Genomic DNA, 1,023,026 nt, shown 5'->3' with positions numbered 1-1,023,026 from the left:
CCTTTCTTGATTCCCAGAAAAGTCTAACAGGTGTCCCAAAGTATTGGTAGGCATGCAGTCTGGAAAACCTCAAATAACCATGTTGGTGTAAAACCTGGAGAGGCCATGAAGGTATGTTAAGATGAGAATGACAGTTTTACATTTGAATTGTTGTTGGATGAGAGCCAGTGTAGGTCAGCATAGACTGGTGATGGATGAGCAAGATTTGATGTGGTATAGCATACTGGCAGCAAAATTTTGGATGAGGTGAAATTCAGACCGTGGAGGATTGAAGGATAACAGTTTCAGCAGCAAATTTCCCAAATTAGGGTGGCAACAGGCAATGTTATGGAGGTGGAAATTGGGGGTCTTTTTAATGCGATGGGCAGGGAAATCAGTTTAATTATACCTGTTAAACCTGTTCACATGAAACCAGTCCCTCACCATATGTAGATTTAAGACTGTTGTATGGGAATAGGGATGTCCTAAGCAAGAGCCTTTGTTAAATCTCCCTAAATCTTTTTTCCCCTCTTTCCTTCTTTAAGGTGCTCGTTAAAACCTACTTCTTGAACCAAGCTTTTAGTCAAATGCCTGAATATCTCCTTGTATGCCACAGTGTTAAATTTTGTTCGTTAACGATCCTGTGAAGTGCCATGGGATGTTTTACTACATTAAAGGTGCTGTATAGATATACATTGTTGCTGCTGTTGTATTGAGTTTGCTCCTTCAAAGTCATACAAAGTTTTTGATATTGTGGAAAATGGTGATATTGGTATATATAATATGTGTCTCAGTTTTATGTTCAATCCTTCAGCCTGTCTGGATGTCTGCTTTGCTGCAATCTTGGATTTGTAGAGCTAAAATAAGCACACCTTTTAGAATTCAGTTTACATCTTGTGATAATGACCATCAACAAAATGATGTCTTGGCAACATACTATTCTGTACATCTGATAACTTGGTTTCAAACTAAATATTCTCTGAGGAAATATATCTAAGGAAGAATATACTTGCATTGGAGGCAGTACAGCAACGATTCACTACATTGGTTCCTGGAATGAAAGTGTTGTCCTGTGGTGAGAGGCCTAGTAAATTGGGCCTGTACTCTCTGGAGTTTAGAAGATCTCATTGAAACATCCAAGATTCTGAAGGGGCTTAACAGGTTGACACTGAGAGGTTGTTTCCCCTGGCTGGGACAGAGTCTCAGAATAAGGGGTTGATCACTTGGGACTGAGATAAGAAATTTCTTCACTGAGGGTTGTGAATTTTTGGAATTCTCTACCCCAGAAGGTTGTGGGTGCTTCATCGTTGAGTATATTTAAGGCTGAGATGGACAGAATTTGGGGATCTCAAGGAATCCAGGGATATTGGGAGCAGGTAGCAAAGTGGAGTTGAGGCAGCAGATTAGCCATAATAGTATTGAATGTCCGAGCAGGCTCAAAGGGCCATGTGCTCTACTATTTTAGGTTTTTTTTTTGCGATATCAAGGTTGGGAGGACTGAGGATTTAAAGCCATTAACAAACTGTGGATGCACGAATTGCGCACAGGTTTTGATTATTGAGTTTATTATATCTACTAGTATTTACATAGTACTGCATTATATCAACATATCAAGTGTGGCACAGAACAAATGAGTTTTGAAATGTTGTGAATCATCATTTCTGCACCAATGTAAAACTAGTTCACTCCATTGTAATGTGTAGGAAACATGATTCCCAGTTTTTATATTTAAAAAAAAAAATGTGGAAAGGTGAGCCTTTTAAGAATATTTCCCAGTACAAGAAAGAAGCTATTCTGCTAACACTAGAGTTTTTAGTAACATGATTTTAATTGGATATTCAAACCTAACTTTTCTGTCTCTGCTGCATGTTGATACCTTAGTTCTGATTTCAGGGATTCAGATTAGAGATGGGGGCTCATGTATATCAGGAGGTTACAAGTGTGCTGCCTAATGTCATTTTTAAATCCGATGTGTATCTGTATTTGACTTTGTTTATTTGAGTTAATAATTGATTCTTTTGACTGACATGCAGCCCTAAACGAACTTCAGAAATTAGGATAATTTCCCAAATCAACATAGATGCCAGATGGAGTCAGTGTATGTTTTCTTGTCCTATCTATAGATCATACTGCGATGTGTGAAATAAACTTGTTGCCTGTAAATGGGTGCAGAGGGGAATTATTTTTTAAAAAAACCTTACCTGTTGATTATATCCATGTTTAGATCCTGATATTGACTTTTGTGCATTAGCAGTTAGTTTTAGTAATTGCTGCTCTAGTTAAAAAGAATCGGAAGGGATGAAAACTCAGTGGGCTTATTCGAATTTTGGAAAATAATTGCATCATTTAAAATTTTTTTTAAGTCATGTGCTACTACAGCATTGCAAAACCCGAGTGTGTTACTGAAAATGCTACATTTAAATTATTGCATTGTGTTGCCTATCCACCTACCTGTAAAGTCCCAGTTCCGAGTTAATCATCGATTTAAAGTCTTTTTTGTCCATATTTTTGAAAGGAAAGTCAAGGATTTGGGATTACCTCTGGATTCAAAGAATTCCCTCAATGTCTTGTGAAGATACTTGGGCAATAAATATGGAATTCTTATTTTTTTAAACTCGCATTTTGTACTGTGCCATTTCAGGTCTCCTTGCCTCCAGGCCACTCCAGTAATGTCACTGACAGGAAGGAGCCGCCTGCATCCCAGTGCGGCTTCATTCATCTTAAATGAGACTGCAGTTTCGGACCGACCTAGGAGCTGATCTGAAGCCACGCGAACCAGGGAAAACAAGTACACAGCTGTATATTAGGTAAACCCATTGTTAAGCATAGGTTAGTAAATTATGTTCATACTTGGCTAACCAGGAACCATAAGGTAAATTTAGATTATTCTGTCCCTGCTCTAACATGTTTATGGTTTAACAAGTGGAGGGTTTTACTGTCTGTGGGCCAGCTACTGGAACAACTAAAATATTTTCATAAAACGTTTGTTTTAATTTGCCCGCAATAAGTGGATCTTGCTACACATTTAGGTTCTCATTATTCTATATCCATGTTGTGCAATGTTTTGGCATATTTCTATTTATCTGTGACATTGAATGAATGTTAGATTACCGACCATGAGTATTATCTTTCTCATTCTGGAAATCTTCTATCTTTCCTGTTCTTCAGTTTTCTTTTGAGTGCTGTACTGCAAGGCACTATTGATGTGTGCTTGACCACATTTAATTCTCAAATATCTACTGAACAATAGCTAGTAGTACAGTTCACAACATTGCTCATTCAGGAATGGAGCACATTATACAAGTGTGGCAAAGCTCCTGAAGGGAATGTCTTCTGTTATCTTTTCTCGTACCTCCTTAGGATGTCTGAAATTTTCTGTTTGTATGTGAAATTCCTTAAAGCATGAGGAAGATCATGTCTAAAGTGGGTAATTTAATATTATTTGACAGCATTGCTTAAAATGACAAACACCAATTTGAGTTATTAATCATTTTAGTGATTGATCTAGGTTTCAACTTTACACCAAAATGCTTATGAACACATTCTTACTAACTACAGTATAATTATAATGTATGTATAAGACTGGAACAACTGTTCACACATGATATGACACAGCAATGTTTTTCATTAGTTTATTTTATATATATATTACACTGATTTGTGCATGATTTACATGCAATAATGCATGGTTTGCCTCTCTGTTATGTCTACAGTGATGAGTACTCCATCCAAATATCAGACAACTGATGCCATATCCATACAGAAAACAGAAATGCACATGTAAGTGTTTCAAAATACATTATTGTTATGGAGACTTCTTCACTGGCAATAGTATGTAAAATAGTTTCTATTCTGGAGGACAGCAAAGAAAAAGTGTAGGGCTTTTCTCTATAGCATGACTTATTGATGCAAATCCACAGCAGTTTCAGCCTTGAGGTTAGCTCAGCGCACATCTAGGCTTTGCACAGAATATTTGCTGAGATCCCTTTGAAAATGAATTAATCTGTTGAAAGTTCTATATAAACTATTCAGAACATTCATGTTTTGTGCAACAGAAGAATTGAAATTTTCTTGGTAGTTAGCATTATCCATTTTTTTTTAGGAATAACCAATGAATTGTTAATAGGGGATTGTGACATTGAAGCTTCATTGAGGACTAATTTTGAACATAAAACTATGAGGTATCTTTGTTCAACTAATACATTAATGTTTTGGAAGATGATTTATTGACCTGTGTGGTTAAAGCTGTGCAATTATAACAAACATGTTTGCATATGTCAAGGAACAAGTTCAAAATGGGTTAATTTTTAACTGACAAATAACTTTTATGAATTGGCATTCTTTTACTTTATTCTTACCAATTCCTCCAGTTTTCCATTTTGTTTTTGATCTACTTCAATTCTGTTTTATCTTTATTCTCACCTTTTATATTTTATTCATTTTTTTTTCCATCATGTCCTCCTTTGATGTTTCTACCCTTCGTCAGGTACAGGAGAAATGCCATGAACAACAGATGCCCCTCTACATTGCTTTCATCGATCTCACCAAAGCCTTTGACCTCGTCAGCAGACGTGGTCTCTTCAAACTACTAGAAAAGATTGGATGTCCACCAAAGCTACTAAGTATCATCACCTCATTCCATGACAATATGAAAGGCACAATTCAACATGGCGGCACCTCATCAGACCCCTTTCCCATCCTGAGTGGCGTGAAACAGGACTGTGTTCTCGCACCCACACTTTTTGGGATTTTCTTCTCCCTGCTGCTTTTACATGCGTTCAGGTCTTCTGAAGAAGGAATTTTCCTCCACATAAGATCAGGGGGCAGGTTGTTCAACCTTGCCCGTCGAAGAGCGAAGTCCAAAGTACGGAAAGTCCTCATCAGGGAACTCCTCTTTGCTGACGATGCTGCTTTAACATCTCACATTGAAGAGTGCCTGCAGAGTCTCATGGACAGGTTTGCGGCTGCCTGCAATGAATTTGACCTAACCATTAGCCTCAAGAAAACGAACATCATGGGGCAGGACGTCAGAAATACTCCATCCGTCAATATTGGCGACCACGCTCTGGAAGCGGTTCAAGAGTTCACCTACCTAGGCTCAACTATCACTAGTAACCTGTTTCTAGATGCAGAAATCAACAAGCACATGGGAAAGGCTTCCACTGCTATGTCCAGACTGGCCAAGAGAGTGTGGGAAAATGGCGCACTGACACGGAACACAAATGTCCGAGTGTATCAAGCCTGTGTCCTCAGTACCTTGCTCTATGGCATCAAGCCTGTGTCCCCAGTACCTTGCTCTATGGCAGCGAGGCCTGGACAACGTATGTCAGCCAAGAGTGTCGTCTCAATTCATTCCATCTTCGCTGCCTGCGGAGAATACTTGGCATCAGGTGGCAGGACTGTATCTCCAACACAGAAGTCCTCGAGGCGGCCAACATTCCCAGCTTATACACACTACTGAGTCAGCAGCGCTTAAGATGGCTTGGCCACGTGAGCCGCATGGAAGATGGCAGGATCCCCAAAGACACTTTGTACAGCGAGCTCGCCACTGGTATCAGACCCACCGGCTGTCCATGTCTCCGCTTTAAAGACGCCTGCAAACGCGACATGAAATCCTGTGACATTGATCACAAGTCGTGGGAGTCAGTTGCCAGCGTTCGCCAGAGCTGGCGGACAGCCATAAAGGCGGGGCTAAAGTGTGGTGAGTCGAAGAGACTTAGCAGTTGGCAGGAAAAAAGACAAAAGCGCAAGGGGAGAGCCAACTGTGTAACAGCCCCGACAATCAAATTTTTCTGAAGCACCTGTGGAAGAGCCTGTCACTCTAGAATTGGCCTTTATAGCCACTCCAGGCACTGCTTCACACAACACTGACCACCTCCAGGAGCTTACCCATTGTCTCTCGAGATAAGGAGGCCAAAGAAGAAGTGTCAGCTAGGTGTCCTACTTTTCAGACTTCTGCTAATGCTGCTCCTGAGTCACCTAATATGCCGTTGGTGTTAGAAAACCTGAAGCAACTTGCGTTTTAAACATTTTTTCATCCCTTCCAATAGGAAAGTGATTGACATTTGCTCAGCACACCCCCACTAATGGTACAACCAGAATTATGAATTTGTGAGGAATTGTGGTGGTAAACTTGTGCCCTGTCAGTATGTGGTGTAATGTCTGAGCTTTCTAGTGACCTATGCTTCATTTAGTTTTGGAATTAACTTGGCATGTTCAGAACTGAGTGATCCTGGCAGAACCCAAACTGTGCTTTGGTGAGCAAGTGCTGCTTGTTAGCACTGACTACTCCTTCCATCGCTTTGCTCATGATTGAGAGTGTGCTGACAGGGTGATAATTGGCCAGATTGGATTTGTCCTGCTTTATTGGAAAGCACAAACTTGGGCAATTTTCCATTTTATTGGGTAAATGTCAGTATTCCAGCGATAGTGGAACAGCTTGGTGAGAGGCAAGGCTAATTCCCAGAAGTTTTATGGTCACTATGACTGGTGCTAGCTTTTTATTCTGGATTTATTTGATCAACTGAATTCACATTTCCCAACTGCCATGGTGTGATTGGGTTGGTTTCTTGCTGGAATGAATTTGGAGTTGTTGCTCTGTAGACTATGACCAAACTATGATCTGAACTCTTAACATTATTCATTTTGATCTCCTCACTGTTGTAAAGCGCATGCCCCTTTCAGGATCTTTAAAATAATGTTACCACTTCATAATTTTATTTACATATGCTCCAGGGACCCAGGTTCGATTCTGGGTACTGCCTGTGCGGAGTTTGCAAGTTCTCCCTGTATCTGCGTGGGTTTTCGCCGGATGCTCCGGTTTCCTCCCACATCCGAAGACTTGCAGGTGATAGGTAAATTGGCTGTTGTAAATTGCCCCTAGTGTAGGGAGGGAATATGGGATTGCTCTATGGTTGTTGGTCGGCACAGACCAGGTTGTTGGGCCAAAGGGCCTGTTTCAGTGCTGTATCTCTAAATAAATAAAAAAATATGTATCTTGATTTTCTGACTGCTTAAGCAACCTTCTGTGCCAGCACATCTTGTGGGGATTTTTTGCCAGAATTACTTCAAGCAATCCTTTTCTGCTTTTATTTTAGATTTGCCGCATCTGCAGTATGTTATTTTGCTTGTCTATGTTTAATTGTGTAATTTAAAAGTGACTCATTCTGTAAAGATGTCCTGACTTTTGTTCTTTATTCAACATAATTTTTTGGCAGCAATATCACAGCAGAGAATGAAGTCATCTATGCAGGCCTCAGTGATAGAAGAAAACAATGAATAAGAAAGCATTAAGATTGAGGATTCTGCGGTACCAGGAACCGAAGTAATTACTAGGAAAATAAGTATTGCAGATTTTGACATCATAATGGATCTTCTAAGAATGATCCATGGAAGCAACTGCAAGTTAAAACGATGTATGAAAATGTTGACCTGCCATTGACGTATGATAGAAACTGCACTTATGGCTTACTGGATTTGTCCAAATCACCAGCTAAGAGGCAGGTTTTGTACAGTTCCATGTTTCAAGGGTGGTATTTTCACTACAGTACAGCTGGCTGCTTCAATTTTGATTTCTGGTAACAATTACTATAACATTGCTCTCCTATTCAAATTCTTGTAGTTGGACTGCATCTCATCCACTGAGTTTTATAAAGTCCAGCGACTGTGTGCAGCTCTAGCAATAGTGCAGCATTGGAAATCCCCGCATGATAAAACATAAGCTGAAAACATCATCCTGTATGGTGACAGCTGAAATGAAATTAATTGAGCCATCATTCAAGCAAATGTTCTAAATATTGATGATGTGGACGTGAATGAAGTTAGTGGCAAGATTCCCAACGTAGAGAAAGTAGGATTTCAGCACTCACTCAACAGCATGAGAACAAAATTGAATATAATTGAAGTGACTACAAACAGTAACCTGCAAGTTGACATGTTCATGAGTAAGTAAATAACAAGTTTGTATAATTCGTGAACCATAGTCTGCCAAATACTTATGTAAAGGAAAAATACTGTTTGTGCTCAAGCCAGAATTTTGTAACAATTGCTTATAAAATGTTTTTGGATAGTGAACTTTGACTGATTTTTGCCCATGTTGTGTTTGCATATATTTCTCCTGTATAGGGAAAGACAAATATTCTGCCATCTCCCACTTGCATGCCAGATGTCAAGTGGAAAAACTTTCAGGAAAAGATGAAGATACCAGTCTCGTACTGTACTTTTGATGAATATTCTGTGGAAAAGTTCTAAATGCCTTTAAATGTTTCGCTTGTTCTCTTGCACTATTTATTCAGTTACATTTTTGAATATTGAAAGCAAGTGTTGGGTAATTAAGAATGACTTGATTCAACATGGTGGCTCCTCATCAGAGCCCTTTCCTATCCTGAGTGGCGTGAAACAAGGCTGTGTTCTCGCACCCACACTTTTTGGGATTTTCTTCTCCCTACTGCTTTCACATGCGTTCAAGTCCTCTGAAGAAGGAATTTTCCTCCACACAAGATCAGGGGGCAGGTTGTTCAACCTTGCCCATCTAAGAGCGAAGTCCAAAGTACGGAAAGTCCTCATCAGGGAACTCCTCTTTGCTGACGATGCTGCTTTAACATCTCACACTGAAGAATGCCTGCAGAGTCTCATGGATAGGTTTGCGGCTGCCTGCAATGAATTTGGCCTAACCATCAGCCTCAAGAAAACGAACATCATGGGGCAGGACGTCAGAAATGCTCCATCAATATTGGCGACCACGCACTGGAAGTGATTCAAGAGTTCACCTACCTAGGCTCAACTATCACCAGTAACCTGTCTCTAGATGCAGAAATCAACAAGCGCATGGGAAAGGCTTCCACTGCTATGTCCAGACTTGCCAAGAGTGTGTGGGGAAAATGGCGCACTGACACGGAGCACAAAGGTCCGAGTGTATCAAGCCTGTGTCAGTACCTTGCTCTATGGCAGCGAGGCCTGGACAAAGTATGTCAGCCAAGAGCGACGTCTCAATTCATTCCATCTTCGCTGCCTCCGGAGAATACTTGGCATCAGGTGGCAGGACTGTATCTCCAACACAGAAGTCCTCGAGGCGACCAACATCCCCAGCTTATACACACTACTGAGTCAGCGGCGCTTGAGATGGCTTGGCCATGTGAGCCGCATGGAAGATGGCAGGATCCCCAAACACACATTGTACAGCGAGCTCGCCACTGGTATCGGACCCACCGGCCGTCCATGTCTCCGCTATAAAGACGTCTGCAAACGCGACATGAAATCCTGTGACATTGATCACAAGTCGTGGGAGTCAGTTGCCAGCGTTCGCCAGAGCTGGCGGGCAGCCATAAAGACGGCTAAAGTGTGGCGAGTCAAAGAGACTTAGCAGTTGGCAGGAAAAAAGACAGAGGCACAAGGGGAGAGCCAACCGTGTAACAGCCCAGACAATCTAATTTCTCTGCAGCACCTGTGGAAGAGTCTGTCACTCTGGAATTGGCCTTTATAGCCACTCCAGACGATGCTCCACACACCATTGACCACCTCCAGGCGCTTATCCATTGTCTTTCGAGATAAGGAGCCCAAAGAAAGATATGCAAGTAGAGCCGTTTTTTCCCTTTTCTTAAAATTTAGGGTTAGGTGGTGGGGGGCGGTGTTGCATACATCATGATCAGGAATATCTGCTCCAAATGCCTTTTGTATGTGATCCTTCCAGCTGACAGTGTATTAAGATTTCCATACCTAATTCTGAATCAATCTCAGCTTCCAGACACACAAGGATAGTCAATAAGCGAAATTGAGATCACTTGCTACAGTGGAGTAGTAAATGTGTAAGCCTTTGTCATGCTACAGAATATTAAGAGAAAAGTTAGTACCTGCAGTTTACCACACAGTAAATTCCTGCCTGTGGGGGTGAGAAGGTATACTATTAGTGCTTTTGACAGAAGCCTGAGAACAGGTTGTAGTCTGTGTCAAGTGATGCAACAGGAACCTAATTGGATGTGGAAAATTAGTTGAAGGGAGAGACCTTGCAAAATATGTTTTTATTAATTTTATTTCCAGTGCCCATTCAGTTACTTGGTGTTCTCCAATTATTGTCTTCAAGCTGCATTCTCAAATTTTTACGACTGGGTTCCTCACACATCCTATTTTGCGGTGAAGCTGCACTCTTGCTTGGATCCTAGTTGATCTAAAAGACTGGAAATAAAGCAGCACCCTCTGCTTCATCTAGGCTCCAAATTGAATAACTAGATTTGTTGTTGAAATGGTAATGAGTAGAAGCACAGCGAATTGCACAATACATAAACAATAACTGGTCACTATGCTCCCAGACCTTATGTGGATATATTCTAATTAAGCAGGCATTGTATAAATTCTGCCCCTGCTCCCCACCCCAGTTCTCAATAGTCCCTTGTATCATGTCCCTCCTCTTCACTTCCTTCCTCAGGTTCCCACAACAGGGCTTAAATGTCATAATTTGTTTTTTTTTGTATGCATGGAGATCAAAACAAATTCAATGTAGGATGTCTTGCAATGTTTTTTTTTTAACCTCCTCTGCTTCTCCAACTATTTGTTTAAAAGTGAATTGCATGCAAAATGGTGTCATCCACAGTAACAAGAAAACATGCCTCCAGAATGTTTAAAAAAACAAGAAATGTTGGAACCACTCAGCAGGTCTGGCAACATCTGTGGAAAGAGAAGCAGAGCTAACGTTTGGGGTCAGTGACCCTTAGGAACTAACAAATATAAGAAATGTCAAAGGTTATAAGCAAGTGAGCTGGGGGGTGGGGCAAGAGATAACAAAGGAGAAGGTGCAGATTGGACAAGGCCACATAGCTGACCAAGAGGTCATGGAGCAAAGGCAAACAATATGTTAATGGTGTGTTGAAAAACAAAGCATTAGTACAGATAGGGTATTAATGAACTGAAGATTGAGCAGCAGCAAGTACAAACATGAAAAAAAACAGTGGGTAAGCAAACTAAACAAACTACAATGAAATGAACAAAAGAAAAAAAAATTGTAAAAGAAAAAATAACTAAAGATAAAGGTAAAATGGGGGGCCTGTCCTGCTCTGAAATTATTGAACTCAATAACTCCAGAATGTTTTCCCTGACTCAATTAGCACATCAATCCAGTATGAATATCCAAAGTGTAAAAATAATGGTCCAGACTTGGGCCACCTGGCAGCTTTGTTATTTGGCCGGGGACAAAACCTGCTCTGGTTAATTTATACTGAACATGAAAATGTATGAGATTACACTAGCTCCCATCTAAATTTATACACTAAATGATCACTGGCCCTCTAACAGAAAATATTGATTCATGTAAATGTGGTTACTATATTGTTTTCCTTTTCATTACAATGTTGGAAAGGTGGGCCAGTCTTTGCATCTTGTTGTGAAAGAACATAAATGGATTTTACCCAATGGTACAGGAGACCCATCACGTAACCAGGAATCAATACAAAGTGCTTACTTAAACCATGGGTACAACACAGTAGTCCTCCAATGAAGTTCCTCTGGATTATCTTGGATAGAAATTTCCTTTGAAACATTAGTCTCTTTAAGCACCTTAGGTAAGTATAATCTGCTTTACTATCAATGTTATTGGCATGGCTAAAGCTTGATTCAGTACTTATACTAAATGGTGGTATAATAGTTATATTACTGTACTAGTAACGTAGAGGCCCCGATGAATGATCCAGAGACATGAGTGTAAATTCAATTAATTAAATAAAGCTGGAATTAAAAAGTTAGTATCAGTAATGATAATGTAACTACTGGCTTGTTGTAAAAATCCATCTTATTCACTAATTACCTTTTATGGGAAAGAACTCAGTCTGGCCTATATGTGAATCCAGACCCACAGCAATGTAGTTGATTCTTAACTGTCCTCTGAAATGGCCTAGCAGACCACTCAGTTGTATTTTTTAGAAGGTGACTCACACCACCTTCTCAAGAGCAATTAGGAGTGCCCTTGCCAGCGATACCTACATCCAGTGAATTAATTAAAAACGCTTGTACTAAATGCCAAAACTATTATTCTAGTTACAGTGTGTCGTCTTCCTGTAGGGACCTTGTGTGGAGATGCATTTAATCTTGCAAGATTTTTTTGTTTGTACATGAAAAATGTTTAACTGACTTACTAATAGTTTTATATTTAAAATAATTTTGCATGGCTATGATGGGAAGGGGATGGCAGAGCACTTAAGTTCTGTTCCTCAGAGTATTGAAATGACAATCTTAGTGCTGTTGTGGGAAGTATTGAGCAGAGATTTGGCACTGGCTAATATTAATCCGCAAGAATGCCAATGTAAGGGAAAATAATAACTTTATACTGTATGAGAAGAGAGTGCTGATTGGTTGGCAAGTGAACTCTGGTAGAGCCGTTGCCATGGAGAATGCACCAATTTACAGTGATTGACAGTTAACTGCCTTTGAAATTTAAACCAGGCAGCTTGACTCTGGTCAAGGCATTGCCCTGAGGAATGAAGCAGTAAATGGCTGTCACTTAGTTTAGCTGAAACCGGTGCAATGTTTGTACATGTTCTTTCTGTCTGAGAAGAACAGGGCCCTGTGTATTAATATATGTAGCTTCCAGTACGTGCAAATGCACCACACTGCCAACCCTACTGATGATCTTAAATTGGTTGTCAGCGTAATTCTTCGCACACTGAGGATTATTTAGCTAATGTTGGACACTGTGTTTTGAGTTTTGCAAGCACAGGCTGGTTGGGTACCGACCTGTAACTTGTCCGTTGCAAACAGTGGAAGGGGCATGTTGTTGGATACAATCCGCCAGTCTTTAGGACATATGGCCTATATACCTAGCATCACACTGGCATTGAAAGTTATATATCACGTTACTCATTTGTATGATAGGCAGGATGTCTTTTTGGCCTGACAGCAGCATCCTGCTCAAACTTTTTGGGATACATTACCCTTCCAGGGTAAGGTACAGGCAGTACCCAACCAGCCTCTGCTTGAAGAACTCAAAACACTGTGTCCAACATTAGATGTGATTCCGCTGTTGGACAAAATTTGCTAAATAATCCTTAGTGTGCGAAGAATTACACTGACAACCAATTTAAGCTTGTCAGTAGGGCTTGCAGTGTGGCGCACTTGCACGTAGTGGAAGCTACATATATTAATACACAGGGCCCTGTTCTTTGCAGACACTGCACCTGTTTCAGCTAAACAAAAATAAGTGATAGCCATTTGCTGGCTCATTCCTCAGAACAATGTCTTGACCAATCCGAGTCAAGCTGCCTGGTTTAAATTTCAAACAAAGCTTGGCAGTTAACTGTCAATCACTGTAAACTGGTGCATTCTCCATGACAACAGCTCTACCAATCAGCACTCTGTTCTCATACAGTATAAAGTTTTTGCTTTCCCTTGCATTGGTATTCTTGTGGATTGATCTGATGAGTGCAAGACCAAAAGCTTCGACATGTCTCTATTTTCAGCAATACTCAAGTTCTGTACTACCAAATGACTTAGTATTAATCCCTCAATCAGCTTCACTTTAACAAAGAAAAATTCTTTTGTTATTACATTGCTGTTTGTGGGAACTTGCTGCTTGCAAATTGGCTGCCACGCTTTCTACGTTACAACAGTGACTCCATTGGAAAAGTATTTAAGTGGCTGTAAAGTGTTTTGGGGCATTCTGAGGTTACGAAAGGCACTGTATAAACACGTCTTTATTTCTCTCTTTACCTCCAAGTCGGGAGATAGGGCGGGAGAAGAGGAAAGTAATGAACCTACTAAAGAGGGAGGCATAAAACCAATTAAATTAATTAATTTAAAATTGAGCACTTCATAGGAATGATGACTTTCTGCAGAAAATTGTATTTGAATCCAAAAGTATTTCATGGCTGTTTCAAACATATGTCTGAATTACTAATATATACATCAAAACAATATGGCTGAGTAAGTATAACCTAAATTATAAATCAACTGTTGTGATACTATTATCAGGATTCATGTATATTAATCAATCCTTGTCATCTTTGACCTCTCCATAATGTTTGACAATCCTCCTCCACCACCTCTCCTCAGTGGAAAATGAGTAATTTAAATCAATGTAATTAATAGGTGAAACTGTTGTGATAAGGGTAACGAACAGAAAATAATCAAAAAAAATTGATGTATTTTGTAGACCTGATTGTGATTACTTAATAGAGGAAAGTGCACTAAGCAGATCAGTGAAGACTAAGGAAAATATGTAATAATTGGATATTTAGATTGAGAGAGAAGTAGAAGCATAAGTGAAAAATAAAATGTTTATTGAATGCTTCAAAATAGTTCCATAAAGCAGAGCGTCTTGAGGGAACAAGTGATTCTTACCTTTACATATTTTGGTTACTGATAACTAATCAGGTAGTAATAAAACATCCTGGTAATCATGATCAGACTACAATTGAATTCAGTATTGGGTTTGAACAGGAAAGAGGATTACAGAACAATGTTTTCTCAAATAAGCTACTTTTGAGATTCATTATTAATTCGACCATTTAGAGGAAAGCATTTCACTTGCTATTTGTAGCAAAATCATAATGTATATTTTTTAAAAGCATGTATCAAACAGCAAAAACAGTCCTTCTTAGATATTTATGCATGTTGAAATAATTGTCGACTAAAGTCTCAAAATATGATTGTCAAAGTTTACTGTACTTGAGAATTAAACTAGATTTATAACTGCTTTTTGTTACTAGAGTCATAAATTAAGGAATTATCTTGACTACAATCATCACTTGGACCATTCACAAGCTAAGAATGTGGATGGCACACTTTCTGAAACCCAAAGGTATCAATCATTCTGTTGGGCTTGGCATTCCATTTCAGTTGTAGCTGATCGTTGTTATCTCATGTGTTGTGTAGCTGCCAGGATTAAAGATGGCGTTGCTCAATTTATCACAGAAAACAACTTCAACCCAAAAATCCCCTGAAAGGCTGCCATCGCTGCCTCCATCCCACCCCCAACAGTCCCCCGCTGCTCCTGCTATTGCTTCATTTATATCATTTCTTGGATGTCTCCTGCTGAACTGTAGATTTGGCGTTTTCTGTGATAATTTGAGCAGCGCCATCTTTAATCCTGGCAGCTGCTTGAACGTTGCACACTGACATTTAAGTGGAAGAGGCTACATTTGTGCATGTGCCAGTACTGTGCCACCTAGTGGTTGTGTTGTCAGCAAACAGCCTTTTTTTTTAGTAAAATAAAAGCAAAATACTGCAGATGCTGGAAATACTCCGGTCTGGCAGTTCTGATGAAAGGTCACTGACCTGAAACATTAACTCTGCTTCTGTCTCTGCAGGTGCTGCCAGACCTGCTGAGTATTTCCAGCATTTCTTGTTTTTTTAGTGATGTTGGCTGAGGAATAATATTAGCTCTGACACCGGGAAGAATTTCCCTGATCTATTTCGAATAGTTCTTTGGGATTATTTATGTCTAACTGAAAGGGCAGATGAGGCTTTGGTTTAACATCTGTTATGAATGTAAGATGATTGTTTTAAAAATTGTGATTATTGTTTTAAAGTTCAAGATGGAATCCAGACGATCAGGTGACCTCATCCTCTCCACAAAAGGATAAGACAGAAGCCTTGGTTACCAGGACAACAGAGAACACACATCAAATACTTTCTTTTGAAAAAGTGACTGCAGGGCTAACACCTGAAGAACAATGCGTTTCTCCCACCCCCCAGACTTTTGGGTTATAAAACAAGGAGTCAGTAGTTCAGAAGATGCAGATGTACTGGGCAGCTGTTGACGCCTGGGGAAAAATGGAAGGCCCAAGTGGTTCTGTGAAACCAGATTCTGGATTCTGCACATTAGAACAGTACAATAAGCTATTGACTTTTAAGTTCAGATAAAGTTAACAGACTTTCTGAAGGCAGACAAGTTGTAAGAAGGAAACTCAGCAGTTACAGCCTCAGAGCAGGCTGTTAGAAAGGAAGATAATCCATGGTGGCAGCTCGAGAGAGAGGGAACGCCTGCTCTCAGAAGCCAGATACAGCGAAAAAACTGCAAAGATTTGAACCTATTTGGAAAGTTGAAGCTTGCTGAGAAGTAGACAACCAGCAGGATCACCAGGAAATGCCTTATTCACAGACGCCCAGGTTGGAAGTGCTCGGAGAAGTGAGCGAAGAGGACATGGATTTTTGAAAAGGTCTGGGAGATCCAACACATTGCAACTGGGAGGAGTTTGGAGCTTTTAACAGCAAAGATTTCGCGATCAAGAAAGGACTGTGACGTAAGATTGTGACTTGGCTCCATCCTCAAGGAGCATGAAATATACGAAATAGTTGCAAAGAAACTAGGCTAGATTTTGTGCACTTAACAGCGTGAGCAGCTATTCTCAGAAGGAAGATGGACAAACCTTGAGCATTATTTATAGGGTTTTAGTTCTTTCTGGCAAAGGTATTGACCAGCTAACTTCCTGGAGCTAGAGTATGCAACAAGCTGCCTGCATAACTTGTTTGTTTTTAGGTGGCAGTGAGAAAACTTGCCGAGTTTGCTAAATTTATGACACTGCCTCAGACAGTGAATGTATTGTATTCAACTGGCAACTGAATTCAAGAGAACTGTAAACTTGAGTTTTGTTTTTGTTTGGAATTTGTATGGCACCTTTTTAGTGGAAAAAGCATACCAATACTGTAACACGCTAATAGAAACAAACTCAGTCACAACCCACATTCGTTCTAACTCCCCAAAAGTGAATTGATGATTCTGCTACATAGCAATCAAAATAAATTTTCTTGGTAAACCTAATGTATAATTTTGTTGTTCTGTCTGGATTTATCTTTTCTTAACCATGCCATTGACGGCTGGAGTCTGAGATAAATAGTAAATGCTTGCAGAACAAATTCAGCAACAACAAGTACTTTGTTGTAAGTTGACAGGGTAGCACTCCTATGCAACAATCTTTAATGTAACCTAGACGAAGACAAGGAAAGATGAATAGGATTTGGTCATTAGGAGAGCGTTTTAAAACTGTCCTGAACATTTTGCATTGATGTAAGATTTTTGTGTGTTTGGGGGAGGGAAGGTTGACCATCCTTTGACTCGCAAGGTACAGACTTTGGTGTTAAATCAAGATAGAGTTTATTAAGCACAGCAATACTTAGAATGCAATACTTAAACAGCGGCAATAGTTATACAGCAGTGTCCTCAGTTCTTGCTGCCCGAGCCACTGTGGTGCAGTCTTCTCTCAAGTGTTCTTTTGGCTGTCGTATGGTCTCTCCTCAAATCTGTGTGTGCTGATTTCTCTCAGAACCTTTCTTTTATCCCCCTCTGAGGGTTTCTTCATTCCATATTCGGTCATATTCCAACTTAACCCTTTTGATTGGTCCTCCTGTACATTGTCCCTACAAATAGTTTGGTGGCCTAAGTAATTCAGATGATGGGGAATGTTTGATATCCCCATCAACATTCCAATTATGAATGGCCTTTGAATATCTTTATTTACATTTCCATCTACATAAGGCCTGCAAGTCTATCAGTTACTGTTACTGAGTCTCTCTCAATTGAAATGGAGAGGGACAGTCATCAGACATCCTGCCTTAACTCAAAACCATTTCTGTCTTTGTCCCAGAGCTGACACCACATTTTACCATCTTTCCAGTACAGCATGCGACTATACATTTCTTGTAAAATGATTCCAGATCCAAACACATACACAGTATAACCAAACCCGAGCATAACTGCAACATTTCCTAAAAGCATTCTATTTCAAAAATATAGCACCTCATGTAAACTGCAGCAGGCCATAACCTGCACAGATTCATTCGAGCAGTACAGGAACAGATTAAACATGGCAGTTAACCCCTTACAAAGAACAGTACAGCACAGGAACAGGCCATTCGGCCCTCCAAGCCTGCGCCGATCTTGATGCCTGCCGAAACTAACAACTTCTGCACTTCCAGGGCCCATATCCCTCTATTCCCTTCCTATTCATATATTTGTCAAGATGTCTTTAAACGTCGCTATCATATCTGCTTCCACCACCTCCCCTGGCAGCAAGTTCCAGGCACTCACCACCCTCTGTGTTAATAAAAAAAAAAAACTTGCCTCGCACATCCCCTCTAATCTTTGCCCCTCGCACCTTAAACCTATGTCCCCTAGTAACTGACACTTCCACCCTGGGAAAAAGCTTCTGACTATCCACTCTGTCCATGCCGCTCATAACTTTGTAAACCTCTATCATGTCGCCCCTCCACCTCTGTCATTCCAGTGAAAACAATCCGAGTTTATCCACCCTCTCCTCATAGCTAATGCCCTCCAGACCAGGCAACATCCTGGTAAACCTCCTCTGTACCCTCTCCAAAGCCTCCACGTCCTTCTGGTAGTGTGGCGACCAGAATTGCATGCAATATTCTAAGTGTGGCGTAACTAAGGTTCTGTACAGCTGCAACATGACTTGCCAATTTTTATACTCTGTGCCCCGACCGATGAAGGCAAGCATGCCGAATGCCTTCTTGACTACCTTATCCACCTGCGTTGCCACTTTCAGTGACCTGTGGACCTGTACACCCAGATCTCTCTGCCTATCAATACTCCTAAGGGTTCTGCTATTTACTGTATACCTCCCTCCTGCATTATACCTTCCAAAATGCATTACCTCACATTTGTCCAGATTAAACTCCATCTGCCGTTTCTCCGCCCAAGTCTCCAACCGATCTATATCCTGCTGTATCCTCTGACAATCCTCATCATTATCCACAACTGCACCAACCTTTGTGTCGTCCGCAAACTTACTAATCAGACCAGCTACATTTTCCTCCAAATCATTTATATATACTACAAACAGCAAAGGTCCCAGCACTGATCCCTGCGGAACACCACTAGTCACATCCCTCCATTCAGAAAAACACCCATCCACTGTTACCCTCTGTCTTCTATGACCGAGCCAGTTCTGTATCCATCTTGCCAGCTCACCTCTGATCCCGTGTGACTTCACCTTTTGCACCAGTCTGCCATGCGGGACCTTGTCAAAGGCTTTACTAAAGTCCATATAGACAACATCCACTGCCCTTCCCTCATCAATCATCTTCGTCACTGCCTCAAAAAACTCAATCAAATTAGCAAGACACGACCTCCCCTTCTCAAAACCATGCTGTCTCTCGCTAATAAGTTAGTTTGTTCCCAAATGGGAGTAAATCCTGTCCTGAAGAATCCTCTAATAGTTTCCCTACCACTGACGTAAGGCTCACCGGCCTATAATTTCCTGGATTATCCTTGCCACCCTTCTTAAACAAAGGAACAACATTGGCTATTCTCCAGTCCTCTGGGACCTCACCTGTAGCCAATGAGGATGCAAAGATTTCTGTCAAGGCCCCAGCAATTTCTTCCCTTGCCTCCCTCAGTATTCTAGGGTAGATCCCATCAGGCCCTGGGGACTTATCTACTTTAATGCTTTGCAAGACACCCAACACCACCTTTTTGATAATGAGATGACTGAGACTATCTGTACTCCCTTCCCTAGGCTCATCATCCACCAAGTCCTTCTCCTTCATGAATACTGATGCAAAGTACTCATTTAGCACCTCGCCCATTTCCTCTGGCTCCACGCATAGATTCCCATCTCTGTCCTTGAGTGGGCCAAACCTTTCCCTGGTTACCCTCTTGCTCTTTATATATGTATAAAAAGCCTTGGGATTTTCCTTAATCCTGTTTGCCAATGACTTTTCATGACCCCTTTTAGCCCTCCTGACTCCTTGCTTAAGTTCCTTCCTACTGTCTTTATATTCCTCAAGTGCTTCATCTGTTCCTAGCCTTCCAGCCCTTACAAATGCTTCCTTTTTATTTTTTACTAGGCTCACAATATCCCGTGTTATCCAAGCTTCCTGAAACTTGCCAAACTTGTCTGTCTTCCTCATAGGAACATGCTGGTCCTGGATTCTAATCAGCTGACGTTTGAAAGACTCCCACATGTCAGATGTTGATTTACCCTCAAACAGCCACCCCCAATCTAAATTCTTCAGCTCCTGCCTAATATTGTTATAATTAGCCTTCCCCCAATTTAGCACCTTCACCCGAGGACTACTCTTATCCTTATCCACAAGTACCTTAAAACTTATGGAATTATGGTCACTGCTCCCGAAATGTTCCCCCACTGAAACTTCGACCACCTGGCGCGGCTCATTCCCCAATACCAGGTCCAGAATGTCCCCATCCCTAGTTGGACTATCTACATATTGTTTCAAGAAGCCCTCCTGGATGCTCTTCACAAATTCTGCCCCATCCAAGCCCCGAGCACTAAGTGAGTCCCAGTCAATATAGGGGAAGTTAAAATCACCCACCACTACAACCCTGTTACCTTTACATCTTTCCAAAATCTGTCTACATATCTGCTTCTCTACCTCCCGCTGGCTGTTGGGAGGCCTGTAGTAAACCCCCAACATCGTGACTGCACCCTTCCTATTCCTGAGCTCTACCCATATTGCCTCGCTGCATGACCCCTCTGAGGTGTCCTCCCGCAGTACAGCTGTGATATTCTCCTTAACCAGTAATGCAACTCCCCCAGCCCTTTTACATCCCCCTCTATCCCGCCTGAAGCTTCTAAAGCCTGGAACATTTAGCTGCCAATCCTGCCCTTCCCTCAACCAAGTCTCTGTAATAGCAACAACATCATATTTCCAAGTACTAATCCAAGCTCTAAGTTCATCTGCCTTACTTGTTATACTTCTCGCATTGAAACAAATGCACTTCAGACCACCAGTCCCACTGTGCTCAGCAACATCTCCCTGCCTGCTCTTCCTCTTAGTCCTACTGGCCTTATTTACTATGCCCTCATTTACTTCACTAGCTGTCCTACTGCTCTGGTTCCCACCCCCCTGCCACACTAGTTTAAACCCTCCCGAGTGACGCTAGCAAACCTTGCAGCCGGGATATTAGTGCCCCTCCAGTTTAGATGCAACCCGTCCTTCTTGTACAGGTCCCATCTGTCCCTGAAGAGATCCCAATGGTGCAGATATCTGAAACCCTCCCTTCTACACCAGCTGCTCAGCCATGTGTTTAGCTGCACTATCTTCCTATTTCTAGCCTCACTGGCACATGGCACAGGGAGTAATCCAGAGATTACAACCCTAGAGGTCCTGTTTTTTAACTTACTGCCTAAAACTCCCCCTGCAGGACCTCATCACTCTTCCTGCCTATGTCATTGGTACCGATGTGTACCACAACCTCTGGCTGTTCACCTGCCCCCTTCAGAATGCCCTCTCTGTTCAGACATCCTTGACCCTGACACCAGGGAGGCAACATACCTTCCTGGAGTCTTTCACGTCCACAGAAGCGCCTATCTGTGCCCCTGACTATAAGAGTCCCCGATAACTATTGCTCTTCTGCGCTTTGTCCCTCCCTGCTGAACAGTGCCAACCATGGTGCCACTGCTTTGGCTGCTGCTGTTTTCCCCTGATAGGCCATCCCCCCCCCCCCCTCCAACAGTATCCAAAACGGTATACTTGTTAGAGAGGGGGATAGCCACAGGGGATTCCTGCATTGACTGCCTGCCCCTTCTGGCGGTCACCCATCTATCTGCCTGCACTTTGGGTGTAACCACTTCTCTCAAACTCCTGTCTATGACACTTTCTGCCACCTGCATGCTCCTAAGTGCATCAGTTCCTATAGTGTGAAAGTTTTAACTTTGTACATATGAACATAGAAATGTACAGAACCAGGACTCTGCAGTCCATGTGGCAGGTTCCAAAAACTAATACCCTTCCATCACCCACTTGATTTTAAATAGCAATGCAAAAGTGCTGTATAACTGAAGCCAAACCACTGTTAGTTCACATTTCCATGTGGTATGTGACCACATGGAAGAGGTTGTCTTACCATCACATGGCTTTATATAAACTGCACTATAATGACAACCGATCATTTTTAAACTTCAATTTTGAACTTCATAACTTAAGATCCCATTGACCCTTTTTAAAATTTTTTAAGTTAATGACAGAAATATCTTCTCTGTACTAACATTATTTCCATTAGCATTTGAACACCAGTTAGATTTCAAAATGTAATGGGTTCCTCCTACACCACACTACTTCTTGGGCCACAAAACATCCAACCCATATTTTTAAGCTTCTCGAATTACCCAGCTAAGGCTAAGGTTAGAGTTGACTCACCTTTTTGTTATGTCTGAGTTTTTTTTTAACTGTTGTATAAAGTTATGCAATTAATTGTTTAGGCATGAGTTGATCCAATATAAAAATGAGCTGGATAATGATTACTTACATACTTCAACAGTACTTTGGGAAGTAGAAGGCTGTTACAATTGGAGTAAAACATTTGAATAGACCTCTTACTGTTTAAATATAAATTTGCTAATTTACTTATATTAAGAACATTGTATTTGCAGAAGTTTTTGAAATGTGAAACATTTAGAATTCAGGTTTTTCTTATTGAATTCAGGAAATGTTTGTACGATTTTCATCAACGGTGAGCTGCTCAAGTTTCAACAAATTAAAACTTCAACCTATGCCAATTTCAACTTCTTAATCGTCTAGAAAATTCCAGAATTCCAGTGACCCGTATCAATTTAATAGTTCAGGGAGTTGCCTGGAACAAAAGTTTGAAAAACACCCAGAACAGGAAAACTTTGGGTGGAACTTGTAAAAAAAAAACTCTTCGATTTGATATCAAAATGTAGACGTATTTGTGAATCCGTCTTTTAAACAGCAGGTGACGATTAGGAATGAGTGAGTTGGAAATTGTCCAACTTTAGGCAATGATCTATGATTCTTAAATAAAAGCAAACTACTAGAAATCTGAAATAAAAACAAAAAGTGCTGGAAATACTCAGCAGGTCTGGCAGCATCTGTGGAGAGAGAGAAGCAGAGTTAACGTTTCAGGTTTGTGACCAGTTCCGATGTAAGGTCACAAACCTGATTTTACTCTGCTTCTCTCTCCACAGATGCTGCCTGATATCTGATTTTAAGTTCGCCATGTGTCAAGAAAGAAAAACGCCTCGCTATCTGCCACATTGCGGCACCGCCCAGTAGCTTATTCAGTACACTGGAATCTCTTTGTCTTTCACTGACACCGCCTGGTGACGTTATGGGGGAGGAGAAGCTCGCGCTCCTCAGGCTGACGGTTGAGGTGGACGGTGCGGGTCGCGCGGCCGGGTAACGGTTGAAGGACGGGCTCGTGAGTGGGTGACGGGTGGGGAGGGGGCGGGGACGCTCGCGCTGGCCAATGAGTGACGGCTGAGGGTGGGGGGGGGGGCTCCAGTTGACCAATGAGTGACGGCTGAGGGAGGCTCGCGCTGTCAGTGGTTGCCCCGCCCCTCCTCCCGGTTGATTCCTCCCGTCCCCCACCGTTTCTATTTGCAGCCATGGCGGCCGCGGCAGTAGTGATGAGCCGCGAGGTGGCCGGTGCTGGGCTAGAGCAGAAGAAGTTCGAGTACTTCTCCTCCATCAGCCCCATGGCCAGGCGGATCATGCTGGAGAGGCAGAAAATCCGCGACAAGTACGGGCCGCGCTGGGATAAGCTGGAGCCCAGAGAGCAGGAGGAGATCATCGACAACTGGTTGGTGGACCCGCAGATCCGCAGCCGCTACAACCTGCACCGCAACCAGAGGGAGGAGACGGTCTGTTACCCGAGGCTGCAGCTCCAGACCGGCCAGAAGGTTGTGCACTTTGGAGAGGAGGTGAGGGGCGGAATCTCTCGGCCCGGGGTGGGGTGGGCGCTGCTATTTTCCTGTTCTTTTATCCTGCGTTGAAAAATAACCACCATGTCCAGTAGGAAAGGAAATGAGGTCAGGAATGAGACCGCCAAAGCCCTTTAAAACTGTGCAATGTATCAAAAAAAACTCCGTTTTAAAACAAAAGGAATGTCTTTGCTGTTTGCCCACTTGAGGGTTAATCCGCATTTACTCATCCCCCAGTCCACAGTATGTCAGGAATGTGTCCTGGGCTTGTTGCAGTTAAACCTCTTATTTTCCTCCAAGCCTTGCCTCCCTCAAATGTTCCTTTAAACAAAAGTTTTTTTAAAAATACAGGATAAACATGATGTGTAGGAAAATACCCAACAGGACTTGCCACTTATGATTGAATCACCTGCAGATGTATTGCAATTTTAAAATATTTTGGAATTTAAAAGAAACAGAAAATTCTTGTATATACTCAGCAGGTCTAGCAGCATCTTTGGAGGGAGAAACGGAATGAACGTTTCAGATCCATGATCTTTCTCGGACGAGGGACATAGTCTGAAAGTTAGAGCCAGATCTTTCAGGAGTGAAATTAGCCAACACTTCGACACCCAAAGGGTGGTAGAGGTCTCTTCTGCAAAGGGGAATTGATGCTCGATGAATTATAAACTTTAAATTTGAGTTGATAAATTTTTGTTAACGAAAGATATTAAGGGACATGGGGCAATGGCGGGGATATGACATTAGGTTGCAGATCAGCCATGATCTAATTAAATGACGGCTAAATGGTCTACTCCTGTTCCTATGTTTCATCAGATTTCAGATTTCCATCATCTGCATTAATCTATTTTGGCTTATGTACCTTTCAAGTGTCATCAATTAGCACTGTCTGATTCAGAAGGTTGTGGGTTTATGCCTCACTGCAGAGACTTCATGTAAGATAGGAATAAAGGGTGACAAGGGATGGTAAACAAAGTGACCACAAGCAAGTGGTTACCCATGTGGGGAACCGTGCTGGTAGTAAGAATAGGCGAGTGATGATTCTGTAGTTGGAGTAGATAGTTTACTTTGTAGCCATGATCCAGAGTCCTGAATGGTATGGAGTGATAGAGCAAGCAGCCAGAGGGGGGTGTTCACGTGGGAACCAATGGTATAGCTAGGACTGGGTGCAAGGTGCCGCAAAGGGATTTCAAGAAGCTAAATTATAGACTAAGGAGTAGAAGCTTCAGGGTAGTAATCTTTGGACCACGCAATGGCCCATACATGGAGAGAAAGATTACAGTTGTCAGCACCTGGCTGGAAGAATGGTGTCGAAGGGAGTTTCAGATTCCTGCGACACTGGGACCACGTTTTGGGCCAGTGAAAGCTGTAGGGGCAGAATACCCTTCACTTAAACCAGAACGGCACCATTCCTTGTGGAAGGGGTAAATAGAGTAATGGGGAAAGATTTAAACTATGATGGAAGGGAAAATGCACACTGTCAAAAATTGATAGAAAAAAATCAGGATGTGTGGGCATGGTGGGGACAGTTAACTAAATAAGAATTCTGTGTATAAATGCATGCAGCATAAGAAATAAAACCAATGAGTTCGAAGCACAAATTCAATTTAGAGAGTATGATGTAACCTGAGTGTGATTGTATGGAATGCAATAATGTAAATATTCCAGCCTTCTGGATTTCTACAAAGGATTGGGAAATAAGAGGGAATAGCAATATTGATAAAAGACACAATTACTGCAATAGAGAAAAAGAAATTTCTGTTAAGGGTGATCTGGCAGTGGAACACCTCAGGCAGAGTTCAGGAAATGCAAAGGATGTAAGTCTCTGGAATCAGTTGCTTACTTTGGGGTGTGTAAATGTCTATCAGGGAAGCAAGCAGCAAAATAATGTAATTATAATCGGAGATTTTAATTTTCAGATTGGGAGAAACAGAGCAGCTCAAGTATTAACAGCAGTGAATTTCTAGAATGTAGTCAGGGTAGTTTTCCAGAAAAGTATATTTTTAAATCAATAAGGGAACAGGCTGCACTTCATTTAGTGATGAGTAATAAACCAGAAATTGTGACTGTAATATGATTAAATTTGATATTAGATTTGAAGGAGAAGTAAAAGTCACAATCCAAGGTTTTACATTTAATTAAGGCAAACTTTGAATGGATGATAGATGATTTAACCACAGTAAACTGGGCTGAACTGTCAATTGGTAAACCTACAAACAGTGGGAAGTATTCAAAGAAATGTTTGGTATGTTACAAAATCTATACATAATTCCCCTAAAACTTGTGTAGGTAAGCAATCATGGTCAGCAAACGAGTTAAGAGACAATATCAAGCTCAAAGGCTTGCACAAATGCAGGGAACAGTGGTATTCTCTGGGAATCACTACTGAATACTGAGCTTTTCACGTGCATGTTAATTGCTTAGATGAATAATTAAAGTAGTATATATCCAAGTTTGCAGATGATGCTAAGTTAGAGTGCACAGTAAGTTATGTCAATGGAAACAGGAAGTTACAAATGAACATAGACTAAATGAATGGGCAAAACTATGGCAGATGACATTCAATGTGGGAAATCTGAGGTCATCCACTTTGGAAAGACGAAAAAAAATTCTTAATGGCAAGAGCTCCTGAGCTGTGGAGAAGGAAATAGATAATCATGTACCCAAGTCAATAAAATGTAGTGCACAGGTACAAAATGTACTTAAAAAGGCTAAATGGAATGTTGGTCTTTGTTTCAAGGGGTTGGAGTACAAAAAATGAGAAAGTTATGCTTCAGTTGTACAGAACCTTGGTCAGACCTCAAGTGGAGAACTGTATTCAGCTTTGGACCCCAGGGCATATGGGCCTTAGGAGGGTACAGTGCAGACTCACCAGAATGAAACTGTGCTCAAAGAAAGACTTTCATGACCTCATAACATCCTAAAGTGCTTTACAACCCAGGAAGTGCTTTTGGAGTGTTTCATGGCAGCACCGAGGATTACAGCTGATAACACCAGTCCTCACCCTGTGTTGATTTATGCATGCTACCAGCAACAGATAGCAAGAGCTCTGATTGCTCTTCCTGAAAGGGAAATCATGTTTGACAAATTTGTTAGAGTTCTTTGAGGATATAACAAGCAGAGTGGATAAAGGTGAACCAGTAGATGTGTATTTGGATTTTCAGAAGGCGTTTGATAAGGTGCCACATAAAAGGTTAAAATAGGAGCTCAGGGTATTGGGGGTACTGTGTTGGCACGGACTTAGGATTGGCAAACACACAGAAGGCAGAGAGTCAGGATCAATGGGTCTTTTTCAGGTTGGAAAGCTGTAACTAGTGGGGTGCCACAAGGATCGGTCCTAGGGCCTCAGCTATTTACTATCTACAGAGGGTAGTGTATCCAAATTTGCTGCTGATACAAAAATAGGTGGGAAGGCATGTTGTGATGAGGACACACAGAATCTGCAAAGGGATGTAGTTAGGTTGAGTGAGTGAGTGAGTGGGCAAAAACTTGGCAGATGGTGTCAATGTGGGAAAGTGTGAGGTCATCCACTTTGGTAGGAAAAATAAAAAGGCAGATTATTATTTAGATGGAGAAAGACTAGAAAAGACTGCAGTACAGAGGGATCTGGGTGTTCTTGTGCATGAAACACAAAAGGTTAGCATGCAGGTGCAGCAAGTAATTAGGAAGGCAAATTGAATTTTGGCCTTTATTGCTTAGGGGTTAGAGTTTAAAAATAGTGAAGTCTTGTTACAACTGTACAGAGTGTTGGTGAGGCCACGCCTGGAGTACTGCGTAGAGTTTTGGTCCCCGTATTTAAAGAAGGATATACTAGCATTGGAGGCAGTTCAGAAAAGGTTCACTAGGCTGATTTCTGGGATGAAGGGGTTGTCTTATCAAGAACGGCTAAACGGGTTAGGCCTTTATTCATTGGAGTTTAGAAGATTGAGAGGTGATCTTATAGAAACATATGAGATTTTAAGGGGGCTCGACAGGGTAGATGCTGAGAAGATGTTTCCACTAGTGGGGGAATCTTGAACTAGGGGACATAATTACAGAATAAACACATTTAAAACTGAGATGCGAAGGAATTTCTTCTCTGGGGGTGGTGAATCTCTGGAATTCTCTGCCTCAGAGAGTTGTGGAGGCTTGGTCACTAAATGTATTTAAGGAGGAGGTAGATAGATTTTTGAAACCTCGGGGAGTCGAGGGTTAGGCAGAGCAGGCCCAAAAGAGGAGTTGAGGCCTCGGACAGATCAACCATGATCTTATTAAATGGTGGGGCAGGCTTGAGGGGCTGAATAGCCTACTCCTGCTCCTATTTCTTATGTTCTTATGACACTTGCCAGTATTTTTGATGTCATTTATAACACCCCTTACTATCACCCAGCTGAGATCAGGTAATTAAGGACAGAGCAGCAATTAAATCTGTACCTTATGTTCTGTATGCTTTAGTACTACATTGGGTGGTGCCTTTACTCATTAAGGGAGGGGTGGTTTCAGTAATATGTGAAGTTTTTGAAAATTTAATTTGGTATTTACTTTTGTTTCATACGTGTCTTGTGTGTAATTTTGGTATTCAGATAATTCATTTCCATCACTTAATCTTGCTTTACAAATATAAAGCAGTTTCCATATGTACAGTACATGATAACAGTAATAATGTTACAAGCTTGCAAACTAATCAGAGACTTCAGATTAAATTCCTAAACCACAAGGGATAAAAAGTTTATTAGCGCTCATCTGAATAATCTATAATACACTCAATGTACACTTAAATTAATGTTTTGTATATGTCTGCCAATGTTTTTAGTTATGGTTTAGTGTGTAGAAGCTGTGGACATATTGGTAGTTACTTAGACATCTTCTAAGCATGTGTAATTTTTGTATTAGAGACAAGTATATTTTCATCTGCAATTCAGTAAAGGTTTAATTGTTTTATGTACATGGTAGATCTACGGTTGATTATGGATGCGTTGTTTACAATACATCAACTGATATCATCGGAGAATGATTCTAAAGTAGTTGTCAATGGATTCAGTTAATGCCATAAATTGGTTTATAACTATTATCTGAGCTGTTACCTGACGTTGGATTAGAGCTTTGGAATTGCTTCCTGGTATTGTTGTTTTGTAGCATGTATAATCCATTTCAGCTCCCAGTTTTTTCTCCTGACAGATACAGTCCAAATAAACAACTGTCAGTGCACACCATGTCCTTGCAATGATATTTCACTGGCAGAGGAATAATGATAAATGTTTACTGAGAAGTGATCTGTCGTTTGTTGAAAGTTGTGTGCACTGTACATTGGTCAGATTTATTTATTATGGAGGAAAAAAGACAGCAGAAAACTTTGCACAGGATGAAGCGATCAAACAATGTACATTTTACAGTTTTTTCAACATGTTCTTACTAATTAATGGTTTGTAATGGTAAGTCTGGCAAATTGCAGCATAGTGAAGTAAGATTGTGAGAATGTTTGAGAGTTAGGCATCGTTCCTTTGTTCAGTCATTTTATTCCCTTAAAGATCAAGCAATTAAGATGTTGACATTGTGGACTTGAGAACATAATCTAGACTGACACGTCAATGCAGTATTGAGGGATCACTGCAATGTTAGAGGTGCCGTCTTTTGTACAAGATGTTATGCCCAGTCTGCACTCTTAGGTGGTCTTAAAAGATTTGTGACGCTATTTGAAGAAGAGCAGGGGACTTTGTCCAGGTGTCCTGGCAGGTGTTGTTTTCAATAATCTGATCATTATCCCATTGCTGTTTGTGGGACATTGCTGTGTACAAATTGGTTGCTGCATTTCCTGCAACAGTGACAACACTTCAAAGTACTTAATTGGTTGTAAAGTGATGTCCTGAGGCTGCCAATTGCACTATAAAAATGCAAAATTTATTTTTCTTCCAAAACAACTTGTAGAATAACAAACACATTGTTAACTTTCTATTTTACCATTTTAGGATATTACATGGCAAGATGAACACTCAGCTCCATTCTCTTGGGAAACTAAGGTAAACCATGCAGTCTTTCTTTGAAAACAGTGGAGTTTGGTCATTTTGTTTTCTTGCATAAAATGTACAAAACAAAATCCTGTGCTAAAAATATAAAATAATCACTTGCGTATTGTATCTTTACTGCACACAAGAACAATTTGAACTTTTACTTTGTCTTTTTTGGTAGTGGAAATTTAAGATATCATGAAACAGTAAAAATTAAAATACTTGCAATACGTTCATTTGAATTGTAACAGGTAAAGCCCTTAAATTTGAGGCTTCTAAATGAGGAAATTTAATAAATTAATTAATCCAACTAATAATTCTGTGTGATGTCAATGTACTTTATCCTGAGGTCATGATTATCTCATGTTGTTGCAAACCACTGATCTTTTGTGTCTTGTCATAGAGTAAAGGTGATGCAGTGACATCGTCACCACCTTGGCATTCCTGTTGTTTCGACATGAGGTCGATAGGGTTCACGAGCTTTTTGCTTCTGAGGCCCCCCCCCCCCCCTGTGTTTTTAAAAAAAAAATCAACATAAGTATTTTTTCTATATAAAAGTTAGTTGTACTATATTGTTTTACTTGTTTAATGTAAAACTTATTGCTGGTGTTGGAAAAAAATTCTGTCAAGATGTGGAGGTATCTTCAAGCACACGTGTATATCATGGTTTGGTACTTGCACAGAATGAGGCCATCCGGCCTTTAGTTTACCTAGTGCCACTCCCCCGGCCTTCTCCCCATAGCCCTGCGCGTTCTTCCTTTACAGATAACAATCCAATTCCCTCTTGAATGTCTCGATTGAGTCTGCCTCCACCTCACACTCAGGCAGTGCATTTCAGATCCTAACCACTCACTGCATGAAAAAGTTTTTCCTATTGTTGCTATTGCTTCTTTTACCAATTACCTTAAATCTGTGCCACCTTCTTCTCGATCCCTCCACCAATGGGAACAGTTTTTCCCGATCTACCCTGTCCAGACCCCTCATAATTTTGGATACTTCTATCAAGTCTCCTCTCAACCTTCTCTTTAATTTATCCACATAACTGAAGTTCCTCATCCCTTGGAACTATTCTCATGAACTTTTTCTGTACTCTCCTCCAATGCCTTCACATCTTTCCTAAAGTGTGGCACCCAGAACTGGACACAGTCCTCTAGTTGAGGCTGAATTAGTGTTCTATACAAGTTTAACATAACAACTTCCTTGCTTTTGTACTCAATCCCCCTCTTAATGAAGCCTAGGATACTGTATGCTCAACTAACTGCTCTCTCAACGTGTCCTGCCACTTACAATGATTTATGCACATATACACCCAGGTCCCACTGCTCCTGCACCCCATTTAGAATTGCACCCTTTGTTTTATATTGTCTCTCTTCATTCTTCCTATCAAAATGAATCACTTCACACTTCTCTGCATTGAATTTTATCTGCCACTTGTCCACCCATTCCACCATCCTGTCCTTTTGGAGTTCGACATTATCCTCCTCACCGTTCACAATGTTTCCAAGTTTAGTATCATCCACAAATTTTGAAATTGTGCCCTGTAAACCAAGATCTAGGTCATTAATATATATCACGAACAACAAGTATTAACACTAACCCTTGCGGAATTCCACTATAAACCTTCCTCCAGTCTGAAAAACGTCCATTAACCGCTACTCTCGGTTTCCTGCCAGTCCTGTCATTGATGTAATATCAACTGTGGCTCAGTTGGTAGCTTTCGCATCTGAATCACAAGGTTGTGGGTTCAAGTCCCACTTCAGGACTTGGGCACAAAAATCAAGGCTGACACTCACTCCAGTGCAGTACCAAGGGAACGCTGAACTGGTTGGAGTTGCTGTCTTTTGGATGAGATGTGAAACTGAGGCCCCGTTTGCCCCCTCAGGTGGACGTAAAAGATCCCATGGCACCAAATTGAAGAGCAGGGGAGTTCTCCCCAGTGTCCTGGCCAATATTTATCTGTCAATCAAATCACAAAAACAGATTATCTGGTCATTATCACATTGTTTTCTGCGGGAGTTTGCCATGCGCAAATTGGTTGCTGCGTTACAACACTGACTACACTTCAAAGGCTTTTAAATAGTTTGGGATGTCTGTTGGTTGTGAAAGGCACTATATAAATCAAAGTCTTTTCTTTGCTAAAAATTTAGCTTTGCATAAGTAAGTTGTACTAAATGGGACCAACACTTTCAGTGCTGTACTCAGTTGCACCATGGGCAACATGATCCTGCTTCATGTGTTGTCTGCACACATGCACTTTGCCATCCAGTGGACCCGTGCTGGAATCAGGAGTGGGAATCCTGGATTACTTTATTTTACCTTTCCAACAAATGTTGGAGGTATTCTTATTGCCATTTGACTTAGAATGGCTAACTGAACACAGACCAAGGATCTAACTGGGATATTCCTGTGCTAGTATCACATTGGGTTGGTACATTTCCTAGTGATTCATCAGCAGAGGCCTTTATAGTTGCTACATATCATTTATATAGATTCCCCATCAACCCAGGAGTGCCTGTGCCACATCTGGCATTTTGTGTCAGTAGTTGCACAATGTCTCTATCCCACCGCACCCCTCCACCCCAACATATTTTAAATGTAGTCCACTGTGTTTAATAGACGGTCTCAATGCAAATACAACGTCAATGAAAACTGCTCACGTTAATTACTCAGGCGGCGGTGAAGGAGAAAATCCAATACAAGAAAGAAAATTAAAAGAGGAGATTGTTTGTTTAATCTGAGAAAAGAACAAGCAATTGGATTGAAAGCCGGACTTAGGGGAAATAAGAACTAAACTATTGAAAGATAAAAGATAGGTGTTTGTTTGGCTTGGTGCCATTGAGTTTTTTTCTCTCGCAAAGGTAACTTCTGAGACAACGTTCAGATTCTTCAAACCTCAAACAAGTCAGTAGTGACAAAGTGATGAAACTTGTTGTCGAAGATCTCTGAACTCCGAGATTAAAAGTGCGGAATCAGTCAACAGCGAGCTAAATGAATATAAGAAGGGAAAATGCATGTTTCCCTCCCAAAAGAAACAATTAAAAACAACCATATATTATAAGCAAGTATTAGAGGGGATATAACTAATCCACTCTAGCCGTATTTTAAAAAGCAGAGATGGATCAATTTTGATAAACTTGTAAGAAGCAGTAAATATAGTGAGGGTGGATGAGGAAAGGTTTGTGTTTGAGTATTAAACAATCTGTACAGCTTTGATGAAGATATTTCTGATGATTGAAGAAAGATCGCCAAGGGAATGAAACAGTTTGCTCAGTTTATTTTTTTAAAAGACACTTCCTGTAGCCAGGGAGGGAAAAAGTCACTGTATAAATGCTTCTGGCACTTGTAGATAGGACTTTTCATTTACAAATAAGGGTCTGTATCCAGTAATTATTTTTGGCAGACCCCTGCTTGAGAACCCCTAAAGTAGATCATAAACCTCATCAAGCAGGGGGAGCCCATATTCTGTTACAACTTCAGTTTTTGAGATTGTTATATGAATTGTTCAATAGGGTTACAGCTTCAGTCTGGTTTCAGCTGTATATGACTACTTCACAGAAACTTATTGCAGTTTGCCAAATACTGATCACTGAATGTTTCTATTATTGTATTGTATTGGAAAGATTGGTATGAGAAGGTAATTGTGGGGCAAGTACTTCAAATCAAAGTAATTCCCCATTTCAAAGAAAATTAATATTTACTGGAATGTTGACTTTTTTTGGGCCATCCTTGAATCTTGCCTTTCTTCTTGCCAATTACTCTGATGATATCATTAGAGAGCACCCCTTGTATCCTGAAGTGGTTCTATAGGAAACAAAAGAGGTTAAGACCTGACATAGAGACCCAGTACCTGGGAAAGCACACCTGGCTCGAAATGCAGAGTACCTAGCCTGTAGTTTGGTTTCACATGGACTGGAACTCCAGGTTTGTTTCTCAGTCCATCTATGGTCACAAGTCCCACTCTATGCAGCCAATGCAAAAAAATCTTTTATTCACCAGATTTTTTTTTTGCTTTTTTTTTTATACTTTTCTCTCAACTTCAAACAAAAAGTACTTCAGACTCACCTTCCCGTTTTTTACAAGTTCAAATAATTTATCAATTACAGAGTCAGATGGAATTCAACTTTGCCTCCACTGCTGCTCCTGAACAAGGGGTTTCTGCACAGAGTGAACAACGCCAGCCAGTTAAGACATCCCAAGGACATCAACATAAAACATCCCAGGGAGGACAGCCAATTAAACCACTGCAAAATGGAAAGGCACCAAGCATAGATGGTCTTGCACAAGTCAGAAAGGAAGAGTCTTCATCCTTCTGGAAACTGAGTACCGAAAGATCCCGGCTGGAGTGTGAACAGTCCGATTACCAGTGCGTAACCCCAAGTCAGATCAAGTCAATGGAGAAAGGAGAAAAGCCACTCCCCTCCTACTTGAGACAAGAGTCATCAAAGGAGAAAGATGAAAATAAATCTGAGAAACCTTGGATGAAGAAGCAGGAGCGAATAATCAACACCAATGTCTCATCTGTGTTCATCGACTTGGACAGGCCTCGAGCAAGCCAGCCTTCAGTCAGTGTACTTGATGTTTTCACTCCCGGCCATACTGAAAAATCTCCAGATAAACAGACTATTTCAAAGGAATCGGAGGATGAGGAGCGAGATGACTCCTGTGCATCTGATGCACCATTTTTCTCTCAGGTAGACCAAAGTTTAAAATGTGGATTATATATATGGGTTACTGAGTTTGTATTGAGTATAAAGGTAACATGACGTGTGCATCTGTGGAGAACAGATTGAATGGTAATGTCATCATTTTAAGTAATTTAAAATTATGCAATATTGCAATGCACCCCCCAGTTCAATTACTGATAATTGATCAGAGAAATGTGTAGTGTTCTCTGTCTTGAATCACATTTTCTTCCTGGTTTAGAGGGTATATGGAGATAAAAGAAAATTTGTGGCTAAAAGATAAAAATATTAAACGCTAAGTGAAAAGATGTAAGATCTATGCAGATAGGAAGAGATTCATTGCACATGTGTATAAGTTTAGGAAAGTTATTATTTTTTCTTTAAACATTTAATTTAAAATCCTTGTCTTCACATCCCTCCAAGGTTGTGGCACACCCTCTCTTTGACCTTCTAAAATCTTGTATCCCTTCTCTAACTCTTCTCTTATCCACTGCCCAACTCCTTTTATCCAAACATCAGCAACACTTTACACTTGCCTCAGCCCTTCATTCCTGGATCTCCCTCTTCATATTTCCATTTCACTCTCCACCTTTTTACAAACCTTTTACCCACCTCCCTTCCCCCCACAGCACCGGATTGAGAGGCTGGCGGCTGCTGATCTCTGCTTGTTCCAGGTCCCGTTTACCGGGTGGTGGTGGCACCCCTCCACGCCTTTGTTCGGCGGAGAGTTTCATCTGTTGACTTTTTTTTATTAAAATAAAACCACCCAGTTTGTATATTTGGGAAGCCCATTGCTTTGACTAAACTTTTGGTCATCCCTTCTAATTCTGCTACATAGGTTAATTTATTTCTACCCCACCCACATTAAAGGTTCTATATAAATGCAAGTTGCTGTTGTAATTGTCAGCAGCTCCATGGGGAGATTTGCTGCTAATATTTCCTACTCTGGAAGGAATTGTAGCTCATTTAACTTAATAGATGAGGTGATGTCACTGCACTCTGCAGTTTAAGCTGGTAAATTGACTTGCAAAACAACTGAGCAGATAATGCTGTCCATTTTTAAAGGAGGTGAGGTTCTGTTCAGGCATGTGCCAGTTATAGCTTTCTTAACACCCTTTTTTCAGGACTTGATTTGGAGCTCTTGATTCAGCTATAGGCCTGAATTTGTGTGTTTAATGGTGTATTTGCTCTGAATTGTTCACACTGGTAGGCTGTGACATGCTGATGGGGTTAGATGAAGGGTAGGAGGCGTCTGTGGCGTCAGCATGGGCCATTTGTATGCTGTAAATTCTTTATCAGTTGTTACTGTATTAGTGGCTGTATTTTGCATTAAAAAGTGTCTTCTGATTGGTACACAGTTGTGTAACGGCAAAGAAATATTGTCTTGTTGAAATGCTGTGCTGTAGAGTTCCTACTCTTTCAGTGAAGACTGTTGAGTCCCAAAAGACAACACTGTCTCTCTATACTGCATAAGGCTTGCGTGACGGTTGCCTTAAAAAATGCTTTCATCCTAATGTAGCATAGGAAAAGTTACACTTTAAATGCAGTTTTGTATTAGAATTGTGTTTCAGTAGCCTTTAGTAGGACTTTTTTTCTAATACTTCCACAGTTTCTCCAGGCTTGCACTAATATTTTAAATTACAGACTGCAGTTTAAATAGGTGAGCGGTCTAAGGCGCAGTGCAAAGTCTGATAAGTGCTGTAATCCTAAAATACTTTTGGGGAGTTCTTAAGAAGTTAAAGGCACCTGGTCAGATGGTTGAACGATCAAGAAATTTATTAATGTTCTGTTTGTGCAGGGGAAGGGTGACAAATGAAGCCAGAAATGCTGGAACACTAATTCATATTTTTCTTCCCCACCCTCCAACAGATTAATACAAGCAATTCCATCCTAAAGACAGGATTCGACTTCCTGGACAATTGGTAATTCCTTCTGCTTCCTTCGCAATTGCTGTTAGCCAAAAATCTAACACTTCCATTACAAGTGCCGGAGCAGAGTTGTATGAACGTGAAAAATATTGCGCTACTGAGTCCTCCTCAGCAGACATCTTTCCAGTCAGCTATTTAAGAAAACATTACAAATCTGTACACAATGGTTGCATTTAGTGTGCATGAAATGTTAGTTTCTATACATGGAAAAATATGGAAGAAATTATGCCTGAATGGAGTTAATGCACCCTTTAAAATGGTTGAAGGTGGGATTTAAATGTTATATTTCACGTCAGGATTCTTGTTTCTGCTCATCATTCCATGACTCCCCACTCCTTTCCTGGCAACAGTATTGCTAGGACATCTAGTGAAAGTAGGATTAGTTGTCTCAACCAATGTTTGAAGAATGATAATCTTAGTGATCAAAGAACCTCAGATTAGCAGTAGGAAAAGGAAAATAAATATATGGTATCAGGACTTTCCAGTATTGATGTAAGTCCAGTCCAGAAGCTAATTGCAAATAAAACCTAACTGTGTAGTAGTAAAGTTGCTATCTTATTGAATTGATGAATCCTAGATTGTTCCAGATCAGCTTGTATGCATGCACACCTTGTATATTAAAAAAAAATTTATGGTGCTATGAAGTGGATTAATGACAGGATTCCTGAACAAGGAATAATTATACCCAAGGTTAGAAAACTGTACATTTGTACATAAAATTTGTTTAAAAACTGGAATAGCCCCACTTATACTGGTGAACTATTCAAATATGGGCTACAACAGTGACATTTTACAGCAATATTTCAGTTCATTCAACTAGATAATGAGGAGTCTGCTCTCTAGTCCAATGTAAAAGACCATATGGATTACAAAAAGTCACATTTATGTTTTGTTTTACCTTTGAAAATTGATAAAAACACCTCAACTTCCACAGCATAGGGAATCTGCCATATTCATTTTGAAAGTCTACATTAAAATGATAAAAAAATCATTGAATTTTGCTTGTATTTTCTGCATTACATCATCTAGAATTGTAAAACATTCACCAGTAAGCAAACCTAAAGAAACAGCTAGCCACTTAGTTTACATACTATTTCATCTGGTTAATGACAATAACCTCAATTATGAAAACAAGTGATTAAAGAATTTAAAATCTTGTTCAGAGGCTTAAGTGTTACTGAAGTAGAGAGCTTATGCTTGTTCCTACACTTTGGGTTGTAAATGTTGCAGACCAGATGTTTGTCATGTAATGTTAATTGCTATGTCTTTCACAGGGCTTTTTAAAAATATTGTCTATCCAATCAGCTGTGCTAACTTAAGTAAAATTATGTCGTTGTCAGCTGGCTTAATGATTTTACTGAAATGCATGTGTGTTGCACATAAACCTTTGGTAAGACCCAAAATAGTTGTGTTGTGCTTTATTCTAATGAACTACATTAATTTTCAATTCAGCACTCTATATCCACTGTTGCTATTATGAGCTTAATGTAACAAGCTAAAATTGGGTGGGGACAACTCACCTAGTACTTTTTTCCCCCCCAAAACAGCCAACATGATCAAAAAATCTCATGGTTACATCTGGAAAAGTATTTCATTGGTAAAGTTTGACGAGTTTATTAGTATTGTTGCTCACTTCATTGTAAATGTCAAACTATAAACAAATTTTAGACATCACTTGGTCCATGAATAGAAAGCACAGTACTGTAAGTTCTGTAATTCTGTGGAAGTAGGTTAGACAGCATCTGTAGATGCTGCCAAACCTGACAATTCCCATTGTTTATTTCAATGAACCGGTGTTTGTCAATCCATATAATATATAGATCAAATCCTTATTTAAGGTGTACTTAGTCAACAGGAATCTTTCAAGTACAGCACGAAATATAGTAGGCCTAAGCACTTACCAAACCATGACACTGCATATCTGAAAGGTGACAAAAGTTCAGCTTTGCAGAATTCCGTGTGCTTCTCCAAAAGAAAATTACAATGAAAATCCAAATTAGCCTATGTTAATTATGTGCACCAGTCAATGTTGAAAAAAGTTTATTCTATACCTTAACTCAGTGTCGTCCCCCCCCCAACTAAAATGAGGGAAACAAATAATCATTGAGAACTCATATGTTAATACTTTTCAGAACTATGCCAATCAGTACTACTTTGTTCTCTTTGTTCCACTCTACTTTTAAAAAGTGGAATTAGGACACACTGGCTGCAGCAGCCTTCCTGAAACCTTGAGTGATGGCCTTGACCAGTGCTGGTGTCTTTCAAAAACTGGAGAGAGACATACACATCGTTCTGTGCCAGGTACCTATGAATCCTTCACCACCTCAGTGTGGCTCCAAAGCAGGTTCACTTTGGCACCTTTAGCCTGGGAGCATCAATGTAGAGTTTATCAAAGCAGTCACAGTAGGCATAAAGCAAGCTCCACCTCGTTGCCAGTTTATTACAGAGTTTGATCTCCTGCCTTTCACCTATCAATAGATTGCCTCTAATTTGCATGACATCAAACCATGAGAAATGACACTTTCCATCAGAAATCTCAGTGAGAACACAACTGAGTTTGTACTTAATGTCTTCACCACCACAGAAGGCAGTGGAAATGGCTATATCCTGCTACCGAATGTATATCTCTGCAAATAATGCCTACACAAAGGCCATCTGCTTGATTACATAAAATACATAATACAAACACACAATTCAGTCCACGCCTGTGTTTATTCTCCACTCGACCCTCCTCCCATCCTTCCTTATCTAATAATCTGCATAAAACTTCATTCCCTTCTCCCTCATATGCATCTCCTTAAACTATACTGTTCACCTTATTCTAACTACTCTCTGGGTAAAGAAGTTTCTTCTAAAAGGTCTCATTTCTTGACTTCATCACTATCTTATATTGATAGCCTCTAATTTTGCTCTTACCCACAAGTAAGTACATTTCTAAAAGTAAGATTTTGATAGAGTAAAAAGCTCTATTAGGTCACTCCTCAGCATTCTCCTTACAAGAGAAAGAAAGACACCCAGCCTGTTCCATTTGTGATAGCAAGGTTTCATCCTTGCAAATCTTTTCTGCATCCTCTCCAGTGCCTCTAGATTTTTATAATATGTCTACCTGTTCCAACTCTAGGGGGACCAAGAGTTTGAATACCTCGCTCCCTGCAAAGCAGTGGAGGCAAAAACCTTGGAATCGTTTAACAGATGGCTGCTGTAGTGGTGGGGTAAAGAGGATGTGGAAGGAGGTTATTGAATGAGCTAGATTTACCTTTCTCATCTGCATCAATCTCCTTCCTTATGTTATCTGTTTAGTACTCGGCTTGAAATTGTTAATCTCACTGTCTAGGTAAGGATGACTGGTAAAACAGAACATATTCATATTTTGGGCTCAACATGCCCTAATCACACCTGGGTCTCATCACATTATACAGGGAGGATGAAATCCTTTAGCATAAGATGCCTGAAACAAAACATTTTGCTCGAAGCATGTTCATAGAGCAGTTGTGAAAGCAAGTTACCCCCAACCCCCACCAGTGGGAATAGTACTTACTCCTAAAAGTAGCTGACTGTATTTGACATATGCAACCAGCTACCATTCCTGTAGCCTTTTTTTTTATAAGTAGTTTCGGCAGCTCATTAACCATCAGTTGTTTTTGGTCTAAACCTTTGAGAATACATAAGACGACAATGAGACTGATCAGCATCTTTAATTAGACAAAATTGATTTCCCTTACAAAATGTTTGATTACTTGACATTTAATGTTCATGTTAACAAAACATACAAAATGCCACTGAAAGTTCTACCATAACGTAGAAGAAAAGCATGTTAGTAATTAGAAGTTTCTGCAAAACAGTTTAAGAAAATATAGTGCAAATTTAAAACTGAATCACAGTGGCATTGTGAAAAGGACCAGATATGAAATTGAGTCAATGGAAGGTCAAATGTTCTGGAAGATGGTAGATGAAACATGTTCACTTTATTCTAAGGGGCAAAGTACAGCTCTCCATTAAGCACATAATTTGAAAAAAATCAAAAATAATTGTACAGGCAACCACTGTCAAGCAACCAGGTTTTCCAGTAAAATCATTTTTTTTGTTGATAAAAAGTACATGTTGATAGAAGTTCAGGATCTTGCAATTATTTAGTTGTAAATATCCCATGACAGATGACATTGCACTTACCTATGTAAACCTGTATCAGTTTCCAGTTCACACAAAAGTAAAGACTTTAAGGGCAAGTAAAAATGTGCATTAAAGCCCACCAGTCTGCTTTTCTTCTGAAATATCAAAGTTTAAAAGAGGCAGGGGAGATTATAGCATCACAGCTGGATGGATGTGTGCTACAAGGTTCAGCCTTTGTCTGTGCCTGTATATCCCTCAACCAGGCAAGGGATTAAGAGTTTTTGTGACCCAAAATGAATTCTTTTGACTTTAGGGGGATGACAGTGAATTACTTTCGGATTAGGATGCCCCATAGCAGTGATAGTTTTGAAGCTCTGACAATGTTTCTTATACAACTCTTGTGCCCCTATCTATTTGCCAAACTGCATTACTTCAAGAGCTCCCAAAGTGGATAAATTCAAAATAATTCAAGTCACAGATCCAAACTGCACATTGCTTCTACAATTTATGATGGTCTGCTGAAGACGATCCATCAAAAAGCAGTAAACCATACTCAGAAAAGCTCAAATGCTTCTGAAATTTACAGCTGTTAGTGGGAACATTTATGTCGACGGGCACAGTATGAAGAGTTACATGTAGAAAACACAACATTTGACAACCCTGCAGCATTGTTGCAGGAATTAGTTAACCAATATGTCTGAGTTTATGAAGACCTGATCTGAAAGTAAGTTACTGTCAGCACTTTGATCATTGATAAAATTACTCGCATATTGTAAAGTCAGGTAGTAGTCTGTTTATAAATTAGCAACCCGTTCTTTAAGTACAGTACCTTTCAACATCCTAATAAAGAATAAGCAATACCCATTCCTTATATCATGAAGAAATCCAACGAAGAGGCTGAAGTTTTTTTCTTCCAAATATTAAATTAAGCAATATCAAAAAGTACCAAAAATCAAAAAAGGACCTCATTCCTTTATATCTTTTTAATTATAAAAATAACTTAATATGAAGCAAAGAAAGCCTGTACTTTGTTCAGTCTTCAAGCGCTCCTATGAGTTTTTGGGACAATGAGAAGACGTGTCTGTATTAAGCACTTCTATCATTGTTCTTTTAGTTGGAAAAGTCTCCAATACAGCTGGAAGACTGGAGTACGATGCTGGTAGGCTAAATGGATGAAATAAATAACATTATGTACTTCAGTCAGTCAGTTCATTTATTAAATAAAAGCAGTAGCACTCAATCATGAACCTTCAGATGTGAAAGGATACGCCATGCCAACTGGTTTATCAGCCCACTGCTAGATCTGGCTGGACCACATAAAGCATTAGTGGGTCTTGCTCGTCTGCCATAACGGCTCACTGTTCCAGGATCATCCTGGAATGCAAAGATAACCCCTGGCCTCTTTACTAAAAACCATCTTCTTAAATCCCTCTTCTCCATTTCCTCCAACAGTAAGTGTGAGGAGCTCATGGAATTCTTTGTCACTAAGATTGAGACGATCCAGTCAGCTGTCATACCTCTCTTCCACAAGCCCACCAGGCCAAACTTCCTCTAAAGCTCCCCCCTGCCCCCGAACCCACATCTTTTTCTGTTTTTTCTCCAATCTCCCTTCGTGCCCTCTCTGAGCTCATCTTGTCCATGAGACCCATCTCCGATTCCCAATAAACTGACCGCCCAACTTCCCCTCCTGGTCCCTATGTTAGCCGATACCGTTAACAGTTCTCTCTCTTCAGGTCCCTCTCTTAAATCTGCAGTCATCACCCTTCTCCTCAAAAAGCTAACCCTTGAGCCCTGTGTCCTTGCAAACAACCTCCCTTTCCTCTCCAAAGTCCTTGAACATGTTGTCGCCTCCCAAATTCCATGACCATCTTTCCAGGGACTCCATGTTTAAATCCTTCCAATCAGGTTTCCGCCCCTGCCACAGTATCACAAAAGGCTCTCATCAAAGTAACAAGTGATATACTATGTGACTCTGACAAAAGTAAACTATCCTTTCTTGTCCTTCTTGACCTGTCTGCAGCCTTTGACATGGTTGATCACACCATCCTCCTCCAACACCTCTCCACTGTCATCCAGCTGGGTGGAATTGCTCTCACCTGGTTCCATTCTTATCTATCTAATCATAGCCAGAGTATTAGTTGCAACAGCTTCTCCTCTTGCTCCCACACCATTACTTCTGGTATCCTCCAAAGATTTGTCCTTGGCCCCCTATTTTTCATCTATATGCTACATCATCCAAAACCACAGCATTAGTTTTCACACATACACTGACAACACCCAGCTCTACCTCACTACCACCACCACGTCTCAATTCCTCCACTGTTGCTAAATTATCAGACTGCTCATCTGACTATAGCACTGGATGAGCAGAAATTTCCTCCAATTGAATATTGAGAAGATTGAAGCCATTGTTTTCAGTCCCCACTCCAAACTCCATTCCCGAGCAACATTCTGAGACTAAACCAATCTATTCACAACATTGGTGTCATATTTGACCCCACGATGAGCTCATCCCCTTATGTGGTTCAGTGTTGTGTTTTGTTTTACAATGCTCCTGTCATTTTGGTAGGAAGAACGAGGTGAGGCAATATAAATTAAAGGGTTCAATTCTAAACGGGGTGCAGGAGCAAAGGGACTTGGGTGTGTAGGTGCACAAATCATAGACGGTCACAGGACAGGTTGAAAAAGCAGTTAATAAGGCATACGGGATCCTGGGCTTTATAAATAGGGGCACAGAATACCAAACAAGGAAGTTATGATAAACCTGCATAAAACACTGATTCAGCCTCAACTGGAGTATTGTGTCCAATTCTGGACACCAAACTTGAGCAAGGATGTGAAAGCATTAGAGAGGATGCAGGAAAGATTTAAGAGAATGGTTCCAGGGATGAGGGACTCCAGTTACGAGGATAGATTGGAGAAGCTGGGGCTGTTTTCCTTAGGGAAGGTTAAAAGGATATGTGATAGAGGGGTTTAAAATCACAAGTAGTTAGGGAGAAATGGTTCCAACTAGCAAAAGGGTCGAGAACCAGAGAACACCGATTTAAGGTGATTGGCAAAAGAACCAAAGGTGACATGAGGAAAAACCTTTTTTGCGCAGTGAGTGATTGGGACTTGGAATGCACTGCCTGAGAGTGTGGTGGAGACAGATTCCTGTGAGACTTTGAAAAGTGTACTGAATAATTATCTGAAGAGAAAAATTTCAGGGCTACAGGTAAATGATGAGAGAGTGGGACGAGCTGTGTTGCTCTTTCAGAGAGCCGACATGGACAAAACAGGCCCAATGGCTTTCTTCTGTGCTGTAACCATTACATGATTCTAATTGGTTGCAAATGCTAATAGACTTTGTATAAGGTGCAGAGACTTGATTAATTTTGATGGTCCTCCCATTGTCATTAAAATGAAGAATCTAAAAGCATTACTAATTTATTCCTAAATTTCTTACCTTTTCAAATTCATCCAGCTTTTTCCTATTTTACTGAATGCTTCTGGGCTTGGTGTGGTCATAGCTTCAAAATCTACTAACTGAAAATGATGAAAGAGTGATTAAAATACTGAGCTAAAAATTTTTTTTAAAATTACGAAGCTCTGGCAACTAAAGTTTTGATTTGCTTCTGTATTTCTCACTGAATTTTGTGAAGTTTGAGAAGAGGCTGTTCTTAGCGCTAGTACCTTGCTGTTGAACAAATCCTACAATAGAACATTTAGATTTGTCAGTAACTACTGCTAGAGATAAATACACATAAGTGGACACACTGCATCTTGATACTTGGCACTCCAAGCTCCATGTTATCCACCCAAGTAGTCCGCGAGGTCAAAATATTGGACACACCTGCTTTAAAAGAACCAGAGGCAACATGAGGAAAAACGTTTTAACGCAGTGAGTGGTTAGAATCTGATTTGGTCTTGTCAGAGCCAGGAAGGTGTGACTGTGAGTGAGGCAGTTATGCTACCCAGAAGGTAGCAATGGAGGAGCCTCAGCCCTTACACTTGTCCAACAGGTTAGAGGTTCTTGCAGCTTGCATAGACAGCTGGAATTGCAGGGAGGATTAGCAAACCGACCATAAAACTGTAGTGAGGGGGCCATTCAAGTGGGGGGAAGTAAAAAGGAATGTAGTAGTTGTAGGGGGACAGTATCGTTAGGGGGATAGATACAGTTCCCTGCAGCCAAGAGTGCAAGTCCTGTGTTGCCTGCCCAGTGCCAGAGTTAAGGATATCTCCTTGGGGCTGGAGAGGAACTTGGAGTGGGAGGGGAAGGATTCAGTTGTCGTAGTGCACGTGAGTACAAATTTTTTTTTAATTCATTCATGGGATGTGGGTGTCGCTGGCCAGGCCAGCATTTATTGCCCATCCCTAATTTCCCTCGAGAAGGTAGTGGTGAGCTGCCTTCTTGAACCGCTGCAGTCCCTGACATAGGTAGGACTAAAAGAGGTTCTGCTGAGGGAGAATGAGCAGCTAGGAACTAAATTAAACAGCAGAACCACAAAGGTAATAATCTCTGGATTACTACCTGAGCCAGGAGTAAATTGGCATAGGTAAATAAGATCAGAGAGTTGACTCTGTGACTCAAAGATTGGTGTGCGAGAAGTGGGTTTGAATTCATGGGGCACTGGCACCAGTACTGGAGAAAGAGGGAGCTGTATCGTTGGGATACAGCTGAACAGAGCTTGGACCAGTGTCCTGGAAAGTCATATAATTAGGGCTGTAGAGGGGACTTTAAACTAAATAGTGTGAAGGGTTCACGTGAGGGGAGATTTGGAAAGTTAAAGAGAAAGGACAAGGCAATGGTGCAGGGTAGCAATAAGGGTAGTGGTAACCAGAGTGTGACAGCAAGGGGCAGAACACACAAACCTAAGAGCGCACCAGCAAATATGGTCAAAATAGGGAAAAATGGCTTTAAACCAACAGAGTGGCTGGAGGGTTCGGGTGAAAGGAGATTTAGAAATCCAAAGATAAAAGTTGAGGCAATAGAAAAGTTAATAGATGTGGGTAAAGACAAGTTGCGTGAGGCAGGAAGATACAGAGAGTTTAACAGTAACAGTGCATCAGAGACTAAAGGTCTATGCAGAGAATAGGAATAAAAAAAAATACAATTGAAGTCACATTACCTGAATGTGCATAGCATCTGCAATAAGGTAGATAAACTAGTGGCACAAATAGAGACAAATGGTTCAGATCTAATCGCCACTGCAGAGACATGGTTACAATGTGACCAAGGTTGGGAAATAAATATTCTGGGATACAGAATATTTTGAAATGTCAGGCAGAATGGAAAAGGATATGGGGTAGCCCTGATAATAAAGGATGATATAAGGTCATTAGTGAGAAAGGATCTTAGCTCAGAAAATCAGGAAGTAGAATCAGTATGGTTGGAGATCAGGAATAGCTATGTCAGAAAATGCTGGTGGGAATAATTTGTAGGGCTCCCAACAGTAGTTATACTGTTCGACAGAACATTAAACAAGAAGTTATTGGAGCTTGTAACAAAGGCAATGTAACAATCAAATTAGCAAAGAGGGTCTGGAAGATGAGTTTGTAGAATGTTTTTGTGACAGTTTCATGGAGCAATACGTTGTGGAACAAACTAGGGATAGAGCTATTTTAGATCTAGTATTGTGCAATGAGGCAGGGTTAATTAGTAATGTTACAGTAAAATCAACTGCCAAATAATGATAATACAATTGAATTCCATACTAAATATGAAAATGACATAATCCAATCACAAACAAGAACCTCAAATTTAAACAAAGCTAATTACATTGGTATGAGGGGAGAGCTGACCAAGGTTGATTGGGTAAATAGACTTAATGGTATGGCAGTCAATAAACAGTGGGAAACATTTAAAGAAACAAATCAAATTGTTCAACAAAAATACATGTCATTGAAAAACAAAAACAATGTGAAAGATCCATCGATGGCTTACTAAGGAGGTTAAGAATGGTATTAGATTAAAATTAGAGAGTAATAAGTCTGAGGATTGGGAATGTTTTAGAAACCAGCAAAGGGACACCACAAAGTTGATAAAAAGGGGAAAAAACAGATTGTAAGAGCTTTTGTAAGTATATAAAAAGGAAGAGAGTAGCTAAAATAAACATTGGTCCCTTCGAAGCAGAGATAGGAGAAATTATGGGGAGTGAGGAAATGGTAGAAACACCGAACAAATATTTTGTGTCTTCTATTCTGAAGACAGACACAAGTTACATACCAGAAATAAAGGGTAACCTTGGTGCTAAGATGATTGAGGAAATTAAAGTAATTAATCAGCAGAAAAAAAGTACTGGAAAAAAATAAGGGACTAAAATCTGACAAATTCCCAGGACCTGATGGCCTACATCCAAGGGTTCTGAAAGAGATAGCAGATGCACTATGATTTTCCAAAATTCCTAGATTCTGGAATGGTCCCAACAGATTGGAAGTTAGCAAATGTAACACTGCTTTCAAGAAAGGAGGGAGAGAGAAAACAGGGAACTACAGGCCAGTTAGTCTGACATCAGTTGTTGGGAAAATGCTGGAATCTATTATTAAGGAAGTCCTAACAATCCACTTAGAAAAGGTTAGATGATTAGAGCAAGCCAACATGATTTTACCAAAAGTAAACCCTCTGACAAATTTATTAGAGTTTTTTGAGGCTGTAACTAATACGATAGATAAACGGAAACCAGAAGATGTAGTATACTTGGTTTTCCAAAAGGCATACAATGAGGTGCCACACAAAATGTTAATACACAAGAGAAGGGCTCATGGAGTTGGGGGTGATATATTAGAATGAATAGAGAATGGTTGACAGACAGGAAGCAGACAGTAGGAATAAATGGGGCATTTTCAAGTTGGCAGGCTGTGACCAAGTGAAGTGCTGCAAGGATCAATGCTGGGGCCTCAGCTAGTTACAATCTATATGAATTACTTAAACAAAGAGACAGAGAGTAATGTATCCAAGTTTGCTAATGATACAAAGCTGGATGGAAATGTAAGCTGTGAATAAGACACAGACAATCTGCAAAGAGATATAGACAGGTTAAGTGAGTGTGCAACAAGGGGGCAGATGGAGTATAATGTGGGGAAGTGTGAGATTATTCACTTTGGTAGTAGGAATAGAAAAGGAGAATTTTTTTTTTTAAAGCTGTGAAACTTGTAAATGTTCAGAGAGACTTCTATGTGCTCAGACAAGGAACACAAGAGTTAGCATGCAGGCACAGCAAGTAATTAGGAAAGCAAATGGTACGTTTGCCTTTATTGCAAGGGGATTGGAGTACAAGAATAAAGTCTTGCTACAATTGTACAGCTTTGGTGAGACCACACCTGGAATACTGTGTGCAATTTTGGTCTCCATATTGAAGGAAGGATAAACTTGCATTGGAGGCGGTACAGTAAAGGTTTACTAGATTGGGCCCTGGGATGAGAGGGTTGTCCTGTGATAAGAGGAGTAAATTGGGTCTATATTCTGTGGAATTTAGAAGAATGGGAGGTGATCTCATTGAAACATTCAAGATCATGAAGGGGCTTGACAGATATGGAAACATTGTTTTCCCTGGCTGCAGAATCTACAACAAGGAGGCAGAGTTTCAGGATAAGGGGCCGATCATTTAGGACTGAGATGAGGAGACATTTCTTCACTCAAAGAGTTGTGAATCTTTGGCATTCTCTACCACAGAGGGTTGTGGATGCTCCATCATTTAATATATTTAAAGCCGAGATAGTCAGATTTTTGGTCTCTCAGGGAATTAAGGGATATGGGGAGTGGGTGGGAAAGCGCGGTTGAAGCCCAAGATCAGTCAAAAGAAAAATCATCATATTGAATGGCGGCGCAGGCTCGACGGATGTATGGTATACTCTTGCTCCTATTTCTTATGTACTGCCTGAGAGGGTGGTGAAAGCAGATTTCAAATGGAAATTGGATGAGCAGCTGGAGAGAGAACATTTGCAGGGCTGTGGAGAAAGGGAAGGTGAGTGGGACTAGCTGTGTTGCTCTTGCAGAGTGCAAGCACAGACACGATGGACCGAATGACCTCTTTGTGTTGTAATCATTCTATGAATAACTAAGGTAATTAAACACAACTACTTTTTTTTAAAAATACATTGTAAAAAGCAATTTTTTTTTTTTTTATTCATTCATGGGGTGTGGGTGTCACTGGCCAGGCCAACATTTATTGCCCATCCCTAATTGCCCTTGAGAAGGTGGTGGTGAGCTGCCTTCTTGAACCATTGCAGTCCATGGGAGGTAGGTACACCCACAGCGCTGTGAGGAAGGGAGTTCCAGGATTTTGACCCAGCGACAGTGAAGAAACGGCGATATAGTTCCAAGTCAGGATGGTGTGTGACTTGGAGGGGAACTTGCAGGTGGTGGTGTTCCCATGCATTTGCTGCCCTTGTCCTTCTAGTTGGTAGAGGTCGCGGGTTTGGAAGGTGCTGTCTAAGGAGCCTTGGTGCGTTGCTGCAGTGCATCTTGTAGATGGTACACACTGCTGCCACAGTGTGTCGATGATGGAGGGAGTGAATGTTTGTGGATGGGGTGCCAATCAAGCGGGCTGCTTTGTCCTGGATGGTGTCGAGCTTCTTGAGTGTTGTTGGAGCTGCACCCAGCCAGGCAAGTGGAGGGTATTCCATCACACTCCTGACTAGTGCCTTGTAGATGGTGGACAGGCTTTGGGGAGTCAGGAGGTGAGTTACTCGCCGCAGGATTCCTAGCCTCTGACCTGCTCTTGTAGCCACAGTATTTATATGGCTACTCCAGTTCAGTTTCTGGTCAATGGTAGCCCCTAGGATGTTGATAGTAGGGGATTCAGCAATGGTAATGCCATTGAATGTCAAGGGGAGATGGTTAGATTCTCTCTTGTTGGAGATGGTCATTGCCTGGCACTTGTGTGGCGCGAATGTTACTCGCCACCTATCAGCCCAAGCCTGGATATTGTCCAGGTCTTGCTGCATTTCTACACGGACTGCTTCAGTATCTGAGGAGTCACGAATGGTGCTGAACACTGTGCAATCATCAGCGAACATCCCCACTTCTGACCTTATGACTGAAGGAAGGTCATTGATGAAGCAGCTGAAGATGGTTGGGCCTAGGACACTACCCTGAGGAACTCCTGCAGTGATGTTCTGGAGCTCAGATGATTGACCTCCAACAACACAACCATCTTCCTTTGCGTTAGGTATGACTCCAACCAGCGGAGAGTTTTCCCTGATTCCCATTGACTTCAGTTTTGCTCGGGCTCCTTATGCCATACTCGGTCAAATGCTGCCTTGATGTCAAGGGCAGTCACTCTCACCTCACATCATGAGGCAAAACTACCCAGGACCTACTCAGCCCTCAGGTGGCAGGGATCTGAATTAACATGGATACAGATACCGTTCATAGTGACCTGGTGTTTGTTATGCGGCTCGCTTGCAAAACAGCAATGTTGAATTATCACCTCACTGCTTGCAATAGTTTGGCTTTTCAGAAAGAGGCACTGCCAACTGAATAAGTGAGTGATGCTCATTCACCCTAGCTCCCCATCCACCTCCAGTGATATTAAAAAACTTAATTTCAAATAGACTGAGAACACAAAAGAAAGACGCTAACATGAAAAACATTTGTCAGTAGGCAATAAGAAACACCCACGACATGTTTAACTGGACTGTCTGTCCCCAGCTATCAACTGAATAATAACTTGTGTTATATAGCACCTTTAATGTGGCAACATTTACCAAGGCACTTCACAGGAGCATAACAGAAAAATCCAAAATTGACAATAAGCTAGTGGATAAACGCAGACACAGCCTTGTGTTTTATCGAGGTATACTGGAATATCCCAAGTTTGATCTTCAGTCTGTGTTCAGCGAGCTAATCTCAGCTGGGGCGCTAATTGAATACAACTGTGCATTCTATGGTAAAAGTTTAAGCAATGTAAGTAAAATATTGTTTGTGTTATTGAAAGTCCTGTGAAGCTTTTCAGTTAACTGCTGTGTATAATTTAGTTTATTATGTACTACCATGAATATTCCAAAGAAACAAGCAAATATTTTCATTTTTGTATTATTCACATACTTCTAAAAAGTTTAATGCATTATTGTAGTATCTAAAAGTCTAAGACAAGCTAAGGGAGTTTTGTTTTGGAATGTGTCCTATTTGTGCTTTATCCCCCTGCCTCCTAAGTCAGGTACCAGTAAAATTCTAACCTTTCTTTAAAAAATTGTAAACAAAATATATTTAGCACATGGCATATTACATTTGCCAAATTCTTACAACTCCAAAAAGTCCCAAAGGTTGCAACAGTCCATTTTAAAAATTCAGGAATGCCGATTTGTGGTCAGGACAGCCAGACAGGATCACAAATGACCCACAAAGTCTGTATACTTGAAATCTAAACTGGAACTCCCCACTCTGTGACTCCTGACTGTGTGTGCTCTTTTCACTGTCCTACTTTCTCCCTTCAAAGCTGGATTGAGAAATCCCAACTCCTTGGGGTAGCAACAGGTTTCTCCTCCTTTATGATCTCTAAAATTATACTTCCTGTCTCATGGATCATGGTGACTGGTGTTTGGGATCATTTTCAGATCCCACCACCTAAAAATCTTTGTTAAACATTTGCTGCTCAATGACGACTCCACACCTGTATTTTCATTTTGACACTATTTACATCCGTTCCCATTTCCTGAGGATTTAGATCATTTTTCCCTGGCTTTTCCTCTCTCGTTCTCCCTCCCTAACACTGACTATTCCACCCATTACCCAAGCAAGATTCTAGATCACCTTGGAACCTGCACATTAAATCGGTTATCAAACAAGCTAGCACCCAACTGCAAGTATGGAGGCCTCCTTGCCATACTGGAGTATTTTTCATGTGGGGAGGGAGACGGGCAAGATGGAAAGGGAGAAACGAGTGAGGAAAAAAAAGTGACTTGCTCTCTCCATTCACTGAAAGGTGCCCTGTCAGGTCACTGAGGTCATGAATGATGAAAATTAATGAGAAAGCAGCCCACGGGTAGTTGTTACTATTTCAGCCACTGAATCAATTGTCAAATTGGAATGTTAAGTGAGCAATGTGAGACAAGAAGGTGTTCTATCTTGGGAGATGTATTTTTTAAAACTTATTTTTAACTAGACAATAAAGAAAATATACATTATACACATTTTGAATTAAGCTATGGATAAATCCACAACCTATTTATCCTCTGAGCTGAAAAGATAATGTAGAGGAAACACCCATATTTGACTTATTCCAATACCCTCAGACTTACCTTTCCTTTGGGGATTCTTCCTGTGATCTCCTTCCCACTAGCCATTAATGCGCCCATGATTACTGAATATGCCACCACACTAGAATATGAAGCATTCAACAGTTTAAAGCAGAACATAACTCTACAGGGTCATAACTCTGAATGTTAAGTACTTGCCTTTCCAACTGAACTCAAACAGCTATTTTACAATCCTCCTCTGCAGTAATGTGTCCTCAAAAGGCAGCTCCATACAATATAATTAGACACCTCATCCACTCCAAGACATGTGGCCATTCTCCAAAGAAACTAGTCAAGGAGATTCTTATAAATCATGCCCAGCTATGATGAAAGTGTAGCTGTTTACAGACCAATTGGAAGTGATTTTCAGAAAAACTCTCTTCCCCCTTTTAATAAGTAAACGCTTAATAGGAATTCAGTGAGACTATTTTGTTTTTTTCTCAAATGAAGAAAGTTTCTAGTCTTTCTGCAAATGCACCAACTGCAATTCTGATAAGGCAAGGGTAGCAGACATAAAGCACCACAGCATGAAGGTTTATCCCTGGACAATTTGAACAGAGTATCCACTTGAAGTGCTCCTTCAAGAACTTTTTTGGAAGAACGGCAGACAATCGAAAAACAAATCACTACGCAAATCACAAGGAAAAAGATTTGCATTTATATAGCACCTTTTGCTACCTCAGGATGTCCCAAAGCACTTTACAGTCAATGTAGTACTTTTGAAGTGTGGTCACTGTTGTAACATAGGAAACACAGCAGCCAATTTGTACACAATAAGCTCCCACGAACAGTAATAATCTGTTTTCAGTGATGTTGATTGAGGGATAAATATTGGCCAGGACAATAATAAATCCTGCTCTCCGAAATAGCGTCATGGGATCTTTTATGTGTGCATTTATGAGAAGGCAGACAGGGCTTATCACATCCGAAAGACGGCATCTCAGACAGTGCAGTACTCCCTAAGTACTGCGTTGGAAGTGTCAGCCTAGATTTTTGTGTTCAAGTCATTGGAGTGGCATTTGAACCCATAACCTTTTGACTCAGAGGTGGGAATGCTACCAGCCAAGCCACGCCGACACTTTGCATTCCCAAAGTACTTATTTACAGAGTTACTTTCTCCTTTCGTACATTTAAAGGAAGGTTATACTGTACTAACCTGGATCCTCTTGAGAGGGGCATTAGATTGTAAAAGTAATACACCAAAGAAAGGATTAGGTTGCACACTGCATCTGCTTCCTGTTTCAAACAGAAAATAAAACAAACTTTATTCCTGAAAACAGCATATTTTTGACCAATTAAAGAGAGAGAGAGAAGGCAGGGTGTGTGGGCAACTTACTCATCAGCAGGGAGGCAGTGACGTAGTGGTAATATCACTGGACGAGAAATTCAGAGGCCCACGCTAAAGCTCTGGGGACATGGGTTCGAATCCCACCATGGCAGAGGGTGAAATTTGAATTTAATTAATAAAAATCTGGAATTAAAAGCCAGTCTAATGATGACCATAAAATCATTGTTGATTGTTGTAAAAACCCATTTGCTGCCCTTACCTGGTCTAGCCTATATGTGACTCCAGACCCGCAGCAATGTGGTTGACTCTTAAATGCCCTTTGAAATGGCCTAGCAAGCCACTCAGTTCAAGGGCAATTAGGGATGGGCCATAAATGCTGGTCTTGCCAGAGACGCCCACATCCCACGAACAAATAAAAGAAAATTGAGTTAGCTGCTTAGAGGCACTTGAGTGATTTCAGACGTGACTTATACTCTCCTCCCAGAACCACCAATCACTTGTAGGGCTTCACTTAGGAACTCTACACAGTCTAATCTAACGTTAGATTAGAAACTACATGCCGACATTGCCACAGTACGTTGATCCTCCAATGCCCCACACCACTAAAGTTGCATAATTTAAAAGAAACATTCCCATTTTAACAAACTTTCATTCAATAAAACATAAACATGATCTAGAACTAAACCTCAAATAAAATTCAACAGTGTCATTGTTAGAAAATAATGAAAACTGGAAATAGTCAATGGACAAAGCTGAATGTTCACCAACATTTCATTCTTGTTGCTGCAACAGATGCAAGAGTCGATTGTAGATATTTGGTGAGTTGAGTCCCCATTAACACACTTTTCCCCTGCCCACTGGAGTTTCAAACTAAACTGATACCTTTAAAAAAAAATTCAAGGAGCCTGGAGGGCTTGTCATCAGAGAATGGGATTATTTATGTTCAACTCTGGAAGCCTACTGATAGAATAGTCCCAGCTTGGCTAGTAGTAGGAAGCTCTATGCTGAAAAGCAAAGTGGTATGAGACAGTTAAACTGCAGCACTACTATTGCGTGCAACCGGTTGTGTATGAGCCTCAGCCTTTACCATCCTGTGCCCAAGTAGCCCATTAAATAAATGACCATAGTTCACTCCACATTAGGGAAATGGGAACTTTACATATGTAAGTAGTTTGGTTTGGAGATTATATAGCATGGCAATGAGTTTCTGCCTGCATCACATGCCCGTTCAATACAAGATTGCAGCTGACTATCTACTGTGCATAATTTATTACCCCATCCTAAATTTTAACCTTTTTGAGATGGTTATTTTGAGGGAACTCAAGAATAGACAAGTTATCTTGTACAAACTATAGGCTGAGACATGCCCATCTTATGAAAGCATAAATCACCCGTAATGCACCATAACAGGAAATACTCTCAAAACCTTCAAATTATATACCATGGCTCCAGAAATTGTGATCTTAAGGACAACGTGGCTGTTCTTACCCCAAGCTCAGTGGAAAGTATTAGAGCCTTTCCTTTGCTGCTCAGGTCCTTGTACAGTGCTTCTATTTCATCATGGTATTGCTGAGTCCTCTCTTCTGTTGTTTGAGTTTCCACAGAGAATAGCATGTTGCCAACTCTGACAATAAAACAAATGACACAGAGAACATTGAAGAGAAAGCAATACTCAACGTATCTTATTTCTCACAATTTCAGAGAATAAGTCATTTTAAGAAACAAACTTTTTTGATCAAGGGATGGCATTGCTCTTTGTACTCAAAATAATCATCAGCACCCCTATGTCAGATATCCCCTGTTCTACTTCAACAATGTGACTTCATCTCAATCTCAAAAAATACACACACCTCTGTACCAGATTGGTACCTCCATCCCTCACACCAGCTATCCTCAATAGGCCGAGTGACCATGACAATCAGTGATGAATTTGGCAGTATTCATTAGGAACTGGGTTAAGACTGAGCAAACTCATGTCACTTAGGCCAAATACTGAGAGACCAAAATGTGAGAGCAATGTTATCCATTAGTCTGACTGGATTTAACCCATGTCTCAGTGGTCCGCTCCCCATCATCAAAACATAAAATTCAGAGATGAAGAAATGCTATTTAGTGCATCAAAGCCCATTCCTCTTGTGCATGACCTCTTCCATCTTGACATTGAATTGTATTTTCCAGAGCTTTTTTTTGCCTTGATTTTTTTTTTCCCAAAATATACTTTATTCATAAAAATCTGTAAAAAATACATTACCAAACAGTTTCAAACAGCACCAAGTCATGCATTACTAACAGTGCAAAGGAGGTCTGTTTGCTTCAATACAATCATGAGTTGCCTCACAACCCTTCCATTTCACATTTGTCATACCAGATACATTTTTACATTTTACAGCAAACGAAAATTTTCCCAATACAGTTCAAGGGGTTTCCCATGGATCTAGCCCCTCAGTTCAGCTTGGTGGGGGGACCTTACACAGTGGTCTTTCCCCATTGAGCCTTTGCTGTGGCTGCCCCAAGCTTTAGTGCGTCCCTCAGCACGTAGTCCTGGACCTTGGAATGTGCCAGTCTGCAACATTCGGTCGTGGACAACTCTTTGCGCTGGAAGACCAGCAAGTTTCGGGCAGACCAAAGGGCTTCTTTCACCAAATTGATAGTCCTCCAGCAGCAGTTGATGTTTGTCTCGGTGTGCGTCCCTGGGAACAGCCCGTAGAGCACAGACTCCTGTGTTACAGAGCTGCTTGGGATGAACCTTGACAAAAACCATTGCATCTCTTTCCACACCTGCTTTGCAGACACATTCCAGGAGGAGGTGGGCAACCGTCTCTTCCCCACCACAGCCACCGTGGGGGCATTGTGCGGAGGGGGTGAGACTTCGGGCATGCAGGAAGGATCTGACGGGGAGGGCTCTTCTCACCACCAGCCAAGCTACATCTTGGTGCTTGTTTGAAAGTTTTGGTGATGAGGCATTCCGCCAAATGACTTTGGCGGTCTGCTCGGGGAACCATCCGACAGGATCCACCATCTCCTTTTCCCGTAGGGCCTTGAGGACATTCCGTGCAGACCACTGCCTGATGGATCGGTGGTCAAAGGTGTTTCCCCGCAGAAACTGCTCCACGAAGGATAGGTGGTACGGCACAGTCCAACTGGATGGAGCGTTCCGCGGCAATGTGACCAGGCCCATCCTTCACAACACTAGGGACAGATAGAACCTCAGCACGTAGTGACACATGGAGTTTGCATACTGGAGGTCTACACACAGCTTGATGTAGCCGCACACGAAGGTGGTCATCAGGATGAGGGTGACGTTGGCCACGTTTTTTCCGCCCTTATCCAGAGGTTTGAACATCGTGTCCCTCCGGACCCTGTCCATTTTGGATCCCCAGATGAAGCGGAAAATGGCTCGGGTGACCGCCAGAGCGCAAGAGTGGGGTATGGGCCAGACCTGTGCCACGTACAGCAACAACGTGAGCGCCTTGCACCTGTTGACCAGGATTCTTACGCACAATGGAGACAGATCGCTGCCCCCACAAGCTCAACTTGTGTTGTACCTTGGCTACTCGCTCCTCCCAGGTTTTGGTGCACGCCCCGGCCCTTCCGAACCATATCCCCAGCACCTTCAGGTAGTCTGACCTGACGGTGAAGGGGACAAAGGATCGGTCAGCCCAGTTCCCAAAGAACATGGCCTCGCTCTTGCCATGGTTAACTTTGGCTCCCGAGGCCAGTTCGAACTGGTCACAGATGCTCATCGGTCTGCGGATCCGAGCAGAAGACGGCGACGTCATCTATGTACAGGGAGGTTTTAACCTGAGTGCCTCCACTGCCTGGGATTGTCACCCCTCTTATGCTCGCATCCTTCCTAATACACTCAGAAAAGGGTTCAATACAGCAAACAAACAAGACCGGGGAGAGAGGACAGCCCTGTCTGACTCCAGATTGGATCGGGAAACTTTCCGATTCCCACCCATTGATTGAGACTGCGCTACTGATGTTTGTGTAGAGCAGCTGGGTCCAATTGCAGATTCCCTCCCCAAACCCCATTTTGGAAAGCACGTCCATCATGTAGGTGTGCGATATCCTGTCAAAAGCCTTCTCCTGGTCCAGGCTGATGAGGCAGGTGTCCACCCTCCTGTCCCGTACTTAGGCGATCGTATCCCTGAGTAGCGCAAGACTATCAGAGATCTTCCTGCTGGGTACAGTACAGGTCTGATCGGGGTGGATCACCAACTCCAGAGCAAATCTAACTCGACTGGCTATGACTTTGGACAGAATCTTGTAGTCAACATTAAGCAGTGAGATGGGCCACCAATTTCTGATTTCTGCCCTCTCCCCCTTCCGCTTGTAGAGGAGGGTGATGATGCCTTTCCTCATGGATTCTGACATGCTACCGGCCAGGAGCACACTCTCGTATACTTCCAGCAGGTCCGGGCCGACCCAGTCCCACAGGGCCGAGTACAACTCGACCGGTAAGCCGTCGCTTCCGGGAGTTTTACTCGTCTCGAAGGACTCGACGGCCTTCGTCAGCTCGTCCAGAGTTAGCGGCTTGTCCAGTCTCTCCCTCGTGCTGTCATCTAAGACCTCTGTGATAGATGACAGGAAGGACTGGGAGGCTCTGCTGTCTGTGGGCTTCGCGTCATACAGCCCAGCATAAAAGGATTCGCTGATCCTTAGTATGTCGGACTGCGAAGACGTTACCGAGCCATCCTCTTCCTTCAGGCTGCTGATAACAGAGCTTTCTCTGTGTACCTTTTGGAAGAAGTAACCCGAGCACGTCTCAGCTTGCTCGATGGAGCGGACTCTGGACCGGAAGATGATCTTGGAGGCTTCCGTGGCAAAGAGCGAGGCCTGCTGGCTCTTCACCTCTTGGAGGCCCTCCTTGACCTCGACCCCCATCGACTGCAGCCGGAGCAGATTTTGCATACTTTTCTGGAGTTGGGACATTTCCCTCTGTCTCTCTCTCGCTCTCTTAACCCCTTTGCAGATAAAGAGCCTCTTGATGTTCTCCTTGATCGCTTCCCACCAGTGAACTGGAGACTCAAAGAGAGGTTTCACGGTCCTCCAACCTTTGTAATCCCTTTTGAATTCCTCAACGTTCTCTGGCGTTAGCAGTGTAGCATTGAGCTTCCACGTCCTCCTGCCAACCCGCTGGTCATCCTGTAAGTGACAGTCGGCCAGTAAGAGGCAGTGGTCGGAGAAGAACACTGGCATGACGTCGTGGATCCGACCGTGACAGCGTGGGACACAAACAGGAAGTCAATCCTGGAACGGACAGACCCGTCCGATCTTGACCATGTGTATCTGCGCTGCGCTCCGTCTGCAGGTTTGCTGAAGACGTCGTGCAGTTTGGCATCTTTAACTGTTTCTATTAGGAATCTGGACGTAGTGTCCAGTTTGCTGTCGTCTCTGCTGGATCGTCCAGCCGCATCGATGATGCAGTTGAAGTCACCGCCTAGGATGACCGGCCTGGACATTGCCAGCAGCAGTGGGAGCTGCTGGAAGACGGTCAGCCGCTCGCTGCATTGAACCGAGGCGTACACGTTGATCAACCGGAGCGGAGCATTGTTGTACATTACGTCTGCTATGAGGAGGCGACCGCCCACCACCTCCTTAACTTCGGAGATGGTAAATTTACCTCCCCGCAGCAGAATACCCAGGCCGGAGGAACGGCAATCATTACCCCCTGACCAGATCGATGGCCCGTGGGACCACCATGGCGACCACTGCCTGTAGGTGCTGAGGTGTGGTATTCCACAGTCCTGCAGAAACAGTAGGTCGGCTTTGACCTTGGCGAGGTAATCCAAGGTTGAAACACATCGCGTAGTGGATTTAATGCTACGCACATTAATGGAAGCAATTCTTACACCCATTTTTTAAAAAGTTAGTTGTTGCTTCCCATACCATTTGTCCTTGCTAGTCCCAGTCCTTTGGGATGTTCCTGCATACCCATCGTGTGCACAAGCTGTTTCACATTTGTTGGGCTCAGAAACCCCTCCTGGTTTTTCAAGCAGGGTTTGTTCCGCTGGGGTGACATCGGGGGGGGTCTTGTAGGCAGCAAGGATTGGGTTGTCCTCTGCTGTTTCCCTCTGTTCCTCCTCGAAAACATCACTGCTCCCGGCTTCCCGGAGCTGAGGTGCGCCAGACACGTCTTTACTCTCGGTGTCCCGGAGCTGGGATGCGCTGGCCATGTTGCAAGGTGTGGCGCTTTGGGGTTGGGGCACGCCGGGCCCATCACAACTTCCCATGCCTGGGGGCTGGGGGACTTTATCTTCCAGCTCCTTTGAGTTCTGCCGTCGTTCCAGCACTTCCTCGTCCAGTGAAGAGGAGCTCTTGCCACTGGTTTGGGTGGTGGCCTGTTCCGCATTGGGGTGTTTTTTCTTTGTGGTTCTCCTTTGTACCATTTGCCACTGACCTGTTTGTCCATCTGCTGCCTCCTCCTCCATTGATTCTGTCTGTGGAGGAGGGGTTTCCGGGCGCAGGGTAGGTGCTGGGCCGCTGGTTTCAGCTGCCTCCCCTTTCTTCTCCTTCTCAGGTATACTTTCCTCGCTGCGGAGAAGGTTGCTTGTCTCCTTTCGAGCACCGGACATCTTCGTCGTACCTTCTCCCGACCTTTCCTTGGACCTTGCCGCCTGAGCATAACTGAGGCAGCGTTTGGAGCAGGTTTTGTAGAGATGGCCTGCTGCACTGCACAAATTGCAACACTTAGTCTGCTTACAGTCCTTGGTCTGATGGCCTTCCTCCTTGCAGTTCTTGCAGACAATCGCGCTGCAGTTAGCTGCCACGTGACCAGATTTGCCACAGGTGCGACAAACGTAGAACAAGAAGCCTCGACTTCCCCCGATAGCGAAGCTGGAGGGAGGGTGGATAATGGCTCCATTAGCATCGACCTTCAAGGTCACCTTGACCTGCCACTTGCTGGTCCAAATCCCAAATGGGTCCTTGACATCAGTGCTGCTGCCGGCCACCTCGACGTACCTGGTGAGAAAGGTGAGTACATCCACCACAGGAACATGGGGGTTGTAGAGGTGAATCGTCACCATCTGGTCCCGTTGTGACGGAAGTGTGAAGAGCGGCTCCACTGTGAGGATCGACAGTGGCGCCCGGTCCCCTTTCTCCTTGAACGCCTTCAGGAACATGATGCATCCCGCCACATTCTTGAACGTCACGTCGAAATGCCCACTGCTGGGCAAGTCCTGCAGGCAGAAGATGTCCATAGCTTGAAATCCGCAGCAATCGATAAGGATTTTCTTGATGAAGAAGGTGCGATCAATCGGTGCATCTCCTTCCTTGTCCTTCACCACCACCCAAACAGTGTTCCGCACTCCCTGGCCTGAAGCTCGAAGATTGGTTATAGCCATTTTACTCAAAGCCTACCCAGGATCAAAAGGCAATGATCATGGTCTCTTCTCTGCCAAGTAAGTACTGATAAGAACAGATACTACACTTGATATTAGCCAAAAGGCCGAGAAGTGATTTTTTTTTCCAAAATATACTTTATTCATAAAAATCTGTAAAAATTACATTGCCAAACAGCACCAAAAAATACAAACATTGCAAGGGAGATCAGTTTCCTTCTATACTATCATGAGTTTCTTCACAACCCTTCCATTTCACAATTGTCATGCCAATTAGTTTTACATTTACAGCAATTGAAAATATTAAGGATACAGTTCGAGGCGTTTCCCATGGATCCAGCCCCTCAGTTCAGCTTGGTGGGGGGACCTTACACTGTGGTCTTTCCCCATTGAGCCTTTGCTGCGGCTGCCCCAAGCTTTAGTGCGTCCCTCAGCACGTAGTCCTGGACCTTGGAATGTGCCAGTCTGCAACATTCGGTGGTGGACAACTCTTTGCGCTGGAAGACCAGCAAGTTTCGGGCAGACCAAAGGGCATCCTTCACCGAATTGATAATCCTCCAGCAGCAGTTGATGTTTGTCTCGGTGTGCGTCCCTGGGAACAGCCCGTAGAGCACAGACTCCTGTGTTACAGAGCTGCTTGGGATGAACCTCGACAAAAACCACTGCATCTCTTTCCACACCTGCTTTGCAAAGACACATTCCAGGAGGAGGTGGGCGACCGTCTCTTCCCCACCACAGCCACTGCGGGGGCACTGTGCGGAGGGGGCGAGACTTCGGGTGTGCATGAAGGATCTGACGGGGAGGGCCCTTCTCACCACCAGCCAAGCTACGTCTTGGTGCTTGTTTGAAAGTTCTGGTGATGAGGCATTCCGCCAAATGACTTTGACGGTCTGCTTGGGGAACCATCCGACAGCATCCACCGTCTCCTTTTCCCGTAGGGCCTTGAGGACATTCCGTGCAGACCACTGCCTGATGGACCGGTGGTCAAAGGTGTTTTCCTGCAGAAACTGCTCCACGAAGGATAGGTGGTACGGCACGGCCCAACTGCATGGAGCGTTCCGCGGCAATTTGACCAGCCGAGAAGTGATCTTGATAGGCAGACTATCCTTATTCAATTATAATTACATGGATAAAAAACAAACTTGTGTAGTGGCCATCCTACCTGTCACCCGTTATGGTAATGGTGAATCCATCATACTCTTTTCCTTGATTTTTTAAACTGGGAACTTTTGTGTTTACTGTGAAGCCATCTCTGGTTTTGCTGTTGAACTGCTTCCAAAAAGAGGAAAAAATGCCAAGGTTACCAAAAAGAATTTTCAAGTTGGATCCAAATTTTTAAAATCTGTCTCTTCCAAAGAATTCCATCCCTCATCCCCAATAAGCTTATTAGGATACACTATGTCAGGCAAATCCCTCCTGCCAAGACATTATTTGGCCATATGAATATTAAAATTTTAAAAATTACAATGTCTGATTGGAAAGACATTTGCATAGTACCAATGTGGAAACAAAGGGAGCCACTCCCCGTTCCTCCAATACACAGAAGTGGTCAGACCAGTTTTAGTCACATGACTGACTGGCTGTGGCAGAGTTTTTGAACTCCCAACAAAGGAATTGCCAGGCAGAACACAGTGTGCTCATGGACTGAGAAGATCTCCTCTGCCCGCCTGCCTTCATCTCTTCCCATGGAACTGAATAATGTGAAACTAAAAGAGAAAAAGATTTCACACATGAACAAGGTTTAAGACTAATACTGGGGCCCAACAAACCGCAAGATCATATCTTCAATCAAGGACTACAGCAAACTCGAGAAATAGTAACAAGATATTGTCTCAATCTGTTCTACTTATCTTTACTTCTGTTCTTTTCTATTCCTATCTGCATGTTTATATTGCTTGTGCATGCTAGCGTGAGCGCGTCGTATATCCGTAGGCGTGAACCGTATTAGAGTTTAAGTTTTAAGCTTTTAATAAATTTCTTCTTTCTGCTTTAAACCAAAGAAAGCCTGTTTGTGTGTAGTTCTTTGCCTTATAATTGGAAACTGTCAACACAAAGGGGAGCTCAAAACACAGTGTGTTTAAAAATTAAACCCTATTACAATAAGACCAGGTAACGACAGCAAAAGACCCCTATACATTGCTCACTTGTCGGAACAATTATGTGTCAGTTTTACCTTGAGCTCAAATCTAGAGCCCGCTGGATGTCAAGGAGCATACAGGGTAAGATAAGGCAGAAAAGGAAAGCTTATATCAGAAAGCAAGAACTCAATACTATAGAAAGCCGAGAGGAATGTAGAAAGTGGAGGGGTGAAATCTAAAAGATAATTAGGAAAGCAAAAAGAGGGCATGGAAGAATATTGGCAAGCAAAATCAAGAACCCAAAAATGCTTTATCAATACATTAGGAGTAAGAGGATAACTAAGGAAAGAGTAGCGTCCATAAAAGACCAAAAAGGTAACTTGTGCGTGGAGGCACAAGATGGGAGTATAGTTCTTAATGAATACTTTGCGTCTGTCTTCACAAAAGAGGTGACGATGCAAACATGTAGTTAAGGAGAAGGAATGTGAAGTATTGGATGTGATAAACATCGGGTGGGAAGTATTAAGGTGATTAACATCCTTGAAAGTGGATAAATCACCAGGAACAGATGAAATCAGCCATGATCTCATTGAATGGCGGGACAGGCTCAAGGGGCTGAATGGCCAACTCCTGTTCCTATCTTCCTATGTTCCTAAATGCACCCAGGTTGTTAAAAGAAACCAGAAGGAAATAGCAGAAGGTCTGACCATCATTTCCCAGTCCTCACTGGGTACAGGTGTGGCACCAGAGGATTAGAGGCCTAACATTGTACCCTTTTTTTTTTAAAAAAGAGAGCGAGGGATACACTGAATAATTACAGGCCAGTCAGTCTAACCTCAATGGTGGGCAAAGTATTGGAATCAATTCTGACAGACAAGATAAACTGTCACTTAGAAAGGCACAGATTAATCAAGGACAATCAGCATGGATTTGTTAAGGAAAGGTCGTGCCTGACTAACTCGATTGAATTTTTTGAGGAAGTAACAAGGAGGATTGATGAGGGTAGAGTAGCTGATGTGGTCTATGTGGATTTTAGCAAGGCTTTTGCCAAGGTCCAACATGGCAGACTGGTTAAAAAAATAAAATAAAAGCCCATGGGATCCAGGGGAATGTAGCAAGCTAGATACAAAATTGGCTCAGCACCAGGAAACAAAGTTTGAAGGCCGTTTCCAGTGGGGTTCTGCAGGACACACTGTTGGGTCCTCTGCTTTTTGTGGTATATAATAACAGTCTGGACATAAATGTAGAGGGACTGATCAAAAAGTTTGCAGACGACTCAAAAATTGGCTGTGTAGTTGACAGCGAGGATAGCTGTAGATTGCAGGAAGATATCAATGGACTGGTCAAGTGGGCAGAAAAGTGGCAAATGTAATTTAACCCAGAGAAGTGCGAGGTGATGCATTTGGGGAGGTCAAACAAGGCAAAGGAATACACAATAATTGGGAGGATACTGAGAGGTGTAGAGGAAGTGAAGGACCTTGGAGTGTATGTCCACAGATCCCTGAAGGTGGTAGGACAGGTCAATAGGGTGGTTGAGAAGGCATTTGGAATCCTTTCCTTTATTAGACAAGGCACAGAATATAAAAAAAGAGTAGGGAGGTTATGCTGGAACTATATAAAACATTGGTTAGGCCACTATTTGAGTACTGCGTGCAGTTCTGGTCACTTCATTACAGAAAGGATGTAATTGCACTAGAGAGGGTATAGAGGAGATTTACGAGGATTTTGCCAGGACTGAAAAATTGCAGCTGTGAGGAAAGATCGGATAGGCTGGGTTTGTTCTCCTTGGAACAGAGGAGGCTAAAGGGAGATTTGATTGAGATGCACAAAATTGTAAGGGGTCTGGATAGAGTGGATGGGAAGGGCCTATTTACCTTAATAGAGAGGTCAGTGACTAGGGTGCTTGGATTTAAAGTGATTGGTGGCAGGATTAGAGGGGAAATGAGGAAAATGTTTTCACCCAGAGGGTGGTGGGAGTCTGGAACTCGCTGCCTGAAAGGGTGGTAGAAGCAGAAAACCTCATCTCATTAAAAAGGTGCTTGGATGTGCACCTGAAGTGTTGTAAACTGCAGGGCTGTCGACCAAATGCTGGAACTTGGGATTTGGGCGGCACAGTGGCGCAGTGGTTAGCACCGCAGCCTCACAGCTCCAGTGACCCGGGTTCAATTCTGGGTACTGCCTGTGTGGAGTTTTCAAGTTCTCCCTGTGTTTGCGTGGGTTTCCTCCGGGTGCTCCGGTTTCCTCCCACATACCAAAGACTTGCAGGTTGATAGGTAAATTGGCCATTAGCAATTGCCCCTAGTGTGGGTAGGTGGTAGGGAAATATAGGGACAGGTGGGGATGTGGTAGGAATATGGGATTAGTGTAGCATTAGTATAAATGGGTGGTTGATGGTCGGCACAGACCCGGTGGGCCGAAGGGCCTGTTTCAGTGCTGTCTCTCTAAACTGAACTAAACTAAAAGCTGGGTGGCTTGATTTCTCAGCTGGTGCAGACACGAGGGGCCAAGTGGCCTCTTTCTGTGCCATAAACATTCTATGGTTCTCCTAAAAAGCACCTTAATTTCACTAGCATTGGTTCAATGTGTAGAAACCTCCTGGTGTATCAGTTGGTAAATTCCACTATCCAGCTTGGAACTGAGTCATACTAATCTGGTCATTTCCAGGTTTGATTTCTAACCTGCACTGTTAGCTGATGTCCTCAACTGTTCCAATGCCTCATTATATGGAGTCATTTTGTTTTACCATGGTATAACACTTCAGCTATATTTTCTATTTATACTTCAAGAAAATTAAACAGAATTGAAAACAAGTCATTATATCATACTCTGCAGCTATCAAAAAACTAGACTGCCAACAGTAAAACTGCTGAAATTGTCTTCTTCTTCTTTGGCCTCCTTATCTCGAGAGACAATGGGTAAGCACCTGGAGGTGGTCAGTGGTGTGTGGAGCAGCGCCTGGAGTGGCTATAAAGGCCAATTCTAGAGTGACAGGCTCTTCCACAGGTGCTGCAGACTCGCCACACTTTAGCCCCGCCTTTATGGCTGCCTGCCAGCTCTGGCCAATGCTGGCAACTGAAATTGTACAACACTATCAAGTGTCAGTTTGTTGCAGCATATTCACACAAGGGTGACCAGCTGATTAAATATCTTCCAATAACCTGTTTTGGCAAACTACAGATTAACAGAACAAGCAATGGTATATGAAAATATTGACTATATGCATTATCTTTGACGCAGGTCAAATTTAGCAAATAACAGCTTGGTATCCTCAATTTGCAATTATTGGAAAGATAACTTTTAGAATTTCTCCTACACTATCTACTGTTTCTCCCAGAACAGGCAAGTAATGTGTTCCGAGGCCTCGGCCTCACTTGATCTGACTGCTGCTCCCAAATTAATGATTTTAATGGTTTTCGAAAGTGAGGTCGCAAAATCAGTGTGAATTCAGACAGGACCCTGTGATGTGAAATAATAGTTGCTTTTAAACTGGCATTGTGTAATTTTCATATCCCAGGACACTGGCTTCTGTACGACTAAATCCAGCTCGCTTATCCCTGCAGCAGACTCATAGGTCCAGCTGTATCTAATAGTGTAAACATCAAGAGCCAGCTCATGGAACCTGAATTAAAACAAGGTTAGTAGCATCCAGGGTCAAATAGTCATCAGGGACTCATTCAAACCTAGATATCCAAGTGAAATACAGTCTTAATACACTGCAATACGTAATGGTCCAAGTTTTGAAACAAAAATAAAATTATACTTTAATAATGTAAAAGCATTTTCTTCAGCGAATTTACTTTCATGATTGGAAGAAGGTCTTCAACTTTTTTCACATTCTCCAGGGCGTCTCTCACTTCGGAAAGGCCTTTGGGATTATTAGCACTAGAGGAGAGGAGGGAAAAGTTACTTCCATTTTCAGAAAGATATCTTCTTCATATCTGAAGTCATATTCCTCTCATTTCTTTTATTCCTTTCCTACACACTTGAAAAAGAAAGGACCAGCTGGTCCATTAAGCCTACCCCACACCGTCACGACGAAAAACTTCTTCCCTTCCTCCCCACTACTGCCATGTAATCTTCGGGGATAGACAAAAAGAAAAAACCCAGGGCCAGTAAGGGAAAATAAACACTCTGGGAAATTCCTCCCCACCGCCTCAGGTGATTAAAACCAGTCCAGATCACGCGGACCAAGCAATATCGATAAAGACACTACATTACCAGGCACAGAGATTAAGGAGTGTGAAATTATACTGCCATAATAATCCAGCTGGTAATGGGAGCAGCTAAACTGAGCAATACAGAACAGAAAATGCAAGCATAGATTCTTAGTCTCTGCTAAATTTGATGATCTCAGCCACGTTGCAGTAGGGACACAACAGCTAGACTCAAGACTCCTGAAGTGGGGACAGAAAATAAAAAAAGTTACATTTCCTTATCCCAATTGCGATTAGTGACTGGGCTAAAAAGTGCATGAGTGGGGAAGTTGAGTAAGGACAGGGTAGGGCTTGGTTGTGATGCCCCCTTGGTGGGATAGCCTGGCAACACTCAACCATCGAAATTCATTCTTGAAGAACGGGTGATGTACCACAGAACATGTCCAGCAGCTGTTAATGGCATCATTCAAGAAAGTGGTGAGAAAATTGGCAAAACAGACTTTAAAAGTAATAATTATATCCTATTTAGCAGGAAAACCTCAGATCCATTATTGAAACGATAAATATGGGACTGGAATCACATGTAGGCCAAACCAGGTCGGGATCCCTTCCTTGGAAGTCATTAGTGAACTAGTTGGGTTTTGTTTATAATAATCCAACAGCTTTCATTTTCTGGTGCAAGCCACAAATTACCAGACTTAATGAATTCAGTTTCATCATTTGACATGGCAGGATTTGAACTCTCAACCTCTGGGTTGCTAATCCAGAAGCATAACCCTCCAGGTTATACCTCTTGTATTCAAGCCTCAAGTGGGGCTTCAACTCTTAGCCTTCTCTACCACTGAGCCATGGCTGATTGGAAGCAGTGTTAAGTTATTCTGGCAGGAACCAAGAATTATTCCAACAAGTAAAAACTTTATTTATCACAGGATTATATAAATATTTAAAAGGGAAAAATAAGTCTGGCTTTGAAGCTGTTCAATCTCATGTGAGTTGTATGCCTACCTACCTATTGAACTCCGATCAGGTCACAGACACAACAGCTGCTTCAGAGCAGTGGTTCAAGAACTTTTTTTGTCCATGGACCATTTAGGCAGACAAAAGACCCCGTGGACCACCTACTTGTCCTACACCACCTGCTTTCACGCCACCACAAATAAAACTCAATTAATGGGAAGAATGGAGCTGCTTTTGATGAGAGATCAATGAGGTGATGTTTGGTTCCAAGCTAGAGAGCTTCAGTCTTCTGTTGGGCTCCATGTTCAGCCGGTTCCTCTTGGTTTTCAGCCCAAGTGTTGAAAATCTGACCTCCCAGTTGTATGTCATTGGGAATGGCAGCAGGTACTTCAGAGCTGTCAGCAAACCCAGATTACTGGGACCATACATGGAGTCAAAAGGTCCAGCAAACTTTTCTCACCGAGCAGCAGTTTCAGCAACCCATCCGATGCAAGCTCCACAAGATTGTCCACCTCTTTTGGACCAGCCCGTGGACCACCTGAAGGACCCTTGCCGACCACCAGTGGTCCGTGGACCAGACTTTAAGAACCACTGCTTTAGAGACAGCAATGTAGGCCATTTCCGTATCCAGAAACAGAATACCCTGAACTAAGCACACCACTTTCCTAAACCTAGCATAGCTATCAGATGTAACATTTCCCAGACCTTTACCACATTGAATAGTGCTTTTGTTTCAAAAAAAAAGCTTCTCCCTTGGGAAGCTCCACCAGGTTCCTCAGGCAAGGAATTTCTGATCAATAATACATAAAAGGTTTTCTTCTACTGCAGAACATGGATTGAGGAAACTATGCTACAACCCACAGGAAGATTGAAACAGCTTCTATAACCCCTCCACACTTACAGAACATGTCAAAATATGCCAAAGCACGCAACAAAGCTGCAATTATACTTATTCTACTGTGAATCAAAAGCATCCACTGCAGCTCTCCTCGAATACCCTATATTGTGGAAATGCGGTCACAGTCAGTAGAGTTGAAGTCTTTTCTTTGATGATAGAATAATACAGCATGAAAGGTTAGCCTGTAATTCTTTAACTGGTCCAGCAAGATAAAAAGAAAAGTGAATTACCCGTGATAAACAAGAATTCTGTCTTTTATAAAATTGAGTATTTTGTCGAAATATGTCAGGTACCGCATGTTAATGATTTGACCCCTAAGGAAGAAAGAACACAATTATTCATTGCCGATATACATACTACACAATAGGATTTGCAGAACTCAACAGCTTCAAATACTTTATGAGGTCGTGTAAAATGAATAAATTGACAAGCAACATACACTACGTGTATTAAGAGGGCTGGAAGATCCCCATATACCAGGAAACCACTTTATCCAAATGTTAACTGAAGGCGTAAGCAGAAGATCTGCTCTGTGTTCAGATGGTATACAAGAGGTACATTCATCTTAAATTTTCTCTGCCTCCTTCACATACACTTGCTCTCATCCCCAGTTATGCCAGTCCTGGAATTCGCCATTATGAAGCAAAATTGTGTTCTAATTTTCAGTGGTGCAAGCTGATTTAACACAGTCCAAGTTTTATGGTTTCATGGGCCACATAGGTGCATACCTTGGGATCTCGGGGACTACATAGAAAGTTTAAATCAATACTCCTATTCACATACACATATTTGAGGTTGCTGATACTGACAGATCTCTGCGTTCTGGTTTAGGACTTAGCACATCGAGGCAACTGCATTAAAAGCAGCCATTTCCAAACCTTAAAGCTCACATACTTTAAAACAAACCAGCAAAGAAACAAACACAAATGGGACTGAGTTGTCTGGGCTTCAAGGGTGAGTATATGGTCCATATGCCACATTCAGAAGACCTTGTATTAGCACACACAGAAGCTGCAGCAACAGATTGCTCCAATAATTGCTCTGAAACATATCCTTTCCGAGGACAACTAGTAGTATTTCTACATCCAGCCCCCTGCTTCCCTCCAACACAAGTATGTAGGATTAATAAATTAAGACAGAGCCTTGGGATAGAAAGCTGATACGTCACAAGTCAGTCTATTTTTTGGACCTACAAAGAACCACAGTACTTACATAACAAGAAGCTCTCTGCAACTCCACAATGAAAAACAATTTTACTTAACTTGTTCTCAAAGTCCTGGAATTCACCAAGTGGACTATCACAGGAGCAAAATTGTGTTCTGCACTTCAGTGGTGTACGTTCAGGCTGAGGTGTCAGCCTTAGCTCATTGTTAGCACTCTCACCTGAATCAGTTTGAACATTCAAGTCCTAATCCAGAGACTCTTCCATTATTGGAGGTACCTTCTTTTGAATCAGATGTTAGGGCAGGTGGGACCTCAGTTTGTCAGAACATAAAAGCTCCCATGGCACTAATCAAATAGCAGGGGAGTTCTCCTTGACGTTTTCACCAACATTTATCTTTAAACCAATATCGCTAAAGCAGATTGTCTAGTCAATTATTTCATGGCTATTTTTTGGGGGTCTGGCTTTGCTTACATTGGCTGCCACATCTCCCAACATTATAACACTTCAAAAGCACTTCACTGGCTGTGAAATGCTTTGCGACATCTTGAGATCATGAGCGACACTATATAATTGCAACTTCTTTCTTTACAGCCTCTCTGAATGAGAAACATTCTTATTGTTAAAAGACGTCGTCTTTGGTTTTAAACTACCATGCCAACTGGCGGCACAGTGGCGCAGTGGTAGGGCGGCACAGTGGCTAGCACCGCAGCCTCACAGCTCCAGCGACCCGGGTTCAATTCTGGGTACTGCCTGTGCGGAGTTTGCAAGTTCTCCCTGTGACCGCGTGGGTTTTCGCCGGGTGCTCCGGTTTCCTCCCACAGCCAAAGACTTGCAGGTGATGGGTAAATTGGCCATTGTAAATTGCCCCTAGTGTAGGTAGGTGGTAGGGAATATGGGATTACTGTAGGGTTAGTATAAATGGGTGGTTCTTGGTCAGCACAGACTCGGTGGGCCGAAGGGCCTGTTTCAGTGCTGTATCTCTAAATAAATAAACTGATCCATTCACATTATGTTGCCTTCAGGGTGAGAAAATCAATTTTCAGTGGGAAAATAAAACCAAAAGAAAGTTACAGAAAACACAAATATGTTAGTCAGTCAAAAATACAGTATTTGAAATTTCTATGATTTGAAACAATCGAATTCAGTTGCTTAGCAAAATGAAGATATACCTGATAAGATTTATATGATTATTGAAGCCTCGGCTCAGGCTTTGAGCTGGCATCTGGTCTAACCATAGTACTGGTTGATCAGGATCTGCAATCCTACGGTTGAAATGCAAAGAAAAACTGAATTAACTTGTGCAGTAAACCCAAATAGTCCAGAACCAACTGCTTATCAACACTTGGTCCAAAACCACCAGTGTAGCCTGAGCTTTCTGTAATGCAGCTACAACAGCAAAGACGGTTTCTCTTCAAAAATACAAAAGTACTATCTATTTGAGGCTCTACTATACAAGTGAGGGACTGGAGGATTCCTAGCAGCATGAATCAAGTATGCTTTTGACTCCTGCATAACCTCCAAAGTTTAGTGAAATTTAGGCAAAAACAGCTTTGAAGCAGTGTTATGACGGTGACAACTGAAGCTGGCAGTAGCAGTTACCTAGGCTCCTTGGGGCAGCAGTGAAATCACATTATTCTTCATCCCCTCCTTAAAACAACATCTCCTGTTCAGCAAGGTATCATGGACACCAGTATCTTACCAAAGTCATTATTCTTCATTTGTGAGGCTAGATAGTGCCTTAAATTATTGTTCCATGAGGATCATCACATCAAAGCCCAAGCATGTCCTCATCCAACATCCACATACTTTAACTGCAAGTGTCACTCAATAGCAATCTGGAGCAGCAGCATAGGCAAGATTTCTCTTCCGCACCCCCCACCAAGTCTGTATTCCATACTTCAATGTACCATTTAGTTTACATTGCCTTTCCTCATTGAACACATGTTGCCATCACAATTGGCATCCGCTAATGTAGCGGAATATGGATTAAACTTGGGAGATTTCTGGACTTCATGGCTCAAGCCACATTCTGCGCACTGGGCCATCAGGGAAACTCTGAAGAAACCATTCTACAGCTTCACAGAACATTTCATCAGTACTGGCAAACATGGATAGAGAGACACCATTTTGAGGGAAGTATCAGTTTTGACAATCAAATTGAGATTGCACTTGGTTTGACAAATACTTCAATTTCAAAACCTCCAAAGGTGCATTTGCACCCAAGGTATAATCCAAATCCTCATTCTATTGCAAACTCCTACACAAGGCACAGCACTGGTAAAATAAAATTAAGAGTTAAAAGATGGTATTCCTTAAACAAACCAAGAGCATTTCTATATTTTCAACCAAAATGCTTCAGAATACTGACAATGCCAAAGGATGGGGTTTGTGTTATGGATTGAGCATGCCATGCCAAAATTGGCCAATATATCAACAGGCTACCAGATTAAGCTGTGGTATTTATCTTTAGTATTTTTATAGATGTTCCACAGCTATAATTATTTAGTTACAAGTATATTTTGATATGGACATCAAGAAAGCACTGAATTATCTTGTGGCTAAAATGATTACACAGATGCAACTCCTGTGTCGAGTTTGAATTCCATCATCTCTTTATGCCATTACCTCCTCCATTTCACAGCAATATCAAACATGTCCTTCCATTGCATCAATCTGGTTTTGCCACTCATACGAATTTTTGAATTTGCCCATGCTCGTTGGACAACCTGCATAATTTCTAATGTTGCAAGTCCCATAGCTGCAGAGACACAAAAAAATGTTGAAAATGAAAATAAAATGCATTTCGTAATAAATATTTACACCATTTTTATTGGATTACTTATTTTGTTCCTTAGCTCCAAATGCTTCTGCACTATGCATCTTTCATACGTGAAACTAAAAAGCAAGTGTTGGGAACTTTTCAACCATTGGGGCCCTCACATCCAAGCTTGATCTTAGTCCATCATCTATGCTTTTTAGCAACGGTTACTCTTAAGCAATTGGGAGTAGGGAACCCAGTGATTTCTTCCACCTCATCTCCCTTACCCAGAAGCACAAATGCAGCTACCCAAGTTGAGATCAGTTAATATGTCAGAACGTGGATCCAACCTGTCAGTCTAGGTTATGTACACTATGCATTCCACATTATATGCGCATGATCTTCAACCAGCTTTTCTTCAGTGTCTTGTGAAGATTCAACAATAAGCAAAACTTCTACTGTCACTTTACAACATTCATTGAACATTCAGAAGGCATGTACCCACAGCAAAGAACTACACGGAAGAGTATAATTACTGCAAACCAGAAGTTATGCATTCCCTCTGCTACCACGGTTAAAGGAGAATTACTGACTGCAGATAACTCAAACTCAGAATAGCTGAGAAGAGACCTTTCATTAAAAAAAGATTGAAATCCCGTGAAATTGAGAAAATATTATATAAAAAAGATTCGTTTTTTTTGTTTTGCAAAATTCCTGACACAGGAAATAAGTCAAATTTAACAGGTCTTGAAGACATGGATTCAACAAAAGGTATACTGTCCCAGTACAAACAATGTTAGTGAAAGTATGTTAGTTAGAAAATATGTCCAGACAGAATTGTTGGGTAGAATTGGTATGGCAAAAAATTCCATTCTGAGGGTGCAATTGTGCATAGTGTACTGTGATGTCAGGCACTGAAAACAGTTTATGATAAAAAAAAATTAGACATTTATGGTGAAACATGTTAATTTGCCAATCACTGTTGCACACAGCTGTTTAATGGAATTGGAAGGTGGTAGACATCCATATCCAGGTACTCAACATACACGGATCACTGCTCATCAACCTGACTGCCAGAAAGAGATTTCCCATGATAGAAAAAAAATGGTGATTTTTATCAGAACTCAAATGGTGGTATATTAGCACTCCCACCTGCCAAGTTTAAAGCTTAAAAACTGCAGCCAACTCGCAGTACTAGCAGTCCAGGGTTCTCTTTTTTTCGAGCAACATCACAAACCTAAACCAAAACATATAGTGATCCTAACTCTACAGAGTAAAAGTGTGCATCTTGGGTTTGTGTGGTACACTGCATCAATACAGTGAGATGAGGAGAAATTTCTTCACTCAAAAGATTGTGAATCTTTGGAATTCTCTAGCCAAGAGAGCCATGGATGCTCAGTCGCTGAGACCAATCAAGACAGAGGCTGAAAGATTTCTACATACTAGGTACTAAAGGAATTAAGGGATATGGGGATAGCGCAGGAAACTGGAGTGAGCCATGACTTTTCTGAATGGCGGAGCAGGCTTGAAGGGCCGAATTACCTACTCCAGCTCCTATTTATGTTATGTTCACAAAAGGGGCACTAACTGTCCAAGGACACGAGCAGATCCTCGTGCAATCAAATGGATTCCTATACGGCTCAAAGATCATGGCAGAATACTCCAAACACATGTTATTTCCTCAGCTTGGACATCTTACAGCTTACCTCTATGTATCCTTTTGTTCGGAAGAAAGCCAGGTGTGTCATATTGCATAAGAGAACCTAAGCGATCTGCAGTACAAATTAGCTCTTGAACCTTGACACTGTAGCTTTCAAACGTCTGAGGTAGAACATCCCTATGATTCAAAAAAAAACTCTACAATCAAGCTCAGTTCTTATAGGGAGTGCATAAGTACAATAATATTCAAAATAGATGAACTTATGGGAACCACAATCTAATGCAACTCGAAGAGTCATCTCACTGCCAAATTACTCCTCCTCCATTCATCTCAAGACGACAATGACACCATTCTCAAATTCCAGCCTCAGAAGCAGGAATTCATGTTGATTTTTCCCTTTCCTAACCCGGGGATGCAAACACCATTTGCGTATTTAATTAGCACGTGAAGCCTGGATCTCTAGATCGGCACAACTTCACGTTGCATTAGCTATTTTATTGGGTAATCACGAGAAGTCCATAAGACCGTTTTCTATATGGTTTGCATGCAATCTCTCCAGTCTACATTCATCTTCCTTCAAGCTGCATTCCCACATCCTCACAAGTTCAAGTCCTCCCACGATCAAATGCTGAATCGCTATCTTGATTTCCTTAATGTCCTTTGATGGTTCAGGGAACATCATCTTTCTCTCAATTCCCCTAAGACACAGTTTATTCAGTCTCTTGCGATAGTTATCTGCACTTACACTTGATGGCTCTATCCTGAAACATCATGCACACCAATTACAAAATCTGACGGAGAAAGCACAAGACAATCAATAGCTTGACAATTTTGCACAGCAGTTTTTTTTTTTAATCAAACTCACTTTATGTGAGGTTGTAATCCTGGTTGTTCTTCATAGTCTTCTATAAGGAAGGGAAGGTTCTTGGCCCAGTGATCCTTGAAATTACCAGGAAGGTCGAGGTCTATATTGTACTCCGTCACCGGTAGATCAAGGTGTGCATGCACGTAACGTGAATATTCTACAAAAGATTGAGGAACAATACGCAAAGTGCTTACAAAAACATCCACACTAATTCAAGACAATGTCCAGAGTTCCCAAAAAATTCCAGCCCATTTAATGCACAATAATGCATTACTGACCACTAGAGTTTCCAAAACGTCATGACAGCCTTGGCTAAATCTTTTGAGTTACTGCCTACAATAAAGAGCACAGGTGAGGTGGCAACCATGACAGCACATGCTGGAGTTCCAACACACTGACATGCGTAGACTCAGTAGACTAAATGACCTCCTATGCCGTGCTACTCCGAATTGATGAATGAGCAGGATGTAGGTTCGCACACAGAGTGAGTTTGACTTCAGCTGTGTTGTTGTACAGAAACATCAAGCAGAAGCTAGGTGCTCATCATAAATATGGAGTGGCGAAAATCAGACAGTGAACCACTGCAGTGCACTCTTGCACATCTCATGGAACTGGCAGAGGCTTACCAGCCCGCTTCCTGTCTCCAGCACATTGTGAGGCACAAGCGGGACAAAATAGGACCACGAAAAACATCAGCTATTATGTTCCAAGAAAAAAAATGCCACTCCCCTGATAGAGATCAGGAAAGTTCCAGGTTTGAGCTAGGTTGGCAATCGGAATGTGCTAATTAGCCTCAATATGCTAGGCTAGGAAGAAAGAAAATCCAGCAAGGTTCCTAGTTCCATTGGCAATCAAGCAATCCTTGCTGGAACTGCATGTGCCAACACTCATACACAAATGATAGCTACTGGGGCGAATTACGGGAATAACTGACACCTATGAAACTATATGCCAATAATTGTTTCAGAAGAAGAGAGCAGAGAAAAACAGACAATTGTTAAGAAAAAATGGGGAGGAAATAAAGAATGAGAATCTAAGAGTAGAAGGGTACCTTATGCAGTCAAAACTAACAAAGTAGCTTATCTACATTGAATTACATAAACTATAAGCTAGCTTCATAAGTTTAATGGTCAGTCAGTCTACAGCTTACAATGTCCAATCTCCACTGAAGAGTGATGGGAGGGAAACATTTGAAAATACATAACCACCTCTCAATGTTAAAGGAAGCTAAAGACAAGCACCCTTCTGTAAATGATCAGCAGCTGCATAGGAAAATAGAATCATAGAATGGTTACAGCACAGGAGGCCATTCAGCCCATTGTGTCTGTGCCAGCTCTCTACAAAAGCAACTCAGCTAGTCCCACTCCCCAACCTGTTCCCGTAGCCCTACAATTTTTTTTTTCTCTTCAACTGATTATCCAATTCCTTTTAGAAAACCACAACTGAATCTGCCTTCACCACACTCTCAGGCACTGCATTCCAGATCCTAACTACTCGCTGCATAAACAGGTTCTTCCCCACGTCATGGTTGGTCCTTTAGCCAATCACTTTAAATTGTTGTCCTCTGGTTCTCAACCCTTCTGCCAATGGGAACAGTTTTGCTCTCTCTAACCTGTCTAGACCCCTCATAACTTTCAGCATCCCTATCAAATCTCCTCTCAACCTTCTCCAAGGAAAACAGCCCCAGCTTCTCTAGTCTATCCACGTAACTGAAGTATCTCATTCTTGGAACCACTCTCGTGAATCTTTTCTGCACCCTCTCGAAAGCACTCACATTCTTCCTAAAGTGCAGTGCCCAAAATTGGACACAATATCCAGTTGAGATCGAATCAGCATTTTATAGAGGTTCATCATAACTTCCTTGCTTTTGTACTCTATGCCTCTATTTATAAAGCCCAGGATCCAATGGCTTTTTAACCACTTTCTCAACCTTCTCAATGATTGGTGCATATATTCCCCCATGTCACTCGGTTCCGGAACCCCCTTCATTTTATATTGCCTCCCCTTGTTCTTCCCACCAAACTTCACACTTCTCTGCACTAAATTTCATCTGCCACACGCCCGCCTACCCCACCAGCCTATTTACCCTTTAAGTCTATCACAATCCTCCTCACAATGCTTCCAAGTTTTATGTCATCAGTAAATTTTGAAATTGTGCCCTGCACACCCAAGTTGAGGTCATCAATATATATCAAGAACAGCAATGGACTGACTACCAACCCCAGTTTACCTTCCTTCAGTCTGAAAACAACCAACCATTCACCACTACTCTGTTTCCTGTCACTCAGCCAACTTCGTATCCAGGCTGCAACTTTCCCTTTTATTCCATGGGTTTCAACTTGCTGGCAAGTCTTTTATATGGGACTTTATCAAATGCATTTTGGAAGCCCATATACACATCAACCCTCACTGTTACCAAATCAAAAACTGAATCAAGTTCATTAAGGATGATTTGCCTTCAAGAAATCCATGCTGGCTTTCCTTAATTAATCCACAGCTGTCCAAGTGATGGTTAATTTTGTCAGATTTTCATTCTGAATAGCTTGCCCACCACCAAAGTTAAACGTACTGGCCTGTAATTGCTAGATTTATCCTTACACCACTTTGTGAACAAGGATGTAAACATTTGCTTGTTATGAACGCTGGACTTTGTAGCACAATTATGTTTTTTTTTAAATGTGATTTTTAAAAGTCTGAGATGGAGTCAGAGAAGTCAGGTGACCTCACATGAACTGTGCTTAAAGACAAGACAGGGATCTTGATTACCAGGGCAACAGGTTAAAGGAGATTTTAGTTTAGTTGTTATAATTAAAGTCTGAAAACATGAAATCTTGTGTAATTTTTAAAATTGGTCTGGGGAGTTCATATCTCATATTTTAACGTTATTGGTCTCACTGAGGTCATAACATTGCTATTCTCCAGTCTTCTGGCACCCAAGGAGGATTGGAAAATCGTGGCCAGTGCCTCCACAATTTCCACCCTTACTTCCCTCAGTATTCTCAGATGCATCTCATCCGGACCTGGTGACTTTACTTTAAGTACAGCCAGCCTAATACTTCCTCTTTACCAATTTTAGGCCATCCAACTACCTGGTCTCTCACTACGACTTTGACAGCATCTTCTCCTTGATAAAGAGGGATACAAATTACTCATTTAGTCCTCAAGCCATGCCCTATCCCTCCATGCGCAGATCCCTTTTTGGTCCCTAATCAGTCCACCTATCCTTTTATGATTTATATCCCTCTAGAAGACATCGGGATTCCTTGATGTTAGCTGTCAGTCTCTTCTCATATTTTCGCTTTGCCTCTCATTTCCTTTTTCACTTCCCTGGTATTTGTCATACATCCCCTTTTTCTGCTTCATCTTGCCCTCTAAATCTTTGATCATCCAGGGAGCTCTCATGCAGATGAGAAAGAATTGAAGAGGTTCAGAGAATTTACCTGAATTATTTCATGATTGAACTACTGCTATTTCTGTTCAGTATAAAATAGCTCCAGTGTTTTGCATTGTAACAGATTTCATGAGAACATTGGAACAAAAAAATGTTATAATATTGTTACCATTAAAAAAATCCCAATGGATACAATGGACTCAGGAGTTAAGCTCTATTTGAAATGGCTTGCTTACATTGATGTAATGTTATAGAAAACAATATCTGTTCACTTTGCCCATATGCCAAGAGGAATAAACCTTCAAAATATCATGGTTGCTTTTTATATTTTAAAAAATTCCCCTGCATTAGAAATATTAGACTTAAAGCGTAATATAGTGCATCTCACCTCTGAGGTATTTCACTTTGAGATACTCCGAACTTGCCTTCTGACCTGGAAGTGGGTCATTTAACATCACTTTAGTCTGAGCTTTAATTCCCTCATAAAACTGGCCCATAGCAACGTGGCCCAGGCCTCTCATGTACTGGCAAACCTCATTGTATGGTTCCAACTGCAGGCACCCCTAAATTTTTTTTTTAAAGAACCAAGCATATTTGCTGAGTTAATTTCTTACACTTCATGACTTCTGTGGCAGAATGTGTCAAAAGAGGTACCTAAACAACATTAAACTGGTCTCTAATTCTTTCAATGTATTTATACGAAGAAATTGACTGTAGCAATGTTGACAAAGCATGCAGGGTGACATTCAATACAAGGAAGAGGGCTGCAAAAGCATGCCAAGTTCAAGGAGTGAAGTGACAGTAACCCCACAATGTTGTGCTTTCAGTTGGCTTAATGTGGTTCCTGGAAGACTACCACAGGATAAAATAGTGGTTCAAATGGTTTAAGGTGATGGGTGGCATCTAAACATGCTTCACTCATTATTATGCGGGGCTGGGAGAGTTATGCATCATTGAAGAAATGCAAGTATTTTGACACGGCCACCAGACTCTTTTACAAGATGGAAGGATGGAAGTACAAAATGGAGCTGTGGGAAAGAGAGAATCAACCACTGAGAATACAAATTTTTTTTAGAAGTAACGAAAGCAACGAAGGGGAGATGGTGTGGTTATAGACTGACAACACGGTGTAATAAGACGACAAGAGGTAGGCATGAATTGGTCACACTGAAATAACAACCAATGAAGAGTTTCAGATAGTAACAGCAGAACCAACAAATTGGAGTGGCATAGTCTGGAGAAGTGAGCAGGATAGTGTTGAGAAGTATATCATGGAGCCAATGTTGGTCAATGGATCAAGTTTAGGTTCCTACTTTGGTGGTAGGACAGGAAAGAGAAAAACCTTGGCGTGGGTGGTAGGGGTATTTTGCGGTGGAGAGAGGGCATGCCACCAATGGGAGAAAACCTGGCAATATGGATCTACAGGCAGGGCGTGGCCACTTTGGAGCACAACCTGTTGTCACAATAATCAGGTATTGGAGATGCAATGCAAAAAAAAAATGAAGATCAAAATGTTAAATCAACAAAGAGGAGCAGTGACAGACTGCAAAGGAGGGGAAGCAGATCAGAACTGCTTGCACGAACAGAAGATAGATCATCATACAACATTAAAAATTCACAGCAGATCTCGGCAGAGAAGATACTTTTTCTGTGCTTCAATCTCAAGCCAGATATGGCACTTAGTTTGAAGTGGATAAATGGCACATGATGGTGAGAGATGCAAAGAAAAGCTGCTGAAAAATGCAGAATAGACCGCTGAGTGCAGAGATAAGCATAGATGTGTGAGATCAGGGTGCACTGTTAAGCATCACACAAACAATGCAGGGGTCAAGCTACTTTGCAGTAGTTTGTGGGGTTGTGAATTGACAATTCCACTAGCTGGACTGTTGTTGGGGCTAAAACCAAATTGATACTCAAACACACTAATGGTTGAATGGGGGAAGAAAGTGACCATTTTTCCTGTTTGTGGGATGTGTCTAGACTTTGTGCTTAACAACTGGCTTTAAACAATGTTAACTGCAGTTGAAGACAAACATGATATTTTCTCATCTTCAAACTGGAAAGCAGGTTTGTATTTTCCAACATAAAAAGGGGAGATGGTGGCATCGTGGCAATGTCACTGGACTAGTAATCCAGAGATCCAGGCTAAGGCCTTAGGGACATAGATTCAAATCCCACCATGGCAGCTGGAGGAATTTAAATTAAATTAATTAATAACAATCTGGAATAGAAAGCTAGTCTCAGCAATGGTGCCATGAAACTATCATCGATTGTCGTAAAAACCCAGCCGGCTCACTAATGTCCTTTAGGAAAGGAAATCTGCTGTCCTTACCTGGTCCAACTGACATGTGATTCCAGACCCACAGCAATGTGAATGACTCTTAACTACCCTCTGAAATGGCCTAGCAAACCCTCAGTGATCAAGGGCAATTAGGGATAGGCAACAAATGCTGGCCTTGCCAGCGACACCCACATCCCATGAAAGAATTTTTAAAAAGACAGATAACATAGAGATTAAGTACATTTAATATGTACCAAGGAAGCTAAATTTTAGTCAAGTATCATGCAATAAGAGTCATTAATAACGTTTTGTTGACAAACGGCATTAAATATCATGCACCAAGGAATCATAATGGCCCCAGTAGCACAGACAATCAATGTAAAATGAAAGACCTGCAATCCAAAAATAGACAGGCCACAAAAAGTCATATCTGCCAAAAAGGCAGTATAGCCTGTAATCGCATCCTTTGGGGGATTTCGATAACAAATGTAAGCTGAGCTCACAGTGTCTGCATCGTCTGCACCCAGAGATGAATTGAGATTTGTAACTCACAAGGAGGTATCATTACTCTGCTAATTTCCACACTCCCTTTTAAGAAAAAAATTCTTCCCCGAACCCCTACTTCTACTGTCAAATGGAACATTGTAAAGTAAATCCGGTGTCAGATACACCACCAAAATTTTCATGTCAACGTCATCCAGAAAAACATTTTGATCGAAATGCCACAGCAGTCCTCAAAAATGGTGAAATATGTTTATAAAGTTTCTATTCATACTCTAAACTTTGACTTCTTAGTCTTGATGGGGCTAGCCAGCTCTGCACAACCAGAAAAGATTTAGATTCACGCCAGGGTGTGGAAGGTCCATTTATTTTTACATGGTGATTGTAGCCTTGGATGTACTGTTGTGAAGTGCCAATGGGAGTTTCCACAGGAAGGAAAAAGAAAAACAAACAAGTCAAAGGCAAAGTCATCCCACAGAAAGTCATCCCAAACACTCCTTAAATATCAGCAGCATTGATAGAGGTCAGGGAGAAAGCCAAATACCTTGCGGTTCTTTTAGCCTCGAGCACACCATGCCAAGATAGTAGGGGTGGGGGAAAGAAAGTAGGAGGAAGAGAAATCAATCTTTTAAAAAACATTATACATCATTTAAAAAGCATACAATATGTTCAAATACCCTATACCTTGAAGTCCTTCAACGCCTCCTGGAGACTACCATGATGATAAAGCATCATTCCTCTCAATTGAAGGGACTGAATGTGGTTCTGATTCAATATTAAGGCCTTCTGGAAACTTTCCATAGCTGCTTCAAAGTCACCCAACTCTCTACAGAAAAGTGCAATATCATAACAGAATGCATCAGCCCTTCAGGTCAACTTTTCCAACAAATCAGTTACCCACAAACTTTAAAAAGTTATTACCATCATGAGTAACTCATGTCAAAAAAGACAGTGGTCCAGTTATATTAAACAGTGCCTATTAAAAAAAACAGCTCGGACGAGGGAGGAACACAAACTCTGAAGATTAAATCAGGTGTGAGATTGTCTGAACAATTAGACAGGAAGTGCTTCACCTTCACTTTGACAGCAGTTTAATTCCAACTGGTGCAAAGCAAAGTCTAAAATGATCCTTTATAAAATTCACTTTGAATCTTTTCAATATTAGTAGCAAGTCAGCAATTAGATACATGCACAGTATCTTAGTTACAGAGCAATAAGGAGCCAGTAATATAACTCTTAATATACTGTGCCTGTACCACTCTATGGATGGCATACAAATCAGAGCATGACATCCTAATAATTGACAGTTAACATTCTATTTTTCTCTGCTGATCTGTTTTCACTTTTGCTGAATCAGTGAGTCCTACTAATATCAGGTTAGGAGAATTTTTCAAGCTTACTAGTATGTTCAATATCATTAGATATATAATCCCTTTACCTAACACTCCATCAATTTTAACTGCTTGCCAATTAAAAATATTCTTAATTCTTAAATAAAGACTTTGGGATTGATTTTCCCGTCCAATTTGCCTGGAGAACAGAGAGAACACATAGCTGGACTAACACAGCAGCTGTATGCTCCAGCTGAACTATAGTCTGAGCCTGTACCCCAAGCACTCCGTGGAACAGTGACAGATGTAATACTTTACATCTTTGATCCACCTGTTAAGGGAGAAGAAAATGAAGTAAGCAGTTCACTTGAGAATTATAAATTTTATTAAATGCCACCAAATTCAATAAATTAAATAAAGTTAATTGTTCAATAACAAACAAAATAGTTCAATACCATACTCAGAGACCAGACAAATTAAAAAAAAAACTATCATAGGCATGGTACTAATAATTGCACTAGTGCAACTTTTAATATTGAATTCTAGCAAGTGGAAACTAAATATTAATTCTGACTGTGGACAGGAATTTACTACTGAAAATGCAACCCTCAATCTGAACTGATTTATATTCACATAAATATGCATGTGTTTTCTGTACTTAAACAGACGGACCTGTAAATGTTTCTCAATTTCTTTGGCATTTTGTTTATTCGTTCTTGGGATGTGATCACTGGAAAGGACAGCATTTATTGCCCATTTCTAACTGCCCTTGAGGTGGTGGTGGTGACCGCTTTCTTGAACCACTGCTGTCCATGTGGTGGCAGTACACTCACAGTGCTGTTAGGAAGTGAGCTCCAGGATTTAGACCCAGTAACAGTGAAGAAACAGCAATATAGTTCCAAGTCAGGATGGTGTGTGGCTTGGAGGGGAACTCGCAGGTGGTGGTGTTCCCACACGTCTGCTCACTTTGACCTTCTAGGTGATAAAGGTCATAGTCTGGAAGGTGCTGTCGAAGGAGACTTGGCGAGTTGCTGCAGTTCATCTTGTAGATGGTACACACTGCGGCCACTGTGCATGGAGAGTAAACATTTAAGGTGGTGGATTGGGTGCCAATCAAATGGGCCGCTTTTCCTTAGATGGTGTCTTCTTTAGTGTTGTTGCAGCTGCACTCATCTAGGCAAGTGGAGAGTATTCCAGCATACTTCTGACTTGGGTCTTGTAGATGGTGGACAGGCTTCGGGGAGTCAGGTGGTGTTACTTGCTGCAGAATTCCTAGCCTCTGACCTGCTCTTGCAGCCACAGTATTTATTTAGCTGCTCCAGTTAAGTTTCTCATCAACAGTATTGATAGTGTGGAATTCAGCATTGTTGAATGTCAAGGGGAGATGGTTAGATTCTCTGTTATTGGAGATGGTCATTGCCTGGCACCAATGTCACTCGCTACTCATCAGTCAAAGCCTGAATGTTGCCCAAGTCTCGCTGCATGGAGGTACAAACTGCTTCAATATTTCAGAAGTTGCAAATGAGACTGAACACTGTGCAATCATCAGCAAACATCCCCAGTTTTGACCTTATTTTGGAGGAAAGGTCAACGATGAAGCAACTGAAGATGGTTGGGCCTAGGACACTACCCTAAGGAACACCTACAGCAATATCCTGGGGATGAGATGACTGACCTCCAAAAACCACAACCATCTTTCCTTTGTGCTAGATATGACTCCAACCAGTGAAGAGGTTCCCCCCCGCCCCCCCACCCCCACTTCCCACTGACTTCAGGTTTTCTATTGCTCCTTGATGCCATACTCGGTCAAAGGCTGCCTTGCTGCCATGTTTGGAAAAAGGCTGTAACAAGGTCAGGAGCTGAGTGGCCCTGGTGGAACTCAAACTGAGCATCGGTGAGCAGGTTATTGCTGCTTGATAGCATGTCAACGACACCTTCCATCATTTTACTGATGATTGAGAATAGACGGATAGGGTGGAAATTGGTCGGATTGGCTTTGTCCTGCTTTTTGTGGACAGGACATACTTAGGCAATTTTCCACATTGTCAGGTAGATGCCTGTCTTGTGGCTGCACTAGAACAGCTTGGCGAAGGGCATGGCTAGTTCTGGAGCACAATCTTCAGTACAACAGCCAGGATGTTGTCAGGACCCACAGCCTTTGCAGCATCCAGTGCCTTCAGACATTTCTTGATTTCATGTGGAGTGAATTGAATTGGCTGAAGACTGGCATCTGTGATGCTGGGGACCTCAGGAGGAGTCAGAGATGGATCATCCACTCGGCACTTCTGGATGAAGATGACTGCAAATGCTTCAGCCCTGTCTTTTGCAATGACATGCTGGGCTCTGCGATCATTGTGGATGTGGATGTCCTTTGGAGCCTCTTCTTTCAGTTACTGTTTAATTGTCCACCATCATTCACAGCTGGATGTGGCAGGACTGCAGATCTTCAATCTGATCTGTTGGTTGTGGGATTGCCTAGCTCTGTCCATCACATGTTTCTTCTGCTGTTCAGCATGCATGTAATCCCGTGTTGTAGCTTTACCAGGTTGGCACCTGGCTGTGCTCTCCTGGCATGCTCTCCTACACTCCTCATTGAACCAGGGTTGGTCCACTGGCTTGATGGTAATGGTAGAGTGAGGAAATGCCAGACCATGAGGTTACAAGTTGCAATGGAATACAATTCAGCTGCTGCTGATGATCCGCAGTACCTCATGGATGCCCGATTTTGAGCTGCTTGATCTGTGAAATCTATCCTATTTAGAACAGATACTACCACACAATACAATGGATGGTACCCTCAGTGTGAAGACGGGACTTTGTCTTCACAAGGACTGTGCAGTGGTCACTCCTACCAAATCTGTCATGGACAGATGCACCTGTAACAGGTAGATTGTTGAGAATGAGGTCAAATAGGTTTTTCCCTCTTGCTGATTCTCACCAACTGCTGCAGGCCCAATCTGGCAGATATGTACTCCAAGACTCAGCCAGTGGTGGTGCTACCAAGCTACTCTTGGTGATGGACAATGATGTCACCCCATGCAACCTACATTCTGTGCCTTTGCTACTCACTGTCAATCTTGAGGAATCTCAGAGCCACTCCCTCCCAGCTGTGTACCACTGTGCCACTACCTCCAGTGGGTCTATCCTGCCAGTGTGGCGGGACATACCCAGGAATGGTGATGCAAGAGATTGAAAAGTTGGCTGTAAGGTATGATTCGGTGAGTATGACTTTTCCACTGTTTTAACATATAATTGGTTCGTTACTAACATGAAGTGCAAAAGAAAGTCTGCAGAACTAGTACCAATGCTGTCAACATTTTCCAAGTATTAAGAAACCCAGAGGCAGGGCCAAGTCCCATCATGCAGGACAGGTCGATGGATAAAAAAGGGTAAAAGATGACTGCATTTGCTGACAACACACAATGACATTGCATGTCACTCTGCATGTTGACCTAAACTGTGTATGCGCAGCATTATACTGTCAGAACGAACTCATTCTGTTGATGTGCACTGTTCAGACTGCAATAATGACGTTGGAACTTGGCTGCATTGCCAGGAGACACTCCGAAAAGAGATGCGGTAATTCAGGAAATAATGATTAGGCAAGGTCAAACTTGTGATCGAAAAGCCTGGCGACAGAAGGAAGTCAGACTGTGGGAAAGTAAAAATATCCTGTTTTGAGGTTTTGGAAAAGAACATGCTAGAGTAGGAGACTGTGCAGTGAATTTTGATTTTAGTGCAGTGAATTTTGATTTTAGCACAGGGAGGATTCTAGGCGGAGGAAGAATGCATATGAATATGTGAATTAGGAGCAGGAGGCAGCCATTCAGCCCCTCGAGCCTGTTCCACCATTTGTTAAGATCATGACTGATCTGATGGTGGCATCAACTCTACTTTCCTGTCTATCCCCTATACCCTTTGACTCCCTTGACAATCAAGAATCTATCTAACTCAGCCTTAAAAATATTCAGTAACCCTGCCTCTGGGGAAGAGAATTCCACAAATGAGAAAAAAAATTCAGAGAAAAAAATTTCTCATCTCCATCTTAAATAGGTGACACGTTACTTTTAAGCCGTGTCCCCTAGATCTAGTCTCTCCCACAGGGAGAGACATCCTCTCAGCATCCACCCGGTCAAGCACCATTGGGATCTTATATGTTTCAATAAGATCACACCTCATTCTTCCAAACTCCAATGGACACAGGCCCAACCTGTCCAACCTCTCCTCATAACAAACCCCTTCATCCCTGGAATCAGTCGAGTGAACCTTCTGAACTGCTTCTAATGCAATTATATCCTTCCCTCTGTAAGGAGACCAAAACTGTACACAGTACTCCAGATGTGGTCTCACCAACACACTGTACAACTAGCAAAACATCCCTACTTTTATACTTGATTACTCAATGAACAACAACATTCCATTTGCCTTCCTAATCACTCGCTGTAACTGCATACTAACATTTTGTATGCCATACTTGGAGCTTAGAATTTACTTTGATTACAATATCTGCTTGGAACAACTGGTTTTATTTATAACACTACCATAATTGGTTCTTCATAATTTGAAGGCTGCACTTGTTCGGTTTGGTATGGAAGCTGCATGTACAGCTAGACATATTCCATCAAACAGTGTACTAGAGGGCGAGAGTCCTGGGACATAACCACAAGACACAGGAACAGTAGCATAGTGGTCATCTGTTGTGGCACTAGTAATCCAGAGACCTGGACTAATGACCCAGAGGTCAAGACACACCATGGTAACTGGGGAATTTAAATTCAGTTAATTAAATAAATCTGGAATAAAAAAAGGTGACCATGTAACTACCAGATTGTCGTACAAGTCCAACTGGTTTACTAACGTCCTTTAGGGAAGGACATTTGCTGTCCTTACCCGGTCTGGCCTACAGGAGAGTCCAGACCCACAGCAATGTTGTTGACTCTTAATTTCCTTGTGAAAGAGCCTAGCAAGCCACTCATTTGTCAAGAAGGCTCACCACCATTTTCTCAAGGGTAAACAGGGATAGGCAATAAATGATAACTTTGTCAGTGATGCCCACATCCCACAGTGGATAAAAAAATACACAATAACCCTGACAGAGAGAGCAATCAACAAAGTGAACAGGTTAACAGGATGGGTGATTGAAGCAAATGTATTCCAAAAAAAAAACAACTGTTGTACTGGGAAGATAGTAGAGCTAGCATTCTTGAAAATTAGCTCAAATGAGTTGAAGGGCCTTCTCCAGCCAGACTGATCTTCTATAAAGGGTACAAAGATATAGATCTTGTTTATACAGGACCGTAAAAAATATACAGATATCATGGAGGAGTCACTGAGGAGTAAACTACCTGTACAATCCTACATGCAAGTAAAAACCTAGTAATCTTCAGTTGCTGGTTTGGTGCCTTCATATTTGTTCTAATTTCCCACCGAAAGGAATCAACTGGAATTTACTATTCCCCATTCCCACCAAAATTAAAACCAAACCAACCTGTAGGCTTGCCCTAGACTTCTATAAGCATCTGTAAAATCCGTTTTGAGTTTCAGGGCATCTTTGAATGCATCAATTGCTTCCTACAAGATAAAACCAAAAATCAAAATCTATTCCGAAAACTACATAATCTCATGAAACAAATACAAAACTGCCAATTTTTGTCTTTGCAGCAGAAATCTTCTCTAAATCATTATTTACATCATCTATCGAGTAGATCATAACACAAACCGCAAGTAATTTACACTATTCACTAAGAGAAGAGGATTTATTTTAAAATACCTAAGGTAACATTGTGGCCCAAATTACTGAGCCTCAACACACTGTAGCATAAATTAGTAAGAGCTGTGATCTTAAATGTGAACTCCCTGTCTCAATCATAGGGATTGCACCAAGCTGAAGGAGGATGTTGGAGAAATGCTCTAAGAATTGCCTTAAATGTGTCCTCCAGATGCAGTCGGTAGTCTGATTGAATTCTAGGAAAGAAAAGAGCTAATGCTAATTAAACCATGAAGGGTCAATAACAAAAAAAAACATGCTGTACCAGGCACTGAAGTTCCGCCTTAAGTACACCTATGTGCAATCTCTTTCTTAGCAAAGACTTGTGAAGCTATGGAGACTTGTGAAGCTATGGAAGAAACGAGTAACTTGACAAGTCTAGGTGCTAGTTCTTCATCGCTCATGGGTTATTTAATTGTTCTTTTAATAGCTCTTGTAGTAGTCTTTGTAGAAGCTGTGGAAGTACTTTATCAAATATTTGTAGAATGACATCTCTGCAAAAATCAGAAAGTCCATCTCTGACAGAGGCAACAGTTCCAGAAGTTAAAATCATATAGCTTTAGTTCCCAAGTACAGGCACGTTACTTAGATGTACAATTTCATCCAAGATCAAAGAGTTAGTTACAGAAACCAGCATGGATGGTGAATTGACCCAGGAGCTGAAGATTCAAGAAGAACAGGTAACACCTCTACAGATGGAGGTTCATCGTTCTTGCATCTCAAAAGACCAACTCCATTCTCCCAGAGGAAAGCAAGGCAACCAGTTAATCCACACCAGTTCATGATGAGGTCATAAAAGTTCTGGAAACATTGCTACCTACAAACATATAGATTTTAATTTAGCCTTAAATAACTTGTCAGCTACCTAAAGAGTCTAGACCTAAATTAATCCCTTTACAGCATTATTCTGGAGTTATCAGACATCGAAAATAGGCAGACCTGGTTTAAAATTCTTATTCTTACACAATAAACTCACCTTCAGCATACCTCTGTGATAGAAGGTTAGACCTTTGTACAGCATTGCAATTGGCTGATATTTTTTCATTTCTAAAGACAGTTGGAAATCTTCATGTGCTGCTGCATAATCCTGGAGAATAGTCACACACAAGTCAAAAACCTGCTTCGAACTTTCTGATAAAACTGATGGAATTTTTTAAAAACTTGGTAACAGAGATAACTATTTTTCCAATTCTATTATGTGAACACATCAAATTTAATATCTTTCTAATAACTGAGTTCAGCGTGATTGAGCACCATTGTGCTTTGTCACACATTGTGAGATCCTAATCAGTCATGAGAACATGAATTCATTGTGGGTTACAGTTTCACATTTGCTGGTTGCCCTTTGGTACCTCACTCTTCCTGCATTAACCTAGATTGTAGGGTACTCTTCACAGCGAGCCTAATCCTGATGCAACATATCTTCTTCTTTGGCCTCCTTATCTCGAGACAATGGATACGCGCCTGGAGGTGGTCAGTGGTTTGTGAAGTAGCGCCTGGAGTGGCTATAAAGGCCAATTCTAGAGATTCAGGCTCTTCCACAGGTGCTGCAGAGGAATTTGTTTGTCGGGGCTGTTGCACAGTTGGCTCTCCCCTTGCGCCTCTGTCTTTTTTCCTGCCAACTACTAAGTCTCTTCGACTCACCACATTTTAGCCCCGTCTTTATGGCTGCCCGCCAGCTCTGGCGAACGTTGGCAACTGACTCCCACGACTTGTGATCAATGTCACAGGATTTCATGTCGCGTTTGCAGACGTCTTTAAAGCGGAGACATGGACGGCCGGTGGGTCTGATACCAGTGGCGAGCTCGCTGTACAATGTGTCTTTGGGGATCCTGCCATCTTCCATGCGGCTCACATGGCTAAGCCATCTCAAGCGCTGCTGACTCAGTAGTGTGTACAAGCTGGGGATGTTGGCCGCCTTGAGGACTTGTGTGTTGGAGATACGGTCCTGCCACCTGATGCCAAGTATTCTCCGGAGGCAGCGAAGATGGAATGAATTGAGACGTCGCTCTTGGCTGACATACATTGTCCAGGCCTCGCTGCCATAGAGCAAGGTACTGAGGACACAGGCCTGATACACTCGGACTTTTGTGTTCCGTGTCAGTGCGCCATTTTCCCACACTCTCTTGGCCAGTCTGGACATAGCAGCGGAAGCCTTTCCCATGCTCATGTTGATTTCTGCATCTAGAGACAGGTTACTGGTGATAGTTGAGCCTAGGTAGGTGAACTCTTGAACCACTTCCAGAACGTGGTCGCCAATATTGATGGATGGAGCATTTCTGACGTCCTGCCCCATGGTGTTCGTACCTCACTCTTCCTGCATTAACCTAGATTGTAGGGTACACAGCGAGCCTAATCCTGATGCAACATATACTCTATGCACTTTTTGTCAAGATCGCTGGATAGTTATCAGGATAGCACGTCTGGCCAATTTTCCACTCACCAAGAGCGCTGTACCAAATTTTCATGTTCCTACTGCCTTTCCAGCTGACAGCAGTTAATTCAGCACAGGCCTGTGATCATACATGGGGGCATCCCTGTGTGAGACATTGCTTTAACCAGCTGATCCATCAGAGGGCTGTCTTGGGATATGTTAAACATTTAAGTAAGTATGGCAAGTATATAAAATCTACCTACCTCAAGAATTTGTCTTTAATGCAAGTCTCACCAACTGTCATTTATGGTCATAACTTTCTTTGCAGACTCAAATAGTAATCTGGTTTTACCTTTTTTACATGCTCCAACGTTTTATATATTTTGAAGAGCTCCCCCTCTGCTAGACTATAAGGCTTAAATCTTGGTTATATTTCTGCAACGTAGCGAAAGTTTTATGATGTTCCAACAACATTTAAACATTTACTAGATTCAGTTTTTGTGGCTGGGTAATTAATTTGTTACTGGACACTGTAATAAAAAGAATTACTTATAACTACAGGCAGCACAATCATCTACATACCTCAGATATAAAGTAAAGGGTGCCTCTATGTCTGTACAAACGTGCTGATGGGCGCAACTGAATGGCCCTGCTGAGATCATTTAAAGCCTCACTAATTCGACCCAGTGGAGACAGAATCTGTAGAGTCAAAAAACAGAGCCACCATACAATATTATAAGATAGCAGGTAAACTCTCCCAACGACGATGATGTTCATGACATCAAAAATAAATAAGGAGTCATTTAACAAGGACAAATCTTACCTCTGCTCTCTGCTCAAATACCTCGGGTGCATTAGGTTCTAAGGTTATAACTTTGTTCAGCTCCAAGAGGGCAAGGTCAGCATTTTTGATATCCTGAAACACAGATGTCACTTAGAATACCAACATTTTCCACTAAATATAATACAATTTTTTCAAGCTTGTAATTCCCCCTCCCTTATGCTTACATGAACATTTCAGAGGCTACCTTGGTAGATGGTGGTCAATCATTAAGAAACAATAATCAGCATAAATAGAGTTGTTTATAACTACCTTTACTACAAAGATTAACTTATTGGACTTGCATAAAAATCATTCGGAACTTAATAAAAAAAAAGCTCACAATGAATTCAAAGAAATATCAAGCTTTTTCATAACACACTTCTGCATTCAATTCAAAAAGGAGAACTACTGACCTGTAAACCCTTCTTTCCATATGCTATTCCCCTTCCGTAGATGGCACTCACTAGTTCCGGGTTCCCCTACTCTCAGACATAAAAATAAAGGAATGCAGAAACGTAATTGTTTCAGATAAATGTGCATCGTAAACAGTTGCTACACTCACACCAATTGTATTTTACCCCCTAATTATATACTCAATGTGAATATACATACATACCGTGTCAGGGTTATTGATTCAATGCCTATGCTGTAATTTCCCAGCTAATCCGCCAGGTCTAAAAAGTCATGACATATGTATGAAATGAATATCATTAAATATGGGCTCAGCGCTAAATATTCTACTGTTCAGTCTTCACAGGTTAATTTATCAAATGACTACAGCACTTATTTATTGGATGCAGAAAACATGAATAGAGCTACATGTTACAACTGTAATTTAGATAAAGTGTACATACCTGTAGCAGTGCTGAAAACTGTTTTATTGCTTCATCATACAAACTGTTTCCAATCAAGGCATAGCCAAATGCTAGGAAGAAACAAATATGGATTAGCAGTAACTTAAAAAATAATTCAGATCTAGGTGATGTTGCAGTTCATTTCCAAAGAATTCTAAATATTATTTTGTTTGGTTTCATCTTTTTGTAATTTTTAAGCAATTAAATGCTGATGACGTCAAAAGGCTAGCTGGACGCATTACTGAACACAATAAGGTGAGGGAGACGGATTAACAAATGCAACTTGAAGATGAGCATCTTGGGTACTAACTGAATGAGTAATTAATAACAGCAATAGTCACAAACCCAGGAAAATTCAGCAATTGGGTCATTTCAACTGCTGCATTTCAGCTCTGGAAACACTGAGCTTAGCACAGGCAGTCAGCATCTCTCTGTGGTCATCAGCATTCAAATATAGCAAAACTTTATTAAATTTACTGATCTTTTTATATCAGTCAAATCTGAAGAGATGCTGACAGCAAAATTCATTAACTAAAAACCCAGTGCAATACAGAACAGAAATGCCCGAGGTTCAATTCCAATCCTATGCTGATGACTGATCTAGAGCAGCAAGAACTGGCTTTGGTGCCCGACTCGAGGGAAGAAAAATACTTTTGATCACTATCCAACAAAGCTTGCTGGAGATACAAAGGTGGAGATGCAAGGAGGGGATAGGATCATGTTTCTCAATAGTGCCTCTTGCAGCTGAAAAGCCCAACTAGGTGGGCCCTCATTGTCGAGATTCACACATTAGCGATAGCCACTTGGGTCAGATATCAGAGGGTGAAATGTATTTATGGAACTATACCCATCAGGAGATTCCAGAAGTGAAAGTGAGCAAAGAGAATTGTCAGGGTTGAAAATATTTCTCTTCTAATGGTGTCACACTTGCTGCTACTTTTTCTATAATCACATGTCCAAATGCACCACAGAAAACCAACTTCAAACTCAACTACCCAAGTGTAGCGTAGCTGATCACAATTAGGCCACTGCTATAATGCAGCACCCAAGAACTGCTTCCATAAAATAGATCGCATTAGTGGGATTTGTTCAACACTTCCCAAACAAGTGGCAGGGGCTAACAGAACAGCATGTTTGCTCCCACATCTTTCTTAAAAGTCAGCTATGGAGCAACAGTGGTGGCCATCTGGGAGCAACTCAGAGTCACAGAATTGTTACAGCAGAAGGAGGCCATTCAGCCCGTCATGTCTGCACCGGCTCTCTGAAAGAGCAATTTACCTAGTACCAGTCTCCCGACTTCTCCCCATAGCCCTGCACATTCTTCCTTTTCAGATAACAATTCCTCTTGAATGCCTCGATTGAACCTGCCTCTACCACACTCTCAGGCAGTGTATTTCAGATCCTGTCAGCTCATTGGGAAATAGAAAACAACCTAAAGCAGTAGAGCACAATATTTTCCCTGCAGAAAAATTATTGCTTTTTCTTTACTCGACAATCCACATTAAAACTAACACAACCCACAAATGAATACATACCCAATTCCTCATTTGTATTTGCATCGGTAGTAGAAAAGGGGAACCTCTTTTGTTCAGCCAATACTTTAGCCTGACTCTGAAATTGAGAAATGTAATGCATTGGTGCAAGAAACTATAAAATATAAGTTACAACTGCAAATCTATTCTATAGTTTAAGGAGTGATCTCTACACAGAGATCATCATCAAAGTATGCCGCCCAGATGTTCTGCATTATGCAACATCTTACATTTGTTCACCACTACAAAAAATTCAATATAATTCGATTGAGGCCATTTATGATGAAATCCTGTTAAACACGTCTTCTGCTTGTATAAAACAACCTCTATTCACCATATGAAATATAACAGGTTCTGATTAACTTTCCACCAACTCCTATTGACGATTACATTTAAGGTGGTTGTAATTTTTTTTTTAAATCTAGTTCCTGGTGCTCCTTCCCAAAACACAATAACTTATGAAAATCAATGAGAGAATTAAGTGTTTTTTCTCACAGGTGACTTCCCAGTCTTAGTCAATGGTGCAGGAAAGGCAAGTGAGTGAGCAAACTCTCTTATGCACCTTTCAAGAGCAGCACTGCAGGGCCAGTTCGCATTGTTAGTTGACTGTAGGTAGCTTAGGGGAGGGGTTCTAATTTCTTTCTTTGCAAATTAGTAAAAGGATCTTCTCTAGCCACCAAACAAGTTTTAGCCATTTGGTAACAATAGACCATCACAATTCTGGAAATGTTTCTACACTGCAATATTTACTTAGATTAATAGCACAATAACTTAGAAAGAAAATTCCATCAGCCCATTCCAAATTAATGATGTTTGGCATTTGTAAACTGTAATTTCTTGGAGCGAAGGCAAAAAAAATCTACAAAGAAATGCCTGCATAATGCTGACACTAGCTAGATCCAATGTTATATGTATTATTTTAAATCTGTTTCTGAATGATATAAACTTAGAAACCTACAATCAAATATAGGGCTAGTTATAAAATTAACATTGCATAGCTAGAACTGATCCAGCTGACTTAATCCTTTTCAGTTTGTACTTTTATGACACATTAAGCTACTAAAAAAAACTGCATTAGTAAATTTCAGGTTTAAAAAAATCTCAAACTACGGCATAAGAAATATTCTTTGGCCTCCTTATCTCGAGAGACAATGGATAAGCGCCTGGAGGTGGTCAGTGGTTTGTGAAGCAGCGCCTGGAGTGGCTATAAAGGCCAATTCTAGAGTGACAGGCTCTTCCACAGGTGCTGCAGAGAAATTTGTTTGTCGGGGCTGTTACACAGTTGGCTCTCCCCTTGCGCCTCTGTCTTTTTTCCTGCCAACTACTAAGTCTCTTCGACTCGCCACATTTTAGCCCCGTCTTTATGGCTGCCCGCCAGCTCTGGCGAACGCTGGCAACTGACTCCCACGACTTGTGATCAATGTCACAGGATTTCATGTCGCGTTTGCAGACGTCTTTAAAGCGGAGACATGGACGGCCGGTGGGTCTGATACCAGTGGCGAGCTCGCTGTACAATGTGTCTTTGGGGATCCTGCCATCTTCCATGCGGCTCACATGGCCAAGCCATCTCAAGCGCCGCTGACTCAGTAGTGTGTACAAGCTGGGGATGTTGGCCGCCTCGAGGACTGCTGTTTTGGAGATACGGTCCTGCCACCTGATGCCAAGTATTCTCCGGAGGCAGCGAAGATGGAATGAATTGAGACATCGCTCTTGGCTGACATACGTTGTCCAGGCCTCGCTGCCATAGAGCAAGGTACTGAGGACACAGGCCTGATACACTCGGACTTTTGTGTTCCGTGTCAGTGCGCCATTTTCCCACACTCTCTTGGCCAGTCTGGACATAGCAGTGGAAGCCTTTCCCATGCGCTTGTTGATTTCTGCATCTAGAGACAGGTTACTGGTGATAGTTGAGCCTAGGTAGGTGAACTCTTGAACCACTTCCAGAGCGTGGTCGCCAATATTGATGGATGGAGCATTTCTGACGTCCTGCCCCATGATGTTCGTTTTCTTGAGGCTGATGGTTAGGCCAAATTCATTGCAGGCAGCCGCAAACCTGTCGATGAGACTCTGCAGGCACTCTTCAGTGCGAGATGTTAAAGCAGCATCGTCAGAAAAGAGGAGTTCCCTGATGAGGACTTTCCATACTTTGGACTTCGCTCTTAGACGGGCAAGGTTGAACAACCTGCCACCTGATCTTGTGTGGAGGAAAATTCCTTCTTCAGAGGACTTGAACGCATATGAAAGCAGCAGGGAGAAGAAAATCCCAAAAAGTGTGCGTGCGAGAACACAGCCCTGTTTCACGCCACTCAGGATAGGAAAGGGCTCTGATGAGGAGCCACCATGTTGAATTGTGCCTTTTATATTGTCATGGAATGAGGTGATGATACTTAGTAGCTTTGGTGGGCATCCAATCTTTTCTAGTAGTCTGAAGAGCCCACGTCTGCTGACGAGGTCAAAGGCTTTGGTGAGATCAATGAAAGCAATGTAGAGGGGTATCTGTTGTTCACGGCATTTCTCCTGTATCTGACGAAGGGAGAACAGCATGTCAACGGTCGATCTCTCTGCACTGTGCCTCAGGGTAGAATAGAAATATTACTCCCTACAAATCTGACCAGAATTTAACCTCAGAAGATTTAACTAATCATTTATTTCAAAACAATAAAACCACAGTACATTCATAATTACCAATGAAAAATGGGTTTAGAGCGCCCGTGCTTTTTTAAAAAAAACAGGATAGCATACCAGAATTTTCTCTGTATCAAGGGTTTGCACTGGTTCACATGGTGGAGCCCCTCTCGGCATACAGTCAATGTCTTCAGGATTCAGAAATGAAGACTCTAAAACATTAAGCAAAAAAAACGAACACTAAGTCACTTAGCACATTGACCCATATCTGTTGGTTCTTTGTGCCTCTTTTTCCTCTATTTTTGCAATCTTAATCTCAGACTTAAATCTGGTGAAGGGTACACAAATTAAAACATCATAACCTGTCTTACTTTTACAAATGCTGGCTGACTGAGTAATTTCAACATTAACTGTTTTTTATTTCAAACTTTTTGTTTTAAATATTTGCTCCATGAGTTACTTAGATAAGCAGAGGTGCATAGGACCACTGGGATGCGGTTGCTGTTGATCAAACAGGTCTGATAAAATGCAACTGGAACACAGTGTGTCTATGCAAATCTGAAACACTTGTTAGATAAGGTCTTCATATAGATATAACATAGAATTTTTACAGCATCTGTGAATTCACAAAACCAACAAGAGTTCATGGTTCAGACCAGCACTACTGTTAAGTGCTGACTACTAGCTTTATCAGGTAGTAAAGAGGGCCCGGTCTCTTTGCCCTAACCATTCGTTCGTTGGAATCGTCATCTTCCCAGAGGTTGACTGCCATGGATCTCCATATCTGTCTGTCCTGTGCTGCCCTTACACATTCCACAAAGGTCAACTGCATCCAGACCATTATATCCTTCATCTATTTTCTTCCCTGCTTCCCTCTCCTACATTTTCCGTCAATCTTTCCTTCCAATAATTGTCTGTCTACCTTCTGCTCTAATGATGTGACCAAAAAATTGTATCTTTGTCTGTTCACGTGGACATTAAAAATCCCATGGCACTACCTGAAGAGATCTGCTTTTCCTTTTCGACCAATTCCACATTGCTACTTGTGAGGGGTTGTTGGGACATAATGGGTGTCAAATAGTTCTGCATAAAATCTGTCACCACAAAGTAATGAATTGTGTGAAGCAAGACAGGCTGTTTTAATGCGATAAGATGGAAGCAATTTATTTTTTATTTATTTATTGATACAGCACTGAAACAGGCCCTTCGGCCCACCGAGTCTGCCGACCATCAACCACCCATTTATACTAATCCTACACTAATCCCATATTCCTACCACATCCCCACCTTCCCTATATTCCCCTACCTATACTAGGGGCAATTTATAATGGTCAATTTACCTATCATCCTGCAAGTCTTTGGCTGTGGGAGGAAACCGAAGCACCCGGCAAAAACCAACGCAGACACAGGGAGAACTTGCAAACTCCACACAGGCAGTACCCAGAATTGAACCCGGGTCGCTGGAGCTGTGAGGCTGCGGTGCTAACCAAACTATTATTGTTTTTTTAAGTATAGCTACGGGATAAGTGCACATTGTTATTCTGCTGTTTTACATATTCAAAGCAATGAACATACTAAACAAACATTTACATATATTTGTTTCGATATGGCAAACTTGCATTTATACATTGCCTCATTACATCACATGTGAAAAGACTTCACAGCAAATGAACTATCAAAGTGTAGTCACTATTATAAAATCATAGAATGGTTACAGCACAGGAGGCCATTCAGCCCATCATGCCCCATAGCAGTTCCCTCTTAAGAACTACTCACCTAATCCCACTCGCATGCCTTTTCACTGTAACCCTGCAAATTTCTCCTCTTTAGATAATTATCCAATTCCCTTTTGAAAGCCATGATTAGATCTGCCTCCACCACACTCTCAGGCAGTGCATTCCAGAGGATTCCTTCTCATGTTACCTCCGGTTCTTTTGCCAAACAAGTTAAATCAGTGTCCTCTGGTTCTCGACCCTTCCACCAATGGGAACAGTTTCTCCCTATCTACGCTGTCCAGACCCCTCATGATTTTGAGCACCTGTATCAAATCTCCTCTCTACTTTCTCTTCTCTAAGGACAACAGCCTCAGCTTCTCCAATCTGTACTCCTACCTGGTTATCTCACCCCCAAAACCATTCTCATAAAGCTTTTCTGCTCCCTCTCCAATGCTTTCACATCCTTCCTAAAGTGTAGTTGAGGCTGAACCAGTGTTATATAAATAGTATAACTTCCTTCCTTTTGTATTCTATGCCTGTATTTATAAAGCCCAGGATCCCATACGCCTTATTAACTTCTTGAAATAGATCAGCAGTCAGAACCAGTGGAACACTACCTGTAAGAGAAAAACTCTATTAAAATACTGCATATTTCAATAGGTTAGTCCACAAATAAAATCCTCTGAGTATCAATCTGGAGCAAATTTAAAAGAACAAACTGTACGTTTTATTGCAAATGAAAGTGCTAGAGAGAAAAAGAAACTTTTAGCACCACCAGTTATTCTGTGATGCTGTTCGGGGTAGCGTGCTGATCTAATGTTGAAACAGAGACACTATTTATAACAGGACATCCCAAAGCACTTATTGACCAATTAACTACTTTTGAAGTGTAGTAATTGTTGTAATGCAAGAAACGCGGCAGCCAATTTGCACACAGCAAGGTGCCACAAACAGCAGCAAGATACAACTCCGGATAATTTGTTTTAGCGATATTGGTAGCAGGATAAATATTGGCCAGCACACCAAGGAGAACTCGGCTACTCTTTTTCTAAGTACTGCATTGTGGATATCTACTTCCACCTAAGAGGGTAGAGGCAGCCTTTGGTTTAACGTCTTCTCTGGAAGTGCAGCACTCCCTCAGTATTGCACTGGGACTGTCAGCCAAGATTTTGTGCTCAACTCCTGAAGAGGGAATTGAAGAATGTTAAGCTACAGGTTTGAAGATATTATGTATTGAAAAAATATTGAGGGGCATACAATTTGCTTTTGGACAGCGAACTGCTTGACAATTTTTTTTAATTCTGTTGTGGGATGTGGGCATTGCTGGCTGGACCAGCACTTATTACCCATCCATAACTGCCCTTGAACTGAGTGGTTCACTCGGCTATTTCAGAGGGCATTTAAGAGTCAACCACATTGCTGTAGGTCTGGAGTCACATGTAGGCTAGACCAGGTAAGGACAGCAGATTTCCTTCCCTAAAGGACATTAGTGAACCAGATGGATTTTTACAACAATTGACAATGGTTTCATGATCATCAAATGAGCTTTTAATTCCAGATTTATTGGACTGAATTCAAATTTCACCATCTGCTGTGGTGGGATTTGAACCCATGCCTCAGAGCATTAGCCTGGGCTCTGGGTTACTAATCCAGTGACATTACCACCTCTCCACTGAAACATTACCATACTGAAGAACTTCCAAACAAATTGAGAAATCCACGCTGGTAGATTCTGATTTCTGTCAGGACACTCCTATCTCCAGACTTGGATAACTTAGTGCAGTTAACAAGAGCCAGAGCTCAAGAATACCCAAATGTGTGCAGTGGTACTACTGAGGATTAGCCAACTAAAACCAGGCAATTTACCATTACAGAGCATTGGTAAGCTTCCTGCTACTTATCCTGCCAATAGCACAATTGGATCACTGGATGGCAGGGTTACGTGACCTAGGCAAGAAGAATTCAGTGACTAGTTTACCCCACCAGGATCCATAGTTGAGCCGGCAAATAGCTGCACCCTAGATAACTGCAGTACAGTCAAACTCAGCTACGACGTTGCTGAACCTGCGACAGAAGATTAGCTCAGTTTCAATCTTCCATCAGCAGGCAAGTCAGATGAAAACCATATCAACTATAAAGATACCACTTACCTATTGCCCCCAGTAAGCTAGCCACTAATTGGTAATTAGGCAATGACAATTACAGGTTAACACATCCTTCAGGGGCCCAGTGATAAGTCGATATATGATTGAGCCTCCATTCCTGCCTTTTTGCCACAGATCCATCTCACAATTTGGACCTGACAGGAGTGGGAGGAAGCCTTTCCATTACATCTATCACAGTCCTAAATCACAAGTACATATTTGTTTGGAAACATATGCCACAGGTCTAATCCACATTGTGACTCTGGACACTGAAGTAAAACTCTTCTCAACATGGTCCAAAAAAAAAGTGTCCAGGGTAACGTTGATATCTTCTGGAACCTCTAGATACTTATATGAATAAATAGTTTGGACAGAGACCTCTTATCTCTCCCAATCAATAAAACTGATGAATGGTGAACTAAATAGAATGACTGGAAGAGATCTAGGACGGATAGCAGAATCAGCACACTATGTCCAGGCATTGTTAAGCAACAAAGCTAACAGTGCAGAGCTAAATTGGGAAATATGGTATAAAGCTGAGTTTGCTGTGGGGAGGGCCTACTCAAGGATGAGTTTCTGCATAGGAGAAAATAGATGGAGAGTAATGCCTTGTTACTCTTGCACATCTCCTTTCAGCTAGATTTAGGAAGGAAATCAAAATTACAGAAAGGAGAAAAGAAACTTTTCAAAAATCTCCATTGTGCTGCGCCAGTAGGCTGAACCAGCATGTGATGACTCTATGACTCTACTGAACTGCATTTCCAAAGAGACATTAAACCATGGTCCCGTCTGCCCTCTTGGGTAGACATAAAAGATCCCATGGCATCATCTGAAGAGCAGAGGAGTTCTCCCAGAAGTCCTGGCCAATATTTATCCCTCAATCAACGTCACTAAAACAGATTATCTGGTTATCACATTGCTGTTTGTGAGCCTGGCTATGTACAAATCGGCTGTCACAGTTCCAACATTACAACAGTGGCTACACTTCAAAAGTTAAAATGCTTTGGGATGTCCTGAGATTGAGATAAGCATAACATAAATAAAAGTCTTTCTTTTTGTGTTGATGCAAAAGGCCCCAGGAGACATCCCCAATCAGAGCAGAATTCTTGGTGCATTCAGGAGAACACTTTTGGCCAGTATGTAGCAAGTCCAACATGACAGGGCGCAGTTTTAGACTTAGTTTTAGGAAATGAAGTTGGGCAGGTGGAAAGTGGGGCAGTGGGAGAGCATTTTGGTGGTAGTGATCATAATTCAGACAGTTTTAATATAATTATGGAAAAGGGCAGAGATAGAACAGGAGTTCGAGTTCTCAATTGGGGCAAGGCCCCAAACTGAGGAGTGATTTAGTGAAATTGGACTGGAAGCAGCTACTTGAAGGTAAATCAGTGTCAGAGCAGTGGGAGGCATTCAAAGGGGAGAGTCAAGGGGTTCAGAGTAAACATGTTCCCACAAAGAAAAAAGGCAAGACGGCCAAATCTAGAGTCCCATGGATGTCAAGGAGCTTACAGGGTAAGATAAGGCAGAAAAGGAAATCTTATGTCCGACACCAAGAACTCAATACTACAGGAGTATAGAAAGTGGAGGGGTGAAATCAAAAAGGAAATTAGGAAAGCAAAGAAAGGGCATGAAAGAATATTGGCAAGCAAAATCAAGGTGAACCCAAAGATGTTTTTATTAATACATTAAGAGTAAGAGGATGACTAAGGAGAGAGTAGGGCCCATTAAAGACCAAAAAGGTAACCTATGTGTAGGGGCAGAAGATGTTGGTATTGTTCTTAATGAATACTTTGCATCTGTCTTCACAAAATAGGGGGACGATGCAGATATTGTAGTTAAGGAAGAGGGATGCGAAGTATTGGCTGTGATAAACATAGGGAAGAGAGGAAGTATTAATGGGATTAGCATCATTGAAAGTTGATAAATCACCAGGACCGGACAAAATGCACTCCAGGCTGTTAAGAGAAGCGAGAGAAAATAGAGGAAGGTCTGATAATCATTTTCCAGTCCTCACTGGGTACAGGTGTGGTGCCAGAGGATTGGAGAACTGCTAACGTTGTACCTCTGTTTAAAAAGGGAGCGAGGGATAGACTGAATAATTACAGGCCAGTCAGTCTAACCTCAGTAAGGGGCAAATTATTGGAATCTATTCTGAGAGACAGGATAAACTGTCACTTAGAAAAGCGCAGGTTAATCAAGGATAGTCAGCATGGATTTGTTAAGGGAAGATCTTGTCTGACCAACTTGATCAATTTTTTTGAAGTAGTCACAAAGATGAGGGGACTGCAGTTGATGTGGTCCAAATGGATTTTAGCAAGGCTTTTGACAAGGTCCCACATGGCAGACTGGTTAAAAAAAATTCCATGGGATCCAGGGGAATGCAGCAAGGTGGATACAAAATTGGCTCAGTGGCAGGAAACAAAGGGCAATTGTTGGTGGGTGTTTTGTGACTGGAGAGCTGTTTCCAGTGGCATTCCGCAGGGCTCAGTACTGGGTCCCCTGCTTTCTGTGGTATATATTAACAATTTGGACGTAAATATAGGGGGCACGACCAAGAACTTTGCAGATGACCCAAAGATTGGCCGTGTGCTAGACAGCGAGGAGGATAGCTGTAGGCTGCAGGAAGATATTGATGGTCTGGACAGATATGTGGTAAATGGAATTCAACCTGGAGAAGTGTGAGGTGATGCATTTGGGAAGTCAAACAAGGAAAAGGAATACATGATTAATGGGAAAATACAGAGAAATGTAGAGGAGGTGAGGGACCTTGAAGGTAGCAGGATAGGGCGATAGGTGGCTAAGAAGGCACATGGAATCCTTCCCTTTATTAGTTAAGGTATAGAAAATAAGAGCAAAGAGGTTATGCTGGAACTGTATAAATCATTGGTTAGGCCACAACTTGAATACTGCGTGCAGTTCTGGTCACCTCATTACAGAAAGGATGTAATTTAACTAAAGAGGGTACAGAGGAGATTTATGAAGATGTTGCCAGGACTGGAAAAATGCAGCTATGAGGAATGATTGGATAGGCTGGGGTTGTTCTCCTTGGAACAGAGAAGGCTGAGGGAGAGCTGATTGAAATTTACAAAAGTTTGAGGGGCTTGGATAGAGTGGAGTTGAAGGGCCTATTTACCTCAGCTGAGAGGTCATTGATGAGGGGGCATAGATTTAAAGTGATTGGTAGAAAAATTAGAGGGGAGTTAAGGAAAAATATTTTTATCCAGAGGAAGGTGGGGTCTGGAACTCACTGCATGAAAGGGTAGTTGAGGCAGAAACCCTCAAAAGGAGTCTGGATATGCACCTCAAGTGCCGTAATCTGCAGGGCTACAGACCAAATGCTGGAAGGTGGGATTAGAATAGGTGGATCGTTTTTCGGCCGGCACAGACACAATGGGCCAAATAGCCTCTTTCTGTGTCTTAAACTTTCTATGTTTTTCTATGAATCAGAGCAACAAGGCAGAAACTCCCATTTGCCTCAGCTGCTTGGATTAAAGAAGGGAAAATAGCCTGGAATCCCTCATGGTTGTCTTGTGATCTTGTACAGCTGACCTACCAACATTCACAGTCAAGGCTCACACAGAAAAATAAACATCAGAGTGAAACTGCACTCCTGAGAAAATTGGCAAGAAAACAATATTCCATGACAGTCAGCAAGAGCTGATTTTGGAAATTATTTTGGAAAGACGGAAGTACTAGAGAAGTCATGCATAAATATAAGTTGTTGTATCACTTTCCGAACAATGCTGTCATTTGAAAGTGATGTATTTCAACATTAGTATTTAATCGTTGTGCATAAACATATGACAAATTTTCCATAAATTTGGCGCCTCTTTAATATAGACACCAGACAGGTGACTGACATGTCAATCACGTTCAATCCTTCACTGTGGAGGAGGGAAACAAAATGGGCAAACAGCTGCTGTTCCTCCCACATGTCTGACGACAATGTTTACAAACAGTTAAGTTCATAGTACACTAATAGTGTCATTTATCTTCTAATAAGACACTGGAGACACATTTACCATTTACAACAAAGTGTAAGTATCCCTCCTAGTATTCAAAATGTATGCATTCTAAGTCAAAGTGTTCAGGATCAACACAACCGTTGTTCATACTTCAATATCGTACGAACCAATACAGTGTATTGCCAAAAAAAGTGTTTGTTTCTATTTACTACTGAGGATTCCAATTCAGCCTTGTGGTCATAAATCACTTTTCTGACAGTTCCATCTGACATATTGATTTTTAAAAAGCCCATCGCTGGCCACACTATAAGCCTCCCGTATTTTTCCTATAACTGCTAGCTACGCATTCCTCCTTGGTGAAAGACCTTGACATGTTTATTACACTAAAGGTTCAAGCTGTTACAGTTGTAAGGGATGAGGGAATAAATAATTCACCAAGAATATCAGATAATTTTTGAAGTCTTTAAAACTCAACCGTTTGTTATTGTACACAAGAGCAATCCAAGTTACTTCTATAATTATCACTGTTTTTAGAAACTTCGGAGTATTCGGAATGTTCCACAAACATATATTTAAAAGAAATCCATAAATGTAATCCGACAAAGACCTAATCACCACAATGACTTAGCACCTATCTGTCCTGACCGCGGATGCGGAAGTAAGAAAGAAATTATACTGGGCAAGAAAAAGGACGTGGCAAAAAATAAAGTCCAAGCTCTCACCGCACTCCACGAAGTCTTCCGAGTTCCCGAATTCAGACCGGGTGACGCAGCCTTGCTTCTGCAGGTGGCCGTTGCTATTAAACGACAAGAGAGAAGAAATGTACTCGGTGCAGGTCGAGCCGTACACAGAAAACAATAAAAGTTGAGCGACTAATGGCGCCGCGGCTCGCTGACTGGCAGCTGCCATCTTTGCGCTACTTCTCCGGGGGCATACGGGGAAGTGGCGAGGCGACCGCAGTGTGTTCTGGGAGCCGTAGTTCTTCTGGGCGGGAACGGCCATCGAAAGCGACGTTGCGTCATCAATGGGGGGACTACATCTCCCGTGAGGCATTGCGTGGCACCCGCATCAGCCAACATCCTGCCATCCCCAGCGCCGCGAGCTGGTAACCAGGCAACGACAAGGAGCTGGGGTGGAGGGTCGGTTGGGTCTGGCCTCGCGCTTGGCGTTTTGAAAGTTAATGGCTGTTTGCTAGAATGGCGGCGTTGTTTAGGTGTATTGAATGCAATGAAGAGGTTCAGGAGCTGCACAGGGACTACAATTGCGGCATTATCAAGATAACCATATGTGTAAGTGTAGCATTCCCACATCATCTCTACTTAATCTGTATTTCACAACACTAACTCCGCTTCCAAACGAAAGTACTTTGTTGGCTGTCCTAAATTTCATGCCATTGTCTCCAGCATTGTATTTCCTTTGCTAGTCACATGAGCATTTTTTAAAAATCTATTCCCTTTATTTCTGATCCTATTAGTATGCCTGTTTCTATTATGGCAATCGTGTAGCACAGAAGGAGGTTATTTAGCCCATCATTGCCTGTGCTGCAGTTATCTAGTTAGTCCCGTTTCCCAACACTTTCCCCTTAGCCCTGCATTTATTTTCTCCTCAATATTTATCCCATTCCCTTTTGAAAGTTATTAATGAAAATGCCTTCATCTTTCAGGTCTGTTGGTATGAACCCAAGATGTAGATTATTCGTTCTCTCTACTTTTTTTGGAACCATTGAAAGTCATGTGTTCATTTCTTTTTTTCCATTTGTTTTTGGGATCTTCAGCCGACTTCATCTATTCTTCGTTGACCTGAGTGGGTGATGATGGGCCAAACTCTGCCGTTCCTGTGATCATGGTGCTCTCACATGGTGTTTGGTAGAGATTTATGGGAGAATACCTAGAGGTGTAGAGGAAGTGAGGGACCTCGGAGTGAATGTCCACAGATCCCTGAAGGTAGTAGGACAGGTCAATAAGGTGGTTAAGAAGGCATATGGAATCCTTTATAATAAAAGCAAAATACTGCGGATGCTGGAAATCTGAAACAAAAACAAGAAATGCTGGATTCACTCAGCAGGTCTGGCAGCATCTGTGGAAAGAGAAGCAGAGTTAACGTTTCGGGTCAGTGACCCGAAACGTTAACTCTGCTTCTCTTTCCACAGATGCTGCCAGACCTGCTGAGTGAATCCAGCATTTCTTGTTTTTGATATGGAATCCTTTCCTTTATTAGACAAGGTATATAATATAAAAGCAGGGAGGTTATACGGGAACTGTATAAATCATTGGTTAGGCCACAACTTGAGTACTGCGTGCAGTTCTGGTCACCTCATTACAGAAAGGATGTAATTGCACTAGGGAGGGTACAGAGGAGATTTACAAGGATGTTGCCAGTGCTGGAAAAATGCAGCTATGAGGAATGATTGGATAAGCTGAGGTTGTTCTCCTTGGAACAGAGAAGGCTGAAGAGAGATCTTATTGAAATGTACAAAATAGTGAGGGGCCTGGATAAAATGGAGGTGAAGGGCCTATTTACAATAACAGAGAGGTCAGTGACTCGGAGGCTTAGATTTAAAGTGATTGGTCGAAGGATTAGAGGGGAGATGAGGAAAGATTTTTTCACCCAGAGGGTGGTGAGAGGTCTGGAACTCACTGCGTGAAAGGGTAATTGAGGTAGGAACCCTAAAACTCATTTGAAAGGTGTCTGGATATGCACCTGAAATATCGTAACCTGCGGGGCTACGGACCAAATGCTGGAAGTTGGGATTAGAATAGGTGGCTCGTTTTTTGGCTGGCACAGACACGATGGGCAAAGTGGCCTCTTTCCGTACTGTAAACTTTCTATGATTTCGACCCAGCAACAGTGTCAGCTGTGGTTTTGTGGGTAACACTCTTACTTCTGAGTCAGAAGGTCATGGGTTCAAAGACAACAACTTGAGCACATAGTCTAGGCTAACACTCCAGTGCACTACTGAGGAAGTGCTGCTCTCAGATCTGATGTCTCAGGTAGATGTAAAGGATCCTACAGTACTACTTAAAGAAGATAGAAGAATTTTCACCAGTGTCCCGACCAATATTTATTCTCAATCACCATAACCAAAATAGATTACTTGGTCATTTATCTCATTGTTTGTGGGACTTGACTGTGTGCACATTGGCTGCTGTGTTTTCTATATTTAGTGTGGTACTCTCTTCTGCAAATGGTAATTGATGCTAGATCAGTTATTAATTTTAAAACTGAGATAATCAAAGGTATTCAGGAATATGGGGCAAAGGCGAGTACGTGGGGTTTGGTCGCAGATCAGCCATGATCTCATTGAATGGTGCAACAGGCTCAAGGGATTAAATGGCCTACTCCCACGTTCCTATTTGTAACAGCAACTACACTTCAAAATAATCGCATGTTGTCTTATGAGGAAAGGTTGGACAGTCTGGGTTTGTATCCTGGAGTTTAGAAGAGTAAGCCACGACTTGATTGAAATATAAAAGAACCTGAGGAGTCTACACAGGGTGCATGTGGAAAGCATGCTTCCTCTTGTGGGAGAATCTAGAACTAGAGTCACTATTTAAAAATAAGGGGTCGCCCATTGAAAACAGAGATGAGATCTTCTTTTTCTGAGGGTCAGGAGTCTTTGGAACTCTCCTCACAGCTCCAGCGGCCCGGGTTCAATTCTGGGTACTGCCTGTGTGGAGTTTGCAAGTTCTCCCTGTGTCTGCGTGGGTTTTAGATTAGATTAGATCAGAGATACAGCACTGAAACAGGCCCTTCGGCCCACCGAGTCTGTGCCGAACATCAACCACCCATTTATACTTTCTTTCTTTTGGGCCTCCTTATCTCGAGAGACAATGGATACGCGCCTGGAGGTGGTCAGTGGTTTGTGAAGCAGCGCCTGGAGTGGCTATAAAGGCCAATTCTGGAGTGACAGGCTCTTCCACAGGTGCTGCAGAGAAATTTGTTTGTTGGGGCTGTTGCACAGTTGGCTCTCCCCTTGCGCCTCTGTCTTTTTTCCTGCCAACTACTAAGTCTCTTCGACTTCGATTTATACTAATCCTATACTAATCCCATATTCCTACCAAACATCCCCACCTGTTCCTATATTTCCCTACCACCTACCTATACTAGTGACAATTTATAATGGCCAATTTACCTATCAACCTGCAAGTCTTTTGGCTTGTGGGAGGAAACCGGAGCACCCGGAGAAAACCCACGCAGACACAGGGAGAACTTGCAAACTCCACACAGGCAGTACCCGGAATCGAACCCGGGTCCCTGGAGCTGTGAGGCTGCAGTGCTAACCACTGCGCCACTGTGCCGCACCCGGTTTTCTCCGGGTGCTCCGGTTTCCTCCCACAAGCCTAAAGACTTGCAGGTTGGTAGGTAAATTGGCCATTATAAATTGCCTTTAGTATAGGTAGGTGGTAGGGAAATATAGGGACAGGTGGGGATGTGGTAGGAATATGGGATTAGTGTAGGATTAGTATAAATGGGTGGTTGATGGTCGGCACAGACTCGGTGGGCCGAAGGGTCTGTTTCAGTGCTGTATCTCTAAAACTAAAACATAAGTGCTTTGTTGGCTGCAAAGCATTTTCGATGTCCTGAGGTCATGAAAGGCACTGTATAAATGCACGTTGTTTCTTTAACGAGGTCCACGTCAGGGCAGGGAATATGTGACTCAAGTAATGGGGAGGGAATGCAGAATGGTGTTAAGCTTCTTGAGTGTTTTTGCACCTGCACCAATCCAGATAAGTGGTGAATATCCCATCACACTCCTAACTTTAGTCTTTAGATGGTGGAGAGGCATTGAGCTGATCAGGAGGTAATCCAAATGTCACTTTCTACCCTGTTATTGTAGCCACATTATTGATATGGCTGGTCCAATTAAGCTTCTGGTCAATAGTAACCTCCTAGATGTTATGAAAGTAAGAAATTGCAATTATAAAGCACTTTTTGCTACCTCAGAGTATCCCAATGTGCTTCCCAGCCCGGTTGTTCGTTTTCTTTGGACAATGGTAAGGTAAAGAAACCTGGCAATCAGTTTGTACACAGTACGTTTCGACAAACAACAATGAGAGAAATAGCCAGTTAATCTGTTTTGCTGATGTTGATTGAGGGGTAAATCTTTGCCAGGATGCTGGGAGAATACTCCTGCTGTTTGTCATGAACAAGGCAGTTGGAGCTTTGGTTTAAGATCTTATCCAAAAAATAGCATCTCCAATAATGCAACTGTTCCTTATGCCGAATGAATATTAAAAAAAGACAAACTCATAACTCCCAAGTGGAAGAGTGGCACGTAATTTAAATTTTGGCCCGTGCTCCATAGGTCTACATCCATTTTTTGGAGGGTATGAAATAAATTAACAATTTATTGCACAGCATTACATTTCTTAACTTGTATTTCATTTAACCAAAGTGTTTTTTTTCATTAATGTATGATGACATAATAGCTCCAGGGTCACTGTAGTGTTTGACATGTAATTCTTCTACAAATCAATAATTGTCATCCAGTAAATTTTATCCTAATAGTTACAGCAATGAATGATCAATAGGACTGAAAAAATGATTTTTTTCTTCCAGAAATCATGCCAGAAACCAGTTGACAAGTACATTGAATATGACCCAGTGATCATTCTGATTGATGCAATCTTATGCAAAGTTCAAGCTTATAGGCATATAATCCTCAATACCAAGATTAATGTAAGTACTTTGCAGTATTAATTCACAGTGAATTCCTTGGTAGTTACAGTAAAATACAACACAAGTATCCTTTTTGTGCATCATGTGACTGATATTTTTCAGTTACATGTAACTATTGATGAAAACATCCTCTGGTGACAGTAATTTACATGTTTTATTTCCCCTCACAATTTTCGCTTTTCCCTCCTGAAGGCCTCTTTATTGAGGGTTTAAGTTTATAGGTTCCAAGTGCCCTCCAGCACCCTCCTTAGGTTACATTATTCATGTGTAATTCTTGTTTTCACCTTTTACAATATCGGCATTGTTAATCCATTGTATTTTTTGTAAACTTTTCCTTCAGATTCATTGGAAGCTGTGTATTTTCTGCTTGTTGTGTGAAGCATACCTTAGGTGGTCACAGCTACAGGATTCACAGCAAACTGTTGATCCTACAGATATAATTCGTTATGCCAAAGAGTGGGACTTCTACCAAATGTTTGGATTAGCTAGTTTGGGTAAGACCACTATATTTCCATTTTTAAGAAAAGTCATCTTAAATGTTCATTCTTCATGGGTGAAGGAATATCCGTCACATGGACTGGAAGGAACCTGTTAGTCTTCACAACTCTGTTGAGAAGATATCATGTATATATGTAGACCTGGTCCTTGTTTCATAAAACAAAGTCCAATTTGACCTAAACAGATAGTGGCATCCTCAGTCCTCATTTCTCTTCCTCTCCATTTCATAATTCACATTCCCCCATACCGCACCCCCCACATTCAACTAGGAGATGAACATTTGATCCTGTGTGCTTTTAAATTCCCAGTCTTTACGCTGCTGCAAGGAAGCCTCTGCCACAATTGGTGACGGAAAGTCAAAGGGAAACACAGTTGTCCTCTTAGCAATGGACCTTGAGCAACATTGTTGCAAACATGAAAAGCAGATCTTGACCATTTTTTTTCTCTTTTTCTTCCCCATGCTGTACCTGTGCTGGAAGTGTTTGATGGGGACAGTGTAGATGGAGTTTTACTCTATATCTAGCCCCCTTTTTTTTTAAGGTGGCCTTTATAGCCCAGGCCCCTTTTATGTATTTTTGTCGAGGGGACAGATCTTGACCATGGTGAATGTGACTTGGGCAAACAGATGAGCTGGAGAGGAGAAACAACAACAAAGATTTTTTTTGCACTAAAAAAATAGGATTATCCAATTGTTTGAGTTAAGCAATTTAAATAACATTTTAAAATGGGAATGTGATCTCAGAAATTCAGATTACCAGATAATTGAAACTAATTGAAGAATATAGTACTTCCAAAAAGCGAATTGAATCATCAGTTGTACTTTGTACGAATTATACCACTCATAGTCAGAGAATAACCTTGATTGCCTTCCCGTCACACACTCTCACCCATTAACTTCTAGAGCCCCCCAAAGAATCTATCCTTGGTCCCATCCTAATTCTCATCTACATGCTACCCCTTGGCGACATCATCCAAGAACATTGTGTGACTCCACGTGTGGGCTGATGACACCCAGCTCTACCTCAGCACCACCTCTCTTGACCCCTCCACTCTCTGATTTATCACACAGCTTGTCTGACATCCAGTACTGGATGAATATAAACTTCCTGCCAACTAAATATTGGGACGATTTAGCTCATTGTCTTCAAACCCACGATAAACTCCATTCCTTAGTCACTGATTCCATTTCTCAACCAGACCGTTCAAAATCTTGGCGTCATCTTTGACCCTGAGACAAGCTTCCAAACACATGTCCACTCCATCAAGGCTGCCTACTTGCACCTCCGTAACGTCAGCCATCTCTGCTCCTGCCTCAGCTCATTTGCTGAAACCCTCATCCCTGCCTTTGTTACCTCTGGACTTGACAATTCCAGTACTCTCCTGGCCAGCCTCTTATCTCTGTATAAACTTGTGCTCATCCAAAACTCCTAACGCACCATGTCCCACTCACCTATCGCCCCTGTGCTCACTGACCTATATTGGCCCCTTGTCTGGCAATGCCTTGATTTTAAAATTGTCATTTTTGTTTTCAAATCCATCTGTGGCCTAGCCCCACCCTATATCGAAAACCTCCTGCAGCTCCCACAACCTTCTGAGTTTTCTGCATTGCTCTGAATCTGGCCTCTTGCACATCCCCGATTTTAATTGTTCCACCATTGGCAGCCGTGCCTTCAGCTGCTGAGGCCCTAAGTTCTGGAATTTTCTCCTGAAATCTCTCTACCTCTCTCTTCTTTAAGACACCTCTTTGACAAAGTTTTTGGTCCCCTGACCTAATATCTCTTTAAATGCCTCGGTGTCGAAATGTATTTGATAATGCTCCTGTGAAGCAGCTAGTGACGTTTTACTACATTAAAGGCAGTACATAAATGAAGCTTGTTTTTTTTTTAAAGTGTCGCTTACAACAGCCACAAAAAAATTAGGCAAAGGTGGTGTAATGTTGGTTTTCTTTTTCTAGAGCTAGCAGCATTCCTAAGTGGGGCGTTTCTCTTCTTGTGGTTAACAAAAGCAGATTTCATCCAGAAAAAATCAAATCTCAACATGCTGCTAATAGCCTTATTATTGTCTGGTTATGGGAAACTCCTTGTGATTCCAGCTGTGATCTGGGAACATGACTACTCACCGCTATACATTAACCTCATCAAATTCTTTGTGCTTGCGTCAAACACACAAGCTGTCAGAGGTAACTTGCTCATGATATCAGATTGACTATTTAATGAACATGATTTGAAGAAATGTTATGATCATGGCCTTCTGTGTTAGCCATATTTCATTCTGAAATCTGGTGAGCTTGCAATGTAAAATAAGTTACTAAAGATACAGTTTGAAACTGTAGTGTTCAAACATGATAAAATATAAATATCTGCCGATAGATTAACATAAATTTACAATGAATGCTGACAATTGATATGAATGCGCTGTTGTTTTGCATGTAACATCATCCACATGACTTATTCCCTCCAATCAATTCTTCAGAAAGATTTGGAATGTGGTAAACTTAATTTTGCAAAAGTTATGTTTACTGCTAATACAACATTGTGACAGCAGTTTTGTACTGTCGATTTGTATTTACTCTAAATTAGGTTAACTGGTTTTGGAGAACAGACATTTGATAACTTTCATCATTAAAAGCTGTGGATTTTTAAAAATTTGGATAGCAATTCATGATTGAAACCATTCCTTTTGTGCAGTGATCAGATTTTTATCAGTCAGACCTGTCCAGTTTTTGAATACCTGAGTCTTTCACCTTAGGCTAGATTGTAGCTACCCTTTTCCAAGCTTCAGCAGGTTCCAGGGTGAGAAAATGTGTTCTGCGTCTGTCTGCACTCAAAGTGCCAAAAACATGGATGAGTTTTTTTTTTAAAATATTTTGCACAATGGTCTTATGAACCAACATTGTAGAAGAATGAAAAATTCTTCACTTTCTATCTATGGCAAGAGTAGACTTGAAGTAGGAGTGAAATAATATAGTGCATTTGAGCCCTAAAATGGCAATTGGGGTCCCTATATAGTCCTACAACTCATTTGTATATTAAAAGGGTCCACTGCCTAACACAGGCAAGCCCTTGGGAAGGTGGCATCAGCTCCACCAGTGGCTGAAGCAAGGCAGTAAGTCATGTTCCAGCATTTTTGGGTGTGACCACCCTGGTTCCCACCAGGCGGAATTCCTCAATTCTCAGCCCTTAATTATTTTTCTTTTTTTCTGTATCTGCAGTGATATGATTTGCAACACTTTATTGGATATGGAGATGTCATTTGCTGAAGGCTTTTTGTACTGATACTTGTGAAAAACTTCGATAGTAGTTCACCATTCGTTTGACAGTTTTTGAGATATATACAGGACATAAAGTACACTACCTTTCCTTTCCACTTTTTGTTAGTCAGTTTGTTTAATATATCATCATGCTGAAGGAGTCCTAATCCAGATATTAAATGTACCGTATTGCATTGAGATTGCTTCTTCCAACAAGCAGAAGTAAGTTTAAAGTGGTCACAATACTGGCACAACTGCAACCTCCACAGCTCCTGTCCCCAAAAAATGTATACCATGCAGACATTCGTGGGATATTAAACATGGTTGAATCCTGATCTGTCGCACGAACCACATAGTGTTCATGATTAAATGGTCTGTGCAGAACAATCAGACACTTGCTACGCTGTCTGAATTTTTTTTATCTCTGCGAAACTGAGTACCCACTTTTTTTTAATTACTTTTTTCCTGTCTCTCAAGCTGAATTTTGTGCAGTTCCTTTGCATTATTTTTTTTTCTTTGTATATTTCAGTCTTGGCTGAGTGATCGCACTCTCACTTCTGAGTCAGAAGATTGTGGGTTCATGTCTCACTAGAGACTTGAGCACATAATCCAAGTTGATGCTCCAGTGCAGTACTGAGTGAGTGCTGTAATGTCAAAGGTGCTGTGTTTCAAATGGGATGTTAAATCAGTTCTCTGTGCTGCTGTGTAGATGCAAAAACAAAATCCCACAGTACTATTTTGATGAAGAGCAGGGGAGTACTCACTGTTATGGTGAATATTAATCCATCAATCAACATCAACAAAACAAGATGCTATTTGCGAGATCTTGCTATGTACAAACTGACTGCCATGTTGTCTATGTTACCACAGTAACTGCACTTCAATAGCTATAAAACACTTTGGGATGTTGTTAGGTTGTGAAAGGTGCTATATAAATGCAAATTCTTTGTTTCTTCCCATATTCCTCCAGTCAACAGCTTATTTTGATCTTCACCCATTCCCATAATAACAGTGCACCATCTTTTAATTTTCTTTTTCTTTCTGCACTCTTAACTGGTTGAGCCTCCAATCTCTAGACACCAGACTGTGAATTAGCAATGGCACAACACCTTCACAAATAATTCATAATCCTAACTGTTTGTTTTAGTTCACGGTCCAATCTAAACATATATTTAACTGTGTAACAAGCAAGTAATGGTATGTTCCTGAATATGTCCTGCATTTATTTTAAGCCTTTAAATGTGAAAATGTCATCTTATGGTTTGTTTCTTCTTACAGTTGTGCTGAATAGCAGCAGGAGGTTTGCATTGTCTGTCATTTTCGTTGGATGGATGATAGAACAGTTTACAGCTTGTATCTTTCAACAGCTCAAATGGAACACATAAATATGTTGGAAATATCTGAGCACAAGTATGGGGTACTGGCTCGTCAGCCATTTGATGTTGTTCCATCTGACAAAACTTTTACAGTTTGCACTGATATGCACTCTGCCACAACCTCCTGAGAGAGGTTCACAGTCACAGGTAAAATATGCAAGGAAGCAAGATTGTGATGTATTCTCTGATCATAAAGGCAATCATTCATAAAGTTCAAAATCTCCATCTAACAATCGCTTGGCTGCTATTTATGGTCAAAATCGTATTCAGTGACTTCATACATATAGACGAGACAACTGTCTTGCATCATGTGAAGATAGAATTCAGTTTCGGAAGAATAATGTAGCTCTTGTACAAAATAACAGGCAGATTTCCCACTCATCGACAGCTGCAATGGCATCAGTTTTGCTATTAGTATTTTTCTAATAAATATGATTATGAATCTTGAAAATGCTGTTGATTTCTTCTGTACTTCAGAAATTATATGACAATGCATTAATTATAAAATTCACCCCCAAAAATGGAGAACGACATTTTATTCTTTTTGCCAGTTGTATTTACCAAAAAGGAAAAACTTTAAAAAGAGCAGCTTTTATACCAGTCAGATCTGCACTGCAACCCATAAATTTGTTGCAAGCTAAATTGGTTAGCTTTGAGATGATCCCAGTAAAGAGATTTAGTATGTTATACACTGAACATTGACCACGGCTGCTGTTGAATTTTTTTTTGTTGTTCTTAAGAAATTTTTGTCATAGTATAACACACATATTTTGATTGTTAACTATCACATTGACCTCTTCAGTATCAAATGATGCAGCATTATCATTTACACACATTTGATGCCAGGAATAATTTTTAATTTATTCATGGAATGTGGGCATCGCTGGCCAGGCCAGCATTTATTGTCAATCCTAATTGCCCTTGATAAGGTGGCTGTGAGCCTCAGCCTTGAACCGCTGCAGTCCTTGTGTTGTAGGTACCCCCACAATGCTGTTAGGAGGGCAGGTTTCAAGATTTTGACCCAGCAATAGTAAAGGAACGACAATATAGTTCCAAGTCAGGATGGTGAGTGACTTGGAGGGGAACTTGCAGGTGGTGGTGTTCCCATGTGGTGATATCTTTTAGATGATAGAGGTTGTAGGTTTGGAAGGTGCTGTTGAAGGAGCCTTGGTGAGTTGCTGGACTGCATGTTGTAGATGATGGACACTGCTGCTGCTGTTGGTAGATGGGGTGCAGATCAAACGGGCTGCTTTGTTCTGGATGTTGTCGAGCTCCTTGAGTGCTGTTGGAGCTGTAATCATCCAGGCAGGTGGAGAGTGTTCCATCTCTCCTGTCTTGTGCCATTTAGTGGTGGAAAGGCTTTGGGGAGTTAGGAGGTGAGTTATTCACTGCAGATTTCCCAGTCTCCCACCTGCTCTTGTACCACAGTATTTCTGTGGCTGGTCCAGCTAAGTTTCTGGTTAATGATAACCCCAAGAGGTTGATAGTGGGGGATTTGGCGATGGTAAAGCCGTTGAATGTCATGGGGAGATGTTTAAATTCTCTCTTGCTGGAGATGGTCATTGCCTGGCACTTGTGTAGCACGAATGTTACTTGCAACAGAAGTGAAAATTACTCTTTGTGGAATTGAATCATAAAATTAAATGTCAGTGTAAGTTTTGTTAAATTAAGTAACTTGTTTCTAAATTGTGTTTGCTGGAAGTAATTTCTTGTGGATGGGTGAGTTTTCTAGTCTTTGTCCTTTAGTGAGCCATCAATCCACACCCATTCGAGAGCAGACTGGACCTCTGCCATTACTTCTGTGAAAATGGAGATATATCAGACATGGCCTCAGTTTAACATCTCATACAAAGGATGGCAGCTCAGACTGCAGCATTCCCTCAAAACTCCACTGGAGTGTTGGCCAGATTATATGTTCAAATCTCTGGAATGGGACTTACACCTACTGCTGCAGTTAGGTTTCAGCCAGGCTATACCCTGTTTACATCACTTGGCTCCTGTCTGGCTGTAACTCTGTTTGTCCTGCATATGCTCTTTCCCCAGTAGTTAAAAATATTAGTGCTGAGACAGGAAAGGAAAGATTTCTTTTCCAGTCTAAATTAATACCAGATAGAGTTTTAAAAAGGGCTGGAGGTCCAACAAGTACTTTGTAAAACTGGTTTGACTGTATTTGCACTCCATGGTGTCAAACACAAATGCATCCAAGTCGTCGTCCTCAGTGAGTCTCTCTGCTTCAGATTTGGCACTGAATACTGATTTACATTTACGAGTTTAACATTGTAACAAAGCAGAGATTGCTAAGCTTTGATGCAAAACTTGGAGCATACATGTAAATTGTCAGGATAAGCTTCCCTTCCTGTGGTAAAGCACATGGTCTGTCTTAGGAACATTGGAGCAGGAGTAGGCCATTCAGCCCATCAAGCCTGCTCCGCCATTCAGTACGATCATGACTGATCATCCACTTCAATGCCTTTTTCCCCACACTCTCCTCATATCCCCTTATGTCATTGGTATTTTTAAATCTGTCAATCTCTGTTTTAAACATGCTCAATGACTGAGTTTCCACAGCTCTCAGGGAGTAGAGAATTCCAAAGATTCACAACCCTCCGAGTAAAGAAATTTCTCCTCATCTCTGTCCTAAGTGGCTTCCCCCTTATTTTGAAATCATGTCCCCTGGTTCTAGACTCCCCAACCAAGGGAAACATCTTAGCTGCATCTACCTGTCTATCCCTTTAAGTATTTTGTAGGTTTCAATGAGATCCTCTCCCATTCTTCAAAACACTAGAGAACATAGGCACAGTTTCCCCAATCTCTCTTCATAGGACAGACCTGCCATCTCAGGAACAAATCTGGTGAACCTTTGTTGCATTCCTTCTATGGCAATAATATCCTTTCTAAGGTAAGGGGACCAAAACTGCACACGCTACTCCAGGTGCAGTCTAACCAAGCTTCTATACAATTGAAGCAAAACTTTGCTACTCCTGTACTCAAATCCTCTTGCGATAAAGGCGAACATACCATTAGCCTTAATTGCTTGAACACCTGCATGTTAGCTGTCAGTGACTTATTGATGAGGACACCAAGATCTCTTTGTACATCTACACTTTCTAATCTCTTACCATTTAAGAAATACACTGCACATCTGTTCATCCTACCAAAATGTATAAGCTCACATCTTCCCACATTATATTCCATCTGCCACGTTCTTGCCCACTCACTAACTTTGTCCCAATCCACTTGAAGCCGCTTTGCATCTTCCTCACAACATATATTCCCACCTCATTTTGTGTCGTCTGCAAACTTGGAAATATTACATTTGGTCCCCACATCCAAATAATTGATATATATTGTGAATAGCTGGGGTCCAAGTACTGATCCTTGCTGTACCCCAATAGTCACAGCCTTCCGACATGGGAATGACCTGTTGATTCCTACTCTCTGTTTTCTGCCTGTTAACCAATCCTTAATATTATCTCCTATCCCATGTGCTTTAATTTTGCTAACCAAGCTTCTGTGTGGGACTTAAGCCTTCTGAAAATCCAACAACACTATGTCCACCGACACCCCTTTATCAATTCTGTTAGTAACATCCGCAAAAAACTCCAACAGGTTCGTCAAACACGATTTCCCATTCATAAATCTATGTTGACTATGCCCAATCAGATCATTATTACCCAAGTGTCCATTTATCACATCCTTTAGATTTTAATATTTTCCCTACTACTAACAGGTCTGTACTTCCCTGTTTTCTCCCTCCCTCCCTTCTTAAATAGTGGGGTGACATTTGCTACCTTCCAATCTGCAGGAACCATTCCAGAATCCATAGAATTTTGGAAGGTGATCACCAATGCATCCACTATCTCCATAGCTACCTCTTTCAATGCTCTGGGATGTAGAATATCAAGTCCTGGGGACTTATCAACCTTCAGCCCCATTCATTTCTCCAATACAACCTTCTTACTAATACTAATTTCCTTCAATTCCTCACTCTTCCTAGTCCCTTGGATCTCTAATTCTGGGAGATTTCTTGTATCTTCCTCAGTGAAGACAGACACATAGTAATCAATTAGCTTCTCTGCCATTTCTCTATTTCCCATTATAAATTCTCCTGATTCTGCATGTAATGGACCCACACTTGTCTTAGTCAAAAGTTTCCTTTTTACATACCTATAGAAGCTTCTACAGTCTGTTTTTATGTTTTTTGCTAGTTTACATTCATATTCTATTCTCCCTTTATCAATTTCTTGGTCCTCCTTTCCTGTATTCTAAAATCCTTCCAATTCTCAGGTGTACTACTATATCTGGCAACTTTATAGGCCTTTTCTTTTAATCTTATACAATCCTTAACTTCTCCACTTGCATGAGGTTGCATTGTAGAGGATCACAAGACCAAACCCCTGCCCTACCAATCTGATGCAGTACATTGGAACTCCTATGCTCAACCCTACCCTACATTCCTAAATCTTTATATCACACTACAACAATGTTGTTTACAAAACATTTGGTAATAGGATTTCAGTAAATTATAGCTTGTTTTTAGTAGAATTGCCAGTTAAAACATTGTACGCACATTCTACAGTTTAGTGTGCAAAACGTGAATTCACCATGAAATCCTTAGCTGCATACAGGGAATTTTTCTCATCACACACCACTTACAGCTGACGCTTTTGTGCAAACGTGATTTGATCACTGCAGATAGTCATTTACAGCACAGGAAGCCATTCAACCCATTGAGTACATGCTGGCTCTCCATGGAGCAATCCAGTCAGTCCCACTCCCCTGCTTGATCCCTGGAGCCTTACACAAGTTTATTTCCTTCAGGTGGCAATCCAGTTTCCTTTTGAAATCATTGATTGTCTCTGCTTCTACCACCCTTGTGGACAGTGAGTTCCAGGTCATTACCACCCGCTGCGTAAAAAAGTTCTTCCTCACATTACCCCTGCATCTCTTGCCCAAAACCTTCAATCTGTGTCCCCCAGTCCTGGTACCATTAGTTAATGGGAACAGTTTTTCCTTAGCTAACTTATCTATGCCTGTTATAATCTTGTACACCTCTATTAAATCTCCCCTCAATCTCCTTTGCTCCAAGGAGAGCAGCTCCAGCTTTTCTAACCTAACCTTGTAACTAAAATCCCCCATCCCTGAAACCATTGTGATAAATCTCCTCAGCACCCTCTCAAGGACCCTCACATCCTTCCTAAAGTGTGGTGACCAGACTGGATGCAATACTGCAGTTGGGGCCTAACTAGAGCTTTAGAAAGACGCAGTGTAACTCGCCCACTTTTGTACTCAATGCCTCTTTTTATGAATCCCAAGTTCCCATATGCTTTGCTAGCCACTCTCTCAATATGTCCTGCCACCTTCAAAGATCGATGCACATGCACCCCCAGATCCCTCTGTTCTTGCACACTCTTTAGAACTGTGCCATTAAGTCTATATTGCCTCACCCTGTTCAAAATGAGGTGTCAACCTGGTGAAGATAAAACATAGGACTGTCTGCGTGCCAAACTGCATAAGCAGCATGCAATAGACAGAGCTAAGCGATCCAATAACCAACGGATCAGATCTAAGCTCTGTAGTCCTACCACATCTAGCTGTGAATGGTAGTGGACAATTAAACAACTAACTGGAGGAGGTGGCTCCACAAATATCCCCATCCTCAATGATTGGGGAGCCCAGCACATCAGTGCGAAAGATAAGGCTGAAGCATTTGCAACAATCTTCAGCCAGAAGTGCCAAGTTGATAATCCATCGCAGCCTCCTCCTGAAGTCCCCAGCATCACAAATGCCAGACATCAGCCAATTCAATTCACTCCACATGATATCAAGAAATGACTGAAGGCACTGGATACTGCAAAGGCTATGGACCCTGACAATATTCCGGCAATAGTACTGAAGACCTATGCTCCAGAACTTGCCGCACCCCGAGCCAAGCTGTTCCAGTACAGCTACAACACTGGCATCTACCCGACAATGTGGAAAATTGCCCAGGTATGTCCTGTACACAAAAAGCAGGACAATTCCAACCTGGTCAATTATTGCCCCATCAGCCTACTCTCAATTATCAGTAAAGTGATGGAAGGTGTCATCAACAGTGCCATCAAGCGGCACTTGCTTAGCAATAAACTGCTCAATGATGCTCAGTTTAGGTTCCACCAGGGCCACTCAGCTCCTGACCTCATTACAGTCTTGATTCAAACATGGACTAAAGAGCTGAACTCAAGAGGTGAGGTGAGAGTGACTGCCCTTGACATCAAGGCAGCATTTGACCGAGTATGACTTCAAGGAGCCCTAGCAAAACTGTCAATGGAAATCAGGGGGAAAACGCTCCACTGGTTGGAGTCATATCTAGCGCAAAGGAAAATGGTTGTGGTTGTTGGAGGTCAATCATCTGAGCTCCAGGACATCACTACAGGAGTTCCTCAGGGTAGTGTCCTAGGCCCAACCATCTTCAGCTGCTTCATCATTGAACTTCCTTCAATCAGAAGGTCAGAAGTGGGGATGTTTGCTGATAATTGCACAATGTTCAGCAATATTCGCAACTCCTCAGATACTGAAACCGTCTGTGCAGAAATACAGCAAGACTTGGACAATATCCAGGCTTGGGCTGATAAGTGGCAAGTAACATTCACGCCACACAAGTGCCAGGCTATGACTATTTCCAACAAGAGAGAATCTAACCATCTCCCCTTGACATTCAATGGCATTACCATTGTTGAATCCCCCACTATCAACATCCTAAGGGCTACCATTGACTAGAAACTGAACTGGAGTAGCCATATAAATACCGTGGCTACAAGAGCAGGTCAGAGGCTAGGAATCCTGTGACAAGTAACACACCTCCTGACTCCCCAAAGCCTGTCCACCATCTACAAGGCACAAGTCAGGAGTGTGATGGAATACTCTCCACTTGCCTGGATGGGTGCAGCTCCAACAACACTCAAGAAGCTCGACACCATCCAGGACGAAGCAGCCCACTTGATTGGCACCCCATTCACAAACATTCACTCCCTCCACCACCGACTCACAGTGGCAGCAGTGTATACCATCTACAAGATGCACTGCAGCAATGCACCAAGGCTCCTTTGACAGCACCTTCCAAACCCGTGACCTCTGCCAACTCGAAGGACAAGGGCAGCAAATGCATGGGAACACCACCATCTGCAAGTTCCCCTCCTAGTCACATACCATCCTGTCTTGGAACTATATTGCCATTCCTTCACTGTCACTGGGTCAAAATCCTGGAACTCCCTCCTAACAACACTGTGGGTGTACCTACCCCAAATGGACTGCAGCGGTTCAAGAAGGCATCTCGCCACCACCTTCTCAAGGGCAATTAGGGATGGGCAATAAATGCTGGCTTGGCCAGCGACACCCACATCCCATGAATGAATAAAAAAAAATTGGTTGTACCCTTTTTGCATTGCAACAGTGACTGCATGTCAGAGTATTTAATCGATTGTAAAGCACTTTAAGATGCCGATGATGGTGTAAGTTTTGCTTTATATATATGTATATATAGTTTCAGCTCCACCACGCCCACGGGTGGCCACGAGGTTTGCAAGTCAATCAGATATCTGTATTTGCTGACTTACTAACGTTATTTCTGTTGCTAACATATAGTGATTTAAAAAAAACGTTTTCAAGTTAAAAGAGGCTCCTAGGGAGATTGGTGAATTTCCAGCCTACCACACCTTCAGAAAAGTTTGAAAACCACAAACTTAGCACATGATTGTACTGTTAAGCATCTATATAACATATATTTTTGAACCTTGTGTTTTTAATTGGGGAAAACACGAATTTTACTGAGTAGCCTAATTAGCAGTTGTTTCAACTGCAGTCATCCCCAGTTTGAAGCTAAATCGCTTGGTTACAATAAGCCAAATTCGGGTCAGTTTCTCAGTTCCGGTTATGTACCGGCTAAGTGGAGGAAAACCAATCCGACCCACCAGGAGGTGATTTTATTTTCTGTCTCTCGCCCCTTTTCATTTTGAATGATCATGGGGAAGCTGCCGTGACGATGGCGTTTTAATGAGTGTCAGAGCAGGAGAGACGTAATAATGTGTCTTTCTGACGTGTGACAACAGCGGTGGGGCTGGATGGACCTGGAGCATGGTGATAAAGGGCAGGAGGAACAGGCCCTGCGTAAAAACGGAATCTCATATCATCGTATTGAAAAGAGGAAATGCAGGTCAGCAGAGAAACTCTGGCATAAAAACAAGAAATGCTGTAACCACTCCGCAGTTCTGGCAGCATCTGTGGAAAGAGAAGCAGAGTTAACGTTTCGGGTCAGTGACCCTTCATCTTTCCACAGATGCTGCCAGACCTGCTGAGTGGTTCCAGCATTTCTTGTTTTTAATTTCAGATTTCCAGCATCCGCAGTATTTTGCTTTTATTTTAGAGAAACTCTGGCATCCTCAGTGCACAGTTCGGAAAGAAGATATAAGTTGTTACGTGTGACCAAGCCTGTCTATATCTTGGATTAGCAGTACTGGAGTGCTAACGTGCATCCAACATTTCAAAACTTGCCATTTTTCACAGTGTTTTAAATATTTGCGCCGTGTTGAGGCCATAGACGGGTTGAGTTCTAACACCAGTATTCTATCCTCACAAGGCTGTCTTGACTGAGGAGGAGGTTTAGTCTAAAGTTTAGAACTTGCATATTAATAGCGTATTTCACCATCTCGGGGACGCTCCAAAGCCTTTAATAGTCAATGATGTACTTTTAAAGTGTAGCCACTGTTGTAATGTGGAAAAATGTTCCCAAGAAATTGCAACGAGATAATGACCAGTTAATGGTTGAGGGATAAAAATTGGCCAGGACACCAGGGAGAGTAATGCCATGACATGTTTTACCTCCACCTGAGAGGGCAGACAGGGTCTTGGTTTGACTTCTCATCAGAAATGGTGCCTCCAGCAGTGCAGCATTCCGTCCATACTGCACTGAAGGTCAGCCTGGATTACATGTTTAAGTGTCTGGAATGATCTATATTAAATCCTGTGTAAAACAAGTAAGCACACCTGTCTGTTTTGGAGTTGTTCTCATTATCTCATGAAAAATATGCCCAAATGTGTCTCAGTCCTAAATTATAACCACAGCCTGTGACACTGAGTTTCTGATGAACGTGAGCCAATCCTCCTTTTGAGGTCTGATGCCCAGCCACTTTTGAGATGCGCTGGCCATTTTACTTACAGACCCAAGCTAAAGTTCAAGCTTTAATTACATGTACAAGGGAGTTTTATGCAGCATCACATTCAGTTGGATGATATGCTATTTCATAATGAAAGGAATTTTACACCATGGAATAATGATACAAATATACTAATGGTTACATCATATAAAGGCTTCATATTGAAGCTAGTATTTTGGGCCAAATTCTCAGGAGTTTGGAGAATGAGAAGTGATCTCATTCAAACATACAAGATTCTGAAGGGGCTTGTTACAGCCAGGTGAGGAGGGAGACTCAGGCTCCCCTTTTTGCCCCTTCTCTGGTTTGACCCCAAGGGTTTATTCCTTTTTAACATAGGATTGAACTTACCGACTCAGTGAGCGCTTGCTCCTGGTCCTCTAATGTAATTGCAAAAGAACCAATCAGACAGGTTTTCTTGAGTTTAAACAAGAAAGATGAAAGTTTATTATTCTTAACACTCTAAACCAGTTAAAATTACTAAAATATGCTACGCATTCACACGAGTCTCACACACACACAAACACACAAATAGATTACAGAGGGAAAACCGCTTTGGTGGTTGGAGTAGAGTCTGGAATAAATTGAATTTAAATACAATTTTAAATCTCAAGTCCTCAGCTGAAATTGTATTCCAGAAGTCCTAGCTGGGCCACGTGCACTGTGATGGGCTTGCTTTTCTCAGGGCTTCTGTAGGCAGAAGAGGGGTTCGATTCTTGTCCCCTAGTTGCTGGCTGTGGCGGTTTGACTGGAGAGAGAGAGAACGAGAACTGCTTCGTGATGGTTTTTTCAGTTACTTTTGTCTGCTTTCTGTGTGATAAAGCTTACAGTCTTCCCAGAGCTGCACAAGCAGTCACATGACATTACCAAACCTCTTTGTGCTGTTAATGAGGTCCTTCTGGAATCTTCTCAGATTCAAGGCTCTATCCCTCAAGCTGTCCGGTCACACTTGGGGGTTGGCTCTTTCAAGGTCAATGGGTGTCGATAGCCCCTGATGACCATGTTGATAAGGCCATCCCAGGTAATTTAATCAGTGAGCATCCCATTATTCTGGCTAGGTTGAGTCAGTCGTGTTGTCTCCTTTGGTGTTTCAAATGTAAATTGCAGTGGCCATCTTGGCTGTCAGTTTATTATTTTTTTTAAGTTATTTGTAAGAATTTCCAGTAAAAGGCAAAATTCCAGCCGATGAAATTAATATTTCCCATTTGACATGTAGGGTAAACACTCAGAGATTGGTCGAGGAATCTAAAACACAGGGACACAGTCTCGTGATAAGGGGCTGATCATTTAGGACCGAGTTGAGGAGAAATTACTTCAATCAAAGGGCTGTGAAACTTTGGAATTCACCACCCCAGAGGGTTGTGGATACTCCATCATTTAATACGTTTAAGGCTGGGATAGACAGATTTTTGGTGTCTCAGGGAATCAAGGGATATGGCGAGTGGGCGGGAAAGTGGAGCTGAAGTTTAAGATCAGCCATGATCGTATTGAACGTTGGAGCAAGCTTGATGGGCCATATGGTCTAGTCCTGCTTCTATTTCTTGTGTTCTTGGGTAGGAGTTAAAATATCTTTATATAGTGTGGTTAGAATTTTAAAGTTGCTGCCACATGCCAGTATTGAAGCAATATCTGTAAAGTCTGTTTAAAGGCAATTAGATAGTTGCCTGAAAAAGAGGAACATTTAAATGGTCTGGGAAGTTTACCCTCCATAAACTTGAGGTCATCCAAAACTTTGTTGCGCGTGTCCTAATTCGCATCAAGTCCCATTCCCTCATCACCCCTGTGCTCGCTGGCCTGTATTGGCTTCTGGTTAAGCAATGCATCATTTTAAAATTTCAACTCCCTCCCATGACCTCACCCTTCCCTATCTCTGTAATCTTCTCCAGCCCTACAAACCTCCATGATATCTGCACTCCTCCAAGTTTGCCCTCTTGAGCATCCCTGGTTTGATGGCTATGCCTTCAGTTGCCAAGGCCCAAAGTTATGGAATTCCCTTCCTAAAGTTCTTTGCTTTGCTAGTTCTCTTTCTGCCTTTAAGACACGACCTCTTTGACCAAGCTTATGGTTATCAACCCTGATATCTCATTATATGGCTCTTCAAATTGTGTTTGGTAATGTTCCTGTGAAGCCTTGGGATGCTTTAGTACATTAAAGACATAAATACAAGCTGTTGAACTTCCTAATCTATTCATGTGGAGAACAACACTAGCGCCAGACTTGATGGGCTAAATAGCCTACCGGGGAGGCAGTGCCCTAGTGGTAATGTCACTGGATGAGTAACCCAGAGACCCAGGGTATTGCTCTGAGGACTTGGGTTTGAATCCCACCACAGCAGAAGGTGGAATTTGAATTCAATTAATAAATCTGGAATTAAAAAGCTAGTCTAATGTCCATGAAACCATTGTCAATTGTTGTAAAAACCTGTCTGGTTCACTAATGTCCTTTAGGGAAAGAAATCTGTTCTTACCTGGTCTGGCCTACATGTGACTCCAGACCCACAGCAATGTGGTTGACTCTTAAATGCCCTCTGAAATGGCCTAGCAAGCCACTCAGTTGTGTCAAACCGCGACAAGGTCAATAAGAAATGAAACCGGGTGGACCTACCCCACATGGACTGCAGTGGTTCAAGAAGGCAGCTCACTATCACCTTCTCAAGGGCAATTAGGGATGGGCAATAAATGCTGGCCTAGCCAGTGACACCCGTATCAAATGAATTAATTTTTAAAAACCCTCTGGTATAACGTTCTGTAATTCTACAAAGCATTTTGTCAATATCATCTGAGCTATGAGCTATTACTGCTTTGAAACAGAAGTAGGCTTTTCACCCCTTCAAGCCTGTTTCACCATTTTGTTAATCCCAGTTCACTGCCCTTTATTCATATTTGTCAATGCTGTTACTTCCCCAGGATGCATCTAATTGATTTTGCAGCAATGGTTATCTAGGTCAATACATTCCCCATAGTCACAACCCTTTTTGTGAAGAAGCTTTCTCTTGGACTTGATTTTAGATTGAATTTTATGATTATAGGTTAGAAATTGAAGTGAACATACGAACATATGAATTAGGAGCAGGAGTAGGCCACTCGTCCCCTTGAGCCTGCTCCACCATTCAACAAGATCATGGCTGATCTGATTGTAAACTCAACCCCACATTCCCGCCTAAGCCCAATAACCTTTCACTCCTTTGCTTATCAAGAATCTATCTACCTCTGCCTTAAAAAAATTCAAAGACTCTTCGGGCAATAATAGTTGGGGATTGGATCGGCTAGGGTTGTTTTCCTTAGGAGGCTGAGGGGTGACTTAATTGAGGTGTACAAAATTATGAGATAGAGTAAACAGGAAGGAGCTGTCCTAACAGAGAGGCCAATTACCGGGGGCACAGATTTAAGGTGATTGGTAGAAAGATTAGAGGGGACATGAACATTGGAGCAGGAGTAGGCCATTCAGCCCATCGAGCCTGTCCCGCCATTCAATACGATCATGGCTGATCATCCACTTCAATGCCTTTTTCCCCACACTATCCTCATATCCTTTTATGTCATTGGTATTTAGAAATCTGTCAACCTCTGCTTTAAACATGCTCAATGACTGAGTTTCCACAGCCCTCTGGAGTAGAGAATTCCAAAGATTCACAACCCTCCGAGTAAAGAAATTTCTCCTCATTTCTGTCCTGAGTGGCTTCCCCCTTATTTTGAAATTGTGTCCCCTGCTTCTAGACTCCCCAACCAGGGGAAACATCTTACCTGCATCTACCCTGTCTTTCCCTTTAAGTATTTTGTAGGTTTCAATGAGATCACCTCTCATTCTTTGAAACTCTAGAGAATACAGGCTCAGTTTCCCCAATCTCTCTTCATAGAACAGACCCGTCAACCTGGGAACAAGAATAGTGAACCTTCGTTGCACTCCCTCTGTGGCAATAATATCCTTCCTAAAGTAAGGAGACCAAAACTGCACACAGTACTCCAGGTGCTGTCTAACCAAGGTTCTATACAATTGAAGCAAGACTTCACTACTCCTGTACTTAAATCCTCTTGCGATAAAGGCTAACATACCATTAACCTTCCTAATTGCTTGCTGCACCTGCATGTTAGCTTTCAGTGACTTATTGACAGGACACAAAGGTCCCTTTGTACAGTGGTGCAGTGGTTAGCACCGCAGCCTCACAGCTCCAGCGACCCGGGTTCAATTCTGGGTACTGCCTGTGTGGAGTTTGCAAGTTCTCCCTGTGTCTGCGTGGGTTTTCTCCGGGTGCTCCGGTTTCCTCCCACATGCCAAAGACTTGCAGGTTGATAGGTAAATTGGCTATTAGCAATTGTCCCTAGTATAGGTAGGTGGTAGGGAAATATAGGGACAGGTGGGGATGTGGTAAGAATATGGAATTAGAGTAGGATTAGTATAAATGGGTGGTTGATGGTCGGCACAGACTCGGTGGGCCGAAGGGCCTGTTTCAGTGCTGTATCTCTCTAAACTCTAAACATCTACACTTTCTAATCGCTTCCCATCTAAGAAATACTCTGCACATCTGTTCCTCCTTCCAAAGTAGATAACCTCACATTTTCCCACATTATATTCCATCTGCCGCATTTTTGCCCACTCACTAAGTCTGTCCCAATCTCCTTAAGCCACTTTGCATCTTCCTCACAACACACATTCTCACCTAGTTCTGTGTCATCCGCGAACTTGGAAATATTACATTTGGTCCCCACATCCAGATCATTGATATATATTGTGAACAGCTGGGGCCCAAGCACTGATCCCTGCGGTAGCCCAATTGTCACAGCCTGCCAATGCGAGAATGACCTATTTATTACTACTATCTGCTTTCTGCCTGTTTAACCAATCCTTAATCCATGCCAGTATACTACCTCCTATCCCATGTACTTTAATTTTGCTAACCAATCTCCTGTGGGGAACTTTATCAAAAGCCTTCTGAAAATCCAAGTATACCACATCCACTGACTCCTCTTTATCAATTCTGTTAGTAACATCCTCAAAAAACTCCCAACAGGTTTGTCAAACATGATTTCCCATTCATAAATCCATGTTCACTATGCCCAATCAGATCATTATTATCCAAGTGTCCATTTATCACATCCTTTAGAATAGATTCTAGCATTTTCCTGACAACTGATGTAAGGCTAACAGGTCTGAGAAAAAACTTCTCACTCAGAGGGTGGTGGGTGTCTAGAATTCACTGCCAGGTACAGTGGTGGAGGCAGAAACCCTGAACACTCATAAAAGGTACCTGGACATGCAACCGAAGTGCTGTAACCTGCATGGCTATGGACCAGGTGCTGGAAGATGGGATTAGATTGGGCGGCTTGTTTTTTCAGCCGGCACGGATACGATGGGCTGAATGGCCTCCTTCTGTGCCGTAATTTTTCTGTGATTCTACTCTGCTTCCACCACCTTTTGAGGAAGAGAGTTCCAAAGACACTCATCCCTCAGAGAAAAAAATGTCTCCTTATCTTTGTCTTAAATGGATCTTTAAATAATGGCCCCTTGTTCTAGATTCTCCCACAAGAGGAAACATTCTTTTCACATCCACCCTGTCAAGACCCCTCAGAATCTTTTATGTTTCAATCAAGGCGCCTCTTACTCTTCTAAACTCCAGCAGATGCAAGCCTCGCCTATCCAACTTTTCCTCATTAGACAACCCTCCCATTCCAGGTATTAGTCTAGTAAACCTTCTCTGAACTGCTTCCAATGCATTTACATCCTTTCTTAAATAAAGAGACCAGTACTGTACACAGTACTCCAGATGTGGCCTCACCAATGCCCTGTATAACTGAAGCATAACCTCCCTGCTTTGTATTCAATTCCCCTCGCGATAAACAATAACAGTCTATTAGCTTCTTTCCTAATTACTTGCTGTACCTGCATGCTAACCTTTTGCGATTCATGCACGAGGACACCCAGATAGCTCTGCAATCTCTCACCATTTAGATAATATGCTTTTTAATTCTTCCTGCCAAAATGGACAATTTCACATTTTCCCACATTACATTCTATTGCCAGATCTTTGCCCATTCTCTTAACCTATCTATATCCTGTCGTAACTTCTTTAAGTCCTCTTCACAACTTACTTTCCTACCTATCTTTTGTGTCATCAACAACCATACCTGTGGTCCCTTCATCCAAGTCATTTATATAAATTAGAAAAAGATGAGGCTGCAGCATCTTGCCAACCAGAAAATTATCCATTTATGCCTACTTTCTGTTTCCTGTGAGCTAGACAATCTTCTATCCATGCCACTATGTTAGCCCCTACATCATGAGCTTTTCCACAAGAACCTTTGATGTGGCACCTTATCAAATGCTTCTAGACATCTTAGTACAGTACATCCACTGGTTCCCCTTTATCCACAGCACATGTAACTTCTTCAAAGAACTCCAATAAATTGGTTAAACTAATTTCCCTTTCACAAAACCATGTTGACTCTGCCTGATTACCTTGACTATTTCGAAGTGCCTTGCTATAATGTCTTTAATAATAGCTTCTAAAATGTTCCCTAAGACAGGTGTTAAGCTAACTGGCCTGTAGTTTCCTGCTTTCTGTCTCCCTCTCTTTTTGAATAAAGGAGTTACATTGGCTATTTTCCAATGGAATGGAACCTTCTCGAATCTGGGAATTTTGGAAAATTTAAATCGACTTATCAACTATTTCAGTAGCCACTTCTTTTAAGACCCTCAGGTGAAGTCCATCAGGATCCTGGACCTTGTCAGCCCACAGCTCCAACAATTTGCTCAGTACCACTTCCCTGGTGATTGTAATATTCTTGAGTTCCTCCCTCCCTTCCATTTCCTGATTTACAGCTTTTTCTGGTTTGTTACTTGTATCCTCTATGGTGAAGACTGATGCAAAATACCTGCTCAGTTCATCTGCCATCTCCTTATTTTACTTTATTAATTCCCCAGACTCACTTTCTATAGGACCAACACTCACTATGTTAACCCTTTTCTTTTTTAAATATCTATAGAAACTCTTACTATCTGTTTTTGTATTTCTAGCCAGCTTTCTTTCAGACTTTAATTTTTCTCTCATTATTAATCTTTTCGTCATTCTTTGCTGCTTTTTATATTCTGTTCAATCTTCTGAACTGCCACTCATCTTTGCACAAATATATGCTTTTTCTTTAAGTTTGATACGATCGTTAACTTTTTTAGTCCTCCCCTTGGAATTTTTCTTTCTCATTAGAATGTATCTATTCTGTGTATTCTGAAATATCCCCTTAAATGTCTGCCACTGCATCTCTATTGACCTATCCCTTAACCTACTTTGCCAGTTCACTTTTGCTAGTTCTGCTTTCATGCCCTCATAATTGCCTTTATTTAAGTTTAAGATACTAGTCTTAGACCCATTCTTCTCTCCCACAAACTGAATGTAAAATTCAGTCATATTATGATCGCTGCTGACTAGGGGCACCTTCTCTGAGGTCATTAATCCTGTCTCATTGCACAATACCCAGTCTAGTATAGCCTGTTCTCTGGTTGGCTCCAGAATGTGCTGTTCTAAGAAACTATCCCAAAAACAAACATTCTATGAATTCCTCACCTTTGCCCATCTGATTTTTCTGGTCTGTATGTAGATTAAAATCCACCATGATTATTGCCGTACCTGTCTGACAAGCTCCCATTATTTATTCCTATATATCGCATCCTACCATGTGGTTACTGTTAGGGGGCTTATACACCACTCCCACAAGTGACTTCTCATCTCGACCCAAACCACTTCTACATCCTGGTTTCCTGAACTTAGGTCATCCCTCTCTATTGTGCTAATACCATCATTAATTAACAGAGCCACCCCTCCTGTGAATAGAAATGAAAATCAAGTAGCTCACAAAATAGGCTGCCGATTGCTATCCTCCACTTTGTGCAAGTACCCAAGACATTTATACCCCTGTATCTCCAGAGTGTTTTCCGTAATATTAAAGAATGTGATTTATTTTTTTCCATATTTAATTATCAATTTTGTGGTTTCCTGGAAGTAGGGAGGGCCGAAGAGACAGAGGTGGGTGAATACAGTCTGTGGCTCAGTTGATAAAAGCAGCATGGAGGTGGTGGTATAGTGGCAATGTCACTGGACTAGTAACTCAGAGACCCAGACTACTGCTCTGGGGATATGAGTTCGAATTCCACCATGGCAGATGGCGAAATTTTAATTCAATTAATCTGGGAATTTAAAAAGCTAGTCTAATGGTGACCATGAAACCATTGTCAATTGTTGTAAAAAGCCAGCTGGTTCACTAATGTCCTTTAGGGAAGGAAATCTGCTGTCCTTACCTGGTCTGGCCTACATGTGACTCCAGACCCACAGTAATATGTGGTTGACTCTTTTATAAAAAAAAAAAATGCCCTCTGAAATGGCCTAGCAAGCCACTCAGTTCAAGGGCAATTAGGGATGGGCAATAAATGCTGGTCTAGCCAGCGATGCCCACGTCCCACAAACAAATGAAAAATGTAAATGAGCTTACAGATCAGAAAGCCCCCCCATTTAATTCCTGAACTGTGCCAAGTTAGCTGAAAACAGCCTAAGTGGCAGTTGAGCCCATTACCCCTGGGCTTAGGAGAAGAAATCCAATCATGGATCCCGCTCTTATTAATTATTCAGTGACCACCGCCAGTGATCACCACAGTCTGGAGATGTCAGATGACGACAAGATCGAATTTGGTTCTGGTGTCTCCACAGCCAAATAGCATGCCAACGCTCAACTGTTTAGGTTTACAAAGGAATAATGGCCAGTTTGGTGAGGTAAGTGAAGGTGACTTGTGCCTTTAGAATCATACAACAACAGGTGCTATAGGGATGAAATTCAACTTTAGGGCACAAACAAGTGATGGGAGGGTTGGTATCCCATTATAAATCCACTCCATTTTCCTTTCCAATAACCGCCCTTTTCTGCCCCCCTGCCGAAATTGAATTTCACCCCCAATGACCTCAGAAGAGGAGAGGGGGATAAATTATATCACCATATATTTTACTAATTGTTGGTAATGAGGATGTGGTAAATAAATGCAAGTTTGCTCTTTCTAATAATAGGACAGAGGATGTAGAAGGCAGTAAAATGTTGAATGGTTCAGATGACATCTGTGTCATGAACTGAGTGGTCTTTCAATATTATTGGAACTCAGATCTGTTACATCCTTGAAACACACTCCAATCTATCACATTCTGTACACTCCAAACAGAAGCAGTTCATCATGCGCCAATTCATTCCATATCAGCATGTTCTTCACCCTCCCCCTGCCGTTTCCCCCCACCCTGATAATTTGAAATTAAGGGATTAGGTATCATTTCACTGCATGTTGAATTATAAACCTGTTTCAACTGACTATTTGTGAAATCCAAGACCAAGTTATGAAATGAATTTCAAACAAAACAGGTTAATTGTTGTGGGAGAAAGATTCTGGCATGCACCAGCCTCACACCTAGTACCTTAGGGGGAGTCAGCCTCATGCCATACATTGTTCTTAGGATATCAGCAGCACTGGAAAGGCAGTATTGTCCAATCCTATTTTGCCCGAGGCCATTAAGAATCAACAATGAAGTGTGCGAGTGGAGACATATGTAAGCACAACAAGTGGGAGTGACATATTCCCCTTCCTGAAGGATACGTATTAGTGAACCAGATGGATTTGTGTTAGACCACAAATTACCAGGTTTATTGAATTATATCTGTCATGTAGAATTTTAAATCATGACTTTTGGGTTGCAAATCTAACAGTGCTACATTTCGAAAGTAATTTGTCGTGAGACATTTTGGAACAGCCCGAGGAGGTGATAAGGTGTTAGGTAAATGCAAGCATTTTCTTTCTAATAATTGAACAGAAGATACATGAAAATGAGGTCATGCAGGTTTGATGCATGAGAAAGGCTGGTCTCGTAATGCAAGAGTGACAAAGTAATTGTTTGTAGTGAATTAGTTTTTGAATAGAAGCCAGCATTTTAATTTAGACAAATTTTAAGCAACACCAATGAACTGAGTGCTTGCTGAATGTAAAAGCAGTTGTTAAGATAGCTAGCTGGAAACTTTCTTCAGTGTTAAATGAAAGCCAGCTGGAAAATGAAAAGGAAAAGGAAAGACTTGCACTTATATAGCACCTTCCACACTACTGCACACCTCAAAGTGCTTTACAGCCAATAAAGTCCTTTTTGAAGTGTAGTCATTGTTGTAATGCAGGAAACACGTCAGAAACTGTGCACACAGCAAACTACCACCAACAGCAATTTGATATTGACCAGATAATCTGTTTTTGTGATGTTGAGGGATAAATATTGACCAGGATACCCCTGCCCCTCTTTGAAGTAGTGCCATGGGATCTTTTACAGCCACTTGAGCAGGCAGATGGGGCCCTCAGTTTAACGTCCCTTTCGAAAGATGGCACCTCCAACAGTGCAGCACTCCCTCAGTGCTGGGTGAAGAGAAACACAACGGCAGCACTTCAGAACATAATAGTGTTTAAAATTGAGGTATGGTGAAGGGAGAAATGGTCCGGGGCTGACTGACATCTGCAAAAATATAGCATCCAGTCCAAGTGCCCCAAGTATCACCATTTGCACCATACAGATCAGTCATGATCTGATTGATTGGTGGAACAGGCTGAATAGCCTGCACCTGTTCCGATGTTCCACTTAACCACCTAATACCCTGGACTGAATTTTATGGTGGTACGCTTTGAAGTCGGCAGCCTACAGGCACGGATGCACTGCCGCTGAGCCCCTGTGATTTTTCGCGCGGGGGCTCTTTTAAATGGAGGGGGCGGAACGGCCGCCTCTGATGTCATATAGGGGGCAGCCATTTCGTCCCTGGCAGCTGCGCCCAGTGCCACTGCGCAGGTGCCGGCGCCATTTTTAAAGGGCTTCAAGCCCTTGGGAACAAAGTGAATTGTGAATTTTTAAAGGGACATTTCTGTGAAACATCTTTAAAAAAAGTAATTAAAAGCTGGAGGCTCTTTCCTAACCACCCCCCCTCCCCCACTGTTTTTTTTATTGGCCTATATGTTGATAATTTATTTCATTCCCAATCTGAACTCTTCCCCAACCCCCGCAACCTTGTCATATTTGCCCGTCAATCCCTTCTCACCATCCCCACAGCCAATAGAAAGTAGTTTACCCGCTCCCCTCCTGTCCTGATAATATCACCCCTCCTCTCTCCCCACCAGTGTCTCGCCTTGAATCCCCAAACGGGGTTCAGAAGGTGTGTGACTTCCAGTCACCAGCTGCAATATTGGCGTGGGACGGCCGCCTGGTCCAGATAAGTTAATTAACATTTTTTTGAATATGTTTGAGTAGGCAAATGAAGCAGCAGTCGGGCGGGGGGGGGGGGGAGGGGGGTGCCTTGCCACCACCGCCAATAAAATGCGGCGGGGCCTTCTCCGTGTCGGAGGTCGTGGCAGGCTTCACCCGTAAGTATTTTACAGGCTCCATGCCGCGACCCTTGACATCAAGGAGCTGGTAAAATTCAGCCCTTTGCATTTTCACCAATTGCCCTAGGTTGGCGAGGGAAGCAAACGTGACATGAGGAAAAACTTTTTCGTGCAGCAAGTGGTTAAGGTCTGGAATGCACTGCGTGAGAGTGTGGTGGAGGCAGGTTCAATTAAGGCCCTTCGGTAGGGAACTAATCTGTCATTTGAAAAGGAAGAATGTGCAGAGTTACGGGAGAAGGTGGGAATGGTGTTAGGTGAATTGCTCATTTGGAGAGCTGGTGCAGACACGATGAGCTGAATGGCCTCCTTCTGCGCTGTAACAATTCTTTGATTAGAGAGCAATTTTCACATTTTCCCGGCAAATCTTTTTTAAAAATCATCCTTTGGAAGTGGGTGTTGCTGGCAAGACTGGCAGTTATTACCCATCACTAGTTGAACTGATTGCGGAGTCTAGCAGGAGCTTAGACCGAGACCATTTCTCCCTCTTTTAAGAGGCAGTTAACAGTTGACCACCTTGATGTGGGACTGGAATCACTGGGTAAAGGACGGTAAATTTCCTTACCGCAAGAACATTCGTGAACCAGCTGAGTTTTCACAACAAGCCGACAACCTCATGGTCACTTTTACTGACCAGATTTCAACAGAATTCAAATTTTTAAACTGCCATTGTGAAATTTGAACAAACATTCTCTGGGTTATTAGTCCAGTAACATAACCACTACACCACCGTACTCAATAACTGCCCCATGATTTTTGGCAATTTCATTTCATTTGCCTTAATGGTATAAACAGATGATAATGGCTATCTCCAATGCAGACAAGATTATCATAAAAAAGTTCTATTGTACATAATAGCGTTTAATATCATTTTGATTTGGATTCATGCTTGATACCCATTTACAGGGTTTGGGTTTAACATCTTGGGAGGAGTGGATAAACCCTGTTATCCTGGAAATTTTGGAATCTATGTGGCTAAAATAAGAGAAAATGAACCAGCAGCTCTTGATGGGAGACTTAGAGAGGGTGACAAGATCTTGGAGGTATGTTGTTGCAAATGTTCTAATTAAAAACAATGAATTGGGTTTTTTTGGAATTATGGATCATGTTACTTTGGGCAATGAAGAAAAAAAAAGCTGCAAATCTAAACAAAATCCTGGAAATATACATTGGTCTCCCAGCATCTGAAAGAACAGGTTAATATTTAAGGTGTAAATCTTTGTCAGCACTCGAAGATGTGAGTCTGTTTAGAGGATTGAACAAGAGAGGCAGTTAGTGGGTTAAATGGTTAGAAAACAAGTTTTAATTCATTCATGGGATGTGGGCGTCGCTGGCAAGGACCATCCCTAATTGCCCTTCAGAGGTGGTGGTGAGTCACTGCAGTCCACATGGTGTAGATACACACACACTGCTGTTAGGTAGGGAGTTCCAGGATTTTGACCAGTGGTGATGAAGGAATGGCGATATATTTCCAAGTCAGGATGGTGTGTGACCTGGAGGAGAACTTGCAGGTGGTGGTGTTTTCATGCGCCTGCTGCCCCTGTTGCAAGTGGTAGAGGTTGAGGGTTTGGAAGCTGCAGTCAAAGGAGCCTTGGAAAGTTGCTGCAGTGCATTTTGTAGATGGTACACACTGCTGCCACTGTGTGCCAGTGGTGGATGGAGCGAATGTTTAATAAATGCTTAGCTATGCCGGTGTAAACGTTATTTGTGCTGGTGAAAATTAACTTTTTCACCTTGTCAATGGCACAATTATGGGACATCCTAGAAACCATCATAATTTAGGAATTTATCCACAAGGATGTTGGCACTACAAGCTTCCTCCAATTGTTATTTGAAACCATGGTTACGTATTATGATGTTTCTCACTCTAGCTCGTGGCAGGGTGCTTAGAAGGCATTGGATGGCCATTTTGAGCTCAGCCATCAAGATATGACACAACCAAGGCTGAAGAGATTAAAAGACAAGTTAAAGAAAGAACAACTAATTAGATGATGCCAAGCTCAGGGTTTAAATGCTGAAAATTGTAGGAATAAGGAGAAACTGAAGGAGGTAATGATTTTCACAGTGTTGAAGAATGAGTTCTTCAGTGAGGAAGAGGAAAAGCATATAGACAGAGAAAGGAAACTTTTGTCTTCTGTCTGGGCTACATTTGAATCTACATTCTAAATGTGAAAGGACAGTGTGCTAGTCCCCATCCATGCTTTCATTATAAATAGATCACTTCCAACTGCACTGCTGCTTTATTGTATCTATTTTGATCTATTTATCTTTAGGCTGATGGAGTTTCACTTGTTAATATACTTCATGAGGAAGCAGCAAAAATATTTAGGAATATAACCAATGGCGAGTTAGTATTACAAATCGAGAGGCAGGTAAGGAACAATTCAAAAAAACATGAAATCATTCTTTGTGATAGATGTTTGTCGTTAAAGTCAGCTAGAGCAAATGATCTTGTGTAACATTAGTAAGGACCTTAGCACATTCCAATAGAGGAAGGAGCAGGTGCTTTACAAGAAGGCAAACAAGCTCCATCCCATTTCTCACACCACCCCTTCCCGCTGCCCCCGGCACCAAAAGCACAGCAACCCAAAACAACTCCCATCAGAACAAGATAGGTTAGCCCCTGAACACCCTGATCAACTATGCCAATAGATCAATTGTATTCAATTACATGCAAACAAAACATGTGGCACCTCCACCAACATGGAAATTAATGTAAAATTCTGCATAAATTAAAACAAATGTATAATGGTACTCTTTTTTTTGCATATGCAATTTTAGTAATAGAGTAGTGTGTATGCATGTCCTTTTATAGAGACACTTTCATAAAGAAACTGCTCAGGGACAGATTTTGCCATTTTTAGATTCTGCCTTCCCTGTGCCACTGGTTTCAATCTGTTCTCCTTGGTTATATATTTCGCAAAGCTTGTAGATTGCCTACACAGCAACTGGTCAGGAGATGATCCCAGAGTATTTTAGAAGCAAAGGTAATGGACATTACGAAGAGAAAGAAACCTTTTTTTTGACAATGAACAACCCCCTTTTCTTTTGACACTTTTTCTTTTCTCGGGCCTCGCGGAGAGTGAGTAGGTGATGCTGTCTTAGCATTGAAATTAGCAACAAGGAGGTTTGTCACAGCAAACCAAGGAGACTCCTTGTTATCTTATTCCATGTGGAAAGCAGGGCCTGTGCTCATCAATTTTCTTCAACGACACACTAATAGGCAACCCATTGTGTGCAGATTTCTGAGGCTAAACTTTTATTAAACTATTCATATGATGTTTTTCAGGTTGGATATGAGTTTGGCGATGAAGTGTGTTCAACATCTGAATGGAAGGTGCCACAACTCTGGCAGGTCATTCAAATATCTTCCCATGTATTAAAACGTGATAGAGATCGCATTGTACTGTTGAACCCAAGAGAAAACAACAACTTGTATTTATATAGCACGTTTAACTTAACATTCACAGGGGCATTATAATACAAAATATGACACCCAGCCACATAAGTGGATGCTCGGGCAGATTAGTCAAAGAGGTAGGTTTTAAAGATTGTCTTAAAGGAGGAAAGTGAGGCAGAGGCGTTTAGGGAATTCTAGAGGTTCCCATCTATCTACAATATATTAAAAACAATATATGCAGAAATTACACTGCAGACTTTATTACAGATGCAAACAAACTTACAAAAAGAGAGAAAAAAAGAGGCAGTTACATCATGCTAGGTGCTCCTGACCTGGATCCAGAGCTGACGAGCACTTTACAATTTTTCAAGTTCCCTGACCACACTACAATTAAACTCAGTAATTTCACCTTGTATTTACTTAACAAATAGATACAGCTCAACAGTGACAGAATAATACATTTTGTTTTGTGTGGTATAAAACCCCCATCCTTATAAAGCAGCATATCCTCTGACTTACCTTGAACAATACCACAGGATTTAAAATGTGTGTGTGCATCCAGACCAGAGTGATCGCGAAGCTTAGAGGTTTAAATTATGAGGACAGGTTGCATAAACTTGACTTATATTTCTTTAAGTAGAGAATATTGAGGAATAATCTTATTGAGGTATTCAAAATGTTAAAATGATTTGGATAGGGTAGATAAGAAACTACTTCATCTGGTGATAAGGAAATATAACAAAATTAGAGCAAGTTCATTTAGGAGGGAAATCAGGAAGCACTTTTCCACACAAAGTGTAATAGAAATCTGGAATTTTTCCCCCCAAAAGGCTGTGAGGCTGGGACAACTAGAGCTTTCAAAACTGACCAATAGATTTTTGTTGCGTAAAGGTATTGAGGGATAAGGAGTTGAGGTACAGATCAGCCATGTTACAACTGAATACTAGACAGGCTCGAGGATTGAATAGCCTGGTCCTCTTCCTATATTACGTTTTCAGAAAGGTGTTCTTTGTTGTTCTAAAAATGTGTACTTGTCTAAAACTCTTAAATGTGGTGAAAAACCCCATTGAATATAATGAAGAAAGGTTAAACCTAGGAGCAGCAACACATGATCAACAGACCTAGCCTTAATTTTTATTTATTCCAACTCCCATTTTCTATCCTATATAGACTAATTTATGCTTATATAGGTTCCACATGTGCTGATTGCCTCACTCAATCTTCAGGGGTGGGCACAGTAGCACAAAACAGGTGATTACATATCAGCTGGCTGCTGAACACTAAGGTTAATGACAAAGAAAATTGGGCGGAGTGTAAAACGAGCTGCCGATTCCCGATCACCTATTTGCACTCATGCTCCAGGTACATTTCACCCCCTTCACATCTAAATCTGGACACTGACCCTCTAGGTCTACCTACAAAAGAGGGCATCACAGCCAAGCCCAGTACCGTCCTTGCTGAGATTAGCTAGTTTAGAATTAGATTCTAAATTTGTTTAGATTAGAATCTTCTGATTCTGTAAAGGTTAATTCCACATTGGTGCACTTACCGTAGCTGAGTCATTGTGAGGGGCTTTAGGAGACAGCTTAATACAGAAATTCAGTCAGTTCCATTGATATTCAGAAAATGCTGAGGTTTCACTCTTCTACAATAAGATGACATCAGATTGAAGTCTTTCCCTGTAACACATTCCTACTTGAGCATTATTATATAAAATATTGAATGTGTTTGAGAACTGTTGCATCAAATACCAAGATTATCATCTTCTTCTTTGGCTTCCTTGTCTCGAGAGACAATGGGTAAGCACCTGGAGGTGGTCAGTGGTTTGTGATGCAGTGCCTGGAGTGGCTATAAAGGCCAATTCTAGAGTGACAGACTCTTCCACAGGTGCTGCAGATAAAGTTGGTTGTCGGAGCTGTTACACAGTTGGCTCTCCCCTTGCGCTTCTGTCTTTTTTCCTGCCAACTGCTCAGTCTCTTTGACTCGCCACACTTTAGCCCCGCCTTTATGGCTGTCAGCCAGCTCTGGCGATCACTGGCAACTGACTCCCACGACTTGTGATCAATGTCACAGAACTTCATGTCACGTTTGCAGACGTCTTTAAAGCAGAGATATGGACACCCGGTGGGTCTGATACGAGTGACGAGCTCGCTGTACAATGTGTCCTTGGGGATCCTGCCATCTTCCATGCGGCTCACATGGCCAAGCCACCTCAAGCGCTGCTGACTCAATAGGGTGTACGTGCTGGGGATGTTGGCCGCCTCGAGGACTTCTGTGTTGGAGATACGGTCCTGCCACCTGATGCCAAGGATTCTCTGGAGGCAAGGAAGATGGAATGAATTGAGATGTCGCTCTTGGCTGACATATGTTGTCCAGGCCTCACTGCCGTAGAGCAAGGTACTGAGGACACAGGCTTGATACACTCGGACTTTTGTGTTCTGTGTCAGTGCGCCATTTTCCCACACTCTCTTGGCCAGTCTGGACACAGCAGCGGAAACCTTTCCCATGCACATGTTGATTTCTGCATCGAGAGACAGATTACTGGTGATAGTTGAGCCTAGGTAGGTGAACTCTTGAACCACTTCCAGAGCGTGGTCGCCGATATTGATGGATGGAGCATTTCTGACGTCCTGTCCCATGATGTTCGTTTTCTTGAGGCTAATGGTTAGGCCAAATTCATTGCAGGCAGCCGCAATCCTGTCGATGAGTCTCTGCAGACACTCTTCAGTGTGAGATGTTAATGCAGCATCGTTAGCAAAGAGGAATTCCCTGATGAGGACTTTCCGTACTTTGGTCTTCGCTCTTAGACGGGCAAGGTTGAACAACCTGCCACCTGATCTTGTGTGGAGGAAAATTCCTTCTTCTGAAGACTTGAACGCATGTGAGAGCAGCAGGAAGAAGAAGATCCCAAACAGTGTAGGTGCGAAAACACAGCCCTGTTTCACGCCACTCAGGATAGGAAAGGGGTCTGATGAGGCGCCGCTATGCTGAATTGTGCCTTTCATATTGTCATGGAATGATCTGATGATACTTAGTAGCTTTGGTGGACATCCGATCTTTTCTAGTAGTCTGAAGAGACCATGTCTGCTGATGAGGTCAAAGGCTTTGGTGAGATCAATGAAAGCAACGTAGAGGGGCATCTGTTGTTCGCAACATTTCTCCTGTAGCTGGCGAAGGGCGAACAGCATGTCAATGGTGGATCTCTCTGCTCGAAAGCCACACTGTGCCTCAGAGTAGACACGCTCAGCCAGCTTCTGGAGCCTGTTTAAAGCGACTTGAGCGTAGACTTTCCCCACTATGCTGAGCAGGGAGATTCCACGGTAGTTGTTGCAGTCACCGCGGTCACCCTTGTTCTTATCGAGGGTGATGATATTGGCATCGCGCATGTCCTGTGGTACTGCTCCCTCATCCCAGCACAGGCAAAGCAGTTCATAGAGTGCTGAAAGCATAGCAGGCTTGGCACTCTTGATTATTTCAGGGGTAATGCCGTCCTTCCCAGGGGCTTTTCCGCTGGCTAGAGAATCAATGGCATCACTGACTTCCGATTTTGTTGGCTGTATATTCAGCTCATCCATGACTGGCAGAGACTCGGCTGCCTTGAGGGCGTTCTCAGTGACAACATTTTCCCTGGAGTACAGTTCTAGGTAGTGCTCCACCCAGCGGTCTATTTGCTTGCGTTGGTCAGTGATTGTGTCCCCTGATTTGGATTTGAGGGTGGGGGGGGGTGGGTGGGGGGTGCGATCTTCTTGATGGTTGGCCCAAAAGCTCTCTTAATGCCATCATACATTCCTCTAATGTTTCCAGTGTTGGAGGCCAGCTGAATACAACTGCATAGATGTTGCCAGTAGTCATTTGTGCAGCGCCTGGCTGTTCTTTGTGCAGCACTTCTGGCTGCTTTAAGTGCTATGGATGTTAACTCGCTGGGGCTTTCTATTAGTTCAACAGTGCAACAGTTGCACTGTTGAACTGCAAGAAAGCCCCCAGCAAGTTAACATCCGTAGCACTTAAAGCAACCAAGATTATAATGTTGTAGTATACTTGGAAGTATTGTGAACTGTGAGGAGAATAGCCATAGATTTAAAAAGGACATAAACAGGCTGGTGGAATGGGTGGACACGTGGCAGATGAAAGTTAACGCAGCCAAAGTGATACATTTTGGTCGGAAGGACAATATAAAATAAAGGATACAGTTCTCAAGGAGGTGCAGGAGCAGAGGGACCTGGGGGTATATGTGGACAAATTGTTGAAGGTGGCAGGGCAGGTTGTGAAAGTGTGGGTTGTGGGATCCTTTTGCTTTACAAATAGAGGCTTAAGAGTAGAAATACAAGAAAATTATGGTGATCCTTTATAAAACACTGGTGTTGCCCTCAACTGGAGTATTGTGTCCAATTCTGGGCAGCACACTTTGAGAAGGATGTGAAGGCTTTAGAGAATGCAGAAAAGATTTATGAGAATGGTTCCAGGTTACGTGGATAGATTGGAAAAGCTGGGCTGTTTTCCTTCGAGAATGTTGAGTGGATATTTGATAGAGCATTCAAAATCTGAATGGGTTCGGACAGGTAGGGAGAAACTGTTCCCATTGGCGGAAGGATCGAGAACCAGAGGATACCGATTAGAGGTGATTGGCAAAAAGAACCAAAAGCGACACGAGAAAATCTTTTTTTACACAGCAAGTGTTCAGCATCTGGATTGCACTGCCTGTGAGTGTGGTAGAGGCAGATTCAATCTTGGCTTTCAAAAGTGAATTGGATAATTATCTGAATAGAAAAATGTGCAGGGCTATTGAGAAAAGGCAGGGGAGCAGGATGAGCTGATTTGCTCTTGCAGAGAACTGGCACTGACACAACAGGCCTAATGTCCTCCTCTGTGCTCTAACCATGATGATTCTATACTAAACTAGTTAAAGCCAAAATCCTCTTCAGGTGCCCAAGATAGGGTTTCAGCAGTCACTTGCTTCATGGTATTAGTGGCAAGTTAAAAAGTCTCCTCCTGAATTCTGAGCACAGTTAATCATTTTCAAAAGCTTCACAGCACCATAAAAACAGGGTACTGGCTGAAACAGAACCAAGAACTATGAATGAATAGCAACGATGAGCCCAGTCTGTGTGGTATTGGAGGGCTGAGGATATGAGACTGAATTAATGGTGATAACTGTGTCCTTTACTGTCTGATCAACCTGCCAGTCCTCAATGCCCTGATACAGTTGAGTGTTGGGACAAGTGGAGTGGTATGATATCCTGCAAATTTCTGCCTTTATCCACCTGTCTTACAATTTGCTGTCTGAGTATTGCATGATTGCACAGAAATCCTAAAGGCTGTGAAACTATAACAAATCATATTTTACAACAAATCACTCATCTAATTGATCATTTATTACTGTTTAGTTCCAGTTTATGTATGTAGTAATAATAAAGCAGTTTTGTACCCTGATTTCCTAACTTCCTGTTTTTATTCCTGGCAGTACTCTGCAAAGAAACCTGAAAAATGCCGTAACCGTTCAAGGACGTTCAACAAAGGTAGACTGCCATGGATCATTCTAGCAACTTCTATAGTGACTGCAGTCGTTGTGATGGGGGCACTGAAACTCACAGCAGTAAAGAAATGAAATAAATCCCCATTTATTTATATGATAACCTGTATGATTGCTAGTATCTTTATTTTTTTGTTGGAGCACGATTCACAGCCACATCAAGCTAAGTGTAGGTAAAACAATATGTTGCACAAAATGGAAATATGATTTAAAAATGCAAATTCTGGAGACCTGAAATAACAGAGATAATGCCAGAAATCCACAGCAAGATTGGTCAGCATCTGAAAGAGAAAGGAAGGTTGTTATCTCAGATAAAGCTGCTTTGTCAGAACTGCCTAAGTGCTACGCACTGACAATTTACTGTTGAAATGTTGCATGCAATGCTTTCCATTACCCGTATGTTGGTTACTTGGCTGACTCTGGCCAATCACAATGTGCGCAAATTTTGATGGAAGTGGTGGAGAGGAAAAGCAGCAAGTGATGGAAGGAAATAAGACAGCCTTTTTGCATTTATTAATTGTGGTGAAACAATTCTTTAGTGTAACTTCATGATCTTGATACAGACTTCCAATGAGCTGTCATCCTCCTTCTTGAGAATGTGAAAGGAATTATAACAAGCCATTGAGGTTAATGGGAAGACTGTTACTGCTACTGATTTCAGCATTGTGGCTGAGGTGTCCAAATATTTTGCTTGTAAAGTTGAGTACCATTTTATCCAGTAGACATTGGAAAGATTCAGGAAAATGTGGTTCAATGGCTCAGTTGGTCACACCCATGCCTGAGTCACAAGTTCTGGGTTCAAGTCCCACTCCAGGACTTGAGCACAAAAAGTGAGGCTGGCATTCTAGTGCAGTCCTGAGGAAGTGTGGTGCTGTTGTTAGGATGAGATGTTAAACCAAGGAAGTGTCTTTCTTCTCAGGTGGATATAAAAGATCTCATGGCAATACTTTCAAAGAAGAGATGGGGAGTTCTCCCTGGTGCCCTGCCCAATATTTATCCCTCAATCAACATCGCAAAAACATTATGTGGTTATTGTTGTTTGTGGAAGCTTGCTGTATACGAATTGGCTGCCATGTTCCCCTATATTATGTCAGCTGTAGCTCAGTTGGTAACACTCTCACCTCTGATACAAGGTTTCAGGTTCAAGCCCCACTCCAGGACTTAAGCACAAAAATCAAGACTGACACTCCAGTGCAGAACTGAGGGAGCGCTGCACTGTTGGAGGTGCCATCTTTCAGATGAGATGTTAAACCGAGGCCCCATCTACCTATTCGGGTGGATGTAAAATTATTGTTGCACTATGTGAAGAGGAGGGGAGTTATCCCTGGTGTCCTGGCCAATATTTATCCCTCCCAGCATAGACTTAATGGGCCAAATGGCCTCCTTCTCTATAAGTTCAGCCAGAATGGAATGTATCTCTGAGCAGAATATTAATGTGGGGCAGCACTTTGAAAGCATTTTAGAGAGTCCTTGGAACAGGGAATAGTTTTATCCTCCCTAGCCAAATGGCTCTGAATCCATTGCTACTGGCTGAAATCAGTTAATACAGTATGGAGTAGACACTGGGATCTTCCAGATCTCCTTACATCTGTTTAATATCATACAGGGAAGTGGATATATTAAACTACCAGGAGAGTTGCTTCAATATCAGGGGCTGTGAATGGAGCTGAACACTGAAAATTAGCAGCAAACAGTCCCACTCCTGATCTAATAAGTAAGGGAAGGTCACTGATGAGACAGTTGAATATGGTTGGCCTAAGGAAACAACCCAATGAACAGTCCTGGGGCTGCAATAATTGGCTCAACAACCACAAATCTTTTTTCAGGAATGATTTTCTCTCCAGTCCTTATTAATCTCAATTTTCCTCGCGCTTCTTGGCACCACAGTCAGTCGAATGCCGTCTTGATAACACCTCTGCTCTTGCCTCCCTAACTGGGTTAGCCAGCATTCCCGCTCCATTGCCTCTCCCTGGGGCTGCAGCGCATTGACGCTCTCCACATTCGATTGCCTCTGCCTGACCGTTAGCGCCGCCTTTCGGTCGCTTGGTGGCGCCGCGGGTGGCGGTCGCCGGGGTGGGGGGTGGTTTTGTATCACCTCCTCCTCCTCTGCCGCCCCTGCCCGGTGGGAGGGAAGAGCAGCGAGCTGGCCTTTTGTCCGCGGAGGAGGGGGGAGGGGGTAACAGAGTGGATGCGGCAGAGGAGCTCCCGCGCTGTGGAGGAGCGGCCGTTGGCGGGAGTTGGGGGGGGCGCGCGCGCAGCGAGTCCGGCGTCTCGCCGACCAGGAGGAGAAGCAACGGTAGCGGGCGGAGGAGGCCTGTGAGGGGGTGGGGGGCAGGGTTAGGGGGGAGGGAGGGCAGGGGAGAAGATAGTGCCGGGAAGCCGCGGGTCGGGTAGAGGAAGGGAAAGCCCAGCCGGCCGCCGGACGGGGAGAGAATGGCCAACGAGCTGGTGATACTCAACGTCTACGACATGGTGAGTGAAGTAGCGCCGGCCACCGGCACACCAGTTTACCGGGGCCCCATTAACTCCTCAGTGGTTAAGATCTCCTACTCATACTTGTACGTCTTTATGTTCATGTGCGTTTGTGTCTTGCAAATTACCTTTTCCCTGTTCCCCCTGCCTTATTCCATTGCTCTTAACATAAGCTAAATAAATTTAGGACAAAAAAAATGAAGTAGATCTCAAAACCCATTCAAACGCGTATATCTTTTTTATATAAATATATACACTAAATATGTTAAGTATATGTAAACGTATACACACATTGTACTTCTGAACCGAAAGGACCCAATTTGCCTTCACTAAATAGGACATTCATATCTGATTTGAGATTTTTATTTGTAACTTGGAAGTTGAATTCCTGTTTTTCGTAAACCAGTGATTTTTACAATTTGCTGCTCTTGATGCTTGGTACACGTTATTGTGGGATGACTTGTTCAAATAAAGGCATACACTCCTAACTTTACTTTTAAACTGTAAATGTATTTGTCAGTTGCAATGCAGTATATCATGAATTGGTTTGTGTGATAAAATCATTGTGGAAATCAAACTGAAGTGGAGACTTTCTAAACAAAGCTTTGCTTGAAGTTGAATGGTACTTTTTATTGCAAATTAATATGTTTCTTTTCTTAACTGGAAATTTGTTTGACTCATGCTGTTGACAAATTAGTCATAACATTTTGTGTCTTGATCATTTTTAGTTCTTGTTGATTAACTTGCATTTGATGCTTTTGTGAATGTTGAATATGATTAAAATAATCCATATTTCTTTCTACCCCTTTGGCATTACAAATGTATGTAAAGCCATCACCTTTACTGATCACTTCTGTAAATGTACCTGCTTTGTTAGCATGCGAAAGTCAAGGGGGAAGCATTCATGATGGGCTGAAGTCCCTAATGGGATAGTTTCACTTATTCTGCAAAGATTGGTCAATGGGATTGGTTCAGTGTTATGATGTATGTTTAACTTCAAGTCTAGAATGTCTCTTTTCCCCCCGCAAAGAAACATTGTCAAGTAAATGCTGGGGAAAGAATTGCTCCCACTTCTATGTTAAGCAACATTGTAAATACATTTGAAAAGAATGTTTTTGCTGCACATAGTGAACAGAGAAACTAATATTTCACAAAGATTGCATCAGTTTTAAAAGTCAATATTCATCAAATTGTAAGCCTTATTTTGTCCATGTATGTTTAGTGGGGTTGTTTGCTACAACAGAAAGGAGTTAAAGACATGACTTAGAAGTGTTTAATCATATTTTACTCTTAATTCACGTGGGCTGCTGGGGTGGGTGCTGTATCAAAGAGGAAGAACATTGTGTTCATGCCAGGTTTCAGTTATGATCTGGTTAGGGGTTGGAACTGCTTTAGTTGGAGGTAATTACCAATGTTTTGAGCTTTGATGGAATGGCTTTACTTGTGCTGCCCCCACGTATATTTTCTCTTCTAGTGTCCAGAAGGAATTCAGTTGGCATAGCACTTGAATGTCTTGAAACTTACATCAGTGACAGTGCAGCTGGTATACCATTTGAAGGGTCACTGACCCGAAACGTTAACTCTGCTTCTCTTTCCACAGATGCTGCCAGACCTGCTGAGTGGTTCCAGCATTTCTTGTTTTTATTTCAGATTTCCTGTTTTTATTTCAGATTTCCAGCATCCGCGGTATTTTGCTTTTACCATTTGTATGCATAGTTGACTTCATGGCAAGACTGCAAAATAAACAAGGTGGCAACCTCAATGTGGTTTGTTCTTTGTCAGAGCAAAATATCACTGGATGCAAACACAAAGCTGGCAGTGTTGATCATAGGCAGGCCCAGCAAGGGCAGTTTTTAGTTTGCTGCTGGGCAGGGCCTACAGCCTACCATGGACATGATGGGGAATCTAAGGCCACAATGGTAAAGTTGGATTGTGATTTGGGGGAAATGTACATGCAGAAGAACACACATGCACAGTTCTATCAAAATTAAGTTCTTGACTTGCAAATGTTAGTTTTGTGCCACTGCTGGTTTCAGAATCCAACTTGTGTGTACTTGGGCACCTTTGAGATTTGAAATGACATGTATCCAATCTAGTGTACAAATATCCTCTATAGGGACAATATTGAATTCTGTAGACATGGTAAGTATTTGGAGTTAAAACTGAAATATTTTAGTACTGTATATTAAACAGTTTGTGCAGCAAAATCATGTGCAAGTTAATACTGAAACAGTTTTTGCAAACTTCTGCATTAAGTGAAATGGAATGTGGTCAGGCAAACGCCTACCTGCCAAGACTGAGGCGCATATTATTTTGCCACTTGAACATTAAAACTTAAAAATTACAAACCCTGATTGGCAGGACATTTACATAGTACCAGACAATGTTGAAACAATGGGGTAATATAAAAGCAAAATACTGCGGATGCTGGAAATCTGAAATATAAACAAGAAATGCTGGAACCACTCAGCAGGTCTGGCAGCATCTGTGGAAAGAGAAGCAGAGTTAACGTTTCGGGTCAGTGACCCTTCATCGGAACTGGCAAATGTTAGAAAAGTCACAGGTTATAATCAAGTGAGGTGGGGGTGGGGCAAGAGATAACAAAGGAGGTCTAGATTGGACCAGGCCACATAGCTGACCAAAAGGTCATGGAGCAAAGGCAAACAATATGTTAATGGTGTGTTGAAAGACAAAGCATTAGTACAGATTAGTTGTTAATGCACTGAATATTGAACAGCAGCAAGTGCAAACCTGAAAAAAAACAGTGGGTAAGCAAACTGAACAAACTAAGATGAAATGAAATAAATGCAAAAAAAAAGATTGTAAAAAAGAATGTAAAAAAAAAGGAAGAAAAAATAACTAAAAATGAAAGTAAAATGGGGGGCTGTCATGCTCTGAAATTATTGAACTCAATGTTCAGTCCGGCAGGCTGTAATGTGCCTAATCAGTAAATGAGATGCTGTTCCTCGAGCTTGCGTTGATGTTCACTGGAACACTGCAGCAATCCCAGGACAGAGATGAGAGCAGGGGGAGTGTTGAAATGGCAAGCAACCGGAAGCTCAGGGTCCTGCTTGCGGACTGAGCGGAGATGTTCCGCAAAGCGGTCACCCAGTCTGCGCTTGGTCTCTCCAATGTAGAGGAGACCACACTGTGAGCAGCGAATACAGTATACTACATTGAAAGAAGTACAAGTAAATCGCTACTTCACCTGAAAGGAGTGTTTGGGGCCTGGGATAGTGAGGAGAGAGCAGGTAAATGGGCAGGTATTACACCTCCTGCGATTGCAGGGGAAGGTGCCATGGGACGGGGACGAGGTGGTAGGGGTAATGGAGGAGTGGACCAGGGTGTCACGGAGGGAACAATCCCTTCGGAATGCTGACGGGAAGGGAGGGGAAGATGCGACTGGTAGTGGCATCACGCTAGGTGGCGGAAGTGGCGGAGGATGATCCTTTGGATATGGAGGCTGGTGGGGTGAAAGGTGAGGACAAGGGGAACCTTGTCACGGTTCTGGGAGGGAGGGGAAGGGGTGAGGGGAATGGGCCGGACACGGTTGAGGGCCCTGTCAACCACAGTGGGGGGAAATCCTCAGTTGAGGAAAAAGGAGGTCATATCAGAAGCACCATCATGGAAGAAGGTAGCATCATCAGAGCAGATGCGTCGGAGACGGAGAAACTGGGAGAATGGAATCGAGTCCTTACAGGAGGTAGGGTGTGAAGAAGTGTAGTCGAGGTAGCTGTGGGAGTCGGTGGGCTTATAATGGATATTAGTTGACAACCTAACCCCAGAGATGGAGACAGAGCAGTCGAGGAAGGGAAGTGTCCGAGATGAACCATGTGAAAGGTGAGAGAAGGGTGGAAATTAAAAGCAAAGTTGATAAAGTTTTCCAGTTCGGGGCGGGAGCAGGAAACGGCACCGATACAGTCATCAATGTACTGGAAAAAGAGTTGGGGGAGGGGGCCTGAGTAGGACTGGAACAAAGAATGCTCGACATATCCCACAAAAAGACAGGCATAACTCGGACCCATGCGGGTACCTATAGCAACTCCTTTTACTTGAAGGAGTTGAAGGAGCAGTTGTTCAATGTGAGAACAAGTTCAGCCAGGCGGAGGAGGGTGGTGGTGGATGGGGACTGGTTGGGCCTCTGTTCCAGGAAGAAGTGGAGAGTCCTTAAACCATCCTGGTGGGGGATGGAGGTGTAGAGTGATTGAACGTCCATAGTGAAGAGGAGGCGGTTGGGACCAGGAAACTGGAAATTGTCAAAATGACGTAGGGTGTCAGAAGAGTCACGGATGTAGGTGGGAAGAGACTGGACCAGCGGAGAAAAGATAGTCTAGATAGGAAGAAATAAGTTCAGTGGGGCAGGAGCAGGCTGACACAATGGGTCTGCCGGGACAGTCCCGTTTGTGGATTTTGGGAAGGAGGTAGAAGCGGGCTATCCGGGGTTGTGTGACTATGAGGTTGGAAGCTGTAGAGGGAAGATCTCCAGAGGAGATGAGGTCAGTGACAGTCCTTTGGACCGTGGCTTGATGTTCGGTGGTGGGGTCATGGTCCAGAGGGAGGTAGGAAGAAGTGTATGAGTTGGCGTTGAGCTTCTGTAAGGTAGAGGTCGGTACGGCATACGACAACAGCACCAACCTTGTCTGCAGGTTTGATATATTATGTCGGGGTTAGACCTGAGAGAACGGAGTGCCTCAAGTTCAGAGGGGAACAGGTTAGCGTGAATGAGGGGGGCAGAGAAATTGAGACGACCAATGTCTCGCCGACAGTTTTCAACGAAGAGATCAAGAGCGGGTAAGAGGCCAGGGGGAGGGAGAATGCTGGAGGCGGGTGAATGGGTCTGCTGGTCGGGGGGAGGACTCCTGGTCAAAGAAGTGAGCCCGGAGGCGACGGAAGAAGAGCTCAACGTCATGCCGAGCACGAAATTCATTGAGGTGGAGGCGTAAGGGGATAAAACTGAGACCTTTGCTGAGTACCTTTGCTCAGCATCAGAGAGGGGGAGGTCAGAGGGTATAGTGAATACACGGCAAGGGGTCAGATCAGAAGGGGTGGGGTGGGGACTCAGCAGTTTCTCCAATACACAGAAGTGGTCAAACCAGTTCTAGTCACATGTCTAGCTGACTGGAGCTTTTGGATTTGAACTTCCAACAAAGGATGTTGAAAAGACTCTTCCATAGAAGGTGCTAGTCACATGACTAACCTGCTGAGCACCCTGGGAGCTTTTTGAATTTGAACTTCTCAACAGAAGGATTAGAGCAGAGAATGCTGTGTGCTCATGGATGAGAGCACCTCCTCGCCTGCCTGTCTGCTCATCTCTCGGAACTGAAACCATTGAAGACACGTGAAACTGAGAAGGGTTTGCAACGTAAACAAAGTTTTTTAAGAAGATTACTGGGCCCCAACGAATCACAAGACTATATCTTCAATCAAGGACTACAGTGAGCTCGAAACAGTAACAAGATATTGCCTCAAACTGTTCTACTTATCTTTTTTCTTCTCTTTTCTATTCCTGTGTGCATGCCAGTGTGAGCACGTTGTATATCTGTAGGCGTGCACCGTATTAAAGTTTTACAGTTTAATAAATTTTCTTTCTGCTCTAAACTAAAGAAAGCCTGTTTATGCTCAGTTATTTGACTGTTAATCAGAAACTGTGAACACATTCACAAAAAAGGGGCACTCAAAACAGTGTGTTTAAAAATAAGACCAGGTAAAGATAGCAAAAGACTTCTAGACATTGCTCACCTGGTCGTAACTTATTTTGCTACATCTACTTTTGCAAAACAATTACCATTTTATTCTTGAAGAGTAGTGGCTATGCTGTATCAAGAGTACATTCACCTTAAAAAAAAAAAAAAATTATGTAATTATTTCAATGCTTGAGTCACTAATTTGTTCTGTTAGGAATTTGTATAAAACCTGTTTTTTTTTGAATCCATGAAGGATCACCTTTTCATCGCCATGGATGAAATACTATGCACTCAATTAGCTGCATAATTCCTGTATTCATTAACATAACATGCATTCAGGTGTTGAACTTTTTTTTATTTTTAGAGATACAGTACTGAAATAGGCCCTTCAGCCCACTGAGTCTGTGCCAACCAACAACCACCCATTTATACTAATCCCATATTCCCTACCACATCCCCACCATTCTCCTACCACCTACCTATACTAGGGGCAATTTACAAAGACCAATTTACCTATCAACCTGCAAGTCTTTGGCTGTGGGAGGAAACCGGAGCACCCGGCGGAAGCCCACACGCTCATAGGGAGAACTTGCAAACTCTGCACAGGCAGTACCCAGAACTGAACCCGGGTCGCTGGAGCTGTGAGGCTGCGGTGCTAGCCACTGTGCCACCAGTCTTCAAATATATTCTGTAGTTTTATTTGAATGAATTCAGGACATAGGCAGTTGCAACGTATTGAAATTATTCTACATTAAAAATAGGATACAAGTTACTTGATTGAAACTGACTACAGGTTTATAATTAGTACAGTATTTTGGTTGGGTTCAGATTCTGTACCTGCTATATCAAGTGCTCTTTGTAATTCAGACCAGTTTTGGTAACTTTGTACTATATTTTTTAGCTTGGCAATAGTCGAGTGGATAAACAGTACCCCATGTGGCTAAGGACTAAAGGTCATATGAACATAGGAACAAGTATGAGTAGGCTATTTGGCCCCTTGAGCCTGCTCCACCATTCTAAAGATCATGGCTGATCTGTTTGGACTCCACTCCACTTTCCTACCCCAATACATTTTGACCCCCTTGTTTGTCAAGAATCTGTCTACTTCAGCCTTAAAAACATTCAATGACCCTGCCTCCACCACTCTCCAGGAAAGAGAGTTCCACAGACTCAGACCCTCAGAGAAATTTTCTCCATCTCTGTCTTAAATGGAAGACCCCTTATTTTTAAACTGTGCCCCCATGTTCTAGACTCCTTTCCCCCCCCCCCCCCCCCCCCCCATAAGAGGAAACATCCTTTCAACATCCACCCTGTCAAGTCCCCTCAGGATCTTATGTTTCAATAAGATCACTTCTCATCCTTCTAAACTCCATTGAATACAGATCCAACCTGACCAACCTTTCCTCATAAGATAACCCTTTCATCCCAGAAATCAGTCGAGTGAACCTTCTCTGCTTCCAATGCAATTATATCCTTTCTTAAGTAAGGAGACCAAAACTGTACACAATACTCTAGGTGTGGTCTCATCAATGCCCTGTACAACTGCAGCAAAACATCTTTACATTTTATATTTCTTTCAACATTCTGACCACAATCCCAGCTGAGGTCAATTAACTCAGCATGCAGAGTAAAACCTAGGACATGCAAGGGATTAGGAAGGCAAATGCAATATTGTCATTTATCGCAAGAGGAATGGAATATAAAAGAAAAAAATCTGAAGTTTATTATAGAACCAGTCATAACCAGTATTGAAGTAAAGCATAAGCACAGATTGAAAGTTCCCTTTTTACCTTCGTCCATCACACTCAAACACACACATATACACCGGTTAACCGGAAAAATAAAAGGGATTTTTGTTCAGATCTCTGTTAGCCAAAAAAAACTTGGGCTGAATACTTGCTCATTCTTGAAGAAAACAGAAGATGTGATATGTTGTGTTCCAAAACTAGCATAGAGTCTTGTCTTCGAGTACACGTGGATGGGTTGCTGGCATCTTTGAGAATAGTTCTTTTCGGGTGGTACTGAGAATTAATTTAGCCGGCTTTTCTTCAAAGACAGGAGATGAGATGATTTGGCACAGTGGACTTCTTGAGGTCTTTTAGAGAGATGCTGGGAAGCTGAGCTGGGTTGTGGTAGTCTTCCTTGGCAATTCTCCTCTTCTGCAGGCTTGACTCTTTAAACATTCAGCAATAATCTGACCTCTTCCTGTGTGACACTTTTTCAGGCTTGACTCTTTATCTCATTCCAGAAAGTAAACACTGGCAGTAAAACCTAAAGCTTGTAAGTTTGCTACTGCTCTCAGGTGTGCTGTGCTGCTCCTGGGCTAGTCCTGTCAAGGGGTGCACAACTGTCACTACTTCTCTGCAAACATCTTCCCCAGTGCCAGGGTTTCTGTTCTATTTCCAACTTGAGTCATGTGACAACCAGTAAACATTGTTACAAAACCAGTTCTTTCAGTGTCCTCTTGAGAAAACAAAACTGGTACAACATTTCTTGCAGTTTGACTATGAATTCCTCAAATATTTTACCAAAAAACAGAAGCACTTTCATAACAATACTGGCATCTGAATCCATGGTATATGCAGATAAAGGTTCTTTTGGAGAAGAAAATTCTGTAAAATTACAGTACATTTAAAAAGTCTTTCATGGAATCGAAAGTCACAGCACAGATGAGCATTGCAGCTTTCTGGATTATGCTGGTTCTAGCTCTTCAACTGGAGGTATCCAATGTGATCCCATTTCGCTGCCTTTCTCAAGTGTGACGATGAAAAAATACAAACTCAAACTGAAGAGTTATAATTGACTTTACTTTTGTATATTCAAGCATTGCCACGCTATCTGTTTAGGAGAAAGGGTGTCTAACTAGATTGAGAGGTATCCATTACACCCATGCTGAAACATTCCTGAATTGAATGGGTTCTACTGAAACAAAGAAGGTATGAAGTGGAAACTTCATAACTGTATTATTCTCATCATAAGCCATCGAGTGATCACCATGGGGAAGAGATCAAAGCATCTCCTACCAGAATCTGATGTGACAAACTTTTATCTTTTTAAAAGGCAGCTTTCAAGGCAAAGAGGGAGACACCCAGAAAAAAGCATCACCAAAAAGCTTGTCCAGCTAAGAGCTGAGAAAAAATTCAGCAAGCCAGCAGGGAAGGCACCCTGCTCTAAATTCTACATTTTCAACTTGTGCAGCTGTGGTCTTCTGACTTCAAACTGAACTTTCAACCAAGAGGGAAATCTACAAACAGTTCAGGCCTGCAACCAACAAAAACTTGACTTCCAAGGGAATTCAACTGGTTTACCATGAACCCCAAAACCTTGCCTCATTTGAAAACCGCTTACTCCTTTTCCTTTCTGTTGTGTGTGTGTGTATGCACTTGCAACAATTTTGGGATAAGGCAGTTTGCTCAATAAATAATCTGTTTTAAACCTACAAAACCTGTCACTGTCTGTTTATTTGACAAGTGAAACACAAAAGAGTTAAACCTTAGTAACAAAAACACAGCGGTCGGGTGGGAGTCGAGCAGTGGGAACCACCCACACCCCTCTTCACGTGGCTGTAACACTTCCCTTCCAAATAGTTGTTGAATTTTTCTTTTAATAATGGGAAAAGTAGCCTAGTGGTTATGCTACTGGAGTACTAATCCAGGAACATGAGTTCAAATCCCACAATGGCAACTGGGGAATTTAAATTCAGTTAATTAAATAAATCTGGGATAAAAAGCTGGTATCGTAATGGTGACCATGATACTACTGAATTGTCATAATTGCCCAGGTATGTCCTGTCCATAAAAAGCAGAACAGATCCAGTCCAGCCAATTACCATCCCATCAGTTTATTCTCACTCATAAGCAAAGTCTTGGAATGTATAGTCAACAGTGCCTAGGCCCAACAGTCTTGAGCTCCATCATCGATGCCATTCCCTGTATCCTAAGGATAAAATTAGGAATGTTTACTGATTGATTACACAGTCTTCAGTTCCTTTCACAGCTCCTCCGATATGAAGCGGTCTCTATCCATGTACAGCAAGATCTGTACAGCATTCAAACTTGAGCTCCTAAGTGACAGCAACTGTGTGGCGTGAATGTTACCAAGTAATGGCCATCTAACTACACACACCTGCCCCTACACTTAACATTACCTGAATCCCCCCACCATTGACATCCTGGGGGTCACCATTGACCAGAAACTTTCTCGAGGGCATTTAAGGATGGGTGGTAAATATAGCCGATGACATCCATATCCCATGAACGAATTTTTTAAAAAAAATTGTCTCAAATATAGACCAACTCATATGAATAAAATGAAGTGTTGAGGACTTGTGCTGCAATCAGATTGAACCACTTAATACAAAAGCAAAATACTGTGGATGCTGGAAATCTGAAATAAAAACAAATGCTGGCAAGACTCAGCATATCTGGCAGTGACTGGAGAGAAACAATTAACATTTCAGGTCTGTGACCTTTCATCAGCCATGTAGTACTGTCACCACTGGACCATCAAGTTGAGAGTTCAAGTCGTCTGCTGTAATTTTTAGCTCTGGTTCTAATCTGACAATTCAGTACAGTGCTTATGGAGTATTTAATTGTCTGAGGTAATGTTCTTTGGGAAAGATGTCATAGATAAAGATCCTATAGCATGGCTCAAGGAGAGGGAATATTCCTAGTCTCCTGGGCGACGTTCCTTTCATAAACGCTGCAGCTACTGTCTTTGTCCTTCTAGGTGGTAGAGGTCATGGGTTTGGAAGGTGCTGTCAAAACAGAAGTTCAACTAGTTAATCATCTTGGTGTTTCTGGAATGTTATTATGTAGCATGTGTGCAGAAGTGAATGCATCTCAAGCTGTAACATTGCTATTTGAATGCAGGGACTTTATCAATGCAACTGAGCTTGGTTTGGAAATAACTCACTCGTGTGAATGCTTTACCTGTTATGGTTGAGTGTAATTTCTGGAATGTTTTTCACATTGTGCACTCTCATAGAGTACCGATTTTAGATAATTGGGGACTGAAAGCAAGAAACTTACCTTGTACGTGACTGCTGTGGTGTATGAGAGATGTATTCACCAAATCCTGGCCTGATTCCGTTCTTGTCTGTACCTTTTTAGGCTCTTCAGCACTGGCTGGTTCCTTCTGGCTCAGCTCTGTTTCTTCACACCCTGTCTGCCTGCACCAGTTGTAATACATAGAACAGTCATCGGAGTGAAAATCAAATTTCTCATTTTCAGTTTTTCATGGCTGGAAAATGGTGGGATTGTCATGAATGCAAATACATATAGTGCATGCCATGATAGTTCAATCGATAGGAAAGATCAGCACTCATTCCCTGTTGCTATACAGAGTATGTCTAGGCATGTGCTGACATGACACCCAGTCTGCGCTTGGTCTCCCCAATGTAGAGGAGACCACATTGTGAGCAGCGAATACAGTATACTACATTGAAAGAAGTACAAGTAAATCGCTGCTTTACCTGAAAAGTGTTTGGGGCCTGGGATAGTGAGGAGAGAGCAGGTAAATGGGCAGGTATTACACCACCTGCGATTGCAGGGGAAGGTGCCCTGGGATGGGGACGAGGTGGTGGGGGTAATGGAGGAGTGGACCAGGGTGTCGCAGAGGGAACGATCCCTTCGGAATGCTGACGGGGGAAGGGAGGGGAAGATGCGACTGGTAGTGGCATCACGCTGGAGGTGGCGGAAATGGCGGAGGATGATCCTTTGGATATGGAGGCTGGTGGGGTGAAAGGTGAGGACAAGGGGAACCCTGTCACGGTTCTGGGAGGGAGGGGAAGGGGTGAGGGTAGAGGTGCGGGGAATGGGTCGGACACGGTTGAGGGCCCTGTCAACCACAGTGGGGGGAAATCCTCGGTTGAGGAAAAAGGAGGTCATATCAGAAGCACCGTCATGGAAGGTAGCATCATCAGAGCAGATGCGTCGGAGACGGAGAAACTGGGAGAATGGAATGGAGTCCTTACAGGAGGTAGGGTGTGAAGAAGTGTAGTCGAGGTAGCTGTGGGAGTCGGTGGGCTTATAATGGATATTAGTAGACAACCTGTCCCCAGAGATGGAGACAGAGCAGTCGAGGAAGGGAAGTGTCCGAGATGAACCATGTGAAAGGTGAGAGAAGGGTGGAAATTAAAAGCAAAGTTGATAAAGTTTTCCAGTTCGGGGCGGGAGCAGGAAACGGCACCGATACAGTCATCAATGTACCGGAAAAAGAGTTGGGGGAGGGGACCTGAGTAGGACTGGAACAAAGAATGCTCGACATATCCCACAACAAGACAGGCATAACTAGGACCCATGCGGGTACCCATAGTGACACCTTTTACTTGAAGGAAGTGCGTGGAGTTGAAGGAGAAGTTGTTCAATGTGAGAACAAGTAAAATCAGGCGGAGGAGGGTGGTGGTGGATGGGGACTGGTTGGGCCTTTTTCCAGGAAGAAGTGGAGAGCCCATCCTGGTGGGGGATGAAGGTGTAGAGCGATTAGACGTCCATAGTGAAGAGGATGCAGTTGGGATCAGGAAACTGGAAATTGTGATAATGACGTAGGGTGTCAGAAGAGTCATGGATGTAGGTGGGAAGATACTGGACCAGCGGAGAAAAGATAGTCTAGATAGGAAGAAATAAGCTCAGTGGGGCAGGAGCAGGCTGACACAATGGGTCTGCCGGGACAGTCCCGTTTGTGGATTTTGGGAAGGAGGCTGGCTGTCCGGGGTTGTGGGACTATGAGGTTGGAAGCTGTAGAGGGAAGATCTCCAGAGGAGATGAGGTCAGTGACAGTCCTTTGGACGGTGGCTTGATGTTCGGTGGTGGGGTCATGGTCCAGAGGGAGGTAGGAAGAAGTGTCTGTGAGTTGGTGTTGAGCTTCTGCAAGGTAGAGGTCGGTATGCCGTACAACAACAGCACCACCCTTGTCTGCAGGTTTGATGACCGTGTCGGGGTTAGACCTGAGAGAACGGAGTGCCTCAAGTTCAGAGGGGGACAGGTTAGAGTGAGTGAGAGGGGCCGAGAAATTGAGATAACCGATGTCTCGCCGACAGTTTTCAATGAAGAGATCAAGAGCAGGTGAGAGGCCAGGGGGAGGGGTCCAAGTAGAGGGAGAATGCTGGAGGCGGGTGAATGGGTCTGCTGGTCGGGGGGAGGACTCCTGGTCAAATAAGTGAGCCCGGAGGCGGAGGCGACGGAAGAAGAGCTCAACGTCATGCCGATAAAGAGTGCTTTGTTATATCTTTGTGGCTATTTGTTCATTGCACGCATTTACAGTAACTGATGGATCTGCTATGACATTGCTCTTAAATATTGGGTAATTTTGTTTTGGAACACTAGTACAGTATTTTGTATATGGAAAGGCAAAGGTATCTGAATCACAGCTCAGTTACATAAATCTGTATGCTCTACACACATTATTTACATAACCTGGTAACTTAGAACCCAGCTAGAAATTTGAACTTGAATATTATCATCTGCTTAACATTACTGGAGGCTTTACCCAAGTGTTACCTGGTCCTATCCCTGGTTCCTCGGTACATTGATGCCTCATAAGGAAAGCAATTATATAACCGTATTGATGAATGAAATGCAGCCTTATGCAGGTGGCCCTAGGGTTAACTTTCTGTGTTTATTCCACATGTCTTGTGGCTCCATCTTTTGTTCAGGTGGAAGCAAGGGATGATTTTGTAGCAAGTGAGCGGGAGTCACAACCAGCTCAGGGGCAGTTCTCTTTCCAAAACAAAAACACAATTTACTGAGTCCCCACCAGGCATCCATTACCCATACCTATATCTTATTGGTCAGGGTTATTACAAATCTCCCACTTTCACAAGCTGCCAGCGCTATAAATTTAAGTTTGTTGCTTCCCTATCTCTAACCTCCTTCAGCCCCACAACCTTCTGAGATATCTGCACTGATCTAATTCTGGACTCTTCAGCATCCCAGATTTTAATCGTATCGCCATTGGTGGCCGTGTCTTCAGTTGCCTATGTCCTAAATTCTGGAGTTCCCTCCCTACACCTGTCCACCTTTCTATCTCGCTTTCCTTCTTTGACACTCCATAAAACCTACCTCTTTCACCAAGCTTTTGGAAATTTGACCAAATAGCTCCTTATGTAGCTCAGTCATATTTTGTTTCATAATGCTCCTGTGAAGTGCCTTGGGACGTTATATTACATTGAAGACCGTATATAAATATAAGTTGTTGGACCAGTAGTGTGGGAGGACATCTGGGATGGGCAAACTGAAGCAATCTCACAAGTTGGAGACGTGCATTGAAGCTGGATAGAAGTTTTTTTTTAAGGTATTAATATAGATACTTTTTTTTAAATGATGCAAATCTGACAAAATCTGTCCCAAGACACTCTCTGTATGGCGTAATAAGACTCTGTTCATTATTAGCATATTCTGAGAGCTCACCTATGCATTAGCTTTGGATGTGTTTTTGAAAGCATAATTGTTTTTGAGACTGAATTTGATAGTTAACATGAGTGATTCTTATGCTATATTGCTTGATTGTGTTCCCCTTCGTCAGGTGAACTGCTCAAATTTGGTCTTTTCCCCAAATAGCCTATATTGATTTACTGCTCGTTACATCCTGCTCTTCAACCATCTCTCCATCCATGTATTCATGTTAGCTTTCAATACGTGGCCATTAATCTTAACATCTTATGAAATGCTTTTTGAAAATCCAAATAAACATTTATCGCATTCCTGTTATCTGTATGTTCAGTAAATCGCTCAAAGTTCTAATAAATTGGTCAAGTATGACCTGCTTTTTTACAGTAAAGGTCCTGATGACCTTATTTTAAAAGTTCACTGAATATTGACCATTATTATGATCAATAGCATATTGCCTACTATTGATGTGAGGCTAACTGGTCGTGAGTTACCTGCATTCAGGACTGTTCAGATCTTTGCTGCAAATCCCTTTTGGAAAGATTGTCAAATTTTGGCTTTTACCTCCTGCTAGTTAAACACTAACTTTCTTCAATATCCTTGTCTGTATACCATCTGGATCTAGTGATGTGCCAGCACACATACCGCTGATAATTACACAAATGTCAGTGAGGAAAGGAAGGTCTAGTGGGAACTGTCCATGAACAAACCTGAGGGGTGGAGAAATGATCATATGCCTCCAAAGCTTTGCTATGGTTATATTCTACATAAATACTCAAAATTTAAAGCTCCTGAACTTTTAATAGAACAGGATGGTTGCTTGAGGCAGCTCTGTAGTACTGTGCTACCTCATATCAATTTGTGTGATTCTTCAAACCTCTTGCCACATGTTTTTGAGTATGTTGGACTTAACTGGTAGTGGTGACAGGGGAATTCTCAGACAGTAATATTGGGTCTAAAGTAGTACTATAAAGACTCATTTTAGTTTTTTTTTTAGTTTGTCCTATGTGACTCCAGTCCCACAAATTGTTCAAGGTTACAACAAAATGCATTACAATCTTGCACATGTGGAGGAGCTCAACAGATGCATTTGTTATACTGTGTACCTTTCTTACAGAGGAAAGGCCATGCCGACCGACAGTTAGGCAAATGCAGACCGAGGGCTTAGATTGCTTCCTACCATCAGGGAGTGAAACCACCTTGAGAGGTTCTGGTATGTGGCACCCTGTTTATGCTGTTTGGCTGTTTTATGACAATGCAGCAGACCCTATATTCCTTGTGAAGAATTTCATTTATGGCATGTTTTTAGATTTAAAAACAAGCCAATAAACAGTTACAAGTTAGTATTTCCAGCTGGAGGTTCAGATAACGTTCATAATTCCACAGTCTCACAGCTGGAGTGGTTTAATTCCATGGGTTAATGGTTTAGCAGAAAGTGTTAACTTCAGTCACTGCTGCAGCTTCAGTGGTAGAGCTTTCAGCATCTTCAATCCTACAGTTTCAAATTTCCTCCGCACCTCAAAGGTGCAAATAGAGGATAAATTCTGCAGTGACTAACAGGCAGGGGGTTTTGGGGTGAATGGTGTGGGAACCATTTGGGGGTGGGCTAAAAAAGGCATCTGGCATCAGAGGATGGGGAGTGATAGGGGACATGACGGAGGAGAGGAGCATGCAGATGTGAGCTGGTGATGGAGAGCAGAAGCAATCGAACCAATGCTGGGCGCAAAGGTCTTGTGGGAAGTAAATAGAGCAATTCTGCACTCCAGCTTCTTTCTTAGAGCCTTGGCCTCAGATCCTTGTGCCAACTTATTCTCCTTTCCTCCCCAGTTAGTGTCCTCACCCTGCTAGCTGAAGAGAGCTCTGTGATAAATGCCAGCTGTTTTGGGGAAAATAATAGTGAGGAAGAAAAAAGTGGCAACTAAATCTCTACCAATACCATAACTGCAAATCTTGTAAACTAAGGAAAGCGAAGCTCATTTAAAAAAAAATCATGTTTCATTACACGAGAACTTGACTGGATTTGGAGGGTTCAAGTGGCAAAAGAACTTTACCATTGTAAAGTATTACTCTCAATGTCACTAGACAAGATGGTTAAATATCATCAATGATATAGCAGAGAGAGGCCGTTCAGCCCACTGTTCTGGTGCCAGTCTTTCTCCATAGCATCTTGTGAGCTATTACACATGTGCAAGATCTCTGCATTTGCTTGTAACCTTGTTTGTGGGACTTGATTCTCATTGGATGAATGAGTCAGATGAAAGGAGAGAAAAAACAGGTCACAGGAACAATATGTGTCCAGATAATCAAACACAGCCGAGAAAGACAACAACATGAAGTCAGACATGTATTCTGCAGTGCCAGGCAAAACACGAATTTTTTAAATACATAAATGTAACAGAACCCAGCTACTATAAAATCTTTAACTTTCCTGTCTAAACCTCTAATTGCTTTCTTACTGACTGTCCTATCATCTGACCCTTATGAACAATGCCATTTGTGTACATGCATATGAAGATATACACATGCACTGTAGAGAAGCAGGGGTTTTCCTTGGAGCAGAGAAGATTGAGAGATTTAATAGAATTGTTCAAAATCATGAAGGTTTCAGTAGTGAATAACGAGAAACTGTTTCCAGTGGCAGAAGGGTCAGTAGCTGAGGACATAAATTGAAGGTAGTTGGCAAAAGAACCAGAGGCGAGATGAGAATTTTTTAAGCAGAGTTTGCTCGGGTCAGGAAGGCAGATTCAATAATAACTTTCAAAGCAGGGGAAGAATTTGCAGGTCTCTTGGGCAAGGGCGTGGGACTAATTAGACACCTCTTTCAAAGTGCCAGGACAGGTGCAGTGGGCTGAGGGGCCTGGCTGTGTGCTGTATCATTCTATGATATTTAATAATCTTGTGTAGTGATCATTGTAAGTAATACTCCACACTCTAAAATTTTTTCCACCTCCCCCACCCTCCAAATCCATTTAAGTTCTGATTTAATGAAAACCTGATTTGGACAAAATATAGCTCGGCTTTCCTTATTTTACATGATTTGAAGTTTAGCATCCGTAGAAATTTAGTTGCTACCTTTTTTCTTCCTCTCAATTTTTCCCCTCAATTATTTCCCCCCAAAAGAGTCTCCGATCATGCTGCTCTCTTCAAATAGTAGAATGGGACACACTACAACATATTGCTTGCAGTTGAGCTCATGCTTCTCCCTTGCTTACCACCACCTCTCCACACCACCAACCATGGTAAATAGAGACACCTATCATTGCAGCTGAAAACTTGCTAGCTGGGGCTTAAAATTAGCCATTTCACAAATGCACGCATGGCTGGCTCTGGAGGCAAACCTGTGAACTCTGAATCAACATATTGAAATTTTAACTACAGTAGAATTGTGTGTTCATGAGATCCAAAAGCATGCATGCATGCATAAGCCTCCTTAACCGTACATTTTGCTTTCAACCTGATGTACTGGTTACCAATGCTCATTTGATTTGAGACATACTCAGCTGAGATGATATGTCATTGCAAAAAAAAAAGTCTACGTGATGCATAACATAAACCCAACAGCTAAGACACTATATGACCTGAAAGTAGCCAAGAGAGCCATGCAAAAGAGAGGGAGATACTGCACAAAGAAACACTGGATCAGCTTATGTCAAATCCAAAGTGCATGTGACAAAGGAAATCTACCAGGGAATCCATCTTTGCTGTCTGCAGTGCATTATGGGTATATCCTGGCAGGATAAAATCACAAATGTGGCAGGCCTCCCAAGTGTGTTGGCACTAATCAAACAGAGGTGGCTTCGATGGATCGGCCACGTCAGCAGGATGGTCGATGGTTGCATACCCGAGGTAGCCAGGGCCAAACAACCAGTGGGGCACCCAAAGCTCCACTTCAAGGGTGCTTGCAAGCGTGACATGAAGGCCCTAAATGTTGACTATTGCACCTGGGAGTCACTAGCTGGCGAAAGAGGGAAATGGCAACATGTCCTGTGGACTGGTGTGAACTACCACAACGACCTGTAGCTACAGCAGCTTAACAACAGGTTCCAACGTCAAAAACAACAACAGTGTCACTTGGCAGCTTCACGTGCAGCACCTTTGGTAGAAGATGCCTCAAGGATTGGCCGTCACAACCATCAGCACAGGTATCCCAAGAGAAGACATCCCACCTAAATGGATTGTTTGTTGCATGTCCATCTTTCATAGATGGTAGGATGCCAACCTATCTGAGTACACAAGTTCCTAAGATTTGAGTGGAACTATGTGAATTCTAATGGTATAATTGATAGTAATTTGTGTTTTATGTCAAGTAGAAGGAATGAAAATTCATGGTTATTGTAATCAAATTGAGCAATAATGAGAGTTGTTGTAGCATAGAGTTCAGTTTCAATATAAAGCATCCCAGCCCCCGGGCACTGGAAGCTGTGATGGGCCCGGCATGCCTCAACCCCAAAGCGCCACACGTAACGACGTGGCCAACGCATCTCAGCTCTGGGTCACCGGGAGCAAAGACACTTCTGGCGCACCTCAGCTCCGGGAAGCCGGGAGCAGTGATGTTTTCGAGGAGGAACAGATGGAAGCAGCTGAGGACAACCCAATCCTCTCTGCCTACAAGACCCCCCCTCCCCCGATGTCACCCCAGCGGAACAAACCCTGCATGAAAAACCAGGAGGGGTTTCTGAGCCCAACCAACGTGAAACTGCTTGCGCACACGATGGGTATGCAGGAACATCCCGAAGGACTGGGACTAGCAAGGACAAATGGTATGGGAAGCAACAAATAACTTAAAAAAAAAAAAATGGGTGTAAGAATTGCTTCCATTAATGTGCGTAGCATTAAATCTACTACGCAATGTGTTTCAACCTTGGATTACCTTGCCAAGGTCAAAGCTGACCGACTGTTTCTGCAGGAGTGTGGAATACCACACCTCAGCACCTACAGGCAGTGGTCGCAATGGTGGTTCCACGGGCCATCGATCTGGTCGGGGGGTAATGATTGCCGTTCCTCCGGCCTGGGTATTCTGCTGTGGGGAGGTAACTTCACCATCTCCGAAGTTAAGGAGGTGGTGGGCCGTCGCCTCCTCGTAAGAGACGTAATGTACAACAACGCTCCGCTCTGGTTGATCAACGTGTACGCCCCGGTACAACGCAGCGAGTGGCTGACCGTCTTCCGGCAGCTCCCACTGCTGCTGGCAACGTCCAGGCCGGTCATCTTAGGCGGTGACTTCAACTGCATCGTCGATGCGGCTGGACGATCCGGCAGTGACGACAGCAAACTGGGCGCTACGTCCAGATTCCTAATAGAAAAAGATGCCAAACTGCACGACATCTTCAGCAAACCTGCAGACGGAGCGCAGCGCAGATACACATGGTCAAGATCGGACGGGTCTGCCCGTTCCAGGATTGACTTCCTGTTTGTGTCCAGCGCTGTCATGGTCGGATCCACCGACGTCGCCGGTGTTCTTCTCCGACCACTGCCTCTTACTGGCCGACTGTCACTTACAGGACGACCAGTGGGTTGGCAGAGGGACGTGGGAGCTCAATGCTACACTCCTGACCCCCAAGAATGTTGAGGAACTCAAAAGGGATTACAAAGGTTGGAGGACTGTGAAACCCCTCTTTGAGTCTCCAGTTCACTGGTGGGAAGCGATTAAGGAGAACATCAAGGGGTTCTTCATCCACAAAGGTGTTCAGAGGGCGAGAGAGAGACAGAGGGAAATGTCCCGACTCCAGAAAATTATGCAAAATCTACTCCGGTTGCAGTCAATGGGGGTCGAGGTCAAGGTGGACCTCCAAGAGGTGAAGAGCCAGCAGGCCTCGCTCTTTGCCAAGGAGGCCTCCAAGATCATATTCCGGTCCAGAGTCCGCTCCATCGAGCAGGATGAGACGTGTTCGCGTTACTTCCAAAAGGTACACACAGAGAGCTCTGTTATCAGCAGCCTGAAGGAAGAAGATGGCTCAGTAACGTCTTCGCAGTCCGACATACTAAGGATCAGCGAATCCTTTTATGCTGGGCTGTATGACGCGAAGCCCACAGACAGCAGAGCCTCCCAGTCCTTCCTGTCATCTATCACAGAGGTCTTGGATGACAGCATGAGGGAGAGACTGGACAAGCCGCTAACTCTGGACGAGCTGACAAAGGCCGTTGAGTCCTTCGAGACAAGTAAAACTCCCAGAAGCGACGGCTTACCGATCGAGTTGTACTCGGCCCTGTGGGACTGGGTCGGCCTGGACCTGCTGGAAGTATACGAGAGTATGCTCCTGGCCGGCAGCATGTCAAAATCCATGAGGAAAGGCATCATCGCCCTCATTTACAAGCGGAAAGGGAAGAGGGCAGAAATCAGAAATTGGCAGCCCATCTCACTGCTTAATGTTGATTACAAGATTCTGTCCAAAGTCATAGCCAGTCGAGTTAGATTTGCTCTGGAGTTGGTGATCCACCCCGATCAGACCTGTACTGTACCCAGCAGGAAGATCTCTGATAGTCTTGCGCTACTCAGGGATACGATCGCCTAAGTACGGGACAGGAGGGTGGACACCTGCCTCATCAGCCTGGACCAGGAGAAGGCTTTTGACAGGATATCGCACACCTACATGATGGACGTGCTTTCCAAAATGGGGTTTGGGGAGGGAATCTGCAATTGGATCCAACTGCTCTACACAAACATCAGTAGCGCAGTCTCAATCAACGGGTGGGAATCGGAAAGTTTCCCGATCAAATCTGGAGTCAGACAGGACTGTCCTCTCTCCCCTGTCTTGTTTGTTTGCTGTATTGAACCCTTTGCTGAGTGTATTAGGAAGGATGCGAGCATAAGAGGGGTGACAATCCCAGGCAGCGGAGGCACTCCGGTTAAAACCTCCCTGTACATGGATGACGTCGCCGTCTTCTGCTCGGATCTGCTGTCCGTGCGCAGACCGATGAGCATCTGCGACCAGTTCAAACTGACCTCGGGAGCCAAAGTTAACCACGGCAAGAGCAAGACCATGTTTTTTGGGAACTGGGCTGACCGATCCTTTGTCCCCTTCACCGTCAGTTCAGATTACCTGAAGGTGCTGGGGATATGGTTCGGAAGGGCCGGGGCGAACCCCAAAACCTGGGAGGAGCGAGGAGCCAAGGTACGGCAAAAGTTGGGCATGTGGGGGCAGCGATCTCTCTCCATTGTGGGTAAGAACCTGGTCATCAGGTGCAAGGCGCTCACGTTGTTGCTGTATGTGGCGCAGGTCTGGCCCATACCCCACTCCTGCGCTGTGGCGGTCACCCGAGCCATTTTCTGCTTCATCTGGGGATCTAAAATGGACCGGGTCCGGAGGGACACGATGTTCAAATCTCTGGATAAGGGCGGGAAAAATGTACCCAACGTGGCCCTCATCCAGATGACCACCTTCGTGTGCGGCTGCATGAAGCTGTGTGTAGACCTCCAGTACGCAAACTCCAAGTGTCACTACGTGCTGAGGTTCTATCTGTCCCCGGTGTTGCGAAGGATGGGCTTGGTCACATTGCCACGGAACGCTACATGCAGTTGGGCCGTGCCGTACCACCTATCCTTCGTGGAGCAGTTTCTGTAGGAAAACACCTTTGACTATCGGTCCATCGGGCAGTGGTCTGCACGGAATGTCCTCAAGGCCCTACGGGAAAAGGAGATGGTGGATCCTGTCGGATGGTTCCCTGAGCAGACCGTCAGTCATTTGGCGGAATGCCTCATCACCAGAACTTTCAAACAAGCACCAAGACGTAGCTTGGCTGGTGGTGAGAAGGGCCCTCCCCGTCAGATCCTTCATGCACACCCGAAGTCTTGCCCCCTCCGCACAATGCCCCCATGGTGGCTGTGGTGGGGAAGAGACGGTCGCCCACCTCCTCCTGGAATGTGTCTTCGCAAAGCAGGTGTGGAAAGAGATGCAGTGGTTTTTGTCAAGGTTCATCCCAAGCAGCTCTGTAACACAGGAGTCTGTGCTCTACGGGCTGTTCCCAGGGACGCACACTGAGATAAACATCAACTGCTGCTGGAGGACTATCAATTCGGTGAAAGATGCCCTTTGGTCTGCCCGAAACTTGCTGGTCTTCCAGCGCAAAGAGTTGTCCACCACTGAATGTTGCAGACTGGCACATTCCAAGGTCCAGGACTACGTGCTGAGGGGCGCACTAAAGCTTGGGGCAGCCGTAGCGAAGGCTCGATGGGGAAAGACCACAGTGTAAGGTCCCCCCACCAAGCTGAACTGAGGGGCTGGATCCATGGGAAACCCCTCGAACTGTAACGGAGAAATTTTGTGTGCTGTAAATGTAAAAATGTATATGGCATGACAATGAAATGGAAGGGTTGTGAGGCAACTCATGATTGTATGGAAGGTAACTGATCACCTTTGCACTCTTTGTATTTTTTGACTTTATGCTGTTTGAAACTGTTTGGGAATGTAATTTTTACAGATTTTTATGAATAAAGTATATTTTGGAAATAAAAATAAAAGTCTGGGGCCTAGATGACCGACTGAACAGACAACAATAATGGATGTGGGGAGAGGGATAGACATAAGGCCAAAGTCAGGAACAATGAGTTATTGCTCAGGGGAATGGTTACAGGTTGTAGGTCTATTGTCATGGTCTCATAATCGCCCTCCCATCCTCCACGCTCTTTAAGCTTCAGCTAATCCAAAGTTCTGCCCATATCCTATCTTCACTGACCAATTTTGGTTTCCAATACCTCAAATTTAGGACTGAAGGTTACAGAGAAAGGGAAGGGGGTGTTATGCACATAGGAAATAGGAGCAGGAGTAGGCCATTTGGCCTCTTGAGCCTGCTCTGCCATTCAACTAGATCATGGCTGATCTCCCTCAACGCCATTTTCCCCCACTATCCCCATATCCCTTATATTTCTAATATCTAGAAATCTATTTGTGCATGTTCAAGACAGAAACCATGAGCCTCCACCGCCCTCTGGGGTAGAGAATTCTACAGCTTCACCACCCTCTGAAGAAATTCCTCCTCATCTCGGTTCTAAATGGATTACCTCATTCTGAGATTGTGTGCCCTGGATCCAGACATCCCTCATCCCCACCTCCCCAGACAGGGGAAACATCCTTCTTGCATCTACCCTGTCAAGCCCTGTAAGAATTTTCTGTGCTTCAATGAGATCACCTCTCATTCTTCAAAACTCTAGAGAATACAGGCCCAGTCTCCTCAATCTCTCCTCATAGGACAATCCCACCATCCCAGGAATCAGTCTGGTGAACCTTCGTTGCACTCCCTCTATGGCAAGTATATATCCTTCATTAGGTAAGGAGACCAAAACTGTATACAATACTCCAGGTGCGGTCTCACCAAGACTCTATACAATTCCAGCAAGACTACTTTACTTTACTCCTGTACTCAAATCCTCTTGCAATAAAGACCCACATACTATTTGCCTTCCTAATTGCTTGCTGCACCTGTACGTTAGCTTTCAGTGACTTATGAACAAGGATACAAAGGTACCTTTGGGCATCAACTCTTCCCAATCTCTCATTTAAGAAATACTCTGCATTTCTGCTTTTCCTAACAAAGTGGGTAACTTCACATTTTTCCATCTGCCATGTTCTTGCCCATTCGCTTAGCCTGTCTAAATCCCCCTGAAACCCCTCTCCATCCTCCTCCCAACTCACATTCCCACCTAGTTTTATGTCATCAAGAATATTATGTTTAGTCCCCATATCCAAATCATTAATATAGATTGTGAATAGCTGGGGACCAGTTACTGATCCTTGAGGTACTCCACTAGTCACAGCCTGCCAACCTGAGGGAGACCCATTTATTCCTTTTTTTTTCTGTCTGTTAACCAATTCTCAATCCATGCAAGTATATTGCCTTCAAATCCCATTTGTTCTAATTTTGTTTATAATCGCCTGCGTGGGACCTTATCGAAAACCTTCTGGAAAATATAGATACACCACTTCCACTGGTTCCCCCTTATTTATGAAGGGATTTGAGCGCAAGGAGGAGACTTTTAAGTTGGAGGCATTGGGAACCAATTGATTGGTCAGTGAAGATAGAATCTGGGCAGCAGAAATTTGAATTTACTGAAGGTTGGAGTGTGGAGGATGGGAGGGTGACTGAGACCGTGGGAATAGTTGAGTCTAGAATTTATAAAAGACATAAATGAGTATTTCAGCAGCAAGTGGGCTGAGGTTGGGGGCAGAAGTGGATAATAGAGGTGGAAGTGAACAGTTTTAATGCTGAGGATATGGCTCAGCTTGGGGTCAAATAGTGCCAAGGTTGACAATAGTCTGCTTCAACCTGAGACAGTATCTGAGGTGAGAAGAAATTGATGACAAAGTTACAAAATGTATGGTGGGATCAAAGGCCATGATTTTGGTTCTGAAAATGATGACAAAGTCACTCTCTAAATAGTGCTTAAGTGACTTTGACAGACTGGAGGATGGTAGACAGTGGTGTTCTCCAAGGGTCAGTGCTAGGACCACTGCTTTGGTAGCAGAATGGGCAGGCAAGTGTGAGGTGATGCATTTTGTCAGAAGGGATAGGGTGAGGCAAGATAGACTTAATGGCACAGTTCTTAAGAATGTGCAGGAACATAGGGTCCTGGGAATGCATGTGTGTTGATCTTTGAAGGTGGCAGGAAATATTGAGAGTGTGGTTAGCAAAGCATATGGGATCTTTATTTTCATAAATAGAAGCACGGAGTACAAAAGCAGGGAAGTTATACTGAATCTTTTATAAAGCTTTGGTTAGGCCCCAACTGTAGTCTTGCATCCAGTGCTGGTCACCACACTTGAGGAAGGATATTAGGGTCTTTGAGAGGGTGCAGAGGAGATTTACCAGAATGGATCCAGGGATGGGGGATTTGAGTTACAAGGTTAGGTTGGAAAAGCTGGGGTTGTTCTCCCTGAAGCAAAGGAGATTGAGGGGAGATTTGATTGAGGTGTACAAGATTATGACAGGCTTAGATAAGTTAACTAAGGAAAAACTGTTCCCATTCACTGGTGGTACAAGGAGACTCAGATTGAAGGTTTTGGGCAAGAGGTGCAGCTGCAATGTGAGAACCTTTTTACGCAGCGAATGGTAATAACCTGGAACTTACTGCCCAAGAGTCTGATGGAAATTGGATGGTCACTTGAAGGAAATAAACTTGTAATGCTGTGGGGATCGAGCGGATGAGTGGGACTGACTGGATTATGCGGAGAGCCAGCATAGACACGATAGGCCAAATGGCTGCTTCCTGTGCTGTAAATGGCTCCATGATTAAACAAAAACAGAAAATACTGGTAATGCTCAGGTCAGGCAGTATCTGTGGAGAGAGAGTTAACGTTGCAGGTCTGTGGCTTTTCATCAGAATAGTTTTTGTTTGGTTTCCAGTATACACAGCATTTTGCTTTTGTGTTAGTGACATTGATTAAAGGTAGTGAGCAATTATTCTGATGGCATTTGAGAACAAAATGGTTTCACAATTAATAGGAAACATCAATATAGAAAACAATAGATCCTAAAACGTTGACAAAATGGTGATCTTATTGAGGATTTGAGTCATTTCTATAAGGCATTCAGGAACCAGTTTACTGAAAATAAGGGTCTGAATCATGTTATACCAAGTTGTTTCTGTAATGACAAGTGGTTTATTTATAGAAACCAACAATTCCTGATGTACGTTTTGTGCACAAAATAATCCTCCTGTAATTCAGTCATTTTGTTTGGACAACAAAAATCACACGCAGTAGCATAAATCTTTATAAACCACAAAACTACATGGATTTAATTTGAACGAGGAGGACTGGACTTCATATATGTTGTATTCCAATTCATATGTTTCAATTTTTTTTTGAATACACTTCACATTATGTGTGAAGTGTGCTATGAATTACATTATGCCATTAGAAAGCACTGAGTCAGAAAAGCCTATATAGCCATAATGTCCATTTTTGTTCCAGTTAAGATTCTATCCAACCCATTCAACCTTCTGAAGAAATGATCCCTAGGATTTCTCTCGCTCACTCTCGCTCTCTTTCCACTTCTTCCCAACCCCAAACCCCCCTTTAAATATGTTGAATTGAGAAAATCATACAATTTTTACTGATTGCCTTCTATGGTCATCATTTCTTATGAATCACTTATATTTCATGATGTATTCAGTTAACCCATCTATGCACTTTTTAACCCAAAATTTTGCACCTAACCAGATACTCAAATATACTGCACAGTAGGAACCCAGTGCACTTGCAGTGGTGCCAGATCTTCACTGGAGCTATCAAATTTAATTTATCTCCCCTTTGAAATAGTTAACTAGTTACCTTTTAAATAATGTTAGAATTCTGCCTGAATGACTGACTACTTTTTGATAAAGCTTTCCATGTTCTAATAATTCTCCCTATGGAAAAAGTTGTTCTAACGTTCCACTTCATTCTTGTAGCGACAGCCCTGAGTGTGTCTCCTAATGGATTTGTCAACTAATGGAAGCATTAATTTCCCCCTTCTCAACCTTTTGCTTTTCATTTTGTGCCCCCCCCCCCCCCACCCCCCGCATTATTGAACGTTCTCCCAGTAGAAAAAAGCCCCAATTTTTCAGTACATCATTCCTGGTGTAATTTTACGGAATTTCTATTGCACTTTTTAAGTGGTTTTAATATCCTTCCTATAATGAAGTACCAAGTACTGCATGCAGTACTCCAATTGTTGCCTAGCCACTGCCTAATACAAATTCAGCATTTTCTGCCCTTATACATAAACCAAAAATCTGTTGCTTTCCTTATGGCTTTTTCTACCTGCCCTCCCATCTATTAAGGATCCATGTAACTGTGCTCCTAGATTGCTCTGTTCCTCCACTCTTAAGAATCTTTAGGACATACTGTCTTTTGCTGTGTTTCTCCAGTGTTCTACTTCTACTGCACTGAACTACATCTGCCAACTCTATGCTTACTGTGCTAACTTGTCCATGAACTCCTGCAATTTGCTTTATTTTTTCTTGGAGAAAACAAAATACTGCAGATACTGGAAATCTGGAATTAAAAAAAAAAACAGGAAATGCTGCAATTACTTCGATCAGGCAGCATCTGTGGAGAGAGCAACAGGGTTAACATCTCCAGTCAAAGACCTTTCCTCAGCTGGAAAAAGTTAGATGTAACCGGGTTTAAGCAAGTATAAAGGCAGGCAAAGGGGTGTGGTAGGAAGAACAAAAGGGTAGGTTTGTATAAGGTGGCAGGCAGGAAAGATTAAATCTTTTTTCTTCATGGGATGTGGGCATAATGAGGTTGATGATGCAAGACAAAACAGGATGGTAATGGAACAAGTTTAAAAGAAACGAAAGATGGGTCTAGAGGAGGTGAAAATGGGAACAACAGAATCATTACTAACAGTTGCTGTCCGAAAGATTACGGGCAGAGGTTGTTATCTGAAATTGTTGAACTCTGGGCCCAGAAGGCTGTAAAGAGCATAACTTAAAGATGAGGTGCTCTAATCGAGCTTATATTGAGCTTCATTGGAACAGTTTAGGATGCCACAGTCAGAGTTGTGAGTGGAATAGAGAATTATAATAGGCCTAAATTTTCTGCTGCCTTTCTCATTGTTTTCCTGCCTCTTATTTTAATAATCTCAGCAAAAGTCATTGGGCCATGCCTCAATCAACAACCCACCAATCTGAAAAATATCCATTTATCCTACTTTCTCCTTTCTGTTTGTTAACATTCACTTACCCATGCAGCTGATTTGCCTTTAATGCCATGTGCCTTAATTTTCATAATGCTTTCATGTGGCACCTTTTCAAACACCTGAAAATCCCTGTGTACAATTGCCACTGTGCTCCCCTTTATACACTTGATTTTTTTTGAAAAGATGCAACTAAATTAATTAAGCACAATGTGCCGTTAACAAATCCATGCTGACGAGCCCTGGTTTTGTTTTTGGCTGTTTTTCTAGAATTTAATACACAAGGTAAGATTAATTCCCATATAATTTCTTGTTATTGTATTCCCTTTTGTTGCCAGGTCTTTAAAATTGATCACCATTCAGAACTTTGGCACAGTTTCCATTTCTAAGTAGCTTAGAATATTATGGTGACTGCTACTGCTATTTCCTCACTAGCCCTAGTCCCTCAGTATTCTGATACTCATTACAATCTGAGCTTGGCTATCTTACAGCTTTCAGACCCATTATTTTTTCTTCATTTCTTTTGAACTTTTATCTTCAATAATGGATCTTTCACATCCACTTCAGATACTCTTGGACTTCCATTTTTCACCTGCTGCAAAAATAAGTACTTAAGTATGTTTGCCATTTTTTGACTTGCATGTGCTTTGACTAAGTGGCTCCGCTCTTCCTTTTGACTTTGCTACTTATGTTTTTCTAGAAATCCTTGCTATTTTTCTTTTAACTGCTGGTCTAGTCATAGTTGTTCTTGATTTTTTTTTTGCTTTTTTTTTAATGCTTAGTCTCTGTAGTATCCTTCTACTTATGTGCATCTTTAAAAAAAAAATATCTAATCTTGGCTCTAATCGCTATAGTGATGGAACCCCAGGCTTTTTCATATCCCCTTCATTCTTAGTTGGAATATTTCGTAGAGTGCTTTGAAACATCCGATGGTCGTGAAAAGCACCAAATAAATGCAGTTTTTTCCCTCTTCTTGCCTCCCTCCTTCCTTTTTCCTTCTGTATCTTATCCATTTTATTTCTAAATATCTCCTAATGCTGGTCAACTGTAATGTACCATTTTTTCCCAACAATTAAACTGGGCAAGGTCCTCTTTCATTCCAATTAGCTGACATTCCATCAAACATCTTACTAAACTTTACTTCGTTTCAGTGTGAGTCTAATTAAGGGATGGCTACTATTTTCCAAATGTTACCCAGAGTTAGATTCAGTGCTGCATTGTTTTCTTTTTAAACTTATAACATACTGATTAACAAGATAGTCCTGAATATTTTCCAAGAAACTCTTGGTATTTCGGTCACAAAGTTTGTCTTATCCAAATCCTACTTAGGTAATTTTTAAGCCCACCATTATTAAGCTCTGTTAGTACTACAAACCTCATCTCTGATTTATTTTCCAGTAGTGGCTTACAGTGTACTCCCAGTGCGGTAACAGATCCATATTATTACTTAATGCAACCCAGACAGACTCCTCATGAGCACTATCATTGTTTTTTTTCCCCTCAACTTTCCTTTCTATGCCTGTGCAATGTATCCTTGGTTAACAGAAGCATGTTCCTCTTTTTCCATTTGATCTCTCCTGAAAATTTTATGGTTGTGAATATTCAGTTCTCAGACCTGGCTGACTGAAGCCAAGTTTCCTTCGTCATGTCCCTGCATTCTAATTAGTACTTTTAGTTCACTGACTTTATTTCTAAAATTGTGTTTTGTCTATAAATGCCACAACGCTGGCCAATTCCATTTCTATAAAAAGAAAGAGTTTGTATTTGAACAGCACCATACTCAGTGAAGTGATTTTGAAGTCTAATCACTGTTGTAATGCAGGCAAATGCAGAGGTCCTATAAACAACAAAGAAATAAATTAAGTAATAAAAAGAACAAATTTCTGGAAGCACTCAGCAGGTCAATCAACATCTATGGAGTGAGAAACCGTTACTTCAGGTTGATGCATCAGAACTGGATGATGTTGGAAATGGAGATAAATTGCCTGTTTTTTTTAAATTCTTAAAACGTGGTTTCTCCCTGCGCATCCTAGTTTAAACTCTCTCCTACAACACTACCTATTGGTGCCAAGTTTTATTTGGGTGGAGTCCATCTTTCCTGTAGAGACAGCTGTTCCACAACTGGTTCTAACACCCACAAAATTGAAACTCCTCTTAGTTTTAGTTTTAGATATACAGCACTGAAACAGGCCCTTCGGCCCACTGAGTCTGTGCCGACCATCAACCACCCATTTATACTAACCCTACACTAATTCCATATTCCTACCACATCCCCACCTGTCCCTATATTTCCCTTCCACCTACCTATACTAGGGGCAATTTATAATGGCCAATTAACCTATCAACCTACAAGTCTTTGACTGTAGGAGGAAACCGGAGCACCCGGAGGAAACCCACGTAGACACAGGGAGAACTTGCAAACTCCACACAGGCAGTACCCAGAATTGAACCCGGGTCGCTGGAGCTGTGAGGCTGCGGTGCTAACCACTGCGCCACTGTGCCGCCCATGACTCTACATGACTCCTACATGACTCTTCCAGTCATGTCTTCCATTGTATAATCTTGCTCTGTCTAGCTGTGCATGGCATAGGTTTTATTTGCGAATATTAACTCTAGTCTTTTTAGCTGCATATATTGACTGAGCATAACCCTTTTCTCAGTCAGTAGTTTTCACATGGGCTAAGGAAGCACTCAGATTTATTGTCTTTCATGACGTCCCAAAGTACTTTGCAAGTTACTGTGTTAATGTAGGAAAATGTAGCAACCAGTTAATGCACAGCAAGGTCCTACGGACAGCAATAAAAATACTAGCCAGGTAATCTGTTTGAATTATGTTGGTTAAGCGATAAATATGGGACAGGACTAAGGGAGAATTCCTCCTCTTCAAATTTTTCCATGAGGTCTTTTCCATCCACTAGAGAGAGCAGATAGTTTAACTTCTCATCCAAAAGACAGCACCTCAAATGGTGCAGCACTCCTTCAGTACTGCACTGAAATTTCATCCTAGATTGTGTGCTTAAGTCCTGCAGTAGTCTTTGAACCCACAGCCTAACTCAGGTGAGATCCTTGAATCAACTATTGTCACCTCAGTCTGGAGAAGTAGTTGCTTAATTATGACCTCAAAATAGATCCCACCCTGTTTGCCTACCTCCCAGTTGCACCTTTTGGTCACCAACCTGAAACGTTAACTCTGCTTCTCTCTCCACAGATGCTGCAGGACTTGCTGAGTATTTCCAGCATTTCTTGCTGGAAATCTGAAATTAAAAACATCAGTATTTTGCTTTTATTGCACCTTTTTTGGTCCTTTTTCTCTACCATGTCAAATGTCACCTTACCCTACCTCTTTCCTTCTGCATCTATCCAGATGCACACATCCTGGTTGAAAGGCTCCCCAGGTTGTGTTGTGTAATGCATTAAATTGCTTCTCCATTTCAACAAATGTAGCTCAAGTGTAATGACTTGGTCATAGAATCATAGGAAGATATATCACAGAAGGGGGCCATTTGGCCCATTGTACCCATGCTGGGTTTCCTCAACTTTAATTCTAAAATCAAGCAGCCATTCATTTTAATGAGGGGCAGACATACAAAATCAGCTTTTCAACCTTTCGGCAAACGTCTTTGTGAAGTAGCGTAAACGTCCCAAGAAATTATGATGTGTTAACAGTGGCATAATTCACTCATGCCATATTTTCCTGGAATTTCTGCACCATACGAGCATACGAATTGGGAGCAGGATGGGATTGTGGCCTTGACTCAAATTTCCCACCTACCCCGACACCATAATAATGGCATACACTGCCAGTTCGTTCTTTCAAAATGCGATGCATCCTTCTGCTTAGCTGACAAATCCCAGCAAGTTAACAACTGCCCCAGAATTTGTTGAAAGCTTGGGCTTTGGTGCATCTACAGTGTACGCCACTATTGCAACAAGTGAGTTTACTGAACTGGGCCACCGTGATCACCACGGACACGTAGATCATGACAGAATGATGCTGACAGGCTCAGAATGTTCGGTTTAATCACAAGAATCGTATTTTAGTGTTAACATCATGTCTTTAACTTAAGTACTTTTTATTATTCGGTGTGGCAGTTCTGCCAGTGTCACTGGCGCAAAATACAAAGTAACAGTAATTATGTAAATCTGGCAAGAGTGGGTTCTTAGCCTTAAACTAGCATCTGAATGTGACTTTTTGATATGTTAATTGGATCATTAATCCAGTGTTGTAAATGTGATGGTGTTCACACTATGTCCAATTATACATTACAATCTCACTCGAGACATTTGTACCATGCACAAATGGTTATCATTCATTTGCAAACCTTAAGGAGTGGTGTTCTGCTATTTGACGTCAATGGGAAATACAGACAAGTTGGATCCTGTCCTCACTTGATATACACATTTAATGTAGAGGTTGCTGGATAGCGATCAGGAGTAGGAATGTTGTCTGTTTTTTTCCCTCCTCCCTCCCAAGCCCCCGTCATCAGCCTGACTGAGCTAACTATGCACAGGCCAGGCGTCAAATATGCGACCTTTCTAATCTCTAATTTAACAAAATGCACTAAACCATCAGGGGAGCACCATAAAACAACAGTGAATCTTTTTAAAACATCCTTAATATTATATTCCACCATGATGGTGATGTTCGGGTATATTTTGTGCAATGTTATTGGAAAAATCTCACTTAAACCTAAACACTTTAATGTTTATGCTAGTAGGTTTTTTTGGTTGGTGCTGTTAAACTATTAAGTAAAAATAATCCCATTACAGCCACCACCTATACTTCACTATAGTGTTCAGAGCTCAAGAAACTTTCTCCATGCAAGTTTGGAAGGAAAAATTGTACTGTAGGGCGTTTTCACAATCCAAGTGGATATGGTCAAAGATTTTCACAAATACATTCAATTTGAGGGGCTTATAAGAATTTCTTGTCAACTATAGAAATCTGGAAGCTTTGTTATAAGTTGTGATTGATGTAAAATTGATTTATACATTTCAAGAAAGTACTGGATAATTAAAACTAAAAGGGCAAGGGAAAATGGAATTGGTTCAGAGAAAAATGAGGAAAGTGGGTCTATATAAAATTAATCTAAGTGTCCACTATATGAGATGGTGGATTACAGGAAGGCCTTTTGGCACATCAGTAACATCCATTGCCTCGCCCATCCACCAGATATGTAGCCAACTCAAGAATGCCAGTAACCCCCCCCCTGACCTTTATGATGGAGGAAAGGTCATTCATGAAGCAGCTTAATATTGTTGAGCCTAGAACATGTCCTTGAACTCCTGTAGCAATGATCTCCAACAACAACAACCATCTTCCTTTTGTACCAGGTATGACTCCAGCCAGTGGAGTTTTCTCCTGTTTACCATTGACTTCTATTTTACGAGAGGTCTTTGATGCCACAGTCGGTCACATGCGGCCTCAATGTCGAGGGCAGTCACTCTTGCCTCACCTCTGGACCTTAGCTCTCTTTGTCCATGTTTGGATCAAAGCTGTACTGAGATCTGGAACCGAGTGGTCCTGGCAGAACCCAAACTAAGCATTGGTGAGCAGGTTATTGCTGAGTGAGTTCCACTTCATAGCACTGTCAACGACACCTTCTGTCACTTTGCTGATTGGAAGTAGACTGGGGCAGTAATTGGCAGGATTGGATTTGTCCTAAAATTTGTGTACAGGACATACCTGGGCAATTTTCTACTTTTGTCAGGTAGATGCCAGTGTTTGTAGCAGTTCTGGAACAGTTTAGTTAGGGACAAGGCTAGTTTTGGAGCCCGTCGTCACTACAGCTGGGATGTTCTTGGGGGCCCATGGCCGTTGCTGAACCCAGTGAGCTCAACCATTTCATTTAACCTGGAGTGAATCAGATTGGCTGAAGACTGGCATCTGTGATGGTGGAAGCCTAAAGAGGAGGCAGAGAAGGATTATCCACTCGGCACTTCTGGCTAATGACGACTGCAAACACTACAGCCTTCTCTCTTGCACTCAAGTGCTGGGCTCCATTTAAGTATGAGGATGTTCATGGAGCTGCCTCCTCGCATTTCTTCTTTGGTCTACTGCCATTCATGACTGGATGTGGCAGGACTGCAGAGCTTTGATCAGAACTGTTGGTTTTAGGATTGCTTATCTCTGTCCGTAGCATGCTGCTTCTGTGGTTTAGCATACATGTAGTCCTGTATTCAAAAACAAGAAATGCTGGATTCACTCAGCAGGTCTGGCAGCATCTGTGGAAAGAGAAGCAGAGTTAACGTTTCGGGTCAGTGACCCTTCTTCGGAACTCGGAACTGTAGTCCTGTATTGTAGCTTCAAGTTGGAACCACGTTTTTAGCTATGTCTGGTGCTGCTCCTGGCATACACTTTACACCCCTCATTGAATCAGGGTTGATCCCCTGGCTTGATGGTGATGGTAGAGTGAGGAATGTAGAATTAAAGATTTACAACACAGAAGGGAGCCATTCGACCCATCATGTCCACACAGTCTGACAGTAGCCGACAGATCCTGCTTTCCAGCTCCGGGGCTGTAGCCTTGTAGGTTACGGAACTTCATGTGAATATCCAAGTACTGTTTAAATGTTTTGTGGGTTTCTGCCTCTACCACCCTTTTCAGGCAGTGAGATCCAGATTCCCCTACCACCCTTTGGGTGAAAACATTTCTCCTTGGATCCTCTCTAAACCTCCTACCTCTTACCTTAAATCTATGCCCCAGTTATGTACCCTTCAACCGTGGGGAATTGGGCCTTCCTATGCACTCTACCTAGACTCCCCATAATTTTATACACTTCATTTAGGTCTCCCCGTGGCCTCCTCTGTTCCAAAGAAAACAACCCTAGCCTATCCAATCTTTCCTCCTAACGAAAATTCTCCAGTCCAGGCAACATCCTCGGAAATCTTCTCTGTACCCTCTCTAGTGCAATCACATTTTTACTATAGTGCTGTGACCAAAACTGCACTCAGCTCTCCAGCTATGATCTAACTAGTATTTAAGGTTACTGATTGTGGTGGGAAGCTGCCCACATGGTTTTTTGTGCCGTGCTTTCCATACGGCGAGAGGACCGCCTGCCGCGCTGGTAATAGCGGCTGCAGCGGCAAGGGGCCCATAATTGTGTGTTAATTACCCAGTTAAGGGCCTCAACTGGCGGCAGGGCTGGAAAGCTGTTCACAGGCCCTTCCACCCCGGACTAAATTTCGGCAGAGGCAGGATGGTGGCTGGGAGCCCCCCCACCCCCCCCCCCCCCCCCCAAAACGTCCTGCCACCATCCAACCTAATTTTATACTCTCGCCTGTGGTGGGTTTGGAGGCGGGGAGAGCATAAAATTGCACCCTAAAGGTATCACTATTTCAACCTCGCTTACTGCTGCATCCTTGTCAGTTAGAAGCAAATACAGTGATGTATCTTTTCTTCCACTTGTATGTTCTCTTGCCTAACATTTGAGTTTTTTTGAATACTTAAATAAAGCACCTCATGCCTACATATTTCCCTAGTGTTAATCCTATGTCAGGAGGATCCAGAGCATCAACAGGAATAGCTTCTCCTCCTACCCCACATTCTTAGCTCAGTGTCCCCACTAGAATCGATCCTTGGCCGCCTCCTCTTCCATAATCTGGAGATATGGTGGTTAGCTTCCACACGTATGCTAATAGGAATATAGTAGGAGTAGGCCATTCAGCCTATTGAGCCTGCCCTGCCATTCAGTATGATTATAGCTGATCATCCACTTCAATGCCTTTTTCCCACACAGTTCCCATATCCCCTTATCATTTGTATTTAGAAATCTGTCAATCTCTGCTTTAAATATACTCAATGACACAGCTTCCACAGCTCTCAGGTAGAAAATTCCAGAGTCACAACCCTCTGAGTAAAGAATTTTCTGCTCATCTCAGTCCTAAGTGGCTTCCCCCTTATTCTGAAATTGTGTCTCCTGGTTCTAGACTCTGCAACCAGGGGAAACATCTTAGCTGCATCTACCCTGTCTATCCCTTTTATGTATTTTGTAGGTTTCAGTGAGATCACCTCTCATTCTTCGAAACTCCTAGGGATTACAGGCCCAGTTTCCCCAATCTCTCTTCATAGGACAGTCCCGCCATCCTGGGAACAAGTCTGGTGAATCTTCGTTGCACTCTCTATCTGGCAATAATATCCTTCCTAAGGTAAGGGGACCAAAACTGCACACAGTACGCCCAGGTGCAGTCTAGTCAAGGTTCTATACAATTGACGCAAGACTTCACTACTCCTGTACTCAAATCCTCTTGCGATAAAGGCTAACATACCATTAGCCTTCCCAATTGCTTGCTGCACCTGCATGTTAGTTTTCAGTGACTTATTGACAAGGGCACCCAGGTCCCTTTTGTACATCTACGCTTTTCTAATCTCTTGCCATTTAAGAAATATTCTGCACATCTGTTCCTCCTACCAAAGTAGATAACCTCCCATTTTTCCACATTATATTCCATCTGCCACGTTCTTGTCCACTCACTAAGTCTGTCCAAATCCCTTTGAAGCTGCTTTGCAACTTTTTCTCACAACACATTCCCACCTAGTTCTGTCATCCGCGAACTTGGAAATATTACATTTAGTCCCCACATCCAAATCATTGATGCATATTGTGAACAGCTGGGGCCCAAGCACTGATCCCTGCAGTACCGCACTCGTCACAGCCTGCCAACGTGAGTATGACCCATTTATTCCTACTACCTCCTATCCCATATGCTTTAATTTTGCTAACCAACCTCCCATGGGGGACTTTATCAAAAGCCTTCTGAAAATCCAAGTATACCACGTCCATTGACTCCCCTTTATCAATTCTGTTGGTAACATCCTCAAAAAGACTCCCAACAGGTTCGTTAAACATGATTTCCCATTCATAAATCCATGTTGACTATGCCCAATTAGATCATTATTACGCAAGTGTCCATTTATCACATCCTTTGGAACAGATTCTAACATTTTCCCGATGACTGATGTAAGGCTAACAGGTCTGTAATTCCCTGTTTTCTCTCTCCCTCCCTTCTTAAATAGTAGGGTGACATTTGCTACCTTCTAATCTGCAGGAACCGCTCCAGAATCTATAGAATTTTGGAAGATGATCACCAATGCATCTACGATCTCCATAACTGCCTCTTTCAACACTCTGGGTTGTAGAATATCAGGTCGTGGGGACCTATCCACCTTCAGCCCCATTAATTTCTCCAATGCAACCTTCTTACTAATACTAATTTCCTTCAATTTCACATTCCCCCTAGTCCCTTGGACCTCTTATTCTGGGAGATTTCTTGTATCTTCCTCAATGAAGATAGACACATAGTAATCATTACTCTATTCCCCAATATAAATTCTCCTGACACTGCGTGTAATGGACCCACATTTGTCTTCGCCAAACGTTTCCTTCTTATGTACCTGTAGAAGCTTTTACTGTCCATTTTTATATTTATTGCTAGCTTACATTCATATTCTGTTCTCCCTTTCAGTTTTTTGGTCCTCCTTTGCTGTATTCTAAATTCCTCCAAATCCTCAGGTTTACTACTATTTCTGGCAACTTTTATAGTCCTTTTTAATCTTATACAATCCTTAACTACTTTTGTTATCCACGGTTGACTGCTTTGAAGGAATGTATAGTTGCTGTAAGCTATGTAATATTTCTTCAAAGACTATCCATTGCCTGTGTACTGTCATACCTTTTAATCTCTCTCTTTCCCAATCCATCTCATACCTTCATAATTTCCTTTTGTCCATATTTCTCTCACTGGCTTCAGATTGAACTACCTCACTTTCAAACAATGTAAAATTTTATCATATTATCACTCATCCCTAAAGGTTCTTTTACAACAAGATTATTAATTGGCCCTTTCTTATTACAGAGTACTAGATCTAAAATAGCCTCTTTAGTCGGTTCCTCAACATACGGTTCTAGAAAACCATCCCTAAAATGCTGCAGAAATTCGTCCTCCACAGCATTAGTGCTCATTAGGTTTACCCAGTCTATAAGCAGATTGAAGTCACCCATGGTTACTGTATTACCCATGCCACATGCTTCCCTAATCTCCTGATTAATACCATGACCCCCACACTCTCACTACTACTACTGTTTGGCCTATAAACAACTCGTACCGATGTTTGCTGCCCCTTGCTGTTTCTTAGTTCCACCCAAACAGATTCCATACGAACGTACTAATCCCATCCCTTATTATCAGCGCAACACCACCTCCTATTCCTTTTTTGCCTGTCATTCCTAAATGTTGAATATCCTTGAATATTCAGTTCCATGTAGCCATCTTTCCGTTATGGCAGTCGGATCATTTCCATTTACCTCTATTTGGGCCCTTAAATCATCTACCTTGTTGCGAATGCTGTGTGCATTCAGGTAGAGTGTCCTTAACCTTGTCGTCTTGACATTCTGCATTCCAAGCCTAGTTGATGCTCGCCTTTGTTTCACCTACCTTCTAATGTCACTTGCTACTTTTCTACCTCCTGTTACCAGCTTTACTTCCTTCCAATTTGAGCTACCCCTCAGGTTCCCGACCCCTGACAAGCTAGTTTAAACCCTCCGCAACAGCACGAGCAAATCTCCCTGCGAGGGTATTAGTTCCAGATCTGTTAAGGTGTAGCCTGTCCATCTTGTACCAGGTCCCACCTGCCCCAGAACTGGTCCCAATGCCTCTGAAATCTGATGCCCTCCCTCCTACACCAATTCTCCAGCCACGTGTTCAATTGATCAATTTTCCTATTCCTTTGCTCGTTAGCATGTGGCACTGGAAGTAATCCTGAGATTACTGCTTTGGAGGTCCTAATTTTAATTTATTTCCTAACTCCCTAAAATCATCTTTCGGGATCTCATCCCTCTTCCTACTTATGTCATTGGTACCAATGTGGACCACAACCTCTTGCTGTTCACCCTCCCCCAGAAGGATGTCCTTGATCCTGGCACCAGGGAGGAAACCCACCATCCTGGAGTCACGTTTACTGCTGTAGAAATGCCAGTTTTATTCCCTGACTATTGAATCCCCTATCACTGTTGCTCTTCCACTCTCCTTCCTTTCCTGCTGTGCAGCTGAGCCACCCTGGTGCCACGGACTTTGCTCTGGCTGCACTTCCCCGAAGAACCATCGCTCTCACCAGTATCCTAAATGGAAAACTGATTAGCAAGCAAGGTAGACCTGGGACTCCTGCACTGCTTGCCTGGTTCTCACCCATTTGCTCTCTGCCCACATGCTGCTAACCTGTGGTGTGATCATCTCCCGAAAAATGCTATCCACATAGTCCTCTGCCTCGCGGATGCACTACAGTGACTCCAACTACCGCTCAAGTTCCGAAACCCAGAGCTTCAGCTTCTATAGCCCCTGACACTTCCTGCAGATGTGTTCTTCTAGGACATGTGGGCATCCATGATTTTCTACATACCTCAGACGTACATTGCACTTGGCCAAGCTGACCTGCCATACCATAACTTTAAAAACTTTTTATTACAATGAGAAGTAAAATAACTTACCAGGTACTCACCAATCAATTTCTTCCCCTGTACTGCAGAGAGAGGCAGCTACTGGAGGCTGAGAAAAGGTAAAGGAAAGAAAGGAACCTCCCTCACGCACCAAACTCCACTTTACACTTTGTGTACTCAAATTTATTTTCTTAATTTATGTTCCCCTCCTTACTGAACTCCCTCAATTACCAAACTCCCTGAACGCTCTGTGCCCTCCAGGCACTGAGTCTCCCCTGAATTTATACTCTGAAAGCAATGCTGTGTCAGATCTGCTAGAGCTCTGCTACAGCTCAGAAATCAAGGCACAAGTCAGGAGTGTGATGGAATACTCTCCACTTGCCTGGATGGGTGCTGCTCCAACACTCAGGAAGCTCGACACCATCCAGGACACAGCAGCCCACTTAATTGGCACCCCATCCACAAACATTCACTTCCTCCACCACTGCGCACAGTGGCAGCAGTGTGTACCATCTACAAGATGCACTGCAGCAACGCACCAAGGCTTCTCAGACAGCACCTCCCAAACCCGCGACCTCTACCAACTAGAAGGATAAAGGCAGCAAATGCATGGGAACGCGGCCACCTGCAAGTTCCCCTCCAAGTTGCACACCATCCTGACTTGGAACTATATCGCCGTTCCTTCATTGTCGCTGGGTCAAAATCCTGGAACTCCTTCCTAACCGCACTGTGGGTGTCCCTACCCCACATGGACTACAGCGGTTCAAGAAGGGAGCTCACCACCACCTTTTCAAGGGCAATTGGGGATGGGCAACAAATGCTCGCCTAACCAGCGATGTCCAAATCCCCAGGCATGAATAAAAAAATCTTCCTCAACTCCTTTTAAGATTCTCCTTAAAACGTGTCTCTTTAACCAAGGTTTTGGTCCCTCCTCCAAATATTTCCTTTTTTTTTGACTGCTGTTACAACCAAGGTGGGAGGAGTGCACTGTCTTTCTCCAGTTCTACTTCTCCACAGGTCACAACATATATTTAAATGTTTATCCAGTTACCGATATAGCCAATTATATACTCTATATTTTTATTTCAGAATAAAATCCACCAACCAGGTTTCTTTAAACTACAAAATTATCAATTTATTATACAACAAGATGTATTCAGTAAAGATGCAAAGCATTAACACAGATTGCAATATGAAAGTTCTCTTCCAACTGAGCCTAACCCACACCGGCTAAAGAAAAAATAACTTTTCTCTGCAGAGATCTCTTTTTTTTTTAATAAAAAAGACAAATTAATAATTTGGCCAAATACTTGTTAATTCTTCAAGAAAAAGGGGAAGGTATGGAATTATCAGTTTTTCCTTTTATTCTGGTATCCCAAATACGCGCAGGCAGCTGTCACTGGGATCTATTTGGAGCAGTTCTGTTCTGGCGATCTTGAGGATTAGTCTGGCAGGCTGTTTAGGAGAAATGTGGCATCAGTTTCTCTATTTCTCACACTGGATTCTCAGAACTTCTGAGTTGAAGAAAGGATGAGCTGGTGCTTCTCTCAGCGGGCTGCAATCCCAACTGACTCAACTATATCCAAAATGAAACCAAATCTTGACGTCACTTCTCTGTAAACAGCTCCCCCTAGTCATCAAGGCATTTGCTGTTTACTTAGCTGAAGGAATGTGACTTCTAGTAAGTGTGTTTTTGAACCAAGTCCCAAAGTCCTTTCAGTGACTTTTTTTTTAAAAAAGTCCAGCAATGATGGAATCTCTTCAGTCCCGAATGAATCCATCTCCACAATCTTCAAACTGGAGTCCTCAAAAAAAAAGGAAGTACTTTCATAACGTTGCATCCATCTTTTCCTTACACTTCTGTAAAGTTGTGTAGGATATCTTTCTACAATAAAGGCACAATATCTATACAAGTTGTGTTTGATTGAAATCTGAATCCTTAGCACGAATATTTTATAGTGTCCCACAGCAGCACATCTATCTCTATTTTGTGGTGGCCTGTAAATTGATTCCTACTGCAAATCTTTTCTTCTATCTTCCAGATCCAGCCAAAGTGACTCTCTCTATGAATTCCCAGTTCCTTCCTTTCAACTTATCTTCCATGATAAATGGTGCCACTGACTTTTTTTTTAATCCATCTTCCTGACCCACCCATACTACTGCAGGCATATTCTCCATTCAGCATCCCCATTTAGACTGGTTTCAGTAACTGGATATCTATTTGTATAAACCTTTTTTCATTTCATTTTCCTTTGGCATTCATGTAAATATATCTTAATTCATTCCTTTAGTCTTGCTATTTTTTCTGATGCCTTCCAACTATTGTTTCTTATCCCCAACCTGCAGTTCTTGAATTTAAGTTCTTCCCAACTGTTATCTTTATCCTTTCAACCAAGATCAAAAAATAACATATAGCTCTTCCTCCTCAAACAGAAGTTTTGGCAAAAACACATTTTCATGAAATTTTTGCCTCATTGACTGAAAAGGAGAGTGATTTCTGTCCATTGTCAACAACTATCGGACCACAAACGGCACAGTGGTGCAGTGGTTAGCACCGCAGCCTCACAGCTCCAGGGACCCTGGTTCGATTCTGGGTACTGCCTGTGCGGAGTTTGCAAGTTCTCCCTGTGACCGCGTGGGTTTTCGCCGGGTGCTCCGGTTTCCTCCCGCAGCCAAAGACTTGCAGGTTTTAGGTAAATTGGCCATTGTAAATTGCCTCTAGTGTAGGTAGGTGGTAGGGAATATGGGATTACTATAGGGTTAGTATAAATGGGTGGTACTTGGTCGGCACAGACTCGGTGGGCCGAAGGGCCTGTTTCAGTGCTGTATTTCTAAATAAATAAACATTATTATAACAATAAAGCAGCTTAACATCTGTGGAGAATGTAGTCACATTTTCTTTTTATGCTGGATTATTTCTCTTATACGTTTTTGATCTTCTATCCTACATCCTATTCATACGCTGATTGCTTTATGTACACTTGGTAAGCAGATTAACCACATGTACAACTGAAATATGTGTTGAGTGAAGTACCGTGAATTGTAGTGTTGATCTTTGTAAAGTATTCATGATATTAGGAAATGTTTGCCCCAAATTTGAGCTGTTGTTAACTGGTATGTATAAGTTCTCCGAACCTTTTTGCTTGTTTTGCGTTTTTTAGTACTGGATTAATGAATACACCTCATCGCTGGGAATTGGGGTCTTCCACTCGGGCATTGAAGTATATGGCAGAGGTAAGGATTAAACAAAACAAAATTTCCATAACTTGCGCTAAATTATTTACTTTAAATTTGGATGGAAGTATGTGTATCTGATTGAATGAATGTTTATGGATTTATTTGATCCCATGGTTGCAATTGTCTATGAAGTTTGTGCTTAGCATTGTATTTTCCTGCCTTTAGCTTACCGCAGTTCCCATCTACCGTATGTTTTATCCTGCATTACCTCAGATTGTAACACAGTGCTGGGTATGGATTTCTACTTGACTGATATCATTGCTGCTTTGTAATGCCTCCCAGGAGTTTGGTTCTGGGATTGTCTCTGCCTGATGTCTACTATTCTACTGTTCTGTCTTGTCTCCTTCCTGGGAGGAGAAAAAATTCTTGATACTGATATTTGAAACCAATACTTAAACTAACAATTGCATTTGAATCCCTTTTAATCTGCAAATTGCAACCTGTACCACAGCCTTTTCTCTGCAAAAAGTTGATTTTTAATTTAGTCTCATTCTACATTGTAGTGCAAAGGTTTAATTGAGAACCTTGAGTGTTAGTAGAGAAACAAATTGTTGCGTTAATAAAATTTCTCATAGCTCAAAATGGTGTTAGTTTGCGATTTGTGCTGCAGCTAAGTGCTTTAAATTTCAACGTGTAATTATAGGGAATGCTGATTTGATAAGTTCAGGACAGTGTCCTTGCATTGCAAAATGTAGATTAAAACTAAATCTCTTAGTAAAGGCTCTTGGTTTTCTGCAGAATTTGCCTATGGTGGCCATCCTTATCCCTTTTCAGGAATATTCGAGATTAGTCCTGGTGACTCAACAGAACTAGGAGACACATTCAAATTTAAGTAAGTAACCTAGACAAGAATTTTTATTTGATACTTTTGAAAGTTCAATAATTGAAATGATCCGTCGTTCTTTAAGCATCCATCGCACTTACGAGTAAAGCTGACTTGATAGATTTTGGGAAAACCATGTGCAAAGCACACACGTGAAGCTGTCAGAAGGTACAGATAGGCAGTGGCATCTACTCTCGCTGTATTACCAATGACAAAGGGATATATGGAAAGTGTGGGGGGGGGAAAAGGCATTGAAGTGGATGATCAGCCATGATCGTATTGAATGGCTGAGCAGGCTCGATGGGCTGAATGGCCTACTCCTGTTCCTATGTTCCTAACTAAAGCCCCAGAGCGAATGTCATAGCACCCATTTATTTGTTCCCAGCTTAAGAGACCAAAAGATCCTCCTTCACTGGTATGTTTGGAGGGGTTGGGGAACAACTGGTAATGTGGGACCTTAGTATGAAAGTGTGTGCTGGAATATGTAGCTTAAGATGGGGTGGAATGTGGTGATGGTATTTGAAGATAAGGATTTAACCAATAATATTTGCAAATAGAACCAAAACATTTTGAGAAAATGTTCATTTGAAGTGGTGGTGTCCAAATTATCTTCATTATTTTGGTCTCTGTTCTTTTGGGTTTAATATTCCACAACATAAAGTGCCAACTCCCATCTGAGTGGCTTCAGAATTGCAACTTTCAAAGTGGGAGGGAAGCTACAATGTCTTAATTGTTGCTCTAAAATATCTAATGTACAGGAATCAATGTGTAACCAGCCGGCGTTGGGCAAATTATGGAATCTACTTGAGGCATCTGACAATATTTATGACTGGGACTAACATGAATGTATTTAACATTTGAAAATTATTTAAAGAAAAAACACTTTGGATTTTAAAAGCATGTGATTGTTCTTGATGGCTGAGTATGATTAGAATGCAATCACACTAGTCACTAGTTATTGGAACTTTCAAAATTAAATTTTAGAAGCAAACTACTCAAGCAGGCATTGCACATATAAGTGTGATACAAACCACTCTACACGGTGCTTATTGAAGTTATACGTATAAGTTTGGCCAGGATGCGATGTGGACGATACCATATTTGCATGTGGATAGCTTGCTTTCTACCATGGCTACTTTTAAATCTGAAAAAGCTAAACTGGTTTGGAGATTGGGACATTTCTAATAACTTGAGAACCATCTGAGGAATTTAGGCCACTTAGAACCACCTAGTTCAGTTAAATAAAGATTTGTGAAATAAACACAATTTCATGTGATAGAATTTGTTGCACAAGATTAGTATTCTTTACTTTCCTGTCTGAGTTCACTTAACCTGTTTGTGTTCCATAGGGAAGCAATTGTGATGGGTAGCACCGATTTTACAGAAGATGATGTGGAACGCATTGTAGAGGAGCTTGGGAAGGAATACAAGGGAAATGCGTATCATTTAATGCACAAAAATTGCAACCATTTTTCTTCAGCTATATCTGAGGCAAGTACAATGTAATTCACAGCCAGCATACAGGGTTAATTTCATTCCAATTTTAATTTTAAATGGGTGTTGCATTTGGAAGTGACTTGGAATTTATGTTTTCTAGCCTTTGTCTTTTCTCTCTCTATCCACCGCAACTTCACTCAATCACCTTTGTGTAATTTAGACGGTGATGGCAGTTAGTGGTTTGGGTTTTTCTTTGTATGTATGTGTGTGTGTCCTTAGTGAAACGCTTGTATAAAGACTCCGTAATGAAACTTTTCTCACTTTGGTTGATAGAAAATATGTAAACAAGTCTTCAGAAATTGTTCCATTTTTGGTAAAGTTGTCCAGTCTTTACAGAAATGATGTAGAGATGCATTTGTATACAACTTCCACAAAGCTTTATGTTAATGGTTTGATTTGTTGCCTATCAGGCACGCTTGGACCGAGGGGCACCATTGAGAATTATGTTATGACTGGTGTTGTAGTTCTGGAAATGTAGTGTACAAATAAACTGTAGAGAACCTTTTTAAAAAAAAAAATTTAAAAAGTATTTTGCATGAACCGGATATTTAGCTAAGTCCATTTTTGACCCATGGGGTGTAATGTATTTTTTTTAAGGTGTTTGTTTTCCTCTTGAACTTTCTTCTTATCTTGAAGTACTGGACTCAAATATTCAACGTTGGTGGCATTGCAGATGATGTCCATCTTCCTCTCGCCCCTTGATTCCACAAATGCAGCAGTGATTACTTGGTGGTAATTAGGAGTAGGAAAACCTGACCTATTTTGCCTTTCCTAACAGTGCTGAAAACAATTGTAATGCCCCTAATACCGACCTACGGTATCTCAATCCCTCCCATCGTTTCTAAATTCCAGTATTGGATGAGCAGAAATTTCCTCCAATTTAATATTGGGAAGTTCAAAGCCATTGACTTGGATCCGCACCACAATCTCCATTCCCTAAACACTGACTTCATTTCTCTCCTTGTCTGAGGCTGAACCAGACTGTTGGCAACTTTGATGTCATATTTGGTTCCAAGATGAGCTTCCAACTACACATTCGCACTAGCTGTAACATCACCTGATTCAGCCCTTCCTTAGCTCACCTGCTGCTGAAACCTTCATTCATGTCTTTATTACCTCTAGACTTGACTATTACAAAGCACTACTGACTGGCCTCCCATACTCTGCCCTCTGTAAACTTAAGGTCATACAAAACTCTGCTGCCTCTATGCTAAATCGAACCAAGTTCGGTTCAGTCATCGCCCCTCTGCTCAATGACCTACGTTGACTCCCAATTAAACGATGCCTCGATTTTTAGAATTCTCATCTTTGTATTCAAATTTCTCCATGGCCTCACCCCTCCCCATCTTTGTAATCTCCTCTATCCCCACAACACTCAGAAGATCTCTGCACTCTGCTAATTCTGCTCTCTTAAACATCCCCAATTTTAATTGCTCCATTATTGGTGGCAGTGTCTTCAGTTGTCAAGGCCTAAGCTCAGGAATTTCCTCCCTAAACTTCTCCACCTCTCTACCTCTCTTTCTTTTTCTCCTTTAACACTCTATTTAAAACCTTTTTCTGCTCTAATTACTTTGTGGCTTAATGTACAATTTTGATGCTTCTCTGAAGTGCCTTGATAAGTTGAAGGTGCTGTATAAATGCAATTTTGTTAGGTCATATCACTCAGCATTATTGGATATCAAGTCTGCGACCTTCTTGGCTTACTCACTGCAATAATGCAGCGTTAATGGTTTCAGTATTGTATTGATTAATCTACATGCATATTGTAGTGGCTTAACCGCACTGTGGATGATTTCCTGAAACAGGTTGAGTATTGATGAAGGTAACATTGAAAACTTCAATGCATTCTGTAAACAAATAAATGAAGTATGGGTTTATTTGTGTCAAATAATTAGTTCAGACAGATGGCTTGTATTTTTTCTGACTGCTCAATCCACACCTTCTCATTAATTATTGCTTTGTCACATAATCATTTTAAATACTGTAGCAACTGTTACAGACAAGGGGGACATAATGTGGATGACTTCCAATTTTCACCTCTAACTATAGATGGTGTTTTTTAAGAACATATATTTTAGTGTTATTATAGTTATATTGGGGGACTTTAATTATTGTAATTATAGACTGGGTAGTAATAGTGTAAAGAGCAGAGAAGGGCAAGAGTTTCTGAAGTGTGTTCAGGAGAATTTTCTAGATCTGTATGTTTCCAACCCAATGAGGAAGGAGGTATTGCTGCATCTGGTTCTCTGGAATGAGGTGGACCAGTTGAATCAGGTGTCAGTAAGGGAACATTTGGGGGACAGGGATATCATAAGGTTTAGATTAGCTATGGAAAGGGCAAGGAGCAATCCAGAGTTAAAATAATTGGAGGGGTGAGAACGGATCTGGTCCAGGTAAATTGTAATCCAAGATTGGCATGGAAAACTGTAATGGAACAATGGGCTGCCCTTAAAAAGGAGAGTATTTGGGTATCGTCGAGGTACATTCGCACGAAGGGGGAAGGTTGGACAAACAAAGCGAGCGCTCCCTGGATAATAGTGATAGAGAGTAAGGTGAAACAGATAAAGGATGTGTATGACAGATGTCAGGTTGAGACTACACGTGAGAACTGACTGAATACAGAAAGTTCAGAGGGGAAGTGAAAAAAGAAATAAAAACAGCGGAGAGAGAGTATGGAAAGAGATTGGCAGCTAACAAAAGGGAATCCAGAAATCTTCTGTAGGCATATAAGTAGTAAAAGGAGCGGTGGGGACCAGTAGGGACCAAAAAGGGGATTTATATGGAGACAGAGGGCATGACTGAGGTACTAAATAAGTAAAAGCAAAATACTGTGGATGCTGGAAACCTAAAATAAAAACAAGAAATGCTGGAAATACTGTACTGAATAGTACTAAGTAAGTACTTCCTTGATAAAGACAGAGGCTGATGCTCTCAAAGTCATAGTGAAAGAGGAGATAGTTGAGACACTGGATGGGCTAACATTTGATAACGAGATATTAGAAAGGCTGGTTGTATTTAAAGCTGATAAGTCACCGGGACCGATGAAACCCCTCCGAGGATACTGAGTGAAGTAAGGCCATAATTTTCCAATCCTCCTTAGATACAGGGGTGGCGCCAGAAGACTGCAGAATTGCAAATGTTGCACATTTTTCCAAAAATGGGTGTAAAGCCCAGCAGGCCAGTCAGTTTAATCCCAGTGATGGGAAAGCTTTTAGGAACAATAATCTGGACAAAATTTAGTCATTTGGACAAATGTGGATTAATTAGCAAAAGCCAGCACAGATTTATTAAAGGCAAATTGTGTTCAACTAACTTGATTGAGTTTTTTGATGTAACAGAGGGTTATGTGGGGTAATACGGTTGATGTGGTGTACATGAACTTCCAAAAGGCGTTTGATAAAGTGCCACATCAACAGGCTTGTCAGCAAAGTTAAAGCCCATAGAATAACAGGGACAGTGGCAGTTTGGACAGTAAGTTGGCTGAAGGACAGGAAACAAAGTAGTGATGAATGATTGGTTTTTCGGACTGGAGGAAGGTACATAGTGGGGTTCTGCAGTGGTCAGTACTAGGCCCACTGCTTTTCTTGATCTGTACTGATGACCTAGACTTAGGCGTGCAGGGCACAATTTCAAAATTTGTAGTTGACACAAAACTTGGAAGTATTGTGAACTGTGAGCAGGATAGTGACAGACTTCAAAGAGGACATACACAGGCTGGTGGAATAGGTGAACAATTGGCAGATGAAATTTAATGCAGAGAGGTGGGAAGTGATGCATTTTGGTAAGAAGGGCCTGTTTCGGTGCTGTATCTCTCTGACTCTAAGAATGAAGGAAGGCAATATAAAATAAAGGATATATTTCTAAAAGGAGTGCAGGTGGGTATGTAGGCCGTGCCTCTCAGCGTGGTGGATCGTATCAAAGAGCATGTCCCTTCGGCTGTTCGCAATAGGCAGAGTACTGACAGTACTCAACCAGTTCATACTTGCAAAATTCAGAGGACCATGTCTAAAGTTAGATGTGATTCCGCGATTGGACAGCACTTGCAGAACAATCCATAGTGTACTAAGAATTACATTAACAGCTTTTTAAGGTTATCAGTCAGGCTCACCATGTGGCTCACTTGCGCTTACTAGAAGCTACATATGTTCATACGCAGGGACCTGTCCTCTGTAGAGAAAAGGAACATATCCAGGTGTTGTGCCTTTTTTGAATTAACCAAAGCATGGAGGACAATAGTTCCCTTGGTGCATTCTCATGGAAATGCCTCGACCAATCAGCGCCCGCCCTTGTTCGAGGTGAGGGAGGTCGAGGGTTTCGGAGGTGCTGCTCAAAGTTGGGCAAAATGAGCCTTGGCTAAAGAGTGGCATTTAATGTTAGTAGTTAAGTGCACAGTCAGCAGAAAAAGTTTAGTGGCAGATTAGTTTGAAAAATTTTGATGGCCAAAACGAATGCAATTTGGTCATAGGAAATGCTTCAGAAATGGTTCCAAGCTGAATTTAAAATGAAATTTTGTTGGGTTTAATTTTTTTGTAATGTTTTACACTAGGTAGTCTCCTTGGATTCAGCATGACAGACCACTCTCAGGTGGATGGAGTTTTCCTATGGTCCAGTACATGCCTTAATGTGACCATATTTAGTTAAACATAGTGAGGTCTGGAGCTCGAGCAGAAAACCTTTGTACTACATTTTGGTTTACTCGGATATATTGTGTGCCACCATTTGATTGTCAAATTTGGAAAAGCAGCAGAATAAACACTGTTGGACAGTGGCTTAGATTATAACCAACTTGGATTAATTGACCATTAAACGGGTAAATGAACAATAGCTGTAAAATGATTTATTTTACCGTAATTACAAACTTTACTGTCCTCAATGTTAAAACTAGTCACTTCTCGTGCACAAGCCTTCAACTTAAGATTTGGTCCTTAAAGCGGGTCTTACGCAATCTTTGTGATGATTCACTACCATGGTTATCCCTGTTGCTGTTGGCTTTTGACTGACAGCTCCTTGGCTGAAATTCAGCTGTTATATAGTCTCAAAGCTCTTGGGAGGTATGCCAGAAGAAAAGGTATTATAAACTGTGAAACAAAAAGCTGGAGCTCTGAAACATAAACAGAAAATGCTGGAAGCAGTCAACAGGTTAAGCAGCATCCATGTAGAGAGTAAGATAAGGTTAATGTTTCAGATCTTGTATAGAATTCACAGTAAAGAAACAGGTTGTTCAGCTCAAAGGTCTATGTCAGTGTTTATGCTCTACATGAGCCTTCTCCCACCTTACTTCACCTCACCCAGCAACTCACTGCTTTCTCTCTCATGTATTTATTTGGCTTCTCCTTTAAATGTATCCGGACTCGGCTTCAACCACTCCATGTGGTAGCAAGAACCAATTCTGATATTAAGCATCATGAGGCCTGAAATGTTAACCCTTTCTCCCCTTGCCATAACCTCACCTCCTAAGTGTTTCCAGCATTTTCTGCTTTTAACTAAATATAGTGCTACTTTTAACTGCATCAGATTGTTTCCAATTGGTGTTTGCCCATACCAATACAGCAGCCACAGTTCAGACATTTCTCAGTCGGTCTGTATTCGATTGGCATGTCAAGCTGACTAAATTGAATGATCCTCAATGAAAGGTATCAAAAATGTTTCTTGGGAATAATGCATCTCAAGTGGCTATTTTGCATCGAAGACTATAATGTATATTCTACAGTTAGAAAATACACTATGTATCTGAATTTAATCCCCATGTGTTCAGTGGTCAGAAAATAAACCATCATGGGCAAAACGTAATAACTTTTGTCACAGTGTATCCTTAAGTTTGAGTTGATCATCCTTTCTTGGTCTCCAATTTGGCATCACAGAATGAGATTTGTTTTTCTGCAACTGTACAATTAGATACTTGTGCCTGCCAAGCTTCTGCTTTGGTGCCTTGTAATTATTATAGCATTAGAATTTTAAACAAAGTTTACCACATTGCATTACACTAGCAATTTAAACACAGCTGGGTTTGGAAAAAGCATTTCAAAGTCTTGTATAACCAAAATAACACTTGCAGTCTTTTTGTTCCACATTAGAATCTTGAGGATTGAGACACTGCTTGGCTGCATTTGAACAGCCAGTAAAACAAAGAAAAGAAAATTACAGCACAGGAACAGGCCCTTCGGCCCTCCAAGCCTGCACCGATAAACAGCGTTTTTTTTTTAGATCTAGGAAAATAACTGGCAATATAATCATTGTTAGTACTTAGTAACTTACCCTGTTATTATGTAGCTCTGCTTGACACAGGTACACAGTTCTTGCAGGTTGCTTTGTCACTAATTTGAACCTGACTGCGTTTTGTAATCCCTTTATTTCTCTCTCTCTTCTCTGCAAATGTCACCTTGGCTTAGTTGGTGGCCCCATCCTAGGACTTGTGCAGAATCTAGACTGACATTTCAACAATAATTTGCTTTTGTATAGTATCTCTAACAAAATATCCCAAAGCACTTGACCAGCCAAGGGGCTTAAGTGAGAGTTTTCCAGAGTGTGGGGCAAAAACAGTTGTAGGCTCTGCAGCCGAATGTGGAGTTGAGAGAAGAAGGATGCAAAGGAGAATTGGTGCAGTTCTGATGGAATGCTATATTGGCTTTCAGATGAGATCTTAAAATGAGACTCGACCTGCCTGTTCAAGTGGGCATAAAAAAAATCCATGGAACTATTTGCCAAAATTCCTCCCTCAACCGACGCCAGTAAAAACAGATTAAGTAACCATTTATCTTGTTGGTTCTGGGACCTCATGCAAATTGGTTGCTGCATTTCCCTCCAGAACAACAGTGATTTGCACTTCTAAAGTAATCATTGCCTATGAGGCCACTTGGAACATCCTGAAGACAGGTGCTGTATAAATGTGAATAAAATATTTTTTTCTTCTATGGTTTCTGATTAAATCCCAAGGGGAATACGGCTAGTGGCAACTTTGCTGAGATGTTTCTGGACGATGTTTAATGAACTAAGAAATGGGCGAGTCAAACCTTGCTTTGCAACAGTTAATTTTAAAACTATACTGAGTCTTCAGTTTGACGCAAGTTTTAAAAATATTTGATGATGCAGCATATGTTGATATCTCAACACTCTATAATAATAAAAACAAGAAATGCTGGAAATACTCAGGTCTGGCAGCATCTGTGGAGAGAGAAGCAGAGTTAACGTTTCAGGTCAGTGACCCTTCTTCAGAACTAAGGGTCACTGACCTGAAACGTTAACTGTGCTTCTCTCTCCACAGATGCTGCCAGACCTGCTGAGTATTTCCAGCATTTCTTGTTTTTATTTCAGATTTCCAGCATCCGCAATATTTTGCTTTTACTCTATATCAATGTGGCTTGTGCCAACAGCTGCCTACACACAATTCTTGAACTTGGTCATTGAGAAAGAGAGCTAGTAAAAGTCAGGCATTTTCTTCCATGGGAAAGTAGTCACTTTAGACTGCATTTGTGCAATTCCTGTTAAGTGGTTGAAAAGTGGCTTTAGCAGAACCCAGAGGGAAGTCGGCTGCCTTTCTGATCAGGCAATAGTGTGTCCAATTAAAAAAGCATCTTATTGAAATAATTCTTACACGTACCAGTAAGACAGTGCCTTTTATTGAAACCTATCAAAGATTTATTTTATATATTGAATAAAATAAGGCAATTAAGCTTGAAATGTAAAAATATTTATTGTTTAAATATTTCACCTGCGAACTAACTAAAGGCTGGATTGCTGATCCAATCTTTTCCCGGCACATATACTATTGGGTATGTGCTGGCGCATGCTGCAGCAAGCAATATAATTACTAAGCATGCCATAGTTCTTGACCTGAAGCCATTTCCCCCAGTATGAATGCCATCCTTGAGTCACTGTTTGAACACAGAAATTTTCTGAAGTAAAGGGTGTGAAGTTGGATCAGACAGATGAAAATTGGATTTTGTTGGTGCCAGTAATAAAGATTTATGAGTAACATATTCTTGTATCACAACATTAAGATGGTTGTATAGGCTTGGATCCATGACCATCTGACTATCACTGCACCAAACTGGCCCTTGAGGGAAATGAGATGAGGCTAATATCTGTGCCCGATTGTTGTCCTGCTTCAGTATATCTGGAAGTACTGTTCTAAGTTCTACTTTATTCTGTTGAAACCTAACTGAGAAACATCATTTTGAGACACGAGGCTTTGCTGATCCCTCTAACACTATGGATCAACCTTGCAGCTGCTTTGCTCTACACTACCTCTAGAGCCTGCATGGCCTTTTTATGACACAGTGAACAGAATTACACGCAGTATTCCAGGTACTGCTTGGCCAGACTACCTGTCAATTTCTGGAGATTTGAACTCTACAGTCTTGGAAACACAACACCCAAGTCCTTGTTTGCTATTTTTTTTTTAAAAACCCACTCCCAAATACAATCCTATTGGAATACTTTTCCGATATGTGCGGAACCTTGCATGTGTATTATTGAGCTTCACTTACTCTAATCAACCCAGCTGGTTAGATACTTTGAGCTTTCTTTGTACGATCTTGCTGGCTTCCTCTGATTCCAGTCCTCTTCTCTGCCCCATGCACTCGCCCCCCACCCCCCACCCCACCCCAAATAAGATTGATGTCATGTCCAAATGTAACTATCTTGAACAAGATTGTGAATGCAAATCACCATGCAGGAGGGGTCCCAGCAAAGATTCCTGAGGCACTCAATGTCATACCTCCCCCATTTCAGCAACCTGCATTTATAAATGCACAAAAGGTAGAAGTGGTGCTGAGTAGTAGTCAGAAAGATTTCAGGGAGGTGACCCAAAACATGGTTAAAGAGGTTTTTCTGTGTAGAGTGAAAGGTAACAAGGTTAATGTGTATAGAGAGATGCTTTGAGTATAAGATAAGAACAGCTGAAGGCTGTGCAAGTAAGGTGCAACAGTAAGAATGGGAAATTGAGTGTGGTGCAGGAACACAAACCACCTGCTGATGAGTGGTGGAGTAAGGCAGTGGATGGATTTGCAGATAAGGATTTAAGGGTATTGGGAATGGGGACCGGTGAGTTCTGGCGAAGACCGTGATATTGGAGGAGCAGAATTTAACTTAGGATAGGATGTTTGAGAAGTTTTGGATGAGTTGAGAGTTTAGGTAAGGTGAGATTGAGAGGCTGCTGAGCAGAGTGTTGGAGAATTGAGCCCTGAGGCGATGAATGCATGGATAAGAGTATATAGGCAAGTGAAGTTGCAGAGGTAGAAAGCCGTTGGTGATGGATAGGATAAGGCATTTGGAGATCAGCTGAGGGTGAGATAGGACACCAAGGTATGATTCAGCCTGAATGAACAGACAGAGATGAAATTGAAGACTCGCAGTTTGGTCAGATCCAAACAAGATTTCACCTTAACTCTGTACTATTTACCCTATGCCTCCTTCCCTTTAACCTGGTACTAATTCATGTCCATGCCTTGCTTGAATAACCATTGACTTTTATTAAATGCCACATGGGAGATTTCAGAGGTGTTTTATATGTCCAGATACTGCCATGGAACTTTTTCTCCTCTATTTAAAACAGTGTGCCTTTAAGACAGAGAAGTTTTAACGATTCTTTGAGAACAGTGTGTTGTGGCAAGTCTGTTTCCTAGGCAACAGCAGGAGATGTGTTGTAATGTTTCAGTTTGACTGTACAGGGATTGGCTGAACCAGTCTGATCTGGAACCCAACGAAGCGTGCTTATTAAAAGAAGCTGCATATATATCTCAGCAGAAAATCTACATTGAGCTCAGACTGTTTGCCACAAGAGAAGAAAAAACCTTGTAAAGAACGTTTTCATAGTTGGAACTGGTAAATTCTGCCTTACTACGAAACTCTTAGAAATCTTTGTTACACAGGTGACACTCTCTATTGCCTGTTTGTGTTGCTGGAATTCTCGGTACAGTTTCTACCAAAGGACTGCCAATTTGAAGATCCAAGTAGACCGGTTGTTGATAGAACTGTGTGATGCCTGATAAAGGCAGAAGTACTTTGCCTATCTATTAGAGACTGTTTCGTCAAATTCGCCTGGAGACTTCGAGTGGCATCTGTTTGTTCTACTCTGGGACACCTCATCAACCAAGAAAGTAACCCACCAAGACTTGCAACCCAGCTACTTATTTTCTTCCTAAGAAACACCATTTTAAAAACAGGTTAACCATTGATTTTTGAATGTATATGTGTGTGTGTGTGCGCATGGTGGTTAGGATAAATAAGTTATAAATTATTTTAGGCATAGTTTATCTTAATAGTGTTTAAGATTTAGTTTTTTTAATAGTTAATTTGTTGTCAATGGATACCTGGTTTGTTGTATTTTGTTCTGGGAGTTAATAAAGTGTTTAATTTGGCTGTTTTCCGGTTAGGTGGAAAAACTTTAATATGCTATGACCTGTGGAATGATGGGACTGAATAGCCAAGCTGTTCCAGTACAGCTACAACACTGGCATCTACCCGGCAATGTGGAAAATTGCCCAGGTATGTCCTGTACACACAAAGCAGGACAAGTCCAACCCGGCCAATTACCACCCCATCAGTCTACTCTCAATCATCAGTAAAGTGATGGAAGGTGTCATCAACAGTGCCATCAAGCAGCACTTGATTAGCAATAACATGCTCAGTGACGCTCAGTTTGGGTTCCGACAGGGCTCCTCAGCTCCTGACCTCATCACAGCCTTGGTTCAAAGAGGGCTAGAAGAGCTGAACTCGAGGTGAGGTGAGAGTGACTGCCCTTGACATCAAGACAGCATTAGACCGAGTATGACATCAAGGAGCCCTAGCAAAACTGAGGTCAATGGGAATCGGGGAGTTGGGGGGGGGGGACTTTCTGCTGTTTGGAGTCATATCTAACGCAAAGGAAGATGGCTGTGGTTGTTGGAGGTCAATCATCTGAGCTCCACAACTTCACTGCTGGAGTTCCTCAGGGTAGTGTCCTGGGCCCAACCATCTTCAGCTGCTTCATCAATGACCTTCCTTCAATCATAAGGTCAGAAGTGGGGATGTTTGCTGATGATTGCACAATGTTCACCATTCATGACTCAGATATTGAAGCAGTCCATGTAGAAATGCAGCAAGACCTGGACAATATCCAGGCTTGGGCTGATAAGTGGCAAGTAACATTTGCGCCCCACAAGTGCCAGGCAATGACCATCTCCAACAAGAGAGAATCTAACCATCTTCCCTTGACATTCAGTGGCGTTACCATCACTGAATCCCCCACTATCAACATCCTAGGGGCTACCATTGACCAGAAACTGAACTGGAGTAGCCATATAAATACCGTGGCTACAAGAGCAGGTCAGAGGCTAGGAATCCTGAGGTGAGTAACTCATCTCCTGACTCCCCAAAGCCTGTCTACCATCTACAAGGCACAAGTCAGGAATGTGATGGAATACCCTCCACAGTATGTACTATCTACATGATGCACTGCAGCAACGCACCAAGGCTCCTTCGACAGCACCTTCCAAACCCACGACCTCTACCAACTAGAAGGACAAAGGCAGCAAATGCATGGGAACACCACCTGCAAGTTCCCCTCCAAGTCACACACCATCGTGACTTGGAACTATATCGCCGTTCCTTCACTATCGCTGGGTCAAAATCCCGGAACTCCCTTCCTAACAGCACTGTGGGTGTACCTACACCACGTGGACCGCGATTGAAGGAGGGACCCCCAACCTTGCTAAGGGACCGCCAGGTAAAGCCTGACGCCATCTCCCTGTGGTGGCAGGCCTGTCCACCTTCTCTTAAATTGAGGCGGAGGTGGAAAGAGGCCATTAATTGGACACTTAAAGGCCTTAATCGGCCTGGGGAGTCCTTGGACTTGCTTACCCCAGACTAAATTGGGAGGTGTTGGGAAGGTCATTGGTACTCCGCTTTCCAACACAATTTTACGGTTCTTTTCCCATAAAATTCAGCTCACTTGCCTTGGCTTAGTGGTGACACTCCTGCCTTTAAGTCAGTTTATTGTTGGTTCAAGTCCAACTCCAGAGATCTGTAGGTCATTTAGGAAACTGGTCCTCAAAATGAGTAGTGCATGTACTTGTTAGTATAAGGACCTGACCTATATTTAGCACAAGCAATGGTGGGGAGGGCTTACCTGTATTTGGTACATACAAAGTGATCACCTGTACTGATCTTTACCCATTCCCATTATATGGAGGTTTATTTGTAAGCACTTTTATTTTGTAGCTGTGTCTGTATTCAGCACTGGGCTGTACCATTCTGTGCTGGATAGCTGTATTGAGAATATTTTCAGAATGTGCTCTGAGATGCCCATCCCCCAGAATTTGAAGTAAATAAGAAACAATATAGAAGCAGCATTTCTCTTTTTGATTTATGTGCTGTGCAGTTCCAGCACCTTCGCCTTCATCTCTGTTTTCTTATCTTTATGAATTTTTTTTTTTTAGAGATACAGCACTGAAACAGGCCCTTCGGCCCACCGAGTCTGTGCCGACCATCAACCACCCATTTATACTAATCCTACACTAATCCCATATTCCTACCACATCCCCACCTGTCCCTATATTTCCCTACCACCTACCTATACTAGGGGCAGTTTATAATGGCCAATTTACCTACCAACCTGCAAGTCTTTTGGCTTGTGGGAGGAAACCGGAGCACCCGGAGGAAACCCATGCAGACACCGGGAGAACTTGCAAACTCCACACAGGCAGTATCCAGAATTGAACCCGGGTCGCTGGAGCTGTGAGGCTGCGGTGCTAACCACTGTGCCGCCCTTCATTCAGCAGCGATTGAGTGAATTGATAATTAACTCTTCTTGATTCTGGGCATATTAGATTTTATTTTACACATTTTGCACAACGCAAGCTGGATTCTTATGGCTTCAGCCGATTTTATGAGACCTATCCTCTGGAGAATGCACAGAGTCATGACCGGAATGTCATGGCTGACTTAGCTGTGCTGGGATGGAGAAAAAGGGACAAGAGGGCAATAGTGCTAGGGGATTCTGTGGTTAGTGGAACAGATAGGCGTTACTGTGGTCGCAGACTTGATTCCAGTATGGTATGTTGCCTCCCTAGTGCAAGGGTCTTGGATATCACTGAGCGGTTACAAAGTATTCTGGAGGGCGAGGGTGCACAGCCAGAGGTCATGGTCCACGTTGGTACCAATGACCTAGGTAGAAAGAGGGATGAGGTCCTGCAAAAAGAATTTAGGGAGCTAGGCAGCAGATTAAAAAGTAGGACCTCAAAGGTTGTAATCTCTGGGTTTCTTCCGGTGCCACGGGCTAGTGAGTATATGAATAGAGCAGATGAATGCATGGTTGGGGAGATGGTGCAGGAGGGAGGGCTTTAGATTCTTGGATCACTGGGCCTCTTTCTGGCGAAGGTGGGATCTGTACAAGATGGACGGGTTGCACCTGAACCAGAAAGGGGCCAGCATCCTTGCTGGGAGGTTTGCTAGTGCTGTTGGTGGGGTGGGGGGTGGGGGGGTGGTTTAAACTAATTTGGCAGGGGGATGGGATACAGAGTGGAAGCACAGTAGGGGGTGATGTACAATCAAATATAAATATGAAGCTGAGTCTGTCCGGAGGACAGAGTAAATGTCGACCTGTTAAGGCTCAGGTTAAAAAATGCAAGGCTGGATTGTATCTGTTTTAATGAAAGGAGTCTTACTAGTAAGGCAGATGAATTGAGGGCGTTGATTAACACATGAGAATATGATATTGCTATCACTGAGACATAGTTGAGGGAAGGGCAGGACTGGCAGCTTAATATCCCTGGGTATAGAATATTCAGACGTGATAGGGCAGGGGGCAAAAGAGGTGGCATTGCACATTAAAGAGACAATTACTGCAGTAAGGAGGGATGATATCTTAGAAAGTTCCTCTAATGAGGCCATATGGGTAGTACTTAAAAACAAAAAGGGGGCTATTACTTGGCTGGGATTGTACTACAGACCTCCAAACAGTCAGGCTGTGGTCGAGGAGCAGATATGTAGGCAAATCTCAGAGGTGCAATAATAATAGGGTAATAGGGGATTTCAACTTCCCTTATATTAGAGGGGATAGTAATAGTGCAAAAAGCTTAAAGGGGGCAGAATTCTTCAAGTGCATTCAGGAGAGCTTTTTGAGCCAGCACATAGAGAGTCCTGCAAGAGGAGGGGCGGTACTGGACTTAATCCTAGGGAATGAAGCCAGACAAGTGGTAGAAGTGGCAGTGAGGGAGCATTTCGGGGATAGTGACCATAACTCTTAAGATTTAAGGTTGTTATGGAAAAGAACATAGAGGGATCGGAAATAAGAGTACTAAATTGGGGGAAGGTAGATTTCAATTTGATAAAACAGTATCTGGCCAAAGTGAACTGGGAGCAGCTTCTTATAGGAATGTCTACATTAGACCAGCGGGAGTTACTTAGAAGGGAAATTGAGAGGGTTCAGTTGCAGCATGTTCCTGTAAAAGTGAAGAGTAGGACCAACAGGTCAAGGGAACCCTGGATGTCGAGGGATATAGAGGATTGGATAAGGGAAAACAGAGGTGTATGGCAGATTGAGTGCTGAAAACAGCGGAGGCCCTAGAGGAGTATAGAAAGTGTAGGGGAGTACTTAAAAAAAAAAGTAATTAGAGCGAAGAAGGGGCATGAAAAATCACTGGCAGACAAGATAAAGGAAAATCCCAAGGCGTTTTATAAATATGTTAAGGGCAAGAGGATAACCAGAGAAAAAGTGGGACCCATTAGGGATCATAGAGGCAATCTGTGTGTGGAGCCGGAGGACTTGGGTGAGGTTTTGAATGATTACTTTTCATCTGTGCTCACTATGGAGAGGGACGATGTAGGTGTAGTGATCAGGGAAGGGGATTGTGACATACTTGATCAAATTAGCATTGAAAAGGAGGAAGTATTAGCGGGCTTAAAGGTGGATAAATCCCCAGGCCCAGATGAGATGTATCCCAGGCTGCTATGTGAGGCAAGGGAGGAGAGGGGCTCTGACACAAATTTTCAGATCCTCTCTGGCCATAAGAGAGAGGTACCAGAGGATTGAAGGACGGTGAATGTGTTACCATTATTCAAGAAGGGTGGCGGGGATAAACCAGGTAATTACAGACCGGTGAATCTAACATCAGTGGTAGGGAAATTATTGGAAAAAATTCTGAGACACAGGATTAATCTCCACTTGGAGAGGCAGGGATTAATCAAGGATAGTCAGCATGGCTTTGACAGGGGGAGATCGTGTCTAATAAATTTGATTGAATTTTTCGAGGAAGTGACTATGTGTGTAGATGAGGATAAAGCAGTTGATGTAGTCTATATGGACTTCAGTAAGGCTTTTGATAAGGTCCCGCATGGGAGATTGGTTAAGAAAGTAGAAGCCCATGGGACCCAGGGTAATTTGGCAAATTGGATTCAAAATTGGCTTAGTGGAAGGAGGCAGAGGGTGATGGTCGAGGGTTATTTCTGCGATTGGAAGCCTGTGACCAGTGGTGTACCACAGGGATCGGTGCTGGGACCCTTGCTGTTTGTAGTGTACATTAATGATTTAGACGTGAATATAGGAGGTATGATCAGTAAGTTCGCAGACGATACGAAAATTGGTGTTGTCAATAGTGAGGAGGAAAGCCTTAGATTACAGGACGATTAAGATGGGTGCAGCAGTGGCAAATGGAATTTAATCCTGAGGAAGTGTGAGGTGATGCACTTTGGGAGGTCTGACAAGGCAAGGGAATATACAATGGATGGTAGGTCCCTAGGGAGTACAGAGGGTGAGAGGGACCTTGGGGTGCTTGTCCATAGATCACTGAAGGCAGAAGCACAGGTAGATAAGGTGGTTAGGAAGGAATACGAGGTACTTTCCTTTATTGGCTGAGGCATAGAGTATAAGAGCCGGGGGCGTGGTGGTTATGATGGAGCTGTGTAAAATGCTGATTAGGCCACAGCTGGAGTACTGTATACAGTTCTGGTCACCACACTATTGGAAGGATGTGATTGCAGTGGAGAGGGTGCAGAGGAGATTCACCAGGATGTTGCCTGGGCTGGAGCATTTCAGTTGTGAAGCCAAACTGGATAGTCTGGGGTTGTTTTCCTTAGAGTGGAAAAGGCCGAGGGGGGACCTGATTGAGGTATACAAAATTATGAGGGGCATTGATAGGATAGATAGGAAGAAACTTTTTCCCTTAGCGGAGAGGTCAATAACTAGGTAGCATAGATTTAAGGTAAGGGGCAGGAGGTTTAGAGGGGAGTTGAGGAAGAATTTTTTCATCCTTCACTGCCTGAAGAGGTGGTAAAGGCAGGAACACTCACGACATTCAAGAAGTATTTAGATGAACACTTGAAACGCCATAACGTACAAGGCTACAGGCCAAGTGTGGGGAAATGGGATTAGTTAGGATGGGTGCTTGATGGTTGACGCAGGCACGTTGGGCCGAAGGGCCTGTTTCTGTGCTGTAAATTCTGACTGTATCCCAAGCATAATTTATCATGTCAATAACGCTTTTTTAAAAAATCCTCCAATTTTAAACTGATTTTGAAGGTGCTTGTAGTTTTTAAAAAAAAAACATTTTTGTTTAATCTTAGGTAATGGTGACTTCTGATTCAGTCACAATATTTAGAGTTTCAATACCAGCTGAATTCAAAATGGTGTCTTAAGCTCCACCCGCACACCCCCCACGGCGACTTGTTTTGGTTGTCTCCATGGCTTCACAGTGGAAAGAGGAGCCAAGCCGCACTCTAACAAAAATGTACTGTGTGATTTACGCCATTAGTTTTGAATTTAGTTGTCAATTCAAATCCATGACTGTCATTCAAGTTTTGAGTGGGAACTGCTCAAATCTTTATATGTTTGGAACCTTCAAAGAGAAAGGTCAGGCTAACAGTTGGTAAAGCCATAAGAAAAGAATAATTGGATCTGTATGTAGAGATTATGAACATGTACTGTTTTCTATTCTAGTGCTGCATTGTCAAAAATGCTGTATTTTAAATGAGACATGACCATCAAGACACTGCCTGCATTCATGGATGTAAAGGATCCCATTACATTATTTAAAGAGCAGCAAAGTACTGCCCATGTCCCGGCCAATATTTTGCCTTTAACTACCTCCTCCAAAGCAAATTAATTGGTCATTTATCTCCTTGCTCTTTGAAAGTTGGCTGCTTCGTTACCATGTACAACAGTGAGTGCACATGAAAAATAATTATGGTGCACTGTGGGTAATCGTTAGGCTATAAAAGGTGCTATGTAAATTCAAGTTTTTATACAAATTCATTCTCTGGGTCTAGGCAATACCAGTGAAGCTAGCATTTTTTTTTTTGCTTGTTCCTAGTTGTGCTAAGAAGGTCGTGGGCAACATTAAACCACTGCCCTCGATTTTTGATGCAATTAACTGATTTGGGTCACTTCACAGGGCAGTTAAGAATCATCCACACTGTGGGACTGTAATCACACATTGGCCAAACCAGGTAAGAATGACAGATTCCTTCCCTCAAGGACAATAGTGAACCATTTGGGATTTTATGATTATCCAGTAGCTTCCTGGTCACTATTACTGATACCAGCTTTTTAATTCCTGATTTTTAAAAGCTGATTCAAATTCTCAAACTGTCATGGCGAGATTTGACTTTGTATTCTACAGGCATCTGGATTACTAGACCAGTGCCATAATCACTGCACTACTGTACCTATTGTTCAATTTGCTTATGTAAACAAAAACTGTTGGATGCTCAGCAGGGCAGGCAACATCTGTGGAGAGAAAAAACAGTTAATGTTTCAGATCGACCTTTCATCAGAACTGGAAAAGATTAGAGATGTAATAGGTTTTAATTGAGTACAGAGAAAAAGGAGAGTAATGAACAAAAGGAAATGTTTATGATAGGATTGAAAGCTGGAGGGATTAAATAATGCAAGGCATAAGGAGATGTTAATGGGACAAGTGAAGAAACATGTTTAATTTAGAAGATTTGCAAGTGAGAACTTTACAGCCTCCTGATATCAACATTGAGTACAGCAATTTCACATGCTAACTGCCCCCAATTCAATGTTGAGTGCTTGAGTATAATGTTGTAAAGTAGGTTAACACAGCAGCCAATACATGACCAGCAAGATCACAAGTAAAACAAATGAGATAAATGACCAGATAATCTGTTTTTTGGTTGAGACATAAATATTAGCTAGGATGCTGGGAGAACAGCCCCTCCACCCCCCTGCCCCGCTCCTCTTTGAATACTACTCTGGGAACTTTTTCTCCACCTGACAGGGCAGATGATGCCTTGGTTTAATGTCCCATCTGAAAGATGGTATGTCTGACCATGCAGCAGTCCTCTGTACTGCACTGAAGTGTTATAACATAAATAGATGCAGCAACAGGACATGGGCCCTTCGAAGCTGCTCCATCATTCAATAAGATTATGGCTTCCACATCTCCATTTTTCTGCCCTATCTCCATATTCCTCGATTCCCTCAGTGCCCAAAAGTCTATCGATCTCCTCAAATATACTCATCAACCTGAGCATGCGCAGCCCTCTGGGGTAGAGGATTTCAAAGATTCGCAACCCCCTGAGTGAAGAAATACCTCCTCCCCTCAGACCTAAATGGCTGACCCCTTACCCTGAGACTGTGACCCCCTAGTTCTAGATTCTCCAGCCAAGAGAAACAGTCCCTCAGCATCTACCCTGTCAAGCACACTCAGAATTTTATGCATTTCAATAAGATCACCTCTCAACCTTCTAAATACCAGAGAATATAGACCAATTCACAGGACAGCCCCCTCACCCCAGGAATCAATCTAGTGAACCTTTATTGCACCCATCCTTGGCTAAGGTGAACAAAATGTTACTCAGTCTGGTCTCACCAAAGCCCTATATAATTGCAAAAAGACTTCCTTAATCTTATATTCCAACCCCCCTTGCAATAAAGGCTAATTGTACAATTTGCCTTCCTAATTCCTTGCTATACCTGCATGTTAACTTTGAGATTTGTGTACAAGGACCTCTAAATCCTTCTGAATTCCTACATTTGCTAGTCCTCTCCTTTTGAAAATGCTCTGGTTTTCTATTCTTCCTACGAAAGTGGATAATTTCACACTTCCCCACAGTATACGCCATCTTCTACCTTCTTGCCCAATCACTTAACCTTTGTAGACTCTTTGGGCTGAATTTTCCTGCGGGCATTGGAAATCCAAAGTAGGACCATTTTTGGGTCCCGAGCCTGTGCTTTTTGGCAGTGTGCCCACCAGCTTAATTTTATAGCGGTGGCAATATTCACCGTCCAGTTAGGGACAGCGAGCAGGTTCCAGAGGTGGGAGCTCAGGATAGTGCAGCTCACTGCAAGGGAGGTGAGCAGCCCCCACTGTGAAACTGTTGAGCGCTGCTGAGGCCAAGTAGCAGGGAAGCACTGCAGCTGCCATCAGTATTAGGTTGCAGCTGAGACATCATGAGGTTGATGGTGATCAGAGGCATCAGTTTTCAGGAATTCCAGACTCAATGATAAGTGTGTGAAATGGAAAGACAGCAGCCTTGCCATTTTCTGCAGTTATCAGTTAAAAGTCATATGTAATGCAGTTTTCACCTCCCGCTGTGCAGCCCCCGCCTCTTATTTGTCAGGGGGTCTGCACAACGCTAAGTACCTCACTAATTGACTTAACTATCTGCCCGCTGCCCGGCATGTTGCCGGTGCACTCCCAACTCCAGGAAAAGCGTGCGGAGGCGGGAACCAGACTAAAGCTTTTTTCTTTTCAAAATTTCCCACCCCTCCGTCTCCACCCAACCCCCTGCCTCCAAAGCTGCCTCCATGGGGCTGGGAAAATTCTGGCCTTTGTGTTTTCCTCACAGCTTCCTTTCCCACCTAGCTTTGTGTCCTCAGCAAACTTCAATACATTACATGCAGTCTTTTCTCTAAGTCCTCGAGGCGGCCAACATCCCCAGCTTATACACACTACTGAGTCAGCGGCGCTTGAGATGGCTTGGCCATGTGAGCCGCGTGGAAGATGGCAGGATCCCCAAGGACACATTGCACAGTGAGCTCGCCACTGGTATCAGACCCACTGGCCGTCCATTTCTCCGCTTTAAAGACGTCTGCAAACACGACATGAAGTCCTGTGACATTGATCACAAGTCATGGGAGTCAGTTGCCAGCGTTCGCCGGAGCTGGCGGGCAGCCATAAAGGTGGGGCTAAAGTGTGGCGAGTCGAAGAGACTTAGCAGTTGGCAGGAAAAAAGGCAGAGGCGCAAGGGGAGAGTCAACTGTGTAACAGCCCCGACAAACAAATTTTTCTGCAGCACCTGTGGAAGAGCCTGTCACTCTAGAGCTGGCCTTTATAGCCACTCTAGAGCTGGCCTTTATAGCCACTCCAGGCGCTGCTTCACACACCACTGGCCACCTCCAGGCGCTTACCCATTGTCTCTCGAGATAAGGAGGCCAAAGAGTTTATCTAAGTCATTAACATAGATTGTACATAGCTGAGGCCCTGGCATTGATCCTCCTGAAAATTTCACATATTTACCATTGAGTCTGGAATTCCTGAAAACTGATGCCTCTGATCACCATCAACCTCATGATGTCTCACCTGCAACCTAATACTGATGGCAGCTGCAGTGCTTCCCTGCTACTTGGCCTCAGCAGTGCTCAACAGTTTCACAGTGGGGGCTGCTCACCTCCCTTGCAGTGAGCTGCACTATCCTGAGCTCCCGCCTCTGGAACCTGCTCGCTGTCCCTAACTGGACAGTGAATATTGCCACCGCTATAAAATTAAGCTGGTGGGCACGCTGCCAAAAAGCACAGGCTCGGGACCCAAAAATGGTCCTATGTTGGATTACCAATGCCTGCAGGAAAATTCAGCCCAAAGAGTCTACAAAAGTTAAGTGATTGGGCAAGAAGGTAGAAGATGGAGTATACTGTGGGGAAGTTTATTCTTACTCCTCTGTTTTCTGTTCATTAATCAGTCCTTGATTCATGCTAATATGTTACCCCAATCCTATGAACCCTAATCTTATGTAACCAACTCTTGTGTGGCACCTTTATCGAATGCCTTCTGAAAATCCAAACATACTACATTCACAGGTTTGTCCCTTATCTACCCTGCTGGTTACACCCTCAAAAGAAAAAACACAAATTTGTCAAACACTATTTCCTTTTCATAAAACAGTGCTGACTCTGCACACTTAGCACATGTCTTCACAACTAGAGTAAATTGCTAGGCACACAGTACCTATACAAAGGTAATAAGATACTTTTGAGCACAGTCGCTGGTTAGTTAACCTGAACTGAGGTTAATTCAATGTTGATGTAACTCGGTGACTGTTAACAAGCGCACTGCTCACTGTGAATTGAGACTCTCAAATTCATCCTCTGTCTGTGCTGAGTTAGCTGATCTCATTCAGGGCCGCAGCAGAAGCACTACAATGGTAGAGGAAAAATGGCGCCGGGGTCATGAAAGGTCACAGACCTGAAACATTAACTCTGCTTCTCTCTCCACAGATACTACCAGACCTGCTGAGCATTTCCAGAACTCTGTTTTTATTCCTGCTACTGATTGCTCTCTGTCAATCCCTACAGGAACTGCATGAGAATGAGGACAGGATCAGATTGGATATAATTCAGTCACTCCACAATGAACTGCATCTATAGTCATCAAATGTTAAGGCACTCACACAACCCTTTTTAGTCCGTAACAGTGGACCAGGTCGTCCAAACCCACTCTGCTCGTTCCCCTTATCTTTTAATATTCGTCTCTTTAAGTTACATGGGAAGAATAATTACTTGAGCAAGGTGCAGGAGGACAGCCGGTATTCTTCAGAACATTTAGGTGGAGGGGAAATTTGTATCTTGGTATGCACAACTAACCTTGGAAGACTTGGATTTGTCAGTTGTTTGCAAAGTAGCATTTTGATTTTTTTACATTAAAGAAAATAAAATTTGAAAACTATTGAAAAATGACCTATTTCTATTTTTCCTTTACAACAGATCCTCTGTGGAAAAGAGATCCCTCGTTGGGTTAACCGGCTGGCTCATTTCAGCTCCTGCATTCCATTTCTCCAGAGTTGTTTGCCAAAAGAATGGCTGACCCCTGCTGCACTCCAGACCAGTGTAAGCCAGGAACTGCAAGATGAGCTCGGGGAGGCAGAAGGTGCAGTGGCTTCGACTTCTGCTTCAGCGTCGACCTCCAGGTCCACTTTGCCCACCCCAGGCCACCACACCAAATTATGATCCTGCGCAGTGACTCAATCAAGACTGACTTTATAGACATACAACTGACTTTTTTTTATTTAAAAAAAAAAGTAATTATCACAATCATTAGAAACTGCTCTGCAGGGTGCTGAACATTCTAGATCCTTGTTTTTCATTGTGTTTTTTAAAAAAATACTTGGCGTTTGTTCCATGCTCAGAATTATGTTTTGTAGTTGATATTCCATGGTTTTTTTGTGATCGAAATCACCCACTTCTTTCTGATGGCTTGAAGGGGTCCCTGTAAAGAATTTCTTTTTAAAAGCTATATATACAGTATTTTGGATAATTGTTTACAAAGTCCCATAATTGGGATCAACACTTAACGACCTGTTGTAATGATAATACTGGTAATTTTATATTTTTAAGCACTCTAACTGTTGTAGACTGGTACAGTAATGAAGACACTCTTTTGCTTGTGATTATTTTCCAGCAAAATCTTTAATTTCCCCTGCCCAGCCCTCCAGGATTAGAATATAATACACAGTTGGTAGACTTTTGTTAATTATAAAGATGTCCAAAAATAATCTTTTCAGTTTTTGTAATATATTAGTGTGACAATCATTTTTAGCATGCTTGCAAAACTGTACCAGCCTGCAACATCTGAAGTTAAATGCTATTACTGTACGCAGACAAAGTACAAAACATCACAGTGAGCAATAAGCCTTTCCACCAGCATTCTCAATGAACAAGGGGTTTGAATTTTGTTAGTGAAATAATTATTGTCTCTGTTCTTGGGGCAGAGAATCAAAGACCTCTTCAGCTGCATAGACCAGTAACTGAAACAAACCAATAGTTAACTGGAATACTGTTAAGAATGCCTCATTCTGCTAGTATTGTGCATAGTCTGTTCAAAACTTTAGTGTCAAGAGTTGTTGCTCAAGGAACTTTGAACCTTGTACGAACTCTTGTCTAACTAAATTACATTGTAGGAGGGATTAGCACTTTAAAATGTACACTTAGACTATTGTGAATCATGAAATGTGAGATTAAAATGTTGGTCATTTTTTAAAATTATGAAATCCCTTTGACAATTTTGGGAGTCTAATGAAAATATTACAGAAGTGATTTACAGTATTCTAAGGAAATGGTTTTTTGATCATGTGCTGTTCCAGTCAACTGGGAATGAATTATGTAACTGTCCCAGGCTAGTGCAAACCCTCATTCCTTGCCTTTCCGTCTCTTTTTTAAACAAAAACATACATTTCAGCAACCCTTCAGCAGATTGTCCTCGCGATTGACACTCTGCGCTGTCGTGTGCCTTAGAGAGTTTGTAAATGGGGTATTACAGACTATCCTAAACTTATAAAAGGTGACTTAAAGGGACATTGTGTTTCTGTGCTTGGCAATCATGTGTACACGAATCCTCCTTTGGTACCATACCAAACAAATCTTTCTAGCCAGCCCGTAGAGTTCATTTGCAAAAGCAGTTTAATATTTATTAAAACTGTTTGTTCGAATGCACTTGATAAGAGAGTTATCACATACAAGAATGTACAGTCAGAGAAGTTACATGGCAAAGTTGTCAATGATAGAACAAGACTGACATGCCTTTTCCTTTTAACATCCTTGGATGTTAATGCTATGTCATAAATTAGAACTTATACAATTCTGACAGAGACTGACTTTATCCCTAAATGATTCTAGTTATGTTTCATACAGTAGTTCTTGACATCCTGCCAAGAGTTGTGCTGCTTTGCAATAGTATTCCTAACACTGCCTAACTTTTGTCGAGCAATACAACTGCTGTCAAGATCACTGGCTATCGTTGCTCACTGAAGTACAGAGTTGATCCTAGTTCAGTGATTAACCATATAATGGGCCTCCTACAGACTGATTTGTAGTGGCACACTTTGCCTACTGTCTTGGTGATGGAGTGTCACATAGAATGGGAGGAAATATTTTGGCAGTGTACTTCATAGGATAAAGATAAATGATATGAGGCTGCTTCTTGTTTCATTTTTAACTAAGTAGAGGAGTTTGCCTTGTACCAGTTATCAGTCCCTATTAGGCTGAATATGCTTTTAACCCTTTGAAGACCAGCAGTAGTCCAGTGTACTATCCAAATGTCCATTTAACTGAACTGGCTACAAGTCTTGGCTACTGCTGCTGCGATGAGACCCCACACTTCCCAACTCTGAATTTGGTGTCCATTTTCCTTGAACTGATGGACCTTGAGCATATTTTTGTTAACATACCTGTGCAAGTGACTTATCCAAGTTAATAATGGACTTTTGAGAGCTGGAGCTATTTCAGACTCCCCCACACTCTCAAACTGATCTGTTATCATGATGGTAATGGACTGCTTTTGAAGCATAATTGAGATGGGGGTCCTCCCACTTGGTGTTCCCTTGATCTGCTGCACAGTGAGAGGGTCTGCAGTGATATTTCAGGACAGGAGAGGGAGTAACTCAGCCACACCAGGGGTAGGGAAAACCTGATGTCTATCAGGCAAATAGGTAAAGCAGTTCATGCGTGCACACACATCACTGATACTGGGACAAGTGGTCACCCTCTTAAGGCTGAGCCCTGCTTTAAGTCACATGGTAGTGATACAATAAACATTGTTAATAGCCACTGGTCCAAAAAAAAATTTAGGATTATCTGCAGCATGTAAGAGTCCTGTGGCATTTTGGGTCTTTATAGGGCGAAAAAGTATAATGGTCTTTGTTAATTTGAACTCTGGACTGAGTGGGATTAAATACATCTGCATCATGCTCCAAATATTCATCCTTGCCTTGTGTGGAACTACTTCACTGTGTGAAACCTGCAGGCACAGTGTACCTCTGATTTATATCTTGTGTAAATGTTGCGCATGTCCACATAGCACTGCCTCTTAGATGGTACAGAATATGTTACGTACCCGATTGCCAGGGTGCTTCTGTGAGGTGCCTTTAATTGTGACACAAGAACCTATTGATCCAGGTCAATTCATCCAAAATACCTCGTTAACATTTTCCACTCCACTAGCTGTATGTAAGATTGTCATGTTATACCTAATTTAAAAAAGGTAGGCAGCAGTCCCTTTACTATTCCCGACCATGCAAACTTTGAAAGTAGTTCTTGTACTTTATTTTTTGAACAAAATGTGATGGCAGCATTAAAAAAAATTGTTTGTTCTAAAGCTTGGTTGATTTTGCACTTGTTTTATTGTCAGAACTTCAATTGCCAGCACCTACAACTTGTGTTGTCTGCAACTTTCTTGCTTGCAGTATAATCTATCCTAAAAGGAGGCCATGTTAATGGGAAGAGCTATTCAGCACACTGCTTTATTCTAGTCATTTCTTGAGATTGGATCTGATGCGTTTGGATATTTTTATTTTGACTTTATCTGTCATAATCCCAGTTTGTGCTTATGCTATAGTTGGTGTTTTCGGATTCCAATGCGTTGCAATGTTGCCGTTCAACATGCTGCACTGTCTTTTTTGGTAGGTTTTGTACATCCATTGGGTGAAGTAAGGTGTGCAACCAACTGGATAGATCTTGTTCTAACAGATGCCATAGAGCAGGAGGTTCCAGAATCTATGCCAAACCTGTGTGAGTTCGCTGATCTAAGTTGAGGGTGGCAAAAGGTGTATTACAGTTAGCCTTAGCAACCCTACACAAGGGAGGAGACTGGAACGTCGGATTGCTGGATAATAAAAGACCAGGGTCCATCTAATTCGTCTTCTACCATCCTGGTAATCACATGATGCAGTGATGATGGTAATCAGTCTCTTACCAATTAGTCTACAGCAGTATCTCCTAGGATCCAAGGAAAATCCTAGTGATGGAGATCTTTGGGAACCATAAGTCCAAAGTCATATTTTTCCTAAGCTTGCGACAGAGTTCCTGTTCCCACTTGCCAGCCAGCGATACTCTCAGGAAAAAATGTTGCGAAAGATCAGAATTGGACTTTGCTGTGCTTTCCCAATTAATGAACATCGCTCGTTCCATTCCTGCCCTTGTCCCGGTTGCCTAACTCTTGCAAATCTGTTCCGTTAAAATCGATTTTAATATTGGACCTGTTTTCATCCAAATCTGTCATGTTAATATTCAAGACATTATAGGTATTAAATGTTAGGAATTTTTAAACTGCCAGGTTTGTATTCTATCAGCCCCAAGGAGTTAAATTGATAAACTGTTCTCTGCCTTTCCAGAAATAGTTATGCCTGGTTGTTCCTGAAAGATGAGAAAGACTTGTATTTGAGTCTTTCATGACTACCAAATGTCTCCAAGCGCTTTACAGCCAATAAAGCACTCTTGCAGTGTCGTCACTATTGTAATACAGGAAATGCATCAGCCAATTTGTGCACAGCAAGCTCCCACAAACAGCAATGTGATAATGACCAGATAATCTGTATTTTGTGATGTTGACAGAGATAAACATTGGTCAGGACACTGGGGATAACTCCCCTGCTCCTCCTCTTTGCAATAGTGCCATGGGCTCTTTTGCATTCACCTGTGGGGGCCGGCAGGGCCTCGGTTTAATATCTCATCAAAAGACGGCACCTCAACAGTTCAACACAGGTGCATCAGCCATTTATATTTCTTCTCAAGTCCTGGAGTGGGACTTGAATCCAGAACCTTCTGATTCGAAGTGAATGCACTACCCACTGAGGCCTGGCCAGACATCCAGCCATGATTGAGTTGTCTGTAGATAATGCTAACTAATGCCAAGGGCATTCAACATTATGCAGTGGTGGTAATCTCCATTGCTGTACCTTTCTGCTGTCGCTGGATAATTGGATTTATCTAATCTTAATCCTGAATTCAATCTTCGATGAATAATTGTTTTTGCACCAGTTGAAATTCAGTGTGCTGCTGATGTGAACTGTTAATGAAATTATTTTCAAACTACAGAATATAGCACAAATAATCTTTTCTGCCCTCTCCATTTTACATAAATGAAACTTATTTTAACCCCTCTGCAACATTCTGATTCATGAGCATACAGTTCTACAGGTGCTGGCTGCTCCCTGATATTTTCTCCAAGTGGGGACATGGGTTCGAATCCCACCACAGCAGAAGGTGGAATTAGAATTTAATAAATCTGGAATTAAATAATGATGGCAATGAAACTATTGTCGATTGTTGTAAAAACTCATCTGGTTCACTAATGTTCTTTAGGGAAGGAAATCTGCTGTCCTTACCTGGTCTGGCCTACATGTGACTCCAGACCCACAGCAATGTGGTTGACTCTTACATGCCCTCTGAAGTGGCCTAGCAAGCCACTCAGTTGTACGTAACCGCTACGAAGTCAATAAAAAGGAATGAAACTGGACAGACCACCTGGCATCGACCTAGGCACTGGAAATGACAACGGCAAACCCAGCCCTGTCGAACCTGCAAAGTCCTCCTCACTACTATCAGGGGGCCTGTACCAAAGTTAGGAGAGCTGTCCCACAGACTAGTCAAGCAACAGCCTGACATAGTCATACTCACAGCATCATACCATACAGACAATGTCCCGGACGCTGCAATCACTATTCCTGGGTATGTCCTGTCCCACCGGCAGGACAGACCCAGCAGAGGTGGTGGGATAGTGGTCGACAGTAGGGAGGGAGTTGCCCTGGGAGTCCTCAACATCGACTCCAGACCCCATGAAGTCTCATGGCATCAGGTCAAACATGGGCAAGGTAACCACCTACTGATTACCACCTACTGCCCTCCCTCAGCTGATGAGTCAGTACTCCTCCATGTTGAACACCACTTGGAGGAAGCACTGAGGGTGGCAAGGACACAAAATGTACTCTGGGTGGGGGACTTCAATGTCCATCACCGAGTGGCTCGATTATCACTACTGACTGAGCTGGCCGAGTACGAAAGGACACAGCTGCTAGACTGGGTCTGCGGCAGGTGGTGGGGGAACCAACACGAGGGAAAAACATACTTGACCATGTCCTCACCAATCTGCCTGCCACAGATTCTTCTGTCCATGACTATATTGGTAGGAGTGACCACCGCACACTCGTTATGGAGACGAAGTTCCGCCTTCACATTGAGGATACCGTCCATCATGTTGCGTGGCACTATCACTGTGCTAAATGGGATAGATTTCGAACAGATCTAGCAATGCAAAACTGGGCATCCATGAGGCGCTGTGGGCCATCAGCAGCAGCCGAACCGTACTCAACCACTATCTGTGACCTCATGGCCCGGCATATCCCCCACTCTACCATTACCATCAAGCCAGGAGACCAACCCTGGTTCAATGAAGAGTGCAGAAGGGAATGCCAGGAGCAGCACCAGGCATACCTCAAAATGAGGTGTCAACTGGTAAAGCTACAACACAGGACTATCTGTGTGCCAAACTGCATAAGCAGCATGCGATAGACAGAGCTAAGCGATCCCATAACCAACGGATCAGATCTAAGCTCTGCAGTCCTGCCACATCCAACAGTGAATGGTGATGGATAATTAAACAACTAACTGGAGGAGGTGGCTCCACAAATATCCCCATCCTCAATGATGGGGGCGTCCTGCACATCAGTGCGAAAGATAAGGCTGAAGCATTTGCAACAATCTTCAGCCAGAAGTGCTGAGTTGATGATCCATCTTGGCCTCCTCCTGAAGTCCCCAGCATCACAGATGCAAGTCTTCAGTCAATTTGATTCACTCCATGTGATATCAAGAAATGACTGAAGGCACTGGATACTGCAAAGGCTATGGGCCCTGACAATATTCCGGCAATAGTACTGAAGATCTGTGCTCCAGAACTTGCCGCACCCCTAGCCAAGCTGTTCCATGTACAGCTACAACACTGACATCTTCCCGGCAATGTGAAAAATTGCCCAGGTATGTCCTGTACACAAAAAGCAGGACAAGTCCAACCCGGCCAATTACCACCCCATCAGCCTACTCTCAATCATCAGCAAAGTGATGGAAGGTGTCATCAACAGTGCCATCAAGCGGCACTTGCTTAGCAATAACCTGCTCAGTGATACCCAATTTGGGTTCCGCCAGGGCCGCTCAGCACCTGACCTCATTACAGCCTTGGTTCAAACATGGACAAAAGAGCTGAATTCAAGAGGTGAGGGGAGAGTGACTGCCCTTGACATCAAGGCAGCATTTGACCGAGTATGGCATCAAGGAGCCCTAGCAAAATTGGAGTCAATGGGAATCAGGGGGAAGACTCTCTGCTGGTTAGAGTCATACCTAGCGCAAAGGAAGATGGCTGTGGTTGTTGGAGGTCAATCATCTGAGCTCCATGACATCACTGCAGGAGTTCCTCAGGGTAGTGTCCTAGGCCCAACCATCTTCAGCTGCTTCATCAATGACCTTCCTTCAATCATAAGTTCGGAAGTGGGGATGTTTGCTTGTGATTGCACAATCTTCAGCACCATTCGCGACGACTCAAATACTGAAGCAGTCCATGTAGAAATGCAGCAAGGCCTGGCCAATATCCAGGCTTGGGCTGATAAGTGGCAATTAACATTTGCGCCACACAAATGCCAGGCAATGACCATCTCCAACAAGAGAGCATCTAACCATCTCCCCTTGACATTCAGTGGCATTACCATTGCTGAATCCCCCACTATCAACATCCTAGGGGCTACCATTGACCAGAAACTGAACTGGAGTAGCCATATAAATACCGTGGCTACAAGTTCAGGTCAGAAGCCAGGAATCCTGTGGCGAGTAACTCACCTCTTGACTCCCCAAAGACTGTCCACCATCTACAAGGCACAAGTCAGGAGTGTGATGGAATACTCTCCACTTGCCTGGATGGGTGCAGCTCCAACAACACTCAAGAAGCTCAACACCATCCAGGGCAAAGCAGCCCGCTTGATTGGCACACCATCCACAAACATTCACTCCCTCCATCACCAATGCTCAGTGGCAGCAGTGTGTACCATCCACAAGATGCACTGCAGCAATGCACCAAGGCTCCTTCGACAGCACCTTCCAAATTATGACCTGTATCACCTAGAAGGTCAAAGGGAGCAGACGTGTGGGAACACCAGCACCTGCAAGTTCCCGTCCAAGTCACACACCATCCTGACTTGGAACTATATCACCGTTCCTTCACTGTCGCTGGGTCAAACTCCTGGAACTCCCTTCCTAACAGCACAGTGGGATTACCTACCCCACATGGACTTCAGCTGTTCACCACCTTCTTTCTCAAGGGCAATTAGGGATGGGCAATAAATGCTGGCATAGCCAGTGATGCCCACATCCCATGAATAAATTTTTAAAAAGTGGCTGTTCATCCTGGTAGAGACAATGCAGAGTGTGTGATCTAACTGTTTAACTGTGGGTTAGGAAAAAAGGGCTTCACAGCTGATCCCGACCCTACCCTCAATTGGCAGGCATTATTATAGTGCCCCTGCTGTTGCCCAGCATAGGATTGCTTTGCACATCTAAGCAGAGAGCTATTGTGTACAGTTTTCGTCTTCATATTTAAGAAAGGATATGCTTGCATTGGAGGTAATACAATGAAGTTTAATGAGATTGGTCCCTGGGGTGGGAGCGTTGTCCTGTGAGGAGAGGCTTAATAAATTTGGCCTATACGCTGAAGAATGAGTTGATCTCATTGGGATAAACAAGATTTTGAGGGGGCTTGACAGGGTAGACAGACACTGAGGTTGTTTCCCATAAAGCCATAGAAAAGGTACTGTACAGAAAAAGGCCGTTCAGCCCATTGTGTCTGTGCCAACTGAAAAACTAGCTGTTCAATCTAATCCCACCTTCCAGCACTTGCTCTACAGCCTTGCAGGTTACAGCACTTCAGGAGCATGTCCAGGTACCTTTTAAAAGAATTGAGGGTTTCTGCCTCCACCACCATTCCTGGCAGTGAATTCCAGACACCCACCACCCTCTGTTGAAAAGGTTTTTCCTCATGTCCCCTCTAATCCTTCTACCAATCACCTTAAATCTGTGGCCCCTGGTAATTGACCTCTCCGCTAGGGGAAACAGGTCCTTCCTGTCTACTCTATCTAGGCCCCTCATAATTTTGTATACCTCAATTAAGTCACCCTTCAGCCTCCTCTGTTCTAAGGAAAACAATCCTAGCCTATCCAATCTTTCCTCAGAACTGCAATTTCAAGCCCTGGCAACTTTCTTGTAAATCTCCTCTGTACTCTCTGGACAGTATTTATGTCCTTCCTGTAATGTGGTGACCGGAACTGTACGCCGTACTCCAGCTGGCTGGGGAATCTAAAACAAGGGCACTGTCTCAGGATAAGGGGCTTAGGATTGAGAGAGGTTTCTTCACTCAGGATTGTGAATCTTTGGGATTCTCTACCCCAGAGAGTAGTGGATGCTTCAGCGTAATCACAAATTTTTCAGAACTGAAAGGAGATGAATGAGATGGGATTTTAAGTAGAAATACTAATCTTGGTCATGATTGCAGGACAAGGAGACAGGAGTATAAACCAGCAACAAGCCAGTTCAGAACTGATGTCAGGGACCATTTCTTCATACAAGATTGGTTGATACTTGGAGTGTTTGCTGGGTAGGGTAATGGAGGCAAAATCTTCGAGACAGTGGCGCAGTGGTTAGCACCGCAGCCTCACAGCTCCAGCGACCCGGGTTCAGTTCTGGGTACTGCTTGTGCAGAGTTTGCAAGTTCTCCCTGTGACCGCGTGGGTTTCCTCTGGGTGCTCCGGTTTCCTGCCACGTGCCAAAGACTTGTGGGTTGATAGGTAAATTGGCCATTGTAAAAATTGCCCCTAGTGTAGGTAGGTGGTAGGAGAATTGTGGGGATGAGAGGAAAAAATGGGGATTAATGTAGGATTAGTATAAATGGGTGGTTGATGGTCAGCACAGACTCAGTGGGCTGAAGGGCCTGTTTTGGTGTTTGGGGAGGCAGTGGTGTAGTGGCAATGTCACTGGGCTAATAATCCATAGGCCCAAGCTAGTGCTCTGGGGACATGGGCTCGAATCCCACCATGGCAGATGGTGAAATTTGAATTCAATTAATAAAACTGGAATTTGGCCTCACAGCTCCAGGGACCCGGGTTCGATTCTGGGTACTGCCTGTGCGGAGTTTGCAAGTTCTCCCTGTGACCGCGTGGGTTTTCGCCGGGTGCTCCGGTTTCCTCCCACCGCCAAAGACTTGCAGGTGATGGGTAAATTGGCCATTGTAAATTGCCCCTAGTGTAGGTAGGTGGTAGGGAATATGGGATTACTGTAGGGCTTGGCCATGTGAGCCGCACGGAAGATGGCAGGATCCCCAAAGACGCATTGTACAGCAAGCTCGCCACTGGTATCAGACCCACCGGCCGTCCACGTCTCCGCTTTAAAGACGTCTGCAAACGCGACATGAAATCCTGTGACATTGATCACAAGTCGTGGGAGTCAGTTGCCAGCGTTCGCCAGAGCTGGCGGGCAGCCATAAAGACGGGGCTAAAATGTGGCGAGTCGAAGAGACTTAGTAATTGGCAGGAGAAAAGACAGAGGCGCAAGGGGAGAGCCAACTGTGCAACAGCCCCGACAAACAAATTTCTCTGCAGCACCTGTGGAAGAGCCTGTCACTCTAGAATTGGCCTTTATAGCCACTCCAGGCGCTGCTTCACAAACCACTGACCACCTCCAGGTGCGTATCCATTGTCTCTCGAGATAAGGAGGCCCAAAAGAAAGTATAAACGGGTGGTTCTTGGTCGGCACAGACTCGGTGGGCCGAAGGGCCTGTTTCAGTGCTGTATCTCTAAATAAATGAAATAAAAATAAATAGCAAAGGCAAAATACTGCAGATGCTGGAAATATGAAGTATACATAAAAAATGATGGAAATACCCAGTAGGTCAGGCAGCATCAGTGGAGAGGGAAACCATTAATACTTCAGGTCAGTGGCCATTCATCAGGGTATTACCCTTGTCCGGTATGGATTTTATCTCACTGTGATGAGTGGCCTGATAATCCAATCAGCAACGGGTGCGGAAAATAATGAACTAACTTTTTGTGAAGCATCTAAATCAGATTCTTAAATCTTTTGTAGTTGTGTAGGCCCAAATGTGGTAGGCAGTGGTGTCCACAAGTACAATTAAGTGAATGATAGCGTGTCTTGAGGGAGGAATGTTGTCCAGGACATCGTGATCTCCCTGCTCCTCAAATCGGGCCATAGGACCTTTAATGTCCACCTGCAAAGGCAGACAGGGCTTTGGTTCAACATTTCAACCCAAGGACAGTGCCTGTGACAATGCAGCACTCTCCTCAGTACCTGTGTCAGCCTAGCTTTTCACTCACATCCATAATCTTCTGACCCAGAAAGAACATTTTGCATTTATAGATCAGACTTCAGGACATCCCAAGGTGCTTTACAGCCAATCCGATGCTTTTGAAGTGTTACAAAGTCCCACGAACAGCAACGTGATAATGACCAGATCGTCTGTATTAGTGATATTGGTTAAGGGATAAATATTGAGCAGGACACTCCCCTCCTTTTCTTTTGAAATAGGGCTGTGGGATCTTTTGCATCCATTTGAGAGCCAGGGCAGACAGGCCTGACCTTAATTCAAAGTCTCATACAAAAGACGTGAGAATGGTAGCACATGTGACAAGCTGACAAACGGAAGAAGAAAGGTGAGGATGGAGGGCTACTGCTTTTACATATGAGGTTTTAAAAAAACATTCTGTTTTAATCAAAGTGAGGTTTGCAGGTTCTGCACACGATCTGATTGTTGTCATGAGGGTACAGTATCTGGAATGTTATCACGTAAGCACCAGAGATAATATAAATACAAACTGTCGAATAGAACAGAATCAGGATACTCTGAGTCCTGCTTTCAGACAGTATCTGAACAATAGTTTGGTTCTAACCTCTGCACATGGCTGCCTGAACAAACAGTGATTATCATGGAGCTAACTATCCCTGAACCTTGGTGAGCAGCGCCCTCGGCGGGTGTCATTGTGAATAACAGCTACACAGATTCAATCAAAGAAAAATCTGGTTTCTCAGAAAGGATAGATGAGTAATATAGTCAGTAAGCCGCAAGTCTCATGCACGTCCTGTCCAAGTTAAGTGGTTAGAAGAAACTTCCTCTGCATTTGTGTTAACAAGCGTGAGGTAAATACAGATGACATCCGCAAGTACACTGGACTGAGACCCACTGTCTGAGATGGCTGTTATGATGTGGATTCCCTCCAGCTACTTGTACTCAAGAAAGAAAGACTTCCATTTATATAGCACCTTTCACAACCTCAGGATGTCTCAATGTTGTAATGTAGGAAATGCAGCAGCCAGTTTGCGCACAGCAAGCTCCCACAAGTGGCAATGCGACAATGACAAGATAAACTTTTTTTAGTGCTGTTGATTGAGGGATAAATTTGGCCTAGACAGCAGGGATAACTCCCTAGCTCTGTTAAATACTTACCATAGCATCTTTTGTGTCCACTTGAGGGAGCAAATGAGGCTTCAGTTTAACATCTCATCCAAAAGATGGCACCTCTGACAGTGCAGCCTCCCATCAATACTGCCTAGATATTTGGGCTCAAGTTTTGGAGTGGGACCGGAACTCAGTTATAGCGCAGAGTGCAACCAGCTGAGTCACACTGACACTGCTCCCAGGGGAAAGCATATGCTTCCTGTGAATTTAAAATTAACTATGTGCAAAATATCTCAGATACTGAGCCTCTGGAGAACAATCAACCTTTTTAACTGCTGGGAAGAGTTTGGAATTCTGGCCTACACTCCTAATCTCTCCAGTTGATGGTAGACATCAGACTGATGGAATATAAAAGACTCAGGCTAGACAGTGATGATGAATAGTCCAACCTAGAGGTTTAGTGCACAATTCACAGAAGTTGTGCATTATGCCGTAAAAGGGGTAAGAATATTCTGGATTTTATAAATAGGATCACAAAGTGCAACTACAAAGAGGTAATGATACATTTGGACAAGGTAATAGTTAGCTCATAATTAAAGTCTCACACCATCTTCACTTGGACATAGAGCCCGATTGTAACTCTGTATAACTGGATGGATTTTTAGTGTTAAAATCTCACCCCTAATCACTGTTCTTTCATCGTCACTGGATTAATGACCTGGAAGTCCCTACCTAACAGCACTGTTGAAGCACCTTGACCACAAGGACTGCAGCAGGACAAGAAGACAGCTCACCACTACCTTCTCAAGGGCAGCTCAGGATACATCGACCTTGCAAGCAACGCCAAATCCTAAGAATGAATTTATAAAAGTTGAAACTACAAAATAATTATTGACTAGGGAGGTCATTTAACCATCCTAATTCATGCATTCAGGTTACCCACTCAACATGCATGAAGCAATATAGAACAGCACAAAATCAAGGGTTTTTATTAATTTTGAGACACCAAGGCAAAGGGGCGAGCAGACGGAGAGACGCCAGCAAGGTTTCAAAGTCTGAACAAGAAAACAAGTAAGTATTGGGACGCACCAAAACAAACAGGTTAGGAAAGGAAGATAAGGCAGGTTGGGTTTCAGGAGCAGGAAATGAGAATGTCACAAAGGTAGAGGTTTGATTGAGGCTTTTATGACTTTAACCAAATTTAAAGGGTAGATAGAAATTTTTCTGCTAGTGTGCAAGTCTAGAACAAGGGAACGTAACCTTAAAATCAGAGCCAAGTAATTCGGGAGAGAAATTAAGAAACACTTCTTCACACAAAGGATGGTCGAAGTGTTGGAATCTCTCCCCACGAAAAGCAGTAGATGGTAAATTAATAATTTTAAATCTAAGATCAATAGATTTTTTCTGAACAAGTTTATAAAAGGATTTGGGGCCAAGGTGGGTGGATTAGAGTTGAGGGACAGGTCAGCCATGATCTTACTGGATAGCAGAACAGGCTCGGGGGGCTAAATGACCTTCTCCCATTCCTGTCTTCCTCTGGCCGAGAGACAGAAGCAAAGAGGGAGAAAGGGACAGGAATAGAGAGAGGCTTGAAAGTTGCAGCCATGAGGAAAGATTGGATCAGCTCGAGTTGTTTTCCTTAGAACAGAGGAGGCTGAGGAGTGACTTAATTGAGGTGCACAAAATTATGAGGGGCCTAGATAGAGTAGACAGGAAGGACCTGTTTCCCCTAGCGGGAGAGGTCAATTTCCAGGGGGCACAGATTTAATTTGATTGGTAGAAGGATTAGAGGGGACATGAGGAAAAGCTTTTTCACCCAGAGGGTGGTGGGTGTCTGGAATTCACTGCCAGGAACGGTGGTGGAGGCAGAAACCCTCAACTCACATGTATCTGAAGTGCTGTAACCTGCAAGGCTTCTGACCAGGTGCTGGAAGGTGGAATTAGATTGGGCGGCTAGTTTTTTCGGCCGGCACGGACACGACAGGCTGAATGGCCTCCTTCTGTGCCGTAACTTTTCTATGGTTCTACGGTAAAAACAGTTCGACTAACTCCCTGAATAATTTGGAATATCCTTGTGATATTTAGGGTTGGAGATGAGAGGTGGGGATAATCTTATTTTAGGCAATCCAAGATCTATTACCTATTAAATAAACTCACAAGAGTAACCTCAGTTTATAAGGAGCCTGTGACTTTATGCTAGTTTTTTCATAATGCTGTGAGAGAGACATTAATTACCTTTTTAACATAAATGTCACTCACTGCATGAGCAAGACCATTGTCTACACTGCAGGAGCTAATTCCCCCCCTATAAACACTGTTGAATAGTATAAAATAGACAATAATGACATAAAATTATTTATGACCACTGGTGTGAAACAACTGCCAGTCAGATATGATGAATAATTATTAAACACTGTTGCTAGTGAAAAATAAAGCTCGTTTCAGAAATAGTTTGTTGTTTGTTGTGCTGCAGAGACAAGTTGACACAGTTGCTGCAGTGAATGTATATTTCCAGATTTCTGTCACTGTGGTGACAGGACAGCATTAGACTTGCGATAAGACTGATGGCTGTAACTGAAGGTGATGCCCAATTGACAAGCTTGACACAAAGTACGGCAGCTTGTGTCTATACCTGTGGTTAAACTGCCCCACCAGCATGAGGCTGGTAGCTATAGAGTATGGTACACAGCCAACTAGACCCAAGTTATACTGTGGGCTGTGATTCTCTGCTCCTGCTGTCAGGACAGTATCTACACAAGCACAGAGCTCTGCCTATAAATTTTATCTCAAATTCTGCTACCCATTTTCTATCCTGAACTGAGTCATGTTCAGCCATCACCCCTGTGATCTTTAACCTACAATGCCTTCTAGTCCTCCATAAATTTAACATTCTCATCCTCATGTTTAAATCCCTTCATGGCCTTACCCCTCCCTAGCTCTGTAGCCGCATCCAGCAGTACAACTTTCCACAAGCTCTAGTTTCCTGTGTGCCCCAACTCTCTTCATTCCACCATTGGTTTCCCTGCCTTCTCAAAACTCTCCCTGACCTTTTGATCACCTGTGTTAATGTCTCCTGTGGGTGGCTCGGCATTGATTTCTGACTGATAATGCTCCGGGGAAGTGCCTCGGGAGATGTTTCTACATTAAAGGTGCTCTATAAATGCAAGTTGAGATGCATCTCGGACAGTGCATTTTCAATGTTTTGAGTGCATGGTTAGAAAGACCTAGCTTTACAAACCTCTGCTTCAGTTTACAACTTGTCCAGGACTCCAAGGGGACACCGGAGTACTTTTTAATCCCAGGTTTGATACTCGCCTGAGGTTACACTCCACACAGTGTCAAACCCAAGCACCCAGCTAGAGGAATTCCGGATCAGGCTTATTGATCTGGAAGCTGAACTGCAAACACTGTGCAACATAAGGGAGGGGGAGGAATACCTGGACACTTTGTTCCGGATGATTGTTACACCTCTTAGAACAGGGTCATCTGTTTTGGTCAGCAGTGAGGGCCAGGAGGATGTGACCATGAGCAAGGCAGGTAAAGGGACCGAGCTGACAGTAGTGGAGGAGTCTCTGACTTTGCAATTGTCAAACAGGTTTGAGATGCTCTCAACCTTAGTGGATGAAAGCAAGGTCTGCAAGGTGGAGGAGCAGACTGGGCATGGCACTGTGGTACAGGAAGCCATTCAAGTGGGGAGAGCAAAAAGGAATGTAGTGGTAGTAGGGGATAGTATAGTGAAGGGGATTGACACTGTTCTGTGCAGCCGAGAGCGACAGTCCAGAAGACTGTGTTACCTGCCCGGTGCCAGGGTTCGGGACATCTGCTCAGGGCTGGACAGGAACTTGGAGTGGGAGAGGGAGGATCCAGTTGTCGTGGTCCATGTAGGTACCAATAACACAGGTAGGACTAGGAAAGCGGTTCTGCTTAGTCAGTATGAGGAGCTCGGCACCAAATTGAAGAGCAGAACCTCAAGGGTAATAATGGGAGAAGGAGGAGGAGAGGTGACTTAATAGAGACATACAAGATAATCAGAGGGTTAGATAGGGTGGATAGTGAGAGTCTTTTTCCTCGGATGATGATGGCAAACACGAGGGGACATAGCTTTAAGTTGAGGGGTGAAAGATATAGGACAGATGTCAGAGGTAGTTTCTTTACGCAGAGAGTAGTAAGGGCGTGGAACGCCCTGCCTACAACAGTAGTAGACTCGCCAACTTTAAGGGCATTTAAGTGGTCATTGGATAGACATATGGATGAAAATGGAATAGTATAGGTCAGATGGTCGGCGCAACATCAAGGGCCGAAGGGCCTGTACTGCGCTGTAATGTTCTAATTCTAATTCTAATTCTAATTACCTGAGCCACGTGCCAATTGGCAGAGGGCACAAGATTAGTGAAATGAATACACGGCTCAAAGACTGGTGTGGGAGAAGCAGATTTCGGTTCGTGGGGCACTGGCACAGGTACTGGGGAAAGTGGGGGCTGTAGCTTTGGGATGGTCTGCACCTGAACTGTGCTGGGACCAGTGTTCTAGCGAGCTGCATAACTAGGGAAGTAGAGAGGGCTTTAAACTCAACAAGGAGGGGTGAGAGATCAAGCTTGGGTAGACATAGCAATTCAATGGGTAGAGTCAAGGCAGGAGAGCAGAATATGGGAAATGAAGGTCAGAGAATGGCTGGAAGGGACAGAGAGAAAAAACCTAAGAACACACCAGATGTTACAAAGAAAATAAAAAGATAAAACTAAAGGCTCTGTATCTGAATGCACAAAGCAGTCATAATGAAGTAGACAAACAGATAGCACACATTGAAGTAAATAAATATGGTCTGATGGTCATTACAGAGACGTGGCTGCAGGATGACCAGGAGTGGGTCTTGAATATTGAGGGGTATTTGACATTCAAGAAGAATAGGAAGCTCAGTAAAAGTGGAGGAGTAGCACTGTTAATCAAGGATGGTATTGGTGCAATAATTAGAGATGACCTTGATTCAGGAGATCAGGATGTAGAATCGGTTTGGGTGGAGATGAGGAATAGTAGGGGAACAAAGTCACTCTACTGGGAGTGGTCTAGAGCTCCCCTAACAGTAACCATAATGTAGGACGAAGTATACAAGAAGAAAAATTGGGTGCTTGTGATAAAGGGTGACAATAATCTATAATAATTTTAATCTACATATAAACTGGAAAAATCAGTTTTGCAATAGTAGCCTGGATGAGGAGTTCATAGAATGCTTTTGAGACAGATTCTTAGAGTAGCACATTCTGGAACTAATTAGAGAGCAGGTTGTATTAGACTTGGTATTGTGTAATGTGATAGGATTAATAAATGACTTCAGAGTAAAGGCACCTCTAGGTAGCAGCGACCACAAATATGATTGAATTTTACATCCAGTTTGAAATAGAGAAGAGTGGGTCTAAGACTAGTATTTTAAACTTAAATAAGAGCAACTATGTGGGCATAAAAGCTGAGCTAGTTGACATAAAATGGTTACTAGGCTAGGAGATAGATAATAGAGAAGCAATGGCAGACATTTAAGGGGATATTTCAGAATACTCAGCATAAGTATATTCCTTCTATAAAGAAAAATTCTAAGGGGAGGACCCACCATCCATGGTAAACTAATGTTGTTAAGGAAAGCATCAAACTTAAGGAAAAGGGTATAATTGCACAAAGATGTGGTAGGTCAGGCGATTGGTTAGAATATAAAGAACGGCAGAGAATGACTAAAAGGTTAATTAGGAGAAAGAAATTAGATTATGAGAGGAAGCTAGCTAGAAATGTAAAAAACAGATAGCAAGCGTTTCTACAGGTATTTAAAAAGGAAAAGAATAAGTAAAGTGAGTGTTGGTCCTCTAGAGAGTGAGAATGGGGAGTTAATAGAAGATAATAAGGAAATGGCCGATGAAATGAACAAATATTTTGCTTCTGTCTTCACTATAGAGGACACAAAAAACATTCCAGTAATAGCTATAAATCAGGAGGTCGAAGGTAAAGAGGAACTTGGTGAAATTACAATCACCAGGGAAGCGGTACTGAGCAAACTGATGAAGCTGTGGGCTGACAAGTCCCCGGGTCCTGATGGAGTTCATCCTAGGGTCTTAAAAGAGGTGGCTAATGAGGTAATAGATGCGTTGGTGTTAATTATTCAAAATTCGCTAGATTCTGGAACGGATCCATCGGACTGGAAAGTAGTAAATATAACCCCACTATTCAAGAACTGGGGGTGGAGTGGGGGGAGGCAGAAAACAGGTAACTATAGGCCAGTTAGCTTGACGTCTATCATGGGGAAGGTGTTGGAATCGATCATTAAATAGGTTATGGCTGAGCGTTTAGAAAAGCTCAAGGTAATTGGGAATAGTCAGCATGGTTTTGTGAAAGGGAAATCATGTTTAACCAATTTATTGGAGTTCTTTGAAGAAGTAACATGCGCTATGGATAAAGGGGAGCCCGTTGACATACTGTACTTGGATTTCCAGAAGGCATTTGACAAGGTGCCACATAAAAGGCTATTGTGCAAAGTAGGAGCTCATGGTATAGGGGGTAACATATTAGCATGGATAGAAGATTGGCTGGCTGGCAGAAAACAAAGAGTATGCATAAATGGGTCCTTTTCTGATTGGCAGGATATGATGAATGGAGTCCCGCAGGGGTCTGTGCTGGGGCCTCAACTTGTTACAATTTATATCAATGACTTAGATGAGGGGAGCGATGGCATGGTAGCTAAATTTGCAGATGACACAAAGATAGGTAGGAAAGTATGTTGTGAAGAGGACATAAGGACATTGCAGACCGATATAGATTAGGTTGAGTGAGTGGGCAAAAATCTGGCAGATGGAGTATAATGTGGGAAAATGTGAAGTTGTTCACTTTGGCAGGAAGAATAAGGAAGCAGAGTATTCCTTAAACAGAGAACGACTGCAGAATTTTGAGGTGCAGAGGGATGTAGGTTTTCTAGTGCCTGAGTCACAAAAAGTTAGTATGCAGGTACAGCAAGTAATAAAGAAGGTGAATGGAATGCTATCCTTTATTACAAGAGGGATTGAAAATAAAAGTTAGGATGTTATGCTTCAGTTATACAGGGCATTGGTGAGATCACATCTCAAATACTGTGTGCATTTTTGGTCTCCTTATTTAAGGAAGGATGTAAATGCATTGGAGGCGGTTCAGAGGAGGTTTACTAGATTGATACCTGGAATGAGCGGGTTGCCTTATGAGGAAAGGTTGGACAGACTGGGCTTGTTTTCACAGGAGTTTAGAAGAGTGAAGAGAGATTTGATTGAATTTTATAAGATCTTGAACGGTCTTGACAAGGTGGATGTGGAAAGGATGTTTCCTCTTGTGGGTGAGTCCAGAACTAGGGGGCACTGTTTTAAAATTAGGGGTGGCCCTTTTCGGACAGAGACGAGGAGAAATGTTTTCTCTCAGAGGGTTATGCGACTTTGGAATTCTCTGCCTTAGAAGGTAGTGGGAGCGGGGTCATTGAATAATTTTAAGATGGAGAGACATAGATTCTTGTTAAGCAAGGGAATCAAGGGTTATCGGGAGTGTGGAATTCGAAACACGAACATATCGGCCATGGTCTTATTGGATGGCAGAGCAGGCTCGAGGGGCCAAATGGCCTACTTCTGCTCCTAATTCGTATGTTCATATCCACCTCTCCCAGGGATCTCACAGCATCACGCTCTGGGGTCAGACAGTGAGCTGGAAGCAGAAAGTAACAATTTGACTGCACCCTGAATGTTAACGTTATCTGACAGTGCGAGAGGAAAAATACTCGATGGTTGAAAATAAATCTTTCCAGCAGTTTGGTGACAATGTGGAAAGTGTGAGGCAATGATACATAAAGGACGTATAAAGTGGTGAGAGTGAGTTACAACAATTGTTTCACTGTGACAGGCACATAACTCATGGACATCAAAGTTATTAAGAATGAATTATTATCTTCAAACACCAGGCATATAACTGCAGCAGGAACATCAGAAGAGAGATTTATTATTAATAAAAGAGGCAGAGTGATTTGGAACCCATTCAAACATTACTGAGATAGAACAATATAGACCATTTATTTTACTCTGGTTTTCTCCCTGGGCTATAATTGCCAAGATGCTATTATTCATGTATGCACAGTGCCTAGGCCATGTCATAATACAAGTCAGTGATCATTAGGCAATCCACTCCCTCAGGCGTGATAGATAGATTCAACTGTTTCCAATTTTTACAAATTTATAATGGAACCTGATAATGAGACTACTCCTTTACATCAAAATAAGTGTCTTAGAACCAAGCCTAGAGAACATCCCATCTAAGTATGCAATGTTACCACCTTATATTGTACTAAACCATCTAGGTCAAATGTCCAAGGTTATCCCCTGGTCTGTGAAGAGTCAGCTGATCATAACTGGGTCTGCCATTTGGTTGCTGCCCAGTGACTTCTACGAAAAATTCGAGGCTGGTTATGTTTTAAATTTCACAGTTCACGTTTTTAAAAAACAGTAAAAGGGTTAAAATGTGAAATTAATACTTAATCTGAAATGAACCCGAGTTTGGTGAATTAAATCTCTGAAAAATTCCAGAGAACTGAATATAGCGATCGAAGGGTGCAGTCATAAGCATGACTATGTGACACAGAGCCTTATATTGGGAAATCCTATCAAGGAACTACCTAAACACACACCATAACAAGGAGTGTGTGATATACAGTGTAAATTCACATATAAAATGTGCAATGGGGAAAGAGCAGGGCAGTAAGTTGATCGCTCTTTCAAGGAGCCAGCACAGGCACGATGGCTGAATGGCCTCCCATCTGTGTTGTACAATTCTATGATTCTATGATATATAGATCTAAAGCATGCTGACTTATTAAATCCATTTTAAAGTCAGATCTATATAATATTTTTATGGTATTATTTGTAGTTGAATAGCATTTTGGGAAGAAGGGCAGTCGAGCAGGTTGAAACAAAGGGTTGCATCTGCAGTACTGGCTGAGGAACTGGGTGATCATCCACCTAAAAACTATGGCTATGCTGCCACCACTGGCAGCAGAGTGACATTACAGCGTGACAAGTTTACATAGAGGTTCCATCATCGCAATTTAGCCGGAACAAGTTGACGGGAAGTGTGGGCAGAAGTAAGATTTTTCCATGTCACAGATAAAATGTGTACCACTGGAATTTGGTTCTGCAAAAGCAGAATCGCAGTTTCTATTTTTAGAATACAGTTTAATCCACCACAGATGATGGGTGTTTCCACAACTCCCACAGCTTTGATGATAGGCCATAGTTGGCAAGCCAAGACATGTAGTAAAATGATGGAGAAGGCTGTCATCTTTCTTTGGAAAGACAAAGAGCAGGCCTCAAAATAGGTCTCACCAATTAAACAGTAAGAGATCGGGACTATCAGCTAGAATGTGAGCTGGCAGTATGTAGCTTGAAGCTGCTCCATACATTTGCATATTCCAGTCCAAAATATAGAATTCCAATGAACAAGAACATTTCCCAGTCATTCCCATTGTGTAGGATTCCTCTGGGCCCCTAATCATTATTTGCTCTCATTGTGAAGAATTCCGATGAACAAAACCATTTCCCGTTCACTCCTATTAAAGGAGAACCCCTTCATAAACGTCTCATCCAACAGCACATGACATGACAGCATAAATCATATTGAAAGGTGATGATTGTCATTTCCTGATGACGAATACGATGCATGACTCCTTAAACAAAACAAAGCATTTGCCAAACACCTTTTGCATGAAGACAGCCTTCCATTGAGTAGAATATCTAATCCATGCATTAAATGTTTCCACCTGGAATCTTCAGTTTTTCCAATGTTGTACACTTTGCCTGTCGTCTAGCCACAGGTTCGGAATGTTGAGGATGTTCTTGTAAATGTGGATTTTGTTCTTTGGCGTATGGAGTAGATTGTTGAGTGGATCAGATGCAGCACAAAGATTGAACAATTGACTAATAATTGCTAATTGCTAATAATGTGACTCACCTGCAACTTCTCCTACTCCACAAGTGCAATATTTTACCTGCGACCTGGGAGATTGCAAATTAGTGCTGAATTTAGGGCTATTGTTGTGTTGTAGGCCTGTGCCCATCGGGATCTGGACTTGAGTTGGCCCAACCTCACTTCATGTAAGAATAAAAAGAAGCATATTATCTAAATGGTGAGAGATTGCAGAGCTCGGAGATGCAGAGGGATCTGGGTGTCCGAGTGCATGCATTGCAAAAGTTTGTATGCAGGTTCAACAAGTAATTAGGAAAGCTAATAGAATGTTATCATTCATAGCGAGGGCAATTGAATACAAAACTAGGGAGGTTATGCTATAGTTATACAGAGCATTGGTGAGACCACATCTGGAGGACTGTGTACAGTATTTGTCTCCTTATTTAAGGAAGGATGTAAATGCATTGGAAGCAGTTCAGAGAAGGTTTACTAGACAAATACCTGGAATGGGTGAGTTGTCTTATGAGGAAAGGTTGGACAGGCTAGGCTTGTATCTGCCGGAGTTTAGAAGAGTGGAGGTGACTTGATTGAAACGTATAAGATCCTGAGGGGGTGTTGACAGGGTGAATGTGGAAAGGACGTTTTCTCTTGTGGGAGAATCTAGAACTCGGGGTCACTGTTTAAAAATAAGGGGGTCGCCCATTATTGTAAGTGGTCCAGTGAGTGTCACTCTTGCCTCTGAATCCCACTCCAGTGACCTATGCACAAAATCTAGGCTGACACTCCAGCATTGGTACTGAGGGAGTGCTGCGCTGTCAGAGGTGCTATTTTTCGGATGAGATGTTAAACCATTTGCCCCCTCAGGTAGATGTAAAATATACTATGTCACAATTGTGAAGAGGAGCAGGGGATGTTCTCCCCGGTCTCCTGGCCAATAGTTATTATCACATTGTTGATTGTGGGATCTTGCTTTGCACAAATTGGTTGCCGTGTTTCCTACACTCTAACAGCGACAACAGTTCAAAAGTAGTTCATTGGTGGTAAAGCATATTTGGAGGTTGTGAAAGGTGCTATATAAATGCAAGTCTTTCTTTTTATTGAACCACTGGGATGATGTACTTCTTAAACACACTTGTGGATATTTGCTTTTGTCACCTACTTTTCTGATTCAGTACAACATGTGGAAACTGCTAGAACGAAAACAGTGCCAGACAGAACTGCTGCAGGTTTACAAGAAATTTTTGGGGGTGCAATATTAAATGTCCCTTTGCCTCATTATTAGTTGAGCCAGTAGCAGCGCTGAAATACTGAAAAATCCCCATCTTGCTTTTTTTGGGATTGTTCAGCGGGATGACGTTGTTGAAAATCCTAACACCCTGCCACCATGCACCGGGGATTAGCCTCTTGAGTAGATACCAGAGGGGCCTGCGAGGCTACAGCCCAGTGCGAACCAGGAGCTGAGGGACATTAATATAAATTTAGCTCTTATGAGACCACAACTGGACCCAGCCGGAACTGATTGGAATTCCATTCAAAACATAGGGCATGAGTATGGAACTGGGGGAACTGCCGAGCTGCTGAATGTATTGCCAACTGATGAGCAGCTTAGTCTCTGGTAAATATCGTGCATTCATAAACAGCTTTCATGTTTTCGGTTTGTCCCAATGCACTTTCCAGCCAATGTACAATGTAACGAAACAGGCCATTTGGCCCCACTAGTCTATGCCAGTGTGTTCATGCTCCACACAAACCCTTCTTCTAACCCGATCAGCATAACCTTTCTATTCCTTTTCCCTCTCAATTATTTTTGAAGTGTAGTCACTGTTCTTATGTAGGGAATTTCAGTTAGCAAATTATGAGCAGCAAGATCCCTCAAACAGCAACCAAATAAAAGGCTAGATAATCTGTTATTTGGTGATATTGATTGAGGAATAAATGTTATACAGAATTTTCCTGCTCGTCAAATAATGCCATAGGATCCTTTACACCCCCCCTGAACAAGGAGACGTGAGCCTTCGTTTGGTATCCCATTTGAAAAGCGGTACCTGTGACAGTGCAGCGCTCCCTCGGTACTGCACTGAAGTGTCAGCCAAGATTCAATTTCCTTGAACCCACAACCTTCTGACTCTGAGGCAAGACTGTTACAACTGGCCAAGTTGTTCCCAACCTTAAATATTGCAAATCCATAATTACATCCAGAGCACATCAAGATAACTTAAATCATTGAATGCTTTTGTTAGGAAAAACTTAGTGTGACAATCTTTGGGATTGAAGACATTATTAATATTTGTAGATTAGAAACAGTTCAAGGTCCTGTAGGTAATATGGAGCTGAATTTTGTGTGCCAGTTTCCTGCCCCTATTCACGGTGCTAGCCATTTTTGCCAAGGTGGGTTCCAGAGTTGGCAGTACTACCCTCTCCCTTGAGGCGGGTAGCCAATTTGGCTAATTAAGAGCCCTATTAAGCACAATTGGGCGGGAACCTGCCCGCCAATTAAGGGGACGGCTCCGTGAAAATTCCAAAAAGTGATTGTTTCCTCTCCCTGCCTCGTACGCGGGTTTGGGACCCAAAAACAGTTCCAACTTCTGCTTCCCACCCCCTGACGGAAAATCCAGCCCAGTGTATCAGATCCCTCCTTCAATGTGCGTTGCTTTGTTCCTTTCTGTATCTGTGTAATGAAATGACAATAAACTAGGAAAATACTTTATTGTTCCACCTTATGTACGAACTGTTGCAAGAATCCAGAGGACATATCGTAACATAAATCTCTGGTGCGGAGAGGGATGGAAACAATTATTGCAAATTTGCACCACGCAGTTAAAAATGACGATATTGTTTACCCAGGACTTTGCTTCCCCCATGGAACAGTTTATCTTTTGCCAGCGATACATTCCCCTGGTGTTAAATCAACTTCCATGAATTTGGAATCACTCAAGGCTGAGGCCAGGAGCACCACCTACTGGTCACTCAATGTGTTGCGAAATCATATATGGGTCAACTCTGATTAGACGCAGCAAATGATGAAAATCTTATTTGGTGTTCTAGGAAAACAAATGGAATCATTGAATGTATTTAAGAACATAAAAAATATAAAAAATAGGAGCAGGAGTAGGCCATAGAGTTCCTTGAGCCTGCGCTGTCATTCAATACGATCATGGCTGACCTTTGACCTCGACTCCACTTTCCCACCTGATCCTTTGATTCCCTTGGAATCCAAAATTCCAATGATCTCTGTCTTGAATATACTCAACAATTGCACATCCACAGCCCTGTGGGGTAGAGAATTCCAAAGATTCAGAACCCTTTGTGTGAAGACATTTCTCCTCATCTCAGTGTGAAATGATCGACCCCTTATCCTGAGACTGTGTCCCCATGTTCTAGACTCTGCAGCCAGGGGAACAACCTCTCAGAATCTACCCTGTCAAGCCCTGTCAGAATCTTAAGTTTCAATGTGCTCACTTCTCATTCTTCTGAACTGCAAAGAGTACAGGCCCAATTTACTCAGCCTCTTCCTCATAGGACAACCCCCTCATCCCAGGAATCACTCTAGTGAACCTTTGCTGTACTGCCCTCAATGCATGTATATCCTTCCTTAGGCATGGAGACCAAAATTGTGCACAGTACTCCAGGTGTGGCCTCACCAAAGCTCTGTACAATTGCAGACTTCCTTATTCTTGTACTCCAACCCCTTGCAATAAAAGCCAACATATCACCTGCCTTCCTAATTGCTTGTAGTACGTGCATGGTAACTTTCTTTGTTTCTTGTGCGAGGACCCCAAATCCCTCTGAACACCAACATTTAATAGTTTCTCACTATTTAAAAGATATTGCTTTTCTATTCTTCCTACCAAAGTGAACAGCCTCACATTTCCCCACATTATACTCTATATTCCACCTTTTTGCCCACTCACTTAATGGGCTGAATTTTACCGGGCCCTCGATGCCGCAGGTTGTGGGGTGGGGGGCTGGTAAAATTGTGCGGGGAGAGGTCCGCCTCGACCCATGATGTCGAGAAGGGCCCATCGCATATTACCAGTGGGGGGGGGGGGACCCTTGGTGCGGCCCCCCCCCACTTCCCCCTCCCCCTGCACTGTCACCTGGCGGTGGGCCCTTCAACTCCATATGCAGATTACCAATAAGTGTATGCAAAATAACTTACCTGCCGTCCCACCCCGATTTTATGGCCTGTGTTCGGCCTGCAGAACTCCGCATGGAGTTCCAGTTCCAAGGCGAGAACCTGGTGGGGAGGGCAGTGGAATAAAATTCCCAGGGTGGGAGGGGTGGAGGAGTAGGAAAATCAATTTTGATTGGATGTGGGGATGGTGGGAAGAGGTTGAAGGACAACAGATTGAAGGTTGGGGGGAAAGTTTGGGTATTTGAAAAAATTGATTTGGGGATTTTGGGGAAGGGCCTCTATCACTTATTTTTATTTTTAATAAAAATCATTTATAATTTTGCTTTAAAAATAATAATTAATCCTCAGGGCTTAGAGCCCTTTAAAAATGATGCCGGCACCTGCGCAGTGGCACCACTGCCGTTCCCGGGGACGTGGCAGCCGCCCCCACATATCATCGGGAGCGGGCACTCCACCCTCACTATTTAAATGAGCCCCCGTGCGAAATATCACGGGGGCTGCTCGGCGGCCGCTGAATGCGGGCACCCCGCTGAGTTTAAAGGGCACCGCTGCACAGTGCGGAGCCCGAATAAAATTCAGCCCCATGTTTCTATATCCCTTTGCAGACTTTTTGTGCCCTCCTCACAGCTTACTTTCCTACCCAATTTTGAATCATTAGCAAACTTGAATACATTACATTCAGTCTTACATCTAAATCATTAATATAGATTATAAATAGCTGAGGTCCAAGAATTGATCCTTACGCCACTCTGCTAGTAACAGCCTGCCAACCTGAAAATGATCTGTTTAGTCCTGCTCTATTTACTGTCCCTTAACCAATCCTCTATCCAGGCAAATGTTTTACCTCCAATCCCAAGAGCCCTGATTTTATGCAACAACCTTTAAGTGGCATCTTACTGACCACCTTTCTACCCGCTACCATCCTCAAAAAACTCTAATAGATTTGTCAAACACAATTTCCCTTTCGTAAAACCTTACTGACTCAGCCTAATCATGTTATGATTTTTCTAAGTGCCATAATCTCTAAAGTTTCCCGCTGCTCAAGCCCTGAACTCACATCCTTTTCTTCTTTCTCTCCTATCTCCCTTCATGCCCTCTCTGAGCTCACCTTGTACATGAGACCCACCTCCTGTTCCCTAGATCCTATTCCCACTAAACTGCTGAATACCCAACTTCCCTTCCTGGGTGCCATACAAACTGATATTGTTAACAAACTGATTGCTCTCTCTCTTCAGGTGTTGTCCCTCTCTCTTAAATCTTCCATCATCACCGCTCTCCTCAAAAAAAGAACCCTTGACCCCACCGTCCTTGCAAGCTACCGCCCCATCCCCAACCTTTCTTTTCTCTCCAAAGTCCTTGAACCTGTTGTCACCTCCCATCCATTGTTAATGAATCCCGCTCCAAAGTCTGTTCCCTTGATACCGAATCCATCCCTTTCTCTGGGAATAGTTTGAAATTAAACCAGTCGGTTCGCAATTGTGGTGTCATATTTGAACTCAAGATGAGTTACTGATCACATATTTACGCCATCACTAAGACCGCCTATTTCCACCTACGTAACATCGCTCGACTTCGCCTGTCTCAGCTTATCTGCTGCTGAAATCCTCATTTGTGCCTCTATCATCTCGAGACTTGACTATTCCAACGTACTCCTCGCTGGTCTCCCACGTTCTACTCTTCATAAACTTGAGGTCATCCAAAACTCTGCTGCCCGTGTCTTAACTCGCACCAAGTCCCGTTCCCCAATCACCCCTATGCTTACTGACCTACATTGGCTCCTAGTCAAGCAACATCAGGCACGGTGGCGCAGTGGTTAGCAATGCAGCCTCACAGCTCCAGTGACCTGGGTTTGGTTCTGGGTACTTTTTTTTATTCATTCATGGGATGTGGGCATCGCTGGCCAGGCCAGCATTTATTTCCCATCCCTAATTTCCCTTGAGAAGGTGGTGGTGAGCTGCCTTCTTGAACCGCTGCAGTCCATGTGGGGTAGGTACATCCACAGTGCTGTTAGGAAGGGAGTTCCAGGATTTTAACCCAGCGACAGTGAAGGAACGGCGATATAGTTCCAAGTCAGGATGGTTTGTGACTTGGAGGGGAACTTGCAGGTGGTGGTGTTCCCATGCATTTGCTGCCCTTGCCCTTCTAGTTGGCAGAGGTCGCGGGTTTGGAAGGTGCTGTCTAAGGAGCCTTGGTGTGTTGCTGCAGTACATCTTGTAGATGGTACACTGTTGTGTACCACAGATGCTGCCACTGTGTGTCGGTGGTGCAGGGAGTGAATGTTTGTAGATGGGGTGCCAATCAAGTGGGCTGCTTTGTCTTGGACGGTGTTGAGCTTCCTGAGTGTTGTTGGAGCTGCACCCATCCAGACAAGTGGAGAGTGTTCCATCACACTCCTGACTTGTGCCTTGTAGATGGTGGACAGGCTTTGGGGAGTCAGGAGGTGAGTTAATCGCTGCAGGATTCCTAGCCTCTGACCTGCTCTTGTAGCCGCGGTATTTAAATGGCTACTCCAGTTCAGTTTCTGGTCAATGGTAACCCCTAGGATGTTGATAGTGGGGGATTCAGCGATGGTAATGCCATTGAATGTCAAGGGGAGATGGTTAGATTCTCTCTTGTTGGAGATGGTCATTGCCTGGCACTTGTGTAGCGCGAATGTTACTTGCCACTTATCAGCCCAAGCCTGGATATTGTCCAAGTCTTGCTGCATTTCTACATGGACTGCTTCAGTATCTGAGGAGTTAGGAATGGTGCTGAATTTGTGCAATCATCAGTGAACATCCCCACACCTGACCTTATGATTGAAGGAAGGTCATTGATGAAGCAGCTGAAGATGGTTGGGCCCAGGACACTACCCTGAGGAACTCCTGCAGTGATGTCCTGGAGTTCAGATATTTGACCTCCAACAACCACAACAATCTTCCTTTACGCTAGGTATGACTCCAGCCAGCGGAGGGTTTTCCCCCTGATTCCCATTGACCTCAGTTTTGCTAGGGCTCCTTGATGCTATACTCAGTCAGATGCTGCCTTGATGTCAAGGGCAGTCACTCTCACCTCACCTCTTGAGTTCAGCTCTTTTGTCCATGTTTGAACCAAGGCTGTAATGAGGTCAGGAGCTGAGTGGCCCTGGCGGAACCCAAACTGAGCGTCACTGAGCAGGTTATTTGCTAAGCAAGTGCCGCTTGATGGAACTGTTGATGACACCTTCCATCACTTTACTGATGATTGAGAGTAGGCTGATGGGGCGGTAATGGCCTGGTTGGACCTGTCCTGCTTTTTGTATACAGGACATACCTAGGCAATTTTCCACATTGCCGGGAAGATGCCAGTGTCGTAGCTGTACGGGAACAGCTTGGCTAGGGGCGCGGCAGGTTCTGGACCACAGGTCTTCAGTACTATTGCCAGAATATTGTCAGGGCCCATAGCCTTTGCAGTATCCAGTGCCTTCAGTCGTTTCTTGATATCACGCGGAGTGAATCGAATTGGCTGAAGTCTGGCATCTGTGATGCTGGGGACCTCAGGAGGAGGCCAAGATGGATCATCAACTCGGCACCTCTGGCTGAAGATTGTTGCAAATGCTTCAGCCTTATCTTTCGCACTGATGTGCTGGGCTCCCCCATCATTGAGGATGGGGATATTTGTGGAGCCACCTCCTCCAGTTAGTTTTAATTGTCCACCACCATTCACGGCTGGATGTGGCAGGACTGCAGAGCTTAGATCTGATCCATTGGTTGTGGGATCGCTTAGCTCTGTCTATCGCATGCTGCTTACGCAGTTTGGCACGCAGATAGTCCTGTGTTGTAGCTTCACCAAGTTGACACCTCATTTTGAGGTATGCCTGGTGCTGCTCCTGGCATGCCCTCCTGCACTCTTCATTGAACCAGGGTTGGTCTCCTGGCTTGATGGTAATGGTAGAGTGGGGGATATGCTGGGCCATGAGGTTACAGATTGTGGTTGAGTACAATTCTGCTGCTGCAGATGGCCCACAGCGCCTCCTGGACTGCCTGTGCGGAGTTTGCAAGTTCTCCTGGTGACCGCGTGGGTTTCTGCTGGGTGCTCCGCTTTCCTCCCACAGCCAAAGACTTGCAGGTTGATAGGTAAATTGGCCTTTGTAAATTGCCCCTAGTGTAGGTAGGTGGTAGGATAATTGAGGGAAGTTGAGGATGTAGTTGGGAACATGGGATTAATGTAGGATTAGCATAAATGGATGGTTGATGGTCAGCACAGACTCGGTGGGCCGAAGGGCCTATTTCAGTGCTGTATCACTCTATGACTCTATCTTGATTTTAAAGTTCTCATCCTTGTTTTCAAATCTCTCCATGGCCTCACCCCTCCCCAACTCTGTAATCTCCTCCAACCCCACAACCCTCCAGGATATCTGTGCTCATCTAATTCCGGCTTCTTGAGTATCCCTGATTTTAATTGCTCCACCATTGGTGGTTGTGGCTTCAGTTGCCTGGGCCCCAAGCTCTGGAATACCCTCCCTACACATCTCCGCCTCTCTTCCTTGTTTTTCTCATCTCCACCTCGCTTTCCTCTTTTAAGACACTCGTTAAAACCTACCTCTTTGACTAAGCTTTTGGTCATCTGACCTGATATATCCTATCGTGGCTCAGTGTCTAATTTGGCTTTTTAACACTCCTGTGAATGCCTTGGGATGTCTTCTTATGTTAAAGGCGCTATATAAACATAAATTGTTGTTCTTGTTACCACCTCCTTAATAATGAATTTCAGCATTTTCCTGATGACTGATGTCAGGTTACTGGCCTGTTTCCCTGTTTCCTTTCTGCCTCCTCTCTTCACTAGCGGGGGTTACATTTGCCACCTTCCAATCCTCTATAACCATTCCAGAATCTAGGGAATTTTGGGACATGCACTAGTAAAAAGCTTGGGAATCCCATGCAATAATAATGAAATTTGACATTAATTAAACCAGTGAAATGCTTTGTGTTCTTCATATTGTCCTGTTGCCCAGACTTGAACACACCAGCAATCAAATATTGCTAGGCAACAAATGGAGATGAACGAAATAAACATAAATAAATGAATAAATGTTTATTAAATCATTTGGTGAGACATTATTGCAGGTTTGTTTTAATACTGAATGTAACCACTTTTAATACCATGCAACATTAACATAAAATATAAATGATCATAAACAATTATTAATATCTCCATGTATAAAAAATTCCTAGTAATTCCAGACTTCAAATTCATGCTTGTGGCCTTTGAGGGCAAACTCCAGTTTATTAAGCTTTCCATCACCTAAGGATTGTTTCTTACATAAAAAATCTTCAGGAAATTATACTTACAGCTGTTACAGAAAACTGGTAAATTGTTTTGAAAACGGCAACATTTTTTTTTCAGAACTCAAAGGCTAATTAAAAAATAAATCTTTTTGCATTTAGATGTTTGAAGTTTAGGGTTTTCTAAGGCATCTGATCTGCTGTAACTTCCAGTACCTCAGCAATAGGTTGTGTGGCTTCTCGCTAATGTTAGCTGGAACAGGCCACTGGTGAAGGTGGTAAATATGGGTCAGCCACTGTCCTTTAAGAAGGGACTTGACCAGCTGTTGAGCGAGGGGGAACCTGCGGTTCATTAGGTTGGGATCACAGGCACGTCACTTGAGTTGGCCTAGTGATCCATCATTGGTAGCTATGGTCTCCTGGAGTTCGTTTGATGGCCATGTAGTGTTGGAAAGGAAAAATTCAGTTTTTATTTCCTCAAATTGGCCTATTTAACTTCCCAGAAATGAGCACTGCTACCTGTTGTGGGGGAGTGCATGAGGCTGTGGTCTTCTCTTGCCCTGCTTTTCATGTGGGATATTGCTGAATGTCATCCATGACGCCACTAGAACTCCCTCCAATCTGCTGACCCTCTCAGCTCAGGTATTGTGTGAGGTATCTGTGCCTTGGCTCTGATATTGTGGCTTCTCACTCACTCTCCCATTCAGCTGCAGGAAGCTCAGGGGTAGAAATGCATCCTTGGCAGCAGCGCAGAACAAACAAGTAATGCATTGGGTGCATGTTACACACCCTTCCCCATATACAGCCACATGTCGAACTGCACCCTGGTACAAGCCAATATTCTCAGGAGAGGAAACTGGAGGGGGGAGGTGGAAGTTAGATGGGGTGAGATAACTAAGGCACAAACCTTTACTCTGGGAGAAGCAGGCTTGTTGGAAAATAAACCTATTTTTTAAGACAAGACAATGAATCACCATTTGTTTTCTATTGTTAGTAGATGTCCCAATGACATCCGACTCAGTTTGCGCCATTTTTTTTATAGGGAGAAATCATTCCTTCTTTAAAATTCAGGATTTAATCAAACGTTTCAGTAAAATATAACTTACTGTGGCAGAGGTGGGTTATTTAGGTGGGGTTAAAAAACACACACATGAAAACTGGAAATTGGAAATTGCTGGAAGTTCAGTGTGGTTGCTTCTGTTGAAGGAACATTCCCGAAACATTAACCTTATCTCTCTCTTTCGGATGCTGATTAACCTTCGGTGTATTTCCAGCATTTTCTGTGGATAATTAGATGCTGGATTCCTGTTTGAATTATCTAGAGATCACTAATGGTCTACTGGGTACTTGCACCAAAATACCCAGACCACACCTTCACAGCTTTGATGTCTGATTCGCGTTGAATTCAAGAATGATCTTGCATTTATTATAACAGCTGTCATGACTTCAGGACACCTCAAAGTGCTTTACAGCCAATGAAATTTAATGTAGGAAGCACAGCAGTCAATTTTTGCACAGCAAGATCCCACAAATAGCAAAGTGATAATGGCCTGTTAATCTACTTTAGTGATGTTGGTTGAAGGAGAAATGTTGTCCAGGTGAATTCCCCTACTCTTCTTGGAAATGCTGCCATGGGAACTTTTACATCTAGTAGACGGGACCTTGGTTTAACATCTCATTTAAAAGACGCCACCTCTGACAGTACAGCACACCCTCAGTACTGCGCTGGGAGCGTCAGCCTGGAATTTGGGCTGACGCTCCTGGTGTGGGGCTTGAACCCACAACCTTCTGACAGCAAGCTGAGAGTGCTACCCACTGAGCCTCAGCTGACATTAGCTGCACTCAGTTGGGCCAATACAACACTCAGTGCCTCTAATCTAGGGTGGAAAACAAAATCATATAGGGCTCCTGTTTCTAACAGCTCCATGGCAACTGCTACCTCTGCACCCGCTGGAAAATGCATGACTGCAAACACCAGGTGAGGGAAAGGAACAGAGATCAGGGGTCAAATAACCTGCTGCCACTCGCTGTGTAAGCAGGGCAGGGACCAACGGAACCATACAGAACACAGTTAATGTTTTAGGGCAGGAAGGGGGAGAGGAGGACAGACAGAAGAAGAGAAAATGAGAATAACATCAAAAAAAAATTTAAATGAGGCATGTGTACATTGCATGCTTCCCTGTGTTACAGAGGTGCAAACCTCTTTGCTGAGTTGTATGGCTATCGCAATGCTTTGAAGGCAGCAGCTTCCTATTCCATATCTTTCTGAACAGGATCAGGTGAATTGCACTGTAGATCTATACAGAAATACTGTGGTAAATATATCTGCTGTATACAAGTGCTTTTGTGATGTGAGATTGTGTTGGAAATTGTTGAAATTGTTCTCACATTTCCAAGACCTCATGTACACACAATGGGATTACTCAATCCTTTACCTGCAAGGTTTTTTAAATTGTGGGATGTGGGCGTCGCTGTCTAGGCCAATATTTATTGCCCATCCCTAATTTCCCTTGAGAAGGTGATGGTGAGCCACTGTCTTGAACCGCTGCAGTCCATCTGCTGTGGGTACACCCACAGTGCTGTTAGGGAGGGACTTACAGGATTTTGATCCAATGACAATGAAGGAACGGTGATATAGTTCCAAGTCAGGATGGTGTGTGACTTGGAGGGGAACTTGCAGGTGATGATGTTCCCATGTGTCTGCTGTCCTTGTCCTTCTAGGTAGAAGAGGTGGTGGGTTTGGAAGGTGCTGTCGAAGGAGCCTTGGTGAGTTGCTGCAGTGCATCTTGTATATGATACACACTGCTGCCACTGTGCGCTAGTGGTGGAGGGAGTGAATGTTGAAGGTGGTGGATGGGGTGCTGATCAAGTGGGCTGCTTTGTCCTGGATGGTGTTGAGCTTCCTAAGTGTTGTTGGAGCTACACTCATCCAGGCAAGTGGAGAGTATTCCACTACACTCCTGACTTGTGCTTTGTAAATGATGGACAGGCTTTGGGAAGTCAGGAGGTGAGTTACTCGCTGCAGAATTCCCAGCCTCCGACCTGCTCTTGTAGTCACAGAATTTATGTAGCTGCTCCAGTTCAGATTCTGGTCAATGGTAACTCCCAGGATGTTGATAGTGAGGTTTCAGCGATGGTAATGCCATTGAATGTCAAGGGGAGATGGTTATATTCTCTCTTATTGGAGATCATCATTGACTGGCACTTGCATGATGCGAATGTTACTTGCCACTTATCGGCTCGAGCCTGAATGTTGTTCAGGTCTTGCTGCATGTGGGCATGGACTGTTTCAGTATCTGAGGAGTTGCGAATGGTACTGAACATGGTGCAATCATCAGTAAACATCCCCACTTCTGACCTTATGATGGAAGGAATCATTGATGAATCAGCTGAAGATGATTGGGCCTAGGACACTACCCTGAGGCACTCCTGCACTGATGTCTTGACTGATTACACAATGACTGAGAGGCAGGGAATGGGATCATTGACTGAGGACAATGCTGAGACAGTGGTCATTTGACTCTTGGTATCTCTTACATGGTAGATCTCTGCTCTGTTCAAATCTGAGCCCTGAAGATGAAAGGTGAGGAGTGAGATTGATGATCTGCCATCTTGGATTCCTCCACCTCAGTCAATTGTAATTAAAAATAAAACAGTATTGGGAGTTGTGGTAAGTTTGTTTCTCACACAAAAAGTCTTGAATGTTCTTTAATTCAGTTTTGCTTCTTTGTTTCTTGGCTAAGGCTCAGTGAATCTCACTGCCTTTGGTTTGTTCCCTGTTACCCAGGCTCCCTTCTTCATATTGACTTAATCTCCTCTTTGATCTGTCCAATCAGAATTCGAGAAAGTACAATTCCTCCAATCTGTCATGAAATATCAGAGAGAAATATTTAATTTCCTGAGAAAACAATATCAGCAATTGCACTACTTCATCCTTTTAACCCAAGCCTTCTGCGTGTAAATATCACTGCAATTCACTTAGTGCTGAAGGCTACAGCCTTAGCCTTGTGAATGCTTTTTTTAGGGTAAATATAGGTCCCCTCATTGAAGCATCAATTAATGACAGCTTGGAGCCATCACACTGACTTTTGCTGTCCATGTTGAGTCATTAAACCTCACCCTGATTGGGGAGGAGTCCTGGGGGTTCAGGAGTTTGCTGAGAATTCGGCAGTTTCTTTGGGGTTCAGGAGTTTCTTGGGGGTTCGGGAGCTTCCTGGGGGTGTGTAAGAGTTTCCTGGCAGTTTGGGAGTTTCCTGGGGGAGGGGTGTGGTGTGGTAATTTGATAGTTTCCTGGAGGTTTGATATTTCCTGGGAGTGTGCGAGCATTTACTAGGGTTCAGGAGTTTCCAGGGGAGATTCTATAGTTTCCTGGAGATTCAATATTTTTGGGGGTGTGAGCATTTATTAGGGGTTTGGGAGTTTGCTGATGGTTCGGGAGTGTCCGGCAGGTATGAGAGTTTCCCAGGGGCTGGGGACTTTCCCAGGGGTTGGGGAATTTCCCAGGGGTTGGGGAATTTCCTCGGGGTTTGCAGTTTACTGGAGGTTTAGGAGATGCCGCTAAGCGTGCTTTTCCACATCCTTCCTGTTGTATTAACAAGTATCTTGCGACCCACTTCCATCATTCCATTCACCCACACACCTAATCTCAGTCAGAATATTTAGATCACTGTCTGAGACACTTGCTGCTTGTACTTGTAGGAGCCATGTCTCAGGCATAGGCAGAGAGATACGGACAGGTAGATGGATACACACAGACACATACCCCGATATATGGGTGGATTGATCCATACCAAGGGTGCCTACCTGTGGCAGTGCCAGCCCAAGGACAATGCCCCCCACCAGCAGCAGATGACTCTCTATCCAGATCGCTGCTTTGTCAGCACAGCCCACCGGGTGCAGGAATTTTGAGGCTTCCAGTTGGTTTAGTGATTGCTTCCCAAAACCGCACATCGTGTTGATCACCGACTGGTGGCACAGGGAGAAGAGGAGGAACAAATAAAGCATTAAACGATGATTGAGAAGGACATTTCCATAGTGGCTTGCTTGTGGGCCATGACTGGTGGCTGGAGGACGGGTCAGCTTTCTGGCAGCTGTTACTAATTCAGCTCGCCCTTGAACAGGCAAAGGCTGGAAAACTGGAGCTGGCTTTTGGGGAAATGGCACTCACATTCATATTTCAATGCATCAGTCACTTACTTTGGTGAATTTTCAATGATAGAATCATTAAGACTGCGGAATTAAACTTTTATCTATTTCAGGCGCCATGTCACGTCCCATATAGTGCGGTTATTACAAAGTTATTGCTTCTACTCTGCTCCTAAAATATGCCTCCTCGCTAGCCTCAAATGAACAGCCCCTCCTGCCCCAGTGTGTCATGACTCTGCCCTTCCAAACTTAGAGCATTTGATATGATATAACACTCAGGTAGTTTAGTATGTTACTGGTGGTGACAATGGAGGTGGTGGGAGCAAACATCAGGTGATGAATTAAGAGGAATACTTTCTACAACATTAAAATGTGCTGGCTTGTGCGATCTTTATTTTCTTCATGGATTGGTACGGTATCATGTATTGATCAAAACAGACTAAATAATAATTTGTTGATACAGCGTATGAGTAATTTGTGACATGACGTGTGCTAGTCTAACGTGCTTGGGAGGAACAGTTGACTTTGGGCCTATGGCTCCCAAAGCTCTCCACCACTGGGGGGTTTTCCTCACCTCATATAGAGTTATACAGCATAGAAACAGGCCCTTCGGCCCATCGTGTCTGTGCCGGCCATCAAGCACCTATCTATTCTAATCCCATATTCCTGCACTTGGCCTGTAGCCTTGTACGCGATGGCATTTCAAGTGCTCATCTAAATACTTCTTAAATGTTGTGAGGTACCTGCCCCCGTTGTAGATTAATTGATAGAAATTGATTGCTACGATTAGTCAACTACCCCATTGTCATGTGACAACCAGGATGGTAGAAGGTAAACTTATCTTAGTCTTTCTTTTGTCTAGACCTTCCTATGAAAGCAGTTCCACTGTTCCTGATAACATTGGACAGGGGCCATGGTCCTAAATAAGCCTAGTCACAACACTGATGCATGCTTCATGAGCTCCTCACTAAGGGAAGTCTGCACGTTGATAAAATAACTTTGCAGAACAAGTTACAATTAGTTGTGGAGCTCTCATTTCGATTTTAACAAAGCCCCTGACCGGGCTCTCGATTCTGAATAATTAAGGTCTAGAAAGGTCTAGAAAGGATCGATTCAGGTCCTTGCTGAGTTAGACGGGATCCAAATGTTAAATAAACTAGCTTAAGCATTCAGATTAGAGAGTGCAGGCAGGGCCATATTAACAGCAGTGTGAGGGTTGCACAGCTAATTTCAGGCAACACTCCAAGTAGCTATCAATTGGCCAGGGCTGAAACCAGACAGGATTCCTATGCCTGCCATTATACAGTGTTTCAGGATGGAAACAGCATTCCTGATTTTAATCATTCCACCGCTGGTGACCTTGCCTTCAGCTGCCTAGACCCTAAGCGATGGGATTCCCTCTCTAAACCTCTCTGCCTCTCTTTGTTCCTTTAAAACACTCCTTAAAACTTACCTTAAAACTTGTTCAAGCTTTTGGTCATCTGCCCCAATATTGCTTTGTGTGGCTCAGTGTCTAATTTTGCTTTATAAAACTCTTGTGAAGCACCTTGGGATGTTTGTTAGGCTAAAGGCACTATGTATAATAAACGATATTGAGTATGTGTGTGTTTTGTGTGTGTGTGTGTATGCGGATACTGGGCGACAACAGGATCTACTTATCTGCTGATGCTCACCCTCTAAACGCACACACGAATGATGACTGAGGCATTGAAAAGCTCTCAGCACTAAAGGAATCAAAACTGCAGCAATAGTTGGTGCCCTGAGAAGGGGTTAAAAGTTAGGAATTTTTTTTTTAAAAAGCTGCAGTTTTCTCGAACAGCTTACCTCACCGGGTACCAGGGTACAGCAGGAGTAAGGCACACCACAGCGCTCAGGACTGGGGTTGTTAGGGGTACAGTTGAAATACATGTTCTTCGACCAATCTTTGTAGTTAGTCCAACCGCAGCACTGAAACTGCATGAAGGTAAAGGAAGATAGGTTTTACAGGGTGTACATGACATTAACATCATCATTAACACTATTACAATAAACTCTTGTGTGTATATATGTATAATAACAGTGGTTTTATGAGCTATAGATCATATTAAGATCTTTATTAACACACTTATACATCTAGTGTAATAGCCTGCATATAGCACGACCAATATTCCTGACCAGAATGGAAATGATGGGTAATTCCCCCAAGTCAATCACTGCTGTAAGTGACTACAGACGTAATTGATATCGAGTAACTATCCTCCACTCACTGCATTTCACTGGAGAAATCACCCTGCTTTTAATGGGAGGCTTTGCTATAGTTTTGGTCGTGAGTTCTGTTTGCTGTTGTTCATAAAGACTCTTTTTAAATAGACTGCATAGTGTGAGTATTCCCAGCCAGAGCGGAGATGATTAGGTTAATCACACCTGGAGACCGCAGTGCTGATTGATTTTACACGCATAATTTATATTATGTACCTATCCTGCACTTGTTTGATGTGAGACCCGCCACACCTCAAACTCAATGTTAATAATCACTTTCTGTATCATAACAGGTTTTACAAGGGATATGTTACATTAAAATTATTATTAAACACCATTACAAAAAATTCTTATCTAAAAAATTACTAAGAATGTTACATTTATATTGTGTCAGTAAAGTAATGTTTTGTATTAATACATAAAGTCTGATAACAAGTTGTTCCATAAAATTCGGTACATAAGTCTGTCTTCATTTCAAGCTGTTTCTTTTATACAAGAGCACTGTACACATCAACTTTAACAGTAAAACATAACATAAAGAAGAACCAGCTCATAAGTTAAGAATAAAAGGGGGCTAGAGTATAAATCAGATATGTCCACACTGAATGTTAGATCCTATGATGGAAATGGAATTATTTTCTATTTACTATGATTTTCAAATACATCTGTTTAAAATGAAGGATTGTTTCTTTTCACTGAATTACTTAATGGAAGGTAGATGCTGGGAGAATGGGGATGGTAGCAACCAGAGATGGTGGGATATGGTCACCCAGATACTGCAATGGCAGCCACAATCTTCCTTCCCTCCGAGCCTACAGCTACACAGTCAGAGCATCAGTCTGAGTCAGACGGCAAGGCCCTTCAATATGCTTTACATAGAAACTGGTTTCCCATTTTACAACAACAACTAGCATTCATACATGGCCAACTTGCATTTATAGATGGCACGGTGGAGCAATTAAAATCGGGGATGTCCACAAGGTCGGAATTGGAGGAGCACATACATCTTGGAGGGTTGTCGGGCTGCAGGAGACAGATAGCTGTTAGATGGAAACAGCTACATTTGCCAGAGTGCAATGCTATTGGAGAGTTGATTGTGAAGTGTGGTTTAAGATTGGTGTCATTGACATGGGGTGAGGCAGCACTGATGTTTTGATGTCTTGTGGAAGTGAGCAGAAAGGCATGGCACTACGCTTAATGGGAAATATAGCCAAGTTAGGAATAGTAGCTTTGCTGAGCTTTGATTTTAAGTGGCAGAAACCACAATGAAATAGTTAAAAGTAAAGGCAGAGCGTGTGAGACTGTAAAGACTAGCCGACACTGGTAATTGCAAGGACATCTGTTCTTTATGGCCTGATTGTGTGACTCCCTGTGGTTTGGAACAAATGGACTCCTGTGAATCAAATGATGTCCATCCCTGTGTGAGTGATAAGGCATGCTAGGCCCCTCTTATCTTCGTGAGCTGCCACTACTTGTAGCTGCAGACTGCATGAAACACTCAGGAATGTAAACCTAATAGAGATAGCAGGATGCAGAACTCATGATCCATGTAGGGAGTGAGACCTGAATGGTTATTGATGATTCCTATGCTCTTGCTACTGGAAACAGCTACATTTGCCAGAGTGCAATGCTATTGGAGAGTTGATTGTGAAGTGTGGTTTAAGATTGGTGTCATTGACATGGGGTGAGGCAGCACTGATGTTTTGATGTCTCACTTAGTCAAAGCTGATAAGCAAAGTCATTTTCCATGTTTATGCTTTGAAATACCTAATTAAATAATGTTACTCACTTGTGTGAAATAATTATTAACATGCGATGAGTTGAAGACCCACGGGAACATAGGGTTAAGATCACAGAGTTGTTACAGAGCAGAAGGAGGTCATTCGGCCCATCGTGTCCACACTGGCTCTCTGAAAGAGCAATTTCCTCAGTTCCATTCCCCCACCTTCTCCCCATAACCCTGCACATTCTTCCTTTTCATATAACTGTCTAATTCCCTTTTGAATGCTTCAATTGAACCTGCCTCCACCACGTTCTCAGGCAGCGCATTCCAGACCTTAACCAATCGCTGCCTGCAAAAGTTTTTCCTCATGTCAGTTTTGCTTCTCTTACCAAATACGTTAAATCTGTGCCCTCTCGTTCTTGACCCTTTCATGAATGGGAACAGTTTCTCTCTATCTACTCTGTCCAGACCCCTCATGATTTTGAATACCTCTATCAAATCACCTCTCTGCCTTCCCTTCTCCAAGGAAAACAGTCATAACTTCTCCAATCTATCTTCATAACTGAAATTCCTCATCCCTGGAACCATTCTCGTGAATCTTTTCCGTACTCTCTCCAATGCCCTCACAGCTTTCCTAAACTGCCCAGAACTGGGCGCTATACTCCAGCTGAGGCCGAACTAGTGTCTTATACAAGTTTAACATAACTTCTTTGCTCTTGTACTCTATGGCCCTATTAATGAAGCCCAGGATTCTGTATGCTTTATTAACCACTCTCTCAACCTGTCTTGCCACCTTCAATGATTTATGCACATATACACCCAGGTCCCTCTGCTCCTGCACCCCCTTTAGAATTATACCCTTTACTCTATATTGTCTGTCCATGTTCTTCCTACCAAAATGAATCACTTCACATTTCTCTGCATTGAACTTCATCTGCCACCTGTCTGCCCATTCCACCAACTTGCCTATGTCCTTTTGCAGTCCTACACTATCCTGCTCACAGTTCTCAATGCTTCCATGTTTCGTATCATCTGCAAACTTTGAAATTGTGCCCCGTACACCAAGTCTAGGTCACTAATATATATCAGAGATATAAGATAATAGATGGCTAGCTAGTTACTGCAAGGTGAAGAGAATTTACATTACAGTAAACCTCTCCGCCTCTCCACCTCTCACTTCTCCTTTAAAACACTCTTAAAATCTACCTCTTTGACCAAGTTTTTAGTGACCTGACCCAACAGCTCTTTACGTGGTTTGGTGGCAAATTTTATCTGATTCTGTGAAGCGCCTTGGGATGTTTTATTACATTGAAAGGTGCTATGTAAACATAAGTTGTAGTTATTGTTGCAGAAGGGTCGCTGAGATGCATTGGTCTAGAAATTTGGGAGCTGTCTTTTTTTTTGGTGGTGAGGTAGGATGGTGGGGTGGGGGGAGGGGTAAGTATCCTGGGCCAGCATGTTAAATATATTGGATCTTATTGTCACAGAGCCGGCGTGGCACAACAGCACTTAGATGTGGCTCTGGGGGTCGGGTCAGGGGTCTGCAATCAAAGGTCAAGGGGGGCCTACAGTCCATGATTGATAAGTGCACCAATATGCAATGCCACAGTATGGGAGAGCACTGGTTTAATTCTACCCTCCCTCTTCTCCCTTCATTGTCTACCTCCTAATCAGAAAGTCTGTTCAGAATAGGGGTCAGGCATCTCCCTGCAAGGGGTATCCTCACCCCACCGGACTGGAATCATATACTTTCTGCTGGTTGGTGTAGATGGGCGCTTGAGGGCTGTCAGGCTAGCTGCAGGCTGATGAAGGCTCTGATCCTAGTGGAAGGGTACGGCTCCTTTAAGAACGACCCTTTAAAAGGTAATTGGACATGGAGTAGGAGGAGACATGACCCTGTCAGCTGACGTTTAAAGGGTGAGATTCAAGGGAAGAGCTGAAAGATGTTCTGTGTGGCCTAGCTTTGTATATTAAGAAAAAGGAAAGATATTTGGAACTTGGCTTGTTCAAGAACTACTGTTTGTAGGGGAAAGGAGGGTTGGAGGCAGGGAAAAGGTCAGAGACAAGGGAAAAGAGAGTTGAAGATGGGGAAACTAGGTTCTGAGACAATAGAGCCTTGGAACTGGCTAAAGGGCAATATGGGGTTAGCCACTGAAAAGCCCTCTTGGTGGCAGGTGCAGGTGACACTTCACTGGGGGGAATTAATATCCTTTTAAAGAAAAAGGTCAGCTTATACAAACATATAAATTAGGAGCAGGAGTAGGCCACTCACCCCCTCGAGCCTTCTCTGCCATTCAACAAGATCATGGCTGATCTGATTGAAACTTCAACTCCACATTCCTGCCTACCCCCGATAACCTTTCAGCCCTTTGCTTATCAAGAATTTGTCTACTTCTGTCTTAAAAATATTCAAAGACTCTGCTTCCATCGCCTTTTGAGGAAGAGAGTTCCAAAGACTCATGACCTTCTGAGAGAAAAAATTTCTCCTCATCTCTGTCTTAAATGGGTGACCCCTTATTTTTAAACAGTGACCCCTAGTTCTAGATTCTTCCACAAGGGGAAACATCCTTTCCACATCCAGCTTATCTAGATTGTCCCATCATTTGTAGTAGTTTTTTTAAAGTTGTGAAAATACGATGACAATCTATAATGCAGGGATTCACTAAAGTTGTAAAAAGTAAGGAAAAACAAGAAAAAACACAGAAGAACTCCTCAGGTGGTGCCAAGTTGGCTCTGATAGCTTGATAAGGGGGAGGCTGTGGCATAGTGGTAATGTCACTAGACTAGTAACTCAGAGCCCCACGCTAATGCTCTGGGGACATGGGTTTGAATCTCACCATGACAGATGGTGGAATTTGAATTCAATTAATAAATCTGGAATTAAAAAGCTGGTCTAGTGGTGACCATGAAACCATTGTCTATTGTTGTAAAAACTCATCTGGCTCACTAATGTCCATTAGGGAAGGAAATCTGCTGTCCTTACCTGGTCTGGCTCCAGACCCACAACAATGTGGTTGACTCTTAAATACCCTCTGAAATGGCCTAGCAAGCCACTCAGTTGTATCAAACTGCTACAAAGTCGAAGAAACTGAGTGAAACCGGATGGACCACCCAGCATCGACCGAGGCACTGGAAATGACAATGGCAAACACAGCCCTGTCGACCCTGCAAAGTCCTTCTTACTAATATCTGATGACTTGTGCCAAAGTTGGGAGAGCTGCCCCACAGACTAGTCAAGCAACAGCTTGACACAGTCATACTCACGGAATCATATCTTACGGTTAATGTCCCAGACACCACCATCACCATCCCTGGGTATGTCCTGTCCCACCGGCAAGACAGACCCAGCAGAGGTGGCGGCACAGTGGTATACAGTCAGGAGGGAGTTGCCCTGGGAGTCCTCAACATTAATTCCAGACCCCATGAAATCTCAATGTATTCAGGTCAAACAAGGAAACTTCCTGCTGATTACCCCCTACCACCCCCCCCTCGGCTGATAAATCAGTGCTTCTCCATGTTGAACACCAATTGGAAGAAGCACTGAGGGTAGCAAGGGCACAAAATGTACTCTGGGTGGGGGACTTCAATGTCCATCACCAAGAATGACTCGGTAGCAGCACTACTGGCTGAGACCTAAAGGGCATAGCTGCTAGACTGAGTCTATGGCAGGTGGTGAGGGAACCAACAAGAGGGAAAAACCTACTTGACCTCGTCCTCACCAATCTACCTGTCACAGATGCATCTGTCCATGACAGTATTGGTAAGAGTGACCACCGCAGTCCTTGTGGAGACAAAGTCCTGTCTTCACACTGAGGGTACCACCATCATGTTTGTGGCACTACCACCATGCTAAATGGGATAGATTGCAAACAGATATAGCAACTCAAAACTGGGCATCACATGAGGCACTGTGGGCCATCAGCAGCAGCAGAATTGTATTGAACCACAATCTGTAACCTCATGGCTGGCATATCCCCCAATCTACCCATTACCATCAAGCCAGAGTACCAACCCTGATTCAATGAATTAAAAGCAAAATACTGCAGATGCTGGAAATCTGAAATAAAAACAAGAGATGCTGGAAATACTCAGCAGGTCTGGCAGCATCTGTGGAGGGAGAAACAGAGTTAACGTTTCAGGTCAGTGACTGGAGTTCTGATGAAGGGTCACTGACCTGAAACGTTAACTCTGTTTCTCTCTCCACAGATGCTACCAGACCTGCTGAGTATTTCCAGCATTTTTTGTTTTTATTCCTGTTTCAATGAAGACTCCAGGAAGGCATGCCAGGAACAGCATCAGGCATACCTAAAAATGAGTTGTCAGCCCGGTGAAGCTACAACACAGGACTACTTGTATGCCAAACAGCAAAAGCAGCATGTTATAGACAGAGCTAAGTGATCCCACAACCAACGGAGGTGCGAGAGCGAGCTTACAGCTGGGAAGTCAATTTCAGTGGAAGTTTAAAAGTTAATTCCCTTTTGTTTTCGGAGGACCAGGGGACTGCTGGGTAAGTAAAAACTATATATTTGGGTGGTGGCTGTACCTGAGACACTACACGTGTAGTGTCTCCCACCCACCCTCCTCCTCTAACCAAAAAAAAAGGACTCTGTTGTGTTGATAAGGTAAGCTTTTTATTTAAGAAGTTCTGTCTGTTGGATTGCTAACCTAACAAGTTTTGACATTTTTTTTGGTTTTTCAGTAGATTTGTTGGGAATTTAGAATAGAGGGAATGGAAGTTAAGGCAGTTGTATGTTCCTCCTGCAGAATGTGGGAGGTAAGGGTCGCCAAGAGTGTCCCTGCTGACTGCATCTGCGGGAAGTGCACCCAACTCCAGCTCCTCGAGAACCGCGTTAGGGAACTGGAGCTGGAGCTGGATGAACTTCGGATCATTCGGGAGGCGGAGGGGGTTATTGAGAGGAGTTATGGGGAGGTAGTCACACCTCAGGTAAAAGAAGTAGGTAGATGGGTTACCGTCAGGGGAGGGAGAGAGAACCAGCAGGCAGTGCAGGGATCCCCTGTGGCCGTTTCCCTCAACAACAGGTATACCGTTTTGGATACTGTTGTGGGGGACGACTTACCAGGGGTAAGCAATGGGGTACAGGTATCTGGCACAGAGTCTGTCCCTGTTGCTCAGAAGGGAAGGGGAAAGAGGAGCAGAGCATTAGTCATTGGGGACTCCATAGTTAGGGGAACAGATAGGAGGTTCTGTGGGAACGAGAGAGACTCACGGTTGGTATGTTGCCTCCCAGGTGCCAGGGTTCGTGATGTCTCGGATCGTGTTTTTGGGATCCTTAAGGGGGAGGGGGAGCAGCCCCGTCGTGGTCCACATAGGCACCAACGACATAGGTAGGAAGAGAGATGGGGATTTAAGACAGAAATTCAGGGAGCTAAGGTGGAAGCTTAGAGCGAGAACAAACAGAGTTGTTATCTCTGGGTTGTTGCCTGTGCCACGTGATAGCGAAGCGAGGAATAGGGAGAGAGAGGAGTTGAACACGTGGCTGCAGGGATGGTGTAGGAGGGAGGGTTTTGGTTTCCTGGATAATTGGGGCTCTTTCTGGGGTAGGTGGGACCTCTACAAACAGGATGGTCTTCACCTGAACCAGAGGGGTACCAATATCCTGGGGGGGAGATTTGCTAGTGCTCTTCGGGGGGGTTGAATGGGAACCTAAAATGTAGTGCCAGTGTACAGGATGTTGAGAGTAGTGAGGTCAGGGATAAGGTTACAAGGACGCAAGAGGGCACTGGCAAGCAAGAACCTGGTTTAAAGTGTGTCTACTTCAACGCCAGGAGCATCCGGAATAAGGTGGGTGAGCTTGCAGCATGGGTTGGTACCTGGGATCTTGATGTAGTGGTCATTTTGGAGACATGGGTAGAGCAGGGGCAGATATGGATGTTGCAGGTTCCGGGATTTAGATGTTTCAGTAAGAACAGAGAAGATGGTAAAAGAGGGGGGGGTGTGGCATTGTTAATCAAGGAGAGTATTACAGCGACAGAAAGGACGTTTGAGGACTCGTCTACTGAGGTAGTATGGGCCGAGGTTAGAAACAAGAGAGGTGAGGTCACCCTGTTGGGAGTCTTTTATAGACCTCCAAATAGTTCCAGAGATGTAGAGGAAAGGATAGCGAAGATGATTCTCGACAGGGGCGAGAGTAACAGGGTAGTTGTTATGGGGGACTTTAACTTTCCAAATATCGACTGGAAATACTATAGTTTGAGTACTTTAGATGGGTCAGTTTTTGTCCAGTGTGTGCAGGAGGGTTTTCTGACACAGTATGTAGACAGGCCAACCAGGGGCGATGCCACATTGGATTTGGTACTGGGTAATGAACCCGGCCAGGTGTTAGATTTAGATGTAGGTGAGCACTTTGGTGATAGTGATTTTGGAAAGTGTGAAAATAGATAAGTCCCCTGGGCCAGATGGGATTTATCCTAGGATTCCCTGGGAAGCTAGGGAGGAGATTGCAGAGCCTTTGTCCTTGATCTTTATGTCGTCATTGTCGACAGGAATAGTGCCGGAAGACTGGAGGATAGCAAATGTTGTCCCCTTGTTCAAGAAGGGGAGTAGAGACAGCCCTGGTACTTCTAGACCTGTGAGCCTTACTTCGGTTGTGGGTAAAATGTTGGAAAAGGTTATAAGAGACAGGATTTATAATCATCTTGAAAAGAATAAGTTCATTAGCGATAGTCAGCACGGTTTTGTGATGGGTAGGTCGTGCCTCACAAACCTTATTGAGTTTTTCGAGAAGGTGACCAAACAGGTGGATGAGGGTAAAGCAGTGGATGTGGTGTATATGGATTTCAGTAAGGCGTTTGATAAGGTTCCCCACGGTAGGCTATTGCAGAAAATACGGAAGTATGGGGTTGAAAGTGATTTAGAGCTTTGGATCAGAAATTGGCTAGCTGAAAGAAGACAGAGGGTGGTGGTTGATGGCAAATGTTCATCCTGGAGTTTAGTTACTAGTGGTGTACCGCAAGGATCTGTTTTGGGGCCACTGCTGTTTGTCATTTTTATAAATGACCTGGAAGAGGGTGTAGAAGGGTGGGGTAGTAAATTTGCGGATGACACTAAGGTCGGTGGAGTTGTGGATAGTGCCGAAGGATGTTGTAGGGTACAGAGGGACATAGATAGGCTGCAGGGCTGGGCTGAGAGATGGCAAATGGAGTTTAATGCGGAAAAGTGCGAGGTGATTCACTTTGGAAGGAGTAACAGGAATGCAGAGTACTGGGCTAATGGGAAGATTCTTGGTAGTGTAGATGAACAGAGAGATCTTGGTGTCCAGGTGCATAAATCCCTGAAGGTTGCTACCCAGGTTAATAGGGCTGTTAAGAAGGCATATGGTGTGTTAGCTTTTATTAGTAGGGGGATCGAGTTTCGGAGCCACGAGGTCATGCTGCAGCTGTACAAAACTCTGGTGAGACCGCACCTGGAGTATTGCGTGCAGTTCTGGTCACCACATTATGGGAAGGATGTGGAAGCTATGGAAAGGGTGCAGAGGAGATTTACTAGGATGTTGCCTGGTATGGAGGGAAGGTCTTACGAGGAAAGGCTGAGGGACTTGAGGTTGTTTTCGTTGGAGAGAAGGAGGAGGAGAGGTGACTTAATAGAGACATATAAGATAATCAGAGGGGTAGATAGGGTGGATAGTGAGCGTCTTTTTCCTCGGATGGTGATGGCAAACACGAGGGGACATAGCTTTAAGTTGAGGGGTGATAGATATAGGACAGATGTCAGAGGTAGTTTCTTTACACAGAGAGTAGTAGGGGCGTGGAACGCCCTGCCTGCAACAGTAGTAGACTCGCCAACTTTAAGGGCATTTAAGTGGTCATTGGATAGACATATGGATGAAAATGGAATAGTGTAGGTCAGATGGTTTCACAGGTCGGTGCAACATCGAGGGCCGAAGGGCCTGTACTGCGCTGTAATGTTCTAATGTTCTAATTCTAATTCTAATCTAGGCTCTGCAGTCCTGTCACATCCAGTCGTGAATGGTGGTGGACAATTAAACAACTAACTGGAGGATGTGGCTCCACAAATATCCCCCTCCTTAATGATGGGGGAACCCAGCACATTAGTGCAAAAGATAAGGCAGAAGCATTTGCATCCACCTTCAGCCAGAAGTGCCATAGAGTCATAGAGTCGTACAGCATAGAAACAGGCCCTTCGGCCCACCGCGTCCATGCCGACCATAATGCCTATCTATACTAATCCTACCTGCCTGCATTAATTCCATATCCCTCTATGCCTTGCTCATTCAAGTACCTGTCCAGATGCCTCTTAAATGTCGCTACTGTTCCTGCCTCCACCACCTCCTCAGGCAGCTATTCCAGTTACCCACTATTCTTTGTGTGAAAAATTTACCTCTTTGATCCCCTTTAAACCTCCTCCCTCTCACCTTAAATCTATGCCCTCTAGTTTTAGTCACCCCTACCATGGGAAACAGACTCTGGCTATCTACCCTATCTATGCCTCTCGTAATTTTATTTACCTCTATTATGTCCCCTCTCAACCTCCTTCACTCCAGGGAAAACAGACCCAGCCTATCCAATCTCTCTTTATAACTCAAGCCCTCCAAACCAGGCAACATCCTTGTGAATCTTTTCTGCACCCTCTCAAGCTTATTCACATCTTTCCTGTGGTGCGGCGACCAGAACTGCACACAGTACTCCAAATGCGGCCTAACCAACGTTATGTACAACTGTAACATGACGTCCCAACTCTTGTACTCAATGCCTCGGCTGATGAAGGCAAGCATGCCATACGCCTTCTTCACCACCCTGTCTACCTGTGTTGCCACTTTCAGGGAACTATGTACTTGCACCCCAAGGTCTCTCTGTTCAACAACACACCCCAGGGCCCTGCCATTCACTGTATATGTCCTGCCCTGGTTTAACTTTCCAAAATGCATCAGTTCCCACTTGTCTGCATTAAATTCCATTTACCAGTCCCTTGCTCACTTTCCCAGTTTATCTATATCCTGTTGTAACCTTAGACAACCTTCTTCACTGTCCACTATGCCACCAATTTTGGTGTCATCTGCAAACTTACTAATCATGCCCCTTACATTCACATCCAAGTCATTAATATATATGACAAACAACAGAGGGCCCAGCACCGATCCCTGCGGCACACCACTGGTCACCGGCCTCCAATCTGAAAAACAACCCTCCACTACCGCCCTCTGACTCCTATCACCATGCCAATTTTGTATCCAATTTGCTAGCTCACACTGGATCCCAGGTGTTTGAACCTTCTGGACCAGCCTACCATGTGGGACCTTGTCAAACGCCTTGCTAAAGTCCATGTAGACAACGTCCATCACCCTGCCCTCGTCAATCCTCTTGGTCACCTCCTCGAAAAACTCAATCAAATTCGTGAGACATGATTTCCCACGCACAAAGCCATACTGACTATCCCTAATCAGACCATGCCTTTCCAGATGCATATAGATCCTGTCTGTCAGAATCCCTTCCAATAACTTTCCCACCACTGATGTAAGGCTCACCGGACTGTAGTTCCCTGGTTTATCCCTGCTACCCTTCTTAAATTAAGGCACAACATTAGCTATCCTCCAGTCTTCCGTTACCTTACCCATGGCTAACCATGATACAAAAATCTCTGCCAGGGCCCCAGCGATCTCCTCCCTTGCTTCCCATAGTATCCTCGGATACATCTGGTCAGGCCCTGGGGATTTATCCACCTTAAAAACCTCCAACACCTCCTCCTTTGTAATGTTGATATGCTCCAGGATATCGGTGTTCCCTCCCTTGAACTCACTAGCTTCCATGACCTTCTCCACGGTAAATACGGACAAGAAATATTCATTTAAGACCTCGCCCATTTCCCGTGGCTCCACACATAGATTGCCACACTGATCCTTAAGGGGACCTACTCTCTCCCTAGCTACCCTTTTACTCTTAATATACTTATAGAATCTTTTAGGCTTCTCCTTTATCTTATCTGCCAGGGAAATCTCATGGCCCCTTTTCACCCTCCTAATTTCTTTCTTAAGTGTACTCCTACATCCCCTATACTCCTCGAGGGACTTGCTCGATCCCAGCTGCCTATACCTGACATATGCCTCCTTCTTTGTCCCTGACCAGACCCGTAATATCCCTCATCAACCAAGGTTCCCTAAACCTGCCAGCCTTGCCCTTCCATCTAACAGGAACATGCCTGCCCTGAACTCTTCCTATCTCACTTTTAAAAGCCTCCCACTTGCCGGACGTCCCTTTACCTGTAAAAAGCCTCTCCCATTCAACTTTTGAGAGTTCCTGTCTGATGCCATCGAAATTAGCCTTCCCCCAATTTAGGATTTCAACCTGAGGACCAGTCCTATCCTTTTCCATAACTATCTTGAAGGTAATAGAGTTATGGTCGCTGGTCCCAAAGTGCTCTCCCACTGACACATCAACTACCTGCCCATCCTCATTTCCTCAGAGGAGGTCGAGTGTAGCCCCTTCTCTAGTAGGGCCATCCACGTACTGCTTCAGAAAACTATCCTGGACACACTTAACAAATTCTTCCCCATCTGATCCCTTAGCACTAAGGCAGTCCCAGTCAATATTAGGGAAGTTAAAATCACCTACTATTACAACCCTATAATTCCTACACCTATCTGTGATTATATATATGCTCCTCCAATTCCCTCTGACTATTGGGAGGCCTATAGTATAATCCCATAAAAGTGATCACCCCTTTCTTATTTCTAAGTTCTACCCTTATGGCCTCGCTGGACCTTCCCCCCGGGATATCCTCTCTAAGTACTGCCGTGATGTCCTCCCTAATCAATAGTGCAACTCCCCCTCCTCTCTTACCTCCACCTCTGTCACGCCGGAAAGATCAGTACCCCGGAACATTGAGCTGCCAGTCCTGCCCATCCCTCAACCACGTTTCCGTAATAGCTATAATATCACAATCCCATGTACCGATCCATGCCGAGTGGATAATTCATCTCGGCGCCTCCTGAGGTCCCCAGCATCACAGATGCCAGTCGTCAGCCAATCTGATTCACTCCACGTGATATCAAGAAACAGCTGAAGGTATTGGATATTGCAAAGGCTATGGGGCCTGACAACATTCCGGCAATAGTACTGAAGACTTGTGTTCCAGAACTAGCCGCGCACCTAGCAAAGCTGTTCCACTACAGCTACAACACTGGCATCTACCTGGCAATGTGGAAAAGTGCCCAGGTATGTCCTATGCACAAAAAGCAGGACAAATTCAACCCGGCCAGTTACCGCCCCATCAGTCTACCCCCAATCATCAGCAAAGTGATGGAAGGGGTCGTCGACAGTGCGATCAAGCAGTATTTGCTCAGCGATAACCTGTTCCCTGATGCTCAGTTTGGGTTCCGCCAGGGCCACTCAGATCCTGACCTCATTACAACCTTAGTCCAAACATGGACAAAAGAGCTGAACTCCAGAGGTGAGGTGAGAGTGACTGCCCTTGACATCAAGGCAGCATTTGACCAAGTATCGCATTAAGGAGCCCTAGCAAAACCAGAGTCAATGGGAATCAGGGGGGAAACTGTTTGTTGGTTGGAGTCATACCTAGCACAACGGAAGATGATTGTGGTTGTTGGAGGTCAATCATCTGAGCTCCAGGACATCACTACAGAAGTTCTTCAGGGTAATGTCATAGGCCCAACCATCTTTAGCTTCAATGACCTTCCCTCCATCATAAGGTCAGAAGTGGGGATGTTTGCTGATGATTGTACAATGTTCAGCACCATTTGTGACTCCTCAGATACTGAAGCAACCCATGTCCCTATGCAGAAAGACCTGGACAATATCCAGGCTTGGGCTGATAAGTGGCAAGTAACATTCGTACCACACAAGTGCCAGGCAATGACTATCTCAAACAAGAGAGAATCTAACCATCTCTCCTTGACGTTCAATGGCATTATCATCGCTGAATCCCTTTCTATCAACATCCTGGGGTCACCATTGACCAGAAACTGAACTGGACCAGCCACATAAATGCTGCGGCTACAAGAGCAGGTCAGAGGCTGGGAATTCTGCGGCGATTCTCCCCAATACCTGTCCACCATTTACAAGGCACAAGTCAGGAATACTCTCCACTTGCCTGCATGGACTCAGCTCCAACAACACTCAAGAAGCTCAACACCATCCAGGGCAAAGCAGCCCACTTGATTGAAACCCCATCCACCATTCACTCCCTCCGCCACTGACGCACAGTGGCAGCAGTGTGTATCATCTACAAGATGCACTGCAGCAACTCACCAAGGCTCCTTCGACAGCACCTTCCAAACCCACGACCTCTACCACCTAGAAGGACAAGGGCAGCAGATGCACAGGAACACCACCACCTGCAAGTTCCCCTTCAAGCCACACACCATCCTGACTTGGAACTATATCGCCGTTCCTTCACTGTCACTGGGTCAAAATCCTGGAACCCCCTCCCTAACAGCACTGTGGGTGTACCTACACCCCGAGGACTGCAGTGGTTCAAGAAGGCAGCTCATCACCACCTTCTCAAGGGCAATTAAGGGTGGGCAATAAATGCTGGCCTAACCAGCCGTGCCCACATCCCCCGAACAAATAAAAAAAAATGATTGTAGCAGATAGGGAAAACCCAGGGATGTGAAATGTTCTACAATTTTAAGGCTACTTCCTCTGTGTTTGCCTTTGTATATTCATACAACCAGGATTAATTTGTGTTTAGAATCAATATGATTTTAGACTATTTTCAACTGCTGTTTTTTTTGCGGGCAGCCAGCAATTGGAAATCACCCCCGAAGAATCATTTGGGGGACTAGAAAAGATACAACACAAACCAAAATGTACAAGAAATCAGTGCTGCTATCTCACTCTGAAAATAATTAGTGCCATTACCTCTCTCTGAATATAGTCGATTAGATTCTGCAGGTCAATATCATCTCTGTAATGGACAATGGCTTTCTTGATGAATTTGCTCACTGTCTCTTCAGCCTATGAACAGAAGACAAGATCAAAGTGCTTGGTGTCAGAAATTCCAACAAGGGTAGTGTATTAATAGTTTACATAAAAGTCTTTGTATTAAAAATCAAATCGGCAAAAATGGGTACTGGTTTTGGAGATTCTGGGTAGGTGTGTCTTTGAATGTAAGAAGCAGCAATGTTAGTTATTTCTGCTGTAGCCTCTTCAGGAACTTTTGGAGCTTGAAGTTAAATGTTAAGTACAAGCTTATAGGTGTCAGCATTACTCAGTTAGTAGCACTCTTGCCTCTGAATTAGAAGGTTGTGGGTTCAAGTCCCACTCTAGAGACTTGAGCGCACAATCTAAACTGACATGTCAGCACAGTATTGTGAGAGTGCTGCACTGTCAGAGGTGCTGCCTTTCAGATGAGGTATTAAACTGAGGCCTTATCTTCTTGCTCAGGTGATGTAAAGGATGCCAGGATGCTATTTTGAAGAACAGCAGGGGAATTTCAAGGGAACACCAATATGTCACGGTGCAGCACATTTAATCCTCTTCTCCCCTCACCAGCCAGTAAAATATTTTTGATTATATTTCTCCTGAGGGTCATCAGGAGAACCCCTTGGCTCTTCTTTGAATTGAACCGTTGGGCGTTTTATGTCCATACGAACCATCAGAACAAGTAGACAATGGTTTAATGTATCTTCCAAAAGATGGCACATCCAGCAATGTAGCATTACCTGAATTTTCCATCTCTGAGGTAAGAGTATAACATGCTGAGCTAGAAAGAAAATAAAAACCTCCAAACCAGGTCTGTATAAGGCCAAAGCTTTCCTTAATTGTTGCTCGATCTGACTGCAATATAACTCTTTACATCGATTTGAATTACATAGACTTTGCAGAACAGAAACAGATCTTAGGCATTTATGCTCCACATAAGCCTCCACCCACTTTACTTCATCTAAACTTATCAGCATATCCTCCCCTCCCTTTCTCCCATGTCCTTGTCTAGTTTCCCCGTAAATGCATCTATACTATTCACTACAACTATTCCTTGTGGTATTGAGTTCCACATTCGAACCACTCTCTGTGTAAAGACGTTTCTCCAGAATTCCTTATTGAATTTATTAGTAACTATCTCATACTCAAGACCCTTAGTCTTAGACTTCCCCACAAGTGGAAACATCTTCTCTACATCTACCCCATCAAATTCTTTCACAATATTAAAAACCTCTATCATGCCACCCCTCAGCCTTCTCTTTTCTAGAGAGAAGCGCCCCAGCCTCTTCAAGCTTTCACCAGTTTATAGAAGGCAATTGAAACAGGGTCACACAATTTTTGTTAAAAAATGTCAGGTAAGAACAAAACAAGGCTACAAGACCTCTTTATCAGATGTGAGCAGAGGCAGAATAGCTCCATTGATTGGGCATGAGATTCTTTGTGAGTCTTAAGGAAGAAAGGAAGCTATGTAATACAGTGCATTGGAACTGTTCACGGGGCACTCGGAGAATCTCTTGACAACCCATATTGCTAGTCCTGATGCTTTCATGATCCAGGAGGGAACTTCCAACCCAGCACTGCATGCCCACCGTACGATTACCTTATCAGAGTAGACAAATCCCAGGACTCCAACCGCCAACTGTACCAAGAAAAGGACCGTCAGGCTCACCGAAAACTGTGAAGAAAATAAAATTCACAAAGCCATGTTTGTGACAGAGTAGTTAGAGCAGTACTGACTATTGTTATGGCAAGTGATTTATTATCTCTCAGGTGTCCTCGTACACCCGCATTTTCACAGTTACCGAGAGTCCTTGTGCAGAATTGTGGAACTGTGTCAGAAAATTATGCTATGTGCAAAGTATTTGATAACTGTGGGATTTCAAATGGTCACTCATTATAGAGTAGGTATTGGTGTTGCAGTTCAGAAGAGAATAACCTTCATCACATATTGTAACAATGGCCTGAAATCTTGCCTTTCTGCTTGGCAGGTTGTGGTTGGCACTGTAGGCAGGGAAAACACCATAGCTACTGATCCCTAAAATATACTTGATGGGATTAATGTCAACATCAAAACTTCACATGTTTATGCAGCATAATTCTATCAGCATTGTTGGTTCATTGTACCTGCAGAATGTTCAAGCTTCACACTCCCACTGCAGTCCGTGAAGATATGTGACTAGAGAGGCTGGCACTTTACAAAGCAGGACAGATAGGAATGAGCAGGGCCTTTGAAGTACAAGATCAAGGAGCTCCGGGGACTGGGAGCATGACAGACGGAAGGCAGGGTGTCGGGCTATACCTGTGAAGGGGTAGATCTCAATCCCAATGTCTAATATTGCTATAAGGAAAGAAGGGAGTGAATTGAGCTGAGGCCAGAAAAAGATTTCTCGCATTAATAATTCATCAGCCACTTCTTGTGACTCAACCACACATGGCTGAAAAAAGCATAAAAGGGTGGAAGGTCAGCCAAAGTCAGAAAAAAAGTCAGCAAGGAGATACTTTATTTGAACAGTAAAGGTTACAGGATAGAGAAAGCAGACTGCCACAGGAAGGAAGGGTTCCCTTCACTACCACCTACTTATCTCCACAATGCAGAAGACACAGAAATAATGCTTATGTGCAGCAGAGAATGTTCTGTGCTTGTGTTTTGTAGCTAATCATCACTGTTAAGACCAAGTGAGAATGGTATCTCGGGGACTGTTACTATCTTCACCTGGTCTTATTGTAACTGGGCTTAATTTTAAACACACACTGTGTTTTGAGCTCCCCCTTTGTGAATCTTTGTTCGCAACTTTCCAATTATAAGGCAAAGAAACCAACACACGAGGTTTTCTCAGGTTTAATGGAGAAAGATGAAATTTATTAAATCTTAAACTTAAACTCTAATTTGGTTCACGCCTACGGATATACGACAAGCCCACGCTATCATGCACATGCGATATACAAATGCAGATAGGGATAGAAAAGAGAAGAGGAAAATATAGTAGAGAGGGGTTTGAGGCAATATCAGAAGAGTCTCTGGTTTACAGTGCTTCGAGCTCACTTGATTGTAGGTAGTTTTGTTGTTTGTCGGGGCCCAGTGTTCCTTTTAAACCTTGTTCACGTAGGAGACTTTTCTCTCTTTGAGGTTCACATGTTTTCACAAGATTCAGTTCTGTGGGAAAGAGATGGAGGCAGGCGGAACAGGAGAGGGGGTAATTCTTGCTTCAGTTCCAGGATCACATGGCTTTCTGAGTTCAAAATCCCTTGTTGGATGTTCAAAACTCAACAGCCTGCTAGTCATGTGACTAAAACTAGTCTGACCACTTCTTCTGTGTTTGTGGATTCTGCTATCTTAGCAGGCAACCTGGAATGCTATCTCCCCCCATCTTCGACATCTGGTAATCAAACGTTCATTGTTGGTTGAATGAGTGAGGGCATGGCCCTTTGTCCCTTGATCCAACACGGTCTGTTACTATGCAAATGTCTTTCCAGTCAGGGGCTTGCAATTTTAAGTTTTAGTGTTCATGTGGCGAAATAATGTGTGCCTCGGTCTTGGTAGGTGGGGGGCTTGCCTGACAATCACCAAGACTGTCAGTTGTGGCTGTACAACAGATCAGGGGTAGCCTTAATCAAACAAGACAAGGTGCACTCCTGACCAGAATGGCAGGTGGCTAGTCTTAGGCCCATTCTGACTTTGTAACCTTTCTATTAGGGCCCATCCTTCTCACGCTGAACAAACATTATAAAAAAAAGTCTTGCATTTATATAGCGCCTTTCATGATCACAGAAAGTCGCAAACTGCTTTACAGCCAATGAAGTACTTGAGAAGTGTAGTCACTGTTGTAACGTAAGAAGCGCAGCAGCCAATTTGCGCACAGGAAGCTCCCAAAAACAGAAATGTGGTAATGACCAGATAATCCGCTATTTTGTTATGTTGATTGAGGAATACATAATGGCCAGGACAACCTACTCTTCTTTGAAATAGTGCCATGGGATCTTTTACATCCACCTGAGAGGGCAGACGGGGCCTCGGTTTAATGCTTCATCCGAAAGACGGCACCTCCGACAGTGCAGCACTCCCTCAGTTCTGCACTATAATTCCAGCCTTGATTTTTGTGCTCAAGCGATATGATGAAAGTGCTTAAAATTATGAAAGATGGGACAGGATAGAAAGGAACAGACTGATTCCATTGATTGAGACAGCACTGCCTCCTTACTGCACTAAAGTGTCAGCCTCATGCAGGGGTCAGCAATCTTCTTTACCTGAAGAGCCTTTGAAAAAAAATTTGCCTAAATTACAAAATATTGGGAGCCACAAGACGAAATTTCAGCATTTTTAAGCCAAATACTTGGCAAATTGTCAAGTGTCTCCGGTAGAATGCAAAATTTACGTATATAATAAATAAAATACATGTATTGAATTTCTGTATCAATAGAAAAAAAATTACAATTAAAATAGACCTAGCTCTGAATTATCATCCTTTTTGACTTTATTTACTATACTTTTGTCAGTAAAGTTATCTTTAAAACAAATCATAACTTAAACCGCGTGGAATTAAGTCAATTTTTTCGGCTATTGATTCTCATGATCAAAAACTAGTTTCTAATAGTACATTCAGAGTAATTTATTGTCTCAGCTTTATTAAAAATAATAATGGTTGCAACCATTAAACCTGGTCCTCAAGCCAAAGGCATTATCTATGGTGTAGTTATACCACTCAAACACGTTTATTTAGAGCATGATGATCTTTTTAATTACAATTATCAATTGAAACGATAAAGTGCAGCCTAATGATTAGCTTTTTAACCCCACAATAAAAACAATAATTTTTTTGAGTTCATTGTTTTAGATTTTTTTTTCATGGGATACAACTGGAAAGGGTTGGGAGCCACAAATGAGATGTTAAAAGACTGCACGCAGCTCCAGAGCCACAGTTGCCCCCCCACCCCACCGGCCTGGAGTATGCACGTAAAGCCCAGAATAGGCTTGAACCTTCAACCTGTTGACAGACAGGTGAGAGTGCAATTAACTACAGCAAACAGACACCTTTGTGCTAATTAGTCACCATCAGCAAAGGTTCCTGATCCTAATTGTTATCCAAGGATTCCTGCTGAAAAGTACATTTGTGTGGAGAGGTTTGAACTCTGCTATGACAGCCCCACATGCAAATACTTTTGTCAGTACTCATTCTCCAGCCACTCGCCTCAGAAAAGACCATGAGGTTCTGAAGAGTGTCTGGAACCTGTCGAATCATGTCTCTGCCCGAGTCAGGAGGAAAATATAGTGAATGGTACTAAAACAAAAGTAGAAAGCATAAAAAGGGGGAAGGAAAGTTTAACATACTTAGCAGGTTGTGTGTTTTTCTGGATCTGCATAGCTGCAGATTTGGCCTGTCTATAATCCCATGTTTTCAATGGAGCCTCTCCAGTATGTTTACCACTGATGTGGTGCAGTAGCCTACCAGTGGGAAGGTCTAAAACTGCTCCTTTTGAAATGCCCACAGTTATGCACTGATGTTTTATGGATATGGATATTTCAAACACGGCTGTGCTTCTCTAAACTCACCACTTGCAGTAGCACAATGTTTTCTCGCAAGGCCCCAATGCAGCCACAGAAGGTGATTAAAAACATAACGGCTCCAACCACAATCATAATTATCGCAGGATCAATTACAAAGGTATCCCGCACAGCGTCTGTAAGAAAACCAAAGGGGCAATCATTCCATGGACTTAATGGAATAGATCCTGACTTTGTACAAAATGGATGATGACATGTTGACAGTCTATTTTACATCTCTCCCCATTTCTACTTCCATTGACTTCAATAGAAATCGGGGGATGTGTAGTACCAGGGACACAGTCTCAGAGTAAGAGATTGGCAATCTAGGACTGAGATGAGGAAGAATTTCTTCACTCAGAAGGTGGTGAATCTTTGGAATTCTCTGCCCCAGAGGGCTGTTGAGGCGCAGTCATTGAGCATGTTCAAGACAAAGATTGATAGATTTCTAGATATTAAAAATATCAAGGGATATGGGAATAATGCAGGAAAATGGCGTTGAGGTAGAATATCAGCCGTGATCTAGTTGAATGGCTCGGAGGGCCGAATTGCCTACTCCTGCTTCTATTTCTTATGTTTCCTATGTTTCTTATGAATGTTAGGAAGGAAACCTAACCTCATTACCTCATATGGCCTATATGTGACTCTAGATAACTCTTAGCCGCCCTCTAAAGTGGTCTAGCAAGCCACTCAGTTGTACCACACCACATTAGGATGGGCAATAAATGCTGGCCTAGCTATCAATGCCCTCATCTCAAGAATTCATTTTTTAAATGTGGAAATTTCCCATTATAACCAAATATGTTTTGCTCCATATTTCTATGACATGGGCGGCACAGTGGTGCAGTGGTTAGCACCGCAGCCTCACAGCTCCAGGGACCCGGGTTCGATTCCGGGTACTGCCTGTGCGGAGTTTGCAAGTTCTCCCTGTGACCGTGTGGGTTTTCGCCGGGTGCTCCGGTTTCCTCCCACATGCCAAAGACTTGCAGGTTGATAGGTAAATGGGCCGTTGTAAATTGCCCCTAGTGTAGGTAGGTGGTAGGGAATATGGGATTAGTGTAGGGTTAGTATAAATGGGTGGTTCTTGGTCGGCACAGACTTGGTGGGCCGAAGGGCCTGTTTCAGTGCTGTATCTCTAAATAAATAAATAAATTCTAAATAAATTTATCTAACAACCCCCGACCACCCATGCAGGCCCATAGACAACTCCCACCAGAACTCCTGCCCGGTCACCCTTACTGAAATCCCTTCTTTCTCTCACTGGAATACTGTCTTTTATCAACATTGCTATTCCCCCTCCTTCCCCGATGCCTCTGACCTTTCTAAGGATCCTATAGCCAGGAATATTTAGACCACAATCATGCTCCAAATGTAGCCAGTATCTGTAATGGCTATTAAATCATATCCTTTAAGCTGAATTTGTGCTTCTAACTTATTTGTTTTATTTCATATGCTACATACATTTGTGAACATAACTCTTATTTGAGTAACTATTCCTATCCTGCCCAAATATCCTGCTAGTCTTTTTCTCACACTTTCAGTAGTAGGGCAATCAAAAAACCTGGAATCATTCAAGAAATAGTTGGATGGTGTTACATTTGGACTGTAGGTGTTTTTAGATGGATGTAATCCAATTTCAAGACTCTGATGTCAAACCCCTACCCTGCTATCCCAATTAATATAAAAAATCAAAATACAAAATAGTTGGGCATTGCTTCCTCACTTGGACTTCCATAATGGGTTGGAGGGTGCTTTTTTATGTATTTATGGTACTGTAAGGTGTGAATCTTTGAACCTCATGTAAGACATGCATTCGTTGGGAGACAGAGTTCCCTAAACTTAGGAGACACATGGAATCAGTATAACTGACCTTCACAGCAGAGATAATCTCCTTGCATCTAGCATGAATATTGAACTGCTATAAGTCATCTCCACTCCAGCAGTTTGTGCTCAGCTATATGCAAAACTGCTATATTTGACCTTCATTGAAGAGATGCTCTGTTTATGTTTAGAACATACACCCTACCACACTACCATTGCTGGTATAGGCGTAGAATACAGGAGTTGCTATGAAGTTTAGGAGTTATAGCTACTTGGAAATCCCAAGTTGCCCAATGCAGGGCTTTGGAGAATCTCTGAACCTATTGTCCATATCACAGAGTGAAGGGAAAGCTTCTCACCTACCTGTGGCTTTCTGAATCTTAGCATATACTCCAATGGCAACAATCACCAATGAGATGATCTGCAAGGCAATAAATAAAGAGATGGATGAACATCAAAGGTTAACATATCAGTCACCTCTGCTCACTTAACCAGAAGCACAGCAAATACTTATCAAAACCAGATTTTTTTTTGCAGCTTTCAAATGGTACTAGCAAAAGGCATGACAGGAGATGGTTGCATTGCACCAAGTGATTAATATAGCTTTAAAGTACAGATACTTAATTAACATGCCATGCAACATAGACAACATTGTGTAGCGAGAGCCACGCAGCACTGGAATAACTCCAAATCCACAGAAAAGTAAGCGATATCTGCAGCTCTCTGCCAAATCTGAATCTTGATATCCTGTAGCATGCAAAAAGAAATTAATCTTTCTGAACATAGCCCCAAATCCTTTCAGCTTTTGCTGCTGCTCCATATAGATAACACAGACGAATGGAGACATCTCTAGGAAATATAAAGAACTTCTCCCCTGCTTTCCTGGACAAACCAACCCTTACTATGGCAAAGTTCCACAGACACTGATTGCCCTGTGTAATCTATAGCATAGAAAGAGGCCAGTTGGCTCATCATGGCTGTCCCAGCTCTTTGAAGGAGCTCGCCAATTAGTTCTACTCCCCTATCCTTTCCCTGTTTGCCCTGCAAATTTTCCCCCTTCCAGTATTTGTCCAATTCACTTTTGAAAGTTATTATTAAAGCAACTATTGCCATCTTTTTAGAAAGTGGCTCAGTTGGTTGCACTGTTGCCTCTGACTTGAAAGGTTGTGGGTTCAAATCCCACTTTTGGACAAGCACAAGTGTCTTGGCTGATACCCTAGTGTGCTGCATTGTTAGAGGTGCTGTCTTTCAGATGAGATGTAAACTGAAGCCCTGTCTGCCCTCTCAGATGGATGTAAAATATCCCATGGCACTATTTTGTGGAAAAGCAGGGGCGTTCTCCCCAGTGTCTTGGCCAATGTTTATCCCTCAATCAACATCACAATTTATATGGTTGTTATTACATTGCTATTTGTGGGCTTGCTGTATGCAAATTAGATGCTACATCTTACCCTTCAAAAGTATTTCATTGGCTATAAAGTGCTACATAAATATATCTTTTTTTTAGTGCACATTACTGCAGCTGGGCTTTGACCAATGACTTAGAGTTTAGCATCACTTCTTTCCCACTGAACATTAAGGATACAATCTACTTTATGCCTCTGTTTGTAAAGCCAAAGATCCCGTACGCTTTTTCAACAGCCTTCTCAACTTGTCTTTTCTATCCTCCATTCTTTTCTCAAAGCTTGTCTCCCTTACACTTAGGATCAATACTGTTGTTTTTCTTTGTATCTCCTTGCTGCCTACACATCTTTTATGTAATGTGGTGTGCCTAACTTAACACAATGCTCCAAGTGTGGTCTTCCTAGTGCATTATAAAATCTTACTATAATCTCTGTAGGCTTGTATTCTACTGATCTGATTACACATCCCAAAATTCTATTATCTCTTTAAATTGCTTTTTCAGATTATCTAGATATTGAAAATGATGAGTCTATGACTCCCAGACCTTTTTCCACATTCACCTCTGTTGGATTATGATGTTCATTTGCTTTTCAAACTATTTTTCTATCCCCTCCTCTTGAAGGTGCTGACTCTATATGAGCATTGGCAGGCCTCCATTACCTCACCTAAGTGCACTTTCTGATCCGAAACCGTGAATGTTGAAAGACTAGTCAACTGTGCAGGCCATCACAGCTGAACCTGATTTTCTCTTAAACTGTTGTCTGCAGATGTGCACTTCCCAGGACAATGCACCCAGGTTGCTCTTGTGCACTTCCTGCTGGAGGTTCTAAGAACAGCAGTAGGAGCACTTGAAAGCAGGTTAATTCCCCACCGTCTTGGGTAGTAAATGACAATGGCCTCAGAAGACCTACGGAGGGTTGGGGAAACACATTCAACAGATATGGGAGACTGATGAATTAAGAGGGGCAACTGCTACGTTACTGTTTAATGACTTCTCTCCATGGTTAGCAACAACAAATTGCATTTATTTAGAGGCTTTAACATAGAAAATGTCTCAGAGTCCTTCACAGAAATAGAATGAACAAAATGGATGGAAAACCAAAGGCGATAATAGTAAGGATATCCAGACGGTTAGTCAAAGAGGTGAGTTTAAAAGGAAGGTCTTCAAGGAGCGGAAAGAGGTAAAGAGGTTTTGAGAGGAATTCCAATGTTATGTAATTGTAAGTAGGTATTTATGATAGAGAGGATATGACATCAGAAACTTTGCTCAGGGTTGAATCAAACACTGATCTTGCTAACAATCTGGTTTGACCCCAAACAGTTGCTGCAGATGGGGTGGAATTGGTGGCAAAGTTACGGAATTGTGGTAAAGGCTGAAGGAAAACGGGAATCAAAAATTTGCTATAAAGTGAGACTGGATTCTGATGGAGAATTAGGAGGTTTTCAACTGATTTCCTTTGTGTGGTTTTATGTATTACAAATGTTGTAAATTGCTGAACACTAAAGGATACTTTCTTCTTCCTGTTTTTCTTCTGCTTGCTTCCTAACTCTAAACTGACCTCTCTAGACTGCTTTGCCATGAATGCTCAACCTCATAGGCATCTCTGAGCAGAGGTTCCACATGCCTTGAATAACCAGATACTCCCTGCCTTTAAATACTACAGATGCTCACGCACTAACAAGTCCCTAGAAATGTGTATCCTTCACATCACATGCTGCTGTGTTTCCAAAGTACTTAATTTAAAAAGAAAATGTGTGCCTTCCAGAGGATACATCGTAATATTGGAAACTAGGGGTCGTACAGCAGAATTACATCCCATCAGAAGGTGTTACAGAAGAACACACTATTATTTTTGGTGGGAAACATAGGCATAGGTTTCCAATCTTCCCGGAATGACTGGGAGTTTCCTGGAATCAGGAGCTCCTATCCCGAGTGCTGCCTCCAATAGTTCAGAAGATCAGAGATCTAAAATTCTCACTGTAGTGCACCCCCCACCCACCCCTGTGACATTACTTTGAGAGAGCCTGAGCTGCGTGCAATGCAGTTGGAAGGAGGCTGGAGAGTCAGGCATTGGAGGGCTTGGGAATCACGGGTGCTGCCAATCAAGGAGTCTCGCTGAACTCACAGTGTAAACCCACTGTTGTGTTTATGCTTAAAGCAGCATTATATTTTGGAGCTGTAATCAGAGGTAAGAGCAGGAATGTGGATTAAATCACCAAAACTCATCCAGCAGGCTCTGCTCTCTGAACTCTCCAACTGGGCCAGGCTGGCAACTTTTAGCTTTTGGAGCAGATATTCTGCATTTTGCGAGCACTGCTCAGAATTGTCTAAAATGTATATCAGACACCAACAGGGTCGTCTTTTGATGTGTTACCCTGATATGACCTGGCAGTTCTCCCTGTAATACCCTGATATGCCCCTGGCGTCTCTGACAGCTCCGAAATGGGAGGAGGAGGAGGAGGTCTCTGAGGCGAGCAGTTCCTCGCTTCATCTGCTAACGTGAGGCCTCCTGGCTCTTGGAAGTCGTTGCACAACAGCTGTTGGCACAAAACCACAAGCAAAGATATTCAACGACAGGCTTTACAAGATAAATGTGATACTGTTGGTAGAAGTCAGTCGGCTACTTAGATGTCACATGATCTGGCATTGCATGGTTGAATATCATATGGTCAGAATGTCATGTGATCAAACCTCCAGGGATGACTTCACCCAGAGTTGGCAACCCTACATGGGTATGAGGATACACAGATAAATAGAACAGGACAGTCAGACAGAAGGGGCCCACGGGTTGACAGTGAGATATTCAGGCAGCCAGCTCAATCACTTTCATTCTCTGCTGAGTTGTAAGGTGGCATCTGGTGAAATCATAAAAGACTGAATACAAAACATGTGCACAACAAAAGCAAGACAGACTTGTGTTTCTATAGCACCTTCCATGACCTCAGGACATCCAAAAGCAGCAACAAAGTATTTTTGAAGTGTAGTGAAATTTAGGAATTACAACCATGAAGGTTAAGAATTATAACATAAAATTGCATAAAAGCAAGTGGCCAAAATATGCAGATTTTATGCATTGTAATAATGAAATATCAGAAACTGCAAGTGAAGATGTTTTTGTTGTGTGCAAAGTGGGAATATTTATCTGAGCATAAAGTTGATCCTGGCGATGCCCTGTTTGACAGTATGTGTTACAAAGATGGAGTTGAATTGCACACTGTAGATTTTACTGATTTTTTGATCTGTATGGGTCAGTAGGGCTAAACTGGGCCAGGTCCCTTTAAGCTGTTTAATTTGTATATTTTTTTCCAAAAATATACTTTATTATAAAATGTGTAAAGGTGCATGCATGTATGTAAATGCACAAAGTGTGATGAATAAGGTTGGTGAGATACAAACACAAATAGCATTATGCGAATATCATATAGTGGCAATACTGGAAACATGGCTTAAAAATGGTGAGGACTGGGTGATTAATATACAAGGATATAAAGACAGAGAAGGAAAAAAAAGGTGATGGGGTGGCAGTGCTGATTAGGAAAGGCATTGTAGTTTTGGAAAGGGGGATGTCCTTGAGTGGACAAGGACTGAATCCATTTGGTTAGAGTTGAGAAGCAAAAAGGGTATGATCACACTACTAGGGGTATTCTATAGGCCTCCAAATAGTGAGAGTGAGAGAGAGAGAGAGAGAGAGAGGAGCAAATCTGCAGGGAAATAACAGATGCACAAGAATTATAGAGTGGTGATATTGGGGGACTTTATTTACCCAAATATTGATTGGAATAATTTTAGAGTAAAGGGAAAGGAGGGAGAGGAATTTCTGAAATGTGTTCAGGAGAACTTCCTTGATCAGTACGTTCTCAGCCCAACTAGAAAGGAGGCTTTATTGGTCTGGTGCTGGGAAATGAGGTGGGCCAAGTGGACCAAGTGCCTGTGGTTGAGCACTTGGGTAAGAGTGATCATCGCATCATAAGGTTTAGACTTGTAATGTAAAAAAGCAAGGAACGATATAAGCTAGATAGTCTAGATTGGAAGAGGGCTAATTTCAATGCAATGCGAAGGGATCTAGCCAGGGTAAAATGGAACCAAAGACTGGCCAAACTGGAATGGAACAATGGATTATGTTTAAGGAAGAGATGCTTCAGGTACCGGCTAGGTACATTCCAACAAGGGTGGAAGGTAGGGGAACCAATAACAGAGCTCCTTGGATGACGAGGGAGATTGAGATTACGATGAAATGAAAAAAAGAGGGTGTATGAGGTATGTTAGGTGAATTCTTCAAGTGAGAATCAGACCAAATACAATAAGTTGAGAGGGGAGATGAAGAGGAAACTAAGGCTGGCAAAGAGAGAGTATGAGGCAGTCAACATAAAAGGGAATCCAAAAATCTTCTACCGGCATGTAAATAGCAGGTAGTAAGAGGTGGAGTGGGGCCTATATCCTTATATAAAGCAGACCAGTTTCTTAGCTGAACCAGTGAGTGAGGGGACGCAGTTGGGCAAGAGACAGTTGCCTGAGTGAGACGTTTGCCAGAGTGAATTTGGAAATTTGGTGCACGTGGGAATTTGGTGCAGAGGGGGAAAGAGAGGCTCCTTTTCCTATCTTTTTCAACCTCCAGCAGTTGGTGAGTCTTCTTACTCTGACTCCAAGATATGTGAGTGCAACTTTCCATTCCTTCAGCTTGAATGATTAACTATCTGACAAAAAAGATTGTACGGAGATGGCAGGGCTGATGTTGTGCTGCAGCTGCAGCATGTGGAAACTGTGGAATGCACTGCAATCCCGGACAACCATGTCTGCAGTCAGTGTCTGCAGCTTGCACGACTTCAGCTCAAAACTGCTGAGCTGGAGACTGAATTGCAGATATTGCAGAGCATCAGGGAGGGGGAGAGTTACCTGGATACTTTGTTCCAGGAGGCAGTCACACCTCTTAGAGCAAGGAGGTCATTAGAGATGGCCAATGATCAGGGACAGGAGGGTGTGACCGTGACTGAGGCAAGTAGGGGGAATCAGCATGTAGTGATGGAGGAGCCTCAGCCTCTGACCTTGTCCAACATGTACGAGGTCCTTGCTACCTGTGTGGATGAAGAGAAGGACTGCAAGGTGGATGAGCGGACTGACCATGGCACCATGGTGAAAGATGTCATTCCAGTGGGGGGAGTGAAGAGGAATGTGGTAGTGATAGGAGACAGTATAGTCAGGGGGATAGATACTGTTCTCTACAGCCGTGATCAGGAGCTCCAACAGCTGTGTTGCCTGCCCGGTGCCAAGGTTAAGGACATCTCCTCGCGGCTGGAGAGGAACCTGGAGTGGGAGGGGGAGGATCCAGTTGTCGTGGGAACTAATGACGTAGGTAGAACCAGAAATGATGTTCTGCTTAGAGAATTTGAGGAGTTAAGGTCCAAACTAAAACACAGAACACCAAAGGTCATCATCTCTGGATTGCTACCTGAGCCACAGGCAAATTGGCACAGGATCAAGCAGATTGGAGTACTAAACGTGTGGCTCAAATAGTGGTTGGGAAGAAGGGGTTCGATTCTTGGGGCACTGGCGTCAGCACTCAGGGAAGAGGGAGCTATTCCGTTGGGATGGGCTTCACTTGAACCGGGCTGGAACTGGTGTCCTGGCCAATCGCATAACTAGGGCTGTGGACAGGGCTTTAAACTAACAGGGGGTTTGGGTAAAGGGAAATTTAGAAAGCCAAAGAGAGAGATCAGGGCATTGGAGCAGGATAGTGATGTGGGTAACTCCCAACAGAATGGGACAGGAAGGGACAGAGAGTTAAACAAAAATTGTGCAAATAAGGTCATTGCAAGGAATAGAGGTAAAAAAATGAAATTGAAGTTCCTTTAGCTGAATGCACGAAGCATCTGTAATAGGACAGATGAACTAGTGGCACGAATAGAGGTAAATGATCTAGATCTAATTGCCAATACCGAGACATGGTTACGAGGAGATCAAGGTTGGGAAATAAATATTCCAGGGTACACAATATTTCGGACAGACAGACAGAATGGCAAAGGAGGAGGGATAGCCCTGATTTGGAAAAGCTGGAGTTCTCCCTGGAGCAAAGGAGTTTGAGGGGAGATTTGATAGAGGTGTACAGGATTATGACAGGCTTAGATAAGTTGGACAAGAAAAAACTATCCCCACTAACTGATAGTACAAGGACTAGGGGACACAGATTGAAGGTTTTGGGCAAAAGATGCAGGGGGGATGTGAGGAGGAACTTTTCTACGCAGCGGGTGGTAATGACCTGCAACTCGCTGCCCACGAGAGTGGTGGAAGTGGAGACAATCAAGGATTTCAAAAGGAAATTGGATGGGAACGTGAAGGAAATAAACCTGCTGGGCTATGGGGATCGAGCGGGGAGTAAAACTGACTGGATTGCTCTGCGAAGAGCTGGCATGGACTCAATGGGCTGAATGGCCCTCTTCTATGCTGTATATGACTCTATGGTATTACAATACAATTCACATGTGACAGTACATAAAGTACATTAGAGACAAATTTGCTTCAATGGTCCTCTAAGGCGCCTGACCCCTTCTATAACACAGATTACATCCACATTTACATTTCATTTAAACATTTTCTGAAGCATATGATTACTTGTGGTCATTGCAAGATAGAATTAATGGGGTAAACTGGACAATCTGAAGGTATAGTTACGTCATTGAGTATGAACACGGTCTCATAATCTCATAATCATGGAGCCTGCTTGCTATTGTTAAGATCTCAGTGAGACCGTTAACGTTAAAATACAAGATATGAACCACCAGACCAATGTAAAGAATTACACAACAAGATTTCACGTTTTAGGACTTTTATTCTAACAACTAAACTAAAATAAATCCCTATTAACTAAATAGTACTTTGTAAGTAGCTGATACCGTAACAAAGAAAGTTTTTTATTACTTATTAAAATACTTGGAAACTTCACATCACACTTATACTTTACATAGTCCTCTTTGATGGCGAAATCCTTTGTGGTTAAAAATCCCAAATTCCTCCCAGTTGTAATCTCCCAGACCCTTTCAAAAATCAATGTCCTCTTCACTTACTTCTCTGAGCACTTCCAACCTGGTTGTCATGAACAAGGTGATTACTGGTGATTCTGCTGGTCTTCGACTTCTCTGCAAGCTTCAGCTTTCAAAACAGATTCACGTCTTCACAGCCTTTTAATGTATCAGGCTTCTGAGAGCAGGTTCTCCCTCTCTCTCAAGGCCGCCACCGCTGGTTGTCTTCCTTACAGCCTTCTCTGAGGCTGCAACCACTGGTTCACTTCTGACAGCCAGTCTGCCTTCAGAAAATCTGTTAAATTTATCCAGACTCAAAAGGCAACAGATTATTGTCCTGTTCCAATATGCAAAGTCCAAAAGTCTGGTTCCACAGAACCACCTGGGTCTTCCATTGTTCCCAGGTGTTAACAGGTGCTTGGTACATTTGTATCTTCAGAATCACTGACTCCTTGTTTATGATCCAAAAGTCTGGGAGGGTGAAACCCATTGTTTTTCAGGTGTTACCCCTGTAGTTTCTGTTTTTTCCAAAAAGGTCATTGATCTGTGTTCTCTGTTGCCCTGGCAACCAAGATTTCTGTTTTGTCCTTTAGCAAAGAGGATGTGAAGTCACCTGACCTTCCAGACTCCATCTTAAATGTTTAAAAACCACAACTTTTAAAAACATAATCATGTTACAAAATTCAGCGTTCATAACACTACCTTTAATGATGGACTGTAGGTTATATAAATGATGTATGAAATGCTGTGCAAACAGTAATGAACGCAGCAAGGGCAGTTTTTGCAGAATCGCCAATCAGTCTTCATTCAGCTCGGAATGCAAAGCAGTCACTATCAGTCACAAAAAGAATGAGATTAGCGTAGATAAAACATTTTCACAGTCTAATTAACATGGCACTAAAGCAAAAAAAAACCCAGAAACAACTGCGAGCAGTGCTCAGTTTTAAAAATTAAATCCCTCATTCTCCAGTTGTTTCCTCGTGCTGATGTGCAAGAACACTCATTCAGACATTTTGGGGAGAACTTTAACTCTAGAAAATGGGCGGGTTTGGTTTGGGTGGGGGAGGTGGTGGGTGGTGGTTAGACGGTTAAAAGTCTGAATCCCGACCCCAACCTGCCTACCTGGTTTTAACAGTAGCCGGGCAACCAAACAGCTCCAAGGCGGCAAGTTGGCACTTTAAATATTATAATGAGGCTGCACGCCTCATTTGTAGTCACCATTTGAAGTTTAACTCTGGACATCCAGGTTTGCCAGTTCCTTTCCACCCATTTATGGGATCCAGCCTGTCTGCCTGACCAACTCACCGCGATCAGATCCCCGCCTCCCCGACTCTTCTGATCTGCCCTGAAGCTCCCCACAAGGCCTCCCATCTCCCCTCAACCTCCCGCAACCCGTAATGTAAGATCCTAAGGACATGTCCCTCTTGCACACTGCCTGGGTTATGTGGGGAACAGTGCTGTGTTTTGACACTGTTTACATGATAGTGTCACGTGTTTGTGAACAAAACAAAAACGCCACGTGCTGCCACATGTTCACTCTCGATCTCTCTCTTAAGCAGCACTCTATTGCAAAGCTGTCCTGTTCTGCAGTTTAATTTCATCCTCTCCCTCATCCGACACTTTATAAATAAACTTTTTTTTTATCTTGCTTTCAGGTATGAAGGATTGCAAATGCTGCAAGTTGGGAGAGAGGTTAGAGTGAGTGAGGGGAGCACAGAAATTGAGACAACCCATGTCACATTGGCAGTTCTTAATGAAAAGATCTACAGAGGGTCAGAGGCCAGAGGGAGGGGTCCATGTGGAGGGTACCAATACCCTTCTGGATCCTCCTGCCACTTCACTTCCCTCTGAGCCCATCCCTTCTTCAAATCTCACCCCTTGCCTTGCATTCACCGTCTCTGACTCTGAATAATCAGCCCTTGGCAAAGGCCTCAGCTTCATCCCCTTACGCATCCACCTCAATGAACTTTGACCTTGGCATGATGCTGAACGCTTCTTCTGCTGCCTCCACCACTTCTTTGGCCAGGGGTCTTCTCTCCACAGCGGATCCTTTTACTCATCTTCAGTATTCTCCCTCCACCTGGACCCCTCCCTCTTACCCTCACTAGATCTTTTCATTGGGAACTGCTGGTGTGACATCGGTCGTCTCAATTTCTCTGCTCCCCTCACTCACTCTAACCTATCTCCCTCTGAATTTGCAACATTCTCAGGTCCAACCCTAATATCAAACCTGCTGACAAGGGAGTACCCAACGCTACCTAGCAGAGTCCGAATGCCAACTCTCTGATACTTCTTCCTACCTCCCTCGGACCATGGCCCCAACACCGAACATCAAGCTATTGTCTCCAGGATTGGCACTGACCTCATCTCCTCTGCATAACTTCCCTCCACAGCCCCAAACTCATAGTCCCCCAAATCCAAACAACCCGCTTCTACCTCCTTCCCAAAATCCACAAACAGAACTGCCTGGATAGACCCATCGATTCGGCCTGTTCCTGTGCACTGAATGGTTTTCTTCCTATCTCAACTCTATCTTTCCTCCCTTTGTGTAGTCTCTTTGCACCTACATTTTTGACTCTTCCAATGCCCTCTGTCACTTCAACAGTTTCCAGTTTCCTGGCCCTCACGTCTCCTTTTCAACATGTACGTCCATCCCCCACCAGGATGGTTTGAGGGCCCTCCACTTTCCATGAACAGAAGCCCAACCAGTCCCCATCCACCACCACCCTCCTGCGCCTGGCTGAACTTGTTCTCACATTGACAACTTCTCCTTCAACTCCACTCGCTTCCTCCAAATAAAAGGTGTTGCTATGGATACCTGCATGGGTCCTAGCTATGCCTGCCTTTATGTGGGACATGTGGAACATTCTTTGTTCCAGTTCTACTCAGGGCCCCTCCCTCACCTCTTTTTCCAGTACACTGATGACTGCATTGGTGTCATTTCCTGCTCTCGCCCTGAACTGAAAAATTTCATTGACTACGCTTCCAATTTCCACTCTTCCCTCACCTTCACATGGTCATTTCTGACTCTTGCCTTCCCTTCCTTGACATCTCTGGGGATAGGTTACCAATCAGCCCACTGACTCCCACAGCTACCTTGACTACACCTCCACACACCCCTATTCCTGTAAGGTGGATGATCTGTTGAATACAGAGGCTGGTGGGGTGGAAGGTGAGGACAAGAAGAATCCTATCATGGGTCTGGGAGGGAGGGGAACGAGATGAGGACAGAAGTGCAGGAAACGGTCAGACACGGTTGAGGGCCCTGTCAACCACAGTGGGGGGAATCCTCGGTTGAGGAAAAAGGAAGACATATAACTTTACTTGTCCCATTATCACACACTTTGGCTTTGCACCATGCAGCCTTTTGTCACTGAATCTCTACTGCCCGCTGCCCTATCACAGTCCTTCCCTTTGTTCTTTTTCCCACCCTCCCCCCATTTCACTTGCTTAAAACCTATTACACTTCTAACGTTTCCCAGTTCTGATAAAAGGTCACAGACCTGAAATGTTAACTCTGTTTCTCTCTCCCCAGAAGCTGTCCACATAACCAGCTGAGTATTTCCAGCATTTTCTGTTTTTATTTCAGATTTCCAGCATCTGCAGTATTTTACTTTTGTAAAACAAAAATGAGTTGTAAAACAGTGAAACAATATTTTCATTTACAGAGCACCTTTCATGTCTTAAGGTGTTTCACAAACTGTTTTTTGAGCAGCAGTGATTGTTGTGTGAGCAAACATGACAGGCTTTCTGTGCTAGCAAAATGAGTAATACCAGCTGATTTGTTTATGGTGGAGGAAGGAATGTCAGACGGGACACTGAGGGAACTCCCTACGCCTCTTCGAGTAATGCCACAGAATCCTTAATGTCCATCAGAGCAGATGTTTGAAGGATTGTATTTCCAAACGTCAGCTGTGAAGACTCGCAGATTGCTGTGAAAAGATTCTCCTCAATAGCGAAAGCAGTTTGAGATCTCAGAGGCAGTTTCTCTTTAGAAAGAATGTGCAGTCTCTGTTTCATATTCGCTTATTTTCTGTCGTGCTAGTCCAACTGTGAAATGGTTCATCAGATCTAAGATTGATCTTCCTTCATGCTGTTTGACTGTGTTTGTTTTTAGTAACAAATGGTTGTCTCCAATGGTATGGAGTGGGATTCAAGAATGTATGTGTGACATAATCAATGGGTTATGGCAGTATGGTGGGGGCGTGAAATTGAAACCAACATGGCTGTAATGCCACATGTAGATGAGTTTTCAGCTCTATTTGTGCATTTCAATACGCAGCCAAAATCTTAACGAAATGGTCTGTCAATGGAGGACCCTGTCAGTCTCATTTTAGGGTTTGAGCTTCAAACATTCAGTGCATACAACATTGGAGGGGAAATTCCTCTGTGCATCAAACACACCTATATCCATATACATAGAATTGGCACATTGGGATAAATGCAAGGCAAAGAGGGATTTTTTTCTCGTAGATACAGTGGGGTCTGTCCTGCCTGAATACACACCCCAGATCTGGAACAAACCTTGTTCACATAAACTCACTTCTAGAACTGTCTCTATTTTTGCACTAAATTTGATGATATTGGGTGCCGAAAAGGGAAACAATGATTTTAATTTATATAACGTCTTTAACGTTGTAAAACGTTCCATGACATTTCATAGGGGCGTAGTCATCCAAAATATTTAATTCCCCAGTATAAAATATTATCAGTATGTCAGAGGAACCCACACCAATGGTTAGTGTTTAGTCATTTAATAACTCACCACACTGGACGCAGCAAAGGCTACAGGCCCTGACAACATCCAGGCTTGGCTCCAGAACTAGACGTTCCCCTAGCAAAGCTGTTCCAATACAGCAACCACACTGGCAATGTGGTTAACTCTTAAATGCCCTCTGAAATGGCCTAGCAAGCCACTCAGTTGTACCGAACCGCCACAAAGTCTAGAAAAAGGAATGAAACTGGATGGACCACCCGGCATTGACTTAGACACCGGAAACGACAACGGCAAACACAGCCCTGTCGACCCTGCAAAGTCCTCCTTACTAACATCTGGGGGCTTGTGCCAAAGTTGGGAGAGCTGTCCCACAGACTAGTCAAGCAACAGCCTGACATAGTCATACTCACGGAATCATACCTTACAGTCAATGTCCCAGACACTGCAATCACCATCGTCGGGTATGTCCTGTCCCACCGGCAGGACAGGCCCAGCAGAGGTGACGGGACAGTGGTATACAGTAGGGAGGGAGTTGCCCTGGGAGCCCTCAACATCGACTCCGGACCCCATGAAGTCTCATGGCATCAGGTCAAGCATGGGCAAGGTAACCTCCGACTGATTACCACCTACCGCCCTCCCTCAGCTGATGACTCAGTACTCCACCATGTTGAACACCACTTGGAGGAAGCACTGAGGGTGGCAAGGGCACAAAATGTACTCTGGGTGGGGGACTTCAATGTCCATCACCAAGAGTGGCTCGGTAGCACCACTACTGACCTAGCTGGCCGAGTCCGAAAGGAATAGCTGCTGGACTGGGTCTGCGGCAGGTGGTGGGGGAACCAACACGAGGGAAAAACATACTTGACCTCATCCTCACCAATGTGCCTGACGAAGATGCTTCTGTCCATGACTGTATTGGTAGGAGTGACCACTGCACAGTCCTTCTGGAGACGAAGTCCCGCCTTCACATTGAGGATACCGTCCATCGTGTTGTGTGACACTATCACAGTGCTAAATGGGATAGATTTCGAACAGATCTAGCAATGCAAAACTGGGTATCCATGAGGCGCTGTGGGCCATCAGCAGCAGCAGAATTGTACTCAACCACAATCTGTAACCTCATGGCCTGGCATATCCCCCACTCTACCATTACCATCAAGCCAGGAGACCAACCCTGGTTCAATGAAGAGTGCAGTAGGGAATGCCAGGAGCAGCACCAGGCATACCTCAAAATGAGGTGTCAACCTGGTGAAGCTACAACACAGGACTATCTGCGTGCCAAACTGCGTAAGCAGCATGCGATAGACAGAGCTAAGCGATCCCATAACCAACGGATCAGATCTAAGCTCTGCAGTCCTGCCACATCCAGCCATGAATGGTGGTGGACAATTAAACAACTAACTGGAGGAGGTGGCTCCACAAATATCCCCATCCTCAATGATGGGGGAGCCCAGCACATCAGTGCGAAAGATAAGGCAGAAGCATTTGCAACAATCTTCAGCCAGAAGTGCTGAGTTGATGATCCATCTCGGCCTCCTTCTGAAGTCCCCAGCATCACAGATGCCAGACTTCAGCCAATTCGATTCACTCCGCGTGATATCAAGAAACGACTGAAGGCATTGGATACTGCAAAAGCTATGGGCCCTGACAATATTCCGGCAATAGTACTGAAGAACTTGCCGCGACCCTAGCCAAGCTGTTCCAGTACAGCTACAACACTGGCATCTACCCTGCAATGTGGAAAATTGCCCAGGTATGTCCTGTACACAAAAAGCAGGACAGGTCCAACACGGCCAATTACCACCCCATCAGCCTACTCTCAATCATCAGTAAAATGATGGAAGGTGTCATCAACAGTGCCATCAAGCAGCACTTGCTTAGCAATAACCTGCTCAGTGACGCTCAGTTTGGGTTCCGCCAGGGCCACTTAGCTCCTGACCTCATTACAGCCTTGGTTCAAACATGGACAAAAGAGCTGAACTCAAGAGGTGAGGTGAGAGTGACTGCCCTTGACATCAAGGCAGCATTTGACCGAGTATGGCATCAAGGAGCCCTAGCAAAACTGAGGTCAATGGGAATCAGGGGGAAAACCCTCCACTGGCTGAAGTCATACCTAGCGCAAAAGAAAATGGTTGTGGTTGTTGGAGGTCAATCATCTGAGCTCCAGGACATCACTGCCGGAGTTCCTCAGGGTAGTGTCCTGGGCCCAACCATCTTCAGCTGCTTCATCAATGACCTTCCTTCAATCATAAGGTCAGAAGTGGGGATGTTTGCTGTTGATTGCACAATGTTCAGCACCATTCGTGACTCCTCAGATACTGAAGCAGTCCATGTAGAAATGCAGCAAGACCTGGACAATATCCAGGCTTGGGCTGATAAGTGGCAAGTAACATTCGCGCTACACAAGTGCCAGGCAATGACCATCTCCAACAAGAGAGAATCTAACCATCTCCCCTTGACATCCAACAGCATTACCATCGCTGAATCCCCCACTATCAACATCCTAGGGGCTACCATTGACCAGAAACTGAACTGGAGTAGCCATATAAATACCGTGGCTACAAGAGCAGGAATCCTGAGGCGAGTAACTCACCTCCTGACTCCCCAAAGCCTGTTCACCATCTACAAGGCACAAGTCAGGAGTGTGATGGAATACTCTCCACTTGCCTGGATGGGTGCAGCTCCAACAACACTCAAGAAGTTCCACACCATCCAGGACAAAGCAGCCCGCTTGATTGGCACCCCATCTACAAATATTCACTCCCTCCACCACCGACGCATAGTGGCAGCAGTGTGTACCATCTACAAGATGCACTGCAGCAATGCACCAAGGCTCCTTCGACAGCACCTTCCAAACCCGCGACCTCTACCAACTAGAAGGACAAAGGCAGCAAATTCATGGGAACACCACCACCTGCAAGTTCCCCTCCAAGTCACACACCATCCTGACTTGGAACTATATCGCCGTTCCTTCACTGTCGCTGGGTCAAAATCCTGGAACTCCCTTCCTAACAGCACTGTGGGTATACCTACCCCAAATGGACTGCAGCGGTTCAAGAAGGCAGCTCACCACCACCTTCTCAAGGGCAATTAAGGATGGGCAATAAATGCTGGCCTGGCCAGCGATGCCCACATCCCATGAATGAATAAAAAAAAATGTGGAAAATTGCCAGGTATGTCCTGTCCAAAAGAAGGACCAATTCAAACTGGCCAATTACCGCCCCATCAGTCTACCCTCAATCATCAGCAAAGTGATGAAAGGTGTTGTCAACAGTGCTATCAACTGGTACTCACTCAGCAATAACCTGCTCACCAATGCTCAGTTTGGGTTCTGCTAGGACCACACGACTCCAGACCTCATTACAGTTTTGGTCAAAACATGGACAAAAGAGCTGAAATCCAGGGGTGAGGTGAAAGTGGTTGTCCTTGACATCAAGGGAGCATTTGACCGAGTGTGGCATTGAGGAACCATAGTAAAATTGAAATCAATGTAAATCAGGGGGGAAAGCTGGTTGGAGTCATACCTCGCACAAAGGAAGATGGTTGTGGTTGTTGGAGACTAATCATCTCAGTCCCAGGACATTGGTGCAGGAGTTCCTCAGGACAATGTCCTATGTCCAACCATCATCAGCTACTTTATGAATGATCTTCACTCCATCATAAGATCAGAAGTGGGGATGTTCACACAGTGTTCAGTCTCATTCGTAACTTCTCAGATACTGAAACAGTCCCTGCTCACATGCAGCAAGACCAGGACAACATTCAGGCCATGACTGATAAGCGTCAAGTAACATTTGTGCTACACAAGTGCCAAGCAATAACCATCTCCGACAAGACAGGACCCAACCATCTCTCCTTGACATTCACAGCATTACTATTGCTGAATCCTCCACCATCAACATCCCGTGGGTTACATTGACCAGAAACTTGACTGGACCAGGCACATAAATACTGTGGCTACAACAGCAGGTCAGAAGCTGGGAATTCTGCAGTGAGTAACTCACCTCCTGACTCATAGAAACATAGAAAACATAGAAAAAATAGGAGCAAAAGTAGGTCATTCGGCCCTTTGAGTCTGCACCGCCATTCCATACGATCATGGCTGATCATCCAAACTCAGTACCCTGTTCCCGCTTTCTCCCTGTATCCCTTGATTCCTTTAGCCCTAAGAACTATATCTAACTCTTTCTTGAATATATTTAATGATTTGGCCTCAACTGCTTTCTGTGGTAGAGAATTCCACAGGTTCACCACTCTCTGGGTGAAGAAATCCCTCCTCATCTCAGTCCTAAATGGCTTACCCCTTATCCTTAGACTGTGACCCCTGGTCCTGGACTCCCCTGCCATCGGGAACATCCTTCCTGCATCTAGTCTGTCCAGTCCTGTTAGAATTTTGTAGGTTTCTATGAGATCCCCTCTCATTCTTCTAAACTCTAGCGAATATAAGCCTAATTGACCCAATCTCTCTTCATACGTCAGTCCTGCCATCCCAGGAATCAGTCTGGTGAACCTTCGCTGCACTCCCTCCATAGCAAGAACATCTTTCCTCAGATAAGGAGACCAAAACTGCACACAATATTCCATGTGTGGTCTCACCAAGGCCTTGTATAATTGCAACAAGACATCCCTGCTCATGTACTCGAATCCTCTCGCTATGAAGGCCAACATGCCATTTGCCTTTATTACTGCCTGTTGCACCTGCATGCTTACTTTCAGTGACTGGGTGCACAAGGAGACCCAGGTCTCGCTGCACCTTCCCCTTTCCCAATCTATCGCCATTCAGATAATAATCTGCTTTTCTGTTTTTGCCACCAAAGTGGATAACCTCACATTTATCCACATTATACTGCATCTGCCATGTATTTGCCCGCTCACTCAACCTGTCCAAATCACACTGCAGCTTCTCTGCATCCTCCTCACAGCTCACACTCCCACCCAGCTTTGTGTCATCTGCAAATTTGGATATATTACATTTAATTCCCTCATCTATATCATTAATATATATTGTGAATAGCTGGGGTCCGAGCACCGATCCCTGCAGCACCCCACTAGTCACTACCTGCCACTTGGAAAAAGACCCGTTTATTCCTACACTTTGTTTCCTGTTTGTCAACCAGTTCTCTATCCATGTCAGTACCTTACCCCCAATTCCATGTGCTTTAATTTTGCATGCTAATTTCTTATGTGGGACCTTATCGAAAGCCTTCTGAAATTTCAAATACACCACATCCACTGGTTCTCCCTTATCTATTCTACTAGTTACATCCTCAAAAAATTCCAGTAGATTTGTCGAGCATGATTTCCCTTTCGTAAATCCATGTTGACATTGTCCGATCCTGTCATTGTTTTCCAAGTGCTCTGCTATTACATCTTTTATAATGGACTCTAGCATTTTCCCCACAGTCTGTCCCCCACAGTCTGTCCACCATCTACAAGGCACAAGTCAGGAGTGTAATGGAATACTCCCCAAATGTCTGGATGAGTGCAGCTCCAACAATACTCAAGAAGTTCGACACCATCCAGAACAAAGCAGCCCACTCAACATTTACCACCTTAAACATTCACTCCCTCCACCAACAGCACAAAGTGGCTGCAGTGTGTCTATCAGGTGCACTACAGCAACTCGCCAAGGCTCCTTTGATAGCACCTTCCAAATCTTACTATTACCACCTAGAAGAACAAGGGCAGCAGGTGCATGGGAATACCACCACCTGCAAGCTCACCTCCAAGTCACACCCCATCTTGACTCGGAAATATATCACCACTCCTTTGCTGTCAGTCGTGGCTCAGTTAGTAGCACTCTTGATTCTGATTCACAGGTTCTGAGTTCAAGTCCCAATCCAGGCCTTGAGCACAAAAATTCATGCTGATGTTCCAGTACACTGTCTTTTGGATGAGATGTTTAACCAAGGCTCTGTCTGCCCTCTCAGATAAACATAAAAGATCCCAAGGCACTATTTTGAAGAACAGCAAGGGAGCTATTCCTAGTGTCTTGGACAATATTTATCAATCAACGACACCAAACAGATTATCTGATCATTATCACATTGCTGTTTGTGGGAGCTTGCTGTGTGCAAATTGGCTGCAACGTTTCCTACATTACAACAGTGACTACAGCTCAAAAGTACTTGATTGGCTGTAAAGCGTTTTGGGACATCCGGTGGTAGTGAAAAGTGCTATATAAATGCAAGTTTTTCTTTCTTTCCCTGTCGCTGGGTCAAAATCCTTCCCTAACAGCACTGTGGGTGTACCTACACCTCAAGGACTATAACGGTTCAAGAAGGCAGCTCACCACCACTTTATCAAGGGCAATTAGAGATAGGCAGTCAATGCTGGTCTTGGCAGCGATGCCCACATCCCATGAACAAATAAAAAAAACACTGGCACAATCGTGCCACTGCCCACCTCAGTACCCTGTAGACAAGTCACATATGTCAGAAACAGATCTGGCCACAGCCGAGAGTTTCTGCACAAGTCTATTCTTCGAATGGAAGGTTTAACTGTGATCCCATCTGCCTGATCCAGTGGTTCAGATGGTCTTTTAAGATCCTGCTATGACCGAGGCGGGAAGCGTGCACTGTCTTTTCTAGTTCCACATCCCCACAGGTCACAACATATATTTTTTTAAACGTTTACCCAGTTTACCGATGCAGTCAATCATATACGTTACTTTTTATCCCAGAATAAAATACACCAACCAGGTTTCTTCAATAAACAACAAAATTATCAGATTATTATAAAACAAGACTTAACTAGTAATGAAGCATTAAATTCCCATACACAAACTCACTCACACACTGAAAAAATACAGAAATTCTCTCTGCAGAGGTCTGTTACAAAGAAAAAAGACAGAAATGAATACTTTAGCCAAATGCTTGCTAATTCTTGAAGAAAAAATGAGAAGATATGGAAAGATGTCAGTTGTCTCTTTTTGATCTGGCATCCCAAATACACATAGATGGCTGTCACAGGGATCTTTCTGGAGCAGTTCTTTTCAGGCGACATTGAGGATCAGTTTGGCAGGCTTTCCAGGAGAAATGCAGCATCAGTTTCTCTATTTCTTACACTTGATTCTCAAGTTCTCAAAGAGACAGAAGAGGGTGAGCTGATGGTGGCTGCTCTCTTGGCTGATTTTCTCCAACTATCTTCAAAACAGTTCACACACAGTTCACACTGTTCAAAGTGAAACCAAAAACGATATTTCTATAGACAAGCTTCCTGACCCCTATAAATTTGACCTGCCGCTTCTCTGTAAACATTTTCCCCAGGTCACCAAGGTTTCTGTCGTTTGTTGCTTAAAGCACATGACTTCCAGCAAGGCTGTTTTTAAACATCTTAGTGTCCTTTCAATGAACTGTCAACAACAAATCAAAGACCATCTTCTATTAAATCTTTAGCCTTCCAATGACTCCATCTCCACAATTTAAATATAAGTCCTCAAAAACATATACTTAACAAAAAATATGGAAGCACTTTTGTAACAATCCATGGCACCATTCAAAGAAGAGGCAGGTGTTATCTTGGTGTCGTAGCCAACAATCCTCCCTCAGCCGCCATTATCAAAAGCAGATTGCCAAGTCATTTATTTCATTGTTGTTTTGGGATCTTGCATTGCATAAAATGGCTGCCATATCCGTCCAGCTAACAACAACCACTTGACTTCAAATTAATCATTGTGTGTGAATGGTTTTGAGATGTAGAAACATGATAAGGCGTTATATAAATGCAATTCTTCCTTTATCTTGGCAACCTTGGAGTGCATCATACACCACACTTTGTCTGATTTAATTGAACTGATTTCGGACTAACACTGAAGGCGTTAACTCCTTCCACGGATATGGTTCCACAGACAACCCGCCCACCCCCAATCACCCACCCCCGCCCCAACCTCCCCTCAGTACTTTGCCCAAGCAGTTGTTTCTCTTATGTCAACATAGACAATGAATGTCAGGAAGCATCACAGCAGACTCAAACCTCTCCTTATACAATGGTCACATACATGCACATATCCAGCAGGGTTCACTGGATAGCAATCAAGAGAGGGGTCAGGCCAATTTTCTCCCCCCACATGGTGGAAGCTCTGCCTTGGAACAGAAGGGAGACTGTTAAAATTGAAAGGAGGAATGAAAGGGAGGTCTACTCCAGCTCCTATTGCGCAGTGCTCAGAGCATCACTGGCAGCAAGCTGGGGGCAAGTCAAATTAAGGGTTTGGAGATGTTCCTGAGAAACACAATATGGTGCCTTTTAAGTGCAAGTTTTTTGTTTTTCAACTTTGTAATACACTATACTGTGCACTTGGGCCAAAGATTGTTTGAGGAATGACGAATCAGTAATATATGTGCGCGTGTGAATATATGCATATTATGCAATATTTTTTAAAGATCTAACGCATGCCCATCTCACTCCAAGCATCACAAGGCTGAATTTTATAAGCGTGCCGCAGACTGTGGTGGTGCACTCTGATGTCGGCGGTCTTCAGGTGCGGATACGCCATTGCCAAGCCCCTGCGATATTTCGCGCAGCGGCTCATTTAAATGGAGGGGACGGAAGGCCTGCCCCCGATGATGTAGAGGGGGCGGCCACACCGGCCCCGGCAACGGCGTCCAGTGCCACCACGCAGGCGCCAGTGCATTTTTAAAGGGCTTCACGCCCTGCATGTCAATTTAAATCGTTAAAGGCCCCGCTGCACTTATATTTGCATTAAAATTTTATTTGAACTTTGCATCCCCTCTCCAATGAGTTCACAACAAATAAAATTACATATACCCCGGGAAAACCAATCTTTCACCTTCAGAACATTTGACCCTCAACCCCTTCCCACCATCCCCACAAGCAATTGGAGTGGTTTTCCCCTCTCCCGCGCCCCTCCTGACCTGAAAATTTCACAGCTCCCCCCTCCCCATCAGTGTCACGCCACGGAACGGAGCTCCAAAGGTGCGGGACTTCCAGCCAGCAGCCAGAGTATCAGCGTGGGACAAGGTAAGTTTATTTGCATGTTTATTCATTAATTTTAATATTTAAAGAAGGCCCCGCCGCCCGGCGGCGGTGGGGGAGGGGGGTGCGCACCGAGGCCTCACTGCCGCCAGTAAAATGCGGCGGAGCCTTCCCGGGATCGGAGGTTGTGGTGGGCTTCTCTTGGAAGAATCTTCCGGGCCCCCCTGCCACACCACCACCACCCACACCCCCCCCCCCCCCCCACCCCCCGATGCTGGAGGCCTCAAAAAATTCAGCCCACAGTGTGAAAGTGAAACTGGTCATTTTCTTCTGTTTTTTTCTGACCTTGCTAATCCGGCCTCTCTCTGAGGACAAGAGCCAGGCATTTGCAAGCAGCTGCCAATGACCCTTTAATTGACCTCTGAACGTGCAGGTTTAGATCCCTCCCCCACAGAGAGTGTCTGAGCTATGGGATTAGACAGGCCAGATTAACCAGCTTCACATGGTCAGCACTATGTTCCAGGTCCAGACTACTTGTAAACAGCACTATGGGCGATCATTTAGTTTTATAATTACAGCCACTGTGGAATACTGGTAATATTTTTGCCAGGTTAGATTTGAAAGACTCTGAAGGAGGTTAAATACTGTATTACCATGGTGAAAGGGAACTCTGTTCCCCTGATCATTCATGTTCAACTGAGCCAGACAGAGCAGGGGCACGCCCAGCCAGTGATGTGTTAACTGATTAACCAGTGCTCTTAGATATTCTTGGGATGAACTCTGCATAAAATGAACGCAATAATCAATAGAAATCTCAAGGACGCAACTCTACGACACACCTCTGCGGAAGGAGGGAGATGGGAGGTCACCGCCACCCATTTCAGGCATCAGTGCCGCCTCAGACCAGATGGAATATCCCCCTTTACCCAGCTACCCCTTCCCCCCTAACGCCACCCGGCTCCTACACACAACTGATCTGACAGGCTCACTGTGTCAGTGAATGCTCCTGCAAATTTCATGAAAGCAGAAAGCACAATTGCACCAAGACTTAAAACAGTGGATGATCGTTTTTTTTTTAAATAGACACCTCAAAAAATGATTACAAATCACAGACAAATAATAATCAAAATAAATTTGAACACAAGCTCAATCCCCCACTGATAGCTTCAACTAGAGCTGATGGATATTGTTGCTGGACGATGAAGATATTACAGAAGGTCCTGCAAAATTAACCTTCAAACAGAATAAATTAAGCACCTGCATGCATGTTCTGGAAAAAAAACTGGCAGTAAATATATCAGCAATTACTTACCCAGAACAGGAAACTGAAGAAAAACAGATAATACTTAATCCAGGGGTTAATAAATGTAATATTTGCACCTCTGTTCAACCTTCTTCCAAGATCCATTGTGGAAATTCAACAGCTGCTAAAAGAAAAATTATCAGGACAGGGAAACAGAAAAGACTCCGCCAAATGATAAGCGATAAAGAAAATGTCAGCAGACTTCTGGCTTGATGTTCTTGTGCAGTGTGTGTGTGTGTGAATGAGCCTGCCTGTTACTGAACACTGCAACTCAGTGCCTCTAGTTGGTTCTGTACCACAAATAGACGCATTCTCTTATCAGCCAAATGCATGCAGCTCAGACACAACACAAGCGGGAATACTGATTCAGCATTAGGTGGGACACATTTGGCACCAGGGTACACAGGACCAGCTGCAGTGCTTTTTAAAAAAAATTTGTCTAATTACTGAAGTCAATGATTTTACACATAGCTGTGCCCTTGACCTCCTCTTTCATTCTGACCTTCAGAGTAAGGCTTTAGTACGATTTCATTCTTCTTTGTCATATACAAATATATACATAATTTACACACACTAAACTATAAATAGAAACATAGAAAATTTGTGGCACAGACTTTAAGCCGTGTATTTTACATATAGACATATATCCTAAAATTATGCTCCTCACAAAGATGTTGAGCATCGGTTAAAATGCATTTTTCTGCCAGTTTGTGCTAATATCCAACAAATCTGCATTGCTTGCAAATTGCAGCAATGATATCGAGCCATAGAGTTTTACTGACTACCGTACTTTAAGGTACAAACTAAGGGGAAGCCTTACAAATGCATAATCTCATGCCATACACCATACACTAAAAGCTTCTGTTTGGGTTTCCACTTTACATCATTGCTTTAGAGAAGCTTCAAGCGGCTGCTATCTCACTGCACGTAGCATGAAGTACCATGTTGCATCGCTGTAGATCTAATGAATGCACCAACATAAAAATGAGCAGAAATATTCATTATAGGCATCACTTAATAGGATCTGCAGTCCGTTAACTTGTGTTCTCCACCATATTTGACGCATGATGCTCATTTTTAGAATGTCCATTTGTCTCTGTTGTAGGTTCAGTGCATTGCATTTACTGATTGCTATGCAATGACCCATGCTCAAAAATGCACAATCCGAAACTGGAATGGTCAGTGATTTTTTTTCCCCATCTCCTTCAAGGCAAAGGTTATTAAGTCCTAAAATCAAGAAGGTTCCAAGTTCTATTCTATGTCTGAGTGCATTAGTTTATCTCAGTAGGAGGGGGAAGTGGAGGCAATACAACTGGCCTCAGTGCACCTCAATTAAGAAGGGAAATTAATTGATTGTATATCCAGCTCCTCATCGCTAGCCAGTGGTCCTTGCCGGAAATGTTGCATCAGTGGTTTTCAAATGGATAGAATTGGACTTGATAGGCTGGATTTTGTTCTGAAGACGGGGGGTCCTAGCGGTTGCCCGGAAAGTCGGGGGGGAGACCCTGCCTCAGGCCTCAGTCGGACCCCCGTTGCAATTCCACAGCGGGCAGGCAATTAACTGCCCGCCATCGGGGACGCCGTCCCTTTAAGGGACGAGCACCCGCCTCCAAGAGCTGCTGGCCAATTGAAGGCTCCACAGTACCAAAGAGTCCTGAGACCCTGGGAGAGGTGAGTAGGGTCGGGCAGGCCCTGGTGACGGGATGGGGGTGGGGTTAGTGAGGGTGGGAGGGTGTCCATCTGGGGGAGAGGGCAGCCATCGCTGGGGGGGGGGGTGCCCTCCAGGAGCCCTGGATTTTCCCCAAAGGAGGGACCCCCCCTCAACCCTGCTAGGAGGCTGCCAGGTTTTACCTGGTGGTGTCTACCTACGGCGGTGGTCCCCTCCACCTTCCATTAAATTGAGGTGGAGGTGGGAAGAGTCCTTTAAGTGGCCATATAATGTTAAATAGTATACTGGCAGTGAGGCCTCAGTTAACCCCCCACAACAGATGAAAGAGATTCGATGGTTGGAGGAGGGACTAAAGACTTTAAATATAGGGAACATGTTCCCAACATGCCCGTACCCTTTTTAATGGTGATGGTGGCAGATATCAGGCCATCTGAATGTTGCGCCATGAAGAGGTGGGATTTAAAATTGATTGTTGGTGTGCCTGTTTCCCGGGAGTTGCCATCTCCACAAGGTAACATTTCCAGCACTCCTTGAGAAGCAGGTGTGCTCTACATGGCTCCTCAAAGAAGGCTAGGGCCTCCCCCTTGCCAATATGACCTCTCCCTTCCCCCTCCTGATCACCAACCTTTCCTCATCTCCAGCCAATCGCGGCCTCTCTCTCCTCCTCCCTGCCGGTCAGAAGCAAAATGGAAAAAATGATGAGTTTCTGCCGTTAAGTTCAGCAGGACCTCTGCATCACAGGCCTTACGCATTTCTTAACCACTTTCGGCCTTGCCCTCACCCTCCCCACAAATATCTGGGCCTAAATGTTCAGGGTCAACCATGAAGAACAATCACATGGACAAAAAATTGGAGGCTTCTGCCACTCACTGAATGGTATACCTCAACGTGTGGTGAATGCTTTCTGGAGAAGAGTGAGGACAAGGGGGGAGGAAACAAATTAACAGGTCATGCTATCAACGGATGTTTCTGGTACACCATGTAGTTTACAGCTACAAATAGCCTCACATACTCTAGGAAGGTTAAACAGGCAATTTCCTCTTTTAGTTGCAACAATGCATTTTGCTGAACAGGGCACTAAAGTCATTGAGATTCTTTGACACACAAGAGTCTTTCATAATTGTCTTGCCCAAGATGTTTGCACACTTTCTGGGGACTTTGTGTGATAGAACACATGCTTCGATACAGATTCACAATATTGCAAATCCAATGCAATGAGAGTTGTATGTAGTTTGTGGAAGGGCCAAGGTTCTAAACTGCAATGAATGAATACTATCATGCTGGCACCTAATGGGATAGGGGAAGTATATCAGGTTATTTTCCACTGCTTTGTACTTGGAGAATGCTCCAATTCCAGGCACAGAGCACAGGAAAAAGAGCCCACTTTCCACCTTCTTTGCATTGCCATGTAATTTCCAGCACTTCTCCTGGGGGTGGGTGGTGAGGCTTGCACTGGAATCAACAAACATATTCAAATTTCATTTAACTGGGGCAGCCGTGACGGATAGGCATCCACTGCCTAATTTCCCCTTCCGATGTTGGTAGATATCCCTTTGGAGAAGCCCCAGAAGCAGCAGAACTTATTTCTTGTGTCTTTAACAATAATAACTTGCATTTATATAGCACCTTTAACATATTAAAAACATCCCAAGATGCTTCACAGGACCATAACCAAACATAATATGACACCGAGCCACATAAACAGATAGTAGGATAGGTGACCAAAAGTTTGGTCAAAGAGGTAAGTTTTAAGGAGCGTCCTAAAGGAAGAGAGAGAGGCGGAGAGGTTTAGGATGGAAATTCCAGGGCCTAGGGCTTGAAGGTACAACCGCCAATGGTGGGATGTGCAAACAAGGATGAGAATTTTAAAATGAGATGTTTCTGGACCAGGAGCCTATGTAGGTCAGAGAGCACAGGGATGATGGCTGAATGGGACTTGGTGTGGGTTAGGATATGGGCAACTGAGTTTTGGATGAGGCAAGTTTATGGAGGATGAAAGATGGGAGGCTGGTCAGGGGACCATTGGAATAGTCAAGTCTAGAGGTAACAAAGGCAAGGATCAGGATTTCAGCAGCAGATGAGTTGAGGCAGGGGTAGAGATGGGCCATATTATGGAGCTGTTAGTAGGTAGACTTGGTGATGGGGCAAGAAGCTCAACTCAAGGTCAAATAGAACGGCATGGTTGCAAACGGTCTGAATCAGCCTCAGACAGTGACATGGAAGAGGAATTTTGTGGCTAGGGAACAGTTTGTGGCAGGGACAAAGACAATGGCTTCAGTCCTCCCAATATTTAGTTGGAAGAAATTTCTGCTCATCCTGTACTAGATGCCAGATGAGCAGCTTGACAAATCAGAAGTGGAGGGGTGAGATAGAGCTGGATGTCGTCAACGTACATGTGGAACCTGATGTCATGTTTTTGGATAATGTCACAAAGGGGAGCGTGAAGTTGAGCAATCGGGGGGTGGGGGGGCGGCGTGCAAGGACAAGTTGTGATTGGGGCCTAGGTGCCATATGTTAATGCCATGTAGATGGAAAGTATCTATTTTTGGCTATTGTATAAATAAGAGGATTGGGGCTGAAGACCTCTGGCTACTATTTTCCTACAAAAGCTAGGAAGTCGGCAGGCAGAATTGATGCTGTAGACCTCAGGCTTTAGGTCATGTCAGGCGGGGCACACTTTGCGTGAGCTCTGCTTAACTGCCACCCCATGAAGTGATTTATGACTTGAACTGCTTATAGGGACTAAACCAAATCAGGAGTACATCCCTATGAATCTCCTTTAATCAAGTTCAAACCAGACAAATTCTCACAGACACTTATTTGGGTTCAAATAATTGTACTAGCTTTTCCTCAAAGAAAGAAAACCAACAGAGAATATTACCATCTTTCGGATAGCCTTTTTTAATAATTATGGCTAAGTCATAAATATCTCAGATATTATAAGAGTCTGGGAACTCTCTTCAATACGTATCTCTCCACTTAAAGAGACACAGAGAGGGGGTTCTTTGTAGTTGTATACAGAATGCTACATGAGACGATTTATTAACTTTTATAGATTTATTAAAGAATTTAACATGCAATACACTTCCAAGTGGATAAATATATCACAATATCAAATATTACTAAAGGATGTAACACATAATTTTATTTCTAACATAGAATCCAAAAGTTTAACCTTGCTCATGTTACAGCGGAAATATCTTAGAATATCCATCAAAATTTAAGTAAACTTTTTACCTTAAATTCCTTGCAGTTGAGAAGCATTGTTTGAGGATTCACCACTTCTATTCATTGCTTCAAAACCTCTCATGTTAATACCCTTTCTGAAGTATTATCTGACTTTTAGCATTTAGATGTGACCTTCCTGAGTGTGTTTTGCTTCCTTTTAAAATCCATATCTTTAATTGCCATTTCCACTTAATGTTTTAAGTGGACTTCCTTTGTTGTTGACGTTGTGAGCATTTATCTGGTCAAAATGTTTATAATTGTGTTTACTTAACCTCTCTTTCCTGTGACTGTAATCCAGTTATTGTTTCATTATCTATAATTGTCCTTTCCATGGCACCCCAAAGCAACCTCTGGAGCCGACCTGTCAGCACAAACCAATTAAGTTTATTGCTACCTCTTACTGACAGGATATTTCAACGTGTGTGTTTATCTTCCAAGACCCTGACAACAGAGACACAAATGGATTTTCCAAACTTGTTTCTGGTTCATAACAGGGACCTTGAAATTCTCTAACGCTACCTTCTTAAAGGGGAATGTCAGTGAGTTCTAAAAACTGACCATCCATTTAATCCCTGACTCTAAAAGGCATAATACACTATTTCCAAATTCTATTTAATTAAGCCTATTATACCCATATTCCATCACACCCACAGGGTTGGGAGGGGAAAAATCACCCCAAGATGTATTGTCAGCTCACCATTGAATCATGGCTCTGCTGGGAGCAAGGCCTAAATTAAACTAATGTACAAACGGAAGATATTTTAGGAACAGGATATGAGCATTCATCCCATCGCTTTTCGATAGGTCGCAACTCCTACCTAATTGCCTTCTCAATATATTTCTCCATCTGAGGAAAGATTCAAATGTAAATAATAAATGGCATAATGTCAGGAGAAAGCAGCAAAGGATAATTTGTCCATTTTAAGATCTGAGCTGAGCATTCCAATCTTCCAATAAAGGGCCAATGGAAAGTGAGAAAAGATTCCTACTTGCTGAGGGCATTAATGGTGAACTTGTGCAGCAATGTGTGATGTTTTACTTCAGAAACTAGTGAGCTTCACAAGGGGAATATCACTGTTGTGGCAAAAGAAATGAATAGTACAGCAGAGTTTCCTGCCTGAGAGCAGTGGTGTACTGACTTTTAGCAGTGGAGCAGACAGTTGCACGACTAACAGAGTGTACTAGCCCAGGCAGCACCTGTACAGAATCAGCCATTTGGATCCAGTAAAAGAGCAGTTTGAGGATCACCAGCGAGGCTATTGTCAAGGTAAACCACCTGGTCCCACAAAGACCTACATGGGACAGGCATCTGCAATGCATTATCAGTGGATCACCACTGCACTGAACCTTTAGCCCAGACACCCACAGAGGTTGTCTCAGTGAGCCCTCAGTAAGGCAAACTCTGACCTAGTGCAAATGGGCCAGCAGCAGTACCCACCCTTGTTTGCTCAGTGGTTTACCTTGCGTTGGTTGACCAACACCACATCGAACTTTGCCCTTCATGTATGGAACTAGGTGCTATCTCTAGTGGGGTTGGAGCATGCGCGATCCGCGATGCTGAGGAGGTCGTGGATAGCACGTTTAGTGAATTGGTCACACCGCAGATTAGGATTGCTGAGGGAGAAAGGGAATGGGTGACCAAAAGGCAGAGAAAGAGCAGGAAGGCAGCGCAGGAGTCCCCTGCGGTCATCTCCCTCCAAAACAAGTATACCATTTTGGATACTGTTGAGGAAGATGGCTCACCAGGGGAAGGCAGCAGTAGCCAGGTTCATGGCACCGTGGCTGGCTCTGCTGTTCGGAAGGGCGGGAAAAAGAGTGGAAGGGCTATAGTCATAGGGGATTCGATTGTAAGGGGAGTAGATAGGCGGTTCTGTGGTCGAAAACGAGACTCCCGAATGGTATGTTGCCTCCCAGGTGCACGGGTCAGGGATGTCTCAGATCGGCTGCAGAACATTCTGAAGGGGGAGGGTGAACAGCCAGTTGTCATTGTGCACATAGGCACCAATGTTATAGGTAAAAAACGGGATGAGGTCCTACAAGCAGAATTTAGGGAGTTAGGAGCCAAGTTAAAAAGTAGGACCTCAGAGGTAGTAATCTCAGGATTGCTACCAGTCCCACGTGATAGTCAGAGTAGAAATGAAAGAATAGTCAGGATGAATGCGTGGCTTGAGAGATGGTGCAGGAAGGAGGGGTTCAGATTTTTGGGACATTGGGACCGGTTCTGGGGGAGGTGGGACTATTACAAATTGGACGGTCTACACCTGGGCCAGACTGGAACCAATGTCCTTGGGAGTGCTTTTGCTAACGCTGTTGGGGAGGGTTTAAACTAATGTGGCAGGGGGATGGGAACCAAATGAGGAGGTCAGTGGACAGTAAGGAGGTAGTAACGAAAGCCTGTCAGGAACTAGATAATGAAGTCAGCGTGACTAAGGGGAAGAGTAGGCAGGGAGCAGATGATGAACACAAAGGGACTGGTGGTCTGAGGTGCATTTGTTTTAATGCAAGAAGTGTAGTAGGTAAGGCAGATGAACTTAGGGCTTGGATTAGTACCTGGGAGTATGATGTTATTGCTATTACTGAGACTTGGTTGAGGGAAGGGCATGATTGGCAACTAAATATCCCAGGATATCGATGCTTCAGGCGGGATAGAGAGGGAGGTAAAAGGGGTGGAAGAGTTGCATTACTGGTCAAAGAGGATATCACAGCTGTGCTGAAGGAGGGCACTATGGAGGACTCGAGCAGTGAGGCAATATGGGCAGAACTCAGAAATAGGAAGGGTGCGGTAACAATGTTGGGGCTGTACTACAGGCCTCCCAACAGCGAGCGTGAGATAGAGGTACAAATATGTAAACAGATTATGGAAAGATGTAGGAGCAACAGGGTGGTGGTGATAGGAGATTTTAATTTTCCCAACATTGACTGGGATTCACTTAGTGTTAGAGGTCTAGATGGAGCAGAATTTGTAAGGAGCATCCAGGAGGGTTTTCTAGAGCAGTATGTAAATAGTCCAACTCGGGAAGGGGCCATACTGGACCTGGTGTTGGGGAATGAGCCCGGCCAGGTGGTTGAAGTTTCAGTAGGGGACTACTTTGGGAATAGTGATCACAATTCCGTAAGCTTTAAAATACTCATGGACAAAGACGAGAATGGTCCTAAAGGAAGAGTGCTAAATTGGGGGAAGGCCAACTATACCAAAATTCGGCAGGAGCTGGGGAATGTAGATTGGGAGCAGCTGTTTGAAGGTAAATCCACATTTGATATGTGGGAGGCTTTTAAAGAGAGGTTGATTAGCGTGCAGGAGAGACATGTTCCTGTGAAAATGAGGGATAGAAATGGCAAGATTAGGGAACCATGGATGACAGGTGAAATTGTGAGACTAGCTAAGAGGAAAAAGGAAGCATACATAAGGTCCAGGAGGCTGAAGAAAGACGAAGCTTTGAAAGAATATCGGGAATGTAGGACCAATCTGAAACGAGGAATTAAGAGGGCTAAAAGGGGTCATGAAATATCTTTAGCAAACAGGGTTAAGGAAAATCCCAAAGCCTTTTATTCATATATAAGAAGCAAGAGGGTAACTAGAGAAAGGATTGGCCCACTCAAGGACAAAGGAGGAAAGTTATGCGTGGAGTCAGAGAAAATGGGTGAGATTCTAAACGAGTACTTTGCATCGGTATTCACCGAGGAGAGGGACATGAAGGATGTTGAGGTTAGGAACAGATGTTTGATTACTCTAGGTCAAGTCGGCATAAGGAGGGAGGAAGTGTTGGGTATTCTAAAAGGCATTAAGGTGGACAAGTCCCCAGGTCCGGATGAGATCTATCTCAGTTTACTGAGGGAAGCGAGAGAGGAAATAGCTGGGGCCTTAACAGATATCTTTGCAGCATCCTTAAACACGAGTGAGGTCCCGGAGGACTGGAGAATTGCTAATGTTGTCCCCTTGTTTAAGAAGGGTAGCAGGGATAATCCAGGTAATTATAGACCGGTGAGCCTGACGTCAGTGGTAGGGAAGCTGCTGGAGAAGTTACTGAGGGATAGGATCTATTCCCATTTGGAAGAAAATGGGCTTATCAGTGATAGGCAACATGGTTTTGTGCAGGGAAGGTCATGTCTTACCAACTTAATAGAATTCTTTGAGGAAGTGACAAAGTTGATTGATGAGGGAAGGGCTGTAGATGTCATATACATGGACTTCAGTAAGGCGTTTGATAAGGTTCCCCATGGTAGGCTGATGGAGAAAGTGAAGGTGCATGGGGTCCAAGGTGTACTAGCTAGATGGATAAAGAACTGGCTGGGCAACAGGAGACAGAGAGTAGCAGTGGAAGGGAGTTTCTCAAAATGGAGACGTGTGACCAGTGGTGTTCCACAGGGATCCGTGCTGGGACCACTGTTGTTTGTGATATACATAAATGATTTGGAGGAAAGTATAGGTGGTCTGATTAGTAAGTTTGCAGACGACACTAAGATTGGTGGAGTAGCAGATAGTGAAGGGGACTGTCAGAGAAGACAGCAGAATATAGATAGACTGGAGAGTTGGGTAGAGAAATGGCAGATGGAGTTCAATCAGGGCAAATGCGAGGTGATGCATTTTGGAAGATCCAATTCAAGAGTGAATTATACAGTAAATGGAAAAGTCCTGGGGAAAATTGATGTACAGAGAGATTTGGGTGTTCAGGTCCATTGTTCCCAGGTCAATAGAGTGGTCAAGAAGGCATACGGCATGCTTTCCTTCATCGGACGGGGTATTGAGTACAAGAGTTGGCAGGTCATGTTACAGTTGTATAGGACTTTGGTTCGGCCACATTTGGAATACTGCGTGCGGTTCTGGTCGTCACATTACCAAAAGGATGTAGATGCTTTGGAGAGGGTGCAGAGGAGGTTCACCAGGATGTTGCCTGGTATGGAGGGCGCTAGCTATGAAGAGAGGTTGAGTAGATTAGGATTATTTTCATTAGAAAGACGGAGGTTGAGGGGGGACCTGATTGAGGTGTACAAAATCATGAGAGGTATAGACAGGTTGGATAGCAAGAAGCTTTTTCCCAGAGTGGGGGATTCAATTACTAGGGGTCACGAGTTCAAAGTGAAAGGGGAAAAGTTTAGGGGGGATATGCGTGGAAAGTTCTTTACGCAGAGGGTGGTGGGTGCCTGGAACGCGTTGCCAGCGGAGGTGGTAGACGCGGGCACGAAAGCGTCTTTTAAGATGTATCTAGACAGATACATGAATGGGCAGGAAGTAAAGAGATACAGACCCTTAGAAAATAGGCGTCATGTTTAGATAGAGGATCTGGATCGGCGCAGGCTTGGAGGGCCGAAGGGCCTGTTCCTGTGCTGTAATTTTCTTTGTTCTTGATACCGCTTGTTTCTCTTGGGTGTGGCACTCTTCAGGTGTAACTGGAGGTTCACAGTTCTGTGTGCTGTGTGAAGAGAGAGCAGATAACACACCAGCAGCACTCTTGCAGACTTATTCATTTGGGAGCTGCACTGGTAATTATGTAATGCATATAAACAGTAGTTTTTATTTAATGTACTTTGGCAGCAAAGGCTCCTTCATGATATTATTGGGAAAGTCGGATTTTATTAAAACTGGTTGAAAAATGAATGTTTTATGTCATAAAATAAAGCATTTGAGTGGCTTTGTGTGGTTTCTACTTATTGGAAGTCTGACTGCACCACTGCACTGCACATGACAGATGGCTGAGCAGTCACACTGCTAATCAGAAGGTTAATACAGTGGAACCCGCTTACTTGCAACCACTTGGGACAACTTCACAAACTGCAATAAAATGGAAGATGATGTAAAGGAAGCAACAAAACTTAAGGCTGGTCTCATACATTACAACCTTTATTTACCTAAATTTCGCACATCTCACAATAAGGATGAATACAGTACATCATCTTAAAAATTGTAACATCTTAGAAAGGTGAACACAGAATAACATCTTAAAAATTAAGGTTAAATACTAACATCTCATGAGTTTTAAAAGCCGCAAAGAATTATGATTTTTCTTTGTTGGAGATTGGAAGTCATCAATCTTTGCACTTTCCCTTCCAGTCCGTAAAATTCATTCAAAATTTCATTATCTTTTGACTTGATGAGTCAATGGAGGATGCAGTCGAGAATCTACCTCTCAAACTTTGGGAATTTCCAGCTCTAACACATCTTCATTCACATCCTCCGCAGCCTCTGTTTACGAGGAGAAACAATTTCTGCATCAGTTATCTCTCCGCACCTCCCACACTGAGATCGTTGGCGAGCTTGTTAGCGTTAGATTTCAAGCAGGATTTTCTGAGCTCTTTGTGTGATTAAACTGACCCAATCAGTGTTGGACATTTTAGTTTCACACTTCCATTTTCTGTCCCTTTCTCGTTTCTTTCCCAGTCTTCCAAGATGTCCGTTTTTCTTTCCAGCGTTCTAGAAACCTGAGATTCAGAAATGCCATGCTTCTGTGCTACTCGCTTTTGAATCCTCAATTCCTTCAAATGGTTCGAAACATTCACTTGCTCGTGCAGCTTTCTTTGTTGAGCCACCTAGGAAATTCGACTTGCATTCCTTCCTCACCCACACTCCTCCCTCACCTGCACAAAACCAGCAAACTGGTGGAAACCAGGTCAAACCCATTCTTAGGCACAATGACCGCTAAACCCAATCAGATTGAGAAGTAAAACCCTCAGCTTCAAAGGTGACAAGACTCGTTAAAGTGGGATTCCTGCATGCTACACATGCAAGAGGTAAGTGCAATAAATGAAATGACAATAACAACTTATATTTATATAGCGCCTTTAATGTAATAAAATGTTCCAAAGTGCTTCACAGGAATATTATAAACCAAAATTTGGCACCAAGCCACAGAAGGCAATATTAGGGCAGATGGCCAAAACCTTAGTCTAAGATGTAGGCTTTATAGAGCATCTTAAAGGCAGAATGAGAGGCGGAGAGGTTCAGGGAGGGGATTCCCGAGCTTAGGGCCTAGGTAGCTGAAGGCATGGCTGCCAATGACGGAGTAATTAAAATTGGGGATAACTTAAGAGACCAGAATTAAATGAGCGCAGATATTTTGGAGGGCTGTGGGGCTGGAGGAGATTACAGAGATAGGGAGGGCTGAGGGATTTGAAAACTAAATGACAATTTTAAAATTGGTATGTTGTTGGACAGGAGCCAATGTAGGTCAGCAAGCTTAGGGGTAAATGGGACTTTGTACAAGTAAGGGCACAGGTGGTAGAGTTTTGGCACAAACATTTCACAATTGGAAGTTTGGAGTGGGAGGCATGCCGGGACTTTGGAAATGATTGTTTTAAAAAGAAAATTGCAATTAAGCGAGTTGCAAATAAACGCTATGATTGTATATTGTGGTGGTGATGACTCCCTCAGGATATCATGAGAACCTAGGAATTTGCGAGACAACAAAAGATGCACGTCTATCTCGCCTTCTACCATCCTTATAGTCACATGATACACCAATATAGAGTTGTTGACATCACTAACAAATTTGGTTAAAAAAAATAAATTTTACCATTGAAAACACCCCCAGATATAATTAAAATGTATAACTATGAAATATTTTAAACACTTTTCCCCCTGTGTGATTTGATTCAGGTTATAAAAATTAAATAAAATCACTGTAAAACCAAAGGATTTTGCTGAACATAGGATAACTCAGGAGATAAAAATGAAGAACAAAGGGAGGAATAAAGTAAATTATTGATCAATTACATGTAATGGCAATACGTAGCAACATACGAGGCCTCGGTCACAAGAACACAAGAAATAGGAGCAGAAGTAGACCATATGGCCCATCGAGTCTGCTCTGCCATTCAATACGATCATGGCTGGTCTTGGGCTTCAATTCCACTTTCCTGCCCGCTCCCCATATCCGTTGATTCCCTGCGAGACCAAAAATCTATCTATCCCAGCCTTAAATGTATTCAATGATGGAGCATCCACAACCCTCTGGGATAGAGTATTCCAAAGATTCACAACCATTTGAGTGTAGTAATTTCTCCTCATCTCAGTCCTGAATGATTGGCTCCTTATCCTGAGACTGTGTCCCTGTGTTCTAGATTCCTTGACCAGTGGGAGCAATCTCACAGCTTCTACCCTATCAAGCCCTGTCAGAATCTTGTATGTCTCAATTAGATCGCCTCTCATTCTTCTAAACTCCAGAGACTATAGGCCCAATTTACTCAGCCTTTCATCATAGGACAACCCCCTAATCCCAGGGACAAAGTTAGTAAATCTTTGCTGCACTGCCTCCAGTGCAAGTATATCCTTTCTTAAATGTGGAGACCAAAACTGCACACAGTATTCCAGGTGCGGTCTCACCCAAACTCCGTACAATTTTAGTAAGATTTCTTTATTCCTGTACTCCAATCCCCTTGCAATAAAGGCCAACATGCCATTTGTCTTCCTAATAGCCTGCTGCACCTGCATGTTAACTTTGTGCGTTCTTTGTACCAGTACCCCCAAGTCTCTCTGAACATCAACACTTACCAATTTCACACCTTTTAAAAAAATTCTGCTTTTCTATTTTTACGACCAAAGTGAAGAACTTCACACTTCCCTACATTATACTCCATTTGCCATCTTGTTACCCACTCACATAATCTGTCTATATCTCTTTGCAGCCTCTCTGTGTCCTCCCCACAGCTTACCTTTCCACCGAGCTTTGTATCATCAGCAAACTTAGATACATTACTCTCTGTCTCTTCATCCAAGTCATTAATATAGTGTAAATAGCTGAGGCCCCAGCACTGATCCTTGCAGCACCCCACTATTCACTGCCTGCCAACTTGAAAATGCTCCATTTATGCTCACTCTCTGCTTCCTGCCTGTTAACCAATCCTCTATCCATGCTAATATATTACCCCCAACACCATGAGCCCTTATCTTGCCCATTAATCTTTTATGTGGCACCTTATCGAATGCCTTTCACAGTCACAGCTTGCTGAGCTTCAGAACAGCTTAAGGTTCTTGGGATGTTTATCTTGTACTGGTCAAAGCTATGAAATCTTTTTCTCTCTTCAAAGTAATTAATTAAAGCCATTATCAAATCAGACTGCCCCAGAGTATAAAAAACAAAATACAGGACAGCAGTTTAGTGGTTATGCTTCTGGACTTGCAATCCGCAGAGTGTGAGTTGAATTCCCACCATGACAAATTCTGAAATTAAGATTCAGTCTAGTGATTTGTGGGCTGGCACCAGAAAAATGAGCAAGGAAAACCACCAGACTGCTGTCGAAATGCCAACTGTTTCAGGGAAAGGAACCTGCCACCTCTGCCTGGTCTGGCCTACTCAAGACTCCAGCCTCACTCAACACGGTTGACTCCTAAAGGCCTCAGAAAGCCAGACACCAGTTGTAAAAACAATCGCTGAAGGGCAGCCTTGCCTAGTGTTGCCCACATCTCCAGAATAAAAAGAAGTACTGAAATAAAACAAATTGTCATAAAACTGGAAGAACAGTTCAATAAAAATAAAGGTCTTCTCCCTGGGAGTTGCCTGGCCTGCAAGGCCGCAGCAACGTCTGAATTTAAACCAAATTATGAAAATATAAACTGTGAGAGTCAAGACCAAGTTTAGTCTTCAGGCAAAGTGAGGCTAGAGGGTGTGGGATCAGGGTGTAACTCAGGGTGTAATTTTGAGTCAAACATTCTGTTTTTATTTAAGAAATGATTTGACTTGATATTATTAATTATTAGAGAGAAAAACGTACGGCAATTTGGGAAGCAGAGAAGTGGAGAATTGGCAGAAAGATCTGGAAGTTGCAAAAAAGCGCTTCAGCATCACCAGTGGCAGGATGATGTAATTACAATGTGATAAGTGCACCAACAACTTGCATTGATATAGTGCCTTTAACAAACTGACCACCTCCAGGCGCGTATCCATAGTCTCTCGAGATAAGGAGGCCCAAAAGAAACAAAGTAAAACATCCCAAGGTGGTTCAAAGGAGCGTTATCAAACAAGATTTGACATCGAGACACATGAGATATTAGGCCAGGTGACCAAAAGCATGGTCAAGAAGGCAGGTTTTAAGGAATGTCTTAAAAGAGAGATGTAGAGAGGTGGAGAGGTTTAGGGAGTGAATCCTGGAGCTTAGTGCCTGGGCAACTGAATACAATATTAGCAGAGTGAAAGGGCCATCGCAACTATACTCCCCTGATCATTTAATGTCAAACGTAGAGATGTTGATCCTGAGCCCCAAAATGAGTTAACTGATTATCAGCTGTGCCTACACTCAGAACTATCTCTCTTAAAACTGTGCAGCAGCAGTAAGTTAATCTTGGGATGAACTCTGCATAAAGTGGATGTAACAACACAGTTCTCCGGGGGATCTAGGAGGTTACAGAGATAGGGAGGGGCAAGGCCATGGATGGATTTGAACACAAGGATGAGAACTTTAAATTCGAAGTGTTGCTCAACTGGGAGCCAATGTAGGTCAATGAGCACAGGAATACTGAGTGAGCAGGAGTTGGTGCTGAGTTAAGATACAGACAACAGAGTTTTGGGTGAGGTGAAGTTTATGGAGGGGAGAGGCTGGGAAGCCAGTCAGATGCAGGTTCAGGGCGAAAGTAAATGGGAGCTTTTGGGGAGATTTGGCCTGGTGGGCAAGAGAAATTGAAGACGTAACAGAGACAGCTGAGTGGGTGGTCTCAATCCTAGTCCATGAGCTCCTTGTATTTGTAGGTGAGGTTGGAGGGGCAACGGAGAGGTGTTTAAAAGGATGATTAATAATGGAGCAATTAAGCTTTTGTTCTGTTTGCTCCCCAGATGATCCTGGAGTAGTGAGCATCTTTGGCAGAACAGAATGAGGCCCAATAGTGCTTGATGTGGTCCCCAGATCTGGCAATGAATGGTTAAATCAAATGTCAGAATGCATCCCAACTGGAGAACTGTGTTCAACTTTGGGTGTTGCACCTGAGGAAGAATATACTGGGCTCAGAGAGGGTACAGCACAGATTCAACAGAAGTATACCAGGGCTTAAAAGGCTCAATTATGAGGATAGGTTGCGCAAACTTGGTTTGTATTCCCTAGAGTTGAAAAGGTTGAGGGATGATCCAATTGAGGTGTTTACAATGGAAAAAAGATTCAATAGAGTAGGTAAACTATTTCTTCTAGTGGAGAAATCCAGAATAAGGGGACACGATCTAAAATCATCTATAATAAAAACAGAAAGTGCTCAGCAGGTTTGACCTAAGTAGTTGGGGGGGAAAGGGATCAAATTTGGGAAGATGTGGTAAATCAAAGAGTAGAGACAAGACTAGAGAGAAAGGTATTAATATGGGAAATGATAAACAGAAATTGACAGGAAGGGATAGAGAGTACAAATCTAAGAGTAAATCAGCAGTCAAGGCTAGAGGTTACAAAAATAATAAAACGACAAAACTAAAGGTTCTGTATCTAAATGTACGTGTCATTCAAAACAAAACAGATGAACTGATAGCGCAAATAGAAATAAATAAGTACAATCTGATAGACATTACAGAGACATGGCTGCAGGATGACATAGATTGGGACCAGAATATTGAAGGGTACATGATATTTAGGAAAGCTAGGAGGCGTGGCTCTGTTAATTAATGATGGTGTTAGCACAATTGAGCGGGATGACCTAAGTTCAGGAAACCAGGATGTAAAAGTGGTTTGGGTAGAGATGAGAAATGATACAGGCAAGAAGTCACTCGTCGGAATGGTGTACAGGCCCCCTAACAGTAACCACACGGTAGGACAGAATATAAAGGAAAAGATAATGGAAATTTGTCAAAAAGGTACGGCGATAATCATAGGGGATTTTAATCTACTGCTACAACCGTGGCGGGAGCTAGGCACTGTCAATTCAGTCCTGTCACTCCACAGGTCGCAGCATATTATTTAAGCTTTCTACCCAACTGGAAAACAGCCAAATCAAACACTGTCGTAACCCCTGGAATAAAACAGACCAAGCCAGGTAACTTTAGACAACAACAAATTAACTATTTATTAAAAAATTAAACCTTAAACACTATTAAGATAAACCTATGTCTAAAGACCTTATAGCTTCTTATTTTTAACCTAACTCCCCCATTCACACGCATACATTAAAAAATAACAGTAGCTAACCTGTTTTAAAAGTGGTGTTTTTAAAAATTAGCTGCTTCTTAAGAATAAATAAATAAGTAAGTCTTTGTGGGTTACGTTCCTGATGGATGAGGTATTCTAATGTGGAAATAGTCAAAGGCCATTCGAAGTCTTCACGTGGATCTGTTGCAGAAGTCTATTCTTAATAGATATTCAAATCTTCGGCTGCAGTAGGCATCAACAGTTCCTTCAGCAATACAAATGGTTTCTTGAAAAAAAGGCTTTTCTTCTTTAGGCAATTAACTTGGCCTGTAGCTCCCTGTAGAATTTTTGCTGAGAGGAAATAGACAGCTTTCTTCTCTTCAGTAGCACGCCTCTTTGGAGAGTCTCCCAAAAACTAACTGGTTCAGACTGGCTTTTACCAGTTTTACACACAGTCAAACCGGAACATTATACCTTGTGACCTCTCTCTCTCCTGCTGTCACCTAGGGTAACAAGTGCAGCTGCTGGCACACTGTGCCTTAGAAATTGTAGAACTTTCTCTCCCTTAAAGTTGCACTGTTTTTAACAGAGCCTTAAAGGCACACACCTTTTTAATCCGAGGAGAAAAATGATACAAGTCCGTGACACCTCCGCCCTTGGCGAAATGAAATGTCATTCTTAAAAATGCATTTCATTACAATACAAAAAAAAACAGAAACTGGGAAAAAAACATTTTTTCCCATTCACTCTACTGATAATTTACAGCATTTCCTTGTACCATCGCCATCCATATAAGTTAACATGGTTAAATTTGTGACAAAGCGTCGGCGATAACATTGTTTTCCCACGAAATATGTACAATTTTTAAAAAATGATTAGGCTACAACAATAAACTCCATTAAAACATTTTTGTCTTTAAATTTTTACAAAGGTTGTCTCATTCAGCCCATAGCAACCTTCCAAATGTAATCTCCCAGTTGTTTCATGTTTTCCTTCCAAGTGTCCCTATACTCCATCACCTCAGCCAGGTGAACTGCACAGCTAGGAACACTGGCCACTACTGGGTTCACTATTCCTGAGAAGTATCTCGAGCACCCATTAACTTGTGTGGTATCACTTGATACTGAAAAACCTGTCCAGTGTAACAAAAGCTGACTTTTCCTTATCTTGGGGTGTCAAAGGAATTTGACAGTATCCCTCCAACACATTTATTCCTGTAAGACACATGGTGTTGCCCACTCTGTCCATACAATCTTCTGAATGAGAAATTGGGTAGGAGTCTGCCTTCGCCACTGCATTGACTTTTCTATAGTCTATGTAAATTTCGGCCAACCCACCAGGTTTAGGCACCAGGACCACTGGCGAATTCCAGCTGCTCTGACTAGGCTCAACTAAACTGCCTTCCAGCCTGTCTGTCTGGACCTAAGCGGCAAGGACGTTGTTTTTAAAGGAATGGTTCCCCCTATACCCACATCATGTGTGGCTAAGGTTGTACATCCTGGCTTATCCCTACAAAGCCTTTTAAATGTTTTAAAAAGCCTGGTTAGGTCTTCAGGTTCTTTTGCCTCTGTTGTCCAATTTTCCTAGCCATTCTGTATTTGCTAATCTGCTAATTGGAGGTTCAATCTGAGAATTGTCTCGCCCTCCTTTTGCCTCATCCTCACTATCCTTTTCCTTCTCAACAGTCCTGATTACCTTATATACCTGTACTGGCTTATCCTCCTCCCTGCGATAATATTGCTTTATCAAATTGATGTGACACAACCGGTTCTTCTTCCAGCGGTCAGGGATGTCAATCAAGTAATCTACCTTACCCACTCTTTTGATCACTCTATATGGGCCACTGAACTGTGCTTTTAATGGTTTCCCCCTGTAACAGTAATAACACCAATACTTCATCCCCTGGTAGAAAATTACTGGGTTTTGCATTCTTGTTTGCCCATTTTTTCATATTGGCTTGGGATGCTTTAAGGTGTTCCTGAGCCACACTGCAAGCTTTCGTAAGACTTTCCCAAAATTACAGATACATAGTCCAGCATCGAAGATTCATTCTTTTGTTCCAAGCATCTGTCTTTTATGAGTTTTAGAGGACCTCTTCCTTCATGTCTGTAAACCAATTCGAAAGGACTGAAGCCTGTAGACTCATTCGGTGAGTCTCTGGTAGCAAATAAAAGAAAGTCTAGTCCTTTATCCCAGTCATGTGGATATTCATGACAGTATGTTCTAATCATTGTTTTGAGAGTTTGGTGGTATCTCTCTAAAGCTCCCTGGGACTGTGGGTGATATGCTGAAGATTTCAACTGTTTAATCTCCAAATTGCTCATGACTTCTTGAAATATCTTAGACATGAAATCAGAACCTTGATCCGATTGAACTTTAAGTGGTAACCCATATCTTGTAAAGAACTGGGTTAACTTTTCTACTACTATTTTAGCAGTAATTGTCCTCAAAGGAATGGCCTCTGGCAATCAAGTAGCCATATCCATGATAGTATGTATTGATGTCCCACTTTTGTTTTAGGGTCCTACACAGTCTACCAATACCCTGCTAAACGGCTCCTCAATCACTGGTATGGGAACCAGTGGTGCTGGTTTTATGGTAGGTTGCGGTTTTTCCACCATTTGGCATGTACGGCATGTCCTGCAAAATTGCCTCACATCCTTTGTAAGACCTGGCCAGTAATAATGTTGGCTGATACGTGATTTGGTCTTCCAAATTCCCCTATGTCCTGCAAAAGGAATGTCATGTGCAAACCTTAATAATCCCTGGCGATATTTAGGTGGTACCACTATCTGTCCGAAGGTGCAGGAGTTCTGGTTGGCGGCTGGAATATTGGTATGAGACAGCCGCCAGGACAAAGTAAGTTAATTTGCATATTTTAAATTTCATTTTAATATTAAAATGAAGGCCTCGCTGTTGAGTGGCGGTTGGGGCCGCACTGAGGCCTTGAGCCTTCTTGGCGTTGGGAGTCGTGGCAGGTCTCTCCTGGAAACATTTTCCGCCCCCCCTTTCCCCCACCCCCCCACCACCACCATCGACGCCAGAGGGCTAGTAAAATTCAGCTCATAGACTGGAAAAATCAGACGGACAAAGGTAGCCTAGATGAGGAATTCATAGCATGCTTTCAGGATAGTTACTTAGAACAGCACATTCTGCAGCCAACCAGAGAGCAGGCTATACTAGACCTGGTTTTGTGCAACGAGATAGGATTAATTGATGTCCTCATAGTGAAGGCACCCCTAGGTAGCAGCAATCACAATATGGTTGAATTTTACATTCAGTTTGAGGGAGAGAAGAATGGGTCCAAGATTTGTATTTTAAACTTAAGTAAGGGCAATTATGAGGGCATCAAAGCAGAGCTAGCTGAAGTGAACTGGCAAATTAGGTTAAGGGACAGGTCAATAGAGATGCAGTGGCAGACATTTAAGGGGATAATTCAGAATACACAGAATAGATACATTCTGGGAAAGAAAAATTCCAACGGGAAGACCCACCATCTGTGGTTAACTAAAAAAGTTAAAGATAGTATCAAATTTAAACAAAAAGCATATAATTGCACAAGGATAGGTGGCAGGTCAGAAGACTGGACAGAATATAAAGAACAGCAAAGAACGACAGTAAGATTGATAAGGAGGGAAAAACTAGAGTATGAGAGAAAGCTAACTAGAAATATAAAAACAGATAGTGGTTTCTATAGATATTTTAAAAAGAAAATAGTTAACAAAGTGAGTATTGCTCCTATAGAAAGTGAGTCTGGGGAATTAATAAGGAAAGATAAGGAGATGGCAGATGAATTGAATAGGTATTTTGCATTGGTCTTCACTATGGAGGATACAAGTAACACCCCAGAAATAGCTATAAATCAGGAAATGGAAGGGAGGGAGGAACTCAAGAATATTACTATCACCAGGGAAGTAGTACTGAGCAAATTATTGGTGTTGCGGGCTGACAAATCCCCGGGTCCTGATGGACTTCATCCGAGGGTCTTAAAAGAAGTAGCTTGTGAGATAGTTGATCCGTTGGTTTTAATTTTCCAAAATTCCCTAGATTCGGGGAAGATTCCATGAGATTGTAAAATAACGAATATAACTCCTTTATTCAAAAAGGGAGACAGAAAGCAGGAAACTACAGGCCAGTTAGCTTAACACCTGTCTTAGGGAAAATGTTAGAAACTATTATTAAAGACGTTATAGCAGGGCACTTAGAAAAATTCAAGGTAATCAGGCAGAGTCGACATGGTTTTGTGAAAGGGAAATCACGTTTAACCAATTTATTGGCGTTCTTTGAAGAAGTTACATGTGCTGTGGATAAAGGGGAACCAGTGGATGTACTGCACTTAGATTTCCAGAAGACACAAAGGTTATTGCGGAAAATAAAAGCTCATGGTGTAGGGTGTAACATATTGGCATGGATAGAAGATTGGCTAGCTCACAAGAAACGAAGAGTAGGCATAAATGGGTCATTTTCTGGTTGGCAAGATGTAACGAATGGTGTGCCACAGGGATCTGTGCTGGGGCCTCAACATTTTACAATTTATATAAATGACTTAGATGAAGGGACCAAAGGTATGGTTGCTAAATTTGCAAATGATACAAAGGTAGGTAGGAAAGTAAGTTGTGGAGAGGACGTAAGAAGGCTACAAAGGGAAATAAATAGGTTAAGTGAGTGGACAAAGATCTGGCAAATGGAGTATAATGTGGGCAAATGTGAAATTGTCCATTTTGGCAAGTAGAATAAAAAAGCATATTATCTAAATGGTGAGAGATTGCAGAGCTCTGAGATGCAGAGGGATCTGGGTGTCCTAGTGCATGAATCGCAAAAGGTTAGTATGCAGGTTCAGCAAGTAATTAGGAAAGCTGTTATAATGTTATTGTTTATTGCGAGGGAAATTGAATACAAAAGTAAAGGTTATGCTTCAGTTATACACGGCATTGATGAGACCACATCTGGAGTACTGTGTACAGTATTGGTCCCCTTATTTAAGGAAGGATGTAAAGGAAGCAGTTTAGAGAAAGTTTACTAGACGAATACCTGGAATGGGTGGGTTGTCTTGTGAGGAAAGGTTGGACAGGCTAGGCTTGTATCAACTGGAGTTTAGGAGAGTAAGAGGCGACTTGGTTGAAACATATAAGATCCTGAGGGGTCTTTACAGGGTGGTTGTGGACAGAATTTTTCCCCTTCTGGGAGAATCTAGAACTAGGGTCACTATTTAAAAATAAGGGGTCGCCTGTTTAAGACAGAAATGAGGAGAATTTTTTTCCCTCTGAGGGTTGTGAGTCTTTGGAACTTTCTTTTTATTTATTTATTTTTTATTTATTCAGAGATACAGCACTGAAACAGGCCCTTCAGCCCACCAAGTCTGTGTCAACCAACAACCACCCATTTATATTAATCCCATATTCCCTACCACATCCTCACCATTCTCTACCACCTACCTACACTAGGGGCAATTTACCAATCAACCTGCAAGTCTTTGGCTGTCTGAGGAAACCGGAGCACCCAGCAGAAACCCACACGGTCACAGGGAGAACTTGCAAACTCCACACAGGCAGTACCCAGAACTGAACATGGGTCGCTGGAGCTGTGAGGCTGCGGTGCTAACCATTGTGCCACTGTGCTCTTCCTCAAGAGGTGGTGGAAGCAGAGTCTTTGAATATTTTTAAGGCAGGGGTAGATAGATTCCTGATAAGCAAGGGGGTGAAAGGTTATCGGGAGTAGGCGGGAATGTACAATCGAGGTTACAATCAGATCAACCATGATCTTTTTGAATGGCTGACCAGGCTCAAGGGGCCAAGTGGCCTACTGCTTCTCCTAGTATGTAGGCTCGTATGTAGGTCTGGCAGCATCTGTGGAGAGAGAAACAGAGTTAACGTTTCAGGTGATGACCTTTCATCAGAACTAGAAAAGGTTAGATATGTGATAGGTTTTGAGCAAATGAAAGCAGGGAGGAGGGGATGAAGAACAAATGGGAAAGGTTTGTGAAAAGGCGGAGGGCTGGAGAGATTAAATGTCAAAGATGTCATGGAACAAAGGCAAAGCAAGTGGTAGTAGTTGTAATAAAAGACAAAGCATTTGTTCAGAAAGAATGTTAATGGCAGAATAATGAACAGCTTTGTCTGAAAGAAAAAATATGACAAACAAGTGTCATGCTAGGCCCCCACCTGCCAATAATGAGGCACATTAATTTTGTCATGAACATTTATTTTAAACTGTTACTGGAGTGAAGAAAGGACTTTTTAAACAGATCAGCCATGGCTGGAAAATACATTTGCATATTAACAGATGGTGACTGGAGGACAAAGGACCATTCCTTGACACATTCAACCCATAATGGACCTTGATCACCAGGTATTGTGTGTAAAAGGCACATTCCAGTGATTGCTACGGTGATATAATCCAAGATGTGGTCAGACCAGTTAGTCACATAACTAACCTGCTGGGCATCCTGGGTTTTTCTGAATTGTACAAACAGTTTGAACTCAGAAAGACTGTTTGCTCCTGGATTGCGAAGATCTCTCCTGTCTGCTTCCATCTCTCTCTCACAAGCCTCTGACTCCACTGAAGACACATGAACCCCAAGAAAGAAAAGTCTCCTACAGCAAAAAAGGTTTAAGAAGAATTCTAGGCCCCAACAAAAAGCAAGATTTACCTACAATCAAGAACTCTACAGTGATCTCGAAGAACTGTAACAAAAACCCTTCAGATATTACCTCAAACTTTTCCACTTTATTTCTTCTGCTCTGTTCTGTCTCTATCTGCATGTGTGTATCACGTGTGCATGCTAGCGTGGGCACATCGTGTATCTGTAGGCATTAACCAAATTAGAGTTTAAATGTAGGCTTGATAAATTTCAAACTTTTCTTCTTTAAACCTAAGAAAACCTCTTTGCCTTATAATTGGAAAGCAGTGAGCAAGGATTCACCAAGGGGGAACTAAAAACACGATGTGTTTAAAATTAAACCCTGTTACTGTAAGACCAGGTGAAGGCTGAGAGGGACCCCTAGACCCCTTTCTCACCTGGTCGTAATACAAGTTTAAGACCAGCACATGGTAAAAAAACAAACAAAATGGCGGTCATGGTCTAAAATTGTTGAACTCAATGTTGAATCCTCAAGGCTGTAAAGTGCCTAATTGGAAGATGAGGTGCTGTTCCTCGAGCTTGCATTGAGCTTCACTGGAACACTGCAGGAGGCTGAGAACAGAAATATGGGCGTGAGAGCAAAGTGCTGAATTAAAATGGCAAGAAACTGGAGCTTTTGGGGATATTTAGCCTGGCAGGTAAGATTAATTGAAGATGTGACAGAGACAGCTGAGTGGGTGGTCTCAATGGGGGTCATGCTTGTGAACTGAGCGGAGGTGTTCTGCAAAACAGTCACTCAATCTGCATTCGGTCTCTCCAGTGTAAAGGAGACCGCATTGTGATCAGCGAATACAGTATACTAAATTGAAAGAAGTACTAGTAAATCGCTGCTTCACCTGGAGGAATTGTTTGGGGTCTTGGATGGTGAGCAGAAAGGAGGTAAAGGGCAGGTGTTTCACCTCCTACAATTGCATGCGAAGGTGCGGTGGGAAGGGGATGAGGCGTTGCGAGTGATGGAGGAGGGGAGCAGGATGACACGGAGGGAAAGGTCCCTTCAGAATGCTGACACGGGAGGGGAGGGGAAGATGTGTTTGATGGTGGCATCATGCTGGAGGTGGATAAAATGGCGGAGGATGTTCTTTTGGATGTGTCTTCTCCACCATTCAATAAGATCCTGGTTGATCTGATTGTGGCCTTAACTCCACTTTACTACCTTCCCCCCATAACCTGTTACTCCTTTGTAGATCAAAATCTGTCTCACTCATCCCTGAATATATTCAATGACCAAGGCTCCACTGCTTTCTGGGGAAGAAAATTCCAAAGGTTAACCACCCTCAGAGAAGAAATTCCTCCTCATCTCTGTATTAAATGGGAGACGCCTTATTTTGAAATTGTGCCCCCTAGTTCTAGATTCCCCCACAAAGGGAAACATCCTCTCATCATGTACCCTGTTAAGCCCCTCAGAATCTTATATGTTTCAATAAGATCACCTCTCATTCTTCTAAACACCTATAAGTATAGGCCCAACTTGACCAACCTTTCCTTAATAAGGCAACCCCTCTGAGGTGGGTGGCCCCTCTGAGCTATCTGCACTCCTCCATTTCTGGATTCTTGCATATCCTCAATTTTAATTGCTTCAGCATTGGCGGCCATGCATTCGACTGTCTGGACCTTAAGCTCTGGAATTCCCTTCCTAACCTCTCCGCCTCTCTGTCTTTTTTGACCAAGGTTATGCTCATCTGCCCTAATATACCCTTATATTATAAGCCTTATATCTCCTTAAGGCCATCTCTGCTCACTTCCTGTATCACTCACCACCCATACACATCCCCCTTCGCCTACCTCCTTCTGTATCTGTCCTTGGAAAAAACTATCTCCCAATTCACTTACAAAATCCAGCCTTTGGCCCTCCATTTGCCACAACATTTCTGCAGCTATTGATTTGCTCAACCGCACCCTCACCTTTGATGCCTTAGTGCCCAATAAAATCTCTTTGACCTAGCTTTTGGTCATCTGACCTAATATGTCCTTACGTGGCTCAGCGTCATACTTTGTTTTATAATGCTTTTGTGAAGCACCTTATTATCTTAAAGGTGCTAAATAAAGGTAAGTTGTTGCTGTTGTTATGAACCTCTGTGTGAAACTTTGTTTGATGTGAAGTGCCTTGAAACATTTTACTACATTAAAATATGAGCGTGTGGTGGAGGCAGAGTCAGGCTTTCAAAAGGAAATTGGATAAGCACCTGAAGTGAAAAAAATTGCAAGGCTACAAGGGCAGGGGACTGGGACTAGCTGAATTGTTCTTGCAGAAAGCTGGCATGGACACAACAGGCTGAATGGCCTCTTCCTATGATTCTATAAAGGCACTATATAAATGAAAGTTATTAATAAATGCATCAATGCTACTCATCTCAACTACTCCAAGCAATAGCAAGTTCCACTCTTCTGGGTAATTTCTTCTGAGTTCCTTATTGGATCTGTGTCCTTTTGTAACTGATTGCACTATGTGAAATTACTTGAGACGTTTTATAACTTGAGGACAAGTATAATAAACTGCAACGTATTATTGGTGTCTCTGCAAATAGCACAAAGCAAAATGCAACTTGTCCTCCCCCAAAACGCCAGGTGCGCGCATGCGCAGCGCTACCTGCCCTGCTCTTCCGCTGGTGACGTAACCGTCCGGCTGCCGTCGCTTTCAGGCAGTCGCGGCGGCGCCGCCCCTGACGGAACAAATGTTTTGTTGAACACCATTCGGAGTACAAGCGAAAGGAGGGCGGCTGCTGGGGGCAGTTGGAAGCTTTAGATTCCCGGTGAGCAGGAAAAGCCGCCATGTCGACCGAGACTGACGCAGAGAAGCCGAAGGTGAATACGTCATAACGGTCTGTTGGAGGGGGTGGGGAGACGGGTGAAAGGTTATGGGCGAAAGATCACACGCATGCGTACTGGTCGCCATGAATGTCAAGTCAAGGTCGCAGCTGCTTATGGTGAAAATACTCAGCAGTTCACGCAGCATCCAGCCCAGTTGAGAATTTTATGTTTAGATTTCAGCTTTCCAGCCTTTTGTGCCAAGTCTCTTTTGGAAAAATAACCACAGCTCCATTTTATTCAAATATTTGCAAAAATCCTTGTCAACTTCTGTGACCATAAATCTCCTAACTCTGGTGACCATCTGTTTGGTTTTTAATTTGGCAATCTAGGTTTCAGGAATGGCTAGAAATTTTGAGGGATGAAAACTGGACAGCATAATTAAAACATTTTGAAAATGTTGCTGTAATTTTTCCTAGTGGTTGAGTCGTACAGATGAGCTGTGGTGGAACAGGCACGAGGGGCTGAATGGCCGACTGTTTCTATGTAAGGGTCCAGGTTTTATTCCTGGTCTGTACTATTCAACTACCTCAGCAATGGGTTGCACTAATTGCTGTTGGCAGCACTGGTTACCAAGGGGAGAATCTGCTGAGGTTGCCAAACCTGATCAGTATCCAGCAATTCATGCTGTAAGTCTGGACCAGGCTTGGCTCTGATGCGCCCCATGCAGTCAAATAGCCAGCTGACACATTCACAGTTAAAGAATAGGCTGTGGAACTGTACCCCACAGGGATCAGTACAAAACTGAAGGAACACGGCATTGTCATGAATGGTATACTTCAGTTGAAGCATTAAGTCAACATGCTTGTGATTTTTCAGGCAGGCAGTAAACATTCTATGAAACAATTTGAAAGGAGACCCAAGAATTCTCCTCATTTTGTAACCAACATATCTCCATTTACCAACTGAAAACAGATTTGACTGATTATTCACTCATAGCTGTTGTTGATGCAGGTGCTGTGTTTGCCTACATAACAGTCACTGCACATCCGGGTAGTTCATTGTCTCACTGGGCGGTCAGTTTTTAAGTTGTGTGCAGCGGGTTTCCAGTCTGTATTGTTATTAGAAAGAAATTATATTCTAATTTGTCAATAAGACTATTTTCGTGCTTTTAGTCGTTCAAGCTCCTGGGAATTTTGGATGTGCAGAACATCCCTTGTGCCCGAGATTCTGTCCTGTATGGATCGGCTGCTGCTGTAGTAGCTGGGCTTGGCCATTTCCTGGCAACAAGTGAGTACCTTCCTCAATATTGGAGTGAATCTTTTCAGAGCTCTATTGTGGAATAACTGTCACAGAGCCGATAAAGGGAAAGGTTTGCTGTTGGCAGTGCCAGAATACTTGAAATGTGCATGTGTCTGAATAATGTTTGGATTGATATTATTTTGGAAGTGAGCAGTCTGATCAAAGGGAGGGATGTCAGTGCAAGGAAAATGGACAGGCTCCATTTTCTTACTTATGAACATTGGGAATAGTAGCAGGAATAGGCCATTTGGCCCCTCAAGCCTGCTCCGCCATGCAATAAGATCATGGCTGATCTATCTCAGCCACATCTACCCGCAGTATCCCCATATCTCTTGCTTCCCTTAGTACCCAAATATCTGTCAATCTATGACTTGAATATACTTAACGACTGAGCCTCTCTGCAGTGGAGAATGCCAAAGGTTCACAACCATTTGATTGAAGTCTTACACCCAGTGTTAGGCATAGCACTATCGTTTACAGGGTGAAGGTCCCTCTACTCTCCCTTAATCATAGGATGGTTACAGCATGGAAGGAGGCTATTCAGCCCATTGTTTTCATGCTATCTCTCTTTAAGAGCTACTCAGCTAGTCCCACTCCTCTGCCTTTTCCCTTTAGCCCTGTAAATTTTTTTCTATTCAGATAATTATCCAATTTCGTTTTGAAAGCCACAATTGAATCTGCCTCCACCACACTCTCAGGCAGTGCATTTCAGACCCTAACCACTCGCTGCGTAAAAACGGTTTTCCTCATATCACCTGTGGTTCTTTTGCTATTCATCTTAAATCTGTGTCCTTTGGTTCTTGATCCTTCCGCCAACGGGAATAGTTTCTCCCTATCTACTCTGTCCAGACCCCTCATGATTTTGAACGCTTCTATCAAATCTCCTTTCAACCTTCTCTTTTCTAAAGAGAACAATCCCAGCTTCTCCAATCTATCCTCATAACTGAAGTCTCCCATCCCTGGAACCATTCTCGTAAATGTTTTCCGCACCCTCTCCAATGCCTAGATGGGAGCATGGAATTTGAAACACAAACAGATCAGCCATGATCCTATTGAATGGTGGCGCAGGCTTGAGGGGCCGAATGGCCTACTTCTGCTCCTAGTTCGTATGTGGCCTCTTCACTCCCATCTTCTCAATCACAGACAAGGCCATCTCTAGTCACTTCCTTAAATCCCTCACCACTCTCCCTCCCTTCCGATCTCACTTTCTTTGGGGAAAAACCCTTCCCCCAAGTCATTGACAATGGCACCTTCATTTCCAAACTGTCTAGCCTTTGGTCCTCCATTCGCCACGATACTTCTAGGGCTATTGATCTGCTCAGTCAGATCCTCACCACCTTTAATGTCGTCTTCCCCCTAAGACACTTACCCTCTTCCACCTTGGTCATTTACTCTGGTGCAACCTCCATCTTGGTTTGCTTAAGTCGAAGGAGCGTAGACTTGAATGCACATGGTGCTCAACAGGTTTAGCCATACATCACCAGATCTGGCTGAACCACATCAAGCACTATCAGGGCCTGCTCTCCTTTAGTATCTTTCCCAAGGGCCATTTTTCACATATGAGCCTAGATTGGTGAGTGTCAGGATGTTCAGCTGTAGGAGGGGACGCAGCCAAGCCTGACCCTGTCTTCACCTGGTTATCTACTTTCCAACAACATGTAGGACAGGTGGCATCTCTCTACAGGTGCTGCCTGGCCTACTGACTATTTCTAGCATTTTCTGTTTATATTTCAGATTTCCAACATCCTCAGTATTTTGCCTTTGTTCTAACAATAGTGACTGATAATCAAGAGACCAATTGTATTAACCTCATCAAACCCTGGCTGAGACCAGCAAACTCCACATAGACTGGGAATAAGACCTGGGACCTTCTGAACTACGGCATGTGAAACACATGAGCAGAGCTGAGCTCACTGGAGTTGGAATGTAGTCCAGTCTTTAACATTAATGAAGAGATGACTGCCTACTCATGGCTCTTTAACATTAAAATTGTGTGGAGCATCAGTACAGGCATCGATCAGTTGAGTCGAATGTCCTGTTTCTATGGCTCATTTACACACTGGCTTTACTAAAGAGGCCTTCCAGGAAGCCCCCAACCATGTTTTATTCGCAGTATTGGTGAACACCTTTGAATTCTGTTTTAATATTGACAATAATTCTGCCTTCTCTTTTCCTGCAGGCAGAGTAAAGCGGTCTTTTGACTTTGGTGTGGGGGGCTTCCTGCTTACAACTTTGGGAACTTGGTAAGCAGGTTGCCTGTTGATCTTGAGAATGTAGCTTTATTCTATGGTTGCAAAGTTTAAGTTAAGGGGGCATGATAGCATAATGGTTATGTTATTGGACTAATAATCCAGAGGCCCAGATTAAAGATCTGGAGACATGAGTTCAAATCCCACCACGGAAGCTGGGCAATTTAAATTCAGTTAATTATATAAGATTTGGAATAAATAGCTAGTATCACTAATGGTGATGAAGAAACTACCATTGTGTCACAAAAAACCCAACTGGTTCACTAATGTCCTATAGGGAAGGAAATCTACCGTCCTGACCCAGTCCAGAGCCACAGCAATGTGGTTGAGTCTTAAATTTTCTCTGAAATGGCCTAGCAAACCATTTTTTATTCGTTTGGTGGATGTGTGTGTCGCTGGCTAGGCCAGCATTTATTGTCCATCCTTAATTGTCCTTGAGGAGGTGGTGGTGAGCTGCCTTCTTGAACTGCTGCAGTCCTTGCAGTGTAGGTACATCAGCAATGCTGTTAGGAAGGGAGTTCCAGGCTTTTGACCCAGCGACAGTGAAGGAATGGCGATATAGTTCCAAGTCAGGATGGTGTGTGGCTTGGAGGGGAACTTGCAGCTGGTGGTGTTCCCATACAGCTGCTGCCCTTGTCCTTCCAGGTGGTAGAGGTCGTGTGTTTGGAAGGTGCTGTTGAAGGAGCCTTGGTGAGTTGCTGCAGTGCATCTTGTAGATGGTACACACTGCATCTGTGGTGGAGGGAGTGAATGTTGAAGGAGGTAAATGGGGTGCCAATCAAGCGGGCTGCTATGTTCTGGATGTTGTATTCCATCACCATCTTCTCAAGGGCAGTTAGGGATGGGCAACAAATGCTGACCTTACCAATGAGACCCACATCCTGTGAATGTATAAAAACGTTTCCCCATTGTTTTATTTTCTTTCATGATTTTTTTTTTTAATGAACTTTTGGGCTCTTTCCTGTGTGTTTTTTCTCTGCTTACTTTGAACAAAGAACAAAGAAAATTACAGCACAGGAACAGGCCCTTCGGCCCTCCAAGCCTGCGCCGATCCAGATCCTCTATCTAAACATGTCGCCTATTTTCTTAGGGTCTGTATCTCTTTGCTTCCTGCCCATTCATGTATCTGTCCAGACACATCTTAAAAGACGCTATCGTGCCTGCGTCTACCACCTCCGCTGGCAACGCGTTCCAGGCACCCACCACCCTCCGCGTAAAGAACTTTCCACGCATATCCCCCCTAAACTTTTCCCCTCTCACTTTGAACTCGTGACCCCCAGTAGTTGAATCCCCCACTCTGGGAAAAAGCTTCTTGCTATCCACCCTGTCTATACCTCTCATGATTTTGTACACCTCAATCAGGTCCCCCCTCAACCTCCGTCTTTCTAATGAAAATAATCCTAATCTGCTCAACCTCTCTTCATAGCTAGCGCCCTCCATACCAGGCAACATCCTGGTGAACCTCCTCTGCACCCTCTCCAAAGCATCTACATCCTTTTGGTAATGTGGCGACCAGAACTGCACGCAGTATTCCAAATGTGGCCGAACCAAAGTCTTATACAACTGTAACGTGACCTGCCAACCCTTGTACTCAATACCCCGTCCGATGAAGGAAAGCATGCCGTATGCCTTCTTGACCACTCTATTGACCTGCGTTGCCACCTTCAGGGAACAATGGACCTGAACACCCAAATCTCTCTGTACATCAATTTTCCCCAGGACTTTTCCATTTACTGTATAATTCACTCTTGAATTGGATCTTCCAAAATGCATCACCTCGCATTTGCCCTGATTGAACTCCATCTGCCATTTTTCTGCCCAACTCACCAATCTATTTATATTCTGCTGTATTCTCTGACAGTCCCCTTCACTATCTGCTACTCCACCAATCTTAGTGTTGTCTGCAAACTTGCTAATCAGACCACCTATACTTTCCTCCAAATCATTTATGTATATCACAAACAACAGTGGTCCCAGCACGGATCCCTGTGGAACACCACTGGTCACACGTCTCCATTTTGAGAAACTCCCTTCCACTGCTACTCTCTGTCTCCTGTTGCCCAGCCAGTTCTTTATCCATCTAGCTAGTACACCCTGGACCCCATGCGACTTCACTTTCTCCATCAGCCTACCATGGGGAACCTTATCAAACGCCTTACTGAAGTCCATGTATATGACATCTACAGCCCTTCCCTCATCAATCAACTTTGTCACTTCCTCAAAGAATTCTATTAAGTTGGTAAGACATGACCTTCCCTGCACAAAACCATGTTGCCTATCACTGATAAACCCATTTTCTTCCAAATGGGAATAGATCCTATCCCTCAGTATCTTCTCCAGCAGCTTCCCTACCACTGACGTCAGGCTCACCGGTCTATAATTACCTGGATTATCCCTGCTATCCTTCTTAAACAAGGGGACAACATTAGCAATTCTCCAGTCCTCTGGGACCTCACATCTGTTTAAGGATGCTGCAAAGATATCTGTTAAGGCCCCAGCTATTTCCTCTCTCGCTTCCCTCAGTAACCTGGGATAGATCCCATCCGGACCTGGGGACTTGTCCACTTTAATGCCTTTTAGAATACCCAACACTTCCTCCCTCCTTATGCCGACTTGACCTAGAGTAATCAAACATCTGTCCCTAACCTCAACATCCGTCATGTCCCTCTCCTCGGTGAATACCGATGCAAAGAAGGGTCACTGACCCGAAACGTTAACTCTGCTTCTCTTTCCACAGATGCTGCCAGACCTGCTGAATGAATCCAGCATTTCTTGTTTTTGATGCAAAGTACTCGTTTAGAATCTCACCCATTTTCTCTGACTCCACGCATAACTTTCCTCCTTTGTCCTTGAGTGGGTCAATCCTTTCTCTAGTTTCCCTCTTGCTCCTTATATATGAATAAAAGGCTTTGGGATTTTCCTTAACCCTGTTTGCTAAAGATATTTCATGACCCCTTTTAGCCCTCTTAATTCCTCGTTTCAGATTGGTCCTACATTCCCGATATTCTTTCAAAGCTTCGTCTTTCTTTAACCTCCTAGACCTTATGTATGCTTCCTTTTTCCTCTTAGCTAGTCTCACAATTTCACCTGTCATCCATGGTTCCCTCATCTTGCCATTTCTATCCCTCATTTTCACAGGAACATGTCTCTCCTGCACGCTAATCAACCTTTCTTTAAAAGCCTCCCACATATCAAATGTGGATTTACCTTCAAACAGCTGCTCCCAATCTACATTCCCCAGCTCCTGCCGAATTTTGGTATAGTTGGCCTTCCCCCAACTTAGCACTCTTCTTTTGGGACAACTCTCGTCTTTGTCCATGAGTATTCTAAAACTTACGGAATTGTGATCACTATTCCCAAAGTAGTCCCCTACTGAAACTTCAACCACCTGGCCGGGCTCATTCCCCAACACCAGGTCCAGTATGGCCCCTTCCCGAGTTGGACTATTTACATACTGCTCTAGAAAACCCTCCTGGATGCTCCTTACAAATTCTGCTCCATCACATAAATGCACATTTGTTGTTTTTATTAGTAAGATAAATTTTTAATCCCTTTATCTTTCAAAATTTGCTCACCGGCCCTCTGGGTCAAGCAAAAATCGTAATGCGGCCCTCCACCCGAAAACGTTGGACAATCCTGATGTACACCATTATTAGGCGGTAACTTCAGGGAAGGGAGACAGTTGTTGAGGGGGATAAAAAGGCTTGGTAAAAGTTGCACTTGTATTGCGTGACTGTCTTCTCAACGGGGTCTTGTAGCATTTGGCGAAATGCAAATCACTCTCATTGGTGACTTCAAACCACAAAGATGCTTGGCTTAGTGCAGATACTGCAGTACAACTGGGCTTTTAGATTGCTATGGTAGTATCTAAATGAAATTCTTTGTGTTTGTTGGAAGTGATTTGAGGCAGAAAAACAGTTCAAACACACGTGTATCTTTTTCAGGATGTTTTGCAGGTACCAGAATGCAAAGCTGAGAATCCAGCACCGAATGGTGCAGGAAGGTGTGAAAAACAAGGTCGTGTTTGAAGGGACCAAAATGGATCCAACCAGAAAACCAGATAGAAGTGACAAGAACAGCCAAGGAGACAACTCATAGACCATTGACCCTGAGAGCAATGCGGTTTGTGGCAAGAAAGATGAACTCTTGCAAGTTCAGAGAATTTCATCTCATGCCATGGGTTGTAATCCCAGCCTTATGGTTTGAGAAAGCCTAGTCTTTTGCTATCAATGGGTGTCCAGCATACGAGACATGGTCAACAAGGGGCACCACCGAGACAGTGTGCAGCTCTAAGCTTTAATCGTGAGGAGATTTATTTGCTATTATCGACAAGATAATGAGCAGCCTCCGGGCTAATATTTTGACTTTGAGTGTATATTGGCAATTTGGGTGCACAATGTTTTTGACATATTTGTTTCAGAGGTTGGAGTGGTTCATGGGCTCAAATTTCTGATGTGTGCTACTGTTGGGCAAGGATCTCTGCTGAGTGCGAAGCCAGAAAGTTACCCCTTGCACGTAAAGAATTCACAGCCAAAATCGATGATGTAGAATCTTGTACAAAGGCTGGGAAATACAATCATTTGAAATTAAAGGCCTCCAAGAATAGGTTGTTGCAATTTTCTTATAACTTGTTTGTTTAAGGATTATGCAATTACAAGCGTCATGTGGTGAGTTTCTTGTGCCTTGAGCATAAATGAATACTGGATACTCCCAGACTGTGCTCCCTTCCTGTTCTGCTCCAGCCAGGGTCTTCGTTCTTACCTTCTGCAGTTGCTTCCTGCAACCACCTCTTGCCCCGCCCAGTTGTTTTGCTCAAAGCCAAACAGTTTGGCCTGTTTGAAAGTGTCCTTGAAGCTTGCACAGATTTTGATCATCAAAGTATTTTTCTTGTTAGATTCACGGCATTGAATGTTGGCTGGCGAATCTGGTTGGAACGTAGGAACAGGAGGAGGCTACACAGGCCCTTAAGCCTGTTTCACCATTCAATGAGACCATGGCTCATCTATGTCTTGACTCCATCCATCTGTCTCGACTCAATATCCTTTTCTTCCCTTGTCTATCAAAAACCTATTGATCTCAGATTTAAAATTATTATTGAGTTAGCATCTACTGCTTTTTGTGGGAGTGAGGTTTTACTCTTTTACCATCCTTTGTGTGAAGAAGTGTTTTCCAGCTTCCCTCCTGAGTTGTCTGGATCAGATTTTAAGTTTATGTCTCCTTGTCTTAGACTCCCCTATACAGGGAAAAAAGGTTCACTTTATCTACCTGGACAATTCACTTCAAAATCCTAAAATAAACCTCGAACAAATCATCCCTTAAGTTTTTATTTTCCAGGCAATACAAACATAGTTGACGTAAAGGGTGGTACAAAACTTTTGCTCATATGGCAACTGCAAGGACTTTTAAAGAGTTGGAAACTTGCTTTATTTTCTACTGGCTCTCCTGAGGAATCTTTGCTCTTTTTGCTCTTGTGTTTCTGCTTCAAACCCTCTTTGTCATCCCAATGAACCTGCTCCAGTTTGAAGCTTCCCACTGTTCAGATGGTTCTATTTGCTCATTTCAGTTGCTATTGGCCTGTTATGAAAATGGGATATAGTTGAGATGTGGCAGTTCATCCAAGGTGAGAGAAATCCTCAAAATGTGATTGGAACTCTCTCTCTGCAGCCTGTGTAGACAAATAATTACAAGCAAGGAACCTTCACCGCCAACACCTGCTAAGCCAATTCTCTTGATGTTACAACTACCTGAAAGAAGTGCAGCTTGCTTTTGAAAGCTTGTACACTGAACCTCAGTTCAGATAGTTTTCCTACCTTCCTACCTCAATGTCCCCATTGAGCCCATTTAAGGTGTTTCAAAATGGCTGATAAGGAAGGAAGGATTGGCATCTTTCTCTAAGCAGTCAGCAAACCATGGAAGCTTTTGAGGAATTCCAAGACTTTGTCATTCTTCACAACACATACCCTTCACTTAGTTGCCTGGTATCCCGGTGCATCAGAAGGTCATCAGGCTTAACAGAAACTTTGTTTGATTGCCAGTGCTGCAGTGGGAATTAAATATAGAATGAACTTGCATCTATATAGCACCTGTCTGACATCCCAAAGTGCTTTACAGCCAATGAACTATTTTTCAACACTGCTGTAATGCAGGAAATGTGTCCCTTTAGGAAATGAGTGTTTGAAAATCGCAACATAAAAACTGAATCCAACCTCATGGTCTATCATGCAGTCATGATCCCTACCTTACAATACGAGGCTGAAATATGGACAACTTACAGGAGGCACCTCAAAGCAGTGGAGTCATTTCATCAAAGCTGCCTGTGGAAGATCCTACATATCAAGTGGGAGTACAGGCTCAGCAACAGTGTCCTCTCACAAGCATCGAGACTATGATTATCCACCATCAGCTTCGTTGGGTTGGTTCAGATGTCAGATGCCAGGCTCCCAAAGCAGGTCGTCTTCTCCCAGCTCAATCAGGACAGACGCACCAGAGGAGGACAGAAGAAGCACTTCAAGGATGTGCTGAAAGCCAACATGAAGAAATGCAGCATTGACATCAACTCCTGGGAGATCATCGCCTTGGACTGAACCAGATGGAGGCAGAGTTTGTGGGAAGGATCCCAGCGTTTTGAGACCAAACGAAGACAAAATGAAGAGGAAAAGTGAGAGTGGCAGAAAGCACAAGCCATGACCTGAGCTAGTAATACACATCCAGACATCCCACAAGACAACAAACGCCCTTTGTGCCATAAAATCTGTAGATCCTGAATTGGCCTCATCAGCCATCTTCAGACTCATGGAAGACAATCATCCTCACCTGTGAGGGATAGCCAATAATGCAGGAAATAAGTTGGTAAACTTCACAAGTGTCTGCAACTTTGCATTTGAGCTTTCCATGAAGCACAGATTGATGAATAATAGAACCATAGAAGAGTTACGGCACGGAAGGCTTATTTCCCACAATTGCAGGAGCTGTGTGTGGTTACGGACAACTTCACACTGGGCTCTTGCTCCTGGAGCAGTGGTTACAAATGGAACAATGGCTCAAAAACTAATTTCCTCCTATGTGATTTTTAAAAGACTATATTATGAGTCGGTTTTTAATAATTGCTTTATGTTTGTCCAAATGAACAACTAGGCAATTTTAGTTATGTCACCTGATTCATCCACTGCAGTGCCATAGCACTGTGCATCTTTCTGGTCTAATTATTATCTGTTCAAACCATCAGAGAAAATTTGAATAGGGTGTGCACTTGTTGAATTAAATAATGGTTCTTTTTGAATGCCTTTCACCAGTCTCTCATTTAATTCTTGTTTTTATTACTTCTAGCAAGCAGTCTTTTGCAATCTCAGCATCACTAAAGGGTTCACAATAGCTGCACTTATATTAGCAGCACTAACGTAAAACAAAACATCCCAAGACATTTGATAAATAAGCATTTATGTTGCCTTCCCAGGATCCAGTGTACTCGCAATAATGCTTCTATTGTTGTTTCCTGGTGGGTGATTCCAGTGGGAGCAATCCAAAATCCCAGTTCCTTGTCGCCATTGTATGTGGCAACCTTAACATTTAAAGACTACGATGTTCAGTCCCTTATCATTTAAGATTTTCCATGTATCATTTTCTAGAACTGAAAATTGTTTTTAGCTTTAGAAGGCTCCAGGAGCTGGAGAGTTCTGGTTCACACTTGGTCACCTATCTGTGTTTGGTTTGCTCAGTGGAGAGGGGATTGCCCCGTGAGCAGCGGATACATATACGAGGTTGGACGTAAGCAGAGGTAAACTGCTGTACCCAGAAGGAATGTTTGGGGCCTTGAACAGTGGTGGTGTGGGAGGTGGTGAGTGTGATGGAAGAGTGAATCAGGGTGTCATGGAGGTGTTGGTCCCTTTGGATTGCAGAGGGGAACGCAAGACGTATTTGATGGTGGAATCGCATTGGAGGCGACTGAAATGGCAGATGGTGATATAGGGGGTGGAGGGTGAGAACAAAGGTGGGGGGGAGGGGGAGAAAGTGTGAGTGCAGAAGCACAAGAAACAGAATGGACTTGATCCAAGCGTCCTAGCCATCATTTAATTTGGAAATCGGTCCCATCAGAGCAGATGCGATGAAGAAATTGGAAGAAGGGAGTGGAGTCCTTACAAGGTGGGAAGAAATATAATGCAGGTTGTTGTGAGAGTCAGCAGGTTTTTAGTAGATGTGGGTGGATAGCCGAACCTCAGAGATAGAGAAGGGATTGCCAGCATCTGCAGTATTTTGTCCCGGTTTGTACGTGTAGTGTTTGCTGCAAGAGTTGCAGTCGATGTTTGCACACATTTAATTCAAATAATGAAGGCTTCAGCTCCCCCAAGTGGATTAGTGAATACATACACAGCCTGGTGTGAAAAACCTAATATGCTGGAAAAACCCAGCAGGTCAAGTCAGCGTCTGTGGAAGCAACATATATATTTAGATTTTGGGTGTGGACCTTCAGAACTGCAAAATAAAAGGCAGACGGGTGTATTAATACAATCAGAACAATTCAGCTCTGAAGGCTGTACCTGCCACTCCAGACGTTCTGAAATGTCATGGATTCCCCTCTGCTGTGATACACAGTGCACTTGACTATGTCCGTCCCTTCTCTCATGCTTCTGTCTCTTCCCTCTGACATTGTGACCAGAGTTTCCTTGGTTCTCACCTTTCAACCACCAACTTCTGGGTTCACCAGATCATCTTCATATCATTTTAGCCCACCTACAATAATAACCCCAAAATCCAAATGCATCTTCTTCCCCCTCCATTCTTCACTTCTACACCCGCAGCAACAAAAATAAAATGTCTATTAGACATAAAAACAAAAAGTGCTGGAAATACTCAGCAGGTCTGGCAGCATCTATGGAGAGAGGTAGAGTTATTGTTTCAAGTCAGTGATCTTTCATCAAAACTGGCAAAGATTAGAAATGTAATAGGTTTTAAGCGACTAAAGCGAGGGTGGGGGAGAGAAACAAAAGGGAAGGTGTTAATAGGGCAGAGGATCAGAGATTAACTGACAAGGAGGTCATAAGGCAAAGGGTGTGCTAACTGTGTGGTGAAAGACAAAGCATTAGTGTAGAGAGGGTGCTAAATGACAGAATAATGAACAGCCCTGGCCAAAAGCACAAACATGAAAAAACAGTGGGCAGGCGTATGGTTAAAAAAAATGATAAAACAAACTAAATTAAAAATTAAAATAAAAAGGCTTATAAATTGCTTTGACAGCCAATCAGGAGGGACATAGGAAGCAGGTGGCTCAGGGTTAATGTTAAGGTAGAAAGCAAACTGGTTATTGTACCTGGTAGTGCTAATGGCAACAAGACCTCCAAGGTACCCTGAAATATGGAAAATTCAACACAGCAAAGGTAAAGGGTAAAAGTGGCTTTTATTTATCCTACCTATTCCATAACAAATGAGAGCCAATCACTAACACCTCTCTGGTTTACTCAACTCGTGTCCTTATAAATGAGGTGTTAGGGAAGGAACCTGGAAGCATAACAAGAAGTGTGAAGGACAATCAATAAAAGGCCACTGAGCTCATGGTATTTGTCCCTCTTATACTCCAGCTTTTCCAGCCAAGCATCCAACTGCATCTTGAACACCTCCAGCAGTTTGATTATTCTAGATATTTATCACCCTTTGAGTAAAGAATTTATTTCCAATATTTACTTTAAACTTACCAATTAATAAAATCATGTTGTTTGGTCTTGAAATGATATTCTGGATTCATCGTACCGATATCACTTCCTATTACATGCTTTGATGAGGTCCCCACTTTATCTGTGTTGTTTCAATTGTAGAACTTAAGCCTCTTTTCCTTATAGAGCGTCCTCTGTATCCGTGGGAGCATTCTTGTTGCTTTTCTTTGCATTTTTTGAAGTGTGATGATAAAACCACCCACTCTACTCCCAAGTGTGATCTGACCAGTCAATTATGAAGCCTCTGTAGGCTGACACTCTGGCTCTGTGTCTCAATGGTCTATTTGTTGTTTTAGCAGCTTTTCGGTTGTTCTCATGATTTTTAAGCCATCAAGACTACTATCGTTCCCAGGTTCCTTTCAAATGCATCCTGTGCTCATTTTTGTTCCCTTCCTTGTATATCTGTGGTGTTCGATTGTGTTGCCAATTTGCAGTATTTTGCATATGTGGGTATTAAATTTAAATTTCCATTTGTCTCCCATCTACATCCTTCTGCAAAAAATTTCAACTGCATTCCCCATTCCTTCTGCACTCCCTGTTATAGTAATGTTATAAGATTAATAATTGATCTTTACATCCAAGTCATTTATGTAAATATGAAACAAGAGCCCAGTGCCTTCCCCAATCTGATGGCAACCCCTTTTGATTACTTTCGATTTTCAGCTTTTCCCAGTGCCATGTTCTACCCTGGATTGTAGTTTTATTAATAGGTCACAGGAGAGTGAATGAGTATGAGGACAGTGTGTGAGAGAAACTGCAACATAATACAATCTCTCAAAACATAACTCTCAATCTCATAACATTTCTTAGTAATTTTCTCCTGACCTGACATTACTCCCATGGTCTTTGTCATGGCCCCTCTGTACTATCTCCTGAAGCGTCCAACAATAAATACCTTTTGCACAGCTATACCCTCTCCTCCCATCCCTCGCAACACACACCCATGATAAAAATACTTGATTGAGCAAACAGAGTAGGCTGTAACAGGTCCTGTCACAGTACTGAACTGGCATAAGACCATCTAATCTTCACGCAGTTTTGACTTTGCTAATTTGGTTAACTTACTCCATTTAAAATACAGAAACTAAGATGCATGGCATGCCTCAGGAACTTATGGTAAAATAAATAACCAACATAGAACAGAATCATAGAATCTTACAGCACAGAAGGCCATTAAGCCTGTCATGCCTGTGCCACCTCCTCAAAAGAGCTATGCAATTTAACCTCATACCCTAGCTTTATCCCCATATATCTGCAAATTAGTCTTCAGGTACATGTCCATTGCTTTTTGAAAGTTCAACAAGAACAGCTTGTATTTAAATAGCGCCTTTATGTAATAAAACATCCCAAGACGCTTCACAGGCGTGTTTTCAAGCAAACTGACACCAAGCCACATAAGGTGCTTTAAGGGCAGATGACAAAAAGCTTGGCCAAAGAGGTAGGTTTCAAGGAGCATCTAAAAGGAGGAAAGAGAGCGAGGGAGAGGTTTAGAGAAGGAATTCCAGAGTTTAGGGCCTTACTAGTTGAAGGTATGGCTGCCAATGGTGGAGTGATTAAAATGGGAGAGATGCGAGAGGCCAAATTGTAGGAGCGTAGATATCTTGGAGTGTTGTAGGGCTGCAGATTACAGAGATAGGGAAGGGCGAGGCCATGGAGGGATTAAAAAACAAGGATGAAAATTTTAAAATCAAGGCGTTGCATGATGGGGAGCCAGTGTAGGTCGTTGAGCACAGGGGGGTGATGGGTGAATGGGACTAGGTGTGAGTTAGGACACGGGTAGCAGAGTTTTGAATTACCTCAAGTTTATGTTGGGTAGAAAGTGAAAGGCCAGTCAGGAATGCATTGGAATAGAGGAAACAAAGGCATGGATAAGGGTTTCAATGGAATCTGATTCCGCCACCGTTTCAGATATTGCATTCCAGATCTTTACAACCCTGTGCCAAAAAAAAACTCAGGAGCCTGAACAGGAAGACAAACAAATGGAAAATATTGCTGAAAATAGAGACATGTTGTTGAAGCTTTTTGTCTTGCACTCATCAGGACAATACGCAAGAATAACCTGTCATGCCTGTGCCACCTCCTCAAAAGAGCATGAGTGCAAGACGAAAAGCTTCGACAACATGTCGCCGTTTTCAGAATACTCAAGTTCTGTACTACCAAACGACTAAATGGAAAATAGATATCAGTGCAGTGGTCAAGGCATGACAATTAGTCTCAGTACCTTCTGATGGAATCAGATAGGACTCCTGATTGCTAAGCAGCGCCTCCTGCCACAAGGTCCATTTATAGAGAAATTGGACAAGGACAAGTGTGGGCTTGTACATCATGCTTTCCACAGTTGAATTGCCCACTAATCTTCATTGCCTTCTAACACGTAGGAGATTGGGTGTGGCATCTTTTTGTTTTATTTATTTGTTCTCAGAATATGGACAATGCTGTTAAGACCACATTTATGGCCTATCCATCGTTACTCTGAGAAGGTGGTAATGGGCCTTCTCCTTGAACCATTGCAGTGATGTTGCTCTGACAATGATCCTAGGTAGGGAATTCCAGGATATTAACCCAGCAATGATTAAGGAGCAGCAATATATGTTAAGTGAGGATGGCATATGATTTGGAGGGGAACTGGGAGGTGCTGGATGTTCTCCAGGTCCTGCTGTAGCCTGGTACGGATAGCTTCATTTTTAGGCTTATGAATGAGCTGAACACTTTGGGATTTTGATTGAACAGCCCAATTCCTAGCTTTATGACAAATGGAAAATGCATTTTGCATTCCATTTGTATAGAGCAGCTGGAGGTAGTTGGACCAAGGATACTGCTTCAAGGAATTCTGGCAGTGATGTTCTGGAGCCGTTGATGTTCGTTCTCTGGCAACCACAAGCATCTTTGTTTAACTCCATCCATTGCAGCATTTTCCTTTTGACCCCCATCGACCTCAGTGTTGGTAAGACTTCTTAGTGAAATATAGTCACTGTTGTAATATAGTAAAGGCAGCAGCCAATTTGTGCACAGCAAGCTTCTACACACAGCAATGCGATAATGACCAGATAATTTGTTTAGTGACATTGAGGGATAAATATTGGCCAGGACACTAGGGAGAACTCCCCTGCGCTCCTCCAAATAGTGCCATGGGATCATTTACATCCACCTGAGGGGGCCTTGGTTTAATATCTCATCCACAAGACCTCACCTCCGACCGTGCAGCAGTACAGTATTGGTATAGTTCAAAGTAATAGTCTGGGAATTTTTTTGCTGAATCTGTTTTTGTATGGGTAAAGGGGAGACAAGAGAGGAAGACAGACAGGCATTTATTGTTTTTATGGTTTTACAATTCTATAATTCTCTCAGTCTTTAAGCAATGCCCCAGGTAATCTGTGTTGTAAATTACAAGTCAATGGTCTCCTCAATGACTTGTTATTGAGTAAGCAACCATTATGGTATGTAGGAAAATACAATTCTCTGTGGTAAATTTGATTTTAAAAGGTTTAGATGATCAAAGAAAATGAACTTTAAAAAAAAATGAAAATCTGAAGTAAAAAAGCACCTAAAAGATAGATTAATGATTTCAGTATAAAGTCTTCTCCTACACACACGTTAAAACGGTCTACACCTGCGAGATCACCTTCCAGGGCTAGGCAGATATTAGCCAAACAAAATTCTGAAGTAAATTAAGGAATTTGATCAGATCACCAATCACTTCACCCACTTAGTCTTTATTGTAACTACAGTCTTTCAAAACAAATGCTTATGCAATCCTGTTTTAACATAAAGCAACAACGATGACTTAAGTTTTCCATTGAACAGAGGTGGCTTAATCACGGAGTTCAGACAGAAGTATCCACAAATCTTGCAATTATTCTTTGCAACCTCCCATTGGCTCCTTAATTGGGCTGATTCACTAGTGGCTTACCCTAGTAACAATCATTCATGTGTGAACCTAAATGGTTAAGTTAACCAATTGTGGAAGAAATCATAGCTGAGCCCAATTGTTTTCTAGTTTATGAAAGTAGAATTGGAACGCCTTCTGTTTTTCCCCAGCGTCTGCTTATAGATACTCCAGCAATTCTCAAGAGATTAATATCCTCAGCATGAGTGAAACATGACTGTTCCAACAATGAATAATCAGCCTCAGACAGCTGAGCTACATTACCAGTTGCTCTGTATAGTCTGGGTAGCTAATTGTGGTAGAAATGACACTTCAGTTCTTGAAGAACAAGCTTGCAATAAGAGAGTGCCTTTCGAGTCCTCAAGATGCTTCAAGAGCCAAGAATTGCTTTTGAAGTGTATCATTTTGAAAAAACAAAGCCAAAGCAGCCAATTTGCACACAGAAAGCTCCCACTATCAGATAAATCTGTCTTGGTGGTGTTAGGGACAAATGTTGTCCAGGACACTAAGAGCACCTGCTCTTCAAAGAATGCAGATCTTTTACCCATCTAAGCAAGCAGATGTTAGCATCTTGAATGATGCAACAACCCCTTAGTATTAAAGTAACAGCTTTTGCCATGCACTGAAGTTATGCAATGGGCTTGAATTCTGAATCTTTGACTCAAAAGGCAAGTATTACAAAAAGTTAGTATACAAGTACAGCAAGTGATTAGGAAGGCAAATGGAACATTGTCATTTATTGCAAAGGGAATAGAGTGTAAAAGCAAAGAAATTCTGCTACAGCTGTACAGGGACTTGCTGAGACCACATCAAGAGAATGGTGTACAATTTTGGTCTCCTTACTTAAGGAAGGATAAAATTGCATTAGCAGTTCCGAGAAGGTTCACTTGACTGATTCCTGGGATAAAGGGGTTATCTTATGAGGAAAGGTTGAGCATTTACCCATTGGAGTTTAGAAGAACGAGAGGCGATTGTATTGAAACAGAAGATTGTGAAGGGACTTGACAGGATGCTTCCACTTATGGGCGAGACTAGAACTCGACGACAGTTAAAAATAAGGGGTCACCCCCCCCCCCGAGATGAGGAGAATTTTTTTCTGAGGAATTCTGATAGATTCGTGATAGACAAGGGAGTTAAGAGTTATAGAATGCAAACAGGAAAATTAAGGCCACATTCAGATCAGCCATAAACTTATTAAGTGGCAGAGCAGGCTCAACAATCAAAGCATTAATGAAGATGCCTGGGTTCAACGAGCTGAAGTTATTCTGGTACAAAGGCAGACCCTAGATGTGGAAGCGAATACACATGAAAAAGCTTCAAGTTCAAACTACTTTCACATCAAAGCATACCAGAAAACACTTCACAATCACCTCCCGAGAGCTGTTTTGTCGATACAATCTGCAAATATATTTCTTCCCCACCCCCCCTCCCAAACCTACATTTAAATAGCACACCAAAGGAGCTTAACAGTAAAGGAAGCAGATTTTATATTGCGAGATGAGGGAACAAAAATTCTACTTGAGGCTCTGCTGACATCAATGGACTGGCACTTCACGCAATTGAGCATCTGAGAACCAGTTATTACAACTACCTTCGAAACATGTTATTGTTGCAAGAAACTTCATTTATTTTTATCCCATCTCCATATTTCTCATGCAAGGCTGGGCATAGTCCGTAGAAGCCCTTTGGTACTTCACTCAACTGGTTGTTCAAGTGTAAACCCAGGCAGCTGAGTGTACAAGGTGGTCAGAATCTTTCTGGTAAGAATCACAGCTGAGCTAGATCTAGCCACACGTGTTCACTGCCCAGCACAAGTCACCAACTTTCATGGCAGAAAATGATGGTAAATAGTAACATTTTTCTGATTAGTACAGTATATTAAGTTCAGCCCTTTTAAGAGGCTTAATAAGATGAATTCCTGAATGACAGCACTACAACAAATGGTGGTGGGTTTTAAGTTGTTACTGGACTAGTAATCCAGAGGCCTGGACTAATGATCAAGTGAACCCTGGGCTCAAGTTCAAAGCCCACTATAGCAACTGAGGAAGTAAAATTCAATTAAATAAAACTTGGAATGGAAAAATGTAGCACCTGTAATGGTGATCACGAAACTACTGGATTGTTGTAAAAACCTTATCTGGTTCACTAATGTCCTTGAGGGAAGAAAATCTGCTGTCCTTACCTAGTCCAGCCTGCACGCCTACAGCGATGCAGTTGACTCAATTGGCCTAGCAAACCCCTCAGTTGCACCAAACTGCTACACTTGCAGCAGTTCAGGGTGGCTCACCAGTACTTTCCCAAGGGCAATTAGGGATGGGTAATAAATGATGGCCTTACCAGTAACACCCACATGTATGAATTAGAAAAGCTAATCTGGTTATGTTATAGGTCAACCTTGATGGGGGCAAAGGGAGACCTTCCTGGAGCTTTTCCTGAAATTGGCCAAGTTTTCCAATAGCATTAAGAGCAGCGAGGGAGAGAAGCGCTTGAAGTTGCACCATCTGGAGGGAAGTGCAGAGTATTAAAATTGGAGAATCAGGAGCGCACCATGCTGGTTCATTAATAAACAAGAGTGACACAGAAAGCACAAGTTCAGGGGGGTTTTTATTTGATAAAATTTTACAGAAAAAATGCAGAAACTGAAAATGTTTTCATCCTCTAGAAATTGGAGGTTCACCACATTCCACCTAAACATTACAATTAAAATGTAAAAAAATAAAAGACACTTAAAAATCAATTAATTGATAAAGCTTCCAAATACGACCTGCAGGCACTTTGTTTTGGAATGTTTAAAAATCAAGATTAAAAAAGTTGACATCTCTTGGTTGAAGTTACAGCTGCGGTGAAACCGCTGTTGGATCACTCACTGCAGATCCTAGTAGTAGTCTTTGTTATACTGATTGCTGTACTGGCTCCAGAACTGCTGAAGTCGCTGCAAGATTTAAAAAAGCAAAATGTGAGAATCTGAAAAACTCTGATTAGCTAGCTAGCACCGTTCTGAAAATAAAGACCCAGCAAGTTCTAAAGTTTAAAGTGGTTGTAAACTTAGCTAGTTAAAGGGAGTATCTCAAAGTGCATGCAATCCTAGATGAAAAGTGTCTAAAAACTACCACCCCAATGCTCTTCCATTTCTATCTGGTGTGGCAGTGACAGCTTTTTATGTACAGACAGCCTTCCAGTGAGCCTGAAATTGAGTTGCTGGTACTCCTTGTTGGGGATAGCCATATGTTCAAACTAGGCTTTTAGTACATTGCTAGAGTTGTCAATCCTCAGATGAGATTTGAAACAAAGGTCACACCCACCCATCCCTTTAAAGCATAGGGTGCGCTCTCCAAATCCCACCCCACCTTAAATACCATTAAAAAAACTACCCGAGTTATTCATCTCATTGCTGTTTGGTGCTCTGCATAAAGCACCCTTAACAGTAAGCACACTAAAATCACACTGTTAGCTTAATACACTGGAGACCACCTTCTGCACAAAATTACCATTCCTAGCATACCATTGCAAGAGGATCCCCATGCCTAGCAGAAGGCCATCTGAAATGAGACATCTATCCAGGGCTAGGCTACTGGCTTCAGCGAGCGAAACAGTACTGAAGCAACAATTTATTAATTCATCAAAAAATGAATGCAAATCAGAATGACTGTAACCTGCATTGTTTAACGTGGACAGCCAAGAGAAGTATCTCAACATCAAAATTCATTTTAGAAGCTGCTGCTTCTGTGCTTGAGGATTCTTGAGATTCTATCAGAAGGAACCAGGTTTAAAATGCAAATACTGAAATCTAACAATAATTGTCTCTCCAGAGGCTACTAGATAGCATTTTTTTTTTTACTTTTGCTCATCCATCCTCCCACTCGGCTGCTTCAAGGTCCTCCACAATCTCTAATATTTGAGCATCCAATTCGCTTATCAGTACTCACCCTCAACACTCCAGCTGAATTTGAAAATCACTTGCTTTGTATGGTATTTGAGTTTTTAAAAAGTTTTGAATAAAGCAGAAAACCTACAAATGACTATTTTAAACACTGATTTTAAAAACTATACTAAGCAGATACCAAATCAGCAACAGCATTTGACAGAACAGTTTTAATCTAGAATGCTGCACATCTGGATCCATCTACAGGACATTCCCTGTCACTATACGAGACAGATCTTTACAAGGCTTCAGCTAAACTCGCTGTGTCTGCTAGTCACCATCTTGGACAATCTGGTTACTTACCGCCTGCTGCTGACGGCTCCAGTTCTGTTTGAAGCCCTGACCTTGGATGAAATTTTCATTTCTGTAGCCTTGGTTATAGCCACGATTTCCCCTGCCCCTGAAATTCTGTCACAAGAAGAAAGTTTGTCAAGAGATAGGTTTGCAGTTTTCTACCTACCCTTAAGGGGTACCCACAGAAATGCATATCACACCTTTCAAGCCAAGCGCTCAATGTTTAGTTGCACCACTACCTGCAGCGCCACACCATTCTTTTCTAACCTGAAACGTTAACTCTGCTTCTCTCTCCACAGATGCTGCCAGACCTGCTGAGTATTTCCAGCACTTTGTTTTTATTTGTGATCGAAGGGAACAGGCAGCATCATCAGCAGGAAATACCAGTTTTCTTTGGTAGTGTGTTGTGGGGCTCCGATCAGAAATGACTATTGTAGTGTAACTAATACGTAGAGATGCATTAATTGCAAGCTCCATTTCATCTTTCATTTTGAACATAATTCCCTCATTCCTATTACACTAAATTTTGTTACCAATTGGCACATGAGCTCCTGTGAAGGATGAAGCACAAAGGGCAGTAGAATTCCCACAGTCTAAGCCAACCCAGTTTTTCTACAAGCCCTCACATTTTATAAGCAGTATTACTCAATCCTGCTCAGATATCCAATAAATGGTAAAATAGAGGAAACAAAAAAAAACCTCATGGCTACACTAACCACTATGACAATGCCAGAGGTGCCTCCCTATCTCTAATCTCCCCCAGCCCCACAACCCAAGATATCCACACTAATCCAGTTCCAGCCTGTTGACACAAAGTGAAAAGTGCAGCAAGAGTAAGAAAAGGGTAAAGGGAAACAAAGACTGGAGACAGACCAAAAGGAAAACTGAAGCATTTAATAAAAGTGGTCAGGAAAAAAAAAGGATCTGAGATTTGGCTGAGAAGATCCATGCCAGACATTTACTCAACACAAACTTTGAACAGCTGCCAAATTACTGGTACCTAAAGCACAACTGGGAAGGTTTATGGTCTTACAGAACGGAATCATTTAGAACTTGGCTAGTTTGCATCTCAGAACAATTTGCTGCCAGACAAAATTATCTTGGGGATGGAAATAATTCAAAATCTGCACTTTACTTGTCCATAGCCTCCTCGGTTGCTGCCCGGACCCCTGTGGTTGTCTGCTGCACCCCTGTGGTTGTAAGAACCTCCTCTGCCACTGTAAGAGGGTCTTTCGATAAAACCACCTCTGTTGTAGCCTACCATCGGAGTGAAACGCTGGTTATGAGCATAGCCACGACTCTGTTGATTTCCTCTTCTATTATATTGTCCACGGTTTGAACCTGTGTGGAAAAGGCAATGTGTATTGGGGTTATCGCATTTCATTTCTATTTAATACTTCAATATTCATTTGCAGGGCCATTTGGAAAGAGGCGGATATTGAACTGAGGGGATAGTGCTTTCAAACAGCCAACATGGGCATGATGGGCCGAATAGCCTCCTTCTGTGCTGTACTGTTCTATTAAAAAAGGTGACTGAGAAATAGTCAATTTACAGAAAATGTTTTCCCTACAGAAGGTATTTCCCCAGAACACATGTAAAAACATTCGGAAAACAGACTCTGGGTTGACCAAGCAAGCAACTGAATCTTACAAACTAGCCAGGTCTCATGTCTGATGTCTAATCTGTGCTGAATTTTGATCTCAGCCAAAGCTGCTACACAACTGGTCTTGGGAGTTCCAAGATCAGGGAAGGGAAATTAACAGATTCCTGCTCCAGATCTGTAGCCAGTAACTCTTGCTGCAAAATGTACATGCAGACAGACACGAGGCAAGAACAAAGCTGCGTTCAGCTACAATGCTCCCATCCCATTAGCAGTTTGAGACTCATAGGAATAATGTCTCCAGAGGAAAGACATTGGAAGATGCCAGGGACAATGAAATCATACCCTAAAAGGTTAGTATTTTAAGATTTTTTTTTTTTTAAAGAGATACAGCTCTGAAACAGGCCCTTCGGCCCACCGAGTCTGTGCCAACCATCAACCACCCATTTATACTAACCCTACACTAAATCCCTATTTCCTACCACATCCCCACCTGTCCCTATATTTCCCTACCACCTACCTATACTAGGGGCAATTTATAATGGCCAATTTACCTATCAACCTGCAAGTCTTTGGCATGTGGGAGGAAACCGGAGCACCCGGTGGAAACCCACGCAGACACAGGGAGAACTTGCAAACTCCACACAGGCAGTACCCAGAATTGAACCCGGGTCGCTGGAGCTGTGAGGCTGCGGTGCTAACCACTGCGCCGCCCATGTGGAGAAAGCATAGACATCTAGTGGTTAGCTGGAAAAAGAACAATTTCCTCCTTCCCTGCAGATATTATAGCACCCAGAGATGAAATAAAAATGCATGAAAAATTCTCTTCTAAGCGTTACCTTTGGCCAGCATGGGGTACTGTGAAAGGTGGAGGAGATGTTCAGCAAAAAGAACCCAGATTTGAACAAGGTTAAAACAAAGTGTACATAATTCCCCTACCTCCTCGGTAGTTGCCACGGTTCTGATATCCACCACGCCCTCCTCTCTGGCCACCTCTATTATACTGGTTCATTCCACCTCGTTGACCACTTCGCCCCCGATTCATTGCTCTCTTCCCAGAATTGGTATTGGGCTTTTTCTCTGGCGGAAGGGCTGTTTTACTTTCCTCCTTATACTGCTCAAGCAATTTCTGAGCATCTTCCTTCTGCAGTTCTGCGTAGCTCACCTCATCCAGGAAGTCACCTGGCTCGGGTAGTGCGAAGATACCTTGAAAAACAGACCAATAAAAGTAAGAATTGATGTGGTGCAGCAGAACATCTTGATATTCTAATTTGTCTGCATCTCCATAATGCCCTCCTGAGACGACATCATTGTAGCCACGTTACTTCACCATTCAATAAAACTTCCCTCTGCCCATTCTCCTGACTCATGTCATGGAGCAACTACAGGGCATCAGCCGTCCTCTGCCACCTTTCTTCACGCCAGGCTAGACAGAGTGCAAATAGACTACTCAACTGTGTGAAGCATCACAGCTGAGCTCTGTACTCACCCAATATCCATATGCACGCTTTTTCCAGCAGGGAGTCACTGAACAGCAGCAAGAGATTTTCCTTCCACTCCCCTATTACAAGGAGGCATCAAAAGCCACTACAGCATTATTTACCAAGATCAGCCAACAATGCAGATCTGGCTTCAAACATGGGATATCCCCAATTTTTATTTCTCAGAGCAATGTATTTGTCAACTAAAGCATCAGAGGAGCTCAAACATAAGCTTGTACAATCCAGGAAAGCATCCTCTCCCTCTCCTCCTTCAATCCAGGTTGCACCTCACACTGAGCTCAGTGACAAAGGACACCAATATTAAAAACAAAGAAATACAGTTCTGAAGTTCATATCAAAAGGGGATGGGGATGTCGTGGTATATTTTTAAAATTAGGTTGGAATTACACTAGTGTGCAGCACAAGTAATGAGACAATAAACTGGCTACAGTGCATTGGTCAGAACATTTACCAGATTCTCAAACCACCACATATCCCTGCGTATCAGAAACTACTTTAGTGCGAAAATGATAGTACACCTTTGGCTTATAAAATCACACTAGACTACTATTTGGAAATAGCTGTGCAGCAGAATAGCTTATAACTACAGATCACTTCTGAAGCAAGATTTTTTTTAAATAAAAGAGGCATAAAACATTTTTATAGCAAAACACCCAAGTTAAATAGATCGCTAAAGTTATACTTAACTATATTAAAGACCAAATAAAAGATCTGATGTAATAGGTTAAATATATATATATATAAAAAATCCAGAAAGGGCAAAAATCATTTTTAAAGGTTTGGTAATAATACCAAAAGTGATCAATAAGTGCACCATTGTACCAGTAACACATTCAAACTGGCATTCTAGCTTCCAAAGAAAAACTGATTGATGAGGCAACACCAGAGTTGCACTCAAATTGGATCTACACCTTTCATTTTCAGAACAGCATGCTCTGGGACATCCTTTCCCTCTTCCTCTGCTTTCTTCTTTGAACGCTCCTTATATTCTTCATCTGATGGGCAAATGACAACCGCTTTACGCTGGAAGCCTGCGAACAGGCACATCTTCCTTCTCTGTGCAGCTGCACACACATTTGTCTACACAAGAAAATTAAAAGTTTTTTTGAAAAAAACTATGCTTCTCATTTGAGTTTTCCAGGCACCCCCACACCCCAATTCTTGCACAGCATCCCATCCTTTTTAATCTTAGCCCAGCAAAGCTGATAAGACAGCATTAGTTAGACAGCACTAGTTATTGTGCACCAAGTATACAATTAATTATAGAAAATGTATTACAAAGAGGAACAGCTACAGTAAGGAATGAAAGTGTAAATATACTGGGTTATTTGGTTGTTTTCCTACTTGGTGAGAACTTGTGTCCTATCTAATCTGTACTCATTAATTTGTTTAAATATATAAAACTAGTCCTAATTCTATCCTTTTGTCTCTCGAATAATCTGACCTATTGTGTGGATCATTTACAGGAACAAAAACAAAACTCAATGTACAACCAAAGGGAAAAACAAAATCAACTTTCCACATACCTGATCAAGAATGTAGTTGCGCTTCTTGCGAGCTGCAATCTCAATAAACTTGCTCAAACACTGTGTAGCTTGTTGAATCAATGTAGTTAGTTTCCCTCTGTCAGTCTTCTGACGCTTGAAGCTCAATACCTGAAATAGAGCACAAAAGATGAATAGAATTCATTCAAGAACATTGTAAAATTAGGATCAAACAGTGTTTTATCTGTTCAGATTCCTTTTCTGGAAAAGCCAAGTAAGCATTTGTTGTTTACAGGAATCTTTACTCACTTTCATTCTTTAGCACTTTACTACATTTGCGATTTGCAGAAATACAATTAATGATTTTTTTTTGTATGGTTGCTATTTACTTTATGGTTTATTTGTAAAGTGGCACCATTGTAGGCATTCTGTGGTAAAGCAACCTATTAATTTCCCTTACACCAAGGAAGTCAAACAGTACAATCTTTTCCTCATGCTTTAAGTTAAGCAAATTATTTTCCTATTTTACTAAACTACCCATAATGTTGCCCATCGTTAGTTGTGGAAGTTTTGGGAATGGAGTAGGAAAAGACTTCAGAAACGCACTTCGGAGCACCACCTACTTGCCATAGGGTGCAACTACATTGTTTACGTACAGATTTCCATTCTAAGTGTTTAGATAGGCAGGTTCAATGCTAAGTGCTGGAATAAAATCGTAACAAAAAATCACAACCAGAAGTTGGACTGGAACTGCATACATACAATCTATGTAATAATACATAAGTCATTGCCATTAAAAGTAGTCATGTCTCCCAGATGCACCTCAAAGTGTTTTCATATGAACAGTGATGTAAATATAAATCTCTTTTGGTCAGAAACAATTTAAATGTTTATACAATTCATCTTATTTCATTTGTACATACATATGGGAAAGGGAAAACATTTCTCAAGTATCTCACCTTCATTATATCCATGATGTTGTTTGTCCCCAAAATGTTATATTTGCCTGGATACTCTGCTGCATGCTTTGAAACCCATACCGATTTACCAGTCCCAGGCAAGCCAACCATCATCAAAACCTAAAACAAACCAAACATTACAGGGTAACTCAAATATCCCCTTCCTGAAATGACCACTAATTATTAAAGCTCAATAAAAGATTTCCTGCAGACATCATTGAGCACTTCTGTATTTCACTAACTTCTAACAAGAGTTTAGAAAAATTATATCACACATATACAGTATTACTCAGAGGCTTGGAGATGTGCTTGTGTTTTAAAATGCAACAGCTCGTGAGAAAACGACAAGTGTAAAATATTATAGCTATATCTGGGGTGGGATAAGAACAGTAACATAATGGAACACTGCAATATCAAGTATGGAATCTAACCATCATGTTTTAAATGTTAAGGGGGTAACTTGTATGTCAAATAGAAAAATGAAAGATTTTGCTATTTTTCAACATTGAGTAGATTTTTGCTAGGTCAAGAGGACAAGAGAACAAAAGGTGGGTAAAATGGGGTTGAGATACAGATCAGCCATGATCTAGGCTAAACAGCTTACTATGTTCCTACCTTTGCACTGCTATGTAAGAATCAATAATTTTAAATTATCATACATACCTCACATTCTGCCTTGGTTTTGGGTCCCTTTGGCCCTCGTACACGTTCTTCCAATGGGACCTGCTGCATGAAGCTGAACCCTTCAGGTAATGGAAAGTATGGAGTCTCCATCTGTCCAAAATTAAGCTCTACTGCACAATTGTGGCACAGAACGTGCGGAAATAAGCTTCTGCCAGCAAGATTGTCTTTCCCAATCTTAAATGCAACACCCAGATCCTGACCATTCTTGGAGTAAGAGACTTCTACTTCATCAGTATCAAAGTTCTGTAAAAAAAAAAACAAGCAAAACAATGTTGGAAGCACTCGCAGAATTTCCTGTAGAGAGCAAAATTCAAGTGCAGTCCACAGCTGGTGAGAATTTGATAATTGCTACCACACACATTCTGCTACATATTACTTAATACCCATGCTGTGCATCTGTCAACCATTATGCTGAGCGCAGGATTCAAAAATCACCAATTTCTTATAAATGCGAGAGTCCATGAAAATCACACTATGCAGTAGCAACCACAACATTATCAAAAATTCCTGTGGTGGCGGTCCCTACTGTAAAACATTGACCTCTGGTTTAGGACCTGTAATACTTAGTTCTTGATGGAAGTATGTGTACAATTAGACTTTTTAAGCACTAATAATCTATATAAATTTTGGGGGTTCCTTTCAAATAAAATCTAATTAATTTTAAGTTCATACTTCCCAATAGCAATATCACTGGCACGGAAGAGTTACTAAGTCCAATGTGAAGGAGCCAAATGAATAAAATGGACGTGGGATCATTTTTCAATTTATCACCGTATCTAAAACTGCTAAATTGGCAAATGAGCAGGTTTGTTGACTTTAACCAGTAACCCCAATGTCATTGCAACCCATTAGGATTTGATAATGCAACAGAAATGGGTGGCATAAAGAGCACATCGCAAATCAGAATCCTTTGTTGGTCCCGATGGTGAGATTCCCTGAAAGTAATGTCAACTTACAAGAAAGCAGCCAATCACATCATTCTCCCCAAACTTTTCACCATACTCTTCGGACTTGCAATTGGAACATTTTGTTCCATTTCCAGAGTACCCAACGGAAAGTTCTTCGTCGCCTGAAAGCAAAACAGAAGTTTTAAATGATTTAAACTCAAAAAATCAATGCCACATATGTTAGAGTTATAAAGTGGACCTCAACAAAAACTGTTCCAAACAAACTGTTGGAAAGGCGGCGGTGAGTGGGGGGGGGGAAGAAAAAGAGAGAGAAGGACAATAATACTGGAAATACACAAGCCACTCAGCATCTGTAGAGAAAAGGCAGGTGTATCCTTAGGGAGTAGACTGCAGATCAGAACTGGTTATAACTTGATTGGAATTACAATTGTGGTAAAGCGAGAATGGGCAGGCAGTGGTCAGGTATGCTGAATTCAAGATAAAAGTACAAAAGTGGCCCATATTTCCAGATTCTAGTGATCCTAGAGTGATCAAAAATCAGTGCATCATGTGACCAGGACAGTAGAAAGCAAACTCAATAAACCTTGGTCTTTCATCTAGCAATTTCCATGTTCCTAATTTTGGTAAAGCATAACGAAGACATCCTCCCACAGTTCATATCATCACAAGAGTTATAAAAGCACACGCTGCAGCCAACATACCAAATTAAGGGGGAAAGGACCTGAAATGGGCAGAAAGGAGAATGTTTCAGGATTCCCTTAAAATTTTCCTCCACCCCACAGAAGTATCATAGCTTCGCCCCACCAAGTGATATACTTTCAAAAGGGTTTCGGGTCACCCTTTTTGTAACAAAGTCAATGTAATAATCGTGAGGGACTTTAATCTTCATATTGAGTGGGACAATGAAATTGGCAAGAGTGGTCAAGAAGATGAGTTTGTAGAATGTTTTCAGGACAGTTTCTTGGAGCAATACGTTGTGGAACAGACTAGGGTTAAAGCTATCTTAGATCTAGTACTGAGTAATGAAACAGGGCTAATTAGAAATGGCATAATAAAGGACCCAGTGGGAAATAGTGATCATATCATTGAATTCCATCTTAAGTTTGGAAGTGACATACTCCAATCACAAACAAGAATCTTAAACTAAACAAAGCCAATTACGTAGTATGAGTAAAGAACTGGCTAAGGTAAATTGGGTAAATAGATTAAAAGGTCTGGTGGTAAATGAACAATGGGAAACCTTTAAAGAAACAATTCAAAATGTTCAACAAAAATACATTCCATCGAAGATCAAAAACTCAGCAAGAAAGACCCATCTATGGCCCACTCAAGGATAGCATTAGATTAAAAGAGGCAAAAAAAAGTAGGTCTGAAGATCGGGAGTGTTTCAGAAACCAGCAAATGGCCAAACAGTTGATAATTAGAGGGAAAATAGAGAGTAACCTAGTCAGTAATATAAAAGCAGATTTTAAGAGCTTTTATAAGTATATAGAAAGGAAGAGAGTGTAGCTAAAGTGGGCCCTTACAAGCTGAGAGCAGAAATTATCATGGGAAATGGCAGAGGCATTGAACAAATGTATTGTGTCTTCTACTGTGAAGACAGACATAAGTTTCGTACCAGAAATAGGCAATAACCTTGGGGCTAAAAAGAGTAAGGAAATTAAGATCAGCAGAGAAAAGGTATTGGAGAAACTCAAGGGACTAAAACCTGAAATCCCCAGGACCTGATGGCCTAGACCCTAGGGTACTGAAAGAGATAGCTGCAGAAATAGTGGATCAGCTAGCTATGATTTTTCCAAAATTTTAGATTTGGGAACAGTCCCATCAGATTGGAAGTTAGCAAACATTACACTGCTTTTCAAGGAAGGAGGGAGGGAAAACAGGAAACAGGCCAGGTTAGCCCACCAGTCATTGGGAAAATGCTGGAATCTATTAAGGAAGTCTTACCAATGCACTTAGAAAAGCACAGTATGATTAGAACAAGGCAACATGGTTTTGCTAAAGGGAAATCTTGTTCGACAAATTTATTAAGAGTATTTTGAGGATGTAACTAGTAGGGTAGATAAAGGGGAACCAGTAGATGTAATATACCTGGATTTCCAAAAGGCATTCAATAGGGTGCCACACAAAAGTTTAATAGGAAAGATAAGGGCTCATGGAGTTGGTGGGTAATATATTAACATGGATAGAGGATTGGTTAATGGAGTGGAAGCAAAGAGTGGGCATAAATGGGTGATTTTCAAGTTGGCAGGCAGTGAATAGTGGAGTGCCACAAGGATCAGTGCTGGGGCCTCAGCTGTTTACAATCTATATTAATGACAGACCAAAAAAAAGGCCGCGAGTCATGTATCTACGTATGCTGATGATACAAAAGATAGGTGGAAAAGTAAACTGTGGGGAGGACACAGATGCTGCAAAGAGATACAGACAGGTTAACTGAGTGGGCAATAAGATGGCAGATGGAGAATAATTGAGGGAAACGTGAAGTTATTCACTTTGGTCGCAAGAATAGAAAAGCAGTTTTTTTTAAAAAAAAGTGTGAAACTTCTAAGTGGTCGATGTTCAAAGAGACGTGTGTATGCTTGTACAAAGAACAGAGAAAGTAAGCATGCAGGTACAGCAAGCAATTAGGAAGGCAAATAGCATGTTGGCCTTTAATGCAAGGGGATTGGAGTACAGGAATAAGGAAATCTTGCTGCAATAGTACAAGGTTTTGGTGAGACTACATCTGGAATACTACGTGCAGTTTTGGTCTCCGCATTTAAGAGAGGATATACTTACATTGGAGGCAGTACAGCGAAGGTTCACTAAATTGGTCCCTGGGATGAGGGGGTTGTCCTTTGATGAAAGGCTGAGTAAATTGGGTCTATATTCTCTGGAGTTTTAGAGGAGAGGTGATCTCATTGAAACATACAAGATTCTGAAGGGATAGGGCAGACACAAAGATCATTTCCACTGGTCGAGGAATCTAAAACAGAGACTCAGGATAAGGGGCCAATCATTTAGGACTGAGATGTGGAGAAATCACTTCACCCAAAGGGCTGTGAACCCTTGGAATTCTCCACCTCAGGAGGGTTGTGGATGCTCCATCGCTGAATATACTTAAGGCTGGGATAGACAGATTTTTTTGTCTCTCGACATCAAGAGATATGGTGCGCAGGTGGGAAAGTGGAGTTGAAGCTAAAGATCATCCATGATTGTACTGAATAGTGGAGCAGGCTCAATGGGCCATATGGTCTACTCCTGCTATTTCTTGTGTTCACCTGCTATCTTTACTGTATTGTTTTGGGCTAGAAAGCTTTGCAAGAACACTGGACCACCAATTGGTTTCAGGGCACACCAAGACCATGCCCTGATAGCTGAATAAAACCATATTGTTGCATATAGACCAAACCTGAATGCCTCATGGAAATGCTGTTATATCAGCAGTTAGTGAAAGATAGGAAGTCTACAGTGCAATCTCATCTGGGGCAAGCACACAACACAAGGTATGCAAACTGCTCTAGTGTCCCTTTTAAAAGGAAAACAGGCAATGTAAAATGTGCACAGATGATAAATGCAATTTGCCAAGATAAACCAGACAAAGACAAAAAAGATTTGGAAATAAGAAATCTACCAGTTTTCCCATTGATTCTCCATGTCATCTTTGCACAGATAGCCTTCCTAGGTGGAACTCGTGACCAGAATAGGAAAGAATTACCAAAACAGAGGGAAAGACAGGGAGAGAGAAACAAAAGTAGGAATAAGCTATTAGAACAGAAAACACCTTACTACCCAATACGTGGCCTGGGACTGAGAGATGCAGACTGGATAACAAATATAGCAATTACAAACATCTCTTGCTAGTGGAACAATTCACCAAAAAAAAAGAAAACATATGGTTTTCCCGAGAATGGGATAACTTAAATACAAATGGTCAAAGAATATCTACAGCGCTGCATTGTTGAAAGCAATTTGACACAGCAAAGAAAACCTGGCACAATGTCTATAGGGTTGGCTGCACATTTGATTAATGTATGGCGATTTGCAACACTGCCATTACTTTGTTGCTGCATTGTAATTAGAAGTACACAAGCACACTAAAGCCAGAGATGCTCCAAATATTAAATGGAAAAAAAAAGGAACAGGGTATCAGTGACCATTGTGAAAGTCCCCAAACTTAAGAATCTAGTCTGACAAATTTTCCCAGCAGCAATAAATCTAATTTCCAAAATCAAGAGAACAACGAATGCCTGACATATCCAAAATGCTTTACTCGGTGGAGGGAAAGGGAGACAGAGAACTATGAAACATCAATGCTGTGAATAATTATGGGTTATATTGGGTTTTAAAGAACACATTGAAAAACTAGAAACCAGAAGACCCTCAAACCTTGGGTGTTCAAATGCTTTTTTTTTAAAAAAAGATACAGACCAGATTACTATTTTATGAATACAATTCACAATTTAAGAGTTCTTTAAAACCAGATGTATGACCCCATTTAATTCATGCAGCAATGTTTAATAGCGAGGTGCTATTGTATCTCATTTCTCTATTTTGTCTCCTTCAGGGTTTCTTTCCCAAATAAATATGCGTTTCCTGTATTAACCACAGCAATCAACCTCCAAGGTTCTCTTCTTGAAGATATGCACTTACCAGGGGTAAGTTCACTGAGCAAGCAGGCATTCTTTTGCTTTTGACCCTAGACATCATCAAAAAGCTCACATATAATCTACCACAGACTGCATCACAATCTCCTCACCGAACATTCACTTTCCAGCAGACACCACTGGATTCCAATCACAAGCCTGTTAGATTTTTTTTCTTTACCCACCTCTGGCTGAGTATCACCTGACATAAGTTACCAAAAGTGCAGACTGGTCAGTTACATAATGCCTTTAAACCATCAAGGAGGTATTTAATTTTATATGCAAGTAAAAATACTAACAATGCAACATTCCACGCAATGGAGTACTGCACAAACTACTGGACACTACTTATTTTCATTAGGCGAGGAACATCAGTGTTGGAAAGTTCCTAACAACTCCCCTGTAGTCAGCAGATATTATTCAGGTTAGTTTCTTTGTGACAAAGCAAACTAGAATTTGCCCTGAAACTGCAAGAAAACAAAAAAATACAAAGTATAAAGCCTTGCACTTAGCCACATGCCGTTCTTCAAATCTCATTCCTCTTCCTTGCCATATTTTGCAATTATTTGTGTTTTCATCAAAATGAGAAATGTTAAATGTTTGTGCTAAAAATGGTTGCATTACCCAAGAATCAAGCAAAGAGCTTAGATATAGCATACTTAGGTACACTGCAAACATCTCTCGATACTGCTCCAATAATGTATCATCCCATGTAAAAGAACAGCGTCCTTTATTAGATTAGATTAGAGATACAGCACTGAAACAGGCCCTTCGGCCCACCGAGTCTGTGCCGAACATCAACCACCCATTTATACTAATCCTACACTCATCCCATATTCCTACCGAACATCCCCACCTGTTCCTATATTGCCCTACCACCTACCTATACTAGTGACAATTTATAATGGCCAATTTACCTATCAACCTGCAAGTCTTTTGGCTTGTGGGAGGAAACCGGAGCACCCGGAGAAAACCCACGCACTTATTACATGAGTAGAGGTTCCACCTCCCATACCAGTCCTCTGTGAGGCCTATGAACAATTTGCGTCAAATTAGGGACAATTTTGAGCTGCATAACCCACTTAGAACTGGACTGAAACTGACTATTTCACAGAGCTAGTTAAGGGGAAGTTTTCAATCTATCATGGATGGCACAGTGGTTAGCACCGCAGCCTCACAGCTCCAACGACCCGGGTTCAATTCTGGGTACTGCCTGTGTGGAGTTTGCAAGTTCTCCCTGTGGCTGCGTGGGTTTTCTCCGGGTGCTCCGGTTTCCTCCCACAAGCCTAAAGACTTGCAGGTTGGTAGGTAAATTGGCCATTATAAATTGCCCCTAGTATAGGTAGGTGGTAGGGAAATATAGGGACAGGTGAAGATGTGGTAGGAATATGGGATTAGTGTAGGATTAGTATAAATGGGTGGTTGATGGTCGGCACAGACTCGGTGGGCCGAAGGGCCTGTTTCAGTGCTGTATCACTAAACTAAACTATCAGTCTGGGCCGAGTTCATACCCAACTCTCACAAGTGAAAGGGAATTGTACTCTCCACACCTAGAACTTAAATTTTTCTTTACTAAGAAAATCCCCCCAAAAATCCTGATGTAATCAAATTGTCCACATAAATGATGAACAAAGTTCTGCAACACTGTTTATCTTATAAAATATTAGACTACTAGATTCAGCAAGTGGCCCCATTTTTGAAAAGTGTCACTGAAACTATTGCAACATAATTCCAAGTCCCTAGCTACTTGGTGACTAGCAAGTAAGCTGCTGTAAACTCACTATAAAACCTCTCCCTTAATACCAGATCAAAATAAAACCTTCACATTTATCAAATCACATTCAACTGGCTTACCACACACCCAATACTGAGCAATGTTTAAACCTGTTATCCAACAGATTAACAGTTCTCTGGCAGACTTGGGAAATGGCATTTTGATAGAAAAATCAGGCACCCAACAAAAATATTGTGCATGTTCACCTCTGTTAGCAGGTGAAGAGGTAGAGTGGATAGAGAAAAAGATCGGGGAAGGGGTGAGAAAAAGAGAAAGTTGAAAATAAACTCACCAAGTAACATGCTGTAGGAAGCCAGCGACCAGCCAATCCTCACTTCATGAGGGTCAATCTGATCTGGTGGCAAATGCTTAACTGGTATCTTCTCAGTTACCTGTTGAGACAAATGTCAAAGTCAAATAATATCATAAATTTGTGACTTTAAAAAAAACTGCTTATAAAACAGACATTTACCTTCAGCTCAAAGCAAATTTTGCCTTTGCTAACTCCATAGGAAGCTCTTCCTCCAGCCCAGAGGTAAGCAAATCCTTCCATAGTCAGAGGCATGGCGCCAAAACGATCTCTATTGATCTTAAAGTGCAAATCGCAATTGTCTGTAAAAGTATACGGCACGTGTTAGTACTGCAATGCAATTTACCTGATATATAAAACCTACTGCTAGTATACAATGACTAGCATGTGTATGTACTTAACACAAAAAAGGATATTTCCCATTGTAACATTGATTGAAGATAATGCCATGGACCAACTAAACAAATAACCAACTACTGTACTAGATCATTAATTATAAGCTATAGCATAACAAAGCAAAATGTCACAAATTGGACATAAAACATAAAAGGTGATCCATACTAAATGTTATGTTGCTTATTTTACACCAGAAACAGTATAGCAGAGTGACAGAAGAGTAACTACTAGAACATATGGAGTATGGCACCAAATTTATCTTTTCAGGGACTAAACTGCATCAAAATAGACGAGAGCTCCAGAAGTATTAACACAACTCAATAGATATATTTAACACCCACACAAGGACGGTAGACACTAAATTCCTCCTCCTTCTAAGGCTAAATACAATGATGCAATCTTTATGGTATCAGACAAACTGAAAAGAGGTCATTCTGGCAATTTTAAAAACCGCTGAACCGTTACTGCTTTAAAGTCAGTTGAACTATGTCCTAAAAACAAGGGGCTCTCTCCAAAATAAAGCCGTATTGTAGCCAAGACAATTATTTTAATAATGTATCAAAATGGATGCAAGATAAGACAACTAAAGAAATTGACTAACGTTAAGTCACAAGCTTATGCTTGGGTGGAGGAGATTGAGCTAATGGAAAGAAAGGCAAGCCCAATGTACCTATAAATTTATGAGCGACAATTATAAACCTAAACATATACCCCAGTACAAAATACACAATAAATTTCAATATTAGAACTCGCTCCCCACAGCCCTCCCTTCTTTATGGTACCACAATAAAGATCACCCATCAAAAACCTGGGACACACAGTAATAAGCCAGTAAGAATGTATGAACTGTTTTATTTACTCTCATTTTCCTTCAGTGTGTGCACAGATGCTTAAAAATCTGAGCATCCCACAAGAAGTCAGAACGTTTATCCTATGGCTACGAAGATTTACTTTAGAATTTGAAGGAAAATGAACACTTTAATAGTGAACGCTGTAACTTTAGCATGCACTGTCACCCCATAAATAGTACTGTGCTGTCAGAGGACATGTCAGGAATATTTTAGTTATGGCAAAATTCCAGGACCTTTTCAGGCTGTGAAGAATGAAGTGAATTAAAAGCTTGCTATGTCATTAGAAAGGCCAAGGGTTGTGGACCAATATAGCAGCAACTGCTGAGCTTTCTTTGGGTATTCCAGAATGGTACTGGACTGCCATGGCCAGTAGAGACTCAGCAGGGTAGGTTAGACTTGCGGATATGTCTGAAGTGCAAATGTGCAGGTTTTCACAGTTGGAAGATAATGCTAACAATGTCATTGACATGCTTCTAAATGTGACGCAGAAATGGTCTTAAGCAGGATTAAGACGCTCACAGCTGATCACGCTGCTGGACTTGATGCCATAAAGAGTAGTAAAGGAGATCTGTTAAACAAATGAACATATGGCTTGCAGAAGAGTTCTGAGGCCTTGATTATGTTCAAATTGACTGAAGGCAGTTATGTAGTTCCAATATTTATTGGGGAAGAAATCAGAAAGTAGGAATTATGGATTTATTTGCTTGACATCAGCTATAGGAAAGATGGAGAACCTTAAAAGGATGTGATTACGATCAGCTGGAGGGGTCAGCAATTACTAGGAAAACAGCATGGCTAGAGGAAACGGATGACCTTCCCCTGACTGAGGAAGTGACCCAATTAATGAATTATGGCAATCCAGCATAAGTTGGACAGTGTTATGGACCAGGATAGGGACCTGGGGGTCAGAGTTGATAAGTAATTGAAGGTTCAGAGGTAAGGTAATGAGACCAATAGACAAGAAAATTTCAGACCAATTTTTTTGGACTGTAAAAGAATACAATATCTAGGCTGTTTACAAATGATATCCTGTTCTAGTCCTCAAACATGCTGGATAGCTAGGGTCAGGCTGACCAATACTACCCAATCTTTGGGTTCTGGGTAATTATGATAGGCTCAGTAGGTTTGGAGTTACTATTTTTGAAAAATGCAGGCACAGAAGTAAACATCACTGAAGTAACAGACTTGATTCTAGCCAACTGCACACATTATTTTAGCCAGAGAGATAGCAGGATTTGTGGGGCTATGATTCTATGTGTATGAAACAAAGGGGGCTCAATGGTAATATGCGGCTGCAACACATCTCATTGTGGGGAGTTCTATGGATTCTTTAGGTCGATTATATCTGAAACTTTTGATATTGGGAGCAAGTCTTCACAAGTTCCTAGTAATTCAAATTCCTGCCTCATCCCACTTTACAATATATAAGTTACCAGATTTACTTATCACTTACATGTATCCAGGGCAACTACAGTATCATCAAACTCCTCCTCATCTTCTTCCACGGGTGGCTGGGGAGACTTAGACCTAGAAACAGCCATACATATCAGTTAATGACTCGGCACTAAACAGAACAGTAGCAAGGTACCATGAACTGATTAACTTAAATAATCATACCGCCGATATTTGTTTTCTTCGATATACTCATAGTAGCCACGTCCATGGTCTTCATGAGGTCTCTTTATGCCTTTGCGATTTTGCTCTTTACTCTTATCAGTTGTCTGTTCAACCTGGCTCTCTTTTCCTACAAAGGAAAGTAGGTTACAAATTTGCCAAAACAGCTCCAAATACAAGATTACAATGATTTCAGACCTCTGAGTGACTAAATTGGGAAAAAGGTAGAGATCAGCATACAATTTATGTACAAAGTGGGAATTTAAACATAAACGGCATTCATAAATATATGGGAATTACAATTAACCTCATTTGGAACAATTAAAAGTATCACCCGTGTAATTTACAAATTACTTCAATTTGTCTCCATGAAATCCATTGCATTTCACCAGTATTAAATTGCTATCCTTTCACAACAGGAAGAAAAGTGTAGTGATCTTTTAAGTTTCATTCTTACAAAGCAAATTTCTGCAAAATGCACACATGAAGAATTTATTGGCTTAATGTTAACTACTATATTACTCTTTTACAATTGAGAAGGTATTTAACCCATGAACTAGATTATTCATAAACTAAACTTTCCTGTTAATCCTTTCAATGAGAAGTGTTACAAGATATGCCACTTGGAAGTTTCTACACTCTAATCTGGTAAACATTGCAGCACAGCCCTTGTAAACTGCTCAATTAGATTCTGCAATTTTCTTTCCCTTCAAGTCTTTTCTTTTTGAAAACTCTAAAAATAGCATGCAACTATTTAAAATAAAACCGGTCAAGTACAGTGGGTGCTCCAGTACCACTCTCCACAGACCTCCCAACACAATCGTGCTGAATTCATTGCCCCTACTCTGCTCAGTACCACCCAGCATCATCTGAAGTGATGTGTGTAGTTTCAGCAGAGCAAACATCAGTGCAACCTCAACTGTACCATTATGACTCTTTATTGTTCAATTCCTAGACCAGCCACTCATATCTGAAGTTAGAATGCTGATTTAGGGACAGTTTAGCACGGTAGGCCCCATACAGGAAAAGTTTTAAGACTGCCCATATTAATATATTTTCAGAAGAGAGACTTTTATCTACTCTTGTAGGTTTGAGTCTTTGCTGCAGAAGTGATCCACTGCAATATCAAGAGTCCCCACATATTTGTAATTATTTTTATGCAACATTATGTTAGCTATTTTGCACTAATACATGGAGGAATCAAGGTGCTAATTTACTATGCATCATTTAGCATCAGTGTAAGACAGGAGAGTGCCTCCTCCAGGCCTGGACTCTGGATTCAGGCAGCATTTACACTATCAGCACAGAATCAATATGAAATGAAACTGTTTTGCATAGATGCTAGTTAAACGATGAAAGCACAGAGAGTATCTCACAAACCACTTTCACTTCAAATAAAGCAGTGAGGGAAAATTATTCCTTGGTGGAAATATACCAATGAAACACCCTGCAGCATAAATAGGACAGTACTGTCATTGGGAGAGTGAAATGGGACACAAAGCTGCTTCCAGAAATAGTTCTTGGCTATTAATAAGCAAGTCCTGCTGTTAGCTTGAGAGCAGCTGCATAGTTTGTACTGCTCAATATCAGTAAGGCACCAAAATCAGTAAGTATACTTTCTTGGAGGGGGCAGGGGAAGAGCATGGGAAACGTCAAGCTATTTAAAGGTATGCTAAACTATCAGATCTACCAACAATTTACATTTTAACACTTTTAAAAGTTCACTACAAAATGAAATCTATACCAAAAACTGCTGTGCCTGGCCCAATTTGAAACACTAAATTGTTGGTTGATTTTGTAGCCAAAGTGGAAAAAAAAAAGTCCAAATTAAACTGAATACTCCAAGACAGCACTTGGGCAACTCACCATAAACTCAACACAATGGGCATTTTCACTCAAGACTTATTATTTGTGGTTTAGAAGTAATGCTTTTTAAATATGAAAAAGGTTCAAGACTTGCACTGTAGTATATAGACATGTTGTCATAACAGTCACTGCAGCCATGTTGACTCACAAGTAGTGCATCAAACTGAGCAAAACTATGGGAGATCCTCTCAAGACTTACAGCACTTGGGTTAGACAATGCATGATGTAAACTTGACTGCCTGGTACTTACAAACAAATTTTCCAAGTCTGAAAGCTCTCAAACACTCAAAATAGACCAGTCTGAATAAAGCTCTGAATAAACTGTGTGCCACTATCTACATACCAGAAAATTGGATTTGGAGCCTAGCAGCAACAGTTGGTTGCAAATAAATATTGCAATGACTGATCAAAGGTCTGCTACAATGTATCCTTAAATAAATGCATTTGCTGCACACTATCAAAACAGTTTGAACATTATTGGTTTCTTCATATCTAGGCACAGAGCAAACTTAATTTTTGATTGAAGCAGCAACTGTATTAAATCTTTCCTCAGATGGGAAGGTGTCCACTTTGCTTGCAGTTGGATTTCAAAATTATAGTTTGATGGCCAGTGCCAACACACACACTTTAGCAGTTTTGTTTATGAATGGCTCTCCTATGGCATTGCTCACTATACATGGCATGGATTGCTACTTTTAATGACAGTATTGCTACATCTCAGAATTGCAATACATTATTCTGCTGCTGAGGTGAAATTGAAAACCACTGTTACTTGATGGTGAGGGGACTTTACTAATTGGTAGACTTATAAATTTCAAGCTCAGGAGAAGTAATGAAATTATCTACTTTTCTTTTTGTATTCCAACATTTTAAGTGGAACAAACATACCTAAACATTTAGACATAAATACCTATATAGAATGTTAAGCAGGAGTAGAGACAAGATGAAAAACTGTTGATATTGCCAGGGGTAACTTTAAAAAAAATAAAAAGTACAAATTTTCCTATCTTAGGGTTTAAACTTGAACTACTTGGCGGTGCTGCAACTCTCTACAGACTGCAACAGTACTTTAATTTTCTTCTTAGAATATAGCAAAGATTGAAACCTAATATGAATGCTTACTCCATGTTAACAACCATTGAAAATGGCCCACCTCTTTCAAAACTGTCAGCCAACTCAAATTCCAACCTTGAACCCTCTATCCCCAATAGCTAGTATCTCAACTCAAACCACCCTTTGCCTTCCATGCTGTCATCTCCCACAACTCCACAACAACTTCCACCCCGATGAAGAGTCACAGACCTGAAAAATTAACTTTTTCCTTCTCTCTCCAGATGCGGCCAGACCTGTGTATTGCCAGCACTTTGTTTTTAACACTACCATTCACACCACCCCCTTTGCCTTTTTGTCCCACGCGTTCGGACTGACTTTGTTTAGCTCCATCCTCATCTATAAGGTATCCAGAGCATATCAGTGGCTTATCTTCCCAACCCCATGTCATCTCTGAAACCTAAGAATTCCTAAACCTAGAATTTGTCTTCATTCAACATCACCCACAGACATAGGATCATATTCCACATGAACACCGCTAACACCCAGTTTTAACTCTTCGCTCCTCCAAATCTTCTTGGATGAAATCCAGGATTGGATAAGCCTCTACTTGATTTGGTTTAACAGTGGGAAGATGCAAGTCTTAAACCATCCCCCCAACCATAAACCTTTGCCACTAACTCCAGCCCCTCACTCACAGTCTCAGACAACCAGTCTTTGCAATCTCAGTACCCTGTTCAACTAAACTGTGCTGCTGGCATTGTCTCCATACCATAAGAACTTACCTTCCAACAAAATATTGCCCACGTCTACCCATTCTCCAGCAAAACCATCACACATGTGCCCTATCTGGCTTGAAGTGGCACAAGGCTAAGTGGCTGGGGATTTGAGACTCAATAGAAGTGCAAAATAAAAAGCTGGTGCAAAGTTATTTTTGCTCCCACAACCCTTCTTCTTTCACTTTACTTCCATGAGTTTCCTCACTCCTTTTTGCTACTCCATTTTGCTTTCCATTATTTCCATCCTCTCCTCCATTTTCTCGTGTCTCTTTATCCTTCCTCTGTAATCATCCCCTCTCCCATTTTAAATCCACACACTCTCTCTCTGTCCCCCTCTGTAACCCAGGCCTCCTTTTATGCTCCAGCTCCTCCCCCACCCCCCCCCCCCCCATGTCCAACACGCGCGCCAGCAGCCTCAGCCCGATGGAGGATCAGCCGGAAGTGACGGCCCCGAAACTGAGATTACCGTTTAAAAAAAGCACATTAACCCCCAACCTCCTCCCGGGGGGGCGTTAGAAATAAAGACCGAGGCTTCCCCCGGGGCCCACCTTTACTGGAGTGCTGGGCGACCGGAGCCGCGGCCTCTTTCTCCTGTTTCACATCCCGCGCCTCGCCATCCCCCAGCTCCATTGTTTCCTCTTCTCCCGCTCGCTGCTCGGGTAGCGCGGCCTGGGCCCGCTCCGGGGCCGCTCCCAACGCCTCCCCCATCCCGTTCTCCTCTTCCTCCTCGCCGAGGCCGCTTTCGCCCGTTTTCAACTCGGCCTCCAAGTCGCCGCCCTCGGCCACATCGTCGTCCATTTCCCCTCCCCCTCGGGCGGCCAAGGCCTGGGCCCCTGGCTGCGGCAGGCTGGGCTCCTCCGAGGCCTGGGTTGGCGCCACCACCGCCGGCTCGATCTGCGGCCTAGCGGCCTCCAGCCCTCCCGGGGGGGCGTCGTGCGGCGGCTGCTCGCCGTTCAGTCCCGGGCCCGGCGGCTTAGGCTCGGCTTTGTCTCCTCCCGCCACCTGCGGCGGCTCCTCCTCATCCTCCAGCAGTGACTCGGGCAGCTCCTCCAGGCGGCAGGAACTCTCCCCTGCCTCAGCCTCTTCCTCCTCCTCGCCGTTCTCGCCGGCTTCCAGCGGGCCGGGCCCATCCTCCCCCTCCATCTCGGCCTCCTCCGCCGCCTCGCTGTCGAGTGCGGCCTGTAGCCGCTCCTGGAGCTCGGCTTTCAGGCCCTGCACGCTCAGGCCACGCTGCTTCAGCTCATCCTTGAGTTCGGGCACCTTCAACTTCTTCACGTTTATGTCGCTCATGGTGAGTCGGGGCTCCGGCCTCGGTCCGCTCGGCGGCTCCGCTCCGTCCCTGCAGCAACCGAGTTCCACTCGCCAGCCTCGAGGCACCGCGCCGCGCAGACTCAGTAGCGGCTAGCGGCGCGCTACCGTAAATACCAGCGTCTGCGCGCCAGGGCGGCTGCTGGAGGTGGGGGAGCATTACCAACTGGATTCTGGTGGGGGAGTAGGGTTACCAACTGGCTGTTGGTGGGGGAGGAGGGTTACTAACTGGGTGGGGAAGGATTACCAACTGGCAGCTGGTGGGGGAGGGTTACCAACTGGCTGTTGGTGGGGGAGGAGGGTTACCAACTGGCTGCTGGTGGGGGAGGAGAGTTACCAACTGGGTGGGAGGATTGCCAACTGGCTGCTGGTGGGGGAGATTATTAACTGGATGGGGGAGGATTACCAGCTGGGTGCTGGTGGGGGAGGAGGATTACCAGATGGCTGCTGGTGGGGGAGGAGGATTACCAACTGGCTGCTGGTGGGGGAGGAGGATTACCAACTGGCTGCTGGTGGGGGAGTAGGGTTACCAACTGGCTGCTGGTGGGGGAGGGTTACCAACTGGCTGCTGGGCGAGGAGGATTAGCAACTGGGTGGGGCGGTATTCCAACTGGCTGCTGGTGGGGAGGATTACCAACTGGGTGGGGGAGCATTACCAACTGGCTGCTGGTGGGGAAGGAGGATTACCAACTGGCTGCTGGTGGGGGAGGAGGGTTACCAACTGAGCTGGTTGGGGAGGAAGATTACCAACTGGCTGCTGGTGGGGGAGGATTACCAACTGGCTGCTGGTGAGGAAGGAGGGTTTCCAACTGGCTGCTGGTGGGGGAGGAGGGTTACCAACTGGCTGCTGGTCAGGGAGGAGGGTTATCAACTGGGTGCCGGTGGGGGAGGAGAGTTACCAACTTAGTGGGGCAGGATCACCAATTGGCTGGTGGTAGGGGAACAGGGTTACCAACGGGGTGGGGGTGGATTACCACCTAGCTGTTGGTGGAGGAGGAGGGTTACCAACTGGCTGCTGATGAAGAGCAGGATTACCAACTGGCTCCTGTTGGGGGAGGAGGATTACCAACTGGCTGCTGGTGGGGGAGGAGGATTACCAGATGGCTACTGGTGGGGGAAGATTACCAACTGGGTGCTGGAGGGGGAGGAGGATTACCAACTGGGTGGGGGGCATTACCAACTGGATGCTGGTGGTGGAGGAGGATTACCAACTGGCTGCTGGTGGGGGAGGATTACCAACTGGCTGCTGGTGGGGGAGGATTACCAACTGGGTGGGGTTACCAATTGGTTGCTGATGGGGGAGGAGGATTACCAATTGGCTGCTGGTGGGGGACGATGGTTACCAACTGGCTGCTGGTGGGGGAGGAAGATTACCAACTGGATGCTGGTGGGGGAGGATTACCAACTGGCTGCTGGTGGGGGAGAAGGATTACCGGATGGCTGCTGGTGGGGGAGGATTACCAACTGGCTGCTGTTGGGGGAGGAGGATTACCAACTGGCTGCTGGTGGGGGAGGAGGGTTACCGACTGTGCTGGTTGGGGAGGAGGATTACCAACTGGGTGGGGGAGGATTACCAACTGGCTGCTGGTGAGGAAGGAGGGTTCCCAACTGGCTGCTGGTGGGGGAGGAGGGTTACCAGCTGGGTGGGAAGATTACCAACTGGCTGCTGGTGGGGGAGGAGGGTTACCAACTGGGTGGGGATTACCAACTGGCTGCTGGTTGGGGAGGAGGATTACCAACTGGCTGCTGTTGGGGGAGGAGGATTACCAACTGGGTGGGGATTACCAACTGGTTGCTGATGGGGGAGGAGGATTAACAACTGGCTGCTGGTCGGGGAGGAGGATTACCAACTGGCTGCTGGTGGGGGAGGAGGATTACCAGATGGCAGCTGGTGGGGGATTACCAACTGGCTGCTGGTGGTGGAGGAAGATTACCAACCGGGGGCTGGAGGATAACCAACCGGGTGCTGGTGGGGGAGGAGGATTACCAGATGACTGCTGGTGGTGGAGGAATACCAACTGGCTGCTGGTGGGGGAGGAGGATTACTAACTGAGTGGGGGAGCATTACCCACTGGATGCTGGTGCGGGAGGAGGATTACCAGCAGGCTGCTGGTGGGGGAGGAGGATTACCAACTAGCTGGTGGGGGAGGAGGATTACCAACTGGCTGCTGGTGGGTGGGGGGGAGGTTACCAACTGGGTGGTGGAGGATTACCAACTGGCTGCTGGTGGGGAAGGAGGATTACCAACAGGCTGCTGGTGGGGGAGGAGGATTACCAACTAGCTGGTGGGGGAGGTTTACCAACTGGGTGGGGAAGGATTACCAACTGGCAGCTGGTGGGGGAGGGTTACCAACTGGCTGTTGGTGGGGGAGGAGGGTTACCAACTGGCTGCTGGTGGGGGAGGAGAGTTACCAACTGGGTGGGAGGATTGCCAACTGGCTGCTGGTGGGGGAGGAGGATTATCAACTGGGTGGGGGAGGATTACCAGCTGGGTGCTGGTGGGGGAGGAGGATTACCAGATGGCTGCTGGTGGGGGAGGAGAATTACCAACTGGATGCTGGTAGGGGAGGAGGATTACCAAATGGCTGCTGGTGGGGAAAGATTACCAATTGGCTGCTGGGGAAGGAGGATTACCAACTGGGTGGGGAGGATTACCAACTGGGTGGGGGAGGATTACCAACTGGCTGCTGGTGGGGAAGGAGGATTACCAACTGGCTTTTGGTGGGGCAGGAGGGTTATCAACTGGCTGCTGGTTTGGGTGGAGCATTACAAACTGGCTGCTAGTGGGAGATGAGGATTACCAACTGGCTGCTGGTCAGGGAGGAGGGTTATCAACTGGGTGCCGGTGGGGGAGGAGAGTTACCAACTTAGTGGGGCAGGATTACCAATTGGCTGGCGGTAGGGGAACAGGGTTACCAACGAGGTGGGAGTGGATTACCACCTAGCTGTTGGTGGAGGAGGAGGGTTACCAACTGGCTGCTATGAAGAGCAGGATTACCAACTGCCTCCTGGTGGGGGAGGAGGATTACCAACTGGCTGCTGGTGGGGGAGGAGGATTACCAGATGGCTACTGGTGGGGGAGGATTACCAACTGGGTGCTGGAGGGGGAGGAGGATTACCAACTGGGTGGGGGGCATTACCAACTGGATGCTGGTGGTGGAGGAGGATTACCAACTGGCTGCTGGTGGGGGAGGAGGATTACCAACTGGGTGGAGGAGGATTACCAACTGGCTGCTGGTGGGGGAGGATTACCAACTGGCTGCTGCTGGGGGAGGATTACCAACTGGGTGGGGAGGGTTACCAACTGGTTGCTGATGGGGGAGGAGGATTACCAACTGGCTGCTGGTGGGGGACGATGGTTACCAACTGGCTGCTGGTGGGGGAGGAAGATTACCAACTGGATGCTGGTGGGGGAGGATTACCAACTGGCTGCTGGTGGGGGAGAAGGATTACCGGATGGCTGCTGGTGGGGGAGGATTACCAACTGGCTGCTGTTGGGGGAGGAGGATTACCAACTGGCTGCTGGTGGGGGAGGAGGGTTACCGACTGTGCTGGTTGGGGAGGAGGATTACCAACTGGGTGGGGGAGGATTACCAACTGGCTGCTGTTGGGGGAGGAGGATTACCAACTGGGTGGGGAGGATTACCAACTGGTTGCTGATGGGGGAGGAGGATTACCAACTGGCTGCTGGTGGGGGAGGAGGATTACCAGATGGCAGCTGGTGGGGGATTACCAACTGGCTGCTGGTGGTGGAGGAAGATTACCAACCGGGGGGGTGGAGGATAACCAACTGGGTGCTGGTGGGGGAGGAGGATTACCAGATGACTGCTGGTGGTGGAGGAATACCAACTGGCTGCTGGTGGGGGAGGAGGATTACCAGCAGGCTGCTGGTGGGGGATGAGTATTACCAACTAGCTGGTGGGGGAGGAGGATTACCAGCAGGCTGCTGGTGGGGGATGAGGATTACCAACTAGCTGGTGGGGGAGGAGGATTACCAACTGGCTGCTGGTGGGGGGGGGAGGTTACCAACTGGGTGGGGGAGGATTACCAACTGGCTGCTGATGGGGAAGGAGGATTACCAACAGGCTGCTGGTGGGGGAGGAGGATTACCAACTAGCTGGTGGGGGACGTTTACCAACTGGGTGGGGAAGGATTACCAACTGGCAGCTGGTGGGGGAGGAGGGTTACCAACTGGCTGCTGGTGGGGGAGGAGAGTTACCAACTGGGTGGGAGGATTGCCAACTGGCTGCTGGTGGGGAGGAGGATTATCAACTGCGTGGGGGAGGATTACCAGCTGGGTGCTGGTGGGGGAGGAGGATTACCAGATGGCTGCTGGTGGGGGAGGAGGATTACCAACTGGCTGCTGGTGGGGGCGGAGGATTACCAACTGGCTGATGGTGGGGGAGAATTACCAACTGGATGCTGGTAGGGGAGGAGGATTACCAAATGGCTGCTGGTGGGGAAAGATTACCAATTGGCTGCTGGGGAAGGAGGATTACCAACTGGGTGGGGAGGATTACCAACTGGGTGGGGGCATTACCAACTGGCTGCTGGTGGGGGAGGAGTATTACCGACTGGGTGGGGGACATTACCAACTGGCTGCTGGTGGGGAAGGAGGATTACCAACTGGCTTTTGGTGGGGCAGGAGGGTTATCAACTGGCTGCTGGTTTGGGTGGAGCATTACAAACTGGCTGCTGGTGGGAGATGAGGATTACCAACTGGCTGCTGGTCAGGGAGGAGGGTTATCAACTGGGTGCCAGTGGGGGAGGAGAGTTACCAATTTAGTGGGGCAGGATTACCAATTGGCTGGTGGTAGGGGAACAGGGTTACCAACGGGGTGGGGGTGGATTACCACCTAGCTGTTGGTGGAGGAGGAGGGTTACCAACTGGCTGCTGATGAAGAGCAGGATTACCAACTGGCTCCTGGTGGGGGAGGAGGATTACCAACTGGCTGCTGGTGGGGGAGGAGGATTACCAGATGGCTACTGGTGGGGGAGGATTACCAACTGGGTGCTGGAGGGGGAGGAGGATTACCAACTGGGTGGGGGCATTACCAACTGGATGCTGGTGGTGGAGGAGGATTACCAACTGGCTGCTGGTGGGGGAGGAGGATTACCAACTGGGTGGAGGAGGATTACCAACTGGCTGCTGGTGGGGGAGGATTACCAACTGGCTGCTGCTGGGGGAGGATTACCAACTGGGTGGGGAGGGTTACCAACTGGTTGCTGATGGGGGAGGAGGATTACCAACTGGCTGCTGGTGGGGGACGATGCTTACCAACTGGCTGCTGGTGGGGGAGGAAGATTACCAACTGGATGCTGGTGGGGGAGGATTACCAACTGGCTGCTGGTGGGGGAGAAGGATTACCGGATGGCTGCTGGTGGGGGAGGATTACCAACTGGCTGCTGTTGGGGGAGGAGGATTACCAACTGGCTGCTGGTGGGGGAGGAGGGTTACCGACTGTGCTGGTTGGGGAGGAGGATTACCAACTGGGTGGGGGAGGATTACCAACTGGCTGCTGGTGGGGAAGGATTACCAACTGGCAGCTGGTGAGGAAGGAGGGTTCCCAACTGGCTGCTGGTGGGGGAGGAGGGTTACCAGCTGGGTGGGAGGATTCCCAACTGGCTGCTGGTGGGGGAGGAAGATTATCAACTGGGTGGGGGAGGATTGCCAACTGGGTGCTGGTGGGGGAGGAGGATTACCAGATGGCTGATGGGGGAGGAGGATTATCAACTGGCTGCTGGTGGGGGACGATGGTTACCAACTGGCTGCTGGTGGGGGAGGAAGATTATCAACTGGGTGGGGGAGGATTGCCAACTGGGTGCTGGTGGGGGAGGAGGATTACCAGATGGCTACTGGTGGGGGAGGATTACCAACTGGATGCTGGTGGTGGAGGATGATTACCAACTGGCTGCTGGTGGGGGCGGAGGATTACCAACTGGGTGGAGGAGGATTACCAACTGGCTGCTGGTGGGGGAGGATTACCAACTGGCTGCTGCTGGGGGAGGATTACCAACTGGGTGGGGAGGGTTACCAACTGGTTGCTGATGGGGGAGGAGGATTATCAACTGGCTGCTGGTGGGGGACGATGGTTACCAACTGGCTGCTGGTGGGGGAGGAAGATTACCAACTGGATGCTGGTGGTGGAGGATGATTACCAACTGGCTGCTGGTGGGGGCGGAGGATTACCAACTGGGTGGAGGAGGATTACCAACTGGCTGCTGGTGGGGGAGGATTACCAACTGGCTGCTGCTGGGGGAGGATTACCAACTGGGTGGGGAGGGTTACCAACTGGTGGCTGATGGGGGAGGAGAATTACCAACTGGCTGCTGGTGGGGGACGATGGTTACCAACTGGCTGCTGGTGGGGGAGGAGGATTACCAACTGGATGCTGGTGGGGGAGGATTACCAACTGGCTGCTGGTGGGGGAGGAGGGTTACCAACTGGGTGCTGGTGGGGGAGGAGGATTACCAGATGGCTGGTGGTGGTGGAGGAATCCCAACTGGCTGCTGGTGGGGGAGGAGGATTACCAGATGGCAGCTGGTGGGGGATTACCAACTGGATGCTGGTGGTGGAGGAAGATTACCAACCAGGGGGCGGAGGATAACCAACGGGGTGCTGGTGGGTAGGAGGATTACCAGATGGCTGCTAGTGGTGGAGGAATACCAACTGGCTGCTGGTGGGGGAGGAGGATTACCTACTGGATGCTGGTGCGGGAGGAGGATTACCAACTAGCTGGTGGGGGAGGTTTCCCAACTGGGTGGGGAAGGATTACCAACTGGCTGCTGGTGGGGGAGGAGGATTACCAACTGGCTGCTGGTGGGGGGGGGGAGGATTAGCAACTGGGTGGGGGAGGATTACCAACTGGCTGCTGGTGGGGAAGGAGGATTACCAACAGGCTGCTGGTGGGGGAGGAGGATTACCAACTAGCTGGTGGGGGAGGTTTACCAACTGGGTGGGGAAGGATTACCAACTGGCTGCTGGTGGGGGAGGAGAGTTACCAACTGGGTGGGGGAGGATTACCAGCTGGGTGCTGGTGGGGGAGGAGGATTACCAGATGGCTGCTGGTGGGGGAGGAGGATTACCAACTGGCTGCTGGTGGGGGAGGAGGATTACCAGATGGCTGCTGGTGGGGAAGGATTACCAACTGGCTGCTGGGGGAGGAGGATTACCAACTGGGTGGGGAGGGTTACCAACTGGGTGGGGGAGGATTACCAACTGGCTGCTGGTGGGGGAGGAGGATTACCGACTGGGTGGGGGACATTACCAACTGGCTGCTGGGGGAGGAGGATTACCAACTGGGTGGGGAGGATTACCAACTGGCTGCTGGTGGTGAAGGAGGATTACCAACTGGCTGCTGGTCAGGGAGGAGGGTTATCAACTGGGTGCCGGTGGGGGAGGAGAGTTACCAACTTAGTGGGGCAGGATTACCAATTCGCTGGTGGTAGGGGAGCAGGGTTACCAACGGGGTGGGGGTGGATTACCACCTAGCTGCTGGTGGAGGAGGAGGGTTACCAACTGGCTGCTGATGAAGGAGCAGGATTACCAACTGGCTGCTGGTGGGGGAGGAGGACTACCAACTGGGTGGGGAGGATTACCAACTGGGTGGGGGAGCATTACCAACTGGCTGCTGGTGGAGGCGGCGGATTACCGACTGGGTGGGGGACATTACCGACTGGCTGCTGGTGGGGAAGGAGGATTACCAACTGGCTGCTGGTGGGGCAGGAAGGTTATCAACTGGCTGCTGGTTTGGGTGGAGCATTACCAACTGGCTGATGGTGGGAGATGAGGATTACCAACTGGCTGCTGGTCAGGGAGGAGTGTTATCAACTGGGTGCCGGTGGAGGAGGAGAGTTACCAACTTAGTGGGGCAGGATTACCAATTGGCTGGTGGTAGGGGAACAGGGTTACCAACGGGGTGGGGGTGGATTACCACCTAGCTGTTGGTGGAGGAGGAGGGTTACCAACTGGCTGCTGATGAAGAGCAGGATTACCAACTGGCTCCTGGTGGGGGAGGAGGATTACCAACTGGCTGCTGGTGGGGGAGGAGGATTACCAGATGGCTACTGGTGGGGGAGGATTACCAACTGGGTGCTGGAGGGGGAGGAGGATTACCAACTGGGTGGGGGCATTACCAACTGGATGCTGGTGGTGGAGGAGGATTACCAACTGGCTGCTGGTGGGGGAGGAGGATTACCAACTGGGTGGAGGAGGATTACCAACTGGCTGCTGGTGGGGGAGGATTACCAACTGGCTGCTGCTGGGGGAGGATTACCAACTGGGTGGGGAGGGTTACCAACTGGTTGCTGATGGGGGAGGAGGATTACCAACTGGCTGCTGGTGGGGGACGATGCTTACCAACTGGCTGCTGGTGGGGGAGGAAGATTACCAACTGGATGCTGGTGGGGGAGGATTACCAACTGGCTGCTGGTGGGGGAGAAGGATTACCGGATGGCTGCTGGTGGGGGAGGATTACCAACTGGCTGCTGTTGGGGGAGGAGGATTACCAACTGGCTGCTGGTGGGGGAGGAGGGTTACCGACTGTGCTGGTTGGGGAGGAGGATTACCAACTGGGTGGGGGAGGATTACCAACTGGCTGCTGGTGGGGAAGGATTACCAACTGGCAGCTGGTGAGGAAGGAGGGTTCCCAACTGGCTGCTGGTGGGGGAGGAGGGTTACCAGCTGGGTGGGAGGATTCCCAACTGGCTGCTGGTGGGGGAGGAAGATTATCAACTGGGTGGGGGAGGATTGCCAACTGGGTGCTGGTGGGGGAGGAGGATTACCAGATGGCTGATGGGGGAGGAGGATTATCAACTGGCTGCTGGTGGGGGACGATGGTTACCAACTGGCTGCTGGTGGGGGAGGAAGATTATCAACTGGGTGGGGGAGGATTGCCAACTGGGTGCTGGTGGGGGAGGAGGATTACCAGATGGCTACTGGTGGGGGAGGATTACCAACTGGATGCTGGTGGTGGAGGATGATTACCAACTGGCTGCTGGTGGGGGCGGAGGATTACCAACTGGGTGGAGGAGGATTACCAACTGGCTGCTGGTGGGGGAGGATTACCAACTGGCTGCTGCTGGGGGAGGATTACCAACTGGGTGGGGAGGGTTACCAACTGGTTGCTGATGGGGGAGGAGGATTATCAACTGGCTGCTGGTGGGGGACGATGGTTACCAACTGGCTGCTGGTGGGGGAGGAAGATTACCAACTGGATGCTGGTGGTGGAGGATGATTACCAACTGGCTGCTGGTGGGGGCGGAGGATTACCAACTGGGTGGAGGAGGATTACCAACTGGCTGCTGGTGGGGGAGGATTACCAACTGGCTGCTGCTGGGGGAGGATTACCAACTGGGTGGGGAGGGTTACCAACTGGTGGCTGATGGGGGAGGAGAATTACCAACTGGCTGCTGGTGGGGGACGATGGTTACCAACTGGCTGCTGGTGGGGGAGGAGGATTACCAACTGGATGCTGGTGGGGGAGGATTACCAACTGGCTGCTGGTGGGGGAGGAGGGTTACCAACTGGGTGCTGGTGGGGGAGGAGGATTACCAGATGGCAGCTGGTGGGGGATTACCAACTGGATGCTGGTGGTGGAGGAAGATTACCAACCAGGGGGCGGAGGATAACCAACGGGGTGCTGGTGGGTAGGAGGATTACCAGATGGCTGCTAGTGGTGGAGGAATACCAACTGGCTGCTGGTGGGGGAGGAGGATTACCTACTGGATGCTGGTGCGGGAGGAGGATTACCAACTAGCTGGTGGGGGAGGTTTCCCAACTGGGTGGGGAAGGATTACCAACTGGCTGCTGGTGGGGGAGGAGGATTACCAACTGGCTGCTGGTGGGGGGGGGGGAGGATTAGCAACTGGGTGGGGGAGGATTACCAACTGGCTGCTGGTGGGGAAGGAGGATTACCAACAGGCTGCTGGTGGGGGAGGAGGATTACCAACTAGCTGGTGGGGGAGGTTTACCAACTGGGTGGGGAAGGATTACCAACTGGCTGCTGGTGGGGGAGGAGAGTTACCAACTGGGTGGGGGAGGATTACCAGCTGGGTGCTGGTGGGGGAGGAGGATTACCAGATGGCTGCTGGTGGGGGAGGAGGATTACCAACTGGCTGCTGGTGGGGGAGGAGGATTACCAGATGGCTGCTGGTGGGGAAGGATTACCAACTGGCTGCTGGGGGAGGAGGATTACCAACTGGGTGGGGAGGGTTACCAACTGGGTGGGGGAGGATTACCAACTGGCTGCTGGTGGGGGAGGAGGATTACCGACTGGGTGGGGGACATTACCAACTGGCTGCTGGGGGAGGAGGATTACCAACTGGGTGGGGAGGATTACCAACTGGCTGCTGGTGGTGAAGGAGGATTACCAACTGGCTGCTGGTCAGGGAGGAGGGTTATCAACTGGGTGCCGGTGGGGGAGGAGAGTTACCAACTTAGTGGGGCAGGATTACCAATTCGCTGGTGGTAGGGGAGCAGGGTTACCAACGGGGTGGGGGTGGATTACCACCTAGCTGCTGGTGGAGGAGGAGGGTTACCAACTGGCTGCTGATGAAGGAGCAGGATTACCAACTGGCTGCTGGTGGGGGAGGAGGACTACCAACTGGGTGGGGAGGATTACCAACTGGGTGGGGGAGCATTACCAACTGGCTGCTGGTGGAGGCGGCGGATTACCGACTGGGTGGGGGACATTACCGACTGGCTGCTGGTGGGGAAGGAGGATTACCAACTGGCTGCTGGTGGGGCAGGAAGGTTATCAACTGGCTGCTGGTTTGGGTGGAGCATTACCAACTGGCTGATGGTGGGAGATGAGGATTACCAACTGGCTGCTGGTCAGGGAGGAGTGTTATCAACTGGGTGCCGGTGGAGGAGGAGAGTTACCAACTTAGTGGGGCAGGATTACCAATTGGCTGGTGGTAGGGGAACAGGGTTACCAACGGGGTGGGGGTGGATTACCACCTAGCTGTTGGTGGAGGAGGAGGGTTACCAACTGGCTGCTGATGAAGAGCAGGATTACCAACTGGCTCCTGGTGGGGGAGGAGGATTACCAACTGGCTGCTGGTGGGGGAGGAGGATTACCAGATGGCTACTGGTGGGGGAGGATTACCAACTGGGTGCTGGAGGGGGAGGAGGATTACCAACTGGGTGGGGGCATTACCAACTGGATGCTGGTGGTGGAGGAGGATTACCAACTGGCTGCTGGTGGGGGAGGAGGATTACCAACTGGGTGGAGGAGGATTACCAACTGGCTGCTGGTGGGGGAGGATTACCAACTGGCTGCTGCTGGGGGAGGATTACCAACTGGGTGGGGAGGGTTACCAACTGGTTGCTGATGGGGGAGGAGGATTACCAACTGGCTGCTGGTGGGGGACGATGCTTACCAACTGGCTGCTGGTGGGGGAGGAAGATTACCAACTGGATGCTGGTGGGGGAGGATTACCAACTGGCTGCTGGTGGGGGAGAAGGATTACCGGATGGCTGCTGGTGGGGGAGGATTACCAACTGGCTGCTGTTGGGGGAGGAGGATTACCAACTGGCTGCTGGTGGGGGAGGAGGGTTACCGACTGTGCTGGTTGGGGAGGAGGATTACCAACTGGGTGGGGGAGGATTACCAACTGGCTGCTGGTGGGGAAGGATTACCAACTGGCAGCTGGTGAGGAAGGAGGGTTCCCAACTGGCTGCTGGTGGGGGAGGAGGGTTACCAGCTGGGTGGGAGGATTCCCAACTGGCTGCTGGTGGGGGAGGAAGATTATCAACTGGGTGGGGGAGGATTGCCAACTGGGTGCTGGTGGGGGAGGAGGATTACCAGATGGCTGATGGGGGAGGAGGATTATCAACTGGCTGCTGGTGGGGGACGATGGTTACCAACTGGCTGCTGGTGGGGGAGGAAGATTATCAACTGGGTGGGGGAGGATTGCCAACTGGGTGCTGGTGGGGGAGGAGGATTACCAGATGGCTACTGGTGGGGGAGGATTACCAACTGGATGCTGGTGGTGGAGGATGATTACCAACTGGCTGCTGGTGGGGGCGGAGGATTACCAACTGGGTGGAGGAGGATTACCAACTGGCTGCTGGTGGGGGAGGATTACCAACTGGCTGCTGCTGGGGGAGGATTACCAACTGGGTGGGGAGGGTTACCAACTGGTTGCTGATGGGGGAGGAGGATTATCAACTGGCTGCTGGTGGGGGACGATGGTTACCAACTGGCTGCTGGTGGGGGAGGAAGATTACCAACTGGATGCTGGTGGTGGAGGATGATTACCAACTGGCTGCTGGTGGGGGCGGAGGATTACCAACTGGGTGGAGGAGGATTACCAACTGGCTGCTGGTGGGGGAGGATTACCAACTGGCTGCTGCTGGGGGAGGATTACCAACTGGGTGGGGAGGGTTACCAACTGGTGGCTGATGGGGGAGGAGAATTACCAACTGGCTGCTGGTGGGGGACGATGGTTACCAACTGGCTGCTGGTGGGGGAGGAGGATTACCAACTGGATGCTGGTGGGGGAGGATTACCAACTGGCTGCTGGTGGGGGAGGAGGGTTACCAACTGGGTGCTGGTGGGGGAGGAGGATTACCAGATGGCAGCTGGTGGGGGATTACCAACTGGATGCTGGTGGTGGAGGAAGATTACCAACCAGGGGGCGGAGGATAACCAACGGGGTGCTGGTGGGTAGGAGGATTACCAGATGGCTGCTAGTGGTGGAGGAATACCAACTGGCTGCTGGTGGGGGAGGAGGATTACCTACTGGATGCTGGTGCGGGAGGAGGATTACCAACTAGCTGGTGGGGGAGGTTTCCCAACTGGGTGGGGAAGGATTACCAACTGGCTGCTGGTGGGGGAGGAGGATTACCAACTGGCTGCTGGTGGGGGGGGGGGAGGATTAGCAACTGGGTGGGGGAGGATTACCAACTGGCTGCTGGTGGGGAAGGAGGATTACCAACAGGCTGCTGGTGGGGGAGGAGGATTACCAACTAGCTGGTGGGGGAGGTTTACCAACTGGGTGGGGAAGGATTACCAACTGGCTGCTGGTGGGGGAGGAGAGTTACCAACTGGGTGGGGGAGGATTACCAGCTGGGTGCTGGTGGGGGAGGAGGATTACCAGATGGCTGCTGGTGGGGGAGGAGGATTACCAACTGGCTGCTGGTGGGGGAGGAGGATTACCAGATGGCTGCTGGTGGGGAAGGATTACCAACTGGCTGCTGGGGGAGGAGGATTACCAACTGGGTGGGGAGGGTTACCAACTGGGTGGGGGAGGATTACCAACTGGCTGCTGGTGGGGGAGGAGGATTACCGACTGGGTGGGGGACATTACCAACTGGCTGCTGGGGGAGGAGGATTACCAACTGGGTGGGGAGGATTACCAACTGGCTGCTGGTGGTGAAGGAGGATTACCAACTGGCTGCTGGTCAGGGAGGAGGGTTATCAACTGGGTGCCGGTGGGGGAGGAGAGTTACCAACTTAGTGGGGCAGGATTACCAATTCGCTGGTGGTAGGGGAGCAGGGTTACCAACGGGGTGGGGGTGGATTACCACCTAGCTGCTGGTGGAGGAGGAGGGTTACCAACTGGCTGCTGATGAAGGAGCAGGATTACCAACTGGCTGCTGGTGGGGGAGGAGGACTACCAACTGGGTGGGGAGGATTACCAACTGGGTGGGGGAGCATTACCAACTGGCTGCTGGTGGAGGCGGCGGATTACCGACTGGGTGGGGGACATTACCGACTGGCTGCTGGTGGGGAAGGAGGATTACCAACTGGCTGCTGGTGGGGCAGGAAGGTTATCAACTGGCTGCTGGTTTGGGTGGAGCATTACCAACTGGCTGATGGTGGGAGATGAGGATTACCAACTGGCTGCTGGTCAGGGAGGAGTGTTATCAACTGGGTGCCGGTGGAGGAGGAGAGTTACCAACTTAGTGGGGCTGGATTACCAATTGTCTGGTGGTAGGGGAGCAGGGTTACCAACAGAGGGGGGGGGGGGGTGGATTACCACCTAGCTGCTGGTGGAGGAGGAGGGTTACCAACTGGCTGCTGGTGAAGGAGCAGGATTACCAACTTGCTGCTGGTGGGGGAGGAGGATTCTCACTGTCGCTGGGTCAAAATCCTGGAACACCCTTCCTAACAGCACTGTGGGTGTACCTAGCCCACATGGACTGCAGCGGTTCAAGTCGGTGGCTCACCACCACCTTCTCAAGGGCAATTAGGGATGGGCAATAAATGCTGGCATAGTCTGCGATGCCCATATTCCATAAATGAATTTTTAAAAATTGGCTACTGGTGAATTACCAACCCTCTGCTGGTAGAGGGTTAATTTCAACGCAATGAGAAGCGACCTAGCCAGGGTAGAATGGAATCAAGGATGGCAGGAAGAGCTGAACCAGAACAATGGGTGATCTTTAAGGAAGAGATGCTTCAGGTACAGGCTAGGAACATTCCAACAAGGGTGAAAGGTAGGGGAACCAAGAACAGGCCTCCTTGATGATGAGGGAGATAGCAATTATGGTGAAACAAAAAAAAGAGGGTGCATGATGCATGTCAGGTGAACTCATCAGAACCAGGCCATTCATAATAGGTTGAGAGCTAAGTGAGGAGGAAAATAAGACTGAAAATAGAATGGTATTCAACATAAAAGGGAACACAAAAATTGTCTACCAGCATGTAAATAGTAAGGGGCCTATTAGTGACAGAGAGAGTAATATATGCTTAGAGGCACAGGGCAAGGCTAATATACGTAATGAGTATTTTGTATCAGTGTTCACTAAGGAAATGGAGGCTGACAAACTATCAGTAGAATCAGTGAGAGTAGAGGAAATGGATTGGATAAAAATTGAGAGGGGGTAGGTATTAAAAAGGTTGGCTATGCTTAGGGTAGATATGTCACCTGCTGCGGGTGGCTTGCACCCCAGGTCGCTAAAGGAAGTGGGGATGGAGATAGCAGAAGGGCTTGCCATAATCTTCCAATCTTCCCTGGATATGGGGGAGGTGCCAGAGGATTGGAGAGTGGCAAATGTGACACCCTTATTCAAGAAAGGGTGTCAGGACAGTCCTAGAAACTACAGGGTTAGTTTAACATCAGTGGTGAATAAGTTTTTAGAAACTATAATCAGGGAAAATATCAACAGACACTTGGAGAGGTTTGAGTTAATTAAGGATAGCCAGCATGGATTTGTAAAAGGCAGATCATACTTGGCAAATCTAATTGAATTTTTAGATGAAGTAACAGAGGGAACTTAGTGAAGGGAATGCGGTGCATGTTTTTTATATGGATTTTAAGAAAGCATTTGATAAAGAACCACGTAAAAGGCTGGTTAAGAAAATTGAAGCTCATGGAATAGGAGGGTCACTGTCCAATTGGATAAAAAATTTGCTTAAGGACAGAAAACAGCGAGTTCATAGATCATAGAAATAGAAAATTTATGGCACAGAAAGGGGCCACTTTCCCATTGTGTCTGTGCCGGCCGAAAAACGATCCACCCAGTCTAATCCCACCTTCCAGCATTTGGTCCATAGCCCTGCAGATTACGGCACTTGAGGTGCATATCCAGACTCCATTTGAATGAGTTGAGGATTTCTGCCACAACTACCCTTTCAGGCTGTGAGTTCCAGACCCCCACCACCCTCTGGGTGAAAACAGTTTTCCTCGTCTCCCCTCTAATCTTTCTACCAATCACTTTAAATCTATGCCCCCTAGTCACTGACCTCTCTGCTAAAGTAAATAGGCCCTTAACATCCACTCTATCCAGGCCCCTCACAATTTTGTACATTTAAATCAGTTCTCCCCTCAGCTTTCACTGTTCCAAGGAGAACAACTCCAGCCTATCCAATCTTTCCTCATAGCTGCATTTTTCCAGTCCCAGCAACATACTCGTAAATCTTCTGTACCCTCTCTAGCGCAATTACATCCTTTCTGTAATGAGGTAACCAGAACTGCACACAGTCTCAAGTTGTGGCCTAACCAATGAGTTATACAGTTCCTGCGTAACCTCCCTGCTCTTATATACCTTTTCTAATAAAGGAAAGGATTCCATATGCCTTCTTAACCACCTTATCAACCTATCCTGCTTCCTTCAAGGATCTGTGGACATTCACTCCAAGGTCCCTCACTTCCTCTACACCTCTCAGTATTTTCCCATTAATCGTGTATTCCTTTGCTTTGTTTGACCTCCCCAACTGCATCACCTCACACTTCCCCGGGTTGAATTCCATTTTCCACTTTTTTGCCCATCTGACCAAATCATCAATATCTTCCTCCAGCCTACAGCTATCCTCCTCGCTATCTACCACATGGCCAATTTTTGTGTCATCTGCAAACTTCTTGATCATGCCCCTACATTTACATCCAAATTGTTAATATATACCACAAAAAGCAGAACGCCACTGGAAACAGCCCTCTAGTCGCAAAAACACCCGTCAACAATTACCCTTTGTTTCTTGCCACTGAGACAATTTTGTATCCACCTTGCTAAATTTCCCTGGATTCCATGGGCTTTTTTTTTAACTAGTCTGCCATTTGGGACCTTGTCAAAAGCCTTGCTAAAATCCATGTAGACCACATCAACTGCACTACCCTCATCTATCTTCCTTGTTACTTCTTCAAAAAATGTGATCACGTTGTTCAGACAAGATCTTCCCTTAACAAATCCATGCTGACTATCCTTGATTAATCTGTGCCTTTCTGAGTGACAGTTTATCCTGTCTCTCAGAATTGATTCCAATAATTTGCCCACGACTGAGGTTAGACTGACTGGCCTGTAATTATTCAGTCTATCCCTCGCTCCCTTTTTAATCAGAGGTACAACGTTAGCAGTCCTCCAATCATCCGGCACCAGTGAGGACTGGAAAATGATTGTCAGACCTTCCGCTATTACCTTTCTTGCTTCTTTTAACAGCTTGGGGCACATTTCATCCGGCCCTGGAGATTTATCAACTCTCAAGGATGCTAATCCCATTAATACTTCCTCTCTCCCTATGTTTATCACATCCAATACTTCACACCCTTCTTCCTTAACTACAATATTTGCATCGTCCCCCTCTTTTGTGAAGACAGACGCAAAGTATTCATTAAGAACCATACCAACATCTTGCACCCCTACACATCAGTTACCTTTTTGGTCTTTTATGGGCCCTACTCTTTCCTTAGTTATCCTCTTACTCTTAATGTATTGATAAAACATCTTTGGGTTTACCTTGATTTTGCTTGCCAATATTCTTTCATGCCTTCTCTTAGCTTTCCTAATTTACATTTTGATTTCACCCATCCACCTTCTATACTCCTCTTGGCTTTCTGTAGTCTCAAGTTTTCGTAGTTGTAGTAAATGGTTGCTGTTCAGACTGGAGGATGGTGTTCCCTAAGGGTCAGTGCTGGGACCACTGCTTTTTTTGATATATATTAATGACTTGGATCTTGGAATACAGAGTAGAATCTCAAAATTTACTGATAACACCAAACTTGGAGGTGTGGCAAAAAGTGATGATGATATGAACCACCTGCAACAGGACATAGATAGGCTAGCAAAATGGGCAGAAAGATGGCAGATGAAATTTAATACTGACAAATGCGAGGTCATGCATTTTGGCAGAAGGAATAGGGAGAGGCAATATATACTTAATGGCACAGTTCTAAAGAGTGTGCAGGAACAGAGGGACCTGTGGGTACATGTGCATTGATGTTTGTAGGTGGCAGGACATATTGAGAGAGTGGTTAGTAAAGCATATGGGATTTTGGGCTTCATAAACAGAGGCATTGAATACAAAAGCAGGGAAATTATGCTGAACATTTATAAAGCTCTGGTTAGGCCCCAACTGCAGTATTGCATCCAGTTCTGGTCACCACACTTCAGGAAGAATGTGAGGGTCCTTGAGAGGGTGCAGAGGAGATTTACCAGAATGGTTCCAATGATGTAGAATTTTAGTTACAAGGTTAGGTTGGAAAAGCTGTGTTTGTTCTCCTTCGAACAAAGGAGATTGAGGGGAGATTTAATAGAGGTGTACAAGATTATGACAGGCTCAGATAAGTTAGACAAGGAAAAGCTGTTCCCATTAAGAAATGCTACAAGGACTAGGACAAATTGAAGATTTTGGGCAAAAGATGCAGGAGGAATATGAGGAAGCACTTTTTTACGCAGTGGGTGGTAATGACCTGGAACTCGCTGCTTACAAGAGTGGTGGAAGCAAAGATGATCAACGACTTCAAGAGGAAGTTGGATGGCTGCCTGAGAGAAATAGTCTTGCACGGTTACAAGGATCAAGCTGGGGAGTCGGACTGACTACATAGCTCCGTGGAGAGCTGTCATGGATATGATGGGCCAAATGGCCTCCTTCTGTGCTGTAAATGACTATGACTCTATGGTGGTGGTGGAGGATTACTAACTGGCTGCTGGCGGTGGATTACCAACTGGCTGATGGTGGGGCTGGATTACCAACTGGCTGCTGATAATGGTAGAGGATTGTCAACTGGCTGCTGGTGGGGCTGGATTTCCAACTGGCTGCTGATCATGGTAGAGGATTGTCAACAGGCAGGTGTTGGTGGATTACTAACATGGTGGTGGTTTACCAACTGGCTGATGGAGTAGAGCATTACCAACTGGCTGCAGGTGGTGGATTACCAACTGTCTGCTGGTGGGGCTGGATTACCAACTGGTTACTGGTCATGTTGGAGGATTACCAAACTGGCTTTGTTGGTGGATTACCAACATAGTGGTGGTGGATTACCAGATGGCTGCTGGTTGTGGTGGACGATTACCAACTGCCTGCTGGCCATGGTGGATTAACAACTGGCTGGTGGTGGTGGTGCAGGATTACCAACTGGGTGCTGGTTGATTACCAACTGACTGCTGATGGGGGTGGAGGATTATCAACTGGCTGCTGGTAGAATACCAAATGGTTGCTGGTGGTAGATTACCAACTGGCTACTGGTGGTGTTGGATTACCAAGTGGATATCAGTAGTTGTAGATTACCAATTGGCTGCTGCTGGTGGTGGTAGTGGATTACCAACTGGCTGGTGGTGGATTATTGAGTAGGTGGTGGTGGACTGCCGAGTGGCTGGTAGAACATAAGAAATAGAAGTAGGAGAAGACAAGACCGCCCATTGAGCCTGCTCTACCATTCAATATGATCATGACTGATTTTTGGCTTCAACTCCATTTTCCCACCTGCTCTCCATATCCCTTGATTCCCTGAGAGACCAAAAATCTGTCTATTCTAGCCTTAAATATACTCAACATCCACAACCCTCTGGTGTAGAGAATTCCAAAGATTCACAACCCTTTGAGGGAAGATGTTTCTCCTCATCTCAGTCCTAAATGATCAGCCACTGATCCCGAGACTCTACTTCCATGTTCTAGACTCCCCAGCCAGATAAAACAATCTCTCAGTGTCTACTCTAAGACCCTTCAGAATCTCATATGTTTCAATTAAATCATTTCTCATTCTTCTAAATTCCAGAGAATATAGACGCAATTTACTCAGCCTCTAATCATAGAACAGCCCTCTTATCCCAGGGACCAATCTAGTTAACCTTTGCTGTACTGCCTCCAATGCAAGTGTATCCTTCCTTAAATATGGAGATCAAACTTCACATAGTACTCCAGGAGTGGTCACAGCAAAGCCCTGTACAATTGTAGCAAAACCTCTTTATCCCTGTATTCCAATCCCCTTGCAATAAAGGCCAACATGCAATTTGCCTTCCTAATTGATTGCTGTACCTGCATGTTAACTTTCTGTGTTCCTTGTACAAGTACACTAAGTCCCTCAACATTGACAAGTTTCACGCCTTTTAAAAAATATTCTGCTTTTCCATTCTTAATACCAAAGTTAATAACCGCACACTTCCTCATTCTCTGATTCTATGAACTTAACCACTGAACCCAAAAAATGAAACTTATATATGATAATGTTATTACCATTATCCAGCACGCAAGCCGGTCGCGGAAAACCTCAAGCGTATTGATGCACAAAACGCACTCCTTCTCCATCCCAGGCATGGACAAGTCCTTGAAAGAGAAGCAGGCAGTCAGAACAACACCCGTTCTCCTCCCACCACCCACGTGGGCCATGTCGAACCTGAACATGTACATGATCACCTGACGAGCAATCATGCTACTGTCTCTAAAGCACTGTCGAGCCACTGCACACAATAGACCTCTGGAGACACTAGTCACTATGTCTTACTAGAGACACCAGTTACTGTGCATTGTCTTAGCTGCAAACACCAATAATGGCATTTAAAGCACTCTGTGTCTGCAGGTATCAGTGACTGAGGTTCCATCCTTGGCTCCTTCCTATTCTTCATCAACATGTTGCCCCTCAAATCATCTATAAGCACAGGGCTAGCTTCCATAGTGCACTAATGATAGCCTGCTTCGGCAACTTTTCCACCACCCTTAACTTTCCTTTCTTCTGATGTTGTTCAACATCAAGTAATGGATGAGCCAGAATTTTTCCCTTATTAGATAAGGGTATCCAGAATGGCCTTACACTTTCAGGAATTAGTATAGAATTATTAGAATTTGGATTAGTATAAATGGGTGGTTGATGGCACAGACTCGGTGGGCTGAAGGGCCTGTTTCAGTGCTGTATTTCTAAATAAATAAATAATAAATAAATACATTTAGAAGAATGAGAGAGGATCTCATTGAAACGTAAGATTCTGTGAGGGCTTGACAGGGTAGATGCTGAGAGGCTGTTTCCCCCAGCTGGAAAGTGGAGAATTGGGGGGCATAGTCTGAGGGTAAGGGGTCACCCATTTAGGACTGAGATGAGGAGAAATTTCTTCATTTGAAGGGATGTGAATCTTTGGAATTCTCTACCCCAGAGGGCTGAGGATGCTCAGTTGTTGAGTATACCCAAAAATGAGATTGATAGATTTTTGGACCCCAAGTAAATCAAGGGATATGAGGATCAGGCAGGAAAGTGGAGTTGAGGTTGAAGTTTGAATGGCAGAGCAGGCTTAAGGGGCTGTATGTCCTGCTCCTGCTCCTAATCCCTATTTCTTCTGTTCCAAGAGATATGGATCAAAGGCAGGTAAATTGAGTTGAGGTACAGATCAGCATGATCTAATTTGCAGAACAGACTTATAGAATCATAGAATGGTTACAGCACAGAAGGAGGTCATTCAGCCCATTGTGTCCATGCCAGATCTCTGCAACAGCAACTCTGCTGGTCCCATTCTCCTGCTCTTTCCCTATTGCCCAATTCCAGATCCTAACCACTCACTGCGTAAACAAGTTTTTCCCCATGTCACCATTGCTTCTTTTGCCAATCACTTTAAACCACAAAAGAGGGGGATGATGCAGATATTGTAGATAAGGAAGAAGAGTGTGAAGTATTGGATGTGATAAACATAGGGAGAGAGGAAGTATTAATGGGATTAGCATCCTTGAAAGTTGATCAATCACCAGGGCCAGATGAAATGTACCCCAGGCTGTTAAAAGGAGCAAGAGACGAAATAGCAGAAGGTCTGACCATCATTTTCCAGTCCTCCCTGGATACAGGTGTGGTGCTGGAGGATCGGAGAATTGCTAACGTTGTACCTCTGTTTAAAAAGGAAGCGAAGGATAGACCGAATAATTACAAGCTAGTCAGTCTAACCTCAATCGTGGACAAATTATTGGAGTCTATTCTGAGAGACAGGATAAACTGTCATTCAGAAAGGCACAGGTTAATCGAGGATGTGATGTGTGGGGGGGTGGGGGTGGCGGTGGGGTGTAAAAGCAGAGGTGGTATTGAACTATTAATCAAGGAGTCAATTACTGCAGTAAGGATGGATGATATCTTAGAAGGTTCCTCAAATGAGGTCATATGGGTAGAACTTAAAAACAAAAAGGGGGCAATCATTTAACTCAATGTTCAGGCTGTTCCTCGAGCTTGCGCTCTGAAATTATTGAACTCAATGTTCAGTCCGGCAGGCAACGCAAGCTCGAGGAACAGCATCTCATCTACCGATTAGGCACACTACAGCCTGCCGGACTGAACATTGAGTTCAATAATTTCAGAGCGTGACAGCCCCCCATTTTACTTTCATTTTTAGTTATTTTTTCTTTTTTTCTTTTTTAACAATCTTTTTTTGCATTTATTTCATTTCATTTTAGTTTGTTCAGTTTGCTTACCCACTGTTTTTTTTCAGGTTTGCACTTGCTGCTGTTCAATATTCAGTCCGTTAACACCTAATCTGTACTAATGCTTTGTCTTTCAACACACCATTAACATATTGTTTGCCTTTGCTCCATGACCTTTTGGTCAGCTATGTGGCCTTGTCCAATCTACACCTTCTCCTTTGTTATCTCTTGCCCCACCCCCACCTCACTTGCTTATAACCTGTGACTTTTCTAATATTTGTCAGTTCCGAAGAAAGGTCACTGACCCGAAATGTTAACTCTGCTTCTCTTTTCACAGATGCAGCCAGAACTGCTAAATTGTACCATGTTGTGGTCGCTATCACCAAAATGCACCCCCACCAACACATCAACCACCTGTCTGGCTTCATTCCCCGGAATTAGGTCCAGCACTGCACCCTCCCGTGTTGGATCCTCTACATATTGAGCTAAAATGTTCTCCTGTATACATTTTAAGAACTCCATTCCATCTAAGCCCTTAACACGATGACCATCCCAATTAATATTGGGAAAGTTGAAATCACCTAATATAATTACCCTATTATTTTTACACACCTCTGCAAATTGCGCACATATTTGCTCCTCAATTTCCCGCTGACTATCTGGGGGTCTATAATAAACACCTAGCAATGTGGCTGTCCCTTTTTTATTCCTAAACTCTACCCAAAAAGCTTCATATGATGTCCCCTCCAAGAAATCATCTCTCCTTACTGCAGTAACTGACTCCTTAACTAATATTGCAATGCCCCCTCCTCTTTTACCCCCTCTGTCTCGCCTGAAGATTCTATATCCCGGGATATTGAGCTGCCAATCCTGCCCCTCCCTCAACCATGTCTCCGTGATGGCTACTATATCACAATTCCACGTGTCAGTCATTGCCCTTAACTCATCCGTTTTACCTGCAATACTCCTGGCATTAAAGTAGAGGCCTTCCATCCTGGTCTTACTCCCTTGAAACTTACTTCCGCTGTATTCCCTCTGACTTGTTCGTTTTCCTGTGTTTAGCTGTGTCCCTATTCTGCTAGGAGTCTGCATCCCCTCCCCCTGCCAAATTAGTTTAAACTCCTCCCAACAGCACTAGCAAATCCGCCAGCAAGGATGTTAGTCCCCCTCTGGTTCAGATGTAGACCGTCCCGCTTGTACAGGTCCCACTTTCCCAGAAACGATCCCAGTGGTCCAGGAATCTAAAACCCTCCTTCCTGCACCAACTCTTAAGCCACGCATTCATCTGTGCTATTCTCCTATTTCTATACTCGCTAGCACGTGGCACTGAGAGTAATCCAGAGATTACAACCCGAGAGGTCCTGCTTTTTAGTCTACTGCCTAACTCCCTGAATTCTTGATGCAAGACCTCATCCCTCTTTCTACCTATGTCATTGGTACCAACATGTACCATGACCTCTGCCTTATCACCCTCCCCCTTCTGGATGCCCTGCAGCCGTTCAGTGACATCCCAGACCCTGGCACCGGGGAGGCAACACACCATCTTGGAGTCACGTTGACGGCCACAGTAGCGCCTATCTGTTCCCCTGACTATAGAAACCCCTATTACTATTGCTCTTCCTCTCTTTCCTCTGTCCGCACTGCCTGAAGGAACCAGCCTCATCAGCCTCCAAAATGGAATACCGATTTGCAAGCGGGACCCCAGGGGACTCCTGAACTACCTGCCTGATTCTCTTGGACTGCCTGGTGGTCACCCATTCCCTTCCTTCCTCAAGTCCCTTCAGCTGCGGTGTGACCACCTCTCTCTACGTGCTATCCACAATGCTCTCAGACTCGCGGAATCTCCACAGTGTTTCCAGCTGCCGTTCCAGCTCTGAAACCCGAGCTTCCAAGAGCTTCAGCTGGACACACTTCCTGCACACACGCTGGTACCGGGGACTGGAAATGTTCCCAGATTCCCACATGCAGCAAGAGGAGCAAACCACGGCTTCAAGCTCTCCTGCCATGACTAAACCCTTTAAATTTAAAACTTTAGATTATAATTTTAAAAAAACAACTAAGTCTTGCTAAAACAATGACTTACAATTCAATCCACTTTGAAAAATACCCACCAGGACCTACTTACCAGTCAGCTGTGCTCTTTGGAAACTCTCGGCTCCCCTCACTCTGAGGACAGGTAGGAAATGAAAGGAGCTCCTCGCTCCCTCCTCACCAAACTTCCTCAGTCACCAAACTTCCACTTTAACACTCTAATGCAACCCAAAACAGTGCAATTGATTGCTTTTCATCTGTGTTCACTATGGAGAAGGACGATGTAGGTGTAGAGATCAGGTAGGGGGATTGTGATATACTCGAACAAATTAACATTGAAAGGGAGGAGGTTTTAGTGGGCTTAAAAGTGGATAAATCCCCAGGCCCAGATGAGATGTATCCCAGGCTGTTATGTGAGGGAAGGGAAGAGATAGCAGGGGCTCTGACACAAATTTTGAAATCCTCTCTGGCCACAGGAGAGGTGCCAGAGGACTGGAGGATAGCGAATGTGGTACCATTATTCAAGAAGGGTAGCAGGGATAAACCAGGTAATTACAGGCTAACATCAGTGGTAGGGAAGCTATTGGAAAAAATTTTGAGAGACAGGATTAATCTCCGCTTGGAGAGGCAGGGATTAATCAAGGCTAGTCAGCATGGCTTTGTCAGGGGGAGATCATGTATAACAAATTTGATTGAATTTTTCGCGGAGGTGACTAGATGTGTAGATGAGGGTAAAGTAGTTGATGTGGTCTACATAGACTTCAGTAAGGTTTTTGATAAGGTCCCACATGGGAGATTGGTTAAGAAGGTAAGAGCCTAGGGGATCCAGGGCAATTTGGCAAATTGGATCCACAATTGGCTTAGTGGCAGGAGGCAGAGGGTGATGATCGAGGGTTGTTTTTGTGATTGGAAGCCTGTGACCAGTGGTGTACAGCAGGGATCGGTGCTGGGACCCTTGCTGTTTGTAGTGTACATTAATGATTTAGATGTGAATATAGGAGGTATGATCAGTACGTTCGCGGATGACATGAAAATTGGTGGTGTCGTAAATAGTGAGGAAGAAAGCCTTAGATTACAGGACAATATAGATGGGCTGGTAAGTTGGGCAGAGCAGTGGCAAATGGAATTTAATCCTGAGAAGTGTGAAATGATGCATTTTGGGAGGACTAACAAGGCAAGGGAATATACAATGGGTGGTAGGACCCTAGGAAGTACAGAGGGTCAGAGGGACCTTGGTGTACTTGTCCATAGATCACTGAAGGCGGCAGCACAGGTAGATAAGGTAGTTAGGAAGGCATATGGGATATTTGCCTTTATTAGCCGAGGCATAGAATATAAGAGCAGGGAGGTTATGATGGAGCTGTATAAAACACTAGTTAGGCCACAGCTGGAGTACTGTGTACAGTTCTGAGCACCACACTATAGGAAGGATGTGATTGCACTGGAGAGGGTGCAGAGGAGATTCACCTGGATGTTGCCTGGGCTGGAGCATTTCAGCTATGAAGAGAGACTGGATAGGCTAGGATTGTTTTCCTTAGAACAGAGAAGGTTTACTGAAGCTTCTGCCACTGAAAACAGTTTCTCCTTAATTATTCTATCAAACCATTCATGAGTTTGAACACCTCCATCAAATCTCCTATTAACCTTCTCTGCTCTTGGAGAACAACCCCAGTTTCTCCAGTCTCTCCATGCAACTGAAGTCCCTCATCCCTGGTACCATTCTAGTAAATCTCTTCTGCACCCTTTCTGAGCTTTTGACATCCATCCTAAAGTGTGATGCCCAGAATTAGCCACAATACTCCAGTTAGGGCCTAACCGGGGTTTTGTAAAGGTTTAGTATAACTTCCTTGCTTTTGTACTCTATGCTTCTATTTATAAAGCCACGAGTTTTTGACAGTTTCTCAACTTGTCCTGTGACCTTCAAAAATTTGCGTAAATGCACCCTCTCTGTTCCTGCGCCCCCTTTAAAATTGTGCCATTGAGTTTATGTTGCCTCTCCTCATACTTCCTACCACAATTAATCACTTTACACTTCTCCACATTAAGTTTCATCTGCCATATCAATGCCCATTTCACCAGACTATGTTCCCTTGAAGTTTGTTAATATTCTCTTTGCTATTTGCTACATTTCTGAGTTTCGTGTCATCTGCAAAATTTGAAATTATGTCTTCAGTGCCCAAGTCTAGGTCATTAATATATGTCAAAAAGAGCAGTGGTCCTAATACTGACCCCTGGGGAACACCAATATATTTCTCTTCAGTCTGAAGGACAAACAATAAACACTATTCTCTGTGCCCTGTGTCTTAGCCAATTTCATATCCATGCAGCCACTGCCACTTTAATCCCATAGGTTCAATTTTGCTAACAAGTTTATTATCTGTTACTTTATCAAACATCTTTTGAAAGTCCATATACACAACAGCAACCACACTACCCTCATCAACCCTTTCCATTACTTCATAAAATAACTCAATCAAGTTAGTCAAGCACGAAATAAAAACAGAATGTGCTGGAAATACACAACAGGTCTGGCAGAATCTGTGGAGAGAGAAACAGAGTTCAGGTCTGTGACCTTTCATGAGAACCTGTAGTACTCTGTTGTTTTGTAGACCAGGGTGAGTGAAGCAATGCGTAGTGTGTTGGCTTTGCTGCCCCAGGTGGTGCCTACCAGTTTCCTTATTAGATTCACTGTCGTCTTGACCTTGGCTCCAGTGTTCTGGAGTTGTTGCCGGTAGGTCAATATACGGTCAAGAGTGATGCCAAGACATTTTGGCATTGGATTGTGGGTGAGTGGTCGGCCAGAGAACTGGATGTGAAGTTCTTCCCTGGTCTTAGAGTTGTTCAGGTGGAAGGCTGAAACAACAGTCTTGGTGGAATTTGGTTGCAGTCTCCATTTTCTGAAGTAGAATCATGGAATAGAATCTTGGAAAGTTTAAGGCACAGAAAGAGGCCACTTGGTCCATCGTGTCTGTGCCGGCTGAAAAATGATTCACCCATTCTAATCCCACCTTCCAGCATTTGGTCCGTAGTCCTGCAGATTACGGCACTTGAGGTGCATATCCAGACTCCATTTGAATGAATTGAGGGTTTCTGCCTCAACTAACCTTTCAGGCAGTGAATTCCAGACCCCCAACACCCTCTGGATAGAAAAAATATTTCCTCATCCCTCTAATTTTCTACCAATCATTTTAAATCTACACCCCCTAGTCACTGACCTCTCTGCTAAGGTGAATAGGCCCTTCACCTCCACTCTATCCAGGCCCCTCAAAAGTTTGTACATTTCAATCAGATCTCCCCTCAGCTTTCACTGTTCCAAGGAGAACAACCCCAGCTTATCCGATCTTTCCTCATAGTTGCAATTTTCCAGTCTTGGCAACATCCTCCTCTGTACCCTCTCTAGTGCAATTACATCCTGTCTGTATTTAGGTGACCAGACCTGCACACAGTACTCAAGTTGTGGCCTAACCAATGAGTTGTACAGTTCCAGCATAACCTCCCTGCTCTTATATGCTGTACCTAGGATCATAAAAGAAAGGATTCCATATGCCTTCTTAACCACCTTATCGACATGTCCTGCTACCTCAGGGATCTGTGGACATTCACTCCAAGGTCCCTCACTTACTCTACACCTCTCAGTATTTTCCCATTAATCGTGTATTCCTTTGCCTTGTTTGACCTCCTAAATGCATCACCTCACACTTCTCCGGGTTGAATTCCACTTGCCACTTTTCTGCCCATCTGACCAAACCATCAATATCTTCCTGCAGCCTACAGCAATCCTCCTCACTATCTACCACAAGGCCAATCTTTGTGTCGTCTGCAAACTTTTTGATCATTCCCCCTACATTTACATCCAAATCATTAATATATACCGCAAAAAGCAGGGGACCAGTACTGAGCCCTGCAGAATGCCACTGGAAACAGCCCTCCAGTCGCAAAAACTCCTATCAACAATTACCCTTTGTCTCCTGCCACTGAGCCAATTTTGTATCCACCTTGCTAAATTTCCCTGGATCCTTTGGAATTTTATTTTTTTTAACTAGTCTGCCATTTGGGACCTTGTCAAAAGCCTTGCTAAAATCCATGTAGACCACATCAACTGCACTACCCTCATCTATCTTCCTTGTTACTTCTTCAAAAAATGTGATCACGTTAGTCAGACAAGATCTTCCCTTAACAAATCCATGCTGACTATCTTTGATTAATCTGTGCCTTTCTGAGTGACAGTTTATCCTGTCTCTCAGAATTGATTCCAATAATTTGCCCATTGCTGAGGTTAGACTGACTGGCCTGTAATTATTCAGTCTATCCCTAGCTCCCTTTTTAATTAGAGGTACAACGTTAGCAGTTCTCCAATCCTCCAGCACCACCCCTGTATCCAGTGAGGACTGGAAAATGATTGTCAGACCTTCTGCTATTTGCTCTCGTGCTTCTTTTAACAGCCTGTGGTACATTTAATCCGGCCCTGGAGATTTTTCATCTTTCAAGGATATTATTCCCATTAATACTTCCTCTCTCCCTATGTTTATCACATCCAATACTTCGCACCTCTCTGCTTAACTACAATATCTGCATCGCCCCCCCCTCTTTTGTGAAGACAGATTCAAAATATTTATTAAGAACAATACCGACATCTTCCGCCCCCACACATAGATTACTTTTTTGGTCTTTTATGGGCCTTATTCTCTCCTTATCCAAACTGATAAATCCCAAACAAAAGCAGAAATGGCTGGAAATATGCAGTAAATTTGTCAACATCTGTGGATAGATATAGACTGTTAGAACTATCTACACTCATCTGCTGCAATACTAACCTGTATTTTCTGTGTATTTCCATCATTTTTCATTTTACTTCAAATTTGCAGCAGATTTTCCCATTTACTTCTACTTATCAATCATCGTCACCAATGCAAAGAACAGTTCACTCCTCGACTCTTGTTCTAGCCAATCAGACCTTACTGCTTAGTACACCTACTGCAACCCAATGGAGAGTGCAGTAATCAGGGCTCCAGTTGCTCTGATTCTGTGGCTGTGCAATTTTACTCCCTCCAGCTTTTCATTTTTCGATCCCTATACCAGTTTTTTCTATTTCAACTGTTTTAGAAGGGGTGTTCTGAGTCCAAGTGAAATCAGCTAACACTAATATTTTCTCTTCATCTTCTTTGGCCTCCTTGTCTCGAGAGACAATGGATACACGCCTAGAGATGGTCAATGGTTTGTGAAGCAGCGCCTGGAGTGGCTATAAAGGCCAATTCTAGAGTGACAGACTCTTCCACAGGTGCTGCAGATAAAATTGGTGTCGGTGCTGTTACACAGTTGGCTCTCCCCCTGCACTTCTGTCTTTTTTTCCTGCCAACTGCTAAGTCTCTTCAACTCGCCACTCTTTAGCCCCGCCTTTACGGCTGTCCACCAGCTCTGGCGATCACTGGCAACTGACTCCCATGACTTGTGGTCAATGTCACAGGACTTCATGTCGCGTTTGCAGACATCTTTAAAGCGGAGACATAGACGGCCGGTGGGTCTGATACAAGTGACGAGCTCGCTGTACAATGCGTCCTTGGGGATCCTGCCATCTTCCGTGCGGCTCACATAATATTTTAATTATTGTGTATTTCACATCTTGCTTGGCTGGTGCTGAGAAGGGCCCTCCCCGTCAGATCCTTCCTGCAGACCCAGAGTCTCACCACCTCTGCACGCTGCCCTCGAGACGGCTGCGGTAGGGAAGAGACTGGCGACCACCTCCTTCTAGAATGTGCCTTTGCAGAGCAGGTCTGCAAAGAGATGCAGTGGGTTTTGTCATCCCAAGCAGCTCTACGTGCTGTTCCCAGTGATGCATACCAAGATAAACATCAACTGCTGCTGGAGGATCATCAACTTGGTGAAAGACACAATTTGATCTGCCCGAAACTTGCTGATCTTCCAGTGCAAAGAACTGTCCATGACTGAGTGTTGCAGACTGGCATATTCCATGTTCCAGGATTACATGCCGAGGGATGCACTAAATCTTGGGGCAGCTGTCACAAAGGCTCAATGGGGAAAGGCCAATGTGTAAGGCCCTCCCGCCATAGCATACCGAGGGGCTGGACCTGTGAAAAACCCCTCTGGCTGTATATATTAGGGAATGTTTGACATGGAATGTAAATGTACTTTGTAAATATAGTCTGTCAAGGCAAGTTTAGTGAGGCACCTCATATTGAAAGAAACTGATCTGTATTACATTTTATGTAATGTCAAATTTGAACTGTTAAGTAATGTATTTTTACAAATTTTATGAATAAAGTATATTTTGGGGGGAAAATAGGGTAAAAGGTGTGAAATGTATGACGCTTGTGTAACCAAATTGATGCCTTAAACTGCTTTTACACACACTATGGGAGCCCTGTGCTAGTACTTTTGTTTCTGATATGCAGGTGTCACAGTCGACTGTAACCTGAAAGTATATTAAGTTTCCTGCATTACAACAGTGACTACATCTCAAAAAATATTAAATTGACTGTAAAGGGCTTTGAGACATCCTGAGGTTGTGAAAGGAGCTGTATAAATGCAAGTCTTTTTACATTTCTATGATTTGCAAAGGGCAGCAGCTTATCTTTAGGCTGCACACGAAGCTGGTGTCACTAGCGCAAGTCTTGCTCAATATAAAAGCAGCTTTGATCAGAAGGATTTGCAGAAGTTGTCAGTTGTGTTTAGGAGGACATTAATTAGCTGTAAGTCTGGGCGATTAGTGTCATTCAAATTTAGAATATTGATATTAGTATGCGAATTACTGATTAATTGCTAAACAAGTACAGCACAAGGTACTAAATGCATGTGTATAGTAACTATTGCTCTCAGTTCTTTAAAGTATATTGAAAATATCACCACTTCAAATTTAAAAAGGTATCTGTTGATCTTGTGAGATAAAGCATCGGTGACTTCACTGTCTCACGTGGCCAGTTGGGCTTCTATTCAAGGAAGGAATAGAGGGCATGAGGTATTAAGAGATTGTAAATCTATGGTGAACTGATAATAGGATATCTAAGTGTTAAGGGGCAGCTGTTACTATAAACAGATGAGATATGCAATTCATGAGAATTTGAAGGCTGAGCGTAGTTAGAATATTTGAACAGTTTAGAAACCATATTGTTTCAAACAAAAGCAACAGGTTTAGGAGTGTTTTCTGCAGCATTTAAGTTTTTAAAAAAAATTATTTTGTAGGCAAGACTTCTTCAGATACTGGACAGAATCTACATTCCCAATTTTTTCTAAAACTCCAGAGATTTGAGCATAAAGTCTAGGATGACACCCCCATGCAATATTGAGGGAGTACTGCATTGTTACAGGTGCTATTTTTTTGGAATGCGACATTAAATTGAAGTATTGCCTGCCCTCTTAGATAGACATAAAAGCTCCATGGCACTATTTTGAAAAACAGCAGGGGAGTTCTCCCCAATGTTTTGGCCAATATACACACCTCAAACAATATCACTAAAACACATATTATAAAACACTGCAGATGCTGCAAATCTGAAACAAAACCAGAAAATGCTGGCGATTTTCAGCAGCTCAGGCAGCATCTTTGGAGAGAAAGACAGAGTTAACGTTTCAAGCCTGTGTGACCTTTCATCAGATACCAGCACCAGCCGGCACGCCAGTTTCCTCTTGTCATCTCGGTTTCACCAGGGCGGGGGAGGGTAGCCCCGAGGACCCGCCTGATCCGCTGATGAGTGTAATTGAGATCATTAAAGAGCTCATTGAGAGCCAGTAGAGGGCCATGTTCAGATTTTGGCAGGGGCACGTGGGCTGCATGGTGGGCCTGCGGCTGACCAGGTGCACGGAGGCGGACACACAGCGGGGAGCCAGTCATGGCTACCCCAACAAATTAGGTGGGCTCATAAAAAAGAGAATAGCTCAGACTCACCATTGACACACAGGTGCCATCGGGTCAGCGCAGGTGTGGGGAGTTTGGGCAACACGGGGGGGGGGGGGGGTCAAAATCCTGCTAGCATCACAGGGGCATAAGAGGAGGGGTCAAGGCTTCCAAACACAATTGGGAGGTTACCTGAGCACAAGAAAGGCTGCAGCTGACAATGGGAACACGACTGTCAGATTCTGTGTCCAGTGACAATGAGGAGCATCATGCTCCGCAGGAAGGGCAGAGCCCCGGGACTCAGGAGGGTAGGAGAGAGGAATGAGGGGCAGGAAGGCAACGGAGTCCATACCTTCAGCATAGGATCTACCACCAAAGACGGAGCTAACTTGAGATGACTGAGAACCAGTGCTGGAAGAGACTGTGCCTCTCCAGGCAGATGGTCACAGAGATTTGTGCCCTAGCTGCGGAAGACTTCATACCTTGTAGCGCTGCTCTCCATGCTCTGCCCTGTCAAAATCAAAGTAGCCTTGAATTTCTTCGCTTCTAGCTCCTTCCAATGATCAGCAGCTGATTTTGGTGGCTCTTGCAAATGGCTGAACATTACTGCATCTCGCAGGACGCTGACGCCCTTTTTGCAAAAGCTGGGCAGTACTTACAATTTCAGATAGACAGGGCCTTGCAGGATCACATGACAGTGGGTTTTGCCTCCATCTCTGGATTCCCCAGGTGTAGGGCATCATTGATTGCACCCATGTGGCCATCAAGGCACTGACTGAATGCCCACTCAGATTCATCAACAGGAAGGGCTTCTTCTCCCTTAAACTTCAGCTGGTTTGTGACCACAACAAGAATTTCCTGCTTGGGTGCGCTTGTTTTCCTGGCAGCTGCCATGCCTCCTTCATCCTCTGACAGTCCAGGCTGCCGCAGCTCATCACTGCACCCCCCCCAGACTCTGTAGATGGACAAGTGATAACCCTTGAAGAGATGGCTACTCACCCCTCTATGGGAACCCGAGACACAGGAACAGAGACGCTACAACTGAAGCCGTCTGCTCACTCGGATAACCATTGAGCAGGCCAGTGGTCTTTTGAAGATGTGGTTCCGGTGCATGGACTTTTCAGGTGGCGCCCTGCAGTATACTCCTGCAAGGGTCTTGGACACTGTGGTGGCCTGCTGTGCTCCCCATAACATGGCCCTCCAGAGAGGTGTGGACATTGAAGAGGGTAAATCGCTGGATGGACACAGCCCATCAGAGGAAGAAGAGGAGTAGGAGGTGGAGAAGGAGGAAGATGCAGAAGACAGAGGTGCCCTGGCCGCAAAGGGAGGAGGCCGGGCCTGGTACAGGACTCGAGGGTTTCGTCAGGATGCCATTAATGTGAGGGATCATCTGACTCAGGCTCGTTTCAGATGAGCCGTCTGACCCAGGAGGAACGGTATGGTCTGGAATTCACTTTGAGTTGCCTATGAGGATACTTCCTTTGAAGACACAGCCTGGAGCAGCTCAATTCTCACTGCCAATGAAGGATGCACATCTGCCCAGAGGTTTCACTGTCACCATTCAGGGCGCCCTTGCTTCCCTTCAACACTTCATCCCTCTTATCATGTCCTGCCATTAATAAACGGAAGCTCACACACCTGGCTTCATGTGTCAATATTTCCATGGTGCTCAAAAAGACAAAAAGTGCAAAGCTACACGTGAAAGACATTCCACTCAGTACTCTGCCCGATGGGGTGGCCTCTGCGCTCAGCCACTTCGACATGGTTCTCCCCTTGCGGCCTCGGAGGAGGAGGAGGCAGACTGCTCACTTGTCTCAGTCTGCGACGGAGATGCAAATAGTGGTCATCCTTGTCAATGGGGGCACCTCCAGAGGCTGCTCCACTTATGTCATTGCAGGAACAGACTCCGTCACTGGGCCCTGCTACAGAGATAGAGTGCCCTCAGTTACAGGGGCCAAGGAGACCGATGATGATGATTGCGCCCTGTGAGGGGTGGTACCCTCATCCTCCTCGGTGTCTGCCTCAGCCCTTGGCATTCCCTCCAAATATCTGTGCATTAGCACTGGTCAAGGCTACATAGTGTGGTACGCATTCTGTGAATGTCAGTGCACAGTTCCTGCATGCATGCCGAGTTTTTTTATTTGTTTCATGGGATGTGTGCGTCACTGACAAGGCCAGCATTTATTGCCCATCCCTAATTGCCCTTGAGAAGGTGGTGGTGAGCTGCCTTCTTGAACCGCTGCAGTCCATCTGGTGCAGGTACACCCACAGTGCTATTATTAGGGAGGGAGTTCCAGGATTTTGATCCAGTGACAGTGAAGGAACAGTGATATAGTTCCAAGTCAGGATGGTGTGTGACTTGAAGGAGAACTTGCAGATGATGGTGTTCCCATGCAGCTACTGTCGCATATGGCTCTGCATGAAGTTGTCAGTTCTCTGGGGAATGTAGATTGGGAGCAGCTGTTTGAAGGTAAATCCACATTTGATATGTGGGAGGCTTTTAAAGAGAGGTTGATTAGCGTGCAGGAGAGACATGTTCCTGTGAAAATGAAGGATAGAAATGGCAAGATTAGGGAACCATGGATGACAGGTGAAATTGTGAGACTAGCTAAGAGGAAAAAGGAAGCATACATAAGGTCCAGGAGGCTGAAGAAAGACGAAGCTTTGAAAGAATATCGGGAATGTAGGACCAATCTGAAACGAGGAATTAAGAGGGCTAAAAGGGGTCATGAAATATCTTTAGCAAACAGGGTTAAGGAAAATCCCAAAGCCTTTTATTCATATATAAGGAGCAAGAGGGTAAATAGAGAAAGGATTGGCCCACTCAAGGACAAAGGAGGAAAGTTATGCGTAGAGTCAGAGAAAATGGGTGAGATTCTAAACGAGTACTTTGCATCGGTATTCACCGAGGAGAGGGACATGACGGATGTTGAGGTTAGGAACAGATGTTTGATTACTCTAGGTCAAGTCGACATAAGGAGGAAGGAAGTGTTGGGTATTCTAAAAGGCATTAAGGTGGACGTCCCCAGGTCCGGATGGGATCTATCCCAGGTTACTGAGGGAAGCGAGAGAGGAAATAGCTGGGGCCTTAACAGATATCTTTGCAGCATCCTTAAACACGGGTGAGGTCCCGGAGGACTGGAGAATTGCTAATGTTGTCCCCTTGTTTAAGAAGGGTAGCAGGGAAAATCCAGGTAATTATAGACCGGTGAGCCTGACGTCAGTGGTAGGGAAGCTGCTGGAGAAGATACTGAGGGATAGGATCTATTCCCATTTGGAAGAAAATGGGCTTATCAGTGATAGGCAACATGGTTTTGTGCAGGGAAGGTCATGTCTTACCAACTTAATAGAATTCTTTGAAGAAGTGACAAAGTTGATTGATGAGGGAAGGGCTGTAGATGTCATATACATGGACTTCAGTAAGGCGTTTGATAAGGTTCCCCATGGTAGGCTGATGGAGAAAGTGAAGTCGCATGGGATCCAGGGTGTACTAGCTAGATGGATAAAGAACTGGCTGGGCAACAGGAGACAGAGAGTAGCAGTGGAAGGGAGTTTCTCAAAATGGAGACGTGTGACCAGTGGTGTTCCACAGGGATCCGTGCTGGGACCACTGTTGTTTGCGATATACATAAATGATTTGGAGGAAAGTATAGGTCGTCTGATTAGCAAGTTTGCAGACGACACTAAGATTGGTGGAGTAGTAGATAGTGAAGGAGACTGTCAGAGAATACAGCAGAATATAGATAGATTGGAGAGTTGGGCAGAGAAATGGCAGATGGAGTTCAATCAGGGCAAATGCGAGGTGATGCATTTTGGAAAATCCAATTCAAGAGTGAACTGTACAGTAAATGGAAAAGTCCTGGGGAAAATTGATGTACAGAGAGATTTGGGTGTTCAGGTCCATTGTTCCCTGAAGGTGGCAATGCAGGTAAATAGAGTGGTCAAGAAGGCATACGGCATGCTTTCCTTCATCGGACGGGGTATTGAGTACAAGGGTTGGCAGGTCATGTTACAGTTGTATAAGACTTTGGTTCGGCCACATTTGGAATACTGCGTACAGTTCTGGCCGCCACATTATCAAAAGGATGTAGATGCTTTGGAGAGGGTGCAGAGGAGGTTCACCAGGATGTTGCCTGGTATGGAGGGTGCTAGCTATGAAGAGAGGTTGAGTAGATTAGGATTATTTTCATTAGAAAGAATGAGGTTGAGGGGGGACCTGATTGAGGTGTACAAAATCATGAGAGGTATAGACAGGGTGGATAGCAAGAAGCTTTTTCCCAGAGTGGGGGATTCAATTACTAGGGGTCACGAGTTCAAAGTGAGAGGGGAAAAGTTTAGGGGGGATATGCGTGGAAAGTTCTTTACGCAGAGGGTGGTGGGAACCGACAAGAGGGGAAAACATACTTGACCTCGTCCTCACCAATCTGCCTGCCGCAGATACATCTGTCCATGACAGTATTGGTAGGAGTGACCACCGCACAGTCGTTGTGGAGATGAAGTCCCGCCTTCACATTGAGGATACCTTCCTTTGTGTTGTGTGGCACTATCACAGCGCTAAATGGGATAGATGTCGAACAGATCTAGCAATGCAAAACTGAGCATCCATGAGGCGCTGTGGGCCATCAGCAGCAGCAGAATTGTACTCAACCACAACTCGGCATATCCCCCACTCTACCATTACCATCAAACCAGGAGACCAACCCTGGTTCAATGAAGAGTGCAGGAGGGCATGCCAGGAGCAGCACCAGGCATACCTCAAAATGAGGTGTCAACCTGGTGAAGCTACAACACAGGACTATCTGTGTGCTAAACTGTGTACGCAGCATGTGGTAGACAGAGCTGAATAATCCCATAACCAACAGATCAAATCTAAGCTCTGCAGTCCTGCCACATTCAGCCGTGAATGGTGGTGGACAATTAAACAACTAACTGGAGGAGGTGGCTCCACAAATATCCCCATCCTCAATGATGGGGGAGCCCTGCACATCAGTGCAAAAGATAAGGCAGAAGCATTTGCAACAATCTTCAGCCAGAAGTGCCGAGTTGATGATCCATCTCGGCCTCCTCCTGAAGTCCCCAGCATCACAGATACCAGACTTCAGACAATTCGATTCACTCCGCATGATATCAAGAAACGACTGAAGGCACTGGATACTGCAAAGGTATGGCCCCTGACAATATTCCGGCAATAGTATTTTATTTTTATTTTTATTTCGAGATACAGCACTGAAACAGGCCCTTCGGCCCACCGAGTCTGTGCCGACCATCAACCACCCATTTATACTAATCCTATACTAATCCCATATTCCTACCACATCCCCACCTGTCCCTATATTCCCCTACCACCTACCTATACTAGGGACAATTTATAATGGCCAATTTACCTATCAACCTGCAAGTCTTTTAGTGGTGGGAGGAAACCGGAGTACCCGGCGAAAACCCACGCAGACACAGGGAGAACTTGCAAACTCCACACAGCTAGTACCCGGAATTGGACCCGGGTCGCTGGAGCTGTGAGACTGCGGTGCTAACCACTGTGCCACTGTGCCGCCCAAAAGTACTGAAGACCTCTGCTCCAGAACTTGCCACGCCCCTAGCCAAGCTGTTCCAGTACAGCTACAATACTGGCATCAACCCTGCAATGTGGAAAATGTCCTGTACATAAAAAGCAGGACAAGTCCAACCCGGCCAATTACCGCCCCATCAGCCTACTCTCAATCATCAGTAAAGTGATGGAAAGTGTCATCAACAGTGCCATCAAGTGGCACTTGCTTAGCAATAACCTGCTCAGTGACGCTCAGTTTGGGTTCCGTCAGGGCCACTCAGCTCCTGACCTCATTACAGCCTTGGTTCAAACATGGACAAAAGAGCTGAATTTGAGAGGTCAGGTGAGAGTGACTGCCCTTGACATCAAGGCCGCATTTGACCGAGTATGGCATCAAGGAGCCCTAGCAAAACTGAGGTCAATGGGAATCGGGGGAAAACCCTCCGCTGGTTGGAGTCATACCTAGCGCAAAGAAAGATGGTTGTGGTTGTTGGAGGTCAATCATCTGAGCTCCAGGACATCACTGCAGGAGTTCCTCAGGGTAGTGTCCTAGGACCAACCATCTTCAGCTGCTTCATCAAATACCTTCCTTCAATCATAAGGTCAGAAGTGGGGATGTTCGCTGATGATTGCACAATGTTCAGCACCATTTGTGATTCCTCAAGTACTGAAGCAGTCCATGTAGAAATGCAACAAGACCTGGACAATATCCAGGCTTGGGCTGATAAGTGGCAAGTAACATTCGCACCACACAAGAGCCAAGCAATGGCCATCTCCAACAAGAGAGAATCTAACCATCTCCCCTTGACATTCAATGGCATTACCATCGCTGAATCCCCCACTATCAACTCCTAGGGGCTACCATTGACCAGAAACTGAACTGGAGTAGCCATATAAATACTGTGGCTACAAGAGCAGGTCAGAGGCTAGGAATCCTGAGGCGAGTAACTCACCTCCTGACTCCCCAAAGCCTGTCCACCATCTACAAGGCACAAGTCAGGAGTGTGATGGATTACTGTCCACTTGCCTGGATGGGTGCAGCTCCAACAACATTCAGTAAGCTCGACACCATCCAGGACAAAGCAGCCCACCTGATTGGCACCCCATCTACAAACATTCACTCCCTCCACCACCAACGCACAGTGGCAGCTGCATGTATTAGTGCTGGCAGGTCCACAACAGCGTTCGCGCTTTGGGCCTTCCTGAGGGATCAATAAGTGCCCTGGGCTCTCACTCCTCCCATGTTCAGGAGCAGCATTCACCCTCAGGCTCCTCAGCTTGTGTGTGTGCTGAAGGTTGAATACCCAGAGGTCTATCCTGAGGATCTGGCATTGCACTCACCTTGCCAGAGCAAATAAGGTAATTGAACCTCTTCCGGTACTGGAGGCAGTTTCTCCAGACTAAACTCTGCCTGCTCACTGTCTCTGCCACCTCGATCCAGACCTACTTGGTGTGGGAGGATGGCCTTCTCCTGCCACCCTCTGGGAAGAGGACCTCACTCCACTCCCTCACTGCCTCGAGGAGAACCTCCAGGTCAGCACCCATGAAGCAAGGGGCAGCCCTGGCCCAGGTCCCAGCTCTCTGCCTCTCCTGCTCCATCAGTAACAGTAACACAGCAACTGATTCAGTGAAACAGCAGCCACAGTAATGGCTGCCATGATGGGTTTAAAATTGGGCCCAATCTCTTTCTGTCCCACTTTCATTCCCACCTTTGTGGCTGCTAATTGACTGCCCAATCAGCCCGCCAGCCAATTAGCAGTCTGCCCCTGTGAAAGTCGGGGGCTGTGACTGCTTCCCCCGGTGGCAAAATCGAGACCAGGAAACAATCCCGACATCCATTTCCCGCCCCCGGAAGGAACATCCTGCCCTCTGTTTCTCTCTCGACAAATGCTGCCTAAGCTGCAGTGTTTCTAACAGTTTCAGCTTTTATTCCCAATTTTCTAATTTGGTTGGGTTTCCTGCAGAAATTGACTCCAAGTGAAGTAATGCTAAAGTAACAAACACAGCACTTCATACGTACTACTCCAAAGTGACTCCACAGCTGTAAGCCTTTAGACAAGAAGGAGAGGTTAGAGATTGTGTTCTATCATCTTTTCTCTACTGCAAAAGGTCTTCCTAAACTCCTCTCCCCTGTCTCCTCCACCCTCACCTCCAACAAGTATGAGGAGCTCATGGATTTCTTAGTCATTAAGATTAAGACCATCTGATCAGCTGTCTCTGCCACTTCTCTCCCTTCCCCTAGCCCACCCAGCCAAACTCCCTCTCAGGCTCTTCCCCTGTCCTCGCCCTGAACTTGTATTTTCTCTATTTCTCCCCTAGCTCCCTTCATGCCTACTCCGAGCTCATCTTGTCCATGAGATTCATCCCCTGCTCTCTCGACCCTATACCCACTAAAATTTTAACCACCCAACTTCTCTTCCTGGTTCCCATGTCAGCTGATATTGTTAACAGTATTCTCTCCTCAGGTACTGGCCCCCTCTACTTCAAATCTGCAATCATCACCCGCTCCTCAAAAAAACAACCCTTGACCCCACTGTCCATTCAAAGTATCACCCCCATCTCTAACCTCACTTTCTTCTCCATTGACCTTGAACACGTTGTCCCCTCCCAAATCTGTGCCCATCTTTCCCAGAACTCCATGTTTGAATCCCTCCAATCAGGTTTCCACCCCTGCCACAGTACAGAACTGGGTCTTATCAAAGTCACAAATGACCTCCTATGTGAATGTAACAAAGGTAAATCATCCATTCTTATTCTTCTCAACCTGTCTTCAGCCTTTGACACAGTTGAACACCCCATCCCCTTCCGATGACTCTCCACCGTCATCCAGCTGACTGCACTTGCCTGGTTCCATTCTTATCTATCTAATCATAGTCAGAGAATCACCTGCAATGACTTCTCTTTCCACTCTACCACCATTATCTCTGGTGTCCCCAAGGATCTATCCTTGGCCCCCTCCTATTTCTCATCTATATATTGCCCCTTTGCGACATCATCTGAAAACACATCAGCTTCTATTTGTACGCTGATGACATCCAGCTCTACCCCACCACCACCTCCCTCGACTTCACCAATGTCTCTAAATTGTCAGACTGCTTGTCTGGCATCCAGTACTGGACGAGCAGAAATTAAATATTGGGAAGACCGCAAACATTATCTTCGGTCACCGCCATAAACTCCACTCCCTTGCCACCAATTCCATCCGTCTCTCCAGCAAATGTCTGAGGCCGAACCAGGCTGTTCGCAAAATTGGTGTCAGATTTGACCCGGGATCAGCTTCCAACAACATATCCGTGCCATCACTAAGACCACTAATTTTCACCTTTGTAACATTACATGACTCCGCTCATCTGCTGCTGAAACCCTCATCTATGCCTTTGTTAATTTAGACTTGATTATTCTAATGTACTCCTGGCTGGCCTCCCACATTCTACCCTCTGTAAACCTGTGGTCATCCAAAACTCTGCTTGCTGCCCATGTCATAACTCGCTCCAAGTCCCATTCACCTATCACCCATGACCTACACTGGTTCCCAGTTAAGCAACACCTCAATTTTAAAATTCTGATCCTTGTTTTCAAATCCCTCCATGGCCTCGCCCCTCCCCATCTCTGTAATCTCTTTCAGCCCACTACCTTCTGAGGTTTCTCTGCTCCTCTAATTCTGGACTCTAAAATTCATAATTTTAATCTCTCCACCATTGGTGGCCATGTCTTCAGCTGTCTGGGCCCTAAGCTCTGGAATTCCCTCCCTAAACCTCTCTGCCTCTCTTTCTTCCAGTGACCAGTGGAGTACCGCAGGGATCAATGCTGGGACCCTTTGTAGTGTACATTAATCATTTAGACGTGAATATAGGAGGTATGATCAGTAAGTTCGTAGATGACACGAAAATTGGTGGTGTCATAAATAGTAAGGAGGAAAGCCTTAGATTACAGGATGATACAGGACTGGTAAAATGAGCAGAGCAGTGGCAAATGGAATTTAATCCTGAGAAGTGTGAGGTGATGCATTTTGGGAGGACTAACAAGGCAAGGGAATATACAATGGGTGGTTGGACCCTAGGGAGTAGAGAGAGTCAGGGGGACCTTGGTGTACTTGTCCATAGATCACTGAAGGCAGCAGCACAGGTAGATAAGGTGGTTAGGAAGGCATATAGGATACTTGCCTTTATTAGCCAAGGCATAGAGTATAAGAGCTGGGAGGTTATGATGGAGCTGTATAAAACGCTAGTAATGCCACAGCTGGATTACTGTGTACAGTTTTGCTCGCCACACTATAGGGCTCAGTCCGCAAGCATGACCCCGAGCTTCCGGTTGCTTGCCATTTCAACACTTCCCCCCCTGCTCTCATGCTCACATCTCTGTCCTGGGCTTGCTGCAGTGTTCCAGTGAACATCAACGCAAGCTCGAGGAACAGCATCTCATTTATCGATTAGGCGCACTACAGCCTGCCGGATTGAACATTGAGTTCAATAATTTCAGAGCATGACGGGACCCCCCACCCCCCACCCCCCACCCCCCTCCCCCCATTTTATTTTATTTTTAGCTATTTTTTCTTTTTATATATTTATTTATTTGTTTATTTTTGTGTTTATTTTATTTTATTTCATCTTAGTTTGTTCAGTTTGCTTACCCACTGTTTTTTTCATGTTTGTACTTGCGGCTGTTCAATTTTCAGTCCGTTAACACCCTATCCTTACTCATGTTTTGTCTTTCAACACTCCATTAACATATTGTTTGCCTTTGCTCCATGACCATCTGGTCAGCTATTGTGTGACCTTGTCCCATCTACACCTTCTCCTTTGTTATCTCTTGCCCCACCCCTGCTTTACTTGCTTATAAACTTTCACATTTCTAATATTTGCCAGTTCTGAAGAAGGTTAACTGAAACGTTAACTCTGCTTCTCTCTCCACAGATGCTGCCAGACCTGCTGAGTATTTCCAGCATTTCTTGTTTTTATTTCAGATTTCCAGCATCTGCAGTATTTTGCTTTTATTATATATAGGAAGGATGTGATTGCACTGGAGAGGGTGCAGAGGAGATTCACCAGGATGTTGCCTGGGCTGGAACGTTTCAGCTATGAAGGGAGACTGTATGGGCTAGGGTTGTTTTCCTTAGAGCAGAGAAGGCTGAGGGGAGACCTGATTGAAGTATACAAAATTATGAGGGACATAGATAAGGTAGATAGGAAGAAGCTTTTTCCTTTGGTGGAAGTGTCAATAACCAGGGGGCATAGATTTAAGATAAGGGTCAGGAGGTTTAGAGGGGATTTGAGGAAAAAAAATTTCACCCAGAAGGTGGTTGGAATCTGGAACTCACTGCCTGAAGGGGTGGTAGAGGCAAGAACCAACGCCATAGCATACAAGGCTTTGGGCCAAGTGCTGGAAAATTGGATTAAAATAGATAATTGCTTGATCGCCGGCATGGACACAATGGGCCGAAGGGCCTGTTTCTGTGTTGTATAACTCTATGACTCCTTTAAGGCACTCTTTAAAGCCTACGTCTTTGACCAAGTTTTTGGTCATCTGACCGAATATCTCCTTATATGGATCGGCATCATATTTCATTTTGTAATGTCACTGAGAAGCTCCTTTATTACATAAAAGGTGCTATATAAATACAAATTGTTGTTTCACTTTCCTAAAGGAACAAAAAGGCTTTTTAAAAAAAATCATGAAAGCAACACTACATTAAAAATGTCTGGATTTTGGTACATAGTATGTTTACATTTTCCCCCTCCCTGTCAGATTGAAAGCAACAACAAAATTAACAACTGGCATTAATATAGTGCCTTTAACGTAGTTAAAAACTCCCAAGGCGCTTATAAAGGATGGTAGAGACAGAGATTGAGCTAAAGAAAGAGACATTAAGACAGAGGACCAAAGCCTTGGTGAAGGGGTTTTATGCAGAATCTCAAAGGAGGGAGAGAGAGAGGGAGGTGAAAAGGTTTGCAGGGGTACATTTGCTTTAGCACCTTCTGTCATAAAGGGTCAACTATGTAAACAGGATGATGTGGTAGCTCCAACACCTTCCTCCATCACTTTCTTTGGATTACCGGCCTCCTTGACAACAGCGCTCCCTAGCAACGGCCCAAAACAACATGGCCGACGACAAAGAAGCGGCAGGTAAGAAGCCGGTTGGATAGAGAACGGGGGACAATGAAGGTGCAACCTCTCCAGAAGCCAAAATAAAACACAAGGGAAATATTCAGGGTCGAAGCTTGATTTTAGTCAATTTTCCTCCCAAATTAAAGCTGGAGCCGAGCTGGGGACCTCTAGTGTCGAGGTTTTGCTGCAAGACCAACCCTCAGGTTGGCGTTATTGCAGAAATCGTCTCAAACCATTTGTAAGAAGCCAGCGATCTAATGATTAAAAAGAGACAGATCACAAATTTATTAAAATCGACGGAGCTGTGTTTATTTTTTAAAAGAGCAAAATGCGTTAAAATCCATGATATTTTGAAACCAAATCAGAGAGACTCCTACCATTTGAGCAAATGAAAGAAAAACGTTGGAAATTTTTTTCCAGACTACAAGAGTACAAAAGATTTTTTTTCAGGATCATGAAAGGCCGCAAATTAGTTCATTTAAAATCCAGCTTGCCCAACCACAATTCAGTGTAGTTTATTTAGATTAGTTATTTCATTTAAGATTCAAAGAATTTTTTAACTTTAAGGTTATTGTAGGAAACTGATTGTTTTTGTAGTCTGCTTGTTAAAAAAAAACACGCCTTTTCTCATATTTTGTGAATGTTGCTTTATTTTTGTAACTAATTTATGTCTGCATATTTTTAGATCAGTGTTAAGAAGGGAGCACCACGAAATATTGAATTTTGCTTTTATATTTTACCATTTTATTCCCTCTCCTTTCACTGGTGGAATTTCACTCACTTTCAATTACTTTCTTGAACAATAATCAGAGGCTAGAAACTTAAGAAAAGAGAGCTGTGTCACTCCCAAATTCACAATGAAAAGTAATTTACATTGTCACACTTGTGGGGATTTATAACTTTAGCATAAAAGCCATTACACTATTCCCCTATTCAGTGGTGTTGATGTAAAGTGTGGAATAACTTAAAAGGCCAGAAGAGTATTGGCATCTAGTGCTATTAACAAAATCACAATAATGTAAAATAAAATCAAAAAGAAATAGCTTTCCCACCCCATCATTATTCTGCAGTTGGATGGGCTGGGTAAATTGAAACTGTGCATTCTACACATAGAGCATAGAACAGTACAGCACAGTACAGGCCCTTCGGCCCACGATGTTGTGCCGAACCTTTAGCCTACTCTAAGATAAAACTACCTACATACCCTTCATTCTACTATCATCCATCTCTAACTTGAACTAATTTCGCAGATAGCGTGTGGTCGAGAGAGACTGGAATGGTAAACTCAGTATTGTGTCTGCCAAATGTGCTGTTATGGAGGTGGGCAGAGCTAGTGTTGAAAAGTGGTATCTAAGCTAATGATTTACATATATATTTTATCCTCGTGTCTCTTACCTTTTCCATTCCTATCCATCTCAAAATAACTTATTCAACTGAATAGAATCATTACAAAATATCTGACTTATGCTTTGTATCTATTTTGTCTATTGAAAAACATCTCAACTCCGTGAGACTATCCTAATTAGTTTAGAGCTCCAATACTGGGTATAATCTTGGTCATTCTTAATATCCTCTGCCATGTTTGGCGACTAAAACTGGACATGAATCTTTAAATGGGCAAACATGGCCACTGTCCCCAGGGCAATGTCCTAGGCCCAACTATCTGCAGCTGCTTCATCAACGGCCTTTCCTCCATCATAAGTTCAGAAGTCGGGATGCTCACCGATGATTGCACACTGTTCAGATCCATTCGCAACTCCTCAGATAATGAAGCAGTCTGTACCTGCATGCAGCAAGACCTGGACAACATTCAGGCTTGGGCAATTAACAGTTGCGCCACACAAGTGCCAGGCAGTGAATATCTCGAACAAGAGTGAGTCTAACCACCTCACCTGACATTCAACGGCATTACCTTTGCTGAATCCCCCACCATCATCATCATCCTGGGAACCACCATTGACCAGAAACTTAACTGGACCAGCCAAATAAAGATGATAGCTGTAAGAGCAGGTCAGAGGCTGTGTATTCTGCAGTGAGTGACTTACCTCTTGACTCCACAAACACTCTAAACCATCTACAAGGCACAAGTCAATAGTGTGATAGAATATTCTCCACTTACCTGGATAAGTGCAGCTCTAATACTCAAGAAGCTTGATGCCATCTAGGACAAAGGCTGCTCGATTGGTACCTCTTTAAACATTCAATCTCTCCACTATCAACACAGCTTGGCTGTGGAATATCTACCAGGTGCACTACAGCAACTCAATGAGGCTTCTACAACACCACCTTCCAAACACACAACTTCTGCCACCCAGTAGGACAAGGGCAGCGGGTGCATGGAAACACTGCCATCTCCAAGTTTCCCTCTAAGTCACACGCCATCCTGACCTGAAATATATAGCTGTTCCTTCACTATCATTGGGTCAAAATCCCAGAACTTCCTACCTAACAGCACCATAGGAGTACCTTCACCATTCGGACTGCAATTAGGGATGGACAATAAATGTAGGCCTTGCCAGTGATGCCCAGATCCCATGAATGAACAAAAAAAAATTCAGCCTTACCGAGACCTTCTGCAGCCTAAGTTTGATTGTCTTAGTTTTACATTGTATTGCCCTAGCGATACAACTTAAAACCCTGTTTGCTTTCCCAGTGGACTCATCGCAGTATATGTGGACCTTCAGTGCTTCATCCAAAATGACACCATGACCCCGCCCAGTCCCTCTCCACTTCTCAACCTTTAGCGGATATTCTGACATTTTATACACATGCCTGGAGTTTCTCAGACACAAATAAATATCACCACACTTATCCATATTGATGGACATCTGCCACATTTGAATCAAGTCCCAACACCCATGTAACTCGTGAATATTCATTGATATCCTCATCCAAATCATTTAGAAGCCAGGGACAGAAGCAGTCCCAAAAGAATCCTGGCAGGACACTACTTATCACCTGACCTTATGCAGAATCTACTCTCATTGGTTTATGTCCTCTGCTCATCAAATTTTAATCAATTTCCTATCCAGCATAAAATCTGGCTGCCAATTCCATATGACAAAATCTTTTCCAATAACTTTTTGTGCAACACTTTAGTGAAAGCTTTCTGGATATTAAGGCACTCAGCATCTACCTTAATACCGTAATCCACTTCTTCAAAAAAGTTAATCACACAACCAACGTTTGACATCATTATCAATGGTTTCCTCTATTTAGTTTCTGACCGCCAACTTTCAAGACTGCTGCCATTCCCCAATTCTGTTCTCTACAACTACATCCAGATCTCAAGTATCCCCTTCTTTTCAAGATCCTCCATCTTACCATTACCACCCATGTTTGTGTCCATCTTTAATGTCATACCTGTCTGAATCCCTTCAGTACTGTTTCCACCAGGATCACTGAGAGAATTGTGGTGAATCACAGCAACGTTATCCACCATTGAAATCAATGGTGCACAATACAGTTGTTGACAGTGCTATCAAGCACCCCTTAAACCTGCTCACTGATGCTCAGTTTGAGTTCTCCAGGGCCACTCGGTTCCTGATCTAATTACAGCTTTGGTCCAAACATAGACAAAAAAGCTGAACTTGAGGCCAGGTGAGAGTGATTGCCCTTGATATCAAGGCCACATTCGACTGAGTGTGGCATCAGGGAGTCCCAGCCAAATTGAAGTCAATATGAATCAAGGGGAAAACTCTCCACTGGTTGGCGTCATCCCTAGCACAAAGGAAGATGGTTGTGGTTGTTGGAGACCAATCATCTCAGCCCCAGGACACTGCTGCAGGAGTTCCTCAGGGTGGTGTCCTAGGCCCAACCATATTCAGCTGTGACATCAATGACTGTCCCTCCATCGAAAGATCAGAAGTGAAGATGCTCGCTGATGATTGTATGATGTTCAATACCATTCGCAACTCCTTAGATACTGAAGCAGTCCGTGTCCAATGCTGCAGGACCTGGACAACTTTCAGGCTCAGACTGATAAGTGGCATGAAACATTTGCACCACACAAGTGCCAGGCAATGACCATGTCCAATAAGAAAAAATCTAACCATCCCCCCTTGACATTCAATGGCATTACCATTGCTGAATCCCCCACTATCAGCTTCCTGGGGGTTACCATTAACCGGAACTGAACTGGAGCAGCTACATAAAAACTGTGACTACAAGAGCAGGTCAAAGGTGATCAATTGGCAGATATCCGTTTACCAAAATCAGGAGACGGTCTATGATCCACAACTGTTTTATTCTCAATCTGCAGTTCAGTACAAATACCAGTTTCCACTGTTCTCTTCTGGACTAACTCCCTGTCCAGAAGTAACTCCCTAACTGGGGAGGAACCAAGCCCTTAAATACAAGCTGCAATGAGCATTAACTTCTGTCTACTAACTCTGAAGTGTGTCCTGGTTAATTAAAGGGACCAGCATTTTCAACATTGTCAAGAGGCTGGGAATTCTGCAACCAGTAACTCACTTCCTGACTTCCCAAAGCCTGTTCACCATTTACAAAGCACAAGTCAGGAGTGTGAAGGAGTACTTTCCACTTGCCTGGATGAGTGCTGCTCCAAAAACACTCAAGAAGCTCAACACCATCCAGGACAAAGCAACCTGCTTGATCGTCACCCTATCCACCACCTTAAACATTCACTCCCTCCAACACCAGAGCACAATGGCAGCAGCGTGCACCATATAGAAGATACACTGCAGCAATTCACCATGCCTCCTTCAACAGCATCCAAACTTGAGACCTCTTTCACCTAGAAGGACAAGTGCAGCTGACGCATGGGAACACCACCAACTGCAAGTTCCCCTTCAAGTCACACACCATCCTGACTTGGAAATATATCGCCGTTCCTTCACTGTCGCTGGATCAAAATCCTGGAACTCCCTCCCTAACAGCATTGTGGGTATACCTGCACCACATGGACAGCAGCGGTTCAAGAAGGCGTCTCACCACCACCTTCTCAAGGGCAATTAGGAATGGGCAATAAATGCTGGCCTTGCCAATGATGGCCACATCCCATGAAACAAATAAATACAACTTTCCTTGTCCTTCTCAACCTTTCTCCGGCTCTGGCCTCTGAGGTCCATCTCTGTGGCATAGCTCTTGTTTAGTTCCACTCCTTCCTCAACCAGCAGAGCCAACAGTGTCCTCCCACTGGGATGTCCTGCAAGGTCCTTGGCCTTCCATAGTCTTATCTACATGCTGTATCGTTTAAAGATGTCAGGGTAGCTTTCATATATATGTGGGAAAAAAGCCAGTTCTACCTCTTTGTCACCACCCTTAGCTCCTTGACTATTATAGTGCTAGCCAGCTACTTTTCTGGCTGATCATCGACATCAAATTGTGAATGAGCTTTCTTCAGCTTAACATTGACGAGGCAAAAGTTATCCTATATAGCTCGAGCCAAACTGCTCCCTAACCCAAAACCGTGCCCAGCTGCTCATTTATGTTGAACCCAACAGTATGAAACCTTGGTGCCATTTTGACCATGAGCTGGCCTTCCATCCCATAGCCAGGACTGTCTGTTTGCACCTTAGCAATATTACCCACTTTGGATATTTCATTGTGTTAAATGTAGGTTCTTGTTTTTGTTATACATCATATTGCTGTAACTCAGCCTGAAATACTGAAATTGTCACATTTCCGTTTACTACAGAGGCTTTAATAGCAGAACTTCAGAAGAACATCAGAGATGCTTTCTCTGTTTTTGATCATGAGTCAAACAACACTGTGGATGTCAGGTTAGTCAATGACCTAGGACTGCAGTTATAAAAACAACAGTTCCTGGTTTCAAGAATAAAGCTGTAATTTGCACAGCTACAGAAAATAATTGGGGCTTGGGCCATAATTTTGTAGTGGAGTTTGAGCTCTGTGTGTGATGGGTTTTTGTTCTTGTGCAGAATTGAGCTCCAAGCACTAAAATGCTTGGTGATGTAGTGCTGTTAGACATGTTCTTGCCACATATAGCTACATATATGATTGAGACAGATGTAGCTATTTAACTGAGAGCATATGGCTGAAGAGGCTGACACATTGACAGCATGCACAATATATTTGATTTATTTTAAGGACAGGATGTCCTGTATTGTTTATTCCCTGAATGGAGCATTTGCCATAGCTTGTGTCTTTTCAACTGAGTTTTATAAAGCAAATACATTGATAGACTGTATACGCTGCCTTTTAGGACCTTGTTTTAATGGAAGGTGGTCTTTCAAATGTCTAGGTAGTTTACAGCATGCATACAATAGCTGTGCAGCACAAGTATTTTTATTCTTTCACGGGATGTGGGTGCCACAGGCTAGGCCAGCATTTATGGCCCATTCCTAATTGCCCTTGAGAAGGTGGTGGTGAGCTGCCTTCTTGAACAACTGCAGTCCATATAGTGTAGGTACACCCACAATGCTGTTAGGGAGGGATTTCCAGAATTTTGACCGAGACAGTGAAAGAACGGTGATATAATTCCAAGTCAGGATGGTGTGTGACTTGGAGGGGAACTTGCAGGTGGTGGTGTTGCCATGCATCTGTTGCCCTTGTCCTTCTAGGTGGTCGAGGTCATGGGTTTGGACGGTGCTGTCGAAGGAGCCTTGGTGAGTTGCTGCAGTGCATCTTGTAGATGGTGCACTCTGCTACCACTATGCTCTGGTGTTGGAGGGAGTGAATGTTTAAAGTGATGGATGGGCTGCTTTGTCCTGGATGGTGTTGAGCTTCTTGAGTGTTGTTGGAGCTGCACTCATCCAGGCAAGTGGAGGATATTCTATCACACTCCTGACTTGTGCCTTATAGATGGTGGAGTTTGGGGAGTCAGGAAGTGAGTTACTTGCTACAGAATTCCCAGCCTCTGACCTGCTCTTGTAGTCACAGTACTTATATGGCAGTACTTATATGTCATTGTCTGCGCTGTGGATGCCTGGATTCTTTAGAGGTAATTACTGGGTGGAAGTTGTTATGGTTATAGATAGTCCTGTTTGTCTTGCCCTGCCCTACCAACCTTCCCCTGCACCCATCCCCTCCCCCGACAATATTCACCTTGTGAGAAGCGGGTAGGTGTTTTACCCATAAGGCAGGCTGGAAAATCCCGGGTACCTGCTGTTTTTTGGTGGATTTGGTTGGTCTCCCACTAGAGATCTTGTTGGAAAAAGAGATGGTAAGAGGAGAAGGGTCCCAGCTGTGAAAGGAAAACATATAGAGACATCTGTTGAATGGTAGGGGTTTGGGGGAGAGACTGTGTTAAGTGGAAGATGAGGAAAAGGAGGGAGAGAAAGATTTCTTGGAAAGAAAGATCTTGTTGAAAAAGGAGACGGGGAGAGACACTTGTGGCAGGTAGAGGGAGAGACATCCTAGCTCTGTATGGAGCTAGAGGAATGCTTGCTGTTGGAGTTTATTGTTATAAGATAGTGTATTCTCCAACACCATGAGCAATGCTGCAGGACATCCATAAATGTTTGGAAAAATAGAATAATTGAGTAGAATGGACTTCTGTTCTCTGGAGTTTAGAAGAATAAGAGGTGATCTCATTGAAATGTATTAAATTCTTGGAGGACTTTACAGGGAAGATGTTGAGAGGCTGTTTCTCCTGGCTGCAGAATCTAGAACTAAGGGTCATTGTCTCAGGTTAAAGGGTTGCCATTTAGCCTGAGATGAAGACAAATTTTTACATTCAGAGGGTTGTGATCTTTGGAATTCCACCTGGCAGGGCTGTAGCTGCTCAGTCATTGAGTATATTCAAGAATGAGATTGATAGATTTTTGGACACCTATGGAATCAAGGAATATGGAGATAGGGTGGGAAAGTGGAGTTGAAGTAGCTCAAACAAGACCTTATTGAATGATAGAGCAGGTTGACGGAGCCTACTCCTTCTCCTATTTTCTATGTTCTTATGTAATCTCCGAGGCAGCTAGTAGAGGTAATTTGCATACAAGAAACTCGGCCTTGAATGTTGCAGAAACAAAACTCATATGTCAACCCACACCCAGTCAGTCAAATATTCCACCTCCCATATATGTTGAAGGAGAGACTCTGTAATATGTTAAGCATTTGTCATACCATGGCTGTTGCCTCTGTCAAATGACCACCATTGACGAGGCGATCCAACACCAAATCAGCTATGTCAGTTCAGCCTTCTACATATTACGACGAATGTTTGAAATAAAGACCTCCACAAATCAACAAAAGTCTTGGTGTACAGAGCAGTTGTCGTCACCAGCTCCTGTACTGCAGCTAGACCTGAACTGTGCAGCAGAGACACATAACAGCACTAGAGAAATTCTATCAGCAATGTCTCCGCTGCATCCTCTGGATTCAATGGGAGTAAAGCCTGGCTCGGGAATAAAATTAAAACCCGATCCAGGAACGACCCGACAACAGCCAACCCGAACCCGACCCGGGCCTGAGTCCTTTTAATTTTTTTTTAAATGCCCGACCTGACCCGAACCCGACACATGTACTTGGGTTTTGTCAGGTTACCAGGCTTTACTGCAGAGTGCAGAGTCCGGACTGCACGTTTCCTGCCTTGACATCCTGAATGTTCATTTGAAGATTACTTCCTGGAGCAAGGCAGCACTGTCCACATCCAGCCTGACCCGACCCAAGCCCAAATGCTGGACCCAGAAGAGAGACTCAACCTGACCCGAACCCGACACATGTCGTCGGGTCTGGTCGAGTTCGGGTCGGGTAGCCACGCTTTAAATGGGAGGACCATTGAACAAACGCTAGTGTCCTTCTTGAAGCCAGATCCACAAACATTCAGGCAAAACTCCTGCAAAATCGACTTCAATGGATTGGCCACTGTGTCTGCTTGGCTGAACATCATCTCCCCCGTCAGGTCCTGTTCTCAACTCTCAAATGGCCAATGTTCTGGGGAGGACAAAAAAAATGCTACAAAGACACTCTGAAGCTCTTCTTAAAGTGCAGCTGCATTGACCTTAATCATTGGGCGGAGCTTGCTGCCAGCTGTTCAGAATGGCAACAACTTGTCCACCAAGCTGCTTCATGCTTTGAGTTCCAACACCTTAATGATGAGGCACAGTGACGGCAAAGAAGGAAAGAAAAAGAAGCAGATCCTGCATTTCAGATCTCCCTACCTTGCGGGACATCCTGCCCCAAGTGCCCAAAGATCTGCAGGTCGAACATCGGCCTGCTCAGTCACTTGAAGACCCATGGCAGAAACTTGCAACCCTGAGTAGATGTCCTCGAATCAAGGGACAACCAATGACCATGAGTAGAGGCAAAAGAATTAGGATGAAACTGACTGCTATAATGGGACTGACAGGGTGCTTTAATCAGCCAAATTGTCTTATCTGACTTTTTCTTGTGTTAAATAATTGGAATGATCTGTCAGGCAAAGTAGAGAGACAAAACATTGGAGATGTTCAAAACACTGCTAAGATGGCTGCTAAGATGGAAAAATTCAGATATTTAGAAGAATGAGCTTTGTTCACCCCAATGACCATTTCTCATCTTTGACTTTCCTTATGTATTTTACATATTGATCTTCTCCATAACATCAGGTGGTATCGCTGTGACTGTGGCCATTTTGTTTTTATTAGTCTCCGCTGAGCACTATATTTTGGTAAATACTCGCCAATTGAGATTTCAACAATCAGTCCATAACCAAACCTTAAATGCTGCATTATTAAACCAAATGTAGTGTGATGGAATGCCTCATGTGAGCCCAGCTTCACTGCACTTGTGAAATGGATAATAATTTTATAGAGTAGCCCTGCAAGTGAATCAAACTAACTGACTTGTAAAAAAGTGTAACCAGAGTTGGGGAGAGGGTATTTCAATTAGCAATAATGTGACATTGCTTCGAAGAAAACTGCAATGTTAATAATTCAGTTTTGTGTACAATAGCTGCCAATGGTGTTTCAAAACCCAGCTGTCTGTGACTGCAGACATAAATCCCTTATCTATGTGTGTGTTCGTTACCATTTACCTGTTAAAGTGTTGACTGATTTCTGTCTTTCAGCCATGAGAATCTGGGGCATAAAAACAGTCTCACTCTATTTAAGTCCCAATGTTCAGTGTTGTGGTACTCATTATACATTGCTGCTTATTTTGTGAGACAGAAGTTCTCACTTCAAAGGAAGTTCATTATCTGCATGGGCTTGGTGGGGTCTTTTAACTACTCCTATGATCAATGAACACATGGAAATAGTTAATTGCAAGGTTTTCTCTTTGTCTTTCTTGATAAGACACACAAATTCCTAGCAAGCCAAAACATCAGAGTTCAATTCCCAGTTCTGTTTTTTTTTATTGAAGAATTTCCTTTTTTGCCCCATAGAAAGTAAAGGGGAAGGATTTTGATTTGGGCACAAAATATTGTGACTCCTGCTCCTTTCAAGCCCACAAAAATAAGAACTGAAAATATTTTGAGCCTTTTTTTTTTGAGTGGCCTCCAAGGATTCCTTTAAGGACTGCTGGCTGAGCTGCACAAGACCTGCTACAATTGGGTGGAACATGCTGGGCACTAGAATTGGCCAATAGTACCTGAATTTCATATTGGAGTCAACTGATTTAGGAAACATACATATTTAAGTAGCCTGTTTCAGGCAGGCACCCTGGATAACAAAAAGCCTCCCCTCCATTGCAAGCCAATATAGCATCTGAAGGTCAGTGCACCTCCAGCCCAGATGAGGTGCAACAGATCACAACATGAAATTCAGAGGCCCAACAACATTTTATATGCACAATATGGACAGCTGCAAGTTGAATTTCTTCCCCAGATGATTTTTGCTAGATTTCCTCTACAGTCAAAGGTTTAGAAATTTTCCTAATAAGGGCGGCACAGTGGCACAGTGGTTAGCACTGCAGCCTCACAGCTCCAGCGACCCGGGTTCGATTGTGGGTACTGCCTGTGTGGAGTTTGCAAGTTCTCCCTGTGACCGCGTGGGTTTTCGCCGGGTGCTCCGGTTTCCTCCTACAGCCAAAGACTTGCAGGTTGATAGGTAAATTGGCCATTATAAATTGCCCCTAGTATAGGTAGGTGGTAGGGGAATTGTGGGGATGTGGTAGGAATATGGGATTAACATAGGATTAGTATAAATGGGTGGTTGATGGTCGGCACAGACTCGGTGGGCCGAAGGGCCTGTTTCAGTGCTGTATCTCTAAACTAAAACATCAACTGCACTACTCTCATCTATCTTCCTTGTTACTCCTTCAAAAAATTAGATCAAGTTGGTCAGACAAGATCTTCCCTTAACAAATCCATGCTGACTATCCTTGATTAACCTGTGCCTTTCTAAGTGACAGTTTATCCTGTCTCTCAGAATAGATTCCAATAATTTGCCCACTACTGAGGTTAGACTGACTGGCCTGTAATTTAAAAAAAAACTTTAAAGGATGGTTATTTTGTATAATGAATACAGAATTGGTCAATTAACTGCAAACACTTTCACATTTACACATACTCTACTAATGTCATTGTGGTTCCTGAATATAAATATCATCTTGCATCAGCAACCTGGCACTTGGTAGTCAGATTGATAACTGCTGTCTGCGCAAGAACAGATCCACACAGAACAATTTAAATGGTACACATCTTCTATATTAAACATCTTGTGTTTCAATATTGAAATGTACCTCTAACTTCACTAGTTGGTCCATGCACTCACTTGGTTAGGATGGACGAAGTCAGATGGTTGAGGGGGGCGGAGGTGGGTTGGAGCAATTTCACCCTATTTTCATTGACCACGATACATTGCATTTCTCCTGTCTATAATCCACCACCAGGCATTTTAATTTTTTGTTATTCGTTCATGGGATGTGAGCATCACTGGCAAGGCCAGCATTTGTTGCCCATCCCTAATTGCCCTTGAGAAGGTGGTGGTGAGCCACCTTCTTGAGCTGATGCAGTCCATGTGGTGCAGGTACACCCACAGTGCTGTTAGGGAGGGAGTTCCAGGATTCTGACCAGTGACACAGAAGGAACAGTGATATAGTTCCAAGCCAGGATGGTGTGTGGCTTGGAGGGGAGCTCGCAAGTGGTGGTGTTCCCATGCATCTGCTGCCCTTGTCCTAGGTGGTAGATGTTGCAGGTTTGGAAGGTGCTGTTGAAGGACGCTTGGCAAGTTGCTGCAGTGCACCTTGTAGATGGTACTTGCTTTGCTTGTTCCTGGATCTCTGCATTGCTATTCTCCCTGCCAGTCTCACTCAGGTGTCTCAGTCACTGCAATCCATGCCTCTTATGAAGGCCCATTCCAAGTACCCTGAGCTTCACACCATCCCTTCCACGTTGGCTCACCCCAAGTACTCCAGCTCTGCATCCTCTGTCACAGTAGTTTTTAGCAATGCTCTACATGCTTCCAGTCCAGCCCTTACCACCTTCCCTGTGTCCCTACACCACAGCTGTTGCTATCGTTTATTCCACTTCCTTCCTCCATGCTGCACTCCCTGGTTCTATGCTGCCTTTTGCATGGCTACTCTGAAAGTGCCGACTCTGTTTGTAATCCTGCAGCCTCCCCACTGAGCTACCAGTATGTTGAGGCTCAGACGCATGGGGCTGAATTTTGTGGAGGCGGCAGAGGTCCCACTGCCGGAGCTGAAAGTGAAAGGCGACCCCACTTCGGCTAGCGGCAGGACCCAGTGATGCATATATCTCGCGACGGCCAATCAAGTGGCCGCCGCTGGGGCCACCATCCAGTTACGGATGGCAGCCCACCCCCAGGAGCTGCCTTCCGAATCAGAGGGCCGGCAGCGCAGCAGCCTCTGCTGAAACACCAGGGAGAGGGTGCCTCAATGGCCAGGCGCCCTCAAAGAAAGGTAAGTGGGGTTGGGGTCACTGAGGCTGGGGCAGACAGGCCTTGGCGATCGGGGTGAGGATTTCACTGAGTACCGGTGGCACTGCTGCGGTGAGGGTTGCCATTGCTGCAGGGAACGTCCCCCTGAGGCTATGGAGTACTGCTAAAATAGGGCCCGACCCCTGGAGCCCGCTGAGAGGCTGCCAGGTTTCACTGGTCGGTCTCCCTATCCGGCAGTGGCCCTCCACCCCGATGCAGGCAAAATGCCCATGGAAGCAGAAAGTGACCTTTAATTGGCTACTTAAGTGGCTCAGTTGGCGTCCCGGCGGGTGGCCAATCTGCCAACTTAATATAGTGGTGGGAAGACGTCAGGCACCCTCCCCCACTGACGCCTTCCTGCACCATTTTGCCAGCTTTCCCACCTCCCTGGAAAATTCCAGCCAGAGTGACAGACCCAATCCTGCTATCATGACAGCTGAAACAAGTTGAGGTTTTTTGCCTCTACAACAATCTGACCCATGCTGTCATATAGTTAGAATGGGCCAACCACAAGATATTTAATAATATGGAAAATGCATATCCTTTACATTGTCTGTATGTGGATCAGTCTTTGCGCTGACAGCAGTTATCAATCTGGCCACCAATGTCAGTACATTCCATGTTGTTACTGCTGCTTCCCAGTTAGCTTTGTTGCCTCCCAGTCCAATCTTGCCTGCCTCTACCCCCAAGTTCTCTTGCAGCTCCAGCTTCAGACGCCACTGTCTCCCTACCTCTCCTGCCACAGTTAACTCAATCCACACTCCCTCTTGACCTGAACCTGCTACTTCCTGCCTATTTAAGCCTCCATTGTTGTATACCGTCCCACCCCAGCCCAGACTCCAGCCTCCTGCTTCCTCCCAACCAACCCTGAGCCTCCCTTTTCTCTCTCATTCATGCATGTTGGTTTGGTTCCTGGATACATCAGTATGGGTCAGGACCTGAAAAATGCCCAGTCCACTGACTTCCATCACAGACACTGACCACCTTTCCATTTCGGGGTGTCTGTTTTTCCAAGCAGGTCCCACTCCTGGGGCTGAATTTTATTGGGGCGCCGCTGGCCGCCGCCGAGTCTCCACAAAATTAATCGCGGGGGCTCATTAGAATCCCGGCACCGAGCTGCCCTCCCCATATTACGCAGGGAGAGGCGGGACATTCGCCGCAGTGAGAGTCTTTGACAACTGTGCAGCAGGTGCTGGGGTCCTATTTTAAGCGCCCCAGCACCTGCTTCCTGACAGCTGTCAAAGAAATACTTACCTGACTGCTGAAGAGTGGGGCTGCTGTCAATCTGGCAGCAAAGCAGAAAGTGCTGCAGAAATCCAGCAGGTCAGGCAGCATCTGTGGAGAGAGAAGCAGAGTTAACGTCCAAGTTCACAGATCTGAAAGTTAACTCTGCTTCTCTCCCCACAGATGCTGCCTGATATGCTGAGTGACCCCAGCACTTTCCGCTTTGCCGCCACATACTTACCCTGCTGTGTCCCAGTGTCCTGTGAAGTTGCGATCCTCTTCTCCCACTCAAGTGTAACATTCCTTCTTGTAGGTGTGCTGCACCTGGGTGAATAATCTGAATTTTGCACATTCCAGGATGTGAGACTTAATTAGACCGTAAAAGGTATTACAGAGGTTTACAGAGAACACACTGACACAAATGGGAATGCATGGGTCACAGCAATGTAAATACGTCTTTCACTAAATGTTCCTCACCAACATGTGTGTCCTTTTCTCTGTGGGAATGGAGCGTGCCAGCATGTAGCGCCAATGTCACATCCCTTTGCACCGTTGGCCCTTCAGGAGAGCCGCAGTATGCAATAACAGCATTGCCATGCCACCATTACTCATGAGCATCTCCACAGACTCAGTGACATGGACATCGGCTCAGGCAGCTGCTGCCTTTAATGGTTTACTCAGGGATGCTGCAGATGTAGACTGGTGCACAGCAGGTGAGCGAGGGTGATGTGTGACTTGCAGAGCTCATGTCAGTTCCTATGGAGCAGACAGCCTTTGTCTGATAAGCAACTGCCGTATATCCCTAGCTCATTGCTAGCCCTATGTGCAGAGCCTGGGTGCCATCTGCCCTCCCATGCGTCTTTCATGTTGTAGGTCTTCAGCGTCCTCATAGTCTGAGGAGAAATCCTGTTAACATCTCTCCTCATCATGCCAGGCCTGGCCCCTATTGGGTGCGTAGTTGTGCAGAGCAGCAAAGAAAGTAGCTGGCCTTTTCGGCCCCTAGTTCAGGGCATCACCCTACCCATTCAGGCATTGGAAGCGCTTTTTCAGCATGCCCATCTCCTGCTCAGTGGTGGCTCATGTAGCTCAGTGACTGGCATTGTATCTCTCCTCTGCAGCACTGAACAAAGAACAGTGCAGCACAGGAACAGGCCATTCGGCCCTCCAAGCCTGCGCCGATCTTGATGCCTGCCTAAACTAGCACCTTCTGCACTTCCGGGGCCCATATCCCTCTATTCCCTTCCTATTCATGTATTTGTCAAGATGTTTCGTAAACGTCGCTATCGTATCTGCTTCCACCACCTCCCCTGGCAGCAAGTTCCAGGCACTCACCACCCTCTGTGTAAAAAAACTTGCCTCGCACATCCCCTCTAATCTTTGCCCCTCACACCTTAAACCTATGTCCCCTTGTAACTGACTCTTCCACCCTGGGAAAAAGCTTCTGACTATCCACTCTGTCCATGCCACTCATAACTTTGTAAACCTCTATCATGTCGCCCCTCCACCTCTGTCGTTCCAGTGAAAACAATCCGAGTTTTTCCAACCTCTCCTCATAGCTAATGCCCTCCAGACCAGGCAACATCCTGGTAAACCTCCTCTGCACCCGCTCCAAAGCCTCCACGTCCTTCTGGTAGTGTGGCGACCAGAATTGCACGCAATATTCTAAGTGTGGCCTAACTAAAGTTCTGTACAGCTGCAACATGACTTGCCAATTTTTATACTCTACGCCCCGACCGATGAAGGCAAGCATGCCGTATGCCTTCTTGACTACCTTATCCACCTGCGTTGCCACTTTCAGTGACTTGTGGACCTGGATGCCCAGATCTCTCTGCCTGTCAATACTCCTAAGGGTTCTGCCATTTACTGTATACCTCCCACCTGCATTTGACCTTCCAAAATTCATTACCTCACATTTGTCCGGATTAAACTCCATCTGCCATTTCTCCGCCTAAGTCTCCAACCGATCTATATCCTGCTGTATTCTCTGACAATCCTCATCATTATCCGCAACTCCACCAACCTTTGTGTCGTCCAAAAACTTACTAATCAGACCAGCTACATTTTCCTCCAAATCATTTATATATACTACAAAGAGCAAAGGTCCCAGCACTGATCCCTGCGGAACACCACTAGTCACATCCCTCCATTCAGAAAAACACCCATCCACTGATACCCTCTGTCTTCTACGACCGAGCCAGTTCTGTATCCATCTTGCCAGCTCAACTCTGATCCCATGTGACTTCACCTTTTGTACCAGTCTGCCATGCGGGACCTTGTCAAAGGCTTTACTAAAGTCCATATAGATTACATCCACTGCCCTTCCTTCATCAATCATCTTCGTCACTTCCTCAAAAAAACTCAATCAAATTAGTAAGACACGACCTCCCCTTCACAAAACCATGCTGTCTCTCGCTAATAAGTTCGTTTGTTTCCAAATGGGAGTAAATCCTGTCCCGAATAATCCTCTCTAATAGTTTCCCTACCACTGACGTAAGGCTCACCGGCCTGTAATTTCCTGGATTATCCTTGCCACCCTTCTTAAACAAAGGCACAACATTGGCTATTCTCCAGTCCTCTGGGACCTCACCTGTAGCCAATGAGGATGCAAAGATTTCTGTCAAGGCCCCAGCAATTTCTTCCCTTGCCTCCCTCAGTATTCTAGGGTAGATCCCATCAGGGCCTGGGGACTTATCTACCTTAATGCTTTGCAAGACACCCAACACCTCCTCCTTTTTGATAATGAGATGACTGAGACTATCTGCACTCCCTTCCCTAGGCTCATCCACCAAGTCCTTCTCTTTGGTGAATACTGATGCAAAGTACTCATTTAGCACCTTGTCCATTTCCTCTGGTTCCACACATAGATTCCCATCTCTGTCCTTGAGTGGGCCAAACCTTTCCCTGGTTACCCTCTTGCTCTTTATATATGTATAAAAAGCCTTGGGATTTTCCTTAATCCTGTTTGCCAATGACATTTCATGACCCCTTTTAGCCCTCCTGATTCCTTGCTTAAGTTCCTTCCTACTGTCTTTATATTCCTCAAGTGCTTCCTCTGTTCCTAGCCTTCCAGCCCTTACAAATGCTTCCTTTTTCTTTTTGACTCGGCTCACAATATCCCGCGTTATCCAAGGTTCCCGAAACTTGCCAAACTTGTCTTTCTTCCTCACAGAAACATGCTGGTCCTGGATTCGAATCAGCTGACGTTTGAAAGACTCCCACATGTCAGATGTTGATTTATCCTCAAACAGCCGCCCCCAATCTAAATTCTTCAGTTCCTGCCTAATATTGTTATAATTAGCCTTTCCCCAATTTAGCACCTTCACCCGAGGACTACTCTTATCCTTATCCACAAGTACCTTAAAACTTATGGAATTATGGTCACTGCTCCCGAAATGTTCCCCCACTGAAACTTCGACCACCTGGCCGGGCTCATTCCCCAATACCAGGTCCAGAATGGCCCCATCCCTAGTTGGACTATCTACATACTGTATCAAGAAGCCCTCCTGGATGCTCCTCACAAATTCTGCCCCATCCAAGCCCCTAGCACTAAGTGAGTCCCAGTCAATATAGGGGAAGTTAAAATCACCCACCACCACAACCCTGTTACCTTTACATCTTTCCAAAATCTGTCTCCATATCTGCTCCTCTACCTCCCGCTGGCTGTTGGGAGGCCTGTAGTAAACCCCCAACATCGTGACTGCACCCTTCCTATTGCTGAGCTCCACCCATATTGCCTCGCTGCATGACCCCTCTGAGGTGTCCTCCCGCAGTACAGCTGTGATATTCTCCTTAACCAGTAATGCAACTCCCCCACCCCTTTTACATTCCCCTCTATCCCGCCTGAAGCTTCTAAATCCTGGAACATTTAGCTGCCAATCCTGCCCTTCCCACAACCAAGTCTCTGTAATAGCAACATCATAGTTCCAAGTACTAATCCAAGCTCTAAGTTCATCTGCCTTACCTGTTATACTTCTCGCATTGAAACAAATGCACTTCAGACCACTGTGCTCAGCAACCTCTCCCTGCCTGCTCTTCCTCTTAGTCCTACTGGCCTTATTTACTATGTCCTCCTCATTTATTTCACTAGCTGTCCTACTGCCCTGGTTCCCACCCCCCTGCCACACTAGTTTAAACCCTCCCGAGTGACGCTAGCAAACCTTGCAGCCGGGATATTAGTGCCCCTCCAGTTTAGATGCAACACGTCCTTCTTGTACAGGTCCCATCTGTCCCTGAAGAGATCCCAATGGTCCAGATATCTGAAACCCTCCCTTCTAAACCAGCTGCTCAGCCACGTGTTTAGCTGCACTATCTTCCTATTTCTAGCCTCACTGGCACATGGCACAGGGAGTAAACCAGAGATTACAACCCTAGAGGTCCTGTTTTTTTTAAACTTACTACCTAACTCTCTAAGCTCCCCCTGCAGGACCTCATCACTCTTCCTGCCTATGTCATTGGTACCGATGTGTACCACAACCTCTGGCTGTTCACCCTCCCCCTTCAGAATGCCCTCTCCGTTCAGAGACATCCTTGACCCTGGCACCAGGGAGGCAACATACCATCCTGAAGTCTCTTTCACGTCCACAGAAGCACCTATCTGTGCCCCTGACTATAGAGTCCCCTATAACTATTGCTCTTCTGCGCTTTGTCCCTCCCTGCTGAACAACAGTGCCAGCCGTGGTGCCACTGCTCTGGCTGCTGCTGTTTTCCCCCGATAGGCCATCCCCCCCAACAGTATCCTCCCTTCCAGAATGCAGAGTGAGACACCTGCATATCCCCCCTCCTCCATTTAAGAATACAAAGAATACCAGGGAGGCAACATACCATCCTGGAGTCTCTTTCACGTCCACAGAAGCATCTATCTGTGCCCCTGACTATAGAGTCCCCTATAATTATTGCTCTTCTGCGCTTTGTCCCTCCCTGCTGAACAACAGTGCCAGCCGTGGTGCCACTGCTCTGGCTGCTGCTGTTTTCCCCTGATAGGCCATCCCCCCCCAACAGTATCCAAAACGGTATACTTGTTAGAGAAGGGGATAGCCACAGGGGATTCCTGCACTGACTGCCTGCCCCTTCTAGCGGTCACCCATCTATCTGCCTGCACCTTGGTGTAACCACTTCTCTAAAACTCCTGTCTATGACGCTTTCCGCCACCTGCATGCTCCTAAATGCATCCAGTTGCTGCTCCAACCGATCCATGCGGTCTGTGAGGAGCTGCAACTGGGTACACTTCCTGCAGATGTAGTCGCCCAGAACGGTGGAAGTGTCACGGACTTCCCACATCTCACAGGTGCAGCACTTCACCCCTCTAACTGTCATTTCTAGCACTAATTAGTTAATTAATATAAAATAAATAAATACTTATTAAATCCTTACTAAACTATGATACACTTAACTATGTGATCCCTAGTGCTAGCTTTCTACAATAAATACTAAATGCTAACTAAATACAGTAATCTCCTCCCTCTGATTTAGTTACTCTACTTGTTAATTAGTGTTTTAATCAATTTTTAACAGTTTTATTTTCAAATTCAGTACAGATTCCCTACCAGCCAATCAGGTCACAGCTTTCCTGTGACGTCTATTTCTCAGGTTGTTTTTCCCCACCCGAGGTAACTTACCGGTCTGGAACTCCGCCCTCCGAATCTGCTCCGAGAATCCCCGAGGTAAGTTTTTTATACTTACCGCTCTGGAACTCCGCCTTCCGAGTCTGCTGGTGGAATCTCTGCAAAGGATAGCCCTTATCTCCAAGAAGCCACACCACCATCTGAGCCAGTTCAGTGAACAGCGGTGGCAGCCGGGACTGGCACAAAACCGAGGTGTCATGGCAGCTGCCTGAGAAGCGGTCACACATTCTCTGCAAGCAGCCGCAGTGTTCACATACCAGCTTCACCTTGATTGAGAGGGCTCCTTTAATGGTGATGTCTGCAGGTGGTAGCCTGGCAGTAGGCCTGATGGCCACATGAGTGCAGTCTATGAACATTATAACCCATGGTTCTCTGGCAATGGTGCCCGAACCACTGACCCTCTGGGCCTGGCTGTGAGAGTCCGTCCTGAAGCAGATATCCTCACTGGCCCTCCCGTGCAGGGCAGTGGTGACCTCCCTGATGCAGCAGTGCACTGCTGACTGTGTGACCCCACAAAGGTCTCTGGTGCACTCCTAAAAGGCTGCAGAGGCATTAGGCTTGAGAATCGCTGCCACTATGAGGAACAAAGACATGGGATGTCCACCGAAGCCCATGGGCTGCAGGTCATCCTTGAGCACGGCACAGAGATGTGTCACCACCCTCTCTACATGCGCAATCTCCTCTGACACTGGTGCTCTGACTTCTGATGGCATGTCATGTGGGGCCTGTAGATGCACGGCAACCGTAATGGCAGGCTCCCCTTGCGGGCTGCTGCTCACGACCGGGAGCCTCTACGTGGATCAGTCCTGCCTGTTGGTATTGCCTCTGGCGCATACGGATCCGCACGTGCAGAGGATCACACAATGTAGGCTGAGCCATACCTATTTTCATGTGATAAATAAAGTTGAACCCTGCACGTATTCCAAGGTTCCTAAGAGGGCATGGATTGGCGTTGACAGGTATCTCAGCTGCTTTCCTGGATCAACTATGTGGCGTGCCACGGCATTGCCCATCTTGGCCAACACTCAGAGTGGCACAGCATGACCACATCAAGATCCTATCAGCTGAATTGATTGCCCCCACCATCCATAAAACCTTAATGCTCCTGCCCTTTCTGGCACCCTCCCCACACACAGGGTGCCTAGTGTGCCATTGCTCCCTCAAAAACACAGAGCGTACACTGTTAACAGAGGGATGGTATACGGTACCTCCCTTCATGCCAGCACAGTTTTCCATCCAGTAATCCCAGACCCCCTTCCTTTCAGAATGCAGAGTGAGACCCCTGCAAATCCCTCCTCCCTCCTCCCTTCCAGAATGCAGAGTGAGACCCCTGCATATCCCCCCTCCTCCATTTAAGAATACAAAGTGAGACCCCTGTGTATTCCCCCCTCCATTTAAGAATGCAGAGTTAGACCCCTGTGTATCCCCCCTCCCTTCCAGAATGCAGAGTTAGACCCCTGTGTATCCCCCTCCCCTCCTCCCTTCTGTAATGCAGAGTGAGGACCTGCCGGCTTTTCAGATTGTGAATGGGACGGCACGTGATGGCTGGAAAGGAGTACAGGGGCTGAATTTTATTGGCCCCTTGACGCCGTGGGTCGCAGCGCGGGGGCCGGTAAAATGCTGCAGGGAGAGGCCCGCCGCCGCCGGTAAAATGCATATATAAGGAAAAGAAGACAGGGAGGGGCGGCTTTTTGTTATCCAGGGAGAAAGAAAGATCGACAGAAAGAGCAGCATAGGAGGAATTATAAAAAAGAGTTTGAGATAAATAGAGAGGTATAGACATAACAATGACAAAGTATATGATAGCCATAGCGAGAGAATGAGATAAAGCGTGGACAGGTGGCCGGAAAGAACAAGAGAGTGGAGCACGGGTAGAAACACATTTTTCATCTTTGTCTGTAAGCAACACCATAGGAAATCAGCTAGTTAGTTTGAAAAGATAACCAGTTCCTATTTCTAGGCTTCCACTTAACCTTTAGGTCCAGGTGATTTACAAAATGCTTGACCATAACTATTGTGGCTTTTGATTTAAATTTTGACTCCTCATTTAAAATACTGCTAATTGAATGTTATTTCTATGTTAAAAGCATTATATAAATGTGATTGTATGTCATATGCATTTGATGAAATCCATCTGTAACTTGTATAGCTAATCTGTTTATCTTTTGCACACAGGGAAATTGGCACAATTATTAGATCTCTGGGCTGTTGCCCAAGTGAAGGAGAACTTCATGAATTGTTAGCAGAGGTATGCTAAGTTTAACTAGTACTATTTCCAATACATATAAAATTGTCATGTATAGGTTTGAGAAGACAAAGGCACCTCAAAGCTGATTTACCTGCTGTTTCTGCCCTATGCGCATCTGTTCATAAAGCATAATGTCATGGAATAAAGGAGTTAGGGCAACGCTGAGACTTTGCCCCTTTGGACCTGACCTGTGTTTCAGGATAGGAAGCTAATGATAATGGCATAGAAATAGATGCCTTCCATGTCCAGACCTTACCCTGGGCAGCACAACACTTATTATTGACGTACTTTTAAATTGGGCTGCTAGGAACCATGTAGTATACAAGAGTAAGTATAAAAGGTAAGAGTCATACAGCACTGAAACAGGCCCTTCAGCCCACCGAGTCTGTGCTGACCAACAACCACTCACTTATACTAATCCTACATTAATCCCATATTCCCACCATTCTCCTACCACCTACCTACACTAGGGGCAATTTACAATGGCCAATGTATCTATAAACTTGCAAGTCTTTGGCTGTGGGAGGAAACCAGAGCACCCAACAGAAACCCACACAGTCACAGGGAGAACTTGCAAACTCCACACAGGCAGTACCTGGAACCGAACCTCATTGGAGCTGCGAGGCTGCAGTGCTAACCACTGCACCGCCCGAGAGGAAGAAGATTGGTTCAATACTTTTTAGGCCATTTCTAGTCCTTTTCTTTAAAAAAAAAAACAATATTTAGCACCTTTTTTTCTGCTGGCAGTTAGATTTACATGAACCTTCATGCCATTTGATTTCAATTTTTTAATTCTTACGCTCCACACCAAGACTTGGTATCCTTCACCTACCAAGTTGCCTCAGTTCCTTCTTTTCCCGCCTACTGTCTGACTTAGCTGTGAGTTACACTCATAACTAAATAAAGGTAAAAGATCGTGAAGTTTGACTTCATGCATTTATTTCTGAATTCTCGACAGCTGAGATAAATAACCCAGACTGCACAGTTATAAAGCACTTCTCTTGGCTTCCCAGCCTTTGGAACCACACTGGCCTGTCCCAGTCTGCACGAGTCTTGCACTTAGCATTTCCTGAAATAAAAGTGATTCTACTTGGTATTACCTAATCTTTCTTACATTTATCCTATCAGTATTCCTATTGGCATCAGGTGGCAGGACTATATCTCCAACACAGAAGTCCTTGAAGCGGCCAACACCCCCAGCTTATACACACTACTGAGTCAGCGGCGCTTGAGATGGCTTGGCCATGTGAGCCGCATGGAAGATGGCAGGATCCCCAAAGACACATTGTACAGCGAGCTCGCCACTGGTATCAGACTCACCGGCCGTCCATGTCTCCGTTATAAAGACGTCTGCAAACGCGACATGAAATCGTGTGACATTGATCACAAGTCGTGGGAGTCAGTTGCCAGCATTCGCCAGAGCTGGCGGGCAGCCATAAAGACAGGGCTAAATTGTGGCGAGTCGAAGAGACTTAGTAGTTGGCAGGAAAAAAGACAGAGGCGCAAGGGGAGAGCCAACTGTGCAACAGCCCCAACAAACAAATTTCTCTGCAGCACCTGTGGAAGAGCCTGTCACTCCAGAATTGGCCTTTATAGCCACTCCAGGCGCTGCTTCACAAACCACTGACCACCTCCAGGCGCGTATCCATTGTCTCTCGAGATAAGGAGGCCCAAAAGAAGAAAGAATATATATATATTGTAAATCTGAGTAGAACAATGATGACCCGGATTTCATGGTCAGTGATGAAGGAACAGTGCTCGCTGTTCACTACATTGACAGCTGCCCGCAGACTTGTTTCGGGCTTTTGGGCGTAGACTTGCTGTCATCGGGCTTCTGATCTAGCATGGTGCCCTCTACAGGGGAGCTGTGGAATATATGAGCGGGGCAAGTAACAATGTTATTCTTCAACCAATCAAATTGAAGAATGCTCACTGAGACATGCAGGGCAGAACTTTCAATTCCCGTTGGAGACAGGACCGGAGGCAGGAAGGCCCGAAAATTGGCTTTGGAAAACAGCATGCCGGATTGCCTGCATGTTCCTGCCTTCTGGCCATTTTCATTCTGGGGTGATGGCATCTACCGGCCCGCAAACGTGGGTAGCCTATTGGGAAAATTAAATAACCTATTCAAACCACTCAGCAGAAGTTGACTGGAGTTTTCCAGTTGGCTTGTGGGCTCTCCAATGAGGTCGAAACGTGGCCAGAGGATGGAGGAGTGGCAGACTCAGGGGTTGGGCGGGGGGGAGGGAGTGGGGCCAGTGCTCCATCCCGCTTGGGACCCATCCCCAGACTCAACATGGCCGTCGGGCCACAGCTGCAGTTGCTTGCCGTTCAGTGGAGGGGTTGCCCCTCCACAATGGCGGCATGGCAGCTGCGGCCTTTTGTAATTGAAACTTTTTACCTTCTCTTCAGAGGGCGCCTCCATTGTGAGGTGCTCTCTCGCTCTCGTGTGCATTGGCAGCTCCCGCCTCAGATGGTGGGGCTGCCAATGTGTCATTGCTGGATAGCCTCTTCCAGCCTTGGGAAGCTACTGCTGTCCTTAGTTAGATGACCACTAATTGGTCCTCCCTACAGAAATCGCATCGGGCGTCTGACGACGACGCAACATGGGGTCAAAATCCAGAAATTTAACCGATATTGGAGTTCCAACTCCAGAACAAAAATTCTGCCTGCAGCATCTGAACCAGGAAGTATAAATTAGATTTGAATTATGTACAGCAAGCAAAATAAAAAGCAGGAAAAATGGGTATTAAGATAGAGGGGTATAAAAAAGACAGAAGTAAAAAAAAAAATTTCCAACAATGATTAAATTCTAAAGAAATGAGACTCCACACTTGTAAAATTACATTTTCAGTGCCAAAGACATTGTTTGACATTAATTATGACTTATCACACCATTAAAAATTCACTGACATCTGTATGCACCAGCCCTAACCTCTTCTGTCGTGTTTAGTGGGTGGTTAAGTACAGCAACTTCATGTCCTTTTCCGCGACCGGTGGGCACCGCAGGGACTGGAGTGCATTGTTGACGCTGAGAATGGCATTTTAATTTGAGTTTTTTGTTTATTTATCTGTTTTTAATAAAGTTATTTTTAAAAATATGTATATAAAAGGGGCCTGGGGTATAAAGGCTACCTTGGAAAAAAAAATGTGGTTAGATACAGAGTTGGAAAAAAAAGCGGGTTAGATACAGAGTAAAGCTCCAACTATAAAAAAAAATGGGGTTAGATAAAGTAAAGCTCCATCTACACTGTCCCATCAAATGCTCCCACGTTAGTTACTTCAGGACACATGTAGTTAGCAAGGTTGGAAAGCAAACTGCTGCAGTTTGATACAAAAAATTCAAACAAATACACAGTTTAACCCAGAAGGTCAGAATGTCTGAGGTCCTAACTGCGGGAATCTGCATGTCTGTTGTTATCTATCTGAAAGAGAGACGAGATTTGCTGAATTTCAATATTTAAAGGAAAAGAAAAAGAAAAAAAAAACTTCATGTTCTTACATGGATTTCAATGCCAAGTCTATCAGCAAAGTACTGGTGTAACACAGCCTGTGGAGGAGCAGGGTACCGTGGACAGCAACGTCTGGATTTCTGTGTTTAACTGCGGACGTGCAGACTCCTGATGTTGCCGTCTGACTTACTCCATAATAACAGTAAGCATTGTTAGGCTCATCGTTATTCTCAATGCAACATACGGGCCAATATAATAAATACAGAAACCTCCAACCCAACTGGCTGTGCTATGGCCGGTTATAGCTTCCTTACTCCCAGTCCAGTTTAAGATTAGCTAACAGGGAGTTACATGGTCTGTATAGCTCAGCTACTCACTGGATTAACTTGTTGAGCCACCAGAATATCATATTGGGGTTTTCTAAAAATTCGAATTGGGGTTTGTATTTTCTAATACTGCTGCCTTAATGCCCCAAAATGTTGTGGGTCCTCTTGCCCATTGGATCATCTCTTCCAAATCACATCAGGACAGATATGTAAACTTGGGATTCTACCCACTTAGGACCAAAATGGATTTTGCTCTTTCCCTTAAACTCATGGAACACTACCACTTTAGGTGTCCCCATCGAGGAACTGTTCCAGTGATATTGGTATTGGGTAGGTACATAACTTCTATGGGAATAGCTTTCAAGAGTGAGAAAGGGCACACTCTGGCAGAGATATTTTTAACTTTCAGTTTGGTCGTAAGTGCCTGTGCAAAGTTTATCAATGTCCTTTTATTACCTAACCACATGCTTTTATAGAGGGGGAGGGAAATCTATTGTAACAGGTATTTTTTGTAAATCAGGAAGCATTGCACCATAAAATGTTCCACCTGATGTACTACTTTAAGAAATTCTCCCTCCCCAATTTGGGCTTTTGTGAAGATAGCTAAATTCTGTTCAATTTTTTACAAAACAAAACGTTTACAATTGACTTAGATGGACCAGCAATAGAGAGATGTCAGTGAGGCACCCATCGAATATTGTAATTCAAGTCTGTCATTACAATAATCTCATACAATGTGCAACATAATGCAATGCCTGTTTTATACATGTAAGTATTTACTCTGTATACTCTGTCCACCATCTACAAGGCACAAGTCAAGAGTGTGATGGAATACTCTCCATTTGCCTGGATGGGTGCAGCTCCGACAACACTCAAGAAGCTCGACACCATCCAGGACAAAGCAGCCCATCCATCACTTTAAACATTCACTGCCTCCACCACTGATGTAGATGGTACACACTGCTACCACTGTGCAAGATGCACTGCAGCAACTCACCAAAGCTCCTTAGACAGCACCTTCCAAACCTGCAACCTCTACCACTTAGAAGGACAAGGGCAGCAGATGCATGGGAACACCACCACCTGCAAGTTACCCTCCAAGCCACACACCATCCTTACTTGGAACTATATCACAGTTCCTTCACTGTTACTGGGTCAAGATCCCGAAACTCCGTTCCTAACAGCACTGTGGGTGTACCTACAACCCAAGGACTGCAATGGTTCAAGAAGGCAGCTCATCACCTTCTCAAAGATAATTAGGGATAGGCAATAAATGCTAGCCTAGCCAGCGAATCCCACATCCCCCAAACGAATAAAAAAAATTAGGAAATATATACATCATATACTATTCTATAATGGATTGAAATTCCCTGTTTAATGAATAATGGAAGAATGCAAAAATCGATATTCTCCAATTTTTCATTGAAGAGCAAATTTATCCCTGAAATGTGCAAACACCAGCACAAGAAGAAAAGTTCTTTAGGTTGGTTGTTTAAGCTGTCTATGAGATTGTTGATTCATAAAATAAAAGGGCTGCTTCTGCACAATCTAAATAGCTTGCTTTGCAAATATGAAATAATACTTTATCAAGACTAGGCATTACAATATGTCATGCAGGCCCCCACCTGCCAAGAATGAGGCACACATTATTTCGCCACATGAACATTAAAACTTAGAATTGCTGCTGGGAGGAAAAGAGGGCCTATCACAAGGAATTGCCAGGCTCCTCGCCGGAAAGACCTTTTTTGCATACTGACAGACAGTGTTGGAACAAAGGACGCAGTCCCTGCTTCTCCAATACACAGCCTGGTCAGGCCCGTTTAGTCACATGACTAAATGTGGAAATGTAAATATGGCTTCTGTGGACGTGAAAGAGACTCCAGGATGGTATGTTGCCTCCCTGGTGCCAGGGTCAAGGATGTCTCTGAACGGACAGGGGGCATTCTGAAGGGGGAGGGTGAACAGCCAGAGAATTAGAATTAGAATTAGAACATTACAGCGCAGTACAGGCGCTTCGGCCCTCAATGTTGCGCCGACCTGTGAAACCATCTGACCTACACTATTCCATTTTCATCCATATGTCTATCCAATGACCACTTAAATGCCCTTAAAGTTGGCGAGTCGACTACTGTTGCAGGCAGGGCTTTCCACGCCCCTACTACTACAAGAGGTTGTGGTACACATTGGTACCAACGACATAGGCAGGAAGAGTGATGAGGTCCTGCAGGGGGAGTTTAGGGAGTTAGGTAGAAAGTTAAAAAAACAGGACTTCTAGGGTTGTGATCTCTGGATTACTCCCTGTGCCACGTGCCAGTGAGGCTAGAAATAGGAAGATAGTGCAGCTAAACACGTGGCTGAACAGCTGGTGTAGAAGGGAGGGTTTCAGATATCTGGACCATTGGGATTTCTTCATGGACAGATGGGACCTGTACAAGAAGGACGTGTTGCATCTAAACTGGAGGGGCACTAATATCCTGGCTGCCAGGTTTGCTAGCGTCACTCGGGAGGGTTTAAACTAGTGTGGCAGGGGGGTGGGAACCAGAGAAGTAGGACAGCTAGTGAAATAAATGAAGGGGAACTAGTAAATAAGGCCAGTAGGACTAAGAGGAAGAGCAGGCAGGGAGATGTTGCGGAGAACAGCGGGACTGGTGGTCTGAAATGCATTTGTTTCAATGCAAGAAGTATAACAGGTAAGGCAGATGAACTTAGAGCTTGGATTAGTACTTGGAACTATGATGTTGTTGCTATTACAGAGACTTGGTTGAGGGAAGGGCAGGATTGGCAGCTAAATGTTCCAGGATTTAGAAGCTTCAGGCGGGATAGAGGGGAATGTAAAAGGGGTGGGGGAGTTGCATTACTGGTTAAGGAGAATATCACAGCTGTACTGCGGGAGGACATCTCAGAGGGGTCATGCAACGAGGCAATATGGGTGGAGCTCAGGAATAGGAAGGGTGCAGTCACGATGTTGGGGGTTTACTACAGGCCTCCCAACAGCCAGCGGGAGGTAGAGGAGCAGATATGTAGACAGATTTTGGAAAGATGTAAAGGTAACAGGGTTGTGGTGGTGGGTGATTTTAACTTCCCCTATATTGACTGGGATCACTTAGTGCTAGGGGCTTGGATGGGGCAGAATTTGTAAGGAGCATCCAGGAGGGCTTCTTGAAACAATACGTAGATAGGCCAATTAGGGATGGGGCCGTACTGGACCTGGTATTGGGGAATGAGCCCGGCCAGGTGGTCGAAGTTTCAGAAGGGGAGCATTTCGGGAACAGTGACCATAATTCCATAAGTTTTAAGGTACTTGTGGATAAGGATAAGAGTAGTCCTCGGGTGAAGGTGCTAAATTGGGGAAAGGCTAATTATAACAATATTAGGTAGGTACTGAAGAATTTAGATTGGGGACGGCTGTTTGAGGGGAAATCAACACCTGACTTGTGGGAGTCTTTCAAATGTCAGTTGATTAGCATCCAGGACCAGCATGTTCCTGTGAGGAAGAAGGATAAGCTTGGCAAGTTTCGGGAACCTTGGATAACGCGGGATATTGTGAGCCTCATCAAAAAGAAAAAGGAAGCATTTGTAAGGGCTGGAAGGCTAGGAACAGACGAATCCCTTGAGGAATATAAAGACAGTAGGAAGGAACTTAAGCAAGGAATCAGGAGGGCTAAAAGGGATTATGAGAAGTCATTGGCAAACAGGATTAAGGAAAATGCCAAGGCTTTTTATACATATATAAAAAGCAAGAGGGTAACCAGGGAAAGGGTTGGCCCACTCAAGGACAGAGAAGGGAATCTATGTGTGGAGCCAGAGGAAATGAGCGAGGTACTAAATGAGTACTTTGCATCAGTATTCACCAAGGAGAAGGACTTGGTGGATGATGAGCATAGGGAAGGGAGTGTAGATAGTCTGTCATCTCATTATCAAAAAGGAGGAGGTGTTGGGTGTCTTGCAAAGCATTAAGGTAGATAAGTCCCCAGGACCTGATGGGATCTACCCTAGAATACTGAGGTAGGCAAGGGAAGAAATTGCTGGGGCCTTGACAGAAATCTTTGCATCCTCATTGGCTACAGGTGAGGTCCCAGAGGACTGGAGAATAGCCAATGTGCCTTTATTTAAGAAGGGTAGCAAGGATAATCCAGGAAATTATAGGCCGGTGAGCTTTACGTCAGTGGTAGGGAAACTATTAGAGAGGATTCTTCAGGACAGGATTTACTCCCATTTGGAAACAAATGGACTTATTAGTGAGAGGCAGCATGGTTTTGTGAAGGGGAGGTCGTGTCTCACTAATTTGATTGAGTTTTTTGAGGAAGTGACAAAGATGATTGATGAAGGAAGGGTAGTGGATGTTATCTATATGGACTTCAGTAAAGCCTTTGACAAGGTCCATCATGGCAGACTGATACAAAAGGTGAAGTCACATGGGATCAGAGGGGAGCTGGCAAGATGGATACAGAACTGGCTCGGTCATAGAAGACAGAGGGTAGCAGTGGAATGGTGCTTTTCTGAATGGAGGGATGTGACTAGTGGTGTTCCGCAGGGATCAGTGCTGGGACCTTTGCTGTTTGTAGTATATATAAATGATTTGGAGAAAAATGTAGCTGGTCTGATTAGTAAGTTTGCGGACGACACAAAGGTTGGTGGAGTTGCGGATAATGATGAGGATTGTCAGAGGATAAAGCAGGATATGGATCGGTTGGAGACTTGGGAGGAGAAATGGCAGATGGAGTTTAATCCGGACAAATGTGAGGTAATGCATTTTGGAAGGTCTAATGCAGGTGGGAAGTATACAGTAAATAGCAGAACCCTTAGGAGTATTGACAGGCAGAGAGATCTGGGCGTACAGGTCCACAGGTCACTGAAAGTGGCAACGCAGGTGGATAAGGTAGTCAAGAAGGCATACGGCATGCTTGCCTTCATCGGTCGGGGCATAGAGTATAAAAATAGGCAAGTCCTGCTGCAGCTGTACAGAACTTTAGTTCGGCCACACTTAGAATATTGCGTGCAATTCTGGTCGCCACACTACCAGAAGGACGTGGAGGCTTTGGAGAGGGTACAGAAGAGGTTTACCAGGATGTTGCCTGGTCTGGAGGGCATTAGCTATGAGGAGAGGTTGGATAAACTCGGATTGTTTTCACTGGAACGACGGAGGTGGAGGGGGGACATGATAGAGGTTTACAAAATTATAAGCGGCATGGACAGAGTGGATAGTCAGAAGCTTTTTCCCAGGGTGAAAGAGTCAGTTACTAGGGGACATAGGTTTAAGGTGAGAGGGGCAAAGTTTAGAGGGGATGTGCGAGGCAAGTTCTTTACACAGAGGGTGGTGAGTGCCTGGAACTTGTTGCCGGGGGAGGTGGTGGAAGCAGGTACCATGGAGACGTTTAAGAGGCATCTTGACAAATACATGAATAGGTTGGGAGTAGAGGGATGCGGACCCCGGAAGTGCAGAAGGTTTTAGTTTAGGCAGGCATCAAGATCAGCGCAGGCTTGGAGGGCCGAATGGCCTGTTCCTGTGCTGTACTGTTCTTTGTTCTTTGTTCTTTGACTAACTGGCTGTTTGAATTTGAACTTGCCACAAAGTTTTTGAACTCTTTTCTCCTGGACTAGAACAGCTCTCTCCTGTCTGCTCCCATCTCTATCTCATGGAATTGAAGACCCATTGAAGACACATGAACCCCAGGAGAGAAAAGTCTCCTGCAGTGAACGGTTTAAGAAGAATACTGGGCCCCAACGAAAAGCAAGACTACCTATAATCAAGGACTACAGCGAGCTCGAAGCACAGTAAAAATCCCTCTTCAGAGATTGCCTCAAACCTTTTTACTTATTTTTCTCCTGCTCTTTTCTGTCTCTATTTGCATGTGTGTATTGCGTATGCGTGCTACCGTGGGGCATGGCGTGGCGATAACCGAAATGGAGTTTTAAATTTTAATAAATTTCACTTTTCTTCTTTAAACCTGAGAAAACCTGGTTGTGCTCATTTCTTTGCTTTATAATTGGAAAGTGGTGAACAGCGATTCACCAAGGGACGGTTCAAAACACAGTGTGTTTAAAATTAAATCTTGTTACAATAAGACCAGGTGAAGACAGTAAAAGACCCCTGGACACCTTTCTTCCTGGTCATAGCAGATATAATAACAGAAGATGCTATCAGCTACGGAAACAGTGTAAAATCCTTTATTTTAGAATTTTGGTAGCCAACTGTCACAACATTTTTTGTTCATTTAGTATCAATTAAAATGGCATTTATTTAGGAATGTTATGTTTTAACAATTTGGATTATTTTGACAAATAGCAAATATACTGTAGGATATTTTGAAAAGAATGATGTTCACCCCTAAACTGTTCAATTTTGATTCATAACTCAAGTTTCAATATTGCCAGAAAAAGCTATATTGTAATTGTAACTCACTAGTTTCTAGAGGCAAACTGATGAAAATTAGATATTGGCATACCCTGAGTTGTTGTTCCTATAATTCTGTTTTACAATTTCTGTTTAAAGGTGGAAGAAGAAGAACCCACAGGGTATATACAGTTTGATAAGTTCCTTCCTATGATGACTAGAGTGTTATTAGAAAGGAAGTAAGTTCCAGATAAATTTTTTTATTCTTTCAATGCTGATTTAAAGACTGATCTATTAAAATACCATTATAACTAATTTATGAAGTATAAAATTGACTCTGATGATCAAAGATTTCCCATTGTTCCAAAATCACTTGCTAACAGCCAAATACATTCTGTACCACATTTTGTGTAAAGAGATATTATAGGACTATGTACCAAGTACTATTTTATATCATTCTTTTATCTTCCATATATGGATGGATAAGGTTCAAAGGCGTTAAACTGCCTGGGCGTCAAAATATTATTTGAAAATCTCACACATATTGATGATGTATTTTACTTGAAGGTGCCTGTGTAGACCTTATCAACAGCTCCCTTAGACCTCTCTTTGTACTAAGAACAGAAAGTGCTGGAAAAATTCAGCAGAGCAGGCAGCATCTATGGAGAGAGAAGCGGAGTTAACGTTTCAGGTCTGTGACCTTTCATCAGAACTCTCTTTGTACAGTTCTGCTGGGCCTACATCCACTCGAGTGCAGGAGCCACCAATATCCTCTGGAAGACCTGGCAGGACTGAGGACCTAACTCAAAGTGTTTTTGCTCCATTTCTTCTTTGCTGTGCCTGGAAACCCAAGTATTGTCCCAACCCAACAAAGTGCAACATGCTGCTTATTAAAGTTATTTGCATCCTTCCAAGTTTAATTTGTACTTATCCGCCCGATCTCTCCCTGCCAATTCTAGTTTCTAGAAATTTATTCTACAATGTCACAGATCTAGTAACCGTTACAAAAATCCTGGGCTACTCATTCTGTAGGCAACCAAAGCATAACCTTTTTAACTAGGTTTTCTTTTTAGTGTGTAGGATCTTGTAGGATTTTGAACTAAAGCAAAATTGAATAGTGAAGCAACAGACAATGTGATGAATAGTGCCACCATGTGCCCAAAATGTTCATCACCATGCCAGAAACTTTTCCAACACAGGCTTCCAAATTCTGCACTCATTATAGTATTTTTACTACAAAGGAATAAAGTTCATGCAACAATTTAATTTCATTGTGAATTATTAATAACTTGTGACTTGTTTCTAGTGTTCTATGGCCATGTTACAATTGAAACAATGATATTCATGATCACAGGGGTGAATTTTACAGACCCCCCCCCCCCCCCCCACCGATGTAGAGGTCGTGGCGGGTTGGGGGGAGGGGCGGAAAATGCTTCTGGCAGAGGCCTGCCACGGGCCTTGACGCAGGGAAGGCCCGGCCTGATATTGCTGGTGGCGGTGAGGCCTCGTGGCAGCCCCCTCGCCACTCAGCAACGGGAGCAAAGGAATTAATGAAACTTACACTCCCGCCGTCTGTCCCGGAGCGATATTGGTGCCAGTGGTCGGCACTCTTGTGCCTTCAGATCCCTGCCGAGGTGGAGCACTGGTGGGGGGGCGGGTGGGGGGGGCGGGCAGGTCAGTTTTATAGTGCAGGTGGGGGAGGAGGAAGCAGCGTCAGACTCTTTTCATTGGGATGGTGGGAAGGGGTAAAGTTTGAATTTTATGAACTTTTGGGGGGAAAGGTCAGGTGCACAAGGTAAGTATTTGGTGGGGGGAGAAGGCAAGGAATTAAATCTATGGTTGTTGGGGGTGGTGGCAGAGGGGAAAGATCAATGAATGTAATTTTCTACAATCCAATATTTAAATGTACCGATAGCGTTTGAAGCCCTTTAAAAATGGCGTCAGTGCCTACGCAAAAGCAGCTGACGACATTGTCGGGGACGGACCACCTGCCCTCTGCACGTCATTGGCGGCGGGGGGGTGGCAGTCCGCCCCAGCTATTTAAATGAGCAACCACATTTAATATCGCGGCGGCTCCACCAAGTGTGGGCCGCTATTGTTTATGCCCGCTGCCGGATGTATAAATTTCAGCCCAGTGTATTTTGTTTGTCCTGTTCGTTTTTTTTTTATAGTCTTGAACTTGAGGCTTTACCTTCTTTTTTAACAGCCTTTTCTTGGAAGCCACCGACCTCTGTGCACCAGTCAACCCCTTTCATTTTTCCAACTGTCTAGGCTCGGCTCCAATGGGAAATATAGAGGGATAGTTGTTAAAGTAGTGCCGATGGGTGTTTAGCTCACTGCAACAGGAGGTCTTAATCCATTAAGATTCAGACATTTCCATCAGCCAACAATGCAGTTCAGCTTATTTATACCTGTGAGCATAGCTAATGATGGAAATACCAGGTGTTTGCTATGGGCTGTACTCTTTTAGAGTGTATAAACTGAAAGAGCAGCTGAACAACCACATATAAGGGGTAGCTTTCACTTATTGCCAATTAATTGACGTCAGCATGCAGTAGAGCTCATAAAGTGACAGAAGCTAGTGAACCCAGTAATTTTAGGTTTTTATAGAGTTGCCTGCTTTGCCAATGATTGAGCAATAGTTCCTGTAAATGGACCTTTATCCCTTACGATCTGGAACCTACATCTCTATACTCTGTTCGTGCAGGCCTCGTGTACCCAAGGCATTAACAATTGGCCCTGTTCGTAATCATCTGCTTATTGGATTTAACTGAGATTCATGCTGTATAACCAAACTCTCACTTCGGCAAGAGGTTTACAGACTAAATTGACTGATAATTAAATACTAATTAATGATTTCCTGTCTTGTTAGTAAATAAAAAATATTTTAAAATTATTGAGTACCTAACCCTATTTAGGTTAATGTGCCTCATGTCTGTGTTGATCACATAATTGTACATATTAAATTAATCAATTATTTCACATCAAATGAATAAAATAATGATTAAATCAAGGAAACAAGCCAGTTTGCACTCTAAATATGATCGAAAACTCATAGCTTTTTCTTAATAGTTTATGATTCCAGAATTTCAAGTTAATTGAATAATGCTGCTGCTTTGTATGGTACATTATCTGTTTCACTGCACCATTTTTATTCTTTTATTCATATCCTCTTCTACTGCATGGTGAATTATATATAATCTTCCGGCCTGCAATACTAGTTCTAGCACTTGGTGTTCCAAATTAGAACTAAAAGAAGATTCCCTGTAAAATTGACCACACAAAGGCATTGTATTGTACTGTTCCCTTAACAGTTATTAGCTCTCCCATATTTTATATCTAATTTTGTGTGGATTGGGAAAGATTAATAAGGCTGTAATTTATTCTTGGGTGGAGTGGGGACAGGGTAGTGGTTTCAGATGGCATCATAAACCAGGACTGTAATACTCGAGTGGTTTATGGGTGTTACCTGAATCCATAGTTACATTTCAGTCATACGCCAATTTCTGTCATCGGTGGATTTTCTTTTTTCAACTATATAGGCTGGTATCTAGTGGAGGTGGTGGGGCTCCCGGAGCTGGGCTGAATGGCGGTGGGTGCCCCACCTTGGCCTTTTCGTACCTCCCCCCGCCCCGGCAAGATCCTCCGTTGTTCTGGAGGCAAAGTTTCTGGCACTGGGATCGCCATGCCTTTAAAATAGGGATCCCGCCTCCAAGAGCTGCTGGCCAATCAGAGAGCTGGCAGCTCAGCTGTATCGGCAGCACCACAGGGCCTTGGACCCAGGCCCAGCACTGAAGACCTGAACCTCAGCTGAGTGAGGCAAGGTCCCGGGGCCAATCCGGAAGGCCCCAGCGAGGGGGAATTGCTGGGGGGGTGGTTGGTGGACGTGAAGTCCAGACGGAGAGGTGTCCATGGAGGTGGGGGTTTGGCCAGAGGAGGTCCTTCGTGGGCCACAGATTTCCTTTGGAGGAGGGATCCCCCCTTCCAAGCCCACAGGGAGTGTGCCTCATTTTACAAGGCACCCTCCCTGCGTGGCGGAGGCAACCCCCTGCCGATGGTTAGATCCCAGTGGCAGCGGGAAGAGGCCCTTAAGTGGCTGTTAATAAGCAGGCCACTTAAGCGTCTCAATTGGCCTCTGGGCAGGAAGGCTATTGGCGGCCTATCCCTCCCCCGGCAAAATCGCTTGGCGACGGGCCCTCCGTCCCCCCCTCGCTGGGGCCTTCCGGATTGGCCCCGGGACCTTGTCTGTGTTCTAGTCTAAACAACAACAACTTGCATTTATATAAAGAAAGACTTGCATTCTTATATAGCGCCTTTCAGGACCTCAGGACATCCCAAAACTCTTTACAGCCAATGAAGTAATTTATGAGTGTAGTCACTGTTGTAATTTAGGAAACATGGCAGCCAATTTATGCACAACAATGTCCCAATGACCAGATAATCTGTTTTCATTAAGTGATGGAGAGATAAATATTTTCCAGGACACCAGGGATAATTCCCCTGTTCTTCTTCAAAATAGCACCTTTTACACTCATCGAAAGCAGACAGGCCTCAGTTTATCATCTCACCTGAAAGATGGCACCTCTGACAGCGCAATATTCACCTCAAGTCTCTGGAGTGGGACTTGAACCCAAAACCTTCTGATAGAGAGGCTAGAGTGTTACCCACTGAGACACAGCTGACCCATATAAAGCCTTTAACATGATAAAAGTCCCAAGGCACTTCACAGGAACATTATCAGACAAAATTGACACCAAGCAAAAGAAGGAGACATTAGGATGTCTTAAAGCAGAGGTGGGGGTGCGGTGGGGGGTGGTCAAAGATGTTTGGGGAGTGAATTCAAGAGCAGAGTTGTAGGGTTGAAGGAGGGGCAAGGCCATGAGGGATTGAGCAGAAGGATGACATTTTTAAAATTGAGGTTTGCTGGTCTGGGACCCAATGTAGATCAGCAAGTACAGGGGAATTAAAGGAGAATCAGATCTTTAATAAGTAACAAGGTAATGTATATGGGGGTTATTAACCACTCCAATTGCCTTAGTATGAAGCATTATAAGCCTGATCACTGGTGGCACCACATTTCGTATATTTCCCAGCCCCATGTGCTGTTACATCCGATAGTGTTCCGTTTCAATTTTTTTGATGGTCAGCCAAGAGTTTGAATTAAAATGGTCTCATACTTTAAAATTAGGCGCTTCATATATCAACCTTTACTGCGTCCATACGAAATAGCTTTGTTCCATACTCTGAGATACTAATGTGTTATTGACTACATATAGGTATCTCCTTGTATTCAAATAAACACTTCCTTCAATAATTATCAGGTTTCCTATATTCTATAACCAATTATGGCTGGATTGGCAGAGATTAATGTGGCTGTGATTTACTCTGGGGATTCAGATGACATCTTAAACCACAACAGTGAAGCTCGAGATGTAGTTTAAAGGTTCAAAGTGGCTAATTTCACGATATTGGTGTTCAGATTACATTTTCACATCTGTGCAGTATCTAGTGCAGTATTTATCATGATCTAATTCTGATGACATTTTCAGCATAAGTTTGAGGATTATGTTTTGACAAACTCATGACTGCCGTTTCGGTCCAGTGGTGAAACATAGCTAAGTGAGAACATAAGAAGAACAAGGGATGAGAAAAACCCATTTGAAAATTGATAGTGCTAAGAATTAGAAGATAGGATGACTGATAGGATATTGTAATTCAGAAAAGATTGAGGATTTTAGTGCACGGAATGGACAGCTCTTACATCCAAAGGATGACCATTGATAGTGTTAGAAATTGCAGTTTGTGTAATTTGTTTTATTACCTCTGGGCTACATTTCCCAGTATATAAAGAAGGTACAGTCAGACAATTCTAGTACCTCTGTAATCAGACATCTGTGTGACTTTAGAGACTTAGAGAACAAAGGAAAACAACTAATTTCAAGATACACCATAACATTTTCCCTTTTGAGAAAATAGAAAATTAACAAATGGAAAACAAAGTGTTCTTTTCTCTGTTGCACTGTCCCTATTAATTTAAAAATTATCCAGATACTTAATGGACTTTTTTTTGCATTTATGAAACCATTGCTTTTAATGATACCATTTAACTCCACTAATTGTGGACAAGGTATTCTTGACTGCAGAGTGAGTTTCAAGTAAACCACAAATATTCTAAAAGTCTAAACTGCTTGTTCTACTTCTGCTGACCGAGATGGAAAAGTCTGCAAAGGACAAAATTAGACATCCACGTAACCTGTCAAAACTGATAACACAGCAGGCCAGTAATCACAACTCATGTTGGAAGATTCAATACCTAGTTACATTCTCAACGCCTTTCTTGGGTTAAAGTGAAAATGAAGTCACAATTATAGCTGAGTCCTGGAACAACAACTTTTAAAAGAAAGAAAGACTTGCATTTACATAGTGCCTTTCATTGTCTACCTCCATATCCTTCAGTTCCTCGAATGATTCCTCCTTTTCTTGCTCCTCAGGAAGCTCCAAGGCAACTCCCTTTTGTGTTGCAAGATTGTGGACAGGGTAGTAAACGATTATAAATCTTGACAATTGCTCTGGGCTGCATTTAAGGGCCCCTCCTGAGCTATCCAGATAGCAGACCCATTGTTTCAGGATGCCAATGGTTTGCTTAATCAGAATCCTTGTTGTTGAATGGGTTTGATTATATCGCCACTCTGTGTCTATGCCCAGGTTCCTGACAGGAGTCATGAGCCAGTACACAAGGCAATACCCCATTGACCCCCAACAGCCAACCTGCCATTTGATGATCTGGGTGAACTAGAGGAGGTATTGAGGACTTGTATAACATGAAAGCATCACGACCATTACCAGGAAACTGGGCACAGACATGCAGGATGTCACAAACAAGTTGAACGTTGAGTGAATGGTGAGAAATTGTTTTTGGTCCCCGTCACAAACTCTGTTCCCTGGCCACCAATTTCATCCCTCTCTGCCAACCAACTGAATCTGAGCTAGACTCGTTCACAACCTTGGTATTGAGATTATGTCCGAGATGAGCTTCCAACCACATATCTGTCACCAAAACTGCCTACTTTTACCACCATAACATCGCCTGACTCCACCCCTGCTTGAGCTCATCTGCTACTGAAATTCTCATCCATGCTTTTGTTACCTCTAGCCTTGACTATTCCAATGCTCTCCTTGCCGGCCTCCTATCTTCCGTCCTACATTAACTTTTGCTCATCCAAAAGCCTGCTTCTTAACTCACACCAAATCCCGTTCACCCATCACCCCTGTGCTCACTGACCTACATTGGTTCCGGTCTGGCAATGCTTCAATTTTAAAATTCTCATCTTTGTTTTCAGTTCCCTCCATGGTCTTGCCCCTCCTTATCTTTAACCTCCAACATGTGTCCTGATATCACCTTCTGTGGCTCAGTGTCAAATTTTAATTGATAAAGCATCTTGGGTGTTGGGTTGTTTTAGAGTCATAGAGAGATACAGCACTGAAACAGGCCCTTTGGCCCACCGAGTCTGTGCTGACCAACAACCACCCATTTATACTAATCCTACATTAATCCCATATTCCCTACCACATCCCCACCATTCTCCTACCACCTACCTACACTAGGGGCAATTTACAATGGCCAATTTACCTATCAACCTACAAGTCTTTGGCTGTGGGAGGAAACCGAGCACCCAGCGGAAACCCACATGGTCACAGGGAGAGCTTGCAAACTCCGCACAGACGCTATCCAGAACCGAACCTGGGTTGCTGGAGCTGTGAGGCTGCGGTGTTAACCACTGCACCACTGTGCCGTCCCACCTATGTTAAAGTTATTACTATATAAATGCAAGTTGTTGTGTTGGTTCATGATGGGGAGCACACAGGGTTGCATGTGTACAGTCTATGACACCCTGCACTAGCAGGAGTAAAGCACACAAACCCCAGTGTTCTTTCTGCCTGCTTGTCAGTCTCTGTGGGGAATCTCATGAACAGTGCATCAATAATCTGCCAGCTTGCTGCATGCATAGCAAACGTTGATGTTGCTGATGTGTCCAGAAGCAGTTTGGAAGGAACCAGAGGCATAAAAGGATAAAGGCATGGTGACCTTCATTGTCACGTGCTCGAATTCTTGCTCCAACAGGTGGCATAAGTAACTGACTGTTTTCCTGTTGAAATGCAGTCACCTTCCACAGTGTTATTCTGTTTTTAAAGACCTGCACGCTGTAAAGCCTCCTTTGCTCTCTGTACATGTCTTTGCCACTTTCCCTGCTGCTATTCTTCCTCACAATTCGGGAGCCTCAAGAGCAAGCCTAATAAAATGCCCATATTCCACTATTCAGAATAGCTCATTCTGAAAAAGAGTTCAGGACCTCCACAAACTGTCTCTTCTAAAGTATTTCACAAGCAAACATCAGCCTAAACAGCCAAGATCTTGGCCCAAAAGCACCCAAGAAGCCTAAAATGTCTAACCAGATACTTGTCTTCATGGAGGTGTGAATCCCTTTAAATAATACATATGAAAACTGCTTCCTGACTATTCCCGCCATGATTTGCTGGTCAGATTTAGGAAGTGATGTTTCATGTATGCACTGACACCAATTTAACAAATGGGTTCCAATCGTAGCACAGAACCCTTATTAACAAATTTTAACCATATCTACGTTTCCAGCGGCTTCCAGGGACGCCTATAGAGTGTCCGAACAATATGGTGCACTCTGTTATTGTTCCAGCACAAGACGTTGCCCTGCAAAATTCCATGGTGGTGACCATTTTTGATTTGGTAAACGGTCAAGAAGTCTTATCAATTTCTACCCCATGGTCTCATCAGGGCCACGTGCAGTTTTAAAATGATCTCTCTTGATTTATATGTAATACCCCTTGCTATGCATCCCAGTGTTCTGTTTGTTTTTGAGCAACCTAGCAACATGTAGTAGCCTGCTCAGTCAAACGCCATAATCTTCTTCTCTGATAATTGAAGTGCATTCCTATTTAGCATATAACCAAACATCAACCATGCCTCTGCCAAATCTCATAACCTTACACTTCCCCATTGCATCTGCCAATTCTCTGCCCATTTATTGAGCTTGTCAAGATCCTTTTGAATTTGTGTGCATTGATATTTATCATTTGCCATTGCTTCTGATTTGGTATCATTTGCAAATTTGGAACTTTAGGCACAATTCCTGCCCTTAATTCATTTATAGAAACTATTAACACCACATCACAGTGTACTGTATAACTGCCACACCACCTTAAGGCTTCCTAATTTTATATGGTTAATATCCTGAATTACAATTGGTCACCATTGCAGCAGTGACTACGTTTCAAACAATATTTCACAGGCTGTAAAGTGCTTTGGGATGTCTTGAGGTGTGAAAGGTGCTATATAAATGCAAGTTCTTTTTCTTTCTTAACATGGTTTTTTTTCTGTTTTGTTTTATAGATACAGACCCCAACCAGAGGATGTTATTTTGCGAGCATTTGAGGTGTAGTTGGATTTTAAGTTCCTTGTCCTAAAGCCACGACAACGTTTTTAAATAACGTTTTCCACTCATTATTTTCTTAGAAACATAGAAAGATTTACAGCAAAGTACCTACAGCCCAAGGACTGCACCAGTTCAAGAAGGCAGCTCACTGCCACCTTCTCAAGGGCAATTAGGGATGGGGCAATAAATGCTGGCCTAGCCAGTGACGCCCACATCCCCTGAAAGAGTAAAGAAAAAAGGTCCTTCCTATTCACTCTATCGCAGCCCCTCATAATTTTATACACCTCACGGAAAGGATTTTGGGATTAAGTTTTGCTTAACTGTTGTGTTTTGGGATAAAGTGGATTCGCATGGTTTAAAGAGGGGGGAAGCCACAGTCTGCAGACATTGAAACCAGACAGTCCAATTTGTGAAATGTTGCAGCTCAGTCTGCCTCAAACTGACAGAATGGGGTGCATCATGTCACGTCCCAGACCCATTGGCTAGAATGGCCCCCATTCATCTTGGGAACAGCAGGAGACGGCCTTTTTAAAATTTACTTCACGGGGTGAGAAGTTTTAATCGACAGTCGCCACACTACCAGAAGGACGTGGAGGCTTTGGAGAGGGTACAGAAGAGGTTTACCAGGATGTTGCCTGGTCTGGAGGGCATTAGCTATGAGGAGAGGTTGGATAAGCTCGGATTGTTTTCACTGGAACGACGGAGGTGGAGGGGTGACATGATAGAGGTTTACAAAGTTATGAGCAGCATGGACAGAGTGGATAGTCAGAAGCTTTTTCCCAGGGTGGAAGAGTCAGTTACTAGGGGACATAGGTTTAAGGTGAGAGGGGCAAAGTTTAGAGGGGATGTGTGTGGGGCAAGTTCTTTACACAGAGGGTGGTGAGTGCCTGGAACTTGCTGCTGGGGGTGGTGGTGGAAGCAGGTACGATAATGACGTTTAAGAGGCATCTTGACAAATACATGAATAGGATGGGAATAGAGGGGTACGGTCCCCGGAAGTGCAGAAGGTTTTAGTTTAGGCAGGCATCAAGATCGGCGCAGGCTTGGAGGGCCGAATGGCCTGTTCCTGTGCTGTACTGTTCTTTGTTCTTTGTTCTTAGATCTGGTGAGTTACTACAAGGAGGAGGTCAGTATCTCAGCCCTCTCACTGGGTGGGGTCACAAAGGGACAAAGAGCTACTGGGCAGACAGGTTATGAGCATATGAAACTGGTGGATAGGAAAACACCAGCTGATCCATCAAAGGGTAGATACAATTAGATGAAGCTGGATGGGAGAAGGAGTTTGTGGAGTATAAACATCAAAATAGACCAGTTGGGCCAAATGGCCTATTTTTGTGCTATAAATTCTATGTAAAACACAACCCTTGGAGAATGGAAGCCAAAAATACAGCAGATTAGTTTTTGCAGTTAGAAGTAGTTCAAAAGGAAGGTAATGCCAAAAACAAAAAAGGGACAGGGCATTTGGCTGATTACTTTATTCTTGCATTCTCAAGGAAAAAAGTGAGACTGAGCTAAGTAAGTAGAATTTGCTTTGACTGTTGCTCAGCATATTCACTGGCTGTCTGTGGAATAAAGCTGCTGAACAATTACTGCCTGGCCTCATCTTACGAAATGCTTTCCTTCAAAAAGATTAGAGAGGCACATCTAGGGCACACTTGCTAAGACACAAAGTCCAGTTCAGATCAGATTCAGTTACAGTCCTACTGCACTATAATATTAGTTAGATACTGGACAGCACTGGTACACCTCTAAACATGAGATGCTCAGACCTCTTAGAGGAGTGTCTGGCACTGCTGCACCTGTGAAAATAGCTAAAGTAAGACCTAAAGCCTGTAATTTGCGCTCTGCAGTTAAAACATGTCTGTCTCCATTCAGTATTTCTGATTTTACAAATGAACTTTTTAATGTCACTGTTACATTTTATTTCCAGGTGTTAGATCAAACTAAAAAAGGATATCTTACCCAAGAGGAACTTACAAAATATTTGACTGAGGAAGGTAATATATCAATCTGTGTGCATGTTATTTATATGAAATATATTTATAGCTTGCATGTAGTGTGCACTTTCTGTAAGTGTAACACTTATTTCCAGTAACACTTTTTCATCATGTTTTTTCTTTCATGCTTAACCTGACTGCAGCTGAAATACATGGCTTTCGGGCCATGAAAGGGAAGCCTGTAAGTGGGCCTAAGTGAAATTTTGGGTGAGGCCTGGTTATGCCAAGTCTTGTCACCCTTTTGGCCCCCATCAGAAAGTGTGTGTGTGTGTGTGTTATCACAACATAAATTACAATATATTTTGCTCCCCATTTGCTCCATCAGCATTGAGTGGAAGTGGTGTGGCTGAGATAAAGGGAACAGAAAAGGCCATTTTCCTGAAAGCAATTGATTACAGGGGGATCATTTGCTTTTGGGAAACTGATCACTAGAGAAAGTAACACCATTTTGTGATTCAGGTATGTTGTTGATCAGCAGTGCTGGTCCATGAAATCCATTCCCACCCCCACCTGAAACCAAGGATCCCTCACACATTACTGCCAGATCCCAGTAATTCCACCAGTAAACCAAATTCTGGAATCCTGGAACCACTGCCACGAAACCCTTCCAGGATCCCTCTTCACAATATTGCCACACGCCAAAACAAACCCACCAATATTACGAAAGCCCAGCCACAGAATGGCTTCTGATTCCCACAATCCTTCCCCTCCTTGCTAATCCTAAATCACACATATTTACCACTAGTCTGCTGTGTTGCTTACCATCTTCCTCTGTATCCTTGACTTTTAAAAGAAGTAAAAAATCAAAATGAAATACACATGTAATACTTTAAGGCCACAGATTCTATGGAAAATCTAAAGAGTTGTAGAATTTGATCACCAAAGGATGAAGTTACCATGCAATAAAAATGAAATTTGACTTACTTAGTCCTTATATACTAGTATCCCTGCTAATGCATTGTGGCAATAGTTGTTTATAGCATAAAACATTTTTTGCTTTAAAACAGGATAATCTTTAAGTAACGACGGGTAAAGCCTTGGGACATCTGTAAGTAACATTGTAAAAACTGTGCATGTGTGTATACTTCCAGTTGGTTATACTTTGAATGTTTATTGCAAATTTCTGTCATACTTGGCAGAGTATAAAGGAACAAAGGAATTCTCAGGAACAACAAATACCAGAGCCAGAATATCTGCATTCTCTCAATTGACTTCTGTGTGAACTTACCCGGTGTTTGTTTCACAACAAGTATTTTTAACCTCCGTAGAAATTAATAAAGAACTTTAATTTAAATAGTGCCTTATTGCATCCTCAGGGTTTAGCAAAGTGTTTTACAAGAAGTGCAGTCATAGTTATTATGTAGGTTGCCATAGCAGCCAATTTTCACATAGCAGGGTTCCACAAACAGCAACTGAGATGAATAACCAGTTAACTTGGTGGAGGCATATAGCAAGAGTTACAAGCTCGGGCTGTTGACTGAGGATACCAGCAGGACTCCTAGCTCGTCTTCAGATCTTTTACGTCCACCTGAGCAGGTAAGCGGAACCTCATTTTAATCTTACATCAAAAAGACATCACCTCCAACAATTCAGCATTTTATCTGTGCTGAATGAACCAAGCTGATACTTGTATAATACATAGGTTAGTGAGCAACCCCAGCCCCCCCCAACACACACACCACCCTGGCCTGTCTACTCACTCAACAGAGCAGAGGGGATGCCTATACCATTTTGAAGGCTGGGCCTCATTAACATAGGGCATTAACATTAACACAGCTGTGAGCACTCCTGCTCCTCCTGGCCCCACAAAAATAAATAAATAAGTCCTTACCTTTGGGCTCCTCTTCAGCTGGATCGCTAGCCGTACTGGACAGAGTGTGTACCGAGCACACAGCTGAGACTTAAGGTGACATTGGGAACCTATTGACGTCATGGGACTCCAATTTAAATACCTAAATTAGCTGTGCACATGTTTCAGGCAGCTATTCTGAAGACCCCAGCAAAATGGCAATGACCACCACAGCAATGGGGCAGAAAACTCTTCTCCTTTATTTTCAGGGCTTTATCTGCTGGGGTATCTCAAAATCTCTCCCATTGTGTTTTAGGTTATCTCATGTTTCTTCTTTATAAAATAGCACATCCTCTGACTTACCCGCCATGGAAGATTTTCTAGCAAACATGATAAAGATTTTATCAGAAGATGTATAGTTAGTAGCAGGTGAGGATTGAAACAATTACACTGCAGTGGAACGTCTTAGGTCAAAATACAAATCGGTGCGCTTGCGATGTGTACATTCCATGTATTCTGTTTTAGATACTGTACTAATTTAATTGTGTAATCCTCTTTTTAAAATTAAGCCATTAAAGATTCATAATTGCATCTCTTGTTTTTATAACAAGGGATCTCTTTTGCTTCATTAATTTTGCGGCTTGTCATTTACAAATGCAGCAAAGCTGATTTATCAAGGACGTGAGTACTATTAATTATCAGAGAAATTATCTGCACCCTTATTCTAATCAGCGCTTCACTATCTTGAATTGACATGTTCCATTGAAACTGAATGAGATCTGATAAGAATCTGGCTTGCATTCTTCTCAGCTTCCCTGTACAGAAATATTTATTTTGTAGAGCATAATTACTTGAAGCTATTTGGCAATGAGCATATTTATTTTTATGGAATTAGGAAAAGCAAGTCAGATCTCAACATTTCAAACATGACAGCAGTTTCATTTGGTCTTATTTTGACTGACGCTTATCACACAATCTGTTTTAAGGTTTGCTTTCCCTTGCAGATGTACAGGCGTTAGTTTATGCTATATTTGTAGTTTAGCCTTCAAATGTGTATCTTTTTGATTATACAGCTTCACTACTACATAGTGGGGAAGATGGAGCGGAATAAGTTCAGCCATTTTTAATGGTAATTCCGGTAGTGTTTTGTAGTGTTGTTTCTTTTGCTCCCTATACACAAGCTTTATTCTTTTTTCACATCCCCCAACTTAAAAACGGCCTCTCCAACAGCTGGAATTACACCCTTTAAGTTGTTTCTTTCAGTGTTGATGTTAGTGTATTGTGCTATATTGCCATTTGTGGCTCAGTTGGTAGCATTCTCACCTCTGAGTCATAAGGTTCCGGGTTCAAGTCAAATTTCAGGACTTGAGCACAAAAGTCAAAGCTGATATTCCAGTGCAGTACTGAGGAAGTGCTGCGCCGTCAAAGGAGCTATCTTTCAGACAAGCTGTTAAACCAAGGCTCTACCTACCTCTCAGGTAGATGGAATAGATCTCATGGCACTATTTCAAAGAAGAGCAGGGGAGTTATCCCTGGTGTCCTGGCCAATAGTTATCCTTCAATTGACATCATGAAAACAGTTTATCTGGTCATTATTACATTGCTGTTTGTGGGAGCTTGCTGTGTGCAAATTGGCTGCCACATTTCTGACATTACAACAGTGACACTTCAAAAAGTACTTCATTGGCTGTAATGCCCCTATGATCATGAAAGGTGCTATATAAATGCAAAAAGTCTTTCTTTTACTTGCACATTTCTATTAATGCAATTTAAAATTTAAATTTACTGTGAAAACAATTTGAGCAGAAATATCAGCAAATACATCAGTAGGCATCCAAACAGGGAGAGAGTTTAAATTTGTTTAAGGCAATGCAAGGAGACAGTAACTGTGTTCACATATGTAGGATACATTGACTTGAAAGTTGACAGATCTTCACAGTGCAGCAAATACTGCTTACAAAAGCCTGCTTTTAAAACTGTCTGACACAAATGTGCTATCCACAGCAGTGAAAGGACATACACATGTGCTCAATATTTTGGGCAGGACTTTTGTTCCCGGTCCTGATCACACCATCAGGAAAAATTGTGGGTCAGCAACCCACAAATGCTGGCGGCGGACCCACTAGAGATTTTTTAAAAATTCGTTCATAGGATATGGGCATCACTGGCTAGGCCAGAATTTATTGCCCATCCCTAATTGCCTTGAGAAGGTGGTGGTGAGCAGTCTCTTGAACCGCTGCAGTCCATGTGGGGTAGGTATACCCACAGTGCTGTTACAAAGGGAGTTCCAGGATTTTGACTGAGCAACAGTGAAGGAATGGCGATATAGTTCCAAGTCAGGATGGTGTGTGGCTTGGAGGGAACTTGCAGGTTGTGGTATTCCCATGTAGCTGCTACTGTTGCCTTTCTAGGTGGTAGAGATCGTGGGTTTGGAAGGTGCTGACTAAGGAGCCTTGGTGCGTTGCTGCAGTGCATCTTGTAGATGGTACACAGTGCTGCCACTGTGCGTCAGTGGTGGAGGGAGTGAACGTTGAAGGTGGTGGATTGGGTGCCAGTCAAGCGGGCTGCTTTGTCCTAGATGGTGTCGAGCTTCTTGAGTGTTGTTGAAACTGCACCCATCCAGGCAAATGAAGAATATTCCATCACATTCCTGACTTGTGCCTTGTAGATGGTGGACAGGGGAGTCAGGAGGTGAGCTACTCACCACAGGATTCCTAGCCTCTGACCTGCTCTCATCGTCAGGGTATTTATATGGCTACTCCAGTTCAGTTTCTGGTCAATGGTAACCCACAGGATGTTGATAGTGGGGCATTCAGCGATGGTAATGCCATTGAATGTTGAGGGGAGATGGTTAGATTCCCTCTTGTTGGAATTGGTCATTGCCTGGCACTTGTGTGGTGCGAATGTTACTTGCCACTTATCAGCCCAAGCCTGGATATTGTCCAGGTCTTGCTGCATTTCTACACGGACTGCTTCAGTATCTGAGGAGTCACGAATGGTGCTGAACATCGTGCAATTATCAGCGAACATCCCCATTTCTGACCTTATGATTGAAGGAAGGTCATTGATGAAGCAGCTGAAGATGGTTGGTCCTAGGACACTATGCTGAGGAACTCCTGCAGTGATGTGCTGGAGCTCAGATGATTGACCTCCAACAACCACAACCATCTACCTTTGTGCTCGGTATGACTCCAACCAGCGGAGCGTTTTCCCCCTGATTCCCATTGACTCCAGTTTTGGGCTAGGGCTGCTTGATTCCATACTTGCCTTGACGTCAAGGGCAGTCACTCTCAACTCATCTCTTGAGTTCAGCTTTTTTGTCCATGTTTGAACCAAGGCTGTGATTTGAGAGGAAGGGGCCACAGCCCTGCCCAATTAAGGACAATGGGCGGGCGGGTTACCAAGGCTGGAAGGCCAATAGGAAGACGTCTGGCACTAGAAAATTGGCCGCACCACTGTCAGAAGTGGGAATTGCTGATGCAGGTAGGTGGAAGAGAGGATGCCTCATGATGGAGGTGACTTCTGAAGATTTTTCATAGTTTAAAAGTTAGAAGTGGCCACAGCTCTCAGACTGCCATTGTGGAGGGGGTCCCCTCCACAGAATAGCCTGTGGCCGCAGCTGTGCTGTGACCCACTGGCAATCGCTGCTGCTGGGGGGTGAGGTTAAACTGAATGAGACATCGATGGCCCCCCGCACCCCCATCCAAGGTCTGCTGCCCAGAGGCCACCTCCATTCAACAGCTGGACGTTGGCCTCAGCGGGTGGCCTGCATGCCACATGGTAAGTTCCAGATGGCTTCTGACAAGTTCCCTCAATGGGCAATATAATTGACCTAATTGGTTACCCGCTGCTGTGGTCGGTAGCCATCACAGCCACCACCCCCCCCCCCCCCCCACTCCCCCAACTGCTGTAGCCTCCCTCAAAATAGCCCAGAGGCAGGATAATGGCAGATAAGAGTGCTCACATAAGTTACTGATGTTGCTGTAAGTTTTATTCCATGTATTCATGTAATCATTGCCAGGAATACTTAATGTGAAGTACTCATCCCATTTTTCCATTTAGGTGGATGTGAAACATCCCATGGCACTATTTGAAAAAGGGCATGGTGGCTCTCTTGGTGTCCTAGTTAACATGTATCCATCAACCAACACCACCAACAACAAATTAACTGACCATTTCCTGCACTGATCATGGGACCTTGCTGTGAATACATTGCCTTGTTTGCCAACACAACAACCATGAATACAATTCAAAAGTAGTTCATTAGCTGTTAAACACTGGGCTACATTTTCCTGGCCCCATGGAGCGGTTGGAGGTGGGGCAGAGCTGGTAAATAGGGGACAGCTGGGTTGGGATGGCTCCCCAATACATTCCTACCGCTGGGGAACTTTCCCAAGGACAGGCAGGGAACCGAATTGGCTGCCCAGACCACAGTGAGGGGCAGCCAGTTAAGGTGATTATGGCCCCAGTTAGGAGCGATTTTGCAGTCTCACCAGCAATTTCCACTGGCGAAGTGGCTCCCATCGTGTATGGAGGCCACCAGCTCAATTGAGGCGGCCTCCCTGTGGCAGGTTAGGCGGCCATCTGAGCCAGAGGTTCCATGCCCCAAAGAGTGGGCTGCGGGCATAAAAGGCCGCAATCACAGCCGAGCCCAATCCAGTGGATAGGTTTCCCCTTCATTCCTATGTACAACCAGCCTAGATCCTATTTATTTACTCACTGCATGCCATCGAGGGTGTCTCTTTGTTGAGGTGCCCTCACGGACCCCGACCTGCCCCAGCAGCACCCACCTCTCCCAGTGGGACTGCCAAGGCTGCAGAGCTGCTGGCCCTCTGATTGGGCCTGCAGCATCAAGAGTCTGTTGGTCATCCTTAATAGGACGGCAAATGTGGAGGTGGCCAATTAGGAGACTGATTCCAGGAGGATTGCGTCAGCGGGCACGCTGTCAGCAAGTGCAAGCTCAGGACCCCGATTTGGTCCCAATGTCGGGGTCCCAAAGCCAGTGGGAAAGTCCAGCCCATTGTGTGACATCTTGATAATGTAAAAGGCACCATGTAAATGCAAGCTTTTTTTCTCAGTTTAGTAAAGATGCATCAGTCTATCTGCTCTTCAAAATGCTTTAGCACTTGTGCAAATTGTATTTTATTTGTGTTGGTCCATTTATTATTGAAGAGTTCATGGTGATGTATGAAAAAAGCATTAAAAATATTTGTATATGCTCTACTTACATTCAGACATGTTTATTGCAAACAGTAAGGCTGTCAAAGTAGTTCAAATCCAGGGGCACCTGCCACAGCTTCAGTCCAACTCCAGACAAAACTGGCTAAATATTTGTTAGTGCAAGAGGTTTGTAATAATGGTGGTGCAGTTTAATGGAGGTTTAACTCAGCCTTCCTTCTCACTTCATGTCTGGTTTCACAAATTTGAGGTGGGTATCTGCATGCCATTGTATTTATATTCCTGTTCCAGGATACATGCACAGATGCCCACGTGCTTTCACATTTTGTACTGGTAATGGCCGTGAAGTTGCTTCTTCAAGCTTCACATTGACAATTTAAATATGTTGTGAAGACCATTTCCATGCATGTTGCAATTTTCAAAAAATAATTCTGTTCCTTGGGAAGAGTGAGAAAAAAAGTGGTTGTATTGTTCTTTCATTCCAAAGGGGAGCCATTTACACAAGAGGAGATGGAAGAGATGTTGTCAGCTGCCATGGATCCAGATAAAAATGTTATCCTGTATAAAGATTTTGCAGCAGTGATGACTGTTGAGGACACCTGAACACATTAGCATTTTTCAGGAACTGTCAATCTTGTGTGAAAAAATTCTTCAGAAAAATGCAAAATTAACAAGATTTCAAATAAATGAATACAGTCAATTTATTTTACAATTGTAAGAAAATAAACCCAAGTGCAAAATGTAGCACAAAATATGTCTGAAATGTTTGAAAAAGATTTTTATTTAGTGAACTTAACCCTCATTTATTATATCTGAATTAATACATTTCATTGTTGTGTGTACAAATATTTTTACATACCTGTTTTTCTTGGTGTTTGGACAAAGTCGTGGGCCACAACCTTCATGTTGGAACTTTACATCTCTTAGTATCTGATCACCTTAGGCTACATTTGGGAGCATACCCTTTCACCCAGCACATAACCAACACAGATTCAGGAAGGTAGATAGAATGCAGTGATTTTGCAAAGGAAGACTTTTAAAGTTTTATTGAGGCCAGATATATGCAGCCTTCATTATAGCCCTCAAAGTGTTTCAATTATGCTCAATGCAAGCTTGAGGAGTACATCTCATCCTACCACTAGGCACTTCACGGCCCCCGACTTTCACATTCCCTTAAACAACCTCAAAGCTCAACATAAGCTCAAGGAACAGCACTTCATCTTTCCACTGGGCACTTCACAGCCTTCTGGACTCAACAGTGGGTTCAATAATTTTAGATCGGAGCCTCTGCCCCATTTTGTTTCCTCACCTCTCATTCTTCTAAACTCCAGAGAATATTGACCCAATTTACTCAGCCTCTCATCATAGGACAACCCATGCATCCCAGGGATCAATCTAGTGAACCATCATTGCACTGCCTCCAATGCAAGTATATCCTTCCTTAAAAATGGAGACCAATATTGCATACAGTGGGCAGGATTTAGTGAAGCTGGTGGGGCTCCCAGTGCCGACCCAAAAAGGTAGTGGGAACATCGCCTCGGCCATTTGGAGCCCCCACCTCGGCTCTATTTAACAGCCGAGCGCCAGGATCCCTGTCCCTTTAAATATGGGGATCCTGCCTCCAAGGGCTACCGTCCAACAAGGGCCAGCAGCTCAGTAGTATTGGCAATGTCACTGGTTGCAGTGGCCACCTCCGGTACTACAAGAAGCCTTGGAACTAGGCCCAGTGCTGGAGTGCAGGACCAGAGGTAAGTGAGACAGAGTTACCAGGGCCAGTCCGGCAGGCCCCAGTGATGTGGGGAGGGAGGGTGGGCTTGGAGTTCAGGAGGGACGGAGGTTCAGGGAGGTGGGTGGTTTTCCACTGGGGGCCCTCCTTGGGCCACAGATTGCCCGCAGAGGAGGGCCTCCTCCCACCAAGCCCGCAGGGAGGTTGCGTCGTTTTATTGTGGCGGAGGCCCCCCCTCCACTGACGGGATTCCAGCAGTGGCGGAAAGAGGCCCTGAAGTGACTGACGGTAGGCCTCTTAAGGGCCTCAATTGGCCTCCGGGCATGAAGGCTGTCTTCGGCCTTTCCCGCCTCCAACTATATTCCAGTGCAATGGGCATGTAACAGGCCATCCGCCCCTGCCTCCCATCTTAATTCTATGGGCCCCCCTGCCTCCTAGCCCATCTCCGGGACTGCCCATTCAATTCAGCCCAGTATTTCAGGTGTGGTCTCACCAAAGCCCTGTAAAATTGTAGCAGGACTTCTTTATTCTTGTACTTCAATCCCCTTGCAATAAAGGCCAACATGCTTTCCTAATTGCTTGCTGTACCTGAATGCTAATTTTTTATGTTCCTTGTATGAGTACACCCAAATCTCTGAACGTCGACTTTACAAGTTTCATTTACACCTTTTAAAAAATATTCTGCTTTTCTATTCTTATGACCAAAGTGAATAATCTCACACTTCCCGACATTATACTCCAAATGCACCTTGTTGCCCACTCACTTATCCATATCTCTTTGCAGCGTCTTTGCTGTTTTTTTTACTCCTTTTATTTCCTTTGCTTTCAGGTGGTAGCTCTCCATGATCCAGTCATTCACACCTCCTGTTGCCATATCTTTGGTTTCTTATCCCTTTACCACTCCCTTTGGCCTTGTATCATGAAAACTTTTGTTATTTAATCTCTCCTGCTCTCCAACCTATCACAGAAGTTCCCTTTTGTTCCTTTTTCCACCACATCACCCCCACCCCCCACCGCTGACAGCCCTTGCACTTTCCCAAAACCTATTACATTTCTAACTTCTCCCAGTTCTGTTGAAAGGGCACAGACCTGAAACATTGGGCTGAATATTTGTCACAGAGGTGGGAAACAGGAGCCATGTTTGTTATCAGGTCCGAAATCCGCCTCCAGAAAACTGATTAAAGTTAAGGTTTTCCTTGGGGTAATCCCTTAATTGCTATGGAGATGGATTTCCTGTCCAATTAGAGACAGTGGGGTGGCAACAGAGGCGGGTCAAATGAAGTGTGGGAGCCATCACTGAGACTGCTGGTATCCTAAGGGAGAAATCTACTGTTTGTGCCAAACCCTTCCACAGTACAAGGAGAGTCAGAGGCCTGGCACCTGTGGCAGGGCTGCCCCTTACTTCATTGATGCTGACCTGGATCCAATGCTGGAGGCTGTGAGGGAGAGGAGGAAGGGCCTCTTCCTTGAGGGTGGCAGGAGGAAGCCACCTCTTCATGCAGCAGGGGCACCTCTCTGTTCAGCCTCACCCCCTCTGCCTCCTCTTCCTCCTCCTCTCTCACCTCCTGCTCCTTCCCCGATGAGCTGTCCTTCCGGGGCCTCATTGTACTCAATGTCCACACCTCTTTGGAGGGCCATGTTATGGAGAATGCAGCAGATAATTACTGAGACCCTTGCAGGAGGGTACTGGAGGACACCATCCGACAGGTCCATGCGTTGGCATCACATCTTCAGAAGTCCGATGGCCTGCTCAAGGTTTGTCTTATTGAGCGGGTGGCATTGGTTATATAACCTCTGTGCCTCTTCCTTGGGCTTCCATAAAGGGGTGAGTAGCCATGTCTTCAAGGGATATCCCTTGTCCCCTAGGATCCATCCAAGGACTTTGGGGGTTGGAGTGAAGATATGAGTTAGCCTGGACTGGCGGAGGATGAAGGGGTCATGGCAGCTGCCAGGAAAGTGAGAAGACACGTGGAGGAACCTCTTGTTGTGGTCGCAGACCAGTTGGTCATTGAGGGAGTGGAAGCCCTTCCTGTTGATGGATCTCACTGATGGCCACATGGGTGCAATCAATGATGCCCTGCACCTGGGAGAATCCAGTGATGGTGGGAAAACCCAATCTGTCCCTGCGATGCAGCATCTGTCGTGAATTAATATACTGTCCAGTTCTGGCAAAGAAGGCATCAGTGACCTGCGAGATGTAGTGATGTGCAACTGCTTGCAAGATACCGGAAGTGAAGAAGTTCAATGCCAAAATGATTTTGAAGGCTACTGGCAGAGCTTGGCACCAGTGCTGCAAGGTGTGAGGTCTTCAGCAACGAGGTCACAGATATCTATGACCATCTGCCTGGAGGGTCACAGTCTCCTGCAGCACTGGGTCTCGATCATCTCCAGGTAGCTCCGTCTTCGGCAGTAGATCCTATGTTCCTGCCCCTCTTTCCTCTCCCGTGCCCTTCTGCTGCTTGGATCCCATCCTGCCTGTGGAGCGTGTTGCCCCTCATCGCCACTGAGCCCAAAATCTGACAGTTGTGCCCCCACTGCCAGCTGAAGAGTTCCTTTTGGACAGGTGGCAATCCAATTATCCTTGGCAGCTTTGTCCCCTGCTCTTCTGTGCCCGCGATGCCAGGGAGGTGATGACCTTGTTCAATGCCCAAGTGCTGAATGCCCCTGCCACCTGCAGAGCGCAAACCCTTACCAAATGCTGAGTTCCCCCTTGCCAAGCTGACTCTCATGGGCACTGGCTGCCCACTCTATACCTGCCTCCTTTCAGCAGATCTGCAACAGACACCTCCTGAAACCCATCCAGACCCTTCAAAATATAGCCAGTGCCTTTGCAATTTCCTTTCTCTTCCCTCAGTGTCCTCAGGTGCATCCCATCCTGCCCTGGTGACTTACCAAATTTTAAGTACAACCAGCCTTTCTAATACCTCCTTTATCAGTTTTTAGCCCATCCAGTGTCTCAACTACCTCCTCTTTCACTATGACTTCAGAAGCAGCAACTTCTCCTTTGGTGAAGACAGATGCAAAGTATTCATTTAGTACCTCAGCCATGCCCTCTGCCTCCCTGCACAGAACCCCTTTTTTCCAGCATCCACAGTACTTTTCTTTTGTGTGAGAGCTTAGCCATCTGCTCTCATTTTCTTTCCTTGTTGTTTGGCAGTCTGCACTCATGGGGCTGGATTTTACTTAGCCCCCAACGTCGGGCTCCGTGGCGGAGGAGGGGGGGGGGGGGGGATGCGTTGGGGGGAGGTGATGGAAAATGGGTCCGGCACCGGGACGGCCCAGCTTGATCCTCCCAGCAGCGGTGAGGCTCCATGTCGTTCCTCCCACCACTGGGCAACAGAAACAGCATTTCAATATTTAAATGAATGAAATGAATAAATTTAAATCAACTTACCTACAATATTCTGGGCCCATCACAATCGTCAGTGTGGCAGCTGGCACTCCCAAGCCTTCAATTCCCCATCTGGGGAAAGTCAGTGTGACACTGGTGGGGAGAGGGGAGGAGTTAAGATTTTCAGTGCGGGGGTGGGGGAGCAAGAAAGGGGTCAAATAAACATTATGAGTGTAGGGCAGTCCATGTAGAAATGCAGCAAGACCCGGACAATATCCAGGCTTGGGCTGATAAGTGGCAAGAAACATTCGTGCCAGGCAGTGACCATCTCCAATAAGAGAAAATCTAACCATCTCCCCTTGACATTCAATGGCATTACCATTGCTGAATCCCCCCCTATCAATTTCCTGGGGGTTGCCATTGACCAGAAACAGAACTGGAGCAGCTACATAACTACTGTGGCTACAAGAGCAGGTCAGAGACTGGGAATTTTGTGGCGAGTAATCCACCTCCTGACTCCCCAAAGCCTGCCCACATCGACAAGGCACAAGTCAGAAGTGTGATGGAATACTCTCCACTTGCCTGCATGTGTGTGGCTCCAACAACACTCAAGAAGCTCGACACCATTCAGGACAAAGCAGCCCGTTTGATTGGCACACCATCCACCATCTTCAGCATTCACTCCCTCCACCACCAACGCACAGTGGCAGCAGTGTGTACCATCTACAAGATGCACTGCAGCAACTCACCAAGGTTCTTTCGACAGCACCTTCCAACCCCACAACCTCTACCACCTAGAAGGACAGCAGACGCATGGGAACACCACCACCTGAAGGTTCATCTCCAAGTCACACACCATCCTAAGTTGGAAATATATCGCCGTTCCTTCACTGTTGCTGGATCAAAATCCTGGAACTCCCTCCCTAACAGCACTGTGGGTGTACCTGCACCAGATGGACTGCAGCGGTTCAAGAAGGCAGCTCACCACAACCTTCTCAAGGGCAATAACGGATGGGCAACAAATGCTGGCATTGCTAGCAACACCTACATCCTATGAAAGAATTTGAAAAGAATGAACTTCATGGCCTGTTTCTGTGTTGTATATTATATGTAATTCCACCCTTATGACATTTGTACAATAGCAAGGGACCACATGAGCAAGAATATAGTCTGCTCCTGCCCAACATTGCCCATTATTTTGTAGTAACTGCCTACATACAAATGTCAAGACTAAGTATCTAGGTTCACCCATATAGCATGAACGGGCAATCTACAAAGAGTTGGAAACTATATTGTCTGCAGGAATCTAGAGGTGTAAGCCATGCATTAGGTAGATTTTGATTCTACCTCTTCATTTCACTTCAAGCTGCTAAAGCATAATTTCCTGGGGCACCATTGTTTTCTTCAATAGGCTGCCCACACTGTATGGCCTAATACAGTGGTTTTCAAACATTTCTGTGTGAGAGAGCTCTGCAAGTATTAACATACTTCTATGGACTGCCTCAAATGGTGATGTTTTCCTGGGGAGTCTTGCCTCCTTTGGAGAGGAGAATAAAGCATCTGAGGGATGTACAAGAAAGTTGAGTTTTGATACCCACCTTTTTCTGATTATTCTCTCCTACTTTCTATCTGTCCATTACTTCACTAAGCTATAAATCATTTATTTGTGATTTGTGACTGCTGACAAACTTCATGCAAGTGAAATGGAGAAATAATAACCCACTGTCAATAAGATAATAGCTGCCAAGCTTCTACACCACAGTCAGAATGCGTGATGTAATCTCACAGGGTCAAGACTTCCCCACTATTTATGGGAAACTCAATCAGTGCCACTAATCCTCTGGAATTTTATTATGTCAAACTCTTGAGTGTTTGCAAAACATCAGAACAGCATGTTATTATTCCTTGTCATTTTTTTTTAGTAATTATAATGATATGTATTGATTCTCTGACAAATACAAAAAGCCCTTGGATCATATTTCCAGAATTCCACAAGTGCTAACAATATTATATTAGGGTATAAACTTGCACAGCTGTCTAATATCATGTAGTAATGATTTAGTTTTTAATATGATTCCCGATTGAATAGATTTAGATTGACTTAAACTAAATAGCATCTTGCATTTATATAGCACCTTTAATGTAGTAAAACCTCCCAAGAGGGAAGGCCCATCATTTTTCAGGCCTTATATGTCAAGGATATGCAAAATTAATGGAAGACATTGGGAAATATGGTTGTTGGAAAATTGGGATGTTGTTATTGAGATGTGTCATGCCTCTATCAGTTCTCCAAGATCTGCATGCTGAATGCCTTATCATAGCAACAACAACCTGCATTTATATAGTGCCTTTAACATAGTAAAACCTCCCAAGGTGCTTCACTACAGCGTTATCAAACATAATTTGACACTGAGCTGCATAAGGAGGTGTAAGGGCAGATGACTAAAAGTCTGGTCAAACAAGTAGCATTTATGGAGCTTTGTTAAGGAGGAGAGAGAGGTGGATAGATTCAGGGAGAGAATTCCAGATCTTAGGGCCTCGGCAGTTGAAGGCATAGCTACCAATGGCTGAGAAATTATAATTGGGGATGTGCAAGAGAACAGAATTGGAGGAGCGCAGATATCTTGGCGGCTTGTAGGGCTAGAGGAGGTTTGAGAGATCGGATGGAGCTAAGACATTAGTAAATAAGGAACAGGAAATTGTTGCTGATGCTGAAAAATAAAAATACGTTATCATGATAAAGAAGGGAATAAAAATATTATGAAAGCAGCACCTGGAATAGCAAATTTCATATTAACGGTACACGCAGTTAGTTACAATATACACATTATCAGCATCACAATATAGTGATGAGCGGAGGGAGGCATGAGATGGAGCACTGTATGCTTAGAAAGATTAGGGGGAGGAAAGGCATCATTGGTAATGAATGTTCCTAAAAGGGTAGCAGAAGGGGAAATGGCAAAATTGATTTGGGTATTAATTGGTCACAATGAGGCCAAAGGGTTTATAACTGGCAACCGCTGCTAAACTTCAACTAAGGCTGAAAATAATAGACAGTGAGGGTTTAGAATTTGCTTGAAGTTCTACCATTGTTGTTTTTTTCAGAATGGCACATACTGGTGGCCAGCAGAAGCAATTACATGTGATTTTCTGGGTCTACCCATTTGGGTCTGCTCTTTCGACACCTCCACTATCTTTCATTTGTCAGACTTCTTGTCCAACATCCAGTACTGGATGAGCAGAAATTTCCTCCAACTCAATATTGGGCACACCATTTAACTAAGCTGCTGTGTTTAATATCGCAGCGGCTTTGCGATGTGCGGTCCGCACGGGTGGATCGCAATTTTTGAAGATTGCTGCCGAGGTCGTCAGCGAGCTTATAAAATCCAGCCCACAGAGAACAATGTGAAAAGAAGTGAAGTCTCATTGATTGAATGTTTCTAACAGCCTCAATGAATCTCTTTGGTTGATACTGACAATCCAATGAATAATAAAGCAGATACATTGGCTTCCGGTCCCAAGCAATGCCTTCATTTTAAAATTCTTATCCTTGTTTTCAAATCCCTCCATGGCCTCCCTCCTCCCTATCTCTGTAATCTCCTCCAGCCCAACAACCCTCTGAGATCTCTGTAATCCTCTAATTCTGGCCTCTTGAGCAACCTCAATTTTAATTGCTCCACCATTGGTGGCCATGCCTTCAGTTGCCATGGCCCTAAGCCCTATCATTCCCTCCTTAAGCTTCTCCACCTCTCTACCTCTCTTTCTTTCTTTAAGACACTCCTTAAAACCTACCTCTTTAACCAAGCTTTCATTTGCTCAAAACCTATTACATTCCTAACTTTTGCCAGATTTGATGAAAGGTCACACAGACCTGAAATGTTGGGCTGGGCTTTATGCATCCGCCACTTGGAGCAGCGGTGGGGGAAGAAATTGCGGCCTGCATGTGCGGGCCATGCACCGTGATCTTCCTCGCAGCGGCCCACAATAATATGCCAGTTGGGCCGCCCCACCAATCACATGGAAGGGGCGGGCTCTCCGACACTGGCAATGGTGTCAGCTGCCTGTGCACAGGTGCTGGTGCCATTTCTAAAGGGCAGCTGGATAATTTACATTTTTAAGGTTATACTCCCCAACTGTTCTGATCAAAAATCTGCTGCCCCTTTCCCCCAATAACTCATAATTCATAATTTGCCCTCTCACCACCCAACCCCCCCACCCAAAACACTTACCTTCCACACTTGACCTTCCCCCCTCCCAAACTGAGCAAAGTGCAGAGGTCACCCCTTCCTACCATCCCCTACACTAATGATGAAAATTTGACCCCATTCCCCACACCGCACTAAAAATCTCAGTTCCCCCCTTCCCCACCATTGTGGCACTTGCTTTCCCCAGATGGAAAAGTGAAGGCACATGAGTGCCGGCCGCTGCTCAGAAGATCGCGGCCCGACGGTAAGATTGCAACTTATTTTATTTAAACGTATTCTGTTTATTAATTTACATATGTTAATCCAGGGCATGTCGGGGGGCCGCCACAGAGCCTCTCTGCCACTGGGAAGATCGGGCCCAGCCCTCCTGGCGTCCAGCTCCATGGCGGGCCGTTGCTGGAACGATCCTCCGCCTCCCCCCCACAACCGTGAAACGGAGCCCGACGTCAGAAGCTCTGTAAAATCCCAGCTGTTAACTCTGTTTTTCTCTCCACAGATGCTGCCAGACGTGCTGGGTGTTTCCTGCATTTTCTGGTTTTGTTTCAGGTTTCCAGCATCCGCAGTATTTTGCTTTCGCCTTTGACCAAGCTATTGGCCATCTGCGTTAATATTGCCTTATGTGGTCCGGTGTCTAATTTTACTTTATGACCGTCCTGTGAAGCACCTTTGGAAGTTTTATTTTGTTAAAAGGCGCTCTATAAATATAAGCTGCTGTTGTTGTTTATTTATCTAGTAAAATGCTGACCGGCTGACATGGGTTAAAAAGTTGCAGGTCAGCTGACAATTGGCATTTATCCTCCTTGTCTGGGATATTGCTTAAACACCTAAGGCGTGCCTGTGGAATAAAGGCCCCCTCGACATAGAAGATATAAAAGGGGCCTGGGGTATAAAGGCCACCTTAAAAAGAAAAAAAAAACACAAGAGGCGGGAATAGTGAAAGAATTAAAATCAAGAACTGGATTTTTAAAGCCTGCTGACTGCGGGTACGGAAGGCAAACATAATTTAACGATTGCATTCTCGGTGGTTGGCACTGGGACCCGCCGCCTCCAGAACGTGTTGCCATTTTTGAAGGAACGGTGGGAAGTGGGGAATGGGTCGGGTGCACGCCTCCAATTAATTGCCTGTTGATCTCATTGAAGAGATTATTAACAAGCTTATCAACAGCAGTTTTAAATTTTCAAAGATTGGAAATGTGGAGAACTCCATGGAGGGAGCACGACAGGGTGTTCATGTTGTGAACACAGCAAGGGACCATGAGGGCAATGTGAAGGGCTGATTAAAATACTGTAGAAGCAGAAAGTAAAGCTCAGCTGCTTCAAAAGTGCCACAGCGTGGCCACTGCTGCAGGGTAAGATTTGCTTTTCCCAGTGCTGCGTGGCAGGAATCCAGAGAGGGACGCTGACATCACTTGGGCAGCTGGGGTTGGCAGGGGAAGGCCTGGTGAACACACAAAACCCAGCTGAAGGAGTTCAGATGGGAACAGTCTATTTTGACTTTGGACAGAGCTGTGGCAGATGCAACCTCCTGAACTGCAGGAGACCAGAGGAGCACAACGTGGGGTGGTGGCGGCTGCAAGGGAAAGAAGACACTACCCAAGATATACGGTGCTTCACCCAAGAGTCAGCTACCTGAAACTGACAGAGTGCCAGTGCCATAGAAGCCTGCACCTATCCAGGCAAATGGTCCCAGACCTTTGTGCTCTGATCCACAATGACCTGAGGCCTCATGGCCCCCGTGGCAGTCCCCTATCTGCAGGCGTCAAGGTCTCCATCATTCTAAACTTCTGTGTAACCAGGTCATTCCAGGGATCAGCTGTAGACCTGGGTGGCATCTCGCAGTCCGCAGCTCATCAGGCAATCAGGCAGATGCTGAATGCCATTTTCAGGAGGGCAACATTCACTTTGACACTGCATTGTCACAGAAGACATTGGGTTCAGCCTCCACTGCTGGATTTTCCCAGGTGCAGAGCATCATCGCTTGCAACTATGTGGCCATCAAGGCACCCAGTGACCGGCCAATTGGGTTCCATCAACAGGAAGGGCTTCCACTCTCTCAACATCCAACTGGTCTGCAACCACAACAAGAGCTTCCTCCATGTGTGTTCTCGCTTTCCTGGTGGCTGCCATGATACCTTCATCCTCCACCAATCCAGGCTGCCTCAGGTCTTCACTCCATCTCCCAAAGTGCGTGGATGGATCCAAGGATACAAGGAATACTCTTGAAGAGATAGATACTCACCACTCTACGCGAGCCCCAGACGGAGGCACAGAGGCAAAACAACCAATGCCACCTGCTCAGCAGGCCAAACATTGAGTTGTCTATCAGGTTTCTGAAGATGCGATCCTGTGCCTGGACTAGTCGGGTGGTGCCCTCCAGTACCCTCATGCAAGAGTCTTGGTCATTGTGGTGGTCTGCTGCACTGTCCATAACATGGCCCCCCCCAGAGATGTGCGGACCTTGAGGACAGTGAGGCCCTGAAAGAAGACAGCTCATCGAGGGAGGAACAGGAGGCAAGAGAGGAGGAGGGGGCAGAGAGGATAACTGAACAGAGAGGTGCCCCTGTTGCATGATGAGGTGGCATCCTCCTGCCACCCTCCTGGAAGAGGACCTCCCTCCTGTCCCTCACAGGCTGCAGCACTAGATCCAGGTGGGCAGCAATGAAGCTAGAGTGTGCTCAATCCCTAGTGCCAGGCCTCTAGCTCCCCATGATATCTTATTTCCCTCTATTAAAGTGGAAGGCAGATCTATCCCTCAGGACAACCAGCCCAACACTTGATCTGACCCACCTCCATTGTCAATAGCACTGGCTCTGTGGACAGAAGGCTTTTGATAACGTACCTCACAGGAAGCTGGTTAGCAAAATTAAAGTACATGTGATAGGAGGTAATATTAGGGATTGGTTAACGGGCAGAAAACAGAGAGTAGGAATAAATGGGCCATTCTCGCATTGCAGGCCATGACTAGTGGAATACCTCAAGGATCAGTACTTGGGCCCCAGCTGTTCACAATATATATCAATGATTTGGATGTGGGGACCAAATGTAGTATTTCCAAGTTCATGTTGTGAGGAAGGTGCAAAGCAGCTTCAAGGGGATTTGCAAAGACTTAGTGAGTGGGCAAGAATGTGGCAGATGGAATATAATGTGGAAAAATGTGAGCTTAATGACTTTGGTAGGAGGAATAGATGTGCAGAGTATTTCTTAAATGGTAAAAGATTAGAAAGTAGATGTACAAAGGGACCTGGGTGTCCTTGTCAATAAGTCACTGAAAGCTACCATGCAGGTGCAGTGAGCAATTAAGAAGGCTAATGGTATGTTAGCCTTTATGGCAAGAGGATTTGAGTACAGGAGTAGTGAAGTCTTGCTTCAATTGTATAGAACCTTGGTTAGGTTGCACCTGGCGTATTGTGTGCAGTTTTGGCCCCCTTCCCTTAGGAAGGATTTTTTTTTTACTTAAAGGGATAGACAGGGTAGATGTAGGTAAGATGTTTCCCCTAGCTGGGGAGTCTAGAACCAGGGGTCACAATTTCAAAATAAGGGAGAAGCCACTTAGGACAGAGATGAGGAGAAATTTCTTTACTCAGAGGGTTGTGAATTTTTGGAATTGTCTAGAGGGCTGTGGAAGCTGAGTCATTGAGTATATTCAAAGCAGAGATTGACAGATTTCTAAATACAAATGACATAAAGGGAAAAGGGGATAGTGTGGGGAAAAAGGCATTGAAATGGATGATCCGCCATGATCGAATTGAATGGCGGGGCAGGCTTGATGGGCTGAATGGCCTACTCCTGCTCCTATGTTCCTATGTTCCTATGACAGGAAACCTGCCTCCATACCAATTAAGGGCTTACCCATTTTAAAATTGCAATCTGAATGAGTTTCCCACAGGAGACAGATTTCTGACCCAAAACCAGATCCGGTTCCTGCTTCCCGCCTCCGTAACGAAAATCCTGCCCCATATATTTGGTTGGTGCTCAGACATGTAGTTCAGGTGCTGAGCTGTACAGTTATCTTGTGAAACTGAGGCAATACAATTCTTCTACCTTGAAATTATTGATCCATTAGGTGGCAGCGTGCTCAAGAACATTTTGCTGAAGCGACCAATATTCACTGAAAGGTGTTGAGAGGGTGGCTTTTGACTACCTGGATGCAATGCCATGGGAAATTGAGTAAGTAGTATTATAAGAACATAGGAACAGGTGTGGGCCATTCAACCCCTCAAGCCTGTTCCACCATTCAATTAGATCATGGATGATCTCAATCTTAACTCCATTTACCCACTTTGGTTCCAAATCTCTTCATAGCCTTGCCTAAGAAGAATCTATCGATCTTAGATTTTGACATTTTCAATTGACCCCTGGGCCTCAACAACTTTTTTGGGGACAGAGTTCCATATTTCCACAACCTTTTGTGTGAAGAAATGCTTCCTGACATCATCCCTGAACGTCTTAGCTTTAATTTTAAGGTTAGGTCCCTTGTTCTGGACTCCCCCACCAGAGGAAACTTTTTCACTATGTACACTATCAATGCCTTTAATCATCTTAGGACCTTTATTCTTCCATGACTTGCATAGTATTTCCTATGCTTTAATGGAACATTTTTCAAATTTCCCCTTTTTATTCAGGTGGGCCATCTGCCAGCTTCTCAGTGCTTATGGTGCACACTTATGGTCTGACAGTGCGCTGATCTTATGAGCACTGAGAACATGTGAAAAAGACAAAGAGACGTGACAGCCCACGTGCTTTTAAAAAGTTCTGAAAGCTGTGAAATGCAAGACTCTGTTGGCTGATGATGACATGATGATTTATGGAAGGAATTGCCTCCTTGGGATTTGTTCACAGGCATGACTGGCTAAAGTGGAGTCATGTGACCTAAAAAAGAGCCTCACTGTTCTCTGACTTCCAATGGGAACCGGAATAAAAACAAATAATTCTCACCAGGATGTTCAGTATAAGGAGGTTGCAACATTACTGCCAAGATAAATGATTGCCATATGAACATGCGAATTAGGAGCAAGATTGCCAGCCCATAGTTAAACAAAAAAGGGGATTCTCTAAAGAGTTTTGACCCACACAGTAGCAGTTTGCAAGAGAAAGGTGCTTCCTTTTACATTTAAGGGATGGCTCTCAATTGTGCAGCACCCACTTCTTGTAATTAGATTTTAATATGTCCCATTCATTTCATGGACACTTTGCTACAATCGTCCCTTCCTTCCTCCCTTCTTCCCATCCATCCATCATCAGTCCATCCAAAAGAACTAATCTTCCTTTGAGTTCCCCAGAAACAGCTAGACACCACATTTGATAAACCTCACAATTGCATTTAAGATAACAGAGAAGAATGAGATGATCCATTGTGTTGTCAGGAATAACCAGATCAGCCTGCTGAAACTGAGAGACCTTGGAGGGGACTTTATAGATATATATATATATATATGTAAGAAGATAGAGAAAAGAATCTGAAACAATACTTTCAGATATACCAGGGTGGAAGGACAAGTGGGCACAGCCTCAGGGATGTGAATGGTAAGATTAGGACAGATGTCAGAAAGTATTTCTTCACACAGAGAGTGATCAACAGCTGGAATGGTTTGCCAGGACTGGACTCATTTAACAATTCTGGGATTAGTATTTTGGAAGGATGGGATCAAATGGAATAGGGCTATTTGATACCAGGAGTTATCAATGAACCCAAGAACCTTTCTTATTTTATTTTAAATTAAAATGTGATTAATTTGTTTTGCTCATATTGGTGAATTATATTAGTCTTTGAGAATCGAACATTTTCTGCTCTTTACTACTGATGCTGGACGCATTTCAAATGCAGAGTAATTATTGCTACTTTCGTATGACGGGAAAAGCTTATAATGGGATATTGAATTTGGCTATCCCTTCAATGGTCTCCTGAGATGTGGAGTGGAGAACAGATATTAGTGGGCAGGTTGATGTGATGTGCTCCATGGTCTGAGCCGAATGGCCACAATTGCATTTCGGATGGTCCCTCATCTTCCACGTATGGAGCAGCTAACCACGCCATCCATGCCTTTTGTGGATTTGCTTGAGCACTGTCCACTATCTTCGAGGGAGCCCAAAGCCAGGGAACTCTGCTGTTGGATCAGCGGATGAGGTGTTGTCCTTTTTATGCCGCATGCGCCCCAATGATTTTGTCCATCTGGACAGTGGGTTGATACCAGTTGCATGAATATTAGCTGCTATTTCCCAGAATGGCCAGTATGATTTGAAGTGCTACCATGGTGAATTTTTCAAGTCTTCATGAATGGGAATGCACAGTGAGACTTCTGGTAAATGGTTCAAGCTGTCTTGCGATGTTGTGATCTTGTGGGCTCTGTAACAAAATGCAACAAGATCAGTTCCAATTTAAAAGTTACTTCAGGTTCTTTGAGCTATTTCAACAACCCACATAAAACTGACATTAATTTGTAGCCTGATTCCCCACGTGTGAATTCCTAATTTAAGCCTGGCCATTTGAGGATGGAAGAGAAAGGGGAGGTTGATCCAGACCACATTTATATATGTCCTAATTCCTGACTAACATTGTCAGATGGCCAGGAAATGATGCTAGACACAGGGGACTTGGAAAGAAGCAACTTTATTCAAAAAAGTTGGTTGGGTCAAAGATAGGGAAGCTTCTTCAGATTTACAGCTGCTGGAATTCATACCCATTTCAAGAAACACCTAACCCAAGCTATGTCTTCCTATGGTTTGCAATTCCCATTGATGCAATGTTGTAAGTTTTTGTGGACAGCAAGTGCGGACAAGATGAGAGTTGTGAATTGCCCCATGGTTGAATAGGAGGATTGTTGTGCAGGCCATGTAGCCAAAAGTGACCAGCAGCTGTGGAACCATGCCCAAAAATGGTCATTACCATCTGTGAGGGATGGGGAGATAAATTCAACATATTCCAAACAGAGAATGCAGTTTGTTCAACATCAGAGATTGTTTAAAATCAGAGTGACCTTTGACTGAATTTAGTCCTCCTTTTACACAAATGCTCTATTATTCCTTTCAGATAATTGTAAGTCTATCTCTCCTCTTGAAGAGATTTATAAAAGGGATTCTGGGGGTGGGGTGAATTTCCACAAGGGTTCTCCTGTTTGACCCGGGAATCAGAGTTGAGACAAAATTCTCTCTTTTTCACATTACCATTGTTCAAAATGTCCTACACTTCTGCTTTATTCATATGAGGTGATCAATGTGCTGCTCCGTATCCCTGTCAGAGCACGCAGTCCCCTCTCGCCAAATTTCCCCTCTTCTGAAGGTGCTGATTCTCTGCTGGGATGCAGCATCATAGGTGTCAGTTACCATCTTGTTCTGTGCCTGTGGCCATTTTTCGCATGTGCGCCTTGTTAATGAGTGTTGATAGGCTATTCAACCACAGGGGAATCACAGTGGAGCTCAACCTAGTGCTCACCTTAATGCACGTTAAAGCCTGGCTACCCGACCCGCACCCGACTAGACCTGACTACATGTGTTGGGTTCGGGCTCGGGTCGGGTTGAAATTCCGAGTCCAGCATTTGGGCTCGGGTTGGGTTGGGCTAGACAGTGCTGCTTCCGGGAAGTCACAGGATCAGGCTTACCCATGATTCCCCACAACTCCAGCTGCAGCAATAGCCTGCTGCCAGAACAGATGAAGGAGATTTGTGTTGGGTCGTGCGCGATAAAATTAAAGGGCTCGGGCTTGGGTTGGGTTTGGGTTGGCTGTGGTCGGGTCGGGCCAGGGTCGGGTTTTAATTTTATACCCGAACCAGGCTTTAATGCACATTTTCCAACTGGCTGGAAATTAGGTGCAAAAAATTTAATTTTTCACACTTCTATTAAATTTCCCTTAAACCTTCTGTGCTCTGAGTTTTCTCTAAGTCTCTCCCTGTAACTGAAGTCACTCAATCAGCTTATAACTTTCCTAACAGCGCCCCAGCTGGGATGATATTGGCTAAGGGAAGAATGTTGTCCAGAACACCAGGAGAAATCCTTGCTCTTGTTCAAATAAATGTTCTGAGATCTTTAATATCATCAGGTCAGAATATTGAAGTTGGTGAAACAAAATGATAAAGAACCTCACACAATGTGAAGGCACTTAATTTCCTCTGTGTGCGTATATGAGAACGTTAGTTAATGTATTTGTGTTAAATTAATATAATAATTATCTCATTTATTTTGCACAGGGTAAAACCTAAATTACAATTGTGCAGACTAGAATCTAACATGAAAGCTTTAACCAGTGTGCTTAAAACAACCACAGAGAAAATTAAATCCCCTGGTGTGAAATTAAATAAAACTCACCATTTTCTGTGTAATTCTAATACTGTATGGTCGGAATATTCTTTGTATTTAACATTTCCCTTAAGGTGATAATTTCATACCAGTGGAAATAATGGTCTGCATACTACATTAAGGGCCAGTTTGAAACTCCATTTTAATAATGTCATAGATCAACTAGAATAGACTAACTTGAATATTTTCAAAAGTTCTTTCAGTAGCCCCCAACATGTAAGCATAAAGATTGACATGGAATATCACAAGATGTAAAAGCAAGTTGGAGAAAGGGTTAAAATATTGTTACTGCTATTCTGCACCCCGCATAATTTCAGCTCTGTAGTATTTAGTGCTATTGCTTCTACAACAATGACAACATGTATTTATATAGCACCTTTAAACTGTAGTAAAGCTTCCCAAGGCGTTTCACGGGAACATAATTAGACAAAGTTTGACATCGAGCCACATGAAAAGGTAATAGGACAGGTGACCAAAGGCTTGGTCAAAGAGGAAGATATTAAGGTGTGATGTAAAGGAGGAGAGAGAGGTAGAGAGGCGGGGAGGTTTAGTGAGGGAATCCCAAAGGTTAGGGTCTGAAATGGCTGAAGACACAGCAACCAATGGTGGAATGAAGGAAATCAGGGAGGCACAAGAGGCTGGAATTGCAGGAGCATAGATACACAGTTGAAATCAGCCATCAAAAAAGGTTGAACTTTATCCTTAACTTGGGCATTTGAACTGATTCAATTCCCTCAACTTGTTTAATCAAATTGTCATCAGATAGGAGACTTTGGATTGATTCATCTCACTAATTCTGTTTGATTGTATGCTAGAACATCCCAGTCAATGGCAAGAGGATGGATCTATATTGTCCCAGAGGTTGATATTTCAGTGAGGTACCAAGTCTTTACCTGCTTGTTGAAGATGTCAAGGATTTGATAACACTGTTCAAAAAGGAGAGGGAGTTCTCCCAATGTCCTGGCCAATGTTTCTCCCTCAATCATAACCACTAGAAACAACTTGTGTAGATTTTCACATCATTGCTGTTTTGTGGTGATCCTGCAGTGCAAATTAATTGCCCCATTTATCCAGATAACAACAGTGATCACACTTCAAAAAGTAGTTCATTTATTGCGAAGCATTTTGGGATGTCTCGTGAGACACAAAAAGATAAGTTGAGGGTAATTTTAACTTCATGGCTCCTTGAAGTAAGGTTGCCTATACTCCAGGATTGTCCTGTGTTATTTATTTATTTTTATTTAGAGATACAGCACTGAAACAGGCCCTTCAGCCCACCGAGTCTGTGCTGACCAACAACCACCCATTTATACTAATCCTACATTAATCCTATATTCCCTACCACCTACCTACACTAGGGGCAATTTACAACAGCCAATTTACCTATCACCTAAGTCTTTGGCTGTGGGAGAAATCCGGAGCACCTGGCGAAAACCCACGCGGTCACAGGGAGAACTTGCAAACTCCGCACAGGCAGTACCCAGAATCAAACCCGGGTCCCTGGAGCTGTGAGGCTGCAGTGCTAACCACTGCGCCACTGCACCACTTATGAAAGTGCTTCCATTTTTTTCAGATATTTTGAGGATGAGGACTCATGTTTTAAAATTGAGGAGATGGATTCATTGGAGGACTGAAGTGATTCCATTGATGCTGGACATTTTTTTAAAAGGGTCACTGGAAGGACTCTGTTTAAAAACAACATTTACTGGATGTCACATGTCTTCAGCTAAGTAAACAACAGGTACCTTCTGACTTTGGGAGTTGTTTACAAGAGAGGTAACATGTTAAGATTTATGGTGCTCAAGAGTGGGTTTCATTTTTGAATACTGTTTTGAGTCAGTTCGGTTTGTATTTGAGGTATACAAAATTATGAGGGGCATTGATGGGAGAGATAGGGAGAAACTTTTTCCCTTAGAGGAGGGATCAATAACCAGGGGGCATAGATTTAAGATAAGGGGCAGGAGGTTTAGAGGGGATTTGAGGAAAATACTTTTCACCTAGAGGGTGGTTGGAATCTGGAACACACTACCTGAAGGGGTGATAGAGGCAGGAACCCTCACAACATTTAAGAAGTATTTAGATGTGCACTTGAAATGCCATAGCATACAAGGCTACGGGCCAAGTGCTGGAAAATGGGATTAGAATAGTTAGGTGCTTGATGGCCGGCACAGACACGATGGGCTGAAGGGCCTGTTTCTGTGCTGTATAACTCTATGACTCTATCCTGCTAAAAGAAACACCCAGCTCATCTTTTCTCCACCTCTCTGAGAAACCCTACAAAAAAATCTAGTGTGTGATAGCTGTAATGCCTGATGCCGCATTTCTCCTGAGAAGCTTTTGGAAGACTTCCTTTGGACATCTCCTGAATGAACTGCTTCTGAAAAGATCCCAGGGACTCATCTACGTGTACTCAGACGCCAGACTGTATGCCATCTGGAACATAACATATCTTATCCTTTTTCTTCAAGAATTAACAAATACGTGTGTGTGTGTGTGTTGGGTATTTAGAAGGGAGTATATACATATATATATATTTACTGTCAAATTTCAAACTGTGTGTTAAAGCTTTGCATCTTTATTGACTAAGTCTTGTTTCATAATAAGTTAGTACTTTTGTTGTTTATTAAAGAAATCTGGTTGGTGGATTTTATTCTGAAACTCAAATAGATGAAGTATGTAATTGGTCGTATCAGTAACTGGGTAAAACATTTAAATCTAGGTTATGACCTGTGAAGAAGTGGGATTAGAGAAAGACAGCGCACTCCTCCCACCTTGGTCCTGGAGGTTCCAGGAATTAAAGATTAATCTCCAGAACACTGCTGAAAGCAAACCTAGGAGAAAAATCAAAAATGAATTGTCTTTTTTCTCATTTTCTTTGAACACTTTCATTTATTAATTTAAAAAAAATGGAGATATGGCTGTTTGACCAACAGTCAAGAATCATCCAGTCAGGTACCGAGTCTATTCACTGGTGTGGGAAGGCAGGACATTGTGAGGATGGTTGTGCTGGAGGACCAGTGGCGGGAGTATGGGGGTTAGGGACATTGGGGCAGGAGGTCATGTGATGACACCCCCAGGAATATGTCCATTCCGAGTTGGCAACCCTGCACTCAGCTCGAAACCAGTTTCCTGGCTCCTTGCTCCCTCATGCATCTCCTAGCTTGCTTTGCCAGTTTTCTGTGCGTAAGCCTTAGTTCCCTATAAGTGGCTAAACCAGTGTGACTGTGTTGGTAAATTTTAATATTTACATGTTCAATTTTCCAAATTGGTTACAGATTAGGGGGAATATTTAAAGTAGTCTTGAAAAGGACCTCATCCACATAACACACAAACCAAACACTTGCATGCTCGGGAAGGGAATGAGAACTTTTGAGATCATCCCTTACTGGGAAGGCGGACACAATGAAAATGCACCACCAACAATATAATCGCTGATACGATGGGATTCTTTTATAATTAAATCCTTAATTTGCCGTGACAACATTTCACTATACCAGAGGTTTCAGCAGCAGCTGAATCAGCTGCATTTGAACAGTAATAGACACATTAAATTAGAAGTAGGCAGAGCGGAGAGGGCTAAAATAAACATTTACCAGAGCAAAGATAACATGCTACCCGAGGCAGCCAAAGACAAAAGAAATTCAAAAATGAATGGTGTTATCTCAGAGATTTGAGGCAATGACAAGCAGGGGGAAGAATTATGGTAAAAAGCTTTAGGAAATCAAACATAAAGCCTTACTGTAGATACAAATGCAGCATTCCATCTAGTCCTAATCTTACAGACCAGGGAGTTGTCAGGTTGGATTCCTGGTCCCAAGGAGTATTTGAATCCCTTTGATGTCTGGTCCCAGCCTGGTTAGATGTGATCGCACTAATTAGTACAGAGCTCAATTTGTATGGGGATTAGAAGCAGGATAACAATATCTTAGCCCTATCTGTGACCCGCACTTACATTTAGTGATGCTATGTGCCAGCACGAAAGCTTCACAATTTTGTCTTTGAAGGAAGTCAGAGAGGAGATAGCAGGGGCTCTGACCACTATTTCCAAATTCCTTAGATTATGTAAATATTGATGGAGGACTGTAGGGTAGCACCTAAATTCAAATAGGGTGAGAAGGGCAAACTAGGTTCAGCTGATAAAATAACACTTAGATTCCATAATTCAAGATCAAATTGAGCACGCAAAGGTACATGGCATGATCAAGGGCAGCCAGTATGAATTTATTGAAGTCATGTTTGAAGAACTATAAGCAATAAATGTAATACATATATATATTAAATTTTTCAGAAGGCCTTGGCTCAGTGGTAGTGCTATTACCTCTGAGTCATGGTTCCCTGACATCCAAAATCCAGGCTGACACATCAGTGCAGTACTGAGGTGGGTCTGCACTGTTGGAGATGCTGTCTTTCATAGAATTATGCAATGGCTACAGCACAAAAGGAGGCCTTTCGACCTGTCAAGCCAGTGCCAGCTCTCTGCAAGCACAATTTAGCTAGTCCCGCACTCGTCCATAGCCCTGCAACATTTTTCCCTTCAAGTGCTTATCAGTTCCCTTTTGAAAGCCACAATTGTATCTGCCTCCACCACTCTCTCAGGCAGTGCATTCCTGATCCTAACCACTCACTGTGTAGAAAGGTTTTTCCTCTTATCGCCTTTGGTTCTTTTGCTAATCCCTTTAAATCTGTGTCCTCTGGCTCACGACCCTTCTGCCAGTGGGAACAGTTTCTCTCTATCTACTCTGTCTAGAGGTCTCATGATTTTGAACACTATCAAATCTCCTCTCAATCTTCTCTGAGGAGAACAGCCCCAGCTTCTCCAATCTACCAAAGTAATTGAAGTTCCTCATCCTTGGAACCATTCTCGTAAATCTTTTTTTACAGTCTCCCTCTAAAGTCTTCACATCCTTCCTAAAGTACAGTGCACAGAATTGGACACTATGCTCTAATTGAGGCTGAACCAGTGTTCCTTGCTTTTGTACTAAATGCCTGTATTTATAAAGCCCAGGATCCCATATGTCTTTTTAAGCACTTTCTCAAGCTGCCCCGCCACCTTCAACAATTTGTGCACATATACCCACATGTCCTTCTGTTCCTGTTCCCCTTTCAGATGAGACGTTAAACTGTTGAAACTACATCGCAAGAATCAGTGTCTTTGGTAGTGGGGATGCAAGAACTAAAACAGTAAAAATAACGTTTTTGAAAGAAAGCAAGAGCAGCAAATTAGAATTATAAACTGACCAGAGAAGTACTGAGGTAGACTTCCAAAAGTGAAGGGACTTTCCCTAGGTTGCAATCCTGAGATTGGGGCTTCATTTTAACTTCAGGTAATAGTGCAAAAAGCATGATATTGGTTTTCATTGCCAATGTTTCCAGCGATGGCAAGCAGATTTGCGGAAAATCTGTTCCTGAAGCTGCAACAGGCACAATCAGGTCTAACTGCAGCAATCATGCCACTGACACCTCGCAACCCAATCTTGACTGGGGTGGGTTTTGTGAGTGGGGAGGGTTAGGGGGAAAGGAATTGTGTTGGGGAGAGTCTGAGTTTCCACACATACACTGTGCAGTCTTAATGACACATTGTCCATCTTCTTTTCCAGTAGGTTTCCCATCCGGAGGCTAGTCTGATTGACAGGCAAGGTTACTTGTTGGGCGGGTAATGGTCCAGAAGAGGTCGCAATCCAGGAGCAGGTTGGGAGCCTGCAGCTAATTAGTGGTATCATGGGGTTGCTGGGCTCTGGATCTTGGGGGAGAGGGCGATTCTGGGGTGGGGGGTCCAGAGCGTTGTGGGGGAGGGTGATGGTGGGGGTGGGTGGTGGCGATTCAGCAATTATGGTGGGTGGATCTGATCATAGGGTGCCTAATTGGTGTCCAATGGCAGGCTGGGAAGAATGTAAGCTTTGTGGGCTGGGAGGAAGCATTCTTATTCATCCTAGCCCACAAGCAGTGCTGTAAAGACACTTAATTTTTCCATGAAGCAGTCCTGACTCCCTTTAGCTGCCAGATTTCCAAGGCACACAGCCTCTGCTCCAGGGAGCAGATTGGTTGCCCATCCTCTTGTCCTGCCATCATTAAAACTGGAAACTGGTTTGAGATTTTTAAAATTTTCACTTCTCACCCAACCCAAACTCACCTGTTTTGGGAGTTTAAGATTCCCCTGTCTATGTCTAATTCATTTTCTTCCTTATTATTGGAAATAACTTGACTTTGGCATTTAAAACTGTGAAAGGCTCACTCAGTCACATATGTCTAGAGACAACTGTTGGTGCTATCAGCAAATGAATGGAGGTAATTTTGACTTTGGGTAACAATATAAAATTGGCAATATTGGCCCAATGTACAACCATCCTGATTTTCAATCCCATGCGTGACTTTGGAATTAAGACTGGGTTGAGTCACCAAAACCAGACATCATAGAGAGTTCCGAGGGAGCCAGTGTTGCCACGCCTGGTAGAAAGTATTCTAGGAAGTCTCATCACATGACCTCCTTTCTCTGACTGCCCCTACACTTCCCCCATTGATAATTCTCCACGCCCAACCAGGTCACACACTGCTTTCCTTTGAAAGTAAAGAGTTTCTACTGGATGATCCTTCAATGTTTGTCAAACAGACTTTCCCCCAATGCTCCAATAATTTTTTTCTCCCCAGGGTTGTTCACAGCCTTGTCCAGGAGATGAATCCAGAGACCTTCCACGATAATCCAGAAAGGGAGAGTTGATAACTCTAGTGGGAGCTAAAACATTCAGCTTCAACTTTTAAAAGACAATTTTTATGGAAGTACTTCCATTTTTGGTTAAATTTTGAGGACTTGTGTTTTAAAACTGAAAAGAAAATTCCATAGATGCTGGACTTTGTGTTTTTTTAAAGAGGTCATCGTAAGGTCTTTTGGACTTGCTTTGTAAACACCCCTTACTGTAAGTCCCATGTCTTCAGATAAATATCCATCAGGGGCTTTTTGACTTGGAGAAGATGTTTACAGAGAAGTGACAGGTCAAGATTTATAGAGGTCAGGAGGCTTGACTCTTGAGATTGTTTTTGGTTTCTCTTTGGACAGTCAGTTGGTGTTTGGACAGTGTTCTGAAAGGAGTTTAAGAGTCAACCTGTCAAAGAAAAACCCTCAGTTCAGCCTTTTTCCATCTCTTTGAAAAGCCTGCCAACTTTTCCATCTCTCTCAGAAACTCTTAGAAGTGAATGTAAGAAATAGAGAAATTGCTGCTGCATTCCTCCTGAAAAGCCTGCCAGAAACCCCTGTTGCCGCATTTCTTCTGGAAATCCTGCTGAACTGATCCTCAACATTGCCAGAAAAGAACTGTTCTAGCAAGATCCCAGATACAGCCATCTATGTGTATTTTGGATGTCGACCAAAAAGAGACAGTGACATCTTTCCATATCTTCGCTTTTTTTCTTCAATAATTCGGGATGTATTTGGCCAAAGTATTCTTTTTTGTCTTTTTTTTGGTAACAAAGCTGTAAAAAAAAATCTCTATTTTTTTGGTGTGTGTGTTTGTGTGTGTGTGTGTGTGTGAGAGAGAGAGAGAGAGAGAGAGAGAGAGGGGCTAAGGTAAAAGGGAACTTTCATATTTCATTTCATGTGTTAATGCTTTGCTTCGTTACTGTCTTGTTTTATAATGAACTGATAATTTTGTTGTTTATTAAAGAAACCTGGCTGGTGTATCTTATTCTGGGATAAATAGTAGAGTCTATAATTGACCATATTGGTAACTGGGTAAATATTTAAATATATGTTGTGACACGTGGAGAAGTGGAAGTGGAAAAGACAGCGCACTCCTCCCACAAAATCACTAAGACTCACCTCCTAAATTATTCTTAAATAATGACGTAAGTGAAATGCTTTGTTACTGGAAAAGAAGTAAAATGCCTCTTTTGTTGTTTTCAAAAATTCACCAGGTGTCGACCAGGCTGATGTTACAAGAACTGCCACTGAATCCAGTGCCCTGGGCTTCTCTCTCAACCCAAAAGGGTTGGTGAGGGAGGGTTTCTAAGGAACTGGAAAATTCACAGGTTTTGCTGGCCAAGGGAGTCTGTGCCATTGCTGTTTAATATCAGCGTGTTTCAATTAGGAGGGAACAGTGGAGAGTTATGCCCTTAGTCTGGGAGGAGAAGAAAAATCATCCATCTTAATGGCTATCACATTACCACTGCTGAAAAGTTATGTGTGTGTGCTTGTGTGTGAAAGTTGGGTGAGGACTTGGGTCGGTCTTCCTGTGGTGATGCTTACTGTTTAGTTCGCACATTTTCACTTGGGTGAGGTACTGGAGGTTTCTTTTGGTATCTTTTGAATAAGTCAGTGACTCCAGTATCAAGGTGAGGAGTTGAGAAAAGGAAGTCCTGTGGTTTGAGTGAAAATGATGAAACTTGTAATGTAGATGAATGATATTTGACTATATTCTCACTTGGGAGTCATCAACCACATTTTGAGGTGATTGCACCTTTCCTCTGCACTTTTCTCATAAACACAGTTAAATATTCTCAGAATTATTGTACGTTTAGAGTCTTAATCTCTTTAGAGTTCTTCAGGTCCCAGGGACCTAAAAATGCTGACATAGTCTAAGCAAACTCCTTCAAATATACATTTCTGGAAGCTGCAGCAAATATTGACACACTCCTAGGGACCCCCTTTAAATCCTGACACACTCCCTGAACTCCCTATAACAATCAGCACACATCTAGGGGATTCCCTGCAAACAATGACACACTTGCGTGGATTCCCTGCAAACATTCCTTCTACTCCCTGCAAATATTAACACACTGCTGGGAACCTCCTGCAGATATTGAGACAATCCCCCAGGCAACATCAGTCCTAACCTCTGAAAGACAGTGTCACTCATCCAAAGGGAGTGATATTGGGGTAGAAAATATTTTTATAAGTATGCACAGCAATAGAACTAATGGGCTATTAAGCCAGCAGAAACAGAAAAACGTAGCAATCTGATGATGGATGAACAGGAATCTGATGATCTTGTGGTCTCCTTAGGGTCCAGAACCCCATAATGAAAACCTATGGCCTGAACTGATTGCATTCCGTCGCAGCCTGGAAGCAATATCGTTATTTACAGGATGGGAGGCACATGCCTGCAAGAGTCAGAGGTTCTCCTTCCTTGACCTTTAGATTTGGCCATTGATTTGAGAGAGGGATCTCATTCTGTTCAGCTGCCAGGTCTTCCAATGTCCCTGTCCCTACAGTCATTTTGCCCTAATTAATTTCACATCACTGGGCCTTTCAAAAGTCGTTTTATTGAAAGAAGCCGTTTGGGAAATTTCCATGTCTAACTGCTGCTAGATTTGAAATCTAGATGTCTAATTTGAAAAAAAAAGACTGCACTGAAGTATTTTTCCAGCTTGTCAGTTTGCTGGTTGGGATGTCACAAGGCTCCAAAAGGGAAGGTATTGGCACATAAGCAAGCTGGGATTTTTTTTTCAGTTCAAACATCCAGATTGCAACCCAGATTGCAGCCCTTCCCTCTGAGATCCATGCAGATATCAGATTAATGCCAGTACAAATACATGTCATTGAAAAAAGGCTGCCGACAATGGCAATCCTTGATTATAATTAATTTTGCCATTTATTTAATAAACTTTTACATTATCTGGTCATAAGTAAAATAATTTTCAGTATTGTTGTATTGCGTAGATAGAGAGAAACTATTTCCTCTGCTGAGAAGAATCCAGAACAAGGTGGAATAACCTTAAAATTAGAACTAGATCATTCAGAGGTGATGTCAGGATGCACTTCTTCACACAAAGGGTAGTGGCAGTTGAGGCTGGTGGTCAACTGAAACTTTGTAAACTGAGATTGATAGATTTTTGTCAGTCAGAGCATTAAAGATTATGGAGTTAAAATACAGATCAGCCATTATTTAACTGAATGGTGGAACAAAATGGAGGGGTTAAATGGCCTGCTCCTGTCCCTATTTTCCTCAGAGCATCTGTATGAAGAAGTCTTCTAGGTGACTTGGTAATTCAGTTATGCATTCGCCTGGCCCAATGCAGTCATCATCCTCAAGGATCTAGATTGAAGATGATGGACGCTGGTGACCAGACATCTGTCGGCCACTTTTCAAGCAACCACAACTCAGGGCATCTGACTCCTTCTACAAATTTCCCAGAGCAACACCGGTCCTAATTTGGAAGTAAGGGGGAACCAATCATTGATTCTACTCAACCTGTTGTCCAAGTGATCGCTCCATCCTACAGTCCCTCTGAACTGATAATACCATAATGCCTCTAACCAAGTGTTGCAGACCGGCACATTCCAAGGTCCAGGACTATGTGCTGAGGGATGCACTTAAGCTTGGGGCAGCCACCGCAAAGGCTCAATGGGGAAATGCCACTGTGTAAGCTCCAAAATTAAAGCACATGGCATAGGAGGTAATATACTGGCATGGATTAAGGACAAGCAGAAAACAGAGAGTAGGAATAAACGGGTGTTTCTCGCATTGGCAGGCTGTGACTAGTGGGATACCACAGGGATCAGTGCTTGGGCCCCAGCTGTTCACAATATATATCAATGATTTGAATGTGGGGACCAAATGTAGTATTTCCAAATTCGCAATGACACAAAACTAGGTGGGAATGTGTGTTGTGAGGAAGATGCAAAGCGGCTTCAAGGGGATTTGCAAAGACTTAGTGAGTGGGCAAGAATGTGGCAGATGGAATATAATGTTGAAAAATATGAGGTTAATCACTTTGGCAGGAGGAATAGATGTGCAGAGTATTTCTTAAATGGTAAGAGATTTGAAAGTGTAGATGTACAAAGGGACCTGGGTGGCCTTGTCAATAAGTCACTGAAAGCTACCATGTAGGTGCAGCAAGCAATTAAGAAGGCTAATGGTATGTTAACCTTTATTGCAAGAGGATTTGAGTACAGGAGTAGTGAAGTCTTGCTTCAATTGTATAGATTTAGGTTGCACCTGGAGTACTGTTTGCAGTTTTGGTCCTCTTACCTTAGGAAGGATATTATTACCATAGAGGGAGTGCAACGAAGGTTCACCAGACTTGTTTCCAGGATGACGGGACTGTCCTATGAAGAGAGATTGGGGAAACTGGGACTGTATTCTCTAGAGTTTTGAAAAATGAGACGTGATCTCATTGAACCCTACAAAATACTTAAAGTGAAAGACACGGTAGATGCAGCTAAGATGTTTCCCCTGGTTGGGGAGTCTAGAACCAGGGGACATAATTTCAAAATAGACAGAGATGAGGAGAAAGTTCTTTACTCAGAGGGTTGTGAATCTTTGGAATTCTCTACCCCAGCGGGCTGTGGAAGCTCAGTCAATGAGTATGTTTAAAGCAGAGATTGACATATTTCTAAATACAAATTACATAAGGGGATATGAGGATAGTGTGGGGAAAAGGCATTGAAATGGAAGATCAGCCATGCTCATATTGAATGGCGGAACAGGTTTGATGGGCTGAATGGCCTACTCCTGCTCCTATGTTCCTATATTTCTATGTCCTCCCACCATAGTATACCAAGGGGCTGGAACCCGTGAAAAACCCCTCGGGCTGTATGCACCAAAATGTTTTTGCTATGTAATGCAAATATACATTGCATATAAAATGGAATGTCAAGAGTTGTGAGGCAACTCATGTCCTGTATGGAAGGAATCTGATCTCTATTGTACTTTCTGAAATGTCAAATTTGAACCGTTTTGTAATTTATTTTGCAATTTTTTATGAATAAAGTATATTTTTGGAAAATACCATAATGCCGTAGAAACGAATTTATTTTCACATTTCTCCGCCCCAATAGATTTCTTTGGGTCTGTTAAACCAAACAGTTTAATCATTCGGTTATAATTGACTGAGTGCGGCTAATGGGAATCTATAAGGAAACGCCACTCGTTTTGTTTGTGCTTACTTTGAAGAAGTGCATCGAATGATAAATAGTTTTTGTTATGTACGTTTCGTTTTGATATTTACGTTCACTGAGCTCAGAGGACAGGGGGTTTATTGCAATAGAAAATTATGCTCCATTACTTACGACAGAGGGCGCAAGGCTTTACTCTCCTCCCTCCACTGTCTGTTCCATCCAGATCAGCTCCACTCTGCTCATCTCCACTCTGCTCATCTCCACTCTGCTCATCTCCAGTCTGCTCAGAACAAGCCCAGTCAGTACTGCAATTGCTTTCTGAAATTCGCACCGTAATAGTTTTAAACGACATCCTTTCCCGTTCGGCATATTTAATTTTTTAAAAACTCAATTTATTTGCCATGATGAGATGCTGGGTGTAAAATCTGATACGCTGATGCACATGTAACAGTTTGCAGCGCTTGGATTGCCAAGGGAACCATTAGTTAACGTCACCGAACATAATTCCGGCAAAAAGGAGAAATAAAATCCGCGCTTTTGCCTTCCAAACTTTTTTTTTTGCAGATGTGCTTGGCGTCTTAACACCTTAACATTGACAATACATCTTAACATGGGCAATACATCTTAACAGTGAGGCATCTTTACATTGACAATACATCTTTACATTGACAATATATCTTAACATTGACAATACATCTTAACATTGACAATACATCTTAACAGTGAGGCATCTTAACATTAACAATATATCTTAACATTGACAATACATCTTAACATTGACAATATATCTTAACATTGACAATACATCTTAACAGTGAGGCATCTTAACATTGACAATATATCTTAACATTGACAATATATCTTAACATTGACAATACATCTTAACATTGACAATATATCTTAACATTGACAATACATCTTAACATTGACAATATATCTTAACATTGACAATACATCTTAACAGTGAGGCATCTTAACATTGACAATATATCTTAACATTGACAATATATCTTAACATTGACAATACATCTTAACAGTGAGGCATCTTAACATTGACAATATATCTTAACATTGACAATACATCTTAACAGTGAGGCATCTTAACATTGACAATGCATCTTAACATTGACAATATATCTTAACAGTGAGGCATCTTTACATTGACAATACATCTTTACATTGACAATACATCTTAACATTGACAATATATCTTAACAGTGAGGGATCTTTACATTGACAATATATCTTTACATTGACAATACATCTTAACATTGACAATATATTTTAACAGTGAGGCATCTTTACATTGACAATACATCTTTACATTGACAATAAATCTTAACATTGACAATATATCTTAACAGTGAGGGATCTTTACATTGACAATATATCTTTACATTGACAATACATCTTAACATTGACAATATATCTTAACATTGACAATACATCTTAACAGTGACAATATATCTTAACAGTGAGGCATCTTTACATTGACAATACATCTTTACATTGACAATACATCTTAACATTGACAGTATATCTTAACATTGATTAGATTAGATTAGAGATACAACACTGAAACAGGCCCTTCAGCCCACCGAGTCTGTGCCGACCATCAACCACCCATTTATACTGATCCTACACTAATTCCATATTCCTACCACATCCCCACCTGTCCCTATATTTCCCTACCACCTACCTACACTAGGGGCAATTTATAACAGCCAATTAACCTATCAACCTGCAAGTCTTTGGCATGTGGGAGGAAACCGGAGCACCCGGAGGAAACCCACGCAGACACAGGGAGAACTTGCAAACTCCACACAGGCAGTGCCCAGAATTGAACCCGGGTCGCTGGAGCTGTGAGGCTGCAGTGCTAACCACTGCGCCACTCTCTTATTTTAGAGGGCGGCACAGTGGCGCAGTGGTTAGCACTGCAGCCTCGCAGCTCCAGGGACCCGGGTTCAATTCCGGGTACTGCCTGTGTGGAGTTTGCAAGTTCTCCCTGTGTCTGCGTGGGTTTCCTCCGGGTGCTCCGGTTTCCTCCCACATGCCAAAGACTTGCAGGTTGATAGGTAAATTGGCCATTAGCAATTGCCCCTAGTATAGGTAGGTGGTAGGGAAAAATATAGGGACAGGTGGGGATGTGGTAGGAATATGAAATTAGTGTAGGATTAGTATAAATGGGTGGTTGATGGTCGGCACAGACTCGGTGGGCCGAAGGGCCTGTTTCAGTGCTGTATCTCTAAACTCTAAACTGTGCCGCCACAATACATTTTAACAGTGAGGCATCTTTACATTGACAATACATCTTAACATTGACAATACATCTTAACAGTGACAATGCATCTTGGACTGTGAGACATCTTAGCATTGACAATGCATCTTAATACTGTGAGGCACCTTAACATTGACATTATATCTTAACATTGACTGCATATTGGACTGTGGGGCATCTTAACATTATATATCTTAGACTGATGAGGCATCTTAATGTTTTCAATGCATCTTAACATTGACAATATCCAAGAGATTGACTGCGGTCTTGCTTTTCTTTAATGAGTTCCAATCAGGTGAGGAGCTGCCTTGGTTGAGGGTGGGTTGAGGGCGGAAGCTGCCTGTTGTTGAGACTCTCCTCTCCGCACCCCCAAACCCCAGCCCGTCCAAGCGGCTGTGCCTTTAATGTGAAAGGCTGCTTTCTGAGCCGAGCCGAGCCGAGCCGCCCCGTCAGCTGTTGCGGGTGCGCAGTATTGGGCGGCGGGGACGAGGCGAGCCGAGCCGAGCTCCGCCCACACGGCTGCTTTGCCGGAGTTTGGCACATTTTCCTTTTTAACCCGAGTTGCTGGAGTGGAGGGGACGAGAGAAGCCGATGCTGGGGAGAGTGGCCAAGTTCAGTGCAGAGCAGCCGCCTCGCCGGCACCCCTGACTTCAGGGACTGTGTCTCAATCAGTACAAGCAGAGGAGGAAAAGGCAACAGCTCATCCTCTGTCTGCAAAAAAAAAAAGAAATGTAGAAATGGACAGTCCTGGAATGAAGGACAATGTGTGACTCGGGGCAAAAATCCGGCAGCAATGATGTGATCAAAGGGCTGGGGAAGTTTATTTTGCCCTGGCAGTGACATTCTCAGCTCCTTGTGCTGCTGTTTGCTGCAGAGACCTAGGCTACTCGCTGTGTGCAGAATCAGCTCAGCTAGAAAACACAAGAGAGGGCAAAGAAATCTTATTTAATATGAATTCTCTGTCTGGAAGCAAAGAGCGGGCTGTTTTTGCAAGGAATCGGAAACATGTGGTGAGTGTTGAGATTGATTTCTTTTTGAAGAACTATTTTTAATGTTGCAAATGGATTGTGAATTTTGAAAAAAAAAAGGCTGTGTTGATTTCCAAACCCGTGTTCTGTCTTTTTTTTTTGAAATCAAGGGGACGGCGGAGAGTTATTCACCTACAAAACTGGCAACTTTCACCCCAGAAATCTGGTACAGGAAAAGCTTTCAGATGTGCGAGGATTCACGGACAGCCAACCGGCCGGCCCCCGAGGGAGCTGGCTCCGTCCCCGGCTCGGGCGCCGCGTCCCCGGGCACCGCGTCCAGCAGCAGCTCGCCCGGCTCCTCTTTCACCGGCTCGCCGGGCTCCGGAGGCGGATCGCCGGGTTCTCTGGCTGGGTCATCCCCGGGCTCGGGCACCGGCTCTCTTGGCTCCTACGGCTCTGAAGATAAAGGGATTTGGTGTGAAAATTGCAACACCAGACTGGTGGAATTGAAGAGACAAGCGCTGAAGATGATGATCCCGGGCGCCTTCTCTAGCAAGGTAGGTGTGAAGCTGGACACCCGAATGTGTCACCCACCCCCCCACCCCCTACCCCAGCTCCTGTGGACCCACGTTAAGGCTGAAGGTTAGCTGGAAATGGGAGGAGGGATCGCAATAGTGTTTTATCGATCATAAGATTATAATCGATTCAATTCTCCGCTTCCATTGCAGAAGCTCGGAGAAAGACATCCATTAGAAACGGATCATTAACAATGTCACTTTATATGGGAGATTCCACCCACTTTTAAAAATATTGATGTGCACAGTGTGTGTTGGAATGTTGATGCTTTTACAAAGTCGAGGAGGTCAAAAATGTTCAGAAGGGGCAATATGATTTCTTTAAATTCCTCCCAATTTATATATTCGGGTCCATCGCTGCTGAGCTGATTGACGGAAATGTGAGCAGTAGTTTTATATGTATTTAATACAGGAAGTCAAAAAATATCAAACAGCCTCCACCTCCACGAGGGTGAACCATTTCACGTCGCAGGTGAGGAGGAGTGACCGGGCTCTGGCTAGGATTTGCTCTGTTACCGGGGGGAATTGCAAGCAGCTCCACAGACCGAGCGAGCTGTTTCTCACCCCCACCGCCTCTCTGCGCCCTTTAACTGTGTACCGAGCTGCCGCTGGACTGTACAATGAGGACGGACTCTAGAATGAGGAGGGACTGTACAGTTGAGGGACTGTAGAATGAGGAGGAACTGTAGAATGAGGAGGGTCTGTAGAATGAGGAGGGACTGTACAGTTGAGAGGGACTGTAGAATGAGGAGGGACTGTACAATGAGGAGGGTCTGTAGAAAGAGGAGGGATTGCACAATTAAGAGGGACTGTACAATGAGGAGGGTCTGTACAATTAGGAGGGTCTGTACAATGAGGAGGGACTGTAGAAAGAGGAGGGATTGCACAATTAAGAGGGACTGTACAGTGAGGAGGGACTGTAGAATGAGGAGGGACTGTATAGTTGAGAGGGACTGTACAATGAGGAGGGTCTGTAGAAAGAGGAGGGATTGCACAATTAAGAGGGACTGTACAATGAGGAGGGTCTGTAGAATGAGGACGGACTGTACAGTTGAGAGGGACTGTAGAATGATGAGGGACTGTCCAGTGAGGAGGAACTGTAGAATGATGAGGAACTGTACAATGAGGAGGGAGCCGCTGGCAGGGTCCCCGGGGCACCGACTCCTGGATTCATTCTTTCAGTCCGAGTGCTGCAGTTTCTGACGCTCGCTCGCTGCAGATGTTTTTTTTGCTAATCCCAGCGGTTCTGTGTTGGTTAAATCAGAATCAGAAAGGGAGGGGGGTTTGGGGCAGGGGAAATCTCACACTTTTCCGCATGTCACCCACCCCCCATCCACATTCTCTCAGGTGAAGGGGGCGAATTCCCGTTTCATCCCCTTCCTTAACACAGAGATGAGAATATTTGAAGGCGAGAGCAATGAATTTGCCCCAGTTTTGGGTGATTCCAGAGAAGGTATCGCTGCATTTTACATACAGGGGCTGCATTTCATTATAAAACTTGCTAATATGGTTTAGATTACAATTATCGATGGTATTTCGAATTGTTTGCCTTTTATTGGAATATATGTTTGTTACCCAGTACCTTTTGTTGAATGGGAGAAGCGACTCGTCCATTGCTTTACTGAACTCAGGTCCTATTCACACACACAGACACATCCATCATTAAAATCAAAGAGCTCATTCGGAGGCCATTCGGCCCATCGTGTCTGTGCCAGCTCTTTGAGTGATCCCTTAAGCCCTACTCCCTCCCGCTTTCCCCACAGCCCTGCAACCCCCCCCCCTTCAAGTATTTATCCAATTCCCCTTTGAAATGTACTATTGAATCGGCTGCCTTCCAGGCAGTACATTTCAGATCACAATAACTCGCTGCGTTAAAATATCTCCCCTCCCCTCTCGTTCTTTCGCCAATTATTTTAGACCTGTCTCCCCTGGTCCCTCTGCCAAAATCCCTCATCATTTTGCAGGCGTGCTCTGTCTGCATGTGTTGCTGGTCTCGGAGAGGGGAGGGAGCTGACAGGGGGATAATGCAGGACGCCCGCCACCAGTACAGCAATGCAGATCCCCGGGGAGCGACTTGTACTCTTAATTACAAAGTGACTGCGAGCAGGGGCCGAGCCTGGTTAACTGTCTGGTCTTATACTGCGAAGGGAAGTGTTAATGATTCTCCCTGGGAGAGGCACAGGACAGAACGAGGGGTAGGAGAGAGGCGGAGTGCTGGGCATTAATTGTCTGCACACAGAAGCCAGTCTTGCTCCAAGGCGAATGGAAAGCCAGTGTGGTTGCTGCCCCTGTTGTAGATGTGATGGTCCTAGTCCTCATTACCTGATTGGTGACACCGGGGCACTGCACATTTTATCTGAACAGGTTTGCTTTCTAACCTCCCATGACTTTCCCAAGACAGGCTGACCAGAAGGACTGTATTTAATCATTATTACGAAGCCTGGATCTCTCTGCTCCCGCAGACACAGTAGGTATTGGATCAGAATTATAGCGAGGCTTCAGTGTTAGGATACACAACCTCGAGCTAGCTGAACAGCAGTGGCTCTCTGCGGGTTCAGCAGGACATGGACAGAATCTGGCCTCAGAGAAGGAAGCGCTGAAATGAATTGGCCACCAGCTGATTTATGAAGTGGGCTTGTATTTACGTTAATGAAACGAAGGCGAAAGGGGAGATTTTTGATAATTGATTTAAAACTCAATCGAAATACTCTGTGTGTGTGTGTGAGTGAGTGAGTGTGTGTGTGTGTGTGTGTGTGTGTGTGTGTATGTGAGTGTGAGTGTATGTGAGTGTGTGAGTGTATGTGTGTGTGTATGTGAGAGTGTATGTGAGTGTGTGAGTGAGTGAGTGTGTGTGTGTGTGTGAGTGTATGTGAGTGTGTGTATGTGTGTGACAATCTGGGCTCCAGGTTACTGATATTGATCAGGAAATCCACCCCCACATAGACAGGAAGCTGAAACTGACCGAAATTCGCTTCTCCAACACTGACCTCAAGGTGATGGGCAATAACTTTTGAACACCTTCCTCTGTAAAAGGACTTTGGGATCCGGTCCATTTTAACTTGCACATAATAAAGCTCTGTTTCGAGGCTCTTATTTCCTGCTCCTTTAGTAACCGGTAACAGTAGGAATGAAACACCGACATTTCCGTGGGGGGCGCAGTTTCCCTGTCCAGCTGCACAAGCTCACATCATAAACGCTGAAGCAGGGCGAGACTGGGGGCTGGCAACATCAGTAGCGCCTGGGAAAAGGCAGCTAGATTTTACAGTCAGTTAAAATCTCCAATCTGTGGAATGTGAGTGAGTGTGTTAGAGTGCATGTGTTTCTGTGTGTATGTTTGTGAGTGTATGTATCTGTGTTTCTGTATGTCTGTATTTGTGAGTGTGTTTCTGTATGTATACGTTTGTGAGTGTCTGGCTGTTTCTGTGTGCAAACGTGTGTTTCTGTATGTGTGTGTGTGTGTAAGTGTGTCTGTGTGTTATTTGTTTGTGGCTCTATGTATGTGTTTGTATGTATTTGTGTCTGTACATATGCTTGTGTGTTTGTGTGTTTATTTTTCATTTATTCATTTACAGGAAATGAGTGTTGTTGGCAAAGCTGGCATTTTATTGCCTGTCCCTAAAGCTGGATTTCCCCTTTCACTGGTTTATACACTGTTCTGTATATTGTTACTGCAGATGCAGTCTGCACGGACTGTTCCTTGCATTCTGTGGATGTTCATTTCTCTCAGTCCCAGTGCAGTGATCCCTTACTCTCTTCCCAGTGCTGTAACCACATTTAGTAACACATTAATATTAGAAAGACTGTCTTATGTTGCTGCATCGACTCCCATAACCACCTGTGTAGCACAGACAGTGCTAAAATGCAAGGAGATTCTTTGTCCTTGGGAAGTGAACACGATGCTTTCAAGCAATTTATTGTACCGCCATGAAAGGACAACATATTAACTGCAATATTGTTCCTGATTTATTGAGAAGCGATTGATGTGGGTCAGACAATTGGGTTCTCTCAGTGTGCGGAGTTTAAAATCAATCAGTTCTGGTGACATATTCAGGCAGTTTTTCTAACAGTTTCCACTTGAACAATATCAGGTCATGTTCTGCGCCCACTGGCTAGAGTTTGTTGTCACTGCGTTAATTCTTTTGATTTTTGTTTAACTGGAATTGCTGACACCGTTTCTTTCTGATTCGCACTGTTTGTTATAACCTTGTGATTGCCTTCGTATCATTTGCACTTGTAAAGTCCACTCCATGAGATGGGGCCAATTGTTTTTTAGTTTTAGAGATACAGCACTGAAACAGGCCCTTCGGCCCACTGAGTCTGTGCCGACCATCAATCACCCATCTATACTAACCCTACACTAATCCCATATTCCTACCACATCCCCACCTGTCCCTATATTTCCCTACCTATACTAGGGGCAATTTATAATGGCCAATTAACCTAGCAACCTGCAAGTCTTTGGCATGTGGGAGGAAACCGGTGCACCCGGAGGAAACCCACGCAGACACAGGGAGAACTTGCAAACTCCACACAGGCAGTACCCAGAATTGAACCCGGGTCGCTGGAGCTGTGAGGCTGCGGTGCTAACCACTGCGCCACTGTGCCGCCCCTAAGAAAATAGTGTTAAAGCCCCAGTACCTGGGGTTAGAGTGCAAGTTTCCCCCAGTCAATTTCCAGCCTTGTCACTCAAACCCGCCTGGGTTTGGAGGCCTTTTCCAAGGCTGATGTGGTGGGTGATAGCACATGGTTGGTTCAGTCGGGCATCTGCACTGACAATTGTGCTGCTAGAATGCCCACTGCCAACTGCTCAGAATGTGACATCGATGGTGGTGGACGTGCCAGAGTACAATGGCACCCCTGACAGCCTGACCATCTTTCATGTGGACAGTGACTCGATAGCTGCAGCACAGTGCAATGCAGTTGATCCTGACATGTTTCTGGGATACTTAACCCTTTATTGCACCATTAAAAAAAACTATGTTTTTCTACTGTCTTAACTATTTTCCTGATGGCCTGTCAGTGAATATGAGACCAGGAGCAGGATCTCTGCCTGTTGGATTTGTGCCTGGGGCTTGGATGCCTTATTATCGTGAACTAACCCCCCCTCCCACCCCACCAAACACCATTGCTCCTGCTGAGATTAGCTAACTCAGCGTGAACCAGACATTGGATTTGGAACCTGGTTTACATGGCACAGTACCACAGCAGCTGGTGCCTTTAAGCACAGGGCTGGGGGAAGGGCACACATTCTTATAGTGAGACTCTCCAGTGAAACAAGAAGCCTTAAGGTTATTTTGTGTTGTTGGAGTGCTGGATGAACATTGCTTAGTTGGAGACTTACTGCTTGTAGGCAGAGCGCTCACCTTTTGACTTTACATGCCCCACACAAACAGTTCCTTAATGGGGCTGTTGGAGGGTCAGTAGTAAGTATCCCCATCCTCTCTCTGCCTCTGACACAACTCCATGAAAAATGTGGGCTTTGGACTCCATTGGAGGTGTTATGCTCACAGTGTGCAGGCAGCAGTGGTGGTATTGCCCTATCTGTGTTAGCTGTGGCTCTGGGTAGCGTTCTTGCCTCTTAAGTCAGAAGGTTGTGGGTTCAAGTCCTACTCCAGAGACTTGAGCATACAATCTAGACTGACACTCCAGTGCAGTACTGAGGGAGTGCTGCTGTGCTGCTTTCAAGAACACAAGAAATAGGAGCAGGAGTAGACCATATGGCCCAGCGAGACTGCTCCGGCATTCAATATGATCATGGCTGATCTTAGGCTTCAATTCCACTTTCCTGCCGGCTTGCCATATCCCTTGATTCCCTGAGAGACCAAAAATCTCTCAATCCCAGCCTTAAATGTGTTCAACGATGGAGCATTCATTGGATAAGACATTAAACCAAGGCCCTGTCTGCCCTTTTAGGTGGCCACAAAGGATCCTATGGCACTATTTGAAAGAAGAGCAGGGAATTCCTGTTAACATTTATCCCTTGACTAACATCAAAAAGGGCTCAGATTATCTGGTGCTTATCACTGCTGTTTGTGGGAGCTTGCTGTGTGCAAATTGATAGCTGCATTTCCTAGATTAAAACAGTGGTTACACTTCAGGAAAGTACTTCATTGGCTGTAAAGCGCTTTTGGATGCCATGAGGTTGTGAACGGTGCTATATAAATGCAGATCTTTGTTTTTGAAAAACACCTTTTTAATTGGGAGCTGGGTTGCAGCTGCAAAACAATGAGAGGGAGCAACAACAGAAAGATCGCGGTTCATTTATAAAAGTAGTAACAAAGTGGACTAATTTTTAATGACTGCCAAATGCCTCAGCAGGTTAGCATGAAGCCGATTAGAGAGCAGACCAGATGTCCTGCAAGGTTAAACAGATTTTTCAAGGGATGGGTGGGGGTGGGGTGAGGGGTGACGGTTGGGATTGGGATAATGCACAAACGTAAATATTTGGTTCAGCAAGCAGATGGCAGCGGCTTGCCAGAGGCTTGATACTCTTGTTATTTTGCCAGTGGTGTTGCTGGTCAGTTCTGCTCTCGGGTTTCAGGCATTAAGCTGGGACCCACAGCTTTTATGGCAGGTCAAAGCAGCTCATAAACCGAGACACGCAATTAAAATAGCATTCAGCAGTAATGACCCACTCGCTGGCTGGGGGATGGTCACCAGTTTGTATGATGTAAGTGATATATTTAAAAGGGTTTCTTTAGTCTAAATGCATGAAACTCTACACTGCATTGGTAATGTGCTTTGCCCTATCTCTGCTCCTAGTTTCATTTTTCAACCCCCACCCCCCCCACCCATCCCCACAACTGTCCCCCCCACTAAAGTCCAGTTAATTGCATGTAAATTCCTGAAACAAACACACCATCTGCTAGTTAGATTATATAGAGCTCCAGTGTGCAAAGTCATTTGCATTGCATAGCGTTCCAGGCATATCACTCCAATATACTCAGTGGCTCAGTGGGTACATGCATCTCCAGTTGGAACTGAGCTGCATTGATCATTAAGATACCAGGTTTGAGTTCTATTATGGGTTCAGCTGCCTGATCTCAACCATGATATTCGAGGAGGTGCTATAAGTGCCATTGGGCTAGGGAGAGGAGAAAAACAGCCAGCGTTCCCTAACCTGAATCATCATCTAGTACGTCCGATTGGAAGATGTGCAAGTATTGGTAATGATTCTTTTATTCCCATTTACATCTTCTCTAGCTCCATCTTTTGTTTCTTTACTTGCCTCATTACCATCTCTCTTTTACCTTGCATTGTCATTTAATCTCTCCTGCCTCCCATCCTAACACAAACCTTCTCTTTTGTTCTTCAACCCCCCAGCCTTTTCCCTGCCTCTGTTCTTGCTTAAATCCTGTTACATCTCTAGCTTTTCCCAGTTCTGATGAAAGGTCACAGACCTGAAACGTTAACCCGCTTTCTCTCTCCACAGATGCTGCTAGACCTGCTGAGTATTTCCAGCATTATCTGTTTTTATTTCAGGTCTCCAGTATCTGCAGTATTTTGCTTTTGTGCAGGTTGCGACACCCCCTTATTAATGAGTAGTCTGGTTGAGAATGGACACCTGGGTGAGGCACATGAGGTCTGCTGGTATGTGTGGAAATCTACCCTGGTGATGCATCAGTTCCTTCAACAGAGCAGTGGAGAAAATGCTAATGCTTGTATTTATAGAGTGTTTTTGACTTTGTGAAGTGCGGTGACTATTGTGGTGTTCGAAAACCCTGCACTAACAACATCCCACAACAGCACCAAGATGAATGACGAGGACAGGGGCTATTTCTGGGTGGTTTTGGTTGAGGAAGTAATGTTGCCTGAGGTGTACGGATGAACTCTTTGCTCCTCTTCATATAGCGCCCCTCTCCTCCTTTAAGGGACTCTTTAAAACCTACCTCTTCACCTGTCCTAATAGCTTCTCAAGTGCCTTGGGGTCAAATTTGATCTAATGATGCTCGTGTGAAGTGCCTTGAGACATCTTACTATGTTAAAGGAGCTATATGAAAATGCAAGTTTTGGTTGCATGGGATATTTAAGATTCACCTGGACCAGCACAAAAGATAGGGAAGACTTTGGTTGAATATATCATCCAAAATATAGCAACTTTGTAGGAAGTTATCTCTGTAACCTCCACCAGCTCCGTAAAACTCTGAGAATTCTGCGCTCCTCCAATTCTGGCCTCTGTGCATTGCCCAATGTCGTCCCCCTACCATTGGCAGCTGTGCTTTTAGCCATCCAGGCCCTAAGCTCTGGAATTCTCTCCCCAAAACTCTTCACCCCTCTCTCCTCCTTTAAGACACTGCTTAAAACTTTGATCAAGCTTTTGATTACCTGCCTTAATATCTCCTTATGTGGCTTGGCGTCAAGTTTTATTGGTTAATGCTCCTGTGAAGCACCTTGTGATGTTTTATGACATTAAAGGCACTATATAAATGCAAGCTGGTGTTGTTGTTTGATGGTGTTTGAAATAATGCAGTGTTATTTCAATGACGTTTCTTTATAGACCACTATTGATAGATTTGTATTACAAATTGTGCTGATGCTTTTGAAAAGATAATTCATTATATGCCTAGTTAATTTTTGGGCATCAACATGGCATTACTCATTAAGTTGTCATTTACGATGCAGGCCTACGTGTACTGCATTTATCATCCCCGATCATGTTCAGCTGCTAGTGGAAAGGCCTGAGTATCCTGCTATTCCCCACTAGGTCATGCTTTTAATTTTGGACTGTCCGCGCATAGTCATTTTCTTGGCAACGTTAAAGGAACTATAGGAATGCAGGTTGTTGTTGTATTGCTGGATTGCTATCCTTGATTATACTCTCCAGTCCTGCCATGAGCCTTGAACTCACAACCTTCTGACCCAGAGGCAAAAGTAATACCAGCTGAGCCCAGTTGATGTAAATAGGATTAAGAGAAATGCTAATATATGATGTTGATCTACGGCCAAAACTCTTAATCTTTGATTAGCATATTGAATGCAATCTTTATTTAGAGTATAACATTTTTTAAAATTCAGTTATTGTTTGGGTGATTTCCTGTACTACAATCTTACACATTGATCTTGAACATTGGCCCGCCTCCATTTTTAACGGTAGTTTCGAGCAAATCTTTTCCTCGGCAAGTAGCTCTACAGAGACGTCCAGGCTGATGCTACAGTGCAGTACTGAGCGACTGCTGCACAGTTGGAGATGCTATCTTTCAGCTGGGACATTAAACCGAAGCCCTGCCTTCTCTCTCAGGTGAATGCAAAGGATCCCATGGCACTATTCAAAGAAGAGCAGGGCAGTTCTCCCTGGTTTGCTGGCCTGATATTTATCCCTCAAGCAACACCTGAAAACAGCTTATCTGGTCATTGCTGTTTGTGGGAGCTTGCTGTGCATAAACTGACTGCTGCATTTCCTACATTACAACTGTGATTACACTTCTTAAAAACTACATAATTGGCTGTAAAGCTGTTTGTGATATCCTGAGCTCGTGAAAGACTCTGCATAAATGCAGGTTCTTTTTTTATGCTTATCAGAATTCAGTCACTTGTTGATTTCATACATCATGCTTGCTGGCCAGTGGTGTTGCTGTTTGATAATTTAAGAATGGCAGAGGTTGGGTTAAACCCCAGGTAGATTCCAAATCTTATCAGGGACATTGCAGTGAGTCACAGCCAAGGGAGAGGGGGTGAAAATCATAGAAAATTAAATTGCATCACCGTTGCACATTTTATGATCTCTTATTTAAGTATGGAACTGGGGTCAGCCCTCTGAGATCAGACTAAGGAAAAGAAGGAATGGAACTGCAGAAGGATTTGGGCCAAAGTGGACTAATGGAACATTTTCTTCTCTGTTTGTAGGCTGCCGATTGTATTTCTTATAGTGAATTCTTTGTGGTTATGTGTCAAGGATCTCTTACTTGAATGGAGTGTTAGATATATGCAGTATTTTCCATTTCTCAATATAACTCACAAATACAGTGTTCCGTTCCACCGACTTGCTCATCTGAGAATTGGATAAACTCACTAACTGAAGGAGACAGATTCCAATGACCAGCAGACCTGGGAGTTGATCCACCCACCTTCGCTTGAGAAGTAACTGTTGTACTTATAAAACCATTGGGTTAATACAATTGCACCACTGAACTAACACAAGTAGTTCTTTTTTTTAATCAATTGTGCCTTCAGCTGTTTAGGCTCAAAGCTTTGGAATTCCTTCCCAAAACGTCTCGGCCTCTCTACCTCTCTCTCCTCCTTTAAGATGCTCCTTAAAACCTATCTCTGTGACCAATCTACCCTAATATCTCCTTATGTGGCTCGGTGTCATATAATGTGTTATAATTTTTATTGTGTTGAAGGTGCTAGATAAATTCAAGTTGTTGCTGTGCAGAGATTTTTTGTTGCATGGAATTTGGCTGCAGTTGTAATCCTGCTCCACAGGAATACAGCGCCATGGCTGTAGAGGGAGCTCTCTTAGAAAAAACAGTCTTATTGGCATTGGAAATGTTTGAAAGGAAATGGATGCCTGAAAGTTATTCTGTAATATTTTTGCACGGAGTTCAGCAAGCAGGGGCCTAGATATTGCAGGTCCCTATAATCCAGCTCCTTGTATTTCAGGGAAGCTTTTACAGTAACTGGAACCCCATTAAGCAGCTGGCACACTTTACATGCTGGAAATACACGACAGTTTGGGTAGCATCAGTAAAGAAAAAAAGGCACATCAACATTTTAGATGCTTATTCTTCATCAGAACGGAAGATTAAACGATAAATATTACAGTAGGGTAGGAAGAAAGGGCAGGGGAGAAAATCAAAAGATGTTCCAATCACGGAGAGGGTGTTAATGAGTTGAATGACCTTTAACTGGATTCATGGAAAATGGTTCTATTTATCTGTTCAGCAGGATCTGTGTGACACTGGGAGGGCTGCATTTACTGTCCAGCCACTGTATGCCAGCGGTGGAGGGAGTGGATGTTTAAGATAGGCAGCTCCCAGCATCAAATCTGAAGCATTGACTTATCCTGAACCCTCATGATCCAAAGTTACTGCTGTTCTTCAGTCTGTAAGTTGGCGCAGAAAGACGGTGCTGCTGAAATTGTGGGTTTACAAATCAGACATGCCTACAGTGTGACAGCAGCTGTGCTTAGTAACAAAAGAAAGAAGTTACATTTACGTAGCACCTTTCACAACCTCAGGATGTCCCAAAGCTCTTCACAGGCAATAAAGTACTTTCTGAAGTGTAGTAATTGTACAGCCAATGTGCGCACAGCAAGCTCCCACAAACAGCACTGTGATAAATGAGCAGATAATCTATTCATTTAGTCGTGGAGCAAATTTTATGCTGTCCCCCACAGTGGGTTTGGAGGCGGGGAGAGCATATAAGCTGGTGGAGTGGTGGCGGAGGGGGACCCTTTCTGCCGAAATTAAGTCTGGGGGGGGGGAAAGGCCTGTAAACAGCCTTCCTGCCCTGCTGCCAATTGAGACCCTTAAGTGGGCAATTAATGCCCAATTAAATGCCTCATCCTATCACCGTTGCAATTAGCTGAGCGGCGGGTGGGCCTGTCACCGCACAGAAGCACGGCAAGAAAAACAGCGTAGGCTGCTTGCTGGCTGATGGGTGGGGGGTGCAGTGGGAGAGGGTATCCCTCATTAAAAGGCACTTAGTGGTTGAATGATGGACCCAGCATCGAGAAGCAGAGGCCCCGCTGACAGCCACCCCCTTCCCTTGCTGACGACACCCCTACACACCCCTCCCCTGTGGCCCCGACCCCACAAGACCCCTCCCGCTCCGCCCTGACCTACCTGTGGCCTGGGTCCAGCGCTGCTCCTGGGCCGCGGGTGGGCGCTGCACCGGCAGCAGCCACTGCCTCCACGGTGGCGCTGCTCAGTTAAAGAGCTGCCAGCCTCTGATTGGCCGGCAGCTCTCAGAGGGCGGGACTTCCGTCCCCAGGGTCCTTGATCCCGTGGAAGGCCCGCTGCTGTCCAGTTAAGTGCCTAATTGGCACTTGGTTAGGTGGGCCTCAGCACCGCATTTGCCAGAGGTCGAGTCCCCCGTCGCCCAGATAAAATCCCAGCCATGTTGTCTGAGGGAAAACATTGACCAGGGAGTACTCGCCTGCTCTTCTTTGAATTATTGCCTTAGGATCCTGGTCCCATCCAAAAGACAACACTTCTGACAGAGCAGCATTCCCTTAGCATTGGCAGCCTCAATTTTGTGTTTAGGTCTTTGGAATGGGATTTGAATCCATGATCTTCTGATGTAGTAGGTGAGAGTGCTGCCCACTGAGCCATAGATGACACAGATTAGTGCTAATAAAGGAAAGGCTGTGTCATTCCTACTACAAACAGGTAACTTTTGAAAGTCCTGATTGTGCCAAATAAATCAGTGAAGGTCCTAGTGGAGCAGCTAGTTCTGATTGCAGCCTGCATTGCAAGGCTGAGTGTGGCATGTGGGAAGCAGGAGGGAGTCTGCCTGAGAGAGAATGTGTGCTGTCATCTGTGGAGGATGTGTCATCTGTGCAGCGGATGAATATTTAGATGGCTTTCCATTCATGCCATCAGCATGGGAGGAAGTCTGTTTGTTTACCAAGGGCAATTAAGCAGCCAAGTGCTAGGGGGACAGTCATGGGTAGGGGAAGTTTTGCTGTTTTTAACTACGAGGTAAAGGGGGAGCCTTTTCTTTTTCCCCTTCTCCCCACTCCAGCACTGAGCGAGATGAAAAGCAGGAGCTGATTAATTGCTCACTGCACGCTTCAGTGACAAGCTGATGGACTCAGGTGGCCGTTTCCAAGCAGCTGCCTTTCCACACCGAGTTGGCAGGTTGGGCTTGGCTCTGCTGTCCCTGTTTCGATAGCTTCATTACACAGACCTCGATGACACTTCAAGATAAGATGCGGGATTCTGATAAGCATTTATTTGTTTTCTAACCCCAGATAACTGTGCATTTGAGCACCAGAGAGGGCGAGGAAAATGACCTGGCTGGTAATACTGTGACAAATGAGCAATTTTCAACACCCCCCCCCCCCCCCCCACCCACCCCATTCAGAGTACATCTATGCGATGCACGTATTCAATAGACAGCAGAGATGAGTGGATTGGGGAACCTTGTGAGAATTCTGTTGGTTATCTACATCAACCATCATCTGAGGCAGCAGTGCTTAGACCCTGTAAACTGAAGACTTTCACCTTGCCTTTGGCTCAATAGTAACACTATTACTCTTTTGGTCACTGTGTTTTTAACCTTTTTGAAGGCCCTTTGGTAATAATCAACAGGGTCTCGGGTGGAATCGAGGGCCACGGTCAGCGCACTCATTTCCGCTGATAGCTAGTATTCCCATACCCTCCATTGTTAAATTGTGCCATATGAAAAGCAATCTGAATGTAATCATTCTATTAAGAGTTATAATTGGACTCCACTGAAATATTGAATGCTTTGGGGCATGATTTAGGAATTGTCTGTAGTTTTACACGGAACACCATCAGCTTCAAGCTGCACTGATGCTGAGGTAGCATTGCTGAGTCTACTCCTTCAACCGTCAGGAGGTTGTGGGTACAAGTCCCACTTCAGAGAATATGCAATCCAGGCTGACACCTTAATGCAGTACTGAGGTAGTACTGGGCTGTCTTTTGCATGAGGTGTTTAATTCGAGGTCCTGTCTGCCTTCTCAGGTGAACGTTAAGAGATTCTGTGGCACCATTTTGAAGAAGAGCAGGGGAGGTCTTCCCGGTGTTCTGGCCAATATACAGCCCTCAAACAACATCACAAAATAAAGATTATCTGGCTGTTATCACATTGCTATTTGCGGGAGCTTGCTGTGCGCAAATTGAGTGCTGCGTTTTGCAGGATGAGAGAGGGATAACAAGGCAAATTGGGTTTTGTGAGCATGGGGACTGATCATTGGTTTTACTGTTCTGGTATTCAGGCTGAAGCATGCCTGTTGGATCAGAATGGAAGAAACTCGTATATTTAGCCACTAGATGTGAGCTGGAAGTGCTTAGTCCTGACACTGGGTGCCTGGAATAGAAAAGCTTGCTGCATTTCCCGCTGCTGACATCAATCACTTCGCTTGGCAGCAAAGTTCACCGAAACAAAAGTGAGATATAAAATGTTGGAGAGCACTAGACGGAAAGAGCCAGTGAGTCCAGTCAGCTAAAAATCACAGATTGCTTAGTGAGACAGACATCAAGACAGATATCCAGGCAGACCTGGCTGGTATCCTGGATCAACATCATTTAGCAGTTGTGGTCACTTTGACCTTTGACCTGTGCATGGATGATTTAGCGAGGGAGGAGCACAAAGAAACTTTGTGACTAGGAGGATTTTGCTTTTTAAAAAGAAGTTATTACCCCCACACCTCTCTCTCTCTCTCATTCTCTCTCTCTCTCTCAATTTTCTTCTTGTCTTCTTGCTGGGATTTGGTGCCTGGGCCACCTGTGAGCAAAGATGATGAGTGCCATTCAACTATTTGACCATGAGGATATCTCTGGGCACTGTTCAGGACCAAATACCCATGGCTGATTTTATGATTTTATTTGGGTCCTTCTTAGCGCACAGGTGCTGAGGGTAGCTGTAGCGTCCGTACGACACTCTTAGCTGAGAGATAATGCAAGATAAGGAAAAGATTGAACCCGGGATCATTCCTGGTCTATGTGACTCAGTGCACCACAGCAGGCGGTATGTTTAGCTGTGGGGTGGGGGGGAGGGGGGAGGTGGGGAGGTGCTGCTTTGAGTTTTGAAGAGTTGCAGGTTAAGTGGGGGGTGGGCAGGGTTGGGTGTTAGGGTAAAATGTAGTTTGGGGATTGGTGCATTTGGTTGTAGAAGACAATGGGCGAGTCATTGCTTGTGACCTGGTCGTTTAACCTTTTAGTGACATAGCCAGATTCCATGCTCATTGACTAGGATTGGCTGGAAAATTGAGCATGGTCTTTCCGTCTTGGAAACCTGAGGGGGACGTCTTGGGGACCGTTTCCGCAGCAACGCTCGCTGGCTGCTGCACTGATGCTGCCCTCAGTCCTACTCCCTCCACTCCCACCCCTCTGGTTCCAGTCCGCTAGTGAGCTCTCCTTTCGGGATTTCTATATTTCCATCCCTTTTAAAACAACCTTTTTACATCCTGATGGGCTATAGTGAAGTTCAAGGATTGATGAAAGATGTGTTCGAGGCCTGATCGGCCCATGCATAAAGCCAAAGTTTTGAGGCAATGGAACGTCAGACGTAATGTTTTTAAAGGTTCATTTAAGAGCCATAAGTAGTGGAATACTGGTGCTGTTTTTATTTTGATTCGCTGATGTTTAAACCCAATTGTGCTGAAGCATCCATATATCCACCCATTCTGAAATATGGGTTATTGGCTCAAAAGATAAGACCATTGCTTATCATTCACTGAGGCCTCTAGTGACTCCTTTTACGATGAGCCATATGGAATTACTGGTGTCCTCCTCTTTGCGACTACTACTAGATTGTTAGCAATTGCATCTCTTTTCCCTTCCATTTTTCTCGTCCTCCTCAAGAAAGGACTGACTTGTGCTGTGGCAATTCAGTCCTCCAAAATTGAGAGGCTTGGGACCTTCCTGGTCTGTAGTGTGCAGTATCTCACTGAGCCACACAGAACAACTGTGAACAATCAGCTTGTTTTATAGAGCTGACCGAATGCACAGCAAAAGTTAACGCGAGTGTCAGTGTCTCACCAGTGAAGACGCGTTTTGAGGCCATTTGCCTCAGTTGGCTACTGGTTGAGCGTGGAGCTCCCTACGTGATTTGGAAGAAAGCATGGAAATCAAAGTCTTGAGAGGATTGGTTTGGAATAAACTCAAAAGTGAACAAATTTTCCTGTTTTGAAAAGTGGCTAATCAACAGGGCAGCTCTAATGTCAGTATAACATTGTACATTTTTTATTCGTCTGCTGCACACACACACAGCTTGTCTGCTGAGTAATTAATACAGTCTCAGTGAATGTGTTTCGAGTACATTCAGCTCCCCACTGAGCCCTGTTTTTCTGATCTGCTCATGATCCACAGTTATGCTTCTCCTTAATGACAGGTAATATCTGATAGGAAGGAGTTGGGTCCCTAACCTGTGACCTGTGCTGGAACTCTTTGATATCTTTCTCTCCATTTACAGCAGAGGTATCTCAATGGACCAAATCTCTGGGGCCTGGGGGCATCTTAGCTTCAGAGAAGGACCACAAAACCAAAAAGGATATAATTAAGACTTAACTACAGGGCTACCGTGTGTGTATGTGTGTTTGCTGAGGGGTGAGTGGGGTGAATATAACCTTCATGTTTTTAATGGATTCATTAGAGATTGAGGGGAGAACAAAAGCCACTAATGAGACTGTGGTTTTAATTAAAGGCAGCAGTGTTTCGGAAATGATAAGGAATTTATTCACCTGATTTCTCACACTACCGACATTAGTCAATATTCACTGGAAAGCTCGATGGTTCATGGCGACCCTCCATATCACCCACACCACCCACTCCCTGCCCCCGGCACCACTGTCTCCCCCAAACCGCTCCCACTGACACTCCTGTCCCACTCACACTGCTCTACCACTCACACCCCTCTCCCACTCACACCCCTGTCCCACCCACACTGCTCTACCACTCACACCCCTCTCCCACTCACACCCCTCTCCCACCCACACCCATCTCCCACACACCCCTCTCCCACCCACATCGCTCTCTCACCCACACCCATCTCCCACTCACACCCCTGTCCCACCCACACTGCTCTACCACTCACACCCCTCTCCCACTCACACCCCTCTCCCACTCACACCCCTCTCCCACCCACACTGCTCTACCACTCACACCCCTCTCCCACTCACACCCCTCTCCCACTCACACCCCTGTCCCACCCACACTGCTCTACCACTCACACCCCTCTCCCACTCACACCCCTCTCCCACTCACACCCCTCTCCCACCCACACTGCTCTCCCACTCACACCCCTCTCCCACTCACACCCCTCTCCCACCCACACTGCTCTACCACTCACACCCCTCTCCCACTCACACCCCTCTCCCACCCACACTGCTCTCCCACTCACACCCCTCTCCCACTCACACCCCTCTCCCACCCACACTGCTCTACCACTCACACCCCTCTCCCACTCACACCCCTCTCCCACCCACACTGCTCTCCCACTCACACCCCTCTCCCACTCACACCCCTCTCCCACTCACACCCCTCTCCCACCCACACCCATCTCCCACACACCCCTGTCCCACCCACACTGCTCTCCCACTCACACCCCTCTCCCACCCACACTGCTCTACCACTCACACCCCTCTCCCACTCAAACCCCTGTCCCACTCACACTGCTCTCCCACTCACACCCCTCTCCCACCCACACTGCTCTACCACTCACACCCCTCTCCCACTCACACCCCTCTCCCACCCACACTGCTCTCCCACTCACACCCCTCTCCCACCCACACCCATCTCCCACACACCCCTGTCCCACCCACACTGCTCTCCCACCCACACTGCTCTACCACTCACACCCCTCTCCCACTCACACCCCTCTCCCACCCACACCCATCTCCCACACACCCCTGTCCCACCCACACTGCTCTCCCACCCACACTGCTCTACCACTCACACCCCTCTCCCACTCACACCCCTCTCCCACTCACACCCCTCTCCCACCCACACCCATCTCCCACTCACACCCCTGTCCCACCCACACTGCTCTACCACTCACACCCCTCTCCCACTCACACCCCTGTCCCACCCACACTGCTCTCCCGCCCACACCCCTCTCCCACTCACACCCCTCTCCCACTCACACTGCTCTCCCACCCACACTGCTCTACCACTCACACCCCTCTCCCACCCACACCCATCTCCCACTCACACCCCTGTCCCACCCACACTGCTCTACCACTCACACCCCTCTCCCACTCAAACCCCTGTCCCACTCACACCCCTCTCCCACCCACACCCCTCTCCCACTCACACCCCTCTCCCACTCACACTGCTCTCCCACCCACACTGCTCTACCACTCACACCCCTCTCCCACTCACATCCCTCTCCCACCCACACCCCTCTCCCACTCACACCCCTCTCCCACTCACCCCTCTCCCACTCACACTGCTCTCCCACCCACACCCATCTCCCACTCACACCCCTGTCCCACCCACACTGCTCTACCACTCACACCCCTCTCCCACTCACACCCCTCTCCCACCCACACCCCTCTCCCACTCACACCCCTCTCCCACTCACACCCCTGTCCCACCCACACTGCTCTACCACACACCCCTCTCCCACTCACACCCCTCTCCCACCCACACCCATCTCCCACTCACACCCCTCTCCCACTCACACTGCTCTCCCACCCACACCCCTCTCCCACTCACACCCCTCTCCCACCCACACCCCTCTCCCACTCACACCCCTCTCCCACTCACACCCCTGTCCCACCCACACTGCTCTACCACTCACACCCCTCTACCACTCACACCCCTCTACCACTCACACCCCTCTCCCACTCACACCCCTCTCCCACCTACACCCATCTCCCACTCACACCCCTCTCCCACCCACACCCCTCCCACTCACACTGCTGTCCCACCCACACTGCTCTCCCACCCACACTGCTCTACCATTCACACCCCTCTCCCACTCACACCCCTGGCCCACCCACACTGCTCTCCCACCCACACTGCTCTACCACTTACACCCCTCTCCCACTCACACCCCTCTCCCACCCACACCCCTCTCCCACCCACACTGCTCTCCCACTCACACTGCTCTACCACCCACACCACTCTCCCATCTACACCCCTCTCCCACCCACACCCCTGTCCCACCCACACCACTCTCTCACTCACACTACTCTACCACCCACACCCCTCTTCCACCCACACCTCTCTCCCACCCACACCCCTCACCCACCCACAGTACTCTACCACCCACACTACTCTACCACCCACGCCCCTCTTCCACCCACACCCCTCTCCCACCCACACCCCTCTCCCACCCACAGTACTCTCCCACCCACACCACTCTCCCACCCACACCCCTCTGCCACCCACACCCCTCTCCCACCCACACCACTCTCTCACTCACACCCCTCTTCCACCCACACCCCTCTCCCACCCACACCCCTCTCCCACCCACAGTACTCTTCCACCCACACCACTCTCCCACCCACACCCCTCTGCCACCCACACCCCTCTCCCACCCACACCACTCTCCCACTCACACCCCTCTCCCACTCACACCACTCTCCCACTCACACTGCTCTACCACCCACACTGCTCTCCCACTCACACCGCTCTCCCACTCACACTGCTCTCCCATCCACACCCCTCTCCCACTCACAACACTCTCCCACCCACACTGCTCTCCCACCCACACTGCTCGACCACCCACACTGCCCTCCCCCTCACACCCCTCTCCCACCCACACCCCTCTCCCACCCACAGTACTCTCCCACCCACACCACTCTCCCACCCACACCCCTCTGCCACCCACACCCCTCTCCCACCCACACCACTCTCTCACTCACACCCCTCTCCCATCCACACCCCTCTCCCACCTACACCCCTATCCCATCCACACCCCTTTCCCACTCACACCACTCTCTCGCTCACACTGCTCTACCACCTACACCACTCTCCCATCTACACCCCTCTCCCACCCACACCCCTCTCCCACCCACACCACTCTCTCATTCACACTGCTCTACCACCCACACTGCTCTCCCACCCACACTACGCTACCACCCACACTGCTCTCACCCACACTGCTCTCTCACCCACACCCCTCTCCCACTCACACCACTCTACCACCCACACTGCTCTACCACCCACATCGCTCTCCCATCCACACTGCTCTCCCACTCACACTGCTCTCTCACCCACACCCCTCTCCCACTCACACCACTCTACCACCCACACTGCTCTCACTCACACTGATCTCACCCACACTGCTCTCCCACCCACACTGCTCTCCCACCCACACTGCTCTCCCACTCACACTGCTCACACTCACACTGCTCTCCCACCCACACTGCTCTCCCACCCACACTGCTCTACCACCCACACTGCTCTCCCACTCACACTGCTCTCACCCACACTGCTCTCACTCACACTGCTCTCCCACCCACACTGCTCTCTCACCCACACTGCTCTCCCACTCACACTGCTCTCCCACCCACACTGCTCTCCCACCCACACTGCTCTACCACCCACACTGCTCTCCCACTCACACTGCTCTCACCCACACTGCTCTCACTCACACTGCTCTCCCACCCACACTGCTCTCTCACCCACACTGCTCTCCCACTCACACCGCTCTCCCACCCACACTGCACTCCCACTCACACCGCTCTCCCACCCACACTGCTCCCACTCACACCGCTCTCCCACCCACACTGCTCTCCCACTCACACTGCTCTACCACTCACATCGCTCTCCCACTCACACCCCTCTCCCACCCACACTGCTCTCCCACTCACACTGCTCTCCCACCCACACTGCTCCCCCACTCACACTGCTCCCCCATTCACACCGCTCTCCCACCCACACTGCTTTCCCACTCACACCACTCCCGCACCCACACTGCTCTACCACGCACATCACTCTCCCATCCACACTGCTCTCCCACTCACACTGCTCTCTCACCCACACTGCTCTCACTCACACTGCTCTTCCACCCACACTGCTCTTCCACCCACACCCCTCTCCCACTCACACCACTCTACCACCCACACTGCTCTACCACCCACATCGCTCTCCCATCCACGCCCCTCTTCCACCCACACCCCTCTCCCACCCACACCCCTCTCCCACCCACAGTACTCTCCCACCCACACCAATCTCCCACCCACACCCCTCTGCCACCCACACCCCTCTCCCACCCACACCACTCTCTCACTCACACCCCTCTCCCACTCACACCACTCTCCCACTCACACCACTCTCCCACTCACACTGCTCTACCACCCACACTGCTCTCCCACTCACACCGCTCTCCCACTCACACTGCTCTCCCACTCACACTGCTCTACCACCCACACTGCTCTCCCCCTAACACCACTCTCTCACCCACACCCCTCTCCCATCCACACCCCTCTCCCACTCACAACACTCTCCCACCCACACTGCTCTCCCACCCACACTGCTCTCCCACCCACACTGCTCGACCACCCACACTGCCCTCCCCCTCACACCCCTCTCCCACCCACACCCCTCTCCCACCCACAGTACTCTCCCACCCACACCACTCTCCCACCCACACCCCTCTGCCACCCACACCCCTCTCCCACCCACACCACTCTCTCACTCACACCCCTCTCCCATCCACACCCCTCTCCCACCTACACCCCTATCCCATCCACACCCCTTTCCCACTCACACCACTCTCTCGCTCACACTGCTCTACCACCTACACCACTCTCCCATCTACACCCCTCTCCCACCCACACCCCTCTCCCACCCACACCACACTCTCATTCACACTGCTCTACCACCCACACTGCTCTCCCACCCACACTGCTCTACCACCCACACCCCTCTCCCACCTACACCCCTATCCCATCCACACCCCTTTCCCACTCACACCACTCTCTCGCTCACACTGCTCTACCACCCACATCACTCTCCCATCCACACTGCTCTCCCACTCACACTGCTCTCTCACCCACACTGCTCTCACTCACACTGCTCTTCCACCCACACTGCTCTTCCACCCACACTGCTGTCCCACTCACACTGCTCTCACCCACACTGCTCTCTCACCCACACCCCTCTCCCACTCACACCACTCTACCACCCACACTGCTCTACCACCCACATCGCTCTCCCATCCACTGCTCTCCCACTCACACTGCTCTCTCACCCACACCCCTCTCCCACTCACACCACTCTACCACCCACACTGCTCTCACTCACACTGATCTCACCCACACTGCTCTCCCACCCACACTGCTCTCCCACCCACACTGCTCTCCCACTCACACTGCTCACACCCACACTGCTCTCCCACTCACACTGCTCTCCCACCCACACTGCTCTCCCACCCACACTGCTCTACCACCCACACTGCTCTCCCACTCACACTGCTCTCCCACTCACACTGCTCTCACCCACACTGCTCTCACTCACACTGCTCTCCCACCCACACTGCTCTCTCACCCACACTGCTCTCCCACTCACACTGCTCTCCCACCCACACTGCTCTGCAACACTGCTCTCACCCACACGGCTATTCCACCCACACTGCTCTCCCACTCACACCGGTCTCCCACCCACACTGCTCTCCCACTCACACCGCTCTCCCACCCACACTGCTCCCACTCACACCGCTCTCCCACCCACACTGCTCTCCCACTCACACCGCTCTCCCACCCACACTGCTCCCCCACTCACACTGCTCCCCCATTCACACCGCTCTCCCACCCACACTGCTTTCCCACTCACACCACTCCCGCACCCACACTGCTCTACCACGCACATCACTCTCCCATCCACACTGCTCTCCCACTCACACTGCTCTCTCACCCACACTGCTCTCACTCACACTGCTCTTCCACCCACACTGCTCTTCCACCCACACCCCTCTCCCACTCACACCACTCTACCACCCACACTGCTCTACCACCCACATCGCTCTCCCATACACACTGCTCTCCCACTCACACTGCTCTCTCACCCACACCCCTCTCCCACTCACACCACTCTACCACCCACACTGCTCTCACTCACACTGCTCTCACCCACACTGCTCTCCCACCCTCACTGCTCTCCCACTCACACTGCTCACACCCACACTGCTCTCCCACTCACACTGCTCTCCCACCCACACTGCTCTCCCGCCCACACTGCTCTCACCCACACGGCTATTCCACCCACACTGCTCTGCCATTCACACTGATCTCACCCACACTGCTCTACCACCCACACTGCTGTACCACTCACACCCCTCTCCCACCTACACCCCTCTCCCATCCACACCCGTTTCCCACTCACACCACTCTCACTCACACTGCTCTACCACCCACACCACTCTCCCATCTACACCGCTCTCCCACCCACACCCCTGTCCCACCCACACCACTCTCTCACTCACACTACTCTACCACCCACACCCCTCTTCCACCCACACCTCTCTCCCACCCACACCCCTCACCCACCCACAGTACTCTACCACCCACACTACTCTACCACCCACGCCCCTCTTCCACCCACACCCCTCTCCCACCCACACCCCTCTCCCACCCACAGTACTCTCCCACCCACACCACTCTCCCACCCACACCACTCTCCCACCCACACCCCTCTCCCACCGACACCACTCTCTCACTCACACCCCTCTCCCACTCATACCACTCTCCCACTCACACCCCTCTCCCACTCACACCACTCTCCCACTCACACTGCTCTACCACCCACACTGCCCTCCCATCCACACTACTCGACCACCCACAGCCCTCTCCCATCCACACCCCTCTCCCACCCACACTGCTCTCCCCCTCACACCACTCTCTCACCCACACCCCTCTCCCACTCACAACACTCTACCACCCACACTGCTCTCCCACCCACACTGCTCGACCACCCACACTGCTCTCCCCCTCACACCACTCTCTCACCCACACCCCTCTCCCAACCACACCCCTCTCCCACCCACACTGCTCTCCCACCCACACTGCTCTCCCACTCACATTGCTCTCCCACTCACACTGCTCTCACCCACACTGCTCTCCCACTCACATTGCTCTACCACCCACACAGCTCTACCACCCACATCGCTCTCTCACCCACACCCCTCTCCCACTCACAACACTCTCCCACTCACACTGCTCTCACCCACACTGCTCTACCACCCACACTGCCTTACCACCCACTCTGCTCTCCCACTCACACTGCTGTACCACTTACACCCCTCTCCCACCTACACCCCTCTCCCACCCACACCCCTCTCCCACCCACACCACTCTCTCATTCACACTGCTCTACCACCCACACTGCTCTCCCACCCACACTACTCTACCACCCACACCCCTCTCCCACCTACACCCCTATCCCATCCACACCCCTTTCCCACTCACACCACTCTCTCGCTCACACTGCTCTACCACCTACACCACTCTCCCATCTACACCCCTCTCCCACCCACAACCCTCTCCCACCCACACCACTCTCCCACCCACACCACTCTCTCATTCACACTGCTCTACCACCCACACTGCTCTCCCACCCACACTACTCTACCACCCACACCCCTCTCCCACCTACACCCCTATTCCATCCACACCCCTTTCCCAGCCACACCACTCTCACTCACACCCCTCTCCCACCCACACCACTCTCTCACTCACACTACTCTACCACCCACACCCCTCTTCCACCCACACCCCTCTTCCACCCACACCCCTCTCCTACCCACACCCCTCTCCCACCCACACCACTCTTACTCACACCACTCTACCACCCACACTGCCCTCCCACCCACACCCCTGTCCCACCCACACTGCTCTACCACCCACACCCATCTCCCACTCACACCCCTGTCCCACCCACACTGCTCTCCCACCCACACCCCTCTCCCACTCAAACCCCTGTCCCACTCACACTGCTCTCCCACCCACACTGCTCTACCACTCACACCCCTCTCCCACTCACACCCCTCTCCCACCCACACTCATCTCCCACTCACACCCCTGTCCCACCCACACTGCTCTACCACTCACACCCCTCTCCCACTCACACCCTTGTCCCACCCACACTGCTCTACCACTCACACCCCTCTCCCACCCACACCCATCTCCCACTCACACCCCTGTCCCACCCACACTGCTCTCCCACCCACACCCATATCCCACTCACACCCCTGTCCCACCCACACTGCTCTACCACTCACACCCCTCTCCCACTCACACCCCTCTCCCACCCACGCCCCTCTCCCACTCACACCCCTCTCCCACTCACACCCCTCTCCCACTCACACTGCTCTCCCACCCACACCCATCTCCCACTCACACCCCTGTCCCGCCCACACTGCTCTACCACTCACACCCCTCTCCCACTCACACCCCTCTCCCACCCACACCCCTCTCGCACTCACACCCCTCTCCCACTCACACCCCTCTCCCACCCACACCCCTCTCCCACTCACACCCCTGTCCCACCCACACTGCCCTACCACACACCCCTCTCCCACTCACACCCCTCTCCCACCCACACCCATCTCCCACTCACACCCCTCTCCCACTCACACCCCTCTCCAACCCACACCCCTCTCCCACTCACACCCCTCTCCCATTCACACTGCTCTTCCACCCACACTGCTCTACCACTCACACCCCTCTCCCAATCACACCCCTGTCCCACCCACACTGCTCTACCACTCACACCCCTCTACCACTCACACCCCTCTCCCACTCACACCCCTCTCCCACCCACACCCATCTCCCACTCACACCCCTCTCCCACCCACACCCCTCTCCCACTCACACTGTTGTCCCACCCACACTGCTCTCCCACCCACACTGCTCTACCACTCACACCCCTCTCCCACTCACACCCCTCTCCCACCCACACCCATCTCTCACTCACACCCCTGTCCCACCCACACTGCTCTCCCACTCACACCCCTCTCCCACCCACACCCCTGTCCCACTCACACTGCTCTCCCCCTCACACCGCTCTCCCACTCACACCCCTGTTCCACTCACACCCCTCTCTCACCCACACCCCTCCCACCCACACCCCTCTTCCCACCCACACTGCTCTACCACTTACACCCCTCTCCCACTCACACCCCTCTCCCACCCACACCCCTCTCCCACCCACACTGCTCTCCCACTCACACACGTCCCACCCACACCCCTCTCCCACCCACATTGCTCTCCCACCCACACTGCTCTCCCACTCACACCCCTCTCCCACCAACACTGCTCTCCCACCCACCCCCCTCTCCCACTCACACCCCTCCCCCACCCACACTACTCTCCCACCCAGACCCCTCTCCCACGCACACTGCTCTACCATCCACACGCATCTCCCACCCACACTGCTCTACCGTCCACACCCCTCTACCACACACCCATCTCCCACCCACACCCATCTCCCACCCACACCCCTCTCTCACCCACACCCCTCTCGCACCCACACTACTCTCCCACTCACAATACTCTACCACCCACTTCGCTCTCTCTCCCACACCCCTCTCCCACTCACACCACTCTCCCACTCACACTCCTCTCCCACCCACACCGCTCTCCCACTCACACCACTCTCTCACCCACACTGCTCTCCCACTCACACCACTCTCTCACCCACACTGCTCTACCACCCACATCGCTCTCTCACCCACACTGCTTTCCCACCCACACTGCTTTCCCACCCACACTGCTCTACCACCCACACTGCTCTACCACCCACATCGCTCTCCCATCCACACTGCTCTCCCACTCACACTGCTCTCTCACCCACACCCCTCTCCCACTCACACCACTCTACCACCCACACTGCTCTCACTCACACTGCTCTTCCACCCACACTGCTCTTCCACCCACACTGCTGTCCCACTCACACTGCTCTCACCCACACTGCTCTCCCACCCACACTGCTCTCCCACTCACACTGCTCACACCCACACTGCTCTCCCACTCACACTGCTCTCCCACCCACACTGCTCTACCACCCACACTGCTCTCCCACTCACACTGCTCTCACCCACACTGCTCTCACTCACACTGCTCTCCCACCCACACTGCTCTCTCACCCACACTGCTCTCTCACCCTCACTGCTCTCCCACTCACACTGCTCTCCCAACCACACTGCTCTCCCACACTGCTCTCACCCACACGGCTATTCCACCCACACTGCTCTACCACCCACACTGCCTTACCATCCACACTGCTCTCCCACTCACACTGCTGTACCACTCACACCCCTCTCCCACCTACACCCTCTCCCATCCACACCCGTTTCCCACTCACACCACTCTCACTCACACTGCTCTACCACCCACACCCCTCTTCCACCCACACCTCTCTCCCACCCACACCCCTCACCCACCCACAGTACTCTACCACCCACACTACTCTACCACCCACGCCCCTCTTCCACCCACACCCCTCTCCCACCCACACCCCTCTCCCACCCACAGTACTCTCCCACCCACACCACTCTCCCACCCACACCCCTCTGCCACCCACACCCCTCTCCCACCCACACCACTCTCTCACTCACACCCCTCTCCCACTCACACCCCTCTCCCACTCACACCACTCTCCCACTCACACTGCTCTACCACCCACACTGCCCTCCCACCCACACTACTCGACCACCCACAGCCCTCTCCCATCCACACCCCTCTCCCACCCACACTGCTCTCCCACCCACACTGCTCTCCCACACACACCAATTTCTCATCCACACTGCACTCCCACTCACACTGCTCTCCCACTCACACCAATTTCTCATCCACACTGCTCTCCCACTCACACTGCTCTCCCACCCACACTGCTCGACCACCCACACTGCTCACCCCCTCACACCACTCTCTCACCCACACCCCTCTCCCATCCACACCCCTCTCCCACCCACACTGCTCTCCCACTCACACTGCTCTCACCCACACTGCTCTCCCACTCACATTGCTCTGCCACCCACACAGCTCTACCACCCACATCGCTCTTTCACCCACACCCCTCTCCCATCCACACCCCTCTCCCACCCACACTGCTCTCCCACCCACACTGCTCTCCCACTCACATTGCTCTCCCACTCACACTGCTCTCACCCACACTGCTCTCCCACCCACACTGCTCGACCACCCACACTGCTCTCCCCCTCACACCACTCTCTCACCCACACCCCTCTCCCATCCACACCCCTCTCCCACCCACACTGCTCTCCCACCCACACTGCTCTCCCACTCACATTGCTCTCCCACCCACACTGCTCTCCCACCCACACTGCTCTCCCACTCACACTGCTCTCACCCACACTGCTCTACCACCCACACTGCCTTACCACCCACACTGCTCTCCCACTCACACTGCTGTACCACTTACACCCCTCTCCCACCTACACCCCTCTCCCATCCACACCCCTTTCCCACTCACACCACTCTCTCGCTCACACTGCTCTACCACCTACACCACTCTCCCATCTACACCCCTCTCCCACCCACACCCCTCTCCCACCCACACCACTCTCTCATTCACACTGCTCTACCACCCACAATGCTCTCCCACCCACACTACTCTACCACCCACACCCCTCTTCCACCCACACCTCTCTCCCACCCACACCCCTCACCCACCCACAGTACTCTACCACCCACACTACTCTACCACCCACGCCCCTCTTCCACCCACACCCCTCTCCCACCCACACCCCTCTCCCACCCACAGTACTCTCCCACCCACACCACTCTCCCACCCACACCACTCTCCCACCCACACCCCTCTCCCACCGACACCACTCTCTCACTCACACCCCTCTCCCACTCATACCACTCTCCCACTCACACCCCTCTCCCACTCACACCACTCTCCCACTCACACTGCTCTACCACCCACACTGCCCTCCCATCCACACTACTCGACCACCCACAGCCCTCTCCCATCCACACCCCTCTCCCACCCACACTGCTCTCCCCCTCACACCACTCTCTCACCCACACCCCTCTCCCACTCACAACACTCTACCACCCACACTGCTCTCCCACCCACACTGCTCGACCACCCACACTGCTCTCCCCCTCACACCACTCTCTCACCCACACCCCTCTCCCAACCACACCCCTCTCCCACCCACACTGCTCTCCCACCCACACTGCTCTCCCACTCACATTGCTCTCCCACTCACACTGCTCTCACCCACACTGCTCTCCCACTCACATTGCTCTACCACCCACACAGCTCTACCACCCACATCGCTCTCTCACCCACACCCCTCTCCCACTCACAACACTCTCCCACTCACACTGCTCTCACCCACACTGCTCTACCACCCACACTGCCTTACCACCCACTCTGCTCTCCCACTCACACTGCTGTACCACTTACACCCCTCTCCCACCTACACCCCTCTCCCACCCACACCCCTCTCCCACCCACACCACTCTCTCATTCACACTGCTCTACCACCCACACTGCTCTCCCACCCACACTACTCTACCACCCACACCCCTCTCCCACCTACACCCCTATCCCATCCACACCCCTTTCCCACTCACACCACTCTCTCGCTCACACTGCTCTACCACCTACACCACTCTCCCATCTACACCCCTCTCCCACCCACAACCCTCTCCCACCCACACCACTCTCCCACCCACACCACTCTCTCATTCACACTGCTCTACCACCCACACTGCTCTCCCACCCACACTACTCTACCACCCACACCCCTCTCCCACCTACACCCCTATTCCATCCACACCCCTTTCCCAGCCACACCACTCTCACTCACACCCCTCTCCCACCCACACCACTCTCTCACTCACACTACTCTACCACCCACACCCCTCTTCCACCCACACCCCTCTTCCACCCACACCCCTCTCCTACCCACACCCCTCTCCCACCCACACCACTCTTACTCACACCACTCTACCACCCACACTGCCCTCCCACCCACACCCCTGTCCCACCCACACTGCTCTACCACCCACACCCATCTCCCACTCACACCCCTGTCCCACCCACACTGCTCTCCCACCCACACCCCTCTCCCACTCAAACCCCTGTCCCACTCACACTGCTCTCCCACCCACACTGCTCTACCACTCACACCCCTCTCCCACTCACACCCCTCTCCCACCCACACTCATCTCCCACTCACACCCCTGTCCCACCCACACTGCTCTACCACTCACACCCCTCTCCCACTCACACCCTTGTCCCACCCACACTGCTCTACCACTCACACCCCTCTCCCACCCACACCCATCTCCCACTCACACCCCTGTCCCACCCACACTGCTCTCCCACCCACACCCATATCCCACTCACACCCCTGTCCCACCCACACTGCTCTACCACTCACACCCCTCTCCCACTCACACCCCTCTCCCACCCACGCCCCTCTCCCACTCACACCCCTCTCCCACTCACACCCCTCTCCCACTCACACTGCTCTCCCACCCACACCCATCTCCCACTCACACCCCTGTCCCGCCCACACTGCTCTACCACTCACACCCCTCTCCCACTCACACCCCTCTCCCACCCACACCCCTCTCGCACTCACACCCCTCTCCCACTCACACCCCTCTCCCACCCACACCCCTCTCCCACTCACACCCCTGTCCCACCCACACTGCCCTACCACACACCCCTCTCCCACTCACACCCCTCTCCCACCCACACCCATCTCCCACTCACACCCCTCTCCCACTCACACCCCTCTCCAACCCACACCCCTCTCCCACTCACACCCCTCTCCCATTCACACTGCTCTTCCACCCACACTGCTCTACCACTCACACCCCTCTCCCAATCACACCCCTGTCCCACCCACACTGCTCTACCACTCACACCCCTCTACCACTCACACCCCTCTCCCACTCACACCCCTCTCCCACCCACACCCATCTCCCACTCACACCCCTCTCCCACCCACACCCCTCTCCCACTCACACTGTTGTCCCACCCACACTGCTCTCCCACCCACACTGCTCTACCACTCACACCCCTCTCCCACTCACACCCCTCTCCCACCCACACCCATCTCTCACTCACACCCCTGTCCCACCCACACTGCTCTCCCACTCACACCCCTCTCCCACTCACACCCCTGTCCCACCCACACTGCTCTCCCACCCACACCCTTCTCCCACTCACACCCCTCTCCCACCCACACCCCTGTCCCACTCACACTGCTCTCCCCCTCACACCGCTCTCCCACTCACACCCCTGTTCCACTCACACCCCTCTCTCACCCACACCCCTCCCACCCACACCCCTCTTCCCACCCACACTGCTCTACCACTTACACCCCTCTCCCACTCACACCCCTCTCCCACCCACACCCCTCTCCCACCCACACTGCTCTCCCACTCACACACGTCCCACCCACACCCCTCTCCCACCCACATTGCTCTCCCACCCACACTGCTCTCCCACTCACACCCCTCTCCCACCAACACTGCTCTCCCACCCACCCCCCTCTCCCACTCACACCCCTCCCCCACCCACACTACTCTCCCACCCAGACCCCTCTCCCACGCACACTGCTCTACCATCCACACGCATCTCCCACCCACACTGCTCTACCGTCCACACCCCTCTACCACACACCCATCTCCCACCCACACCCATCTCCCACCCACACCCCTCTCTCACCCACACCCCTCTCGCACCCACACTACTCTCCCACTCACAATACTCTACCACCCACTTCGCTCTCTCTCCCACACCCCTCTCCCACTCACACCACTCTCCCACTCACACTCCTCTCCCACCCACACCGCTCTCCCACTCACACCACTCTCTCACCCACACTGCTCTCCCACTCACACCACTCTCTCACCCACACTGCTCTACCACCCACATCGCTCTCTCACCCACACTGCTTTCCCACCCACACTGCTTTCCCACCCACACTGCTCTACCACCCACACTGCTCTACCACCCACATCGCTCTCCCATCCACACTGCTCTCCCACTCACACTGCTCTCTCACCCACACCCCTCTCCCACTCACACCACTCTACCACCCACACTGCTCTCACTCACACTGCTCTTCCACCCACACTGCTCTTCCACCCACACTGCTGTCCCACTCACACTGCTCTCACCCACACTGCTCTCCCACCCACACTGCTCTCCCACTCACACTGCTCACACCCACACTGCTCTCCCACTCACACTGCTCTCCCACCCACACTGCTCTACCACCCACACTGCTCTCCCACTCACACTGCTCTCACCCACACTGCTCTCACTCACACTGCTCTCCCACCCACACTGCTCTCTCACCCACACTGCTCTCTCACCCTCACTGCTCTCCCACTCACACTGCTCTCCCAACCACACTGCTCTCCCACACTGCTCTCACCCACACGGCTATTCCACCCACACTGCTCTACCACCCACACTGCCTTACCATCCACACTGCTCTCCCACTCACACTGCTGTACCACTCACACCCCTCTCCCACCTACACCCTCTCCCATCCACACCCGTTTCCCACTCACACCACTCTCACTCACACTGCTCTACCACCCACACCCCTCTTCCACCCACACCTCTCTCCCACCCACACCCCTCACCCACCCACAGTACTCTACCACCCACACTACTCTACCACCCACGCCCCTCTTCCACCCACACCCCTCTCCCACCCACACCCCTCTCCCACCCACAGTACTCTCCCACCCACACCACTCTCCCACCCACACCCCTCTGCCACCCACACCCCTCTCCCACCCACACCACTCTCTCACTCACACCCCTCTCCCACTCACACCCCTCTCCCACTCACACCACTCTCCCACTCACACTGCTCTACCACCCACACTGCCCTCCCACCCACACTACTCGACCACCCACAGCCCTCTCCCATCCACACCCCTCTCCCACCCACACTGCTCTCCCACCCACACTGCTCTCCCACACACACCAATTTCTCATCCACACTGCACTCCCACTCACACTGCTCTCCCACTCACACCAATTTCTCATCCACACTGCTCTCCCACTCACACTGCTCTCCCACCCACACTGCTCGACCACCCACACTGCTCACCCCCTCACACCACTCTCTCACCCACACCCCTCTCCCATCCACACCCCTCTCCCACCCACACTGCTCTCCCACTCACACTGCTCTCACCCACACTGCTCTCCCACTCACATTGCTCTGCCACCCACACAGCTCTACCACCCACATCGCTCTTTCACCCACACCCCTCTCCCATCCACACCCCTCTCCCACCCACACTGCTCTCCCACCCACACTGCTCTCCCACTCACATTGCTCTCCCACTCACACTGCTCTCACCCACACTGCTCTCCCACCCACACTGCTCGACCACCCACACTGCTCTCCCCCTCACACCACTCTCTCACCCACACCCCTCTCCCATCCACACCCCTCTCCCACCCACACTGCTCTCCCACCCACACTGCTCTCCCACTCACATTGCTCTCCCACCCACACTGCTCTCCCACCCACACTGCTCTCCCACTCACACTGCTCTCACCCACACTGCTCTACCACCCACACTGCCTTACCACCCACACTGCTCTCCCACTCACACTGCTGTACCACTTACACCCCTCTCCCACCTACACCCCTCTCCCATCCACACCCCTTTCCCACTCACACCACTCTCTCGCTCACACTGCTCTACCACCTACACCACTCTCCCATCTACACCCCTCTCCCACCCACACCCCTCTCCCACCCACACCACTCTCTCATTCACACTGCTCTACCACCCACAATGCTCTCCCACCCACACTACTCTACCACCCACACCCCTCTCCCACCTACACCCCTATCCCATCCACACCCCTTTCCCACTCACACCACTCTCTCGCTCACACTGCTCTCCCACCCACACCCCTCTCCCACCCACACCACTCTCTCACTCACACTACTCTACCACCCACACCCCTCTCCCACCCACACCACTCTCTCACTCACACCCCTCTCCCACCCACACCACTCTCTCACTCACACTACTCTACCACCCACACTGCTCTCCCACTCACACCAATCTCTCACCCACACTGCTCTCCCACTCACACCACTCTCTCACCCACACTGCTCACCCACCCACACTGCTCTCACCCACACTGCTCTCCCACTCACATTGCTCTCTCTCCCACATTGCTTTCCCACCCACACTGCTCTACCACCCACATCGCTCTCCCACTCACACCCCTCTCCCACCCACACTGCTCTCCCACCCACACTGCTCTCACCCACACTGCACTCCCACTCACACTGCTCTCTCACCCACACCATTCTCCCACCCACACCCATCTCCCACCCACACCACTCTTTCACTCACACTGCTCTACCTCCCACTCCCCTCTCCCACCCACACCCCTCTCCCACCAACACCACTCTCTCACTCACACTGCTCTACCACCCACTCCCCTCTCCCACCCACACCCCTCTCCCACCAACACCACTCTCTCGCTCACACTGCTCTCCCACCCACTCCCCACTCCCACCCACACCCATCTCCCACCCACACCACTCTTTCACTCACACTGCTCTACCACCCACTCCCCTCTCCCACCCACACCCCTCTCCCCCTCACACTCCTCTCTCACTCACACTGCTCTACCACCCACACCCCTCTCGAACCCACACCCCTCTCCCACCCACACCCCTCTCCCCCTCACACTCCTCTCCCACTCACACTGCTCTCCCACCCACACTGCTCTCCCACTCACAATACTCTACCACCCACACCCCTCTCCCACCCACACCCCTCTCCCACTCACACCCCTCTCCCACTCACACCACTCTCCCACCCACACTGCTCTGCCTCCCACATCGCTCTCTCACCCACGCTGCTCTCCCACCCACACTGCTCTCCCACTCACACTGCTCTCCCACTCACACTGCTCTCCCACCCAACTGCTCTCCCACTCACACTGCTCTCATCCACACTGCTCTCCCACCCACACTGCTCTCCCACTCACACTGCTCTCACCCACACTGCTCTCCCACCCACACTGCTCTCCCACTCACACTGCTCTCTCACCCATATCCCTCTCCCACCCACATCCCTCTCCCACCCACACCCCTCGCCCACCCACACCCCTGTTCCACTCACACCCCTGTCCCACTCACACCCCTCTCCCCAACATCCCTCACATAGCGTTGCACATTGCACTGTTGGACTCAGTGTACATGGGACATTAAGGCTTTCGCAGTACAAACTATTATAAACCTCCTCCACAATTGAGCGTTGCTCTGTTCTACAATGGAAAAGTGTACAGGTCAGGTCTTTGGGTCATGACAGGCGAACACTCCTCGCACTAGAACTTGACCCTCAGGGATGGGAGGGTGCTTTTTAATTTTGGCCACCTGGATCTTGGATCCTATAATCTGCCGTGAGTGATCGAAGAGCCTGGCTCTCTTATATGACCTATAATTCCAGGTTTCAAAGCCCCTGTGTTATTTGACCTGAGGAATTCACCTTCAGTTGGGCTACCAAGCCTGTTTAAAGGGGTGGTTTACGTTTTTTTTTTGGCTGACCTTTAGCCTGCTTGTAAAATTGAAAGCAATTTCAGATGGGCTTAAGTGAGTGATTGTACAGCAGGCTGGTGTCCGTCCGTAGGTTGGAGGAGGGGTTGGGAGGGGGGTGGTGTTTATTATTCCCAAGTAGAGATGGTGCTGAATCCATATTGACTTTCTCTCTGCTTCCCAGAGCAGAATGGCACCCCCGTTGACTCATGAGGAATGGCACTGAGAGATGTCCCATGTCCAAGGCCCAATCCCTCATCTTCCTCAAGAAGTGAGAGACTTTTGAGGGATGCACCATAGGAGATGGTCGGTGTGTTGTGTAAGAATCAACTTTTAAAAAACTGTTATGCAAAACCAGCCACCAGTAGACGCGAACAGCACGGCACGAGGCCATTCAGCCCTTCATGCCTGTGCCAGCTGTTTGAAAGAGTCATAGTCATTTACAGCACAGAAGGAGACCATTCGGCCCATTGAGTCCATGCTGTGTGAGCTATCTAATTAGTCTCACTCCTCTGCTCTTTCCCCATAACCCTGTAAATTGTCCCCATCAGAGATTTATCCAATTCCATTTTGAATATTACTCTTGAACCTGCTTTCACCACCCTATCAGGCAGTGCATTGCAGAACGCAACAGCCCGCTGCATAAAAAGAATTCTCCTCATGCCGCCTCTGGTCTTTTTGCCAATTATCTTAAATCCTCTGGTTACAGACCCTTCTCCCACAGGAAACAATTCCTCCTTATTTACTCTATCAAACCCTTCATATCTTTGTTGTGGCTCTGAAATTACTGGGATACGCAAATAGATCTAGTGTATATTGGGAGTATATCATCATTGTGGCCATATGATTTGTACATATATCCTGAACAAATATGAATGTACTTAACTGCTATTAGGAATAATCACTAAAACAATTTGTGTTGAATGTGCAGGTACTTGTTCATTTCTGTAAATTATTATACTCTACTTGTTAAGCAATAAGTACCAAGCTCTAGACCCTCCCTTAACCTCTCTGCATCTCTGCCACTCTCTCCTCCTTTAAGCCATCCCTTAAAATCTGTCTCTAGCCCAAGCTTTTGGTCACCTTTATTTATATCTCTTTATGTGGTTTAGTATCAAATTTTGTTTGCGAACACTCCGAGGATGTTTTGGTGTGTTGTCCGACTGTGGGAAGGCATCATGGCTGAGCAAGATTATGCCCTTACCCATTGTCCGCACACCTTCACCGAAGTTGAGGTTCTCTGTCTGTGATTCTGTTCTTGAGTCCTATTCTAGAGATCGTCTGGTTTTCCTGGAAGGATGCTGGGGGCAGGTTTCATCAAGAGATGAAGGGCAGAATTTTCCTGGTCCCGTGGGGGTGGGCTGGAAGGTGGGACCAGGAGGAATATTTGAAAGAACGGCATTGAGTCGGTTGGCCAACGCATTCCCGCTTCTGGCCGATCTTGCTGGAATGGAAGAGGCAATGGCTAACTGCCTGGCAGTGGCAGGCAGTGGCACAGACCTTGTGGAGACAAAGTCCCGTCTTCACACTGAGGATACCGTCCATCCTGTTGTGTGGCACTACCACCGTGCTAAATGGGATAGATTTCGAGCAGATCTAGCAACTCACAACTGGGCATCCATGAGGTGCTGTGGGCCATCAGCAGCAGCAGCAGAATTGTATTCAACAGTTTGTAACCTCATGGCATATCATGTAACCGTGGCATATCCCCCACTCTACCATTACCATCAAGCTGGGGGACCAACCCTGGTTCAATGAAGAGTGCAGGTGGACATGCCAGGAACAGCAATCCTAAAAATGAGATATCAACCTGGTGAAGCTACAACACAGGACGGCATGCATGCCAAACAGCAGAAGCGACATGAAATAGGCAGAGCTAAGCGATCCCACAACGGATCAGATCTAAGCTCTGCAATTCTGCCACATCCAGACGTGAATGGTGGTGGGCAATTAATTGCAGGCAGAATGGGGACACCACCGGGATCTTCCTGGCAGTGGACAGGTCCCCGAGGCCAAAGCCTGGCAGATGCCTGGAGGCAGCTTGACAGCGGCTGGCTGTGGGGTCTGTGAGGCCTCTTTCAGTTCACCCCCCCACCCCCTGCACAGGAGTAGACTGGCAACTGTGGCCACTGTTTATTTTATAAAAGTATATACCTCTTCAGAGGACACCACAAAATGGAGGTACCCTCACAACCCCCATCCTGCAGCAGTAGTGCCCACCTCTTAGAGCCTGCAGCCTCAGGAACTTAAGCCCACTGTACTTAATTGGACAGCAGACTCAGAGGTGGCCTCTTAATCTGCCTCCTCCAGGAAGATCTCCTAGGAGGGCGTGCTGACAGCCAGAGTAGGGTTGGCACCCGGAAATGGTCCCGTCCCTGATTCTCTTTAAAGGAGACAAGATTCCACCCGGTGTGTCTCTCCCCACACTCTGATGAGCAGGCAGCCTGATCTGCAGCCAGAGGTTGTGGTGGAATGTTCCAGCGCACATCATCACAGCGAGGAAACAAATGATTGCAGCCTCTTCATTAAATAAAACCCCAACCCCGTAATCCTTGTATTAGGTTACACAGCACCCATAACTTTGCAATAATCTATCAATGTTTAGCTTTTCAGTCCCTGTCTCTGTTATTAAAGATGATGCTCTATTATTTCCCTGGCTCAAAAGAAAAGGAGTGATTTTTTTTTGGGGGGGGGGGGGGTGCGGGTGGGGCTAGAATTCCTTTTTAAAGCTTTACTGAGCTGAGCTGTCATTTGTTTTCAGCCTCTTGGTGATCTGTCAACAGTTATTAAATGAAAGGCTTACAATTAAACAATGCTGTTGATTGTCGGCTAGTCTTTGCTGTGCGGTTGGTCCATGTGTGTCTGTCTCTGTCTCTTGCTCTGTTTGCGTGCCTCTGTCACTCACTTTGTGTGTGAGTGTGTGTGTGTGAGTGTGTGTGTGTCCTGTGTCTCACTTGCATCCTCAGTCTCTTCCTGTACCTCCCCTTCTTTCTCTCTGGTGTGCGCACTCTCTGCTCTGCTACAGTATCTCTGTCATTGGATGTCCTTGTCTGGTAGGATCAGTAAATAGAGGACAAGTGCAACAATGCTGGTTTATCAAAGACTGCATGTGTAGCCACACACTTTAGCTTTACTCCCCTCCTATACTGGAAGGCACAGGTCAGGAGTGTGATGTTATACTCTCCACTTGCCTGGATGAGTGCAGCTCCAACATCACTCAGGAAGCTTGACACCATCCAGGACAAAGCAGCCTGCTTGATTGACACCCCATTCACCACCATAAACATTCACTTCCTCCACCACTGACGCAAAGTGGCAGCAGTGTGTACCATCTACCAGATGCACTGCAGCAACTCACCAAACCTCCTTCAGCAGTACCTTCCAAACTCGCGATCTCTACCACCTAGAAGGACAAGGGCAGCAGACACATGGGAACGCCACCACCTGCAAGTTCCCCTCCAAGTCACACACCATCCTGACTTGGAACTATATTGTCGTTCCTTCACTGTCACTGGGTCAAAATCCCGGAACTCCCTTCCTAACAGCTCTGTGGGTATACCTACACCCCAAGGACTGCAACGGTTTAAGAAGGCAGCTCCCCATTACCTTCTCAAGGTCAATGACGGATGGGCAATAAATGCTGGCCTGGCCAGCGACGTCCACATCCCTTGAAATGAATATATAAAAAAATTGGCAACTGGGATGTTGTAGTGTGTTTTCCAGAATGTGTCACATAATGGAGACCTGTCCCACTCATGATAGAGCAAGTTTGGTATTATGAACACACTACAGTTTAGTTCAGAGTTTTGCACATGCAAGATCTATGTGGAAGAGTTAGTTTATTTGGGCTTCTGCAAAGCATGCAACTATTCCCCTCCTTGAGAGTAGACAGGACCACAGTTTAGTGCCTCATCTGAAAGAGAACACCTGCAACACTTCCTCAGTACTGCAATTAGGAGAGTCAGCCTGGATGTTGTGTTTAATTCTACAGAGTGGGATTTGAACTTATAGCTTTCCTCACTGAAAGAGGGAAGTGCTACCGATTGAGCCACAACTGAACTTTGCTGGCGTGTTTGATAAAACCTGGGAAGTGTTATTTTGTGATCCATTTAAAACAAGGGGGAAGAGGGAGAAACAAACACAGCAAAGGGCTTTTAAGTGTAAGGCACTATTTTATTTAGAATTACACCAAATATACAGCACAGAAACAGGCCATTCGGCCCAACCAGTCCATGCCAGTATTTAAGCTCTATGTGTTTATCTAGCTTCCCTTAAATGTATCTCTTCTATTTGCCGCAACTACTTTTTGTGGTAGCGAGTTCCACATTCTAAGCATTCTCTGAGTAAAGAAGTTTAATGTTTGACATGGGGGCTTGCACTGTTCTGTTGTCAGGAGTTATGTTGAGTTGTTTCACGACACGTCTGGATGAACAAGGATCTTGTGGTTTGGCTGGGAGTGTGTTATTGGAAAGTGGTCCCCGCCAACTGAGTTTCAATCACTTATACCTCACGTTTACAGCAGGGCCCACGATAGTTCAAAAAACAAAAGGGCTTGGAGGCCAAGTTTGTTTTGTCAACCTCTCTGCCCTCGGATGGTGCATGGCTGGTGCCTCTCGGCCACTTGGGCAGTGGGAAGCTAACGAAGTAATCACCGTTTTACAAAAGGCTCTCTGCCTAATCCTCTTCTTAAGTTGCAACACGAGAGCTGCCTGGGTTCCTGGATCAGGAGATCTGTGCAGTGAGACGAGACATTCCTTCCATTCTGTTGCAAATAAGTTATGCCAGAAATAAGTCATCGAACCAAATGAAGGGTTCTCTCTGGGAGCAGGCGATTAACACTTCTCTTTAACATTGATTTATTGCAATATGTAATTAGTTTCTGTGATGGGGGGGGGGGGATTGTAGGAAGGGGAGATAAATAACCTCTTCATTAAGTGAAGGGAAATGGCCCCCAAAAAAATCATTCCAATGAAAAGGAGTCTGAAATCGGTGCAATTGACACAGAGAAACATTTTACTGATTCAGATCTGATTAACCTAACACAACTGCAGGAAGTCTCCATGGGGCCTCTGGTGCTCTTAGTGCTCCTTCAACAAAATGACCCTGGGTGGCTTTCAACCTCCACAATTTGATTGAAGGATGCAGAGGGTGGCATGGGTGTGGTAGGAGAGGGCAACTGGTTCAAACTGGCAAGTTTGAGACATGTTTGGGACTGACACCAGACATTGTACACAGCAAGAGTGACTAGAAAGTGCAGTGGACTCCCAGAGAGCTACAGTATTCGAGGTCAAACACTGAAATGATTTTAAGAGGCAGTTGCTTGCCTACCATGGCCTTGTCCCTCCTGACCTTTGACAACTTCCTCAAGCCGCACGTTCTGGCTCTCAGAGTCTGCTTCGGTGACCTTGTCCTGTTATGCGTCCCCTCCCCTGTCCCCTGCCATTTTTGGTGGCTGCGTCTCCTGCTTGGTACTGTAGGATTCCTCTCAGTGCCCCTGCCTTACAATGTCACTCCACATCTTCAGAAACCTCCTCGTAATATACTTCTATGGTAGTGTCCCTGAACTCTTCTCTGATTTTCTACTCACTTTGCTCATCCCCCAGACACCCCGTCCCCCTCCTTTGTTAGGGTGTTTTATTTCTTTAAAAGCCCTATCGCCATTGTTACTGATGACTGCCGGTTCTTTCTTTCTGGACCAGTGTGGTGTTGTTGGGCCGAATGGCCTTCCTCCCTGGACCCATCTTGTGACCTTCCTAAGATTCTGTCAAAAACTCAGCACAGCTTTCGAAGGGACATGGGAATATTGGAGTGGTTGAGGATGTTTTGGTAAATAAATGCTATTTAAATAATTATTTAAATAATAAGTTCAGAGTTGCTCATGTTCCACTTACAAAATGGAAGCACTTGCATCTGGAATGGACTTGAAAAAAACTACGTTAAATATCTTCATTAAAATGAGTGCAAGACAAAACAAGGTAATGTGTTCATGACTAATACTTCCATGTGATTCCAGCCCAATTTTGTTCTTTACAGTGCTGTTATGTGAGATGCGATGATGGCTAAGGAGTGATGGTCATTAGGATAAGATTGTAGGAAAGCTGGAAACCAACAAAAGACCATTTGATTTGTCAAACTCAATCCTCCTATATGCCATGTAACATCTCCATCATCTGCATTCAGTTTAATCTTGTGTATATACTTCTTGATCTCCAAAGCAAGTTCCATCCCTTCTTCCATCTCCATTATCCAACCCTGACCTGCCCAACTTCAGGGACAAAATTCCCTCCTACCCTCTCCCTGCTGCCAACTCCATAAGATTTGATCTTACAACATTTGATATTTTCACTCTGTACTCAAGGTAGGGTAATTTTGACTTTAGATAATTTTTTAAAAATTTATGTGCTCATGGGATGTGGCAAGGCTGGCAATTATTGTCCATTTCTAGTTGCCCATGAGAAGGCAGCGGTGAACCCTCTTTTTGAGTGACTGCAGCCTGTGTGGTGAAGGTACCCTCACAGTGCTGTTAGTTTGACCCAGACTTGAATGGAAATTAAAATTGGGAGAGATGTTTAATGGAAGACCGAGCCCGACATTGCCCATTTTATACTGTTGGCAATAGTCACAATAATCCCTATTTTCTTCAGACTCCACTTGACACTGTGTTGATAGTGGAGGAAGTGAATGTTGAAGGTGGTGGATGGGGTGCCAGTCAAGCGGGGCTGCTTTGGCCTGGATGGTGTCGAGCTTCTTGAGTGTTGTTGGAGCTGCACCCCATCCAGGCAAGTGGAGAGTATTCCATCACACTCCTGACTTGTGCCTTGTAGTTGGTGGACAGGCTTTGGGGAATCAGGAGGTGCAGAATTCCCAGCCTCTGACTGCTCTTGCAGCCACAGTATTTATGTGGTTGGTCCAGTTCAGTTTCTGGTCAATGGTAACCTCCAGGATGTTGATAGTGGGGGATTCAGTGATGGTAATGCCGTTGAATGTCAAGAGGAGATGGTTAGATTCTCTCTTGCTGAAGATGGTCATTGCCTGGCACGTGTGTGGCGTGAATGTTTGGAATAGTAGACATAGAGAAGGTGTTTCCACTTGTGTGGGAGACCAAAACTAAGGCCTATAAATATAAGGTAGTCACTAATAAATCCAGTTAGAAATTCAATAGCAACATCTTTATCCAGAGAGTGGTTAGAATGTGGAACTCACTACCACAGGGAGTGCTTGCGGTGAATAGCAGAGATGCATTTAAGAGGAAGCTAGATAAACACATGAAGGAGAAAGGAATAGAAGGATATGCTGATAGAGTGAGATGAAGAAGGAAGGAGGCTCATATAAAACATAAACACCCGCATAAACCAGTTGGGCTGAGTGACCTGTTTCTATTCTATAAAAAAATCAATGTAATTCTTTGTATTGTGTCTCCACACATAATACCAGCTAACCATCTATAACAACAAAATTTAAGGTATATTTAAGCACTAGACCATCTAGAGTAACTTCAGAGTTTTGGATTCTGGATGGTGTTTTTGGGGATGGGATGGACATTTTTTTGTTCCCTTTTTAGCAATTTACTATTTTCTTACTTTTCACCCAAGGCAATGTGTCACAGCCCAGGTGATGGACAGTGACGGTCAGAGGGGAATCACGCAGTGGGAGCTGGATTGACATTGTACTGTTTTTTGTTCAGCCCTGCTATCCCGATTTATTTCAGTGTGTAACAGCATGCCCTGAACATGGCACATGTTTGAATAATGGATGACAGGGAGGGAGTTTCTTAACCGAGGGGCTGTACAGGTGACATTGTAAATCTGCCGTGAGAGAAGCCTGGGATGAATTGTGAATGTTGTCTAAACCCACTCACTATGACGTTAGATTACAGCTCCAGTCGCTGCCCACTTGTTGACTCTCGCCTTTTAGGGGTATAAATATATATATTTTAGTGTCGCTAAGTTTAGATCTGTTCAAGACTGAGTTGTGGCTTTTGTTTGAAGGTTTGTGAGGTAAAGTGACAGCCGAGGGTAATGGCAGTGTCACATTCGCAGAAAAGAACAATGCCAATGTTAAAACAATGGTGCAGTTGTCAATCACCATGTGGATAAAGGTCCTGTGTACTTACTCAGACTGGATATCCTATATTTCTCTGCCTCTCTCTTTTTTCTTCCTCTGTCTATATCTCTTTATCTCCCTCTTTCCCTCTCTTTCTTTCTCTCTCCCTCTCTCTTTCCCCCTCTCTCTCTTTCTCCCTCTCTCTCTCCCTCTCTTTTTATCTCTTTCTCTCTTTATCTCTCTCCCTCTTTCTTCCTCATTCTTCCTCTCTCCCTCTCTTTCTTCCTCTCTCACTGTTTCTCTCTCCCTCACCCTCTCTTTCTATCTCTCCTGTACATTCAAGTTTTTTTTTACTATGAAATTCTATTAAAAAATTTTTTGCCACAGCATTTCAAAAACAATAAAGCCATATTTACAAAGTACTTCTGGGGGAATTTATTTTCCCGGGATATGTTATCAGGAATGTTGCTCAGAGCACAATTTGATCTTCAAAAACAATTTTGTTTTTAAAAGACTGCGATATGACTTATCTCCACTCCCCAGTACGTCTGTCTTGGACTTGTATCAAAACAGATGAACGTGATGAAAGGTGCAGATTGGTGAGCCTGGTATGTTATGAATAGGAATGCAGCTTATCTGCAATATTTGAAGTTCAGGGAGATCTCTCTCCACCAGCTAGTTCTTGCTTGTTGTTTTGTTCCTCCATGATTTCGCACTTGTCCTGGCATAAACCAATGGAGTCCTGCGTTAATAGGTTGCTATCACCGAGACCCATGTATAAAGCCACCTGGAGATCTGAGGTAGCGGTGCTTTGCTTGGAACTGCTGTGTTCGGTCAACCCATGACCTCAACCGTCCGAAACTGCACCTGGCAAAAATACACTGAATCCAGTTAACTTTCTACTTGCACTTTAGCCAAGCATTCAAGAATGGGAAGTGGAAATAAGCTAGGCTCTGATAAGAAAAGCAGTTTGCATTAACCTAAAATTCACTAAGGCTTGGAGTCTTTCTTTCAAATTTTTGTTTTCTTGGTGTGAAATATAACCCAGTTTGTGGCTGCACAGTTGCACCATGCCATTTTTGCCTCAGATGGTAGCACTGTCACCTCTGAGCAGAAGGTGCTGGGTTGGAACCCCTCTCCAGGAATCGATCCAGACCCCCATTGCAGCGCAGAAGGAACGGAGCTGCGTTCATAAACTGCCTGGCCCATCTTGAGGGTGTCTCAGAGACATCATTGGCCAATGAATTACTTTTGAAGTGTAGTCATAGTTGTTATTTAGGAAAATGCAGCAGACAATTTCTGTAAAGCAAGCTCCCACAAATAGCAATGAACATTTAGTCTGTTCTAGTGGCGTTGGCTGAAGAATTGGTATTGGCTGAGTTTCGGGGTTGGTTGTGGGATTGGGGTTGGTTGAGGGATTGGTTCTGGTTGAGGCATCGGTGTTAGTTGAGGGATCGGTTTTGGTTGAGGGATCGGGGGTTGGCTGAGGGATCGGGGGTTGGCTGAGGGATCGGGGGTTGGCTGAGGGATGGGGGTTGGCTGAGGGATGAGTGTTCATTGAGGGACAGGGCTCAGCTGAGGGATGAGTGTTCATTGAGGATGGGGGTTGGCTGAGGGATGAGTGTTCGTTGAGGGATGGGGGTTGGCTGAGGGATTAGTGTTCATTGAGGGATAGGGCTTAGCTGAGGGATGAGTGTTCATTGAGGATGGGGGTTGGCTGAGGGATGAGTGTTCGTTGAGGGATGGGGGTTGGCTGAGGGATGAGTGTTCGTTGAGGGATGGGGGTTGGCTGAGGGATCAATGTTCGTTGAGGGATGGGGGTTGGCTGAGGGATGAGTGTTCGTTGAGGGATGGGGGTTGGCTGAGGGATGAGTGTTCGTTGAGGGATGGGGGTTGGCTGAGGGATGAGTGTTCATTGAGGATGGGGGTTGGCTGAGGGATTAGTGTTAGTTGAGGATGGGGGTTGGCTGAGGGATGAGTGTTCGTTGAGGATGGGGGTTGGCTGAGGGATTAGTGTTCGTTGAGGGATCGGGGGTTGGCTGAGGGATGAGTGTTGGCTAAGTATTGGTTTTGGCCAGATCACCGGTGAAAATTCCCCAGCTCATCTTTGAATAGTGCCACGAGGGTTCCAAGCTCTGGAATACCCTCCCAACACCTCTCTGCCTCACATTCCTCCTTTAAGACACTCCTTAAAACAACCTCTTTGACCAAGCTTTTGGTCATCTGCTCTAATATCTCCTATTGTGGCTTGGTGTCATATTACATTCTTTGGCCTCCTTGCCTTGAGAGACAATGGGTAAGCGCCTGGAAGTGGTCAGTGATTTGTGAAGCAGCGCCTGGAGTGGCTATAAAGGCCAATTCTAGAGTGACAGACTCTTCCACAGGTGCTGCAGATAAAATTGGTTGTCAGGGCTGTAACACAGTTGACTCTCCCCTTGCGCTTCTGTCTTTTTTCCTGCCAACTGCTAAGTCTCTTCGACTCGCCACACTTTAGCCCCGCCTTTATGGCTGCCTGCCAGCTCTGGCGATCACTGGCAACTGACTCCCATGACTTGTGATCAATGTCACAGGACTTCATGTCGCGTTTGCAGACATCTTTAAAGCGGAGACATGGACGGCCGGTGGGTCTGATACCAGTGACAAGCTCGCTGTACAATGTGTCCTTGGGGATCTTGCCATCTTCCATGCGGCTCACATGGCCAAGCCACCTCAAGCACCGCTGGCTCAGTAGGGTGTATAAGCTGGGGATGTTGGCCGCCTCGAGGACTTCTGTGTTGGAGATACAGTCCTGCCACCTGATGCCAGGGATTCTCCGGAGGCAGTGAAGATGGAATGTATTGAGATGTTGCTCTTGGCTGACATACGTTGTCCAGGCCTCGCTGCCGTAGAGCAAGGTACTGAGGACACAGGCTTGATATACTCGGACTTTTGTGTTCCGTGTCAGTGCGCCATTTTCCCACACTCTCTTGGCCAGTCTGGACATAGCAGTGGAAGCCTTTCCCATGCTCTTGTTGATTTCTGCATCGAGAGACAGGTTACAGGTGATAGTTGAGCCTAGGTAGGTGAACTCTTGAACCACTTCCAGAGTGTGATCGCCGATATTGATGGATGGAGCATTTCTGACGTCCTGGCCAGAATCGGGGGCAAAACACAAGGGCGCAAGGTCAATTGTTTCCTCAATTCAAATACAGAAGAGGGCAAAGCTTGTCGCTGCTATTTATCTTGAAAGCAGCTTTGAAGTTCAGGAGAGGTTCAAAGCATCAACTGTTAGGAAGCGGACGTCACCATTAAAGGCGCTATATAAGTATAAATTGTTGTTGTTATGTCCCCTTGCTCTGGACTTGCTCACCAGAGGAAGCAGTTTCTCTCAATCTACCCTATTGAATTCTTTAATCATTTTAAAACACCTCAATTAGATTACCCCTTAATCCTCTATACTGGAGGGAACACAACCAGTCCTCATAATCTAACTCCTTTAGGTCCTGTATCATTCTGGATACATGGCCAATTGCTAAATTTGGACCAGCAATGAAGAATGGTGGCTGCCAGTGAGTACTGCTGGCCCGATCATGCGTACAGCCTGGCTTTACTGCCCCAGGGGTTGAGCCGGTAACTGGAGGCTGGTTTATTTTTCCAGCCCACTTTGTAGCCCTTTTGTGCTGGGAGCAATCAGCTCAGCAGGAGAGCTTTTCAACGCAGCTTTGTGACATCCTATTGCTATTGACTGTGTGTCTGATGGTGACGTCCGCTTCCTAACAGTTGATGCTTTGAACCTCTCCTGAATTTCAAAGCCTCTTTCAAGATAAATAGCTGCGACAAGCTTTGCCCTCTTCTGTATTTGAATTGAGGAAACAATTGACCTTGCGCCCTTGTGTTTTGCCCCCCATTCTGGCCAGAGGCACCGAGCCCATGGCTGCAGGTATCTGTAGAAACTGCACACTTTTAAAGGCACTTTTTAAGATTAACTTCCAGCGTATTGGTCTCCTGTTATCGTCGGCTTTCGCTGCTCTTTTACCAAGTTTTAAAAAAAAACTTAAATCGGTTACATTTGTTCTTAATGCCTTTGATGTAGTAAAACTGCATTTCACAGGAGTGAATCAAGCAAAATTGGACACTGAGAGGACAGGCGACCAAAAACTTGGCCAAAAAGGTAGGTTTTAAGGAGCCCCTTAAAGGAGAAGAGAAAGGCGGAGAGGTTGTGAGAGGGAATTCCAGAGCTTATGACCCAGGCAACTGCAGGAACAGCCACCAATGGTGGAGCCATTAAAATCAGGGATGCGCAGGAGGCCAGAATTAGAGGAGTGCAGAGATGTCAGAGAATTGTAGGATTGGAGGGGGTTACAGAAATAAGAAGGGGGTGGGCTAATGCCATGGGGGCAGTTCCACATCAAAGCCACTGCGGACATGCAAAAGGTGTGATTGTTTAATATTTTTATTGACTTTGTGCTGTCAGCACTATTGACTTTGAAAGGCAGCGTACAGAATGAAAAGAGTTGGTGTTAACTTCCTCCTCTGGTGGACGTGCCTACTCTGCCAGTGGGATAGGCACTTGTTGGAGTCATAGAAGTCGAGGCTTCTTGGTCTGTTCTGGGCAGCCCAGAGTTTGTTGCACCTGTGGCAAATCTTCGGCCTTTTGGCTAAGATCAAGTGTAGTATCTGTTCTTATCAGTGCTTATTTGATTGAGAAGAGACCATGATCATTGCCTTTTGATCCTGGGGAAGCTTTGAGTAAAATGGCTATAACCAATTTTCGAGCTTCGGGCCAGGGAGTGCGCAACACCGTTCGGGTGGTCGTGAAGGACAAGGAAGGAGACGCACCGGTCGATCGCACCTTTTTCATCAAGAAAATTCTCTTCGATTGCTGCGGATTTCAAGCGACGGACGTCTTCTGCCTACAGGATTTCCCCAGCAGTGGATACTTCGACGTGACGTTCCGGAACGTGGCGGGATGCATCAAGTTCCTGAAGGCGTTCAAGGAGAAAGGGGACCGGGCGCCACTGTCGATCCTCACAGCGGAGCCGCTCTTCACGCTTCCGTCACAACGGGACCGGGTGGTGACGATTCACCTCTACAACCCCCATGTTCCGGTGGTGGATGTACTCACCTTTCTCGCCAGGTACGTCGAGGTGGCCGGCAGCAGCACTGATGTCAAGGACCCCTTTGGGATCTGGACCAGCAAGCGGCAGGTCAAGGTGACCTTGAAGGTAGATCCCAGTGGAGCCATCATCCACCCTCCCTCCAGCTTCGCTATCGGGGGAAGTCGAGGCTTCTTGGTCTACGCTGGGCAGCCCAGAGTTTGTCGCACCTGTGGCAAATCTGGTCACATGGCAGCCAACTGCAGCACGGTTGTTTGCAAGAACTGCAAGGAGGAAGGCCATCAGACCAAGGACTGTAAGCAGACTAAGTGTTGCAACTTGTGCGGTGCGGCAGGCCATCTCTACAAGACCTGCCCCAAACGTTGTCTCAGCTATGCTCAGGCGGCAAGGTCCAAGGAATGGCCGGGCGAAGGTTCGACGAAGGCGTCCGCTGTTCGAAAGGAGACCAGCAACCTTCTCCGCAGTGAGGAACTTCAACCTGAGAAGGAAGGGGAGGCGGCTGAAACCAACGACCCAGCACCTACCCAGCGCCCGGAAACCCCTCCTCCACAGACAGAATCAATGGAGGAGGAGGCAGCAGATGGACAAACAGGTCAGTGGCAAGTGGTCCAGAGGAAAACCACAAAGAAAAAACATCCCAAAGCCACCACCCAAACCAGTGGCAAGAGGAGGCTCTCTTCTGAATCAGACTGCAACAACTCCTCTTCACTGGACGGGGAAATGCTGGAACGACAGCCCCTTCAAAAGAGGCGGCAGAACTCCGAGATGGATGATAAAGCATCCCAGCCCCCGGGCACTGGAAGCTGTGATGGGCCCGGCGTGCCCCAACCCCAATTCCCCACACGTAACGACGTGGCCAACGCATCTCAGCTCCGGGACACCGGGAGCAAAGACACGTCTGGCGCACCTGAGCTCCGGGAGACCGGGAGCTGTGATGTTTTCGAGGAGGAACAGATGGAAGCAGCTGAGGACAACCCAATCCTCTCTGCCTACAAGACCCCCCCGATGTCACCCGAGCGGCACAAACCCTGCATGAAAAATCAGGAGGGGTTTCTGAGCCCAACCAACGTGAAACTGCTTGCGCATACGATGGGTATGCAGGAACATCCCGAAGGGGAAGGACTGGGACTAGCGAGGACAAATGGTATGGGAAGCAACAACTAATTTTTAGTAAAAAATGGGTGTAAGAATTGCTTCCATTAATGTGCGTAGCATTAAATCGACTACGCGATGTGTTTCAACCTTGGATTACCTTGCCAAGGTCAAAGCTGACCTACTGTTTCTGCAGGAGTGTGGAATACCACACCTCAGCACCTACAGGCAGTGGTCGCGATGGTGGTCCCACAGGCCATCGATCTGGTCGGGGGGTAATGACTGCCGTTCCTCCGGCCTGGGTATTCTGCTGCGGGGAGGTAACTTCACCATCTCCGAAGTTAAGGAGGTGGTGGGCGGCCGCCTCCTCGTAGCAGACGTGATGTACAACAACGCTCCGCTCTGGTTGATCAACGTGTACGCCCCGGTACAACGCAGCGAGCGGCTGACCGTCTTCCAGCAGCTCCCACTGCTGCTGGCGACGTCCAGGCCGGTCATCCTAGGCGGTGACTTCAACTGCATCATCGATGCGGCTGGACGATCCGGCAGTGACGACAGCAAACTGGACGCTACGTCCAGATTCCTCATAGAAACAGTTAAGGATGCCAAACTGCACGACGTCTTCAGCAAACCTGCAGACGGAGCGCAGCGCAGATACACATGGTCAAGATCGGACGGGTCTGCCCGTTCCAGGATTGACTTCCTGTTTGTTTCCCGTGCTGTCACGGTCGGATCCACCGACGTCAAGCCGGTGTTCTTCTCCGACCACTGCCTCTTACTGGCCGACTGTCACTTACAGGACGACCAGCGGGTTGGCAGAGGGACGTGGAAGCTCAATGCGACACTGCTGACCTCAGAGAACGTTGAGGAACTCAAAAGGGATTACAATGGTTGGAGGACCATGAAACCCCTCTTTGAGTCTCCAGTTCACTGGTGGGAAGCGATTAAGGAGAACATCAAGAGGTTCTTCATCCACAAAGGTGTTCAGAAGGCGAGAGAGAGACAGAGGGAACTGTCCCGACTCCAGAAAATTATGCAAAATCTACTCCGGTTGCAGTCAATGGGGGTCGAGGTCAAGGAGGACCTCCAAGAGGTGAAGAGCCAGCAGGCCTCGCTCTTTGCCAAGGAGGCCTCCAAGATCATCTTCCGGTCCAGAGTCCGCTCCATCGAGCAGGATGAGACGTGCTCGCGTTACTTCTTCCAAAAGGTACACAGAGAGAGCTCTGTTATCAGCAGCCTGAAGGAAGAAGATGGCTCGGTGACGTCTTCGCAGTCCGACATACTAAGGATCAGCAAATCCTTTTATGCTGGGCTGTATGACGCGAAGCCCACAGACAGCAGAGCCTCCCAGTCCTTCCTGTCATCTATCACAGAGGTCTTAGATGACAGCAGGAGGGAGAGATTGGACAAGCCGCTAACTCTGGACGAGCTGACAAAGGCCGTCGAGTCTTTCGAGGCGAGTAAAACTCCCGGAAGCGACGGCTTACCGATCGAGTTGTACTCGGCCCTGTGGGACTGGGTCGGCCCGGACCTGCTGGAAGTATACGAGAGTGTGCTCCTGGCCGGTAGCATGTCAGGATCCATGAGAAAAGGCATCATCACCCTCATTTACAAGCAGAAGGGGGAGAGGGTAGAAATCAGAAATTGGCGGCCCATCTCACTGCTTAATGTTGATTACAAGATTCTGTCCAAAGTCATAGCCAGTCGAGTCAAGTCTGCTCTGGAGCTGGTGATTCACCCCGATCAGACCTGTACTGTACCCGGCAGGAAGATCTCTGATAGCCTCGTGCTACTCAGGGATACGATCGCCTACGTACGGGACAGGAGGGTGGACACCTGCCTCATCAGCCTGGACCAGGAGAAGGCTTTTGATAGGATATCGCACACCTACATGATGGACGTGCTTTCCAAAATGGGGTTTGGGGAGGGAATCTGCAATTGGATCCAACTGCTCCACACAAACATCAGTAGCGCAGTCTCAATCAACGGGTGGGAATCTGAAAGTTTCCCGATCAAATCTGGAGTCAGACAGGGCTGTCCTCTTTCCCCGGTCTTGTTTGTTTGCTGTATTGAACTCTTTGCTGAGTCTATTAGGAAGGATGCGAGCATAAGAGGGGTGACAATCCCAGGCAGCGGAGGCACTCAGGTCAAAACCTCCCTGTACATGGATGACGTCGCCGTCATCTGCTCGGATCCGCTGTCCGTGCGCAGACTGATGAGCATCTGCGACCAGTTCGAACTGGCCTCGGGAGCCAAAGTTAACCACGGCAAGAGCGAGGCCATGTTCTTTGGGAACTGGGCTGACCGATCCTTTGTCCCCTTCACCGTCAGGTCAGATTACCTGAAGGTGCTGGGGATATGTTTCGGAAGTGCCGGGGCGTGCACCAAAACATGGGAGGAGCGAGTAGCCAAGGTACGACAAAAGTTGGGCATGTGGGGGCAGCGATCTCTCTCCATTGTGGGTAAGAACCTGGTCATCAGGTGCGAGGCGCTCACGTTGTTGCTCTACGTGGCGCAGGTCTGGCCCATACCCCACTCCTGCGCCGTGGCAGTCACCCGAGCCATTTTCCGCTTCGTCTGGGGATCTAAAATGGACCGGGTCCGGAGGGACACGATGTTCAAATCTCTGGACAAGGGCGGGAAAAATGTACCCAACGTGGCCCTCATCCTGATGACCACCTTCGTGTGCGGCTGCATCAAGCTATGTGTAGATCCCCAGTACGCAAACTCCAAGTGTCACTACGTGCTGAGGTTCTATCTGTCCCCGGTGTTGTGAAGGATGGGCCTGGTCACATTGCCGCGGAACGCACCATGCAGTTGGGCGGCGCCGTACCACCTATCCTTCGTGGAGCAGTTTCTGCGGAAAAACACCTTTGACCACCGGTCCATCAGGCAGTGGTCTGCACGGAATGTCCTCAAGGCCCTACGGGAAAAGGAAACGGTGGATCCTGTCGGATGGTTCCCCGAGCAGACCGTCAAAGTCATTTGGCGGAATGCCTCATCACCAGAACTTTCAAACAAGCACCAAGACGTAGCTTGGCTGGTGGTGAGAAGGGCCCTCCCCGTCAGATCCTTCATGCACATCCGAAGTCTCGCCACCTCCGCACAGTGCCCCCGCGTTGGCTGTGGTGGGGAAGAGACGGTCGCCCACCTCCTCCTGGAATGTGCCTTTGCAAAGCAAGTGTGGAAAGAGATGCAGTGGTTTTTGTCAAGGTTCATCCCAAGCAGCTCTGTAACACAGGAGTCTGTGCTCTACGGGCTGTTCCCAGGGACGCACACCGAGACAAACATCAACTGCTGCTGGAGGACTATCAATTCGGTGAAAGACGCCCTTTGGTCTGCCCGAAACTTGCTGGTCTTCCAGCGCAAAGAGTTGTCCACCACCGAATGTTGCAGACTGGCACATTCCAAGGTCCAGGACTACGTGCTGAGGGACGCACTAAAGCTTGGGGCAGCCGCAGCAAAGGCTCAATGGGGAAAGACCACAGTGTAAGGTTCCCCCACCAAGCTGGACTGAGGGGCTGGAACCATGGGAAGCCCCTCGAACTGTATCGTTAATATTCTCAATTGCTGTAAATGTAAAACTGTAATTGACATGACAATTGTGAAACGGAAGGGTTGGGAAGAAACTCATGACATTATTGAAAGAAACTGATCTCTTTTGCAATGTTTGTATTTTTTCGTGCTGTTTGGAAACTGTTTGGCAATGTAATTTTTACAGATTTTTATGAATAAAGTATATTTTGGGAAAAAAAAAAAAACTTGTTGGAGTCATAGCCAGTCGAGTCGAGTCAAGTCTGCTCTGGAGCTGGTGATTCACCCCGATCAGACCTGTACTGTACCCGGCAGGAAGATCTCTGATAGCCTCGCGCTACTCAGGGATACGATCGCCTACGTACGGGACAGGAGGGTGGACACCTGCCTCATCAGCCTGGACCAGGAGAAGGCTTTTGACAGGATATCGCACACCTACATGATGGACGTGCTTTCCAAAATGGGGTTTGGGGAGGGAATCTGCAATTGGATCCAACTGCTCTACACAAACATCAGTAGCGCAGTGTCAATCAACGGGTGGGAATCTGAAAGTTTCCCGATCAAATCTGGAGTCAGACAGGGCTGTCCTCTGTCCCCGGTCTTGTTTGTTTGCTGTATTGAACCCTTTGCTGAGTCTATTAGGAAGGATGCGAGCATAAGAGGGGTGACAATCCCAGGCAGCGGAGGCACTCAGGTCAAAACCTCCCTGTACATGGATGACGTCGCCGTCTTCTGCTCGGATCCGCTGTCCGTGCGCAGACTGATGAGCATCTGCGACCAGTTCGAACTGGCCTCGGGAGCCAAAGTTAACCACGGCAAGAGCGAGGCCATGTTCTTTGGGAACTGGGCTGACCAATCCTTTGTCTCCTTCACCGTCAGGTCAGATTACCTGAAGGTGCTGGGGATATGGTTCGGAAGGGCCGGGGCGTGCACCAAAACATGGGAGGAGCGAGTAGCCAAGGTACGACAAAAGTTGGGCATGTGGGGGCAGCGATCTCTCTCCATTGTGGGTAAGAACCTGGTCATCAGGTGCGAGGCGCTCACGTTGTTGCTCTACGTGGCGCAGGTCTGGCCCATACCCCACTCCTGCGCCGTGGCAGTCACCCGAGCCATTTTCCGCTTCATCTGGGGATCTAAAATGGACCGGGTCCGGAGGGACACGATGTTCAAATCTCTGGACATGGGCGGGAAAAATGTACCCAACGTGGCCCTCATCCTGATGACCACCTTCGTGTGCGGCTGCATCAAGCTATGTGTCGATCCCCAGTACGCAAACTCCAAGTGTCACTACGTGCTGAGGTTCTATCTGTCCCCGGTGTTGCGAAGGATGGGCCTGGTCACATTGCCGCGGAACGCACCATGCAGTTGGGCGGCGCCGTAACACCTTTGACCACCGGTCCATCAGGCAGTGGTCTGCACGGAATGTCCTCAAGGCCCTACGGGAAAAGGAAACGGTGGATCCTGTCGGATGGTTCCCCGAGCAGACCGTCAAAGTCATTTGGCGGAATGCCTCATCACCAGAACTTTCAAACAAGCACCAAGACGTAGCTTGGCTGGTGGTGAGAAGGGCCCTCCCCGTCAGATCCTTCATGCACACCCGAAGTCTCGCCCCCTCCGCACAGTGCCCCCACGTTGGCTGTGGTGGGGAAGAGACGGTCGCCCACCTCCTCCTGGAATGTGCCTTTGCAAAGCAGGTGTGGAAAGAGATGCAGTGGTTTTTGTCAAGGTTCATCCCAAGCAGCTCTGTAACACAGGAGTCTGTGCTCTACGGGCTGTTCCCAGGGACGCACACCGAGACAAACATCAACTGCTGCTGGAGGACTATCAATTCGGTGAAAGACGCCCTTTGGTCTGCCCGAAACTTGCTGGTCTTCCAGCGCAAAGAGTTGTCCACCGCCGAATGTTGCAGACTGGCACATTCCAAGGTCCAGGACTACGTGCTGAGGGACGCACTAAAGCTTGGGGCAGCCGCAGCAAAGGCTCAATGGGGAAAGACCACAGTGTAAGGTTCCCCCACCAAGCTGGACTGAGGGGCTGGATCACTGGGAAACCCCTCGAACTGTATCGTTAATATTCCCAATTGCTGTAAATGTAAAACTGTAATTGACATGACAATTGTGAAATGGAAGGGTTGGGAAGAAACTCATGACAGTATTGAAGGAAACTGATCTCCCTTGCAATGTTTGTATTTTTTGGTGCTGTTTGGAAACTGTTTGGCAATGTAATTTTTACAGATTTTTATGAATAAAGTATATTTTGGAAATAAAAAAAAAACTTGTTGGAGACAGTCATGATTTTTGTTGGTGTTTTTTGCCAGTTCTCACATATTAGCAGTGTGAAGATTTCCTCAGTAAAATATATTAACTTTAAAACAAATGTGCAAAGTGGATATTTCAAGGTCACCTACTGGATGTTTTACCACATAGCAATCATCGCTGCACTCCACTTGTTGTAATTGAAGCACTTTCAGATGGTACTGAGATAACGTGGTAAGGTGCTATCAAATTCATGTTCTTTCCTATGATAGGGCAATTGGTAAAATTTCCAAAAATCTAGGAGGGGGAGGATGGTGGAGATAATTTAGAAAGGAGGAAAAGTAAGGAACTCATACATGACTGTTCAGCTGAATGGCTAATAGAAGTAAATGACCAAGTAAAACCACTGAAGTCCAATGGATTCAGAAGGTGTGTTTCTGGAGTGAGAGGATTGAGGGATGTAGGAAGAAGGTGGAATTAACTACAATTAACCAGGGGAGGTGGTGGCATAATGGTAATGTCAATGGACTAGTAATCTAGAGGTCCAGGCTAATGCTCAGGGGACATGGCTCCGAATCCCACGGTAAAATTTGAATTCAATTAATAAAAATCTGGAATTAAAAAGCTAGTCTAATGGTGACCATGCAACCATTGTTGATTGTTGTAACCCATCTGGTTCACTAATGTTCTTTAGAGTAGGAAATCTGCCATCCTTACCTGATCTGGCCTCCATGTGACTCGAGATCCACAGCAATGTGGTTGACTCCTAAATGCCCTCTGAAATGGCCTAGCAAGCCACTCAGTTTCTCAAGGGCAATTAAGGATGGGCCTAGCCAGTGATGCCCACATCCCATGAACAAATAAAAAAAGCAATTAAAAAGAGCAGGTTTGGGCCAAGTGACACATTGCTGTTCCAAAGTCTCCTGTCCATCTAGATGATTTGCTCGATTCCCAAGTGGATTAGCAGAACCTGTAGACAGCTGTTGACTTCCATTCTTTCCACCATCACTCTCTGTGCTCCATCTCCATGGCAACATCCTAGTTTGGCTTCTCCTGTCACCTCATGAGTTCCATCATTACCCCTGCTATTCACTCTCACTGTCTGCCTCTTGGCAGTGACATCTGTGGGCGTGGGGGGGTGGGGGTGGGGGAGGTGGCTGGGGGTGGTGTTGTTGATGGTCAGCTTCCTCAGTTTCTGCCTCAGCTAAACTTCAAACTCCATATCCTATCCATCACCAAGAGTGTCCGGCACTGATCTCAATATTGCCTGCTTCTGCCCTTACCTCACCTGCCTCTGAAACCCTTAGCCAAGTTACTATCTTCACCAGGTTTGAAGTCTCCAAGGTCTCCCTGCCAGTTTCCTGTGCTCCACCCTAAGTTGACTCAGCCGAAGCTTGGTCACCCATCCCCTGCCTCACACTAAGTGAAGCCCCAAGACACATTTGCCCTTGAAAATCACTTTATCCCTCAAATGCATTAAGTTCAAAATCCTTGTCCTAGTTTACAAATATCTTCAAGGGCTTGCCCGCTCTACCACTGGAACCTCATCTTGTGTCAGAGCATTCACTCTGATGCTCAGCTCCCTTCCAAGCCCTTTCCCTGTGCATACATTCTGGCAGCAGAATCTTAAACTGACCTGCACTCACACTCTGGAACTCTCAATCTAAACCCCCACCCCCCACTTTGATACTACCCCTCTCCCTGCTTTCAAAAACCTCCTGAAAACTCCTCTCTCCGATTACCTCTACTATCTCTTCCATTGCTCCTCCATCACTGGCAGCCGTGCCTTCAGCTGCCTAGATCCTAAGTTCTGTAATTCCCTCCCTAAACCGCTCTGCCTCTCTTCTCCTTTAATACGCTCCTTAAAACCTACTTCTTTGACCAAGCTTTTGGTCATCCGTCCCAGAGTCTCTTTGCGTGGCTTGATGTCAGTTTTTTTTGATAATGTCCCTCCATTACTTACAGCACTGGCATGTACCTTACTGCCATCTGCTCTATCGTCATTAACAGGCTGAGCTCTCTGTGAAACAGCTTATTACATACAGAAGGGTTGAAGGATTAAACAATATTTATAACATCAGAACTTTGGAATTGATAGACAAAAAAAAAATCCATCTAGTTTGCCTTCTGGCATCCTGCATGTTAGAATGATAATGGAGTTGTTGACTAATCATAGCAATTAATCTCTTAACGATTCATTTACAATAGACCCAGACATGACATGAGGAAAACCCTGGAGGTGGAAAACTTTGGGAATCATAGGTTCACAGCCACCTTTTTCCTCCTGAGCACGCTACACTCTCCACTTGTTATGTCATAAATTACTCATATACTGTATTCCAAACTGTTAGTTTCTGAAAGAAATCAACCTAATTTGCATCTCAATGAAGCAATACCAGCTGCTTCCACAGTCGCCCTGGGGCGTCTGTTCCATAGGTTGACCACTTGATCACTTAAATAGGCTGCAGATTAATTTTAAATGTACTCCTTCTAGCCAGACTATGTCCTCTGGTTGTATTGCTCTGGACGAGGTGAAATAACTTGCCATGATCTAGATTAGTTCCTTTAAAATCCTGAAAAGAGCAATCATATCACCTCTTAACCTTTTCTTTTTCCAGTGAGAACTTGCCCAAAACTACATGATCGCTCCTCAATTGCCCGATCCCCTCAATCATCATGGTCAGTCTCCTCTGTTTTCTTTCAATAGCTGCAATATCCTTTCCGCACTGCTGAAGCAATACCATAGCTCCATATGTCACAGTACTCTGTTTCACAGAGGTATCTTTCAGTCACTATTTTAGTCTGCTGCAATCTCCAGATATGGTTTTTGGCATTTGTACAGGCAAGGAGAGCCCCCACTATCAGATGCGCATTCTCCCTCTGTTGTCTACACTTCTAGGCATGAACAACCCAAGCTGCAGAAAATCTCATTCATGCCTTTGTTACCTCTAGACTAGACTATTCTAACGCACTCCTGCTGATCTCCCACATTCTACCGTCCATAAACGTCAGGTCATCCAAAACTTTGCTGCCTGTGTTTCCCCTGTGCTCACTGACCTACATTGGTTCCCAGTCACGCAATACCTCGATTTTTAAAATTCTCATCCTTGTTTTCAAATCCCTCCATGGCCTCGCCCCTCCCTATCTCTGTAATCTCCTTCAGTCCCACAACCCTCTGAGATAACTGGGCTCATCTAATTCAGGACTCTTGTGCATCCCTGATGTTAATCATTCCACCATTGGTGGCCGCATCTTGAGTTGCACAGGCCCCAAGCTCTGGAACTCCCTTCCTACACCCCTCTACATCTCCTCCTCACTTTCCTCCTTTAAGACAATCTTTAAAACCCACCTCTTCGACCAAGCTTTTGGTCAGTGGCTCGGTGTCATATATTGTTTTAAAATGTTGCTGTGAAGTGCCTTGGGACGTTTCATTACATTAAAGGTGCTATATAAATAAGCTGTTGTTGTTGTTGTTGTTGCAGGAAGCCGACAGTTTTGTAGACCCTCCTCCCTACTTCACCTCACCTCCCGTCCTGATTACTGTGTGTCTGTGAATCTTGTCAGGTAGAGTGCCTCCTTTTGTGCAGATCCAGCACAGCTGGCATTCCTGTGGTTAGTGGGTCCTACTCTGCAGAGAGCTTGGTCATTCTATCTGTGGAGACAGGAACCTAGAGAGAGAGAGAGAGAGAGAGAGAGAGCGAGAGAGAGCGAGAGAGACAGAGACAGAGACAGAGACAGAGATGGAACAAAAGAGAGGTAAAGTGTGAAGTCACTTTTCGATGTGCCAGGGCTGTGGGACGAATAAATTGGTTTTGAATCAACCTTTTCTCTTTATCTAGGAATATTATTGCTGTGAGTGCGGTTTTGCTTTTTGATTCTCACATTGCCCTTGAACAGCTGGATGAGAAGTGGATGCTGTCTGTGTGGACAGGAGCGAGTGGAGCTTGTTTATTTTTCCTTCTGCTAGGGGGATGGTGCCAATGATATGATTGTCCCCAGGTCCTTCATTAGTATTCAGTGTTTGTGGTCCAGCTGACCTTGATATGCTGTGTAAACACTGTGGGGTTGGGAGGTTGTGGTGATGTCTTTCTTAGCGTGTGGGCTCAGGGCTCAGACCACACAGTAGTGACCTTTGTCGCACTCTGGTTGCCTGGCTGGAAAATAAATTGCATCCTATCCAATGTCATAGAGTTATACAGCACAGAAACAGGCCCTTTGGCCCATTGTGTCTGTGCCAGCCATCAAGCACCTAACTATTCTAATCTCATTTTCCAGCACTTGGCCCATAGCCTTGTATGCTATGGCGTTTCAAGTGCTCATCTAAATACTTCTTAAATGTTGTGAGGGTTCCTGCGTCTACCACCCCTTCAGGCAGTGTGTTCCAGATTCCAGCCACCCTCTGGGTGAAATTTTTTTTCCTCAAATCCCCTCTAAACCTTCTGCCCCTTACCTTAAATCTATGCCCCCTGGTCACAGAGTCACTCCAAATACTGACCTGTGACCTGCTACAACAACTTGCATTTATAGCGCCTTTAAGGTAGTATTAGTTATCCCACCAAATTTGACACTGAGCCACTTAAGGAGATTTTTGGACAGGTGACCAAAAGCTTAGTCAAAGAGGTAGGTTTTAAAGAGTGTCTTAAAGGAGGCGAGAGAGGCAGAGAGTCTTAGGTAGGGAATTCAGAGCTTAGAGCCTAGGCAGTTGAAGGCATGCGCGAAGAAAATTGGGGATACTCAAGAGGCCAGAATTGGAGGAGTGCAGAGATCTCAGAGGGTTGTAGAGCAGTAAGAACCTTAGGCTGTTCTCCTCAGTTTACCATCTTGCATGCCTGATGGAGGCTGGTTTCTGAATGGAGACCTTGTGTGCACGTGTTACGTTCTTCTCAATTGAAGATGTATGAACTGAGGAGGGTAGAGTTCCAGGCATACCCTCAAGATAGGCCCGAGGAACAGATGTGTCACGGGTGACCAAACTGATGTGTGGAGCCAGCCTTGCGTGTTTAGGAGGCACTGCAGGGTGCAATAGCAATTTGGAGGATCCGTGAACATATGGGTGTTGGATGAGGTTGCGGGGTGTTATAGTCCAGAAAGCTACTTGGTGAAGGATATAACTGGACACACTTTTGTGAGCATTTATTTACGCAGTTACAGATTACAAGCAAGCACTTCCTAACCCAACCACCACAGTTTATCGGACAGTAACTACTTATAGGGAGACAAGTAAATCCCCAGTTATTGCTCTCCACCTGCCAACAATTAAACAGAATTAATATACATTGTAAGAGGGGAGGGGGACACAAGGTACTCTTTATATATAGAGCGTCGTATGGGGAGGAATGCTGTGCGTCCACCACTGAAAGTGACAATGGATGCTTAACAGCGGGCTATCCCTCAACTTCCCTCCTATGATTGTAGGTTTTTAAAACCCAGACTTGGGGGTCTCCTAACTCACTTGTTCATTCAGCTCGTCTTCTGTTTTGCTGTTTTCAGCCTTGGTGATGTCCCGCACTATGAACCTTAATCTTTCTCTGAGGCTTTTCAATTAAAACCAAATGACTTAAATTCCCCCCATTCCCCCCAAATAAAACCACTTATAAGAACATGGGGGCCATGGTTTATCATGAAAAAAATGTGAAATTTCATCTTTTGGAATTCTGAACCTTTAGTAACTTCAGATCTGACCTATAGTCCCCATTTTTTTATAGTGGGCATTGAGCACAGTCCATGCCTACAGGGGGAGGAAGGGAGGCTCTTTTATATTTATTCACAGGATATAGGCATCACTGGTAAAGCCAGCATTTATTGCCCATCCCCATACAATAGAATTCCCCAGCTGCCATGTTTGGATTCAAACTCATGTATCTGTATCATTGGTCCAGCCCTCTTTTTTAAACTAGTCCAGTGACATAACCACTAAGCTACCATACCCTCAGTGAGCTGGCATCTGAAATGGAGGCCATTGGACAGATGTGATGGGGGAGGCTGGGTCGGTGGGTGGGGGGGGGGGGTGGGTGGTGGTGGTGGGTGCAGCTGACCTCTTGTGTAAGCCGAGTTTTCCCCCTTTCCAGGACTGTCAAGCCCCACTGTCTCACTCGCGTTTTCTGATTTGATTGCAGACTGGTTCTGTAGGCTTTGGGTACCTTCACTTTCTCCTATTTTCCTGCCTCTGTCCTTGGATTATGTCTCTCTGCCTGAGTTGAACATTCTTTTGTTTCTTTAATGTCTTTAGTCTCTTTGCTCCTTCTCATTGCTTGACTGAGATGATCTTTTACATCATCCAACAATCTTCTGTTTTCTTTTACATAAGTTGAAGACAATTCCCTCCACCTCCAGTGTCATTTTGATCTTTTTTGTCCCCGTTCCTGTTCCCTATTTTTCTCAGATTTTTAAATCCCTTTTTCCGTTGTGAAGAAAGGCCCTAAGCCTCTGAAATGTTTCATCTCTCCACAGATATTGGCTGACCTGCTGTGTTTCTAGAATGTTCTGGCTTTGGTTAATGGTAGATCCCATTGTTCCATTGTGCTTCTTCCCTGTTTTGGTTACACCGCTCATGGTAGTTCAGGGACCTGTGGAGCAAATAGATTTTCATAGAATCATGGAATGGTTACAGGACCGAAGGAGGCCATTCAGCCCACGTGTCTGTGAGCTCTCTGCAACAGCAACTTACCTAGTCGCACTCCCCTGCCTTTTCCCTGTACCCCTGCAAATTTTTCTCTTCAGATAACTATCCAAGTAAATGAAGGCCACAATTGAATCTGCCTCCACCACACTCTCAGGCAGTGCATTCTAGATCCTAACCACTTACTACGTAAACAACTTTTTCCCCATGTTGCTGTTGCTTCTTTTGCCAATCACCTTAAATCAGGTGTTCTCTGGTTTTGGATCCTTCCGCCAATGGAACAGTTTCTCCCTATTTACTCTGTTCAGACCCCTCATGATTTTGAACACCTCGATCAAATCTTCTCCAAGGAGAACAGCCCCAGCTTCTCCAGACTATCCACGTAACTGAAGTTCTTTATCCCTGGAACCATTCTCGTGAATCTTTTCTGCACCCTCTCTAAAGCCATAATATCCTTCTGAAAGTGTGGTACCCAGAACTGGACACAATACCCCACTTGAGGTCGAACAAGTGTTTTATACAGGTTTATCATAACTTCCTGGTTTTTGTACTCTATGCCTCTATTTATAAAGCCCAGGATCCCATATGCTTTATTAACCACTTTCTCAACCTGTCCTGCAACCTTTTAACACAACTTAATTGAAATGATTGTGACTGTTTCCATTTCCGCCAGCTCCGCTGTGAAATGCAAGACTTAAATTAACCCTTCATAAAAAGGATGGTATAGACAGGATATAAATGGATTGGCATTGGTGGCTGTCAGATCTGAAATGTTTGAGGTTGCACAATTAAATGTTATCGGGAGGCTGACGCCTTTCACCAGGATTTTAGTGTAAACTGAGCTGATTACAGCAGCATCTCAATGTCAGTATGGACCTTATCAAGTTCAAGAAGCTGCTCACTAGACACTCACATGATATGAAAGAAGCTGGGTTCATTGTGCTGTTTTTGATGGGTTTTTATTTTTGACACTTGAGACAACAATGATTTCTTTTCTACACAAGAGATTTGTGGGGTCTTATTCTTCAAAGTGGCATGTTGCCTTCAAACCAATCCACACACCAACCAGTCAAGCAAGTGCGAGAAAGAACTACCTTCTTATCTCTGCCCAGAAATAGCACACTAGTTGCTTTTTCCTTAATTCTTTCTTGGGATGTGGGCATCGCTGGCCAGGCCGGCATTTATTGCCCATCCCTAATTGCCCTTGGGAAAGTGGTGGTGAGCCGCCTTCTTGAACCGCTACAGTCCACGTGGTGCAGGTACAACCACAGTGCTGTTAGCAAGGGAGTGCCAGAATTTTGCTGCATCAGAGGACTGCAATTTAGATGAGTTATATTGCTATTCCTGTATCACTGCCGGGCTGTTTAAACCCCACCGTGACATCTTTGGTTTTTAACATTAGCAAGCTGCACTGTGGAAAGGTCTGCTGCAGATGCATTCCAGTGGAAAACCTGGTGCTGGGCTGATAAGCATTTTCATGTGGGAATTCAGCCAAATAAATCTAATCAGCCCAGGTGGCAAGATCTTATCACCTTGTTGAACCACAGATTAGCACATGTAGGAAGGTTCTAAAGGAGAAAGAAAATGTCAGTCAGAGGGGTTGGTCTTTCAATATAAAGACAAATTTTTTAAATGTGTCAGCGACAGATGCAAGAGGAGACTCTTGTGGGACAGATTCTTTCAGTGCGATTGAGTGCTGGTGTTCGAGTTCTTGTTCGTTTGTTTGTGGTGAGTCTCTTATCTTAGCCCGCTGTAAACTTTAGCTTGTCCAGTTCGCGGCTCCCTGTATTCCCAACTTGCACCAAGTCCTGTTCATCCATCGCCCCCGTGCTTGCTCCCGGGCCAGCAACACTTCGATTTTAAAATTCTCATCCTTGTGTTCAAATCTTTCCATTGCCTCGCCCTTCCCTATCTCTGTAACCTCCTCCAGCCCTACAGGCCTCTGAGATCTCTGCGCTCCTCCAATTCTGGCCTCTTGTACATCCCTGAGTTTATTCGCTCCACCATTGGTGAACCATGCCTTCAGCTGCTTTGGCCTTAATTTCTGGAATTCTCTCCCTAAAGCTCTCTGCTTCTCCCTCCCCAAGATGTTCTTTAAAAGCTACCTCTTTGACCAAGCTTTTGCTCACCTGCCCTAATATTTGGCTCGGTGTCAGATTTTAGTCTTATGATGCTCCTGTGAAACGCTTTGGGACGTGTTATGACATTGAGGATGCTGTATAAATGCTACTTGTCATTTTAGTACATTCCAGCTGTTGGCATCTGTTCAGGTTGGAGCTCCAGGTATCTTCAGCCCATTGGTCGACCATTCTGCTGCCAGATTTAACAGAGTAAATGAGGGCAGGTGGCTCTGGGAATCCAACCTGAATAAAAACAGCTTTTTGGAGACTTGTGCCAGTGCTCTGCAAGGCCTTGAAGATTGGTCAAAGCCAGTAAGATATTGGAATTCCAATGAGAGAGTCCAAGTTTCTCAATGAGAGGAACTTCCATCTTAATGTCGCAAAGCATCAACTGAAGAACTACATTTTTCGATTCTTTAAGTGTAACAGCAAACTTTGATTTTTCACATTGTTGGGCTAAGCTGTTTTAAGGTATTGGTGTATGTAACAAGAACCTAAAATGAAATGGACTACTTTCTCTCTTGCTATGAAGCAATGACTATTATAGAGCAGAAATCCAATCCTGAATGAAAACTTGTGATTAATAGTGTGGTTCAGGTGGATGTTAAATGTCCCCTACAACAAGAACAATGTGCATTTATATAGGGCCTTTAATGTAGTGAAACATCCCAAGATGTTTCAGAGGAGTGTTATTAGACAGAATATTGACACCATGCCAAAGAAGGAATAGCGGTGAGCTATTAAATAAGAGTGAATGGGCTGGATTTTTCCCGTAGTGGGGGGGGGGGGGGGGGCGGGGGGGGGGGGGGGGAAACGGCAGTCAGGACTGTTTTTTGGTCCTGAACATGCCCCTGGGGGTGTACTGTCACTCTTTGGGATTTTCACAGAGACGGCCCCTTAATTGGCATGGAGACAGGTACCCTGTCCAATTAAGGGCGGCGGGTTGGCTCTCGAAGCTGGAGGGCCAATCAGAGGTCTCCCAGCTAGAGAGGAGCAGCAGGCTGTGATGGTAGGTAACTAACAGAGAGGGTGCTTCAACACGGAGGCACCCTCTCACTAACTTTTTTAAAACTTTAATTAAAAAATGTTTCTTGCAGCCAGACTACCACCGGAGGGCAGCAGGGCGGAGGGGTGGAAACCCTCTACAGGGTAGCCTGTGGCTGCTCTCGCACTCAGGCAGGCAGGGAGGGCCTCTAGGCCTGCCTGGAGTGTTGACCTCTTGGCTTGCCCCCAGGTGACTGCTCCTAAACTATCGCCCAGCGGTGCGGGCAACTGGAGCCCAGCCTTCTTAATTGACCTTAAAAGGCTCTTAATTGGCTGTCTGCTGTGTGGGGACAGGTAGATGTGCTGGTCCTGAACCTGCTGCTGCAAAAATGGCCAACGCAGGGAACAGCGACGGGAAACCAGCGCCGGTATTTTTGGCCCCCTCTGCCTCTGCTCTCGCCCCTAGCGGGACCCAAAAATTCAGCCCAAAGAGTCAATGATGTTGAGCTCTCTCAGCTCAAGAAGCTGAGCTCCTTAACAATAGGTAACTCTCAACCAGGCAGGCCAATTCTAAGAAATGGAAGACTCTCCTTTTCCATGTGCCCTGGGAATTGGACATAGACTTGAAAAGGAAGTATTTGCAGGATTATGTTGGAAAGTGCAGGGTGATGTAGGACTAATTGGATAACATTTTTCAAAGAGATGGCACAGGTTCCATGGCCTGAATGGCTGCCTCTGGTGCTGATAGGTGCTTTGATTAAGGTGGACTCTAATTTTAAATTAAAGAGAAATCAGAACCTAAACATGATCTGGATTTTTTTGTTGTTGTTTGAAGTAGTCCCTCCCAGCACTTTTCCTGAATTAAACCAGAAGTGCACATCCTGCTGTAGCCAATTACCTGAGCAAGGTCATGTCTTCCAGCTTCCTCTCACCGATGTCTCATCTCATAGACGATCTGCTGAGATGCAGTACAGCATTGGCTGCTCTCGCTCTTGTGTCAGGCTGCTCACCAGCAGCTTTTTAAGGGCCCCAGGTCTGTAGCAGTGTTTGCATTGCTACATATTTAAAATTCTTTAATGTTATTTACAGGTCAGTTCCGTCTGTCAGTTCTATTATTCCAACTGTATTGTAAAGATAGAACAGTTCATAACCTTCCTTCCTAACTCTCCCTGAATGTGCGATTGATATTACAACAGTACATCCAATTGGGAGATCTGACAGTATTTATTATACATAGGTATACATGTTAATATTTACATATATAATAAATACTGTTATACATGTACACACATATATGTACACTTATGGACATATGTATATGTGCAGATACATGTATATTCATACACATACAGTACAAACACACACAGGCACACACACGCACACACGTACAAACATACACATAAACAGGTACACACACACAGGTACACAGATGTACACATACAGGTACACACAGACAGGTACATACATATACACACAAGTACACACACATGCACATACACACAGAGGTGCACACATAAAGGTACACACACGGACGCAGGGTATACACACACAGGTGTATACACACACACGCACAGGCACACAGATACAGGTACACACAGACACAGGTATATATACACTCACAGGTACACACACACAGACAGGTAAACACATACACACAGCTGTAATCTGTTGCAGTTTGAGTTTAGCACTTCTGTTTAAGGTTTGGACCATCTGATATAATCACATTTTGTATCCAGCATGCTTTTATTTTCTCTGGCTTAGTAGGTTATAAAGACGTCTGCAAACGTGACATGAAATCGTGTGACATTGATCACAAGTCATGGGAGTCAGTTGCCAGCATTCGCCAGAGCTGGCGGGCAGCCATAAAGACAGGGCTAAATTGTGGCGAGTCGAAGAGACTTAGTAGTTGGCAGGAAAAAAGACAGAGGCGCAAGGGGAGAGCCAACTGTGCAACAGCCCCAACAAACAAATTTCTCTGCAGCACCTGTGGAAGAGCCTGTCACTCCAGAATTGGCCTTTATAGCCACTCCAGGCGCTGCTTCACAAACCACTGACCACCTCCAGGCGCGTATCCATTGTCTCTCGAGATAAGGAGGCCCAAAAGAAGTAGGTACATGGAAAATTCCTTTAATGTACTATTTTACCGCAGTTGTTAGGCCACAGAAATATGTTGCGTTGTTGGTTGCAATGACTACAGTCCAATAAGATATAATCCAGAGAACTATCACAGGAGATGAAATTCCAAAGTGACTCCAGCAGACTAACCACAGAGATGTGCCACAGTTTCCATGCTATGCAGCCCAGACCAGAACAGACCAGACCAGTTCACCTCAGCTCAGACCAGACCTGACCAACTCAGCCCAGCCCAGCCCAGCCCAGCCCTTTAATATTGTGTTTACATTGCACAGTCATTTAAAGAAAGAGCTTTACAGCCAATGAGGTGCTTTCCAAGTGTAGTCACTGTTGTAAAGTAGGAAATGTGGCAGCAATGTGATAAATGACTGTTAGTCTGTTTTAGTGACGTTGGTTAAGCGATAAATATTGGCAAGTACACCAGGGAGAACGTCCCTGCTCTTCTTCGAATAGTGTCATTTGATCTTTTATGTCCACCTCACGAGCCCTTAGCTAAAAGTCTTATCTGATAGATGGCACCTCTGACAGTGGACATGGAAGCTTGGGATGGGGAAGTGGTGACTGCCTGAATTTGAATGAAAAAGGATAATCCAGCTCATTCAAGAGTCTGACAAGCACCAGACAAAACAGGTGAAGCTCGTACACTTATAAATTTGACTGAAAACATATGCATCAACATCTGCCATTTCAGTACGATTTTTCTTGACCCTGTCTGGTGTCAGAATGAGCGTTTAAACTTCCAGCCAGCTTGCTTCCGGATTCTGCAACTGAACCATTGATGAATTTCCAGCTCCCTTGTGGGGGTAAAATGACACCATTTGATGTAGTGTGAGCATTAGTACAAGAAACCCATTCAAAACTAGGCGTGATTGCAAATTAATGAGCGATCTGGTGAGACAGAAATAAGCAAGATGCTTATCCTGGACAACGACCCCTGGATCAGGGGGAGGCATTCACAAAATCCACAATTCTCGAGCAAGGTTAGCCATTGGAATGAAATGTTTTTCTTCGCTGGGTGTCCAACATAAAGTTCTGATGAAGGGTATGCACTGGCTATGTCATAATCGTTTTTCTTCTCCACTGACCTGCTCTGTTTTTATATCACATTTCCAGAATTTGTAGCTTTTTCCATTTTATTTTCCCAGACAAAGTAGTTGGCTTGGGATCCATTAGAAACAATTATTGAAAATGAGGATGAGAATTTAAAAATCAAAACTCTTGACTGGGAGCCAATGTAGGTCAGCGAGCACAGGGGTGATAGGTGAATGGGACTTGGTGCGAGTTTTGGATGACCTGAAGTTTACGGAGGGTAGAATGTGGGAGACCAGCCAGGAGTGTGTTGGAATATTCAAGTCTAGAGGTGACAAAGATATGAATGAGGGTTTCAGCAGCAGATGAGCTGAGACAGGGGTGAAGTTGGGTGATGTTATGGAGGTGGAAATAGGCAGTTTAGTGATGGTGCAAATATGTGTTCGGAAGCTCCTCTCAGGGTCAAATATGACACCAAGATTATTATTACTAATTGGCAGATTTAATTAAGGAGCAGGGTCACTATCTGTTGGGAAGTGCAACTAAGGAATAGAGAGGGATTTAATGCAGCTTGACTATTTTTCATGGGGAGTTCAGGGAAGGAAATCAGGTTTTCATAAAGCGAGGGATCAACAGGTGGGCATGGGAGGAGAGCCCTCGATGGAATAATTACATCTGGACTCTGGATGGATGGAGTGGCCTTTACTACTACTCTCCTGCTCTTTCCCCATTGTCCTACAAAATTTTCCCCTTCGAGTATTTATCTAATTCCTTTTTGAAAGTTACTATTGAATCTGCTTCCACTGCCCTTTCAGGCCCTGCATTCCAGATCACAACTCGCTGCGTAAAAGAAAATTCTTCTTATCTTCCCCCGCTTCTATTGCCATAGAGAGTGTTACACTATTCTGACTGCATAAAGAGCCGTCTGCCATTCGGGACACTGAAAGTGATCTGATTTAATCAGGAGTAATTGGGAGGATGAAACTAAAGTTTTGTTGATAATTTCAGTGAAAAAAAAATTAATGGAATACAAAATGGAAAGAATCACAACTTTTTCAATAAAATTATCCACAAGAGAAATTTCATTCTCCCCCTGCCCCCACACTGTCCCAGTGAATAATGTTAAAGAAACCTTCAGTAGTGTTGGTGTGAATCACTTGACCCTCCAACTTTTGTCTTGCTATTTTCACACTTAAAGGTGAATTGTTTTCCTGAAAAATCTTTGTGACTAAGGAAGACTTGAGTGTTGTACTTCATTATGTATGTGTAATCTTGTTTTATTGCAGTCTGAGATCTATCAGGGGATGAGGGAGCGGTGCGAAACACAAATCTTCTGTAATATTTTTTGGAAACTTTCATTTGAGGTAGTTCTATCTGATTGATCAAAAACTTACGTTTTTCTTCAAACATCCTTGGGATGTAAGCATCACTGGCTAGGCCAGCATTTGTTGCCCTTTGCTAATTGCCCTTGTCATGGCTGCAGAAACACCTTGTTGACAACTTCAGCAAATAAATCGCGTTGGAATCCAAAAACAAAATTGAACAAATCTGTTCAGACAATTTGTATAAATAGAAGTTATTTTCCTTTCATAAACAAACACTTTCTTTTTAGAATTGATTGTGAATTATGTTTCCATTTTCTAAATGACGTCCAGACTGATGGGTGCTTTCTGACGAAAGGTCACTGACCTGAAACGTTAACTTTGCTTCTCTCTCCACAGATGCTGCCAGACCTGCTGAGTATTTTCCAGCACTTTTTGTTTTTATTTCAGCGGTGGTGAGCCGTCTTCTTGAACCACTGCAGTCCATGTGGTATAGGTATACCCACAGTGCTGTTAGGGAAGGAGTTCCAGGATTTTGACCCAGCGACAGTGAAGGAATAGCGATATAGGATGGTGTGTGAATTGGAGGGGAACTTGCTGGCATATGGTGTTCCCATATGTCTGCTGCCCTCATCCTTCTAGATGGTAGAGGTCGCGGGTTTGGAAGGTGCTGTCAAATGAGCCTTGGTGAGTTGCTGCAGTGCATCTTGTAGATGGTACACACTGCTGCCACAGTGCGCTGGTGTTGGAGGGAGTGAATGTTTAAGGTGGTGGATGGGTTGCTTTGTCCTGGATGGTGTTGCATTTCCTGAGTGTTGTCAGAGCTGCACCCATCCAGACAAGTGGAGAGTATTCCATCACACTCCTGACTTGTACTTTGTAGATGATGTAGATGATGTTGGCAAACTAATTGGTTTCTTGCCCAACTTCCCAGAATTGACACCCCTCATCAAACTCGGTCCCAAATTATCAAGCACAATTGCAATGTGCGACAAGAAAAAGATAACTCCTCGTCAATAAAAGAATTTGTGACTTCTTTGAATTCTGCTGGGCTGTGGTGCTGTTGTTGTTAACCCATCTATGTAACTAGTGAGTGTGAGTGTGGCAATAAAAGGCGAGTGATTCCTGGTCTGTTGACAGATCCCCTATTTGATTCTTGAGTGCAGTTGTTGGGAGCAGGATTTTTAATGTTTATTTGTCAATAATAAAGCCAGAGGTTCCTACAGGTCAAGACACATGCTTCAAGGAGCTGCAAAGAGTGCTCGCTTTTCATTTTACCTCTTAGCGACAGAACAGTGTTTAGACAATTAGTCTCCCCTCACTCCTGCCACAGCCCACTTATCAATCAGAAGTGCGGAGTGCATGGGACTTGGTTGATTTCGCTCGCAATGCGCTGGACATCCTGAAACCAGAAAAAGAAAGATTTGTATTTAAAGAGCTTTACAGCCAATGAAGTACTTCTGAAATGTAGTCACTTTTGTAATGTAGGAACTTTAAATGCAGCCTCAGGATGTCCCCAAAGTCCTTTACAGCCAATGAAATACTGTTTTTCAACCCTTTGCAGAACAGAAAGCTTGCACTTATTTTAGACTTTATCATTTCACCAGAATGTCTGGAGGCACTTAGCCGATTGAATGGATTTTTATCTAAAGTGCAGTGACTGCTGTTATGTGGACAAACCCCCACACAAACAGCAATGAGATGAATGACACTTTGTGCTCTTCACTGATATTTGTGGAAGAAGGAATGTTGGCCATTTAACTTATTTTAAACAAAAATCGGTTAGTAGCTTTGTTAAGAGTGGACAGGACAAAGACAGACATATTTGTACACCTATATCAAACAGTAATTTCCAAACTGTGGTCTTTTTCTGGCTACATTCCATTAGCTTTTTTAATTCTTCACCACATTGAGACAATCTCATTGAAACAAACAAGATTCTGAAGGGACTGGATAGGGTAGACATAGAGATTGCTTCTGCTGGTCGGGGAATCTAAAACACGGGGGCACAGTCTCAATAAGGGGCCAATCATTTAGGGCTGAGAAGAGGAGAAATGACTTCACTCAAAAGGTTGTGAATCTTTGGAATCCTGTACTCCAGAAGGTTGTCGATGCTCCATCATTGAATACATCTAAGGCTGGGATAGTCAGATTTTTGGTCTCGCAGGGAATCAGAGGATATGGGGAGTGGGCAGGAAAGTGGAATTGAAGCCCAAGATCAGCCATGATCATAGTGAATGGCGGAGCAGGCTCGATGGGCCATGTGGTCTACTTCTGCTCCTATTTCTTGTGTTCTTGTGTAACATAAGTAGCAGCACAGTCACATTAACCGACTGCCAATGACATTAAGCTCCAACTATTAGACAGCGCTGACCTGGCCATATCCAGCCAAATCCAGTTACATTGACCTCTACCAGACATATATCTCCATACCAGCCATATCCAGTTTCACTGACCTCTACCAGACATATATCTCCATACCAGCCATACCCAGTTACACTGACCTCTACCAGACATATATCTCCATACTAGCCATACCCAGTTACATTGACCGAGACCAGACATATATCTCCATACCAGCCATACCCAGTTACACTGACCTATACCAGACATATATCTCCATACTAGCCATACCCAGTTACATTGACCGAGACCAGACATATATCTCCATACCAGCCATATCCAGTTTCACTGACCTCTACCAGACATATATCTCCATACCAGCCATACCCAGTTACACTGACCTCTACCAGACATATATCTCCATACTAGCCATACCCAGTTACATTGACCGAGACCAGACATATATCTCCATACCAGTCATACCCAGTTACACTGACCTATACCAGACGTATATTTCCACACCAGTCATACCCAGTTACACTGACCTATACCAGACCTATATCTCCATACCAGCCATACCCAGTTACACTGACCTATACCAGACCTATATCTCCATACCAGCCATACCCAGTTACACTGACCTATACCAGACCTATATCTCCATACCAGCCATACCCAGTTACACTGACCTATACCAGACCTATATCTCCATACCAGCCATACCCAGTTACACTGACCTATACCAGACCTATATCTCCATACCAGCCATACCCAGTTACACTGACCTATACCAGACCTATATCTCCATACCAGCCATACCCAGTTACACTGACCTATACCAGACCTATATCTCCATACCAGCCATACCCAGTTACACTGACCTATACCAGACCTATATCTCCATACCAGCCATTCCCAGTCACACTGACCTTCCAGACATATACCTCCATACCAGCCATACCCAGTTGCAGTCGTCTCCCAAGCCAACCTGCCCTGCATTGGGTGCTAAGCACCTAAAACCAGCTCTGCTGGGTGAGACATGTCGTTCACACGCCTGACACCAGACTCCCGAAGCAGCTGTTCTACTAAGAGCTTGGTCGCGGCAGGTGACCCCCAGGAGGACAATGAAAACACTTTAGAGATATTCAAAGCATCCATGAATGAATCAAACATCGCCATCGACTCGTGGGAGTCCCTAGCTTGTGACCATCCTAGATGGAGAAAGGTCATTCGGGGAGGCATTGTACAGCTCGAGGGACTTTGCTGGGAACATGCGGAGGCGAAGCTGGGGATTTGGAGGGAGCGCACAAACCTCCAAACTACTCATCTACCTGACCCTTCAAGCACCACCTGCCCCTCATGTGGCAGAATTTGCAGATCACGCATTGGACTGATCAGCCATCTCAGAACCCATCGAACTGGACTGGAAGCAGGTTATCCTCGATCCTGAAGGACTGTCTAAGAAGAAGACCCAGTTACACTGAGATATACCAGTCATATGCCGTGATACTGAGCTACACCAGCCTCACTGACCTGCTTTTGGTTAGATTGAGCCATGCCTTTCATACTGAGCCTTTACATCCCATATTTCATTCGCAGCTGTGTCACATGTTTGCGGATGACAGAACTAACGCCTCAGCTAACACTATACGGTATTAAGTGTTGAAACAATCATCAAATGGTAGCAGTTACTGTGCTCTGCTGTTTATTACTGAGCCATTTTATTACACGGGTTGGCAGTAAGGATTACCAAGCTGGCTGCTACATAATCCAAGCTTAATTTTCTTTTTGGTGAGTTCTCTTATTGTAAGATCGTTGTGGGACTACAAACTGCAGAACATGAAATGGTATCAGTCATATACAATATTAACTTAACACCAGCTGCAAGTTATTAAAGTTAATGTTTAATAACTGTGCAGCAATAATATAATATAAAGTCAGCGAGACAATTTAGCTGGAATCTATTGTACAGAAGTCCATTTTTAATATTTTATAATTGGGTCCCTGGGGTCAAACTATATTGCTTCCCATCCTCTGAATGTCATAATACTTGATTCCTGGTGTTGGCAGTTTGATGTAGGGATGAATTTAATCTAGACTGGTCAGAATCAGATTTATAACAAAAAATGAGGCAGAAATGTTGAACTGTGACCTGAAGGATAAAACAGAGTAGTAGAACTTCAGCTGAGCTTAAATATATGGGGGTAGAGTTTCCGCTTGGTCCTGTCCACCGAACTGGCCATGCCCCCAGATTGAATTAATCGCCATGGCGAGTTTACACTAATTGCACTGGATTGTGGGCTTTCTAGGAGGCTCTTAAAATTAAGCTGATCCTTTTGGGCACAAGGTCACTAACAGGTACGTCTTAAAAGCGTTTGAATTTAAAAATGATCCTCAGGAGCTGACCACTGCACCCCAATATAATGAGAAAATGGTTCAAAATAACTTTTAAATATCATTTAAATTGAATTACTCAACAGGCGATGGATTGGCACATTGACTAAGAATGCTAATTTTTTTTGGTGATAAACCCATTTTCAGTTGTATTATTCAAATTGCTTGAAGTTACCACTCAGTTATATCAAGGAATAATTTTTAAAGCAGGATTTTTTAAAAAATGCTGCCCGATTGCAGATTTTGTGTTCAGTGATATGTGACTTGAGGGAGAAAAAAGCACTTTTCAAAACTGGCGGAACTTTAGGCACAGCTTGTGCCAGAATTGCCAATTTGTGCCCAGAGCAGAAACTGTACCTCTGAGGTGGTTTTGAGGGGAGTGACATATCGGTTCGAGGGGTGGGTGAGTTCAGCTGAAAAACCATGGAGTGAAGATTAAACACTGCTGCTCTCTCACCAGCTCACTCATCCATTCTTAATATAGCACTGCGAGGCACAGATCCGTCTGCTTGTATCTATACATCAGCTTGAATGTAGAAGATACTTCACAGAGGCGTAATGGGTGCTGAGCCAAAAGAGGCGACAGTGGGAGCAGTGAGCAAAAGCTGGTCAAGGAGGTGAATTTTAGGAAGGGTCTTAAAGGGGGGAGGGGGTGAAGAGGCAGCAGGAGGGAGTTTTAGATTACAGGGCTTAGGGTCTGGTGGGACAAAGGTGGGAGGAAGCTCTAGAGGCCAGAGGCAGAGGAACAGGTAGCTCTGGGGAGAAGTGAGGGTGTGGGTTTGTCATGCTGAAGAAGGTTACGGAGCTTAGGGAGGGGGTGAGGACTGAAAGGTAATTTAAGCACAAGGATGAGAAGTTAAACTTAGAGGCTTAGGTCATTGTTTTGTTGTTCTTACAAATTGATGCAGAAATGACTGGAAATGCTTGAGATGTTTTCACAGTATCTGACTGCGATGCCAGGAATGTTGAACTGGGCTTTACAACCCCTGTGCAAAGAGATGTAATAGGATTCTGAAGTGCTTAAAAGAGTCAGTTTATCCTGGACTGGGAGGGGTTAACAAACTATCATCAGTATAAGCTGAGTGACGCATGACTGTCTCATATCTTGCGTTATCTGCATATGTAGAGCATCCATCCGATAGGGGATATTCGAGCAGACTACATACCCACCCAAAATGTTATCTCTGAGATTCAGAGGATGCAGGTGCATAAGAACTAAGGTGCTATGAACAACATCACAAAATGCGCGATTGCAATGCTGTCATGCAATTTATAAAACAAAACTAGCAGTAACTTTGTGGCATGTCTTTCCATCGGGGAAAGAGTTAAAATTGGGCCCCTAATTTCTGATTGGACCAAGGGGTAAATATAATGAAAACAAAATGGAAAGAAAGATAGACTTGCATTTATATAGCACCTTTCACGACCTCAGGACGTCTCAAATCGCTTTACAGCCAATGCCGTACTTCTGAAATGGAGGAATTCTAACCCTCAAAAAACAGGTGGGTTTGGGGCTGTGAAAATTTAAAAAATCTTAATCCAGATCCCAACTTCTGGTTTTAACGGAGGCGAGACTTGGTGGGGGGGAGGGGAAGGTGTAGGTGACCAACCCGCTCCCAAGAGATGGGTTGTCCATTTAAATATTATAATGAGGCTGCGTGCCTCACATTTTATCTGTCTTCCAGGTTTAACCCTGGGGGCGGCTGTGTTTCTCAAGCATCGGGAAACCCGGCAGCTAAAGGCGGGTGAAAACTACTGTGTGGAGGAGATAAGTACCCTTACTGCAATGAGGAGCAGGAGTGCTTCCTCCCAGCCCCACAAGCAAAGCTGCTTCCCCCCTTTAGCATTGCAGACACTCCTCAAGATCACCAATCTCCCAAACTCAGCACCACAGATCTCCCCCACCAGGATCACTGACCCCCCCCCCCCAACACCGCCCCCCAGGATTTGGACTGCAACCCACCCCAAGCTAACACTATCCAAGCAGCTGGCTGATCCTGGCCTGCAGCTTCCTCCAGAGCATCCCCGCCTGAGAGGGAACCAAACCTATTAATCAGCTTGGCTTCCGGGCGTCGAACCTGCTGGAAAATAAAGATGCCCACTGTGCCATTTTAACGTCACAGTGTGTGGGGAAACCTGGACTTCTGGCTTTTCTGAACACAACTCCCCCGCCTGTTCAGAAGTCCCACCTCAGTCAAGATCAGGGCCATGTCACTGTTTTAATGTAGAAAATGTAGCAGCCAATTAACACATGAACAAACGAATTAGGAGCAGGAGTAGGCCACTCGGCCCTTCGAGCCTGCTCCACCATTCAATAAGTTCATGGCTGAACTGATTACTTCACATTTCCACCAACCCTCGATAGCCTTCCACCCCCTTGCTTATCAAGAATCTATCTACCTCGGCCTTAAAAATATTCAAAGACTCTGCTTTCACCGTCTTTTGAGGAAGAGAATTCCAAAGACTCATGACCCTCTGAGAGAAAAAATTTCTCCTCATCTCTGTCTTAAATGGGCGACCCCTTATTTTTAAACAGTGACCCCTAGTTCTAGATTCTCCCACAAGGGGAAACATCCTTTCCACATCCACCCTGTCAAGACCCCTCAGGATCTTGTATGTTTCAATCAAGTCGCCTCTTACTCTTCTAAATTCCAGTGGATACAAGCCTAGCCTGTCCAATCTTTCCTCGGAAGACAGCCCGCCCATTCCAGGTATCAATCCAGTAAACCTTCTTTGAACTGCTTCCATTTACTTCCTTAAATAAGGAGACCAGTACTGTACACAGTACTCCAGATGTGGTCTCACCAATGCCCTGTATAGCTGAAGCATAACCTCCTTACTTTTGTATTCAATTCCCCTCGCGATAAACGATAACATTCTATGAGCTTTCCTAATTACATGCTGTACCTACATACTAATGTTTTGCGATTCATGCACTAGGACACCCAGATCCCTCTGCATCTCAGAGTTCTGCAATCTCCCACCATTTAGAGAGTATGCTTTTTTATTCTTCCTGCCAAAGTGGACAATTTCCCACTTTCCCACATTATCCTCCATTTGCCAGATCTTTTCCCACTCACTTAACCTATCTATATCCCTTTGTAGCCCCTTATGTCCTCTTCACAAGTTACTTTCCTACCTATCTTGTGTCATCAGCAAATTTGGCAACCAGACCTTCGGTCCCTTCTTCTAAGTCATTTATATAAATTGTAAAAATCAAAAATAAAATGACCAGTTGATTTATTCTGTTGGCCAGGATACTGGGGAGAACTCTGCTGCCCTTTGCGAAACAGTGCCATGTGATCTTTTATTTCAAACTGAGAGGGCAGACAGGGCCCTCGGTTTAATGTCTCACCTGAAAGATGGCAACTCCCTCAGTACTGCACTGGGAGTGCCAGCCTAGATTTTATATTCAAATCTCTGGATTGAGGACTCGAACCCACTATAGCATATCTACGAGTATTGTCACTAAGCTTATTTAGCATAGCACTGCAATGTGTTGTATGTAGGGAAAATTGCATTTATGCCAGTTCTGGATATGCTTGTGTTAAAGAATGCTTGGAAATATTCAAAGAGCATGGCGTTTTGCCTGTGTCCTGGCCAACATTCCACCCTTAACCAAGCACCACCAGAAGAACTGATTAACCTGTCATTCCTCTGATTGCTGCTTGTAGGACACCATGAGCACAGAATGGCTGCTGCATTTGCCTGGAGATCAGTTACTGCATTTCAAAATTTGCTGTTTGTGGGAGCTTGCTGTATGCAAATTAGCTGCTGAGTTTCCTACATTACTGGTTCGGCCTCAACTGGAGTATTGTGTTCAGTCCTGGGCACCACACTTTAGGAAGGATGTGATGACATTAGAGAGAGTGCAGAAAAAATTTCCGAGAATGGTTCTGGGGGTGAGAGACTTCAGTTACAAGGATAGATTGGAGAAGCTGGGGTTGTTCTCTCTCCTTAAGAGAAGAGAAGGTTGAGAGGAGATTTGACAGAGGGGTTCAAAATCATGATGGGTCTGGACAGAGTAGATAGAGAGAAACTGTTCCCGTTGGTGGAAGGGTCGAGAACCAGAGGACAACAATTTAAGGTGATTGGCAAAAGAACCAACGCTGACTGAGGAAAAACTTTTTATGTGATGTATGTAGCGAGTGGTTAGGATCTGGAATGCACTGCTGGAGAGTGTGGTGGAGGCAGATTCAATCATGACTTTCAAAAGGCAATTGGATAATTATTTGAAGAGAAAAAATTTGCAGGGCTATGGGGAAAAGACAGGGGAGTGGGACTAAGTGGGTTGCTCTTTCAGAGAGCCAGCACAGACATGATGGGCCAAATGGCCTCCTTCTGTGCTGTAACCATTCTGTGATTCTATGATTACATCAGTGACTACAATTCTAAAGTACTTCATTGGCAGTAAAGCGCTTTGGGACGTCCTGAGGTCGTGAAAAGTACTATAAATCTTTCATTTCTAACCACCTATCCTTCACCCTGTATTTGTGCAGCTTAGAATACAATCTCTAGAAGTAACTTGAATTTAACCACGTTGCTCCTGGTTGAGGTAGATGCAGTACAGAAATCACACACAGGTCCATCAGTTCTGCCTTACTGAGCTGCTGCTAACAATGCTGAAGACTGGTGGAATTGATCAAAGTGAGGATGATACAGATGGAAAGACACATTAGAATGATGGGCCCAGAGTAAGTGGTTGTCCATTAGAAAAGTTGGGAAAGAGAAAAGGTTTCATGTGAAAATCAGCCATTCAGTTAGTGACCAGAGTGATTGTGTGGTGGGACTTAACTCAAAGGCATTTGAGGAAGCTAAACTAATGAACTCACGGGTATGACTGTGCTTGATTGATGTCGGGAGAGAGTTCAGAGAGATACAACAAGGATGGATCTAGGACTTAAAACTCTTAACACTCATGGCCTTGGAGAAAATTGAAGGAACACGATCCAATGATGTAAGGTGGAGATAATGTAGGTGTGTTGCGGGAGAGGGAAATATTCCTCTTCTTCATCAATAATTTTACAGAAAAAGATGACATAAATGTAAAATAGAAAATCCTTCTATTTTCATTAAAGTTATTACCAACGCCCTCAAAAGTTACTTAACATGGCCTCTTGCACATCCCCAATTTTCATCACTCCAACATTGGCAGCCATACCTTCAGCTGCCTAGACTCAAAGCACTGGAATTCCCTCTCTAAGCTTCCCCCTCTCCTTAAGACACTCCTTAAAATCAACCTCTTTGATCAAGCTTTTTGTCACTTGTCTTAATATGTGGGCTCGGTGTCAAATTTTGTCATATAACACTCCTGTGAAGCACCTTGGGATGCTTTACTATGCTAAGGGTGCTATAGAAATGCAAGTTTCTGTTGTTATGATTGAGAGTCTGGAGGGCACAAGAAAAAAAACGGAAAGTTCTGAAGGATGCTACCTATGGCTTAGTAGATGTGCGGAGGTAGCCATCAAAAGCTATGGACATGATGCCATAAATCAATGGCTAAGAGCAAGATTGAGACAAGTAGAGAAAACAGATATATAAGAGAACTCTCTACTTCTGGGCCAGTTGGCATTATGGGAACGTCATCCATGGAATACAAGGGCCTGCGGTTGAGCGATGGGGCCTGCTATGACGCGGTGATGTCCTGAAATCTGTAATTAGCTACAAGACCTGAGAGAAAGTTCAGAGCACTTTCCTCTCACTGGCAGTTTTAGCTGTAGTTATCTGAATACTCCCAGGGGGAGCGAGTGGGAGCCCTTTGGTCACAGGCCCCGGCTTTGGCGAGTTGGTCAGTTGGTCCCCTTTCCAAATCACACACCAGATTCGTCCTGAGAATTGGTGTGCGAGCATTTTCTATAAATGCGGTGCAGATAAAAACATTATTGATGGTCCAAGCCCTCTGTAAAGCCTGCCATTCTGGAGTGCAGCTGACAAGAGTTGCCCCTCGCTGTACAAACTGCATTTTGCTGACGCTCAATGACTTACTTATGGGTCCCGCAATTTGTGGAATTCTTTATTTTTTAAAGAAAACGCTCACCATTTACATGGAAGATGCAAACCTGTACAGAAAATTCTGCATACGTGTCCAGTGTGAAGCAGCAGTGAGAACAACAATAACCGACACTTAGAAAAAGAAGCTTCGTCCCGACGAAGCCCTCTCCTTAGGGGATTCACAAGGGGCAAGCGTGAGGCGTACGAGAAATAAATTCTACAAACTGCGGGACTTTGTGGGTGAATTGAGTTTGTTGGTGATGGAGAAAGTCAGGTGTTTTGAGTTAATGTGTTGCTTATGACAGGCCAGTCACTGCACTTACCCCTTCAGCAGAGGTGTGCGGGGAGACAGGTGTGATTGAAACTTCACCGAGAATGTACAGCACAGAAACAGGCCATTTGGCCCAACCAGTCCATGCCGACGTTTACACTCCACTCAAGCCTCCTCCCATCCTTTCTCATCTAACTCTATCAGCGTAACCGTCTATCCCCTTCTCCCTCGTGCTTATCTAGCTTTCCCTTAAATGCATCTATACAACTCGCCTCAACTATTCCCTTTGACAGTATTTTTTTAAATCCCCGGAACAAAATTAACTCTTGAGTTTTAAAGCAACGAGCAGTTATAGTTTGTTTTTTTTCAACATTACTAAGAAAACAATGGGCCTATGTAAACTCAAAGTACCTGTGACAGCCCTTTTTAAGATTATTATGGCTACAAGTTCAGTAATTGGATATAAAACTGAATAAAATTTCATCGCCAGATACTCGAATGGACAAAACTCTCTTTCTTTCAGTCAGGGAGATTGGTTCCAGTCAGGAAACTGCTTCTTATTCTGGCCCCAGCAGAGGATGTGGGCCCATGTTAAGAAAAGTCAGATTAAAAATGTTTCTTTGACATAATAACTAACACATGTAACAGTAACTGCAGCCTGCTTAGCACATACAATGGACACGTTATTTAATAAGTAAAAGAGGCGCTCTGGTTGCCAGTCCTTTACAGCTCGACACCATTATTGATAATGACTGAGAAGCAAACAAATGAATGCAGAAGTTAATCTTGATACAGGAATCCCTCACTAGTCTCCATTGTAAGCGTTAATTGCCACTGGTGGCCATGCCTTCAGTTGTCGCGACCCTAAGCTCTGGAAGTTCCTCCCTAAACCTCTCCGCCTTGAAGATATTCCTTAAAACCTATCCCAATATCTCCCTTTGTTGGTCGGTGTCAAATTTTGTTTGATCCTGTGAAATGTCTTGGGACGTTTTACTTTGTTATAGTTCCTATTTAAATGCACATTGTTGTTATTGGGCGGGGGGAAGTAGCATTCATTCGGAATACTGAAACAAAAGGAAGTTATGATAAACCTGTAAAAAACATTGGTTCAGCCTCAACTGGAGTATTGTGTCCAATTGTGGTCACCACACTTTTGGAAGGAGTGGAAGGCATTAGAGAGGGTGCAGAAAAGATTCACGAGAATGGGTCCATGGCTGAGGGACTTCAGTTATGTGGATAGATTGGAGAAGCTGGGGCTGTTCTCCTTAGACAAGAGAAGATTGAATGGAGATTTGATAGAAGTGTTCAAAATCATGAGGGACCTGGAGAGAGTAGATAGAGAGAAACAGTTCCCATTGGCGGAAGGGTCGAGAACCTGAGGACCCTGATTTAAGGTGAATGGCAAAAGAACCAAAGGCGACTGCAGCAGCAGCACAGCCAACCACAGCATTACCCAATGTTCACACTTTCACAGCAGAGGTGAGCCGGTCCTTACCGGGAGTGAAAACCCTGGCCATTTCCACACCCCCAAGAACCACTGTAAAATCAATAGACTGGGGATCAAATCATGGACTGTCCTGGTCTACATGGGACAGCTACTCACTGCCTTAACCAGCAGAGCTATTGAGGGTCATACTGTTCTTCGCAGCGTAACGATTCATTCCTGGTCTCATTTTAGTGAATCTTTCTGACCACTTCTTTCGTGTTTCTTCTCCTGAAAAATTCAATTAAACTTGGGGGAGGAACATTTGCAGGGTTTGGAGAAAGGGTAGGGAGTGGGACTAATTAGATAGCTCATTCAAAGAGCTTGCACAGGCACGACGGACCGACAGGCCTCCTTCTATGCTGTATTGTTCTACAGTTCTGTGACATTAGTCAAGCATGACTTGTCCTTTGCAAATTTATACTGGCTTATTAACCCTGACCTTTCCAAGGCTTCACTAATTCCATCCCATATTATGGGCTCCAAACTGAGATTACCCATTAAAATTATTAGTGCCTCCCCTTTGTGACCCCTCCCGACTCCTCAGTGCACTGAATGCACACCTAGTGGGTCCAGTGACATTTCAACTTTTAGTCTCATTTACTTTTTTTTCTCACTTTTCAATATTTCTCTCCAGTATCTGCATCCTGTTCAGGTACTCCCATAGTCCCACTTTCAACTGAGACAAAAACTTAAGTATCTCTGCCATTCTTTCACTCTGAAGTACAAGATAGCCAACTGTGTCAAGATGGCTGCCTACATGAGGATGGCCGCCTGTGTCAAGATAGCTCCTTGCATCCCTAAGTGGTCTCATCCATTCATTGAATGCCCTTTTACTTCTTCTCTATAAAAGTGACATGCTATTTCTCTTTATTTTGACCTTCACTCTTCTTCTACACTCCCCCTTAGCTCTCCCAATCTTACATTCTATATTTCTCATAATTTTCTTTCCATAGCATCACTTATTATGTATATAGCAGTTGTGCTACAGTAATTGGCCTCAATTTCCACTCAGATTGCTATCCCAACAATCCCCCTTATCAAAAAGTGCTATATTGGATAAGGGTAAAGTTGGGCTTTGATGTGATGCCTATGGCTGCTGAATAGTCTGCCAACAGTCATGGTTTAGACCCGTGCATAAATAATAGACAATTGGCTGATGCACATCATTGCTTTCACATATTAGTTGGCTCCCAGAGGTTATCAGATAATGTTTCTTGTTTTTAATGTTGTTCTTGAGATGTGGGTAACACTGCCAAGGTGAAAAGAAAGACTTGCATTTATATAGCGCCTTTCATGACCTCCGGACATCCCAAAACACTTTCCAGCCAATGAATTACTTTTGAAGTGCAGTCACTGTTGTAGTAAACATGACAACCACTTTACACACAGCAAGATTCCACAAACAGTAAGGTGATAATGACCAAAACATCTGTTTTTAAGTGTTGGTCCATGGAGAGACATTAGACAGGACACTGGGGAGAGCTCCCCTGCCATGGGAACAACTGTATCCACCTGAGAGGGCAGATAAGTTCTCAGTTTCACCTACAGGTGTCAGCCTATATGTTGTACTCAAGCCCCAAGAGTGAGTCTCAAACCCACAACCATCCTTCTCAGAGACAAGAGCACTACCAACTGAACCACAGTTTAATAAGCTATAACTAATTGTCCATCACTAGTTGCCTTGAGGGCATTAAGATCAACCATGCAATATGGGACTGGAGACTTGTGTAAATGAAACCAGTCCTCCCTATCTACGGATATTAGTTGGGTTTTAATGACAATTTCAGTCATTTACAAGGTACCAGCATATCAATCATCATTATTATTGATATATTTCTGTATTCGAGTTCAAAACTAGAACTTGAACATATTGAGAGAGCCCACTTATTCCATGAGGTAAGTTTCATTGGAAATGTGCATTGGGAGAAGCTCTAATAGCACCAGAGAGCTAAGTGACAAGCTCAATTAATTTCCCCTGAAACACATGTTGAAATAGTAGCCACTCACCTATATTTTTGCCAGGAGGTGGCGCTTCTGACAGTGCAGCCCTCTCAGTAGCACACTGGAGTGTCAAACTAGATTATGTGTTCAGGTCCTGGAGTGGGACTTCAACACAGAGGTGATTCTGCTACCAAGAGGCTGAGGATGATCTGTTGTCTATCTCTCTCCCCGACACCTTGTCCATCTCTCTCCCTGATGCCTTGTCCATCCCTCTCTCCGATGCCTTGTCCATCTGTCAACACGACACCTTGTCCATCTCTCTCCCTGACATCTTGTCCATCTCTCTCCCTATTACCTTGTCCATCTCTCATCCCTGACACCTTGTCCATCTCTCTCCCTGACACCTTGTCCATCTCTCTCCCATTACCTTGCCCATCTCTCTCCCTATTACCTTGTCCATCTCTCTCCCTGACACTCTGTCCATCTCTCTCCCTATTACCTTGTCCATCTCTCATCCCTGACACCTTGTCCATCTCTCTCCCTGACACCTTGTCCATCTCTCTCCCATTACCTTGTCCATCTCTCATCCCTGACACCTTGTCCATCTCTCTCCCATTACCTTGCCCATCTCTCTCCCTATTACCTTGTCCATCTCTCTCCCTGACACCCTGTCCATCTCTCTCCCTATTACCTTGTCCATCTCTCTCCCTGACACCTTGTCCATCTCTCTCCCATTACCTTGCCCATCTCTCTCCCTATTACCTTGTCCATCTCTCTCCCTGACACCTTGTCCATCTCTCTCCCTGACACCTTGTCCATCTCTCTCCCTGACACCCTGTCCATCTCTCTCCCTGACACCTTGTCCATCTCTCTCCCTGACACCTTGTCCATCTCTCTCCCTGACACCTTGTCCATCTCTCTCCGTATTACCTTGTCCATCTCTCTCCCTGACACCTTGTCCATCTCCCTCCCTATTACCTTGTCCATCTCTCTCCCTGACACCTTCTCCATCTCTCTGCCTGATACCTTGTCCATCTCTCTCCCTATTACCTTATCCATCTCACTCCCTGATACCTTGTTAATCTCTCTCCCTATTACCTTGTCCATCTCTCTCCCTGACACCTTGTCCATCTCCCTCCCTATTACCTTGTCCATCTCACATCCCGACAACTTGTCCATCTCACTCCCTGATACCTTATCCATCTCACTCCCTGATACCTTGTCCATCTCTCTCCCTATTACCTTCTCCATCTCTCATCTCGACACCTTGTTCATCTCTCTCCCTGACACCTTGTCCATCTCTCTCCCTGACAACTTGTCCATCTATCATCCCGACATCTTGTCCATCTATCATCCTGACACCTTGTCCATCTCTCTCCCTGATACCTTGTCCATCTCTCTCCCTGACACCTTGTCCATCTCTCTCCCTGATACCTTGTCCATCTCTCTCCCTGACACCTTGTCCATCTCTCTCCCTATTACCTTCTCCATCTCTCTCCCTGATACCTCGTCCATCTCTCTCCCTGACACCTTGTCCATCTCTCTCCCTATTACCTTGTCCATCTCTAACCCTATTACTTTCTCCATCTCTCTCCCCATTACCTTGTCCATCTCTCTCCCTGACACCTTGTCCATCTCACTCCCTGATACCTTGTCCATCCCTTTCCCTGACACCTTGTCCATCTCTCTCCCTATTACCTTCTCCATCTCTCTCCCTGATACCTTGTCCATCTCTTTCCCTGACACCTTGTCCATCTCTCTCCCTATTACCTTGTCCATCTCTTTCCCTATTACCTTGTCCATCTCTCTCCCTGTCACCTTGTCCATCTCTCTCCCTGATACCTTGTCCATCTCTCTCCCTATTACCTTCTCCATCTCTCTCCCTGATACCTTGTCCATCTCTCTCCCTATTACCTTCTCCATCTCTTTCCCTGACACCTTCTCCATCTCTCTCCCTGATACCATGTTCATCTCTCTCCCTATTACCTTGTCCATCGCTCTCCCTGACACCTTGTCCATCTCTCTCCCTATTACCTTCTCCATCTATCTCCCTGACACCTTGTCCATCTCTCTCCCTATTACCTTCTCCATCTCTTTCCCTGACACCTTCTCCATCTCTCTCCCTGATACCTTGTCCATCTCTCTCCCTATTACCTTCTCCATCTCTTTCCCTGACACCTTCTCCATCTCTCTCCCTGATACCTTGTCCATCTCTCTCCCTATTACCTTCTCCATCTATTTCCCTGACACCTTCTCCATCTCCCTCCCTGATACCTTGTCCATCTCTCTCCCTATTACCTTGTCCATCTCTCTCCCTATTACCTTCTCCATCTCTTTCCATGATACCTTCTCCATCTCGCTCCCTGATACCTTGTCCATCTCTCTCCCTATTACCTTCTCCATCTCTTTCCCTGACACCTTCTCCATCTCTCTCCCTGATACCTTGTCCATCACTCTCCCTATTACCTTGTCCGTCTCTCTCCCTGACACCTTGTCCATCTCTCTCCCTATTACCTTGTCCATCTCTTTCCCTATTCCCTTCTCTATCTCTCTCCCCATTACCTTGTCCATCTCTCTCCCTGACACTTTGTCCATCTCTCTCCCTGACACCTTGTCCATCTCCCTCCTTATTACCATCTCCATCTCTCTCCCTGATACCTTGTCCATCTCTCATCCCGACACCTTGTCCAACTCGCATCCCGACACCTTGTCCATCTCTCATCCCGACACCTTGTCCATCTCTCCCCCTGACACCTTGTCCATCTCTCTGCCTGACACCTTGTCCATCTCTCCCCCTGACACCTTGTCCATCTCTCTGCCTGACGCCTTGTCCATCTCTCTGCCTGACACCTTGTCCATTTCTCCCCCTGACACCTTGTCCATCTCTCTGCCTGACACCTTGTCCATCTCTCCCCCTGACACCTTGTCCATCTCTCTGCCTGACACCTTGTCCATCTCTCTGCCTGACACCTTGTCCATCTCTCCCCCTGACACCTTGTCCATCTCTCATCCCGACACCTTGTCCATCTCTCCCCCTGACACCTTGTCCATCTCTCTGCCTGACACCTTGTCCATTTCTCTGCCTGACACCCCATCTCTCTGCCTGACACCTTGTCCATCTCTCTCCCTGACAAGTTATTGTTGTTGTAGGGGAAGCTACCACTTAGCATATGAACCGGCGTCAATATGTATTGGTCTCTTCCACTTCTGCACATTCTTATGCTAGTATTAATGAAAGTATAAATGAAAGGAAGGACTTATATTTATAAAGCACCTACAACCACTGGATGTCCCAAAGTGTTGGCAGACAATGATGTACTTTAGAAACGTAGTCACGTTTTGTGCGGAGCACCAGAGTTCCCACTCCTGTTCGCTGACCAACAGCTCCCCTGCTGTAAAGTGGATGTTGGGTGGGCTCCGAATCCATGTCAGAGGTGAGCACTCCCATGGGCCCCAAGAAACGTGTCTCAGCTCACACACGACAGTCGAACACAGTGTGAGCATTACTTGTGCATCATGCCTCTCACAGCAAGGCAGGAAGGGGTAAGGGGTAAGATGGAGGGAAAACTGAAGGAGGGAAAGAAAAAAATATTAAAAAATATCCTCTCAGCTCCTTGGAAATTCATAACCATAGGAACAGGAGTAGGCCTTTCAGCCCCTTGAGGCTGTTCCACCGTTCAATTAGCTCATGGCTCATCTGTACCTCTAACTCCCATTGAACCAACTCTGTTTCATATCTTTTGATGCCTTTCCTAAAAAAAATCTATCCACCTGAGTTTTGAATTTGATTTAATTTGACATTAGGGGCCTGTGACAGTTGGTAAATTTGTGATGTCTGCCATTTACTGGAAGAGCTTGTTTTTTCTTCACAAGAGATCTGTCAGTGCTATCATATCTCTCAACGGACAGGGCAGGTCACATGATATTGTCGACTGGGCCATTGCTGGAGACTTGCCCTTTAATTATTAGATATCATCTCACTAAATGGCCTCCTTTGTAACTGTAAAAACAATATATCACTTTTCAGCAGCACTTAACTGCAGTATTTCCTTGTTTAAATAACTCTCAGGAGCCGCTGGATGTAGGCCAGGGTTGACAACATGTGCTGAAAGCACTTGGCATTGACTGAGATTCCAGCACATTTCTGGGAGAGCTCTCCGAGGAGTTTGTTTTCCCCCTTTTTCTGTCAGGAGTTGATCCACCTGCTGAATTCTTTCTACTGAGTGCCTGAACAGTGACAGATGGGAAAAGACCGTCTGGTGATTCCGGCCTGCCCCGCACAATCGTGATCCCTCACGTACACACTCCTGCACCCCATTCCACCCCGAAACCAGGTGATCTCCTGAGAGAATCCAAAAAATTCCCAAGCCAATTTGGGAAAATAAATATATCTGGGAAGTTCTTCTCCCATCTCCTTAGGTGTTCGAAAGTAGCCCAGGAGATGGGAGAGGCCCTGCTTAATGTGATACAGTATCTACCTACTGTCTGAGATGATCTCCACTTCCATCAGTAATCGGTCCATCACTCACTTGAAGTAATTCAGCAAATCAGTGTTCACCGCACGAGGTGGCAGCCTGTTCCAGAGCTCCACTATTCTCTGGGAAGGGAACCAACTCTTGACATCTAACCTAGAAATGCTAATTGCTAAAAAAAACCTGACCTCATCTATTTGGCGTAAAACCCATCACTTTAGTCACCTTGTTTCATATCTGTTTGAATGCTGCCTCTCCCCACACAGTGTCACCTCAGCTGGAAGAACCAGGTGAGTCAGGGTCTCTGTGGCCCATATTTGCAGCAGGCAGCCTCACTCAGTAGCTGCTTTTACACTGGCTTTTGGGAGTTTCTGCTCCTGTGGTTCCCGCGGTATGGGTCTCAAATACCTGCTAGAACCCCTAACTGGATGGATTCCCAAGACTGGAGACTGAGAAGACACAGTTTTAAAGAAAAGGTGTCAGTAATAATAAGGAAGAAAGAGTTTGCATTTATATAGTGACTTACGCAACTACAGGATGTCCCAAAGTGCTTTATAGCCAATGAAGCACAGTCACTGGGGAAATGCAGCTGCCAATTTGCACAATGCAAGCTCCCACAAACAGCAATGTTACAATGATCTGATGTGTTTTAGTAATGTTGGGGGATGAATATTGCCCAGGACACCAGGGAGAGCTCCCTTGCTCTTCTTTGAAATAAGGGCAGGCAGGGCCTCACTTTAGAAACTCTTCTGAAAGACTCCCTCAGTACTGCACAGGAGGAGGACTTGAACCCACAATCTTCTGACTAAGCAGGCAAGAATACTACCTACTGCACTATAGGGATGCTAGAAGAGTGCATGAGGTTGTCGGGGTGGGTGAGGTGGGAATGTTGATAGAGGGTGTGATAAGGGAAATGGGGTGGGAGAAGATTTGTTGTGGAGCATGATTGGACCTGTTGGCCATATGGCCAGTTCCTGTGTTGTAATTTTATGTAAATCCTGCTCCTCTTTTCGGGAGCTGTAGAACTCCATTTTCTGAATCAACTCCTTCAGAAACTGAGGGGAGTATGTAGTTGCTTTTGTATCGGACAAGGCCCACAGGTAGGTCTCAGCATGGCCATTGCTCCTCAAAGTACCCTTGCCCCAACCCACTAAGGCTGGCTGGAGCAGCTGTGAAGAACTTGGCCTTTCATTCGGTTCATTCATTCATTGGTTCGGCAGTTAGGATGAAACCAGCCATAGTCCCCAGATACACTCTGCACAAGAAGGAGGAGGATCGGAGGGCTGAAGGGGGCTTTTCTCATTGTGTACTCTTCCTTAGGTCATAATCCCACTCGCTTGATCATGAGCACCTCCTGCTGGGGGAGCTGAGACCACACTGCACTGGGTGCTGGGTTGGAAGAGCTCGGAATGTTCCGGGGACCGTTGTGGGGGGGAGGGCGGGGTTTGGGGAAGTGGTGCGGTGGAGAACATCAGCAGTCTCCAGTCCTCCATAAAATGACTTCCAGTATCTGTGTGATCATCAGTCCTAATGTGAATTTAACTCAGTGCATTCAGAGGCTTTCAACTGAAGGTTTGGCTGAAGGGCCTATTAAGAATGAATAAATTCTTTCATTCTCATTCTTAGCTGCTGATCACGTCTCTCGATTCAAATGATTCATTATATGATAATGCCTCAGAAAACCTGCCTTGTTTCCTGTGAGTGTTTAATGGTGATGTATTTAATTCCCAGTCCTTTCTACCTCTCCCTTTCTTTACATTTGGTATGATTTATAGTGGGCAAAGTACTGCCAGGTTACACTCAATGTGGTTCTATTACTTAAAAGCCAAGTGCCTGAATGTCCAACCCCCAGCTCGTATATTTTTTCATCAATTCTATCTCAGACGAAATAAATACACCTGCTAGATAACTCCTGTTCATAGAATCACACAGCACAGAAGGAGGCCATTCAGCCCATCATGCTGACTGCCAGCTCTTTGAAAGATCTATCCAATTAGTCCCATTCCCTTGCTCTTTCTAACTCAGCCTTACAAATTTTTCCCTTTCGCGTACTCCAGTGCAATACTGAGGGAGGTGGTGTCTTTCTGATGAGAAGTAAAACCGAGGCCCCGTCTGCTCTCTCCGTTGGGAATAAAAGATCTCAAGGCTCTACTTAAAAGCAAAGCAAGGTAGTTCTCCCTGTCCAGTATTTATCCCTCAACCAACATCACTAAAGCAGATCATCTGGTCATTATCACAGTGTTGCTTGTGGGAGCTTGCTGTGCGCAAATTGACTGTCACGTTACAACAATGACTGCACTTTAAAATTACACATTGGGACATCGTGAGATCATAATGATGCTTTATAAATGCAAGTCTTTCTGTCTTTCTCTTTTATCCAACTCCCTTTTGAAAATTACTGTTGAATCTGCTTCTGCCCTTTCAGGCAGTGCATTCCAGCTCGCAACGACTCGCTGTGTATTTATTTTTCCCAAATATCTCCTCTGATTCTTTTGCCAATTATCTTAAATCTGTATCCCCTGGTTACCGTCCCTCCTGCCAGTTTCATCTTATTTACTCAGTCAGAGGCCTGCATAATTTTGAACACCTCTGTCAAATCTTCCTGCTTTAAGGAGAACAATCCCAGTTTCTCTATTCTGTCCACATGCGATTACAGCAAAGAGTTCATGCCTAGCTTTGGTCGGCTAGCTCCTCTCTTGGAGGGGTTTGTAATCTCTCCCTCGAAAAGGTGCTGCAAATCTGCCTTCAATAGATCACTCCGGGCCTCGGGTGTTTGTGGAGTCGTTTTCAATAACGTTTTAGGATTGACGGACAGAAGCCATAATTGCTTGGGAGTGGAGGAGTGAGGGCACATTTCAACTGTTGGCTAGTTGTATAAAAAGGTAGTGAGCATGTGCCAAAGGACATATTGCTACATCACACACGCACGCTAACATTGCCATTTGCGTGCGTGTTGAGTTTCTATTCCAAGTATTTCAATGATCTCCTGGCCGGCCTCCCATCTTACAGCCTCTGTAAATCATATAAAACTGTGTTGACCATATCCTAACTTGCACCAAGTCCCGTTCATCCAGCATCCCTGCACTCGCTGAGCTACAATGATTCCCCGTCCAGCAACGCTTCAATTTAAAAATTCTTATCCTTGTTTTCAGCTCCCTCCATGGCCTCGTCCCACCCTATCTCTGTAATCTCCTCCAGCCCCACAACCCTCCGAGCTCTCTGCACTCCTCCAATTCTGGCCTCTTGAGCACCCTCCATTTTAATCATCAATAACAACAACTTGCATTTATATAGCACCTTCAACATAATGAAACATCCCAAGGTGCTTCACAGAGGCATTATAAAACAAAATATGACACCGAGCTGCACATTAGGTCAAATGGCCAAAAGCTTGATTGAAGAGGTAGGTTTTAAGGAGTGTCGGAAAGGAGGAGAGAGAGGTAAAGAAGCGGAGGGGTTTAGGGAGGGAATTCCAGAGCTTAGAGCCTAGGCAGTTGAAGGCATGGCCACCAATGATGGAGTGAAGGAAATTGGAGATGCGCAAGAGGCCGGAATTAGAGGAGAGCAAATATCTCAGAGGGTTGTGGCCCGGAGGATATAACAGAGATAGGGAGGGACGAGGTAGTGGAGGGATTTGGAAACAAGGATGAGAATTTTAAAATACAGTAAAATCGCTCCGCTATTGGTGACCTTAAGCTCTGGAAATGATTGGGACATCTAGTTGTTACACCTGCTTTGAGAGTGGCCCTGGCTCTCGCCCATAGGCTTGGCTAGTGTGCCCACTATATCAGTATGTATGGTTTAGTTACACCTGATGCTTGGGGAAATCTCTTGCTGCGATACCACCCAGCTCTTCTATTGAGGGTAGGTACAGGTTGCATCCTCTGCAAAGGGTGGACATATTCTATTCTGTGTGGTTAAGACTATTTCATCCACCTGCCCTGCACCCCTAAAGGCAAAGCCATTAAACTTTATGGCACCTTTAACAAAACTCCTAGAAGCAAATTAGGATTTTTTTTATTTCATTGGAATGCCGTGATTCCTTTTGCTCATTTTCATTATGTAGGTGATTAATTTTATGGTCAATGGTAGATTTTACAGCCACAGGAGCTTTGCTAGTGCAGAAAATACCACACCTTGTGCCAGTTTTGGTTACCACCTGTTCTAGGCGGCTAAGTTTGGTTGGGTCCTTCTAATCATGGTGCCTGTTTGTTCAGTCTTGATAACAGGCGGATCAAGTTAATTGTATTGGGTGCAGAAGTTATCAGTGAGGTTGTATATTAGGCTGGACAATGTTGTATGACTATGTGTAGTTGAGTTTAATGTTTAACGGTTCCTGGTGTTGTCACTGGCACGTCCGACTACCTCAGTGCAGCCCTTACTCAACTGCTTCATTTTCTCTGCTGTTTCCTTTCCATAACTTGCCCTAGTGCAATATTAGTCTGCAGTCGCTCGGCTCCGCACTGGCTTTGTGGGCGTGCACTGCCTGCTGTGGTACTGAGCCAGTTAAATCAGGAGCGCCCCGGGCTTGGTCTTTAGTTTCTTTGGCCTGGAGTAGGTTCTACATTGGGTTTTGCAGGAGAAAAAGAAGTAGGCAGTCCTAATTCAGATCATAATTCAGTAATCTCCTTTCTCGCAGAGCTGTGCATGTGTGTATTTTTTTCCCTATTCTTTCATAGGATGTGGGCGTCGCTGGCTGAGCCAGCATTTGTTGCCCATCACTAAATGCCCTTGAGAAGGTGGTGGTGAGACGCCATCTTGAACTGCTGCAGTCCATCTGGTGCAGGCACACCAACAGTGCTGTTAGGAAGTTCCAGGATTTTGATCCAGTGACAGTGAAGGAACGGCGATATAGTTCCAAATCAGGATGGTGTGTGACCTTGGAGGGGAACTTGTAGGTGGTGGTGTTCCCATGTCTCTGCTGCCCTTGTCCTTCTAGGTTTTAGAGGACGTGGGTTTGAAAGGTACTGTCAAAGAAGTCTTGGTGAGATGCTGCAGTGCATTTTGTATATGGTACACACTGCTGCCATTGTGCGTTGGTGGTGGAGGGAGTGAATGTTTAAGTTGGTGGATGGGGTGCTGTTAAGCGGGCTGCTTTGACTTGTATAGTGTTGAGCTTCCTGAGTGTTGTTGGAGCTGCATCCATCCAGGAAAATGGAGAGCCTTCCATCACACTCCTGACTTGTGCCTTGTAGATGGTGGACAGCCTTTGGGGAGTCAGGAATTGGGTTACTTGCCTCAGAATTCCCAGCATCTGACCTTGTAGTCACAGTATTTATATGGCTTCTATGTTAAACTCCAGAAAGCTTGTTATGTAAGTCTGGAGCATGTATTTACTCAGTTTCACATTTATTGTGCAAAGTAAAAGGATTACAAACATGTAGCTCCTCACTCAAAAACCTTCCCCAGTCCCAGTGAATGTCTCCTTTTAAGTGCTCAACTAAAACCCCAATTAACTCCCTTCACCTGCATATAATCACATAATTAACATTCTGCAGTTTAGTTTCTGGTCAATAGTAACCTCCAGGATGTTGATAGTGGGGGATTCAGCGATGGTAATTCCATTGAATGTCAAGGGAGATGGTTAGATTCTCTCTTATTGGTGATTGTCATTGCTTGGCAGTTGTGTGGTGCGAATGTTATATATGTGTATGTGTGTCTGTCTGTATATAGATGTCTCTATGTGTGTTTGGATAGTGGCTGAGTTGTGGGCTCTGTTGTGATTCCACTCCGCACCTTGGTAGAACAGCTTCACCCACTATTAAGGCTGACGCGTTAGGAATGATGATTGTAGTGAAGCACTGGAGGTCTGATTGGCTGTCAAACTTTATCCCAGCTAGATTCAGCAGCTACCCAAAAGGAGGGGAGAAATCTCAACTTACAAAAGACGCTGAACTGTACTTTCCAAACAGTGACAGGGCACTTTTTTGCCTTGCAGCCCATCATTCTTTGCCTGCACTGTGTTCTCAGGAATTTCACAAACGCTGGGTGCAGTAGGAAACTGAGGATGTTCTTAAACCAAGGAGGCAGTTTTACGAGTGTAGCCGAACCTCCCCCACCTTCCTTCCCCATCTCAGCCCTCTCCATCTCCCACTCCGCCTCCCCCTCTCCATCTCAGCCCTCTCCATCTCCCACTCCGCCTCCCCCTCTCCATGTCTCCCCTCTCCGCCTCCCCCTCTCCATCTCTCCCCTCTCCATCTCAGCCCTCTCCATCTCCCACTCCGCCTCCCCCTCTCCATCTCTCCCCTCTCCATCTCAGCCCTCTCCATCTCCCACTCCGCCTCCCCCTCTCCATGTCTCCCCTCTCCATCTCTCCCCTCTCCATCTCAACCCTCTCCATCTCCCACTCCGCCTCCCCCTCTCCATGTCTCCCCTCTCCATCTCCCCCCTCCATCTCTCTCCTCCATCTCCGCCTCTCCCATTTCCATTCCCCATCTCCCTCTCCCTCCATCTCCCCCTCTGCCTCTTCCATCTCCTTTCCCCATCTCCCCTTCTTTCCATCTCCCCCTTCACTTCCCCATCTCCCTTCCCCATCTCCCCCTCTTCCATGCCCCCCTTCTCCCTCTCCCCTCCCTTTCTCCCTCTCCCTATCTCCCTCTCCATCATCTCCCCTGTCTCTCTCTCCATCTTCCCCTCTCTCCCAAACTACCCAGCTCCCTTCTCTAACTCCCATTTCTCCTCTCCCATCTCTCTTTTCCCACCCCATCTCCCATCTCTCCCACTCTCTTATCCCTCTTTCACTCTCTTGCACCCCCCCCCCCTATCATCCCCACTCCCTCTTCCATCTCCCCTTCTCCCTCTTTCCATCATTCAAATTGTGTCTGATAATACTCCTGTGAAGAATTTTGGGATGTTTTACTACTTTAAAGGTGCTAAATAGATACAAGTTGTTGTTATTTGCAGGTTGATGGTAAGAGGCACCTTGTCAATCCAACATTGAAAGCACTGTAGCCCCCGAGAACCTGCTCACAGTGAGAGCGGAGTGCAGCTCAGACTTGGCCCTCACTGTAGGCTGGAGTCCTGTTATTTGCACAACACAGAACAGGCCCCTCACCTGGATTAGAATGATATTTTCCCTGCAAACAGGAGAAGGTCGTAAACCAGGCTCCTTATCTTCTTGTTAAACGAAATAAGTGCATATGGGGGAGGGGAAGGGGTCGGATTGAGTTGTAGTAGACAGCACTGACTTAAAAGTAGAGGCCTAAATATGCTGTGATCATGTGGCACCTTCTCCCCATGTCAGCCCCTTTAACCTCCTATAGATTACTCACTGTGGTGATGGCAGATTTAATTGCACTGCTGTTGTCCTCTTGCTACTCCACTTCAGCCTGGAGGTAAAGGTTTGTTGCTAAGGGAGTCCTCTGCAAGTTACTTAACAGAACCAGATCACTAATTTATATGCCAATCGATCCCCTCTGTGTTACCCCTTCTCTGTGCGCACCCCCCCCCCCCCCGCCCCACAATCCTCCCAGGTCAACGTTATTATGTAAGAATTTTTTGAATCTATAAGAAAAACAGGATGAAATCAATTGAAACACTGATGATTGAGGTTTACTAAACATTATAATTCAGTTATAGATGGCACAAGAGGCCCAGTACTGTGCTAGTTGCCAAGTAAACCTATCCCAAGACAGTTGGATCAGCAGAACGTCGATAAAACCCAGCACCATTTCCTTTCCTGAATGGTTGCCCTCCAATACAATACGGCTTTCCTACATTATAACAATAAATTCACTTTAGAAAAGGTGGCTGCGAACTGTTTTGCAATGCCCTAAGGTAATGGGAGGTGCTATATAATTTCTTTCTAATGTCCGAGTGGGTAGTGGTCAGCTGGGCTTTGTGACTTGGATGAATGGGGCTCGGGGGGATGGGTGGAGTGGGTGGTGGAGGTGAGGTCCATCAAAGCTGAGATTGACCCTGTCTTCACTTGCCAACCACTTGCTCACTTTCCACGATGTGGGTCACTGCATGGCCCTCTGGAATCCTGGCTGGCCTTTCCCCTCCCTGGTGCCCGCCTCAGTGCAGACCAGGGTTTGCTGGCTGCAGCGTTTACCATAACAGGATACAAAAGACACACCAACATCCTCTCATCCTGTCCCCATTCCTGTTTAACAGAGGCTGGTGTTCTCTCGTGGTATGAGTGGCTGTAAATGGGTTAACTGTCACTCTCTGAGTCAGAAGGTTGTGGGTTCAAGTCCCAGAGACGTGAGTGTAAAGATCTAGGCTGAGACTCCCTGCGCAGTACTGCGGGAATGCTGCTCTGTCAGAGGTGCTGTCTTTCCGAGGAGCCATTAAACGGACGCTCTGTCATCCTCTCAGGTGGACATAAGCAATACAATTTCAAAGTAGAGCAGGGGAGTCCTGGTCAATAATTATCCCTCAAGGAACACCACTAAATCAGATTACCTGGTCACATTGCTGTTTGTGGGAGCTTGCTTGACCACTACTTTTCCTACATTACAACAGTAACTACACTTCAAAAAGTACTCAATTGGCTCTAAATGCCCTTTGGGACATCCTGAGGTCATGGAAGGTGCTACAGAAATTCATGTTCTTTCTTTCCTCCTTTCTACATGTTCAATAATGGCGCTCTAATTCCTTACAGCTGGCCTGTTGTAGGTAATCGGGATCAAGCCAGGTTACCTGTAGTTCTTTTTGATATGCTCAGTTAAAGCTGGGTTTTGTGAAAGGATTATGTATTCTGTGTGTGGTGTAACAGGCCACAACGCTGTGTGACTTGACTGTGGCTTTACATTAAAACCACTATTGAAAATGTATTAGTATCAGATCCTTACAGACCAAGGAGCCAGTGAGAAAGGAAGGGAATTAATTGCTAAACCTGCAGAGGGTGCATCGATCCCTCTTAGAATCATAGAATTTTACAGCATGGAAGGAGGCCTTTTAGCCCATCATGTCCCTGCCGGTCAATAAGTAGCTGTCCAGCCTAATCTCACTTTCCAGTTTATTGTTCCCTAGCCTTGTATTGATGGCACTTTCCAAGTACTTTTTAAATTTTATGAGGGTTTCTGCCACCAGCACCCGTTCAGGCAGTGAGTTCCAGATCCCCACCATCCTCTGGGTGAAAATATTTCCCCTCGAATCCCCTCTAAATACTATACCTCCTACACTAAATCTTTGCCCCCACCCCAACGCGGTTATGGACCCTTCAACCAAGGGGAATAGGGCCTTCCTATCCACCATAGCAGCTTGTGGAATTTAAGTTAGTTAATTAAAAATGTCAAATTGAAAACTAGTCTCAGTAATGGTGCCATGAAGCTATCATTGATTGTCATAAAAACTAATTTGGTTCACTAATGTCCTTTAGAGAAGGAAATCTGCCATCCTTACCTGGTCTGGCCTACATGTGACTCCAGAACCACAGCACTGTGGTTGACTCTTTACTGCCCTCTGAAATGACCAATTAGTTGTTAGTGACACCCACATCCCATGAAATAATCCAAACCTGTGACTTCTACCAACTAGAAGGACAAGGGCAGCAGATGCATGGGAACACCACCACCTGCAAGTTCCCCTCCAAGTCACACACCATCCTGACTTGGAACTATATCGCCATTCCTTCACTGTCACTGGGTCAAAATCCTGGAACTCCCTTCCTAACAGCACTGTGGGTGTACCTACCTCATATGGACTGTAGCAGTTCAAGATGGCAGCTCACCACCACCTTCTCAAGGGCCATTAGGGATGGGCAATAAATGCTGGCCTGGCCAGCAAAGCACACACACATCCCACGAACAAATAAAAAATAGTTTTAAAAAAAATTCTCCAGACCAGGCAACATTCTCTGTAAATCTCCTATGTACCCTCTCTAGTGCCATCACATCTTTCCTATAATGCAGTGACCAGAACTGCACACAGTACTCCAGCTGTGGACCAGTAAACCAGTGTTTTATACAGTTCCAGCATAACCTCCCAGCTCTATGCCTCGGCTAATAAAGGCAAGTATCCCATATACCTTCTTGACCATCTGGACAAGCTGTCCTTCAGGGATCTGTGGACAGGTCCCAAGATGGAGTTTGCAGCTAATGCATGTGAGGATGTTGGAATGGGCACTCATCCACACGCAGTCTGGGACAATTGAAATCCTTAATCGGAGCAGCCGGTTATTTCCTAAGCCCTGTTCATCTGAACATACTGAAGTTCACTCTAACACTGTGGAGGCAGAGGCTGAAGTGTGAGTAGGAGATTTAAGTGAAGGGGTAGGCGTAGGAAGATGCCTTTGACAACCATCCCTTCAGATCAGTCTAGTGGCTAGCTGTCTGCTCTAGTCAGTTAAAATTTTGCAGAACCCCTTTGAAGTGTTCTGACTGGATCAAACTGGCTCCCTACATCTAATGACTGTGCAGTGTTGTTTGAAGTGTCCAGACCAGTGCAGCGGAAGCTACTGCTCAGACCTGCTTTCACAACACTGGGGTCATTTAAATTGAATAAACCTGTGCGCAGGTTCAGAATAAAATGACCATGCAAGTTCTTGGATTGTTGTAAAATCCACACTGGCCCACGACTGTTCTTCACCTCATCTAAAACTCCGTCTCCGGTATTCCGTCTCACACCAGGTTCCACCCTCATGGTGCTCGCTGATTCACTTTGGCTCCCTCAACAACTCAAATTTGTAATTCTCATTTTTGTGTTTAAATCCTGCCATGGCCTCACCGCCCCCTGCCCCCTCCCCCATCCTTCCTGTAACCTCTTCCAGCCTCTACAACCCTCTTAAGGTCTCTGCGTTCCCCAAATTCTGGTTTCTTGTGCATCCCCCATGCCTGCGATCCCGCACATAGGTGGCTGCACAGTACTTTACTCTCCACCTCTAAAAATCTTTCTCCTCCTTTAAAACCCTCCTTAAAACCCACCAGTTTGACCAGGTTTTTAGTTGCCCCATACCCCAAACTTCCTTTTTTGGCTCAGGCTCTGACAATTTTTGTCTGATTACACTTCAGTGAAACCTTTGTCTATTTAAAGACGCTTTAGGGATACAAGTTGTTGAAGGGAATCTTGCACCTGGGCCTCCTCTGGTCCACATGTGACTCCAGTCCCCACATTATGTGGTGGAGCCTTAATGGCCTTGGCTAACTCAGAATGGAGAGTAAACACTGCTTTGTCAGGGTCTCTCACACCCCAACAACTAAAAGAACAATTATGCTGCCAGGGCTCTTGAATATGATATTTATGCCTCCCAGGTCAAACCCTTGTACACCACTGACACGCAGTGAAGCTTTCTGCAGGAGTCTCACGTGGTCCTGGTTGTGTTTGAACAGCAGAATTGGTGCCTAGGAACCAGCTTATGGGACACAATCTATAGTGAAAAGTGTTTGGCCTACCATTTACTGATAGGGCCAAGAACCAGAAGAGCTGTCAGGCGTTCATCATTAACACCAACAACTTGCATTTGTATAGCACCTTCAATGTACAAAACTGTCCAAGGAGCCTTACAGAGTGCAATCAGAGGACGAGGAGTAGTACAGTAATATGCCTCCCAAACTCGTGGCCTCCACCACCTAGAAGGACAAGAGTAGCAGGTGCATGGGAACACCATCATCTCCCAAGCTCATCTCCAAGTCACGCACCATCCTGACTTAGACAAACATCACCATTCCTGCATCATCATTGGGTCAAAATCCAGGAACTCTCTTCGGTAACACTTCTGTGGGAGCACCTTCACCGTGTGGACTGCAGCATTCCAGGAAGGGACAATTAGGGATGGGCAATGATGATCACATCTCAGGAATGAATATAGAATCATACAGCATGGAGAAACATAAGAAATAGGAGCAGGAGTAGACCATTCAGCCCCTCGAGCCTGCTCCGCCATTCAGTATGATCAAAGCTGATCTTCTGCCTCAACTCTACTTTCCCACCTGCTCACCATGTCCCTTGATTCTCTGAGAGGCCAAAACTCTGTCTATCCCAGCCTTAAATATATTCAACAATGGAGCATCCACAACCTTCTGGGGTAGAGAATTCCAAAGATTCACAACCCTCTGAGTGAAGAAATTTCTCCTCTTCTCAATCCTGAACGATCGGCCGCTCATCCTGAGACTGTGCCCCCATGTTCAAGATTCCCAGCCATGGAAAACAACTTCTTAGTGTTTACCCTGTCAAGCTCCGTAAGAATCTTGCATGTTTCAATGAGATTACCTCTCGTTTTTCTAAACTGCAGAGTCCAATTTACTCAGTCTCAGCTTGCAGGAGGTCATTCGGCCTGTCATGCCCATGCTGGCTCTTCGAAACAGCTATCCGGTTAATCCCACTCCTCTACTCTTTCCCCTTAGTCCTGCAAATACTTCCTTATGCATTTATCCCATTGTCTTTTGAAAGTTGTTATTGAATCTGCTTCCACCACCCATTCAGGAAGGATATAATTGCTCTGGAGAGAGTACAGAGGAGGTTTACAAGAATGTTGCCAGGGCTTGAAAGTTGCAGCTATGAGGAAAGATTGGATAGGCTAGGGTTGTTTTCCTTAGAACAGAGGAGGCTGAGGAGTGACTTAATTGAGGTGTACAAAATTATGAAGGGCCTAGATAGAGTAGACAGGAAGGACCTGTTTCCCCTAGCGGAGCGGTCAATTACCAGGGGGCACAAATTTAAGGTGATTGGTAGAGGGATTAGAGGGGACATGAGGAAAAACTTGTTCACCCAGAGGATGGTGCGTATAAGGAATTCACTGCCAGGAATGGTGGTGGAGGCAGAAACCCTCAATTCATTTAAAAAGTACCTGGACATGCAGCTGTAGTGCTGTAACCTGCAAGGCTATGGACCAGGTGCTGGAAGGTGGGATTAGATTGGGCAGCTAGTTTTTTCGGCTGGTGCAGACACGAGCAGCTGAATGGCCTCCTTCTGTGCCGTAATTTTTCGATGGCTCACTCCAGATCATAGGAACTCTCTGTGTAAAAAAAAGAAAATCTCATCTCTCCCTTTCTGGTTCTTTTGTTAATTATCTTAAATGACGTAAAGGCCAAAGCCACTTCAATGGGTAAAAAGGCTTCTTCTGAGGCCGGCCTACACTTTGTTCTCAAAAGCTAAACCCAGATACACAAATCTAACAAGTAACAGCTCAGCAGGACAGTGGGATCGAGTTAAATTCTTCTCTAATGCAGACTCTCAACCTTTCCTGGGATGTTAGTCGTGTGCTTCTCAGGATCCAGCAGGGGGAAAGGCTTATGCCAGTTTAGATAGGCCACGTGTGAAGGTAACATGTGACCCAATGGCTGATTAACTAGGAACTTGGCCCGTTTGAGAATTCATGAGTAGAGGCCCATGGGGCAAATTTCAGCATCAATAATTAATGCTTCTTTATACACCATTATACATTATTTCCATAGATCTCACATTTTAATAATTAACACTTAAAATTAGAGCTGCCATGCTGCATAATTAATAATTAAAACTGACTTCTTTAGATACATTTGTTTCCCCTGGCTGTGATGGTGGTGGCACTCATTGAAGAACATCTGGTTCTCATTTCAACCTTCAGAATTGACCAGCTAATAAAACAATCCACAGTCAGGCAGTAGGAAAGTGGGTAATGGATGGTGTGGGCACATATGGGGAGGGAAGAGAGATGCATAGAGAGAGGGAGGGTAGGACAGGGAGAGAGGGAGAGACCAGGACACAGAGAGGAGAGCTGCAGAGAGAGAAAGAGAGAGGGTGGGACAGAGAGAGAGAGACAGGGAGAGACCAGGAGGGAGAGAGAGGAGAGCAGCACAAAGAGAGAGCAGGACAGAGAGAGAGAGATGGTGGGACAGAGAGAGACAGGGAGAGACCAGGAGGGAGAGAGAGGAGAGCAGCACAAAGAGAGAGCAGGACAGAGAGAGAGAGAGAGGGAGAGCAATGGGTTGAATCTAGACGATCAAACAGTTTTTCACCCCGAACTCCAAAATTTTTATAATGAGTAACCAAAACTGTTTAAAGAATACGAAAAAAAAAATGCAATATTTTTAACATCCCTATAATTTTTCTCCCAGATTGTTTGCAACAGTTGTCTGCGATGGATGAATCTTTGATTCTCGGAGACTACAGCATAATCCTGGAGGGTGTATGCGTCCTTTACTTACTGAGTGTGACTCTGTCCAACGACACGTGGCGCCTTTACTCACTCAGCTTTCTAAACAATTCAGTCAGCTTTCCTCCATAAATCATTCACAAAGGCTTCTCCTCCTCACAGTCCAGTGAGATCTTCGACCTGGGCCCCACCTAATGTGGAAGTGGGTTCTGTATCTTAAAAAAGGTTTGCATTTCTAAAGCGCCTTTCGAGCTGTTTCAAAACACCTTATAGCCAGTGAAGTACATTTGAAGTGTAGTCACTGTTGTAATGTAGGCAACACAGCAGCCAATTTGCGCACAGCAAGCTCCCACAATCAGCAGTGTCGGTTGAGGGATAAATATTAGACACCAGGAAGAACTCTCCTGCTTTTCTTCGCAACGCTGCTATTGGAATGGCTTACATCCAACTGAGAGGGTAGACAGGGCCTCTATTTAACATCTGAATCCGAAAGCTGGCATCGCTGACAGTGCAGTACTCTCTCAGTACAGCACTGGGGTGTCAGCTGAGATTTTGAACTCTCTGGAGTGGGTCTTGAACCCGTGATCTTCTGACTTGAGAGTGCTATCAACTGAACCACTGTTGATATCTAAGCTCTGTTGACTGAGATACCAGCACAGCTATCCTCCAGTGAATGTCAGTGAATGAGAGGTTGTTGGCTGGTGCAGGCTGAGGTTTTGAAGTTGGGCACTAGGCCTGATTTTGAAAGCAGTCATCACGCCTTTTTGGGCCTGTATGTTGGAGGCTTTGTTTTTTGGTGTTGGTGGCAGGCAGGAGGCGGCCTGCAGAGATAGGCCATGCTAGGGCCTGGGGGTGGTGGTGTGTTGGGGAGGGGTGGCGGCTTTACTGAAACCTGGGCCGGTTTCAGAGCTATACAGGTGCCAACATGTGGAAATATTAGGAACAAGGTTTGAGTTCGGGAGGTCTGAGGCTGATCATAGTCGTTTTCCTTTGCTCTTTTCACTCTGCCAATTCTTTCCCCATGCTTCTCTGAAGACATGAGCTCCTTTCAGGGGCTGTGGTTCCACAAGAGCCAGGATTCACTCATGTGGCCAATATTCCCAGTGTATCTAAACTCGGAGTGTTGGCTGTACAACTGCAGGGGATGCATCACAGCCCAGTTGTACTCAAACTTACATTGATATATCACCTTTCACATCCTCCGGACTGTCCCAAAGCGCTTTGCAGCCAATGCAGTGTCGTCACTGTTGTAAAGCAGGAGATGTGGCAGCCATTTGGTCACATTTCAAACAGCAATGCTGACGCAAAGCACAAACCTAGAGTCCAACCTGGGACTTTGCTATCTGTGGATGACTCAACTACCCAATGCTTTAAGAGGCTAGGCTTCCAAGGGAGCTGAGAAAACCCATTAAGTAAGTAGCTGAAGTCATTTTTACTTTGAGATGAAAGACGCCAACATTTTTAACCGAATTGAGCGAGACTCCAAATGAGTGAATCACTGCCTTTGGCTTCTTGCCACTGATGACACAGTGGCTACAGAAGGAGAGCGGGCTTGTGAGCAGACGCCCTGATGGCTGAGGGAGGAACTGAACCATAGGGACAGGGAAGGCCCCGTGTCTGATGCATGATAAAATTGTGCTCAGTACCTCTGGGTTAGAAAGGGGAAATATTGACCAGGGTTCCCTCTCCTGTTTGTTGTCCAACAAAAACTCTATCTCACCCCCCTCCTCCCCTGAAGTGGAACATGTGGACATCAGTTATTGGCTGACCTCCAACCTCCTCTCCTCCCCTCCCCCACCCTCCACTTCCCACCACCACACACCAATTGCTTGCGCTCCAGGCTCACTGATGAAAAGTTGCCTCTTAGGAGAGATTTCTGGGGCTTATGGAAGTGTACCCCAGCAAGAAAGCAAGACCTCCGGGAGAAGAGGAGAATGCAATATAATTGGGGAGAGACAAACAAAATGGCCACTGACAGCCAGCATAACCGAAGGCCCCTTGTGTTCGTACTCACCGGTGTGGTTTTCCTCTAGAGATGGGAAGAGGTTTAGAAGGTAAAAAAATTAACTTAAAAAGAAAAGGACACGTGTATAACCAATCCAGGTGTATGCGTGGGTGTCCAGAGGGACTCGGAAAGAAGGGAAACAAAAAGGGTGAGGTAGACCAGAGGGCACGGAAAAGAAAAGAGAAAAAAGCAGGAAATTGGGGGGGAGGGACAAGGTTGATGTGGAAAAAAACTTCTATTTGTTTGGTGTCCTGTCACATCCCAGAAACACCTCAAAGGTGATCAGTCACTTTGAAGTGTCGTGACTTTGGTTATGTGGGAAAATGAGACAGCCATTTGTGCACAGCAAGATTCCACAAAGTGAGATCCAAACAGGGTGAGAGGAACGAGGGAGAGTACTAGCTCTCACCATTGGTTGACTGAATTGTCAGTCCTGAAGGTGCACAGACTTCTATTCAATTAGAAAGTGCATAGGGTCTTCATTATCCCATTGATTGATTGTACACTGTCTGTCAAACAGCCTTTCCCCATAGACTTTTTTCTAATTATTAAATGTTCAAGGAAATTTTAAAAATGTTTTTATTAATCCCAATGACTTTTCTGCTTGAATCAGTGGCCTGGAGTTTAGTCTTTCGCTCCTGAAGACTCCAGGGCAACCTGAATTGGGGATGGAGGTTGGTGTTTACAGGCTCTGGTGGTGGGAGTGGATGTCAGAGTTATGTGTCTTTTAGTCTTTCCCTTTCAGTAAATGAATTCCAGGTGGTTGGGACTGTGAAAGGGTTACTTAGAGGCACAGTCATCATAAAGTAGTAGCAATATACAGCGATAGCAAGGCCATTTGTATTCCAAACGAGCAGCTTGGCCTCATTTTCAGAAACCTGCAATTGTCTGGATTTATAAGGCCTTTGCAGCGGGGCCTAATCGACAGTCTCTCAGAGTTCCTGACCTGCTGGCTATAATTACAGAGCGGCTGGCACCCTGATCATCATTCCATTGTAATTTTAATTTGATTCATCCTGGGGATGTGGGCGTCACTGACAAGGCAGACATTTAATGCCCATCCCCCTAGATGCCCTGAGAAGGTGGTGATGAGCCTCCTTCTTGAAGCAGTTTTAGTGATATGCCTGAGTAGATTGCTAGGCCAGGTCAAAGGGCAGTTAGGAGTCAACCGTGTTGGTGTGGGACTGGAGTTACATACCGAATCATAGAATCATAAAGCACAAAGGCGTCCATTCGGCCCACCCTGCCTGTACTGGCTCTTTGAAAGAGTCCCACTCCTCTGCTCTTTCCCCATAGCCCTGCAAATTTCTCCTCTTTCAAGTATATATCCAATTCTCTTTTGAGACTTGCGGTCGGATCTGCTTCAGCCTTCCTTTCAGTCAGTGCATTCCAGATCACAACAACTCACTGCATAAAAAACAAACAGGCCAGACTGGCTATGAATGGCAGGATTCCTTCCCTGAAGGATGATAGTGAACTAGTTGGATTTTTACAACAATCTGACAACTTCATGGCCAGTTTTACTGATGCTTTTACTGGGAGTTTCCAGATTCTTAAAGCTGAATTCAAATTGTTAAATTGTCTGGTGGGATTGTGAACTCATGTCCTCTGGATTGTTTGTCTCGGCATTTTGCGATACTAACATAACCATTACGATGCCATACTCATTAACTTCCTTCACAGAGCGAGGAGTTTTACTTTTTAATGAAAACTTAATTGAAAGATTTTATTTTTAAAGTGACCAAGAGCATGGTAACCAACCAGATTAATGTCAAACAGGCCTCATGCTTGACAGGCTCGAGGCCTTGTCTCAAACAGATATGTTGCTCCCACTTTGATATTCGGGGCCACTTAAAGTCCTCGCCCCACCATTGATCAGGATAAGTGTCAATCAGGGGCTTCCCCTGAGTAAATGGTTAATGGATGCTGTCTGATCGGGGGAATTTATCTGAAGATCAGAATGATTTATTAATTGGTTCATCATTGCACGCTGCTGCTGAGCCCCTTCACGGTCCCATGAGTCTTGAGTGCAAAATCCAGGTTGACACTCTATTGCAGTACCGAGGGAGTGCTCCATTATCGAAGGTGCTGTCTTTTGGATGACACGCTAAACTGAGGCCCTGTCTGCCCTCTCAGGTGGACGTAAAAAATCCCATGGTGCTATTTCCGAGGGCAGTTATCCCCAGTGTTCTGGACAATATATATTCCTCAACCAACATCACTAAAACAACAGACTATCCGGCGATAAATGTGAGATCACATCTCGAATACGGTGTGTAGTTTTGATCCCCTTACTTAGGGAAGGATGTAAATGCGTTGGAGGCGGTTCAGAGGAGGTTTACTAGATCGATACCTGGAATGAGCAGGTTGTCTTATGAGGGAAGGTTGGACAGAGTGGGCTTGTTTTCACTGGAGTTTAGAAGAGCGAGGGGAGACTTGATTGAAGTTTATAAGATCCTGAACGGCCTTGACAAGGTGGATGTGGAAAGGATGTTTCCTCTTGTGGGTGAGTCCAGAACTAGGGGGCACTGTTTTAAAATTAGGGGTTGACCTTTTAGGACAGAGATGAAGAGACATTTTTTCTCTCAGAGGGTTGTGTGACTTTGGAACACTCTGCCTCAGAAGGTGGTGGAGGCGGGGTCATTGAATATTTTTAAGGCGGAGGTAGATAGATTCTTGTTAGGCAAGGGAATCAAAGGTTATCGGGGGTAGATGGGAGTGTGGAATTCGAGACACAAACAGATCGGCCATTATCTTATTGAATGGCAGAGCAGGCCCGAGGGGCCGAATGGCCTACTTCTGCTCCTAATTTGTATGTTCATATTCATCACCTTGCTGTTTGTGGGAGTTTGCTGTGTGTGAATTGGCTGGCATGTTACTACAGTGACTACACTTCATTTGTCTGCTTCATTGGCTATGAAGGGCTTTGGGACATGCTGAAATAGTAAAAGGCACTATAGAGATGCAAGTTCTTTGTTGGTTGTTGAACAGTGAAAACTAAATGTCTGACTACTTTGTGAAAATTGATCAGAACAGGTAGCAGTAACTCGCTCCCTCCCTTCTCGTAACACCTCCTTCTTTCTGTTCGCAGGACCCGGCTTTTTCAGCTCTGATCCACGACAAGCTGCAGGTGCCCAACACTACCCGCAAGGCCTGGAATGAACGCGACAACAGGTGTGACATCTGTGCCACCCACCTCAACCAGCTGAAGCAGGAAGCCATCCAGATGGTGCAGACACTGGAGCAGGCGGCAACTCTGGAGCAGTACGACCCATCGCCGGGCTCCCCCCCACCCCTCTCCAACATCCCCTCGCTGGTAGGCTCACGCAACATTGGGAGCCTGCAGGCAGCCCGGGACTGGGCCTTCGTCCCGGCGGCCTACGCTGCCACCACCACCTACGCCGGCTTCCTGACCAACAAGCATGCGGGCAAACCCAACTCGCTGGGCATCGTCGGTGGGGCGGAGAAGAAGGGCAGCCCCCCTGGGCATCCGGTCACCAAGGCAGGGCTGCAGATGGCCACCAGCCCTAGCAATGGCAACATCCTGAGCTCAGTTGCCATCCAAGCTCACCAGTACCTGGAAGGAACGTGGTCTGTGTCCAGGACAAATGGTGTGACACTCTATCCCTATCCAGTAAGTGTTTAAAAGGCACATGCATAACACACACTCACACAAACACTCACACACACACACTCACACACTCACACACACACACTCACACACTCACACACTCTCTCACACACACAAACACTCACAGTCACACACACACACATCACACTCACACACACTCTCAAACACTCACACACACACTCAGACATACACTCACTCTCACACTCACACACGTACACACACTCACACACACACACATATCTGCTCACACCCACACACATGCACACACACTCTCTCACACACTCACACTCAAACACACACTTTCACACTCACACTCACACACACACTCACACACTCACACACACACTCACTCTCACTCACACACACAAACACTCACACAGTCACACACACACACTCACACTCACACACACTCACACTCACACACACTCTCTCTCTCACACTCACACACGCACACACACACATACCCGCTCACACCCACACACATGCACACACACAGTCTCTCACACACGCACACTCAAATACTCACACACACACTCACTTTCACACTCACACACACAATCACTCTCACACACACACACTCACACACACATACATTCACACACGCACACAAACACATACACGCTCACACCCACATACACACACACACACTCTCTCACATACTCACACATACAGTTTCACACACTCACACACTCACACACACTCACATACTCTCTCACACACACAGACTCACACACTTTCACACTCACACACTCTCACACACAGATGCACACACACACACACAGCCACACACACTTTCACACACAGACACACACACACTCACATTCTCTCTCACACTATCTCTGTAACCACCAGCACGACAACCCTTTCAGATATCTGCACTCCTCTAATTATGGACTTTTGAGCATGCCCGATTTTAATTGCTCCACCATTGGTGGCCTTGCCTTCAGTTGCCTAGGGCCCAAGCTCTGGAATTCATTCCTTAAGCCTCTCCCGCTCTCCACCTCACTTTCCTTCCTTCAGACACTCTTTAAAACCTACTTTTGGTCATTTGACCTAATATTGCTCTTTGTGGCTCGGTGTCTTAATTTTGTTTTATAACGCTCTTGTGAAGCACCTTGGGACAGTTTATTACATTTTAGGTGCTATATAAACATAAGTTGTTGTTATTGTGCTGATGGCTTTTCACACACATTAGCTGATTAAAAGCAAAATGGACTCTTAATAGGGTTACTGAGGAGGATGAGATTGGTTCTGATTTTAGCTCAGTATTGACTTCCGAGGACAATGGGATCAGGTCACTCCCTCGCGAACAAGACAAATGAAATTGGAGGAATAGTGATCCCACAGAAACGTGGCTGATTCCCCGGATGAGAAGTAGTGTCAGCTGGAGATACTGCTGAGGAAATCGTGTGGTTTCAGCCCTTGACCTTCTGTCTATTAATTTAAATAGATTTACGATGACCAGACCAGTCTTCCCCGTGAACATCCCTTTCCAGCTGAGGAGTGCCTGACCCGGGGTATCAGCCTTATTGTCTTTCAACACAGTTTGTCGGGGAGACCCCCCCCACTGCCACGTTTCCTCTCATTATCGCCACACACTAGGTTCTTGTATCAGCTGTTATCACACACACACCACCCTGACTTGGAATATATCACCGTTCCTTCACTGTCACTGGGCCAAAATCCTGGAACACACTCCCTAACACCACATGGACTGCAGCGGTTCAAGAAGGTGGCTCACCACCACCTTCTCAAGGGCTGTTAAATATGGGCATTAAATGCTGACATCCCATGAACGAATAAAAATAATCACTGGCATGGAATTTCCTTGCAGTGAGGGAGAGATGGTCATCCCTGGGTCCGAGCAGCATTTATAAGAATTAGGTGGCTTGTCTGCCCTCTCAGTTAAATATTTTTCTAAATTGATTTAGGCCCGAGCCTGTAAAGTAAATCACAGGAGGAGCAGAACTTCCTGAGAAGCCTCCTGTAAAAAATGTGATGCCCGGTTACCTAAAGCTCCTGTACATTTTTCAGTTCACCAACCTTTGTAAAACACGTCCCATTGCTGCAGTTGTCATCACGCGCTAACAGGAATAGTGTAACAATAGAGCCACCTGGGTAAAACAAGATTAAAGGATGCCAACATTTCTGCTGTATATTGAACGCTACGGGCCGAAGTTTCAAACAGTTGCAGAGGTGAGACTGAGGCAATGGGCCTGCAGCTGTTCCTGCCTTGGGGCCATCTTGGAACATGCTGGTTCATGGGGGTTAACAGCTACCTGCCCGCAAGTGACGGGCAGTTAGGCATCCATAAGGACCCCTATTAGGGCTACTCTGCCAATGCTGACTGGAAATTCCCAGATGGCCTGTGGCCACTGAGGCCAAAACACGATCCAGGGCTGGAGAGACGGTCTCAATTTAACACTCCCCCTACCCCCCCCCCCCCCCCCCCCCCACCAGACGGCTGCAATTGGCAAAGATTCTCCCCTCCCCCCGCCACGATGACAGCCTGGCAGCTGTGGCTTCTTTGCAACTTTATCTTTTCAAAAAGGCTTCAGAGGTCACCACCATCTTGAGGTCCCCTCTCTTTCCCCTACCTACATCGTCAGCTTCCACCTCTGACAATGGGGCTGCCAGTCTTTCAGGGCAGGAGGTCCTCCTTTTGGCCTTCCTGCCACAGGAGCCTACCTGCTGCCCTTAATTGGATGGCGAGCGAGCACCATGGCCACTAATTGGCCTGCTCTTCAAAAATTGCGTTGAATGTCAGGCACCAATGCAATGTGGGGCTGGGACCCGGAAATGCACCTGATGTTGGGATGTTGGAGACCGCACTGCTATAAGTCATTGGGATTGACTTTACGCAATAATTTGTATCGTGTAACTACATTCCACTCGCAGCATTTTGCTGGAGAAATAATCCTGTACTTGGGAGACTGCTGTAATTTCAGTCGTGAGTTCCAGATTCATTAGTCATTCATTTCACTGCAGCTTGTGGGATCTTGCTGTGTGCAAGGGGCTGTCCTGTTAACCTACACAACAATAGTCACTGTACTTCAAGCAAGGTCACAGCATCTGAAGCACTTTGAGATGTTCCTGAGAGATGTGATAAGGTGCATAGACTGAACTTGTAAGCGTTGAGTACAGGAGATTTAGAGGTGATCTCTCTGAGATGTTAAAGGATTTGATAGGCTAGATAGAGAGAAACTATTTACTCTGTTGGGGAGTGCAGAATAAGGAGCATAATCTTATAATTAGAGTTAGGCCGTCAGGGGTAATGTCAGGAAGCAATTCTTCACTCAATGGGCAGTGGAAATCAGGAACTCTGTTTCTCCAAAAATCTGGGGGTCAATTAAGCATTACAAAACTGAGATTGATAGGTTTTTGGTAGAAAAGGTTATTACGGATTACAGAAACAAGTTGTGTAGATACAGATCTCAGTGACTGATGGAACAGGCTGGAGGGGCTGTTTGGCCTACTCTTGGTACTGTATGCCTAAATACAAGTCTTGCGTTCTTTCTTGTTTATGTGTACAATGCTTAACAAGTAGCAACCAGAGGAAATGACCCCCCCACCGGCTTTCTCTGAACATGGTTGATCTTTGAAAGTGATCCAGATGGCCGCACTCTCTATGAGTAACATTGGTTATTTATGGGATGGGCCTGGTTGTCGAAGATGGATGTGTGGGGAGGAACAGAAGCGATAATCAAAGGACGAGCTCACCAATGGTGATGTACAGAATCTCCTGAGTGTAGCTGAACAAACATCACACAGCCTCACGGAGCACATTAGAGGCAGTTACTCTGTCCAAGACCCCAACTGCTTCTCAATTGGAGTCAGGTTTGACCTTTTAAATTCCGCTGAGATAAATTGGAAAAACGTTGGTGCTTCATCTGTGAGATGAAAGTACCCATGCTGACTGCTTCAATGCTCCTTTAAAGCAGATGGGGATGTTTTGAGGGAATTATTATTGTAACATGTTTGCTTCATTTAATTAGAATCACAGGATCTAACTGCGCAGCAGGAGGCCATTCGGCCCATCGTGCCTGCGCCAGCTCTTTGAAAGAGCTACCCAATTAGTCCCACTCTCCTCGCTCTTTCCCCATGACCCTGCAAATGTTTCCTTTTTAAGTATTTATCCAATTCCCTTTTGAAATTATCTGTTGAATCTGCTTGCAATGCTCTTTCAGGCAGTGTATTCCCAATCGGACAAAAGTCCGAGTGTATCAAACCTGTGTCCTCAGTACCTTGCTCTATGGCAGCGAGGCCTGGACAACGTATGTCAGCCAAGAGCGACGTCTCAATTCATTCCATCTTCGCTGCCTCCGGAGAATACTTGGCATCAGGTGGCAGGACCGTATCTCCAACACAGAAGTCCTCGAGGCGGCCAACATCCCCAGCGTATACACACTACTGAGTCAGCGGCGCTTGAGATGCCTTGGCCATGTGAGCCGCATGGAAGATGGCAGGATCCCCAAAGACACATTGTACAGCGAGCTCGCCACTGGTATCAGACCCACCGGCCGTCCATGTCTCTGCTTTAAAGACGTCTGCAAACGCGACATGAAGTCCTGTGACATTGATCACAGGTCGTGGGAGTCAGTTGCCAGCGTTTGCCAGAGCTGGCGGGCAGCCATAAAGGCGGGGCTAAAGTGTGGCGAGTCGAAGAGACTTAGTAGTTGGCAGGAAAAAAGATAGAGGTGCAAGGAGAGAGCCAACTATGTAACAGCCCCGACAAACAAATTTTTCTGCAGTACCTGTGGAAGAGTCTGTCACTCTAGAATTGGCCTTTATAGCCACTCCAGGCGCTGCTCCACACACCACTGACCACCTCCAGGCGCGTATCCATTGTCTCTCGAGATAAGGAGGCCAAAGATTCATTCCCAATCATCACAACTTACTACGTAAAATAATTTCTCCTCATTTCTCATCAAAGGAACTTTCTCTTTTGTTTTCGATCTTCTAGTTTGTAGTTTCCATGGTCCCACTACAATTCCACAGCAACCCCCTGCCATTTAGGATCTCCTTGTCGGTCCTAATTCAGTTGGTAGCACTCTTACCTCTGGATCACATTTCTTGTGGATTTTTTTTTATTCATTCAGGGGATGTGGGCATCGCTGGCCAGGCCAACATTTATTTCCCATCCCTAATTGCCCTTGAGAAGGTGGTGGTGAGCTGCCTTCTTGAACTGCTGCAGTCCTTGGGCTGTAGGTACACCCACAGTGCTGTTAGGAAGGGAGTTCCAGGATTTTGACCCAGCGACAGTGAAGGAACGGTGATATAGTTCCAAGTCAGATGATGTGTAACTTGGAGGGGAACTTGCAGGTGGTGGTGTTCCCATGTATTTGCTGCCCTTGTCCTTCTAGGTGGTAGAGGTCGAGGAAGGTGCTGTCGAAGAAGCCTTGGTGAGTTGCTGCAGTGCATCTTGTAGATGGTACACGCTGTGTGTCTGTGGTGGAGGGAGTGAATGTTTAAGGTGGTGGATGGGTGCCAATCAAGCTGGCTGCTTTGTCCTGTATGGTGTTAAGCTTCTTGAGTTGGAACTGCAATCATCCAGGCAAGTGGAGAGTATTCCATCACACTCCTTGTAGCTGATAGACAGGCTTTGGGGAGTCAGAAGGTGAGTTACTCACTGCAGAATTCCCAGCCTCTGACCTGCTCTTGTATCCACAGTATTTACCTGGCTGGTCCAGTTAAGTATCTGGTCAGTGGTCACCCCCAGGATTTTGATAATGGGGTATTCAGCGATGGTAATGCCATTGAATGTCAGGGGTGATGGTTAAATTCTTTCTTGTTGGAGATGGTCATTACCTGGCACTTGTGTGGTGTGAGTGTTACTAGCCACTTATCAGCCCAAGCCTGAATGTTGTCCAGGTCCTGCTGTAAAAGATCCCATGGCAGTATTTTGAATAAGAGCCAGGGACTTCTCCTTGGTTTCCCAACCAATATTGAGCCCTCAACCAACATCACTAAAATCAGATTATCTGGTTATTTATCACAGTGCAGTGTGTGGGATCTTGCTGTACTCAAATTGGTTGCTGCGTTTCTGACATTACAACAGTGACTACACTTCAAAAATACTTCATTGACTGTAAAGTGCTTTGGGACGTCCTGAGGTTGCGAAATATATAAATGTAAATCTTTCACTTCTGCCTATAAGGAAACCATGTGACTTGACATTAGCCATGAGTTTTATAGGCGAGTGGCTCTATACATACATGGTATTTATAGCACAGAAACAGGCCATTTGGCCCAACTAATCCATGCCAGTGTTTATGCCACACACATAGCTTTTCCCACATCTCTTCATCAAACCCCATCAACACATCTTTCTATTCCTGTTTATCTAGCCTCCCCATAAACACTTCAGTGATGGTTGGCACCCATCTCAGCCAGAGAGCTTTCCCGTTCAAAGGCAGGCAGTTACCTAATGCTGAATGTCATATCCACCTCCTACTCAGCAGCAAGTCTGAAAGGTGCCAATTGACCACTGAGCTGTAAAAAGGCACTCTCAGACTGAGCTCCAGGCACAGAACAACCAAGCAGCTCACTCGGGTGCCCTAGATCTGGAATGGCAGCTTTTTCTGAAGGCTTCTGAGAAGGGGTTGGAATGCAAGATTAAATTGAGGGTTCTTCTGTTGGCCTAGTTGGCTAAAGCAATGCGTAGCTATACCCATACACACTGTCAAGATCCCAGGTTTGATCTGTTCCACATTGATCTAACTGATCCGAGACGTAGGGGCAGTACAGTTGGCTCCAGCAGGCCTGAGTTAGGAAGGGGAAAATCGACCGTGGTTCACGGTTCTGATCATTGCCCCATGCCTCTCACTTGACGTATGGTAGCTTGTGAGCAGAGGATCAGGTTTGGTTGTGATTCTCCGCTCCCCCTTACTTGGTTGAAAAGTATGTGCAGTCTGGACTCATACATGAAGAACAATCGCTTAGATCTGAAAGGTTACTGCCATCCATTGAAACATAGCCCACGAATAAATCATGGCTTGCATGAGTGGGTGGGGAGTTGGCAGATTGTTTTAAAAGAAAACCTAAATTTCAGCTACAAGACTAAAAGTTGAAAAGAGGATTTTGCACCCATAGTGATTTTACATTGAAAGTGGAACACTGCCCTGGGAATCCCAATTGAAGTTAAGTTTGCCCATGCCCCAGCTGACAATGAAAGTTTGTGCCTCGATTTCCAAATGATCCGTATTTTCACCAAGAGTCATTCCTTCTGTCATTGTTGGCAAGTGATGGACAGCAGGCCGAATGAGAACAAATAACCTTGAAATGCATTGTTTTCAAATCCTCTGTGCCCCTCCCTATCTCAGTAATCTCCTGCAGCCTCACAACTCTCCGAGATTTCTGCCCTCCGCTAATTCTGGCCTCTTGAGCATTCCCAATTTTAATTGCTCCACCATTGGTGACCACGCCTTCAGCTGCCTGGGCCCTAAGCTCTGGAATTCCCTCCCTAAACCTCTCTGCCTCTGCACCTCGCTTTCCTCCTTTAAGACGCTCCCTAAAACCTACTTCTTTGACCAAGCTTTTGGTCACCTGCCCTAATATCTCCTAAGTGGCTCAGTGTCAAATTTTGTTTAATAATGTACCTGTGAAGCTCTTTGGGACGTTTTATCATGTTAAACGCACTATATAAATTTAAGTTGTTGTTGAGCATGAGCATTGAGCAGTCTGCTTCATGAAAATTATCTTCAGGGTCAGGAAGCAGAAGGTGAATGAAGTAGGAACACTTACAAAGAAAGTCCATTGCACAACCTGGCCAGGCCTCAGTGCTGACTCCGACTTAGCCCTGTCTTTCAGAGGAAGGGGCTGCCCTAGTTTTTGCTGGATATTTTATGTCTTGAAGCTGCTCCCTAGAGGCAGCCTGAGAGTAAGTAATTCGCACTGTTCTTATTCCGATGTGATGGGTGAGGTTTCGCCTCATTGGCACTATAAGTAGAACACTGGGCATGAGGTCACATTGCGACGGAGAGGTCTACACAACATCTTTCCTGCTTGGCTGCCTTCTTACAGAACTGAGGGCTGGTTAAACAGTAAAAGGCTGAAATTGGACATGGGCAGGGACAGGAAAAGGTGGAATTGCATTTTAATGGTCATTAAAGGGCACGGCCAATATTTAGTTCTGTGAAAGTCAATGGAACCGAATATTGGGTTGGGCGTATAACAGGAGGCTGATGCGATATCACCCACTTTGCAGCAGTGTACAAGATGAATTTCCACCTCTAAGCAGTACATTGATATCTCTCTTTGTAACATTTGGGAAAATCTGACAGTTCAGTAGAAGTACCTCCCTCATTAAAGCAGGGGTTTTGCTCCTTTTATTGTACATGTCAGTTCTGTACTTCCTCTGCTTTGTAACTCCCTGTGCAGTTTAGGCACAGTCTAGCACCTCCAAGCAATTTGTGAGTGTGCATTGTGACACTTTGCTCAATATTTGTGACGCCTTCCTCTCTTGAAGCTGCTGATTCTGGCCGGGGTATGGAGCGGAGGTTCACATGTGGTCCTTCTCAGTGTATCAGAGCCCGGATGATGAATGTCAATGGGCTATTTGCCACTTGACCACTCTGGCCTCCTGTACGTCTCACCCTCCCTCAGTCCCACTGTGGGTGGCAGATCCATAAGTTGCCCTGGTCTCGTATGAAGGGACAGTTTGCCCATTCACCTCCCTCTCCTCCTTTAATAAAAAATCATTCGCCTGCCCAATTTTTTTTCCAGCAGGTCTCCCATAATTCTCATTTCTGGCTTGCTGTCCCTGATCTCCTCCTGTAAAGTGGTTTGAGGGACATTTGGCACATTAAAGGCATTATATAAATCTAAGTTATTTGGACAGGTGGGGTGCAGTTGCACGATGGACAGAATCAGAGTTAAGGCTGATCCTGCCCTCACCCAGTACTCACTTTCCAGCAAGTGGTCCCTCACTAGTGATCAGGGGGTGGAAACCTATGCTGATTTCCACCCCACCCCACCCCAACCTCTCAGTGATGATCCGCCCCTCCAGCGTAGGAATACTGACGCCAATTGTAGCGCTGTCTCCCTCCTGCTCGTAAGATCAGATAACTCTACACTGACCAGCAATGAAACCTTGCCAGCCCCTGGGATCAAACCAACCAACTGCCTTCCCAACTGATTCTTTGCTTCCCATTGGAAGTTTAGGGTTCAAATGAAAATGGCTGCTCAGGAGCCTTAGATTCAACTTTAGATTGGGCAGCTAGTTTTTTCAGCCGGTGCAGACACGATGGGCTGAATGGCCTCTTTCTGTGCCGTAACTTTTTTATGGTTCTATGGACCTGATTTGCAGCATGCCTGAGTGCTGGGTCCATTGGTACTTACTCAGTCTTGATAGTCTGTCTTGAGGTGCTTTCGTCTGGAAGAAAAGGGCCAAAAGCGTCTCTGGAACGCTATGCTACAGCATGCCAGGAACTGGCATGTTTGTATTCTGTACTTACAGAGGTGTGAAGCAGCCCCTAGCAACTGCGTAGCAAAGGCCAGCTTGTCATCCACAATGCAAGTAAGTGGTCAACCTAATTTGGAAGGGCACACAATCCAAAAGGAGGAAGTCACCCACTTAAAAAAAAAGAAAATTAATTAATGCTCAGAGGATAGCTCCCCCCCCCCCCCCCCCCACTGCCCTCCACCGCATCCCCTCAACTGAAAGGGGAACTATTGTTCAGACCAAGGGAGTATTTACTGCTTTGAGTTTATTATTTGTTTTGCTAATCATTTACAGCCAACTAGGTGCTGATGGATGAACAGTTCCTTGTAAAGTCAGGCTCCCCCATTTTACAGAAGTGAGTTCTTGGATTCCACCCAGCCACCTGAGTAAAAACTGATGACCCGTCCGTGTGACTGAATCTTCTCAGCAAACTGTGAGTCCACCCTGAGGTGACTTTGCATCTGAAAAGCACATTCACCCCGCAGCAAGAGTCTGATTGCCTCCACGCAACCCCGGCCTGTAAGTGACTGTATCGTGTCAGCTCCTCAGGTTAGAGTGGTGGAACGCTAATGAAGCCTGCTAGGCAGGCCGGAAGGCTGGGCTGATTGCTCAAATCCAGAAGGAATCAACAATTAGATTAGCCCCAATTTTCTCCGCTGCTCCACCTATCCCTGCTGGAGTTGGTGACCATCAAAGTGACCATTCCTAATGTGTAAGCCAAGACAGGGAGGTTCTGGTAAATAAAGAGCCCCTGTTTCTCTACTCTCTCCTCGTGGCTAAAGGCTTTTGCCCAGTATCATCTTAGTGACACACATTTGCACATTTTACAAGGCCTGAACATCATTCCCAAAACTGTTTTTAATCAATGATATGCATAGGTTTAATGTCACCTTTTGCACACTGTATTCCTATCGATAAGATCTAGTTTCCTACATTTTGTTCCTTACCACTTCATCAACTTATCTTTCCACTTTTAAAGATTTGGGTATCTAAATCCCTATGTGTTTTTGTACCTTTACTCCTTTTTAAAGTTTTACCATTTAATGGATGTTTCCTTGCTTTATTTTTCTCCTAAATGTCTTACCTCATGTTCTTTGCATTAAATTCATCTATTTTCACAATCCACTAACCTTCCTCTCATTCTAATAAGAGCAGTGGTCCCAACACTGACCCCCGGGGGGGGGGGGGGCTACATTCTTTATATCCCCCCAATCTGAAAAACATCCATTTATTAATACTCTATTTTCTGTTCTTAAGGCAACAATTGCCTTTAAAACTTGTGCTTAATTTAATTAACAATCTTCCATGTAGCACCTTATGAAGTGTCTTTTGAAAGTCCATGTACACAAGATCCGCTGATTTCCTTTATCGTTCCACCCGTTACTTCCTCAAAGAACTCTATTGGTCACATCGGACTTGCCTTTTACAAATTGGTGCTACTTGCCTTTACCTAACCCATATCTTTCAAGTATTCATTTTATCCTGTGCTACAGCCCTTGAAAGTTTGCCCACCACCAGTTTTGGGCTGACTGGTTGATAGTTATCTAGCAGGTCATTTTCACTTTGGCCAGCAGGAACCCATGCTTTCTGCATGTTTCCTTTAATAGTTACACTACTTGTTTGAGTTTTCCATTTCCCAAACTCTAGTCACTGTTTGCTAGTAGCAGATATTTGTGCCTCTCACTCACCAAGTCATTTTCTCTCTTTCCCCCAATCCTATGTCTAGCTGATCCTAACTCTACACAGCTAGTCTTCTTTAAAAGTGCAAATATTTAAAAACAGAATGCTGCCCAAGGCAAAAGAGGAAAAACTCGCACATTAAACCACATCAACCATTAAACAAAATGCATAGTGGAAAAGTACTTTATCCCTCACATACTTCAGGCTCCATCCTTCTCACTGGGCACAATAACAAAACCGGGGGTTGCAAACAGGAACATGCACCGGAATATATATGGCACATTAATGTACCAGCAACAGAGAAAGTTAAGATTATTGCACTACTTCACTAAATATCTCACACACACACACACCCACACAAACACACACACCCACACCCACACAAACACACACACACACAAACACACAAACACACACACCCACACACACAAACACAAACACACACACAAACACACACACCCACACAAACACACACACACACAAACACACACACCCACACAAACACACACACAAACACACACACCCACACAAACACACACACACACAAACACAAACACACACACCCACACAAACACACACACCCACACAAACACAAACACACACACCCACACAAACACACACACACCCACACAAACACACACACCCACACAAACAAACACACACACCCACACAAACAAACACACACACAAACACAAACACACACACCCACACAAACAAACACACACACAAACACAAACACACACACCCACACAAACACACACACCCACACAAACACAAACACACACACCCACACAAACAAACACACACACACAAACAAACACACACACCCACACAAACACCCACACCCACACAAACACAAACACACACACCCACACAAACACAAACACACACACACACACAAACACACACACCCACACAAACACACCCACACAAACACAAACACACACACCCACACAAACACACACACCCACACAAACACACACACCCACACAAACACAAACACACACACCCACACAAACACAAACACACACACCCACACAAACACACACACAAACACAAACACACACACCCACACAAACAAACACACACACCCACACAAACAAACACACACACCCAAACAAACACACACACCCACACAAACACACACACCCACACAAACACAAACACACACACCCACACAAACAAACACACACACCCACACAAACACAAACACACACACCCACACAAACAAACACACACACCCACACAAACACAAACACACACACCCACACAAACACACACACCCACACAAACACAAACACACACACCCACACAAACACAAACACACACACCCACACAAACACACACACCCACACAAACACAAACACACACACCCACACACACACACACACACCCACACACACACACACACACACCCACACACACACACACACACCCACACACCCACACACACACCCACACAAACACACACACACACCCACACAAACACACACACCCACACAAACACAAACACACACACCCACACAAACACACACACCCACACAAACACCCACACAAACAAACACACACACCCACACAAACACACACACACCCACACAAACACACACACCCACACAAACACACACACCTACACACACAAACACCCACACAAACACCCACACAAACATACACACAAACATACACACACACCCACACAAACACCCACACAAACAAACACACACACCCACACAAACACAAACATACACACAAACACCCACACAAACACAAACACCCACACAAACACCCACACAAACACACACACAAACATACACACCCACACACCCACACAAACACAAACACACACACCCACACAAACAAACACACACACCCACACAAACAAACACACACACAAACACAAACACACACACCCACACAAACACACACACCCACACAAACACAAACACACACACCCACACAAACACAAACACACACACCCACACAAACACACACACCCACACAAACACAAACACACACACCCACACAAACACACACACCCACACAAACACAAACACAAACACACACACCCACACAAACACACACACCCACACAAACACAAACAAACACACCCACACAAACAAACACACACACCCACACAAACAAACACACACACACAAACAAACACACACACCCACACAAACACACACACCCACACAAACACAAACACACACACCCACACAAACAAACACACACACCCACACAAACACAAACACACACACCCACACAAACAAACACACACACCCACACAAACACAAACACACACACCCACACAAACACACACACACACACACAAACACACACACCCACACAAACACAAACACACACACCCACACAAACACAAACACACACACCCACACAAACACACACACCCACACAAACACAAACACACACACCCACACACACACACACACACCCACACACACACACACACACACACCCACACACACACACACACACACACCCACACAAACACAAACACCCACACAAACACACACACACACCCACACAAACACACACACCCACACAAACACAAACACACACACCCACACAAACACACACACCCACACAAACACCCACACAAACAAACACACACACCCACACAAACACAAACACACACACCCACACAAACACACACACCTACACACACAAACACCCACACAAACATACACACAAACATACACACACACCCACACAAACACACACACCCACACAAACACAAACATACACACAAACACCCACACAAACACAAACACCCACACAAACACCCACACAAACACACACACAAACACACACACCCACACAAACACACACACCCACACACACAAACACCCACACACACACCCACACAAACACAAACACACACACCCACACAAACACACACACCCACACACACAAACACCCACACACACACCCACACAAACACAAACACACACACCCACACAAACACACACACCCACACAAACACACACACCCACACAAACACCCACACAAACAAACACGCACACCCACACAAACACAAACACACACACCCACACAAACACACACACCTACACACACAAACACCCACACAAACATACACACAAACATACACACACACACACACACAAACACCCACACAAACAAACACACACACCCACACAAACACAAACATACACACAAACACCCACACAAACACAAACACCCACACAAACACCCACACAAACAAACACACACACCCACACAAACACAAACATACACACAAACACCCACACAAACACAAACACCCACACAAACACCCACACAAACAAACACACACACCCACACAAACACAAACATACACACAAACACCCACACAAACACAAACATACACACAAACACCCACACAAACAAACACACACACCCACACAAACACAAACATACACACACACCCACACAAACACCCACACAAACAAACACACACACCCACACAAACACACACACAAACACCCACACAAACATACACACAAACCCACACAAACACACACACAAAAACCCACACAAACACCCACACAAACACACACACAAACATACACACCCACCCACACACCCACACAAACACAAACACCCACACAAACACACACACAAACACTCACACAAACACCCACACAAACATACACACCCACACACACACCCACACAAACACAAACACACACACAAACACCCACACAAACACCCACACAAACATACACACCCACACGCACACCCACACAAACACACACACAAACACCCACACAAACAAACACACACACCCACACAAACACAAACACACACACAAACACCCACACAAACATACACACACACACCCACAGAAACACACACACTCACAGAAACACACACACTCACAGAAACACACACACAAACACCCACACAAACAAACACACAAACAAACACACACACCCACACAAACACACACACAAACACCCACACAAACATACACACACACACCCACAGAAACACACACACAAACATACACACACGCACACACACACCCACACAAACACCCACACAAATACACACACAAACATACACACACGCACACACACCCCACAAACACAAACAAACACAAACACACACACCCACACAAACACGCACACAAACATGCACACAAACACGCACACACACATACACGCACACACACAAACACACACACCCACGCACACACACACACACCCGCGCACACACACACAAACACGCACACACACACACAAACACGCACACACACATACACGCACACACACAAACACACACACCCACACGCACACACACACCCACACAAACACCCACACAAATACACACACAAACATACACACACGCACACACACCCACACAAACACAAACAAACACAAACACACACACCCACACAAACACGCACACAAACATGCACACACACATACACGCACACACACAAACACACACACCCACGCACACACACACAAACACGCACACACACACACAAACACGCACACACACATACACGCACACACACAAACACACACACCCACACAAACACAAACACACCCACACAAACACGCACACAAACACACGCACACACACACACAAACACACGCACACACACAAACACGCACACACCCACACAAACACGTACACACACACACAAACACACACACCAACACGCACTCACACATACACAAACACACACCCACACAAACACACACACCCACACAAACACATATACACAAACACACCCACACAAACACACACATCCACAAACATACACAAACACACCCACATACTCACACAAACCCACACACATGTACACACACACTGGGCAGAATTTTATGGCCCCACCCCCCACCCCATGGACGGAAACGGAGGCGGGGGGTGAGCCCATAAAATTGCATGGGAAGGCAATGGCCTGTTGCCTTCATGCGCTTTTGAATTTAATTGGGCTGGGGAAGGCGAGAACAGCTTTTCTGCCCAGTGGCCAATTAAGGGCCTCTTCCCGCTGCTGCTGGTATTTTACCAGTGGCAGGGAGCGCCTCCACCAGGTGAGGAGGCTGCCCAGTAATTCAAGGTGGCCTCCATGTGGGCTTAAGGGTGTCCTCTTTGGGCAATCTGAGGCCCACAGAGGGACCCCGGCAGCAAAGGCCACCCCTGTACCATATCACCCACCACCCAGTGCTTAGTAACTCAAACCTTGCCCCCACTTACCTGCAGTTCGGGCTCCAGCACTGCTCCTGGTCTGGTGACTGCTGCAGTTCCAGCAGTGGCCACCACTCCTGGTAGCGCTGCTAGGACTGGTGAGCTGTCGGCCCTCTGATTGGCCAGCAGCACTTGGCGGTGGGACCCTGTCCTTAAAGGGATGGGGACTCTGGTGCCAGGCAGTTAACTGCCCGAGTGCCTTAAAATGCAGCCAGGGGTCCCCGAAAGGGCTGAGGCGGGGTTTCCCTTGCCTTTTGGGCCCGGCATTGGGACTCCCGCCAGCCGCATAAAATCCAGCTCACACTCTCACATGCAAACACATTCTTACACACAAACACACACTCTCTCACAGACACAGTTACAAACGCACACACACACACACACATACATATACACACAGAAACAGTTACAGAAACACACACAATCTCACACACACACTCTCACAGACAGTTACACACACTCTCACAGTTACACACACACACAATCTCATACTCTCTCACTGACACAGTTACACATAGACACACGCACAACATCACACACACTCTCACAGACAGTTACACACACAATCTTACACACACTCTCACAGACACTGTTACAAACACAGTTATACACACACACACAATTTCATACACATTCTCACAGACACAGTTACGCACACTCTCACAGACAGTTACACACACAATCTCACACACAGAGGCAAGTACACACATTCACACACACACTCAGGCAGAAATGGACTATTGAGTGGGAGAATTCACAGCCGGGCCTGACCCGTCCTCGCCCAACTTGTACACATGTACTTTTTACCAGGAGTCAGTAGGTGGCATCAGGGATAGCAACATTGGCTGAATTTCTCTTCTGAGGGGCTGCATTACCAGTTGTATGAGCCAAACACCCTGTTCCCAGCTGTCCAGTGCAGTTACCAACGAAGGTAGCAGTGACGCCGTGTTAGTCCAGTCCATAGTGGTCCACCCCATAATAGCATAGATAACATCTACAGAGTTGGGTGGGATGACCTGAAGATAGAGGACTTACTTGGGGGTGATTGTTTGAGGGGAATTATAAAGGGAGAATGTGCAACATTATTGGGCAACATAAAATTGCTTGGCTCTATGCATTCCTCTAATTTCACTTTGTCAAACCCTTCACAAGAATCAAACAATAAATTATTTGTTATGGATGTTCTGTTGAAAGGCTGATAAGCATTTTTGGCAATGTAAGGGTTAAGAGTACAGTTCCAATGCCCTGCTCCGCACCCACCTCCCCACTCACCATCAAAATGTAGAGCTGTATCTCAGTTGTACCATAGAACAGACCCATTCCGCAACCATATAACCCCAGGCCACTCAGAGTGGCGTCTGCCAACATCATGCATTGCTTTTGGCTCGGACTCTTGTTCCCAGTGGCTCCACTAAGACTGTTAGCTCAGCAGCATGCTGCCTAGTGACCGTACTGATGCTGGCTTCAGTTATCTCCCTTTTAACTCTCAACATGAGAGTATCTTGGTTCAGCTAGCTTCTAGACGGAGTTCTTTACTCCTGCAGCATATTCTGCCACTTTGCTTCATGCTACTGAAACAGCTCTAGTCCTCCATAAGACTATTTTGGCAGATCATTTTGAGCCAGTAATAAACAGATGCTTGTAGAGTTTTGTTTAGATCATTCGTTCTCGGGATATGGGCAACACTGACCAGGCTGCAATTATTGCCCATCCCTAGTTACTCTGAGATGGTGAAGGTGGGCTTTCTTAAAATGGTGCAATCTGTGTATTGAAAGTGCTCCCACCATGACATTAGGAAGGGAGTTTCAAGATATTGATCCAGCAACAATGAAGGAACAATGATATACGTGATGGTCCGAATAGCCTCCTCCTGTGTGCTACCATTCTGTGATTCGATGCCCAAGTTGCAATGGTGTGTGACTTGGAACCATAAAACCATAGAAATATTATGGCACAGAAGGAGGCCATTCAGCCCGTTGTGTCTGTGCCAGAGTAGAGCTTTGAGGTGATGGCGTTCTGATGACGTTACTGCTCTTCTCCTTCTGTGGGGTTGGGGGGGTGGTGGTGGGTGCTGTGCAGTTATGGCAGTGAGGGAGGCGCTGTTGAAGTAACCTTGTTACGTTGCTGCAGTGCATCCTGTTGATGGTATCTACCGCAGCCGGAGTGCAGTGAAGGAGGTGAAAGACAGTGCATATCGAGTTGATCAAGGGATTGTGGCTTGTTTTGCATTTTTAAGCAAATATATCCTTTGTTGTACGTGTAAAAATGTTGCGCCTAGTGTGCGTTTTTGACAATCCTGCATTACTTCCTGGATCAGCATCCCACTTTTGTGTCTCTAATATCTAAATGCTAATTTATTGCAATTAATTTTGTATTTGGAAAGCAGCAACAGAAGAGGTAAGGAACATATGAATTAAATGCAAGGAAAGAGTGAGATAAACCCCCAATGGGCAGATAACTAAGGGCATATGAATCACATTTATGCAGTTAGCAGAACTGAGAATCTAGCAATCAATGAAAAGATTATTCCAAATATTTATCAGTAAATATCTGTTTCAAACTTATACTCATTTAAATTGAGATCCTCTGGTCCTACTGGCCTGACTTGCCTTGAAATAATATGCTGAGTTCACCCTATATATTCCATTAAATACCTGATGTACCTCAGTGAGGTTCCCACTACCTCTTTAAATAGCTGTTAACAAAACATTTGGAATAATCCATCAGTTAAGATAATGAAGTCAAAGATGTGATGGACATTCAAATGCAGTTGGCTGCTTGGATGGGAGAGCTAGGCTACTGGAAGGTCAGACTTCAAAGGGGCAAATGGCTTTTTCTCTACTTTGACTGTTCTTATATTCATAGCAATTGCACTGATCAAACTTTACAAATATGTCTATATATCTCCTGGGGGCCCTCAGGGCTGGAGAAACTGGCCAATGACCTGCCTCTGGGCCAAATCTGTCAAGCATGCAGTTAGGATGTGAGTGACAGCGTCCGAGGGGGCCTACCCAAAGGGGGCTACCCATCCCTCGCACCCTGCAGCCCCGGCCTTTGAGGAGGTCCAGCTGAGACTGGAAGCTCACCATTGGAGAAGCTTGGGCCGAAGCCACTCCCTAACACACCACATTGGGTGAAGACATTGGTATGTTAATGCCTTTTAAAAGAAAGAACTTGAATTTATATAGTGCCGTTCACAGCCAATGATGCACTTTTGTGTAGGCATGATTGGAATGTGGGAAACGCGGCAGCCAATCTGTGCTCAGCAAGCTCCCACAAACAGCAAAGAGATCATGACCAGACAACCTATTTTAGTGATGTTGATTGAGGGATAAATTTTGGACGCTGGGGATAACTTCCCCTGCTCTTCTTTGAAATAGTGACATGGGATCTTTTACATCCAAATGAGAGGGCAGATGGAGCCTTGGTTTATTGTCTCACCCAAAACACAGTTTCTGCAACAACACAGTGCTCATGGTACTGACACTGGAGTGTCAGCCTAGGTTACGTACTCAATCCCCTGGAGTTGGACTTAAACCCACAGCCTTCTGAGTTGGAGGTAAGAGAGTTACCCATCGAGCCACAGTGACAATGCTGTTGTTATAAAAATAGTGTTGTCTAGGGTTTTTCTGCTTTTGTGCTCCCCAGCCTGTGATTTTCCTGTCCATTAAAATAAGAGATGACATTGAGTGCACAAGTGTGAATTGTTTTTCAGTTATCTGGCATCTGATATAAAACTAGAATGGCTGCTTGTCAAGCTGCAGTGTGGTCAAGAGAACAGCGTCATCAAGGCCATGAGACTTTGGTGGTTGTACATAGCAATTTCTGACTTGCAAGCCCAAAATGCAAACGCTGACATTACCGAAGAAGATTGCATTTGTTGAAGGTCTTGGGATTTGCCTCGAGTGTCAACGGGGATTCTTGAGACAGTTTGGCTTGTAACTCGGTTTAATTGGGAATGGGAGCAGTCATGCCAAGGGCATTGTTGCAGAAACAGGAAGTCATTAAATGTTTGTTAAATAGCACCCTCACATGTTGCAGCAATTATCTCAAATAGCTAAGGATTTTACAATGAAAACATTTGCAATCCCCACACACATCAGTTATATTATTATAACTCCCTTGTTGGCCATTTAAGTGCACAATCATTGTGAGCTGATTAAGTTGCCAGTGACACTATCTTAAGCACACTGTTATCAGTCAAAGCTTCATCCAAGTTTTTTTTTCAATAATTCCTCTCAATTGCAGTTCTGGACTGTTGAAAACTATTAGCATTTTCCAGACGTACCTTTCAAAGGGTTCCTTTTCCCCTAAAGAGGATAGCATATGATTATTCATAGAATCATATGGCCATTCAGCCCATCGTGCCTGTACTGGCTACCAAATTAGTTCCACACCCCTGCTCTTTCCCCACAGCCCTGCAAATATTTGCATTCCAGTCTCTATCCAATTCCCTTTTGAAATTTGCAATTGAATCAGCTTCCAACAGCATCTCAAGCAGTACATTCCCGATCACAATTCACTGCAATAGTAATTTTCCAAAGGGAATTTGATTTCTACTTAAAAATTTGAAGGGCTATGGGGAAAGAGTGGGGTAGTGGGACTAATTGGATAGCTGTCTCGGAGAGCCAGCACAGGCACAATGGGCTGAATGGCCTCTCTCTGTGTTGTATGATTCTGTGGTTCTATCCTGGTCTCCTTGGCTCAGCCCCACAATGGATAAACATGCTGAGGCATTCCTTTTTCAACTGAGAACATTTTAGCAAAAAGATTTATGATGCCTCCGAGGAGGAGCTACTTGAGGGAGAAAGGAACAAAAAGTTTACTGATAAGAGTTAGATGAAGAACACTGGGAGGAGGCTTGTTTGGAGCATAAACCTGTTGGGCCAAATGGCCTGTGTCTGTGCTGTAAATATAAAGTAACAAAAGGAAAAACAAGAGTTGCATTTATATAGTGACTTTCACATCAACCCAAAGCATTTTACAACCAATGAAGTAATTTTGAAGGGCTGTTGTAATTAGAAAATGCAGCAGCCAATCTGTGCACAGCAAGGTCCCACAAACAGCACTGCAATAATAACCCAACACTATGTTTTAATGATGCTGATTGAGTTATAAATATTGGTCAGGCTACCAGGGATAACCCACTTGCTCATATTCAAAATAGAGCCACAGGATCTTTTACAACCACCTGAGAGGGAAGACAGGGCCTCAGTTTAATATATCATCTGAAGGACAGCACCTCTGACAGTGCAGCACTCCCTCAGTGTTGCACTGGAGTATCAGGCTGGATTTTTTTGTGGGTAAGTCTCTGGAGTGGGGTGTGCCCCAATCCTCCCGCTCAAAGATGAAAGTACGACTTACTGAGCCACAGCTGTTGCTACCTGAAGTGATGCAGCATTCCCATCATAAAACAATCGAGAGGAACGAGGGGGCTTTGAGTTAGAATGAGGAGCCTCCAGTGTCCTGATTGAAAAGTGAAAAGTGCAGTAAGTGTTCCCAGTATGAAAGCAAAATACCGCGGATGCTGGAAATCTGAAATAAGTGTTAACAGTGTCAGCTCCAATTATTGTAGCAGGCTGCCACAAGAACATACTGAGCATTCATTACCTGTGGGTGTTATTGAACATGGCACCTCCACGGGCTTTCTTCTGTACCCTTCACTAGTTACAATTGGATAGAGAGCAACTCTCAGCCACCAGCAGTATCAGGATGTGAGGATTGCACTGGGGTCTCCCTTGGGCAGAGAAGCCTCTGCCAAAGCTTTGCTGCTCTCAAGGTGCTTCGGGGGGAATACAGGTAGCAGGTGCACAGGTCTATTCTCCTTGCAGGGCTTTGGAAACCTCCCAGATGGTTGGTTTGGCCTTTTCCTTATTGTATTTTGCAGGCATCCCCTAAATGACAGCAGCTGACTGGGACTTGTTCCTCCGCACTCATTTTCCAACATGGTAACTTCTATTAGAAGAGCTTGAAAAAATAGTCTAATTCGCTTCCACACATTTCAGCTTCAGGGTCACTAAGTGTCGATGTTTTTTTTTTGTTTTCTGATCATTAAGATGCGGTTCTCAGTACTGAGGAATGGGCTATTCCTGTTTTGAACATGAGGTACTTTCAGGTAGGTGTAGTACAATCAGATACAGATGTTCAGAAAAGATCTTCACTGAAAAATTCATAAAGACGAGTATGAATAACACACTTACAATATTACTGCAAACTGAAGGGAAGGGAAGCCTCCCCAACCCCCATACTGTTGTCATAGGAACAGGAGGAGGCATTCAATTTGTTTCAGCATTCAATTAGATCATGGGTGATCTGTATCTTAACTGCATCCACCCACTTTGGTTCCGTAACCCCTAATGCTCTTGCCTAACAAAAATCTAACAATCACAGTTTGGACATTTTCAATTGACCGATACCCAATAGCTTTTTTGAGGGAGAGAGTTCTATATTTCCACTCACCCTTTGTGTGAAGAAGTGCTTCCTGATATCACCCCTGAATGGCCAAGCTCTAATTTTAAGGATATGTCACTATGCTCTGGACTTGCCAACCGGAGAAGTAGGAGTAGGAGTGGGCCATATGGATCGTCTACCTCAACTCACTTTCCCATCCTATTCCCATAAGCCCTTGATTCCCTTAGTGTCCAACAACCTGGAACTTCTCTCAATCTATCCCATCAAATCCTTTAATCAGCGTAAACACCTCAGTTAGATCACCCCTTAGTCCTCTATACTCTTTTTCCAGTCCTCTCACCTGCCAGCCTTACGGCATTTCTCTGTATGCTTCCCAGTCTAGTATCAGTTTGTATTGAATTATAGCTAATTTCGTGCTGTGGTCTCATGCTCACTAGAAACTGGATTGAACTCGTTCCATATAGAGCTGTTTCATCAAGGTGAGAGGAAGGGAGGTCCGGTGCTGTACCCTCGCAGTACTGGTGCCAATTACGCCAACTGAGTGTACATTAGGCCTGTCCTCCTGAAGCACAGTCTGTTATATAATGTGAGTTACCCAACTTTCCTTGATTGTCCTGGAGTTCCCAGGAGTTAAAGAGTACTCTCCTGGACAAGACCACAAGCAACTCATATAGTTGTTTAAAAAAAAATTTTCTTTTGCCATATTTACTTTATTATTTATAAAAATATTGGAGATGGTTGAGGGGGGGATGAGGGTGGGGTGGGGGGGGGGGGGGTGGGTGGAAGTGGTGGCAGGGAGGGGAATGGCTGTTTGACCAGATGGGTCAGTTGGAGGTTAGAGGTCATGTGAAGAAACCTCCAGGAATACATCCCACCAGATTTGGCCACTCCAGGTGGAAGTTAAAGCACGAGGGAGGAGTCAGAGCTGGTGTACATGCTGTGTAATTTCCTCATTAGGCATGCCAAATTGATTTAAATGCAGTATTCCCTCCCCACTGCAGAACTTCACCTGCACGTCGGGAAAGAGCTGCTGGTTTTCAATGATCAAACGAAACGGCAGTGGCTGGTAGGATATTTTCAGCCATTTTGGGCCTGCAATCCTAACAGTCCCGCAGGGTCTGTGCTGAGGCCTCAACTTTTTACAATTTATATCAATGACTTAGATGAGGGGAGCGATGGCATGGTAGCTAAATTTGCAGATGACACAAAGATAGGGAGGAAAGCATGTTGTGAAGAGGACATAAGGAGGTTGCAGACTGATATAGATTGGTTGAGTGAGTGGGCAAAAATCTGGCAGATGGAGTATAATATGGGAAAATGTGAAGTTGTTCACTCTGGCAAGAAGAATAAAAAAGCAGAGTATTACTTAAACTGAGAACGACTGCAGAATTCCGAGGTGCAGAGGGATCTAGGTGTTCTAGTGCATGAGTCACAAAAACTTAGTATGCAGGTGCAGCAGGTAATAATGAAGGCTAATGGAATGCTATCCTTTATTACGAGAGGAATAGAAAATAAAAGTAAGGATGTTATGCTTCAGTTATGCAGGGCATTGGTGAGACCACATCTCGAATACTGTGTGCAGTTTTGATCTCCTTATTTAAGGAAGGATGTAAATGCATTGGAGGCGGTTCAGAGGAGGTTTACTAGATCGATATCTGGAATGAGCGGGTTGTCTTATGAGGAAAGGTTGGGCAGACTAGGCTTACTTTTCACTGGAGTTTAGAAGAGTGAGGGGAGACTTGAGTGAAGTTTATAAGATCCTGAAGGGGCTTGACAAGGTGGCTGTGGAAAGGATGTTTCCTCTTGTGGGTTAGTCCAGAACTAGGGGGCACTGTTTTAAAATTAGGGGTCGCCCTTTTAGGACAGAGATGAGGAGAAGTTTTTTCGCTGAGGGTTATGCGACTTTGGAATTCACTGCCTCAGAAGGTGGTGGAGGTGGGGTCATTGAATATTTTTAAGGCTGAGGTAGATAGATTCTTGCTAGGCAAGGGAATCAAAGGTTATCGGGGGTAGATGGGAGTGTGGAATTCGAAACACAAACAGATCAGCCATTATCTTATTGAATGGCGGAGCAAATTAGAGGGGCCGAATGGCCTACTTCTGCTCCTAATTCGTATGTTGGTACTCGTATTGTGAACTTAATGTAGAGTAGCGTCCCAAAGCACTTTGGGACATTTTACAATGCTTAAGGCGCTATATAAACAAAGTTATTGTTGTATAAATACAAGTTATTGTTGTAGATGTCTGACAATGATGACACCAACTTACGTTGATGTAGCGCCTTTAATGCAGTAAAACCTTCCATGGAGCTTCATGGGAGCATTAACGAACGAAATTTGACACCGAGCCAAGAGGCAACATGCAGATGAGGAAGAGGAGGGACCAATGGGAAACGGTGCAATGTAAGAAATGGGATGGATTCTGCCCGACCCAGGCTCCTCCCCATTTTCTTTCTGCCTGACTCAGAGGTTCTCCAGGTGTCCCCATTGAACTGGACAGGCATATATTGACAAATGACCACAGCTTCCCCAGGCTAGAGGTACAGCTTCCACACCTGAATACTAATCAGGATCACCAGTGAACTAAGTATGTGTGCACAGGAATAGGAGTAGGCCAGTCGGCCCCTCAAACCTGTTCCGCCATTCAACTAGATAAGGCTGAATGTTAGAGCAGGCTCTATTTGAGATGTTTAAGATGATTAAAGGATTTGCTATAGAGAAACACAGGAATTTAATGAAAGTAACAGTTCTTGGGGTCTTGTAGGTCTGGAGGAGGTTACAGAGGTAAGGAGATGGGGAAGAGGTGAAGTAACCGAGGCAGCAGTGGATAGACTGGAGAAACTGGGGTTGTTCTTCTTACAGCAGAGAAGAATAAGAGGAAATTTGATAAAGAAGTATTTAAAGTTATGAATGGTTTCGATAGAGTAAATAAAGAAAAACTATTTCCAGTAGCCGAAGGGTTGATAACGAAAGGACACAGATTTAAGGTGATTAACAAAAGAACTAGAAACAGCGCGAGCATGATAGGTCGGTGGAAGCAGATTCAATAGCAGCCTTCAAAAGGGAATTGGATAAATACCTGAAGGAGAACAAAATAACAGGGTGTGGGAAAAGGCAGGAGAGTGGGACTTACTGGATTGCTCTTCGAAAAAGCTGACGCAAACTTGATGGGCTGAATGGCCTCCTTCTTTGTTCAATTCTCTGAAGGTACCCCACACGATCATATCATATCATGTTAGAACATTTCCGAAGGAATTATGCTGATATCTTTGAATCAATCACAAATGAGCTGTGGCCTACTGGGTAGTACTCTCACTGCTCAGTCAGAAGATTGTGGGTTCAAGCCCTACTCCTGGGCTTAAGTGCAAAATTCAGGGCTGAGGGAATGCTGCACTATCAGAGGGGCTGTCTTTCAGAAGTCTGTTCTCTCAGGTGGGCATAAAGGATTCCCATGGCACTATTTCAAAAAAGAGCAGGGGAATTTTCCTTGGTATCCTGGCCAAAGTTTATCCCTCAAACATTAGCTGGTCATTATCACATTTCTGTTTGTGGGAGCTTGCTGTGCACAAATTGTCTGTTGCATTTCCTACATGACAACAATGATTACACTTCAAAAGTGCTTCATGGGCTCTAAAGTGTTTTGGGCCATCTGGTTGTGAAAGGTGTTATATAAATGCGAGTCTTTCCTTCTAATAGATCTAACTAGGTTAATGGTGGCAAACTAATTCTAAGAAAGCTCTGTTCATCTTGCATTTCCGAAAGCTCGATTAACTGAGACATGGCCCACAGCATCAGTCCATGTATATTTTAAGGCAAGTTTTGGCCAAGGAAAGACGTGTGCAACAAATAGAAGAAAAAAAGCAGGCTACATTTTTGGGACAGTTCCAGAAAATTCCACAGATGGGGTCAAGCTAGTCAACCTTTCAATTCAGGTTTAAAGCAGATCTGCGCTGAAGGTATGTACATTTCAAATAGTCAGTCAAGTTGAACTTCCAACCAAAGAATTCAAAACACCTTTACGTGTAACTGTTTTTTACTCAGTGACAAAAAAACCCTTCCAGAAAATCACTGGAAATACGCGGCACATCTATTAGCACCTGAAAGGAGAGTTTGCCGAGACCTGTTGTCAGTTCACGCTATCTGACACTTCTTTAAAGTTAATTTGTGGGATGGGAGCATCACTGGTAAAATCAGCATTTATTGCCCAACCCTAACTGCCCTTGTGAAGGTGGTGACAAGCCATCTTCTTGGATCACAACTTTCCTGTATCAGTTTCATACAACTGATGTGGCCTGTTAGGCCATTCCAGAGGGCAGTTAAGATTCAACCACATTGCTGTGGGGCTGGAGTCACATGTAGGCCCGACCAGTAGATTTCCTTCCTTAAATGACATTAGTGAGCTAGATGGGTTTTTATGATAATCTGGTAGTTTTATGATCACTATTTCCTAGACTAGGTCTTTAATTCCAGATTTATTAATTAGAACTCTCTCAGTCTCTATGATGGGATTTGAATTCATGCCCTAGCATATTAGTCCAGACATCTGGCATACTAATCCAGCAATAGTACCACTGCATTGCCACCTCATCCTTTACTAGCCTGTTCTCTGTTTGCATGCTGTGATCCTGCCATGTGTTTCTAGCTTGTTTTGGCTGGGAAATTTCCTGGCCAGTTCTCCTGGTTTCTTGCTGTTAACTCCGTTTCCAGGTGGGTGGTGAGGGTGGGGGACCTTTCGCCTCAACTCTTGCCAAATTTATGGCAGCAATCCTGGAAAACCTCCCCCTCCTCCCCCTCCACGCAATTTCTGGGCCTCCTGTTTTATTTCAGATTGCCAACATTTGTAGTTTTTTTCCCCCTCCCGTTCTTATCTCAGACTTAGTGACAACTTTCTCCCCGGGGCATTTATTCAGACATTCTTCTCAGAGAGTCATGGTCCAAATAAGCATCGTTGGGTTTTGGGTACCACAGTCAGGGAATCGATTCGATTAGGATCAGATCATCGTGTTGTAGACAGAGGGGGTTTCTGTGAAACTGTGAGTACGGACCAAACATTGAACCGAATGTTGACAACTTCAGCAGACATAGGCCGGCGTAAAATTGGGTGGGCTAGTTGGGGGGGGGGGGGGGGGGTTGTAGGTGGTGCCGTTTCTGTCGCCTGCCCGCCTCCACTGGTATTTTACCAATGGTGGGGTAGGTGTCAGGTGGCCTGCCTGCCCTTGGGCCAATTGAGCCTTAAAGTGGCTAATTAATGGCCACTTAAAGGCCTCTTCCCATCGCTGCTGGTATTTTACCAGCTGTGTTGGGTGCCTATGGCAGCCTGACTGGGGGTTCAGCGGGAGATCCCTCCTGTTCATGCACCCTGTGCCCTATGGAGGGATCCCCCACAGGAAAGAACCACTCCAGCTTGATCTCCCTCCCCCCCCCGATTGCTGCCCTCCGCCCCTCCACACCCCCCCCCCCCCACCACCAACTCCCAGCGAGCCCGCCGCACTTACTCCATCACTGGCTGGGGTCAGGAGTCAGGTGCAGTCCCAGCAGTGGCTAAGACTGAAGAACTGGTGGCCCTCTGATTGGCCGGCACTTCTTGGAGGCGGGGCATCCTGCCTCAGGGGTGCGAAAACCACAACCTCAGGCAAATAATTACCTGAGCCTTGCAAAATTGCATCGTGGCTTCCTGGGCCAGCAGAGGCGGGGTCATCCCCGATTTTCCAGCCAGTGGGCGGGGCCACAGCCCTGTGTTAAATCCTGGCCATACTGTGCAGCAAAATGCTATCTTCTTTGGCCTCCTTGTCTCGAGAGACAATGGGTAAGCGCCTGGAGGTGGTCAGTGGTTTGTGGAGCAGCGCCTGGAGTGGCTATAAAGGCCAATTCTAGAGTGACAGACTCTTCCACAGGTGCTGCAGAAAAAATTGTTTGTCAGGGCTGTTACACAGTTGGCTCTCCCCTTGCGCTTCTGTCTTTTTTCCTGCCAACTGCTAAGTCTCTTCGACTCGCCACGCTTTAGCCCCACCTTTATGGCTGCCCGCCAGCTCTGGCGATCGCTGGCAACTGATCCCACGACTTGTGATCAATGTCACAGGACTTCATGTCGCGTTTGCAGACATCTTTAAAGCGGAGACATGGACGGCCGGTGGGTCTGATACCAGTGGCGAGCTCGCTGTACAATGTGTCTTTGGGGATCCTGCCATCTTCCATGCGGCTCACATGGCCAAGCCATCTCAAGCGCCACTGACTCAGTAGTGTGTATAAGCTGGGGATGTTGGCCGCCTCAAGGACTTCTGTGTTGGTGATACGGTCCTGCCACCTGATGCCAATGATTCTCCGAAGGCAGCGAAGATGGAATGAATTGAGACGTCGCTCTTGGCTGACATACATTGTCCAGGCCTCGCTGCCATAGAGCAAGGTACTGAGGACACAGGCCTGATACACTCGGACTTTTGTGTTCCGTGTCAGTGTGCCATTTTCCCACACTCTCTTGGCCAGTCTGGACATAGCAGTGTAAGCCTTTCCCATGCGCTTGTTGATTTCTGCATCGAGAGACAGGTTACTGGTGATATTTGAGCCTAGGTAGGTGAACTCTTGAACCACTTTCAGAGCGTGGTCGCCGATATTGATGGATGGAGCATTTCTGACGTCCTGTCCCATGATGTTCGTTTTCTTAAGGCTGATGGTTAGGCCAAATTCGTTGCAGGCAGCCGCAAACCTGTCGATGAGACTCTGCAGGCACTCTTCAATGTGAGATGTTAAAGCAGCATCGTCAGCAAAGAGGAGTTCCCTGATGAGGACTTTCCGTACTTTGGTCTTCGCTCTTAGACGGGCAAGGTTGAATAACCTGCCCCCTGATCTTGTGTGGAGGAAAATTTCTTCTTCTGAAGTCTTGAACGCATGTGAGAGCAGCAGGGAGAAGAAAATCCCAAACAGTGTGGGTGCGAGAACACAACCCTGTTTCACGCCACTCAGGATAGGAAAGGGGTCTGATGAGGCGCCGCTATGCTGAATTGTGCCTTTCATATTGTCATGGAATGAGGTGATGATACTTAGTAGCTTTGGTGGACATCCGATCTTTTCTAGTAGTCTGAAGAGACCACGTCTGCTGACGAGGTCAAAGGCTTTGGTGAGATGAATGAAAGCAACGTAGAGGGGCATCTGTTGTTCGCGGCATTTCTCCTGTATCTGACGAAGGGAGAACAGCATGTCAATGGTCGATTTCTCTGCTCGAAAGCCACACTGTGCCTCAGGGTAGACACTATAAACAGAAACAAAGGGGTCGTGGTGGGGGGATATTTTAATCTTACCTGCCCAGCAGAAACCAAGCGGGAGATCAGTTAAAATGCCCCAGGTTACTTACCTTCATTAATTCGGGTAGTTTCCTACATTACAACAGTGACTACACTTTGAAAGGAGTTCATTGCCTGTGAAGCACTTTGGGGTGTCCTGAGGTCATGAAAGACACAATATAAATGTCTTCCTTTATAGATGCTACCATCATCCTGCCGTGTCCCAATATTAACCGGCCTTTCTGTGTAGGCGGCAGAGGCATCTCAAAGTTGTCACACAATTAATTATTCTGAAGCGCACCTTTTGTTGTTATGGAGGCAAAGCAGTTGTATTTCCAGAGTGATATCCAGTGAAGTCTTACTTAAACTAAACAGGGACAAGAGTAGGTCATTAGTAGAGTAGGTGCCCGATATTCAAAGACATTAGCCATTGCTTAATCTCCCACCATCAATATCCTGGAGGCAACCATTGATGTGAAACTTAACTGGACCAGCCATGTAAATACTGTGGCTGCAAGAGCAGGTCAGAGGCTGGGAATCCTGAGGCGAGTAACTCACCTCCTGACTTCCCAAAGCCTGTCCACCAACTACAAGGCACAAGTCAGGAGTGTGATGGAATACTCTCCACTTGCCTGGATGGGTGCAGCTCCCGCACTCAAGTAGCTGGACCCCATCTAGGACAAAGCAGCCCATTTGATTGGCAGCCCATTCACATCCTTCAACATTCACTCCCTCCTCCACCACCGACGTACTGTGGCAGCAGTGTGTACCATCTACAAGAAGCACTGCAGCAACTCACCAAGGGCAGCACTTTCCAAAACCATGACCTCTACCACGTGGAAGGACAAGGGCAGCAGATGCATGGGAACACCATCTTGGAACTATATCGCCGTTCCTTCATTGTTCCTTCACCAGCTATGCAAATCTGTGATTCATTCACCCTCTGAGGACTGAAAGTGCTCTCCAGCTTTTCAGTAAGTCATCTTCTGTGAGGCTAGGGGCGCCTCTCTGCTTATACATCTCCCTCTTTAAGATCTTCCTTAAAAGCAACCCCTTTTATCCAGCCTTGTATTAACCTCTCCTATTAACTCCCTTTTTGGCTTAATGTTGATTCTTGTCTTATTACGGTTCTGTGAAGTGTCTTCAAATGTTTTTTCTATGTTAGAGACGTTAAATGAATGTAAGTTGTTATTGTTCTTTGTTTCCCATTCTAAGCTGAGTTTAGAGTATTGGGAGGTGCTATAAATGGTATCAGTGACTTTGGGCGAAGGAGGGGAAAATCTACTGACTATCCAGTTAGCACCTGCTCGTAGGTGTGCTTATATAGGTGCCAGGTGCAGACATGGTGGGTTTATCTGTGACATTTCCCATGGTCGAATAGTCTGCCATTGTTCATTAACAAGTCTCACACATCAAGAATAAACACTTGGTTGAGGGTGACCAAGCTTGTGGAGCTGTATTCTGGCATGAAACAGTGTTTTCAGGAGAGGGAAGAGGGAGAGAACTGCAAGGAAAAATAAACTGCCCCATATGTAAATAAAAGCAAAATACTGCAAATGCTGGAAATCTGAAATAAAAAGAAATGCTGTAAATACTCAGCAGGTCTGGCAGCATCTGTGGAGAGAGAAGCAGAGTTAACGTTTCAGGTCTGTGACCCTTCATCAGAACTGACAAATATTAGAAATGTAAAAGGTTTTAAGCAAGTAAAGTGGGGGTAGAGCAAGAGATAACAAAAGAGAAGTTGTTAGGACAGGGTCACAGAGAATAACTGACCAGAAAGTCACGGAACAAAGGCAAACGGTATGTTAATGGTGTGCTGAAAGACAAAGCGTTAGTGCAGAGAGGGTGTTAATTGACTATAAAATGAACAGCCCTGGCTCCAAGCACAAACATTTTTTAAAAAGTGGATAGGCACAGTAGAAACAAACTAAACAAACTGAAATAAAATAAACAAATAAAAAAGAAGAAAAAAGAAAAAATAACTAAAAGTTAAAAGGGGGGCCCGTCATGCTCTGAAATGATTGAACTCAGTGTTCAGTCCGGCAGGCTGTAGTGTGCCTAATCAGTAAATGAGGTGCTGCCCCATATGTAATTTTACTAACTGAGTAAAATTATTACAACAACAGCAGCTTGCATTTATATAGTGCCTTTAACATGGTAAAATGTCCCAAGGCACTTTACAGGAGTGTTGTCACACAATGGATTTGACACCGAGCCACAGTGCGATACTTGCATAGATGATCAAATGCTTGGTCAAAGAGGTAGGTTTTAAGGAGTGTCTTAGAGGAGGAGAGAGAGGTAGGGAGGGAATTCTAGAGCTTAGGCCCAAAGGCACGGCCAGCAATGGTGCAAGTCACCTTCCAAACCCGCGACCTCTACCAACTAGATGGGCAGCAAATACATGGGAACACCACCACCTGCAAGTTCCCCTCCAAGTCACACACCATCCTGACTTGGAACTATATCGCTGTTCCTTCACTGTCGCTGGGTCAAAATCCTGGAACTCCCTTCCTAACAGCACTGTGGGTATACCTACCCCAAATGGACTGCAGTGGTTCAAGAAGGCAGCTTACCACCACCTTCTCAAGGGCAATTAGGGATGGGCAATAAATGCTGGCCTGGCCAGTGACGCCTACACCCCATGAATGAATAAAAAAAAGAAAAAAAATTTGGACCAGAATTAGAGGAGTACAGAGTTGGAGTGTTGTGGGGCTGGAGGAGGTTACGGAGATAGGGAGGGGCAAGGCCATGGAGGGATTTGAATGCGAGGATGAGAATTTTAAATCTTATTTGAGCATAACAGCTTTGCCTGAATTTATATTTCTGGAGGGCAAACCTCCAAACCAACACACTCTAAACTCATTATTTGATGTGATTAATATTCTTCGCTGTTTTAGCAAGTATGGAAAAAGCGCAAACATGCATTGAAAGGAGGCAGTGTTGAGCTTTTAGTCCTTGGAGATGCAGCTAGGGTTTAAACTCTACTGGCTGGTTGCATTATTGACTTGGTCCATTACCAATGTCAGAGCAGGTTCGGGAGGATGATTGGTCTACTTCTGTTCTTATGTTCCTAAGAACAGCTTGATTTGAGTGCCTGTCTTTCTGAAGGTGGTGATTCAACCATCTAAGTTGAGGGAAGTAGCAAGCCTGCATTACATTAAAGTTAGGGTAGGGTGAACGGGCAGTAGGGGTAGGAAAGCCTCCCCTCTTGTGTTTATATACTCATTTCTTGAGTTTAATTTCACTAGCAGCTGCTACTTTTATTCGGCTCACGCATAAGTTAGTGTCCATCCATGTCCGCTTGCCTTTCCAGCTAGGATCGACCAGCTGAACTTGGATTCTGTTGCCTGTAGGCACATGTTTATCTATCCACTAAAATGGAGTGTTGTGGAGTGATTGCCCTTGAGAAATGATGATCCATTCAGTGCAGGCCCAGCTGTTCGAGCCATTACCATGCTCCCCTGACCTTGACATTTGATGTGAGGTAAGACAAGGTAACAGCTACTGAGGATGCTTTTCCTCTGTCTGTAATGTAATGCAGGCTTGCTACTTCCCTCAACTTAGATGGTTGAATCACCACCTTCAGAAAGACAGGCACTCAAATCAAGCTGTTCTTAGGAACATAGGAATAGAAGTAGACCAGTCATCCTCCCGAACCTGCTCTGACATTCACCACGTTCATGGCTAACCTGCATCTTAACTCCACTTGGGCGCCTTGGTTCTGTAATCCTTAATACCCTTACCGAACAAAAATCTTATCAATTTCAGTTTTGAAATTCTCAGTTGGCCCCCAATGTCAACAGACTTTTGGGGGAGAGAATTCTAGATTTCCACCACCCTTTGTGTGAAGATGTTCTTCCTGACATCATCCCTGAACGGCCTGGCTCTAATTTTAAGGTTATGCTCCCACTTTCTGGACTCCCCCAACCAGAGGAAATAGTTAAATAAAAGCAAAATACTGCGGATGCTGGAGATCTGAAACAAAAACAAGAAATGCTGGAATCACTCAGCAGGTCTGGCAGCATCTGTGGAAAGAGAAGCAGAGTTAACGTTTCGGGTCAGTTCCGAAGAAGGGTCACTGACCCGAACCGTTAACTCTGCTTCTCTTTCCACAGATGCTGCCAGACCTGCTGAGTGATTCCAGCAGAGGAAATAGTTTCTCCCTATCCACCCTAACAACTCCTTTAATCATTTCAAACACCTCAGTTAGATCCTCCATTAATCTTCTATAGTCAAGGGAACACAAGCCTAGTTGATGCAAAGTCTTTCCCTGACTGTAGCTATTTGTGTCCCATTTATCAAACTTGGAAGCCAGTGGTATTGTGAAGACTAATGTGTCCATCTATCTGAAGATTGTATGCTCGAAATATACCAACTGCTATCACCAATGTGGTAACTATGGTACTATGTTACAATTGGAGCAGTGAACAAGGATTCACTAAGGGGGAGCTAAAAACACGGTGTTTTAAAATTAAACCCTGTTACGGTTAAACCAGGCAAAGGCTGAAAGGGAACCCCTAGACTCCTTCTCACCTGGTTGTAACACAATAATGAAGTAACTATATACGCAAATTGAAATATTAAAACCCCGTATTTATATCCTAGCCCTCACGCACATGCACATACATCCAAAAACCGGTTAACTGGAAAAAAGGGGATGTTTGTTCACAGCTGTTACAAAGAAATAGAAGGAATGAAAAAAACAATATTGAATATGGAAGTCCTTTGTATTGGCGAGATGTGAGATGTTCCAAAGTCAAATAGTTGACAGCCACTAGGAATTTTTCCAGGCGATGTTGATGAACAGTCTGTTTGGGTAGGTGTTCAAAGAAATTCAAATGCAGAAGGCTTCACATAGGTCTTACAGCAGGTATACAGCAACAGAATTGTCAGTTCTCACACACATTTGATGCAATGACCTTTAAAGATGCAAGGTTTCTGCAAGCATTCAGGATGTCTTCAAAAATACAGGAGGCAATAGTACAACTTCATACAAGCTTTTGCTTTTCAAGAGCAGGGATACATCAAAGAGAGGTAACAGTTTTCTTTTGAACTCTGGCGGGTCCATAAACAAATTCCAAACTGCCTGCTTTTAGTCCAAAAACCAGTATCTTTTTACAATTCAAAGTGAAACCAAAACTTTCTTTTTCCAGGCAAGTCTCATGTTAGTCATAAATTCTCTCTTGTCACAACACAAAATAGCTCTTAAGTCAAACCCCCTATGGTGTGACTTGAAGTCACCTGCTTTCCAGTAAAAACTGTTTACTGGTTAAACTTTTGTTGAACTTCCTTTCAAAAAAAACACCCAAAGGTCAGCCTTTTCAGTTTAAAAATGTAGATTTGAAGTTTTCACAAAAGTATATGGAAGCTGTCGTAACAATACCCCTTTCACACTGGAATAGTTGGAGATTGTAGCCCTAGTTTAGGGTGATATTCGAGATGTCTGTCAATACTGGTTTGAGTGTGATGGTGCGTAAGGTCCTGACCCCAGGTTAAATGGAAACCTGGTCTGAAGGTGGTCGATGGAGCGCCACAGGTGTGTCACCGCCCGCCATTGATGTCATTCTTTAATATAAGTTACCTGACGCTCTGAAACCCATTGGTAGCAGGAACCCACATTTTGATGTATCTAACAAGTTATTGTCAGATCTTCAGCTAAAACTAAAGGAGTAGGGCTCCCTGCCTTTTAGCTGGGGGAATCCATGTCTGTCTGGCCTACAACAAAAACAAAAAGTGCTGGAAATACTCAGCAGATCTGGCAGCATCTGTGGAGAGAGAAGCAAAGTTAATGTTTCAGGTCTGTGACCTTTCATCAGAACTGATATATGTCTGGCCTACATTTGGAGTCTCATCTGAAAGATGGCACTGCCAGCAGTGCAGCACTCCCCCAGTAGTGCACTGGAATGTCAGCCTAGATTTTGTGCTCATATCTTAGGAGTAGGACTCCAACTCACAGCCTTCTTACCTAGAGGCGGGAGTCCTACCCACCAAGCCATGGCTGACACCTGATCAGTTAGCAATAGGCCTGCTCGCTGGACATAACTGTTCCTGTTACCCACTGACAAATAAGCTTGTTCTTTGTGCATATTCCCTATATGAGTTTCCAAATGCTACATGACGTACTTGAATTCTTCCGTTAATAGTGCCAATTACTGTTAGATTATTTGTTGAGTGGCTACTTAGGTTTCCTTTCAATTGATAAAGTATTGTCATTTCCTATCCGGCACCATCTTCTCTGTCTAGACATATTTGTGAAGTTGCTGAATTATGGCTTTGCAGCTTGTTTTTGGAACTGTTGAATTGGTGACTGCCTCAAGACATCTATGTATGTATACACACACACAAACACACACATACAGTCAAACACACACGTGCCCACACAAACACACACACTCAAACATCCACACGAACACACACACACTCAAACACAGTCTTACACAATCATACAGTCTCTCACATACACACATGTGCACACGCAAACATAAGCATGTACATGCACACACATAAAAGCACACAACCACAAAAATATACGCACACACACGTATGCACATTCAATCATACAAACACACACAAAGCAATTCTGAACATTGGATGAAGGAAAGCAGAGAATTGGACAAATTTGTCTGCAGTTATGCCAAGAGTTATGCTAACATTCCCAGAATGTCAATTTAGACCTTAATATTCCCATGGCAGTTTATTTGCTATTGAATTGAGAAGCTTGTTACTTATTGTGGCTTGTGGCTCCCACCACACAAACGAGCTTTCCACAGCAGAACGAGAAGATCATTTTCTGTATCTGATGCCAACATTTCATTTTGATACAAATGTTTTGTGTTTTTCATCTTTGTGCCCTGCCAATTATTTTCCCTCGAAACCAAACGCTTTATTTCTAATACGTACTCAACTTTACACCCCCCATTTGTTTGTGCCGATGTGCTCGGGAGGCTGGGTCATAGTTTGGTACATTTGGGTACCCATTAACAACAACAACAACAACTTGTGCTTATATAGCGGCTTAAACTTAGGAAAATGCCCCAGGATGCTTCACAGGAGAGTATTCAGGCAAGAATTGGCATCAAGTTAAAGAATGGAACATTAAGATAGCTAAACAAAAACTTGGTCAAAAAGGTAGGTTTTGAGGACCGTCTTAAAAGGAGGAGAGAGAGGTGGAGAGGTTTAGGGAGGAAATTCCAGATTTTAAGGCCTAGGAACATAGGAAATAGGAGCAGGAGTAGGCTATTCAGCCCCTCGAGCCTGTTCCACCATTCAACTAGATCATGGCTGATACCTCAATGCCATTTTCCTGCACTATCCCCATATCCCTTGATATCTTTAATATCTAGAAATCTGTTGATCTCTGTCTTGAATATACTCAATGACTGAACCTCCACAGCCCTCTGGGGTAGAGAATTCCAAAGATACACCACCCTCTGAAATTCCTCCTCATCTCAGTCCTAAATGACCTACCTCTTAATTCTGAGACAGTGTCCCCCTTGTTCTAGATCACTCAAGCTTAGGCAGCTGACGGCATGGACACCAATAGTGAGGTGAAAGAAGTTGAGGATTGATGCTGCATTTGTTCCCTGTCTTCTTTGCTCTTTGTTCAGTATGGCTGTACAATTTATTTTTAACAAGTATCTTGGGAGCATTTGTCTCTATTTTGTTTTGAGTATACATGGAGAAGAGAAGATCTTTCCTCTGATATTCCTTCTGACCCTGCGAGAAAGGAAATAGTGGAGTTGGGTCTCTTAATAACAACTATCACACCCTACAATACAATAGGTCCACGACAGTGTTTACGTTCCAAATGAGGCTTCTCTCACTCTCATTCATCTAAGTCCATCAAAAGATCCTTCTACTCCTTTCTCCCTCCTTGGCTTATCTAGCTTCCCCTTAAATGCCTCTCTGCTATTCATCTCAACAACTCCCTGTGGTAGTGAGTTCCAAGTTCTAACCACTCCCTGGATTAAAAAAAAGTGCATTAACAAGCCTGGAGCAAGAGCAGAGATCAGAGGGCTGAATTTAGCTTTCAGGAGGTGGCAGAAACCATGCAGTCCATTATACACCGGATTTTACTATCTGTTGAAGTCAGGGTTTGCAGGGCTTTCGTTTGAGATGTTGAAATACATTGGACAGTGTCCATATTAGGGCAGATCGCATGTGACCTTCTAAAGGAATGGGTTTGATGGGCCAAATAGCCTTTTACTAATTTCATGCTTGCTGACCTGAGATCAGCCATCCTGTCTCTCTTGAATGAGGGAGGAAAATCTCTGTTCAAGCTATTGTCAATGCAAAGCCTCCCAGTGATGAGGGAGAGTAGGGACAATAGCTTTATGCTGCTGCTGATAGCTCTCACATGGATGGATCAAATCATTTAGGCCTGTGTTTTCAATGAGGACATTTTATGTGTACTTCTCCCTTCACCACTGCTCATTGCTCTTCATCCCTGGGGTCCCTTCCTTAACTGAGAGAGAAGGAATGATCACCATCACTGGCTTTTGAGATCTATGGACGAACCACATAGCCGCTGGTGATTCTCTTCAGCTTCTAATTACTTGGAAGACCAGAGTCTGGACAAACTACTAAAGATTTGACCAGATAACTGAACGATTAATATTGGGAGACATTGGTTGCTGTTTGCAAATGAAGCTCAGCATCCTGCTATTTTTATCTGATGCATGACCTCAATTATCTTAAAGGGACATCATGATGTGCATGAAAAAATTGTGCTTGGCAAAATTGTTTCCTTGCTTTGGAAACATATGATGCACTGGCATAAATGTGATTGTGCATGTGGTCAATATGAGGAAAATGGCACTGCACTATTCCACTTATATTTTCCCCTTTCCTTGCCCCTCTCTGGAAAAAAAAAGCATAAGGATTTTAAAGTTAGGCTGTGGAATAGTTAGTATATCTATATAGGAAGAGGCGGAGCAGGACATTCAGCCCTCGGAAACCTAGCCAGCCATTTTATTAAAACCTGGCAGCCCTTTCTTTCTTCTTGATTCCAGTTCCCTGCATTTTCTTCAAACCCTTTAATATCCTTCTCTCCAAAGTATTATTCCAATTGATTCTGAAATCTATGTCCTTCTGAGATGATGAGTTCCACATTCTCACAACTCTTTGTGTGAAGGCATGTTTTCTCTAGACTTAAGTTCAGCTGGTTTAGCTTGAGTTCCACGATTATGTTCCCTTGTTTTGTATAACTTGGAAATGGAAACTTTACCAATGAGCCAGCGTGTCATTTCTCTATTGGCAGAAAATGTCATTCGCTAATAACCCTGCCAATTCCCTTCATTATTTTACAACAATTCAGTTAGATGACCTCTTCGGCTTCTCAAAGAAGAAAAAACTAAAAGACTTGTATTTCTAGCATCTTTCACAACTTCTAGATGTCCCAAAGCACTTTACAGCAATGAAGCACTTTTGAAATATAGTCACTGTTGCAAAGAATGAAATGCAGCATCCAATTTGCGTACAGCAAGCTCCCACAAACAGAAGTGAGAAGTGATACATTTTGGTAGGAAGAACGAGGAGAGGCAATATAAAATAAAGGATACAATTCTAAATGGGGTGCAGGAGCAGAGGGACCTGCGGGTATATGTGCACAAATCATTGAAGGTGGCAGAGCAGGTTGAGAAAGTGGTTAACGAGGCATACGGGATCCTGGGCTTTATAAATAGAGGCATAGAGTACAAAAACAAGGAAGTTATGATGAAGCTTTAAAAAACACTGGTTCAGCCTCAACTGGAGTATTGTGTCCAATTCTGGGCACCACACTTTAGAAAGGATGTGAAGGCATTAGAGAGGGTGCAGAAAAGATTTATGACAATGGTTCCAGGGACGAGGGACTTCAGTTACTTGGATAGATTGGAGAAGCTGGGGCTATTTTTAGAGAAGAGAAGGTTGAGAGGAGATTTGATAGAGGTGCTCAAAATCATGAGGGGGCTGGACAGAATAGATAGGGAGAAACTGTTCCCATTGGCGGAACGATCGAGAACCAGAGGACACTGATTTAAGCTGATTATCGAAATAACTAGAGGTGTCAAAAATCTTTGTTAATGCGGCGAGTGGTTGGGATCTGGAATGCACTGCCTGAGAGTGTGGTGGAGGCAGATTCAATCGTGGCTTTCAAAAGGGAACTGGATAATTATCTGAATAGAAAAAATTTGCAGGGCTATGGGGAAAAGGCTGGGGGAGTGGAGCTAGCCGAGTTGCTCTTTCAGAGAACTGGCATGGACACAATGGGCTGAATGGCCTCCTTCTATGCTGTAATCATTCTATGATTCTATGATAATGACCAGATAATCTACTTCAATGATGTTGGTTGAAGGATAAATATTGACAAGGATATCGGGGAGAGCGTCCCTGCTTTTTTTAGTAAATAGTGCCATGAGATGTTTGAACTCCACCTGAGAGGGCAGACGGGGCCTCGGTTTAACATCTCATCCAAAAGATGGCACCTCCGACAAGGCAGCACTCCCTGAGTACTGCAGTGAGCGTCGGCCTGGATTATCTGCTCAAGTCTCATAAAATGACCTCACCACCTTAAAGAAATGTAGTCCACATTTCCCTCGCCTCTATCTAATAAAACAGGTGTTAAAATAGCAAAATAAGGAGTTTAACAGGAACCCATTAAGCATTTGAGCATTAATCTTCATGGCCAAAGAGTTAGGCCAAGTTCGTTACTAGGAATATAGTACTTCTTTTTAAGGCACAGTATATATTGGCCACCCAGCCAGGCTCATTTTACAAGGTCATATCATCAACTCTTGCCTCTTGTCAGAATGAGTGTAAAAATAGAAACCCCACACCAGATTGGGGAGGAGAGGAGAGGTGAAGACAAACCTGCCTTGGTTACATTTTAGTTTCTCCTGCGACAAATCCTTCAAACAAGCAGTGTTCTGTGGAACTGAATGTTGGACAGACAGTGCTCTTTCTGTTGCTTGAACTGCTCAGCTTAATAACCATCAGAAAACATAATCAACTCCGCACAATGATTCCTCTTACTTAGCTCCACACCAAGTTGAAGGTATTTTAAACAAATTCAGTGTAGTGTAAGCAGAGTCCTGTAGAGGTTCGCCCCTATGGCATGTTTATTTACTGACCCATATAATTAGTGTTTAGAATTTATGCTCAATGTTGACAGTAACGAACATATTTAGAGACCTCAGGAATGTTTGAGAGAAAATCTCAGTCACTGCGGAATTGTAATAAATTGAACCTACTGCAAAATCTCTTCTGATGGAGCTTAGAGAAACAAAGTCCAATTTTAACCCAGAGCAGGTCTCGGGCAGGTAGGGGCTGAGGGGTGAGTGCCAAACCTTCCCAAGACCTCGGCAGCCTGATGCCGGGGCGAATTTAACTCCCAGGCTATGTCTGTTTGCTCCCAATCTCTGTTAACTCCTCCAGCTGTACCAGCCTCCAAGATCTCTGTGCTTCTCCACCAATGCTGGCCTCTTGTGCAACCCCAATTTCCTTCACCCCTCCTTTGGCGACCATGCCTTCAACTGTCTAGGCTCCAAGCTCTGGAATTCTCTAACTCTCCACATCTCTGTCCTCCTTTGGCACATGGACCCAGCCATTGTATTGCCCTGCCCCTCCCCCTCACTTGCCGCTGTCACCACTGGCAGGAACTTTCCTCTCCTTCGAGGAGCAGGGATGTTGGCCAACTGCTCCTTGACCTCCCCAGCACAGGCAAATGACAATGGGGAGGTGGGGCTCCAAGAACCCAGTTGATTTTCCTCCTTACTGTTTTGCCACAGTCAAGCCCCCAAGGTTACCAGAATCATAGAAAGTTTAAGGCACAGAAAGAGGCCAATTGCCTCACACAGGAGGTTAGTAAACAAAATTAGAGCTCATGGGATTGGGGGTAATATACTGCTATGGATTGAAAATTGCTTACCAGACAGAAAACAGAGAGCAGGAATAAATGGGTCATTGGCTGTTACTAGTGGGGTACCGCAAGGATCAGTGCTTGGGCCACAGCTGTTCACAATCTATATAAATGATTTGGATGTGGAGACCAAATGTAATGTTTCCAAATTTGCTGATGACATAAAACAAGGTGGGAATGTAAGTTGGAGGAGGATGCGAGGAGGCTTCAAGGGGATTTGGACAGGCTAAGTGAATGGGCAAGAACATGGCAGATAGAATATAATGTGAATAAGTGTGAAGTGATCCACTTTGGTCGAAAAAACAGAAAGGCAGAGTATTTCTTAAATGGTGAGAGGTTGGGAAGTGTTGATGTCCAAAGGGACCTGGGTATCCTTGTTCATGAGTCACTAAAAGCTAGTATGCAGGTGCAGCAAGCAATTAGGAAGGCAAATGATATGTTGGCCTTCATTGTAAGGGGTTTGAGTACAAGAGTAAAGAAGTCTTACTGCAATTGTATAGATCCTTGGTGAGACTGCATCTGGAGTATCGTATACAGTTTTAGTCTCCTTATCTAAGGAAGGATATACTTGCCATAGAGGGAGTGCAACGGCGGTTCACCAGACTAATCGCTGGGATGGTGGGATTGTCTTATGAGGAGAGATTGCAGAAACTGGGCCTGTAATGTTTAAAGTTTCGAAGAATGAGAGGTAATCTTATTGAAATTTACAAAATTCTTACAGGGCATTTAAGACTGAGATGAGGAGGAATTTCTTTACTCAGTGGGTGGTGAATCTGTGGAATTCTGTACCCCAGAGGACTGTGGAAGCTCAATCATTGAGCATGTTCAAGACAGAAATCGATAGATTTCTGAATACTAATGACATCAAGGAATATGAGGATAGTGGGGAAAAATGGCATGGAGTTAGATGATCAGCCATAATCTGTTTGAATGGTGGAGCAGACTTGACCGGCCGAATGGCCTGCTCCTGTTCTTATTTCCTATGTTCCTAATAGTGACAGAAGGCCATTCTTCGAAACTCTAGAGATTACAGGTCCAGTTTCTGCAATCTCTCCTCATAAGACAATCCCGCCAAGCTCAAATGCAAGTGAGAATGTACCTTTGTATGACAGTCATGAAGTTTTAGGATACAGAAGACTGTTTTTTTTTATGATATACGTGATATCCCAGCTACGTGAATGATGATTATTTAATGGTCTGGATGTGTTGTGAGCATCAATAAAAACCCAAAGGTCAGTTGAATGCCATTGATCCGAGGCTTGCTTTTTAATGTGAAATTAAGGATTTGAAGAAACACGCAATTCTTAAACACTATCTTGTCCCTTCAGACAAGAGAAATGGTTTCTGTTTAATTACAACTAAAACAGTTCAACGGTTGCAGAACATGGGAAGTTTCTCTTTTAGCAAAGTACAAAAGAATTCCCATTATTCTTTGTAATTAAGACCCCCCTAATAATGAAGTCATCCTCCCTGAAACCCCAGGGGTTACCCTTTCCTGGAATTCAGTTTTCTTACTATGGAGGAGTAGAGGCATTTCCTACTATTCATCGAAAGAAAAGGTTCTTGTGATTCAGAGAAACCTGATCTCCCAGTTACAGGCTAAGGGTCTGAGGGATGACAGCAAAGACACAGGGCTCCAGAACTCGCTCAATATGCCTCCTTATGGCCAATGCCACTGCCAACCGCAGGGATTACCAGAAGAAAAGCGATAATAAACTATGGCCAGAGATGGCAAGTCCACCATTTCAAATGTTAGATGGCAGGGTGGGGGGGTCTACTAAACCCATCGTTCCCTCTCTTCAGCCCCCATATCCCATTCTTTATAGTCAGATGATTCTGATAGTCAGAAAACAGGACCCATCGCAATGACGATGAAGGTCCGCCCCACCAGTTGCAGTTCCCCACGTTGCTGTTTGGTAGGCGGGCCTTTTGATAGCACTGTAACTGTGGCTCAGGAAGTGGAATTGTTAGGTACAGTTGAGAGCAACGGTGTCTGTAATGGCCCCATTTCATTCGGAAAATGGCAGATGGCATCAGTCATGAGGTAGCTGCTCAAAGTCCATTCCCTGCTGCTTTTCTTCCAGTCTCTTGGGAAGAGCTTGGTCACCTCTCTTAACTGCACAGCTACTATCTGGAACTTTGTTTAGTGGGGAAATCCCACATCTTGGAGGTCTGAAGTGGACCACCAGTGCTCTGAGTCAACCTGCCAGCTTCTAGGACATTGTATTTTGCAATTGCATTTTGGGGATGGTGGTGGTGTAGTGGTAATGCCACAGGACTAGTAATCTCTGGGGATATAGGTTTGAATCCCACTAAGGCAGCTGGTAAAGTTTGAATACAATTAATAAATCTGCAATTAAAAAGCCAGTCTAATGATGACCATGAAGCCATTGTTGATTGTTGTAAAAAACCATTAGGTTCACTAATGTCCTTTAGGGAAAGAAATCTGCTATCCTTACCTGCTCTGGCCTACATGTGACTCCAGACCCACAGCAAAGTGGTTGACTCTTAAATGGCCTCGCTAGCCACTCAGTTCAAGGGCAATGAGGGATAGGCAGTAAATGCTGGCCTAGTTAGTGATGCCCACATCCCACAAAGGAATTTAAAAAAATTCTATAGCCTTGATGATATTTGCAGAGGAAAGCTTAACACATTGGTAAGACGTTCCTTTGTCTGCAATTTAAATCAGGTGTTAGCCCATTTATTTTAACTTGCTAAAATAGCAGATACTACAACAGCAACTTATATTTATATAATATCTTTAAAGTAATAAAATGTCTCAAGGTGCTTCACAGGAGGATTATAAAACAAAGTATGTCACCAAGCGGCACAGTGGCGCAGTGGTTAGCACCGCAGCCTCACAGCTCCAGGGACCCGCGTTCGATTCCGGGTACTGCCTGTGTGGAGTTTGCAAGTTCTCCCTGTGTCTGCGTGGGTTTTCTCCGGGTGCTCCGGTTTCCTCCCACAAGCCAAAAGACTTGCAGGTTGATAGGTTAATTGGCCATTATAAATTGTCACTAGTATAGGTAGGTGGTAGGGAAATATAGGGACAGGTGGGGATGTTTGGTAGGAATATGGGATTAGTGCAGGATTAGTATAAATGGGTGGTTGATGTTCGGCACAGACTCGGTGGGCCGAAGGGCCTGTTTCAGTGCTGTATCTCTAATCAAAAAATAATCATAATCTAATCAAGCCTCAAAAGGACATAATAGGTCAGATGACCAGAAGCTTGGTCAGAGAGGGGGGTTTTAAGAAGTGTCTTAAAGGAGGAAAGCGAGGCAGAAAGGTTTAGAGAGGGTATTCCAGAGCTTGGGGCCCAGGCAACTGAAGGCACGACCACCAATGGTGGAGCGATTAAAATCAGGGATGCTCAAGAGGCCAGAATTAGAGGAGTGCAGATATCTTGGAGGGTTGTGGGCTGGAGGAGATTACAGAGATAGGGAGGGGTGAGGCCATGGAGGGATTTGAAAACAAAGATGAGAATTTTAAAATCAAGACGTTGCTTGACCGGGAGCCAATGTAGGTCAGCGACCACAGGGATGATGGGAATGTGGCTTGGTGCGAGTTAAGACATGGGCAGCAGAGTTTTTGATGACCTCAAGTTTATGGAGGGTAGAATGTGAGAGACAAGCCAGGAATGCATTGGAATAGTCAAGTCTGGAGATAACAAAGGCACGAATGAGGGTTTCAGCAGCAGATGAGCTGAGACAGGTGCAGAGTTGCGCTATGTCATGGAGGTGGAAATAGGCGGTCTTAGTGATGGCGCGAATGTGAAGTCGGAAGCTCATCTCGGGGTGTGACACTAAGGTTGTGAACTGACTGGCTTAATCCAGACTGTTGCTAGGGAGAAGGATGGCATCGGTAGCAAGTGAATGAAGTTTAGAGTGGGGACTGAAAACAAAGGCTTAAGTCTTGCCAATATTTAATTTGATAGAGGATAGAATATGAATATATGAATGCACTGAGGGTAATTTTCTGAGTCTGCGGTCCCTGTTGGTAGCATCGTCCCCAGGAAATGCTAATCAGAAATTCAGGCGCAGCATGTCTCCAGAATTTTCTGACCATACAGCGTGGAACTGAATATCTGATATACGCTCGCAGTGGATGAATGTTCCCACTGGGACCACAAACTCTTAAAATGAGCCCATTAAGCATGTAATATCTCAATCAATGATCTCAAGCTTTTAAGTCATTAGTTTAAAACTGGCCAAGAGTAAAACTGGGAATATTTTAGTTACCTTGCGGGTGAATTTCAAGTGATTTGGAATGGTTATAGTGCCAGCTGTGGTGCAGTGGGTAGCACTCTCGCTGACCGCGTCAGAAGGTTGTGGGTTCAAGACCCACTTCAGAGACACGAACACAAAAGTATAGGTTGACGCTCTATTGCAACACTGAGGGAGTGCTGCACTGTAGGAGGTGCTGTCTTTTGAATGAGACATTAAACCAAGGCCCTTTCTGCCCTCTCAGGTGGATTTGAAAGATCCTGTGGCACTATTTCAAAGAAGAGCAGAGGATTTATCTCTAGTGTCCTGGCCAATATTTATCCTCAACCAAAGATCTCTAAAGAAACAGATTATCTGGTCATTATCACATTGCTGATTGTGGGAGCTTGCTGTGCACAAATTGGCTACTCCATTTCCTATATTACAACAGTGACTACATGTCAAAAGTACTTCATTGGCTGTAAAGTGTTTTGGGATGTCCTGCAAGGTGCTATATAAATGCAAGTCTTACTTTTTCTTTGAGTCTGGACCACTGATGGATCCAGCTGTCAATGATGGATCTAGTTGCCAAGAATGGGACATTGCATCCAGTTGTTAATGATATATCCAGCCGACATACATGCCTCTAAATATGTCAAAGCAACTTTGAGATCTGGTAATGGAACTGGAACTAGGTGCAAGATTATGAGGAGAGGTATAGACTGAGATCATCAAAGGTTCCATGGAACACAATAGCTTTTTTGCTACTGGGGTTTGGGGGGTTGACTTTGAAAAGTGGGAGGTCAAGGTTGAATGTTGTAGATGTCAATATGGATGAGTGTTTTGCTTAATGGTTTTTAAGGAGCATTTATGCACAGAAGATTTAACAATGGGGCAGAGCTTGTAAAGGACTTGCAAAAGTAACAGGCTTTATCAATCAGACTGCCTATTCCTTTCAGGTTTTCTTATACATTAACTACACTGTAGGACAGAGTATAAATCAAGAAAAACTGGGAGCTTGTAGGAAAGATACTGCAATAGTTGTGGGCGATTTTAATCTTCATATAGATTGGATTAATCAAATTGGAAAAGTAGCCTGGGAGGATGAGTTCATTGAGAACAGTTTCTTGGAACAATACATCTGGAACCAACTCGCGAGCAGGCTATTTTAGACCTGGTAATGTGTAATGAGACAGGATTAATAAATCACCTCATAGTAAAGGATCCTCCAGGCAAGAGTGATCATAACATGATAGAATTTCACATTCAGTTTGAGAGTGAAAAATTTGGATCTGAAACTAGTGTCCTAAATTTAAATAAAGGCAGTTACAAGGATATGAAGACAGAGTTGGCTAAAATGGACTGGGAAAATAAGTTAAAAGACAGTAGAGATGCAGTGGCAGACCTTTAAGGACATTTTTCATAACTTTCAACTAAGATGTATTCCATTGAGAAAGAAAGAATCTATGAGAAGGATGCACCATCATGGCTAATTAAGGAAATTAAAGATGATATCAGATTGAAAGAAAAGGTGTACAATGCTGCAAAGGTAATTGGTAAGCCAGAAGATTGGTAACATTTTAGAAACAGCAGAGGATGACTGAAAAAAAGAGGGAGAAATTTAAACTAGCAAGAAATATAAAAACAGACAGTAAAAGCTTCTGCAACTATATAAGAAGGAAGACAGTAGCTAAAGTAAGTGCTGGTCTCTTAGAGGATGAGTCTGGTGAATTAATCATGGGAAACAATGAAATGGCAGAGACTTTGAACAGGTATTTTCTATTTGTCTTTACAGTAGAAGACACAAAAAGCACCCCAAGAATAGTAGAAAATCAAGAGGCAAGAGGAAGGGAGCAACTTAAAACAATCACTATCACTAGAGAAAAAGCACTAGGAAAACTAATGGGACTAAAGGCTGACAAGTCCCCTGGACCTGATAGCCTGCATTCTAGGGTCTTAAAAGAAGTGGCTGTAGAGATAATGATTGCATTGGTTGTAATCTTCCAAAATTCCCTAGATTCTGGAAAGGTCCCTGCGGATTGGAAAACCGCAAATGTAACATCTCTATTCAAGAAAGAAGGGAGACAGAAAGCAGGAAACTATAGGCCAGTTAGCCTAACATCTGTCATTGAGAAAATGCTGGAATCCATTATTAAGGAAGTAGTGGCAGGTCATTTAGAAAATCATAATGCAATCAGGCAGAGTCAACATGGTTTCTTGAAAGGGAAATTGTGTTTGACAAATTTATTAGAGTTCTTTGAGGATGTAACAAGCATGGTGGATAAAGAGAAACCAGTAGATGGATTTCCAAAAGGCATTCGATATGTTACCACATAAAAGGTTACTACACAAGATAAGAGCTCATAGTGTTGGGGGTAATATATTAGCATGGATAGAGCATGGCTAACTAACAGGAAACAGAAAGTTGGGATAAATGGGGCATTTTCAGGTTGGCAAACTGTAACTAGTGGAGTGCCATGGGGATCAGTGCTGGGGCCTCAACTATTTACAATCTATATTAATGACTTGGATAAAGGGACCGAGTGTATTGTAGCTAAATTTGTGAACGATACAAAGATAGGTAGGAAAGCAAATTGTGAGGAGGACGAAAAGTGCCTGCAATGAGATATTGATAAGTTAAGTGAGTGGGCAAAAATTTGGCAGATGGAGTATAATGCAGGAAAATATGAGGTTATCCACTTTGGCAGGAAGAATAGAAATGCTGAATATTATTTAATGGCGAGAGACTGCAGAATGCTGCAGTACAGAGGGAACTGGGTGTCTTTGTAGATGAATCACAAAAAATTAGCATGTAGGTACAGCAAGTAATTAGGAAGCCAAATGGAATGTTGGTATTTATTGCAAGGGAGATGGAGTATAAAAGTAGGGAAGTCTTGCTATAACTGTACAGGGCATTGGTGAGACCACACCTAGAGTATTATGTACAGTTTTGGTCTCCTTATAGGGATATACTTGCATTGGAAGCAGTTCAGAGAAGGTTCACTAGGTTGATTCCTGGGGTGAAGGGGTTGTCTTATGAGGAAAGGTTGAGCAGGTTGGGCCTATACTCATTGGAGTTTAGAAGATCGAGAGGTGATCTTATTGAAACATGTAAGATTCTGAGGGGGCTTGACAGGGTAGATGCTGAGAGGATATTTCCCCTCGTGCGGGAATCTAGAATTGGGGGCACAGTTTCAAAATAAGGGATCTCCCTTTTAAGACAGAGATGAGGGGGAATTTCTTCTCTCAGAGGTTCATTAATCTTTGGAATTCTTTACCCCAGAGAGCAGTGGAGGCGGAGTCATTGAATATATTCAAGGCCGAGTTACATTTTTGATCTACAAAAGAGTCGAGGGTTATGGGGGGCAGGCAGGAAAATGGAGTTACAGCCACATTCAGATCAGTCATGATCTTATTGAATGACAGTGCAGGCTCGTGGGGCTGATTGGCCTACTCCTGCTCCTATTTCTTATGATCTTATGACAGGTTCTTAAGCATATCAGCAGGGTAAAAGGCAGTGAACAATGTAGTGCACTAATGATTGATAAAGAAAATCATGAAATAAATGTAATATTAAAGCAATAAGATGAAAGCCCCATTAGAACCATGATTTTTGTTTTAGCAACAGCAAAAGTCTATTGGGTCCATAAGCCAGTCGTTATTTTTTCTTTTGATAAATCTCAACCCCTCACCCATCTTCTCACCATATTCCTTAACCCCTTCTATCTCATAGGAACAGGCGTAGGCTATTCAACCCCCTGAGCCTGTTCCATCATTCAATTAAATTGTGATGGATCTCCAGAAATGCATCTAATTATCTCCTGAATCCATTTATGCTGTCCATCCCCTGCTAACTTACTGCATAGATCATTTACCCTTCCAATCCAGATGTTCTTGCTCAGAGTGCTGCAAAAAATTAGGTTGGAGTGGAGTCTCAGAATTGGCTTAAATGACTACATAAACCAATTGAGTATCTATGCATGGGAATAACACGACTCTCACCATGAACAGCTTTGCACCTTGTTGTCAGCAGACAAACTTGATCTTGAAGAATCTGGTTCTGTAATAAACGGTTGGATTGAAAGGTAATTGGGAATAAGATGAAAAGTTGTGAGCTCGTATTTCTTGAAACGATGTCAAAGGCTCCAGATGGTCTTTGGGGGTTTTTAGTGGAATAGTTTGTATTCTGCAGAACAATACCAGAGACCTTGTACCTTTTTGAAATTTGTTTTGGAGAATTGAGTCAGGGATTTTCATTAGGTTTGGAATGCTACTTGGGAGGATCGGCTGTAACCTGTACTTCCCTTTCATTACAGATATCTCAGCTGATGTCCGAGAACTGTCGGGAAGGGTTGACTGAGGCTGTTCTGAACCGTTACAACTCCGACAAGCCATCGGTGTACAGCTTTCCAAGCTCCCAGAGCACCTATGTGTCGAGTGTGGCCTCGAGTGGGACCTCAGCTGCGGCCTCATTCTTTGCAAGGTAAGGATGTGACTGTTAGTGAGAGTGGTTGCATTTAAATAATAAAGGTTTTTAAGAGGAGCTCGAAGCTGCCTGTAATACACATGCTGAGCTATCCATACAGGAATACAAGGTATTTTTACTCTAGAGAGCATGTTTACCAAAAAATAGAAATGCAACCAGTTGGTAAGTGAAGTGCCAAGTTGTGGTAAGACTGGAAAAGTTCCAGGTTCAATCCCCAGTCTTTGATGAGTTATGCCATCTATAGTTGGCCTCAGCATCCTTGAGAGAGGAAGGGGAAACGCCACCAAACATTCTGGCTCACAATCGCGCCTGGTCACTCCTACTGGAAAGACTATGCTTGAAAGTCAGGCAAGTGCAGGATTGAGTGCAACTGTAATTCCCTACCAGTTGAATAGTCTGTCAACACCCATTGTCTAGACTCAAAAGCATGAAGATTGACCACTGGCGAAGATAATCCGGGGTAGTTTTGCACCTAGGGGTCATACATCAGCATAAACATCATTCACAGAGCAAAAATAATTTTGTTTCCAACATAGACAGTTCTGAACTGACAGAACAAATAAAGAAATATGGAGAGATTCAAGAACAATTGCACACTCTGCCTCAGCAAATATTAAATTAGAGAGAGTGCATAACATTACATAACTGCTTTCTATTCATATGCAAAATGCCACTGCCATAACACAGAACACATAGACTGTTCTTGTGATATTTAAGTTATAAACTAGGTTCTGGGGTTGTCATTCTTTGTATGAAGCCTGAAGAAATTGGTCATTGCCAGCACCCGGGGAGAAAGCAAGAAGCCATTCCTGCTACAGGTCCTGCTGATATAATCTCTTTTTATTGAATACCTGTGTCCCCAAGCTCTGAAATTCCCTGCCTAAACCTCACAGACTCTTGACCTCCCTTTCCTCCTTTAAGACACTCCTTAAAACCTACCTCTTTAACCAAGCTTTTGGCCATCTGCCATAATATTACCTTATATGCCTCGGAGTCACATTTTGTTTTATAATAATTCTGTGCAGGGCATTGGGACGTTTTACATTAAAGGTGCTATATAAATATAAGTTGTTGTTGTTACCTCTGTGCACATGCTCCTATCTCTGTGCTTTGCATGTTTGTGTTAGTATAGAACTAGAAAGAGAATAATCATGCTTATTGATGAGAATGAGTTTGTTTTCAGGTCTCTGGACATATAGCTCAAATGGGCAGCTTATTTCCAAGATAGCAAGATTGATAGTTTCTCTGGGATACAATTTTTGCCACTGTATGATCTAGTGGAACCCCCTTTATAAAATCGCAGAGATCCAAGAATATGGTTGTGTGGTGGATGCAGACCATATCAACCCATTAGTAATGATGGCCATCTCACCTCAGGCCACTCAACCCTCACCTCCCCCCTCCATCCTTCACAGAACATAAGGACATCCAGAGGAAGTAAAGAAGGACCATTAGCCCATCAACCCTGCCCCATTTCTCATTACTCTACCATGCCTTGGCTCCCACTATCTACCAATACTCTAGGGAACACAGAAATGTATTCCCCTACCTCCCCATAACAAAAAGAGTTCAACGTATTATTTATCTTCCTATCATCTTCAATCCTTTCACTCGACCTTGAATCTTACAACAGGCCACTGTATTGAAGAAGGATGTGACTAACATCATCTTACATTAGGAATGGAGTAGCTTTAACACATAAAAAAATTCAAATTCGGTTAAACTTGTAATTGCTTAAACTCCAGGGAGATTCGCACTGATGCCCCTGCAGGTAGTGGCGAATAGTGGCATTTATAAAGCAACCAAACTGTGTACCATACAGGAGATAATTTTTCCTAAGATGTCTGGGGCCCCTCCCAAGCAGCTTTGATCTTGACACTTTAATTTGGTGAATTCTTTAGCATTATAGAGTAGACTTTTATCTTATACTAACATGAGTATTTGTTAATATCTGTGCTGCTGCATTCTAATACACATTACAATTCGAACAGACAAGCTCCTCTTCAAATGTTTTCATCAGCTGAATAGTTTGCCGGTTATTTTTCCCAGTGAACTGTTCTGATTGCTGACCCCATTATCCTCTTCTATTCTTAAACTGAACATAACTATACTGTGGTCACTGTTTCTCGATTGTTCTCCTACCTTTTCATCAGTTACTTGCCCCAGTGCAATTCATAGAGCTAAATCAAGTCATGCTTGTTTCCTTGTCGGACTAGAAACATACCGATCTAGGAAGCAGTCTTGGGTGCATTCAAAAAAAGCGTTCCCCACTTTGACCACATGCATTATCTTTGATATAATCCACGTTGGGATAATTAAAATCACTCAATATTATTGCCCTGTTCTTATATATCTGTCTGCAGACCTCCCCTTCCATCTCAGCACCACTGTTTGGTGGCCCATGATTCATGCCAGGAATTGTATCATTTCCCTTCCTATTACTTAGCTCTACACATATGGATTCTGTCTTAACAGAAAATTCTAGGATACTTTTACATTCTGGCACTGTGACAGATCCTTCAATAACACTGCCACCCCACCCTTCCCTCTTGATCTGTACTGGAAAATGTTATAACCCGGAATATTCAATTCCGAGTCCTGTCAGAACCTAAGCCCCTGTTACTATTGTATCACATTCCTCGAGAATTGTTAATGTTCCTGTCTTATGTTTCTTGTAGTAAGGCTGGCTCTTTGTCTCCACCTTCTGTACCTGTTGGCTCCCAGTATCCCCCCTCCCCACAGTTGAGGCTGACATCTTGTCCCTCAGCCCCATCTCCCCCTTGCCCTCTGCCCCCACCCCCAAGACACCCTCCGACCTCCCAGGTACCGTTGACACTTTGCCAGGCTCTGCCCTACTCCAGTACGGATATCCTGGCATAATAATAAAAGCAAAATACTGCAGATGCTGGAAATCTGAAATAAAAACAAGAAATGCTGGAAATACACAGCAGGTCTGGAAACATCTGTGGAGAGAAAAGCAGAGTTAACGTTTCAGGTCAGAGACCCTTCAGATATCCTGGCATCCGGTCCCACCCTAACCCCTCCCACCCCCTCATCTCCTGCTACCCCCTCCCCACCTCATGCTTCCCAGGCTAGCACTCTCCCCCACAGCCCCCCCCCCCCACCAACCACCTCATAATGATCCTGCTTCCCCCCCCCCCACCCCCCTCCACTCACCCTCTTGCAGTTCATGCTGACACTCGGGGGAGAATTTTGTGCTCTTCTCTGCAGTGGGTTTGGAGGCAAGGAGAGCATAGAACCAGGCTGGATGGTGCCGGGGGCAGGGACCCCGCCAGCTTCTCGCCTCTGCCAAAATTAAGTCCGAGGCGGGAAGGCCTGTGGACAGCTTCCCCTGCTCCCCTCCACCCCCCCCCCCCCCCCCCCCCATGGCTAATTGAGGCCCTTAACTGGGCAATTAATGACCAATTAAGGGCCTCATCCTGTCGCCACTGCAATTAGCTGTGCGGCACGCAGATGCACGGCATGAAAAACCAAGCGGGCTGCTTCCCGGCTCAGGGGACTGGGGAGGGGGGGTGGTGGAATGGGTGGAATTAGTGCTTGAGTGAGGGACTCAGCATCAGGAAGTGGGGAGGACAGCTGAGAGCCACCCCTCTGCTTTTGCTGCCAACCCCCCAACAACCCCCACCCTCCTCCATGATCCCCACCCTGCAAGACTGCTCCCGCCCTAACCTACTTGTGGCCTGGGTCCAGTGCTGCTCCTGGGCCTTGGGTGGGTGCTCTACCAACAGCAGCCACTGCCTTCGCAGTGGTGCTGCTCAGTGGAAGAGTTGCCAGTCAATGATAGGCGAGCAGCTCTCTGAGAGTGGAACTTCTATTGCCAGAGTTCTTGATCCCGTAGAAGGCCTGCCGCTGACCAGTTAAGTGCCTAATTGGCACTAGATTTGGCAGGCCTTCCACAGTGGAGGTGACGCGGGGTTCATAGCATTGCTTTTTCCGGACGTCGAGAGCCCTGTCACCAGCATAAAATCCTAGCCTCTGTATCACTCCCACCTGGCTCCTGGTGCCCTGCTGTAACTCCTACCCAACTCCTGTGGTTGCAGTAGTAAAGACTGAAGAGGTTGAGCTACATTCTGTATGTGGCAAATCCTGACCAGAGTATGGAGCTGCCTTCAAACACTGTCCACCAACAGCATCCAGACTCAGACAGGAACTGCAGGAAGGGAGTGGGAGGCTGCCCTCTGCTGATTTAACAGGCTTCTAAAAATCAACAAATTCTGATCAACAGAAATTAATGTAGATATGTGCTATATAGCCCCCACTGTGAGATATGATGTATGCCTCTACTGTGAGATATATCGCCATTCCTTCACTGTTGCTGGGTCAACATCCTGGAACTCCCTCCCTAACAGCACAGTGGGTGTACCTACCCCACTTGGGCAGTGGTTCAAGAAGGCGGCTAACTACCACCTTCTCAAGAGCAATTAGGGATGGGCAATAAATGCTGGCCTTACCAGTGACGCCCATATCCCATGAACAAGTAAAAAGAAAATGCTGAATACCCTGCACTCTGGTATATATTGTATACACTCTACTGTGGTATATGCTGTATACTCTGCACTCTGGTATATATTGTATACACTCTACTGTGGTATATGCTGTATACTCTGCACTCTGGTATATATTGTATACACTCTACTGTGGTATATGCTGTATACTCTGCACTCTGGTATATATTGTATACACTCGACTGTGGTATATGCTATTTACCCTCCACTCTGGGATATGCTATATATACTCTGCATCAGGGTGTACTCTTAGCTTCCAACTGAAATGGTTTCATTGAATATTTTTAGAGACCTAATGTAGCATTAACAGTTACTTGTTAGTTCTGGTAAGATGTCAGAGGGAAATTTAATCCATAATATAAGCTTTGCCAGTTGATTGTTCCAGTGAATGCGATTTCATCCACTCCTACCTTACTGTTTCTCCTCAACCCTTAACTCTCCTATTTCATTTGGTACTTAGCCTTTGTTTGAATTTGGTCTTGATACAAAGAGCAGTAATGGACCCAGTGTGATATAACATAACCCTCTCTTTGGCTGATGCCAAAGCTTTTATAAGTTTAAGTTTTATAAGCAGAGCTTTTATAAGTACATAAAAAGGAAAAGAGTAGCTAAAGTAGAAGTTGGTCCCTTAGAGGCAGAGACTGGAGAAATCATCATGGGGAATGAGAAAATGGTGGAGGCACTGAACAAATATTTTGTGTCTGTCATCACAGTAGAAGACACAAGTTCCATACCAGAAATAGGCAGTAATCTAGGGGCTAAAAAGAGTGAGGAAATTAAGGATATTGATATCAGCAGAGAAAAAGTATTGGAGAAACTTGAGGGACTAAAATCTGACAAGTCCCTGGGACCAGATGGCCTACACACTAGGGTTCTAAAAGAGATAGGTACAGAGATATTGGATGTGCTGGCAATGATTTTCCAGAATTCTTTAGATTCAGGAATGGTCCCGTCAAATTGGAAATTGGCAAATGTTACACCACTTTTCAAGAAAGGAGGTAGAGAGAAAACAGGGAACTACAGGCCAGTTAGTCTAACATCAGTCGTTGGGAAGATGCTGGAAACTATTATTAAAGAAGTCTTAACATTACACTTTGAAAAGCATAGTATGATTAGAACAAGTCAGCATGGCTTTACTAAAGGGAGATCCTGTTTGACAAATTTATTAGTTTTTTGAGGTATAGAACATAGAACATACAGCACAGAACAGGCCCTTCGGCCCACAATGTTGTGCCGATCCTTTGTCCTCTGTCAAGGACAATTTAATCTATACCCCATCATTCTCCTTTATCCATATACCTATCCAAAAGCCTTTTGAAAGTCCCTAAAGTTTCTGACTCAACAACTTCCCCGGGCAAGGCATTCCATGCCTCGACCACTCTCTGGGTAAAGAACCTTCCCCTGACATCCCCCTTATATCTCCCACCCTTCACCTTAAATTTATGACCCCTTGTAACGCTTTGCTCCACCCGGGGAAAAAGTTTCTGACTGTCTACCCTATCTATTCCCCTGATCATCTTATAAACCTCTATCATGTCACCCCTCATCCTTCTCCTTTCTAATGAGAAGAGGCCTAGAATGTTCAGCCTTTCCTCGTAAGACTTATTCTCCATTCCAGGCAACATCCTGGTAAATCTCCTCTGCACCCTCTCCAAGGCTTCCACATCCTTCCTAAAATGAGGCGACCAGAACTGCACTGTAGATAGATAAAGGGGAACCAGTAGATACCTGGATTTTCAAAAGGCATTCAATAAGGTGCCACCTAAAAGATTAACAAAGAAAAAAGAACAGTACAGCACAGGAACAGGCCATTCGGCCCTCCAAGCCTGCGCTGATCTTGATGCCTGCCTAAACTAAAACCTTCTGCACTTCCGGGGACCGTATCCCTCTATTCCCATCCTATTCATGTATTTGTCAAGATGCCTGTTAAACGTCGGTATCGTACCTGCTTCCACCACCTCCCCCGGCAGCAAGTTCCAGGCACTCACCACCCTCTGTGTAAAGAACTTGCCTCGCACATCCCCTCTAAACTTTTCCCCTCTCACCTTAAACCTATGTCCCCTAGTAACTGACTCTTCCACCCTGGGAAAAAGCTTCTGACTATCCACTCTGTCCATGCCGCTCATAACTTTGTAAACCTCTATCATGTCACCCCTCCACCTCCGTCGTTCCAGTGAAAACAATCTGAGTTTATCCAACCTCTCCTCATAGCTAATGCCCTCCAGACCAGGCAACATCCTGGTAAACCTCTTCTGTACCCTCTCCAAAGCCTCCACGTCCTTCTGGTAGTGTGGCGACCAGAATTGCACGCAATATTCTAAGTGTGGCGTAACTAAAGTACTGTACAGCTGCAGCATGACTTGCCAATTTTTATACTCTATGTCCCGACCGATGAAGGCAAGCATGCCGTATGCCTTCTTGACTACCTTATCCACCTGCGTTGCCACTTTCAGTGACCTGTGGACCTGTGCACCCAGATCTCTCTGCCTGTCAACACTCCTAAGGGTTCTGCCATTTACTGTATACTTCCCACCTGCATTAGATCTTCCAAAATGCATTACCTCACATTTGTTCGGATTAAACTCCATCTGCCATTTCTCCGCCCAAGTCTCCAACCGGTCTATATCCTGCTGTATCCTCTGACAATCCTCATCACTATCTGCAACTCCACCAACCTTTGTGTCGTCCGCAAACTTACTAATCAGACCAGCTACATTTTCCTCCAAATCATTTATATATACTACAAAGAGCAAAGGTCCCAGCACTGATCCCTGCGGAACACCACTAGTCACATCCCTTCATTCAGAAAAGCACCCTTCCACTGCTACCCTCTGTCTTCTATGACCGAGCCAGTTCTGTATCCATCTTGTCAGCTCACCTCTGATCCCGTGTGACTTCACCTTTTGTACCAGTCTGCCATGAGGGACCTTGTCAAAGGCTTTACTGAAGTCCATATAGATAACATCCACTGCCCTTCCTTCATCAATTATCTTTGTCACTTCCTCAAAAAACTCAATCAAATTAGTGAGACACGACCTCCCCTTCAGAAAACCATGCTGTCTCTCGCTAATAAGTTCGTTTGTTTCCAAATGGGAGTAAATCCTGTCCCGAAGAATCCTCTCTAATAATTTCCCTACCACTGATGTAAGGCTCACCGGCCTATAATTTCCTGGATTATCCTTGCTACCCTTCTTAAACAAAGGAACAACATTGGCTATTCTCCAGTCCTCTGGGACCTCACCTGTAGCCAATGAGGATGCAAAGATTTCTGTCAAGGCCCCAGTAAGATAAGGGCTCATGGTGTTGGGGGTAATATATTAGCATGGATAGAGGATTGGTTAACAGACAGGAAGCAGAGAGTGAGCATAAATGGGGCATTTTCAAGTTGGCAGGCAGTGAATAGTGGGGTGCTGCAAGGATCAATGCTGGAGCCTCAGCTATTTACACTGTATATTAATGACTTGGATGAAGAGACAGAGAGTAATGTATATTCTCTGGATTTTAGGAGAATAAGAGGCGATCTGATTGAGACATACAAGATTCTGAAAGGGCTTGATAGGGTAGAAACTGAGAGATTGTTCCCACTGGTCAGGGAATCTAGAACACGGGGACACAGTCTCAGGATAAGGAGCCAATCATTCAGGACTGAGATGAGGAGAAATTACTTCACTCAAAGGGTTGTGAATCTTTGGAATTCTCTACCCCAGAGGGTTGTGGATGCTCCATCGTTGAATACATTTAAGACTGGGATAGATAGATTTTTGGTCTTGCAGGGAATCAAAGGATATGGGAAGTGGGCAGGAAAGTGGAATTGAAGCCCAAAATCAGCCATGATCGTATTGAATGTAGCAGGCTTGATGGGCCATATGGTCTACTTCTGCTCCTATTTCTTGTGTTTTTGTGTTCCTCCCCCGCACCCCACCAAACCTAAATGTCTTCTTTTCCCCTGCTCATTGCCACCCTACTGCCTTGTAGAGGGCCCTGAGGCTTTTTATTTGTGTAGCCCTAAGTGGTTGTTAGGGTGCATTTGCCTTTGGGGAAAGTGGATTGTTTTTCGTTGTCAAGGTGATTGCCGTTCCTGTTCTTTTTGAGAGCAGTAAAAACATTCAGATTGTTTCTAGTAACTTGACTAAGTGTGAGATGCTGTGTGGCCATAACTTTACCGTGACTGCCATCTGATGTTTTATGTTGTTATATCCACACCATGTAGAAAGGCATGTTGATGTGGGGTTAATTTCTACACACTTGGCGACCATAAATCAGTGTGGCCCACATGCAAGTGTCTGTATAGGCCACAGCTTTGAAGAGGAATCTGGACCATGTGCTAAAACCAGGATCACATTACCTGCTGAGCAGTGACATCTCAAAGTGTTACTACAAGTAACAACTCCCTGTAAATCAGAGCTATAGTTCTTTGGTGCCTTTGAAAGACCTGTCACTGAGGTAACTTGGATTTCAGGCAGTGCAGAGGCTATTCAGACAGTACCAGAGAGTTACATTGCGTGCTTAATGACTGGCTGGGCTAAAACATGCTAAAGTTTATCCCCATGAAAGTCGAGGACATTCTGTTCCTCTATTTCCCCTTTCATCTCCTCCCCAACCATTTCTTATAGTTTATCCTCCCCTTTCCCTTTCTGTTTTTCACCCTTACCTCCTGTTTCCTGAAGCCATACATAGCAATAGTGACTGAACTTCAAAGTTTCATTGTATGTGAAGAGCTTTAGGATGTCCTGAGAAACTCTATGCTAATTTGACGGGCATATGCCACTACTTTTCGTTCCTGCTTCGCAACCAGACATCTGCTACATCAATACAGGTCCTTTCTTTCATTCACACAAAAGCAAAGTACAACGGATACTGGAAACCTGAAATGAAAAAACAGAAATTGCTGGAAATACTCAGCAGGTCTGGCAGCATCTGTGGAGAGAGAAGCAGAGTTAACGTTTCAAGTCTCTCTACAGTTGCTGCCTGATCTGCTGAGTATTTCCAGCATTTTCTGTTTTTATTTCTTTCTTTCATTTCCTGGATATCTTGTGAGTTTGACCGTTAAACCCGATGTTTCCCTTAATGTCCTGGTTACCAATTGAGTAGCAAAACCATCCAAAGCTCAATCCTTGCTCCTTGTGAACAGTAATAACAACAATTGACTTTAACATAGAGCCATGTTCCAAAGCTTGTATAGTGCCTTTAAAATCGAAAACCATCCAAAGGAGTTTCGCAGGAACCTAACCAGACATAAATTGGACACATAAGAACACAAAAAATAGGAGCAGGAGTAAGCCATTGGCCCTTCAAGCCTGCTCCACCATTCAGCAAGATCATGACTGATCTTCTACCTCATTCCACCTTCCTGTACTATCCCTGTATCGCTTAACTCCCCTCTTACCCAAAAATCTATTTACCTCTGTTGAATATGCTCAATGACTGAGCATCCACAGATCTCTGGGGCAGAGAGTTACAAAGATTCACAACCCTCTGAGTGAAGAAATTTCTCCTCATCTCAGTCCCAAATGGCCGACCCCTTATTCTGAGACTGTGACCCCGTGTTCTAGATTCCCCAACCAGGGGAAACATTGTCTCAGCATTTACCCTGTCAAGCTCCTTTAGAATTTTATAACACCTAACCATGTAAGGAACTAATAGGGTAGGTGACCAAAAGCTTGGTCAAAGAGGCAGATTTTAAGGAGCATCTTAAAGGAGGAGAGAGAGGTGAAAATAGATGGAGAGGTTTAGGGAGAGAATGAACAATGGTGGATCCTCTGTGATTCACAGAGGTTGAAGCTGAGCTGTATTGCTCGCCGGAGAAATATTTAATTGTCATCAAGGGAAGCCTGGCCTTCAATTGCCAGTCAGAATCTCAAAGATGTCTGGGGAGCATTTCAGCTGGAAATGGTTCAGAAAATGACACCGGAATTGATGCCTTTGTTTAGTGATCTCAGCCTTGGTGATGAAGGAATGAAATTGCATTTATTGCCGCACTAGCTAGTGCTTCAGGAATATGGTCTGACAGGCCTGAAGAGAAACAAGCATATTATTGGGAAAAAATGTTTAAAAAAATTCCATAATCATATCATTAGAATATCTATTGCAATATATCCTCCTGAGCCTTCCACTTCAGCTCATTGAGGCAGCTTGGCGCAATATCAGAACATGATTGCTAGGTTATAAATATGAAATGCAGCGACCTTTCTCAGTAGGCCTTACATTATTAAGGTGCAATGAATGTCCCATTGGTTCACCATCGCTCACATCAGACAGCACCCTGTATGGACTGCAGCCTTGCTGCAATTTCATTGGGTGATTTTACTGAAGGAGAACCGGGATCTTGGTCACTGCACATTACCCTTATATAACTATTGCAGACAGATAACGGACAGTAGGCATTCTGATAGTGTTAACCTCGTTTGATTTAACTTAGCTTTTCCCTCCCTGCTTAAAACAATCTCTGGGTCTTTTGGCCCCTGGCTTAAATGCTGGGATACACCCACTGGTGACCTCTGACCCTACCTTATTAATTGGTCACCTGCCCTAATATAGCTTTATGTGGCTCAGTGTCAAATTTATGTCTGATAATGCTCGTGTGAAACACCTTGGGAATTTTTACTATGTTAAAGATGCTATCTAAATACAAATTGTTGTTGTTGGTGGTGGTGGGCAACCGCGTCACTATGACGATGAACCCTGGTGGAGGGATGCAGGGTACAGGGGAAGGTGCAGCTCACCGCCTTCACTGCAAAGGTGAAGGAAGTGGGCCTGGAAGCCCCCTTTATAAGTTGACTGAAAATTCCCAATAAAAGTCACTTCAATCTTTCAGGATTTTCAGCCATGATCAAGGCTTAGACCAATCCCCCCCCCCCCCCCCCCCCCCCCCCACTACCACCACTCCTACTGATTTGCCTGGTTTCACTCGCTACACTGTCTGCTAATGCTCAGTGTGGAGCATTCAGGTCAGCCCCCAAAATTTCTGAGTTCAGGGAAGTCAGAAAAGAAGATTTCCACCTGGAGGGGTCAGGATCTGGGATGGAATTGATTTCAGCACTTACATAGGACCTGTTAAATTCTGGGGGTGGAAAACATGACAAGATTGCCCAACCTTTCCACCGCACCCATGTCAATCGTCTCATTAAACCTCCATTAAGGGGCAAAGGTGGTGTAGTGGTAATGACACTGGGCTAGTAATTCAGAGTTCCAGGCTAATTCCCTGGGGATACGGGTTCAAATACCATCATGGCAGCTGGTGGAATTTAAATTCAAATAGTTAATAAAAATCTGGAATTGAAAGCTAGTCTCATTAATGGTGGCCATGAAACTATCATTGGTTATTGTAAAAATCCAGCTGGCTCACTAATGTCCTTTAGGGAAGGAAATCTGCTATCCTTACCTGGTCTGGCCTACATTGACTCCAAACCTATAGCAATGCGGTTGACTCTTAATTGTCCTCTGAAATGGCCTAGCAAGCTACTCATTTGTCAAGGGCAATTAAGGATGGGTACAACTGTTGGCTTTGCCAGCGACGCTTACATCCCATGAAAGAATAAAAATAAAGCAGCTTAGGACATTTTTGTTTGTGGTAAAAGCACTATATAAATGTAAATGTTGGGGGAGTATCCAAAGGATCTGTTAACATGCCCAAGGGGCCCTCTTACTCTATCCTGAAGATGGGTTTACTGTTGGGTCCTTATCCAGACCTCCTCATTCTGGCTTGGCCCCTCAGTCAACCCATGCCCTGCATTTGGGCATTGTCGGGGTGGGGAGAGATGGGGGAGTCTGTATCTATGGGGGATTATCGCACCTGTACTGATAGAGTGGGCCCATCGGAAATCTCAGGACCATTTAAGTTGAGTTTGAATTTGTTTGTCTTCATGTAGGATGGGTAGCTTGTGTTTGCTGGATTAACTTCTTGTTGGTAAGTTTAGGCTTGTGTTAGCTGTGGCTCAGTTGGTAGAACTCTCACCTCTGTGTTAGAAGGTTCTGGCTTTAAGTCTCACTCCAGGACCTAAGTGCAAAAGTCATTGTTGAGACTCCAGGGCAGTACTGAGGGAGTGCTGCACTGTCAGAGGTGCTGTCAGAGCATTAGACTAACTTCTCAGGTGGGTGTATAAGATCCCATGGCACTATTTTGCAGAAGAGCAAGAGAGTTCTCCATGGTGTCCAGGCCAATATCACAAAAACAGTTTATCTGGTCATTATCACATTTCTATTTGTGGGAGCTTGCTGTGTGCAAATTGGCTGCTGAGTTTTCTACATTACAACACGTCAAAAGTACATCATTGATTGTAAAGTGCTGTGGGACACCCTGTTGTCATGAAAGGCGCTTTATAAATGCAAGTCTTTCTTTTCTTCAAAATCAAACTAATGACTTTTTAAAACATTAGAGATATATGAAGAAAAGAAAGCCTGCAAACCTGAACCCGAAAATGCTGGAAGCGCACAGTGGGCTTTACATATTCCATGTGGCCCTTTTATGTGCAGCCTTTGTTTTGGTCAGATAGAAGACCCTCATGGAGGGTCACACCCAAAATGTTCATCTGTCGCTTTCTCTCTCAGATGGTCTGCTGAGCCATCATGGCAGTTACAGCATTCTCTGCTTTGATCATAGCATTTAAAATACACTCGGAAATATGCAGCTTGTTGAAGATTAAAATGGCGTGACTGCTTCTTTCATTCTCGTAGTGAAAGGATAATTTTAATAAAGGAACCTCATTTACTATGAAACCACAAGTCATTTGAAAATAGGGTTTAATTTGCAGCAGTGTTTGATGAAGGGAAAGAAAATGTTTGGTTGTTGTGATAAGAGAATTAGCTCTTTGATTCTTTAGAGATTAAGATAAGACTGTGAACTATTAATAACAAAACCATTAATAACAAAACATTAACCTGAAGTTTCCACTTTTCTATTATAATAGAGGTATCAACGTGCTTATATTAAATTTCGCTGTCCTTCGTTTGAATGAAAATGTTAATATATTCATATGAATTTTCCATTTTCTCTATTATAATTCAGGTCCTTGTGTCTTCACATGAAGTTACCCTGCCCTTTATTATAGTGGTGATGTTAACACCTCCATGCAAAAGTCTTTTATCTGCTATTTTAATGTTTGCTCTTATTTAACAGAATCGATGAATTTTCTCTGCTCTTTTAATGGGGGCACTAACCTATTCACTAGTTAATGTCTCTATTAAAATAACAGACAAAGGACATAGTTCCATACAAATACTTAAATGCACTTGTAAATGACTAACGTGCCATCATTTTGTTCCATTCGTTCCTTGACTATTTTCAGGGCATTTCTGTTGAAAGGTTTTTGTCACTTGTGTAACTTCAAAGGATCTCTGTGGATAAATATTTTCTACAAATACTCACTTTTCCATGTGTGAGTGAAGATTAAAACCATCTCATATTGGCTGTTTCCTCATTCCCTGATTACTCTGATGCATGGTGATTGGCTGTAACCTAACTCCTGCCATTTAATGTTTGGAATGAAGAATGACACTACTCTTGTCAGCCAATGAGTTGGAAATGGAGCAGGACTGACAGCAAACAGAGTCTATTTAAACAGGATCTCTCTGAACTCTGAAGAAGGGTCACTGACCTGAAACGTTAACTCTGCTTCTCTCTCCACAGATGCTGCTAGACCTGCTGAGTATTTCCAGCATTTCTTGTTTTTATCTCTCTGAACTATAGTGAACAGAACTCCTAACTGAAACTACAGCAACATCTCCTGATAAAAGCAAGGTGATTTTTGCAGCAAAATGCAGTGTATGGAGGATAATTGTGTAACATCAATTCCACTTACTTACAGCAGTTACTTACTGACAGGGCAAATACCCAATCATCACCATTTGGGCCGAGACTTGCGGGGCCACGATATATAGCCTTTAATATTATGCATCCAGGTTATGGATAATGACCATGGGGTTCACACCTACCTGTACCTTAGCACAGATTTGCCTGCATTTTGCCTGCGAGCCCTGTCTGGCTGCTGGAACCATTGACTCGCTTCCAGTCATCTTGCACGACTGTTTTGTTCAAGTGTCTGGAGATGAACCTGAACCCACAACTTTCTGAGTTAGAGGAAAGCTGGGGGTTCAGTAGCATAGTGGTTACTGGGCTAGTAACCCAGAGGGAGACATCAGTTTATATCCCACCACGGCAGCTTGGGGATTTAAATTCACTTAACTAAATAAACAGGGCTGTGCTCACACTGGGAATGCACCACAGGTTCTGCTTTCCCTCCTCCAGGAGCATTAGTCATGGGTTGAAAGTGCTGGGCGCCTCTTGGATCACTGAGAGTGTAGGAAATTTCCTCCAAACAAGACCAGGTGGCAGGATGTTCAACCTTGCCCGTCTTAGAGCGAAGACCAAAGTACGAAAAGTCCTCATCAGGGAACTCCTCTTTGCTGACGATGCTGCATTAACATCCCACACTGAAGAGTGTCTGCAGAGACTCATCGACAGGATTGCGGCTGCCTGCAATAAATTTGGCCTAACCATCAGCCTCAAGAAAATGAACATCATGGGACAGGATGTCAGAAATGCTCCATCCATCAATATTGGTGACCACGCTCTGGAAATGGTTCAAGAGTTCAACTACCTAGGCTCAACTATCACCAGCAACCTGTGTCCCGATGCAGAAATCAACAAGGGCATGGGAAAGGCATCCACTGCTATGTCCAGACTGGCCAGGAGGGTGTGGGAAAATGGCACACTGACACGGAACACAAAAGTCCGAGTGTTTCAAGCCTGTGTCCTCAGTACCTTGCTCTACGGTAGAGAGGCCTGGACAATGTATGTCGGCCAAAAAGGACTTCTCCGCTCATTCCATTTTCACTACCTCCGGAGAATCCTTGGCATCAGGTGGCAGGACCGTATCTCCAACGCAGAAATTCTCGAGGCGGCCAACATCCTCAGCATATACACCCTACTGAGCCAGCGACGCTTGAGATGGCTTGGCCAAGTGAGCCGCATGGAAGTTGGCAGGATCCCCAAGGACGCATTGTACAGCGAGCTCGTCACTGGTATCAGACCCACCGGCCGTCCAAGTCTCTGCTTTAAAGAAGTCTGCAAACACGACATGAAGTCCTGTGACATTGACCACAAGTCGTGGGAGTCGGTTGCCAGTGATTGCCAGAGCTGGCGGACAGACATAAAGGCGGGGCTAAAGTGTGGCGAGTTGAAGAGACTTAGCAGTTGGCAGGAAAAAAGACAGAAGTGCAAGGAGAGAGCCAACTGTGTAACAGCCCTGACAACCAATTTTATCTGCAGCGCCTGTGGAAGAGTCTGTCACTCTAGAATTGGCCTATATAGCCACTCCAGGCGCTGCTCCACAAACCACTGACCACCTCTAGCCACTTACCCATTGTCTCTCGAGATAAGGAGGCCAAAGAGGAACTAAATAAATCTGGAATAAAAAGCTTGCATCAATAATGATGATGCTGAATTGTTGTAAAAACCCAGCTTGGGAAATCTGCTGTCCTTACCCAGTCTGGCCTTTATGTGACTGCAGACCCACAGGACTATGGAAGACCCTTAACTGCCCTATGAAATGGTCTTGCAAGCCACTCAGTTGTACCAAACCACGATGGACGATGTCACTGTGGGAGTACCTTCGCCACAAGGACTGCAGTGGTTCAAGAAGGTGGCTCACCATCACCTTCTCAAGGGCAATTAGGGATGGCCAATATATTCTGGCCTTGCCAGTGATGCCCACATCCCGAGCATGAATAAAGAAAAATCATGTTACCTGCTGTGACATGGCAACATTGGGTGAGGGGGCCAGAGCTTCAGCCACGCACTGTTGGGTTCTTACCTCAACACAACTGGGTGCCTGGAGAAACTCTGAGAGAAAGTTAGTGAAGAGTTTCACAAAGTAACAAAGGAAATCTCTGGCTGGGAGAAGAGATGACTCTCCACATGCCACAAATCTGATGAAATGGCAAATCTGGTCAACCGAGCCCAGCACGACTGTACAATTGTGATCCTCTGTTTTCCATTTTCTCAGCAAAGATTTAGTGTTCCAGGAGTAATCATTGCACACTATAACCATAATAACATAGTATCTGCAGCAATATGGATTCAGTGGCGCATTGACATCTAGTTAACTCATATTACTTTGACCCTTTGACTGGCCATCACTGGGATGATTTTCCAGGGAGAAAAAAAACAAATGACTCAGATTTCCCATTGAATTCAATCTAAATGATATCAATCTGAACTCGTAGTTTTATTATTTAAAGGGGAATGTTACCTTTAGTTACACACTTGCATGTGAGATGTTGTGCACTATGGAAGTACCTCATTGGTAAGTTTTAACTTCAGCTGTCCAGGCCCTAAAATCTGCCATTCCCTCCTGAAACGTTTCCACTTTCTCTGTTAAGACACTTAAAACCTAACTTTTGACCACCTCTCCTAACAATTTTTTCTTTGGCTCGGTGTCACATTTTGTCTGCTAACCCTCCTAAAAAGCGCCTGGGAGTGCCTTTACTACATTAAAGGTGTTATATAAATGCAAATTGTTGTTGTTGTCAAGTTGGCTGGTCTCAGCTGGGACAGGCAATAAGGGTTTTAGAACCAGCTTCAGTACAGTTAGAGAGGAGAAGCTATCTTTACAATGTTTCCTGGTGCTGATCACAGCCCAACAACCTGGCTCATCAAGGATGGGGTCCACTTGAGGCTCTGCTATGATGTGGCCAACGGTTAGAATGACTGTCGATACTCACTGGCCGCACTCATGAATGACGAGAGGACATCGTGTCAAAGGGTGGCCAGGAGATGAAGGGAAAAATTTGAAAGGTGGGGGAGGATGAGAATCAAAAACCATTTGCCTGTAAGCAACATTTGCAGAATCAAGAGATTGGTGTAACTTTCCAACTTGGATCTGAAAGCCTTTATCATCTCTTTGCCTTGGGCACAGTCAGGGACCCTTGCTGGGAGTGCAAGGTCAGAAAATTAGCTTTATTACATATAATTACATAGAATGTACTGCACAGAAAAAGGCCATTTGGCCCAACTATTCAGTGCTCCATACGGGCATCCTCCCACCCCTCACCGTCTCACCCTATCGGCATAACCTTCTATTCCTTCTGTGTTTATCCAGCTTCGCCTTAAATGCATCAATTCTGCATTATTAATACATTCTAACTTTTTATGCAGAATTAATAAGCACACACTTCCTGTTTCACAAGCCTTACTTACTGTTGTCACAAATTTCGGGTCAAGTTTTTATGCAAATTGCAATGTCAACAATTCCTTTCAGTTTTGTTATTTCAGTGGTCACAGTGCAATTACAGCCACTGGCCACTGGGTGGCAGTGTGGAGTGAGTCTGCAAATCCATTGCCATCTTGTATATAGAAAAACAACGCATATTAACCAACTGACCATGGGCTTACACCACCTGCAAATTAACTGATAGAAAATCCCACTTGATCCCAGCTTCATGCCATTGAGTCGCTGCACAATTAGCTCACCCATTCCATCACTGGGGAGAGGAAGCTGAATCAAAGTCAGATGGCTTCTTCACAAGGAAGGGGAAAATGTCGATGGCTGAGCCAGCAATCATTGGTGTGTATTTTCCAGTGGGTATTTACAGAGCAGGCTGGCAGAAGGCCACGAGCAGCGTTCTGTTGCCTGCCCTCAGCTGGGCATTGGGTGAACTCGAAAGGGACAAGAGAAAAGTAAGCACAAAAGAAGGGAGCTGATTGTTTCACTTCTGCTGCAAAGCTACTAAAATGGCTGAGAGAAAAAGAAAGGGGTTCAGACAATGAAGATGCTTTCAATGCATTGTAACATTTTTAAGTAAGTGCTACAGTCAAGTGAGGAGGGGTTGAAGGGCTTCCTTCTTTTCCCTCTCCTTCTTAGACCGCAACAGGTTTAATTCTTTCTTAAAGTGGATATACTGGTCAATTCAGTAGGTGTTTGGTTACTTACTTGCTAGGATCATAACAAGAACCAATCGGACAGGTTTTCTTGAATTAACAACAGAAGAGGTTAACTTTATTGTACCAAACTAATAAAATAATAAACAACGCGCCAACTTTCACTCTTACACAAACACACTAGAGGTTTACACACACACACATATACACAGACACACACACACACACACAAATAGGTTACAGAGTGGGGAAAGGTAGATTGGTTGAATTAGAGTCCATAAAAAAGGTATGTAGTCTGTGGAGTTTGGTGATTCGGCTGGCTTGTAGTTGAATTCAGTGATTCTGAGGCTTTTAGTTTGAAGAGGTAGATGACTGGTTCGGTGAGTCTCTTGGAGGTAGCGATGCAGATGATTTCCTCCAACGGGGTTTCGGATTATATCTGGAGTATGCAAAGGTGGTCAGTCAACAAGCAGGATTTGAAATTTTTCAAGCTGGAATGGAGAGACAGAGAGAGAGGGACCCTCACTAAGAGTCTGATCATGTCAGAGTCCAGTTGCTTCTCCTCTGCTGCAGAGAAAACACCAGCTTAAAACCACAGGTGCAGAGGGGCTTGTCACGTGACAGTCACTCGGTGATTCAAACATAGCAGTTAGCAGTATTTCTCTGCTTGCTGAAAATAACAGGTGGTTCCTTTAAACTTCCTGGGTTTTAGTTCTTGCTGGGAAATGCACAGACATTTGGTCTCCCTCCTCACTGTCCTTTGCAATGTAGGATACAGTGTAGCAAACTAGGGTGATCATCTTAAGCTGCTAGCAGTCATCCTGTTTTAAATGTTCTTTTTAAATTTCTTCAAAAAAATAAATAAATTCAGACCTCCAGCCAGTGGACCAAAGAAAATTATCATTCAACAAAACACACTGGTGTAACGTAAGTCTGGCAGCCAGCAGAAGCTGATGGAGAAAGTGCACCAAAGGAAAAGGACTTAAATGGAAACACACTGAAAAGTGAATTTAAAATAGACATTACGGAAAATCTTCAAAGAGTTATGATGTTGGGAATAAGCTGCTAGACAATGTAATAGAGATAACAACTATTTACAATACAATTAGGTTCCACATTGAGAGTTAATGTACTAGAGGGATGACCTTCGATAGGCTGAAAGACTATTTCTCAATCCTGACTTTCTATATTAAAGTAATCTGAAAGTCTCCAGTGATGTGGGGCTGTGGCCTGCTGAGCAATATTCCTGCTGACAATATAGAGAGCTTGTTCGTCTCTCTCTGTAAGAGGTAAGCCCATTATCTGAAGACCATTGAGTTCCTCTTTCAGACAATACGCTATCAGGCCAGCTAATCATTTGCCTGTCGTGTCCAGACAGCGAATAAATAACTGCCGGTTCTGAGCTCCTTCAGGCTCTCATACGTGATCCCATTTTCAAACCAGTGAGGACGTTGTGTTCTCTCCTGAAACCTCATCCTTTTTATTTCTTGGACACGAATGGAAAACTTCATGTTTGGCAAAGGGGATTGGCACACAGCCATTTTCAGACAAAAGATTGCAGGATAGATAGAGGTGAGGAAGGACACTCAGTCTTTTGCTACCTCATCTGTCCAGGCAGAAAAGCCTACAGCACTCTCATCACAACATCCAATTATCTTGTACCTTCACCAGTATTCTTAGAAAAAAAAGAGGAAGATCTCAATTGCCTCAATACCATCCCTGTATGAACAGAGAAGGTTATGGGGAGATTTAATAGAGAAATTCATGAAGGATTTTGGTAGGGTAGATAGGGAGAAACTGTTTCCACTGGCGGGAGGGTCAGTAACCGGAGGATACAGATTCAAGGTAATTGGGAAATGATGCAGTGAGGAAATGAGGAGATTGTTTTTCATGCAACGAGTTGTTGTGATTGGGAATGCACTGCCTAGAAGGATATAGTGGTGGATACATATTCAATAATAACTTTCAAAAGGGAATTAGTTGGATAAATACTTGAAGGAGAGAGCATTGAAGGGCTATGGGGAAAGGGCAAGGAGTAATTGTTTGGCTCTTTCAAAGAGCCAGCACAGACACGATGAAATGAATGGTCTCTTTCTGTGCTATAAGCATAGTGTTGCGTAGGTGTTATAATTTCCCAGACATCCGGGAACAGCTTCTAGTCTCAGTCACCATTCCTCGCCTCCAAAGACCTTCACTTCAAATCAGCTGAAGGGGAAGTAGAGACCATGTTTCCTGGCAACTGGGAATAGTCAGGGTAAAATAGAAGCTTGCAGTCTGTACTTCAGCAAACACAAGCCCACAGGCCAGGATCCTCCCTAAGATTAAGCAGCAGGGGGAATTATCAACTGTTGCGAAAGCAGAGGAAATGATGATCGTGTTGAGACAATGCTCAGGGAACCAAGGGCTCTAGGCTGCCTGACCTTGGATGTTCTCAGTAATCTCTCCTGATGCTCAGCTATTTTATTCACACACACTCAAACCTTGCTGCAGGCAAAGGGGTCATGGATGGTTTGTGATCCCATGCTAAGCAAGGTTATAAGTCAGGTAAAGCCACCTGTTAAACATGCTGAGAGCAGGCATACCTTATTCAGCAGCCAGACCCAATGGTTTGGAGAGGTCCTGTATTTATCAAGAGTTCAGTTTAACACTTTATTAACAATCTTGCAGATGTTGGCTATAGAAGGAATTTGTATTGATATGGCCTCTCATCGCAATCTCAGGATGTCCCAAAGTGCTTCCCAGCAATGAAGTACTTTTGAAATGCTGTAACAATTGTAATGTAGAGGAACTGCAGCAGATAATTTGTGCACAGCAAGCTCTCACGGGCAGCAAATTAGATCAATGGCATGTAAATCTATAATTATCCATTTGAGGAAGGGAGCTAATTTCTGTAAAGCCATCCTAATTGAGAACTGGGCTCAGTATACGTGACTATCATAGATGCCAAGTCAGGACAAATCTCTGTATAATCTTTTGGATGATGGTCTGGGATGAAAACTTACAATGAGAACTTTTCAATTCTGAAACCAATGGTCTCTTTCAGTTTAAGGGAATGATATTAAACCAGAAAACATTGGGAATTCACAGCAGGTAGTTCAGCATGTTAAAGAGAAAGATAGGTCGATGTGAATCTTTGATCAGAGCTGGTACAGTCCCCATAAATAGCCTATCTTTTCTCCTTGAGATTCTTACCAGCTCTATGTTATTATTTTAGGTTTGTAACATTCCCAGCTTTTTCTCACTGGGATTTGACAGTGATGTATTCTGCAGTTGTGTAAGTTTGACTGCATTGGGTTCCTGTGGGTTTTATTCCCTTGCACGCTCTGCACACCTTGTTTGTGTAAGATTCCTTTGTGCGTTAGCTTAGTGCAGTCGCTAACCAGTCCATAAGATGGTCGGAAACGAGCCAACAGATGCGCTTACAAAAGAAAAATTCTGGGTCAATGTTTTAACCGCTATAATACCAAAGGAAATAGTGGGAGAGTTTTTAACATTCAAAACCCATCTACTTACACAGAGTTAAAATTGGGGTCCAATACATCTAGTTGGAAGGGTGCTGACCAGCAAATCTACATACATGTGCAAAGACACATACCGCATGGTCATTTTGGCTTTGCTTGACAGTGTAAAATGGCCAATCTAAACAGCTGCCTGTTATACAACTGTCCCTATTATTATCTCTATTAATAACCACGGATCCCGACAGCAAACATCAGATGCAGAGAAAACTTGGCTCTCCTTCTATCGGCACTCTAATAGAGACCAAAAGCACACCAAGGCTGTAAGAAATGGAAAGCAGGGCTCAGAGATGTGTCTCCATCTGAGTCTTAACCTTAACCTTGACCAGTACAATAAAAGTGCCTCTGTCTCGCTGCATGATGTGAGATGGGAATTCTGTTTCTCTGTCTCTTTGTGTGAGATGAGGTTTGTTTTCTTTATCTGTGGCTGCATTTCTCTTCCTCCCTTTGAGATGAGACTGAAATTCTCCCTTTATCTTTCATTGTATGCGGTACACTTCGCAGAAAACAACTTTCTTTCCAGAACTTTAAATCATCCTTCAGGCCTGATAGAGTTTTAATCCAGGATATGTCCTTGGCTATTTACAAGTTCTTTATCCAGCAGTCTAGCCTATTCAGCAGGCTGGATTATTGGTTTTATGCCTGCACTCTCATGGGGTTCCATCAATAATGCCTTTAGACCATGTACTGTATGTGAATTTGCACATCCCATAAGCCCACAGGAGTTTCTCATGTTGAATGTTGGATGAAAAATCTCTTGTAGCTTTGTACTGTCACCCTGAAACTTTTAGTGGCTCGAATCTGCAATTTAGTCATATCACATTGAACTGCCAGGTGTCCTTACATTGGCCTCTGGAGAGAGCCTGTGCTCCTGAAAAATCAAGTGCTACAAAAATTAAAATGCTTTGAAAGTTTATCCATGTAGAATGTCAAAGGAAGCCACTAGTGAAGGAGAAAGCAGTAACAGGAGAAGCAGTTTCATATCTTAGATCAAAAATTGATGCCAACTGGCTAAAAAGGCAGCCTATTGAGGCCTATGCTTCAGGCCTTACTGCCCTGCCTTTTGAGATAAGAGTGACTGTCCTTGACATCAAGGCAGCATTTGACCGAGTTAAGGAGCAATAGCAAAACTGAAGTCATTGGGAATCAGGAGGAACACTCTCCGCTGGTTGGAGTCAGACCTAGCACAAAGGAAGATGGTTGTGGTTGTTGGAGGTCAATTATCTCAGTCCCAAGACATCACTGCAGGAGTTCCTCAGGGTAGTGTCCTAGGCCCAACCATCTTCAACTGCTTCATCAATGTCCACCATAAGGTCAGAAGTGGGGACGTTCGCTGATGATTGCATAATTTGCAACTCCTCAGATACTGAAGCAGCCCATGTCCATATGCAGCAAGACCTGGACAACATCCAGGCTTGGGCTGATAAGTGGCAAGTAACACTTGCGCCGCACAAGTGCCAGGCAATGACCATCTCAAGCAAGAGAGAATCTAACCATCTCCCCTTGACGTTCAATGGCATTACCATCGCCGAATCCTCCAATGTCAATACCCTGGGGATCACCTTTGACCAGAAACTGAACTGGACCAGCCACATAAATGCTGTGGCTACAAGAGCAGGTCAGAGGCTGGAATTCTGCGGCGAGTAACTCACCTCCTGACTCCCTGAAGCCTGTCCACCATCTACAAGGCACAAGTCAGGAATGTGATGGAATACTCTCCTCTTGCCTGGATGAGTGCAGCTCCAACAACACTCAAGAAGCTCAACACCATCCAGGACAAAGCAGCCCGCTTGATTGGCACCCCATCCACAAACATTCACTCCCTCCACCACCGACGCAGTGGCAGCAGTGTGCAGCATCTACAGGATGCACTGCAGCAACTCACCAAGTCTCCTTCGACAGCACCTTCAAAACCCACAACCTCTACCACCTAGAAGGACAAGAATAGCAGATGCATGGGAACAGCACATCCTGCAAGTTCCCCTCTGAGCCACACACCATCCTGACTTGCAACTATATTGCTGTTCCTTCACTGTCGCTGGTTCAAAATCCTGGAACTCCTTTCTTAACAGCACTGTTGGTGCACCTACAGCCCAAGGACTTCAGCGGTTCAAGAATGCAGCTCACCACTACCTTCTCAAGGGCAATTAGGGATGGGCAACGAATGCTGGCCTAGACAGCACGCCCACATCCCCCGACCAAATAAAAAAAATCTTTCACAGGATATTTCCGATTCCTAATTTCTTTTGTGAAGGTGGTAACAAGCCACCTTCTTGAATATAACTGAGTGTCTTGCTATGCCATTTAAGAGGGTAGTTAAGAGTCACCCATGTTGCAGTGGGTCTGGAGTTGCATATAGGCCCAGACCAGATAAGGACGGCAGGTTTCCTTCCCTAAAGGACATTGGGAACCAGATGGATTTTTACAACAATCTGGTATTTTCATGGTCACCATTACTGATAAACCATTCTTTTTTCCAGATTGATTTAATTTGTTGGATTTAAATTCCCCAGCTGCTGTTGTGGGATTTGAACTCATGTCTCCAGGTTATTATTCCAGAACTCTGGATTACTAGTCCAGTAACATAACCACTAGGTTTACTGTTTGATACACTGCCATTCAAAATTATAAAAGCCGAATAAAGAGTTGGCTGTTTGTAGTGTCTGTTTAACCTAGCAGCCATCAAGAATACGGATGTTCAAACAGAAAATTGCTCACATTTCACTCACCCATTTGAACCTCATCTTAGTTTCATAAAACATTTGGAACACCAAATTATTTCCTGATCACAAATAATGGACACAATGAACTGAATTATGCAGTATCAAACTAAAATCAAAGGGGGCCATTTTCAGTTTGAGTGTTAATTTTAATGGGTGTAAATTCTTGGGCACATACACCCTGGGCTGAATTTTATGAGCACACCGCAAATCGTGGTGGCATGCTTTGAAGTTGGCGATCCGTCCGTGCAGGCGCTGGCACCATTTTTAAAGGGCTCCAGGCCCTTCAGTCTCATTTCAATAATTAAGGTGCAGCTTCACCAGAACCTGCCGAACACTTTTATTTCAACTTAGATACTCCTCTCCCACACCTTCCCACTGAGTCCTCATGTATCACAGTGATATAGGTCCCCAAAGAAGCACCTTTTCATTTTGTGAACTTTCCCCCCTAACTTCAGAACCTTTGGCCCTCAACCCCTTCCCATCATCCCCACAACCAATTACAATAGCTCTCCCTGCTCCCTCCACCGCCCCCCCCCCCACCAGCTGCTCTGAAATTTTCACTCCTCCCCCCTCCCCACCAGTGTCACGCCTCAGAACTCCGAACGGAGTTTGGAAGGTGCGGGTGTTCCGGCTGGTGGCCGGAATATCGGCGTGGGATGGCTGTCGCTACCAGGTAGATAATTATTCTTTTATTTTAATCTCATTTGCATATTAAAATTAAGGCCATGCCCCAGGGTGGGGGGGTGGGGGGCGCTGCGGTGGTGGGGGCTGCACTGAGATGTCGCCACCGCTGGTAAAATGTGGCGGGGTCTTCCCGTCGTCATGGGTTGTGACGGGCCTCTCCCGGAAGAATTTTCCGGCTCCCCCCCCCCCCCTCCCCCCCCGCCAAGACCCCTGACGTTAGAGGGCTGGTAAAATTAAGCCCCCAGTGTCTGATGATGCTACCGATGCTTAAATCTCTGCACAGGGAGTGCTATAATTGACAATTTACCCCTAATATCAATCACAACATTGTACAACTCCAGTTAAGATGTCAGTATACAGCTATTCCATTCTGGTGATTCTGCGCTCAGGCTGACTACTTTTATTCCTTGCAATCACAAAATAGTACAACTTGCATTTGTTATATATCACAAAACAAATCTAAGAGCACTTCACATAATGAGTTACTTATTTTGGAGTCCAGTGACTGTTGCTAGAAAATGACATGCCATTCGCTACAATGGTATGAATCACCAGCTCTTACATCTTTGCTGGAGGGAGTGAGGTCTGTTGATGAGAACACCAGGAAAGCTTTCTGCTCTTCTTTCATAAATATCCCTTGACATTGATTTAAAGGACTGTGCCTCTGGCAATGCAGCATTCCTTCAGTACTGTTCTGGATTCATCCTGGAATTGCATTCATCTCTAACTCCATTGGTAACATTTCACAATTTCCCCGATTGTTGAGCTCACTGCAGCCAAGCCTGACGTGAAGTGAAATACTACAGTTTGAGCTGATTGTCCAGCTGTGGGATGCTGCAGGAGTTCATTGGTATTGATATTAACAGGGCTTTTAGAAGCCCTTAAAAATGTACTGTTGCCTCACTTACTGCTAATGTCTGTTAATCCTCCGATTAGTCTCTTCTCTTAGGCAGTCCCTCAGGAACGAGGATGACTTTCTTCCACCCTAGGGTTGTGGGTCCTTAGGTGACTGAATAGTCCAATTCTGGATTCGCACACTCTGCCACAGGTGGGGCGAGTGAATGGGAAGCTCAAATTTCCGAATGCTCCTTCCGCTGTTTGCACTTGGTCACTGCCTGGGCATGTCAACGTTGTTCGAACTGGCTGGTACTTTCGCGGATGCTTCTTCTCCATTTTGGGTGGTCTCGGGCAAGAGTTTCCCATCAATCAGTGGAGATGTCATGTTTTTTCAGGAAGGCTTTAAAGACATCCTTGTAGTGTTTCCTCTGCCCTCCTGGTAGCCCCTTGCCATGACAGAGCTCGGAGTAGAAAGCTTGTTTTGGAAGTCTTGTGTCAGGCATGCGGACAATGTGGCCCACCCACGTAACTGACTAACCGTGACCAGTGTCTTGATACTGGGGGATGTTGGCCTGAGAGAGGGCACTGATATTTGATGCGCCTATCCTGCCAGTGAATTCACAGGATCTTGCAGATGCTCCGATCAGTGCTGAACAAGCGGCAGTTTGTCCTTTAACATTGCTCCAAAGCTGACTGTTATTTGACTCACATTTTGATAAAATTGTCAAAGGGAGGAAAGTTGTTGCTGTCATGTTTTAGAACTTTTTGACTCATTTCCTCACAGAAAAGATATGAAAAATAAGGGTTACTTTTAATGTCAGCTTTTGTTTTATAATCAAAGCACATTTCCCCAGCCCTCAAAAAGGCACCTAGATGAAAGATGATTAATATGCTAAACTAATGTTGTTTCCAACAGAGGCAAAACAATAACCTATTCATAAGCTTGTCCAGATAATTGGAAAACATCTCACACACATTCTGCTGGAAGGTCCTTCAATTTCTAGCTCTCCACAAAGTGGGAGATTAGAACGAGTGAAACAGGAGCACAAAGCTTTTGAATTAGGAAGGCTGTGAGATCTGTTAGATATGTTAAAGGGAAAGCTGAGGGGGATTTAGCTGAGGTGGAGAGGTTAGAAATGCTGCGGGATAGCTAACAGACAACTTGCTTTAATGTGGGGAAATGTGCTGCATTCTTTATTTTGTACTATTATACAAAGATAAGTGGTAATGAGTGAAATAATTGGATCAGATCATTACTGTTGCTGTTTGTGTTCACTTGCTGTGAAATAAAGCAGCTTAACTATTTGTTAAAACATTTGCTTGTTGGCCTTTGGAGAGGTTGAAAGAACTGCACGTGCAAAAGACATGAATAAGGCTCAGGCCACAAGGAGAGATTATTGTATCCTACTAGTAGATACATGGCAGTGTGAGTGAAACCGGAGAAATAAGTATGCTGTTCAAACCGCTTACAGGTATCTACAGCAGACCTAGGCTTGTAACTGGCCCACTGCATTGAGTCCCTTGCTCAATAGTATGTATCGTATTCACACAGAGCGTAACCGAGGCATTCGGGTTTCGCAATGATAAATACTAAATGCCACGTTTTTTAGGCCCATTTGTTGCAAAATGGAAGCTTTCAAGAGGAATGAATAGACTCCTGCCTTATTTCTATGGAATTTCCTCCCTAAACCTCTCTGCCTCTCTACCTCTTTTTCCTTCTTTAAGATGCTGCTTTAAAACTGACTTCTAATCAAGCTGTTAGTCATCTGCTCCAATATCTCTTTATGTGGCATGGTGCCAAGCTTTGCTTCATAATGCTTCTGCAAACACCTTGTGATGTGTTATTATGCTAAAGGTGCTCTTAAAATGCAAGTTGTTGTTATAGTGGAGAGTGATCACGGGGAAGATTAATCCCAGCCTTCCGCGCGATTTCCAGCATTACAATCGTAGAATTTTTTTTCTGGCTTTTGTGTCCTCTCCCCTTTTGGCCAGCTTGAGGAGTGACAGCTCTGCCCCTGTTTGATGTTCTGGCCTTTTCCCTGCTTTCCCAGATGGCCACCAATTATGTGAGTATAATCTGTACTTGGTGAAATAATTGAGAATATTGAGCTGAAATAGCCTCGCTGTAGAAATGATCCATAACATATGCCTTGAGATGCCAGAATCATTCCCATCATTAGTGACAGGGGTCAACTGGATTTTACAGCCATATGAAATGGGCTCTGTGGGGCTGGTGTGTATTCAATGAAGGGCTAATACCAATGGATTTGTTTCAAATAAAGATCATTAGTTAATGTTTATGTGAAAATCATGCTGTATCCACTAAAATGCCTAGAATAGTGACAACACCAGGACGTGCAAATAATTAGGAATAAGAGGCTTTTAAAATTCTGCTGCTGTGTGAGTCTGTTCTTAACATTTATATTGTTTGGAGGAATCCTAATGATACACTGTCAGATAATGAAGGAATAACTGCTAGATTTATTATGGTTTTAAACATCACATACTTCAGCTCAATTTCTAATTAACAACTCCAGCTTGTAGATTGACTCTTTCAAACTGATTCCAACTGATTGCTTAATTGGAAAATTGACACTTAAAGGGGACATCTCTGAATATTCATAATGATATGTTTTTAAAGTGAAAATTTCTACAATTTTCTCTTTTAATGTTTAATAGTATTTTACGAGTAACAAAATAAAATGGGACTGTCAAATGCAACGATACTGTCCTCTATACTAATGTCTTTTGATGATGCTCCTCACAGATTTTAACAGGTTGAAGGCAAATGTCTAAACATTAACTATATGCCTGTCTATCTAGACAGACCTAAAGAATTGAGGAGAAATATATATTTTAAAAAACTCATCATTATGAGGGTCATCTGGTGCTGAAACCCTCATCCATGCTTTTGTTACCTCTGGACTTGACGATTCCAACGCACTCCTGGCTGGACTCCCATGTTTACCCATCGTAGACTTGAGGCAATCCAGACCTCTGCTGCCTCTGTCCTAACTCGCACCACATTCCATTCACTTACCACCCCTGTGGTCCCCCGACCTACACTGGTTCCCGGTCAAGCAACTCCTCCATTTTAAGATTCTCAACCCTCCTTATCCCTGTAATCTCCTCCAGCCCCACAACCCTCTGAGATATCTGCACACCTTAAATTCTCGCCTTTTGAGCATCCGAATCCCCGATCTTCATCACTTCACCATTACTGGCCATACCTACAGTTGCCTCGGCCTAAGCTCTGGAATTTCCACCCTACACCTCTCCACTTCTCTACCTGCTTTCCTCCTTTAAGACACTCCTTAAAACCTACCTCTTTGACCAAGCTTTTGATCATTTTCCCTAATATCTCCTTATGTAGTTTGGTGTCACATACTGTTTGATAATCCTCCTGTGAAGCAGCGTGGGATGTTTTATGATGTTAAAGTCACTATATAAATACACGTTGTTGTTGTTTGATGTGCCATCTGATGATAATGTTGGATGGAAGGACTTCAATACTTATGATATTTACTCTTGAAGGATTGATTTATAAAAGAAATTTGAATGGCAATTATATTGACAAAAGCAATATACTTTTGATGGTAATGGTGCAGAGTTGATGTCAGTAGTTTGTCATTTGTGTCAATGATATGCTATTTATGGCATTATTGGTGTTAAATGGGGCAATGTTGACATTGATGAGTCAGATTGATATTTACAGTATATTATTGGTGTCCATGGTGCATCATTGATGGCAGTGATGTTTCATTATTGTTAAAGATGCACTGTTGATTTTCATTATTAGTGTTAATGGTGAGTTAATGGTGTATTATTAGTGTTGATAGCAAAATGAATGTTAATATTGATGTTAACAATATGAAATTAGCATTAATGGTGCATAACCAACATTGGCGTTAATGATGCATCATTATTGTTGATAAAGTGTCAATGTTTGCTTTCAATGATCTATCTCTTTCTCGCTTTATCTCTGACACATAACGACCCACATTTGGATGTTTGTGCAGCTACTGGCAGTCCTTTAGTATCTCAATACAATGGCCATTCTTCATGTGGGAGCCTAAGCAATGAATGTTGGCAGACTATCTGGCTGTGGGAATGCATCCTATTGGTCCTATCCTCACAAGAGTTTAATATCCCTCTGACCTTCACTTGTTTATGGACAATGGACACTTAAGCGAGGAACCCAAGGATTGGTACTATGCATGGAACTGCATCCATGATATGGTGTATGAGGCAAATGTAGTGGATGTGGTGTATGTGGACATGTAGACAGCCTTTGATAAAGGAACAATAGAGAAGACTATTGGACAAGATTAAGGGGTATGGAATTGAGTTAAGAAACTTATTAGAAGGAAGGAAACTTTGAGCAGGAGTTAAGGGCAGTTTTTCAGAGGGGGGTGGAAGTGGTGTCCCACAGGTTTCTGTTTGCTGTGTACAACAATGATTTAGATATAGGGCTAGAGAGAGTGGTGCCCACATCTTCAGACAATACTAAAACAGCAAATAATTTGGAGGACCAAAGAAGCTGCACAGGGATATTCATAAGAGGGGAAAATGGGCACAAAAGTGACTGATGGAATTTAATGTCAGTAAATGGAAGGTGGAGCATTTTGGCTGAATAAAAAGAAAGGCAATCATTATACTTTGGAGAAAAGTTGTATGATGTGGAAGAGCAGAGGGATTTTGGATTTTCAGGTTCACAAGACATGCAAAACAGCCCTTCGGGAGGATAAGGTCATTTTAAAACAAAAGCTAATTCTGCCAATAAAACCCAAGAAAGTGTACATGTCCAATGCTGCTGGCTCACCAGAGTAGTCTTGCTTTATGCTTATAGAGCATTCGTAGAGTCATACAATGATACAGCACAGAAGGGAGGCCATTGGGCTTGTCGAGCCTGTGAGCGTATCATCTGCTGTTGATGGCGTGGTCAAGCTGAAAGGTGCCTATAGACGGCTATCAGTAAACATCATCAAGGACATTTTCACAAGTTCTCCAAAAATACTGGAAATGGAAATCTGAGCCTTTAGTGGCTGAGAGGTCAAGGGTCACCTCATGCAGCGATAATTAGATAATGGTCAAAATTACTGCTAGAAGTTTTGTATTGATTGTGTCTCTGATGTATATGGGTATAATGGCCCACTGGTCAATTAATCAGATTTACTTTCTGTATAAAGGGTAACATTTGTATAGCTCATTATTCTTTTAGCCATTACGTTTGGGTAAATAAAATTTAAAACATTTCAGATTGCATTGGTTTGCTCTTGCAAACCACTGAAGTACCATGGGATTACATCATTCCTTGGTGAAGGCCCGAAGCTGAAGCCTTCCATTTCAGACTGTCATGACAGTTTCACCTTTAATATTTGTTAAAAGCTCTCTAATTGAAGGCTGTTAGAAGTGTGCTTGTTGCCATGTTGTAATGCATACAGGGCAGCTGACTGTCGGGGTAATACATGGCAGCCTGCATGTTACCAATGAGAAATGTTAAACCGAGACTTTGACTGCCCTCTCAGGTGCATGTAAAAGATCCCATTGCAGTATTTTGAAGAAGAGCAGGGGAGTTTTAGTTTTAGAGATACAGCACTGAAACAGGCCCTTCGGCCCACTGAGTCTGTGCCGACCATCAACCACCCACTTATACTAATCCTACACTAATTTCATATTCCTACCACATCCCCACCTGTCCCTATATTCCCCTACCACCTACCTATACTAGGGGCAATTTATAATGGCCAATTAACCTATCAACCTGCAAGTCTTTGGCATGTGGGAGGAAACCGGAGCACCCGGAGGAAACCCACACAGACACAGGGAGAACTTGCAAACTCCACACAGGCAGTACCCAGAATTGAACCCGGGTCACTGGAGCTGTGAGGCTGCGGTGCTAACCACTGCGCCACTGTGCCGCCCCGGTATAAAAACAAGAAATGCTGGAAATGCTCGGCAGGTCTGGCAGCATCTGTGGAGAGAGATGCTGCCAGACCTGCTGAGTATTTCCTGCATTTCTTGTTTTTATTTCAGATTTCCAGGATCTTTTATTTTGGAGTTTTCCTGGTGCCCTGTCTAATATTTATTCCTCAATCAATATCACAAAAACAGATTATCTGGTCATTATTGCATTGCAGTTGTGGGAACTAGCTGTGTGCAAATTGGCAGCTGCATTTGCTACAATACAACAGTCATAAGAACATAAGAAATAGGAGCAGGAGTAGGCCATTCGGCCCCTCAAGCTTGCCCCGCCATTCAATAAGATCATGGCTGATCTGCCCCTGACCTCAACTCCTCTTTCGTGCCAGCTCCTCATAGCCCTCAACTCACCTGAAAAATCTATCTACCGCCTCTTTAAATACTTTCAGTGATCTAGCCTCCACAACTCTCTGGGGTAGAGAATTCCAGACATCCACTACCCTCAGAGAAGAAATTCCTTCGCATCTCCGTTCTAAATGAGTGTCCCCTTATTCTGTAACTATGTCCTCTAGTTCGAGATTCCCCCACTAGTGGAAACATCTTCTCAACATCTACCCTGTCAAGCCCCTTCAGAATCTTGTACTTTTCAATGAGATCACCCCTCATTCTTCTAAATTCTAATAAATAATAAATAAGACGTCAAAAATATTGTAAAGCATTTTGGGATGTCCTGGGGTCGTGGAAAGTGCTATATAAATGCAAGTCTTTCTTTCTGTGTGGATTATACACAGGATGTTCGCAGTTAATGCCCTGTATATATTAAACTATCAGGGTAGTGCACTGCAGCTTGTGTGTTGCCTTGAATCTAATATGTGAAGGGCATTGACTGCAAAAAATGGAAGGACTTTCATTTATTATAGTGTCTTTCACAACCACAGGGGGGTCCCAAAGCACTTTACAACCAATGAACTGTAAAGACCAGTATCAGGAAAAAGTGATCATGGAGCTGTCAAGTTGTTGTAACATCTCCACTGGTTCACTGATGTTATTTAGGGAAGGAAACTCACTGCCATACCCAATCTGACCGATATATGACTCCGGTCCTACAACAATGAGGTTGACTCTTAACTGCTTTCTGGAGTGGCCTAGCAAGACACTCAGTTGCATCGAAAACGCTACCTGCAGTGGTTCAAGAAGATGACCTTCTCAGGACAACTAAGGATGGACAATAAATGCCAGCCTTGCCAGCGATGCCCAATTCCTGAGAATATTATTTTCTAAATTACACCCTGAACCTATTGTATACACAAAGCATTGCCAGGGTAAGGCATTGCGTCTAACCTTGTTATTCTGTTCCTAATATATGTAAGACATGAACTATCACAGTAATCCCTTAAAGCCTGTGTGCTACTGTATATCTATTATACATAGGCATTGTCTGTCAGGGTAATACATTACATCCAGAATATTATCCTACATTTAATCTGTTTGGGGTAGGATCATAGACAATAGTTTCTTTTTGAGTCCAACATTGGAAATTGCTTTGCCCTTGATAGCATAGTCTGCTTTGTCTGTTATATGGCATGTAATTTGCCAGTGTCACACTACAAAGTACTTGTTACATGCGCCAAACGTCTTGAGTCTGATGTGGATATTGGTGTTTTGGTGTCTAGGTCTGCATTTGCCCCCTGCCCCTGCCCCCAGGAACTGCCCTCAGCTCCTGTGGGACTCAAGATCAAGCAATACCCACTCACAATGTGCACTGCAGTCAGTTAATGCAGGACCATGAGCAGGTAGGAGGATTGGGGTGATCGGAGAGAGACAGGTGGGGTGGGGAGAAACACAAGAATGATAAGGCAAGAAACATTGCTGGTAAGCTTTCTGAATGTTTTTAGTGGGGCCAGGAGGGGCATTGATTTTTAAAATGATTCCAGGATCTTCACGTCCATCACTTTAATTAATTCAATTAATTAATAAAACAAAATCTGGAGTTGAAAGCTTGGCCAGAATTTTACATTGAGTGGGAGGCCCCGCCCACGGTTTGAAAAGTCGGGGCTGAGCCTGCCTCCGCCGGGCCTGGGGAGCCACGCCATGACTTTTCGCTCCCCAGGCCTTTAATTGACCTTGGGCGGGACTTCTGAGGCAGAAAGTCCCGCCTAATGGAGCTTTCGGCCAATCAGTGGGTCAGCAGCTCTCAGTCTCAGCAGCACCACCGGGCACGGTGGCCACTGCTGGGACTGCACCCAGCCATCAGCAGCAAGAGGGATGCCAGCTAGAGACCTGCTACCCGACCCGAACCCGAAGGGACCCGACGGCATGTGTTGGGTTCGGGTCGGGTCGGCCTGAGTCCAGGTCGAGTCGGGTCGGGTCGGGTCAGGCCGGGCCGGACACAAACAATAAGTGCTCTGCTGGTAAGTATTGAAACAGTGGCGCAGTGGTTAGCACTGCAGCCTCACAGCTCCAGGGACCCGGGTTCGATTCTGGGTACTGCCTGTGTGGAGTTTGCAAGTTCTCCCTGTGTCTGCGTGGGTTTTCTCCGGGTGCTCCGGTTTCCTCCCACAAGCCAAAAGACTTGCAGGTTGGTAGGTAAATTGGCTGTTATAAATTGTCACTAGTATAGGTAGGTGGTAGGGAAATATAGGGACAGATGGGGATGTTTGGTAGGAATATGGGATTTGTGTAGGATTAGGATAAATGGGTGGTTGATGGTCGGCACAGACTCGGTGGGCCGAAGGGCCTGTTTCAGTGCTGTATCTCTAATCTAATCTCAATCTAATCTACCTGAGCTTGGACTCCGGGACGAAACTGAGTGTGCTCAGTGAGTGAGTGATGTCACTATGACGTCATCGCGCATGCGCTCAGCTTCTTGCAGATTCGGTGTCAGGAAGGTAAGTAAAGGGATGGTCAGGTCGGGCTCAGGTCGGGTCGGGTTGAGCAGTGGCAGATCCGGGTCGGGTTGTGCTCGGGGCAAAATCGGAGGGACTTGGGCCGGGTCGGGCTTGGGTCTGCTGTGGTTTGGTGGGGTTTGGGTCGGGTTCTTTTCCCTGACCTAAAGCAGGCCTCTAATGCCAGCCCCGGAACCAAGGTAAGTTTTTGGGGCCCCTCTGGGGACAATCGGCCGGGCCCCGGCGAGGCAAGGGGGGGGGGGGTCCCTCGGGTGTGAGGGGGGAGTGTTGTCCAGTGGGGTCGATTGGGCCATGGGCCCTCCGTGGGGCACAGGGTGCCCGAATCAGTAGGGTCCCCCCCAGCCTGCAAGAAGGCCGCCAGGTTCTGGGGGCCTTTGCCACCCGGCCGCTGCTGATAAAATACCAGCGGCGGTGGGAGGAGGCCCTTAAGTGGCAGTTAATTGGCCACTTGACGGCCTTGATTGGCCTGGGGTGGGCGGGCCGTTTCTCACCGCCGCCGCCCCGTGTAAAATTGCAGTGGGTCAAGAAGGCATAGGGAATGGCAACCCCACCCTCCCACTCAATTTTACACCCCCCCCCCGCCACCAGCCCACTCGTGTGGGGGGGTGGGGGCGGCTGTAAAATTCTGGCCCTAGTCTTAGTAATAGTGCCATGAAACCATTATTGATTGTTGTAAAAACCCATCTGCTTCACTAATGTCCTTTGGGGAAGGAAATCTGCTGTCCTTACCTGGTCTGGCCTACATGTGACTCCAGACCCGCAGAGTGGCCCAGCAAGCCACTCAGTTCAAGGGCAATTAGGGATGGGCAACAAATGCTGGCCTTGCCAGTGACGCCCACATCCCATGAAAGAATTTTTAAAATCTCCAGCCAGAATTTGCTCATTCTTTGTGTCAAGAACTTATTGATTTAAACCCTAAATTTACATGTTACTGATTTCAATCTGTACCACTTGGTCTTACCCTCTCAATGTAGTTAAAAGGAACATTCCAGATTTCTCCTTTTTCCAATCCTTTGACTATCTTACATACATTTACGACTCAGACTCCTCCTTCCAAGCTGAGAAGCCCAAATTGTAAACTAATCTCTTGACAATTACGTTTAATTCAAATCAATCGCCATTATCTGCAGGATCACAATCTGATCTCTGTATTTTATCTTGCCAATTATTTAATTGCCTAGAACACGGGAAATGGAATAACATGTGTTTCAGAAATAAATATATACGTTTGTACTGGAACAGGCAAGGAGAGCATTGCTCACTGATCACATGCTTTTGATGGACTAGTCAAGAGTGTTGGTGGTATAGTGGTAATGTCACTGAGCTACCTAATCAAGGTATCCAGGTTAATACCCTGGGGATTCAGGTTCAAATCCCACCACAGCAGCTGGAGGAATTTAAATTCAATTAATTAAAAAAAAACTGAATTGAAAGCTAGTCTTAGTAATGGTGCCACGAAACCCATCTGGTTTACTAATGTCCTTGAGGGCAGGAAATCTGCTGTCCTTACCTGGTCTACATGTGACTCCAGACCCACAGCAATGTGGTTAACTCTCAACTGCCCTCTGAAATGGCCTAGCAAGCTACTTAGTTGTCAAGGGCAATTAGGTATAGGCAACAAATGTTGACATCCCATGAAAGAATAAAAGCAAATTTAGTTGTTGTGGAAAAATTGCGTGGACAGTCAACAGTTTCAGTCTTGTAAACAGGACAATGACAGTGTCCTCCAATTCTAACCTCTTGCACAGCCCCCACTTCCTTTGCTCCAGCATTGGTGACTGGACCTCCAGCTGTCTAGGCACTCAGCTCCAGAATTCCCATCCCAGACCTCTCTCCTCCTTTTCAGATGTTGCTTAAAACCTACTTCTTTGACCAAGTGTTTGCTCACCTGCCCTAACGTCTCCTTCTTTGACTTGGCGTCAAATTTTGTCTGATTATGCTCCTGTGAAGCACCTTAGGACATTTCAGGAGGTTACAGGCACTATATAAATGCAATTTGTTGTTAGAATCGCTTTTAAGTTGTTAGGAAGTATATTCGAATAGTCACGTTCCCAGAAGATACACCAGAGAGTGAAATAGAGCAGGACAACACTTGGAGATGGTCTTCCATGTACCAACAGTAGTCTGCCGCAGCAACAGCATTATACACAGTCCTCCTGCAATCACTTGTCCTTCTGCCAGGCACTGGGAGCTGTGTGAATGTAGACTAGTAATAGCCTTTTGAATGCTCTTTGTTTGCTCATCCCCTCCTGGGCCCGTCTTCACGATACACATTTGCAAACAGCACAGAAGATGCAGCCCACCATTCCCTGACCTTACACTGGAAATCTGTCTGCCCTCTCAGGTCGATGTAAAAGATCCAATGGCACTAGTTGAAGAGAAGGGAAAAGTAGCGCTGTCAGTCTGTCCTGGCGAACATTTAACCTTCAAACAGCAATGTCAAAAACAGACTTTAGACATTCATTTCATTGCTGTTTTTTGGGACCTTGCTATGCACACATTGGTTGCTGTGTTTGCCTGCAAAACAACAGTGACTACACTCCAGAACTACTTCATTAGCTGTGAAATCTTTTCTGACATTCTCAAGACTCGAAAGGCACTAATTAAATACAGTAGCACTTAACATGTTTATTTCAGTGAATTAATTCTTAAACATTAATCACAGCTACAAATGCATTAAGGTGTTGGTATTTGTGTATTAACACTGAATCTGTTTGTATTTGTGTAGTGACATTATATCAGCTTATTGACATTTAATGTGTTTGTATAAGTGTATTAGCATTTAACATGTTTGCATGGCATTACTTGGTCTGCTTTTCTAAAAGAGACTGTTTCTTACCTGTTTTAAATAGATTCATGCCTCCATTCATAATACCGACCTAATATTTCAACAGGCAATGAATGCACTGTTTGTTCTATGCAATTGCAAGGTGTATTGAGTTCGCTACTGGGAGAGTTTTAAAAACGTAAGGAATTATTTTGTTTTATCTCAGCAGTGCAGTACAGGGGGTAGAGACATGTTGATATCCAGTGTTGCTATAGGCTCCTCCACTTCATTCTGAAATGCCATAGCACTTTGCTAAAAGGCCATAGATAGACTTGCTATTAGAAAAACACATGAAGGAGGGTGGAATGGAGGGTTATGGGGATGGGCTGAGACAAAGAGCGATGGGATGGGGGCTTGTGTGGTACATAAACACCAGCATGGACCAGCTGGGCTAAACAGCCTGTTCCAGTGCTGTACATTCTATGCAGATTTTGGTGCGCCAAGAATTACGCTGAGGTTTTTCTATGAAGAGCTTGCAGTTATTCGATTAAGATAATGCTCATCTTCTGTGACCTCTCCTTGGAGTATTCCTTTAATTGGCTCTTGAGTGTCTTCAGCAGAGGGTGGAAATGAGAGGCTCTGTCTCTGGGGGGGAACGAAAGACAGACATTACCTGACTCTCGTTCTGTCAGCTAGGCATGGAGTGGGGCTACAGGTGGCTTGCAGCTTGAAACATGGCTGTATTGGCGGATGAGCACAGGCTAGGCAGTTGACAAGGGCAGCACAAGAATAAATGAAGCATGACAATAACCCCTGTAAATAGCTTCAGTAAAAGATCTACTTACTAATTAACGCTGTAGGATCTCTGGAGTCCAAGAGGAAGGTTATATCGTTGAACCTAGCCATACTGCAAACTGGAGGCTCCAGTCATCTGGCAGGACCTTATCATATGGGAAACATCTCAAAGTTTAATTACCTTTTAAAGTTGACTGTTACTACATGGAAAATGTGACTTTTTTTGCGGAACAAAATCCCACTGCAGTGATCGTTTAATCAGTTTATGGTGGCATTGGTTAAAGGAAGAATATTGTCCAGGGCACTTGGAGAACTGATTGCTCTTGCTCCAATTGTGCCACGGTATCTTTACAAACCCATGCAACAGGAAAACTGGGCCTCATCTGGGCACCACTGACAGTGCAGCACTCCCTCGGTATTACACCCGGGTGTTGGCCTAGATTATGATCATATCATTAGAGTTGAAGAGAATATTGTATGATAAGTTGACAACAACACATTGCTGCAACTGGGCCCATTAGTAGACTCAGGATTTCAAGAGCTAACATTTTCAAAAATGCTGAAAATTATTTGAAGTCTGTTGATTTAAATAATAAAAAAAGATTTGCATTTAGGTAGCGCCTTTCCCGACCACTGGACGTCACAAAGCACTTTGCAGCCCATTTTTGAAGTGTAGTTACTGTTGTAATGTAGGAAATATAGCAGCCAATTTCGCACAGCAAGCTGCCATGACCAGATATTCTATTTCTGTGATGTTGACTGAGGGATAAATATTGATCAGAACACCAGGGATAACTCCCCTGCTCTTCTTCAAAATAGTGCTATGGGATCTTTTACATTCACCTCAGAGGGCAGACAGGGCCTTGGTTTAATGTCTCATCTGAAATACGGCACCTCCGACAGTGCAGCACTCCCTCAGTACTGCACTGGAGTGTCAACCTTGATTTGTGTTGATGTCCTGGAGTGCGATTTGTACCTGGAACCTTGTGTGCTACCAACTGGACCACAGCTGAAAAACAAATGCAAACAAAAGGTAGGTCAGGAAACGGTAGTTGTCCAGTTGTGCAATTAGTAAACTAACTGATTCAGTGTAGCGCAGAATTCCACAATTTGTGTAGCGCAGAATTCCCCAATTTTCTACACTTTCCGGGTGTAGCACAGCTTGTTTCCCTACTACTATAACTTTGTAAAAAGCCATGGGGCAGTAAAAGTGCAGGTTCCTGAGTCAGAATCTTGTAGGTTCAAGTCCCATTGCAGAGACTTGAGCATGTAATCTAGGCTGACGGAGAGCTGCACTATTGGATGTGCTGAGTTTTGGATGAGATATTAAACCATCCACTTTCTCAGGTGGGTGCAAAAGATCCCATGGTGCTAGTGGAAGAAAAGGAGGGGAGTTCTCCCTGGTGGCCTGGCCAGAATTTATTCCTCACCCAAAATTATTAAAATTGATAACCTGGTCAATTAACTCACTGCTGTTTTTGTGGGAGCTTGCTGTGCACAAATTTGCTGCTGTGTTTCCTACATTTCAACAGTGACTACACTTCAAAAGTACTTCTTTGGGTGTTAGGCACTTTGGGACATCCTGAAGTCATGTAAGGTGCTATATAACTGCAAGTTCCTTCTAAGCCAGAGTGCCAGCACTGGTTGAACTAATTCACCCTGAGATTGAGCAGAATGAGAATTGATTGTTGTAACTTCTTGAAGAGCTGCCCTTGTTCCTGCCTTTCATTCCTGTGAGCTGCAGGAGATGTGAATGGATCTAATTGTACACAATACAATGATTGGAGCGATAGTAAGGGACGGCTGTGACAACAGGCAAAGAGCCAAGAAGAGGCAATCAGCCACTGCTCCTCATCAGAGATGATCTTTGTTTCTTTAACCATCATCCAGATTTAGAGTCTGAGAAGGTGCAGCTTAGCAAGTTCAATATCCATGCCTGATGAATTAGTTTGCAGTATCAGTGTGAGCACTGACGTTTGGTACTGATTAACTCCAGAGAGCCACTAACCCACTGCTGACAATAACACAGGGCACTTTTATGTGAGAGTGCTGCAGACAACAGGCTTGAGGATCTGTCACCATCCACAGCACGCTTCAATATAAAGGATCTGATCCTCTGCTGCAGACTGAGATCTGTGTTTTCATGGTTCCTACGGGTTTCCATTGCCCTCTGTCCCTCCTCTACCTTCCCAATAAACACAGAGGTGGTGCTTGAAATAAAAACATATCACAGTCTTATTATAAATTAATAGAAGGCAGTGGAAGTGACTCAGAGACAGACTGCCAGAGGATAGATATAAAGAAAGACTTGCATTTATTTTGTACCTACATGGCCTCAAGTACAGTCAATGAAGTACTTTTTGAAGTGTAGTCACTGTTGTAATGTGGGAAACACAGCAGCCTATTTGTGCACAACACCCTATTTGGGCGGCACAGTGGCGCAGTGGTTAGCACCGCAGCCTCACAGCTCCAGCGACCCGGGTTCAATTCCGGGTACTGCCTGTGTGGAGTTTGCAAGTTCTCCCTGTGTCTGTGTGGGTTTCCTCCGGGTGCTCCGGTTTCCTCCCACATGCCAAAGACTTGCAGGTTGATAGGTAAATTGGCCATTATACATTGCCCCTAGTATAGGTAGGTGGTAGGGGAATATAGGGACAGGTGGGGATGTGGTAGGAATATGGAATTAGTGTAGGATTAGTATAAATGGGTGGTTGATGGTCGGCACAGACTCGGTGGACCGAAGGGCCTGTTTCAGTGCTGTATCTCTAAATAAATAAATAAAACAAACAGCAGTGAGTTAATGACTGGATTGTGACTGGATCGTCTGTTGTAATGTAGGCAGAAATCCGCGGTGAAGAACTTGCTATCACTGCGTCCCACTCATTTAGTTCCTGCTGAGCACCAAATGATCAGCTCTGTTCCCCCTTTAAAACTTATCCTTCCTGATTACTTTCAAGTAATATTCCGAGTTTTCCCTTATCTGTGCCATTCCTTCCTTATCTATATGAGAATTTTCAAAACTGGCTCCTTCCCTATAACTTCTGCTTCCCTTCCCATTCCATCTCCAGGCTCCCAAATAGTGACAGAGCCCCTTTGTGTTTCCATTGCCTCTTGCTGATTTTACATCTTCCTGCTTTTTATGCTGTTCCTTCTGTGCGCCATTTTATACCTGAGAGGATAGGACCCTTTCTCCAGGCTTTCTAAAATTCTGGAATCAATTCATTATGGAGTAGAAGCATTTACATGTTACTTTGAATATTAAAAGAATGTCGAGCGTGCAATGCTTCCATAAAGAAAGAATGAGGACTTTGATTTTTTTTGCTTATCATTAATTGGCTTCTGGAAGGGTATGGGAAGCACTATCAAGATAGTGACAGATTTGAGGGTGGGTCTAACATCCCATTGATTAACAGGGCACTGTTGGTGGAACGTTGAGGAGGACTTTGTGCTTCCATTTCCTGCTCGTCCAGATTGAGGTGGGTGACCAAAGGGTGAAGGGAGCTAGAAGAGCAGTAGAGGACAGGGACACCATTTCTTTTGTCCCTCAAGGATTGCAGTTGCAGGTCAAGTAACAGTCATTGGAGATTTCCTTCCCCAGTGGTAGCTAAGCTTCTAGCACTGGTGCAAGAATTAAACATTTATGATGATTAATGGCAATGTTAGATCATTTGGAATGCAAACGAGGCAAATTATCAGAAGCAGCATGAAGATGGGAAAAGTGAGACTGATATCTGCTTATGAGGTCTGATATTATACATTTATTAAATCTTCTGTCAGCTCTTTGTAACAGTGACTTTCACTGACAAGGACATTGGCCGTTCAATTAATTCTTGAGCCTTAATATGACAATGGGTATTACCATTTCAGCAGCAGTCTTTACTTGTAGTTTAGTAAATAGATCAATGGTGTGCCGGCTTCAATATTGAAGAACTTGGTAAAGGACTGGTGGATTTTCTGTTGTGATGAAGGCAGACGCGGAGACAAAGCTAGTGAGCTGAGCCATTTATCCACTCAGTAGGGGGCAGTGTGTGTGGATGACCGGATAGGAGCACAATGGCACCCAGTGAAGGTCAATGCCAATGGGATGAATTGGAACACAACAGCAAGTTTTCAGCCCTTCCTCCTGACTGTACTGGAGAGTGGTCTCCAAGGGGTTGACAGTTATGCGTACTCACAGAATGGGTGCTCTTACACAACCTGTAAAAGTGACTGAAGCTGTTGCCATTTGGTGAGGGAATTATCTGTCACTGTGGGGAAGAGCAAAGCTAGAGGTCAACAATATAAGATAGTACCCAAGAAATTAAATAGGGAATTCAGAAAAATCTTCTTTACCCAGAGATTGGTGAGAATGTGGACATCACCAGCGCAGGAATGGTTGAGGTGAATAGTATAGATGCATATAAGGGAAAGCTAGATAAGCACATGAGGGAGAAAGGATTGGAGGGGTCTGCCGATAGAGGTAGATGAGGAAGGATGGGAGGAGGCTCGAGTGGAGTACAAGTGCCGGTATGGACTAGGTGGGCCGAATGGCCTGTTTCTGTGCTGTACATTCTGTGTAAATTTGTAGAACGATTTCTCTGTCGAACTTGAGGTGATCAGATTTCAGCTGAGGGAGGTGAACTTTTAAATGCTTTTCTTGATAATTAATTCTGCCCCCACACCCAGATATATCTGGGATGAAATTGCACTGTGAGGTATAGGAAGATAATATGCTTATTTGTTTTAATTTGTTCTCGGGCTCTGGGCGACACTGACGAGGCTGCAGTTATTGTCCAATCAAAGTTGCACTTTGGCTTGCTCGGCCACTTCAGTGGGTGTTAACAGTCAACCACGTCGTGAGGCCTGGGTGGCGGGGCCACATCCTTCCCTCAAAGATTAGTTGGGGTTTTCTAATAAACCAGTGGCTTTCATGCTAGCAACCAAATGACCAGATTGATTGAAGTTGTTTTCACAATTTATTACAGTGGGCTTTGAACTCTAATCCTCCCGATGGGAACACCACAGGTTGAATTTTAGGATTTGAACCCCTTATCTGATCTTTTCCTGCCTGTCAGAGGTTGGGGTGGAAGGGGGAGTAACATCAAGGCCCAAAGCTCACTCGCCCTAAAACTGACCCACAGTTAAAATCGAGACCCGTAATCTCTACAACTACTGTACGTGCTAGAATGGTTGTGTGAAATTCCTCTGTGTGAATTTTAACACAGGCATTAAGCCATAAAAAGTGGATTAAAGAATTTCACACTGGTACTTTAATGTGATACATCATACAGTGTGATCTCTTTCCAGTTACTAATCTTTCAGCTGATGTGAATGAGAATTTCAAATGACTTGTTCATTGAGGATGTAACCTTGTACAGGTGGTGTTAATCCCCCTTTCAGTTACATGTTCAGTTCTCTGGGGTGACATACCATTTATGGTCAGTTTTTAAGACTCAGCTGCAGTCCACAGTCACGGGAGAGCTTCTAACATTTAACCAAATTCTTGTCTGATTGGAGATCTCAATGACTGGCCATCAGGGGGCCAATTATCAACCTGGGCTATTGCAAGGATATTAATGATGGCTTTCTATCAGAGATTGGCCTTGCAATAGCTCACTGTCAAACAGTCATGATATGGAGTTCCAAGGGGGCCTGTGATACATTTCAGGTATGGGGAAGGCAGACTTGGAAATGCAACAGGGAGGGAGAGGATTAGAAACGGGGGACAATTTTCACCCAACCCACCCATCAAGAAACTGACGGGATTGGGGGCAACACTGCTTTTGTACAACAGCAGTGCCACAGTTGACCTAGTGCTCCTGTTTTTGGGGCACAAGCAATCAACCAGGGTTTCTGCTCCTGATCGTGATGAAGCCACCCACCATGGTCGAATAGCCAACCAGTAATCATTGTCAAGGCTCTTGGCTCATGAATAATGGCCACTTGGGAGAAATGCAGGTGGGGGTGATGAGGTGGGCTGGGAAAGAGAGGGAAGCCAGGTTGCATGTGCTGTGGTATCATAACCCCAGCAAGGAATTAACAGCTTCAAAAAACAGGGGAGGTAAGATTGGTAGACAAAGATTTTTAAAAAAAACTTTCTAAAGATAAACATTAAAAAAGAGACATTTTTGAAGACTATCTCAGAGGTTTTAATACCAAAAATTTTGGCTGACTCAGTGATACTGTCCTTAAAAATAACCTTTGCCAACCAGATGACAATACCCCTTTAAGACTATTTATTATCAATGGCAAATTGGAACTGACTTTTAGCAGCCTTTACTGATGGGCATGTGTTTTAGTGTATGAGGTAACTAATTCAGAAAGGATCCAAGTTCGATGTTCATCCTCAGGTAACTAAGGGGAGGGGGTCAGGAATGTTATGTCACTTTAATGAGAACTCCAGACTATTGCCACTTTACACTCGGTTCAAAGTGAGCCTTTGAGGTGAATCGCAATTCTGATTTGGCATCATGTCAGGGGGGACGAGGAGAGTTTTTTTAAAAACGCGGCAAGTTGTTATTACCTGGAATACACTGCCTGAAAGGGGGTGGAAGCAGATTGAATAGTAACTTTCAAAAAAGGAGTCAGATAAACACACGAGAAAAAAATTATTTGCAGGGCTATGGGGAAAGACTGGAGATGTGAGGTTTTGGGCAAGAGACACGGGGTGGGGGGGGAAACGTGAGGAAGAACGTTTTTACGCAGCGAGTAGTAATGACCTGGAACTCACTATCTACAAGGTTGGTGGAACCGGAGACGATGAATGATTTCGAAAGGAAATTGGATGAGCACTTGAGGGAAATAAATTTGCAGAGCTTCGGGGATAGAGTGGGGGAATGGGACTAACTGGATTGCACTACAGAGAGCTGGCATGAACTCGATGGGCTGATTGGCCTCCTTCTGTTCTGTATCAGCAAGAACCTGATGGTCTTTTGTTCAAAGGCCTGGGTCACGACACTGTTCCATGACCCACCGCTGATTACCCACTCGGTCTGAGCAGGCTTTCAGCAATTTAAAGCTGCAGGGTGGCTTCCTCCTCCTTCCGCACCCCCCCACACCCCCCCAACCCCTCTCAATATCTCTCCAAATGTAATTATTTGTCATGATTCTGTTGTTCAAAACGGTGCAGGTTTTGTAAAGCAGTTGAATTTTGTAACCCAGTTAGCTGAAAATGAGCAGGCAGCTTTGCCGGGGGAGCACTGAGCCCTCATCCACCAGGTTCTGAGTGTGCCCACTGCCCATGCAACCTTGACTGGGCAGTGCCCAGTGTTGTTTATGAGGAGGATTGGTGTTCGATGAAATATGGAGTTATTTGACCAGATACAGCAGTGGAAGGAGAACCCATAACAGACTTTTAAAAAGGAAGAGCAATATTTAGCAGCATAGGACTTAGGAGCAGGAGTAGGCCATTTGGCCCTTCGAGCCTGCTCCACCATTCAATAAGATCATGGCTGATCTGGTTGTGGTCTCAACTCCACCTTCCTATCTGTCCCCCATAACCCTTGACTCCCTGGTCTATCAAAAATCTATCTAACTCGGCCTTGGATAAATTCAATGACCTAACCTCCACTGTTTTCTGGGGAAGAGAATTCCACAGACTAATGACCCTTTGAGAAAAAATTCTCCTCATCCCCATCTTAAAAGGGAAACCTCTTATTCTTAAACTGTGTCCCCTAGTTCTACTTTCCCCTACAACAGGAAACATCCTCCCGGTTTCCACTCTATAAAGTCCCCTCAGGATCCAATATGTTTCAATAAGATCACCTCTCATTCTTCTAACCTCTAGTGGGTATAGGCCCAACCTGTTCAACATTTCTTCATAAGATAAAACCTCCATCCCCTGAATTAATCGAATGAACCTTCTCTGAATTGCTTCTAATGCAATTATATCCATATCACATAAGGAGACTAAAACTATACACAGTACTCCAGATGTGGTTTCACCAAGGTCCTGTACAGCCACAGTAAACCGTCCCTACTTTTATACTCAATTCCCCTAGCAATAAACGTGAACATTCCATTTGCCTTCCTAATCACTTGCTCTGCCTGCATACTAACCTTTTGTAATTCATGTACCAGGACACCCAGATCCCTCTGTACCACTGAGTTCTGTAATCTCTCTCCATTTAAACAGTATACAGCTTTTCTATTCTTCCTGCCAAAGTGGACAAGTTCACATTTTTCCACATTATACTCCATCTACCAAATTTTTTCCCATTCGTTTAACCTATCTATATCCTTTTGTAGACTCTTTCCCTCCTCCTGACAACTTACTTTCCATCCTATCTTGGTGTCATTGGCAAATTTAGCTACCGTACATTCAGTCCCTTCATCCAAGTCATTGATATAGATTGTAAATAGTTGAGGCCCCAGCGTTGATCACTGTGGCACTCCACTAGTTACAGCTTACCAACCTAAAAAAGGCCCATTTGTCGCTACTCTCTGCTTCCTGTTAGCTAACCAGTCCTTTATCCATGCCAGTATATTACCCCCTACACCATGTGCACTTATCTAGTGTAGTAACCTTTGATGTGGCACCTTATCAAATGCCTTTTGGAAATCCAAGTGCACCATATCTACAGGTTCCCCTTTATCCACCTTGCTTGTTACTTCCTCAACAACTCTAATAAATTAGTTAAACACAATTTCCCTACCGCAAAACCATGTTGAGTCTGTCTGATTCAATTATAACCTCCTTAAAAATGGATTCTAGTAATTTCCATATGACAAATGCTAAGCTAACTGGCCTATAGTTTCCTGCTTTCTGTCTCCCTCCTTTCTTGAATAAAGGTGTTACATTTGAAAAATTAAAAAAATATATTGGAAAGACACAGGGGATTGAGATTAACTGGATAGCTATTTCAGAGAGTTAGCACAGGCACAATGGGTTTAATGGCCTCCTATGCTGTGAATGTCTTATGATTTAATGAGTCTAGTCAGGGTGTCAGCATGGGGTGGGGGAGGGGGTGTCATGGGGTTGTGGAGGGAGAGGTTAAATAAGTGGATAACAGCTTGGGAATTGAAGAGGAAGTGTAGCTCGGGCCTGAGTAGAAGAAAGCGCATTATCATTGCCTTCACAACATTCCAAAACACTTCACAACCACTAGGTTGCTATTATTGCATAAATGGATCCAATAGCCATTTTTGGGCACAGCAAGCTCCCACAAAAGCAGTGAGATGAATAACCGGTTTATCTGTTTTTGATGGCTTTGGTTGAGGGAAGATGTTTGGCCAGTTCGCTGGGAGAAGTCCTTGCTCGTCCAAAAAGACCATGGGATCTTCTGAACCAAGCAAGCACCCTTGGTGTCAGTGGTGGCTCATTGGATTGCACTCTTGTCTCTGAGTTCAAAGGTCATGGGTTCACGTTCCATGGCACAGATTTAAGCACATAAACTAGCTTGGCACTCCACAGTGCAGTACTGAGTGAATGCTGCATTACTGAGTGGTGCTGCTTTTTTGGAAACGTTAAACCATGGCCCCTTCTGCCCTCTGTGCTATTTTGAAGAAGAGCAGGGAAGTTTTCCCTGGTGTCCTGGTGAATTATTTATCCCTCAACCAACATCACTAAAGTAGATCAGATGGTCATTATCACGTCACTGTTCTTGGGACCTTGCTATGTGCAAATTGGTGACTACATTTCGAAAGTGGCCTATTTGATGTTAAGCACTGAGGGATGTCCTGAGGCCCTATAGCAATACTAGTCTTTATCTAAAAATGGGGAAAATTCAAGTTTCAAAACCCAGATTTGGGACAACTGGGGCAAAGGTCTTAGTCAAAATGCGCCTGATTTGACATTAACTTAAAGCCACTTTCCTCATTCTCTTTCTTCACGCCAGCAGCCCCCCTATGCCCAACACCCTCCCCAGCCTCCCCTCTGACTGACTTGCTCACATCAGTGCAGTTCTGTTTCAGCAATGCTGTAATCTCATGAGATCAATGGGATTGCATCAGACAAGGAGGTGGAAAAACTGATGGAGAGGTAGATGTACATCTGACATCAAGGGGCGGGGGTGGGGGAGGGGAGAAACGGGAGTGCCATCTTCTGAAGGAATTAATAAAGGAGCAATCAGCTGTTACTGAAACACAGGGGAGAGGAAACTAAACGAGTCAAAAGCTACAGCTCTTCTCATTGTCCAAGGGGAAAGGCTGTGAATAATGTTCTTTGTAATTAGGTAGTGTTTCTTGTAGGATCAGCACGCATTGACATTGACTGTTGTATATGTTCCAGCACACTGCCTCCCAACAGTTAGCTGCTGCGTGCCCAAGTGAACAAAGATGTTCTCCACACAGCCAAACTCACGCGTCCTGCCTTTAACAGGTTTTTAAAACATAAGTCAGTTCCGTACTGTTGTCCCGACGGCTCTACCTCTGCCTCCCTCGCCCGATGTAATTCAATTGTTCAGAAGTGAAGCCTCTGGCTTTGGGAGAAATGTAATCCCAGTTTGGATGCTGCCTTGTCTCAGCTGCCACCCTTTGCTGAGTTTCCCCCGTGCCAGGTTGCAGTTTGGATGGTGCAGAGTGTCGTCGGATCAAGATGTCGGCAGTTTCGAGTCGGGAGACGAACATGCAGCTGAAGAAAGAAAGCTCTCAGCCACCCGCCTACTGCAGCCGCGCTCAAACACCGCAGAGTTTCTGGGTCGTGAGGTCGGCGCCTGCTGGCAACGCCTGTTTCGCTCACCTGAAGTCGCCTTTTTTAATCCTTCGATCGCTGAGTGACTAACTTCACCAGTGACAATGTAAGGCTTTCGAAAGAAAATATGGAGGGGGATAATTTTTTAAATTATAATTTGGGATGAAAATATGTCAGCAACAAATTGAGTAGTGACTTAGAGGGAAAGAAAGGGCAAAAATCAACTTTGCCCAATTTGCATTTGAGTTTTAATTGACAGCTGATTCCGCTCAGGACTTAAAACGGCAAGCTCAGAAAATCGCAGGCTGTCAAATAAAACAAAACAGCAGCAATTAACTGCAGCAATTAAATACAGTAATTGACTGTGGTAAATTAAGTGGTGTGCCTGCCTGGCTCTATTTCAGTAAAAGTGGAGTGATCTGCGCAATCGAAACGTGTAAAAATTCAAATTTGGCCCAATTTTAACCCATTCAAAACCCAGCCACTTAAACAGAGTTAAAATTGGGCCCAAAAAGAGTGTAAAAGAGAAGTGAAATTGATGAGATGTGTCCGTGTGTGTGTGCTTGGTGAAAAGACAGGCGAGGACTCATGAATTCTTCATGAATGTGGCTGGGTGTGAGCTGGAGTGAGGAGGACATTCTCCAGCTCGCAAGATCACACAAAACCCAAGTGGCTTTCAGCTGCAGTGCTTTCTGTGGCTCTGACTCTTGTTCTCAAAGAAACTTCTGTCAGGGACTCTCCAGAGACAAGGAACAGGCTGGGGAAGGGAAATAAATCTTAATTTACTCCGCTGGATTAAGAGGGGGACATTGAATTCAAACGGTGAGCTGGAATAGTCACTAACTGAGGAGGAGGAGAGTTGGCAGAGACTACGTGGTGTGTGCTCGCTTTGGCCAATTTAATGGGGGATGTTACAAGGACTTGCCGGCAGCCAGGAGAGAGGAGGACCTGGTGTGATCCCTGCAGTGGGGAGAGAGCTCCTATCTGCTGCATCGACAAGGTTGCAGAGCACCTTCTGTCACAGCAACAAGCCTGCTGCAGGTGGGGACTGTACAAACAGGTGCCTGTGCCTAAAGGGAGTCGTGTGGGAGGCTGGCTGGATGATGTAGAGCAGAGCGATTGAAGACAAGCTTGGGGTAGAGGTGGGGGGGGAGGTGGGTGGGGGGGAGTGGAAAGGACAGAGCGTGAAAACCTAATTTGCAGAGAGCAGTATGGATTTCTAACTTACAGTCAAAGGATCTTCTCATGTCTCGGAGTCTGTGGCATTAAAAAAAACAATGGTGAAAAGTGCAAGTGATGTGAGAGTCAAAACTACCAGAGGAATGAAAGGGGACTTGAATTAAACTGGTTATCTGGTCTTCTATGTGCAGGTTTGTGTTGCAAACGATGGACTGGACAGAAATGTAAGTAAATGCCTTTATTTGATTAGGTCTTAGTTAACTCTGTGTATTCGGGCTGTGGATCCATCAGTACTGATAGAGATTTTCAGATGCTGAAGTAGTGGATTTTCAGACGTTGAAATAATGATTCCTTGCAACATGAAACATCGTTCTCTTTTCCCTCATTCCTATTGTAGCGTCCCACAAGGATTAGAAGGTGAGGCAGCTGCAACAGACAGACTGCCCGACACTTGGAGCTAATCTTTCCGGCTGGTTAATAATGAGTGATAAAGTGTTTTTTTTGACACAGATTATATTCAGTCATCATTTTCATGCAGCTATTAATTGTGAGCTGTACTGGTTTTTCGGTAAGTTCTCAAAAACATGGATAATTAAGCTTGCTTCTCTCTTTTCCCCATATCTGAGTGAACTTTAAAGAATTGCTTTTCTCTGTCCCCATGCTTTGCCTTTGCAAAGTGGAGGGATTGTGCAGGATAAACCTTATCCCTCCAGCTGTGCTGTTAACATTGGTGAGACAGAGTTCAAACCCTGGAGACAAGTCAGTGAGTGTTGCCATTTCTATGAGAGTAATTCAGCCTCGGTGGCAGAGTTACAGGATCTTTTCACGGTGAGCATTGTGCTCAGGTCTGGTGTTCTGAAATGCTGCAGATTAGAGGTGAACAGTGCGAGCCCTGACACGGTGAGAATGCCTCCCCAAATCAAAAACTAATAAATAATTAAATAAAATGAAGAAGCATCTGAGCCAAGTCCGGTTGGGTTGGGAATAATCACCTCATTAATTGATCGCCGTGGCCTGTCATTAGAGAGTCATTAATGGCTTTTCAGAAAACACACTGGTTTGTCTGCAATTGATGGAGTGGGTCTGCAGGGAGTCACATCAGTGTAAAGTGATGTCCTGGATTCCATCGCATTTACAAAGGGGAGAGGGAAGAGAGTTGGATAGGGGAGGGGAAGGGGTGGGGTAGCGGGAAGAGGGAAGGGGAAGGGGTGGAGGGGGAAGGGGTGGGGGAAGGGTGGAGGAGGAAGGGGGTGGGGGAGAGGCGGAAAGGGAAGGGGGAAGGGGTGGGGGAGGGTGGAGCGGAAGGGGCGAGCTGGGGGAAGGGTGGAGGGGAAAGGGTGAGGGAGAGGTGGAAGGGGTGGGGGAGGGCGGAGGGGAAAAGGCGGGGAGGGGGAAGGAGCTTGGGTGTAGTGGAGGGGAAAGGGATAGGGGGTCGGGGAAGGGAGAGGAGGGGGAAGTAGTGGGATTGGGAAGGGTGGTAGATGGATAGGGAAGGGGGTGGGAGGGGGAGAAGGGAGGTGAAAGGGGTGGAGGTAGAGGGTAGGATAGGGATGGAAGAGGGGGGTGGGAAAGGGGGATGGGGATGTGGGGGAGGGATGGTAGTGGGAGGGGTGAGGGAAGGGAGGGGAGGGGCTGGGAGATGGGTAGAGTGGGAGATTGTTGAGGGAGGATGAAGGCAAGGAGGAGGTGGATGGGAGAGTGAGGGTTAGGAGATGGTGGAAGGGCAGGGAGGGTGTGGTAGAGGTGGAGGGGTAGTAAAGGTGAGGGGCGTGTTTGGGGAAGGAGTGGGATGGGTAGTGGAAAGAGGGGAAGGGAGGAGATGAGGTAGAGTGGGTAGGGGGAATGGGTGGGGGAAGTGGTGACATTGTGGAAGGGAGTGGAGGAGAGGAGAGGGGAGGGAGGAGTAGGGAAGCAGGATGGAGATGGCGAGGGGGTTGGGGGAGGAGCTTATGTTATTTTCCTTTCTGCAGTGTAATGTAAATATGTCAGACAGTAGGCCCTGGATTTCCGTGGACTTGTGAACAGGGTTTCCACGCACTCGCGATGACATCACAAGTTATACTGCATGTGAGCCACACAGGTAAACTGAGAAGAAAGGAAGTACTTACTCAATTACTTGCATTTATATAGTGCCTTTCATGACCTCTGGCCTTCCCAAAGCGCTTCACAGTAAATGAAGTACTTTTTGAAGCGTAGTCACTGTTGTAATGTAGGAAATGCCGCAGCCAATTTACACACAGCAAGATCCCACAAACAGCAATGAGATAATGACCAGAATATCTATTTTAGAGATGTTGGTTGAGGGATAATTAATGTACAGGACACTGAGGAGAATTTGCCTGCTCTTCTTTGAAATACAGCCGTGGGAGCTTCTACATCTGCCTGAGAGGGCAGACAGAGGCTCACTTTAATGTCTCATCGCAAAGACGTGAGACCAGCTAACTCACCACAAGCCCCGAGTCAAACTTAGAATCTTCTCTGTCTAATATGCCTGTCCCTCCCTCCCACTTTTTTTATTTCTTTAGATTCTTTCTTTATCTTTTAAATTAAAAAACATTTTTTCTTCTTACGCCCACTTCTGCCATACTCCGTTTGCTAACTGGCACAGAAGGTGGGTGCCTTGCACCAGGCAGGTGCCAGTATAGCTCTTTGACGGGATACAAAGGGGTGGCAATTTGGGAATGGCTCATTCCGCCAGCTCCCTCTCTCCCTGTAGCTGAGGCCTGGGGTCTCTGCTCAGCAGCGTGGCCAACGTGACGAATCACAGGGGTCAGATGCTCATCCCTGGGCCCATGGAGTCCAGTGTGTTGATGTCTCCCACAGTTAAAGGGGCCGCCATCTGGAGGGGATTTGACAGAGTAGGTAGGCAGAAGCTATTTCTCTGGCAGGAGTGTTGGCAAGCTGAGAGCACAGATTTAAGATAATTGGCAAAAATGATGGTGGAGGTGGTGGGAGGGGGTGGAAGTTTAACTTTTTTAAATGCATTGAGTTATGATCTGCAACGCGCTGCCCAAAAGGGCGATAGAAGCAGATTCAATAGCGACTTTCAAGAGGGAATTGGATAAAATACTTGAAAAGGGAAAAAATTGCAGAAGTGTGGGGAAAGGAGGAGAGGGAGTTGGACTAATTGAATAGCTCTTTTAAAGAGCCAGCACAGTCACAGTGGGCTGATTGGCCTCTTTTTGTGCTGTATATTTCTACGCTTGTGTCAGTAATATTCGGCAAAGGAGGAGAAATGTGACCCTGAGATGAGAGCATGTGGAAGCGAGGAGCTTTAATGCATTATGTCATTTACTGACTGTTTGTTGGGTAATTACTGTCCCCTGCACTCCTCCAGTGATTGAAATAAGTGGCGCTGTCTCTGTACTTGAACATTGCACCGTATCAGGCAGTCTTGAGAGGAAGCAGTTCTTGGCTCATCTACCTGGCTGCCTTCCATCCCCGGAGGTTGAGCATGAGGCAGGCTTGGCAGTTGCTATCAACAGTTCAGAATGGCTTGCTCTCCTGAACTGGAGGCTGAGAGAAATTACCAGTGGCAACAGAAGCAGATGGAAACTTTAACATTCCTCTATCAGCTGCTTTAATGGAGGCGTCCCTCCCATTCAATAGAAGTTGGCTAATGACTTAATATCTCTGCGTTCCTCTAATTCTGGCTTCTTGTGCATCCCCAGTCCCATTGTCCCACCATTGGCTCTGCCTTCATGAACTTGGGCCATAAGCTCTGGAGTTCCCTCCCCGAAACCTCTCCACCTCAATGCCTGGCTTTCCTTCTTTAAGGCACTGTTTAAAAGCTACTGCTTTGATCAAGCAATGGGTCCCCTCTCCTAACATCTCCTTATGTGGCTCGGTGTCCAATTCTGCTTGCTAACACTCCTTGGGATGTTTTACCATGCTAAAGTTGCTATATAAATGCAAGCTGTTGTTGTTATTAGACTAGGGGGAGCAAGTAGTGCCAGACAGACATGTGACGCTTCTGTCTGTGCTGATGTGCTAATGGCCCTTTCTGGGTTGCTATATTAAACTTCACTACAGATGGAATTCCTGTAAGAAGAAAAATGATCAAACTCCGGGAGCTCTAGTCTCCTGCTCTTGTCAAATGCAAAGGGCCCTGGTCACTGAGGTAAACGTACATACATACGAACATACGAATTAGGAGCAGGAATAGGCCACTCAGCCCCTCGAGCCTGCTCCGCCATTCAACAAGATCATGGCTGATCTGATTGTAACCTAAACTCCACATTCCCGCCTACCCCGGATAACCTTCCACCCCCTTATCAAGAATCTATCTACCTCTGCCTTAATTATATTCAAAGACACTGCTTACACTGCCTTTTGAGAGAGTTCCAAAGACTGACGACCCTCTGAGAGAAAAATATTTCTCCTCATCTCTGTCTGAAATGTCTTAACCCCTTATTTGAAACAATGACCCCTAGTTCTAGGTGTCTCAAATCTTGCTAGAAATTGGCTTCTTTCATCAAAGATTAAAGTGTGTTCTTCAGCAAGCCCGCAGAAATGGTTATTACATAGCAAGGACTGCCACCAGGAGCCAATTCGCATTTCCTTCTTGACGCCTGACTGCCCCCCTTGCAAGTCCTGACTGGTTCCTTGGTCTTATTTCCATTTTGGTTTTCTTTATTTAAAAAAAAGACAAGGTATTTAACGTACTTTGTCCGTATAAGATTTACGTCTGAGGCATTTTAATAGCTCATAATCATGTTTAGTGCAAGCGCATCTTTTGTTGTTATGATATTCATTTCAGACAGCTTAATCTTTGACATGACCTCACAGTGTAGCCTCAAATCCTTCATGTGGTGAGGCAAAATACAGATGGTCTATTTAGTGCTTCACCAACCAGGTTGCCTAGCAACAATGCCAGTAATTGAGATACATCTTGATGTCTGATTACATTAATGTTACTTGCAACCATATTTAGTCTTTTTTTTTCCCTTCCTATATTAGTCTAATGATAACGATTGATTTTATTTACCGTTTGTGGAGCACTGTAAGCTGATTTGTTCAACAGGCCTTTAAATGGTGCACATCTGTTTCAAAGAACCCATTTAATTGTAACCCACTAATCCAAAAGTGTCTCGGTCATTTTTCATAAGGCCTAGAGCTTCCTTTAGCATGCTGACCGGCCTTTTTATGTTTGGGTCAAGTGGATTTGGGTGACCCGCGTTCTCTGAGGTGAATGACCCCTTTTAGTATTCAGGACTGAATATAATGTATGACAAGGTTTCCATCTTTAAAGCTGGAGCTTGACACTCACAGTTAGTAATGTACAGGATGGCGTGATGGGTTGGTGCTCTTACGAAACACTGCGTAATTGAACGGTCGGTTATAGGGTTTGTGCTGGACACTTCCCCACCCCTTCTCACACAGCAAGTGGGTTATCTCGGCCTTATCTTCAGGAGGAGCTGTAGGGTAGACTCCTGGGCCCAGGTTCCTGTCTATATCGAAGAATGTGGCGTTGTGGAGTGGGGGTGCATAGGTTGGTAAGTGAGCCCTGTCATTTACTAATCTACTGAGCACTCAGCTCCAGAGGTGTCTGAGAGTAGATCCTCTTGAATGATATATGGTTGGGCATTGTAGAAGGGCAGATTGAGAAGATAGAGGTGTTTAAAATGGGAGGGTGTAAAGAAATCTTCAGGGGAAAAAAAACAAGGCCATTACAAAAAGCAAACCAAGCACTAGGTCTTATTTCTAGAGGGATCGAATTGAAAACTAAGGAAGTTATGCTAAACTTGTGTGGAACCTTGATCAGACCACATCTGGAGTACTGTGTATAGTTCAGATCACCATACTGTAAGATATAGAGGCACTGGAGAATGTGCAAAAAAGGTTTACAAGGATGATACCAGGAATGCAAGTGTATGCATAGAGGAGAGGATGAAGAGGCTGGGTCTCTAACTCTAGAAGAGGGAAAGTTGAGGGGTGACCTAATAGAAATCTTTAAAATTATGGAACATTTTGATAGTGTAGACACAGAGAGTTTGTTTCCACTTGCAGGGAAGAGCAAAACTAGAAACCATCAATATGAAGTAGTTACCAAGAAATCCAATAGGAAATTCAGAAAAATACTTCTTTATCCAAAGGGTGGTGAGAATATGGAACTTGTTAGCACAGGAAGTGGTTGGAACGATTGGTATAGATGCATTTAAGGGGGATGGGTGCTGGGCAAGCATATGAGGGAGAAGAGAATACAGGGTTACAGAGTTAGATGAGGAAAGATGGGAGGAGGCTCGAGCAGAGCATAAACCTCTCCATGTTGAACAACAATTGGAAGAAGCACTGAGGGTAGCAAGGGCACAGAATGTACTCAGGGTGGAGGATTGCAATGTCCATCGCCAAGAGTGGCTTGGTAGCACCACTACTCACCGAGCTGGCCGAGTCCTAAAGGAAATAGCTGCTAGACTGGGTCTGCGGCAGGTGGTGAGGGAATGAACAAGAGGGAAAAACCTATTTGACCTCATCATCACCAATCTACCTGTCGCAGATGCATCTGTCCATGACAGTATTGGTAGGAGTGACCACCGCACAGTCCTTGTGGAGACGAAGTCCCATCTTCACACTGAGGATACCCTCCGTCGTGTTGTGTGGCACTACCACCGTGCTAAATGGGATAGATTTTTAACAGATCTAGCAACTCAAAACTGTGCATCCATGAGGCGCTGTGGGCCATCAGCAGCAGCAGGATTGTATTCAACCACAATCTGTAACCTCATGGCCAGGCATATCCCCCACTGTACCATTACCATCAAACTGGGGGACCAACCCTGGTTCAATGAAGGAGGGCATGCCAGGAGCAGCACCAGGCATACCTAAAGATGAGGTGTCAGCCTGGTGACGCGACAACTCAGGACTACTTGCATGCCAAACAGCATAAGCAGCAATAGACAGGGCTAAGTGATCCCACAACCCACGGGTCAGATCTAAGCTCTGCAGTCCTGCCACATCCAGTCATGAATGGTGGTAGACAATTAAACAACTAACAGGAGGAACATAGGAGCAGGAGTAGGCCATTCAGCCCATCGAGCCTGCCTCGCCATTCAATACGATCATGGCTGATCATCTACTTCAATGCCTTTTTCCCACACTATCCTCATATCCCCTTATGTCATTGGTATTTAGAATTCTGTTAATCTCTGCTTTAAACGTACTCAATGACTGAGCTTGCGCACCCCTCTGGGGTAGAGAATTCCAAAGATTCACAACCCTCTGAGTAAAGAAATTTCTACTCATCTCAGTCCTAATTGGCTTCCCCCTTGTTATGAAATTGTGTCCCCTGGTTCTAGACTCTCCAACCAGGGAGGAGGAGTCTCCACAAATATCCCCATCCTCAACGATGGGAGAGCCCAGCACATCAGTGCAAAAGACAAGGCTGAAGTATTTGCATCCATCTTCAGCCAGAAGTGCCAAGTGGATGATCCATCTCAGCCTCCTCCTATAACCTTATTCAAGAGGGGAGCGAGACAGGAAACAGGAAATACTGGCCAGTTAGCTTAACATCTATCATAGGGACAATGTTAGAAGCTATTACTAACGATGTTATAGCAGGTCACTTAGAAAAATTCAAGGTAATCAGGCAGAGTCAACCTGGTTTTGTGAAAGGGAAATCATGTCTAACCAATTTATTGGAGTTCTTTGAAGTTCTATGATGTTGTTGCTATTACAGAGACTTGGTTGAGGGAAGAACAGGATTGGCAGCTAAATGTTCCGGGATTTAGAAGCTTCAGGCAGGATAGAGGGGGATGTAAAACGGGTGGGGGAGTTGCATTACTAGTTAAGGAGAATATCACAGCTGTACTGCGGGAGGACACCTCAGAGGGGTCATGCAGCGAGGCAATATGGGTGGAGCTCAGGAATAGGAAGGGTGCAGTCATGATGTTGGGGGTTTACTACAGGCCTCCCAACAGCCAACGGGAGGTAGAGGAGCAGATATGTAGACAGATTTTGGAAAGATGTAAAGGTACAGGGTTGTAGTGGTGGGTGATTTTAACTTCCCCTATATTGACTGGGACTCACTTAGTGCTAGGGGCTTGGATGGGGCAGAATTTGTAAGGAGCATCCAGGAGGGCTTCTTGAAACAATATGTAGTTAGTCCAACTAGGGATGGGGCCGTACTGGACCTGGTATTGGGGAATGAGCCCAGCCAGGTGGTCGAAGTTTCAGTAGGGGAGCATTTCGGGAACAGTGACCATATTCCATAAGTTTTAAGGTACTTGTGGATAAGGATAAGAGTAGTCCTCGGGTGAAGGTGCTAAATTGGGGGAAGGCTAATTATAACAATATTAGGCAGGAACTGAAGAATTTAGATTGGGGGTGGCTGTTTGAGGGGAAATCAACATCTGACATGTGGGAGTCTTTCAAACGTCAGTTGATTAGAATCCAGGACTAGCATGTTCCTGTGAGGAAGAAGGATAAGTTTGGCAAGTTTCGGGAACCTTGGATAACGTGGGATATTGTGAGCCTAGTCAAAAAGAAAAAGGAAGCATTCGTAAGGGCTGGAAGGCTAGGAACAGACGAATCCCTTGAGGAATATAAAGACAGTAGGAAGGAACTTAAGCAAGGAGTCAGGAGGGCTAAAAGGGGTCATGAAAAGTCATTGGCAAACAGGATTAAGGAAAATCCCAAGGCCTTTTATACGTATATAAAGAGCAAGACGGTAACTAGGGAAAAGGTTGGCCCGCTCAAGGACAGAGAAGGGAATCTATGTGTGGAGCCAGAGGAAATGGGCGAGGTACTAAATGAGTACTTTGCATCAGTATTCACTAAAGAGAAAGACTTGGTGGATGATGAGCCTAGAGAAGGGAGTGTAGATAATCTCAGTCATCTCATTATCAAAAAGGAGGAGGTGTTGGGTGTCTTGCAAAGCACTAAGGTAGATAAGTCCCCAGGGCCTGATGGGATCTACCCCAGAATACTGAGGGAGGCAAGGGAAGAAATTGCTGGGGCCTTGACAGAAATCTTTGCATCCTCATTGGCTACAGGTGAGGTCCCAGAGGACTGGAGAATAGCCAATGTTGTTCCTTTGTTTAAGAAGGGTGGTAAGGATAATCCAGGAAATTATAGGCCGGTGAGCCTTACATCAGTGGTAGGGAAATTATTAGAGAGGATTCTTCAGGACAGGATTTACTCCCATTTGGAAACAAATGAACTTATTAGCGAGAGACAGCATGGTTTTGTGAAGGGGAGGTTGAGTCTCACTAATTTGATTGAGTTTTTTGAGGAAGTGACAAAGATGATTGATGAAGGAAGGGCAGTGAATGTTATCTATATGGACTTCAGTAAAGCCTTTGACAAGGTCCCTCATGGCAGACTGGTACAAAAGGTGAAGTCACACAGGATCAGAGGTGAGCTGGCAAGATGGATACAGAACTGGCTCTGTCATAGAAGACAGAGGGTAGCAGTGGAAGGGTGCTTTTCTGAATGGAGGGATGTGACTAGTGGTATTCCGCAGGGATCAGTGCTGGGACCTTTGCTGTTTGTAGTATATATAAATGATTTGGAGGAAACTGTAGCTGGTCTGATAAGTAAGTTTGTGGACGACACAAAGGTTGGCGGAGTTGCGGATAGTGATGAGGATTGTCAGAGGATACAGCAGGATATAGATCGGTTGGAGACTTGGGCGGAGAAATGGCAGATGGGGTTTAATCCGGACAAATGTGAGGTAATGCATTTTGGAAGATCTAATGCAGGTGGGAAGTATACAGTAAATGGCAGAACCCTTAGGAGTGTTGACAGGCAGAGAGATCTGGGCGTACAGGTCCACAGGTCACTGAAAGTGGCAATGCAGGTGGATAAGGTAGTCAAGAAGGCATACGGTCTTCATCGGTCGGGACATAGAGTATAAAAATTGGCAAGTCATGCTGCAGCTGTACAGAACTTTAGTTAGGCCACACTTAGAATATTCCGTGCAATTCTGGTCGCCACACTACCAGAAGGACGTGGAGGCTTTGGAGAGGGTACAGAAGAGGATTACCAGGATGTTGCCTGGTCTGGAGGGCATTAGCTATGAGGAGAGGTTGGATAAACTCAGATTGTTTTCACTGGAACGACGGAGGTGGAGGGGTGATATGATAGAGGTTTACAAAGTTATGAGCAGCATGGACAGAGTGGATAGTCAGAAGCTTTTTCCCAGGGTGGAAGAGTCAGTTACTAGGGAACATAGGTTTAAGGTGAGAGGGGAAAGGTTTGGCGGGGATGTGCGAGGCAAGTTCTTTACACAGAGGGTGGTGAGTGTCTGGAACCTGCTGCCGGGGGAGGTGGTGGAAGCAGGTACGATAGCGACGTTTAAGAGGCATTTTGACAAATACATGAATAGGATGGGAATAGAGGTCCCCGGAAGTGCTGTGTACAGTATTGGTCTCCTTATTTAAGGAAAGATGTCAATGCGTTGGAAGCAATTCAGAGAAGGTTTACTTGACTAATACCTGGAATAGGTGGGTTGTCTTGTGAGGAAAGGTTGGACAAGCTCGGCTTGTATCTGCTGGAGTTTAGAAGAATGAGGCAACTTGATTGAAACATATAAGATTCTGAGGGGTCTTTACAGGGTGACTGTGGAAAGGATGTTTCCTCTTGTGGGAGAATCTAGAACTGGAGGTCACTGTTTAAAAATAAGGGGTCACCCATTTAAGACAGAGATGAGGAGAAAGTTTTTCTCTCAGTGTCGTGAGTCTTTGGAACTCTCTTCCTCAAAAGGTGGTGGAAGCAGGTTCTTCGAATATTTTTAAGGTAGAGGTAGATAGATTCTTGATAAGCAAGGGGTTGGAAAGTTATTGGGGGTAGGTGGGAATGTGGAGTTGAGGTTACAATCAGATCAGCTATGATCTTATTGAATGGTGGAGCAGGCTCGAGGGGCCGAGTGGCCTACTCCTGTGCCTAATTCGCATGTTTTAAAATCTGAGTTTTCATGATAGCTTTAGTGACTCTTGTTTGGAAAGTCCAGCATTGAAATTACGCTGTGGTACACTAGTGTATGAACCCAGACTGCATCCTTACCATTCTCTGCTGTTTTGACAGAGGAGTTAAGGTGCCCAAAATAAACTTTCTGTACTTCCAGCAGTTTTTATTTCAGGGCTGATTAGAGTTCAGTAGACATTTAAACAAACAGATCAACACCTCTGTTAAAGTGAAATAGGGAGAACTCATGAAGCCATCAGTGACTGGAGTCAGATGATGTGATTTCAAAGCCTGTGAATATTAGCCCTCAAGTTTGATTGTCTTCTTTCTATTGATCAGTTCCAATGCAAAGTTGTTAATGATGGGCTGTAAGAATCCACATAAAACACAAAAGGTCAATGGCTTGTCCTCTTCAGAATAAGCACAAACCGGCTTCAGTGTGGCTTCAATTCCCCTAAAACCTCCTTATGTGGCTTATGTCAAATTTTGCTTTGTAACCCTCCTGTGAGGTGCCTTGGGACATTTTATTGGCTTAAAGGCGCTATATAAATGCAAGTTGTTGATGAAATGTAGAAATAATTCCGACAAAGCGGCATTGTGTCTGCATCCTTCTAGTCAACACCTGCAAAGCCCCCAAACTGAACAACCGTGGTCGTGTAACTGTCTAGAGCGGGTCAACCGAAATAGCGATGAGTCAGTTAGCTCCTTTCAAAAGGAGCTGGTTACAAATGGGAGTGAAGGATATTGACATGGGGACAGATAGAGGCAAATACTCAATGGAAAATGATGGCCAGGCGAGGAATCGAATCAGTTAGGCTTGAAGAATGGAGGCTGTATTGATTGTTGGATTGATAACCTGGTGTTCAATAGCACTGCCATGGAGAGCTTTATCCCTGGAAGTCTTGCCTTCTGCAGCCTCAAAGGTTTAAGTGTCTCTGATATTTGAAATGGTACATGGTCTGATGGAAAGAGGCTTGATGGTTCATCTCACCTTCTCTCTTCAATAAAAAGCAGATAATATTACAAGGAAGAAAATGAATAGGATGAATTAAACAGTTTACATTAGGTCCACCGTGGCCTGGGCGATAAAAGGATCCAGCGGGACCCGAAATTCAATTCCTGGCCTTTGCTGAATTAGTTGATCTCTGCGAGGGCAGCAGTCAGGCCTGGAGGATGGCACCAGTGTCCCAGGACTAGGAAGGGGGCAAATTCCGTCACGGTTCCTGTTCCTGATAACTATTCAGCGATCCCCTGCACACAGCGGATGTATAGACGTTGTCTAAGAGCAGGGTTTGGGTTATGAACCTAACCATGGAAAATAACCCAGCAAACATTCCCAGTCTGGCTTGACACATGGAAGATGGATGCTGCACCCATCCAACAATGCTGCAACATGAGACAGCACCTTTAGGAAAGGAGCAGAGAAAATCAGCAAACATATAGTTACATTTCATTACATCGTCCTTAAACGTAGAGGAGCAATATCCATAGTAACCTGATCATTCCGACAATGAATATCCTATCCATAGCAAATCAAACCCCACAATAAAATGTAGCTAGGAGACAATATTAACTTATAATAGTAACAACTTGTAACATAAACAAAATGTGCTCTTTACCAATAACACTGTGAAGCAAAATGCAATAGCACTGCAGTTTGACTCCTGTGGCACAATATGTCGTCAATACAAATCACCAGAGCACCGATGAGAATACAGATGAGTGAGGGTTACAGGTGAGTGGGGATACAGATGAGTGGGGATACGGATGAGTGGGGATACGGATGAGTGGGGATACAGGTGAATGGGGATACAGGTGAATGGGGATACAGGTGAGTGGGGATGCGGATGAGTGGGGATACGGATGAGTGGGGATACAGGTGAGTGGGGATGCAGGTGAGTGGGGATGCAGGTGAGTGGGGATACAGGTGAGTGGGGATACAGGTGAGTGGGGATGCAGATGAGTGGGGATGCGGATGAGTGGGGATGCGGATGAGTGGGGATACAGGTGAGTGGGGGATACAGGTGAGTGGGGGATACAGATGAGTGGGGGGTACTATTCTGCCCTTCCTAAGTCTTAAATCCAGGGAGAACCAACAAGCCTCACAGCATCATGTGTTTTCTTAATTCCTCAACATTTTGCCTTGAACGTGGCACATTCACAAGGGTCATGCATCACTTTATAATGGAATCAATTTAAACTACAATGGTTGGGGACTTCACTCAGTCTGACAGATGGTGAGGAATCCCTTTTGAAAAACTCAATAGAAATGTCACTGTGTTTTGGATGATGTTGATAAGGCTCAGCCTTTGCTCCTGAGCTTAATGTTGTTAATTTGAGCCCCTATCTGTAGTTGATGACCTTGTACTTGGGGTGAAGTCCATTGTATTATTGCTGTTTGTTTCTTTAAGGATATGTTCAGTGCTCGCAGTTGGGAGCCACGCTCAAAGAAAGTGTGGATTGGAGGCAGAGCTACAGTATAGCAGCATCGATTCTCTGTGTCAATGCTCCCACCGAGTGAGGCTTTTCACTAGGGGAGGGAAATAGGATCACTGTGTTGATCCTCTCTTACAGTTTCTTCCTCGCGGTCTCATCTAACCTCGATTCCTTAACTCAGAGGTCCAGCTGTTTGATCCATTTTTTCCTCATTTTTTTTTTGTTTCTCCAGAGCTGCCCAGAAACTCAACCTGTCTTCCAAGAAGAAGAAACACCATCGACCTCCCGCACCAAATGTGTCCGACGCCCCCCTGTTCCCGACCAACTTCAGCGGCATTCTGCAGATGTCACCACCCCCCGCGCCACCATGCCTGCTCAGGGCCATCAACAAGGTGAAGGACAACCCAGGGATGGGAAAGGTAAGCAGCAGCACAGCAGTCTGGGAACACTACGCATACGGTTGCCAACTGACTCCAGGATTGTCCTGGAGTCTCCAGGAATTAAACATTAATCTCCTGGGCACTGCTGCAAGCAATCACAGAAGAAAATATTGTAGATGATTTAAAAAAAAAAATTGTGTGCTTTTTTTCACTTTCTTTGAAGTCTTCTTTATTATAAAAAAAAGTTGCAGATATGGGGGCTGGAAGAAGGCTGTTTGACTGACAGTTGAGGATTATCCAATTGGCTAATAATGAGTCTGTTCCCTTTCCGATTGGCTGGGGAGGCAGGCCGCTCGATGATAGTTCTGAATGGCAACCAATGGTGGGAGCATGGGGGAGGGGCAATTAGAGGCTGGAGGTCAGGTGATGACACCTCCTGGATTGTGTCCAACCAGAGTTGGCAACCCTAGGCCCATGCCACAAGAGCAGGGATGTGAAATTTCCGCCAAATGGCGGATTTCTGACGTTGGGGTTTTGGAATTCCACCGTTGGCTTCTTCCTTTCTGTCCTTGACCAAAAGACTGGCTTTAAAAAAAACAGTGTCCCCTGACAACGCAGAATGTACACAGAGCCATCGTTGACGTGATCAATGCATTCAAACAGTTGCCAGCTTGCCAGTATGAATCCGTGCATGTGTGCTCTGACTTTACAACGTAATGATGTCACCACGTAATGATGTCACCCCAAACTGAGCGGGCGAGCAGCCAACTGGGCGGGGGTGTGGGGGAATGAACAACCAACACGTTCGAAGTGGCCTGGAAGCTGTGCTGCACACATTTCTATTCAAAACTGCAACTTCCCTTCCCGGTTTGGCTGCATTGTTGAACAAATTAATTGCTCACAATTACATTATTAGAAAATCAAAAAAGAATTCTGTACTATTAGCTTAACTGAATTTATTGTTTGTCATTAGCCTCCTCCTGCTATCTATATTGGAGCCCTAAATGAGCTGCAATGTGTATTAAATGCTATTATACCACCCTTAATGTGAGACCTGACAGCTATATTGGGCAAAGTTGGTAAGAGCACCCACTTCTTCATTTTATTAAAATTAGCACATTATAGAAATAGATTGGGATATTACAGATCATTAACAGTGCTATAATTACATGCTTTCTTGTCAAAAAGAAATTTCAGGCGTTTTTGTCCTCGGCCACTAATCTTCAGACCTTTCAGTCTTTGGCTACTCTCACCCGTGGAAGAGTCACGGTGATTAGAGGCACTCTGCAATTAGATCTATACAGTTCAAGTCTTGACTCTAACTGTGGGGAAATTGCTGAACACCCAACACAAAGTCTGAACTATTCTAGCCAGCTGGCATTGGGCCACAGAAGCACTCCGTTTAAATATTACCTGACAGAAGAACCAGCATTTTAAATGTACAAGAAGGAGTGGGCCGGCTCTCCACTGAGAAGCTGAAGAGCCCTTCTACCAACTAATAAGTTGGTTAGTTGAATCGGTTCTGTATTGATTTCTATTTAGTTGCTGTTTATGGCTCTTCTCCCTTCAGGAACCTGAGTGCCTACATTTGAAAAAAAAAAATTACACAGTGTCGGACTAATCACGGGATTAGAGTTGACAGGAAAGCCATCTAATGGCAATTTTCTTCCTACCAGTTTTCCCAATTTATTACCCCCCCCCCCCCACCCCACCTTGCTTTGGTTCAGTGGGCGCTGGGCACCCTGATACCTTGTCTGAAGTGGCTGCCATTGATGGTATACGGTGGCCAGGTATTGAACTAAAGGAGCATCACAGCTGAGCCCAATCCTCTCCTCATCTAATGGCTGCACGGGCACAGTTCCAGCTGTGTACAGATCAGGAGTGAGAGCTGTGGTAGATATTCCACCAAGAGTAACTGCCCCATGTGACATCTAAATCAGCATCAACCCCGAGGATTTGAACTTGGAACGTTCTTGTTGTGTGCGGCTCAGCTACACAGCAGCTAAACTCACTTGTGGTAGTTAGTGAGTGGGAGTGAGAGCCGTGAGAGAATATTAGGATGACATGACTGGCATTGTGGATTGTAGAGTGATAATACTGACATTCCATTCATCCCACTGACCTCATACTGTTGGATAATTCCTTCCTTTTAACAGATTTGGGGCTAGACTCTTCTAAGTGGTAAAAGAAAAATCAGAGAAAACGGCATCATTTTAGCTGATGTTCGTTCATAACATCATGGTATAACAGAGAAAGGAGGCCATTTGGCTCTCGTGCCTCTTTGGTAACCCCATCCAATTAGTCCCACTCCCCTGAAACTGTGCCCCTGTTCCCCATTGTCCTGTAAATGTTTTCCCTTCAAGTATTTATACAATTCCCTTTTGAAAGTTATTATTGAATCTGCTTCCACTGCCCTGTGAGGTAGTGCATTCCAGATCATAACTCGAGGCACCTGTTTCACACAGATGAAAAGCAAAAGAAAGAAATAGTTGTGCATATTAAGGGATCATATGCCTCAGTAAATAAATTTAGGTGCCTCAGGCAGGTGGCGATAGGCTATACAGTGCCAGCGCAGACTTTATATAAAATGTCGTCTGATTTTTGGCTCAAGGATAGAACCTGAGTGTGTCTTTGTCCATTGAGCACCCCTCCCCCCCTATTGTCCTCATCTTTATACATTTTTGGAAGACTGGTTCATAACTTAAATGAAAGACTTGCATTTATATAATGCCTACCACAACCTCGGGATGCCCCAAGGCGCTTTACAGCCAATGAAGTACCTTTGAAATGTAGTCACTGTTGCTATGTCAGAAACATGGCAGCCAGTTTGTGCACAGCAAGCTCCCACAAACAGTAATAAGAACATAAGAAATAGGAGTAGGAATAGGACATTCGGCCCTTCGAGCCTGCTCTGCCATTCAATAAGATCATGACCAATCTGATTGTGGCCTGAACTCCACTTTCCTGCCTGCCCCCATTAACCCTTGACTCCCCTGTAGATCAAAAATCTGTCTAATGCAGCCTTGAATATATTCAATGACCCAACCTCCACTGCTCTCTGGGGTAGAGAATTCCAAAGATTAACGACCCTCTGAGAGATGAAATTCCTGCTCATCTCTGTCTTAAAAGGAAGACCCCTTATTTTGAAACTGTGCCCCCAGTTCCAGATTCCCCAACAAGAGGAAACATCCTCTCAGCATCTACCCTGTCAAGCCCCCTCAGAATCTTACATGTTTCAATAAGATCACCTCTCATTCTTCTAAACTCCAATGAGTATTGGTCCAGCCTGCTTAACCCTTCCTCACAAGACAACCCCTTCATGACAGGAATTAGCCTAGTGAACCTTCTCTGAACTGCTTCCAAAGCAAGTATATCCCGTCTTAAATAAGGAGACCAAATGACCAAATAATCTTTTTTTGTGTGATGTTGATTGAGGGATAAATATTGGCCAGGACACCAGGAAGAACTCCCCTGCTCTTCTTCGAAATAGTGCCATGGGATCTTTTACATCCACCCGAGAGAGCAGACTGGGCTTCAATCTCATCCAAAAAGACTGCACCTCCAACAGTGGTGAGCACAGAGATTGCTGTGCACAGTGCTTCAGATGTGGCTTACACTGGGACATTTACCCTTCACGGCAGTTCCCGTTCGGTTGTGATGAACAGTGTGTTGCACACACCCTTGGAAGAATGTCTTTTTTCAGTACGAGCCAAATGTCAATGATGACTAGCTATAAAACAGGTGGCCCCTGCTTTATTTTTTACAATAAGGTTGCTGTTAGGGTATACAGGGAAGATGCACACAAAACACTTTATACTAAAAGGGCAGAGCCCTGGATCAACATCAAGGGGCAAGAGATGCAGGGAGGATGTGAGGAAGAATTTTTAACACAAAGAATGGTAATAACTTGGAACTCGCTGCCTACGAGAGTGGTGAGGCGGAGACAATCAATGAGTTCAAAAGGAAATTGGATGGACTCTTGAGGGAAATAAACGTGCGGAGCTACAGGGAGCGAGCAAAGGAGTGGGACTGATTGGATTGCTTTACAGAGAGCCAGCATGGTGGACTCGATGGGCTGAATGGCCTCCTTCTGTGTTGTAATGACTCTGCGACATAAGGCCAAACATCCTGCTTGCACGGTCCGTATGCAGAGTCTTAGTCAACGTGTGTGTGTATTGGGAAATCGTGCTTGTGCTCTTGGTGGGCAAGATTTAGGGTTACCCATTCTTCAGTTTAAAAAAGTTTTTCTAATTTTTGCCGAACACTTTAGTTTATTGATTATAAAAATATTGGCGATGGGGAAAATAGGCAGTTTGAGTCAAGAATCATCCATTGGGGTAGCACAAAGTCTGTTCGCTTTCCAAATGGCTGCGGGAAGGCAGGGAGTCACGAAAATGAACTTGTCAGGTGCCCAATGGCGAAAGAGTGGGGGCGGCCAACTGGAGGTGGGGGGTGGGGGGGTGGCGGCGGTTGGTCAGGAGGGTCATGTGATGGGCCTCCAGGGTAACATCGAGCCAGAGTTGGCAACTGTAGAAAGGTTCCTTGCTGGAAGATGTGCTAGTGGGAGCTATATCCCATTGGAGGAGGAGTAGGCCACTGAGCCTACACTTCCATTTTGTTACCAGTGATGGGTCCTATCTTTTAAATCCCAATCCCCTGTCGTCTCTCCCACTTCCTTTTTAATACTTTTCCTACCTTTTTAATCTGTTTGTTTATGGGATTGTAATGATATATTCTTTCCATGTCTGTACAGTTTGGTCAAATTTTACATCTGACATAAGCGGTGTTGTCATTTTGTAAATAATTCTGGGGAAAGAAAAATGGGTTATTCTTACTCCTTGAGTGAGCATCTATTTTAATTAAATTTGCTGTACATTAAGAAAAAGAACTGGAGTGAATGTTTGTGCTTATCAGAGAAAAGGATGTCAGTGCTAGATAATCAAACACATTTATCACTAGTGTCAGCATCAAGCACTCCCAGGTCAGGTATTTCAGAGGGAGACACAGAGCAGATCACACACTCTCTCCTACTGCAGTTTAGTGCCTGAGCTCCAAACTTAAATGAGGAACCCCCCCCCCCCCCACCGCCAACCTTCATGTCCCACACCCAGCCATCCTTACGATCTCCACGAGGGAGGTTGACTATTTACTGTCATGTTATGGGCAGTTTTCTGCTGTGGCTCAACTGGTTTAAAACTGTCCAATCTCATTTCACTTAGGACCTTTACAACTCACAAAGGGAACGGAAGACTTTCATTTCGCTGAGGTTGGTTTGGATTCAAACTCAAGCAGGTGCTGAATATTTTTTGACAATGAATTAATAGAGAATTTTCTCTGCTGCTGTGAACTCTGAGACAGCCCGGCCTAGACAGCAGAACCCCAACTGAAGTGTGAAAGACAAGGAAGCATTGATCTTGCATTCATCCAACGCCTTCCATGACCTCAGTTCGTTGCAAAGTACTTTGTAGCCAATGTAGCATTGCACACAGCAAGATCCCACAAACAGCAGTTAGGTCATAACCAGATAATCTGTTACACTGATGTTTGTTGAAGGATAAACATTGGTCAGGACACCGGGGAGAACTCCCCTGCTCTTCAAATTTCCCAGACTTTTACTCCCAAATTGGCCTGTATTTTGTAAACCTATTTTTTGTTTCTCCCAGGATATTATATGGCTTTTGGGAGGGGTGAAGTGTCTATATTGTGATACACAAGGTATCACAATTGTGTAAGGCAGAGTGGATGGACTAGAGGGTCTTTTCCTGTCCATCAGTGTTCATAACAGTGAAGCAGAGGATGAGGGGAAAGGAACAGTAGGGCAGACAAAGAGGAGTGGAGGACATATCCAGGACATAGGGCTAGAGAAGATTGGAGAAATAGATTTTGTTCAGGGAGGGATTTGAAGTCGAGGATGAGGAGCTGGTGATCAGTGGTTTGGGAGTTGGGAGCTATTGGGTGTCACCGAGGACGAATGGGTGCTCGCTACTGCTGCAGGGATTTGAATGAGTTGGAGTTTGTGGAGCTGGGGAAACCAAACCTTCAGGTGACAAAGGTCCTGTGACAGCAAGAACAGCATGCTTCATCCTCCCAACCTCTCCACTGCCTTCGATAGCATTGACCATTCTTCTCCTCTCCTCTGCTCCCCTTCTATGTTCCACCTCTATGCCATCATCCCTCTGCTCCAAAGCCAAGATTGTAGGTTGGACCCGGTGTAGCTCGAGAGGACAGCGGGGTTGAAGGTTGGCTTTTTGAGAAAGAGTTGATGACAGAAGGGATAGCTGGAGCAGTACTTGAGGAAACCTCCTTAGTATTGTTTCTGATCTACCAAGTACTTTGATCAGGAAGGAAAAAATTAATAAACAAGTCGGCATTAAGCAGAGTGAAAGATTCCTGCCTGAAGGCAATGAGCTGCATTTTAAGTGCCCATGGCTTTTCAGCTGGAAGCAATGCTGGCAAGTAGCTTTTCCACCCACCCTCCTGCGAGGTAGATGGTGGGATTCTTGGGGTAGGGGGCTAATCTCTTAGTGCTCTCACCTTCGGCAAGAGGATGGGGGCAGAGGCCTAATTTTTCCTTATGGGGTCTGGAGGAGCGTTCCATACCCTCCTGTATCCAAACAGGAAAGTCAACTTAGGCCTGAGTTTAAATTGCAGTCAGGTCCCAATGATGTCATCAGGATCTGACCTGCATCTGTGACAAGTGAAACCAGTCAAGTTAACCAATTGTTGAATTAAAGGTCAGTATAATGTACCAATTAATTTTGTTCTAGTGGGCCAATAATTCTCTTTAATTAGAATTTCACTGCAGATGTCACCATTTGATTTAATTATTAGTAATTATAGAAAGCACCCGAGTACCACATATTACAATATAATTACTTGCTCACGCCAAGTCGGTCAGGTATTGTAGTCAAAGGGAGTGGAATGTGGGATTGCTTTGGTGAGCTGGGTAGAGGGAGAACTTAGGGAGGGCTACCTGAAGTGTGAAATTTGGGCCTGTGTTGAAGGGGGTTCGAGGCTGGACTGTAAACATACCTGGAGAGTAAGGGGATCGCACAGCCTGGTTGTCATAAGTGTCATTCTCGATATAGAAAAGATGTCTTAGTACAGTATTCTGTAGTTTAATTAGTTTCTCTCTCTTTCTATCTCTAAGTCAGTATTGGCTAATACATGAACTGTCCAGTGACACTTGCTATGCAGTGCAGGTAAGGACGGGATCAGGCTGGACTGCGATGCTCACCACAGTTCATCAGCCTGTTGACACCCACTGACTAGACTTGAAGATGGGTCATGGTGAGTGAGGGACCGAGGAATGTGTAAACCGCAGCAGGTGCCTTTCTACAGAGCAGAATATGAAGGGCTTTGTTTTGAATGAGAAAACAACACTCAAAATCCACAGTGTAGACCTGGGTACAGACTTTGGGAGAATTTTAACTCAAATCACAACACTCAAGGACAAGTTTGGCTGTTTCTACAGCAAGAGTTAGCTACGCTGTCAGCTGCAGTCAGCGTAGTCACTTCACCCTCGCTCTTGCAGAAGGCACTTCCTGGGCTCAATACAGACACAGAAAGGATGGAAGACTTACACAGTGTCTATGATGAGAAAGAAGGCAGTCAGGCAGATGCAATTACCTCCCAGGCGTGAGGTTAATCAGGTGGAAGTAGTAGATTTTTTTTGCTAATTTATTTGTGTCAAGTGATCTGATTGATAGTATTTTAAGCTGAGCCATAGATCATTGTGCTACACAATAATCCTACAATACTCCACATATGGCAGCACTGCCTTATAAGTTATGGCTGAAAGACTTAAGCAACTACATCTCGTTTGATTCAAACACATTATGTTGCATATTGTCAGCCCATGGACAACAATTTAAAGGGAATAGTGAGAGGAAGGTCCAGACAAATATTATTTAAAGAAAGGAAGAAAAGACTTAAGAGCATAGGAACAGGAGGAGGCCATTCAGCCCCTCGAGCCTGTTCTGCCATTCAATGAGATCATGGCTGATCTGTGATGTAACTCCATGTACCTACCTTTGTCCCATATCCTTAATACCTTTGGTTAACAAAAATCTATCAATCTTAGTTTTAATGTTAACAATTGATCTAGCATCAAACGTAGTTTGTGGAAGAGAGTTCCAAATTTCTACCACCCTTTGTGTGTAGATGTGTTTCCAAACTTCACTCAGATTCACAGAATCACACGGAATTGGAGAAGTTAAGACTGTTTTCCTTGGAGAAGAGAAGGCTGAGAGGTGATTTGATAGAGGTCTTCAAAATAATGAGGGGTCTGGACAGAGTAGATAGAGAGAAACTGTTCCCACTTGTGAAAGGATTGAGAACAAGAGGGCACAGATTTAAAGTATTTGGTAAGTGACATGAGGAAAAACTTTTTCACGCAGCGAGTGGTTAAGGTCTGGAATGCTCTGCCTGAGAGTGTGGTGGAGGCAGGTTCAATTGAAGCATTCAAAAGGGATTTAGACTGTTATATCAGAAGGAAGAATGTGCAGGGCTGTGGGGAGAACGCGGGGGAATGAAACTGAGTGCATTGCTCTTTCAGAGAGCTAGTGCAGACACGATGGGCCGAATGGCCACCTTCTGGACTGTAACAATTCTGTGATTTTCCAGCCAATGAAGTGCTTTTGAAATGTAGTCACCTTTGCAATGTAGGCAATTGGGGAGGCGCCAAGCTCCCACAAATTGCAATGTGATAGTGACCAGATAATCTCTTTTAGCAATGTTGATTGGGGGGTAATATTGGCCAGGACACTGGGGGAGAACTCCTCTGCTCCTTTTCCTTAGGTTTTATGTCCACTGAGAGGGCAGATGGGGGTGGGTGGGGGAGAGCTGAATTTTGTAGAAAGAGCAGAAGTAACCCGCCAGGGCCAAAAGCAGGAGGTGACCCAGCTTCGACGGGCGGTGGGACCCAGGGCGGCATTTTGCGGAGGCAGCTAATTAAGCGGCCACCGTCCAATTAAGGATGGTGACCCGCCCCCCAAGAGCTGCTGGCCCAATCGGAGGACTGGCAGCTCAGCAGCACCATCACTAATGATAGCCAGTGCTGAGGCTGCAGCTGCAGGGAAAGGGGCCCTGAATGGTGGGATGCCCTCGAAGAGGGGTATATACTGTTAGAGGAAGCCAGGGCCAGACAGGGAGGCCCTGGCGATAGGTGGGGTGGGGGGGGGAGTCCTCTGCTAGTGGCAGTGACTTAGGCGCTGGGGCAGCCATTGCTGCTGAGGGGGGATTGGGAGGACCCTCCATAAAGGAAGCCCTGTCCCCCAGAGCCCACTGGAAGGCTGCAAGGTTCCAATGGGCAATCTTCCCATGCAGCGGCGAGCCTCCTCCCAATGTGGGCAAAATACCTGTACTTAAGTGCCTCATTTGGCTTCCTGGCAGGTGGCCAATCCACCAACTTTCGTGCCACTGGCAATATGGCATGGCTGTGGGAAGGCGTTGGGCTCCCCTCCCAACCCCTTCCCCCTGCCATTTTGCCAGGCCTCCCACCTTCCAGCCTGTCCCCAAAGGGCCCAGAAAATTCCAGCCGGGGTCTAGATCTAACGTCTCATCTATAAGATTGCACCTCTGATGGTGCAGCACTCCCTCATTACTGCATTGAGTCTCAGCTTAGATATTGTGTTCAAGTCTTTGGAATGGGACCTAAACCCTTGACTTTCTGACTGAGAGGCAGGAGTGCTGCTTGCTGAGCTAGAGCTAACAACAAACCTTCATCTTCTGGCTGAAATTAAATTGAATGAATCTTCTCTAATGAATACTGGCACTGGCCATTGTTTTACTGAGCCAGACAAACCAGGAAAATCTTTGGTTCAATCCCTGACCTAGGCTAAATTAGTTGATTCTTTCCAAGTAACAATAGATACATTGGGCCTCATTTTAACCAAATGAACTGGTTCTGAGCGAGTTAAGATCTGACCCCAGCAAACCTGGGGTAAAGAGGGGAAACCCTGGGAGGATTTAAATTCCTGATTGCCATCCAATACCCAAGTGCCCATGCGTGTGGATGCCAGATGAGGATAAGGTGGGGCGCGGCTGTGAGAATCCCTGGTTGAATAATGTGCCAACACCCAGTGTGTAGCTCCATACAGGAAAGATTATCGCTTGTGTTTGGAACCATACCGCTGCAGTGGGGGAGAGGAGAAGATTGGGCAGGGGTGGGAGTGGGGCAAGAAATTTCATTAACTTAAATACCCGTGTAATGCATCTGTACCAAGCACCCACAGGGTAATCAGGCATGGAAAAGAGAGGCTGCGTTAAGGGCTCATTGTTCATTTGGGAGCAATGATTGACCTTTGACCTTCAAGTTTGGCTATAATATTGGGTGTATAATTTGTGAATTAAATAGATGTGCTAAGTATTCCCATGTTTCTTTAGTAACTATTGGACATGCTGTCTTTATATAACAGGTAAACCTCTGCAGAGGCCTTGCATCTATGACAGGACTTGTCCTGTGGCCTCACCTTAAGCTTTGTGCAACACATCTCAGCTGTCCCCAGCAACATCACCCAACAGTAAAAAAAAATTGCAAATTTGTATTTAAATGCTCTTTTCTGGTAGAGGCAAGTAAGACCACTCCACTTCTTGTAGCCAATTGATCAACGGCTGTGTTCACAATGCACCAATCTGTTTGTCATTGACTTTCTCAATTCCAGATGTTGGATGGAACTAACAAAACTAATTTAAAAGGCTTGGGGCTCATATGGTGTCATTTTATTAATGGAACCTATCTGCACTCTAATTCTGCGGGATCTGGCAAACCTGTCTGACCAATTAATGCAGTTATTGGGGAGGGATAGGTGGAAATAGCGATTCCCGACAGAAATCTAGCCATTGTTTGGCCTGGCTAATGCTTTGACTTTTTTTTAAATCTAAAAAGCGGAACCATTAAACTAATGGTTTAAAATGATGACAAAGCTGCTTTAAAAAAAAGAGATATTTAGGCAATCAGTCTTTGATGTTCTGTAAAATGCATCACAAGTCTGCAATCCAAACCAGAAAATAGGCTTGTATCACTTAGGCATGATTTGAATTGGAATATAGCTTTCTGTCTCCCTCTTACTGCTCTCATTCCCCTTTAAGTGGTTTAATAGACAACAAGCACTTGATCCATGTGATCTCCTGAACTAATTCGGATTGTCTGAGTGGGTTAGAGAGGAATTCCCCACAGTATTTTACCTCGTTACAGGCCCTGGGTTGTTTTTCTCTTTTGTTTTGCCTCTCCCAGGAGATTACATGGCTACGGGGATGGGGAGGGGTCGGTGGGGTGGGTGGGTAGGGGCAGGGGTATTGGGGTGGGGGTGGGGGTGGGGGGCCGTAGGAAGTGTCTAGTCATGATGTTCCAGCCATCATGAGCAGGCTTGATGGAACAACTGGTCTTATCCTGTCCGACATTTTCATGCAGCCATATTATCAAAGATGCTCACCAAATCTTTTGCGAGTTTTAGGCTTATTGGAACTGTGAATGGAATAGTCCTTTGGAGTGTTGCCATCAAGCACTCCAAGGTCACATTATCATGGTCAGACGCAGGACAAAGGTCCCTCTACTGCTGAACAGTTGTATGCTGGCTTCCTTTTTTATTTTAAGGAAGTTCAGGTAAGGTTGGAGAAGCCAGGCCTAAGATACAGGATGAGAACAAAATCTATTTGAGGAGCTCTAGTGAAGGGCATGGCCATGTTTTTAAATTGAGAAACCGAGGTGAACAGTCTACAACACCTGATACTTTCAAGATTGAAAAGATTGGATGAATCCTGATGTAGTGTTGAGGTCATTTGGCTTTTAAGCAGCTCTAGATGGTAGGGGAAAGGGGAGACTGTGGAAGGTGAGGAGATCCACAGTTTTGATAGCCTGAGAAAGGATAAGCTGGACTTGGAGACAGCAATTAGTTTAGGTTTCAACACATCGAGAACACAGTTCATCTGGCACCTCGCTAATGCATGGGGAAAAGCGAATTCTGTTTGCCAAGAAACTTTCATGTTTAGCAGAATTTGCCCTCCAGCCCACTTAATTATGCATTCAGCAATTTTATCTAAATGAAGAAAAGAAGAATATTTGGCACAAAAGTGATTGGACTTCTGAAACATGCTGCTGAGTCTAGGCAAAATTTGACGGCATCTTGAATATATTTAGCCTAAGCAGTGCTAAAACCAGGTAATTAGCAAAAATATTATGCTTGGAGAGTAGTTTTAGTAAACCCAATCTAATAATGTCAGCAGAACATTTCCACCGTGCAAACATCACCACCCACCTCCCATATCAGGAAAAAAAGACCAAATGTCTTACACTTAGAACAGGAAATCAATCCAATGAGAGTAATTAGTCCAAGACAATTATATGTGAATGCCAAATGCTTTGAAGTGAATGGGAAGAGGGTTAGCCCATCGGAATTCTGTACCATTTAGGTCATTTGTTATCATCTTATATTTGTGTTGGTTTCACCTTTTATTTCCTTTCATTCATTCATAGGATGTGAATTTTGCTGGCAAGGCCAGTATTTATTGCCCATCTCTAATTGCCCTGGAGACAACTGAATGGCTTGCTAGGCCAATTCAGAGGGCAGTTAAGAGTCGATCTTAGGTAGGCGGTGGCTTAGTGGTATTATCACTGGACTAGTAACCCAAAGACCCAGAGTATTTCTCTGGGGACATGGGTTCGAATCCCACCACAGCAGAAGGTGGAATTTGAATTTAATTAATAAATCTGGAATTAAAAGCTAGTCTAATGATGGCCATGAAACCATTGTCGATTGTTGTAAAAACCCATCTGGTTCACTAATGTCCTTTAGGGAAGGAAATCTGCTGTCCTTACCTGGTCTGGCCTACATGTGACTCCAGACCCACAGCAATGTGGTTAACTCTTACATGCCCTCGAAATGGCCTAGCAAGCCACTCAGTTGTACCTAATCACTCCGAAGTCAATAAAAAGGAATGAAACCAGACGGACCACCTGACATTGACCTAGGCACCGGAAACGACAATGGCAAACCCAGCCCTGTCGACCCTGCAAAGTCCTCCTTACTAACATCTGGGGGCTGTGCCAAAGTTGGGAGAGCTGTCCCACAGACTAGTCAAGCAACAGCCTGACATAGTCATTCTCACAGAATCATACCTTACAGACAATATCCCAGACACTGCCATCACCATCCCCGGGTATGTCCTGTTCCACCGGCAGGACAGACCCTCCAGAGGTGGTGGCACAGTGGTATACAGTAGGGAGGGAGTTGCCCTGAGAGTCCTCAACATCAACTTCGGACCCCATGAAGTCTCATGGCATCAGGTCAAACATGGGCAAGGTAACCTCCTACTGATTACCACCTACCGCCCTCCCTCAGCTGATGACTCAGTACTCTTCCATGTTGAACACCACTTGGAGGAAGCACTGAGGGTGGCAAGGGCACAAAATGTACTCTGGGTGGGGGACTTCAATGTCCATCACCATGAGCGGCTCGGTAGCACCACTACTGACCAAGCTGGCCGAGTCCTAAAGGACATATCTGCTAGACTGGGTCTGCGGCAGGTGGTGGGGGAACCAACACGAGGGAAAAACATACTTGACCTCGTCCTCACCAATCTGCCTGCTGCAGATGCTTCTGTCCATGACTGTATTTGTAGTAGTGACCACCGCACAGTCCTTGTGGAGACGAAGTCCCGCCTTCACATTGAGGATACCGCCCATTGTGTTGTGTGGCACTATCACCGTGCTAAATGGGATAGATTTCGAACAGATCTAGCAATGCAAAACTAGGCATCCATGAGGCGCTGTGGGCCATCAGCAGCAGCAGAATCGTACTCAACCACAATCTGTAACTTCATGGCCCGGCATATCCCCCACTCTATCATTACCATCAAGCCAGGAGACCAACCCTGGTTCAATGAAGAGTGCAGGAGGGCATGCCAGGAGCAGCACCAGGCATACCTCAAAATTAAGTGTCAACCTGGTGAAGCTACAACACAGGACTATCTGCGTGCCAAACTGCATAAGCAGCATGCGATAGACAGAGCAAAGCGATCCCATAACCAACGGATCAGCTCTAAGCTCTGCAGTCCTGCCACATCCAACCGTGAATGATGGTGGACAATTAAACAACTAACTGGAGGAGGTGGCTCCACAAATATCCTCATCTTCAATGATGGGGGAGCCCAGCACATCAGTGCGAAAGATAAGGCAGAAGCATTTGCAACAATCTTCAGCCAGAGGTGCCGAGTTGATGATCCATCTTGGCCTCCTCCTGAGGTCCCCAGCATCACAGATGCCAGACTTCAGCCAATTCGATTCACTCCGTGTGATATCATGAAACGACTGAAGGCACTGGATACTGCAAAAGCTATGGGCCCTGACAATATTCTGGCAATAGTACTGAAGACCTGTGCTCCAGAACTTGCTGCGCCCCTAGCCAAGCTGTTCCAATACAGCTACAACACTGGCATCTACCCTGCAATGTGGAAAATTGCCCAGGTATGTACTGTACACAAAAAGCAGGACAAGTCCAACCCGGCCAATTACCGCCCCATCAGCCTACTCTCAATCATCAGTAAAGTGATGGAAGGTGTCATCAACAGTGCCATCAAGCGGCACTTGCTTAGCAAATAACCTGCTCAGTGACGCTCAGTTTGGGTTCCGCCTGGGCCACTCAGCTCCTGACCTCATTACAGCCTTGGTTCAAACATGGACAAAAGAGCTGAACTCAAGAGGTGATGTGAGAGTGACTGCCCTTGACATCAAGGCAGCATTTGATCGAGTATGTCATCAAGGAGCCCTCGCAAAACTAAGGTCAATGGGAATCAAGGGGAAAATCCTCCGCTGGCTGGAATCATACCAAACGCAAAGGAAGATGGTTGTGGTTGTTGGAGGTCAATCATCTGAGCTCCAGGACATCACTGCAGGAGTTCCTCAATGTAGTGTCCTAGGCCTAACCATCTTCAGCTGCTTCATCAATGACCTTCCTTCAATCAGAAGGTCAGAAATGGGGATGTTCGCTGATGATTGCACAATGTTCAGCACCATTCGTGACTCCTCAGATACTGAAGCAGTCCGTGTGGAAATGCAGCAAGACTTGGACAATATCCAGGCTTGGGCTGATAAGTGGCAAGTAACATTCGCGCCACACAAGTGCCAGGCAATGACCATCTCCGACAAGAGAGAATCTAACCATCTCCCCTTGACATTCAACGGCATTACCATCGCTGAATCCCCCACTATCAACATCCTAAGGGCTACCATTGACCAGAAACTGAACTGGAGTAGCCATATAAATACCATGGCTACAAGAGCAGGTCAGAGGCTAGGAATCCTGAGGCGAGTAACTCACCTCCTGACTCCCCAAAGCCTGTCCATCATCTACAAGGCACAAGTCAGGAGTGTGATGGAATACTCTCCACTTGCCTGGATGGGTGCAGCTCCAACAACACTCAAGAAACTCGACATGATCCAGTACAAAGCAGCCTGCTTGATTAGCACCCCATCCACAAACATTCACTCCCTCCACCACTGGCGCACAGTGGCAGCAGTGTATACCATCTACAAGATGCACTGCAGTAATGCACCAAGGCCTCTTTGTCAGCACCTTCCAAACCTGCGACCTCTTCCACCTAGAAGGACAAGGGCAGCAGATGCATGGGAAAACCACCACCTGCAACAGCCCCTCCAAGTCACACACATTCTTGACTTGGAACTATGTCGCCATTCCTTCACTGTCCTGAGCACTAATGATGTCCCTTGTACTGAGATTCTGTGTTAAAGTGAGAGTGCTTTTCAAAATCTCCTCACAGGTGCATTGCACAGGAATATGATGTTTAAGCATGTTCTTTTCAAACTCGGAGCTTTGCATGAAAAACACTTAATCTCTTGACTTTAACCTTCAAATTGCTGTCAGCTACAAGAACCAGACTAAGATATGTCTTGGCAAAACATCAGAAAGAAAGGGCAAAGGAACAACCCATTCAGATGGTGGAAATATGCTAGCTGATTGATAGCAGCATGTGCAGATGCGAACTGGCTTCCTCTAGAATGGCAACAGAACACCCATGGAAATGGAACATTCTGAGGGTTTACTCCGCTCAACCAGTGTCTATTTGTGTCTTTAATTAATCCTGATGAATTTTATAAAGCAGGATCCTATTAGCTTTGGTGTGAAGAACACAAGTTGTGGAATTGGATTACCGTCGCCATCAATCTCCCTTCTATCAATCTTCTTGTCGTCAATAAAGACCATAAATTTGTAAAGCCACAATTTCTTTAATTTTATTTCCTCCCTTTTTTAATCTTTCAATAGTCTCCAGTCATGTTTTTCAATCTATTTGTTATTACCTCTGTGCATTCCTTAATTCCTTAACTTTATTTATTTTGCCTATTTTATGCTCTTTCTTTGCCCTGTATCTCACCATCTTTCTTTCATTCTTCCTTTACCCTTCTCTTTCTCTTGTTCTCTCTCTCCCTTGAGCGTTTCCTTCTCCCACTCTCTTGCTTTTTCTTCCTTGTTCTCTGTCTCTGGTCCATCCTTGTACTCTCCACAATAAGATATAAAGGGGGTGTTAGGTCCTCTTGGGGACTCGCTCAATATTCCTTCGCTCCACCAGCTCGCATTCTCCAGTCTAACCTGTGGCTCTTCTTTCTAATGCATTTGATATTCCAGCAAACTGGAATGTTTCCTAATGTCTACAACAGTTGAAAGCTGTGTCGTTTCATTATATATATGGTGTAAAAATTGCTTCTGTAGGACGGCGGGCCCCAATATTGTGTAAAGTACTGAAACGTTGGTCTCAGCATTGTGTGACACATTGTAGCAATAGCAGGGGGAGTGGGGGAGTAGTGGTTGGGGGGAAGGGGGCTAGACATCAGGAGATTTCATTGCCCTGGCTTGTTTTTCCATCTTCGCCTCATTTTTATTCAGCCGTCAGACCATTAATGGCAAAATCATTGATCAAATGTTACACCGCAAAGCATAAAGAGAGCCATTTTTATATAAAATTGACAGGCAAAAAAATAAAGCCTCCAGGCATCTCCGTCTGGATGTGTATGTTTTTCTTCTGTTAGCTGTCGGACTGTAGGAATATAACTCTAGTTTAAGGCACAAGATGGAAGCAGCTATAGTAAATTAACCCCCAGGATGGATAGAAGAGCCACTGGTGTGGAGTGAAAGTAATAACTATTTGTAGATGATTAATCGTTTAGCTTCCACTCTTTTCGGTTCAGCCGGCACCTATGCTCATCCCACAGGAGGAACATGAATAGACAGGGTGCACGCTTTTGAGAAATCTGTATTAGCAAAGAGAGAGGAATTTAGCATTTATCATGTGTTTTTACACAGCTTGATTGATTAATTAAATGGCCACAGGAGGATTAATTTCTGGCGTCCATACTGTGGGGGATGCTTTTGCAGCAAGTTTGCAGGCCTGGCCGACCTATCAGTTTGGTTTTAGTAAGTGACATCTTTAACTGAGAGACCATTCACATAATGACACTAAGCACATGAGGGAGATCCTTTCAAGCTGGCAGCCGTGCCTGTCTTAAATTGGGCCCCTTGTGTCCAGTAATTTCTCTTGCAAGTCAATTTGCCAGGTTAATAAATGGAGGCAAATGCAATAACATGGCCAGTGATTTGATAAGGACATTGCTTCACAAATCAGCTCAGGTGCTTTACACAAAAGCAAAATGGATTAGCGTTTTTTTTTTGCAGTGTTTTTTGTAACCAGTGAATAAAATGGAGACGTTTTTAGCTAAGGCTTCATATGTGAGCTGTACCTGTCCTTATCTGACTCTGCCAGGTTACTCCCCACCCACTGAAACACATACTCCCCTTTCAATAGGGCCTGTGCTAACATCAGCACCAGCCTTCTGTAATTATAAAGCACGATGAACTGCTTGAGGTCTTCCCAAAATAATTTACTAATCACTCTGTGTGAAGCTCTGTGATACACCACAGTGATGCCAGAACAGGGGAATTTAGGAACAGCATTAGACTGGACATGGCTGTCTGTCCCTTTGTGAGACATCCAGCCCAGCTATTCATCTTCACACTAGATCCCTCAATCCCTCTCTCCTGCCAAAAGGACAGGCAGTTGTGGGGACATGGGAGGTGGTTGGGGGAGTTGGTGCAATTTTAACGTATTCTGCCCATTGGGAAAGTGATAGGATCATGTGCAATGCTTTACATCTCTTAGATGTTTTACATCTCTCCCCCACACCCACCACCGCACCCCCCACCCCGCCAACCCTGACAATTTTAATCTCTATTGGAGTCAGCGGAGAGCAATATTGGGCAGAGGGTAAATCCAGACATTCCACCTGATCCTGTGGGCTTCCCTCCCAGCGCATTAGGCTAAAAATTAATGCCCACATCTCCCATTAGCCTTCGTGTTCTGCCTTTCAGTTAGTTGCGTTCAAGACAGGGGACAATGAAATCATTTTCATTTGTACTATATTTCTCTCTAATGGGGAGCTTACATCAAATTCTTTCCCCTGCTCCCATTATGGTATGAATCCTACGCATTGTATCAAGCCTTCCCCCCACCCACCCTCCATACAATATGAATCCTAAACACAGTTTTATGAAGTGGGATTGCAAGGGCAGGATTCTAACAATTAGCTTGCTTTCTACTCTGTGTATTTCTGGACTATCTTATGGGAGGAACCATTGGATACTTTCTGTTGCAATGTTGAATTGTTTGTTGGGCATTGCCATAATTACCTGATATATAAAAAAAAAACTTATGCCTTTCACAACCACAGGATGTCCCAAAGTGCTTTACAGCCAATGAAGCACAGTCACTGTTGTAAGGCAGGCAACATAGCAGCTAATTTGTGTACAGCAAGCTCCCACAAACAGTATAATCTGTTGAGGGATAAACATTGGCCAGGATACCAGGGAGCCCTCCCCTGCTCTTCTTTGAAATAGCACCATGGGATTTTTTTACATCCACCCAAGAGGGTAGTCGAAGCCTCAGTTTAACATCTGATCTGGAAGACAGCACCTCTGACAGTGCAGTGCTCCCTCAGTACTGCACTGCAGTATTAGCCTAGATTACCTGCTCAAGCCTTTGGAGTGGGAAATAAGCATACTTGAACCCATGATGCCTGACTCAGTCAAGAATGCTACCCACTGAGCCACAGATAATACCACAATGTTACAGGTAAAAGGATAATGAAGCTCAGTTGCAATACTGAAGATAGCTTTTCGGTAAATTGTTTGTGGAAATTCAGCTGATTATTCTCCACACATTTCAGTCTGGATAAGAGAGGATGTCCCTCATCATTTCACAGGGAAAATCAATTGGGCCATTGTCTATTTGGGGGGTTGTGGTGGTAAAAACATTTTGGTAACATGACTTCAGCTTCCCCCCAAAACTCCTAGCCCACACCAAGGGCAGGATTTTACCGTTTGGGTTGGGACCTCGTCAATACTCCACACTGTGGAGGAAACAGTCACCAGATAGTGATTTTCCCCGAACTGGCCAATTAGTGCCCAGAGGGTGGCCTCCTCGTCCAACTAAGAATGGGTGGGCTCTCGAAGCTGGAGGGCCAATAGGAGGCCCTCCAGTTTGGAAGAAGCTGCAGCCTGTAGTTCAGGTAAGAGAGACAGAGGGCACCTCAATCTTGAGGTTCCCAATCTCCAAGTTTTTAAACCTTTAAATTTAAAAATGCCCTCAGGAGCCAGGCCAACATTGTGATCAGGCAGGAAGGGAGAGCCTCAAAGCCTGCCTGGAGTGCTCGCACCACCCCATCCCCGCCACAACCCCCCAGGTCTGCCGCCGGGAGGCCGCCTCCAGGCAGCTGGCCTAGTCTCCGATGCCTCGGGGGGCTTGCAGGCTGACTGGAAAAGTCCAGTTGGCCTCTGATAATGGGCCTTATAACTATCCTTAATTGTCTACCGGCTGCTTGCAGGTGGAAAGCCCTGTTGAATTCGATTCTGCCTCTGGGAAAAAAGCCTGAGGGCGGGATGGTGCCAGCAAGACAGCACGCTGGCCAGCGGGGCAGATGTTTTCGCCTGCCCACCTCTCTGCTCACCCCCCCATCTGGGGGCAAAAATCCTGCCTAAATTGGGGGAAGGCTAATTTCGATGGCATCAGACAGGAATTCTCAAAAGTTGATTGGGAGAGGCTGTTTACAGGTAAAGGGATGTCTGGCAAGTGGGAGGCTTTTAAAAGTGAGATAGGAAGAGTTCAGGGCCGGCATGTTCCTGTTAGATTGAAGGGGAAGGCTGGCAAGTTTAGGGAACCTTGGTTGACGAGGGATATTGAGGGTCTGGTCAGGACAAAGAAGGAGGCATATGTCAGGTATAGGCAGCTGGGATCATGTGAGTCCCTCGAGGAGTATAGGGGATGTAGGAATACACTTAAGAAGGAAATTAGGAGGGCAAAAAGGGGCCATGAGATTTCCCTGGCAGATAAGATAAAGGAGAATCCTAAAATATTCTATAAGTATATTAAGAGTAAAAGGGTAGCTAGAGAGAGAGTAGGTCCCCTTAAGGAACAGTGTGGTAATCTATGTGTGGAGCCACGGGAAATGGGTGAGGTCTTAAATGGATACTTCTCACCTGTATTTACCATGGCGAAGGTCATGGAAGCTAATGAGTTCAAGGGAGGGAACAGCGATATCCTGGAGCATATCAACATTACACAGGAGAAGGTGTTGGAGGTTTTGAAACGCATTAAGGTTGATAAATCCCCAGGGCCTGACCAGGTGTATCCTAGGATGCTATGGGAAACAACGGAGGAGATCGCTGGGGCCCTGGCAGAGATTTTTGTATCATTGTTAGTCATGGGTGAGGTACCGGAAGACTGGAGGATAGCTAATGTTGTGCCTTTATTTAAGAAGGGCAGCAGGGATAAGCCAGGGAACTACAGTCCGGTGAGCCTTACATCAGTGGTGGGAAAGTTATTGGAAGGGATTCTGAGAGACAGGATTATATGCATCTGGAAAGGCAAGGTCTGATTAGGGATAGTCAGCATGGCTTTGTGCGTGGGAAATCATGTCTCTCGAATTTGAATGAGTTTTTTGAGGAGGTGACCAAGAGGATTGACGAGGGCAGGGCGATGGACGTTGTCTACATAGACTTTAGCAAGGCCTTTGACAAGGTCCCGCATGGTAGGCTGGTCCAGAAGGTTCGAACACATGGGATCCAAGGTGAGCTAGCCAATTGGATACAGAATTGGCTTGGTGATAGGAGGCAGAGGGTGATAGTGGAGGGTTGTTTTTCAGATTGGAGGCCGGTGACCAGTGGTGTGCCGTAGGGATCGGTGCTGGGTCCTCTGTTGTTTGTCATATATATTAATGACTTGGATGTGAATGTAGGGGCATGATTAATAAGTTTGCAGAAGACACTAACATTGGTGGTATAGTGGACAGTGAAAAAGGTTGTCTAAGGTTACAATAGGATATAGATCAACTGGGAAAGTGGGAAAGGGATTGGCAAATGGAATTTAATGCAGACAAGTGCGAAGTGATGCATTTTGGGAAGTTAAACCAGGGCAGGACATATGCTGTGAATGGCAGGGCCCTGGGGAGTGTTCTTGAGCAGAGAGACCTTGGGGTGCAAGTACATAGTTCCCCGAAAGTGGCAACACAGGTAGACAGGGTGGTGAAGAAGGCGTATGGCATGCTTGCCTTCATCGGCCGAGGCATTGAGTACAAGAGTTGGGACGTCATGTTACAGTTGTACATAACGTTGGTTAGGCCGCATTTGGAGTACTGTGTGCAGTTCTGTGTGCCGCACTACAGGAAAGATGTGATTAAGCTCGAGAGGGTGCAGAAAAGATTCACAAGGATGTTGCCTGGTTTGGAGGGCTTGAGTTATAAAGAGAGATTGGAAAGGCTGGGTCTGTTTTCCTTGGAGCAAAGGAGGCTGAGAGGGGACATGATAGAGGTATATAAAATTATGAGAGGCATAGATAGGGTAGATAGCCAGAGTCTGTTTCCCATGGTAGGGGCGACTGAAACTAGAGGGCATAGATTTAAGGGAGAGGGAGGAGATTTAAAGGGGATCAAAGGGGTAAATTTTTCACACAAAGTATAGTGGGTATCTGGAATGAGCTGCCTGAGGTGGTGGTGGAGGCAGGAACAGTAACGACATTTAAGAGGCATCTGGACAGGTACTTGAATGAGCAAGGCATAGAGGGATATGGAATTAATGCAGGCAGGTGAGATTAGTATAGATAGGCATTATGGTCGGCATGGACGCGGTGGGCCGAAGGGCCTGTTTCTATGCTGTATGACTCTATGACTCTAAATTTAAAATTGTTACCCTCCTGATTAAATCCCCAGAAAGCCTCAGCCCTTCCCAATCTCCATAACCCTCCTCCAGCATTACAACCCCACCCTGAACTGTCTGTTCCTCTCTTTCCAGCCTCTTGTATATCCCCTGTTTGCTTTCGCCCATCACTGCGGACCATGCCTTCACTTGTCTATTTGTGATTGTTTATTATAAGTACATCCTCTTCCCTTTAGATACATTTACAGCATTGCTAACACATAGTACTCAGAGAAACTCAGTGCCTAATTTCTTTTTTGCTGTGCTTTCAGCCTTGGCTCATTTGGTTGGACTTTTACCTCTGAGTCAGAGGTTGTAGGTTCAAATCCCACTCCAGACTTTTAAGCACAAAAATCAAGGTTGACACTCCAGTGTAATATTGAGGGAGTGCTGCACTGTCGGCAATGCTGTCTTTCAGATGAGATTTTCAAACCAAGACCCCAACTGCTCTCTCAGGTGGACATAAGTCCCATCGCACCACTTGAAAAAGAGCAGGGGATTTTTTTCCTTGTGTCCTGGCCCTCAATCAACACCATTAAAACAAATTATCTGTTCATTATCACATTCCTGCTTGTGGGAGCTTGCTGTGTGCAAATTGACTGCTGTGTTTCTTATATAACAACAGTGACAGTACTTCAAAAGTGCTTCATTGGCTGTTAAGCTTTGGGAGGTCCTGAGGTTGTGAAAGGTGCTATAGAAATGCAAGTTTCTTCTTTCAGGATAATTTTGCAGGATAATATTCATAGAAGAAAGAGATTTTTTGAATCCAAAGAAAATCTAGTTTGTGTTCAGGGAGATATTGCCTCCTGTCTGATCTCTCTGCACTCCTTCTCTGTGAGATGGCTTGGCTGATTGGTTATTCCATAGCATCGCAACTCACAGTGTGACAAATCACTTACACTGTTCACGATGAAAAGACAGAGCATGGAGAAAGCAGCAGGAGAGAGGGAATTAGTAAAGCAAGCTGGGGCAACGATTGTTTTACACTTAATTGAACAGAAACATTTTTAATTGATCACAGCTGTAGTTGATCAGTGGCTGATTAATTGTCCAATTTCTTTTGTTGTCGCTGCGATCCTAATGAAAAGCCCTCAGTAGCCTTTTCGCTGGCTATTATGTGAGACCTCCAAAGGATGTAGGAATTGTTGAGTCCGTTTTGAAAATGATGTGAGGCCATCGTGTCTCTTGCTAACCAGCTCTTCTGCCTCGACTTGATTTGAGTGCTGTTTTCCTTGTAAGGCTGAATGGGTAGCAGTGCTGACAGAGCTGTGAAACATGCTAATGGAGCTCAGTTGCATTACTGAAGATAGCTTTCCAGCAAATTTTTTGTAGAAATTCAGCTGGCTATTCTCCTAGATGCGAGTATGGCGGGCTTTATGTTGACACTCTTGATTTCACTACACCATATGGGGCAATGCCCACTTTGGATGACAGCGTAAAGCGTATGATAGCGCCTCAGAAAGCCATTTAGCGTCTGTCCTGATTTTCGTTTCAAACCAATGCCTCTGGTGGAGGGGGCATTTTGACGGGATCAATAGAGAGTATTGAGAGTGAAGTGGACTGGGCTGTGTGTGAATATTATTCTTATAGTTTGTTGGTTACCAAAATATTATACACTGAGTAGCAATGCTGATTATCAACAAATTGTCAATATTACTGACCAGAGACTGATGAACTGAGGCACTCCCCCAGGTATTCAACACTATCCAGCTCTCTGATTTGTGATCATTAGTGAATTGATACTCCACTTGAAGTGTCATTGCCGGAGAAATGGTCTGGATGAATAGATCCAATTTCATAGCTGGTTTTACACTACGAGTGCTGTCGCTGCAGCCAGTCATTTGTCACATTTTTGTGCAATACACTCAACTAATGGAAATATTTTCTTAGGAGGAAAGAGAAAAGCAGCTGTGCTCGTTTTTTAAAAAGACATAATAGATATAAATTACAATATCTCAGTCACTGCTACTCACTTGGGTGAATTAACCAGCATCAGTTCTTCTCGGTTCATAGTGTGGCCAGTTTTATGGATGCACACTCCCGGGTCACAAGGTCATGGGTTCAGATCCTACTCCAGGGATGTGAGCACCTAACCCAGGCTGAACCCTTCAGTGCGGTACTAAGGAAGTGCTGCCCTGCCAGAGGTGCCATATTTCGGGTGTAAAACTGACACTGTAAAAGATCCTACAGCAACAGCTTGCATTTATGTAGTGTTTTTAATGTAGTAAAAACATCCCAAAAGTGCTTCACAGGAGCATTATCAGACACAAATTAGCACTAATTGAAGAAGAGCAGGGGAATTTCCCTCTGTGTCCTGGCCGATATTTATCTCTCAAACAACATCACAAAAAACAGATTGGCTTCAAATTGGGCCCAAATAGTACCCGTGGCTGAGGTTCCCTGCAAGTAATTTGGGAGAAAGGAAGGGAAATAGGGTGGGATCTGCGAACGCTTGGACTCTGGCTACTGAATCATTGCAAATCAGACTGGAGAGTGGGGCAGGATGAAAGTTCCTTTTGTCCCATTAAATACCCAGCATTATGAAGCAGGTGGGTCAAGGGGGATGGCATTACCCAGCTGGATTCCCTACTCTTCCCACCTCCTCTGTCCCAAGCAACCTGGCCACCGGTGCGATACCAACAATGGAGGAGCCTAAGCGAGTCTGACAATGGTGTTGCAGCCCAGGAACATTCCAGAAGAATGCAGACTGCCGTGAAATCAGCGCTCTTTTTGAAAAGAGCTGATTTCCCAAGATCTTGGTCTTTGAAGTCAATCCATGCTGTATGTAGCTGCCCAGTGTGCACTTTGTGCCCTCCCGGATTAGCGGACACCCATACTGGCACAGGTACCTACCTATTCTATGTAAATGGGCAGTCTTTGGAAACTTTGGCAGGGTCAAACTCTTCTTGTGGGCAGTACATACACCCTAGCTTTCTTCTTTCATTCTCAGTAGCATCTAACAACTCAACTAACAGAGGTTACCTGGCTTTTTATCTCATTGCTGTTTGTGGGAGCTTGCTGTGCACAAATTGGCTGCTGCATTTCCCTACATTACAACAGTGGTCACACTTCAAAAATACTTAATTGGCTGCAAAAAAACTTTGGGGGAACTTCCTGAGGTTGTGATAGGCGCTATATAAATGCAAGTTTTTTTCTTTCTTTTCAAAACTTGACAGCGCGCATAACCTGAGAGTACATTCGAAAACATTAAGAACCGATGAAGGAAAATAAATTGCAGTCCTTCTCTGCAGCAGACATGGTCTAGTCTCCATTAGGAGACAAAGGTATATGCGATTTAGGGGAATTGCGTACAAAACTTTACTGAGCATTTTCTGGTCGGCGGGTGATGGTTGGAGGAATGGGTCATTTATGTTATTTTATCCAGACTGTAGGAAATAGCACATACAGCAATGTTGGCCAAGTTATTATTTAGGCTGGAGACCCAGAGTGGGAAATGGCTGGGGCTGGATGAAGGGGGAAGAAAGTGTGGGGTCTTTACCACAGAGAGTGCACACCCTTCTACTTATACAGAACAATCCATTTATCCTGGAGGCACCCACCATTATAACTGTCTGCTGTGATTTATTGATTAATATGACATAATTCTTAGAGCAAATTGTAAGGAATTAGCTGTCTTTCTAAAGCTTGTTATGCTTGTTGAAAATTTAATTACAAGTATTGATGTGCCTGTTAAGCTGTTGATAGGATTATGTAGTCTGGAGGCAGTACCAGTGTCATGGCTTCTGCAAGTCAAGCAGGTGCCTTCTTTGTAATGTGTCTGCTTTCCTCCAGTTCCTCCCCTGCCATCACAGAGGTGCCAACTAATGCTGGGGGGCAATACCAAGGTCCTGAGCGCCTCTGGCATCTCATCCGAGTAGCTGTTCGTCTAACCATCCACTCCCTCCATCTGGGTTCAAATCCCACTCCAGAGACTTGAGCAGCTAATCCAGGTTGACACTGCAGTGCAGTACTGGGGGAGTGCTGCACTGCCGGAGGTGCCACCTTTCGGGTTTGACACTATACTGGCTGTTCGGCTGAATTTAAAAGATCCCATGGCATTACAACAACAATTTGCATTTATATAGCGCTTTTGACGTGGTGAAACGACCCAAACGTACTTCGCAGGAGCGTTATCAGACAAAATTTGACACTATTGTGAAGAAGAGGAGGGAAATTTCCTCACTTGGTGTCCTGGCCCATATTTATCCCTTAAGCAACTTCACTAAAACAGATGACCTGGTCATTATTTCACTGCTGCGGGAGCTTGCTGTGTGTAAATTGACCACCACACTTCCTACATTCCGACAGCGCCTACACTTCAGAAAGGACTTCATTGGCTGTAAAGCACTTTCGGATGTCCTGAGGTCCTGAAAGGCAATAAATGCAAGTTTCTCTTTCTTCCTGTTTGATCAGATGTAAAAGAGATGGCCAGTGTGAGCCTGTGGATTGTTGAGGTGGGAGTGATCGGGGGAAATAGTTGCTGTAGCCTGAAACAGGCAGGAAGAATTGGAAATCAGGTCATTAATCTCATTGCTAACCCTTAGCTTGCAATCTCTGTGCATTTCACCATGCCCAAACAGCTACTCGCAACATCATACTCAATTGATGTATCCCGTAGCACACTGCTGGCTAAAATATAATGTTATAATCCATCTCTACCCAGGCTGTTTCATCTTCAGCTACTAAATCATTCTAGTCTCTGTTATTTCTAACATTTTTCTCATCTTGTAGCCAAAGGTGAGTTAATATAACGTGCCTTGGTAAGGTTGTTGCTGTGGAGACTGCTTTAACCCTTCAGCCGCAAAACACTTTATGGCTTTATTGCTGTCCTTGTTCTGTAGGTTTCTCCTGCCCCTGGGTCCCTAGTGCAAGGCGTGTAGACAAGCAACCAGTTCCCAGGTCTCTGCTAATTCTTACACAACCTTCTGAGTGCAGCATGTGCACAGCACAGACTGATTTGTCCTTTTTGGAAAAGGCAGCTCCCAATGTGAATGGCAGGGTCTGAGGTTGGGGTGTTAAGTTTTAATGGCTATGTGAGATTGGAATGTCAAAAGACTGACTTGCAGTTATATAGCACCTTTCACAACCAATATCACTAAAAAAAATGCAATGTGGTCATCATCACATGTGGGAGCTTGCTGTGTGCAAGTTGGCTGCCAGGTTTTCTACATTACAACAGTGACTACACATTAAAAAGTACTTCATTGGCTGTAAAGTGTTTTGAGATTCCGGAGGTCGTGAAAGGTGCTATATAAATGCAAATCTTTCTTTTTCTTTGTTCCTGGCTCCGTGAGTTTACCTATCTAATGACAGTGAGTTTTGAGTGTCCATGTTAACTGTGCTGTAATCCTTGTATCTGGATTTGTACATGGGTGTGAGTTGAAACGAATTCCTAAATATATTGAGGCCAAAACTGGCCAGCTGTTCTGATGGAATAGCCGTGAATTTTTCCGTGACCCTGAGACCCTGGATCCCAGATAGTACTGGAGTCTCCTGGTAAAGGGCAGAATCTCTGTTCCACCCCTTAACCATGTTAGAGAGGTGGGATCCAGCAGAGGGATTTCCAGCAGTGGGAATTCCTGCATTGTTGGCCAACAGAAGAGCTGGTGTGACACTGGGAGGTATTGGTATGCGAAGTGTGACAAGGTTTACTGACCCCCATTCTAGCCCCAAGTGGGTGAAGGGTGGCAATCTAGCCTGGGATTGCTCACAAAGGGTATTGAAGTTACGAGGGGGCTTCCTTCATTTTGTTTCCAAGGAGGTCCCAACACTTCCTCACGCAACCGGTCAATTACACTGCAATATACGACCCACCCCTGGGGTGCCCCTGCCACCTGCCCCCCCCCCCTCCACCCCCAGATATGCCCACCTGGATTGCAAAAGGCTCATTTCTCAGGGTCCCTGACTTTATGAATCCCATGAGGTAATGGCCATGGGCAGATTCCTCCGGGCCCTCACACCCGGGCATGCCCTCTTGCACACTTACATTGGGGGAACGACGTTTGCAAACATATTAATTAATTTATTAAAATGGAAGCACGGAGAATATTGGGGATGATGTGTTCATTTTTTAAAAAATGCACAATCTCATTATTTCAGTACAGAAATGTGAAAAGTACTAAACAATTTCATCTAAATAGATTTTAATTTTTACGATCACTGACAAATAACCAAGCCAGCTTAGCTCACTGAACATCATGTCCCACTGTAACACACCACTGTGTTTTTGCATGGCAGGAGAGAGGTGAGGAGAAATACATTGGAATGGGGAAGATGTGTCTCCCAACGCGATGGCAGTGAGCAGATGCTGGGACTCAATTGATGATGAATGAATTTGACATTTTCTGTTAGCAATAACCATCGAGAGTGTGTGTTCTTCCGGCCTTCTCTGCTGGATCTCAGTACAGCATTTGAGCGTAAATATTGCTTTAACAGCCACAGTTTTCCTTTTTGTCACATTGGGTGAGCTATCAGCAAACCGCAGGTTGAACAGCCTCAAATCCTGTCTCACTTTACTCTGGGCAAGATAAGAGTTCATCCGTGGGTACATTTAATCCCATTGACATGGAGCTTGCTGTTGCCAAAAGAATTCTGTTAGTTCCATCATTCAAAGTGTAATGATGGAAATCTGCGGCAAATCCTGAGGATATTTCTAACACGGTGCAATAGGATTCTGTAGGATAATGAAGGTTTCTCAGGGCAAGTTTTAAAGCCCATTTACATAGCTTACTGTGCACAGTGCCAATTGACATAAATAATATTCTGCAGATCATCCAGGCAAGGCTAATGTGGATCCGTGCTGCATGTAGGTGGAGATGAATTGAGTGAAAGGCGTGAAGGGTTCCCTCTGTGTATCTTTCTGAGGGAAGGTGTTTGGTATTAAGCTGTGGTTAGCTGGTGTAGTGCATTGAAAGACAGAACTTGCATTTATATAGCACCTTTCATAACTTCAGGAGATCCCCAAGGCTTGACAGGCAATGAACTATTTTGAAGTTTAGTCACTGTTGTATTGTAGGAAACAATGGCAACGCGCAGCAAGCTCTCTCAAGCAGAAAAGTGATAATGACCAGATCATCCGTTTTTAATAATGTTTGTTGAGGGATAAATATTGGCCCAGGACACCATGGAGAACTCCCCTGCTCATCTTCAAAATAGTGTCGTGCGATGTTTAACATTAGTGACCACATCTGCCTCCACAGAGGCAAAAACATGGCAGGCTCTAGCCCATTTCGGAAGAAGCAGGATTTATTTTACTTAAAAAGGGGATCTTCTCCATGTGAAAATGTGAAGCAGAGAGATTAATAGGACCCCAATACATCATGCACATCTATTGATATTTTCCTGCTATAATTATGTCTTCTGGACCAAATTTTTGGTCAAACCTCGTAATATCCCTGTTAAGGTTCCCAACTCTTCTACTTTGGGTGGGAGTCTCCCAGAATGGGTGATTGATCTCCTGAGCGCTGCTGTTGGCAACTCGTGGGAAATGGTCCCTGTATGAATGGTTTGCGCATGCGCAGTGCCCTGGCTGTCATGGCTCACAACCAAACCACATAGTCTGAGCACTGCTGGTCCTCCCAGTTATTTGGAACACGCCATTTTCGTACCAGTTGTGAGGTTGACGGCAGCAGGGCCAACGAAAGTCACAGAGAAACTCTGAGTCCTAAGAGGGCAACTTGGGGAGGGAAAGAGAGAGAGCAACATAAACTGAGGGAGGGAGGAAGGGAAAGACAGAGAGAGAAACACAAACTGGGAGAAGGAGGGATGGGGGGAAAGAAAGAGTAACACAACCTAGGGGAGAGAGAGAAAAAAACACAAACTGGGGAAGAGAGAGAGAACAGCACAAAATGGGAGACGGAGAGAGAGAGAGAGCAACATGAACTGGGGATGGAGAGAGAGAAAAACACAAACTAGGGGATGGAGAGAGAGAGAAACACAAGCTGGAGGATGGAGAGAGAGAGAGAGAGAGAGAGAAAAACAAAAACTGGGGGACGGAGCGAGAGAGAGAGAGAGAGAAACACGAACTGGGGGACAGAGAGAGAGAGTAACGCAACTGGGTAAGGGAGGAACATAGGAGCAGGAGTAGGCCATTCAGCCCTTCAAGCCTGCTCTGCCATTCTAGATCATGGCTGACCATTTACCTCAACGCCATATTCCCGCACTATCCCCTTATCTATTGATGTCATTAGCAACTAGAAATCTATCGATTTCTGTCTTGAACCTACACAGTGACCGAGCTTACACCACCCTCTGCGGTAGAGAATTCCAAAGATTCACCACCCTCTGAGTGAAGAAGTTCCTCCTCATCTCAGTCCTAAATGGCTTGCCCTTTATTCTGAGATTGTGTCCCCTGGTTCTAGACCCAACAGCCAGGGGAAACATCCTTTCTGCATCTACCCTGTCTATCCCTTTAAGAATTTTATACGTTTCTATGAGATTGCCTCTCATTATTCTAAACTCTAGAGAATATAGGCCCAGTCTCCTCAATCTCTCCTCGTAGGACAATCCCACCATTCCAGGAATCAGTCTGGCAGAACCTCCGCTGCAGGGAGAGAGAGAGAGAGCAACACAAACTAGAGGAGGGAGAGAGAAAATCACAAACTGGGGGAGAGAGAGAGAGAACACCATAAACTGGGAGAGGGAGGGAGAGAGAAACGCAAACTGGAGTGAGGGAGATTTCATATCAGCCTTTGATTTGAACTGTTGTATAATATGTTTTTCTGCAGGCATGAGGCAGTTTTGATGCCATTTCCTGAGGACTGAGCCTCAACTCCCTGACGCTGGGCTTCAGCAGTGAGCTATGGGAGTCAGTGAATTGAATTAGATTTGGTTTTAGTTTGATTTATTGCTTTTAGAATCTGCTGTATATTGTAAAAAGTCATAAAACTGTCAGAAAACTTTCGTTAGAGGTTACTTATCTCGATGCTGTTTTTGTTGAATTCATGGTAATGGTGTTTCTGAATGCAGTCAATACTAGAGAAACATCTCAGAAATAGTTTTTACTTAAACTTTATCCTTAAATCTTTCTATTCTTTTGTATTCTTTCTTTGATTTATAAATACATCTCACTACAAAACACAAAGTCAAATATTTTATGCAGGAATATTTATACTGAACCACACTAAAGTAAATGCAGAAACATTTGCAAACAGTGGGCAAATGCCACGTGATCAAATCTCCAGGAATACGTCAAAGCAGAATTGGCAACCATAATCTCATTCCTTACTCAGGGGCCATTGTTTTGTATCTTGTCTGTGAAGTATCTTGGGGTGGTTTCCAATGTTAAATGTGATATATAAGTGTTTACATTTATCAAGGGTGTAGACCAACACTAAGTCACACTATTATAGATTCATAGAGAGATACACCATTGAAACAGGCCCTTCGGCCCACCGAGTCTGTGCCGACCATCAACCACTCATTATACTAATCCTACATTAATCCCATATTCCCTACCACAGCCCCACAATTCTCCTACCACCTACCTACACTAGGAGCAATTTACAATGGCCAATTTACCTATCAACCTGCAAGTCTTTGGCTGTGGGAGGAAACCTGAGCACCCGGTGGAAACCCACACAGTCACAGGGAGAACTTGCAAACGCTGCACAGGCAGTACCCAGCACCAAACCCAGGTCACTGGAGCTGTGAGGCTGCTGCGCTAACCACTGCGCCACTGTGCCGTGAGTACAAAACTATGGTGCCTCATCAGCAGTGCATATTTCTGGCTGTTCAAGCGAGTAATGTTGACTTGCTGACTGTTCCATTCCCTCACTGTGCTCTGTGGGTATAAACTCATTTAGAAAGAATGGCTGTACGACCTCCATAGCAAGAATGCTTGGTACAAGTAAGGGATTTATGTAGACCAGTGTTTCTTTTACTGAGTATTATTTGTATTCTGGGCACAGGGCCTCTATCACTGGTGAGGTGGTTCATTGAAAGCATTTCCACCGTACTTGAGAAAGGCGCCCTTCCCTCTTGCACTCCCATTGTCAACCATCGGCATGGTGCGGGGGAAGGTGTTACATAAAATACCTTTCCTTCATTGGCTTTAATGCTCTGCCAACACATCTTTATGGCCTCTGCTTGAGTTCGTCAACTTCCTGTGAAAGTAGTCATTGTGGCAGAGTGCAACTTGTAAATTCATAATGAACAGGTACATGTAGGGATACTATTTATATTGAAGGATTGCTCATTTTGGCCGACACAGCAACAGTCACTGGCCTACAGAATACATTCAACGTGTGAAGCACTTTGAGAGAAAAGACTTGCATTTATATGGTGCCTTTCATGACCACGTGACGTCCCATAAGCGCTTTATAGCCAATGAAGTACTTTTAAACTGCAGTCATTGTTGTAGGAAATGTAGCAGCCAATTTGCACACAGCAAGTTCCCACAAAGAGCAATGACGAGATAATCTGTTTTTGTGATGTTGGTTGATGGATAAATATTGGCCAGGACACCGGGGATAATTCCCCTGCTCTTCATTGAAATAGTGCCAGGAGACCTTTAATATCTAACTAAGAGGGCAGATGGGGCCTCAGTTTAACATCTCATGCAAACAACAGCACCTCCAACAGTGCAGCATTTATTCAGTACTGCACTGGAGTGGGACTTGAACTGACAACCTTTAGTCACAGAGGCAAGCATGCTACCCAGTGTGCCACAGTGGAAGCGTTTCAGTATAATAAGCCTTTGTAGAATATGTGTACACTTTCTATACATTGTACTTAACTTGCTATTTAAATTGTCACAGCAGGTCTACCATAGTGAAATGAGTACCATCCTCTAGTAATCACAGACAATCTATTTGTGTACCCCATGTGGAGTAATGACATGTTACCTCAGAGGAACGCAGCTGCTTGAATCAGAAGGCATCTAGTGTTTGGACGGTGACGGTCTCAGCTGAACCAGTAATGTCCAGTCCCTCCTTTAGCTCAGATGCTTCAAATCAATGCTGCAAACAAACCAGAGTGACACTGTACTGCACTCTAACTTGCTGCTTTCGCCACCTCAGCCAAACCTGCACTTGAGCTGCTCTCTGAAATATTGAACCTCCTGTTGTGGTGGATTCGGGGACAAGTCAAACTAGAGGTTACTGTAAGCCCAGCTCCACTGGTATGACACTGAAGTGAGTGTTAGTGTTTACTGAGAGTGCCCACCTCCAGCCAGCATCTCAGACCAGGATAATCCTGGACGAATCCGGCAGTCAGTGAACTAAGGGAGTTCCAGCTTGTTCCCAACAGATATAATACCATTGGGTTGTCTTTCAAATTGGAGACCAGTGGTGTGCCGCAGGGATCGGTGCTGGGCCCTCTGTTGTTTGTCATATATATTAATGACTTGGATGTGAATGTAAGGGGCATGATTAGTAAGTTTGAGATGACACCAAAATTGGTGGTATAGTGGACAGTGAAGAAGGTTGTCTAAGGTTACAACAGGATATAGATCAACTGGGAAAGTGGGCAAGGGATTGGCAAATGGAATTTAATGCAGTCAAGTGTGAAGTGATGCATTTTGGGAAGTTAAACCAGGGCAGGACATATACAGTGAATGGCAGGGCCCTGGGGAGTGTTCTTGGGGTGCAAGTACATAGTTCCCCGAAAGTAGCAACACAGGTAGACAGGGTGGTGAAGAAGGCATATGGCATGCTTGCCTTCATTGGTCAAGGCATTGAGTACAAGAGTTGGGATGTCATGTTACAGTTGTACATAACGTTGGTTAGGCCGCATTTGGAGTACTGTGTGCAGTTCTGGTCGCCGCACTACAGGAAAGATGTGATTGAGCTAGAGAGGGTGCAGAAAAGATTCACAAGGATGTTGCCTGGTTTGGAGGGCTTGAGTTATAAAGAGAGATTGGATAGGCTGGGTCTGTTTTCCCTGGAATGAAGGAGGCTGAGAGGGGACATGATAGAGGTATATAAAATTATGAGAGGCATAGATAGGGTAGATAGCCAGAGTCTGTTTCCCATGGTAGGGGTGACTAAAACTAGAGGGCATAGATTTAAAGTGAGACGGAGGAGGTTTAAAGGGGACCAAAGAGGTAAATTTTTCACACAAAGAATAGTGGGTATCTGGAATGAGCTGCCTGAGGAGGTGGTGGAGGCAGGAACAGTAGCAACATTTAAGAAGCATCTGGACAGGTACTTGAATGAGCAAGGCATAGAGGGATATGGAATTAATGCAGGCAAGTGGGATTAGTATAGATAGGCATTATGGTCGGCATGGACACGGTGGGCCGAAGGGCCTGTTTCTATGCTGTACGACTCTATGACTCTGTTATGTCCTGTGCTGATATTTCATTCCACCAAATACACGCTACATATTTCTCAGCCAAGGACAGTAATAATAAAGTGCTTACCATTAATATTTGTTAACTTCCTACATGTTTGTTTGTTTTCTGTATTTTAGGCTAAGCGAATCTTCCACTTATTTTTATTTGTATTCATTCATGGGATGTGGGCATCGCTGACCAGGCCAGCATTTATTGCCCATCCCTAATTGCCCTTGAGAAGGTGGTGGTGAGCTGCCTTCTTGAACCGCTGCAGTCCATTTGGGGTAGGTATATCCGCAGTGCTGTTAGGAAGGGAGTTCCAGGATTTTGACCCAGCGACAGTGAAGGAACGGCGGCGATATAGTTCCAAGTCAGGATGGTGTGTGACTTGGAGGGGAACTTGCAGGTGGTGGTGTTCCCATGTATTTGCTGCCTTTGTCCTTCTAGTTGGTAGAGGTCGCGGGTTTGGAAGGTGCTGTCTGAGGAGCCTTGGTGCATTGCTGCAGTGCATCTTGTAGATGGTACACACTGCTGCCACTGTGCGTCGGTGGTGGAGGGAGTGAATGTTTGTGGATGGGTTGCCAATCAAGCGGGCTGCTTTGTCCTGGATGGTGTCGAGTTTCTTGAGTGTTGTTGGAGCTGCACCGATCCAGGCAAGTGGAGAGTATTCCATCACACTCCTGACTTGTGCCTTGTAGTTGGTGGACAGGCTTTGGGGAGTCAGGAGGTGAGTTACTCGCCTCAGGATTCCTAGCCTCTGACCTGCTCTTGTAGCCACGATATTTATATGGCTACTCCAGTTCAGTTTCTGGTCAATGGTAGCCCCTAGGATGTTGATAGTGGGGGATTCAGCGATGGTAATGCTGTTGAATGTCAAGGGGAGATGGTTAGATTCTCTCTTGTTGGAGATGGTCATTGCCTGGCACTTGTGTGGCACGAATGTTACTTGCCACTTATCAGCCCAAGTCTGGATATTGTCCAGGTCTTGCTGCATTTCTGCACGGACTACTTCAGTATCTGAGGAGTCACGAATGGTGCTGAACATTGTGCAATCATCAGCGAACATCCCCACTTCTGACCTTATGATTGAAGGAAGGTCATGATGAAGCAGCTGAAGATGGTTGGGCCTAGGACACTACCCTGATGAACTCCTGCAGTGATGTCCTGGAGCTCAGATGATTGACCTCCAACGACCACAACCATCTTCCTTTGCGCTAGGTATGACTCCAGCCAGCGGAGGGTTTTCCCCCGATTCCCATTGACCTCAGTTTTGCCAGGGCTCCTTGATGCCATACTCGGTCAAATGCTGCCTTGATGTCCAGGGCAATCACTCTCACCTCACCTCTTGAGTTCAGCTCTTTTGTCCATGTTTGAACCAGGCCTCTGCCAGTGCTGCTTTATAATTGTTCACTAGTATAGGTGCCAGAACAACCTGAGGTTACTTTACCATTGATTTGCCATCCCTGTAGGGACATGTCTAAGCTTTGCTAGCCTGGCAGTGATGGACAGCCTGGCGTGTGGGTGGACTTGCAGGGCCGTGGAATGGCCCTGGGTCTCCTCAAGTGCAACGCTGCCGTGGTGGGGGTGCTGGGGGGGTCTGCACTTACTACAGCTGATGCTAATGCGCAATTGCATATCATCAAGCTTCCAGTCCTCAGGCCCCTTAAAAATGTTTCTGTGTGCAGCCTCTGTAGCAGTAATGATGAGTAATTGCTTAGCCTAGTCTTCATTAACCTTCAATAAGCTTGTTCCCACAGCCGATTAATTACTAATGGATTGATAGAGTTGTGTGACGGCTGAGTGGGCTGCTCCATCACTCCTGTCTCTTGTGAACCACACTGTCCAGATGGGAACGGCCTGGGATTGATGGATGAGCAGTGGAAGGCGGAGAGCAGTGGCTGTCCATCCGTAACTGCTGAAAGAAGCCGACACAAATAAACCTGAAATGAAATAAACGGGTGATAGATAACCAAATAGACTGTGGTTGTCATCCCAACGGTAGAAGAGTGCTGGGGAAAAGTGCAACCTGCGCGCAAGGTTGGCTAAAGAAGCTGAGGACTGGTGGTCTGCTGTGAAAGATGAAAAGAAAGAACTTAAATTTTTATAGAGCCTTTCAGCACCGCAGGATGCCCCAGAGTGCTTTATAGCCAGTCAAATACTTTTGAAATGTTGGCATTGTTGTAACACAGCAGCCAATTTGCACGCAGCAAGCTCCCACTAGCAACCAGGTAATGACCAGATCACCTGTTTGTAATGATGTTGGTTAGGGGTTAAATATTGGACAGGACTCCCCTGTTCTTCTTCAAATAGTGCCATGGTATCTATGTCCAACTGAGAAGGCAGATGGAGAGAATTCAAGCCTTTGGCTTTCTGTCCTACAAACAAAGGGCACAGTACCCTGCAGAGATCTGGTAAGGAAGTCCTATATTGTGAGAAAGAAATAACTTGCACTTATATAGTGTTTTTCACAACCTTAAGGTGTCTACATTTAAAAAAGATTTACAAGAATGATTCCAGGGATGAGAGACTTCAGTTATGTGGATAGATTGAAGAAGCTGGGGTTGTTCTCCTTGGAGAAGAGAAGGTTATGAGGAGATTTGATAGAGGTGTTCAAAATCATGAGGTGTCTGGGCAGAGTAGATAGGGAGAAACTGTTCCCATTGGCAGAAAGGTCGAGAACCAGAGGACAAAGATTTAGGGTGATTGGCAAAAGAACCAAAGGTGATATGAGGAAAAACTTCTTCATGCAGTGAGCACTTAGGATCTGGAATGCACTGCCTGAGAGTGTGGTGGAGGCAGATTCAATCATAGCTTTCAAAAGAGAATTGGTAATTATCCGAATAGAAAAAATTTGCAGGGCCAAGGGGAAGAGGCAGGGGAGTGAGACTGGCTAAGTTGCTCTTGCAGAGCGCTGGCATGGATATGATGGGCCGAATGGCCTTTTTCTGTGCTGTAACCGTTCGATGATTCTATTTGATGGGGCCTTGGTTTAACATCTCATCTGAAAGATGGCTCTTCTGGCTATGCAGCACTCCCTCAGTCCATCTCTAGTGTTCAAGTGGGAGAATCCCTAGCTGAGAATCCCACATGCTGAGCTCCTGATGGTGCCTCAGTTACCATACAGATCCTCAAGGATTGTCAGAAAACCAAGTGTGAAACAAAGCACCTCCCACAGCAGGTCTCCTTCAAGCCGTCCTTTTCAGTTATAGCATGGGATCATTGAATCATCCTGCACAGAGTGAGGCCATTCTGCCCATTGTGCCTGTGCCAGCTCTTTGGTAGAGCTGTCCAACTAATCCCGCACCCTTGTTCTTTCCCCAGGTCACCAGCCCTCCAGGATAGTCCTGGAGCCTCCAGGAATCGAAGATAAATCTCCAGGATGTTGCTGTGAGCAACCCAGGAGAACAATCGCTGGAGCATTAAACAAGATTGTGTGTTTTTTTTTTTCATTTTTTTGTTGGAAAAGTATTGAAGATGAGGGGGGAAAAAATGTTTGACTGCCAGGTCAAGGGTAATCCAACTGGATAACAATGGGTGTGAAAAGACAGGGCACCTGGAGGATGGACCAATGGTAGGCATGTGGGGAGGGGGGGGGGGGGGGGGGTAGTTCGTGGCAGGAGGTCATGTGATGAAACCTCCCAGACCAACAAAGGTGGCAACCCAGTTGAGGAATAGTGTGTAGGTACAGCAGGAGATCAACAAATGGAAGAATGGGTGAGTGGAGAAGTCTCATTTAAAAGAAATATACTTTCAGTTGTGTTTCTGTATTCAGGGGCCTTTGTTTTTAATAGGCAAGTTTTGAGGAACTGTGTTGCAACAGTTAGTTCACTGATGTATGAGTTGAAACAAAGGACACCTCTGTATTAGGGGTGATGGTGGTGTAGTGCTAATGTCACTGGGCTAGTAATCTAGAGGACCAGGCTAATGCCCTGGGGCCATGGGTTCAAATCCTGCCATGCCTGGTGGAATTTAAGTTTGATTAATTAATTAGGGGGAAAACATGGAATTGAAGGCTAGTGCCAGTAATGGTGCCAAGATCATCAATTGTCATTTTAAAAAAACCCATCTGGTTCACTAATGCCCTTTAGGGAAGGAAATCTGCTGTCCTTACCTGCTCTGGCCTACATGTGACTCCAGACCCACAGCAATGTGGTTGACTCTTAACTGCCCTCTGAAATGGTCCATCAAGCCACACAGTTCAAGGGCAATTATGGATGGGCAATAAATGGCTGGCTTAGCCAGTGTTGCCCCCATCTCATGAGCAAATAAAAAAAAAACTGAAGGGCTGTATAAGTACACATAACATAATGGTTCCTATCGTCTACCTTCAATTTTGTAATTGTGCGAGGGTGTCGTTTTTAAATTGTATCACATGGTGTTAACACATGGTGGTAAGGGCCTCAGAATGGGGTCAACAGCCTTGTCGCCCCAGTAACCCCGGTGATGTGTCGTCCACCATTTTGAAAGGGGCTTATCACCGGGCGCCCAAAGCTGGGCCCTGTTTCAATATGCAAATTAGGGTGGCCTAGTACCCTTGAATAAAGCAAGTGCTTAGGATGGCCAGTGCATGTGCTGATCATTTTCCACAGATGATAGGGGAGAATAGGCCGGGGAAGGTTACTCTTCCACGCCCCACAAAAGAGGGCTGCTACTCCAGGACCCCATCTCCCTCTGCGATCATAACCATCCCCTCCCCACCCCACCATCCCTGCAGTCGTTACCTTTCCCCTCCCCCCACCACCACCCCTGCACTTGTAATCTTCCCCCCTCCCCCCTGCACTCGTAACCTTCCTCCTCTACCCACCACCCCTGCACTTACCTTTCTGCTAGCCAGGCATGGCCTCAATCTGGCAAGTTTCATCGAGAGCCATGCTTGACAACCGTGCCACCTCCCTACCCAGCTTGCCAGCCCAATGTTATTGAGGAATCATTTTCCACGTTAAACTATGGGCAGGCTGAATGACCAGCGTGCTGCTCCACTCCGTCACACAAAATATAAAATCCACCTCCCTCCCCACCCCACCCCCTAGGGGAGTAAGATACCTTGGGCTCTTGGTTCACTGAGAAGTCTGGTTCCTCATCTCAATGTAACTGCCCAATTAACATCCTCATGGAACCACATCACCATAAAGACTGTAACAGCTCAAATGAAGGCACACCATCACCTCTTCAGGTCAACGAGGAATGGGTGATAAATGCCAGCCTTGCCAGTGATGCCCACATTCCAAAAGCAGTTTTTAGAATATTCCTTTAATGCATCAACTGCCATTATTACTCTGTCGGGCAGCATCACAGCACAATACTCAATATTCCTGCTCTAACTTTGACAATTATCAGCGATGTTTTTGAACAATATTGTGTATTGTAATTAAAGATTCAGTCTATTGTGCCTAATTCAAAGTTATCTGATAATTGCCTCTTTGGCACTAAATTCCGATGTCGTTGCTATGGTGGCAGCTATGGCTCAGTGAGTTGCACTATTGCATCTGCGGCAAAAGGTTGCAGGTTTAAATCCCATTTCAGAGACTTGAGCACAAAGGTGGGGGTACTCCATGGGCCACAGATTGCCAATGGAGGAGGGAACCTCCCCAGACCACAGGAAGGGCACCTCATATTACATGGTGCCCTCCCTGCTTGACGGAGGCACCCCTGCAGAGGGTTAAATCCGAGCGGCAGGGGCAAAAGGCCTTTAAAGTGCACATTAATAGGCCACTTAAAGGCCTCAATTGGCCTCTGGGCAGCAAGGCCGTCATTGACCTATCCCACCTCCAGCAAAATCGCTTGGCAACCAGGCAGCATTGGCCCTCCACCCCCCCCCCCATCACAATTCTATGGATCCCCCACCTTCGACCCCTCCTCAGGGGGGCCCATACAGTCCAGCCCTAAGTCTTTACCCTGGGGGCTTATAATGTCACCAGAGCTCCTAGGGGAAAATGGGAATCTCATTACTCATTCTGTACTATCCACAAATTTACTGACATCACAGTGAAACTCTCACCACTTCTCAGTGAATGAGACTGTCAGTCAGACTGATGGTTCGTGTGTAAAATAAAAGCAAAATGCTGCGGATGCTGAAAATCTGAAATAAAAACAGGCAGTGCTGGAAATACTCAGCAGGCCTGGCATCATCTGTGGAGAGAGAAGCAGAGTTAACATTTCAGGTCGATGGTTCTCGGGGACTCTCTGATACCCCTCCGAATTGAGAATTGGTTAGCTCTTTATGTCAAACGCAATAAAAGTGTATTCTGTTTTTCAGTTTTGAACATCCCCAGAGTTCTGCGGTCTGTTATCAGATAGCATTCCATAGTATCTACAGCACTGAAATAGGCCATACGGCCCAACTGGTCCATGCTAGTGTTTCTGCTCCACACCAGCCTGCTCCCACCCCTCTTCCTCTGCCCTACCAACATATTCTTCTATCATATTCTTCCTCATATCTTTGTCTAGCTTCCCCTTAAATGCATCTGTACTGTTCGCCTCAACCATTCCACACTGTAGCAATTTCCACATTCTAACTGCTCTCTGGGTATAGAAAGTTCTCCACATTCCCCATTGGATTTATTAGTGACTGTCTTATATTTATAGCCTCTAGTTTTGGATCGCCCACAAGTGTAGTGGAAACAACTTTTGCGCATTTACCCCATCAAACTTCTTCCTAATTTTAAAGACCTCTATTAGGTCAGCTCTTGGCCTTCTCTTTTCCAAAGAAAAAGGCCCCAGCTTGCTTGTAACTCTGAAGAACAGCATAGTGATAATCATTGGTAATCGTGACTAATTGTTGATAAGTCACAATAAATAGTTACCGGTGGCAACCACGAATAATTACTAAGGATACCCTTAGTAATAACCACAGGTAAGTGTTGGTGGTAATTAAGAGAAACTGCCAGTGATAACTCAGAGAAATATTGGTGAAAACTGAATATTTACTGGTAGCAATTATGAGTAACTGGTACTGCCAAAAGTCTGTACAGAACAGCACACATTGCACATTTCTCTGAGCTGCGGGTCATTCATTTGGTGCAACAGCCTTGTCCCAGCCATGGTCTTCTGATATCCAAACATTGAGGTTTTACTCGACCTTATAATGGCATTGGAACCAGTGATTATCACCTTATTACTTACAGCAACCTATAATTTCTACCTTCACAGCTAAATATTGTTAAGAAGAGGATATGTAGACAAGTTAGTGGATGTCTTCAGTTCCTGCATGTATATAGATATGGTTCGCTGTAAGGGACTGCCATATACTGGTCATGAAGCAACCCATGTGGACAAGTAAAGCCAAGCATGGCATGCCCAGACTCAGTGGTGGCACTCTCGCTTCTGAGTTGGCAGATTATAGGTTCAAGTCCTACTCCAGAAACTTGATCCCATAATGTAGGCTGACATTTCAGTGTGTACTGAGGGAGTGCTGCACTGTCAGAGGTGCCATCTTTCAGATGATATGTTAAACTGAGGCCCCATCTGGTGGATGTAAAAGATCCCATTGCACTATTTTGAAGAAGAGCAATTCTGGCCACTATTTATCTCTCAACCAACACTGAATAACATATTATCTGGCCATTATCACACTGCTGCTTTTGGGAGCTTGCTGTGTTTCCTCCATTAGAATAGTGACTGCAGTTCCAAAAGTACTTCATTGACTGTAAAGCGCTTTGAGACAACCTGAAGGAAATGACTTCTGTCGATGTGATATAATGAAACTGTATCAGCAAGTTTTGAAAATGAGCTGACAGGAAAGAAACTCGGTCATCCCCAGCACACGTTGGAAAACTCCTCCTTCCCCTCCCCAACCATGTTTATTGTGTAAGCTGGAAGCAGTAAATGGGTTACAGGTGGGCCCACTACAATGGGCTCGCTTATGTCGCCTGTGATGAACAAGCAGGGTTTCAGATTGAAGGCAATTTGATATTGGCCATGTACAAAAGCAAAATACTGCGAATGCTAGAAATCTGAAATAAAAACAGCATTTTCTGTTTGATATAGGCTGTCTTTGTTACCCAGATTATGGAAGAAAACTCGGTCTCAGGCAAGTGGAACCTTGGTTGCTGTCTGCCTGTGTCCCTCCTCACGAGACCACAGGCCGCTTTCTGTGTAGCTTTAACAGTTGCTGCAAGCGACTCTCTGCACTTTGCATCACGCAAAAGACCGTAAGATAAGTGGAGGAAAATGTGAAATTGTTCATTTTGGCAGGAAGAATAAAAAAGAAGCATATTATCTAAATGGTGAGAGATTTCAGAACGCTGAGATGCAGAGGGATCTGGGTGAACCTAGTGCACAAATCGCAAAAGGTTAGTGTGCAGGTTCAGCAAGTAATTAGGAAAGCTAATAGAAAGTTATCGTTCATCGCAAGGGGAATTGAATACAAAAGTAGGGAGGTTATGCTTCAGCTATACAGGGCATTGTATATCTGGAGTACTGTGTACAGTACTAATCTCCTCATTTAAGGAAGGTTGTAAATGCAGTTTAGAGAAGGTTTGCTAGATTAATACCTGGAATGGGCAGGTTGTCTTATGAGGAAAGGTTGGACAGGCTAGGCTTGTATCCACTGGAAATTTCCAGCATCTTGTATTTTGCTTTTATTTTGTATCCGCTGGAGTTTAGAAGAGTAAGAGGCAACTTGATTAAAACATATAAGATTCTGAGGGGTCTTGACAGGATGGATGTGGATAGGATGTTTCCTCTTGTGGGAAAATCTAGAACTGGAGGTCACTGTTTAAAAATAAGGGGTCACCCATTTAAGACAGAGTTGAGGAGAAAATTTTTCTCAGAGGGTCGTGAGTCTTTGAAATTTTCTTCTTCAAAAGGCAGTGGAAGCAGAGTGAATATTTTTAAATAACATAAATGCCAAACCTAAATTCTCGAGTACTACTCAGTACTCCAGATGTGGTCTCACCAATGCCCTGTATAGCTGAAGCATAACCTCCCTACTTTTGTATTCAATTCCACTCACGATAGATGATAACTTTCTATTAGCTTTCCTAATTACTTGCTGTACCTGCATACTAAGCTTTTGCGATTCATGTACTAGGACAACCAGATCCCTCTGCATCTCAGAGCTCTGCAATCTCTCACCATTTAGATAATATGCTTTTTTTATTTTTCCTACCAAATTGGACAATTTCCCACTTTCCCACATTATACTCTATTTGCCTGGTCTTTGCCCACACACTTAACCTATCTATATCCCTTATGTCCTCTTCACAAGTTACTTTCCTACCTATCTTTGTGTCATCAGCAAATTTAGCCACCATACCTTTGGTCCCTTCATCTAAGTCATTTATATCAATTGTAAAATGTTGAGGCCCCAGCATAGATCCCTGGGGCACACCACTCGTTACAACTTGCCAACCAGAAAATGACCCATTGATGCCTACTCTCTGTTTCCTGTTAGCTAGCCAATCTTCTATCCATGCCAATATGTTGCCCCCTACACCATGAGCTTTTATTTTCTGCAATAACCTTTCATGTGGCACCTTATCAAATGCCTTCTGGAAATCTAAGTACAATACATCCACTGGTTCCCCTTGATCCACAGCACATGTAACTCCCTTAAAGAACTGCAATAAATTGGTTAAACATGATTTCCCTTTCACAAAATCATGTTGATTCTGCCTGACTGCCTTGAATTTTTCTAAATGCCCTGCTATAATGTCTTTAATAATAGCTTCTAACATTTTCTTTAAGACAGATGTTAAGCTAACTGGCCTGTAGTTTTCTGCTTTCTGTCTCCCTCCCTTTTTGAATAAAGAAGTTACATTTGGTATTTTCCAATCTAACGGAACCTTCCCCGAATATAGGGAATTTTGGAAAATTAAAACGAATGTATCAACTATCTCACTAGCCACTTCTTTTAAGATCCTAGGATGAAGTCCATCAGGTCCCAGGGACTTGTCAGCTCGCAGCTCCAACAAGCTCCAAGATGACCTTTGTCCCATTGGCATTTGCCATAGGGCACATCTGCAAGGTCTTAGATAAGTTGATGGGCTGCCCTTTCTCTCATTGCTGACTGATAGTAAGAAAGTTCATTTCAAACCAAATAATTTCATCCCACGGTATAACTTTAAAATGACAACAGATGATCAAAAATGTTCAAAGCCTTACCAGATGGTTCAAATCAGTGTACCATATGGGTTACTGAGCCTCATAGACTAGGTAGGTCTAGTCTTATATCTGGTCTGCGTTAATTTCGAAAGCTGAAATAGTGGTGGAGTTCATGGAACGATGCAGAGTAGAATGAGGCCACTCGGCCCATTGCGACTGTGCTGGCTCTTTACAAGAGCTATCTAATTAATCCCATTCCCCCTGCTCTTTTTCCATAGCCCTTTAAATTTCTCCCTTTTAGGTACATATCCCATTCTTTTTTGAAAGTTATTATTGAGTTTGCTTCCACCAGCATTTCAGGCAGTGTATTGCAGATCACAGCAACTTGCAGTTTAAATAAATTACCCATGTGATTTGTTTTTGCCAGATGCTATCTAACTAATGTAATCTTTTCATCCTTGGATTAGGGAGAGGAAAGATCCACCAGGTTTTCTGTCACTGAAACCTCTCTCCCTCCCCTTGACTGCCAGTGGTTGTGTATAGACATTAGATGAAGTCAGCAATGGCTCATTTGTGATGCCCTCAATGGTAAATGGGATGTTAATATTTTTTGGAGTCACTTTGGGCCTTGACATATAATTTACAGGACATGTGTTTAGCTTAGTTGTGAAGGTGAGACTGCTGTACTGGGCTTGTAGTGTGAATATACCACATTCCTTTGCTTCTTTGAGGGGACGTCACAGAAAGGCTTAATCAACAAATTCAGGAAATCAGATAATAAAACACTCATTGAAGACATGCCAATCATGTGTTCTCTGGGCTGGATTTTGTAGTCTCACTGCCGCTGCTGATGGCAGCAGGCACAGAACATAGCGGCCGTCACCCATGGGACCTGCCCCATCGCATCCAGGTCCCACAGGCCCACCGGGTCCCACAGGCACACCGGGTCCCACAGGCACATTGGGTCCCACAGATTCACTGGGTCCCACAGATACACCGGGTCTCACAGGCACACCGGGTCTCACAGGCACACTGGGTCCCACAGGCACACCGGGTCCCACAGATACATTTGGTCCCACAGGCACACCGGGTCCCACAGATACACCGGGTCCCACAGATACACCGGGTCCCACAGGCACATTGGGTCCCACAGGCACACTGGGTCCCACCGACACACCGGGTCCCACGGACACACCAGGTCCCACGGACAGACCGGGTCCCACAGACAACACTGGGTCCCACAGACAATATACGTTATAATGCAAGGTTATTGCTATAATGGCTGAGGGAGCATTTAAGTAGAACAGTGTAGAGCCTGGATGCAAAGTGCCATCTTGTACTTTGGTTGTTCACCCTTCCATTGGCCTGAAGCACATGACATCATGTTTTTTTGGGCGAAGTATCGGGTTGTCGGACAGTCTTGCCAGCATTGTCATGAAATTTTAAATGGGATGGCTGTGCAACCAACAGCTTGACTCCCTGAAGTGTAGTTCCCAATTAAAGGCTTATTTCTAGGTTTTCTGTGGTAGACTCTTTGTGGTTCTGAAGTATAAATTAGAGGCAGTTTTGCTGTCAAACAGTAACTTCAAATAAAAGCTATTCAAAGCAAACCGCCTGTTCTGTGATGTAGCTCCTTTGGTACTATTCAATATTCTGGATGTTTTGCCAAAGTGAGTATCTGATTAATGTATATTTTTGGCTAAATAATTCAAAATTGAACATTTCTAATCGCAACACTCATTGTATTCATTGTTCACTGAATGCTTTCAGCTGTGTGCTTCTAGTATGTGAATACTGGCCTCCCAACTTAACTGTAGAATCATTGGCAACAAATTAAAGGTAGAAAAGCTTTGCAAGGCATGTAACTCACCTTCGGACCCCCCAAAGCCTTTCCGCCATCTACAAGGCACAAGTCAGGAGTGTGATGGAATACTCTCCACTTGCCTGGATGGATGCAGCTCCAACAACACTCAGGAAGCTCAACGCCATCCAGGACAAAGCAGCCCACTTGATCGGTACTTCATCCACCAACTTAAACATTCACTCCCTCCACCACCAAGGTGCAGTGGCAGCAGTGTGTACCATATACAAAATGCACTGCAGCAACTCACCAAACCTCCTTCGACAGCACCTTTCAAACCCATGACATCTACCACCTAGAAGGACAAGGGCAGCAGATGCATGGGAACATCAGCACCTGCAAATTCCCCTCCAAGTCACACACCATTCTGACTGGGAACTATATCACCACTCCTTCACTGTCACTGGGTCAAAATGCTGGAATTCCCTCCCTAACAGCACTGTGTGTGTACCTACACCACATAGACTGTAGCAGTTCGAGAAGGCAGCTCACCACCATCTTCTCAAGGGCAGAAAGGAAAGGGCAATAAATGCTGGCCTGGCCAGGATGCTCACATCCCAGGATTGAATAAAAAAAAGGCATCGTCCAAAGGAAAAAGCAGATGCGGAATCAATGAAAGAGAGATTAGGAGGGATGATCAACCGCTTGATCAAAGAGGTAGGTTTTAAGGTAGGGGTCAGGTACACAGGTTAAAGGAGGTGAGGGAGGTGAAGAGACAGAGAGGTTTGGGAGGGGAATTCCTGAGAGTGGGACCAAGGCAGCTGAAGGCACGGCTGCCGATAGTGGGGCGAAGGAGTGGGGGAAGGTACAAGCGAGTGAACAATCTTCATCCTCGGTATGTCGAAACCGTCACCCTCGAGTCCTCTGGCTCTGAATTGCTGCTCACTTCTCCTCACCCACCATCAGAGGCCAGTCCTCTTCTCCGGTGTTCTTTAGAACTTATTCATAACCCGCTTTGTGTTTACATCTCTTCCTCCAATTACTTCTTAAAAACCCTTCTCCTTAAACAGTGTTGAGTTGGCCTTCCACCTTTAAACTTTCCCCATCCCGTGCATACTGCTCTCCTCTGCCCCTATGAAATTCCTCTAAACAAGGAATACTAGACAAGAATCAAAGTAGTTATTTTGTTACACATTTTACCAGGCGTCCATCCCAAACATTTCCATAGTCTCACAGCAGACCCTCTGTTGCTTCAATATACAGATTATTACTGCCATAGGGTGAGAAGAGTTATAATGGAATGGCTAGTTTGGCTATCCGTTTGATGAATAGGCCAAATTCTGCTAACAGTGGACGGAAACATTTTCAAATCTTTATGATTCTTACCTGAATGGACAAAATGAATCCAGGTGACTTGTTCAGTGTGGCGAAGGGGTCAAAGTTTAAAAGTAAGAATGGGAGTTGGGCAGAAATTTTTCCACCCAAAGCATAATGGATTTTTGGATAAATTTCCCGGGAAGATCAAAAAGCAGTGAAATGTATTACTCAGGAGAGAAGAGATTGAGAGTTTTGATGAGAATTATGTTGAGATGTTGATGATGAGAAATGTTGGAACATTTGGGGGAAAAAGATACCGCTCCAGACACTTAAGCGCAAAATCTAGGCTGACACTCCGCTGCTGAGGGAGTGCTGCACTGTCAGAGCTGCCATCTTTTGAATGGGACATCAAACCAAGATCCCACCTGCTTGCTCGAGTCAATGTAAAATATCCCATGGCACTATTTTGAAGAAGAGCAGGGGAGTCCTGGCCAATATTTATCCCTCAATCAACATCACAAAAACAGATTATTTGGTCATTGTCCCTTTACTGTTTGTGGGAGTTTGCTGTGCACAAATTAGCTGCCACATTTCTTGCATTACAACAGTGACTACACTTCAAAAGTGCTTCATTGGCTGTAAAGCGTTTTGAGATGTCCTGAGGTTGTGAAAGGCAGTATGTATATTTTCTTTTAGGTTTAATGGCCCATTCCTGTTCCTAACAATTCTTATGGATGTTGCATTACAAACAATGACCGTGCTACAAATGGTGTAACATCCAATTCTTACTGATAAGCTTAGAATTGACTGTTGGCATATTAATGAACAATCCCCTAACACATTTGTATGATCTTCCTCTGTCTGCTGGTTTAACAGAGAAGTTTCTTTTAAGCAGGTTGTCACTTCTGTTAAGTTAATGGACAGCAACAATTAGCTTTCACATAGTACTTTTAATGTAATAAATATCCCAAGGCAATTCACAGGTAGGCAAAATGAACATGTGCTTGAAAGGGCAAGGATAGGAGGGGTATGTTAACAGCTATGTTAAGTCTGCCATACATTAAGTGCTCACAGACTAATGGTGCAGTTGGAACTTCTAGGCTGTGATTCCTGATGAACTCCCGGCAAATGATTAATTGTTGTGGAAGGCATGTTATCCAGTTAACAGTATATAGAGGTTATTAAGTGGGCGAGGGAGCCCAGATCTGCAGCAGATCAGTCACCATAGAACTTTTAGGATAAAAAGTAAATGGAAATTTTGCAGTGGGTGGGAACAAGAATTTTTATGAACAGGAAATGGTTGTTAGGTCTCAACAAAGCTGTTCTATTTTTCACAGACCTCTGCTGTGCCGAGACTCTTTCGCACTATACTCAAACCCTTCTCTCTCTTTCCAAGAATACATCTAAATCAACCCATTTACATCCTTCACTTCAATGACCTTTTCTGGTACCTTGCTGTACAATTCTGTGACTCTTTTGAATAGAAAGCATTTCACTTCCAACTTCCTAAACTGTTAACTTGTGTTCCCCTTGGTATCCAAGTGGCTTTTCATCAACTTTGATCCAAACAAATTGCCCTAGCTTCAATTAGAACACCTCAAAGTCTCCCCACTTCTAAAGAATGCACGCACAAGTTCTTGGGTTGAAACATCATGTAAGAATTTTCCTAAATTGTAGGCTTTACAGACACACTAATGACTTGTTATGGAAGAGAGGCAGTCACAGTCCTTGAACAAAACTAAAAACAAGAGTCCTTTATATTTAATAGGGAGAAATAGAAGTTGGTGCTGTTGTAAATGGCTGGAAGTTGTGCTTCTGGCAATAAGCAGGAGCAGCCTCTTAAATTGTAACTGGTTTTGTTTACGCTATTTTATTATAATAGATTGGAATAGAAATGTAATGTCTGAAAGAAGGGAGAAGGGCAGAGAGGAAGCAGAGTGTGAAGAGGCACTTGTTAATCTGCTAAGGCTATCTCTTGGCTCAATCTTTCCAGTGAGTTGTGACCATGAAATATTAAATGTCAGAGCTTTAACAGAGTTCCCTGATTGTCCACCATCTCGTTTGATAACATTTCTGTTATATTTCCCACAGGCATTTCTTTTCTGCTGATTCCCCCGCCCACTGCCCCAATTTACTCCATTTCTCCTCTCTCTAAAGCACTGACTTGGCAGGCTTCTAAAAAAAAAGAAGTTGCAGGATGTCCCAAAGCTCTTTATGGCCAGTGGCGTACTTTTCTTTTGAAGTGTATTCACTGCTATGATGCTGGAAACACAGCGGCTAATTTGCACATTGCCAATTTTTGGACAAATAATAATTCATTGACTCCTGCTGGTGCATGCCAGGGAAGGGCAAGATTTTGACTTGCCAGTCATGCCCCCTGTAGTTCATTAGCTGACCAGTGCTCATGGTCAAGGGTATCACATGAGTGATGGCCATTGGACTATCAGAGAGAGCCTGGAGGCTAGTGGAACAGCATTCAGAGGGAGAGCCGGTGCATTCCAGAGAAGAGAAGAGGAGAGGGAGGAAAAACAGGGAAAATAAAATTTTGAAAGGTGGATCTGGTGGGAGGTACAAATTTGGAGGCCTGGGTTTTCCTCCCCTATCTTGCCCCAGACAAGATGGGAGCTTGGTGAAAAAGATGGGGAAATTCAGCGATTAAGTTTACCGTCACATCACTGTCCCAACCTCTGTTTAGCTTGCCCTTCCTTCACTGGAGGAAATCAGCCATCACCCATTACCTTGATCACCCGAGCCCCTGAGGAGACAGACCCTGGCATGCAATCTGATTTCCCTGCATTCCACTGCCTCCCAGGGACCACCAGAAGTGAGACCACAGTAGTCCCTTGCAAAAACAGCAGAAGGATCCCTTCAGGAGAGAAAGAGCCTAGTATTCAGCACCATTCCCTCCTATTAGGAAGCTCGTTTGGCCCCAGCTACCATAGGAACAGGAGTAGGCCATTCAGCCCATCAAGCATGGTCTGCCATTCAGTTAGATCATGGCTGATCATCTATCTCAACACCACTTTCCCACGCCATCCCCATGTCCCCTGATGTCATTAGTATTCAGGCATCTATCGATTTCTGTCTTGAACATGCTTAATGATTGAGCTTCCACAGCCCTCTGGGGTAGAGAAAGATTCAAAGATTCACCACCCTCTGAGTGAAGAAATTCCTCCTCATCTCAGTTTTAAATGGCTTTCCCCTCATTATTCTACCAGCATTAGGACTCCTCGCACCAACTCCCAGCTCAGTCCGAGGCCTAACGTGGGAGTTGCTTTCCGATCTATGGATTGCTTATCCCCACTTTAAGCAGAGCTCTGACTCCTCCGGTGTGGAATTTCACCCCCTCCCCCCACCTTCCTTTTGACCAATGGCAGTCTCCCTCTTGGCACAGGAGATCCCACTTAGAGCCCACTCTGTACTATTATAATGAAGAAAGAAACCGTTCCGGGTCATGGCCAGGTCAAGATGGCAGGCGGAAGTCATGTCCCTGACCCACCTGGGGCAAGTTCAGGAAAATCCAGCCAGAGTTTCTGTCTTGGAGTAGGCATGATCAGAACATGAACCTTCATTAAATCACCAGGAACCCCAATACATAAGGCTAAGAGTCTACCTGAACTCAAAGCATATAATCTTGCAGCACAGTGGGCGGCACAGTGGCGCAGTGGTTAGCACTGCAGCCTCACAGCTCCAGCGACCCGGGTTCAATTCTGGGTACTGCCTGTGTGGAGTTTGCAAGTTCTCCCTGTGTCTGCGTGGGTTTCCTCCGGGTGCTCCGGTTTCCTCCCACAGCCAAAAGACTTGCAGGTTGGTAGGTAAATTGGCCATTATAAATTGCCCCTAGTATAGGTAGGTGGTAGGGAAATATAGGGACAGGTGGGGATGTGATAGGAATATGGGATTAGTGTAGGATTAGTATAAAATGGGTGGTTGATGGTCGGCACAGACTCGGTGGGCCGAAGGGCCTGTTTCAGTGCTGTATCTCTAAATTTAAAAAAAATAAAAGAAAGAGTCCATTCGGCCCATTGTGTCTGTTTCGGCACTTTGAAAGAGCTATCCAATTAGTCCCACTCCCCTGCTCTTTCCCATAGTCCTGCAAATGTTTCTTTTTAAGTATTTATGCAATTCCCTTTTGAAAGTTACTATTGAATCTGCTTCCACCACCCATGCAGATGGTGAATTCCAAGCATCACAACTCACTAATTGCTGACTGAAATATCCACTAGAACACCAGGGATCAGACTTAGTACCCTTCCAGTTTATCCAAACCCTGAACCTGCAATCCTCTGGGATCTCTGCACTCCTCAAATTCGGACCTCCTGTGCATCCTGACTTTAATTGCTCCACTAAAGTGGCCTTGCCTTCTGCTGGCTGGGCCTAAGTTCTGCAATTCCTTCCTTAAACCTTTTCATCTCTCTACCTCCCTCTCCTTCTTTAAGACACTCCTTAAAACCAATTCCTTTGACCAGGTCTTGTCTTAATTGCTCCATGTATGGCTCGGTGTCAAATTCTGTTTGATAACACTCCCGTGAACTGCCTTGGGACGTGTTACTACATTAAAAGCGCTATATAAATGCAAGATTTTATTGATTTGTGGCAGAATTCTCTCCCACATTTTCTCTCTCCATCACTCCTTTCTATCTGTGTGCAGAGAGATGATCAGGATGAAGTGGTTTGCAGTTCAATTTAAGATGTGATGAAAAATGATGTAAATTGCAAAGAAATGAAATCAAAGCTGGGCAGTCAGCTTCCTTCGGAGGGGGTGCCAGTGCTCCAGTCAGGCTTTGAGGCCCTCGCTGCCCGCCTGGCCACAGCTGCTGCCATAGGCCACCCTGTGCAAGGGTCAGCTTCCTTCAGCTTGATCAAGCTGTCATGGGCTAAGCAGTTTTGTCTTTTTTTTGGGGAGCCAACCAATTTTGAGGCCTTTTTGTAGAAACCTGGGGTATAGCCTGAACGTGAAGGCCGTAATGAGGGCTTCCAATTCTGGGACAGGATTTTGCCCTTTGGGTCGGGAGCCTGACGTCAGGGTCAAATGGGGGTCACATGCCTCGTACTATGTGGGAAACAGTCACCCAGCCAACTAGTGGCCAGGGGCCGAGCTCGGCGTCCTATTAAAGATGGCAGGCGGGCGGTTGAATCTGGAGGGTCAAAGGGAGGCCCTCTAACACTGAAGAAGCAGCAGCTTGCAGTCCAGGTTAGAGAGAGAGAGGGTGCCTCTATCTTGCGGTGCTGCCTCTCTCCAAAACTTTTTTAAAAATGGGATCAGCAACTGGGCCACCAGCATGGGAGGGGGACCCCTTGCACAGGGTGGCCTACGGCAGCAGCTGTAGGCAAGCAGGGAGGGCCTCAAAGCCTGACTGGAGCACTGGCACCCCCTCTGATGTGCTGCCAGTCGGCCGCCTCCAGGCAGCTGGCCTAGTCCCCGATGCCTCGGGGGGCCTGGGAAGCCGACTGGAAAATTCTTGTGGGCTGGTAGCCATGCCACCTCCATCCCAATGCCACCTCCAAGAAAATGGCCCAGGAGTGGGATGGTGCCGGCAATTCCCAGCACACCCTCCCCCATCAGGGCTAAACATCCTGCCCCAGTTTGAAATTATTCCTTGACGCTTAATCACATCACGGCCAACTGGAAAACACACAGGCTCCTCAATACCTGATTGAATAATTCTTCAGTCACTCTTTCTCCCCCAAATCGCCAATATTTTTATAACTAATTAACAGAACTGATCAAAGAAAATGAAATAACCTTTTTTCTTAATGCCACCCCTGATTTTTCTCCTACCTGGATTTTGTTCATAGTAGTGCCCCGGAACTTATTTCCTGAAGATTCTAGAAGGGTTAGCAACCCTCGCTGTGATGTGGTAAATTAGCAGTAGTGCTGGGCGGTTTATGCAGTGACATATCCTGTAGAACGAATGCGGTGTTTTAATCAGATATATTAAAAGAGCGATCCATGGGAAACCCCTCGAACTGCATCGGGGAAATTTTGTCTGCTGTAAAATGTAAAAATGTATCTGGCACGACAATGAAATGGAAGGGTTGTGAGGCAACTCATGATTGCATAGAAGGTAACAGACCGCCTTTGCACTGTTTGTATTTTTTGACTTGGTGCTGTTTGAAACTGTTTGGTAATGTATTTTTTTACAGATTTTTATTAATAAAGTATATTTTGGAAATTAAAAAAAAATTAAAAGAGCGACGTTAAAAAGCTCCCAATTTGTTTTCCTATTTCCCACCCTGATAGGTGAAGGTCATGCTGCGAATCTGCCCGGCCTCCGTTGGGGACATGTCCGAATCCAGCTGCTTCTTTAAGGTCGACCCTCGTAAAAAGCAGATCACGTTGTACGACCCACCGGTTAACGGGCTCCAGAATTCCTCGCAGAAGAGAGGGGGCCTGGTGCCACCAAAGATGTTTGCTTTCGACGCTGTCTTCCCGCAGGACTCTTCGCAGGTTAGTGGCAACGTGGCCGCATTCTGTTCTAACCGCCACGGTGAAAATACCACACCACCCTCTACATCACACTCCATTCCCAAGGCTACAATTACCTGTGCCCTTTCATAGTCTGGAATGGGGGTGTGGTTTAATGCACCACACATAGAGGTCTTATAAAACCTGTTTTGGACCTCTTTTATCTGCACCCACTCATTGGAGCAGAAAGAGGCCATTTAGCCCCCCAAGTCTGTTCAGCCATTCAGTGAGGTGATGGCTGATCTAATCTTAACTCCATCTATCTGCCTCGGCTCTGTATAAGAACATAAGAAATAGGAACACTAGTAGACTTTACTGTCCCTGAAGCCATCAGTAAGATCATGACTGATCTTCAATGTCAACTGCACTTTCCTGCCCTATCCCCCTATCCCTCGATACCCTTAGTGTCCAAAAATCTATTGATCTCACTCTTGAATATACTCAACAACTGAGCGTGCAAGCCCTTGACTGGTGAAAATCTATTTGATCTCAAATTTTTAATTATTAATTGAGCCTGCATCGACTGCTTTTTTGTGGGAGAGGGGTTCCACACTTCTACCACCCTTTGTGTGAAGAAGTGTTTCCCAACTTCTCTCCTGAATGGCCCGGCTCTGATTTTAAGGTTAAGACCCCTTGACCTGAACTCCCCTACATGGGAAAAAGTTTCTCTCCATCCACTTTATCAAACAAACTCATCTCAGACTAACTCGCACCACCCGATGATAATATTTCACACTGTCTCTGGGCAGTGGAATTCTATTCATCAACAAGAACTAAACATTCATCCTCTTACAGTTGTTTTTACCTAACCAGTATACTTATGTGGAGCACAAGTACATGAATTATACATTAAATATGTGATACTAAGCATAGATGCTTTTAAGGGGAATCTAGATAAGCATATGAGGGAGAAATAGAATAAAATGATCTGTTTTTAGGGTTAGATGAAGCAAGGGGAGAGGAGATTCATGTGAAGCATAAACACCAGCATAGACCTGTTGGGCCGAATGGCCTGTTTTTGTGCTGTACATTCTGTGTAATTCTGTGTAACTCCTCTGCTTTTTCACGACAGGCTGAAGTATGTGCAGGAACAGTAGCGGAAGTCATCCAGTCCGTGGTCAATGGTGCGGATGGCTGCGTGTTCTGTTTCGGGCACACCAAGCTAGGTTTGTACGAGCTTTCATTACAGTCGCTTGACAGAGAGTTACCGGCATGCAACTTGGGGGAATTAAACTTGTCAGCGACGTTACTCTGCTGAGCTGAAAACCGAGACTCCCCCACACCCCTGCCTGCACCTCCCTGCACCCACACACCCACCCTGACTGAGAACATGACTTTGAGAGAGCAAAACCACATTTCTGATGTTTGAAAGCAGTTCGTTTCCCTGTTAGTCAACATATTTGATGTGAACTTTACAGGCAGCCAGTGTACAATTGGCGGCTAAACAAACTTCGACACAACCAGCCTTTTCCTGTCAGAGTTGGACTCTTTTCCAAATGGATTTAGCTTCCGCTGGCAAATAGAACTCAGGGAGCCCTTTCCAACTTTCCAAAACCTGAAGATAAAGGGGTAGAGTTTCCATTGAAGTAAACTGGCCAAACCAGCGTAAAAGATCGAGGAATTTCAAAGGCTACTCCCCAGCGCACATCAAGTTTCCACAATCCTTTGCGTTAGTTTAAAGAACATTTTGCCGGAAGTCAGCCCCCACAAAACTGGCCACGGATTGAATTAATCGTCATGACGAGTTTCCATGAATCACGCACATTTGTGTCCCTTCGAGGTGGCTCTTCAAATTAAGTTGGGGCTTTTTTCTCAGGCACAAAGGCACCTTTTTAAAAGCTTAAAAATGTTAAAAAAAATATTTAACTTACTGAGACACTGACTAGTGTACACCAATGTAGCTAATAATGTGAATGATTCTGTAGAGTTTTATAAAATCATTTTCAATGACTTAAAATGTGATCTCCGGCTGTGCGTTGACTGGTGAGCTATGTGTGGGGGGTGCGGGGGGGGTCTTTAGTTTCTGGGGGAGCTGAGGGGAGAGATCTTACCCAGAGGTGTCGGGAAGAAAATAAGTTTTCAGTTTTTGTCCTTCGCTGGAGAGCTCGGTTTCTTCAATTGGTTGTTCAATCTCATCCACAGTGAAATGGAAATAATTGAAGCCAGCCTGGAAGGCTGTAAGGAAATCTGTTATTACTTAGCAAGGTTTTGAAATGTGTGAAGTTTGCTCTCGAACAGCAAACCCAATACTGTAGGTAATTCCCCATTTCCCATCCTTTCTGTCCTACCAAGAGCCTGAGTAGCACTTACTGTACTTTGAGTTGCTGTTGTTATCAAGGCCTAATACTGCAGATGGTTAAACTCAGATAGTGCAGTGTGCACGCTTAAGTCAGGTGGGCTCCAAGTGCCTGAACTTCCATCCGGTTGAGGTTCTAAATAAGGGAAAATTGTACTTCTTTCTGCTTTGAGCCACTGTCCCGGGTTAAGGTCTCTACGGACCATAACTCTGATGTGGAAACTGTCATTCTGTTCCACATTGTCATTTGAACTCAAACGTGTTTTCATTTTGTGTGATGTGACAGGAAAGTCGTACACCATGATTGGAAAAGACGACTCCATGCAGAATCTTGGTATAATCCCCTGTGCTATCTCCTGGCTCTTCAAACTGATTAATGAGAGGAAAGAAAAGACAGGAGCTCGGTTCTCAGTCAGGGTCTCTGCGGTAGAGGTCTGGGGGAAGGAAGAAAACCTGAAGGATCTGCTGTCCGAAGTAGCTACAGGCAGTCTGCAGGATGGCCAGTCTCCTGGAGTTTACCTCTGTGAGGACCCGATCTGTGGCATGCAGGTAATACTGTTTTACAGGTGGCAAAAATGCAACTTTGTTAGCTGGTGCCTCTCCCTAAATGTGCTCAGATGCCCCAAATCTTTATTTTTGTACTCTTTTTCTTTAACAAAAACATTTCTTCTTCTGAAAATGGAGACTCGGGTGGCCTCCCAAGTGCCCGTTCTTCAAGTGGGGGCCTGGACAGTAAGCATTGTCAAGCTATCTTGGATAAGTATTGCAACTGAGGCATCAATGCATGTCCACACAGGCACTAGATATCGATCAGGAGGAGGACACCCCCCTGACTGATCATCTTCCCTCCCCCCAGCACCCAGGCTATTGTCATAATCCTGTTGCCACCGTGGCTAAGATCAGCTAATTCCTCGTCCACCGGGGCTGGACCACACCACAACGTTCCCAGTCCAAGTGGCTCAGTTCCTCACCTGGCAGTGCATTAACCAGTGGAGGCTTTGCGCGAACTTTCCACCCTGTCTCTACACATAGACTTACTCCATTGAAGCTCATTCTTCTTATTAGGTGGTGACGATGCCATATTTACACTGTAAAGCAGGTCAGATTGAATTACATAAAATTTACAGCACAGAAACTGGCCATTCGGCCCATCCGGTCTATGCCGGTGTTTATGTTCCACACGAGCCACATCACACCCTTCTTCATCAAACCTGATCAGCATATCCTTCTATTCCCTTCCCTCTCATGTGATTATCTAGCTTCCCCTTCTATCCATCTATACCAGGGTTGTCCAACCTATTCGGGGGCCACATTACCTTTTTTGTCTTACATAGGGAGCCGGTGAGACAATTTCAGAAAGATAAAGGCATTAAAAATTTAAAAGCAAAATACTGCGGATGTTGGAAATCTGAAATAAAAACAAGAAATGCTGGAAATACTCAGCAGGTCTGGCAGCATCTGTGAAAAGAGAAGCAGAGTTAACGTTTTGGGTCAGTGACCCTTCTTCAGAACTGGTAAATATTAGATATGTCAAAGGTTAACCTTTGACATTTCTAATATTTGCCAGTTCTGAAGAAGGGTCACAGACCTGAAACGTTAACTCTGCTTCTCTTTACACAGATGCTGCCAGACCTGCTGAGTATTTCTTGCATTAAAAATTTATCTTACTATTAATCAAAACAACAACAAATGTGCATTTTTGTGAAGAAGCTTTAAATGAAAAGATTAATTTATTGACTTACTTTGTCATCACTATGTTGAACACTGATTTATTAAGATATCTGGCATTTCTTTGCTTGTACAAGTAGTCAGTGTTGCCCACACACTTCTTGTTGCGATGCTGAGTATTCCGGATAGATGTCCATCTGTCAGGAGTGATCTTGATCACTCTCTCCCTCTCTCTGTCACTCCTTGTGTCCCCCCCCCCTCCCCCCTGTGTGTGTTCCCCCACTCTGTGTCGTCTTTGCTCTCTCTGTCCCCTCTCTCTCTGCTCCCCTCTCTCTGTGCTCTCACTCTCCCTCTGCCCCCTCTCTCTCTGTCTCTCTGCCGTTCTCTCCACCCCCCCCAGTTCCCCTCCTCTCTGTTCCCCTCTCTCTCTCTGCCCCCCCCTCTCTATTTGACCCCACCTCTCTGTTCCCCTTTCTCTGTCTCTCTCCCCCTCTCTCTCTGTATCCCTCTCTCTCTCTGTGTCCCCCCTCCCTCTCTCTATCTCTCTGTTCCCCCCCACCCCCCCCCCGGCTCTCTCCCCCTCTCTCCCACCGTCTCTCTCTCTGCTAGTTACAGAAAGCGGGAACGCTCAGCAGAGCAGCTTTGTAGTTGATCCGTTTGTTAAAAAAAATCAGCTGTGAAACTGATGTGATTTTTTTAAAAAGCTGGTCTGCAACAAGAAACCAATGGAAAATTTCTTATCTCTGAAATACATCCACGGGCCGGAAGGAAACCTTTGGTGGGCTGGATCCTGGCCCGCGGGCTGTATGTTGGACAAATCCAATCTATATTATTCTCAGCTACTCCCAGTGGTAGAAAATTCCACATTCTCACCACTCCATAGCTAAAGACATTTCTCCTGAAACTATTGGATTTATTAGTGACCAAGATTGCTAACCTCTCATTTGGGTCTCTCCCCACAAGTAGAAACATCTCTGTGCCTATGCTGTAAATAGCATCAGATATCAAAATAATATGCTAATACATTAAAAGAAACTCAATTTTTAAAGAGTAAACCGTTGATGAGCTGAGAGTATATAATATTTTTTGTTTAAGCTCTAATGGGCAAAGTGTCGTGGAATTCTGGAACTCTCTCTCCCCCAAAAACTGTTGGGGGTTAATTGAAAATTTCAAAACTCAGATTGATAGATTGGTGTTAGGGAAGGGCTTTTTTTTAATTCTTTCATGGGATGTGGGCATCGCTGGCAAGGACAGCATTTGTTGCCCATCCCTAATTGCCCTTGACAACTGAGTGGCTTGCTAGGCCATTTCAGGGGGCAGTTAAGAGTCAACCACATTGCTGTGGGTCTGGAGTCACATGTCGACCAGACTGGGTAAGAACAGCAGATTTCCTTCCCTAAAAGACATTAGTGAACCAGATGGGTTTTTACAACAATCGGCGATAACTTCATGGTACCGTTACTGAGACTAGCTTTTAATTCCAGATTCTTTTTGTTAATTAATTGAACTTAAATTCCACTAGCTGCCATGGTGGGATTTGAACCTGTATCTCCAAACGATTAGCCTAAGCCTCTGGAGCCTGAGTTGAGTGGCATTACCACTACACCACAGTCTTACGGAACCAAAGCATGTAAATAAAGTTAAGGCACAGATCAGCCATGAACTAATTAGACAGCGGAACAGGTACTCCGTCTATTCCTGTTCCTATGTGGCAGTGTTTTTTTTATTTGCTCTGGACCTGACTATTCCAGTGCTCTCCTGGCCAGCCTCCCATCATCCGCCCTACACAAACTAGAGCTCATCCAAAACTCTGCTCTCCATATCCCAACTTTCACCAAGTCCTGATCACCCATTGCTCCTGTTCTCATTGATCTACACTGGCTCCCGGTCCGGCAATATCTCAATTTTAAAATTCTCATCCTTGTTTTCAAATCCCTCCATGGCCTCACCCCTCCCTATCTCTGTAACCTCCTCCAGCCTCACAACCCTCCAAGATATCAGCGCTCCTCTAATTCTAGCCTCTTGAGCATCCCCGATTTTAATCGCACCACCATGGGCGGCCATGTCTTCAACTGCCTTGGCCCTAAACTCTGGAATTCCCTCCCTAAATCTCTCCACTTTCTTCACAGCCTCTCTCTCCTCCTTTAAGAAGCTCCTTAAAAGCTAGCTCTTGGACCAAGCGTTTGGTCACCTAGCCTAATATCTCGTTACGTTGGCTCCGTGTCAAATTTTGTTTGACATTCCTTTGAAGCGCTTTGGGACGTTTTACTATATAAATGTAACTTCTTGTTGTTGCAGTTTAACACATGTTTCCCTCCTGCCACTGTGTGTGTTTGTGTGTGTGTGTGTGTGTGTGTGTGTGTTTTTTTTGGCAGCTCCAGAACCAGAGTGAGCTCCGTGCGCCAACCGCGGAGAAGGCCGCCTTCTTCTTGGACGCCGCCATTGCTTCGCGCCGGAGTAGCAGGCCCGAGTGTGAAGAGGAGGATCAGCGGAATTCCCACATGCTGTTCACTTTGCACATCTACCAGTACCGCATGGAGAAGAGCGGCAAGGGGGGAAGTAAGCGTCCTTTCGTGGAGACTGCATCCCTTCATTAATTCCAACTTTGGCACTGTCCGCCCCAAAATCTTTAGCAGCCCCCCCCCCCACTTTCTCCTGTGTGTGCTCTCCATCAGGGCCCCAATGGGTAGTGACCTTAAGAGGAAAAGCTGACTAATTTCCCTCCTGTAGGCCCAAGGGATGACGAGATCAGTGTTCTTCAAATAATTGTTGTTCTCAGGCGATGTCAAGGTCTCATTTATTGCTCATTACTAATTGCCCCCAAAATATAATGTTGGGCCTTACTTCATGAGGGATTGTTTTTCAGTGGAGTGGCTTGGTAGGTCACTTCAGAGAGCATTAATAGTAGTGCGGACTGCAGTTGCTTTATATGATGGAGGAGGGATGTTTAACTATGAGTGGGATTGCAGGAGGCAGGGAGTGGGTACGTGATACATGCAGATAGAGACAGAAAAGAGCAGAAGAAAAATAAAGTGGAAAGGTTTGAGGCAATATCTAAAGAGTTTTTGTTACGGTTCTTCAAGCTCACTGTAGAGTCCTTGATTGTTGGTAACTCTTGCTTTTCATTGGGGCCCAGTATTCTTCTTAAACCTTGTTTGCTGTAGGAGACTTTTCTCTCTTGGGGTTCATTTGTCTTCAGTGAATTCAGAGGCTTGTGAGAAAGAGATGGGAGCAGACAGGAGAGATCTTCTCAGTCCAGGAGCAAACAGTCTTTTTGAGTTCAAACACTCTGTGGCTAGTTCAAAAAACCCTGGAACAGCCAGTTAGTCATGTGATCAGATGATCCAACCAGTCCTGGCCTCTGTGGATTGCATCACCCCAGCAGGCCCAGGAATGTGCTTCTCCACCCCCTCACTGTCCAGTGATCAACATCCATTGTGGGTGGAATGTGTCAGGGAATGGTCCTTTGTCTACAAGCACCGTCTGTTAGTATGCAAATGTTTTCCACCCAAGTCTGGCAGCCCTTGTAACAGGCCTTCTCCTTCCCAGCAACAATTTGAAATTTAATGTCCATATGCGAAATTAATATGCCTCATTCTTGGCAGGTGGGGCCCAGCATAACACTAATTTCGCCAATCTATCCACATAACGGTTGACTTCAATAAACAAGGGAAGAGATGTTTAACTGGCTGCCAACTTGATCTCGTCCATGTTACTCTATCAAACAAAGTCAAAACTTACCTCTTACTTTTTCAATGCCAGTTTCAGTTTCAAATTAGCAATCCGCGACACTATTCATCTTAATATATCGACATAAATGGCTAACTGGGTGTGATTACATTGCACTAACTTTGCTGGGTGTTCAAATGGGTTCATAAACTGGGTGAAACAGGTCTGAGTAAATCCCAGAGTGAGTTCACAGCTCAAAGCTGCTCCAGAACAGCTATGTTTTAGTCTTATTTACATGGGCTTTGACAGCTCTCTAGTACATCGTCGAAGGGGATCATTCTTCATGTGAGAGCTATGGCCAAGGATGGAGGCAAGCTATGGGTTGTCATAGATTGTGCTTTCATCTGAAATCCACGCCTACTCACTCTCCAGCGGGGATCACAGAGTAACATTGAGAGATCAGAGTCACACTGAGGGATCGCTGAGTAACACTGAGGGATTACTGAATAACACTGAGGGATCAGACTCTCACTGAGGGATCGCTGCGTAACACTGACGAATCACGGAGTAACACTGAGGGATCGACTGAGGGATCAGTGAGTAACACCGAGGTGAATTGGTTCAGAGAAACTATTTGCTCTCAGATAGAAGTCACATTAATACATGCAGCTCAGGGCCTTGAGGTGGCCCACTGAGTAGAACATCAGGGGACATACGGAGGCCCTAAAAGGTAAGTTGTAAACTCATCTTTGCCTAGACTTTCTCCTGTGGGAGCACGAGGAGTGATCCTAGCTCCAGGGAGAGTTTAGGCCTCTGCTGGACAATCATGTCCTCCCCTACTTCCCAAACAAGGTAGCTTGCAGAACCTCCCCCTCCCCCCACACCCCAGAAACCTACCTTTGTGTTGGCAGGCAGCCGCTAGGCTTTCTGGCCTTTGCCTGCCAGTGGCTGTCCATATTAGGGGCTGGTAAGTGGGACATAAATGAGGCCAAGACATTAAAACAAATCCCATTTCATTCTGCTGGTTGCGGAGGTGTCATGCTGGGCCCCCACCTGCCAAGACTGAGGCATAAATTCACCATAAGGACATTAGATTTCAAATTGTTGCTGGGAAGGAGAAGGCCTGTTACAAGGGCTGCCAGAGTTGGATGGAAAACATTTGCACACTAATAGATGGTGCTTGTGTAGACAAAGGACCATTCCCTGACACATTCCACCCACGATAGATGTTGATCACTGGACAGTGAGGAGCTGGGGAAGCACATTCCAGGGCCTGCTGGGGTGATGCAATCCACAGGGGCCAGGACTGGTTGGACCATCTGGTCACATGACTAACTGGCTGTTCCAGAGTTTTTTGAACTAGCCACAGAGCGTTTAAACTCAAAAAGACTGTTTGCTCCTGGACTGAGAAGATTGCTCCTGCCTTCTCACAAGCCTCTGAATTCACTGAAGCCACATGAACCCCAAGAGAGAAAAGTCTCCTACAGTAAACAAGGTTTAAGAAGAATACTGGGCCCCAACGAAAAACAAAATCTACCTACAATCAAGGACTCTACAGTGAGCTCGAAGAACCGAAACAAAAACTCTTCAGATATTGCCTCAAACTTTTCCACTTTATTTTTCTTCTGCTGTTTTCTGTCTCTATCTGCATGTGTGTATCGCGTATGCATGCTAGCGTGGGTGCATTGTGTATCCGTAGGCATTAACCGAATTAGAGTTCACGTTCAAGTTTAATAAATTCCAACTTTTCTTCTTTAAACCTGAGAAAACCTGTTTGTGCTGGTTTCTTTGCCTTATAATTGGAAAGCTTGAACCAGGATTCACCAAAGGGGAGCTCAAAATATGATGTGTTTAAAATTAAACCCTGTTATGGTAAGACCAGGTGAAGGCTGAGAGGGACCCCTAGACACCTTTCTCACCTGGTCGTAATACTAGGGTTATTGTCCTTAGAGAAGAGAAGATTGACAGGAGATTTGATAGAGGTGTTCATGAGGGGTCTGGACAGAGTAGATGGGGAGAAACTGTTCCCATTGGTAGAAGGATCAAGAACCAGAGGACACCGATTTAAGATGAATGACAAAAGAATCAATAGCGACATGAGGAAAACTTTTTTATGCAGCGAGTGTTGAGGATCTGGAATGTACTGCCTGAGAGTGTGGTGGAGGCAGGTTCAATTGTGGTTTTCAAAAGGGAATTGGAAAACTATCTGAAAAGAAGATTTTGCAGGGCTACGGGGAAAGGGTGGGGGTATGGGCCTAGGTGAGTTTCTCTTGCAGAGAGCTGGCATGGGCTTGACGGGCCAAAAGGCCTCCTTCTGTGCTGTAACCATTCTATGATTCATTCTATAACGTAAAATAAAACTGGGGAGAGATGTAAACAGGCTGCTGACTCGCTATCACCCACTTTACAATATCACCCAAAAAAAATCTATCTCAAGTGTCACCGTCAGTGTCATAGAACATTACATAGAACATTACAGCGCAGTACAGGCCCTTCAGCCCTCGATGTTGTGCCGACCTGTGAAACCATCTGACCTACACTATTCCATTTTCATCCATATGTCTATCCAATGACCACTTAAATGCCCTTAAAGTTGGCGAGTCTACTACTGTTGCAGGCAGGGCGTTCCACGCCCCTACTACTCTCTGAGTAAAGAAACTACCTCTGACATCTGTCCTATATCTATCACCCCTCAACTTAAAGCTATGTCCCCTCGTGTTTGCTATCACCATCCGAGGAAAAAGGCTCTCACTATCCACCCTGTCCAACCCTCTGATTATCTTATATGTCTCTATTAAGTCACCTCTTCTCCTCCTTCTCTCTAACGAAAACAACCTCAAGTCCCTCAGCCTTTCCTCGTAAGACCTTCCCTCCATACCAGGCAACATCCTAGTAAATCTCCTCTGCACCCTTTCCATAGCTTCCACATCCTTCCTATAATGCGGTGACCAGAACTGCACGCAATACTCCAGGTGCGGCCGCACCAGAGTTCTGTACAGCTGCAGCATGACCTCGTGGCTCCTAAACTCGATCCCCCTACTAATAAAAGCTAACACACCATATGCCTTAACAGCTCTATTAACCTGGGTGGCAACTTTCAGGGATTTATGTACCTGGACACCAAGATCTCTCTGCTCATCTACACTACCAAGAATCTTCCCATTAGCCCAGTATTCTGCAATCCTGTTACTCCTTCCGAAGTGAATCACCTCACACTTTTCTGCATTAAACTCCATTTGCCATCTCTCAGCCCAGCTCTGCAGCCTATCTATGTCCCTCTGTAACCTACAACATCCTTCGGCACTATCCACAACTCCACCGACCTTCGTGTCATCCGCAAATTTACTAACCCACCCTTCTACACCCTCATCCAGGTCATTTATAAAAATGACAAACAGCAGTGGCCCCAAAACAGATCCTTGCGGTACACCACTAGAAACTATACTCCAAGATGAACATTTACCATCAACCACCACCCTCTGTCTTCTTTCAGATAGCCAATTTCTGATCCAAAGCACTAATTCACCTTCAATCCCATACTTCTGTATTTTCTGCAATAGCCTACCGTGGGGAACTTTATCAAACGCCTTACTGAAATCCATATAGACCACATCCACGGCTTTACCCTCATCCACCTGTTTGGTCACCTTGTCAAAAAACTCAATAAGGTTTGTGAGGCACGACCTACCCTTCACAAAACCGTGCTGACTATCTCTAATGAACTTATTCTTTTCAAGATGATTATAAATCCTATCTCTATGTCATGTTTAAGAATTATCAGCAATATTCACAACTTTCTGCTATTTGCTGTCCCCTGTTATTCTGTTTAAACCCTGACCTCTCTCTGTTGAGTTGATTGGTTTGTCCATAGCGAATCTCATTGAGGATGTCATCGGCATTCTTATTGAAACAGGTTAAAAACCAATGGGATTGCACCATGCAATGCCGCTGGCGAGTTCATTGCGATGTTCGCACCAAGCTCTTCCTGTTTCACATTAGAATGATCATTGAAATAGGGACAGAGGAGTTTCAATGTGTGTGTTATTAATATCGCCAGCACCATTTCAAGCTCTAGCAGAGCTTTGCAGGAAGGACCAGTGGAAGGTTCAGCTGTTGATAGTTTAGAATCTTGTATAGACAGTACAGGCCTGCTTGGGAAGAACCCTATAATGGAAAGGAGGTATATTATTCTTCAGGGCAGTGGTGTTGGTTTACTGCGTTCCCATCGAATAGACTGCCGGCTGGCGACTGTATATTGCAGTTGATAAATGTCTGATCAGCAGTTGAGGGGCTTAATGAGGAGCCGTTCTTTCAGCAGGGTTTTCATGGCCATAGAATAACTGACTGATCTGATCTCTTTTATCCTCTTCTGCCGGCAGTGTCAGGAGGTCGCAGCCGCTTACACCTCATTGACTTGGGCAGCTGTGTAAAAGTGCTGAGCAAAAGTCGTGAGGGGGGCTCTGGGCTCTGCCTCTCCCTGTCCGCACTGGGAAATGTCATCCTGGCTCTCGTCAATGGCACCAAGCACATTCCCTACAAGTAAGCAGTCTTCTGTCATCACCGACCGCAACTGTGAATGTATCTGTGTAACTGTGTTTGTCGTTCCATGTGTGACTGTGTCCGCATGTGCTTGTCTACATGTGCATGTCGGTGTGTGTGTGTCTGTACATGTATGTGTGCCTGTGCGTGTATGCCTGTTTGTGTGTGTGTGTCTGTGTTTTATTTATATATATTTATATATATATATGTGAGTATATATTTCATATTTATATGTGTGCGCTTATTCAAATTTATGTTTTTCGAGAGAGCTCCAAGTAAAGATACACCAGACACATCGGAGTAAAATCACATTATCTTTTTAGAGCTCAGAGAGTATAGGATTTGAGTGGAGTGTTTTCTGCAGCCTGTAAACTGTAAAGATCGCGAGTTAAACAATGCAGCACCTTCCTTCCATCAACAGGGGCTGCATTTGAGAATAAGCACAGTTTGCACTGTCCACATGTCCCATTACTGCATCTGGAAGAAGAAATATGTCAACAACTTTAACAAATGACTCCCTCTAAATATTCTTTGGGTTCCTTTAGAGAACAAATACACTTAATGCGGTGACCCGAGTGCCAGTAAATTCATCCACCAGCAATGATTAATGAGAGCAGTATGTCAAAGACTGCTCTCCACTTTCGCACCAATAATGATTCCTTAGGTCTCATTGAGGTGGAAATTCAAAAGTTCCTGCATCAGGCTGGGGCCTTGCACAAAGACCGGTGCACATCTGGAAATCAGTTGTTGGCAAGCTATTCAACTACAGAGCCCATCGAATCGCTGTCTACCTCTCGTGCTTGTTGCACGTCCACCTGCACGTGTTTCTCACCACTGGCCACTGGATGGTAGTAAGATCTGGGAGCGTGGACCAATTCTATCCCTCCCTCGTCCAAGAACACTGAGGTCAATTGTGGCCTCCTCCTGTCCCTCCCACCAGCACCATCTCTGCCCCGAGGCGAGATCACGGAACTCAGCACGGACCATGAGGTAGAAATTCATCTGGACACGTTTCCAGGTCTAGCCCCGCAAAGCCCCAGGCAGCCCAGAATTAGGCCTTAGGCCTCTTAACGTTTTATGCGTGAGTTGCATTTGCAAGTGCCATGTGTCAAGGGTACGTCTCGGGTTTGGAGCCGACACAGGGGAGGCTGATTGCGAAGACCTTGGGATTAGGGAAGTGTCCTCCTGCTCCTCCTGGCTCTGCTGAAAGGTTTAAATTTACCTCAAAAGTTACCTCTCGTTGGCAAATGCTGAGGAGCAGAGCAGGCCCGACAGTTGGTCCACTCAGTGGCAGGGTTCAAAGTCTCAGGATAACAGGACGATCATTTATGAGGAGAAATTTCTTCACTCAAAGGGCTGTGAATCCGTGGAATTCTCTGCCCCAGAGGGTTGGGATGCTCCATCTTTGAGTATATTTAAGACTGAGATAGGGAGATTTTTCTTCTCTCGGGCAATCACGAGATATGGGGAGCAGGTGGGAAAGTGGAGTTAAGGTAGACGATCAACCGTATTGAATGGTGGAGCAGGCTCGAGGCACCGTACGGTCTACTCCTGCGCCTATATCTTATGTTCCTATGTGAGATGCAATGGTGATGTCACTAAACTAGTAATCTAGAGGCCCAGGCTAACGGCCTAGGTACACAGGTTCAAATCCCACCATGGCAGCTGGTGGAATTTAAATTCAACTAATTAATAAAAAAAAATCTGGAATTGAAAGCTGGTTTCAGTAATGGTGCCATGAAACTATCATTGATTGTTGTAAAAACCCATTTAGTTCACTAATGTCCTTTAGGGAAGGAAATCTGCTGTCCTTACCTGCTCTGGCCTACATGTGACTCCAGACCCACAGCAATGTGGTTGACTCTTAACTGCCCTCTGAAATGGCCTAGCAAGCCACTCAGTTGTCAAGGGCGATTAGGGATGGGCAACAAATGCTGCCCTTGCCAGCGACGCCCTCATCCCATGTAAGATTTTTTTTAAATTAACATGTTAATGAGTCCTAGCGCCTGTTTTAGGTGGCCACCCAAAATGCCTGTTTATCTGGAATAGTCAGTATGGGAGTGTTGCCTGGGTGGCATCTGAAGCAATTCCCATTTGTGCAACAGTCAAGTCTATAGATTTGAACAATGACTAGATGGAAAATCCAGATCCTTTTTGATTTAGCTAAGAGTTTCCAGTTAAGGTTTGTCAAAATTGAGCTTTGGCTTCGAAGGAATTCATTTGGCCCAACACTCAACTGTAATTAATTAATTAATTGCTTAGTGATTATTCCTCCGATAAACGACCTGGCTCAAACTCGAAGATTCCATTCACTGTGGTCAAAACTAATGTAGGTTCAGCAAACCCAATCACGTTAGGGCTTCTCACAACAGGGTCCTCAAAACCACCTTTTCTCACAGTGCACACATCAAAATAGTAACCCCCTGCTCTGAACAGTAATCCCTCAGGTCCATGGTTTACACCCTCGTGTGTTCCAGTCTCCATTCTCTACCCACTCCAGTGTGTAAGGTTGGTTAATATACTCCAGTTTCCATAGTCTACATTCCCAGGGGCCCATAATTTGATTTATATGCCCCAGTGTGCATTTAAGTTCAAGAGCACTTGACACTTTCTTTATCATTTACCCATATTCCAATCGGTACCTCGGACTGGCCATTTCTCCCTTACCTGGCTCCCCTACATACCCCTGTTTCTGGTTGGTTAAGGCTGGAACCCTCAAATGACCTTAATTTAGCTTTTTTTTTAAGGATTGAATTTGTTTTGTTCCTTCACCTGGATCTATAGCTGAAGAAGAAGACAGCTATAAGCTTATAAAAACCCCAAGCCTCCCATCCTCACTGCACCTCCATCTGCAGATATTTAATAAATCTAGACAGTTTCCACCATTCTAGAGCCTTCTACAAGTGGCTCACATTTGCAAACACAAAAGGCAGGGAATATTCATAGCTTCTGCTAGAATTTTGAAAACTATATTATTCATTAATATTCCAATCTGGAAAGCCTGTGTCTTTTAAATACTCCCCGTTTTGTATGTAAGGTATGAAACTAAATGCATCTTTGTACAAATTGGCTGTAGACTAAATATAGGATCAACACCAACATTCTCAAGCATTCATAGACTACTTGCTAATCTGAGGGGCTTCAGCCACATTCCTTCTAATTGACTTACAAAGGCTATTTTAGTGACAATCAATGAAATGGTGAGGTCTCCTTTGCCTTAAATAGAAAATGAAGTCTGCTTTTAGAACAAGTTAAAGGCGTGATAGCTTAATGTCTGTTGAGGGAGAATGGCAGTTTCCGCTTTGGGCATAATTGGCAATCTGGTGCAAATTATGCCCCGCAATTGCACTAGTATTCAAAAGTGTCTTTATTCTCAAGTTTCCTCTCAAAATCATTTGCATATTGGCGGACATCAAATCTGCCATGATGCAGTACAATTAGGCAGCGTTTGAGAACATAATTATTTTTTCAAAACGTTTTTGCTTTTGAAGAATATTCCTTGATATATTTAAGGGGTAACCTGGTTCAGTTTGATTAATACAGCTGAAAATGGGTTTATCACCAACTAGCCCACCAGATTTGCATAACTGAAAATGACTTTAATAAACTACTCTGAACTATTTGCTAGTTTCATTAATGTACACTAGTCCAAGAGGTGAAGAGCCAGCAGACCTCACTCTTTGCCAAGGAGGCCTCCAAGATCATCTTCCGGTCCAGAGTCCGCTCCGTTGAGCAGGATGAGATGTGTTTGCGTTTATTCTTCCAATAGGTACACAGAGAGAGCTCTGTTATCAGCAGCCTGGAGGAAGAGGATGACTCGGTGACGTCTTCACAGCGCGACATACTAAGGATCAGCAAATCCTTTTATGCTGGGCTGTACGACGTGAAGCCCTCGGACAGCACGGCCTCCCAGTCCTTCCTGTCATCTATCACGGAGGTCTTAGATGATTAGCATGAGGGAGAGACTGGACAAGCCGCTAACTCTAGATGAGCTGACAGGTCCTTCGAGACGAGTAAAACTCCCGGAAGAGACGGCTTACCGGTCGAGTTGTATTCGGCCCTGTGGGACTGGGTCGGCCCGGACCCGCTGGAAGTGTACGAGAATATGCTTCTGGCCGGCAGCATGTCAGAATCCGTGAGGAAAAGCATCATCACCCTCGTCTACAAGCGGAAGGGGGAGAGGGCGGAAATCAGAAATTGGTGGCCCATCTCACTGCTTAATGTTGACTACAATATTCTGTCCAAAGTTATCGCCAGTTGGGTCAAGTCTGCTCTGGAGTTGGTGATTCACCCTGACCAGACCTGCACTGCACCCGGCAGGAAGATCTCTCATAGTCTCCCGCTACTCAGGGATACGATCGCCTATGTACGGGACAGGGGGGTGGACACCTGCCTCATCAGCTTGGAGCAGGAGAAGGCTTTTGACATGATGGATGTGCTCTCCAAAATGAGGAGGGAATCTGCAATTGGATCCAACTGCTCTACACAAACATCAGTAGCACAGTCTTCATTCAATGGATGGGAATCAGAAAGTCAGACAGGGCTGTCCTCTCTCCCCTGTCTTGTTTGTTTGCTGCATTGCACCTTTTGCTGAGTCCATTAGGAAGGATGCGGGCATAAGAGGGGTGACAATCCCAGGCAGTGGAGGCACTCGGGTAAAAGTCTCCCTGTACATGGACAACGTCACCGTCTTCTGCTCGGATCTGTGTCCGTTCACAGGCTGATGAGCATCTGCGACCAGTTCGAACTGGCTTTGGGAGCCAAAGTAAATTGTGGCAAGTGCGAGGCCATGTTCATTTGGAACTGGGCTGACCAACCCTTTATCCCCTTCACCGTCAGGTCAGACTACCTGAAGGGGCTGGGGATATGGTTCAGAGGGACCTGGCGTGTGCCAAAGCCTGGAAGGATCAAGTAGCCAGGGTACACCATAAACTGAGCATGTGGGAGCAGCGATCTCTCTCCATTGCAGGTAAGAACCTGGTCATCAGGTGCGAGGCACTCATGTTGTTGCTGTATGTGGTGCAGGTCTGGCCCATACCCCACTCCTGCGCGTGGCGGTCACCTGAGCCATTTTACGCTTTATCTGGAGATCCAAAATGGACCGGCTCCGGAGGGACATGATGTTCAAACCTCTGGATAAAGGGGAAAAGACGTACCCAACGTTGCCGTCATCCTGATGACCACCTTCATGTGCGGCTGCATCAAGCTGTGCATCGAGCCCCTGTACGCAAACACCAAGTGTCACTACATGTTGAGGTTCTATCTGTCCCCTGTGTTGCGAAGGATGGGTCTGGTCACATTGCCACGGTATACTCCATCCAGTTGGACCGTGCCGTACCACCTATCCTTCGTGGAACAGTTTGTGCAGAAAAACACCTTTGACCACCAATCCATCAGGCAGTGGTCTGCACAGAATGTCCTCAAGGCCCTACAGGAAAAGGAGATGGTTCCCTGAGCAGACTGCCAAAGTCATTTGGTAGAATGCCTCATCGCCAGAACTTTCAAACAAGCATCAAGACGTAGCTTGGCTGGTGGTGAGAAGGGCCCTCCCAGTCAGATCCTTCCTGCACACCCTAAATCTTACCACCTGTGGTAAGGCTGCCCTTGAGGTGGCTGTGGTGGGGAAGAGACTGTTACCCATCTCCTTCTGGAATGTGCTTTTGCAAGCAAGTGTTGAAAGAGATGCAGTGGTTTTTGTCGAGGATCATCCCAAGCAGCTCTGTAACACAGGAGTCCGATGAAGGGTCACTGACCCGAAACGTTAACTCTGCTTCTCTTTCCACAGATGCTGCCAGACCTGCTGAGTGGTTCCAGCATTTCTTGTTTTTATTTCAGATTTCCAGCATCGGCAGTATTTTGTTTTTATATTAGTCTGTGCTCTACGGTCTGTTCCCAGGGTCAAATGTCAACTGCTGCTAGAGGACCATCAATTCGGTGAAAAACGCTCTTTGGTCTGCCCAAAACTTGCTGGTCTTCCAGAGCAAAGAGTTGTCCATGACCGAATGTTGCAGACTGGCACATTCCAAGGTCCAGGACTACGTGCTGAGGGATGCACTAAAGCTTGGGGCAGCTGCCGCAAAGACTCAATGGGGAAGGGCCACTGTGTAAGGTCCTCCCGCCAGACTGAACCAAGGGGCTGGAACCTGTGTAAAACCTCTCGAGCTGTATGCACCTAAATATGGTTTTGCTGTGTAATGCAAATGTACATTGCATGTAAAATGGAATAGAAGAGTTGTGAGGCAACTCTCGTTCTGAATTGAAGAAACTGATTTCCTTTGTACTTTCTGGAATGTGAACTTGGTGCTGTTTTGTAATGAATTTTTTACAGCTTTTTATGAATAAAGTATATTTTTGGAAAAAAGAATTAGTGTCCACTAGTCAGTTCCTTAGACAAAAAAATGAATGTCTTTACAATGTACCTAATAGTGCCCTTGGGGCTAAAAAAAAGATTAATGGTAAGAGCCTCCTTGAAGGCCTGCAAATTGGAGCAATTAGCAGAAACTTGCTGTAGCGATTAATTCGATCTGGTGAGTTTGATGGGCAGGGCCAGCTTCTAGCACAATGTTTTTTAAACTAGCATCAAGGATTGCAGAAACTTGATTTGCGCTGGACATAATTTGCGCTTGAAATTCCATGATCTTTTGCACTGGTTTGACCGATTTCAGGCGAATTGAGCTGAAGGTAACAGTGTACCCTAGCGGAAATACATTGCTTTTGGCACAGCTGCTTATATTTAACTATGTGAGCCACTGTGCAAAGGGAGCATTGGACACCGAGCAGGAGTTTGGGAGGAGGGCCAGCGGAGGCTGGCTTCGAGGTAGCATTTTGCTAATGGAACAGGGCCAAGGAGCCTCGGGGAGAATTATGGACCAGTACGGGAATGCGACTGAAGGACCTGCCACTGATGGCGGATGAGAGGGAGGGGAGGCTACACAGAAGGCTGGAGTCAGCAAAGCTAAGGGTCCCTTCACACCTGCCAGCAAGTTAGTGACATCCTTCTGAGACAGTGACGCGATTTGATACAGTTTGCATAGTGGCATCACAGCATTTAGCAAACGGCAGAGGAAAGGTTTGTTGAAAACTTTTTAATGAAACCATTTACTAGGAGAAAAGAAAGACTTACATTTATAGACAGCACCTTTCACAATCCCAAGTGCATTACAGCCAATGAAGTATCTTCGAAGTGTAGTCACTGTTGTAATGTAGGAAATCTGTGCACAGCAAGCTCCCACAAACAGCAATGTGATAATGGCCAGATCATCTGTTTTAGTGATGTTGATTGATGGATAAATATTGGCCAGGACAACGGGGTTAACTCCCCTGCTCTTCTTTGAATAGTGCCATGGGATCTTTTACATCCACCTGAGAGGACAGACAGGGCCTCGGTTTAATGCCTCATCCGAAAGGTGGCCCCTCTGACGGTGCAGCATTCCCACTGTACTGCACTGGAGTGTCAGCTTAGATTATGGGCCTCAAGTCCCTGGAATGAGGCTTGAACTCACAACTTTCTGACTCAAAGTCATTAGGATTGCCAACTCTGGTCAGACGATACCCTAGAGATTTTGTCATGTGACCTCCCGTCTTCAAACAGCCACCCCGACTCCTCCGTCATTGGTTGCCTGACAAGTCCATCCTCACAGCACCCCTCCTTCCCAAGGCCGATTGGAAAGCAAACAGTCTCTTCATTACCCGATTAGATGATACTTGACTGTCAGTCAAACAGCTTCCTTTCCCCACTCCCAATATTTTTATAACTAATTAACAAAAGCGTTGGAGGAATATGAAGGACAAAACAGCTAACTTTAAAACACCCCTATGATTTTTCTCCTGGAGCTGTGTACAGCCGTATTTTGGAGAATAATCTTTAATTCGTGGAGAATCCAGAGCAATCCTGGAGGGGTGGATAACCTTATCAAGGTGCGGTGATGTTCTCGTTGGTTAGGCAGGATGAGATATTAAGGTGTTGAGCTGGTGATTGTGTTGGATTCCTTCAATAAAGTATCACCTGGGGACGCAGTGGTCAGTTCTAAGGGACCTTAATTACTAAGGAGCACTCCTGAGGGAACTGGCTATTGCACGGCTAAGGGAGTTCCAAGAGCTGGGAATTCCAGAACTAAGGATCATAGCGACTGCGCTCTTATGTTTCATTGCCCTGTAAAATAAATCAGTAGAAGTTGCTCAGAAATGAAAGGGAAGGCTTTTATAGGCCAGCAGATGGGCAAGATTGCCGTCGGTTACTGCTGTATTTGCTAGTGGATCACCAGGCCTGATGCCACGGACCAAGGTTTTATATCGCAAATAAGAAAAATACAGTTTCCTATTTTTTTATTTGGCCCACCTGGGCCTGTCATTCAAAATGACCTCACTCTAGGGAATGTGGGTCAGAACAGGAGTACACTACAGGAAGCTTTATCATTTCCATAATACTTTTATCTCAGAAGAGAATGGTTCTTTAACATGCATCTAAGTGTGCTTGGAGTAATCTGCTTGGGGTGTTTTAAAATGCAGTTAACATCATTAAACACAGATTGGCCACTCTGTGAAACTCTAATTACTGGGATCTGGTTTACACATTAAGTAGGCCTCACTATTTCTATATGGTAGGAATACAGCAGGAATCTGGCATCAGTTGGGTTGAGTTGATATTTTGCCTCTGAGTAAGTAGATCATGGGTTTGAGACCCATAGCAGGGATTAAACACCTAGGCCGGAATTTTACATTGGATGGGAGGCCCTGCCCACCGGCCAAAAATTCAGGGGCGAGTCCGCCTCTGCTGGGCCTTGGAGCCACACTACGATTTTTCATGGCACAGGCCCTTAATTGGCCTTGGGTGGGACTTCCTCCCCTCTGAGTCAGGAAGTCCCGCCTCCAAGAGCTGCCGGCCAATCTGTGGGCTGGCTGCTCTCAGTCCCAGCAGTGCCACCGGGAGCAGTGGCCACTGCTGGGATGGCACCCAGACATAGCAGCAAGAGGGACGCTGGCCCCGGAAGAGCAGTAAGTATCTGGGGCGTCGGGGGTGGGGGGTAGTGTTGTGTAGTGGAGGCGGTTGGGCCATGGGTTGGGCCATGGGTGGGGCCCTCTGTAGGGCACAGGGTGCCCAATCAGGAGGCCCCCCCCCCCCCACCTCAATTGCATGCCGGCTGCTGGTAATATACCAGCAGTTAATTGGCCACTTAAGGGCCTTGATTGGCCTGAGGCGGGTGGGGCGTTTCTCGCCACATAAAATTGCAGCAGGGGTGGGAAGACGTCGGGAACAGTTTTATGCCCCCCTCCTTCACCAGCCCACTCCTGGGGGTGGGGGGGGGGGGGTGCGGCGGGGTCATAAAACTCTGGCCCTAATCTGGGTTGACACTTTGGTGCAGTGCTGAGGGAGTGCTGCACAGTCAGAGGTGCCATGTTTTATGATGAGACGTTGCACTGAAGTCCTCTATGCCCATCGAGGTGGATGCTAATGATCACTTGGTACCTGTTTGAAGAGCTGGGAGTGCTCTGGGTTGAGATTATTGTTCAATCAGGTGAGGTCATTCATCTGAATGTCGTTTGTGGGGAATCGTTGTTGCAGATTTGCTGCCATGATTGTTCCACAAAACACTGATTTAAACGTAAGATGCTCAAAGATTAACTTTGTGTAACCAGTCTGGTTTCACAAGCTATGTTATCATGTAACAGTAATCTTTATTTCATTAGGGCTTCACAGGCCTACATTACATCTTTTCACCAGCTGGCTTTCATTCCTGCTTGCAGCCTGAGTTCATTGTGAGCGGGCTTTTTCCCCCCTCTCTTGTCCGTATCCCAGGGAGGGCGTATTAGAGAAAGTGTTTGATTGCAGTGATGTTTTTGCAACTCTGTACTTATCATACCTGTCTATAATAAAGGGTGGAATGACTCCCTAACCTCCCCCCCTCCCCCCTCAATAGTAACTCTGAAAGAAAAGAGAGAGGGTGAATAATAAGCCAAAGTCAGGCTGCTCTAGGCCCAGAGGTAGCAGTGTTAAAGCACAGATGCGTTTAGGGTAAGCTGGATAAATACATGAGTGAATACAAGGATATGCTAATAGGGTGAGATGAAGCAGAGTGGGAGGAGGCTTGTGTGGAGTATAAACACCAGCATAGACTAGTTGGGCCGAATGGCCTCTTTCTGTGCTGTAGACTCTAGGTTCAACAGGATGTAAACCTTCAAGACTAAATGTTTCCGCCGTTCTGGTGAATACGTGCGATGTCGAACACTGGATTTCTACTCAACTTGACTGTACTTGTGAAGCCACTTTTGGAATTTACCAATTGAGCTCCCTTGTGAAGAGACTGGGAGATGGATGACACTGCCTAAATCTGTGTCTGCAGAAAGTCATAAACGCCTCACTCCTGAACACAGAAACATAGGGACAGGAGGATGAGGCCATTCAGCCCCTTGAGCCTGTTTTACCATTTAATGAGATCATGGCTGATCTGAGCTTGGTGTCTTCAGGGAAGCAGTTGTGTCAAATGACCATGACACAAAAAACTATGGAACAAAATAAAGGGCACCTTGCCCATTTAGGCTATTCCTTAAAGTAGTGCAAATCTTACACAGGCTCTGCCCGTCTCACATAATCTCCCGAGTGAGATGTCAAAGCACGATTCCAATGTTCAAGGTGAATTTGGCAGATTTCCGCACCTCCCCCGATCCCGACCCCCGAAAGTTATAGTCTAAAGAAAGAAAGACTTTGCATTTATATACCGCCTTTCTCAACCTCAGGACGTCCTAAAGCGCTTTGCAGCCAATGAAGTACTTCTTTTCAAGTGTAGTCACTGTAGTAATGTAGAAAACGCAGGGCAGCCAACTTGTGCACAGCAAGCTCCCACAAGCAGCAATTTGATAACGACCAGATCATCTGTTTGTGTGATGTTGATTGAGGAATAAATATTGTACAAGACACTGGGGAAACTCCCCTGCATTTCTTTAAGCTACCTTACAGGCAGCAACACCTGCTGCTAACTTACAACCTCAACCTTGCTGACATGCTGACTTATCCAGTTCTGATCCAAGGGGCTTCCAAACTGTAATCCTAGGGCGGCACTTGTTGATGTTGAGAGCTGTGTCTCAGTGGATAGTGCTCTTGTCTCTGAGCCAGAAGGTGGTGGGTTCAAGAGACTTGACCACAGAAAACAAGGCTGATACTCAGTGCACTACTGAGGGAGTGCTGTACTGTCAGAGGTGCCGTCTTTCACAAAAAGCGTTAAACTGAGCTCTTTCTGCCCTCTCAAGTTGACGTAAACAATCCTATGGTACTAGTTTTGCCTTGTGTCCTGGACAATATTTATTCCTCAATCAACATCTGTCAAACTGATTATGTGTCATTACATTACAAAGTGACTTCACTTTGGAAGTACTTCATTGGTTGTAAAGTGCTTTGGAACGCCCTGATGTTATGAACGGTGCTATATAAATGCAAGTCTTTTATTCTCAATTACGTAATCAATCTTAAAAGAAACTTTGACACTTATTTAAGTGTTCGATTATTGTAATTTAAGTTATTATTTGTTTACTTTGGAAGTTAGTTTGGAAAGACCATCTGTTATAAGTTGGTGTCTTCATGTAATAGGGAATGAACACTTCTAGATTCTTGTAGATTCTTGTGGCTGCTGGTTGTTTTACTGGTCCTGGCACTTAACTAAAGTAGAGGAATGTTTATAAAATCACATACTATATCATCACAAGCAGCATTTATTTACATTTTGTATCCTGTCTTTCATCATTGCTTAAAGCATTAGAAGGGGTCATATTTTACAGTTAAAATATCCCTGATTAAATGCTTCCCTTTTCATAATAAGCACAGAATGAGGCTATTTTGATTTATGCCTGTTTTACTGCTTGCTCCGTACCCAAGTTGTTCTGACTTGCTAACTGCTCTCTACTCTTTGACTAATTTGTCTTGAAGATGTTTAACAGTTTCCTGGACAGTATTGACAGGGTACAGGGCTCTTCTTTCCTGCTAAATATTTAAACTGAGAGAGGAAGCTGTAAGCACATCTGTCATTTGGGAGGCAGAGAAATTTAGAAATGGCAGCTGTCAGCAAAGCCTATTTTTACCATGTTTAGAAAATGCACCATTTACAAAAATACAAACATTGAGTGACAGGAAAAGATCCCCAGCGAGTTAACATCCGTAGCACTTAAAGTAGCCAGACGCGCTGCACAAAGAACAGCCAGGTGCTATGCAAATGACTACTGGAAACACCTATGCAGTCGTATTCAGCTGGCCTCCAACACCAGAAACATCAGAGGAATGTATGATGACATTAAGAGAGCATTTGGGCCAACCATCAAGAAGATCGCCCCCCCTCAAATCTAAATCAGGGGACATAATCATTGACCAACGTAAGCAAATGGACCGCTGGGTGGAGCACTACCTAGAACTGTACTCCAGGGAAAATGTTGTCACTGATACTGCCATCAATGCAGCCCAGTCTCTGCCGGTCATGGATGAGCTGGACGAACAGCCAACAAAATCGGAACTCAGTGATGCCATTGATTCTCTAGCCAGCGGAAAAGCCCCTGGAAAGGACGGCATTACCCCTGAAATAATCGAGTGCCAAGCCTGCTATACTTTCAGCACTCCATGAACTGCTTTGCCTGTGCTGGGATGAGGGAGCAGTACCACAGGACATGCGCGATGCCAATATCATCACCCTCTATAAGAACAAGGGTGACCGCAGTGACTGTAACAACTACCGTGGAATCTCCCTGCTCAGCATAGTGGGGAAAGTCTTCACTCAAGTCGTTTTAAACAGACTCCAGAAGCTGGCTGAGCGTGTCTATCCTGAGGCACAGTGTGACTTTCGAGCAGAGATCCACCATTGACATGCTGTTCTCCCTTCGCCAGCTACAGGAGAAATGCCACGAACAACAGATGCCCCTCTATGTTGCTTTCATTGATCTCACCAAAGCCTTTGACCTCGTCAGCAGATGTGGTCTCTTCAGACTACTAGCAAAGATTGGATGTTCACCAAAGCTACTAAGTATCATCACCTCATTCCATGACAATATGAAAGGCACAATTCAGCATAGCGGTGCCTCATCAGACCCCTTTCCGATCCTGAGTGGCGTGAAACAGGGCTGTGTTCTCGCACCTATACTGTTTGGGATCTTCTTCTCACTGCTGCTCTCAAGTCTTCAGAAGAAGGAATTTTCCTCCACACAAGATCAGATGACAGGTTGTTCAACCTTGCTCGTCTTAGAGCGAAGACCAAAGTACGGAAGGTCCTCATCAGGGAACTCCTCTTTGCTGACGATGCTGCTTTAACATCCCACACAGAAGAGTGTCTGCAGAGACTCATCGACAAGATTGCGGCTGCCTGCAATGAATTTGATCTAACCATCAGCGTCAAGAAAACGAACATCATGGGACAGGACGTCAGAAATGCTCCAGCCATCAATATCGGCTACCACGCTCTGGAAGTGGTTCAAGAGTTCACCTACCTAGGCTCAACTATCTCCAGTAACCTGTCTCTCGGTGCAGAAATGAACAAGCACATGGGAAAGGCATCCGCTGCTATGTCCAGACTGGCCAAGAGGGTGTGGGAAAATGGTGCTCTGACACGGTGCACAAATGTCCAAGTGTATCAAGCCTCAGTACCTTGCTCTATGGCAGCGAGGCCTGGACAACGTATGTCAGCCAAGAGCGACGTCTCAACTCATTCCATTTTTGCTGCCTCCCGAGAATCCTTGGCATCAGGTGGCAGGACAGTATCTACAATGCAGAAGTCCTCGAGGCGGCCAACATCCCCAGCATATAGACCCTACTGAACCAGCGGTGCTTGAGATGGCTTGGCCATGTGAGCCGCATGGAAGATGGCAGGATCCCCAAGCACACATTGTACAGCAAGCTCGTCACTGGTATCAGACCCACTGGCCGTCCATTTCTCCGCTTTAAAGATGTCAGCAAATGCGACATGAAGTCCTGTGACATTGATCACAAGTTGTGGGAGTCAGTTGCCAGTGATCGCCAGAGCTGGCGGACAGCCATAAAGGCGGGGCTAAAGTGTGGCGAGTCGAAGAGACTTAGCAGTTGGCAGGAAAAAAGACAGAAGCGCAAGGGGAGAGCCAACTGTGTAACAGCCCCAACAACCAATTTTATCTGCAGCACCTGTGGAAGAGCCTGTCACTCTAGAATTGGCCTTTATAGCCACTCCAGGCGCTGCTTCACAAACCATTGACCACCTCTAGGCGCTTACCCATTGTCTCCCGAGACAAGGAGGCCGAAGAAGAAGACGACAAAAATACAAACAGTGAGTGACAGGAAAAGATTACATCTGATCCATCCAGCCTGTCCCACACCATTGTAATATCTTTTGCATCACAGTATAGACATTCCCCATTGCATCCAGAACTCATGTGAATTCCTGGGAGAGATGGAAATAGCAGGAAAAAACCAAGGCCAATTTAGGGAGGAAAAAAAATCTGGGAAATTCACCACCCCACCAGAGATCAGGAGATCACTCTGGCCCTAATAATTCCCTGCACTACCTACCATTGGAAGAAAAGCCATAACTAACTTGAATTTCACCCCACAGCATGAGGTCACAGAGAGCAACTGTAGAAGGCACAAGTCTAGATTTTCCATTGCTCTCTGAGATTGGCGCGTTAATCATCAGTTAGGGTTAAAGGTCAGAGAGCAGGGAAGCCAGTGGTTAAGGAAAGCCTCTGTGGGCCGAGTCAAGGGGCGGGAAGCCCACGGTAACAGTAATTTCCCTGCTGAACTATGTTGGTGCTGATGGTGGACTAGAGAGAGAGTCAAGCCTGAACAAAAAAAAAGATGTGGACTGTTCCAATTGAGCCAGACTGGTCAGCAAACTGGAAATAGATGCTGTTTATTATTCTACATTAGCAGGCAGAAATACATTCAACACAATGAAAAGCTTTTCGCATACAACAGCTGTGGGCCCATGGTGAGTGACTGAGGAGCTATGTGAAATATTCAGCCAGGCAATAAACAAACTTCAAACACGGTGAGAAGCCTCTTCCATCTTCAAGGAATTGCAAGGCACTTATGTCAATGAGAGAGGTTTTATGTCCAAAGTTTTCTGCACCATAAATTTTGTTAGAACACATGCACTGCTCAAGGCATTATAAACCTTTAGTGAGGTCATGTCTGTGTGTGTATGTGACTGTTCAACTGTTGCAATCTGTGTGCACAAACTTTATGTGTGTGAGATAAAGGCTAAGAGCCATAATATTCGATGTATATATGAAATCTGCTCCAAAAGAGAGGGAGGCTACAGAAAATTATAACTGTATATTTTTTTTAATGAAATATTATTGGTTTGAGGGCAACTTGACATCAGTTTAAGCTTAATCACAGTCACACAGGCCCATGACAAATTTCTACATTATATAGGATTTACAGTACAATACAGGCCATTTGGCTCAACAGGTCTATGCCAGTGCTTGTGCTCAACATGAGCCTCCTGCCACCCCTTTTCCTCTAACCCTTTCAACATATCCTTCTATTCCTTTCTCCCTTATGTGTTTATCTGGCTTCCCCTCAAATACATTTGTGTTATTCACCCCCTCTAATACTTGTAGTAGTAAGTTCCACATTCTCACCACTCTCTGAGTATAGAAGTTTCTCCTGAATTCCCTATTGGATTTATTAGTGACTGTCTTATATTTATGGCCCCGGGTTCTGGTCTCACGTACAAGAAGAAAAATCTCTACTTTTTAAAAAATTCGCTCATGGGATGTGGGTGTCGCTGGCTAGGCCAGCATTTATTTATTGCTAGACCATTTAAGAGTCAACCACATTGCTGTGGATCTGGAGTCACATGTAGGCCAGACCAGATAAGGACAGCAGATTTCCTTCCCTAAAGGGCATTAGTGAACCAGATGAGTTTTTACAACAATCGTCAATGGTTTCATGGTCACCATTAGGCTAGATTTCTTGAAAAAAAATTCCAGATTTATTTATTGAATTCCAATGTTACCATCCCTGCTAGTTTCAACCCCATGCCAGCAGAGGATAAGCCTGGACCTCTGGGCCACTAGTCCAGTGACATTACCACTAGGCCACCACCTCCCCTCTCTATTTATCCTATCAAGCCCTTTCATAATATTGATGATCTCTCTTAGGTCACCTCTCAATCTTTCTGTCTGTTCAATCTTTCCTGATAGTTAGAACCTCTCCTTTTTTTTTCACCTCTCCAGTGCCTCTACATCCCTCTTTATAATAGGGAGATCAAACCTATGCGCAGTACAGTAAGGAGTTAAAGTTATAACATGACTTGTTGTTTAACTGTTTCAGGGAGAGCAAACTCACCATGTTGTTGCGGGAGTCTCTCGGCAATCTGAACTGCCGGACAACCATGATTGCCCACATCTCCGCCTCCTCCAGCAACTACTCCGAAACCCTGTCCACCATCCAGATCGCCTCAAGGGTGCTCCGAATGAAGAAGAAAAAGACGAAGGTTGGTGGGATTTGCACTTAGATACAAAAGTGTGACACCGGTGTGAAGTTACGCTGACTGACTTTTTTTTGTTTCTTACTTTGGAATGAGTGAATGCAGCAAGGACTGAGGTAAAATGTCAGCTGGGAGGCCCAGGAACCAGGGTGAAAGGCCACAACCAAACTGGAACTTTCACTTCTGGTCCTCTGATTGTGGTCTCAAATTTAAAACTCTCATCCTCTTGTTCAAATCCCTCCATGGCCTATCCTCATCCCTCTCACCATCACCTCCTCCAGCCCTACTGAGACCTTGTATTCTCCAATTTTGGCATCTTTGCACATCCTCGATTTCTTTCAGTCCACCATTGGTGGCCATGACTTCAGCTACCTTGGCCTGAAGCTCTAGAATTTCCTCCCTAAACCTCTCCACTTCTCAACCTGTCTCCACCTTTAAGACACTCCTTAAAAACCACCTCTTTGACCAAACCTTTGGACTAACAACTCCTTATGTGGCTCAGTGTCCAATTTTGTTTGATAATGCTGCTGTGACAGGCCTTGGGATTTTTCATCTCGTTAAAGGGGATATATAAATGCAAATTGTTGTTGTTGATTGTTCTCAGTCATTAATATACTTTGGTCCTTAATTTTGCTTTAGGTCTATTGCCCAGGGGAGGCCCATTGTAATGCCCTTCAACTGATTCCACACTGACTGGGAAAGAGGCTGGGGCCTACCAGTCTGTCTGAGCAACTCATTGGGTAAACCTGCTGGTTTTCCCACCCCCGACAAACTCATTCAGAAGATCCTGCTTTAATCTCATTCCATGAAGAATTTAAAGAAGGAAAATTGTTAGGTGGGGGTTCCCTCAGTACCTCAGCCATTTGGCCGTCTTCTCCAAGTGTGAGCCCAGACAGTGTTAATGGGCTACCTAACTGTGAGGGGACATTGGGTAGGATTTTCCCTGTGGGCTTCAGGACCCCACTGTCATGGTCATGTGGGGGTCACAACCCCGCACTGCGTGGGAAACAGTCACCCTGCTGGGATTTTCCCCAAATTGGCCAATTAGTGGCCATTCAACGTGCAGGCAGCCTCTTGAAGTTGGAGGGCCAATAGGAGGCCCTCCAGCACTGAAGAAGCAGCAGTCTGCCTTTTCAGGTAAGAGACAAAGAGGGCACCCCCAAGATGGAGATGCCCCCTCTCCAACCTTTTTAACTTTAAAATAAAAGTCCCCTCAGCAGCCAGGCCACCATTGTTGGGGAGGAATCCCCTCCACAGGGCAGCCTGCGGCTGCAGTGGAAACCAGGCAGGCAGGGAGGGCCTCTAAGCCTTCCTGGAACCCTGACCTCCACCCAGTCTGCTGCACGGAGGCTACCTCCAGGCAGCTTCACTGTTCCCCGATGCCTCCAGGGACCTGGAGGGTGATTGGGAAAATCCCATCTGCCTCTGACAACAGGTCTTAATAAACCTTTAATGAGATCAGTTTCTACTTGCTGGCAGGTAGGCCTCTACCCCTCCCCTCCCCCCCCCCCCCCCACCCCCCCCTCCCACTCTGGCCAATCCCACCTCCGGGAAAATATGCCTCTGTGCCTGCTCCCATCAGAGCCTAAACATTCAGCCCATAGTGTCATTCAAATGAACAGCACAGACACTGCACCTGAGCCCTATTCTGTCCACCAGGAACCCTGGATGGCTTTTCCCTCACCGCACCCAACCCCAGGGGAGTGAGGACAATCATAGTGTACTTCCAGTTTTATCTTCACGGACCAGGGCCTAGCTAGGAACCTTCCGAGGCCTACATCAGTTCCACTCTCACCAGCTCATCCTTCAGTTGACTCAGCTTTCAGTCTGATTAGGCTTTGAGATCCCAGTTTTCAAATGATTCCACTCACTACCATATGGAAGGTCATTAGAAACTCTAATGAGGGAATATTAGAAACAGGAGGGAGACAATTCAACCCCTCAGGCCCATTCAGTTAGCTCAAACCTGATCTGCACCTCAACTCCATTTTCCTACCTTTGCTCCATATCCCGTGATACCCTCAGCCAACAAAAATCCATCACTCTCATCCGTGAAAGTTCCTGTTGTCCCAGCATCTGCAGCCTTTTGGGGAAGAGAATTCCAAATGTCCACCAGCCTTTGTGCTTCCCAATCTCATTCCTGAATGGCCCAGGAGCTGAGAAATGGAAAGATTCAGCTGCACATCTGAGCGAGGTTCATCAGGTGGCCAGGGAGATATCAAACCTGGCTACACACTGGACATGATGTTTGAATATGAGTAATTAATATTTATACTTATCAGTGCCCTGAAGAGATGAATAACCTACTTCAGACTGAAGGTGCGCCTCTTTTACCTGTAATTATCAAACACTTAAAGCACCGTGGAATCCTGCTCAGACATGTAAAAAACAGTCAGTGCGAATGACTTGGAGCAACAAAGGTTTGGACAGATGGAGGAAGAAAAAATTATTTATCAGGAAAGAAAGACTTGCATTTATATAGTGCCTTTCACAGCCACTAAGCCAGTGAAGTACTTTTTTCAAGTCACTGTTGTAATATAGGAAACGGGGCAGCCAATTTGCATGCAGCAAGCTCCCACAAACAGCAATGTGCTACCAAGCAGATAATCTGTTTTTCTGATGTTGATTGAGGGATAAATATTGGCCAGGACACGGTGGCGGGGGGGGGAGGTAACTTCCCTCCTCTACGAGATAGTGCCATGGAATCTTTTATATCCACTTGAGAGGACAGATAAGGCCTTGGTTTAACATCTCACCTGAAAGACAGCACCTCCAGGAATATCAGCCTTGATTTTTGTGCTTAAGGCCTGTTGTGGAATTTGAACCTTACTGCCTCAGAGACAAGAGTGCTACCAACAGAGCCACAACTAACACTGAAGAGAGGGCAGTGTGGAAGTAGTCTCAACTTAGGCCCCTTTGGAGCACTTCTTTGGTCAGTGTCAGGCCAGTACTGGTACAGACCTGAGAAAGGTCATCTGCCCATCTCTTCAGCTGCACTTGATAGTGAGGGAAAGAGAAAAATACACTCCAAGAATGATTCTCCTGTCAGCAAAGAGAGGAAGGTGACAAAAAAAAGCAAATTAGAGAATTTTCTTGCACTTTATATTTCCATTCTCTGCACAGTTGTTTTTTTTTTATCACCTCCTGTCCCAGATGTTGAACTTGCCCATTTCTTCCCCCCACGTTCATATCCTCCTCATCTGTCACCCATGGCTCAGTGGGTATTGCCTCTGCGTCAGAAGGTCAGTGGTTTAGATCCATTCTAGGAATTTCAGCACAAAATCCTAGGCTGGCGCTCCAGTACTGAGGGAGTGGTGGACATGCGTCTTTTGGATGAGACATTTATCCTGTTTGCCCCCCTCAAGCGAATGTAAAAGATCTCACAGTCACTATTGAAAGAAGAGCAGCAGAGTCCTCCTAGCTAACATTTATCCTTCAGTCAACTCTGCTAAAAACAAATTAACTCCTCATTTCCCATGGGACTTTCAATGAGTGCAAATTGATTGCGACACTTAGCAACAGACAATGGTAAATGTCGCACTGGGACTGGAGCAGAATAGAAGGACCTTTACTCTGCAATTAGTCACTCCTGAGCTGAGTGTGCTTCATGCTGACACTTGTTGCTCATAATAGAGAGTGTTCCATTCCCCAAAAGTATCCACTCTTACCTTTGATGAATATAAAATTCATCATTAAAAAAACCCATGTCAAGACAAGCTTTTAAACAGTTCCTTGAATTAAAGTAGATTGTTTAGTAAGTGAGCTATTTGTACCGACGTTTGAGCAGACTATATTAAACGAAAGGTGACAGCTGTTGAACTTGGCCAGTTGGCCAACCTGAAGTTCTCCCACAGTGAAACACTAGGCGGACTCAGTCAAACAGGCAAAGCTACCTAAATCAAAAAGCTTATGTTATCTTTATATTGAGAAGCTGAGGGGAAGGCCCAAGGCTCAGAAGTGAGCATCGGGTTGTCATCTCTGGCTGGATGTAATATTGGAGCTTTTGTCACATGACCTCCGACCTCCAACCACCCCATCCTCAGGATCCTGCCATTGGTTGCCCTCTGGTGCCCTGCTTTCCCACGGCCAATTGGAAAGCACCCTATTGGGTGTTGGGTGATTTTTGACTGTAAGTCAAGCAGCCTTTCCTCCCATGTCCAATATTTTAATAACAAGTAAACAAAAGCATTCAAAAAATATTTTTAAAAGACACTATTTTTTTTAACACCGCTGACTTTTCCCCCGCGTTGCTCACAGCAGTGTCCCGATGATAAATCTTTAATTTCTGGAGACTCCAGGGCAATCCTGGAGTATTGGCAACCCTATGTGAGGGCACTAGTAAAGGAGCAAAGGATAAGTGAAAGGAACAGATACTGGCAGAGTGAAGGTTAGGTGACACTAAATTTGGGGAGGCCACAGAAGATCTGATAGAGGTGTAGAAGATTCTGAGGTTTGGATAGGATCGACAAAGAAAGCTGTTCCCATTAGCTGATGGTGCACGGATAAGGGGACACAAATTTAAGATTTTGGGCAAGAGATGCAGGGAGGATGTAAGGAAGAACATTTTACTTAGCGAGTGGCAATGACTTGGAACTCGCTGCCTGTGAGGTTGGTGGAAGCGGAGACGATTAATGATTTCAAAAGGAAATTAGATGAACACAAGCGAAATAAACTTGTGGGGCTACAGAGATAGAGCAGGTGAATAGAACTGATTGGATTGCTCTACAGAGAGCTGGCTTGAACTACACATTAGGCTAGACATCTCCTTCCAAAACCATTCGGAAGCAGCAGCTGTTAATTTCGTCCACTCTGAAGAATTTGCTGTTTTCGCCAGACTTTAGGAAGAATATTTCTTTCTGCCTTGAGGATTTTGACCCAAATGGCTGTAATTCCACCTCATGCAAAATCGAAAGGATACATATCTGCACCACACCATAAATTATTCACGCAACCATACCTCACTGCCACTGACAGCACCACCACATTAAATGTGGCCGGACATTACCTCGTGCTGACTGGCACATCACACACCTTCCCCACCCCGCGAGCTGGAGACAGAATCAAAAGAATTTTAACTTGCTGACAATACAAAACTGGTTAAGTTGCAAATAAGGCAGACCAAATAACCAGGGAGGGTTGAGCTGGCAAGTCGAGAATGTAATTTAATGTGGACAATTGGAAAGTGATGAGACTGGGGAAAGTGAAGAAGCAATGACAATGTTAGATAGGATCATATAATAGGAGGAGGCCATTCAGCCCCTCAAAGCTGTTCAGTGCCTTTCATTTAAATCATGGGTGCTCTGCAACTTATCCCGTCTTGGTTATGAACCTCAGCTTTGACATTTTCAGTTGACCACTGCCCCGCCCTGCAGCCCCAACAATTCCAGATTTCCACCACCCTTTGTGTGAAGAAGTGTTTCTTGACATCAGCCCAGACTGCCTTGTTACAATTTTAAGGTTATACCCTCTTGTTCTGGACTCCACCCACCAGAGGAAATGGTTTCTCTCAATCTATCCTGTCAAATCCTTTAATCATCTTCAACTCCTTAATTAGATCACCCCTTCATCGTCTATACTCAGGGGAATACAAGCTTAGTTTATGGAACCTGCCCTCGCAATTTAATCCTTTCAGCCTCAGTATCATTCTGGTAAATCTGTGCTGCACCCCCTCCAAGGCCAGAATATCTCTCCTGAGTTACGGCGCCCAGGACTGAACGCAATTACTCCAGGCACAGTCTAACTAGAGCTCTCTACAACTGGAAGGGAACGTCCAACTTTTAATGGTAGAAGAGGACCCACACCACAGCAGAGGTAAACGAGGTATAGCCAGAGAGAAAGAACATGTGCCACAGGATAAAGCGGAGCTAGTGTGGGATATTGGTTAGGCCTCATTGGCCTACTATGTACAATTCTGGGCAACATACTAGAGTGAAGAGATGCCAGGTTTGGGAAATATCCAGGGGTAGGGAACTAAATACTGGGGATTCGGCACATAACATAGAAAGAAGAGATGAAGGAAACAGGGATCGTTTACACTGGAATGTGGAAAACTTATTAAAGTGTTGTAGGTTTGAAAGAATATAGATGTATAGCAGAATGGCCAGATGGAATCATGAATCTGGAGGTCACAGACTTGAGCTGAGTATATAGAAGGTGAACAGAGCTACTTAGATTTCAAACACACTTCAAACAGTGAGACAGTGGAGACCATTGAATCACACAATGCAGAAGGAGGCCATTCGGCCCATTGTGTCTGTGCCAGCTCATTGAAAGAGCTATCCAATCAGTCCCACTCCTGCAGCTCTTTCTCTAGAACCCTGCAAATCTTTCCTCGTCAGGTATTTATCCAATTCCCTTTCGAAAGTTACTATTGAATCTGCTTCCACCGCCCTTTCAGGCTGCACATTCCAGATCACAACAACGCGCTGCGTAAATTTCTTTTTCCTTCTGTCGCCTCTGGTTCTTTTGCCAGTTACCTAAAACCCGTGTGCTTTCCCGATCCTCTTGCGTCTGCAAACAGATGAACGTCGATGAACATTAGTAAATTCAAGTGGGAGCTGAATTGACTTTTATTAACCAAATACAAAAAGGTGATTGAGGGGTATAAGGGATATTGCGGTAATATCTGAACTTAGATTTTGCTTTAGAAAATTAGATGTCTGGTTAAAACCTGGCCTTCACACACTGTGATGGACATTCCCCTGAGACATTGTTAAAAAGTAGCTGGATAGACTGCGGTAGTGAATTCCAGCCCCTTATATTCCTATGTTCCTCCTGAGGCTTTCACCGAGTACACAGCACAGAAACAGGCCATTTGGCCCAACTGGTCTATGTCAGCGTTTATGCTGCACATGTGCCTCCTCCCAGCCCCTCTTCATCTAAACCTACCATTTCTCTTCTCGTCTGCATGTGTGCAGTTAACTTTTGCAGTATTGTTTAGAAATGACAGGAGGTAGTATGATTGCCAGTATGGTAAATTTACCAGGACCTCCCAGCCTCAGTCTGACCCCACCCCCCCACCCCCAGTCACTGCAAGGGACTGAGAAAATCCAGCTCCAGGCAGTGCACCCCCCACCCCCTTCCTGTATCGCCATCCCAGTGTTAATATTGAGTAATATTGAGCGTCAGTGCACACTTAGTCTGAGATCACTGCTTTTCACTGGCACAGGTTCATGGTCAGAACTATGCCGTGCTGTCGTCTTCTTGTCTGAGATTAGCGAGTGGGTGGGGTCTGTTGCCATGGCTTCCTGGAGCTGGGGTGGAGGGGGTGTCCTGCTTGACCCTGCAAATTTAATTGCAAAATGCAAATGAGTGGTCCAGGGGCCAGCAGGTCCTAGCGACAGGAAACCCTTCAAGTGCCTCAGTTGGGAAAGGCTGACTCACTTGGCTGCAGTTGAACCCGGAAGGATTAAACCCTCCTCCCCCACTCCCCCCATGCATCAATCCTGTCAACTCCACAGAGCAAACGAATTGTTAATCTGCTGATCCAATGGGGTGGTCCAAGGGTGCGCAGCATCTGATCTAACTCTGTAACACAGTTAGCATGCTGGTAGCATACAGTGAAGTAGGCTGGGAGGAGGCTCATGTGGGGCATAAACCAGTTAGGCCGACTGGCTTGTTTCTATACTGCAATCCCAATGCTGTATTCCACAAAATACGGCTGTGTGCTAGCCTAAGGATCTGGTGGTTGCAGTCAATTAGCAAATCGGCTTTCAAAAATAAATAAAACGGGATTCTTTCTTTTCGACAACCTCTAAATACTTTGTAATCCTGTCATGTAATAAATCAAAGGCTTCTTGGCTGGTTCAAATTGCAGACATTGATCAGAACATGTCTCAATATGCTTAATGCCATGCTATACAAACCACAATTTATCTTCCATCTGTTCTAAACATTGCTTTGTTACACGGAATAGGCTGCATTCTGCAACTGTTATGTATCAGTTGGCCCATTAAACTGGCAGAAATACTGGCTTTTCAGCCACATGCTTGTGGGTTAGACTTGAGGCCAGGCCTATCAACCTGTCACTGAATTTGTCTCTGTGCTTTAATCTGAAAGAATTTTCATTTACACTTTTCAGCATGTCCCAAAACACTTTGCAACTAATCAAGTGCTTTTGAAGTGTTGGAATGTAGGAAACAAGACAGCCAATTTTGCACACAGCAAGATCCCATAAAGCACAGTGTGGGTTGTGGGACACCTAGGGGCTATCATTGACCAGAGACTGAACTGGAGTAGCCATATAAATACCGTGGCTACAAGAGCAGGTCAAAGGCTAGGAATCCTGCGGCGAGTAACTCACCTCCTGACTCCCCAAAGCCTGTCCACCATCTACAAGGTACAAGTCAGGAGTGTGATGGAATACTCTGCACTTGCCTGGATGGGTGCAGCTCCAACAACACTCAAGAAGCTCGACACCATCCAGGACAAAGCAGCTCGCTTGATTGGCACCCCATCCACAAACATTCACTCCCTCCACCACCGACGCACAGTGGCAGCAGTGTGTACCATCTACAAGATGCACTGCAGCAACGCACCAAGGCTCCTTCGACAGCACCTTCCAAACCCACGACCCCTACTGCCTAGAAGGGTAAGGGTAGCAAATGTATGGGAACACCACCACCTGCAAGTTCCCCTCCAAGTCACACACCATCCTGACTTGGAACTGTATCGCCGTTCCTTCACTGTCGCTGGGTCAAAATCCTGGAACTCCCTTCCTAACAGCACTGTGGGTGTACCTACCCCACATGGACTGCAAAGGTTCAAGAAGGCAGCTCACCACCACCTTCTCAAGGGCAATCAGGGATGGGTAATAAATGCTGGCCTGGCCAGCGATGTCCACATCCCATGAATGAATAAAAATTAAGGAGAGCTCCACTGCTCTTTAAATAGTGTCATGGGATTTTTTAAAATCTTGACCATGAGAGAGCAGATAGGGCCTCAGTTTAACATCTCACCTGAAAGGTGGCAACTCCAACAGTGCAGCCCTCCCTTAGTACTGCACTGAAGTGCCACCCTAAACTGTGGGCTTAAGTCCCTGGAGTGGGATCTGAACTCTTAATTCTGTGATTCCGAGGTGAGAGTGCAACCCACTGAGCCAAGGCTGGCATCTAATGTAAGTAGTTCCTATTCAGAGTTAAGTGCTTTCAGTTGACATGTCCAATTTTCTATTTAGAGGAACTGACAATCTCTCACCAATGGGAAACTGGTCTCACCAGTCTGATTGCATGTTAAGTGTGGTGGGGGGTTGTGTTTTTTTGTGCATAGTTGATCACTAACTTTCTTCTGCTCTCTGACTGCAGTACACCTCCAGTTCATCCGGAGGCGAGAGTTCCTGTGAAGAAGGAAGAATGCGTCGGCCAACCCAACTCCGACCCTTCCACCCCCGGGGTGCAGCTGACCCAGACCTCCCCATCTTAAACCTCTCGAGCGACCCAGACTACTCTTCCAGTAGTGAGCAGTCGTGCGACACGGTGATTTACGTGGGCCCAAATGGCACCGCTCTTTCAGACAAGGAGCTGACTGACAACGAGGGCCCGCCCGATTTTGTGCCCATAATCCCCTCACTGCAGAAGAACAGGAACGAGGTGAGGGCCGAAAGTGCGACTGAGCCTGCGGCCGCCCTTCCTGAGAAGGATTGCCTGAAGTGCAACACCTTTGCGGAGCTGCAAGAGAGGCTTGAGTGCATCGATGGCAGCGAGGAGCCCAACAAGTTTCCATTCGAAGAGGTTCCTGTTGCGCCTTGCGGTGAGCAGCCTGTGAAATGTGAGGAGTCTCAATCCCAACAGGCCGAGGCCCAACACTTAGGAGAGGCCCATCAATCCGCCAGCCTCGACTCATGCCACTGGGTTGACGAGAACTCAGAGGATGCAAATCCCACCCTCAGCAGATCTCAGGCTGCCCATTCCCCAGTCCCAGTAGGCGCCCAGAGCAATGGCTCTACACCATCCTCCCCGAGGAGTGTCATGGGGAGTAGCACCACTCAACTAAACTCACCAAGAACACAGGGTACAAAGGAAGCCCTGCATAGTAGTGGCAGTGCAGAAGCTAAGCCGAGACCAATGGGCTCCCCCAGGCTTGGGATAGCAAGTCTTTCGAAGACTGCAGATTATAAACCACAACATTCTCCCTCACAGCGCTGTAAAGTGTACACCCAGAAAGGGTCCTTGCCAAGCCCTGCCCCTCCCCCTCCCCCACCGCAAACACTGACCAAGGACTATGAGAAAACCAGTAATGAACTGTTGGATCAGCCTGAAATCAGGACTGCACCGGTGGGAATGAGCCCTCAAATAGTGAAGAGATCTGTATCTTCCAGCACTGAGTATTCCCAGGACTCCATGTTCTCAGACCAAGAGCAGGACCTGGCAGATGACTCAAAGAAGGAAATTATGACCACGGCCACAGTCACCCTGCAACAGCCATTGGAGCTGAATGGAGAAGACGAACTGGTTTTTACACTAGTGGAGGAGCTGACCATCAGTGGGATCTTGGAGAATGGGCGGCCCACCAGCATTATCAGTTTCAACAGCGACTGCTCGGTACAGGCCTTAGCTTCAGGTTCCAGACCTGTCAGCATTATCAGCAGTATCAATGAGGACTTGGACTGCTACACAAACACCACCCCCTTTTCTGAAGTAAGCATCACCAAGTTCCTGCCCTTTCCGAAGCCAGGGCTTGACGAGAAAGTCTTGGTTTCCACTAGCAGGCGCTCCTCTATTAGTTCTTGGCTGAGTGAGATGAGCACAGGAAGTGACGGAGAGCAATCGTGCCATAGCTTTGTCGCACAGACCTGCAGTGGTAATGGCGAAGCATTGGCAGACCCATCGATGCTCGACATGGCAAGCGATCTTCCGGATGAGTGCATGGCATATGCGAGGAGCGGGAAGTACTCCGTTATGGACAAGTTCTTCGGCATGCCAGAGAAAGCCAATGAGACCAAAAGCTTGTACCAAATGGCATCCAACAAAAACTGCAAATTCTCAGCCTTGGGGAAGACCACGGTCAGAATTTCGAACGCGTCAAGCCTGACCAACAGTGAGAGCTGTTTTCCCATTAAGACAAACATTTCAGTGCACCCGTGCATCAGGCTAAAGCCAATTCATTTATCTGATCAGAATAACGTGCTCTCGTCTGTCAGGTGTCCTCCTGCGCTCTCCCAGGACTGCGACATGAAGCAGGCGGGCAACTATAGTTCAAAAGAAATGAAATTTGATGATCCTTGGTTGAAGCGAGAAATGGAGGAGGAAGAGGAGGAAGTAGATGTTAGCCTGGACGGGAACTACAGAGCGGAAAGAGGGGACGGACCAACCTTTGGCCAGAATCAGAAGCAAAGCTCAGCCGACAGTATCAGCAGCGGTGAAACTATCGAGTCCCCCGTCCAGGCAGATCATCTCAAGAGGGTGGTAGACGGCTGCGAGATGGCTCTGAGCGCATCAACCAGCCAGAGCTCCATTTTCTCGTCGGACAGTGCCAAGGTTGGGAGCCTCTCCAGAAGTTTACAGCACTCACTGCTCAGCAAGTATGATGACCCTGATGGCATCTCGCTGAGGTCCCTGTGCCTCGCGACGGAGAGCAGCAGCGCTTCTGTCACCACGTCACAGGCCTCAACCCCGTGTAGTCCCAAAACCACCCTAGAGAGGAGGGTCGGGTCTCCCAAGCATGGGATGCTGCCCAGGTCTAAAGGAATGCCCCCCTTGCCTCCAGTTAGGAAGTCAAGCCTAGATCAGAGAAACCGAGCGAGCCCCCAGCACACGCCTTGCAGCAGCAGCACATCAAGTCAAGCCATGGCATCACTGGCAAGTACACCAGACGAAGGGAGCACTCACATCAAGGTCAAGACCTCAGCTTTCGACAGCAGTAGCAAAGCAAGCAGCGGAAAAAATGAACAGTTCAGCAGCCGACCAAACTCCCTAAACAGGAGGTACGCAGGACAGTACGAGTGCCTATCTTTAGAAAGGGCAGGGAGTTTGACATCTGCAGGGTCAAAGGTCAGTGCATCCCGAGATAGTACAATGCCTAGAACAGGTAGGAGCTTGAATCGAGCCACCATATCCTCACCCACACACCCCGGCTTTCCACCATCAGTGGGGGCCTCCCCAAAGTCCAGCTCATCGAAAATGTCTGCTGTCAGTAAGCTGCTCTTAGCGAGCCCCAAGTCGCGGAGCTTGTCAGCATCCAGCACAAAGACCCTGAGCTTCTCCACCAAGTCACTGCCTCAATCTGTCGGCCGCAGCTCGAGCATGCCGTCCAACTCAAAGAACATGTCCTGGTCAACCCAGTCACTCAGCAGCAAGCAAAGCAGAGGTTCCAGCATCGTAGCCAAGCTGCCCCTCAGAGCAGTCAACGGGCGGATCTCTGAATTACTCCAAGGGAGCACGGGCATCAGAGCCAGCCACCTGCGGGGGAGCGCAGAGTCAGATGAGCGGGGCGCGCACGCTGGCGAGAAATCTCCCCCACAGGTCCTTCCTTCGCCTTACAGCAAGGTCACGCCACCTCGCAAACCACACAGGTGTAGCAGCGGCCACGGGAGTGACAATAGCAGCGTTCTAAGTGGCGAACTCCCACCAGCCATGGGGAAAACAGCCCTGTTTTACCACAGCGGCGGGAGCAGCGGCTACGAGAGCATGATAAGGGACAGCGAAGCAACGGGAAGCGCATCCTCAGCGCAGGACTCCATGAGCGAGAACGGAAACTCAGTGGCAGGGAGGTCCAGGAGTCTAAAGTCTCCGAAGAAAAGGATGAACACAGGTAAGATAACAGCGCATCCTTTCTGTTGCTGTCAGGAACTGAGGTTAGTTGTTAAGATAAACACACTGATCCAAGTTAGCTAAGTATATGAGGGTAGAAGGAATAGAAGGATATGCTGATAGGGTGAAATGAAGAAGGGTAGGAGGAGGCTCGTGTAGGTATTAGCACATTATACAATGCAATACATACGAAATACGAATTAGGAGCAGGAGGAGGCCCCTCGAGCCTGCTCTGCCATTCAATAAGATCATGGCTGATCTGATAGTAACCTCAACTCCACATTCCCGCCTACCCCGATAACCTTTCAGCCCCTTGCTTATCAAGAATCTATCTACCTCCATCTTAAAAATATTTAAAGTCTCTGCTTCCACTGCCTTTTGAGGAACAGAATTACAAAGACTCTCAACCATCTGAGAAAAAATTTCTCCTCATCTCTGTATAACTGGGTGACCCCTTATTTTTAAACAGTGACCCCTAGTTCTAGATTCTCCCACAAAAGGAAACATCCTTTCCACATCCACCCTGTCAAGACCCCTCAGAATCTTATATGTTTTAATCAAGTCACCTGTTACTCATCTAAACTCCAGGCGATACAAGCCTAGCCTGTCCAATCTTTCCTCATAAGACAACCCGCCTATTCTAGGTATTAGTTTCGTAAACCTTCTCTGAGCTGCTTCCAACGCATTTACATTCTTTCTTAAATAAAGAGACCAATACTGTTCACAGTACTCCAGATGTGGCCTCACCAATTCCCTGTATAACTGTAGCATAATCTCTCTACTTTTGTATTTAATTCCCCTCGCAATAAATGATATCATTCTATTAGCTTTCCTTATTACTTGTTGTACCTGCATACTAACCTTTCGCGATTCATGCACTAGGACACCCTGATCCCTCTGCATCTCAAACCTCTGCAATCTCTCACCATATAGATAATATGTTTCTTTTTTATTCTTCCTGCCAAAATAGGCAATTTCACATTTTCCCACATTATACTCCATTTGCCAGATCTTTGCTCACTCACTTAACCTATCTATATCCTTTTGTAGCCTCCTTATCTCCTCTTCATTCTTTGCTGTTTTTGACCTGCCACCCATCTTTGTGCAATTTTATGCTTTTTCTTTACATTTGATACTATCTTTAACTTTTTTAGTTAACCACGGATGGTGGGTTCTCCCCTTGAAATGTTTCTTGCTTGTTGGAATGTATTTATTCTGTGTATTCTGCAATATCCCCTTAAATGTCTGCCAGTGCATCTCTCTTGACCTATCGTTTAACCTAATTTGCCAGTTCACTTTAGCTAGCTTTGCTTTCATGCCCTCATAATTTCCGTTCTTTAAGTTTAAAATAATAGTCTTAGACCCACTCTTCTCTCCCTCAAACTGATTGTAAAATTCAATAGTATAGTAGCCATCCATTCAGTTTTCAAGTTGACAGCCTGATTCTGAAGTCGGTCGCCAGTAATTCGAAAGCAGAAACAAGGTAAAAAAGACAGTCTCCAACGTGATGTGATGTGATAAAGCCCAACTGTGCACGTGGGAAAGGATTGCTCAGACATCCACGTGCAAATGTGCCGCTGGTCCCTTTCACGTTTGAGCTCACACAAGGGGCCTGGTCTAAATGTTGTCATCATTAGCAGAGTGCTTGGTGGTTAGCTGATCAAATTGACTTGTGGTTCCTAAAATAGGCGTTGGTACTGCCTTCTCTCACTTCTGTTCCGTGGTTGCTTTTTCATCGACCCATTGCTTATTATCATTCTCATATGTAGGCAACCTTTGAACTTTCAGTTAAAGTCCATAGGCTTATGCGGCATTTTGTTTCACATGAGAAAGGCAAAAGTCAAAAATGCCGCCAAATATTTTAACACTGCTGGTTCTCCATTGGCAGCCACAATTGTTAGTGGGGTGTGCATTTGCTTTTCAATTGTTTTAAAACTGTGTGCTTGACACTAGGTCAAAATGGGAGACTGGAGGTTTGGTCCCAGCCAGGTGAAGAAATATATTAGAAACCAAAAATGAACTAAAAGCCAGAAATGTTGGGGGGTCTGTCACTATTGGAAAGAGAAGGGAAAAAGGGCATATTAACATCTCAGGTGTGGGTTTTTTGGTTTCTAATGTATTTCTTCACCTGGCTGGGACCAAGGCCGCTTCTTGATAATGCTCCCTCCAGTCCTCCTTTTTACCTTTTTTTGTTAACACCTGCTTACTGGAGAATACTGTTAATGGGATCTACCAACCAAAACCAGGGGAGGATCCAGACCCCAGGCATCTTCAGCGATTGCCTGCAGACAATGATGTTTCTCGAGGCAGCATCTGTGTTCTGAGCATTAAAAAAAGGGCACTTGTTAACCCATGCCAGTAATCCCAGTATAGAGGATGTTCAGCAGGGACTCACACAGAATCTGTTCAGCCTGAGTAAACCTGGTTACTACTGAATGACAAAGCTACAGGTTTGTTGTAAGTGTCTCCAGTGTTTCTACAGAGAGTCCCACAGGGAAATGTTTCTCTGAAAGTGTGAGCATTCCACAATATCTTTCTGAATGGAAGGTACTGTGTGACTCGGTGCTGAGATACACAGCGAGAAGGGTCTAAGGTTCATACCGATCTGGGCTGAGTCTGCTTGGCCAGGGCAGCTTTTGGGATGCTACAATTGGGCTTTGAGTTTAGAGAAGGAAAGAAAAAGAGAGCCATGGTTGCTACTTCTCTTTGCTACCCATCGACGATTCATATTGTTCCATTGCATGTTGGATTAGGATAGGATATGGCTCGGCTGTGACACCCTGTCCTCAAACAGCAAAGTTACACTCTGGGGTAAATTTAACCCCGAAAAACAGGTGGCTTGAGTCTGGTGGGATAGTAGAATTTAAAAAAATCTCAAACCTTATCCCAACCCGCCCAGTTCCGGTTTTAACAGAGGCAGGACTGGGGGCACGGGCAATCAACCTGCTCCCAGGAGGTGGTTTGGCTATTTAAATATCATAATGAGCCTGCGTGCCTCAGATTTAACCTGACTTCCCGGTTTAACCCGGGCTGAGTTTTCTGGGCCTCAGAAACTTGTCAGTTGAAGGGAGACAAGGAATGCTTTGTGGAAACAGTCTTCAGAGCACTGCTAAAAACAGAACCCTCCCAGGAGCGACAAACAACCCCCAGGCTCTGACTAAACCAACAGAATGCTCACTACCTTCACCTGGGATGCAGCAAATACCATGGAACTCCGCTCCCGACAGGGAACCAAGCCTGTCGGTTAGGCTGACTCCCAGGTGCGGAAGCTGCTTGAGAAAAAGATGCACATGCTGGCATAAAAAACACGAGGGGAATACTCTGCCGCCTGGCATGTTGGATTCACCCTGGGTGATATTGGGGTCTCTCTGTCAGGGTCAACGATGAGAGGTTGGGCACTTGAGTACTGACCCCAATAATGTTGGAATCATGGATAGATCAAATCAGTAGAGCAATGGAATCTGCAGAGTGCTGGCATATAGGAGTGATGGAAATATTGGAGGCTTAGAGCTGCAGAATGATGGAACCTGGCATGATGGAATCTATGGAGTGAAGGAATAGAGGAGCAATGGAATTTGTGAAGGGATGGAATATTGCAATGATGGAACATGGGAGTGAGGGAATCTGTAGAGCGATAGAATATTGATTGGAGTGAAGGAATATTGCAGTGATGGAAAGTGTGGAGAGATGGAAACTTTGGAATGATGGAATACTGCAGTGGTGCAAACTGTGGAATGATGGAAACTGTGGAATGATGGAAACTGTGGAGTGCTGGAATATGTGGAGTGCTGGAATGTGTGGAGTGCTGGAATGTGTGGAGTGCTGGAATGTGTGGAGTGCTGGAATCTTTTCAGTGATGGAATCTTTGGGATCTGTGTAGTGTTGGAACCTTCGGAGTGTTGGAACCTTCGGAGTGTTGGAATCTTCGAAATGATGGAATCTTGGAGTGTTGGTAAATGTGGAGTGATGGAATCTTTGGAGTGATGAAATCTGCAGAATGATGGATTCTTTAGAGTGTTGGAATATGTGGAGTGATGGAATCATCGGAATGTTGGAATATGTGGAGTATTGGAATATGTGGAGTGTTGGAATCTTCGAACTGTTGAAATTTGTGGAGTGTTGGAATATGTGGAGTGTTGGAATATGTGGAGTGTTGGAATATGTGGAGTGTGGGATTTTGTGGAGTGTGGGATTTTGTGGAGTGTGGGATTTTGTGGAGTGTGGGATTCTGTGGAGTGTTGGATTCTGTGGAGTGTTGGATTCTGTGGAGTGTGGGATTCTGTGGAGTGTGGGATTCTGTGGAGTGTGGGATTCTGTGGAGTGTGGGATTCTGTGGAGTGTTGGATTCTGTGGAGTGTTGGAATCTGTGGAGTGTTGGAATCTGTGGAGTGTTGGAATCTGTGGAGTGTTGGAACATGCGGAGTGTTGGAACATGCGGAGTGTTGGAATCTGTGGAGTGTTGGAATCTGTGGAGTGTTGGAATCTGTGGAGTGTTGGAACATGCGGAGTGATGGAGCATTTGGAGTGTTGGAGTCTGTGGAGTGTTGGAATCTTTGGAGTGTTGGAATCTGTGGAGTGTTGGAATATGTGGAGTGATGGAATATTTGGAGTGTTGGAATCTGTGGAGTGTTGGAATCTGTGGAGTGTTGGAATCTGTGGAGTGTTGGAATCTTTGGAGTGTTGGAATCTGTGGAGTGTTGGAATCTGTGGAGTGTTGGAATCTGTGGAGTGATGGAATATTTGGAGTGTTGGAGTCTGTGGAATATTGGAATCTTGGAAATGAAGGATTCTTTGGAATTATGGAATCTTTGGAATGATGGAATATGCAGTGTCAGGGAATCTTTGGAATTTTGGAATGTGTGGAGTGTTGGAATGTGTGGAGTGTTGGAATCTTTGGAGTGTTGGAATCTTTGGAGTGTTGGAACATGTGGAGTGATGGAATCTTTGGAATGATGGAATATGTGGAGTGTTGGAATCTCTGGAATTACGTAATTTTTGGAATTATGGAATTTCTGGAGTGTTGGAATCTCTGAAATGATGGAATCTTTGGAATTTTGGAATCTGAGGAATGTTGGAATATGTGGAGTGTTGGAATCTCTGGAATTACGTAATTTTTGGAATTATGGAATTTCTGGAGTGTTGGAATCTCTGAAATGATGGAATCTTTGGAATTTTGGAATCTGAGGAATGTTGGAATATGTGGAGTGTTGGAATATGTGGAGTGTTGGAATATGTGGAGTGTTGGAATATGTGGAGTGTTGGAGTCTGTGGAGTGTTGGAGTCTGTGGAGTGTTGGAGTCAGTGGAGTGTTGGAATCTGTGGAGTGTTGGAATCTTCAGAGTGTTGCAGTCTGTGGAGTGATGGAACCTTCGGTGTGTTGGAATATGTGGAGTGATGGAATCTTTGGAGTGATGTGATATTTGGAGTAATGGAATCTGTGGAATGATGGAATCGTTGGAGAGATGGAATCAGTGGAATGATGGAATCGTTGGAGTGTTGGAGTCTGTGGAGTGTTGGAATCTTTGGAATGACGGAATCTTTGGAATTATGGAACATGTGGATTGTTGGAACATGTGGAGTGAAGGAATCTTTGTAGTGAAGGAATCTGTGGAATGCTGGAGTCTGTGGAGTATTGGAATCTTTGGAATAACAGAATATGTGGAGTGTTGGAATCTTTGGAGTGATGGAATCTTTGGAATGATGGAATGTGTGGAATGATGGAATGTGTGAGGTGATGGAATCATTGGAGTGATGGAATCTGCAGAATGATGGATTCTTTAGAGTGTTGGAATATGTGGAGTGATGGAATCATCGGAATGTTGGAATATGTGGAGTGTTGGAATCTGTGGAGTGAGGGAATCTTTGGAATTATGGAATTTGTGGAGTGTTGGAGTCTGCGGAGTGTTGGAGTCTGCGGAGTGTTGGAATCTTTGGGCATGTGGATGCTGTGGAGTGTTGGAATCTGTGGAGTGTTGGAATCTGTGGAGTGTTGGAATCTTCGAAATGATGGAACCTTCGGAGTGTTGGTAAATGTGGAGTGATGGAATCTTTGGAGTGATGAAATCTGTGGAATGATGGAATGTGTGAGGTGATGGAATCTTTGGAGTGATGGAATCTGCAGAATGATGGATTCTTTAGAGTGTTGGAATATGTGGAGTGAAGGAATCATCGGAATGTTGGAATATGTGGAGTGTTGGAATATGTGGAGTGTGGGATTTTGTGGAGTGTGGGATTTTGTGGAGTGTGGGATTTTGTGGAGTGTGGGATTTTGTGGAGTGTGGGATTCTGTGGAGTGTGGGATTCTGTGGAGTGTGGGATTCTGTGGAGTATCGTAATCTTTGGAATGATGTAATTTTTGGAGTGATGGACTCTCTGGAATGATGAAATCTTGAGAGTGTTGGAATCTGTGGAGTGTTGGAACATGCGGAGTGTTGGAACATGCGGAGTGTTGGAACATGCGGAGTGTTGGAATCTGCGGAGTGTTGGAATCTGCGGAGTGTTGGAACATGCGGAGTGTTGGAACATGCGGAGTGTTGGAACATGCGGAGTGTTGGAATCTGCGGAGTGTTGGAACATGCGGAGTGATGGAATCTGTGGAGTGTTGGAACATGCGGAGTGTTGGAACATGCGGAGTGTTGGAACCTGCGGAGTGTTGGAACATGCGGAGTGATGGAACCTGCGGAGTGTTGGAACCTGCGGAGTGTTGGAACCTGCGGAGTGTTGGAACCTGCGGAGTGTTGGAACATGCGGAGTGATGGTACCTGCGGAGTGTTGGAATCTGCGGAGTGTTGGAACATACGGAGTGATGGAACATGCGGAGTGTTGGAACCTGCGGAGTGTTGGAATCTGCGGAGTGTTGGAACATGCGGAGTGATGGAACCTGCGGAGTGTTGGAACATGCGGAGTGTTGGAACATGCGGAGTGTTGGAACATGCGGAGTGATGGAACATGCGGAGTGATGGAACATGCGGAGTGATGGAGTCTGTGGAGTGTTGGAGTCTGTGGAGTGTTGGAGTCTGTGGAGTGTTGGAGACTGTGGAGTGTTGGAGTCTGTGGAGTGATGGAATCTGTGGAGTGATGGAATCTGTGGAGTGTTGGAATCTGTGGAGTGTTGGAATATGTGGAGTGTTGGAGTCTGTGGAATATTGGAATCTTGGAAATGAAGGATTCTTTGGAATTATGGAATCTTTGGAGTGATGGAATCTCTTGAATGATGGAATCTTTGGAATTCTGGAATCTCTGGAATGATGGAATATGCAGTGTCATGGAATCTTTGGAATTTTGGAATGTGTGGAGTGTTGGAATGTGTGGAGTGTTGGAATCTTTGGAGTGTTGGAATATGTGGAGTGATGGAATCTTTGCCGTGATGGAATCCGTGGAATGATGGTATCTTTGGAGTGATGGAATCTTTGGAGTAATGTGATATTTGGAGTCATGGAATCAGTAAAATGATGGAATCTTTGGAGTGTTGGAGTCTGTGGAGTATTGGAATCTTTGGAATTATGGAATATTTGGAATTATGGAATTTCTGGAGTGTTGGAATCTCTGAAATGATGGAATCTTTGGAATTTTGGAATCTGAGGAATGTTAGAATATGTGGAGTGTTGGAATCTGTGGAGTGTTGGAATCTTCGAAGTGTTGGAATATGTGGAATGCTGGAGTCTGTGGAGTATTGGAATCTTTGGAATAACAGAATATGTGGAGTGTTGGAATCTTTGGAATAACAGAATATGTGGAGTGTTGGAATCTTTGGAATAACAGAATATGTGGAGTGTTGGAATCTTTGGAGTGTTGGAGTCTGTGGAATATTGGAATCTTGGAAATGAAGGATTCTTTGGAATTATGAAATCTTTGGAGTGATGGAAATTCTGGAATGATGGAATCATTGGAATTATGGAATCTCTGGAATGATGGAATATGTGGTGTCAGGGAATCTTTGGAACGATGGAATGTGTGGAGTGTTGGAGTCTGTGGAGTATTGGAATCTTTGGAATGATGGAATCTTTGGAGTTATGGATTCTGCGGAGCGCTGGATTCTGCGGAGTGCTGGATTCTGCGGAGTGTTGGATTCTGTGGAATCTGTGGAGTGATGGAATCAGCGGAATAATGGATTCTTTCGAGTGTTGGAATCTGCGGAGTGATGGATTCTTTGGAGTGTTGGAACATGTGGAGTGATGGAAGCTTTGCCGTGATGGAATCCGTGGAATGATGGAATCTTTGGAATGATGTGATATTTGGAGTCATGGAATCTGTGGAATGATGGAATCTTTGGAATGATGGAATCTGTGGAGTGTTGGAATCTGTGGAGTGTTGGAATATCTGGAGTGTTGGAACATCTGGATGTGTTGGAATATCTGGAGTGTTGGTATATTTGGTGTCATGGAATCTGTGGAATGATGGAATATGTGGAGTGTTGGAATATCTGGAATCTGTGGAAAGATGGAATACGTGACGTGATGGAATCTTTGGAATGATGGAATCTGTGGAATGATGGAATCTGTGGAATGATGAAACCTTTGCAGTGATGGATTCTGTGGAATGATGGAAACTTCGGAGTGTTGGAATATGTGGAGTGTTGGAATCTCTGGAGTGTTGGAATCTCTGGAGTGTTGGAATCTCTGGAGTGTTGGAATCTGTGGAGTGATGGGATACTTGGTGTCATGGAATCTGTGGAATGATGGAATCGTTGGAGAGATGGAATCTTTGGAATGATGGAATCTCTGGAATGATGGAATCTGTGGAGTGTTGGAATCTGTGGAGTGTTGGAATTTATGGAATCTGTGGAATTATGGAATACGTGGAGTAATGGAATCTTTGGAGAGATGAAATCAGTGGAAGGTCCCAGCACTGATCCCTGCGGAACACCACTAGTCACATCCCTCCATTCAGAAAAGCACCCTTCCACTGCTACCCTCTGTCTTCTATGACCAAGCCAGTTCTGTATCCATCTTGCCAGCTCACCTCTGATCCCATGTGACTTCACCTTTTGTACCTGTCTGCCATGAGGGACCTTGTCAAAGGCTTTACTGAAGTCCATATAGATAACATCCACTGCCTTTCCTTCATCAACCATCTTCGTCACTTCCTCAAAAAACTCAATCTATGGAATGATGGGATATTTGAAGTCATGGAATCTGTGGAATGATGGAATCTTTGGAGAGATGGTATCTGTGGAATGATGGAATCTTCAGAGTGTTAGAAGATGTGGAGTGTTGGAATCTGTGGAGTGTTGGAAGTATCAGAATGATGGATTCTTTGGAGTGTTGGAATATCTGGAATGATGGAATATGTGGAGTGTTGGAATATGTGGAGTGTTGGAATATGTGGAGTGTTGGAATATGTGGAGTGTTGGAAACAGTGGAGTGTTGGAAACAGTGGAGTGTTGGAAACTGTGGGGTGTTGGAAAATGTGGGGTGTTGGAGAATGCGGAGTGTTGGAGAATGCGGAGTGTTGGAAATAGTGGAGTGTTGGAAAATGTGGAGTGCTGGAATCCGTGGAATGATGGAATCTTCGGAGTGTTGGAATATCTGGATTGATGGGTTATTTGGTGTCATGGAATCAGTGGAATGATGGAATCTTTGGAGTGTTGGAGTCTTTGGAGTATTAGAATCTTTGGAATGCTGGAATGTTTGGAACGAAGGAATTTTTGGTGTCATGGAATCTGTGGAATGATGGAACCTGTGGAATGATGGAATCTATGGAGTGATGGATTCTGTGGAATGATGGAAACTTCGGAGTGTTGGAATATGTGGAGTGTTGGAATATGTGGAGTGTTGGAATATGTGAAGTGTTGGAATATGTGGAGTGTTGGAATATGTGGAGTGTTGGAATATGTGGAGTGTTGGAATATGTGGAGTGTTGGAATCTCTGGAGTGTTGGAATCTGTGGAGTGATGGGATACTTGGTGTCATGGAATCTGTGGAATGATGGAATCGTTGGAGAGATGGAATCTTTGGAATGATGGAATCTCTGGAATGATGGAATCTGTGGAGTGTTGGAATCTGTGGAGTGTTGGAATTTATGGAATCTGTGGAATTATGGAATACGTGGAGTAATGGAATCTTTGGAGAGATGAAATCAGTGGAAGGTCCCAGCACTGATCCCTGCGGAACACCACTAGTCACATCCCTCCATTCAGAAAAGCACCCTTCCACTGCTACCCTCTGTCTTCTATGACCAAGCCAGTTCTGTATCCATCTTGCCAGCTCACCTCTGATCCCATGTGACTTCACCTTTTGTACCTGTCTGCCATGAGGGACCTTGTCAAAGGCTTTACTGAAGTCCATATAGATAACATCCACTGCCTTTCCTTCATCAACCATCTTCGTCACTTCCTCAAAAAACTCAATCTATGGAATGATGGGATATTTGGAGTCATGGAATCTGTGGAATGATGGAATCTTTGGAGAGATGGTATCTGTGGAATGATGGAATCTTCAGAGTGTTAGAAGATGTGGAGTGTTGGAATCTGTGGAGTGTTGGAAGTATCAGAATGATGGATTCTTTGGAGTGTTGGAATATCTGGAATGATGGAATATGTGGAGTGTTGGAATATGTGGAGTGTTGGAATATGTGGAGTGTTGGAATATGTGGAGTGTTGGAAACAGTGGAGTGTTGGAAACAGTGGAGTGTTGGAAACTGTGGGGTGTTGGAAAATGTGGGGTGTTGGAGAATGCGGAGTGTTGGAGAATGCGGAGTGTTGGAAATAGTGGAGTGTTGGAAAATGTGGAGTGCTGGAATCCGTGGAATGATGGAATCTTCGGAGTGTTGGAATATCTGGATTGATGGGTTATTTGGTGTCATGGAATCAGTGGAATGATGGAATCTTTGGAGTGTTGGAGTCTTTGGAGTATTAGAATCTTTGGAATGCTGGAATGTTTGGAACGAAGGAATTTTTGGTGTCATGGAATCTGTGGAATGATGGAACCTGTGGAATGATGGAATCTATGGAGTGATGGATTCTGTGGAATGATGGAAACTTCGGAGTGTTGGAATATGTGGAGTGTTGGAATATGTGGAGTGTTGGAATATGTGAAGTGTTGGAATATGTGGAGTGTTGGAATATGTGGAGTGTTGGAATATGTGGAGTGTTGGAATATGTGGAGTGTTGGAATCTCTGGAGTGTTGGAATATGTGGAGTGTTGGAATATGTGAAGTGTTGGAATATGTGGAGTGTTGGAATATGTGGAGTGTTGGAATATGTGGAGTGTTGGAATATGTGGAGTGTTGGAATCTCTGGTGTCATGGAATCTGTGGAATGATGGAATCGTTGGAGAGATGGAATCTTTGGAATGATGGAATCTCTGGAATGATGGAATCTGTGGAGTGTTGGAATCTGTGGAGTGTTGGAATTTATGGAATCTGTGGAATTATGGAATACGTGGAGTAATGGAATCTTTGGAGAGATGAAATCAGTGGAAGGTCCCAGCACTGATCCCTGCGGAACACCACTAGTCACATCCCTCCATTCAGAAAAGCACCCTTCCACTGCTACCCTCTGTCTTCTATGACTGAGCCAGTTCTGTATCCATCTTGCCAGCTCACCTCTGATCCCATGTGACTTCACCTTTTGTACCTGTCTGCCATGAGGGACCTTGTCAAAGGCTTTACTGAAGTCCATATAGATAACATCCACTGCCTTTCCTTCATCAACCATCTTCGTCACTTCCTCAAAAAACTCAATCTATGGAATGATGGGATATTTGGAGTCATGGAATCTGTGGAATGATGGAATCTTTGGAGAGATGGTATCTGTGGAATGATGGAATCTTCAGAGTGTTAGAAGATGTGGAGTGTTGGAATCTGTGGAGTGTTGGAAGTATCAGAATGATGGATTCTTTGGAGTGTTGGAATATCTGGAATGATGGAATATGTGGAGTGTTGGAATATGTGGAGTGTTGGAAACAGTGGAGTGTTGGAAACAGTGGAGTGTTGGAAACAGTGGAGTGTTGGAAACTGTGGGGTGTTGGAAAATGTGGGGTGTTGGAGAATGCGGAGTGTTGGAGAATGCGGAGTGTAGGAGAATGTGGAGTGTTGGAAATAGTGGAGTGTTGGAAATAGTGGAGTGTTGGAAAATGTGGAGTGCTGGAATCCGTGGAATGATGGAATCTTCGGAGTGTTGGAATATCTGGATTGATGGGTTATTTGGTGTCATGGAATCAGTGGAATGATGGAATCTTTGGAGTGTTGGAGTCTTTGGAGTATTAGAATCTTTGGAATGCTGGAATGTTTGGAACGAAGGAATTTTTGGTGTCATGGAATCTGTGGAATGATGGAACCTGTGGAATGATGGAATCTATGGAGTGATGGATTCTGTGGAATGATGGAAACTTCGGAGTGTTGGAATATGTGGAGTGTTGGAATATGTGGAGTGTTGGAATATGTGAAGTGTTGGAATATGTGGAGTGTTGGAATATGTGGAGTGTTGGAATATGTGGAGTGTTGGAATATCTGGAGTGTTGGAATATCTGGAGTGTTGGAATTTGTGGAGTGATGGAATCTGTGGAATCTGTGGAAAGATGGAATACGTGACGTGATGGAATCTTTGGAATGATGGAATTTTTGGAATGAAGGACTCTGTGGAATGATGGAATATTTGGTGTCATGGAATCTGTGGAATGATGGAATCTGTGGAATGATGGAAACTTCGGAGTGTTGGAAGATGTGTAGTGTTGGAAGATGTGGAGTGTTGGAATATGTGGAGTGTTGGAATATGTGGAGTGTTGGAATATGTGGAGTGTTGGAATATGTGGAGTGATGGAATATGTGGAGTGATGGAATATGTGGAGTGTTGGAAGCTTTGGAGTGTTGGAAGCTTTGGAGTGTTGGAAGCTTTGGTGTGTTGGAAGCTTTGGAGTGTTGGAAGCTTTGGAGTGTTGGAATATCTGGAGTGTTGGAATATCTGGAGTGTTGGAATATCTGGAGTGTTGGAATATCTGGAGTGTTGGAATATCTGGAGTGTTGGTATATTTGGTGTCATGGAGTCTGTGGAATGATGGAATCAGTGCAATGTTGGAGTCTGTGGAGTGTTGGAATATCTGGAGTGTTGGAATCCTCGGAGTGTTGGAATTAGTGGAGTGATGTAATCTGTGGAATCTGTGGAAAGATGGAATACGTGATGTGATGGACTCTGTGGAATGATGGAATTTTTGGAATGAAGGACTCTGTGGAATGATGGAATATTTGGTGTCATGGAATCTGTGGAATGATGGAATCTGTGGAATGATGAAATCTTTGTAGTGATGGATTCTGTAGAATGATGGAAACTTCGGAGTGTTGCAAGATGTGTAGTGATGGAATCTGTGGAGTGCTGGAATATGTGGAGTGCTGGAATATGTGGAGTGCTGGAATATGTGGAGTGCTGGAATCTCTGGAGTGCTGGAATCTCTGGAGTGTTGGAATCTCTGGAGTGTTGGAATCTCTGGAGTGTTGGAATCTTTGGAGTGATGGAATCGGTGGAATGATGGGATACTTGGTGTCATGGAATCTGTGGAATGATGGAATCTTTGGAGTTTTGGATTCTTTCAAATGATGGAATCGCTGGAATGATGGAATCTGTGGAATGATGGAATCTCTGGAATGATGGAATCTGTGGAGTGTTGGAATCTGTGGAGTGTTGGAATTTATTGAATCTGTGGAATTATGGAATACGTGGAGTAATGGAATCTTTGGAGAGATGAAATCAGTGGAAGGTCCCAGCACTGATCCCTGCGGAACACCACTAGTCACATCCCTCCATTCAGAAAAGCACCCTTCCACTGCTACCCTCTGTCTTCTATGACTGAGCCAGTTCTGTATCCATCTTGCCAGCTCACCTCTGATCCTGTGTGACTTCACCTTTTGTACCAGTCTGCCATGAGGGACCTTGTCAAAAGCTTTACTGAAGTCCATATAGATAACATCCACTGCCTTTCCTTCATCAATCATCTTCGTCACTTCCTCAAAAAACTCAATCTATGGAATGATGGGATATTTGGAGTCATGGAATCTGTGGAATGATGGAATCTTTGGAGAGATGGTATCTGTGGAATGATGGAATCTTCAGAGTGTTGGAAGATGTGTAGTGATGGAATCTGTGGAATGATGGAATATGTGGAGTGATGGAATATGTGGAGTGTTGGAATATGTGGAGTGTTGGAATATGTGGAGTGTTGGAATATTTGGTGTCATGGAATCTGTGGAATGATGGAATCGTTGGAGAGATGGAATCAGTGCAATGATGGAGTCTGTGGCGTGTTGGAGTCTGTGGAGTGTTGGAATACCTGGAGTGTTGGAATCCTCGGAGTGTTGGAATTTGTGGAGTGATGTAATCTGTGGAATCTGTGGAAAGATGGAATACGTGACGTGATGGAATGTTTGGAATGATGGAATTTTTGGAATGAATGACTCTGTGGAATGATGGAATATTTGGTGTCATGAAATCTGTGGAATGATGGAATCTGTGGAATGATGAAATCTTTGGAGTGATGGATTCTGTGGAATGATGGAAACTTCGGAGTGTTGGAAGATGTGTAGTGATGGAATATGTGGAGTGTTGGAATATGTGGAGTGTTGGAATCTTCGGAGTGTTGGAATCTTCGGAGTGTTGGAATCTCTGGAGTGTTGGAATCTCTGGAGTGTTGGAATCTCTGGAGTATTGGAATCTGTGGAGTGATGGAATCTGTGGAATGATGGAATCTTTGGAGTTTTGGATTCTTTGGAATGATGGAATCTCTGGAATGATGGAATCTGTGGAATTATGGAATCTCTGGAATGATGGAATCTGTGGAGTGTTGGAATCTGTGGAGTGTTGGAATTTATGGAATCTGTGGAATTATGGAATACGTGGAGTGATGGAATCTTTGGAGAGATGAAATCAGTGGAAGGTCCCAGCACTGATCCCTGCGGAACACCACTAGTCACATCCCTCCATTCAGAAAAGCACCCTTCCACTGCTACCCTCTGTCTTCTATGACTGAGCCAGTTCTGTATCCATCTTGCCAGCTCACCTCTGATCCCGTGTGACTTCACCTTTTGTACCTGTCTGCCATGAGGGACCTTGTCAAAGGCTTTACTGAAGTCCATATAGATAACATCCACTGCCTTTCCTTCATCAATCATCTTCGTCATTTCCTCAAAAAACTCAATCTATGGAATGATGGGATATTTGAAGTCATGGAATCTGTGGAATGATGGAATCTTTTAAGTGATGGACTCTTTGTAATGACAGAATGTTTGGAGTGACGGAATCTTTGGAATGATGGAATCTTTGGAGTTGTGGAATCTGTGGAATGAGGGAATCTTTTAAGTGATGGACTCTTTGTAATGACAGAATGTTTGGAGTGACGGAATCTTTGGAATGATGGAATATGTGGAGCGAGGGAATCTTTGGAATTACGGAATCTGTGGAGTGTTGGATTCTTCGGAGTGTTGGAATGTGGGGAGTGATGGAATCTTTGGAGTGATGGATTCTGTGGAATCATGGAAACGTCGGTGTGTTGGAATATGTGTAGTGATGGAATATGTGGGGTGTTGGATAATGTGGAGTGTTGGGCTATGTGGAGTGTTGGGCGATCTGTAGTGATCGAGTCTGTGGAATTATGGGGTATTTGGTAAAATGGAATCTTTGGAATGATGGAATCTTTGGAATTATGGAAGCTCTGGAATGATGGAATCTGTGGAGTGTTGGAATCTGTGGAGTGATGGAATCTGTGGAGTGTTGGAATCTGTGGAGTGATGGAATATTTGGAGTGTTGGAGTCTGTGGAATATTGGAATCTTGGAAATGAAGGATTCTTTGGAATTATGGAATCTTTGGAATGATGGAATATGCAGTGTCAGGGAATCTTTGGAATTTTGGAATGTGTGGAGTGTTGGAATGTGTGGAGTGTTGGAATGTGTGGAGTGTTGGAATCTTTGGAGTGTTGGAATCTTTGGAGTGTTGGAACATGTGGAGTGATGGAATCTTTGGAATGATGGAATATGTGGAGTGTTGGAATCTCTGGAATTACGTAATTTTTGGAATTATGGAATTTCTGGAGTGTTGGAATCTCTGAAATGATGGAATCTTTGGAATTTTGGAATCTGAGGAATGTTGGAATATGTGGAGTGTTGGAATCTCTGGAATTACGTAATTTTTGGAATTATGGAATTTCTGGAGTGTTGGAATCTCTGAAATGATGGAATCTTTGGAATTTTGGAATCTGAGGAATGTTGGAATATGTGGAGTGTTGGAATATGTGGAGTGTTGGAGTCTGTGGAGTGTTGGAGTCTGTGGAGTGTTGGAGTCTGTGGAGTGTTGGAGTCAGTGGAGTGTTGGAATCTGTGGAGTGTTGGAATCTTCAGAGTGTTGCAGTCTGTGGAGTGATGGAACCTTCGGTGTGTTGGAATATGTGGAGTGATGGAATCTTTGGAGTGATGTGATATTTGGAGTAATGGAATCTGTGGAATGATGGAATCGTTGGAGAGATGGAATCAGTGGAATGATGGAATCGTTGGAGTGTTGGAGTCTGTGGAGTGTTGGAATCTTTGGAATGACGGAATCTTTGGAATTATGGAACATGTGGATTGTTGGAACATGTGGAGTGAAGGAATCTTTGTAGTGAAGGAATCTGTGGAATGCTGGAGTCTGTGGAGTATTGGAATCTTTGGAATAACAGAATATGTGGAGTGTTGGAATCTTTGGAGTGATGGAATCTTTGGAATGATGGAATGTGTGGAATGATGGAATGTGTGAGGTGATGGAATCATTGGAGTGATGGAATCTGCAGAATGATGGATTCTTTAGAGTGTTGGAATATGTGGAGTGATGGAATCATCGGAATGTTGGAATATGTGGAGTGTTGGAATCTGTGGAGTGAGGGAATCTTTGGAATTATGGAATTTGCGGAGTGTTGGAGTCTGCGGAGTGTTGGAGTCTGCGGAGTGTTGGAGTCTGCGGAGTGTTGGAATCTTTGGGCATGTGGATGCTGTGGAGTGTTGGAATCTGTGGAGTGTTGGAATCTGTGGAGTGTTGGAATCTGTGGAGTGTTGGAATCTTCGAAATGATGGAACCTTCGGAGTGTTGGTAAATGTGGAGTGATGGAATCTTTGGAGTGATGAAATCTGTGGAATGATGGAATGTGTGAGGTGATGGAATCTTTGGAGTGATGGAATCTGCAGAATGATGGATTCTTTAGAGTGTTGGAATATGTGGAGTGAAGGAATCATCGGAATGTTGGAATATGTGGAGTGTTGGAATCTTCGAACTGTTGAAATTTGTGGAGTGTTGGAATATGTGGAGTGTTGGAATATGTGGAGTGTTGGAATTTGTGGAGTGTTGGAATATGTGGAGTGTGGGATTTTGTGGAGTGTGGGATTTTGAGGAGTGTGGGATTTTGTGGAGTGTGGGATTCTGTGGAGTGTGGGATTCTGTGGAGTGTGGGATTCTGTGGAGTATCGTAATCTTTGGAATGATGTAATTTTTGGAGTGATGGACTCTCTGGAATGATGAAATCTTGAGAGTGTTGGAATCTGTGGAGTGTTGGAACATGCGGAGTGTTGGAACATGCGGAGTGTTGGAACATGTGGAGTGTTGGAATCTGCGGAGTGTTGGAATCTGCGGAGTGTTAGAATCTGCGGAGTGTTGGAACATGCGGAGTGTTGGAACATGCGGAGTGTTGGAATCTGCGGAGTGTTGGAACATGCGGAGTGATGGAATCTGTGGAGTGTTGGAACATGCGGAGTGTTGGAACATGCGGAGTGTTGGAACCTGCGGAGTGTTGGAACATGCGGAGTGATGGAACCTGTGGAGTGTTGGAATCTGCGGAGTGTTGGAACATGCGGAGTGTTGGAACCTGCGGAGTGTTGGAACCTGCGGAGTGTTGGAACATGCGGAGTGATGGTACCTGCGGAGTGTTGGAATCTGCGGAGTGTTGGAACATGCGGAGTGATGGAACATGCGGAGTGTTGGAACCTGCGGAGTGTTGGAACATGCGGAGTGTTGGAACATGCGGAGTGTTGGAACATGCGGAGTGTTGGAACATGCGGAGTGATGGAACATGCGGAGTGATGGAACATGCGGAGTGATGGAGTCTGTGGAGTGTTGGAGTCTGTGGAGTGTTGGAGTCTGTGGAGTGTTGGAGACTGTGGAGTGTTGGAGTCTGTGGAGTGATGGAATCTGTGGAGTGATGGAATCTGTGGAGTGTTGGAATCTGTGGAGTGTTGGAATATGTGGAGTGTTGGAGTCTGTGGAGTGTTGGAGTCTGTGGAGTGATGGAATCTGTGGAGTGATGGAATCTGTGGAGTGTTGGAATCTGTGGAGTGTTGGAATATGTGGAGTGTTGGAGTCTGTGGAATATTGGAATCTTGGAAATGAAGGATTCTTTGGAATTATGGAATCTTTGGAGTGATGGAATCTCTTGAATGATGGAATCTTTGGAATTCTGGAATCTCTGGAATGATGGAATATGCAGTGTCATGGAATCTTTGGAATTTTGGAATGTGTGGAGTGTTGGAATGTGTGGAGTGTTGGAATCTTTGGAGTGTTGGAATATGTGGAGTGATGGAATCTTTGCCGTGATGGAATCCGTGGAATGATGGTATCTTTGGAGTGATGGAATCTTTGGAGTAATGTGATATTTGGAGTCATGGAATCAGTAAAATGATGGAATCTTTGGAGTGTTGGAGTCTGTGGAGTATTGGAATCTTTGGAATTATGGAATATTTGGAATTATGGAATTTCTGGAGTGTTGGAATCTCTGAAATGATGGAATCTTTGGAATTTTGGAATCTGAGGAATGTTGGAATATGTGGAGTGTTGGAATCTGTGGAGTGTTGGAATCTTCGAAGTGTTGGAATATGTGGAATGCTGGAGTCTGTGGAGTATTGGAATCTTTGGAATAACAGAATATGTGGAGTGTTGGAATCTTTGGAATAACAGAATATGTGGAGTGTTGGAATCTTTGGAATAACAGAATATGTGGAGTGTTGGAATCTTTGGAGTGTTGGAGTCTGTGGAATATTGGAATCTTGGAAATGAAGGATTCTTTGGAATTATGAAATCTTTGGAGTGATGGAAATTCTGGAATGATGGAATCATTGGAATTATGGAATCTCTGGAATGATGGAATATGTGGTGTCAGGGAATCTTTGGAACGATGGAATGTGTGGAGTGTTGGAGTCTGTGGAGTATTGGAATCTTTGGAATGATGGAATCTTTGGAGTTATGGATTCTGCGGAGCGCTGGATTCTGCGGAGTGCTGGATTCTGCGGAGTGTTGGATTCTGTGGAATCTGTGGAGTGATGGAATCAGCGGAATAATGGATTCTTTCGAGTGTTGGAATCTGCGGAGTGATGGATTCTTTGGAGTGTTGGAACATGTGGAGTGATGGAAGCTTTGCCGTGATGGAATCCGTGGAATGATGGAATCTTTGGAATGATGTGATATTTGGAGTCATGGAATCTGTGGAATGATGGAATCTTTGGAATGATGGAATCTGTGGAGTGTTGGAATCTGTGGAGTGTTGGAATATCTGGAGTGTTGGAACATCTGGATGTGTTGGAATATCTGGAGTGTTGGTATATTTGGTGTCATGGAATCTGTGGAATGATGGAATATGTGGAGTGTTGGAATATCTGGAATCTGTGGAAAGATGGAATACGTGACGTGATGGAATCTTTGGAATGATGGAATCTGTGGAATGATGGAATCTGTGGAATGATGAAACCTTTGCAGTGATGGATTCTGTGGAATGATGGAAACTTCGGAGTGTTGGAATATGTGGAGTGTTGGAATCTCTGGAGTGTTGGAATCTCTGGAGTGTTGGAATCTCTGGAGTGTTGGAATCTGTGGAGTGATGGGATACTTGGTGTCATGGAATCTGTGGAATGATGGAATCGTTGGAGAGATGGAATCTTTGGAATGATGGAATCTCTGGAATGATGGAATCTGTGGAGTGTTGGAATCTGTGGAGTGTTGGAATTTATGGAATCTGTGGAATTATGGAATACGTGGAGTAATGGAATCTTTGGAGAGATGAAATCAGTGGAAGGTCCCAGCACTGATCCCTGCGGAACACCACTAGTCACATCCCTCCATTCAGAAAAGCACCCTTCCACTGCTACCCTCTGTCTTCTATGACTGAGCCAGTTCTGTATCCATCTTGCCAGCTCACCTCTGATCCCATGTGACTTCACCTTTTGTACCAGTCTGCCATGAGGGACCTTGTCAAAGGCTTTACTGAAGTCCATATAGATAACATCCACTGCCTTTCCTTCATCAACCATCTTCGTCACTTCCTCAAAAAACTCAATCTATGGAATGATGGGATATTTGGAGTCATGGAATCTGTGGAATGATGGAATCTTTGGAGAGATGGTATCTGTGGAATGATGGAATCTTCAGAGTGTTAGAAGATGTGGAGTGTTGGAATCTGTGGAGTGTTGGAAGTATCAGAATGATGGATTCTTTGGAGTGTTGGAATATCTGGAATGATGGAATATGTGGAGTGTTGGAATATGTGGAGTGTTGGAATATGTGGAGTGTTGGAAACAGTGGAGTGTTGGAAACAGTGGAGTGTTGGAAACAGTGGAGTGTTGGAAACTGTGGGGTGTTGGAAAATGTGGGGTGTTGGAGAATGCGGAGTGTTGGAGAATGCGGAGTGTAGGAGAATGTGGAGTGTTGGAAAATGCGGAGTGTAGGAGAATGTGGAGTGTTGGAAATAGTGGAGTGTTGGAAAATGTGGAGTGCTGGAATCCGTGGAATGATGGAATCTTCGGAGTGTTGGAATATCTGGATTGATGGGTTATTTGGTGTCATGGAATCAGTGGAATGATGGAATCTTTGGAGTGTTGGAGTCTTTGGAGTATTAGAATCTTTGGAATGCTGGAATGTTTGGAACGAAGGAATTTTTGGTGTCATGGAATCTGTGGAATGATGGAACCTGTGGAATGATGGAATCTATGGAGTGATGGATTCTGTGGAATGATGGAAACTTCGGAGTGTTGGAATATGTGGAGTGTTGGAATATGTGGAGTGTTGGAATATGTGAAGTGTTGGAATATGTGGAGTGTTGGAATATGTGGAGTGTTGGAATATCTGGAGTGTTGGAATATCTGGAGTGTTGGAATATCTGGAGTGTTGGAATATCTGGAGTGTTGGAATATCTGGAGTGTTGGAATTTGTGGAGTGATGGAATCTGTGGAATCTGTGGAAAGATGGAATCTTTGGAGTGTTGGAGTCTTTGGAGTATTAGAATCTTTGGAATGATGGAATTTTTGGAATGAAGGACTCTGTGGAATGATGGAATATTTGGTGTCATGGAATCTGTGGAATGATGGAATCTGTGGAATGATGGAATCTTTGGAGTGATGGATTCTGTGGAATGATGGAAACTTCGGAGTGTTGGAAGATGTGAAGTGTTGGAAGATGTGGAGTGTTGGAATATGTGGAGTGTTGGAATATGTGGAGTGTTGGAATATGTGGAGTGTTGGAAGCTTTGGAGTGTTGGAAGCTTTGGTGTGTTGGAAGCTTTGGAGTGTTGGAAGCTTTGGAGTGTTGGAATATCTGGAGTGTTGGAAGCTTTGGAGTGTTGGAAGCTTTGGTGTGTTGGAATATCTGGAGTGTTGGAATATCTGGAGTGTTGGAATATCTGGAGTGTTGGAATATCTGGAGTGTTGGAATATCTGGAGTGTTGGTATATTTGGTGTCATGGAATCTGTGGAATGATGGAATCAGTGCAATGTTGGAGTCTGTGGAGTGTTGGAATATCTGGAGTGTTGGAATCCTCGGAGTGTTGGAATTAGTGGAGTGATGTAATCTGTGGAATCTGTGGAAAGATGGAATACGTGACGTGATGGACTCTGTGGAATGATGGAATTTTTGGAATGAAGGACTCTGTGGAATGATGGAATATTTGGTGTCATGGAATCTGTGGAATGATGGAATCTGTGGAATGATGAAATCTTTGGAGTGATGGATTCTGTAGAATGATGGAAACTTCGGAGTGTTGCAAGATGTGTAGTGATGGAATCTGTGGACTGCTGGAATATGTGGAGTGCTGGAATCTCTGGAGTGTTGGAATCTCTGGAGTGTTGGAATCTCTGGAGTGTTGGAATCTCTGGAGTGTTGGAATCGGTGGAATGATGGGATACTTGGTGTCATGGAATCTGTGGAATGATGGAATCTTTGGAGTTTTGGATTCTTTCAAATGATGGAATCGCTGGAATGATGGAATCTGTGGAATGATGGAATCTCTGGAATGATGGAATCTGTGGAGTGTTGGAATTTATTGAATCTGTGGAATTATGGAATACGTGGAGTAATGGAATCTTTGGAGAGATGAAATCAGTGGAAGGTCCCAGCACTGATCCCTGCGGAACTCCACTAGTCACATCCCTCCATTCAGAAAAGCACCCTTCCACTGCTACCCTCTGTCTTCTATGACTGAGCCAGTTCTGTATCCATCTTGCCAGCTCACCTCTGATCCTGTGTGACTTCACCTTTTGTACCAGTCTGCCATGAGGGACCTTGTCAAAGGCTTTACTGAAGTCCATATAGATAACATCCACTGCCTTTCCTTCATCAATCATCTTCGTCACTTCCTCAAAAAACTCAATCTATGGAATGATGGGATATTTGGAGTCATGGAATCTGTGGAATGATGGAATCTTCAGAGTGTTGGAAGATGTGTAGTGATGGAATCTGTGGAATGATGGAATATGTGGAGTGATGGAATATGTGGAGTGTTGGAATATGTGGAGTGTTGGAATATGTGGAGTGTTGGAATATGTGGAGTGTTGGAATATTTGGTGTCATGGAATCTGTGGAATGATGGAATCGTTGGAGAGATGGAATCAGTGCAATGATGGAGTCTGTGGCGTGTTGGAGTCTGTGGAGTGTTGGAATACCTGGAGTGTTGGAATCCTCGGAGTGTTGGAATTTGTGGAGTGATGTAATCTGTGGAATCTGTGGAAAGATGGAATACGTGACGTGATGGAATGTTTGGAATGATGGAATTTTTGGAATGAATGACTCTGTGGAATGATGGAATATTTGGTGTCATGAAATCTGTGGAATGATGGAATCTGTGGAATGATGAAATCTTTGGAGTGATGGATTCTGTGGAATGATGGAAACTTCGGAGTGTTGGAAGATGTGTAGTGATGGAATATGTGGAGTGTTGGAATATGTGGAGTGTTGGAATCTTCGGAGTGTTGGAATCTTCGGAGTGTTGGAATCTCTGGAGTGTTGGAATCTCTGGAGTGTTGGAATCTCTGGAGTATTGGAATCTGTGGAGTGATGGAATCTGTGGAATGATGGAATCTTTGGAGTTTTGGATTCTTTGGAATGATGGAATCTCTGGAATGATGGAATCTGTGGAATTATGGAATCTCTGGAATGATGGAATCTGTGGAGTGTTGGAATCTGTGGAGTGTTGGAATTTATGGAATCTGTGGAATTATGGAATACGTGGAGTGATGGAATCTTTGGAGAGATGAAATCAGTGGAAGGTCCCAGCACTGATCCCTGCGGAACACCACTAGTCACATCCCTCCATTCAGAAAAGCACCCTTCCACTGCTACCCTCTGTCTTCTATGACTGAGCCAGTTCTGTATCCATCTTGCCAGCTCACCTCTGATCCCGTGTGACTTCACCTTTTGTACCAGTCTGCCATGAGGGACCTTGTCAAAGGCTTTACTGAAGTCCATATAGATAACATCCACTGCCTTTCCTTCATCAATCATCTTCGTCATTTCCTCAAAAAACTCAATCTATGGAATGATGGGATATTTGAAATCATGGAATCTGTGGAATGATGGAATCTTTTAAGTGATGGACTCTTTGTAATGACAGAATGTTTGGAGTGACGGAATCTTTGGAATGATGGAATATGTGGAGCGAGGGAATCTTTGGAATTACGGAATCTGTGGAGTGTTGGATTCTTCGGAGTGTTGGAATGTGGGGAGTGATGGAATCTTTGGAGTGATGGATTCTGTGGAATCATGGAAACGTCGGTGTGTTGGAATATGTGTAGTGATGGAATATGTGGGGTGTTGGATAATGTGGAGTGTTGGGCTATGTGGAGTGTTGGGCGATCTGTAGTGATCGAGTCTGTGGAATTATGGGATATTTGGTAAAATGGAATCTTTGGAATGATGGAATCTTTGGAATTATGGAAGCTCTGGAATGATGGAATCTGTGGAGTGTTGGAATCTGTGGAGTGCTGGAATTTTCGGAGTGTTGGAATATGTGGAGTGATGGAATCTGGAATCTCTTGAATCTGTGGAATGATGGAATATTTGGAATGATGGAATCTTTGGAATGATGGAATCTTTGGATTGAGGTTATCTGTGGAATGATGGAATCTTTGGAGAGATGGAATCTTTGGAGAGATGGAATCTGTGGAATGATGGAATCTATGGAATGATGGAATCTTTGGAGTGAAGGAATCTGTGGAGTGTTGGAATCTGTGGAGTGTTGGAATCTGTGGAGTGTTGGAATCTGTGGAATGATGGAATCTGTGGAATGATGGAATCTGTGGAGAGATGGAATCTGTGGAGAGATGGAATCTGTGGAGTGGTGGAATCTTTGGAGTGATGGATTCTGTGGAATGATGGAAACTTCAGACTGTTGGAAGATGTGTAGTGATGGAATATGTGTAGTGATGGAATATGTGTAGTGATGGAATCTGAGGAATGATGGCGTCTTCGGGGTGTTGGAATGTGTGGAGTGATAGAATGTGTGGAGTGATGGAATCTGTGGAATGATGGAATACATGGAGTGATGGAATCTTTGGATTTGTGGAATATGTTGAATGATGGAATCTGTGGAATGATGGAATCTTTGGATTTGTGGAATCTTTGGAATGATGGAATCTGTGGAATGATGGAATCTTTGGAGTGATGGATTCTGTGGAATGATGCAAACTTCGGAGTGTTGGAATATGTGGAGTGTTGGAATATGTGGAGTGTTGGAATCTGCGGAGTGTTGGAATCTGCGGAGTGTTGGAATCTGCGGAGTGATGGAATCTGCGGAGTGATGGAATCTGCGGAATGATGGTATCTTTGGAGTGATGGATTCTGTGGAATGATGCAAACTTTGGAGTGTTGTAATCTTTGGAGTGTTGGAATCTTTGGAGTGTTGGAATCTTTGGAGAGTTGGAAAATGTGTAGTGATGGAAGATGTGTAGTGATGGAATATGGGTAATGATGGAATATGTGGAGTGTTAGAATATGTGGAGTGATGGAATATGTGGAGTGTTGGAATATGTGGAGTGTTGGAACATGTGGAGTGTTGGAATTGTGGAGTGTTGGAATTGTGGAGTGTTGGAATTGTGGAGTGTTGGAATTGTGGAGTGTTGGAATTGTGGAGTGTTGGAATCTGCGGAATGATGGAATCTGCGGAGTGATGGCATCTGCGGAGTGATGGAATCTGCGGAGTGATGGAATCTGTGGAATGATGGTATCTTTGGAGTGATGGATTCTGTGGAATGATGCAAACATTGGAGTGTTGGAATCTTTGGAGTGTTGGAATCTTTGGAGTGTTGGAATCTTTGGAGTGTTGGAATCTTTGGAGAGTTGGAAAATGTGTAGTGTTGGAAGATGTGTAGTGATGGAATATGTGGAGTGTTGGAAGCTTTGGAGTGTTGGAAAGTTTGGAGTGATGGAAGCTTTAGAGTGATGGAATACGTGGAATGATGGAATATCTGGAGTGTTGGAATATCTGGAGTGTTGGAATACCTGGAGTGTTGGAATCGTCGGAGTGTTGGAATTTGTGGAGTGATGGAATCTGTGGAAAGATGGAATACGTGAAGTGATGGAATCTTTGGAATGATGGAATTTTTGGAATGAAGGACTCTGTGGAATGATGGAATCTTTGGAGAGATGGAATCTTTGGAGTGATGGATTCTGTGGAATGATGGAAACTTCGGAGTGTTGGGAGATGTGTAGTGATGGAATATGTGGAATGATGGATTCTTCGGAGTGTTGGAATCTTCGGAGTGTTGGAATCTTCGGAGTGTTGGAATCTGTAGAGTGTTGGAATCTGTGGAATGATGGAATCTTTGGAATTATGGAATCTCTGGAATGATGGAATATGTGAAGTGATTGAATCTTTGGAATGACGGAATCTTTGGAATTATGGAATCTTTGGATTTGTGGAATCTTTGGGATGATGGAATCTTTGAAGTGATAGAGTGTGGAATGACAGCTTGTTTGGAGTGATGGAAACTTTGGAATTATGGAATCTGTGGAGTGTTGAATCTGTGGAGTGTTGGAATCTGTGGTGTGTTGGAAGCCTCGGAGTGTTTGAATTTGTGGAGTGATGGAATCTATGGAATGATGGAATCTTTGGAATGAAGGAATCTGTGGAATGATGGAATATTTGGAGAGATGGATTCTGTGGAATGATGGAATCATTGGAGCGATTGAATCTTTGGAATTATGCAATCTGTAGAGTGTTGGAATCTGTGGAGTGATGGAATCTTTGGAAAGATGGAATCTGTGGAATGAAGGAATATTTGGAGTCATGGAATCTGTGGAATGAAGGAATCTTTGCAGTGTTGGAGTCTGTGGAGTATTCGAATCTTTGGAATGAAGGAATCTGTGGAGTGATGGAATCTATGGAATCTGTGGAATGATGGAATCTTTGGAATGAAGGAATCTGTGGAATGATGGAATATTTGGAGTCATGGAATCTGTGGAATGAAGGAATTTTTGGAGAGACGGAATCTGTGGAATGAAGGAATTTTTGGAGAGACGGAATCTGTGGAATGATGGAATCTTTGGAGTGATGGGATCTGTGGAGTGATGGAAGCTGTGGAATGATGGAATCTTTGCAGTGTTGGAGTCTGTGGAGTATTCAAATATTTGGAATGATGGAATCTTTGAAGTGATAGAGTGTGGAATGACAGAATCTTTGGAGTGAGGGAATTTTTGGAATTATGGAATCTGTGGAATATTGGAATCTTCGGAGTGATGGATTCTGTGGAATGATGGAATCTTCAGAATGTTTAGTGATGGAATCTGTGGAATGATAGAATCTTTGGAATGATGGAATCAGTGGAGTGTTGGAATCTGTGGAGTCTTGGAATATGTGGTGTGTTGGAATCCTCGGAGTGTTGGAACCTATGGAATCGGTGGTAAGATGGAATACGTGAAGTGATGGAATCTTTGGAATGATGGAATCTTTGGAATGAGGGAATCTTTGGAGTGATGGATTCTGTGGAATGATGGAACCTTCGGAGTGTTGGAAGATGTGTAGTGATGGAATATGTGGAGTGTTGGAAGCTGCAGAGTGTTGGAAGCTTTGGAGTGATGGAATCTGTGGAGTGATGGAATCTATGGAATCTGTGGAATGATGGAATACGTGGTGTGATGGAATCTTTGGAAAGATGGAATCTGTGGAATGAAGGAATCTGTGGAATGACGGAATATTTGGAGTTGTGGATTCTGTGGAATGATGGAACATTCAGAGTGTTGGAATATGTGGAGTGATGGCATCTTTGGAGTTATTGATCTGTGGAATGATGGAATCTTTCGAGTGATGGGATCTGTGGAATGATGGAATCTTTGGAGTGTTGGAGTCTGTGGAGTGTTGGAGTCTGTGGAGTGTTGGAATCTTTGGAATGAAGGAATCTTTGGAATTATGGAATCTTTGGAGTTGTGCAATCTTTGGAATGATGGAATCTTTGAAGTGATAGAGTAATGAATGACAGAATGTTTGGAGTGATGGAATCTTTGGAATGATGGAATCTTTGGAATGATGGAATATGTGGAGTGAGGGAATCTTTGGAATTATCGGATCTGTGGAGTGTTGGAATCTGTGGAGTGTTGGAATCTGTGGAGTGTTGGAATCTTGGAATCTGTGGAATGATGGAAACGTGGAGTGATGGAATCATTGGAATGATGGAATCCTCGGAGTGTTGGAATTTGTGGAGTGTTGGAATCCTCGGAGTGTTGGAATCTATGGAATCTGTGGAAAGATGGAATACGTGAAGTGATGGAATCCTTGGAATGATGGAATCTGTGGAGTGAGGGAAGCTTTGGAGTGTTGGAATCTGTGTAATGTTGGAATGTTCGGACTGTTGGAGTATGTGGAGTGATGGAATCTTCGAAGTTTTGGGATATGTGGAGTTTTGGAATCTGTGGAATGTTGGAATCTGTGGTGTGATGGAATTTGTGGAATGATGGAATCTTTGGAATGAGGGAAGCTTTGGAGTGTTGGAATCTTTGGAGTGATGGAATCTGTGTAATGTTGGAATGTTCGGAGTGTTGGAGTATGTGGAGTGATGGAATCTTCGAAGTTTTGGGATATGTGGAGTTTTGGAATCTGTGGAATGAGGGAATCTTTGAAGTGATGGAATCTGTGTTATGTTGGAATCTTCGGAGTATTGGAATATGTGGCGTTTTGGAATCTATGGAACCTGTGGAATGATGGAATACGTGGAGTGATGGATTCATTGGAATGATGTAATCTTTGGAATGAAGGAATCTGTGGAATGAAGGAATATTTGGAGTCATGGAATCTGTGGAATGATGGTATTTTTGGAGTGATGGATTCTGTGGAATGATGGAAACTTCGTAGTGTTGGAAGATGTGCAGTGATGAAATATATGTCGTGATGGAATATGTGGAATGATGGAATCAGTGGAGTGTTGGAATCCTTGGAGTGTTGGAATCCTTGGAGTGTTGGAATCCTTGGAGTGTTGGAATCTGTGGAATGATGGAATCAGTGGAATGATGGAATCTTTGGAATGAAGGAATCTGTGGAATGATGGAAACTTTGGAGAGATGGAATCTGTGGAATGATGGAATCTTCAGAGTGTTGTAACATGTGGAGTGTTGGAATATGTGGAGTGTTGGAATCTTTGGAGTGATGGAATCTTTGGAGTGATGGATTCTGTGGAATGATGGAAGCTACGGAGTGTAGGAAGATGTGGAGTCATGGAATTTGTGTCGTGATGGAATATGTGGACTGATGGAATCTTTGGAGTGATGGAATCTTTGGAGTGATGGAATCTGTGGAATTATGGAATCTTTGGTGTGATGGAATCTTTGGAGTGATGGAATATTTGGAGTGATGGAATATTTGGAGTGATGGAATCTGTGGAATTATGGAATCTTTGGAACGATGGAATCTGTGGAATGACGGAATCTTTGGAGTGATGGAATTTGTGGAATTATGGAATCCTTGGAGTGAAGGAATCAATGGAATGATGGAATTTTGGATTAATGGAATCTTTGGAATGATTGGATCTGTGGCGTGAGGGAATCTTTGAAATGATGGAATCTGTGGAATGATGGAATCTTTGGAGTGTTGGAATCTGTGGAGTGTTGGAATCTGTGTCGTGATGGAATATGTGGAATGATGAAATCAGTGGAGTGTTGGAATCCTTGGAATGATGGAATCTGTGAAATGTTGGAATCAGTGGAGTGTTGGAATATGTGGAGTGTTGGAATATGTGGAGTGTTGGAATATGTGGAGTGTTGGAATCTTCGGAGTGTTGGAATCTGTAGAGTGATGGAATATGTGGAATGTTGGAATCAGTGGAGTGTTGGAATCAGTGGAGTGTTGGAATCAGTGGAGTGTTGGAATCAGTGGAGTGTTGGAATATGTGGAGTGTTGGAATATGGAGAGTGTTGGAATATGTGGAGTGTTGGAATCTTCGGAGTGTTGGAATCTGTAGAGTGATGGAATCTTTAGAGTGATGGAATACTTGGTGTCATGGAATCTGTGGAATAATGGAATTGTTGGTGAGATTTCATCAGTGGAATGATGGAATCTTTGGTGTGTTGGAGTCTGTGGAGTATTGAATCTTTGGAATGATGGAATCTTTGGAATTATGGAATCTCTGGAATGATGGAATATGTGAAGTGATTGAATCCTTGGAATGATAGAATCTGTGGAGTGAGGGAAGCTTTGGAGTGATGGAATCTGTGTAATGTTGGAACCATCGGAGTGTTGGAGTAAGTGGAGTGATGGAATCTTCGATGTTTTGGAATATGTGGAGTTTTGGAATCGGTGGAATGTTGGAATCTGTGGAGTGATGGAATTTGTGGAATGATGGAATCTTTGGAATGATGGAATCTTCAGAGTGCTGGAATCTTTGGAGTGCTGGAATCTGTGTTATGTTGGAATGTTCGGAGTGTTGGAATATGTGGAGTTTTGGAATCTATGGAATCTGTGGAATGATGGAATACGTGGAATGATGGATTCATTGGAATGATGTAATCTTTGGAATGAAGGAATCTGTGGAATGAAGGAATATTTGGAGTCATGGAATCTGTGGAATGATGGAATCTTTGGAGAGATGGAATCTGTGGATTGATGGTATTTTTGGAGTGATGGATTCTGTGGAATGATGGAAACTTCGGAGTGTTGGAAGATGTGCAGTGATGGAATATGTGTCGTGATGGAATATGTGGAATGATGGAATCTGTAGAGTGATGGAATCTTTGGAATGATGGAATATGTGGAGTGAGGGAATCTTTGGTATTATGGAATCTGTGGAGTGTTGGAATCTGTGACGTGTTGGAATCCTCGGAGTGTTGGAATTTGTGTCGTGATGGAATATGTGGAGTGATGGAATCTTTGGAATGATGGAATCTTCAGAGTGATGGAATCTGTGGAATTATGGAATCCTTGGAGTGAAGGAATCAATGGAATGATGGAATTTTGGAGTAATGGAATCTTTGGAATGATTGGATCTGTGGCGTGAGGGAATCTTTGAAATGATGGAATCTGTAGAATGATGGAATCTTTGGAGTGTTGGAATCCTTGGAATGATGGAATCTGTGGAGTGAGGGAAGCTTTGGAGTGTTGGAATCTTTGGAGTGATGGAATCTTTGAAGTTTTGGAATATGTGGAGTTTTGGAATCTGTGGAATGTTGGAATCTGTGGAGTGATGGAATTTGTGGAATGATGGAATCTGCAGAGTGCTGAAATCTTTGGAATGATGGAATCTTTGAAGTGATGGAATCTGTGTTGTGTTGGAATATGTGGAGTTGTGGAATCAATGGAATCTGTGGAATGATGGAATACGTGGAATGATGGAATCATTGGAATGATGGAATCTTTGGAATGAAGGAATCTGTGGAATGAAGGAATATTTGGAGCCATGGAATCTGTGGAATGATGGAATCTTTGGAGAGATGGAATCTGTGGAATGATGGAATCTTTGGAGTGATGGATTCTGTGGAATGATGGCAGCTACGGAGTGTAGGAAGATGTGGAGTCATGGAATCTTTGGAATGATTGGATCTGTGGCGTGACGGAATCTTTGGAGTGATGGAATTGGTGGAATTATGGAATCCTTGGAGTGAAGGAATCAATGGAATGATTGAATCTTTGGAGTAATGGAATCTTTGGAACGATGGAATCTCTGGAATGACGGAAGCTTTGGAGCGATGGAATTTGTGGAATTATGGAATCCTTGGAGTGAAGGAATCAATGGAATGATTGAATCTTTGGAGTAATGGAATCTTTGGAACGATGGAATCTCTGGAATGACGGAATCTTTGGAGCGATGGAATTTGTGGAATTATGGAATCCTTGGAGTGAAGGAATCAATGGAATGATGGAATTTTGGAGTAATGGAATCTTTGGAATGATTGGATCTGTGGCGTGAGGGAAGCTTTGGAGTGTTAGAATCCTTGGAGTGATGGAATCTTTGAAGTTTTGGAATATGTGGAGTTTTGGAATCTGTGGAATGTTGGAATCTGTGGAGTGATGGAATTTGTGGAATGATGGAATCTGCAGAGTGCTGGAATCTTTGGAATGATGGAATCTTTGAAGTGATGGAATCTGTGTTGTGTTGGAATATGTGGAGTTGTGGAATCAATGGAATCTGTGGAATGATGGAATACGTGGAATGATGGAATCATTGGAATGATGGAATCTTTGGAATGAAGGAATCTGTGGAATGAAGGAATATTTGGAGCCATGGAATCTGTGGAATGATGGAATCTTTGGAGAGATGGAATCTGTGGAATGATGGAAACTTCGGAGTGTTGGAAGATGTGGAGTGTTGGAATATGTGGAGTGTTGGAATATGTGGAGTGTTGGAATATGTGGAGTGTTGGAATCTTCGGAGTGTTGGAATCTGTAGAGTGATGGAATCTTTGGAGTGATGGAATACTTGGTGTCATGGAATCTGTGGAATGATTGAATTGTTGGTGATATTTCTTCAGTGGAATGATGGAATCTTTGGAGTGTTGGAGTCTGTGGAGTATTGGAATCTTTGGAATGATGGAATCTTTGGAATTATGGAATCTCTGGAATGATGGAATATGTGAAGTGATTGAATCTGTGGAGTGTTGGAATCTTTGGAGAGATGGAATCTTTGGAGTGTTGGAGTCTGTGGAGTATTGGAATCTTTGGAATGACGGAATCTTTGGAATTATGGAATCTTTGGAATGATGGAATATGTGGAGTGTTGGAATCCTCGGAGTGTTGGAATCCTCGGAGTGTTGGAAACCTCGGAGTGTTGGAATTTGTGGAGAGATGGAATCTACGGAATCTGTGGAATGATGGAATCTTTGGAGTGTTGGAATCTTTGGAGAGTTGGAATCTTTGGAGTGTAGGAAGATGTGGAGTCATGGAATTTGTGTCGTGATGGAATATGTGGAGTGATGGAATCTTCGGGGTGTTGGAATATGTGGAGTGATGGAATCTGTGGAGTGATGGAAGCAGCAGAATGATGGATTCTTTGGAGTGTTGGAGTATGGGGAGTGGTAGGATCTTTGGAACGAAAGAATCTGTGGAATGATCGGATATTTGGTGTCATAGAATCTGTGGAATGATGGAATCGTTGGAGAGATGGAATCAGTGGAATGAAGGTATCTTTGGAGTGTTGGAATATGTGGAGTGATGGAATCTTTGGAATGATGGAATCTTTGGAATTATGGATTCTCTGGAATGGTGGAATATGTGGAGTGAGGGAATCTTTGGAATTATGGAAACTGTGGAGTGTTGGAATGTGTGGAGTGATGGATTCTATGGAATCTGTGGAATGATGGAATTTGTGGAATGATGGAATATGTGGAATGATGGAATCTTTGGAGTGATGGATCCTGTGGGATGATGGAAACTGTGGAATGATGCTATCTTAGGAGTGTTGGAATATGAGGAGTGATGGAGCCTTCGGAGTGTTATAATATGTGGAGTGATGGTATTTTTGGAGTGATAGATACTGCGGAGTGATGGAATATGTGGAGTGATGGAATCTTTGGAGTGATGGAATCTGTGGAATTATGGAATCCTTGGAGTGAAGGAATCAATGGAATGATGGAATTTTGGAGTAATGGAATCTTTGGAATGATTGGATCTGTGGCATGACGGAATCTTTGGAACGATGGAATTTGTGGAATTATGGAATCCTTGGAGTGAAGGAATCAGTGGAATGATGGAATTTTGGAGTAATGGAATCTTTGGAATGATTGGATCTGTGGAATGATGGAATCTTTAGAGTGTTGGAATCCTTGGAATGATGGAATCTGTGGAGTGAGGGAATACGTGGGGTGATGGAATCATTGGAATGATGGAATCATTGGAATGATGGAATGTTTGGAATGAAGGAATCTGTGGAATGATGGAATCTTTGGCGTGATGGATTCTGTGGAATGATGGAATCCTCAGAGTGTTGTAAGATGTGTAGTGTTGGAATATGTGGAGTGTTGGAATCTTTGGAGTGTTGGAATCTTTGGAGTGTTGGAATCTTTGGAGTGTTGGAATCTTTGGAGTGTTGGAATCTTTGGAGTGATGGATTCTGTGGAATGATGGCAGCTACGGAGTGTAGGAAGATGTGGAGTCATGGAATTTGTGTCGTGATGGAATATGTGGAGTGATGGAATCTTTGGAACGATGGAATCTGTGGAATGACGGAATCTTTGGAGTGATGGAATTTGTGGAATTATGGAATCCTTGGAGTGAAGGAATCAATGGAATGATGGAATTTTGGAGTAATTGAATCTTTGGAGTGATTGGATCTGTGGCGAGAGGGAATCTTTGAAATGATGGAATCTGTGGAATGATGGAATCTTTGGAGTGAGGGAAGCTTTGGAGTGTTGGAATCTTTGGAGTGATGGAATCTTTGAAGTTTTGGAATATGTGGAGTTTTGGAATCTGTGGAATGTTGGAATCTGTGGAGTGATGGAATTTGTGGAATGATGGAATCTGCAGAGTGCTGGAATCTTTGGAATGATGGAATCTTTGAAGTGATGGAATCTGTGTTGTGTTGGAATATGTGGAGTTGTGGAATCAATGGAATCTGTGGAATGATGGAATACGTGGAATGATGGAATCATTGGAATGATGGAATCTTTGGAATGAAGGAATCTGTGGAATGAAGGAATATTTGGAGCCATGGAATCTGTGGAATGATGGAATCTTTGGAGAGATGGAATCTGTGGAATGATGGAAACTTCGGAGTGTTGGAAGATGTGGAGTGTTGGAATATGTGGAGTGTTGGAATATGTGGAGTGTTGGAATATGTGGAGTGTTGGAATCTTCGGAGTGTTGGAATCTGTAGAGTGATGGAATCTTTGGAGTGATGGAATACTTGGTGTCATGGAATCTGTGGAATGATTGAATTGTTGGTGATATTTCATCAGTGGAATGATGGAATCTTTGGAGTGTTGGAGTCTGTGGAGTATTGGAATCTTTGGAATGATGGAATCTTTGGAATTATGGAATCTCTGGAATGATGGAATATGTGAAGTGATTGAATCTGTGGAGTGTTGGAATCTTTGGAGAGATGGAATCTTTGGAGTGTTGGAGTCTGTGGAGTATTGGAATCTTTGGAATGACGGAATCTTTGGAATTATGGAATCTTTGGAATGATGGAATATGTGGAGTGTTGGAATCCTCGGAGTCTTGGAATCCTCGGAGTGTTGGAAACCTCGGAGTGTTGGAATTTGTGGAGAGATGGAATCTACGGAATCTGTGGAATGATGGAATCTTTGGAGTGTTGGAATCTTTGGAGAGTTGGAATCTTTGGAGTGTAGGAAGATGTGGAGTCATGGAATTTGTGTCGTGATGGAATATGTGGAGTGATGGAATCTTCGGGGTGTTGGAATATGTGGAGTGATGGAATCTGTGGAGTGATGGAAGCAGCAGAATGATGGATTCTTTGGAGTGTTGGAGTATGGGGAGTGGTAGGATCTTTGGAACGAAAGAATCTGTGGAATGATCGGATATTTGGTGTCATAGAATCTGTGGAATGATGGAATCGTTGGAGAGATGGAATCAGTGGAATGAAGGTATCTTTGGAGTGTTGGAATATGTGGAGTGATGGAATCTTTGGAATGATGGAATCTTTGGAATTATGGATTCTCTGGAATGGTGGAATATGTGGAGTGAGGGAATCTTTGGAATTATGGAAACTGTGGAGTGTTGGAATGTGTGGAGTGATGGATTCTATGGAATCTGTGGAATGATGGAATTTGTGGAATGATGGAATATGTGGAATGATGGAATCTTTGGAGTGATGGATCCTGTGGGATGATGGAAACTATGGAATGATGCTATCTTAGGAGTGTTGGAATATGAGGAGTGATGGAGCCTTCGGAGTGTTATAATATGTGGAGTGATGGTATTTTTGGAGTGATAGATACTGCGGAGTGATGGAATATGTGGAGTGATGGAATCTTTGGAGTGATGGAATCTGTGGAATTATGGAATCCTTGGAGTGAAGGAATCAATGGAATGATGGAATTTTGGAGTAATGGAATCTTTGGAATGATTGGATCTGTGGCATGACGGAATCTTTGGAACGATGGAATTTGTGGAATTATGGAATCCTTGGAGTGAAGGAATCAGTGGAATGATGGAATTTTGGAGTAATGGAATCTTTGGAATGATTGGATCTGTGGAATGATGGAATCTTTAGAGTGTTGGAATCCTTGGAATGATGGAATCTGTGGAGTGAGGGAATACGTGGGGTGATGGAATCATTGGAATGATGGAATCATTGGAATGATGGAATCTTTGGAATGAAGGAATCTGTGGAATGATGGAATCTTTGGCGTGATGGATTCTGTGGAATGATGGAATCCTCAGAGTGTTGTAAGATGTGTAGTGTTGGAATATGTGGAGTGTTGGAATCTTTGGAGTGTTGGAATCTTTGGAGTGTTGGAATCTTTGGAGTGTTGGAATCTTTGGAGTGATGGATTCTGTGGAATGATGGCAGCTACGGAGTGTAGGAAGATGTGGAGTCATGGAATTTGTGTCGTGATGGAATATGTGGAGTGATGGAATCTTTGGAATGATGGAACCTTTAGAGTAATGGAATCTTTGGAATGATTGGATCTGTGGCGTGACGGAATCTTTGGAACGATGGAATCTGTGGAATGACGGAATCTTTGGAGTGATGGAATTTGTGGAATTATGGAATCCTTGGAGTGAAGGAATCAATGGAATGATGGAATTTTGGAGTAATTGAATCTTTGGAGTGATTGGATCTGTGGCGAGAGGGAATCTTTGAAATGATGGAATCTGTGGAATGATGGAATCTTTGGAGTGAGGGAAGCTTTGGAGTGTTGGAATCTTTGGAGTGATGGAATCTTTGAAGTTTTGGAATATGTGGAGTTTTGGAATCTGGAATGTTGGAATCTGTGGAGTGATGGAATTTGTGGAATGATGGAATCTGCAGAGTGCTGAAATCTTTGGAATGATGGAATCTTTGAAGTTTTGGAATATGTGGAGTTTTGGAATCTGGAATGTTGGAATCTGTGGAGTGATGGAATTTGTGGAATGATGGAATCTGCAGAGTGCTGAAATCTTTGGAATGATGGAATCTTCGGAGTGTTGGAATATGTGGAGTTGTGGAATCAATGGAATCTGTGGAATTATGGAATACGTGGAGAGATGGAATCTGTGGAATGATGGTGTCTTTGGAGTGATGGATTCTGTGGAATGATGGAAATTTGGAGTGTTGGAAGATGTGGAGTGTTGGAATATGTGGAGTGTTGGAATATGTGGAGTGTTGGAATCTTCGGAGTGTTGGAATCTTCGGAGTGTTGGAATCTGTAGAGTGATGGAATCTTTGGAGTGATGGAATACTTGGTGTTATGGAATCTCTGGAATGATTGAATTGTTGGTGAGATTTCATCAGTGGAATGATGGAATCTTTGGAGTGTTGGAGTCTGTGGAGTATTGGAATCTTTGGAATGACAGTATCCTTGGAATTATGGAATCTTTGGAATGATGGAATATGTGGAGTGAGGGAATCCTCGGAGTGTTGGAATTTGTGGAGAGATGGAATCTACGGAATCTGTGGAATGATGGAATACGTGGAGTGATGGAATCATTGGAATAAAGGAATCTGTGGATTGATGGAATATTTGGAGTGATGGAATCTGTGGAATTATGGAATCTGTGGAGAGATGGATTCTGTGGAATGATGGAACCTTCGGAGTGTTGGATGATGTGTAGTGATGGAATATGTGGAATGATGGAGTCTTCGGAGTGTTGGAATATGTGGAGTGTTGGAATATGTGGAGTGTTGGAATATGTGGAGTGTTGGAATATGTGGAGTGTTGGAAGCTTTGGAGTGATGGAATCCGTGGAATGATGGAATCTTCGGAGTGTTGGAATATCTGGAGTGATGGAATCATTGGAGTGTTGGAATATGTGAAATGATGGAATCTTTGGAGAGATGGAATCTGTGGAATGATGGAATCTTTGGAATGATGGAATCTGTGGAATGATGGAATATTTGGAGTCATGGAATCTGTGGAATGATGGAATCTGTGGAATGATGGAATCAGTGGAATGAAGGTATCTTTGGAGTGTTGGAATATGTGGAGTGATGGAATCTTTGGAATGATGGAATCTTTGGAATTATGGATTCTCTGGAATGGTGGAATATGTGGAGTGAGGGAATCTTTGGAATTATGGAAACTGTGGAGTGTTGGAATGTGTGGAGTGATGGATTCTATGGAATCTGTGGAATGATGGAATCTGTGGAATGATGGAATATGTGGAATGATGCTATCTTAGGAGTGTTGGAATATGAGGAGTGATGGAGCCTTCGGAGTGTTATAATATGTGGAGTGATGGTATTTTTGGAGTGATAGATACTGCGGAGTGATGGAATATGTGGAGTGATGGAATCTTTGGAGTGATGGAATCTGTGGAATTATGGAATCCTTGGAGTGAAGGAATCAATGGAATGATGGAATTTTGGAGTAATGGAATCTTTGGAATGATTGGATCTGTGGCATGACGGAATCTTTGGAACGATGGAATTTGTGGAATTATGGAATCCTTGGAGTGAAGGAATCAGTGGAATGATGGAATTTTGGAGTAATGGAATCTTTGGAATGATTGGATCTGTGGAATGATGGAATCTTTAGAGTGTTGGAATCCTTGGAATGATGGAATCTGTGGAGTGAGGGAATACGTGGGGTGATGGAATCATTGGAATGATGGAATCATTGGAATGATGGAATCTTTGGAATGAAGGAATCTGTGGAATGATGGAATCTTTGGCGTGATGGATTCTGTGGAATGATGGAATCCTCAGAGTGTTGTAAGATGTGTAGTGTTGGAATATGTGGAGTGTTGGAATCTTTGGAGTGTTGGAATCTTTGGAGTGTTGGAATCTTTGGAGTGTTGGAATCTTTGGAGTGATGAAATCTGTGGAATGATGGAATCTTTGGAGTGATGGATTCTGTGGAATGATGGCAGCTACGGAGTGTAGGAAGATGTGGAGTCATGGAATTTGTGTCGTGATGGAATATGTGGAGTGATGGAATCTTTGGAATGATGGAACCTTTAGAGTAATGGAATCTTTGGAATGATTGGATCTGTGGCGTGACGGAATCTTTGGAACGATGGAATCTGTGGAATGACGGAATCTTTGGAGTGATGGAATTTGTGGAATTATGGAATCCTTGGAGTGAAGGAATCAATGGAATGATGGAATTTTGGAGTAATGGAATCTTTGGAGTGATTGGATCTGTGGCGTGAGGGAATCTTTGAAATGATGGAATCTGTGGAATGATGGAATCTGTGGAGTGAGGGAAGCTTTGGAGTGTTGGAATCTTTGGAGTGATGGAATCTTTGAAGTTTTGGAAAATGTGGAGTTTTGGAATCTGGAATGTTGGAATCTGTGGAGTGATGGAATTTGTGGAATGATGGAATCTGCAGAGTGCTGAAATCTTTGGAATGATGGAATCTTCGGAGTGTTGGAATATGTGGAGTTGTGGAATCAATGGAATCTGTGGAATTATGGAATACATGGAGAGATGGAATCTGTGGAATGATGGTGTCTTTGGAGTGATGGATTCTGTGGAATGATGGAAACTTCGGAGTGTTGGAAGATGTGGAGTGTTGGAATATGTGGAGTGTTGGAATATGTGGAGTGTTGGAATATGTGGAGTGTTGGAATCTTCGGAGTGTTGGAATCTGTAGAGTGATGGAATCTTTGGAGTGATGGAATACTTGGTGTCATGGAATCTGTGGAATGATTGAATTGTTGGTGAGATTTCATCAGTGGAATGATGGAATCTTTGGAGTGTTGGAGTCTGTGGAGTATTGGAATCTTTGGAATGACAGAATCCTTGGAATTATGGAATCTTTGGAATGATGGAATATGTGGAGTGAGGGAATCCTCGGAGTGTTGGAATTTGTGGAGAGATGGAATCTACGGAATCTGTGGAATGATGGAATACGTGGAGTGATGGAATCATTGGAATAAAGGAATCTGTGGATTGATGGAATATTTGGAGTGATGGAATCTGTGGAATTATGGAATCTGTGGAGAGATGGATTCTGTGGAATGATGGAACCTTCGGAGTGTTGGATGATGTGTAGTGATGGAATATGTGGAATGATGGAGTCTTCGGAGTGTTGGATGATGTGTAGTGTTGGAATATGTGGAATGATGGAGTCTTCGGAGTGTTGGAATATGTGGAGTGTTGGAATATGTGGAGTGTTGGAATATGTGGAGTGTTGGAAGCTTTGGAGTGATGGAATCCGTGGAATGATGGAATCTTCGGAGTGTTGGAATATCTGGAGTGATGGAATCATTGGAGTGTTGGAATATGTGAAATGATGGAATCTTTGGAGAGATGGAATCTGTGGAATGATGGAATCTTTGGAATGATGGAATCTGTGGAATGATGGAATATTTGGAGTCATGGAATCTGTGGAATGATGGAATCTGTGGAATGATGGAATCTTTGGAGAGATGGAATCTGTGGAATGATGGAATCTGTGGAATGATGGAATCTTTGGATTGATGGATTCTGTGGAATGATGAAATCTTTGGAATAAAGGAATCTGTGGATTGATGGAATCTGTGGAGAGATGGATTCTGTGGAATGATGGAACCTTCGGAGTGTTGGATGATGTGTAGTGATGGAATATGTGGAATGATGGAGTCTTCGGAGTGTTGGAATATGTGGAGTGTTGGAATATGTGGAGTGTTGGAATATGTGGAGTGTTGGAAGCTTTGGAGTGATGGAATCCGTGGAATGATGGAATCTTCGGAGTGTTGGAATATCTGGAGTGATGGAATCATTGGAGTGTTGGAATATGTGAAATGATGGAATCTTTGGAGAGATGGAATCTGTGGAATGATGGAATATTTGGAGTCATGGAATCTGTGGAATGATGGAATCTGTGGAATGATGGAATCTTTGGAGAGATGGAATCTGTGGAATGATGGAATCTGTGGAATGATGGAATCTTTGGATTGATGGATTCTGTGGAATGATGGAATCTTTGGAGTGTTGGAGTCTGTGGAGTATTGGAATCTTTGGAATGACGGAATCTTTGGAATTATGGAATCTTTGGAGTTGTGAATTCTGTGGAATGATGTTAACTTCAGAGTGTTGGAATAAGTGGAGTGAAGGAATCTTTGGAGTGATGGAATCTGTGGTGTATTGGAATCTTTGGAGTGATGGAATCTGTGGAGTGTTGGAATAAGTGGCGTGTTGGAATCCTCGGAGTGTTGGAATCTGTGGAATCTATGAAATGATGGAATACGTGGAGTGATGGAATCATTGGGATGAGAGAATCTTTGGAAAGAAGGAATCTGTGGAATGAAGGAAAATTTGGAGTCATGGAATCTGTGGAATGATGGAATCTTTGGAGAGATGGAATCTGTGGAATGATGGAATATTTGGAGAGATGGAATCTGTGGAATGATGGAATCTTTGGAGTGATGGATTCTGTGGAATGATGGAATCTTCGGAGTGTTGTAAGTTGTGTAGTGATGGAATATGTGTAGTAATGGAATATGTGGAATGATGGAATCTTTGGAGTGTTGGAATCTTTGGAGTGTTGGAATCTTTGGAGTGTAGGAAGATGTGGAGTCATGGAATTTGTGTCGTGATGGAATATGTGGAGTGATGGAATCTTCGGGGTGTTGGAATATGTGGAGTGATGGAATCTTTGAAGTGATGGATACTGTGGAATGATGAAATCTTTGGAGTGATGGAATCTGTGGAATGATGGATTCTTTGGAGTGTTGGAGTATGGGTAGTGGTAGGATCTTTGGAATGAAGGAATCTGTGGAATGATCGGATATTTGGTGTCATAGAATCTGTGGAATGATGGAATCGTTGGAGAGATGGAATCAGTGGAATGAAGGTATCTTTGGAGTGTTGGAATATGTGGAGTGATGGAATCTTTGGAATGATGGAGTCTTTGGAATTATGGATTCTCTGGAATGGTGGAATATGTGGAGTGAGGGAATCTTTGGAATTATGGAAACTGTGGAGTGTTGGAAACTGTGGAGTGTTGGAATGTGTGGAGTGATGGATTCTATGGAATCTGTGGAATGATGGAATCTGTGGAATGATGGAATATGTGGAATGAAGGAATCTGTGGTAGGATGGAATATGTGGAGTGATGGAATCTTTGGAGTGATGGATTCTGTGGGATGATGGAAACTGTGGAATGATGCTATCTTAGGAGTGTTGGAATATGAGGAGTGATGGAGCCTTCGGAGTGTTATAATATGTGGAGTGATGGTATTTTTGGAGTGGTAGATACTGCGGAGTGATGGAATATGTGGAGTGATGGAATCTTTGGAATGATGTCCTCTTTGGAGTGATGGAATCTGTGGAATTATGGAATCCTTGGAGTGAAGGAATCAATGGAATGATGGAATCTTTGGAGTAATGGAATCTTTGGAATGATTGGATCTGTGGCATGACGGAATCTTTGGAACAATGGAATTTGTGGAATTATGGAATCCTTGGAGTGAAGGAATCAATGGAATGATGGAATTTTGGAGTAATGGAATCTTTGGAATGATTGGATCTGTGGCGTGAGGGAATCTTTGAAATGATGGAATCTGTGGAAAGATGGAATCTTTGGAGTGTTGGAATCCTTGGAATGATGGAATCTGTGGAGTGTTGGAATCTGTGGAGTGTTGGAATCTGTGGAGTGTTGGAATCTGTGGAATGATGGAATCTGTGGAATGATGGAATCTTTAGAGTGCGGGAATCTTTGGAATAATGGAATCTTTGGAATCATTGGATCTGTGGCATGACGGAATCTTTGGAACGATGGAAATTCTGGAATGACGGAATCTTTGGAGCGATGGAATTTGTGGAATTATGGATTCCTTGGAGTGAAGGAATCAGTGGAATGATGGAATTTTGGAGTCATGGAATCTTTGGATTGATTGGATCTGTGGCGTGAGGGAATCATTGAAATAATGGAATCTGTGGAATGATTGAATCTTTGGAGTGTTGGGATCCTTGGAATGATGGAATCTGTGGAGTGTTGGAATCTGTGGAGTGTTGTTATCTGTGCAGTGTTGGAATCTGTGGAATGATGGAATCTGTGGAATGATGGAGTCTTTAGAGTGCGGGAATCTTTGGAGTGATGGAATCTTTGGAGTGATAGAATCTGTGGAGTGTTGGAATCTGTGGAGTGTTGGAATATTTGGAGTGTTGGAATATTTGGAGTGTTGGAATCTTGGAATGTTGGACTCTATCGAGTGATGGAATCTTCGGAATGTTGAAATCTTTGGAGTGATGGAATCTTTGGATTGATGGAATCTGTAGACTGTTGGAAACTGTGGAATGTTGGACTCTATCGAGTAATGGAATCTGTGGAGTGTTGGAATCTGTGGAGTGTTGGAATTTGTGGAGTTTTGGAACCTTTGGAATGATAGATTCATTGGAGTGCTGGAATCTGTGGAGTGCTGGAATCTGTGGAGTGCTGGAATCTGTGGAATGATGGAATCTTCAGAGTGTTGGACTCTTTCGAGTGATGGAATCTTTGGAATGTTGGAATCTTTGGAGTGTTGGAATCTTTGGAGCGTTGCAATCTGTGTAATGTTGGAATCTTCGGAGTGTTGGAGTATGTGGAGTGATGGAATCTTCGAAGTTTTGGATTATGTGGAGTTTTGGAATCTGTGGAATGTTGGAATCTGTGGAGTGATGGAATTTGTGGAATGACAGAATCTTTGGAATGATGGAATCTTCAGAGTGCTGGAATCTTTGGAATGTTGGAATATGTGGAGTGATGGAATCTTCGGAGTGTTGGAATATGTGGAGTTTTGGAATCGATGGAATCTGTGGTATGATGGAATACGTGGAGTGATGGAATCATTGGAATGATGGAATCATCGGAATGATGGAATAATTGGAATGATGAAATCTTTGGAATGAAGGAATCTGTGGAATGATGGAATCTTTGGAGTGATGGATTCTGTGGAATGATGGAACCTTCGGAGTATTGGAAGATGTGCAGTGATGGAATATGTGGAACGATGGAATCTGTGGAATGATGGAGTCTTCGGAGTGTTGGAATATGTGGAGTGTTGGAATATGTGGAGTGTTGGAAGCTTTGGAGTGTTGGAAGCTATGGAGTGTTGGAAGCTTTGGAGTGTTGGAATCCATGGAATGATGGAATCTTCGGAGTGTTGGAATATGTGGAGTGTTGGAATATGTGGAGTGTTGGAATATGTGGAGTGTTGGAATATGTGGAGTGATGGAATCTTCAAAGTGTCAGAATATGTGGAGTGATGGAATCTGTGGAATTATGGAATCCTTGGAGTAAAGGAATCAATGGAATGATGGAATCTTTGGAATGATTGGATCTGTGGCGTGACGGAATCTTAGGAACGATGGAATCTGTGGCATGACGGAATCTTTGTAACGATGGAATCTCTGGAATGACAGAATCTTTGGAGCGATGGAATTTGTGGAATTATGGAATCCTTGGAGTGAAGGAATGATGGAATTTTGGAGTAATGGAATCTTTGGAATGATTGGATCTGTGGCGTGAGGGAATCTTTGAAATGATGGAATCTGTGGAATGATGGAATTTTTGGTGTGTTGGAATCCTTGGAATGATGGAATCTGTGGAGTGTTGGAATCTGTGGAGTGTTGGAATCTTCGAAGTTTTGGAATATGTGGAGTTTTGGAATCTGTGGAGTGATGGAATATGTGGGTGATGGAATCTGTGGAGTGTTGGAATCTTCAAAGTTTTGGAATATGTGGAGTTTTGGAATCTGTGGAGTGATGAAATCTTTGGAATGATGGAATCTTCGGAGTGCTGGAATATGTGGAGTTTTGGAATCTGTGGAGTGATGAAATCTTTGGAATGATGGAATCTTCGGAGTGCTGGAATATGTGGAGTGTTGGAATATGTTGTGTGATGGAATATGTGGAGTGATGGAATATGTGGAGTGATGGAATATGTGGAGTGATGGAATATGTGGAGTGTTGGATGCTTTGGAGTTTTGGAATCCGTGGAATGATGGACTCTTCGGAGTGTTCGAATATCTGGAGTGTTGGAATCTTTGGAGTGCTGGAATCTGTGGAATGATGGGATATTTGTTGTCATGGACTCTGTGGACTGATGGAAACTTTGGAGTGTTGGAATCTGTGGAATGATGGAATCTTCGGAGTGTCGGAATATGTGGAGTGATTGAATCTTTGGAGTGATGGAATCTGAGGAATTATGGAATACTTGGAGTGAAGGAATCAATGGAATGATGGAATCTTTGGAGTAATGGAATCTTTGGAATGATTGGATCTGTGGCATGACGGAATCTTTGGAATGATGGAATCTCTGGAATGACGGAATCTTTGGAGCGATGGAATTTGTGGAATTATGGAATCCTTGGAATGAAGGAATCAATGGAATGATGGAATTTTGGAGTAATGGAATCTTTGAAATGATTGGATCTGTGGAATGATGGAATCCTTGGAGTGTTGGAATCCTTGGAATGATGGAATCTGTGGAGTGTTGGAATCTGTGGAGTGTTGGAATCTGTGGAATGATGGAATCAATAGAGTGCGGGAATCTTTGGGATGATGGAATCTTTGGAGTGATGGAATCTGTGTAATCTTTGAATCTTCGGAGTGTTGGAGTATGTGGAGTGATGGAATCTTCGAAGTTTTGGAATATGTGGAGTTTTGGAATCTGTTGAATGTTGGAATCTGTGGAGTGATGGAATTTGTGGAATGATAGAATCTTTGGAATGATGGAATCTTCAGAGTGCTGGAATCTTTGGAATGTTGGAATCTTCGGAGTGTTGGAATATGTGGAGTGATGGAATCTTCGGAGTGTTGGAAGATGTGGAGTTTTGGAATCTATGGAATCTGTGGAATGATGGAATACATGGAGTGATGGAATCGTTGGAATGATGGAATCTTTGGAATGAAGGAATCTGTGGAATGAAGGAATCTGTGGAATGATGCAATATTTGGAGTGATGGAATCTGTGGAGTGATGGAATCTTTGGAGTGATGGATTCTGTGGATTGATGGAACCTTCGGAGTGTTGGAAGATGTGTAGTGATGGAATATGTGGTACGATGGAATCTGTGGAATGATGGAGTCTTCGGAGTGTTGGAATATGTGGAGTGTTGGAAGCTTTGGAGTGTTGGAAGCTTTGGAGTGATGGAATCCGTGGAATGATGGAACCTTCGGAGTGTTGGAATATCTGGAGTGTTGGAATATCTGGAGTGTTGGAATATCTGGAGATTTGGAATCTGTGGAGTGTTGGAACCTTTCGTGTGCTGGAATCTTTGGAATGATGGAATCTTTGGAGTGTTGGAATATCTGGAGTGTTGGAATATCTGGAGTGTTGGAATATCTGGAGCGTTGGAATATGTGGAATTATGGAATCTTTGGAGTGATGGATTCTGTGGAATGATGGAATCTTTGGAGTGATCGAATATTTGGAATTATGGAATATGTGGAGTGTTGGAATATGTGGAGTGTTGGAATATGTGGAGTGATGGAATCTTCAAAGTGTCAGAATATGTGGAGTGATGGAATCTGAGGAATTATGGAATCCTTGGAGTGAAGGAATCAATGGAATGATGGAATCCTTGGAGTAATGGAATCTTTGGAATGATTGGATCTGTGGCATGACGGAATCTTAGGAACGATGGAATCTCTGGAATGACGGAATCTTTGGAGCGATGGAATTTGTGGAATTATGGAATCCTTGGAGTGAAGGAATGATGGAATTTTGGAGTAATGGAATCTTTGGAATGATTGGATCTGTGGCGTGAGGGAATCGTTGAAATGATGGAATCTGTGGAATGATGGAATTTTTGGAGTGTTGGAATCTGTGGAGTGTTGGAATCTTCGAAGTTTTGGAATATGTGGAGTTTTGGAATCTTTGGAATGATGGAAACTTTGGACTGATGGAATCTTTGGAGTGCTGGAATATTTGGAGTGATGGAATTTGTGGAATGATGGAATATGTGGAGTGTTGGAACATGTGGAGTGTTGGAATATGTGGAGTGCTGGAATATGTGGGTGATGGAATCTGTGGAGTGTTGGAATCTTCAAAGTTTTGGAATATGTGGAGTTTTGGAATCTGTGGAGTGATGAATTCTTTGGAATGATGGAATCTTTGGAATGATGGAATCTTCGGAGTGCTGGAATATGTGGAGTGTTGGAATATGTGGAGTGTTGGAATTGTTGGAGAGATGGAATCAGTGGAATGATGGAATCTTTGGAGTGATTGAATCTTTGGAATTATGGAATCTGTGGAGTGTTGGAATATGTGGACTGATGGAAACCTTGGAGTGTTGGAATCTGTGGAATGATGGAATCTTCAGAGTGTCGGAATATGTGGAGTGATTGAATCTTTGGAGTGATGGAATCTGAGGAATTATGGGATACTTGGAGTGAAGGAATCAATGGAATGATGGAATCTTTGGAGTAATGGAATCTTTGGAATGATTGGATCTGTAGCATGACGGAATCTTTGGAACGATGGAATCTCTGGAATTATGGAATCCTTGGAGTGAAGGAATCAATAGAATGATGGAATTTTGGAGTAATGGAATCTTTGGAATTATTGGATCTGTGGAATGATGGAATCCTTGGAGTGTTGAATCCGTGGAATGATGGAATCTTCGAAGTGTTGGAATATCTGGAGTGTTGGAATCTTTGGAGTGCTGGAAACTGTGGAATGATGGGATATTTGTTGTCATGGACTCTGTGGAATGATGGAATCTTTGGAGTGATTGAATCTTTGGAATTATGGAATCTGTGGAGTGTTGGAATATGTGGAGTGTTGGAATATGTGGAGTGTTGGAATCTGTGGACTGATGGAAACTTTGGAGTGTTGGAATCTGTGGAATGATGGAATCTTCAGAGTGTCGGAATATGTGGAGTGATTGAATCTTTGGAGTGATGGAATCTGAGGAATTATGGGATACTTGGAGTGAAGGAATCAATGGAATGATGGAATCTTTGGAGTAATGGAATCTTTGGAATGATTGGATCTGTAGCATGACGGAATCTTTGGAACGATGGAATCTCTGGAATTATGGAATCCTTGGAGTGAAGGAATCAATGGAATGATGGAATTTTGGAGTAATGGAATCTTTGGAATGATTGGATCTGTAGCATGACGGAATCTTTGGAACGATGGAATCTCTGGAATTATGGAATCCTTGGAGTGAAGGAATCAATGGAATGATGGAATTTTGGAGTAATGGAATCTTTGGAATGATTGGATCTGTGGCGTGAGGGAATCTTTGAAATGATGGAATCTGTGGAATGATGGAATCTTTGGAGTGTTAGAATCTGTGGAATGATGGAATCTTTGGAATGATGGAATCTTCGGAGTGCTGGAATATGTGGAGTGTTGGAATATGTGGAGTGCTGGAATTTGTGGAGTGCTGGAATTTGTGGAGTGCTGGAATTTGTGGAGTGATGGAATATGTGGAGTGATGGAATCTTTGGAGTGTTGGAAGCTTTGGAGTGTTGGAATATCTGGAGTGTTGGAATCTCTGGAGTGTTGGAATCTTTGGAGTGCTGGAATCTGTGGAATGATGGGATATTTGTTGTCATGGACTCTGTGGAATGATGGAATCGTTGGAGAGATGGAATCAGTGGAATGATGGAATCTTCGGAGTGCTGGAAAATGTGGAGTGTTGGAATATGTTGTGTGATGGTATATGTGGAGTGATGGAATATGTGGAGTGATGGAATATGTGGAGTGATGGAATATGTGGAGTGTTGGATGCTTTGGAGTGTTGGAATCCGTGGAATGATGGACTCTTCGGAGTGTTCGAATATCTGGAGTGTTGGAAACTTTGGAGTGCTGGAATCTGTGGAATGATGGGATATTTGTTGTCATGGACTCTGTGGACTGATGGAAACTTTGGAGTGTTGGAATCTGTGGAATGATGGAATCTTTGGAGTGTCGGAATATGTGGAGTGATTGAATCTTTGGAGTGATGGAATCTGAGGAATTATGGAATACTTGGAGTGAAGGAATCAATGGAATGATGGAATCTTTGGAGTAATGGAATCTTTGGAATGATTGGATCTGTGGCGTGACGGAATCTTTGGAACGATGGAATCTCTGGAATGACGGAATCTTTGGAGCGATGGAATTTGTGGAATTATGGAATCCTTGGAGTGAAGGAATCAATGGAATGATGGAATCTTTGGAGTAATGGAATCTTTGGAATGATTGGATCTGTGGCGTGACGGAATCTTTGGAACGATGGAATCTCTGGAATGACGGAATCTTTGGAGCGATGGAATTTGTGGAATTATGGAATCCTTGGAGTGAAGGAATCAATGGAATGATGGAATTTTGGAGAAATGGAATCTTTGGAATGATTGGATCTGTGGCGTGAGGGAATCTTTGAAATGATGGAATCTGTGGAATGATGGAATCCTTGGAGTGTTGGAATCCTTGGAATGATGGAATCTGTGGAGTGTTGGAATCTGTGGAGTGTTGGAATCTGTGGAATGATGGAATCAATAGAGTGCGGGAATCTTTGGGATGATGGAATCTTTGGAGTGATGAAATCTGTGTAATCTTTGAATCTTCGGAGTGTTGGAGTATGTGGAGTGATGGAATCTTCGAAGTTTTGGAATATGTGGAGTTTTGGAATCTGTGGAATGTTGGAATCTGTGGAGTGATGGAATTTGTGGAATGATAGAATCTTTGGAATGATGGAATCTTCAGAGTGCTGGAATCTTTGGAATGTCGGAATCTTCGGAGTGTTGGAATATGTGGAGTGATGGAATCTATGGAATCTGGAATGATGGAATACATGGAGTGATGGAATCATTGGAATGATGGAATCTTTGGAATGAAGGAATCTGTGGAATGAAGGAATCTGTGGAATGATGCAATATTTGGAGTGATGGAATCTGTGGAGTGATGGAATCTTTGGAGTGATGGATTCTGTGGTATGATGGAAGCTTTGGAGTGTTGGAAGCTTTGGAGTGTTGGAAGCTTTGGAGTGTTGGAAGCTTTGGAGTGATGGAATCCGTGGAATGATGGAACCTTCGGAGTGTTGGAATATCTGGAGTGTTGGAATATCTGGAGTGTTGGAATATCTGGAGTGTTGGAATCTGTGGAGTGTTGGAACCTTTCGTGTGCTGGAATCTTTGGAATGATGGAATCTTTGGAGTGTTGGAATCTGTGGAATGATGGAATCTTTGGAGTGATGGATTCTGTGGAATGATGGAATCGTTGGAGTGATCGAATATTTGGAATTATGGAATATGTGGAGTGTTGGAATATGTGGAGTGTTGGAATATGTGGAGTGATGGAATCTTCAAAGTGTCAGAATATGTGGAGTGATGGAATCTGTGGAATTATGGAATCCTTGGAGTAATGGAATCTTTGGAATGATTGGATCTGTGGCATGACGGAATCTTTGTAACGATGGAATCTCTGGAATGACGGAATCTTTGGAGCGATGGAATTTGTGGAATTATGGAATCCTTGGAGTGAAGGAATGATGGAATTTTGGAGTAATGGAATCTTTGGAATGATTGGATCTGTGGCGTGAGGGAATCGTTGAAATGATGGAATCTGTGGAATGATGGAATTTTTGGAGTGTTGGAATCTGTGGAGTGTTGGAATCTGTGGAGTGTTGGAATCTGTGGAGTGTTGGAATCTTCGAAGTTTTGGAATATGTGGAGTTTTGGAATCTGTGGAGTGTTGGAATCTGTGGAGTGTTGGAATCTTCGAAGTTTTGGAATATGTGGAGTTTTGGAATCTGTGGAGTGATGGAATCTTTGGAATGATGGAAACTTTGGACTGATGGAATCTTTGGAGTGCTGGAATATTTGGAGTGATGGAATTTGTGGAATGATGGAATATGTGGAGTGTTGGAATTTGTGGAATGATGGAATATGTGGAGTGTTGGAATATGTGGAGTGTTGGAATATGTGGAGTGATGGATTCTGTGGAGTGTTGGAATCTTCAAAGTTTTGGAATATGTGGAGTTTTGGAATCTGTGGAGTGATGAATTCTTTGGAATGATGGAATCTTTGGAATGATGGAATTTTCGGAGTGCTGGAATATGTGGAGTGTTGGAATATGTGGAGTGTTGGAAGCTTTGGAGTGTTGGAATCCGTGGAATGATGGAATCTTCGAAGTATTGGAATATCTGGAGTGTTGGAATCTTTGGAGTGCTGGAAACTGTGGAATGATGGGATATTTGTTGTCATGGACTCTGTGGAATGATGGAATCTTTGGAGTGATTGAATCTTTGGAATTATGGAATCTGTGGAGTGTTGGAATATGTGGAGTGTTGGAATATGTGGAGTGTTGGAATCTGTGGACTGATGGAAACTTTGGAGTGTTGGAATCTGTGGAATGATGGAATCTTCAGAGTGTCGGAATATGTGGAGTGATTGAATCTTTGGAGTGATGGAATCTGAGGAATTATGGGATACTTGGAGTGAAGGAATCAATGGAATGATGGAATCTTTGGAGTAATGGAATCTTTGGAATGATTGGATCTGTAGCATGACGGAATCTTTGGAACGATGGAATCTCTGGAATTATGGAATCCTTGGAGTGAAGGAATCAATGGAATGATGGAATCTTTGGAGTAATGGAATCTTTGGAATGATTGGATCTGTAGCATGACGGAATCTTTGGAACGATGGAATCTCTGGAATTATGGAATCCTTGGAGTGAAGGAATCAATGGAATGATGGAATTTTGGAGTAATGGAATCTTTGGAATGATTGGATCTGTGGCGTGAGGGAATCTTTGAAATGATGGAATCTGTGGAATGATGGAATCCTTGGAGTGTTGGAATCCTTGGAATGATGGAATCTGTGGAGTGTTGGAATCTGTGGAGTGATGGAATCTTTGGAATAATGGAATCTTTGGACTGATGGAATCTTTGGAGTGCTGGAATCTTTGGAGTGCTGGAATATTTGGAGTGATGGAATTTGTGGAATGATGGAAACTTCAGAGTGTTGGAATATGTGGAGTGTTGGAAGCATTGGAGTGATGAAATCTTTGGAATGATGGAATCTTTGGAATGATGGAATCTTCGGAGTGCTGGAATATGTGGAGTGTTGGAATATGTGGAGTGCTGGAATTTGTGGAGTGATGGAATTTGTGGAGTGATGGAATATGTGGAGTGATGGAATATGTGGAGTGTTGGAAGCTTTGGAGTGTTGGAATCCGTGGAATGATGGAATCTTCGGAGTGTTGGAATATCTGGAGTGTTGGAAGCATTGGAGTGATGAAATCTTTGGAATGATGGAATCTTTGGAATGATGGAATCTTTGGAATGATGGAATATGTGGAGTGTTGGAATATGTGGAGTGTTGGAATATGTGGAGTGCTGGAATTTGTGGAGTGATGGAATTAGTGGAGTCATGGAATTTGTGGAGTGATGGAATATGTGGAGTGTTGGAATCTTTGGAGTGTTGGAATCTTTGGAGTGTTGGAAGCTTTGGAGTGTTGGAATCCGTGGAATGATGGAATCTTTGGAGTGTTGGAATATCTGGAGTGTTGGAATATCTGGAGTGTTGGAATCTTTGGAGTGCTGGAATCTGTGGAATGATGGGATATTTGTTGTCATGGACTCTGTGGAATGATGGAATCGTTGGAGAGATGGAATCAGTGGAATGATGGAATCTTTGGAGTGTTGGAATATGTGGAGTGTTGGAATATGTGGAGTGTTGGAATATGTGGAGTGTTGGAATATGTGGAGTGTTGGAATATCTGGAGCGTTGGAATATGTGGAGTGATGGATTCTGTGGAATGATGGAATCGTTTGAGAGATGGAATCAGTGGAATGATGGAATCTTTGGAGTGATTGAATATTTGGAATTATGGAATATGTGGAGTGTTGGAATATGTTGAGTGTCAGAATATGTGGAGTGATGGAATCTGTGGAATTATGGAATCAATGGAATGATGGAATCTTTGGAGGAATGGAATCTATGGAATGATTGGATTTTTGGCGTGACGGAATCTTAGGAACGATGGAATCTGTGGCATGACGGAATCTTTGTAACGATGGAATCTCTGGAATGACGGAATCTTTGGAGCGATGGAATTTGTGGAATTATGGAATCCTTGGAGTGAAGGAATGATGGAAATTTAGAGTAATGGAATCTTTGGAATGATTTGATCTGTGGCGTGAGGGAATCTTTGAAATGATGGAATCTGTGGAATGATGGAATTTTTGGAGTGATGGAATCCTTGGAATGATGGAATCTGTGGAGTGTTGGAATCTGTGGAGTGCTGGAATATTTGGAGTGATGGAATTTGTGGAATGATGGAAACTTCAGAGTGTTGGAATATGTGGAGTGTTGGAATATGTGGAGTGTTGGAATATGTGGAGTGTTGGAATATGTGGAGTGTTGGAATCTTCAAAGTTTTGGAATATGTGGAGTTTTGGAATCTGTGGAGTGATGGAATCTTTGAATCATGGAATCTTTGGAATGATTCAATCTTCAGAGTGCAGGAATCTTTGGAGTGCTGGAATATTTGGAGTGATGGAATTTGGGGAATGATGGAAACTTCAGAGTGTTGGAATATGTGGAGTGTTGGAAGCATTGGAGTGATGAAATCTTTGGAATGATGGAATCTTTGGAATGATGGAATCTTCAGAGTGCTGGAATATGTGGAGTGTTGGAATATGTGGAGTGCTGGAATTTGTGGAGTGATGGAATTTGTGGAGTGCTGGAATTTGTGGAGTGATGGAAATTGTGGAGTGATGGAATATGTGGAGTGATGGAATATGTGGAGTGATGGAATATGTGGAGTGTTGGAATCTTTGGAGTGTTGGAAGCTTTGGAGTGTTGGAATCCGTGGAATGATGGAATCTTCGGAGTGTTGGAATATCTGGAGTGTTGGAATATGTGGAGTGCTGGAATTTGTGGAGTGCTGGAATTTGTGGAGTGATGGAATTTGTGGAGTGATGGAATATGTGGAGTGATGGAATATGTGGAGTGATTTAATATGTGGAGTGTTGGAATCTTTGGAGTGTTGGAATCTTTGGAGTGTTGGAATCTTTGGAGTGTTGGAATCTGTGGAATGATGGGATATTTGTTGTCATGGACTCTGTGGAATGATGGAATCGTTGGAGAGATGGAATCAGTGGAATGATGGAATCTTTGGAGTGATTGAATCTTTGGAATGATGGAATCTGTGGAGTGTTGGAATCTGTGGAGTGTTGGAATCTTTAGAGTGCGGGAATCTTTGGAATGATGGAATATTTGGAGTGATGGAATCAGTGTAATGTTGGAATCTTCGGAGCGTTGGAGTAAGTGGAGTGATGGAATCTTCGAAGTTTTGGAATATGTGGAGTTTTGGAATCTGTGGAATGTTGGAATCTGTGGAGTGATGGAATTTGTGGAATGATAGAATCTTTGGAATGAGGGAATCTTTGGAGTGCTGGAATCTTTGGAATGTTGGAATCTTCGGAGTGTTGGAATATGTGGAGTGATGGAATCTTCGGAGTGTTGGAATATGTGGAGTTTTGGAATCTATGGAATCTGTGGAATGATGGAATACGTGGAGTGTTGGAATCCTTGGAATGATGGAATCTTTGGAGTGTTGGAATCTGTGGAATGATGGTATCTTTAGAGTGCGGGAATCTTTGGAATGATGGAATCTTTGGAGTGATGGAATCAGTGTAATGTTGGAATCTTCGGAGCGTTGGAGTAAGTGGAGTGATGGAATCTTCGAAGTTTTGGAATATGTGGAGTTTTGGAATCTGTGGAATGTTGGAATCTGTGGAGTGATGGAATTTGTGGAATGATAGAATCTTTGGAATGAGGGAATCTTTGGAGTGCTGGAATCTTTGGAATGTTGGAATCTTTGGAGTGTTGGAATATGTGGAGTGATGGAATCTTCGGAGTGTTGGAATATGTGGAGTTTTGGAATCTATGGAATCTGTGGAATGATGGAATACGTGGAGTGATGGAATCATTGGAATGATGGAATCATCGGAATGATGGAATCTTTGGAATGAAGGAATCTGTGGAATGAAGGAATCTGTGGAATGATGGAATCTTTGGAGTGATGGAATCTTTGGAGTGTTGGACTCTATCGAGTGATGGAATCTTCGGAATGTTGGAATCTTTGGAGTGATGTAATCTTTGGAGCGATGGACTCTATCGAGTGATGGAATCTTTGGAGTGTTGGAATCTTTGGAGTGTTGGAATCTTTGGAATGTTGGAATCATCGGAATGTTGGAATCTTTGGAGTGATGGAATCTTTGGAGTGTTGCAATCTGTGGAGTGATGAAATCTTTGGAGTGTTGGAATATTTGGAGTGATGGAGTACTCGGAGTGTTGCAGTCTGTGGAGTGATGAAATCAGCGTAATGATGGATTCTTTGGAGTGTTGGAATATTTGGACTGTTGGAATCTGTGGAGTGATTGAATCTGTGGAGTGACTGAATCTGTGGAGTGATTGAATCTGTGGAATGTTGGAATCTGTGGAGTGATTGAATCTGTGGACTGTTGGAATCTTTGCAATGATGGAATCTTCAGAGTGTTGCAGTCTGTGGAGTGATGGAATCTTTGGAATGATGGAATCGGTGGTGTGTTGGAATATTTGGAGTGTTGGAATATTTTGAGTGTTGGAATATTTTGAGTGTTGGAATATTTTGAGTGTTGGAATATTTGGAGTGTTGGAATATTTGGAGTGTTGGAATGTGTGGACTTATGGAATCGTTGGAATGTTGGACTCTATCGAGTGATGGAATCTTTGGAGTGATGGAATCTTTGGAGTGATGGAATCTGTGGACTGTTGGAAACTGTGGACTGTTGGAATCGTTGGAATGTTGGACTCTATCGAGTGATGGAATCTGTGGAGTGTTGGAATATGTGGAGTGATGGAATCTGTGGAATTATGGAATCAATGGAATGATGGAATCTTTGGAGGAATGGAATCTTTGGAATGATTGGATTTTTGGCGTGACGGAATCTTAGGAACGATGGAATCTGTGGCATGACGGAATCTTTGTAACGATGGAATCTCTGGAATGACGGAATCTTTGGAGCGATGGAATTTGTGGAATTATGGAATCCTTGGAGTGAAGGAATGATGGAAATTTAGAGTAATGGAATCTTTGGAATGATTTGATCTGTGGCGTGAGGGAATCTTTGAAATGATGGAATCTGTGGAATGATGGAATTTTTGGAGTGATGGAATCCTTGGAATGATGGAATCTGTGGAGTGTTGGAATCTGTGGAGTGCTGGAATATTTGGAGTGATGGAATTTGTGGAATGATGGAAACTTCAGAGTGTTGGAATATGTGGAGTGTTGGAATATGTGGAGTGTTGGAATATGTGGAGTGTTGGAATCTTCAAAGTTTTGGAATATGTGGAGTTTTGGAATCTGTGGAGTGATGGAATCTTTGGAATCATGGAATCTTTGGAATGATTCAATCTTCAGAGTGCTGGAATCTTTGGAGTGCTGGAATATTTGGAGTGATGGAATTTGGGGAATGATGGAAACTTCAGAGTGTTGGAATATGTGGAGTGTTGGAAGCATTGGAGTGATGAAATCTTTGGAATGATGGAATCTTTGGAATGATGGAATCTTCGGAGTGCTGGAATATGTGGAGTGTTGGAATATGTGGAGTGCTGGAATTTGTGGAGTGATGGAATTTGTGGAGTGCTGGAATTTGTGGAGTGCTGGAATTTGTGGAGTGCTGGAATTTGTGGAGTGATGGAAATTGTGGAGTGATGGAAATTGTGGAGTGATGGAATATGTGGAGTGATGGAATATGTGGAGTGATGGAATATGTGGAGTGTTGGAATCTTTGGAGTGTTGGAAGCTTTGGAGTGTTGGAATCCGTGGAATGATGGAATCTTCGGAGTGTTGGAATATCTGGAGTGTTGGAATATGTGGAGTGCTGGAATTTGTGGAGTGATGGAATTTGTGGAGTGAAGGAATTTGTGGAGTGATGGAATATGTGGAGTGATTTATTATGTGGAGTGTTGGAATCTTTGGAGTGTTGGAATCTTTGGAGTGTTGGAATCTTTGGAGTGTTGGAAGCTTTGGAGTGTTGGAATCTTTGGAGTGCTGGAATCTGTGGAATGATGGGATATTTGTTGTCATGGACTCTGTGGAATGATGGAATCGTTGGAGAGATGGAATCAGTGGAATGATGGAATCTTTGGAGTGATTGAATCTTTGGAATTATGGAATCTGTGGAGTGTTGGAATATGTGGAGTGTTGGAATATGTGGAGTGTTGGAATGTGTGGACTGATGGAAACTTTGGAGTGTTGGAATCTGTGGAATGATGGAATCTTCAGAGTGTCGGAATATGTGGAGTGATTGAATCTTTGGAGTGATGGAATCTTTGGAATGATTGGATCTGTGGCATGACGGAATCTTTGAAATGATGGAATCCTTGGAATGATGGAATCTTTGGAGCGATGGAATTTGTGGAATTATGGAATCCTTGGAGTGAAGGAATCAATGGAATGATGGGATTTTGGAGTAATGGAATCTTTGGAATGATTGGATCTGTGGCGTGAGGGAATCTTTGAAATGATGGAATCCTTGGAATGATGCAATCTGTGGAGTGTTGGAATCTGTGGAATGATTGAATCTGTGGAATGATGGAATCTTTAGAATGTGGGAATCTTTGGAATGATGGAATCTTTGGAGTGATGGAATCTGTGTAATGTTGGAATCTTCGGAGTGTTGGAGTATGTGGAGTGATGGATTCTTCGAAGTTTTGGAATATGTGGAGTTTTGGAATCTGTTGAATGTTGGAATCTGTGGAGTGATGGAATTTGTGGAATGATAGAATCTTTGGAATGATGGAATCTTCAGAGTGCTGGAATCTTTGGAATGTTGGAATCTTCGGAGTGTTGGAATATGTGGAGTGATGGAATCTTCGGAGTGTTGGAAATGTGGAGTTTTGGAATCTGTGGAATGATGGAATACGTGGAGTGATGGAATCATTGGAATGATGGAAACATCGGAATGATGGAATCATTGGAATGATGAAATCTTTGGAATGAAGGAATCTGTGGAATGAAGGAAACATTGGAATGATGGAATCTGTGGAATGATGGAGTCTTCGGAGTGTTGGAATATGTGGAGTGTTGGAATCTTTGGAGTGTTGGAATCTTTGGAGTGTTGGAATCTTTGGAGTGTTGGAAGCTTTGGAGTGTTGGAATATTTCGAATTATGGAATATGTGGAGTGATGGAATCTGTGGAATTATGGAATCAATGGAATGATGGAATCTTTGGAATGATTGGATCTGTGGCGTGACGGAATCTTAGGAACGATGGAATCTGTGGCATGACGGAATCTTTGTAACGATGGAATCTCTGGAATGACGGAATCTTTGGAGCGATGGAATTTGTGGAATTATGGAATCCTTGGAGTGAAGGAATGATGGAATTTTGGAGTAATGGAATCTTTGGAATGATTGGATCTGTGGCGTGAGGGAATCTTTGAAATGATGGAATCTGTGGAATGATGGAATCTTTGGAGTGTTGGAATCCTTGGAATGATGGAATCTGTGGAGTGTTGGAATCTGTGGAGTGTTGGAATCTTTAGAGTGCGGGAATCTTTGGAATGATGGAATCTTTGGAGTGTTGGAATCTGTGGAGTGTTGGAATCTTTAGAGTGCGGGAATCTTTGGAATGATGGAATCTTTGGAGTGATGGAATCAGTGTAATGTTGGAATCTTCGGAGCGTTGGAGTAAGTGGAGTGATGGAAACTTCGAAGTTTTGGAATATGTGGAGTTTTGGAATCTGTGGAATGTTGGAATCTGTGGAGTGATGGAATTTGTGGAATGATAGAATCTTTGGAATGAGGGAATCTTTGGAGTGCTGGAATCTTTGGAATGTTGGAATCTTCGGAGTGTTGGAATATGTGGAGTGATGGAATCTTCGGAGTGTTGGAATATGTGGAGTTTTGGAATCTATGGAATCTGTGGAATGATGGAATACGTGGAGTGTTGGAATCCTTGGAATGATGGAATCTTTGGAGTGTTGGAATCTGTGGAATGATGGAATCTTTAGAGTGTGGGAATCTTTGGAATGATGGAATCTTTGGAGTGATGGAATCAGTGTAATGTTGGAATCTTTGGAATGTTGGAATCTTCGGAGTGTTGGAATATGTGGAGTGATGGAATCTTCGGAGTGTTGGAATATGTGGAGTTTTGGAATCTATGGAATCTGTGGAATGATGGAATACGTGGAGTGTTGGAATCCTTGGAATGATGGAATCTTTGGAGTGTTGGAATCTGTGGAATGATGGAATCTTTAGAGTGTGGGAATCTTTGGAATGATGGAATCTTTGGAGTGTTGGAATCTGTGGAATGATAGAATCTTTAGAGTGTGGGAATCTTTGGAATGATGGAATCATTGGAGTGATGGAATCATCGGAATGATGGAATCTTTGGAATGAAGGAATCTGTGGAATGAAGGAATCTGTGGAATGAAGGAATCTGTGGAATGATGGAATCTTTGGAGTGATGGAATCTTTGGAGTGTTGGACTCTATCGAGTGATGGAATCTTCGGAATGTTGGAATCTTTGGAGTGATGTAATCTTTGGAGCGATGGACTCTATCGAGTGATGGAATCTTTGGAGTGTTGGAATCTTTGGAGTGTTGGAATCTTTGGAATGTTGGAATCATCGGAATGTTGGAATCTTTGGAGTGATGGAATCTTTGGAGTGTTGCAATCTGTGGAGTGATGAAATCTTTGGAGTGTTGGAATATTTGGAGTGATGGAGTACTCGGAGTGTTGCAGTCTGTGGAGTGATGAAATCAGCGTAATGATGGATTCTTTGGAGTGTTGGAATATTTGGACTGTTGGAATCTGTGGAGTGATTGAATCTGTGGAGTGACTGAATCTGTGGAGTGATTGAATCTGTGGAATGTTGGAATCTGTGGAGTGATTGAATCTGTGGAATGTTGGAATCTTTGCAATGATGGAATCTTCAGAGTGTTGCAGTCTGTGGAGTGATGGAATCTTTGGAATGATGGAATCGGTGGTGTGTTGGAATATTTGGAGTGTTGGAATATTTTGAGTGTTGGAATATTTTGAGTGTTGGAATATTTTGAGTGTTGGAATATTTGGAGTGTTGGAATATTTGGAGTGTTGGAATGTGTGGACTTATGGAATCGTTGGAATGTTGGACTCTATCGAGTGATGGAATCTTTGGAGTGATGGAATCTTTGGAGTGATGGAATCTTTGGAGTGATGGAATCTGTAGACTGTTGGAAACTGTGGACTGTTGGAATCGTTGGAATGTTGGACTCTATCGAGTGATGGAATCTGTGGAGTGTTGGAATCTGTGGAGTGTTGGAATCTGTGGAGTGTTGGAATCTGTGGAGTGCTGGAATCTGTGGAATGATGGAATCTTCAGAGTGTTGGACTCTTTCGAGTGATGGAATCTGCGGAGTGATGGAATCTTTGGAGTTTTGGAATCTTTGCAGTGATGGAATCCTTGGAATGTTGCAATCTGTGAAGTGATAGAATCTGTGGAGTGATGGAATATTTGGAGTGTTGGAACATGTGGAGTGTTCGAACATGTGGAGTGTTGGAATATTTGGAGTGTTGGAATATTTGGAGTGTTGGAATCGGTGGAGTGATTGAATCTGTGGAGTGATTGAATCTGTGGAATGTTGGAATCTTTGCAATGATGGAATCTTCGGAATGTTGAAATCTATGGAGTGATGGAATCTATGGAGTGATGGAATCTATGGTGTGATGGAATCTATGGAGTGATGGAATCTATGGTGTGATGGAATCTTTGGAGTGATGGAATCTTTGGAGTGATGGAATCTTCGGAGTGATGGAATCTTCAGAGAGTTGCAGTCTGTGGAGTGATGGAATCTTCGGTGTGTTGCAAGCTGTGGAGTGATAGAATCTTTGGAATGTTGGAATCTTTGGAGTGATGGAATCTTTGGAGTGATGGAATCTTTGGAATGTTGGAATCTTTGGAGTGATGGAATCTGTGGAGTGTTGCAATCTGCGGAGTGTTGCAATTTGTGGAGTGATGAAATCCTTGGAGTGTTGGAATATTTGGAGTGATGGAATCCTCGGAGTGTTGCAGTCTGTGGAGTGATGAAATCAGCGTAATGATGGATTCTTTGGAGTGTTGGAATATTTGGACTGTTGGAATCGGTGGACTGTTGGTATCTGTGGAGTGATTGAATCTGTGGAGTGACTGAATCTGTGGAATGTTGGAATCTTTGGAATGATGGAATCTTCAGAGTGTTGCAGTCTGTGGAGTGATGGAATCTTCGGTGTGTTGCAATCTGTGGAGTGTTGGAATCTTTGGAATGATAGAATCTGTGGAGTGTTGGAATCTGTGGAGTGTTGGAATCTGTGGAGTGTTGGAATATTTGGAGTGTTGGAATATTTGGAGTGTTGGAATCTTGGAATGTTGGACTCTATCGAGTGATGGAATCTTCGGAATGTTGAAATCTTTGGAGTGATGGAATCTTTGGAGTGATGGAATCTGTAGACTGTTGGAAACTGTGGACTGTTGGACTCTATCGAGTAATGGAATCAAGGAGTGTTGGAATCTGTGGAGTGTTGGAATCTGTGGAGTGTTGGAATCTGTGGAGTGTTGGAATTTGTGGAGTTTTGGAACCTTTGGAATGATAGACTCATTGGAGTGCTGGAATCTGTGGAGTGCTGGAATCTGTGGAGTGCTGGAATCTGTGGAATGATGGAATCTTCAGAGTGTTGGACTCTTTCGAGTGATGGAATCTTCGGAATGTTGGAATCTTTGGAGTGATGGAATCTTTGGAGCGTTGCAATCTGTGTAATGTTGGAATCTTCGGAGTGTTGGAGTATGTGGAGTGATGGAATCTTCGAAGTTTTGGAATATGTGGAGTTTTGGAATCTGTGGAATGTTGGAATCTGTGGAGTGATGGAATTTGTGGAATGATAGAACCTTTGGAATGATGGAATCTTCAGAGTGCTGGAATCTTTGGAATGTTGGAATCTTCGGAGTGTTTGAATATGTGGAGTTTTGGAATCTATGGAATCTGTGGAATGATGGAATACGTGGAGTTTTGGAATCATTGGAATGATGGAATCATCGGAATGATGGAATCTTTGGAATGAAGGAATCTGTGGAATGAAGGAATCTGTGGAATGATGGAATCTTTGGAGTGATGGAATCTTTGGAGTGTTGGACTCTATCGAGTGATGGAATCTTCGGAATGTTGGAATCTTTGGAGTGATGTAATCTTTGGAGCGATGGACTCTATCGAGTGATGGAATCTTTGGAGTGTTGGAATCTTTGGAGTGTTGGAATCTTTGGAATGTTGGAATCATCGGAATGTTGGAATCTTTGGAGTGATGGAATCTTTGGAGTGTTGCAATCTGTGGAGTGATGAAATCTTTGGAGTGTTGGAATATTTGGAGTGATGGAGTACTCGGAGTGTTGCAGTCTGTGGAGTGATGAAATCAGCGTAATGATGGATTCTTTGGAGTGTTGGAATATTTGGACTGTTGGAATCTGTGGAGTGATTGAATCTGTGGAGTGACTGAATCTGTGGAGTGATTGAATCTGTGGAATGTTGGAATCTGTGGAGTGATTGAATCTGTGGAATGTTGGAATCTTTGCAATGATGGAATCTTCAGAGTGTTGCAGTCTGTGGAGTGATGGAATCTTTGGAATGATGGAATCGGTGGTGTGTTGGAATATTTGGAGTGTTGGAATATTTTGAGTGTTGGAATATTTTGAGTGTTGGAATATTTTGAGTGTTGGAATATTTGGAGTGTTGGAATATTTGGAGTGTTGGAATGTGTGGACTTATGGAATCGTTGGAATGTTGGACTCTATCGAGTGATGGAATCTTTGGAGTGATGGAATCTTTGGAGTGATGGAATCTTTGGAGTGATGGAATCTGTGGACTGTTGGAAACTGTGGACTGTTGGAATCGTTGGAATGTTGGACTCTATCGAGTGATGGAATCTGTGGAGTGTTGGAATCTGTGGAGTGCTGGAATCTGTGGAATGATGGAATCTTCAGAGTGTTGGACTCTTTCGAGTGATGGAATCTGCGGAGTGATGGAATCTTTGGAGTTTTGGAATCTTTGCAGTGATGGAATCCTTGGAATGTTGCAATCTGTGGAGTGATAGAATCTGTGGAGTGATGGAATATTTGGAGTGTTGGAACATGTGGAGTGTTCGAACATGTGGAGTGTTGGAATATTTGGAGTGTTGGAATCGGTGGAGTGATTGAATCTGTGGAGTGATGGAATCTTCGGAATGTTGAAATCTATGGAGTGATGGAATCTATGGAGTGATGGAATCTATGGTGTGATGGAATCTATGGAGTGATGGAATCTATGGTGTGATGGAATCTATGGAGTGATGGAATCTTCGGAGTGATGGAATCTTCAGAGAGTTGCAGTCTGTGGAGTGATGGAATCTTCGGTGTGTTGCAAGCTGTGGAGTGATAGAATCTTTGGAATGATAGAATCTTTGGAGTGATGGAATCTGTGTAATGATGGATTCTTTGCAGAGTTGGAACATGTGGAGTATTGGAATCTTTGGAGTGATGGAATCTTTGGAGTGATGGAATCTTTGGAATGTTGGAATCTTTGGAGTGATGGAATCTTTGGAGTGATGGAATCTTTGGAGTGATGGAATCTTTGGAATGTTGGAATCTTTGGAGTGATGGAATCTTTGGAGTGATGGAATCTGTGGAGTGTTGCAATCTGCGGAGTGTTGCAATTTGTGGAGTGATGAAATCCTTGGAGTGTTGGAATATTTTGAGTGATGGAATCCTCGGAGTGTTGCAGTCTGTGGAGTGATGAAATCAGCGTAATGATGGATTCTTTGGAGTGTTGGAATCGGTGGACTGTTGGTATCTGTGGAGTGATTGAATCTGTGGAATGTTGGAATCTTTGGAATGATGGAATCTTCAGAGTGTTGCAGTCTGTGGAGTGATGGAATCTTCGGTGTGTTGCAATCTGTGGAGTGATGGAATCTTTGGAATGATAGAATCTGTGGAGTGTTGGAATCTGTGGAGTGTTGGAATATTTGGAGTGTTGGAATATTTGGAGTGTTGGAATCTTGGAATGTTGGACTCTATCGAGTGATGGAATCTTCGGAATGTTGAAATCTTTGGAGTGATGGAATCTTTGGAGTGATGGAATCTGTAGACTGTTGGAAACTGTGGAATGTTGGACTCTATCGAGTAATGGAATCAAGGAGTGTTGGAATCTGTGGAGTGTTGGAATCTGTGGAGTGTTGGAATTTGTGGAGTTTTGGAACCTTTGGAATGATAGACTCATTGGAGTGCTGGAATCTGTGGAGTGCTGGAATCTGTGGAATGATGGAATCTTCAGAGTGTTGGACTCTTTCAAGTGATGGAATCTTCGGAATGTTGGAATCTTTGGAGTGATGGAATCTTTGGAGCGTTGCAATCTGTGTAATGTTGGAATCTTCGGACTGTTGGAGTATGTGGAGTGATGGAATCTTCGAAGTTTTGGAATATGTGGAGTTTTGGAATCTGTGGAATGTTGGAATCTGTGGAGTGATGGAATTTGTGGAATGATAGAACCTTTGGAATGATGGAATCTTCAGAGTGCTGGAATCTTTGGAATGTTGGAATCTTCGGAGTGTTGGAATATGTGGAGTGATGGAATCTTCGGAGTGTTGGAATATGTGGAGTGTTGGAATCTATGGAATCTGTGGAATGATGGAATCTTTGGAGAGATGGAATCTGTGGAATGATGGAATCTTTGGAGTGATGGATTCTGTGGATTGATGGAACCTTCGGAGTGTTGGAAGATGTGTAGTGATGGAATATGTGGTACGATGGAATCTGTGGAATGATGGAGTCTTCGGAGTGTTGGAATATGTGGAGTGTTGGAAGCTTTGGAGTGTTGGAAGCTTTGGAGTGATGGAATACGTGGAATGATGGAATCTTCGGAGTGTTGGAATATCTGGAGTGTTGGAATATCTGGAGTGTTGGAATATCTGGAGTGTTGGAATATGTGGAATGATGGAATCTGTGGAATGATGGAATCTTTGGAGTGATTGAATATGTGGAGTGTTGGAATATGTGGAGTGATGGAAACTTTGGAGTGATGGAATCTGTGGAATGATGGAATCTTCAGAGTGTCAGAATATGTGGAGTGATGGAATCTGTGGAATTATGGAATCCTTGGACTGAAGGAATCAATGGAATGATTGAATCTTTGGAGTAATGGAATCTTTGGAATGATTGGATCTGTGGCACGACGGAATCTTAGGAACGATGGAATCTGTGGCATGACGGAATCTTTGTAATGATGGAATCTCTGGAATGACGGAATCTTTGGAGCGATGGAATTTGTGGAGTGAAGGAATGATGGAATTTTGGAGTAATGGAATCTTTGGAATGATTGGATCTGTGGCGTGAGGGAAGCTTTGGAGTGTTGGAATCTGTGGAGTTTTGGCATCTGTGGAGTGATGGAATCTTTGGAATGATGGAATCTTCAGAGTGCTGGAATCTTTGGAGTGCTGGAATCTTTGGAGTGATGGAATTTGTGGAATGATGGAAACTTCAGAGTGTTGGAATATGTGGAGTGTTGGAATATGTGGAGTGTTGGAATCTGTGGAGTGATGGAATCTTTGGAATGATGGAATTTTTGGAATGATGGAATCTTCGGAGGGCTGGAATATGTGGAGTGCTGGAATATGTGGAGTGATGGAATATGTGGAGTGTTGGAAGCTTTGGAGTGTTGGAATCCGTGGAATGATGGAATCTTCGGAGTGTTGGAATATCTGGAGTGTTGGAATATTTGGAGTGTTGGAATCTTTGGAATGATGGGATATTTGTTGTCATGGACTCTGTGGAATGATGGAATCTTTGGAGTGATTGAATATTTGGAATTATGGAATCTGTGGAGTGTTGGAATATGTGGAGTGTTGGAATATGTGGAGTGTTGGAATCTGTGGACTGATGCAAACTTTGGAGTGATGGAATCTGTGGAATGATGGAATCTTCGGAGTGTCGGAATATGTGGAGTGATTGAATCTTTGAAGTGATGGAATCTGAGGAATTATGGAATACTTGGAGTGAAGGAATCAATGGAATGATGGAATCTTTGGAGTAATGGAATCTTTGGAATGATTGGATCTGTGGCGTGAGGGAATCTTTGAAATGATGGAATCTGTGGAATGATGGAATCTTTGGAGTGTTAGAATCTGTGGAATGATGGAATCTTTAGAGTGCGGGAATCTTTGGAATGATGGAATCTTTGGAGTTTTGGAATTTGTGGAATGATAGAATCTTTGGAATGAGGGAATCTTTGGAGTGCTGGAATTTGTGGAATGATGGAAACTTCAGAGTGTTGGAACATGTGGAGTGTTGGAACATGTGGAGTGTTGGAACATGTGGAGTGTTGGAATACTTGGAGTGTTGGAATACTTGGAGTGTTGGAATCGGTGGACTGTTGGAATCGGTGGAGTGATTGAATCTGTGGAGCGATTGAATCTGTGGAATGTTGGAATCTTTGCAATGATGGAATCTTCGGAATGTTGAAATCTATGGAGTGATGGAATCTTCAGAGAGTTGCAGTCTGTGGAGTGATGGAATCTTCGGTGTGTTGCAAGCTGTGGAGTGATAGAATCTTTGGAATGATGGATTCTTTGCAGAGTTGGAACATGTGGAGTGTTGGAATCTTTGGAGTGTTGGAATCTTTGGAGTGTTGGAACATGTGGAGTGATGGAGTCTTTGGAGTGATGGATTCTGTGCAGAGTTGGAACATGTGGAGTGATGGAATCTTTGGAATGTTGGAATCTTTGATTATTTGATTAGAGATACAGCACTGAAACAGGCCCTTCGGCCCACCGAGTCTGTGCCGAACATCAACCACCCATTTATACTAATCCTACACTAATCCCATATTTCTACCAAACATCCCCACCTGTCCCTATATTTCCCTACCACCTACCTATACTAGTGACAATTTATAATGGCCAATTTACCTATCAACCTGCAAGTCTTTTGGCTTGCGGGAGGAAACCGGAGCACCCGGAGAAAACCCACGCAGACACAGGGAGAACTTGCAAACTCCACACAGGCAGTACCCGGAATCGAACCCGGGTCCCTGGAGCTGTGAGGCTGCGGTGCTAACCACTGCGCCACTGTGCCGTCCACAGTGTTGGACAGTTTGGAGTGTTGGAATCTTTGGAGTGTTGGAATCTTTGGAGTGTTGGAATATTTGGAGTGATGGAATCTGCGTAATGATGGATTCTTTGGAGAGTTGGAACATGTAGAGTGTTGGAACATGTGGAGTGTTGGAATCTGTGGAGTGTTGGAATCTATCGAGTGATGGAATCTTCAGAATGTTGGACTCTGTCGAGTGATGGAATCTTCGGAATGTTGGAATCTTTGGAGTGATGGAATCTTTGGAGTGATGGAATCCTCGGAGTGTTGCAGTCTGTGGAGTGTTGCAGTCTGTGGAGTGTTGCAGTCTGTGGAGTGATGGAATCTGTGGAGTGTTGGAATCTGAGGAATGTTGGAATCTGTGGAGTGATGGAATCTGTGGAGTTTTGGAATCTGTGGAGTGCTGGAATCTGTGGAATGATGGAATCTTCAGAGTGTTTGACTCTTTCGAGTGATGGAATCTTCGGAATGTTGGAATCTATCGAGTGATGGAATCTTCAGAATGTTGGACTCTATCGAGTGATGGAATCTTCGGAATGTTGGAATCCTCGGAGTGTTGCAGTCTGTGGAGTGTTGCAGTCTGTGGAGTGTTGCAGTCTGTGGAGTGTTGCAGTCTGTGGAGTGATGGAATCTGTGGAGTGTTGGAATCTGTGGAGTGTTGGAATCTGTGGAGTGTTGGAATCTGTGGAGTGATGGAATCTGTGGAGTTTTGGAACCTTTGGAATGATAGACTCTTTGGAGTGCTGGAATCCGTGGAGTGCTGGAATCTGTGGAATGATGGAATCTTCAGAGTGTTTGACTCTTTCGAGTGATGGAATCTTCGGAATGTTGGAATCTTTGGAGTGATGGAATCTTTGGAGCGTTGCAATCTGTGGAGTGATGGAATCTTTGGAGTTTTGGAATCTTTGCAGTGATGGAATCCTTGGAATGTTGCAATCTGTGGAGTGATAGAATCTGTGGAGTGATGGAATATTTGGAGTGTTGGAACATGTGGAGTGTTGGAACATGTGGAGTGTTGGAATATTTGGAGTGTTGGAATATTTGGAGTGTTGGAATATTTGGAGTGTTGGAATCGGTGGAGCGATTGAATCTGTGGAGTGATGAATCTTTGGAATGATAGAATCTTTGGAGTGTTGGAATCTGTGGAATAATGGAATCTTTGGAATGATGGAATCTGTGGAGTGATGGAATCTGTGGAGTGTTGGCATCTTTGGAGTGATGGAATCTTTGGAATAATGGAATCTTTGGAATGATGGAATCTGTGGAGTGATGGAATCTTTGGAGTGATGGAATCTGCGTAATGATGGATTCTTTGGAGAGTTGGAATCTGTGGAGTGTTGGAATCTTTGGAATGATGGAATCTTCAGAGTGTTGCAATCTGTGGAGTGATAGAATCTTTGGAATGATAGAATCTTTGGAGTGTTGGAATCTGTGTAACGATGGATTCTTTGGAGAGCTGGAACATGTGGAGTGTTGGAACATGTGGAGTGTTGGAATCTGTGGAGTGTTGGAATCTATCGAGTGATGGAATCTTCAGAACGTTGGACTCTATCGAGTGATGGAATCTTCGGAATGTTGGAATCTTTGGAGTGATGGAATCTTTGGAGTGTTGGAATCTTTGGAGTGATGGAATCTGCGTAATGATGGATTCTTTGCAGAGTTGGAACATGTGGAGTGTTGGAACCTGTGGAGTGTTGGAACCTGTGGAGTGTTGGAACCTGTGGAGTGATGGAATCTTTGGAGTGATGGAATCCTCGGAGTGTTGCAGTCTGTGGAGTGATGGAATCTGCGTAATGATGGATTCTTTGCAGAATTGGAACATGTGGAGTGTTGGAATCTGTGGAGTGTTGGAATCTGTGGAGTGTTGGAATCTGTGGAGTGTTGGAATCTGAGGAATGTTGGAATCTTTGCAATGATAGACTCTTTGGAATGATGGAATCTTTGGAGTGCTGAAATCTGTGGAGTGTTGGAATCTTTGGAGTGTTGGAATCTTTGGAGTGTTGGAATCTTTGGAGTGTTGGAACATGTGGAGTGTTGGAACATGTGGAGTGATGGAATCTTTGGAGTGTTGGAATCTGTGGAGTGTTGGAATCTGTGGAGTGTTGGAATCTGTGGAGTGTTGGAATCTGTGGAGTGCTTGAATCTTTGGAATGATAGAATCTTTGGAGTGTTGGAATCTGTGGAATAATGGAATCTTTGGAATGATGGAATCTGTGGAGTGATGGAATCTGTGGAGTGCTTGAATCTTTGGAATGATAGAATCTTTGGAGTGTTGGAATCTGTGGAATAATGGAATCTTTGGAATGATGGAATCTGTGGAGTGATGGAATCTGTGGAGTGTTGGAATCTTTGGAATGATGGAATCGTCAGAGTGTTGCAGTCTGTGGAGTGATAGAATCTTCGGTGTGTTGCAATCTGTGGAGTGATAGATTCTTTGGAATGATAGAATCTTTGGAGTGTTGGAACCTGTGGAATAATGGAATCTTTGGAATGATGTAATCAGTGGAGTGTTGGAATCTTTGGAGTGTTGGAATCTTTGGAGTGATGGAATCTTTGCAGTGATGGAACCATGGAATGATGGAATCTTTGGAGAGATGGATTCTTTGGAGTGATGGAGTCTGTGGAATGATTGGATCTGTGGAGTGTTGGAATGTTGGAATCTTTGGATTGCTGGAATCATTGGAGTGTTGGAATGTTGGAATCTTTGGAATTTTGGAATCTGTTCAATGTTGGAATCTTTGGAGTGATGCAATCTGTGGAATGTTGGAATTGGTGGAATGATGGAATCTTTTGAGAGATGGTATCTTGGGAATATTGGAATTTTTCGTGTGATGGAATCTGTTGCATGATGAAATCTTTGGAATCTTGGAATTTTTGGAGTGATGGAATCTTTGGAATGATAGAATCTTTGGAATGATGGAATCTTTGGAGTGATGGAATCTCTGCTGTGATGCAATCTGTCCAGTGATGGAATCTTTGGAATTTTGGAATCTGTGGAATGAGAGAATCTGTGGCATGTTGCAATATTTGGAATGTTGGAATCTTTGGCGTGAAGGCATCTGTCGAGTGATGGCATCTTTGGGGTGATGGAAGCTTTGGATTTTTGGAATCTTTGGAGTGTTGGAATCTGTGGAGTGATGGGACCTTTGGAATGTTGCAATTTTTGGAGTGATGGAATCTTTGGAATGTTTCAATCTGTAGAGTGATGGAATCTTTGGAATGTTGGAAATTGTGGAGTGATGGAATCTGTGGAATGTTGGAAGGGTTGGAGTGATGGAATCTGTCAAATGATGGCATCTTTGGAGCGATGGAAGCTGTGGAATTTTGGAATCTTTGGAGTGATGGAATCTGTGGAATGGTGGGAACTTTGGAATGTTGCAATCTTTGGAGTGTTGGAATCTGTCGAATGATGGAATCTGTTGAGAGATGGAATCTTGGGAATATTGGAATAGTTCGAGTGATGGAATCTGTTGAATGATGAAATCTTTGGAATGTCAGAATTATTGGAGTGATGGAATCTTTGCTGTGATGGAATCTGTCACGTGATGGAATCTGTCGCGTGATGGAATCTTTGAACGATGGAATTTTTGGAATGCTGGAATCTTTGGAGTGATGGAATCTTTGGAATGTTTCAATCTGTAGTGTGATGGAATCTTTGGAATGTTGGAAATTGTGGAGTGATGGAATCTGTGGAATGTTGGAAGGGTTGGAGTGATGGAATCTGTCAAATGATGGCATCTTTGGAGCGATGGAAGCTGTGGAATTTTGGAATCTTTGGAGTGATGGAATCTGTGGAATGGTGGGAACTTTGGAATGTTGCAATCTTTGGAGTGTTGGAATCTGTCGAATGATGGAATCTGTTGAGAGATGGAATCTTGGGAATATTGGAATTGTTCGAGTGATGGAATCTGTTGAATGATGAAATCTTTGGAATGTCAGAATTATTGGAGTGATGGAATCTTTGCTGTGATGGAATCTTTGGAGTGATGGAATCTTTGGAATGTTGGAATCTGTGGAGTGATGGAATCCGTAGAATGTTGGAAGGTTTGGAGTGATGGAATCTTTGGAGTGATGGATTCTGTGTAATAATGGAATCTTAGAAATGATTGAACCTTTGGAATGTTGGAATCTTTGGAGTGAAGAAAACTGTGGAATGATGGAGTCTTTGGAATGTTTGAATTATTGGAGTGATGGAATCTTTGGATTGTTGGAATCTGTGGAATGATGGAATCTTTGGAGTGAATGATTCTTTGGATTGATGGAATGTTTGGAATGTTGCAATCTGTGGAGTGATGGAATCATTGGAGTGACGGAATCTGTGGAATGATGGAATCTTTGGATTGTTGGAAGTATTGGAGTAATGGAATCTTTTGAATGATGGAATCTTTGGAATGTTGGAATCTGTGTAATGATGGAATCTTTGCAGTGGTCAAACCTTTCGAGTGTTGGAATCTTTGGACTGTTGGAATCGTTGGGATTTTGGAATCTTTGGAGTAATGGAATCTTTGGAATGATGGAATCTTTGGAATGATGGAATCTTTGGAATGTTAGGATCGTTGAAGTGATGGAATCTGTGGAATGATGGAAGCTTTGGAATGTTTGAATCTTTGGAGTGATGGTATCTTTGGAGTGATGGACTCTTTGCATTTATGGAACCTTTGGAATGTTGTAATCTATGGAATCTTTGGAGTGATGGAACCTGTGGAATTATGGAATCATTGGAACGTTAGAATGTTTGGAGTGATGGAACCTTTGGAGTGATGGAATCTGTGGAATGTTGGAATCTATGCAGTGTCGGAATTTTTGGAATTTCGGCAACTTTGGAATGTTGGAATCTTTGCAGTGATGGAACCTGTCGAGTGATTGAATCTTTGGAATGTTGGAATCTTTGGAGTGATGGAATCTTTGGAGTGATGGAATCATGGAATGATGGAATCTTTGGAGAGATGGATTCTGTGGAATGATTGGATCTGTGAAGTGTGGGAATGATGGTATCTTTGCTGTAATGGAATCTTTGGAATGTTTGAATCTGTCGAGTGATGGAATCTGTGGAATGTTGGAAGGTTTGGAATGATGGAATCTGTTGAATGATGGCATCTTTGGCGTGATGGAAGCTGTGGAATTGGGGAATCTTTGGAGCGATGGAATCTGTGGAATGTTGGGAACTTTGGAATGTTGTAATCTTTGGACTGTTGGAATCGTTGGGATTTTGGAATCTTTGGAGTAATGGAATCTTTGGAATGATGGAATGTTTGGAATGTTAGGATCGTTGAAGTGATGGAATCTGTGGAATGATGGAATCTTTGGAATGTTTGAATCTTTGGAGTGATGGTATCTTTGGAGTGATGGACTCTTTGCATTGATGGAACCTTTGGAATGTTGTAATCTATGGAATGATGGAATCTTTGGAGTGATGGAACCTGTGGTATTAAGGAATCATTGGAATGTTAGAATGTTTGGAGTGATGGAACCTTTGGAGTTATGGAATCTGTGGAATGTTGGAATCTATGTAGTGTCAGAATTTTTGGAATTTCGGAAACTTTGGAATGTTGGAATCTTTGGAGTGATGGAACCTGTCGAGTGATTGAATCTTTGGAATGTTGGAATCATTGGAATGATGTAATCAGTGGAGTGTTGGAATCTTTGGAGTGATGGAATCTTTGGAGTGATGGAATCATGGAATGATGGAATCTTTGGAGTGATGGATTCTTTGGAGTGATGGAGTCTGTGGAATGATTGGATCTGTGGAGTGCTGGAATGATGGAATCTTTGGAGTGATGGAATCTGTGTAATAATGTAATCTTAGAAATGATTGAACCTTTGGAATGTTGGAATCTTTGGAGTGAATAAAACTGTGGAATGATGGAATCTTTGGAATGTTTGTATTATTGGAGTGATGGAATCTGTGGAATGATGGAATCTTTGGAATGTTGGAAGTATTGGAGTAATGGAATCTTTTGAATGATGGAATCTTTGGAATGTTGGAATCTGTGGAGTGTTGGAATCTGTGTAATGATGGAATCTTTGCAGTGGTCAAACCTTTCGCGTGTTGGAATCTTTGGACTGTTGGAATCGTTGGGATTTTGGAATCTTTGGAGTAATGGAATCTTTGTAATGATGGAATCTTTGGAATGTTTGAATCTTTGGAGTGATGGTATCTTTGGACTGATGGACTCTTTGCATTGATGGAACCTTTGGAATGTTGTAATCAATGGAATGATGAAATCTTTGGAGTGATGGAACCTGTGGAATTATGGAATCATTGGAATGTTAGAATCTTTGGAGTGATGGAACCTTTGGAGTGATGGAATCTGTGGAATGTTGGAATCTGTGGAGTGTCGGATTCTTTGGAATTTCAGAAACTGTGGAATGAAGGAATCTTTGCTGTAATGGAATCTTTGGAATGTTTGAATCTGTCGAGTGATGGAATCTGTGGAATGTTGGAAGGTTTGGAATGATGGAATCTGTCGAATGATGGCATCTTTGGAGTGATGGAAGCTGTGGAATTGGGGAATATTTGGAGTGATGGAATCTGTGGAATGTTGGGAACTTTGGCGTGATGGAATCTTTGGAGTGATGGAATTATGGAATGATGGAATATTTGGAGAGATGGATTCTTTGGAGTGATGGAGTCTGTGGAATGATTGGATCTGTGGAGTGTTGGAATGATGGAATCTTTGGAGTAATGGAATCTGTGTAATAATGTAATCTTAGAAATGATTGAACCTTTGGAATGTTGGAATCTTTGGAGTTAAGAAAACTGTGGAATGATGGAATCTTTGGAATGTTTGTATTATTGGAGTGATGGAATCTTTGGAATGTTGGAATCTGTGGAATGATGGAATCTTTGGAGTGAATGATTCTTTGGATTGATGGAATGTTTGGAATGTTGCAATCTGTGGGGTGTTGGAATCTGTGTAATGATGGAATCTTTGCAGTGGTCAAATCTTTCGAGTGTTGGAATCTTTGGACTGTTGGTATCGTTGGGATTTTGGAATCTTTGGAGTAATGGAATCTTTGGAATGTTAGGATCGTTGAATTGATGGAATCTGTGGAATGATGGAATCTTTGGAATGTTTGAATCTTTGGAGTGATGGTATCTTTGAAGTGATGGACTCTTTGCATTGATGGAACCTTTGGAATGTTGTAATCTACGGAATGATGGAATCTTTGGAGTGATGGAACCTGTGGAATTATGGAATCATTGGAATGTTAGAATGTTTGGTGTGATGGAACCTGTGGAATTATGGAATCTGTGGAATGTTGGAATCTTTGGAGTGATGGAACCTGTTGAGTGATTGAATCTTTGGAATGTTGGATTCTTTGGAATGATGTAATCAGTGGAGTGTTGGAATCTTTGGAGTGTTGGAATCTTTGGAGTGTTGGAATCTTTGGAGTGATGGAACCATGGAATGATGGAATCTTTGGAGAGATGGATTCTTTGGAGTGATGGAGTCTGTGGAATGATTGGATCTGTGGAGTGTTGGAATGTTGGAATCTTTGGATTGCTGGAATCATTGGAGTGTTGGAATGTTGGAATCTTTGGAATTTTGGAATCTGTTCAATGTTGGAATCTTTGGAGTGATGCAATCTGTGGAATGTTGGAATTGGTGGAATGATGGAATCTTTTGAGAGATGGAATCTTGGGAATATTGGAATTTTTCGTGTGATGGAATCTGTTGCATGATGAAATCTTTGGAATCTTGGAATTTTTGGAGTGATGGAATCTTTGGAATGATAGAATCTTTGGAATGATGGAATCTTTGGAGTGATGGAATCTCTGCTGTGATGCAATCTGTCCAGTGATGGAATCTTTGGAATTTTGGAATCTGTGGAATGAGAGAATCTGTGGCGTGTTGCAATATTTGGAATGTTGGAATCTTTGGCGTGAAGGCATCTGTCGAGTTTTTGGCATCTTTGGGGTGATGGAAGCTTTGGATTTTTGGAATCTTTGGAGTTGTGGAATCTGTGGAGTGATGGGACCTTTGGAATGTTGCAATCTTTGGAGTGATGGAATCTTTGCTGTAATGGAATCTTTGGAATGCTGGAATCTTTGGAGTGATGGAATCTTTGGAATGTTTCAATCTGCAGAGTGATGGAATCTTTGGAATGTTGGAAATTGTGGAGTGATGGAATCTGTGGAATGTTGGAAGGGTTGGAGTGATGGAATCTGTCAAATGATGGCATCTTTGGAGCGATGGAAGCTGTGGAATTTTGGAATCTTTGGAGTGATGGAATCTGTGGAATGGTGGGAACTTTGGAATGTTGCAATCTTTGGAGTGTTGGAATCTGTCGAATGATGGAATCTGTTGAGAGAGGGAATCTTGGGAATATTGGAATTGTTCGAGTGATGGAATCTGTTGAATGATGAAATCTTTGGAATGTCAGAATTATTGGAGTCATGAAATCTTTGCTGTGATGGAATCTTTACTGTGATGGAATCTGTCACGTGATGGAATCTGTCGCATGATGGAATCTTTGGAATGATGGAATTTTTGGAATGCTGGAATCTTTGGAGTGATGGAATCTTTGGAATGTTTCAATCTGTAGTGTGATGGAATCTTTGGAATGTTGGAAATTGTGGAGTGATGGAATCTGTGGAATGTTGGAAGGGTTGGAGTGATGGAATCTGTCAAATGATGGCATCTTTGGAGCGATGGAAGCTGTGGAATTTTGGAATCTTTGGAGTGATGGAATCTGTGGAATGGTGGGAACTTTGGAATGTTGCAATCTTTGGAGTGTTGGAATCTGTCGAATGATGGAATCTGTTGAGAGATGGAATCTTGGGAATATTGGATTTGTTCGAGTGATGGAATCTGTTGAATGATGAAATCTTTGGAATGTCAGAATTATTGGAGTGATGGAATCTTTGCTGTGATGGAATCTTTGCTGTGATGGAATCTTTGCTGTGATGGGATCTTTGGAGTGATGGAATCTTTGCTGTGATGCAAACTGTCCAGTGATGGAATCTTTGGAATGTTGGAATCTGTGGAATGAGGGAATCTGTGGCGTGTTGCAATCTTTGGATGTTGGTATCTTTGGAGAGAAGGGATCTGTCGAGTGATGGCATCTTTGGGGTGATGGAAGCTTTGGAATTTTGGAATCTTTGGAGTGATGGAATCTGTGGAGTGTTGGGACCTTTGGAATGTTGCAATCTTTGGAGTGATAGAATCTTTGCTGTAATGGTATCTTTGGAATGCTGGAATCTTTGGAGTGAGGAAATTTGTGGAATGATGGAATCTTTGGAATGTTTGAATCTTTGGAGTGATGGAATCTTTGGAATGTTGGAATCTGTGGAGTGATGGAATGTGTGGAATGTTGGAAGGTTTGGAGTGATGGAATCTTTGAATGCTGGAACCTTTGGAATGATGGAATCTTAGAAATGATTGAACCTTTGGAACATTGCAATCTTTGGAACGTTGGAATCTTTGGAGTGAAGAAATCTGTGGAATGATTGAATCATTGGAATGATGGACTCTTTGGAGTGATGGATCCTTTCGAGTGTTGGAATCTTTGGAATGTTGGAATTATTTGGAGTGATGGAATCTGTGGAATGATGGGATCTGTGGAGTGTTGGAATCTTTGGTGTGTTGGAATCTTTGGAGTGATGGAATCTGTCGAATGATGGAATCTGTCGAGAGATGGAATCTTGGGAATATTGGAAGTTTTTGAATGATGGAATCTTTGGAATGTTGGAATCTTTGCAGTAATGGAATCTTTGCTGTGATGGAATCTGTCGAGTGATGGGATCTTTGGAATGTTGGAATCTGTGGAGTGTTGGAATCGTTGGAATGTTCATATCTTTGGAGTGATGGGATCTTTCAAGTGATGGGATCTGTCGAGTGTTGGAATCTGTCGAATGATGGAATCTCTGGAATGATAGAATCTTTGGAGTGATGGAATCTTTGCTATGATGCAATCTGTCCAGAGATGGAATCTTTGGAATGTTGGTATCTTTAGAGTGATGGAATCTTTGCTGTTATGGAATCTTTGGAATGTTGGAATCTTTTGAGTGATGGAATTTTTGCTGTGATGGAATCTTTGGAATATTGGAATCTTTGGAGTGATGGAATCTTTGGAATGTTGGAATCTGTGGAGTGATGAAATCTGTAGAATGTTGGAAGGTTTGGAGTGATGGAATTTTTGGAATAATGGAATCTTTGGAGTAATGGAATCTGTGTAATAATGGAATCTTAGAAATGATTGAACCTTTGGAATGTTGGAATCTTTGGAGTGAAGAAAACTGTGGAATGATGGAATCTTTGGAATGTTTGAATTATTGGAGTGATGGAATCTTTGGATTGTTGGAATCTGTGGAATGATGGAACCTTTGGAGTGAATGATTCTTTGGATTGATGGAATGTTTGGAATGTTGCAGTCTGTGGAGTGATGGAATCATTGGAGTGATGGAATCAATGGAGTGACGGAATCTGTGGAATGATGGAATCTTTGAAATGTTGGAAGTATTGGAGTAATGGAATCTTTTGAATGATGGAATCTTTGGAATGTTGGAATCTGTGGAGTGACGGAATCTTTGGAATGTTGGAATCTGTGTAATGATGGAATCTTTGCAGTGGTCAAACCTTTCGAATGTTGGAATCTGTGGAGTAATGGAAACTTTGGAATGATGTTATCTTTGGAATGTTTGAATCTTTGGAGTGATGGAATCTTTGGTATGATGGAATCAATGGAGTGATGGAATGTTTGGCATGTTGGAATCTTTGGAGTGATGGAACCTTTGGAGCGATGGTACCTGTGGAATTATGGAATCATTGGAATGTTAGAATCTTTGGAGTGATGGAACCTTTGGAGTGATGGAATCTGCTGAATGTCGGAATCTTTGGAATTTTGGAAACTTTGGAATGTCGGAATCTTTGGAGTGATGGAATCTTTGGAGTGATGGAACCTGTCAAGTGATTGAATCTTTGGAATGTTGGAATCTTTAGAATGATGTAATCTGTGGAGTGTTGGAATCTTTGGAGTGATGGAATCATGGAATGATGGAATCTTTGGAGAGATGGATTCTTTGGAGTGATGGAGTCTGTGGAATGATTGGATCTGTGGAGTGTTTGAATGCTGGAATCTGGATTGCTGGAATCTTTGGAGTGTTGGAATCTTTGGAGTGTTGGAATCTTTGGAATGATGGAATCTGTGGAATGTTGGAATCTTTGGAGTGATGCAATCTGTGGAATGATGGAATCTTTGGAGTGATGGAACCTTTCGAGATTTGGAATGTTTGAATCTTTGAAGTGATGGAATCTGTCAAGTGATGGAATCTGCTGAATGATGGAATCATTGGAATGTTGGAAATTTTGGAGTGATGGAATATTTGGAGTGATGGAATCTTTGCTCTGATGCAATCTGTCCAGTGATGGAATATGTGGATTGATGGAATCTGTGGGGTCTTGGAATCTTTGGAATATTGGTATCTTTGGAGTGATGGGATCTGTCAAGTGATGGCATCTTTGGAGTGATGGAAGCTTTGGAATTTTGTAATCGTTGGCGTTATGCAATCTGTGGAGTGTTGTGACCTTTGGAATGCTTGAATCTTTGGAGTGATGGTATCTTTGGAGCGAAGGAATCTTTGCATTGATGGATCCTTTGGAATGTTGGAATCTGTGGAATGATGAAATGTCTGGAGTGATGGAATGATTGGAGTGATAGAATCGTTCGAATGTTGGAATCTTTGGGAAGATGGAATCTTTGGAGTGATGGAATATTTGGAGTGATGGAATCTGTGGAATGTTGGAAGCTTTGGAATGATGGAATCTTTGGAGAGATGGAATCGGTGGAATGATGGAAACTTTGGAGTGATGGAATCTGTGTAATGCTGGAAGCATTGGAGTGAGGGAATCTTTGAAGTCATGGAATCTGTGGAATGTTGGAATCTTTGCAGTGATGGAATCTATGGAATGTTGGAATCTTTGGAGTGATGGTACCTTTGGAGCGAAGGAATCTTTGCATTGATGGATCTTTTGGAATGTTGGAATCTGTGGAATGATGGAATGACTGGAGTGATGGAATGATTGGAGTAATAGAATCATTGGAATGTTGGAATCTTTGGGAAGATGGAATCTTTGGAGTGATGCAGTCTTTGGTGTGATGAAATCTGTGGAATGATGGAATATTTGGAGTGATGGAATCGGTGGAATGATGGAAACTTTGGAGTGATGGAATCTTTGGAGTCATGGAATCTGTGGAATGTTGGAATCTTTGGAATATTAGAATCTTTGGAGGGATGGAATCTTTGAAATGTTATAACCTTGGGAGTGATGGAACCTGTGGAGTGATGGATGCAGTGGAATGTTGGAATCTTTGAAGTGAAGAAATCTGTGTAATGATGGAATATTTCATATAATGGAATTTTTGCAGTGATGGAATCTTTGGAATGTTAGAATCTTTAGAGTGATGGAATCTTTGGAATGTTATAATCTGGGAGTGATGGAACCTGTGGAGTGATGGATGCAGTGGAATGTTGGAATCTTTGAAGTGATGGAATCTGTGGAATGATGGAATCTTTGAAATGTTGGAAGTATTGGAGTAATGGAATCTTTTGAATGATGGAATCTTTGGAATGTTGGAATCTGTGGAGTGACGGAATCTTTGGAATGTTGGAATCTGTGTAATGATGGAATCTTTGCAGTGGTCAAACCTTTCGAATGTTGGAATCTGTGGAGTAATGGAAACTTTGGAATGATGGAATCTTTGGAATGTTAGGATTGTTGAAGTGATGGAATCTATGGAATGATGTTATCTTTGGAATGTTTGAATCTTTGGAGTGATGGAATCTTTGGTATGATGGAATCAATGGAGTGATGGAATGTTTGGCATGTTGGAATCTTTGGAGTGATGGAACCTTTGGAGCGATGGTACCTGTGGAATTATGGAATCATTGGAATGTTAGAATCTTTGGAGTGATGGAACCTTTGGAGTGATGGAATCTGCTGAATGTCGGAATCTTTGGAATTTTGGAAACTTTGGAATGTCGGAATCTTTGGAGTGATGGAATCTTTGGAGTGATGGAACCTGTCAAGTGATTGAATCTTTGGAATGTTGGAATCTTTAGAATGATGTAATCTGTGGAGTGTTGGAATCTTTGGAGTGATGGAATCATGGAATGATGGAATATTTGGAGAGATGGATTCTTTGGAGTGATGGAGTCTGTGGAATGATTGGATCTGTGGAGTGTTTGAATGCTGGAATCTGGATTGCTGGAATCTTTGGAGTGTTGGAATCTTTGGAGTGTTGGAATCTTTGGAGTGTTGGAATCTTTGGAATGATGGAATCTGTGGAATGTTGGAATCTTTGGAGTGATGCAATCTGTGGAATGATGGAATCTGTGGAATGATGGAATCTTTGGAGTAATGGAGCCTTTCGAGATTTGGAATGTTTGAATCTTTGAAGTGATGGAATCTGTCAAGTGATGGAATCTGCTGAATGATGGAATCATTGGAATGTTGGAAATTTTGGAGTGATGGAATATTTGGAGTGATGGAATCTTTGCTCTGATGCAATCTGTCCAGTGATGGAATATGTGGATTGATGGAATCTGTGGGGTCTTGGAATCTTTGGAATATTGGTATCTTTGGAGTGATGGGATCTGTCAAGTGATGGCATCATTGGAGTGATGGAAGCTTTGGAATTTTGTAATCTTTGGCGTGATGCAATCTGTGGAGTGTTGTGACTTTTGGAATGCTTGAATCTTTGGAGTGATGGTATCTTTGGAGCGAAGGAATCTTTGCATTGATGGATCCTTTGGAATGTTGGAATCTGTGGAATGATGGAATGTCTGGAGTGATGGAATGATTGGAGTGATCGAATCGTTGGAATGTTGGAATCTTTGGGAAGATGGAATCTTTGGAGTGATGCAGTCTTTGGCGTGATGGAATATTTGGAGTGATGGAATCTGTGGAATGTTGGAAGCTTTGGAATGATGGAATCTTTGGAGAGATGGAATCGGTGGAATGATGGAAACTTTGGAGTGATGGAATCTGTGTAATGCTGGAAGCATTGGAGTGAGGGAATCTTTGAAGTCATGGAATCTGTGGAATGTTGGAATCTTTGCAGTGATGGAATCTATGGAATGTTGGAATCTTTGGAGTGATGGTACCTTTGGAGCGAAGGAATCTTTGCATTGATGGATCTTTTGGAATGTTGGAATCTGTGGAATGATGGAATGACTGGAGTGATGGAATGATTGGAGTAATAGAATCGTTGGAATGTTGGAATCTTTGGGAAGATGGAATCTTTGGAGTGATGCAGTCTTTGGCGTGATGAAATCTGTGGAATGATGGAATATTTGGAGTGATGGAATCGGTGGAATGATGGAAACTTTGGAGTGATGGAACCTGTGGAGTGATGGATGCAGTGGAATGTTGGAATCTTTGAAGTGAAGAAATCTGTGTAATGATGGAATATTTCATATAATGGAATTTTTGCAGTGATGGAATCTTTGGAATGTTAGAATCTTTAGAGTGATGGAATCTTGGGAATGTTATAATCTTGGGAGTGATGGAACCTGTGGAGTGATGGATGCAGTGGAATGTTGGAATCTTTGAAGTGATGGAATCTGTGGAATGATGGAATCTTTGGAATGTTTGATTCTTTGGAGTGATTGTATCTTTGGAGTGATTGTATCTTTGGAGTGGTGGAACCTTTGGAATGATGGAATCTGTGGAGTGATGGAATCATTGGAGTGATGGAATCATTGGAGTGATGGAATGTTTGGAGTGTTTGAATCTTTGGAGTGATTGTATCTTTGGAGTGGTGGAACCTTTGGAATGTTGGAATCTTTGGAGTGATGGAATCATTGGGGTGATGGAATCATTGGGGTGATGGAATCATTGGAGTGATGGAATGTTTGGAAGGCTGGAATCTTTGGAATGGTGGAATCTTTGGAGTGATGGAACCTTTGGAGTGGTGGAATCTTTGGATTAATGGAATCTGTGGAGTTTTGGAATCTTTGGAGTGATTGAATCTTTGGAGTAATGGAACCTGTCGAGTGATTGAATCTTTGAAATGTTGGAATCTTTGGAATGATGTAATGTGTGGAGTGTTGGAATGTTGGAATCTTTGGAGTGATGGAATCTGTGCAATGATGGAATCTGTGGAGTGTTGGAATCCTTGGAATGTTGAAATCTGTGGAATGATGGAATCTTTGGAGTGATGGCATTTTGGACTGTTGCAGTGATGGTATCTTTGGAATGTTGGAATATTTGGAATGTTGGTATCTTTGGAGTGATGGAATCTTTGGAATGTTGGAATCTTTGACGTGATGGAATCTTTGGAATGATGGAATCTTTGGAATGATGGAATCATTGGAGTGATGGAATCATTGGAGTGATGGAATGTTTGGAATGTTTGAATCTTTGGAGTAATTGGAGCTTTGGAGTGGTAGAACCTTTGGAATGTTGGAATCTTTGGAGTGATAGAATCATTGGAGTGATGGATTCTTTGGAGTGATGGAATGTTTGGAAGGCTGGAATGTTTGGAATGATGGAATCTTTGGAGTGATGGAATGTTTGGAATGTTTGAATCTTTGGAGTGATTGTATCTTTGGAGTGGTGGAACCTTTGGAATGTTGGAATCTTTGGAGTGATGGATTCGTTGGAGTGATGGAATGTTTGGAAGGCTGGAATCTTTGGAGTGGTGGAATCTTTGGAGTGGTGGAATCTTTGGAATAATGGAATCTGTGGAGTGTTGGAATCTTTAGAGTAATGGAACCTGTCAAGTGATTGAATCTTTGAAATGTTGGAATCTTTGGAATGATGTAATCTGTGGAGTGCTGGAATGTTGGAATGTTTGGAGTGATGGAATCTGTGGAATGATGGAATCTGTGGTGTGATGGAATCCTTGGAATGTTGAAATCTGTGGAATGATGGAATCTTTGGAGTGATGGAATTTTGGACTGTTGCAGTGATGGTATCTTTGGAATGTTGGAATATTTGGAATGTTGGAATCTTTGGAGTGATGGAATCTGTGGAGTGATGGATGCAGTGGAATGTTGGAATCCTTGGAGTAATGGAATCTTTGGAATGATGGAATCTTTGGAATGTTGGAATCTTTGAAGTGATGGAATCTTTGGAATGATGGAATCTTTGGAATGTTTGAATCTTTGCAGTGATTGTATCTTTGGAGTGGTGGAACCTATGGAATGTTGGAACCTTTGGAATGATGGAATCTGTGGAGTGTTGGAACCTTTGGAATGTTGGTATCTTTGGAGTGATGGGATCTGTCAAGTGATGGAATCTGCTGAATGATGGAATCATTGGAATGTTGGAATTTTTGGAGTGATGGAATATTTGGAGTGATGGAAGCTTTGCTCTGATGCAATCTGTCCAGTGATGGAATATGTGGATTGATGGAATCTGTGGGGTCTTGGAATCTTTGGAATATTGGTATCTTTGGAGTGATGGGATCTGTCAAGTGATGGCATCATTGGAGTGATGGAAGCTTTGGAATTTTGTAATCTTTGGCGTGATGCAATCTGTGGAGTGTTGTGACCTTTGGAATGCTTGAATCTTTGGAGTGATGGTATCTTTGGAGCGAAGGAATCTTGGCATTGATGGATCCTTTGGAATGTTGGAATCTGTGGAATGATGGAATGTCTGGAGTGATGGAATGATTGGAGTGATCGAATCGTTGGAATGTTGGAATCTTTGGGAAGATGGAATCTTTGGAGTGATGCAGTCTTTGGCGTGATGAAATCTGTGGAATGATGGAATATTTGGAGTGATGGAATCTGTGGAATGTTGGAATCTTTGGAATGATGTAATCTGTGGAGTGTTGGAATGTTGGAATCTTTGGAGTCATGGAATCTGTGGAATGATGGAATCTGTGGAGTGTTGGAATCCTTGGAATGTTGAAATCTGTGGAATGATGGAATCTTTGGAGTGATGGCATTTTGGACTGTTGCAGTGATGGTATCTTTGGAATGTTGGAATATTTGGAATGTTGGTATCTTTGGAGTGTTGGAATCTTTGGAATGTTGGAATCATTGATGTGATGGAATCTTTGGAATGATGGAATCTTTGGAATGTTGGAATCATTGGAGTGATGGAATGTTTGGAATGTTTGAATCTTTGGAGTGATTGTATCTTTGGAGTGGTAGAACCTTTGGAATGTTGGAATCTTTGGAGTGATGGAATCATTGGAGTGATGGATTCATTGGAGTGATGGAATGTTTGGAATGATGGAATCTTTGGAATGATGGAATCTTTGGAGTGATGGAATCATTGGAGTGATGGAATGTTTGGAATGTTTGAATCTTTGGAGTGATTGTATCTTTGGAGTGGTGGAACCTTTGCAATGTTGGAATCTTTGGAGTGATGGAATCATTGGAGTGATGGATTCATTGGAGTGATGGAATGTTTGGAAGGCTGGAATCTTTGGAGTGGTGGAATCTTTGGAGTGGTGGAATCTTTGGAATAATGGAATCTGTGGAGTGTTGGAATCTTTAGAGTAATGGAACCTGTCAAGTGATTGAATCTTTGAAATGTTGGAATCTTTGGAATGATGTAATCTGTGGAGTGCTGGAATGTTGGAATGTTTGGAGTGATGGAATCTGTGGAATGATGGAATCTGTGGTGTGATGGAATCCTTGGAATGTTGAAATCTGTGGAATGATGGAATCTTTGGAATGTTTGATTCTTTGGAGTGATTGTATCTTTGGAGTGATTGTATCTTTGGAGTGGTGGAACCTTTGGAATGATGGAATCTGTGGAGTGATGGAATCATTGGAGTGATGGAATGTTTGGAGTGTTTGAATCTTTGGAGTGATTGTATCTTTGGAGTGGTGGAACCTTTGGAATGTTGGAATCTTTGGAGTGATGGAATCATTGGAGTGATGGAATCATTGGAGTGATGGAATGTTTGGAAGGCTGGAATCTTTGGAATGGTGGAATCTTTGGAGTGATGGAACCTTTGGAGTGGTGGAATCTTTGGATTAATGGAATCTGTGGAGTTTTGGAATCTTTGGAGTGATTGAATCTTTGGAGTAATGGAACCTGTCGAGTGATTGAATCTTTGAAATGTTGGAATCTTTGGAATGATGTAATCTGTGGAGTGTTGGAATGTTGGAATCTTTGGAGTGATGGAATCTGTGGAATGATGGAATCTGTGGAGTGTTGGAATCCTTGGAATGTTGAAATCTGTGGAATGATGGAATCTTTGGAGTGATGGCATTTTGGACTGTTGCAGTGATGGTATCTTTGGAATGTTGGAATATTTGGAATGTTGGTATCTTTGGAGTGATGGAATCTTTGGAATGTTGGAATCTTTGACGTGATGGAATCTTTGGAATGATGGAATCTTTGGAATATGGAATCATTGGAGTGATGGAATCATTGGAGTGATGGAATGTTTGGAATGTTTGAATCTTTGGAGTGATTGTATCTTTGGAGTGGTAGAACCTTTGGAATGTTGGAATCTTTGGAGTGATGGAATCATTGGAGTGATGGATTCATTGGAGTGATGGAATGTTTGGAAGGCTGGAATCTTTGGAATGATGGAAATTTTGGAGTGATGGAATCATTGGAGTGATGGAATGTTTGGAATGTTTGAATCTTTGGAGTGATTGTATCTTTGGAGTGGTGGAACCTTTGGAATGTTGGAATCTTTGGAGTGATGGATTCGTTGGAGTGATGGAATGTTTGGAAGGCTGGAATCTTTGGAGTGGTGGAATCTTTGGAGTGGTGGAATCTTTGGAATAATGGAATCTGTGGAGTGTTGGAATCTTTAGAGTAATGGAACCTGTCAAGTGATTGAATCTTTGAAATGTTGGAATCTTTGGAATGATGTAATCTGTGGAGTGCTGAATTGTTGGAATGTTTGGAGTGATGGAATCTGTGGAATGATGGAATCTGTGGTGTGATGGAATCCTTGGAATGTTGAAATCTGTGGAATGATGGAATCTTTGGAGTGATGGAATTTTGGACTGTTGCAGTGATGGTATCTTTGGAATGTTGGAATATTTGGAATGTTGGAATCTTTGGAGTGATGGAATCTGTGGAGTGATGGATGCAGTGGAATGTTGGAATCCTTGGAGTAATGGAATCTTTGGAATGATGGAATCTTTGGAATGTTGGAATCTTTGAAGTGATGGAATCTTTGGAATGATGGAATCTTTGGAATGTTTGAATCTTTGCAGTGATTGTATCTTTGGAGTGGTGGAACCTATGGAATGTTGGAACCTTTGGAATGATGGAATCTGTGGAGTGTTGGAACCTTTGGAATGTTGGTATCTTTGGAGTGATGGGATCTGTCAAGTGATGGAATCTGCTGAATGATGGAATCATTGGAATGTTGGAATTTTTGGAGTGATGGAATATTTGGAGTGATGGAAGCTTTGCTCTGATGCAATCTGTCCAGTGATGGAATATGTGGATTGATGGAATCTGTGGGGTCTTGGAATCTTTGGAATATTGGTATCTTTGGAGTGATGGGATCTGTCAAGTGATGGCATCATTGGAGTGATGGAAGCTTTGGAATTTTGTAATCTTTGGCGTGATGCAATCTGTGGAGTGTTGTGACCTTTGGAATGCTTGAATCTTTGGAGTGATGGTATCTTTGGAGCGAAGGAATCTTTGCATTGATGGATCCTTTGGAATGTTGGAATCTGTGGAATGATGGAATGTCTGGAGTGATGGAATGATTGGAGTGATCGAATCGTTGGAAGGTTGGAATCTTTGGGAAGATGGAATCTTTGGAGTGATGCAGTCTTTGGCGTGATGAAATCTGTGGAATGATGGAATATTTGGAGTGATGGAATCTGTGGAATGTTGGAAGCTTTGGAATGATGGAATCTTTGGCATGATGAAATTGGTGGAATGATGGAATATTTGGAGTGATGGAATCTGTGTAATGCTGGAAGCATTGGAGTGAGGGAATCTTTGAAGTCATGGAATCTGTGGAATGTTGGAATCTTTGCAGTGATGGAATCTGTGGAATATTGGAATCTTTGGAGTGATGGTACCTTTGGAGCGAAGGAATCTTTGCATTGATGGATCTTTTGGAATGTTGGAATCTGTGGAATGATGGAATGTCTGGAGTGATGGAATGATTGGAGTGATAGAATCGTTGGAATGTTGGAATCTTTGGGAAGATGGAATCTTTGGAGTGATGCAGTCTTTGGCGTAATGAAATCTGTGGAATGATGGAATATTTGGAGTGATGGAATCGGTGGAATGATGGAAACTTTGGAGTGATGGAATCGGTCTAATGCTGGAAGCTTTGGAGTGATGGAATCTTTGGAGTCATGGAATCTGTGGAATGTTGGAATCTTTGGAGTGATGGAATCTTTGGAATATTAGAATCTTTGGAGTGATGGAATCTTTGGAATGTTATAATCTTGGGAGTGATGGAAACTGTGGAGTGATGGATGCAGTGGAATGTTGGAATCTTTGAAGTGAAGAAATCTGCGTAATGATGGAATATTTCATATAATGGAATTTTTGCAGTGATGGAATCTTTGGAATGTTAGAATCTTTAGAGTGATGGAATCTTGGGAATGTTATAATCTTGGGAGTGATGGAACCTGTGGAGTGATGGATGCAGTGGAATGTTGGAATCTTTGAAGTGATGGAATCTGTGGAATGATGGAATCTTTGGAATGTTTGATTCTTTGGAGTGATTGTATCTTTGGAGTGATTGTATCTTTGGAGTGGTGGAACCTTTGGAATGATGGAATCTGTGGAGTGATGGAATCATTGGAGTGATGGAATCATTGGAGTGATGGAATGTTTGGAGTGTTTGAATCTTTGGAGTGATTGTATCTTTGGAGTGGTGGAACCTTTGGAATGTTGGAATCTTTGGAGTGATGGAATCATTGGGGTAATGGAATCATTGGGGTGATGGAATCATTGGAGAGATGGAATCATTGGAGTGATGGAATGTTTGGAAGGCTGGAATCTTTGGAATGTTGGAATCTTTGGAGTGATGGAATCATTGGGGTGATGTAATCATTGGAGTGATGGAATCATTGGGGTGATGGAATCATTGGAGTGATGGAATCATTGGAGTGATGGAATGTTTGGAAGGCTGGAATCTTTGGAATGGTGGAATCTTTGGCGTGATGGAATCATTGGAGTGATGGAATGTTTGGAAGGCTGGAATCTTTGGAGTGATGGAATCTTTGGAGTGGTGGAATCTTTGGATTAATGGAATCTGTGGAGTTTTGGAATCTTTGGAGTGATTGAATCTTTGGAGTAATGGAACCTGTCGAGTGATTGAATCTTTGAAATGTTGGAATCTTTGGAATGATGTAATCTGTGGAGTGTTGGAATGTTGGAATCTTTGGAGTGATGGAATCTGTGGAATGATGGAATCTGTGGTGTGTTGGAATCCTTGGAATGCTGAAATCTGTGGAATGATGGAATCTTTGGAGTGATGGCATTTTGGACTGTTGCAGTGATGGTATCTTTGGAATGTTGGAATATTTGGAATGTTGGTATCTTTGGAGTGATGGAATCTTTGGAATGTTGGAATCTTTGAAGTGATGGAACCTGTGGAATGTTTGAATCTTTGGAGTGATAGTATTTTTGGAGTGATTGTATCTTTGGAGTGGTGGAACCTTTGGAATGTTGGAATCTTTGGAATGATGGAATCATTGGAGTGATGGAATCATTGGAATGTTGGAATCTTTGAAGTGATGGAATCTGTGGAATGATGGAATCTTTGGAATGTTGGAATCTTTGGAATGTTGGAATCTTTGAAGTGATGGAATCTGTGGAATGATGGAATCTTTGGAATGTTTGAATCTTTGCAGTGATTGTATCTTTGGAGTGGTGGAACCTATGGAATGTTGGAACCTTTGGAATGATGGAATCTGTGGAGTGTTGGAACCTTTGGAATGTTGGTATCTTTGGAGTGATGGGATCTGTCAAGTGATGGAATCTGCTGAATGATGGAATCATTGGAATGTTGGAATTTTTGGAGTGATGGAATATTTGGAGTGATGGAAGCTTTGCTCTGATGCAATCTGTCCAGTGATGGAATATGTGGATTGATGGAATCTGTGGGGTCTTGGAATCTTTGGAATATTGGTATCTTTGGAGTGATGGGATCTGTCAAGTGATGGCATCATTGGAGTGATGGAAGCTTTGGAATTTTGTAATCTTTGGCGTGATGCAATCTGTGGAGTGTTGTGACCTTTGGAATGCTTGAATCTTTGGAGTGATGGTATCTTTGGAGCGAAGGAATCTTTGCATTGATGGATCCTTTGGAATGTTGGAATCTGTGGAATGATGGAATGTCTGGAGTGATGGAATGATTGGAGTGATCGAATCGTTGGAATGTTGGAATCTTTGGGAAGATGGAATCTTTGGAGTGATGCAGTCTTTGGCGTGATGAAATCTGTGGAATGATGGAATATTTGGAGTGATGGAATCTGTGGAATGTTGGAAGCTTTGGAATGATGGAATCTTTGGCATGATGAAATTGGTGGAATGATGGAATATTTGGAGTGATGGAATCTGTGTAATGCTGGAAGCATTGGAGTGAGGGAATCTTTGAAGTCATGGAATCTGTGGAATGTTGGAATCTTTGCAGTGATGGAATCTGTGGAATATTGGAATCTTTGGAGTGATGGTACCTTTGGAGCGAAGGAATCTTTGCATTGATGGATCTTTTGGAATGTTGGAACCTGTGGAATGATGGAATGTCTGGAGTGATGGAATGATTGGAGTGATAGAATCGTTGGAATGTTGGAATCTTTGGGAAGATGGAATCTTTGGAGTGATGCAATCTTTGGCGTAATGAAATCTGTGGAATGTTGGAATCTTTGAAGTGAAGAAATCTGCGTAATGATGGAATATTTCATATAATGGAATTTTTGCAGTGATGGAATCTTTGGAATGTTAGAATCTTTAGAGTGATGGAATCTTGGGAATGTTATAATCTTGGGAGTGATGGAACCTGTGGAGTGATGGATGCAGTGGAATGTTGGAATCTTTGAAGTGATGGAATCTGTGGAATGATGGAATCTTTGGAATGTTTGATTCTTTGGAGTGATTGTATCTTTGGAGTGGTGGAACCTTTGGAATGATGGAATCTGTGGAGTGATGGAATCATTGGAGTGATGGAATCATTGGAGTGATGGAATGTTTGGAGTGTTTGAATCTTTGGAGTGATTGTATCTTTGGAGTGGTGGAACCTTTGGAATGTTGGAATCTTTGGAGTGATGGAATCATTGGGGTGATGGAATCATTGGAGTGATGGAATGTTTGGAAGGCTGGAATCTTTGGAATGGTGGAATCTTTGGAGTGATGGAACCTTTGGAGTGGTGGAATCTTTGGATTAATGGAATCTGTGGAGTTTTGGAATCTTTGGAGTGATTGAATCTTTGGAGTAATGGAACCTGTCGAGTGATTGAATCTTTGAAATGTTGGAATCTTTGGAATGATATAATCTGTGGAGTGTTGGAATGTTGGAATCTTTGGAGTGATGGAATCTGTGGAATGATGGAATCTGTGGTGTGTTGGAATCCTTGGAATGTTGAAATCTGTGGAATGATGGAATCTTTGGAGTGATGGCATTTTGGACTGTTGCAGTGATGGTATCTTTGGAATGTTGGAATATTTGGGATGCTGGTATCTTTGGAGTGATGGAATCTTTGGAATGTTGGAATCTTTGAAGTGATGGAATCTGTGGAATGTTTGAATCTTTGGAGTGATAGTATTTTTGGAGTGATTGTATCTTTGGAGTGGTGGAACCTTTGGAATGTTGGAATCTTTGGAATGATGGAATCTTTGGAATGATGGAATCATTGGAGTGATGGAATGTTTGGAAGGCTGGAATCTTTGGAATGATGGAATCTTTGGAGTGATGGAATGTTTGGAATGTTTGAATCTTTGGAGTGATTGTATCTTTGGAGTGGTGGAACCTTTGGAATGTTGGAATCTTTGGAGTGATGGAATCATTGGAGTGATGGATTCATTGGAGTGATGGAATGTTTGGAAGGCTGGAATCTTTGGAATGATGGAATCTTTGGAGTGATGGAATCATTGGAGTGATGGAATGTTTGGAATGTTTGAATCTTTGGAGTGATTGTATCTTTGGAGTGGTGGAACCTTTGGAATGTTGGAATCTTTGGAGTGATGGAATCATTGGAGTGATGGATTCATTGGAGTGATGGAATGTTTGGAAGGCTGGAATCTTTGGAGTGGTGGAATCTGTGGAGTGTTGGAATCTTTGGAGTGATTGAATCTTTAGAGTAATGGAACCTGTCAAGTGATTGAATCTTTGAAATGTTGGAATCTTTGGAATGATGTAATCTGTGGAGTGTTGGAATGTTGGAATGTTTGGAGTGATGGAATCTGTGGAATGATGGAATCTGTGGTGTGATGGAATCCTTGGAATGTTGAAATCTGTGGAATGATGGAATCTTTGGAGTGATGGAATTTTGGACTGTTGCAGTGATGGTATCTTTGGAATGTTGGAATATTTGGAATGTTGGAATCTTTGGAGTGATGGAATCTGTGGAGTGATGGATGCAGTGGAATGTTGGAATCCTTGGAGTAATGGAATCTTTGGAATGTTGGAATCTTTGAAGTGATGGAATCTTTGGAATGTTGGAATTTTTGGAATGTTTGAATCTTTGCAGTGATTGTATCTTTGGAGTGGTGGAACCTATGGAATGTTGGAACCTTTGGAATGATGGAATCTGTGGAGTGTTGGAACCTTTGGAATGTTGGTATCTTTGGAGTAATGGGATCTGTCAAGTGATGGAATCTGCTGAATGATGGAATCATTGGAATGTTGGAATTTTTGGAGTGATGGAATATTTGGAGTGATGGAATCTGTGGAATGATGGAATCTGTGGTGTGTTGGAATCCTTTGAATGTTGAAATCTGTGGAGTGATGGAATCTTTGGAGTGATGGCATTTTGGACTGTTGCAGTGATGGTATCTTTGGAATGTTGGAATATTTGGGATGTTGGTATCTTTGGAGTGATGGAATCTTTGGAATGTTGGAATCTTTGATGTGATGGAATCTGTGGAATGTTTGAATCTTTGGAGTGATAGTATTTTTGGAGTGATTGTATCTTTGGAGTGGTGGAACCTTTGGAATGTTGGAATCTTTGGAGTGATGGAATCATTGGGGTGATGGAATCATTGGAGTGATGGAATGTTTGGAAGGCTGGAATCTTTGGAATGGTGGAATCTTTGGAGTGATGGAACCTTTGGAGTGGTGGAATCTTTGGATTAATGGAATCTGTGGAGTTTTGGAATCTTTGGAGTGATTGAATCTTTGGAGTAATGGAACCTGTCGAGTGATTGAATCTTTGAAATGTTGGAATCTTTGGAATGATATAATCTGTGGAGTGTTGGAATGTTGGAATCTTTGGAGTGATGGAATCTGTGGAATGATGGAATCTGTGGTGTGTTGGAATCCTTGGAATGTTGAAATCTGTGGAATGATGGAATCTTTGGAGTGATGGCATTTTGGACTGTTGCAGTGATGGTATCTTTGGAATGTTGGAATATTTGGGATGCTGGTATCTTTGGAGTGATGGAATCTTTGGAATGTTGGAATCTTTGAAGTGATGGAATCTGTGGAATGTTTGAATCTTTGGAGTGATAGTATTTTTGGAGTGATTGTATCTTTGGAGTGGTGGAACCTTTGGAATGTTGGAATCTTTGGAATGATGGAATCTTTGGAATGATGGAATCATTGGAGTGATGGAATGTTTGGAAGGCTGGAATCTTTGGAATGATGGAATCTTTGGAGTGATGGAATGTTTGGAATGTTTGAATCTTTGGAGTGATTGTATCTTTGGAGTGGTGGAACCTTTGGAATGTTGGAATCTTTGGAGTGATGGAATCATTGGAGTGATGGATTCATTGGAGTGATGGAATGTTTGGAAGGCTGGAATCTTTGGAATGATGGAATCTTTGGAGTGATGGAATCATTGGAGTGATGGAATGTTTGGAATGTTTGAATCTTTGGAGTGATTGTATCTTTGGAGTGGTGGAACCTTTGGAATGTTGGAATCTTTGGAGTGATGGAATCATTGGAGTGATGGATTCATTGGAGTGATGGAATGTTTGGAAGGCTGGAATCTTTGGAGTGGTGGAATCTGTGGAGTGTTGGAATCTTTGGAGTGATTGAATCTTTAGAGTAATGGAACCTGTCAAGTGATTGAATCTTTGAAATGTTGGAATCTTTGGAATGATGTAATCTGTGGAGTGTTGGAATGTTGGAATGTTTGGAGTGATGGAATCTGTGGAATGATGGAATCTGTGGTGTGATGGAATCCTTGGAATGTTGAAATCTGTGGAATGATGGAATCTTTGGAGTGATGGAATTTTGGACTGTTGCAGTGATGGTATCTTTGGAATGTTGGAATATTTGGAATGTTGGAATCTTTGGAGTGATGGAATCTGTGGAGTGATGGATGCAGTGGAATGTTGGAATCCTTGGAGTAATGGAATCTTTGGAATGTTGGAATCTTTGAAGTGATGGAATCTTTGGAATGTTGGAATTTTTGGAATGTTTGAATCTTTGCAGTGATTGTATCTTTGGAGTGGTGGAACCTATGGAATGTTGGAACCTTTGGAATGATGGAATCTGTGGAGTGTTGGAACCTTTGGAATGTTGGTATCTTTGGAGTGATGGGATCTGTCAAGTGATGGAATCTGCTGAATGATGGAATCATTGGAATGTTGGAATTTTTGGAGTGATGGAATATTTGGAGTGATGGAATCTGTGGAATGATGGAATCTGTGGTGTGTTGGAATCCTTTGAATGTTGAAATCTGTGGAATGATGGAATCTTTGGAGTGATGGCATTTTGGACTGTTGCAGTGATGGTATCTTTGGAATGTTGGAATATTTGGGATGTTGGTATCTTTGGAGTGATGGAATCTTTGGAATGTTGGAATCTTTGATGTGATGGAATCTGTGGAATGTTTGAATCTTTGGAGTGATAGTATTTTTGGAGTGATTGTATCTTTGGAGTGGTGGAACCTTTGGAATGTTGGAATCTTTGGAATGATGGAATCTTTGGAATGATGGAATCATTGGAGTGATGGAATCATTGGAGTGATGGAATGTTTGGAATGTTTGAATCTTTGGAGTGATTGTATCTTTGGAGTGGTGGAACCTTTGGAATGTTGGAATCTTTGGAGTGATGGAATCATTGGAGTGATGGATTCATTGGAGTGATGGAATGTTTGGAAGGCTGGAATCTTTGGAATGATGGAATCTTTGGAGTGATGGAATCATTGGAGTGATGGAATGTTTGGAATGTTTGAATCTTTGGAGTGATTGTATCTTTGGAGTGGTGGAACCTTTGGAATGTTGGAATCTTTGGAGTGATGGAATCATTGGAGTGATGGATTCATTGGAGTGATGGAATGTTTGGAAGGCTGGAATCTTTGGAGTGGTGGAATCTTTGGAATAATGGAATCTGTGGAGTGTTGGAATCTTTGGAGTGATTGAATCTTTAGAGTAATGGAACCTGTCAAGTGATTGAATCTTTGAAATGTTGGAATCTTTGGAATGATGTAATCTGTGGAGTGTTGGAATGTTGGAATGTTTGGAGTGATGGAATCTGTGGAATGATGGAATCTGTGGTGTGATGGAATCCTTGGAATGTTGAAATCTGTGGAATGATGGAATCTTTGGAGTGATGGAATTTTGGACTGTCGCAGTGATGGTATCTTTGGAATGTTGGAATATTTGGAATGTTGGAATCTTTGGAGTGATGGAATCTGTGGAGTGATGGATGCAGTGGAATGTTGGAATCCTTGGAGTAATGGAATCTTTGGAATGATGGAATCTTTGGAATGTTGGAATCTTTGAAGTGATGGAATCTTTGGAATGTTGGAATTTTTGGAATGTTTGAATCTTTGCAGTGATTGTATCTTTGGAGTGGTGGAACCTATGGAATGTTGGAACCTTTGGAATGATGGAATCTGTGGAGTGTTGGAACCTTTGGAATGTTGGTATCTTTGGAGTGATGGGATCTGTCAAGTGATGGAATCTGCTGAATGATGGAATCATTGGAATGTTGGAATTTTTGGAGTGATGGAATATTTGGAGTGATGGAATCTTTGCTCTGATGCAATCTGTCCAGTGATGGAATATGTGGATTGATGGAATCTGTGGGGTCTTGGAATCTTTGGAATATTGGTATCTTTGGAGTGATGGGATCTGTCAAGTGATGGCATCATTGGAGTGATGGAAGCTTTGGAATTTTGTAATCTTTGGCGTGATGCAATCTGTGGAGTGTTGTGACCTTTGGAATGCTTGAATCTTTGGAGTGATGGTATCTTTGGAGCGAAGGAATCTTGGCATTGATGGATCCTTTGGAATGTTGGAATCTGTGGAATGATGGAATGTCTGGAGTGATGGAATGATTGGAGTGATCGAATCGTTGGAATGTTGGAATCTTTGGGAAGATGGAATCTTTGGAGTGATGCAGTCTTTGGCGTGATGAAATCTGTGGAATGATGGAATATTTGGAGTGATGGAATCTGTGGAATGTTGGAAGCTTTGGAATGATGGAATCTTTGGCATGATGAAATTGGTGGAATGATGGAATATTTGGAGTGATGGAATCTGTGTAATGCTGGAAGCATTGGAGTGAGGGAATCTTTGAAGTCATGGAATCTGTGGAATGTTGGAATCTTTGCAGTGATGGAATCTGTGGAATATTGGAATCTTTGGAGTGATGGTACCTTTGGAGCGAAGGAATCTTTGCATTGATGGATCTTTTGGAATGTTGGAACCTGTGGAATGATGGAATGTCTGGAGTGATGGAATGATTGGAGTGATAGAATCGTTGGAATGTTGGAATCTTTGGGAAGATGGAATCTTTGGAGTGATGCAATCTTTGGCGTAATGAAATCTGTGGAATGTTGGAATCTTTGAAGTGAAGAAATCTGTGTAATGATGGAATATTTCATATAATGGAATTTTTGCAGTGATGGAATCTTTGGAATGTTAGAATCTTTAGAGTGATGGAATCTTGGGAATGTTATAATCTTGGGAGTGATGGAACCTGTGGAGTGATGGATGCAGTGGAATGTTGGAATCTTTGAAGTGATGGAATCTGTGGAATGATGGAATCTTTGGAATGTTTGATTCTTTGGAGTGATTGTATCTTTGGAGTGGTGGAACCTTTGGAATGATGGAATCTGTGGAGTGATGGAATCATTGGAGTGATGGAATCATTGGAGTGATGGAATGTTTGGAGTGTTTGAATCTTTGGAGTGATTGTATCTTTGGAGTGGTGGAACCTTTGGAATGTTGGAATCTTTGGAGTGATGGAATCATTGGGGTGATGGAATCATTGGAGTGATGGAATGTTTGGAAGGCTGGAATCTTTGGAATGGTGGAATCTTTGGAGTGATGGAACCTTTGGAGTGGTGGAATCTTTGGATTAATGGAATCTGTGGAGTTTTGGAATCTTTGGAGTGATTGAATCTTTGGAGTAATGGAACCTGTCGAGTGATTGAATCTTTGAAATGTTGGAATCTTTGGAATGATGTAATCTGTGGAGTGTTGGAATGTTGGAATCTTTGGAGTGATGGAATCTGTGGAATGATGGAATCTGTGGTGTGTTGGAATCCTTGGAATGTTGAAATCTGTGGAATGATGGAATCTTTGGAGTGATGGCATTTTGGACTGTTGCAGTGATGGTATCTTTGGAATGTTGGAATATTTGGGATGCTGGTATCTTTGGAGTGATGGAATCTTTGGAATGTTGGAATCTTTGAAGTGATGGAATCTGTGGACTGTTTGAATCTTTGGAGTGATAGTATTTTTGGAGTGATTGTATCTTTGGAGTGGTGGAACCTTTGGAATGTTGGAATCTTTGGAATGATGGAATCTTTGGAATGATGGAATCATTGGAGTGATGGAATCATTGGAGTGATGGAATGTTTGGAATGTTTGAATCTTTGGAGTGATTGTATCTTTGGAGTGGTGGAACCTTTGGAATGTTGGAATCTTTGGAGTGATGGAATCATTGGAGTGATGGATTCATTGGAGTGATGGAATGTTTGGAAGGCTGGAATCTTTGGAATGATGGAATCTTTGGAGTGATGGAATCATTGGAGTGATGGAATGTTTGGAATGTTTGAATCTTTGGAGTGATTGTATCTTTGGAGTGGTGGAACCTTTGGAATGTTGGAATCTTTGGAGTGATGGAATCATTGGAGTGATGGATTCATTGGAGTGATGGAATGTTTGGAAGGCTGGAATCTTTGGAGTGGTGGAATCTTTGGAATAATGGAATCTGTGGAGTGTTGGAATCTTTGGAGTGATTGAATCTTTAGAGTAATGGAACCTGTCAAGTGATTGAATCTTTGAAATGTTGGAATCTTTGGAATGATGTAATCTGTGGAGTGTTGGAATGTTGGAATGTTTGGAGTGATGGAATCTGTGGAATGATGGAATCTGTGGTGTGATGGAATCCTTGGAATGTTGAAATCTGTGGAATGATGGAATCTTTGGAGTGATGGAATTTTGGACTGTTGCAGTGATGGTATCTTTGGAATGTTGGAATATTTGGAATGTTGGAATCTTTGGAGTGATGGAATCTGTGGAGTGATGGATGCAGTGGAATGTTGGAATCCTTGGAGTAATGGAATCTTTGGAATGATGGAATCTTTGGAATGTTGGAATCTTTGAAGTGATGGAATCTTTGGAATGTTGGAATTTTTGGAATGTTTGAATCTTTGCAGTGATTGTATCTTTGGAGTGGTGGAACCTATGGAATGTTGGAACCTTTGGAATGATGGAATCTGTGGAGTGTTGGAACCTTTGGAATGTTGGTATCTTTGGAGTGATGGGATCTGTCAAGTGATGGAATCTGCTGAATGATGGAATCATTGGAATGTTGGAATTTTTGGAGTGATGGAATATTTGGAGTGATGGAATCTTTGCTCTGATGCAATCTGTCCAGTGATGGAATATGTGGATTGATGGAATCTGTGGGGTCTTGGAATCTTTGGAATATTGGTATCTTTGGAGTGATGGGATCTGTCAAGTGATGGCATCATTGGAGTGATGGAAGCTTTGGAATTTTGTAATCTTTGGCGTGATGCAATCTGTGGAGTGTTGTGACCTTTGGAATGCTTGAATCTTTGGAGTGATGGTATCTTTGGAGCGAAGGAATCTTTGCATTGATGGATCCTTTGGAATGTTGGAATCTGTGGAATGATGGAATGTCTGGAGTGATGGAATGATTGGAGTGATCGAATCGTTGGAATGTTGGAATCTTTGGGAAGATGGAATCTTTGGAGTGATGCAGTCTTTGGCGTGATGAAATCTGTGGAATGATGGAATATTTGGAGTGATGGAATCTGTGGAATGTTGGAAGCTTTGGAATGATGGAATCTTTGGCATGATGAAATTGGTGGAATGATGGAATATTTGGAGTGATGGAATCTGTGTAATGCTGGAAGCATTGGAGTGAGGGAATCTTTGAAGTCATGGAATCTGTGGAATGTTGGAATCTTTGCAGTGATGGAATCTGTGGAATATTGGAATCTTTGGAGTGATGGTACCTTTGGAGCGAAGGAATCTTTGCATTGATGGATCTTTTGGAATGTTGGAACCTGTGGAATGATGGAATGTCTGGAGTGATGGAATGATTGGAGTGATAGAATCGTTGGAATGTTGGAATCTTTGGGAAGATGGAATCTTTGGAGTGATGCAATCTTTGGCGTAATGAAATCTGTGGAATGTTGGAATCTTTGAAGTGAAGAAATCTGCGTAATGATGGAATATTTCATATAATGGAATTTTTGCAGTGATGGAATCTTTGGAATGTTAGAATCTTTAGAGTGATGGAATCTTGGGAATGTTATAATCTTGGGAGTGATGGAACCTGTGGAGTGATGGATGCAGTGGAATGTTGGAATCTTTGAAGTGATGGAATCTGTGGAATGATGGAATCTTTGGAATGTTTGATTCTTTGGAGTGATTGTATCTTTGGAGTGGTGGAACCTTTGGAATGATGGAATCTGTGGAGTGATGGAATCATTGGAGTGATGGAATCATTGGAGTGATGGAATGTTTGGAGTGTTTGAATCTTTGGAGTGATTGTATCTTTGGAGTGGTGGAACCTTTGGAATGTTGGAATCTTTGGAGTGATGGAATCATTGGGGTGATGGAATCATTGGAGTGATGGAATGTTTGGAAGGCTGGAATCTTTGGAATGGTGGAATCTTTGGAGTGATGGAACCTTTGGAGTGGTGGAATCTTTGGATTAATGGAATCTGTGGAGTTTTGGAATCTTTGGAGTGATTGAATCTTTGGAGTAATGGAACCTGTCGAGTGATTGAATCTTTGAAATGTTGGAATCTTTGGAATGATATAATCTGTGGAGTGTTGGAATGTTGGAATCTTTGGAGTGATGGAATCTGTGGAATGATGGAATCTGTGGTGTGTTGGAATCCTTGGAATGTTGAAATCTGTGGAATGATGGAATCTTTGGAGTGATGGCATTTTGGACTGTTGCAGTGATGGTATCTTTGGAATGTTGGAATATTTGGGATGCTGGTATCTTTGGAGTGATGGAATCTTTGGAATGTTGGAATCTTTGAAGTGATGGAATCTGTGGAATGTTTGAATCTTTGGAGTGATAGTATTTTTGGAGTGATTGTATCTTTGGAGTGGTGGAACCTTTGGAATGTTGGAATCTTTGGAATGATGGAATCTTTGGAATGATGGAATCATTGGAGTGATGGAATGTTTGGAAGGCTGGAATCTTTGGAATGATGGAATCTTTGGAGTGATGGAATGTTTGGAATGTTTGAATCTTTGGAGTGATTGTATCTTTGGAGTGGTGGAACCTTTGGAATGTTGGAATCTTTGGAGTGATGGAATCATTGGAGTGATGGATTCATTGGAGTGATGGAATGTTTGGAAGGCTGGAATCTTTGGAATGATGGAATCTTTGGAGTGATGGAATCATTGGAGTGATGGAATGTTTGGAATGTTTGAATCTTTGGAGTGATTGTATCTTTGGAGTGGTGGAACCTTTGGAATGTTGGAATCTTTGGAGTGATGGAATCATTGGAGTGATGGATTCATTGGAGTGATGGAATGTTTGGAAGGCTGGAATCTTTGGAGTGGTGGAATCTGTGGAGTGTTGGAATCTTTGGAGTGATTGAATCTTTAGAGTAATGGAACCTGTCAAGTGATTGAATCTTTGAAATGTTGGAATCTTTGGAATGATGTAATCTGTGGAGTGTTGGAATGTTGGAATGTTTGGAGTGATGGAATCTGTGGAATGATGGAATCTGTGGTGTGATGGAATCCTTGGAATGTTGAAATCTGTGGAATGATGGAATCTTTGGAGTGATGGAATTTTGGACTGTTGCAGTGATGGTATCTTTGGAATGTTGGAATATTTGGAATGTTGGAATCTTTGGAGTGATGGAATCTGTGGAGTGATGGATGCAGTGGAATGTTGGAATCCTTGGAGTAATGGAATCTTTGGAATGTTGGAATCTTTGAAGTGATGGAATCTTTGGAATGTTGGAATTTTTGGAATGTTTGAATCTTTGCAGTGATTGTATCTTTGGAGTGGTGGAACCTATGGAATGTCGGAACCTTTGGAATGATGGAATCTGTGGAGTGTTGGAACCTTTGGAATGTTGGTATCTTTGGAGTGATGGGATCTGTCAAGTGATGGAATCTGCTGAATGATGGAATCATTGGAATGTTGGAATTTTTGGAGTGATGGAATATTTGGAGTGATGGAATCTTTGCTCTGATGCAATCTGTCCAGTGATGGAATATGTGGATTGATGGAATCTGTGGGGTCTTGGAATCTTTGGAATATTGGTATCTTTGGAGTGATGGGATCTGTCAAGTGATGGCATCTTTGGAGTGATGGAAGCTTTGGAATTTTGTAATCTTTGGCGTGATGCAATCTGTGGAGTGTTGTGACCTTTGGAATGCTTGAATCTTTGGAGTGATGGTATCTTTGGAGCGAAGGAATCTTTGCATTGATGGATCATTTGGAATGTTGGAATCTGTGGAATGATGGAATGTCTGGAGTGATGGAATGTTTGGAATGTTGGAATCTCTGGAGTGATTGAATCTTTGGAGTTATGGAACCTGTGGAATTATGGAATCTTTGGAATGTTAGAATCTTTGGAGTGATGGAACCATTGGAGTGATGGAATCTTTGGAATGTTGGAATCTGTGGAGTGACGGAATCTTTGGAATGTCGGTATCTTTGGAATGTCGGAATCTTTGGAGTGATGGAATCTTTGCTCTTTTGGAATCTGTCGAGTGATGGAATCTTTGGAATGTTTGAATCTTTGCAATGTTTGAATCTTTGGAGTGATGGACTCGTTGCATTGATGGTACCTTTGGAACGTTGGAATCTGTGGAAGATGGAATCTTTGGAGTGATGGAATGTTTGGAATGTTGGAATCTCTGGAGTGATTGAATCTTTGGAGTTATGGAACCTGTGGAATTATGGAATCTTTGGAATGTTAGAATCTTTGGAGTGATGGAACCATTGGAGTGATGGAATCTTTGGAATGTTGGAATCTGTGGAGTGACAGAATCTTTGGAATGTCGGTATCTTTGGAATGTTGGAATCTTTGGAGTGATGGAATCTTTGCTGTGATGGAATCTGTCGAGTGATGGAATCTTTGGAATGTTGGAATCTGTGGAGTTTGGAATCTTTGGAATGTTGGTATCTTTGGAGTGATTGCATCTGTCAAGTGATGGCATCTTTGGAGTGATAGAATCTTTGGAATGTTGGAATCTTTGGAATGATGTAATCTGTGGAGTGTTGGAATCTTTGGAGTGTTGGAATCTTTGGAGTGATGGAATCTGTGGAGTGTTGGAATGTTGGAATGTTTGGAGTGATGGAATCTGTGGAATGATGGAATCTGTGGTGTGATGGAATCCTTGGAATGTTGAAATCTGTGGAATGATGGAATCTTTGGAGTGATGGAATTTTGGACTGTTGCAGTGATGGTATCTTTGGAATGTTGGAATATTTGGAATGTTGGAATCTTTGGAGTGATGGAATCTGTGGAGTGATGGATGCAGTGGAATGTTGGAATCCTTGGAGTAATGGAATCTTTGGAATGATGGAATCTTTGGAATGTTGGAATCTTTGAAGTGATGGAATCTTTGGAATGTTGGAATTTTTGGAATGTTTGAATCTTTGCAGTGATTGTATCTTTGGAGTGGTGGAACCTATGGAATGTTGGAACCTTTGGAATGATGGAATCTGTGGAGTGTTGGAACCTTTGGAATGTTGGTATCTTTGGAGTGATGGGATCTGTCAAGTGATGGAATCTGCTGAATGATGGAATCATTGGAATGTTGGAATTTTTGGAGTGATGGAATATTTGGAGTGATGGAATCTTTGCTCTGATGCAATCTGTCCAGTGATGGAATATGTGGATTGATGGAATCTGTGGGGTCTTGGAATCTTTGGAATATTGGTATCTTTGGAGTGATGGGATCTGTCAAGTGATGGCATCATTGGAGTGATGGAAGCTTTGGAATTTTGTAATCTTTGGCGTGATGCAATCTGTGGAGTGTTGTGACCTTTGGAATGCTTGAATCTTTGGAGTGATGGTATCTTTGGAGCGAAGGAATCTTTGCATTGATGGATCCTTTGGAATGTTGGAATCTGTGGAATGATGGAATGTCTGGAGTGATGGAATGATTGGAGTGATCGAATCGTTGGAATGTTGGAATCTTTGGGAAGATGGAATCTTTGGAGTGATGCAGTCTTTGGCGTGATGAAATCTGTGGAATGATGGAATATTTGGAGTGATGGAATCTGTGGAATGTTGGAAGCTTTGGAATGATGGAATCTTTGGCATGATGAAATTGGTGGAATGATGGAATATTTGGAGTGATGGAATCTGTGTAATGCTGGAAGCATTGGAGTGAGGGAATCTTTGAAGTCATGGAATCTGTGGAATGTTGGAATCTTTGCAGTGATGGAATCTGTGGAATATTGGAATCTTTGGAGTGATGGTACCTTTGGAGCGAAGGAATCTTTGCATTGATGGATCTTTTGGAATGTTGGAACCTGTGGAATGATGGAATGTCTGGAGTGATGGAATGATTGGAGTGATAGAATCGTTGGAATGTTGGAATCTTTGGGAAGATGGAATCTTTGGAGTGATGCAATCTTTGGCGTAATGAAATCTGTGGAATGTTGGAATCTTTGAAGTGAAGAAATCTGCGTAATGATGGAATATTTCATATAATGGAATTTTTGCAGTGATGGAATCTTTGGAATGTTAGAATCTTTAGAGTGATGGAATCTTGGGAATGTTATAATCTTGGGAGTGATGGAACCTGTGGAGTGATGGATGCAGTGGAATGTTGGAATCTTTGAAGTGATGGAATCTGTGGAATGATGGAATCTTTGGAATGTTTGATTCTTTGGAGTGATTGTATCTTTGGAGTGGTGGAACCTTTGGAATGATGGAATCTGTGGAGTGATGGAATCATTGGAGTGATGGAATCATTGGAGTGATGGAATGTTTGGAGTGTTTGAATCTTTGGAGTGATTGTATCTTTGGAGTGGTGGAACCTTTGGAATGTTGGAATCTTTGGAGTGATGGAATCATTGGGGTGATGGAATCATTGGAGTGATGGAATGTTTGGAAGGCTGGAATCTTTGGAATGGTGGAATCTTTGGAGTGATGGAACCTTTGGAGTGGTGGAATCTTTGGATTAATGGAATCTGTGGAGTTTTGGAATCTTTGGAGTGATTGAATCTTTGGAGTAATGGAACCTGTCGAGTGATTGAATCTTTGAAATGTTGGAATCTTTGGAATGATATAATCTGTGGAGTGTTGGAATGTTGGAATCTTTGGAGTGATGGAATCTGTGGAATGATGGAATCTGTGGTGTGTTGGAATCCTTGGAATGTTGAAATCTGTGGAATGATGGAATCTTTGGAGTGATGGCATTTTGGACTGTTGCAGTGATGGTATCTTTGGAATGTTGGAATATTTGGGATGCTGGTATCTTTGGAGTGATGGAATCTTTGGAATGTTGGAATCTTTGAAGTGATGGAATCTGTGGAATGTTTGAATCTTTGGAGTGATAGTATTTTTGGAGTGATTGTATCTTTGGAGTGGTGGAACCTTTGGAATGTTGGAATCTTTGGAATGATGGAATCTTTGGAATGATGGAATCATTGGAGTGATGGAATGTTTGGAAGGCTGGAATCTTTGGAATGATGGAATCTTTGGAGTGATGGAATGTTTGGAATGTTTGAATCTTTGGAGTGATTGTATCTTTGGAGTGGTGGAACCTTTGGAATGTTGGAATCTTTGGAGTGATGGAATCATTGGAGTGATGGATTCATTGGAGTGATGGAATGTTTGGAAGGCTGGAATCTTTGGAATGATGGAATCTTTGGAGTGATGGAATCATTGGAGTGATGGAATGTTTGGAATGTTTGAATCTTTGGAGTGATTGTATCTTTGGAGTGGTGGAACCTTTGGAATGTTGGAATCTTTGGAGTGATGGAATCATTGGAGTGATGGATTCATTGGAGTGATGGAATGTTTGGAAGGCTGGAATCTTTGGAGTGGTGGAATCTGTGGAGTGTTGGAATCTTTGGAGTGATTGAATCTTTAGAGTAATGGAACCTGTCAAGTGATTGAATCTTTGAAATGTTGGAATCTTTGGAATGATGTAATCTGTGGAGTGTTGGAATGTTGGAATGTTTGGAGTGATGGAATCTGTGGAATGATGGAATCTGTGGTGTGATGGAATCCTTGGAATGTTGAAATCTGTGGAATGATGGAATCTTTGGAGTGATGGAATTTTGGACTGTTGCAGTGATGGTATCTTTGGAATGTTGGAATATTTGGAATGTTGGAATCTTTGGAGTGATGGAATCTGTGGAGTGATGGATGCAGTGGAATGTTGGAATCCTTGGAGTAATGGAATCTTTGGAATGTTGGAATCTTTGAAGTGATGGAATCTTTGGAATGTTGGAATTTTTGGAATGTTTGAATCTTTGCAGTGATTGTATCTTTGGAGTGGTGGAACCTATGGAATGTCGGAACCTTTGGAATGATGGAATCTGTGGAGTGTTGGAACCTTTGGAATGTTGGTATCTTTGGAGTGATGGGATCTGTCAAGTGATGGAATCTGCTGAATGATGGAATCATTGGAATGTTGGAATTTTTGGAGTGATGGAATATTTGGAGTGATGGAATCTTTGCTCTGATGCAATCTGTCCAGTGATGGAATATGTGGATTGATGGAATCTGTGGGGTCTTGGAATCTTTGGAATATTGGTATCTTTGGAGTGATGGGATCTGTCAAGTGATGGCATCTTTGGAGTGATGGAAGCTTTGGAATTTTGTAATCTTTGGCGTGATGCAATCTGTGGAGTGTTGTGACCTTTGGAATGCTTGAATCTTTGGAGTGATGGTATCTTTGGAGCGAAGGAATCTTTGCATTGATGGATCATTTGGAATGTTGGAATCTGTGGAATGATGGAATGTCTGGAGTGATGGAATGTTTGGAATGTTGGAATCTCTGGAGTGATTGAATCTTTGGAGTTATGGAACCTGTGGAATTATGGAATCTTTGGAATGTTAGAATCTTTGGAGTGATGGAACCATTGGAGTGATGGAATCTTTGGAATGTTGGAATCTGTGGAGTGACGGAATCTTTGGAATGTCGGTATCTTTGGAATGTCGGAATCTTTGGAGTGATGGAATCTTTGCTCTTTTGGAATCTGTCGAGTGATGGAATCTTTGGAATGTTTGAATCTTTGCAATGTTTGAATCTTTGGAGTGATGGACTCGTTGCATTGATGGTACCTTTGGAACGTTGGAATCTGTGGAAGATGGAATCTTTGGAGTGATGGAATGTTTGGAATGTTGGAATCTCTGGAGTGATTGAATCTTTGGAGTTATGGAACCTGTGGAATTATGGAATCTTTGGAATGTTAGAATCTTTGGAGTGATGGAACCATTGGAGTGATGGAATCTTTGGAATGTTGGAATCTGTGGAGTGACAGAATCTTTGGAATGTCGGTATCTTTGGAATGTTGGAATCTTTGGAGTGATGGAATCTTTGCTGTGATGGAATCTGTCGAGTGATGGAATCTTTGGAATGTTGGAATCTGTGGAGTTTGGAATCTTTGGAATGTTGGTATCTTTGGAGTGATTGCATCTGTCAAGTGATGGCATCTTTGGAGTGATAGAATCTTTGGAATGTTGGAATCTTTGGAATGATGTAATCTGTGGAGTGTTGGAATCTTTGGAGTGTTGGAATCTTTGGAGTGATGGAATCTCTGGAATGTTGGAAGCTGTGTAGTGTTAGAAACTTTGGAAAGTCACAATCTTTGGAGAGCTGGAATATTTGGAGTGATGGAATCTGTCGAGTGATGGAATGTTTGGAATGCTGACCCTTCAGAATGATGGAATCCGTGGAGTGTTGGTGTCTTTGGAGTGTTGGTATCTTTGGAGTGTTGGTATCTTTGGAGTGTTGGTATCTGTCGAGTGAAGGGATCTGTCGAGTGATGGAATCTGTCGAGTGATGGAATCTGTCAAATGATGGAATCTTTGGAATGATGGAATTTTTGGAATGTTGGAATTTTTGGAGTGATTGAATCTTTGGATTGATTGAATCTTTGGAGTGATGGAATCTGTGGAGTGTTGAGATCTTTGGAATGTTGGAATCAGTGGAATGATGGAATCTGTGGAGTACTGGAATCTTTGGAATTTTGGAACCTTTGGAGTGATGGAATCTGTCGAGTGAAGGGATCTGTCGAGTGATGGAATCTGTTGAATGATGGAATCTTTGGAGTGGTTGAATCTTTGGAGTGATTGAATCTTTGGATTGATTGAATCTATGGAATGATGCAATCTGTGGAGTGTTGAGATCTTTGGAATGTTGGAATCAGTGGAATGATGGAATCCGTGGAGTTCTGGAATCTTTGGAATTTTGGAATCCTTGGAGTGATGGAATATGTGGAGTGTCGGGAACTTTGGAATGTTGGAATCTTTGGAGTGAAGAAATCTGTGGAATGATGGAATCTGTGGAGTGATGGGATCTGTGTAATAATGGAATCCTAGAAATGATCGAAACTTTGGAATGTTGCGATCTTTGGATTGTTGGAATCTTTGGAGTGAAGAAATCTGTGTAATGATGGAATATTTCATATAATGGAATTTTTGCAGTGATGGAATCTTTGGAATGTTAGAATCTTTAGAGTGATGGAATCTTTGGAATGTTATAATCGTGGGAGTGATGGAACCTGTGGAGTGATGGAATCTTAGGAGTAATGGAATCTTTGGAGTAATGGAATCTTTGGAATGATGGAATCTGTGGAATGATGGAATCTTTGGAATGTTTGAATCTTTGGAGTGATTGTATCTTTGGAGTGGTGGAACCTTTGGAATGTTGGAATCTTTGGAATGATGGAATCTTTGGAGTGATGGAATCATTGGAGTGATGGAATGTTTGGAAGGCTGGAATCTTTGGAGTGGTGGAATCTTTGGAGTGATGGAACCTGTGGAATTATGGAATCTTTGGAATGTTAGAATCTTTGGAGTGATTGAATCTTTGGAGTAATGGAACCTGTCGAGTGATTGAATCTTTGAAATGTTGGAATCTTTGGAATGATGTAATGTGTGGAATGTTGGAATCTGTAGAATGATGGGATCTTTGGAGTGTTGGAATCCTTGGAATGTTGAAATCTGTGGAATGATGGAATCTTTGGAGTGATGGAACTTTGGACTGTTGCAGTGATGGTATTTTTGGAATGTTGGAATATTTGGAATGTTGGAATCTTTGGAGTGATGGAATCTGTGGAATGAAGGAATGTGTGGGGTGTTGGAATTAGTTGAATGTTGGAAGCTTTGGAATGTTGGGATCTTTGAAGTGATGGAATCTTTGGAATGTTGGAATCTTTGGAGTGATGGAATTTTTGCAGTCATGGGATCAGCGGAGTGATGGAATCGTTGGAGTGATGGATCTGTAGAATGTTGAAATCTGTGGAATGATGGAATCTTTGGAATGTTGGAATTCATTGTAGTTATGGAATCATTGGAGTGATGGAATCATTGGAATGTTGGAATCTCTGAAGTGATGGAATCAGTGGAATCTTTGGAGTGTTGGAATCTTTGGAGTGATGGAGTCTATGGAATGATGGAATCCGTGGAGTGTTCCAATCTTTGGAATGTTGGAATCTGTGCAATGATGGAATCTGTGGAGTGTTGGAATCTTTGGAATGTTGGTATCTTTGGAGTGTTGGAATCTTTGCTGTGATGGAATCTTTGGAATGTTGGTATCTTTGGAGTGAAGAAATCTGTGGAATGATGGAATCTGTGTAATAATGGAATCCTAGAAATGACTGAACCTTTGGAATGTTGCAATCTTTAGCGTGAAGGGATCTTTGCTGTGATGGGATCTGTCGAGTGATGGTATCTTTGGAATGTTTGAATCTGTGGAGTTTGGAATCTTTGGAATGTCGGAATCTTTGGAGTGATTGAATCTTTGGAGTAATGGAACCTGTCGAGTGATTGAATCTTTGAAATGTTGGAATCTTTGGAATGATGTAATCTGTGGAGTGTTGGAATGTTTGAATCTGTGGAATGTAGGAATCTTTGGATTGTTGGAATCCTTGGAATGTTGGAATCTGTGGAATGATGGAATCTTTGGAGTATGGAATTTTGGACTGTTTCAGTGATGGTATCTTTGGAATGTTGGAATATTTGGAATGTTGGAATCTGTGGAGTGTTGGAATCTTTGAAATGTCGGAATCTTTGGAGTGATGGAATTTTGGACTGTTTCAGTGATGGTATCTTTGGAATGTTGGAATATTTGGAATGTTGGAATCTGTGGAGTGTTGGAATCTTTGAAATGTCGGAATCTTTGGAGTGATGAAACCTTTGGAGTGGTGGAATCTTTGGATTAATGGAATCTGTGGAGTTTTGGAATCTTTGGAGTGATTGAATCTTTGGAGTAATGGAACCTGTCGAGTGATTGAATCTTTGAAATGTTGGAATCTTTGGAATGATGTAATCTGTGGAGTGTTGGAATGTTTGAATCTGTGGAATGTTGGAATCTTTGGATTGTTGGAATCCTTGGAATGTTGGAATCTGTGGAATGATGGAATCTTTGGAGTGATGGAATTTTGGACTGTTTCAGTGATGGTATCTTTGGAATGTTGGAATATCTGGAATGTTGGAATCTTTGGAGTGTTGGAATCTGTGGAATGAAGGAATGTGTTGGGTGTTGGAATTAGTTGAATGTTGGAATCTGTGGAATGATGGGATCTGTGGAGTGTTGGAGTGTTGGAATCTTTGGAGTGTTGGAATCTTTGGAGTGATGGAATCTGTCGAACGATGGAATCTGTCGAGAGATGGAATCTTTGGAATATTGGAATTTTTCGAATGATGGAATCTTTGGATTGATGGGATCTTTGCTGTGATGTAATCTGTCGAGTGATGGAATCTTTGGAATGTTGGAATCTGTGGAATGATGGAATCTGTGGAGTGTTGGAATCTTTGGAATGTTGGTATCTTTGGAGTGATGGCATCTGTCGAGTGATGGCATCTTTGGAGTGATGGAAGCTTTGGAATTTTGTAATCTTTGGAGTGATGGAATCTGTGGAGTGTTGGCACCTTTGGAATGTTGGAATCTTTGGAGTGTTGGAATCTTTGCTGTGATGGAATCTTTGGAATGTTGGTATCTTTGGAGTGAAGAAATCTGTGGAATGATGGAATCTGTGGAGTGATGGAATCTGTGTAATAATGGAATCCTAGAAATGACTGAACCTTTGGAATGTTGCAATCTTTAGCGTGAAGGGATCTTTGCTGTGATGGGATCTGTCGAGTGATGGTATCTTTGGAATGTTTGAATCTGTGGAGTTTGGAATCTTTGGAATGTTGGTATCTTTGGAGTAATGGAACCTGTCGAGTGATTGAATCTTTGAAATGTTGGAATCTGTGGAGTGTTGGAATCTTTGAAATGTCGGAATCTTTGGAGTGATTGAATCTTTGGAGTAATGGAACCTGTCGAGTGATTGAATCTTTGAAATGTTGGAATCTTTGGAATGATGTAATCTGTGGAGTGTTGGAATGTTTGAATCTGTGGAATGTTGGAATCTTTGGATTGTTGGAATCCTTGGAATGTTGGAATCTGTGGAATGATGGAATCTTTGGAGTGATGGAATTTTGGACTGTTTCAGTGATGGTATCTTTGGAATGTTGGAATATTTGGGATGTTGGAATCTTTGGAGTGTTGGAATCTGTGGAATGAAGGAATGTGTTGGGTGTTGGAATTAGTTGAATGTTGGAATCTTTGGAATGATGGAATCTGTGGAGTGTTGGAATCTATGGAGTGTTGGAATCTGTGGAGTGATGGAATCATTGGAATGTTGGGATCTTTGAAGTGATGGAATCTTTGGAATGTTGGAATCTTTGGAGTGTTGGAATCTTTGCTGTGATGGAATCTTTGGAATGTAGGAATCTTTGGAGTGAAGAAATCTGTGGAATGATGGAATCTGTGGAGTGATGGAATCTGTGTAATAATGGAATCCTAGAAATGACTGAACCTTTGGAATGTTGCAATCTTTGGAGTGATGGGATCTTTGCTGTGATGGAATCTGTCGAGTGATGGAATCTTTGGAATGTTGGAATCTGTGGAGTTTGGAATCTTTGGAATGTTGGAATCTTTGGAGTGATGGAATTTTTGCAGTCATGGGATCAGCGGAGTGATGTAATCGTTGGAGTGATGGATCTGTAGAATGTTGAAATCTGTGGAATGATGGAATCTTTGGAATGTTGGAATTCATTGTAGTGATGGAATCATTTGAGTGATGGAATCTATGGAATGATGGAATCAGTGGAGTGTTCAAACCTTTGGAATGTTGGAATCTGTGGAATGATGGAATCTGTGGACTGTTGGAATCTTTGGAAGTTTGGTATCTTTGGAGTGATGGCATCTGTCGAGTGATGGCATCTTTGGAGTGATGGAAGCTTTGGAATTTTGTAATCTTTGGAGTGATGGAATCTGTGGAGTGTTGGCACCTTTGGAATGTTGGAATCTTTGGAGTGTTGGAATCTTTGCTGTGATGGAATCTTTGGAATGTTGGAATCTTTGGAGTGAAGACATCTGAGGAGTGATGGAATCTGTGTAATAATGGAATCCTAGAAATGGCTGAACCTTTGGAATGTTGCAATCTTTAGAGTGATGGGATCTTTGCTGTGATGGAATCTGTCGAGTGATGGAATCTTTGGAATGTTGGAATCTGTGGAGTTTGGAATCTTTGGAATGTTGGTATCTTTGGAGTGATTGCATCTGTCAAGTGATGGCATCTTTGGAGTGATGGAATCTGTGGAATGTTGGAATCTTTGGAATGATGTAATCTTTGGAGTGTTGGAATCTTTGGAGTGTTGGAATCTTTGGAGTGTTGGAATCTTTGCAGTGATGGAATCTGTCGAATGATGTAATTTTTGGAGTGACGGAATCTCTGGAATGTTGGAAGCTGTGTAGTGTTAGAAACTTTGGAAAGTCACAATCTTTGGAGAGCTGGAATATTTGGAGTGATGGAATCTGTCGAGTGATGGAATGTTTGGAATGCTGAACCTTCAGAATGATGGAAGCCGTGGAGTGTTGGAGTCTTTGGAGTGTTGGAGTCTTTGGAGTGTTGGTGTCTTTGGAGTTTTGGTATCTTTGGAGTGTTGGTATCTTTGGAGTGATGGGATCTGTCGAGTGAAGGGATCTGTCGAGTGATGGAATCTGTCGAATGATGGAATCTTTGGAGTGATTGAATCTTTGGAGTGATGGAATCTGTGGAATGCTGGAATCTGTGGAATGATGTAATCTGTGGAGTGTTGGAATCTTTGGAATGTTGGTATCTTTGGAGTGATTGAATCTTTGGAGTGATTGAATCTTTGGAGTGATGAAATCTATGGAATGATGGAATCTGTGGAGTATTGAGATCTTTGGAATGTTGGTATCAGTGGAATGATGGAATCTGTGGTGTTCTGGAATCTTTGGAATTTTGGAATCTTTGGAGTGATGGAATATGTGGAATTATGGAATCTATAGAGTGTTGGAATCTTTGGAGTGATGGGATCTGTCGAGTGAAGGGATCTGTCGAGTGATGGAATCTGTCGAATGATGGAATCTTTGGAATGTTGGAATTTTTGGAGTGATTGAATCTTTGAGGTGATTGAATCTTTGGAGTGATTGAATCTTTGGAGTGATGGAATCTATGGAATGATGGAATCTGTGGAGTGTTGGAATCTTTGGAATGTTGGTATCTTTGGAGTGATGGGATCTGTGGAGTGTTGAAATCTTTGGAATGTTAGAATGTGTGGAATGATGGAATCTATGGAGTGTTGAAATCTTTGAAATGTTGTTATCTTTGGAGTGATGGGATCTGTCGAGAAATGACATCTTTGGAGTGATGGAAGCTGTGGAACTTTGGAATCTTTGGAGTGATGGAATCTGTGGAGTGTTGGGACCTTTGGAATGTTGGAATCTTTGGAGTGATGGAATCTTTGCTGTGATGGAATCTTTGGAATGTTGGAATCTTTGGAGTGAAGAAATCTGTAGAATGATGAAAACTGTGGAGTGATGGAATCTGTGTAACAATGGAATCCTAGAAATTATTGAACCTTTGGAATGTTGCAATCTTTGGAGTGTTGGAATCTTTGCAGTGATGGAATCTGTCGAATGATGTAATTTTTGGAGTGATGGAATCTCTGGAATGTTGGAAGCTGTGTAGTGTTAGAAACTTTGGAAAGTCACAATCTTTGGAGAGCTGGAATATTTGGAGTGATGGAATCTGTCGAGTGATGGAATGTTTGGAATGCTGAACCTTCAGAATGATGGAAGCCGTGGAGTGTTGGAGTCTTTGGAGTGTTGGTGTCTTTGGAGTTTTGGTATCTTTGGAGTGTTGGTATCTTTGGAGTGATGGGATCTGTCGAGTGAAGGGATCTGTCGAGTGATGGAATCTGTCGAATGATGGAATCTTTGGAGTGATTGAATCTTTGGAGTGATGGAATCTGTGGAATGATGGAATCTGTGGAATGATGGAATCTGTGGAGTGTTGGAATCTTTGGAATGTTGGAATCTTTGGAATGTTGGTATCTTTGGAGTGATTGAATCTTTGGAGTGATTGAATCTTTGGAGTGATTGAATCTTTGGAGTGATGAAATCTATGGAATGATGGAATCTGTGGAGTATTGAGATCTTTGGAATGTTGGTATCAGTGGAATGATGGAATCTGTGGAGTTCTGGAATCTTTGGAATTTTGGAATCTTTGGAGTGATGGAATATGTGGAATGATGGAATCTATAGAGTGTTGGAATCTTTGGAGTGATGGGATCTGTCGAGTGAAGGGATCTGTTCGAGTGATGGAATCTGTCGAATGATGGAATCTTTGGAATGTTGGAATTTTTGGAGTGATTGAATCTTTGAGGTGATTGAATCTTTGGAGTGATTGAATCTTTGGAGTGATTGAATCTTTGGAGTGATGGATTCTATGGAATGATGGAATCTGTGGAGTGTTGGAATCTTTGGAATGTTGGTATCTTTGGAGTGATGGGATCTGTGGAGTGTTGAAATCTTTGGAATGTTGGAATGTGTGGAATGATGGAATCTATGGAGTGTTGAAATCTTTGAAATGTTGTTATCTTTGGAGTGATGGGATCTGTCGAGAAATGACATCTTTGGAGTGATGGAAGCTGTGGAATTTTGGAATCTTTGGAGTGATGGAATCTGTGGAGTGTTGGGACCTTTGGAATGTTGGAATCTTTGGAGTGATGGAATCTTTGCTGTGATGGAATCTTTGGAATGTTGGAATCTTTGGAGTGAAGAAATCTGTAGAATGATGAAAACTGTGGAGTGATGGAATCTGTGTAACAATGGAATCCTAGAAATTATTGAACCTTTGGAATGTTGCAATCTTTGGATTGTTGGAATCTTTGGAGTGAAGAAATCTGTGGAATGATGGAATCCTTGGAATGTTTCAATCTTTGGAGTGATAGAATCTGTGGAATGTTGGAAGGTTTGGAGTGAAGGAATCTTTGGAATAATGGAATCTTTGGAGTGATGGAATCTGTGTAATAATGGAATTTTAGAAATGATTGAACCTTTGGAATGTTGCAATCTTTGGAATGTTGGAATCTTTGCAGTGAAGAAATCTGTGGAATGATGGAATCTTTGGGATGTTTGAATCTTTGGAGTGATGAAATCTTTGCAATGTTGGAATCTGTGGAATGATGGAATCTTTGGAGTGAATGATTCTTTGGATTGATGGAATGTTTGGAATGTTGCAATCTGTGAAGTGATGGAATCAATGGAGTGACGAAATCTGTGGAATGATGGAATCTTTGGAATGTTGGAATCTTTGGAATGTTGGAATCTTTGGAATGATGTAATCTGTGGAGTGTTGGAATCTTTGGAGTGTTGGAATCTTTGGAGTGATGGAGTCTGTGGAATGATGGAATCTGTGGAGTGTTTGAATGTTTGAATTTTGGAATCTTTGGCATAATGGAATTTTTGGAATGATGGAATCTTTGGAATGTTAGGATCTTTGAAGTGATGGAATCTGTGGAATGATGGAATCTTTGCAATGTTTGAATCTTTGGAGTGATGGACTCGTTGCATTGATGGTACCTTTGGAATGTTGGAATCTGTGGAATGATGGAATCTTTGGAGTGATGGAATGTTTGGAATGTTGGAATCTCTGGAGTGATTGAATCTTTGGAGTTATGGAACCTGTGGAATTATGGAATCTTTGGAATGTTAGAATCTTTGGAGTGATGGAACCATTGGAGTGATGGAATCTTTGGAATGTTGGAATCTGTGGAGTGATGGAATCTTTGCTGTGATGGAATCTTTGGAATGTTGGAATCTTTGGAGTGAAGAAATCTGTGGAATGATGGAAACTGTGGAGTGATGGAATCTGTGTAACAATGGAATCCTAGAAATTATTGAACCTTTGGAATGTTGCAATCTTTGGATTGTTGGAATCTTTGGAGTGAAGAAATCTGTGGAATGATGGAATCCTTGGAATGTTTCAATTTTTTCAGTGATAGAATCTTTGGAATGTTGGAATCTTTGGAGTGATGGAATCTGTGGAATGTTGGAAGGTTTGGAGTGAAGGAATCTTTGGAATAATGGAATCTTTGGAGTGATGGAGCTGTGGAATAATGGAATTTTGGAAATGATTGAACCTTTGGAATGTTGCAATCTTTGGAATGTTGGAATCTTTGCAGTGAAGAAATCTGTGGAATGATGGAATCTTTGGGATGTTTGAATCTTTGGAGTGATGGAATCTTTGCAATGTTGCAATCTGTGAAGTGATGGAATCTGTGGAATGATGGAATCTTTGGAATCATGTAATCTGTGGAGTGTTGGAATCTGTGGAGTGTTGGAATCTGTGGAGTGATGGAGTCTGTGGAATGATGGAATCTGTGGAGTGTTGGAATGTTGGAATTTTGGAATCTTTGGTGTAATGGAATCTTTGGAATGATGGAATCTTTGGAATGTTAGGATCTTTGAAGTGATGGAATCTGTGGAATGATGGAATCTTTGCAATGTTTGAATCTTTGGAGTGATGATATCTTTGGAGTGATGGACTCATTGCATTGATGGTACCTTTGGAATGTTGGAATCTGTGGAATGATGGAATCTTTGGACTGATGGAATGTTTGGCATGTTGGAATCTCTGGAGTGATGGAACCTGTGGAATTATGGAATCTTTGGAATGTTAGAACCGTTGGAGTGATGAAATCTTTGGAATGTTGGAATCTGTGGAGTGATGGAATCTTTGGAATGTCAGTGTCTTTGGAATGTCGGAATCTTTGGAGTGATGGAACCAGTCGATTGATTGAATCTTTGGAATGTTGGAATCTTTGGAATGATGGAATCTGTGGAGTGTTGGAATGTTGGAATCTTTGGATTGATGGAATCTTTGGAGTGTTGGATTCTTTGGAATGTTGGAATCCTTGGAATGATGGAATCTTTGGAGTGTTGGATTCTTTGGAATGTTGGAATCTGTGGAATGATGGGATCTGTGGAGTGTTGGAGTGTTGGAATCTTTGGAGTGATGGAATCTGTCGAACGATGGAATCTGTCGAGAGATGGAAACTTTGGAATATTGGAATTTTTCGAATGATGGAATCTTTGGATTGATGGGATCGTTGCTGTGATGGAATCTGTCGAGTGATGGAATCTTTGGAATGTTGGAATCTGTGGAATGATGGAATCTGTGGAGTTTTGAATCTTTGGAATGTTGGTATCTTTGGAGTGATTGCATCTGTCAAGTGATGGAATCTGTCGAATGATGGAATCTGTCAAATATTGGAATTTTTGGAGTCATGGAATCTCTGCAATGTTGGAAGCTGTGTAGTGTTAGAATCTTTGGAAAGTCGCAATCTTTGGAGAGCTGTAAAATTTGGAGTGATGGAATCTGTCAAGTGATGAGCTCTTTGGAATGCTGAACATTTGGAATGATGGAAACTGTGGAGTGATGGAATCTTTGCAGTGATGGGATGTGTCGAGTGATGAGATATGTCGAGTGATGGGATCTGTCGAGTGATGGAATCTGTCGAATGATGGAATCTTTGGAATGTTGGAATTTTTGGAGTGATGGAATCTTTGGAGTGATGGAATGATGGAATCTGTGGAGTGTTGAAATCTTTGGACTGTTGGAATCTGTTGAATGATGGAATCTGTGCAGTGTTGTAATCTTTGGAATGTTGGTATCTTTAGAGTGATGGAATCTGTCGTGTGATGGCATCTTTGGAGTGATGGAAGCTGTGGAATTTTGCAATCTTTGGAGTGATGGGACATTTGGAATGTTGGAAACTTTGGAGTGATGGAATCTTTGCTGTGATGGAATCTTTGGAATGTTGCAATCTTTGGAGTGAAGAAATCTGTGGAATGACGGAATCTGTGGAGTAATGGTATCTGTTTAATAATGGAATCCTAGAGATGTTTGAACCTTTGGAATGTTGCAATCTTTGGATTGTTTGAATCTTTGCAGTGAAGAAGTCTGTGGAATGATGGAACCCTCGGAATGTTTGAATCTTTGTAGTGATGGGATCTTTGCAATGTCAGTATCTTTGGAATGTCAGAATCTTTGTAGTGATGGAATCTTTGTAGTGATGGAATCTTTGGAGTGATGGAGTCTGTAGAATGATGGATTCTGTGGAGTGTTGAAATGTTGGAATCTTTGGAGTGTTAGAATCTTTGGAATGTTGGAATCCTTGGAATGATGGAACTGTGGAATGTTGGTATCGGTGGAATGATGGAATCTTTGGAGTGATGGAATCTGTCGAATGATGGGATCTGTGGAGCGATGGAATCTGTCGAATGATGGGATCTGTGGAGCGATGGAATCTGTCGAATGATGGAATCTGTCGAGAGATGGAATCTTTGGAATATTGGAATTTTTCGAATGATGGAATCTTTGGAATGTTGGAATCTTTGGAATGATGGGATCTTTGCTGTGATGGAATCTGTCGAGTCATGGAATCTTTGGAATGTTGGAATCTGTGGAATGATGGAATCTTTGGAATGATGTAATCCTTGGAGTGTTGGAATCTTTGGAGTGATGGAATCTGCAGAATGATGGGATATGTCGAGTGATGGGATCTGTCGAGTGACGGAATCTGTCGAATGATAAAATCTTTGGAATGTTGGAATTTTTGGAGTGAAGGAATGTTTGGATTGATGGAATCTTTGGAATGACGGACTCGTTGCTGTGATGCAATCTGTCCAGTGATGGAACCATTGGAATGTTGGAATCTTTGGAAAGATGGAATCTTTGGAGTGTTGGAGTCTTTGGAGTGATGAAATCTTTGGAGTGTTGGAATCTGTGGAGTGTTGGAATCTGTGGAGTGTTGGAATCTTTGGAGTGTTGGAATCTTTGGAGTGTTGGAATCCTTGGAATGTTGGAATCCTTGGAATGATGGAATCTTTGGAGTGATGGAACCTTTCGAGTGTTGGAATATTTGGAATGTTGGAATCTGTGGAGTGATGGAATCTGTCGAACGATGGGATCTGTGGAGTGATGGAATCTGTCGAATGATGGAATCTGTCGAGAGGTGGAATCTTTGGAATATTGGAATTTTTGGAATGATGGAATCTTTGCTGCGATGGAATCTGTTGAGTCATGGAATCTTTGGAATGTTGGAATCTGTGTAATGATGGACTCTGTGGATTGATGGAATCTTTGAAATGTTCGTATCTTTCGAGTGATTGTATCTGTCAAGTGATGGCATCTTTGGAGTGATGGAATCTGTGGACTGTTGGAATCTTTTGAATGTTGTAATCTTTGGAGTGATGGAATATGTCGAGTGATGGACTCTGTCGACTGATGGGATCTTTCAAACGCGGAATTTTTGGAGTGATGGAATCTCTGGAATGTTGGAAGCTGTGTAGTGTTAGAAACTTTGGAAAGTCGCAATCTTTGGAGAGCTGGAATATTTGGAGTGATGGAATCTGTCGAGTGATGGAATCTTTGGAATGATGGAATCTGTGGAGTGTTGGGATATGTCGAGTGATGGGATCTGTCGAATGATAAAATCTTTGGAATGTTGGAATTTTTGGAGTGATGGAATCTTTGGATTGATGGAATCTTTGGAGTGACAGACTCTTTGCTGTGATGCAATCTGTCCAGTGTTGGAACCATTGGAATGTTGGAATCTGTGGAATGATGGAATCTTTGGAGTGATGGAATGATTGAAGTTATAGAATCGTTGGAATGTTGGACTCTTTGGGAAGATGGAATCTTTGGAGTGATGGAGTCTTTGAAGTGATGAAATCTGTGGAATGATGGAATATTTGGAGTGATGGAATCTGTGGAATGTTGGAATCTGTGGAATGATGGGATCTGTGGAGTGTTGGAGTGTTGGAATCTTTGGAGTGATGGAATCTGTCGAACGATGGAATCTGTCGAGAGATGGAATCTTTGGAATATTGGAATTTTTCGAATGATGGAATCTTTGGATTGATGGGATCTTTGCTGTGATGGAATCTGTCGAGTGATGGAATCTTTGGAATGTTGGAATCTGTGGAATGAGGGAATCTGTGGAGTTTTGAATCTTTGGAATGTTGGTATCTTTGGAGTGATTGCATCTGTCAAGTGATGGAATCTGTCGAATGATGGAATCTTTCAAATATTGGAATTTTTGGAGTCATGGAATCTCTGGAATGTTGGAAGCTGTGTAGTGTTAGAATCTTTGGAAAGTCGCAATCTTTGGAGAGCTGTAATATTTGGAGTGATGGAATCTGTCAAGTGATGAGCTCTTTGGAATGCTGAACATTTGGAATGATGGAAACTGTGGAGTCTTGGAATCTTTGCAGTGATGGGATATGTCGAGTGATGAGATATGTCGAGTGATGGGATCTGTCGAGTGATGGAATCTGTCGAATGATGGAATCTTTGGAATGTTGGAATCTTTGGAGTGATGGAATGATGGAATCTGTGGAGTGTTGAAATCTTTGGACTGTTGGAATCTGTTGAATGATGGAATCTGTGCAGTGTTGTAATCTTTGGAATGTTGGTATCTTTGGAGTGATGGAATCTGTCGTGTGATGGCATCTTTGGAGTGATGGAAGCTGTGGAATTTTGCAATCGTTGGAATGATGGGACATTTGGAATGTTGGAAACTTTGGAGTGATGGAATCTTTGCTGTGATGGAATCTTTGGAATGTTGCAATCTTTGGAGTGAAGAAATCTGTGGAATGACGGAATCTGTGGAGTAATGGTATCTGTTTAATAATGGAATCCTAGAGATGTTTGAACCTTTGGAATGTTGCAATCTTTGGATTGTTTGAATCTTTGCAGTGAAGAAGTCTGTGGAATGATGGAACCCTTGGAATTTTTGAATCTTTGGAGTGATGGGATCTTTGCAATGTCAGTATCTTTGGAATGTCAGAATCTTTGTAGTGATGGAATCTTTGGAGTGATGGAGTCTGCAGAATGATGGATTCTGTGGAGTGTTGGAATGTTGGAATCTTTGGAGTGTAGAATCTTTGGAATGTTGGAATCCTTGGAATGATGGAACTGTGGAATGTTGGTATCGGTGGAATGATGGAATCTTTGGAGTGATGGAACCTTTCGAGTGTTGGAATATTTGGAATGTTGGAATCTGTGGAGTGATGGAATCTGTCGAATGATGGGATCTGTGGAGCGATGGAATCTGTCGAATGATGGGATCTGTGGAGCGATGGAATCTGTCGAATGATGGAATCTGTCGAGAGATGGAATCTTTGGAATATTGGAATTTTTCGAATGATGGAATCTTTGGAATGTTGGAATCTTTGGAATGATGGGATCTTTGCTGTGATGGAATCTGTCGAGTCATGGAATCTTTGGAATGTTGGAATCTGTGGAATGATGGAATCTTTGGAATGATGCAATCCTTGGAGTGTTGGAATCTTTGGAGTGATGGAATCTTTGGAATGATGGAATCTTTGGAGTGATGGAGTCTGTAGAATGATGGGATATGTCGAGTGATGGGATCTGTCGAGTGACGGAATCTGTCGAATGATAAAATCTTTGGAATGTTGGAATTTTTGGAGTGAAGGAATGTTTGGATTGATGGAATCTTTGGAATGACGGACTCGTTGCTGTGATGCAATCTGTCCAGTGATGGAACCATTGGAATGTTGGAATCTTTGGGAAGATGGAATCTTTGGAGTGTTGGAGTCTTTGGAGTGATGAAATCTTTGCAGTGATGGAATCTTTGGAGTGATGGAATCTGTGGAATGATGGAATCTTTGGAATGATGGAATCTGTGGAGTGTTGATATCTTTGGAGTGTTGGAATCTTTGGAGTGATGGAGTCTGTAGAATGTTGGAATCTTTGGAGTGTTGGAATCCTTGGAATGTTGGAATCCTTGGAATGTTGGAATTCTTGGAATGATGGAATCTTTGGAGTGATGGAACCTTTCGAGTGTTGGAATATTTGGAATGTTGGAATCTGTGGAGTGATGGAATCTGTCGAACGATGGGATCTGTGGAGTGATGGAATCTGTCGAATGATGGAATCTGTCGAGAGATGGAATCTTTGGAATATTGGAATTTTTGGAATGATGGAATCTTTGCTGCGATGGAATCTGTCGAGTCATGGAATCTTTGGAATGTTGGAATCTGTGTAATGATAGAATCTGTAGATTGATGGAATCTTTGAAATGTTCGTATCTTTCGAGTGATTGTATCTGTCAAGTGATGGCATCTTTGGAGTGATGGAATCTTTGGAATTCTGGAATCTTTGGCGTGATGGAATCTGTGGACTGTTGGAATCTAAGGATTGATGGAATCTGTGGAGTGTTGGAATCTTTGGAGTGATGGAATATGTCGAGTGATGGACTCTGTCGACTGATGGGATCTTTCAAACGCGGAATTTTTGGAGTGATGGAATCTCTGGAATGTTGGAAGCTGTGTAGTGTTAGAAACTTTGGAAAGTCGCAATCTTTGGAGAGCTGGAATATTTGGAGTGATGGAATCTGTCGAGTGATGGAATCTTTGGAATGATGGAATCTGTGGAGTGTTGGGATATGTTGAGTGTTGGGATATGTTGAGTGATGGGATATGTCGAGTGATGGGATCTGTCGAATGATAAAATCTTTGGAATGTTGGAATTTTTGGAGTGATGGAATCTTTGGATTGATGGAATCTTTGGAGTGACAGACTCTTTGCTGTGATGCAATCTGTCCAGTGTTGGAACCATTGGAATGTTGGAATCTGTGGAATGATGGAATCTTTGGAGTGATGGAATGATTGAAGTTATAGAATCGTTGGAATGTTGGACTCTTTGGGAAGATGGAATCTTTGGAGTGATGGAGTCTTTGAAGTGATGAAATCTGTGGAATGATGGAATATTTGGAGTGATGGAATCTGTGGAATGTTGGAATCTGTGGAATTTTGGGATCTGTGGAGTGTTGGAGTGTTGGAATCTTTGGAGTGATGGAATCTGTCGAACGATGGAATCTGTCGAGAGATGGAATCTTTGGAATATTGGAATTTTTCGAATGATGGAATCTTTGGATTGATGGGATCTTTGCTGTGATGGAATCTGTCGAGTGATGGAATCTTTGGAATGTTGGAATCTGTGGAATGATGGAATCTGTGGAGTTTTGAATCTTTGGAATGTTGGTATCTTTGGAGTGATTGCATCTGTCAAGTGATGGAATCTGTCGAATGATGGAATCTGTCAAATATTGGAATTTTTGGAGTCATGGAATCTCTGGAATGTTGGAAGCTGTGTAGTGTTAGAATCTTTGGAAAGTCGCAATCTTTGGAGAGCTGTAATATTTGGAGTGATGGAATCTGTCAAGTGATGAGCTCTTTGGAATGCTGAACATTTGGAATGATGGAAACTGTGGAGTCTTGGAATCTTTGCAGTGATGGGATATGTCGAGTGATGAGATATGTCGAGTGATGGGATCTGTCGAGTGATGGAATCTGTCGAATGATGGAATCTTTGGAATGTTGGAATCTTTGGAGTGATGGAATGATGGAATCTGTGGAGTGTTGAAATCTTTGGACTGTTGGAATCTGTTGAATGATGGAATCTGTGCAGTGTTGTAATCTTTGGAATGTTGGTATCTTTGGAGTGATGGAATCTGTCGTGTGATGGCATCTTTGGAGTGATGGAAGCTGTGGAATTTTGCAATCTTTGGAATGATGGGACATTTGGAATGTTGGAATCTTTGGAGTGATGGAATCTTTGCTGTGATGGAATCTTTGGAATGTTGCAATCTTTGGAGTGAAGAAATCTGTGGAATGACGGAATCTGTGGAGTAATGGTATCTGTTTAATAATGGAATCCTAGAGATGTTTGAACCTTTGGAATGTTGCAATCTTTGGATTGTTTGAATCTTTGCAGTGAAGAAGTCTGTGGAATGATGGAACCCTTGGAATTTTTGAATCTTTGGAGTGATGGGATCTTTGCAATGTCAGTATCTTTGGAATGTCAGAATCTTTGTAGTGATGGAATCTTTGGAGTGATGGAGTCTGTAGAATGATGGATTCTGTGGAGTGTTGGAATGTTGGAATCTTTGGAGTGTAGAATCTTTGGAATGTTGGAATCCTTGGAATGATGGAACTGTGGAATGTTGGTATCGGTGGAATGATGGAATCTTTGGAGTGATGGAACCTTTCGAGTGTTGGAATATTTGAAATGTTGGAATCTGTGGAGCGATGGAATCTGTCGAATGATGGGATCTGTGGAGCGATGGAATCTGTCGAATGATGGAATCTGTCGAGAGATGGAATCTTTGGAATATTGGAATTTTTCGAATGATGGAATCTTTGGATTGATGGGATCTTTGCTGTGATGGAATCTGTCGTGTGATGGAATCTTTGGAATGTTGGAATCTGTGAAATGATGGAATCTGTGGAGTTTTGAATCTTTGGAATGTTGGTATCTTTGGAGTGATTGCATCTGTCAAGTGATGGAATCTGTCGAATGATGGAATCTGTCAAATATTGGAATTTTTGGAGTCATGGAATCTCTGGAATGTTGGAAGCTGTGTAGTGTTAGAATCTTTGGAAAGTCGCAATCTTTGGAGAGCTGTAATATTTGGAGTGATGGAATCTGTCAAGTGATGAGCTCTTTGGAATGCTGAACATTTGGAATGATGGAAACTGTGGAGTGATGGAATCTGTCGAATGATGGGATCTGTGGAGCGATGGAATCTGTCGAATGATGGAATCTGTCGAGAGATGGAATCTTTGGAATATTGGAATTTTTCGAATGATGGAATCTTTGGATTGATGGGATCTTTGCTGTGATGGAATCTGTCGAGTGATGGAATCTTTGGAATGTTGGAATCTGTGGAATGATGGAATCTGTGGAGTTTTGAATCTTTGGAATGTTGGTATCTTTGGAGTGATTGCATCTGTCAAGTGATCGAATCTGTCGAATGATGGAATCTGTCAAATATTGGAATTTTTGGAGTCATGGAATCTCTGGAATGTTGGAAGCTGTGTAGTGTTAGAATCTTTGGAAAGTCGCAATCTTTGGAGAGCTGTAATATTTGGAGTGATGGAATCTGTCAAGTGATGAGCTCTTTGGAATGCTGAACATTTGGAATGATGGAAACTGTGGAGTCTTGGAATCTTTGCAGTGATGGGATATGTCGAGTGATGAGATATGTCGAGTGATGGGATCTGTCGAGTGATGGAATCTGTCGAATGATGGAATCTTTGGAATGTTGGAATCTTTGGAGTGATGGAATGATGGAATCTGTGGAGTGTTGAAATCTTTGGACTGTTGGAATCTGTTGAATGATGGAATCTGTGCAGTGTTGTAATCTTTGGAATGTTGGTATCTTTGGAGTGATGGAATCTGTCGTGTGATGGCATCTTTGGAGTGATGGAAGCTGTGGAATTTTGCAATCTTTGGAATGATGGGACATTTGGAATGTTGGAATCTTTGGAGTGATGGAATCTTTGCTGTGATGGAATCTTTGGAATGTTGCAATCTTTGGAGTGAAGAAATCTGTGGAATGACGGAATCTGTGGAGTAATGGTATCTGTTTAATAATGGAATCCTAGAGATGTTTGAACCTTTGGAATGTTGCAATCTTTGGATTGTTTGAATCTTTGCAGTGAAGAAGTCTGTGGAATGATGGAACCCTTGGAATTTTTGAATCTTTGGAGTGATGGGATCTTTGCAATGTCAGTATCTTTGGAATGTCAGAATCTTTGTAGTGATGGAATCTTTGGAGTGATGGAGTCTGTAGAATGATGGATTCTGTGGAGTGTTGGAATGTTGGAATCTTTGGAGTGTAGAATCTTTGGAATGTTGGAATCCTTGGAATGATGGAACTGTGGAATGTTGGTATCGGTGGAATGATGGAATCTTTGGAGTGATGGAACCTTTCGAGTGTTGGAATATTTGGAATGTTGGAATCTGTGGAGTGATGGAATCTGTCGAATGATGGGATCTGTGGAGCGATGGAATCTGTCGAATGATGGAATCTGTCGAGAGATGGAATCTTTGGAATATTGGAATTTTTCGAATGATGGAATCTTTGGAATGTTGGAATCTTTGGAATGATGGGATCTTTGCTGTGATGGAATCTGTCGAGTCATGGAATCTTTGGAATGTTGGAATCTGTGGAATGATGGAATCTTTGGAATGATGTAATCCTTGGAGTGTTGGAATCTTTGGAGTGATGGAATCTTTGGAATGATGGAATCTTTGGAGTGATGGAGTCTGTAGAATGATGGGATATGTCGAGTGATGGGATCTGTCGAGTGACGGAATATGTCGAATGATAAAATCTTTGGAATGTTGGAATTTTTGGAATGAAGGAATGTTTGGATTGATGGAATCTTTGGAATGACGGACTCGTTGCTGTGATGCAATCTGTCCAGTGATGGAACCATTGGAATGTTGGAATCTTTGGGAAGATGAAATCTTTGCAGTGATGGAACCTTTGGAATGATGGGATCTTTGCTGTGATGGAATCTGTCGAGTCATGGAATCTGTGGAGTGTTGGAATCTTTGGAGTGTTGGAATCCTTGGAATGTTGGAATCCTTGGAATGTTGGAATTCTTGGAATGATGGAATCTTTGGAGTGATGGAACCTTTCGAGTGTTGGAATATTTGGAATGTTGGAATCTGTGTAGTGATGGAATCTGTCGAACGATGGGATCTGTGGAGTGATGGAATCTGTCGAATGATGGAATCTGTCGAGAGATGGAATCTTTGGAATATTGGAATTTTTGGAATGATGGAATCTTTGCTGCGATGGAATCTGTTGAGTCATGGAATCTTTGGAATGTTGGAATCTGTGTAATGATGGAATCTGTGGATTGATGGAATCTTTGAAATGTTCGTATCTTTCGACTGATTGTATCTGTCAAGTGATGGCATCTTTGGAGTGATGGAATCTTTGGAATTTTGGAATCTTTGGCGTGATGGAATCTGTGGACTGTTGGAATCTAAGGATTGATGGAATCTGTGGAGTGTTGGAATCTTTGGAGTGATGGAATATGTCGAGTGATGGACTCTGTCGACTGATGGGATCTTTCAAACGCGGAATTTTTGGAGTGATGGAATCTCTGGAATGTTGGAAGCTGTGTAGTGTTAGAAACTTTGGAAAGTCGCAATCTTTGGAGAGCTGGAATATTTGGAGTGATGGAATCTGTCGAGTGATGGAAACTTTGGAATGATGGAATCTGTGGAGTGTTGGGATATGTTGAGTGATGGGATATGTCGAGTGATGGGATCTGTCGAATGATAAAATCTTTGGAATGTTGGAATTTTTGGAGTGATGGAATCTTTGGATTGATGGAATCTTTGGAGTGACAGACTCTTTGCTGTGATGCAATCTGTCCAGTGTTGGAACCATTGGAATGTTGGAATCTGTGGAATGATGGAATCTTTGGAGTGATGGAATGATTGAAGTTATAGAATCGTTGGAATGTTGGACTCTTTGGGAAGATGGAATCTTTGGAGTGATGGAGTCTTTGAAGTGATGAAATCTGTGGAATGATGGAATATTTGGAGTGATGGAATCTGTGGAATGTTGGAAGCTTTGGAATGATGGAATCTTTGGAGTGATGGAATCGGTGGACTGAAGGAAACTTTGGAGTGATGGAACCTGTGGAATGCTGGAAGCTTTGCAGTGATGGAATCTGTGGAATGTTGGAACATTTGAAGTGATGGAATCTTTGGAATGTTGGAATCTTTGGAATGTTGGAATCTTTGGAGTGATGGAATCTTTGGAATGTTATAATCTTGGGACTGATGGAACCAGTGGAGTGATGGATGCCGTGGAATGTTGGAATCATTGGAGTGATTGAATGTTTGGAATGTTGGAATATTTGGAGTGGTGGAATCTTTGGAGTGATGGAACCTGTGGAATTATGGAATCTTTGGAATGTTAGAATCTTTGGAGTGATGGAATCTGTGGAATGTTGGAATCTTTGGAATGTTGGAATCTTTGGAGTGATGGAATCTTTGGAATGTTATAATCTTGGGACTGATGGAACCAGTGGAGTGATGGATGCCGTGGAATGTTGGAATCATTGGAGTGATTGAATGTTTGGAATGTTGGAATATTTGGAGTGGTGGAATCTTTGGAGTGATGGAACCTGTGGAATTATGGAATCTTTGGAATGTTAGAATCTTTGGAGTGATGGAATCTGTGGAATGATGGAATCTTTGGAATGTTGTAATCTTTGGAGTGATGGAATCTGCTGAGTGATGGAATCTTTCAAATATTGGAATTTTTGGAGTGATGGAATCTCTGGAATGTTGGAAGCTGTGTCGTGTTAGAATCTTTGGAAAGTCACAATCTTTGCAGAGCTGGAATATTTGGAGTGATGGAATCTTTGGAATGTTGGAATTTTTGGAGTGATGGAATCTTTGGAGTGACGAACTCTTTGCTGTGATGTAATGGGTCCAGTGATGCAACCATTGGAATGTTGGAATCTGTGGAATGATGGAATCTTTTGAATGACGGAATGATTGGAGTGATAGAATCGTTGGAATGTTGGAATCTTTGGGAAGATGGAATCTTTGGAGTGATGGGGTCTGTGGAATGTTGGAAGCTTTGGAATGATGGAATCTATGGAGTGATGGAATCGGTGGACTGAAGGAAACTTTGGAGTGATGGAACCTGTGGAATGCTGGAAGCTTTGGATTGATGGAATCTTTGGAGTCATGGAATCTGTGGAATGTTGGAATCTTTGCAGTGATGGAATCTGTGGAATGTTGGAATCTTTGGAGTGATGGAACCTGTGGAATAATGGACTCTTTGGAATGTTTGAATCTTTGGAGTGATGGTATCTTTGGAGTGATGGAATCTTTGCATTGATGGAACCTTTGCATTGATGGAACCTTTGGAATGTTGGAATCTGTGGAATGATGGAATCTTTGGAGTTATGGAATCATTGGAGTGATTGAACGTTTGGAATGTTGGAATATTTGGAGTGGTGGAATCTTTGGAGTGATGGAACTTCTTGAATTATGGAATCTTTTGAATGTTATAATCTTTGGAGTGATGGAACCTTTGGAGTAATGGAATCTTTGGAATGTTGGAATCTGTGGAGTGTTCTAATCTTTAGAATGTCGGAATCTTTGGAGTGATTGAATCTTTGGAGTAATGGAACCTGTCGAGTGATTGAATCTTTGAAATGTTGGAATCTTTGGAATGTTGTAATGTGTGGAGTGTTGGAATGTTGGAATCTGTCGAATGATGGGATCTTTGGAGTGATGAAATCTTTGCAGTGCTGGAATCATTGGAGTGATGGAATCATTGGAATGTTGGAATCTTTGAAGTGATGGAATCTGTGGAATCATGGAATCTGTGGAGTGTTGGATTCTTTGGAGTGATGGAATTTTTGGAGTGATGGAATCTATGGAATGATGGAATCTGTGGAGTGCTGGAAACTTTGGAATTTTGGAATCTGTCGAGGGATGGAATCTGTCGAATGCTGGAATCGGTCGAATGATGGAATCTTTGGAGTGATGGAATCTGTGCAGTGAGGGAAGCTGTGGAGTGATGGAATCTTTGCATTGATGGAATCTGTGGAATGATGGGATCTTTGAAGTGATGGAATCTTTGGGATAATGGAATGTGTGGAATGATGGATGGTTTGGAGTCATGGAATCTTTGGAATGATGGAATTGTTGGAGTTATGGAATATTTGGAATGTTGGACTATTTGGAGTGATGGAGTCTTTGGTGTCTTGGAATCTGGGGAATGTTGGAATGATGGAATCTTTGGAGTGATGGGATCATTAGATAGATGGAATCTTTGGAATGTTGGAATCTTTGGAGTGATGGAATCTGTGGAATGTTGGAAGCTTTGGAATGGTGGAATCTTTTGAGTGACGGAATCTGTGGAATGTTGGAAGCTTTGGAGCATGGAATCTTTGGAATGATGGAATCGTTGAAGTGATGTAATCTTTGGAGTGATGGAATCTATGGAATGATGAAATCTGTGGAGAGTTGAAATCTTTGAAATGATGGAATCTGTGGAGTGTTGGAATCTTTGGAATGTTGGAATATTGGAATCCTTGGAATGATCGAATCTGTGAAATGTTGGAATCTTTGGAGTGATGGAACTGTGGAATGTTGGAATCGGTGGAATGATGGAATTTTTGGAGTGATGGAACCTTTCGAGTGTTGGAATATTTGGAATGTTGGAATCTGTGGAGTGATGGAATCTGTGGAATGATGGGATCTGTGGAGTGTTGGAATGTTGGAATCTGTCCAGAGATGGAATCTTTGGAGTGATGGAATCTGCTGAGTGATGGAATCTGTCGAATGATGGAATCTTTCAAATATTGGAATTTTTGGAGTGATGGAATCTCTGGAATGTTGGAAGCTGTGTCGTGTTAGAATCTTTGGAAAGTCGCAATCTTGGAGAGCAGGAATATTTGGAGTGATGGAATCATTGGAATGATGGAATCTGTGGAGTGTTGGAATCTTTGGAGTGTTGGAATCTTTGGAGTGATGGGATCTGTTGAGTGATGGAATCTGTCGAATGATAAAATATTTGGAATGTTGGAATTTTTGGAGTGATGGAATCTTTGGATTGATGGAATCTTTGGAGTGACGGACTCTTTGCTGTGATGTAATCTGTCCAGTGATGGAACCATTGGAATGTTGGAAAATGTGGAATGATGGAATCTTTCGAGTAATGGAATGATTGGAGTGATAGAATCGTTGGAATGTTGGAATCTTTGGGAAGATGGAATCTTTGGAGTGATGGAGTCTTTGGAGTGATGAAATCTGTGGAGTGATGGAATATTTGGAGTGATGCAATTTTGGAATGTTGGAAGCTTTGGATTGATGGAATCTTTGGAGTCATGGAATCTGTGGAATGTTGGAATCTTTGCATTGAGGAAATCTGTGGAATGTTGGAATCTTTGGAGTGATGGAACCTGTGGAGTGATGGATGCAGTGGAATGTTGGAATCTTTGGAATGATGGACTCTTTGGAATGTTTGAATCTTTGGAGTGATGGTATCTTTGGAGTGATGGAATCTTTGCATTGATGGAACCTTTGCATTGATGGAACCTTTGGAATGTTGGAATCTGTGGAATGATGGAATCTTTGGAGTGATGGAATTATTGGAGTGATTGAACATTTGGAATGTTGGAATATTTGGAGTTGTTGAATCTTTGGAGTGATGGAACTTCTTGAATCATGGAATCTTTGGAATGTTAAAATCTTTGGAGTGATGGAACCTTTGGAGTAATGAAATCTTTGGAATGTTGTAATCTGTTGAGTGTTGGAATCTTTGGAATGTCTGAATCTTTGGAGTGATTGAATCTTTGGAGTAATGGAACCTGTCGAGTGATTGAATCTTTGAAATGTAGAAATCTTTGGAATGATGTAATGTGTGGAGTGTTGGAATGTTGGAATCTGTAGAATGATGGGATCTTTGGAGTGATGAAATCTTTGCAGTGCTGGAATCATTGGAGTGATGGAATCATTGGAATGTTGGAATCTTTGAAGTGATGGAATCTGTGGAATCATGGAATCTGTGGAGTGTTGGATTCTTTGGAGTGATGGAATTTTTGGAGTGATGGAATCTATGGAATGATGGAATCTGTCGAGTGATGGAATCTGTCGAATGATGGAATCTTTGGAATGATGGAATCCTTGAAGTGATGTAATCTTTGGAATGTTGGAATCTTTGGAGTGATGGAATCTTTAGAGTGATGGAATCTATGGAATGATGAAATCTGTGGTGAGTTGAAATCTTTGAAATGATGGAAACTGTGGAGTGAATTTATCTGTGGAATGCTGCAATCTGTGCAGTGATGGAATCTATGGAATAATGGAATGTTTGGAGTGATGGAATCTGTGGAATATTGGAATTGTTGGAGAGATGGAATCTTTGGAGTGATGGAATTGGTGGACTGAAGGAAACTTTGGAGTGATGGAACCTGTGGAATGCTGGAAGCTTTGCAGTGATGGAATCTGTGGAATGTTGGAATCATTGGGGTGATGGAATCTTTGGAATGTTGGAATCTTTGGAATGTTGGAATCTTTGGAGTGATGGTATCTTTGGAATGTTATAATCTTGGGAGTGATGGAACCTGTGGAGTGATGGATGCAGTGCAATGTTGGAATCTTTGGAGAAACGGAATCTTTGGAATGATGGACTCTTTGGAATGTTGGAATCTTTGGGGTGATGGTATCTTTGGAATGATGGAATCTTTGCATTGATGGAACCTTTGGAATGTTGGAATCTGGAATGATGGAATCTTTGGAGTGATGGAACCTCTGGAATTATGGAATCTTTGGAATGTTAGAATCTTTGGAGTGATGCAACCTTTGCAGTAATGGAACCTGTCGAGTGATTGAATCTTTGAAATGTTGGAATCTTTGGAATGATGTAATGTGTGGAGTGTTGGAATGTTGGAATGGTGGAATCTTTGGAGTGATGGAATCTGTGGAGTCATGGAATCTGTGGAGTGTTGGATTCTTTGGAGTGTTGGATTCTTTGGAGTGAAGGAATCTGTGGAGTGCTGGAATCTTCGGAATTTTGGAATCTGTCGAGTGATGGAATATGTCGAGTGATGGAATCTGTCAAGTGATGGAATCGGTCGAGTGATGGAATCCGTGGAGTGAGGGAAGCTGTGGAGTGATGGAATCTTTGCATTGATGGAATCTGTGGAATGATGGGATGTTTGGAATGTTGGAATCTTTGGAGTGATGGAATCTTTGGAATAATGGAATGTGTGGAATGATGGAATGTTTGGAGTCATGGAATCTTTGGAATGATGGAATCGTTGGCGTTATGGAATATTTGGAATGTTGGAATATTTGCGGTGATGGAGTCTTTGGTGTCTTGGAATCTGTGGCATGTTGGAATGATGGAATCTTTGGAGTGATGGAATCATTAGAGAGATGGAATCTTTGGAATGTTGGAAACTTTGAAGTGATGGAATCTGTGGAATGTTGGAAGCTTTGGATTGATGGAATCTTTGGAGTCATGGAATCTGTGAAATGTTGGAATCTTTGCAGTGATGGAATCTGTGGAATGTTGGAATCTTTGGAGTGATGGAACCTGTGGAATGATGGACTCTTTGGAATGTTTGAATCTTTGGAGTGATGGTATCTTTGGAGTGATGGAATCTTTGGAATGTTGGAATCTGTGGAGTGTTGGGATCTTTGGAGTGATGGAATCATTGGAGTGATTGAACGTTTGGAATGTTGGAATATTTGGAGTGGTGGAATCTTTGGAGTGATGGAAGTTCCTGAATTATGGAATCTTTGGAATGTTAAAATCTTTGGAGTGATGGAATCTTTGGAATGTTGGAATCTGTGGAGTGTTGGGATATTTGGAATGTCGGAATCTTTGGAGTGATTGAATCTTTGGAGTAATGGAACCTGTCGAGTGATTGAATCTTTGAAATGTTGGAATCTTTGGAATGATGTAATGTGTGGAATGTTGGAATCTGTAGAATGATGGGATCTTTGGAGTGATGAAATCTTTGCAGTGCTGGAATCATTGGAGTGATGGAATCATTGGAATGTTGGAATCTTTGAAGTGATGGAATCTGTGGAATCATGGAATCTGTGGAGTGTTGGATTCTTTGGAGTGATGGAATTTTTGGAGTGATGGTATCTATGGAATGATGGAATCTGTGGAGTGCTGGAAACTTTGGAATTTTGGAATCTGTCGAGTGATGGAATCTGTCGAATGCTGGAATCGGTCGAATGATGGAATCTTTGGAGTGATGGAATCTGTGCAGTGAGGGAAGCTGTGGAGTGATGGAATCTTTGCATTGATGGAATCTGTGGAATGATGGGATCTTTGAAGTGATGGAATCTTTGGAATAATGGAATGTGTGGAATGATGGATGGTTTGGAGTCATGGAATCTTTGGAATGATGGAATTGTTGGAGTTATGGAATATTTGGAATGTTGGACTATTTGGAGTGATGGAGTCTTTGGTGTCTTGGAATCTGGGGAATGTTGGAATGATGGAATCTTTGGAGTGATGGGATCATGAGATAGATGGAATCTTTGGAATGTTGGAATCTTTGGAGTGATGGAATCTGTGGAATGTTGGAAGCTTTGGAATGGTGGAATCTTTTGAGTGACGGAATCTGTGGAATGTTGGATGCTTTGGAGCATGGAATCTTTGGAATGATGGAATCGTTGAAGTGATGTAATCTTTGGAGTGATGGAATCTATGGAATGATGAAATCTGTGGAGAGTTGAAATCTTTGAAATGATGGAATCTGTGGAGTGTTGGAATCTTTGGAATGTTGGAACATTGGAATCCTTGGAATGATCGAATCTGTGGAATGTTGGAATCTTTGGAGTGATGGAACTGTGGAATGTTGGAATCGGTGGAATGATGGAATTTTTGGAGTGATGGAACCTTTCGAGTGTTGGAATATTTGGAATGTTGGAATCTGTGGAGTGATGGAATCTGTGGAATGATGGGATCTGTGGAGTGTTGGAATGTTGGAATCTGTCCAGAGATGGAATCTTTGGAGTGATGGAATCTGCTGAGTGATGGAATCTGTCGAATGATGGAATCTTTCAAATATTGGAATTTTTGGAGTGATGGAATCTCTGGAATGTTGGAAGCTGTGTCGTGTTAGAATCTTTGGAAAGTCGCAATCTTGGAGAGCAGGAATATTTGGAGTGATGGAATCTTTGGAATGATGGAATCTGTGGAGTGTTGGAATCTTTGGAGTGTTGGAATCTTTGGAGTGATGGGATCTGTCGAGTGATGGGATCTGTCGAGTGATGGAATCTGTCGAATGATAAAATATTTGGAATGTTGGAATTTTTGGAGTGATGGAATCTTTGGATTGATGGAATCTTTGGAGTGACGGACTCTTTGCTGTGATGTAATCTGTCCAGTGATGGAACCATTGGAATGTTGGAAAATGTGGAATGATGGAATCTTTTGAGTAATGGAATGATTGGAGTGATAGAATCGTTGGAATGTTGGAATCTTTGGGAAGATGGAATCTTTGGAGTGATGGAGTCTTTGGAGTGATGAAATCTGTGGAGTGATGGAATATTTGGAGTGATGCAATCTGTGGAATGTTGGAAGCTTTGGATTGATGGAATCTTTGGAGTCATGGAATCTGTGGAATGTTGGAATCTTTGCATTGAGGAAATCTGTGGAATGTTGGAATCTTTGGAGTGATGGAACCTGTGGCGTGATGGATGCAGTGGAATGTTGGAATCTTTGGAATGATGGTATCTTTGGAGTGATGGAATCTTTGCATTGATGGGACCTTTGCATTGATGGAACCTTTGGAATGTTGGAATCTGTGGAATGATGGAATCTTTGGAGTGATGGAATTATTGGAGTGATTGAACATTTGGAATGTTGGAATATTTGGAGTTGTTGAATCTTTGGAGTGATGGAACTTCTTGAATCATGGAATCTTTGGAATGTTAAAATCTTTGGAGTGATGGAACCTTTGGAGTAATGAAATCTTTGGAATGTTGTAATCTGTTGAGTGTTGGAATCTTTGGAATGTCTGAATCTTTGGAGTGATTGAATCTTTGGAGTAATGGAACCTGTCGAGTGATTGAATCTTTGAAATGTAGAAATCTTTGGAATGATGTAATGTGTGGAGTGTTGGAATGTTGGAATCTGTAGAATGATGGGATCTTTGGAGTGATGAAATCTTTGCAGTGCTGGAATCATTGGAGTGATGGAATCATTGGAATGTTGGAATCTTTGAAGTGATGGAATCTGTGGAATCATGGAATCTGTGGAGTGTTGGATTCTTTGCAGTGATGGAATTTTTGAAGTGATGTAATCTTTGGAATGTTGGAATCTTTGGAGTGCTGGAAACCTTAGAGTGATGGAATCTATGGAATGATGAAATCTGTGGTGAGTTGAAATCTTTGAAATGATGGAAACTGTGGAGTGAATTTATCTGTGGAATGCTGCAATCTGTGCAGTGATGGAATCTATGGAATAATGGAATGTTTGGAGTGATGGAATCTGTGGAATATTGGAATTGTTGGAGAGATGGAATCTTTGGAGTGATGGAATTGGTGGACTGAAGGAAACTTTGGAGTGATGGAACCTGTGGAATGCTGGAAGCTTTGCAGTGATGGAATCTGTGGAATGTTGGAATCATTGGAGTGATGGAATCTTTGGAATGTTGGAATCTTTGGAATGTTGGAATCTTTGGAGTGATGGTATCTTTGGAATGTTATAATCTTGGGAGTGATGGAACCTGTGGAGTGATGGATGCAGTGGAATGTTGGAATCTTTGGAGAAACGGAATCTTTGGAATGATGGACTCTTTGGAATGTTGGAATCTTTGGGGTGATGGTATCTTTGGAATGATGGAATCTTTGCATTGATGGAACCTTTGGAATGTTGGAATCTGGAATGATGGAATCTTTGGAGTGATGGAACCTCTGGAATTATGGAATCTTTGGAATGTTAGAATCTTTGGAGTGATGCAACCTTTGCAGTAATGGAACCTGTCGAGTGATTGAATCTTTGAAATGTTGGAATCTTTGGAATGATGTAATGTGTGGAGTGTTGGAATGTTGGAATGTTGGAATCTTTGGAGTGATGGAATCTGTGGAGTCATGGAATCTGTGGAGTGTTGGATTCTTTGGAGTGTTGGATTCTTTGGAGTGAAGGAATCTGTAGAGTGCTGGAATCTTCGGAATTTTGGAATCTGTCGAGTGATGGAATATGTCGAGTGATGGAATCTGTCAAGTGATGGAATCGGTCGAGTGATGGAATCCGTGCAGTGAGGGAAGCTGTGGTGTGATGGAATCTTTGCATTGATGGAATCTGTGGAATGATGGGATGTTTGGAATGTTGGAATCTTTGGAGTGATGGAATCTTTGGAATAATGGAATGTGTGGAATGATGGAATGTTTGGAGTCATGGAATCTTTGGAATGATGGAATCGTTGGCGTTATGGAATATTTGGAATGTTGGAATATTTGCGGTGATGGAGTCTTTGGTGTCTTGGAATCTGTGGCATGTTGGAATGATGGAATCTTTGGAGTGATGGAATCATTAGAGAGATGGAATCTTTGGAATGTTGGAAACTTTGAAGTGATGGAATCTGTGGAATGTTGGAAGCTTTGGATTGATGGAATCTTTGGAGTCATGGAATCTGTGGAATGTTGGAATCTTTGCAGTGATGGAATCTGTGGAATGTTGGAATCTTTGGAGTGATGGAACCTGTGGAATGATGGACTCTTTGGAATGTTTGAATCTTTGGAGTGATGGTATTTTTGGAGTGATGGAATCTTTGGAATGTTGGAATCTGTGGAGTGTTGGGATCTTTGGAGTGATGGAATCATTGGAGTGATTGAACGTTTGGAATGTTGGAATATTTGGAGTGGTGGAATCTTTGGAGTGATGGAAGTTCCTGAATTATGGAATCTTTGGAATGTTAAAATCTTTGGAGTGATGGAACCTTTGGAGTAATGGAATCTTTGGAATGTTGGAATCTGTGGAGTGTTGGGATCTTTGGAATGTCGGAATCTTTGGAGTGATTGAATCTTTGGAGTAATGGAACCTGTCGAGTGATTGAATCTTTGAAATGTTGGAATCTTTGGAATGATGTAATGTGTGGAATGTTGGAATCTGTAGAATGATGGGATCTTTGGAGTGGTGAAATCTTTGCAGTGATGGAATCATTGGAGTGTTGGATTCTTTGGAGTGATGGAATTTTTGGAGTGATGGTATCTATGGAATGATGGAATCTGTGGAGTGCTGGAAACTTTGGAATTTTGGAATCTGTCGAGTGATGGAATCTGTCAAATGCTGGAATCGGTCGAATGATGGAATCTTTGGAGTGATGGAATCTGTGCAGTGAGGGAAGCTGTGGAGTGATGGAATCTTTGCATTGATGGAATCTGTGGAATGATGGGATCTTTGAAGTGATGGAATCTTTGGAATAATGGAATGTGTGGAATGATGGATGGTTTGGAGTCATGGAATCTTTGGAATGATGGAATTGTTGGAGTTATGGAATATTTGGAATGTTGGACTATTTGGAGTGATGGAGTCTTTGGTGTCTTGGAATCTGGGGAATGTTGGAATGATGGAATCTTTGGAGTGATGGGATCATTAGATAGATGGAATCTTTGGAATGTTGGAATCTTTGGAGTGATGGAATCTGTGGAATGTTGGAAGCTTTGGAATGGTGGAATCTTTTGAGTGACGGAATCTGTGGAATGTTGGATGCTTTGGAGCATGGAATCTTTGGAATGATGGAATCGTTGAAGTGATGTAATCTTTGGAGTGATGGAATCTATGGAATGATGAAATCTGTGGAGAGTTGAAATCTTTGAAATGATGGAATCTGTGGAGTGTTGGAATCTTTGGAATGTTGGAATATTGGAATCCTTGGAATGATCGAATCTGTGGAATGTTGGAATCTTTGGAGTGATGGAACTGTGGAATGTTGGAATCGGTGGAATGATGGAATTTTTGGAGTGATGGAACCTTTCGAGTGTTGGAATATTTGGAATGTTGGAATCTGTGGAGTGATGGAATCTGTGGAATGATGGGATCTGTGGAGTGTTGGAATGTTGGAATCTGTCCAGAGATGGAATCTTTGGAGTGATGGAATCTGCTGAGTGATGGAATCTGTCGAATGATAAAATATTTGGAATGTTGGAATTTTTGGAGTGATGGAATCTTTGGATTGATGGAATCTTTGGAGTGACGGACTCTTTGCTGTGATGTAATCTGTCCAGTGATGGAACCATTGGAATGTTGGAAAATGTGGAATGATGGAATCTTTTGAGTAATGGAATGATTGGAGTGATAGAATCGTTGGAATGTTGGAATCTTTGGGAAGATGGAATCTTTGGAGTGATGGAGTCTTTGGAGTGATGAAATCTGTGGAGTGATGGAATATTTGGAGTGATGCAATCTGTGGAATGTTGGAAGCTTTGGATTGATGGAATCTTTGGAGTCATGGAATCTGTGGAATGTTGGAATCTTTGCATTGAGGAAATCTGTGGAATGTTGGAATCTTTGGAGTGATGGAACCTGTGGAGTGATGGATGCAGTGGAATGTTGGAATCTTTGGAATGATGGACTCTTTGGAATGTTTGAATCTTTGGAGTGATGGTATCTTTGGAGTGATGGAATCTTTGCATTGATGGGACCTTTGCATTGATGGAACCTTTGGAATGTTGGAATCTGTGGAATGATGGAATCTTTGGAGTGATGGAATTATTGGAGTGATTGAACGTTTGGAATGTTGGAATATTTGGAGTTGTTGAATCTTTGGAGTGATGGAACTTCTTGAATCATGGAATCTTTGGAATGTTAAAATCTTTGGAGTGATGGAACCTTTGGAGTAATGAAATCTTTGGAATGTTGTAATCTGTTGAGTGTTGGAATCTTTGGAATGTCTGAATCTTTGGAGTGATTGAATCTTTGGAGTAATGGAACCTGTCGAGTGATTGAATCTTTGAAATGTAGAAATCTTTGGAATGATGTAATGTGTGGAGTGTTGGAATGTTGGAATCTGTAGAATGATGGGATCTTTGGAGTGATGAAATCTTTGCAGTGCTGGAATCATTGGAGTGATGGAATCATTGGAATGTTGGAATCTTTGAAGTGATGGAATCTGTGGAATCATGGAATCTGTGGAGTGTTGGATTCTTTGCAGTGATGGAATTTTTGAAGTGATGTAATCTTTGGAATGTTGGAATCTTTGGAGTGCTGGAAACTTTAGAGTGATGGAATCTATGGAATGATGAAATCTGTGGTGAGTTGAAATCTTTGAAATGATGGAAACTGTGGAGTGAATTTATCTGTGGAATGCTGCAATCTGTGCAGTGATGGAATCTATGGAATAATGGAATGTTTGGAGTGATGGAATCTGTGGAATATTGGAATTGTTGGAGAGATGGAATCTTTGGAGTGATGGAATTGGTGGACTGAAGGAAACTTTGGAGTGATGGAACCTGTGGAATGCTGGAAGCTTTGCAGTGATGGAATCTGTGGAATGTTGGAATCATTGGAGTGATGGAATCTTTGGAATGTTGGAATCTTTGGAATGTTGGAATCTTTGGAGTGATGGTATCTTTGGAATGTTATAATCTTGGGAGTGATGGAACCTGTGGAGTGATGGATGCAGTGGAATGTTGGAATCTTTGGAGAAACGGAATCTTTGGAATGATGGACTCTTTGGAATGTTGGAATCTTTGGGGTGCTGGTATCTTTGGAATGATGGAATCTTTGCATTGATGGAACCTTTGGAATGTTGGAATCTGGAATGATGGAATCTTTGGAGTGATGGAACCTCTGGAATTATGGAATCTTTGGAATGTTAGAATCTTTGGAGTGATGCAACCTTTGCAGTAATGGAACCTGTCGAGTGATTGAATCTTTGAAATGTTGGAATCTTTGGAATGATGTAATGTGTGGAGTGTTGGAATGTTGGAATGTTGGAATCTTTGGAGTGATGGAATCTGTGGAGTCATGGAATCTGTGGAGTGTTGGATTCTTTGGAGTGTTGGATTCTTTGGAGTGTTGGATTCTTTGGAGTGAAGGAATCTGTAGAGTGCTGGAATCTTCGGAATTTTGGAATCTGTCGAGTGATGGAATATGTCGAGTGATGGATTCTGTCAAGTGATGGAATCGGTCGACTGATGGAATCCGTGGAGTGAGGGAAGCTGTGGAGTGATGGAATCTTTGCATTGATGGAATCTGTGGAATGATGGGATGTTTGGAATGTTGGAATCTTTGGAGTGATGGAATCTTTGGAATAATGGAATGTGTGGAATGATGGAATGTTTGGAGTCATGGAATCTTTGGAATGATGGAATCGTTGGCGTTATGGAATATTTGGAATGTTGGAATATTTGCGGTGATGGAGTCTTTGGTGTCTTGGAATCTGTGGCATGTTGGAATGATGGAATCTTTGGAGTGATGGAATCATTAGAGAGATGGAATCTTTGGAATGTTGGAAACTTTGAAGTGATGGAATCTGTGGAATGTTGGAAGCTTTGGATTGATGGAATCTTTGGAGTCATGGAATCTGTGGAATGTTGGAATCTTTGCAGTGATGGAATCTGTGGAATGTTGGAATCTTTGGAGTGATGGAACCTGTGGAATGATGGACTCTTTGGAATGTTTGAATCTTTGGAGTGATGGTAACTTTGGAGTGATGGAATCTTTGGAATGTTGGAATCTGTGGAGTGTTGGGATCTTTGGAGTGATGGAATCATTGGAGTGATTGAACGTTTGGAATGTTGGAATATTTGGAGTGGTGGAATCTTTGGAGTGATGGAAGTTCCTGAATTATGGAATCTTTGGAATGTTAAAATCTTTGGAGTGATGGAACCTTTGGAGTAATGGAATCTTTGGAATGTTGGAATCTGTGGAGTGTTGGGATCTTTGGAATGTCGGAATCATTGGAGTGATTGAATCTTTGGAGTAATGGAACCTGTCGAGTGATTGAATCTTTGAAATGTTGGAATCTTTGGAATGATGTAATGTGTGGAATGTTGGAATCTGTAGAATGATGGGATCTTTGGAGTGGTGAAATCTTTGCAGTGATGGAATCATTGGAGTGTTGGATTCTTTGGAGTGATGGAATTTTTGGAGTGATGGTATCTATGGAATGATGGAATCTGTGGAGTGCTGGAAACTTTGGAATTTTGGAATCTGTCGAGTGATGGGATCTTTGGAGTGATGAAATCTTTGCAGTGCTGGAATCATTGGAGTGATGGAATCATTGGAATGTTGGAATCTTTGAAGTGATGGAATCTGTGGAATCATGGAATCTGTGGAGTGTTGGATTCTTTGGAGTGATGGAATTTTTGGAGTGATGGTATCTATGGAATGATGGAATCTGTGGAGTGCTGGAAACTTTGGAATTTTGGAATCTGTCGAGTGATGGAATCTGTCGAATGCTGGAATCGGTCGAATGATGGAATCTTTGGAGTGATGGAATCTGTGCAGTGAGGGAAGCTGTGGAGTGATGGAATCTTTGCATTGATCGAATCTGTGGAATGATGGGATCTTTGAAGTGATGGAATCTTTGGAATAATGGAATGTGTGGAATGATGGATGGTTTGGAGTCATGGAATCTTTGGAATGATGGAATTGTTGGAGTTATGGAATATTTGGAATGTTGGACTATTTGGAGTGATGGAGTCTTTGGTGTCTTGGAATCTGGGGAATGTTGGAATGATGGAATCTTTGGAGTGATGGGATCATGAGATAGATGGAATCTTTGGAATGTTGGAATCTTTGGAGTGATGGAATCTGTGGAATGTTGGAAGCTTTGGAATGGTGGAATCTTTTGAGTGACGGAATCTGTGGAATGTTGGATGCTTTGGAGCATGGAATCTTTGGAATGATGGAATCGTTGAAGTGATGTAATCTTTGGAGTGATGGAATCTATGGAATGATGAAATCTGTGGAGAGTTGAAATCTTTGAAATGATGGAATCTGTGGAGTGTTGGAATCTTTGGAATGTTGGAACATTGGAATCCTTGGAATGATCGAATCTGTGGAATGTTGGAATCTTTGGAGTGATGGAACTGTGGAATGTTGGAATCGGTGGAATGATGGAATTTTTGGAGTGATGGAACCTTTCGAGTGTTGGAATATTTGGAATGTTGGAATCTGTGGAGTGATGGAATCTGTGGAATGATGGGATCTGTGGAGTGTTGGAATGTTGGAATCTGTCCAGAGATGGAATCTTTGGAGTGATGGAATCTGCTGAGTGATGGAATCTGTCGAATGATGGAATCTTTCAAATATTGGAATTTTTGGAGTGATGGAATCTCTGGAATGTTGGAAGCTGTGTCGTGTTAGAATCTTTGGAAAGTCGCAATCTTGGAGAGCAGGAATATTTGGAGTGATGGAATCTTTGGAATGATGGAATCTGTGGAGTGTTGGAATCTTTGGAGTGTTGGAATCTTTGGAGTGATGGGATCTGTCGAGTGATGGGATCTGTCGAGTGATGGAATCTGTCGAATGATAAAATATTTGGAATGTTGGAATTTTTGGAGTGATGGAATCTTTGGATTGATGGAATCTTTGGAGTGACGGACTCTTTGCTGTGATGTAATCTGTCCAGTGATGGAACCATTGGAATGTTGGAAAATGTGGAATGATGGAATCTTTTGAGTAATGGAATGATTGGAGTGATAGAATCGTTGGAATGTTGGAATCTTTGGGAAGATGGAATCTTTGGAGTGATGGAGTCTTTGGAGTGATGAAATCTGTGGAGTGATGGAATATTTGGAGTGATGCAATCTGTGGAATGTTGGAAGCTTTGGATTGATGGAATCTTTGGAGTCATGGAATCTGTGGAATGTTGGAATCTTTGCATTGAGGAAATCTGTGGAATGTTGGAATCTTTGGAGTGATGGAACCTGTGGAGTGATGGATGCAGTGGAATGTTGGAATCTTTGGAATGATGGTATCTTTGGAGTGATGGAATCTTTGCATTGATGGGACCTTTGCATTGATGGAACCTTTGGAATGTTGGAATCTGTGGAATGATGGAATCTTTGGAGTGATGGAATTATTGGAGTGATTGAACATTTGGAATGTTGGAATATTTGGAGTTGTTGAATCTTTGGAGTGATGGAACTTCTTGAATCATGGAATCTTTGGAATGTTAAAATCTTTGGAGTGATGGAACCTTTGGAGTAATGAAATCTTTGGAATGTTGTAATCTGTTGAGTGTTGGAATCTTTGGAATGTCTGAATCTTTGGAGTGATTGAATCTTTGGAGTAATGGAACCTGTCGAGTGATTGAATCTTTGAAATGTAGAAATCTTTGGAATGATGTAATGTGTGGAGTGTTGGAATGTTGGAATCTGTAGAATGATGGGATCTTTGGAGTGATGAAATCTTTGCAGTGCTGGAATCATTGGAGTGATGGAATCATTGGAATGTTGGAATCTTTGAAGTGATGGAATCTGTGGAATCATGGAATCTGTGGAGTGTTGGATTCTTTGCAGTGATGGAATTTTTGAAGTGATGTAATCTTTGGAATGTTGGAATCTTTGGAGTGCTGGAAACCTTAGAGTGATGGAATCTATGGAATGATGAAATCTGTGGTGAGTTGAAATCTTTGAAATGATGGAAACTGTGGAGTGAATTTATCTGTGGAATGCTGCAATCTGTGCAGTGATGGAATCTATGGAATAATGGAATGTTTGGAGTGATGGAATCTGTGGAATATTGGAATTGTTGGAGAGATGGAATCTTTGGAGTGATGGAATTGGTGGACTGAAGGAAACTTTGGAGTGATGGAACCTGTGGAATGCTGGAAGCTTTGCAGTGATGGAATCTGTGGAATGTTGGAATCATTGGAGTGATGGAATCTTTGGAATGTTGGAATCTTTGGAATGTTGGAATCTTTGGAGTGATGGTATCTTTGGAATGTTATAATCTTGGGAGTGATGGAACCTGTGGAGTGATGGATGCAGTGGAATGTTGGAATCTTTGGAGAAACGGAATCTTTGGAATGATGGACTCTTTGGAATGTTGGAATCTTTGGGGTGATGGTATCTTTGGAATGATGGAATCTTTGCATTGATGGAACCTTTGGAATGTTGGAATCTGGAATGATGGAATCTTTGGAGTGATGGAACCTCTGGAATTATGGAATCTTTGGAATGTTAGAATCTTTGGAGTGATGCAACCTTTGCAGTAATGGAACCTGTCGAGTGATTGAATCTTTGAAATGTTGGAATCTTTGGAATGATGTAATGTGTGGAGTGTTGGAATGTTGGAATGTTGGAATCTTTGGAGTGATGGAATCTGTGGAGTCATGGAATCTGTGGAGTGTTGGATTCTTTGGAGTGTTGGATTCTTTGGAGTGAAGGAATCTGTAGAGTGCTGGAATCTTCGGAATTTTGGAATCTGTCGAGTGATGGAATATGTCGAGTGATGGAATCTGTCAAGTGATGGAATCGGTCGAGTGATGGAATCCGTGCAGTGAGGGAAGCTGTGGTGTGATGGAATCTTTGCATTGATGGAATCTGTGGAATGATGGGATGTTTGGAATGTTGGAATCTTTGGAGTGATGGAATCTTTGGAATAATGGAATGTGTGGAATGATGGAATGTTTGGAGTCATGGAATCTTTGGAATGATGGAATCGTTGGCGTTATGGAATATTTGGAATGTTGGAATATTTGCGGTGATGGAGTCTTTGGTGTCTTGGAATCTGTGGCATGTTGGAATGATGGAATCTTTGGAGTGATGGAATCATTAGAGAGATGGAATCTTTGGAATGTTGGAAACTTTGAAGTGATGGAATCTGTGGAATGTTGGAAGCTTTGGATTGATGGAATCTTTGGAGTCATGGAATCTGTGGAATGTTGGAATCTTTGCAGTGATGGAATCTGTGGAATGTTGGAATCTTTGGAGTGATGGAACCTGTGGAATGATGGACTCTTTGGAATGTTTGAATCTTTGGAGTGATGGTATTTTTGGAGTGATGGAATCTTTGGAATGTTGGAATCTGTGGAGTGTTGGGATCTTTGGAGTGATGGAATCATTGGAGTGATTGAACGTTTGGAATGTTGGAATATTTGGAGTGGTGGAATCTTTGGAGTGATGGAAGTTCCTGAATTATGGAATCTTTGGAATGTTAAAATCTTTGGAGTGATGGAACCTTTGGAGTAATGGAATCTTTGGAATGTTGGAATCTGTGGAGTGTTGGGATCTTTGGAATGTCGGAATCTTTGGAGTGATTGAATCTTTGGAGTAATGGAACCTGTCGAGTGATTGAATCTTTGAAATGTTGGAATCTTTGGAATGATGTAATGTGTGGAATGTTGGAATCTGTAGAATGATGGGATCTTTGGAGTGGTGAAATCTTTGCAGTGATGGAATCATTGGAGTGTTGGATTCTTTGGAGTGATGGAATTTTTGGAGTGATGGTATCTATGGAATGATGGAATCTGTGGAGTGCTGGAAACTTTGGAATTTTGGAATCTGTCGAGTGATGGAATCTGTCAAATGCTGGAATCGGTCGAATGATGGAATCTTTGGAGTGATGGAATCTGTGCAGTGAGGGAAGCTGTGGAGTGATGGAATCTTTGCATTGATGGAATCTGTGGAATGATGGGATCTTTGAAGTGATGGAATCTTTGGAATAATGGAATGTGTGGAATGATGGATGGTTTGGAGTCATGGAATCTTTGGAATGATGGAATTGTTGGAGTTATGGAATATTTGGAATGTTGGACTATTTGGAGTGATGGAGTCTTTGGTGTCTTGGAATCTGGGGAATGTTGGAATGATGGAATCTTTGGAGTGATGGGATCATTAGATAGATGGAATCTTTGGAATGTTGGAATCTTTGGAGTGATGGAATCTGTGGAATGTTGGAAGCTTTGGAATGGTGGAATCTTTTGAGTGACGGAATCTGTGGAATGTTGGATGCTTTGGAGCATGGAATCTTTGGAATGATGGAATCGTTGAAGTGATGTAATCTTTGGAGTGATGGAATCTATGGAATGATGAAATCTGTGGAGAGTTGAAATCTTTGAAATGATGGAATCTGTGGAGTGTTGGAATCTTTGGAATGTTGGAATATTGGAATCCTTGGAATGATCGAATCTGTGGAATGTTGGAATCTTTGGAGTGATGGAACTGTGGAATGTTGGAATCGGTGGAATGATGGAATTTTTGGAGTGATGGAACCTTTCGAGTGTTGGAATATTTGGAATGTTGGAATCTGTGGAGTGATGGAATCTGTGGAATGATGGGATCTGTGGAGTGTTGGAATGTTGGAATCTGTCCAGAGATGGAATCTTTGGAGTGATGGAATCTGCTGAGTGATGGAATCTGTCGAATGATAAAATATTTGGAATGTTGGAATTTTTGGAGTGATGGAATCTTTGGATTGATGGAATCTTTGGAGTGACGGACTCTTTGCTGTGATGTAATCTGTCCAGTGATGGAACCATTGGAATGTTGGAAAATGTGGAATGATGGAATCTTTTGAGTAATGGAATGATTGGAGTGATAGAATCGTTGGAATGTTGGAATCTTTGGGAAGATGGAATCTTTGGAGTGATGGAGTCTTTGGAGTGATGAAATCTGTGGAGTGATGGAATATTTGGAGTGATGCAATCTGTGGAATGTTGGAAGCTTTGGATTGATGGAATCTTTGGAGTCATGGAATCTGTGGAATGTTGGAATCTTTGCATTGAGGAAATCTGTGGAATGTTGGAATCTTTGGAGTGATGGAACCTGTGGAGTGATGGATGCAGTGGAATGTTGGAATCTTTGGAATGATGGACTCTTTGGAATGTTTGAATCTTTGGAGTGATGGTATCTTTGGAGTGATGGAATCTTTGCATTGATGGGACCTTTGCATTGATGGAACCTTTGGAATGTTGGAATCTGTGGAATGATGGAATCTTTGGAGTGATGGAATTATTGGAGTGATTGAACGTTTGGAATGTTGGAATATTTGGAGTTGTTGAATCTTTGGAGTGATGGAACTTCTTGAATCATGGAATCTTTGGAATGTTAAAATCTTTGGAGTGATGGAACCTTTGGAGTAATGAAATCTTTGGAATGTTGTAATCTGTTGAGTGTTGGAATCTTTGGAATGTCTGAATCTTTGGAGTGATTGAATCTTTGGAGTAATGGAACCTGTCGAGTGATTGAATCTTTGAAATGTAGAAATCTTTGGAATGATGTAATGTGTGGAGTGTTGGAATGTTGGAATCTGTAGAATGATGGGATCTTTGGAGTGATGAAATCTTTGCAGTGCTGGAATCATTGGAGTGATGGAATCATTGGAATGTTGGAATCTTTGAAGTGATGGAATCTGTGGAATCATGGAATCTGTGGAGTGTTGGATTCTTTGCAGTGATGGAATTTTTGAACTGATGTAATCTTTGGAATGTTGGAATCTTTGGAGTGCTGGAAACTTTAGAGTGATGGAATCTATGGAATGATGAAATCTGTGGTGAGTTGAAATCTTTGAAATGATGGAAACTGTGGAGTGAATTTATCTGTGGAATGCTGCAATCTGTGCAGTGATGGAATCTATGGAATAATGGAATGTTTGGAGTGATGGAATCTGTGGAATATTGGAATTGTTGGAGAGATGGAATCTTTGGAGTGATGGAATTGGTGGACTGAAGGAAACTTTGGAGTGATGGAACCTGTGGAATGCTGGAAGCTTTGCAGTGATGGAATCTGTGGAATGTTGGAATCATTGGAGTGATGGAATCTTTGGAATGTTGGAATCTTTGGAATGTTGGAATCTTTGGAGTGATGGTATCTTTGGAATGTTATAATCTTGGGAGTGATGGAACCTGTGGAGTGATGGATGCAGTGGAATGTTGGAATCTTTGGAGAAACGGAATCTTTGGAATGATGGACTCTTTGGAATGTTGGAATCTTTGGGGTGCTGGTATCTTTGGAATGATGGAATCTTTGCATTGATGGAACCTTTGGAATGTTGGAATCTGGAATGATGGAATCTTTGGAGTGATGGAACCTCTGGAATTATGGAATCTTTGGAATGTTAGAATCTTTGGAGTGATGCAACCTTTGCAGTAATGGAACCTGTCGAGTGATTGAATCTTTGAAATGTTGGAATCTTTGGAATGATGTAATGTGTGGAGTGTTGGAATGTTGGAATGTTGGAATCTTTGGAGTGATGGAATCTGTGGAGTCATGGAATCTGTGGAGTGTTGGATTCTTTGGAGTGTTGGATTCTTTGGAGTGTTGGATTCTTTGGAGTGAAGGAATCTGTAGAGTGCTGGAATCTTCGGAATTTTGGAATCTGTCGAGTGATGGAATATGTCGAGTGATGGATTCTGTCAAGTGATGGAATCGGTCGACTGATGGAATCCGTGGAGTGAGGGAAGCTGTGGAGTGATGGAATCTTTGCATTGATGGAATCTGTGGAATGATGGGATGTTTGGAATGTTGGAATCTTTGGAGTGATGGAATCTTTGGAATAATGGAATGTGTGGAATGATGGAATGTTTGGAGTCATGGAATCTTTGGAATGATGGAATCGTTGGCGTTATGGAATATTTGGAATGTTGGAATATTTGCGGTGATGGAGTCTTTGGTGTCTTGGAATCTGTGGCATGTTGGAATGATGGAATCTTTGGAGTGATGGAATCATTAGAGAGATGGAATCTTTGGAATGTTGGAAACTTTGAAGTGATGGAATCTGTGGAATGTTGGAAGCTTTGGATTGATGGAATCTTTGGAGTCATGGAATCTGTGGAATGTTGGAATCTTTGCAGTGATGGAATCTGTGGAATGTTGGAATCTTTGGAGTGATGGAACCTGTGGAATGATGGACTCTTTGGAATGTTTGAATCTTTGGAGTGATGGTAACTTTGGAGTGATGGAATCTTTGGAATGTTGGAATCTGTGGAGTGTTGGGATCTTTGGAGTGATGGAATCATTGGAGTGATTGAACGTTTGGAATGTTGGAATATTTGGAGTGGTGGAATCTTTGGAGTGATGGAAGTTCCTGAATTATGGAATCTTTGGAATGTTAAAATCTTTGGAGTGATGGAACCTTTGGAGTAATGGAATCTTTGGAATGTTGGAATCTGTGGAGTGTTGGGATCTTTGGAATGTCGGAATCATTGGAGTGATTGAATCTTTGGAGTAATGGAACCTGTCGAGTGATTGAATCTTTGAAATGTTGGAATCTTTGGAATGATGTAATGTGTGGAATGTTGGAATCTGTAGAATGATGGGATCTTTGGAGTGGTGAAATCTTTGCAGTGATGGAATCATTGGAGTGTTGGATTCTTTGGAGTGATGGAATTTTTGGAGTGATGGTATCTATGGAATGATGGAATCTGTGGAGTGCTGGAAACTTTGGAATTTTGGAATCTGTCGAGTGATGGGATCTTTGGAGTGATGAAATCTTTGCAGTGCTGGAATCATTGGAGTGATGGAATCATTGGAATGTTGGAATCTTTGAAGTGATGGAATCTGTGGAATCATGGAATCTGTGGAGTGTTGGATTCTTTGGAGTGATGGAATTTTTGGAGTGATGGTATCTATGGAATGATGGAATCTGTGGAGTGCTGGAAACTTTGGAATTTTGGAATCTGTCGAGTGATGGAATCTGTCGAATGCTGGAATCGGTCGAATGATGGAATCTTTGGAGTGATGGAATCTGTGCAGTGAGGGAAGCTGTGGAGTGATGGAATCTTTGCATTGATCGAATCTGTGGAATGATGGGATCTTTGAAGTGATGGAATCTTTAGAATAATGGAATGTGTGGAATGATGGATGGTTTGGAGTCATGGAATCTTTGGAATGATGGAATTGTTGGAGTTATGGAATATTTGGAATGTTGGACTATTTGGAGTGATGGAGTCTTTGGTGTCTTGGAATCTGGGGAATGTTGGAATGATGGAATCTTTGGAGTGATGGGATCATTAGATAGATGGAATCTTTGGAATGTTGGAATCTTTGGAGTGATGGAATCTGTGGAATGTTGGAAGCTTTGGAATGGTGGAATCTTTTGAGTGACGGAATCTGTGGAATGTTGGATGCTTTGGAGCATGGAATCTTTGGAATGATGGAATCGTTGAAGTGATGTAATCTTTGGAGTGATGGAATCTATGGAATGATGAAATCTGTGGAGAGTTGAAATCTTTGAAATGATGGAATCTGTGGAGTGTTGGAATCTTTGGAATGTTGGAATATTGGAATCCTTGGAATGATCGAATCTGTGGAATGTTGGAATCTTTGGAGTGATGGAACTGTGGAATGTTGGAATCGGTGGAATGATGGAATTTTTGGAGTGATGGAACCTTTCGAGTGTTGGAATATTTGGAATGTTGGAATCTGTGGAGTGATGGAATCTGTGGAATGATGGGATCTGTGGAGTGTTGGAATGTTGGAATCTGTCCAGAGATGGAATCTTTGGAGTGATGGAATCTGCTGAGTGATGGAATCTGTCGAATGATGGAATCTTTCAAATATTGGAATTTTTGGAGTGATGGAATCTCTGGAATGTTGGAAGCTGTGTCGTGTTAGAATCTTTGGAAAGTCGCAATCTTGGAGAGCAGGAATATTTGGAGTGATGGAATCTTTGGAATGATGGAATCTGTGGAGTGTTGGAATCTTTGGAGTGTTGGAATCTTTGGAGTGATGGGATCTGTCGAGTGATGGGATCTGTCGAGTGATGGAATCTGTCGAATGATAAAATATTTGGAATGTTGGAATTTTTGGAGTGATGGAATCTTTGGATTGATGGAATCTTTGGAGTGACGGACTCTTTGCTGTGATGTAATCTGTCCAGTGATGGAACCATTGGAATGTTGGAAAATGTGGAATGATGGAATCTTTTGAGTAATGGAATGATTGGAGTGATAGAATCGTTGGAATGTTGGAATCTTTGGGAAGATGGAATCTTTGGAGTGATGGAGTCTTTGGAGTGATGAAATCTGTGGAGTGATGGAATATTTGGAGTGATGCAATCTGTGGAATGTTGGAAGCTTTGGATTGATGGAATCTTTGGAGTCATGGAATCTGTGGAATGTTGGAATCTTTGCATTGAGGAAATCTGTGGAATGTTGGAATCTTTGGAGTGATGGAACCTGTGGAGTGATGGATGCAGTGGAATGTTGGAATCTTTGGAATGATGGACTCTTTGGAATGTTTGAATCTTTGGAGTGATGGTATCTTTGGAGTGATGGAATCTTTGCATTGATGGGACCTTTGCATTGATGGAACCTTTGGAATGTTGGAATCTGTGGAATGATGGAATCTTTGGAGTGATGGAATTATTGGAGTGATTGAACGTTTGGAATGTTGGAATATTTGGAGTTGTTGAATCTTTGGAGTGATGGAACTTCTTGAATCATGGAATCTTTGGAATGTTAAAATCTTTGGAGTGATGGAACCTTTGGAGTAATGAAATCTTTGGAATGTTGTAATCTGTTGAGTGTTGGAATCTTTGGAATGTCTGAATCTTTGGAGTGATTGAATCTTTGGAGTAATGGAACCTGTCGAGTGATTGAATCTTTGAAATGTAGAAATCTTTGGAATGATGTAATGTGTGGAGTGTTGGAATGTTGGAATCTGTAGAATGATGGGATCTTTGGAGTGATGAAATCTTTGCAGTGCTGGAATCATTGGAGTGATGGAATCATTGGAATGTTGGAATCTTTGAAGTGATGGAATCTGTGGAATCATGGAATCTGTGGAGTGTTGGATTCTTTGGAGTGATGGAATTTTTGGAGTGATGGAATCTATGGAATGATGGAATCTGTCGAGTGATGGAATCTGTCGAATGATGGAATCTTTGGAATGATGGAATCCTTGAAGTGATGTAATCTTTGGAATGTTGGAATCTTTGGAGTGATGGAATCTTTAGAGTGATGGAATCTATGGAATGATGAAATCTGTGGTGAGTTGAAATCTTTGAAATGATGGAAACTGGAGTGAATTTATCTGTGGAATGCTGCAATCTGTGCAGTGATGGAATCTATGGAATAATGGAATGTTTGGAGTGATGGAATCTGTGGAATATTGGAATTGTTGGAGAGATGGAATCTTTGGAGTGATGGAATTGGTGGACTGAAGGAAACTTTGGAGTGATGGAACCTGTGGAATGCTGGAAGCTTTGCAGTGATGGAATCTGTGGAATGTTGGAATCATTGGAGTGATGGAATCTTTGGAATGTTGGAATCTTTGGAATGTTGGAATCTTTGGAGTGATGGTATCTTTGGAATGTTATAATCTTGGGAGTGATGGAACCTGTGGAGTGATGGATGCAGTGGAATGTTGGAATCTTTGGAGAAACGGAATCTTTGGAATGATGGACTCTTTGGAATGTTGGAATCTTTGGGGTGATGGTATCTTTGGAATGATGGAATCTTTGCATTGATGGAACCTTTGGAATGTTGGAATCTGGAATGATGGAATCTTTGGAGTGATGGAACCTCTGGAATTATGGAATCTTTGGAATGTTAGAATCTTTGGAGTGATGCAACCTTTGCAGTAATGGAACCTGTCGAGTGATTGAATCTTTGAAATGTTGGAATCTTTGGAATGATGTAATGTGTGGAGTGTTGGAATGTTGGAATCTTTGGAGTGATGGAATCTGTGGAGTCATGGAATCTGTGGAGTGTTGGATTCTTTGGAGTGTTGGATTCTTTGGAGTGTTGGATTCTTTGGAGTGAAGGAATCTGTAGAGTGCTGGAATCTTCGGAATTTTGGAATCTGTCGAGTGATGGAATATGTCGAGTGATGGAATCTGTCAAGTGATGGAATCGGTCGAGTGATGGAATCCGTGGAGTGAGGGAAGCTGTGGAGTGATGGAATCTTTGCATTGATGGAATCTGTGGAATGATGGGATGTTTGGAATGTTGGAATCTTTGGAATAATGGAATGTGTGGAATGATGGAATGTTTGGAGTCATGGAATCTTTGGAATGATGGAATCGTTGGCGTTATGGAATATTTGGAATGTTGGAATATTTGCGGTGATGGAGTCTTTGGTGTCTTGGAATCTGTGGCATGTTGGAATGATGGAATCTTTGGAGTGATGGAATCATTAGAGAGATGGAATCTTTGGAATGTTGGAAACTTTGAAGTGATGGAATCTGTGGAATGTTGGAAGCTTTGGATTGATGGAATCTTTGGAGTGATGGAATTATTGGAGTGATTGAACGTTTGGAATGTTGGAATATTTGGAGTTGTTGAATCTTTGGAGTGATGGAACTTCTTGAATCATGGAATCTTTGGAATGTTAAAATCTTTGGAGTGATGGAACCTTTGGAGTAATGAAATCTTTGGAATGTTGTAATCTGTTGAGTGTTGGAATCTTTGGAATGTCTGAATCTTTGGAGTGATTGAATCTTTGGAGTAATGGAACCTGTCGAGTGATTGAATCTTTGAAATGTAGAAATCTTTGGAATGATGTAATGTGTGGAGTGTTGGAATGTTGGAATCTGTAGAATGATGGGATCTTTGGAGTGATGAAATCTTTGCAGTGCTGGAATCATTGGAGTGATGGAATCATTGGAATGTTGGAATCTTTGAAGTGATGGAATCTGTGGAATCATGGAATCTGTGGAGTGTTGGATTCTTTGGAGTGATGGAATTTTTGGAGTGATGGAATCTATGGAATGATGGAATCTGTCGAGTGATGGAATCTGTCGAATGATGGAATCTTTGGAATGATGGAATCCTTGAAGTGATGTAATCTTTGGAATGTTGGAATCTTTGGAGTGATGGAATCTTTAGAGTGATGGAATCTATGGAATGATGAAATCTGTGGTGAGTTGAAATCTTTGAAATGATGGAAACTGGAGTGAATTTATCTGTGGAATGCTGCAATCTGTGCAGTGATGGAATCTATGGAATAATGGAATGTTTGGAGTGATGGAATCTGTGGAATATTGGAATTGTTGGAGAGATGGAATCTTTGGAGTGATGGAATTGGTGGACTGAAGGAAACTTTGGAGTGATGGAACCTGTGGAATGCTGGAAGCTTTGCAGTGATGGAATCTGTGGAATGTTGGAATCATTGGAGTGATGGAATCTTTGGAATGTTGGAATCTTTGGAATGTTGGAATCTTTGGAGTGATGGTATCTTTGGAATGTTATAATCTTGGGAGTGATGGAACCTGTGGAGTGATGGATGCAGTGGAATGTTGGAATCTTTGGAGAAACGGAATCTTTGGAATGATGGACTCTTTGGAATGTTGGAATCTTTGGGGTGATGGTATCTTTGGAATGATGGAATCTTTGCATTGATGGAACCTTTGGAATGTTGGAATCTGGAATGATGGAATCTTTGGAGTGATGGAACCTCTGGAATTATGGAATCTTTGGAATGTTAGAATCTTTGGAGTGATGCAACCTTTGCAGTAATGGAACCTGTCGAGTGATTGAATCTTTGAAATGTTGGAATCTTTGGAATGATGTAATGTGTGGAGTGTTGGAATGTTGGAATCTTTGGAGTGATGGAATCTGTGGAGTCATGGAATCTGTGGAGTGTTGGATTCTTTGGAGTGTTGGATTCTTTGGAGTGTTGGATTCTTTGGAGTGAAGGAATCTGTAGAGTGCTGGAATCTTCGGAATTTTGGAATCTGTCGAGTGATGGAATATGTCGAGTGATGGAATCTGTCAAGTGATGGAATCGGTCGAGTGATGGAATCCGTGGAGTGAGGGAAGCTGTGGAGTGATGGAATCTTTGCATTGATGGAATCTGTGGAATGATGGGATGTTTGGAATGTTGGAATCTTTGGAATAATGGAATGTGTGGAATGATGGAATGTTTGGAGTCATGGAATCTTTGGAATGATGGAATCGTTGGCGTTATGGAATATTTGGAATGTTGGAATATTTGCGGTGATGGAGTCTTTGGTGTCTTGGAATCTGTGGCATGTTGGAATGATGGAATCTTTGGAGTGATGGAATCATTAGAGAGATGGAATCTTTGGAATGTTGGAAACTTTGAAGTGATGGAATCTGTGGAATGTTGGAAGCTTTGGATTGATGGAATCTTTGGAGTCATGGAATCTGTGGAATGTTGGAATCTTTGCAGTGATGGAATCTGTGGAATGTTGGAATCTTTGGAGTGATGGAACCTGTGGAATGATGGACTCTTTGGAATGTTTGAATCTTTGGAGTGATGGTATCTTTGGAGTGATGGAATCTTTGGAATGTTGGAATCTGTGGAGTGTTGGGATCTTTGGAGTGATGGAATCATTGGAGTGATTGAACGTTTGGAATGTTGGAATATTTGGAGTGGTGGAATCTTTGGAGTGATGGAAGTTCCTGAATTATGGAATCTTTGGAATGTTAAAATCTTTGGAGTGATGGAACCTTTGGAGTAATGGAATCTTTGGAATGTTGGAATCTGTGGAGTGTTGGGATCTTTGGAATGTCGGAATCTTTGGAGTGATTGAATCTTTGGAGTAATGGAACCTGTCGAGTGATTGAATCTTTGAAATGTTGGAATCTTTGGAATGATGTAATGTGTGGAATGTTGGAATCTGTAGAATGATGGGATCTTTGGAGTGGTGAAATCTTTGCAGTGATGGAATCATTGGAGTGTTGGATTCTTTGGAGTGATGGAATTTTTGGAGTGATGGTATCTATGGAATGATGGAATCTGTGGAGTGCTGGAAACTTTGGAATTTTGGAATCTGTCGAGTGATGGAATCTGTCAAATGCTGGAATCGGTCGAATGATGGAATCTTTGGAGTGATGGAATCTGTGCAGTGAGGGAAGCTGTGGAGTGATGGAATCTTTGCATTGATGGAATCTGTGGAATGATGGGATCTTTGAAGTGATGGAATCTTTGGAATAATGGAATGAGTGGAATGATGGATGGTTTGGAGTCATGGAATCTTTGGAATGATGGAATTGTTGGAGTTATGGAATATTTGGAATGTTGGACTATTTGGAGTGATGGAGTCTTTGGTGTCTTGGAATCTGGGGAATGTTGGAATGATGGAATCTTTGGAGTGATGGGATCATTAGATAGATGGAATCTTTGGAATGTTGGAATCTTTGGAGTGATGGAATCTGTGGAATGTTGGAAGCTTTGGAATGGTGGAATCTTTTGAGTGACGGAATCTGTGGAATGTTGGATGCTTTGGAGCATGGAATCTTTGGAATGATGGAATCGTTGAAGTGATGTAATCTTTGGAGTGATGGAATCTATGGAATGATGAAATCTGTGGAGAGTTGAAATCTTTGAAATGATGGAATCTGTGGAGTGTTGGAATCTTTGGAATGTTGGAATATTGGAATCCTTGGAATGATCGAATCTGTGGAATGTTGGAATCTTTGGAGTGATGGAACTGTGGAATGTTGGAATCGGTGGAATGATGGAATTTTTGGAGTGATGGAACCTTTCGAGTGTTGGAATATTTGGAATGTTGGAATCTGTGGAGTGATGGAATCTGTGGAATGATGGGATCTGTGGAGTGTTGGAATGTTGGAATCTGTCCAGAGATGGAATCTTTGGAGTGATGGAATCTGCTGAGTGATGGAATCTGTCGAATGATGGAATCTTTCAAATATTGGAATTTTTGGAGTGATGGAATCTCTGGAATGTTGGAAGCTGTGTCGTGTTAGAATCTTTGGAAAGTCGCAATCTTGGAGAGCAGGAATATTTGGAGTGATGGAATCTTTGGAATGATGGAATCTGTGGAGTGTTGGAATCTTTGGAGTGTTGGAATCTTTGGAGTGATGGGATCTGTCGAGTGATGGGATCTGTCGAGTGATGGAATCTGTCGAATGATAAAATATTTGGAATGTTGGAATTTTTGGAGTGATGGAATCTTTGGATTGATGGAATCTTTGGAGTGACGGACTCTTTGCTGTGATGTAATCTGTCCAGTGATGGAACCATTGGAATGTTGGAAAATGTGGAATGATGGAATCTTTTGAGTAACGGAATGATTGGAGTGATAGAATCGTTGGAATGTTGGAATCTTTGGGAAGATGGAATCTTTGGAGTGATGGAGTCTTTGGAGTGATGAAATCTGTGGAGTGATGGAATATTTGGAGTGATGCAATCTGTGGAATGTTGGAAGCTTTGCATTGAGGAAATCTGTGGAATGTTGGAATCTTTGGAGTGATGGAACCTGTGGAGTGATGGATGCAGTGGAATGTTGGAATCTTTGGAATGATGGACTCTTTGGAATGTTTGAATCTTTGGAGTGATGGTATCTTTGGAGTGATGGAATCTTTGCATTGATGGAACCTTTGCATTGATGGAACCTTTGGAATGTTGGAATCTGTGGAATGATGGAATCTTTGGAGTGATGGAATTATTGGAGTGATTGAACGTTTGGAATGTTGGAATATTTGGAGTTGTTGAATCTTTGGAGTGATGGAACTTCTTGAATCATGGTATCTTTGGAATGTTAAAATCTTTGGAGTGATGGAACCTTTGGAGTAATGAAATCTTTGGAATGTTGTAATCTGTTGAGTGTTGGAATCTTTGGAATGTCTGAATCTTTGGAGTGATTGAATCTTTGGAGTAATGGAACCTGTCGAGTGATTGAATCTTTGAAATGTAGAAATCTTTGGAATGATGTAATGTGTGGAGTGTTGGAATGTTGGAATCTGTAGAATGATGGGATCTTTGGAGTGATGAAATCTTTGCAGTGCTGGAATCATTGGAGTGATGGAATCATTGGAATGTTGGAATCTTTGAAGTGATGGAATCTGTGGAATCATGGAATCTGTGGAGTGTTGGATTCTTTGCAGTGATGGAATTTTTGAAGTGATGTAATCTTTGGAATGTTGGAATCTTTGGAGTGCTGGAAACTTTAGAGTGATGGAATCTATGGAATGATGAAATCTGTGGTGAGTTGAAATCTTTGAAATGATGGAAACTGTGGAGTGAATTTATCTGTGGAATGCTGCAATCTGTGCAGTGATGGAATCTATGGAATAATGGAATGTTTGGAGTGATGGAATCTGTGGAATATTGGAATTGTTGGAGAGATGGAATCTTTGGAGTGATGGAATTGGTGGACTGAAGGAAACTTTGGAGTGATGGAACCTGTGGAATGCTGGAAGCTTTGCAGTGATGGAATCTGTGGAATGTTGGAATCATTGGAGTGATGGAATCTTTGGAATGTTGGAATCTTTGGAATGTTGGAATCTTTGGAGTGATGGTATCTTTGGAATGTTATAATCTTGGGAGTGATGGAACCTGTGGAGTGATGGATGCAGTGGAATGTTGGAATCTTTGGAGAAACGGATTCTTTGGAATGATGGACTCTTTGGAATGTTGGAATCTTTGGGGTGATGGTATCTTTGGAATGATGGAATCTTTGCATTGATGGAACCTTTGGAATGTTGGAATCTGGAATGATGGAATCTTTGGAGTGATGGAACCTCTGGAATTATGGAATCTTTGGAATGTTAGAATCTTTGGAGTGATGCAACCTTTGCAGTAATGGAACCTGTCGAGTGATTGAATCTTTGAAATGTTGGAATCTTTGGAATGATGTAATGTGTGGAGTGTTGGAATGTTGGAATGTTGGAATCTTTGGAGTGATGGAATCTGTGGAGTCATGGAATCTGTGGAGTGTTGGATTCTTTGGAGTGTTGGATTCTTTGGAGTGAAGGAATCTGTAGAGTGCTGGAATCTTCGGAATTTTGGAATCTGTCGAGTGATGGAATATGTCGAGTGATGGAATCTGTCAAGTGATGGAATCGGTCGAGTGATGGAATCCGTGGAGTGAGGGAAGCTGTGGAGTGATGGAATCTTTGCATTGATGGAATCTGTGGAATGATGGGATGTTTGGAATGTTGGAATCTTTGGAGTGATGGAATCTTTGGAATAATGGAATGTGTGGAATGATGGAATGTTTGGAGTCATGGAATCTTTTGAATGATGGAATCTGGAATGATGGAATCTTTGGAGTGATGGAACCTCTGGAATTATGGAATCTTTGGAATGTTAGAATCTTTGGAGTGATGCAACCTTTGCAGTAATGGAACCTGTCGAGTGATTGAATCTTTGAAATGTTGGAATCTTTGGAATGATGGAATCTGTGGAATGATGGGATGTTTGGAATGTTGGAATCTTTGGAGTGATGGAATCTTTGGAATAATGGAATGTGTGGAATGATGGAATGTTTGGAGTCATGGAATCTTTGGAATGATGGAATCGTTGGCGTTATGGAATATTTGGAATGTTGGAATATTTGCGGTGATGGAGTCTTTGGTGTCTTGGAATCTGTGGCATGTTGGAATGATGGAATCTTTGGAGTGATGGAATCATTAGAGAGATGGAATCTTTGGAATGTTGGAAACTTTGGAGTGATGGAATCTGTGGAATGTTGGAAGCTTTGGATTGATGGAATCTTTGGAGTCATGGAATCTGTGGAATGTTGGAATCTTTGCAGTGATGGAATCTGTGGAATGTTGGAATCTTTGGAGTGATGGAACCTGTGGAATGATGGACTCTTTGGAATGTTTGAATCTTTGGAGTGATGGTATCTTTGGAGTGATGGAATCTTTGGAATGTTGGAATCTGTGGAGTGTTGGGATCTTTGGAGTGATGGAATCATTGGAGTGATTGAACGTTTGGAATGTTGGAATATTTGGAGTGGTGGAATCTTTGGAGTGATGGAAGTTCCTGAATTATGGAATCTTTGGAATGTTAAAATCTTTGGAGTGATGGAACCTTTGGAGTAATGGAATCTTTGGAATGTTGGAATCTGTGGAGTGTTGGGATCTTTGGAATGTCGGAATCTTTGGAGTGATTGAATCTTTGGAGTAATGGAACCTGTCGAGTGATTGAATCTTTGAAATGTTGGAATCTTTGGAATGATGTAATGTGTGGAGTGTTGGAATGTTGGAATCTGTAGAATGATGGGATCTTTGGAGTGGTGAAATCTTTGCAGTGATGGAATCATTGGAGTGTTGGATTCTTTGGAGTGATGGAATTTTTGGAGTGATGGTATCTATGGAATGATGGAATCTGTGGAGTGCTGGAATCTTTGGAATTTTGGAATCTGTCGAGTGATGGAATCTGTCGAATGCTGGAATCGGTCGAATGATGGAATCTTTGGAGTGATGGAATCTGTGCAGTGAGGGAAGCTGTGGAGTGATGGAATCTTTGCATTGATGGAATCTGTGGAATGATGGGATCTTTGAAGTGATGGAATCTTTGGAATAATGGAATGTGTGGAATGATGGATGGTTTGGAGTCATGGAATCTTTGGAATGATGGAATTGTTGGAGTTATGGAATATTTGGAATGTTGGACTATTTGGAGTGATGGAGTCTTTGGTGTCTTGGAATCTGGGGAATGTTGGAATGATGGAATCTTTGGAGTGATGGGATCATTAGATAGATGGAATCTTTGGAATGTTGGAATCTTTGGAGTGATGGAATCTGTGGAATGTTGGAAGCTTTGGAATGGTGGAATCTTTTGAGTGATAGAATCTGTGGAATGTTGGAAGCTTTGGAGCATGGAATCTTTGGAATGATGCAATCGGTGAAGTGATGTAATCTTCGGAGTGATGGAATCTATGGAATGATGAAATCTGTGGAGAGTTGAAATCTTTGAAATGATGGAATCTGTGGAGTGTTGGAATCTTTGGAATGTTGGAATATTGGAATCCTTGGAATGATGGAATCTGTGGAATGTTGGAATCTTTGGAGTGATGGAACTGTGGAATGTTGGAATCGGTGGAATGATGGAATTTTTGGAGTGATGGAACCTTTCAAGTGTTGGAATATTTGGAATGTTGGAATCTGTGGAGTTTTGGAATCTGTGGAATGATGGGATCTGTGGAGTGTTGGAATGTTGGAATCTGTGAAGTGTTGGAATCTTTGGAATTTTGGAATCTGTCGAGTGATGGAATCTGTCGAATGATGGAATCGGTCGAATGATGGAATCTTTGGAATGATGGAATCCTTGAAGTGATGTAATCTTTGGAATCTTTGGAGTGATGGAATCTTTAGCGTGATGGAATCTATGGAATGATGAAATCTGTGGTGAGTTGAAATCTTTGAAATGATGGAATCTGTGGAGTGAATTTATCTGTGGAATGCTGCAATCTGTGCAGTGATGGAATCTATGGAATAATGGAATGTTTGGAGTGATGGAATCTGTGGAATGTTGGAATTGTTGGAGAGATGGAATCTTTGGAGTGATGGAATTGGTGGACTGAAGGAAACTTTGGAGTGATGGAACCTGTGGAATGCTGGAAGCTTTGCAGTTTTGGAATCTGTGGAATGTTGGAATCATTGGAGTGATGGAATCTTTGGAATGTTGGAATCTTTGGAATGTTGGAATCTTTGGAGTGATGGTATCTTTGGAATGTTATAATCTTGGGAGTGATGGAACCTGTGGAGTGATGGATGCAGTGGAATGTTGGAATCTTTGGAGAAACGGAATCTTTGGAATGATGGACTCTTTGGATTGTTGGAATCTTTGCATTGATGGAACCTTTGGAATGTTGGAATCTGGAATGATGGAATCTTTGGAGTGATGGAACCTCTGGAATTATGGAATCATTGGAATGTTAGAATCTTTGGAGTGATGCAACCTTTGCAGTAATGGAACCTGTCGAGTGATTGAATCTTTAAAATGTTGGAATCTTTGGAATGATGTAATGTGTGGAGTGTTGGAATGTTGGAATCTTTGAAGTGATGGAATCTGTGGAGTCATGGAATCTGTGGAGTGTTGGATTCTTTGGAGTGTTGGATTCTTTGGAGTGTTGAATTCTTTGGAGTGATGGAATCTGTGGAGTGCTGGAATCTTAGGAAGTTTGGAATCTGTCGAGTGATGGAATCTGTCGAGTGATGGAATCGGTCGAGTGATGGAATCCGTGGAGTGAGGGCAGCTGTGGAGTGATGGAATCTTTGCATTGATGGAATCTGTGGAATTATGGGATGTTTGGAATGTTGGAATCTTTGGAGTGATGGAATCTTTGGAATAATGGAATCGTTGGAGTTATGGAATATTTGGAATGTTGGAATATTTGCGGTGATGGAGTCTTTGGTGTCTTGGAATCTGTGGCATGTTGGAATCATGGAATCTTTGGAGTGATGGAATCTGTGGAATGTTGGAATCTTTTGAGTGATGTAATCTTTGGAATGTTGTAACCTTTGGAGTGATGGAATCTATGGAATGATAAAACCTGTGGTGAGTTGAAATCTTTGAAATGATGGAATCTGTGGAGTGAATTTATCTGTGGAATACTGCAATCTGTGCAGTGATGGAATCTCTGGAATAATGGAATCTTTGGAGTGATGGAATCTGTGGAATGTTGGAATTTTTGGAAAGATGCTTTCTTTGGAGTGATGGAATCAGTGGAATGATGGGATCTGTGGAGTGTTGGAATCTTGGGAGTGATGGAATCTGTGGAATGATGGAATCTTCGGAGTGTTGGAATATGTGGAGTGATGGAATCTTCAGGGTGTTGGAATCTTTGCAGTGATGGAATCTTTGGAGTGATGGATACTGTGCAATGATGAAATCTTCGTAGTGATGGAATCTGTGGAATTTTGGAATCTCTGGAGTATTGGAATTTTTGGAATGTCGGAATCTGTGGAATGATGGAATCTTGAGAGTAATTGAATCGTTGGAATGCTCGATTCGTTGAAGTGATGGAACCTGTAGATTGATGGAATCTGTGCAATGTTGGAAGCTTTGCAGTAATGGAATCTTTGGAGTGATGGAATATGTGGAGTGATGGAATCTTTGGAATGTTGGAATCTTTGGATTGCTGGAATCTTTTGAATGTTGGAATCTTTGCAGTGATGAAATCTGTGGAATGATGGAATCATTGGAGTGATGGAATCTGTGGAATGTTGGAAGCTTTGCAGTCATGGAATCTTTGGAATGATGGAAACGGTGGTATGATGGAATTTGTGGAGTGTTGGAAACTTTGGAACGTTGAAATCTGTGGATTGATGGAATCTGTGGAATGATGGAATCTTTGCCGTGATGGAATTTTTGGAATGTTGGACTCTTTGGAGTGATGAAATCATTGGAATAATGGAATAATTGGAGTGATGGAATCTTTGGACTGATGGAATATTTGGAACGTTGGAATTTTTGGAGTGATGGAATCTTTGGAATAATGGAATGTGTGGAATGACGGAATTTTGGAGTAATGGAATCTTTGGACTGATGAAATCTGTGGAATGTTGGAATTGTTGGAGAGATGGAATCTTTGGAGTGATGGAATTGGTGGACTGAAGGAAACTTTGGAGTGATGGAACCTGTGGAATGCTGGAAGCTTTGCAGTTTTGGAATCTGTGGAATGTTGGAATCATTGGAGTGATGGAATCTTTGGAATGTTGGAATCTTTGGAATGTTGGAATCTTTGGAGTGATGGTATCTTTGGAATGTTATAATCTTGGGAGTGATGGAACCTGTGGAGTGATGGATGCAGTGGAATGTTGGAATCTTTGGAGAAACGGAATCTTTGGAATGATGGACTCTTTGGAATGTTGGAATCTTTGCATTGATGGAACCTTTGGAATGTTGGAATCTGGAATGATGGAATCTTTGGAGTGATGGAACCTCTGGAATTATGGAATCATTGGAATGTTAGAATCTTTGGAGTGATGCAACCTTTGCAGTAATGGAACCTGTCGAGTGATTGAATCTTTAAAATGTTGGAATCTTTGGAATGATGTAATGTGTGGAGTGTTGGAATGTTGGAATCTTTGAAGTGATGGAATCTGTGGAGTCATGGAATCTGTGGAGTGTTGGATTCTTTGGAGTGTTGGATTCTTTGGAGTGTTGAATTCTTTGGAGTGATGGAATCTGTGGAGTGCTGGAATCTTAGGAAGTTTGGAATCTGTCGAGTGATGGAATCTGTCGAGTGATGGAATCGGTCGAGTGATGGAATCCGTGGAGTGAGGGCAGCTGTGGAGTGATGGAATCTTTGCATTGATGGAATCTGTGGAATTATGGGATGTTTGGAATGTTGGAATCTTTGGAGTGATGGAATCTTTGGAATAATGGAATCGTTGGAGTTATGGAATATTTGGAATGTTGGAATATTTGCGGTGATGGAGTCTTTGGTGTCTTGGAATCTGTGGCATGTTGGAATCATGGAATCTTTGGAGTGATGGAATCTGTGGAATGTTGGAATCTTTTGAGTGATGTAATCTTTGGAATGTTGTAACCTTTGGAGTGATGGAATCTATGGAATGATGAAACCTGTGGTGAGTTGAAATCTTTGAAATGATGGAATCTGTGGAGTGAATTTATCTGTGGAATACTGCAATCTGTGCAGTGATGGAATCTCTGGAATAATGGAATCTTTGGAGTGATGGAATCTGTGGAATGTTGGAATTTTTGGAAAGATGCTTTCTTTGGAGTGATGGAATCAGTGGAATGATGGGATCTGTGGAGTGTTGGAATCTTGGGAGTGATGGAATCTGTGGAATGATGGAATCTTCGGAGTGTTGGAATATGTGGAGTGATGGAATCTTCAGGGTGTTGGAATCTTTGCAGTGATGGAATCTTTGGAGTGATGGATACTGTGCAATGATGAAATCTTCGTAGTGATGGAATCTGTGGAATTTTGGAATCTCTGGAGTATTGGAATTTTTGGAATGTCGGAATCTGTGGAATGATGGAATCTTGAGAGTAATTGAATCGTTGGAATGCTCGATTCGTTGAAGTGATGGAACCTGTAGATTGATGGAATCTGTGCAATGTTGGAAGCTTTGCAGTAATGGAATCTTTGGAGTGATGGAATATGTGGAGTGATGGAATCTTTGGAATGTTGGAATCTTTGGATTGCTGGAATCTTTCGAATGTTGGAATCTTTGCAGTGATGAAATCTGTGGAATGATGGAATCATTGGAGTGATGGAATCTGTGGAATGTTGGAAGCTTTGCAGTCATGGAATCTTTGGAATGATGGAATTTGTGGAGTGTTGGAAACTTTGGAACGTTGAAATCTGTGGATTGATGGAATCTGTGGAATGATGGAATCTTTGCCGTGATGGAATTTTTGGAATGTTGGACTCTTTGGAGTGATGAAATCATTGGAATAATGGAATAATTGGAGTGATGGAATCTTTGGACTGATGGAATATTTGGAACGTTGGAATTTTTGGAGTGATGGAATCTTTGGAATAATGGAATGTGTGGAATGACGGAATTTTGGAGTAATGGAATCTTTGGACTGATGAAATCTGTGGAATGTTGGAATCTTTGGAAAGATGGAATCTTTGGAGTGATGGAAGCTTTGGAATGTTGGGATCTTTGAAATGATGGAATGTTTAGAATGATGCGATCTTTGGAGTGATGCAATCTTTGGAGTGATGGGATCTGTGCAATGTTGGAATCTTTGGAAAGATGGAGTCTTTGGAGTGATAGAATCTTTGGAGTCATGGAATCGTTGGAATGATGGAATCTTTAAAGTGATGTAATCTTTGGAATGTTGGCAGCTTTGGAACGATGGAATCTTTAGAGTGATGGCATCTATAGAATGATGAAATCTGTGGAGTGTTGAAATCTTTGAAATGATGGAATCTGTGGAGTGAATGTATCTGTGGAATGCTGCAATCTGTGCAGTGATGGAATCTGTGGAATAATGGAATCTTTGGAGTGTTGGAATCTGTGGAATATTGGAATTTGTGGAGAGCTGGTTTGTTTGGAGTGATGGAATCAGTGGAATGATGGAATCTGTGGAGTGTTGGAATCTTTGGAGTGATGGAATCTGTGGAATGATGGAATCTTTGGAATGTTGGAATCTTTGGAGTGATGGAATCTTTGGAGTGATGGAATCCGTCGAGTGAAGGAATCTTTGGAATGTTGGAAGCATTGAAGTGATTCAGTCTTTGGAATAATGGAATGTGTGGAGTGATGAAATCGGGAATGTTGCAATCTTTGGAGTGATGGAATCTGTGGCATGTTGGAAGCTTTCAAGTCATGGAATCTTTGGAATGTCGGAATCTTTGGAGTGATGGAATGTTTACAGTCATGGAATCAGTGGAGTGATGTAATCGTTGGAGTGGTGGAATCTTTGGAATGATGGAATCTTTGGAATGATGGATCTGTAGAATGTTGGAATCTGTGGAATGATGGAATCTTTGGAATGTTGGAATCTTGGGAGTGATGGAATCTGTGGAATGATGGAATCTGTGGAGTGATGGAAGCTGTGGAGTGATGGAATCTTTGCATTGATGGAGCCATTGGAATGTTGGAATCCATGGAATGATGGAATCTTTGGAATTTGGAGTCTTTGAAGTGATGGAATCTGTGGAATGATGGAATCTTTGGAATGTTGGAATCTTTGGAGTGATGGAATCTTTGGAGTGATGGAATCTGTGGAATGATGGAAGCTGTGGAGTGATGGAATCTTTGCATTTATGAAGCCTTTGGAATTTTGGAATCCGTGGAATGATGGAATGTTTTGGAATGTTGGAATCTTTGGAGTGATGGAATCTTTGGAGTGGTGGAACCTGTGGAATTATGGAATCTTTTGTGTGATGGAACCTGTCGAGTGATTGAGTCTTTGGAATGATGGAATCTTTGGAATGATGGAGTATCTGGAATGATGGAATCTTTGGAGTGATGGAATCTATGGAGTGTTGCAGTGATGGAATCTTTGGAGTGTTGGAATATTTGGAATGTTGTAATCTTTGGAGTGATGGAGTCTGTGGAATGAAGGAATGTGTGGTGTGTTGGAATTGTTGGAATGTTGGAAGCTTTGGAATGTTGGAATCTGTGGAGTGTTGGAATCGTTGGAATGTCAGAATCTTTGGAGTCATGGAATCTTTGGAATGAAGGAATCTTTGAAGTGATGTAATCTTTGGAATGTTGGAAGCTTTGGAACAATGAATCTTTAGAGTGATGGAATCTATGGAATGATGAAATCTGTGGAGAGTTGAAATCTTTGCAATGATGGAATCTGTGGAGTGTTGGAATCTTTGGAATGTTGGAATCTTTGGAATGTTGGAATCTTTGGAATATTGGAATCCTTGGAATGCTGGAATCTGTGGAATGTTGGAATCAGTGGAATGAGGGAATCTGTGGAATGATGGAATCTGTGGAGTGTTGGAATCTTTGGAATGTTGGAATCTTTGGAATATTGGAATCCTTGGAATGCTGGAATCTGTGGAATGTTGGAATCTTTGGAGTGATGGAATCTTTGGAATGTTCGTATCTTTGGAGTGATTGCATCTGTCAAGTGATGGAATCTTTGGAATGTTGTAATCTTTGAAGTGATGGAATCTGCCGAGTGATGGAATCTGTCGAATGATGGAATCTTTCAAATATTGGACTTTTTGGAGTGATGGAATCTCGGGAATGTTGGAAGCTGTGTAGTGTTAGAATCTATGGAAAGTCGCAATCTTTGGAGAGCTAGAATATTTGGAGTGATGGAATCTTTGAAATGTTGGAATTTTTGGATTGATGGAATCTATGTAGTGATAGAATCTGTGGAATGATGGAAACTGTGGAGTGTCAAAATCTTTGGAATGTTGGAATCTTTGGAGTGATGGAATCCGTCGAGTGATGGAATCTTTAGAATGTTGGAAGCATTGAAGTGATTCAATCTTTGGAATAATGGAATGTGTGGAATGATGGAATCTTTGAAGTGATGAAATTGGGAATGTTGCAATCTTTGGAATGATGGAATCTTTGGAGTGATGGAATCTTTGGAATGTTGGAATCGGTGTCATGTGGGAATCTTTGCAATGTTGGAGTCTTTGGAGTGATGGAATCTTTGGAATGATGGAATCTGTGGAATGATGGAATATTTGGAGTGATCAAATCTTTGGATTGTTGGAATCTTTGGAGTGATGCAATCTTTGGAATGTTGGAATCTGTGTCATGTGGGAATCTTTGCAATGTTGGAGTCTTTGGAGTGATGGAATCTTTGGAATGATGGAATCTGTGGAATGATGGAATATTTGGAGTGATCGAATCTTTGGATTGTTGGAATCTTTGGAGTGATGCAATCTTTGGAATAATTGAATCTGTGGAATGATGGAATATTTGCAATGATGGAATCTTTGGAGTCATGGAATCTTTCGAATTTTGGAATCTTTGGAGTGATGGAATCTGTGGAATGATGGAATGTGTGGAGTGTCGGAATCATGGGAATGTTGGAATCTTTTGAGAGATAGGATCTGTGGAATGATGGAATGTGTGGAGTCTTTGAAGTGATGGAATCTTTCAAATTTTGGAATCTTTGGAGTGATGGCATCTGCAGAGTGATGGAATCTTTCGAATGTTGGACTCATAGAAGTGATGGAATCAGTGGAATGATGGAATCTGTCGGGTTTTGGAATCTTTGGAGTGAAGGAATCTTTGATGTGATGGAACCTTTGCAATGTTGGAGTCTGTGGGGTGTTGGAATCTTTGGAATGTTGGAATCTGTGGAGTGTTGGAATCTTTGGAATGCCAGCATCTTTGGAATGATGGAATCTTTGGAATGTTGGGAATTTTGCAGTGATGGAAGCTTTGAAGAGATGAAATCTGTGGAATGATGAAATCTGTGGCGTGCTGGAATGTTGGAATCATTGGTGTGATGGAATCTGTGGAGTGATGGAATCTTTGGAATGCCAGCATCTTTGGAATGATGGAATCTTTGGAATGTTGGGAATTTTGCAGTGATGGAAGCTTTGAAGAGATGAAATCTGTGGAATGATGAAATCTGTGGCGTGCTGGAATGTTGGAATCATTGGTGTGATGGAATCTGTGGAGTGATGGAATCCTTGAAGCGATGGAATCTTTGGAGTGATGGAATCTATGGAATGATGGAATCTGTGGAATGTTGGAATCTTTGGAGTGATGGAATATTTGGAATGATAGAATCTTTGGAATGTTGGAATCTTTTCAGTGAAGGAATCTTTGGAGTGATGGCATCTGCAGACGAAAGGAATCTTTGGAATGTTGGAATCTAAGAAGTGAGTGAATCAGTGGAATGATGGAATCTGTGGAATGATGGAATCTTTGGAATGTTGGAATCTTGGGAGTGATGGAATCTGTGGAATGATGGAATCTGTGGAGTGATGGAAGCTGTGGAGTGATGGAATCTTTGCATTGATGGAGCCTTTGGAATGTTGGAATCCATGGAATGATGGAATCTTTGGAATTTGGAGTCTTTGAAGTGATGGAATCTGTGGAATGATGGAATCTTTGGAATGTTGGAATCTTTGGAGTGATGGAATCTTTGGAGTGATGGAATCTGTGGAATGATGGAAGCTGTGGAGTGATGGAATCTTTGCATTTATGAAGCCTTTGGAATTTTGGAATCTGTGGAATGATGGAATGTTTTGGAATGTTGGAATCTTTGGAGTGATGGAATCTTTGGAGTGGTGGAACCTGTGGAATTATGGAATCTTTTGTGTGATGGAACCTGTCGAGTGATTGAGTCTTTGGAATGATGGAATCTTTGGAATGATGGAGTATCTGGAATGATGGAATCTTTGGAGTGATGGAATCTATGGAGTGTTGCAGTGATGGAATCTTTGGAGTGTTGGAATATTTGGAATGTTGTAATCTTTGGAGTGATGGAGTCTGTGGAATGAAGGAATGTGTGGTGTGTTGGAATTGTTGGAATGTTGGAAGCTTTGGAATGTTGGAATCTGTGGAGTGTTGGAATCGTTGGAATGTCAGAATCTTTGGAGTCATGGAATCTTTGGAATGAAGGAATCTTTGAAGTGATGTAATCTTTGGAATGTTGGAAGCTTTGGAACAATGAATCTTTAGAGTGATGGAATTTATGGAATGATGAAATCTGTGGAGAGTTGAAATCTTTGCAATGATGGAATCTGTGGAGTGTTGGAATCTTTGGAATGTTGGAATCTTTGGAATATTGGAATCTTTGGAATATTGGAATCCTTGGAATGCTGGAATCTGTGGAATGTTGGAATCTTTGGAGTGATGGAACTGTGGAATGTTGGAATCAGTGGAATGAGGGAATCTGTGGAATGATGGAATCTGTGGAGTGTTGGAATCTTTGGAATGTTGGAATCTTTGGAATATTGGAATCCTTGGAATGCTGGAATCTGTGGAATGTTGGAATCTTTGGAGTGATGGAATCTTTGGAATGTTCGTATCTTTGGAGTGATTGCATCTGTCAAGTGATGGAATCTTTGGAATGTTGTAATCTTTGAAGTGATGGAATCTGCCGAGTGATGGAATCTGTCGAATGATGGAATCTTTCAAATATTGGACTTTTTGGAGTGATGGAATCTCGGGAATGTTGGAAGCTGTGTAGTGTTAGAATCTATGGAAAGTCGCAATCTTTGGAGAGCTAGAATATTTGGAGTGATGGAATCTTTGAAATGTTGGAATTTTTGGATTGATGGAATCTATGTAGTGATAGAATCTGTGGAATGATGGAAACTGTGGAGTGTCAAAATCTTTGGAATGTTGGAATCTTTGGAGTGATGGAATCCGTCGAGTGATGGAATCTTTAGAATGTTGGAAGCATTGAAGTGATTCAATCTTTGGAATAATGGAATGTGTGGAATGATGGAATCTTTGAAGTGATGAAATTGGGAATGTTGCAATCTTTGGAATGATGGAATCTTTGGAGTGATGGAATCTTTGGAATGTTGGAATCGGTGTCATGTGGGAATCTTTGCAATGTTGGAGTCTTTGGAGTGATGGAATCTTTGGAATGATGGAATCTGTGGAATGATGGAATATTTGGAGTGATCAAATCTTTGGATTGTTGGAATCTTTGGAGTGATGCAATCTTTGGAATGTTGGAATCTGTGTCATGTGGGAATCTTTGCAATGTTGGAGTCTTTGGAGTGATGGAATCTTTGGAATGATGGAATCTGTGGAATGATGGAATATTTGGAATAATTGAATCTGTGGAATGATGGAATATTTGCAATGATGGAATCTTTGGAGTCATGGAATCTTTCGAATTTTGGAATCTTTGGAGTGATGGAATCTGTGGAATGATGGAATGTGTGGAGTGTCGGAATCATGGGAATGTTGGAATCTTTTGAGAGATAGGATCTGTGGAATGATGGAATGTGTGGAGTCTTTGAAGTGATGGAATCTTTCAAATTTTGGAATCTTTGGAGTGATGGCATCTGCAGAGTGATGGAATCTTTCGAATGTTGGACTCATAGAAGTGATGGAATCAGTGGAATGATGGAATCTGTCGGGTTTTGGAATCTTTGGAGTGAAGGAATCTTTGATGTGATGGAACCTTTGCAATGTTGGAGTCTGTGGGGTGTTGGAATCTTTGGAATGTTGGAATCTGTGGAGTGTTGGAATCTTTGGAATGCCAGCTTCTTTGGAATGATGGAATCTTTGGAATGTTGGGAATTTTGCAGTGATGGAAGCTTTGAAGAGATGAAATCTGTGGAATGATGAAATCTGTGGCGTGTTGGAATGTTGGAATCATTGGTGTGATGGAATCTGTGGAGTGATGGAATCCTTGAAGCGATGGAATCTTTGGAGTGATGGAATCTATGGAATGATGGAATCTGTGGAATGTTGGAATCTTTGGAGTGATGGAATATTTGGAATGATGGAATCTTTGGAATGTTGGAATCTTTTCAGTGAAGGAATCTTTGGAGTGATGGCATCTGCAGCCAAAAGGAATCTTTGGAATGTTGGAATCTTAGAAGTGATGGAATCAGTAGAATGATGGAATCTGTCGGGTTTTGGAATCTTTGGAATGTTGGAATCTTTGGAGTGAAGGAATCTTTGATGTGATGGAACCTTTGCAATGTTGGAGTCTGTGGGGTGTTGGAATCTTTGGAATGTTGGAATCTGTGGAGTGTTGGAATCTTTGGAATGCCAGCATCTTTGGAATGATGGAATCTTTGGAATGTTGGGAGCTTTGCAGTGATGGAAACTTTGAAGAGATGAAATCTGTGGAATGATGAAATCTGTGGCGTGCTGGAATGTTGGAATCATTGGAGTGATGGAATCTGTGGAGTGATGGAATCTGTGGAGTGATGGAATCTGTGGAGTGATGGAATCTTTGAAGCGATGGAATCTTTGGAGTGATGGAATCTATGGAATGATGGAATCTGTGGAATGTTGGAATCTTTGGAGTGATGGAATATTTGGAATGATGGAATCTTTGGAATGTTGGAATCTTAGAAGTGATGGAATCAGTGGAATGATGGAATCTGTCGGGTTTTGGAATCTTTGGAATGTTGGAATCTATGGCGTGTTGGAATCTTTGGAATGTCAGAATCTTTGGAGTAATGGAATCTTTGGAATGTTGGGATCTTTGCAGTGATGGAATCTTTGAAGAGATGGAATCTGTGTAATGATGGAATATGTGGAGCGATGGAATCTTTGGAGTGATAGAATCTGTGCAGTGATAGAATCTATGGAATGTTGGAATCTTTGGAGTGAGGGAATCTTTGGAATGTTGGAAAGTGTGGAGTGATGGGCTCTTTGGAATGTTGGAATCTTTGCAATGATGGACTCTTTGGAATGTTGGGATCTTTGGAGTGATGGAATGTTTTGAATGTTAGAATCTTTGAATTGATGGAATCTGTGGAGTGTTGGAATCTGGAATGTTGGAATCTGTGTCATGTGGGAATCTTTGGAATGTTGGAATCTTTGGAGTGATGGAATCTTTGCAATGTTGGAGTCTTTGGAGTGACGGTATCTTTGGATTGCTGGAATCTTTGGCGTGTTGGAATCTGTAGAATGATGGAATGTGTGGAGTGTTAGAATCATGGGAATGTTGGAATCTTTTGTGAGATAGGATCTGTGGAATGATGGAATGTGTGGAGTCTTTGAAGTGATGGAATCTTTCGAATTTTGCAATCTTTGGAGTGATGGCATCCGCAGAGTGATGGAATCTTTCGAATGTTGGACTCATAGAAGTGATGGAATCAGTGGAATGATGGAATCTGTCGGGTTTTGGAATCTTTGGAGTGAAGGAATCTTTGATGTGATGGAACCTTTGCAATGTTGGAGTCTGTGGGGTGTTGGAATCTTTGGAATGTTGGAATCTGAGGAGTGTTGGAATCTTTGGAATGCCAGCATCTTTGGAATGATGGAATCTTTGGAATGTTGGGAGTTTTGCAGTGATGGAAACTTTGAAGAGATGAAATCTGTGGAATGATGAAATCTGTGGTGTGCTGGAATGTTGGAATCATTGGTGTGATGGAATCTGTGGAGTGATGGAATACTTGAAGCGATGGAATCTTTGGAGTGATGGAATCTATGGAATGATGGAATCTGTGGAATGTTGGATTCTTTGGAGTGATGGAATATTTGGAATGATGGAATCTTTGGAATGTTGGAATCTTTTCAGTGAAGGAATCTTTGGAGTGATGGCATCTGCAGACGAAAGGAATCTTTGGAATGTTGGAATCTTAGAAGTGATGGAATCAGTAGAATGATGGAATCTGTCGGGTTTTGGAATCTTTGGAATGTTGGAATCTTTGGAGTGATGGAATCTATGGAGTTTTGGAATATTTGCAATGTTGGAATATTTGGAATGAAGGAATCTTTGGAGTGATGGAATCTTTGGAATGTTGGAATCTTTGGAGTGATGGAATATTTGGAATGATGGAATCTTTGGAATGTTGGAATCTTTTCAGTGAAGGAATCTTTGGAGTGATGGCATCTGCAGACGAAAGGAATCTTTGGAATGTTGGAATCTTAGAAGTGATGGAATCAGTAGAATGATGGAATCTGTCGGGTTTTGGAATCTTTGGAATGTTGGAATCTTTGGAGTGATGGAATCTATGGAGTTTTGGAATATTTGCAATGTTGGAATATTTGGAATGAAGGAATCTTTGGAGTGATGGAATCTTTGGAATGTTGGAATCTTTGGAGTGATGGAATATTTGGAATGATGGAATCTTTGGAATGATGGAATCTGTGGAGTGATAGACTCTTTGGAATGTTGGTATCTTTGGAATGATGGAATCTTTGGAGTTTTTGGAATCTTTGCAATGTTGGAATCTTTGGATTGATTGAATCTGTGGAATGTTGGAAACTGTGGAGTGATGGATTCTTTGAAGTAATGGAATCTGTGGAGTGTTGGAAACTTTGGAATGTTGGAATCTTTGGAATGATGGAATCTTTCGAATGTTGGAATCTTTGGAGTGATGGAACCTTTGGAGTGGAGGAATGTTTTGAATGTTAGAATCTTTGAAGTGATGGAAACTTTGGAGTGTTGGAATCTATGGAAATATGGAATCTGTGGAATGTTGGAATCTTTGGAGGGATTGAATTTGTGCAGTGATGGAATCTTTGGAATGTTGGAATCTTAGAAGTGAGTGAATCAGTGGAATGATGGAATCTGTCGAGTTTTGGAATCTTTGGAAAGATGGAATCTTTGGAGTGATGGAATCTATGGAGTTATGGAATATTTGGAACGTTGAAATCTTTGGAATGAAAGAATCTTTGATGTGATGGAATCTTTGCAGTGTTGTTTCTGTGGATTGTTGGAATCTTTGGAATGTCAGAATCTTTGGAGTGATGCAATCATTGGAATGTTGGAATCTGTGGAGTGATGGAATCTTTGGAGTGTTGGAATCTTTGGAGTGATGGAATCTTTGGAATGTTGGAATCATTGGAGTGATGAAATCTGTGGAGTGATGGTATCTGTGGAATGATGGAACGTGTGGAGTGTTAGAATCGTTGGAATGTTGGAATCCTTGGAGTGATGGAATCTTTTGAATGTTGGTATCTTTGAACTGATGGAATCTTTAGAGTGATGGAACCTATGGAATGTTGTAATCTTTGGAGTAAGGGAATCTTCGGAGTGATAGAATCTTTGAAATGTTGGAGTCTTTGGAATGTTGGAAACTGTGGAGTGATGGATTCTTTGAAGAGATGGAATCTGTGGAATGATGGAATCTGTGGAGTGTTGGAATCTGTGGAGTGTTGGAATCTGTGGAGTGATGGAATCTGTGGAATGTTGGAATCTTTGGAGTGATGGAACCTGTGGAATGATGGACTCTTTGGAATGTTGGAATCATTGGAGTGATGGAATCTGTGGAATGTAGTAATCTGTGTCATGAGGGAATCATTGGAATGTCGGAATCATTGGAGTGATTGAATCTTTGCAATGTTGGAGTCTTTGGAGTGATGGGATCTTTGGAATGATGGAATCTGTGGAATGATGGAATGGGTGGAGTGTTGGAATCTGTGGAGTGATGGAATCTGTGGAATGTTGGAATCTCAGAAGTGAGTGAATCAGTGGAATGATGGAATCTGTCGAGTTTTGGAATCTTTGGAATGTTTGAATCTTTGGAGTGATGGAATCTATGGAGTTGTGGAATATTTGGAATGTTGGATTTTTGGAATGAAGGAATCTTTGATGTGATGAAATCTTTGCAGTGTTGGAATCTGTGGAGTGTTGGAATCTGTGGAATGTTGGAATCTTGGAATGAAGGAATATTTGATGTGATGGAATCTTTGCAGTGTTGGAATCTGTGGAGTGTTGGAATCTTTGGAATGTCAGAATCTTTGGAGTGATGGAATCTTTGGAGTGATGCAACCTTTGGAATTATGGAATCTGTGGAATGTCGGAATCTTTGGAATTTCGGAATCTTTGGAGTGATGGACTCTTTGGAGTGTTCGAATCTTTGAAGTGTTGGAATCTTTGCAGTGATGGAATCATTGGAATGTTGGAATTTTGGAGAGTTGGAATCTTTGGAGTGTTTGAATCTTTGGAGTGTTGGAATCTTTGGAGTGTTGGAATCTTTGGAGTGATGGAATCATTGGAATGTTGGAATCATTGGAGTGATGAAATCTTTGGAGTGATGGAATCTGTGGAATGATGGAATGTGTGGAATATCAGAATCATTGGAATGTTGGAATCTTTGGAGTGATGGAATCTTTTGAATGTTGGAATCTGTGTCATGTGGGAATCTTTGGAATATCGGAATTTTTGGAGTGATGGAATCATTGCAATGTTGGAGTCTTTGGAGTGTTGGAATCTTTGGTATGATGGAATCTGTGGAATGATAGAATATTTAGAGTGATCGAATCTTTGGATTGTTGGAATCTTTGGAGTGATGCAATCTTTGGAATAATTGAATCTATGGAATGATGGAATATTTGGAATGATGGAATCTTTGGAGTCATGGAATCTTTAGAATTTTGGAATCTTTGGAGTGATGGAATCTGTGGAATGATGGAATGTGTGGAGTGTTGGAATCATGGGAATGTTGGAATCTTTTCAGAGATAGGAATCTTTGGAGTGATGGCATCAGGAGAGTGATGGAATCTTTGGAATGATGGAATCTGTGGAATGATGGAATGGGTGGAGTGTTGGAATCTGTGGAGTGATGGAATCTGTGGAATGTTGGAATCTCAGAAGTGAGTGAATCAGTGGAATGATGGAATCTGTCGAGTTTTGGAATCTTTGGAATGTTAGAATCTTTGGAGTGAAGGAATCTTTGATGTGATGGAACCTTTGCAATGTTGGTGTCTGTGGGGTGTTGGAATCTTTGGAATGTTGGAATCTGTGGAGTGTTGGAATCTTTGGAATGCCAGCATCTTTGGCATGATGGAATCTTTGGAATGTTGGGAGCTTTGCAGTGATGGAAACTTTGAAGAGATGGAATCTGTGGAATGATGGAATCTGTAGAGTGTTGGAATGTTGGAATCTGTGGAGTGATGGAATCTGTGGAGTTTTGCAATCTATGGAATGTTGGAATCTTTGGAGTGATGGAATCTTTGGAATGTTGGAATCGTTTGATGTGATGGAATCTTTGGAATGTAGGAATCTGTGTAGTGTGGGAATCTTTGGAATGTCGGAATCTTTGGAGTGATGGAATCTTTGGAATGTTGGAATCGTTGGAGTGAAGGAATCTTTGATGTGATGGATCCTTTGCAATGTTGGAGTCTGTGGTGTGTTGGAATCTTTGGAGTGATGAAGTCTTTGGAATGATGGAATCTGTGGAGTGATGGAATCTTTTGAGAGATGTGATCTGTGGAATGAGGGAATGTGTGGAGTCTTGGAATCACTGGAATGTTGGAATCTTTTCAGTGAAGGAATCTTTGGAGTGATGGCATCTGCAGAGTTTCAGAATTTTTGGAATTTTGGAATCTTAGAAGTGATGGAATCAATGGAATGATGGAATCTGTCGGGTTTTGGAATCTTTGGAATGTTGGAATCTTTGGAGTGAAGGAATCTCTGGAGTTATGGAATATTTGGAATGTTGGAATCTTTGGAGTGAAGAATTCTTTGATGTGATGGAACCTTTGCAATGTTGGAGTCTGTGGAGTTTTGGAATGTTGGAATCTTTGGAGTGATGGAATCTTTGGAATGTTGGAATCGTTGGAGTGATGGAATCTGTGAAGTGATGGAATCTGTGGAGTGTTGGAATCTGTGGGAATGTTGGAATCTTCGGAGCGATGGAATCTGTGGAGTGATGGAATCTGTGGAATGTTGGAATCTTAGAAGTGAGTGAATCAGTGGAATGATGGAATCTGTCGAGTTTTGGAATCTTTGGAATGTTGGAATCTTTGGAGTGATGGAATCTATGGAGTTATGGAATATTTGGAATGTTGGAATCTTTGGAATGAAGGAATCTTTGATGTGATGGAAACTTTGCAGTGTTGGAATCTGTGGAGTGTTGGACTCTGTGGAGTGTTGGAATCTTTGGAATGTCAGAATATTTGGAGTGATGCAACCTTTGGAATTATGGAATCTGTGGAGTGTCGGAATCTTTGGAATGTTGGAATCTTTGGAGTGAAGGAATCTTTGATGTGATGGAACCTTTGCAATGTTGGAGTCTGTGGAGTGTTGGAATCTTTGGAATGTTGGAATCTTTGGAGTGATGGAATCTTTGGAATGTTGGAATCGTTGGAGTGATGGAATCTGTGGAGTGATGGAATCTGTGGAGTGTTGGAACCTTTGGAATGTTGGAATCTTTGGAGTGATGGACTCTTTGGAATGTTGGAATCTGTGGAATTATGGAATGTGTGTAGTGTTGGAATCATTGGAATGTTGGAATCTTTGGAGTGATGGAATATTTTGAACGTTGGAATCTGTGGAATGTAGGAATCTTTGGAGTGATGGAATCTATGGAATGTTGGAATCAGTGTCATATGGGAATCTTTGGAATGTCGGAATCTTTGGAGTGATGGAACCTTTGCAATGTTGGAGTCTTTGGAATGATGGAATCTGTGGAATGATGGAATATTTGGAGTGATCGAATCTTTGGATTGTTGGAATCTTTGGAGTGATGCAATCTTTGGAATAATTGAATCTGTGGAATGATGGAATATTTGGAATGATGGAATTTTTGGAGTCATGGAATCTTTCGAGCTTTGGAATCTTTTGAGTGATGGAATCTGTGGAATGATGGAATGTGTGGAGTGTTGGAATCATGGGAATGTTGGAATCTTTTGAGAGATAGGATCTGTAGAATGATGGAATGTGTGGAGTCTTGGAATCGCTGGAATGTTAGAATCCTTTCAGTGAAGGAATCTTTGGAGTGATGGCATCTGCAGAGTGATGGAATCTTTGGAATGTTGGAATTTTAGAAATGATGGAATCAGTGGAATGATGGAATCTGTTGGGTTTTGAAATCTTTGGAATGTTGGAATCTTCGGAGTGAAGGAATCTTTGATGTGATGGAACCTTTGCAATGTTGGAGTCTGTGGGGTGTTGGAACCTTTGGAATGTTGGAATCTGTGGAGTGTTGGAATCTTTGGAATGTTGGAATCTGTGGAGTGTTGGAATCTTTGGAATGCCAGCATCTTTGGAATGATTGAATCTTTGGAATGTTGGGAGCTTTGAAGCAATGGAATCTTTGGAGTGATGGAATCTATGGAATGATGGAATCTGTGGAATTATGGAATGTGTGGAGTGATGAAATCTTTGGAATAATGGAATCTTTGGAATATTGAAATCTTTGCAGTGATGGAATCTTTGGAATGATGGAATTATTGGAGGGATGGAATCATTGGAATGATGGCAGGGGTGGAATGATGGAATCTTTGGAGTGATGGAATCTGTGGAATAATGGAATGTTTGGAATGATGGAATCGTTGGAGTGATGGAATCATTGGTGTGATAGAAGATTTGGATTGTTTGAATCTTTGGAAAGATGGAATCTGTGGAGTGATGGAATCTGTGAAGTGATGGAATCTGTGGAATGATGCAACTCTCGGGAGTGTTGGAATCCTTGGAATGTTGGAATCTTGGGAATGATGGAATCTTTGGAGTGATGGAATCTTTGGAATGTTGAAATCTTTGGTGTGATGGAATCTATGGAATGATGGAATCTATGGAATGATGGAATCTGTGGAATGATGGAATCTGTGGAATGATGGAATCTGTGGAGTGTTGGAATCTTGGGAGTAATGGAATCTTTGGAGTGATGGAATCTGTGGAATGATGGAATCTTTGGAGTGGTGTAATCTGTGGAATGTGGAAGCTTTGGAATGATGGAATGTTTGGAGGGATGGAATCGGTGGAATGATGGAATCTTTGGAGTGGTAGAATCTTTGGAATGTTGGAATCTTTGGAATTATGGTATTTGTGGAGTTATAGAATGTGTGGAAGGTTAGAATCGTTGGAATGTTGGAATCAGTGGAGTGATGGAATCTGTGGAATGATGGAAGCCGTGGTGTGTTGGAATCTTTTGAATGTTGGAATCTTTGGAGTGATGGACTCTTTGGAATGTTGGAATCTGTGGAGTGTTGGAATCTTTGGAATGATGGAATCTGTGGAATTATGGAATGTGTGGAGTGTTGGAATCATGGGAATGTTGGAATCTTTTGAGAGATGGGATCTGTGAAATGATGGAATGTGTGGAGTCTTGGAATCGCTGGAATGTTGGACTATATTCAGTGAAGGAATCTTTGGAGTGATGGAATTGTTGTAGTGTTCGAATTTTTGGAATGTCGGAATCTTTGGAGTGATGGAATCTTTGGAATGTTGGAATCGTTGGAGTGATGCAATCTTTGGAGTGATGCGATCTTTGGAATGTTGGAATCTTTGGAATGTTGGAACCTTTGGAGTGATGGACTCTTTGGAATGTTGGAATCTGTGGAGTGTTGGAATCTTTGGAATGATGGAATCTGTGGAATTATGGAATGTGTGGAGTTTTGGAATCTTTGGAATATTGCAATCTTGGGAATGTTGGAATCTTTGGAGTGATGGAATCTATGGAATGATGCAACTCTCGGGAGTGTTGGAATCTTTGGAATGTTGGAATCTTGGGAATTATTGAATCTGTGCAGTGATGGAATCTGTGGAATAATGGACTCTTTGGAGTGATGGAATGTTTGGAATGTTGAAATCTTTGGAGTGATGTAATCTATGGAATGATGGAATCTGTGGAGTGTTGGAATCTATGGAATGATGGAATCTGTGGAGTGTTGAAATCTTTAGAATGTTGGAATCTGTGGAGTTGGAATCTTTGGAATGTTGGAATCTTGGGAGTAATGGCATCTTTGGAGTGATGGATCCTTTGGAATGTTGTAATCTTTGGAGTGATGGAATCTGTGGAATATTGGAAGGTTTGGAATGATGGAAACTTTGGAGAGATGGAATCTGTGGAATGATGGAATCTGTCGATTGATGGAATCTATCGAGTGATGGGATCTGTCGAGTGATGGAATCTTTGGAATGTTGGAATCTGAGGAGTGTTGGAATCTTTGGAGTGATGGAATCTATCGAATGATGCAATCTGTGGAGTGTTGGAATCTTTGGAATGTTGGAATCTTTGGAGTGATGGAATCTGTGGAATGTTGGAGTCTTTGGAGTGATGGAATCTTTGGAATGTTGGAATGATGGAATCTGTAGAATCATGGAATGTGTGGAGTGTGAGAATCGTTGGAATGTTGGAATCTTTAGAATGTCGGAATCTTTGAAGTGATGGAATCTGTGGAATGTTGGAGTCTTTGGAGTGATGGAATCTTTGGAATAATGGAATCTGTGGAATGCTGGAATCTTTGGAGTGTTGGAATCTTTGGAATGTTAGGAAGCTTTGGAGGGATGGAATCTGTGGAATGATGGAATCTGTGGAGTGTTGGAATCAGTGGAATGATGGAATTTTTGCAGTGATGGAATTTTTGGAATAATGGAAACTGTGGCATGGTGGAATATTTGGAGTGATGGAATCTTTGGAGTGATGAAATCTTTGGAATTTTGGAAACTTTGGTGTGATGGAATCTGTGGAATGATGGAATGTGTGGAGTGTTGGAATCGTTGGAAAGTTGGAATATTTTGAGTGATGGAATCTGTGGAATGATGGAATGTGTGGAGTTTTGGAATCGTTGGAAAGTTGGAATATTTTGAGTGATGGAATCTGTGGAATGATGGAATGTGTGGAGTTTTGGAATCGTTGGAATGTTGGAATCTGTGGAGTTACGGAATCTGTGGAGTGACGGAATCTTTAGAGTGATGGAATCTTTAGAGTGCTGGAATATTTGGAATGTTGGAATCTTTGGAGTGATGGATTCTTTGACGTGATGAAATCTTTGTAATGTTGGAATCTTTGGAATGTCGGAATCTTTGGAGTGATGGAATCTTTGGAATGTTGGAACCTTTGGAATGATGGAACCTGTTGAATGATGGAATATGTGGAGTGTTGGAATATTTGGAGTGTTGCAATCTGTGGGATGATGGAATACATGAGTGATGGAATCTTTGGCGTGATGGAATCTTTGGCGTGATGGAATCTCTGGAATGATTCAGTCTGTGGAATGATGGAATATTGGAGTGATGGAAACTGTGGAATGATGGAATCTTTGGAATGATGGAATACTGGAGTGTTGGAATCTGTGGAATGATGGAATATTGGGGTGATGGAATCTTTGTAGTGATGGAATCTGTGGAATGATGGAATACTGGAGTGATGGAATCTGTGGAATGATGGAATGTTTGGAGTGTTGGAATCTGTGGAGTGTTCAAATCTTTGGAATGATGGAATAGTGGAGTGTTGGAATCTGTGGAATGTTGGTTTCTTGGAATGATGGAATCTTTGGAATGGTGGAATCTGCGGAATGTTGGAATCTTTTGAATGATGGAATCTGTGAAATGATGGCATCTTTGGAGTGTTGGAATCTGTGGAGTGATGGAATGTTGGAATGTTTGGAATGTTTAGTGTGATGGATTCATGGAGTGTTGGAATCTGTGGAGTGTTGGAATCTGTGGAAGGATGCAATATTTGCGCGATGGAATCTGTGAAGTGATGGAATCTTAGAGCGAAGGAATATTGGAGTGATAGAATCTGTGGAGTCACACAATATTGGAGTGCTGGTGTCGAAGAAACTGTAGTAATATAATCAGACTTGGCACGGGGAGTACTCGCAACCGACTTTAATTAACTTGTGCACAAGGAGAACAAACACAGTGGAGCTCACATTGAAACTCAGTGCGATGTTCTGAAGAATTTCAGTAAAACAATGGCAATTATATTATTCTGCAACCAATAATCTTACAACAATAGTTCAATCCTTAATTTGCATTCTAAAGCACCAATAATATTACAATTCAGTTTTTGCTCTAAAAAAATAAGATACAATAATTTTCAATCCTTTGTTTACATATCTATCTCACCATTGGCCTTGCAGCTGGTACAGCGCAATAACAGAAAGAGACATTATGCTTCAACAACACTCTTCTTATCTCATCACTCAGACATGACACATTCCTAAGGAACAGTTAGTGTGAGAAATATACTGACCAGGCAAACCCACACCCCTTGTCCGAGGGTGGCTCACCTCAGGTTCCACACTGGAATCTATGTAATTACGGAATCTTGGACTGCCGCAATATGGGAGTGCTGGAATCTGTGGAGTCTTACGAGTGTGGCGGGAAGAGTGCACTGCTTATTCTAGTTCCACTTCGCCACGGATCACAACATATATTTCCATTTTTCAACATGCCGATACAGTCAATCATACTCTATTTTTCCCAGAATAAAACACACCAACCAGGTTTCTTTAATAAATAACAATATTAACAGTTTATTATAAAACAAGTCTTAACCAGTAATGAAGTAAATCATACATACACAGATTGAAATATTAAAGTTCCCTTTTTACCTTAACCCCTCTGCTCACACACATACATACAAACACAATCACGTATACACCGGTTAACTGGAAAAATAAAAGGGATTGTTGTTTAGAGTTCTGTTACAAAAGATACTGACAAAAAAAGAACACTTAGGCTGAATACTTGCTCAAGTGGCCTTTACATGACCCCCTTTGAAAACCCCAAAGTTGAACATTTCGTAAATCTTTCATAAATGAATCCTCGAAAAATATATTTCACAAAACACAGAGGCACGTTCGTAACAGGAGTGATGGAATGTGTGGAGTGATGGAATCTGGCACAATGGAATCTTGGATTGATGGAATCTTGGAGTGACGGAACACTGGAGGGATGGAATCTGTGGACTCATGGAATATTGGAGTGATGGAATTTTGGAGTGAAGGAATGTATGAACAAAGAAGAGTACAGCACAGGAACAGGCCATTCGGCCCTCCAACCCTGCGCCGATCATGATGCCTGTCTAAACTAAAACCTTCAGCGCTTCCGGGGTCCGTATCCCTCTATTCCCATCCTAAAAATGTATTTGTCAAGATGCCTCTTAAACGTCACTATCGAACCTACTTCCACCACCTCCCCCGGCAGCAAGTTCCAGGCACTCACCACCCTCTGTGTAAAGAACATGCCTTGCACATCCCCTCTAAACTTTGCCCCTCGCACCTTAAACCTATGTCCCCTAGTAACTGACTCTTCCACCCTGGAGAAAAGCTTCTGACTATCCACTCTGTCCATGCCACGCATAACTTTGTAAACCTCTATCATGTCGCCCCTCCACTATCGTTGTTCCAGTGAAAACAATATGAGTTTATCCAACCTCTCCTCATAGCTAATGCCCTCCAGACCAGGCAACATCCTGGTAAACCTCTTCTATACCCTCTCCAAAGCCTCCACATCCTTCTGGTAGTGTGGCGACCTGGATTGTACGCAATATTCCAAGTGTGGCCTAACTAAGGTTCTGTACAGCTGCAGCATGACTTGCCAATTTTTATACTCTATGCCCCGACCGATGAAGGCAAGCATGCCGTATGCCTTCTTGACTATCTTATCCACCTGCGTTGCCACTTTCAGTGACCTGTGGACCTGTACGCCCAGATCTCTCAGCCTGTCAGTACTCCTAAGGGTTCTGCCATTTACTGTATACCTCCCACCTGCATTAGACCTTTCAAAATACATTACCTCACATTTGACCGGATTAAACTACATCTGCCATTTCTCCGCCCAAGTCTCCAACCGATCTATATCCTGCTGTATCCTTTGACAATTCTCACCACTATCCGCAACTCCACCAACCTTTGTGTCGTCCGCAAACTTAATTCTCAGACCAGCTACGTTTTCCTCCAAATCATTTATATATACTACAAACAGCAAACGTCCCAGCACTGATCCCTGCAGAACACCACTAGTCACAGCCCTCCATTCAGAGTGATGGAATCTGCAAAGTTATGGAATATTGGAGTGATGGAATGTGTGGAGTGATGGAATGTGTGGAGTGATGGAATGTGTGGAGTGATGGATTATTGGAGCGATGGAATATTGGCGTGATGTAATCTCTGGAGTGATGGACTATGGGAGCGACAGAATATTGGAGTGATGGAATACTGGAGTCATGCAATCTGTGGCATGACGGAATTTTGCAGTGATCTTGGAGTGATGAAACCTGTGGAGTGATGCAATATTGGAGTAATGGAACATTGGAGAGATAGAATCTGGAGTGATGGAATATTGTAATGATGGAATACTGGAGTAATGGAAAATATGGAGTCATGGAATATTGGATCGATGGAATCTGTGGAGTGATGGAATATTGGAGTGATTGAATTTTTGGAGCGATGGAATTGTGGAGTGATGGCATATTGGAGTAATGGAATATCAGAGTGATGGAATCTGTGGAATAATAGAATAGCGGAGTGATAGACTAGAGTGATGTATTCTGTGGAGTGATGGATTATTGGAGTGAGTGAATCTGTGGAGTGATGGAATTTTTTTTAATTCATTCATGGGATGTGGACGTCACTGGCCAGGCCAGCATTTATTGCCCATCTCTAATTGCCCTTGAGAAGGTGGTGGTGAGCTGCCTTCTTGAACTGCTACAGTCCATGTGGGGTAGGTACACCCACAGTGCTGTCAGGAAGGGAGTTCCAGGATTTTGACCCAGCGACAGTGAAGGAACGGCGATATAGTTCCAAGTCAGGATGGTGTGTGACTTGGACGGGAACTTGCAGGTGGTGATGTTCCCATGCATCTGCTGCTCTTGTCTTTCGAGGTGGTAGAGGTCGCGTGTTTGGAAGGTGCTGTCTAAGGAGTCTTGGTGTGTTGCTGCAGTACATCTTGTAGATGGTACACTGCTGTGTACCACAGATGCTGCCACTGTGTGTCGGCGGTGGAGGGAGTGAATGTTTGTAGATGGGGTCCCAATCAAGTGGGCTGCTTTGTCTTGGACGGTGTTGAGCTTCCTGAGTGTTGTTGGAGCTGCACCCATCCAGACAAGTGGAGAGTATTCCATCACACTCCTGACTTGTGCCTTGTAGATGGTGGACAGGCTTTGGGGAGTCAGGAGGTGAGTTAATCGCTGCAGGATTCCTAGCCTCTGACCTGCTCTTGTAGCCACGGTATTTAAATGGCTACTCCAGTTCAGTTTCTGGTCAATGGTAACCCCTAAGATGTTGATAGTGGGGGATTCAGCGATGGTAATGCCATTGAATGTCAAGGGGAGATGGTTAGATTCTCTCTTGTTGGAGATGGTCATTGCCTGGCACTTGTATGGCGCAAATGTTACTTGCCACTTATCAGCCCAAGCCTGGTTATTGTCCAGGTCTTGCTGCATGTGGACACGGACTGCTTCAGTATCTGAGGAGTCGCAAATGGTGCTGGAGGGATGGAATATTGGAGAGACAGAATATTGGAGAGATGGAATATCGGAGTGACAGAATATTGGAGAGATGGAATATTGGAGTGATAGAATATTCAAGGCATGGAATCTATGGAGTGATGGAATAATGGAATATTGGAGTGATGGAATATTGAAGTGACAGAATCTGTGGAATGATGGAATATTCGAGTGTTAGAATATTCAAATGATGGAATATGTGGAACGTTGGAATATTGGAGCAATAGAATATTGGATCGATGGAATATTGAAGTGATGGGATCTGTGGAGTGGTGGAATCGGTGGGGTGATGGAGTCTTGGAATGACAGAATCTGTGGAGGGATGGAATATTCAAATGATGGAATGTGTGGTGTGATGCAATATTGGAGTGATGGAATATTGGAGTGATGAGCTGGAATTGTACTCCCCCTCTCCACAAACCGGCTGGGAGGCATGGGGCGTGGCATAGAATTGTGTGTGATGGTGGGGAGCTGCAGTGCTCCTGACCTATTCCTCAACCCCTCCCCCCGCCCCGCCCCCGCTGGTATGTTACCAGCGGCGGAGGAGTTGGCAGGAGGCCTGACCGCGCTTAGGCCAATTGTGGCCATTAAGTGCCCAATTAATGGCCTTATGATCGACCCAGCCACATCAGGGCCTGGCTGATTGGCCCTGGTGATCCCCCAACCCCACTTACCTTTTTCTCCAGCTTCCGTTGCTGGCTGGTCTGGGAGCTGCTGCAGGCCCAGCAGTGGCCGCCATTCTCAGTGATACTGCTGGGACTGAAGAGCTGCCACCCCTTTGATTAGCCACAGCTCTTGGAGGCAGGATATCCTGCCTCGGGGGTGGAGGGGGGGGGTGCTGCTGGGGGGGTGGATGGAAGCCACGACTGCAGGCAATTATTAGCCTAAGGATGGTTAAATACAGTCGTGGCTTCCAAGGCTGGCGGAGGCAGGCTCGCCCCCAGCTTTCCAAACGGTGGATAGGGCCACTGCCTTCTCGTGAAATCCTGGCCATGGAATCTATAAAGTGATAGAATATTTGAGTGATGGAATCTGCGGAGAGATAGAATCTACGGAGTGGTCAAATATTGGAGTAATTGAACCTATGGGAGTGTTGGAACCGATGGGAGTGCTGGAATAGTGGCATGCCAGAATCTGGAGAGTGATGAGCCTGTTTTGAAAACATTATATATTCTGACAATGTATGCAGCCAAAGCTGATTCAGTAATGGTTATTCTGCCCACTCACATAAGCAGACTTAGCAAAACCTCCAAAGCAGCTTTCTCAAGGGCCTGTCTTGGTGCTGCCCTCCCACGCCTATATCTCAGGCAAGCAGCCATTCCTTTTGTGTGTACCTGAAACTATGAATTGCTTGCAGCGAGGGTTCTTATGGGCTCCTCTTAACCGAGCACAATTTAGGGAGACACTTTGTCGCAGGAATCCCTGGATAGCTGTCAGGAGCAGGAACCCCAGCCGATTGCCCCTGTATAGCCCAGGGACGCTGAGGTGAATTGTAGCGTTGGTTTGATTTTTTTTTTAAAGAGCTAATAATGGTGCCATTCTTTATAACCTTGAACAGACATTTGTTGGGTAAGGGTGTTAAGGGTTACAGAACCAAGGCGTGTAAAGGAGTTAAGATACAGATCAGCCATGATCTAATCGAATGGCGGGACAGGCTTGAGGGGCTCAACGTTCTACTTCTGCTCCTATGTTCCAGTGAATGCAAACTCCCAGTAGCAATGGAAGAATACACTGTTAACTACATTTTTTGAATTTAAGCCAAGCATTGAAACATTAACTCTCATTTCCACGCAGAATACATAATTTTTTCAAAGTTGTTTTGAAGCCCATCCATTTAGTGGCGTGATTAATGAGGCAGAATTCAGGCACAGTTCTGGAGCTAAGCATAGTGACTGATTTCAGACTGGCAGAAACCTCCAACAGCCCAGAAAAGATAATTATTAGTTTAATAGCAGTACTGTTAGATTTAGGATTCCAAATCTGGGGACGTTCCCAAGGCTGAGAATATCACATATTGTATTGCAGTCAAACCAGAGAAAAGTCTGCACCCAACAGATTTCCTGGGCAGTTCTCTCACACAGTTCAATCAAATCATGCCTTTTGGCAGCCATATGAGAAAAGGGTATTACAACAAGCGGTAATATTCACACATGTTTCTTTTCTAACCTCCTCCACTCCTACCACCCCACCATGCACCCCACAACTCGTTCCCAAATCTTTATTCAGCCTTGTCTACGTACTCCACCTATATTAATTCACCCACACTTGCTCTCTGGGATGATTTGGTCCCTTGCTTCTCCACCATTAGCATTGTCTTCAAAGTCCAGCTCTATAACCAAGTTTTTGTTCCTTCCTAATCTCCCTCTTGGCTTGTAAAACAAATACTTCCCTGTTCCATTTCACATGACCCCTAGTCCTACAATTCCTGTCCATCTCGAGACTTTTCATCATTTTAAAGCCCTCAATCATATCCATTCTAGGTCTACTGTTCCTAATGAAATAGCTCCAACTCCTGGGGCCTTTCTAACAGCTCTAAGACTGGGTATCATTTTGGTCAACGTCCTCTGTATCTACTGCAGGCCCTCAAAAGAGTCACAGAGTTAGCACAGAAACAGGCCCTTCAGCCCATCATGTCCATGCCGGCCATCTAATCCCATTTTCCACCCATGTTCCCATGTACAGCTATACTAAAGCCTAAGTATGGTGTTCTTAGTGTTAATCATATTGTCCTAGCAATACAACTTAAAACCTTGATTTGACTTCCAAATGGGCTTGACACACAGCTTGAGCACCCTCAATAACTTGACTCCCCAGTTCCCTCTCTTGATCCTTGACCTTTATCGATAGGGTTGCCAATCTTCCAGGATTGTCCTGAAATCTCCAGGAATTAAGGATTAATCTCCAGAACACTGCTGCAGAGCAACCCCTGAAGAAAAATCATTGGGGTGTTAAAAAAGTTTATGCTTTTTCTCATTATCTTGGAGCACTTCAGTTTATTAGTTACAGAAGTAATGGAGAAGGTGGGGTGGTAAGGCTGATGAACTGACAGCTAAGGATCATCCAATTGGTTGACAGAGTCTGTCCAATTTCCAATGTGTGTGGGTAGGGACAGTGAGGATAGGCATATCAAGCGACCAGTAACAGCATTGGGTGGGCAGGGTATACAGAGGAAGGAGGTCATGTGATGAAACATCCAGGGTAATGTCCGACCAGAGTTTGGCAACCTTATTCAGTGGGGAATCGTATTCATGGAATAGTCGAAGCTCGTCATCCTTCTGGTCCTCTCTTTAAACCTAAATCAATTTAAAATAAAAGCATACTCTTATGCTTTATGATCAAACCAGAAGCTTCCATGCATTGAAGAAGTGAAAATCAGAGGGAGATGCAACCCCTGGGTCAGTTAATCTCTTGGCTTCCCTTTGCAGGCAGTTACAATCACAGCAGCACAAATCTGGCTAACAGCATGTCAGAATGCCACATTTTACAAGATTCAAAGCACAGTAATAAAATGAATTGAGAACCAAAGAGTTTGACTTTTTCAGTACTGTTCTTCCAAGTCCTTGGAGATAACAGTTTGAATTTAGAAATGGAATTCTCTTGCTGAAGTGTGGAAAGGTGATTACCATAATTTTTATTCTTTCACGGGATGTGGGCGTTGCTGGCTAGGCCAGGATTCATTGCCCATTCCTAATTGCCCTTGAGAAGGTGGTGGTAAGCCATCTTCTTGAACTGCTGCAGTCCATGTGGGGTAGGTACACCCACAGTGCTGTTAGGAAGGGAGTTCCAGGATTTTGACCCAGCGAAAGTGAAAGAACAGCGATATAGTTCCAAGTCAGGATGGTGTGTGGCTTGGAGGGGAACTTGCAGGTGGTGGTGTTCCCATGCATCTGCTGCTCTTGTCCTTCTAGGTGGTAGAGGCCGTGGGTTTGAAAGGTGTTGTCGAAGGAACCTTAGTGAGTTTCTGCAGTGCATCTTGTAGATGGTAGCGGCAGGTAAAGGAGCAGATATGTAGACAGATTTTGGAAAGATGTAAAGGTAACAGGGTTGTGGTAGTGGGTGATTTTAACTTCCCCTGTATTGACTGGGACTCGCTTAGTGCTAGGGGCTTGGATGGGGCAGAATTTATGAGAAGCATCCAGGAGGGCTTCTTGAAACAGGATGTAGATAGTCCAACTAGGGATGGGGCCATTCTGGACCTGGTATTGGAGAATGAGCCCAGCCAGGTGGTCAAAGTTTCAGTGGGGGAGCATTTCGGGAGCAGTGACCATAATTCCATAAGTTTTAAGGTACTTGTGGATAAGGATAAGAGTAGTCCTCGGGTGAAGGTGCTAAATTGGGGGAAGGCTAATTATAACAATATTAGGCAGGAGCTGAAGAATTTAGATTTAGATTTTGTTTGAGGGTAAATCAACATCTGACATGTGGGAGTCTTTCAAACGTCAGCTGATTAGAATCCAGGACCAGCATGTTCCTGTGAGGAAGAAAGACAAGTTTGGCAAGTTTTGGGAAGCTTGGATAACACGGGATATTGTGAGCCTAGTCAAAAAGAAAAACGAAGCATTTGTAAGGGCTGGAAGGCTAGGAACAGATGAAGCACTTGAGGAATATAAAGACAGTAGGAAGGAACTTAAGCAAGGAGTTACGAGGACTAAAAGGGGTCATGAAAAGTCATTGGCAAACAGGATTAAGGAAAATCCCAAGGCTTTTTATACATATATAAAGAGCAAGAGGGTAACCAGGGAAAGGGTTGGCCCACTCAAGGACAGAGATGGGAATCTATGTGTGGAGCCAGAGGAAATGGGCGAGGTGCTGAATGAGTACTTTGCATCAGTATTCACCAAAGAGAAGGACTTGGTGGATGATGAGCCTAGGGAAGGGAGTGCAGATAGTCTCAGTCATCTCATTATCAAAAAGGAGGAGGTGTCTTGCAAAGCATTAAAGTAGATAAGTCCCCAGGGCCTGATGGGATCTACCCCAGAATACTGAGGGAGGCAAGGGAAGAAATTGCTGGGGCTTTGACAGAAATCGTTGCATCCTCATTGGCTACAGGTGAGGTCCCAGAGGACTGGAGAATAGCCAATGTTGTTCCTTTGTTTAAGAAGGGTGGCAAGGATAATCCAGGAAATTATAGGCCGGTGAGCCTTACGTCAGTGGTAGGGAAACTATTAGAGAGGATTATTCGGGACAGGATTTACTCCCATTTGGAAACAAACGAACTTATTAGCGAGAGACAGCATGGTTTTGTAAAGGGGAGGTCATGTCTTACTAATTTGATTGAGTTTTCTGAGGAAGTGACGAAGATGATTGATGAAGGAAGGGCAGTGGATGTTATCTATATGGACTTTAGTAAAGCCTTTGACAAGGTCCCGCATGGCAGACAGGTACAAAAGGTGAAGTCACACGGGATCAGAGGTGAGCTGGCAAGATGGATACAGAACTGGCTCGGTCATAGAAGACAGAGGGTAGCAGTGGATGGGTGTTTTTCTAAATGGAGGGATGTGACTAGTGGTGTTCCGCAGGGATCAGTGCTGGGACCTTTGCTGTTTGTAGCATATATAAATGATTTGGAGGAAAATGTAGCTGGTCTGATTAGTAAGTTTGCGGACGACACAAAGGTTGGTGGAGTTGCGGATAATGATGAGGATTGTCAGAGGATACAGCAGGATATAGATCGGTTGGAGACTTGGGCGGAGAAATGGCAGATGGAGTTTAATCCGGACAAATGTGAGGTAATGCAATTTGGAAAGTCTAATGCAGGTGGGAGGTATACAGTAAATGGCAGAACCTTTAGGAGTATTGACAGGCAGAGAGATCTGGGCGTACAGGTCCACAGGTCACTGAAAGTGGCAACGCAGGTGGATAAGGTAGTCAAGAAGGCATACGGCATGCTTGCCTTCATCGGTCGGGGCATAGAGTATAAAAATTGGCAAGTCATGTTGCAGCTGTACAGAACCTTAGTTAGGCCACACTTAGAATATTGCGTGCAATCCTGGTCGCCACACTACCAGAAGGACGTGGAGGCTTTGGAGAGGGTACAGAGGAGGTTTACCAGGATGATGCCTGGTCTGGAGGGCATTAGCTATGAGGAGAGGTTGGAAAAACTCGGATTGTTTTCACTGGAACGACGGAGGTGCAGGGGCGACATGATAGAGGTTTACAAAGTTATGAGCAGCATGGACAGAGTGGATAGTCAGAAGCTTTTTCCCAGGGTGGAAGAGTCAGTTACTAGGGGACATAGGTTTAAGGTGCGAGGGGCAAAGTTTAGAGGGGATGTGCGAGGCAAGTTCTTTACACAGAGGGTGGTGAGTGCCTGGAACTTGCTGCCAGGGGAGGTGGTGGAAGCTGATACGATAGTGATGTTTCAGAGACATCTTGACAAATACATGAATAGGAAGGGAATAGAGGGATATGGGCCCTGGAAGTGCAGAAGGTGTTAGTTTAGGCAGGCATCAAGATTGGCGCAGGCTTGGAGGGCCGAATGGCCTGTTCCTGTGCTGTACAGTTCTTTGTTCTTTGGTACACACTATGCGTCGGTGATGGAAGGAGTGAATGTTGAAGGTGGTGGATGGGGTGTCAATGAAGCGGGCTGCTTTGTCCTGGTTGGTGTCGAACTTCTTGACTGTTGTTGGAGCTGCATTCATCCAGACAAGTGGAGAGAATTCCATCACACTCCTGACTTGTGCCTTGTAAATGATGGACAGGCACTGGGGAGTCAGGAGGTGAGTTACTTGCCACAGAATTCCCAGCCTCTGACTTGCTCTTGTAGCCACAGTACTTATATGGCTACTCCAGTTCAGTTTCTGGTCAATGGTAACCATGTGGGGTAGGTACACCAACAGTGCTGTTAGATAGTGGGGGATTCAACAATGGTAATGCCATTGAACAGCAAGGGCAGATGGTTGGATTCTTTCTTGTTTGAGATGGTCATTGCCTGGCACTTGAGTGGTGTGAATGTAACTTGTGTAACTTGTCACTTATCAGCCGAAGCCTGAATGTTGACCAGATCTTGCTGCACATGGACACGGGCTGCTTCAGTATCTGAGGAGTCGCGAATGTACTGAACATTGTGCAATCATCAGCAAACATCCCCACTTTTGACCTTGCGATGGAGGGAAGGTCATTGATGAAGCAGCTGAAGATGGTTGGGCTGAGGACACTACCCCCTGAGGACCTCCTGCATTCATGTCCTGGGACTGAGATGATTGACCTCCAACAACCACAACCATCTTCCTTTGTGCTAGGTATGACTCCAACCAGCGGAGAGTTACCCCCTGACTCCCATTGACTCCAGTTTTGCTCGGACTCCTTGATGTCACACTCGGTCAAAAGCTGCCTTGGTGTCAAGGGCAGTCACTCTCACCTCACCGCTTGAGTTCAGCTTTTTGTTCATGTTTGAACCAAGGCTGTAATGAGGTCAGGAGCTGAGTGGTCCTGGCAGAACCCAAACTGATTGTCAATGAGCAGGTTATTGCTGAGTAGATGCCGCTTGATAGCACTGTCGACAACACCTTCCATCACTTTGCTGATGATTGAGAGTAGACTGATGGGGCAGTAATTGGCTGGGTTGTATTTGTCCTGCTTTTTGTTTACAGGACATACCTGGGCATTTTTCCACATTGCCGGGTAGCTGCCAGTGTTGTAGTTGTATGGGAACAGCTTGGCTAGTGGTGCGACCAGTTCTGGAATACAAGTCTTCAATACTATTGCTGGAATGTTGTCAGGGCCCATAGCCTTGCAGTATCCAGTGCTTTCAGCTGTTTCTTGATATCACATGGAGTGAATCGGATTGAATATTCAACTCATTGAAAAGGCATAAAATATGTTCTTTGTGTTAATTTCTGATTTAATAAAGATGAAAAAAGACTTGCATTTATATAGCGTCTTTCACATCCTCAGGACGTCCCAAAGTGTTTTACAACTAATAAAGTAGTCACTGTTGTAATGTAGGAAACATGACAGCCAATTTGCGCATGGCAAGCTCCCACAAACAGCAAGGTGATAACGACCAAATAATCCGTTATTGTGATGTTTACTGAGGGGTAAACATTGGCCACGTTACTGGGGAGAACTCCCGCTGCTCTGCTTCAAAATAGTACCATAGAACCATAGAAAAGTTACTGCACAGAAAGAAGCCATTCAGCCCATTGTGTCTCTGCCAGCTGAAAAAGCTAGCCACCTAATCTAACCCCACCTTCCAGCATCTGGTCTAGAACAAAGAACAAAGAACAAAGATAATTACAGCACAGGAACAGGCCCTTCGGCCCTCCAAGCCTGCGCCGATCCAGATCCTCTCTCTAAACATGTCGCCTATTTTCTAAGGTTCTGTATCTCTTTTCTTCCTGCCCATTCATGTATCTGTCTAGATACATCTTAAAAGACTCCATCGTGCCCGCGTCTACCACCTCCGCTGGCAACGCGTTCCAGGTGCCCACCACCCTCTGCGTAAAGAACTTTCCACGCATATCCCCCCTAAACATTTCCCCTTTCACTTTGAACTCGTGTCCTCTAGTAATTGAAACCCCCACTCTGGGAAAAAGCCTCTTGCTGTCCACCCTGTCTATACCTCTCATGATTTTGTACACCTCAATCAGGTCCCCCCTCAACCTCCGTCTTTCTAATGAAAATAATCCTAATCTACTCAACCTCTCTTCATAGCTAGCGCCCTCCATACCAGGCAACATCCTGGTGAACCTCCTCTGCACCCTCTCCAAAGCATCTACATCCTTTTGATAATGTGGCGACCAGAACTGTACGCAGTATTCCAAATGTGGCCGAACCAAAGTCCTATACAACTGTAACATGACCTGCCAACTCTTGTACTCAATGCCCCGTCCGATGAAGGAAAGCATGCCGTATGCCTTCTTGACCACTCTATTTACCTGCGTTGCCACCTTCAGGGAACAGTGGACCTGAACACCCAAATCTCTCTGGACATCAATTTTCCCCAGGACTTTTCCATTTACTGTATAGTTCACTCTTGAATTGGATCTTCCAAAATGCATCACCTCGCATTTGCCCTGATTGAACTCCATCTGCCATTTCTCTGCCCAACTCTCTAATCTATCTATATTCTGGTCTGTAGCCTTGCAGGTTACAGCACTTCAGGTCCAAGTCCAGGTACCTTTTAAATGAGTTGAGGGCTTCTTTCTCCACCACTGATCCGGGCAGTGAATTCCAGACACCCACCACCCTCTGCGTGAAAAGGATTTTCCTCATGTCCCCTCTAATCCTTCTACCAATCTCCTTAAAGTGTGCCCCCTGGTAATTGACCTCTCCGCTAGGGGAAACAGGTCCTTCCTGTCTACTCTATCTAGGCCCCTCATAACTTTGTAGACCTCAATTAAGTCACCCTTCAGCCTCCTCTGTTCTAAGGAAAACAACCCTAGCCTCTCCAATCTTTCCTCATAGATGCAACATTCTTGTAAATCTCCTCTGTACTCGCTCCAGAGCAATTATGTCCTTCCTGTAATGTGGTGACCAGAATTTTGGTGTTATGGGATCTTTTATTCCATCTGACGGGTAGACAGGGCCTTGTTTTAATGTCCCATCTGAAAAACAGCACCTCCAACAGTGCAGCACTCCCTCAGTACTGCACTGAGAGTGCCAGCCTTGATTTCTATGCTGATTGGAACAAAAGCAGGAAGGTTCACAGTCACAAAGCACTGAAACAGGCCCTTTGGCCCACCAAGTCTGTGCCAACCAACAACCACCCATTAATACTAATCCTACATTAATCCCATATTCCCTACTACATCCCCACCATTCTCCTATCACCTACCTACACTAGGGGCAATTTACAATGGCCAATTTACCTATCAACCTGCAAGTCTTTGGCTGTGGGAGGAAAACGGAGCACCTGGCGAAAACCCACGCAGACAGTACCCAGAATTGAACCTGGGTCGCTGGAGCTGTGTTGCTAACCACTGCGCCACCCTAAGGGCTATAGCAACATTCATAAATTAGAGAGACATGGTAGTTTGTGACAAAGAGAGAGGTTAGAGAACAGAAGTGAGCGAAGGATCAGCAATCCGACAACAATCTCATTGATATCTCCAGCATAGGAGTGCGAGTGAATTGTGAAAGAGACTTTCAGATCCTTTAATATCCCTTTAAATAACAACCTACACACTGATGGGCCATGCAAGTGGAGGGACTTAAAACGTATCTGGTTGTTCACAGTCCTTACGTTAAACACTGAAGCTATTCATTAAAACAAGTGTCGCTTTCTGCAGATCAGAGTGGGGCCAATTCACACAGCTTACAATATATATAATAGAGATCAAAGTAATCATATTTATCACGCCTGGATTTAGGATGCAGTCAGAGGCACATTTCTATTGCACTGAGATCATGGCTGTAGGAAATTTTCTCGCCTAGTAAAGGCAAGTATAATAGGCTTTTGTCAAAAATTGAAATCTTTCAACAATAGGTGTGATGGAATCGGATATTGTCAGGCACAATGAAAGCGGATCCTGTGGAATGCATCCTGTCTGATTAGACTGCTGGAACCCTGTTGCTTGCCCGCCCTAACCACTGTTGTCACAAGAGCTTTTTAGCAGAAATGATGCAGCCACCATGGCCTCACCCCTCCCTATCTCTCTAAACTCCTCCAGCCCTACAGCATCAATTGCACATTGTATTTATATAGCAATGTTAACTTAGTAAAACAGGAGTGATATCAAGCAAAATTTGACTTCAGAACGTCCCAAAGCGCTTTCCGGCCAGTGAGGTACTTTTAAAGTGTAGTCGCTGTGGTGATGAATACAGTGCCTTACACATCTTCCTTAACTTTTTGACTTAGAGACAAGAGTGCCACCACTGAACCATGACTAACACACAATCTTCAACAACAACAACTTATATTCATATAGTGCCTTTAATGTAATAAAACACCCAAGGTGCCTCACTGAAGCGTTATAAAACAAAATATGACACCGAGCCACAAAAGGAGATATTAGGTCAGATGACCAAAAGCTTGATCAAAGAGATAGGTTTAAGGAGTGTCTTAAAGGAGGAAAGTAAGACGGAGAGATAGAGAGGTATAGGGAGGGGATTCCAGAGCTTAGGGCCTCGGCAACTGAAAGCACTCCACCGGTGGTGGAGCGATTAAAATCGGGGATGCTCAAGAGGCCAGAATTAGAGTAACGCAGATATCTCGGAGGGTTGTGGGACTGGAGGAGATTACTGATATAGGGAGGGGTGAGGCCATTGGAGGGATTTGAAAACAAGGATGAGAATTTTAAAATCAAGACGTTGCTTGACCAGTAGCGAATGTAGGTCAGCGAGCACAGGGGTGATAGGGGAACGGGACTTGGTGCGAGTTAAAACACGGGCAGCAGAGTTTTGGTTGAGCTCAAGTTTACGGAAAGTAGAATGTGGGAGACCAGCCAGGAGTGCATTTGAATAGTCAAGTCTAGAGGTAATAAAGGCACGAATGAGGGCTTCAGCAGTAGATGAGCTGATGCAGGGGCAAAGTAACAGAGATGGAAAAAGGTTGTCATAGTGATGGCGCGAATATGTGGTCAGAAGCTCATCCCAGAGTCAAATCAGACACCAAGGTTGCGAACAGTCTGGTTTAGTGTCAGGGAGTGGGATGGAGTTGGTAGCTAGAAAACGGAGTTTGGGGCAGGGACCGAAAACGATGGCTTCAGTCATCCCAATATTTAATTGGAGGAAATTTCTGCTCATCCAGTACTCGATGTCAGGTAAGCGGTCTATAATTTAACAACAGTGGAGGAGTCGAGAGAGGTGGTGGTGTGGTAGAGCTCACTGAGCTGTGCAGGTGAAGCAGCCTGCAGGTTCATTCCCTGCTCTGTGCTGGCAGAACTGACTAAGACCGTGTAGCAGTAATGTGCAATTGGCCTCAGTGCCTTGACTGGAGAGGGCAAAATCTGATTGCTGTCCAGTAGTCTCCCACAAGGGCAATGGGTGAGGTCAGCACCAGGCTCAGCTGTGATGCCCCCACAGTCAAATAGCATCTCAGCACCCGCTGCCTCAGATCAGCTGTGCTGAATGGCGAGTTGAGTGAGATGCTGAAGACAGTAATTAGGCACAAGTGGAATCTTAACTCCACATGTGTTAAGCTAGGGAAATATTGTATATGCACCAGCCTCGGAAAAGTTTGCAGGGCTATGGAGAAAGAGCAGAGCAGTGGGACTAATTGGATAGCTCTTTCAAAGAGCCAGCACAGGCACGATGGGTCGAATGGCCTCCTGCTGTGCTGTATTATCTTATGATCCTGCTGCTCACTAGTATGGAGGCAAGATGATTTAAAAAACAAATAAACATTTAGTACTTCATTCCTCATCTTTTCACAGTGATGATGTTTATAGTGCATGTGAGTGATATAATATCCTGACAGGCATTGTGCATTCCTCAAGATGCTACAGATCCTAAACTGAGGATAATTTATATATTTGGAGAGTCGTCCACTAGGGACACAGCAGATTCTACCCTTGGGCTCCTTGTAAACAAGCGCTTTGAAATGATTAAACTGAAGGAGATGCCAGTAAAATCTGTACAAATATTTGAGATTTGTTCAAAGGAGTGGTATTAGGATATCTGAAGAAATGATATAAAAATGGCAGATGCGACCAGTGTTTCTGCCAAGCCCTTTTCTTTCAGTAAACGGCTTTTATTTTCTCCTTTCCTTCTTCTATATTTTGTTTGTTCATTCACAAGATGTGCTGTGATGAAGGGACTTCCAGGATTTTGACCCAGCGACAGTGAAGGAATGGCGATATAGTTCCAAGTCAGGATGGTGTGTGGTTTGGAGGGGCACTTGCAGGTGGTGGTGTTCCCATGAATCTTCTGCCTTATCCATCTATGTGGTAGAGGTCGTGGGTTTGGAAGGTGCTGCAGAAGGATCCTTGGTGAGTTGCTGCAGCGCATCTTGGAGATGGGACACACTGCTGCCACTGTGGTGGAGGGAGTGAATGTTGAATGTTGATGGAGTGCCAATCAAGCGGGCTTCTTTGTCCTAGATGGTGTCGAGCTTTTTGACTGTTATTGGAGCTGCATCCATCCAGGAAAGTGGAGAGTATTCCATCACACTCCTGACTTGTGACTTGTAGATGGTAGATGGGCACTGGGGAGACAGGAGGTGAGTTACTCGCCGCAGGATTCCCAGCCTCTGACCTGCTTTTGCAGCCACAGCATTTATGTGGCTGGTCCAATTCAGTTGCTGGTCAATGGTAACCCCCATGATGTTGATAATGGGGGATTCAGCGATCGTAATGCCGTTGAATGTCAAGGGGAGATGGTTAAGATTCTCTCTTGTTGTGGATGGTCATTGTCTGGCATTTGTGTGGGGCGAATGTTACTTGCCACTTATCAGCCCAAGACTGGATGTTGTCCAAGTCTTGCTGCATCTGTACATGGGCTGCTTCATTATCTGAGGAGTCGTGAATGGTGCTGAGCATTGTGTAATCATCAGCGAACAACCCACTTCTGACCTTGTGATGGAGGGAAGGTCATTGATGAAGCAGCTGAAGATGGTTAGGCCTAGGACACTACCCTGAGGAACTCCTGCAGTGATGTCCTGGGACTAAGATGATTGACCTCCAACAAGTGCAAGCATCTTCCTTTGTGCTAGATATGACTCCAACCAGCGGAGAGTTTTCCCCCTGATTCCCATTGACTCCAGTTTTGCTAGGGCTCCTTGATGCGGTCAAATGCTGCCTTGATATCAAGGGCAGTCACTCTCACCTCACCTCTGGAGGTCTGCTCTTTTGTCCATGTTTGGACCAAGGCTGTGATGAGGTCAGGAACTGAGTGGCCTTGGCGGAACCCAACTGAGTATCAGTTTCAGGTCAATAACTGTTTCTCTCTCCACAGATGCTGCCTGACCTGATGAGTATTTCCGGCATTTTCTGTTTTTATTTCCAATTTCCAGCAGCTGCAGTATTTTGCTCTTGTGCTTCTTCATATGAGCCGAGCATTTTCAGTCTGCTTGACCACAAGGAGCGCCACAAGCCATCCCGGCACCATTGTTTATTTTCCCAAAACCAGGGGCCAAGTGTAGCAGCCTATCCTCATCTAAGCCAGTATTGGCTGGGAGCTCAGCTGTAGCTCTGTGGGTAGCATCCTTTACTCTGTGTCAGAAAGTTGTGAGTTCAAGTCCCACGCCAGAAACCTTAGGACATAATCCTGACTGACACTTCAGTGGTACTGAGGGAGTGCTGCATTCTGGAGGAGGTATTAAATCAAGACTCTCTCAGGTAGATGAAGAAAGTCATATGACACTATTCACAGAAGAGCTTGGGGTGCTCCCTGGTGTCCTAGCCAGTATTCAGCTATTGCTGAGACATGGCTGAAAGAAGAGTAAAAATAGCAGCTCAACATTCCTGTGGTAGAGGCAGAAACCATCATAACATTGAAAAAAATACTTGGATATGCAGTTGAAGTGCCCTAACCTACAAGGCTACAGACCAAAAGCTGAAAAGTGGGGTTAGGCTGGATGGCTTCTTGACAGCTGGCGCGGACATGATGTGCTGTAAATTTTCTATGTTACTGAGGTCATGAAAGACGCTATACAAATGCAAGTCTTTCTTGTTTTCTGCCTGGTTTGTGCAGTTCAGCTACTCTCTCAATGAGCTATTCGAACAGCTATTCTGAGTACGTTTGTACCAATCTTACAAATTCAAAGCCATGATATAGATTTTCATTGCTGATTGTTAGCTTATCTGGACACGGAACTAGAATTTGCCTTAAGCAGAACCCGTCCAGTCAATAGCTGACTTCAGAAAGTTGCCAATCACAGAGATTTTAGATTTAAAAACTGGTTATTACGAATAAGATTCTTACTTGTTTTATTATTCCATACCTGAGTGTTGTTGAATTAGATCCTGGTCCATAGGCCGGCACAAATATTCTCCATTTTCATCATGAACAAGCTGCAGTAATGACACGTGTGTTATCTCCCGACAGCAGGTGGGTTTCTGCATCTTTGAAGAGAGTACAGAGGTGTTTAATCTAATTGTGCATACCAGTTCAACTGAACTCTGACCTTCTGAAGAGGCAGTGGTTGGTGCTGGGCGGTGGGTGAAGATTACACACTGTGAACCCTTTGCATTACAATGGCAGTCTAACGTTATCATCTTCTGCTCCCATTTTCATCCCTTTTATTTACACCATACTTCCATCTAGTTCTTTTGTCACATATTTCGTGTCATTTTATTCCAACCATTAAGTACTGCTGAGGTGGTCGCAGGTTGCCAGTAAAGATTCCAACCTGATTGGCAGTTATGTTCCACAATTGTGATCTTTTACGTTCTTTGGGAATCACAAGAAAAATTAGACATATCAATTTAAAATGATCTTTAGCATCTTGTAGCACCTTCACAGGCCCTGTTAGTGAAGGGGAAGGCCATTGGGTGTCTTCGTAGCTGTAGACAATAACCCAATGCCTTGTCACAACAGTAGCTTATCCTGGTATCTGCCTGATGTGGAACATCTATGATATGAGTGCCAACCCTTTGCAAAACGACCACAACTCATGGCTGAGGGAGGGCTGCACTGTCGGTGGTGCCACCTTTCTGATGAGATGTTAAACCAAGACCACATCTGCCCTCAGATGGAGGTCCCACAGCACTGTTTTGAATGACAGTAGGGGAGTTATCCCCAGTGTCCTGGCCAATATTTAGCCCTCATCCAACACCAGAAAACAGATTATCCGGTCATTATCACATTGCTGATTGTGGGAGCTTGCTATGTACAAATTGGCTGCTCTGTTTCCTACATTACAGCAGTGACGATACTTCAGAAAATACATCACTGGCTGTAATGCGCTTTGGGGCATCCTGAAATCATGATAGGCGCTATATAAATGCAAGTGTTTGTTCTGAACAATGGCTTAACGGTTCATCTGTATCCCATGTTGTAATGATATACCGATCAACACTTTAACTAGGTTTAATGAGTGGCGTAGAGTTAACAACAGTGTAGATTATACATGGTCAGTAGTGGAAATAATGGGCCACATGGCCTTTTCCTGTTCTCTACCGCTGTTCTAATAAGATGGCAGAGTGACAATCGATTGTGATTAAAAATGAATAGATTGTACCAGTGTTCTTGCCTGCTTGACAGATGGTATCTGTATTTAACTGTTATGTACACAGTTCTATTGTGTATTCAAATGGCTTTTCAGTTGTTCAGCTGAAGGTTAATGAGCTGTGGTTTATGCTCAAAACTTCTTTTTAATTGAGTCTTTAGCCAACTATTTCCAAAAAGTTGGGTTCAAAGCAAACCCTTTAGGTTTTGTGAAGTCTTGCAGCATTTGAGTCCTGGGGAGAGATTATTTTGTAATTAACTAAATTTGCATAGTAAATTATGTCTAATTAGAATAATTCATTAATCCATTATCCCTAATGGCATGACTGTTCTTCTGTTCAAGTTTCATAAAGATAAGGCTAGCAATTTCTCAGTGTTATAAGAGAAAATTTAGCAGCTAAGTTACATATACAGATGAGAGTGCACTTGGATGACCTGTTAATATGTTCTTTCGAGGAGGATGATAATTTATAGCTTCTTGGTTTGGCTGATACAAATTCTTACGTTATTGCTGGTGTCATGCAGGCCCCCACCTGCCAAGAATGAGGCACATTGGTTTTGTCATATGAACTCTTAATCTCTCGTAATCCTGCATTTCTTTCCTTTGCTTTATTTTGCTTTTTGTCCATGATTTGACATCAAATTAATTATTCTAGCTGGCACTTCATGGTTCTGACTCTGCGCTGCTCATTAACGATTCTTCAGTCTGATTGGTTAAGGAGATACACATCACACAGGTACGAGGTCCCCTGTATAGCTGAAATGGCTCTCTAAATTACAGCAAGTTCCAGTGCAAAAGCCCATAAAAAGTCTGTGGGCAAGTGCAAGTGTAGTGAGCGGCTGACGTAGCTGACAGCAAAACCTGGGCCATTATGATGTGACACTGAGAATGCTGACCCCCGCTTTCCCCATTCATCTCCCCCCACATATTTTAAGTAGCTCAAACCCTTTCCAGACAGGTTTGCAGCACAGATCCACCAGAAATTAAAGGGTTAAATTATGTGGCCGGGTTGCATAAACTTGGCATGTCTTCCCTTGAGTACAGAAGATTGAGGGGTGATCTATTTGAGACACCGTATATTACTGAAAGGATTTGATAGGGTAGATAAAGAGAAACAGTTTCTCTGGCTGGGGAAATCCGGAATATGGGAACATTGTGTTAAAATTAGAGCTAGACCATTTAGGAGGGAAATCAGGAAACACTTTTCCACACAAAAGCTAAGGGAATTCTGGAACCCTCTCCCCCAAAAGACTGTGGTTGCTGGAGGTCAGTTGGAGCTTTCAAGACAGATCAATAGATTTTTTGTGACGTGAGATGCAGATTAGACCCGATTTAATCAAATGACGGAATAGGCCTGAGGGGCTGAATGGCCTCACATTCGTTCTAATGGATGCAGTGCAACAATATTACCCGTCCACATGATGTTTTACTGAATCAGCGGGAAGGCCCTGTTGCTGCTCACTACACTTTGTGCCGAATTAGCAGCAGCAAAACTGAAAAGGTGGCCAGTTTTTCCTGCTGTGACTTGGGGCTGTGGTCAGCAGGCTCACACTGTGTCAGATTGTTAGGCTGTGTGAACTGAGGAGGTATCACAGACTCGAATTCCATTGTTTTCTCATCTTTTTGCTTTTCTTGAGCCAACCTGTGGTCCATCAGAAGGTAAGCCTGGTCCACCTAACTACCTTTGCTGCTTGAGGTGATGTGACTCAAGTGCACGGGAATCCTCACTCATCCCCACATTGCTATGTGTTAGACAGAATGTGGGAACGGTCCAGTTCCAAAGTGCTTTGTTTTAGCCATGCTCTTAATTCACTTCTTGAATGGGCCCTGGGCCTAAATATTATTGTTTCAGGAGGCTTTGATTTTCTCTGGTAACACATTGGTTAATAAGATTCTTTTCAATGCGGCGTTGAAAGCAGTCAAAAAATTTGTGGGAATGTGTTAACCTGAAGAAATTAAAGCCCAAACACACATACTGCGAATGCTGGAAAATCTGCAATGAAAGCAGAAAATGCTGGAAATTATCAGCGGATCTGGCTGCACCTGTGTCGAGAAACACAGAGTTAACATTTCATGCCGATGACCTTTTTTACAGAAGCGATCAACCGGAGACGTTGGGCTGAATTTTCCTGACGCCGTGGAGGCAGAAACAGGAGCAAAATCAAAATATAGCAAGTTGGGTAGCCGACCTGACGCGTGCCAGCCTCCGAGCATCTTCCTGCTAGTTAGGCCCATTAAGGGCCAATTGAGGGAAACATGATGGCGCCGCCAAGGTCATACCGATAGCAGTCGGCACCATGCCCCCTCTCCGCCGAGGCCTGAGCCCATCATTTGACGGGAGGCTGGCCAGGGGGCCTCCTGTCAATCACGCCAGCACTGACCTGCTGGGATGCAATAGACACAGCCAGGGGCCTAGGCCATCCTGTGGAGAGGGCCCCCCTCCACATGGCACGACAGCTGTAGCCATGTGTGAGTTTTAATTTCAGCACAATGCTGCATTTTGAGGCACCCTCACAGTATCCTGCCTGCCTCAACAGTGCCCACCTCTCCCAGTGGAGCTGCCGGCTGTTGTCCCTCCTATTGGGCCTGCCACTTCCCTGGTCTGCCCGCTGTCCTTATTTGGACGGGGCTTCGGGAGACAGTTTCTCAGGTGACTGCCTCCCGGAAGATCATGACTGACGTCCTGCCACAGCTATTTCCGGGTTCCTGACCCGGAATTGAGGCCGATGTCTGGATCATGGCCCAACCCGGAAAATCCAGTCCATTAACTCTGCTTCTCTCTCCACAGATGCTGCCAGACCTGCTGAGTATTTCCAGCACTTTCTGTTTTTAAATAAAACCCAAATGTGTCATCATATAATGTAGTGGAACCAAGACCTCTTCTATGCTGCCCCTTACTCACTGTCCCCCCCTCCCCTACCCCACACACACATCTGCGATGATGCATGATGAGGCTTGCATGGACTGTGACTGAGATTGTTTTTCAAGAGTTAGAGTTAAAAGTGCTTCTCATTCGGAGCTGTTAAGTTATTAGAGGGCAGTGAATGTGGACATAACGCAGTCAAGCAAGAAATAGCTAAGCTCCTGATTCCACATTAGAGGCATAGCAGGGCAAAGAGATGAGGGACCTTCACAGACCTTTACACCACTGGACCCGAACATTTGCTTGGGAATATCCTACAGCTTCATCTTCAGGCTGTAATATCTATCAAATATTGAGTTGACAGCCCACACAACATCATCATTGCTTCATGCAGATTGTCAAAGCAGAGACCAAGGCACAAATCCATGCAGTAATAGCAACGTTTAGCTTTGGCATCATTATATCAGGCTGTATATAAGCACCCTTTTTGTTTGCTTGCAAGCATGATGTTGATGACCCATGAGCTTTACACCAAGACCTGTGTAAAAGACATCGAACAGCAATGTTGACGAGCAATGTTAAGGTACCCGGCTCCTAACAGACCTCATTTTACCCATCTATCTCCTGTTTTCAGGTTCCCAGAGACGGCGTCTCCTCCCTAGCCTGTCTCCCGATGCAGCGTCTTCAGCCCGAAAACCAGTCAACAGCTCTGGGGTTCGCTGGGTTGACCTGCGACCTGTGCAGAGGGGGATGACAGAACCGTTTGAGATCAAGGTCTATGAGATAGATGATGTCGAACGGCTGCAGAGGAGGCGGGCAGCAGACAGCAAGGTTTGTAGACTTTCTAAAGATGAACTTAAGCACCATCTCTGTTATGGCTACAATACCATACCCTGTCTAATGCTTCTAATTCTGCAGTGTTCTCTTGAATGCTTCATGTGTTCACATCCATACCACACAATCCTAACTCAAAATTTTTAGGGCAATCATAATTCCTCCTTCTTGTGGCATGTTCTTTAGATTCATGTCTTTTTTTTAACCTTTCCTACCTACCTTGTTCATCATTATCTTGTTTTCCCTTCCTCCATACTACAGTACATTAAACTCTCTCCACAGAACTAGCTACTTACCCAGTGCAGAGGTTGGCCTCACCACTCCTTCAAGAGATGTGCATCCATCCTGTCCAGACCATACCTACCAAGAATTGTTCCACCATTCCAGGAATCTGAACCCTTTGCTCATACACCATCTCCTCACCACCTATTTACCCCCTTCACCTTATTATTCCCAGACTGATTAGCAGCATGGCACCAGTAGTGATCACTCCCTCAAAGACCGGCTCTTAAATCTATCTCGCAGTTTGTGAAATTCCCTTTACAAGACAGTGTGCCATCCTTTGTCCAGAATGTTGAACATACCACCAGGCAGTGATGGGATGTTCTGCTTGGGTTGAACAGGAGGAATTGAGGGAAAGCAATTGCTGTGTGCCTATTGTGCTCCTTAAATTGTACCTACATGCTAATTTATCTAGCAGTTGGCTCCATGGACCACACTGTGCTCTCCTAGCTGCAGATGAAGGTGAAATAAAACAGAATTCGGAAAAAAAAACTTTCATATTCTTCATTCTAGCTGCGGGGATTGGTGTGTTTCAACGCGAAACTGAAGATATTAGAGCATCGGCAGCAGAGGATCTCGGAGGTCAGAACCAAATATGACGTGCTGAAGAAGGAGCTCGAGGCCACCAAACAGCGACTGATGCTGGATCCGAGTAAATGGATCACGGAGTGTAAGTACCCTACTGCCCTTTGACCTTCCAGTTATAAGTATGTTCCTATGATCGTCAGTATTGGGAAGGCCAGAGATCTGGAAAGAGTGACTTCCTGGGGATTTTTTTTTTTGGGCAAAAAAGTATAATGATATAGATTGTAAACTCCTTGAGATGGAGAAGCCAGGGTGATGTACCAACAGTGAGGCACACACACACAGGCAGCTTGGCTTTTTTCCCCTACAGAATGCCACTAAAATTGAATAGGACCTGATGCATCTAAAAAGAACATAGGTCTAACCAAACCCCGTGCGTTTCCTACATTACAACAGTGAGTATACTTCAAAAGCACTTCATTGGCTGTAAAGTGCTTTGAGATGTCTGGTGGCCGTGAGAAGTGCTAAATAAATGCAATTTTTTTTTAATATTTTGTGAACTGTATTTTGTGAACGGCATCAGGTGGCAGGACTATATCTCCAACACAGAAGTCCTTGAAGCGGCCAACACCCCCAGCTTATACACACTACTGAGTCAGCGGCGCTTGAGATGGCTTGGCCATGTGAGCCGCATGGAAGATGGCAGGATCCCCAAAGACACATTGTACAGCGAGCTCGCCACTGGTATCAGACCCACCGGCCGTCCATGTCTCCGTTATAAAGACGACTGCAAACGCGACATGAAATCGTGTGACATTGATCACAAGTCGTGGGAGTCAGTTGCCAGCATTCGCCAGAGCTGGCGGGCAGCCATAAAGACAGGGCTAAATTGTGGCGAGTCGAAGAGACTTAGTAGTTGGCAGGAAAAAAGACAGAGGCGCAAGGGGAGAGCCAACTGTGTAACAGCCCCAACAAACAAATTTCTCTGCAGCACCTGTGGAAGAGCCTGTCACTCCAGAATTGGCCTTTATAGCCACTCCAGGCGCTGCTTCACAAACCACTGACCACCTCCAGGCGCGTATCCATTGTCTCTCGAGATAAGGAGGCCCAAAAGAATTAATATTTCTATATTTTTTAAAACATGCACAATGGCCTTATTTTTCAGATCAGCATTATTTTATTTTATTTATTTTTATTTAGAGATACAGCACGGAAACAGGCCCTTCGGCCCACCGAGTCTGTGCTGACCAAGAACCACCCATTTATACTAATCCTACATTAATCCCATATTCCCTACCACATCCCCACCATTCTCCTACAACCTACCTATACTAGGGGCAATTTATAATGGCCAATTTACCTATCAACCTGCAAGTCTTTGGCTGGAGGAGGAAACCGGAGCACCCGGCGGAAACCCACGCAGTCACAGGGACAACTTGCAAACTCTGCACAGGCAGTACCCAGAACTGAACCTCGGTTGTTGGAGCTGTGAGGCTGCGGTGCTACCCACTGTGCTGCCTCATTGTTTTCACACCATCAGGTTACCTGATGCTTTTAAGGAGAAACTAGCTAAGGACATGAGGAAAAGAAAGACCTTCCATTTACATAGCACCTTTCTCAACCTCAGGGTACCCCAAAATGCTTTACAGCCAATTAAGTCATTTGTTGACAGAAATGTGGCAGCCAAGTTGCGCACAGCAAGCTCCCACAAACAATGTGATTATGCCCAGAAAATCTGTTTTAGTGAGGCTGTTTGAGGCATTAAATATTGACTAGGGTATCAAAGAGAACTCCTGCTCTCCTTTGAATAGTGCCATGGGATCTTTTACATCCATCTCAGAGGGCAGACGGGGCTTTGGTTTACTGTCTTACCGAAAGCGGCGACTTCATTCAACTCTATGGTCTCTGGCTGATTGCCACCTATTACCCAGAGATGCTGACCTGCCTTAGTGTTTCTCCACTTGACATCAAATACATTAGCACACACCAGGAATTGAACCTGCAACATGCCTGTTCTTTATAGCTTAATATGACACAATGCAGTCACCACTGAATTATACACACACACACACACATATGATACAGACACGCATATATTATATATATATTATATGACCTGATCTCTTTTCCCAGTTGATCTGGATCAAGGTTTCGAGGTGGACTCTCTGGAATACCTGGAGGCCCTGGAGTGCGTCACCGAGCGACTGGAGCACCGTGTCAACTTCTGCAAAGCCCACCTCATGATGATCACGTGCTTCGACATCGCCTGCGGGAGGCGTTAAAGGGGCCGGACGAGCGAGCGCGCGGCAGAGGAGAAGAAAAAGAAAAAAAAAATAACACCCAAAGAAACCAGGAAGACGACAGATGGAGGCACGAAGTGTGGAGCACGTACGCGAAAAGAGTTTGCTTTCAACTGCGGAATGTATAGAGAGAGAAGGAAAAGAATCAGTGGAGGGGAGCGTGAGAATGTCCATTCTTTCGTCAGATTGTCAAAGCACTTTGAGGAACTTTGGTTATGTTGTAAATATGAATCGCTTGCTCCAGTTCCCCTTTATTCAGCAAGTTGGGTGGGTGGTGGTGGGTGGGGGGGAAATGAAGGGTTGTTACTGAGAAATTCCGAATGATATACAGAAGGACTACAAGTGCCTTGTAAACTTTATTATATTATAATTATCCAAAATCTTACATGGACTCATTCTTGTACAGTTGGTGCTAGATGATGAATATGTCACCGTACGGTTATAGAGGCAGTATCCATTTTGTAAACCAAACTCAAACTTACATGCCATTCCTAATCATGTGCACCAGCGTTCTCACCAAACCCGGAGGTGAAAAAAAAAATAGATTAAAACAGGGTGGGCGGGGAGAATGCTAGTGATATCACTTTCCTTGTGGGTCCACGGAAGAATATTTGGTAACATTTTGAACCAATTTTGAATGATAATACATGGTACTTTTTTTTATATAAAGGTTTGGCTGATAGTAAAGGGCAATGTGTGGAGTTGAGTTTTTAAAATCCAGTGGAGGTACATTGAACAAAAATAAAAGGATAATGTTTCAGTAAAGGATGAACTCAAGATTGTTTTCCTAGGTGTTTTAACTACTTGCTGTTTTTAAGTAACTTGTATCTATAGAGTAGGTCAGTAGTCAGGAAGCAGCACATTATTAAAGTGATTGTCTTTTACTAACAGTGAATGGGCCACTCAGAGTCACAATGGCACTTCTCAGGCAGACTCCTGCAAAGTCTCTTTGTAGAATTCAAGACCGGTTTGAAAGCACATGAACACTTCCTCTCCTGTTTGATTGTAGTCAGTGAGATAATCGGACAAGACACACACACAATAAATATAATCCTGCTTGTACTTCCATGCCTGTAACTAGCAAGTAATGCATGTTTTTTAATGTTACTGGATTAGCCTCTGTATCTCCTACACAGGCCATTCAGCCCCTCGAGCCTGCTCTGCCAACTCCATTTATCCGTCTTAGCTCCAGATCCCTAGTTACCCTTACCCAACAAACACAAGCAACATTGTACAATCTTGAAACCTCATTTAACAAAGATACAACTTAACCTTTTGTCAGGAGGCTGCAACTCAAAATCTCTGCTCACGGCAAAAGTCCTGCTAAAAGCAGCAACGTTGGTTGATACTCCAATCCAAATCTGCCCCCACTATGATACACTGCTTGGGGAATACCACATGCTGGGATAACAGTCGAGGTTTGGTTGAGATTTAGCCAAGCTGAGCCCTGGTGGAATGTGAGGGCTCGGGAAGACTGACTAATGGAATTGGCATCTGTCTAACTCTGGGCTGGACAATCTAGTATTTCATTGAGCTGCCCCTTAAATCTCTAAGGAGTAAACGGGACAGCAAAATGATTGTTTCTAAAATAAATGTCACTTTCAATTTTCCACATACTCTGTCAGGATGCTTAAATGTGAATTATTGATGTTCTTTAAGCAATTTGTTTTGTCATCAGCAAAGCAAACATCAGAATTCAGACCATCATCCTCAATCCCGTTCCTATCCCCATCCCCAGCACCACCCCCATCCCTATCTCAATTCCCATCCCTATCTCAATTCCGTCCCCATCCGTATCTCCATCTCCATCCCATCCCCATCCCTATCTCCATCTCCATCCCATCCCTATCTCCAACCCCATCCCTATCTCCAACCCCATCCCTATCTCCATCCCCATCCCTATCTCCACCCCATCCCTATCTCCATCCCATCCTCATCCCTATCTGTATCCCTATCCTATCTCCATCCCCAACCCTATCCCCATCCCCATTCCCATCCCTGTCTCCATCCTCATCCCTGTCTCCATCCTCATCCTTATCTTCATCCCCAACCCTCTCTCCATCCCCAACCCTATCTCCACCCCATCCTCATCTGTATCTTCATCCCCATCCCTATCTCCATTCTCATCCCTGCTGCCATGCTCATCCCTATCTCAATCCCATCCCCATCTCCATCCCCATCCCTACCTCCATCCCCATTCCCATCCATTCCTCCATCCCCATTCCCATCCATTCCTCCATCCCCATCACTCTCTCCATTCCCATCCCATCCCTATCTCCATCCCCATCTCCATTCTCATCCATACCTCCATCTTCATCCCCATCCCTATCTCCATTCCCATCCCCATCCCTATCTCTATCTCCATCCCCACCTCCATCCCCATCCGTATCTCCATCTCCGATCCCATTCCCATCCTTATCTTCATCCCTATC

General features: G+C 44.0%; 10 protein-coding genes, 1 long non-coding RNA gene and 2 pseudogenes across 17 annotated transcripts; 8 read left to right on the top strand and 5 right to left on the bottom strand.

Moving 5' to 3' along the window:
• Nucleotides 1-23,208: 23,208 nt before the first annotated feature.
• Nucleotides 23,209-37,597, top strand: c13h1orf198 (chromosome 13 C1orf198 homolog). Its single transcript, XM_068045437.1, has 4 exons — nt 23,209-23,600; nt 29,546-29,596; nt 33,688-34,275; nt 36,136-37,597. Exons 1-4 carry the CDS (start codon nt 23,286-23,288, stop codon nt 36,190-36,192), a joined length of 1,011 nt encoding a protein of 336 aa, XP_067901538.1. The 5' UTR covers nt 23,209-23,285; the 3' UTR covers nt 36,193-37,597.
• Nucleotides 37,598-39,870: 2,273 nt separating this feature from the next.
• ttc13 (tetratricopeptide repeat domain 13) lies at nt 39,871-104,935 on the bottom strand. 2 transcript variants are annotated; one of them, XM_068045432.1, is made up of 23 exons: nt 104,713-104,935; nt 96,287-96,381; nt 93,548-93,623; nt 92,013-92,083; nt 91,572-91,637; nt 91,159-91,251; nt 90,918-91,034; nt 88,938-89,048; nt 87,683-87,765; nt 81,548-81,689; nt 78,470-78,644; nt 74,691-74,847; nt 73,872-74,002; nt 72,033-72,165; nt 70,577-70,669; nt 68,473-68,556; nt 66,031-66,115; nt 61,318-61,427; nt 54,298-54,433; nt 52,678-52,757; nt 51,525-51,603; nt 43,750-43,829; nt 39,871-41,468 (listed from the first exon to the last, which is right to left on the bottom strand). In XM_068045432.1, exons 1-23 carry the CDS (start codon nt 104,897-104,899, stop codon nt 41,354-41,356), a joined length of 2,499 nt encoding a protein of 832 aa, XP_067901533.1. In that variant the 5' UTR covers nt 104,900-104,935; the 3' UTR covers nt 39,871-41,353. The 2 variants fall into 2 exon arrangements, with proteins under 2 accessions (XP_067901533.1, XP_067901534.1); XM_068045433.1 differs by having other exon boundaries at nt 61,318-61,424.
• LOC137376844 (U2 spliceosomal RNA) lies at nt 60,144-60,274 on the bottom strand (annotated as a pseudogene).
• arv1 (ARV1 homolog, fatty acid homeostasis modulator) lies at nt 104,679-115,244 on the top strand. 2 transcript variants are annotated; one of them, XM_068045434.1, is made up of 5 exons: nt 104,679-105,279; nt 109,550-109,669; nt 110,010-110,163; nt 112,122-112,346; nt 114,785-115,244. In XM_068045434.1, the coding sequence occupies exons 1-5, from the start codon at nt 105,187-105,189 to the stop codon at nt 114,919-114,921; spliced, it is 729 nt and encodes a 242-aa protein (XP_067901535.1). In that variant the 5' UTR covers nt 104,679-105,186; the 3' UTR covers nt 114,922-115,244. The 2 variants fall into 2 exon arrangements, with proteins under 2 accessions (XP_067901535.1, XP_067901537.1); XM_068045436.1 differs by having other exon boundaries at nt 114,696-114,892.
• A 7,478-nt stretch (nt 115,245-122,722) lies between these two features.
• Nucleotides 122,723-144,441, top strand: LOC137376590 (mitochondrial scaffolding protein 1-like). Of its 2 annotated transcripts, none has more exons than XM_068045429.1 (5): nt 122,723-122,984; nt 136,315-136,451; nt 137,682-137,780; nt 138,698-138,759; nt 144,270-144,441. In XM_068045429.1, exons 1-5 carry the CDS (start codon nt 122,906-122,908, stop codon nt 144,346-144,348), a joined length of 456 nt encoding a protein of 151 aa, XP_067901530.1. In that variant the 5' UTR covers nt 122,723-122,905; the 3' UTR covers nt 144,349-144,441. The 2 variants fall into 2 exon arrangements, with proteins under 2 accessions (XP_067901530.1, XP_067901529.1); XM_068045428.1 differs by having other exon boundaries at nt 138,698-138,763.
• A 2,235-nt stretch (nt 144,442-146,676) lies between these two features.
• LOC137376591 (deubiquitinase DESI2) lies at nt 146,677-216,792 on the top strand. The gene is made up of 5 exons (XM_068045431.1): nt 146,677-146,810; nt 189,093-189,165; nt 189,907-190,000; nt 191,341-191,482; nt 213,408-216,792. The coding sequence occupies exons 1-5, from the start codon at nt 146,772-146,774 to the stop codon at nt 213,648-213,650; spliced, it is 591 nt and encodes a 196-aa protein (XP_067901532.1). The 5' UTR covers nt 146,677-146,771; the 3' UTR covers nt 213,651-216,792.
• Nucleotides 216,793-248,868: 32,076 nt separating this feature from the next.
• On the bottom strand, nt 248,869-298,114 carry tspan33b (tetraspanin 33b). Its single transcript, XM_068044164.1, has 8 exons — nt 298,004-298,114; nt 274,986-275,043; nt 272,811-272,938; nt 268,863-268,937; nt 267,200-267,295; nt 252,208-252,336; nt 250,042-250,203; nt 248,869-249,101 (listed from the first exon to the last, which is right to left on the bottom strand). The coding sequence occupies exons 1-8, from the start codon at nt 298,097-298,099 to the stop codon at nt 249,036-249,038; spliced, it is 810 nt and encodes a 269-aa protein (XP_067900265.1). The 5' UTR covers nt 298,100-298,114; the 3' UTR covers nt 248,869-249,035.
• Nucleotides 298,115-320,535: 22,421 nt separating this feature from the next.
• LOC137376589 (uncharacterized) lies at nt 320,536-322,067 on the bottom strand. The gene is made up of 3 exons (XR_010976286.1): nt 321,629-322,067; nt 321,352-321,511; nt 320,536-320,764 (listed from the first exon to the last, which is right to left on the bottom strand). It is a non-coding gene; the product is annotated as an uncharacterized lncRNA (long non-coding RNA).
• A 2,079-nt stretch (nt 322,068-324,146) lies between these two features.
• Nucleotides 324,147-334,379, top strand: cox20 (cytochrome c oxidase assembly factor COX20). Its single transcript, XM_068045427.1, has 4 exons — nt 324,147-324,360; nt 325,479-325,593; nt 327,785-327,848; nt 331,799-334,379. Exons 1-4 carry the CDS (start codon nt 324,328-324,330, stop codon nt 331,950-331,952), a joined length of 366 nt encoding a protein of 121 aa, XP_067901528.1. The 5' UTR covers nt 324,147-324,327; the 3' UTR covers nt 331,953-334,379.
• Nucleotides 334,380-344,030: 9,651 nt separating this feature from the next.
• hnrnpua (heterogeneous nuclear ribonucleoprotein Ua) lies at nt 344,031-367,465 on the bottom strand. Its single transcript, XM_068045425.1, has 14 exons — nt 366,615-367,465; nt 362,375-362,501; nt 362,211-362,284; nt 359,673-359,812; nt 359,493-359,592; nt 352,847-352,959; nt 351,870-352,133; nt 351,207-351,326; nt 350,290-350,418; nt 349,675-349,843; nt 348,201-348,467; nt 346,796-347,001; nt 345,670-345,774; nt 344,031-344,376 (listed from the first exon to the last, which is right to left on the bottom strand). The coding sequence occupies exons 1-14, from the start codon at nt 367,354-367,356 to the stop codon at nt 344,320-344,322; spliced, it is 2,613 nt and encodes an 870-aa protein (XP_067901526.1). The 5' UTR covers nt 367,357-367,465; the 3' UTR covers nt 344,031-344,319.
• A 43,424-nt stretch (nt 367,466-410,889) lies between these two features.
• On the top strand, nt 410,890-462,102 carry efcab2 (EF-hand calcium binding domain 2). Of its 3 annotated transcripts, none has more exons than XM_068044161.1 (7): nt 410,890-410,974; nt 416,616-416,700; nt 432,756-432,828; nt 443,100-443,179; nt 452,365-452,407; nt 454,338-454,404; nt 461,859-462,102. In XM_068044161.1, exons 1-7 carry the CDS (start codon nt 410,950-410,952, stop codon nt 461,972-461,974), a joined length of 489 nt encoding a protein of 162 aa, XP_067900262.1. In that variant the 5' UTR covers nt 410,890-410,949; the 3' UTR covers nt 461,975-462,102. The 3 variants fall into 3 exon arrangements, with proteins under 3 accessions (XP_067900262.1, XP_067900264.1, XP_067900263.1); XM_068044163.1 differs by lacking the exon at nt 461,859-462,102 and adding an exon at nt 460,256-460,819; XM_068044162.1 differs by lacking the exon at nt 461,859-462,102 and adding an exon at nt 455,544-455,674.
• A 31,422-nt stretch (nt 462,103-493,524) lies between these two features.
• Nucleotides 493,525-1,020,857, top strand: kif26ba (kinesin family member 26Ba). Of its 2 annotated transcripts, none has more exons than XM_068045423.1 (15): nt 493,525-494,040; nt 494,169-494,555; nt 601,978-602,520; nt 652,958-653,124; nt 717,037-717,223; nt 771,118-771,324; nt 772,415-772,508; nt 773,925-774,187; nt 777,682-777,865; nt 783,355-783,514; nt 799,794-799,956; nt 809,253-812,697; nt 1,017,288-1,017,484; nt 1,018,283-1,018,439; nt 1,020,428-1,020,857. In XM_068045423.1, the coding sequence occupies exons 1-15, from the start codon at nt 493,981-493,983 to the stop codon at nt 1,020,574-1,020,576; spliced, it is 6,363 nt and encodes a 2,120-aa protein (XP_067901524.1). In that variant the 5' UTR covers nt 493,525-493,980; the 3' UTR covers nt 1,020,577-1,020,857. The 2 variants fall into 2 exon arrangements, with proteins under 2 accessions (XP_067901524.1, XP_067901525.1); XM_068045424.1 differs by lacking the exon at nt 1,020,428-1,020,857 and adding an exon at nt 1,018,665-1,018,748.
• Nucleotides 542,402-542,508, top strand: LOC137376846 (U2 spliceosomal RNA; annotated as a pseudogene).
• Nucleotides 1,020,858-1,023,026: the final 2,169 nt, after the last annotated feature.

The sequence above is a fragment of the Heterodontus francisci genome, chromosome 13, assembly GCF_036365525.1.
Source record: "Heterodontus francisci isolate sHetFra1 chromosome 13, sHetFra1.hap1, whole genome shotgun sequence".
NCBI classification, from domain to species: Eukaryota; Metazoa; Chordata; class Chondrichthyes; order Heterodontiformes; family Heterodontidae; genus Heterodontus; species Heterodontus francisci.
The sequence above is the reverse complement of the archived record's forward strand: the minus strand, read 5'-3'. Positions and strand labels throughout refer to the sequence as shown.

What these genes read in the sequence shown, in the direction of transcription:
- c13h1orf198 (XM_068045437.1), top strand. Translation starts at nt 23,286, where the DNA reads ATGGCGGCCGCGGCAGTAGTGATGAGCCGCGAGGTGGCCGGTGCTGGG. An exon ending in TTGTGCACTTTGGAGAGGAG is followed by an intron (nt 23,601 to 29,545) that starts GTGAGGGGCGGA and finishes TTACCATTTTAG; the next exon opens with GATATTACATGGCAAGATGA. An exon ending in ATGCACCATTTTTCTCTCAG is followed by an intron (nt 34,276 to 36,135) that starts GTAGACCAAAGT and finishes ACCCTCCAACAG; the next exon opens with ATTAATACAAGCAATTCCAT.
- ttc13 (XM_068045432.1), bottom strand. Translation starts at nt 104,899, where the DNA reads ATGGCAGCTGCCAGTCAGCGAGCCGCGGCGCCATTAGTCGCTCAACTT. An exon ending in AGGCGTTGAAGGACTTCAAG is followed by an intron (nt 78,645 to 81,547) that starts GTATAGGGTATT and finishes AAAAAAATTTAG; the next exon opens with GGGTGCCTGCAGTTGGAACC. An exon ending in AATCATATAAATCTTATCAG is followed by an intron (nt 68,557 to 70,576) that starts GTATATCTTCAT and finishes TTTCTTCCTTAG; the next exon opens with GGGTCAAATCATTAACATGC.
- arv1 (XM_068045434.1), top strand. Translation starts at nt 105,187, where the DNA reads ATGGCGGCGTTGTTTAGGTGTATTGAATGCAATGAAGAGGTTCAGGAG. An exon ending in GTTTGGATTAGCTAGTTTGG is followed by an intron (nt 110,164 to 112,121) that starts GTAAGACCACTA and finishes TTCTTTTTCTAG; the next exon opens with AGCTAGCAGCATTCCTAAGT. An exon ending in AAACACACAAGCTGTCAGAG is followed by an intron (nt 112,347 to 114,784) that starts GTAACTTGCTCA and finishes ATCTTTCAACAG; the next exon opens with CTCAAATGGAACACATAAAT.
- LOC137376590 (XM_068045428.1), top strand. Translation starts at nt 122,906, where the DNA reads ATGGTGATAAAGGGCAGGAGGAACAGGCCCTGCGTAAAAACGGAATCT. An exon ending in AGGGTGACAAGATCTTGGAG is followed by an intron (nt 136,452 to 137,681) that starts GTATGTTGTTGC and finishes ATTTATCTTTAG; the next exon opens with GCTGATGGAGTTTCACTTGT. An exon ending in TATTACAAATCGAGAGGCAG is followed by an intron (nt 137,781 to 138,697) that starts GTAAGGAACAAT and finishes GATGTTTTTCAG; the next exon opens with GTTGGATATGAGTTTGGCGA.
- LOC137376591 (XM_068045431.1), top strand. Translation starts at nt 146,772, where the DNA reads ATGGCCAACGAGCTGGTGATACTCAACGTCTACGACATG. An exon ending in GGAGACACATTCAAATTTAA is followed by an intron (nt 190,001 to 191,340) that starts GTAAGTAACCTA and finishes TGTGTTCCATAG; the next exon opens with GGAAGCAATTGTGATGGGTA. An exon ending in TTTCTTCAGCTATATCTGAG is followed by an intron (nt 191,483 to 213,407) that starts GCAAGTACAATG and finishes CCTTTACAACAG; the next exon opens with ATCCTCTGTGGAAAAGAGAT.
- tspan33b (XM_068044164.1), bottom strand. Translation starts at nt 298,099, where the DNA reads ATGGATCTTGGAAGAAGGTTGAACAGAGGTGCAAATATTACATTTATT. An exon ending in TCTTCAGTTTCCTGTTCTGG is followed by an intron (nt 275,044 to 298,003) that starts GTAAGTAATTGC and finishes ATTGCCTTGCAG; the next exon opens with ATCATCTCATTGGTGATTGT. An exon ending in TTGGGCTGGCACTGCCACAG is followed by an intron (nt 249,102 to 250,041) that starts GTAGGCACCCTT and finishes ATTTCATGACAG; the next exon opens with ATTGGAGGAATTGTACTTTC.
- cox20 (XM_068045427.1), top strand. Translation starts at nt 324,328, where the DNA reads ATGTCGACCGAGACTGACGCAGAGAAGCCGAAG. An exon ending in CTGACGCAGAGAAGCCGAAG is followed by an intron (nt 324,361 to 325,478) that starts GTGAATACGTCA and finishes TCGTGCTTTTAG; the next exon opens with TCGTTCAAGCTCCTGGGAAT. An exon ending in CTTACAACTTTGGGAACTTG is followed by an intron (nt 327,849 to 331,798) that starts GTAAGCAGGTTG and finishes TATCTTTTTCAG; the next exon opens with GATGTTTTGCAGGTACCAGA.
- hnrnpua (XM_068045425.1), bottom strand. Translation starts at nt 367,356, where the DNA reads ATGAGCGACATAAACGTGAAGAAGTTGAAGGTGCCCGAACTCAAGGAT. An exon ending in TGTAGTTGCCCTGGATACAT is followed by an intron (nt 359,813 to 362,210) that starts GTAAGTGATAAG and finishes ATACTTTTACAG; the next exon opens with ACAATTGCGATTTGCACTTT. An exon ending in GGAGCCGTCAGCAGCAGGCG is followed by an intron (nt 344,377 to 345,669) that starts GTAAGTAACCAG and finishes TAAATCTTGCAG; the next exon opens with CGACTTCAGCAGTTCTGGAG.
- efcab2 (XM_068044161.1), top strand. Translation starts at nt 410,950, where the DNA reads ATGGCCGACGACAAAGAAGCGGCAG. An exon ending in AGAGTGTTATTAGAAAGGAA is followed by an intron (nt 443,180 to 452,364) that starts GTAAGTTCCAGA and finishes TTTGTTTTATAG; the next exon opens with ATACAGACCCCAACCAGAGG. An exon ending in AAAATATTTGACTGAGGAAG is followed by an intron (nt 454,405 to 461,858) that starts GTAATATATCAA and finishes TTCATTCCAAAG; the next exon opens with GGGAGCCATTTACACAAGAG.
- kif26ba (XM_068045423.1), top strand. Translation starts at nt 493,981, where the DNA reads ATGAATTCTCTGTCTGGAAGCAAAGAGCGGGCTGTTTTTGCAAGGAAT. An exon ending in GCGGCCTCATTCTTTGCAAG is followed by an intron (nt 653,125 to 717,036) that starts GTAAGGATGTGA and finishes TTGTTTCTCCAG; the next exon opens with AGCTGCCCAGAAACTCAACC. An exon ending in ACAACCCAGGGATGGGAAAG is followed by an intron (nt 717,224 to 771,117) that starts GTAAGCAGCAGC and finishes CCACCCTGATAG; the next exon opens with GTGAAGGTCATGCTGCGAAT.